This window comes from Gobius niger (genome assembly GCF_951799975.1).
Source record: "Gobius niger genome assembly, chromosome: 9".
Classification (NCBI taxonomy): domain Eukaryota; kingdom Metazoa; phylum Chordata; class Actinopteri; order Gobiiformes; family Gobiidae; genus Gobius; species Gobius niger.
The window spans coordinates 9,169,192-10,322,624 of NC_136860.1; the positions used below are offsets into that span (position 1 = coordinate 9,169,192).

The following is a 1,153,433-nucleotide window of genomic DNA, read 5'->3' on the forward strand; positions in this document are numbered from 1 at the left end:
TCAAAACTTCTGGCCTGGAACAAACTTCCCTGATGGACAAAATATGACGACGGCCCGTGGTCTGTTTGGAGAATGTGTGTATGCCATTTCATTTCCACAATAGTAGTGGTAGAATAATGGAGTTCGACGGCCCATCTCTGAGTCCTGGATGTAAAAATCACTGCACTCAGCTATACTCCTGGACCGTAGTGACCCCTGCTCCAAAAACGCAGATCGTACTGAGAGACAATCACTCAAGAATATACGAGCTGCGACCGACATCAGGCAGTGTCTGTTTTTCTGGAACGCTTGTCGCTGAGTGAGCCTCCTCTCGCTGCAACAAAGATCTCTCTCAAGTGTCTTGTCAACAAAATACAACATTATTCAGCGCCCCGCTCGGAGTCAGAGCGATAGAACCCGGGCATGTCGAGGACCGTGTTATACTTTCCCTGCACACAGCTAACGTCACTGCTACAATTCTCTCTTTGAACCATCGCACAGTGGAGAAGTTCAGGCTCACAACTTGACACTCTCCACACCCTGCAATGTGGTGTCTAGACTTCTAGGACAAAAGAAAGCATTATGTAAATGTTTTTTTTATTTGTCTACCTGAGAATTCCTGTTAAGTTAAATTCGAGTTTGTGACCAGGAGCAATCTTCGACGCCTGTGCACTGTTGTGTGTAACCACTTGCTTTCCATCCAGACATCATAGCAGTCAAACCGATCCCAGTTTGAGTAACAAATCTATACCTTCTCTCCGCAGGTGGACCGGTCTCCATGGCTCTCGCCGGAGCAGCAGCAGCGCCCTGATCCGCCGCCTCGCCCTCTCCCCTCCTCTCCTCTGAAGACTTGGTCCCCCCGCCGCCCCCCCTGACCTCCGGAGACGATGCCCTCCACGGCGCACCTCCTGGGGCTGTCCTCCCTGGGCATGTCCGACCTGGGCCTGTCCGAGCTGGGCCTGAAGTGTGAGCAGGAGATCGAGCGGAGGTACGAGATCGTGCCCTCCGTGGTCTGCTCCATGTGCTGCCTCTTCGGGATCATCTACTGCTTCTTCGGTGAGTGGCTGCTTCACCACAACTATTGTAAAGATTTGTCCTTTGAGTAGGCCGGGGAATTGATTAGATTATATCGACTGAGGAGCTGAACACATGGACTGGTTGTTAGTGATTTTCTGTTTTTATGAACAAGGATCGAAGAATATCCTTGTCAGCTCCTTGGTGGTGCTTTTCCTGTAATAAATGATGCCGTGCAATGTGCTCAGAATAACAGCATGTGCTCATTGTTTTGGTCCATCAGTGCAGAGCAGGCACACGTTTTTCAGCGTATAGAGAGGACGGATTCAGACGGACTCGTTACGATGTACTCCTAAAACAGCAACGTGCTGTTCTTCTTTCTGTTCCGGTCTATCGCCGTACACAGTCCTGGTTCAACCATAGACTTTAAAGGAACAGGCCACTGTTTTTCCACACTGAGATATGTTCTTACCTGAGCTTAGACGAGTTGATACGTACCTGTCTGGTCTTTGTGCCCGTGGAAGAGCTTGGTAGCTTCCAACTTCACCCCCGTTAGGAGCTATAGGAATACATTGGGAGAGGCCAAATGCTAACAACATATTTGGCCTTTGTGCCAAACAGGTACACATCAACTCGTCTAAGCTCAGGTAAGAACATATCTCAGTATGTAAAAACGGGGGCCTGTTCCTTTAAGCTTTATTGTAACAGGCAATCTCCGTCGATAACAAAAATGCCTTAAATCATGAACTTTGGTCCGAACCATAGCTCACTTTGTTGCTTTATGCCAACTATAGTGTCATGGCAACTTGAAAACAAACAGCAACAGACCAGTGCAGGACACCACGCTCTGAAACAGAGACAAACCCAGGAGGCGGTGCACCGTGTTAGAGGAGCACTGAAGGCAGTACTCCGGTTTCCCCTACCTCCATAAACATGCTGCTCAGATTGGCCCGCATATAAAGCACTTACTTACAATCAATATTGTTTGGTAGCCAAAAAATGTCCTTACCCATAATGCAACACACAGCCCAAGATGGGAACTTCGCTTATTAAAAGGTGCATTATAAAACCTTTTATGCCAAAAAAGGTGATATTAGTGCATATTTGACCTTTCAGTGACCCAACGGCTGCATGGGTGGTTAGCTTAGCGCTTTGCTACCAATTCGGGTGGGCTCTTTGGGGTTTCCTGTAGGTTTTCTGGATGGAATGTTTGCGCAAACCATGGAGTTGTTTCTGTAAGCAGTGAAAACCAGAAACCCAAAAAATACAACTGGAGCGTCCGAGAGACCACTGTGACGGAAAAGTAAAGGCGCCATGTTGACAGTCCAAAACTTTAAACTTAGAGTGAAGAAGGTCAACATCTCTGCGGTTTTGAGTATGTGTTTTTGCATAATTGTGGAGCTCAACATGCACAATACGTACTTCACAGCTCCACAAACACGTCCCGAAATGCTTGAGACAGCTCAGCAGCTCCCGGACAATTTCACAATGTGCACCGTGAGCATTATTAGTTTTTCCTCCTTTTTGAAAAGCAATCACAAAAACATACACAAAGTCTCTACAAAGCTCCTCCCCCCCCCTTCCGTTTCCCCGACGAGCACATCCTTAAAAGCCTCGTGTACTTGATTATAGCCTTCTCTCTTGCATCGATCCCTCTGAGCTACACGCTGCTTTGTTTGGGCGCTCGATAACCGCTGCCGACTCTCTTTACGTTTCCATCAGACTCCGGAACATGCCTGTATGCAGCTCGGACAATTTCTTATAATCACAAGTCTTCCAAACCGTCCAACAGAAGTCCCTCTGTAGTCGAGACACGTCCTGCTCTGATTTCATTTCGATATCCGCAACGGGACGCCAAGCTCAGATAAACAGTGGACGCTTTAATGTTTCTGTAGAGGTCGCAGCTCAAGCACAGGTCGTTTTCAGTCTTACAAAAAACCCATCCGGAGTTTGCGGGTTTTACATTTGCCGACGACAATCGCCTTCATTGATACTTATTGGCTTTTTCCATTTTCCCCTTTCAATGAGCGAGGAAAGAAATTCTCTTGATGCAATACCACCCCTACAGACTAGGGGGCGACTCCAGAAAGAACTGTATAATATGGAACCCTATGCAGACTTGACATGTCCCGAAAACACAGCCTAAAAGCCCTGCTCCAAAGAATATGATCTTTCTCCTTTGACAACTCTGAGGGGAGCATCATGTTTTAAACCACACTGGCTTTTGTTCTATTGATTATTTCTTTTTTTGAAGTTCGAGATTTCAGCTTTGATTGACAGGCCCTGGAGAACTGCGGAGGCTAGAAGATCTTTAATAAATCTCTCTAGATAGGATATGGCCATAGTAATTCTAACCCAGTGCAATGTGATCCAATGGAAACACCACTTATTTTGTTGATACTGTTTTGATCCATCATGGCTCTTTCATGATTGGCAAGAAATTTTGTTCTCTGTCAAACACTTCCAATAATTTTGTTCTATATCAAATATATCATGTGTTTCCTACTTTCAAACAGTATTTCTGCATATTTTAAAGGAACAGGCCACCGTTTTTCCATACTGTGATATGTTCTTATCTGAGCTTAGATGAGTTGATTACGTACCTGTCTGGTCTTTGTGTCCGTGGGGAGAGCGTGGTCGCTTCCAACTTCACCGCCGTTTGGAGCCATAGGAATACATTGGGAGAGACCAAATGCTAACAACACCTTTGGTCGTTTTTCGTGACTGAGGGCACGCACAAAGACCAGGCAAGTGTGCATCAACTCGTCTAAGCTCAGGTACGAACATATGTCAGTATGGAAAAATGGTGGCCTGTTCCTTTAACCCTCGGCACATGATCAATATACATTGAACACGGGACAGTGATGCAGTGAATGCTTATCACTGAACCCTGGGAATGGGTTCAGTGGCTCCGCAGCAAATTTCAGCCTTTGTTTTTTTTTCTTCTAATCAATAGAAATTTTACTGGCTATGGTATGGTTCTCCAACAGGTTTTTAGTTTGTTTGTGTCGAGCAAACTCCTTTCAATTGGCCGACTTCAAGCAAATGTTTTGGAATATTGTCACCGCATTTGGAGACCTTTATGAGAACAAAATTTGACCCAAGTTCTTGAGACCAGGAATGACTAAACCAAGATGGAAACCTGCATTTTGACCGCACATAGTAACCACAGTGGAATCATTAGCTACTCACCACTTCAGGGCTGGAAACTTAATTACTTTGACTGGAATTCTAAATTAGCCACAGATCGTCTTCGCTCTCGTTTGTTGAGCCACGGAGATGCAGTATCAATTTACAAAATCATTCCCGTAGCATTTTTTCTGCAGCTCTCCAAACTCAACGCATGAAAGCGGAGCGTGTCGAGAGAGAGGTGTTGTTTTGAAGACTTGAAGTGAGTCGTTGTATCTATATAAATAAATAAAAAACTCCACAGAGCCGTGAAGGAAACTGAAAGTGGAGTACTCGTGTAAACTTCATCACAATCAACTAGCAGTCAGGAAAATGTGTTGTTGCTGCTCTCTGTTGCGGTGAACTGTCAAAGATTTTCTCATCTCAGGAACCCTGGCATCAAAACTATTTCCCAGTGTCCCAGAGGAAAATACAAAATGAGGTGGCGTTCATGTGCAATTTTTGACTCGGAAATTGGTATTTACCATAATTACAAGAGCACATGAAGGCAGCAGTAATCCTCTCATCGTGGGGTAACAACACTCTCACCACACGAGCTGCCGGTATTTATTTATGCACTCTTCTCTTTATTGAAACAGCTGCACAGCGATGGGGAGCAAGAGGAAAGGGGAGTGGGAGGGCCTTATGGTAGCTCACTTGGAGGATCAGGAAGTGAAACTACTGTATGGCTATATCCACACGAAGACAAAACGCTTATGTTTTCAGAAACTTTCTTTGTAAGCCTGAAGCCAGCTCAGTAAATGTGTGCGTCCACATGGGTCGACTCAGGTCTGTGAAAACGGCACAATTCATCTTCCAGGCCTGTGTGAGGCGCTGTGACGCTAACACAGATGATAGAACAAGATGTAGAGGCGCATGTGCAGTAAACTTATATGGAATGTAAACAGGGGAAATGAAACGGATTCAAGGATTTAGGATCTACAGAAGAGACGAGGAGGAGAGTTTATTCTTCAGACGTAACGGGACTAAAACAGAAAAACAGTGACTTTTACTGTCAGTCCAAAAACACAGACTGACTCGGCCATATTTTTCTACTTGTCACCTGTGGCTTGTGGACGGCAGTGGAGCAAAGAGGAGCGGAGTCAAACCATCATAGATCCATGAGGAAAACTCATTCTAAAGGTCAGTAGATTATGGATCACAGACACCGCTCTGGAGCTGTGATGTCATCGTTTTAGTTAAAGTTGTGAAGACGTCGTAACAACGGCGCCGCGTAAACGGCGTTTTGAGATCTTTCCACTCTGGGACCTAGTTTGGAAACTGTTGGTTTACAGACCCCCAAAACGCCGGGCTAGTATGGACGATACACTGGATTGATCAAATATCTTTGCGTTTGGTCCTCAGCTTGACTTCGTGTGGACAGGGCCTAAGTTTTATCTGTCCCGCTGTCGCAGCTTTGCTCTCAAGGCTCTTCATGAGGAAGCGGTGCCACATAATCCGTGATTAATAAATCCACTTCCAAACATGTTCGTTGTAATTTTACAAGATGGGCTTTGCAATTTTCAATCACATACCTGTATCTATAATATCTGTATCTGTAACTCTATAGATAAACGCTGACATCTTATTGTGAAAAATAGACGGGTATTTGTTTCATTTGTTTAGATGGAGCAAAATCTGAAAATGAAAACCATTGCCTTTAGATGTGTTTGCTTTGCTTCCGGGTTATTAAAACATCCCTAGTCAAACACTGAATAGGACCAATTTAGCGTCTGTGGGCTGCGCTCTGTCACCACTTAACAGAACACGTGTGGGCGAAGTGGAGCTGATGTCCCGTCAGACAAACACGGCTGTAAACAGATTCAAAAACAGATTTGTTACGAGCGTTCGTCTGCACTCTAAAAGGCGCGTCACGAGGGCAGGTGTAATGGGCTGAGATGATTTGAGTGCTTGATAAATAACACTGACCTTTAGATGGAATGATCACGCTCTTAATGAGACGTTTACAAAGACGCTGATCTGCCGTGGGAGCCGGAGGGAAGATACTGCGTGCACTATTATTACGCAAGTGAGCTTTTTTTTTCTCAAACTGTCAAACTGAAAGGATTGGAGTGTCCCGGGTGATGGAGATGTTTGTAATGAGAGGAAACGTGGCCAAAGTGCAGCCATTGTCCCTCACACGGAATAAAAAACATTAAAAAGGTCACAAATTCTTGAAGGCTGGTCAGAGGACGCAGCTACTTATGGGACGGGACAAAGAACTCTCAAACGTTTTGTTGCTCATCCGGCAGCCAGGCCCGAGCTAAACTCCCCCGCCTCCTCTCTCCTCCCTGCAGGATACCGCTGCTTCAAAGCCGTGCTGTTCCTGACCGGCCTGATGTTCGGCTCTGTGGTCATCTTCATGCTGTGCTACAAGGAGCGGGTCATGGACACCCAGCTGAGCGTGGAGGCGTCCGTGGGCATCGGCCTGGGCATCGGCACCCTGTGCGGACTGGTCACCATGCTGGTCCGCTCCGTGGGGCTCTTCATGGTGGGGCTGCTGCTCGGGCTGCTGCTGGGGGTGGCCTCTCTGGTGGTGAGTGACCCGCTGTACGACTGGTGCATGTCTGAATGTCACGAGGTCGGATACTAATGTATTTGTTAGCATAGTCATGTTTCGACAGGGCCAGTGTGGTACAGTGTTAATTTCGTCGACTAAAATATTTTGTCTTAATTTTAGTCAAAGTGATATTTTTGACGACTAAAATTGGACTGAAACTAAATTAAAAGTTTCTCACGAGACTAAAACTATGATTAAAATGTCCAGATATTTTAGTCGACTAAAATAAGACTAAATAAAAATGAAAAGGAGAGACTAAAATCATCAAAGCCTCATATCATTTAAATTCACTGTCAAATGAACAGCTCTGAGCTTTGTTCATGTGGAAGCAGCTCCATGAAGTCGAGGACCACGATTAAACCTGATTATAATGAATATTATAAATATAAGTCGACTAAATAAGTCTTAATTTTAGTCGACTAAAACTAGACTAAAATTTAAAAGGTTTTTTTTTACTAAATCTTGACTAAAATTAAATTATATTTTAGTCAAAAGACTAAGACTAAAACTAAAATAAAATATGTTTAAAATTAACACTGGTGTGGTATTCACATCTCTCAAAACAGCATTAGATAACTGCATGTACTAGTTCTTTTTTCTGATGGGTGGGTAAGACACTAATTGAAATACTTTTAAATAAATAATTTCAACTTAAGAGTGTATTGGGGGACAAAACACAAGTTTAGTTCTAACATTTTTCACAATGTTTCAATATCATGCATAAAATCAACGTCAGTGAAGCTACCATTTAGTTCATTGCCCGAAACTGGTAAAAAAAAATAATAATAATACAAAAGGTGTATGTAAAATATACAAAAAGTACTTTCAGGTCTCGGGTGTGCTGGTATTCAGGAGGTGTTGTGTTTTGTGATATTGCTGTTTGCATGATCACACCTGTCATAGGCAAGAGTTTTTGTCATGTGATGGGGGCGGGGTCTGTCACCTCCAATATTGTTTGCCCATAAATTTCACTAAAAATAACCTTTGGCAACAACAAAAAAAAATAGTCCTCGGGTTTATTGTTTCTTCTGTTGAGAAAATACTGTAAGTGTGATTAAATGGTGGTACCAGACATGTCCAAATATGGCCACAACCAATTCACTTTAGGCTAAAGTGAACAGGGCGTATGATCAAACATGGTGCCTGGAGTTTTCATGCTGTAATTTCACTTATTTCACTACCTTTAAAACCAACACATATATCATCACTTAGTACAATTATTCATCAATAAAATGTGTGAGTTATATCAACTTACTAGGGCCAGTTTTCAAGTTATGCAAAGAAATGTACAGTGAACTCAGCCAGACTTGGGTCTTTTCAGACTTCAGAGAAAGCAGGAAGTCGAGAGCGCAGCAGGTCTCTGCTGATTGGTCAAATGCCACAGAGGTGGGAACTATGGCTGTGTCCGAAACCATCAAATTGTAGCCTCTAAGCACTAACACTAGCAACTAACTCCTTAACCTTTCATGGGGTCGACTGTTAGATCTCTATGCAGTTAGTGAACTAGAGCTTCAGCAGCATTTGCAGAATCCGTCCATCCTTAAACAGGGGAAAGGGAAGTGACATCACCAACAGCTGTTTTTCTTCTTCTATAAAGTTATTGGTGGAGTGCAGGCCAAACAAAAGTGCATGTCGCCCCCACTGTATAGTGTCCAACAACAACAACAACAACAACAACAACAACAACAACAACAACAACAACAACATAGTGTCAAAATAAAGACATTTAAGGAGAAAAATAAATCCAAATGATCCAAACATTTCCCTTTAGTGTTATTTTATTTCAACAGCTGTTTCATAAAGCTACATTATGCAAATGATCCATGTGGCTTAAGTTTCTACTAAATGAAAACAAAAGCACAAACTGTCTTCATTTAATCTGTTTACTGAGTTTACTCTTTAACACTGACATGTGGCTGAGCTGTGGCGACGACAACATGGATTTATCACTTTTATAAAGTTTGGCTTGTGCAGAATCTTAATTTTTAATTATTATTATTTGTATTATCAAATGTGCTCCTGTCAATCAACATTAGTTGCGCATGAATCACTCGAGGGTGGGGGCGAGGGGGGTGGGGGGATTTGGCGCAGTGGCTTGTGGGATGGCACATAGCTCCTAATCACCGGTTAGTTAGCATCAGAGGTCCCTATGCTAAAGTGGCTATGATAGTTAGCATCAAGGCTCCTTTTCCTAACTACTTCCTAACTGACAGACCAACTCGGAAGCTTCTTATCATGGCGGACACTGACGCACATCCGGTTTGGCATAAGAGCTCTTAGCAATCTGCTCGTTTCGGACGCAGCCTATGATGTAAGGTGATCTCTTCTGATTGGCTGAGTGAGGACTACATACTTCTTTACCTGACTGATGTACAACAGGGTGGCCACATGTAAAGTGTGCAGAAATTACCAAAAATAGTCACTTATAAGTCCCTATAAAGGGTTAAGCATCTTTGGGTATACAAGTACTCTGTGTGTATATCATCGTTATTATACTAGGTCACTTAAGGCGAGACACACACCTAAGAACATCGATTTTTTTTCTTTAATGCAGGGGTCAATGTTGAGATTTTAGGTCGTCTAGCATTTTATTTTTAATGTGAGCATTTGTGGGCGTTCCCTAAAGATCCCGTCTGTATCTATGTTTAAAGAAGTGTGTGTCAGGAACAGTGTCCCGTGGATTGATTGGATGAACCTAACTCTCTCCTCTTCAGGTGATGGAGGAGTTCTACCACCCGCGGACCGTGTGGGTGCCCATCGGTGTCCTGCTGGGCGCGGGGACCCTGTGCGCCGTGCTGACCCTCCAGTGGCAGCGCTGCTTCGTCACCCTCTCCACGGCCACGTTCGGCTCGGCCATCATCACCGTCACCGTGGACTACTTCATCGAGCTCTTCGCCCTGGTGCACTACATCTACGAGAGGCTCCGGGTACGGCACCGGCGGCTCACTCGGCTCGGCTTTTTATTCCGCGTTAGTGTGGTTGGAGCTTTATGTCCAGAGCGACGGAGCTGTTCATGTTGTAACCGCTGGGGGGCGCTACTGCACACAGATCAACAGGAGAAGCAGAACCATAGAAATACAAAGAAGAAGTGGCATTCGATCTAAATCACTTACCCTGCGCCTTAACCAAGCACATTTTTCTCCAGTTCGGCTCTACCCAAATCTAAAAGCTTCTTGACTGGAGAGCGACACAGTAATGCCTAATGCTTTTGTCGCTCTTTTGTCACTTTTTCGTCTCTTTTTATGTTGCTTTACGTCATTCTTTTGTCGTACTTTTGTGGCTTTTTTTGGTCACATTTTTATTGCATTAACCTCTGAACTCCCACCTGAACCGAGAGCATTTTCTCCAGTTCAGCTTTACCCAAATCCTGAAAGGCCAGTGTAACACCTCATTTGAAAGCTATGACCTACCAAACTAAATTGATCTTTTTCCTCACATCATCAGATTTTTTTTCATCACTTTTTTTGTTGGGCAGTCGTCTCATTTTTGTCAAATTTTCGTGACTTTTTTGTCACTTTTTCGTCAATTTTTTCTCAGTTTTTCGTCAATTTTTCTCACTTTTTTTGTCAAATTTTTGTCAATTTTTGTAATTTTTTTGTACATTTTTTGTACATTTTTTGTCACTTTTTCGTCACTTTTTCGTCAATTATAAATCACTTTTTTCACATTTTCATCCTTGTTTTCGTCTCAGTTTTGTTGCTATTTTCACCCGTTTTGGATTGGGGTAAAGCTGGAGAAAATGTGCTCGGTTCAGGTGGGAGTTAAGGGGTTAACATCCTCACAATTGCCGCTATTTTGACACTTTTTGGGGGGAAGCTGGGGAAAGTGTGCTTGGTTCAGGTGGGGGTTAAAAGGTTAGCATATGCAGATACTTAGCAAGCTGGCTAGTCTGGGAAACTTTTCAGCGTTCGTTAGTAGGGATGGGTGGATTATCGTGCTAGAAGATAATCACTAAATCCATCAGACTTTTGCCAGGAGTGGCTGCGTCTCCATGGAGATGTGACTAAAGTCTGCAGTATTTAAGATTTCGGTAGATTTGTTCCTCATCCAAATCCATTGGAGCTGCTCATTAGCTGCATGTTTTGTATTGATTATTGATTGAACAGTATAGTCCAAAATGTTTTTCAGTGTGCCTTTAAATACTTTATGTCTCACTCAATATGACATTTACAGCAGACAATGAAGAGGAATATTTCATAATTGCCCAATCCCCATCCTTTCTGCAGTTTCAGTGACTTTTTAAGCCATAGGCAAATATCGCTAATCGCAATTATTTGCGCCAGGATAATCGTGACCCCAAATTTCATTATCGTCCCATCCCTAGTCGTTAGCCTGTATCACTATAACGTAATATGTCTGCAGGTGTCCCCGAAGAAGCCGCAGTGCTGGTTCACCTGGGTGATCCTGGGGGTGTGGCCTGTGCTGACTCTCCTCGGGGTGCTCATCCAGTGGAAGGTGACGGGCGAGGGCTTCTCCCACACAGAGGGTAAGTCTGGGGCCGCTTAGGCACCTTTATCACAGAACAGTTGCAGGAATAGAGCTCCTGCGAACCCTCAGCGGAGTTGCCAGGTCTGCGGGCACACAACGCTATGGGGGGACTTTTTAAAGGAACAGGCCACCGTTTTTCCATCCTGAGGTATGTTCTTACCTGAGCTTAGACGAGTTGATACGTACCTGTCTGGTCTTTGTGCCCGTGGAAGAGCGTGGTAGCTTCCAACTTCACCCCCGTCTGGAGCTATAGGAATACATTGGGTGAGGCCAAATGCTAACAACATTTGTAGTCGTTTTGCGTGACTGAGGGCACACATAAAGACCAGACAGGTACACATCAACTCGTCGAAGCTCAGGTAAGAACACATCTCAGTATGGAAAAAGCAGTGGCCTGTTCCTTTAAACTTTTCTATCAGTTTCATGAACTTGCAGGCTAGTTTTCTAGCATTTCTGAGAAAGTGACCCAGAACAAGGGTCACTGTTCTGAAGTTGTGAGATGGGCCGACAATTCTGTGAAGAATTGGGAAGCTACAAATACTGTATATTTGGAAAGTTGGGAATGAGTTGGTTCCTGAGTTGGCATGACTTGCTCTGGCTTCATCCATGATGAGCACCGTCGACCACATTCCCCAACACACAAAGTGGACCTGTTTGATGCGGTATACCGTCTATCATCAACATTTACTCCTTTCATTGTTTGCCTGAAAAAAATCAGCTAAGCCCAAAATGTCAAAGAAAAAATAGACCAAACTTAAAGAGACTAGATGCAAGTTGGTCATTTTATACTCACTGCTGCCACCTCAGGTTTAAAGCGTAACTGCAGTCTCTATATCAAAGGAATAGGCCAGCATTTTTCCATATTGAGATATGTTCTTACCTGAGCTTAGACGAGTTGATGTGTACCTGTCTGGTCTTTGTGCGTGCCCGTGGAAGAGCATGGTAGCTTCCAACGTTTGGAGCTATAGGAATCCATTGGGAGAGGCCAAACGCTAACAACATCTTTGGTCGTTTTGCGTGACTGAGGGCACGCACAAAGACCAGACAGGTACGCATCAACTCGTCTAAGCTCAGGTAAGAACATATCTCAGTATGAAAAAACGGTGGCCTGTTCCTTTAAGACTTTTTGAGTGACAGTGCAGGATTTTAGAGGCAGTTGTGGTGAACAGGTCTGAGCTCATTCTACACATTAAGACATGGCTGGAACATGTAGGAGGAGGAAAATACTTCATTTTAGCATTTTTAAACTCTGCATAGTCCCTTTAAGACTTGTGTCAATTAGTGCTCACAATTCACTACAACATGGCAGTGCTTCTCTCTCCCACGCGTACTCATTCACAAATATTGACATGTTTGGAATCCACGTATAGCACGAAGCGCACCGTGTCTCACCTTAAAAAACCTGTCGTAAAACTACTTTGGACGACAAAACGTCCAATCCAGCGGGGCCGAGCTGAGAGGGAGAACGGCGCTGATTCTGTAAACAAGTGAAGCACATTGGAAGTTTCAGCCGCGCTCTCAGGTGCTGCATAAAATGTGTTTGAGATAACACCAAGCACCTGAAACATGCATTACACCCCCCCGCTTTAAGCTTTCGATTGTCCCCGTCTGTGTGTCTGATGCGGAATGGTACACGCTTCCTTTTCACGCCGTTGTATTCTGGGAGATAAAGGAACCTGTTGTGTAATAATAATTCATTTTTCAGCCGCCGTTACCAGTTTTGGTCTAATCCCCTTCTGTGTGGATCCTATTGTTCGCTCGGTGAATGCTCTGTACTGGTGCCAGCAAGTGTTCCAGCTTTACTTTCATTTTTTCCCCCAAACAATAGCCCTGCCAGATCGGAGCAGGACAATAGAGCGCTCCGCTTTATTAGTCCTCTGACTTTGAAGACAGAAAAAAACGCATTAATTTCATGGGCTCGTAATTAAACGGAGCCCCGGTGGAACAAGGAGGAGCATAAACAGTCCGGAGCACGTTCGAACTCCTCAAGTTGTTTACAGTAATTGTATATGTATATTTTGCTAAATAGATACACTTTTATCAAGGTGCATAGTGGCTGTGATGATGCGTTTTCAATGGTTTAAAAAATGAAAGCACAGAAGGGGTTTCCGAGCGCTTTGGATCAAATGGTAATCAGTCTGACATTGAGCGAAATGCTTTGAAAGATTGAAAATATGGCTGTGGGTTGCTACACAGGCCTCCTCACTTTTTCTATAACTTCATATTGATCGGTACGAGCCAGTGTTTGGAATACTGATACCAGCCGCAGCCCTTTAGGTGCAGCCAAACTCTAAATCCACTTTAGTCTGTTGATGAACTACACAGTGTTCAAAGAGGGAGAAGTGCAGATACTACAGGTTAAATATTACTCCAATGAAGGTAAAAGTTGCTCAGACAAGTGGTTACTTAAAGGCGAGACACTGCAGGGGAATTTAGAGATATGCTTTAGAAACGTCTGCTGAATATTACTGACTTGCAGGTTTTCCGCAATATGATGTTTTCATATAAATTAAATAAATAATCGGTGGTGGTAAGCTACGTTTGCATCTTCAGTTTTCCTTGGGGGAGACTGACAGAAGCGGTTATGTTGTACATGTTTTTAGTTGAAGGGGAAACCGGAGGAAAGCTACACAGACACGGAGAGAACATGCAAACTCCACACAGAAAGGCCCCCGTCCAGGTGGGAATCGAACCCGAGACCTACGAGCTGTGAATCTAGTCTAAATCTAATTGCTGGAATGGATGGACCCAGATTTAAATGCATGGTTTCATTTCGATGACATATTAGTAACAAGGATTTTTTTCATGGGGAATTTTGGATCTTAAGTTAAAGGGACTATACGGAGATTAAAGATGTTAAAATTAGGTATTTTCCTCCCCCTACATGTTCCAACAATGCCCTAATATGTAGAATCAGCTCAGACCTGTTCACCACAACTGCCTCTAAAATCCTGCACTGTCACTCAAAAAGTCATGCAAGAGCTTAATATAGAAGGTGCAGTTACACGTATGACCTGAGGTGGCAGCAGTGAGCATAAAAATGACCAACTTAAAAAAAATCGAACATTTTATTTTGAGAAAACGGCCCTAAAGCTGGATAGCATTTCTCCAGTTTCTTTTGTACTATGTGTCTTCCAGGAAGGACATGACCATATTTGGATTACTGCGTCATCTCGAGCAACTTATTGTTATGTAATTGTATATTAAAATGAATATGGGGTAGGCACTTAAGCTTTATAAGCTTATTGCTTCAGCCTACTCCCCTTTGAGCGTCCACAACTGTATGAAATTTGAAAGACAAAATGAATGTAAAATTGCTCAAAACTAAACTAAACTAAACTAACTTGTGGATATAAAATTTTGACCACTGCATGAAAAATCTATGTTTCCACCTGCTGTGCCTCTCATTGCCTGCTGTGCCTCTCAGGTGCATTATGGAGCATTTTATAATAAAAATAATAATAATAATTATAGATTGTATTTAAAAGCGCCATTCAGAACACCCAAGGACACATTAAAACATTAAAAACAAGAGCAACAGAATAAAACAGAGTACAACATTGAGAAGGTGAGCGCGTAGATAATGAAGAGGAGGGGCCCCAGGACAGAGCCCTGGGGCACACCAGCAGAGACAGGGAAGGTGTGGGATTTGTGTTGAATGAACTGGCCAGAGAGATAGGAAGTGAACCTTTTATCTGGATAAACAATGTATTAGTACCTGTTTGACTTGTCAGTGGTTTATTTTCCATCACAGCAGCCTCTGTGACGGCCCAGGATCAATTGTTTATTGGAGTTTTTGATAGGTCACTTGAGAACGTCTTGTGTTCTGTACAAAATACGTCAGGATGGGATGGGTGCTACAATTTGTATTTATCACTGATTTTATAAGAGGCCAGTCTGAATGCTTTACCAAGTCCTTTTTGTTGTCTGCAAAAGCCTTTCACTTGCGGTTTCTTTTTCGTGCTGTTTGTTGTGTTTGCTCAGTTTCATTCGAGCAGAATTGTGGTAAAAAAAAAAAAACACAGACAGAATGAAACAAACAGAAAACATTTGATCCGATTTGAACCGCTCACTTCAAAGAGCCAATTCTATCACGTCACTAAATCACACGGGGAAAGAAATGGGTCACAATAATATAACCCAGAAAGTCAATATACCCAATGTTGTACTTCTTATGGATGGAGTATGGACGATATGTCATTCTTAAGGTAAATATAGTGTATATGGCATTTTGATTTGATAGTTAACGGCAACAGGAGTTTGTTTCAGGCCCCAAGACCTGATGGAGACGAGACACGAATGGGCCAAAACAGAACCACATTTGTCAAAATCAGCTCTATCGGGCGTCACGGAGACAGAGTGATGATCCAATCCCAACAGACCCTTTCACACAAAGTGCTGCAAAGTGAAGAAGGGAGGGGGGGGGGGCATCATTAGACGTGTCCCTGCCAGATGGTGCCTCCTCTTGACTGTCTGCCTCCAACAAAGCAAGAACAATAGTCCGGCTGACACTCTCCTCCCACTCGGCCCTGGGAGAAATAGTCTAAACTGTGTCACCCCCCCCCTGACAATTAGATGTTCCATGTGTGTTTTACCGATCACATTTATCCACATTCCATTTTTTCTTTCCCCTGTGGGAGGCCGTGAATATGACGGGACCACACTCGCCCACTCACAATATGTGCGGCGGAACAGAACACGCAGAGTGGAGGATATCGCTCCGCCGCGGGATGACTAAAGCCGGAAGACGACGGTCGCAGCACAGGCTATTTATGGGAGAGGAGGCTAAAAAAAATGAGAAGAAATTCCACACTTCACGCATGTTGTTGTTGTTGTTGTGGGTAAACGAGGTGTTCAAGTAGTTCCTTTTTGATATTCAGAAGCAAATTGAGCTTTTGAGCATAAACTAGTGGACGATTTCTGCAGCTGAATGTGTTCGATCATGACGTTTGGCTTTTCAACAAAGTTATGCAATAACAAGGCAAGGCTAGGTTTATTTGTAGAGCACAATTCATACACAGGGCAATTCAAAGCGCTTCACAGTTGCATAAAATGACAAGAAAACAGATCAAATCAATAAAACATCAACATAAAAATGTATCAATTACAGTAAAAGGCAAGAGTGCAGATAAAATACTTTCAGTCATATGCACGGGCAAAAAGAACTGCCTGGATTTGAACATTGTCAGAGTTGAGGCCTGTCTCACATCCTCATGAAGACTGTTCCAGATTTTAGCTGCATGAAACTGAAACGCAGCCTCACCGTGTTTATTATTGACTCTGGGAACCACCGGGAGGCCCCTCCCTGAGGTTCTCAGGGCCCGAGATGGTTCATACGGCTCTAACATGTCAGAGAAAACCATGAAAAGACCTGTACACGAGCAGAGCTGTTTTAGATTCTATTCTCTGAGTGACAGGAAGCCAGTGCAGAGACCAGAGCACTGGACTAATATGGTTGTATTTCCTGGTTCTGGTCAGGACTGAGACCTCACCTGCGTTGGTGTTCATGTGGATATTATTTGTCTCCTTGACCAGAACTGCATCAAACACATTGTTAGACAGGAGAAAGTAAGTGAGCTGCTGATATATCTCATGTTTTTCCTAAGAATGGCAGGTTTGATATGGGCCGGTAGTTGTTCACTCTACTTTAGAAGAGGCTTAATGAGTTGTGGTAACTTTTTTTTTTTTTCACTTCTCCAAGGTGCCTTTTATCTATTGTTAACCTCTTAACTCCCGCCTGAACCGAGAGGATCTTTTTCCTCACGTCAGATTTTTTTTTCCAGCATTTTTTTGTTGGGTATTCAACTCATTTTTGTAACTTTTTTGTCATTTTTTCTGTCAAATTTTTGTAATTTTTTTTGTCACATTTTTGTCTTTTTTGTAATTTTTTTAACCAAATTTTTGTCATTTTTTGTCACATTTTTGTATTTTTTGTCATGTTTTTGTCAAATTTTTGTCACATTTTTTGTCAATTTCTTGTGACATTTATGTGACATTTTTGCCACTTTTTCATCAATTTTTTGTCATTTTTCTGTCAATGTTTTCTCACTTTTTTGTCACATTTCCATCATTGTTTTCGTCTCAGTTTTGTTGCTATTTTCACAGCTTTTTTTCCAGAAGCTTTTGGACTGGGGTGAAAATGTGCTTGGTTCAGGTGGGAGTTAAGGGGTTAATCATTTTAGCCTTGACAGGAGCAATAGTATCAGTAGAGCAATGCCATTATTTCCTCCCAAAAAATGATTTAATGCCAGTTTAAGTTTAATTTAAGGCTTTAATGCTTTTTAATGTCTTGCAGAAGCCCAGCTTTTTCACCACAAAGCAGCGTGGGCCCTCTTCACATATTGACTGTAATGTAGTAAAAGTAATTTAGTGGCTCTCATAGTCTATGGTTAACCCTTTTGCTTCCTCTCACCATTTTGTCAGGACGTGATAGCCTAACCCTAACACGAACTTTGACCTCTATGCAGTGGTGCTGAGCCGGCAGCAGAGGCGGGTGCAGCTCATGAAGCTCCGTCAGAGGGAGGAGCGACTGCGCAAGGAGAACGAGAAGAAGAAGAAGAAGAACAAGCGCAGCCAGGGGCACAAAGTCGAGCTCAAGCACAAGCCCGTGAACCAGCAGCCGCAGTACCACCACCCGGGCTCCTCCCACTCACACCAGAGCCACGCCCCTCAGCCTCACAAAGCCCCGCCCCCCCAGACTGAGCCCGGGTACCACCGCAAGCCCCACCCCAAGAGGCGCTTCGACGGGGACGTGCTCTCGCCGGTCAGTGTCCTTTGTGGCAATCATGCATTTTTAACATCGACTTTTTCTCCTTTCAAAGTTTTCAAGTCGCTCAAATAATTACTTTCATGACCGAGCCGTGCCCCGCGCTAGCTTTACACCAACTGTGCGCCCGCTCTTTGGGCCCAACAGCGCGGAAACAAATAAGCAAGTAGCACGGAAGCAACAATTCTTTTTCCCAGTACGCCAATGAAATCAGATCAGATTCAGTTTGCAACAACCCAGTCTTAAAAACAAACAAAGCCACATAGTCAAAACACCGCCATCTTGTATAGCCGAGGCTTGGACCGTGTGTAACTAATGCTAACGCTAACACACGGAGAAGCTTAACACTGGCTGTGGAGGCTCTGCAGGGTCTATAATCTCTAGACATCTCAGTGACCAGTGGCGACTCGAATCACCAAACCGGTTGCCAACTAGTCTCCAGGCCAGTGAGATGGACCCTTTTGTCCACCAATCGTTTATCAAGCACAGTAAGCTCGGACTACGTGGCTTCATTGTCTCTTTACATCCCATATGAAAGAAAAACGGATGATGGCCTTTCACAATGACGACGACGAGCCGTGACCCAAATAAAAAGTCATTCCAACCCATAAAAAACTGCTGTTAAATGTAATGCAATATATTGTATTGGCCCAAAGATTATTGTTGGCTTAAAGGTGCATTATGCAACTGTTTTTGCGGGGGGGAAAAATTGATATTTGTGAATATTTGACCTTATCGTGACCCAGTGGCTGTATGAGTGGCCTTTACTTTCCATTGCCGTGGTCTCTAAGATGCTCCAGGATCAATTGTTTTGGAAGGTTTTCACTGCGGACCGACCCTCTCACCAGAAAACCTACAAAACAAGGGACCTAGAGGCCACCATGATCGAAAGTGAAGGCGTCATGGTGACCAATCATTCAAATACGGAAAAAAAAAGTTGCATTATGCACCTTTACGCATTGAATAAACCCATACAACTGAAATTATTATCAAAACTCAACTGATCAGTCATTCCTGTAGTGTTTTCTTACTTTTTTGGTGTATCTGGGAAAAAGATTGTGACCCACTGACCCCCCCCCCAGTCACCACTAACTGCACAATGACCTAGCAGCATATCTACAGCATAATCTACATCTAACCCCTGTTTCCCTCTCCTCAGAGCTACATCCGAAGTTTCCGGGACAGGCAGTCGGACCGGCGCTCCTACTCCCACACCCGGATCAGCCGCTCCCGCATGGCCGAGCTGGACTACGACTGCGGCTCCCAGGTCCCGCTCACGGCCCCGAGCGGCCCCCCGGCCCGCATTTGACGGCCACTCTAATACGCCCACCCGAAAACACTCCCCCAAGCCCCCCCCCCTCCGCCCAAACATCGCAAGACGCCAGACCTAACCTTTACCGTGCCAACCTTATCTTTTGTCTATTGGAACTACTGACTTGAAGACTCTCTCGGCTGTTTGTTTTCGTTCGCAAAAAAAAATGTGTCCGATAATGAAGAGGGGGAAGCGATGGAGTTAAAACGACCTCAAAATAAATTGTCTCTAAAGAAACTGAAGGAAGGAAGGACCTACTCGAATGGATTTTAAAAATGGTGCGACGTTTCGAGTCAGTGTTGCCCTCTACATTTCTCTGCTCAAGACTGATTCCGAAAGACAACGGGGATGTGGGGTTTTCGAAAGCCGAGATAACCCTTTAGTAAGAGATTGTTTACCAAGTGCATCTGGAGGTTTCCACAAGGAGATTATGACCCCCCAAAAAAATGTCATGAATATTGTTTTTTTTTTTCACCCCCGTGATTATGGGGTCAGGGTCATGCGTGAAGACAGCTAGCTAGCTTGACTAACTAGCTAACCAGAGTAGTATCTAACTTATTTCGTATTTCCAACTAAAGCTTTTTTTTTATTGTTTTGATTCATTCTCCGATGCGGAGTGCCCCCAACTTTTGAGAGTAAAGCGCAAAGGCTGTATCAAATAGGCTAATAGCATGTCCAGTTGACTGCTACATGGACATCGCTAGCTAACTTGATTTCTCAGCTAATAGCAAAAACATTCAAAGCCAAAATCGGCTGAAGAGAGGACCCTGCAATTTCGGAGTGAAAGCTCTAAACGTTATTATCTAGCCAACTCACTATTGTAGGCCATTGCTAACGTGCTAACTTGCTAACTTGCTAACTTGTTTGGGGGTGCATTTCCCAGTCGGCTACTAACGGTGTGTTCCAGGCAACTGGTATTTTTCCCACTTCATATTTACAACTTATGACCTCAGAGCGTTGCAGCTGCGTAAACAGAAAGGCTAATGCTACAAGAGTTAGCTATAAGATGCTACCCTTATTGGGCATTTCTTCACACAAGATATAGGCTAATTCAGAACAAGATTTTATTGAAGTCTGTGACAAAAGTGAACGTTCCCATCACGGACACAGGGGTTTGGTAAAAGTTTTATCATTAGCTGCACTTCTCCACGGGGGGCCAAATTGCTGTCTTCATCTCGCATCTGAACTCTGACCACTTTGATCATCTCTGAGTTTACAAATTGTAATTACCAGTTTGAGCGCCGTTCCAAGGCATTTACTGTGTCCCAGTCGAAGGTCAGAAATGTACCGTTTATCAGTTGCCTGGAACATTTTAAACTTTCCGACACTTTTTTTTTATACCAAGTATAGCAAAGAGAAAAGGAGTATGCATTTCGGGATTTAATGCTATAAATTCACTGCTACCTCTTCACTAACATAGCTAAAAAGCGTATGAGGAGTAGAGAAAAGAGATTTGCTTTAACGCACTTAAACACTATGTTGTGTTATGTATTTTACCCGTCATGACCGAGGAGCAGAGCTTTTCCACGGCCCTATTTTCTACTACGGTTTCTGGCTAAAGTTAGTCAATGGATGATGCTCCCTTTGCACCAGAAAATTGTGCATTGCCATGGTAACAGGGAATTTATCTCATCTCATCCTGAACTCTATATAGAAGATGTGTTTTCTACCCCAAAAGATGTAAAAGTAGGTGTCTTTAAAAGACCGCCGTTTACATTGCTATGTTTGAAAAAGGCTTGACTTTTTACAATCTTCGGTGAGTCTCATGCCGTCTTTCATGCCGTCTCCAAACCTCAACATTCCATGACGTATTTCCAAGTGCCCTCGACTGTAGACGTCCAATGCCCTGTTGCCATGCAGTGTGGTTAAGGATAAAAAAGATGCAGTTTGAAAGAGCGTGGTGTTTGTGTCTTTAAGTGGACATGCTGTTCAGGCCCTATGGCAGTGCGGGTCGAACCAAATGCTGGCCAGAGAGGGGGGTGTTCCTCCGTGAATGTAGCATAATATGCTGGGATAATGTGACTTCAATGACTGGATACAATGTGAAGCTGTCAGATCTCACCACTGGACATTGCTTTTAGACAGAACTTAGCTTTTTATGTTTTATTTATTATGTATGTATGTATGGGATATGCACCTGATTTACATGCATACTCATATTGTTTAAAGGCTAACGGATTAGGCTTAATTTCTTTTTTCTTTTTAAATGTACTTGACAGTCAAAGTCCATTGGCCATCATAGAGAAAAGAAAAGGTTTTCAATCTGTTTTCTGTATGTTATTTGAAGTGAGAGCAGCTTTTATAATAAAATAAGGTGACGCCAATGAGAGGATTATGCTGCATTCATGTGGACTGCGGAGCTAGTTTTCCTGAGATGTGACGTCATTGTCCTCAGTTGGTTTGTGTTCATGTGATTTGTCAGAAAGTGGGAATTTTGATAACAGCAAATACAAAGTCTTCCATCACTGATTGGCGCTTAGCTGAGCTAACCATTTGAATTTTGAATTGAATCTCGCAAATATGTTACTAAAGAAAGTAGCAGAGTGGATCTAAAAAGCACACATTAGACGAAGATTATTTTGACCCCAGTTCCCCAATTGTCTTCCCCAGTTGAACGAGCGTTTTCCCAGTTCCACAGGACCACATGAACGCAGCATTAATCCACCCTTACTATAACAGCGTATAATTGTAATAGCTATAATTTTGATTTTAAACAACCGCCAATGCTTTTTCTAAGAACACGGTTTGTTTTCTTTGTTTTTTGTCATTTCCAAGGCGGTAGTTTTAAGTTATTAGGCGTCGACCCGCCCAGAAAGAAAAGCTGAACATTAAGGGAGCCTCATCTTTTCCTTGAGCTGTTCGGTGGCGTGAGTGGAGAGTCCCCTCACTGTGGCCCCTGACATGACAACATTGTGTGTCCAGTGTTTTCCCAGAGTCAGCGTGTTCTGATGTTCTGTCACTGTGCTCCTGACACACCCTTGCTCAGCGTTTACAGTGTGACAGGCCGATTACATAAACAAATACAAGCAGTGCAGTGGTTCTCAACTGGATCACCCACCAGCAACCTAAGATTCTGCGGTTTGAACCTGTCATTTTGTTTTATTTGACCTTTATTTAACCAGGAAAGTCCCGCTGGGATTAAGAATCTCTTCTTCACAGGAGTCCTGGCCCCAAAGGGGAGCTTATTATATATATTTTTAGTGGTTGGGGAAACCGGAGTATGCGCAGGAAACCTAAGCAGGCACGGACGCTGAAGTACTTTTTATACTTTTCTCACCGCACTGTGCTATAGTAACTACTCACCATGCTGGTTTAAGTGTTTGATCTTTCCAGCAAGAGATGCATAGTTTTTACTCTCGAAGTGAGTGTCCAACTGGGAGCAACTGTTGCTAATAAACTAGCGTTTGCTAAACATTTTAGCTAATCATTAAATATCATTCTCACAGAATAAGACTCTGATCACCCTATGGCTGCATGATGCATGATCGGTGATGGCAGTCAAATTGTCAGCACTTAATTCCATATGAATGTAACTGATAATTTGAAAAAAGAATCTCTTCATTCACAACGAGCCTCTGTTTCTGTATCAGAGGCATAATCGTTTAAGGCACTATTCTTGAACGTTCTGTTTGGAAAAGATTCGAACATGCTAACAGTTAGCCTAGCTAGATTCTATATTCAACACCCATTAAAGTGATGTAAGACTCAGTTTGAATTGTTAAATCATTGTTATGACAAACATTTAAGATAATTAAAGGAATAGTTCACCGTTTTTCCATACTGAGATATGTTCTTACCTGAGAAAAGACGAGTGGATATGTACCTGTCTGGTCTTTGTGCCCGTGGAGGAGCCTGGTCGCTTCTAACTTCACCCCCGTTTGGAGCTATAGGAATGCATTGGGAGAGGCCAAATGCTAACAACATATTTGGTCTTTTTACGTGACTGAGTGCACGCACAGAGACCAGACAGGTACACATCAACTCGTCTAAGCTCAGGTAAGAACATATCTCAGTATGGAAAAACGGTGAACTATTCCTTTAAATGCAGAGAATTGCGCAGTTGTCATTTTGTTGTCGATTGTGCAGCCGCCGGTGAAAGGTCGGTGACACCCAAACATGTCAGTGCTTGGTTAAATATGATAAATGCATGTTTAATTCTTCTTTTAGGCTTGTGGTTTTAAACTGCGTAGTCTCCCTCATCCAATCAGTGCGTAACGTGCCCCTCAGCTTCTCCCCAGATTGGCTCAGTTCAGTTTCGGAAGACGGCTAAAGTTTGCAACAATAAACTAGGCTACAGCATTTCTCTTGATCTGTGCAATAATCACGTCTTAACAGCTTGAAAATGTTCCTGCGACACAGTGTGGGTGCTAAAACTTCAGTTGAGAACCACTGTACAATGTTCGGTCATAGCCCAGACGCGCTCAGTCAATTTAGGAATATTATTTTCGGTTGACTTTTTAATAAGCTGGGTTTACAATATTTCCCTGAGCCCGGCTTGTTCTGCTTGTTAGCATCACATGCTAGGTAGTATAGCTATCAACATGGTCCACACGAATCCCTTTATTTCAGCCCTTTATCAACAACTGCCATTATTGTTTTACACTTACACCGATCTCAATACATCTTTTATGTCCATATATATCCAAAATCCCAAACATTTATTTCAGAATGGACGTGGATTTTGCCGTCTTACGATTTCAGGACTTTAAAGGGCTTCTGAACGGACATTTTTGGACCGCTCCTGTAACGTCTTGTATTATACTGTGTCATCTATCGTCGTCCTATGAGTTCCATTTGTGGGTTAACGTAGTGCAATTTTCAATTTCGAACGATGTTAATTTTCCATATATTTGCCAATGTCTGCTGTCTGTGTCTACCTGTTTGAGCTGTAGATATATTCTGTAAATAATTTTGGATTGTAAAAAAAAAGAAAGAAAGAAAAAAAAAAAGCAATTATTGTTTACGCCATGGCTGTTACTGTAAATGACCAGTTCGCTCATCGTTACTGCTGTAGATTTTTATGGTTTGGTTTTAAACTGTAATAATTTGTCACTACTGTCCGATTTCTGGCTTGTCGGTGAATGCACTTTTTTCCTGCGCCTTTATTCCATTAGCCCATTGTACTGTGATATTGGTCCTATGTTTTCCCGTTAAAATGCCATTATTATTATTATTATTATTATTGAAGCATGGATTTATATGGACCTGTCAATAAACGTTGTGATTTTACTGTGTTTTTGTTCAATTTCAAAAGCTTGTGACCATAAGACATGGAATATAATATGCGGAGGGTAGACATCATTGCCCATGTTCTTCATGGTGGGATGCTGAATGATTATTTGTGTTAGCTACCGCCTAACAGAAGAGTTAGAAAAGAGTAAGAAAATGGTATACTGTTGTTGGCCCTGGACTCTGACCAGCCTGGCCCAAATTAGCGTAAATGTGACACTTCTACAATGACATATGATAACCTCTTAGCCTTAAAGGGACTATGCAGAGTTTATGTTAAAATGATGTCTTTTCCACCCGCTATGTTCCAACAATGTCCTAATGTGTAGAATGAGCCCAGACCTGTTCACCACAACTGTCTCTAAAATCCTGCACTGTCACTCAAAACGGTGTTAATTCGGGTCCGAAGCGCCGTCATGCGCGAGCTTAATATAGAAGGTGCACTTACACGTATGACCTGAGGTGGCAGTAGTGAGTATAAAATGTCAAACTTGCATCTTGTCCCTTTAAAGCAGGGGTCCTCAGACTTTTTTTCTCTGGGGGCCAACTTATTGTTCCTGACTGTGATGGGGGCCGGACCGGGTTGGCTATAACATAGAATTGTATGACTCAGACCAAAATGCCTCATTGTGAAGTAGAGATGACTCGCCTGCACAGTCGTCCCCACGACTATATCCACAAGATCAACACTTGATTCAGGCTCATATTTGTTTCACTGTAGTGGTTTGCAAAAATAGTAGTCAAGTCTTCACACTTTGTTTTAATTTCCATTTATTTTTATTTTCAAATAAAACATCATTATGTAATGAGACCAAAGTAATAACTTCTTACACTTGTATTGTGCTTTACAAGCCTGTGTCACAAGTTTCTCAAAGTACTGTCGTCATTATTCATTCTCTCCACACTCTGTGGTTAAGCTTCATTTACCACGTGGCTATAATGTGTTTATATTCTGATGTCTTATGTAAGTGCCCTCTGCTGGACACCTGTGGAATTATTTTTTATTTATTCAAATTACCCCCTAGTGGCTGGAATGAGTAAACTGATTATTTAGTTAAAATATCCTAACTCCGCACAGGAATGGGCTAGAGACTTACTCTCTTTTTTTGACTCAGGGATTTGTGCTCTACAAGTCGGGGGCCGTAGTTTGAGGACCCCTGCTTTAAAGGAACAGGCCACCGTTTTTCCATACTGAGATATGTTCCTACCTGAGCTTAGACGAGTTGAAACGTACCCGTCTGGTCTTTGTGTGTGCCCTCAGTCACGCAAAACGACCAAAGATGTTGTTAGCATTTGGCCTCTCCCAATGTATTCCTATGGCTCCAAACAGGGGTGAAGTTGGAAGCGACCACGCTCTTCCACGGGCACAAAGACCAGACGCATCATAGCTTTTTTTAAACGCTTTGCATGATGGGGAGTTTGTGTCAGGGTAGCTCAATAAAGGTCAATTTATTCACAATGTTCAAATATAGAACTGCATGGTGCACTTATTATATAGCCTTTTTTTAGGGAGGGGATCAATAAGAGAATCAGTAAAGAACCAGATCGATGAGAAGTTGCCAATGCAGAGGAAGAAAACAATCGATTCCCACCTATAATCACAACCATTGCTTTTTTCTCTGTATTAACACATTTGTCGTAAAAAAAAAAAAAAAAACACATGCATAGATGCTATAGCAATTTAAACAGGTTGGTGTCGTCAAACTCATCTCCATCGATAATGTCTTTCGTTTTCGCTTGTGTCTGCAGAAAAACGTCCCTTCACTGTACACCCCTCTCTCCATTCTGCTCTCATTTATGTCTGCTCCACCCCCCCTCCTGCCCCCCACACTCCCCCGGCCATTATCAGCCATGACATTTCCGATATAGCGAGGACGGACCGTACAATTATTTATTTCTCCACGTTGGGTTTGAATCAGCGGGCTCGTCCGCCAAAACAAAGGGCGGTCCGGAGCAGCTCATTAGAAGCCCATTGTTTGCTTTGTCTCAGCAGCAGAAGCTCGCGCGGTTCAGATCATTCGATAGCTTTGTGTTTTTCACTCCTACGGCTTCGAGGGAACAAGATTAAATAATAGCACCAAAAAAAAAGTTTGTTTGGCGAAGTTGGCCTACACTATTTGAGCGTGAAATTGGAAGTTGACAAAGCTTTTCGGGGGCTTGTGAACAAAAGATTCACTGCGTAAAAGAAAGCTAGCTAGCCCAACTAACTAGCTAGCCAGAGTGATCTAGATCAGGGGTGCCCAAACGTTTAGTCTCCGAGGGCCAAAATGGAAAAGTACCTGTGGGTTGCGGGCCAAACACGGCGATGTGAAGCGTGGAGCACAAATAACTGCAAATAATAATAGTTACTTGATTTTATTTTTCGGTATAGGCTATTTGCATTTGATTCTATCTATGCAAATAACATGCTATATTAAAACAAATGTTAACTATGGCAAAAACCTATTTTTAGTAAAACAAAATCAAGAATTGTAGCAATATAGTGCAAAATGTAAAAAAAAATATATAGTGACTTACTGTGACTTTACCTCATTCATTTTTTAACTCAAAGAAAATGCCACATTAGATCATTTTGAAACCATTTTGAAACAACCTTTGCAATAAAAAAAAAAAATCTGGAAAAGCTGTTTCTACAACGCTGTGTGATAAATAACACCAAGACACCACAACAGTGTTTCCATTACTTTGAGAAGGGAGAGAAACACGATGGTGGCCAAACAGTGTACTGCATCCATATTTACCATTGAGAATGAATGGGAGAGAGTTAGTATACACCACACTTAGTGCAAAAGTAGGTCACCTTCTGGCAGGCCAACAGAATTGTTTCAGTGGGCCCCTGATCTAGCTTATTTTTAAACGTACAGGCTCATTTGTATTTTCCTTTCCTTCTATTTAACTTTTTTTTTTCCTTGTAATGACTTGTCTTCCAATGTGGGGCGCCACCAACTTTAGAGCGGAAAACGCTATATAAAATTATTGCTGTTAGCGAGCTAGGTTGTCACATGTCTACAGTCCAATGCATTTCAATGGGAGACTAGCGGCGATATGGAGGTACTACAGCAATGGCGGCCCCTAGTGTTGGCGCCAAAAAGCAGAGCAGCCAGTGGCCATCAACACTAAAATAGACTCAAGAGTGGAGTCTATATACCTATATTTTAAAGTGCAGCAGTACAGGCTGTTATTAATTGCAAGATAAGATAAGATAAGATAAGATAAGATAAGATAAGATAAGATAAGATAAGATAAGATAATCCTTTATTGATCTCACAACGGAGAAATTCACTTGTTACAATCGGCATTCAACAAGATCACTCAGAGTGTGCAAAACAGACAGGAAATGTGCAAACAGTTCAATAGTAGAAAACGAAGTATTTTATGTACAATAAGTAAAGCACAAATCTTAGGGGGCAGAGTTATAACAATAAGGGAATAAGAATAAATAAAAATAGGATAAAAGATGGATAAAAGATGACTCCTGTTGACTTGCTCGCTTTTACTTTTTACTTTTTATTTTGTTTCTTTGACAAAGGGCTATGTGCAGCGAGGAGGTGAGCCTGATACAGTTTCATCATCATCTGTTCTGTTGGTCTCATGTCGTGTCAGTAGTGGTTCATGTTTGAAACTCACAGATTCAGTAATGCCAGAGCAGTCAGACATATTTGTTTAGAGGAGCCTTGCATTTCACTACATTCAAGTGTACGTAGTTTTGAGAAATCCTCAGGTTGATCCTGTTTGATTTAGCCGTTTCTTCTTCAGTACTTCCTGGGTAATACCGCATCATTGTTAAAACCCCCAAACTGTCCTACAAATCGTTAATCCCATAGTCCAGCATTATATCGGTTCTGTGGCGTTCTGCGCTAAAGTGTACAGTCATCACGTCATACTGAAACTGTAAACCACGCTGTTAATCGAAACTGGGTTACTTTTAAAATAAGCTATTCCCACAGCTGCCAGCGGGAGGAGCCCCAGTCGAAGTCTTCAGCAGCTCCTGCACCTGTATTTCAGTGTTACTATTTAATTCTTACAGGGACATTTCAAATTATAAAATGTTAATCATATTTTTTAAGTCTAATATTAATCCCTATGAGAAAGACTCTGAACTCTGAACACAACAGTAGTTTGACTCATGTGCCATATTGGAAATCTCATTAAACACATTGCAGTAGGATGAGAGTTTATATTGGGGTCTGGTGTCAGGGTGATGTAGTTTCTTAATAATCAGCTGGAGAACTCACCACAGTGAAAGGAAGGAGTTATTGTCCTAATGTGCAAGCTGATGACTGAGTGGGATTTAACATTTAAATTTAAAACGCCAAACCCCAATAAAAAGAATACTAACCAAGCAGTCAACATAATTGTCTTAAGTGTTAAACTTTCTACCAATGACCACGCGGACACATGTAAACCTACTATCAAATGTCTTTATTTGATTTAAGGCACGGTGAGGCAGCGGGGCGTGGTCTCCCGGGTTACGTACGACATACAAACCACACGCTAGTGAGCTTCCTTCAGCGGACAATGTCACTCTCCACATCCCATAACTTCAGCCACTTTACAATATAGCACAGAATGAAGCGGTGAACATTAGCAATCCTTCAAATACATACACGTAAAGCTTTCTTTCTATTTTTTTGGTGTCAGTTTCATTGCCAAAAGATGGAAAAACGGACCTTTCAAAGTATAAAATATGAGTATTCTGCCTGCTTTGTTTACATTCACCCATTATTACACAGTTCCCATTGAAATACGCTTTAACGGCTTGGACTTGAGCCCAACGGTAAATAGAATTATCTTTTTCTCCGTGCGGTTGGGGGGGGGGGGCTCCGTGGGAGGAATTATGCATTTCTTATGGCTTTCCTTCAAACATACTGCAGCTTTCATTAGCGGTCGCCATGTTGTGTTGTTTTACATGATGTCCTGCTGGTGCTGCGTGGATTCGCTGACCACCTGAAAGACAAAAAGAATATATGGTTCACACATCGTGGATGCGGTAATCGGAAGTCTGGGATGGGATCATAGCTTTGTGCTCGGATTTATGCAGAGGTGAGGTTGAGTGGGAACAAAAAATCTATCTCAGAACTGTGGAAAAGTAAGGTGGTGTTTGGTGATTGGTGAAAAACTAAACCAAGGATCAACAATCGGCGATTCTTCTTTACTTTTCAACTGACAATACTAGCTTTTCTCTACCGATATCCATCATTTATCTTTGCTAATAATCGAAGTTCCATCTTAAGTGGGACTGGGATCTTCTTGAAAGTGTCAGAGCCGGATGACACTGACATTTTGGTTTCTATCACTTTGACTTCTCAAGTTAACAGTCTCTTGCTCCAACTTGTTCCCATTTGGTCCCGTGTCAAAAGGCCTCTTTATTCAAACCTGCACATTTTGACAGAATTATGGACAACATTGTTTCAAACATAAAAAGGATTGTAAAGAAATGTTGGTGTTAAAGGGGATTTCCAGAAACGTATAATGTCACAGAGTGCCGTCCTGCCGTACACAGCGCTTGTGGCAAAAAGTGAAAAAGTGGATTGTTTCCTTGGCTTGATTCACACGATGAACTAAGTTACAAATAGTTTCCCGCTGTTGTTCCTTGGTTGCCGAGGTGATCAGTGATATTAGAGCGGTGATTTCCCCAAAGTCTAGAGTCACGGACCCCTTATTGATCCAAAGAACAAAAACAAAGCACAGTAAAAATGATGCTAACGCTAAAACTTGTAGGTTGAATACTGGTTTAAAGTAAAACATTTAAAGGGGACATATCATGCATAGGCTGCGGAGATTTAAATAGATTTAAAAACGTTTTGGTGCCTCAAGTTTTACAATTGGAAATAATGTCTCTGTACAAAATAGTAATAATGAAATACAGGCTAGAGCTGATGAAGGCTTTGTCTGGGGCAGTGTTAATTTCGTCGACTAAAATATTTAGTCTTAATTTTAGTCAAAGTGATATTTTTGACGACTAAAATTGGACTAAAACTAAATTAAAAGTTTTTCATGAGACTAAAACTATGACTAAAATGTCCAGATATTTTAGTCGACTAAAATAAGACTAAATGAAAATGAAAGGGAGAGACTAAAATCATCCAAACTTCTATTGGAGCAGCTCCATGAAGCCGAGGAACAATATTAAATATGATTAATGAATATTATCAATGCGACTAAATTTACTTGCAATTTAAGTCGACTAAAACTAGGCTAAAATTGAAAAGATTTTTTTGACTAAATCTCGACTAAAATTAAATTACATTTTATTTAAAAGACTAAGACTAAAACTAAAATAAAATATGTTGTCAAAATTAACACTGGTCTGGGGCTCCTCCTGCTGGCAGCTGTGGGAATAACTCATTTAAAACAAACTCTCAGTTTCGATTTGTGGCGTGGTTTACAGCTTCAGCTCGGCCTGATGAACACACTGGGAGCAGATCGGCTCAGAACAGATGTGATGTTGGATTATGGGCTGTAAAAATGTGGAGGACAGTTTGGGGTTTTGACAGTGACACAATTGTCTGTATATGACCAGGGAACAACATTACAACATGGTTAAAGAGTCGATGCTAACGTGATATGTCTCCTTTAAACAGCTACATTTCACTCAAAAGTCAATTTTCTTTGCTGTATTTATCGTGAGGACAACCCTTTCCCCCTGGAGGACTTTATCGGAACTGTAAGGGACCTGGACCCCACTTTGGGAAACCACTGCTCGAGTGAATAATGAAGTGAAGATGGGATGGACTTACAGCACTAGCCCCCTGGCTCTTAGAGTACTTCATCTGATGGACACACCACAGCAAATCTTTACTTTACACAGCTCTACACTGCACATGTACAAGTCCACCCAGCCCAACAGCCTAACCCCGACCCTCAGAAGGCGCGGGACACACCTCTCCGTCGCGGGTCTCGATGGTCTTGATGAGCACAGTTTTCTTGGAGTGGACCTCGGAGGAGCGCTGCTGCCCGTGCGACTCGGGACTGGTCTCTGCGGAGGGGCAGGTAAAAGATTTATTATTCGTTAGTTTACAAACACTGAACCTTTGTGGATATGAAAAATCGAGGCTCATGATCCTACGAAGAGGTGGATAATGTAAAGCAACAACAGTATCTACTTGGAACAGGGTTTCTGCGGGGCATTAAAAAGCCTAAAAGTCATTAAATTGACGAAAGTAAATTGGATTCAAGCTGGCATTAAATCTACATTTCTGGGAAAGTGTAATACTGTACATCATTTTTCCTCAGAGACAGAACATTGCTAAACTATTTTTACTGCATAAATGTGTCACTGTTTGATTGAATATTTACCAGGTTCAAATGGCGTCTTTTTTTTATGAATAACTACAGTCTGAGCATGGAATATTGTCATAGTTGGAAGCATATGAAAACAAGTGCTGTCTAAACCTGCCCTTTAGCTCCTCCCTGTGGCCATAGCACGCCACTACGGGAACGGACTGGCTTCCTTATACAGGCATGGAGTATATTTAGTTGAGTGAGTGGATGCATTTATTTATAAAGGTATAAATACAGCTCTATTATCAGTGTTATCTACTATTCGATAAAGCATTGTGTCTTACCTCTGAAGCCGATGGAGGCCGAGGAATAGGCCGACTGCATGGGCATTGTGGTCGTGATCCTTCAACAGAAGACAGAATAACTGTTAGTTGAGGTCTGTCGGCAATGGAATATTATATTAAAAGTGAGTAGTTTTCACTCTTTCAGACTTTGATCCTCGATCTAGAATACTTTGCTTGTTTGGGGACATTTCAGACCGGTTCTAAGGACATATCTTGTTTGAAAAATAAGAAAGTGTATCCGCCAATGGGACAAATTCAATGTTTTTACCCCCGATTGGCAGATAAATCAACCTTTAAATAAAGACCAAATGTATTTGAATTGAGTCAGAAATATCTCAAAAGGAGTGAAATAATCTGGGTCGAATGCCCAACTCAAGATTGAGATGTCAAAACAACTTAAACTTGAAAAACAAAGCTCAATTTCAGACATTTAAACTAATCTAGATATTCATTTTTTGGAGTGCTCAGGTGGGAATCAATCCCATGGGCTTTGGACCATACAAGTGACTCGTTTCTAGTCGTTTCTAAGTTGTTTTAGATCAATATTGCCTATGCCAAATAATGTTGTATAATGACATATGTGTGTGTAATAGATTATGACAAAATACCAGAAAAAAAAGCATAATATGACTCATTTAAATGGTCTCTAATGGGACACATAAAAATGCCAAAACAAAAGTTGTATATTGTTTACTCAAGACCTTCTGGGCCTGAAGCGTGGTGCCAAAAGCAGGTGACGTTGATATTATTGTCTCTCATAAATGCTCAAAAGCCACGACACAATGTCATTTATACAGTGTATCAGATGTGTGTGTAAAATAAATACAGTATCATCAGTTTAGCACCATGGCTGAGTAAATCGGGCCATGCTGCTGTGACTTGCTGCAGACCTGCTCTCCTCTCCTTCCAGCAGCTTCCTGTAGGTGGCGATCTCGATGTCCAGGGCCATCTTCACATTGAGCAGGTCCTGGTACTCCCTCAGGTGGCGGGCCATGTCGTCCTGGGGACACAAACGTATTTCAGAAGGGTCTGTGGATGACTCAGTGATGGACAAAAAAGAGAAATCCAATGACCCTGATCTTCTTTTATTTTTATTTATTTTTTTGACGTGGTGGCGCTCATACCAGTTCTGAAAGTCACATCGTCCGAGTCACACGCACCAACTTGACGCTCTTTCAATAAGCCGTCCTTGGACAGCAGCCACTTCTCATAAGTCTATTTATAAAGTTATATAAGAGTATGGACGAGTTGCTTCCCACATAGCTCCGATACTGCACCACGCAGAGAAGCTGTGACACTTCTGGTCTATCTTCAACGAGACTACACGAGATTATATGTAATTATAGCATACTGTGACAAAGAGACAAGACTTGAATGCAACATATCACTGATTTGAATAGTTTGAGCTAACGATTAGTGTTAAGATTAAAATAGTGAAACGACTGGAACAAATTTTCATAAAATATAATCGTTTAATCTGGTTCTCAGGGAGCATTACTAAAGCAACATGTCATTGATTTAAAGTGAATCTAAAAGGACTGTCTGTGGTTCACGTAGCACAGTTAGAGAACCACGGATCTCCATGTTTTCAGTTGTTTCAGTGTATTTTGACTTCGAGTATCCCCCTGGCACAAACCTTCATCTTGGCGATGTCTCCCTCCAGGCGCCCGATGGTATCCTGGTAGTTGGTGGCTTCACGGCCCATACGTTCCTCCATTTCCCTCATCTGACGCAGCAGGGACTCGTTCTGAGGGTAAACACGAGAGATCAGTGAGGTTTAGGAGGAAGTATTCATATAAATATCTACTGTTGCTTTGTGTTGTGTCAGTTGTCTGACTGTGCACTCACGGTGCCTTTGAGAGAGTCGATCTCGCAGGTGTAGGACTGGATCTGGTGTCTGTACTCCATGCTCTCAGTCTTGGCCTGGCGCAGGGCATCGTTGTTCTTGTTCACAGCCTGGTTCAGGTCAGTCACCTACAACAAATACACTGTGTTTAAATTCAAATAGGGACAGATTAGTGTTGTTTAGACTTGGCTTATGCTGCGATACAGGCAACTTTCAACTGGTAAACTTCCCGCCTCTCATTAGGCAAAATGCCTTGGAACACTGTTCGAACAGGTAATCAAACATGTAAACTCAGAGATGACCGGAGTCGACCAATCAGATATAAGATGAAGACAGCAATGCCCAGCTGCATCAGTGATGTGAGCGTTACTTTTGGTCCCGGCCACAGTATAATGTTATTTAGCATGTTTTGAATAATATCTCATGTGAAGAAATGTTATATAACAGTAACATCTTATTAGCTAACTGTTGTAGCTCTTTTGTTTGCATGCAAGTTTATTCAGCTGGAACAGGTCGCTAAGTATAATTTCAAGTGGGAAACATCCCAATTACCAGTTGACTCGAATGCAGCATAACAATACACTGTGTGCACGGATTGTGTTTGGAAACTTCCTGTTAGCTTGTGTAGGCTAACGACGTCTGGCTGTCCATATTTTTCACATAAATTAAAAACAAAAGAAGATTGGAAAAACAAAAAACTGAAATCAACATCAAGCTGAATGTTTTTAAACAAAATTGGCTGAAATTATAGCTCTATTGCACCATTTTATAGCATTAAATTAATGTTTAGCTTCAGGGCTAAAACAGCTGTATTTATAAACACTGAAGTCTCCTCTGGTGAAATATCTCCATTAACAGCCGTTACCCTAGAAAGTTAGCATCATGTTTCCGTGCACAGAGCCTGTTCAGTCCACGTTTAATCTTGGTGTGGTTCTAGTTAGACCAGGTTTAGTCCTGGTGTAGTCCTCACCTTGGACTTGTACCAGTCCTCAGCCTCGGCGATGTTCTTGGCGGCGATGGACTCGTACTGCACACGGATGTCCCTCAGAGCTGCGGTCAGGTCGGGCTTGGACATGTCCATCTGGACCTGGATCTGAGTGTCCTGCATCTGGCTCTGCAGCTCGCGGATCTCCTGCAGGGGCACAGCGGTGTTAATGAAGGTCCAACATGACGCTTTACTCAGGCTTTTACAACTACTCTTGGATCCCGTTATATTGTTCTGGTATGAGTTAAACATGGTATAAGATGTACTTCCTCAAAACACCAGCAGAGGGCACTCATCCTACTCCAGTGCTTTTTATTTTAGAAAATAACATTTATGGAACAAGTATAGAAAATGTCACATATTTAACACCAACTGAACAATTCGGAAATGACGACAATGACAGTCTATGAGCATCAGATCAATGGAATAACAAAATAAAATGCCACATTTTGAGCACGTTGTTTAGTCTAACTGTTGATAGAAACAAGGGGGCGTGGCCTCGTAAAGGGGGAGGAAGTATGTATTGGAAAACTATTTTAATCCGTTTTCTGGTGGAATATAAACTTATTTATCACATACAAATAAAGTCAAGTCTAAATCGTGTCCATATGGATGTTTTTTCACAGCAGATTGTTCTGTAGAAGCGAAAAACATAGCATGATGCTAACATGAAGCACCAGGAAGCATCATGTTAGCATTCTCCATTATTTTTGTGTTTTTATGGACTGTTGAACCACTTTGTTCCTCTCCATGTCTTTGTGTCTTTATTTAGCTAGCTATATTCATAATTCAGCAGTTGTTAAAGTATAGTTTTGGAGTAATTATAGAAAGTTCAGATTTTTCTCCACTTGGTTTTTCCCCCTCAACTGCTTCAAACATGACCATGTATGGGCGCTTCCAGAGATGCCATCTGTATCTATATTTCAGTCTTTCCTCAAATGCTGCACTGTTAACTAAATGAAGATACCGAAAATGCTCTTCTTCCTGTACAAAATGTTAACAGTAGGCTTTCTACACTTAAAGGTGATGCAAGTTAGCCATTTTATACTCACTACTGCCACCTCAGGCCATACGAGTAACTGCAGCTTCTATATGAAGCTCGTGCATGACGCCACTTCGGACCCGAATTAACACCTTTTTGAGTGACAGTGCAGGATTTTAGAGGCAGTTGTGGCGAAGTCTGGGCTCATTCTACACATTAGGACATTGTTGAAACATGTAGGGGGAGGAAAATACTTAATTTTAACATTTTTAAACTCTGTATAGTCCCTTTAATAAGTCACATTTTAGATACATTTTCAACAGAATCTTAAAATTTTTTAGTAGAGTATGACAAAATTCATGTCATTTTCGTTGATAGAGCATCATTCGACGAGCCTCTGTGATGCTTTAGTAACTGTTACTTTTGTTACATAAGAGTAGATCATGTTAAAGGGGGGTATTATGCAAAATCGACTTTTTCAAGCTTTACATCATGTTATTATGTCATTCCCTCATTAAAAACATGCCTGAAGTGTTGCCTTCGCACATTCACATATTTTTGAGTAATCTGTAAAAACTCTGATGGCGGCCATTTTAGGGATAGGTTTGCCTGAGTCCTCCTAGGAACGCCCCCACCTCCTGGAGACGCCTCCGAGCTTTCGTCACCAGCCGAGTAACCAACCACTGCTCCTCAGCAGAACCCCCTCCCCACTGATGCCACAGACAGCGTGTGGAGGGGGCGTGTCGGAAAGAGTCAGAGGTTCTTAAAGAGACAGAGGCCTATTTCAAGACATTCACTACAGCCATTTTGAGAGAGCAATTTTATACAAGGCAGTTATTCTAATTTACTGCATTTACAGACCAACAGAAGGTTTGGTCATCATTGTAGTGTGATATAGACTGGTGCTATGTGATTGAAAAAAAGCAGAATACCCCCTCTTTAACAAAACACATGCAAGTAATTTGATGATCGATTCATTCATGATTAATGCACTCATTATTATTTCGATTGAGTATGTGCTAACTTTGACCCCCCCTTTGAACCCTATTACTAACACGAATTTTTGTATACTTGCATTCCGGCCAAGTTCTGCCGGTGTTGCAGGATATAACAACCTTGTCATTTTGCTCTTGACTCCCCCTGCTGGCTATGGCTTGAACGTCCTCATTGACCAGCAACACTGAACCCTGTAGGCGGACAGCGTGCAGGTCTGTCTGGAATGTCTGTCTGTCCGCAGCTGCTGTCGCCTGGCCTTGTCTCACAGGCTAAAAATACAGCCAACCCCCTATCTGCTCACACGCCCCGCGGCTGACAGGCCTCTCCAGCATAGCTCCGGGGTGAAAGGCCAACCCCCTGCGAGAAGCATGTGTCTCCATCCGTAACTCCGCACCGGGCTTTGATGAGCCGCAAACTATGCGAGGACTGTTAGCTGCATGAAGCCCAGCTCGGAATCCATGAATAGACTTTTTATTAAGTGACAAAGCGAGGGAAATGTGTCAACCTTTGTGCTAATGGACCAGAGGACGTGGAGCCCCATTCTATACATGTGCACATACTGTATTAAAGTGATCGTCTGTAAGATTGGAAAATGCGGAGAGAGGAAAATCTCAAAAGTAAATATTCAAGCCTCCACCCCCCCTTCCTGATTGGACCTGAAATCTACTTAGTTTGCATAAAATGACAGGGCAGACAGAAGACATTTCAAAAGTGTAAGTGTATATAATTTCTTGTGACTATATCGTGAAGCTCATTGAGAAAAGCAGTAATCAAAGCAAAAGGCAGCTATTTTTGAAGAATCCATTTAACTTTTTTTGTTTAGAACATAATTCTGTATGTTGGACGATAAAGACGCTTCACTTGGCCGACCAATAGGACGATAGAAAAGGCTACTGTTGTGTACTGCAAATGTTAAACTCTTAAAGTCAATGTTTATTTTACTACATACGAGTACTTGACCAGGACTGTACATTGAACTATTAACTATTATCACATCTTGTCACATGCCCAGTTGGCCTCCGCAATGTTCCGCAGTGTGGCTTTAAGCAATCCTCACTTTAAATCAAGCAGGGTAGGATAGACTGCTGACCCATTACAGTAACTGAGGAGGAACTAAATGAATAAATGACTCCATTGTAACGTTGAAAAGGCGCGTGAAATGTGATCTCCTTGTCGAGTCTTTTTCCGACGACTGGCCGGATGTGTTGGAAATGACAGAGTTATGTCGTAGTACCAGTGCGGATACAGTTACCCCATGCCCCTGACACACATACCCCACATGGAGGGCGTCAGGGCGTGGCTGCTTCATGACTCCAGTATATGAGCCGTTGAAGTGAAATATATAGGTGGAAAATATTGAATTGCAATGTTCGTTTTGTTGACAAATATTGTGTTTGTGATCCAAGTTCAGTGCCGAGATCTCATTGCCAGTGTTTTTTACCTAATGAATAAACTTCTACTTCACTCATTCGATGCCTTTCCTGGTAGAAATGGTATGCTCAGTTATTGCTCAGTTAGTTCTTTGGTCAGTAATGCAGCTGCTGTTGAAGGTGAAGAGGCTAATCCAGGATAATTGCCAGTTAATGACAGTGTTGACCCTTTTAATAAACATAACAGAGTTCAAATGTCCTTCAAATGAAGTACTTCCTGCTTTCTGCCAGGTTTTTTAAATATATTTATTTCACCTATCTGCCCCTTTGTACTATATTTGTACTATATTTTAACAATTCATAATGCAATGCAACGGATTTTTCTAGTGTTAGATTCTTTCCAAACAAGAAATGGATCATCTGATTAGACTCCCAGATCGGAAACAGCTGTTGCTAATACGCTAGCTTTATTTTGGTATCACCAACACAGGTGAAGACTTGGTTAAATATGACAAATGCATGTGTATTCATGCTTTTAGGCTGGTATGTGCCCCTGACATGCTCTAATGCTGTGTTTCAACCCAGCACTGTTGGGCCTCAAGCCTGTTCACAGTCACACTAAGGATGCACATTTGTCAAGGGATTTTCAACCCCTCCAAAAAATACTTGTACTTTTCATCTTTGTCGTTTTGTATCAGTTTAAAGGCATACCCTACTGTGTGGCGAAAGACCAGGTGGGTGTGTGCGGGTGAAAAACCAGCGGGACTCTCTAAGCTGCAGAGTTTGCAGTACCCACCTCCTCGTGGATCTTCTTGAGGAAGCCGATCTCCTCCTGCAGGCTCTCGATGCGTCTCTCCAGGTCCAGTCTGGCCAGAGTGGCATTGTCCACATCCTGGAAATGAAGTGTAAGAAAATATCATGATATCAAGAGTTGACAATGCACAAGACACATAAACTTAGTAACTGTACAAATCGACAAGCAAAACACCAATAGTTATTTACTCTGTAGAAAAATGTATATCGGCCTTGTTTTTGTTATTGTAAAAGTAACTTACAAAGTACCTTTTGCCATTAAAGATATATATATATATATATATATATATATATATATATATATATATATATATATATATATATATATATATATATATATATATATATATATATATATCAAATTTAAATTAAATTTAATAAAAAAATAGCTTCATGGGCTTTTGAAATGCGAAGGACAGTTTTGCGTCTAAATACATTTGGCAGCAAAATCCAGGAAATACAGATTTGATTACTTCAGCAATAGAAGAAGTACTATAACATGGTTAAGTTATCAGTACAGTTATCTCTCCTGTGCAATGTAAACATCGTACACAACACTCCATGGCCAGGAGCCTCCTCCATAACACGATACCTGACCTGCCTTTACCTGCCCCCTCCCTCTGTCCACCTCACTCACTGACTCGATCTCTACCCACCTCCCCTCCCCATGGTACCAAAGAAACATTTCCAGCAGGTTTTCCGGGCGTAATGTGTATTATCCTAATCTTGTGTATAATTGTGTATATATGTGCTTTGCTCTACTTTCAGCAACAAAAAGGAGGACGCCATGTAACGGCCGCCCTGGTGCGTTTGGCGCATGTGCACAAACATACTGCGCAAAGTTCCTAGTTGTGAACCTGCTCATGACAATGGCAATAAAACCTATTCTGATTAAAGGCTCTCTTTGCAAAAAATCCCATCTACAGAAATAAACACTCTCACATATTTCATATTTAAGCCCGATCATTTGATAAGCGATATAGAAATCCGTTGTGCCTGAAATATAAAGGACGTGTACGTACAGCTCTGAAGGCAGACAGGTTGTTCTCTGCCTCTTCTTTCTGGTGGATCTCCTCCTGCAGTCTGCAAACCGAAAGAGAAGACACAACATGGCCGTTAAAATGAGTTATTGAACTTCTTTGAATGTCACATACTTTCATCACATCATGCTGCTTTTAAATGATCCCGTGTTATGCTTTATTCCGTGTCAAATAAAGACTATATAGATCCATTCATTATTGGTTATCAGGGGTTCGACTAGAAGACTCAGCATGCTACATTATAAGTACTACATGATATTGTTATGACCTACCATGCTAATAGGCCATGAATAATATGCTTATTAATGGCCCAACTCTAATCCTAACCCTAACACGTAACGCCAAACAGATTACTAAAGCTTAAAGCAACATTCACCTTGTTCAGCTGCTATTAGTCTACTGGCATTTAGTGTTCAAATTATTTACTCTTATTTTTTTTACTGTCAAAATAATGTGTTAGTGTTTTCCAGTGCAGAGGTTGCTGTGGGGGCCCTAGTCCCTCTGCTGCCCGTGTCAGCTACGCCCCTGCTCTGGCTGTTAGCTGTAGCCTCGCACTGAGGAGAGGACACAGGCTCCAGCCAGAACCTGGTCTCCTGACCTGTCTGCTGCTTTTATAATGGACTGATAGGAAATATTGTTTGAAAAGGCTGACGATTGCTTTGTTGCTTTCACCTCTTCAGCACAGCCTAATTTTATCTCTAAAACCGCAAGACCGGAGTCCTTTGTGCGCATAGCAAAGCTACATGTGATTCCCTGCCTTTTTCCTGCCTACATTTGCACAGATTCTGTGTGAGTGGTCGGCAGCTGTTGGAGTATTTTGAGCCCAAGGCAGCAGCAGGTGCTCTGGCCACTCTTCAGTCCATTTCAACATATCCGATATGAAGTCTATAGGAGGCTGCACACACCAGGCTGTGCTCCAAGACATTACTCTGTATCTGCCTGATTTCAAGTGAGTGCTGCAGACAGTAGCTGTTACATCGCGGACACAATTAGACAGTTTGGTAACACTCCCACTCGTCAGAGTCTGACTAATGCATTCTGTCTCGTCCTGAGGATGGAGAGGAGGGCCAAAGGCTGAATAAAAGCCTTCCACAAAATAAGCGGGACAGTTGTCTGTCGAGATATTTATACAAGTGTGACTCATGGTTCGTTTGAGGTCAGGTGGAAACATACTGAGCTAAATATATCTTTATTGTTCAGACACTGTGAATCTGATTGAAAGTAAAGTAAGTGTTTAAATTTGTGTTGCAATTTTTTTTTATGTAACGTTTTTGGAGATTAAAATAATCATACATATTAGTTTATATGGAACAGGCCGGTGGAGAGAGGTTGTATGGTATAATTATAGACTGCAGTTAATGCAAGGTAATTTACTAGTTTACTAGTACTGTAAAAGAATACTTCAACAACATGTGTGGTCCACCATCCTGGGGGTGCAATCATTTCACTTAGAGGGTTTCTATACTGAACTGGATTATGTTACAAATGGTTTGTCCCCCAGGACTATAGATGGAAATTAGCCTGAAAAAGCTACAGTCTGGTACAAGCATCTTTGCTCACGAGCACAATGTCACTGTACACTGTCCTGATAAATAAATAAGTGAAATTTATTTTTTTATTGTCATTATGATTAATTCAAAGACAACAATAGTTAACCCAAAATAGCAACACAATAATCAAAAGTCCATCCATTACTGTTTTAATTTGGTGGTTCTTAACTGGTTGACAAACTTCCGGGATCCATTTTCCCTCAAGTTAAGTGGATAAGTTTAAGTCTAAAAAGCTGTAATTATGATAATTATATTGAGTGCACCAGTAGTGTTTGAGTTTTCAGCTAAACATTGAAAGAATTGTTCCCGGGGAAGGGCTTTTGAGTCGCCACTCTATGAAAATTCTTCCACAAGTCAAGAATCACTTTTCTAACTCAAGCATTTTTCTTATTCACAGCCTATATCCTATATATTTCAATCCTAATTTGTATAAATTACGAATAAAAGTGAGCCATAAATTGATAAAACTACACTTCTATACTTGTGTTGCAAAGGTCACTGTCAAGGATGTCCCCTGAGCCCACCTGAGTTTCAGCTTCTGCAGGTCATCTGCCAGGTTGTCCCTATCCACCTCCACGCGAGCTCTCTGGTTGGCCAGCGCTTCGATCTGCCTCCTCAGCTCCCTCATCTCCTCCTCGTACATCTCGGCCACGCGCCCAGGCCCCTCCCTGCCCCGTAGCGTTTCCAGCTCGGCGGTCAGGGCGGCGTTCTGCTGCTCCAGGAAGCGCACTTTCTCGATGTAGCTGGCGAAGCGGTCATTGAGGTGCTGCAGCTCGGCCTTCTCGTTGGTCCTGGTGTTGAGGAAGTCCTGGTTCATGGCGTCGGCCAGGTTAAAGTCCAGTTTCTCCCCAGAATAGGTTCTGACGGCGTTGGAGGCGCTGAGACCAGCACCGCCGCCGGAGGACATCCTGGGAATATTCAAGACAATGCATGATGAAACTGGTTCATTCATTCTGAGGAATGTGAAAAATAAAGCTCCATGGGGACAATCGCTCTCCAAAGGAGTAAGGGGAATTCAGACATACAGTGAGTGATTTACAACAGCTAATAATAATGACATGTAAGTTCAGCAAACTTTTACAGGGTTAGGGTGAGTTGTTAAGGAACATACATGGGACTCATGTCTGTAAACATGCTATGTCAGATTGGATTTCCGTCCAGAACATTATTACAAAATGTAGTTTTACAGTCTTCTGCTCACAGTGAAAATGTGATTGAATTTGTACTGTATTACATGTTGGGGTGGTATTACAAAATGAGGCTCTACAAGTTAGAAAGGGCATGGGATTGGTGACTCCTGTCTTGTCTGTATCAATAAATACTATGACATACATGAATGAACACTTTTGGCTAAATGTACTGATAGTAAGTACTGTACTCAAGTTGTACATCATTCAGTACTCCGTTACATTTGAAAGACAAATATAATACTTTCTACTCCACTACATGTATATAAAGCCTTCAAAGTAAAGGCCTAATGATGTGTACTCCAGTACAGTAGGTGGCACTGTGCACACGTACTGTCAAATGTCACTGATTCACAACAATGAAGGTTCGCCCCATAGATATATAAGATAGAAGAGAGAACCGGTGTTCCATTCAGCCCCATTCATAGTAATGATCCCGAGTGGTCTGTGAAATTAGCCTGTTCCTTAAAAGGGCAAAAAGGCAGGAAGCCACGCCCTCACAGGATGGGCAAAACCAGCCACGAGTGTCCACAGAGCTCCAAAGCATGTCAATCATAGACTTAGGCTTCCACTTTTTATAGTTGATGAACGAAAACCAGCATGGTTAAAATTATGACACCTAGCACAGCGTTGTCACAACGGACATAGCATTTTTTAGAAAAAAAAACAAACTCCTTGAAGCCAGGCTTTTAAGCATTGGTAGGGAGGAGTACAATCACCATTGGAATCCTGTTTACCAAGTGTCTTTTGAAGTGGCCCCTGGCCACCAGGGGGTGGTATTACAGCAATGTCAGATCTCTGCCATGAGGACCAAAGAGAAAGGCTTATCTCTCCCATTGGTTTTGGGAGAATTGGGAAATTCTGGTGCCATTTTTAGTGTTTTTGAAGCCACAAAGTTGTTTAAATCAGATGACCTTTCTACTTTGAATATTTGAGTATTTTCTATAGCAATACTTCAGTACTTTCACTTAATTGGTTATCCTTTTTCATCATTAGTAACTGTACTTTACTGTACTCTACAGTTTATCTCACTCATTCAGGAGCCTTAACCTGAAATATGAAACCCTAGCATAACCCAAACAAGAATCACATTCAGCTCAGTCCATGTTAGTAGAGGTTTTACCCATAATTAGCACTATTTAAAATGAATGACCTGAACACTAATTGTACTCATTTGGACCGTTCCCACGGCGATGGTAAGGCCCTGTACCTGTAGCTGGAGAAGCTGGGGGAGCCCATGCTCTTGACCTCGTAGACCCTGGAGGACATGTGGCTGGAGCTGCGACCGCCGCCTCCGCTGCCCCCCATCGAGGAGAACATTGAGGACATGGGAGTCGAACCCACGCCGGAGCCGAATGTGCGGCGGTACGACGAGGCGCTCTGGGCAGAGGAGGAGGAGTAGGACTTGCTCATGGCTGGTCTGGAGACGAGTGAAGGTTAGTGGTGAAGTCTGTGGCTGGAGGTGCTGAAGACCCGGACGGGCGACTGGGAGAGAGGGGGTAGTGACGGGCAGAGCCTCAGAGGGGCAGCTATTTGTAGAGACACCACACCCACTGTAGAGCCCCCACCCCCCAAACCCGACAGAGGGGGCGGGATACACATAGACTACACACCCCTCCCACGCACCACACACCGCTCACCTCATAGTTTGGAAGGGCATCTGAGTCAACTTTGATGGGTAACTCTCATCAGGCAAGCTTATCCAAAGAAAATGTTGATAAATCATCAGCAGGGTTTCACTTGAGCTCTTAGCTGGGGGCACTTGAGGGATTTCAGATTGGAAAAAGTTGAAGCTAGGTCATGTTTCAAAATGAACTTCAAGAGAAAGCAAATTTTAATGATGTTTTTCAGTCAAATCTTTGAAAGTGAGAATTGTTTTCCAAATGAAGCGAAATCACAGTACTAGATCCTAATTAATCTGAGTTTAGTTGATCACTTTGTAAAAGTTGACAGGATCCTCAAGATAGGGGGACGTATAGGAGACTATAATTAATGACCTAATTTTGAACCTTATTAGTCAAAAATAATGGGTATTTTTTGGAGGCACTATGTGACCAAAAAGTTAGACCCCTTTGAGTCCTGTACTGACTGTTTGGGTTGACCATACACAACATCAACAAATCATAATAAGGCGCAAACTTCATGCATCAGGCTGATTTTTTCACAAATGATTACTTTTACAACATACTTTCATAAGGCAAAAAAATTTACCCTACAAAAAGAAGGTAAGGTATAGCTCCTTTAAGGGGTATGCGAGACACAAAAGGTTGGGGACCACTGCATTCAGATATATATATATATATATATATATATACTTAAATATATATATTTATATATTTAAAAAACAGTATTTCAGAGTATGACAAGCTTCCAGGTTACACAATAGTAATCACTTATTGTTGAAAATTCCATGGTTTTAAAATTATATTTTGTTTCAAGTTCTTTTCGTCTTTGTGACATCTGAAAACCAAAAATCTATGACTGCATGCATAAGATATTGGCAGCTATTTCTGATTATGTTTTTTTTAAATAACTTTATCTGTTAAATGTTTAAATGGCTAAATAAATAAATCTGAATCTGAATATTTTCACTATCAGCTTGATTGAACTAAGGGCCAATCATTTACTGTGTTGTGAACATGAACAATTTTACAATATTAAGAAATTATTCATCTTTATCTATTGCTAATTTAAAGACTATTTTCACACATCACTCCAGGCCACAATGGCAGCTGCGAGGCAATAAATATCAAGGTTCATAATAATAACTCTCCGCCAATGTGTCTTCAAGTACATTGGATTTTTCTTTGTGATCAGATGCCCTTCCTGACCCAACCACCCTGGAGTCTGGGCTCCGTGTGTGGTAATCTAACCCATGACCTCTCCCTCCAGAGACGGGGTAACTGTATACTTTACTTACAGGGTTACTTACAGAATGAATGATGTTGTGATATGGTATACTTTTAATTTCGCTCCATGGATTAGAGCAACTATAAACAAAAACAAAACACAAAGTGAGACACTGCAGGTGCATCGGAAAAAAAATGCAGTCGAATCTAGAGGTATAAAGAATTTTAACCAAATGGGCCCTAAAGTTTTGGAGCGCGTGTTGCAGCATCTTCCACAAAGGACCATATTGAGTTAGGAGGGGATTCCGTCTGTCATGTGGTGGTGATTTCACAACAAAATCTAAAGCACAAGTCGACAAAACGTCATAAAGAAAACACCGTAAAGGCTGAGGAATCCATAAGCAGAAGATGAAAATCCATCGCGAGACATTGAAATTGTGAATTGTGAAAATGTTTGCAGACTAATCTCATGTGATCTTTCCTTGCTGGGTTAGGAGGAAGGAACATTATTCACCTCCGCCCTTTGCTTCACATTATTCTCCTCAGTCCTTTGGTTCATAAACACCTCGACCCTCTCGGACGGGGTCGTCTCTCGCCGCTCCGGACGCCTGTTACCTCAGCTGTCCACGGCTCTGCTTTCACGCGTGGGCCGAGGGGGTGGAGGACAGGGGCCTAGAGGGGAGGGGGTGAACAAATGTATAAATGAGACACAGGGGACCGGAATCTTAAATATAAACCATGATTCAAGGCTTATAATAATAATAATGCATTGGTTTTATATAGCGCTTGTCTGGACACTCAAAGACGCTTTACATTGCATTATTCATTCACTCTAAACTTGGTAGTAGTAAGCTACTATAGCCACAGCTGCCCTGGGGTAGACTGACGGAAGCAGGGCAACCACTCTGCGCCATCGGCCCCTCCGACCACCACTAACCCCTCACTACATTCACTAAGCTTCCTGGTGTTATCAGTTTACCATAGTGGGATGATCAGTGTGCATGTAGTGTTTCTGACTAACTTCCTGTCGGCCAGTGTAGGGTAAGGGCAACTTCCTGTCCACAAATTAAAATAAGTAAAAAATATAAATCAGAAGAAAACTTAAAGCCAAGTGTGTTTCAGAGATTTTAGTTCAGATGGTGACACTAATTTTCCATTTGTTCGCGTTAAATTAGCGTTAGCCTTTAGCTTCAAGTCTTACACTTATTAGCACAGAAGTCAGTGAAGTATTTACATCCTGAGTTAAGTTCTGAACATGCTGTGTGAGTAAAAACAGCCGGACAGTTAGCAAGCCTGCTTAATGTATTCTTCCTTGGTATTACTTCACTTTACACTACCTTAATACATTGTACCTAACTAATTTAGTACAATGTAATGTGCTCTGTAACTATTCACCTTATTCCGGAGGCTCGCGTGGGCTCCGCCATAAATTGTGCCCACCCATTTTCTCCTATCTTTTAACATGGGGCTGGAGAAGTCCACATACAATCAGTTACTACACGAAAACAAAGCCGTTTTTCGGCCGCGCAGAGAAACGCTGCAGTGTTGACATGTCGGTGCAAATGAACATTGGATCAGATTTGAGCGGAGAATATTTTCCCTCGATCTCCGTTTAAATGAACGGGCTTCACGCTCGACCGGAAGTGCCGAGACAACGCAAAAAGTGGCAAAAATGGGCGGGGCGGAATAAGGTGAATAGGACATAAGACCCTTACGTTCAGAGCTTAAAGGAACAGGCCACCGTTTTTCCATACTGAGATATGTTCCTACCTGAGCTTAGACGAGTTGATACGTACTTGTCTGGTCTTTGTGCCCGTGGAAGAGCGCGGTCGCTTCCAACTGCACCCTGTTCGGAGCTATAGGAAAATGCTGGGAGAGGCCAAATGCTAACAACATCTTTGGTCGTTGTGCGTGACTGAGGGCACGCTCAAAGACCAAACAGGTACGTATCAACTCGTCTAAGCTCAGGTAGGAACATATCTCAGTATGGAAAAACAGTGGCCTGTTCCTTTAAGATTAAGGTTAGAGTTATGTATGATCACATGATGTACTTACAAACTACAAATATATATTATTCCATTGTGTATGTAACCCATAGGTACAAGTTATTACACATTGTTACAGAGCACATTACATGGCACTAAATTTAGTTAGGTACAATGTATCAAGGGTACAGTAAAACAAAGTGTTACCTTTTCCTCTAGCCGTTAGCATTAGCCACCAATCATCGCAACTTATTAACGATCCTGATGTTTTCAGCCGTTGTCAACACATCATTGAGGTCAAAGCCCACATCGAGGTCAAAGCCTAGTTAGAAATCATGAATGTATGAATGAATGAATGAACCGGCCTTTTGAGATTTTACTTCAGATACAAATGAGCGTCTACAAGTGTCCTCTGGGCTTAATGCTAATTCAAATTCAAATTCAAATAAATTCAAACAATTCAAAGTTTTTGTGGGTTGGACACAAATCCAGTGGCCACTAAACTTCATCTTTTATATGTTAATGATAAAGAAATGTTATAAAATAAACAATCATACCTCCCCAAACATTAGCATTGTGCTTGTCTTCCCTATTCATTGGTTTGGGGATGGAATGCTCAATTTAAACTCCAGCCGTGCCGTATGTCTGCGGGTTTTGGGTAGTTTTTTCAGATATTTTTGTGCAGATTTGGCCACTGAGATCTGGCAACTGTGCATAAGAGAGAGAGATGAGATGATACTTTATTGATCTCATAGATGGAGAAATTGCATTCGATGAGAGAGCAGCACCCATTCAGTGCGCACCACTCTTTTTCCACTCTTTTTTTTCTTTGGTGAAAGATCGTTTTGTCGCGGCCGCCATCTTCACTGTTTTGGTCACAGGAGGAGCACTGGTTGATGGGAAATCCGTAGACGATGACCACGGCGGTGGAGCTCTTGCGCTTGGCCACGATGTTCTTGGCCACACAGGTGTAGTTGGCCGTGTCGGACAGACGCGCCTGCTTGATGATCAGGTTGTGTCCACGGTGATGTAGAAGTTCCTGTCCTCGGCCGGGTCGATGATCTCGTTGTCCTTCAGTCACTCCACCCGCATGACCTTGGAGGATGGAGAAACTGTAGCTGCCCTCTGTCTCCTCTGATAATCTGAAACGGTGCACCGCCTCCTGGGCTTGTCCCCGCCTCAGAGCGTGGTGTCCTGCACTGGTCAGCTCCACCTCGTCCTTCCTCTTCCTCCTGCACAGCTCCCTCCACAGTCTATCACCATCTCCTCGTTGGTCCCTTTTGTTGTTTCCTGTAGCTCCTCTTGTGACGCCTCCTCCGTGCTGCAGGTGTGGGGGCTCTTGGTGCCTCTTCACTGTTCAGTGTCTCAGAAGAAGATGTTTGTAGATCTCAAATGGGTTTAGCTGATAAGCTAGCAGTTTGTTTACCTTCAAAAAGCTGCTTTCTTCAGGACCATTTTGTAAGTAAACAAATCCACCAAACCTCCACAAAATAGAGCGTATCGTGAGTGGTGTCCTCTCCTGCTCAAGAAATCCCTAAGTATAGTCAGGCGTATTGAGTTGCCTGTGCATGAAATGTGCGATATAAATAAAATACGAAATATGAAATGTGCGATATAAATAAAATTGCCTTGCCTAACGGATAATTGGATTGTTGCTGCATTGTTTGTCTGTGTGTGGGTGAAACACCTCCTGGTACTCTAGTGTCCTCCATCAGTCTAAAATGCATGACGCAATATATCTTTTAAGCATGTGATGTTATAGAAAGAAGACACAAGCCACATTTTTATCCGACGGCAGTCTAACAAACTGATCGAGCCGTAATAAACACGCATATATAAATATCCGTCAGCGAGTTCTGTGTGGACTCTGTGACCCCTACCCCGTCACATTTCATCTGGATGTTTGTTTAGAGGGGTTTCCCAGTGAACATGTGCTGTCGCCGTGTGGGGTTAGCCGCGTGCGTTGGTTAGCATGTGCTCATTAGCAGTTAGTCAGCTGTTGGTGAGGTCAGTGCTATTTTTAGCCTGAAATTGTCCAGAATCTTCTAGCATTGAGTGTGACTGGCTTTCCTTGTTTTAACGTTTGTCGCAGAGGGAGATGAGCCACTGTCCGCCGGACTCTGGGGCGCACAGTTTCCAACTGACACGACCCTTGTATCAAAAGAGGACCGGTTCTTTAAGCTAGTTAAACCTGAAAGTGTATGTTTACTGCATTTAACCTCTTACCACCCGCCTAAACCGAATGCCTTCTGTCCTCTTTGGCTATAGGCCTGTGTAACACCTCATTTGAAAGCTAAGGCCTACAAAACTGATCTTTTTCCTCACGTTGTTGCTGTGTTGTGTCACCTTTTTTATGTTTTTTTTGTGTGTTTTTTTTTTCTTTAGTTTTTGTCATTTTATAGTTGAGTTTTTGTCACATTTTTTTGAATTTTTGTCGCATTTTTGTTGAATTTTCCTCACTTTTTTGTTGAGTTTTTGTCACTTTTTTGTTGAGTTTTTGTCACATTTTTGATGCGATTTTTTGTCACATTTTGTTGCATTTTTGTCACATTTTTGATGTGTTTTTGTCACTTTTTTGTTGAGTTTTTGTCACTTTTTTTGTTGAGTTTTTGTCACTTTTTTGTTGAGTTTTTGTCACTTTTTTGTTGAGTTTTTGTCACTTTTTTGTTACTTTTTTGTCACATTTTTGTTGCGTTTACATCCTTATTTTCTTCAAATTTTTGTGTGGCTATTTTGGTGCTTTTTTCCCAAGAAGCTTTTTGATTAGGGTAAAGCCAAACTGGAGAAAATGGGATCCGTTCAGGTGGGAGTTAAGAGGTTAATCCCCAAAACCTGTGACTGTCTAAAACGATCAAAACTCAAGAGTCCAAATTATGTAAAAATACTGTCCAGTATGAGGCTAGAATGCTCCCAGAAAGAAAAAAAACAAACAACAAAGCACATTTATCATGACTATAAGCAAGATAATCCGGTGTGAAAGAAAATGCACTCACCAAAACCTTCAGCTGCTTGTAAAGTTGGAACAGCCGGCTGCGCAGACACAAGTGTCTGCTCTGCAGCTGCTGATGCCCCACTGGGAGAAGAGAAATGTTGAGACAGAAAGATGAGATCGGGGTTGCCAGGTCGCAGCGGCCAAACCTACACTAAAATATCTGAGAAACCAATAAAAACCAGCGGACACACGGGGCAGCTGAACTTTCCGATGTTTTCTTTTCCATGCAGACTTTTGATGATGCAGATTTGCCCTCTTCTCCCTCTCAATCACTGAAAATAATAAGCCAAACTCCTGAAAAAGTGAGGTGTACAACATTAGTTATTTATTTAGGAACAATTATAGACGTTCAACATGTAACACACCACACTGTCCATCCCTTGAAAGGCCTTTAAAGGAACAGGCCACCGTTTTCCATACTGAGATATGTTCCTACCTGAGCTTAGACGAGTTGATGCATACCTGTTTGGTCTTTGTGCCTGTGGAAGAGCGTGGTTGCTTCTAACTTCACCCCATTTGGAGCTATAGGAATATACTGGAAGAGGCCAAATGCTAGTAACACAACAATCAGACAGGTATGTATCAACTCTTCTAAGCTCAGGTAAGAACATACTGTATATCAGTGTTACCCAACCGGGAGATGAAGAGCCGGGACCCACACAATGGGCTATATGCTCAGTGACTCCACCTGATCTCCTCCTGGACAGTAACACCGGCGCTATCCTTCCTTTTGAATGTCTTCTACATTCACAATTAGCAGGGTCCCACACAAATGAAGTGATAGCTCAAGATTTTGTAAAGGACAGCGAATGAGGCTAACGGCTAACACAAAACATTAAAACTATCGTGCAAGGTTTAGAACGAGCCTGCGCAAAAAAGAATCGGCCTGTAAGTACTTTGAATTTGATTGAGTTGTCAACATGTTATATTGGTATATTGTTTTATATAATATATATTAAAGGAAAAGGCCACCGTTTTTTCATACTGAGATATGTTCTTACCTGAGCTTAGATGAGTTGATGCGCACCTGTCTGGTCTTTGTGCGTGCCCTCAGTCACGCAAAGCAACCAAAGATGCTGTTAGCATTTGGCCTCTCCCAATGTATTGTTAATAGCTCCAAACGGGGTGAAGTTGGAAGCTACCACGCTCTTCCATGGGCACGTACAAGGGAACCAAGGGGGAAAATAGAATCTTTTGGGAAACACAGTTTTCACTCTTTTTCAAGGTTCATCTTTATTATTGTTGCCCGAAGGAAATTATTATGCAGCATGATATTTTAGCCATTTTCTGGGGATATCTAACTTTATTTATCACATATAAAGTCAAGTCTAAATCGGGTCCATATAGATATATTCACAGAAGATTGTTCAGTAGAAGTGAAAAAACAGCACTCATAGCAAGCGCTAACTAGTGTTAGCATTAGCACGTTGCTAAGACGTAGCATCATGTTAGCATTCTCCATATTTGTATGTATTTATGGGCTGTTGAACCACTTTGCTCCTCTCCATGTCTTTGTATCTTTATTTTAGTAGAAAACTATATTCATAATTCATTCAACGCATTTGTTAAAGTAGTTTTTGAATAAATAGAGAAAGCTTAGATTTTTTTCAAAATTGTTTTCCCCCTTAACTGTTTTCAAACATGACCATATATGGGCGATTCCAGAGATGCCGTCTGTATCTCTCTTCATTAGTTTGGGGCCGCTGCTAACCGTGAATGTAAAAGACTGGGAAGTGGATCTTATTGTACAGGAAGAAACCGTGCATATAGCCTATATGGCGCCACCCACAATGATTTTTACACCACACTTACTGAAGTATAGGCAAGAAAATTTGGTAACACAGTGAGGGCTTGTTTTGTAAATGGTTCAAATCACGTTTTAGAAGTTGAGCCGTTTGCTTCTCCTGTCGAGCTGTGTGCAGTCGTGTCCCCCAGAGGTTCGCCCATGTGCTGCTCTGTTGCTTTGACTCTATATAAACAAGGCAACCGACTTAGCACGGATAGAATCACACAGGAGGCGGACTGAAAGCTACATGCGTTCATTCATTCATTCTATTGGCTGTAAACATTTATCTATTCATTTTAAATTACAAATCACTCAAAGCCCACAAAGCATACACCTACGACTCATGTCTGGTTGTGCCTTGCAACGTCAACCCCACACCCCGTTATGTCGTCAGGGTATGCCACAGTGAAACAGATGCCCTCCCCTCGATGATTCATGAACAAAAATTCCCAAATCAGATCCCTTCCTGTCCGACCTCACTCACATTACTGGAAATAATGAAGTGATCTAACATGAGCAGGACGGCGTGTGCTGATATTTTGATACAGAGGCACTTCCCGTCAGTGAGCGTCCAAACTCCAGGTTACTACGCGACCGCAGACACACAGCAGATATATATCTGACCCACGGCTAAAATAAAACTCGCTTAAATTAGCCCCCCCACGTCTGAGCATGACTGGGAAAATAGTTTGTGCGCAGGCAAACACTCTGAAAATACCTGCTGAAGATATGAGCTATTTAGGGCTCAAGTAGGTAAGGGTTCAGGAGAGGCGCTCTCTACGGGAATCAGACGGTGACTACGTGGTTGCAAACTCAAAAGCAACATGCACCGAAGGGGGATTTCCACTCTCTGCTCAGAGAAAAGTATCAGGTTCCACCCCCCCCCCCCCCCCCCCAAAAAAAAAAAAAAAAGAAAAACATGTGGGGCCTCCTTAAAGTTCTAGCTAAATCTAACTGTGATTAGATTATTGTCTGTGTAGGTTTCTGGGTACTCTAGTTTCCCCCACCACTAGAAACATGTACAATAGGCAACAGGGAGAGAGTGTGTTTGTGAGTGCTAGTGGGGGACGACGGATGGAAATTAGCAAATGGCTAAAAATAGGTGAATTTTGCACAGGACTTACTTTTTTTTTGACAAGCAGAGGAATTCATGCTCCTCAAAGGGCCACATGTAATCACCTTGCGGGCCGCATGTGGCCCGCGGGCCTTGACCTTGACACATGTGCTCTAAGGAACTGTGTAAGATCATGGTAAAAAGGTACATGTTTACATCAGAAGTGGTGGCTCCCCCTTCCAATTTAATCATTGTGTGCGCGTTGAATGATTCCACCTGTTTCGATAAAAAAAAAAAAAAAGTGAAAATGACATAAATCAGCTTTTCGGTACCCCAAGTGTGACCAAAAGGACTTGAATAGACAAAAAAATGCTATGGACATTCGTAAACCACACCTCTCCTACGAGAAAATGAATTGGTGGTCCCCAGACCAAATATCACTTGTGATTTTAGTCTGGGGGATCGGGGTATCTTGCCTAGGGCACCAAATCGGCTCGAGCCGGCCCTGTGTAGACTGGCCTGTTCCTGATGCACACAGAGCATGTAACGTGTGATTGCGTCTCAGTTTCATCACTCGCACTGATGGCTCTCAGTCCAGGGCTAAGTGTGTGTACTCATGTTTTGACTTTCTCCTAGCAACCTGTTTATGGGTTGCTAGCCTCACAACACATAGCATGCTCAGGATATCATAAATAGCAAACAATGTGCTTTACGGAGCCACAGATTAACTTTCACCGTGACATTTTGGGGTAAATTTTACTGTAGCTTCGAATTCTCACAATAAAATAACATAAATGGTGCGGTTGTGAATCTGATACAATCTTATGAATTGTATTTTAATGACATATTGTGGTAGGGTCATATGATAAAAAATAAAAGTCATCCAAAGGTTGTGAGGCGGGGACAATGCGCAGTCTTCTCCCTGATGGCAGGACTGAAGTTGTGGCAACATTTTTACTCCTCACAGCTCCGGCTCTAGCAGGAAGTAGAAATGAAAGTCTTCAAATTAAAGAGGGGGAATTATGCTTTTTTCAATCAGATAGCAGCAGTCTATAGCACACTACAATGATGACAAAACCTTCTGTTGGTCTGTAAATGCAGTAAATTAGAATAACTGCCTTGTATAAAATTGCTCTTTCAAAATGGCTGTAGCGAATGTCTTGAAATAGGCCTCTGTCTCTTTAAGAACCTCTGACCCTTTCCGACACGCCCCCTCCACACGCCCCCTCTGTGGCATCAGTGGGGAGGGGGTTCTGCTGAGGAGCAGTGGTTGGTTACTCGGCTGGTGACGAAAGCTCGGAGGCGTCTCCAGGAGGTGGGGGCGTTCCTAGGAGGACTCAGGCAAACCTATCCCTAAAATGGCCGCCATCAGAGTTTTTACAGATTACTCAAAAATACGTGAATGTGGCCACGGCAACACTTCAGGCATGTTTTTAATGAGGGAATGACATAATAACATGATATAAAGCTTGAAAAAGTCGATTTTGCATAATACCCCCCTTTAAATAAAAGTCCAATCACAACAAAAATGACACTACAGTTTGGGATTAAGCAGATGACACAGCATACAGAAACTGGCTAAACGAAATGCTTTTCACTTCCATCTCTCGGACATTTACTGTACGTATTTATGCGTTTAGTGCTTGGAATAACAGTTATGGGACAAACAAATGGTTCACATACATTTCCGACCAATTCCATTAATACACATTTAGATATCTAGTTGGTGCATTAACAGTTTCTTGAGGGCCACAGAAGGAATGGCCTGTGGTTGAGAACGTCTTCAAGCTAATTAGAAACTCTTGACCAAACCCTGCTCGTGATCGTAAGATGTGTCCATACTTCTTCTACGGCTGTTGAAGAATGGGTCTCGTGTGGGTCATGTTTTCCCAATATGCGCCCTTACTGCATGTGAAGAGCTTGGTGTAGAATGTCTAGTATTGTATGTCTTGTAGCTCTTGAATCATAAAATTAAAAAATAATGCCGGGAATATGAACTTATGTACCTAAAAACAATCGCCGTGTCTCTGTACATGTTAGCTTTTAGCTTAAACAAATAACTGACGCCTCCTCTGCCGAAGTATTTTCAGTCCACATCAAGTTCTTAATACACAGAAAGTGATCATCCACCATGAATTTACTGTCTGCCACGGAATCTTTAGAAAATATCATTTTTCAAATGGGTATCCATTTTGCCACAATCCACTTTATTTCTATAGCACATTTAAACAACTTGTTCCAAAATGCTACACACACACAAAAATTAACATAAAAAAAGCAGTACTCAAAAACATATCAATGTCGCTCCACCAATAAGATAAAAGTCATCGCTCTAAAAGAAAAAAATCTTTAAAATGAGAAATAAATAATCAATTTACAATCAATAAAATTAAATTCATAAAATAATTTAAAACAATAAAATAAGTAATATAGTCAATATGAAATCAGTAATAAAGTAATAAAACAATAAATAATTAAATACAATAAAATGAGTAAAAAACAAAAAGTACATTTTTACTCGAAATTGAAAAAGTACATTTTTGACCATCAGTCGTGTCTGCATTGATGAATTGTAAATTGTAAGGACTGTTGAGTTTTTTGTATACACTTTTAGAAAAGCATATAATGTATTTTATACAGTGATTAGATTTATAGATTATAATTGTAATGTTTTGTGTACTTACCTGTCCAGGGACTGCAGATGGAAAATAGTTACTCAGCAAATCTGTACAAATCATCTGTTCTTTAGTAAAGACTAATGGTTTTGTACATTGTCCCTGTTTCAATGTACAATAAACTAAACTAAAAATAAAAAGACACGGGAACCACATAACTCTCGCGGTGTTTGAATCTCAAATTCTGCTGACTTTAGTCACATCTCCATGGAGACGAGCTGGACAAACCCACTCTGGTAAAGTAACAGTCATGTCTGAGGAGCGCAGCGGAGGCACATGTTTGTTTGTACATTTATGTTTGTACATATAGCTGTCATAAAATAAATGCTTGTGTTTCCATTTCATTTATTCGGTAAAATTGTACGCGGTGTGGCTTTAAGGGATCAGCAGGCCCAAAAGTAACAATTTCCATTTTCCAGATTTCCCGATCCACGCATACCTCCTCCAGCTGTTCTGGGGGGACCCCGAGGCGACACAGGCCAGCCCGGATAACTAATCCCACCAGCGTGCCCTGGGCCTTCCACAAGGCCTCTTCACCATAACTGTCCGATTTAGCAACTTTATCACTGCTGACGCCGCACCGATCCGTCTGTCGATCTCACGCTCCATCCGTCTCTCACTCGCGAACAAGACCCCGAGATACTTGAACTCCTCCACTTGAGGTAAGGACTCCCCACCGACCTGTAGAGGGGAAGCACCTTTATCCGGTGGAGAACCATGGCCTCGGATTTGGAGGTGCTGATCCTCATCCCGGCCGCTACACACTCGGCTGCAAACTGACCCAGAGCAGCTGAAGGTCCTGATTTGTTGAAGCCAACAGAACAACATCGTCTGCAAACAGCAGAGATGAGATCCTGAGGCGTCCAAACCGGACACCCTCCGGCCCCTGGCTGCGCCTAGAAATTCTGTCTATAAAGATAATGAATAGAACCGGTGACAAAGGGCAGCCCTGGGGGAGACCAACACGCACCGGGAACAGGTCTGACTTACTGCTGGCAATACGAACCAAGCTCCTGCTGCGGTCATACAGGGAGTGGACAGTAGAGGGCCCCGGACCCCATACTCCCGGATAGGGGTGTAACGATACGTTTTTTGACTGATATGAGTAAGTATCGATTTGAGGCCAAAGAATTCGATGTAAAACGATGTATAATTTTTTTTTGACAGATACGATTCGATCAATACCGTGGATTTTTGAAACGATATTCAATACTTTTAAAGGAATAGGCCACCGTTTTTACATACTGAGATATGTTCTTACCTTAGCTTTGACGAGTTCTTTAGGACCTGTCTGATCTTCACCCGTGCCTTCAGTCACGTAAACACAGCGCAGACGGCGTTAGCATTTAGCCTCTCCCTCTCTCCTCTATAGCTCCAAAACAGGTCAAGATAGAAGCTACCAAGCTCTTCCACGTTTTCCCTATTTAAATATGGTTACGTGAAGTGTTACACTACAAAGTATAATACACAAAATTAAACGATGTGGATTTTCTAAGCAGATAAAAGGGGGAACTATATTGTAAGGCGTAATAATACCAGGAGTAGTTTGGCATCCGCACAGTAAAGTGAAGATTACTGCGCGGATTTCGAACTACTCCTGGAATTATTACGCCTTACAATATAGTTCCCCCTTTTATCCGCTTAGAAAATCCACATTTTTTAATTTTGTGTAATTATAAAACGGTGGCCTATTCCTTTAACATTGGATTTTCAGCAAATTAAGCAATAATTATTACAAGTAACTGAACATGAATATAACAGAAGGCAGTTGCATTTATTTAGAAATTCACTTCAGATTTGCTGATTGTTGAATCAAACAACAGTGGACAAAATACACTCACAAAGCTGCATATATTTTTAGTTACAGCATGAACTGAAATAATACGATAGACTCAAACTTTGAACCATACGGCCCAGGCCCGTGCAGGCTCGTTCATTTTACAATCACCACCACACACTCAGCTTTAGACCCGAAACAGAACTTTTTCTCTCACCAAGCTGCTCTGTGAGTAGCTTTTCACTGCTCTTCTTTCCTTCCCATGCTGCCCATGTGGAGGCTCTTGTAAACGCTTGACTGTCAGGCTGCCGTTATATTTCTCTTGGCATTTACACAGTCTACCACCAGCGATCCATTGTCTAATGATTATCATCTTTCTTGCAAAAATAAATGCTTTTTCAATGAACTAAACAGCTGATTCACAAATTGCTTCTTGTTTCACATTCTTTATTTTGGAGACACTACGTCACTTGTGTGACATGTTTTGTGGACAGTATTTCAAATGAATAGATAATTAAATCTTGCAGGATGCATTTAGTAAAGTGCATAATTATATAGTCTACAGTGTCTATCATCACCTGTGGAGTTCCCCAGGGCTCTGCTCTAGGTCCAGCTTTGTTCTCCCTGTATATGCTGCCACTGGGCTCGATTTTTAGAAAATATGACATTTCCTTTCATTGCTTTGCCGATGACATCCAAATTTACATGCCTCTTAAGTCAGAAAGCAGTTCTATGCAGTCTTTGCAGAGCTGCCAAAGACTGGCCGAAGCTTAACCTCAACCTAAATAAGAGCAACACTGAAATTGTTATGTTCAACAATACTGAACATACCTTTGATCTGGGTGTTCCCTTCAGCTCCCATGTAAGAAATCTTGGAGTCATGATAGACAGCTCTTTTAAATTTGACAAACAAATCAGCTCTGTGGTCAAAACAAGCTTCTTTTAGCTTTGATTGATCGCTAAAGTAAAACCATATCTGCCTTCTAACCTGCTGGAAACACTAGTCCACATGTTCATTTCTACACATCAGGACTATTGTAATTCTCTGTACCACAGTCTTGATGCTGCATCGATTTATCGTTTGCAACTAGTACAGAACGCAGCTGCAGCCTCCTAACAGGCATCACTATGACCACATCACTCTTGTGCTCCAGTCTCTTCATTGGCTCCCGGTGCCCTTCAGGATACAATTGAAAATCCTCCTGTTGGTTTTTAAATCACTGAATGGCCTGGCTCCAGAGTATCTGTCTGAAATGTTGACTTTGTATTCTCCTTGGTCATGTGACCAATAGCTTTAAACCTGTCCCCGCTCTGAGAAAAAAACCCAAGGACCCGCTGGACCCAAACTTTGGAACAAGCTCCCTTTCGCATTCGATCAGCCTCATCCTTGAAAATTCCATGTTGTTATTTTGTACTGTGTATATATATATATATATATATATATATATATATATATATATATATATATATATATATATATATGTCTCTCACTGAAACATGTACAGCACTCTGGGCAGTGTCAACTGTATCTTAAATGTGCTTTATAAATAAACTTTGACCTTGACCTTGATCACTGAGGGGACAATGAGGCGCTCTGCATGCTTTACATACAATTACAACAAAAAACGTAAAGGATCTATATCATGCTTATTTAGCCATTCCAAAGTTAAGTATAGGCATTTACATGAATCATTGTACCTCTACTGCTATTGAGCACTCATTTTTGTGATAAATATAAGTGTTTTCTGGAGGTATTTTTCAAACCCGGAAGACACAACGCTTCGATTCAGTTAACTCCGCCCCCTCTCTCCGCACATACAACTTTACCGTAATATAAATAAACAACAATAAGTGAAGTTACTTCACGATGCAGTTATAAGGAATTGACATCTGCAACACAGCTTCATAAATGGCTAACACACATGCTAATATGCTAATACACAAGCTAACCCGCGTTTGGATTGACTCACCGCTCTGCTCCATCGCTGTTTACATTGTGGGACTCGCGTTGGTTATAAAAGTTAATCCACTTTGATTCAGGCGAAGGTTCACCAGACATCCATCAGAGACAGTCACAGAAAAACAATATTTTGGTGATAGTCGCTGAATCCCGGAGAAAAAAACAACTTCAAGTGGCCTCTTCTTGAAAAAGGTTGAATAAACTCCCGTCCTTTTTTTTTCTTTTTTTCTTTTTTTTTCTCTTTGTTTCTCTCTTACGACAGAAATAATGAAAAAGCTGTTTTACAAATTAAAATCCGGCCGTAAGCATAGAATTAAGACATAACATTACAGATGTCGAGCACTTCCGTTCCGCTGTGACGACACAACTGAACACTCGTTCACCAGGAGAGGGCGGAGCAGCTGCTCAGAGAGCAGGATTCAGGAGGATTACTGAGAGCTGCGTGAATGAAGCCACAAACCACTCTGGGGGTGTTTTTGATAAGGGCTGGAGGTGGTGTAGAGTAATAATTCCCGTAGAAAAAGGAACTCTGTATGTTGCTAGCTCTCTCTGGTCGTAGGTATGGATCATAGTCACTGACAGCAGGCAAGTACCGGACCTGTGCTGAAATTTGTTTTTTGCAGGACAGTCATATACATCAATCAATCAAAAGTCATGAGAGTGTACCAACTATCCTAAGACAAAAGGATCGTTGGTACCGGTAATGGAGGTCTCTCAGTCCTGTGTAGATCTGGGGGGCTTGGTCTGACTATCAACAGAGTAGACACCACCCACACACTCACCCCCCCACGTCTCCCCCAAGGCTTCCCGGCACCCGGCCTGGGAATCCCCATGCTGCTGTGTGCACTGAAATAATTTCGAACTGCACTAGTCTGGGTACCATGGCCAAAATTTTCGCATGGATTTGTGGACCAATCACAGAACGAGGAGGGACGGCAAGACAATGACGCACTTTTCGATATACAGAAGCTTGTTTACGGATATATATTCTTTTAAAGTTCATTTACAGATCCAACATGACAGCAGCGATGGCATCTTTCGATCAAGCTTTAGACCGTGTTCTAAATAGTTTAGCTTGAAAGTTTACAGCAGGTACGTCATACGTCATCGGATACGATGACACGATTGGCTGTGGCTACGTGCAGACACATGATAGATATTCAGCCCAATAAACGACTATGGACAATCGTAAACCACACCTCTCCTACGAGAAAATGAAATGACTAAATATCACTTGTGATACTTGTCTGGCGATAGCCAGGCTCCCGGCACGCCTCTTTCGCAGAGTTTTTTGAATTTTGGGAGTGGGGGGAGTAAGGCTCAGCCTTGCCCTTTAGTTTCCCTTTAGTGTGCGTCTTTTATATAAAGTTGCAATTAAATATATTTATGTTTTTGGTCCATAGCGTGGCAAAATGTTGAAAAGTTAAAGGTGGATGCTTATGGATCTCACTGTTCCTTAGGCCAGTGGAACTAGCATAGCCACGTCGTGCAACGAGCCAATTGCACATGGAAGATATGGAACATGGAACTTCTTTTGATGAACCCACTTGAGTGGTTGTAGCCACTGCTCTGGCCTGTAAGGGAATTAGAGTATATAATCTATATATGGAAGAAACAAAAATAAAGGAACAGGTAAAAATGAAAATATACATATATTGAATGAAATACTTTTAACCAAATTATTTTGAGCTTTGTTACTTTAACACAACTTTTGTTATCGGGCTGGGTTGGACAGGGTTAAACACAAGCAGGAATAAGTCAGACATGATCAAACCAGGTGAACAGAAGACACTGAAGTCAGCACTTGTTTTGTGTAACTTTATTATTGTACATTCTACACCAGATATTTATGTTTCAATCCACAATATGTCGTAGCTGCTAGCGTTGAAATTGGATAATGATATTCATGCTCTTAAAGGAATAGGCCACTAGTTATACATACTGCGATATGTTCTTGCCTTAGTTTATACGAGTTGATGAGAACCTGTCTGGTCTCTGTGCGTGTGCTCATGCAAATGTTGTTAGCATTTAGCCTCTCCCAGCAAAGGTATAGCTCCAAACTGGGGTGAAGTTAGAAGCTACCAAGCTCTTCCATGATTTCCCTATTTAAATACAGTTATGTGATCCAAGTCTAGTCACACAGAATTAAACATGTCAATTTTCTAAAGGTCAGCACACACTACAGGACTTTTCTAGTCTTCAACGATTTTATATAGAATGGGGAGTCCACACTACACTACTGGATTCAGTGCGATTATAAAACGTCAAGGGGTTCACACTTAACGATTGAGAATTGTAAGAGCAAACACACTACACCATTCTGACAAACAGCTGATGTTTTATAACACTGCACGTCTGTCCTCTCTACCGCCTCATTTCTCCTCCAGCTTCAAAAACTCAAATCCCCAAAGACAGGCCTGTGTTTGTGAGCATGGAAAAACATGTGCTATCACAACACCGCAATGTCACAACACCGCAGTGCTAGCTTACTGCGACTACGAAGCCTTCAACTTGGCTATAGCTCTGTCAAATGGAGATAAAAGTCGGTGACACAAAGAAGCGGGATGTATTTCAGTGGATTTAATAAGAAAAGGAGACGGGCCTTAGACCTGAGATGGAGGAGGCAGTGGAGAAAACGGAGCTAGGCGAGCGGAGAAAGCGTAGATGCTAGCCACCGTTAGCGGCGAGGTGAAGCTGAACATTTCGTCTCCAAACTCAGTAAGTGCCGCTAAACTCTGTTCGCGGTTGAAATGTAACTTGAAATGGTGGTTCTCGTGAACTTTTTGTGACAAAGTTGTGCTGTTTCGTGTGTGGGGCTGTGGCCATGAAATAAGTTGCTTGTGCCGCTGTTTTGACAGAGAGATGAGAAGGGAGGCGAGGCGGTGTTTTTCTGTCTTTATATCGCTGTCATTGGCCGCTGCTTTCTGTGTGTTCACATTTGAAATGGTAAAATCACCCACGTTTCTCCCGTGCGTTCAAGAAAATCGGGCTTAAAAATCAAACATGTTTGATTTCCTACGACTGGAGTCTAGTCGCGTCTTTCTGCTGCCCACACTACGTGACCCGACTCTCTTCAACTGTCTTCAACTAGCCACGACTCGAAAAGACTCGGCGCAACTGAGGATTAGAGCAAAATCGGGCATCAAAATCGTGTAGTGTGTGCTGACCTTTATAAGCAGATATAAAGGCGTACTATATTGTAAGGCGTAATAACACCTTGGGAGCTCTTCGACGTCCGCGCAGTGAAAACCTCGACAGCATGCAGAAAACACAACTCCATCGCAATTAAGAGGTTCAAAAATCTCGATTTAGTTTAACCAGCAATAAAACACAGTCCCCAGAAAGACCGTGGCCCCAGTGAAGTAGAAGACGATGAAGACGCGGTTGATGATTGTGACCTTTTTGGCCCAGTATCCCGGTTCTGTCTCCTCTCTCTTGTTCTGAAGGAGTTCAGTCAGCGCAGCCAGGACGTCGTCTAACACCTGGGTCTGAAGAACACACAAATGAAAGCTGTGACCAGGGCTTTACATTCACAGTTTTGATCACTGGCCCCCAACTGATTAAAACAAACCAAAACTAAAATGTGCTTTCAAAAGTGATGGTAATTTGGTGTTTGTTATTTCAACTAAAATTAAAAACGAAATTTAAACTTAACACTGCTTATGGGCTTCTTTAGATTTTTGTTGTTGTAATGTACGTATTTTAGTTTTTTAATTCTGACGAAATGCACCTTTAGCACAAGGAACAGCTGTCACTTCTGTTTTTGACTCTTACCTTGTCCAGTGAGGAGTTTGAGGGAACAGCACTTTGACTCAGGCTGATCACATCTAAAACAACAGTCAGAAAACACAATAACTGTTAAAATACAAGTGTAGAAAAGGTGTTCGATAAGTAGTCAACTGTACTGGGTTGCTTTCAAATTGAAGATGTTTTGCCTCTCATTCAAGAGGCTTCCTCAGTTCAGCTGTTCTTCTGGAATTTGGATTTAAACCTCTCCAGGAGGGAAGAGTTAAACTTGCCACAGTTAATTTACTCTCAGACTGTGATCATATAAATTGGTCGCTTGTGTATTGTCAAAACATGATACCTTTTGTAATAAATATAAAATTTGGTTGGATAAAAGTCAGCACCTCCAAATCCAAGGCTATGGCTTTATAATTCTTGACTGGGACTCTCTGCCGGCCTGGCGAATTCTTTGCTATATGTGGAGGAGACAGATGGATCGGTGCTGTTTCTACAGAGATGCAGTCGCTGTATCGGACGGTTGTGGTGAAGAAAGAGCTGGGTCAAAAGGATTTACTGGTTGATCTACTGTACGTTCCTGCCCTCACCTATGATCATGAGCTCTGGGTCATGACCAAAAGCACAAGATTGCAAAAAGGACTAGGACACGTTGTCTCTGAGCTGGCCTGGGACCACCTTGGTATCCCCACAGAACTGCAGGAGGAAGTGTGTTTGGATCGGGAAGTCAGTGCATCTCTCAAAGCCAAAGAATTTTGTATAGCTGTTTTTCCCCTGCTCTTTTATATTGAAAATATACTGAACAAAGTCCTTAGAGAAAACTGAAAGAATTTGAGTGTGTTGTTACAGCCCCACAGACAAAACTGTCAGAAGATCACAAAAGATTTATGAGCCCGTGTTGCCTGGCTAACGCCAGCCTGCTGTGTGCGCTCGAATCATTTCGAACTGCACAGCAGCCTGGGGACCATGGCTGAAGTTTTCGCATGGATTTGGGAACCAATCACAGAACGAGGAGGGCCGGCAAGGCGATGACGTGCTATTCGATATACGGAAGCTTGTAGTTTATTTACGGATTTAAAAAAAAAAGTTTATTTACGGATCCAACATGACAGCAGCAGACGCGATGGTATTTTTCGATCAACCTTTAGACCTTAATAGAAATTAGGACAGGAAGCTTCTGGTATCCAGCAAAAAATGGTGCTCATGGAAGGAGGCAATGGGATGTGGAGAGAAAGATCAGGTCCAGGCACTCATATTTTGCAAAAGTAGAAAAGGCTTGATTAATGGGCCAGAAACATTAAAGCAGTTCTAAGTAAAACTTCCCCCTAGAGGCCATAAGCGCAACTGCAGGTGTCGTAGCAAGTTACGATTTTTTAACTTATTAATTGTCTTGGATAGTACAAGACAATTACTTGTACTTTCCTGTCGCCTTTCCTACGCTGACAGGAAAGGCGAAGGGGGAGAGGGTTACTGTGCATCCAATTATACAATGGAAATAATTTTTTTTCACTCAAACTTGGCTGTAAATACTGTTTAGCCCGCAGCTAGCTTAGCATGTTAGCCTCTTCTTCGTGATTCCATTAGTGTGTATTGCTTTCTCCGGACCGGTGGCAGTCAAGTTGCAAACATGGTTTTCTGTCCAGAGACACCAGGGGGAGATGAAAGACCCTCCAATCATCCCATAAACATTACCCCCACAGGGACTACGAAAAGGATTTATTAAGGTAAACACGTTACTTAGTACTGCTTTAAAAAGCACACCAACGCGCAATGTTTCTGGCCCATTAATAAAGCCTTTTCTACTTTTGCAAAATATGAGTGCCTGGACCTGATCTTTCTCTCCACAACCTTTAGACCGTGTTCTAAATAGTTTAGCTCAAAAGTTTACAGCGGGTGCATCATACGTCATCGGATACGATGATACCATTGGCTGTGGCTACGTGCAGACGCATGATAGACATTCATAGCGCCCAATAAACGACTATGGACAATCGTAAACCACACCTCTCCTACCAGAAAATGAATTACTTGTAATTTTAGTCTGGTGTTAGCCAGGCTAGAGCCCGTGAAGAATTGCTGAAGAGAATTATAAGGATTTGTAAGCAGCAGGTAAAAGGGGACATTAAAGGTGTGCTCTAGTTCTGAAAGTTAATGGCAAATTTATGATCAGAACACTCATAACATTCACATTGTATGGAGAGTACCTTTAAGTCGCCTGTAGGGTTCGTCCTGGTCCTGCTGTTTACTTCCATCTTTGTTGAGCAGACACAGAACCAAGAGGCACTCCACGAGGCTCAGCAGCATCAGGGAGAAGATCCCAACGCAGAACACCGCTGGCAACCACAAAAAGGTTTTGGTTATTTACTTTTATGCATCTTTTCAAGAAGAACTTGAAACGTCATAATTATAATGCCTGTAAAAGCCATAAGCAAACATGGGGAAATGGGCTAACGGCAACTCCCGTGTTTAGGTAAGATCAAGAGCAGGAATGTCACAATTATTCTGAGGAAAATATTGTGGGTTTATGTTGATTATTCATGATTATAAAGGAATATCAATATTAAGGAAGAAAGTACATAGACTTTCTCAAACCTTTTACTCAACTGACTAAATAAACAAATTAGTAACAAAAAATGTCAATATTTAATGCTTTCAAACACATAGTACCAGTCTATAGCACACTACAATGATGATGCAACCTTCTATTGGTCTGTAAATGCAGTAAATTAAATTAGCTGCCTTGATACAATTGCTCTTAAAATGGCTGAACTGAATTTCTTGAAATAAGCCCATTTCTTTAAGAAGCCCTGACCATTTCCGACACGCCTCCTCAACACGCTGTCTGTGACATCATCACAACACCACTGTTCTCCTCTCGGTTCCTCCAAATGTATTGAAACTACGATCGATTTTCTGTGCATTTTAATTTTTATTGTTGGAACAATGGCCACGCAGGATATGATTTGATCCAGTGTCTGACCCAGAAAGTGACTCTGGAGATGAACCTTTGAGAGTTCAGAGGCTCTGTGTCCACACCCGCACACTTGGAAGGGGCTCTTGCCTGAAAATTAACTGCTGTTTGGAGGCTATCTAGTTTCTCTTTGCTACTGCCAAGCCCTATGGATCTTTAACTATACCCCCATGGTCTACACCAAGATCTCCCCAGGGACATTATCTGTGCAGGTGGACAATGGTTTTTCGAGGTTACCCCGTTAGCTTGTTATAATCGACTACAGCTCATTGTTGATGAAAAGTCTGCAATAAACCACAAATGTGTCAAGCCAGGCTCATTGTGTGATCACCGTAAAGGCTGCTTCAAGTAGTTGTTTGCTTTATTGACGTTATTTGTGCATAATATGCTGCCTGTTTTCAAATAATTTTCCGAACTAGCCGTTAGCTTGTCGCGGCTAGCTTGTTAACTCCGAAAGAAAACCACTGTGAGCAATAAACTTAAAATAAACGAGCCAGGCTCAGTGTGTGATCATTTTTAAATGGTTCTTTATGTAGGTGGTGGCTTTATTTGTGCATATTTCTTGTTTTCACGTGATGACTGGAGCTTTAGCTTGTAGCATTAGCTTTCTCCGGGGGCTCTGTGCACCATCGAGGCCCAAACACATTCCCAGCGCAGAACCAGCCACTGAAATAAGTTTTCTTGTCGCCGGTTTTAATCCCGGGTGTTGAGGTAAAAGAAACACTGATCATTGCTGTCAAGTGCCCTGTTTTGGCCAGGAAACTAACTTTTTTCCCCTCTTTCCCGCTGTCTTCCCGTATTAGCTTTATCTCGTAAATTTTCCGTATAATTCCAAAATATACAAATAGCAGTCTTCTGCCCCCACGAACTGAACTCTGTTGTTAGCCTCGCGGGAAATGCCGCTTGCAGAAGGCTGAGTGGCAGTTGTCGCAACTCTGTATACCTGTCAAGTCTCCTGTTTTGGCCGGGGAAACCACTGTATTTCACCCATCTTGAAACTTGATCGGGAAACTTGACAGATATGACACTGATGTGTCTCTTTGTAAAAGTCTCAGAGCTGCTGTAGCTCCGGTTCACAACACATGAAGCTAATCCTCCATGATGACCCTGACTGTTTACATCTGTGGGCTGGACACTGCGGGGAGGGGGTTCTGCTGAGGGGCAGTGGTTGGTTACTCGGCTGGTGACAAAAGGTCGGAGGCGTCTCCGACGAGATGGAGGGGGGTTCCTCGGAGGACTCAGGCAAAGCTACACCTAAAATGGCTGCCATCAGGGTTTTTAAAGATTTCTTAAAAATACGTGAATGAGCCAAGGCATGTTTTTAATGAGGGGATGACATCATAACATGACATAACATTCAGCTAATGTTTTATCAATATGCTTTTCCCTTACGCAAAAAAGAAACACAGTATTTGCAAGGAGTCTCTTTTTGCCGGACACCGCTCTGATCAAGCTGAGGGAATGACGCCAGCCAAACAGGGAGTCAGACTGTTGGAGTTAGTTGGAGAAGAGAATCCGGTGAATTTCCAGTGAATTTCAGAATCAAATCAGCTACAAACTCGCTAACTTGGCTAATGTCAGAAATACAGCCAAACAGAGATTTTCACTGTCCAAAGAAAACAAATCACTGTATTTGAATCAGAAGAGTTTCTCAGGACAGCAGCATAAATGAGTGGGTTTAGCTGGACTGCTGACAGTGAAAGGTGAGTTAAACTTGTCCTTTGTTTTCACACATAAATACATGGTTTGCAAGTATTTCTTCATGTACATAGAAACTTGATAACACGTGAACCTTTTTGAGGGCTCCGCATCACACACAAAACAAACTCAATAAGCCACTCAATAAGTCAGTATGAGCCCAGCGTAAGGAAGGTTTGAAACGAGAACTTAAACCAGGTCTTACCAATGAGCGGTATGTAGTCGGAGGAAGCGGGCAGGATTTCGTTGAACAGTAGCTGCATCACAGTGACGGCCAGGAGGATCGTGATCTTAAAGCCCAGTTTGTCTCCTGTGTCTGACATAAGGAAAGAGGCAAAGTCCAGGAAGAGGAAGAACAGCAAAGGCATAATGTAGTTCACCACATACAGGCCCCAGCGCCGCTCCATCCGGATCTGGGAGGGGGGAGGAAGAGAATTGTTACAGAGTCTAGTGTTTCGTTATGACTTATGTCAGCCTATTGTTACTATTCTGCACTTTGGCTAACAGCAGCACTGCTTGATAAAGCACCTCAAAACTTTACTAGTGTCTACTCATTCACTCGCTACCATTCTGCACAAGACACAAACATGGTGTCAGAAGTGGTGACTAAATTTCATCATCTATGCGGCTGCGTTTTCCAAACCGGGCGGCTGGCGACACAGAATGCACAATCCAAGGCATTGAGCACAAGCTCTCCATTGAAATAGTGAAAAAGCGTCAGTTACATCTCCTGTCAGGCGACACCTGCGAATGTCTTGTTTTCATGAATTTCACTATTCCGGAAGATGCACTCAAGGTGGACACAGTGGTTCGGGCAGGGCATTTGACCAAAGACAGCAAATACAATGATGTATATACTTCATCCCTGGAGGCATTACTGGGCGAAGTGCATTTTGACCTAGATCCGGACGTGAAGCCAGTACAATGTGCGCCCCGCAAAGTCCCCATTGCTCTGAAAACTGCAGTTAAGGCCCAGCTTGACAAGTATGAAGCAGAGGGACATGTTGCATCCGTCACAGAGCCAACAGACTGGATCAGTAACATGGTCATTGTGAGCAGGCCGCAAAAGCTGAGAAGTTTCTGAACAAGGCTCTACGGTGCTCTCACTACACAGTGCCCACTCTAGAGGATGTTTTATACAAATACGGAGAAGCTGCAGTACAGGAGGCAGCTTGCAAGTCTTTCTATGACCGGTCAGCACAGGTCCTGCTGGAGCTGGAGTTCGCAGAGACTGTCAGAATGAAGCCTCGGGGGCACCTCCCGCATCTAGAGAGCTGGAACCTTTGTCTCGGCAAGGTCGCACCTAGGTCTTACCTTGTGGACATGGACGATTCTGTTTATCGCCGCAACAGAGTTGATCTTAGAGTGGCAGAGTCAGGGGCTGCTCTGGGGTTTGGGGACAGTGAGTATGTACCAATTGGGAGTTTGGTAAAGAAGAGGGTAGGAGCTGATCCTACTATGGCCGGTTCAAGCCCGGCTAGGCCCTCATTAGAGGCCTCACCAGCTGCTCACACACCTGTAGCCTCCACTGTTACAGTAGGTGTAGGGGAGGGGTTGGTACTGCCCGGGCAGGACGCCTTTCAAGGCCACCTAAAAGAATAGACTGGTAATCGGTATCATATAGTTATGTCGTGTAAAAGTTTCTATTATTTTTGGTTAATCCAGGTAAGTGTTGTTTGCTCAGTACTGATAACATGCAGTTGTGTCATGTTTATGCCAGGCAACAGTTTGTTATAGCATTATTGAGTTTCTTTGGAAAAGGAAAATGTTACATAGTCTAGTGATTTGTTATGACTTATGTCTATTATAGGCACTGCCAGCGCGCATGCGCATTGTTACTATTCTGCACTCTGGCTAACAGCAGCGCTGCTTGATAAAGCACCTCAAAACTTTACTAGTGTCTACTCATTCATTCACTAACATTCTGCACAAGACACAAACCAGAATCACAAAGAGAGGAACTACCATCATATTAAACTGTTTTTGGTGATGAAAAATGTGTCCGTGATGAGACAAATGTCCTTAACTTAGCCGCTTTCAGCTTTTTGAGGATAGAAAAGTAGCATGCTAATGTCAACAAGTGCAGGGTGATTGACCCACAATGAATGTACAGAATCGGCTGGAGCCGATGATGTACATTCATTGTGGGTCAATCAATAGTGAATTCATAGTGGTGACCTGTGACCTCAGAGAAGGATGCGCTCCTGTAAACCTGTACTTCCGATTGGCTGTGTCAATCAAGTTTATTATTTTTATCATTGGGAAAGATTAATATTGGTCTAATTTTTTTGTTTATTGCAATCTTGCTACTAAAATAAAGAATCATTTTATTGTGTATAGTTCTTGCCTTTCAGTTTGTGCATGATCAATGAAAAATAAATAAATAAAAATTTACTTTAATTTGAATATAATTAACTTTGTGTTGTATTGCCTTCAATGTAAAAGCTTTCAAAAATCTGATGAGAACAGACTGAAGAGGCTGTTATGAACCAGTAGTTTGGATTTTCAAGACACAACAATCTCATGTTATATCCTTCAGATCCATTAGTGTAAAATTGAACAAGGAGGATAAGTCCATACCTTAAAATATTGTCAGTTACATTATGACTAATAACTCAAACTTACAACTAATTCAATACAAAATCCTTCATAGAACACACTACACCAGACGAAGACTATCAAAAATGGGCTACTCCTCCATCAACTGCACAACCTGTACTGAGAACACCCCGGACACTTATATCCACGCCTTTTGGCATTGCACACCAATACAGAACTACTGGTCAAAGATCACAAATACTCTGTCCTCATTCTTTGGCTGCCGCATCCCCCTGTCACCCTCTGTTTGCATTCTCGGTGACACATCCACGACCACCCTGAATAACACAAACAACAAAATACTCCTTGTGGCCTTGACTGTCGCCAAGAAAACAATCCTCATGAACTGGAAAACAAGACATAAAACCAGCATCACACAATGAAAAAACCTCCTTATAGACACTATCACACTCTGGATCACACTCATACCTCCCCCCCACATGCTGAAGCCCCTCCTATCTGGCCCCCACTCTTAACCTTTCTTCAACACCAATAACCTCACTATAACAACTAATCTTTGTTTTTATTTATGATATCACTATTATCTGTATTTGTATTGTTATTATCAGATACTCCTTCTTCCTGATGATCAATGTTTCTTCTTTTTTTTTAATTTTTGTTTGTATGTATGTGTATGTATGTATATGTATATTCATATATATCCTGGTCAAACATTTTACAGTATGCACCTAGGTGGAGGAGACTGAACAATAATAATGGACAAACTTGCTCTATAACTCACACTTTACTCATTCACATTCAACTCGATATCAGTTTGTTCATGTGCTCAACCCCAGCCCCCCACCACCACTACCACCACCATGCACGCACGCACGCACACACACACACATACACCTCTTTAATACCTATTTAACTTTCTACATGTGTATGTGTGCGTATTTATGTATGTTTGTATGCATGTATGTACGTATGTGTATGTACGTGTATGTGTGTGTGTGTGGGTATGTGTGTATGTATGTATGTATGTATGTATGTATGTATATATATATATATATATGTTTTAGATGCTGATGCCTGTTTTAATAATAGATTTGTATTATCATTATAATTATTATCATTACAACTATCACTATGATTATTATTACTAACATCATTCCCTCATCACACTCAATTACGCAGCTCTCTATCCCTGAGGTCTCTCCTCTCTCCCCTCTCTGAACTAAAATGGTGGTGGCTCAACAATGGGCCATCGAGGCAGACCAACTCCTCATTGGAGTGAGGGGGTTGCCTCGGTGGGCACATCAAAAGTCCCTGAGGCAGACTGACTCCCCAGTGGGGTGAGTGGGTTGCCTTGGAGTCTATGGAGCTATCCTGGTCTGCGCTCTCCTCAAGGCTAGAGTGCGACTAGGAATAATGGCCTGAGAGGAGAAGGGGAGGAAGGAGAAAAGTGAAAGGGAAGAGAAGGAGAAAGGAAAAATAAATAAATAAAAAAATAAATAAAAAAATAAAATAAAATAAAAAACAGTGGCTAAGAAGCGTTTGTGTATGTATATGTATATGTATATATATATGTATATATATGTATATATGGTTGTATGTATGTAGGTACGTATATGTGTGTCTGCTTGTCTATTCTGTGTTTGTTTCCCTCATCCTCCTTCTCTGCTCTCCAAATCACATAATTATTATCCCCCCTTTCTCCTTTTAATTTATCTATCAAAAAATATTATTGTTAATACTTATTTTCAATTAATTTAGTTTTATTATTATTATCTTATTATTTTCTAATTATTTATTATTATTATTTTTTGTTACTTTTACTCTTTATTTTTTATTTTTTATTTTTGTCCTTTCTTGCTCAAGCGCCAGCCTCTGACACCCACCATGACAATTCCCATAATTATTATTACTAAAACTCAAGCGTACGCGCACACACACACGCACGCACACACACACACTCACCACACTCTCTGTCCAAGGGGAAAACAAAGAAAAATATCTATACAATGAAAGCAAACACGTGTCCACTCTTGTTGTCTTTGTCTCCCCACCCATCAATGTATGCACACCCCCCTCCCTCAACTGCCGTCTCGTTTTACCCTGTTTGACAGAGCCGTTTAGCTCTGCTGTCTTTCTTTGTACTTGTGCAAAAACTCAATAAAAAAAAATAAAAATAAAAAAATAAAAAAATATTGTCAGTTAGCTGAACTGTAGATCAGGCTCTTTCTAAACAGGTTAGCCTTTAATGTGTCTCCCAACAGGAGACGTGATATCAGAACATCATAGGCAGCTTTGATATAAACTACAGGCCTCCATGTCCTGAAGTGTCCAGGTTCTAGAGAGGTGGGAGCCAAGAGCCAATCACCTTCTCAGCAGCACTCACAATGCGCTGCAGTTGATGCTTGTCCTGGTCTGCAGAGCCGAGGGACCACACGGTGATGAAGGAGGTGAGGGTGAACTACACGGTGATGGAGGAGGTGAGGATGGACACGGTGATGGAGGAGGTGAGGATGGACACGGTGATGGAGGAGGTGAGGGTGGACCCGGTGATGGAGGAGGTGAGGATGGACACGGTGATGAAGGAGAGGGTGAACTACACGGTGATGGAGGAGGTGAGGATGGACACGGTGATGGAGGAGGTGAGGATGGACACGGTGATGGAGGAGGTGAGGGTGGACCCGGTGATGGAGGAGGTGAGGATGGACACTGTGATGGAGGAGGTGAGGATGGACCCGGTGATGGAGGAGGTGAGGATGGACACGGTGATGGAGGAGGTGAGGATGGACACGGTGATGGAGGAGGTGAGGTCAGTCTTTGCCAATTCAGGGCATCCAGCAACAAGGTGGTCAATGGTTTCATGCTTTTAGACCAGCTGCACGCAGCCACTGGTAGGTTTTTTGCCGGTCTACATCAGCCTGGTTTACTCTTTGGGGAAACTTGCCATGGAGTTTCCCATTTTGACCTCAGTTGCTGGAATGCTTGTTGCTTTGCTTTGGTCCTTCTTCGGCAAGCAAATCATTGCATTAGTCCTATGTGTTGACTATATTCTCCTGCTTGTTTACTGATGGATTGCAACCCTTTGCTCTTGTCACAGTCTTTGACTTACCTGAGCAGGCTATCCCTTGTCTCTGCAAGGCATTTCCCAAGACCGCATTGTAATTGTAAGGAGTTTACTATTATTATCATCATCATCATTATTATTATTAGAACCTATAGGGCCAGGTGCAAATTGGGGATGTGCTGTGATGAGTTGTCCTATGATGTTCTGAAATCATTTCTCCTGTTGGGAGACACAGTAAAGCCTAGTCTGTTTAGAAAGAGCCTGATCGACATTTCAGCTGACTGACTACAATATTTTAAGGTATGGACTTATCCTCCTTCAGTTTTACACTAATGGATCTTAAGGATATAACATGAGACTGCTGTGTCTTGAAAATCCATACTACTGGTCAAAAAAAAAAAAAATCCATTCAGGACATTTACTCCCACTCACATTCATAACAGCCTCTTCAGTCTGTTCTCATCAGGCTAATTGTGTATTCAAATAAATCAAAGACAGTTGAAAGCATACGATAAAGCAGTTAGAAACTCAAGAAATTCACACTTCACCAAAATCATTTTGGACAATAAAAATTATACAAAAGTTCTTTTTTCAACCATTGACAACCTTCTTCACCCCAAAGCTTTCCGTGAAACTCCCTCAGATTTCCTTTGCGAGGAGTTTGCAGGCCACTTCAGGGGGAAGATAGACACTATCAGATGTAATATTTTATCTACACAAAGTAACACAGTTTTAAATACATCTGATTGTCTATTTGTTCCAGAGGGAACACTGGACAGTTTTGTCCTGGTTGATGCTGAGATGCTTGATAAAGTTTTCTCCTCAGGGAGGCCCACCACATGTCTTTTAGACCCGGTCCCAACCCTGTTTATTAAAACATTTTATGGATCTTTTAGAGACGAGCTTTGCTCTCTGCAGACGGGGGTCTTCCCTGCTGCGTTTAAAGGGGTGGTGGTGAGGCCCCTGCTGAAGAAGAGCAATTTAGATTAGAATGATTGAAACAATTTTAGACCGGTTTCCAACTTACCATTTTTAAGCAAAATTTTAGAAAAACTTGTTTTTACCCAACTTAGTGATTTTATAAATGCACATAATGTCCTTGAGAAATTCCAGTCTGGCTTTAGGTTAAACCACAGCACCGAGACCGCCCTCTTAAAGATTTTAAATGATTTTAGATTAAATTATGATGAAAAAGTTGACAGTGTTGGTTCTCCTGGATCTGAGCGCTGCCTTTGATACAGTCGACCACACTATTCTTTTAACTCGTTTAAAACACATCGGCCTCTCCAGTGCTGTACACAAATGGTTTACTTCCTACCTCACAGACAGGACGTTCATGGTAAGTGTGGATACCTTCTCTTCTATGGTCCATGAAATCACAGGTGGTGTGCCCCAGGGTTCAATTTTGGGCCCAGTGCTTTTTAACTTGTATATGCTCCCTCTTGGGGATGTCCTCAGGACACCCTGTGTTGGTGTCCTGTGGCTGCAGCCAAGGGCAGGGAGAGTGTGACTGTGACAATGTGTTTGTATTTGTGGAAGGAGGTGGGTGTGAGAGAATGTTTTTAAATCTTTGTGTTACACGACATCTATAAAAAATATTTTGCTTTGTTGTTCTATTGGACTCTGTGTCTGTGTGTGTGTGTGTGTGTGTGTGTGTGTGTGTGTGTGCGTGCGTGTGTGCGTGTGTATGTGGTCTCTTCGTCATTCCTCTTTTTCTGTCCTTTGCCTCTTTTCTTTCTCCCTCCCTTCCCTTCTCTTCTTCCTAGTTACTAGTTTCTTTTTCAAATCAGTAACGTCGTTAGCTTGAATCCTGATCTCTCCCTCGTCTCATTCCTTCCGGCTGCAGTTCACATCATGGGAATACCTATATTATTTTGATCCTACTGGCAATACAGCTCCAGTATCGGTCCTTCCAATGTAACCATGAAATTTGTAGCTGGTTTGTGATTGAGGAAAGCTGTAAAATTAATCTAAATCAAGTTGAATATGTTGTATATTTATGATTGCCAATTCAATGCACTTTGTTACAGGCGCAGTTTCTGACAGAGCCAAACTGTTTACATAAAGCAAACAAAGCTAATCTTTTATAAGTCGACTGTACTTCATGCTCATTATTGTTTCCTTTTGCTGTTATTTGTCCACATACAAAATGAAGCTCAGAAGCGAATTTATTACGCATTACATTAACTGGTATGGGGCTGTTTGCGTAAGCAAGTTTTTAATGAACAAATGAAGGCTGTATAATAGATGTTTCTTCTTGGTAACGCATGAGTCTCTAACACATCACTCTACTTTTCCAGAGGAGAAACGAGCTAACTAAACCAGTTAGTTTTAAAAGTAGTGTTACCCAACGACGTGGTTCACTTTTCAGTATTTTCAGTAGTTTGAATCTACTCACAGTGTAGGTGACAATGTCCTGGCCGAAAATGTTAACATCTTCTGTAACTCTGACGTTGACGAACTTCCACTCATAGTTTGTCTTCAAAGTTAGCTGAGACACCTCTGTGATTGTGTTCGAGTCGAAGGAAGAAATCAGGTGAATGTCAGCGACTGAAAAAAACAAAGATTTTTCTTTTTCATTCTACTTTACCCTGAACAAACCCAAAAATCAGCTCAACTGAATGTTTTTAGCAGAGCTTAACCCTTGTCCCACCCCTCAATTTTTTGACTTGGAACCTTAAAACCAGCTCTGTCCTGCAAAAAATGTTAATTTTGGTCCCTGGGCTGCACTTTGGACATCCCTGTGGTAGATATTTGGTGCCTTGTTTCATCATCGGTGGTAAAAAATGTATCTACATAAATGCTTTTAAGGATTGGATTTTTGCGGGTATTTAGTAACAATCTCAAACTCTTTATAACATTCTTAAACTCTGATGGTTGGAAAATACAATTCTGATCAAAAAATGTTGAAACAAAAGACTGTCAGACTAGTAGGCATATTTTACAGTGAAGTGGCAGTTTTCCTCCCTGAAAGTTGTGAAACATGGTTTAAACTCAGTCCCTGTGACGAATTTCAATGTTGTAAACATCAGTCCCAGTCATTTTGGACAATTTGAATAAACAGATGTGAGCCTCGTAAGAAAAAAAAGAAGATAAATCTATAAAAAATGAGACAGCCTTTTGAAGAGCTCTTTGAAACAACGGGATACCAAAAGAGCTGTAAATCCCATCACTATCTGGAAGAGGTGTGCGACTGTGTGTGAAGAGTGAAGTCCGGACATCATCTCCTTTCAGACAGCAGCACTTTGTGACTTTGAAACTGAGCCGAATGTCCTGGTGTAGGACGACAATACCTAACTTCGGACAATGCCTTTTATGAACTGCCCTCCAATGATCCAATGATGAGCCTCACCCGAGTGAGTGGCGGATCTGAAGGACAGGTTACAGCTCTGTGTGTCGAAGGGGAACTTATACGCAAGTATCCGGCAGGTGCTCACGACCACCCGGTCATCCCTATGCGTTATGCGGCCGTTGGCAGAGACATACAGGTACGGGCTGTGATTGATCTTGTCTTTGTCTATCCTGGTGCAACAAGCAGAGACAGAAAATTCAACACAGCAGTAGAAGACACATGTTTTCATGACAAAGTTTTCTACTTACATGTCTTCAATGATAATGTCTGGCTTCCATAAAGTTTCAGTAGGCACAGTCATGGCCTTGATTCCACAGAACTCTTCAGGGTCCCATTGGATGAAGTCATTTTTCCAAGACTCAAAAAGCACATTTCAAACACATAAATGTTTACTATTCTTATTCATTCTTGAAGGTTTTACTTCGTACTTACTGTTATAGTCAACAGAGATGATTTGAATTTCTGGCTAATCTCTTGCTGCAAAGGAGAAAATGTAGAAATATCCTGCTGCTGTGTTTGTGACAGTAAAAAAGACAGAATGACCAATAATACTGACCACATCCAAGATGGCGTAAATGGTCAGGAGCAGTGTCACGTTGGTGACTGAGTGAGGATCGTTGACCGGGCGGACAAGAGTAAACTTATCTTTATCACTCAGGTTCAGATGTTTCACAATATGGTAAAATGTACAGTTCTCCACTGAAGAGGCCACGCCTGCAGGTAAACACACCACACAGATATGTTTTAGGAAACACATGTTAAAAAGGTTCTCAAACTCTTCACACAAAGAACCACCTCATAAATGTTTGATGTTTTTTTCATTCTTCACATCTGATCTTTCAAACCTTATGAAATAGATGACCTTCAGAGAAGAGGTAAAATGTTATGCCCAAGCCCGGCCCCCAGATTATAATCATATTATGTATAAGCCCTTTGGGGTTTCTGTCACACACCATCATGTTTTAATTCTTTTTTTTTTATGTAATCAACCATTTCTGCAGTTATTCATGAGAAAATAAATGAATAACAAATAACAAGATTTCTCACATGACAGTCGGGTTGGGGTCGAGTCGGGCTTTAAGATTTTATTCATTTTATTATTATTAATGTCATTATTATCTCTAATAAAAAAATCGAGGCTATAGGCTTAGTTTATTGGACAATAATTGTGGTTATACTATATTTCAACCTGAAAAGACTCACAGAAACGGAATGACAGTATGAGTGTTTTATTAACGAACATGAATCATTATTGGGGCTCAGACTGAACGAACAATATGGAATGCATGGCTTTGACGAATGACAGACATGATCTTCCCTGGAGCCCGGACCCTGGTGGTGGTGGAAGAGACCTGGTTGGCCACTTGATGAGCGGAGCCGAGGAGGAGCCAGGCGGAGAAAGGGGTGGAGGAGGGTCGTAGCACAGCTGGCAGACGGCTGAGTGATTGACCAGGGAGCTTAACGCCGGGCTCAGACCAAGCGGCAAAAAAACGCTTTCCGTCGCTCAGTTTTCTCTACTTCCTTCGCCAGCCCCCCTTGTGCAGGAGCGTGTGGAGGTGGGTTTGAGACGCAGCTTTTGCGCATGAGCCAATTACGCACAGGTGTCTGTCAGATCTTGTTCTGTGGTTGGTGGCCACCGCCGGAAATGGCTCTGTATTTGCATAGCGTTGAAATTTTTTTAACGCTAGTCTCCGCTCCGGCCGCCCGTATCTCGCCGCTCTTCTGTGGATTTCCGGAGGCTTCTTTCCGGTCGCCATGCAGCATAGGGAATGAATGGAAGCTCGCCGCTCTCCTCTCTTCCGCCGCTCTAGGTCTGAGCCTGGCGTAAAAAGGGGATCCTGAGTGATGAGCGGCTGGTGAGGGGATCAGCAGCTGCGGTGATTGGCTGTTGTGAAGGTGCGGCTTGAGCGAGGTCCGTGATTGGATGATTGGATTGGGGTGCTGCTGCTGGTGATGAGGTGATGACTGAATGCAGCTGGTAGGTCTTCCAGGTTGAATTTGCGCATAAGCTTCATATATAATATAAAATAGAGGAGTCGTCCTGCAGTTCGCTATTCACTCTTTCTCTCAGGACAGCGTTTAACTTACAGTGGATAAATAAGCAGTTTGGATTCTGTTGTTGTGTAAAAAAGTATTTTTAACTATTATGAATTCAGTGTGATGTTTATGAACAACGAGGAGGACGGGAGCGGCAAAAAGAACGGACACTGAAGCTGGACCCTGAGCTTGTGCGGGAGGTTGAGAGATACCGGCTAGATAAAGTCGGGCTCACCTCCACGCACAGCTTGGGTTCTGGATCCCAATTCCTGGAGAGAGGCTGGACTCTCCACTTTTCTGGAGTTGCCCACGGGCTGAGACAGTGGGAAGTTACTCCTGTTTACATGTTATCTGAAATCAATTGGGATATCCCGATCCAAACCGCAACCGGCACCGCGGCTGCAGGAGTTGAGTAGAGAAACTCGGGGTCTATACAGGCGATCGCGATGTCGTCACATCCGGGAGCTGTTGTAGGCATTTTATGTTTTAAACAAATGATAAAAATGCTTTGATCGGCAAAAAACGATGTGCATAAACAGGGCATTGCTTCTCTTAGGCTGTAACAGATTGACCATTTTATGAAACCGTGTTAGAGGCCTGGATGCATCAAAATTGCGGAAGTAAACAATAACAGCGATCGCTCGTATTGGGTCTACCAATTATTAAACTGTTACATCTGAAGTTGCTTCCTTTAAAGGAATAGGCCACCGTTTTTACATACTGAGATATGTTCTTACCTAACCTTAGACTTGTTAATATATCCCCGTCTGGTCTTTGTCCGTGCGCTCTGTCAGGCAAACGGAGCACATACGCAGCCTCTCCCACATGTCACATAGCTCCAAAAAAGCTCACGATAGAAGCTACCAAGCTCTTCCACGTGTTCCCTATTTAAAAAAGTTACGTGAAGTGTTTTCATGTGAAGTATATTTACACAGAAATGTAACGTGTCGATTTTATAAGCAGATAAAAAGGGGGACTATATTGTGAGGCGTAATGATACGAGGAGCACAACGTCCGCGCAGTAACTCCTAAAGACTTCCCCACTCACTTCCGTCAATAGAAGCTGCGTGACTTGTAGAGAGCTCGCAGAGAACAGTTGAAGAAGCGTCGATAACTTGTGAACAATGCCTTTTACGTGCATGTACCGGGCTGTGATAACAAGCAGAAAGTATATAGTGTAGTAATGTTTCACAGATTTCCAACTCACCCCGGACGACGACACAGGACTCAGGACCTCGACCATGAATGTGCAGCACTTTCCCAAAATATATTTTCTGCTTGTTGTAAAAGGCTCTCTACAAGTCACGCAGCTTCTATTGACGGAAGTCTTTAGGAGTTACTGCGCGGACGTTGTGCTCCTCGTATCATTACGCCTCACAATATAGTACCCCTTTTTATCTGCTTATAAAATCGACATGTTACATTTCTGTGTAAATATACTTCACATGAAAACACTTCACGTAACTTTATTTAAATAGGGAACACGTGGAAGAGCTTGGTAGCTTCTATCGTGAGCTTTTTTGGAGCTATGTGACATGTGGGAGAGGCTGCGTATGTGCTCCGTTTGCGTGACAGAGCGCACGGACAAAGACCAGACAGGGATATATTAACTCGACTAAGGTTAGGTAAGAACATATTTTAGTATGTAAAAACGGTGGCCTATTCCTTTAAAGTGACAGTCTGTACGTTTGCAAGTGAAGAGAGAGTATGAAACTTAAAGTAAACAATCAAATTCCTCTCCCTTTATCAAGAAAGCCCTTCTTAGTTTGCTAAATATGGAGTGCAGGAACAAGTTTTAAAGTAAGCCATCAAGCTCCACCAGAGACCAGCCGACTTGATCAGCCGCTGCATCTCTCCAGAGGCTTCTGCAGCGGCTCCATGGCCTCGTGCATGATGGGAAAACGCCCACCTGTCAGCGGCTCACGCTCAGGTGATTGGATATGACTCTGCTGTGTTCAGAAACCTCCTCCTCTCTGCTCAGGGGAACACTTTAGCCTACCAACATGGTACCGACCGAAAAGCTCCGGTAGGGGGCGGCATCGGAAAACTTTTTTTCGGTGCTAATTTTTGGTACTTTTTCTCTCCAAACGTCAATAAATGATCCGCAGTGAGTCTAAAAAAGCTTGAACTCATGAGCAGCTTCAGCGCAAACGCAAAAGCGAAGCAAAGCTATAACTTACTCACACTTCAGTCATTATCAGAGATGGCAGAGCCGCGGTCTGAGCCAGGACTAAACCAGGACTGAACCAGGACTTACAGCAAACCGGTTAAAAACCAGGACTAAACCTGGACTGAATAAGAAATAGAGCTCTTAGACAAAGAAAAAAAGCAGTGACAACACAGCAGTGACAACAACAAGCACATGGGCTTTACCTTTAACGAAAGCCCCGCAGAGTCTGAAGTTACTGCTGTTGTTTACAACTCCAGCTGCACCAAATGGCTGCATGTAATGTAACAGATAATATAATAATAATAATAATAATAATAATAATAATAATAATAATAATAATAATAATAATAATAATAATAATAATAATAATAATAATAATAATGATAATAATAATAATTATAATAATAATAATAATAATAATAATACAAAGCATGTAATATGTATCAGATCTTTGACGTGTGAGGTGCTTTCACTTGTCGAACAGCGCAGTGTATTTACAAAAGTTTATCTGAAAGAAAACGGTGCCTGATGTGGATCTGGTCTGTCTCCAGCCTGGCTAACCCCAGTCTGGGGACCACCCATTCATTTTCTGGCAGGAGAGGTGTGGTTTACGATCGTCCATAGTCGTTTATTGGGCTGAATGCAGATCGGGAGGTAATAATGTCCTTTCTCTCTTTTTATCACTGCTTTAGTGGGAATTCAGGTGACGCTGCTGCGGCCTGTTCTGATGTGCCGTGTTTTTGCCGCTGTGCTGTTTGTTCTCTTGAACAATACTTTTTATACACATTATTTTAACTCAATTAAAACAACATAGGTATCGAAAAAGGTACCGTTTAGGCACCGGTACCGAAAAGCAGGTACCCAGCCCTAGGTGTGTATTACCCCTGAAATAGAGCTGTTTGACGCTTTTCATGAACTCATTATTTAAAAGGAAATATTTTGAGTGGAAAAATGGAGTAAATGACTTTTATTTAGGATAAACTTGAAATGAACGCGATATCTGAACGAGGCGCCGCGTGATCTGATGCTGCTCTCGTTCTCTGCATGTGGAGCTGTCGGATGGTCTTCAGACTCTTTTCTTCGCCCCCGTTGCGTCGGCTACTCTCGCCGATCATCTCAAACAAGCCTGAAGTCTGCTTAGTGAAACCCTCTGAGCGTTTCACTAAGCAGACTTCAGCATGCCCTAAAAGCTCTCTGAAAAGTTTTCAATTAGTTCAAAATGCAGCTGCAAGATTGTTAACGCGGACAAAGAGAAGAGAACACATCACACCTGTGCTAAAGTCTCTCCGTTGGCTTCCTGCTGAGTTTAGAATCAAATTTAAAATCCTGCTCCTCACATTTAAATCCATAAAGGGTTTAGCTCCGCTCTATCTCCAAGACGCTGTCATTCCATATCAGCCAACCAGAGCTCTCCGCTCTCAAAACTCAGGGTCACTAGTGATTCCTCGAGTCTCCAAAATTACTGTAGGAGGCAGAGCCTTTAGCTCCAAGCTCCGGTTTTATGGAAAAAACTCCCAGCCCACGTTAAAGAGGCAGACACAGTCCCTATATTTATGACTAGGCTCAAAACGTACCTCTTCGAACTAGCTTATAACCAGGTCAGTTTGGTAAAGCTCTAACCCACAGCCTGAAGTAAAGCTGCCTTAGGAGGAACACTGCTGTGGGAAGTACGGTTCACTGAGCGCTATCCTCTTCTTCTGACTGCAGACTTTGTCTTATCACGATACAATACTTAATTTATCTGTAGTCTGTTCATCACTATTCACATGGTGTCTCCTGTCCCACTCCCCCTCGGGAGTGCCTGTCTAGATCGAACGGAGGAACCTGGGTGAACGGAGGAATCCTGCATTCTGGAATCTGAGGACTGGACGGTCTGTGATCTTGGCCCGTCTGCTGAGGGATCCTTCGGCCCTGGGTCTCTATAGCCTGTCCGTCCATGGGAGTGGATCTCTCCTTCTGTGGTTCTCCCCAAGGTTTCTCTTTTCTCCTGCCGGGTGTTTGAGTTTTTCCTTGCCGTGCTGGAGAGTCTAAGGCCGCTCGTCGCTACCTCCTATTGGACATTATATTTGCCTGGATTCACCTGAACTTTTAATTGTCATATTTATTGCTCTGTTTTATTGCCTTAATGTTTGGTGCAGCCCTGTGAGGCGACTTCTGTTGTGATATTGGGCTATACAGAACCATTAAACTTGAACTTGAAACTCTGAGCCAATGAGCTTTTCACAGCTACAGGGTGACCCAAGAATGTTGGTGATCGCATGCTGTGATGCACTACATAAGGAATAAAAAATATTAATCACAAAAAAGGGGAAACATTGCGGTCAGGAGTGTGTGGACCGGCGCATATGCAGGGTTTTATGAATCGGGGAAAAACTTTGCGTACAGAATTTTATACACGCTTTCAATGTCAGAGTCTCACGCAAAGTTTGATAAATGAGAACATGTGCGTGCCCGATGTGCATACAGCCTCTTCTGAAAAAGCTAATTGCGATCAATACATGTCTAATGTGCTTACATAGAATCGTGGTCATCTTAGAGCCCTGTTCAAGCGGATGCGGCTGAAGCTGTAAGTTACAAATCCATTAATGCAGCAAGAAAAACAATGCATGTTTTAAGATCCGAAGCCAAAACGCTTGTGTTTACATTATCTGATCTCTCTGTGGCTGGGTGACTCCTCACTATAAACTCAAATGCTCCAACTGTGCGGACTCCTGACCTATTACAGCTCAAGAGGCGGAGATGGGCCCTGGGCGCTGCACTTGGGTTTAGCCCGAGAGACAGCACTGAACCATGGGTCAAATGCAGAAAGCAAATTTGCGATCACTGTTTTCTTTGCTAAAGTGCGTGGAGAACATACACAGAAAGGGTCTAATATTTGGTTGTAGCACCTTTAGCTTTGATTCAAGCACCATTCGCTGTGGCATTGTTTACATACGTTTCTGCAATGTCAAAAGATCCAGTGTTGTGTTCATTTTTTTATATCCTAGTATTCTCCGTATTTCTGGTCGATGTAGAACAGCACTGGGCCATTCATATCCATTTCTACAAAACAGTCAGGTCCTCTTCGGGCAAGACAAACCTTTACTGAAGACACGGCAGGCAAAGGCCCATAGGGAGTGAATCAAAATGGAAGCCAATAGATGGTCTGAGGCACTCTGATGTTTATACAGGGTGGGGCATTGGAACTTCCTTTTATGAAAAGTGCTGTTCTGGAGGGTCGCAGTGGGCCCCAATGAAAGTTGCTGTCTATACTTGTTTCAGACGTAAACCCACTGTGTTTGAGGGAGCAGCGCTTTTGCCTTAGAGGTGTATTTTTCTAACTGCCGTTCTGACATCAAAGTGCAATGCGGCTTTCGTCATCACTTAAAAATCCCCCCGTGACGCTGTGTTCCTTGTCACGAATCAAATTTTATTGTGGGTGGATGCTTCAGGGACACTGAGAATGTGTCCAAAAGAAAGAAAGGCCCGACGAGGACCATTACGACACCTGAGAATGTCAAACAAATTTGACCGTCTGTGCTGCGCTTTCCCAAGTGTTCCGCTCGTAAACATGCACTTGTCCTTGGCTTGTCGGGACGTTCTCTTTGTTAAATTCTTCACGATGATCTCCCTTCACCCACAGAATTGATTTAAATGGAGAAGCCCTTCCCTGAACGGCTGATCTCCCTGAGAGGGGACGTAAACTGGCCTGCGTGCTCGCCTGATTTAGCCAATATATCGGTAAACATTCTTGAAAGAGTGGACCAAAAGTTTCAAAATCGTCTGAATCTGTCTGACGATGTGGCCGACAAGTATTAGATATATTATTTTCAAAACTGTAAAATAAAATCTCCAATGTTGTGTGACAAAAAAATGCGAATTATAGGCCTCATTCATGACTTGTTATTAAGCACAAATTTGTCTTAATTCACAACATTTATTCTGAAAACGTTCCTCTGGAAGAACAAATCTTAGGAGCAGGAGATCTTTGTTTGTCCAGTTCTGTTCACGATCTGCGCCTGATGAAACCTAACATTCATACTGTATTTGCACATATTAAATCTAGTATTAATTCCAGGAAACTTGTAACCTGGCTAATGCCAGACTGCTGTGTGCGCTCGAATAATTTCGAACTGCACAGCAGCCTGGGGATCATGGCCGAAATTTTCGCATGGATTTGGGAACCAATCACAGAACGAGGAGAGACGCCAAGACGATGACGCGCTATTCGACATACGGAAGCTTGTAATTTATTTACGGATTAAAAAAAAAAAGTTTATTTACGGATCAAACATGACAGCAGCAGACGCAACACTATTTTTCGATCAAGCTTAAGCCGTGTTCTAAATAGTTTAGCTCATAAGTTTACAGCGAGTACGTCATACGTCATCGGATATGATTATACGATTGGCTGTGGCCTCGTGCAGACGCATGATAGACATTCGTAGTGCCAATAAACGACTATGGATGATCGTAAACCACACCTCTCCTATGAGAAAATGAATTGGTGGTCCCCAGACTAAATATCACTTGTGATTTTAGTCCGGCGTTAGCCAGGCTAGGAAACTTGCAAATATAATTTTAATAAAATACTGATGCTGTTTATTCAGAAAAAAGTTGGACATATTTAACGATCTGCCGGAGGAGCTCAGGGCTGCAGAGAACATTCATGTTTTTAAGAACAGGCTCAAGACCCACCTTTTTAACTTAGCTTTTAACTGACGTCTATTTATTTAGTCCTAGTACATAAACTCTGAGTGTTTGTAGCAGTGACAGGCTGTGGCTGTGTGGGTGCTGTCCTGTGGGTGCTCAGGTGGGGGTGTGGTGGACTGCTGCTCCTGGCGCAGACGGCTCCTCAAATGGGGCTTACACACTTGTCCATCTGCATCCAGCCTTATATATCTATTTATTTTATTCTGTGTTTGTGTGTGTGTGAGTTAGTTTGAGTGTGTGCAACGTTTGTATATATCCGGAGGGATGAGAGGGTGTGCCAGGCGTATTGTTTAAAGGTTGTAATCTGTAAAGCCCTTTGTGATACCTTTCAGTATGAAAGCGCTTTATAAATGAAGTTTGTTTGTTTGATTGATTGATTGATTGATTGATTGATTGATTGATTGATTGATTGATTGATTGATTGATTGATTGATAAAAGTATATTGTAAAAGTAGTCATTTGTGAAAAAATCAGCCTGATGTGTGAAGTTTGCGCCTTGTTATGATTTGTTGATGTTGTGTATGGCCAAACCAAATAGTGAATATGTGACTAAAAGGGGTTTACCTTGGTCGTCACATAGTGACTCCGAAGGACGGTCGTGATGATAAAACACCCGTTTCGTCACATTTTGACTAAAGGGGTTCGAAATCAGGTATAGCGGATAAAAGGGGAACTATATTGTAAGGTGTGAAAATACCAGGAGTAGTTTCGCGTCCGCACAGTTAAGTGAAGATATTACTTTGCGGATTTTGAACTACTCCTGGTATTATTACTCCTTACAATATAGTTCCCCCTTTTATCCTCTTAGAGAATCGACATTGTTTAATTTTGTGTAATTATACTTTGTAGTGTAACACTTCACGTAACCATATTTAAATAGGGAAAACGTGGAGGAGCTTGGTAGCTTCTATCTTGACCTGTTTTGGAGCTATAGAGGAGAGAGGGAGAGGCTAAACACTAACGCCGTCTGCGCTGCGTTTACGTGATTGAAGGCACGGGGGAAGATCAGACAGGTCCTAAAGAACTCGTCAAAGCTAAGGTAAGAACATATCTCAGTATGTAAAAACGGTGACCTATACCTTTAATAGTCCTAACATGCAGACACACACTTCCAATTTGGCATTCACTAACCTCAGAACACAGGTCCGAATGATTTTCCTATTTAAGAATGTGTTGTGTTTTTCTGAATGTTTTCAGAAACTGCCGTCATAAGTGCGGATTTTAAGAAGACGCTCATGACTGAGGCCCCAATGAGTTTTGAAAAATATACAACTTATTTAATTTTGTAAAAAGGAAGTTCCCACAGCCTGTGTAGCGTTGCAGCAAAAAGACTGGCCCAGTAAAGTAACAAGATGTGGGATAAAAATTATGATATTCTAAGTCATACAAATGTCGATATTGTGATATTTTACAAAACCATTCCAACACGGTGCACTACATTGAATTTAAAAAGATCATAAGCGATTTGCGTACTTTTGTGTACACAAAAAAAAAAAAACTTAAAAAACGGCTTAACTAACTCAGGAGCAAAGCAAGGCTGAACAAGAACACAATGAGTCGACTTTGGACATTTCTAAGTTGCATATGTTCATGTAAATCTGTCATTTTGGAGACAAGTTAGGGATAAGGATAAGGAAAAGTCAAAGCACAAAAACACCTGCTATATATTCAAGTTTTATAAGTTGATATGAGTTTAGGAATAAAGCACTTACTGATGTGGAGGAGCAGACAGGCCAGTGTGGAGAGCTTCATGGTGAGAACCGTGCAAACTGAGTCTGAAAGTGCAGAGAATGAGCAAAAACACTTGGCCGGCGACTAAGCCACTCCTTTCTCCTCTAAAGTGACCGTCAATCTCCTCAGAGAAAATCACTGAACCACAGTGTATTAGCACCGTCATGTAATAATGGTCAATGTTGAAATAAGTCATTAAAAATGGCTTTAGGCTTATGTCTGCCTAATTTGGTCATGAATGTGGTCTGATCTTTATTTAAATCACAAGAATGAAATCATATTTTTATTGGCCATAATGTTACGACCCGGGTCAGAAGCTGCAACAAAGAAATGGGGGAGACGCGACTTATACTTACTCACTTATTTAAAGAATAAACTGTCTGTATGGCATCAGCGTTTGTGTAGGTGTGTGTGAGTGCATGTGGGTGTTTATCAGCTCAGTAAGACAATGGGTGTCATGTTGTTAGTGCAGGTGTGGGAAAAGAAGAGCGGCGTGGCGAGAGGAGGAGCGGACCCAGGTGTGTCGACCTCCACCCGGGAGCCCCAGAACAGAGAGAGAGCGAGGAGGAAAACCGGTCCTTTTACGTAGGCAACACGGAAGTCCCACCGGTCACCTGGGATCCCGGTCACCACCTGCTGCCCACCTTCACGTCACAAACAGCATTAGTATCACAGGCCCAGCAGGGGGGGCATCACATAACATGTAAACATACACAGGACAGGGAGGTAAAAGTAAGTGAACCCCCTGGCTAAAGCTCCTCCATGAGCTAATTGGACACATTTATGCAGATATTTACAGTCAGGTGTGAGTCAACCTGAAGTCCAATAGGCTATATGCAACACGGGAGCGTCACGTGACTTCTTTTTTTTTGTGATAAATGTTTTATTGAAGCATTACATTTTGCACTTTTTTGCATGCGTCACACTTTCATTTTATACCCTTTTTGTTTCCCACATCCCCATTTCCCTTATGATGGGCAGAGAAACTCAAAATTTCGTAAAAAGCAGTCCCCAAAAATGAAAAAAAAAAAGATAAATAAATAAAAAAATAAAACAAAAAATAAAACCCTGTCCAGGTTGACATACGTAAGTGAGCAAAATGTACAGTTGAGCAATACAAGGTGCTAGTTTCCTCCGTTCAAGACATCCACAGAAATGGCAGTACACATATGGCTATGTACAATACATCAATTCACATAGTACATATAATTATGTAATAAACTTTCTCTCAACACACAGTACATCAAAACATGTTCATTGTAACACTGTAGTTTATATCTCGAAATCTAATCCAGTTTGAATGTACAGTATGTTGCTGTGTACACTCAGCTTTAGACCCCGAAACAGAACTTTTTCACCAAGCTGCTCTGTGAGTAGCTTTTCACTGCTCTACTTTCCTTTGATGCTGCCCATGTGGAGGCTCTTGTAAACGTGTGACTGTCAGGCTGGCATTATATTTCCCTTGGCATTTACACAGTCTACGACCAGCGATCCATTGTCTGATGATTATCATCTTTCTTGCAAAAATAAACGCTTCTTCAATGAACTAAACAGCTGATTCACAAATTGTTTCATATTCTATATTTTGGAGACACTACGTCACTTGTGTGACATGATTTGTGGACAGTATTTCAAATGAATAGATAATTAAATCTTGCTGGATGCATTTAATAAAGTGCATAATTATATAGTCTACAGAGTCTATCATCACCTGTGGAGTTCCCCAGGGCTCTGCTCTAGGTCCAGCTTTGTTCTCCTTGTATATGCTGCCACTGGGCTTGATTTTTAGAAAATATGACATTTCCTTTCATTGCTTTGCCGATGACGTCCATATTCACATGCCTCTTAAGTCAGAAAGCAGTTCTATGCAGTCTTTGCAGAGCTGCCGAAGACTGGCCGAAGCTAAACTTCCTCAACCTAAACAAGAGCAAAACTGAAATTGTTATGTTCAACAATACTGAACAGACCTTTGATCTGGGTGTTCCCTTCAGCTCCCATGTAAGAAATCTTGGAGTCATGATTGACAGCTCTTTTAAATTTGACAAAACAAATCAGCTCTGTGGTCAAAACAAGCTTCTTTCAGCTTCGATTGATTGCTAAAGTAAAACCATATCTGCCTTCTAACCAGCTGGAAAAACTAGTCCACATGTTCATTTCTACACATCAGGACTATTGTAATTCTCTGTACCACGGTCTTGATGCTGCATCGATTTGTCATTTGCAACTAGTACAGAACGCAGCTGCAGCCTCCTAACAGGCATCAGGCGCTATGACCACATCACTCTTGTGCTCCAGTCTCTTCATTGGCTCCCGGTGCGCTTCAGGATACAATTGAAAATCCTACTGTTGGTTTTTAAATCACTGAATGGCCTGGCTCCAGAGCATCTGTCTGAAATGTTGACTTTGTATTCTCCTGTAAGAGCCCTGCGGTCATGTGACCAACAGCTTTAAATCTGTCCCCGCTCTAAGAAAAAAAACATAGGACCCGCTCTCCATGCTTTACATACATTTACAACAAAAAACTTAAATATTTAAATATTTCTACTGGCATTATATTCAGTTTGCTTGGGTGGTTTTATTACATAGCCTCTAGCTACGATGCTAACACTACAACCACTACAGTTTTGGAGATTCTGGACGTTTCATATTGAGCTCATGAGTCAAACCAGTAGATCTAAAGCCCCTGCGATGCAGGGCTGGAGGTGGTGTAGAGTAATAATTCCCGTAGAAAAAGGAACTGTATGTTGCTAAGTCTCTCTGGTCGTAGGTATGGATTGTAGTCACTGACAGTGGGCAAGTACCGGACCTGTGGTGAAATTTGTTTTTCGTAGGACAGTTGGTACATCAATTAATCAAAAGTCATGAGAGTGTACCAACTATCCTATGACAAAAGGATAGTTGGTACCGGTAATGGAAGTCTCTCAGATCTGGGGGGCTTGGTCTGACTATCAACAGAGTAGACACCACCCACACACTCACCCCCCCACGTCTCCCCCAAGGCTTCCCGGCACCTGGCCTGGGAATCCCCCTGCTGCTGTGTGCAGTGAAGTAATTTCGAACTGCACTGATCTGGGGACCATGGGCGAAATTTTCGCATGGATTTGTGGACCAATCACAGAACGAGGAGGGACTGCAAGACAATGAAGCACTTTTCGATATACAGAAGCTTGTAGTTTCTTTACAGATATATATTCTTTTAAAGTTCATTTACAGATCCAACATGACAGCAGCGACGGCATCTTTCGATCAAGCTTTAGACCGTGTTCTAAATAGTTTAGCTTGAAAGTTTACAGCAGGTACGTCATACGTCATCGGATACGATGACACGATTGGCTATGGCTGCGTGCAGACGCATGATAGACATTCAGCCCAATAAACGACTATGGACAATCATAAACCACACTTCTCCTACGAGAAAATGAAATGACTAAATATCATATATATATGATACTTGTCTGGCGATAGCCAGGCTCCCGGCACGCATTTTTTGAATTTTGGGAGTGGGGGGAGTAAGGCTCAGCCCCTCCCTTTAGTGTGCGTCTTTTATATAAAGTTGCAATTAAATATATTAATGTTTTTGGTCCATAGCGTGGCAAAATGTTGAAAAGTTAAAGGTGGATGCTTATGCATCTCACTGTTCTTTAGGCCAGTGGAACTAGCATAGCCACGTCGTGCAACGAGCCAATTGCACATGGAAGATATGGAACATGGAACTTCTTTTGATGAACCCACTTGAGTGGTTGTAGCCACTGCTGTGGCTTGTAGGGCAATTAGTGTATATAATCTATATATGGAATAAACAAAAAAAATCTATATGTGGAAGAAACAAAAATAAAGGAACTGGTAAAATGAAAATATACATATATTGGATGAAATACTTTTAACCAAATTATTTTGGGCTTTGTTACTTTAACACAACTTTTGGTATCGGGCTGGGTTGGACAGGGTTAAACACAAGCAGGAATAAGCCAGACATGATCAAACCAGGTGAACAGAAGACACTGAAGTCAGCAGTTGTTTTGTGTAACTTTATTATTGCACATTCTACACCAGTTATTTATGTTTCAATCCTACAATATGTCGTAGCTGCTAGCGTTGAAATTGGATAATGATATTCATGCTCTTAAAGGAATAGGCCACTAGTTATACATACTGTGATATGTTCTTAGTGTGCCTTAGCGTATACGAGTTGATGAGAACCTGTCTGGTCTCTGTGTGTGCGCTCAGTCATGCAAATGTTGCTAGCATTTAGCCTCTCCCAGCAAAGGTATAGCTCTAAACCGGGGTGTTAGTTAGAAGCTACCAAGCTCTTCCATGTTTTCCCTATTTAAATACAGTTACGTGAGCCTTTACACGATCCAAGTCTAGTCACACAAAATAAAACATGTCAATTTTCTAAAGGTCAGCACACACTACACGACTTTTCTAGTCTTCAACGATTTTATAGAGAATGGCGGGTCCACACTACATGACTGGATTCAGTGCGATTAGAAAACGTCAAGGGGTTCACGCCTAATGATTGAGAGCTGTAAGAGCGAACACACTACACCATTCTGACAAACAGCTTATGTTTTATGACACTGCACGTCCTCTCTACCGCCTCATTTCTCCTCCAGCTTCAAAAACTCAAATCCGCAAAGATAGGCCTGTGTTTGTGAGCATGGAAAAACATGTGTGTCCCGATTGGACAACGGTGTCCACAATGTCACAACACCGCAGTGCTAGCTTACTGCTTCTACGAAGCCTTCAACTTGGCTGTAGTTCTGTCAAAAGGAGATAAAAGTCGGTGACACGAAGAAGTGGGATGTATTTCAGTGGATTTAATAAGAAAAGGACACGGGCCTTAGACCTGAGATGGAGGAGACGGAGGAGAAAACGGTGTGAGTCAAACTCAGTAAGTGCCGCTAAACTCTGTTCGCGGTTGAAATGTAACTTGAAATGGTGGTTCTCGTGAACTTTTTGTGACAAAGTTGTGCTGTTTCGTGTGGGGCTGTGGCCATGAAATGAGTTGCTTGTGCCGCTGTTTTGACAGAGAGATGAGAAGGGAGGCGAGGCGGTGTTTTTCTGTCTTTATATCGCTGTCAGTTTCTCCCGTGCGTCCTAAAAAATTGTTTGATTTCCTACGACTGAAGTCTAGTCGCGTCTTTCTGCTGCCCACACTACACGATTCGAACGTGAGTCCAGTCGTGACCCTCCCACACTGCGCGACCCGACTCTCTTCAACTGTCTTCAACTAGCCACGACTCGAAAAGACTCGGCGCGACTGAGGATTAGAGCAAAATCGGGCATAAAAATCATGTAGTGTGTGCTGACCATTATAAACAGATATAAAGGGGTACTATATTGTAAGGCGTAATCACACCTTGGGAGCACTTCGACAACCGAGCAGTAAAAACCTCGACAGCATGCAGAAAACACAACTCCATCGCAATTAAGAGGTTCAAAAATCTCGATTTAGTTTAACCAGCAATAAAACACAGTCCCCAGAAAGACCGTGACCCCAGTGAGGTAGAAGACGATGAAGACGCGGTTGATGATTGTGGCCTTTTTGGCCCAGTATCCAGGTTCTGTCTCCTCTCTCTTGTTCTGAAGGAGCTCGGTCACCGCAGCCAGGACGTCGTCTAACACCTGGGTCTGAAGAACACAAAAATGAAAGCTGTGACCAGGGCTTTACAATAACAGTTTTGATCACTTGCCCCCAACTGATTTAACAAACCAAAACTAAGATGTGCTTTCAAAAGTGATGGTAATTTGGTGTTTGTTATTTCAACTAAAATTAAAAACGAAATTTAAACTTAACACTGCTTATGGGCTTCCTCGGGTTTTTGTTGTTGTAATGTACGTATTTTAGTTGGACTGGAGCAAATACTGACAAAATGCACCTTTAGCACAAGGAACAGCTGTCACTTCTGTTTTTGACTCTTACCTTGTCCAGTGAGGAGTTTGAGGGAACAGCACTTTGACTGATCACATCTAAAACAACAGTCAGAAAACACAATAACTGTTAAAATACAAGTGTAGAAAAGGTGTTCGATAAGTAGTCAACTGTACTGGGTTGCTTTCAAATTGAAGATGTTTTGCCTCTCATTCAAGAGGCTTCCTCAGTTCAGCTGTTCTTCTGGTTGGCAAACTTGGATTTAAACCTCTCCAGGAGGGAAGAGTTAAACTTGCCACAGCTAATTTACTCTCAGACTGTGATCATGTAAATTGGTCGCTTGTGTATTGTCAAAACATGATACCTTTTGTAATAAATCTAAAATTTGGTTGGATAAAAGTCAGCACCTCCAAATCCGAGGCTATGGCTTTATAATTCTTGACTGGGACTCTCTGCCGGCCTGGCGAATTCTTTGCTATATGTGGTGGAGACAGATGGATCGGTGCTGTTTCTACAGAGATGCAGTCGCTGTATCAGACGGTTGTGGTGAAGAAAGAGCTGGGTCAAAAGGATTTACTGGTTGATCTACTGTACGTTCCTGCCCTCACCTATGATCATGAGCTCTGGGTCATGACCAAAAGCACAAGATTGCAAAAAGGACTAGGACACGTTGTCTCTGAGCTGGCCTGGGACCACCTTGGTATCCCCACAGAACTGCAGGAGGAAGTGTGTGTGGATCGGGAAGTCAGTGCATCTCTCAAAGCCAAAGAATTTTGTATAGTTGTTTTCCCCTGCTCTTTTATATTGAAAATATACTGAACCTTAGAGAAAACTGAAAGAATTTGAGTGTGTTGTTACAGCCCCACAGACAAAACTGTCAGAAGATCACAAAAGATTTATGAGCCCGTGTTGCCTGGCTAACGCCAGCCTGCTGTGTGCGCTCGAATCATTTCGAACTGCACAGCAGCCTGGGGACCATGGCTGAAATTTTCGCATGGATTTGGGAACCAATCACAGAACGAGGAGGGCCGGCAAGGCGATGACTATTTGATATACAGAAGCTTGTAGTTTATTTACGGATCCAACATGACAGCAGCAGACGCGATGGTATTTTTCGATCAATCTTTAGACCTTAACAGAAATTAGGACAGGAAGCTTCTGGTATCCAGCAAAAAATGGTGCTCATGGAAGGAGGCAATGGGATGTGGAGCGAAAGATCAGGTCCAGGCACTCATATTTTGCAAAAGTAGAAAAGGCTGTATTAATGGGCCAGAAAATTAAAAAGCACACCAACGTAGTGATGGGTCGGTCGCGAACGAGTCGGTACAAAGAGCCAGCTCTTTTAAGTGAATGATGAGAGCCGAGTCTCACCTGTGAGCCGTTTTTTTTTTTAAGGTTGCATGTTTATCAAGCTCTACGTGCACCGCTCGTGCTACATTAGAGAAAAATAGATAGAAAAAGGCAAATGCTAAAGAAGAAAATAAAAGAGAATGGGATTGGGGAGAGAGGGAGAAAGGAGGTAAAACATCTGCAGCTGCAGCCCCGTCCGCCAGGAATGAACCTGCTGTTTACACAAAATCAAGATCTCTACAAACTTAAACTAATCCATAAACGTAGTCAGTGCATCTCTAGCTTTTAGCCACTTCACAAATGAGAAAGTTTTATGGTTAGATAAAGTTACGCTGGGTTTGTGGAGTGAAAAGTAAACAATGCGATCACGCGCGGAGCGGCGATACTCGCAATGTCGGCCTTTACCGCTCATGTGTTTGAGCCCATTGCAAAAGCAACTAAAGCAGAAGTACAACAGAAGTCCTGGCTAAAGTTTGGACTTCAGTGATATCTGGAGTCTGTGTCCCTCTCTCAGTGCAAGGCTGCAGCAGCTACAGACGCAGCAGGACCAGGGGTGGAGCTACAGGCAGCTGAGGGACTGGGGAGAAGCACAAAGGATTTTGACTGTAAATAAAGAGTACATCATGTAACTACTACCAGCTTTAAAAGTTCATGTGTTACTATAATAAACAATGGCTCTACCATCTCGAAAAATCAACGTGGATTATTGAAGACAAAACAACACCAAGCCAAAATCACTTCATTATAGCAATGGAAAAAAAAACACATTATATTCATTTCTATCTTGATTATAGTTGTTTTGTGCTGGGAGTAGTCAAAAAGCTCATTTAACATGCCATGAATCCGAATCTCTCCTAAATTTAAACTGTATCTGTAAAAACATGAAGAGCCATTTGGGAGCCAAAAAAGAGCTGGCTCTTTTTGGTGAGCCGATCCAAATGATCCGGTTCACCAAAAAGAGCCAAAAATCCCATCACTACACCAACGCGTGTCGGCTTGCGCCTTGACACCCTGATGAAGGCGCAAGCCGACACGCGTTGGTGTGCTTTCTAATGTTTCTGGCCCATTAATAAAGCCTTTTCTACTTTTGCAAAATATGAGTGCCTGGACCTGATCTTTCTCACCACAACCTTTAGGCCATGTTCTAAATAGTTTAGCTCAAAAGTTTACAGCGGGTGCGTCATACGTCATCGGATACGATGATACGATTGGCTGTGGCTACGTGCAGACGCATGATAGACATTCGTAGCGCCCAATAAACGACTATGGACGATCGTAAACAAGACCTCTCCTACCAGAAAATGAATTGGTGGTCCCCAAACTAAATATCACTTGTGATTTTAGTCTGGTGTTAGCCAGGCTAGAGCCCGTGAAGAATTGCTGAAGAGAATTATAAGGATTTGTGAGCAGCAGGTAAAAGGGGACATGGAAAAGGTGTGCTCTAGTTCTGAAAGTTAATGGCAAATTTATGATCAGAACCCTCATAACATTCACATTGTATGGAGAGTACCTTTAAGTCGCCTGTAGGGTTCATCCTGGTCCTGCTGTTGACTTCCATCTTTGTTGAGCAGACACAGAACCAAGAGGCACTCCACGAGGCTCAGCAGCATCAGGGAGAAGATCCCAACGCAGAACACCGCTGGCAACCACAAAAAGGTTTTGGTTATTTACTTTTATGCATCTTTTCAAGAAGAACTTGAAATGTCATAATTATAATGCCTGTAAAAGCCATAAGCAAACATGGGGAAATGGGCTAACGGCAGACTCCCGTGTTTAGGTAAGATAAAGAGCAGGAATGTCACAATTATTCTGAGGAAAATATTGTGGGTTTATGTTGATTATTCATGATTATAAAGGAATATCATTATTAAGGAAGAAAGTACATAGACTTTCTCAAACCTTTTACTCAACTGACTAAATAAACAAATTAGTAACAAAAAATTTCTATATTTAATGCTTTCAATCACATAGTACCAGTCTATAGCACACTACAATGATGATGCAACCTTCTATTGGTCTGTAAATGCAGTAAATTAAATTAGCTGCCTTGAATACAATTGCTCTCAAAATGACTGAACTGAACTTCTTGAAATAGGCCCATTTCTTTAAAAAGACCATTTCCGACACGCCTCCTCAACACGCTGTCCGTGACATCATCACAACACCACTGTTCTCCTCTCGGTTCCTCCACATGTATTGAAACTACGATCGATTTTCTGTGCATTTTAATTTTTATTGTTGGAACAATGGCCACGCAGGATATGATTTGATCCAGTGTCTGACCCAGAAAGTGTCTCTGGAGATGAACGTTTGAGAGTTCAGAGGCTCTGTGTCCACACCCGCACACTTGGAAGGGGCTCTTGCCTGAAAATTAACTGCTGTTTGGAGGCTATCTAGTTTCTCTTTGCTACTGCCAAGCCCTATGGATCTTTAACTATACCCCCATGGTCTACACCAGGATCTCTCCGGGGACATTATCTGTGCAGGTGGACAATGGTTTTTCGAGGTTACCTCGTTAGCTTGTTATAATCGACTACAGCTCATTGTTGATGAAAAGTCTGCAATAAACCACAAATGTGTAAAGCCAGGCTCATTGTGTGATCACCGTAAAGGCTGCTTCAAGTAGTTGTTTGCTTTATTGACGTTATTTGTGCATAATATGCTGCTTGTTTTCAAATCATTTTCCGAACTAGCCGTTAGCGCCTCGCGGCTAGCTTGTTAACTCCGAAAGAAAACCACTCGGCTACAACCCATTTTAGATGAAATGTGAGCAATAAACTTAAAATAAACGAGCCAGGCTCAGTGTGTGATCATTTTTAAATGGTTCTTTATGTAGGTGGTGGCTTTATTTGTGCATATTTCTCGTTTTCACGTGATGACTGGAGCTTTAGCTTGTAGCATTAGCTTTCTCTGGAGGCTCTGTGCACCATCGAGGCCCAAACACATTCCCAGCGCAGGACCAGCCACTGAAATAAGTTTTCTTGTCGCCGGTTTTAATCCTGGTTGTTGAGGTAAAAGAAACACTGATCATTGCTGTCAAGTGCCCTGTTTTGACCAGGAAACTAACTTTTTTCCCCTCTTTCCCGCTGTCTTCCCGTATTAGCTTCATCTCGTAAATTTTCCGTATAATTCCAAAATATACAAAAAAGCAGTCTTCTGCCCCCACGAACTGAACTCTGTTGTTAGCCTCGCGGGAAATACCGCTTGCAGAAGGCTGAGTGGCAGTTGTCGCGACTCTGAATACCTGTCAAGTCTCCTGTTTTGGCCGGGGAAACCACTGTATTTCACCCATCTTGAAACTTGATCGGGAAACTTGACAGATATGACACTGATGTGTGTCTTTGTAAAAGTCTCAGAGCTGCTGTAGCTCCGGTTCACAACTGAACTGAACAATGTGCGTGCGTCTTGACTGGTGAGTTACAGCTTGATATCCCTAGCCTCGGTCAGAAGGTAAGGTGACTTGAAATGATGAGGATGGATCCACAGCTTTATGTTTCCCAAATTTTATTACAGGATCGAACAGTCATTGATTGTGTGTGTGTGTGTGTGTGGTTTCTATAAAAAACAGAAAAAGGAAAATATTTACAATCAATGTAATAATAATCAAGGTTAAAGTGTCATGCAATATGTTAATAATAATTCTTAAGAGGATAAACATCTTGAACAGGATGTACAAGTGAAAATAGTATGGATAAATAATAACATTAAACAAACGAGACTTGAGCAGCTTTAAAGTGCCCAAATGCCGCCCTCTTATGGACAGAAAAATGTACTGCAAGGGCAGGGCTACATTTAGCTGTGGGCAAGTCTGCACATGGCGACTCCATCTTGAATTTACTAATGCCGTGCCTTTAGGGTGCCTCGTGGCTGCACAAACTACAAATTAGCATGCGGACTTCACTATGTGCATAAACAAACGTGTTATAATATAATGTCATAATGTGTAATGACAATAAGGTTAACAACACTTACGTTCATATATACGCACACGCACGGCACATTCTCAGAACAAAGACCGAAGCAACCGCTTCACACATGCTACTGCACAGAACTACCTCGAACAAGCCCAGGCAAAGTGGGATGTACCATTATAGCGGCAACTAGCGGGGGACTTGGAACAGTCCAACCACTACAATCACAGGGGGTTTTACACAGCCGCCCCCTAATGTGCATAGCACATTAGTAAATACTAAAACCCACATAGTTAAATTAAGTACTGTCAACAGGCATTTCAGGTAGGGCAATAAGTTTAGTCACTGGGCGTTGGTAAACGTGCTTTCCAATTGTCACTTCCGCCACTCGTACCTGTCCATCCGGGCTGGGGAACACCTGTGTTACCTTGCCCACAGGCCAGGACGCCCGCGGGAGCTGTGAGTCCACTACCATGACAGCTTGTCCTACTGTCAGAGCTGGAGTGGTTTGTTGCCATTTCTGGCGGTGCTGTAGTCCAGGCAGGTAGCGCCGAGTAAACTGAGTCCAGAAATGGTCAGCAATGACCTGGCTGTAGCGCTACTTGCGCCTCCCGAGTTGTTCTCTTGTGCCATACACTGCTTGAGGCAGAGAAGCATCTCCCCGCCCCATGAGCAACATATTTGGGGTGATAGGGTCGATGTCCGCAAGGTCAGATGACACGTATCCCAGCGGCTTGGAATTGAGTATGCCTTCCACTTCTATAAGAACAGTAAGCAACAAATCTTCTGCAACGGCTTGACCTTTGATTACTACCTGAAGTGCAGATTTAACGGAGCGGATCTCCAGCTCCCAGGCTCCCCCAAAATGTGGAGAATGTGGGGGGTTAAAGCGAAAAGTGATGCTCTGCTCACTGAGCTTCTCCTGTAGCTGCGGCTCCATTGCTTTAAATGCCTCCTGCAGCTCCCTGTCACCTTCTCTGAAGTTGGTGCCCTGATCACTCAATATTTCAAACGGTTTCCCTCTGCGAGCTATGAATCGACGCAGGGCCATAAGAAAAGAGTCGGAGTCCATACCATTAAGTAGGTCGAGGTATATGCAGCGGGTGGTGAGACATTTAAAAATAATGCCCCAGCGTTTCTCCTGTCTTCTGCCTATCTTTATGATGAAAGGCCCGAAACAGTCAATTCCGGTGGACCAGAATGGAGGCTGGTGTAGGCGGAGCCGGGCAGCAGGGAGGTCGGACATTTTAGGTGGTACAGGATTGGCTCTCCACTTCTTACACTCCAAGCAGTGATGTTGATGCTTCCTCACAGCCTGGCGGCCTTTCAAGATCCAGTAGATACGCCTTAATTCAGCAAAGACGCGCTCGGGTCCAGGGTGCAGGAGGCGTGAGTCATAGTCTTTAATGATGAGCTGAGTAGTAGGGTGGTCCTGTGACAGCACGATAGGATGCAGAGAATCAATGTCCACATTTTCCGCTCGCCGTAGGCGGCAACTTACTCGAATGAGGCCAGGCTGAGCATCATATTCTGGCGACAAGTTCTTCAGTCGGCTGTCTGCGCGCACCTCTTTCCCAGACTTCAGTGCCTGCACCTCGACCGGGAAGCTGTCAAGTTGCGCCTGTTTTAGGAGCTGGATTTCTGTATCGAGGCGCAGGGCTGCTGACATGGGAGGTGCAGCTGCCCCGTGAGAGGACAAGTAAGTGGCCTGCACTAAATCAGTCCAGGTGTTGTACTGTGCAGGATCAGGCTGTGCAGGACTAGTGGCAACATGAGCACAGAAAACAGATTTCTTCAGCTCAGTGTTGTCTGCAGTGTCTGTACATGTAGCTGGTAGAACAGGCCACTGATCAGGTGGTTGTATCAGAAATGGAGGCCCATTCCTCCACAGGCTAGGGGCAGATAACTCACGCAGTGGTTTTCCCCGGGTGTTGTCATCTGCTGGATTAGAGGCAGAAGGGACATATCTCCAGTTGGCCGATTCAGTGAGATCCTGTAGTTCAGCAATGCGAGTGCCTACAAAAACTTTGTAGTGGCAGGACTCAGATTGGATCCAGTTTAGTACAGTGGTAGAGTCTGTCCACAAAGTAGTGTCACTGATGGGGAGTGTAAGCTCGCTCAGAAGTAGTTTAGACAACTGTGCCCCTGCCAGTGCAGCACATAGCTCCAAACGGGGGATTGACAGTTGTTTTCGGGGGGCTACACGTGATCTGGCCACAGCAAAGGCAGTGTGCACCTCATGTCCTGCCGTTTCAAACCTCAGATATGCCACTGCTCCATAAGCACGCTCTGATGCATCACAGAATATGTGCAACTGGACAGCGCCATCTTGTGTGTCTGGAGTAGAGTAGCACCTGGGCAGGCAGATATTTTGCAGATGCTGTAGCTCTCTCACCCACTCTTGCCACTGCTGTAACAGCTCACCATCAATCGGCTCGTCCCATTGTCTGTCCCTCTGCCACAGGAGCTGCACAATAAGTTTGGCCCGGGTAGTGAAGGGAATAATGAAGCCCAATGGGTCGTATTGTGAAGCCAGGATGCTGTAGATGTTTCTCATAGTTGGGTCATGAGAAGAGACAGGTCGACATCTGTAGCTGAGCTGGTCTGTAGAGCAGTGCCATGCCAGGCCGAGGGTTGGTTCTTGCGGGTCTGGCTGGTGAGCTGTTAACCACAGCTCGCAGGTAGGTGATCTTGCTGCTGTGGGGAGATGAGCTATGGCCTCTGGGTAGTTACTGGCCCACTGTCTGATTTCAAAGCCGCCAGTAGATAGCAACTCTCTGATGTTGTCAACCAGTGGCCGCGCCTGTGAAGGAGAAGACAGAGACTGCTGACAGTTATCAACATAAAATGAGTGCAGAATGGAGTCCAGCACTCGCTCGTTGCCATCTTTGTGGTCCTGCACATGGCGCTGCAGGGCATACGTGGCACAACAGGGGCTGCATGTGGTGCCAAAGGGCAGGACGCACCACTCAAAAATGTCTGGGCTGCTCTCTCTCTCCATATCTCTCCACACAAATCTCAGCAGAGGTCTGTCCTGGGGGAGGAGCCGCACCTGGTGGAACATGCCGCGTATGTCCCCACTCACAGCAACAGCGTACTCTCGAAATCTCAACAGGACACTTATTAGAGAGGGACCGAGTGTTGGGCCTGGCAACAGCTGGTCGTTGAGACATTCCTCCTTATAATGAAACGAGCAGTTGAAAACTATCCTGGACTTGTTATTGTGATGCACAATATGATGGGGAATAAACCAGGATTCATCTGTGCTGCTTGCCTCTGTAGGAGTGAGTTTTCTTGCGTAACCTTCTTGTTCCAGTTTGTGTACTTCTGCATTGTACACAGCAGCTAAATCGGGGTCTTTAGCCAGGCACCTCTCTGTGGACCGAAGGAGAGCCATAACTGATTCAGGGCCAGCTTGTAGTTTGGAGGCGTTTTTACGCCGCAGCAGGGGAGTTGCATAGCGGGATACTCCATCTACCTGCACACGTTCAGTATTAGTCTGCAATAGCTCCAGTGCCTCTTTATCTTGCTTAGACCGAGTGGCTTCTTTCTCTGATCGAAAGGGGCCAGCTGCCACAGCTTTTCAACGTTGTGCCTTAACACTTCAGAGGAAGTTGGTAGCAGGGATGTGTACAGACATGAGGTGTCGGTAGGTTGGTGCAGGAAGGTGGCAGGTCCCTGGATGGCCCAGCCAAGCTTGGTGTTTACAGCCACAGGACTGCCTAATGGCCCGGCTTTGACAGGAGCCAGGGGAGTGATCAGCTGTGCGTTGTCGGAGCCTATAAGGAGCATAGGCTGCACATCTTTGAATGCTTTAAAGGGAATGTCAGCCAGGTGAGGGTATTTCTGACGGAGTATGTCCATAGGGCAGGATTGTTTGGCCAGATTAAGCTCCTTGGCAGTAAAAGCATTACTGATGTGATGTTTGGTTGGAGAAGATACAAACGCACTCACGTCAAAAGAAACAGCTGCTCCTTGTAACTGTGAAACTTCCTGTCTAATAGTACGTAGTGTGAGGGACTCCTCTGTGGCGTCTAACTGCAGATAATGAACTGCTGCAGATAGAACAATAGTCCTCCTTGATCCATCATCCAAAATGGCGTGTGTAACCCAGCTGTAAAATCTGTCTTTTACTGTCTGCTTGCAAACTCTAAAAGTCTCGCGATACCTCCGTCGTCACGCATGCGAGAGTTTAACCCTGTGCGGGATTAAACATTGCGGCACACACTAGTGGGGAGACGGGTGGGAAGCAGGACGGAGTTCGGCTGCAGGTAGAGCGCATTTTAATATCTAAATGAGCCTCTTTTGTCACATTTCATGTACTCGTTTTAAGTTGTGTGCTCCTCGACTTGCAGATGCTTTACACCGCGATCAAGTCACGCTGTTGTTTCGTGTGCTGTAAATGAAAAGGAATTGGTAAGCTATGTGCTAAAGCCGGTCAGCGTAGCCGCTGCCGTTCTTGTTGTTTTTATATTTTTCCATGGCACATGCTGCCGTAAGTTGTGCCATTGATTTAAATGTTTATAATGTGAAGACATCGCCACATTATTTTTAGATTGTCTACAAAGTAGCTACTGTGACTTAATGTTGTTCGTGACTGCTAGCCGCAACTATTTTTCGGTTTTAGCTGCTGTCACTGCCATGACCATGGTTATTGAGAATGCAATGAAGTTAATGTTTTGATTATCGTTGCTGATGGATGAATGAATGTATTGAATTGGTGCATTCCTATGAAAAGAAATAATTTAAAAATGTATACATGTATACTGATGCTAGCTTTCGCTGTGCAGGCTAGGTTGCTGCACCCTGGACCTGGTTCTATGGACAATAACGTCTAAAGCTCACGTCAAGGATCAGATCATCTACTGCTGTACGGGTAGGAGGCTCTGCAGCCGAACCACTCGTTCTCCACTCACTCAACACGCGCTTGGATCTACTTTTGATACTTTTCGCCTTTTTGTTTTGGTTCGTTCTGTTACACTGGACTAATGAACTTTGCGCGTTGTGGACAATGAACGGTCTGACTAAGGGTTTAACCGAGACCCTATGAACTCATGAACTCAATGATTCTTCCCAAAAGTGCACTCTGTAAATATTGTATATATTGTATATAGTGTTTTTTCTCTTTTTCCTAAATACATTTGGTGCTTGGCATATACACGCAGATCGTTGCCCTGTAGTTTATTAAGTGCTGGTCCCTTCCTCTGAGACGAACCTATCTCTATTTTTGTTCTAGTCCTACCACAAGTTTCACATACACGGAAATTCATACGTGTTACATAATTGGCGAGCTAGCCAGGAGGAAGCTTGAACAGTTCTTAATATTACTATTGTTGTTATTGTTGTGGGAAAAAAAAAAGAGAAACTATGAATGTGTTTGACAAATTGGGAATTAAAATACCAAATGCAGTGCTTGTCGAGGGCACAACGGGTTCTGAGTCTGATGAAGAGGTATTCGATTTTCTCAAGCGTTATGGTAAAATAGCTCAGAAAGTAGAAATCGATGATTCCACGTCCGAATTTTATGAAACAATTGTAGTTGAATTTGAATCCGGTCTTGCTATCTCTACGTTAAAGCCGGTATTACCCTACAGTTTGCTCTCTAAGGATGGCATGAGTGAATATTCCATTTCTGATTTGCCTACTGTTTACAGTGACTACGTCAGTAAAACTAAAGCTAAAAGTTTCATTGCTGAAATGGAAAATTTAGCCAAGATAACCGGCATAGATTATGTCGATGTTTATAAAGAAATTATGAATCAGATTGGCCATTCTGTCTCTAAAATCCGTCCTGTCCTGCAGATAAAACAGTCTCCCTCAGATCCAGTCAAGGACACAACGGCACCACTTCCACACGTCGCAGAGACACTGCTAGGTGCCACACCTCAAGCTGCAACTGCTGTGAACTACGCAAGGCCTGAGTCAATCCCGGCTACATCAATGTCTCAACCCAGAGCGAGCGGAGCAACACCCAGCCTGATGGCACAGGACATGAATCCGCCGGGAATACAGCGTTATGTTGTGGAGCATATAGTGAAGAGTGAGGACTCTGTGGCGCATCACCTGTCAGCCCAGCGACTTCGACCCTTCTCTGGGAGGACACCCAGACCAGCACATGAAGTTGACTTTGATACGTGGCGCACAGGAGTTGAGCTGCTGTTAAATGATCCAGCTGTGTCAGACTTGCACAGATCGAGAAGGATAGTTGACAGTCTGCTGCCGCCAGCTGTTGACTTAGTGAGACATTTGAGTCCGGACAGTTTACCTGCTGTGTACATCCAGACACTGGAGTCTGCTTTTGGCACAGTTCAAGATGGAGAGGAACTCTATGCAAAGTTTATGGATACTTTTCAAAATGAAGGAGAACAGCCGTCAGCGTATCTACAACGTCTTCAAGTCGCCGTGAGCCTTGCTGTAAAAAGGGGGGGAGTGGCCGAGGCAGATGTTAACAGACACTTACTTGCTCAGTTCTGTCGTGGCTGCTGGAATGACACATTGATTTCCGAATTGCAGCTTAAGCAGAAGAAAAGCCATCCACCGCCTTTTGCTGAGCTGTTGTTACTGCTGAGGACGGAGGAGGATCGTGAGGCATCCAAAAGTCTGCGGATGAAGCAACATCTGGGAGCTACGAAGCAGAAAGCTACATCCCACGCCCAGGTTGCCCATACAAACAATGAGGAGCAAGGCGCTGTAGCGGCACTCACCACTTTAACGCAGCAATTGGCTCGACAGTTGGCAGACGTCCAGAAACAACTCTCCATGTTAACTGCGGGTCACCAGCATCAGAAAGAGCCTCCCTTCACTAACGGTCAGTCCTCCTACCAGCATAAGCCACAGACTCAAGCCACCACGTCATCTCGTAAAACTGCCTCAACACACCCCAGAGCTGGCTTCTGTTTTCGCTGTGGTGAAGATGGGCACATTCGACCCCACTGCACCAATGAACCCAACTCTGATCTGGTTGCACTCAAGAGGAAAGCGCACAAAACAATGCAAAACAAATCAAACTATCGCTCTAGCCGTGATTTAAACTAAAATCAGTTCCTGTTGTGGGGCAAACAGGGGCTGAAGTGGACCAGCAATGTCCCTCCAAGAAGTTTATCCGGCAGGCTGAGGAGATCCAGACTTCTGCATCCAACCTCCGGTTACCACGAGGACTTGTTGGATCAAAGTGTACAGCATTAGTCACCATCGCTGGCCATAACTGTTCATGTCTATTGGACACAGGATCCCAAGTAACCACGTTACCAGTCTCTTTTTACAACCAGCACTTGTCAGACCAACCAGTTAAACCACTCAATGACCTACTTCAAGTTGAAGGCGCAGCAGGACAGGAGGTACCATATTTGGGTTATGTGGAAGTGGATGTGAAGTTTCCTAAAGAGTTTTTGGGATCCGACTTTACTGTCCCGACGCTTGCCCTGGTCGTTCCCGACATCAGCTCTTCGCCCTTGTTAATTGGGATGAACACGTTGGAGCCACTCTATGATCAGTACTTGCAGAGCGACAGTTCTGGTTTCCAGCCGTCATTACAAGGCTATAGTGCAGTGCTAAAGCTCCTAGCATTGCGCCATCAACACAGCCAAGATGGTCATGTTGGAGTGGTGCGCTTAACCAGCAAAGCTCCGGTTACCATTCCAGCTGGCTGTACTGTTGCTGTGGATGGTTTTGCTGACCTCAAGACCCATCCGGCGACCCAGTATGTGCTCATCGAGCATCCTGCCTCTCCGTTACCTGGTGGATTGTGTATTCAGAGCTGCTTGATCTCCATTCCACACCGTGCTCCTTACAAAGTTCCAGTTATTGTGCGAAATGAGTCTGAGCAAGACGTCCTGATTCCTCCTTTGACGGTGATTGCTAGCATTGGGGAACCTGCCAGCATTCTGTCACAGCAAGTGGAGACTACGCTTGGCGCTTCTAAAACATCAACCATGCAGTTTGACTTTGGTGATTCCCCGTTGTCGGCCGAGTGGAAGGAACGCATTACAACTAAACTAAACAGTATGCCAGAGGTGTTCTCACAGCATGATATAGACTTTGGTTGCACCGACAAAGTCCAACATCAGATTAAATTGCATGATGAGACTCCTTTCAAACACCGTGCTCGACCAGTACATCCGCAAGACATTGAGGCAGTCCGCAAGCACCTGCGTGACCTCCTTGAAGCTGGTGTGATTCGTGAATCTCAATCGCCTTTTTCCTCCCCGATTGTCGTCGTTAGGAAGAAAAATGGAGACGTTCGTCTGTGCATAGATTATAGGAAGCTTAATCTACAGACAGTGAAGGACGCCTATCCCCTTCCCAATCTTGAGGAGTCTTTTTCGGCGTTGTCGGGGTCCAGATGGTTCACGGTGTTGGATTTGAAGTCTGGCTATTATCAGATCGCCATGAGTGAGGAGGACAAAGCCAAAACCGCTTTTGTTACACCATTAGGCTTTTGGGAATTTAACCGTATGCCACAGGGAGTCACCAATGCGCCCAGCACTTTCCAACGCCTAATGGAAAAATGCATGGGAGATCTTCACCTGAGGGAGGCACTTGTTTTCCTGGATGACATAATAATTTTTTCGGATACACTGGAGGAGCATGAGAGGAGGCTGTTGCACGTCCTTGGTCGGCTGAAGGATTACGGCCTGAAGCTTTCTTCCGAAAAATGCTGGTTCTACCAGACGTCTGTAAAATATCTTGGGCACGTGGTATCTGAACGAGGAGTCGAGACGGACCCAGCGAAAATTGAAGCCTTAAAATCCTGGCCAATTCCGACAAATCTCAAAGAACTAAGATCTTTCCTGGGTTTTGCCGGTTATTATCGACGATTCATTAAGGACTACTCCTCTCTCATCAAGCCGCTGAATGACCTCACAAAGGGCTATCCACCTGTGCGCAAAGCAGCGAAAGTGAAGAGGTCACCTGTTCAGTACCTCGATGCAAAACAGTCTTTTGGCGAGCGATGGACTCCGGGGTGTCAAGGAGCATTTGACCTTCTCATTGGCAAGTTAACATCGTCCCCTGTTCTCGGATTTGCTGACCCCAAGCAGCCATACGTTCTGCATACAGATGCAAGTACAACTGGTCTTGGAGCTGCGCTGTATCAGGAACAGGACGGTCAACTGAGAGTCATCGCCTATGCCAGTCGAGGGCTGTCACAGAGTGAGTCACGCTACCCCGCCCATAAGCTCGAGTTCTTGGCATTGAAGTGGAGTGTAACTGAAAAATTGCACGACTACTTGTACGGCGCTAATTTCACAGTGGTCACGGACAGTAACCCATTGACCTACGTGCTCACCTCTGCGAAGTTGGACGCCACAAGTCATAGATGGCTAGCCGCTCTCTCCACTTACTCATTTAAGCTCCAGTACCGTGCCGGACGCCAGAACTATGATGCTGATGCCTTATCCAGACGGCCTCATCAATCCAGGCCAGAGGATGCCCAGTCTCTAAAGGAGCAAAGCCTCATTCAGCAGTTTCTGGAGCATCATGTTGCTGAGGCTGGAGAAGTGGAGGAAATCTCTGTCGCTATTGTCAACGCCATTTGTGAGCGCTCCCTGGCTAAAGACTCTCTGGGTTCCACTCCAGCGCATGTCACCCTCGCCGAGTCTCTCTCTATGCACGTTGATGGCATTCCTGTGAGCTATTGCTCGGAAGAGGTACATAGCCTCCCAGACCTTCCAGCGCTTTCGCCATCTCACTTGAGGGACCGACAGCTCGCAGATCCTGTCATCCGAGAAGCAGTCCATCAGTTGGAGACGGGAGAGAAGGTTGTCCCTACTCTCAGGCAAGAACTTCCTGAACTTCCTCTTCTACTGAGAGAGCTCAACAAACTGGAGCTGAGAAATGGAATTCTCTACCGGAGGAGACAGGAAGATGAACACACCGCCTTCCAACTTGTTCTGCCTCCTGAGCTGCGACCCTTGGTCCTCAACAGCCTTCATAACAACATGGGCCATATGGGGATAGAGAGGACATTGGACCTCGTACGTCAGCGTTTTTTCTGGCCTAGAATGTCCTCCGATGTCGAAAAAAAGATCCGCACTTGTGACCGGTGTGTGAGACGAAAAGCCATGCCGGAAAGGGCAGCACCTCTGGTCAACATCAAGACGACTCGACCATTGGAACTACTGTGTATGGACTTTCTTTCACTCGAACCGGACAGCAGTAACACAAAGGACATTCTAGTGCTAACTGACCATTTTACAAAGTTTTCTGTCGCTATACCTACTCCCAACCAGAAGGCCAAGACAGTAGCCAGATGCCTGTGGAATGATTTTATTGTGAATTTTGGAATTCCTGAGAGGCTACACACTGATCAGGGTCCGGACTTTGAATCCAAGCTAATCCAAGAGCTTTGTGTAGTGACTGGCATGAAGAAAACTCATACCACTCCTTACCATCCACGGGGAAACCCGGTTGAGCGATTCAACCGCACCTTGTTGAACATGCTTGGTACTTTGGAGCGCAAGCAGAAAACAAAATGGCGTGAATACGTCAAGCCGCTTGTTCATGCATACAATTGCACACGCAACGAAGTAACAGGGTTCACCCCGTATGAGCTCCTGTTTGGAAGATCGCCGAGGCTGCCCGTGGATTTGGCCTTCGGTCTACCCGTCCGGGAGAAATATTCAGTCACTCACTCTCAGTATGTTAAGGATTTGCGTTCACGCCTGGAAGAGTCTTACCAGCTAGCGGCCAAAAGTGCTTTCAAGTCTGCAGAAAGGAACAAGACGAGATTTGATCGTAGAGTGACTCCATGTAAATTGGAAGTTGGGGATCGAGTCCTTGTCAGAAATGTGAGACTCAGGGGAAAACACAAACTGGAGGACCGTTGGGAGTCAGACATTTACGTGATCATCAAGTGCGCTGGCGACCTGCCAGTTTATACTGTAAAACCCGAGACTCGTGACGGGGGCACTCGCACTTTACATCGTGACCTGCTCCTGCCCTGTGGCTTTCTCCCTGTTCGAGGTCACATAGAGGCCTCTCCTCCAGTCCCTGCTCGTCGACCGCAAACTCGCAGTCAACCTCCAGAAGAACCTGACTCCACTTACCTGTCTGGGGATGAAGATTTTCCATGCCTTGTCCAGCCCAGCTCGTTTCACTCTCCTGAAAAGTCCAGCACAAGTGTTTTGGTGGAGGACAGCTCTGTATTTCCTGCTGCCTTACCTCCAGTGTTGTCCCCGATAGAGTGTGCGAGTCAGGCTGACCCGGGTTCTCCATCTCACGTTGACACTTCTGTGGACATTACACCCAACTTGCCGGCTGCTTCTAGTCGATCTCCACAGCCAGAAGTTGAGATCGATTCATCTTCAGGAAGCGATTCAGAGGTGGAAGAATCGACGGAGGAAGGAAATGGGCCTGAGAGCTCTGGACCTATTGAGGGGGTTGATGAGGTGCTGCCGGACAATGTGCAGCCCGAAGAGCCATCCTCTCAAGCCGATGTCCCTGCTCTTGGCCAGTCTGATTCATCTGTCGATGTCACTTGTCCTGACGCTGCCGTAACCCCTGAAATAATTCCTGATGTTGCGCCGCGACGTTCAGTTCGTGACAGACACCCACCAAGTCGTCTACAGTATTCCATTCTCGGTAATCCCTTGATTTCGGTTGTACAGACGCTATTTCATAGCCTTTCTGACGTGTGTACTGAAGCGTTGCAAATAGTATCTAGTACAGATGTTCCTGTTGTTGCATGCGACGAGACGCGCATGAATTAAAAGGGGGGAGGGTGTAACCCAGCTGTAAAATCTGTCTTTTACTGTCTGCTTGCAAACTCTAAAAGTCTCGCGATACCTCCGTCGTCACGCATGCGAGAGTTTAACCCTGTGCGGGATTAAACATTGCGGCACACACTAGTGGGGAGACGGGTGGGAAGCAGGACGGAGTTCGGCTGCAGGTAGAGCGCATTTTAATATCTAAATGAGCCTCTTTTGTCACATTTCATGTACTCGTTTTAAGTTGTGTGCTCCTCGACTTGCAGATGCTTTACACCGCGATCAAGTCACGCTGTTGTTTCGTGTGCTGTAAATGAAAAGGAATTGGTAAGCTATGTGCTAAAGCCGGTCAGCGTAGCCGCTGCCGTTCTTGTTGTTTTTATATTTTTCCATGGCACATGCTGCCGTAAGTTGTGCCATTGATTTAAATGTTTATAATGTGAAGACATCGCCACATTATTTTTAGATTGTCTACAAAGTAGCTACTGTGACTTAATGTTGTTCGTGACTGCTAGCCGCAACTATTTTTCGGTTTTAGCTGCTGTCACTGCCATGACCATGGTTATTGAGAATGCAATGAAGTTAATGTTTTGATTATCGTTGCTGATGGATGAATGAATGTATTGAATTGGTGCATTCCTATGAAAAGAAATAATTTAAAAATGTATACATGTATACTGATGCTAGCTTTCGCTGTGCAGGCTAGGTTGCTGCACCCTGGACCTGGTTCTATGGACAATAACGTCTAAAGCTCACGTCAAGGATCAGATCATCTACTGCTGTACGGGTAGGAGGCTCTGCAGCCGAACCACTCGTTCTCCACTCACTCAACACGCGCTTGGATCTACTTTTGATACTTTTCGCCTTTTTGTTTTGGTTCGTTCTGTTACACTGGACTAATGAACTTTGCGCGTTGTGGACAATGAACGGTCTGACTAAGGGTTTAACCGAGACCCTATGAACTCATGAACTCAATGATTCTTCCCAAAAGTGCACTCTGTAAATATTGTATATATTGTATATAGTGTTTTTTCTCTTTTTCCTAAATACATTTGGTGCTTGGCATATACACGCAGATCGTTGCCCTGTAGTTTATTAAGTGCTGGTCCCTTCCTCTGAGACGAACCTATCTCTATTTTTGTTCTAGTCCTACCACAAGTTTCACATACACGGAAATTCATACGTGTTACACGTGTGTGGACAGAGATCGGCCATTACTGTAGAGTGTGACAGGGACTACTTTAAGCATGACTCTACCGGAGTGTGTGGCCTGGTATACTGTACTCAGTGTTAAAACGCTCCGGTTAGAGCTGGCTGCTGCTTCATGGAGGATCTGCAGGTGCTGTTCTCCACAGGTGGCACATGGTTTCTTCAGATTACAGCTGTCAGGCTGATGTCCCGACCACACCTCCAGCATCTCTTATTGTCATTGATCCAGGTGACAATCTGTGAAGTACTGAACTTACTGAAGTCAGGGCAGGAACTCAAATAATGTTCTGTACTGCTGCAAAAGGGACAATAGGGCTTGAATTTCTCCCTTTTCTTGCCTTTAGATGCACCTTTATTCTCATTGGAGACAGATGTACCATTGACAGGAGGCGTGGTGGCCTTATCAGTGCCATAGTAGATCGATGAGGGAGGCTTCTGCTGCTTGGATGATTTATCTCTGCGGTCTGAGCGAGATTCATCAGCTGTGTAGCTTTCAGTAGCTCTTCGTGATATCTGAAGGGCTTGGGACTTCCTCTCTAGCCATTGAGCAAAGTCAGGGAGAGTATAAGTGTTGGCTGAGCCACTCTGCAGGATGCCCTTTGTGATGCAATATTCAGAAAAACTGTCCTGATGGGAGAAGGGAAGTTTACTCATGAGCCTGTCCACATGAGAGCCGCACTTTAGCTCACTCTTAGCTGCTCCTTCCATAGAACTTAATAGCCCCACCAGGCTACTAACTGAGCAAAGTCTTCAAACCCCTGTGCATCTCCAGCTCTCACTGCAGGGGCCCTCAAAATGCTGCTTATTTCACCTTGGACTAGTTGTCGAGGCTGGCCGTACCGCTGCTGCAGAGCCTGCATTGCTTTGGTGAAAGGCATAGGATCGTGGACATACCTCTTTGCAATTTGAAAGGCAGCGGGGAATTTGAGATGATCCAACAATACTTGATATTTGTAATCCTCAGATAGGTGTGGATGTGGTCCCAAAACTCCATCAAGTCCTTTCTTTAATAAGAGAAAGTCACTCTCCTTCCCTGTGGTGAAGCTGATTAGACTAGGTTTAGGGATGCCATATGAAGAAGATATAGCCATTTCCATCAGGTTTGGTCTCTCAGGTGCAGCTTGGGGTGAGGCGTATTGTTGTGATATGCTCTGAGGTACACCAGACTGTGAGCTGACTTGAGGTTGCTGTGCTGGAACAGGCTGCTGATACCTATACGGCGTGCTCACCACAGGAGGCAGTACTGGACCAACATATGGCTGACTCAGAGGTGGGCCTGATGTCCAGGGTAGGAAACCTGGAGTGGACATGGCAGGTGGCAGTGAGGGAGGATACTGCATCATGCCAGGATATCTGTACTGGGCAACATTGGATGGTGCAGACCAGGTAGGGAGTGATGCAGACCAGTTTAAGTCTCTTTGTGGTTGCTGCCAGGGAGGATGTGGCTGATTTGTAGCTGTAAAAGCAGACATGGATACCACTGGGGCTGGTTGTGCAATAGAAGGAGTAGAAGCAATAACATAAACAGGCTGCTGAGCAGTAACTCCCACTACAGTGGAAGTGGCCACAGTTGACAGTGGAGTTGGGGGGAGATCGACGGGCTGTACTGTGGGAGGAGAGATCCGATGTACAGTGCTCAACTCAGTACCAGTTGATAATGGAAATGAAGGAGGAAAGTACTCTAAACTGCCCATAGCAGGATCTACTGTAGGAGGGTTATTGTTCATAGTGAGCAGAGGCAAACTGAGGCTCCGTGCCTGGGGGAATTGCTGCATTGGTAATGCTCTCCGACCGAGGTTTAGAGACGCTTGCAGTGTGCTCTGTATCTCCCTTACTTGATCCTGGACTTGGGTTACGAACTTCTCCATCCTCCGTAAACTCTCCATCTCTGGTGACCTCTCGATGCCAACTCCTGGGTGCACTGGCGTAGATGTTTGAGGCACTGAAATATTTGTTTCAGTATCGGGAAACACTGGATTAAGCTGTTGTGATGGATAAGCCAAAATGAAGTCGTCCAGATGTCCTGGGACCCGGTGGATTCTCCTGGGACGGGCGCCTTCTTCATCATATCGGGATGTCGCCATTAGGGAAAGCTGTAACAGATCCGGCTCGAAGGACCATTTGAACTGAACAGCGTGCGTCTTGACTGGTGAGTTACAGCTTGATATCCCTTGCCTCGGTCAGAAGGTAAGGTGACTTGAAATGATGAGGATGGATCCACAGCTTTATGTTTCCCAAATTTTATTACAGGATCGAACAGTCATTGATTGTGTGTGTGTGTGTGTGTGTGTGTGTGTGTGTGTGTGTGTGTGTGTGTGTGTGTGTGTGTGTGGTTTCTATAAAAAACAGAAAAAGGAAAATAATTACAATCAATGTAATAATAATATAAATAATATATTATATTATATAAACATCTTGAACAGGATGTACAAGTGACAATAGTATGGATAAATAATAACATTAAACAAACGAGACTTGAGCAGCTTTAAAGTGCCCAAATGCCGCCCTCTTATGGACAGAAAAATGTACTGCAAGGGCAGGGCTACATTTAGCTGTGGGCAAGTCTGCACATGGCGACTCCATCTTGAATTTACTAATGCCGTGCCTTTAGGGTGCCTCGTGGCTGCACAAACTACAAATTAGCATGCGGACTTCACTATGTGCATAAACAAACGTGTTACTCATAATGTGTAATGACAATAAGGTTAACAACACTTACGTTCATATATACGCACACGCACGGCACATTCTCAGAACAAAGACCGAAGCAACCGCTTCACACATGCTACTGCGCAGAACTACCTCGAACAAGCCCAGGCAAAGTGGGATGTACCATTATAGCGGCAACTAGCGGGGGACTTGGAACAGTCCAACCACTACAATCACAGGGGGTTTTACACAACAACACATGAAGCTAATCCTCCATGATGACTCTGACTGTTTACATCTGTGGGATGGACACTGCGGGGAATGGGTTCTGCTGAGGGGCAGTGGTTGGTTACTCGGCTGGTGACAAAAGGTCGGAGGCGTCTCCGACGAGATGGAGGGGGGTTCCTCGGAGGACTCAGGCAAAGCTACACCTAAAATGGCTGCCATCAGAGTTTTTAAAGATTTCTTAAAAATACGTGAATGAGCCAAGGCATGTTTTTAATGAGGGGATGACATCATAACGTGACATAACATTCAGCTAATGTTTTATCAATATGCTTTTCCCTTACGCAAAAAAGAAACATAGTATTTGCAAGGAGTCTCTTTTTGCCAGACACCGCTCTGATCAAGCTGAGGGAATGACGCCAGCCAAACAGGGAGTCAGACTGTTGGAGTTAGTTGGAGAAGAGAATCCGGTGAATTTCCAGTGAATTTCAGAATCAAATCAGCTACAAACTCGCTAACTTGGCTAATGTCAGAAATACAGCCAAACAGAGATTTTCACTGTCCAAAGAAAACAAATCACTGTATTTGAATCAGAAGAGTTTCTCAGGACAGCAGCATAAATGAGTGGGTTTAGCTGGACTGCTGACAGTGAAAGGTGAGTTAAACTTGTCCTTTATTTTCACACATGGTTTACAAGTATTTCTTCATGTACATAGAAACTTGATTTACACATGAACTTTGTTGAGGGCTCCGCATCACACACAAACCAAACTCAATAAGCCACTCAATAAATCAGTATGAGCCCAGCGTAAGGAAGGTTTGAAACGAGAACTTAAACCAGGTCTTACCAATGAGCGGTATGTAGTCGGAGGAAGCCGGCAGGATCTCGTTGAACAGTAGCTGCATCACAGTGACGGCCAGGAGGATCGTGATCTTAAAGCCCAGTTTGTCTCCTGTGTCTGACATAAGGAAAGAGGCAAAGTCCAGGAAGAGGAAGAACAGCAAAGGCATAATGTAGTTCACCACATACAGGCCCCAGCGCCGCTCCATCCGGATCTGGGAGGGGGGAGGAAGAGAATTGTTACAGACTCTAGGCAAGGCAAGGCAAGGCAAGTTTATTTGTAGAGCACAATTCATACACAAGGCAATTCAAAGTGCTTCACAGTTGCATAAATATAAGAAAACAAATACAATCAATAAAACATCAACATAGAATTAATCAATTACAGTAAGAGGCAAGAGTGTAGATAAAATACTTTCAGTTATATGCATTTTTAAGTCTTGTTTTGATTCGCTCTGTCTTGAGCACTATTTTTAAGTCTTGTTTTGACTCGCTCTGTCTTGAGCACTATTTTTCTTGCTCGTTCACACAAAGTTACCTAACCTCTGTTTTTGTCGCTCCTTCTCCTCTGGACATCAACATAAAATTAATCAATTACAGTAAAAGGCAAGAGTGTAGATAAAATACTTTCAGTCATATGCACGGGCAAACAGAACTGTTTTCAGCCTGGATTTGAACATTGTCAGAGTTGAGGCCTGTCTCACGTCCTCATGAAGACTGTTCCAGATTTTAGCTGCATGAAACTGAAACGCAGCCTCACCGTGCTTATTATTGACTCTGGGAACCACCAGGAGGCCCCTCCCTGAAGTTCTCAGGGCCCGAGATGGTTCATACGGCTCTAACATGTCAGAGATGTACTTTGGAGCTAAACCATGAAAAGACTTGTAGACAAGCAGAGCTGTTTTAAAGTCTATTCTCTGAGTGACAGGAAGCCAGTGCAGAGACCGGAGCACTGGACTAATATGGTCGTATTTCCTGGTTCTTGTCAGGACTCGAGCAGCAGCGTTCTGGATGTACTGTAGCTGTCTGATAGCTCGTTTAGAGAGGCCAGTGAGTAGGCCGTTGCAGTAGTCTAACCTGCTGGAGACAAATGCATGGATAAGTCTCTCTAGGTCTGGTTTTGACACTATTCCTCTGATCTTAGCAATGTTTTTCAGATGGTAAAAAGCTGCTGATGTTATTGCTTTGATGTGGCTGTTTAAGTTCAGGTCTGAGTCCATGATCACTCCTAGATTTCTAACCTGATTTTTTGGTTTTAGAGAGAGAGACTCAAGGTGACTGATAACACGTTGTCTTTGTGCCTGTGGGCCAAAAACAATGATCTCAGTTTTGTCTGAGTTTAGTTGGAGAAAGTTGTTTTGCGTCCACAAACTGATCTGTTGGATGCAGTGACAGAGAGTATCTACAGGCCCATGTTCACCAGCCGTCAGTGACACGTAGATTTGAGTGTCATCTGCATAGTTGTGGTACGACACATTGTTGCTGTTTATTAGCTGACCCAATGGAAGCATGTACAAGTTGAATAAGAGGGGTCCCAAGATTGACCCCTGGGGGACTCCACAGGTCATGGCAATTTTGTCTGAGACACAGTTGCCAATTTCAACAAAGTACGTCCTGTCCTCGAGATAGGACTTAAACCAGTTTAGAGCAGTACCAGAGATTCCCACCCAGTTTTCTAACCTGTGAAGTAAGATCCCGTGGTCCACTGTGTCAAAGGCAGCGCTCAGGTCCAGCAGAACTAAAACTGAGACCTTACCTGCGTTGGTGTTCATGCGGATATCATTTGTCACCTTGATCAGAGCTGTCTCAGTGCTGTGATGGGGCCTAAATCCTGACTGGAAAGTATCAAACACATTTTTAGACAGGAGAAAGTAAGTGAGCTGCTGATATACTACTTTCTCTAGGACTTTTCCTAAGAATGGCAGGTTTGATATGGGCCGGTAGTTGTTCATTACCTTGGCATCAAGGCTGCTCTTCTTTAGAAGAGGCTTAATGACTGCAGTTTTCAAGGCCTTTGGAAATGCTCCAGTCTCGAGTGAGATGTTAACTAACTGAGCAAGTTGTGGTAACAAGCTGGTCAGCACAGACTTCAGAAATTTAGTGGGTAATTCATCAAGGCAGCATGTACATGAACTCAGACCGGAGATGACCTCTTCGATTGTTTTGTCAGTAACAGGTGTGAAATGTGTCAGCTCAAGGTGTTTATCTGGTGGCAGAGTTTCTATTTGTGTTGTGGAAATTATGGCATTTTTAATGCTTTGGACTTTGTCATAGAAAAATATTGCAAACTCATTACACTTAGATGTAGAGATTAGTTCTAGGGGCAGTGAAACTGGAGGGTTGGTTAATCTGTTTACTGTGGAAAACAGAACACGAGAATTGTTTCTGCAGTTTGAGATGATTGTAGAGAAGTACTTCTCCCTTGCTCCACGCAAAATATGGTTGAACACACAAAGTACTTCTTTGTAAACCTCAAAATGAACCTGGAGCTTTGACTTGCGCCATTTCCGTTCGGCTTTTCGGCACTCCCTTTTCTGTGCCCTGACCGAATCTTCACTTCTCCAAGGTGCCTTTTGCCTATTGTTAACCATTTTAACCTTGACAGGAGCAAGGTTAAAATGCTCCTGTCATTTAGTATCCAAACATTTTTGGATACTAAATGTTTTAGTATCCAAAACATTTAAGACCCTTGATGTGTAAGAGTCCAACAGATTATCAACATTAGAACATGGGGCATTTTCAAATCTGATCATCTCCATAAACTGTGTCCCTGTTGTATCATTTATGTGTCTTCTTTGAATAACTCCAGGCCCAACCACTGGTTTAGGTGTAACACACAGGTCAAAGAAGACACAAAAATGATCAGACAAAGCAACATCAACAACATTCACATTTGATATATTAACACCTTTTGTAATAACTAGATCTAGAGTGTGGCCTTTGTTGTGAGTCGCCTCACTCACGTGCTGAGTTAAACCAAACATTTCAAGGACAGCACTGAGTTCTTTTGCATGCCTGTCGTTGGTCACATCCACATGCACATTAAAATCACCTGAAATTACTAAACAATCGAAATCAATGCATATAAATGACAGTAATTGAGTAAAATCTTCAATAAAACAGTTCTGTGGTGGTTTGTAAATAGTCATATAAGGTATGGAAGATTGTTTTATCTCCATTTTGAATGACACGTATTCAAACGTTGGAAAAACCCCAAATGACAATTTTTGCAGGAGTAAATTGTCCCTGAATATGGCACAAACACCCCCACCCCTCTGGTTTTGGCGTGTTTCAGACACAAAATTGAAGTGAGATGGACTACACTCAATCAAAACTGCATTACCAGTGTTTTTGTCTAGCCATGTTTCAGTTAAAAACATAAAATCTAGATTATAAGAGGAAATAAAACTATTTATTAAAAAGGACTTGTTTTTTAGCGATCTGACATTGAGTACAGCATGTTTGAGATTTATCTGTGTTTGAGTGGATGGAATCTTTTTGCAGGGGATATGGATTAGATTTCTTTGATTGGACGGTCTGACTGTCCCTCTCTTATCTAATCTATGTTGTTTGACAGTACTAATTGTCTTGTAAGAACACACACCCTCTATGGACCTCTGGTTGGTTTTGAGTTTGCTATGTATGGTAGCAACGCAGAGGCCCTTATTGTCCTAGACAGCAGCAGTGAAGCTGCTGGAGATAACAGCTGTGGGCGCCGGTGGTGGGGGCCGAGCTGGGGAGACCTTGGTTTGTGAGAAAGGCGGAGGTGGGAGAGGGGCATGATGCTTCTTTGGGGATGAAAGCCTTGGTCTTGACGCAATTGGAGTGAGGGGAGTCATATTAGTCCCATGTTTGATCAAGTTTTCAAGATGGTTGGAAAATCCCATAGGTGACTCTGGGGATGGGAACGATTCAGAAAAGTCTCTGGAGGCCAGGGTGTAGATGTAGTAGTCGGGCTCAAGGCCTGTGGTGGAGTAGGTGAAAGTGCTCCTTTGACTGAATCATTTAATAAAGGTGCAGGTGGTGCTGAAGCTGAGCTTTTCCCCGGAGATGCAGGTGGTGATGCTGCTATTGTTGAAACGCTTTCTGGAGATGCGGGTGGTGCTGGTGCAGCTAAATCCTTAACTGCTGCTGAGTCCACCGGTGCAGATGGTGCTGCTGTGGCTGAATCCTTAACTGTGGCTGAGTCCGTAGGTGCAGGTGGTGGTGCTGTGGCTGAAACCTTTACTGCAGCTGAGTCCTTTACGGCAGATGCAGATGACGCAGCTGTGACTGTATCATTTATTGGTGGTGCAGTTGAGGCCTTTGCTGCTGAGCCAGGAGCTCTTCTCATGCTCCTCTCGGCTCTCTCTTGTAGCTCAGGCTCAGGCCTCCACTGATTTTGCAGAGCGTGGAGGAGATTTTCCGTCAGTCGTCTCACTCCACCTCTGCTCAAGTGAGGCCCATTTCCTCTAAACAGGTCATCACGTTGCCAGAACAGATTAAAGTTCTCTATGAAATACAGTCCTTTCGACTCACAGACATTGGACAGCCATGTATTCAACTGAAACAGCCGGGAGAATTTGTTTATTCTCCCATCGATGTTTGGGATGGGTCCACTGATGAACATTTGTATTGCCTCTTTATCCAGACAATCAAGTCTCTCAAAAAGTTTATTGAACTTTTCTTTCAGGGCTTCAGACTCTTCGTCTCTTATGTCCACAGCACCAACATGTATGATAAGTTTGTCAATCCCAGGGTTATTTGTGATTTCCTTGTTTAGAACATCTATGATGTCAGAAACTGTGGCGCTGGGATAACTGCTTGTTGTAATCCTGTCATTGTTTATATTAGATATGGCTCCGTCTCCGAGCACCAGGATATCTCTGGCCTTGACACTTGCCACACTTTTCCTCTCGAGCTTTGTTTCGACTTCTTTTCCTCTGTTTCTCTCTGATTTTCTCCGTTTGTTATGCTCATCTTCTGAGAGAGGTGAATATCTGTTTGTTAACTTTATTCCAGGTTCATTTTTGCTAGCACGTTTTCTTTGTTTTGGCCGAGCACCAAGGTGTCTGTTTAGTTTCGGGAACGTTACGGTATCGTCTAGCTTTAGGTTGCAAGTATCAGTTTTTCCAGTCTTCTTACCGTGTTCCATAGGGAGTGTGTCATTAAGTCCTTTATCCATCTCAAGGGCGAGAATTTTGTCCCCCAGCAAAAGAATTTCTTGTTGATAAATCCGACAGCTTTCACAAGAAGATGTTTGCGTTACTCCCGCAGCCATGTTGATAAGACTGTCGTCGCTGGTCCAGATGCGTTGTAAAAAAAAAAAAAAGGCATAAAATGATTTAAAAAGTCTTGGCTCACTTAGAAGAAGAGAATAAAATCATATCCGTGTGACATGTGCCAAAAAAGAGTGATTAAAAAGCGAATAAAGAGGCAAGCAGCATAAGCAAGCAAAGACACGACTGCACCCTCTCAAAGCAGGAAAGACAGCTTTCCTGCTGTCCTGCTGTCTTTCCTAGTGTTTCGTTATGACTTATGTCAGCCTATTGTTACTATCCTGCACTCTGGCTAACAGCAGCACTGCTTGATAAAGCACCTCAGAACTTTACTAGTGTCTACTCATTCATTCGCTACCATTCTGCACAAGACACAAACATGGTGTCAGAAGTGGTGACTAAATTTCATCATCTACGCGGCTGCATTTTCCAAACCGGGCGGCTGGCGACACAGAATGCACAATCCAAGGCATTGAGCACAAGCTCTCCATTGAAATAGTGAAAAAGGGTCAGTTGCATCTCCTGTCAGGCGACACCTGCGAATGTCTTGTTTTCATGAATTTCACTATTCCGGAAGATGCACTCAAGGTGGACACAGTGGTTCGAGCAGGGCATTTGACCAAAGACAGCAAACACAATGATGTATTTACTTCATCCCTGGAGGCATTACTGGGCGAAGTGCATTTTGACCTAGATCCGGACGTGAAGCCAGTACAATGTGCGCCCCGCAAAGTCCCCATTGCTCTGAAAACTGCAGGTAAGGCCCAACTTGACAAGTATGAAGCAGAGGGACATGTTGCATCCGTCACAGAGCCAACAGACTGGATCAGTAACATGGTCATTGTGAGCAGACCGCAAAAGCTGAGAAGTTTCTAAACAAGGCTCTACGGAGCTCTCACTACACAGTGCCCACTCTAGAGGATGTTTTATACAAATACGGAGAAGCTGCAGTACAGGAGGCAGCTTGCAAGTCTTTCTATGACCGGTCAGCACAGGTCCTGCTGGAGCTGGAGTTCGCAGAGACTGTCAGAATGAAGCCTCCTCCTGGGGACACCTCCCGCATCTAGAGCTGGAACCTGTCTCGGCAAGGTCGCACCTAGGTCTTACCTTGTGGACATGGACGGTTCTGTTTATCGCCGCAACAGAGTTGATCTTAGAGTGGCAGAGTCAGGGGCTGCTCTGGGGTTTGGGGACAGTGAGTATGTACCAATTGGGAGTTTGGTAAAGAAGAGGGTAGGAGCTGATCCTACTATGGCCGGTTTAAGCCCGGCTAGGCCCTCATTAGAGGCCTCACCAGCTGCTCACACACCTGTAGCCTCCACTGTTACAGTAGGTGTAGGGGAGGGGTTGGTACTGCCCGGGCAGGACGCCTTTCAAGGCCACCTAAAAGAATAGACTGGTAATCGGTATCATATAGTTATGTCGTGTCAAAGTTTCTATTATTTTTGGTTAATCCAGGTAAGTGTTGTTTGCTCAGTACTGATAACATGCAGTTGTGTCATGTTTATGCCAGGCAACAGTTTGTTATAGCATTATTGAGTTTCTTTGGAAAAGGAAGATGTTACATAGTCTAGTGATTTGTTATGACTTATGTCAGTCTATTATAGGCACTGCCAGCACGCATGCGCATTGTTACTGTTCTGCACTCTGGCTAACAGCAGCACTGCTTGATAAAGCACCTCAAAACTTTACTAGTGTCTACTCATTCATTCACTAACATTCTGCACAAGACACAAACAAGAATCACAAAGAGAGGAACTACCATCATATTAAACTGTTTTTGGTGATGAAAAATGTGTCTGTGATGAGATAAATGTCCTTAATTTAGCCGCTTTCAGCGATTTGAGGATAGAAAAGTAGCATGCTAATGTCAACAAGTGCAGGGTGATTGACACCCGCTCCAGCCGATGATGTACATTCATAGTGGTGACCTGTGACCTCAGAGAGGGTTGCGCTCCTGTAAACCTGTACTTCCGATTGGCTGTGTCAATCAAGTTTATTATTTTTATCATTGGGAAAGATTAATATTGGTCTAATTTTTTTGTTTATTGCAAACTTGCTACTAAAATATAGAATCATTTTATTGTGTATAGTTCTTGCCTTTCAGTTTGTGCATGATCAATGAAAAATAAATAAATACAAATTTACTTTAATTTGAATAGAATTAACTTTGTGTTGTATTGCCTTCAATGTAAAAGCTTTCAAAAATCTGATGAGAACAGACTGAAGAGGCTGTTATGAACCAGTAGTTTGGATTTTCAAGACACAACAATCTCATGTTATATCCTTCAGATCCATTAGTGTAAAATTGAACAAGGAGGATAAGTCCATACCTTAAAATATTGTCAGTTAGCTGAACTGTAGATCAGGCTCTTTCTAAACAGGTTAGCCTTTAATGTGTCTCCCAACAGGAGACGTGATATCAGAACATCATAGGCAGCTTTGATACGAACTACAGGCCTCGATGTCCTGAAGTGTCCAGGTTCTCGAGAGGTGGGAGCCTAGAGCCTATCACCTTCTCAGCAGCACTCACAATGCGCTGCAGTTGATGCTTGTCCTGGTCTGCAGAGCCGAGGGACCACACGGTGATGAAGGAGGTGAGGGTGAACTACACGCACGGTGATGGAGGAGGTGAGGGTGACCTACACGGTGATGGAGGAGGTGAGGGTGAACTACACACACGGTGATGGAGGAGGTGAGGATGGACACGGTGATGGAGGAGGTGAGGATGGACACGGTGATGGAGGAGGTGAGGATGGACACGGTGATGGAGGAGGTGAGGATGGACACGGTGATGGAGGAGGTGAGGATGGACACGGTGTTGGAGGAGGTGAGGATGGACCCGGTGATGGAGGAGGTGAGGATGGACACGGTGATGGAGGAGGTGAGGATGGACCCGGTGATGGAGGAGGTGAGGATGGACACGGTGATGGAGGAGGTGAGGGTGAACTACACGGTGATGGAGGAGGTGAGGATGGACACGGTGATGGAGGAGGTGAGGATGGACCCGGTGATGGAGGAGGTGAGGATGGACACGGTGATGGAGGAGGTGAGGATGGACACGGTGTTGGAGGAGGTGAGGATGGACACGGTGATGGAGGAGGTGAGGATGGACACGGTGATGGAGGAGTTGAGGATGGACACGGTGTTGGAGGAGGTGAGGATGGACACGGTGATGAAGGAGGTGAGGATGGACACGGTGATGGAGGAGGTGAGGATGGACACGGTGATGGAGGAGGTGAGGATGGACCCGGTGATGGAGGAGGTGAGGATGGACCCGGTGATGGAGGAGGTGAGGATGGACACGGTGATGGAGGAGGTGAGGGTGAACTACACGGTGATGGAGGAGGTGAGGGTGGACACGGTGATGGAGGAGGTGAGGGTGGACCCGGTGATGGAGGAGGTGAGGGTGGACCCGGTGATGGAGGAGGTGAGGTCAGTCTTTGCCATTTCAGGGCATCCAGCAACAAGGTGGTCAATGGTTTCATGCTTTTAGAACAGCTGCACGCAGCCACTGGTAGGTTTTTTGCCGGTCTACATCAGCCTGGTTTACTCTTTGGGGAAACTTGCCATGGAGTTTCCCATTTTGACCTCAGTTGCTGGAATGCTTGTTGCTTTGCTTTGGTCCTTGTTCAGCAAGCAAATCATTGCATTAGTCCTATGTGTTGACTATATTCTCCTGCTTGTTTACTGATGGATTGCAACCCTTTGCTCTTGTCACAGTCTTAGACTTACCTGAGCAGGCTATCCCTTGTCTCTGCAAGGCATTTCCCAAGACCGTCCGTCTATGTCTGATTTTGGATGGTGCATTCTGTGCATTGTAAGGAGTTTACTATTATTATCATTATCATCATCATCCTTATTATTATTGGAACCTATAGGGCCAGGTGCAAATTGGGGATGTGCTGTGATGAGTTGTCCTATGATGTTCTGAAATCATTTCTCCTGTTGGGAGACACAGTAAAGCCTAGTCTGTTTAGAAAGAGCCTGATCTACATTTCAGCTGACTGACTACAATATTTTAAGGTATGGACTTATCCTCCTTCAGTTTTACACTAATGGATCTTAAAGGTCCTATATCATGCAAAATCGACTTTTTTGGAGCTTTTAGCCATGTTGTTATGCTATTGCCTTATCAAAAACACCCCCAGAGTGGTTTGCGGCTTCATGCAGCTCTCAGTAATCCTCCTGAATCCTGCTCTCTGAGCAGCTGCTCCACCCTCTCCTGGTGAACGACTGACCTGCTCAGTTGTGTCGTAACAGCGGAACGGAAGTGCTCGACGTCTGTAATGCAATGTCTTACAGCCTGATTTTAATTTGTAAAACAGCTTTTTCATTATTTCTGCTGTAAGAGAGAAACAAAGAGAAAAAAATAAATAAAAAAATAATAATTACAAAAAAAAAAAGGTCAGGTCAGCTGTGGCCAAAACAAACACCCCTGAGCGTCTGAACAAACGTCATGTTTGCGCTGCAGCTGTGAAGATGGAGCTCGTTATAACTGGACACACCTGTTCTTTATTCTTACCTAACGATCATGTCACGGAGAAAAAGAAGCGCGTTTGGCTACGAGGACGGGAGTTTATTCAACCTTTTTCAAGGAGAGGCCACTCGTCTAGCTGTTTTTTTCTCCGGGATTCAGCGACTATCAGCAAAATATTGTTTTTCTGTGACTGTCTCTGATGGATGTTTGGTGAACCTTCGCCAGAATCAAAGTGGATTAACTTTTATAACCAACACAAGTCCCACAATGTAAACAGCAATGGAGCAGAGTGAGTCAGTCCAAACGCGTCTTAGCTTGTGTGTTAGCATATTAGCATGTGTGTTAGCCATTTATGAAGCTGTGTTGCAGATTTCAACTCCGTATAACTGCATCTGGAGCAATTTCACTTATTGCTGTTTATTTATATTACGGTAAAGTATGCGCGGAGAGAGGGGGCGGAGTTAACTGAATCGAGTTGTGTCTTCCGGGTTCGAAAAATACCTCCAGAAAACAATATTTATCCCAAAAATGAGTGCTCCATAATGGTAGAGGTACAATATATCATATAAATGCCTATACTTTACTTTGGATTGGCTAAAATAGCATGATATAGGACCTTTAAGGATATAACATGAGATTGTTGGGTCTTGAAAATCCACACTACTGGTACAAAAAAAAAAAAAAAGAAATCCGGGACATTTACTCCAACCCACATTCATAACAGCCTCTTCAGTCTGTTCTCATCAGGCTAATTGTGTATTCAAATGAATCAAAGACAGTTGAAAGCATACGATAAAGCAGTTAGAAACTCAAGAAATTCACACTTCACCAAAATCATTTTGGACAATAAAAATTATACAAAAGTTCTTTTTTCAACCATTGACAACCTTCTTCACCCCAAAGCTTTCCGTGAAACTCCCTCAGATTTCCTTTGCGAGGAGTTTGCAGACCACTTCAGGGGGAAGATAGACACTATCAGATGTAATATTTTATCTACACAAAGTAACACAGTTTTAAATACATCTGACTGTCTATTTGTTCCAGAGGGAACACTGGACAGTTTTGTCCTGGTTGATGCTGAGATGCTTGATAAAGTTTTCTCCTCAGGGAGGCCCACCACATGTCTTTTAGACCCGGTCCCAACCCTGTTTTTTAAAACATTTTATGGATCTTTTAGAGACGAGCTTTGCTCTCTGCAGACGGGGGTCTTCCCTGCTGCGTTTAAAGGGGCGGTGGTGAGGCCCCTGCTGAAGAAGAGCAATTTAGATTAGAATGATTTAAACAATTTTAGACCGGTATCCAACTTACCATTTTTAAGCAAAATTTTAGAAAAACTTGTTTTTACCCAACTTAGTGATTTTATAAATGCACATAATGTCCTTGAAAAATTCCAGTCTGGCTTTAGGTTAAACCACAGCACCGAGACCGCCCTCTTAAAGATTTTAAATGATTTTAGATTAAATTATGATGAAAAAGTTGACAGTGTTGGTTCTCCTGGATCTGAGCGCTGCCTTTGATACAGTCGACCACACTATTCTTTTAACTCGTTTAAAACACATCGGCCTCTCCAGTGCTGTACACAAATGGTTTACTTCCTACCTCACAGACAGGACGTTCATGGTAAGTGTGGATACCTTCTCTTCTATGGTCCATGAAATCACAGGTGGTGTGCCCCAGGGTTCGGGCCCAGTGCTTTTTAACTTGTATATGCTCCCTCTTGGGGATGTCCTCAGGACACCCTGTGTTGTTTGTGATTGAGGAAAGCTGTAAAATTAATCTAAATCAAGTTGAATATGTTGTATATTTATGATTGCCAATTCAATGCACTTTGTTACAGGCGCAGTTTCTGACAGAGCCAAACTGTTTACATAAAGCAAACAAAGCTAAGCTTTTATAAGTCGACTGTACTTCATGCTCATTATTGTTTCCTTTTGCTGTTATTTGTCCACATACAAAATGAAGCTCAGAAGCAAATTTATTATGCATTACATTAACTGGTATGGGGCTGTTTGCGTAAGCAAGTTTTTAATGAACAAATGAAGGCTGTATAATAGATGTTTCTTCTTGGTAACGCATGAGTCTCTAACTCTACTTTTCCAGAGGAGAAACGAGCTAACTAAACCAGTTAGTTTTAAAAGTAGTGTTACCCAAGTTTGTATCTACTCACAGTGTAGGTGATAACGTCCCGGTCGAAAAGGACATCTTCTGTAACTGTGACGTTGACGAACTTCCACTCAAAGTCTGTCTTCAAAGTTTTGTGAGACACCTCTGTGGTTATGTCCGAGTCCATGGGAGTAGTCAGGTGAATGTCACGGGCTGAAAAAAAACAAAAAACAAAGATTTTTCTTTTTAATTCTACTTTACCCTGAACAAACCCAAAAATCTGCTCAACTGAATGTGTTTAGCAGAGCTTAACCCTTGTCCCACCCCTCAATTTTTTCACTTGGAACCTTAAAACCAGCTCTGTGAGAGACAGCCTTTTGAACAGCTCTTTGAAACAACGGGATACCAAAAGAGCCATAAATCCCATCACTATCTGGGAGAGGTGTGCGACTGTGTGTGAAGAGTGAAGTCTGGACATCATCTCCCTTCAGACAGCTGCACTTTGGGGCTTTGAAACTGAGCCGAATGTCCTGGTGTAGGACGACAATACCTAACTTCGGACAATGCCTTTTAAGAAATGCCCTCCAATGATCCAATGATGAGCCTCACCCCAGTGAGTGGCGGATCTGAAGGTCAGGTTACAGCTCTGTGTGTCGAAGGGGAACTTATACGCAAGTATCCGGCAGCTGCTCACGACCACCTGGTCATCCCTATGCGTTATGCCGCCGTAGGCAGAGACATACAGGTACGGGCTGTGAGTGGTCTTGTCTTTGTCGATCCTGGTGCAACAAGCAGAGACAGAAAATTCAACACAGCAGTAAAAGACACATGTTTTCATGACAAAGTTTTCTACTTACATGTCTTGAATGATAATGTCTGGCTTCCATAGAGCTTCAGCAGGCACAGTCATGTCCCTGATTCCACAGAACTCTTCAGGGTCCCATTGGATGAAGTCATTTTGCCAAGACTCAAAAAGCACATTTCAAACACATAAATGTTTACTGTTCGTATTAATTACTTGAAGGTTTTACTTCTTACTTACTGTTATAGTCCACAGAGATGATATGAATTTCTGGCCAATCTCTTGCTGCAAAGGAGAAAATGTAGAAATATCCTGCTGTTGTATTTGTGACAGTAAAAAAGACAGAATGACCAATAATACTGACCACATCCAAGATGGCGTAAATGGTCAGGAGCAGTGTCACATTGGTGACTGAGTGATGATCGTTGACCGGGCGGACAAGAGTAAACTTATCTTTATCACTCAGGTTCAGATGTTTCACAATATGGTAAAATGAACAGTTCTCCACTGAAGAGGCCACGCCTGCAGGTAAACACACCACACAGATATGTTTTAGGAAATACATGTTATAAAGGTTCTCAAACTCTTCACACAAAGAACCACCTCATAAATGTTTGATGTTTTTTTCATTCTTCACATCTGATCTTTCAAACCTTATGAAATAGATGACCTTCAGAGAAGAGGTAAGGTTTTATGCCCAAACCCGGCCTGAATGGGCTGAGATTATAATTATATTATTTATAAGCCCTTTGGGGTTTCTGTCTCACGTTTAAATTCTTTTTTTTTTTAATGTAATCAACATTTCTGTAGTTATTCATGTGAAAATAAATAAATAACAAATAACAAGATTTCACACATGACAGTCGGGTTGGGGTCGAGTCGGGCTTTAAGATTTTATTCAATTTATTATTATTAATGTCATTATTATCTCTAATAAAAATCTAGGCTTAGTGTATTGGACACTAATGTGGTTATACGATATTTCAACCTGAAAAGACTCACAGAAACGGAATGACGGTATCAGTGTTTTATTAACGAACATGAATCATTATTGGGGCTCAGACTGAAAAGAACAATATGGAATGCATGGCTTTGACGAATGATAGCCATGATCTTCCCCAGAGCCTGGACCCTGGTGGTGGTGGAAGAGACCTGGGTTGGCCACTTGATGAGCGGAGCCGAGGAGGAGCCAGGCGGAGAAAGGGGTGGAGGAGGGTCGTAGCACAGCTGGCAGACGGCTGAGTGATTGACCAGGGAGCTTAAAAAGGGAATCCTGAGCGATGAGCGGCTGGTGATTGGCTGTTGTGAAGGTGCGGCTTGAGCGAGGTCTGTGATTGGATGATTGGATTGGGGTGCTGCTGCTGGTGATGAGGTGATGACTGAATGCAGCTGGTAGGTCTTCCAGGTTGAATTTGCGCATAAGCTTCATATATAATATAAAATAGAGGAGTCGTCCTGCAGTTCGCTATTCATTCTTTCTCTCAGGACAGCGTTTAACTTACAGTGGATTAATAAGCAGTTTGGATTCTGTTGTTGTGTAAAAAGTATTTTTAACTATTATGAATTCAGCATGATGTTTATGAACTACGAGGAGGACGAGAGCGGCAAAGAGAACGGACACTGAGGTTGGACCCTGAGCTTGTGCAAGAGGTTGAGAGATACCGGCTAGATATAGTCGGGCTCTCCTCCACGCACAGCTTGTGTTCTGGATCCCAATTCCTGGAGAGAGGCTGGACTCTCCATTTTGTGTGGGAAGTTACTCCTGTTTACATGTTATCTGAAATCAATTGGGATATCCCGATCCAAACCGCAACCGGCACCGCGGCTGCAGGAGCGGAAACTTAGGGTCTATACAGGCGATCGCGATGTCGTCACATCCGGGAGCTGTAGTAGGCATTTGATGTTTTAGACAAATGATAAAAATGCTTTGATGGGCAAAAAAGGGCATTGCTTCTCTAAAGGTGCGTACACACCAAAAGCGTCCACGCCTCCAACTTCCATGTTAACCCTATGTAGAGGCGCTTCAACGCGCTTCGAAATGCAAGCAAAGCTGTCCGCGCGTATTGAGCGTAGCAAACGCGAGCGGATGAGGAAGGACGCGCGTGAAAGCCAGGGAGAACAGCGCGGTGAGCGAACAGGGAGGCCGCGCCCACTGCTTCATGCACTCAAGTAATCCAATCTACACGTGCGTTCATTTATGCCTTGTTAACCAATCAGGGATGCTGACTGGGCTCAGGCGTCACCTGTTACCTGCAACAAACCATGCCCGAGTCGGACTCGGTTCCGGACTTTGGCGCTTGGAGGAGGGGCAGAGCGCGGCTCGGCTGCTCGTGTATGCGCACACGCACAGATACAAGCGGCTGTTGTATGGGCGGGTGCATTTGTCACGTAAAACAGTGAGAAAAGGCTGTATTTATCAAACAGAGCAGCGGCTGCCTCGCTCTCGTCTCCCCGGCCCCCAACCGCTTCGCTCCCGGGCGGCTCCCCGGACCCCCGGCCACATACCGCTCGTCTCCCCGACCGCTCACTCCCGACGCCCTGGCCGCTTCACGCACGTCTCGGGCTGACTTTACGGGGAGCGGCTGCGCTTCTCCCGCCCTCTCTGCTACTGTACCCGCTACCCGGTTTGGCCGCAGGCTTTAGTGGGACAGATAAAACCTGCGGGTGCATTTAGATCACTTGTGATTTTGGTGCGTTCGCGTTAAGTGCTTTGTTGTAACGTAAAGCGTAAACTTCCAAGAGTTCGCCAACATAAAGCTGTTTAACCAGTGGCCGAAGCAGCAATGAATGACATAAACTGAGAGTCAGATCTTCTGTTCAGGCTGTATATGACTCCAAAGAAAGACTCAGAGCGGCAGGTGCTGCTCCACCCCCCGCCTCAGCTGAGCGGGACAGAGGGACACGCACTTCTCTATTTCTCTGCTTTATTAAAATCGACTATTATATTCACCACAGCCCTTTTTGTTAAACTGTAGTAAAATGCAAAGAAAAGTGGAGTGAAGAGATTTGACAGGGCTCATAGTAGACATTATTTCACGCAGCTTAGGTTCTTTTTTCTTCCGCATTATTTTGCGCTGCTGCTGCTCACGTACACTTGTAAACAACTCCTCGTGTTCGGCCACGGCTCGGTTCGTTTGTGTAAGTGTGAGCGCGGGCCTTTCGGGGCATCCAGGCCTTTCCTCAAACGAGCTAGAGAGTGGCAGGTTTGGATGTCAAGTGTGAGTGCGCCCTCAACAACCGGTGGCCAGACACGCCTCCCATGTATGACGCTTGCCAACCTTCACGCGCCAGCAAACAGGCGTTTGTCGCGTGTGTGAAGCGGCGTTGTTTGGCGTCCAACGAGAGGCAGATGGGGCGTGGACGCACGTTTGGTGTGTACGCACCTTTAGGCTGTAACACATCGATCATTTTATAAAACCGTGTTAGAGGCCTGGATGCATCAGCTGTTGCCGACCATTCACCGAAACATCCGGCGAAAATTGCAGAAGTAAACAATGAAAGCGATCGCTCGTATTGGGCCACCAATTATTAAACTGTTACATCTAAAGTTACTTCCTTTAAAGTGACAGTCTGTACGTTTGCAAGTGAGGAGAGAGTGTGAAACTTAAAGTAAACAATCAAATTCCTCTCCCTTTATCAAGAAAGCCCTTCTTAGTTTGCAAAATGAGGAGAGCAGGAACAGGATTTTTTAAAGTAAGCCATCAAGCTCCACCCCCTCCTGATTGGATCTGAGAGTCTAGGTCTCATTGGTCTCATTGATACTAGACTCTGATTAAAAATAGGCTCGTTCGAGATGAGCCAGACAGATGCAGTTTTGGCAGCCGTCTGCAGAGGCTCAGCGCTGGTTAGATTTCTGTCCGACTTGCTCCGGACTTGCTCTGATGTCACGGGCACGTGGGGCACGGAAAGATCGTGAGACCTCAACGAGACCAGCCGACTTGATCAGCCGCTGCATCTCTCCAAAGGCTTCTGCAGCGGCTCCATGGCCTCGTGCATGATGGGAAAACGGCCACCTGTCAGAGGCTCACGCTCAGGTGATTGGATATGACTGTGCTGTGTTCAGAAACCTCCTCCTCTCTGCTCAGGGAAACACTTTAGCCTACATACTTGGTACCGACCGAAAAAGCTCCGGTAGGGGGCGGCATCGAAAAACTTTTTTTCGGTGCTAATTTTCGGTACTTTTTCACTCCAAACGTCAATAAATGATCCGCAGTGAGTCTAAAAAAGCCTGAACTCATGAGCAGCTTCAGCGCAAATGCAGAAGCGAATCAAAGCTGTAGCTTACTCACACTTCAGTCATTATCAGAGATGGCAGAGCCGCGGTCTGAGCCAGGACTAACCGGGACTGAACCAGGACTTACAGTAAACTGGTTAAAAACCAGGACTAAACCTGGACTGAATAAGAAACTAGAGCTCTTAGACAAAGAGAAAAGCAGTGACAACACAGCAGTGACAACAACAAGCACATGGGCTTTACCTTTAACAAAAGCCCCGCAGAGCCTGAAGTTACTGCTGTTGTTTACAACTCCAGCTGCACCAAATGGCAGCATGTAATGTAACAGATAATTTAATAATAATAATAATAATACAAAGCATGTAATATGTAACAGATCTTTGACGTGTGAGGTGATTTCACTTTTCGAACAGCGCAGTGTATTTACAAAAGTTTAGCTGAAAGAAAACGGTGCCTGATGTGGATCTGGTCTGTCTCCAGCCCCAGTCTGGGGACCACCAATTCATTTTCTGGTAGGAGAGGTGTGGTTTACGATCGTCCATAGTCGTTTATTGGGCTGAATGCAGATCGGGAGGTAATAATGTCCTTTCTCTCTTTTTATCACTGCTTTAGTGGGAATTCAGGTGACGCTGCTGCGGCCTGTTCTGATGTGCCGTGTTTTTGCCGCTGTGCTGTTTGTTCTCTTGAACAATACTTTTTATACACATTATTTTAACTCAATTAAAACAACATAGGTATCGAAAAAGGTACCGTTTAGGCACCGGTACCGAAAAGCAGGTACCCAGCCCTAGGTGTGTATTACCCCTGAAATAGAGCTGTTTGACGCTTTTCATGAACTCATTATTTAAAAGGAAATATTTTGAGTGGAAAAATGGAGTAAATGACTTTTATTTAGGATAAACTTGAAATGAACGCGATATCTGAATGAGTTACTGCGTGATCTGAGGCTGCTCTCGTTCTCTGCATGTGGAGCTGAGCTCTCGTTCTCTGAGCGTTTCACTAAGCAGACTTCAGCGTGCCCTAAAAGCTCTCTGAAAAGTCTTCAATTAGTTCAAAATGCAGCTGCAAGATTGTTAACGCGGACAAAGACAAGAAAACACATTACACCTGTGCTAAAGTCTCTCCATTGGCTTCCTGCTGAGTTTAGAATAAAATTTAAAATCCTGCTCCTCACATTTAAATCCATAAAGGGTTTAGCTCCGCTTTATCTCCAAGACGCTATCATTCCATATCAGCCAACCAGAGCTCTCCGCTCTCAAAACTCGGGGCAACTAGTGATTCCTCGAGTCTCCAAAATCACTGTAGGAGGCAGAGCCTTTAGCTCCAAGCTCCGGTTTTGTGGAATAAACTCCCAGCCCACGTTAAAAAAGCAGACACAGTCCCTACATGTAAGACTAGGCTCAAACCATACCTCTTTATTAGGAATTAGCTTATAACCAGGTCAGTTAGGTAAAGCACTAACCCACAGCCTGAAGTAAAACTGCCTCAGGAGAAACACTGCTGTGGGAAGTACGGTCCACTGAGTGCTATCCTCTTCTTCTTACTGCAGACTTTGTCTTATCATGATACAATATTTAATTTATCTGTAGTCTGTTCATCACTATTCACATGGTGTCTCCTGTCCCACTCCCCCTCGGGAGTGCCTGTCTAGATCGAACGGAGGAACCGGGGTGAACGGAGGAACCTGCATTCTGGAATCTGAGGACTGGACGGTCTGTGATCTTGGCCCGTCTGCTGAGGGATCCTTCGGCCCTGGGTCTCTATAGCCTGTCCGTCCATGGGAGTGGATCTCTCCTTCTGTGGTTTTCCCCAAGGTTTCTCTTTTCTCCTGCCGGGTGTTTGAGTTTTTCCTTGCCGTGCTGGAGAGTCTAAGGCCGCTCGTCGCTACCTCCTATTGGACATTATATTTGCCTGGATTCACCTGAACTTTTAATTGTCATATTTATTGCTCTGTTTTATTGCCTTAATGTTTGGTGCAGCCCTGTGAGGCGACTTCTGTTGTGATATTGAGCTGTACAGAACCATTAAACTTGAACTTGAAACTCTGAGCCAATGAGCTTTTCACAGTTACAGGGTGACACAAGAATGTTGGTATTTGCATGCTGTGATGCACTACATAAGGAATAAAAAATATTAATCACAAAAAAGGGGAAACATTGCGGTCAGGAGTGTGTGGACCGGCGCATATGCAGGGTTTTATGAATCGGGGAAAAACTTTGCGTACAGAATTTTATACACGCTTTCAATGTCAGAGTCTCACGCACAGTTTGATAAATGAGAACATGTGCGTGCCCGATGTGCATACAGCCTCTTCTGAAAAAGCGAATTGCGATCAATACATGTCTAATATGCTACATAGAATCGTGGTCATCTTAGAGCCCTGTTCAAGCGGATGTGGATGAAGCTGTAAGTTACAAATCCATTAATGCAGCAAGAAAAACAATGCATGTTTTAAGATCCGAAGCCAAAACGCTTTTGTTTACATTATCTGATCTCTCTGTGGCTGGGTGACTCCTCACTATAAACTCAAATGCTCCAACTGTGCGGACTCCTGACCTATTACAGCTCAAGAGGCGGAGATGGGCCCTGGGCGCTGCACTTGGGTTTAGCCCGAGAGACAGCACTGAACCATGGGTGAAATGCAGAAAGCAAATTTGCGATCACTGTTTTCTTTGCTAAAGTGCGTGGAGAAAATACACAAAAAGGGTCTAATATTTGGTTGTAGCACCTTTAGCTTTGATTCAAGCACCATTCGCTGTGGCATTGTTTACATACGCTTCTGCAATGTCAAAAGATCCAGCGTTGTGTTCATTTTTTTATATCCTAATATTCTCCGTATTTCTGGTCGATGTAGAACAGCACTGGGCCATTCATATTCATTTCTATAAAACAGTCAGGTCCTCTTCGGGCAAGACAAACCTTTACTGAAGACACGGCAGGCAAAGGCCCATAGGGAGTGAATCAAAATGGAAGCCAATAGATGGTCTGAGGCACTCTGATGTTTATACAGGGTGGGGCATTCGAACTTCCTTTTATGAAAAGTGCTGTTCTGGAGGGTCGCAGTGGGCCCCAATGAAAATTGCTGTCTATACTTGTATCAGATTTCAGACGTAAACCCTCTGTGTTTGAGGGAGCAGTGCTTTTGCCTTAGAGGTGTATTTTTCTAACTGCCATTCTGACATCACAGTGCAATGCGGCTTTCGTCATCACTTAAAAATCCCCCCCTGACGCTGTGTTCCTTGTCACGAATCAAATTTTATTGTGGGTGGATGCTTCAGGGATACTGAGAATGTGTCCAAAAGAAAGAAAGGCCCGACGAGGACCAATACGACACCTGAGAAGTCTGTGCTGCGCTTTCCCAAGTGTTCCGCTCGTAAACATGCACTTGTTGGCGTGTCTAGACGTTCTCTCTGTTAAATTCTTCACGCTGATCTCCTTCACCCACAGAATTGATTTAAATGGAGAAGCCCTTCCCTGAACGGCTGATCTCCCTGAGAGGGGACGTAAACTGGCCTGCGTGCTCGCCTGATTTAGCCAATATATCGGTAAACATTCTTGAAAGAGTGGACCAAAAGTTTCAAAATCGTCTGAATCTGTCTGACGATGTGGCCGACAAGTATTAGATATATTATTTTCAAAACTGTAAAATAAAATCTCCAATGTTGTGTGACAAAAAAATGCGAATTATAGGCCTCATTCATGACTTGTTATTAAGCACAAATTTGTCTTAATTCACAACATTTATTCTGAAAACGTTCCTCTGGAAGAACAAATCTTAGGAGCAGGAGATCTTTGTTTGTCCAGTTCTGTTCACGATCTGCGCCTGATGAAACCTAACATTCATACTGTATTTGCACATATTAAATCTAGTATTAATTCCAGGAAACTTGTAACCTGGCTAATGCCAGACTGCTGTGTGCGCTCGAATAATTTCGAACTGCACAGCAGCCTGGGGATCATGGCCGAAATTTTCGCATGGATTTGGGAACCAATCACAGAGCGAGGAGGGACGGCAAGATGATGCCGCGCTATTCGATATACGGAAGCTTGTAGTTTATTTACGGGTTTAAAAAAAAATGTTTATTTACGGATCAAACATGACAGCAGCAGACGCAACACTATTTTTCGATCAAGCTTTAGGCCGTGTTCTAAATAGTTTAGCTCGAAAGTTTACAGCGAGTACGTCATACGTCATCGGATATGATTATACGATTGGCTGTGGCCTCGTGCAGACGCATGATAGACATTCGTAGTGCCAATAAACGACTATGGATGATCGTAAACCACACCTCTCCTATGAGAAAATGAATTGGTGGTCCCCAGACTAAATATCTTTTGTGATTTTAGTCCGGCGTTAGCCAGGCTAGGAAACTTGTAAATATAATTTTAATAAAATACTGATGCTGTTTATTCAGAAAAAAGTTGGACATATTTAACGACCTGCCGGAGGAGCTCAGGGCTGCAGAGAACATTCATGTTTTTAAGAACAGGCTCAAGACCCACCTTTTTAACTTAGCTTTTAACTGACGTCTATTTATTTAGTCCTAGTACATAAACTCTGAGTGTTTGTAGCAGTGACTTTGATACCTTTCTGTATGAAAGCGCTTTAGAAATGAAGTTTGTTTGTTTGATTGTTTGATTGATTGATTGATTGATTGATTGATTGATTGATTGATTGATTGATTGATTGATTGATTGATTGATTGATTGATTGATTGATTGATTGATTGATAAAAGTATATTGTAAAAGTAGTCATTTGTGAAAAAATCAGCCTGATGTGTGAAGTTTGCGCCTTATTATGATTTGTTGATGTTGTGTATGGCCAAACCAAATAGTGAATAAGTGACTAAAAGGGGTTTACCTTGGTCGTCACATAGTGACGAAGGACGGTCGTGATGATAAAACACCCGTTTCGTCACATTTTGACTAAAAGGGTTCGAAATCAGGTATAGCGGATAAAAGGGGAACTATATTGTAAGGTTTGAAAATACCAGGAGTAGTTTCGCGTCCGCACAGTTAAGTGAAGATATTACTTTGCGGATGTCGAACTACTCCTGGTATTATAACTCCTTAAAATATAGTCCCCCCTTTTATCCTCTTAGAGAATCGACATTGTTTAATTTTGTGTAATTATCCTTTTGTAGTGTAACACTTCACGTAACCATATTTAAATAGGGAAAACGTGGAAGAGCTTGGTAGCTTCTATCTTGACCTGTTTTGGAGCTATAGAGGAGAGAGGGAGAGGCTAAACACTAACGCCGTCTGCGCTGTGTTTACGTGACTGAAGGCACGGGGGAAGATCAGACAGGTCCTAAAGAACTCGTCAAAGCTCAGGTAAGAAAATATCTCAGTATGTAAAAACGGTGGCCTATTCCTTTAATAGTCCTAACACACAGACACACACTTCCAATTTGGCATTCACTAACCTCAGAACACAGGTCCAAACGATTTTCCTACTTAAGATTGTGTTGTGTTTTTCTGAAAGTTTTCTGAAACTGCCGTCATAAGTGCGGATTTTAAGAAGATGCTCATGACTGAGGCCCCAATGAGTTTTGAAAAGTATACAACTTATTTAATTTTGTAAAAAGGAAGTTCCCACAGCCTGTGTAGTGTTACAACAAAAAGACTGGCCCAGTAAAGTAACAAGATGTGGGATAAAAATTATGATATTCTAAGTCATACAAATGTCGATATTGTGATATTTTACAAAACCATTCCAACACGGTGCACTACGTTGAATTTAAAAAGATCATAAGGGATTTGCGTACTTTTTGCGTACACACAAAAAAAACACTTAAAAAAACGGCCTAACTAACTCAGGAGCAAAGCAAGGCTGAACAAGAACACAATGAGTCGACTTTGGACATTTCTAAGTTGCATATGTTCATGTAAATCTGTCATTTTGGAGACAAGTTAGGGATAGGGATAAAGAAAAGTCAAAGCACAAAAGCATCGGCTATATATTCAAGTTTTATAAGTTGATATGAGTTTAGGAATAAAGCACTTACTGATGTGGAGGAGCAGACAGGCCAGTGTGGAGAGCTTCATGATGAGAACCGTGCAAACTGAGTCTGAAAGTGCAGAGAATGAGCAAAAACACTTGGCCGGCGACTAAGCCACTCCTTTCTCCTCTAAAGTGTCCGTCAATCTCCTCAGAGAAAATCACTGAACCACAGTGTATTAGCACGGTCATGTAATAATGGTCAATGTTGAAATAAGTCAGTCATTAAAAATGGCTTTAGGCTAATGTCTGCCTAATTTGGTCATAAATGTGGTCTGATCTTTATTTAAATCACAAGAATGAAATATATTGTCCATAATGTTACGACCCGGGTCAGAAGCTGCAACAAAGAAATGGGGGAGACGCGACAACTAGGAGTTTTTAAGCCTTTGGATCTGCACTTATTTAAAGAATAAACTGTCTGTTTGGCATCAGCGTTTGTGTAGGTGTGTGTGAGTGCATGTGGGTGTTTATCAGCTCAGTAAGACAATGGGTGTCATGTTGTTAGTGCAGGTGTGGGAAAAGAAGAGCGGCGTGGCGAGAGGAGGAGCGGACCCAGGTGTGTCGACCTCCACCCGGGAGCCCCAGAACAGAGAGAGAGCGAGGAGGAAAACCGGTCCTTTTACGTAGGCAACACGGAAGTCCCACCGGTCACCTGGGATCCCGGTCACCACCTGCTGCCCACCTTCACGTCACAAACAGCATTAGTATCACAGGCCCAGCAGGGGGGGCATCACATAACATGTAAACATACGCAGGACAGGGAGGAAAAAGTAAGTGAACCCCCTGGCTAAAGCTCCTCCATGAGCTAATTGGACACATTTCTGCAGACATTTACAGTGAGTAAGTTCAATAGGCAATATGCAACACGGGAGCGTCACGTGACTTCTTTTTTTGTGTGATCAATGTTTTATTGAAGTGTTACATTGCATTTGCATTTTGCACTTTTTTGCATGCGTTACACTTTCATTTTATACCCTTTTTGTTTCCCACATCCCCATTTCCCTTATGATGGGCAGAGAAACTCAAAATCGCGTAAAATCGAGTCCACAAAAATGAAGAAAAAAATAAATAATAATAAAAAAAGTAAAATAAATAAAAATAAAATAAAAATAAAGCCCTGTCCAGGTTGACATACGTAAGTGAAGCAAAATGTACAGTTGAGCAATACAAGGTGCTAGTTTCCTCCGTTCAAGACATCCACAGAAATAGCAGTACACATGGCTATGTACAATACATCAATCAATTCACATAGTACATATATTTATGTAAGAAACTTTCTCTCACAGTACATCAAAACATGTTCATTGTAACACTGTAGTTTATATCTCGAAATCTAATCCAGTTTGGATGTATTTAATAGATTGAACCAGCATGAGATATTTTCAGTTTTTGCTCCATGCATTCGAGCGGCAGAGAAGCTCCAACTGAATGATATCTCTGTAGGACAGGAGCCACTCCCTCACAGTCAGAGGCTGCACTGTCTTCCATCAGCAAACCACCATCTTTTGAGCAGCAGTAAGGCCGGCTATAGAATTCTACGATTATTAATCGTCAGATAAGTTGGAAGTGCAGGGTATGGCTCTGTCCATGATGTTTGATAGTATCTTTGTAGCGTTTTCCCAAAAAACGTGACTTCTGAGTGGATCCTCAGTCGGCGCCTGCTCATCCTGTCTCAGTTTTTTCACTCTGAGGTCTTGTCAAAAAAACAAAAAAAAAGCTCACGATTACATGACAGTTACTGGTGGACTGTCACAGCATCATGTTAAAAAGATGAGCAGCTAGTATGTGTGTTTTTTAATGTATTTATTTTTTATTGTCTATGGTATGTATGTGTTTTTGTCTTGAAGCTAACAGCTAACACTACTTGATGTGTCATTCGTGTGCATAGAACCAATCACTGAGGTGTGGCTTAAAACACACGTTCTGGAATGGCCCAGTCAAAGTCCTGACCTGAACCTGATGCTATGGCATGAGCTCAAACACGTTATTCACACCAGACATTACAGAAATCTCCCTAAACTGCAACAGTTTTATAAAGAGCAATGGCCCAAGATTCATCCTGATGTCTGTGCACATCTGCAACTACAGGAAACGTCTGGATGAAGTTACTGGCGCGAAAAGGAGGGTCAACCAGCTATTGAATCCAAGGGTTCACTTACTTTTTCCACGCTGTCCTGTGAATGTTTACATGTTATGGCCAATAAAACATGTGATGAATAAAGAAAAAGCCTGCACGCTTAGTCCAAAAGGACTGCATTTATTAATCTTCCTCTGGAAGGGCCACTTTGATCAAAACGTATTTTCCTTTTGACCAAAGTTCCTTGACTTTTGCCTTTCTGTCTTGATCTTCTCTTAAGCCCAACGCACACCGAAACGCCTTGACGCGCGGCAAAAGAGCCGCCTCCTTTATTTTCGATGGGAGAACGCACACAGAGGTTGCAGTGACACGCGGCGACGCTCGACCCCACGATTGACAATTCAGATCTGATGAATTCAGACGCGGCGTCGCAGCTGAAACTGTCCCTCCAAGCACCCGTACTTTTCTTCTTCTACGCTTATCACGTAGCTGTGAGCGCGGTCTCAAATTCACACATTTGCCGGCACTATTTCTCAAGTAAACCGGCCACAATAGGCGAGGAGAGCTTAATATCCCAAGTACAGCGTTGCCCAGAGCTATACAACCCACACAATCCTTTTTATAAGGATAACGTCCCAAAGGAAGTTGAATGTACAGGTAAGCTAACAATAGGTAATGGTCTATTTTTTTTTACTAGTATGAACTTGTTTTTAATGTTTGTCTTTGTTGTATATAAAACAATAGTCTATAGATAATTATGCAGTAGCTTATGCCATATTGGGACATAAAGTAGTATTCTACAGCTACACTTCCAAATATGTAGCTTTAATACTACAGTAGCAGAACTGGAAGATAAATATTTGGGTTGTTTTAGTTTTAACAGTACTATTTAGTGTAATTTAATAGCATTTTTATACCTAGACAGAACCATGATTTATTTTATAACAATATCCGAATCAATGATTAATCAAAATAATGCATTTATTCAAGCCTATATAAATTGTGACGTCACAAAGAAAATGTTCAAATCATAGTAACTAAAAATGTATAATAAGAAAAAAAAACAATTGATTGGTTGAATTCTAAGCCATTTGGTTTTGCCAAAATCCTCTTCGTTGGGGAGACACAAAGTAGCGCATGTTGTCCCTCAGTCTCTCTGCTACCTGAGCGCCTCTGCCTCCGCCCATCCTTGGACCATCTCCCAAACTCACATCTTGCTCCTCCAACCATCCAAGACTCTCCCCAGGCCTGCAGAGGACATTGTGGAGGGTGCATGCTGCCAGGACAATAGCGTCCACCTTTCCTGGGTGTAAAGAGATGTTCGTAATCCTCCATCTGGCAACAGTTCTGGCTCGAGACAGCCTGTAGTTGAAGATGCGCTGCTTATAATTCAGCTCACCTCGTCCAGAAAATGGCCTCATCAAGTATGTTTTCAGAGGGAAAGCCACATCTCCTACTATTACATATGGCATTTCTCCTATTTCGGCACTTCGGGACAGATTAGTGACGCAGAAGAGGAGGCAGAATCAGTGAATCAGGGGCAAGTGCTCAACGGGGGTGGAGGTTCTGGCCCCGGATGAACTGTCACCTGCCATTCATCCCAAATAGAAGGTTAGTTATATTGATATAAATCCCATGAAATATTAAATACTGTATATGCTATGGCAGAGGTGGGAGACTCGAGTCACATGGTCGCAATTTTCGGGACTTGAGACTTACTTGACCAAAGCTGCAAAAAGACTTGACTTGACTTGGGACTTGCTGTTTGTGACTCGAGACTTAACTTGGACTTGAGGCCAATGACTCTCAATGACTTGCTGTGACTTTATAGTTATTTATTTGAGTGAAACTGTCGAAAGATCAGGATTCATTTCCTAAAAGCGGCGCATCTATTTTTACATTATGGTAATCAGCCACATGCTTGTTCGGTTTCCCGACACAGCACTTCACAGGCAGGAGGAAATACGACGTCGAAATACGTGCATTAAAAGTTTTCTAAACAGAGTGAAGAGGTTACGAACAGGAAAACGTTTGAAACAATGGACTGGACCTACAGCGCAGACGGGCGGCCTCCAGAACGATGATGCGTAAGAGCTGATTAATCAACAGGAATCTTGTTTTTTTTTTCTTCGATGTTTTAAGGCGTTCACACAAAGTTTACAGCATTTAGTGGCTATTTTACGCATCCGCCCACAGCCCAGTGACAGCGGGACTGAAGGCTACGCGGAATCTACTTTGAGCAGGGGCGAATCCGAGTATACAAGGGCTGGGGCATTACAGGGGAACCACTGACAGAAAAACTGCCAGAAACTAACAAAAATAAATAATATTATTTTATATTTATATTTCAGACTGCAAAGAAAAGCAGCTCATACTTAAAATACTATTTTTCATATTTTTTAAGTCACCCCCCCGGGCCCCCTTCCTTAAAATGCTAGACTGTTTATTTATAATACATATATTTTGAATGTTGTGGCGTTTAAATATTAATTAGACTTTGATTCGATTTGATTTTAGCCCAAATTTTCAAAATTACGGTATCTTGAGAAAGCACTTATTATTTTCAAGATTAAACACATGAAAAGTCGACACGCTGGCGTTTGTGACTTGAGGTGACTTGCCGACTAAAGCAAGACTTGACTTGACTTGACAAAAGCTATGACTTGACTTGACTTGACCCCATGACCGATTGACTTGGACTTACTTGAGACTTGGAGCTTCACGACTTGGACTTGCATTTAGTGACTTACTCCCACCTCTGTGCTATAGGGTCAAATATGATTATTTCCTTGCCTTCCTTCCTTTACAAACATGTACATCTGAACTACACAATTGCACTCAGTTTTGCTGCTACATGTATCTTTTTTTTAATCGTACTATATTCTGTTATTATCCAAGGTTATTTAAGATTATAGTTAGTTTCATGTTGCACCATTGCACCCAAAGAGACGTCCTAGTTTATTACCGGCCTGTAATATAAAAGGAATGGGTTTTCATTTTCGACAGGGCTTATGTGAAGTTTGTGTCGTGCTTACAAACACAGAGGTGATTTTGTGAGTTTCATCACCTTTCGTCATCTTGTTTTAGCTCTGTTGGAAATTTAGAAGCGGACCAGGAGGAGACAACTGAGGGCACTCAGGATGAAGGGCCGGACACAGCTCAGGAGCCTGTGGAGAGGTCATCAAGACCAGAGGGCAGGCAGAGAAGCGGGAGCAGAAGCCCAAACAAGATAATCAATGAAAAATGAATGGAGTATCCCACTGCATAGCCACAATGAGCTTAGTTCCTCAAATGGAAAGACTCAATGAACGTAACAAAAGTAAAGCAAAGATGAGGCCTTTGCAGGTGCTGGAGGATCTGGAAACCTCTGAGCTGCAACACTCATACCCAGGGCTGGTTCATGATCCATCCAACCTCAAGCCCAATTTATTCTTTTAGGTCTATTTGTTATTTTGTTGCATATTACTTGTTCTTTGTAAGAATTTCTTCTAAATGTGCAGCGCTCATCCGCACAATACTCCTTTCTCCTCCCGTTGTTTGTTTATCGGGTGCACCCAGATTCTTCTTTTTTTTGCACGAAGCCGACGCCGCAAAAGAAGAAGGGTGGCGATCTTCTAGAACACACATAAAGTCAAACAATTAGATTTATGCTGCTGTGATCACCATTATTAATTTAGAGGAGAGTGACCAAATTATTTTAGCAAAATGTCTTTTAAATAGTGTTTGTTGCTTGTTCAAATCTGAATTATCTTTAGGATTCAAATCAAATGTATTTTTATAGCACATTTAACAATTGTTGTTGATCAAAGTGCTTCACAAAAAGATCTACAGTACAAAAAGAAAATAATACATTCACAATATACAAGCAGTAAAGCACTAACAGCTCAGATTTTAGTGTTGATAGAATAGCACAAAAAACAACAACAGACATTTATTTACTTCCATTGCATCCAAAAAATGCACGCAAAGGGTCAGGGTCATCCATGTAGGAACTAATGTCACGTCGCTTGAAAAATCGGAGCTCACAAAAGAACATTTCATGGATCTTTTCGTCAAACATTAAAAAAAACTTATTATAGTTTTGTTTCTTATAGTAAGACAGAAAGGTTTAGTTTACCTGCTTGACTAGTTTCGATCACTTCCTGTGATCTTCCTCAGAAGCGACACCTGGTGGTGGAGGTGTCATGTCGTAGGCAGCTTACATGGATTTTCCAGTCAGTAGGGAGAGCTTACGCCCCCTACTGACTGGCGCCTTCTCCAGGACGGCGTCCCAAGTGTGTGATAAGGTGTACGCTCCCTCGTCCCGGTTCATAGATGTTGGTGCACGTTTCCTGATCTCGATGGCTTCTCTGATCCAGCGGTGATACTTGTTACTTTCGGCACGGATGACCCTGGCATTGTCCCAGTTCATGATATGGTTTTCCCTCTTGCAGTGGTCTGATATGGCTGATTTGAGATTTTCTTGCATTGCTTGTTCTTTTATTGCTCTTGTTTGTCTGTTGGCTGTCTCCTTTTCACATTCCTTCTGGTGTTCTTTCTTTCGTGTGCTGAATGATCGCCCCGTCTCCCCCACATATGTTTTATTGCATGATAAGCATGGGATTTCGTATATGACGTCACATTTCCGGTCCTGATGGATGGTGTCTTTGGGTCTGACTAACAACTGCCTGAGTTTGGTGTGTGGTTTGACTGGAGTGTTTATGTTGTGTTTTCTCATGGCCCTCTGTATGCGCTCTGTGACCCCCCTGATGTATGGTAAAGTGACAAAAGCTGTTTTGTGTTCTTTTTGTGTCGTCCTACTTCCCTTTTTCTCCCGTGTTTTTTCTGTGTTTTGTGCCTGTTTTTTCCCCTTTTCAATGGCCCACTGGGGATACTGACAGTGTGTGAGTGCGTGTTGAATGTGAGCCTCCTCTTCCTCCTTATCACACACTTGGGACGCCGTCCTGGAGAAGGCGCCAGTCAGTAGGGGGCGTAAGCTCTCCCTACTGACTGGAAAATCCATGTAAGCTGCCTACGACACGACACCTCCACCACCAGGTGTCGCTTCTGAGGAAGATCACAGGAAGTGATCGAAACTAGTCAAGCAGGTAAACTAAACCTTTCTGTCTTACTATAAGAAACAAAACTATAATAGCCTTAACCTAAGAAGACAGTATGAACCTTCTACAAAGACTTAAAAAAAACTTGCCTTCACTTTCAATCAATGATTTTAGTTATTTTCATTGTCTTGATGTTATGTTTTAACTGAGATATGACTGGACAAAAACACAGAGAATGCTGTTCAACTTGAGAGCACCCCCCTTAATTTTAACATCATGTCTGAAACAGGACAACATCAGAGGGGAGACCAACAGGCCCGGTTAGAATCGTGGACCCACCACCTACAGTTGGAGCCATAAGGGGCTGGTCATGACGAGTGTGTTCACTTGTTAGATGGGTTAAGAATCACAGTTCAACTGTGATTTGAGATGCCACCGCCACCACTTGAGCTGTGTCTCGCGGAGGGTGCACGGCCGAGCGGACTCAGCGGAGCCGAGCAGCAGCAGCCACACCGGGCACTGAGGGCGGAGCACAGACTGTCCACTGTGGAGAGGACGGTCTGTGCTCTCTGTCCGCACAAAGCAGAGTCCATTAGCCTATTCATTAACATTGATCAGTATCATATGTGGAGGCCAAAAGGTGCTGCGGAAACGCTCCTCTCCTGGCTACAGATTCACAATTATTATTGGTTGTATAATCAATTGCTTGACAGACTTGTCAAGTAAGTACTAAATGAATGTTAATATTTATGGGTCTGTCTTTCTTATGTGTCAGATTTGCTGCTTTTTAACTTTGTTGATGTGAAACCTACTAACTTCTTCTAACTTATTTTCTTTCTTTTTTTCAGGACTTCCCTAAATAATCCCCATTCATGTGGTAATCAGGTTAAAATGTGTCTTTCTGTATTACACCCAGAAATGTATATTTTGGACATTGATGTGGTGGAGTGGCTAAATATGAAATTTGCTTCATTGGCTAAATTAAGTGTTGCTCTGTAGGCACATTATGTAGAGCCATTAACCAGCACAATAATACTTATAATGTACAGTACAAAAATGTGAATTTGTGTTTATTTTATTTTGACAATTTACTTGTTAATGTGAAACTCACATCTTTTAACAAAACGGAGAACTAAATGCCCTGTGTATGTAAGTGTTTGGTTCTGTTTTTAAATTCCATTGAAGATTTCATGTTAATTTATATCTTACAGGGATCATCTACCGATGAAAGAACTCCACTTTCTGACTCTCCAAGACTAATAGACTTAGGTAGCACTATGCTAGCATGTTCTATTTTGAAATACTCACTTAATACATACAATACAACCCACATATTTCTCAGGTGATGTCCTCCCTGCCAAGGTTTTGTTAGAATCATCTTATTCCGGGCGCAGCCATGAATTGGATAGACAGACCATGGGCGTCAGAATCACTACTATCACCTCAGAGCGGCTGACATGTAAACATGGTTCTGTAAACGGCTAAAGTGAGAATTATCACACGGAGGAGCAGGACTTTCCGCGGTTCGCAGCAGGTGCACAGCGTGTTTCCCTGTCTTCATCGTTACAAAGGGCCTGACCAGTAACTTTAAGATAAGGAACAGCTGATGTAGCGTGAGTTTGAGCAAACTGCAGCGGGCTAGCATGAGTGGTGAGCCGGTCAATACACTTGTTAAACCTCGCTGTCTAGAATCAAATGTGGACACAAACACGAGTGCACCATCTCATAACGCTTCATTCACTGAGTTTTTTCACAAAGCGCCATAAAGCCAGGGCTGGACAGGAGAACAGCGGCTTCACAGGTGCTTGGTTAGCCCTATAGTTCCTTGCAGTTTTATGTCCAATTGCAATTTGTGTTACTGGACTGTGATCCGACAAAACATTCACACTGTTTAACTTTCGGCAGTTAATCTTGATCTATCAGAAAATAGTAAATCCTAGAATAGGATGATGAACCACTGAGTAAAATGAGTATTCCCTCTTATTCGGGTTTAGTGTCCTCCAAGGGTCTATTACTTTGTAGATGTTCATGAAAGTTAGCTGATTTTGATAGAGTTGCTGCTTTCCGTGAAGACCTATCCAGCTGTGGATCAAATTAAAATCACCAATAATAAGCCTGTGCATGTTCATATTAGATAAAGCAGAAATAAAAGATAACATGAACTGGTTAACTTCTATAATGGGAGCATATATGCTAATTAATGTAATCATGGCATTATAAAGTGTTCCTGTTACTATAATGTATCTGCCCTACTGTCTGGGATTACTTTATTCATAAGAAACGGTACTGTCTTTTTAATCATAATAGACAGTATCACTCTTCTGCTTTTAGTGCTGAAAATAGAATGGTATATCTGCCCTATCCATTTTTTTTTCACTTATGTAGCATGAGTGGGTCTGATGAGTGCAGTGTGGTACTGGTGTCAGCCGATGGCAGCAGTCAAGGTCTATAAAAGTCCTGCTCTTTGACCTACATCCTGAACCCTTTGCTCCGTCCGAAACCAGTAAACTGGTAAGGATCTTAAGCCAAACCGGATGTGCATCAGCGTCCGCCATCATAAGAAGCGTCCGAATTCGTCAGTCAGTTAGGAAGGAGCTAGGAGAAGGAGCCTCAATGCTAACTATCTTAGCCACTTTAGCATAGGGACCTCTGATGCTAACTAACCAGTGTTTAGGAGCTATGTGCCATCCCATAAGCCACTGCGCCAATCTCTCACCTCCCTCGCCCTCACCCTCGAGTGATTCATGCACACTGTTGATTGACAGGCGCACATTTAATTAAAAAAAATATATAGGATAAGATTCTGCACAAGCCAAACTTTATAAAAGTGACAAAATCCATGTTGTCGTCACAACAGCTCAGTCACATGTCAGTGTTTTAAAGAGACGCCTCAGTAAACGGACTAAGTTAAGGCAGTTTGTGCTTTTGTTTACATTTAGTAGAAACTTAAGTCACATGGCTAATATGCTACTGTAGCTTTATGAAACAGCTGATGAGATAAACTAACACAAAAGGGAAATGTGATGGCTCATTTTGATTTTTCTTTTTTTTTCCTGCCTATGTTTGCCAATGACCTTAAAGAAGAAAAACAACTGTTGGTGATGTCACTTCCCCTGGGTAAGGACGGTCGAATTGTGCAAATGCTGCAACCCTAGTTCACTAACTGCATAGAGATCTAACAGTTGACCTCATGAAAGGTTGAGGATTAGTTGCTTGTGTTAGTGCTTAGAGGCTACAATTTGATGGTTTTAGACGCAGCCTTAGTCCTCAATTCCCTTCCACTACCCAGTATGGCCTTTGCCTCACAATAGTTGCTCCAGGATTTGGCAGCAGCCATGTTTGACTTTGGATGCTGGGACGGCTGCTTTGTCTTGCACCTTATGAAAATGGACAATGGACATGTTACCGGTTGGACATATTCCGGTCAAGTTTATGGACAATCAATGCACGCAAGGGTTAAAGGGTATAATGGACAGTGACGTGACAGTACCAATGAACATTTAAGGAAACTAAAGTGATGTGTATTTAACTGTCGGATGATTTTTGTAATCATTATTGTACAAATAAACCCAACTATGGTTTTGAATATGGAATGATATAAATGAACTACACATTCAAGACAAGTTATATATATTAAACGCTCGTGTAAAGAATGCAGTACTTGCAGTCTGGTCTTCCCTGGCAACGTCTTCAGTCAGTTGTCTGTGCTCCCAAACAAATCTTTGACGTAGATCAAAGGTTCCGTTTTCTTAATCTATTGCATCTCAGCATCTTGCAGGTCCAGCTTGGATTTAACTTGCTGGAATGAGTCACGGAGTTTACTCACATCTGTCTGGAAAAATATGTACTCAAGAGCCGTTGTAAAAAAGCTGGCCTTTTTCTCAGGACGACATTAGGATCTTTTCCTTGTCAGCGTAATGCAGACGGGCAGGAAATGGTCAGGGACGCTCACCTGGTTTACGTTTTGGCCCAAAGGTTCTGTGTGCTCGGTCGATAACAAGAGGGTTACAGAAATGTTCTCTCCCCAGTATCTGCATCAAAAGATCGGTCACAAAGCGAGTACGGTTGCCTGTTTCAGCATCTTCTTCGACCTCTACAATCCTAATGTTCGAGCTGCGACTTCTGTGTCTGGAAAGTTTCAAATATTTAAAATTCCCTGGAGCTGCCCAAAAACACAACTAGAGCATTTATGGGGGGACTTGATTCGCTGGCCTGTTTTAATATTTTGGATGAAATGCTTTTATCAGACAAATGACATAATATCTGCTTATTACTTCACAACGTAAGTAGAACGCTTCGTTGATTTGAATGGGATTTTCCCAACGTACTACCGGTCATTATTTTCTGATAAAGGACCTCTGAAAAAAATAATGACTGCTGCCAATGGCAACGGAGTTCGTGCTTTCATATCACTCCGGACACTATCTCTGTCCCCGTCACTGCGAGAGAAGTTTGGGGAATTGCTCGTGAAGTTAGCGTGAGTCTGAGTCGGTTCGCCCTGTCGGTGCTTATTTTCTCGATAATGACCAGCGTTCTATACATTATCCCTTACTTAACTAATTTACACCTTGTGTTACTTTGACACAACTTTTGGAATCAGGCCGGGTTGGACATTGCTAGACAAAAGCTGGAATTAGTTTTGTGTAACTTTATTATTCTCCATTCTACACCAGTCATTTATGTTTCAATCCTACAATGTGCAGTAGCTTATAGTGTTGAAATTGGCTAATGAATATTCATGCTCTACAGAAGTGAAAGCATCTCAGCATGCAGAAAATACAACATTTTAGTAGATCCAGTGATAAAACACAGTCCCCAGAAAGACCGTGGCCACAGTGAAGTAGAAGACGATGAAGACACGGTTGAGGATTGCTGCCTTTTTGGCCCAGTATCCAGGTTCTGTGTCCTCTCTCTTGTTCTGAAGGAGTTCGGTCAGCGCAGCCAGGATGAGGTCTGACACCTGGGTCTGAAGAACACACAAATGTAAGCTGGAACCAGGGCTTTACATTCACAGTTTTGATCACTGGCCACTATGGTTTTCCAAAGTTACAATCCACCAACTGATTTAACAAACCAAAACTAAAATGTGCTTTCAAAAGTTATGGTCATTTAGTGTTTGTTACCCAAGCAAGCCCAATTTTAAAGTTGAAATTTGTGTGGTTGATGTACATTTTTAGTTAGGCAAGAAATTGTAACCAAGTGCATATTTAGCACAAGGAAACAGCTGTCACATCTGTTTTAGACTCTTACCTTTTCCAGTGAGGAGTTTGAGGTAAAAGAATTGTGACTCAGGCTGATCAAATCTAAAAACAACAGTCAGAAAACACAATAACTTAAACTAGGTTCGGTTAATTTGTACCCGTGGGTAAATTCGTCTTGCAATTCTGAGAACTAGTCAACATATTAAAACACATTATACAAAGATAAAACATCACACATATTTAAGTATAAAGCTTGTAAATGCTCCAGATACTAACAGGATGTGCCTTTGGTACAGATACAACTGAAATTTAAGCCACTGGACAGTAACAAAGATAAAAAGCCATGTCATAAGAGTGAGAGTCAATGGTGAACTCTCTGATCAGTGCACTGTTTCGACAGGCTCACCCCACCCTCCTCCTTGACGTTGGTAGAAGCCAGTGGCAGTTGCTCGGGCAACTGTTCCAGAGTCCTCCTGGTCGCTTCCCTTGAAGGACTATGTCTCTGAGCTGGCCTGGAACTGCCTTGGCATTTGTATGTTGTTTTCCCTGCTCTTTTATATTGAAAATACTGAAAAGACCCTCAGAGAAAAGTTGCTGAAACTGAACTATAATCTTGGTGTACTGTTACAGCCCCACAGACAAAGCTGTCAGAGGATAAGAAAAGCTTTATGAGCCCCTGGAGGATTGTGGAAGAGGATTAGAAGGATGGCAGCAAAGGATGATACATGATCAGAACCCTCATAACATTCAAATTGCATGGAGAGTACCTTTAAGTCGCCTGTAGGGTTCGTCGTCGTCCTGCTGTGGACTTCCATCTTTGTTGAGCAGATACAGAACCACGAGGCTCTCCAGGAGGCTCAGCAGCATCAGGGAGAAGAGCCCGACGCAGAACACCGCTGCCGACCATGAAAAGTTTTGATGTTTTATGCATCGTTTCAAAAAGTTTGAAGAAAAGTCATGATAATTATGCTTGGAAATGCCATAAGCAAACATGGGGAAATGGGCTAACTGGAGACAGGCAAGATCACGAGCAGCGGTTTAATTCTGAGGAAGAATATTGTGGTTTTACATCAGTTATTCATGATTATTGAAATGAAGGAAGAAAATACATAGAGTCTTAAAACCTTTACACTACTGACTAAATGTCACCATAAAAAGCTATTTTCATTTACTGTGGGTCATACGGCACTAAGACTTTGCTAGGAGACTATTTTATCCGGACTCCGCCCTGATCAAGCTTTGGAAATGACAAACAGGAAATCCGACACCCGCCGGAGACGAGAATCCAGTGAATTTCAAATCAGCCATAAATTTACGCCCTTCTTTCCTAACTTCAGCAGTACGGCAAAACAGAGATGGGTAGAGGATTGTTAAACTCTTAACCCCCACCTTAACTGTACACATTTTTTAGATTGGCTTGATCCAAATCTAAAAGCTTCTTGAATAAAAGTGTCAAAATAGTCAAAGGAAGAAAACGATGCAAAAGGGATTTTTTTTAAAGCGTGCCAGAAAAGCAATAACACAATGGAAAAGCAACCAAAAATGTGACTGAAGACTGATGTCAAAGCAACAATAAAAGACAAAAACACATCAAGAAAACGTGATAAAAACGCTTCAAAATTGTAACAAAGACTCCAGTCAAGAAGCTTTTAGATTTGGGTAAAACCAAACTGGAGAAAATGCGTTTGGTTAAGGCAGAGGTAAGAGGTTAAGTACACAAAGACAACAAGCTTTACCGTCCAAGGGGAAAATGTATCGCCCCATATTTAGGACAGCAGCAGAAATGTGGTTCAGTGAGTGGGTTTAGCTGGACTGCTGGCAGCGAAGGGTGAGTTTGACATGCCCTTTATTATTTCAACCCAGGGAACCTTGTTGAGAGCCCCGCCCCGCGCACACACACTGTACACAATAAGCCACTCCGAAGCCGTTCAGTAGTCAGAATGAGCCCAGCGTAAAGGAAGGTTTGAAATGAGAACTTAAACCAGGTCTTACCAATGAGCGGTATGCGGACGGAGGAGGCCGGCAGGACCTCATTGAACAGTAGCTGCATCACAGTGACGGCCAGGAGGATCGTGATCTTAAAGCCCAGTTTGTCTCCTGTGTCTGTTATGAGGAACGAGGCAAAGTCCAGGAAGAGGAAGAACAGCAAAGGCAGAATGTAGTTCACCACATACAGGCCCCAGCGTCGCTTCATCAGGATCTGGGAGAAGAAGAAGCAGAGAAAGTCCTCTCTTTGTGAGAGGAACTACCATCATATTAATCTGGTTTGTGTTTGGAGGTCTGATGCTTGATTCACGAGGGGTTTATTACGAAGCAGGACTAGATTTCCTGTACCACATTGGTTCACTTATCAGTATTTAGTTTTCAGAAGTTTGTATCGACTCACAGTGTAGGTGATCACGTCCTGTCGATCAAAAAAATATTTCTTTTCCTCTGTGATCGTAACGTTGATGAAAATCCACTCATACTCTGACCTCAACGTCTCCACAGACCACTCTGTGGTCTCGTTCGCACTCATGAAAGGAATCAGTTGAATGGCACTGTCTGAAAAATAAAACAAAGTCCTGTGAGCATGGATTCGATTTGAACCAGATCATTCTTTGTCATTTTACTTTACCCTGAACAAAGTCAAATATTTATTTAGACTTGTGTAGTGGTTTAAGCTCAACCTCATGTTTTACAGTAACAGAAATTAAGAAGGTTGAGAAATAAAGAGGACAGTAATTCCAAATTACTCATATTGATTGATAGGAATATATAGTTTATATTTTCTGGGTGTTATGGCACGCATGCACGAAACATGGAAAAAAAGAACATTTCTCCAACCAGGAAATGATAAACAACTGTTAAACAACAAATATGATAATTTTGCGCATGAGGAAGATTATAAAATCAATCAGTAACCAATATTAACCGAGATGTCTGCTGCATTTCCTGGGATCTCTGCACATTGAGTTTTCGTGTACATGAAATGTGCCATACAAATAAACTTGCCTTGCCTTGCCTGTAGCCACTTCTCCAGTTTGGGGGTCACTGCCCCGAGTGCCCAACAACCACAGGCACCGCTGATGCCTTCACCCTCCAGGTTTTCTCCAGCTCTTCTCTGAGCCCCTGGTATTTCTCTAGTTTCTCGTGTTCCTTTTTCCTGATGTTGAAGTCGCTTGGTATTGCTATGTCGACCACAACGGCTTTCCTCTGCTCTTTGTCCACCACCACAATGTCCGGTTGGTTCGCCATTACCATTCTGTCCGTCTGTATCTGGAAGTCCCACAGGATCTTGGCTCGGTCATTCTCTACTAACTTTGGAGGTGTTTGTCACTTTGACCTTGGGGTTTCCAGCCCATATTCTGCACAGATGTTCCTGAACACTATACCAGGCACTTGGTTATGGCGCTCCATGTAAGCTTTCCCTGCAACCTTTTATTGCCCGGGACTTGTGCTGGCTATTGAATGAGTCACCACCCGACCACACTTCTCTAGTCCAAATGACCGAATGGTATTGATAAGTGAGTCGATGTCTCGCTCATTCTTAGCGTACAGCTTGATGTCATCCACGTTAAGGAGGTGACTGATGATGGCCCCATTCCTGAGTCGGTATCCATAGCCAGTCTTGTTGATTATTTGGCTGAGGGGGTTCAGACCTACAGTGCCTCTCGTAAGTATTCATACACCTTGAACATTTGCACATTTTGTCATGTTTACAACCCTACACATAAAGATTTTATTTTTATTTTTTTACTGAACGTTCACACACAAGTAACAGACAACTGTGAAGTGAAAGCAAAATGATACATGACTCTGTTAATTTTCAAAAAATAGAAAAGTGAAAAGTGGGGCTTGCATAAGTATTCATACAGCATTTTCTGAGTGCATTAAATTGCCTTTAAAACATTCCTAATGACTCCAGAATGTTCACTCCTTGGCCTAACGGTTAAATAGAGGCCACCTGTGTGTAATCTACTCTCAGTATAATTTCAGCTGTTCTTTCAGGCCCTCAGAGCTGTGGTCGGAGTGTGTTGGTCACTGAACGGCATAATGAAGGTCAAGGAGCTCACCAGAGAGGTCAGGGATAAAGCTGTGGAGAAGTTTAAAGCAGCCTTAAGTTATACAAAGATTTACCAAGATTTGAACATCTCCCGGAGCCCTGTACAATCCATTCTTCGGAAATGGAAAGAGTAAAGCACCACTGCAGACTTACCAAGGCGTGGTCCTCCACTTAAAATATCAGAGCGAACAAGGAGAACACTGGTCAGAAAGGCAACCAAGTGCCCCATGATAACTCCTTGAAGAACTGCAAAGTGCTGCTGCTGAGCTGGGGGAATCTGGACATGGGACAACTATAAGTCATACTCTACACAAATCTGGCCTTCATGGACGAGTGGAAGAAGAAAGCCATTATTTAAAGGAGGCCATAAGAAATCCCGTTTGAAGTTTGCTAGAAGTCATATGGAGGACACAGCTCCATGTGGAAGAAGGAGCTTTGGTCAGATGAGACAAAAATTGAACTTTTTGGCCCAAATGCAAAACGTTATGTATGGAGCAAACCTGACACTGCTCATCGTCCTGAGTGCACCATCCCCAGTGTCAAATATGGTGGGGGGAGCATCATGATGTGGGGCTGCTTTTCCTCAGCGGGGACTGGGGAGATTGTAAGAGTAGTTGGGAACATGGATGGAGCCAAATACAGAGACATTTTGGAGGAAAACCTGCTGGAGTCAGCAAGAGAACTGAGGCTGGGGCGGAGATTCACCTTCCAGCAGGACAATGACCCTAAACACAAAGATAAATCTACAATGGAATGGTTTAAAGCAGGGGTGCCCAAACTTTTTGTCTCCGAGGGCCAAAATGAAAAAGTGCCTGTGAGTCGCGGGCCAAACACGGCGATGTCAAGCGTGAAACACATAACTGCAAATAATAAAAGTTGCTTTATTTTCTTTTTTGGTATACCTTTGCATTTTTTGTTGGATATTCAACTCATTTTTGTAACTTTTTTGTCATTTTTTGGTCCATTTTTTCATCAAATTTTTGTGATTTTTTGTCAATTTTTTAATATATTTTTGTTGTTTTTTGTCCATTTCTTGCGACATTTTAGTGACATTTTTGCCACTTTTTCATCCATTTTTTGTCACTTTTTTGTCAATGTTTTCTCACTTTTTTGTCACATTTCCATCATTGTTTTCGTCTCAGTTTTGTTGCTATTTTCACAGCTTTTTTCCAGAAGCTTTTGGATTGGGGTAAAGCCAAACTGGAGAAAATGTGCTCGGTTCAGGCGGGAGTTAAGGGGTTAACATGCTACAAAAGCCTAGTTTTAGTAGAACAAAATCAATTATTGTAGCAATATAGAGCAAAATGGAAACAACAGCACCACCTGTACCTGCAGTACCTACAGTGACTTTAGCTGATTCATTTCTTTAAGTCAAAGAAAATGCCATATTATATCATTTTGAAAGTGTCAGTTCAGCATAAATTATTTTATAAGTCATAGATGTCAACGATTTTTGTTTCCTTAAAGAGTAACTAAACACCAAATCCACTTTTTTTTTTTGCTGATAAACGGTCTAAATGGTTGTTGAATAGAGTTAGCTACATGTCCCAGTCAATATTTTGACATTTGGTGCAAACTTGTTCAAAATCTCACTTTTGTGTCTAAAACCGCAGAGTTAGCACCTCTACTGGTTTCACGCAGCAACTACATTTGATTTTTTGCGGTTGGAGGAGAGTGTGTCCACGGTGTCCAGAAAACATCATCAGTTCTGCCCGTGGTTCTGCCTCTGTGCCTCTGTGGCCCCGCCCACTCACGCCTCTGCCTAAGTCACGTAGCAACAGGGACACGCGTAGCGCAGTCAAACCAGTAGATGGCGCCCCTGCGATCCTCACACTTAGGCTGAGGTGGTGTAGAGAAATAAATCCCTTAGAAAAGCTACTGTGCGATGCTCTCTCTCTGTTCGCAGTCACTGACAGCGAGCGAGTCGTCTACCAGCAGCTATTTTTTGTAGGATTGCTACATCAAGCAATGAGAGTGTACCAACTATCCTACGAAAAAAAAAACCTTGCGCACAGTGGTGACAGCGGTAACAGCCGTCTGTCAGTCCTGTCAGATCGAGGGGCTTGGTCTGAGACAATCAACAGAGCAGACCCCGCCCACACACTCACCCCCCTCGTCTCCCCCAAAGCCTCAGAGACCACCCCTTTCTCAGCAATTTTTGACTTTAGTTTGTGGGTGGGGAAAGGCTCTGCCACGCCCGTTTAGTTGCACTTTAACTTTGTGAAAGGAGTGAAACAGCGCCCCCAATTTGACGCTGGTGGACAAAAAGTGAACTGCATCTATATTTGCCATTGAGAATGAACGGGAGAGAGAGTTATTGACTAGATGCGGCGCAAAAGTAGGTCACCCTCTGGCGGGCCAACCTAATTGGCCCCACTTTGGGCACCCCTGGTTTAAAGACAAACATATTAATGTGTTAGAATGGCCCAGTCAAAGTCCTGACCTAAATCCTATTGAAAATCTGTGGAAAGAATTGAAAACTTCAAATCTGACAGAGCTGGAGTTGTTTTGTAAAGAGGAATGGGCTAAAATTTCAGTTTCTAGATGTGCAAATCTTGTACAGTCAAACCCCAAGAGACTTGCTGCTGTTATTGCAGCAAAAGGGGGTTCCACAAAGTATTAATTCATGCTGTATGAATACTTATGCAAGTCCCACTTTTCACTTTTTTATTTAAAAAAAAAAAAACAGAATCATGTATCATTTTGCTTTCACTTCACAGTTGTCTGTTACTTGTGTGTGAACGTTCAGTAAAAAATAAAAAATAAAAATCTTTATGTTTAGGGTTGTAAACATGAAAAAATGTGCAAAAGTTCAAGGTGTATGAATACTAACGAGAGGCACTGTATGCAGAACTGCAGTGGGGACAGGGCGTCTCCTTGGAATATGCCACATTTGATGGAGACTTGTGCAAGTGGCTTGCCATTGGTGTCAAGGGAGGTTTCCACAGTCCTGTTGATGTTGTATAGCTCCAAGCATTCAATGATGCAAGTGTGTGGCATTGAGTCGAAGGCTTTCATGTCCAGGCAGTGCTCAGGTTAGCGTGTCGGGTTCTGTCTACCAGGAGCTGGTGTTTGGCCCCTCTGGTATCTTCACCAATTCCCTTCTGAGCTGTGCTCATGTATTGATCCATGTGTCCGCTTGTCTTTGCCGCTATGATGCCGGACATGAGCTTCCACGTTGTGGAGAGGCAGTTATTGGCAGGATTGTGCGCCCTTCGGTTAGTTGTTCAGGGTGATTCCCATCTCTCAGCAGCTGGTTTCCCTTTTCCGTCTTGTTCCAGTATTTTTTGTCGAGGTGCTCTGGTTCCCCAGCACCTGACACAGACCTTGTTTGGTCGGGCGACCAAAGTTTAGGAGAACGGCCGGGTATAGGTTTGCAGTGATCCCATTCTCTTTCCATTCCTGGATGGTGTATTTAACTGTACTTTGAGAGATGTTCAAAGCTTTGGAAACCTTTTTATAATCTAACCCAGCTATATATTTTTCAATAACTTTATCCCGGACCTGTCTGGTGTGTTCTTGGACTTCACGATGCTTCTGAGACCATGACAGAGCAGCTTTATTTGAACTGACATTAGATTGCACAAAGGTAGATTCTATTTAGTCATTAGGTCAACATGTGATAAGTCATACATTGTCATTCAACTTCTGTAGGCAATTGTTCGTACTAAAAGGAAAGGGGGCCGGTGCTTATGTACATCCCACTTCTCAGTTTTTTATTCATAACACACTTAGTGTGTCTTTCAAATAAAATTTCAATTAAATATATTCATGACAACATAAAAAAAGAAGAAAGTGTGGATATAACGCTGCAGTCAGAGCAGATTCTGAACCATGATTTTAACCAGCGAAAAGCAGCTGGTCAGCTCGGCGGACTCTGTGCTGGAGCCAGGGGCAGAACTACGTGTCTCTCGGCCTGAGTAGAGCCTTCTTCCAGGAGGGAACAGGTGCGTGGAGAGCTGACAGCCGAACCAAACGAACCCGTCTGGACCGAGGAAAGCCAACAAAACATGCTTCGATCATTCCCCTGAGGAGAAGAGGGTGTGCGGTCAGCAGACCCTGTGCACGCCGCTCAAAACCGGATCTTAAGAACCCGTAGCCCTGCGACAGGACATGATTCGGTTCCCTTAAAGGAACAGGCCACCGTTTTTTCCATACTGAGATATGTTCTTACCTGAGCTTCGATTAGTTGATGCGTACCTGTCTGGACTTTACACTCGCGCTCAGGCATACAACCAGACCAATGTTAGCATGTCTTTCCTCCTCTTCTTTATGGACCCAAAGAGGGGTGAAGTTAGAAGCAACCAAGCTCTTCCACATTTCCCCCATTTAAATACGTGTAGTTACACAATCCAAGTATGGTAACACAAAATTATTATTTTTTTAAGTGGATATAAAGGAGTACTATATTGTGAGGCGTAATAACAAGGACTTGGACATCAGCACAATGAAGTCAAAGTGCCCATAAGGTATTATTACGCCTTACAATAACATACCAATGTTGTACCATTGTTTCAGTTTTCCAATTGGCGCAGTCTTTTTTGTCAATCGAACCAACATTTTAAATGCAGAAATTCTCTGCACGCCTGCGGGGGCACTCCATCAAAACCCTCTACAGGAAACAGTCAACAAGAAACACGCTTCTCTGATTGGTCAATTAAACTCCACATACTTTTCTGTCTCTTGTTTACAAAATGAAGCCGTATCAGACTGTGGATGTGTTGGTTTTTCCTGTCACACTTTTTAATCTGGCAGTGACAGTAACTATGCTCAGAACGCACAGATGTTTTTACCGATGAAATGAGCATCAAACGAGGCAAAACAGGGGCTAAACATGGATGGAACCGGGACTGCACCTGGACTAAACTGGGACTAAACCAGGACTAATGCAGGAGCAGGACTAATGGATCATGGAGATATGTTCTCTTCACATGAGGCATCTGCAAAGGCTCTGGGCAGAGACATCGAAAACTACAGACTGTCCGAGGGAAACAGACGAGGAACAAGGTGCTAAAACGGATCTAATCAGGGCTTTGCTCTCTGGCCTCTGTCGCTGCTTAAATCAAAGGTTTCTGCCCAATATTTATGAGTCCTGACTATGTTTTGGTGTAAATGTCGTATTTACTCTGTTAGCTCTAATCATAGAGAGTCTGTACATGCGTTTTCATTTTAAATGCCACAATATTCCGAAATGAATGTCGTGATTGTCAGCGCTATTCTGTCTTTGAGTTACTCATTTATTTGTTTTGGTTGCTACGCACAATGCCCTGGAACTTTCGCTACCTGGTTTTATTCTGCTCTCTGGCTCTGTTGCATTCACAATTCAAATGATCCCATTCAGTTGACTGGACTGAGACCCATGTTTTCAGCCGGACCAGGGTTTGCTTCTTTGATCCAGATCAGTGTCCGTTTGTGCGTACACAACACCTCAAACAAACCCAACTATCCAAGCAAACGGGCCAGGATTCGGATCAAGAGGGCGTTGTTGATGCACCCTTAGTTAAACCCTGAATTCTGACCTAGTGCTATATCAGTGGCATGGGCAACGTACCACTTCCTTCGTCCAGTTACAGGGTAAATGCTCAGCACAACACTGGACCATCGCGGCCACACACACTCAATCTACAGCTGCTGTCGACATGTGCTTGATGCGCTCCCCGGAACCGAAACAATACTAGAAAAGATAGCAATAATTAAGAAATTAAAGCTCGCCATTCTCTACCTGCCCTAGCAGAGCACCGCTCCAAGTAGGGCCGTTTCTCAATCTGTGTACTTGTGCGAACTTCTGTGCTCGTGGACTCGTGAGACGTCATCACGCGCGGCCCAAGCCCTGTTCCAATTCAAAGTTCGCTTCTCAGCAAGTTTGCTGTAAATCCCCGGATGAGAACTTGCTCCGCCCGTTTTACAGAGGATGCATCAGAGGAGACTTGTGCGTTCTCCACCAGCGATATTTCCCACAATCCGTTTGGCTTTGAGCACGTGGATCACTGCGAGCCTCCGTGCGCTCCGAGCCGCTCCAGCTGAACAAGAGCCGATCGTGCGCATGTAAATAAATGCGGAGACGTGACCGGTTTAACAGTCTTCTATCCTCAGAGAAGTGAAGACGAAGGAGGAGAGAAGTTGAAACAACTTTGGTCATGCTTTAATTTTCTCACCCCAATCAGCAATGCTAATGTAAAGTCGCATCGTCATGAACAGGTTATTGAGCACAAATGGATTTTATTTTTACATTGTTTTATTAGGGGGTCACTGCAGACAAATCTTTATATGGGAACTTTAAAAACAGTTTCACATTTTAAAGTTTTAAAATAATATTATTTGATGAATATTTGACCTATTTTTTTTATCATTGTTTCAGTTTGCACATCAGATAGATATTTTTAATTACTTAACAGATAGCACCTTATTTATGTAGGATGTAATTGCAATAATAATGTGAAATTGTCTAAAATGTAAAATTATATTCATGTTTACTGCAAAAGTGTGTAATTTATTTTTTTAAAAGCATCTTTCCACTTGGCCTGCAGTGTCTCATCCTTTTAATTTCATATGAGGTGATTTAATGTTATTAAAGCTCACAGCCCCATGTTCATGAGCTACATAAAATGTTACTTTTGAGATTGTCAAACAAAAGTTGATCCCCGGGCCGTACTTTGGATGCCATTGAGGTAGATATGAAGCCTAGGCTAGGCCTAGGTTAATTTTCAGCATCACATACCTCCAGCCAATGATCTCTTCCGAGAGGCCACACCTCCACCTCAGCCATCAGCCTAAGAGCCGCACCTCCATGGCAGCCAATCATCGCTCTCGGCCCCGCTTTTAAGCCCCAGCAATCATGGTTCGTTCGCTTCCCAGCTGTGCTGCGACCCGCCTCCACCCCATCTCCACCTCTTCCATCCACGGCTTCTACTGCTGCAGCTTCACGGATCTTCCATACCACCACCAGTGTCCAGGCTCCGGGGGAAGACATCCCTAACTACAAGCTGTTCATCCAAACTGACTTTCATACATCGATGTCTACCGCCGGGGTCTGATCGCCAAAACTAATATACATGTCAATAAATCTTACAAATCACTACTTTTGTCTGTTTGAGTCTATCCAGGTTGAAATTTGTTTATCTACATAAATGCTTTTAAGGATTGTTTATTCTGTTTTTTGCAGGCATTTGTTAAGAATCTCAGACTCTTAAAAACAGTTGGAAAATACTATTCTGATAAAAACTGCCGAAACTAAATATCCGGCAGTTTCATGCATGCTACCCACAAGTCCCCGTCCCACCTCCCTCCTCTTGCTCCCCTTCACTGCACAGCTGTTTCAATAAAGAGAGAGAGAGAAAAAAAAAAAGATCCTATGGCTGATTAAAGTGGCTGACTTTGCGATGACAAGATTAAGCTTAGCAAGAGATGAAGAGGTGTGTGAGGAAAGCAATTCTGAAGTCGTAGGACCGCGCTGCGAAGAATAGCCTCTGGAGAATATTCAAAGATTACTTGAAGATGCTTGAGTGTGCAACAACATGGTGGAACATCATATCCACGTTATTTATTTATCTATTTGGCTATTCACCTACGCATGTATCTTTCTTTTGCTTGATTACTCTGCTGAACTCTGTTCCTATGAAGAACTTTGTGGAGCACAGATGCTCAAATAAAAAAGATGAATTGAATTGAATTGAACATTGTAACATCAGTCCCAGTCGTTTTGGACAGACTGAATAAACAGATATGAGATGTGTGTCAGAGTTTTCTGACCACTGTCATTAAAAAAACCTTTTGAACAGCTCTTTGAAACAAAAGGATTCCAAAAGAGCCATAAATCCCATGCACAGTGAAGTCCGGACATCTCCCTTCAGACAGCAGCATTTTTGGGCTTCAAAACAGAGCCGAATGTCCTGGTTCAAGACAACCATACCTAACTTCAGACAGGGCCTTTTATGAACTGCCCTCCAATGATGATCCTCACCTGAGTATGTGGCGGATCTGAAGGACAGGTCACAGTTCTGCGTGTCGAAGGGGAACTTGTACGCACGTATGCGGCAGGTGCTCACGACCACCTGGTCATTCCTATGCAATATGGTGCCGTTAGAGTAAACCGTCATGTACGGGCTGCCAGTAGACTTGTCTCGGTCTATCCTGGTGCAACAAGCAGAGACACACAATTCAACACAGTAGTAGAAGTCACATGTTTTCATCACAAAGTTTTCTACTTACATGTCTTGAATGATAATGTCTGGCTTCCATAGAGCTTCAGCAGGCACAGCCACGGCCTTGATTCCACAGAACTGTTTAGGGTCCCATTGGATGAAGTCATTTTGCCAAACCTCAAAAAGCACATTTCACACACATAAATGTGAATTTTTCATATTAATTACTTGAAGGCATTACTTCTTACTTACTGTTGAAGTCCACAGATAGGATATGAATTTCTGGCTAGTCTCTTGCTGCGAAGAGGAGAATATGTAGAAATATATTTTATTATACTATTGTGGGTCGTTTGACAAGTTCAGATGTGTGGAGCTACATAACTTGACTTGCTTCTACATCACTTCAAGTGTCTTTTACCAGCACTGTCATGGCCTGCTATATGTGTGAGAGCAAAAAAGTGACAGAATGACAAATAATACTGACCACATCCAAAATGGCATAAATGACCACGTCCAGTTTCACGTTGGTGGGGGAGTCAGGATTGTTGACCGGGCGGACTAAAGTCAACATATCTTTGTTTTTACTCAGCTGCAGATGTTCCACAACATGGTAATATGTACAGTTCTTCACTGAAGAGGCCACGCCTGCAGGTAAACACACCACACAGATATGTTTTACAGTACATGTTCTCAAACCTTTCACACAAAGTACCACCTTATAAATGTTTGATCATTTTTCATATTTGACCTTTCAAACCATATAAAATATATGACCTTCATAGCACCACCTGATGGAGAAGAAGATCAAGTTTGATGAGCGAATGAAGCCTGGCAACACTTTAAAGCCCAACACACACTGAGACACGCTGACATGCAGCTAAAGAGCCGCTTTGCTACAGAAAGAGGAATAAAAACTCCAGAGCGCCGGGTATTTTGTCCATCACTACAAATTATTTATGTATTTAATAAGTACATTGGACGAACCAGATGCAGTGTTTAAAGTGCAACACGTGTCCATAGGGGACTTTTAGGCTACAACAGATATAACACATTATTTGAACTAGACAACACACATTTTACTCATGGGAACAACTTTGGGCCAATTTACGCTGCTGTTTGAGCTCTCTGCTAAAGACGTTAATACCAGTCTGCAGTTTTAGTCCAGTGTGGGGAGAGTTCCACAGTATTGCTGGGTTGCATGTTCGAGAATGTGATGTCACAGGACCCAGTGGTTGGCAGGTGCCAGTTTTTCCTATTAACTGCATTACACTTTCACAAGTCACATCCATCCAACCATCCATCCATTTTCTTCCACATTTCCGTTGCCGGGTCGAATCAGATTGCACCAGCCCCTTATGGCTCCTCCTGCAGGTGGTGGGTTCACAGAAGGACGGCCTCATGGTTCTAACCGGGCCTGTTGGTCTCTCATAAGGAGCTTCTGAACCGCTCTTTGTCTGACCCGTCACCTAGGACCTGTTTGCCATGGGAGACCCTACCAGGGGCACAAAGCCCCCGACAACAGAGCTCCCAGGACCATTCGGGTGGTCAAACCCCTCCACCACATTAAGGTGGCGGTTCCAGGAGGGTCGTATCTAAAAAGAAAATTTATGAATTACTAAAATGATCATTAATATCAGTCACTCTCTGTACAAGACCAAACATTTCCTCAAAAACAAAATATTTTTTTTACCTCTATATAATACTATAGACCTTTAGATCACTGTATTGTCACCTGCAACCCAGCCATAGCCCCTCTGAAGGAGAAGCTGCACTGTTCAAAAGACTATCTAAACTTTGGGAGTACACAGTCCCCCCTAACTGAGGCTCTGGTATCTGGTGTTAGGAATAGACTAGACTGAACTCGGCCTAAAATATATTTGTCATCATGGCGGAGCGGCTCTGTTGTCACTTGAAACGCCAACCATTTGCATACAGCCACATCTGGGAAAGCCTTAATTGCGATCAATACATGTCTAATGTGCTACATAGAATCGTGGTCATCTTAGAGCCCTGTTCAAGCGGATGCGGCTGAAGCTGTAAGTTACAAATCCATTAATGCAGCAAGAAAAATAATGCATGTTTTAAGATCCGAAGTCAAAACGCTTGTGTTTACATTATCTGATCTCTCTGTGGGTGTCTCCTCACTATAAACTCAAATTCTCCAACTGTGCGGTCTCCTGACCTATTACAGCTCAAGAGGCGGAGATGGGCCCTGAGCGCTGAACCACGGGTCAAATGCAGTAAACAAACCTTTAGCCTTGATGCCAGCACCATTCCTCATGGTATTGTTTCCATACGCCTCAGCAATGTCACAAGATCCAGTGTTGCATTCATTTTTGACCAAGATCTTGTATTGAAGCGAGAGTGTGACCACAGTGCAAAGGCTTCTTCAGCACATCCCAATGATCCTGGACTAGACCCTGGCCGATCCATCTCATGCTCCCTGATCCACTCTTTCACTATGTAAGCCCCATGAATCCTGGCATTGTCATCTTGGAATACACCTGTGCCGTCAGGAAAGAAGAAATCCATTGATGGAATAACCAACTGACCAACTGCAGCAGCCCCAGATCAGAACAGGAGGGTCCTCTTCCGGCACGACAAGCCTTTACTGAAGACATGGCCGGTAAAGGCCCATAGGGAGTGAATCAAAATGGACCGGAAGACCAATAAGACGGTCTGAGGCACTCTAATGTTCATAGAACAGGGTGGGGCATGGGAACTTCCTTTATGGAAAAGTACTGTTAAGGAGGGTCACAGTAGCCTGGTTTTACCAGACCCTCGTACTTTCTTCGTTTCATACAAGGGTACTTCACAATTGAGCTCCGTTATCAGGTGGGAGGGGTGAACTCCTTTGAAACGATTGGATCTGATTTTCGCTATCGTGTAATGCGCCCGAGTGAGCGAAGCAGCTATCATAACTTTTGGGGACATTCCTTGCGTGAGCCGAGCCAGAACGGATTGAAGAGCTTCCATTTCTTTTGTATCCGCCGCCATTGCCAAACTACAACCAGCAAATAGGTGCAAATGCTTTACATCACCTACAAGACCCGCCTCCTCCGCTCGCTGAATGGTAGGTAGAAAGTCAGCCGATGTAACGCAGCCACTGAGAATGATAATTGACCGGAGTTCACGGATGGCTAAGGCCGGGCCAGGCTTTTTAATGCGGCGGCTAATAAATGGGACTAAACGAACACTTCACTGACACACACTCACCCGCAAGAAGGGAAGGAAAAAGCTTTCATGATGTACCGGTTATAGCTATTCACTCATTTTGTAATGATCATGCCCAGAGATTTCTGTGGGTTCTTTTAGGGTTTTCTTGGTTATTGGCTGTGGATTTTGCATCTTGACCTTCGTGTCCTCCTCTGGCCGCCAGTTGCACACAGCATTCTGTGGTGAATGAGGCGGTGATGTTATGTTAATAAATCCTAACACACACACTTCCGAGTCCGCTTTCACCAACCTCAGAACACAGGTCCCAACAATGTTCCTATTTACGAATGTGTTGTGAATCTGGTGCAGATTTCTGAAACTGCCTTCACAAGAGCAGATTTGAAGATTTTTTAAAAGGTGCTAATGAATTAGGCGCAATGAGTTTTGAAACATCTTCAGTTTATTACATTTTCGAAAAAGGAAGTTCCCACAAAGCAAAAAGGCTGGCACAGTAAAGTGAACACAATAGAGCTGCAAGATATGTGGGATAAAAATGATGATATTCAGTAACAACAAGTCATAAAAATGTCGATATTGGGATAATTTGCAAAACCATTTCAACACGGTGCATTCCAATGAATTTGAAAAGATCATAAGCAATTTGTTTAGTTTCATAATTTCATGAAATTGTGTCACAAAATAAGACTTAAAAACTAAAAGCTCAGGAGCAAAGCAAGGCTGAAGTAGAACACAATGAGTTGATTTTGTCATTTTGAAGACGTCACTGATTTTGTATTACTTTACCATTAAACTAAGCCAAGTCAGTGGAAGGCACAAAGTTAAGGATGAGGAAAAGTCAAAGCACAAAAACACCTGCAACACATTCAAGTTTTATAAGTTGATATGAGTATAGGAATAAAGCACTTACTGATGTGGAGGAGCAGACAGGCCAGTGCGGAGAGCTTCATGGTGAGAACTGTGCAAACTGACTCTGAAAGTGCAGAGAATGAGCAAAAACACTTGGCCGGCGACTAAGCCACTCCTTTATTCCTCTAAAGTGTCCGTCAATCTCCTCAGAGCAAATCACTGAACCGCAGTGTATTAGCACGGTCATGTAATAATGGCCAATGTTGAAATACTGTAAGTCAGACGGAAATATGGCAATGAAGTAAGTCAATGATGTAATGACATTTTTCCAGAATGTGTTGACCTTGATGTCATTTGGGAGCGAGTTCAGTCGTTAAAAAGGGCTTAAAGAGGACACATTGGGTGTACACATGTACTGTATATACAGTGGGAAGAAAAAGTATGTGAACCCTTTGGCCACAGATGTTTAGTGGTCACACCGCCTTTGCTCTGCCCAATCCCGTCAGACCGTAGAAGCTAAGCAGAGAAGGGCCTGGCAGGACTTAGATGGGAGACCGTTTGGTAACACCAGGAAGCCTAGCGAATGTAGTGCGTGTTTGAGTGAGTGGTTGGTGATGGTCAGAGGGGCCGATGGTGCAGACTGGTTGCCTCGCTTCCGTCAGTCTACCCCAGGGCAGCTGTGGCTACAATAGTAGCTTACCAGTATGGAGTGAACGAATAGTGCAATGTAAAGTGTCTTTGAGTGTCCAGAAAAGCGCTATATAAAATCAATGCATTATTATTACATTATTTTCTGCATAAATTGGTCATAAATTATGGTATGATCTTTATTAGATTTATTATTTATTATTTCAAGAATTAGCAGTGTCTGTTTAAACTAATACCCCCCAAACATTTACATTTTATCACATTTTTATTGGCCATAACATGGTTTCAGGATCCTGAGGTGCGGCTTAAAGCTGCCCTGGGCACTGAAAAACACACTAGTTCAGAATAGTCTCTGTTTGAGAAGCATTGTCTGATGTAAAATACGAGTTCTTGAATGGCCCAGTCAAAGTCATTAAAATGAAATGTTGTCCTTACTTTAGCTTTCTTGATAAGACCAGGTGTTCCGGTTTATATGGCTGTTAGATGGACTGGCGATGACGTATTTCCACTCCGTGGCTCGTCCAATCAGAAAACACTTAGGCTAAAAGGCTAGCTTTGGAAGTAGCACTGCTGTGTTTATTGTATTATTTCTTTTGCTAATGGTATATTTCATTTTGGAAATCATCCCCCTGTGCTGCAGACATGTGCATCTCTTAGCCTGACCTCTGTGGTGTGAAACATCTCCCGATATTCAGTGGCTACGAGTTGATCTCACGCTGGCACCTGTGGATTGAGTGAATAAAAGGGAGACAGACCGACAGACAGGGCAGAGAGACACGAGCGTCTACCTCATGCTGCCTGTGCTTTGTCATGTGGAAAGACAAAGGATTTGTGTCCTGTGCAGTCATATATCAAACACTTTGCATTACTTGAGTAACAAATGTGGTACCTCTTTCAATGTAGCCGTACGGTCCTTACAGTAAGTGGCTACAGTTTAATGCAAGAAAGCTTAGTTCCTCATAAGTGTAAACTTCTATGAATGTTCTTGTACTGTATGTTATCAGTGTCATCATGAGATGATTTCATATTACATCATAAGAAATGACTTCTAAATGTTATAGTGAAGTCCAGAAGGACGTGTGAGGCTCATGTATTAGGTTGTGTGCCCTGTATAACATCAAAAACAACACATGAAACAGACGTTGATCATTAAGTTACTGGAGGTGCATCACTATTACTTACTACTAGTGGAGTAGTTTTCTGACCAACAGATCATAGGATAGTTGAAAGCAGGAAACGTGAGTGCTTTTGAGAGTCCGTGTAGCAGTGGAAGGCCAACAAACAGGTGCTCTTCCAAGACTGGGCCAGCGTTGCAATCATAAGGAAAAATGACTAGATTAAGGCTGTGTAGAGCTAGTGCAGGAGGTGGAGTAGCCTAATCAAAAGGTCCAAACAAGTCTGAGGCACTCTGTTGTATGAAAAATGATTAAAAGTCCTTTGGAGCCCTAATGGAAGATGGACACCTACGCATTTTGACACAACGTCTTCATCAGGGCATAAGAATTAGCACCAGGTGTGTCCCTTTAAAAATGAGATCACATGATCACATGATCAGTAGTCATATGTGATCAGAAAACACACGACCAAAAAAAATTTACAGACAAATATACACACAATATAAACAATGAATATATACACAATACATTCACAGTGTGTGGAGAGAAATTTAAAAAGAGCAATATTCAGGAGATCAAGATGAATGATAGAGACACCAACTGTACATCACTATGTGGAGCGAGCAGTGTATAACAGTAAATGCATCAATATCACAAGTATCAAAGAAACAAAAAATGAGTTTACGAGTTTTCAACAACAGGAAGGACAGAATTCTTAAAACCTACAGTATGGTCACAGGTCTATCAGCCACAATATGATTCTTTTTTCAAGGAAATTATCCAAAAACAGATTTATTCGACCTTCAAGTGAACATTTTCAATTCCAATTCCAAAATCTGAAATAAACAATCTAGAACCGCCCTGACTGGCCTGAGCATCTCGCACAAGAACATCCAGACCTAAAATGAAAAGTGTAACGCGTCCACAAAAATAATCCAAGAAACCGTGAGTCACTATCCAAAAAGAAGAGCAGGTGTAGAGTGGGTGACTCCTTGTACAGGGCAATATCCGTGACACGCTAGCTTTATCCTTTAAAGCCGTACTAAGTAACGTGTTTACCTTAATAAATCCTTTTCGTAGTCCCTGTGGGGGTAGTACAAGTGTTTATGGGATGATTGGAGGGTCTTTCATCTCCCCCTGGTGCCAGAAAGCCATGTTTGCTTGGCTTTCTGGAAGAAGCGGCCGAAATGAGTTTCCTTCGCAGGAAACTCCTGGTCGCCTCCCGCGGGAGGTGTTCCAGGCATGTCCTAGTGGGACAAGGCCTCATGGAAGACCCAGGACACGGTGGTGGGACTATATCTCTGAGCTGGCCTGGTGTCGCCTCAGGGTCCCCCCAGAACAGCTGGAGGAGGTGTGTGTGGATCGGGAAGTTTGGGCATCTCTGCTGAGACTGCTGCCCCCGCGACCCGGCCCCGGATAAAGCGAAAGAAAATGGATGGATGGATGGATGGATGGATGGTTTTCACTTGTAGTCCACATGTAAAAATGTGTAGCGCTGACACAGCGCCCCCCTCAGGTCGTCAGGGCAGTGCATTGGAAGCAAGCCTCACTTCGGGCCTTTCAAAACGTGGTTTAAAGTCAATTTTTTTTTTTTTTTCATGATGACTGGTGAGGTCCAGCCTCACCTGCCTCCACTATGACCACACGTCACTGCAAGAGCGACAGAAATAAATAATACAATAAACGCAGCGGTGCTACTTCCAAAGCTAGCCTGATTAGCTTTTTGGGAGTCAAAAAACGTGCCTAAAGCCTGTAGTTGGACGCTGGTGCTTACTGAAGTCAGACATTTGTCACAAATGTCACCCAGCTTTAAGACGATCTCGCCGTGCGTCCGCTCAGAGTGTGTTCGTAGCCATCTTGGAAGTAGCTTTTGAAAAATACCTGCTGTTTGGGACAAACTAGTCTCCCTCTTTGCTACTACCATGTCATGGATCTTTAACTATAGCCTATATCCAGCCCATACGTCACAATCGCCAACAGCCCATTGTTGATTAAAAGTCTGCAATAAACCACAAATGTGTGAAGGCCGGCTCAGTGTGTTATCATCATAAAGGCTGCTCTATGTCGTTATGGCTTCATTGACGTTATTAGTGCATAATGCTTGTTTTCACGGGAGAAAACCGGAGCTCGATGCGAGCTGGCTGAGCTAACAAGCTATGGTTTTCTCCTGGAGCTAATTGTAGAATAGAAGATGTGAGCGATAAACTACAAAATCAGCCAGCCCAGCTCAGTGTGTGATCATTGCTAAACGGTTCTTTAATAGCTCTTGAGCGCACCGCCACCTCTCCATGCGCCAAGAACGTGCTTTTAGTGTACCGGTACGCTCATCTGCACATCTGTTTTAATCCTTTGGCTGCTCCGCCGCTTTTCAGAGCGCCCCTCACAATGCACAATTCCTACTTGGTCCCACCGTGAGCAATACAATGAACACTTGTGCTCTCCAGCTTCAGAGCAGTAAAAGAACGAGGTTGGCTGCGTTGGCTGAGCCCACCTGTGCCGCGGTCACTGAGGTTCTCACAAGTGGCGACGAGCACGAGAGCCATGTGCCCCGTTTGGCCTCGTAGATGCGATAAAAACAAAACAAAGGGGTAAATATGGTTGTGAATACATGATATAAATGATACAGTCCAGCATTATTACAATATAATTTATACTGTAATAATGCTGTAAAAAAAAAAGAAAATAAGAAAAGGGAAAATATAACATAGTATATATAGGTCTATTTTTTGTCTTTTTTTTTTTGTGTCAAGCATTAGTAGATCAATGTAGCTTTTAGTTTTTTCCAGTATAAAAATATTTAAGTATTGTGATTGTATGATTGTATTTTATGAAAATTTGTCACGAGAGAAAAACAAAAAACCTGTAAAAAATAATAATTTTACCACTAATCTTTGACCTATCCAAAGGGCTAATAAAAATAAAAACCTCATTCAGTTTGGAATGCATTTAAAAAGGTTTTCCTGTTTGGGTATCACAAATACTTACATGACAGTGAACCTTTGTATGCATTTACAAATGAAGGGTTAAAAATCAGATTTTTTTGTTTTTTTAAATATTTGGTATGTATATGGCAAGCAGAAGTAGTTCTATGAGTCTGAGTTTTTAAAAGTAGAAAAATACATGACCGTATAAAAATTGTATGGATGTTGAAAGCAGAGGCCACGTTTCGGGCCTTTGGGTGTTGAGTGTGATATTTTTCAGGCCCAGCTCTGGGAAGCTAATGTAAAAAAGACAAAATGAACTTCTCCAGAAATGATTTTCCTGAGGCAAACTTGAGGAACATCCAATGAACACAGAAAAAATGCCATAAAAATGACCAAACCATGTGAACAGAAGAGACTGAATCAGCAGTTGTTTTGTGTTACTTTATTATTCAACATTCTACACCAGTTCTTCATGTTTCAATCCTACAACGTGTAGTAGCTGCTAGTGTTGAAATTGGATAATGAAAAGTCATGCTCTACAGAAGTGACAGCCTCAGCATGCAGAAAACACAAATCCAGAAATGTTTGTTGAACGTCATAACTATTTAAATTTATACAAATTTAGTGTTTTAGTTTATCCAGTGATAAAACACAGTTCCCAGAAAGACCGTGACCGCAGTGAAGTAGACGACGATGAAGACACGGTTGATGATTGTGGCCTGTTTGGCCCAGTATCCCGGTTCTGTCTCCTCTCTCTTGTTCTGAAGGAGTTCGGTCAGCGCAGCCATGATGTCGTCTGGCACCTGAGCCTGAAAAGCACAATATTTGGGGCTGGAACCAGGGCTTTACATTCACAGTTTTGATCACTGGCCACTATGGCTTGTGGTTTTCCAAAGTTACAAGCCAACAACTGATTTAACAAACCAAAACTAAAATGTGCTTTCAAAAGTGATGGTCATTTAGTGTTTGTTATTTCAACTTTAAAATTGGGCTTCCTTGGATTTTTTTTTTTTTTACTGTACGTATTTTAGTTGGACTGGAGCAAATGCACCTTTAGCACAAGGAACAGCTGTTGTTTCTGATTTTGTCTCTTACCTTTTCCAGTGAGGAGTTTGAGGGAACAGCACTTTGACTGATCACATCTAAAAACAACAGTCAGAAAATATAGTAACTGTTAAAATACAACTGTAGAAAAGGTGTTCGATAAGTAGTCAACTGTACTGGGTTGCTTTCAAATTGAAGATGTTTTGCCTCTCATTCAAGAGGCTTCCTCAGTTCAGCTGTTCTTCTGGAACTTGGATTTAAACCTCTCCAGGAGGGAAGAGTTAAACTTGCCACACTTAAAGCAGTACTAAGTAAAGTGTTTACCTTAATAAATCCTTTTCGTAGTCCCTGTGGGGGTAGTACAAGTGTTTATGGGATGATTGGAGGGTCTTTCATCTCCCCCTGGTGTCTCTGGCCAGAAAACCATGCTTGCAACTTGACTGCCACCGGTCCGGAGAAAGCAATACACACTAATGGAATCACGAAGAAGAAGCTAACTTGCTAACGGGCAAAGCTAGCTGTGGGCTAGCGTCACTTTAAACAGTATTTACAGCCAAGTTTGAGTGAAAAAAATATTTCCATTTAATAATTGGATGTACAATATCCCTCTCTCCCTTCGCCTTTCCTGTCAGCGTAGTATTTAATCTCCAAAACAATTAACAATCAACACCTGCAGTTGCGCTTATGGCCTCTAGGGGCAAGAGTTACCTAGTACTCCTTTAATTTACTCTCGGACAGTGATCATGTAAATTGGTCTCTTATGTATTGTCAATACTTGATAAAGTCAGCACCTCCAAATCCAAGGTTAGCCGTATCATTCTCGACCGAAAAAGGGTCTCTCCACCGACCTGGAGAGTCCTTGCTCTATGTGGCCAAAGTGGTGGAGACAGATGGATCGGTGCTGTGTCTACAGTGATGTGGTCACTGTATCAGACGGTTGTGGTGAAGAAAGAGCTGGTTTAAAAGGATTTACTGGTTGATCTACTGTACATTCCAGCCCTCAGCTATGACCATGAGCTCTGGGTCATGACCAAAAGCACTAGTTTGCGAACACAAGTGGCCAAAATGAGTTTCCTCCACAGGGTGATGAGTTCAGTCACCCAGGAGATCGCCTCCCTTGAAGGACTAGGACACGCTGGAGACATAGTCCCCATGTCTCTGCGCTGGCCTGGGACCGCCTTGGTATCCCCCCAGAACTGCAGGAGAGAGAAGTCAGCGCATCTCTGCTCAGACTGCTGCTGGACAAAGCCGAAGTTCGCAGAGAAAACTAGAATTTTAGTGTATTGTTACAGCCCCAGAGACAAAGCTGTCAGAGGTTCGAAAAAGATTTATGAGCCGTGGTGCATCGTGGAAGAGGATTAGAAGGATTCGGGAGGAGCAGGTCGAGGAAACATGGAATAGGTGTGCAAGTTCTAAAAGTTAACGGCACTCATAACAATCACATTGCTTGGAGAGTACCTTTAAGTCGCCTGTAGGGTTCGCCCTGGTCCTGCTGTTGACTTCCATCTTTGTTGAGCAGATACAGAACCAAGAGGCACTCCAGGAGGCTCAGCAGCATCAGGGTGAAGATCCCAACGCAGAACACCGCTGGCAACCACAAAAAGGTCTTGGTTATTTACTTTCATGCATCATTTCAAAAAGAACTTTGAAGAATTGTCATGATGATAATTTAGTCTTAAAAGCATAAGTTGTAAAAGCTATAAGCAAACATGGGGGAATGTTTCGGAGTCACAATTATTCTGAGGAAAAATATTGTGGTTTTACGTTGATTATTCATGATTTATAAGGAAAAAGACTTTCTTAAAACTTTTACACTATTGACTAAATGTTCACAAAATATATATATATATATATATATATATATATATATATATATATATATATATATATATATATAAAAGGGTTGTTTTAACATTGAGTGCCAAAACTAAAAAAGTGGTTTTGTGATGAACTGAAGTCAAATAAATGAAGATCAACAACTTGTGAAAAGTCACAATCTGAACATTTCATCTGGGCATTTAATCACAATGTTGCAGAAATGACCATGTCCCTCGGTAGTTCATCGTGTGTTTTCAAAGCCCCGCCCAGCAGTCCTGCAGCAGAGCGGTGCTCAGAGAGAGGAGGAAGTGAGAGCAGAGGGGATCTGCTGCACAGAACAACGATCTCCACACCTTGTGCTTCAGATCGCTCTTTATTTTTTATCAGAAGACCAATGAGGTCAACAAGCCGACAGTTTTGTATGATCTAAAAATAAACCTTGTGTCAGAGCACTGTTAACCACAGCATCCTTGCAACGTATTTTTGTCTCAATATGTCAGCTCTATGTTCTCTTAAAACAACGTGAAACTCACGCCCAGACATTCTCAATAGTCGATGTTCTTTTCTTAAGCCGCTGTTTTCAACCAAAGACAAATGAAGAGAGTGAAATGAGGGAGACAGTTGTGTTTCATAAAACACGCAATATCTCTGTTTCTAGAAAGAAAAAGAAACAGTGATTTTGATCAAAACTAGCCTCTGTTAACTTAGGATTTCCCAGGAACCGAGGCACATAGAATGAAACAATTTTCACCTACTGAGAACTTAGAGTCCACCCTTTCAAATGAGCCATAGCATGTGTCCATAGCTATAACATAGAATACGCTGTGGTGCTACAAATATCATGAAAAATGGTGTGGATTGTTGGCACTCTACTAGCCTGGCTAACGCCAGACTAAAATCACAAGTGATATTTAATCTGGTGACCACCAATTCATTTTCTCGTAGGAGAGGTGTGGTTTACGGTGCGCTACGAATGTCTATCATGCGTCTGCACGTAGCACAGCCAATCGTATCATTGTATCCGATGACATATGACGTAAACTTTCGAGCTAAACTATTTAGAACACGACCTAAAACTTGATCGAAAAATAGTGTCGCGTCTGTCATGTTTGATCCGTAAATAAACTTTTTTTTTTTTTTATCCGTAAATAAACTACAAGCTTCCGTATATCGAATAGCGCGTCATCATCTTGCTATCCCTTCTCATTCTGTGATTGGTTCCCAAATCCATGCAAAAATTTCGGCCATGGTCCCCAGGCTGTTGTGCAGTTCGAAATGATTCGAGCGCACACAGCAGCATGGCGTTAGCCAGGTTAGCACTCTACAGCTAAATCCCCAAACACTCAATGTGTTAATTGAAAACCTATTGAACATCCAACAAATGTGAGTTTTTATCTATGCTTTCTGTTACGTAAAAACTGAGCAATGTAAGGATTCTTAAATAGGCAATAGATGTGAAAATAGATTTTCTAAGATTAGTCTGTGTTCTGGTTTGGATTTAACACTGAGCGGTGTTTCTTCAGTGTTTACCGGTGAGTGCGCACCGTTTGGCCAAAATACGAATGCGCTACGGCTCATGCAGGGCTGGACTTGCCATCGGGAGATTCGGGAGTTTTCCCGGTGGGCCGACGTACTTTCGGGCCGGATGGGCCAATCACACCGAAAAAAGGCCCATAATACCTTACACCGGCCCACAATTAACGGGAAAAAGCCATCAGAATCTCTGTCATTACATAGATGCAATTGCACAATTTCTCCACTAGAGGGATGTGACGCGTTTAATACCCCTCTAGTAGCACGCTTTCTTGAGTCATGGTTCTCAGATAATCTTGTATAATGAGCAGTGGGCCTCTGGGACATAACACTCATGCCCCTCACATTGCGAATATAAGAGGAAATAGTTTATTGTAACTCCCTCCAGGACCCACAGAACCTTAGACCTCTATTTCTTATACATTTTAGACAAATGTTTGCAAAGAAGTGCATGCTGGGAGTTGTCAGGTGACTCTGTCTTGCCCCTCGTTGTCAGTGCAGTTTGGAAATCTTCTAGTTTCCATTGAAAGGATTTACAATGTTTGGCCTTTTTGGGACTTCTATTTTCACTCCACACCTCTCTGACTCTGTGGTGAGTTTTACCGTTTCATCTTCAAACTACAATGCGATCATTTGGTTGGTTTTGAGAAGTTTATTTGTGTTGCAGTCGCGAGTAGAACTTCATTAACGGAACGCACATTTTAAGATTGTTAAGTAATTTTACAAAAGTTCCTTCAAGTTATAAATGAAAAGATTGTTGAGTGCTATGAGGCGTTAGCTTGAATTCGGCAGAAACAAAATGCAACTATTGTCCTCGATTTGTTGCTTATACTGTTTTAGTTCAAGCCAAGGGTTTATTGTTTTGCTCATCACCTCGACTATTGTATTGAATATGACTGTTTTTTTTTTTTTGGAGGGCCGGTCTTGACCCAAAAGTCCCGGGCCGATTTTTTCTGCCAGTCCAGCCTTGGGCTCATGATTACTGTGGGTCATACGGCGAGGAGTCTATTTTTGCTGTACGCAGGTCAAATCAGCCACAAATTTGCGCTTATCTTGTCTAATGTCAGCAATATGGCGGAGGATATTTAAGCACACAGACAGCAAGTTTCACCGTCCAAGAGGAAAACTTATCGCCCCATTTTGAATCAGATGAGGACAGCAGCAGGAATGAGGTGGCAGTGAGTGGGTTTAGCTGGACTGCTGGTAGTGAAGGGTGCGTTTGACCTGCCCTTTATTTCTCCAATGAGGTGGGCTCCGCACTGCACACAAACTGTACACAATGGGCCACTCAGTAGTCAGTAAGGGCCCAGCGTAAGGAAGGTTTGAGACGAGAACTGAAACCAGGACTCCGCTAGGTCTTACCAATGAGCGGTATGCGGTCGGAGGAAGCCGGCAGGATCTCATTGAACAGTAGCTGCATCACAGTGACGGCCAGGAGGATCGTGATCTTAAAGCCCACTTTGTCTCCTGTGTCTGATACGAGGAACGAGGCGAAGTCCAGGGAGAGGAAGAACAGCAAAGGCACAATGTAGTTCACCACATACAGGCCCCAGCGCCGCTTCATCTGGATCTGGGAGAAGAAGAAGCAGGAAGAGACTCACAAAGAGAGGAACTACCACCATTTGAAACTGGTTTGTGTTTGGAAGTCTGACGCCTGATTCACAAGGGGTTCAGTACGAAGCAGGACTAGAGTTCCTATATCACGGTGGTTCACTTTTCAGTATTTAGTTTACAGAAGTTTGTATCGACTCACAGTGTAGGCGATCACGTCCTGGGGGTAGAAAAAATCTTCTTTTTTCTCTGTGATTGTGACGTCGATGAACTTCCACTCATACTGTGCCCGCAGCGTTTCCAAAGACCACCTTGTGATATCGCTCGAGTTCCCAATAGCAGACAGGTGAATGTCCCTGTCTGAATAATAAAACAAAGTCCTGTGAGTTTCTTTTTTCATTCTACTTTACCATAAACAAACAAAAATCAGCTTAACTAAATGCGTTCAGCAGAGTTTAATCCATGCCCCACACCTTTATTTCGACTTGGAACCTTAAAACCAGCTCTGTCCCACAAATTTACTTTTTGAGGTTATAATTTTGCAGATTTATGAAACTTGTAGTAAAAAGTACCATGTCTGGTGACGTGTGAAATTTAACAAGAGACCTGGGGGCCACCAAAAATTGGCCTGAGGGCCGCACTTTGGATGCCCCTGTGCAGAGGCGTAGTTTGCCATTAGGCAAGGCAGGCAGCTGAGAGAGAGAGAGCGTGCAGCGTGTTGGAAGACACATCTCCGACAGAATGTGGAGAAGTTCTGCTTCTGGCAGCAAAAATGAAAGAAAAGGAGGAGAAAGAGGAGGAAGGAGAGCAAGACAGCAGCGAGTGTAATAAGTTACTTTAGTTGTGTGTCTCTGAAGTGCTTTGCTTTAGCAGCCTTCATTGTTTGGCATGCAAATATCATCAACAAGCGAGCGTTCGTCACCGTGTGCCTTCACCCGCCAGGTTTTCTCCAGCTCTTCTCTGAGCCCCTGGTATTTCTCTAGTTTCTCATGTTCTTTTCTCCTGATGTTGAAGTCGCTTGGTATGGCTATGTCGACCACAAAGGCTTTCCTCTGCTCTTTGTCCACCACCACAATGTCCGGTTGGATCATTACCATTCTGTCCGTCTGTATCTGAAAGTCCCACAGGATCTTGGCTCGGTCATTCTCTACGACCTTTGGAGGTGTTTCCCACTTTGACCTTGGGGTTTCCAGCCCACACTCTCCACAGATGTTCCTGTACACTATACCAGCCACTTGGTTATGGCGCTCCATGTAAGCTTTCCCTGCCAGCATCTTACACCCTGCAGTTATGTGCTGGATAGTCTCATTGGCCTCTTTGCACAGTCTACACCTGGGGTCTTGAACAGGTCTCTGAAACAAAGAGATACCAAAAGATCCATAAATCCCATCACTATCTGGGAGAGGTGTGCGTGGATAGTGAAGTCCGGACATCATCTCCCTTCAGACAGCAGCACTTTGGGGCTTTGAAACTGAGCCGAATGTCCTGGTTCAGAACGGCAATGCCTAACTTTGAACAGAGCCTTTTATGAACTGCCCTCTAATGATCCAATGATGAGCCTCACCTGAGTAAGTGGCGGATCTGAAGGTCAGTTTACAGCTCTGTGTGTCGAAGGGGAACTTGTACGGACGTATCCGGCAGGTGCTCACAACCACTTGTTGATCCCTATGCCATATGCGGCCGTTGTACTTGACCGTCAGGAACGGGCTGTGAGTGGTCTTGTCTTTGTCTATCCTGGTGCAAAAAGCGGAGACAGAAAATTCAGCACAGTAGTAGAAGTCACATGTTTTTATGACGAAGATTTCTACTTACATGTCTTCAATGATAATGTCTGGCTTCCATAGAGCTTCAGTAGGCACATTAACGGCCTCGATTCCACAGAACTCTTCAGGGTCCCATTGGATGAAGTCATTTTGCCAAGCCTCAAAAGCACATTTCAAACACATAAATGTTCACTATTCTTATTAATTACTTGAAGGTATTACTTCTTACTTACTGTTAGAGTCCACAGATAGGATATAAATTTCTGGCCAATCTCTTGCTGCAAAGAGAACATTTAAAAATCACCTTTATTTTAATATTTTGGGTCCTTTGCATAGTTCAGATATGGAGAGCATAGATTATTTGACTTGTTTCTAAATTGCTTCAAATGGCTTTTACCAGCGCTGTCATGGGCTGCTGTATGTGTGAGAGTAACAAAGTGACAAAATTATCAATAATACTGACCACATCTAGAATGGCGTAAATGACCACGCCCAGTGTCACGTTGGTGACTGAGTCAGGATCGTTGACCGGGCGGACGAAAGTAAACTTTTTTTCACTCAGATTCAGATGGTCCACAACACTGTAAAACGTACAGTTCTTCACTGAAGAGGCCACACCTGCAGGTAAACACATAGGACAGATGTTTTTTGATGACTTTAGTTTAGTTTAGTTTTTTTGAACTGTTCACATTCATGTTACAGAAGTCATATCATTACACAGTAATGAAAGCTCCAAAGGAGTAGGCTGAAGCCAGGAAGCTTATGTGCGCCTACCCCTATATTCAATAATCTCAGTACTCATATACAATTATGAATGTTTTATAAAATATTGATAAGAAATAAAATCTCCACCTTTATCTGAAAGGTCATTAACAAAAATTATTCAATGTTTTATTCATTCATCCCACTGCAATGGTTTGCCTTCAATAGTGATATTTGAATTCAACCAAAGTAGCTGCCACTGTCTTCTTGGAAAATCAACCATGCCTTCAGTACATCTTTGAAGATGTACTTGTATTCAGCTGTTCTATACATAGGTTTAACACAAGACACGCAGTAAATGGTCCTTTTACTCTTCCATCATGTAAAACCCAGACTGGACAGAAGGCTGTTATGTTCAGAGGGATGAAATCCTGGAACTCTTTGCCTAAAGACATTTCTAACATTGCAGACATAAACATTTTTAAAAAGACTCTGTTGTCACACTGCAACAAATGTAATATGTTGTAATTGTGTATTTATATTTTTATGCTGTTGTGATCTGTGATCATTGTATGAAAATGTGATTTTATAATCTGGACCCCAGGAAGACTAGCCATTGTCAAGGGCAATGGCTAATGGGGATCTTAATAAAAGAAGAAAAGAGAAAGGTGATAAACCTTTTATTAAATGAGTCTGAAATACATTGTCAAAGTGTAATGTTTTAATTTGATAAAAGGGGAATAAATTATTTGAAGAAAAAGGAAAAAGGCTAGTGAGCCATTGTTTGTTGTTAGAAATTTTACTGACCCAGGAGGCTTTTAAAGTACAATCCGTCATCTGAAGATTTTTAAGATTCAATCCACCATATTCATAAGAATTGTATTAGTATGGCCTTTTAATTTGATCCGGTTTGTGTTCCGCATAAATTTGAAAATCCCTTTTTTCATAGTCTTTAAAAAACTTAGATGTAGGTGAAGGAAGGATCATTAATAGATAAGTAAACTGTGGGATTTTCAATGTATTAGTAAGTGTAACCGTTCCTTGCACGGTTAAAGAATTTCCCCTCCATGGTTGCAAAATCCTATCTATCTTTTCCATCTTCTCTTCAAAGTTAAACTCTACAATTTTTTTACAGTCTTTAGGTAGATGAATACCTAAAATATCTACTGACCCGTCACTCCATTTAACAGGAACAGAACTATTTAACTGAAAATGACTATCTTTTAATGCTCCAATTCACAAGATACTACATTTATCAAAATTGGGCTTTAATCCTGATATATTTCAAAAACCTTTTAAGTCCGTTATTAAGGCCTCCAAAGAGGTCTGTTTTGGTTGAATGAAAAAGGTTGCGTCATCTGCGTACCTTGTTAGCTTAATTTCCTGTCCATTTGGAGATAGCCCTAATATATCTGGATTATTCCTTATTTTAATTGCCAAAATCTCAATACATATAATAAACAAATAAGGTGACAAAGGACACCCTTGGCGCACACCTCGTGTTAGCGGAAAGGCATCTGATACATAGCTGTTGTTTATCACCCGACTAACAGGAAGGTTGTAAAGAGTTTCAAACCATTGCATCAGGTTCCTTCCAAAGGTAAAATACAATAAACATTGTTTAATAAACCTCCATTGTACCGTATCGAATGCTTTTTCAAAGTCTGCTATAAATAATAAACCAGGTTCTTGATCATTCTCATAAAAATCCATTGTATCCAACACACTGAGTGGCCTCTTCCTGAAAAAGGTTGAATAAACTCCCGTCCTCGTAGCCAAACGCGCTTCTATTTCCCCGTCCGTGACATGATCGTTAGGTAAGAATAAAGAACAGGTGTGTCCAGTTATAACGAGCTCCACCTTCACAGCTGCAGCGCAAACATGACGTCTGTTCAGACGCTCAGGGCGATGTGTTTGTTTTGGCCTCAGCTGACCTGGAAGCACCTCGGGCACATCCTTTTTATTTTTTTAATTATTTTTTTAATTATTTTTTTCTCTTTGTTTCTCTCTTACGACAGAAATAATGAAAACGCTGTTTTACAAATTAAAATCCGTCCGTAAGCATAGAATTAAGACATTACATTACAGACGCTGAGCACTTCCGTTCCGCTGTTACGACACAACTGAACACTCAGTCGTTCACCAGGAGAGGGCGGAGTAGCTGCTCAGAGAGCAGGATTCAGGAGGATTACTGAGAGCTGCGCGAATGAAGCCACAAACCACTCTGGGGGTGTTTTTGATAAGGAAATAGCATAACAACATGGCTAAAAGCTCCAAAAAGTTGATTTTGCATGATATAGGACCTTTAATGCAATGCATTTTGAAAGAATGCGGGTGTCAACATAAAAGGTCTCTAATTCTTTAAGTATCCTGGATCTTTATATTTTCCATCAGGGTTTTGTTTCAACAAAAGAGAACCTTGTTGGAAGGAATAATTAAAGGAACTCAACAATGTTTTTTTTTATTCTGAAAAAAGGTCTTGTATATCTCGATAGGGATGCCATCAATACCCGGCGACTTCCCTAAAGAGAATGAGTTAATAGCATCTCGAAGCTCGTGCTCTGTTATGTCTCCCTCACAGCTTATTTGCTGTGAAACGGAGAGTTTATGAACATTGTGAGGGCAGTATTGTTCAGCCACACTGTCAGAGGCCTCTAATTGTTCATCATTAGAATATAAGTCTCTAAAATACGTAATTCCCTCATTTAATATTTCTTGTGGATTTGACAGTAGAGTATCATTTTTATATACACTCATATTCTTTTTCGCCTGATTTCTCTGATTTAGTCTTAGGAAATGAGCTGTACATTTCTCTCCCTTCTCCATTCATGCAGCATGTGACCGAACGATGATTCCACCTTGGTAAACCTGCGTGCTCTCTATAAAAAAAAACACACGAAAAAATAGTTTGAAACTATGGTCAACAAAATAGGAAGAAATGGGGGGAAAGTAGGCAAAGAACTGAGGAAAGGGAAAAAAGGAGTGAATAGTCCGTGTCCAATGGGCTATATGCACAGTGATCCCATGTGGTTTCCATCTGGACAGCAAACCCGGCGCTGTCCTTCCTGTCTGCTATCTCTTCCCATGAAAAATTAGCAGGGTCCCACAGAAATGAAGCGATAGCTCAAGATGTTGTAAAGGACAGCTGGTAAAAGTTCGGATGTGACTGGAGCAAGTTAAAAACATTAAGTGAGACGTAACGACTTCACTGGAGGTAACCTCTTTATGTAGCAGTGACTGTCCATCACTAACTCGCTGTGCTTTACTCAATCTCAAGATGTCTCTTCATTTGTTTGGGATCCTGCTATTTTTTAATGTAAAAGATACTGGACAGGAAGTACAGCACCAATTTTACTGACAAGGAAGAAATCACGTAGGGACATCGTGCATACAGCCCATTCAATTAAAGGTCCTATATCATGCAAAATCGACTTTTTGGAGCTTTTAGCCATGTTGTTATGCTATTGCCTTATCAAAAACACCCCCAGAGTGGTTTGCGGCTTCATTCACGCAGCTCTCAGTAATCCTCCTGAATCCTGCTCTCTGAGCAGCTGCTCCGCCCTCTCCTGGTGAACGACTGAGTGTTCAGTTGTGTCGTAACAGCGGAACGGAAGTGCTCGACGTCTGTAATGTAATGTCTTAATTCTATGCTTACGGCCTGATTTTAATTTGTAAAACAGTGTTTTCATTATTTCTGTCGTAAGAGAGATGCAAAGAGAAAAAAAAAAAAGAAAAAAAGAAAAAGGCTGTGCCCGAGGTGCTTCCAGGTCAGCTGAGGCCAAAACAAACACATCCCTGAGCGTCTGAACAGACGTCATGTTTGCGCTGCAGCTGTGAAGATGGAGCTCGTTATAACTTACTCTGGACACACCTGTTCTTTATTCTTAACTAACGATATGTCACGGAGAAAAAGAAGCGCGTTTGGCTACGGAGTTTATTCAACCTTTTTCAGGAAGAGGCCACTCAGCTGTTTTTTTCTCCGGGATTCAGCGACTATCACCAAAATATTGTTTTTCTGTGACTGTCTCTGATGGATGTTTGGTGAACCTTCACCTGAATCAAAGTGGATTAACTTTTATAACCAACGCGAGTCCCATAATGTAAACGGGTTAGCTTGTGTGTTAGCATATTAGCATGTGTGTTAACCATTTATGAAGCTGTGTCGCAGATGTCAACTCCGTATAACTGCATCGTGAGGCAATTTCACTTATTGTTGTTTATTTATATTACGGTAAAGTTGTATGTGCGGAGAGAGGGGGCGGAGTTAACTGAATCGAAGCGTTGTGTCTTCCGGGTTTGAAAAATACCTCCAGAAAACACTTATATTTATCACAAAAATGAGTGCTCAATAGTGGTAGAGGTACAATATATCATATAAATGCCTATACTTAACTTTGGAATGGCTAAAATAGCAGGATATAGCTCCTTTAAGTCCTGAAATGACCTCTGATGCAATCACTTAAAACTACATCTCTAGTTCACCAGTAGGTGGCAACGCAAAAACAATTTCTTCCTTTGCCATTTTCTGGCATCCGTCTGGACTTGTCCCAGAGCCCAAAATGAGAATTATAAAAACCTGTATTATATTAATTTTTACATTCGACCTCCGATTCTTTTGTCCTTTTTTGTATTAAAGTTTTATATAAAGTATTTTTCTTTTGGCAGGCCTATGTCATCCATGGGCTTGCTTTATTCATCTGCGTATATGTATACATTTTTATAGGAGAATTTTGATCATATAAGTGTTTAAATGTATTATGTAATGTATAAAACTATATGCTTTGTTTACATTATTTTCTCCAAGAACATCATCCCAATTTTGTTTGGACAGGCTTTGGTCAAGAGTATTTATTGACTGTTCAGATCTTAGTCTGATTTTCTTTGTTTTACTTATCTTTTTCGAATTTATTCTTTTTTCAAAGGATATTAAAAATTTGCAAGTGATCGCTGAAAACTTGTCAATATGTTATCAATTAAGGTAGTGCAGTGTGCAGTAATCCTTGGGGAACGTGTAATCATTGGATATAAAGAAAGACTGTACATAGTATCTATGAATGTGGGTCTATGTCATTTTGCTTTTAATAAATCTATGTTGAAATCCCCACATATAATTAGATCTTTATGATCTCTTATTTGTAAAAAAAAAACGTCCATGTGATCAATGAACACTCCCATGTCTGCACCCAGTGCTTTGTCATCATCAGAGGCGGAGCAGCTCTGTTGCTACTTGAAACGTACACCAACCAGAACACGTCCTTGGCCGATGTGTACAGCCACATCTGGGAAAGCCTTAATTGCGATCAATAAATGTCTAATGTGCTAAATAGAATTGTGGCCATCTCAGAGCCCGGTTCAAGCGGATGTGGATGAAGCTGTGAGTTACAAATCATCTCTCTGTGGCTGGGTGTCTCCTCACTATACACTCAAGGACAGAGGGCAAGAGTGCTGCACATCAGTTTGGCCACAGAGACAGCACTGAACCATGGGTCAAATGCAGAAAACACATTTGTGATCACTGTTGTTTTCTTTGCTAAGTGAAGGGTCACATGCTCTAATATTTGGTTGTAGCACCTTTAGCTTTGACTCCAGCGCCATTTGCTATGGCATTGTTTCCATACCCTTCTGCAATGTCAAAAGATCCAGTGTTGCGTTCATTTTTTTTCTTTCATGATAGCCTGTGCTATCATAATGTAGCCTGACAATTATTAAATATTTTATTTTAAAAACTGTAAAATAAAATCTCCAACTCTGTGTGACAAAAATACCTCATTCAGGACTTGTTCTTAAAGGAGCTATACCTTTAATTATTTTTGTCCCATAAAAGTATATTGTAAAAGTAGTAATTTGTGGGGGGGGAAATCTGCCTCATGAGTGAAGTTTGCGTTGTATTATGATTTGTTAATGTTGTGTATGGCCAAACCTAATAGTCAATATGTAAAAGGGATTTACCTTTGTCGTCACATAGTGACTCCTTTTATGATGAAAGCATGTGCGGTGACATGTGCTTATTAGTTCTAACATGCACACACTTCCATGTTGGCATTCACCAACCTCAGAACAGGCCCAGACAATTTATCTACTTAACACATTGAGGGACAGATCTTGTGGCGGCGCACGGGGCGGCGCAGGCTCTTGGCAAATTATTTTCCGAGTGGCGGCGCTGTATGTGCCATTCGCCTCCGCCATCTGTGAGGGGGCGTCACAAGAGGAGGTGACTGCACTGATGGAAACACAAAGGTGCTCTGTCAGGAATAAGAGCCGCTGCAGTTTTGTGCAGACTGTGCTCGCACAGATAAATCACTTGCATATCGAATTTGCGGCACTAATAATACACCCCAAGGCGTATTAGCGTGTGCAAAAACGTTTTTTTTGTTTTGTTTTTGGCACTCAACACATAGGAGCACAAAACAAATAATTTCATTTTTGGCACTAGGAATGGGACGGTATGAGATTTCCACGGTATGATAACCTTGACAAAAAAATACCATGATACAGTGCCTCTCGTTAGTATTCATACACCTTGACCTTTTGCACATTTTTTTCATGTTTACAACCCTAAACCTAAAGATTTTATTTTGTTTTTTTTACTGAACGTTCACACACAAGTAACAGACAGCTGTGAAGTGAAAGCAAAATGATACATGATTCTGTTATTTTTCCAAAAATAGAAAAGTGAAAAGTGGGGCTTGCATAAGTATTCATACAGCATTTTCTGAGTGCATTAAATTGCCTTAATAACATTCATAATGACTCCAGAATGTTCACACCTTGGCCTAACGGTTAAATTGAGGCCACCTGTGTGTAATCTACTCTCAGTATAATTTCAGCTGTTCTTTTAGGCCCTCAGAGCTGTGGTCGGAGTGTATTGGTCACTAAACAACATCATGGAGGTCAAGGAGCACCAGAGAGGTCAGGGATAAAGCTGTGGAGAAGTTTAAAGCAGCATTAAGTTATACAAAGATTTACCAAGATTTAAACATCTCCTGGAGCAACTGTTCAATCCATCATTCAGAAATGGAAAGAGTAAAGCACCACTGCCAACTTACCTAGACACGGCCGTCCACCTAAACTAACAAACTGAACAACGAGGACACTGGTAAGAAATGCAACCAAGTGCCCCAAGATAACTCTGGAGGAGCTGTGAAGTGCTGCAGCTGAGCTGGGGGAATCTGTACATGGGACAACTATAAGTCGTATCTACACAAATCTGGCCTTCATGGACGAGTGGAAGAAGAAAGCCATTATTGAAAGGAGGCCATAAGAAATCCCATTTGAAGTTTGCTAGAAGTCATATGGAGGACACAGCTCCATGTGGAAGAAGGAGCTTTGGTCAGATGAGAGAAAAATTTAACTTTTTGGCCCAAATGCAAAACGTTATGTATGGAGCAAACCTAACACTGCTCTTCGTCCTGAGTGCACCATCCCCAGTGTCAAATATACGGGGGGGAGCATCATGCTGTGGGACTGCTTTTCCTCAGCGGGGACTGGGGAGATTGTAAGAATAGTTGTGAAGATGGATGGAGCCAAATATAGAGACATTTTGGAGGAAAACCTGCTAGAGTCAGCAAGAGAACTGAGGCTGGGGCAGAGATTCACCTTCCAGCAGGACAATGACCCTAAACACAAAGATAAATCTACAATGGAATGGTTCAATAAAAACATATTAATGTGTTAGAATGGCCCAGTCAAAGTCCTGACCTAAATCCTATCGAAAATCTGTGGAATAATCTGAAAACTACTGTTCGCAAACGCTCTCCTTCTAATGTGACAGAGCTTGAGTTTTTTTTTTAAAGAGGAATGGGCTAAAATGTCAGTCTCTACATGTGCAAATCTTGTAGAGTCAGACCCCAAAAGACTTGCTGCTGTTATTACAGCAAAAGGGCGTTCACAAAGTATTCATTCATGTTGTATGAATACTTATGCACGCCCCACTTTTCACTTTTCTATTTTTTGAAAAATAACAGAATCATGTATCATTTTGCTTTCACTTCACAGTTGTCTGTTACTTGTGTGTGAACGTTCAGTAAAAAAATCATAATAAAATCTTTATGTTTAGGGTTGTAAACATGACAAAATGTGCAAAAGTTCAAGGTGTATGAATACTTTCGAGAGGCAATGTATAACGGTATACCGTGAAGTTTTGTGTTTCATATAAAATGTACAAAAAATCATTAGCCAACCAGAGCAAATTCTGTCCTCTGAGTTTCTGCTGATGCCCACTGGGCGGCGCTATGATGTGCCGCGAGCAACATATAATCGTTATCTGTTGTCTTTCATACCTTCAGCTATAAAGCTGCTAAACAAGGATGAATCTCATTATAATCATTAATGTGTCGTCTTAGATCAATTATGGCTCCAAGTCTTTGTTTTCTTGCTGACTTATTTTATTAATTTGTAGGCGTGAGGCCTATTCTTCTTTGTGCTGTATTTATGAGATGAACGAATGTTTGGCTGGGAAGCTGCAAATGAATTGCCCCTTAGGGAGAAATAAAGTCTATTGAATCTGAATCTGAGAACAGGGTTCAAATTCAACAAACAGGGTTAGTTTATGCTACTTTACATGCTGCTAAGGATCATGTGTATTATTGTGAACAAATCAATAACTTATTATCCAAAATAACACTGTTGACCTTAATCACTTAAGTCACAGACTAAGTTCGCTGATGCTCTAATCACTGTTTGTTCGATGTCTGCACAGAAACTTCCAAAGGAATCCTCACAGCAGTGACACGTAGCATTTTAATACCATGATATACCTTGAAACTGGTCATCGTCCCATCCCTATTTGGCACTCAATGTGTTAAGAATGTGTTGTGAATCTGGTGCAGTTTTCTGAAACTGCCGTCATAAGTGCGGATTTTAAGTAGTTTTTTTTTAAAGAAGATGCTCATGAATGAGGCCCAATGAGTTCTAAAATGTATACAATTTATTTTATTTGCTAAAAAGGAAGTTCCCGCAGCCGGTGTAGCGTTACAGCAGAAAGGCCAGTAAAGTGTAAAGTGCACGATATGTGGGATAAAAATGATAACAAGTCAACAAGAAAACAAAATGATAAGTCATAAAAATGTCAACATTGTGATATTTTACAAAACCACTTCAACACTGTATATTACATTGAACCCATTAGAACATAAGCAATTTCATGTAGTTTTAAATCTTCAGCAAATTGTGTCACAAAAAAGACTCAAAAACTGCCAACTCAGGAGCAAAGCAAGGCTGAACAAGGACATTTCTAAGTTGCATATGTTTGTGTAAATCTGTCATTTTGAAGACAAGTTAGGGATAGGGATGAGGAAAAGTCAAAGCACAAAAACACCTGCTATATATTCAAGTTTTATAAGTTGATATGAGTTTAGGAATAAAGAACTTACTGATGTGGAGGAGCAGACAGGCCAGTGCGGAGAGCTTCATGATGAGAACTGTGCAAAATGACTGAAAGTGCAGTAAATGAGCAAAAACACTTGGCCGGCGACTAAGCCACTCCTTTCTCCTCTAAAGTGACCGTCAATCTCCTCAGAGAAAATCACTGGACCACAGTGTATTAGCACGGTCATGTAATAATGGCCAATGTTGAAATAAGTCAGACCAAAATATGGCAATAATGTAAAATGATGACAGAATGACATTTTGCCAGAATGTGTTGACCTTGACATAATTTGGGAGCGAGTTTAGGCTTACTGTATGTCTGCCTAAATTGGTCATAAATGTGGTCTGATTTTTATTTAAATCACAAGAATGAGTAAACAGACTCTGCTTAAACTAATACCATTACATGACATCAATTTTTTATTGACCATAACATGTAAACATTCACAGGACAGGGAGGAAAAAGGAAGTGAACCCCTGGCTAAAGCTCCTCCATGAGCTATTTTATTTATGCAGACATTTACAGTCAGGTGTGTAGTCCAATCGGCTTTATGCAACACGGGAGCGTCACGTGACTTCTGAGCAGGGCTGGACTGGCAGAAAACATCGGCATATTCAATGCAATAGTCGAGGTGATGAGCAATTCAACCTGGATAGACTCAAACAGACAAAAGTAGTGATTAGAAAGATTTATTGACATGTATATTAGTTTTGGCGATCAGACCCCGGTGGTAGACATCGATGTATGAAAGTCAGTATGGATGAACAGCTTGGAGTTAGGGATGTCTTCCCCCGGAGCCTGGACACTGGTGGTGGTATAGGAGACCAGTGAAGCTGCAGCAGTTGAAGCCGTGGACGGAAGAGGCGGAAATGGGGTGGAGGCGGGTCGCAGCGCAGCTGGGAAGCGAACGAACCATGATTGGTGGGGCTTAAAAGCGGGACCGAGGGCGATGATTGGCTGCTACAGAGGTGCGGCTCTTGCGCTGATGGCTGAGGTGGAGGTGTGGCCCTCTCGGAAGAGATCATTGGCTGGAGGTATGTGATGCTGAAAATCGTCTCCCAGGTTGAATTAACGCCTAGGCTTCATAACAATAAGCCCTTGGCTTGAACTAAAACAGTATAAGCTACGAATCGAGGACAAGAGCTCCATGTTGTTTCTGCTGAGTTCAAGCTAACACCTCATGGCATTCAAACACTTTAATCTTGTCATTTACAAATTGATGGAACTTTTGTAAAATTACTTAACACTCTTAAGATGTGCGTTCCGTTAATGAAGTACCTCTCACGACTGCAACACAAATAAACTTCTCAAAACCAACAAAATGATCCAACTGTAGATTTAGATAATGAAATGGTAAAACTCACCAGAGTTAGAGAGGTTTGGAGCAGAATAGAAGAATAGAATAGAAGTCCCAAAAGGCCAAACATTGTAAACCCTTTCAATGGAAAATAGAAGATTTCCAAACTTCGCGCACTGACAACGAGGGGCAAGACAGAGTCACCTGACAACTCCCAGCATGCACTTCTTTGCAAACATTTGTCTAAAATGTGTACAAAATAGAGGTCTAAGGTTCTGTGGGTCCTGGAGGGAGTTACAATAATCTATTTCCTCTTATATTGGCAATGTGAGGGTCATCATGAGTGTTATGTCCCAGAGGCCCATTGCTCATTATATGAGATTATCTGTGAACCATAATTCAAGAAAGCGCCACCAGAAGGCGTCACATCCGCCTAGTGGAGGAATTGTGTAATTGCATCTATGTAATGATAGACATTCTATTGGCTTTTCCCGCTAATTGTGGGCCGGTGTAAGGTAATACGGGCCTTATCTCGATCTGACTGGCCCAACCGGCTCATAAGTACGTCGGCCCACTGGGAAAACTCCCAATTCTCCCGATGGCCAGTCCAGCCCTGCTTCTGAGTGGATCCTCAGTTGGTCCTGCTCATCCTGTCTCCGTTATTTCCCTATGAGGTCTTGTTTAAAAAAAAAGCTCAAGATTACATGGCAGTGAGTTACTGGTGGACTGTCACAGCATCAGCATCAGTTTCATCGCGTCAGGAGCAAAGAATTCAACAGAGGAAGCTTCCTGCTCATCACGGTAAGTGTTTTTGTCTTGAAGCTAAACACTAATTGAAAATTAAAATTAGTATAAATACTTGTTTGTTGTTTAATTTTGTGGTGTTTTTTGATATTAGCCCTTAGCCACTACCTCAAAAAACATAGGCATTTCCTGAGGTCAAACATTTACATCCAGTGTAATGCAAGGTGACATATGTCAAGCCTTTGTTATAATTTTGATGATTATCACTTACAGTCCATTTTCAAAATCTTCACATTTTCTGAGATTTCTAATTTGGGGTTTTTACAAGCTGAGCCAATAATAATAATAATAATCAAAAATGACAACAAATAAAGGCTATATCTCATTTTGCATGTAATGAGCCTATATCATACATATTAGTTTCACAGTTTAAGGATGAGAAGCCGTGTCTGATGTAAAACACGCGTTCTGGAATGGCCCAGTCAAAGTCCTGACCTAAACCTGATTGAGATGCTGTGACATGACCTAAAGAAAGTTATTCACACCAGACATCCCAGGGATCTCACTGAACTGCAGCAGTTTTATAAAGAGGAATGGTCCAAGATTCATCCTGATCGTGCACATCTGCAACTACAGGAAACGTCTGGATGAAGTTATTGCTGCCATAGGAGGGTCAACCAGCTCCAGAATCCAAGGGTTCACTTACTTATTCCACACTGTCCTGTGAATGTTTGCATGTTATGGCCAATAAAAATACGATTAGATGTTAATGTTTGGGTGATATTTTAGTTTAAGGATCAGTCCCTTTTTAAATCCAGATTAAAGATGCATCTCTTCAAACTGGCTTACGTCTAGGATGTAATCATTTGGTGTTTTTAAATTGTTTTATCTCTCTGTGAAGCACTTTGGTCTTACTGGTGTTGTTGTAAAGTTCTATACAAATAAACTGTGTCTGACTGACTGATTAAGCAGACACTGTTTTCTCATTCTTGTGATTTTAATAAAGATCAGACCACATTTTATGACCAATTTAGGCAGAAATGTAAGAATTCCTCCCCCTGTAATAAAACCATGCGACATAACGCTAAGTTGAAAGCTGTGACCAAAAGTAACGTCAGCAAGTGTTTTGTTACAGTTTTATTCTTAGCTGCTCCTCCACTGGGGGCCGCCATTATGTCTTCATCTCGTATCTGAACTCGTAGCAGTCTGGAGTCAAGTTGTAATTACCACTTCACTCGGCTTCCCATAGCATTTTTCAAATGGGAGGGGGGAGATTTACCAGTTGCCTGGAACACACAATTAGATCCAAGATTTTATGCTGTTGGTCCAGGGACAGAATAAACGGAAACGACTTTGATGTTTCAGCTGAAATAAATGTTTCTTACCAAATTTTTTCCAATTTTTTGGTATATTTTGGTTTATTATTTCCCTATTTCCCCACATTTTTCCCCATATACCCCATTTTTACCCCAATTTATTCCTTAATATTTTTATGCTATTTTTGCCCCATTTTCTCCTCATTTTTTGCCACCAATTTATCCAAATTTCTCCCCATTTTTTTCAAAATTATTTACCATTTTTCACAATACAATACAATATTGTAAATTTGCATATCTTCCACACATTATCGTTCTGTTTTCTGGTTCTGGATAACTAGATGAATATTTTAGTATAGATATCCGAAGTATCGTTAAAGTACCGGTCTCGAAAAACAATCCAGACCTACTTTCCCCATATATCCTCTGGGCCTTCTGTTAATTTTGAGAAAGTCAATTTGTTCATAACTTTCATTAATCTACTTTAAAAAATAATATTGTTTACCTGTTTACAGCAAGAGCATAATAAAAACCTATAATAACAATAATGGGTATAAATGAAGTAGACCTAAAACAAGACATGAACAGAAGAGAAAGAATCTGTCTGAGGTTTTGTGTAACTCTTTTATTTGTGCTTGATGCAGGCTTATTCGTGTTTCATACCTACAATGCAGAGTAGCCTCGAGTTTTGTTGGGCAGTTTAAGCTTTGTCGTGACATCAGTCTCTGCTGGACACAAAGAGACAGATCAAGCGTTTTCAGCTCTCAAGCAGGAGTCGGCCTCAGCATGCAGGAATACACAAACATGCACAAATGAATCTCGCTCATGTGTCGGGCATCAATGTCAGGCAAGTTCATTTGTAGAGCACAATTCATACACAAGGCAATTCTCATGAAATGACAAGAAAGCATGACGTCTCCGAGGGGCACCACACTGAGGCCACTGTGATCCAATGGCATTGTACAGTATTTGCACCGCTGTTTTATTCACGCAGCTGACAAAGCCCTGCGGTCAATGAGAATGATGAGAAAAAAGAGCTGTAGAAATGCATGACAATACGGCCGATGATACAATGCAAGGAGGAGACTTCACGCATGTTCTTACAAACATAGTGGGGATTGTGCAGTTAACCCGACTGTCATTGGTTGTGGATTCAGTGGTCTCCTTCAGACATCCAGTGATAAAACACAGTCCCCAGAAAGATCCCGGCTGTAGTGGTGTAGAAGACGATGAAGATGCGGTTGATGATCGTGGCCTTTTTGGTCCAGTATCCGGGTCCCGCCTCCTCCCTCTTGTTCTGAAAGAACTCGGTCAGCGCGTTCAGGACATGGTCTGACACCTGAGCCTGAAAAAGCAGACAAATGAGTTCAGAATAGACCCGAACTAAAGTCTCTTCATTTTGGTTGCTCCGGTTTATCTTGTGATTTTTGGTATAGTTGCACTGATTAAGATCATAAAATATGTAAGTGTACAACAATAGGAGTATAACCAATACACGTGCGTGAAATTTTCAGCCTCCTAGCATTGCTGATTTACAAAATTGCGTTCTTGGCCGAGATTTAGTCAAGTTGTGAATGTGCACACCCGCTAGAGCAGGGGTGCCCAAGTGTGGCCCGCAGGCCATTCCATTGGCCCGCCAGAGGGTGACTTACACTTATGGTTTATTCTAACTCTCATAACTTTATCCATTCATTCTCAATGGTAAGCCCTTACAGTATGGATGCAGTACACCTTTTGGCCACCTGCATGAAATTGGGGGTGTTGTTTCGCTCCTCCCGCAAACAGCAGTTCAAGTAAAACTACAAAGTTTGGCAGCACTTACATCTGTGAGCAGACTTTTAGTGTCTCAGAGTCAGAGGTCACAGACTGACTCACTCCTTGATGACATCGATCCAGCTGCAACTGACACATTAATAGGATAATAATGTCCATTTTTCTCACTGGTATAAGCAGTTTGGACTGCTAGATGCAAGGATTGCTGCAATTTTGTGGCTGCAATTGTTGATTTTGTTCTACTAAAACTAGGCTTTTGCCATAGTTAACATTTGTTTTAATGTAGCGCATTATTTGCACAGATCGAATACAATGCGAATGTATACCGAATAATAAAGTAACTATTATTATTTGCAATTATACAGTATGTGTTTCACGCTTGAAATCGCTTCCAACCAACTGGTAGCTAGTATTTTTCCGACCTGAATAAGGTCGTATATAGGTAAGGCAAGGCAAGTTCACTTGTAGAGCACAATTCATGCACAAGGCAATTCAAAGTGCTTCACAGATGCATACATTAACAAGAAAACAGATCAAATCCGTCCATAAAAAAAAGCAAGAGTGCAGATAAAATATGTTTAGTTGTCGAATGCATAGGTACGATTTTAGCTTTAGCCTCACCGTGTTTATTATTGACTCCCTGAAGTTCTCAAGGCTAGAAGTGGTTCATATGGCTTGAACATGTCAGAGATGGACTTCGGGGCTAAACCATGAAAAAAACTTGTATACAAGCAGAGCTTGTTTTAAATTCTATTATCTGAGTGACAGGAAGTCATTGCACAGACCGGAGCACTGGACTAATATGGTTGTAGAAGAAGAAGAAGAAGATCTTTATTTATATAGCGCCTTTCACAGACATGGTCACAAAGCGCTTTACATGAGGTCGTATTTCCTGGTTCCCTAAAATATGTCCTTTTGCCCATGCATATTAAGTAATCATGTGCTCTGGGTGCGTGCTTTGAGTCAGGCCTTCAAAATTATGTTAAAGAACTGGAAAGACCGCTAGACATAACTCCACAAACAAAACATGTCCCCCCTTCCGGTTTAGAAATAGCAGATTGTGCATACACCAAATGGAAACTGTAATTCAGAAAAGGGGGATGGGGAAAAAGATTGAAGATGATGCTGACTGTACTATTTCATTTATGGAAGACTTTTAGGGAGTCAGTTCAAACATTTAGGGAGTCAGTTCAAACATTTAGGGAGTCAGTTCAAACATTTAGGGAGTCCCGTTTTGCACAAGGAAAGAAACACCATCTTGGTTTTAGGCTCTTACCTTTTCCAAAGTGGAGTTTGAGGGAATGGCACTGTGACTCAGGCTGAGGACATCTAGAAACAATAAAACAGACAAAATAACTGCAAATGTACAACTGTAGAAAAGGTCCAGGTAGTCACCAGTACTGGGCTGTTTTAGAATTTAGGATGTTTTGTCTGTCATCTAAGGCGCTTCCTCAGTTCAATGGCTTATTCAGGTTTGCAAACTTGGATTTTAACCCCTCCAAATGGAGTAGGAACCAATGGACTTGCCATTTGTTCCACCTAAATTGCTCTCAAATCTGCTCTCACTGTATTAAAGGATCTACAGTATGTCATTTCAAGCTACTATATACCTCTTAGCCTTGATTTTTTTTGTGGAGAATAAACAATCTAATCTAAATATAGGCCTGTTTTGGTATAGTATAAAGTGCAGTTATACATCAGGCCAGCAGAGTGTGCGCTTATAGTTTGGCCACGGACAGAATCTGAACCAGGCAGTTTGGTGATGGTGTCTACAAAACATGTAAACAAACAGTACCCTTAAGTTGCCTGTAGACTTCATCCTGGTCTGGTTCCTGGTGTTGTTTTTCATCTTTGTTGATCAGATGCAGAACCACGATGCTCTCCAGGAGGCTCAGCAGCATCAAGAAGAAGATCCCAACACAGAACACCGCTGGCAACCACAACACATATTTATTTACGTTTTTACCATTTGAAGAGGGGGGGAAAAGTAATTAAAATAATAACCTTGATACATTTCATCAGTCTTAGGGCTTTTCGTGAGGTCTGAGTTTCATAAACCAGACTTTCTTGAAGAGCCACTCAGAGGGCTATACTACGAAGCTGGTTGAACTGACCCTGGAGTAGTTCCTCTAATGTACAATTATGTGGACGACAAGCCTTTTTCTTGTCGTCATGCAAAATTTTCGGCAGCCACATGTGGAGGAAAAGTTACAACACGATGTCACTACATTGTGAATCAATGCTTCCTTCTCTCGGTGCTGATCAAGGTGCTTCCTCCGTTTCCCTCTCTCCCTCTGTACACCGCAGAGTTTGGGCGACAAAGCGGTGGATTCTCTCCTCTGATTGGTCAAAGAGCCCTCTTCTTAACCAAATTGGGAACCAAACCTGGTCTGTAACATGGTAGAACTGGGCTCTCCTGCACTGCCTCTTTAATTCTGGGTGCCATGTTTCACTTAAATGTGAAGGGGTGGGGCTACCTGTGTAAAACTAGCTGAACCTTTTGCTCATTCACTTTTCTCTGTCCTGGTCAGTTTGTTTTGGGAAATTCATGTGAAGTAGCTTGGACCCCTGCCAAGAACACACAGTAACTGGTGTGCATTGGACTCTTCTCCCGAACCTCTAACAAAAGCCAACACGCTGACATCTACTAGACTGCCTACATTTAGTAATAAAACCTTTCAACACTTTGCAATTCTCATGGTCTCATTCATGGTCCTGGTGATCTCTCGGTACTTTGGCGTTGTCGGGCAGGATCACCATAGACCATGAGTGAATGATAAAACCGAATAACCCACAACTAAACAGGGAGAACCGAGTTCAAGCTGAAGCCTTTGGACTCACTAGCTACACTTCATTGTCCAACTGCAGTATACGGTTTAATCTGGTCTGACATCCAAAGCACTGTGCCCTCTTGCCCTGAGAATTCAAGAGCACAAAGTCTTAAGAAGAATCCGGGCATTAGTGAAGATTAATTCCTGCTACGGGACCACCTGGTGGAAGGACCAAGAAGATGCATGGGGGGGTGAAGTTTTGATGAATGGCAGATTTTTTTAGGCAAATGGTAACTTTTAGAGCATTGTTTGGGTATACTGGAAATTTGAGTATCGCGTAAATGAAGGGAACGAGAGCCTGTTGGAACGTAAGAACACCTGTCCTGTTGTAAATGTGTAAATGGTCCAAGCATGGATTGGGTTCTGGCCAAACCCTGCCTTTGCTCATCAGGATGGTGCTCCTTGTATTGCCTCTTGTAAAGATGATTATGCTTGGGCCACCATTGCTTAGAGATCTTGCTGCTGGTGATGATGCTGCTACCGGTGCCACACCAGGTGGCAATTCCGACTTGACATTCTCTACTAGACCTACAAACTGCCTGCCTCGAAGACATTGAGACATATACATTATGTGGACAATCATTGGGACAATGATTTTTACAACAGGGAGGAATGTAACATGGTAGAACTGGGCTCTCCTGTACTGCCTCTTTAATTTTGGGTGTGGTTTTTCTTGCTTGAGTTTTTCCTTTTATTTGCTGTGGGCCAATGGCCATGTTTCATTCAGGTGTGAAGGGGTACCTGTTTAGAACCAGCTGAACCTTTCGTTCTCCCTCATTTACGGTTGGCGTAAGAAAGAGGCTCTCCGACCATCTTGCTGTTTATACAACCGAGTTAATCGCAATGGCACTAGCGGCTCTACTGAGCATTAAAACGGGAAAGTCCTGTAGAATGGACATATTGAATAGAGTGTACTGTTGCAGTGAACAACAGTTTCATTTTGAAGTAAAACCCTTAAAAACTTTGCAATTCTCATGGTCTCATTCATGGTCCTGGTGATCTCTCGGTACCTGCGGTGGAAGGGCGTTACAGGTCCAGAGCAGGTTTTGAGCTAAGTGCATATTTCCATGGAGCTCTACCCTGCTAGAAAGTTATCCAGCTTTATAGCACCCTGAAGTTACCCCGGTGACCCTCTAACCCAGCTTCGTAGTATACCCCTGTGGCTGGACTTACCAATGAGTGGTACACGGTCAGAGGCCGAGGGAAGGATCTCGTTGAACAGAAGCTGCATCACAGTGACAGCCAGGAGCACTGTTATCTTAAAGCCCAGTTTCTCTCCGCCTGTGTCTGATATGAGGAACGAGGCAAAGTCCAGGACGAAGAAGAACAGCACTGGCAGAACAAAGTTCACTACGTACAGGACTGAGCGCCGTTTCATCAGGATCTGTGAGAGAGTCAGAGACATGCAGAAGAAAACACAATGGAATTATTATTTTAAATTATGTGTTCTAATGATGCGTTCATACAAGAAGTGTCAAAATATGGCATACGTGTCTAGTGGGTTGCTTCCTATCGCTTCAGGAGGAGCTCAGTCTTCAGAAAAACCTTGTTGCTATGGTAAATTACATGCTATACTTCTCATTCCCTGTGAGTGCCTACAAAGCCTAAACTCTGGTTTCACAAATAACCCTTCATGGCCTTTTGAGGTGCAGACTTTAAGAAGAAAGTAAAAAAAAAAAAACATCTTCGGCTTCACTAAACAGCTTTGTAATTGTATTGACTCACACTGTAGGTGATCACGTCGTGTTGATGGATGAAGGGGGTAACCTTCCCTTTGGTGATTGTGATGTTGATGAAAAGCCACTCATACTGAGTCCTCAGTGTTTTCAGAGACCCCTTTGTGGCCTCAGTCGAGTTCTCCGAAGGAATCAGCTGAATTGCATCGTCTGAAAAAGAAAGTGCATAAAGTAATCTATGTGAATCAATGAATAAACAAGTTTAAGTAGTGGTGTCCTGATTTCTGAGCAAAGCGCCTTGATTCAGTTCAATTCATGTTCAAGGAGGGATGGACAATGAGATTGACAGGTGCCGTGTCTACACTTAAGGTACTCGACGTTCCCACTCTCACCTATAGTGGGATCATGGCCAGCCCTGCCTAGCATAACCAAGTGGCACCATTGGGTCAAAGCCTGGACATGCCTCCGCAGTCCTTCAGTGATGAGTATTACCCCAGTACATGACGGATCTGAAGGACAGGTCACAGCTCTGCGTGTCGAAGGGGAACTTGTACGCGTGCATCCGGCAGGTGCTCACAACCACCTGGTCATTCTTGTGCTCCACGGAGCCGTTATGATAGACCATCATATAGGGGCAGGGTGTGGACTTGTCCTTATCTATCCTGGTGCAACAAGCAGAGACAGAACAATATGTTGTATTGCTCTTTGTTAATATGAACAGAACACATCATACTGTTGGAGTCAGCATGTGGTTTAGCTCAACTGAATAATTACATGACAAAGAATCAGACAACCTCGGCTTGCATAAGTTCAGCAATTTGCAAGTTTAGTTTAACCTGTTAGCTTTAGTCCAAACTCATTTCTAACTTCCCTAATATCGAGATTTGCAGGGATGAATTTATATGCACATTTCACAACTTTAAGAATTTGAATTGAGAATAGAGGTCAGATAACTTTTCTACAGTTCATTTCAAAGCTCTAGTAAACAACTGCCAGGCGTTTTCATACTTACATATCCTGAATGGTTATGTCTGGCTTCCACAGAGCATCAGTAGCAACAGCCACTTCCGTGATTCCACAGTAGTCCTCTGGGTTCCAGTGGATGAACTCATTTTCCCAAACCTAAAAAGTAAGTGTTTATACAAATCAAAATAGACTGAAAAATATTCAGTCTATTTTGATTGAATATGAATTATTATTATTTATTTGTTTTACTTACCATTGTAACCCACACATAAGATATAAAGGTCTGATCAACCTCTCGCTGTGAATGAGAGAATTTAAAAAGATATTTCTTAGAACAATAGTATTACGACCCTCTTAAACTATTTCCAAGAATCTGTGTTTGCCAGACTAATCCACATATGATTTAAAACTTTTGGAAACTCAACTTCCACTCAACTTCCATAACTTTCCAATTCTTTCAAGGTAAAGGTATAAAGGGATTCATAGATGTGAGCTGCACATGTGTTTACTGGCTAATTGCTACATGCTACTTACAAACCATGATAGCATCCTAATGTAGCATGAGTCAGCTCTGACTCTTCTTCTTCGAATGGTTTACGGCAGAGCGTAATGCTGCCCTCTTCTGTTCACTAAAATTACTTCACTTCAGATTCTTGAAGTTGGTGGAGAGAAGATAGCTCACAACAACAGCCCCATCTATTTAACGCAAATTTGTCCTGGGCAAAAACATAGATTTCATTAAAAACACTGTAAGCCCATGGGTTGTAAGTTCTTGAAATAATATTTTCCTTTTAACAGATTAACAGGCACAGGACAGTAAAACATGTGGAATAGTCTCATGCTGACCACACTGACATAGCCCGTCTGGATGCTTGCCCATTTTATTCAAATATGCAGCAAGCCCACAATGCCCTAGTCTTAATCTGGTTATTTTTACTCACCCCGCCGATAACCACAGGAGTCTACTGCCCTGCACCAGAGGTTGACAACTAAAATGTGTCTCCATCTCGTCTCATTCTCCCACTCCCTCTGCCATTGTTGATGAATAGTAGCTTTAAAAATACTGACACACTCAGCCTTCCCTAAACGGATCATATATTCAACCTCTGTCTCGAGAACAGTCTCCTTATCAGCAGCTTCATTCCCCACTATGCCTGAATGAAATGGGACCCAGGAAAACACAAGACTAGACCCCATAAGCTCTTTTCGGCGAAGGCAACACAAGATCTCCAGCACAATATCTGCCCTAGCCCCAGAGGGACCATCTGGAATTGCCTGTAAGGCAGGCATAGAATCAGAATAAATATATGCCGTTTCAGCCCACCAAATGGCTAACAACTCAGTGGTGAACACAGATACATAATCAGATACTTGCATACTGTCTCCAATTTCACTATTCATAATGTAGACTCCAAAACCAGCTTTCCCCGAACTTGGATCCTTAGACCCATCTGTACAAATGTGGGAAGAAGTTTCCTTATTAAGAGCCACAAACTCATTTACTTGGCCACTAACACGACTCTTGTCCAGCCCCATCAGGTCCAGTTGGATCTCTGGTTCTGGCAAAAGCCAGACAGCTCTGATCCAGACTGAGGCTCTGTTGACACAACAGAGTCTAAAAATAAAAAACTGAACTTTGGCCAAATCATGCTGCTGTCGCCGGACTGCTGGGGCTGTAATGGCTTTGCCGTGCCATGTGCTGGTTTGTTTGGTTTGAGAGTATGAGACTAAGTATTGTAATCATTGTCTTTGTGTGTTGGCCGTGATACTGACCACATCCAGGATGGCGTACACAGACACGTCCAGCTTCACCCGTGTGATTGACGTAGAATTCTTGACCGGCCGAACCATCGTGAACAAATTGCGTTTTTGAGTCAGCTGGAGATGTTCCACAACATCATAAATTGAACAGTTCTCCACCGAAGACACTCCATCTGCAGCCAAACAGACAAGGACAGGTACGTTGTATGTCAAAAGGACATGTATTATATGTCAGGGGCATGCTGGAACTTCATTTTAGCTTTTGAGTTTTTGATCTTCGACCGGCCCATGGAGCTAATCACCCAAACAAGTCTATCGTTCCAAATGGAGCTCAACAGTCCTGCATCCTGCTGGAAGTACAAATCCCATTGAAAATCTCCATGGACTTTTAGAAAAAAATATCCTATATTAAAAATGTAAATACTGAAAGGATATACCAAATACTTCAATTAAAAAAAATATTAAGAGTTGTTCCTTTGAACTCTTAATATTTATTTATTTTTCTTCCAAAAAGGTTTTGAGAATGGGATTTAGTCCTCAGCATCGTCAAGCTCCATACAGCTGAAGGTTTGGCTCACCTGGAGAGGTTTCCGACTGTGGATCAAACAAGGTGAGTTTGTATTTTTCCCACACTGTTCCGTAAACTGGCCCCTTTGCTCCTTGGATGTTAAAATAGCACAGTTTTCATTGTATTTTATTAAACAGTATTTATGATATGAACAGGAAGTTAGCCATATCATCCTGATCACCTGGCGTTCTTCCTAACGGTTCACACTGTCATTTTGTCCGTAGGCAAGACACTTCACCCTCCTTTCCTCCAGTGTCTGCGAGCATTGGTGTATGAATGAGAGTGTGAGTGGGTGAGTGGTTCCGTTTTGAGTGCATAATGTACAGTGGGAAAAAGAAGTATTTGGCCGAAATCCAATAGAAAGTCTATAGGAAACTGACGGCTAGAGAAGTAACAATGGTGTTGGAGAGGATGGATGAAAAACAGGCAGCAGTCTGGATGTCTTTTACAGGAGAAGTTTATTTACCATCGGTGCGGGACCCGGAGACATGAACTCGAGACATTGCCCTAGTCCTTCCATTCAAGTCTGTCTATGCTTCCACAGAAAAGGGATAAATACCCTCTCAGAGCGTCAGACTGATACACAAGCAAACATTCAGCAGCTGAGAGTGGGCGCCTGAGCACCACAGTCAAGGCCAGGGGTGGGCAAGTTTGTGTCATGGAGGCCCGATTTTCTTCATTGCCAAAACACCAAGGGCCGGACCTCAACATTGTAGCCTAAAGTAAAGAACTTTTTTTCTGCAAATGCCGAAGTTCTACATCAGTGGTTCCCAAGTCGTGACCCAACGTTACCCTCGGATGACACGCCAAAATAATCCACATTAAACATTTATTTGTCATATATCGTACAAAATATTGTTTTTTCCGACAAACGTTTTTAATGAACAAGCAGTAGATATCCCTTTAAAAACTGAAATTCCATGTAGTTTCAGCTTGGAAATATTGAAAAAAAAGTTCCCCATGGACTCATGACCCCCTGAAAAAGGTTCCGTGACCCACTTTTGGGTCCCAACCCACCAGTTGAGAATCACTGTTTTACGTTACATACTGTGTAGGACCAAGTGGGATATTTTCCCTGGGCATTTTTAAAATACTGACACTATTTCTTGCATTTTTAGAGTACTGTAAAATGAATTTGATCTCTTATTTGCATAATTATGTTTCTCAAAATAATCTTGAGGGCCAGAGTTTCTGTGCTGGAGGGCCGGATTTGGCCCGCGGGCCTGACGTTGCCTACCCCTGGTCAAGGCCATGACCGAGATAGTACGACTGTACAGCTTGACCCAGATGATAAATAGCGATTTAATGTTATCTAACACTGACCAAATACTTTTTTTCCCCACTGTAGGTGTATAAGACAAGACCATTTACCATCACCATTACCACAGCGAATTATTGCAATCACTAAATGTTTAATGTGCTGAATGTAATTGTGGCCGATGCACAGCCCTTGACAAACGGATGTGGTTGAAGCTGAAAGCTGCAAGTCCATTAATGCAATTTAAATGGTTGTTTTAAAATTCTTGGTTATTTTTACATGTTCTCTTTATGGTTGGGTGTGTTTCCTCCAAGATCCTAGCTGATTAACTGAAGATGGTGCCTCCCGGTGCTGCCTTTTGTTCACCCATAAAGACACACAGAGACTGTGTGGGTCACTGTTGGGTCAGATGCGGAAATGCAGAAGACGGACCAAACCAAACTTCGCCAGTTTGGTTCTCTCTAAAGTTCTAAAAACTTCAAAGCACAAAACTTGCTTTTGATTCCCAGTCTGTTTTTCAAATGCGCTCCTCACCATTCTTTTTCCTCTTAGCCGTTTGGAATGATTGACTTAGGTAGAAATTGCTGTCTGAAATTGTACTGATTTGTATTAAGATTCATGTCACTTTTCATATTCTAAACCTGCACTGAAGCACTAACATTTGAGAGAAGACTGAAACATGAACTCAAAACCGCTACTTCAATAATCCAGCAGCTTATTTCAGAGTATGTATATAGAAGTCTAAACAGCATGATTATTTTCATATATTTTAAGTCAAGCCTAATAATACCCCATAGAGTTCTGCAGGGAATATGATAACACCCAGATAGACACAGCTTTGGTGACTTCATGAATGAAGTCGTTCTAAACCAGGAGACACCACATCGAGTTTGAGAAACACTGATCTAAACCAGTAACTATTAACAAGTCCAAACGCAATCTACTCTCGATATTGGTCTTAAAGCACTTACAGATGTAGAGGAGCAGACAGGCCGGTGCGGAGAGCTTCATGGTAGATCACGAGGAGTCTGAAAGTGCAGTGGGTGGGCAAGAGCAGTTGGGAAGGCGAACCAGCCACTCCTTCTTTCTCCTTGAAAGCACGAAGGAGTGTCCCTCAAGCTATATCAATTGTTTGAGCCAATGACGTCGTAGCTTTGACATCTGTAGGTGATACTCAGAACTCAGATGTTTGTCTTTAGAGATGGGACCTCAAACCAGTGGCTCGGCAGCGCCCCAAAGGCTTTCCACATTTCTCTATAATATACATGATTAGGGCAGGGTACCGTGAAATCATACCAGTCTGGTAAAGATTTAGATCGGTATTGGTATCGACAAAAGCAGGTACCGAAAAGAAATATAAAGTCATTATATTCAAGATTTGATGCTGTTGCTCATCAAAAGGGGGTAAATTGGGGGGGAAACAAGTGGAAAAAAATTGTGAAGAAAATTGGAAAATTGTGGGGGGAAAATCATGTAAACAAATTAGGACAAAAATTAAGAATTGGGGGAAATTTAAAGGGGGGGTGTTATGCAAAATTGACTTTTTTAAGCATTACATCATGTTATTATGTCATTCCCTCATTAAAAACATGCCTGAAGTGTTGCCTTGGCACATTCACGTATTTTTGAGTAATCTGTAAAAACTCTGATGGCGGCCATTTTAGGGATAGGTTTGCCTGAGTTAGGGTTGGGCGATGTCCCCTTAATTGGCCGTTGACGATGTTTACAGTGAACCATCGTGATGGACGATGATATCGTCCATTTCTCATTATAAGCATTTTTTTTTAAAGACATTTGCATAGCCTATATATGCTGCATATTACTATGTATGCTAGGAAAATGTGAGATTGCAGCATAAATGGATCTAAACTAAACATGATTTGAACAGAGTCACGGACACGACTTTTGCAAAAGAAATGTGTTAAAACTTGTGCGTAAAGTCTGAGAGGAGAACGACTTATTCAGAGCGTGAACTCCAAGGCTCTTATCACACTAATACAAATGTAAATCGGAGCTTATTATTTGCATTTGCTCAATTTTAACGTAATGTTTAAGAAACAGTGGGTGAACGGGACAATATTTTGAAGTTTGCGTCGTAGCTACATGTTTGAAGCCGCTCCACGCGCCGCCCGGTCCGTGTGCTCTAACCTCTTAACTCCTGCTGCACCGCGCCTTTCTCTTTCCTCTCTCTTTCTTCTCTCGGTCCTTCGTGAGAATAACCCGCGCGCTCAGCTAGCTCCGATGTGAGAGCCATCTCATTTTAAAACGGTTTAAGTTTCAATACGCAGCAAAGCAAAACAAAACCACGCGGTGTTAAACTCTGAGCTGCAGAGAGAGAGAGAGAGAGAGAGAGCTCCGCGCGTCATAAACAGAGCAGCTGCGTCTTTACGTTAATAATTACGGCCAACACATCGTGGCTTCTGGCAGGCTACTGACGCTAGCGCGCATATTAGTTACATCAGTGATTTAATTTACAGTGCAATCCCTGCAAAGTTTGTGGGTTTGCAAGGCCTACAGATGACCAGTGCGTGTTTTTGACGGGAGGGGGCGTGGCATCACGATGGTGGCGCTCCATCGTGATGTTGCTCATCCATCGCCGATGGACGATGACATCGTCCATCGGCACAACCCTAGCCTGAGTCCTCCTAGGAACGCCTCCACCTCCTGGAGACGCCTCCGAGCTTTCGTCACCAGCCGAGTAACCAACCACTGCTCCTCAGCAGAACCCCCTCCCCACTGATGCCACAGACAGCGTGTGGAGGGGGCGTGTCGGAAAGGGTCAGAGGTTCTTAAAGAGACAGAGGCCTATTTCAAGACATTCACTACAGCCATTTTGAGAGAGCAATTTTATACAAGGCAGTTATTCTAATTTACTGCATTTACAGACCAACAGAAGGTTTGGTCATCATTGTAGTGTGATATAGACTGGTGCTATGTGATTGAAAAAAACATAATTCCCCCTCTTTAAAGGGACTATACAGAGTTTAAAAATTAAGTATTTTCCTCCCCCTACATGTTCCAACAATGTCCTAATGTGTAGAATGAGCTCAGACCTGTTCACCACCACCAATTCGGGTCCGAAGTGCCGTCATGCACGAGCTTAATATAGAAGGTGCAATTACATGTGTGACCTGAGGTGGCAGTAGTGAGTATAAACTGGCAAACTTCCATCTAGCCCCTTTAAGGATAAGATTTGGGGAAGAAAACATGGTAAATTGGTTAAAAATGGGTAAAAATTTAGCAAAACTTGGAAAGTGTTTTTTGTGGCCATTTGTAATGTATTTATTTATTTATTTTGACAGGGACATTGCACAACAAATGTGTTGCACAGCCCAGAGATAGCTACAAGCTGATTTTCATCTGTCGTCCCGGGGCAGAGGCAAAGTGACAGCAGGTTTATACAGTGACCAATGAGCATCTTACTACAGAGTTCATTCACAATATCAAATCATATATCATATATAGCACCGGCAAAAGGACTACTTCAACAAACATTCAGATGCAATATTTACAATATTTACACTAGCAGAGAAATGTAATGATATTATCCAGCCCTATAGCTACATGATGAGTCACATTTATATGCATTTTCTTTATGCTGAACACAATCTGTTGGAGAGCAGGGCAATACGATGCTAATCACATCGTTATCTGATCTGTGTGACAATCCGCTATTTGGAGAGATCTTCGGGATCGATCCGGATTGAGTGGTTTTTAATGTAGCTCCAGACACTTTTCCCACCCACTCCTCGTATCGGTCAGTGTTGTGCTCTGGGTGATTGAGGACTCATTAAAGGCACACTGCGTAACATGTTGGATTCTACTGTTACCAATACAAAACATGCTCCAGCTCGACACAAACGAGAATGCTTTTTTTCCCCTGTGAATAATCAAAGAGTGGATTTGGATGAGGATCTAATCTAGTTCAATGTCATAGGCCTACTTTTAGTCAACATCTCCATTAAGACGGGCTGGAGACATTTATTATTTGTTATTATTTATTATGTGCATGTGTCCAACCATCATGTGAAACCATGCGTGGGTGTGTACTGCAGCAATACAACAGTAGATGGCAGCATTACCCTGTTGATAGCCTATCTCAACTACGTCTGGCAACTGAGAAACATGAAGAAGTGGGCAGGAGGGAGCAGAGATGTTTTCATAGACGGAGATCACAAACTTACTAAAAATAAAGGCATTGTGGAATATTTTATTGCTTTTTACATGTTTTCTATCACAATCAAGTTGTGAGAATATGTCAAAAATATACAAAGATATATAAACTATGGTGATGTAAGTGTAATTCATGTATTCCATCAATATATCTTTTTCTTCTTTAGCTGCGGCTGTGTTACAGAGACATCAGCCTGAGCAGAAACTTCCCTCACTCAGACACTTCCTCCAGCTCTTGTTGATGTGAAGGAGCAGCAACTCTAGTCTGAGCTCCACACGGCGACTGAGCTCCTAACCCTATGTTTATGAGGGACCCAGCCAACCTGCGGAGGAAACTTATTTCTTGTCCTTTCAACATATGAAAACTTTGCCTTTTGATTACTATTTTTGCTTGTTTGTACAATTTCTGTTTCTAGTTTTTGTTTTTAATGATCAAATCACCAAATATGGGTTAAAAGTCCCAATACTTATCAACGATTTTACATTTATAGAGCTCAACAGTCCCACCCACTCCTGGTCACATTAAAAAATCCCATGTATTATTAGCATTGACCTTTCAAAAAAGTCAACTATTAAGAGTTTAACATCACAGCGTCGGCTAATGAGCTATGTGCTAACTCACGGACATGAAACATACAAGGTAAATGTGTTTAAAATACAAACTGCAAAATTATAATAGTCATTTTGTCGTATTTTCAAGTATTGTTTGTTTCTTTCTTGTAAAATTCCCGCGCAAGTTTTGGTAGTTAGCACATAGCTGATTAGCCGGCATCGTGCCATTAAAGGGACACCTGAATTTGACATTGTCATATTTATTGCTCTGTTTTATTGCCTTAAAGGGATATTTCAGAATTTTTGACATAGGGCCTCATTTCCTAGTTATCCAGAGTGTTGCTGATTTCTGGAGATATTTTATTTGTAATTCATGCAGTTCTTATGTTTGAAGAGTTTCATGGCGCTAGGCTAGTGCAAGGCTAGCACATTTCTATGATATCAGCTACACTGCATTAAAAACCGTCTGACCCGCTCCACAGAGCACCTGAGGCAAATCACTTATAACACCAGCGATCTAAATGTTTGTGTCAGTAGAATATTTTTTGGAATATAACTGACCTTGCATCATTTCTAGCAGATCACTCCGGCCGCTGCGTAGCTTATACAACCACGATGCGGATGCTGCTCAAATATAAGGTATTTTAAAGGCAAAATGGTTAAAATGATTCTATCGACACAGACATTTATATGGTTAGTCTGGTGTTGTAAGTGATTTGCCTCAGATGCACTGTGGAGCGGGTCAGACTGTTTTTTCAATGAGGCTAGGTGATGTCGTAGAAATGAGCTAGCCTTGCATTAGCCTAGCGCCACGAAACTCTTCAAATATAAGAACTGCATGAATTACAACTCTATGTCAAAAATCCTGAAATATCCCTTTAAACACTTAATAATTGACTTTTTTAAAAAGTCAATGCTAAAAATACACGGGATTTTTTGTGTCGGACCCCGACACGTGACCGGGAGTAGGTGGGGCTTACTTTTATTGACAAAAAGTTACTTTTTTGACAACAGCAGCGACTATAAATATATGATAATGCAAATATTTATTTATTTAAGTTTAGCATATTTTTATAATATAATTCCCGAATAAAAATAAATTATTACGGATATGAAAAAGAAAATAAATTACACGAAACAAAACCGGAAATACTGTATGCGTCCGCTTCCCCCATTGGCTCAGCGTGTGTCACATGACCCCGTGCTAACGCTAGCTTCATTTGGAAAAGTGCTGCTTGTGCGATCTCCGCTGAAAAAACGGTCTCTGCAGCAACAGCAGCAGCAGCAGCAGCAGATAGAGAGAGAGGGGAGTCCACTCTTTTCTGTGCCTGCTCTGCTGCCTGAAGAACAAACCCCTTTCTCCGCTTTTGTTTTTATTCGTAAAACTTGTGGAGAAAAAAAAATCTACTGTCCATCCAGGCGCTGCGAATCATCAGGCAGCGGAGGGGGGGAAAGCGAAGGGGAGAAAGGGAAAGGGGATACTGTAACCGATCTGGAAGCTCCAATGCGGACAGACTCGTAAGGTAAGGGGTGAAAAGGCACCGGGAGATCGATAACATTCACTTATTGATGGAGGGATTGTCCGCGGGGCGTTGTGGTCCACGGAGGCTACAGCCACGCGCGTATAAATGTAGGTCATTGTGTCTGTGGGCCGAGAGGAGAGACGAGCGCAGCCGAAAAGGGAGTCTGCCCCGCCGCCTGCTGCTGCTGCAGTTAGGGCCGCAGAGTGAGAGCGAGAGAGAGGGATAAAGTAGCATCAGACCACGGATCGATACGACTGGAATTAGGGACGAGGATTCGGGGAAATATTGGCCTGTGGTAATGTTGTCAAGATCTAGTTCTTTGGCGTAGTCCTGACTCCTGATACTTTTTTCTTGACTCTCATTGCTGGTTTGTACCTGGTTTATTACTAGCTTGGATGGATGTGGCTGGTGTTTCTTTAATGTTTTGGTTTCTTGTTGCTTTGGACATGGATTATTCAGTCCTGCCTGTAGTGTTTGTTTAATTCCTTGCGAAATGTGGATTCGGTCATAGTTTAAACGTGGCTCGGACCTGATTCATTGCTGGTTTGGACATGGATTAGTTCTGGTCTGGTTGGTTGCTGGAACAGTGTTGTTTGAGCCAGAGTTAATGAACATATGGGGCTCGCGCATGTAAACACGCCACGCTTACTTTGTCCCTGTACTTTACACTTAAAGGGGCTAGATGCAAGTTGGCCATTTTTATACTCACTACTGCCACCTCAGGCCATACGTGTAATTGCAGGTTATATATTAAGCTAGTGCAGACCCTAAGTAACAACTTTCTGAGTGACAGTGCAGCATTTTAGAGGCAGTTGTGGTGAACAGGTCTGAGCTCATTCTACACATTAGGACATGGCTGGAACATGTAGGGGGAGGAAAATACATTTTTTTTATTTTTTTTAGCATTTTTAAACTCTGTATAGTCCCTTTAAAGCAGTACTAAGTAACGTGTTTACCTTAATAAATCCTCTCCGTAGTCCCTGTGGGGGTAATACAAGTGTTAATAGGATGAGTGGAGGGTCTTTCATCTCCCCCTGGTGTCTCTGGCCAGAAAACCATGTTTGCAACTTGACTGCCACTGGTCCGGAGCCACCAATACACACTAATGGAATCACGAAGAAGAAGCTAACATGCTAACGGGCAAAGCTAACTGCGGGCTAGCGTCACTTTAAACAGTATTTACAGCCAAATTTGAGTGAAAAAAAAATATTTCCATTGTATAATTGTATAATAATCTCCCTTCGCCTTTCCTGTCAGCGTCGCATTTACTCTCCAAGACAATTAATAAGTAAAAAAATCGTAACTTGCTACGACACCTGCAGTTGCGCTTATGGCCTCTAGGGGGAAGAGTTACTCAGTACGGCTTTAAGCACTGGGTCTAATGCTGAAGTGCACTCTGTGTTTGGTGCATCACCCAGTGTCACAGACAAAAAGCAGAGGCCAGCTTTTACGCTTGTGAACAAAAGGCAATAGGGTTTATTAAAAACATGTACAATAGGCCTGAGTGAATGTAGTGTGTGAGTGATTGGTGGTGGTCGGAGGGGCTGATCGCACAAAATGGTTGCCTCGCTTCCATCAGTCTACCCCAGGGCAGCTGTGGCTACAATATTACCACCACCAAGTATGGAGTGAATGAATAATGCAATGTGAAGCATCTCTGAGTGTCCAGAAAAGAGCTATATAAAGACCTATGCATTGTATTACCAGGCCATATATAACATGTGGTTCCTAACTTTTGGACACTGCAATACCTCATACATTTTTATTTTGTTTCATTTAACAAGGAGAGTCCCTCTATTTGAGGATTTCTTGTTCAGGGGAGTCCTGGTGACATGGTCAGAGAGAGATCGATATTCCAGTGCCAATAACATTAGCATCCATTTGGGATCGCTCCAGCTGGAATGGCTGGGGGAGAGGATGCACTTTTGGAGATTGGTTCAAGTACACCGAAAATCCATTGAATATTTAGTTTTGAATAATGTGATGTGTTTGTGTGTGAGTATGTAGCAGCACCTCTTGTTTTCCGTTGTTAATTAGTATCTCTTTGGCCCCAAACCACCTCTGGCTCGGTTTCGGGAGCGGTTTAAAATGGATTATTGTGTGTTTTTGAGCTCACGTATACTGCGAGAATTCGGCTTGCAGGTAACGTAAGAGTCCTGGGCCCATCAGGGAACCGATTATTTACTTGCTGTACTTATTGCGTGTACTAAGACAAGGGTATAGTCCAAGTTAAGGCCTGGCTCAGTGCTATTTTAGTCCAAGTCTTTAGTCTACGTTGATGTTTTTGGTTGTGACACTGATGAAGGTTGTATACGTATTGTTCAAAAGCACAGGCGCAGTTGTTGCCAGTTGAAAATATTTGAAGCCACAAGATGATTGTGTCAAATTTGTGGGCTCAAACACAAACTAAAAATGATGAAGATTTGACGTTTGACGAATGAGTTTTCAGTTTTTGGATATCTCTTTCAAATAGAAGAGCCCTGCCCTCTGTCTGACATTACGACAATCAGGTCAAGAAATGTGCTTGTACTGTTACTATAGTGTGCTATTCTCGTTGATGGCTTTAGAGCAAAATATGCCAATAAAAATAAACAATAACTTTAAAAGCGAGTTTGCGTCTTTAAGATTCACTACTGTTTTTGATTATAACCGTTTCCCTTGGCGCACCCTTTGTCTTTACTTATGTCATTGTCCCGATAGATTTAGTCTCTCTTTGGACAATTCCATATTCTATTTCACATATGCTTTTAATATTTGGACTAGTCCAGTCTCTATAGGACAGACAGACACTATGTAATGTCTCTAAAACAGGAGTTGGTGGGAGGATTGGGAAGTCACACCCAGGGGATCAGGTTACAGCGGAGATGAGGTGCAATGAACAGTTTAAAGTAATATAGTACTGACTTTCATCGACAAATTAACGACCTCAGAGGGCAAATGTACGTAATGCGGCGAGACGAGCGGCTGGCTATGCTTTCCTCTTAAAATAATACGACTTTGTGAATATATTTATATATTTTGAGGGCCCACACAGCAAAACATTCATTTTCATTCACTCTGTTGAAACAATTGTGCCAATGCTTCAAGACTCAGTTCGAAACCCAAAGTAACATCTTGTGGCTAAGTGTTAGTACGACCACATCCACAGTGTTTCAGGGTTCAACCAAGCAATTAAAGCTCAAGCAATTAAAGCACATGATAGCTTTCATAAGTAAGTCTTTTTTGCACAGAGAAGGGCCTGACTGATAATACCGGCACCGAGAGGATTCTCAGTTATCGGCCAAAATGTTGCAGATTAAAGTGATAGTCTGGAAGTCTAAATGTTATATGCATTTTTTTTAAATGTGCAAAATGGACCACCTGGTCTTGCATTTTGATTTTCAAGGAGCTCTACCTGATTGTACAAAGAAACAGGGTCACTCAAATTTCAAATTGCTATTTTCCGGTCCAAACTCATCTCAAACTTTCCTAATGCATTTACAACATCAACATTCGTCACAGGGACTGAGTTTAAACCAGGTTTCACAACTTTCAGGGAGGAAAACTGTCACTTCACTGTAAATTATGCCTACTAGCCTGACATTTATGACTGTTTAAAAGGCTTTAAAATCTGTATTTTTTGGATAAATGTCTGCTTCTACCATATACTGAAGTTCAAAACAAATGTTATCCCAATAACAGAAAATTAAAAAAAATCAAGGATAGCTCCTTTAATTAAGTCAGTAGTAAAGAATATAATTTTTTGTAAAGTCGCTTCTCCCCGGATCTCAGTAACTAATCTTGTAACTAATCTAGAGTCTAGTATCCTCCCGCGTTGACTAATGAGACAAACTTTTCCTCAGAACCAGCCTGTCAGGTCCAATCAGGAGGAAGGGGGAGGAACTTTTCCTTTTGGACATTCTGTTCCTGCTCTCCTCATTTAGCAAACTAAAGAGGGCTTTCTGGTTAAAGCAGTACTAGGTAACTCATACCCCTAGAGGCCATACGCGCCACTGCAGGTGTCGTAGCATGTTGCGTTTTTTACTCATTAATTGTCCGTGGGAGTAAATACTGATGCTGACAGAAAAGACAAAGAGAGAGAGGGATTTTGTACATCCAATTACACAATGGAGATCATTTTTTTCACTGAAACTTGGCTGTAAATGCTGTTTAAGTGGCGCTAGCCCGCAGTTAGCTTAGGGACAACAAAAAGTATGTATTAAGGTAAACAAGTTAGTACTGCTTTAAGGGGGTGGAGAGGAATACATTTATTGTTTATTTTCAAATTTTACTCTATCTCTCCTCACTTTGCAAGCTTACAAACTATCACTTTAAGTAATAACTTTTGCATACCTCTGGAATGAACAAATGTTATTGAGTTGAAAATGTGAACACAAAATCTTGTTTATAACCGTTAATAGCATATATTAGTGGCAAAAAGGGAAATGAACACCTGGATTTTTTTTTTGCCAAATCCCTCTGTGGCCCTTCCTGAATTCTGCTTCTCAGCGATGTTTATATTCAGCTCCAAAATGATCAGAGTTTGCCTTAAGTTTAATACAAAGTGACAAGTGACAATGATAGCCCCCAATTTTTGACATAGTGAGTGTAGTATAATAATAAATGTGTCACAGTGTCTCGGTCTTTGTTTTGTGTTATCTTACCTTTGAGTGTTCTTAACCTTTGTAAACAGCTGATATAGTGGACGTACCGTAACGCTCCTTGTTTTCTTGTAGATGTCCAATCTAATGATGGAAGCCACCACCATCCTCCCCATCCTCAAGAAGAAGCTGGCCTTCCTCTCAGGTTAAGAGCTGGAATACAACGTGATATTCACCATAAACAAATACATCAATGGGACCTTTTGTCTCCTCAGGGGGTAAGGACCGGCGCAGTGGGCTCATCCTGACCATCCCGCTGTGCTCGGACCAGACCAGTATGGAGGAGCTCAGCGCCACGCTCGACTACCTGCTCAGCATACCCAGGTAAGACTCTTCCACCTAGTCCGTGTCTGATACAGCCCTCACTATTAACACACAGGTCATGCGGATTTAATATTTCACAACATCATACGGCTGTTCTAAAATGGGATTTTGCTGATATTAGCATTTAGCTGATGTTAGCGCAGCTTTAGCTGATGTTAGCGTAACATTTGCATGTAGCTTACCTTCATAGTTGTATTTAGTGGTTTCTTTTCTGTTTTAATCCAGCTTGGCTCCTCTGAATGATTCCTTAAGTCCCACCGGAGTCCACATTTGTTCTCATCGCGGCTCTAAAAACTTTTAATGATGATTTGTGCAGCGTGCTCCTCTGTGGGGGCGCCTCCCACAACAAATGCGTGTGCGGTGGAAACAGAAGTGTGCGCGGGGTAGAGTCGATACGTGCACGTAGATCATGGCGTGCGCGGCCGGGTTGCGCGATGTGGAACGACAGCTTCTATTGGCCGGCCGATATATCAGGCCAATATTTGGGGATTTTACAATATCGGCTATCAGCAGATCTAGTGCTGATAGAGTTAGTGATATTGATAGAGACTTCCCCTTTTTTGCTTTGAAAAAAGCGAAGTCAGGGCTTTATAACGAGTCCTCCCACAACCTCCTAGGACTCAGGGGAACATCATCGCAATGAAATGGTTAGCTACAAATTTGACTACAGTGAGTTAGTTTCACTAAACCTCAGATAATATGGATACAAGTCGTTGAGATAGTTTTAACCTCCACAATATTTGGAGCAACAGTAAGCTAACTAATCAAGGCTGGGACAGAAACTATGATTGAATCATCTATAGCAGGGGTCTCCAAGCTTTTTTACCCAGCAAGTTACTTCTACACAATATGAACATCGGAGAGCTACCTATGTTCAAAAGCACATGTGAAAAATGCGACTTAGAGTTCACTCAGAAGAATTACTTGCCAAGATGGTATTTCAAAGAAAGAGACTTGAGTTTAGTTACTATATTGAACCAACTGTTCATGGATTGTATTCAGCAAGTTCAGAACAAACTGAAAATGCATCTAAAATTTGAGTTATCAAGCGTGTAGAGATGTAGAAAGTCTGTGGCAAGCTGCCTGGAGAGGCTTGGCGAGCTACTGGTAGCTTCCGAGCTACTGGTTGGAGATACCTGATCTATAGTATTAAATCGGCATCAGCCTTTGAAAAACCCATATCAGTCAACTCTAGGCATAGCTACAAACATGCAAACACGCACTGTGCAGCTATCCTGCTTGCTTTGGGGTTCATGTTGCTTCAGTGTAGATGTTGCTCTGATAGGTGAGACGGAGAGAGCAGAGGAGACCTGAGCAGACAAATGGTCGCCCTGCCCCCCAAACAGCGACAGTGCGTCAGGTTGGTGTGAATCCAGCGTAAAGCCTCCTAAATGAGTGTTTATGCTGCGGTGTAGTTGAGCGTAGCATTACCGTTATCTCCAAACATTACATCGGCATAACGTGTGTGATATGGTGTGACCCAGAGGGGGAAACTGTTTGGAAGAGATTCCTTTCAAATAGTCTGCATTTCAGAAACACATGAAAGTCCATTTAGTGAAAGAAAGTCTGACTATGTCCATGTGTTCTTCAGTGAGAAGTGTAAGGCTCGAGGCTTCACGGTGATCGTGGACGGACGCAGATCCCAGTGGAACATCGTCAAGACCGTGGTGCTCATGCTGCAGGTAACTCCACCGGAATCACTCCCCCGTCTATCAGAGAAGCACCAACATTGTAGGAGCAGACTTTGGCTTGAACTTATCTTTTGTTTCGATTTGTGTTTTCCTCCAGAACGTGATCCCGGCCGAGGTGTCCCTGGTCTGTGTGGTCAAACCCGATGAGTTTTGGGACAAGAAGGTCACGCACTTCTGCTTCTGGAAGGAGAAGGACCGCCTGGGCTTCGAGGTGAGTCTCTGCGAAATGGAGTTACAACACTGAGCTGTTTCTGGTTGTAAGCCGCTTTAATATCACCCAGATAGCATTAAAACACACATTTATGATTTGCTTTTACCACCACTCAAAGTGTGTTTTAATGACTTAATGTGTCACACTAAGTGTCACAGGGCTGGGCACCGTTAAACAATACCTGTATGGTCCCTGCTGGTATAAAAAAATGAAAGCAGGAACCGAGAAAAAAAAGCTCCATCTCTGGCTTCAGCTCAAATCAATTATTTTTGTTGCCCTCCCCCCCCCCCCCCCCCATTTTTGTCCAATTAAGAAAAAAGAAAAAATAATCCATAATGTTTCCCCCAAATTTTTTCTTATTTTTTCTTATTTGTATTACTAATATTTTCCCTATTTCCCCCCATTTCTTTTTCCCTATTTTCCAATTTTGGCTCCATTTTTTGCACATTTTCCCCACAATTTTCCTTATTTTTGCTACAATTTTCCCCCCAAATTATTTCCCATTTTTCACACATTTCTTGACATTGGAGATGAACCCATTTTTGTAAATTTGCAGATCTCCCACACATTATTGCTCTGTTTTTGATTGATTGAATGATTATTTATTCCGAGTTCAATGTACATTACATATACATATATTTTTTACATTACCTTGCGCAGCTTTTACGAAATTTTAACCTGCGTAAAGGAGTGGGAGGAAGTAAACCTATAAGTTCCCACCCCCAAGTCTCATCATATTGTCATTTCTGGTTCTAAATGACAAATATTTGAATATAGGTATCGTAAAAAAGTATTGTTCAGGTATCAATATCTTAAACCAAGTATGATTCTGGTATTGAAACAAAAATCTAACTGTGCCCAGCCCTAGTCACAAGTATTCATCATAACCAAATCTACTCATTCTGCATTTTTGGATCTAATTTGGTGTCTTTTTATTAGTCTGAAATGTCACGCTCAGCCCACAGCGGTGCACTGGTTTATCAGGCAGCACTCCGATCATAAGACCTCAATATTGGACTCAGAAGAAAGACTGTTGTGTTATTTTAAGACTTTTAATATCTGAGCCTGTTGCTGTTGCTGTTCATATCTTCACTCCCCGGTCACTCTTGGTGTTTACAACTAAAATTTGATCTGTGGTTGTTGGTCACTGTAGATATTTTCCCATTCTCGTTTGGTGCGGTTGCCTATTTGCAACCAGGAAGTGCTCCTCTGTGTTGTCGAAGCCCTGCCTTGATCAGACTTGTGCTCGTCATTGTGATTTAATCTGCTGCTGATAATGTCAAATTGTTATACAGGGTTGCCGTTCTGTGCTCTATTACAGATATTCTTCACCCACTCGTCCTATTGGTCAGTCTCCGGCATACTCTTGACTGACACGACGGTGTGACCGGTCAAAATTAAGTGTGAATGTTCAGAAGCAGCAAATCGATAGGTCTTTATTATCATTGTACAAAATTCAAAATCCCTGAGGAGCAGTGACCGTTAGGGCTGGTACTGTTTTGGCTTAACTGTACTTAAACAATATTTGTTTTCATCTACTACCATAAAACAACAATAATGCAAATTTATTATATTATTATCGTAATACATATACATCGTAAAGCTTCTCAACTGAAGCTTACAGACTATAGGCCAGTGTAACGCCTCATTTGAAATTTGAAGGTAAGACCCGCAAAACTGATTGTATCTTTTTTGCTGCGTTGTCGGTGCTTTTTTTATTCACAGTTTCGATGTGTTTTTGTCGTGTTTTTGTATTTTTCTCATTGCTTTTTTGTTGTTTTTTGTTTTGCCTTTTCTTCGCTCTTTAATCGTATTTTTGACGCTTTTTTATTGTGTCATTGTTGCTTTTCCGGCAGGTTTTTGTCGCTCTTTTGCCGTTTTTTTGTCGCGTTTTTCATCCTCGTTTTCTTCGTCATTTGAACACATTTTTTGGGTATAGGGATAAGGTTAAGATGTTAAAGGGATAGTTCAGGATTTCTGACATTGGGCCTCATTTCCTAGTTATCCATATATATATATATATATATATATATATATATATATATATATATATATATATATATATTTTTTTTTTTTTAATTCATTCAGTCCTTATATTTGAAGAGCTTAGTGGTGCTAGGCTAGTGCATGCCTATGGTATCTAGTAGCCTGCATTAAAAACCTCTTCAAAATCATGGGGTCGTCCTCCAAATGTTGCCATATCTGATTTGTAAAAAGCTCCTTTGTGAATTCCATGTGTAGTAAGACTGTTTTTAATATAGGCTACTAGTTACCATAGACATGAACTAGCCTAGCACTAGCCTAGCACCGCTAAACTCTTCAAATATAAGGACTGCATGAATAAAATAAAAAAAATCAACAACACTCTGGATAACTAGAAAAATGAGGTGCTATGTCAAAAATCCTGAAATATCCCTTTAAGATATAACATCATAGTATGTAGGGGTGCTACGGACTGGGAGAGGCACGTGTAAGGGTGCCCCAGAGCTAAATAGGAGTCTGTTCCCCAAGGCCTGGGATGAACTCCAGTCGTATCAGCCATCAAACAGTTGTTAATAGAAGTACAGTTTTTGAGGAGCAGTTGTCACCCCCACACCCACCCCATGGGCACCCACTGTGGCTCCACACCCCATGAGTCACATCAGGCAGGAATCTCCCGCAGCTGTGAGCGCTGAGATTTACCAGAGTTTCCTGAACACACAAAACACACCCCGACAGTAGAATCGAACGCTTGTGAAAACATTTACAGACTCACTGCGGTGTACAATTGTTGTAAATGGCAAATAAATCAAATAAAGGATGGTGGTTCAAAGTCTTTAGTCTTGCTTGGAAATTAAACATTTATAAGGCTTTGCCGCTCGTCCCTAGTCAGCGCTACTTTGGCCGCGTTCATGTGGTCATCGGGAACTGGGGGAAAGCTGGAAAATGCTCATGAATGATCGGCCAACTGGGGTTCTCGAGTCAAAAAAAGCTCCCTGACTTTCATACCTGACTTAACCTGGCTAACACCAGGCTGCTGTGTGCGCTCGAATTATTTCGTACTGCACAACAGCCTGGGGACCATGGCCCAAATTTTCCGGTGGATTTGGGAACCAATCACAGAGCGAGGAGGGACGGCAAGACGATGACGCACGGAAGCTTGTAGTTTATTTACGGATTAAAAAAAAAAAAAGTTTATTTACGGATCCACCATGACAGCAGCAGACACGATGGTATTTTTCGATCAAGCTTTAGACCGTGTTCTAAATAGTTATCTCAAAAGTTTACAGCGGGTACGTCATACGTCATCTCATACGATGATATGATTGGCTATGGCTACGTGCAGACGCAAGATACTTTTTTTTTTTTTTTGTATCGCCCAATAAACGAGTATGGACGATCGTAAACCACACCTCTCCTACGAGAAAATGCATTGGTGGTCCCCAGACTAAATATCACTTGTGATTTTAGTCTGGTGTTAGCCAGGCTATACCTGACTATGGAAATCAGCGGAATTGTGAATTGTTTTATGTGTTCTTAAAGGCACACCGCGTAAGATTCAACCCAATAAACAAAACTGAAATACAAGCATTTATTTTATGATAGATATTTTCACCATTAAAAAATACCTCAAACAAACATGTGCCTTTGTGCTAATCGGCTCGCCTCTGCTAAAACATGACTATAACTTAACCGGGAGTGGGTACGTCTCCAGCTCGTTTCCATGGAGATGTCAACTAAAGTCTGTAGAATTGAGAGTTCAACAGGTTAGGCCAGGGGTGGCCAACCAGTCAGAGACCAAGAGCCGAAATTTTCAACCTTGATCCTGTGAAGAGCCACAAAGGCACCGACCATTAGCGAGATCCCGGGGCGGTACTTTATTGTGATTAAATAGAATGTGACCGTTTTATTTAATCACAATAAACTATAACTTTATGCCTTTTTCTTTTTTTTTTTTAATAATTGTGTTAGATTGAATGATTTTACTCCTCAACAAGATTGAAATACATGTATATTAAATGACATTTTGTGTTTCCTGTTCTGACTGAGACAGAATTAGATTATTATTATTATTTAATTTTTTTTTAATGCTGGGGTGTTTTTGTATGTGGGGCCCTGCCCACTGAGCCCCCTTCTCTGATTCGCCCGTGGCCTGTGCGCTCAGTGCCTGCAGCTTCGTCCTGACTGGACTGTGCAGAGAACGCACTCTAGGCTGCACAAAGTTTATGAACTTTAACCAGGAGCCTCTGGAGGACGACTGAGATTCTGTGAAAGAAAAGTCAATGACTTTGCGTATTTCCGCGTTACGATGTCGCGCTTCGCATCATTTGCTACATAAGAGCTCCGCTTTTTTCCATTTCCTAATTTTGATCTTTTTCTGTGAATATAAGGCCAAATTGCATCAAATAAAGAGTAGCTGATCAGAAATCTGAAAAGCACAGAAGCTAATCCTAGTGCCACGATCTGCCTGCCTGTTGTTTAACTACATCCCGCTTTGAGTGAAGCTGCACGGGCTCCTTTTACGCGCCGCCTCGAAAAGGAGACAGATACAGACTCTCATTCATGTGTAGAGATGGAAACAGGGTCTGTAGGACGATGATTGGATTTTTGGTCAAAGACTGTTACAGTTTATGGGAAATATTTACCAATTATTTTGCAAAGAGCCGCACTCTGATTGGCCAAGAGCCGCATGCGGCTCGAGAGCCGCGGGTTGGCCACCCCTGGGTTAGGCCCTCATCCAGATCCATTCTTTGATTATTCACTGCAAAAATAGGATTTTCTCTGTCGAGCTGGTCACTGAGAGCAGTTTTGTGTTGATGGCAACAGTATAGTCCAAAATGTTACGCAGTGTGCCTTTAAAGGAATAGGCCACCATTTTTACATACTGACATATGTTCTTACCTGAGCTTAGACGAGTTCATTTGTACCTGTCTGGTCTTCATGCGTGCCCTCAGTCACGTAAACACAGCACAGACGGCGTTAGCATTTCTCTCCTCTATAGCTCCAAACGAGATGAAGATAGAAGAGACCAAGCTCTTCCACGTTTTCCCAATTTAAATATGCTTGCGTGAAGTGTTACACAAAACAACAAAAATCCCCAAAAATTTAACAATGTGGATTTTCTAAGTGGATAAAAAGTGGAACTATATTGTAAGGCGTAATAATACCAGGAGTAGTTCGACATCTGCACAGTAATATCTTCACTTTACTGTGCGGATGTCAAACATGTCAAACTACTAAACTAACAGCGTCATATCTCAGGAAAACTAGCTCCCCAGTTCACTGCAGCGTTAGCATCTACCCGGCTTTCAAGCAATGCCATTTGGTGCTAACACTTCGGTCCAGGTGCTATTTTTGTCCCCTACCTCAATAAAAAAAACACACACACATTTGCCAGAGGAGAGACAAGAAATCCCTCTGAAACACACATTACACAGGCTGCACAAGTTACTCTTTTACAGGGTCACTCCTTATAATGCGTTAGTAAGCAGTGATTGTCACAGACTGGCTACCGCTAGCGTTAGCCACTGTTAGTTTATGTCAGGGGTGTTGAACTCGTTTGGGTTGAGGGCCGAAATTCAGCCCCCACGGCGGGTCGCGGGCCGCATATATTGTAAAGGACTGTGGCCTCATAAGTAACTGCAGTTTACACTCATTGTGCTTCATCAGCCTGTGCCACGTGTTTCTCAAAGTGCTGCATGAAGTCATTACTCATTCACTCCACACTCGGAGTGGCCGACTGGGACAGACTGACCATTTACCACGTGGCTATAATCATAGATATATATAAAGGCTAGATGTCTTAACACAGAGTCACTTCCGGCATAACGGGCGGCCATCTTGCCACAGGGAAGCTTTCTGGCGAGCTCAAGTAAGCGAGTTAACACGAACACAAATCCTCATATCTCGCTCAAATCTTATTTGACAACGGTTTGGTTTCTTACAAACGCTATTAACGTGGCTATAATGGAGCATGATGAAATAAGGATTTGTATGCAGTGTCACGCCTATATCTCTGAGGTTTATAACAAACCAAACCGTTTTTTCGGTAGAAAATTGAGCAAGTTATGGTTATTTAAAAGTACATGCACCATAAAACACAATGTTTTTGTGAGCGAGCTCCCTGTGGCAAGATGGCCGCCATGTGCGGACATCGCCCTCCATTGGCCTGCAGCGCGTATGAGACATCTAGCCTTTATATTTATCTATGGCTATAATATGCTGCGTATATCCTGATCTCTTATTGCCCTCTGCTGGACACGTGTGGAATTATTTCCTTTTTTAAATTTAAGCTGCCCCCTAGTGGCTGGAGTGAGCAAACTGGTTATTTCTTTAAAAATCCATAACTCTGCACAGGAATGGGCTAGAAACGTACTTTTTTTTGACATACTCAGGAATTCATGCTTCTCACGTTCTTCATTCACATGTGGCTTATGTTCATAGTCCGTCTTTCAGCTGGTTCTTTCCTCTCGTCTTGATCTTGGCGCTTCATAAACTTCTCAAGGGGCGATTAGTTCAGTGTTTACTCTGGGGCCTGCGCGCTTTGCTGGCTTTATGTTTAGCGAGGTTAAACACCAAAAAGTAGCTCAACCATTGTTGAGTGGGGCGGTACATGAGTTCTACTTTCAAATGTAGTTTTTGTGAGTATTTGCTGGTTTGCAGACACATTACACTGCTCTGTCGAAACTACTTTTTGACACCTTAGCTTTTGAATTGCAAGTATTAACTAGCTAGTAAATGGATAAACTGGCCAGGTTTCTTTGCGCAAGTAATTTGAGCTCTACAATTATCAGAACAAGTCTGGTGAAAGTTTTTCGACTTTAAAAACATCAACAACCTTCCCACCACAACGCGCTTTCTCCTACCATGTTCATCTATGCGCTGTAATTATATTATGGATTTACTATGTTTTAAGTGTAATTAACAAAATTTAGATCAAACCTTTTTTTATTTGTTTGGATATTTTTTCTGCTGACACGGAGCTGACATTTTCCGGCTTAGTTCCTCCAATCGTGATTTATTATTACACATTTCATCTGTGACATGCATAAGTCAAGTGGAACATTCAGTTGTTGACTCTGGAACATGTCTCAACATTAGACAAGTTATGAAGACATTTGTGAACTCTTCCCCCGAGTCAGTAACAATTTAGAACTCCTTGTTGGAGCTTGTCACCTTTCCAGGTGTCAATCCAATAAATACAGTCACAACCTGAAGGGCTTCAGCTTTCAGATCACTTGTAGTTCACATAAACAAAGAGATCGTTGTTTTGTTTCTAGTCTTCGGTTTAATAATCTCCCTATTTTTATGAAACAATGTTTTTTCAACTGTACTTTTTGACTCAACACCCAATCAGAACAAGGGACAACAGCCTATATTCATATTGTTCTGCACATGTATTAGTTCAGCAGCTCCCTTTGTCTTCTTCCAATAGTAATGCTGCTTGACCTATTTAAAAAGTGTACCACTAAGTCTTTATTTTAAAACATAAGTCACATATCTAATTGCAACACTAAATTTTTTTTCAGACCAGTCAAATACCGATACTTATAAGCCAGGTGTACACTGCATAATTTGCACCCTCTGTGACTAAATACAACTCATCGTGGGGAAAAATCTTAGGTCGCAGTGCAAAAATGCGGGTTGTTGCTCACATAGTGTGATGTGGACAAAGCCTATGACCAAAGAGGAGCTTTGAATATATATCAGCAGGCACCGTCTCGTAGTTTAGAATACTCTGCCAAGCGTATCATCATCAGAATAGAGCACGAGCACAGCAGTACCCATGCATGAACGGGACCGTGTCTTACTTTCCCTGCCCTTTTCTGGGAAAATAAACAATGCTAGCAAGCCAGGCTAGCCTCAGGACGTCCGGAGCCTGAGACTAGCTACGACAGCCCGAGTGCAGGCTCATGATTGTACATTCTCCATGTCAGCAATGTGACATCTAAAAAAACGTGTGGGATAATAGAATCGTGCCGTGTACACCGGGCTGTAGGCTCAAGGTCACTGTCAATAAGGCGTACCATTAATACCAAGAGCAACAGCCAGACCTGAATAAATATGCTCAACCCAAGACCACATGGCTAACTATGCAAAATAAACAAAGTTGTGTGCTACGCCATTTGAATCTGGCAAAGTTCTGCTTCCAAATCATAGACTGTAGAATCGCAGTGAACAAGGTGAGCCTGTCCTCTGTGAAGCCCTGTAGGGTCAGGCACCAGAAGTCCCTTTCTTTAACCTGTTGCCTGCCATCTTCGGGTTAGGGATAGGGTTAGCAATTGTGCAGATCCAAACCTCAAAGCGTGTTAACTTGAGACCTTACAGCCTATATGCCAGTGTGATGCCTAATTTGAAAGCCAAGACCTTCTATTATCTAACACAACATGTGTCCGATCTGTGTGAGTGAAACACAACCTACATCACATTTGCCGTTCCTCACCCTAATCATAACCCCAACCCTAGCCTCTTGATCGGGGGGATGGCAGGTAACAGGTTAATGGACTTTCCACTTTTTTTTTTTTTTTTTTTTTGTTAAATTAAACCTTATGCCATTATTGAGCACAGGCTTGTGTCCATTCTGACCTCCATGTTTGTCTTAACATGCGTCCTATTTTTTTCCTTTTGCTATTTTTATTTTCATTGTCGCCCTGTTTGAAATATGGATGCTGCTGGCTCCAAAATCCCATTTGAACGGCTAGTATGAACGAGCTAGCTGCAGTCCATTGCTATTCTATGATCTGTGGACTAAGTAAAGGCATCAAAGACATAACACGAATACTTTCTGTGATTTATTTTTATTTTTTTAACTCTATGGATTCTTCAGTCAGTATTTAAGCTGCTCTGGGAGTTAGCTTTAGCGTTAGTCGTTTACAGTAAACAGCAGAGGCTCTTATTTGTGTTTTTTTTTCACTTCAAAAATACCGTATAATACCAGCTTGGTGGATTGGTTTAGGTGCTTGCAAATATCCAGATGTGGAAAATCTGTGGTTTTGGCACCGAATCCGGTACCAGTACGGCACAGGAAAAATCCTCCAATACTTGCCAGATAAATCTGAACTCTATATTTTTTCCAGGTTTGTCAAGCCACAGCGTCAGGAGTAAATTGTAAAGTTACATGTATCGTAAACCAAAATGTTATGGTTCTATTTATTAGAGTTTTCTGAAGTTGGGATTGATATTTTTACGCGAAACAAATCCCGAAATAAAGCTGCTCTGTCATTTGATTCTAAACATAGCATTTTAACATTTCGTTTTATCACATGCTTTTAGGCTACACTATCCAAGCCTCCTAAAACTATTCCCAGAAATCCAAGGTCTCCTCCCGTCTCCATGGCAACGGTAGTAAGTCCAACTAAATCTGGGTCATAGCGACTAGCGATCTATTAGTCCAACCATCTGCTTCCGACCAAACTGTACTGTTGTACTGTACACGGGCGCAGTGAGGAGTGTTTCCAAACAGCGGCTCAGGTTACGTACAGGGGGCGTCTCCGGGGACGCCGAGCTATTCAGGCCTCACATCACACAATCGAACGGACCATTACGAGGTTTAGAGTGGAGAGTAATGCAATATCAAATAGAATAGAAAGGATGGACTGGGTTTTAGTGTCAAGGAAATATTTAATAATTTAGGAGGTGGCAACGCAAAGTAGAGTTTTCGACGGTCTCTGCTTCTTCTCTTCTTTAGTAGTGTTTTTGTTGAGACCTTGATGCTTTCACAAGTAGTAAGTAGTTTTAAAAAGTAAAGATAAATGTAATTTTCTATTTAGTTATAAAATAAATTTCGCCATGTATTTTGTTAATTCTACAAGTCTAGTAATGCACACTCCAGAACAATAGGTGGCGCTGTGCAGGTATTCTGTTAAATGCCACTGACTCATGAACAAACAAGAAAGTTTGTCCCCTTCATGTTGCCGTACGGGGGCTTTCTGTACTTTCTACTTTGAATACTTCAATATTATTTTCTATAGCAAATACTTAAAGCCACACCGCGTAGAATTTTACCCAATAAATAAAATTGAAAAGCAAGCATTTATTTCATGACAGATATTTTCATCATTGAAAAGTACCCTGTAAATGTACAAACAAACATTCATGAGGCTCAGCCCGGCTAAGATATGACTGTAAACTTTACTGGGAGTGGGTACGTCTCCAGCTCGTCTCCATGGAGATGTGACGAAAGGCAGTAGAATTTGAGATTTAAACAGGTTAGGTTCTCATCCAAATCCATTCTTTTACTACACACTGCAGTACCAGCATTTTCTATGTCATTAGGAGCATATTTTGTTTTGCCACAACAGTAGAGTCCAAAATGTTACGCAGTGTACCTTTAAGTACGATCACTTAAGTAAAAATTTGGCTGAGTAACTTTTACTTTTCTTGAAGTAATATTTGACAAGTAGTGTCTGTTTTAAAGCAATGAAAGGACGTACCTTGACCACCACTGGTTAAGCTTGACCGAAAGGGTAATATAGCTGAAGTTCAAACTTAAAATGCTTAAGCCCATATGACAGAAGACTGCACATAAAGACACACTAAACCATTTCAAACACGGTATCACATTTTAAAGTGATAGTCTGTAAGATTGCAAAATGAGGATAAAAGAGAGCAAAATGTGTAATAAATAGTGTAAACAATCACGCTCCTGCCTACTCCTTTCCTGATTGGACCAGAAAGACCCTCCTCATTTCCTGTGCATGTGATTGACTGGCTGGTTCAGAGGAAATTGTTATTAGTTCCTGAGGTGAAGATTTTAAAAAACGAAATGAATGAAAATGTTGGCTAAAACTGAATGTGTAAATCTCAGTCAGATGGATGTCGCATCACCATATATACGATGGATAACCAATAAAATGGCATAGTGTTCAAGTATCAATACAATAAACCATGTATTGTTTCAGAACTGGTATGGGGAAAATAATTTAACACTCCCCGGTCCTTTGTTTTGACCATCAGTCACTGTGAAACTGAATCTTTCAGACCAATGCAGTAAAAGCACCGACCTGCATTATCACAATGTCACTCCCACCTTTCAGACCCTTTAAGTCTAAATGAGGTGGGTGTTCTATATGCAGCATGCACACTGCACACTGCACAGTGCACAGGGCGACGCGAATAGACCTTGGCCATTAATTACAAAGGCCGATTGTGCCTAATTTAGCGGCCACTGGCGGGTTTACTGAGAAACTGGAGACTCAGCTGTGACCCAGTTAGCCGGTCTTAAAGCGAGGCCGGAGTGAACGGTATAGAGGGTGGATTGAACGAGGTTAAAATCAACAAAAGACGAATGCTTCAGTGGCGCTTACATTGGCATAAGCAAAAAGATGAGCGTAATAATGGTCAAGATTAGTCCTTTCCTCCCTCTTCTGGATAATGGACAGACTTTTCATTCTTTATTTCAGCTGCTGCATATTCACGGTTTCTGCGGGGCATTTAGAAGCGTTAAAAGTCATTATAATGTATTGTGCCAAAAAGAAGGCTTTAAATGTCATAGTTTGTCAAAAATAGAAAAAAAGTAGGGTCTAAAATATGTTCAAATGCAGTTTTGATACTTGTTGTTGTACTTGTATTTTGCTTAAGAGTTCCCCGTTGGGTCCAATTTGCTTTTAAAGGAACAGGCCACCGTTTTTCCATACTGTGATATGTTCTTACCTGAGCTTAGACGAGTTGATGTGTAGCTGTGCTGTTAGCCTCTCCTCCTCTCCTCTAGTAGTTACTCAATCGCTTCATTTTGTGTAACTATACTTGGATCATGTAACTACTCACATAACCATATTTAGATAGGTGTGTTTATTAGAAGGAGACCCAGTCAAAGTCTTCATCAGCTCTAGCCTGTATTTCATTGTTACTATTTAATCAGTACGGAGTCATAATAATCAATGCTGAGGCTCCAAAAGAATGTTTTAACTGTACCTTTAAGCCCCACATGCATGATATATTTTCTTCTGTTTGAATGTTTGCAAATCAAAAACGGTTTGCGTTTTTTGGCATTGGAAATATAATGTTTGGACATAAACTGGCATTAATTTTGACTTGCTGGCAGCTGTATTAAGTTGACCTTATACCATGTGGGTGAATACTCGATTCTGATTGGCTGGTGGGTGCTAACAAGCGTGCATTATTTTCGTATAACCGCACACGTAGTCCGGTAGTTAAATCACTGGGATATCACTCAGCTGAATCAGATAAACACGTAATTAGTGACTGAGGAACGTTTTTGTTTAATTTCAACGTTTTTGGCCAAAACAAAATGTTTGATAAATGGGAAGTAGACGAGTGAGCAGCTAGGTTAGCTACTGTTAATAAAATATGAGCTTTCTATTTCTATTGAAAACGGTTAAGGCAGTATTCATGATTTTCAGGCGTACATAAAATGATCCTGCATTTAAACATATTTGTCTGGATTAGTAAAGTCAAACATAAAACTTTCAGTTCGTGGGGCCCAGGTGTGAGCGACTCCACCGCAGCTGTTTCCATAAACAGTTGAGCTAGCTAGCTAGCTTCAGGTTAAACAGCGTAAAAGTGAAATAACTCCTGCCCACGAGTGCCGCACATCGGTGTTTACTTCCACGGAAAAGTGTTTCCGGGTTAGTCCTGTTGTGTTGTGATTCTGTGCTGATGTTGTTTGGTTGAGCCTGACTGAGATCCTCGTAGCTGCGGAGAATGACTCGCTCTGAGACGAGCCTTCAGTGACCGGCTAATAACCCACATAAAATAGTTCCGGTGGTCTGGCCTATTTAGTGACTTTAGTAAATGAAACAAATATTTATTATAAATGTTACGTTTGTGGGACCCTGGTATAAGGGGATTAAACAACTCGGAGCCACTCCGCTGCGCGTCGTGGTGTTCTTGACTCCGTCGTGCATTATAACCGTCGAATGCACGGCTCCTCGTTGTTTAATCCTTACTTATAACCCCAACCTGAACTGAGCACATGTTCTCCAGTTTCACATTACCCAAATCTGAAAGCTTCTTCAGAAAAGCATCAAAATGGCGTCAAAAGTGAGAAGAAAACGCAACGAAAAAAATCAAAAATGCAACACAAAAGTGACACAAAAAAGGGATGAAAAACTTACAACAGCACAAGGAAAGGATCCGTTTACATCAGTTTTGAAGGTCTTAGCTTTCAAATGAGGCGTGACACTGGCCTATAAACTGGGGTTAAGAGGTTAAACCCTCATATAGTGATATATTCTCCGACATCCTGACATTAGGAAGGGCTTATCAGTGAATGTGATGAAAAATTCCAAATGTCACAATTGTCACTTGTTGTTCCTGCTTCTGGGCGTATATGAAATGTGCCGTGTACTCTAAATCTTGATTAAAGAACCAAAGATAGAAAGTATTCGTTCAGCGTGCGATTTGTACTTTTTTAAATTTACACTTCTGTTTTGCTCTGCTTCCTGTCAGGTGATCTTGGTTTCGGCCAATAAGCTGACCCGATACATCGAGCCCTGCCAGCTCACAGACGACTTCGGGGGCTCCCTGGACTACAACCACAGCGACTGGCTCAGCAAAAGACTGGTCCGTGCTTCCCGCCGCGTCGCGTCCTGTACAATCCATCAGCCCGCGTGGCTTGCTTTGTTAATCTGATTTTTGTGACGCCTTAGGTTTTTGAGAAATTCACGAAAGAGTCCACCTCCCTGTTGGACGAGCTGTCGATCATCAATGAGGCGGATAAGAGCAGCTCGCTGGACAAAGACAAGTATGGGTATGCAGCATAAATCCATACTGACCAAGCTATAAGATGCTAAATTCACCAAGTAAAAACGACTCAAATGATTGTGCGATATGACAACAAATGTTTTTAAAAGGAGAGAATCATTTATAATATAGGACTTCTTTTATAATGTCCATCACATGCATCACTCAAAGGCTTTTTGTTCCACAGATCATTGGACTGTCACCTGCTCCCGTCGTTCGACCCTGAAACTGTCCTCCAAACAGGTAACGCCGCCCCTTTAAATCCTCTCACGTAATCCAGACACAATGGGTTCAAAGTGTAATCTCATTGTGGGTTATGTAGCATTTTTGTCAGGCGTACTTTCTCTTTTAACGTTTTATGTGAAATGGATCAGGCAGAAGAATTGATTTATTTGAAACTTGCGCTCACCACAACTAGAGATGCACCAGTCGAGATCTTTTGCTTCCAATAATGAAACTGATACTGAGGATTTGAGTATCTGCCCATATCCGATATTGACCGATACCAAGGCTCTTAAAAGTGTCAGTGAAAAAGTGAATGGTCCTCTTTCAGGATTAGAGGCCGTTGTGGTGAACAGGTCTGAGCTCAATCGACACATTAGGACATTGCTGGATCAAGTAGGGGAGGAAAATACATAATTTTAACATTTTTAAACTCCGTATAGTCCCTTTAAGGCGGCAGCTCGGTGTTGTTTAGGCAGCTGCAACATGTTTTCTTTTCTTGCAGACGAGAAAACTTGAAGTTATCAATTATTAATTATAGGCTATCTATTAATAAACTGTAATGGAATGAAACAAGAAAATATCCTTGGGTAATGGCAGGCTATTTAGGTTATATTAATATTACCAACTCACATAAAGTGATTTACAACTTGTCCATAACAAATATGTTAGATCAGTTATTCTTTAAGAGCGTTCCATAAACTAAAATATAAACACTTGGCCAATGACTGCAGGCTACTTGAGGCGATCCAGTCACTGATTAGTTCCCGCTAGCTTTAGCATGCTGTTGCTAGCCGCGGCATTTTGCATGGCGATCAAAAACACATTTGCGGTGGTTAAAACCAATACAGCGATTGAATTCTCCAGGTTCTGTCCTTCAAAATGTGGTTTTGAATTTTTAAGGGCCAAACAAGTATCTGTTCAGTTTCGGATATTTGTAGCCAATTGTATCGTATTTTTCCCAATATTCGCTCCGATATCCCATACCATTATCGGATTGATGCATCCCTAACTGCAACGATCGCCTCCTCTTCTCTACATTAACATCACGCACAGCCTTGTGCATCTTATTAAAGAGCGGGTATTATGTTTTTTTCAGTCCCATAGCACCAGTCTATATCACACTACAATGATGACCAAACCTTCTGTTGGTCTGTAAATGCAGTAAATTAGAATAACTGCCTTGTATAAAATTACTCTCTCAAAATGGCTGTAGTGAATGTCTTGAAATAGGCCTCTGTCTCTTTAAGAACCTCTGACCCTTTCCGACACGCCCCCTCCACACGCTGTCTGTGGCATCAGTCGGGAGGGGGTTCTGCTGAGGAGCAGTGGTTGGTTACTCGGCTGGTGATGAAAGCTCGGAGGCGTCTCCGGGAGGTGGGGGCGTTCCTAGGAGGACTCAGGCAAACCTATCCCTAAAATGGCCGCCATCAGAGTTTTTACAGATTACTCAAAAATACGTGAACGTGCCAAGGCAACACTTCAGGCATGTTTTTAATGAGGGAATGACATAATAACATGATGTAAAGCTTGAAAAAGTCGATTTTGCATAATACCCCCCCTTTAAGCGCTCGCAAACTACAAATCATTTCTCCCACTGTGAGTTAAACACTGTCCAGCACCCGAATACATCAATGGGTCCGGCTCTAGTGCACATACCAATAGTTTGGTCACTGATATAGTATCCGTCCAATACCACAGTAAATAAATGAATCAAAACAATAACAAAGCCTGTAAAAAAATGCCATAACCTTTAGCTCTTGGCTCTTTATGCAGATTCAACAAAGTCTGTGCAGTGTACACTCTACGTAGGCAAAAAACGGACGGCACAAATGTGATTATTAGGGGTTTCACAGTCTGCATAGGCCAAAACACACAATATTGGTAGCGGATAGGTTTGGGTTTAAGTTCTTGCCATTACCAATACCAGGACAATCTGTGGTATCGGCATCAAATCCGGAATAACCCAAACCTTTAGCTCAGAGGAATTGATGGAATGGATGAAATTGTACGTATTCTGGTTGATTCCTTTGATCCTCCCAATCATCTGACTTTTATTAAAGCTAGTCCAGTGCTTTGGGATTTTCCAGTAGCGTTCTTATTAGATCAGCGCCTCGGTCTCGGCTTGTTCAGTGTGTGCTGTTGTTTGTAAGTGCGAGGTGAAGAGCGTCTTTGTCTGTGGTACCACTCTCTGCTCTCTACTCCTCTCCACGCTCTTCGTTGTTTCTCCTCTCTGTCCTCTACAGTCTCATGATTGTTTTCCGCTCAATGTCAGGACGATAGATATCACAATATATAATACATCTGACAGAATTTTAGAAGCAGGACGTGCAGAAACAACAATAACAAGTCTCGTGTGGTTTTGTGTGCTCCAGGTCATGAGCTGCTGTCCGAGCTGCAGCAGAGGAGGTTCAACGGCTCAGAGGGAGGAGGAGGGGGTCCCGGAGGTGAGGAGGACAAACATTTCAACTGAACACACGCCTGTACAATCCTTAGGAGAGGCAGATACGTGTTTGCAATGATGTTTTGAAAATCATTCTTTTGTTCTTTGTTCTTCTGTTTTATTTTTTCCCCCCTTGTCATTGTTTTTATTCATGCTTCTTTTTTAATATATTTCCGAATTGTGCAAAATTCCCTCTTGGAAAAGTGAGGGAACAGTAGGAGTTTGTACTGAACTGAAAAAGCTCTGTACTGCCAGTCTAGACTATGTCTTTATAGTCCATAAACCTTTATCAACACTTGTCTTAATAATTTCAGCGCTCAAATTGTCTCCCATTTTCTGCACATTTTGCTGCTAAGGTTTTAACCCTTCATTAGTTCAACACTTTGAGTTATTTATGTGCTCTGATCTACAGTTAGTTTTCCCAAGCATATATCATTTTAAAGTGCTTATGATAGGTTTTCACATTTTTTATTTTGAATTAGTTGGATAATCCCTGTGGCGAGTTTAATCACAGTTGTACACCAGTCAAGTGCCAAGTGATAATAATCTAGCGATCGATAGTTTTCCCTCTTCGAGTGTAAACTCTTCATCCCCGTGCGTGTCCTGGTCCTCTGAGGCCCCTCGCTTGTTTCTGTTTCGCTCTTTAGACGAGTTAACGCAGCTTTGTAGCTGATTTTACACGTAAAATCACCAGGTTTCATGCTGCCACCACGTATCATCCTGTGCTTCCTGTTTGTTTGGGCCGAGTGTTTCCCTGGGCTTGACCTGACAGGCGCTGCAGCATTACGCCGTCCATATTTTTTTCCAAACAAGTCTGGCCAATTCTCGATTAAAACGCACCACGCGATTATCGTGATCGACCTTTATTCAAATCTTGATTAGATTAAAATTCGATTAAGCCCTATTCTGAAACATTAGTTACAGGATCAGGGAGGAATCCATACTCCAAGAATAGATCAGGGACTCACTCATGAATCTTTTTGGGACAGGCTGCCTGTGACCAGCTTGTTTAGAGTTGAGCGATCCACACAAGTTTGTAATTAAATTGCCTTCAGAAGAAACTGCTCTAAAGCACTATTGAGGCACTGTGGGGCATGTTCATGTCAGTTAAAGCAGAGCATGAACTACTTCCTGCTTTTCATCTGTTTTTTTTAATATTAATTTCTCCCTCAGCCCGTCTGTACAACATTGAACAACTCATAATGTAAAGCAATGGATTAAAGTAGTGTTAGATCCTTTCTAAATGTTTCCAAACAAGAGGCACATTGATTTTTCTCTAAGTAAGTTCCAAAACAGGAAGCAGCTGTTGCTAAGCTAGTGTTGTTTTTACCAACCATAATAGCTCAACATTTGCCATTATCAAAGAATACAACAGTGATCACCTAATCAGGCCTGCACTCAAGATAAGTCTTTATTGATCTATTCAGCTCTTAGAAACACTCAGGGTGTGTAGGATAGACAAAAAATGTGCAAACATTTAAATAGTAAATAGATTTATCTTATATGCAATGACTACTTAAAAGTTTAAGGGGGCAAAAAGAATAAACAGCAAAAAGTAATGGGACATTTACCTCCTCTTACGTCACAATCTGTGCTAAATGACCTCTAAAAATGCAAATGTGACCAGAGAGCCGGTGCACCATAAGAGATGTTATTTCTCCTTCAGAGTGCTTCTGTTCTCTCTCTCACACACCGAATGCTTGCCCCAGGCCCGGCGTGGTGTCCCATGGAGGAGGAGCTGTTGGCCCAGCCTCAGGTGATGAAGCTGCTGGACTCTCTGAGAGAACAGTACACCCGATACCAGGAGCTGTGCAGGCAGAGGAGCAAGAGGAACCAGCTGGAGGACATCCACACCAAGGTCATGCAGGTGAGGAGGCGCGAGGCTCAAAGCCACGCACGTGAGCTGGCAAAGGTCCGAGTGATGCAACGGTGAGAGTAACATTAGCACAGTGACGTCAATGCTGAAAGTGAAAGAAGAGAAGCTTTCAGGGAGATGTTTGGTCCGGTTGGATATTTGCATAATTTTAGCCAACCACAATAAGAACAAATAGCAAACTATTAACTGCAAAATAATACGTAGTAAATTCGTTGTGCGTGTTTTTGGGACTCAAACCAACTAGCAGGAGCCTGATGGGATGAATCTTTGAATTTGTGAATCTTGCAACAATTTAACTGTGTGTAAGGTATAAACAGATCTCGTTTTTTTTCTTTGTTTAAAAATGATAAAACCAAAACCGTTTATTCAAAGTTTCCCCGTCTTGGCTTATGGTTTGCCCCTTTAAAGCAGTACTAAGTAACTCTTCCCCCTAGAGGCCATAAGTGCAACTGCAGGTGTAGTAGCAAGTTACGATTTTTTAACTTATTCATTGTCTTGGAGAGTAAATACTACGCTGACAGGAAAGGCGAAGGGAGAGAGGGATACTGTGCATCCAATTATACAATGGAAATTTTTTTTTTCACTCAAACTTGGCTGTAATTACTGTTTAAAGTGACGTTAGCCCGCAGTTAGCTTTGCCCGTTAGCATGTTAGCTTCTTCTTCGTGATTCCATTAGTGTGTATTGCTTTCTCCGGACCGGTGGCAGTCAAGTTGCAAACATGGTTTTCTGGTCAGAGACACCAGGGAGAGATGAAAGACCCTCCAATCATCCCATAAACACTTGTATTACCCCCACAGGGACTACGAAAAGGATTTATTAAGGTAAACATGTTACTTAGTACTGCTTTAAGACCCTCTCACTCCCCTTGATAAAAAAAAAAACATTTTCTGCCAATAAAGTTACATTTATTAACTTTAACAAATCTGATGGACCCTGATGGACGGATTTTAAAGAGTAGCATGTGCTTTTGACTGTATTTTCAATGAAGGTTCTTGAGCCATCTTCTGTACTTAGCACTTTAAGTGTAGAGCGTTTCGCCTCCCATCCAAAAGGCTTTGTTAGCGACACTAAAGTCTCAGCTCAGCCCATGGATTAGATAAAAAACACAGAGACGAGTTCTTGGCTCAGTCTCTCCCCTCTTTTAACAGCTACTCTCACCAGTTGATAAGCAACTTTAGCTATGAGTCTTTGTAGTTCTAAGTCCTAACAACCTAACTCATACATAGAACTATGTAACAAACATTAGGTAGCCCATAGAGAGTGTTACAACTACAAAGACTTGAAACTACAAAGAGAGTAGCCATTAATAGAGGGGAGGGACTGAGCCAAACTTAACTCCTCCCTGTGCTCCATATCTGAGCTGCGAGCTGAGCTTTAACCTTGGTGTCACTGACGAAGCCTTTTGAAAGAGACGAAACGTTCTACACTTCTAATGCAGAGCACGGAAGAAGAGTCAAGAACCTTCAGTGAAGATGGACAACTCCTGTATGACCGAGAGCCTACACAGACATTCACGTGACAAAAGTTTTTTTTTTTTTTGGCCAGAAGCATCCTCCATGAACATCAACGAATGTCATGAATCAATGCGCTCTGTTAAGAACCCTGTTAAGCTGCATTAAAGGGATATTTCAGGATTTTTGACATAGGGCCTCATTTCCTAGTTGTCCAGAGTGTTGCTGATTTGCGCTGGGCTAGTGCAAGGCTAGCGCATTTCTACAGTATCAGCTAGCCTGCATCAAAAACAGTCTGACCCGCTCCACTGTGCACCTGAGGCAAATCACTTATAACACCAGACTAGCCATATAAATGTCTGTCGATGTTTTTAGAATATAACTGACCTCGCATCACATGAACGATCGCATTTTGAGGGACTTTTTTCTAGCAGATCACTCCGCCGCTGCGTAGCTTATACAACCACGAAGCTGATGCATAGAACTATGTAACAAACATTAGGTAGCCCATAGAGAGTGTTGCAACTACACAGGCATTCACGTGACAAAAGTGGGCCCGGTAAACGTAAATGCAGCCATTAGCATCACTGTAGCAAGTGGACCTACATGACGGCAATGTTTACATGTTGTAGCCTCTAGCCCGTGAGAAGCGAAGCCACCGCTAACAAATTAAAAGTTATAAATCTGGCGTCAGGACGGTGAAACATTTACAACACTCACCACTCAGGTGTAGCGGCAATCCATCAGAGAAAGTTTCCTGTTCATCCTGACTCAAAACAATGTCCATGGAGGCAGTTTAGTCCGGTTCAAACAAAGTGGAGATACACGAGCCACAGGTTGCTGCTGTGTCTCCACTTTGTTTGAACTGAATAAAAAGCTACTTTCTTTTGGAGACACTTTCCTTATGAATCTACGTTTATAATTTGAGGAGCCACAGCTTTATTTCAGCACATTTGACTAAACTGTTGCCCCAGCCTGAGCAGTCGCAGCCCGACTACACTGCAGCGTTCAGCAACCCTGAGACATTGGCATTAGAGTGTTGTTTTGTTAAAGTGAAGCTCCAGCCGATGTTTCTCTGCCTCTCGCTGCTGTGCAAGGCGTAGCATCTCAGTGATCGGTTCTGATCAATTAATAATATTAGCACTTTGAAGAAGCCAACATGCTGTCCCGTGATTGAAACGCTGTAACAAAGCAGCTAGGCTTTAGTGCATAAGTTGAGACAAAACCCTTCAGAAAGTAAAGGCCTTCTGATCACTCAGCGCACCATCGTTTGCGTTGACCTCTGTGATTCTGCCTTGGCTGGAACACAGAAGTAGGCCAACCCCCTCCGGCTCTGACCCACAATCCTCCAGCCTGTCCACCCCGAGCCCCTCTCCTCCCTCCGCAGACAGACACTTACCCATGAGCCCCGGCGGCCCCAGACCTCCTAATACCGCTGACATTCACAAGTGTGCAGTCGAGTGTGTGTGTGTGTGTGTGTGTGTGCGCCCGTCCCGGGGGTCAACGGGTCGGCGGTTTACGCACTACAGGAGTTTGCAGATTACAGATTAGAAGGTTTGATAATTCCGCGGATCCATGTAGAAACGGGGAAAGCTATGTCTGAAACGTTCCAATCTGTGTAACGATAATCCAAGTGACATGTCTTCAACTAGAGACTCACTCGTCCTGCATTTTCTGTTCAAATATTGATTCTTGCTATGTATCTTCCAACAACAGACACCAACCCATCAGTGATCAGTGGGTGTGGCCCGAGACACAAATGCCACAAGACGAGACATGAAATTGGGTTCACGAGAACAAGAACAAAGAATCAATGCCGTCTACTTTCAATTCTGATTTTAGGGGGGGAAATAGTGAGAATTTGTGATTCTTGTAACGTGCATCCTTGCCCATCAGCCAAACCACGCCCCTGGTATGACGCGTTGTTGTCTGCATCTATTCCACACACAAAGACTCTTATGCTAGATATACACTTAACGACAACAAGTCACGAATGCCACAAATCCACATTCTTGACCGTGGATCACGAATACTCTCATGCTGAATTACGAATCGCCACTAATCATCACGATAGGAGGATATGCTCTGTTGTGAGTGACCTCCACAAAATTAGGGTGAATTATGACCTTTGGGAATGTTTTTTTTTGTTGGCCAGAAGCATCCTCCACGAACATCAACGAATGTCATGAATCAATTAAGAACCCTGTTAAGATGCATTAAAGGGAAACTTCAGGATTTTTTGACATAGGGCCTCATTCCTAGTTATCCAGAGTGTTGTTGATTTGCGCTGGGCTAGTGCAAGGCTTACGCATTTCTACGGTATCAATCAATCAATCAATCAATCAAATGTTTTTTTTGTATAGCGGCCAACAACAACCAGAAGGTGCCCAGAGCGCTTTCCAGGATAAAAACAAGAATCACAGTAGACAACAATAAATGCAAAAACACATAAAAACAGCAGTCGAGTCGATGGCTATGTATCGAAAGCTTTTCTGGAAAGATGAGTCTTCAACTGTGATTTAAAAACTCTCAGTGATGTTTCGAAGCTGTACCGGAAGTGCGTTCCACAGCTTTGGGCCTTGTGCGGCAAATGACCGGCCTCCAAACTTTTTGCATTTGAACTTGGGAGTGACGAGGGAGGTGTGTTCAGAGGAGCGCAGAGTTCTGGCTGGTTCGTAGACCGTTACTAATTCGGCATTGATGGCCTTGAACACAAACATCAGGACCTTAAACTTCACCCTAAACGCCACCGGGGGAGCCAGTGGAGAATCAGCCAGCCTGCATTAAAAACAGTCTGACCCGCTCCACAGTGCACCTGAGACAAATCACTTAAAACACCAGACTAACCATATAAATTTCTGTCGATATTTTTGGAATATAACTGACCTTGCATCACATGAATGATCGCATTTTGAGGGACTATTTTCTAGCAGATCACTCCGCCGCTACGTAGCTTGTACAACCACGAAGCTGATGCTGCTCAAATACAAGTTATTTTAAATGCAAAATAGTTAAAATTGCTCTATCGAGACAGACATTTATATGGTTAGTCTGATGTTATAAGTGATTTGCCTCAGGTGCCCTGTGGAGCGGGTCAGACTGTTTTTAATGCAGGCTAGCTGATACCATAGAAATGCGCTAGCCTCGCCATGAAACTCTTCAAATATAAGAACTGCATGAATGAAAAAAAAAAAGATATCTCCAGAAATCAACAACACTCTGGATAACTAGGATATGTGGCCCTATGTCAAAAATCCTGAAATATCCCTTTAAGTAATGTTGCGAATGACAGTAAAATGGCATTTGTAACACATCGTGCCTGTGTGTAAACAGAGTATTCTTTTTTTCTTCCCCAAATTGTAAAACATTCATGTCTATATTTGGAGCAGAGTTTTCAAGAGCACAGTTTTCAGTGTGATCCACAGTAAGCGTCTGAATGAAACCTTTCCAGGTCAGACGGCGCGACGCTTGGGGCCGTCGCTGGTTTACGGTCTGTTTTGACATTTTGATGGGTGTAGCAGAGATGAGCGTTAGCGCCCGCGGAGGTTTGCCCGACATGATCCAGTTACAGTATACGTACTTCTGCGCTTTACCAATGTGCGTCCATGTGCAATGAATCGCCAGACATACACAATGCACGTCGCCGGGGTCACTCAGAGCAACAACAGTGACTAGTATGGGCCGCTTTGTCACATTAGCCAGCTCCCACTTTCCCCTTTTTTGTCTCTATGGAGTATTGTGAGAAGGGGTGGCCAAAGTACTAGATTGCATTACTTGACTTAAAATACATACTGGCAAATTTTAATCTAAGGAGTCATAACAAGTCGTGGCATTGACAGTACATCCATACACCGCCACCTTCTGCTTTGGAGTGCGCATAACTGCCAATGTTAAACTTCCTACTTTGGAGCCTGTTGAAGACGCAAGAGCAACGCGTTTTAAACAAAAATATTACTTAAGTACAGAACCCCAAAAAACTCTCCTTAAAGCAGTACTAAGTAACTTATTTACCTTAATAAATCCTTTTCGTAGTCCCTGTGGGGGTAATACAAGTGTTTATGGGATGATTGGAGGGTCTTTCATCTCCCCCTGGTGTCTCTGGACAGAAAACCATGTTTGCAACTTGACTGCCACCGGTCCGGAGAAAGCAATACACACTAATGGAATCACGAAGAAGAAGCTAACAGGCTAACGGGCAAAGCTAACTGCGGGCTAACGTCACTTTAAACAGTATTTACAGCCAAGTTTGAGTGAAAAAAAATATTTCTCTTGTATAATTGGATGCACAGTATCCCTCTCTCCCTTCGCCTTTCCTGTCTACTCTCCAAGACAATTAATAAATTAAAAAATCGTAACTTGCTACTACACCTGCAGTTGCGCTTATGGCCTTTAGGGGGAAGAGTTACTTAGTACTGCTTTAATTACAGTACTTTAGTCATTTTACTCAATTAGTGATTATGAGTGATTTTGGCTGGTGCAAGGCAGAAAGGATACATTGGATTATCCACATACTAACCAAACAGGACATGAACCTCCAGAATGAGCGTTGGAACTTTAGCATCGAATGATGATTAGAGGTACCTAATGTGTTGTTGTAAAGTGCTATAGAAATAAACTTTGATTGATGGATTAAGCTTTGGACGCAGCTAGAGTATATTTCCTCCCATGACATGCTGAGTAATCTGGTGCAGTGATGGCAGTAACGAGTTGCATAGCCACGAGTTACCAGAGCTGGGACTTGACTTGACCTGGGCCTTGCTGTTTGTGACTTGAGACTTAACTTGGACTTGAGGCCAATGACTCTCAATGACTTGCTGTGACTTTACAGTTATTACTTATTTGAGTGAAACTGTTGAAAGATCAGGATCCATTGCGTAAAAGTGGCGCATCTATATTTACAATGGACTGTACCTGCGGCGCAGACAGGAGCCACCAGAACGACGATGCTTAAGAGCTGGATTAATGACAGAAATCTTGGTGCTTTTCAGTGTTTTAAGGCAGCAGAAAGTTACAGCATTTAGAGGCTTTTTTACGCAGCCACACAGAGCCCATTAACAGCAGGACTGAAGGCAGTGGGGAATTTACTTTGAGCAGGGGCGAATCCGAGTATACAGGGGCTGGGGCAATACAGGGGAACCACTGACAGAAAAACTGCCAGACACTAACTACAACAAGTATATTATTTTACATTTATCTTTCTGACTGCAGGGAAAAGCAGCTTCATTTTTTTTAAATATATATAGATCAATCAATCTTGAGAAAGCACTTAATATTTTCAAGTATTTTGAAAAGAAGAATTAGGCTTAACACTTATGTTTGCAACTTGAGGTGACTTGCCGGCTAAAGAAAGACTTGACTTGACTTGGAAAAAGCTATGACTCAACTTGATTTGACCCCATGACCAATTGACTTAGCCTTGCTTGGGACTTGTACCTTCATAACTTGGACTTGACTCGAGACTTGCATTTAGTGACTTACTCCCACCTCTGCGAGTTACTGTAATCAGACTACTTTTTCCAGTAATAAGAAATCTAACGCATTACTTTTTCCAGACCAGTAATCAGATTAAAGTTACTTTTCCAACTCACAGTGAGTGACTTTTCTATCATTTTCCTGAAGTAAAATATATACTTCTGTTTTTTTGCTTCTCGTGGAGTGGCGTAACATACAGTATGACAACTCGGGACATAAATGGAAACAACAGTAGATTCACTTTTCTGAATCTATGGCAGTATTGTTGATGTTACTGTTAACATGCGCTTCAACAACACAAGTATTGTCAAAACCAGTTCATATTCAATTTGAGCTGGAGGTGATGTCGGCAGCTGATGAATGTAACTAATAAAGTAACTTGTAATCGAACTTAGTTACTTTAAAAAAACAGTAATCAAGAATCTGTAATCAGATTTTCAACACTGATCTAGAGTGTCGGGACATACTACGTTGGGCACCAGGAAAAATATGATCAATAACCGCACAGAGTTTCCTGAGCTGAAATGAGATCTCAGTGCGCGACTGAAGTCCTCTTGATTTGCCATTGAGGAGATTAACTATTTTACTCATACTGCTCTGCCCCCTGGTGGTCAAGCGGGATGAAATAGAGCTGATGATTTACGTCCTGACACTCATTTGCTAAACATAACTGCAGAAAGAGCCGTGTTTGACACCATTTGCTTCTGTTGAAGGTGGTGACATGGCTCCAAGGCCCAGGCTCGGAGCTGCTCAAGTCCCACCAGGCCATCGGCGACTCCATCAGGGCCGCACAGGCGCTGCAGCAGAAGCACGAGGAGATCGAGAGCCAGCACAGCGTAAGTACTGCTGATGATGTTATTAAAACGTGTGGGGAAGACTGCGGTCACCCCGCTGAACTCTTCTGGGGTCTCTCTTAACAGGAGTGGTTTGCGGTGTACGTGGAGCTGAACCAGCAGATCGCAGCGCTGCTCAACGCCGGAGAGGAGGAGGAGGTGCTGGAGCTCAAGTCTCTGCAGCAGCAGCTCAGCGACGTGTGCTACCGACAGGCCGCACAGCTGGAGACGAGGCAGAACGTGCTGCAGGCTGCACACGGCTTCCACAGCACCACACAGGAGGTACGGTCGTGTCCTTTTATATGAGCCAGTGAGTGATGCACAGAAACAATGGCACTGGTGGAATGTTTCCCCCTCCAAATTCATCTAAATGCAAAAATCATGCTCTGAAATACGCTCAGATTAAGGTTTGGCTGACATTTTTTTCTCTCTCATTTTTATGCTTAATATTTTCCCTATTTCCGCCGATTTCTTTAGTTATTTTTGACCCTTTTTTATTCACGCAATATTTTCTTTCATTTTGCCACAATTTCTCCCTATTTTTCCAAATTATTCCCCCTTTTTTCAAACATTTCTTGACATTGGAGATGAACCCAATAAAGTAAATTTGCAGATCTTCCAAACATTTACGACAAATATTTTAGTGTAAGTATCGTTCAGTTATCGGTATCGATATGTATGGTTAAAGGGCTGCTATTGAAGTAAATGTAACGGTACCAAGCCCTACTCCCACAGAGTAACCATAAGGAGCAAACTCTAATCTTTATAAAAACAATAACAATCGACACAGACATTTATATGGTTAGTCTGGTGTTATAAGTGATTTGCCTCAGGTGCTCTGTGTGGCGGGTCAGACTGTTTTTAATGCAGGCTAGCTGATATCGCAGAAATGCACTTAGCGAAACTCTTCAAACATAAGAACTGCTTGAATTACATAAAAAATATCAGCAACACTCTGGATAACTAGGAAATGAGGCCCTATGTCAAAAATCCTGAAATATCCCTTTAAGTCCCCATATAGGATTCTATATTGCAGCTGGAGTCGCCCCGAGCCACTAGGGGGTGGTATTGCAGCAATTCCAGAACTCAGCCATGAGGGAAGTGTTCTCCTCGCCCACTGGGTTAGGCATAAGTCGGTGTGGACAAAAGCCTTTTGTTGTGAATGTGAACCTCTGGAAGTCTGAATAAACCGTTGCTTGTCTCCCCACAGCTGTCCCAGCAGCTGGATGGTCTCCTGGGCGTGCTCTGTGCAGACGTGGCCCCGGCCGACGGAGCTGCCATCCAACAGAACCTCAAAATGCTGGAGGAGAAGCTGCAGATCGTGGGTGAGTGGATTTATGTCACCAATATGAGTAGCAGAAACGTCCACGATAAATGTCCTTTTTCCTGGCCGTGTGTGAGCTGTGTTGACATTACGCGCTCTGTGTTTGGTCAGAGACGGGGCTGACGTCGCTCCGGCAGAAGGGGGCGCTGTTGATGGAGCAGATGTGCGGTCCGCCGTGGCCCGCGGAGGAGTCGGACGGTTCGGCTGAGGACCAGCAGGGGAACGTTCAGCAGATCCAGGCCATCATCGACGAGATGCAGATGCGCAAACAGAGGTCTGCTCAACTTACAGATAACAGTACCGTTAAAGTGTCAACACCCCAAGGCCGTAGGAACCCAGGGTGCTGAGGGCGCTGCAGCACCCCCTGGTGGATAGTTTGTGAACTGCAGGCAATATTAACCCCTTAACTCCCACCTGAACCGAGCACATTTTCTCCAGCTTTACCCCAGTCCAAAAGCTTCTGGAAAAAAGGTGTGAAAATAGCAACAAAACTGAGACGAAAACAATGTGACAAAATAGTGAGAAAACATTGACAAAAAAGTGACAAAAAAATGACAAAAAAAGACAAAAAAGGAACAAAAAATGACCAAAAAAAAATGACAAAAAAAGACAAAAAAAAGAACAAAAAATGACAAAAAATGTGACAAAAAATGACAAAAAAATGCGACAAAAATGACAAAAAAAGAACAAAAAAATGACAAAAAAATGACAAAAAAAGACAAAAAAGAACAAAAAAGACAAAAAAAAGACAAAAAAAAATGACAAAAAATGAGTTGAATACCCCCCAAAATAAAGATGGAAAAAAATCTGAGGATGTGAGGAAAAAGATCCATTTAGATGAGTTTTGTAGATCTTAGCTTTCAAATGAGGTGTTACACTGGCCTACAGGATTTGGGTAAAGCTGAACTGGAGAAAATGCTCTCGGTTCAAGCGGGAGTTAAGAGGTTAATAAATAGGATTTATGCACAGAAAAAGTATTTTGGGGGTAAATTTTGTCCCTCAGCGCCCCCTAACTAAAATATCTTCCCACGGCTCTGCAACACGCTAGTGGTTTTCTTCTCAATCTACTCTGAAACGAAACAATACAAACAGATAAATTATAAATCCAGCTGGTTTGCAAAGATGTGACACATGAGTGAAAGCAAAGGAACCTGTGACATACGTTTATGGGAACTTCTGCAACTAATGTGGGGAGAACTTTCTGAAAAATAATGTATTTCTGTTGAAAGAATGTATAGAGAATGCATGCACTGCGCATTACAAAGCTTTTACTCGAGCTGAATATCTCTGAATGTTACTAAAACCCTGTGTAAAGTTCTTAAACTAAATTGTTGAACGAGGCAGGCGTTTTGATCAAAAGTGTAGAAGCGGCGAGCGTAGCTAACGTTAGCTTAGCGGGCCATTCATTCTGATGCGGCGCTTAGCTTAGCTGCTCTTTATTTACACGTATCAGTTAGCATTTGATCTTTTTAAATTCTCAACAAAATTAAATTATACCAAAGCCAACTGTGTAGTTACATGTTTGTGTTTGTACTGGCCTCATGAATATATTTGGAGGAATTTTAAAGGTAAATTTTTAAGCATTGTTTGGTGCTTTGAATGAATGCACTGTTATATCAGGATTTCCGCGGGGCCTTAAAAAGTATTACAAGTCATTAAATGAATTGTGCTAAAACCATTGACTTAAATGTCATTAAAAAGCATGATAGAAAAGGAAGTTTGGCATTGCTCAAATCTATTCTTGAAAAAGTGTCAAAATAAAGTGTCAAAATGAACCTGAATCGAAATGGTTTTAGCTACTGGCAGTAACCCAACCTCAAGAGGCTCAGGTTTTGTTTTTTCCTCCTCCGCTTGAGTGAAAGACATGTTCGCTAATCGGAATGATCAATTTGAGAGTGCAACAAGACATTTAACGAGTTACGAACCTGGACATGCACGTTGTATTAAAAAGTAGTCATTGTTGTGTGCAGGTGTGAAGACATGGTGGACGTCAGGAGGCTGAAGATGCTCCAGATGGTCCAGCTGTTCAAATGTGAAGAGGACGCCTTGCAGGTTCATCATATTTTATTCGTATATTGAAAATGATTGCTGAAACCGATAGGGCAGTTTCTGAAATATCAGCTCAGGCCTTTGTTAGTTTATTTTTATGGAATGCTATGGAAACCCTAGTGTGGTTTTCCCCTGGTGTAAAATAGCAGAGTTTATAAAGTTTTAACTAAGCCTGGCCTTAAGTCGAGACGCTACAGGTGAGGTAAAAACAAGTTTTAAAAAAATGTAGTTGTGCTTCAGAATTTCCCATGAAATCACTACAAAAACGCAGCGCTCACTCGTCTTTCCCACACATATTCATTCAGAAATATTGACATGTTTGGTGTTTGGTAACCACGTGTAGCACAAATGACAATCGAGATGATGCTGTAACACAAATATGGTAATTTCCTTTGTGATCCAGTTGTGATTCCCATGTGTCTATTGTCTGCCTTTCACCAAGTTTGTTTTGGTGATTTCCGACTTTTCCAAATAAACTTAAAGCTAGTGTTAGAGCCAGATCGGGTCTCAATTTATGTGCCTTTTGTTTTGCCTGGTGCTTTACACCACCTGTAGGCGGGTTAAATAGGCCTTGGTACTTCATTTCAGGACGCTACCGTTTGTTTGCATTTTAATGAACTTTTAACGTTGGATTCACTGGATTTTATTGATTAAACGAATTGTATGAATAAAGCTTCAAGTATATTTTCACACGGATCTATGGCTGGAAAACCCTATTTTTTATGTATCGACATATGCCAACAAACAAACAACGCGTCAGAGAATTCTTCTGGTAGCAAGCAGCTGTTCATGTTGACGCTGAAGAGCATGACACTACAGCTACTCTGAGCGATCCTGTTTTGCCGGACCGGCATGGTTGCGTTCCCACAGTGCGTCGCTAGATGCACCACATTCGCAAACAGCGAGGCAACTGTCCCACAGAAGAAGACCAGCACCGCACCTTCTCCACCTCACACCACACCCCCAACAACGTGTGCCAGGATCACCAATGTTTGAAGCAGCAGAGGCAGCAACAGTTAGCGGCTAGCACAGAGTTTAGCATCATGAGAGAAGTTTATAAAAGTACTGACTGACCCTTGGCATGGCTGACCGTCCTGTCTGTGTCCACAGTCCGTGGAGTGGCTGAGCGAGCTGCTGGACGCCCTGTTGAAGACTCACGTCAGACTGGGAGACGACGCTCAGGAGACCAGGACCATGCTGGACAAGCACCGCAAGTTTGTGGACGTGGCACAGGTCAGTCTGCACCACGTCCCGGGAAACACATGACTTTACACATGACGCTTTGTTACTTCTACAAATGAGTCTTTTTTTATGCAGATCCATCCAGTTAAGAGGAAAACATGAGCGGCAAAAATAATGAAAACTTGTGGAGGGAAAATGGGGAATTACTTGGGGGGACAAATGAAGGAAGATGGAATAAATGAGGGGAAAATAGGAAAAACATCAGTAATAGAAAATGGGCAAAAATTAGGGAAAAAAATTGGGAAAACGAGAAAAAATCTAGAAAAACATGGGGCAACATTTCAGAAAAAAAAAAAGAAGCAAAAGTGGGAGGAAAATTGGGGAAAACACGGGAGAAAAAAAAGAATAATTTATCTGAGCTGAAACAACCAAGTCGCTTGCTTTAATGCTGTGGAACAACAGCATCAAAACTTGGATCTAATAATATAAAAAACTAAATTTAGTGCCTGCTTTCGATCCCAGTTGTACCTAAACTCTTTTCCGATACCACACTGGTATTGTTTAACAGTACCCAGGCCTGAGCAGATATACTGTGTATCTGATCATGGCAGGTGTGTCGAGATTAGTGCATTTAAAATGGTGACTTTGCTGACTGTAATGTCAAAACGCACACATTTCAATTTGGTTTAGGATAATTGTTCAAAAATAGGCTAATCTATCCTTTTTATTTATTCATGTTGGCCCTAAAGCCTGTCCATATGTGACACACTTTGGCAGAATTTGCGATTAGATTTATATACAATATTTACACCCTTTCAATATAAAAAATGCTGCAATGTCAAAATACTGAGTCGTCTGCTTGACTTCCCCCAAAAAGCCTTCGTGTCAACAATTCCGTTCCATTCATTTCCAAGGCATTAAAAAGCATTGAAAGCGATTTAAAGGTACACTGCGTAACATTTTGGGCTAGACTGTTGCCGGCAAAACAAAACATGCTCCTAATGACCGATCAACACGGAAAATGCCATAACTGCAGTGTGTAATAAACGAATGGACTTGGATGAGGACCTGACCTATTTAAATCTCAAATTCTACTGCCTTTAGTCACATCTCCATGGAGACGAGCTGGAGACGTACCCACCCCTGGTAAAGTTTCAGTCATATCTTAGGAGGGGGCAGCTTCATAAATGTTTGTCCATGAGGTATTTTTTCAATAATGATAACATCTGTCATAAAATAGATGCTTGTAATTCAATTATATTTATTGGGTAAAATTCTACGCTGTGTGGTTTTAATGGAAAAAATTGGGCTCATTAAAAATCAGAGTTATTGGCATGAAAAATGTCTCCCCCTTTACCCTGTCTTTGAGTCTCCATGGAGACTCCTGTCAATCACAGCAGAGCTCCAGGCATGAGGAGGATGAAAGTAAAACGCTTTGAAAACTCCATGGCTTGTTACAAAAGTTTACTGAAGGAGGAGGTTATAACAGAAAAACAATTTTACTCAACTTTGAGACATTAGAAAATATAGTATTTAGGCATTAAATGGCATGCATTAAAGGAATAGGCCACCGTTTTTACATACTGAGATATGTTCTTACCTCACTTTAGCCGAGTTAATATATCCCCGTCTGGTCTTTGTCCGTGCGCTCTGCCAGGCAAACGGAGCACATACGCAGCCTCTCCCACATGTCACATAGCTCCAAAAAAGCTCACGATAGAAGCTACCAAGCTCTTCCACGTGTTCCCTATTTAAATAAAGTTACGTGAAGTGTTTTCATGCAAAGTATATTTACACAGAAATGTAGCATGTCGATTTTATAAGCAGATAAAAAGGGGGACTATATTGTGAGACGTAATGATACGAGGAGTAAAACGTCCGCGCAGTAACTCCTAAAGGTTATTGACGGAAGTGAGCGGGGGAAGTCTTTAGGAGTTACTGCGCGGACGTTGTGCTCCTCGTATCATTACGCCTCACAATATAGTACCCCTTTTTATCTGCTTATAAAATCGACATGCTACATTTCTGTGTAAATATACTTCGCATGAAAACACTTCACGTAACTTTATTTAAATAGGGAACACGTGGAAGAGCTTGGTAGCTTCTATCGTGAGCTTTTTTGGAGCTATGTGACATGTGGGAGAGGCTGCGTATGTGCTCCGTTTGCCTGGCAGAGCGCACGGACAAAGACCAGACGGGGATATATTAACACGTCTAAAGTGAGGTAAGAGCATATCTCAGTATGTAAAAACGGTGGCCTATTCCTTTAAATCTGACATGCTGCCACCTGTAGAAACCCTGATTTCTAAAAGCCATATGCGTTTGTGTTGTGTATATGTATATTTGTATATTTGTATGGTTTCTTTATCCCATTGGAGCCAAAGAACTCCAGATACGTTATTGTCAGGTTGCTGTAGAGCTTTGTTTAGTTGAAACCCTATTTTACGCATAGACAAGTTGACATTTTTGTTGATTCTAAAATGTGGGTTACTACTCAGAGAATAGACTTTGAAACAGCTCTGCTTGTGTACAAGTCTTTTCATGGTTTAGCACCAAAGTACATCTCTGACATGTTACAGCCGTATGAACCATCTCGGGCCCTGAGAACCTCAGGGAGGGGCCTCCTGGTGGTTCCCAGAGTCAATAATAAACACGGTGAGGCTGCGTTTCAGTTTCATGCTGCTAAAATCTGGAACAGTCTTCATGAGGATGTGAGACAGGCCTCAACTCTGACAATGTTCAAATCCAGGCTGAAAACAGTTCTGTTTGCCCGTGCATATGACTGAATGTATTTTATCTACACTCTTGCCTCTTACTGTAATTGATTAATTTTATGTTGATGTCCAGAGGAGAAGGAGCGACAAAAACAGAGGTTAGGTAACTTACTTTTGAACGAGCAAGAAAAATAGTGCTCAAGACAAAGCGAAATAGTGCTCAAGACAGAGCGAGTCAAAACAAGACTTAAAAATAGTGCTCAATACAGAGCGAGACAGAACAAGACTTAAAAATGTATATAACTGAAAGTATTTTATCTACACTCTTGCCTCTTACTGTAATTGATTCATTCTATGTTGATGTTTTTATTGATTGTATTTGTTTTCTTATATTTATGCAACTGTGAAGCACTTTGAATTGCCTTGTGTATGAATTGTGCTCTACAAATAAACTTGCCTTGCCTTGCCTTGTTTTCAAAAGTATGAACTCTCTTAATATAAAAATGTCTGAATGAGCCTTGTCCTCGTGTCCCTCAGAGCACCTACGACTACGGGCGTCAGCTGCTGCAGGCCACGGTGGTGCTGTGCCAGTCTCTGCGCTGCACCACGCGCTCGTCCGGAGACACCCTGCCCCGGCTCAACCGCGTGTGGAAGCAGTTCACCGTGAGCAGCGACGAGAGGCAGCACCGGCTGGAGCTGGCCCTGGACTTCCACAGCGCCGCCGAGACGGTCAGGAGCACACGGGGCTGAACAAAAGGCACACAAGGGGGGAGCTCGTTCTGATCTGAAGGGTTTGTGTTTGTGCACAGGTGCTGCAGGAGGTGTGTGTGGAGGCGACGGCTCTGGACGAGGTGGACTCTTCAGGGAAAACCCTCCTGGACAGACTCACCCTGCCGGTCATCTTCCCCGACGGGTAAATCTGCTCATTTTTATTATCAGTTTGTCAATGAGCAACGGTCTTGAGTTTAGCCCCTTCACCCCCGCCTTAACCGAGTGCATTTTCTCCAGTTCAGCTTTGCCCACTTTTTATTTTTTCAGTGCTAATTTTCTGTACTTTTTCTCTCCAGACGTAAATAAATGATCCGCAGTGAGTCTAAAAAAGCCTGAGCTCATGAGCAGCTTCAGCGCAAATGCAGATGTTTTATTTAAAGGGGCTAGATGCAAGTTGGCCATTTTATACTCACTACTGCCACCTCAGGTCATACGTGTAACTGCAGCTTCTATATTAAGCTCGTGCATGACGGCACTTCGGACCCGAAGTAACACGTTTCTGACTGACAGTGCAGGATTTTAGAGGCAGTTGTGGTGAACAGGTCTGAGCTCATTCTACACATTAGGACATTGTTGTATCATGTAGAGCAGGGGTGTCCAAAGTGCGGCCCGGGGGCCAAACGCAGCCCTCAGACCAATTTTTGGTGGCCCTCTGCCTTTTTGCTGAATCGGGACACATCATCAGAGATAGTCCTTTTTATTTGAAATGTAGTAATTCTACACAATTCTAACTGAACAACTAACCTTTTACTGTGAGACAGAGCTGGCACGAAGGTTTTGAGCAGAAATAAAGGTGTGGGGCACAATTTAAACCTCTGCTAGTCAAAGGTTTTGCAGCACTAACTACCGATCTATGGCCCTTCACCCTGTGTACGCTTCAGTATGCGGCCCCACAGGAAAAAAAGTTTGGACACCCCTGATGTAGAGGGAGGAAAATACATAATTTAAACATTTTTAAACTCCGTATAGTCCCTTTAAGCGAAGCAAAGCAATAACTTTCTAACACTTTAGTCATTATCAGAGATGGCAGAGCTGCGGACTGAGCCAGGACTAAACCAGGACTTACAGTAAACTGGTTTAAAACTAGGACTAAACCTGGACTGAATAAGAAACAAAGTGCTCTTAGACAATAGCAGTGATAACAATAAACCCATGGGCTTTACCTTTAGCCCCGCAGAGCCTGAAGTTACTGCTGTTGTTACTAAACTCCGGCTGCACCAAGTGGCTGCACCGGAGGATGAGATCAAAGATTGTTCGTGAAATAAGTGAGTGCTCACTCTGCCTTGGCCATTTTTTTAACAGTTTTGGTAAATTATTAGTGACAGAGTGAGCGCTCGCACTATGTATCAGATCTTTGACGTGTGAGGTGTTTTCATGATCAGCGCAGTGTGTTTAGAAAAGTTTAGCTGAAAGAAAACGGTCCTGATGTGGATCTGGTCTGTCTCTGCAGCTCAGGAGGTAATAATGTCCTTTCTCTCTTTTTATCGCTGCTTAAAGGGACTATACGGAGTTTTCAAATGTTGAAACTTAAGTATTAAGCCATGTCCTAATGTGATTTTCTCCTGAACTCATCTAAATGGATCTTTTTCCATCATTTTTCCTGGGTATTCAACTCAATTTTGTATTTTTTTTTCTTCATTTTTTTCACTTTTTGTCACATTTTTGTCATTTTTACGTCTTTCTATTTTTGTCATTTTTTGTCAATTTTTTATCAATTTTTTGTGACATTTTTGTGACATTTTTGGCACTTTTTTTTATCAATTTTTGTCATTTTTTCATTAAATTTTCTTGTCAAAGTTTTCTCACTTTTTGGTCACATTTTCATCATTGTTTTTCGTCTCAGTTCTGTCGCTATTTTCACACCTTTTTTCCCAGAAGCTTTTGGATTGGGGGAAAGCCAAACTGGAGAAAATGTGCTCGGTTCCGGTGGGAGTTAAGGGGGTTAAAAATAATCTGGTATCGTTTCCAAAAGCATCCAAATAGATTTTGACGCACCTCTCTCCCTCCCCTCGGGTTTGTTTTTCCAGGAGCGAGCATTTCTTCGGCAGCCCCAGCGAGACGGCGATGGCGGCCGAGGGCGTCCGGGAGCGCCTCCTGCTGGTGGAGGAGCGGCGGTTACAGCTGCAGGCGGCGGGGCTGGCCTACCGCGGCGACGGGGACGACGAGGAGGAGGAGGAGGAGGAGGAGGAAGACGGGGAGGGGCGAGAGGGGGGCGGAGGGGCGGGGCTCCTTAAGGGACAGGACTGTAAACTGGACGTGATCGGGGAGGAGCTGAACGAGCGGGACGAGGCGGAGGAAGAGGAGGACGAGGAGCTGCTCCGAGACACGCAGGACTGTTGAACCAAGACGCTAATGAACAGAAAGCAAAAAAAAAAACTCTAACCAGGACGACGGAGATCTGGGGTTTACCAGGGCTACGTCCAGGGGCGGCTTGAAAACGCTTGTGTCCCGTAACATTTCAGCTTCATACAGATGGGTCTAAGGTGACACGTTACGCTCTTTAAATCATATCTTTGTTCTTTACTTTTAGCTCATTCATACATGTTTGAACAGTCCTGTTTACTGAGTGGATCTGTGTATTATTGGATTGCTAAAGGAAGTGCTCGAAGTCAGGAGGTTCCCAAAGTGGGGGCCGAGAGTCCTCATGTGTACTCTGCAGTTAAAGTGTTTAGTGTGTTCCTTTGCCTCTTCATCCAAGATACTTCGAGCTGCTCCGAGGCACCCCTGTTTCAGCCGGACAGATACAGACGGCATCTCTGGAATCGTCCATATATGGTTATGTTGGAAAACGGTTAAGGGGGAAAACATTTTGGAGAAAAATCTAAACTTTCTCTAATTATTCAAAAACTTCTTTAACAAATGTTGAATTATGAATATAGTTTTCTACCAAAGAAATAAATAAAGACATGGAGAGGAGGAATGTGGTTGAACAGCCCATAAATACATAAAAAACTAAGAATGCTAACTTGATGCTACATGTTTGCATCGGGCTAATGCTAGCGGTTAGCTAGCGCGAGCTACAACTGCCGTTTTTTCACTTTTACTGAACAATGTGCCGTGAGAAAATATCCATATGGGCCCGATTTACACTTAACTTTATTTATGTGTGGTAAATACGTTCATATTCCACCAGAAAATGGCTAAAAAGAGTGAAAAATTGTGTTTCTCTAAAGATTCTATTTTCCCCCTCGGCGAAGCCACGCCCCCTTCTATGACGAGATGCCGTCTGTATCTATTCACACTGACCCAAAAAGCACCGCTCTCGGGTTGAGAGGGTCTTTAGGTTGACCTAACTAGAGCCTGTGTGAAAACCTCAATCAACGACAGAGTGAGTTTGAATAAAAGAGGGTGAAGCCAGGACATGCTAACCCCTCCCACTGGTCTTTATTTAGTCTGTGAGCAGAAAGCCTTAATGTTGCTGACGAAGCCTTTGGGATGGGAGGTGAATCTTCAACTGCAGAGTACAGACGATGACTCAAGAGAAATGTTTTGCATATGATATTCGTTTGAAACAGCATATATTTGTGAATTGGGCCTAAACAACCATCAAACATTTGCTTGAATTTGGGCTGTCAAAGTTCACTCTTAAACTCATGATGATGATGTTTTAACCGAACACACTCCAGAAAGAAGAACTTTTATTTATCTCGCCCCTTTCACAGACATAGTCACAAAGCGCTTTACAATTATAACATTCACTCCATACTTAGTGTTTTCAGTATCACTGACACTGCACTTGCATTTTCAATTACAAACTGTGGGCAGGAAAGAAACTAGACAAAGTGCTCAGGAAGTCAATGACAAAATTAGTTTATGGGGGAAGGTGCTCTTTGGTGTTTGGGGAACTAAGACTCTAAAGAAAAACAAAAAACCTGGGGGCACTCCTCCCTCAAATTGTGAGCAGTTTGTCTTTCCACTCAGATTAATGAAATAGTTATAGATTTGTCAATTAAATGTGAGCAAGTGCTTTAAAGGTGCACTATGCAACTTTTTACATATAAAAAAAGTGTGTATAAGTGACCCAGTGGCTGTATGTGTGTGATTAGCTTGGTGCCTTCGTTCTCCATCCCGGTGGCCCCCATGATGCTTCAGGATCAATTTCATTTCAACTTTTTAGGGTTTCTGGTAGTTTTCGGAATGTAATGTATTACGTAACCATGGATACAGTTCAATCAGCAGTGAAAACTTAAAAAATAATTGATCCTGTTGTGCCTTACTGGACATCGTGATGGTAAGTAAAGGCGCTATGCTAATCACCCAAGCATCTGCTGGGTCAATTGTGTATTAATATCAACTTTTTTGGGGCATAAAAAGTTGCATAGTGCACCTTTAAAGTAGAATAATATCAAGAGTAATGCTGCGATGGATCATTATGTTCAATTTCCAAAGGTTGATTAATCTGAATGAATGAATGGATTGACAGCTCCAGAGGTCGATAGTACCAAGGACTTGAGAGCTAAATCCGTCCAAGTCCTTTAACCTGAACCTCAAGTCGAGTCATGAGTCACTTCCCCATAAAAGCTCAGGAGTCGGACTTGTTTGATGCTTATTCCAAATTTGCTGAAATGAGCTTTGTTGATGAAAATGTAGCTGTTGCCAAAGAAACTATGGAAACGTATTGAACACAGCGCTGTCATTCGGTGCCTCTATTGAGACAGAATGTCTCCTACGGTTAATATCTGTTCCAGAATATATAGATGAGATGGCTATGCAAAATGTGTCTTTTTATTAATACAGGAAACAGAACTTAGGGCTCATTCTGTCTTTTTTTACTAGCATGAAAAATGCTTGTGTTTGCGATCTTTTTTATTTTCTGAAAATCGTCTCTACATTTTGACTAAATGTTTGTCATATCATGTGAAATTTACAAAGTCGGGCTGCACGATATGGGGGAATTAAAATGACAGTATTTGATCACGCCTTGGATATTGCGATAATAGGACTGTGATATGGGGGCCAGATCCAGCCCGCCAACCAAACTGGGCTGGCCCTCTGGTCATTTCTCAGAACAATAAAATAATAGCTTATTTGGCTTATCCCAGCGCATCCACTAATGCTACTGCGGCTATCAGCAGCTTATGCTCTCACTTAGGGGACCCACACAGTTAAACCTTTAATGCGTCATACAAGGGGGCGTGGCCTAGCCGGGGGGAAAAAAAACTCTCATGGGAATCACAATTTTTTCCTCTTTTTGCCTTTGTCTGGCGAACTATAAACATATTTATCACACACTTATAAAGTCAAGCCATAATCGGGCCCATATTGCTGTTAATTGTTCAGTAGATGCGTAAAACGGCACTCGTTAGCATCGCTTCACTAATGTTAGCATACGTAGCATGAAGCTAGCATAGCTTCCTGGTTAGCATTGTCAGTTTTTTAAGTATTTGTGGGCCGTTGAACGACTTTCTATCATTACTAGAATAATAGATTCACAATTCAGCGTTTGTTAAAGTCGTGGTGGGAAATGGTGGAACGTCAAGTTTTTTCTTTGCTTTCCCTCTGGCTGCTTCGAACATGACCATTTATGGGCATTTGCTAAGATGCCGTCTGCACCTATTTCAGCAATGATGATTTTTTCATTTACTTATCCCCAAAAATATGAATGTTTGGTGCTGGTGGGGGACTCTCCAAATGAACCGGCCAAATCAGCCAGTGACCTTTGAAAAATCTAGTCCCGTAAACAATCTATCAATTCAACGTAGCGCCTTCCATCAAATTTAAACCAAAATTGTAAATTATTTGAAAAACAAAACTTCAAAATCAGGACCAAAACAAGGCTAATATGGAATTAAATTAGTGTTGGCAAACAAAGCCAAATATTTAAATCTCCATCATATGCCAGACCTGATTTTGCGATATATCTTGGCCATTATTGCGATTCCGAAATATCGTGCCGCCCTGGAGGATATTGCCTGATCACATTTGTCAAATATCTGTGTTACTTTATTAGCGCTTTGGACGTAGCCTGCAAACCCCCCAGAGCCTCGCCGACGACCCTATAAGCTCAACGCTACAGCCGGTTTGTGGTTTCATGCTACAGACATTCTGCACTAAAGGACTACATTTCCCATCAGCCCTAAAGCCCGGAACGAAAGCCTTTGCCGTCACTGGACTTGTGATATTTCAGCTTTGTAATACTTTCCTAAAGACTATTCCAGTTTGACCCCCCCCCCCCCCCCCCCCCCCCAAACATTCCCCGTGTTCCCCAGCATGCAACGTGTTACTGAAAGTTCAAGGGTACAACTGGATTTTTTTTAAAGAAGAGGAACATTGGAATAAGTCATTTTTGTAAGCTTCAAAAAAATGTTTTGCTGGTGCTAAACTCGATCCTATCCGTGCCTCTTGCTCAGTGTGCTTCTGGCCTTTGATTATTCCGTTGTGCTAATAAAATAAGATTTAAAAATGGGTGCTGTTGACATCGTGAGCTTTGTGTCGGATATTGTACTTTTATAAGCAAACCAATGCAGCGGAAGGGAAATGAATAACCTTACTGAATACTTAAAAGGCACAATACTTAACATCTTAGTTGTAATGTTAGAGTGAAAGAAAATGAGCTCTCACTGAGCAATGCTTATTTTATGATGTTTTGCATTAACAGACCAATAATAAGGTTGTTATTTCACTCTCGCACAGAGGTGGGTAGTAATTGGTTACAGTTCTATTTGAGTAATATTGAAATTAAGTATCATTCAGTACTCTACTCAATTAACGCATACTACTGTGGCAAATCTTCATTTTGACACTTAAAATGTTGTGTTTTGTTTACTTAAATCTCTATAAGGATTTATGCTTGTTTTTTTTTTCTTCAAAAATACTACCATTTTCACATTATTTCATGTTTTGATTCTCATCATTCATGTCACATCTGAAACATAAATCAGACTTTTTTGCTCAGTCTTTGCTGTAATATTTACTCAAAGTCATTTTTTTTTACTCTTACTTGAGTAAATATGTTGGGGTTACTCAACCCACCTCTGCTCTTACAACAATAACTCCACTTTAGTAGCTCCTACAGATTCCAAACTTTCCAGTCTTTCCAGAACTTACTATTTTGATCCGAGATTTTTAAATACCCAATTCCCTGTTTGATTCATTGAGCTTTGAACCCTGAAAAACAAGCCCCCCCACCCCCCATATAATAATAGCTTATTACAAAAACTGAACAAGATCCAAAAATCTTTAGCTATTATGTCAACAAATTAAAATCATTCATTTAAACCTGCCTCTATACATTTTTTGTTGCTGAAAGTAGTAGTAGTAGTAGTAGTAGTAGTAGTAGTAGTAGTAGTAGTAGTAGTAGTAGTAGTAGTAGTAGTAGTAGTAGTAGTAGTAGTAGTAGTAGTAGTAGTAGTAGTAGTAGTAGTAGTAGTAGTAGTAGTAGTGAGAATAATAGTGAAAGGGGCTTCATTGTTATCCATATTGAATGTGGTGTCTCAGAACAATCCACTAGAGGGCGCCCTTTAATGACGGCGACAAGCGATCAGACGCAGATTCTCAAGGAATAAACGCCAAAAGGGGTAATTTTGTTTCATAAAAAACGTAACGAAAGAAACCTGGTGCACACATTTTTTAAGACTCTCTAAATAATGCGGAAAGATTAAATAATGTGACAGATCTTTCAAAGGGGGAACTTTTACAAAACCCTTGTTTGACACCGGACCATAATATCAGCAGGAATTCAAGATGGCGACCTCTTTGCTTCGGATAGGGCGACTGGCTTCTGTCAAGGTAATAGGCTTTTTAAAGGCTTTACACAGCATTATTCGAGCTCATTTCCGACGCAAACCTCGGTAAAGAGTGCAGTGAAAGCAAAGCGGTAGAAAAGTGTCAAATATCTGTGTGTTTGAATCGTTAGGAAAGGTAAATACCAAGCTTCATTTAAAGGACACACACTTCCTGAACTCAAGTCCTTCTAATCACTCGAACTAAAGCCATTCCCTGTCATCTGTGAATGTAAACAAATCACGTTTCTAATGTTTCTAAATCCAAACAAAGGACCAACAATGTAATGAAATTTGCCTCTTATTCTAAAATGTCTATTTATCAATCAGCACTTGTAATGTAGGTGTCTTTCATACATGTCATACGATTTAAACTGGTTCATCCACTTGTTATTAATCTCTCGCCCAGCTGGTTTTAAATGGCTTGAGAGAAAATATTTTTTTATTTTGTTGGATATTTTTTGTTGTTTAATCATTATGTTTATTTAAGTTTGATTTCTATGTCTTATTTAATTTTATTTTATTTAAATTTTATTTTATTTTATTATTTTTTATTTTATTTTGTTTTATTTTATTTTATTTTATTTTATATTTTATTTATTCATTTATTCATTTATTCATTCATTCATTCATTCAAACAAACAAACCCACACCTGAATCAAGTATATTGTCTCCAGTTTGTTTTCTGCTTCCTTCCTTGCCTCAAACAAAGCTCTCACAGTGTTGTGGCCGCTCTCCTGCTAAAACTTTGATTATATTAATATTTACTTGCGATCATGCGTCATGTTTCTGTCCCGTAGTGTCTCCAGCTGGAGGGCCTGGCTGCTCTGAGGAGTCGTCCCGTTGCCAGACTCTGCACTGGGGCCAAAGAACCCACTGAGGCCAAGAGTAAGACCCACACTCTCAAATCACGCACGAAATTCTGTGTAATATCACTGTGGTGTATTCATTTTCACTGTTCAACCAGCCATTCGCCTACTGTGTGATGGCTTTGCCTCTCATTTTGACCTTAAAGGTAATCGATAACTCTTTTATTACGTGTTGGATAACTTAATCCCCAGTTAAGTGTGTTCCCTCCTCATTTCCCTACAGAGTTTTGGGGTTTAAAGCGTATATTTTTTTGTGCGCTTTTAACATCTATTTTTTGAAATACTTGGAACAGCAAACGGAGGATTTTGGACTAAATATGTAAAGATTCCATTATTTTTAAGCTTTGCCATTCTTCAATATTCTTTTTGTATTTTTGAATTGCTTGTCTAAGTGTTTTCTTAACAATAGAAGGCATCAAAAAAATGAAACAAAGTCTTTTTGGAAAAACACTAGAAATAAAGAGCTAATGACTACTGACTACTGTAATGAACCCAGTGGGATTTGGAAGATTCATTACAGAATTTGCTGCATTGATTTTGTGCATAGTTTAGGCACCCCCTTAGTGGCGCCTTCTACATAGAACACAGGCTCAGCTACATGAGCCGAAGTTCCCCGTCTCTCACTAGGGCTGCACGAACAAACCTAATTGCGATTCGATTTGCGATTTTAATATTTTGCATACAGCATATGCACTTCTAAAACTGCTGTTAAACATTATGGTACTCTGTTTTAGGAGTTGTCAAACAAACATCCTTAGTTTTAACCGATACTCAAGTATGTAGCGCTCTCACACTCTTTCTCCCAAAACATTATGGTACTCTGTTTTAGGAGTTGTCAAACAAACATCCTTTGTTTTAACCGATACTCAAGTATGTAGCACTCTCACACTCTTTCTCCCTCTCTCTTTTCTCTCAGCTACATAAATGCATTCTCCAAATCACAAGCTCCAAAGCTCTGCTTGTTTTTGAAAATCTGCCTCATATTTACGTAAACAAAAACCCTCTGTGAAGATGTTAGAAATAGACGCGTCTTAATACAGTACAATGATACGTATGTACGACAATCGGCCTTTTTGAGCGCCCACAACCCACTCTGTGATTAATTGATGATTCCGTGACCCATTCACACAGGTCACGAAACACTTAGTTGTAGTTTTGATCCTCCTGTTGCCTCTTCTAATTGGCCAGAAGTCAAAGGAAGTGAACATGTATGTCACTCAAATGGTGGAGGCGCAAAGCAGGAAAAAAATAAATCCTCAGCCACTTGAGGTTGCTTTACTGCAGACACAAAAACTTAAATTTTGATTCGATGAAGGTTAATCGTGCAGCCCTACTCTCAACATTTCAGTTCTGTACAGGTCAGAATCTAGGACTAAGTGGCCTGGTCCACTTTCATTTGCTTCCCTTCTACTATTAAGAAAGCACTATTCCCTGCATTCAGGCCTAACCGTTTACAAATCTTTCCTCAGCAGCAGAGGCTCCAGACGAGCGAGCGGCTCTTCTCTCCTACAAATCCTCAGTTGCATTTCCAGTTAAGCTTGTAGACCCCGGAGTTTTCTCACAGCAGCCTTTAGTCGCAGCCACAGAAACCATAGCCACATCCGCAGCTAACCCCGAAACAACCGCAGAACCTCACGCAGAAACCCCAGCTCAGGAGCCGGCCGCTGCAGCCCCAGAGGTTGCAGAGTTGGCGGAAGAAGCTAAAGCTGCACCTTCAGAAACACCAGCAGAAGCAGAATCCGCACCTTCAGCAGAACCTGCCGTTGGCGCCGGTGCTGAGGTAGTGGTAGATGCAGCTCCTGTGATTGAAACGGCTGCCCCGGAATCAGTCGTCGCAGCTGCCGAAGTCGCAGAAGCCGTCCCGGAAGAGGCCACGCCCGCCTCTAGCGCGGAGGAGCTCGTTGACGCTGCTCCAGTGATTCCAGAAGCCTCCGAACCTCCAACAGAAACCCAAGAGCCGATCGCGGCGGAAACTGCGGCGGAACCAAAAGCCGAAGAAGACACTCCAGTATTAGCCACTACCTCAGAAAGCGCAGTCAAATCTGAATCTGCTGAATCCACCGCAGCTCCAGTCGACGCTTCCTCTTCGTCGTCATCTTCGAGCGATTCCGATTCCGACTCCGATTCGGACACAGAAGATGAGAAACCGGAGGGCAAAACTCAAACCTCCGAATTGACGGAAGACGCAAAGGCGGGAGATGCGCCTGAAGCTAGTTCAGAGAGTGCCAAAATTGTAAGTGCGGCGGAAGAGTTGGTCGATCCTGCCCCTGAGATTCTGGCCTCGAGCGAACCACAAGTTTCAGAAGGTACCAGCGTCAGTGAAGAGAAAGCAGAAAGCCCGAGTGAAGCTGCCGAGACCTTAGAAGCTGCCGAGACCTTAGAAGCTGCCGAGACCTTAGAAGCTGCCGAGACCTTAGAAGCTGCATCTCTTGGCACGGAAGATGTGGAATTGCCAACGGAACAAGAGAAACCAAGCCCGGAAGTTGTAAACGATGCCCCGGAAGTTCTTGCAGCTGCACAGGAAGCAGTCGAACAAGCTCCAGAAGTCATTGTGTCGGCTGAAGAAGTTGTTGACGCCGCTCCCGTGGTTGAAGAAGTTGTAGCTGAAGAAATCGCGAAACCGGTTGAAGAAGTCGTGGAATTAGCCCAAGATGTTGCTCAGGAAGTGGTAGATGCCGCCCCGGAAGTTGTCGACGCGCCCCTGGAATTGGCCGGAACTGCTGAGGAAGTGGCAGCTTCGACCCAAGACGTAGTTGAGCCGGTGGCAGAAGTCGTCGAAGCTGCCCCTGGGGTCGTAGAGGCAGCCCCGGAAGCAGGCGCGGCGGCTGAAGATGTAGCTGAATCGACCCCAGAAGTCGTCGAAAGTGCACAGGAAGTCGTGGCGCCGCTCGTTTCAGCAGCAGCAGCAGCAGCAGAAGAAGAAGCTAAACCCGAATCACCCGTAGAACCTCCCGTAGAACCAACTGAAATTCCCGTTAGTGCGAGTGCGGAGGCTGCCGCAGAGGAGCTGGTGGATCCCGCTCCAGCTGTGGAGGCCAAACCCGAGGAGGAGTTGGTTGCAGCTGAAGCGACTGAGGGTACACACTCTAAAAATCCTCCCTTGAAACAAAACAAACGACCGAAACATGCTACCTCTCTTTACGGACTCCTTCGCATGAAAACACTTCTCTTTGTGGAGCGCGGAGGTGCTAACCCACGCCACTCATCAAGCTCATCCTGCTGCCGCTTTCACTGCTTCTCCGGGGCACTTTCACACCTGAAATGGGTCTGATAGAAGTGTTTATAAATCTTTCAGAAAAGTCTAGAGCTTCATGGTGTCTTCCGAAAAATAGTCTTAGTCTTAGATAAGATAAGATTGACACTCTCGCCTCACTGCAAGAATGTCCTGAGCTCAATTCCCGAGCCTCTGATTCTCTCGGCTTAGGTTTCCTCTGGGTGCCGCTAAAAACAGGTACAATAGGGTCATTTCTGAGGCCAGGACTCATTTGGAAATCCCAGTGGACATTCAAATAATCAATTAGCATGGATGTAATGCCATTATCGGCCTCATACATGCTATTCTATTAACAAATGCCATAGTTTCCACATTATAGCAACAAAAGTGCCATTATTTTGAGGCTGTAACTACATAGGGAGCTTGAACGGCATTTTATATCCCATTTTTGTGCACTGCAAGTTGCATTTATATTCCTGAGGCTTTGAAATATATGTTAAAATCAGGGGCCGATACTTCACCGATACCTGTTTGGGCGCCTTAAAAACACAACTTTCACCAACTAAACCTATGGACAGGAATATGAATATGGACAGGCTGCACCTCATTTTGAAGGGAACCTGGAGAATTCAGTTGCTGAATTAGTTTTAACGCAATTGTACTTTTGATCGCCGCGCACTAGCAACAGTATGCTAAAGCTAGCCGTAGAATGCTAATGCTAACATCAGCTAATCAAGGCTGGGACAGAAACTATGATTAAAAAAAAGCTAATTATTAAATCCACCACTGGTGTTTGTATTTTAGTTAATGAAATGCTGTTAAAGATCTAAAATATGTACAAGTTATAATGATCAGATCAATTTACGTAAGTTGTTAAGTTCTCGTTAAATGTAGATCAATCAATCAATCAAAGTTCATTTTTCTAGCAGCTTACAACAACACAAGGAAGACCAAAGTGCAATGTCCATTACAGTTTATTAAGAAATAACCTATATAACCTATAACTCCAACCCCCAGTGTCGGTGTCGGAAGCAAAGAAGCTCTAGTTCTAGCTCTAGTTAATCTGCTTTCAGTTGAATGTATATAAATAAACGAAACAAACAAAATGGCTTCCTGAAGATGCACTGCCCGACCCTCCCTCAGGTGTGAAATGGCCCCAAAGCCCATTCTAATTCTTTTCATTTTGTAACATATTCGTTTACCGTGCATGACCCAGGCCCACGTGCCTTCATTTTACGGCTGACATCTGCTTTTGGCTTTGGCTCTAGATTTTGCTGCTCTAATGTGTCATCGATTTGCTTGTGCTTTTTGCTTTTCTGCATATCATCCCAGCTTTGCATCCCTTATTTTTGTTTTACTCCATTGTTTTAAACCCTCGCTGGCGCTTCGCAGTTGCCAAATTCACCCATGTCTGGTAAAAGGTTGGTCCACTCGACTTCATCTGGGCTGAGATCGTTCAAACTCAGGTTTTTTTGTATGTGGTAGTATTTGTTTTGAATCGAGTAAGGCCTTGGACGCACTCATGCAAGCAACCAGCAGGGGGAGTTCCTGTTTAAGGAAAGTCTCATGAATCTCACTCATTCATATATAATTCCTTATGTTTTTTAGCTAAACCTGAATTTGAATACATTCAGCCCAAGTTGCCATAACCATATATGAATCATTATCCAGTCATTTCTCCATTGGCTTCATTGTTTTCTACAACCTGTAACCTCCTATACTTTTAACACTGTTTACAGGAAATGTATCCTATTGACTTTCTTTCTTGTGCCATGTAATGTTACTGTTAAGGCTAATGTTAAAAGTGCACATTACAGTGAAGCCGCGCCCGGACCAGATGGCGACTATTAAGCTTGGGTTTAACTCACGCGAAGCAGGGTCACACTCTTTAAAAGATCATTTGTTTTCTTGCATATAAACAGGGCTTGACATGAACTTTTTTTGTGCTCACTGGGTACTCTATAGTGCTTTCCATGTTTAGCTGTCCCTCAGTGTTTTCGTTAGCCATTATACAAATTGTTTTAGGTGCCTTTCAATTTCTTTTATCAAACATCTACAGAATGATAATGTTATACATTATAAAAACAGCATGTGACACATTCAAGTCTTTACTAGAACATGGTTGACAGAATCAGATTTAAAAGTTACATAATGCGCCTTTAAAAAAAAACCTATCCTTTTCACTTTCATTGTAATCATTTTAGTGCAAACTTAACCCCTTAACTCCCACCTGAACCGAGCACATTTTCTCCAATTTGGCTTGTGACAAAAAAGTGAGAACATTTTGACAAAAAAGTGACGAAATAATGACAAAAATTGGACAAAAGAATGATAAATGTGACAAAAATTGATGAAAAAGTGCCAAAAATGTCAAAAAAAATTGACAAAAATGTGACAAAAAATGGACAGAAAAAGGACCAAAAAAAGGCACACAAAAAAGACAAAAATGTGACAAAATTTGAAGAAGAAAAAAAATTACAAAAATGAGTTGAATACCCCCAAAAAAATGTGAGGAAAAAGATCCATTTCGATTTTGAATCTAAATGGAGAATTGTACATTTAGAGTTTTGTAGATCTTAGCTTTCAAATGAGGCGTTACACTGGTCTACAGGATTTGGGTAAAGCTGAACTGGAGAAAATGCTCTCGGTTCAGGCGGGAGTTAAGAGGTTAAACAGCCGACGCGAGATCTAAGTTTAGTCAAAACAGTAAAACAAAAAAGCTTTCAACAATATGCATTTTAAGAATGTGAGTTCAGCAGTGTTTTGGATTATAAAGGTAAAAACATGACTTACCTAGGCCTACAATACAATACATAATGTACAAAATCCCCCATGGGCCTAACTGCCTAGGGAGAGCAAAAGACTTATTAACCAAAACGGAAATCTTCCTGCTCTTGGACAGTTGGCTATTGTTGATGTCAAGCCCTTACACCATAGATTGGCCTTTTGGTTCCTGTCCTGACCAACTGGTGACTCCTGCTTCAACACAACGACCCCCCCTCTCCTCCTCTTTCTCCCCTGTAGAAATAACCTCCCTCCTCTCTCTGTGTGAACAGTGTTTGCCTGTGTTGCAGAATGTATTGCGGTTCACGATGATGCCAGTAATCACTCTACGGTTTGAGCATGCCCGAAGGGGGGGTTTCCTCAGGTGGAAGGGGGAACAATCAACTTTTTTTCCTCGGATCAGTCATGGGGGAAGAGTCGAGCGGTCTCCACATTCACGCCGTTTCATAGGAAAAGCGTGTTTTGGCAGGGTTTGGTGTCAGACATCGACTTTATGGTGCTAGTGGATAAACCCAATGGATCATAAGTTTAGTTTATGTAGTCTCAAACTCAAGGGTGGAGGAGCTAATGCGCCTTTGTGCAAAAGACCACAGCCTCATATGTGTGCTGTATATCGCCTAGATATAAAGTGGTAAAGTGGCGGCACGGTGGCACAGCAGTTAGAAGGTCCCAGGTTCGATTCTCACCTGGACGGGGCCTCTCTGTGTGGAGTTTGCATGTTCTGCGTAGGTTTCCTCCAGGTACTCCGGTACCACTAAAAACGTGTACAATAGATAAAAAGATGTTAAAGCAGTACTAAGTAACTCTTCCCCCTAGAGGCCATAAGCGCAACTGCAGGTGTCGTAGCAAGTTATGATTTTTCAACGTATTAATTGTCTTGGAGAGTAAATGCTACGCTGACAGGAAAGGCGAAGGGAGAGAGGGTTACTGTGCATCCAATTATACAATGGAAATATTTTTTTTCACTCAAACTTTGCTGTAAATACTGTTTAAAGCCCGCAGTTAGCTTTGCCCGTTAGCATGTTAGCTGCTTCTTCGTGATTTCATTAGTGTGTATTGCTTTCTCCGGACCGGTGGCAGTCAAGTTGCAAACATGGTTTTCTGGCCAGAGACACCAGGGGGAGATGATAGACCCTCCAATCATCCCATAAACACTTGTATTACCCCCACAGGGACTACGAAAAGGATTTATTAAGGTAAACACGTTACTTAGTACTGCTTTAAACTTTATCTATAAGCACAATGGACCAATTTCCCAGCACTTATCTTTTGCAGAGAGAATCCCGCCTCCCCTCACAGGTGTGGCATATCAAGAGGCTGGTTAGACGCAGGAATATTGCACAGGTGCCTTAGGCTGTCTACAATAAAAGGTCACTCTAAAATGTTCCGGTTGCGTTCACGTTTTAGGATTCTTTTTCAGTTGGAGGGCAGGCGTCAATACAACTCTATGGGAGCAAAACCGTTTTTGAAATGAAAATGTCCAAATAAAAATGTTCAAGGCCATATATTTTTTATGGCTGAAAGTCATAAATGGAGAATTGTACCAGCCAATATGTTTTTGAATATTGTCTCCACCTTTGGACACCTTTATGAGGAAATAATTAGACCATAGTTCATGAGCTGAAAGAGAGGACTTCGAACTTTGTGACAGTTTTTCTTTCATGAGATTTGGCTCAAGAATTACAGAGAAATTAGCAATTAAATAAAAGTAGCAATCTGCATTTTGAGCGTTACCATGGTGGTTACCGCAATGGGATTTTCAGTTGAGTCAATTTTAAACAATGGGCTCTTTCGAATATTGTGATGTCACATGAACGCAACCTATAAACTGTTTTTAGTGGAAAAATCTGTAAACATTTAAATTTCTTCATGTTTTTTGACATTCCAAACTCAATAAATCAGGAATTGGATATTAAAAAATCCCTCTGAAAAAACCTTCAAAATATTAAGTCCAAGACTGAAAGGTTTGAAGTCTCCTGGAGCTACTTAAGTGCAGATATCGGCGGACAAATGTTATTAAAAAATGGCTCTTGAAATTCCCCATATAAATCTATGGAGAAACATTGAATGATGATATTGTGAAGATTAGTTTGATTGATTGATTGATCAACTTGGCCCCAAACCTGAAAACTCTTTTGCCTGTAGTGTCACCCCTTAAATAACAAACGTTATAAAAGGCCAGTAACCCCCTGCACCAGCATGTCTTCCACAACCAGCCAAATGAAATTGTAGCTCGTGCACCACAAGGATGAGCGCTGAACCCCACAGTGGCCGTGTATTGTGGAGACCGCTCGCGTGGCCCCCCCCTCGCTCTTCACACCGCGGCGTCTCGGGGCCCGGCGGGGGGTCCAAACGCCTGCTGCCGTTAAGGAAGCGCCTCCCTGTAAAACCAGGCCTTTGTTCACGCGTGAACGTATGCAAATGCGCCGCCGCCTCTTCACTTAGCATCCACGCTGCAGCCGACGGGGACGCGGCCTCTGCACACGGGGGTGAGCGCTGGTGGAAGGACGAGGCCGCCCTTCAGATCTGGACAACAACATGTAGATGAGGAGAAAGGAAGGAAGGAAAAAGGATGAAGCTCTGCCCTACATTGTTTCCCACTGAACTGACAATAGACAACAATATTCTTTGCTTTAGATGAGATCAAGGCAAAATGATGTATGGATTTTTAGCTATTTTTCTTTTTTTTTCTTTTTTTTTTTTTACAAAGAGCCAACCCATACAACATACATTTGACTTAACATTTCTCTTTACCTGACAAATATAAAGCACCATGCCCATTACTGAGATTGATTCAAAGCTAATAGTAGTTAGTGTTTCTATAGTATACCTGTATTGCTGTCCAAAATGAAAATTCACATACTTAACTTTTGGTTTGTGATGAATATAGAGTGTATGTTTATACAGCCATATCACTTTTATCGTCTTCAAATAAGAACTGTAAGACGAGGAAGAATGTGATCCCGATTTCTTTGGAGCTTTCGTAGTTGGAGCTCTATTTACTTTCAATGAGTCCTTTCTCCTCAATAGAAGGCTAATGAAAACTTCTACAAAAAGATGATTCTGGCTCTTGAAACATTAAATCAGAATGAAAAGATACAACATACTTTGTTCGCTAGCAGTAGAATTAAATGAGCTGTCCTCCCTTGGTATTTTCAGACATTTGTGAAGAACTGGGATGTCATGTTCCAAACTCATTACTATCAGGATTTGAGAACTTCGCTGTGTAGAACAAACAAACTTTACCAAATGAACTTCCACCACTGATCCGAACCCGTTCAGAGGCCAACTCTCTTGTCCGAAAGAGCGAGCTGCACAAAATGTGTCGAGTATTGTTACTGATCTCCATCTCCCTGTCCCTTTAGAAGCTGCTCCTCCTCCTCCGGTGGAGCCCGAGGAGCCTTTCGACAACACCACCTACAAGAACTGCCAGCACCACGAGTACACGCCCTACACCTTCGCCGACCTGGACGTGGAGATGGCCAAGTACCGGCTGCCCCAGCCCTCCTCCGGACGGCCCTCGCCAAGGCACTGAGCACCGCACCTTTAAAACCTTTCTAAACTTTCAAACCTGAAATGAAAATGTACAAAATCTGGGCAAAGAGTTATATGTGGGTTGATCCATTTAGGAAAGTATACCAGTAAATTTACAAAATAAACCTATTTTCCCTCTTCATATTTCCAAAGGTTACATTATTATGGCTACAATGCTAAAATGTTGTGTTGAAAATTTAAAATCGCATTAATTTTGGGGGTTGGTATTGTTACATGTTACTCTGGAAGAAGTGACAATGGCGCTGTCTGAATAAAGGGAACACTCTGTAAACAGATCTATCTTGCAAGGATTGTCCAAATCGTAAATTTCAATGTTTTTGGGAGATGTGAATAAATTGGTAAAGTAACATTTTGTTCATCATTTTCAAACATTATTCATCAAAACAGTCCAAGACGACTCCCCACTGTCCCTGATGCCAGATGAAAATGCAAAGAAGTTTAAAAAAAAAACGGTTGTTTTATGATGATAGAAAAGACTGAATATTCAGTTAAAGAATCCATTTCTACATTTGGTCATAACAGAAACAAGGGCTGGATGGTTTGGAAAATATCCCGTCTACTAACCACAAACTTCTACAAGATTGCAATTCTGCCATCGGATGAGTTTATCCAGTGTTGTGGATATTTGTGAGTTTGTGAACTCACACTTTTCACTACAATCCAATCATTTAAATTACAGGTTTTGCAGGTGTTATGCATAGAAAGACCCTGTGAAAATGATACTGGATATTTAGTTGTTTTGCACATTACCCAAAAACAGTTGCAACTTTAGCAACTTGTGAAGTAAGGTCACGTATAAGGCAGTGCTGCCCAAACGCAGCCCTAGACCAATAACGTTTTAAAATCGCTCTTAAATGCTCCCAGTTGAATGAAAGCACTGACCCTCCATACCATATACACTTCAACACGGGGCCCCCGAAGGAATAGAGTTTGGACACCCCTGGTAATTTGTCCTCTCCATTTGACCCATCCTTTGACGCCGCTGGGGTGACCTGTAAGGAGCGTTGGGCGACAGTAGTGCCGCGCACCTATTAGGGCTCAATATTGAAAAAGCTTGCAATATGAGATATGGGTGTGCAATATCGCAACAACAGATATATTGAATATTTGATATTTGTGGTTAATTGAGCTTTTTGTGACCCAATAACTGTATGGGTGGTTATCATGGTGCCTTTACTCTCTATCACAGCGGCCTCTTCAACGCTACAGGATCACTTGCTTTGTAGGTTTTCACTTGCTTTGTAGGTTTTCTGGTGAGAGGGTCCGTCAGCAGTAAAAACTTACCAGAAACTCTAAAAACAATTGATACTGGCGCTTCATAGAGGCCACCAGATGAAAATGTTTTTATAAAAAGGTCATAAAAAGTTCCATAATATGCCTTTAAACAAATACTGTAAGCAAATGTTTGAAAAAATGTAAAGAGTAGCACATCAATGTAGTTAATACATCCAGACAGAGATACTCACATATTTCTTTATTTTGTTACAACATAGAGAAAACGCCAACGCATTTCGGCATGAGCCTTCCTCAACGATCTGAGGAAGGCTCATGCCGAAACGCGTAAAATATTATTTGCATGCGCACTACAGCTGATTTTCTCTGGAGTCAGGACCAGGGGCCGATGGAGATCGTTGCTAATGCTAAGCTAAGCGACACTCAGGTTTGTTGGATTTTTTGCTGCAGACAGTCCATAATGGTCCTAAAGAAAGCAGATTTTTAAAAGTAAACAAACAGCTTGCGTATGGGCTAAAGACAAATTTCTTCTGAAACGCTGAAGAGGCACCAAAAGCCCCCGCCCCCGCACACACAAACACACCTGCTGCACAGTGGAGGCGTCACAACAGGCACAACAGGAAGCAAGGAAAGGACAAACGAGGAGGTATCTGGGCCAGACTGAAAGCTAACCCACACATGCATTCTGTCCCGACTACTGGTCCGGCTGGACGGTCGTCCACAGGAGAATAAAACAGATTAACTGCCAAGCTCTTCCCAGAAGATGGTGAAGGACTGTTGTGTAGTGGAGGGAGCTGCATGGGAGGAAAAGGAAGGAGGTGGTGGAGCTGACCTGTGCAGGACACCATGCTCTGAAACAACCCAGGAGGCGCTGCACCGTTTCAGAGGATCAGAGGAGACTGAAGGAGGCCAGGTTTCGGGTGCTACGGTTTCCCTGACCTCCAAAAACATGTTGGTGTGGTTGACCCCAGTGGTGGTCAGTCGCAGTGGCTAAGTACTAACACCTGAACACAATTTCGTTGCACGGTTGTATAATGACAAATAAAGCACTTAAACTTGTACTCAAAGCAGCAGCATAGACATGACTGGAGGCTTCAGGGTCAGACCTAATGATCATAATATAGACCCACAGATTTAGGTGAAGTTAGATCAATAAAAAGGCCATGTTGTCCTGCCCTACTCAACGGACGATTGACTGTTTTCCGCATATGTTGGGCTATTCAGTGCTTGGGTCCGTTGTGGCTTAGAGTCCCTTCAACTATCGACTTCAAAGTGAAGAAATATATGACCTTGACATTGTTTTTTTTTTTTCATGAGGATGGACCCACTATTGCATAGGTATTAGCCATAAACCAGGTCAAAACATCTGCATTTTGACAGTTAAAAAGCAATGGGACCTGTCCTGAGTTACGATGTCACGTGTACGCCGCCCACACTTCTAAAGGAACAAAAGCAAAACAAAAAATTAGAATGAAAAACTATCCCTATTACGCGGCCCTTTCTTGCGCTAACTTTTGTCCTCTCTTCTTTTCTCTCTTCCTGCTCTGGCTCTAATTGCATGTAAAAAATGTGAGCAAACATCAAACACTTCTCGCTGCCGCCTGGGGGCCTTGTTAGAATAAAGCTGAGTCCTTGCTTCTATTTTAATGATGTCACTGGCCCACTTCTGGAGATACACGAGCCGACCAATCCGAGAGCTATAGCCGCGGTCTTCTTCTCACAGGCCGACACACTTGCATATACATGAATTTAAAAAGGCCAGATGTTGTTTGCATGGTTAGACAAAGAGATAGACCTACCCGAGTCTGAATTACTTTACAAACAAATAATAGGATTCATGAAAAAAAGAGATGGGATACAATATTAACATTTTATGGTGATGGTTTGGAAAAGATTGTGTTGCAGCTTGTAGCCCACACTATCTAGTTTTAGCTACAAATACAGTGGGAACCAGATGTTTACATCCGCTACATAAAAAGACACATATGCATTTTGTTTCTCACTGTCTGACTTGAAACCAGAATAAAATTTTCTTTTTTAGGTCAATTAGAATTTTCAAAATAATTTATATTTGCTAAATGAGAATGAGATAGATTTTTTTTCTTCTTTTTATACTTTTTTGGGGGGTTTGTTTTTACAAAGTCAGAAATGTACATACACTAACATTACTATACTTTTAAACAATTGGGGAAAGCCCAGATGACGATGTCCTTGGAAACACAAGTCTGGTTCATCCTTGGGTGCAATTTCAAGACGCCTGGAACCACCTGGAGACCCCTCCCTGAGGTTCTCGAGGCTCGAGCTGGTTCATATGGCTGCAACATGTCCACTATATACTTTGGTGCCCAACCATGAAGAGACTTGTACACTAGTGGCAGGAAGCCAGTACAGAGACCAGAGCACTGGACTAATGTGGTTGTATTTCCTGGTTCTGGTCAGGACTCAAGCCGCAACATTTTGGATGTACTGCACCTCTAACAGTTCGTTTAAAGAGGGGGTATTATGCTTTTTTCAATCACATTGCACCAGTCTATAGCACAAGATAATGATGAGGAAACCTTCTGTTGGTCTGTAAATGCAGTAAATTAGAATAACTGCCTTGTATTAAATGTCTCTCTCAAAATGGCTGTAGTGAATGTCTTGAAATAGGCCTCTGTCTCTTTAAGAACCTCTGACCCTTTCAGACACGCCCCCTCCACACGCTGTCTGTGGCATCAGTGGGAGGGGGTTCTGCTGAGGAGCAGTGGTTGGTTACTCGGCTGGTGACGAAAGCTCGGAGGCGTCTCCAGGAGGTGGGGGCGTTCCTAGGAGGACTCAGGCAAACCTATCCCTAAAATGGCCGCCATCAGAGTTTTTACAGATTACTCAAAATACGTGAATGTGCCAAGGCAAAACTTCAGGCATGTTTTTAATGAGGGAATGACATAATAACATGATGTAAAGCTTGAAAACGTCGATTTTGCATAATACCCCCCCCCCCCCCCCCCCCCCCCTTTTAAAGAGGTCAATGAACAGCCGTTACAATAGTCTAAACTGATGGAGACAAATGCATGAATTAGTCTCTCCAAGTCTGGTTTAGACACTATTATAGCAATGTTTTTAAATGTTAATGGCTGCTGATGTAATTGACTTAATATGACTGTTAAAATTCAAGTCTGAGTTCATAATTACCCCGAGATTTCTAACTTGATTTTTAGGTTCTAGTGAAAGAGCCTCAAGATGACCAATGACAAGCTCTCTTTGTCTTTGCGAGATAAGCCAATGATCTGAGTTTTATCTGTATTTAATTGGAGGAAGTTGTTTTGCATCCACAAGCAAATCAGTTTGATACAGTGACAGTGTATCCACAGGCCCATGTGCACCTGCTGTCAGTGAAACATAGAGCTGAGAATCGCCTGGTGTAGTTGTGATAGGACACTTTGTTTCTGGATATTAATTGACTTAATCGAAGCATGTACAGATTGAACAAGAGGGGCCCCAGAATCGACCCCTGCGGAACCCCACAGGTCAATGCTTGATCTAAGACACAGTTTCCCATCGCGACATGGTAAGTTTGGTCCTCAAGGTAGGATCTGAACCACTCAAGGGCCTTTCCAGAGATTCCCACCCAGGTCTTTAATCTCTCTAGTAAGATCCCGTGGTCCACTGTGTCAAACGCAGCAGAACTAAAACTGTGACCTTGCCTGAATCTGTATTTAGCCTGATGTCATTAGTCACGTTGATCAAGGCCGTCTCAGTGCTGTGGCAAATTTGAGATAGGCCGATAATTGTTCATTGCTGTGGCCAGTGTTAATTTCGTCGACTAAAATATTTAGTCTTAATTTTAGTGATATTTTTGACGACTAAAATTAGACTAAAAAAAACTAAATTAAAAGTTTTACATGAGACTAAAACTATGACTAAAATGTCCACATATTTTAGTCGACTAAAATAAGACTAAATAAAAATGAAAAGGAGAGAAAGAGCCTCAGATCATGTAAATTCTCTGCCAAAGGAACAGCTCTGAGGTTTGTTTGAAGAGTTTCATGGTGCTAGACTAGTGTAAGGCTAGCGCATTTCTATGGTATCAGCTAGCCTGCATTAAAAACAGTCTGACCCGCTCCACAGAGCACCTGAGGCAAATCACTTATAACGCTAGACTAACCATATAAATGTCTGTGTCCATAGAATAATTTTTATATTTTCTAACAGATCACTCCGCCGCTGCGTAGCTTATACCAGTGGTTCTCAACCTTTTGGAGCCGCGACCCCCATTATAACAGTTAAAGGGGTTTGTGACCCCCCGCTTGGGTCACACCGTGAGGAATCGGATCATTAGCCTACATAATTCTTAAAAAGCAAATAAAAAATCAAATGGCTAGAATAAAATATATCAAATAACGAACATATAATGGCACTCTGGTAAAATAGCACACACAAGCGACAATAAAATATAATATTATATGCTAAAAAAAGTATGTGTATTTTATTTACATGATCTGGCGACCCCCCAAATTCAGACTGTTTTTAATGCAGGCTAGCTGATACCATAGAAATGCGCTAGCCTTGCACTAGCCTAGCACCACAAAACTCTTCAAATATAAGAACTGCATGAACTACAACAACAAAAAATCTCCAGAAATCAGCAACACTCTGGATAACTAGGAAATGTGGCCCTATGTCAAAACTCCTGAAATATCCCTTTAAGTCAAACTTTGTAACCAGTTTGGCATACTGCCGATTTCAAACTGGTTACAAAGTGGCTTTAGGATAAGTCAATGTTTTGAAGTGGTCATCACAAAGTTCTGATCTCAATCCAGTTGAACATGTATGGGCAGAGCTGAAAAGGCATTTGCACACAAGGTGACCGACAACTGTGGCTCAGTTACACCAGTTCTTTATGGAGGAATGGACCAAAATTCCTGCTATTGTGAGAAGCTCGTGGAAGGAAATCCAAAACGTTTGAAGTTATACAGTTTAAAGGCAATGCTACCAAATTTTTATGAAATGTACTGTATGTAAACTTCTGTTTTTTGTGTAGTAATATAAAACCATGTAGAAAATCTGTCTTTCATTCTTCTGGCATTTAGCAAATAGAAATCATTTTGAAAATTCTAGTTGACCAAAGAAAGTAAAAGTTAATTCTGGTTTCATGTCAGACAGTGAGAAAAAAAAAATGCATGTGTATTTTTATACAGTGTATGTAACATCTGGTTCCCACTGTAGATCTGAATTATAACAAGCCATGTTTTTTGTTTGTTAATATGTTTTTAAACAGAAATCAAAGTCTGCTCAGAAAGTCATTTTGATGTGTAACATTAAATTTTACAAAATGGTTTTGCAAATGAGTTCGTTTGCATGTGTTAGCAATAACCAAACTGTAAAAGTAGGTCTGGTTGCCCCAGGGCTCCGGAGAAAGACTTCAGTGTATTGTCTGCCTGGTGCCAACTCAAAATGTTAGGTCTGAACCTGTTCTGAATGACAGCAATGAGTTTAGCTTTTGACGTTTACTTTTTAATTCACTGGCCATAGCTGTCGTCTTCAAATGTTGCCCACCGCTTAATGTTTTTCCTATAGCCCCACATTCACTTAGTTATGTTGCTTTCTCATATTTCTAATGTATTAATACCCTATTGATTATTGACTTAGATTGACTACAACATATAAAACAAAACAGGCAACAAAATCAAATCAAGGCATTGAGCTCAACTGGCCAAAGTGAATAAGTTTGTAGCCGAAAAAGAAATCTACCAGTGTTTGGCTATGTAAAAACGAGTAACTCCTAGGCTAACACCTAAAAGGCCCAACCTAATTTTTTTATATCATTGAAACGAAATTTGTTTTCTCCTTCTTCATTATATTGTATACTCCTAAATTTGCTGAAAACAAACAAACAAACAGTTTATCTATTAAAGTGATAGTCTGTGAAGTTTAAATGTTTTACAGATTTAATAGATGAGAATGGAGCGCCTGGGCCTGCAATTTGACAAGACTTTGGAAAAAGTAATGTTAAAGGGACTATACAGAGTTTAAAAATGTTAAAACAAAGTATTTTCCTCCCCCTACATGTTCCAGCCATGTCATGTGTAGAATGAGCTCAGACCTGTTCACCACTACTGCCTCTATAATCCTGCACTGTCACTCAAAAGGTTTAAGAGCTTAATATAGAGATTGCAGTTACCCGTAAGGCCTGAGGTGGCAGTAGTGAGCATAAACTCACCAACTTGCATCTAGTTTCTTTAAATAAATGTATTCTTTCCAAAGTCTGTCCTTTTCTGATCTTAAACACTAATCAGAATCCCCGGGTTATCACTTTGACCAGTGAGACGGCTTTCCTGTGAACCGGCCTGCCAGGTCCAATCAGGAGACAAGGGGGCGGGACCTTGATTGTCTACTTTTGAAAGTTTGTTCTCGATCTCCTCATTTTGCAAACTAGTGCTGTGACCGAATGTCCACACTAGTCCCTAACCCCTCATTCACTTCGTAGGGCCGCACTGTATAGTCGACTGGGACAAAATAGGTAAAAAGTAGTAGTATATTGCAATACTTGGAATAATTTCATCCTGCGCTCCTTTGTTTTCCAATAACAGTTACACAGCACTTTGTTACATTTTATGTTAATGCACTTTTCAATCTTAACTTCAAAAATGTCAAATGGCATGGCACGTTTTACTTATTATGAACTTTAGAAAAGGGCTTGGATTATTGCCTTTTTGCCTGAGAGGGGAAGCTATCGATCATTTAACAGCTCAAGCTAAAGGTTAGCAGCTAGCATAAGTGACACCATAACCATCATTTGTGTTTAGTTCAAAGACCTGTCACTGATGGCTGTTCTCCTCTGACTCTCGCAATGCATTATGGTCAATATCGACCTGTCAAGTGACCATTGTTGCATACTACTTTTGAGAGTGCATTGTGGGAAAGTTGGGTAACACTTTACATTACGGGCCGGTAAGTACAGTGGTATTTACACTGGTAATTCTAGGTACTTATCGTGGTGCTTAAAGGATACTATAGTGAGAATTGCAAGTTATGTACTTCTAGATTCAGTGGTAAGTCTTAGTAATGAAGGTTGTGCTTCTTGTTTTCCCTAATGCGGTTTTATGTTGTTTTATAGTCACACAATCCTAGAAATTACTTCTGTATGTAGAAGTACCACATTTACTACCTATGAATTGCTGCTGTAGTATTCTTGAATTGCCAATAAGTACCACAGATGTACTGTATCACTGAAACTACTAGAAACTATCATTTAACCTCTTAACTCCCACCTGAACGGACCACATTTTCTCCAGTTTGGCGTTTCCCCAATCAAAAAGCTTCTTGGGGAAAAAAAAAGCACCAAAACAGCCACAAAGAAATGAGAAGAAAACAAGGATGTAAACGCAACAACAAAATGTCAAAAACTGAACAAAAAATTGACAAAGATTCAACAAAAATGTGACAAAAACTCAACCAAAAAGTGACAAAAAATTCAACAAATATGTGACAAAAATTCAGCAAAGATGTGACAAAAAGTCAACCAACAAGTGACCAAAAATAAAAATAAAAATGTGAGAAAAACTCAACAAAAAAAACAAAAAAGACAAAAACTCAACAAAAATGTGAATTTTTTTTTGAAAATAATAATAAAGTGACACAACACAGCAACAACGCGAGGAAAAAAATAAGTTTTGCGGGTCTTAGCTTTCAAATGAGGGGTTACACAGGCCTATAGCCATAGAGGACAGCATGCATTCGGTTTAGGCGGGTGGTAAGAGGTTAAAGTATCAAAGTACATAGAAGTATGACCTTCATTACTAAGAGTTACCACTGTATCTCTTAGTAATGAGAGATACAGGGGTAACTCTGTATCCCTAACCCCTAACCCTAATGACTAGTAATTATGACTTTTAGTACCACATTAATAACCTAGAGTTATCACTGTAAATACCAGTACTTACCACTGTAATGACCACAGTAAGTACCAAGAAGAACCACTGTAATTACACTGCAAGTACCACTGTCATTACTAGTAATTACCACTATAAGTACCACGGACTTACCGGCCCGTAATGTAAAGTGTTACCGAAAGTTGGAGTGCACTACTTTTTTCTCTGTGGACATTCGGTACAAAATGGCGTGAACACTATTTAGTGCACTATGGGGAATAGTGTGGACATGCGGACACAGCCTATAAGAGTGGCTTTCTGTTCTAATCAAGAGGGGAGGAACTTGATTGTGTACTTTAAAAATCACCCTCTCCTCACTTTGCAATCTCGCAGACTGTCACTTTAAGGCATTGGGATCAATTTCAGGATAGTTTGTTTGCATTTCTGTAACAGTAACCCTGAAAAGCGACCCTGCAAATGAAGTGAGTTTGAACACAACTAACAATCTAATCTGGTACAGGGCCTACAACCCACCTGAGCCGAGCACTTTTTCTCCAGTTTGGCGTTACCCGAATCTAAAAAGCTTCTTGAAAAAAAAACAGAGGATGAAACGGGATGAAAATGGAACAAAAGAATAACAAAAAAAGCGATGAAAATGTGACAAAATGTGCTGGAAAAAAAGTGACAAAAATGTGTGACGTAAACACGACCAAAAAGCCACAAATGTGCAACGAAAGAGTCGCAGAAAAGTGACAAAAAGAGATGAAAAAGGGACATAAACACGACAAAAAAGTGACAAAAAATGTGTGATGAAAATGCAACAAAGTGCAATAGAAAAGTGGCGAAAAAGTGTGACCGAAAAAACAACAGAAAAGCAATGAAAAAATGTCTAAGTGACGAGTGCGAGGAAAAAGATCTGTTTCGATCAGTTCCGTAGGTCTTAGCTTTCAAATGAGGCGATACTCTGACCTATAGGCTGTAACCTTTTAGATTTGGGTAACACTGAACTGGGGAAAATGCACTCGGTTCAGGCGGGGGTTATGGGGTTAAGCAGCAAACAATCTGAAACGGCCTACGTATATTCCACCCTTCGCGGTAATATTGTCCCTTCGAGGTCTAAATCCGAGCCGTGGTGGAGATATTCATAGAAAACGAGGCCAGGGGATATCATTTCCACAGCTCGCTCAGTCCCAGCCACCGACTTTTACTTGAGGGACTGTGGGCACGTCATGAGTCCGCCCCCAGCATCCATATTCATGAGCGAAGCGCCCCTGCGTGCCATCCATGGCCCTTACGCGATGACGCAACGTGACAACTGCGGGTCCCGATTGCTGCAGCCGCTTGTCAGTGTGACGAAGATTGGCACTCAGGTAAGCTGTCACTCAAAATCCCTCTTTTTCCGTTCCCTATCAATCAAAACAATCTGGGCCGCGCGTAAAAATGCCCCAGGGCGAGCGGCGCGGACCTAGACGCCGCATCGGAGGGTGTTTTTTCGGCAATCAAATGCGATCGGGCAGCGCTATGAGAAGGATATATAAAAAAAAAATCTGTCTAATGCGAGGCAGGGGCTGAGTGAGGGAGGGGGTAAAAATGTCGGCGTTTTGGGGGCTGAGGGAGGATAGTGGCGAAAGCGAGCGGCGAGAGCGAGGAAAAGAAGCGAGGCCCCGGCCCGACATAAGACTACCACAGAGGAGAGGGAGGGGAGGCTTTCAAAGCAGCTGTCCCCGTCTGATTGATTGACTGATGTGGGGAGATTTTTTTTTTTTTGATGATAAAAGTGGTTAATGGCCTGTTCGGTGCTGTTTATATTTGTCCGATCACATTGCTGTACGCTTATGCTTGGAGTTCATTCAATGGGATGTTTGTTGCTCGTCAAAGAACACACATTGCAAGCGCCGAATCAACCCGCTGCTGATCTTTTTTTGTAACTGGCTAAGCGAAGTTAGCAGTGTTTTTTGGCAGCGGCTCCTTTTGCTAAATATGGCGCTTCGCATTTTGGCTGCACACACACAAGCACGAGAGGCACTTTTCACCGTTAGCCGCGTTGCTAACGTTAGCCCGCAGACCCAGCCTTCACATTCACACAAACGGCATAAAGTATCCAACGTAAAATGTGCTCGGGTGAAAATAAAACCACATGTCATTTCGTAAAATAAATAAATAAAAATAGATACGCTCGCATTTCCTTTGTGGTTTCGGGGGCCGTATTGTGTCGTCTCGAGTGTCTCCGTGAAGCTAACGCGGAGCTAACCCGATGCTAAAGCTACATCCATCGTGGTGGGTGTGTAAACATTAGCTCCCAGTCACTACAACAACACATGAAAGCACCGCTATTTCGCTCTCACGGTCAACAAGAATGAAAATACCAATACATAACACGCATACAAATGTTTGAACCATGAAACATTCACCGAAAAATTGCATCTTTGCCAAAAATAATTTAACAGCTAGCTATATGTTTAATGGGAATCACAATGTATTTCACCATTTTCAAAATGTATGTTTTGCTTTAGTTGAATTGCCTTAACAATAAGTCATTTGGAGGAATAAATAATGTCTTCAAATTGTTTTGCCTGCCCCCCCTGTTAGTAGTTTGTTCTCCCTCATTAAAAAACCTAGACCTTTTGACATTTTGTGGTTTACAGAGACAGCATTTATTAGTCCAAGCTCATGCCTCACTTCCTAACTGTAATACCCCAGTTCATTACTCACTGGGATGACTTTGAGCACTTTTCACAACTTTCAGGGAGTGTTCATTATTGTGTTCTCAAAACGCAAACATTTCAGGGGTTTCAGGAAGGGCTGCTCGATTATTGAATAAATAATAATCACGATTATTATTGTCATAATTGAAATCACAATTATTTAAAATAAAAAGTCTTCATTTTATTTCTAGATAATTAATCACAACACTATGCTGAATATTTTCTGTTTTCTGAACAGTCATAAAAGTACAAATAATTTCAAGTAAGGAGAGGTCTCTGTTTCACACCTGCCCCCTGCTGGCCAGCCCGCACACCTGCGCAAGTTAACTGAGCAGCGCGGCCTGATGACATCATCACACAGCGCTGTTTGTTTTTATGTCAGGCAAAAGGTGAAGGGAACATAATCCCAGCGCCTTGAAATAATGCTTTGCAAAAAAAATACAAAATTTAGGAACAAAAAAAAACAAACAATTGGAGAAGAAAATAATAATTTTGTAATCGTTTAGTGTAATAATCGAAATTGTAATTGAATTTCGATTAATTGCACAGCCCTAGTTTCAGGCACATTCTTTAATAAAACATTGGATTTTTTTTAGATTTAGGTTTTTGTTCTCATAAAAGTACATTCACATTACAACTTTATTAACTAGTTGTGACCCGGCAGCTAACAGGGCTCTGCAGTTAATTCTTTCACTTTACAATATTGTTTTGACCAACCAGCTGCTTTGCTCATTTGATCCCGAACTTTTAAATGTCATGGTAATGTAGTAAATAACTAAACTGCTAGTTGGTGGCGGGAAGAAACGCTTTGTATTTAGAGGACTGGGCACAAAGGTCATTTTTCATTAATGTCTGCGGCTAATTTATTTCCACTACTTTGTTTCTCCTTTTGATCATTGGATTTTGTAGACTTAAACTGTTAGAACATTTGACACAAGTCTTCTTGTGGCTGTTTTATTACAATATTACTTTTACTAGATGACAAAAGAGTCAAAATCACCCTTCAAATTGTGGTCGCAACCAGACTTTTATGGACCACTAAAATAATTTCCACAGCTAATACTGTTGTAATAAAGCCTTAACATTTATTGCTTTTATTGCATGGTCAAAAAGCAGAGGGAACCAAATAGATCGAGATTATTTACACTGTCTGGAGTGAAAATGTTTTCACATTTTGCTGTGTTTGGGAATCATTTACCCAGACAGGTGCTAAATAGTGAGTGCAAGCTGGAAAATAACATATAGCTTTTCAGCTATAGGGTGGGCCGTGGGCCGAATATATTGTGAACAATAATTTAAAACCTTTTTAATAGTAATGATCAGAGCACTGTTTCTTTGAGAATGTTATTAGAACATATCAGGTGATTTGTGTTGATTAAAATACGGTACAACAAATGTCTCAATTATTTATTTGTATTTCAGTTCTCAATATGTTAGAGCAGACAGAGAAGTCCAGTAGAACTAATCAAAAACTATTGGACTGAATAATGACGCAGAGTTTACAGAATATACTTGCACTTGTGCTGCAAAATGTTATTTTATTATTATTAGTTTTTAATATATAATATTGTACCTTTGAGGTTTCAAAACAATTAAAGGCAAGGCAACCTACTCTTTTACTGCACATTTTGTACACAAGGCAACTCAATGTGCCTACACTAGACTTACAATCGCTGGAGGTCGGAAGGGCCACTGCAGGGGGTGATGGGCCTGTGAGCTCCAGCGGTTACCACACAATTTATTAGTCTGATATTGTCGTTTGCCTTGCCAGAACATTATCATGAGCAATGAAGTTATAATGTGCGAGGACACAGACCCCTAGAGATTCTTTTATGGTGCGCCCAAACAGGATGTGAAATATGGCTGAGGCTTTCATTTTCTCTGTATATTCCAGGTGGGCCGTCTGCAGCGCTCTATAATGTCCCAGCTCCTGCAGCGTGAGCAGTGAACCATGGCAGCCCAGGTTTCTATAGACAAGTACCAGAAAGGAGAGCAACAGGTCAGTCTCTAGCAGCCCCTTGTCATAAGACTTATGAAATATGAAATACAAGTCAACCCAAGTACCAGAATATGCCTGTTGAGATCCAAACTACAGAGTTAACAAATTGTTGCTATATATATATATATATATATATATATATATCAAGAAGCCACTGTAAGTAGCTACATTTGTTGATGGTTTTTCTCTTATTGCGCAACCTCAGACTATCATATTACTTGATTATTGCATTGGGATGATGTGGTGCCCTATTGTCAATAGTCTACAAACATATGGCACCAAAGTTTTTGTTTTTTATAACATAAACTAATGTGTGTAAAGAATAACAAATAAGAAAATCATTTAGCTCTTGGTTTTTAAACTTTACACTGTCAAATCATTTTTGTGGCTTCTCAAACATGAAAGAACTCAATCACATTTAAAGTCAGGCCATTGTAAGAAACTTAAAGCGGAGGCTTTATTTTCCCTGCTGATGACAGTAGACCAGTAAAGTTAAGTCACAACATTTATGGCAAGAAAGATAATTTTTCAAATAGTTTTCACTTTGACAGCTTTTTAAAAATAATTTATATATGTAATTCTTCTACGTATCCTGAGGTAAGTATGATTAGGAAACACTGCTGTGGAGTAGAATACAAAAAGAAATGGATTTATTTAATTGAATGTCCCTCTCTCACTCTTTATTTCATGTATGTGACCGCACTGGATCCGTATTTCTGTCTGTCCTTGTTATAATTTCCTTCCCCTGTGTCTTGTGTGTGAGGTTGCGCATGTGTAAGAATAAGAGTTCCTTCTTGCTGCTCGCTCTTATGTAAATCTCCCACAGACGCCTCTTTCTTTTGGTGCCAGGTTGAGGGAGCGAGTTGTGATTCAAGAACAATCTCTGACTAATCAGAATGTTCCGCCCCGGGCCTGCCGGTATTTTTAGCTCAATCTCGGCCTTTGTGGGCAGTTGTCACATGCTCGGAGACGGGGCTAACGCCAGCGAGAGGGGCTGTGGTCGAAGAGGTTCAGCAGTTTTAATGATGTCATGTTATCAGCTGAAAGTTGTCAGGTGATGGGGCAAGCTGAGTCGTAAAGCTCATATAATGGAGACTATTTTACTTACTGTCCGACTTATTTAATTACTTACCGACTTATTTACTTTATTTACCTACTTTAGGCATGCAGTTACGTTTTTGGAACTATTTTGTTGGATTCTACATAGATTAGAGATGCTGTAATTAAGGCTGCTTGATTTTTGAAAAAATAATAATCACGATTATTTTGTTATTATTTTGTCAACGATTGTTTGTTGCCTTTAAAAAAAAGTCTTTATTTTATTTATACATTTATTAATCAAAAACTATGCTGTATATTTTCTGTTTTCTGAGCCGTCATAAAAGTACAAATGATTTCAAGTATGCCTCGATTAAGGAGAGGTCTCTGTTTCACACCTGCCCCCTGCTGGCCAGCCCTCACACCTGCGCAAGTAAACTGAGCAGCGCGGCCTGATGACATCATCACACAGCGCTGTTTGTTTTTATGTCAGGCAAAAGCATGAGCCATGGCAGGTGAAATGCGAAGGGAAATAATCCCAGCGGCCTGAAATAATGCAAGTCTGCTTTGCAAAAAAAAAAAGAAATATTTGAAAAAAAACTAAACTTTGTTTTTCGATTATGCTAATTTTGTAATATTTTAGTGTAATAATCAAAATTGTAATCGAATTTTGATTAATTGCACAGCCCTAGCTGTAATAGTGTTGGAAATCTTTTGAACTGTTCGCCCAATCCATCACACCCATCCAAAAGTGTTCCTGTTAACCACTGATTTATAAATGAACTAGTCCAGCTTTTTGGCTTCCGAGCATTGAGTTGGTGAGAGCCAAAACAGGTATTGGTTCAGTATCGGATATTTGTTGCCGATACCCAATATAATATTTTTTCTAATATTGGCTCCGATATTTGATACCAGTATTGGATAGATGTATCCCTGAAATTAAGCAACAATGGATTGTCTCGAGTTATGACTAACAGTGCTACAGACTCACTCGCCTGATGCTGTAATACTGAAAAGCTCCTGGTCCAGTTCCTGCCCCGCTGGGCATGATCGAGAATTTATCACAAAGTGGCCATGATGAGGAGCCCTAAGTTTACAGAGACTTTCACCAATAGTGATGTTCATCGTCAAACCATGGGGGCACACACGGTGTTAGAAAGTGTCACAGAAGTATTTACTCTAAAAAGACCAAAACATATAGGAAACTGTAGACCATGCTAAATTGGTGTTATTGTTCTCTTTAACTAGCTCTTCTTAGATTAACACTCGATGATGATGATGATGGTGCAAATTTGAATGTTTTCAGAAATGACATAGAGATGGCTGTGTAGGATTACATAAAACAGGCAACCAACCAAAGCTCTTACTGCAGTTATGGTTTTGATGGAGAAACCTGTGGTGTTTGCAGATGCAGGGCGGCGTGAAGGTGGACAGTGAGGCCGATCAGAAGTTCATGGAGGGGACTCTGTCTGAGGGCCACAGCCCCAGCTCAGAGGCACAGAGCCCCATGGACGCGGACAAGGCTTCCATCTACAGGTAAGAGTAAGGAAGCAGCCGGTTCTTGGAGCTCTTTGTACAACATTTAAATTATATGTGAAAGGTTTGGTATGAAGGAACACAACAAAATGTTGTTTGCTCTTGATTTGTGTTTATAGACATGGCGGAAGTAGAAAAGAAGTGGTTTAACTTTCTCTGTAGTTGCAGTGCCGTAGAAGTCTGTGTGTTAGCGGCTGAGGGTGTTAGTGGGAGTTGCAGCTTCTTTACCTCCACACAGCTGCCACTCACATCGCCTCTTTAACAAATTTACAGTGAAGTTGTGTCTTTCAGCTCTTACTTCCATCCGCACTTTGTCCAAGACTAGATGTTTTTGATGTAACAGCGGGTTATAGAGTCTCCTGTAGCCTGGGATGTGCTCTTATGCCCTTTTGCAAGGAAGCGACTTAGTTTATTAATAGGTCTGCACAATATTGAAATACCTTGCAATGTGGGTGGGAATTATATATTGCAGTTTCATACACGGTATGTTCCAATCAACTGACCGTTTTCACAGTTGTGTCAGTACTATGAGCGTGTGCACAAGCTGATCAAAGACAAGGCAGCAGCGGAAAAAAAAAACTTTTTAAGTTCTAAGCTTTCACGTCCTGCATATGGCTGGGTACTGTTCAACGATACCTGTTTGGTATCGGAAAAAACGTTTGGGTTCTACTGGTGTTGGGCACAATTTCTCAACTTGCAGCCCAAGTTCAACGCATTGAACTCTATCTGCAAACATTTAGTTTGATATAACCTTGTAAAACAAACTCAATTTAACATAAGAAATGGCTTAATAATCATTTTTAATTAGAACATATCGTCCCAGACCTGCTTATTTTTCTCCTGATTTCCATGTGTTCGCAGACACCCCCTGTTCCCGTTGCTGGCCCTTCTGTTCGAGAAGTGCGAGCAGTCCACGCTGAGCTCCGACTGCATCACGTCGGCCAGTTTCGACGTGGACATCGAGAACTTCGTGAGGAACCAGGAGAAGGAGGGGAAGCCCTTCTTCAGCGAGGACCCCGAGCTGGACAACCTGGTGAGAAGCAAACCATCCTGACCAATGCCAGGCATTTCATAGAGACACTCTAATGTGGTCGCTGACCCATCAGCTGAGCCTCTCAGACATTAGCTAAAAAGGATAGAAATGACTTTTCCCCCAGTGAACGATGGTCATTGTAATCAGATTAAACTGATAATAGACTTGTGTGGATGTGCAGATGGTGAAGGCCATCCAGGTGCTGCGGATCCACCTGCTGGAGCTGGAGAAGGTGAGCGATCTGTGTAAGGACTTCTGCAGCCGGTACATCGCCTGCCTGAAGACCAAGATGAACAGTGAGACGCTGCTGAGCGGAGACCCAGGCAGCCCCTACTCCCCTGTGGCCGGGCAGGTTCAGGGCTTCTCCCCCATCAAGACACCGGTACGCCTCCACACTCACTGAACCACAACCTCCTCCAAGCGCTACAAGCTGCATCATATACGTATAAGTCACATTTACATAGCCTCAGCCGCCATAGGGCTGAATGAGCACAAACTGGCGCAGTGGCTCAGGTCACGCTCACAGTAATAAGGTTCTGAGCTCAAGTCATAATGATTTAGGTAAGCACCTGTTTATGTAAAACTGATGTGCTATTTTAACACCTGTTAGCATCAAATTGATGTTAGCCTTTAGCTTCATGACAGAAACGCCAACATTTATAAACAAAGAAGTCTCCTCTGATGAACGAGACACGTCTAATCCTCCATAGGATTGAACAAGGACAGAGAACAGTTCCCTAGCATTATGCTGCTTTACAATATTCCCAACATAGAGATTCCTGTAGGGGCTGGAATAAAGGAGTATGTGTGAGTACACATGCAGCACGTCAGATGGAAATGAGTCCATGGCTACAGTACTGTGTGGTCAAAATAAAAAGGCTATCACACCCGGAACTCGTATACCGTATTTCCACATAACTTCAACCCAACAAGGTTTAGGTTGCAGCACTTGGATTTACTAACATTTTTCCATTACAAATACTACCTTGTTGTTGTGGGCGGTCCTCCAAAGAAACGGCGCAGCACTGGTGGACACATTTACAATGGTGAATGCAGAAAGTCTTCTGTGGGCTGCAATCAGAATACTGTGTGGACAAATACTCGGGTCGGCCACAATCAAAATGTACATTGTTTCCTCGGCGTTTAGAATGAGCTGTTTACAGAAATCTAAATTTCAAGAAGTATGGAGCCTTTCTAAGCCTATGGCGTCCACATTTTGTGCTGAATAGAGCGTTACGGACACTACACGTTCAAGACAAAACAAATGTGTTCATGGTTTGCCTGTTTTTGATAATGCACCACACAATCCTCTTTTATTTCTTGGTTAATTCCCCCAGTGTAAAACAATAGAAAAAAATATAACCTGCTGTACGTGTGTTATACCAGTGCTGTGGCCCATACGCGTCCTGTTAAAGATACTGGTCTGGCACGGTGTCACCAAGTACAAGCAAGTAGGGAGAGATGTTGTTCCCATGGGACACAAAAAAGAGTAAACATTCCTCTGTAACCACTATTTCCCCAAATCGCTAAACCGTGTCTTAACTGTACTCCCGTGTTGTCCCTCAGACGCCGAACTCTCTGTCGGGCACCATCAGTCCCCAGGGGCAGATCGTGGTCCCGGCCTCCGCTCTGCAGCAGGGCAACGTCACCGTCACGGCCGTCAACCCCGCTCAGATGATGGCAGGTAGGTCCCTCTCCTCCACTCGCTCACCCGAGGGCGAGACGGTCAAACTAACGTCCCGCGTGTTTGTGCAGGAGGCACCGTGTACCAGCCCGTCACAGTGGTCACTCCTCAGGGGCAGGTGGTCACACAAGCCCTGTCCCCCGGAACCATACGCGTCCAAAACAATCAGGTAACACACGCCTCACTCGAATTAAAAATTATCCTTACAGTTTGAATAACATAGATATAAATATATATGCTCATGTTTTAACATTTTCACATATGTCTGGCCCTCGGACAAATGTTGACACTTGAAAGAAAAGCTTGCGGACCTCGAGCTGATTTAGTTGGGGACCCCTGGCCTAGACTGTATATCAATGGACTGAGAGCGCGGGCTAACTGAAGCTCGTTCATGCTAGCAGTTTGGCTGGGTTGTTGGAGCCAGCTTCTATATTTAGATAAGGGTGAGAATAGAAATAGGACGATGTTGCTCAAGTTAAGACGAGCACATGAAGGTCAGAGTGACAAGCCTGTGTTCAATAATGACAACACTTTATGCAAAAAAAAAATCCACACAAATTTTTTTTATTTGTCCATAATTAGCCATACCAATGGCTGTATGGGCGATTAGCGTGGCGTCTTTACTTTCGTTCAAGGAGGCCTCCACAACGCTCCAGGGTTACTGGTTCATTGGTTTTCTGGTCAGCCTTGAAACCCTACCAGTAACTTTAAAAACATTTGGTCCTGGAGCTTCATAGAGGCCACTGTGTTGGAAAGTAAAGACGCCATGCTAACCACCCACACACCCGTTGAGTCACTAAGTCCTTTTTTTGCCCAAAAAGTTCCATAATGCACCATTTATAGAGGTGAAAATGTTACAATGCAAAGTTCATTTCCATTGAAGGAAACTGAAACTTCTGCAGTCAGGCTCCAGAAGTTCCAGTAAGGAAGTTCTGGAGCCTGACCGTACTTCCTTTGAGGCTTCAGGAAGAAGAAGGCAATAATAAGTCCATTACTATGCAGTCTATGATGAAGATGAGAGACGTTGAGGCTCGTATCCAGTGCTACAAGACTCAAATGATGTACTCTGTCTTGTTGCACTGGTTTATTAAGCTTGAATTCACCTTTCACTCCCAGAAGAACTCCAGTAAACTCAATCCTTTCTGCCACAGTTCTCACAAATCCAGATCATCTTTATACAAGGTTTCCGAGGGCCACTTAGCCATCAAATGAATTGTGCCAAAATCAAGGCCTTCAATGTCATTAAAAAGCCTTGAATTGGATTCAAACTGGCACTGAATCTACATTTATTTGAAAATTTGGGAAATTACTCAACAATTTACTGTACAAGTTCAATGAAAACACCTTCACTATGGTTTAAATGTTCAGCTGTAGTTTTGGTTGAAATTCACCTCTCAAAAGTAATAATTGGCCGTCCCGTGTCGTTTGTTCAGCTTTATGTAAAACCACACTGTGTTTTATTTATTCATTGACTTTATTAGCAACATGAGTATTTCTTTGGTAGCTCCAGCTGCAGTTTCACCAGGACATGAACCTGTTCAATCACGACGACAGCTCATCAAAGAACAAGCGCGGCGTTCTGCCCAAGCACGCGACAAACGTCATGCGCTCGTGGCTCTTCCAGCACATCGGGGTGAGTTCATTCCCACAGACAGTATTTATAGCCTTCTGCTCATTACCATCTCACTCTGCAGGATTCTGATGGTGTGAAAACCGAGACTTTTCATGCACTGATCAGTTTCCTTTTAGATTTTCTCTTTGTTACAATGTTTAAATAAGAAAATACTATATTATGATTATTTCTATAAAGTTTTAGTTGAATTCATTCTTAACCTTATTGAGTTTTGAACCCCGTACAATGTGAATACAGTAATGATGGGCTTATTCTCCTCTGAACTAGGTCTGGGTACCGTTAAACGACGCCAATCTGGTATCGGAAAAAAAAAAAGGTTAAAGTACTACTGGCACTGAAAAAATCAAAGTATCGAAAACAAGCACCTGGAAAATTGTATACGTTTTTATGCTGTTGGTCATCAAAAAATTGGGGAAAAATGGGGGGAAGTTGGAGAGGGGGGAGTGGGAAAAGGGACAAAATTTTAAAGTAAAAAAAAAAAATTAAACAGGGGAAGATTGGAAAAGATGTTGAAAAAAATTGGGGGAAAACGCAGAAAAATTGGTTAAAAATGTGGATAAAATTGAAGGAAAATGTGGAAAGTGTTTTTTTCTGTCCTTTTGTAGTTAAAGTAAGTTTCTTGGTTGTTTCAAGTCAAATAAATGATACATATGCAAAATATATTCAATGGAAGGATTTGGGATAAAGCATTAACATTACTAATCTGTTTTATGGTTCTATATGTTTTAAAGTGCTTTATAAATAAAGTTGGTATGGTACATGAAATATAATTTAGTATAGATATCAAAAATCAAGTATCGTTAAAAAAAAGTTAACTGTGCCCAGCCCTGCTCTGAACATATCTTTGTAACTAATATATCAACTTTGGTTATAGTTCATACGATGATTAAGAGTGCATTGCATACTTTCTGGACCTGCTGTGCTGTAGTAGTGGTAGTAGTTGTAGTACTTCAGTCTGAGCCTGTATGTGCTGTGTGTGTAGCATCCGTACCCCACAGAAGACGAGAAGAAGCAGATCGCCTCTCAGACCAACCTGACGCTGCTGCAGGTCAACAACTGGTGAGTCTTTTACTCCTCCAGCCGTAATGAAGCTTGTGTTTCATTTATAAAACGGCCGACTTCAGTGTGTCAGGTCACAGGATCAGGGTGAACAAAACACGAGCGACACAGAGTTTAGCGCAAACATCAGTATTCTGAAGTTTGGGAGTGTTTCCCATTTCAAAACTACAGACTTCCTTCAAAAAACTTGCACTCCGACTGGGGACTAGTGCCATCTACTGGTGAAAAATGAGGACGAGGATATATATTAAATTTGAATTACATGTATTATCTTGATCAGTGTTTTGTTTTTTTGGCAACATATTTTAATTTAGTCTTTTGGCGAAAATGTAATTTAATTTTAGTCCAGATTTAGTCAAATAATTATAATTATTAATGTCTAGTGTTATATCTAATCATATCTAATGAAGGTCCTCCCTTCTTGTTTGTTCTCTCACATGAACAAAGTTCAGAGCTGTTCCTTCAGCAGTGGATTTGTGATATTGAAGTTTGGATGATTTTAGTCTCTACTTAAAATTTTATCTGGACATTTAGTCATAGTTTTAGTCTCACAAACAACTTTCAATTTCGTCTTTAGTCTCATTTTAGTCAGCAAAAATATCACTTTGACTAAAATTGTTTTAGACGAAATGAACACTGATATGAATCTATTACAAAACGTCTATAATTGACAGAAAGCTATACTGACACAAACCTCTCAGTGCTCCCCGACCCCTCTCTGAACGTACGCTCAGAAGGGTTTATTCGCACGTTGAATGTTATTGTTTACTGTCAGTGATCCCGCACATGCGCACTACGCTGGGGGGCAAAAGCCTCCACAATCAGCACAAAAATATCTTAGGAAAGTTTCAATTTAGAATTAACACGCTGCCTCTTTTGTTGTTAAACACAATGTAGGTACATAGGGCCTCGTATTCTTAAACAGTAACTTGTGCACAGGTTCATCAACGCTCGAAGGCGGATCCTGCAGCCCATGCTCGACGCCAGTTCATCTGAAACACCCAAATCCAAGAAGAAGCCCCCGCAGAACAGACCGCTGCAGCGCTTCTGGCCCGACTCCATCGCGGGGGGAGGGCCCACGCAACAAGTCACCATGCCCGACGGTAGGCTCAAGCATTCACCTCAACACGCAGAGAATCCCACAGCCAGGAAGTACTGTGTGGTTTTATGACGATGACCATGGGAAACTTTAAACAAATACACAGGTAACAAAAAAAACGTTCCTCACCAGCGGCACAAACGGAGATCTAACATTATTTTTCATCAGTAAAAAGAAAACAAGTTTTAGAAAGGCATATTGCTTGAACTGTAGTCTAGTATCACCCATCCGTATGTCATCATGGTAGATGTACTGGGGGTCTGTCTTCTGGTGGGGGTTATGGAATCATTCAGAGGTGCCAAGGCAAATACTAGAGGAAAGAAGCAGCTAAAAGACAAACTATGAAGGTAAGCTACATGCAAATACATTCAGTGGTGACATCACAGCTCTACTCCTGGGTTCGCATAGACCGACAGATGTTTATTTATTTTTTATTGTTGACCTTTATTTAACCAGGATAGTCCCACTGAGATTAAGAATCTGTGTGAGTGTGAGAAACTACAAAAAAACTCTTTAATACCACAATCAATATTTCTGAAACTCAATGGAGAGTGACTGAACATACTTATTTATCAGGCCCATTAGCCAAAAATGCTGCACCTGCTGCTATAAAAGTAATATTTACCAAAATCAACACATCCAGGATTAGTGGAGAAAAATGCTAAGCAGCAGCTACACTAAACCCGGAAGTAGCAACTTTGGTAAATATTACTTTTTTAGCAGTAGGTACGGAATTTTTGGCTAATGAGTCTGAGAAATGTAGGTTCAGTAACTCTCTGTTGGGTTTCAGAAATATTGATTGTTGTTTTTAAGAGTTTTTTCTCACATATTTGCCGGTCTGCTAGGACCCAGAAATGGAAGTCGTGATGTCACACTTAACAAACGTATATAATGTTAACACCAGCTTAAGTTGCGCTATCAGCGGCTAAATGCTAATATCGGCAAAATCCCCTTTTAGAACAGAAGTATGATGTTATGACACATTAAATCCTTATGACCTGCGTGTTAATAGTGAGGGCGGTCCTCTCTCTCACTGGCCAATCAGAGGCCAGCGTCTGTTCACATCACGTTAGTCTCGGTTTAGCACTTTGGCCACAGGTAGAAAGTAGCTATATTTATTTTAGAGAATGATTCCGCAGAGCTTTCTTCACATCATTTTTCTTTTTTGAACCACAGTGAATCATTGTTTGTCCATAGTTTAATATGGGAGTTTTTCCAAAGAGGAAAATAATCTGAATAAGGCTCTGCCGTAATGTTATCTTTAATTAATATACCTTTGGACATCGGCTACTTAAGTTTGCTGCTGTTTTGACTTTTTAAATATTTGTAATGACATGATTTTGTCTTTATTTGAGTGTGCTATTTACAGTGAACTTTTCAAAAGGATGAGAAAATAGTGATGGACTCATAGTACAGTGCAGACTGTTTCTATGTCCATATAGAGTTAAAAGATCACTGGTTAACAAAAAGTTGACCACTAGTTTTCAAACATGGAGTCAGGATGGGAGTGACAGACCGGTGTATTTAAAGAAACACAGACACAGTTCTAGTAAATAAATATTTGATTTAAAGAAACATATACAAATAAATAAATGCGTTTTTGTGTTTGTGCCCAGGCACCATGGTGACGATGAGCGTGGAGGGCCTGCAGAGCCTGACGTCGGACGGGGCCACGCTGGCGGTGAGGGAAGTGATGCTGGGGGGTCACAGCGAGGACGAGTCAGGGGACAGTGAGGAGGACGAGGACATGTCCGGGCTGGGCCTGGAGCAGCTGGAGTAGAGGGTAGAGGCCTGTCCAGACACGGGAGTTAAACACGGGACCTTACGGAGAAGACCCGTGTTCAGGCCCGGCTCGCACACGCATGAGGATCACATGACGCCAGAGCACTACACAGAGCCATGGAGGTCACCGACACCAGAAAGATCCACACACGACTGTCGGGCTTCCCTTCAACATTTGATCAATAACGCTGGCCAACCCGGATAGCCTTATCACACACCTGGGTCACTCCTAATGGCAGACTTGACCGTTTAAAACACATGGGCTAAACAACTATGCTAAGGTCAGTTCAGTGTGCTCAAGTCCAGCCTTTGTCCATTAGATTTCAGATGTAAGCCTGAGGAGCTTATCCTGGTCCCATGTAGCACGAATTCGAAGAAATGCCATTGTTATTATCCTTAGGTTCGGGGACTGATGATTTCTTTTTTACCGTACTTATTGGGAGTGCACACCCAGCATAGTAAGCACCAGAAATTACCTTAAAACTAGGTATTTTGCAAAGAGATTTTTAAGAAAACTAACTTACAATCATGTTAAAGGGGGCATATCATGCAAAATAGATGTTACGTTTTTTTAACCATATTATAACATTCAATCGTCAAAAACACACCTGGAGTACTTTTGTTCACTTAGGTTGTTTCTTCTTCTACTGCTGAAAACACTCCGATCTTCCAGTATTTTGTTGCGTAATAGGAAGTGCCCTCTGCATTTTATTTTTTTTAAAGCCAGTTCTGCGTTCATCACAGCACCACAGATGTTGTTTGCTAAACACAGTGGCTTGTACCTTGTTTTGAGTATAGGCAGTTTCTCCTGCTGCCAGCAGAGGGTGCAAGATCACTGATCATTTAAGAGGAGACACTGCAGGTTTTCAGACTATGAACCAGTTTTTCTCTTAACCTATAAACAATTGCCTAGTTTCACAACAAGGTGTGTAATTATTGCACAGAATGTGTTGCCTTGCCAGCAAGCTCAATTCTTGCGGTATTAGTAGTATTAGGTTTTAGAGAATTCGTCTTGAACCACTCCAGCCTCCCCTGTTCGGACCGAACCAAAATGGGTTCTGGCAAAAAAAAGACTATTCAACAACATAGCGATGACAAAAACCACAAGGTGCTGCTACACATAACACAAACCTTTTTCAAAACTAAATATTGACTGGATTTGCCGTGTTCTTGAATCAATCAACAGCAAATGCTGCTCCAAACGTACAACCTCTACCCGAACAATTCAAGCCGGCGCAGACCCAGATTGATGAATCACTGTTTATCCATAGATATAAAAAGGACATTTTCTTTAAATGCATTTTTTTTTCACACTGTGACAATGAAATCTGCACTAGAGTTTGTTTTTTCCCCAAAAGGATTTTTCAATATTGAATTCCTAAACTCATTTTAACCCTAAAAAACAGGACATTTCTGAACCTAACGTTTTGTTTTGGGGGGCTTTCCGCCAATAACCAACTAGTTTATTCAAAAACTAAGAATCAACCTATCAAACACATTGATTTAAACCTGGCTCTATCCATTATTCGGATTTTGTAACCATACATCTATTGCATGAAAGCTTACAATACACTTTTTCCACAATTCATGTCAGTAATATAAAGGTTAGGTTTCATATTTACATCTGTTTTTCTGCAGTGTCTCGCCTTAAATAACACAATGTGAAATGTCAACGCTGAGGTGCGTAAAAGCAGGTTCGCAAGCCACAATTCCGCATGATATGTCCACTTTACGCGCCCTGCAGCAGCTCTTGGAACGCGGCGAAGAATAGACCCGTGCGCACAGACTGAACTGGCCACGTGTGATCCCTCGTCAAACTTGACCACACTATAGACTGCGGGCCTCGAACGGGCCGCTCCTCCGGCTCTGCGTTTACAGAGAGCACAAAGGGCGCCTGTGACTGGAAGAGTTTCACTTCAGAAACCCCCTTTCTTTAAAAAAAAAAAAAAAAAAAAGTATTTAGTTGATGTAGACGAGTGCACTTTTTGTATATTTAAGCTGGAAAAAGAAGAACTTGGCGGGGCGGAGGGGGGGCGAGCTGTGTTGAGAACACGCGCTCCGCCCCGACGTGCCGTCCGCCGTCTCATTTCTGGATGCCAACGCTTCGATGGTTTGTGTATGGGGTTTTGTCCTCCCATTTTTTGCATGCTTGTGTTTTTGAGTAGATGTGCGCACTCCTCACGACTGACTCCACAAAAAGGAAAAGAAAAAGAAGTGGAGAGATGCTTATTTTTATATACAAACATGACTTTAGTGTTTCACTTTGTGTTCTGTTTTGTAAGGAATATTTATGTACAAATTGATAAGTAAAACTAGTGACCCTGTTTTCGGGGTTTGTGAAGTTTTCTAAAACAGAAATTTGAGTGCTAATGGAAATTGCTATTTAAATTGGTTTTAAACTGACAAGACTAATAGAAGGCCTTATTGTGTGTTTTATAGAGAAAAAAAAAAGTGTTGCCAGGAAGAAAAAGCACAAATTGGTCGAAGACACTAAACTAGTTCAAGTGGTTCCCGACTGCTGAGGTTTGGGGCGTGTCCACAGTCGATGTTTTCTGCAGCAAAGACGGGGGTTAAGCACAAACGATACGACTGAAACACTTCATGGTTTTCGTCATTTCAGTTTATAATTCAGTCATCTTAAAATGGCAAATGAATAGCTCAGTGTATTAAAACCACACTGCGGAACATTCCCCGGCGTAAAACTTGAAGCATAAACATGCCGGTGATGCTAAACATTCTCATAATCAGGGTTGCTTTGATAAAACGTCCGACGATCACAGCATATAGATTTGTATTACGTATTTGTAACCTTTACTTAGTCTTCAGAGTGGAAGCAGAACATTAGTCAAATCAAGCCGCTGTATCCCGTCCCGCGGCGAACACATCAGCTTAACAGTGGCTGTGTGGAGGCTTTGCAGACACTGTAACTTCCAATAATCTCGGTATATTGATTCATGTTAGCTTTTTGTTGCCTTCATTTAGTCTTTAGAATGAGAGCAGAGCATTGGTGATTCGAGCAGCTGTGTACTGTTGCTACATCACTTTAAATGCTAGCGGTGGAGGCTCTGCAGTCACTAAAGCTTCCAATAATCACAGCATATCAATTTGTGTGAGCTTTTTTTTTGCCTCCATTTAGTCTTTAGAGTGGAAGCCGAACATCTGTGGAATCAAGCAGCTCTATCTATACAGTCCCTTGGCTAACACATCAGTTTAAATACTGGCTGTGGAAGCTTTGCAGACACTATGACTTCCAATAGCATATTCATATGTGTTAGCTTTGTGTCGCCTTCATTTAGTCTTTAGAGTGGGAGCAGAACATTGGTAGAATCAAGCAGTGTACGTCGCAGTGCACAGACTTTGTTTATCGGCCAAAATGAGCCATGTGCTCTGGGTCTCGGCATCTTTTTTACAGTCTTTGCTTTTGTTTTCATTCACACGGCGTGGTATCAGACTGGTATCGGTATCGGTATCGGTCATAATAGTATCGGTAAAACATTACGCCCAACACTCAACTAGACCCAGACACGTGCTTTTTTTGCTGTGGGTTGTGTTTAGCTGCTCCATAGTCAAAGCAACAACATTTACTTTGTTTGTCGAGACATTTTTCACCAACAAGAACCCGCATTGTGAAATTAGTGATTGTATTTTGTAAAATGTTCCGCAGTGTCGCTTTAAAGAATCTTTTTAGGTCAAATAGTACAGATCCATTCAGTTTTTTTATTATTATTATTTTTATTATTAATGGAATTCAAACATTAGAAACTGCGAAAATGTGCCTTTTTAATTTCTCATCTCCTTTTCTTTTTAAATGCTTGAGCTGCAGTCGCCATTTTTTGACCAACGTTGCAATCATCAGGTTTTATAAAATCACGAGTTCACAATCCACATTATTTTTTTAAAAATCAAGGAGCTTTCTCAGCTGCTGAACCTACTCAATCTGCAGATAGCACCGATAACGGATAGCCGCACCCAAACCCGAAACTTTCTTCCACTTGGGCAAATTTTCTTACGTGAATCGTTACTTCCACATGTGTATATTGCCTCTTCTTCACTGGACAGTAGCACAATCCTCTTTGCTGGTTTCAATCACTCAACACGGCGCCACCCGGTGGACCGTCCGCCACGCGCCGTTTTCTTTTCTTCTAACACAGGCGACTACTACTACAATTAGTAAATATGTCCCGTTTCTGTCCACGTGCCTCCTCGAAGCCGCAATTCCACGATTCATTGACTAATACTGTATACTTTTTATTCAAGTTTTTTGCAATATACGTTTTTTGCTGACTAAAGCAAGTTAAAGTGCATGCGACAGATCGGTAAGATAAAAAAAAAAAAAACATCCACACTGCACATAAAGGGCCATGAGTGAATCCCAGCCATGGGGGGAATCACAATTAGGCTATTCTTTTTTTTTTTTTTTAGACATTTTCTGGCGGACTATAAATATATTTAGCACACACAATTAAAGTCCAGCCAAAATCAGGTTCATGTGAATGTTTTGTCTCATTCTTATAGCACAGAATTAAGCAGATTTGTCCAGTAGAAGCGAAAAACTGGCACTCGAAGGTATAGCATGAAGCTAGCTTAGCTTTAGGTTAGCACTTTCTTAGGCTAAGTTAGCACTTTCCGTTATTAATGTATTTATGGGCTGTTTAACCACTTTTACGCATTAATTGTCCGTGAGAGTAAATACTACGCTGACAGAAAAGACAAAAGGAGAGGAGGATATTGTACATCGTGCCATAACCCAATTATACAACGGAGCTGGTTTTTCCCGCTCAAACTTGGCTGTCAATACTGCTAAAGCGGCGCTAGCCCACAGTTAGCTTTGCCCGTTAGCCTGTAAGTAACATTGTTTTGCAAAATGTTCATCGACAAACCGAAAGCTGTCGACAGAATGCACTCAGGAATTACCTTTACCACGTCATAAACCTCAGAAATGCCAAAAGTTTATTCTGTGGACAAGTGAGAGCAGCGAGGGAGATGTTTTCCATTAGTGTGTATTGGGGCTGCTGGGTCGGAGGCAGGGAAAGTTGCAATCATCCCAATAACACTCGTATTACCCTCAGAGGGACTATGAAAAGGGTTTATTAAAGTAAAAAAGTTACTTAGTTCTGCTGTAAAGTAGTTTGGGAGTGATGGGTGAAAGAGTAGTTCTTAGTGCTTTTTGTTTTCCCCCTCTGGCAGCTTGGAACATGACCATTTATGGGCGATTGTAGAGATGCCATCGGTATCCATCCTTGAAATGTGGAATTCTCCATCTGCCTCATCTTTAAAGTCATACAAAATGGCAACAGTTTTATACAACTTTCAAATAAGTCAAAAAACGTGATAATCTGTCATATGCACTTTAACTAAAAAGGAAGCAAGCAGCACAAAAATGAAATCTCCAGATATGTTGGTCGACTAACCTAACCTATGCTACACACTGGAGCATAGAAACACTGGAGTTGTCCATCATAGAAAAAAAATATATTGAGCCGTCATCTGTACTGGGTTTAGTATTGAGGACATTTCACTTCTTGCCACAAACAACTTTGTCAGCAACTGATGATCTTTTAGCACCAGGCTGAATATATATATTGATCTAGCTTAGATCAGAATAGATTTGATATTGAATACATATTATATTCAGTCTGCTGCTAAACGGAGCAAGTTGCTGACGAAGCTTCTTGGTGTGAAGCGTTCCCGGCACTACACACTAAACAACCCTGTACAGATGACGTCTTCAGAACGTTCGTCCACATTCGCTCTAAAGCCGTCGAACCTGCGCAGCTTCGAGATACGGAGGAGTCGAGGCGGCGAGTGAACAGAAATGAGGCACTAGGAGGGACCCCCCCACGTTTTTCATCACTCGACAAAAGGAACGTTTTTCTGCACAAAGGGCGCCTCCCGGTGGTGGAACATATGTACACAGTCTGTGGATAGCAGTAAATGTTGTTTCCGTCACTCGTGAAGTTGACCCAAACGGTCGATATGGCGGCCCCTTACTGACTTCAGGGGGTGTATGGACTTGTTCACTCAAATCCACACTTGTCTTGCTTTTGGAAAAGAAAAAAAAAGGAGTTCATTTTTTTTTTTTTTTCTCGTCTGTTTTGCCTTAGAGCTTTCTATTTTGGAATAAACGATGCCTAACTCTGGCCCCTCTCTCCTCTTCTTTTCTTCTGTGTGTGATGAGGATGTTTTAAGCACCGCGTGGGTAAAAGTTCAGTATAAAAATAGTCTTTAGGTTTTGGGTGTCAGTTGGCAGTGATCGACGGGCTGAGGGCTTCGTCTCTCTGAAAGAAAAACACTTGGATTAGTCACCTTAACCATTAACCTCTTAACTCCCGCCTGAACCGAGAGGATCTTTTTCCTCACGTCATCACTTTTTTTTTTCATCATTTTTTGGGGGGTATTCTACTCACTTTTGTAACTTTTGGTCATTTTTTTGGTCATTTTTTTGTCAATTTTTTGTCATTTTTTGGTCCATTTTTTATCAAATTTTTGTCATTTTTCATCAATTTTTTTCATTATTTTTTGTCATTTTTTTGTCAAATTTCTGTAATTTTTTTGGTCAATTTTTTATCAAATTTTTGTCATTTTTCATCAATTTTTTTCATTATTTTTTTGTCATTTTTTTGTCAAATTTCTGTAATTTTTTTGGTCAATTTTTTATCACATTTTTGTCATTTTTCATCCATTTTTTATCAAATTTGTGTCATTTTTTGTTACATTTTTGTAATTTTCATCAATATTTTTAATCAAATTTTTGTCATTTTTTGTCACATTTTTGTCATTTTTTCATCATTTTTTTTAAATCAAATGTCATTTTTTGTCACATTTTTTTTATTTTTTGTCCATTTTTTGTCCATTTCTTGTGACATTTTTGTAACATTTTTGCCACTTTTTCATCACTTTTTTGTCAATGTTTTCTCACTTTTTTTGTCACATTTCCATCATTGTTTTTGTCACAGTTTTGTTATTATTTTCACAGCTTTTTTCCTGAAGCTTTTGGACTGGGGTAAAGCCAAACTGGAGAAAATGTGCTCGGTTCAGGTGGGAGTTAAGGGGTTAAGACTTGCCTGGCCTGCCAAACTACAGTACATGCTTTTACATAGATATTTGAAAGACATATAGTCTGGGAGCGAGCACGAGCCTAACGATCTCGGCATCAATGGAAAAACGCTGGATACGTCGCAGTAACAAGCGGCAGGAAGCCTTTCCAAAACCAGACTTTTGTACGAGAAACGCTTCGGTTCTTCTTTTGAACAGAGAGGGGGAGTGTCTGGCAGACCAGGCAACATTAAGACAATGAAACAAAGCAATAAACAAGACAATGTAGAGTTCAGGAAAATGTACTAGTGTCCAGGCAAACAATGTCTCAGAAATCTCAGATCATTTCTCATTGTGGAGAGGAGACATTCCAGTGTCAGTCTTGCTTGTGAACACTCCAGTTCACTGCAAGACAATCATTTTTCATTTTTTATTTTGAAAGGAAATATATAAGTGCTAATTTATCTTTGCTACTGTGTGTCAGGGCTCATTATTGGGGAACAGCTCCACCTGGTGGCCATGTATGGTGCCGTTTGTGACCTCCAGCCTGATAAATGTGCTCAGCATTACGCCTAATTGATTATTCTCTGGGTCTTTAAACCAGAGGCAGGTAGTACACAGTTGAGCTGAGTACAAACTTTTTGAAGAAATTGTACCTTCTAGAGTAGCTTTAGAGTAAAAAATAATTGCTACTTTTTCCACTGTGAGTAAATATTTAAGTGGCAAATGCTTCATTTTGATCTTTGAAATGGATATAGATCATCTCATGCTCCTTGTTCTATAGAATTATTTTGTTTTTCTGTATTTTCTGTCATTCCCCAGGAATTTTCTGTAAATATCACAGATTTCATCTTTGTTTCACACAATTTGTGGCTCAAACAGTTACTCGGTTACTCATAGTACATTCATACAACATTTTCTCCAAATTAGGGATGGGCGATACCACATTTTTTGGAATCGATACGATACTTTTGGGGTCATTTTTGTCGATACCGATACTGGTCATTTCATATGGGTGAATGTATTTCAATCAATATACATTTCTAAAACTGGTTATTTTATATAATTAACTGGTCAATTAAAATTATATTACTTTAACTGGTTAATTAAACAATACTAATGTGAAATTATATACATAAACAACATTTTAAATTAATACTTAAATGACAAACAGAACCTAACCAGAATGATATGCCTGGCTCAGTTCAATCCTTTGCTGTTGTGACTGTTTTGGCTCAGAACAAAGAAATAAATCATCCTTTTGGGTTGACAATTGCTGCCCCGCCTTCTTTTTACATATGCAAATTAGTATCGATACTTTTTGCCCTATATCGATACTTAAAAAGTAGCCGTTTGGTATTGATATATCCATCCCTACTCCAAATACTTTTCAACTTTTTTTTGTTGTCAATATTTGGGCCACTCCTTTTTACTTGTACTTGAGTAAAATGATTTCAGTTCTGCGGCACTTGGACTTCTCCTTTCAGGTTTAACCGTTTCAAGTGAAGCACGAGCAATATGACCACGGTAACGTTGAGCTCAGACAGACCTCCATCTCCTGCCGCACCCAGCTGAGGACCTGCGTGATGCGCGTGTACACCCCTGGCTTGTTGACGTCAGCGCAGCCTATTCCCCAGCTGGTGGCGCCCACGAGCTTCCACCGCGAGGAGTCGTCACAGGCCAGAGGACCGCCACTGTCCCCCTGGGGTCAAAAAGTCAGTGTAACACAAATATGGTAAGAGCAAAACTTCACTTTGTAAACTCTTGGTGTAGTTTTCATGAGTGCAGTTACGAGTCTGTTGTTCCTTCAGTCATGTGTATTTCAGCATGTGCGTCCATGGGAGTGCGTCCTTTCGCAATGGAAATGCGACACGTGTGAAACCGTCCCATGTTGCATACTAGTCTACGGCCAGACAGTGTTGGGGAGAAGCATTAGCCCTCACCTGGCAGGAGTCCACCCCTCCCTCCAGGTACCCGGCGCAGATCATGCCCTGGCTGATGAGTCCCCCGTACACGTCCGGCTGACTGCACTCTTTGCTGGAGATGAGGGGCACCATGGCGCAGCGCAGAATCGAGCTCGAACCCCCTGACAACAACCACAACCCTGTCTTTAGCCAGTACATAAGCCAGAGTATTTACTACTAAACAGAAGCGGGCCAAAACGGTAACACTTTAGAACACCACCCGGTAGCTCCTAGGTGGTTACTGTGGTACATCACTGGTACTTATATAGGTAACTACCAGGTACTTCATAGTGAACTTCAGTAGTAATACTTAAAGTGGTAGTTTCAATGTAATATCAATGTTAAGTCCTACATATGTACTGGTAAGTAATGGGTACTTAGATCAGATACCTAAAGTACATGGATTACTTTTACTGGTAGACACTAATGATATATAGTAAGAACTGGCATGTTTTCTGTATGTTGTTTTATAGTCATACAATCCTAACTAAATCATATGTTATTTCTAGAAATTATCTCTCAATGTATCTAAAAGTATCCCCTTTTACTACCAGGGAATTGCATCCTTGAATTAACACAATAAGTACCATAGATGTACCACATAATTACTAGTTATTGCCACTGTAAGTACCATGGACTTACCGGACAGTATTCTAAAGTGTTACCGAAAAGGTTGTACTTGTCATACAGTACTTTTTACTTCTACTTGGGCACAAATAATTGTTACTTTTTCCACTGTGAGTCAACATTTAAGCGTCAAATGCGTCATTTAGATTTATAATGTAGATGAATTATTTAGTTTTTCTGAATTTTCTGCCAAATTTCCTTGAATTTTCTTTGGAAATGTCATGTTTTCCACATGATTTCATGTTTTGTTTCACACAATTTATGGCGTCAATGAAGATAAATCAGACTTTTTCTCTCAAACATTTACTCACAGTACTTAAGTAACATTTTCTTACTTTTTTACTTTTACTTTTTTCTTGTACTTATTTTGGCTATGTTGTATCATGCAGGTGCTCGTCATAAAATGAGAAAATCATGAAAAAGTTCATGTATTTCTGTAATTGAACTTAAAATGTGAAACTAATATATGATATAGACTCGTTACATACAAAGTGACATATGTCAAGCCTTTGTTTGTTCTAATCTCGATGATTATGGCTCACAGTCCATTTTCAAAATATTCAAATTTTATGAAATTTTTTATTTGGGGTTTTTACAAGATGAGCCATAATAAATTATACTTTGCATGTAATGAGTCTATCATATATTAGTTTCACAGTTTAAGTTGAATAACAGAAGTGAATTGAATTGAGTGAAATTCTAATTATATGACGAGCACCTGAATGTCAGGTTTTATCAACCTGGAAACTTGTTTAAATTAATATTAAATTTATGATTTTGTTTTAAAATCAAATGATATATTTAAAAATATAATCAGTTTGCAGGTATTTTTTGTGATCGTTGTGGACAATGGCTGATTTTTACCAAAATGTTTTTCCAAAACCTCTTAACCACCGCCTGAACCAAGCACATTTTCTCCAGTTTGGCTTTACCCAAATCTAAAAGCTTCTTGAAAAATATGTCAAAATAGTAACAAAAATGAGACAAAAACGAGGAGGAAAATGCAACAAAAGAGCGACAAAAACGAGACAAAAAGCGCTGGTAAAAAAAAAAGTAAAAAATGTGACGACAGCGCAAGGAGAAAGATCCATTTAGATCAGTTCTGTAGGTCTTAGCTTTCAAATGAGCCGTTACACTGGCTTAAAGGCTGTGACCTTATGGATTTGGGTAAAGCCAAACTTGGTTAAAGGAACAGGCACCGTTTTTTCATACTGGGATATGTTCTTACCTGAGCATAGACGAATTGATGCGTACCTGTCTGGTCTTTGTTTGTGCGCTCGGTCATGCAAAACGACCAAAGATGTTGTTAGCATTTGGCCTCTCCCAGTATATTCCTGTCGCTCCACACGAGGGTGAAGTTAGAAGCGACCACGCTCTTCCACGGGCACAAAGACCTGACAGGTACACATCACCTCGTCTAAACTCAGGTAATAACATATCTCACACAGTATGGAAGAAATGTGGCCTGTTCCTTTAAGGCGGGGCTTAAGAGGTTAAAACAATATATATTTTCATCAAAATCAAACTTTTTTTGCATTTTGCATCTGTTTTAACCAAAGAGAGTATGAGGAAAAGAAAAGACTTAAATTAGGCGTTATTTTAAATAGTTGTATGTGAGTCCTGTGCTTGGCGGTGGCGGCCACTTTACATGAATATTGCCTTGTCTCTCTTATTGTTTGGAAGTCTGGAGAAACACGTATGCAACCACATTGAAGCCTTTGATAACATTACCAAAGAAAGAAAAAGAAAAGCCCAAACATTCACAATAATGTATAAGGCACTAGCTGTTAACTCAAACTGCACAAACACTGTAACATGAAAATCTGTCAATCTTTCAATAAAAAGCAAGAAAGCAACAGAAATTAAATCTCCAGATGTGTTTGTTGACTAATCTAGAATCTGCACTTAAGTGGAGTAGTATTTGGGTTGAGAACTTAATACTTTTACTCTACTACATTTGAAATATATAAATGTAACACTCTCCATTCCAATACATGTCTATGAAGGCTACAAAGTAAACAGTCAAAACTGGTTGCACATTTTGTCCTGTGACGCACACTCCTGAGCAGTAGGCGGTGCTGTTGTGCTACTGTCAGCATCACTGAGACCAGGGTTGCCAGGTCGAAGTTTTTAAAGCCATTCCGCGAGTGAAAAAAACTGCCCGAGTTTTTTTTCCTCGCTGTAGAATGTCAAATAGTCTATTTTTATCTTATTTTTGACCAAAATCACTGTTTCGAAGGCAAATCCAAGGCTCTGTAAGCTGCTTTTTCAATAACCGCCGTTTCCAGATATTTTTGGGCGGGTTTGGCTGCACAGACCTGGCAACCCTGACTGAGACATAAAAGAAACTTTGTCCCCATGTTGCAGTACAGGTGGTGAATTTGAGAGCAATCTTAAGGGTTAGCAGCTGTCAGGCTTCCGTACCACTGCAGCGCTCAAGTTTTTGGTGAAGTCAGTACGCCAGATATTCAACCTTTATTCTAAAACTAGCGACTTGATCTGAATTGAGGATATTGTACGACACGCTCTTATGTCGGCGCTATCCCATGGTGGTTTATTAAGGTGGAAGCCGACGACGATTTGGAAGAGTTTGCGCGCTCACCGCGCACAGGCGAACTAGCCAGCTGTCAGCAACTTACGCTAACAGCTGATCCAACAAACAGCTGATAGCGAGCGAAACCGGCGAAAATGCCACCAAAGAGAACACCCTCGGCTGAGGAGTTCGAGGATATTAAAAGGTTACTGGATATTCTTACTGAGGATGTTTCTTCAGTAAAACAACAGCAAAGGGAGATTCTGGCGCTAGTCAAAGAAGTAAAGGCTTTACGTGGTATCATCGAGGAGAAAGACAAGCGTATCACGTCTCTGGAAAGGAGGGTGACTGATTTGGAGCAATATACGAGGATGAACGACGTTATTGTGTCTGGTCTCAACATCAAACCCCGATCTTACGCTCGGGCGGTGGCCTCCGTTAACGGAGGCGTGCCCGAGCAGCAAGAGGAACGCTCTACGGAGCTACAAGTTGCTGCTTTCCTGCAGACGAAGGGGATCGAGCTGGATATCAATAGCATTGAAGCGTGTCACCCGCTGCACAGGAAGAATACCTCCGACAGACCCGCTGTCATAATGAGATTTGTCAACAGAAAGGATAAAACAGCCCTGCTCAAACAAGGATACAAGCTGAAAGGCTCAAATGTCTACTTAAACGAGCACCTCACCAAGCACAATGCGGACATAGCAAAAAAGGCCCGTTACTTGAGGAAACATCAAAAGATTCAGAAGACATGGACAGCAAGCTGTAAAGTATTCATCAAGTTGAACGGGACCCCAGAAGAAGCCAAAGTATTGGTGATCAGTAACTTGGAGGATCTGGAAAAGTATGAATGAAAGGTGGTCACATGAGGTAAACACACAATGACTTCCATGTATACAGACCACTCATCAGTAGCAGAGAACAATAACAGCTTATTCCAGATGATACATGACAATGAGAATCGTGAACTATGTCTTTCACAATATACTGAGCATAATACACTGGATCTAGAACATGACATAGACCCGGACAACAACTTCTTCTCCTCCAGGAACAATATATGTGGTTATTATACGGAAGATCAATACAATAACTGTATTAAGCACGACGGGAATCTCTCCATTATTCACTTTAACAGTAGAAGCCTATGTAAAAACTATGACAATATCAGAGATTACCTGAAGCAACTTTTTCAACCATTTAGCATCATTGCTGTAACTGAAACTTGGCTTAAAGAAGATAGAGACATGAACTATGAATTGGAAGGTTATGAAGCCAATTTCTTTAACAGACAAAGAAGAGGAGGAGGAGGAGTCGCTTTGTATGTCGACAAAAAATTAAATTATAAGATAGTGGAAGAAATGTCAATGTCTGTGGACAATATCTTGGAATGTATCACAATTGAAATAAGTATGAAAAGAATGAAAAATGTAATTATTAGCTGTGTATACAGAGCCCCTGGCTCTAACATTGAAGAGTTTCAAAACTGGCTGGAAAAAACGTTTTCTACAAAAAGCAACAAAAGAGTATTTATTTGTGGAGACATAAATATTGACATATTAAATCCGCACAAGCATAAAGTAACAGAGGAATTCATTAACACCATGTACAGTCTGAATCTTTATCCAAAAATAACTAGGCCCTCAAGAATAACTTCACATTCAGCCACTCTCATTGACAATATATTTACTAATGACATTGATGCTATTTCATCAAGCGGTCTATTAATCAATGATATTAGTGACCATTTACCTATTTTTGTTGTTACTGCTCTGAGTGTAAATGAAAAAGGTTTGGAGAAAAAACAGTACTATAAGCGATTACGATCTGAAGAGGCCATTATTGCTCTTAAAAATGAGTTGCTTTCCCAGGATTGGAATGCCATATATCAATATCAAGATGCAAATTATGCGTATGATGAATTCTTAAAAATATTCAACAAGTTATTTCATAAAAATTGTCCAATTATTCTGCACAATAAAAGGGCTAAATATAGAGCTCACGCATGGATGACAAAGGGTCTACAGAAGGCTTGCAAAAAGAAAAATATGTTATATAGAGAATTCATAAGAAGTAAATCAAAGGAAGCTGAGGTTAAGTATAAAACCTACAAAAACAAACTAACTACTATATTGCGAAATTGTAAGAAAGAATATTTTGGGAAGTTACTAGATGATAATAAAAATAATGTGAAGGAAATGTGGAAAATATTAAATAGCGTTATAAGTAAGAAAACTAAATCAGACACCTATCCAAAGTATTTTATTGATAATAACAAAGAGGAGCACAATATGGCCCAAGTGGTGAACGGTTTTAATCATTTTTTTGCTCATGTTGGCCCAGATCTGGCAGCCAAAATCCCAGTGAATAGCACATGGGAAAATAATCAGTTAATAGACAGAAACCCGCATTCAATGTTCCTCAACCCTGTGGATGAAATGGAAATTATTAATGTAGTTCATAAATGCAAAGGTAAAAAATCTACAGATTATAATGAGGTAGACATGTCTTTAGTGAAGCAAATAATCGAAGAAATTGCAAAACCATTAGCATATATCTTTAATTTATCATTTCAAGCAGGAACTGTCCCAGACCATATGAAAATAGCTAAAGTAATACCCTTATTTAAATCTGGTGATAAGCATCATTTTAATAATTACAGGCCAGTGTCTCTATTATCACAGTTTTCGAAGATATTGGAAAAACTTTACAATACCAGACTGGAAAAATTTATTGAGAAACATAATCTGCTTGATGAGAGTCAATATGGTTTTAGAGGGAATAGGTCCACTGCAATGGCTGTATTGGATTCAATAGAAGAAATAACTAAGCAACTGGATCAAAGCAACATGGTAGCTGGGCTATTCATAGACTTAAGAAAGGCATTTGATACAATAGATCACAGTATTTTATTTAAAAAGATGGAGCTGTATGGGATTAGAGGGGTAGCTTTGAATTGGGTAAAAAGCTACCTAGAAAACCGAAAACAGTTTGTTAAACTAGGAGAACATTGCTCTACATATTTGGATACCACCTGTGGAATCCCCCAGGGTTCAGTACTAGGACCAAAATTATTTATTTTGTATATTAATGATTTGTGCAAAATTTCTCATTTGTTTAAAGCTGTTTTATTTGCAGATGATACCAATTTATTTTGCTCAGGAGATAATTTGCAGCAATTATTAGCTGATCTAAATAGCGAAATTCTTAAGCTAAAGACTTGGTGTGATATCAACAAATTATCACTAAATTTGACAAAAACAAAGATAATGTTATTTGGGAATTATAAAGATGATGTACAGGTACAGTTAAATATACAGGGGGTAAATATAGAACGTGTTAAAGAGATAAAATTCTTAGGCGTTATTATAGACGAAAAAATAAACTGGAAAGCGCATATTCAATATATACATAAAAAAGTAGCAAAAAGTATAGCTGTATTAAGCAAGGCAAAGCAGGTCTTAAATTCAAGGGCTTTACAAACGCTTTACTTTTCTCTTCTCTCGCCTTACTTGACATATTGTGCTGAAATTTGGGGTAATAATTATAAAACTACTTTACAACCAATATTCATCCTTCAAAAAAGAGCAATAAGAACAATTTATAACGCTGGTTACCGAGACCACACCAATCCACTGTTTATCAAAGCCAAGATTCTAAAACTTCAAGACATGATAAGTTTTAAAACTGCTCAATTAATGTACAAAGCTAAAAATAAGCAACTACCTCTAAAAATTCAGCAGTTGATTTCTGAAAGAGAAGGAAAATATAATTTAAGGGGCTTGGATCACTTTAAAATTGCCCATGCCCGGACATCCAGAAAAAGTTTCTGTGTGTCCGTTTGTGGTCCTAAAATATGGAATAAATTACACGAAGACCTCAAACGATGTCCAAATATCAGACAGTTTAAATATCAATACAAAGAATGGATATTCTCTAAGTATGTATCGGAAGAAAATCTCTGACTTTTCATGTTCAGCTGTTGCAAACCTGATGTTGATTGGTAGTATTCACACTGTATATGACAACTTGATTTAGATCACAGTGCTCAAATTACTGTTTTAAGGAAGCCTAAAAAGTAAATAGGAAAAGAGACTGACAGTACTTAAAAGGGGTGGGAATAAATAAGTGTTTACTTCCCCCCACTCCTTTTCGGACAGCCTAATTTAAAATGTGCAAAAGGTAAAACAAAATTGTTTGTACTAAGATGTAAATGTATTGAGTTGCACGTCTGAAACTGAGCTCACAACTGCCACAATCATGGCAGGTTGTATTTTGAGTTCGTATGAGTTTGTGTTTTTATGTTTTGTTTATAGTCCGAATAAAGATTATTCATCATCATCATCATCAAGGGTTCAGAAGGGTTAAGTCAGTCCTTTAATGTGAGTAATACATTTGACAGAGTGACTTTAACGTGTATGTGACTCGTAGCATCTGTGCTGACGTCGACACTGACCTCCATTCTCGGTGGCGCCCCATCCTGAGATCCAGCACATGGTGCCCTCCTCGTACTCCTCTCCATGGTTTGGCAGACAGATGGGCTCCATGGAACCTGCGTAGAGCCAGGTTTGTTGTGTTTATAATTTAGATATAAATATTTTTGCAGATGTCTTTGTTTGTTTTTTCTGATGGGGAAAAAAATACAATCCTGCTTGTTTGTGGAGGGTTCAAAACTTGATAGATCAGGCAAGAAAATTGAAAAAAATCCTTCTGGGGAAAAACAAAACTTCAAATTATGAAGCACGAGACTGGAGAATGTTAGGTTTGTCTGTGCTACTTGGGATTTATAGTAGTATTATGTATTTTGAGAAAATGGCTTTGGAACAAATGCTGATCAAGTTGCATTATATAAACGGCTTATTCAGCATTCAACATCCGGACACTTTTGTGAGTCCCCGCCCCCTCTGGGTGAAAACAAAAGGGAGACTCAAAGTGATAGTCTGTAAGTTTGCAAAGAGAGATGGAGTGAAATTATAAAGTGGGCAATCAAATACCTCCCCTCTTTAACCCGAAAGCCCTTCTCAGTTTGCAAAATGAGGGAAGGAACATAAAAAGATCAAGCTCCTCCCCCTCCCTCCTGATACGTTTGTTAAGTGATGAAGTTAAGTTATTAAGTATTATTATGAGTTACTACTTTTCTGGTAAAGTTTCGTTTGCTTTAAGGGTTGTTGTTTTTTTTTTTTTTTGGCGGTGATGACGGTGAGGAACTCAGACCCGCGGTGTGCGTACCGTGACCGCGGTATGGCGGTAATCCGGTTACCGCCCCAGGCCTAGATGTGAGGCCTGTATGATAATTTCAAACGCTTCAATGATAATAGCAGTTTGATTCATTTTGTAAAATGATCTTTTTTTTAATAAGTTTATGCTTAGTCTTAACTGTGTGAAGAAAGGAGTTTGACAGTGCAATTGGTTTGGGCTGTGTTCAGGGCTGGACTGGCAGAAAAAATCGGCCCGGGACTTTTGGCCCTCTAAAAAAAAAACAACAATCATATTCAATGCAATATTTGAGGTGATGAGCAAAACAAAATGAACTAAAACAGTATAAGCTACGAATCGAGGACAAGAGCTCCATGTTGTTTCTGCTGAATTCAAGCTAACACCTCATAGCACTCAACACTTTAATCTGGTCATTAATAACTTGATGGAACTTTTGTAAAATTACTTAACAATCTTAAAATGTGTGTTCCGTTAATGAAGTTCCTCTCGCGACTGCAAAACAAATAAACTTCCCAAAACCAACCAAATGAAACCACTGTAGATGAAGATGAAATGGTAAAACTCACCACAGAGTCAGAGAGCTGTGGACTGAAAAAGACGGAGTCACCTGAAAACTCCCAGCATGCACTTCTTTGCAAACATTTGTCTTAAATGCAAATAAATAGAGGTCTCAGGTTCTGTGGGTCCTGGAGGGAGTTACAATAAACTGTTTCCTCTTATATTCACAATGTGAGGGGAATGAGTGTTATGTCCCAGAGGCCCATAGCTCATTATACGAGATTATCTGTGAACCATAACTCAAGAAAGCGCCACCAGCAGGGTATAAAAGGTGTCACATCCCTCTAGTGGAGGAATTGTGTAATTGCATCTGAGTAATGATAGAGATTGTGATGGCTCTTCCCGTTAATTGTGGGCCGGTGTAAGGAAATCACGGGCCTTATCTCGATCTGACTGGCTCAATCGGCCCAAAAACTCCCGAATCTCCCGATGGCCAGTCCAGCCCTGGCTGTGTTCATCCCTAAGCAACTTCTGCCGGAAAAAGGAAACTGAAAACGTGTCTGCTAAAGGAAAGTGGGATTCATTTCGATTAATATTTTTACTTGCACCAAACCTCATGTAATGAATTAATCGGAATTAATCGCAAAAGCTCCCAGCCGTAACAACAATATAAAAGGAACAGAATAAAAGCTGAGGTTGTAACGACTTTATATAAACCAATAAGCAAAATAGTCACACGAGCAACTGATGTAATGATCACAGTGAGTTTTAGCTGCTCAGTTTTAAAACGTTCAGCAAATCAAGTGTTTTTCATACGATCTCTGCCCATTCATTTCAGTGGCTGAGAGCTTCTGTCTCACCCAAAGGGGGCGCTAAACCTTCTCAGTGATGTAAACAACCAGAACGAGGCTGGGCGATGCACAGACCGTTAAAGACGAGGGGCGTGCTGAGCTTCATCAGTGCCACGTCGTAGTCCAGTTTGCCTCTGTAACGGGTGTGGTACACGATCCTCTCCACAGCCAGGGCCGCGCTGCCGTAGCCCGGTAAGTATGTGATTCCTGCGTACACGCCCCAGTCCACTGGGTTTGTAAAACTGAAGCACAAAGAAACAACATTAAAGAGCACCAGAGTATAGTTAACAGTCATGAAGACAGAGAAACGTGACTTGCTGTGGAGATATGAAGAAGCAGTCAAGTTGGACTGTCCAGATGTTCAAATAAAGGACTTTTATTTTTGTACACGGAAGTGCCTCGGATGTTTCTCTTTTCTCTGACTGCTTCTACATACAGTATCTCCACAGCAAGTCACTTTTCTCCGTTTTGACTATTGCTCCGGCCCCTTCCTTCGACCATCGATAACATTCTCAAGCCTACTAAGTGGACCTGATGTGCTCACACGTCTATCAATCGTCATAGTTAACAATCATAGATAAGATTTTGCTCAAACTTTTATCTAGGTTTCCCTAGTTTGACTTTTTTGTGACGCTATTAATTCATCCTTGGGAACGGCTTCGTAAACAGACTGTAGCTCAGTTTAATCCGAAAACATGAAGATCTCCATGGATATTAAATCAATCAACACAAAACAAAAGTGTTTTTATGCTGGAAATCCATTCTCTAGGCCTGAAGTGCCACATCTGAGTAAAGTCTTTGAGAAAGATCGCAGTATTAGACGATATCCATAGAGGTTAAGTGCAGACTTGACCAACACGCCCACTTTGAAGGTTGGATTTTCAGTCATAAGTTTATTGTGAGCAGCTAATCGCGGCTCATAGTTTGGTTTCAGATGTGACAGCTCTGAAAGTAGTAAACACAGTTTACGTCTCTAAAGCTCATAAAAAAGTGGATTAGAGCGAATGGTCAACCTGCAACAAACAGCTGTCCTGCTCATACTGGAAACCCCCCCATCCTTCACACAAAGGCTCATGGGGAGGACAAATAAGGTGGATAAAGAGGTAAAATATCCACAACTGTTGATAAAATATCCACAACTGTTGATATGCACAATGGGATTCAAAGAACTAGATTTCATTACTACTAAAATAATAATCCATTAAATATTTGCTGTGGAAAATACTTTGGTATTCAAAGAAGAAAGCGCGCCCGAATTCACTCTATAATTAAATTATCTAAATTACCTCTAACTCTAACGGCCCGATCTTGTGTCTCAAAACGCAGACGATAGCGTGACATTTTGCTCAGTAGGTGCACTTTGTGATCTTGCCACTCCAGACTTAGCGCATTTAAGTGGGTGGAGACTCACACATTTTCCTCCAACCAGATCGTCTCCGGTCCAGGAGAGTGGTTGTGTGGGAGTGGGGGGTGAACATGTGCTTTTGTTTTGCTTCGCGTTCACGCCGAGCGCGGCCGATCCGCGCCACAGCGGACGCTGTAGCTCTTTTTCTCTCGAGACGTGAACATGGTTTAGCTCACGATGGGGTAAATAAAGTTTTTAGTTTGACCTGTGAGAGCCTAAGGCTTAAGACAGAACGCAAGACAGCGCAATGTAAACGAGGAAGTGAATGTCAGCCGTGTTTCCATCAGTGCAGTCGCCTCCTCTTGTGACGCCCCCTCACAGGTGGCGGAGGCGAATGGCACATATAGCGCCGCCACTCGGAAAATAATTCGCCAAGAGCCTGCGCCGCCCCGTGCGCCGCCACAAGATCTGGCCCTTAGAGTTAGAGGTAATTTGAACATTTTGAAATAACAGATCATTTTCCCTTTGTTCAGGAGCATTCTAGAGCAGCTTTTGCATTTTAATCACGTGAGTTTATAGTTTTGATGAATGACACATGTTTGTATATTTCATCTATTAAAATAACCTCATGTATTAGAGCCCTAATGTAGTGCACTTTAAGTATAGCCTAAAACCACTAATAGAACATTACTAAAAGCTCTCTAAACTAAGTATGCCTGTCTAAATAAGTTGGCAATAATAAGCCAGTCTGGTGTGTGTAATGAGGTCATGTCATTACGGTGGTGAAAAGTCTCTGAGCGAGAGCGGAGGGAAACCTGAGGCCAGTCTTTAACAGCTCTTTAAACATGGCGCTGCATTTGTAATGAGTCGACTCCTTTAAATCCACAGGAACATGAGCCTTATACGGGCACGGCCATGACAGGAAATCACAGCCCAGCCCTTACTACAGTAAGTCGTAGGGTTGCTTAAAGCCACTATACCTGATGTTTTATGTTATAGTAATGGATGAAACAAAATTGGTTTTGTGCTTCTTTAGTGTATGGTAAACTCTGATGAGACTTTTGTGGGAAAACACTGTGCATCTAATTAACTATACCTGATTTTTTTTATATTACAAGATGAAGTTATTAAATTAAAATGTTTGCCTTGGTCCAAATTCATTCCAAACTAACCTGAAAGCCCCATAAAATTGATACAAATGCTTTATTATTAGATGCAGAGGAGGACAACGCAAATTTCGTTCCTCTAGTCTAGTAGAAAACAAAATCAGGTATAGTGCCCTTAAAGCTGCCTTTAGCTATGTCTTTTTGAATTGCTCACACTGCTCTGTTCATACATTCAATGAGATACGTAAATCTCATCAGTCATGTGTGCCACACACATTTGTCAGCATAAATAAGATATGTAGCAGAGTAAACATTTTGAGACTCGTATGTATTTGCTGAACTGCAACTTTCATGTAAGTCTGTGTTTTTTGTGTGTGTGTTTTTTTTCTGCATTTACAATGCAATACTTCCATTTAGAACTAGGTTTACAGTGCAGAACCTTTGCCCCCCCGCAACCCTTGAATGCCTCACAGTCTCCTGATGTCTGCTGTAAACATAAGGAGGAAATAGACCTCACGGCTCCCTGTAGATATTGGATATATTAAAGGAACTTGCCATAATTTTTCCATACTGAGATATGTTCGAGTTGAAACGTACCTGTCTGGTCTAAGTACGTTTGCTCAGTCACGCAAAACGACCAAAGATGTTGTGAGCATTTGGTCTCCCCCAATGTATTCTTATAGCTCCAAACGGGGGTGAAGTTGGAAGCTACCACGCTCTTCCACGGGCACACACACAGACCAGAGAGGTAGGAACACATCTCACATCAGTATGGAAAAACGTTCCTTTAAACAAACTGACATTTGATGAGGATTTCAGCTGGTCAGCTAACTGCCATGGTTCATACATCACTGTCCCTGCATGTGTTTGTGTTTACATGGGGCAGAGGAGGGGCAGGTGGGACATGGGGCAGAGGAGGGGCAGGTGAGGGTGATAGGTGTGGTCGGGGGTGCGCTGTGAGGTGGAGTAGGCGCGGAGCTCTCAGTATGGAAAAACGGTGGCCTGTTCCTTTAAGCAAATGCACTGAAGTATTTGGTTGTTGTTTGGTTGGTTAAAAAAATGTACTTAAGAAGTTAAGGCTTTTAACCCTCATACACCCCTTCTAAAAAACGTACATTGTGTGCCCTTCTACACATCTGCTCATAAACTTTAGATAGCTTTAACATAAGAAAGGATTGATATTCTATTCTTTCTGAATACTTCCAAAGATCCACACTGATTCATAAACCTACAGAAAAGTGCAGGATTCTGTCACTAGAGTAATGGAGTCCTTTATGTTGTTTTCTACTCCGTACTTAAGTTAATGAATGTCTGTTTGTGTTAAAGCGAGTGCTAATGTACACTTTGCGGCACTGACCCGTAGACACAGTGAGCGGCGGTGAGCACCCACTCGGAGGTGATGATGGAGCCTCCACACATGTGCTCCCCCCTGATCTGGAGGCTGACCTGCCACGGGAACTGACCCGGCCTGGACATGTTCCCTCCGACGATCCGGGAGCTGTACTGGGGCCGCCGGCCGCAGTCTGGCAACACACACACGGGGGAGTCACACCGAGCACTGCACTGCACACTCACTGATTGAACACACCGTATTTTTCACAATCTTTGGCAGTTTTCTAGCAGACTATAGACATCAGGATTGTGATGTCATGTCAGATAAGATAAGATAATCCTTTATTAATCTCACAATGGAGAAATTCACTTGGGATTTGCAGCAATAATAAACCAATAGAGATTTAAATTTGAGTTATTGTTCACATTAAAACAGTTAGACACCACACTGTGTCTATAGAGTTCGGGAAATTCTACAGTTACCATGGAGATCCGCCATCTTTGCGGCTGTTAGCATACATTTTCATTGACTAACATTAGCTAATATCGGTATAAAACGTGGAGAGAATAGCCATGGAACAGCTCCGTTAGCTGCTGAGTTACAGCTGGTAAATACATCTAACGCACTGTGGTGTCCAAGTGCTTTAATGTGAACAATAACTCCAGTATTTTAACTTTTAAATTCTCCATTAGTTTACAATTGCTGCTATCCCATAATGCTTAGCGATATGACACGACATTCCCGAACTCTATAGACAATGTTTGCTAGCACCCACAAACATGGCGGATCTTCATGGTAAGAGGGAATTTTCCCGAACCATATACATTTTTTTTTAATCACATACAATCAAAGTCAAAGTCAGAATCCGATCCATGGATGTTTTTCTTTAGATCAGATTGTCCGGTAGAAGTGAAAAATCAGCACCTTAAGATGGCATTAGTGTGTAGCATCAAGCTAGCTGTAGCCGTATGATTGGGACGTTATTTATGCAGGCTATTTATGGGCTGTTGAACCAGTTTGGAAGAATAGTTCTCTTCATCTTTGTTTTCCTCTTTCTCATCCTCCGCCAGCTTCGAACATGGCCATTCATGGGCGATTCCAGGGATGCCGTTTGTAGCTATAGGCACGCAAAACCCACCGCAAACAACACACTTCAGCAGCTTGTAGGCTTTTCATATTTAAAGCCAGTGTCTAACCAATGCCCAGTGAGCTTTGGTAACTTTTAATGTGCTGTGTGGAATAATTTAGCTTATTCCCTGCCAAACTCAGCATATTGTTTTTTATACATTACTTTTCTTCTATAATGCGGCCATGCTGCACAGCAAACTCTCACACACATGCACTTGAAGGCGCACACGCCTCTCACCTAAACATTTGAGCGTGGCCACTTTTCCCGAAGAGCACAGACTTTTGCTGTGGCAACATGGACACAAATCAGTTTTTTACCAACCGTTCGAGCGATGATTCTCATTCAAATTATTATTACCCAAAGATGCTTAATAAAACTCTCGGACATGGCGCTCGTTGACGTGGCAAACGTAGTGGCCATCTTGTGACTGGCCGGCGAGGTGAACCCCTTTCATTGATTCATTGGCAGAATGTGACATACACTCATTGTTTGTGATTGGTTTATTAGTCGAGGTGTCTCATTCAGGATCAGGCCATTTCTTTGAGATGTCTTTTTTAGTCGTGCTGTTTAGCCGCAATAGCATTGTTTTCTCCATTCAATCCCAGGGTTCACTGGTTAGCAGTCACTGTATCCCTGTCCCACGTTCAATAAATATTGTTCATGTCATGTTTCAAAGGACAGAAGTACTGGTTTAAAGTAGGAAACAAATGTTATATTTGATATAAATAGAAGTGAATGATTTGAAGTGTCTGACAGAGGAAAATCCGTGAACAAATGGAGCTAAAGTCTCTGTATCCTATAACACTGAAATAATATTTGATAAACTGACTGAAGGTTAGTCTCAATTATCAAAGAGCTATGAAATAACTATAAACAGATCAAAATAGTATCAGGGAAATAAGTGGTGTTTCCATTTGATTTGACATTGCACTGGGTTAGAAAGGCCAGTCACAAGATGGCTGCCAGAATTGACATTCATTCCAACGTATTACTATGGCCATGTCCTCGAGTTTTATCTAAGATCTTTGTGCATCCCCCGATGAACCCCCAGGCTGACATCCACTTACCCAATAATAGTCATGTTGTGCAGCTTGACAACGCCCCCCTCTGGTGGGTTCAGGGACACCAGGACATACTGCAGCTCCTGCTCTATGTAGTTCACCGGTGAAAAGGAAGACTCCACGTAACTAAAGGAAAAGAATTTAGTTAAAAAAATTTGCCACCCACTGCACTCCAGTCGTGTCATTTTCAGGTCACATGGGTGACGCGTCTCACCTGTTGTACCCCAGCTGTCTGCAGGCCGTCTCGCCCAGCCAGGTGGTCCAGTCGTCCGAGCACACGGTCATCCACAGCCCGCTTCTCTGCACCTGCACCACGGAGCTGCGCCCACTCAGACGCACTGACCGGGGGGGGGACACAGAGGTAATCAGACCAGTGTGGTATAGAGGTTAGGAAAATTAGATCTTTGCTTTCAAATGAGGCATTACAGTAAGCTTTAACCCTGCTAAGAAACACTACCCTAATCTCATGTTAGTGGCTTTTTGTGCCACTTTTTGACGGCTGTAAAAATATTGTAGATGAAAATGTTTTCAAACTTTTTTCACATAATTATGTTAATCCACTACCAAAGTTTGAAAAAAAATCAAAATATTTGACTATTTTAGTATAGCCAATTTAAAAATAAAATAAAAATACAAAAGATGGACACACTAAATGGCTCATTGATTGTTTTGATGGGGCACGCCTATTTTTGGTTTAGTCCGTTTGACTGCATTAAACGTCTGTTTTACATGATATTGTAAACAGACACTGATGTTTTGACTATGGTCATCTATCGGCCATTCATGTTGTACAACATAGGGCTGCTTGATTATTGAAAAAATAATAATCACGATTATTTTAGTCATATTCAAACGATAATTTGTTGCCTTTAAAAAAAGTCTTTATTTTATTTATATATATTTATTATATAAAAACGATGCTGAGTATTTTCTGTTTTCTGAACAGTCACAAAAGTACAAATGATTAAAAGTTTGCCTCGATTAAGGAGAGGTCTCCGTTTCACACCTGCCCCCTGCTGGCCAGCCCTCACACCTGCACAAGTAAACTGAGCCTCGCGGCCTGATGACATCATCACACAGCGCTGTTTGTTTTTATGTCAGACAAGAGCATGAGCCATGGCACGTGAAATGCGAAGGGAAAATAATCCCAGCGCCATGAAAATAGCGCAAGTCTGCTTTGCAATGAAATTATTTTTTTAAAATTTATTTTAATTTTGTAATCGTTTAGTGTAATAATCGAAATTTTAATTGAATTTTGCTTCATTGCACAGCCCTAGTACAACAATTATTGATTATTACGAAAGGATCATTTAACTGCTCGCTACGATGAAATGTCCATTACCTTGTTATTTAGGAATGTTTTGACTGTGGTGACTAATTTTCTTCTTTTTTTTTTTGACCTCCTTCAGGTCGGTTCTGTATTGCTACTACTACTGCTACCACCGTCCACTGTCACCACCCACCACAAGACTATTACTACCACGACTCCGACTACAGATGGCGAGCTATACTACTGAAACGTGGTAGGAAATCGAACTCTTTCCCTGTTGGATTGTTTGTGGACATTTCAGATACAGAGACATTCATGAACTGAACACACCAGCTCATAACCAAATGAGCTGAACAGTACATTACTTTATTTTTTTCCTTCTTTGTCGTCCTGTATGTTGTGTTTTGTTTGACTATATATTTTTATAATTATTATTGCATATCATCCTATACAAAATATCTAAAGGCCTTCAATACAATACTACAGATCTGAAGATTTAGTCTTTGTATTGTGGTTATTCACACACCTAAGACTCCGAGGTGAACTTAATCGATGTGTAACCTGACTTATATTCTTTAGCCCATAGAGAGTGTCAGATATGGAAAAAGTTATGGCCAAATTATGAGCAAAAAGTGGCACGAAATGCCCCAACAGGACACAAGGGTTAAGATTTGAGTAAAGCCTAACTGGAGAAAATACACTCGGTTAAGGCGGGGGTTTACAAGTAAAAAAAATGTGGCGTTTTTTTGGGTTTGAACAATGACACGAGTGTAATCAGGAAGTACAGAACGAGGCGCTGACACTGTAGAAGAAGAAATAGCTAAATTTAACAGCTTTATCCGAGGATTATCTCAAAACTACATGAATGTTGTGAAATACTACTTCAACCCTGTCTTTGACGAGGGAACAAAGTTAAAACATAGTTTAAAACTCATCAAGTCGATTTTGCAGGATATGCAGTGTCCACTTTAAAACTCTTTCACTGTAAAATCAGGTATATTTAAAGACAGGGTTGTAAAGGGACCACCAGAAGAAGCCCCACAGTTTGAGAAACACTTGTTTACGCTATAGTGTGGTTGAACAGTTAAGAGATGGTCCCAAATATTTGGATAACTTTTTCCATCCTTCTTTGAAAAGCTGTGTTGTGTGTGTGATACGTGAAGAACTGACCACAGCTGAGCTCGTCCTCTCCGTTCTCACACTGCTCCTTGCCGTCGCACTGTAGCGTGGCGTGGATGCACTTGTTGGACGTGCCGCACCGGAACTTGCCCGCGCAGCTCAGCCCCACTGCGGGGACACACATTGAACATCTGTACAGGAGCCCAGTCTGGAGAAAATATCACTTAGAGAGAGAGAAACAGAGAAAGATTGTGACGCTGCCCTAAAACCCCGCAGAAAGTCAGCCATATTGGGCAAGAATCTCAGACCTTCCAAATGGTACCCCTCACACTTTTCACACGCGCTCCTTTGTCTTTCTGTCCAAAAGGCCCCAAATGTGGAGGCTGTGACCCCACTAACACAATCGCACTGACACCACACCAGTGTTAACGGCGTTAGTAATGAGTAAGTAAATTTCATGACTATTTACTTCCTGTTTCTGTCTAAGTAACGGAGAAAATGGTGGCCATACCACCTTTGCTCTACCCAATCCCACCAGACCTTGGAAGCTAAGCAGGGAAGGGCCTGGCAGGACTTGGATGGGAGACCGTTTGGGAAACACCAGGAAGCCTAGCGAATGTAGTGTGTGAGTGAGTTAGTGGTGGTGGTCGGAGGGGCCGATGACGCAGACTGGTTGCCTCGCTTCCGTCAGTCTACCCCAGGGCAGCTGTGGCTACAATAGTAGCTTACCACCACCGAGTATGGAGTGAATGAATAGTGCAATGTAAAGCGTCTTTGAGTGTCCAGAAAAGCGCTATATAAAACCAATGCATTATTATTATTATTATTAAAATTATTTTATTAGGCTCGCAGAAAAACTGCATCCCTCAGATCCTGCTCTCGTCTGTTTTTCCAAGGAGTGGGAAGTGAGAAATTTGTCCTCTGCATGAAACTGAAACATAGCCTCACGTGTTTATTATTGACTCTGGGAACCACCAGGAGAACATCTAACCTCCCTGAAGTTCTCAGGGCCCGAGATGGTTCATACGGCTGTAACGTGTCAGAGATGGACTTCGGGGCTAAACCATGAAAAGACTTGTACACGAGCAGAGCTGTTTTAAAGTCTATTCTCTGAGTGACAGGAAGCCAGTGCAGAGACCGGAGCACTGGACTAATATGGTCGTGTTTCCTGGTTCTTGTCAGGACTCGAGCAGCAGCGTTCTGGATGTTCTGCAGCTCTAACAGTGAGCAGCCGTTACAGTATCTAACCTGCTGGAGACAAATGCCTGGATAAGTCTCTCAAAGTCTGGTTTTGACACTATTCCTCTGATCTTAGCCATGTTTTTCAGATGTTATAGCTTTGATGTTTAGTAAATGCGTGGTCTGGATCAGTTGTTTTACTGCAGTTCATTCTTGTTGCTGTTGCCTTCTGAGTTTGCTGCTGGTGTCGGTGGCTGAGCTCCGGGTCATAGACTGAAAGTAAAGGCTGGTTCTGAAGCTTTAGTGATTTTGTGGCTAAAACAGGCCTATGTTTAATCCAACATTCTGAATGAGCACTTTTTCTTGCAGATGTGTTTTTAACTCAGTAATTACTTTGTCCAGTAACAAGTTTCTTTTATCATACTGTAAATTACCAACGCAGTTAATTTCTTAACCCCTTAACTCCCACCTGAACCGAGCACATTTTCTCCAGTTTGGCTTTACCCCAGTCCAAAAGCTTCTGGAAAAAAGCTGTGAAAATAGCAACAAAACTGAGACGAAAACAATGATGGAAATGTGTCAAAAAAGTGAGAAAGCATTGACAAAAAAGTGAGGAAAAATTGATGAAAAAGTGGCAAAAATGTCTCAAAAATGTCACAAGAAATTGACAAAAAATTGACGAAAAACTGACAAAAATGTGATAAGAATTTGACAAAAAAAAATACAAAAATGTGACAAAAACTTGATGAAAAATTGATGAAAAAATGAAAAAAAAAAATTACAATTTTTTTTTACAAAAATGTGATAAAAATTTGACAAAGTAACAAAAAATTTACAAAAAATGACAAAAAATGACCCAAAAAAATGACTAAATAGTTACAAAATGAGTTGAATACCCAAGAAAAAAATGATTGATAAAAATCTGATGACTTGAGGAAAAAGATCCTCTCGGTTCAGGCGGGAGTTAAGAGGTTAAAGTAATCGTCCCAACACTGCTGTACCACACACAAGGAACGCCACCACAGATTATCGCTTGCGAGCCACGCCTTGCAAAACTCTTTCCACAGTCTGATGTCAGCTTCTATGGTTCTATGGTTACGTCAACTGTATACTCTGGTCCTAACCCGCCGCTTGAGAGTCACTACACTAATCCATTTGCCACAGAGAGTTAAAAAGCTCAGGACTGACCTCCAAGGCCAATGCCCAGCGACAGCGTAATGACCACCACCACGGTCACCGCGATGACCAGCTCTATGCGATGGTCCAGGACATGCTCCCAGGCCGTCTTCCTCAAGTCGTCCTCTGCAGAGACACATGACTTTAGAACGCATTGAAGAAAGGACCGTCTCTCACTCAGAGGTTTAATGCATCTCTCGAACATAATACAATACAGTCATCTAGAGTGCCTCAGAATTGATATTTTATGTGACGTAATGTGAAATAATGTGTCTGTAAGAAAAATATATTAACAATGAAATACAGGCACTATAGCGCTGGGGAAGACTTTGCATGGGGCTCCTCACTTTTTAATGAACCTGTGAATAATTGTCTAAGTCCACTGTCAATGCATATGATGTTTCCATTTCAGTTACCGTTGAGAAAAGGCTGCACTTTGGTGATGGGCATGCTGGGGCTGGGGGCACTGGGCGGGCTCTCCTCAAGCTTGTCCTTCTCTGGCGGGTCCTTGTGGGGCTCGTTGGCGGCGGGCTCGTTGGCGAAGCTGCCCAGAGGACTGACGATGAGCGTGTTGGGCGTCTCTACGGTGGGCAGTTCCTCCTCCGTGACGGACACCACCTCTATCTGCTGCTCCGTCAGCTCCTGAGCATGACAAAGCAGCATAGAGACAGACTAAACTCTTCTGTCATAATTTAGGTTAAAGTCTGGTCTACAGAAGTGTGACATATGCACTTACGTTCTCTGTCAATGACTATACAGCCTATTATAGTGCGGGCCTGTGTACTGAATGAGGGTTATGGATTAGGGTTGTAGACTGGTTCCTTACTGTAAAGTGCTTTAGACCTGATAAAGGTAGAAAAGTGCTATTTTCTAAGTCAATTTACCATTTTAGGGTCGACATTCAGACACAGCCATTTTGGTTTATCATAAGCTCAGTGCTAATGTGTAGCCGGGGCACAGTCAGCACTGAAATGTGTCGCAGTTTGCACATACTGTATAGAGTGATACAAATTCATGCATTTTTCTCTATATGAGGTCAACTGCATTGTCAAAAAACACCTTTACAGTTTGCCAGGTGCAATACCGAGAGGGCGCGTTAGCACCCCTACTAAAAGAATAACTGTGTGCAATCGCCATAGTATTGCATCTCCCTTAAAGGGACTATACAGAGTTTGAAAATGTTAAAATTATCTATTTTCCGATATCACATTTTTTGGAATCGATATGATACCGATATTTTGGGGTCATTTTTGTTGATACCAATCTGACACTGGTCATTTTATATGGGTGATTTCAATCCCAGTCCAGTCACAACCAGTGTTTTGTGGATCTGGCGAAAGCGTTCGACCGTGTCCCTCTGTGGGGGTGCTCCGGGAGTATGGGGTCCGGGGCCCTCTGCCGTCCCTGTATGACCGCAGCAGGAGCTTGTTTCGCATTGCCGGCAGTAAGTCAGACCTGTTCCCGGTGCGTGTTGGTTTCCCCCAGGGCTGCCCTTTGTCACCGGTTCTGTTCATTACCTTTATGGACAGAATTTCTAGGCGCAGCCAGGGGCCGGAGGGTGTCCGGTTTGGGAACCTCAGGATCTCATCTCTGCTGTTTGCGGATGATGTGTTTCTGTTGGCTTCATCAAATCAGGACTGAAAAAGTAGCCATTTGGTAATGATATATCGATGCTGTGATATCGATCCGCCCATCCCCATTTCCTCCCCCTACATGTTCCAGCCATGTCCTAATGTGTAGAATGAGCCCAGACCTGTTCACCACAACTGCTTCTAAAATCCTGCACTGTCACTTAAAAAGTTGTTACTTCGGGTCTGAAGTGCCATCATGCACGAGCTTAGAAGCTGCAGTTACTGAGGTGGCAGTAGTGAGTATAAAATTACCAACTTACATCTAGTCCCTTTAAGAAAGCCAAAACATAAGGACAGTAGCAATAATACCGTAATCTGAGATTGGGGGAGACAAAGGCTGCGATTGCGCCCCCTTGCTTTGGAAAGGGCGGTCGGCAAGGGCTGATAATCGCCTATATTTCTCTGCCCAGAAGGGGCGGGGACACAGTTCCCGATTGTTGCTCCCATCTACAGCAGATCCTGTTTGTGATTGGTGAAGCATTAAGCAAGGGTTTCCTGGAGGCACATATTGTTACATCACAGTGTAATACTACACTGGAGCGAGCGTCGAGTGGCCCAGTTCAGAGACAAGGGCCAGCAGAGTAACAAATACACCAGTTATGTCAACAAATGCCATTCTTTCACCAGTTCTCGGATATGATATTGACTTTTAAAATGAAGGTTTATTCAGCTTGTGTAGGGTCTACATGGCTGATCTTGGTGTCTAAATGAAGCTGAGGCCTTGTAGTTGTTGTCAGTTGTGCAGACATGCACGTTTAAGCCCCTGGGCATGTGCAAACAAGAGCATTTCAATCCCAGTTGACATAAAAACACAACCAAAATCCCAGTCGTTTTATGTTAAAATGATGCATGGCACTGAGTGCCATCCACTGACATCAGCAATGCCACAAATATTTAAGGGCAAGAGTTAGTGTCGATGTAATAGGACAGACCAGCCTTAAAATAACTTGAAAATGGAAATATCCACAGACTAAAGCATGACACTTGAAAGATATAGTTATGAATCTAAATGTACACAAGAAAATGAATGAAATATAACAGGGTACTACAACGCTCTCATACATTACAATACTTAAAAGTCTGTTTTCTCAAATTGAGTGTGTTTAGTGTTTTATTCTTCTCTCCAAATTAGTAGCACCTCATGAACCAAATATTGTACCTGTCTGGTACTGAATATTTTTGACAGTTTTGTCACAGGAAATATCTCATTCTGAGCCTAAATAATTTAGCTTTGAACCCCAAAAAGCAAGGCAAGATTTGAATTTTGACAGATTTTAACTTAAAAAACAAAAGATCAAAAATCCCTTCAGGACAAATCTTTATCACTAACAAGTCAACAAAATACAACTACACATTTAAACCTGGCCCATATTTTTCTCATATTATTGTCTGTAATCTGGGGATTACAAATTAACAGTTTCAAATTAACAATAAAGGAAAACGGTTCACAAATAAATCACCAAAGGAAATCAGCCCTAATTTCGTAATACATTTGATACTTTTACATATGTCTGCGATATGCAGGAGCAGTTTCCAGTCAGTATCTCCTAGCCTCACTTTCTGTTCCCCTCTACAGCGTCTCAAACCCTATCCCGGGCCCGTACTTACCGCCGCCTGTTGAGAGTCCACGTTCGCAGCCGCATCTGAAAACAACAAACGCATGAAATGAGCCAAGTCGTGCAACCCCCCGGGCATCCTGCGCGTTTCGTTTCTTTTTTTTAGGAAGTCCCAAAACGTACTGATGTCGGTGAGGCTCTCTGTCATCTTGTTGCCATCGTCCAGGACTCGATGTGGGCCGTCCAAAACCATATCACCCCCTCCCCCCCTCCTCCTGTCTGGCTGCTGACCTTTTTTTTTTTTTTTTTACCACACTTGTTCGCTATTGTCCCGGCTCCTTATTCCCCGAAGTGGCGGCACGGGCCTCCCCCCCCTCCCCATCGCCAAACCGAGACACCAATCGCCAAACCGGGACACCTGAGCAGGCGAGGTGAGCGGCGGATCAGGTGACCCAGGGTAGGAGTGGAGGGGGGTGTAGTGGTGGGTTAAGTTACAAGTTGCTATGGGAAACCGAGGTTTGGTCTAAACGGTAGGCGATTGAAGGGGGTCCACTGCCCGCATTTTCCAGCTGCTCTGCCAGTGACTTCCAGCGTGAAGGAAAGTGAGTTTTTAAGGGTGACCGAACTCCAAAGGCTTGGGTTGTGTTACCTCAGCGCGGGGAGTGCGAGAGCCGGGTTAGTATCATTGTGAGTTCAAAAGGACGGCCAGCAAGAGACAAGAGAGTTGACTCGTGACAATATATAGCGCCAGGGCCGTCAACACACGTGCTGTGGCCCGGGGGCATAAAGGTTACACATGAGCCCCCTATTTGTTTTTGTTTTTTGTTGTTTTTTTTAATAAAAAATGTAATCTTTCATGTCCACCTACCCAGCAACAATGTATTTCTGGCTCCAATTGTAAAATCACTATTAATTTTTCAAAATAAATGTACAGTGTAGTTGTAGTGTAGTGTAGCAGCGTTAAGTTATACAAAGATTTCCCAAGATCCCAAGAGCACTGTTCAATCCATCATTCAGAAATGGAAAGAGTATAGCACCACTGCGAACTTACCAAGACACGGCCGTCCACCTAAACTAACAAACTGAACAAGGAGAGCACTGGTAAGAAATGCAACCAAGTGCCCCAAGATAACTCTGGAGGAGCTGTGAAGTCCTGCCGCTGTGCTGGGGGAATCTGTACATGGGACAACTGTAAGTCTTATCTACACAAATCTGGCCTTCATGGACGAGTGGAAGAAGAAAGCCATTATTGAAAGGAGGCCATAAGAAATCCTGTTTGAAGTTTGCTAGAAGTCATATGGAGGACACAGCTCCATGTGGAAGAAGGAGCTTTGGTCAGATGAGACAAAAATTAAACTTTTTGGCCCAAATGCAAAACGTTATACGTATATGGAGCAAACCTAACACTGCAGAGACATACAGAGACATTTTGGAGGAAAGTCTGCTGGAGTCAGCAAGAGAACTGAGGCTGGGGCAGAGATTCACCTTCCAGCAGGACAATGACCCGAAGCACAAAGCTAAATCTTCAATGGAATGGTTCAATAAAAACATATTAATGTGTTAGAATGGCCCAGTCAAAGTCCTGACCTAAATCCTATTGAAAATCTGTGGAATAATCTGAAAACTGCTGTTAAAAAACGCTCTCCTTCTAATGTGACAGAGCTTGAGTTGTTTTGTAAAGAGGAATGGGCTAAAATGTCAGTCTCCACATGTGCAAATCTTGTAGAGTCATACCTCAAAAGACAAAAGGGGGTTCCACAAAGTATTCATTCATGCTGTATGAATACTTATGCACGCCCGACTTTTCGGTTTTCTATTTTTTGAAAAATAACACAATCATGTATCATTTTGCTTTCACTTCACAGTTGTCTGTTACTTGTGTGTGAATTAGGGTCGATAATTATAGGCTCAAATTGCATTGAAACTGAAGCTCCAGCTCATTGACTGTCTCTCAGCGCCACCGCCCTGATCCTACTGTAGCCCGGAGCTGCTGCAGTTTCAGGACAGCAAAGTTACACCAGCAGATTTTGGGGTAAATTATATATTTTTGATAGAACTGTGAGCTGTTGCATTGATTTCGTGTCACAAAATAAAGTGCATATATATATATCGGGTGTTATTATTGGTTATCAGTTAAGATTTTATGCATGGCAAGATGGGTTTGTTTGTAGAGCACAATTTGTAATGAAAGTAGGCTATACAAAATTAGGTAAATGATCTTTAAAAGATCAATAATCAGTTTAAAATAACTTTCAGGGCAAAGAATGAAGACAAAATACTTGTGCCATGGCATATGCAGCTAAAAAGAACAGTTTTCAGCCTGGATTTGTAGTTGAGGCCTGTCTCACATCTTCAGGAGACTCTTCCAGATTTTAGCTGTTTAATATGAGCGATCACGATGTCGTCACGTCCCGGGGCCGTGGTCGGCATTTTACGTTTTTTAACCCCTTAACGCCTGAACTAATTTCCCATTATATAAAAAAAATTATTATCAGTGTTTTTGCTTTCAAGCTGATGCTAAATTAAGTGGAGATTGTAAATTTTTATGTCGCACATAGTATAGATATAGTTTTAGGTATGTTGCCAATCGGCAACAACAGGCATAAGTGCAATTTTGGGTATGTTGTAATTCGGCAACAACAGGCAAAAGTTGTAAATGTATGAAAATGACAAAATGTATTTATTCACAATTATTACAAATGTAAATGCACTGGAAGATACACTGAACACTTGTGTATTCAGGTTAGGATATTAGAACAGTAAACAGAGCTAACGCTTTTCACTAAATTCTTGCAAAGTGTTGATTTTGAGCAGCTGATGCCGTCCTGCAGCAGCAGCTCTGGTAACAGGAAGGGCATCAGGATGTTCAGTAACATCTTCATTACTGCTGTTCCTGTCATCAGTGCCTTCCCTGCTGCTGCTGCTTTCATCACCTGATGTAGGGAGGTGAAAAAAAAGCACTTTATAAAGGTGCAGACAATTTATCTACAAAATATCTACAATTTTTATGACTAATTATCAGATTTTGCTCCCTTTCCTGAGGTTTTATAATACATTGTACATCAGATACCTCTATGTACCATTACTTATTTGCAAATTATATTATAATTGCACATTATTTTCGGACGTGGAACTCTTGTTTGTGGTCCAGTAGGTCCACCTTGTGGTCGCTTTGCAAACAACACCAACGGTTTCATTTTGTTCTGTGTAAAAAAAGGGCTAACTTTTTTTTTTATATCTTTGTATGTTATTGTTACAATGATTATAGAATTTCACTAAAATGGCATGTTCTAAAAAACGTTTTAGCACTGTAATACATCTAAATACTACTAAAATGCGGTCACTGTGGCCACCAGATGGAGCTACTGCAGTTTTCCTTTATGGCCTGATGTTGCCGATTGGCAACGTACCTAAATCTTCAAATAACAAAAAAAAAATCCATCACACGAAGTTCATTCCAATCAATAATCTAAAGATGGAAACAAGGAGCTGCTGCATAATTTTATTTTAGCACAACTCAATTTACATTTGAAGATTTCATCAAAGTTGCTGCCTCGATTTGCAGAAATGCTATTTCCGCTAAATAGCTACCATGACCCGCTTGTGGTTCCTTCTCTGACCGGTCCTACGAGAAACTAGTGCTTGCAAAACGTTCCTAGGTACGGCATGGATGTGCGCAAACAGGTATCAAGGGAAAACGTGCGTTATTTTAGCCACAGTCTGGCAAGAAGAGGTATGTTGCCGATTTACGCCAATAGGCGTTAAGGGGTTAAACAAATGATGACAATCCTATGATCAGCAAAAACAATGTTCATAATCAGGGCATTGCTTCCCTTGCGCTGTAACAGATCGACTTGAAGAGTTTCGTGGCGCTAGGCTAAAACCGTCTGACCCGCTCCACAGAGCACCTGAGGCAAATCACTTATAACACCAGACTAACCATATAAATGTCTGTGTCGATAGAGTAATTTTAACCATTTTGCCTTTAAAATACCTTATATTTGAGCAGCTTCGTGGTTGTATAAGCGACGCAGCGGCGGAGTGATCTGCTAGAAAATAGTCCCTCAAAATGCGATCATTCATGTGATGCAGGTCAGTTATATTCCAAACATGATTCTATGGACACAGACATTTATATGGTTAGTCTGGTGTTATAAGTGATTTGCCTCAGGTGCACTGTGGAGTGCGTAAGACTGTTTTTAATGCAGGCTAGCTGATACCATAGAAATGCGCTAGCCTTGCACTAGCCTAGTACCACGTAACTCATCAAATATAAGAACTGCATGAAATACAAAAAAAATATATCTCCAGAAATCAGCAACACTCTGGATAACTAGGAAATGAGGCCCTATGTCAATAATCCTGGAATATCCCTTTAACATCACCACCTTACCTTTTAATTCAAATTTGATTTGACGCTGACAATTTCTTGGAAGCTTTTTAATCCTGTGCTGCTTTTTCAGTGTAAAATCAGATTCATTTGCTATAGAGGCAACCTTGATTTGTGTTAATTCCCTGTTTATTCCCATTAATTCCCATGTATTCCCATGAAATATGCTGGAACCCTATGCACTCCCTATGTGCGCCAGTTTTGTGATTCTCGCCGTCTCTGTTTCCTCTCGCTGACCGCAGATCATTGAGCGTGATAACTCCTCAACACCCTCACACCTCTCTGACTCTGCAGCACTTTTTTCTGTGCGGTGTGGTTAACAATCATGTGATTTTACAGCTCTTAGCAGCTCCCCGTGTTCACCAGACACTGGAGGAAGCAGCGGTGCTAAAGCTAAGTGCATCTGGGAGACTGAAAAGGCTGAAGTGAATGAAATGAAACGTCATGAACACAGCATGAATGAATGGAACTGCTTTTAATATTCCATGAGCTTTAAGACACCGAGTCAGTTTGGACAGAACAGTAAAGGTTTCATTCCACACATGCCGTCTCACTGCTCCTTGACTCGGTCTGGATTCTGGTCGATGCCTCTTAAGCTCACGAGTTGTGAGTTTAATCGTGTGAACAGATGAAGCTGTACGGTGTGTGGCAATCCTGATCATCCCAACACTCTTTCCCTGGAAATAAAAGGAGCACATTAACAAACATAAATCCACTTTGTGTTCATCCTGTGGAAGGACTGCATACCGGAGACATTTATAACTGCACAGTGCTGGTTTCCGCCAGATTGGTCGGGCTTTCCGTCGCACCACCCATTGTGGTCCGAATGGTCACTGTTTATCCACAGCCAGACGTTGTCCTAGATTGAGCAGAGACATAAAAACAATATGATTTATCTTTCTTCTCTTTTCTTACACGCCGAAAGAAATGAACCCATACAGCCTGTGCGTTGGAGTAACCAATCCATGCTCTCTGTCCGTGTGCCAGAACCTTCAAGAAGTCGTCCTCTTGGGAGTTGTGGATGGAGGCGAGGGTTCCATTCACCGACATACAATCTCTCTGAGAGAGACAGATGGAGATTCTCAGGGAAGGTTCTTCTTCAGTTTAGATACAAACCAGTTGGACTCACCTGAGCGTCAGCCCACGTCGAGAGCTTTGGAACAAGAGCGAAAGACCGGCCATTGAGCTCTTTCCAATCGGCTGCAAATCAAACACAAAGAATAGGAGGTTTAACATTCAAGCGTGTCCTGGAGAGAAGCCCAAGAATAAAAAGCATTAGCTGATATATATGTTTTATGGGGGCGATAACTGCTGCAGAATGTCCGATAAATCTCTGTGATAAGAAGTTTAACACACAGGCTCACCTTCGATGGGGGCCTCGGTGGGAGGAGCATCTGTGCCTACAAGACATGATAACCCGGAGACAGCAGGGATGTTGTTATTGTTGGATGTAAATCATAATTCAGTAACTTTTACAGTAAGCTAGCTAGAGCAGGTCATAAAACAACAAAAATAAGCAAGTCTGAGAGTTCTGGAATAGAGGAATAGGGCAGGCTACCTTTCTTTTTGAAAGACTGTGTGACAAACTGTCGACCTCAGCGTTTTCTGTCTCTTTCCGCCAGAAATTCTGGGCCCTAAGGAAACAAACTTTTCTGGGGCCCCTACATTTTTTACAGATAGAATTTAATCCAATAAACATGCCCCGTATCCTTTATGAGAGATGTACATGTAGGTAGAACTAACCCATAACTAAACTAAAACTAGTTGAGCCAAAAGGGCTGAAAATCAAGACACACCAGGAGTAATGCCAGGACTAAACCAGTCCAGGACTTAACTAGTACTGAACCTAAACTGTTTGTTAACCAGGTCTAACAAAGTTATGTTCAACATCACTTTAAAATGGCCCAGTGGCGAGTCTCAAAATCATTTATCAAATGATCAAAGTTCAGCTTTCTTGCCAGTTTGCTTTCAATGGATAGTCTGGCAAGGTGACAAAGTCTTGCAACAAAACAAACCTCAGATCATTTTGAATCAGTTCCAGCTCACTGACTGAATGCTCTCTCGCCACCAGCAACAGTCACGGAGAGCGTGCACAATATTCACAAAACTTTGCAGACCTGCCCAAAAACACTGCAGCTGCATCTCATAAATGCTGTTAGAGTTGTTGTTGTTCTGATTTTTGAAGCTTGTGGATTACGTTTTGTTTTGTAAAGTTATCATCATGTGGAGAACACAGTAGATAAGTGGTGTTTAGAGGCTTTAATCTCCGTGATAAGAAGTTCAGCTCACCGTTTTCAGCTGCTTCGACGACGGGGGCCTCAGTGGAAGCAGGATCTGCTTGTGCAGCGGCTGCATCTGCTTCTACAAGACATGATCACCCGGAGACAGCAGGGATGTTGTTATTGTTGGATGTAAATCATAATTCAGTAACTCTTTTACAGTAAGCTAGCTAGAGCAGGTCATGACAACAGAAATAAGCAAGTCTGAGAGTTCTGGAACAGAGGAATAGGGCAGGCTACCTTTCTTTTTGAATGACTGTGTGACATAGTGTCGACCTCAGCGTTTTGATTGACTCAAGCAAATTTAACGCATGTATTAAAAAAAGAAAATGAACAAGAAAAAAAGGGGTCTTAGGCTGTTCTGAAGTCAAACTTGTAAGAAACACAAAGTCATCTCGACACACAGCATGGAGAGATGGTATTAATAACGTCTGCTAAGGCATCAGACTGAAGCTTCAACCCACCTGCGTCCTGGGCCATTATGGCTCCAACCAGGAGAGTGAAGATCACCAACTTCATTGTGGACATCTCTACAATTACAGCAATAAAACGTCAGATGGAACCATACTGTACTTCAAAACACAAGCTCAGACCCACTATGACTAACAAAGATATTCAACGACAGGGTTCAGCTTCGAAGAATGTCCGTTTCAGAGATTTAAGCAAAACCTTTTGGAACAATCAACATTTAGGAAAGAGAACTTAAATCTGAACATTCGAGATCAGTGCAAGGCTTTCATAAAGGAGGCCTTCAGACTGCACTCACCGTAGAAGATGGCGATGATAGTTGTTTGGGACCTGGGATGATGAAATCTGGAAAGAACTCGTGGATTTCACCAAAGGCTCTGTTGAGTTGTCTGAATACCACGGTTTATAAAGAGCCCCCCATGTGGGTGGACGTGGGCGGGTGGACTGGATGAACGCGGCTGGTCACCAGTGAGGACCAAAAAAGGAGATGACGGGCAAATTTTGTCTGTTTTCAGATAGTCTAAGGTTCAGGGGTTCAGTTTTTGGTGCATGTAGTACTTGGGCAATGGATCAAATCAATATATGGTCCACAGTGGTCCCAAACTGGCGGACCTGGGTCCAGATCCAGACCTCCAGAGGCTTGAGACCGGAACTCAAAGCCTTTTCATCATCTCCATATACTTAATATGTGGCGAAATTAACAATTGAATAAACAAAATAAAAAACACATGGAATTATTGATTCTCTGATCAACTCTGCTTCGTAAATAGTCAAACAGTGCTAATGTTTTACATAGTTAAGAACAAAGACTGCATTATCCTTTGTGGACCTCGAACAGATTTATTTGGGGACCCCTGGACTAAAGACTGATCTGAGCAATTTTCCACCTTCCAACCATGATGGCCCAATACCTTCTCATGCTTAACACTCTACCTCCAGACGCCTCCGTACATACAAAACGCCCACTACCCCCTCCTCGGTCCATCCCGGTCCTCTCCGCCGGGTGCAGGTCCCGGAGGAGCTTGAGGAGAGCAAGTGAACAGCAACGAACTTATGAAATAAAAAATAAAACTCCTAATAAAGTAATAATGGGGTAAACAAGCTGTAAACGTCGGTATGTAAAACTCGGATGTTCCTCACATTCTTTTCATGTGTGGTGCGATCTGACCTGTGGAGCTTGACATGGAATAGAGTTGATCCGTGTTTTTGTTGGCGACGGAGGAACAGAGTAGCGGGTTGGCTACTCTCTCTCAAACAGAGAGGATGTGGAATGTTGCTCCATAATTAAAATAGCAATTAATTTTTCGGAGCGGGGTGGAGCGAGGCGAACATGGAATCTGGGTGTAATGAAGCAAATATATAAATGGGACCATTTACTGTATGTATTCACATTGTATGACACCTTTTAAAGCAGGTGAATAATAGTATACGGTATAGTGAAAAGCTTGCGAAGGCGTGGGGACAACATGTGTTGAAGTTGGCACAACCAGCGCCAGTGCAAACAGAAAGGGTTATGCCATCCTACACAGACGCCTACTACTTTATTTACTAGACCTTGTGCCATCGTCAGCATAACATCTCTACCCTCCTGTTCCGCTCACTGACCTCCCACTCACACCACGCCATGCTCAAAGTGACTTCTCACCTTCCTTTGTCATGAGGACGCATGGACTGAACTGCAGCTGATTTATGTTCTTTTTTTTCTCTTTTAAGTAGTACTTGTTAGTAAACCTTTTTAGGCCTGACTTTAAACCTGCTGGTCCTGTTATAAATCTGGCTCTCTAAGAGTTATTTTTAAAGGATGAATTTAGTGTGACAAGTTTGAGAACTACAGACTTAGAGCTAGTTCTATAACTCCTGTCACCTCTGATCAACAGCACTTAGGGATTGAAGCGTTGAACCAACCCAATAACCCAAGACCTGCTCGTTCACAATGAAGTCTATTCCTTGAGCCGTTTCTCATTAACCAGGGCAGGGCACTTGCCATGGGTTGGATGCAGTAGATATCTCCTTAACTATGGACAATGGCTAAACATGTTTAGAGAAAAGCAAACACAAACATGTATTTTTCCAGATTTAAGGTCACAGTTGAATTCCAAGTGATATTTTTTTAATTTTAGTGTATAACCGGGTCTCTGCCCACGGGGCCCTGCCGGGCCCAGCCCGAAGGGACGACGTGGGCCCGCCCTCCTGTGGACCCACCACCCGCAGAGGGATCCGTAGGGGTCGGGTGCGAAGAGGACTGGGTGGCAGTCAGAGGCAGGTGCCTCGACGACCTGGTCCACATGCGCAGCTTCTGGCGTTCGGGACATGGAACGTCACCTCACTAGGGGGGAAGGAGCCTGAGCTTGTGCGGGAGGTTGAGAGATACCGACTAGATATAGTCGGGCTCACCTCCACGCACAGCTTGGGTTCCGGATCCCAACTCCTGGAGAGAGGCTGGACTCTCCATTTTTCTGGAGTTGCCCGCGGGGAGAGGCGGCGGGCTGGGGTGGGTTTGCTCATATCCCCCCAGCTCAGCCGTCACGTGTTGGAGTTCACCCCGGTGGACGAGAGGGTCGCGTCCCTACGCCTCCGGGTCGGGGACAGGTCTCTCACCGTTGTTTCGGCCTACGGGCCCAACATCGGTGCAGAGTACCCGGCCTTCTTGGAGTCCCTGGGAGGGGTACTTGATGGTGCTCCGACTGGGGACTCCATTGTTCTACTGGGGGACTTCAACGCCCACGTGGGTAACGACAGTGAGACCTGGGAGGGAGTGATTGGGAAGAACGGCCTCCCCGATCTGAACCCGAGTGGTGTTCTGTTATTGGACTTCTGTGCTAGTCGCAGTTTGTCCATAACGAACACCATGTTCGAGCACAAGGGTGTCCATAAGTGCATGTGGCACCAGGACACCCTAGGCAGGAGGTCGATGATCGACTTTGTAGTTGTGTCGTCTGACCTCCGGCTGCGTGTCTCGGACACTCGGGTGAAAAGAGGGGCTGAGCTGTCAACCGATCACCACCTGGTGGTGAGCTGGATCCGCTGGCAGGGGAGGAAGCCGGTCAGACCTGGCAGGCCCAAGCGTGTTGTGAGGGTCTGTTGGGAACGTCTGGCGGATCCCTCTGTCGGTGGGGTCTTCAACTCCCACCTCCGGAAGAGCTTCACCCAGATTCCGGGGGAGGCTGGGGACATGGAGTCCGAGTGGACTCTGTTCTCCTCCTCCATTGTCGATGCGGCTGCTCGTAGTTGTGGCCGTAAGGTCTCTGGTGCCTGTCGCGGCGGCAATCCCCGAACCTGGTGGTGGCGCCCGGAAGTAACGGATGCCGTCAAGCTGAAGAAGGAGTCCTACCTGGCCTTGTTGGCTTGTGGGACTCCTGAGGCAGCTGAGAGGTACCGGCAGGCCAAGCGTGCTGCAGCTCGTGCGGTCGCAGAGGCTAAAACTCGGGTCTGGGGGAAGTTCGGGGCAGCCATGGAGGAAGACTATCGGTCGGCCTCGAAGAAATTCTGGCAAACCATCCGGCGCCTCAGGAGGGGGAAGCAGTGCTTCACCAACACTGTTTACAGTGCGGGTGGGGGGCTGCTGACCTCGACTGGGGATGTCGTCGGACGGTGGAAGGAGTACTTCGAGGACCTCCTCAATCCCGCCGTCACGTCTTCCAATGAGGAAGCAGAGACTGGGGACTCGGGGGTGGGCTCGTCCATCACCCAAGCTGAAGTCACCGAGGTGGTGAGAAAGCTCCTCGGTGGCGGGGCTCCGGGGGTGGATGAGATTCGCCCTGAGTACCTTAAGTCTCTGGATTTTGTAGGACTGTCTTGGCTGACACGTCTCTGCAACATCGCGTGGCGGTCGGGGACAGTGCCCCTGGATTGGCAAACCGGGGTGGTGGTCCCTCTCTTTAAAAAGGGGGATCGGAGGGTGTGTTCCAATTACAGAGGAATCACCCTCCTTAGCCTCCCCGGTAAGGTCTACTCCAGGGTGCTGGAGAGGAGGATCCGGCCGATAGTTGAACCTCGGATTCAGGAGGAACAATGCGGTTTTCGTCCTGGTCGTGGCACACTGGACCAGCTCTACACCCTTCGTCGGGTGCTTGAGGGTTCGTGGGAGTTCGCCCAACCAGTCCACATGTGTTTTGTGGATCTGGAGAAAGCGTTCGACCGCGTCCCTCGTGGTGCCCTGTGGGGGGTGCTCCGGGAGTATGGGGTCCGGGGCCCTCTGTTAAGGGCTGTCCGTTCCCTGTATGACCGCAGCAGGAGCTTGGTTCGCATTGCCGGCAGTAAGTCAGACCTGTTCCCGGTGCGTGTTGGTCTCCGCCAGGGCTGCCCTTTGTCACCGGTTCTGTTCATTACTTTTATGGACAGAATTTCTAGGCGCAGCCAGGGGCCGGAGGGTGTCCGGTTTGGGAGCCTCAGAGTCTCATCTCTGCTGTTTGCGGATGATGTTGTTCTGATGGCTCCAACGAACCAGGACCTTCAGCGCGCTCTGGGGCGGTTTGCAGCCGAGTATGAAGCGGCCGGGATGAGGATCAGCACCTCCAAATCCGAGGCCATGGTTCTCCACCGGAAAAAGGTAGTTTCCCCTCTACAGGTCGGTGGGGAGTCCTTACCTCAAGTGGAGGAGTTCAAGTATCTCGGGGTCTTGTTCACGAGTGAGGGACGGATGGAGCGTGAGATCGACAGACGGATCGGTGCGGCGTCAGCAGTGATGCGGTCGCTGTATCGGTCTGTCGTGGTGAAGAGGGAGCTGAGTCGGAGGGCAAAGCTCTCGATTTACCGATCGATCTACGTTCCCACCCTCACCTATGGTCATGAGATTTGGGAAATGACCGAAAGGACAAGATCGCGAATACAAGCGGCCGAAATGAGTTTCTTTCGCAGGGTGGCTGGGCGCACCCTTCGAGATCGGGTGAGGAGCTCAGTTATTCGAGAGGAGCTCGGAGTAGAGTCGCTGCTCCTTCACGTCGAAAGGAGCCAGCTGAGGTGGCTCGGGCATCTGTTCCGGATGCCTCCTGGTCGCCTCCCGCGGGAGGTGTTCCAGGCATGTCCTAGTGGGACAAGGCCTCGTGGAAGGCCCAGGACACGGTGGTGGGACTATGTCTCCGAGCTGGCCTGGTGTCGCCTCGGGGTCCCCCCAGAACATCTCTGCTGAGACTGCTGCCCCCGCGACCCGGCCCCGGATAAAGCGGAAGAAAATGGATGGATGGATGGATGGATGGTGTATAACCTTTCCTAGTTTATATAGCTACTAGCTGAGACCCGGCCTTCGGCCGGGCCTCGCTAGTCTCCACATTTGATAGTCTGAGATTATGAGTGATTACAAAGAAATGTCCAACCCGTCACACAGTTCAGCTGTAGACCAGTGGTTCCCAACCCATTGCAAAAACTATGGCCACTACAAATGTTTAAAATAATGAATGCTAAAAATAATTTCAAACAAACTGCAATTTGAGTGTTTGATGCACCCGCACTCCTTTCTTATAAACTACATCGACAATATGTTCGCTAAACTCGGGGAATAGAATTCAAGAGACAGTGGGATAATTATGGATAAATATTAGGGGTTCAGCTCTAACGGTTCGGTTCACGGTGCAGGACCCGAGGTTTGGTGCATCACGGTAGTGTGCATTCAAAAAAATAATAAGTAGGTTTTGAAATGAAATAGCCTAATGATCGTTGTTAGACAGTATTTATAACCTTACAATAAAATTGGCAATGCGTTCAAAGCAGCTTTAGAATAAAATGTACCTCCGGGCTCACAATACGTGAAAGCAAAATAGAAAACAAATGGTCCAGCAGCAACGTAAAAAAAAAAGAAAAAAACTACGCAGTGCAGGCCATGCGCTCGTTAAGTGGTAGTTTCATTTTCGCTTGTACTCACACGGAGAATAAATCATTCGGAGCAGCGTGTTTGATTAGAGGCTCGTGTTTGAGCAGGTTTTGGGCAAATTTTTGCGTGTATTTTTCGGAGACAAAGCTTTGGAGACGGAATACGGCCAGGATTGGATCTTACGCATTTGTCTGCACCTCTGAAATGACGCAGCGCTGGATTTATAATGAACCACAGCCTCGGTCACTGCAGGAGAGACTTAAACAAAGACACGCAGATGTGTTTTGGAGGAGGTAACTGTACCTGTGTGGAGCGTCTACAGCTGCAGTTTAGGGTGAGTGACGATGACACACACGCACGCATGCGCACACCGCCCTGTTTTGATGCACGCGCGCACACATACACGCACCGACGCACACACAAACGCACGCGCACACACGCACACACCGCCCTGTTTGGATGCGCGCACACGCACGGCAGTCAGATCTCGTGCACTCGCGTTGTTGTGACGGCGGGTTGTCCTCGGACAGCAGCACCGCGGTCCATATGGACCCGTGGTCAATGCCCGCGGGCAGCGGGACCGCAACGTGGGGGCCGGCAGCGGATGTAATAATAATAATAATAATAATGCATTAGTCTTATATAGCGCTTTTCCAGACGCTCAAAGTCAGTGTACAATGTGATGCATTATTCATTCACCCCATACTCGGTGATGATAAGCGAGGCAACCAGTCTGCGCACATCAGCCCCCACCACCAACCACGCACACACTCACTACTGTCGCCAGGCTTCCTGGTGTTCCCAAACGGTCTCCCATCCCAGTCCTAACCAGGCCCTTCCCTGCTTAGCTTCCGAGGAAAGGTCTCCCATCCCAGTCCTAACCAGGCCCGTCCCTGCTTAGCTTCAAAGTCGGTATGGGAAATAAACATGGCGGCGCCCAGGCGGCGGCCATTGAGATTGCGTTTTCTATTATAGATAATGCAGTGACTAAAGAACATATGCAGCTCAAATTACTCACAGAATATTTTGTATATCAACATCTGTTAAAGCTGGGGATCCGTTTGAGGTTCAGAGCTCATCATGGGCTTAATGTGAAGCTAATGACCTGGGGAAGTTTTCTATTTACATTTGAAAAGGTAAAGATAAACACAATAGATAAGACACTGCGTTAAGAATTATTATGCTAATTGTATTTCAGTGTCAAAAACCTAAAAGAAAATATATATACGATAAGATAAGATAATCCTTTATTGATCTCACAAAGGAGAAATTCACTTGTTACAGAAGATCACTCTGAATTAAAAAAGTGCAGCTGATACAGAGATTATTGCACATGTTTCTTCACAGTCTTATTGTACAGTCTGACAGCAGTGGGGATGAAGGCTTTGCGGTAGCGCTCCGTCCTGCACTGAGGGTGTCTCAGTCTGCCACTGAGAGAGCTGCTCAGCTCTTCTACAGTCCCGTGCAGTGGGTGGGAGGTGTTGTCCATGATGGAGCTGAGCTTGGCTAACACCCTCCTGTCACTCACCTCCTCCACAGAGTCCAGGGGGCAGCCCAGGACGGAGCTGGCCCTCCTGACCAGCTTGTTCAGTCTGTTCTTGTCCCGCTCTGTGCTGCCCGGGGCCCAGCACACGGCAGCGTAGTGGAGAGCAGAGGCGACCACAGAGTCATAAAAAGTCCTGAGCAGAGGCCTGCTCACTCCAAACGACCTCAGTCTCCTCAGAAGGTGGAGGCGACTTTGGCCTTTCTTGTACAGGGAGTTGGTGTTGTGGAACCAGTCCAGTTTATTGTTGAGGTGAACACCCAGGTACTTGAAACTGTCCACCTCCTCAATGTCCTCCCCCTGGATGTTCAGCGATGTGTGCGGTAGTGGCTTCCTCGTGAAGTCGATCACCATCTCCTTCGTCTTACTGATGTTCAAGCACAGGTGGTTGCGCTCACACCAGTCCACAAAGTCTATGATGACCGACCGGTACTCCAGGTCGTTCCCCTTGGACACACAGCCCACGATGGCGGAGTCGTCGGAGAACTTCTGGAGATGACAACTGTCCGTGTTGTATGTGAAGTCCGATGTGTTGATGGTGAAGAGAAACGGTGAGAGGACGGTGCCCTGAGGGGCCCCGGTGCTGCAGACGACCACCTCAGACTCACAGCTGCGCAGCAGGTGTTGTGTTTCAGGGCCCTTTGAATCACTGAAATCTCAGACGCCTGTGATGATTGGTTGTCAGTTAAGCCCAGTTAAGGAAAAAACTACTGAAAAAGGACGTTCCACATCCTTAAGCAGACCATCATTTTCAAGCAAGAAAAGAATGAAAAAGAAGAAGAAGGCTCTCTGCTGATGAGAAGCGTGAAATAGTTGAATGCCTTGGACTAAGTATGGAAACCTTTGATATTTCATGAAAGATTAAGCGAAATCATTGTTCGAGGTTTCTGCACAACTGCAGCCTCTGGAGGGTCCCACACCTTGATGTTCGAGAGACTCCAGAGGCACCAGCAGCTTCAAATACCTGTTTGCTGCTTTGTAGCAGCTGTTCTCTTAATCTGATGTATTTGTCTGGCAGAAACCGTCTTCATTGTGCCTTTATCTGCACAAACCTGTGTGTGCTCTGAAACAGCCACAAATCTCTTGTTAGTACGATGATTACGCTTAATCTTTTGTGAAATATTGATGATTTCCATACTTTGTCCAAGGCATTCAACTCTTTCACGCTTCTCATCAGCAGAGAGATCCTTTTTCTTTCCCTTATTGCTTGAAAATGATCGTCTGCTTAATAATGGTTAACACCCTTTTCAAGAATTATTCCCTTAACTTGGCTTAAAGGCCCTATACCTAATTTCTTTATTGCCAACAATGAAAGGGGAAGCCACTACATTCAAATGTTCGTTGTGGTCCAAACTCATTAGCAACTTTCTGTATATTTTTATAGCATCCAAATTCTTTACTGGGACAAGTTTATAGGCACATTTCACAACTTGCAGGGTCACTTTTCAGGGTGACCCTGCACTAGACTAGATCTAGTCCAAAACTATTACTTTGTTCCTCATCATGTCAGCTTTCTTTGTTCTAAATTTCATTCATCTGTGACTCTGTATGTGACCACAGCACTACTTTGGATAGAATCAAAGTTCCGTCTGAACCCTGTCCCGCTGAAGTGTTTTTTGGAGTCCTGCAGCCGAACATATCAGTCATGTCAGCAAAGAAAAACATTTACAAGAACTCCTTTGTACCAAGAGCAGTAAAAGCTGAAATCTCTTTCAATCTATAAGAGAGGCTGTTCTTTCGTGTGGCCTGATGAGGCATTAGCCTGCATTATTTTCCCTTATTAATCATGTTTTGTACTTTGGTAATACAAGAAATGTGGTGCCACATGATGATGTTTTGGATGTTGATGTGTTTTTATGCGTAACAAATGTCCGCCTCTGTAGACGTTAAAGTTTTCATATTGGTTATCGTAATCTAGGTTTTACAGAGAAATTCTTATGGTAATAAAACTTACAAAAGAAAGTTGTTTAGCAGTATGCAGCCACACACTGATCAGTTTGATGCAGTGACAAACGTGTGCCAGAGAAACTGGAGAAGGTTGGCAGCGAGCAGCTGTAACAAGTCAAGGTAAAAGATCTTTCATACTATATTCTGAGGAAAGAAACACGACACATTTAAGTGACAAATGCTTCAGCTACATCCGATGTACAACACCGATATTTTCACTGGCATAAACTTTCAATGGGAACTTTAGTTTGCAAATTTGGGGGATTTTCTGTCAAAATTCTTAAATAAACTGTATGTTTTTGAATTTTGTTTTGAATAACTATTTGTCACTCATAAATTATTTTTTAGTTTTTGATCCATAAATGTCAGAACTCAGACCCGTACGTAAGTGTGAGGACCATATTATCATGTCAAAACATAACACAACTTTCCAAGACCTATATTCTGTTTAATCCTCTTTCTAACCGGGGCGGACTGGGACTAAGAACAGCCCTGGTCTCTGACCAGCCCTGCCTCGAAGGAAAATCATCCACCTTCCCTTTTAATTCAAATTTGATTTGATGCTGATGATTTCATGGATGCTTTTTAATCCTGTGCTCGCTTTTTCAGTGTAAAATCATTCATGTGCTGCAGTTTGTATAGAGGCAGCCTTCAGTTGTGTTACTTTCCTGTTTATTCCCATTAATTCCCATAAGCACTCCCTACGTATGCTTTCAGGTTAGTCTTTTACCATACAATGAACCACATATGACACCTTTGGTTTTATTATAAACCACACGAGACACGTCTGTGTTGTTTCCTCTCGCTGACCGCAGATCATTGAGCGTGATAACTCCTCAACACCCTCACACTTCTCTGACTCTGCAGCACTTTTTTCTGTGGGGTGTGGTTAACAATCATGTGATTTTACAGCTCTTTGCAGCTCCCCGTGTTCACCAGACACTGGAGGAAGCAGCGGTGCTAAAGCTAAGTGCATCTGGGAGACTGAAAAGGCTGAAGTGAATGAAATGAAACATCATGAACACAGCATGAATGAATGGAACTGCTTTTATTATTCCATGAGCTTTAAGACATCGAGTCAGTTTGGACAGAACAGTAAAGGTTTCATTCCACACATGCCGTCTCACTGCTCCTTGACTCGGTCTGGATTCTGGTCGATGCCTCTTAAGCTCACGAGTTGTGAGTTTAATCGTGTGAACAGATGAAGCTGTACGGTGTGTGGCAATCCTGATCATCCCAACACTCTTTCCCTGGAAATAAAAGGAGCACATTAACAAACATAAATCCACTTTGTGTTCATCCTGTGGAAGGACTGCATACCGGAGACATTTATAACTGCACAGTGCTGGTTTCCTCCAGATTGGTCGGGCTTTCCGTCGCACCACCCATTGTGGTCCGAATGGTCACTGTTTATCCACAGCCAGACGTTGTCCTAGATTGAGCAGAGACATAAAAACAATATGATTTATCTTTCTTCTCTTTTCTAACACGGCGAAAGAAATGAACCCATACAGCCTGTGCGTTGGAGTAACCGATCCATGCTCTCTGTCCGTGTGCCAGAACCTTCAAGAAGTCGTCCTCTTGGGAGTTGTGGACGGAGGCGAGGGTTCCATTCACCGACATACAATCTCTCTGAGAGAGACAGATGGAGATTCTCAGGGAAGGTTCTTCTTCAGTTCAGATACAAACCAGTTGGACTCACCTGAGCGTCAGCCCACGTCGAGAGCTTTGGAACAAGAGCGAAAGACCGGCCATTGAACTCTTTCCAATTGGCTGCAAATCAAACACAAAGAACAGGAGGTTTAATATTCAAGCGTGTCCTGGAGAGAAGCCCAAGAATGAGTCAACTGGACAAAGGTTTATGAAATGTGATATATATGTTTTATGGGGGCGATAACTGCTGCAGAATGTCTGGTCAATCTCTGTGATAAGAAGTTTAACACACAGGCTCACCTTCGATGGGGGCCTCGGTGGGAGGAGCATCTGTGCCTACAAGACATGATAACCCGGAGACAGCAGGGATGTTATTATTGTTGGATGTAAATCATAATTCAGTAACTCTTTTACAGTAAGCTAGCTAGAGCAGGTCATAAAACAACAAAAATAAGCAAGTCTGAGAGTTCTGGAATAGAGGAATGGGGCAGGCTACCTTTCTGTTTGAAAGACTGTGTGACAAACTGTCGACCTCAGCGTTTTCTGTCTCTTTCCGTTTTTGATGCCCTGACTTTTGATGTGACATGCCTGCGGGGGTCACTGTCTGCGCTGCATCATAGCAAGTGCAATAGGCAGAATGTCCGGTCAGGGCAGGGGTGCCGCCAGAAATTCTGGACCCTAAGGAAACAAACTTTTCTGGGGCCCCTACATTTTTTACAGATATAATTTAAAACAATAAACATGTCCCGTATCCTTTAAGAGAGATGGACATGTAGGCAGAACTAACCCATAACTAAACTAAAACTAGTTGAGCCCAAAGGGCTGAAAATCAAGACACACCAGGAGTAATGCCAGGACTAAACCAGTCCAGGACTTAACTAGTACTGAACCTAAACTGTTTGTTAACCAGGTCTAACAAAGTTATGTTCAACATCACTTTAAAATGGCCCAGTGGCGAGTCTCAAAATCATTTATCAAATGATCAAAGTTCAGCTTTCTTGCCAGTTTGCTTTCAATGGATAGTCTGGCAAGGTGACAAAGTCTTGCAACAAAACAAACCTCAGATCATTTTGAATCAGTTCCAGCTCACTGACTGAATGCTCTCTCGCCACCAGCAACAGTCACAGAGAGCGTGCAAAATATTCACAAAACTTTGCAGACCTGCCCAAAAATACTGCAGCTGCATCTCAAAAATGCTGTTAGAGTTGTTGTTGTTGTTGTTGTTGTTCTGATTTTTGAAGCTTGTGGATTACGTTTTGTTTTGTAAAGTGAGAGTAGATAGTAGATAAGTCGTTTTTAGAGGCTTTAATCTTCATGACAAGAAGTTCAGCTCACAGGCTCACCGTTTTCAGCTGCTTCGACGACGGGGGCCTCAGTGGAAGCAGCATCTGCTTGTGCAGCGGCTGCATCTGCTTCTACAAGACATGATAACCCGGAGACAGCAGGGATGTTGTTATTGTTGGATGTAAATCATAATTCAGTAACTCTTTTACAGTAAGCTAGCTAGAGCAGGTCATGAAACAACAGAAATAAGCAAGTCTGAAAGTTCTGGAACAGAGGAATAGGGCAGGCTACCTTTCTTTTTGAAAGACTGTGTGACAAACTGTCGACCTCAGCGTTTTGTTTCTCAAGCACATTTAACGTATGTATTAAAAAAAGAAAATGAATAAGAAAAAAAGGGGGTCTTAGGCTGTTCTGAAGTCAAACTTGTAAGAAACACACAGTCATCTCGACACACAGCATGGAGAGATGGTATTAATAACGTCTGCTGAGGCATCAGACTGAAGCTTCAACCCACCTGCGTCCTGGGCCATTATGGCTCCAACCAGGAGAGTGAAGATCACCAACTTCATTGTGGACATCTCTACAATTACAGCAATAAAACGTCAGATGGAACCATACTGTACTTCAAAACACAAGCTCAGACCCACTATGACTAACAAAGACATTCAACGACAGGGTTCAGCTTCGAAGAATGTCCGTTTCAGAGATTTAAGCAAAACCTTTTGGAACAATCAACATTTAGGAGAGAAGAACTTAAATCTGAACATTCGAGATCAGTGCAAGGCTTTCATAAAGGAGGCCTTCAGACTGCACTCACCGTAGACGATGGTGATGATAGTTGTTTGGGACCTGGGATGATCAAATCTGGAAAGAACTCGTGGATTTCACCAAAGGCTCTTTTGAGTTGTCTGAATACCACGGTTTATAAAGAGCCCCCCATGTGGGTGGACGTGGGCGGGTTGACTGGCTGAAAGCGGCTGGTCACCAGTGAGGACCAAAAAAGGAGATGACGGGCAAATTTTGTCTGTTTTCAGATAGTCTAAGGTTCAGGGGTTCAGTTTTTGGTGCATGTAGTTCTTGGGCAATGGATCAAATCAATATATGGTCCACAGTGGTCCCAAACTGGCGGACCTGGGTCCAGATCCAGACCTCCAGAGGCTTGAGACCGGAACTCAAAGCCTTTTCATCATCTTCATATACTTAATATATGCGGAATTAACAATTGAATAAACAATATAAGAAACACATGGAATTATTTATTCTTTGATCAACTCTGCTTCGTAAATAGTCAAACAGTGCTAATGTTTTACATAGTTAAGAACAAAGACTGCATTATTAACAGATTTATTTGGGGACCTCTGGACTAAAGACTGATCTGAGCGATTTTCCACCTTCCAACCATGATGGCCCAATACCTTCTAATGCTTAACACTCTACCTCCAGACGCCTCCGTACATACAAAACGCCCACTACCCCCTCCTCGGTCCATCCCGGTCCTCTCCGCCGGGTGCAGGTCCCGGAGGAGCTTGAGGAGATCAAGTGAACAGCAACGAACTTATGAAATAAAACTCCTTCTAAAGTAATAATGGGGTAAACAAGCTGTGAACTTCGGTGTGTAAAACTCAGATGTTGCTCACGTTCTTTTCATGTGTGGTGCGATCTGACCTGTGGAGCTTGACATGGAATAGAGTTGATCCGTGTTTTTATTGGAGAGTAGCGGGTCGGCAACAGAGGCCCTCGAGGCAAACATAGAGGATGTGGAATCTGGGTGTAATGAAGGAATAGTATACGGAATAGTATACGGTATACAGTGGTGAAAATCTTGCGAAGGCGTGGGGACATCATGTGTTGAAGTTGGCACAACCAGCGCCAGTGCAAACAGAAAGGGTTATGCCATCCCACACAGACGCCTACTACTTTATTTACTCGACCTTGTGCCATCGTCAGCATAACATCTCTACCCTCCTGTTCCGCTCACTCCCACTGACTTCCCACTCACACCACGCCATGCTCAAAGTGACTTCTCACCTTCCTTTGTCATGAGGACGCATGGACTGAACTGGTTTACATTCTTCTTTTTCTCTTTTAAGTAATACTTGTTAGTAAACCTTTTAGGCCTGACTTTAAACCTGCTGGTCCTGTTATGAATCTGGCTCTCTGAGAGTTATTTTTAAAGGATGAATATAGTGTAACAAGTTTGAGAACCACAGACTTAGAGCTAGTTCTATAACTCCTGTCACCTCTGATCAACAGCACTTAGGGATTGAAGCGTTGAACCAAGCCAATAACCCAAGACCTGCTCATTCACAATGAAGTCTATTCCTTGAGCCGTTTCTCATTAACCAGGGCAGGGCACTTGCCATGGGTTGGATGCAGTAGATATCTCCTTAACTATGGCCAATGGCTAAACATGTTTAGAGAAAAGCAAACACAAACATGCATTTATCCAGATTTAAGGTCACAGTTGAATTATAAGTGATATTTTTTAAATTTTAGTGCATAACCTTTCCTAGTTTATACAACTATAATGCAGTGACTAAAGAAGATATGTAGCTCAAATTACTCACAGAATATTTTGTATATCAACATCAACTGTGTCAAGTTTCACGCAAATCCAAAAAGAGGTCAGATGAATTGTAGTAACTTTTCCATGAAATGGTCTCACAGGCCTATACGGACAAATGCATGAGAATTCCACACCTCGGGGAGGGAGCATGGGGCACATTTTCTGTTAAAGCTGGGGATCCGTTTGAGGTACAGAGCTCATCATGGGCTTAATGTGAAGCTAATGACCTGGGGAAGTTTTCTATTTACATTTGAAAAGGTAAAGATAAACACAATAGACAAGACACTGCGTTAAGAATTATTATGCTACTTGTTTCAGTGTCAAAAACCTAAAAGAAAATATACATGGATGGTATTGTGTTTCAGGGCCCTTTGAATCACTGAAATCTCAGACGTGATGATTAGTTGTCAGTTAAGCCCAGTTAAGGAAAAAACTGCTGAAAAAGGACGTTCCACATCCTTAAGCAGACCATCATTTTCAAGCAAGAAAAGAAAGAAAAAGAAGAAGAAGGCTTTCTGCTGATGAGAAGCATGAAATAGTTGAATGCCTTGGACTAAGTATGGAAACCTTTGATATTTCATGAAAGATTAAGCGTAATCATTGTTCGAGGTTTATGCACAACTGCAGTCTCTGGAGGGTCCTACACCCTGATGTTCGAGAGACTCCAGAGGCACCAGCAGCTTCAAATACCTGTTTGCTGCTTTGTAACAGCTGTTCTCTTAATCTGATGTATTTGTCTGGCAGAAACCGTCTTCATTGTGCCTTTATCTGCACAAACCTGTGTGTGCTCTGAAACAGCCACAAATCTCTTGTTAGTACGATGATTACGCTTAATCTTTTGTGAAATATTGAAGATTTCCATACTTTGTCCAAGGCATTCAACTCTTTCACGCTTCTCATCAGCAGAGAGATCCTTTTTCTTTCTCTTATTGCTTGAAAATGATCGTCTGCTTAATAATGGTTAACACCCTTTTCAAGAGTTATTCCCTTAACTTGGCTTAATGGCCCTATACCTGATTTTTTTATTGCCAACAATGAAAGGGGAAGCCTCTACATTCAAATGTTAGTTTTGGTCCAAACTCATTAGCAACTTTCCATATATTTTTATAGCATCCAAATTCTTTACTGGGACAAGTTTATAGGCACTTTTCAGGGTGACCCTGCACAAGACTAGATCTAGTCCAAAACTGTAATATTACTTTGTTCCTCATCATGTCAGCGTTCTTTGTTCTAAATTTCATTCATCTGTGACTCTGTATGTGACCACAGCACTACTTTGGATAGAATCAAAGTTCCGTCTGAGCCCTGTCCCGCTGAAGTGTTTTTTGGAGTCCTGCAGCCGAACAAATCAGTCATGTCAGCAAAGAAAAACATTTACAAGAACTCCTTTGTACCAAGAGCAGTAAAAGCTGAAATCTCTTTCAATCTGTAAGAGAAGCTGTTCTTTCGTGTGGCCTGATGAGGCATTAGCCTGCATTATTTTCCCTTATTAATCATGTTTTGTGCTTTGGAAATACAAGAAATGTGGTGCCACATGATGATGTTTTGGATGTTGATGTGTTTTTATGCATAACAAATGTCCGCCTCTGTAGACATTAAAGTTTTCATATTGGTTATCGTAATCTAGGTTTTACAGAGAAATTCTTATGGTAATAAAATTCACAAAAGAAAGTTGTTTAGCAGTATGCAGCCACACACTGATCAGTTTGATGCAGTGACTGGAGAAGGTTGGCAGCGAGCAGCTGTAACAAGTCAAGGTAAAAGATCTTTTATACTATATTCTGAGGAAAGAAACACGACACATTTAAGTGACAAATGCTTCAGCTACATCCGATGTACAACACCGATATTTTCACTGGCATAAACTTTCAATGGGAACTTTAGTTTGCAAATTTGGGGGATTTTCTGTCAAAATTCTTAAATAAACTGTATGTTTTTGAATTTTGTCTTGAATAACTATTTGTCACTCATAAATTATTTTTTAGTTTTTGATCCATAAATGTCAGAACTCAGACCCGTACGTAAGTGTGAGGACCATATTATCATGTCAAAACATAACACAACTTTCCAAGACCAATATTCTGTTTAATCCTCTTTCTAACAGGGACTAAGAACAGCCCTGGTCTCTGACCAGCCCTGCCTCGAAGGAAAATCATCCACCTTCCCTTTTAATTCAAATTTGATTTGATGCTGATGATTTCTTGGATGCTTTTTAATCCTGTGCTCGCTTTTTCAGTGTAAAATCATTCATGTGCTGCAGTTTGTATAGAGGCAACCTTCAGTTGTGTTACTTTCCTGTTTATTCCCATTAATTCCCATAAGCACTCCCTACGTATGCTTTCAGGTTACCTTTGGTTTTATTATAAACCACACGAGACACGTCTGTGTTGTTTCCTCTCACTGACCGCAGATCATTGAGCGTGATAACTCTTAAACTGCAGCACTTTTTTCTGTGCGGTGTGGTTAACAATCATGTGATTTTACAGCTCTTTGCAGCTCCCCGTGTTCACCAGACACTGGAGGAAGCAGCGGTGCTAAAGCTAAGTGCATCTGGGAGACTGAAAAGGCTGAAGTGAATGAAATGAAACGTCATAAACACAGCATGAATGAATGGAACTGCTTTTATTATTCCATGAGCTTTAAGACATCGAGTCAGTTTGGACAGAACAGTAAAGGTTTCATTCCACACATGCCGTCTCACTGCTCCTTGACTCGGTCTGGATTCTGGTCGATGCCTCTTAAGCTCACGAGTTGTGAGTTTAATCGTGTGAACAGATGAAGCTGTACGGTGTGTGGCAATCCTGATCATCCCAACACTCTTTCTCTGGAAATAAAAGGAGCACATTAACAAACATAAATCCACTTTGTGTTCATCCTGTGGAAGGACTGCATACCGGAGACATTTATAACTGCACAGTGCTGGTTTCCTCCAGATTGGTCGGGCTTTTCGTCGCACCACCCATTGTGGTCCGAATGGTCACTGTTTATCCACAGCCAGACGTTGTCCTAGATTGAGCAGAGACATAAAAACAATATGATTTATCTTTCTTCTCTTTTCTTACACGCCGACAGAAATGAACCCATACAGCCTGTGCGTTGGAGTAACCGATCCATGCTCTCTGTCCGAATGCCAGAACCTTCAAGAAGTCGTCCTCTTGGGAGTCGTGGATGGAGGCGAGGGTTCCATTCACCGACATACAATCTTTCTGAGAGAGACAGATGGAGATTCTCAGGGAAGGTTCTTCTTCAGTTTAGATACAAACCAGCTGGACTCACCTGAGCGTCAGCCCACGTCGAGAGCTTTGGAACAAAAGCGAAAGATCGGCCATTGAACTCTTTCCAATTGGCTGCAAATCAAACACAAAGAATAGGAGGTTTAATATTCAAGCATGTCGTGGAGAGAAGCCCAAGAATAAAAAGCATTAGCTGATATATATGTTTTATTAAAGCTGGGGATCCGTTTGAGGTACAGAGCTCATCATGGGCTTAATGTGAAGCTAATGACCTGGGGAAGTTTTCTATTTACATTTGAAAAGGTAAAGATAAACACAATAGACAAGACACTGCGTTAAGAATTATTATGCTACTTGTTTCAGTGTCAAAAACCTAAAAGAAAATATACATGGATGGTATTGTGTTTCAGGGCCCTTTGAATCACTGAAATCTCAGACGTGATGATTAGTTGTCAGTTAAGCCCAGTTAAGGAAAAAACTGCTGAAAAAGGACGTTCCACATCCTTAAGCAGACCATCATTTTCAAGCAAGAAAAGAAAGAAAAAGAAGAAGAAGGCTTTCTGCTGATGAGAAGCATGAAATAGTTGAATGCCTTGGACTAAGTATGGAAACCTTTGATATTTCATGAAAGATTAAGCGTAATCATTGTTCGAGGTTTATGCACAACTGCAGTCTCTGGAGGGTCCTACACCCTGATGTTCGAGAGACTCCAGAGGCACCAGCAGCTTCAAATACCTGTTTGCTGCTTTGTAGCAGCTGTTCTCTTAATCTGATGTATTTGTCTGGCAGAAACCGTCTTCATTGTGCCTTTATCTGCACAAACCTGTGTGTGCTCTGAAACAGCCACAAATCTCTTGTTAGTACGATGATTACGCTTAATCTTTTGTGAAATATTGAAGATTTCCATACTTTGTCCAAGGCATTCAACTCTTTCACGCTTCTCATCAGCAGAGAGATCCTTTTTCTTTCTCTTATTGCTTGAAAATGATCGTCTGCTTAATAATGGTTAACACCCTTTTCAAGAGTTATTCCCTTAACTTGGCTTAAAGGCCCTATACCTGATTTTTTTATTGCCAACAATGAAAGGGGAAGCCTCTACATTCAAATGTTCGTTGTGGTCCAAACTCATTAGCAACTTTCCATATATTTTTATAGCATCCAAATTCTTTACTGGGACAAGTTTATAGGCACATTTCACAACTTGCAGGGTCACTTTTCAGGGTGACCCTGCACAAGACTAGATCTAGTCCAAAACTGTAATATTACTTTGTTCCTCATCATGTCAGCGTTCTTTGTTCTAAATTTCATTCATCTGTGACTCTGTATGTGACCACAGCACTACTTTGGATAGAATCAAAGTTCCGTCTGAGCCCTGTCCCGCTGAAGTGTTTTTTGGAGTCCTGCAGCCGAACAAATCAGTCATGTCAGCAAAGAAAAACATTTACAAGAACTCCTTTGTACCAAGAGCAGTAAAAGCTGAAATCTCTTTCAATCTATAAGAGAAGCTGTACTTTCGTGTGGCCTGATGAGGCATTAGCCTGCATTATTTTCCCTTATTAATCATGTTTTGTGCTTTTAAAATACAAGAAATGTGGTGCCACATGATGATGTTTTGGATGTTGATGTGTTTTTATGCATAACAAATGTCCGCCTCTGTAGACATTAAAGTTTTCATATTGGTTATCGTAATCTAGGTTTTACAGAGAAATTCTTATGGTAATAAAACTCACAAAAGAAAGTTGTTTAGCAGTATGCAGCCACACACTGATCAGTTTGATGCAGTGACTGGAGAAGGTTGGCAGCGAGCAGCTGCAACAAGTAAAGGTAAAAGATCTTTTATACTATATTCTGAGGAAAGAAACACGACACATTTAAGTGACAAATGCTTCAGCTACATCCGATGTACAACACCAATATTTTCACTGGCATAAACTTTCAATGGGAACTTTAGTTTGCAAATTTGGGGGATTTTCTGTCAAAATTCTTAAATAAACTGTATGTTTTTGAATTTTGTCTTGAATAACTATTTGTCACTCATAAATTATTTTTTAGTTTTTGATCCATAAATGTCAGAACTCAGACCCGTACGTAAGTGTGAGGACCATATTATCATGTCAAAACATAACACAACTTTCCAAGACCAATATTCTGTTTAATCCTCTTTCTAACAGGGACTAAGAACAGCCCTGGACTCTGACCAGCCCTGCCTCGAAGGAAAATCATCCACCTTCCCTTTTAATTCAAATTTGATTTGATGCTGATGATTTCTTGGATGCTTTTTAATCCTGTGCTCGCTTTTTCAGTGTAAAATCATTCATGTGCTGCAGTTTGTATAGAGGCAACCTTCAGTTGTGTTACTTTCCTGTTTATTCCCATTAATTCCCATAAGCACTCCCTACGTATGCTTTCAGGTTACCTTTGGTTTTATTATAAACCACACGAGACACGTCTGTGTTGTTTCCTCTCACTGACCGCAGATCATTGAGCGTGATAACTCTTAAACTGCAGCACTTTTTTCTGTGCGGTGTGGTTAACAATCATGTGATTTTACAGCTCTTTGCAGCTCCCCGTGTTCACCAGACACTGGAGGAAGCAGCGGTGCTAAAGCTAAGTGCATCTGGGAGACTGAAAAGGCTGAAGTGAATGAAATGAAACGTCATAAACACAGCATGAATGAATGGAACTGCTTTTATTATTCCATGAGCTTTAAGACATCGAGTCAGTTTGGACAGAACAGTAAAGGTTTCATTCCACACATGCCGTCTCACTGCTCCTTGACTCGGTCTGGATTCTGGTCGATGCCTCTTAAGCTCACGAGTTGTGAGTTTAATCGTGTGAACAGATGAAGCTGTACGGTGTGTGGCAATCCTGATCATCCCAACACTCTTTCTCTGGAAATAAAAGGAGCACATTAACAAACATAAATCCACTTTGTGTTCATCCTGTGGAAGGACTGCATACCGGAGACATTTATAACTGCACAGTGCTGGTTTCCTCCAGATTGGTCGGGCTTTTCGTCGCACCACCCATTGTGGTCCGAATGGTCACTGTTTATCCACAGCCAGACGTTGTCCTAGATTGAGCAGAGACATAAAAACAATATGATTTATCTTTCTTCTCTTTTCTTACACGCCGACAGAAATGAACCCATACAGCCTGTGCGTTGGAGTAACCGATCCATGCTCTCTGTCCGTGTGCCAGAACCTTCAAGAAGTCGTCCTCTTGGGAGTTGTGGACGGAGGCGAGGGTTCCATTCACCGACATACAATCTTTCTGAGAGAGACAGATGGAGATTCTCAGGGAAGGTTCTTCTTCAGTTTAGATACAAACCAGCTGGACTCACCTGAGCGTCAGCCCACGTCGAGAGCTTTGGAACAAGAGCGAAAGACCGGCCATTGAGCTCTTTCCAATTGGCTGCAAATCAAACACAAAGAATAGGAGGTTTAATATTCAAGCATGTCGTGGAGAGAAGCCCAAGAATAAAAAGCATTAGCTGATATATATGGTTTATGGGGGCGACAGCTGCTGCAGAATGTCTGATAAATCTCTGTGATAAGAAGTTTAACACACAGGCTCACCTTCGATGGGGGCCTCGGTGGGAGGAGCATCTGTGCCTACAAGACATGATAACCCGGAGACAGCAGGGATGTTATTATTGTTGGATGTAAATCATAATTCAGTAACTCTTTTACAGTAAGCTAGCTAGAGCAGGTCATAAAACAACAAAAATAAGCAAGTCTGAGAGTTCTGGAATAGAGGAATGGGGCAGGCTACCTTTCTTTTTGAAAGACAGTGTGACAAACTGTCGACCTCAGCGTTTTCTGTCTCTTTCCGTTTTTGATGCCCTGACTTTTGATGTGACATGCCTGCGGGGGTCACTGTCCGCGCTGCATCATAGCCAGTGCAATAGGCAGAATGTCCGGTCAGGGCAGGGGGGCCGCCAGAAATTCTGGGCCCTAAGGAAACAAACTTTTCTGGGGCCCCTACATTTTTTACAGATAGAATTTAAAACAATAAACATGCCCCGTATCCTTTAAGAGGCATGTACATGTAGATAGAACTAACCCATAACTAGACTAAAACTAGTTGAGCCCAAAGGGCTGAAAATCAAGACACACCAGGAGTAATGCCAGGACTAAACCAGTCCAGGACTTAACTAGTACTGAACCTAAACTGTTTGTTAACCAGGTCTAACAAAGTTATGTTCAACATCACTTTAAAATGGCCCAGTGGCGAGTCTCAAAATCATTTATCAAATGATCAAAGTTCAGCTTTCTTGCCAGTTTGCTTTCAATGGATAGTCTGGCAAGGTGACAAAGTCTTGCAACAAAACAAACCTCAGATCATTTTGAATCAGTTCCAGCTCACTGACTGAATGCTCTCTCGCCACCAGCAACAGTCACGGAGAGCGTGCACAATATTCACAAAACTTTGCAGACCTGCCCAAAAACACTGCAGCTGCATCTCATAAATGCTGTTAGAGTTGTTGTTGTTCTGATTTTTGAAGCATGTGGATTACGTTTTGTTTTGTAAAGTTATCATCATGTGGAGAACACAGTAGATAAGTGGTGTTTAGAGGCTTTAATCTCCGTGATAAGAAGTTCAGCTCACCGTTTGCAGCTGCTTCGACGACGGGGGCCTCAGTGGAAGCAGCATCTGCTGGTGCAGCGGCTGCATCTGCTTCTACAAGACATGATCACCCGGAGACAGCAGGGATGTTGTTATTGTTGGATGTAAATCATAATTCAGTAACTCTTTTACAGTAAGCTAGCTAGAGCAGGTCATGAAACAACAGAAATAAGCAAGTCTGAAAGTTCTGGAACAGAGGAATAGGGCAGGCTACCTTTCTTTTTGAAAGACTGTGTGACATAGTGTCGACCTCAGCATTTTGTTTCTCAAGCACATTTAACGTATGTATTAAAAAAAGAAAATGAATAAGAAAAAAAGGGGGTCTTAGGCTGTTCTGAAGTCAAACTTGTAAGAAACACACAGTCATCTCGACACAGCATGGAGAGATGGTATTAATAACGTCTGCTGAGGCATCAGACTGAAGCTTCAACCCACCTGCGTCCTGGGCCATTATGGCTCCAACCAGGAGAGTGAAGATCACCAACTTCATTGTGGACATCTCTACAATTACAGCAATAAAACGTCAGATGGAACCAAACTGTACTTCAAAACACAAGCTCAGACCCACTATGACTAACAAAGACATTCTACGACAGGGTTCAGCTTCGAAGAATGTCCGTTTCAGAGATTTAAGCAAAACCTTTTGGAACAATCAACATTTAGGAGAGAAGAACTTAAATCTGAACATTCGAGATCAGTGCAAGGCTTTCATTAAGGAGGCCTTCAGACTGCACTCACCGTAGACGATGGCGATGATAGTTGTTTGGGACCTGGGATGATCAAATTGCCGTCAATCTGGAGAGAACTCGTGGATTTCACCAAAGGCTCTGTTGAGTTGTCTGAATACCACGGTTTATAAAGAGCCCCCCATGTGGGTGGACGTGGGCGGGTGAACTGGCTGAACGCGGCTGGTCACCAGTGAGGACCAAAAAAGGAGATGACGGGCAAATTTTGTCTGTTTTCAGATAGTCTAAGGTTCAGGGGTTCAGTTTTTGGTGCATGTAGTACTTGGACAATGGATCAAATCAATATATGGTCCACAGTGGTCCCAAACTGGCGGACCTGGGTCCAGACCCAGACCTCCAGAGGCTTGAGACCGGAACTCAAAGCCTTTTCATCATCTCCATATACTTAATATGTGGAGGAATTAACAATTGAATAAACAATATAAAAAACACATGGAATTATTGATTCTTTGATCAACTCTGTTTTGTAAATAGTCAAACAGTGCTAATGTTTTACATAGTTAAGAACAAAGACTGCATTATTAACAGATTTAGTTGGGGACCCCTGGACTAAAGACTGATCTGAGCGATTTTCCACCTTCCAACCATGATGGCCCAATACCTTCTCATGCTTAACACTCTACCTCCAGACGCCTCCGTACATACAAAACGCCCACTACCCCCTCCTCGGTCCATCCCGGTCCTCTCCGCCGGGTGCAGGTCCCGGAGGAGTTGAAGAGATCAAGTGAACAGCAACGAACTTATGAAATAAAACTCCTTCTAAAGTAATAATGGGGTAAACAAGCTGTAAACGTCGGTGTGTAAAACTCGGATGTTCCTCACGTTCTTTTCATGTGTGGTGCGATCTGACCTGTGGAGCTTGACATGGAATAGAGTTGATCCGGGTTTTTGTTGGAGATGAACAGAGGCCCTCGAGGCAAACATAGAGGATGTGGAATCTGGGTGTAATGAAGGAATAGTACACGGAATAGTATACGGTATACAGTAGAGAAAAGCTTGCGAAGGCGTGGGGACATCATGTGTTGAAGTTGGCACAACCAGCGCCAGTGCAAACAGAAAGGGTTATGCCATCCCACACAGACGCCTACTACTTTATTTACTAGGCCTTGTGCCATCGTCAGCATAACATCTCTACCCTCCTGTTCCGCTCACTCCCACTGACCTCCCACTCACACCACGCCATGCTCAAAGTGACTTCTCACCTTCCTTTGTCATGAGGACGCATGGACTGAACTGCAGCTGATTTATGTTCTTTTTTTTCTCTTTTAGGTAGTGCTTGTTAGTAAACCTTTTCAGGCCTGACTTTAAACCTGCTGGTCCTGTTATAAATCTGGCTCTCAGAGAGTTATGATGATGTACTTAGTGTGACAAGTCTGAGAACCACAGACTTAGAGCTAATTCTATAACTCCTGTCACCTCTGATCAACAGCACTTAGGGATTGAAGCGTTGAACCAACCCAATAACCCAAGACCTGCTCGTTCACAATGAAGTCTATTCCTTGAGCCGTTTCTCATTAACCAGGGCAGGGCACTTGCCATGGGTTGGATACAGTAGATATCTCCTTAACTATGGACAATGGCTAAACATGTTTAGAGAAAAGCAAACACAAACATGCATTTTTCCAGATTTAAGGTCACAGTTGAATTATACAGTGCCTCTCATAAGTATTCATACACCTTGAACTTTTGCACATTTTGTCATGTTTACAACCCTAAACATAAAGATTTTATTTTGATTTTTTTACTGAACGTTCACACACAAGTAACCGACAACTGTGAAGTGAAAGCAAAATGATACATGATTCTGTTATTTTTCAAAAAATAGAAAAGTGAAAAGTGGGACTTGCATAAGTATTCATACAGCATGAATTAATACTTTGTGGAACCCCCTTTTGCTGCAATAACAGCAGCAAGTCTCTTGGGGTATGACTGTACAAGATTTGCACATCTAGAAACTGAAATTTTAGCCCATTCCTCTATACAAAACAACTCCAGCTCTGTCAGATTTGAAGGAGAGTGTTTGTGAACAGCAGTTTTCAATTCTTTCCACAGATTTTCAATAGGATTTAGGTCAGGACTTTGACTGGGCCATTCTAACACATTAATATGTTTTTATTGAACCATTCCATTGTAGATTTAGCTTTGTGCTCCGGGTCATTGTCCTGCTGGAAGGTGAATCTCCGCCCCAGCCTCAGTTCTCTTGCTGACTCCAGCAGGTTTTCCTCCAAAATGTCTCTATATTTGGCTCCATCCATCTTCCCAACTATTCTCACAATCTCCCCAGTCCCCGCTGAGGAAAAGTAGCCCCACAGCATGATTCTCCCCCCACCATATTTGACACTGGGGATGATGCATTCAGGACCATGAGCAGTGTCAGATTTGCTCCATACATAACGTTTTGCATTTGGGCCAAAAAGTTCAATTTTTGTCTCATCTGACCAAAGCACCTTCTTCCACATGGAGCTGTGTCCTCCATATGACTTCTAGTAAACTTCAAACGGGATTTCTTATGGCCTCCTTTCAATAATGGCTTTCTTCTTCCACTCGTCCATGAAGGCCAGATTTGTGTAGAGATATACAGATACAGATTCCCCCAGCTCAGCTGCAGGACTTCACAGCTCCTCCAGAGTTATCTTGGGGCACTTGGTTGTATTTCTGACCAGTGCTCTCCTTGTTCAGTTTGTTACTTTACGTGAACAGCCGTGTCTTGGTAAGTCTGCAGTGGTGCTTTACTCTTTCCATTTCTGAATGATGGATTGAACAGAGCTCCGGGAGATGTTTAAATCTTGGGAAATCTTTGTATAACTTAATGCTGCTTTAAACTTCTCCACAGCTTTATCCCTGACCTCTCTGGTGCTCCTTGGCCTTCATGATGATGTTTAGTGACCAATACACTCCGACCACAGCTCTGAGGGCCTAAAAGAACAGCTGAAATTATACCGAGAGTAGATTACACACAGGTGCCTCTATTTAACCGTTAGGCCAAGGTGTGAATGTTCTGGAGTCATTATGAATGTTTTAAAGGCAATTTAATGCACTCAGAAAATGCTGTATGAATACTTATGCAAGCCCCACTTTTCACTTTTCTATTTTTTGAAAAATAACAGAATCATGTATCATTTTGCATTCACTTCACAGTTGTCTGTTACTTGTGTGTGAACGTTCAGTAAAAAAATAAAAATAAAGTCTTTATGTTTAGGGTTGTAAACATGACAAAATGTGCAAAAGTTCAAGGTGCATGAATACTCACGAGAGGCACTGTAAGTGATACTTTTTTAATTTTAGTGTATAACCTTTCCTAGTTTATACAACTATAATGCAGTGACTAAAGAAGATATGTCTCACAGGCCTATACAGACAAATGCATGAGAATTCCACACCTCGGGGAGGGAGCATGGGGCACATTTTCTGTTAAAGCTGGGGATCCGTTTGAGGTACAGAGCTCATCATGGGCTTAATGTGAAGCTAATGACCTGGGGAAGTTTTCTATTTACATTTGAAAAGGTAAAGATAAACACAATAGACAAGACACTGCATTAAGAATTATTATGCTAATTATGTCAGTGTCAAAAACCTAAAAGAAAATATACAGTGCCTCTCGTAAGTATTCATACACCTTGAACTTTTGCACATTTTGTCATGTTTACAACCCTAAACATGAAGATTTTATTTTGATTTTTTTACTGAACGTTCACACACAAGTAACCGACAACTGTGAAGTGAAAGCAAAATGATACATGATTCCGTTATTTTTCCAAAAATAGAAAAGTGAAAAGTGGGGCGTGCATAAGTATTCATACAGCATTTTCTGAGTGCATTAAATTGCCTTTATAACATTCCTAATGACTGCAGAATGTTCACACCTTGGCCTAACGGTTAAATAGAGGCCACCTGTGTGTAATCTACTCTCAGTATAATTTCAGCTGTTCTTTTAGGCCCTCAGAGCTGTGGTCGGAGTGTATTTGTCACTAAACAACATCATGAAGATCAAGGAGCACCAGAGAGGTCAGGGATAAAGCTGTGGAGAAGTTTAAAGCAGCGTTAAGTTATACAAAGATTTCCCAACATTTAAACATCTCCCGGAGCAACTGTTCAATCGATCATTCGGAAATGGAAAGAGTATAGCACCACTGCCAACTTACCAAGACACGGTCGTTCACCTAAACTAACAAACTGAACAAGGAGAACACTGGTCAGAAATGCAGCCAAGTTCCCCAAGATAACTCTGGAGGAGCTGTGAAGTCCTGCCGCTGAGCTGGGGGAATCTGGACATGGGACAACTATAAGTCGTATCTACACAAATCTGGCCTTCATGGACGAGTGGAAGAAGAAGGCCATTATTGAAAGGAGGCCATAAGAAATCCTGTTTGAAGTTTGCTGGAAGTCATATGGAGGACACAGCTCCATGTGGAAGAAGGTGCTTTGGTCAGATGAGACAAAAATTTAACTTTTTGGCCCAGATGCAAAACGTTATGTATGGAGCAAACCTAACACTGCTCATCGTCCTGAGTGCACCATCCCCAGTGTCAAATATACGGGGGGGAGCATCATGCAGTGGGGCTGCTTTTCCTCAGCGGGTACTGGGGAGATTGTGAGAATAGTTGGGAAGATGGATGGAGCCAAATACAGAAACATTTTGGAGGAAAACCTGCTGGAGTCAGCAAGAGAACTGAGGCTGGGGCGGAGATTCACCTTCAGCAGGACAATGACCCGGAGCACAAAGCTAAATCTTCAATGGAATGGTTCAATAAAAACATATTAATGTGTTAGAATGGCCCAGTCAAAGTCCTGACCTAAATCCTATTGAAAATCTGTGGAAAACTGCTGTTCACAAACGCTCTCCTTCTAATGTGACAGAGCTTGAGTTGTTTTTTAAAGATGAATGGGCTAAAATGTCAGTCTCTACATGTGCAAATCTTGTAGAGTCAGACCCCAAAAGACTTGTGCTGTTATTACAGCAAAAGGGGGTTCCACAAAGTATTCATTCATGCTGTATGAATCCTTATGCAAGCCCCACTTTTCACTTTCCTATTTTTTAAAAAATAACAGAATCATGTATCATTTTGCTTTCACTTCACAGTTGTTGGTTACTTGTGTGTGAATGTTCAGTAAAAAAATCAAAATAAAATCTTTGTGTTTAGGGTTGTAAACATGACAAAATGTGCAAAAGTTCAAGGTGTATGAATATTTTCGAGAGGCACTGTATATACATGGATGGTATTGTGTTTCAGGGCCCTTTGAATCACTGAAATCTCAGACGCCTGTGAAGATTAGTTGTCAGTTAAGCCCAGTTAAGGAAAAAACTACTGAAAAAGGACGTTCCACATCCTCAAGCATACCATCATTTTCAAGCAAGAAAAGAAAGAAAAAGAAGAAGAAGGCTCTCTGCTGATGAGAAGCGTGAAATAGTTGAATGCCTTGGACTAAGTATGGAAACCTTTGATATTTCATGAAAGATTAAGCGTAATCATTGTTCGAGGTTTATGCACAACTGCAGCCTCTGGAGGGTCCCACACCTTGATGTTCGAGAGACTCCAGAGGCACCAGCAGCTTCAAATACCTGAATGCTGCTTTGTAGCAGCTGTTCTCTTAATCTGATGTATTTGTCTGTCAGAAACCGTCTTCATTGTGCCTTTATCTGCACAAACCTGTGTGTGCTCTGAAACAGCCACAAATCTCTTGTTAGTACGATGATTACGCTTAATCTTTTGTGAAATGTTGAAGATTTCCATACTTTGTCCAAGGCATTCAACTCTTTCACGCTTCTCATCAGCAAAGAGATCCTTTTTCTTTCCCTTTTTGCTTGAAAATGATCGTCTGCTTAATAATGGTTAACGCCCTTTTTCAAGAGTTTTTCGCTTAACTGGGCTTAATGGCCCTATACCTGATTTTTTTATTGCCAACAATGAAAGGGGAAGCCACTACGTTCAAATGTTAGTTTTGGTCCAAACTCATTAGCAACTTTCCATATATTTTTATAGCATCCAAATTCTTTACTGGGACAAGTTTATAGGCACATTTCACAAGGTCACTTTTCCGGGTGACCCTGCACTAGACTAGATCTAGTCCAAAACTATTACTTTGTTCCTCATCATGTCAGCTTTCTTTGTTCTAAATTTCATTAATCTGTGACTCTGTATGTGACCACAGCACTACTTTGGATAGAATCAAAGTTCCGTCTGAACCCTGTCCCGCTGAAGTGTTTTTTGGAGTCCTGCAGCCGAACAAATCAGTCATGTCAGCAAAGAAAAACATTTACAAGAACTCCTTTGTACCAAGAGCAGTAAAAGCTGAAATCTCTTTCAATCTATAAGAGAAGCTGTTCTAATGCCTGATGAGGCATTAGCCTGCATTATTTTTCCTTATTAATCATGTTTTGTGCTTTGGAAATACAAGAAATGTGGTGCCACATGATGATGTTTTGGATGTTGATGTGTTTTTATGCATAACAAATGTCCGCCTCTGTAGACGTTAAAGTTTTCATATTGGTTATCGTAATCTAGGTTTTACAGAGAAATTCTTATGGTAATAAAATTCACAAAAGAAAGTTGTTTAGCAGTATGCAGCCACACACTAATCAGTTTGATGCAGTGACTGGAGAAGGTTGGCAGCGAGCAGCTGTAACAAGTCAAGGTAAAAGATCTTTCATACTATATTCTGAGGAAAGAAACACGACACATTTAAGTGACAAATGCTTCAGCTACATCCGATGTACAACACCGATATTTTCACTGGCATAAACTTTCAATGGGAACTTTAGTTTGCAAATTTGGGGGATTTTCTGTCAAAATTCTTAAATAAACTGTATGTTTTTGAATTTTGTCTTGAATAACTATTTGTCACTCATAAATTATTTTTTAGTTTTTGATCCATAAATGTCAGAACTCAGACCTGTACGTAAGTGTGAGGACCATATTATCATGTCAAAACATAACACAACTTTCCAAGACCTATATTCTGTTTAATCCTCTTTCTAACCGGGGCGGACTGGGACTAAGAACAGCCCTGGTCTCTGACCAGCCCTGCCTCAAAGGAAAATCATCCACCTTCCCTTTTAATTCAAATTTGATTTGATGCTGATGATTTCTTGGATGCTTTTTAATCCTGTGCTCGCTTTTTCAGTGTAAAATCATTCATGTGCTGCAGTTTGTATAGAGGCAGCCTTCAGTTGTGTTACTTTCCTGTTTATTCCCATTAATTCCCATAAATACTCCCTACGTATGCTTTCAGGTTAGTCTTTTACCAAACAATGAACCACATATGACACCTTTGGTTTTATTATAAACCACACGAGACACGTCTGTGTTGTTTCCTCTCACTGACCGCAGATCATTGAGCATGATAACTCTTAAACTGCAGCACTTTTTTCTGTGGGATGTGGTTAACAATCATGTGATTTTACAGCTCTTTGCAGCTCCCCGTGTTCACCAGACACTGGAGGAAGCAGCGGTGCTAAAGCTAAGTGCATCTGGGAGACTGAAAAGGCTGAAGTGAATGAAATGAAACGTCATAAACACAGCATGAATGAATGGAACTGCTTTTAATATTCCATGAGCTTTAAGACATCGAGTCAGTTTGGACAGAACAGTAAAGGTTTCATTCCACACATGCCGTCTCACTGCTCCTTGACTCGGTCTGGATTCTGGTCGATGCCTCTTAAGCTCACGAGTTGTGAGTTTAATCGTGTGAACAGATGAAGCTGTACGGTGTGTGGCAATCCTGATCATCCCAACACTCTTTCTCTGGAAATAAAAGGAGCACATTAACAAACATAAATCCACTTTGTGTTCATCCTGTGGAAGGACTGCATACCGGAGACATTTATAACTGCACAGTGCTGGTTTCCTCCAGATTGGTCGGGCTTTTCGTCGCACCACCCATTGTGGTCCGAATGGTCACTGTTTATCCACAGCCAGACGTTGTCCTAGATTGAGCAGAGACATAAAAACAATATGATTTATCTTTCTTCTCTTTTCTTACACGCCGAAAGAAATGAACCCATACAGCCTGTGCGTTGGAGTAACCGATCCATGCTCTCTGTCCGAATGCCAGAACCTTCAAGAAGTCGTCCTCTTGGGAGTCGTGGATGGAGGCGAGGGTTCCATTCACCGACATACAATCTTTCTGAGAGAGACAGATGGAGATTCTCAGGGAAGGTTCTTCTTCAGTTTAGATACAAACCAGCTGGACTCACCTGAGCGTCAGCCCACGTTGAGAGCTTTGGAACAAAAGCGAAAGACCGGCCATTGAACTCTTTCCAATTGGCTGCAAATCAAACACAAAGAATAGGAGGTTTAATATTCAAGCATGTCGTGGAGAGAAGCCCAAGAATGAGTCAACTGGACAAAGGTTTATGAAAAGCATTAGCTGATATATATGTTTTATGGGGGCGATAACTGCTGCAGAATGTCTGGTCAATCTCTGTGATAAGAAGTTTAACACACAGGCTCACCTTCGATGGGGGCCTCGGTGGGAGGAGCATCTGTGCCTACAAGACATGATAACCCGGAGACAGCAGGGATGTTATTATTGTTGGATGTAAATCATAATTCAGTAACTCTTTTACAGTAAGCTAGCTAGAGCAGGTCATAAAACAACAAAAATAAGCAAGTCTGAGAGTTCTGGAATAGAGGAATGGGGCAGGCTACCTTTCTTTTTGAAAGCCTGTGTGACAAACTGTCAACCTCAGTGTTTTCTGTCTCTTTCCGTTTTTGATGCCCTGACTTTTGATGTGACATGCCTGCGGGGGTCACTGTCTGCGCTGCATCATAGCAAGTGCAATAGGCAGAATGTCCGGTCAGGGCAGGGGTGCCGCCAGAAATTCTGGGCCCTAAGGAAACAAACTTTTCTGGGGCCCCTACATTTTTTACAGATATAATTTAATCCAATAAACATGTCCCGTATCCTTTAAGAGAGATGGACATGTAGGCAGAACTAACCCATAACTAAACTAAAACTAGTTGAGCCAAAAGGGCTGAAAATCAAGACACACCAGGAGTAATGCCAGGCCTAAACCAGTCCAGGACTTAACTAGTACTGAACCTAAACTGTTTGTTAACCAGGTCTAACAAAGTTATGCTCAACATCACTTTAAAATGGCCCAGTGGCGAGTCTCAAAATCATTTATCAAATGATCAATGTTCAGCTTTCTTGCCAGTTTGCTTTCAATGGATACTCTGGCAAGGTGACAAAGTCTTGCAACAAAACAAACCTCAGATCATTTTGAATCAGTTCCAGCTCACTGACTGAATGCTCTCTCGCCACCAGCAACAGTCACGGAGAGCGTGCAAAATATTCACAAAACTTTGCAGACCTGCCCAAAAATACTGCAGCTGCATCTCATAAATGCTGTTAGAGTTGTTGTTGTTCTGATTTTTGAAGCATGTGGATTACGTTTTGTTTTGTAAAGTTATCATCATGTGGAGAACACAGTAGATAAGTGGTGTTTAGAGGCTTTAATCTCCGTGACAAGAAGTTCAGCTCACCGTTTTCAGCTGCTTCGACGACGGGGGCCTCAGTGGAAGCAGCATCTGCTGGTGCAGCGGCTGCATCTGCTTCTACAAGACATGATCACCCGGAGACAGCAGGGATGTTGTTATTGTTGGATGTAAATCATAATTCAGTAACTCTTTTACAGTAAGCTAGCTAGAGCAGGTCATGAAACAACAGAAATAAGCAAGTCTGAAAGTTCTGGAACAGAGGAATAGGGCAGGCTACCTTTCTTTTTGAATGACTGTGTGACATACTGTCGACCTCAGCATTTTGTTTCTCAAGCACATTTAACGTATGTATTAAAAAAAGAAAATGAATAAGAAAAAAAGGGGGTCTTAGGCTGTTCTGAAGTCAAACTTGTAAGAAACACACAGTCATCTCGACACACAGCATGGAGAGATGGTATTAATAACGTCTGCTGAGGCATCAGACTGAAGCTTCAACCCACCTGCGTCCTGGGCCATTATGGCTCCAACCAGGAGAGTGAAGATCACCAACTTCATTGTGGACATCTCTGCAATTACAGCAATAAAACGTCAGAAGGAACCATACTGTACTTCAAAACACAAGCTCAGACCCACTATGACTAACAAAGACATTCTACGACAGGGTTCAGCTTCGAAGAATGTCCGTTTCAGAGATTTAAGCAAAACCTTTTTGAACAATAAACATTTAGGAAAGAGAACTTAAATCTGAACATTCGAGATCAGTGCAAGGCTTTCATAAAGGAGGCCTTCAGACTGCACTCACCGTAGACGATGGCGATGATAGTTGTTTGGGACCTGGGATGATCAAATCTGGAAAGAACTCGTGGATTTCACCAAAGGCTCTGTTGAGTTGTCTGAATACCACGGTTTATAAAGAGCCCCCCATGTGGGTGGACGTGGGCGGGTGGACTGGATGAACGCGGCTGGTCACCAGTGAGGACCAAAAAAGGAGATGACGGGCAAATTTTGTCTGTTTTCAGATAGTCTAAGGTTCAGGGGTTCAGTTTTTGGTGCATGTAGTACTTGGCCAACGGATCAAATCAATATATGGTCCACAGTGGTCCCAAACTGGCGGACCTGGGTCCAGATCCAGACCTCCAGAGGCTTTAGTCCGGAACTCAAAGCCTTTTCATCATCTCCATATACTTAATATGTGCGGAATTAACAATTGAATAAACAAAATAAAAAACACATGGAATTATTGATTCTTTGATCAACTCTGCTTCGTAAATAGTCAAACAGTGCTAATGTTTTACATAGTTAAAGGAATAGGCCACCGTTTTTACATACTAAAATATGTTCTTACCTCACTTTAGACGTGTTAATATATCCCCGTCTGGTCTTTGTCCGTGCGCTCTGTCACGCAAACGGAGCACATACGCAGCCTCTCCCACATGTCACATAGCTCCAAAAAAGCTCACGATAGAAGCTACCAAGCTCTTCCACGTGTTCCCTATTTAAATAAAGTTACGTGAAGTGTTTTCATGCGAAGTATATTTACACAGAAATGTAACATGTCGATTTTATAAGCAAATAAAAAGGGGGACTATATTGTGAGGCGTAATGATACGAGGAGCACAGCGTCCGCGTAGTAACTCCTAAAGACTTCCCCCCGCTCACTTCCGTCAATAACCTTTAGGAGTTACTGCGCGGACGTTTTACTCCTCGTATCATTACGCCTCACAATATAGTCCCCCTTTTTATTTGCTTATAAAATCGACATGTTACATTTCTGTGTAAATATACTTCGCATGAAAACACTTCACGTAACTTTATTTAAATAGGGAACACGTGGAAGAGCTTGGTAGCTTCTATCGTGAGCTTTTTCGGAGCTATGTGACATGTGGGAGAGGCTGCGTATGTGCTCCGTTTGCGTGACAGAGCGCACGGACAAAGACCAGACGGGGATTTATTAACTCGACTAAAGTGAGGTAAGAACATATTTTAGTATGTAAAAACGGTGGCCTATTCCTTTAAGAACAAAGACTGCATCATCCTTTGTGGACCTCGAACAGATTTAGTTGGGGACCCCTGGACTAAAGACTGATCTGAGCAATTTTCCACCTTCCAATCATGATGACCCAATACCTTCTTATGCTTAACACTCTACCTCCAGACGCCTCCGTACATACAAAACGCCCACTAACCCTCCTCGGTCCATCCCGGTCCTCTCCGCCGGGTGCAGGTCCCGGAGGAGCTTGAAGAGATCAAGTGAACAGCAACGAACTTATGAAATAAAACTCCTAATAAAGTAATAATGCGGTAAACAAGCTGTAAACGTCGGTATGTAAAACTCGGATGTTCCTCACGTTCTTTTCATGTGTGGTGCGATCTGACCTGTCGAGCTTGATATGGAATAGAGTTGATCCGTGTTTTTGTTGGTGATGAACAGAGTAGCAGGTTGGCTACTCTCTCTCAAACATAGAGGATGTGGAATGTTGCTCCATAATTAAAATAGCAATTCATTTTGCGCAGCGGGATGGAGCGAGGCAGGATGTGGAATCTGGGTGTAATGAAGCAAATATATAAATGTGACCATTTATGTATTCACATTGTATGACACCTTTTAAAGCAGTTGAAAAATAGTATATGGTATAGTGAAAATCTTGCAACGGCGTGGGGACATCATGTGTTGAAGTTGGCACAACCAGCGCCAGTGCAAACAGAAAGGGTTATGCCATCCCACACAGACGCCTACTACTTTATTTACTCGACCTTGTGCCATCGTCAGCAAAACATCTCTACCCTCCTGTTCCGCTCACTCCCACTGACCTCCCACTCACACCACGCCATGCTCAAAGTGACTTCTCACCTTCCTTTGTCATGAGGACGCATGGACTGAACTGCAGCTGATTTATGTTCTTTTTTTTTCTCTTTTAGGTAGTGCTTGTTAGTAAACCTTTTCAGGCCTGACTTTAAACCTGCTGGTCCTGTTATAAATCTGGCTCTCTGAGAGTTATGATGATGTACTTAGTGTGACAAGTTTGAGAACCCCAGATTTAAAGCTAATTCTATCCTGTCACCTCTGATCAACAGCACTTAGGGATTGAAGCGTTGAACCAACCCAATAACCCAAGACCTGCTCGTTCACAATGAAGTCTATTCCTTGAGCCGTTTGTCATTAACCAGGGCAGGGCACTTGCCATGGGTTGGATGCAGTAGATATCTCCTTAACTATGGACAATGGCTAAACATGTTTTGAGATAAGCAAACACAAACATGCATTTATCCAGATTTAAGGTCACAGCTGAATTATAAGTGATACTTTTTAAATATTGCTGTTTGTGCAGACTGTGCATAACCCATAACCGGGAGGTTGAGAGATACCGGCTCGATATAGTCGGGCTCACCTCCACGCACAGCTTGGGTTCCGGATCCCAACTCCTGGAGAGAGGCTGGACTCTCTATTTTTCTGGAGTTGCCCGCGGGGAGAGGCGTCTGGCTGGGGTGGGTTTGCTCATATCCCCCCAGCTCAGCCGTCAAGTGTTGAAGTTCACCCCGGTGAACGAGAGGGTCGCGTCCCTACGCCTTCGGGTCGGGGACAGGTCTCTCACCGTTGTCTCGGCCTACGGGCCCAACATCGGTGCAGAGTACCCGGCCTTCTTGGAGTCCCTGGGAGGGGTACTTGATGGTGCTCCGACTGGGGACTCCATTGTTCTACTGGGGGACTTCAACGCCCACGTGGGTAACGACAGTGAGACCTGGGAGGGAGTGATTGGGAGGAACGGCCTCCCCGATCTGAACCCGAGTGGTGTTCTGTTATTGGACTTCTGTGCTAGTCACGGTTTGTCCATAACGAACACCATGTTAGAGCACAAGGGTGTCCATAAGTGCACGTGGCACCAGGACACCCTAGGCAGGAGGTCGATGATCGACTTTGTAGTTGTGTCGTCTGACCTCCGGCCGCGTGTCTCGGACGCTCGGGTGAAGAGAGGGGCTGAGCTGTCAACTGATCACCACCTGGTGGTGAGCTGGATCCGCTGGCAGGGGAGGAAGCCGGTCAGACCTGGCAGACCCAAGCGTGTTGTGAGGGTCTGCTGGGAACGTCTGGCGGATCCCTCTGTCAGCGGTCCTGAACCCGGTGGTGGCGCCCGGAAGTAAGGGATGCCGTCAAGCTGAAGAAGGAGTCCTACCTGGCCTTGTTGTCTTGTGGGACTCCGGAGGCAGCTGAGAGGTACCAGCAGGCCAAGCGTGCTGCAGCTCGTGCGGTCGCAGAGGCAAAAACTCGGGTCTGGGAGGAGTTCGGAGAAGCCATGGAGGAAGACTATCGGTCGGCCTCGAAGAGATTCTGGCAAACCATCCGGCGCCTCAGGAGAGGGAAGCAGTGCTTCACCAACACTGTTTACAGTGCGGGTGGGGGGCTGCTGACCTCGACTGGGGATGTCGTCGGGCGGTGGAAGGAGTACTTCGAGGACCTCCTCAATCCCGTCGTCACGTCTTCCAATGAGGAAGCAGAGGCTGGGGACTCGGGGGTGGGCACCCATCACCCAGGCTGAAGTCACCAAGGTGGTGAGAAAGCTCCTCGGTGGCAAGGCTCCGGGGGTGGATGAGATTCGTCCTGAGTACCTTAAGTCTCTGGATGTTGTAGGACTGTCTTGGCTGACACGTCTCTGCAACATCGCGTGGCGGTCGGGGACAGTGCCCCTGGATTGGCAGACCGGGGTGGTGGTCCCTCTCTTTAAGAAGGGGGATCGGAGGGTGTGTTCCAATTACAGAGGAATCACCCTCCTTAGCCTCCCCGGTAAGGTCTACTCCAGGGTGCTGGAGAGGAGGATCCGGCCGATAGTTGAACCTCGGATCCAGGAGGAACAATGCGGTTTTCGTCCTGGTCGTGGCACACTGGACCAGCTCTATACCCTCCGTCGGGTGCTTGAGGGTTCATGGGAGTTCGCCCAACCAGTCCACATGTGTTTTGTGGACTTGGAGAAAACGTTCGACCGCGTCCCTCGTGGAGCCCTGTGGGGGGTGCTCCGGGACTATGGGGTCCGGGGCCCTCTGCTAAGGGCTGTCCGTTCCCATATAACCGCAGCAGGAGCTTGGTTCGCATTGCCGGCAGTAAGTCAGACCTGTTCCCGGAAAATGGATGGATGGATGGATGGACAATTTATACACAAGGCAATTCAAAGTGCTTCACAGTTGCATAAATACAAGAAAGCAAATAGAATCAATAAAAACATCAACATAAAAGTAATCACTTACAATAAAAGGCGAGAGTGCAGATAAAATACTTTCAGTGTCATATGCATCGGTAAAAAGAACAGTTTTCAGCCTGGATTTGAACATTGTCAGAGTTGAGGCCTGTCTCACGTCCTCATGAAGACCGTTCCAGATTTTAGCTGCATGAAACTGAAACGCAGCCTCACCGTGTTTATTATTGACTCTGGGAACCACCAGGAGGCCCCTCCCTGAGCTTCTCAGGGCCCGAGATGGTTCATACGGCTGTAACATGTCAGAGATGTACTTTGGTGCTAAACCATGAAAAGACTTGTAGACAAGCAGAGCTGTTTTAAAGTCTATTCTCTGAGTGACAGGAAGCCAGTGCAGAGACCGGAGCGCTGGACTAATATGGTCGTATTTCCTGGTTCTTGTCAGGACTCGAGCAGCAGCGTTCTGGATGTACTGTAGCTGTCTGATAGCTCATTTAGAGAGGCTAGTGAGCAGCCATTACATTAGTCTAACCTGCAGGAGACAAACACATGGATAAGTCTCTCTAAGTCTGGTTTTGACACTATTCCTCTGATCTTAGTGATGTTTTTCAGATGGTAAAAAGCTGCTGATGGTATTGCTTTGATGTGGCTGTTTAAGTTCAGGTCTGAGTCCATGATTACTCCCAGATTTCTAACCTGATTTTTTGCTTTTAGAGAGAGAGACTCAAGGTGACTGATAACACTTTGTCTTTGTGTCTGTGGGCCAAAAACAATGATCTCAGTTTTGTCTGAGTTTAGTTGGAGAAAGTTGTTTTGCTTCCACAAACTGACCTGTTGCAGTGACAGAGAATATCTACAGGCCCAAGTTCACCAGCCGTCAGTGACACGTAGATTTGAGTGTCATCTGCATAGTTGTGGTACGACACATTGTTGCTGTTAATTATATTCTTAGACATAATGATGTCTAAGAATATAGTGGTTACATAATCAATCAATCAATCAATCAATCAATCAATCAATCAATCAATCAATCAATCAATCAATCAATCAATCAATCAATCAATCAATCAATCAATCAATCAATCTGTATTTATAAACTGCTTTTCACACATTTCATGTAACTTTACAGATTAAAAACCCTCACAGGACTGCACCCAGAGAAGGCGTGGAGACATTCTCCATCGGGACACCCACAGGACAGCACCCAGGCAGCCACAGCCAACCCCTGCTCTCGAGGCAGAGGGCTCCCTCAGAGGAAGATAATGCTGACAATCTACTGACTGAAAATACAATATTAATATCTCTAACAACAGAATGGTCCCCTGATGCTGCTGATATGATAAACTCCCAGTCTACTTCTACACATACACTCCTTTGAATCCACATTAATAGGAATAATAGGTTATGGAGCATGTGGCATCGATCATCTGCACTTTAAGCTGGATAAGGCGTGGGGGCTTCATGTGCTGATGTTGGCGCAACCAGCGCCGGTGCAAACAGATGAGGGTTATCACAAACACCCACCACTTTATTTACCAAACCTTGTGCAATCTTTGGTGTGACGCCCCCACAACCACCTGTTGCTGACTGACCTTCATTTTCCTGGGGGCCAAAATATATTGAGAGTGTTTTGCCGTTGTCCATAAACAAAAACTCCAGTAATTATGTTTTAATTGGGAAAATACTATTGAGGAAACTTTTCAATTGAGGAAACTTTTCTACAAGTCATGGACCAGACTGAATCATTTCACGGACCGGAAGTGGCCCGCGGGCCGCATGTTGGGGACCCCTGACCTAGGGTGACCACATCAAACAGTAGTGAAGAGGACAGGTTGTGTGATGTGGTGGACATGGAGGGACAGGAATGAGAACTGCAGCATTGACCCGTTTTATTTTAAATTTTAGCCCAAATGCACACATAGGGTTAGCACTATTCTGAAAGAAAAACTTTGATAAAAGGGCTTAGCTTCACTGAGCCCACTCTGGCAGAGGATGGTCATCGTGCCTCTGATTTGGCCAGGAAAATGCCCTAAAATAAAATATATTGAAATTATGAAAAAAAAGAGTCAAAACTGCTTGCGGGATTGGATCCAGTCCACCTCTCACCCAGGATCATTCGGTAAGGTGGCAGTTTAAAGGGATGTTAATTGTTTACTTTAGACTCTTGAGTACAAGGTGTTGGCCCAGTGGCTGCTTGGGTGGTTAGTATAGCGCCTTTGCTTTCCATTACGACCTACCAGAAACACTAAAACCAAATGATCTTTGATGCACGGCAAAAAAGCAGCCTCTATTATTTTCAATGAGAAAACACACTGTACAGGAAACAGATGGTTTTTGGACTACTGCACAGACACACATGGCCTGGGAAGAGACCGCTGCAAACTTTGTTAGGAGGGACGAATGGAGCAGCGAACGAAAGGAAACCGTCGTCAGGGCTCAAGCTTTAAGCATGGTGTGGTAGTGGGAGTTCAGTGAGTGGAACAGGAGGGTCTGGTAAATAAAGTAGTAGGCGTCTGTGTGGGATGGCATAACCCTTTCTGTTTGCACTGGCGCTGGTTGTGCCAACGTCAATACATGATGTCCCCTTGCCTTCGCAAGCTTTCAACAAATTTTCTCTAAAATATAAAAATATATAACGCCAGTCCACACAGTGGCGACTGGCTCGTCACGGTGCGTCAGCTGCGTGCACAGGTACAGCCAACCTGGGACCAGTGTCCGCGGTAGTCTCTGGCAAGTCCTTAGACCTCGTTAGTTCGGATTGGGGGAAAGGGGCGAAGGGAATCTTGAACCGGTGAGGCGGGAGAGGGAAGGGAATGAATTGGGGCGGAGAATGATGATGAAGGTGTAGAATGAACCAAGGGAGAAGGAGAGGCCCGCTTGGATTCCAATCCTAAAAAAGTACATTTTTAGACACATTTTATTCTTTATGACTGTAAAGAATACAGTCCGAGAAGAGCACACGTATTTACCAAGAGAGTTTCGGCGCAAAGAAAAGCCTAACGGATGGCTTAAGGTGAGTGCCACGCTACGCAAGGAAAAGCTAATTAGTGGACTGTAATTAGAGATTAGATTTAATGTTAACAAAACTTCTTGCCGGAGTTTGGCATGAGCGAGGCGCAGCACAAGCCTGGTGTAACCCATCCATCCATCCATTTTCTTCCGCTTTATCCGGGGTCGGGTCGCGGGGGCAGCAGTCTCAGCAGAGACGCCTAGACTTCCCAATCCACACACACCTCCTTCAGCTGTTCTGGGGGGACCCCGAGGCGACACCAGGCCATACATAGAGACATAGTCCCACCAGCGTGTCCTGGGTCTTCCACGAGGCCTCCTCCCAATAGGACATGCCTGGAGAACCTCACGCGGGAGGCGACCAGGAGGTATCTAGAACAGATGCCCGAGCCACCTCAGCTGGCTCCTTTCACCCTGAAGGAGCAGCGACTCTACTCCGAGCTCCTCCCGGGTAACTGAGCTCCTCACCCGATCTCGAAGGGTGCGCACAGCCACCCTGCGAAGGCCGCTTGTATTCGCGATCTTGTCCTTTCGGTCATTACCCAAATCTCATGACCATAGGTGAGGGTGGGAACGTAGATCGATCGGTAAATCGAGAGCTTTGCCCCGACTCAGCTCCCTCTTCACCACGACAGACCGATACAGCGACCGCATCACTGCTGACGCCGCACCGATCCATCTGTCGATCTCACGCTCCATTTGTCCCTCACTTGTGAACAAGACCCCGAGATACTTGAACTCCTCCACTTGAGGGCCTGGTGTAACCCTCATGCGTAAAAGCACTCGCCTGACGCTGCACACTACAACCAGTGCCAGATTAGGATTGTTTACACAGATTAAGGAGTCGCACAGTCAGAGAGGTGTGAGGGCGTTGAGGAGTCAGGGAGACGAGCCTGTCATGCTCAGTGATGTAGGTTAGTGTGAAATAAACAATGGAGAAAGAGAGAAAATGGGCACAAAACTGGTCACCAAAGATAAAGAGCAAGAATAGATACAGACTACATCTTTGGAATTGCCCATACATGGTCTTGTTCAAGCAGCAAGAGGGGAAAAAAAAAACTTTCTCCCATTTCTCCACCAGATGACATTAAACTGAATAAAGAGACAGAGACATGGAGAGAAGCAAAGTGGTTCAACAGCCCATAAATACTTCAAAAATGGGCAATGCTATTTATTAGTTTATTTTGTCAGGACAGTGCATGGTAATGAACAGACATGGGCCGGATTGTAGCAATGGGCTAATCTGTTCTCTGCCACTCGCGCTCTCAAACACACTCTCACTCATCCTGGCCTATTGTACATGTTTAGTTACACAATGTGGGAATGCAACTATGCCGGTCCGGCAAACTGGAGTAGCTGAGCGCAGCTTTTCTTAGTTTTCCATCTACAAAATATCTGTCATCTAGAACCAGAAAACAGAACAATAATGTGTGGAATATATGCAAATTTACAATATCGGGTTCATCTCCAATGTCAAGAAATGTGGAAAAATTGGGAATAATTTGAGGGAAATTGGGAGAAATTGTGGCAAAATTAATTAATTGTGTAAAATAAATAAATTACATTAAATTAAATGTAAAAAAGTGGGGATGAGCGGAAAAATTGGGGAAATGAGAAAAAAATAAAAAATAAATTGGGCTAAAATAATGAATTTGGGCTGAACTCACTTCCTTTAATGCTGTGCCTCGACCAACAACATCAAAACCCAGTCTCATGAGATGATGATAACAATAATAATAATGCATTGGTTTTATATAGCTCTTTTCTGGACACTCAAAGACGCTTGGTAAGCTACTATTCTAGCCACAGCTGCCCTGAGGTAGACTGACGGAAGCGAGGCAACCAGTCTGCGCCATCGGCCCCTCCGACCACCGCCAACCACTCAATCACTCACTACATTCGCCAGACTTCCTGGTGTTCCCAAACGGTCTCCTATCCAAATACTGACCAGACCCTCCTGCTTAGCTCCCAAGATCTGACGGGACCGGGCAGAGCAGAGAGAGATATATTTTTTTCTGTGCCTGCTTTTATTATTTTTAAGGCTTGCCCTAACTTTGGGTGTGATAAAGAACAAAATTCTATACTGCTGTGTTCACATTTTTAGATCTCACATTCCACCTTTAACAGTAACCTTCTGCACATTGATGTTGTTGCCCTGGCGACAGATGTGCGGCCTTATCTTTGTGTCTGAAATCTCACTGTGACGTCTTCGCAGGTCAAACCATTCAAAGCAGTGTTTTATTATTTGGACTAAAACATGGCCGACCCTGCCCTCCGAGAACTTCCCACCACCTGCCCCCGTATCGTCTACTCCAGGGACCAACTGCTGGCCCTGCAGAGCTCGGCAGAGGGCGGCCCCCACCTCATCCCTGAAGATCTGAAAGTGCGTATGACCGACTAGACCCATTTCTCAAAAACATGGTTATGGAGGTTCACTGTTTAGGGTCATTACTCAAACAAACATACACTACACATATTTATCTAGATCAATTAAGTCCAATGTTTGTTTATATCACACTTTTGCCTCCTATCATGGAAATCCAATGACATTTCATCACAATTTGACAATAGTTCAGCTAAATGAATCTAAATCAGCTAAATCAAATCAAATGATAACCACCCAATGCCAGCGTCACAAACTGACATTGTATAGGTTATAAAACCTATGACTTTTTTCTACCACAGGTGGAGAAAAAGAAGTTCAGAAAACACAGAAGAGGATGCCGAGCAGGAGTGAGAGTTCGGGAGAGGAGGCTCTTGCAGGAGGCCAGGAAAGAGGAGTCTGCTAAACCCGGCCCTCTAACATACGTCACAAACCAGCAGCCACAACCCGCTCCAGAGGCCGCGGCGAGGCCCGAGCTGACCTTCGAGCAGGCTTTCCAACTCTGCGTGATGAGTTTAGGAGGATTTGAGTTCTCTTACATGGAGAGTCATTTACTATGACCCTTATAGCGTCAAATATGGACTCACATTTCCCACGTGTGGCTAGTTTTTAATAAGGTAAATGGATAGAGGACAGTTTTAAGAGCTACACAAGCATGTCATTTCCAACATGGCTCTTCAGATGCTGCAGATGCTTTTGTTTTAATATTGTAAATGTCATTTAGGATCAAACCATAGTTTATTTTTGTACATGTACTCGAGGTGCTGGGATCCTGGATGAACTTAAGAGAGCCTCATATTTCTGCAACGACACAACAACCATAAAGGACATGATAATGCGGAGCAATCGAGGGGAGGTTTGAGACATTGTTGTTTCCTGCATCGAGTGAATTCAGTTCAGGGTTGAGAGTAGGCTACACAATTCACCCACTTTAACCGAGCACAAAATAAAACGATACAAACGTGTCTTGAGTTAAGATGTTATAGGACATAAAACGATGAATGGACGTTGGGCCAAGGTCAGTGCAATAATGTGGGGTTATATGATGGATTTATGTATATCTGATTTTTTATCTTTTATTCACCAAAACTGAGATATACATTTTTTATATAAAATAATTACAGAATAAAATGAGCTTTTACTGATGTTGAAGCATCATGTTGTGAGGCTGTTGTGTTCCCTCAGGGCCTGGACAACGTGATATCATCAATAGAAAAATTCATTCACAAGTTTATCGCGATATTTTGCTGAAAAACCTGAGACATTCACAAGAGCCGCAAATGGACGCGGACCTATCTTGCCTTGTATTCACTGTGGAGAAGGTTCCGTCTTCACAAAGTCATAGCGAGTGCTGTTCTAGGTAGCATTTTTTTAACAACCCATGTCATCTTTTCCCTTGCCTTGTATGATGCAAATATTGATCTCACTGTTTTTCCACTCGAGGCCGTGCTGAAACAAATGGTCCACAGTCCTTTTAAGAGGACTCTGTTGCTTTGTACTAATACACTGTACTGTTGCACTGTACTAATATGCACAGATTGCCATTCATCCAGATATTTCTCAGTTGTCTCTTTACAAAACAAAACCTGTGATGTTGCAACAGCAGCAACACAGACACGACACCGGCGACTGTGGCTACAGCTTCAGCAGTATCCAGAGTCATGAATGAGACATGAGATATCTTTCACTTTTGCCTCTGAAATCCTGCACTGTCACTCAAAAAGGTGCCACTAAGGGTCCACAGTGCCGTCATGCACGAGCTTAAAGGGATATTTCAACCCGAAGAGACTCACAAAGACAAATTGCGTTAGAGAGGTTTTATTGAACATGAAATGCGATTGGGGCGGAAGATTGCATCGTCGATATGGAATACATGGCATCGATGGATGATGGCCAGAATCTTCCCCCGGAGCCTGGACACTGGTGGTGGTAGGACGAGACCCGATGAGCAGAGCCTGAGGAGAGGCCAGGCGGAGGAGGGGCGGAGGAGGGTCGCAGCGCGGCTGGGAAATGGTCGAGTGATTGACTGGCAGGCTTAAGAGGCAGACCCTGGCCGATGAATGGCTGAAGCAGGGAGAAGCAGCTGCGATTATTGGCTGACGTGAAGGTGTGGCTTGACCTGGGGCTGTGATTGGATGATTAGGAAAGGTTTCCGTTGATGAGGCGATGGATGAAGGCTGCAGGTACGTCTCCCGGTTGAATTTGCGCTGAAGCTTCATTTCAGGATTTTTGACATAGGGCCTCTTTTCCTAGTTATCCAGAGTGTTGCTGATTTCTGAAGATATTTTTTTTTTTCGTAATTCATGCAGTTCTTATATTTGAAGAGTTTTGTGGCACTATAGGCTAGTGCAAGGCTAGCGCATTTCTATGGTATCAGCTAGCCTGCATTAAAAACAGTCTGACCCGCTCCACAGAGCACCTGAGGCAAATCACTTATAACACCAGACTAACCATGTAAATGTCTGTGTCGATAGAATAATTTCTGGAATATAACTGACCTTGCATCACATGAATGATCGCTTTTTGAGAGACTATTTTCTAGCAGATCACTCCGCCACTGCGTAGCTTATACAACCACGAAGCTGATGCTGCTCAAATATAAGTTATTTTAAATGCAAAATGGTTCAAATTATTCTCTGGACACAGACATTTATATAGTTAGTCTGGCGTTATAAGTGATTTATAAGTGAGGTGCACTGTGGAGCGGGTAACACTGTTTTTAATGCAGGCTAGCTGATACTGTAGCAATGTGCTAGCCTCGCACTAGCCTAGCGCCACGAAACTCTTCAAATATAAGAACTGCATGAATTACAAAAAATATCTCCAGAAATCAGCAACACTCTGGATAACTATAGGACATGAGGCCCTATGTCAAAAAATCCTGAAATATCCCTTTAATATAGAAGCTGCAGTTACACATATGACCTGAGGTGGCAGTAGTGAGTACAAAAATGTCCAACTTTGCATCCAGTCCCTTTAAAGATGGCTGCGCCCCACGTGACATGGAAGTAAATAAATACATTTTCAATAAATCGCGTTATTTTGAAGATGTTGTTCCAAATACACTTAGATAGAACGCTGTCAATGAAACTAGCGCTGAAATATCACTGTATTTGGGCCAATTATAAGAAATACATTATACTACCATAATAATATAAACATTTCATCTATTGTAGCCTGATTGTGTGTTTTTGTGTTTTTTAGAACACTTGGACAGCGACATTACGCTTCGCCGGGACATTATTTCAGTGTCAGTCCGACCCCTCGCTTTACTACCTGGATGAGAACTTAACAATCCAGGTTAAAGGGATTGAGGAAGACACAGGTGAGCGCAGGGGCGGACTGGGACCAGCCTGGCCCAACCACCCGCCTTAACGGAGCGCATTTTCTGAAGTTCGGCTTTACCCAAATCTAAAAGCTTTACGACTGGAGAGCAACAATGTAATGGCTCATTTGAAAGCTAAGACCTGAAAAAGTGATTGTAACATTTTGTCATATTTTTGTCGTTTTTTCATTACTTTTTTGTGGCTTTTTATTGCGTTTTTGTCACTTTTTTTCTATCATTTTTTGTTGTGTTTTTGTCACTTTTTTCTATCATTTTTTGTTGTGTTTTTGTCACTTTTTTTCTATCATTTTTTGTTGTGTTTTTGTCACTTTTTTTCTATCATTTTTTGTTGTGTTTTTGTCACTTTTTTCTATCATTTTTTGCTGTTTTTTGTCACTTTTTTTCTATAATTTTTTGCTGTTTTTTGTCACTTTTTTCTATCATTTTTTGTTGCGTTTTTGTCACTTTTTTCTATCATTTTTTGTTGTGTTTTTGTCACTTTTTTTCTATCATTTTTTGTTGTGTTTTTGTCACTTTTTTCTATCATTTTTGTTGTGTTTTTGTCACTTTTTTTCTATCATTTTTATTGCGTTTTTGTCACTTTTTTCTATCATTTTTTGTTGTGTTTTTGTCATTTTTCTATCATTTTTTGTTGTGTTTTTGTCACTTTTTTTCTATCATTTTTTGCTGTTTTTTGTCACTTTTTTTCTATCATTTTTTGTTGTGTTTTTGTCATTTTTCTATCATTTTTTGTTGTGTTTTTGTCACTTTTTTCCATCAATTTTTGTTGTGTTTTTGTCACTTTTTTCTATCATTTTTTGTTGTGTTTTTGACATTTTTTTTCTATCATTTTTTGCTGTTTTTTGTCACTTTTTTGTTTGCTTTATTCCTTGCTTTGTTGTCTTTTTTTTGTTGACTTTTCATCACATTTTTCATCACTTTTTGTGTTGCTTTTCCGGCACATTTTTGCTTTCTTTTCATCCTCTTTTTTGACGCTATTTTGATGCTTTTCTCTCTAGCTTTTAGATTTGGGTAAAGCTCGGTTAAGGCGGGACCGGTGGCCCCAGAGCCAGTGGCCCTTCTGTGCTCTTCCAGAATGGACATATGGCCAGTCCGCCCCTGGGTGAGCGTGTATATTATCAGCGTGATGGAGTTTCTTAACCCCCTCCTGTGCCGATCACATTATCTCCAGTTTGACTTTACTCAAATCTTAAAGCTTTTTGAAAAAAACTTGCGACACAATAGCAACAAAAATGAGCCGAAAGTAAGGATCGCAACAAAAAAAGTGACGAAAATGTGACAAAAACGCCACAAGAGTCACAGAAAAGTGGCAACAAAGTGACAAAAGGAAAAGGATCCATTTAAATGAGAGCCCATATCTGAGCAAACAGCGCCTCCTAGTGCACAAAAGGATGAATAACAATACAAATTTCATATAATAGGCTGCGGCTGCTACGACACATGTTTTTTGCAAAATAAGAAGAGACACATTGAGAGCTTTCATATCAAAAATAGAGCTTTATATTTATATAGTATGATATATCAAAAATAAGTTCTGTGTAAGAAGTGTCTCTGGTACAAAAGCGTCTCTTATTATGTCCTCATGATTGTCTCCTGGGTAGGAAGTGCGCACTGGGCAGGCGCGGGTTCACACTCGTGCCCCTCTTGACGCGTCCTTGGCGGGACAGTCCCAGGTAGACTGTGCGGTGCAGCGCGGAGGAGTAGGTGTTGTAATGGTTCTCCTCCATCGTCTCTCTCAGGTGGCACTCGTCGGAGAACTGCTCCTGCACAAAACATGAAGGTAATGTTTAAAGTGACAGAAAACAGCCACGTACATTTAGGGAAAAGCCATGAGTCCAGTGAGTGGGAAAAACAGCACATGTATTTGTCTTTTAAACTTTTCCTATAGATGATATTAATATTAAGGGGGGAAATGACTGATATAATATATATGCTTAGAGTTACAGATGGTTTTAAATTCCCTGGTCCCATAGAAATCTGCCATGTTTCTGACTTCAATGGTTCAGCAATATATAATGCCATTTGTTTTACTTGGTATAAAGGCATGTTGATCAGTTCAAAGCAAAAAAGTGGCGTGAACCCTGCTTCGTCACTGCATCTTTTAACACACTATCATAAAGGAGACGGTAAAATAGCAAAGAGGGAGCAATATTGGATTTTGGCCAAAATCCAATAGAAAGTCTATGGGAAACTGACCAAATACTTTTTTTGCCCACTCTATCTATCTATCGATCTATCGATCTATCTATCGATCGAACCGCTGGAGTGATTTATATTATCAATGAGTTCCTGGTAAATGATCACTTGTGTGTTCGGAAATGGCTGCCGGATGTAAATATTTCAGTGAAGGAGACGCTGTGTTTCGAAAGGTCAGCAAGTTTGTCTTGAAGCTAGGCTGAAACGTTCGCTTTTTCAGTAAAGTCCAAATCTCCGCCCCTTCATTTGTTCCTTGACATCGTGTCCATACTGTGTGTGTCCATGCAGAGTTGTGTGGTGAGTGCACATGTGTACCGCTGTGTAGACCCGTCCGCCCTCAGTCATGCACAGGAACAGTTTGCTCTTCTCGCCCTGGATCCCCACCACGCCCGGCCTCACGGAGAACACCCTCAGCCAGCCTGCAACACAAGAGGGGGGCCGGTGAGTTCTTATGCAATGTAGTATGCAGCCTTAAAGGGGCTAGATGCAAGCTCGCCATTTTATACTCACTACTGCCACCTCAGGTCATACGTGTAACTGCAACTTCTAAATTAAGCTCGTGCATGAAGGCAATTCGGACCCGAAGTAACAACGTTTTGAGTGACAGTGCAGGATTTTAGAGGTGAATATGTCTGAGCTCATTCTACACATTAGGACATTGTTGGAACATGTAGGGGGAGGAAAATACATTATTTTGACATTTTTAAACTCTGTATAGTCCCTTTAATGGAAAAAAAGAGATAAAATAAGACTTATTGACTTGCTGCAGCAGCTCAAATGAATTGCTCAAGTGAACACAGGAGGGTGCAGACTGTCAGGGAATGTGTGAACACGGAGGATGGTAACAAAAATAGAATCAAGAGGTAAGAAGGCAACACATGCACAATGAAAAAACAGCTAAAGTAAATCAATTTTGCCCAAATGATATGAAATTTGGAATAAAGCTCATTTTGGGTTTTTGTAGAGAAATGCCAATATTTGTGAATGCATGTGAAGGACATATCATCATGGGCAAGTATGGTCTATTTTAAGTTGTTGTGGGAGAAAAATAGCAAAAAATCTGTTGCATCTCATCTTAAAATTTGAAATTACAATACAATTCCCTGGCTCTAACTGCAAAAAAACACAGCATATTCTCTTAACTCCCGCCTGAACCGAGAGGATCTTTTTCCTCACGTCATCAGATTTTTTTCCATCATTTTTTTTGTTGGGCGTTCAACTCATTTTTGTAACTTTTTTTGGGTCATTTTTGGTCACATTTTTGTCATTTTTTCGTCAATTTTTTTGAATCAAATTTTTGTCATTTTTTGTAATTTTTTAGTCAAATTTTTATCACATTTTTGTCATTTTTTTGTAGCATTTTGTCAAATTTTTGTTATTTTTTGTCAATTTTTAGCAATTTTTTTGGTCATTTTTTGGTCATTTTTTGGTCATTTTTTGGTCAATTTTTTATCAAATTTTTGTCATTTTTTGTAGCATTTTGTCACATTTATGTCATTTTTTTTGTCACATTTTTGTCATTTTTTCGTCAATTTTTTTTAATCACATTTTTGTCATTTTTTGTTATTTTTTTTGTCAAATTTTTATCACATTTTTGGCAATTTTTTGTAATTTTTTTGGTCATTTTTTGGTCAATTTTTTATCACATTTATGTCATTTTTTTGGTCATTTTTTGTCACATTTTTGTCATTTTTTCCCGTCCGTTTTTTATCTAATTTTTGTCATTTTTTTGTCACATTTTGTCACATTTTTGTCATTTTTTGGGTCATTTTTTGGTCAAATTTTTATCACATTTTTGTCATTTTTTTGTCCATTTTTTGTCAATTTCTTATGACATTTTTGCCACTTTTTCATCAATTTTCCGTCACTTTTTTGTCAATATTTTCTCACTGTTTTGTCACATTTCCATCATTGTCTTCGTCTCAGTTTTGTTGCTATTTTCACAGCTTTTTTCCAGAAGCTTTTGGACTGGGGTAAAGCCAAACTGGAGAAAATGTGCTCGGTTCAGGTGGGAGTTAAGGGGTTAAACCATGGGGGGGGGGGGAAGTACACAGAATATTCACAAGCGGCACCCAAGTGTGTCAGAAGGTTGTACACATAATAAATCCAGTCTATCTGCTCTATGACGTGTTTGGACACATATCTCTGCTCCAGGACTGCTCTGATATAAGGACGAGCTGCTTCTTATCCACCGCAGAGCTGAAGAGGAGAACATATGGAGGGACTCACAGGACTCGTCTGGGATATGCACGCCCCGGACCCCTCCTTCGGACGGGATCTGCAGGTGGAAGCCTATCCCCACGGGGCAGTACAGCCTTTGGGGAGCGCCCCTACTCCACAGCGGCCCGGGATCTGCGTACAGAGAAAGTAGATGTCATGTATAAACTAAAGCCCCGTTTCCACTGGCAGGCCCAGCCCAGCCCCGTGCCCGGTCTGCCCTGTTGGGCGAGCGTCCCCACGGCCCAGGCCAGGACCAATCCGGGCTGGCCAGGCACATGTTTTTGGACCGTTCACTGAGGTAGGATGTTTTATTTCAGAGCTAACGGCTAGTATCAAAACACAACAGATATGAAACCGAGATAAAGATGATTATTTTTTGAGCGGCTCGTTCACAATCTTTGCGCCGTTTTTATGTTTATTCATTGTTAGCCGTTCGCTTCAAGACAAACACTTGTCTGCCACGCAATCTTGAGCTCTTTATTTTTTTGGACAAGACACCACTACGAACTCACAGGGAAATAACGGGGACAGGAAGAACATCTACTTGGATCATCCTTGCCGTGGGTGAAAAAAAAAAAAGTGTGTTTTCTTTAGCTTATTTCTTCATAAAAAAATCCCTATTTCTAATGTCAAAACGTCCATATATACCCAAGGTTCTAAGATCAGTTTTTTTTTAGAGTTTAAAGAGTTTAAAGAGTTTTTATAGGCTCTTTAAACTATAAAAACATTGAGAATACTAGGTGCACCGTATGTCCGCGTATTTCGGGCATTTTTTCACATATTTTTGGGTGGGTGTGGCTGCCGAGACCTGGCAACCCTGTGTGACACTCCTGCATACGCTGTTGAAAATTGTGATTTTTGCAGAAGATAGCATTTAGCCGCTGTTTAGCTGGTGCTACTGTTGGAGCCGGCCCATTAGTCCGACAACGCATTAGTCCGAAAATGTCCCATTGAGTAGGGGTTGAAAAATATAATTAGGTTCCGGCAAGAGTCCAAGACCTGACCTTAAGGTTAGGGCCAGTGGTTGCATATGGCTCTAATCCACAACACCACTGGGTTAGAGATGTTGGACTAATGGCACCTCTGCTCAATGGTACATTTTCAGAATAATGAGACGTCAGACTAATGGGTTGTCGGACCAATAGCATTGTGGAGCGCCCACCTTACTGTTAGCAAAACATCTGCATCTTTTAGCTGCTTCTTTCCTCTAGTATTTGCCTTGGCACACCTGAATAATTCCCTAAACCCCAACAAAAGGCAGTGTTTGTCCACATTGTTCTCATCATGGCTCACAAAACATTTCATCGCCATTCTGTTGCTCAGTAATGCAAACTCTAGTGAGAACATTTGTGGGAGTGCAATGTTTATGATGGTTATGTTGCTCCAAATCCAGATGATCTGTCCTTTTTTCCTGAATGTGTGTGCTGGACTCCACTGCCTCCTGACGCTGCTCTAAACAGCCGCACTCATTTACGTGTGCGCGCCTGTCACATTGACAATACACAGCAATCACCCGTATCAGAGGCATAGTCATAATTTTAAGTCAGTATTCTAGAAATGTTTTCTGTTATTAAAAGTTTATACATGTCAGGTTAGCCGTGCTAAATGTTGTAGCTCCGCCTCTCACTCGGGGCATAAATAATAAACAACACGAGCTGTATTCGATACCCATCTGATGGAGACTCTAATTTTAGATTGTTAAATCATTTTTAGGACATTTAAAGGGATGTTTCAGGATTTTTGACATTTCCTAGCTATCCAGAGTGTTGCTGATTTCTGGAGATATTTTTTTGTAATTCATGCAGTTCTTATATTTGAAGAGTTTCGTGGCGCTAGGCTAATGCAAGGCTAGCGCATTTCTATGGTATCAGCTAGCCTGCATTATAAACAGTCTGACCCGCTCCACAGAGCATCTGAGGCAATTCACTTGTAACACCAGACTAACCATATAAATGTCTGTCCATCCATCCATCCATTTTCTTCCGCTTTATCCGGGGCCGGGTCGCGGGGGCAGCAGTCTCAGCAGAGATGCCCAAACTTCCCGATCCACACACACCTCTTCCAGCTGTTCTGGGGGGACCCCGAGGCGACACCAGGCCAGCTCGGAGACATAGTCCCACCACCGTGTCCTGGGCCTTCCACGAGGCCTTGTCCCACTAGGACATGCCTGGAACACCTCCCGCGGGAGGCGACCAGGAGGCATCCGGAACAGATGCCCGAGCCACCTCAGCTGGCTCCTTTCGACGTGAAGGAGCAGCGACTCTACTCCGAGCTCCTCCCGGGTAACTGAGCTCCTCACCCGATCTCGGAGGGTGCGCCCAGCCACCCTGCGAAGGAAACTCATTTCGGCCGCTTGTATTCGCGATCTTGTCCTTTCGGTCATTACCCAAATCTCATGACCATAGGTGAGGGTGGGAACGTAGATCGATCGGTAAATCGAGAGCTTTGCCCTCCGACTCAGCTCCCTCTTCACCACGACAGACCGATACAGCGACCGCATCACTGCTGACGCCGCACCGATCCGTCTATCGATCTCACGCTCCTTCCGTCCCTCACTCGTGAACAAGATCCCGAGATACTTGAACTCCTCCACTTGAGGTAAGGACTCCCCACCGACCTGAAGAGGGGAAGCCACCTTTTTCCGGTGGAGAACCATGGCCTCGGATTTGGAGGTGCTGATCCTCATCCCGGCCGCTTCACACTCGGCTGCAAACCGCCCCAGTGCGTGCTGGAGGTCCTGGTTCGTTGAAGCCATCAGAACAACATCGTCCGCAAACAGCAGAGATGAGACTCTGAGGCTCCCAAACCGGACACCCTCCGGCCCCTGGCTGCGCCTAGAAATTCTGTCCATAAAAGTAATGAACAGAACCGGTGACAAAGGGCAGCCCTGGCGGAGACCAACACGCACCGGGAACAGGTCTGACTTACTGCCGGCAATGCGAACCAAGCTCCTGCTGCGGTCATACAGGGAACGGACAGCCCTTAGCAGAGGGCCCCGGACCCCATACTCCCGGAGCACCCCCCACAGGGCACCACGAGGGACGCGGTCGAACGCTTTCTCCAGATCCACAAAACACATGTGAACTGGTTGGGCGAACTCCCACGAACCCTCGAGTACCCGATGAAGGGTATAGAGTTGGTCCAGTGTGCCACGACCAGGACGAAAACCGCATTGTTCCTCCTGGATCCGAGGTTCAACTATCGGCCGGATCCTCCTCTCCAGCACCCCGGAATAGACCTTACCGGGGAGGCTAAGGAGGGTGATTCCTCTGTAATTGGAACACACCCTCCGATCCCCCTTTTTAAAGAGAGGGACCACCACCCCGGTCTGCCAATCCAGAGGCACTGTCCCCGACCGCCACGCGATGTTGCAGAGACGTGTCAGCCAAGACAGTCCTACAACATCCAGAGACTTAAGGTACTCAGGGCGAATCTCATCCACCCCCGGAGCCTTGCCACCAAGGAGCTTTCTCACCACCTTGGTGACTTCAGCCCCGGTGATGGGCGAGCCCACCTCCGAGTCCCCAGCCTCTGGTCTTTTTGCGTGACTGAGCGCACGCACAAAGACCAGGCAGGTACACATCACCTCGTCTAAGCTCAGGTAAGAACGCATCTCAGTTTGGAAAAACAATGGCCTGTTCCTTTAAAGGTATTATGCAACTTTTTATGCGGAAAAGACAAATAAAAAAAACAATTTGATATTGATGCGCACTTTAACTTTTTGTGACCCAATGGCTTTAAGAGTGGTGCATGGTGCCAGTGGCCTCTACAACCCTCCGGGTGAACTGTTTTGTAAGTTTTCTGGTGAGAGGGTCCGTCAGCAGTGAAAAATAATTAAACCTGGAGCCACCGTGATGGAGAGTAAAGGCGCCATGCTGACCACTCATACATCTGCTGGGGCACTAAAAGCTCATATGCAACAACAGCATTGTGTAAAAAAATCCATAATGATGGTCAGTGACGGGACGTCTGAAAGAAAGAGTTGTGTCTTTGCAGTGCGTTATCAACAGTGTTCGGGAGAATACTTTAAAATTTTATTTAGTTACAAAATACTTATGTATTAACCCATATTTTGTTACAAATATGTAACAAAATATGTATTTTTACATATTTGTCCATTGTTCTTTATACTTAGAATATTTCCACATTGATGTGCACATTATATTTAAGAATAAATGTGGCATAAAAACATGTAGCTGTGCTTGCTTGAACGACATTAAAATGCACACAGATTAGAGCATGGTGCACATGTGCATTGTTTGCATGAGTGCGTAAGGAGTATTACATCTTTATTGGTATTTTAGGAGAAGAGACAGATTATTGATTATTAGAAGTGAAGCACAATAAAGGTACATTTTCCCTGGTCCTTTTGACCTATTCTTTATTATTAAAGCAGCACTAAGTAACTCATGCTCCTAGAGGCCATAAGAGCGCCTGCAGGTGTCGTAGCATGTTATGTTTTTTACTCATTAATTGTCCTTGACAGTAAATACTACGCTGACAGAAAAGACAAAGGCACAGAGGGATATTGTTCATCCAATTACACAATGGAGATCATTTTTTTCACTCAAATTTGGCTCTAAATACTGTTTAAGTGGTGCTAGCCCGCAGTTAGCTTTGCCCGTTAACGTATTGTGCCTCCGACCTGGAGCAGCGAAGTTACAATTGTGGTTTTCTGGCCAGAGACACCAGGGGGAGATGAAAGACCCCCCCCAATCATCCTATTAACACTTGTATTACCCAGAGGGACTACGGCAAGGATTTATTATAGTAAACAAGTTACTTAGTCATTAAATTAAAGCAGTACTAAGTACCACAATGTACTGTAGAGGTGGGTAGAGTAGCCAATATATATTTACTAAAGTAAGAGGAACGTTTCTTTGAAATCATTTTACTCAAGTACAAGTAAAAAGTAGTGACCCAAACAATTTCTCAAGTAAGAGTAAAGATGTTTCAGTACTCTGAGTAACTGTTCGAGCAAAAAAAATTGATTTATTTTCAGTGTGGAACATGTGGAAATGGCAGAAAATACAGAAAACCTAATTAATTCTACAGGACAAGGAGCACGAGGCGATCTATATCTACTTTATAGATCAAAAAAATAAGCATTTTCCACTTAAATATTTACTCACAGTGGGAAAAGTAACAATTATTTTTACTCAAATAAGAGTAGGGATACTGAAGAGTAAATGTAACTGAGTACTACCCCCCTTTTAGAATGGTTACTGTAGTCTCAATACTCTCAAATGAAATGAGTCTTCTGAATATTTATTCTGATTATCAAATGAAAGGCTTTGAAAGAGGAGCTCATGTTTGGCTACCTGAAGTCCTAGTAAAGCAGCATCTCCATGGAGACGAGCCGGTGATGTCCCGCTCCCGGCAAAGCTACGCGTCCGGTCTGAGGCCGCGCACAGTAAAGACACATGTTTTCTTAGGTCTTTTACACCATGCAAAATAGCTGTATTGAAATCAACGCTTGCATTTGATTCCATTTACTGGTGAAATGTCGCACAGGGCGGCTTTAAAACTCGTGACCCCTCATCCCCCGTCAATCATTGTCCCTTACCTCTCCGGGCTAAAGCCTCCCTCAGACGCTGGCCCCACAGTCCTTTGAACCTGGAACACGCTCCGAAAGAAGACAGCAGCAGCAGTCGCAGTAGCAGCATTCGAAACCCGAACCCTATACTACACATGTCCTGCTTAAAGAGGGATTATCCGAGTCATGGAGTGAGACGGTCGGCATAAGTTCCATTTCAAACAACGTGCTACTGTCTCTGGTTGTTTGGGAAGTTTTGAAAGAAATGCCCCAAGTCCGGCTTTTATACATGTTATCATCGTCAAGTGACAGCTGATGCAAACTGTCTGTTCACTCACAATCACAGCAGATTGGGGAGGTTTGGTGATAAGGATTTAAAAGGTGCTCATTGTTTGCAGACACAAACAAGTTAAAGTGCATATACAGGCTTATGATGATGTATTAATCATAGTTTTACAGCTGTGAGTTATGGCGCCTGGGTTCAGGTGGGGGTTAAGGTTTAACATATAATTCTCCTTTATTTAATAAAATGCTGTTCTTGGACAAAGCAATTTCCTAAACGCAAAATTTTAAACATTTACCAAAACGCTTTTTTGCATTTTTGCCATATGTTTGTCATTTAACCTCTTAACTCCCACCTGAACCGAGCACCATTTTCTCCAGTTTGGCTTTACCCCAGTCCAAAAGCTTCTGGGAAAAAAGCTGCGAAAATAGCAACAAAACTGAGACGAAAACAATGATGGAAATGTGACAAAAAAGTGAGAAAATATTGACAAAAAAGTGACGAAAAATTGATGAAAAAAAATGCAATGACAAAAAAATATGACAAAAATGTGATAAAAAATTTACCAAAAATGACCAAAAAAATGACAAAAATGTTACAAAATATGACAAAAATGTGATAAAAATTTGACCAAAAAATTATAAAAAATTGACGAAAAAATTACAAAAATGACAAAAAAGGAAAACAAAAATGTGATAAAAATTTGACAAAAAATTACAAAAATGTGACAAAAAATTACAAAAATTTGATGAAAATTTGACAAAAAATTACAAAAAATTACAAAAAATTACAAAAAATGTGACAAAAATGTGATAAAAAATTGACGAAAAAATGACAAAGTTACAAAAATGAGTTGAATACCCAACAAAAAATGATGGAAAAAAAATCTGATGACGTGAGGAAAAAGATCCTCTCGGTTCAGGCGGGAGTTAAGAGGTTAAACAGTTCTGAATCCAATGACACAAAACTTAAAGCTGCATGATGCAACTTTTTGTTATGATAATTATGTGTGTATTTGACCTTGCAGTGACCCGGTGGCTGTATGAGGTCAGCATGGCGCCTTTACTTTTGATCACGGTGGTCTCTGCATTGATCCAGGGCCAACTGTTTTGTAGGTTTTCTGGTGAGAGGCTCTGACAGCGTTGAAAACCTTCTGAACAACTGATCCTGCAGCGTTGGAGAGACCACTGTGATGGAAAGCAAAGGCGGGTCACTACAAGGTCAAATACGCACACATATCAACTTTTATTTCTACATTAAAAGGTTACATAATGCAGCTTTAAAATACAAATTTAAAATGATGTTCTGATCCATTTCATGAGTCATTACGCTTGCAATAACTGCTTATAATGTAGTTTTGGTGTCATTTGAACTCAAACACCGCCCCGGACGTGGTTTAAACATGTAAACCTCACAATTAAAGGCCTCTAACCTGGGACCTTCTTGCTGTGAGGTGAAGGATGAGAAAGGGCGAGGTCTGGATTCAGTGGAGGAGGTGTGCCTGGATCGGGAAGTCTGGACATCTCTGCTGAGACTGCTGCCTCCGCGACCCGACCCGGCCCGGAATGGTAACTGCCTAAGCAAGTCATATTTTGGGGGATTAAACTGTTTTCTGCTCAGTCTGTGTGTGGTTTTAGTGTCCGCTGTTACATTTTTACAAAAATGCATAAAAACTAGATTATCATTTTCTTCAAAAACGAAATCTGGTTTAAACAGTTGAACAGTTCACGTCAGAGCAAACACATTGTAAAGAGAACACCTTGACTATCAAAATGACGTCGATCAAACATAACCTATGGATAATCATCGCTAACGTGGGCCCACAGCCTCCATCTGATGCTGATCTTTTACCTTTCAACTATGTTCCTGATGTTTTCCTGCAGAGAATACATAGATATATATCATAATACAGGTCACAATAAGCAAATAAATAGAAATAATCATACTCGTGTGTACTGAGAGGAGTGCCCACGTGCACTCGCTCTGGAAACACATTCTGGTGGATATTTATCTATGACTAAACATGCCGTCAGGTTCTGTCTGTGAACTACATGGGCCCAGGAGGGACAGACAAAAGAGAACAAGACACACCTGAACGCAGAGGCTGATGAGATAAAGAACTCTGCAGATAATAGGTGACTAAAATGTTAGGATGTCTTTGTTCGTCGCTCTTGCAAATGTCAACTGTAAAATTGTGAGGACCCACTATTGTAACTGAAGAGGCAAATTAGGCCAAAGACGGATCAATTTGTGGGACAAGTCATTTGCCTGGAAATGCTCCCTCTTATTTGTCTATTAAATATCCAATCCCTATGAACACAGGCCTAATAATGCATCATCTCAGGATATTGATGTCAATATAGTCCTTTAAAAGAAGAACATGATATGGTTTAGCCCTTTTATTTTGAAAGTAGAAATAAAAAGGACACAAAAATATCATTATCGAGTGTCTGATTAGGGTTGGGTACCATCATTCTTTTTAATAATACGAGTACTTTACAAATATGCTTGTCTACACTGTAAGGAAATGGAGCTGGCAGGTTCCTGACTCCTATGGACTTTCCATTGAAGCCTTTTTTCCCCTCTTTAAGTCAGTATTGAACACAGGCTTGTAATGTTTACCTCCACGTGTTTGTCTTAACATGCGCAACCTCGTCTAATTTTATCCTTTTGCATTTTTATTTTTGCCCCATTCTAAATAATGGAGCTGGCTCCAAAAACACAGTCAAATTGCTGATACAACATGCACACTGAGCTTATTCAGCAAAATAGACAATCCTTTTGTCTTAAAAATGGGAATATAGCTACCTAGTATAATGGACACACTATTATGATACACTTGAATATACCAATGTCCTCTTCTTAGGTCCTTATGACCGGGAGCTGACATTGCTGTAATACCAGGACCAATTCCAAAAGACACTTTGGAAACAGGATTATATTAGTGACTTTCCACCTCCCTATCACTGCTTAAAAGCCTGGCAAAAAAAAAGACTTTTTTTTTTCCTAAAAATTGCTATGACCCACGTGACAACGCTGGGGAAGGTCCACGCTGTTTTTTGTATAATAGAAATTAACACTGTCTGCCTAAATGACAGGCTCTGGAGCTCTGTGGAGGCACCATCTCACAGACCACTCGGGATAATTACTATGAATGGGGCAACACCGTGGTAGCTTCCAACTTCACCCCCGTTTGGAGCTATAGGATTATGTGGGGAGAGGCCAAATGCTAACAACATCTTTGGTCGTTCTGCGTGACTGAGTGCACGCACAACAGCCAGACAGGTACGCATCAACTCGTCAAAGCTCAGGTAAGAACATATGTCAGTATGGAATAACGGTGGCCTGTTCCTTAAAATATTTATTTTTGCTAATGCTAGATTGTCAGCTCAGAAGGGACGGTCTAGTGCACACATTTAGGATTTCATGAAACAAATCAGGGTCATGAACAGGGATATAGTTACAGCTAGGATCTCTCCCGAGCAGACTTTCTAGCTCTAACAGGGTACTGTCCATTTTTTCGATACCAGTACGTCAATGATACTTGGTTTTGAATGAATGAATGAATGAATGAATGAATGAATGAATGAATGAATGAATGAATGAATGAATGAATGAATGAATGAATGAATGAATGAATGAATGAATGAATGAATGAATGAATGAATGAATGAATGAAGTGCAGCCGTTTCCGTTCATGAGAATTCAATTAACAGTTTAGGGGAGGCGGATAGAAGGTTTATGCACAACTGCATAAAATGAGACTTGTACAGTGTACGACTAATAGTTGTTTTGTGAACAGTTTCCCCCACCTGAGCTGCAGCTCTCTGCAGTTCATCCAGGGTCACCATAGGCTTCTTGGTAACAGCTCTGGTCAGTGCTGTCCTTGTTCGGTCAGTAAGTTTAGGAGGACGGCCGGGTCTATTAAAATATTACAATAATCTCCAATGTCAAGGAATGTGTAAAAAAAAAATCAGGGAATAATTTGGGGATAAAATAAGGAAAACTTGTACCAAAAGTACCAAAACTTGAATATAAAGATTTTTTTTTTCCGTACCTGTTTTCGATACCTTTTTTCACTCCAGATACCAGTAGTACTAAACTTTTCTTTTCCACACCAGTTTAACAGTCTCCGGCCCCAAGTCTGACTGTATTTGGAAAACCTCTTGTAAAATGGAGCCCTTACTGATTTTTTTTAAGCTTCAGCGCAACCGTGTGTGTGGAAAACACAGCGTTTCAGGATTATGGCTTCATTGGGAACCACTAGGAAAACAAGTAAAAACAAATCATTTATATCTAAAAGAAAATAAATAGTAAAATACAGGCACATTTGTCATTTATTCACATTTTATTTTACAGTAACAACATTTTAAAATATAGTTTCTGTATTTCAACACAGCTGTTCTGGAAAGTAACATTCGGGTCGATTCAGTTTTTTACACATTTAAGAATTTTCCGTTGTTCAGTTTAATACGTGGATGTTTGAATCAGTGGGACATTACTGAATTTACTCAATAAAATCAGTCATGTGTTTTTCTCCCCCAAAAAATGTATATTAAGACAAGTTCATCATTAAAAAACAAGTTTGAAAATGATATAAAGTGCAAAAAGAAATGAATATTTAGTTAGTGCGTTTGCTTTTTCACAGTGGGTTGTATGGGATGTCTAAGCAAGCGTGAGTTGTAAAAACGAAATGATGCATACTCAAATTTTCAGCGATTTCATTGTGCAATGAATGTAATTATTCACATTATATTAGTCCCATACAACGCAATGAGAAAAAAAAATTAAACAAATATGTGTTTAGGACAAAGGCATGATTGTATCAACCTGGCTAGTCGTACACGTCTTTCTCATTGTACCAGCGCAAATTGAAAATGCATGTGTGTGTGAAGGATCAAGTACCGTGTGTGTCCACCAGACGGCGTTAGACAATCAAAAATCGATTACCGGTCTACAAAGATACAGACGACATCTTTAAGAACGCCTACAAACGTTAACGCTCGAATCTGCCGGGGGAAAAGAACTACTCTTTCACCCTTTACTCCACCACTACTTCAGTGCTCAATTATGGATGTACTTTCAACCATATAAAGCTACAGAGACATGGAGAAGGACAAACAGCCCAAACTTACCCAGATAACGGGGAACGCTAACCTTAGTGCGGGTGCGTTCTGTGTACCTATGTTCCCCAGGTCCTATTGACGGGGGAACTGCATTATTATTTTAATATATGTTTGTCATTTAGCCTAGTCTTTTAGAACTACAATTAGGCTGAATTTCCAATAGTTTCTGCGAACAGAAGCAATTTCACATGTGCTAAACCATAGGCTAAAACTAGAGGTCGACCAATATAATGCTGATTTTGAATTAAAGGGACTATACAGAGTTTAAAAAAAGTATTTTCCTCCCCCTACATGTGCCAGCCATGTCCTAATGTGTAGAATGAGCTCAGACCTGTTCACCACAACTGCCTCTAAAATCCTGCACTGTCACTCAAAAATGTGTTCATTCGGGTCGAAGTGCCGTCATGCATGAGCTTAATATAGAAGCTGCAGTTACACGTATGACCTGAGGTGGCAGTAGTGAGTATAAAATGGCTAACTTGCATCTAGCCCCTTTAAGCATACTGTTTCTGTGCTTCGAAATGACATGCAGCATGTCCATATTGACGGAGGTTTAATGAAACTGTTATTTAACAAACTTGTAGCCAACGAATTTTCATCAGGATGTTTCTCAGTTCCCCCAAGGCCAAGGGAGTGCTATGAGGACTCATTTTAAAGCTTTATTAGCTTTAGCTTTATGCTACATGCTAACAGCCAGCTTAGACTGCCATTTCTTCTTCTATTTGACTATTTGCGGTGTCAAAACATTCATAAGAACCTGATTTTGACGTGACTTTATTGGTGTGTGCTTCATATGTTTATGATTTCCATAGATACTGGAACGCCCATAAATGGTCCTGTTTGAAGCTGCTAGAAGGGGAAAGCAAAGAGGGAACAGAACTACTCTTTCACCCATTACTCCACCAACAAAGGCTGGATCAGGAATATCTTTCCTACTTAATAAAGATACAGAGACGTGGAGAGAAGCAAAGTGGTGGGTTAACAGCCCATAAATACATAAATAACAAAGATGCTAACGTGAGCTTAATGCTGTATGCTAACGGTAGGTTGGGGCGCTGATCGTTCACTTCTATTGGCCTGTTTGCTGTGTCAGAAAGGCCACACAGACCAGGTTGTGACTTGACTGCCAGTCCCCGTTGGAAATGACGGATACAAAAGATAAAGGATACAATGAGAAAAGTGTTACGCGTAGCCAGGTCGTGGTTCTAAGGCCGCTCTCCGTGAGTTTGGCACAGTTCGTTTGTGTGGACAGGAATGTTCAAGTAGACGGTACATTCTTCTGTGTGTGTGCGCGTGTGAGGGGGAAGCATCAGGAGGCACCTTTGCTCTTCACCTTGGACAGCAGCATCTCGTTCTTACGGCACTCCTGTGGGAACAAAACAAGCCCTAGCATTAGCTGTGACGCATTTTGCAAGAGTTGTTTTGTATCGTCGTCGAGGGCTATAATAAAATGTGTTTTTATTGAGACAAATTCTAACGCTAGCTTCATGCTAAATGCTAATAACTAGCTTAGAGTAGTTAAACTTTTTTTTACTTCTATGCGACGAGCTTAATCCCTTAACTCCGGCCTTAAATGAGCACATTTTCTCCAGTTTTCTCAAATCTAGAAGCTTCTCGACTTGAGCTTACAGCCTATAGGCCTGTGAAACGCCTCAATTGAAAGCTAAGACCTACAAAACTCCTTATTTTTGTGTTGTTTAGTCATTTTTGTAGCGTTTTGATCATGTTTTCCTTGCTTTGCTGTCGCATTTTGATAACATTTTTGTTAGCAGTTTTTGCCACATTTTTGTCACGTTTTCATGGCTTTCCATATTAAGTTTTTATTGTGTAATGTAACTGGATCAAACCACAAAAATGTGACCAAAACGTGTCAAAAAAGCAACAAAAACGTGATGAAAACAACCGAAAGGAACAAAACCGTGACAATCATAGAGATGAAGAAGCTCAGGTTAGTTTGGATTGTCTTAGCTTTCAAATGAGGCGCTGCACTGTACTGCTCAACTGGAGAAAATGCACTTGGTTAAGGTTAAAGCATTAAAATAGCTATATTACAAAGTGTTTTGCTTAAAATGGTAACAAATTATTCGTTTACAGGACTAACACAATGCAATATATTGTCTCCTGGCGACTTTACGTGGTGGTAGGTGGTAGGAAGTGGTGCTGAAAAAAGTCAATTTGATTTAACTCTGTAATTTTGAACTGAAATCTACTTTAAGTACCGTACTTAAATTTGTTTTTTGAAGATCTGTATTTTACCAGAGTCGTATTTCTGTGAAAACGTAATACTTTTACTCGAAAGATAAATTCACTACTTTCTACTCCACTGCATTATAAAAGTGCCAAAGTGAAAAGAGAACATGGCTGTGTTTTGTTGCCCCAGTAAAAACCCATGTGATGAACATTCCACAACAGTAGGTGGCGCTGTGCAGGCGACCTGTCAATGTCACTCACTTGTGGCGAGGAAGAAGGTTTATGTTCCAAAACAGACATTGAATTTGGTTTCCATCATCATGGTTTTGAAGCCCAGAGTGACTACTACTTTATGTTTTTGGCAAATGTCTAAAATGATACCGTCACCTCTTTAAAGTCCTTGACGGTCTTGAAGTAGAGGCGCTGTTTGTCGAGCAGTTCCAGGTACTCGTCGTTGAGCTGGTCCCTCCGCATCTTGTTCTCCTGCTTCTTCTTCTCCATCTGAAAACACACGTTCAGAACATGTAGGGATTAAAGAGTTTAACATGGGCCAATGTTAAACCCAAACCGACTGGCCGTACTTTGATCCTGCTCTGTTTGATCCCCTCCACGATCTGCTCCATCTGGCGGAGGAACTGCTCCTTGGCTCCAGCGGACGACATGGCCCTGACAGCAAACAGGTCATATTAGAAAGTCTGGTTCATCTGCTTCGGTCATCGGCACAGTAACAGCACGAGTCAAGAGGGAGTAATGTAGGCAAGGCAACTTTATTTATAACAAGCATTTTGTACACAAGGCAACTCAGTGTGGATTAAAACACAAAGTGGAGCGTTGTATTACAGCCAACTTTTACACATAATTAAAGCCCTTAAAACCCAGTGATATCTACATTTTAGTTTGTATACGAGTCTGTGTGCATTCACCAGCTGTACAACCTATTAGGGCTGAAACAACCAATCGATTTATCGACAACAAATCAATTATTGAAATAGTTGACATTTATTTTGGTAATCGATTAATCGTTTTCTAGTAAACACGGACTCAAATAGAGCAAAAATGGCTGTATTTTTTATGAAAACCTACTTTTTTTTCACGTTAGGGTCTGTAGTGTTTTGTATATTGTAAATTTCATAAATATCCGTCTTGTGTCTCGTCAAACAGAATGCAGAATTAGCACTAAAGTTTACTCCGTCAATATGTCTCTAGCGGCGCCGCTTTAGCTTTATGTGGTAAAAACAAATGTAAAAATAACATTTTCATACACCATTCACAACCAAGCGATTGATTAATTAATTAATCGTAAAAATAACCGGTAGATTAATCGATTACCAAAACAATACACAGGGATTCACTTAAAGTGGCCCAAACGTGAACACCTGACCCCTAAGCTCAAACCAGAACCATGTCAGGTCTCTACCCTTTTCCACCAAGCTGGTGCTGCTTCTGGGTCAAATCCAGTTTCAAAACTGGTTCTTTCGTTTTCCACTGAAAGAAATGCTGGCTCTTGGTTCCGAAAACTGGAGTCTACTGGGAACCAATTACAGCTGGACCAAGAAACAAGCACAAGTGGTGGGTCAGAACTACAATTGACGCCCAGCATTAAGACTGAAGGTTAGTGCTAACTTCTGAAAGAATTGAGATGCGGGGAAGCTAAAACAGTCTCTGTGCTTTGTGCTCTTTAGCTAAGATACAGAGGGAGCAATTACAACTAAGCCAGTCTGTTGAGTCTGCTGAAACTGGAGAAAAGGTGCTCAGCTCAGGCGGGGGTTAAGAGGTTAAAGAAATCTAACGAGAGATGTAAACGTACAAGATCCAAAGGAAATGAACTGAAAAGGAGTGACGTTGGCTCCCGTGTGTCGAGCCCATAAGGCATATGTACATGTGTGTGGACGAATACAACAATCCAATGCATTTCATTTCATACTTGGAAAGGTCTAAACTACAGGGATAGGTGTTTTTATACATAGTCAGGGAGACGTGGGGCTGGATCGAGACCTGCTGCTGTCAGAACTGTACTCACTGCTGGAAGTTGTCGTGGATGGAGTTGAGCAGGTTCGACTCCTTCTCCAGATAGAGCTTCTTGTCGTCCAGTGTGTTGTATAACGTGAAGAACTGCTTGGTCTCTTTGTGCGTGGCAGAAACTGGGAAACACACAATTGTGTTACAGGGATGTTTCAACGGAACGATTCATATTGTGTCTGTAAAAACGGCCCGTGCTCAGACCTTGGCTGTACAGCTCGATGAACCTCTTCTGGTACTGGGTGAGCTCGGCTCGACTCGGCACCTCGTCGATCTTCCTCTGGAGGATGGCGATCTCTCTGTTCCTACGAGCCTGCACACAAGACAGAGGGTTACTTCTGCCGTTACCAGTTGGTGGTTCTCGAACATATGATTAGGGCTGGGCACAGTTTTTTTCCAATACTGGTACGTAAACGATACTTGGTTTTCAATGCCAATACCTGATTTATACTTTTCACAGCACATATACGACAATACTGTAATACAATAATGTGTGGAAGATCTGCAAATATGAGAAATTTGTGAAAAGTTTAGTGAAAATGGAAGAAATTGTGGCAAAAATAAAGAAAAATGTGCGGGGGGAAATATGGGAAAATATTAGCAATAAGAAACAAGGAAAAACAAACAAAAACATTTGGGAAAACAAGAAAAAAAATGGAAAAAAAATACACTAAACACTGGATTTTCTGGACTAAAAGTGATACTTTTTTTTCATAATTTGGCTGGGGATGCAACTTATACTCAGGTGCAACTTATACATTTACACCAAAATATATATATATATATAAAGGTTTGTTATTTTCACACTGACAGCCGCTAGAGGGCGCTCTAGGCTTGTGTACCAGTATCTGCTGCTCCTTTACCACTGAAGATTTAAACAGTAATTGAGCGGCAGAAAAAAAGTGAGGAGTGAGTGAGAGACTGGCGAAAAGTGGAGGTTACTCTTACTGCAATGAAAGAAACACAAAAAGCTAATCACGAGCTAAAAGCTAGATGGCCACAGCGAGAGGAACGAGTTCGCAAATGGGTGCTTGATCAACCTGCTGCCGGGAGAGGCTTGTCAACGGTGCAGTTATGCCTCTACGCCCAGGTACTTGCCAAGGCTGGTGCGACTTATACTCAGGAGCGACTTTACCTCTTTAAATGCTCCGCAGCCATCATGTTATTACGCCAAAGCCTGAAATATCTGTCATATCACGTGTGTCATACTGTATTATGAATTCGTGAGCAGAATCCACCGTGTAGCAGACACTTGAACAGAACAGCCCTGTGACAGAGGCCTGCTGTTCTCCTGCCTTTGGGTGAGAACAGAGGCCTTTATCTAATCCCAGTCAGTCTGAGTCAGGAGATTAGTTTACCATGAGGAGACGGATCTTCTGCAGCTTCTCCCGGTCTGCGTTGTACTGCTGGTCTATCTGCTGGTTCCTCTCCTGCGCAGAAGGGTGCAAGAAATCATTTCATTTTCATTTTTGACCCTATGAAGTCTAACAAGTCTGACAATAAACTATCGATTTTGTGATATATCACGATATTTGGTGGGACAATACGATTCCAATACTTTTTATTCTGATATTAATACTATACTACTAAATAGGACATCATGCATAAGCTCTTAACCTCCACATTAACTGAGTGCATTTTCTGCAGCTTGGCTTTACCCAAATCTAAAAGCTTCTGGCCTGGAACCAGTGTGACGCGTAATTTGAAAGCTAAGACCTACAAAACTGATCTAAACAGATATTTTTCCTCACTTTGTTGCCGTAGCTTTTTTCACGTTTTTTTTCGTTGTTTTTGCTACATTTTTATTGCTTTATTGTCACATTTGTGTTGTGTTTTTATTACTTTGTTGATTTTTCCATAGCATTTTTGTCCCATTTTTGCTGCACTTTTTCGTTACTTTTTTGTTTCTTTTTTAAATCTCATTATTATTGCTATTTTGGGTCATTCCAAACTGGAGAAAATGTGCTCAGTTCAGGTGGGGGTTAAGAGGTTAATGAGGTAGCAGTCAATAGAGGTCATTGGCCAATAATGATCAAGTATTCAGAACAGTAGAGGGTAGCACTAAAGCTTTAAGCCCTTGGACCAAAAGCTGTCACACAGTTACACCATTTTTATTGATTTTTAATGTTTTTATAATTATAAATAAGATTCATTTGGGGTTAATTTATTCATTTTGAAACAGGACACTAGTTTCTTGTTTGTTTAAATGTAAAGTGATACCACTGACAGCTCAATAGACCCATTTTCAGTTTGTAAGTCAGGGGTCATTTATTCACTTATTTAAGAAGTAAAGGTACAAAGCTCATCTTACCCAAAGCACCAAACTGGCTGGATCAAGCTTTGATTTGAACAACCTGCTGACAATATAACAATACTAAATTCTTTAGTGTGTACCTTCTCTTCTTCATTGTCTTGGCCTGATGCGGTCTTCAACCTCTCGATGTCCTCCTGTAGGCGAGCCATCTCCTCCTGCATAACAAACAGTTGCAGCGGTCACCAAAAGAGAAGACGACAGGAACACGGTGAGCGGAACCACAACAACGCAATGAGCTACGAATCCTAGGCCTGAAGTTCGATATATTGAGGCAGGGACCGATCGCGATAAAAGATATTATTGCCACAGAAACGAACTCTTTACAGGTAAGCTCTGTTCAAAAGTACTTAACCTTAATGTGTCCCACAATGAACATGGAAAACAATGACGCACCTTACTTTGTGTAAATAATATAAAGTACTACGGGGGGGAAAAAGTGTCCAGTGAGATGATCCCATGTTACCCTGCAGTGCGTCTTGAACTCCTGCTCCTGCTGTTTGAGGTTTTCGTTCATGGTGACCAGAGAGCGCAGCTTCTCCAGGACGCTGAAACACACGAGAACATGAGAACACTGTTCCCGGCGGCGCTCACTGCTGTGTGTAGAAGGCAAGTGGAGCTGCACTCACGCGGGGTCCGTGTTCTTCTCCATGTCCTCCAGCGTCTGCAGCTCCTTCTCCAAACGCTCGGACTCCTCGGTCACCTGGGGCACACAGCACACGCTTAACACAGCAAAAATATGCAGAATCAGGCAGAGGCCGGGGCATTTGTTTACAGAAGTGTATTTGATTTAATTCATATGCACTTCTTATTTGTTCAAAGATCTATTTAGCAACACTTTTCTCATCAAATACAGTGGGAGTGATCCAATAATGAGCTAAAAGTGGCAAAACGATGCGCACGGCCAGGCAGCTCCCAGGAAAAAGATTTGTAAAATTGTGAGCTGCATTGTGCGACGGTTCAAAAAGAATCGTAGCTACGACCATAGTTTCTCGTAGCAAATATCAGACTAAAGACGGCGTGTGTTTAGCCGAGACAAGTGCTGCATGCTAGCAGGGTTTAGTTCCGCAGAAAAGTGCAGGGAAAGTCCTGTAAAATGGGAAGTCGGGCCCGCTCGTGCCTGGCCTCTGTTGCTTCTGACTCTGGCGGCGTGCGGAGGTGACACTTGACAGAAATCATCGCTGCAGGGAGAGAACGACTCACTCTGCAACTAGATTTTCCAAAATATCAGACACTGCCTGATCTCGGTCGTAGCTCGTCTTTGGTCGTACGACAGTTCTATTTGAAATCTCTGTCCCTCATCTGATTTTCGCTAGCGTTTGGTCGTGACGTATGTAATGTGCCCGAGTGAGTGAAGCAGCTCAATCATAACTTTATTACGACTCTGTCACGACTCTATCCCGACTCTATCACGACTCTATCGCGACTCTATCGCGACTCTAACGCGACTCTAACGCGACTCTATCGCGACTCTATCGCGACTCTATCGCGGCTCTATCGCGGCTCTATCGCGGCTCTATCGCGGCTCTATCGCGGCTCTATCGCGACTCTATCGCGACTCTATCGCGACTCTATCGCGGCTCTATCGCGGCTCTATCGCGACTCTATCGCGACTCTATCGCGGCTCTATCGCGGCTCTATCGCGGCTCTATCGCGGCTCTATCGCGGCTCTAACGCGGCTCTATCGCGGCTCTATCGCGGCTCTATCGCGGCTCTATCGCGACTCTATCGCGACTCTATCACGACTCTATCACGACTCTATCACGACTCTATCACGACTCTATCACGACTCTATCACGACTCTATCATAACTATAATAACATTCCTTGCACATTCCAAGGCTTCAATTTCAATTTCTGGATATTTGGGAGCCGAGCCAGAACAGACTGAAGAGCTTCCATTACTTTCGTATCCGCCGCCATTGCCAAACTACAATCAGCAAATCGGCGCAAATGCTTGACGTCACCAACAAGCCCCGCCTCCCCCGCTCGCTGAATGGTAGGTTGAAATTCAACCGATGCAACGCAGCCACTTAGATCTGGCCCAGACGTACATGCAGGGCAATTATAATTGACCGGAGTTTACGGATGGCTAATGCCAGGCTTGATCGTTCGTTGCGGACGGACAAAATCATGCAGTGAACACCGGGCTTTAGTGTGCTACAGCTTTTAAGACTGGGGTCCTTTCCAGCACCGCGCTTGTGTGGCTTAGCTGTGAGTCTTGCACAGACAACCTCCTCGTTTGTCCCTTTTTTGTTTCCTGTAGCTCCTCTTGTGACGCCTCCACTGTGCGGCAGGTGTGAGGGGCTTTTGGTGCCTCTTCAGTGTTTCAGAAGAAGAAATGTGTCTCAAATGCCGCTCTATGACCTTTAGAGCTGGAGGAGTTTACATTTACTATCATTATGACAGATTCTGACTCACGATGACACTAAAGGCGGTGCTTCGAGGAGGGGCTGTACTTTGCAAATGCCTTTTTTTGTTCAAATTTGATTTTGATTCTAAACTACTTTTTAATATCCGGCAGCTTACCTCCGTTAGTCGCTTCTTGCCCTCGTCACAGCTGGATTTCACCTCCTCATGTTTGGCTTGAAGCTGTAGATAAACACATTATAACTTATCCAGAGCTGAAGCAGAGCCTGTACATGTATGTGTATGTGCATGTGCGGGTCTGACCTCCTCTTTCTGCTTGCTCTTCTGTTGGATCTGTTTGTGCAGCGAGGCCACGGCTCTGCGGTGCTGCTGCAGCGGGCCGTACCGCTCCGAAAGCTCCTCCGATGACAACTCGCTCTGCTGCGGGGACAATCACAACATACCTAGGGCCGGGCAGTTTGTGGGGACTTTCTTGATGACGATAATGAAGCGATATTTTTGCCAAACATCGGGATTATGATAAAAGGGTAATTGTCCTGAACAGACTGCAAAAGGGCAGAATAAATGATTTTCCCCCCCAATTTTTATCATCAATGAAGAAAAATATTTACCTTTTTCCTATTCCCCCCACTTTGTTCCAATTTCCCCCAAACCCCCTGCCCAACTAACAATAATTAGTAATCAATTTTGCCCGTGTTACATTTGTGGTGGGCAATGAGCTTTTCCGCAGGTTCATACCAGTTTTGCTGCTTGTATCAATAAGTGATTATTAGCTGGCCTTCACTTTTTTGACACATTTTCAAGGAAATCATGGTCTCTTCAGGTTTTCTTACCTTCTCCTTGTACTCTGACGCGATCTGTTTGATCTCCTCCGACTGCAGTCCCACTATCTGACCCACTGCACTCGCCGTCAGCTTCCCCTGAGACACAGCCAAACACCAAACACAGCTCACAAACCTGTACAACCTGCCTATGAAACTGATATACAACCTATTATTACAAAAGAAAGCAACTAGAATAATCAGCCATGCAGAATACATTGCTCGAACAAATCCACTCATTATTAGATTAAATATTTTAAAACTGCTAGATCTTGTTGATCTTAACACAGCAGTTGTGATGTACAAAGCGCACAACCTTATACCTACTCAATGTTTACAAGAGATGTTTCAAATAAAAGAATCTAGATACAACCCCGGAGGAAATGATCTGCTACAAAAACTTTAAAAAAAATCTACAAGCTAAATATTATGGAAAAGTATAGAACACTTGAATGAAGAAAATACATTAACCTCTTAACTCCCACCTGAACGGATCCCATTTTCTCCAGTTTGGCTTTACCCTAATCAAAAAGCTTCTTGGGAAAAAAAGCACCAAAACAGCCACAAAGAAATGAGACGAAAACAAGGATGTAAACGCAACAAAAAAGTGACAAAAATTCAACAAAAATGTGACAAAAAATCAACCAAAATTAAACAAAAATTAAACAAAAAAGTGACAAAAACTCAACCAAAAAGTGACAAAAATTCAACAAAAATGTGACCAAATTTCAACAAAATCATGACAAAAATGTGACAAAAAATCAACCAAAATTAAACAAAAATTCAACAAAAATGTGACAAAAACTCAACCAAAAAATGACAAAAATTCAACAAAAAAGTGACAAAAATTCAACAAAAATGTGACAAAAACTCAACCAAAAAATGACAAAAATTCAACAAAAAAGTGACAAAAATTCAACAAAAATGTGACAAAAACTCAAGCCAAAAAATGACAAAAATTCAACAAAATCACTACAAAAAATCAACAAAAATGTGACAAAAATTCAACAAAAATGTGACAAAAACTCAACCAAAAAGTGACAAAAATTCAACAGAAATGTGACAAAAACTTTTGTGGGTCTTAGCTTTGAAATGAGGTGTTACACAGACCTATATATGAGGACAGAATGCATTTGGTTCAGGCGGGTGGTAAGAGGTTAATCGCGGATGCATAACATAATTTTGATTCTTGAAGTTGAAGTTGTGTTGCCATCGTTGGTAGAGCAACTGTATTTGTGCCATCTTTGAACACAGTGTCACAGTTGTAAATGGAGTTAGGCCTAAACCCTGTGACATGTGTTCTTAATGACCGAAGAAATAAACGACTACAAACTGACAGTAGCAGAGGAGCGGGACAGGGTGCACAGAGATACAAACCTCCTCTATCGCCATGGCAGCCATGTTGGTCATGAGGGTTTTAATCCGCTCCTGAAAATCACATGTGTCAAAAGAAATGTTTTGACCGTATTACACAAAATGTCCCAAAAAACAAACCACGACACTGACCTCTTCCACTTCCTGCAGGTCCTCCTCCTCTGGTACCTCTGCTCCCGATGGAGAAACACCGGGCGCCGTCTTCTGACCGTCCAGCTGATCAAAACGTAGCAAAACACAAAGTACAGGTGAACATTACAGACATGCAGATGAAGTTTTTCAGCTAAACTACCCACATGTCAATCAATGCATTCAATCTGGACTTACTTTGTCTTGTTTGTCCTGTTTGCTGAAGCCGTACCTCCTGAAAAGAACAGACATCAACAAGTCAACGGCAAGAAATGATAGTCAAGTCATTGCGTCACTCAAATTAAAACTCCATGCCATAAGCAACATGAACAGTCAAATGAAACCCGATTTGAAAGAGCAGCATTCGCAGCCATCATCATCATCATGCCTGAAAAACTGTCCACGCAAAATGCCAGGCAGGAGTTACTTACAGCAGAATGTCAATGTCTGGCATTCTACACAGGGGATGAAGAGATGAAAGGATGAAGATGAAGAGGGTGGAAATCATGGTCAAAACACATTGGCATTTTTTAGTATCTGATAGAGCTCAATCTAATCACGATCTGAACTCATATACATGCCCACCAGATGGAGCCGTTTCCTCAAGACAGAGAGTAGAAATCAATGGCTCTATATGTACATTCAAAATAAAATGGCTCCTGATCGTCTTGGAATATTTTATCGCCAGAACAAGAAATGACCTGAGATTTCCGATGTGGCACCAAACTAAACTAATTCTCCTTTTGTTTTCACGCAGAGGCGGCGGAGGTAATCTCGTTAATAAAACTCTAGATAGCACGTGACGCTCTTTGACAAACGTGGCGGCCGGTGAGGCTAATGCTAATAGCAACAAGGCATATAAACATGGGAACGCGTTTTTTGTTGATAAAACGTCAGAATTGAAGATACAGATGGTTAATTTTGATTTGCTGTATCGCTGGTGAGTCTAAGTGTCTCGGGTAAGACATTTTTACTCTGAAAATCAAGTTTTGTAAATCTTTCACCTCTTACCCCCCCCTAGCTGAGTGCATGTTCTTCAGTTCAGCTCTACCCAAATCTAAAAGGAGAAGACGAACAATGTAATGCCTCATTAGAATGCCTCATTGTTACTTTTTTGTCGTGTTTTTGCTTTTTTGTTGTGTTTTCGTCACGTTTTTGTCTTTTTTTTGTTGCATTTTCATCCTCGTTTTTTTGCCATTTTGACGCTTTGTTCAAGACGGTTTTAGATTTAGGTAAAGCCGAGCTGGAGAAAATGTGCTTGGTTCAGGTGGGGGTTAAGAGGACTGTTGTTTCATACTAGAGTCGGGTGTGTTCACTGTCTCAAGTTCACCAGCTAAATATTGGTCAAATTGTTCCCATTTTTGAAGCTTACAGCCTACAGGTCAGTGTGAATAATCGTGTTTTTGTCGCTTGTTTATTGTGTTTTTGTCGCTCTTTTTGTCCCTTTTTTTCATCCTTGTTTTTGTTGCCGTTTTTAAAAAAAATTCATGAAGTTTCTAGATTTGAGTAAAGCCAAACTGGAAAAAAAAGTGCTTCATAAATAACGGCTACACTTACCGGGCTTTATCTATAATATGCTGTTTATATACAGATCTCTTATTATGTCAGTGCCCTCTGCTGGACACGTGTGGAATTCTTTCCTTTTTTTTAATTTAAGCTGCCCCCTAGTGGCTGGACTGAGCAAACTGGTTATTTCTGTAAAAATCCATAACTCTGCACAGGAATGGGCTAGAGACTTACTTTTTTTTTACACGCTCGGGAATTCATGCACCTCAAAGGGCCGCATGAAATCATCTTGACCTTGACACATGTGATTTAAGGTCTTTGCCACTGGGACTCGGCAAAAGTGCTCTAGTGTTGCTCCCATCTATAAGACTTGTTTTTCGTAATCCGAATACATTACTCGGAGTCAGTGTAGTTGCCGATACTAGATTGCGCATGGCTAATTAACATGCATGACCAAAATCCTTGCTTCCATGATAAAGTCTACGCGAAGACTTTATACCATTCACTTGAATCCTCTCTCTGATGATGTTGTGGAGGTGCTTCTGGTGAGATGGGTTTGGACAATATGAGGATTTGTGATTATTGTAGCGTCTATTACAGAAACTTCTTTCAAAATGTGGGAACCTGAATACAAAATAAGAGACTTTTGTGGTTAATAACGTCATGCGAGAGTGCGTATGGTCCCGACCTGCCGTATTCCAGGAGTGTGGAGTGGACCCTGGACTCCTCATCCGTCAGGTCGGCTGCGTCTCTCTGCCTCCTGTACTTCCTCTGAGGCTTGTACACGTCCTGTCAGAAAAAGTCAGTCAATTTTAACACAAATTTCCCATCAAATTATTAAAAGTGCGACACATATGTGCAAATTCAGCTTAAAAACAGTCTTCACGACATTCCTTTGGTCTCTGTAGGAATAAGACAGTGACTAAAAACACAGGGGCAAAGGCTGGTAAAGAGTTTGCTGACAATCACCTATGCTGTGTCCAGACTGCACGCTTTTCAGGCTTCAAAATCCCGCCCAAAGCCCCTAAATGGACAATAGCCAAGACACTCTGGACACAAATGTGTTCTGAAGCATAGCCGCACCTTGGAAGGAGCTCTTGCCTGAAAAATAACGGCTGTTTTGGAGCTAACTAGTCTCCCTCTTTGCTACTGCCATGTCCTATGGATCTTTAACTATACCCCCATGGTCTACACCAGGATCCTCCCAGTATTTAAGCCTGTATCCAGCCCATACACTTGATTAGAGGGACATATTTTATATGTTATTCCAGGTTAGCCCGTTAGCATGTTACAATCGGCAACAGCTCATTGTTGATAAAAAGTCTGTAATAAACCACAAATGCAAAGGATCGATCCTAGCCAGCTGTTAGATGCTAAGCAGCTAGCTCCGAGAGAAAACTGATCAGCTACGACCTGTTGTAGATTAAATGTGATCAATAAACTCAGAGTGCCCGGCTCAGTGTGTGATCATTGTTAATTGGTTGCTTTATGTAGATGGTGGGTTTATTATATATACATAATATTCATGCACATTTCTCATTTGCACGTGCATCGATCGGAGCTTTAGTTTGTAGCATTAGCTCGTAGCATTAGCTTTCTCCGGAGGGAATGCTCATCAAGGCCCAAACACATTCCCAGTGCAGATCCAGATCCCTGGTGTTTAGGTAAAGGAAACACTGATGTTTGTGTTTGTAAAAGTCCCAGAGCTGCTGTAGCTCTGGTTCACAACAGAATGAAGCTAATCGTCCACGACTGTTAAAACTTTACATGCAGTATAGGATCACACATTCCACGCTGTGAGATCTGAATGCAAGATATTTTAAAAATACTCACTAAAACGCCTAGAACGGTCTTTACTGCTTTGTCTTTTCTCTGCTCAAACTCCACATCCTAAAGAAGAGAAAAAAACAAGTGTATTTATTATAAAATATGTATTTTTAATGAATTACACATATCGCTACAACAACGGCTTATTTTATTCACCTCTGGCAGTTTGTGTGTTTTGTTGAACTGTGAAATGGAGTAGGCCCTCACGTAGTCCCCCATCTCCTCCCGGGTCTCTATGGCACGCTTCACCAGCCACTGAGGAGAGAGAGTTGGTCTTCACATTTGCAGTACATTTATTTTCTATTTAAGAATTCTATACGGATTACTTAACATTAACACAAACATTGAAAAGGTTTAAAAAAAAATCATAGCCTTTTGATTTTGAACGTTCATAAAACTTTAGGACTGTTGTAAATTTCAATCCTTGCCGTGTTACAGAAAGGTACAGCCTCTATATAAATAAATATATGTATATATATATAAACTATATCCTTCCAACTGGACTTTCTTGAGGTTTAAACATTTTTTAACGTCGTTCCCTCGAAAAACACAGGCCTGGAGCATTATTTCACAACATTCACACATTATTGAGTTAATCCTCGGACAAAGCTGTTAAATTTAGCCGTTTCTTCTTCTACGGTGTCAGTGCCCGTTCTGTGTTTCCCGACTACACTCGGGCCATTGTTCAAACCCAAAAACTGTTTTTACATTTTTAAAGCCCATAATCCAACATTATCAACTCTGAGCCATGTGTTGCTGCACCTGGAAGCTATTTTTAAAGAACATTATTCCTATAGTAGCCAGCAGGAGGAGCCACAGTCAAGATCTTCATCAGATTTAACACCTGCATTTCATTGTTACTATTTATTCTTACAGAGACATATTTTCAAATTGTAAAACATAAAATAGCAAAGCTGAAGCTCCCAAAATAACGTTTTAAAGACTATTGCTAAGCACCATATGCATGACATGTCCACTTTAATAATAAAAGAATAAATTGAACATTCTAAGTATGAACTCATGTAATATGATTGGAGAACAACTAATTGTTTCTTGGGCAAAACTGTCTAACCTGCAGAGGTGTACCATCAGGTCCAGCGGGGCCTGGCCAAATGAAGCACAATGTGTAAAATGTCTTAATAGTATATTTAACTTGTATAATGTACAGTTGAGTTGCTTATATTGGTATTTTCCAACTCAAACAGTGCTCTGGTGAACTGCTCCTCCTTAGGGCCTGCTCTACAGGTTCAGCTGCCCCTCTGTTGTCAGGCTGCACTCATGATTGACAGCCAGCGTGACAGACAGAAATATCAGCTACTCAAAATTCGATGTACAATGACAGTGCGTCCCCCAGGCCCTGCGGTGTCTCAGAAGCTACCCCCCTCTGTGTTCCTCACCTGGGAAAACCACTAATGTAACTGCGCATGGGCAAGATGTTCCAATCAGAAGTAACTCAACTCAACTAAACAACAAAACAGTCTGTGGAGTTCTTGGACATGAACTCCAGTTGCTCAAAACTGCTTTCCTAGCTTCGGGGCAGTAGAGTAGAGGATTACCATTTCAACCAGTAAGTGAGAGAGTGTTTAAATATACAAGATTATCCAAATGTGCGTCGATGATACAAAACACAGCTCCAGGTAGGTTTTTGCTGAGAAATCAGAATAACAGAATATAGCAAAGAACCTAACCCACGTCTTACTTGTATAACTGGGTAAATATGTATAAAGTCCAGTCCTTGGATCTGATGTGGTTCCAGTCGATGCGGACACTTCATTTTGGGTAAAACGGACACGATTTTCTCTGTGAGAGCTCTAGAAACAGACACATAAGACGAAAAAACAAATCCCTAATAAGAAGCAATGAGAATTTTATGGACTGGAAATTCGAGAAGGCAAAACTAAAAGGCATACATCTTTTGGCCGATGGTCGAGTTTTCCTGAAAAAGCAAATCCACGTCCACATCGAAGTTACATGTGGTGATGCACCAGGTCATTCCTCCAACCACCTGCAGAGAGTGAAGGGGTGATGATTGGCTCCGTAGTTTAGACCGACACAGACTGTACGTGCATCTGACACGAGTTCCCACTATTGCATTAGCTTAGCAGTAGGGCTGTGTACCGTTAAATTATTTCCGATACCGGTACTTTCACGATACTTGGTTTGTCGATATCGATACCTGAACAATGCTTTTTTTTTTCAATACACTAAATTATTTGTCGAATGGAACCATAAAACAGATTAATAATGTTTGAGGTGAAACAACCAAGAAACTACCTTTAACTACAAAAGGCCAGAAAAAACGGGTTTTTTTTTTTTTTTCCCTGAATTTCCCCCATTTTTAAAAAAAAATTCTCCCCAATTTGTTTTCCCCATTTTTTTTTCAAAAATGTTCCCAACAATTCCTAAATTATTTTTCCCCATTGGTTGCCCCAATCTTTCCCCTCATTTTTTTCCTCATGTTTCCCCCCAATTTTTTCATTTTTTCCCCAAAATGTTCTAAATGCTTCCCTTTTACATTTTGATGACCAACAGCATCAAAACTTGAATATAAAGATTTTATATTTCTTTTCAGTGCCTGCTATCGATACTATTTTTTGGTTCCAGTAGAACCTAAACCTTTTTTTTGTCGATACCAGACTGGTGTCTTTTAACGGTACCCAGCCCTACTTGGCAGTTATACTTTCTTTTTCTATCAGACGTTATAGCGCCTGTGACGGAGTAAATCTCGGTCGTTACCTTATCAAACGACGACAGTCCTTTAATTCTGGCCCGGAAATATCCGGCCGCCAGCAGCAGCTCCAGGATCTCGGCCAGTTTGACGCTCTGCTCCTCATCCTCTCGCGTCTCCACCTGCAACCAAAGCACAATGGGCTTGGGCTTCTTGTTTTATTGGCACACATCTCCAGAGAAGGTACTTTTTACAGCAAGTTTAATACATCCACACAATTAAAACCTCAAAAAGAAACATTTGATTGCGAAACAGCCTAAATACAGGTGCGGGACACGGTTTAACCTCTCTTAAAGGAATAGGCCACCGTTTTTACATACTAAAATATGTTCTTACCTCACTTTAGACGTGTTAATATATCCCCGTCTGGTCTTTGTCCGTGCGCTCTGTCACGCAAACGGAGCACATACGCAGCCTCTCCCACATGTCACATAGCTCCGAAAAAGCTCACGATAGAAGCTACCAAGCTCTTCCACGTGTTCCCTATTTAAATAAAGTTACGTGAAGTGTTTTCATGCGAAGTATATTTACACAGAAATGTAACATGTCGATTTTATAAGCAAATAAAAAGGGGGACTATATTGTGAGGCGTAATGATACGAGGAGTAAAACGTCCGCGCAGTAACTCCTAAAGGTTATTGACGGAAGTGAGCGGGGGAAGTCTTTAGGAGTTACTGCGCGGACGTTTTACTCCTCGTATCATTACGCCTCACAATATAGTCCCCCTTTTTATTTGCTTATAAAATCGACATGTTACATTTCTGTGTAAATATACTTCGCATGAAAACACTTCACGTAACTTTATTTAAATAGGGAACACGTGGAAGAGCTTGGTAGCTTCTATCGTGAGCTTTTTTGGAGCTATATGACATGTGGGAGAGGCTGCGTATGTGCTCCGTTTGCGTGACAGTGCGCACGGACAAAGACCAGACGGGGATATATTTACACGTCTAAAGTGAGGTAAGAACATATTTTAGTATGTAAAAACGGTGGCCTATTCCTTTAACGTCTTAAACCCTCTCCCTTTAACCGAGCACATTTTCTTCAGTTCGGTTTTACCCAAATCTAAAAGCTTCTCGACTGGAGAGTCAGCGTGATGCCTCATTTGAAAGCCAAGACTGACAAAACTGATCGTAACTTTTTGTCACATTGTCGCCGCTTTTTTGTCACTTATTTTTCACATTTTTTGTTGCTTTTCTGGCATGTTCTGTCGCTCTTTTGTCGCTTCTTTGTTATTGTTTTTACACTGTTTCTTACAAAGTTTATTATCTTGTCGTTTTTGTCACTATTTTGACGCTCTTTTCAAGAAGCTTTAAGATTTGGGCAGCACCTACTTAACTGGAGAAAATGTGCTCGGCTTCAGTGGGGGTTAAGAGGTTAAAGACACCCAGGTGAATGTTTGAATGCACTGACCACGGATCTGTTGCAATCCAGGCTGTATACATGTCACATGTCACGTGCCCTCGGTGTAAAAAGTATGGACACCGCTGCTTCGTATGAACTAGGTGGTGTTGGGTGTGAACTGCTTGAGTACCTACTCTAAACCTCAAGTCACTTCCTTTCAGAAACTCTAAATCTTCGTCCCAGTCGAAGAACGAGTCCGTGAGACGACTCTTAAAACGAGTCACAAGTTCCGACTCCACAGCATGACCCTGGTTAGCCGGTTCTGATTTGTACAGTAGGTCAGATTTACTTGCCATAAGAGGAAGCACAGCCGTCCCTTTTTATTTCAACGCTAGTTCTTGAAAATGTGCGCATAATTGTCAAAGCGAGCATGCATTTCTATATTTTTTTCTATTTGTTTTAAAAGAAAGAATTTGACAGGCAAAATCAAAGAGCCACTGTGACAGTCAGGCAGCTTGCTCTGCTGGTTACACGGAATGTTATCATTTTTTACACCCATTAAACGCTTGCACGCGGACATTTTTAAGCCGTTCGCGAATATTTGAAGTAGCGAAATCAAATATACTATTGTACCTGGATAATATTCCCATCCTGGTCGTACTGGGCGCCTATTTTCGAGCCTGTTCTGACTCTGTGAAAAACTGAAGTAGCCGCCGCCATCTTGGCCTGATGTTGTGAATGACAGGTCACATGACAGGAGCGGAAGTACAAGAAGCAAATTAAATGGAAAAAGTGAGAAAAAGAAAAAGGCTTCCCAAATGTCATTACACATAAACTAAGGGCTAAAATTTCGAAAACATACGATGAAAATGTTCGGTTAAAATGTGTAACTAATATTTGCGTACAAAAAAATTAAATCACGTGAAAAAAATAAAATAATAATAATAATAATAATAATGATAAATTGAATAGTAATAGTAGTGAATAACAGTGATAATGCTAATAATACAAGAAAACAAAGAGCAAATATTTATAGTTCAAATATTTATATCAAATATAAATAAAAATGCCATTAATTACAACTTTATGTAAATATCCAGGAAAGGTTGACAACACTAAAGAAATGCATACAAGCACAGAAACGATAATAAATGTGAACTTTTTCTTATTTTCAGGAAAATGTATTTTTACGACAATGGTGCCAACTTTACTACGCTAAACTGCGGTTTCCGACAGCGGTGCTCATTTTGCGGCACACGTGTGTACAGTTTGTGAACGCCGTGTGATTGCTGCAGCATGGCCAAAATTATCAAGAAAAAAGTGGATAAAATGAAGCTGAAGAAGAGCAAAAAGATTAAAAAGCGTCCGGAAAGGAACGACGAGACTTCGGCTGTTTCCGATGAGATGCAAGAAGAGGATAGTGAGGATATTGCGGCTGTTTCCGAAGCGATTCGCTACGACGAGGACGAGGGAGAGGAGGATTTGAACCCGGAGTTGAGCGCAAATGATGAAGAGGAGGCTGAAGAGGAGGATGAACGCAAGAGGAACAAGCTGGTCCAGGCCATCGGCTCCTTGGGAGGGGGTCACCGGAGCACACGCCTGGAGGAGAGGTCCGAGGCCGCGTTGCTGCTGTCCGAATTCGGCACGAACGCAGAGGGAGACGGGGCAAAGATCGAGCTGTCAGACCTCATCCCCACAGCATCCAAGAAGGCCCAGAAACAGATTGAGACCCTGAAGAAGGGCAACAGGACGCTTGACACTCCACTTTCCAGGTAACGAAGAGTTGAAAAGACATGCCTACTTGTAAATTTGTCTTGTGTTTTTCACAACATTACCTGATCTGTTTCAGTTCTTTAAAATATAAGTCACTTTTGAAACAATTTCACACAAATTAGAATGCAGAGTATCCAAACTGAAAAAGCAACAACACCATACACAGTAAATGTAATATCAATAAAAAAAACCTTGATGAAATATATAATTCAATGCCCTGTAAGGTGACTCCTGCTGAGTTATAAGGCTCTAAAAAAGTAATATTGATAGTCTAACAGATATTATTATATAACAATTGCATTTTGCACACATAAACCCCTGATATAATATGAAACAATTTAGAAAAATATGTGATTACATGATGTAGAAGTGTGATATTGTAAGATATTGACCATTTATTGTTATTATAAACATTATTCCATCTGTTTACAGTGGGAGGTAAAAGTGAGTACACCCTTTGGAATTTCTTACATTTCTGCCTAAATTGGTCATAAAATGTGGTCTGATCTTTGTTAAAATCACAAGAATGAATAAACAGCGTCTGCTTAACCAAGAACATTTCCCTAGTTCAGCTTTAACCAAATCTAAAAGCTTCACGACTGGAGTTTACAGCCTATAGTCCAGTGTAACGACGCAAGACCTACATACCATACATACATATTTTTTATGCTTTTTTGACGTTTTTTTTGTCACATTTTTGTTGCGATCATGTTTTTGTCATGTTTTGTCTCTTTTTTGTCACGTTTTTTTTTTCATCACTTGTTCGTGTCTATTTTGATGCTTTTTTCAAAGAGCTGTTAGATTTGCCTAATGCCGAAGAATGTCTTAGCCAAGACATGTAAACATTCACAGGGCAGTGAGGATTAAGTGTGTACACCCTTGGATTTCATAGATGGTTGACCCTCCTTTGGCAGCAATAACTCCAAGCAGACATTTCCTGTAGTTGCAGATTAGACATGCACAACGATCAGGATGAATCTTGGACCATTCCTCATTACTAAACTGTTGCAGTTCAGTGAGATTTCTGGGATGTCTGGTGTGAATGGCTGTCTTGATGTCATGCCACAACATCTTAATTGAGTTTAGGTCAGAACTTTGATTTGGCCATTCCAGAACTCGTATTTTATTCTTCTGAGACCATTCAGAATTTTAGTAGAGGTGATTGTGGTTGAAAAAGTGACATTGTGTGCCGGTCATTGGACATGAATTACTATACTGCAGTAGTTTAGGCTTCATTGAAATCACAATTATTCAAAGTGTTATTTTTGCAAAATCATGCACATAAATCAATTAAGCAAAAATGCCAATACTTTGTAGAGTGTAGTATTTAAGTTGTCTGGATTTGAACTACGTCCCTTCTTCATTCCAGACAGGAGACCGAGAGGATCCACAGAGACGTCGCCTTCCAGAAAGTCGCCACTGAGGTCTCTCAATGGAAGAGCGTCATCCAGCAGAACCAGCGCGCAGAGCAGCTCGTCTTCCCCCTGAACCAGGAGCCTTCGGGGCCCAAACCCATCGAGCACCTAGTGACTGGCTGGAAGGCCCAAACGCCGCTAGAACAGGAGATCTTCGCCGTCCTGAATGCCAACAAGCAACCCATCAACAACCCCATCCTCACCCCTGCGGAGGAGGAATCCATCAAAGCCATGAGCCTGGATGAAGCCAAAGTCCGCCGGGCCGAACTCCAAAAAGCCAGGGCGCTGCAGTCCTACTACGAAGCAAAGGCGCGCAGAGACAGAAAGATCAAGAGCAAAAAGTACCGCAAAGTTCACAACAAGGCAAAGCGCAAAGAGATGCTAAAGCAGTTTGACGAAATGGTGAAGACCAACCCGGAAGGCGCTCTGGAGGAGTTGAGGAAGCTAGAAATGGGGCGCATGCAAGAAAGAATGTCTCTCAAGCATCAAAATAGCGGCAAGTGGGCCAAATCCAAAGCGATAATGGCAAAGTACGACGAGGACGCGAGAAAGGCGATGCAGCAACAGCTAGAAATCAACAAAGAGCTTACGCAAAAGGTGGTCACGGCTTTGAATAATGACGAGGACGACGAGGACGAAGAAGAGGCGGACACTGAGGAGGTTGTGCCGGATTTTGCGAATGACGTCGAAAAAGCAGGAGATGCGAGCAATCCGTGGATGCGGGGCAAACTAACGGAGGAGGAGCAAGAGAAAGAGCAAGAATCCAAGCTGGCGGAAGAAGTTATTCTACTTGAGGATGAGGAGGAGATGGAGGAGGAGGTGAACGAAGAAGAAAAGCTGTTGAGGGAGTTTGAAAACAGGCGGAAACAGCGTCGAGATGAGGAAGAGGAAATAGCCGATCTTGAGGAAGAGGATATTGTTGAGGAAGAGGATATTGTTGACGAAACGGCGCTGTCAGAGTTTACGTCAATAATCCGTGGCTTGACGCAAAAGCCAGAGGTCGAAACAATCGTAGACAACTCGACGCCGTTAGAAGAAGGTCTTACAAGGATTCAGACTTTGGAGGACACGGAAAAACTCCAAGAGACGGAAATGTCTGAAAACGTCGAGCCCGAGGTGGTCGAAATTGTACAGGCAGACGAAACGGCAAAAGAGACGTCAACAAAGACGGGTAAAAAGAGAAAACGCAACATTGAATTAAAGGAAGTTATAACCAAAGAGAGCAGAGTTGTAACTGTTCCGCTGAAGGTTACGACAGAAGAAGCCGAGGAAGAGGATATGGAAGACGAAATGGACCAGCGGGGGCTTATAAAAGAAGCCTTTGCAGGAGATGACGTAATTTCGGATTTCCTAAAAGAAAAACGCAAACAAGAAGATGCCGGTAAACCGAAAGCGATAGATCTGACGCTTCCTGGTTGGGGTGAATGGGGCGGACAGGGTTTGAAACCATCAAGAAAGAAGCGCAAAAGGTTTAGGACCAAACCTGCACAAGCGGTAGCCCGTAAAGACGCTAAACTTCCAGCGATTATCATGTCTGAGCAGAGGGACAAAAGCATCACCCTACATCAAGTGAGCAGTCTACCTTTCCCGTTCGAAAACTACGCACAGTTCGAAAGCACAATCCGCTGTCCGTTGGGAAGAACGTGGAACAGCGAAAAAACGGTCAAGAAAGTCACCCTGCCCCGAGTGGTGACCCAGCTCGGAGCCATCATTGAGCCAATGGGACGCGAGGAGCTCAAGAAGAGTCAGCAGCAGAAGGCGGAGCCCCACACGGCGACCAATCAGAAGAAAGGACGGCCAGAAACAAGGAAGAAACAAGTACAGAAACGGAAGAAGCACAAGGAGTAGTTTTCTATAACTGAAATTAATCTATGGAGTGAACATTTTTAGACATTTTTAGACAATGGCAAAATAATTTGGGGGATATATTTTGACTTGGTTGAAAGAGAAGGTTCCGACTTCAGAAAATGTATACAAGCTTAATCTTATTGGTTGACAATTGACAACGAATCATCTACGCATTAATTTTCATTTCATTGAAGATTTTTTCTTCATGTCTAGAGAGAGATGTTTTCCGTGGGTTTGCTCAATTTTCTAAATCTAAATCCTTTTTAAAAATTTGTCTATAGCGTGAGATATCCAGTTTTTACATTTGTGTATGTAAACATAGCTTATGTGCAACCACAAAACGTGTACTATGCGGCTATGAAAACTCCACTCGCGTCTTGTAGAAATCGAGATGTCCTCTTTGCCCACACAATAAAATCCAAATCAGAATTTGCCTGAGATTGTATTTTACAAGCAACAACATATCTAATCTTCTTGTGATCTAATTATTTAGACCTGTTCTCCCAGTAGATTGGACCTCCTATAAAGATGTGATTCTCGTGTTCATTTTGCAGTTCATATTTCAGTCTTCTCAAAAATGTTATTGTTCCTGAATATATTGTAAAAATGTTTTACAATGAAACTTTCAGCCCACCTAACACAGATTATACACTATCAACAAACTACAATGTGTGTTTTATTTTGACCTTTTCGATTTTTCTGGGTCGTTGCAAATAGTATTCTACTTTAGTATATATATATATTATTCAAACCTTTATTTAACCAGGAAAAAATCTCATTGAGAAAAATCTCATTGAGATTTTTTGCTGTTATATGTACTTATTCTCAATGATATAATGCATTTTGCCAGGCATAGCCAACCTTTCTCAAGAGCCACAAACGACTTTGTAGGTGAAAACTAAAACTCAAAGTGTACTTATATGAATGACGAACTTCTGAAATAGGCAAGTACATCTAAATTGAACCAGAAAACATCATTTAAATTCTCATGGGGAAGGACCTTCCAGACCTCATAGCACATCCCTCTAATAAACACGAGGTATTACATTAAGATATAAGATATTTATTAAAGAAATTGGTCTTCATGCTGTCCACGAAGACTCTTGGAGGAGCGAGTAAATGTTTTAAGGAGTGTGAATAGGATTCCGTATGTTGAGGCTGTAAATGAGTGAATGAGATGCCAAAGCATCAACTACAAGAAAGAGGGAAAGATTATGTTATATTGAATAGTGAGAAGTTTTGGGGATTTATTGGGATGGCCATTACTCATGTTACGAATCCTGAGGGAAAATCTGTTCGGACTGATTTGGTGTTGAATTCAGCAACGTTTATGCTCTGGAGAGGAGGTGATGCTGCTTCAAGAGAGGAATAAAGTCAATAAGTATTTGTAATGCAATATTGGGGCGCACTTTTTGGTTCTTCTATAATTGTGGAATTGAAGAGAGCGATTTTGTACTGGGCCAGATTCGCTCCTCAAGTCAAGTATGTGAACTTTGCCACAGAAATATTATTTAACTAATAAAGTTAAGGAGATATCTTATACATTCTTACATTGATTCTACCCAGTGAACTAATTTGTGGAGCCGTCTGTGCCGGGAGCTACAGGGCACTGGCCCAAGAGAGACTCCTGTACAGCCCATGCAGCCACTATCATTTATTTTAAGGGGAAAAAAGAGAGAGAGTGAATGCCATAAAAGAAACATCCTGTGGGTGGCGGTATAGACATATCCTGCTGTTCGCGACGAAATGGTAACTTCCGGGTTCAGACCGGATGTACAGGCCAGCTATTTCCTGCGAGTCCTCTGTTTACAATGCTCGAGGTAAATGAGAGGACACATTAAGATATTTAATTGTAAAATGTGTCTGTGCATGTTGTAAACATAAGACTTATTTCTTTCTTGCCACCAGCTCCAGCAGGTTGTCCTGTTTAATAAGCACCTTTTTTGAGCATCCTCTCCGTTACCGATAGTTTTTTGTTTTTGTTTTACCATCATGGATTCCAAGAAGAGGACAGTCATTTCTTTGAAGAATTCCTATAAACGTCAGCGTGTTCAAGGTGGAGGCAGCTACCACTGTGGCGTGCCCTTATGTACTGCATCCTCCAAATACAACGGCGTTATAAGCTTTCACCGTCTCCCAAAAGATCCAAAGCTTCGCAGTCAATGGCTTGCCAACATAAAACGTGTACAATCTGTGATCGCGCCGTACGCCAGGGTTTGCAGCCGCCACTTTGAAAGTGGACAAATAATCACTTCGCCTACGGGCAGACGCAGCCTCGTGCCAAACGCAGTGCCAACGTTATTCCAGTGGAATAATTACAGCGAGAGGCAGCGAGCCGGGGTTTGGGAACCTAGGCAGGTCCAGAGTGAGGCGGCAGAAACTGAACAGGAAAGTCCCGACTGTGGACCTGCACAAGAAACTCTCCCTGTGATGGAGGAGCACGACTATGTGGCCATTTCCTCTCTGGTTCTTGACCGAATTAAATACGAAAACATGGTCCGAGAGGCCGAGGAGCTTCGGCAGCAGGTGCGGTCACTCCACCTGACGCAGAGGCTTTCGTTGGAGCGGTTTTCTTCATCGCCAGAGGATGTTCGGTTTTACACGAGGTAAGATTTCCTCTCCATCTTATTCATTAATATAGCATAAAAAAATAATTACCACGAGTTTATATGTGGTAATAAAATAGCACTGTGCGTAAGCGTACACACCAAGCTCGTGCGCAAAAACGCATGTCCGCATATATTTGCGTGACAGTCTCTGTTCCCATTTATTGCTCTCAGGGCGTTTGTTCTGTGACCTGCACCTTCAGTAACCAAAGTGAGGCACTTATCAAACGAGATAGATGTTATAGTGCGTAAAACGAATCCGATTCCGATGCATTGCATGGGCGCCCCACATGCAATGCAAACATATCCGCTTTGGGGGCGAACCCCAAAGCGGATACGTTTGGATCAGCTTTACGTCTCCTCCAATATGACACATCCGCGCGTCAGGGAATCCCCGTGCCCCAGACAGTCAGCGAGCTCACCCGCTGCTCTGCGCCGAACAGTCTGCCTCTACTTTGCCCCGCATCCCAGCTACATGGCTACGAGCAATCGTTGCCCTGGCGCACCGGAGCGCAGGTCAAGACGCGTTCAATGTTTGTGGTGGAGACTCCCTGAGTTTGGAAATTACATCGTGCGTATTGTGTAACGTTGTCCAGGCCTGATCCGCGTTCTGTTACCAGATATGGAGACGTTTCCCCAAAGCTGATCACTGAGGTCACAGAACAAACCTAAGAGAGAGCTTTAACTGTGTGCATCTATGTACTGCAGTCAATCAGCCTATATAAATGATAATAAACTAGAATAAAAGCAAAACTTAGTTTTTGCCAATCTCTGAATGCTACTAAACAAAACATTAATTAAAACATGTTTGACGTTCCTTAGTCAAGATCGCGCTCGTTATGCACGTGGTGGGATATGAAACATTTTAATCCCTTTTCCCAAAGTGTGGACAATACCATGAACGTCATCGACTGAAATTGTCGGTAAATTCCCAAGGCATCTAGAAAAGTAACGTTCACTGCATGCACCAGTTTGAGGGGGGGAAGTGAGCTGTTCATCAAAAAAAAGCAACTTCCGGTTTAGCGTTGTGAGGGCGGGAACTTCCGGGTACACGGTCCTGCCGTACAGTTGCCTCCATTGTTTGCCAGCTGTGTGAAAATGAGCATGTTCAGTGTCGAAAAGAGGAGATTATCCTTTCAAAAGGTATCGGGATCATCCTTGCACTGTTGTGTACCTCAGTGTGCACGCAGTTCACGCTACAATTGTAATATTAGCTTTCACTGCTTCCCTTCCAATAATGCAACGCGTCAGCAATGGCTGGCCAAAATCCGGAGAGAAAATTTCAGTCCCAGCAGAGACACAAGAGTATGTAGCCAACATTTCTTACCTGGGGATATTGTGGATACACCTTGGGGGAAGAGGTGCTTGAAAAAGGGGGTCATACCAGTGTTATTTGAGTGGAACAACTACTCAGAGCCAAGAGTGTGTGTGGGGGGACGTGGGCCACAGGAGGAGGAGATGGACATCATGGCTCCTGACCATGATTATTGTGTTTCGCCCATTACTGGAGCCAGCGAGTCACAAAAGGAGAACGAGGCCCTGCGGAAACAACTTGAGGTGCTTCGGAGTCAAGCTGAGGGGCTGCAGCTGCAGACCCACTTTTATCTGGAGCGCTTTGCCGGCTCAGATGATGAGATTCGCTTTTATACCAGGTCAGTATAATACGGGCACAGTGAAGATACTGTAGCTATAATACTAGCATACATACTGTAGCCCTCAGATCCAGCGGAGAGGCGACCGTATGTTCATCTTCAGAGCATTGCGTTTTTTCTCCTCTGCTGCTTAACCTGTTAACTCCCACCTTAACCGAGTGCATTTTCTACAGTACGGCTTCACCCAAATCTAAAAGCTTCTCGACTGGAGAGCAACAGTGTAGTGTCTTATTTGAAGGCTGACTTACATAACTTTTTTGTTGCGTTTTCATCCTCGTGTTTGTCCCTATTTTGATGCTTTTTGTTGTTGAAGCTTTAAGATTTCAGTATTGCCAAACTGGAGAAAATGCATTCAGTTCAGTTCACTAGAGGTTAACGCCAGGTAATTGCCCACCCGTGTTTTATTTCCCTCATAAACCTTTATTATATTTACAGGTTTGCCTCATACCGCCATTTTCTAAACTTTTGGAAGTTAGTGGAATCTGCTGTCATGACCAAGATGATTGGGGTCACCAACACCAAGGCCTCTACAGCAGGCTCTGACAGATCTCACACATCCCTGGTATGAATCTTATTTTATAGACTAGAGTCTGATGAGTGCCTGAGTGATGAGTCTGTAAAGATGAGTGCACAAGTGGAATATCCAAACTCAAATGTATCTTTTAACTGTTATTTTAACTGTTTATGTATTTTGTGTATTGTGATATTCAAACAATGTCCATTTCAGAGCTAATGATGCTTTTTATGTGATTATATTCCCCTCTAGTGGAATAACCAGGAACTACATGCGTAGCCATAAGCGGACAAACGATCTTTTTAGAATTCATTGTACACCACAGTTATTGTTATATCTGTTTACATCAACGAAACACCCCCCAAAATACGATCTTATATTTAATAATGCAGTTATTATAAACACTTATTTGATTGTGAATGCTGGTATGTAAAAGTTGTATATTTTGTGTGCATTCAAGGCACTTGTGAACAATGTCCTTTCTTGTTTTGAAGAAACTTCCCCCTATTGATGAGCTGCTCCTTTTTCTGATGTACCTGTCTTTGGGCCAGCCGCTCCAAGATCTTGCTGAAAGGTTTGGTGTTCACCAAACAACAGTGAGCACAATCATCACCACATGGGCCAACCTTCTCTACCACCTGCTTGGAGGCAAATGCCTCTGGTTACCACGTGAGGAAGTGCAGGCTCGACTTCCCGCAGAGTTTGCTTCATACCCTGATACCCAAGTAGTGCTTGATTTCACTGAGATCTACTACCAGATGCCATCGGACCTCCTGTCGCAGAGTGAGGCGTTTTCTACTTTCAAGTCCCACTCTACACTCAAGGCCATGATCGGCATGGCTCCTCATGGGGCCATCACATTTGTCTCTGCACTTTTTGCTGGATCCATGAGTGATCGTGATGTCTTCAAACAATCAGGTATTGTCAAAGTACTACAGCCGGACATGGCAATAATGGTTGACAAGGGCTTCCATGTTGACAATCTGGCTCCCTGCAAAGTTTATAGACCAGCTTTCCTCTCAGGGAAAAATCAGACTCAGTCCACTGCTCGCCTGAGGATCCACGTGGAGCACTGCATCAGGAGACTGAAGGGGAACAGACTTTTTCACGGAGTTCTTCCTGCGTCGGTGTGTGGTGTCATTGACAAGCTCTTCAGTGTGGCTTGTTTTCTGGTAAATTACCAGAATGGTCCCCTCATGAAGGCATAGGTTACTTATTGTTCTTGATAAATGTGAATAGTTTCATTCTCAGATGTGCATAATAAAATTGTATAGTTTTACATCATGTTGTATATACTTTAACTGTTTACTTATTTATTTGATTGGGATGTGCATGTTAATGAACAAACATGAAATACATACATGTAAACATGCTGGATTATAGCCAAAGGCTACTATATACACTTGAACTGTTAAATCTGGGTGTTTGTTCATTTGACCCAGTTAAAGTTTCTCAAGCAGTGATACAGGGCTGCTCTGCAGTCCTAAAAATAAAGACAAATTTATGTTGACATTTAGAAATGTACACGTTTACACAGTTTGCTAACTATTGTTAACATGAATAAACATCTAGACCAGTGGTGCCAAAAGTGCGGCTCTTGGACCAATTTTTGGTCAAGACTTCTTTCTGAATTGGTACAGTTTACCAAAGATGGTACTTTTTACTGCAAGTTTCACAGTTATACATGATTATATGAAAGGTCTGGGGAACAGGAAAACATCTGCTTCATGCATCCAGTGAATTTTTTACTGCATTGACCAATGATCTTTGGCCTTCCGCCCTATGAATGCTCCAATGTGCAGCCCTGGATGAAAAAAGTTTGGACACCCCTGAGACAGATAGTGTAGTGACAATGCGCACCATCCTCAAGTCTGGTGAAGGTTGTTCATTGATTGAAAAACAAAGCTTATCACTATTTTAGCTTCTCATAAATGACTAACAAATGATGAGGAAAGCTTTGTAAACATTTTGGGCATGATTAAAAAAGTATTTACAAATGCTTTAAGAGTGTGCCGTCATCATAAAGTGGTACCATACATTCTAAGTTATTGCAAAATTTCAAAATTATTACATTTTTTTTACATTACATTTTGAACTTATATCACATAATGTAGCTCTACAAGCCAATGCCATCATCGTGTAACACCTAACAATGAATATTAGTTTATTGACTACAGTATTTGCTGCTTCCCCAAAAGATGCCGCTGCAGCTGCGGTAAGTTCAGAACAGTCATCCACAGAACATTTATAGTTCAAAATAGACATAAAATCCATTATTAGTATTCATGTTTAATGGAATGCGTAGTTAAATATTTCTTTGGGTTGAGAATTTTCAAGTCCATGTCCACTCAGGGATCAAAATAATCGTATTCTGATACCGTATTATGATGACGAAAAGCTTATTTAGCAAAAAACAGGTGAACCTGCCTTTACTCACAATAGACCAGTCAAGTAGGCGGTAGATATTTCTTTTTAATGGTAAATGGTCTCAACAGTGCTTCTACTTCCACTAGGCCCAAATCGCTTTGCATCAAGGAGCCACTCACCCATTCACTCTCATTCATACACCAGTGTACGCAGACACTGAAGGCCAGGAGGGTGAAGTGTCTTGCCCAAGGACACAATGACAGTGGGCACTTTCAGGAGCTGGGATTCAAACCCCCAACCTTTCAATCATGAGACCTGCGTGCATTTTCTCTGGTTCAGCTTTACCCAAATCTAAAAGTGTACAGCCTATAGGCCAGTGTTGTCGAAACCATTCTTGACATTTCTTTTCACTTACCTTTCTGTTTTTCTTTGCTCTTTTGTAGCTTTTTTGCCACACATTTTTGTCACGTTTTAACGCTTTCTCATCACATTTTTGTCTCATTTTTGTCTCTTATTTGCTCTTTTGTGTTTTTTATAGCTTTCTCAGCACACATTTTTGTCTCTTATTTGCTCTCTAGTGGCATTTTTGTCACATTGTCATCACATTTTTCTCTCTTTTGTCATGTTTTCTTCTCATTTTTGTTGCTATTAACGTATAGCTAGCGTATTCCGTTACTTTGTCTTATCTGAGTACTGTATTCTGAATATTATTATAAACTCACGTGCCATTAATCAGGAACTCAAAAACTCTCTTGGCAAATGCAGCATCATGTGACACATGTGCAGAGTTTGTATTTTAGGAGGAAAAACAACATTAAAACTTCTTTCTTATTAATGTTGTGCAATATGGAGCTAAAGTTTAATGATTGAGTACTGGGATGTATTCCCTTCATATTTGGAAAGTAACTCTATTCTAAATACTCTCAAATGAAAGTGTATCTGTACCAGAATGCAGTTATTCAAAATGAGTATTCTAAATACATGTGAAGTAGGCTATAGAATATGTTATTGTGGAAATGGACAGATCTGCGATACTGTCTTCAACATTAATGGGCTAAAACAGCGGTGATTAGCTGCCGTTTATACGTCGCTATTGTATTTCTTTTTGACCACTTCAGAGGTGAATATGGGTAAAGTGGGACACTTTTTGAAAATTCAGTTTCCACCTCATCTTTTGTTTGCAATTAAATGCCAAAGTCTTTAATGTTATATATTTTTAAAAAAGCTTTAGATCTATTTTACACCAGTGGAGGAAAAAAAAAGTCAAATGTTTAAGTGCCTTCATCAGATTTGTTTTTGTTTATAAATGAGTGAGGAATAATCTGAAAGACAGGCCCAAAAAAACACATGTTAATCTGTGAACTCAGGCTGCCTTTAATTGGTGAAGCATACAGGAACAAGCATGTTTTAAAGATTTGAAAATATATATACATATATAGCCGATATTTAAAAAAAAAAAAAAAAAAAAATCTACAATTAAAGAAGTTGGAAACCTCAAAGAACAACTTAATGTTGAAATGTTGCTAAACAGCGATCAACAGTTCGTTGTGAACAAGAGCTACAGTTAAAACTTCAATCAGAAATGTGATCATCAGAAAACTTAATCAAAACAAGAAACATAGAGTTAAATTGATCTACTTTGAAGATGTGTGAATAAAAGAAACACCTAATACCCAGGATTTTCCACAAAAATATACTGTCCCACTTTGCCAATATGAAACTGTCCCGCTTTACCAATAGCACATTGGTAAAGTGGGACAGTGATAAAATCTCTTGTAAAAATATAAGTATAAAGAATAAACATGTGATTTTGAGATGTTTTGTTTGCAGATGCATTCCCTTATAGAATGTATCAACAAACATCTACATATCTGTTAGTTTAAAAAAGTTATAACCTTAAGATCATAAATCCACAAATGCTATGTCATCCGCTTTTTTACTACTACTACGCCATATGAAGTAAATAAATATCCACAAAACCATTATCCTCTTATCCTGCACATTCTAATTATTCGGTGTGTATGTATTTTTAGTGATAAAATATGACACATAAAAAAATAATCATGATTAAAGTGAAGTGTCCCACTTTACCCATATTCACCCTCATTGACAATGGATTGCTAAATATATTCTAAATATACTGTCAATGTTCACCCTACATAGGACAAAAATAGAGGCTATGCTTTTTCTAGTATAATAGATGTAGCTACATGGAGGTGCTAATCACTGGATGATATTACTGTTGATATGAAAAGCTGACAGGTAAAAACATCACGACTTATGCATGTGAAGTGATTTACTGTGACATTTTTTACCTCTTAACCCCCACCTGAACTGAGCACATTTTCTCCAATTTATTATTACCCAAATCTAAAAGCTCCTTGAAAAAAATAACATAAAAATAGTGACGAAAGTGAGAATGAAAATGCAACAAATAGCGACAAAAGATTGACAAAGCTACGATCAGCTTTCAAATGAGACGGAGCCTAACTCTGGTTTAGATTTGGGTAAAGCTAAACTGGAGAAAATGCGCTCGGTTTAGGCGGTTGAAGAGGTTTATATCCCCTACGTCCTCTATGAGTAAAAGTAAAATGAAAATATGAGCCGTTTTCTGGTGTCTTCTCTTTGTTTCTGGCGGACTCGAGAACACGGCAGAATGTTCGAGGGAGGGGACGCGCGCGTGTGGCTCTGCTGTGACGTCATCATACTGCCCCGCCGCTCTGCGCTGTGATTGGACGGAAAAACCGAGGAGGCGGGACGTTTCGAGAAGGAGCCAGAAGAACGGACGGACGATATAAATACAGCGCGAGGACCGAGAGAAAACACATCACAATCCAGGTACAGCTGATCCCAACGAGAGAAGCGACGCAACCATCACGTCTACTGAAGATCAGAGACTCAACTGAGCAGAGCAACGGGAACAACAGCGGACAAACTGCAGAGAGATTGAACTAAAGCTATTGCATTGAGAGAGTTTCTACTTTGACTTCAGAACTCTCCAGAACACGCATATTCATCTCTTTCTTTGACTGTGAGTAGATATTTAAAATGTTTGCAATGTCTTTATTTTAGGACTCATTTACAATCTTAAACAGGCTTGAAACTGCTCTTATTGAAAGTTTATCCTACAGCATTTGGATTGGATAGTTCTAGTGATTTGATTGAAATAATATTAGCCTGTCACATTGATATTTCTACTTATTTAGACGGTAAACATTGATTTTATTATTTTATTTAAAAAAAATAATAGGAGCAGGAATAACATTACACGTTGTTAGAAAACAATAAAATAAATGTTAATAAGGAAACTAAAATGGATGTCCACTGTTTTCAGGGGAATAACACAGGATCAAGATGGCTAAAGGAGCAGCAGTGGGCATTGACCTGGGCACCACATACTCCTGTGTGGGGGTCTTCCAACACGGAAAGGTGGAGATCATCGCCAACGACCAGGGCAACAGGACCACCCCCAGCTATGTGGCCTTCACTGACACTGAGCGCCTCATCGGGGACGCTGCCAAGAACCAGGTGGCCCTGAACCCCAACAACACAGTGTTTGACGCCAAGCGCCTCATCGGGCGCAAGTTTGACGACCCCACAGTGCAGGCCGACATGAAGCACTGGCCCTTCAATGTGGTGAGTGACGGAGGAAAGCCCAAGATCAGAGTGGAGTACAAAGGAGAGGACAAGACCTTCAGCCCAGAGGAGGTCTCCTCCATGGTTCTGGTGAAGATGAAGGAGGTGGCTGAGGCCTATCTGGGCCACAGAGTGTCCAACGCGGTCATCACAGTCCCGGCCTATTTCAACGACTCGCAGAGACAGGCCACTAAAGACGCAGGCGTGATCGCCGGCCTCAACGTCCTGAGAATCATCAATGAGCCCACAGCCGCCGCCATCGCCTACGGCCTGGACAAAGGCCGCTCCGGAGAGCGCAACGTGCTCATCTTTGACCTGGGAGGAGGCACCTTCGACGTGTCCATCCTCAACATCGACGACGGCGTCTTTGAGGTGAAGGCCACAGCCGGAGACACGCATCTGGGAGGGGAGGACTTCGACAACCGCATGGTCAACCACTTTGTGGAGGAGTTTAAGAGGAAACACAAGAAGGACATTAGCCAGAACAAGAGAGCTCTGAGGAGGCTCCGCACAGCCTGTGAGAGGGCCAAGAGGACTCTGTCCTCCAGCTCCCAGGCCAGCATCGAGATCGACTCTCTGTTTGAGGGACAGGACTTCTACACCTCCATCACCAGAGCGCGCTTTGAGGAGCTGTGCTCCGACCTGTTCAGGGGAACACTGGAGCCGGTGGAGAAGGCCCTGAGGGACGCCAAAATGGACAAAGGACAGATCCAGGACGTGGTGCTGGTGGGAGGCTCCACCAGGATCCCAAAAGTCCAGAAACTCCTGCAGGACTTCTTCAACGGCCGTGAGCTCAACAAGAGCATCAACCCCGATGAGGCGGTGGCCTATGGAGCAGCTGTCCAGGCTGCCATTCTCTCTGGAGACACCTCAGAGAAGGTCCAGGACCTGCTGCTGTTGGATGTAGCTCCTCTGTCCCTGGGCATCGAGACGGCCGGAGGAGTCATGACCGCTCTCATCAAACGCAACACCACCATCCCCACCAAGCAGACCCAGACCTTCAGCACCTACTCCGACAACCAGCCAGGAGTCCTCGTCCAGGTGTTTGAAGGAGAGCGCGCCATGACCAAGGACAACAACCTGCTGGGCCGCTTCGAGCTCACGGGCATCCCCCCCGCCCCCCGAGGGGTACCGCAGATCGAAGTCACCTTTGACGTCGACGCCAACGGCATCCTGAACGTGTCGGCCGTGGACAAGAGCACCGGCAAAGAGAACAAGATCACCATCACCAACGACAAGGGCCGTCTCAGCAAAGAGGAGATCGAGAAGATGGTGCAGGACGCCGACAAGTTCAAAGCTGAGGACGAAACCCAGAGGAACAAGGTCAGTGCCAAGAACACCCTGGAGGCCTACGTGTTCACCGTGAAGAACAGCGTGCAGGACCAGGCCGTGAGCAGCAAACTGAGCCCAGACGACCGACAGAAGCTGCTGGACAAGTGCGAGGAGACCATGAGCTGGCTGGACAACAACCAGCTGGCCGAGGTGGAGGAGTACCAGCACCAACAGAAAGAGCTGGAGAAAGTCTGCAACCCCATCATCAGTAAGCTTTACCAGGGAGCCCCACCCACAGGCGGCTGCAGAGAGGAGGCCTGTGGAGGCTTCCAGGGGCCCACTGTCGAGGAGGTGGACTAAAAAGAGCAGATCATGGAAGATTATAAAGCACTGTAATGGACTCTTTTCTTATGATGGACTTTTAGTTTTATGAATAAATGTTTTTTGACTGTATACATTTTCAAACACATGCACTTTAACTTTATATATCTGCCAGAAAACTTCACTGTCGGCCATCGAGAAACATAACTCCGTCTTAGGTCTGAGCTGTGTTTATATTCTTTTTTTTGTTGCACAAATGTAATGTATTATAACATCAAACAATGCCAAATTTTGTAATTAAGGTTAAAAAATAAAAATAAAAAATAAAAAACACTCTGTTTTGTTATTTAAATCTAAACAACCTAAACGTAATGCTAAAACAAAAAGGATGCAAACATTACAGAATGAAGACATTGTTTAAAGAATTGTACTTAAAGCCACTATACCTGATTTTTTCCATTTCAAACAATGAAAGAGGAAACCACTAAATTACAATATTAGTTGAGTCCAAACTCATTCCTAATTTTTCTCATAAATTTGTTGCATCCCAGTTCTTCACAGGGATGAGTTTTAAAGCTCATTTCACAATTTAAATTTCACAAAAATGCAAGAAAACCAGCCGGTAAGTTCATGAAATTGATTCAAGATGAACACTGTTTTCCCACAAACGTCAGGACAAAACAAATTGAATTCCTTAACTGGAAAAAAATCTGGTATAGCTCCTTTAAGTAAAAAGTGGTTTCTTCAAGCCATACTACCTAACATTTCAGCAAAGAAGAACTCAAAAAAAGCATTTATTTTACTACACATGTGTTTTCAGTTTCAAACTTTTCTAAAGAGTCTGATGATGGACATGTTTTGTCTAAGTTTGTTGCCCATATGTTTTGAATAGTTTGTAACAGCTTAGATTCTCTTGTGACGAAGCAACATTAACAGTGCAATGTTCGGCTACGTAGCTTTAAAAAAGACATTCAGTCGTCCTGTGCACCATAATTTGATACATGAGTAACTAGGATGGGAAGATCCCCTTTTGTCACAATCCGATATGTGTCACGATACTCAGCGGCCGATCCGATCCGTATCTCGATTCAATAAGCAATTATGTTTATCTTAAAATGTGTAAAAAAGAAAACAGTCATGTGTCCAAAGTTTAGAAACCAAATGCCATTTGACATTTATTGAAGTGTTAAGATTGAAAAATGCATTATCACAAAATGTAACAAGCTGTTGTTACTGGAAAACAAAGGAGTTTAGGATAAAAATGCCTCCAAACACAAGTATTGAAAGTATTGCGATCCAAATCCGATCCGATATTTTATCCCAGCACTATGAATCACATATGTATTATTAAAGAAAACTGCTCTAAGTTTCCAGGAAGTAGTTATTAGCAGTGAGAACATAAATCGAATCAGGTCACTGTAATTATTTTCTCTGGATTGTTGGACCAGTGTTTAGATTCTGTCAAAGTTTAAATCAACATGATTTTCGCTAATAAAACTTAACTAGTTAAAATATAGAGATATATGTTTAAATGACCAAAAAATATAATCCATCCATCCATCCATCCATCCATTTTCTTCCGGGCCCGGGTCGCGGGGGCAGCAGTCTCAGCAGAGATGCCCAAACTTCCCAATCCACACACACACCTCCTCCAGCTGTTCTGGGGGGACCCCGAGGCGACAACAGGCCAGCTCGGAGACATAGTCCCACCAGCGTGCCCTGGGTCTTCCACGAGGCCTTGTCCCACTAAAAAAATCTGATCCAAAATATTACCACACAATTTTAGTTTCCAATCAAACCATCAACACAAACTCTTTTTTCATTTGTCTATGAAGACTCATAATATGACCAAAACTCGGCTATAAACATACGCCCCTCTGAAGTGCTCCAATACCTCCCTCTAGTGATAGATCTTGGGTACTGCACTTAAATAAGGGTCATTTTACGTTGAAATCACTTTACTCAAGTAGAAGTAAAAACTAGTGACAACAATAATTACTCAAATAAGAGTAAAACAATAAGCTACCCGGGGAAAATGCAATATGAGTACTGTGACTCAGTGTAAGGTCTGATTTACGATTTAGTAGTGACATAAATTATGAGAAACAAAACATGAAACATACTTCTTTCTTTTATTGGTGCAGTCACCAGGAGGTAAAAACAAACAGAAACACAAACTCCACAACTTCATAACAAAGCCAGGCCATGATATTGTATTTCAAAGTTATATATTACATATTTTACTTTTCTGCTTTTATATTAAGCTCTTATTATTATTCATTAATTAATTTTATAAAGCCTGCATTGAATCAATTATTGGATACGGTATTACAACCTGGTTTGGTAAACAAACAGTAAAGTTGAAATCACAAATTTTAAAGAGGGATTTTCAGAGGGGCAGACCGGCAGCCTCGCTTCTCTCAGTCTACCCGAGGGCAGGTGTGGCTACAATAGTAGTTTACCACAACCGAGTATAGAGTGAATGAATAACTAACGCTTTACGACACTAGTTCATACAGGTTTGTAAAGCGCAATACAAGTGTAGACCACTATTATTATTAATATTATTATTATTATTATTACTTGGGCTTCTTCAGGTGGTAAGTATTTCCATTTATGCTTCAGTGATGCATTTAAGTAACGTGTTTTTCTGGTTTAAACCCAGTTGAGTCTATTTTAAGTGAACATTTTTTTAGATACTCAATATTCATATTCAACTTCATATTACACATAATCTGACATGACCAACAACAATATGGGTATGAGTTTTGAAGTCTTGGGAACAGTGCATTATCTTAGATTCTAACATGGAAACACAAAAAGCACAATTCTGTACATAAAAAAGAAAATATTTTAACAATTGGTTATTTTCCAAATGTAAGTCAGGAGGAGTCGTGTTTCACTGTACGATGATGAGGCGATCTGTTTGGGATTTCAAGTGAAAACACATTTAAAAAGTCAAAATGTATATGTTACCAGTAATACAAAATGGTTGAGTAAGTAATTTAAGAAACAGTTATTTTACTTAAGAACACTACTTGTAGGAGCCATTTTAGAGGCCTTTTGTATGTATTTGTTCCACCAGCCACTAGCTAGCACTGCACTTCCTGTTCGTGTCCAGGTGAGCCTATTTTTTGGCTGAAGGGAGTGGCCTCAGTACTGCAGAGTGAAGGCATGCAGTTTTTGACCGTGATATTAAGCTGTTGAAATATGGAAATAAAAAAGGATTCTTCACTTAACACAGGAGTATTGGGCTCTTTCACGCGTACTAAACACCCTTTCACTTTGCCAGCCTAGCAGACAGTGGTATAGGGCCGCTGGCCGCTACACTACTCTTCACAGTTATCATTTTGCTAAAATACTGTATGCTTTTTGAAGTAAAATATTCAACCTTATATTGCCTCCAGTCAAGCATTAAGTATTATATTTCAGCTGAGTTTGGTGGAAGAAGTGTTTCTTAAAAAAAGACACACAGAGAGAAGTCTCTTTTGTTTTCACTTTAATAAAAAAAATATATGTGGCATAATGTTACAATAAAAAACATTCATTTAAGAAGAAAAAAACAAGTAAAAGTCAGGAGTTGCGTTTCTCCATGGCTGATACTGAGGATTTCGGGCTGATATCTCACGTTAAAGTGCATGTGTTTAAAAATATGTATAATTACTGCATTTATTTATAAAACTGACAAGGCAAGTTGAGCAAAAGTCCATCATAAGAAAAGAGTCCATTACAGTCTTTTATAATCTTCCATGATCTGCTCTCTTTAGTCCACCTCCTCGACAGTGGGCCCCTGGGAGCCTCCGCGGGCCTCCTCTCTGCAGCCGCCTGTGGGTGGGGCTCCCTGGTAAAGCTTACTGATGATGGGGTTGCAGACTTTCTCCAGCTCTTTCTGTTGGTGCTGGTACTCCTCCACCTCGGCCAGCTGGTTGTTGTCCAGCCAGCTCATGGTCTCCTCGCACTTGTCCAGCAGCTTCTGTCGGTCGTCTGGGCTCAGTTTGCTGCTCACGGCCTGGTCCTGCACGCTGTTCTTCACGGTGAACACGTAGGCCTCCAGGGTGTTCTTGGCACTGACCCTGTTCCTCTGGGCTTCGTCCTCAGCTTTGAACTTGTCGGCGTCCTGCACCATCTTCTCGATCTCCTCTTTGCTGAGACGGCCCTTGTCGTTGGTGATGGTGATCTTGTTCTCTTTGCCGGTGCTCTTGTCCACGGCCGACACGTTCAGGATGCCGTTGGCGTCGACGTCAAAGGTGACTTCGATCTGCGGTACCCCTCGGGGGGCGGGGGGGAGGCCCGTGAGCTCGAAGCGGCCCAGCAGGTTATTGTCCTTGGTCATGGCGCGCTCTCCTTCAAACACCTGGACGAGGACTCCTGGCTGGTTGTCGGAGTAGGTGCTGAAGGTCTGGGTCTGCTTGGTGGGGATGGTGGTGTTGCGTTTGATGAGAGCGGTCATGACTCCTCCGGCCGTCTCGATGCCCAGGGACAGAGGAGCTACATCCAACAGCAGCAGGTCCTGGACCTTCTCTGAGGTGTCTCCAGAGAGAATGGCAGCCTGGACAGCTGCTCCATAGGCCACAGCCTCATCGGGGTTGATGCTCTTGTTGAGCTCGCGGCCGTTGAAGAAGTCCTGCAGGAGTTTCTGGACTTTTGGGATCCTGGTGGAGCCTCCCACCAGCACCACGTCCTGGATCTGTCCTTTGTCCATTTTGGCGTCCCTCAGGGCCTTCTCCACCGGCTCCAGTGTTCCCCTGAACAGGTCGGAGCACAGCTCCTCAAAGCGCGCTCTGGTGATGGAGGTGTAGAAGTCCTGTCCCTCAAACAGAGAGTCGATCTCGATGCTGGCCTGGGAGCTGGAGGACAGAGTCCTCTTGGCCCTCTCACAGGCTGTGCGGAGCCTCCTCAGAGCTCTCTTGTTCTGGCTAATGTCCTTCTTGTGTTTCCTCTTAAACTCCTCCACAAAGTGGTTGACCATGCGGTTGTCGAAGTCCTCCCCTCCCAGATGCGTGTCTCCGGCTGTGGCCTTCACCTCAAAGACGCCGTCGTCGATGCTGAGGATGGACACGTCGAAGGTGCCTCCTCCCAGGTCAAAGATGAGCACGTTGCGCTCTCCGGAGCGGCCTTTGTCCAGGCCGTAGGCGATGGCGGCGGCTGTGGGCTCATTGATGATTCTCAGGACGTTGAGGCCGGCGATCACGCCTGCGTCTTTCGTGGCCTGTCTCTGCGAGTCGTTGAAATAGGCCGGGACTGTGATGACCGCGTTGTTCACTTTGTGGCCCAGATAGGCCTCAGCCACCTCCTTCATCTTCACCAGAACCATGGAGGAGACCTCCTCTGGGCTGAAGGTCTTGTCCTCTCCTTTGTACTCCACTCTGATCTTGGGCTTTCCTCCGTCACTCACCACATTGAAGGGCCAGTGCTTCATGTCGGCCTGCACTGTGGGGTCGTCAAACTTGCGCCCGATGAGGCGCTTGGCGTCAAACACTGTGTTGTTGGGGTTCAGGGCCACCTGGTTCTTGGCAGCGTCCCCGATGAGGCGCTCAGTGTCAGTGAAGGCCACATAGCTGGGGGTGGTCCTGTTGCCCTGGTCGTTGGCGATGATCTCCACCTTTCCGTGTTGGAAGACCCCCACGCAGGAGTATGTGGTGCCCAGGTCAATGCCCACTGCTGCTCCTTTAGCCATCTTGATCCTGTGTTATTCCCCTGAAAACAGTGGACATCAGTTTTAGTTTACTTGTGAACAGTTTAGTTACTGTGAAACAATTTATTTCTTATTGTTTTACCAATATTGTTTTTAAACGCAGTAAATATAGAGAAATTCAGCCAACTTTACTTTGAATTAGTCATAATATAATATTAATGTGATATTTATTTGTCCCAAAAATTGCAGTGTTGCAGCACCACAGCAAATAGGCTACAAGAATAAGAGGCATCATGGAAATTGAATCATGGAGATTGAAATATGAACTTACAGTCAAAGTGAAGAGATGGAGCGTATCTGGAAGAGTTTTGAAGTAGATTTCTCTGTCTGGGGTCTGTAACCTTCTCTCAGTAGTTTGTGGCGTAGATCTCAGTAGTTTGTTCTCCTTTAATCGGCTGTTTGTGTGAGTCCCGCTCCTCTCGCTGTGATCAGCTGTCTGTGATGTGCCTCTGCTCCTCTCCCTGGATTTATCCCGTCCGCGCGATCGTCTGGCTGTTTCTGGAAACTTCCCGCCCCTTGAGTGATTCTGTCCAATCAGAGCACCGAGCGACAGTGCAGCGTGATGACGTCAGAGCAGAGTGTCGAGGGCGTGCCTCACACTCGAACATTCTGCTTAGTTCTGGAGTCAGCCAGAAACCTGCTCATATTCAAGTTTACTTTTAGGATTTTGAACTGTGAATGTCGTAGGCTGTACGACAATAAAACTTCGTTCTTTCGGGCAATAAACATTTGTTTAAGCTTAGTTTGTTTTTACTTTGTCTAAGCTCGACTTTATCCTAATTGTGACTTTACAATGACACAGCAGATCATTCTTGTTGCTAATGACATGTTATTGGTAGAAAAGCGAAGGCTATGAATTGGGGGAAATAAAGTAGCTCCGATCGCTGAAAACATCCATTTTACAAGCGAGAATAAAAAATGTGTAAATACAGTTTTGTTGACTCGTTTTGCCACAGCATCTTCCATTTAAAGTGAAAGTCCAGCCCTTTTCTTTTATATTTAACTCCAATTGGCCCTGACGCACAGCGCGCCTTATAATCATGAAAATTATTCCAAACATTCTGTAATACTGGCCAATATTGTGCAGCTCAGTCGTTTTCACACTAGCGTCATCTGCAATTTCAGACTTCGAGATGACGTCACATCTTCATTAAATGCATTTAAGTGTTTTCTAGTTCATCCCAAGGCACGAGCGAGTTTAGAAATAATTTAGTTTACCCGGTTTAGTCCTGATTTGATCTTGGCCTGGTGGTTCTCGGATGAACGTAAATGATGTTGTATGAGGTGCTATAGTTTTAGCACTTTTCCATAAATTACAATATTTCTGCAGTTCTTTAAACAACCAGTAGATGGTAGTGTTGTAGCACTTGTGGTTTGCTTGTTGGCATTTAGGTGAATCTATTCAAAGTAAACATGAAGCATATCAAGTGCAATTATCAGCATTTTCCTCTTATTGTCGTTTTGTTTCTTCCTCTCAGTCATCAGCACATTTATGTCCAATACCTGCTGCAGTCTGAGTGATCCAGTTTATATCCAACTGTGGCAAATGCTTCATTTTGATCTATCACATAGACACATTCTCTCATGCACCTTGTTCTTTGGAATTATTTTGTTTTCTTGGAATTTTCTTTGGATACATCATGATTTCCACATGATTTATGCTTTTCTTCCGGCTTCCCCACCACTAAAACATGTACAATAGGTTAATCCTCTGACCATTAGTCTGGCTCCACATCGTGGAGATGGATCCCCGACGGCTCCTACAAGTCGCCCCAGCAGCATTGAGGATGGGTCAAATGCAGACAATTAATTTCCCTACGGAGATTAATAAAGTATACCTTGACCTTAACTCGAGAAACAGTTTTTCCCCAAATACTTTTCACTTTAACTTGAGTGATCGTTCGGGTTACTACGTTTGACCTCTACTGGAGTCAAATTATTTCAAAGCAACGTTACTCTTACTTGAGTAAATATTTTGGCTACTCTATTTTATTATTATTTTATTGACCTTTATTTAACCAGGATAGTCTTACTGAGATTAAGAATCTCTTTTTCAGGGGAGGATGAACTGGCAGAACTCGCACCATGTTTAAGTGTAACCTCTCTGTGAAATGTGACGTCGTTTTTTTATTTTCTCATCATGTCAAACCACTTTGCAAAAACATTTTTTTTTTATCTGAGCAAATATAGCTGCATAAGAATCTAGTAAAAGACTTTCTGACTGTGAACTCATGCAGGGAATAATGTGTTCTCTTGGGCTACACTTTCCTCTAACTCCTATGGGACCTTCATAAACATACTGCAATCAAAATGACTTTACGCAGCAGAACAAACACTTTCAGAGGTGCCGGATGACTGATCTTTTGAGCAGGCATCTGCTTAAGTCCACGACACAAATAATCACTCATATTTGCACAACTGAACCTGAGATCTGCATCTAACTCAGCAGGAGACAGACCTTCACACAAATCCATGTCCACGGCTCATATTAATCAGGGTATATCCTCATCAGCCACACATGCACTTGGTGAACTGAAGGAACTCAAAGCATGGGTTTAATGATATGTTGATGTTTAGTGTTAAAGTTTGAGAGTCAAAGGTCAAAAGCTCAGTGAGTTGTAAGTGCTCAATGACAGTGTTACAGCCCTTCTCATGTTTAGATACTGTAACAGGCGTCAAAGCAGCAACATCTCCATGGAGACAGTGATGTCCCGCTCCCAAAGTTTAAAGAGGGTCGAGCCCACTTACGGCAAAGACTTGTGTTTGTAAAGCTCTCCTCACTAATAAAAACACTCAAACTAATCTAAAGCCCTTTGTTTATTGATATTATTTATTGGGTGAAGTGTTAGGCTGTGTGGATTTAAGAAACAGTTATTTTACTTAAGAGCACTACTCTTCACAGTTATCATTTTGCTAAAATACTGTATGCTTTTTGAAGTAAAATATTCAACCTTGTATTGCCTCCAGTCAAGCATTAAGTATTATATTTCAGCTCACTGAAATGAAGAAGTGTTTCTTAAAAAAAGACACACACAGAGAAGTCTCTTTTGTTTTCACTTTAATAAAAAATATATATGTGGCATAATGTTACAATAAATAACATTCATTTAAGAAGAAAAAAACAAGTAAAAGTCAGGAGTTGCGTTTCTCCATGGCTGATACTGAGGATTTCGGGCTGATATCTCACGTTAAAGTGCATGTGTTTAAAAACATGTATAATTACTGCATTTATTTATAAAACTGACAAGGCAAGTTGAGCAAAAGTCCATCATAAGAAAAGAGTCCATTACAGTGCTTTATAATCTCCCATGATCTGCTCTCTTTAGTCCACCTCCTCGACAGTGGGCCCCTGGGAGCCTCCGCGGGCCTCCTCTCTGCAGCCGCCTGTGGGTGGGGCTCCCTGGTAAAGCTTACTGATGATGGGGTTGCAGACTTTCTCCAGCTCTTTCTGTTGGTGCTGGTACTCCTCCACGTCGGCCAGCTGGTTGTTGTCCAGCCAGCTCATGGTCTCCTCGCACTTGTCCAGCAGCTTCTGTCGGTCGTCTGGGCTCAGTTTGCTGCTCACGGCCTGGTCCTGCACGCTGTTCTTCACGGTGAACACGTAGGCCTCCAGGGTGTTCTTGGCACTGACCTTGTTCCTCTGGGCTTCGTCCTCAGCTTTGAACTTGTCGGCGTCCTGCACCATCTTCTCGATCTCCTCTTTGCTGAGACGGCCCTTGTCGTTGGTGATGGTGATCTTGTTCTCTTTGCCGGTGCTCTTGTCCACGGCCGACACGTTCAGGATGCCGTTGGCGTCGACGTCAAAGGTGACTTCGATCTGCGGTACCCCTCGGGGGGCGGGGGGGAGGCCCGTGAGCTCGAAGCGGCCCAGCAGGTTGTTGTCCTTGGTCATGGCGCGCTCTCCTTCAAACACCTGGACGAGGACTCCTGGCTGGTTGTCGGAGTAGGTGCTGAAGGTCTGGGTCTGCTTGGTGGGGATGGTGGTGTTGCGTTTGATGAGAGCGGTCATGACTCCTCCGGCCGTCTCGATGCCCAGGGACAGAGGAGCTACATCCAACAGCAGCAGGTCCTGGACCTTCTCTGAGGTGTCTCCAGAGAGAATGGCAGCCTGGACAGCTGCTCCATAGGCCACAGCCTCATCGGGGTTGATGCTCTTGTTGAGCTCACGGCCGTTGAAGAAGTCCTGCAGGAGTTTCTGGACTTTTGGGATCCTGGTGGAGCCTCCCACCAGCACCACGTCCTGGATCTGTCCTTTGTCCATTTTGGCGTCCCTCAGGGCCTTCTCCACCGGCTCCAGTGTTCCCCTGAACAGGTCGGAGCACAGCTCCTCAAAGCGCGCTCTGGTGATGGAGGTGTAGAAGTCCTGTCCCTCAAACAGAGAGTCGATCTCGATGCTGGCCTGGGAGCTGGAGGACAGAGTCCTCTTGGCCCTCTCACAGGCTGTGCGGAGCCTCCTCAGAGCTCTCTTGTTCTGGCTAATGTCCTTCTTGTGTTTCCTCTTAAACTCCTCCACAAAGTGGTTGACCATGCGGTTGTCGAAGTCCTCCCCTCCCAGATGCGTGTCTCCGGCTGTGGCCTTCACCTCAAAGACGCCGTCGTCGATGTTGAGGATGGACACGTCGAAGGTGCCTCCTCCCAGGTCAAAGATGAGCACGTTGCGCTCTCCGGAGCGGCCTTTGTCCAGGCCGTAGGCGATGGCGGCGGCTGTGGGCTCATTGATGATTCTCAGGACGTTGAGGCCGGCGATCACGCCTGCGTCTTTAGTGGCCTGTCTCTGCGAGTCGTTGAAATAGGCCGGGACTGTGATGACCGCGTTGGACACTCTGTGGCCCAGATAGGCCTCAGCCACCTCCTTCATCTTCACCAGAACCATGGAGGAGACCTCCTCTGGGCTGAAGGTCTTGTCCTCTCCTTTGTACTCCACTCTGATCTTGGGCTTTCCTCCGTCACTCACCACATTGAAGGGCCAGTGCTTCATGTCGGCCTGCACTGTGGGGTCGTCAAACTTGCGCCCGATGAGGCGCTTGGCGTCAAACACTGTGTTGTTGGGGTTCAGGGCCACCTGGTTCTTGGCAGCGTCCCCGATGAGGCGCTCAGTGTCAGTGAAGGCCACATAGCTGGGGGTGGTCCTGTTGCCCTGGTCGTTGGCGATGATCTCCACCTTTCCGTGTTGGAAGACCCCCACACAGGAGTATGTGGTGCCCAGGTCAATGCCCACTGCTGCTCCTTTAGCCATCTTGATTCTGTGTTATTCCCCTGAAAACAGTGGACATCAGTTTTAGTTTACTTGTAAACAGTTTAATTACTGTGAAACCATTTATTTTTTATTGTTTTACCGATATTGTTTTTTAACGCAGTAAAAATAGAGAAATTCAGCCAATTTTGCTTTAAATTAGTCATAATATAATATTAATGTGATATTTATTTGTCCCACTAACTGCAGTGTTGCAGCACCACAGCAAATAGGCTACAAGAATAGCAGGAAATCATGGAAATTGAATCATGGAGATTGAAATATGAACTTACAGTCAAAGTGAAGAGATGGAGCGTATCTGGAAGAGATTTGAAGTAGATTTCTCTGTCTGGGGTCTGTAGTCTTCTCTCAGTAGTTATTGGCGTAGATCTCAGTAGTTTGTTCTCCTTTAATCGGCTGTTTGTGTGAGTCCCGCTCCTCTCGCTGTGATCAGCTGTCTGTGATGTGCCTCTGCTCCTCTCCCTGGATTTATCCCGTCCGCGCGATCGTCTGGCTGTTTCTGGAAACTTCCCGCCCCTTGAGTGATTCTGTCCAATCAGAGCACCGAGCGACAGTGCAGCGTGATGACGTCAGAGCAGAGTGTCGAGGGCGTGCCTCACACTCGAACATTCTGCTTAGTTCTGGAGTCAGCCAGAAACCCAGAGGAAACACCAGAAAACTGCTCATATACAGGTTTACTTTTTAGGATTCTGAACTGCGAATATCAGAGGCTACACTCCAATAAAAACCTGCGTTTATTCGGGCAGTAAACATTTTTAGATTGAGCGATTTATTTGTTTGATTTTACTTTGTCTAGGATCTACTTTATCCAGGATTGTGACTTAACGATGACACAGCAGATCATTCTTGTAGCTAATGGCCATTTTCTGGTATAAAAGCGTAGGCATTGGGGAATTAAGTATCTTATATTGCTGAAAACATCAATTTTTACAAGCGAGAATAAAAGAAATGTGTAAATAAAATTTTGTGGACACGTTTTGCCACGACATCTTCAATTTAAACTGAAAGTCTAGCCTGAAACACATGGCCAAAACTGTGAATGTCAGTCACTCACACTCTGGAGTCATCTGCAATTTCAGACTTTTTTCATTCAACTTCGAGACTATTTCACTTCTGTCGTAACTGCATTTTAGTGATGTGTTTTCTGCTTTAGCTTCAATCAAGGGCTGGTGGTATTCTGAAGGATATTATTACTCTACATGCTGTACAATATTTCTGCAGTTCTTTAAACAACCAGTAGATGGTAGTGTTGTAGCACTTGTGTTTTGCTTGTTGGCATTTAGGTGAATCTATTCAAAGCAAACATGGCGCATATCAATAGCATTTGTTTTTTTTATTACTATCAATCATTCGCTCCTTTATGTCCAATACCTGCTACAGTTTGAGTAATCCAACGTAGCCAATCTGTCTCCAGGTTGCAGTCACACAACTTATACAATGCAGTCACTTCTAGAATGAAATAAAACATATTTTTGAGCGGTAGTGTAACTCGCCATCTTTCAGTATTGCGCCTGGCTTCCCTTTTCATTTGTATGTGGATGGAACGTTGAAAGCAACAGGCTCAGCTTAAGGCATTTCTATGCTTGACATAACCAAGAGTTTTTAATCACGTACAGTTAGGAAGTTAGCTAACTTTTCCAGAATTCTGTAGCCTGTTCAATACATCCTTCCTAAAGTCATCAGTATTTAGCCATCACATATAGAAAATATCATTGAAAAAATATATACAGTGTATTTACAGTATGTATATTTATTTAATATAAATATTTTAGTTGCATTGGAGACTTTAGCTACATTTGTACATGGATTTTCCTCAGTCAAACACTAATTCAGTTCAATGTGTATTAAATATAACAGTTGTTTCCTACTTTAAAGCAGTACTAAGTAAGTCATGCCCCTAGAGGCCATAAGCGCCACTGTAGGTGTCGTAGCATGTTATGGTTTTTTCCTCATTAATTGTCCGTGAGAGTAAATACTACACTGACAGAAAATGTGAAGGGACAGAGGGATATTGTACATCCAATTACACAATGGAGATCATTTTATCACTCAAACTTGGCTGCAAGTACTGTTTAAAGTGGCGCTAGCCCACAGTTAGCTTTGCTCGTTAGCCTGTTAGCTTCTTCTTTGTGATTCCGTTAGCGTGTATTCGGGCATCTGAATAGCCTACATACATAGCTTGTTGCTAGTTGCAATTGTGGTTTTCTGGCCAGAGGCACCAGGGGGAGATGAAAGACCCTCCAGTTATCCCATTAACACCTGTTTACCCCCAGAGGGACTACGAAATGGATTTATTAAGGTAAATAAGTTACTTAGCATTGCTTTAAAACAGTACTTCTGTAAAACATGACCAATATTTTTTAAATGTGGGACAGTGATACAATGCTAACCATTGAACCCTGGGAATGAATGGAGAAAACAACGCTAATGCGGCTAAACAACACGGCTAAAAAACAACTCATTCCAAAGAAAAGACCTGATCCTGACTGAGAAGTCTTACAAGTAGGCTAATAAACCAATCACAAACAACGACTGTCAAATCAATGAAAATGTTATTCCTGGTTTTGCAATGGTTGCTATAGGAGTAACCTCGCCGGTCAGTCACAAGATGGCCGCCACGTTTGCCACGTCAACGAGCGCGGTAGAGTTGTGCTACCTTTGTTACATTAGATAAGAATTACCGTGTAAAAGTGTCCTCGGAGCTACATGCTAAATCTAAGTTTGGGTTTCTGCATTTCGGAGGGCCTGACACACGTCATCCGGTGGCCACGAAACTACCTCTTTTACTGTGCCAATGATGGAGAAATGCCAGGACGAGAAACTGTAATGGCATTCTCAATTGTTGTTACAAAATACCCCTGTCCCCTCGCTGCCTGCTCTACATAAGCCCGCGGTTACATATTAGCTAGTCACCGCCATTTCTTCACCGCAGAGCAAACATTTAAGCACCTCCTACAAATGGGCCTCATTCGGCGACACGCGGCGCTCCATCACCGCGGGGCTTGATTTACACTCCTCCACTACCCCCTGTGTCCGTCTCCCTCCCCTCTTCCCTTCTCCCCCTTTTTACATCCCTCCGTCCTCCCCACCACCGGGGCGTCCCAAGGCCTCAGCCACGGCTCCGTAATTGCCCCGTGGCGCGGATTCGATAGAGAGAAAGGGCCGGCAGATGACTGATTTAGTAACTCGGCGGACTCGTAATGGAAATCTCGGAGCGAGGAGGGGTCTGACAGGCTTTTTACCTGATGCATAGACCATTAGCGCGAGGCCCGGCTAAGTTAATCGAGTGTCTATCACGTGAAATACAGAGACGTCAAGGTGCCAGCGCCATGCACTCTCACCCAAGTGTGAAGGTTTAACCCAACTCCAATATGGCTTTCTTCTTTCAGCTAAAACAGTAAAAAAAAAAAGAGTAGTAGTGGAAGAGATAGAGACGAGACCAGGAAGAGGGAGTCATTTTTAGAAAGTTGCGGTCCGGTGGGATAACGAGAGCAGTTTATGACTTTGAAATTGATGTGGGGAAGTAGTACTGAATAGTTTCTTTTGGGTTTGTGCAATATACTGTTAAATGATCGCATTATCAGGCGACGCAATGTCCATATCGCAAGAAGATGTCCCGCAAATCTTCAACGTGACAGAGATTGACATATATTTTGACTATAGGGCTGGGCACTGTTAAACTGGTACTCTTTAATCTTTAGAGCCAAGTTTCGATGCATTAAAGGAAGTGACTTCGTTGTTTCAGCTCGAATAAATGTCTCTTTCTCCCCATTTTTTTACCCAAATTATTCCTAGTTTTTCCACACATTTCTTGGACATTGGACATGAACCCGTTATTGTAAATTTGCAGCTCTTTCGCACGTTATTGTTGTTTTCTAGATAAGAACTATTTTAGGTATCGAAAAAAAGCATTGTTCAGGTATCGGTATCGAAAGCCAAGTATCGTTGAATTACTGGCATAGAATTGTTTTTTTTTATGGTACCCAGTCGGAAAAAAACAAAACGTTTCGTCATAATTTTTCTGATCAAGTTCCATTTTATTTTAGTTTAGTGGCGCAAGTTAAGGAAATATTGTTGACATTTTACAATCGATTACAAACCTGTGCTGCCTTGAATGTTTGGGAACTGAATATGATAGTCCGGTAGCTTATCACATGTGTTAGCATTTCAATCTGAAAACACTCACAGAGACAGAATGGTGGCATGAGTGTTTTATTAACGAACATGAATCATTATTGGGGTTCAGGCCCCGGCGGAAGATTCTATGAACGATATGAAATGCACGCACTGATGAATGATAGCTAGAATCTTCCCTCGAGCCTCGACCCTGGTGGTGGAAGACGAGGAGACCTGGGATGGCCAGTGGACGACCATCAGAGCCGAAGAGAGGCCGGGCGGAGAAAGGGGTGGAGGAGGGTCGTAGCACGGCTGGGAAACGACTGAGTGATTGACCAGGGAGCTTAAAAAAGGGATCCTGAGCGATCAGCAGCTGAAGCGGAGATGAGCAGCTGCGCTGATTGGCTGTCGTGAAGGTGTGGCTTGAGCAGGGTCTGTGATTGGATGATTGGAGAGAGCTGCCGGCGATGAGATGAATGAATGCAGCTGGAAGGTCTTCCAAGTTGAATTTGCACAGAAGCTTCATTAAAGGCAAAACACTTGTAGTAATCCCTGTTGTTGCTAGAGTGCCAATTTTAACCATGCATTTTTTTCTACTTCCTGGTTTCTTCTTCTACTGTTGAAGCGTCCTGATCTGTCCACATATTTAAAGCCCATCATCCAACATTGAATCCGCTCTCAAAGTCTGTTCACTGCGGCGCCACTGAGTTACTAACCGTGCTGTTTGATCTAGAACAGGGGTGTCAAACATACGGCTCGCGGGCCGGATGATTTAATCCAGCCCCTGCCCTGTAGAGCATGAATTCCAGAGTATGTAAAAAAAAAGTAAGTCTCTAGCCCATTCCTGTGCGGAGTTATGATTTTTTAAAAGAATAACCATAATGCTCATTCTAGCCACTAGGGGGCATTACATTTAAAAAAAGGAAAGTAATATGGCTAAACAACACGACTAAAAAACACATTCCAAAGAAATGACCTGATCCTGACTGAGAAGTCTTAGAGGCAATGAACCAATCACAAACAACGACTGTCTAATCAATGAAAATGTTATTCCTGGTTTTGTAATGGTTGCTATTCACCTTATTCCGGAGGCTCGCGTGGGCGCCGCCATGAATTGTGCCCGCCCCTTTTCTCCTATGTGTTAACATGGGACTGGAGAAGTCCACATAAAATCAGTCACTACACGTAAGAGCAAACATTTAAGCACCTCCTACAAATGGGCCTCATTCGGTGACACGTTATGATTTTTTTTAAAGAATAACCATAATGCTCATTCTAGCCACTAGGGGGCCTTACATTAAAAAAAAAGGAAAGAGTTCCACACGTGTCCAGAAGAGGGCACTGACATAACAAGAGCTCAGGATATGAACAACACATTATATAGGCATGTGGTAAATGGACAGTCTGCCCCAGGGCGGCTGTGGCTTCAACACTTACCACCACTGAGTGTGGAGTGAATGAATAATGGCTACTATGTAGTACTTTGAGGAACTTGTGACACAGGCTTGTAAAGTGCAATACAACTGTAAGACGTTGTTATTAATGAAGCTACCGTTTTTACAGACTGACATATGTTCTTGCCTGAGCTTAGACGAGTTGATGCGTACCTGTCTGGTCTTTGTTCGTGCCCTCAGTCACGCCTCTCCCATCATATTTCTATAGCACCAAGGGTGAGGAGCTACTAAGCTCTTCCACGAGCACGCACAAAGATCAAACAGGTACGCATCAACTCGTCTAAGCTCAGATAAGAACATATCTCAGTATGAAAAAATGGTGGCCTGTTCCTTTAAGCCAGGGATAGGCAAGTTTGTGTCGTGGAGGCCGATTTTCATCATTGCCAAAACACCCAAGGGCCGAACCTCAACATTGTAGCCTAAAGTAAAGAACTATTTTCTGCAAATGCCAATGTTTTATATCAGTGGTTCTCAGGTGTCAGGGCTTTGGGACCCATCATTACCCTCAGATGATGAGCCAAGGACCCAAATAAAACAGTAATTTGTCCTACATCGTATAAAATGTTGAATTTTCCACGCAGGTTTTTGTTGAACAAGCAGTAGGTTTCCCTTTAAGACTGAAATTATGATCAAAACAACCCAATAACATTCATTTTAACAGACACAGTTGAAAAATCTGTGTCTGTAGCACAGAGGGCCGGATTTGGCCCCCGGGCCTGACGTTGCCTGCCCCTGCTTTAAGCCCATAATCAAGATCTGTCCACTTCAATGCAATCAGTGTTGACAAATCTCACACACAAACATATATTTTCTATTGTGCGGTGACAAAACTGTGAATTATAGCCACAGGAGCTTAGGTTTGATGCCGCCACCTTCTACAATAGAGACTTCTGACATTTTGGTATCACAATGTTTGACAATAGGCAAATACAAACTGCAGCAGTTGCATCATCTCTTTGTTGAATTGTCTCTTTCTGTTTCCGTCTGGCGTCCTGGTTCTGCAGAGGACTCTCTCCCCCGCGCTGGCTCCGGCCCACACTTCCCCGGCTCCTCCTGACAGCTGTAAGATTAACTCCGTTGGCTGCGGCGCCGCTCAAGCACACCAAATTAAATTAATGGAACAAATTTGCCTCCTAATTAAGATGAAAATAGGTGTCAGTTGTAACCTTGCTGAGCACTAATTATGTACAAATGATTTATCATGTGTTTGGCCGCGATCGCAGACTGCCGCAAGCGCCCGCGCCTGCCGCCGGCGAGAGATGACCCGGCGGCTGATTAACAGTGACAGGTTTGTGCCGGGGAGGAGAGGCAACGGACCAATCGGAGCGCGCCGCGGTCCAGGCCGCGGTCCAAACCATTAGAACACATCCAGAGAGCAGCTGAGCACGAAAGAGGAGAATACTAAAGGCTCGCGCCGCGCCTCGGTTTCGCGGCGTGCCTGGTGTTGTCGTTGAGCATTGTGGAGGAGGGTGTGAAGGTCGTCTGATTGCAAGGTTGCCGGTGTGATCCCTGCTCGCCTTTCGTCCCGTGTTCATTGCGGTTCAGTTAGATTTGATGTCAATTCTACCACATTTAAGGCATCGAAATTGCGTTAATGCTTAAAGACAACAGAGCAATGTCAAAAATATACTGTATCTGTACTTTAGGGGGGCAGCAGAAGGAGGGAAGGGGGAGAGTTCAGCTTCCTGTCAGCCTGGCAGGAAGCGGCCCTTTGGTCAGTTGGACCCGGCACGGAATGAGACTCCGCAGACTCCGTTCCCTGTCACTTGGCTTGTAGTTGTTGAGATCTGGAGCAAGTGTTATTCCCCAAAACATTTTGCACTTTGCAGCTCAGTGTAGTTTTGTTAACATACAGTATTAACCACCGACTCAACCGAGCGCATTTTCTCCAGCTCGGCTTTACCCAAATCTAAAAGCTTGGACTGGAGAGCAGTGTAAGGCCTCATCAGAATGCTAAGACCTACAAAACTGATCTAAAATGTTTCCGCATTGTGTTTCGTCACTTTGTTGTCACGTTTTCATGGTCTCGTTTTCACCGCTATTTTGACTTTCACTTTTAAGAAGCTTTTAGATTTGTGTAATGTCGGGATACGTGGATCATAACTGAAGACAATGCGCTCGGTTAAGATGGGGGTTAAAAAAAACCATAACCAAACAATGCTCTTCAGTCCACAAAGACATGTCAAAACAGCTAAATAAATAAATAAAGTATGTCAAGCCTTTGTTTGTTATAATTTTGATGATTTGCAGTTCATTTTCATATATGAAAATTATGTTTTATTTGGGGTTTCTACAAGCTGAGCTATAATCAAAATTATAACAAATAAAGGCTGGATATATCTCATTTTGCATGATAATTTTGGCTCACAGCTTGTAAAATACACAAATTCAAAATATTGTGAAAAGGGACTATAGTGTAGCTCAAAATGTCACCCTTTCATCAGCTAATTGATCCAAAACATCTGCAAAGGGTCCCTTAGACTTTAAATGGTCTCAGTGGTTCAGTAGGGTTCACCATCATGGGAAAGACTGCTGACCTGACAGTTGTGCAGAAAACCATCATTGACAAAAGCCTCAAAAGGTCATCGCAAAATAAGTTGGATGTTCTCAAAGTGCTGCATCAAAGCAGAAAGTTAAGTGGAAGCGAATCATGTGAAAGAAAAAGATGCACAAGTCACAGGGATGACCACAGTCTGGAGAGGACTGTCAGGAAAAGGCCATTCAAAAGTGTGGGGGACCTTCACAAGGAGTGGACTGAGGCTGGAGTCAGAGCGTCAAGAGCCTCCACACACAGACGGATCCTGGACATGGGCTTCAAATGTCGTATTCCTCTGGTTGAAGCATCCTAGTCTTCCATAACACCTCAGCAGAGCCACAGGCTGAGAGCATCCATGCCAGGCAACCGCATTAAGGAAGTAATTCAAGTAAAAGGGCCCAAACCGAGTACTAGGTACATATGCATGATTTCTAAACACTTCTTATTTGTAATTCAGTAATATTCGAGCAGGCCTGCTTTTGAAATATTGTTCCATACCATCCAGTTAAACACCATGTACCTGTTTTTCTGTTTGCTAGAATAAAACTCAGGCCGCGACCCCCAAAATGACTCAATCAACAACTCAGGACTCCCTTCTGTTAAAATGTAATTTTACATTATGCAACTTTTTATGTGGAAAAAAAGATGACATTTGTGACCCAGCGGCGGTCCGAGTGGTCAGCCTGATACCTTTACTTTACGTCACAGTGGACTCTAGGACGCTACAGGGTCAATTGTTTGGAAGGTTTTCAGCTGTCGGACCCTCTCACCAGAAAACCTACAATTGATCCTGGTGCGTTGCATAAAAAGTTACATAATACTGCTTTAAGTTGCAAAACATTATAAAATCTGGTTTATTGATGTAAGTTTGGACACCGTGTTTGGCTTAATTTCACAAATATATCCTGTTTTCCATAAAAAAGACAGATAAAAAAGACAGATTCAGTGTCAGAAAGGTAAAAAATATTGTCTCAAAATCATCCTACTGGCTCATTTGTGAGGATGTCTGTTTCACAACTTTCAGGGTCACTTTTTGCAAACAAAAGCTTAACCTGCAAGCTCACAATCAATAAAAATGCTTTATCGTAGAAACAAATTTCCACAAACCACTGCATATTCAATATAGCTAGTGACGGAAGATCAAAAAAGAGTTTTATTTAATGACTAGTAAAAAATCAATTAGAGTTCATTTCTACTTACCATACCCTTTCCTCCCAACAGGTGGTGCTATAACCCAACCCTCTCTTCTCTGCACTGTCCCTCTGAATACATCTGCTTTCCTCTGTTTACCTCTCAGATGTGCTGTGTACCGATAGATTTGGCCACGGCGCGCGGTGATTAGCATTAGAATAGCGGTCCCTGGTGGCGCCGTGGGGACACAATTAGTAATCAGCGTTGTGCAGCCATGATAACTGCTGCTGTCTGCCGCCACCGCCGCCGCCGCGTCCGAGCTGTAGCGTCTGTGGCTTTGGTCGAGAGAACGCTGGCTTGTTTTGTCAGTTTATTGTTAGCTTAAATGTCAGTACCAATGTTTCACTCAAGGAAATGGGAATTCAGCGCAAACCTGTGGATGAAATTAGAGACCGAGGGGTTAGCATAGACAAGCTAGCTCCATTGTTAGCTAAATGTTAAGGTGGAACGGTTGACAAGAAGCCAAAATGTTGCACATCACGGTAGGTTAGAGTGAAAATGTGCATAAAAAGATACGTTGTGGTCAGTTTGGCCTGATTTAGTTTGTGATATTTTTTTATGGCTAATGCACAGGCTGTATAGACTAGCTTGGATGTAAGATCAATTAAAGCTAGCTAGCTACAAGAGGTAACAATGCAGTAAAAACATGTGGAAATGTCTGTGTTCAGGGTAGCTTTTTTTTTAACAAAGCCCAAAATCTACTTCACTACTTTGAAAACATTTAGACCTATATTGGATTTTACTTGGTGGTGGTGATGGTGGTGGGTCAGGTTTGGGACGGGAGTCTTGTATGGACATTCCTCCCAGAAAACCATTTCCTCCCCCCTCCAAATGAGGAACTATCATAATATAGCGGGGCATCCGTCAATTTTCTTCCGATATAACCGAGATGGGTCGCATGGGGCAACAGTCTGAGCAGAGATACCCAGAGTAGTGATCTGCTCATACTAAAAAAGAACCGTTCTCGCTCATTTTTATATTGATTTGATAAGAAGTCATCCGAAAACTCATGCTGCCTTCAACCCAATTTGCTCAGAGGTATGTATTATGATTGAAATAACTATTATTATTCAATTACACTGTTCTACTTTTTTTCTTTTGAAGGCCTGCTACATGCTAACGCTAGCTACGACAGCATTTTTTCCGCTTCTACTGAACAATCTGCTGTGAAAAAACATCAATATGGGTCTGATTTGGACTTGACTTTATTTGTATGTGATAAATAAGTATATAATCCACCAGAAAATGTCCAAAAAGAGGGAAAAATGGTGTTTCCCAAAACATACGTCCCCCTCGGTGAGTCATGCCCTCTTGTATGACGCGATGCCATCTGTATCTATGAACACTGTGAAACCATGTTGTTTTTAGGAGCGTCCTCAGTGAGACTATATTATATATATAATATAATTGCGTAGCTGTTGATGTAGTCAACAGTCCACAGTATGGAAGAACTGTGTGTGCTCAGCCACAGTTGTTAGCATTTGGCCTCTCCCAGTATATTCCTATAGCTCCAAACGGGGATGAAGTTGGAAGCGACCAAGCTCTTCCACGGGCACAAAGTCCAGACAGGTACAGGTACGTATCAACTCGTCTAAGCTCAGGTAAGAACATATCTCAGAATGGAAAAACAGTGGCCTATTCCTTTAAGGTCAGTGGATTCTTGCCTAAACCTAATTTTGGGAAGGACAATTTCAGTTTTACATATACATTTTCGGAATTAATGAGACTCGTCGGACTAATGGGCGGATCCCCATGGCCACACCACAGGCCTGGACTAAAGCATTCAGCAAGATTCATTCTAATTGTGTAAGTGTGTGTCATGTAAATAAAACTTTGTGCCATAAATAAGAAAAAGGGACTGCAGTTGCCTTTACCAAGTCATGTTTCACACTAAAACCTTTCACTTGTTTCTTGGATTTTCTCTTGCTAATGAAAAAACTGAAAAACCCAACACGTCTCTTTTCAGAAATGAGATCTGTTTCGAACCGTTCCCGTAGAAGCGCCGACTCAGTCACATATTTCACACATTTCTCTCTGTGTCCGTGTGGTAGCGCGGTTAGATGGATCATGATATGGAAGCGAGGCTGGAGGGATGGAAGGAGAAGCGGAGGCCAAAGGTTAATGTGAAAAATGAGAGAGCAGAGTGGAACACAGAGGTCTATTAGCGACTGCTACACACTCCAGTGAGGACCAGATTTAAGACCCCGCTCTCCTTTCCTCCGTCCAGAATTCCACCCCATCACCTCTTCATTCAATCTGTATGATGTATCCTTCGTAGGTCACAGCGGGCTGGAATCTGCTCTGCCAGACTTGGAGATTTGTGGCTTGAACCTTGGGTTGTCTTAAGGTGGACATATCATGCAAAATTGCGGCAAAAACACCTCCACCTCGGCATGGATATTTTACATTTAAATTTAAAATAATAACGTGTATGGAAGAGACACTAGGAGTTAGATTTGTCCCTGTTCCACCTATTTCACTAATGTCCCACTTTAACATAAATATCATTGGTACTAGTGTTTAATATAGTATTATCTTAGGCGGTGAACTCAGTGGTCACAAACCTTTTCCCTCCCCTTGCTCCCTATGAGCTGAACTGCTGTCAAAACAAAACAAAAAAAACAGTTGAACGGTAGGCAAACATCCAGGCCTCTCACACTGTTTTTTTTTTATTTTTTTATTAAGTAAGTAAGTGTTTTATTGTCATTGTACAAGCGTTCAACGAAATAGTGTTTAGGTGTCAGTCCTGAGCTGCTGCGGCTGAGCTGCGCTGCCACTGTTCGTCAACCTGACCCGTGTGACCTTGGAGGACGGAGAAACTGTAGCTGCCCTCTGTCTCCTCTGATCATCTGAAATGATGCACCGCCTCCTGGGCTTGCCCCCGTCTCAGAGCGTGGTGTTCTGCACTGGTCAGCTCCACCTCCTCCTTTCTCCTCCTCCTGCACAGCTCGATCCGCAGTTTTTCACCATCTCCTGGTTTATCCCTTTTTTTGTTTCCTGTAGCTCCTCTTGTGACGCCTCCTCTGTGCTACAAGTGTGGGGGCTCTCGGTGCCTCTTCAGTGTCTCAGAAGAAGATACTTGTAGATCTCAAATGGGTTTAGCTGAGAAGCTAGCAGTTTGTTTACCTTCAAAAAGCTGCTTTCTTCAGGACCATTTTGGACTCTCAAAGTAAACAAATCCTCCAAACCTCCACAAAAACACGGTAAAGACGTACAAAAGTATCCAGAAAAACAACACAGAGCAGAAATCACAAATGCAGCTTGCTGAAAAAGGCAAATAATTCAGCTGCACCAGGAGAGAGGGAGGTCACGTCTGACTTTACAGGTTTCAAAAACAACTTATAAGTGCGGCTCCAAATACAGTTTCCTCATGTGACAACTCTGAGAAAAGTGTAATATTTTAAACCACACTGGTTTTCTGTTGTATTCATGTTTTAAGGGACTATGCTGCAAAGTGAAGTGATTGACATGAAAATCAACGAATCACACTTTTTTTTCCTTTTCCTTCCTTGATTCTGATATAGGCCCTTGACTATGGTTGGCCCCCGGGCTTCAGCCCCTGCTAGCCCGTTGGATAAGGTGGCTCTGGTGGTGCACCACAAATGTAAGCCCCTTACACGGAGCGTGTAGTGCAGACTTCAATGACGCACATGTTGCTCTGTGTTTCATAAACTTTTATGCTAAAATTGAGAGAATGCAAATAATAAGCTCCACTTTGCAATTCCGATAGTGTAATATAAGCCTTAACAATGAAAAGCAGATGAGGCTCTGAATAAGTCGTCCTTCTTTCAGACTTTTACACAAGTTTAACACATTGAACATAAATAATAGGCATAAATCTTTTTAAACACCTAAAAATGCATATAATGAGAGATTACTTAAAGGGGGCATTTTTTACTCACTACTGCCACCTCAGGTCAGACGTGTAACTGCATCTTCTATATTAAAGAGGGGGTATTATGCTTTTTTGAATCACATAGCACCAGTCTATATCACACTACAATGATGACGAAACCTTCTGTTGGTCTGTAAATGCAGTAAATTAGAATAACTGCCTTGTATAAAATTGCTCTTTCAAAATGGCTGTAGCAAATGTCTTGAAATAGGCCTCTGTCACTTTAACAACCTCTGACCCTTTCAGACACGCCCCCTCCACACGCTGTCTGTGGCATCAGTGGGGAGGGGGTTCTGCTGAGGAGCAGTGGTTGGTTACTCGGCTGGTGACGAAAGCTCGGAGGCGTCTCCAGGAGGTGGGGGCGTTCCTAGGAGGACTCAGGCAAACCTATCCCTAAAATGGCCGCCATCAGAGTTTTCACAGATTACTCAAAAATACATGAATGTGCCAAGGCAACACTTCAGGCATGTTTTTAATGAGGGAATGACATAAGAACATGATGTAAAGCTTGAAAAAGTCGATTTTGCATAATACCACCCCCAGTTGTGGTGAACAGGTCTGAGCTCATTCTACACATTAGAACATTACTGGAACATGTAGGGGTAAGAAAAATACATAATATTAACATTTTTAAACTCCGTATAGTCCCTTTAATGACGGAAAAAAATGGCTCATGGCGGGTTTTTTACGACCCTGTCCGTCAATATGATGTTGAGAAATGATCCCTGGCAAAACTGGTCGCCAGGGTAGATTCAAAGATTACTCAAGCATGCGCGAGTGGCTCAAAACATATTTAAAAAAGTAGTTGTTAATGACACATCAGTGCTGTTGCTCCATCGAACAGTTCCGATAGTTGAGCTGCTCCTCCAGCGCGACAGAGGGACAGACAGAGTGAACACAGCCGATGATGGATCGCGTCCCGTCCGAATCTGCGATCTTTAATTGAAATCCCCCTCCCGCCCCCTCCCTCTCCCTGCTGTCCCATCCTGGTGTTCCATTATTGGGGTTAAGTGCTCCTCTCCTGGGACCAATACTGACTCACGGTAAACAGAACCTGCTCAGTCATCGCATTAACGCCAGTCACTCTTTGGTTGGCGGGCTATTTATTTGCATTTGCAACAAGTCAAGGTTTTTGAGGAGTGGAATCATTTACTTCAGGGGATCCAAATGCAGAAAGATGGAAAGTGAATCCACATATCATTTAGTCATTTGCTTTTTAACGACACATTCACAGGCTCAAGTAAAATGGCCATTCATATTTTCCCATAAACATTTTGGAAAATTCAACAATAGGCTATTATAGTGTTTTCTTTACCTCACCATCAACTGGCTAGCATGCTGTTTGTTCAAAGTGAAAGCTTGTAGTCACTGTTGTTTCAAAATACGATTTCAAACTTTCAATGGAAACTTTATAGCTCAGTGATATAGTTTGGGAATTTCCAAATATTCATAACTGTCAAAAAGCTTAAATAAACAATAATTAATGGATACATAATAGTTTAAGGTAGTGGGTGAAGGCACGCACATCCACAGTTCTAAATAATTATTTATTGTCTGAAGAAGGGCTAAGGCCCGAAACGTCACTGTCTGGTGAGCATTAAAATAAGCTTTGGAGCGACGAAGTTGTGCGGATCTTTTATTTATTTGTTTCTGTTACATAATAGTTTAAACCATAAAACATGGATTTTGAGTAAAGTCACACAAACCCAGCCCCCTGGAGGAAGTGTGAGTCCCCGTATAGTAACATAATCCTCACTTCCCTTAAACCTGCAGTCCACAAGCCACAGGTGAGAGAGCTCTGAGGAAGGCTTATGCCGAAACGCGTTAGCGTTTACTCAATGTTGTAACCAAATAAAGAAATATGTGAGTACTTTTGTCTGGATATATGAACTACTGATGCGCTACCCTTTACATTTTTTCTAAAATGTATCATTTTTTGGGCTTTAGCACTCGGAACATTTGAAGACGCGCAACGTCCCTTCCTGGATACGATCTCCATAGTATTTAAGCACATATCCAGCCCATATGTCCGAATAAAGGACTATTATTTGTGCCAGTGGATAATGGTTATTCCAGGTTAGCCCCGTTAGCTTGTTACAATCGCCTACAGCTCATTGTTGATGAAAAGTCCACAATAAACCACAAATGCATCAAGCCCGGCTCAGTGTGTGATCATCTCAAAGGCTGCTTTATATTTACCGGCTTTATTGACGTTATTATTGCATACATGTTTTCACCGGATCTATGCGCTGCTAAGGCGCTAGTTAGCTCCGGGCGAGCGGTTAGCAGCTCGGCTACGGACTCGATAAAGTTGTTTAGGGCAGAGAGATAATCAGAGGCTGTCAGTGCTTATGAAATGGCTGCTTTTTACTATAGTCTCCCAGGGACAGCTCACAGACACCGGGGGCAACGCTTAGCTATCCCGCCCGGCCTTCCAGGCTCCGAGCCGGGCGGGAGACCGTACAGCGGGGCAGTGCGTGGCTAAAAGTGTCCGCTGAAGGCAGGAGGGGAGGCGGGAGGTACGAACCCCAAATGTAGGGAGTTGGAACAGTCGAAGTCTGCATCATAAAATATCAGCTACAGAATTGCATTCCTCTCTTAGCAGAAAATGAAGCAAGCAGACCGAGCGAAAATGCTCCGGCAGAACCAGAACTTGCGAAGACTATTGTTACCCATAATGCACCGCAAAATTCAGTCGCTCAGATCAGATGAAATTTTGGGAGAGCAGAACGCCCGAATTGAAAGTGGGCTGCGGGCCGCAGTTGGCCCGTGGGCCGTAGTTTGGAAACCCCTGTTTTGGACGATATATCGCCTGCCACTGGCCGATTTGCCGCGCACATCCTGCACTGTAAACATATTGTCACCCAGGCCTGCTTCAGCCCAGCTAAAGGGCCGTTTGGAAGTGTTCTAATTAAGTGGAGAGTGTTGGTATATCAGGCCCGCTAGCTTCGCACACTCGACTGCTTCGCGCGCCGCTAATGTGGATTAATGCCTCCTGTCTCCTCTCTCCCTCTCTTCACACACCGCGCGCTCTAACAAAGGTAATTAAGATGAATAATCAGGAATTCGCCGGCTTTTGTTTGCCTTGTTTGCCAAAGCGGCCGCGGCGGATAAGGACGCGGCTTCCCTCTCTTCCTTTTTTTGTTGCTCTTGCTAGCGTATATGAGGCAATTTGCTGTGTGAATGTTATTGTTGCCGGCTAACTAGCTAGTAAAACAATAGGCGTGATGTGTCATAGGCGTTAAGTGCTGCCGCGAGGAGCCGAGCGCGCCGCTGATAATGAGTTCATTAATCTCTCCATTTAGGCCTGACAAGTAATTATCTCCTCCGGCAGGAAGAGGGTCAGGCGAGGGGCGGGGGCCGGCGGGCCAATGGGAGCGCGCCAAAACGTACACCTGGACAGAGCCGGCGTGTGCGGACCGTGGACGCGGGGCAATAATATGCAGAACATGTGAAGTCGACGTATTTTTTTTCCGTATAAAAACCAAACCTGGAGATGTGTTTTGTGTCATGAATGTTTGAGTATAGCCTGTTGTGTCTTGCCTTCTCTAGGGCCCAGCTGATGTCACGAGGTGGTGCCCACCCTCTACCATAGGACGTGCTTCATAACACTGTGACGGCCCCTTGCTTGGGGTTGCCGTCTGGTTTGCCGGTACTAACGTTCTTTTATTATGAGGTGACCACGCATGCGCCTGGGCCTGGTGGCTGCGCATAAAAGGACCTCCCCTTTTGTGAAGCGAGAATCATACACCTCTGTTTGAAGCTGTTTGGTACGTGGCAAGCACGCGTTTTGGTCAGGGTGGTATAGGAGCCAAGAGGAGCTGGTGTGGGCGTGCGTGGCGCAGTTTTTTCAGTCAGAGCGTTGTTTTTGTCTCGTCGTTCTGTGTTCTGTATGAACAGGCGTCAGCCCTGCGCACCAGTCCAGGCGGCGTGACCACTATCAGCTGTATGTGGAGCTCAGCTGCATGGTGCGAGTGCTGTTTGGCGGTGGGGCACCCGGTGTGCACGTGCAGTATTGTGAGTCACTCTTTTGGTTAAGTGTCAGTGTTGTTTTGCTAATCTGTGGGATGATTAGTGTTGTTGGGCTTTTGGTTTGGGCTGGTTCAGTGTGTCTGCAGCACACTTGTTGTCCGTTTGTTAGACGTGGTTTGTTTCAAGTTGTTTCCATCCTTTGGTGGTCTCTCTTTGCTCTTCTGATTGCTTCATAGGCCTGGGACCTACCTGTTGCCGGAGATACAAGGAGGGGAGGAGAGGGGGAGTGTTGAGCATGAACATTTGGTACAACCATGGTTGGGGGGACTATGCAGAGTTTAAAAATGATAAAATTATGTATTTTCCTCCCCCACATGTTCCAGCCATGTCCTAATGTGCAGAATGAGCTCAGACCTGTTCACCACAACTGCTTCTAAAATCCTGCGGTCACTCAAAAAGGTGTTAATTCGGGTCCGAAGTTCCGTCATGCACGAGCTTCATATAGAAGGTGCAGCTACATGTATGACCTGTGGCAGTAGTGAGTATGAGTATAAAATGGCAGACTTGCATCTAGCCCCTTTAAGTCACTCATAAATGCAGAACAGTGTTTATGTAGCTACTGAGTAAGATGTAGGTAGCCTACTTTTTTGGATGTAGCCTACCAGGATGTTTTTTGGATGTTTGTCTCTTGTGTTTCCAGTTCACTTGATCATTTCACTGAGGGCTGACCAGGTTCTCCAAATTAAAAACTGGGACATAACGGGAATTGGCCAGGAGTCTTCACTTTATCTTCACTTGAAAGCAGGGGTGCCCAAACTTTTTTTTAGTTGAGGGCCGCATATTGAAGAGTTTGTGGAGGGCCACACATCAGGTCAATGTGGTAAAAACTTCAACTGAGTGTGTTTTGGACCGTGGCATCTGGCGATGGCACACAGAAGTCACCCGTCACCTGCGTGCATAGAGCCTATGACGTTCGTTTTCAAAGTATAATTGTCTAGAATTCTGAGACTTGTTGGAAAAAGTTTCACCTCTCGCAATGCAATGTGTGCCAACCTGAGGGTCACCAAAAATGGGTCTGACGGACACATTTGGCCTCCAGACCACACTTTGGGCACCCCTGGGGCCCTTCTGGGGCCCTAAGCAAAAATCCACACGGGGGTCCCACAGTACGCATCCCATGGTAAGTTGATGAAGAATGAATCCATTTACGGTCACAAATGGCAGCTGACCCTTCTCACCCTGGACACGAACTATTCACCTCTCTCCCCTCACCCCTTTCCAAATGGGAGGTGGGTAGTTTACCAATTACCAGGAATGCACCCAAAGTCCTTTCTGTGCAAAAATTAAAAAAAAAGATGAATGAAAGCGAAACTAGTTCGGCCTGAGGTCGGCCACCTTCAATCACACCACAACCGCCCTGCCCCAGAGAGACTCCTGTTTTTAGTTCGGCCCAAAGTGCTGCGGTTGGTTCCACAGTGACTTAAAACCACCGCCCCAACTAACCAAAGCCTGTGTGAAAACCTGCTTAATTTACTTTTTCATTGTACAGGGCCTTTAAACTCTTTACACCCACTTAAGCATATTTTCTCCAGTTCGGCATTACCCAAATATAGAGCTAAGGCCTAAGCTCTTTCCTCGTTTTAGTTTTTATGTTTTAATCTTTTTTGTTATTTGTCACGTTTTTGTCACATTTTTATTCCTTCATCACACTTAGCAATGTAAACATGACAAAAATGTGGCAAAAACCTTACGAAAAAATACTTTAACTTATCTTAGATGAGTTTGTAGGTCTTAGCTTTCAAATGAGGCGTTACACTGGCCTATAGGCTGTAAGTTCTCAGGTCAAGAAGCTTTACTTTGAGCAATGCTGAACATGAGAAAAGTGTTTAAGGTGGGGTTAAGAGGTTAAACAAGATCGTGGGAACCCAGGGTGCTGAGGGTGCAGCACGCCCTGGTGGACAGTTTGCACACTGCGGGTAATATCAATAAATAGGAAATAAGAGCAGGAAAATCAGCCCTTCCTAAAGAAAACACGCTCCTACAACTCTGCCTTTAAACCAGGAATTAACATTTATTTGTCTTTGTTATGTTCTTTAACATATCTTTCTGTAAAGCACTTTGACTTTCTTAGTGCTGTACAAAAACACTTCATTTGGCTAATTATTAAAGTTCAGAGTCAGTCGGTGAACTTAAGGGGCAAAGTAAACCGGTTCACCCGTACTCTATGGTCAATATACTGTCATATTTTTCCCTATTTACATATTTGGCCCTTTCTGTCGTGTACAAAACTGTAAGGAAAATGACTGTTGCAAATGTTTCTCACATACTGGCTAAAACGGTGTCCCTTTTATTCAGTCCCAATAAGTGTTCAAAATGTTCCCTGAAACGCAAACGTTGAAGCACCAAACCACGGCCAGACCAGCCAGTGTTCCTGATAAGAAACGGGTTTCTACTCCTGTAATACTTGAAGAGATGGACGTCACGGGAATGTCTGTAATACTTCCGACGATAAATCCAGAGCAGCGAAGACTTCTGCAGCTTGACTTGCGCTTTCTGTCCAAAAATCAAGCCACGAAAAAACCCTGAACGGTGTCGGTTTGCTCACTCGTTCCTTTGGGTTTTAAATTAAAAAAAAAAAAATACTGCGACTCCTGGAGAGCAGTCGGAGAAGTCTGTGGTCAAGAATGTTCTTTAAAGCTGTACACAGAACGGTGGCTCGGCTCAGTCCTGGTGTATCTTCTCCTGGATGAACTTGTACTCGTACTGAAAGAGGAAGAAACAAGAGATGGTGAGATTGAAAGTTGCACTGCAGGAGGAGTAACATTTAACCAGTTCCCTGACGTTCCAACATAGATCTTACGCATATTTTCAGAAACGACAAGGTCTTAGCTTTCAAATGAAGAATGGCATTGGCCTGTAGGCTGTAGACAAAAACACATTCTTTGTGAGTCTCACCAAAGCCAGCTGTCGTCCTATGTTTCCCATAGTAATGACTCCAGCAAAGAAGATACAAGGCAGCCAGGAGCGGATGTACAGGAAGTCTGGAGACGTGTACCTGGGGAGAGCAACGTAAAACTTTTTATGTTAGATCCTAGAGGTACATTCCTAGTGCTAATATTATACAGTGAAGTAGTGCAGTCTGAAGGCGAGACACAGCAGGTGGAAACAGCCATGTTCCATGTGGTCAATGTTGAGATTTTAACTAGTTCTTTTCCCACAACATCTAAGTTATAATATAACTTAATAATAATTACAAGAAATCACTACATCGTCGTGGCGCTTCCTCGGTTTTCCCACGTGTTCATTCACAAATATTGATGTGAGTGATCCGCATGTCGCACGTAAGATGATGCTGTAATCTAAATATGTCCATTTCCTTTAGAGGGAGACAGCTGCGGCAAACAGTCTGTTAAATACACGCAAACCAATGACCGCTTGTATCAGAGATTCACAACGACGATGCTGGGTGTCGCTATTGGTCCGCCATTGCTGTAGTACCTCCATCTAGCCGCTAGTTCCCCATTAGAAAGCATTGCACTTTAGACACGCTAAAAACAACTTTAAAGCCTGGATTCTAATTTTCCTAAACTTTCTACAGCTAAATATTGCCCCTGTGATAACGCTGGGTTAGTAACAATTAAAGAAACCAGGCTGGTTTTCATAAGAAACATTTTAGAAATCTTGTATACTAATGAGGGACGGACTTTGATTGACAGGCCGTTAGCATTAGAGCTAATGGTGCGGGCGTGGCTACAACCAAACTCCATCCTAAATCCTTATGCCCTTATTAGGAACATGCTCCGCATGTAGCAGGGTAGGAGGAGTCTGTAAATCAGCCACGATCTCCCTTTCGAATGTAGTTATTATGGCAAACGAGGAGAAGTGAGGAGACGGAGTCTATTAATATTATGTCTATGATGCAAACGCTGTAAAACCAACAACAACAAAATCTCCACCTTAGTAGCTTCTACAGACTCCAAAGTTTCTAGTCTTGGATTTAACCAAGTCTTTCGTTAATAATTAATTCCTGACAGATTAATAGAATTTTTAATCCCAAAAAAACAAGGCAAGATTTAAAATGACGGAAAACTTAAATTCATTTTTTCCTCATATTTATATCAGTAATGTGCAGCAAAAGTTTCAAATTGATGTCTATAAGTTTCATGTTTTTCCCTGTCGATTATGTTTAAAAAAGTTACATCTCTGTTAGCGCCAAAGTTTGTTCCCTTGTCTTTTTGCGGTCGAACACACAGGTTATTGACGTACTGGAATAATCCGTGGTAGACCAGCAGCTGTGTGGCCAGTGTGGCCAGCAGAGCGATGGTGACCCCCAGCCCGAAGCCGCTGCGGGAGCGATCGAAGGTCCACCACAGGCCGATGGACAGGGCCGCCAGGGTCAGGGACAGCTGCACGTTGTTGGCAAAGTCCACCTTCTGATAAACACACGGTCAAGGGGATAAAAACACATTCAGCTGTTCTGTTGGTTTTGCAGTTGGAGTGACAAAAAGCACTGCTGTGAATCTTCTGTGATAAAGGATACAGCGCTGGCGTGGTTGATCCCGACGAACACGGCCACACAGCGCATCACACTGGACCACTCGCGCTTGAACTTGTGAGGCTCCCCCAGGCGAGTGTCGATGCACGGGTACAGGAGGCCGATGGCCGCTGCGGGCAACACACGCAGAATTCAAGGAAATGTGCTTGGGTTTGCTTAGATTGACTTTAAGAGAGACATTTCTATTCCCTATTTGAAAGCTAAGAACCTCCAGAGCACATTCACTAAGCTACTGGAGCACTGGCAGCTTTTGACACAATTTGCTGAAAATAAATGACTTAAATTAGTGCTGTCGATACATTTTTTAAATTGTGATTAATCACACTTGTGAAATTTGATTAAGAGCTTATAAGAGCTGATTTGAGCTTAAACAAACATTTATAGACAGAAGTGTGAGACTCTCACCGGAGGCCGTCCCGCAGCAGGGGGGGACCCACCAGGCCGAGGAGAAGATGCTGCTGAGCACTGGGTCTGGAGGGAACAGAGTGACGTTCCTCTGCACCTGCAGCAGGTTCAACACCAGAGCCAAGAACACTCCCACGGCAAACAGCATGGAGCCTCGGATCAGCAGGTTAGTCGTCCTGCACCAGTGAGAGAGAACTTAGGATTTGATCCTTCTAAACTGACGGGAGAGTCACTGACAGCACTTGTAAGCAGTAATGCCTGTCCTGAAGAACATTTGTGGACATTAGCTCCAGCTGCTGAGCAGCAGGTCATACAAACCTCCCCTGAACCAAACTCCAAACATCTAGCCTCGGGTACAAGATGTGACAGAGGCGGGAGCTGAGCTGATACAGTGTTGTTTCCTCAGAGTTCATAGATGTGTTTATTTTGTCGAGCCTAAATGGTAACCACGCGAGCATGCTATCGAAAAAAATCACAGGGAAGTGTATTTCCTCTTTGATGTGTTCAAACAAAAGGTCCCGAATATACAGGGTTAATTCACGGTTATATGAGGATTTTTAAACCTTTATTAAATCTATTGCTGTGATTGGAAAATAGTGCAATTAATTGAATTCTGTGATTGTTTTTTTGCTCTAAAAATAAGTTTTGTTTCCTAAATAGCAGAATGCATAGCCACTATTATACATGATGTGCACATAATATCAGGACAGTGATGTGTTTCTTTGCTCACTTCAACACACTGAGCCCTGCTTAGTCCAGGTTAGTCCTGGTTCAGACCTGCTCGCTGCCGATCAGGAAACAGCCGGGCTAATTTGAGCATTACGATCGCGTGTGCATATTTAATTAGGGCGTCCTCTGCTTTATTTTTAGTGAGCCGTATTACATAGCCTGGCTAACACCAGACTAAAATCACAAGTGATATTTAGTCTGGGGACCACCAATTCATTTTCTCGTAGGAGAGGTGTGGTTTACGATCGTCCATACTCGTTCATTGGGCGATATGAAAAAAAAAAAAAAAAAGTCTATCATGCGTCTGCACGTAGCCATGGCCAATCGTATCATCGTATGAGATGACGTATGACGTACCCGCTGTAAACCTTTGAGCTAAATTATTTAGAACAAGGTCTAAAGCTTGATCGAAAAATACCATCGTGTCTGCTGCTGTCACGTTGGATCTGTAAATAAACTTTATTTTTTATCCGTAAATAAACTACAAGCTTCCGTATGCCTAGGCCTATCGAATAGCGCGTCATCGTCTTGCGTCCCTCCTCGCTCTGTGATTGGTTCCCAAATCCACCGGAAAATTTGGGCCATGGTCCCCAGGCTGTTGTGCAGTTAATAATTGCACAGCTAACGCCATGCTGCTGTGTGCGCTCGAAATAGCAGCGCTTCGAAATAATTAGAGCGCACACAGCAGCATGGCGTTAGCCAGGTTACGTATTACAGTCATCCTGAAGCGGTTTCTAAAAAGTATCATGGGGCTCAGATGTAGGACTTACCCTTTCTGTTCATCTGAGCTGTAGTTAACAGGTCTGCTGAGTAGATAATTTTACATGTTGAAGTAGAGCACATAATTCCACTTCGGTCTTCAAAATGTCGGCTTTAACTATGAGTCACGTCATTGGACACATGCATACTGACCTTAATCTACTTGTATTTTGCACATAGCCTCTACCTGTTGGTGATACTGGAGATGTAGGGGCCACGCGGTGTCCGCGGTGGCTGCCCCGGCCCCGCCCACTGCTCTCCTCCCACTGTGCTGTCACTCATGGCCGTCAGCGTGAGGGACATTCGGCAGGTTTGACGTTTGGGTCCAGGTCACAGGGAGAACAGAGTAAATGTTGTTCAGATCTGCTGCTGCTGCTGCTGCTGAGGCCACTGCCTCAAACCGGAGCTGCCACACAGGAGAGCTACAGTGAGAAAGACTGCGAGGTGACAGAGGTCGCATTCATAACGATCGGGAAAATGATGTAATGATTTCAGAGGACAGAGGGGCCAATATCTGGGGGGGTTTATTGTATTTGAAAGAAAAAATGCATAAATTGCAGATTAGGTGACACAACTTTACAAACAATGCATTTTTATTATACATTTCTTAGTTTTATTTCCATTCTAGTGGTGTTTTGACAAAATTTGAGGGAAAAAAGACATTTTGAGCCATTTTTTTTACAGTACGTAATGTACTGTTGTGAAATAGTATAGCCCGAATATTAAATACATCACATTTTTTCTTTTCATATTGTCATATTTTGCCGTCCTTATATGGAACTACACATGACTTTGTTATTTACATGTTTATTCCTACTTTATAATCTATATTAGACCAACATTTACTCGTCTTGAATACCGTAAGTTTGTGTCATTTTTAACAGTTGAATCATTTTCACTTCGTCTACGGCAGCCATCAGTCCATATACGTGCCCCCAGGATATATTTTATGTAGGCTACTATTTAAATATGACATGACGAGCATAATCTAAGGGATTGTCATGGGAAATTAAGGATTTACTGATTTAAATGACGGATGTTGAATTATAAGGCTATTTAGTAGTATGATTAGCCGCATTTGAATGACTGTTTTAATAATCTAAACACAATTTTAGCTCGAGCAAGCATGAACTCTGATTGAAAATGATCACACTCACAAAATCAACCAGTAGGTGAATTTATTATTGCGAAATGTAAACACCGCGTCTAAACTCGTAACAGACGAGTTTGTCCAATGCAAAACATATTAGCTTATCGTTAGCTTTAGTATTAACTGGGCTAAAACATCTTGACCTCAATGAAAATACGTACCTCATGCCAACACCAGCCCTCTGTTTGCTTGGTGACACATTTTCGGAGATCACCAGGGGAAAAAAACAGAAGTAGATCGACTTCAAAATACTGGGAAATCTTCCAATAAGCCAGTTTTGTTTGCAGACTAAAGCTACTTCCGGTTGGATGAGCCGAGACACCGCGCGGCCAATCAGAGCGAAGAGCAGTGGTGACGTGGCTTGTTACGGCGGATGACGGTCTTCACGCCAGACAGGAGCTGGCACTGGAATGGCATGGAAATAATAAGTCTGCAGGAGTAGCTATTTTACTCGGTGAGTTCAAAGGACAAATAATTACTTTTGATAAAGATGATGAAGGTAGATGGATCATTTTGGTTGTAGAAATAGCAGATACACATTTCATACTAATCAATATTTATGCCAGCAACAATAAACAGCACAATTCTGCAATTTTTTCAAATATTGAAATGAAAATGAATCAGTATTTATGCAAATTTCCATTTGCTAAAACAATCTGGGGAGGAGATTTTAATACATCATTAAATGATGCAGTTGACAGATTTCCACCCAAACCAAATAACGTAGATAATGACTTGCACAATATATGTTTACGTCTTGAGCTGATTGACATCTGGAGAATAAATAATCCAGATGATAAAATATATACATGGAGTAATTCTAGTTTCTCTCAACAATCGAAAATTGATTATTGGTTAATTTCTAGTGATATAGGTGAAAAAGTTGAAAATGTTTCCATCGACCCCTTTGTTTTATCTGATCACAAAGCTATCTCTATAAAGTTAAATTTTAGTACTTTTTGTTATGCTAAAACATCAAAAAATTATTGGAAATTTAACAAATCTCTCCTAGATAATGAAAACTTTATAAGGGAAACCAAAGCCATCATAAAGAAATTTTGGAGGCAAGCATGTGTGAATAAAAATGTAGGTTTGAGTTGGGAATTGATGAAATTTGAAATAAGAAAACTGGCTATACACATGAGTAAAATGCTAGCTAGAATGAGGCAAAAATCAGAACTAGAAATCATTACAAAAATAATAACTCTCTCCAAACAAACACAGTTATCTCCGCAAGATACTATGGAATTGTCTAAATTCCAAATCCATTTAGACAACATTTACGAATCTAAAGCTAAAGGTGCCTTCATAAGGTCAAGACTTAGGTGGATGGAGCATGGTGAAAAAAATTCTAAATATTTCTTTAACTTGGAGAAGAGGAGGAAGGAAATGTCTTCAATAAAAAAGATTATTATCAAGAATACAACAACAGAAGATCCTACAATTATATCAGAATATTTAGTGGACTTCTATCAAAATCTTTACTCTTCTTCTAATCCATGCTTAAAGGGGGGGTATTATGCAAAATCGACTTTTTCAAGCTTTACATCATGTTATTAAGTCATTCCCTCATTAAAAACATGCCTGAAGTGTTGCCTTGGCACATTCACGTATTTCTGAGTAATCTGTAAAAACTCCGATGGCAGCCATTTTAGGGATAAAACGCGTGATTCCTTCAGGAAACGCCTCCGACCTCCAGGATACGCCTCCAACCTTTCGTCACCAGCCGAGTAACCAACCACTGCTCCTCAGCAGAACCCCCTCCCCGCAGTGTCTAGCCCTAAGATGTAAACAGAGTCATCATGGAGGATTAGCTTCATGTGTTGTGAACCGGAGCCACAGCAGACTTTTACAAAGACACACATCAGTGTTTCTGTTACCTAAACACCCAGGATTAAAACCGGTGACAAGAACGCTTATTTCAGTGTCTGGTTCTGCGCTGGGCCTTGATGATGCACAGAGCCTCCGGAGAAAGCTAATGCTAAGCTAAACCTCGAGTCATCACGTGAAAACGAGAAATATGCACACATAAAGTCAATAAAACCACCACACACATAAAGAACCGTTTAACAATGATCACACACGGAGCCAGGCTTGTTGATTTGGAAGTTTATTGCTCACATTTCATCTACAATGGGTCATAGCCGAGTGGCTTTCTCCCGGAGCTAACAAGCTAGCCGCGACAAGCTAACGGGAAAATTCACTGAATACAAGCAGCATATTATGCATTGAAAACGTCACTAAAAGAGGCAACTGCTTGAAGCAGCCTTTATGATGATCACACACTGAGCCTGGCTTGTTGATTTTGTAGTTTATTGCTCACATTTCATCTACAGTGAGTCGTAGCCGAGTGGTTTTCTCCCGGAGCTAAGGCACTATTAGCCGCGACAAGCTAACAACCTTCACCTTCACAACATTCATTGAAAACAGGCAGCATATTATGCACAAATAACGTCAATAAAGCAGGCAACTACTTGAAGCAGCCTTTACGATGATCACACAATGAGCCTGGCTTTACACATTTGTGGTTTATTGCAGACTTTTCATCAACAATGAGCTGTAGTCGAGTATAACAAGCTAACGGGTAACCTCGAAAAACCACTGTCCACCTGCACAGATAATGTCCGTCTTTGAATCGTATGGGCTCCTGCAGATCCTGGTGTCGTCCATGGGGGTATAGTTAGAGATCCATAGGGCATGGCAGATGCAAAGAGATAGCCTCCAAACAGCAGTTATTTTTCAGGCAAGAGCCCCTTCCAAGCGTCCGGTGTGGAAGGTTTGTCTCCAAATAATATCCTGTGTGGCCATTGTTCACAAAGTGATAAACAGTAGCTCCTTTCCAACAATAAAAATTAAAATGCACCGATCGTAGTTTCAATACAGTTGAGACAACGAGCGCAGTGTTGTGATGCCACAGACAGCGTGTGGAGGGGGCGTGTCGGAAAGGGTCAGAGGTTCTTAAAGAGACAGAGGCCTATTTCAAGTCTTTCGCTACCGCCATTTTGAAAGAGCAATTTTATACAAGGCAGTTATTCTAATTTACTGCATTTACAGACCAACAGAAGGCTTCGTCATCATTGTAGTGTGCCATAGACTGGTGCTATGTGGCTGAAAAAAGCATAATACCCCCTCTTTAAATGACATACAAACATTTCTAAATACAATATCTCACAAAGTTAAGAAAATAGATGAAAATTTTAAAACAGTTTGTGAGGATCCATTTACTGTGGGTGAAATTGAAAACTGTATTGGCAACCTTAAGGATAACCGGGCTCCAGGAAATGATGGCTTGACCACAGAATTTTATAAGTTTTTTAGTGATCTTTTAGCACCTTTTATTCTTCTTTTATTTCAAGAAGCCGTAAACAAGCAGGAATTTCCTGCATCCCTTAAGCAAGGTGTAATCACCCTCATACCTAAACCTAATAAAAACAAACTACATATTGACAACTGGAGACCCATTACCTTATTAAACAATGACAGTAAAATATTCTCTCTTATTCTTGCTAAAAGGTTAAAAACTGGACTTGAAGATATAATAGATGAGGAACAATCTGGATTTATGCCGGGTAGAAATATTCACAATAATATCAGGCTTATACTGGACATGATTGATTATAATTACCTGATACCAACTGAGAGTTTCATACTATTTATTGACTATTATAAAGCCTTCGATACTGTCGAACACAATTTTTTGTTCAAAGTAATGGAATTTTTAGGTTTTGGTCCAAATTTTTTGAAAGCAGTTCAAACATTGTACAATGGCTGCAACAGTTCAATAAAATTACATCATGGCACTACACAAAGATTTCAACTTCACCGTGGTTTGAAACAAGGCTGCCCGTGCTCTCCCTTTTTATTTCTTTTAGTAACGCAAATGTTGGCTTCATATATCAAAATGGATCATTTTAGAGGTATTTCAATTTTAGGTACTGAACTTAAAATTTGTCAACTAGCTGACGACACTTTGTTATTTCTAAGGGATAAAGAAGAAGTCTCAAAAGCTGTACAATGTGTTAGCCAATTTTCTCATGTCTCTGGCCTAAAAATGAACCTTAAAAAATCTGTTCTCTTCCCACTCAAAGAGTGCATGCTGACTCATGTCGATGGTATCGAAGTTAAAGAAACTGTTACCTATTTAGGCATAAGTATTTGTAAAGATGAAAAGTTACGAACCAAACTAAATTTTGACCCAATAATAAGCAATACTCAAAATAGATTCAATTTATGGTTATCACGGGATTTATCTTTACATGGGAGAGTGCTTTTGTCTAAAGCTGAGGGCATATCTCGATCAGTTTATGCCTCACTCTCCTTGGAAATGCCCATAGAAATATCAAAATCACTGAACTCACATATGTATAACTTTATTTGGAGGAATAAACCACATTATCTCAGGAAGGAAATTTTAACAAACAGTAAAAATAAAGGTGGTTTAGAAGTGTTAGATTATGATTCATTAAACAAAAGTTTCAAAGTCAACTGGATTATTAAATTAATAAAAAACAAAAAAACAAGTATATGGAACATTTTCCCTAATTTAATTTTCAAGAATGTGGGAGGAATTGAATTTCTTCTCAAATGCAATTATTCAGTGGATAAACTACCGATTAAACTGGCAAACTTTCATAGACAAGCATTCTTGGCATGGACTCTAGCATTCAATCATAATTTTTCACCCCACAGATATTATATCTGGAATAATAAAGATATTCAGTTTAAACATAAATCTCTTTTCATTCAAAGGTGGTTTGATCGTAATATCCTTCTCGTAAAGCAACTAACCAATGAGAATGGTATATTACTTTCTTATAATGAATTTCTTAAAAAATTTGAACTGCCTGTTACGCCTAAAGATTATGCTGTGGTGTTTGATGCCATCCCGCAAGGTGCTCTACTGCTTCTCAAAGACTGCTCCAAAGACACTACTTGTAATACCAACATAGGACAATGGAGAGATGGTATTTTTCTGGGAGATATAGACATTCTCAACAAAAGATGCAGCAACAAGGACATACGGAATATTATTGTTGGAAACAATACTCCTCCATCTCAACATGTCTGGGTGTCTCTATATGGCAGTGTCAATTGGAAGAAAGCATGGGATGTCACAAATACGTACTGCCTAACCAACAAGATAAAGGAAGTGTCTTTCAAGATTCTTCACAGAATATACCCTGCAAAACCTGTTCTGGAACGGTTTAAACTGAATATTGACTTTTCATGCGTTTTCTGAGGTTTACACAAGGAGACAATTATTCACTTGTTTTTTGAATGCATGTACTGTAAAATATTTTGGATCGATGTTCAAAACTACCTCTCCCGTAAAATTGGACAATTAATTATTTTAAATGCCAAAGATGTATGTATCTACTTTGATCAAAAACTGGATAAAGATGTGAAATTTGTTATTCAACTTTATATTTTAATTGGAAAGTATCACCTGCATAAAATGAAATGGGCTGACAAAAAACCACATTTTTATGCTTTCCTTGCAGACATGAACCTATATATTTCTACTATTAATTCAATACAAAATAAAAAAGCAGGTAAAACAATGTATATCCTAGAAAAGTACAATATTTCTCCTGGCTCCTCTTAATCTTTTTGTTATGAGCGTTGTTGTTTTTTATTTTAATGACAGATCTTCCTCTGGTAAAATGTAATATATCCCTGGCATTACTTCCTCTTTGTTGTTTACAATTGTAAATAAAAAAGAAAAAAAAAAAAAAAAAAAAAAAAGGAGCTGGCACTGGGACAAAATTAGGATAACATGTATCTGTTTCTTTTTCTTTGTGATGTATATGATATGTAATAAAAAAAAAAAAAACGGGGACAACATTTGTAACTTGCGTTTTATTATTAAAGGAAAAATAAATAAATTAGTGGCAAATGATTAACTTTCCTTGCGGTTGTTTCTCCCGAATTAAATAAAAGACGTGTATTTGTCACATTATTCTGATTATTAACTCTGCACCTGTTGGTCCCACTTTTGCTTTGGAAATTCATAACAATGTTACAATGACCAGTTTGTAGCCTGGAATTGATGGTATAAGTCAGACTGCAAACTAGACTAGCATGCTAACTAGCAATAGCTATAGCTACCCTACACTACATATTATGAGAGGTTGATAAAGTGTCTTGCCCAGGGACACAATGACAGCATGCACCAGACCAATGCTCCATAGTGGTTCCCAACCTTTGTTTTCTTGATGTCAAGCCGCGTCCCCCAGTCCTAAACCATTCTTCCCAAAAATGTATCAAAACATAAAAATATTTGCCAAAAATAATTATTATTTTAAAGGCAAGGCATGTTTATTTGTACCGCACATTTCGTACAGAAGGCTTACAATAACAGATATTGGAGTGTTTTATGCACTCTTTTCAGTCTTATTTGATTATTTTTTTAACCATTTAATTTGCGCAAAGGATATCACTCATGCAATCTCAAGCACATTGCACATCATTTAGTCAAATATAGGTCTAATTTGGAGACTTTTTTGACCTGGTTTAGTTCTGATTTGGATTTGATCCAAGCCTGATGGCACCTGGAAGGTACTTGGTGTGAAAGGTTACTGAGCCAAACTTACAGAATCTGGTGTGTTAGTTACACTGGAGTATCAATAAGAGGAGGGCTGGGTACATATTTTTTTCCGATAGCGGTTAACAATACTTGGTTTACAATACTGATACCTGAATGATACTTTTTTGGGTGCCTACTAAAATATTTGCTATATACAACCAGATAACAAAACTATAAGTTATGTGGCAGTATGAATAGTGCATGGTTGCCTTGTGGAATATAAATAGGAGTGCATTCCCCATTGTTCAGTCACCTGACCTCTCCCCTCTATGACGTCACCTGTTGACCAGGAGCGAGCATGGCTGGGAGAGCTTTGTAGTGTAACATGTATGAAGAATGTCGCTAAGAACGAGGAAATGTCACTGTCTCAAGACGTCAGCCCAGTGTTCGGAACATGCCATGTAGCATGTGCTCTCGCTTCTCGGCTGTGCAATGACTGTGCGAGGTCAGTGTCGCGGCTGTAGCCCTCGTGTGTGTGTCTACGAGTGACTGGATGGCTTCACGGGGCTGTTGTGACCACTGCCACCCGGCTGCTGGTTGGTTTCATTGATGCAACTGTGTCCTTTCTGCTCGTGTCGGGTGCTTCATGGACTGGCGTTGTTAACAATTTAATGATAATTTGAGTTTAGCCCAGGTGATATTGGGGCTGAAATAGTGAATCCTGGTAAGATATTACACCCATACGCCTGGTCACAGTCAATTTAATCCATAAGAACTATGGGCCAGAACTTCCACTTGGCGCAAGGACAGCGCTGCTCCCAACGCTATGGTCAGCTTCCATTAGCGCAGCTGTTGTGCTCTGAGCCTGCGCTACTGGCGAGAGGGCATCGCTCATAAAAAGATAAGAGGTCGACAGAGACGTGGTGTGAGGAAGCTGGCCACGAGGGGTCGAAATGGGCAGGCAGACTGACAACAAGTAGAGTTCTCACCACACATTTATTTTTCACCAAAGGACTTCTCTGTTGTACACAGGTCACGCACAAAATGGCACCTCTAGTGACTGCCACAGTCAGCCTTCATCCCTCCTCTAGTGGGAAAGGACCTCCCACAGGTGAGTACTATTAGTTCATCGGGTAAGTTCCAACAATAAGTTTGCTGGCAAGTTTTTTCTATTTTACATAAAATTTATGCATTTTTAGTCCCAAAATGATGATGAAGTGTTCCATCAAATTAACTAAGACAAAATACAAACCAAAATCATACTCAAAGGAAACACAAAGCAAAGTTTAAACCAGTTTCCCCCTGCCATATGGTTCAGCCGGAGACTTGAAAATGGCCGACAAAGACCACGCCCCTTCCTTTGTTCCCACCAGGTGGTACAGGTAAATGGGTATAAATAAACAAACAAAGTTTTAAACCAACAATGTGACGCAATTATTAACTTAATGTTAATAATGTACAGCCAGTCCCGCTGTGGTGGGGGTCGGCACTCGCTCAGCCGTAATTGCATTAACGCAACCCAAACAAAATCACTTGTTCACCCCCCACTCTCAAGACCGCGCCTACTAAGTGCAACATTTTTTTCAGTACTTGCTTTCTATATTTACATTTTCTCAATACCAGTTGTACCTAACCTTTTTTTGATTCCATACTGACCTAGCCCTAAATAAGAGTGTCTGTGCCAGCTGTTCACAAACATATACTGTCCAAAACCCAAGATAATCCCTCCCTGCTCCGATTTGAACGTCCCCTTCTCTCTTATCTTATAACCCCATGACCTTGTGCGCCTGTTTTCCACACGCGGCGGCCCGCAACAGCCCATAACACCCCGCGGACAGTGAAATAGGTCTTCCGCTGAGGGATGATCGTCCGGACCGGAGCGAAGCCGCGCTCTTAAACCTTGTCACCGCATGAATCACCCGCTACAGGGACATCCATCACGCGCTAAAAGGTGACCACGAATGATCTGTGAAGCGGCCCGTATCGATTAGCGCGTGCCGGGGGTGTCACTTTTAATGCTGCCGCGGCCTGATAGTGTCGCCCGCTGACAGCCGCGGCCCCTAACTCCGCTCTGATAGATTTTAATGGTGAAATATTGATTTTGTTACCGTCCAAGGTCTGCCGGAGTGGGCCAGATCATTCGTTTGGGGTAATGCAGGACACGGGAGGAGCGGGTCCCAATCAATCATTTTGACAGTGCGGTGGAACAGAGGGAAAGGGAAAGGAGAGGCGAGAGGGGCGAATACAGTGAGTACATGCAGTGAGTACATTCGGAGCAAAGTAATGATGGGAGTTATGGATCTTCAAAGAGAGACCGATATTTGGGTTCAGAAGATTCCTTTCAAAATATGATTCTTCTTCCTCCTTTTACCGATGCCGTCTTACCATCCTCCTTTCTCCTTATAATTACCTGATTGGTGTCAATCATGCTAATCCATTATCCTGACTATATATCTTTTATTATTTCGATCAGTAAAAAGGGTAAAATACAGTCTCTATGGTACCACCATAGACTGTAAACAATAATAGATGGCGTCTGCTCACTCTACCCCGTTTGCCTTGGTGACCACGTTCGAAAGGGAATCCATGCTGGATTTACAGACTCCTCCTACCCTGCTCCGACTGAGCATGTTCTTTAAAAGGGCATAAGGGCGTGATCTTCACTGTAGATTCGCCGCTCACGGGGCGCGTAGTTTGATCATAACCGCGCCCGCGCCGTTAGCGCTAATGCTATCGGCCTGTCAATCAAAGTCCAGCCCTCAGCAGTAGTATTATATAGCCTATTGATGAAGACGGCAATCCGGGTATTTATGACGTATCCCCCTAGTTACGACGTCCGCCATATTGGCGTTGTAGAAGCTGTTCCTTTAATTTCTATGGGCGTCTGTGCAGAAAATGTACAAAACTGGCATTTAGAGGCAGGTGGCACCAAAGAAAATCACATAAACTGTGGTCGTTTCTGAGCGTGTTCGAACAAATGCGCATTTACATTGTGTAAATAGAGCCTGGTCTGGAATGGTGAAGCATTTGCCTATAGCAAGGTAAGAATGTCCATTACATGATTCACAATTTCTGATGTTCCTTCATAATAAACAAATCATTAGATGATGTTTAGTGGCCGTTGAAAGTGAACCCATCCCACAAGTAGCTGAAAAAATTGAATATGTTTCAACATTTGGATCAGAAGCCACTTTTATATGTTAATTTTATTTTTAACTATTTCATCAATGACTTCTAGCCAGACTTTGACTTCATCTAAATGAGGTCGATGGGTTAACAACAGCTGAAAACATCTGGTTTGTTCATAATTTACGATGTTTGATGGCTAAATGCTAATGCTACATAGGAAAAATAAACTGATCAAAATACAGAGTTCTCAACGTTTCCCAGGGTCGCCTCTTTCTGGAGGTAGTTACGCCATCTGTCCTTTCCACGTTTAGTTGTATAAAGTGTAAAATGTAAAAGCTACATATCCTCAAAGCTGCATTATAGTCAATGAGGAACTGCCTTTCTAACCCTTGTTCCGGATTGTCACATGGTTCATGATGTTGTGCCGCTTTCTAAAATGAACGTTACGAAAACCAGCCAGGTTTCTTTAATTGTAACTAACCCAGCATTATTACAGGAGCAATATCTAGCTGTAGAAAGTAAAAAAAAAAAAAATAGAAACCATGCTTTACAGTTGCTCAGAATGTGTGTAAAGTGCAATGCTTTCTAATGGAAGACTAGCTTGTTTTGCTGCCCCTATATGGAGGTACTACAGCGTCGCGGTCACAAAGTAGAGCAACCAGTGGTCATTGGGTACCACCCACTGACTTTTGTCGTACAGAGTCTTGTGAACTGCTCTTGTCATTGTTAAAGTGATAGTAGGTTTGCAAAGTGAGGAGAGAATCAAGAATCAAGCTCCTCCTCCTCCTCATGATTGGACCTGACAGGCGGATTCACAGGAAAAGCTCTTCTCATTGGATACAGGATACAAGACCCTGATTAGTTGCCGAGATCCGGAAGTGGAGTGACTTCACAAAGAATAATATATATATTTTTACTTACTTTACATCAAAATGCAAGACCAGGTGGTCGATTTGACACATTTTATAACATTTATAAAACATTAAGACCTCCAGACTATCACTTTAAAACAACAGGCCACCGTTTTTCCATACTGAGATATGTTCTTACCTGAGTTTAGACGAGTTCATACGTACCTGTCTGGTCTTTGTGCCCGTGGAAGAGCGTGGTAGCTTCCAACTTCACCCCCGTTTTGAGCTATAGGAATATACTGGGCCAAATGCTAACAACATCTTTGGTCGTTTTGCGTGATTGAGGGCACGCACAAAGACCAGACAGGTACACATCAACCCGTCTAAGCTCAGGTAAGAACATATCTCAGTATGAAATAACAGTGGCCTGTTCCTTTAAGAGAGAAAACATTGGTGCCTGAGACCATAGAAGAAACATATAGGAGTCTGCGGGCTGTATCCGTATGATGTAAGCTGCAGCGTCGCGCCATGAAAAGAAAAGAAAATGAAGATTCGATCTGCTTGAGAATGTCACATCACCATTCAGATGCGCAGAGCATGAAAGAAATGTGTGGGAATATATGTAACGATGGGCACTGTAAATATCAGTGTTGCTGAAGTGAATAATACTTAATGAGGTTCTCCATTATGGCGATGAAAGATTAACTGCAATCGAAAGAAAACACTTTGAAAGGCTACAATTAACAAATCACAAAGGCTGCAATTATGTGGGGAATACAGGAGGCGCACTAATTTCCTCCGCGGAGAACAACATTCGGCGTCTTGTACGTTTAAATCCTGTTGAGCCAGTAGTTTTTGGAGCTGTGGTTGTCAACTGGCCTCGGGACCCACCTTAAAATCAACCTGATAAAAAATAAAAAAGGACTTTCTGCATGGCCATGTTGTAGTGTAATTAATACAACAACTACTGTATGTATTCACAAGGTTCTATCTATTGTTTCAGCTGTGTATCAGAAACTATCAAAACATGCTATCAATAGTTCATGTGAGTCACTGTGCAGAGGTGAGCAGTACACATGATTTACTGTAATAGTATTTATTGTGTATTAATTGGAAATAGCCTATAGTATTTTATGTCTTATCTGTCCTTTCAACTCAATTTGGACTTTTATAATCGAACAGTTGATCACTATACTAATCTTGTTTTGTTTTTGAATAAGCTATTTATGAGAAAAATCTGTAGAAATTCAAATTTTGCCTTGTTTTCTTGATTGAAAGTTTAATAAATCAGGCCAGGAAATAGACAGTGAAAAATGCTTCTGATTAAACTTTCGAAATATTTGGTAAATCCAAGATGGGAAAGTTTGAAAGCTGACTATTTCTTACCATATAGGCTAAGAAAAACAGAGAACCTAGCGTATGGAGACAGCTAGCAAGTTGGCTAGTCCGGGCAACTGTTCAGCGTTAGCCTACACAATGTATATTTCCTAGTTTGTGGAAACTAACGAATTACATGTACTCACGTTGCTGTACTTGTACTTGATTTTTCAGCCTGTACTTTTACTTGTAATTGAGTACAGTTTTAGTCATGTAGTTGTGGTTCGATATATCTGAAATGATGTCCGTTACTGAGTATTATCGGGAGTTTCTTTTTTTCCCGCCATCTCTGGCTGCGTCCGAATGTCTGCACTACTTCCTGTATAGTGCACTACGTGGTGGTCATGGCATGTTGTAGAGGTGTCCGAATATCCAATGAAAATAAAAGTAGTGCACTCAACATTTACCACTATGCACATTCTGAAAAGTAGTGAGCAGCGGCGGTCACTACACGGGTCAATATAGACCACAATGCATTGCGGGAGTCGGGGAAGAACGGCCGACAGCGACAAGTCTTTGAACTAAACACAACACGACTGAATGAAATCAGCTGTTTCAATCGCGTGTTGCGTATTTCTCATGAATAATCTACTTGAATATAAACGCCTACAGTGAAAAGATGCTAACTTTAGCTGCTTACCTTTTTAAATGACCGTCAAAAATGCAACAAAAATATGACAAAAGCAGCAAAAAAGCATCAATACAATGACTCCCCATGTGTTTTAGGATCGATTTTAAGGTTCTTTTAATGTTTTTTAAATGTCTTTCTTATCTTTCAGAACTGCTTTTACCTTATGAACCCTCACGGCCCCTTCGCTCCACAGGCAGGGGTCTATTCAGCTTGATAACTTATTATATTTATTGATATTTCAGTGTTTTACTTTCTGTTTTTTAAAGTGGTATTAGTGTTTTTATACTATTTCTTATATTTTTAGAATCTCCAGTGTTTCCTCTGAAGGGGCCCTCTGCTTCGGGAGCAGTGACTGGCTGTAGCTGTGTGGGTGCTGTCCTGTGGGTGCCCAGGTGGAGGTGTGGTGTCTCTGCTGCGCCTCCTATGGGGACCCTTGTGTCGGTGCCCGGGTGGTCCCGGCTGGCCTGCTGCTCCCAGGGAGGACGGCTCCTCTGATGGGGTTTCCTCACCTTATTCCAGAGCCGGTGCTGGCCCTTCTGGGGCCCTAAGCAAATATCCACGGGGGCCCTACAGTACGCAGAGCAAATCCATTTATGGTCAAAAATGGTTCCACTGTGCAGTAGTGCAGGGCAGAAGTGGAACATAATGACCTCAATTCAGGCCCCGTCCCTCTGTGTGAGAACCACTAAGCCACTGTGAAACTGGGATTTAGGACGACTATAGTCTATTTCCCAACTTTTTAAAATGGTAAATGGCAAATGGTCACATTCTCTCACTTCTGGTCCCTGACCCACAGTTTTGGAACCGCTGATTTAAAAAAAAAACTGAAACCTGCACCTGACGGTTATTTCTGTCTGACCACTAAGAATTAGCCTGTGAGTCGCGCAACTCGCTTTAGACTGTGCACATTCAGAGAACCAGAGTTACTGTAAGTAACTGTGTGCATGAGAACCGTGTGGATTCAACTCATATTTGAGACAAATAGGCCCGAAACAACGCGTTGATTAATCAGTGAAACAACACCATAGTTTGACTGAGATGTGGGGCCCTTGTGGCTGTGGGGGCCCTAGGCACCTTGCATAGTTTGCTTATAGGAAAAACTGGCTCTGCCTTATTCAACTGTACCCAGCCTTATGTACCTGACTTTGATTTTTGTTCGCGTGTGTAGAGGGGAGGGCAGGGGGTGTGTTCTTGTACTATGACATTGTGAGGACCAGTTTGAGTTTTTAACCAACAGAGTGAGGACATTTTTGGACTGTTTGAGGGTCAAGAGTTAGAGTAGAATTGAGTTAAGATTAGGGTTAACGTTAGGGGCTTAGGGTATGGATAATACATTATGTCTATGAATGTCCTCACTAAGATAGCAGTACAAGATTGTGTGTGGGTGTGTATTTACTTGGTCGGGACAGTGCATGTTAATGAACATAAATGGGTGTCATGCATGTAAACAAGCCACACCGGATTGTAGCTTATTTCCATCCGTCGTTCCCCATCTCAAACACACTCACATTCATCCTGGCCTATTGTACATGTTTTTAGTGGTAGGGGAAACCGGAGGAAACCTACGCAGACACAGGGGAACATGCAAACTCCACACAGAAAGGCCCCGTCCCTGGTGGGAATCGAACCCTGGACCTTCTAGCTGTGAAGCACGAGCGCTAACCGTTGTACTACCGTGCCGCCCAAAGTGGTTTTAGAGTTAGGGTTAGAATTGGGTCAAGACTTGGGTTAGGGTTAGGGGCATAAGGCTAGTGTTAGGGTCTGGGTAATACATTATGTCTATGGGTGTTCTCACTAAGATACCAGCACAAGACTGTGTGTAGGTTTGTTTGTGTGTGTATATGAGACCACTGTGATACCTGTAAATGTTGGGAGGGTTGGACGGGTGAGAATGTTTATAATGTCTTTTTTAAATGTAAAGCGCTTTGTGATGCACCTGACACTTGTGTGTGAAAAGCGCTTTACAAAAAAAGGTTTGATTGATTGATTTTGGTTTAAGAGTAATCTGACAAACGAGTGAAGACAACGTGGCAACAATGTGAGGAAAAATCTAGATTAGGGTAAAGCCGAACTGGAGAAAATGTGCCCGGCAGTAACGCTACTTTGAGTAAACATCTTGGCTACTCCACCCCCTTCTGCTGGAAAAAAAAGGATCACAAAGACGACAAACATTTGGCTACATTAGTTGTGAAAGACTCCATATCCATTCCCCCCCCCCTCTCTTCTCGATCTGCTCGCCGCGCACATAACCGCTCTGTTACAGTCGCTCGCCCCCCCCCCCCCCCCCCCCCCCCCCCGTACACTCTTGTCACTTCGCTCTGGGGACAATCTGAATACTAATGTGTTTGTGGATAGGATCAGGATCACGGCCGGCTGACGGGGGGGGGGGGGGGGGGGGTACAAGCGCGAGGGAGCGGCGGAAATGAGGATCTCCAGCCCGCGCCTCTATATCCGATTTTAAGGGGCCCCCGCCGTATACGTACCACGGAGCGAGCAGGTAATGTGTTGTGTTACATCTCAGCGCGCTCCCTTCCACTCCTAACACGCCGTCTAATGGGAACACATCAATCACAATCACCGCAGTGTCTCCCCCCGTCCCGTCCCCCCCCTCCACCAACCCCCCTCCTTTACCCCCGCCATCCGCTCGCTGCGCACAAGTAGAGATGCCGTGTCAGCACAGATAATAAGAGCGGCAGCGCGCGGGAGGACGTATTTATGAAGCGATAAATACGCCGGGATATAAATGTTTTGTGGCGAGGCGAGAGTGGGATTTTGACTCAGTGTGACTGGGATTTCAGATCAAAGTCACAGAGCCGCACAAACGCCGACTGTTGCTGTGTCCTCGGGCAAGACGCAACTGGTTTGGATGATTATAAAAGGTTAATGCCTTAATTGTCTAGGGCTTGGTGCCGGAAAAAATGTTTTCCAATACCAGGTCTTTAAAGGAATAGGCCACCGTTATTACATACTGAGATATGTTCTTACCTTAGCTTTGACGAGTTCTTTAGGACCTGTCTGATCTTCACCCGTGCCTTCAATCACGTAAATCGCGCATCGCGTTAGCATTTAGCCTCTCCCTCTCTCCTCTATAGCTCCAAAACAGGTCAAGATAGAAGCTACCAAGCTCTTCCACGTTTTCCCTATTTAAATATGGTTACATGAAGTGTTACACTACAAATTAAACAATGTGGATTTTCTAAGCGGATAAAAGGGGGGACTATATTGTAAGGTGTAATAAACCCAGGAGTAATTCGAAATCCGCGCAGTAATCTTCACTTTACTGCGCCGTAATCTTCACTTTACTGTGCAGATGCCAAATTACTCCTGTTATTATTACGCCTTACAATATAGTACAAGGACTTCAACAGCTTTAAAGATTTCAGGAGTTTGAAGAGTTTCTGTTGTGACCTCCACTTGCCACCCTTCGCGCAGCACATCTCCGTCATGGAGTTGATCGGATTGTTGATTGACATGTCCCTCATTGAGCATGTTTGGGATGCTCTGGATCGGCGTCCACAACAGTTCCTTCACACAGCCGTTGATGAGGGGCGGAGCAACATTCACAGGCCACGATCAACAACCGGATCCACTCTATTAAGGCGATGTGCTGCACTGTGTTCGGCAAACGGAAGACACACTGATTTTCTGATCCTCCAGTAAGGCAAAACTGAACATTTCAGAGTGTCCTTTTATTGTAGACAGCCTTAGGCACACCTGTGTCATATTCCTGCGGTCAAATCCTCCTCTTGATAATGAGAGCAAACTGTTGTTGCGTTCACCTTTTTGTGGAGTGCAGATCCTTCTACAAACAAGTGCCTCATTTCACCTGCACTTTTGGGAAACATATGGAACCCAATGCATGATGAAAGCCACAGCAGACGTTCAAACCATGAAAAGCGTCACGTGACTAAACCCTTCGTCAGTCAGAGTTGGGGCCGCATTCAAGAGTTTCAGCTTCATCTCACAAGCGTTAGCATATTTTGGATGGCAGTGAATACCTATTAAGAAAGCCCCACACTATCATGGGAAACTATCTGCCTCAGAGCAATAGCATTAGTTAATGAGTGGGTGTTATGGTGTTATTGGGCTCCCTAATGGACTCAGTGCGCAGTGGACGGACTCTAATTGTTTTCTCATTAATCTGTGTTCATGGCAGACACTACAGAACGCGTCAGCTGCTCAGGGGGCGGAGCTTCAACTCTATTGGCCCGTCCATGCATGAATTGACCTTTTATTTTCATTCTGCACTCCGTTTCAATAATGCATTCAAATGTTGCACCTATATTTAAACATAGATAGAGCGCTGCTTATTACGAGCGAGTGGGTCTAAAAACACTATTTCTGATGAAAGAACTCACAGACACAATAACAAGAGATGATGGAGGGCTGCAGGTGTCACTCAGCTCCTTTCGGACGTACCCGACTCACCTGCACAATAACTCGGGCAGGTGGCAAACCTTATCACTGTCTTCCTCCAGCTCTGTTCACGGTGTTTGTTTGGAGGGCGGCCTCCCCGCGCCTTTAAAGGAACAGGCCACCATTTTTCCATCCTGAGATATGTTCTTACCTGAGCTTACACGAGTTGATACGTACCTGTCTGGTCTTTGTGCCCGTGGAAGAGCGTGGTCGCTCCCAACTTCACCCCCATCTGGAGCTACAGGAATCAGTGTTAATTTTGACAACATGTTTTATTTTAGTTTTAGTCTTAGTCTTTTCACTAAAATGTAATTTAATTTTAGTCGAGATTTAGTCCAAAAAAAGTTTCAATTTTAGTCTAGTTTTAGTCGACTAAAATTGCATGTGAATTTAGTCGACTAAATTTAAGACTAATTTAGTCGACTTTGCATTTATAATATTTATTATAATCATATTTAATCAAGGTCTTCGACTTCATGGGGCTGCTTCCACATGAATAAAGCTCAGACCTGTTCATTTGGCAGAGAGTTTACATGATATGAGACTCTTTCAGACGGTCAATATAGAAGTTTGGATGATTTTAGTCTCTCCTCATTTTTATTTAGTCCAATTTTAGTCGTCAAAAATATCACTTTCACTAAAATTAAGACTAAATATTTTAGTCGACGAAATTAACACTGACAGGAATACATTGGGAGAGGCCAAATGCTAACAACATCTTTGGTCATTTTGCGTGTCTGAGGGTGTAAGCTCCATAGGAAATGAATAGGACTTTGAAGCACTGGCACACATGACCGAAAAACATCAATACAAACCTGACTCTATCCAAGAACGCATTTATCATTTGTAGTCATTTTTTTTACACATACTATACCTTATATCAGGGATCTCCAATAGGTGATTCAATCCGGCCCCTGACTTGTAGAGCACAAATGCCTCGGTATGTTAAAAAAAAAGGAAAAAAAAGTAAGTCGCTAGGCCATTCCTGTGCCGAGTTATGCATTTTTAAAGACATAACCAGAATGCTCACTCCAGCCACTAGGGGGCAGCTTAAATAAAGAAAGGAAAGAATAACACACTGACACTGGCACTGACATAAGACGAGATCAGGATATAAACACCACATTATAATCACGTGGTAAATGGACAGTCTGCCCCTGGGCGACTGTGGCTACAATAGTAGCTTACCACCACCGAGTGCTGAGTGAATGAATAATGACTATAGTGTAGCAGAGACTAACAGTCCTGTCAGGCTCATTATTATTCATTTATTGAGAAAAAAATGTCCTCAATAGTATTTTCCCAAACAAAACATATTTTACTGGAGCTTTTGTTTATGGACCCCTGCAACACACTCCCGACGTGTTTTGGCCCCGAGGGAAATTTACATTTGAAAATATTAGATGATAGATTCAAAAGATCAGACGTCTGTAGTCGTTTCCCGTTCACCCGCAGCGTCTCGCCTTCATCTTGTATTTAGCACGAAAAAATGACGTATATACCATTGTTATTTGCTTAGTAAGTAATCTACATATTGTTCAAAATGATGACACCTTAAAACACGCATTTTATTCCGTATTTCCTCATCCAAAGACATTCTTTCCCCCCAAAAAGGCTGCTTACTGGATTGATGAAACAATCCCGAATCCCACAAACAGATCAATGCAGGCCCAGTGCCGCGCGTGTCCAGTAGAGGGCAGTGCTGCATATGAACTGGAGCCGTGTCCGTTCTGTTTGGATACACTCATATGGGCTGGAGGAGACTCATTACTGCCGGCAGCCTCTCATTCCCGATGCAGTTTTCCCCTCATTTTATTCGCACAATAGCAACCCTTAAACAAACCTCCAAACGGGCCCGTATTTTCGGATATTTCCCCCACAGATGCGTTTCGCTTCATTCATTCACGCATTTAGTTTCTGAGACAGCTTCCACTGGACGGGATTGGATCATTTCTGTGCCCTTGATGCAGAGGAGGGTGAATTGCTTGTTCTCCATAAATATGACTGTAAGTTATATATAAGCACAGGGCCGCTGATAGAGCTGCCGGGGCCCGGGGCAAGAAGATTTCACATGGGCCCCCCCTATCAACAGTACAGGCAGGGAACCTTTGAATTATTTTTTTTATACTAGCCAGACCGTTAACATTAACTTTCAATACCTATATCATACATTAAAACAGAAATATAATCGATCCATTCCATAAACGACTATCATTTGAGCAAGTTAAGAAAAATAAATAAATAAATCATTTACTTGGGCTGGAACTTTCTTTAAGAACATTTTTTTTTACCACCATGTAGAACCTTGACTCTTTTTTAACCTCCAGTCCTGGTTTTAAATCAAGAAAAATCAAAGTAAAAGGCATTTTAAGGACCTAACCCAGTGTGTTAGGCTGGACAAAATGGCAAAACAAATTAATCACATTTTTTATTTCTTCTTTTGATCGATCACGATTTTCGATTCGGATATATTTATTTCGGACTAAAATTAATACAAGCAGCTATTTCATGAAATGAAACGTACCTTTTATACAAAGCCACCAAAAGTGAATAGGGATTTTTATTTTTTTTATTTAAAGATGTCAATTTGAAATTTCTGCTGTAGGTCACTGGAATAAATATGAAGAAATAATGTATTGCAAGTTTTCTGTCATTTTATGTGTTAATATAAAAATGAAGTGTTGCATTTTTCCGGTGACGAAAACTGAATTATGAATTGAGCCAGATTCAAATTTCTGTTTTTTTTCAGAGGGTATTTTGGATATCCTCTTTAGTTTTAAAATAATCTGTAAAAATTTAAATTTAGATTTTCTTTTTTAACATTCAAAAGTCAATAAATCCGGCTGGGAACATACAACTTACATATTAAAAATACAAATATTCCAAATATTGTCTATTCCAAGGCTGAAAAAGCTGAAGGAGCTACTGACGTGGAGATGTTGTTGCCCCAATAAGAGAAAAATGCCTTTTGAGGAAATGGCCCTTGAAATTAAGATTTCCCATATATATATCTATGGAGAAACATTAAATCAGTGCAATATTTAAATATGTTTTTGTAAAGATTAAGTATCATTTTTATTTCCAGGTGAAAGTTTATATGTTCAGACCAATTTGGCCCCAAAAAAAATATGAAAAAATAGAGTTTTGCCTGTAGTGTCTCCCCTTCACACACAAACCTTCCATTACAGCGGATAACGGACATAAATATGAGGGGGGGAAATGTATTTCAAGTTTTCTGTCATTTTGTATTTTCATTTAAAAATTAAAATTGCCAAAATTTCCGATATTTTCAGAGATGAAATCTAACAGACAGACCCAGGTTTAAATTCATGCTTTTATTTTGTCGACATATTAATTACAAAGATTTTTTTTAAGAGGAGGTTTTGGATCTTATTTAGTTTTGGAATAAGCTGTTCATAAGGGTCCCCGTACCCCTGCTTGGGAAACAATGGCCTGATTTTTGCATTAGTTTAGCCCTTCACGTTTTGACTTTTTTTTTTATTTGTGTAAAAAATAAGTCTTGATTTTGAAAATAAACTGCACATCTAATCACAATAAAAATCACCTTCAAATTCCCCAAACTGCAAAGCCCTAATTTACCTGGATATGAATAAAAACCATTAATAACAGCTCAACACACAGTGCACTCCGTAGGCCCGACTGTGAGTCCTGCCTGCTTTTTTGCAAGGGGTCCGGGACGGGAGGGAAGGGGGGGGGGGGGGGGGGGGGGGGGGGGAAGGCTCTGACGAGAGGGAGGGTCTCGGGGTGATGCCCCGTCTCCATGGCAACGGCCTGATGTGCTTTTGGTGATTGAACAAAAGCAGAGGAAGTCTCCCATTAGGCTTTCACCTTCACTGATCCCACAGTCCCGGGCAGGATTACACCTCATGTTTACACACGGCCCCGTTCATGTGCACGGACGATCAGTATTTCAATACAGATATTTAGCCATTTTTACCCTCTATGTATTTATTTTTTGTTTTTTTCCCACCAATGTAAATCGTACTATTTCTTTTTCTTTACTGTTTACATTTTTATTTTATTTTTTTCAATATTTGCTTTTTTTGGTCAAAGCTAGTAAATTGGCAATTGGGCTTAATTAGTGATTCTGATATTTAAATTACGCTACAATTATTATTTTATTACCATTTATGTTTTTTTCTTCTTTTTAAATTAAATTTGAAATCCAACAACTCAGGCCGAAGTACGTTTTTTTCCCATACATTTTTTTAAATCATACTATTCATTTTTTAATTATTTATTTTCAGTTTTGGCCCTGATTTATTTTCCAGTTTATTAAATTGCATTAGCATTTCCTTGTGCATAGATAAAAACAATGAAGAAGTGACTATCACTGTTGTGTAGAATTGAAATATTTTTCCCCCCTCGTCACCAAAGACAATTCATTATTTTTCAGAGTAAATCAAATATAAAACACAAACAAATATATATAATGTATATAAAACAAATACACACACATTGTCGCCAATTATACTTACGCCTTTACTTTTTTTCCCCCTCCATGTTGTGCCTTTATCGTGAGCTGCCTTATTTTTGTTTTCAGTCTTCTAACTCCACAAATGACATATCATATCCTCCGTGAGAGTGAATAAAGCCGTCTTGTTGCACACATGCAGGAGGAAGGTTGCGGCTGAATCCCACACTCTCCTTGTTTGCTTGTTGAGTGGACGGAGGCGCAGCTGAGTGCGTGAGGAGAGAGAGAGTGTGCGAGCTGAACAATGGGCCGTCACACATGGGCGAGCGAGAGCAGGGTTCTCCGACAAATTCACCGCCGATTCAGCCGAGCCAGCGACGCCAAGGTCAAACACCAAGGTCAGGATCTCACCACCGCCACCACGACGACCACGCAGAAACAAGTGTGAAACATGCTACAGGAGAATGAACATTTAAAGCAACACCATATTACATGTAACACCCTAAAAATAGAATAAAACACCAGCATTTTGTTCTATTGCAGACATTTCTATTGTTGGAAAATACTCTTTTGGATACAATATATTCTAATGTAGTGGTTCCCAATCATTTCTGTCCCACGCACCCCGTAACTCGAGGATTCTGGAAACAGTTTAACAAAGTGAGCAACGAAAACATAGATTATTCAGTATTCAGTGCAGTGTTATGTTCAAAATGTGGCTAAAATACTCTCAAAGTCAAACCTTTTCCTGAAAAACATCTTCCCCGCATCCCCGGTTGGCAAACACTATCCTAACGTACAAAGCGAGTTGCACATGAGCAAATGAAAAACAGGTGCAGTTAAGATTTTGTCTTACAAACACTAAAACGCCACCGTGCAAAACTCATTTATATATATCAGATATCAGATTTGCAGCACTTATATAAATGGTTTCTACTGATGAATCAAGAGCAACACTATGACATCACATGCTAATTTTACTAATGCTTTAATAGTGCTTAAATACACAGTGCCGCTCTCTCCTGTTCCTCCACTATTGGCTGTATAAGTGACACTCAGCAGCTTCATTAATATTCATGATGTTATCAAAGTATTGCAATACTGGTTTCTGATACGATACAGGAATCACAGCAGAGATGTGTTGCTAATGCTAATTCTGTTCCAGCCCTAGCAGGCAATGTCAGGCCCCTGGGGGAAATCTGGCCCATCCTCAGGCCTCCCAGAGTTATTTATCTAATTCCTGTTAGTCAGACACGACCTGTTAAAATCGTAACAAATGATGTAAAAACTTCAAAAAGAAAATGTGGGGGAGGACTCCCTGCTCCCCCCAGAGCTAAAACACAAGAATCATTTCTGAACATGTTTGTAAAGGTTTAAACACAGTTGTTATATGTCTGTGTAGCCTCTCACAGTATTTATACTGCATCAATCATATAGCTTTTTTCTAATTTACCACCTTTTTAGCAGTGTTAATTTCGTTAACTAGAATATTTAGTCTTAATTTTAGTCAAAGTGATATTTTTCAAGACTAAAATTGGACTATGACACTAAAACTATGACTAAAATGTCCAAATATTTTAGTCGACTAAAATAAGACTAAATAAAAATGAACAGGAGAGACTAAAATCCAACTTCTATTGACAATTGACAATTTTAGTCAATTAAAACTAAAATTTTTTTGACTAAATCTCAACTAAAATTGAATTACATTTTTGTCAAAAGACTAAGACTAAATTAAAATATGTTGTTAAAATGAACACTGCTTTTTAGACCTATTTAAGTCCTGATTTGATCTTAGTTTTGGTCTGGTAGGACCTGGAAGGCGACCAGAAGGTCAAATCTTTTTTAAGGCAGTACTTGGTGTCAAAATTAAATATATATACAATATTATTGCTGAGGTACCCAAAGAAAATATATTTCTAGCCCCAAATATGTGCACTTCTGAACTCATTTTAACACACACAACTAGCATAATCAAAGAGCCAAAGAGTAGAGGTTCCCAATGTGAGGGTCGGGACCAGATAATCCCAATACAGTATTTATTAAGAATCCGGATAGTGTTTTTTATATATATATTTTTTAACAAAATTAGTAAAAAAATAATAATAAAGTTTTCAAACAAACAATACAAACATCAGATTTTAAATGTTTTAATTCCAAATCTTTCAATAAGTGCTCATTTAATTTACAATGGGTGGGGGGTCCCTGAGCAGTAGGCAGTATTATATAATTTCAGATTTACATTAATAATATATACAATGACAGAAAGGTTTAATGATAGACATTTATGAATTAGCCCGTATAACCAGCATCAACTCCAAAAGTAAAACAAGTGTGGGATTAGCCATCATTTAAAAATCTCAAATCGATCAAACGAAACAGTTGCAGATCTTGCCCCAAAGGTGAGTCCAAAGGTCTGCCGCCGCCGCTCTCTGACATGTAAAACGATGTCGGGCCGTTCTCCGCGCCGTCTGACCCGGCACATAACCCGGCCTAATCCGGGGCTTTGAAAGCAGGCGCGCGCCGTGACCGAGCCGCACACATCGCGCGCTAATCCCCTTAGCAGAGTGTGTGGGCTAGCATAGCACCCGCCACTGTGTAGCGTGGCCGAGGCGTTTAGGCCGAGCGCGGGGTTAACCAGCGCTAAACAGGTGAGGATTAGCCTAGCGTGGCCCGGGGGCTGCTGCTGTCTGTCAAAGCCACGGCTGCTCCGGGTGATGAATGGAGTCAGGGGTGCCCTCTCACACCCAGGGACTTTTACATGCGTCAGAGGTGTAGCTGAGACAAAAACACACAAACATGGAGTGGTGGTTTGTTACATTTGTATGTATTTAGGTAAGAATGATGGCTTACTTTGGAATTATACTTTACTGGACTGGATTGTTCATGAACTCCACACTGAACAGAAAGTTATTATAGGCTTTCCTTCAAAAGCATTCATTTTTCATTGGTGATATGTTTGCTTTAGAAGTATAAGCTTAGCCGTGTATTTAGGTTTCACAGCCAGGATGTCGTAGAGGTGCACGATACTGGGGGGTTAGAGTACTATCTACTGATGTTTGATGCTGACCGATACTACAATACTTTCTTAAAGGAACAGGCCACCGTTTTTCCATACTGAGATATGTTCTTATATCTGAGCTTCGACGAGTTGATGCGTACCTGTCTGGTCTTTGTGCGTGCGCTCAGTCACACAAAACGACCAAAGATGTTGTAAGCATTTGGCCTATCCCAATGTATTCCTATAGCTCCAAACGGGGGTGATGTTGGAAGCTACCACGCTCTTCCACGGGCACAAAGACCAGCACAAGTACGTATCAACTCGTCTAAGCTCAGGTAAGAACATATCACAGTATGGAAGAACTGTGTGCCCTCAGTCACGCAAAACGACCAAAGATGTTGTTAGCATTTGGCCTTTCCTTATGTATTCCTATAGCTCCAAACAGGGGTGAAGTTAGAAGCGACCAAGCTCGTCCACAAGCCCGCACAAAGACCAGATAGGTACGCATCAAGTTGTCTAAGCTCAGGTAAGAACATATCACAGTATGTAAAAACGGTGGCCTGTTGCTTTAAAGGTGCACTATGCAACTTTAATGTAAAAAAGAAAAAGAAAAGTTGATATTAATACGTATTTGGCCTTTCAGTGACCCAGCAGATGCTTGGGTTGCCTTTACTTACCATCCCGATGGCCTGTAGGACGCTCCAGGATCAATTGCCTTTTATTCCTGATTGAACTGTATCCATGGTTACGCATAGATACCTTCCATTCCGAAAACCTACCAGAAACCCTAAAATAAACATGAAATGAAATTGATCCTGAAGCATTGGAGCCACTGGGATGGAAAGCAAAGGCGCCGAGCTAACTACCCATCCAGCCGCTGGGTCACGGAAAGGGCAAATACACACGAATATGAATTTTTCCTTTCACATAAAAAGTTGCATAGTGCACCTTTAAGTGGCTCACTGTGAGTGAAAAAGAAAATGGTCCTTTTTTGTAAGTGTAACAAGTGAATTTCTCAATTTGTTAAATTGTTTGCTAACCCGCAACTTTCACGTCAGTTTATTTTTTTATTTTTTTTTGGCATTCAGAACATAATACTTCCATAGGTTTACAGTGCAGAGCATTTTTCCCCGCAACCATTGAACGCCTCACAGACTCCCGGTGCTTTGCTTTGCATCATGAGGAGGAAAAAGACCTGACGGCTCCCTGTAGATATTGGATTCTTAAACAAACTAACATTTGATGAGGATTTCAGCTACATCAGCAGGTCAGTCAGATGTTTGTCGGTTCACCATCTTTTGTAAACTTCTGTCATAATGCTAAACTGTTAGCCGCTAGCTGCTGCTGCAACGTGTTTGTGTTTACATAGTGAGGGGCGGATGAGGGGTGTGGTGGGGGTGTCCTGCGAGGTGGAGGAGGTCGGAGCTCGTCTGCTTCTGCGGTACAAAGTTAGCGAGCTGTTTGAAGGGTTGAAGATCTTAGCAACTAATCAGTCTAGTATCCTCCCGTGTCGAAAAATGAGACGAGCCTTTCCTGTCAACCAGCCTGTCAGGTCCAATCAGGAGGAGGGGGAGGAGCTTGATCGTTCATTTTTTTTTTACACTGGGGGTCATAGACCTAAAAGGAGCAGCAGTAAACAATAACAATCACAGTAAACACATTCACCCACACTCACACCACAGTTCTCCCATTGAATCCAACCATCAAGCTCTTCATACCATCAGATCAACATTCTAAAGTAACAGGTTGAAGAGGTTAAAGGGACTATACGGAGTTTAAAAATGTTAAAACTAAGTATTCACCACAACTGCCTCGAAAACCCTGCACTGTCACTCAGAAAGTTGTTACTTTGGGTCCGAAGTGCCGTCATGCACAAGCTGAATATAGAACCTGCAGTTACGCATAAGACCTGAGGTGGCAGTAGTGAGCACGAAATGAACAACTTGCATCTAGTCTCTTTAAAGAGGGAGGATTTTGATTGTTTACTTTCCAATTTCACATCTCTCCTCACTTTGCAAACTTGCAGATTATCACTTTAAACCTCCTCTATTTTAGCCCAAGGCTTTGTAGAGTTTGCATGTTCTCCCTGTGCATAAGTTTTCTCCGGGTGCTCTGGTTTCCCCTCCAACTAGAATCCACGTACTATCGGCCATGAAGGGTGAATGAGTGAGGGTGTATTCAAACCAGAAAAGTCCTTATTTCCGCTTGTTTGTTTTTGTCCAGATCAGAAGCAGACTTTTTTTTTTCCGTTTGGTGCAGTTCGTATTCAGACTGTACTTTTTGCAAGTGAACTATATTTTGTAAACACATACACGTGTGTGATGATCGAGGCTCCCATTGGACAGCAATGACCACAATAAATGAAATAAAAATGAATATTTGACGGTTACTATGATAATGAGGGAAACATAAGAGGCTAAACCACTGACCATTAACCCATATCCCATACCCAGTGTACTTCACTGGAGTAGCTGGAGTTTTCTGCAGATAAAGGGTCGTCTGCTGAGCTGTTCATCATGCCCACAGGACAAACTGTTGGTCTTGTTCCTCCACTCTTTAATGCTTACTCATTAATGTTCAGGAGACACTCGAAGTCCCTCTCCTTCATTTTCTCGCTAAACATACGGAACACCATTTTCTCACACAACAAAATGTGTACAGCCTCAGGAGTGCTGATGACCATACATTTACAATACAAACGTTCAAATCATCTATGAAAAGTTTTGTGTTTCCATTACTGGTGAGAAATTATGGAATGATTTAAGCTCAGATCTAAAACTGTGCTCAAGCATGAATCAGTTTAAGAAGAAAACAGAACTTACAGATTACAAGTGATTCGTCTCATGTATAGGGATGGGTACCGTTAGTTTTTTTTCGATACCAAGTACTTTAACGATACCTGCTTTTCGGTTCCGGTGCCTTAACGGTACTTTTTTCGATACCTATGTTATTTTAATTCAATAAAAATAGCGTGTATTAAAAGTATAGTTCAGGAAAAAATCCTAAAACGGCACAGCAGAAGCTACACAGGAGCGGCAGCGTCGCCTGTGACTTCGTGTTTTGAGCACAATTTCCACTTCAGCAGTAATAAAAAGAAAGAAAGGACGTTATTACCTCTTAAGCTGCAGAGACAGCTAAACTTTTCTAAACACACTGCGCTGTTCGACGAAGCGAAAACAACTTCACACGTCAAAGATCCTTACATGGTGTGAGCGCTCACTCTGCCACTAACAATTTACCAAAACTGGACCAACAATGTCTAATACAGAGTGAGCGCTCACTTTCAACAAACAACAAACAATCTTTGATATTCCTGTCGCTGCAGCTGCTGTGTTGTAAACAAGAGCACGTAAGCTCAGCCTCCGGGTCTGTCGCTAAAGGTAAAGACGTCTTTCTTGTTGTCACTGCTCTTTTTTGCTTTTCAATTTGACTAAAAGCTCAAGTTTCTTATTCAGTCCTGGTTTAGTCCTGGTTCATAACTGATTTTGTTTAGCTCTGGGTTTTACAACCGGTGTAGTCCACGTCCTGGCTCAGTCCTGGCTCAGTCCTGACGCAGACCGCGGCTCTGCCATCTCTATTACACAAGTTTAGCAAGTTATAGCTTTGCTTCGCTATAAGTTAGGCTACATCTGTGAAATATATCTTTGCTTCGCTCCATTTGCGCTAAAGCCGCTCAGTACCTGCACACGTTCATGTTGCTTTTTTAAGACTCGCTGAGGGTCATATATTGACGTTTGGAGAGAAAAAGAACCGGAAGTTGGCACCGAAAAAATTAAATTTTTTCGACCGAAGCTTTTCGGTTGGTTCCAAGTAGGAACCGTTTAACGGTGCCCATCCCTACTCATGTATGTGCCTTGTTACTATTGCTACTTAGCAATTTTCTTTTGAGTTTTGAGTAACTATGTAGGGACAGAAAAAATCTGTTTTTGAACTGGGGGTGGGGTTAAATAAGTTTAACTTCTCCTCACTCCTTTTTGGACATGTGCATTTGTATTTGGCTTTTCAAGGGAGCTGACAAGTTTGCTTTTGTCTTTTTGATTTGCAATAGCCTTTACGTTTAAAATGTTGCAAAGGTGTGCTGTGTTGCTCACATGTTCAAAATAAAATAACGAACGAACACGAACATATTTCTGTATGTCTCTTCTAGCAGTTGGGTGCGCCTCTGCCTATATATACAGGAGGCACAATGTCTCCTCGTTGCTCCAGGTCTGTTCACGACTCACTGTTTTATTTATTTATATGTTTATTTGATAGGGACAGAACAAGAAGCATTGTTACAATAACCGATACCATGTTCATAGGCCGTATAGCTAAAAGCTAGTTCGCAGACCTGGTCCCTAAGTGTTTGTAGCGTCCATCCAGTATTAACGTTAGCAGGAGCAAAGGGCTAACTTTTCCCACAGTGCCTTGCTACGGCGGCTTGTTAAGCTCATCCTGGAGTTGTTTTCGGATCAACCCTGGCTTATATTCACACCTGAAAGCGAACCAGACCAGAGTCCGTTTGGAAGCGGACCGAGACCACACCTGAAAAAGTGGGTCTCGGTCCGGCCGTCCTTTGATCCACACCAGGATTCGTTTGTTGTTTTCACACCTGCATAAAAGATCCGGACCAGCATTCAAAGCGAACCCTGGTCCGTTTAAAGTGGACCAAACGGTGCAGGTCTGAACACGCCCTGAGAGAGTGGTTGGGGGAAGTCGCAGAATGAAAGGCAGCCTTGTTTCCCGCTCGTCTATTCCGGGACAGCTGTTGCGTAGTGGCTTACCGCGCATGGACGTCCAGAAAAGCGATACACGAGTCTGATGCATTATCATTATCACCTCCACGTGAACGGCGTGCACCTGCATTTGAGTAAACAGCTGCTCAACCTTGTACTTTCAGACATTCAAAACTAAAGATCCACTTTGATTCCTGTCACCGATGACGAAGCAAAACCGCATTTTGCATCTTGCGCGGGCAAAAAAGAAAGAGCCCTGCCTCAACCAAACTTCGACCGCACAAAGCTAGTGGCGTAGGACAAATCGCAAGCCGCTACGGTTAACAAGTCGAGGTCGCCAAGACACGAGCAAAAACGGCGTTCAACTTCAAAGCCGGCTTACGCGCTAAAATGCCCCTCCATCCCGAGCCGGGTGTACAAACACGTCGAGTGCGCGCCGCCTCCGTGAATATAAAAGGGCTTTAACAGCGGCTAATCCCTGCTACAAGCCTCAGAAAAACCAATTTGTGCTGTATAAAAGGGCCTTTCCTGCGCTCCCCGCTCGCTCGGAGGGAGATTAGCCTTATTAAGAGAGCTTATTGTGCGCGCTGTCATGGATACCGCTGATTACACACTCGCCAAAGCCAAAAGGGATCCGAAGTCAAATCAATTACACCTCTCCGCGTCTTCCCCCCCCGTACGGCGCGCGGGGCCCGCTATCACACGCCGCACACCTCATCGTCAACAAGCGGGAGCAGAGAAGAAGAAGAAGAAGAAGAAGAGGAAGAAGAAGAGAGGCAGCCAGGATTCGTAACAAGGAGTCAAAAGGTATGGAGAGAAACATGGATTAGTGTTGTTGTCGAGTCGCTGTTGGATGTAGTTCAAAATTGGAGCCAGGGCTGCAGACGAACACTTTGCACTTCATCATTTCACTGAGTTTCACCACAGGCGTAATTTAGGCCAATCGTTTTAGGAACCGTCTTAAAAATGTGTTCAAAAGACAAAATTGCCAGATTCGGTCGTCCAAGAAATGTAAATATAGTTTCCAGTAGTGTCGACCGGACTGGGTTGAGTTAGTCGAGGGAATTCGCTTCTACCTTCAGAATCTTTTTCTTGCTCTTGTGATCAGAATGGAAGCTCGAATTCAATCTCAATTCTCAATCTCAAGTGACAGTCTGTAAGTTTGCAAAGTGAGGAGAGATAGAAGGAAATTGGAAGTAAAGAATCAAACCTCCCTCTTTAACCAGAAAGTTAGTTTGCAAAATGACTAGAGCAGGAACAGGAGTTTCAAAAGTACATGTTCAAGCTCCTCCCCCTCTCTCCTGATTGGACCTGACAGGTTGGCTGACAGGAAAAACTTGTCTCATTGGTCAGCACAGGATACTAGACTCTGATTAGTTGCTGAGATCTGGGAAGGAGGGACTTTACAAAAAATGATATATATATATATATTATTACTTATTTTACATGAAAGTGCAAGACCAGGTGGTCGACTTTGTATATTTTATTAAATTCGTAATACCTTCCAGACTATCACTTTAATGGGAGCTATTTTTTTTTTTTTTTTTTTACCATGTTACCTTGTTGTTCTCTTATCAAAAACAGACCAGAAGTTGTATTTCGAGGCACTTGCGCATCTTTGAGTCCCTCCCAATGAGAAGCACCTTTTGAAGTTTTAAATATAGAGGGCAAATTTCGTTGTACTGTACAGTTGTATAACGACAGAAATAAAGCACCTTTTTCACCTTATGTATTCAGGATATTCTTCACTCACCTCTCTATTTCTTGCTAAGCTTAATCCTTTCATCGCAGAGTAAAAACACTCACCATAGCCACACAAGGCTGCCAGGTCTTTTTTTTATTTCTCTCTATTGAAACAGCTGCACAGCAAAGGGGAGCAGGAGTGGAGGGGAGAGATCACCTTGAATCAGGAAGTGAAACTACTGGATATTTTGTTTCAGATGTTTTAGATCAATATTGCATTTTCTAACCAACAAAGCGTGAGATGAAAAAGATGTGTTAGAGATGATTAATATCCTCTGAACATAAACGTCCTCGGCTAAATCAACCCAGGCCAGTCGATGACACTTGAAAATGTCCTAAAGTGTAAACATTTAGCAGCATTAACACTTGATAGAAGTTTGAAACATGAACAGCTAAACTGGGATTAGGACTTTTATTCATTTGTACAAAAAGCAAGACGCCCTAAAGATTAGATGTGAAGGTTTTTGTTGTCCATGAAGTCCATTATCACTAAGCCGTGGCACTCATTTGTGGTTATTAAACACTCTTGTCATTGTATTTGTGATTTGTTTCTTTTGTCAGCAAAATCCGCAAGTACACATTTTCCAAAGTGGCATAAAAAAAAAACATAAACCCGTGACCATTTGTGGACGGTCCCTCTGCCTGTTTTGATCCTCATTATTCTCTCTCTCTGTGTTGTACAAGTGTTTCTTTTGGGTGTTCATTTCACCGATCCGGCAGGGGGCTATTTACTGATGTAGTAAGCACTTTGACCTCTGACCCCTGGCGGTGGGGTAACGAGACAGTGATTTGTGATGGGCTCTATAGTGGTGAGGGCCCCCCCGCTGCCGTAAACTCACAGAGACCCCTGAACACATCAGGCGTCTAATAGCATGGTCTGTGTATGAGCCGGGATTATGTCATTAGTAATATCATTCATTTGTAAGATGGTACATGGTAAATGGACTCAACTTTAAATATATATATCGTTTTTCTATCTTTATCAGACATTGGAGGAAACTCGTCTTCATTTGAATACAATTAAATGTCACGCTTCTAAATGTTTGAGTCGTGATTATGGTGAGGAAAATTATTGCGATTTTACAATGAAATTAATCCTTTACAGCACAGGTAGGCAAGTTTGCTCGGTTGCTGGACGTTTTTGGGTTAAGGACGGTGGGCTGAACCTGCCCACGCTAGATCAAATTCAAGTTTTGTTATGTAAAAATAGTAGTGTTGTTCCTCACATAGACCAAACAGGGTGGTCTTGTGGTCCTCCAAAGGAATTTTTCAAAGAAATTCACAACATTATATGTACTTTTAATGGCTCTGTTGTGTGAAATCATGTTTCTCAAAACCGCTTGGGGGCCAGATTTGATGTAGAGTACATTCATATTTGTCACCTCAGAGAATGAGAAACACATGAGATAGATAGATAGATAGATAGATAGATAGATAGATAGATAGATAGATAGATAGATAGATAGATAGATAGATAGATAGATAGATAGATAGATAGATAGATAGATAGAGATACTGTATCTTTATCTCTGAGGTATGTTCTTACCTTAGCTTAGACGAGTTGATGAGTACCTGTCTGGTCTCTGTGCGTGCGCTCAGTCACGCAAATGTTGTTAGCATTTAGCCTCTCACAGCAAAGGTATATCTCCAAACTGGGGTGAAGTTAGAAGCCTTTTCCCTATTGAAATACAGTTACGTGAGCCTTTCCACAAGTCTAGTCACACACAATCAAACATGTAGATTTTCTAAGAGTATTAAAAGGGGTACTATATAGTAAGGCGTAATAACGCTGTAGGAGCACTTCGACGTCCGTGCAGTAATATCTCACTTAACTGCGCGTAAAGGAGCACTTAAGGTATTATTACGCCTTACAATATAGTTCCCCTTTTCATCCGCTTGGAAAATCAACATGTTTCATTTTGTGTAACTAGACTTGGATCCTGTAAAGACTCACGTAACTGTATTTAAATAGGAAAAGTGTGAAACAGCTCGGTAGCTTCTAACTTCACCCCAGTTTGGCACTATACCTTTGCTGAGAGAGGCTAAATGCTAACAACATTTGCGTGACTGAGCGCACGCACAAAGAGATAGTTATACATCAGCTCGTACAAGCTAAGGTAAAAACATATCTCAGTATGTAAAAACTGTGGCCTATGAACATTAGCTTCCACTTTTAGGCTAAAAGTCAATAATCCAATCCTATGTCAAATCTATCTAGAGTTTAGTAAACTTTATAGTAGATATATACTAATTTGTCCAGTGCTCAGGTCTCTGCACTCAGAGAATAGACTTTAAAACAGCTCTGTTGTTGCAAATCTTTTCATGGTCTGCACCAAAGCTTCTAGGGCACGTTACAGGCAAAACATATTCACAAAGGCCTCACTAAAGCAACAGGGGGGTTTGGTGTGAAGGCTTTTAGAAAGAGTGCGCTTGTTAAATCAAGAAGACTGACTAGGGGAGATTTTGAATAAGCTGATTTAGATTAATATTGCCTTTTCTTAAAACATTGGCCCCAAGAGACGCAGTTTACCGAGCGCCTCCTCCGGTTGAGACTGTTGACCTCGCTGATGTCACTGCTGATGAGCGTGACCACTTCAGGGTCCACACACAAATCTGGGGTAAACGACAACGCTGGGCCCCCTGTGATTCTCTGCAGGGGCTCCAGGGAGAGGCTTCTGTCTGGGGCCTCTCTGGGGGGAACAGTTTGAGTGATCCTTATGCAGCTGTGATTCTAATGTCACACTGTAGTTCTGATCCCAGAGGACGCACGGCAGCATTTCAAAACCAACTCAAACTGTGTTAAACCTGGAACGGAACAACTGAGGGAAAACACACAGAAACAGGTGGTTAGTGGAAGGACACGGTGTTCTGTGGTGTTAGACAAATGCCTCACAAAAGACCATAGCCCTAAAAACATAGGCTCCATTGGCTTCACAACTCAAACAATGCCAGATAGGTGGTGCAGTGGTAGTCGATAAGGGAAACTGAACTTTACCCCAAAATTTCACTCAAAAAATGGTCAAATATAATACATTTTAGGTATTAAATTGCATAAGAACTTCATTGTCGTGTGTTAAATTAAGTGAGAATGTCAGTTGTTCATGTGGTCACCCCTGTAGCCTCCCTGTCCCTCAGACCTGCTGAAGCTCTATGGGAAATTCCTTTGAAGCGCTGCTTTTAGAAAGCAGCTTCTGATTGGTTAACTGTGAAGCAGAACTTCAGAGCAGGGGGTGGTGTTGGAACACTGACCAGATAAATGCTGAATGGCTGCTTCCACAAAAAGGGGGTAAAAAGCTTTGACTGACAGCTCCTGCTCTGTGTCTGTGAGCGCAGCATTAGCACTAGCATTAGCATTAGCTGCTGTCACTGTGAAGCTCCAAGAGGAACCTGAAGCTGTTGAAGAAGAAGAAGAAGAAGAAGATCTTTATTTATATAGCGCCTTTCACAGACATATAGTCACAAAGCGCTTTACATGAGACAGTTGTACATTCACTCCATACTCGGTGGTGGAAAGCTACATTTGTAGCTTCAGTTTCCCCTGGGAGAGACTGTCAGAAGCGCTTTCGCGACTACATATGTCTGCGCCAACGGACCCTCTGACCACCACCATACATTCACTCAGACATCATTCATCCTGACCTATTGTGCATGTTTTTAGTGGTAGGGGAAACCGGAGTGCCCGGAGGAAACCTACGCAGACACGGGGAGAACTTGCAAACTCCACACAGAAAGGCCCCGTCCCTGGTGGGAATCGAACCCGGACCTTCTAGCTGTGAAGCGAGAGCACTAACCGCTGCGCTACCGTGCGAGACCAACATGACAGGGATTTTAATTCAATCATGGACGACACGCTTTATGGAAGCTTTCAAAAGAATGTACTTGTGTGGAATAAGAGACTTCTGTGGAGAGTGAAAATGTTTTCTGACATTAGCTCTTCATGTTTTGTGCTACCATTAGCCATGTACAGCTACACCATGACACTAACCCTGTTAACATTGTAGCTCCTGTTCGGACTGGATTTAAAGCAGAACTAAGTGATTCATGCCCCTAAGACAAAGGGAGAGAGGGATATTGGTACATTGTGCCACAACCCAATCACACAATGGAGATCATTTATATTCATTCAAACCCGGCTGTAAATACTGCTAAAGAGGCGTTAGCCCACAGTTAGCTTGCCCGTTAGCCTGTTAGCTTCCTCTTCGTGATTCTATTAGTGTGTATTGCACCTCCAACCCAGAGCAGGAAAAGTTTCAGGGGTGGTTTTCTGGCCAGAGCAGAGACGTAGCTTGCCCTTAGGCAGGACAGGCAGCTGCCTGGGGCCCCCAAGCCAACAGGGCCCCCCAGAGGGCCAATAGATTTGAAAGAAACAGCCAAGAGAATAAAGTCACTGCACAGCAGCAGTGACGAGGTGCAACAATTGGCTGTTGCATAGTCCCTGAAAGGGCCCCATGAGCCAAACTCGCCCCTCCCTCACCTGCTTCTCAGAGTGAGGGAGAGACGGTCTGCGGCAATTTCCAATCATCCCATTAACACTTGTATTAACCTATTAAAAACTTGTATTAAAAGTGTAAGTAAGCCCAGGGTTTCATTTTTATTTCCTACATGCAGCAGCCAACAGGTGACCCTGAACAAGGCTAGAAGTAAATAGAGCATTTTTAATTAGGAAAGTGCATTAGTTAATTCAAAATGTGCATTAGTTAATTCAAAAAGTCAGAAATGTGCATTAAGACCTGCAGTCTGAATGTAGCCTCTAACATAATATGAATGAAGAGAGTGATTTGTTGTAGGGCTCCATGGTCCTCGACGCAGGAATTAGCTGATTTTTTTCTTTTGGCTGCCGTAGAAGAGATGAGTCACCTGGAAAAAGCCAGATAGGGCTTTCATTGAACATTTGCAGCTGACTGGATCAATTCCACATCGCTTTAGCCAATAGATAAAAATAGCTTAACAATAGCTTAGCCACAAATTGGTGAAGAAATATATTTGATTTTGGTTTGGGTTTTTTTCTGGTTTGTTTCGTATCATGTAACAGCATTCCTTTCATTTCTTTTGTGACAGAATATCCTTCACGTTGGTCGCACCAAAATGGCACAATAGATTCAAAGCAATAATGTTATGAAAATGTTGATATTGCGATTTTGTGATACAGCCATTGTTGCAATTCCTCCAAATACCACTGAAGCCCTTCTTGGAACAGCCCCGTCCCTCATCTTTATTCAGATATCTGGGTGTCATAGGCCGCTGTTCCGTTCCCATCAGATAAACCCTATAATGAGAGCTTTTTGACCTTGAACCATCATCCGCGCCAACCCCAAATCGCACAAACCCAGCCCTCGGACACGGCTTTAGTCTCCGGAAATGAACGCCAGCGATAAACCAGGTGCGAGGAGGACTGTCTTCCACCGTCTACTGAAGCACTGTGAACAGGTTATCTGCAGTCAATAGACCCTAAGACCGGCCCCTGGGGGAACCCCTCACACACAAGGGCCGGTGGAAGCCTCTTCAGACACATAATTAAAAAGATAAACCTTATGAGCAGGGCGCGCCGATAAGGGCTCCGTAATGAGAGCGGCATGCAGGGGAAGACGGGCCAATCGGAGGGCGGCAAGGGAGGGAAGGGGGGCGGTCCCGGGGGAAATAAAGCCCCACCTGTCAATCATCCGCCAGATAAGCGCGGATATGGAGCCCCCGAGCATCTGACGGTGCGTTCACTGACACCGGGAGCAGAGACGACACGCGGGGGTCATGTTTTCTGTCAGCCGGCATGATTGTGGAATATTGAACGGGTAAAATCATACTCGGCTTGTTTATGAGTTCATAATTACATTAGTAGCATGTACATATTTTGACTCGTGTTGTGCTAAACTCATTCACACTTACAATATTAATATGATCATCTCGGAGCTGCACAAACGAAGTCAGAACACTCACTCTGATCATTGACGCATTCAAATTTCCTCCACCACAAATCATTTCTTGCGATTAGCTGCTGGTTTTAGCTATCTAATATAAACTGGAAGGTTGGTAGTATGGCCCAGAGCACACTGTTGTCAAGACACGTCGCTTGGAAGCATGAATGTGTGTCAAAACGCTTCGTTTATGCAAGACTATTTCCAGTGTAGCTTCTCACTGAAGGTGTTCATTTACGATTGAACACATATGGAAGTATGCTTTAAAGCAGGGGTGCCCAAACTGTTTGTCTCTGAGGGCCAAGATGAAAAAGTGCCCATGAGTCGCGGGCCAAACAAGAAGATGTCAAGCGTGAAACACATATAACTGCAAATAATAGATACAGACGGCATCTCGTCATAGAAGGGGGCGTGGCCTCGTCGAGGGGGGAAATAGAATCTTTTGGGAAACACAACACTCTTTTTAGCCACTCTTTTTAAAGTCCAGTGTAAATCGGGTCCATATGGATATTTTCTCATAGCAGATTGTTCAGTAGAAGTGAAAAAACGGCAGTTGTAGCTCGCGCCAGCTAACCGTTAGCATTAGCCCGATGCTAACATGTAGCATTATGTTAGCATTCTCCGTTATTTATGTATTTATGGGCTGTTGAACCACTTTACTCCTCTCCATGCCTTTGTATCTTTATTTATTTATGCTACATTAAAACAAATGTTAACTATAAGCATAGTTTTAGTAGTACAAAATCAACAAATGTAGCATTATAATGCAAAATGTAAACAACCACACCTGTATCTGCACTACCCGCAGTGACTTTACCTTAATCATTTGTTAACTCAAAGAAAATGCCAGTTCAGCATAAATTCTTTTATAAGTCAATTTTTAACGCAAACCTTTTCCATAAAAGTTGGAAAACTGGGAAAGTTGATGCTACAACGCTCTGTGATTGATAAAAACCAACACACCACAACGGCGTTTCCTTAACTTTGTAAAAGGAGTGAAACAGCGCCCCCAATTTGGCGCTGGTGGCCAAAAAGTGTACTGCATCAATATTTACCATTGAGAATGAATGGGAGAGAGTTCGTATTAAGATGCGGCGCAAAAGTAGGTCACCTACGGGCCAACGTAATTGTTCCGTCGGGCCAGATTTGTCCCGCGGGCCCCACTTTGGGCACCCCTATTTTAAAGTGATCGTCTGGAAGTCTAATAAATATGTTACAAATTTTATAAAATGTGCAAAATCAACCACCATTTTTGATAAGTAAGTAATAGTAAGTTAGTCTCCCGTTCCCGGGTCTCGGCAACTAATCGGAGTCTAGCATCCTCCTGCGTCAACCAATGAGACCAGCTTTTCCTGTGAACCAGCCTGTCAGGTCCAATCAGGAGGGCGGGGGTCTTGATGGTTTACTTTTGAAAATTCTGTTCCTCATTTTGCAAACTAAAAAGGGAGGAATTTGATTGATTATGTTAAAATGTCACTCTTATCTCTTCTCACTTTGCAAACTATACAAACTATCGCTCTAAACAAAAAAAGTTGACTTAAATTCTTGAAAATGGCCGCCTTTTGCTTTGATTACTGCTTTGCACTTTTGACATTTTCTCAATGAGCTTCACAATGTCGTTTCCAGAAATGATCTTCACTTCACAGACGTCAAACTATTTCAGGGACGATCTTATGAAACTCACTGAGAAAATGCCAAATATAGAGTGTGGCAATTTTGAATAACTTAAAGTGACAGTTTGTAAGTTTAAATGCTTTACAAGTTTAATAGATTGTGTATAAGTGACTGCCTGGGTCTGAAATGTTTTGTACCAGAAGTCACATTAAATGATAATATTGTTTCTAAAGTCCCTCCCTTTGCTGATCTCAGACACTAATCAGAATCCCCGGGCTAACACTTTGACCAATGAGACGAGCTTTCCTGTGAACCAGCCTGTCAGGTCCAATCAGGAGAGAACATGGGAGGAGCTTGAATGTTAATGTTTGAAAGTTTGCAAACTAGGAGTGGCTTTGTGGTCCAGTCAGTAGAGGAGGAGAGGAACTTGATTGTTTACTTTCAGATTTTCCTCTCTCACTTTGCAATCTTACAGACTATCACTTTAAAGTGTCCTGTTTTGATTTTGAAACTACCATATTCTACCCGTCTTAGAGCTTGTTTAAGGTGATGGGAGGGCTCGCAACGGATACCAGAAAATGTCCCTTTTTTTCAAATCCCAAACCACCGTGTATGGAGTGAATGCAGAAAATTCCTGTGTGAAAGTGTTTTGTGAACATGACCCAATTCCCTCCTAAAGCCAAACTGCGCTATAAGAATCCAGGTTATTTTTCGCGACGTCACAAGATCAAGTATCCATGTCGTTAAGGTCTAAGCCTAAACATGAAACCAGTAACGCTCAGCAAGGCAGAGACAATGGTGTCTGTGGAGCCGGCCATCAAAATAAAGCATTCAGAGAAAGATCTAATAAGGGCAGGGTACCGGTATATTCTAAAAAAAAAAACGATACTTTAACGATCATTGGTTTTCGATACCAATACCTAAACAATACTTTTTCCGATATCTAAAATATTAGTCATATAGAACAAGGAATATATTCAGATGTACAATATTGAGTTCATTTCCATTGTCAAGAATTTGGTGAAAAATTGGGAATAATTTGGCGGAAAATTGTGCAAAAAGAATCTGGGGAAAAAATGGGGGGAAAGGGGAATAAATTGGGTTCAAAAACAAAAACGGCCATACTGCCTCTACTCTGCCCGATCCCGACAGAGCTCAGAAACTGAGCAGGAAGGGCCTGGTTTGGAAACACCAGGAAGCCTGGGGTGAATGTAGTGAGTGAGGGGTTGGTGGTGGTCGGAGGGGCCGATGGTGCAGACTGGTTGCCTCGCTGCCGTCAGTGTAGCCCAGGGCAGCTGTGGCTACAACAGTAACTTGGGTGAACGGAGGAACCCTGCATTCTGGAATCTGAGCACTGGACGGTCTGTGATCTTGGCCCGTCTGCTGAGGGATCCTTCGGCCCTGGGTCTCTATAGCCTGTCCGTCCATGGGAGTGGATCTCTCCTTCTGTGGTTCTCCCCAAGGTTTCTCTTTTCTCCTGCCGGGTTTTTGAGTTTTTCCTTGCCGTGCTGGAGAGTCTAAGGACGGGGGACGCCCACGCCGCTCGTCGCTACCTCCTATTGGACATTATATTTGCCTGGATTCACCTGAACTTTTAATTGTCATATTTATTGCTCTGTTTTATTGCCTTAATGTTTGGTGCAGCCCTGTGAGGCGACTTCTGTTGTGATATTGGGCTATACATCCATCCATCCATCCATCCATTTTCTTCCGCTTTATCCGGGGCCGGGTCGCGGGGGCAGCAGTCTCAGCAGAGATGCCCAAACTTCCCGATCCACACACACCTCCTCCAGCTGTTCTGGGGGGACCCCGAGGCGACACCAGGCCAGCTCGGAGACATAGTCCCACCACCGTGTCCTGGGCCTTCCACGAGGCCTTGTCCCACTAGGACATGCCTGGAACACCTCCCGCGGGAGGCGACCAGGAGGCATCCGAAACAGATGCCCGAGCCATCTCAGCTGGCTCCTTTCGACGTGAAGGAGCAGCGACTCTACTCCGAGCTCCTCCCGGGTAACTGAGCTCCTCACCCGATCTCGGAGGGTGCGCCCAGCCACCCTGCGAAGGAAACTCATTTCGGCCGCTTGTATTCGCGATCTTGTCCTTTCGGTCAGGACCCAAATCTCATGACCATAGGTGAGGGTGGGAACGTAGATCGATCGGTAAATCGAGAGCTTTGCCCTCCGACTCAGCTCCCTCTTCACCACGACAGACCGATACAGCGACCGCATCACTGCTGACGCCGCACCGATCCGTCTATCGATCTCACGCTCCATCCGTCCCTCACTCGTGAACAAGACCCCGAGATACTTGAACTCCTCCACTTGAGGCAAGGACTCCCCACCGACCCGAAGAGGGGAAACCACCTTTTTCCGGTGGAGAACCATGGCCTCGGATTTGGAGGTGCTGATCCTCATCCCGGCCGCTACACACTCGGCTGCAAACCGCCCCAGTGCGTGCTGAAGGTCCTGGTTCGTTGAAGCCATCAGAACAACATCGTCCGCAAACAGCAGAGATGAGACTCTGAGGCTCCCAAACCGGACACCCTCCGGCCCCTGGCTGCGCCTAGAAATTCTGTCCATAAAAGTAATGAACAGAACCGGTGACAAAGGGCAGCCCTGGCGGAGACCAACACGCACCGGGAACAGGTCTGACTTACTGCCGGCAATGCGAACCAAGCTCCTGCTGCGGTCATACAGGGAACGGACAGCCCTTAGCAGAGGACCCCGGACCCCATACTCCCGGAGCACCTCCCACAGGGCACCACGAGGGACGCGGTCGAACGCTTTCTCCAGATCCACAAAACACATGTGGACTGGTTGGGCGAACTCCCACGAACCCTCGAGTACCCGATGAAGGGTATAGAGTTGGTCCAGTGTGCCACGACCAGGACGAAAACCGCATTGTTCCTCCTGGATCCGAGGTTCAACCATCGGCCGGATCCTCCTCTCCAGCACCCCGGAATAGACCTTACCGGGGAGGCTAAGGAGGGTGATTCCTCTGTAATTGGAACACACCCTCCGATCCCCCTTTTTAAAGAGAGGGACCACCACCCCGGTCTGCCAATCCAGGGGCACTGTCCCCGACCGCCACGCGATGTTGCAGAGACGTGTCAGCCAAGACAGTCCTACAACATCCAGAGACTTAAGGTACTCAGGGCGAATCTCATCCACCCCCGGAGCCTTGCCACCAAGGAGCTTTCTCACCACCTTGGTGACTTCAGCCCCGGTGATGGGCGAGCCCACCTCCGAGTCCCCAGCCTCTGCTTCCTCATTGGAAGACGTGACGAAGGGAATTGAGGAGGTCCACTCTGACTCCATGTCCCCCGCCTCCCCCGGAATCTGGGAGAAGCTCTTCCGGAGGTGGGAGTTGGGCTATACAAAACCATTAAACTTGAAACTTGAAACAGTAGCTTATCATCACCGAGTATGGAGTGAATGAATAATGACTACTGTAGTGCTTTGAGAAACGTGGAAATACAGGCTTGTAAAGCGCATGTGTTACAGGCCTTGTAAATACCTTGTAAAGACTTTTTTTCTTTTTTATGGGGGAAATAGGGAAAATATTAGTCATAAAAATGGGGGGGAATTAAAAAACGAGGAAAAATTTTGGGGGAAAAAAATGTTTTTTTTTCCTTGAACCAACAGCATCAAAACTAATCTATCTAATCTAAAGATTGTGTGTGTTTTTTCGTGTAGTAACTGACTTAATGTTTTTTTATGTTAACTGATAGGAGAAAAGGGGCGGGCACAACTCATGGCGGCGCTCACGGGAACTTCCAGAATAAGGTGAATACCGGTAGTACTTAAAAGTTTTTTTCCGATACCATACTATCATTTAACAGTACCCAGCCCTCTATTTAAGCATCATGTTTGGCTACCTGTTGTCAAAGTAAAGCAATCAACATCTCCATGGAGACGGGGCGGTGATGTCCCGCTCCCAGCACCGTCACATTGAATATGAAATGTTCTGAGAGGTGCTTTTCACCAACAAACAAACTCTTAAAGCCAGCGATATTGATATTCCGTTCTATTCAACTGGCTGAAATGTTCCTCAGTGTGGCCTTTGACTCACGTGAAGGTTCCTTTTTTTGCAGCCAAATCGAACTCAGAAGTCTAACAAATGGGAATAAAACCAAATCAAAGTGGACGACGGCATCACGGGTGCACAGAGATAAATGCCTTTTTGATAAGACTCCACTCCACTGAACTGCGCCCTCTCTCCACAAAGCCACAATGGAAACATCTTTGTGCCACAGGGAGGGGAGTCTTTCCTTGCAGGGTAATTTTCCCATCAGCCCCGGCGGCGCTGAACCTTCGCGGCCCCGTATCTCCTCCACCGCCGCGTATACGTAACAGATATGTATTCATAAGAGCGGATAATTCGCCCTCCCCTCGCTTCCGCAAACACACCTCTGCGCGCTCTACATCCCTCCGGCTCCTCTCCGGCTCGGGCCCCCGTGAGCAGGTGATTGACGGGCGGGCCCGGTTTCCGTGGCGACGGCGGCGTGTGCGCGCTCCTCCAGTGTTTGACACCGCCGATTAGGTTGGAGCAGATGGAAGGAGAGAGAGAGAGTGAGCCCTCGGGTGGAAACGATCGCGGCTCCACTTGTTCCACTGTGTTTACAAGGAGAGACGAGCGGGGGGGGGAGGAGGGGGTGTACAAGGCGCTCGACAACTCAGCGGAGATTCAGGACTGCATTACAATTTAAGAGGATATCCACTAATTATGTTTTCCCCCAGTTCTCACCGAGAGAAGCAGTCGCACTTTGATGACCCACGCTCCAGGTCTTGCTGCTGACAAGTCTTTTGTCGTTGCTGCAGGATTTGGATGTTTTAAACCCGACTTACCTGAACTTAAAGGGATATTTCAGGATTTTTGACATAGGGCCTCATTTCCTAGTTATCCTAATTAGAGTTCCTAATTTCTGGAGATATTTTTTTTTGTAATTCATGCAGTTCTTATGTTTGAAGAGTTTCGTGGCGCTAGGCTAGTGCAAGGCTAGTGCATTTCTATGGTATCAGCTAGCCTGCATTAAAAACAGTTTGACCCGCTCCACATAGCACCTGAGGCAAATCACTTATAACACCAGACTAACATATATAGATGTCTGTGTCCATAGAATCATTTTTACCATTTTGCTTTTAAAATAACTTATATTTGAGCAGCATCAGCTTCGTGTTTGTATAAGCTGATTTGCTAGAAAATAGTCCCTCAAAATGCGATCATTCATGTGATGCAAGGTCAGTTATATTCCAAAAATTATTCTATCGACACAGACATTTATATGGTTAGTCTGTTATATGTGATTTGCCGCAGGTGCTCTGTGGAGCGGGTCAGACTGTTTTTAATGCAGTGTAGCTGATACCATAGAAATGCGCTAGCCTTGCACTAGCCTAGCGCCACGAAACTCTTCAAATATAAGAGCTGCATGAATTACAAAGAAAAATATCTCCAGAAATCAGCAACACTCTGGATAACTAGGAAATGAGGCTCTATGTCCTGAAATCTCCCTTTAAACGGCCACATTGAATTAATAAAATCAGAGTTTGTGGCCGAAATCGAAATGATAGTGTTTGAACCGGACTTGGAGAGACAGGTCCATTCGTTTGTCTCCAGCAGGTGAGACTACGCCAATGGTCTGCTCTAAAACTGAGACAAGCAGTGACCTAAGCCTGGACTTGGGATGTCAAGATTGACCGGTTTTACGATTACCCCGATTATAAAAGGACGCGATAGGTTTACCCGTAAGCATTTTAGAAGCCAGTGTTTGTGCTCATCCTCCATGCAAATCCTGGCGTGGGAAAATTGCAGCAAAATGCGTCGACACTTCAAATAAAGCACATTTTAGAGATAATGCTTCGCTGTAAATGTCCAAGTCAAGGAAACAAATTGCATAATTCCCAATAAAGTTGTCCAAATGTTCGAAAATAGCCGCCACAACTGGCCCAGGATGTAAACAAAAACCCCCTTTGCTTCATGAGTCCCGTTATTGCACTTTAGATGTTTCCTTCATCAAAACGTCCTTCTGACAAATAATGAATGAGGGCAGCATAGGTTAGCCTGTTCAACCTCTTTTCCACTGGCAGACACTACACAGGCCAGTGCCTGGTCATCCCGGTTGGGACGAGCTTGTCGACTGCCGAAGCCAGGGCCAAACCGGTCTGACCAAGGCCGGATTTAAGTAAAATGGGCCCCGGGGCTAAAGTTTTCTCAGGGCCCCCCATATACTCAATCAATATTAACATTTGTACTTATGCTGTATGTCTGTCTGTTGGACTTCTCTCTCTCTATAATGAAATTAATTATATTTTTTTAATTAAACACGCATAAGTAACTTAAAAAATGACAAATTTGTAAACAAAGCAGTTGAACATAATGACCCCAATTTGAGCTCTGTGGCCCTCGTGGAAGAACCTTTGCTACTGCCAGACTGGTGGGGGGACACATTTAAAAGAGGGGTCCGGGGGTCCCCCCCACAGAGATCTTTTTTTATTTCAATGATGCAATTTGGTGCATTGTCATGTATTTTAACAGACCAATAGGTACATATTTTTTTCCCCGTGTCAACGCAATGAAAGTGGCTCAGACCTTGTTTAGAACTGGTTTAGACCCAGATTAGTCCTGGTTTAGACCTGGTTTAGTCTTGGGTACAAAGTCATCTGATAAAGTCTTACATGTGAGGGAGTCTGCAAAGAGAGAGGCAACTAATTTGACAGCCTGCACCGCATTATTCTCCTTATGGCCATGGGTCCTTAAACCTTTGTGAGCCCCTGCCTAAATCCGGCCTTGGGTCTGACCAGGTATAAGTTTAGCACCGAACACTGCATGCAGGTCATACGGATTAAATATTTCACAACATCATATGCTGTTGAAAAAGGGGATTTTTCTGATGATAGCATTTAGCTGGTGTTAGCGTAGCATTTGCATGTTGCTTACCTTTATAGTTCATCTTTTAGCTGCTTCTTTCCTCTAGTTTTTGCCTTGGCACCTCTGAATAATTCCATAAACCCCACCAGAAGGCATTATTTGTCCACATTGTTCTCATCTTTGACCGGGCCGTACTGAAGAGAAGCGTGCTATATGGAGCTGTGATAAATAAGCTAACTTCAGGACAGCAGGAGTCAGCGTCTGGAGGGTCCACAGGTCGCAAAGACAATGATGGCGTCGGTCAGTCATCAATGGGGCAATAGATACCAACATTTTATTGTGATAAGCCTAAGTCATATTTTCTGTGAGTCTGTGCATTCCCTCTGACGCTCTTTCCCTCTCATCTCTGTGTCAGCCTGTGTTGTCCTTGACTCCTGTTGTCGTCTTATCTACCAGACACTGACCACTTCATCACTCGTCACCTCTGCATCGATCGCTCTTTATTCAGAGTTTGACGGATTCTAATTGACGCCTGATTGATCCGTGGCCGGGCCTCGAAGTCCTCAAAGGGAAAGGCGACGAGCGTTTGATTTATACACGCTTACATCTGGATTTGAAACCACCAGTGGGGGAAGGCAGGCCTGTTTGTTGCGGTGAGGAGAGGGGATTTCACACAGGGTCAAAGCTGGTTAAACTTCAGACAAAATAAGCAGATGATTAGATGTCATTTAGGCTACTCTTCAGTTCAACTATTTAAACAGCACAACTTGGTGTTTTGAAGACAGATGTGGTGAGCATGAGAGTGTTCATGCGAGCAATTCAGCAGGGTTTTTAGAGCCATCTCTGACATTCAGAATGGGGCGAAAAGAAGAATAGCAAAGAGAAGAAAACAGGACAATACTGCGAGTGTTAAGACAAACATTCTGAGGGGAGAATGACAGAATGACAAGCCAGTGTTCAATAATGACTTTAAGAGGCAATAATGTTTCAATGGAAAGTCCATTACAGCCTACGTCTGGAGCCTGCTCCCAATTCCTATTAGTCCTCAGCAGCAAAAAGCTACGCTACGTCCATGTTTTTCATAGTCTATGTCTGCGACCCAGTAAATATTGTATAACAATGGCACTGACACAAGGGATGGACGAGACCAGTGAAACCAAGTAATACTTCAGACATTAAATGTCAATCATTGATACCAACAAAAAATTTGCAATAAAATGCATTGAAACCACCAAACCACCAAAGCAATGATCTCACACGCTGCTTACCTGCTTAATTGATTCTTAAAGCTGCACTACCTGAATCCAACCGTGACAGTTGGAGGTAGTTGAGGATAATTTCTTGGCCGTTGCCTAAATTCGTTTCTATGTAGCTCTTTCAGACCCTCCCCCACATCCCGATTGTTCACTTGAGTTAACTTGAAACTCGTCACAGCTGGAGTTCATAGCGAGACGCTAATGCTAACACTGTGCTAATTTTAGCCTCTGACTTCCTGATTCATGATGGGGGAATTAAACTGTGGATTTTGACAGGAAGAAATGAAAGTTTTCTCGATCTAGTGCAGTGGTTCCCAAAGAGTGCGTCACGAACTCTGAAAAATAAGTATATTGATTCCAAAGAGGAAAGAGTCTGTGAATTGTAGTAACGTCGTAAACGACAAAGATGACTATTAATTCATTTCTACAGTGAGGGTACAGGATCCGGGTCCTGTCCTGAAAAACTTAGGGAACCTCTTCTACCTAGAGGGAAAATCAGTGGAACCTTTCATGATCAAAAACAGTGTTTTTTTTGTAACATAGGGATTACCCGCACTTACTTCTTAAAGGTGCATTATGCAACTTTTTACATGAAAAAAGTTGATATTTGCTCGTATATGACCTTGTAGTGACCCAGTGGCTGTATGAGTGGTCAGCATGGCCTTTACTCTCCGTCACAGTGGTCTCTACAACGCTCCAGGATCAACTGTTTGGAAGGTTTTCTCTCCTGACGGACCCTCTCCAGAAACCCTACAAAATAAGTGATCCTTGAGCGTTGTAGAGACCACTGATGGAAAATAAAGGTGCCATGCTGACCACTCATACAGCCAGTGCATCACTACAAGGTTAAATTCAAGCAAATATCCTCTCATTTTTTCCCCCCAGTTGCATAATGCACCTTTGAGAAGTAAATGCAAGTAATCCCTGTGTTAAAAAAACACAGTTATTGATACAGAAAGAACAGGAACAAGTACAAGGGGTTTGGGAACCACTGCACTAAATCGAGAAAACTTTGATATTTTGTTCTCATTCCTTCCTGCTTGTTTGGCCCAAAATCCACAGTTTAATCCCTGACTCTAAACATAGGACAATAAACGTATACCTTCATTAGCGCAGCCGTCTGTCTCTCCCCTTCATCATTTGTACATTAGTGTTTTTTAAACGCCGTTTCGACACCCACGCCGTGTTTCAATTTGCCGTCCCCTTATTGACCGCGCCGCCTGACCTCCCCTTAAAGACCCGTTAATTGAATGACAGCGGCGCGTAGGAGACCCATAAATACACATTTAGTCCACACGTCCGGACTGAATGGAACTCAATAGATTTATAACCCCCTGCTAATCACCCGCTGTCCCCCCCACCCCCTTGCTATCGAGCCCTGTGCATATGGACCGCTGCCTACCTCTGCTATAAATGTTAATAGCACATCAAGGCCACATTATGGAGTCACGCTACGCCGATTCTTCATTAGGTCCGACCCATGTGCGAGCTGAAACGTAGCGGGGCCAACTGGCCAGGGGGGCCCCCGGCTCCCTTTTTTGCCTGCTGACCCGGAAGCACCCCGTTCATTGTTGTTAAAGTGAGGCTGTTAGCGGCACATGGGTAAGGCTGAGGAGCGGGAGCCTACAGGGACCAAACCAGAGGGTGGGGGGTGGGGACCTGGGACATGAGGGCCCCAGAGAAAAGTGCCGCTTCACTGGGTTCACGTCCTCAAAAGATACCCCAGACAAGAGCGGCAAAAAGAGCCCGCAGAAAAAGGGCTAATGACAGCGATCGTCTGGGATATAGTGCTATGGAACAATGCACAGCGAATGATATGAATGTGACAGTATAGTCGTTTAAAGTCATTCCCTTCTCTACAAAATGATTTACTGCGAATTGCTACGTTTTTCTTAACCTCTTAAGTCCCGCCTTAACTGAGTACATTTTCTCCAGTTTGGTATTACCCAAATCTAAAAGCTTAAAAAAAAACATCAAAATAGCAATAAAAATGAGGATGAAAACGGAAAATAAATGACAAAAAAGTGACAAAAAACGTGCCGGAAAGCAACAAAAAAGTCTTGAGCCTCGCTCAAAAGAGCTCTATGAAGACCAACAATTCAGAATGATTGATTTGTATAAAGCTGAAAAAGGTTACAGAACCATCTCTAAAAGTTTGATGTTCAAAAATCCACGGTTAGAAATGTTTTCTATAAATGGAGACAGTTTGGCTTCACTGTTGCTTCACTTCCAAGGAGTGGCCGTCCTGTAAAGACGAGTCCAAGGGCACAGCTCAGAATACTTAATGAGGTAAAAATAAAAAACCTAGAGGGTCAGCTAAAGACTTACAGAAATCACTGGCACAACATCTCTGTTGACACGTCTACGATAAGTAAAACATGGAACAAGAATGGGCTTCATGGAAGAACACCACGGAGGAAGCCATTGCTGTCTAATAAAAAGTTTGCAAAAGAGCACTTGGATGCTCCACAGCACTACTGGCAAAATATTCTGTGGACTGATTAATCCAAAGTTGAATTGTTTGGGCAGAACACACAACGCCATGTGTGGAGGAAAAATGGAACAGCACATCAACATCAACACCTTAGACCAGGAACCTGGTCAACCTGCTATCATCAATGGGAAAATGATTTCACACGTTTATCAAGATATTTTGCAGAAAAGCTTTAGACCATCTGCTGTTGAAGCTCAAAAGTGGATGGGTGCTGCAACAGGACAATAACCCAAAGCACAAAAGCATATCCACTTAGTTTGTTTGTATACTTTATTTGACCCATCCTTCGATGCCACTGGGGCAACCCATAAGGAGCAGAGGAATAAAATACGCGTTCTGGAATGGCCCAGTCAAAGTCCTGTTCCTAAACCCGATTGAGACGCTGTGACTTGACCTCAAGAAAACCATTCACACCTGACATTCCAGGAACCTGCTGAACTGCAACAGTTTGATAAAGAGGAATGGTCCAAGATTCATCCTGATCATTGTGTGCGTCTAATCTGCCACTACAGGAAACATCTGATTATCGCTAAGGAGGTCAAGCAGTTATTGAGTCAAGGGTGTACTTACTTATTCCTCCCGTCTTGTGAATGTGTACATGTTATCGCCAATAAAAATATGACATGTAATTGTTTGGGTGGTGCTACAGTAGTAACGGGTTATAACAAATTGTCCACTTACTGAGAAAGAGCAACTCCATGTCTAGAAAACGGAGGCCGTTTTAACACACATTTTTACAAAACATTGAATAAACGAAATCTTACAATCCATTTTTTCCTCATTTTCCTGTTGGTAATCTACAGCTTAAGGGCCTAAATATACCCCCCATTCATTCACCGGCAGTGTCTCGCCTCAATAGCCCCATACATCCTTCATTACTGTGCTCCGTGAGATGACGACGAGCTTTTGCCAGGGTAAACGGTGAACATGTTTGGGTTCTGCGGTCCTCGTTAGAGCTCCGTCAGGTTGACAACACCGCACTGTCTGTTGTTAGTTTGTCGTGGCATGGTCTAAACAGCGGTAGAAACAGGAGCGAGGGGGAGAGCGGAGGAGCGTGTACCTCAGAAGCAGGTAATGAGGTCTTTCTCTGACAGGCTGGTCCGCTCAGCGCCGGGAGAGGGTTGTCTCGGGGCAATCGAAAGTCAGACTGTGGGTCAGTTGGAAATAGCGCGTGAAATTGTTACATTTTATATCATGGCGTATTATCTACTGTGGAAAGCATTTGCAAACACAGGTTAATCATTAGTCAAAAAGGACGCTTACAAATAAGCAACTTAATGGTAGTTTTACACATAGCGACTGACATGGGTTTTTGGGGATTTTTATTGGCCGATGCCGATATGCACGGCCGATATTTTTGGACAATTTTTACAAATGTCTCGTCTATAATTATGTAAAGACATAAACATTAGGCCACTCCAGCTTGGCTGGTTTTATTTTATTACTTTAGGTGATTCAGTCATAGTTTCAGTCCCAGCCTTGATTTGTTGCTGTTAGCATTAGCATACTTTTTTGCGCGGTGATCAAAATTACAATTGTGGAGGTCAAAACTAACTCAGCAATTGAATTCTCCAGGTTCTGTGCTTCAAAATGACATGCAGCATCAGGGTTGCCAGACGTACGATAACTATCGTATTTGTACGATCATTTTGGCCCCTGTACGATGTATGATCAATGATTTGAGCCATATTTTGCGCAGGTGCTACAGCGCTATTGTCCTTTTAATAGTGTACGATAGTTTTTGCTAAAATACGATAGTTTTGGAAGCTTGGTACGATATATTGGTTTTGAGAATCTGGCAACCCTGTGCAGCATGCCCATCTTCACTGAGGTTTAGTGAAACTGACTAACTTTTGTCAAACTTGTAGCTAACCAATTTTCATTGTGATATATTAAAGCCCTGACTTTTTTCTAATGCAAAAAACGGGACGTCCCTATCACTTCCGGCCCCGGAGATATTGGCCGATAGCCGATATTGTAAAATCACTCCAAATTTTGGTCGATATATTATATAAGATAAGATAAGATAAGATAAACCTTTATTAATCTCACAAAGGAGAAATTCACTTGTTACAGTCGGCGTTACTTCACAGTCTTATTATACAGTCTGACAGCAGTGGGGATGAAGGCTTTGCGGTAGCGCTCCGTCCTGCACTGAGGGTGTCTCAGTCTGCCACTGAGAGAGCTGCTCAGCTCCTCTACAGTCCCGTGCAGTGGGTGGGAGGTGTTGTCCATGATGGAGGTGAGCTTGGCTAACACCCTCCTGTCCCTCACCTCCTCCACAGAGTCCAGGGGGCAGCCCAGGACGGAGCTGGCCCTCCTGACCAGCTTGTTCAGTCTGTTCTTGTCCCGCTCTGTGCTGCCCGGGGCCCAGCACACGGCAGCGTAGTGGAGAGCAGAGGCCACCACAGAGTCATAAAAAGTCCTGAGCAGAGGCCTGCTCACTCCAAACGACCTCAGTCTCCTCAGAAGGTGAAGGCGACTTTGGCCCTTCTTGTACAGGGCGTTGGTGTTGTGGGACCAGTCCAGTTTATTGTTGAGGTGAACACCCAGGTACTTGAAACTGTCCACCTCCTCAATGTCCTCCCCCTGGATGTTCAGCGGTGTGCGCGGTAGTGGCTTCCTCGTGAAGTCCCATATATATATATATCCCATGTATCGGTCAACCTCTAATAATGATGACAAGTCACGAATGCACATTTGTGACCGAGGATCACATTGGTGACTGAGGATCACATTGGTGACCGAGGATCACATTGGTGACCGAGGATCACCAATGTGGATGGAATTTGATGATTCGGGGCAGAGTGACAAACTGTTGAAAATTGTTATTAATGGCACAAAGATTCTGTTAAGAATGTCAAGAATCAGGCGACTGTGGTACCTACTGTATAAGAATAGATAAATCTAAGTAAAATGGCTCATTCTCGTTTTGCTGTATATTGGAGTTCATGTGGACTTGCAGCTTCCTTCATTTAGGCCATATTGTTACAATAATATTTATCCACTTATCATCCACCTGAAACCGAGAACATTTTCTCCAGTTTGGCTTCACCCAAATCTAAAAGCTTCCTGAAAAAAGCATCAAAGCAAGGACAAAAACGAGAAGCCAATGCAACAAAAACATGACAAAATTATGATGAAAACATCACAAAAGAGCCACAAAAAAGTGACAATTCAAACAATTCAACAAAAATGTGACAAAAATGCACATGCAAAAAAAAAAGGATGACAACGCGACTGATAAGTTACGATCTGTTCTGTTAAAGAAACAGGCCACCATGTTCCACCATCTTATACTTATACAGTAGGCCACCATCTTCTTACCTGTCTGTTTTTTGTGTTTTTCAGTCACACCAAAAGACCAAAGATGTTGTTAGCATTAAGCCTCTCTTCCTCTCCTCTATGGGGCCAAACGGGGGTGAAGTTATACGCGACCAAGCTCTTCCACGTTTTCTTCAGTAATATCTAATAATAAAAAATAATATCTTCACTTTACTGCGCGGACGTCGAAGTGCTCCTAAAGTGTTACAAGTCTTACAATACAGTTCCCCTAACCGTATTTAAACAGGGAAAACGTGGATGGGCTTGGTCACTTCTAACTTCGTCCCGTTTGGGCCCAAAGGGATATGCTGGGAGAGGCTACATGCAAACAACATCTCTTTGCATGACTGAGGGCACGCATAAAGACCAGACAGGTACGCATCAACTCGTCTAAGCTAAGGTAAGAAAATATCTCAGTATGGAAAAACGGTGGCCTGTTCCTTTAACACGCACTGTCTGACCAAATAAACCAACACATAGAAATATAAAATCCAAAAGACAGATTTTAGACAGATTCCTCTTCCAACAAGGGCACAAAACATTTTCAGACCCGGACTTGGCAGTGTTTGTTCACGTCAACAAGGATATGAGCGCGGTGTGTAAAGTGTTTAAACCAAACAAACAAAACGAGTGAGAGAGAGGTCAGTGCTCCCGGTCTTCAACAGACATGGAGGCCTCAGGTTCCAGCAGTCGAGCACCTGCTGGGACAGAGTCGTTCAGAGGACGACAGGGCTAAGGATTCCAGAGAACTGCTTGGAGGTAGTTGTGTGGATGGAGAGCGATACAAAAGCGAAATCTGTCTAAAGATATTAGTCTAGTTGCTTTGTTTTCATAGGACGTCCATCCATCCATCCATCCATCCTTCCATCCATCCATCCATCCATCCATCCATCCATCCATCCATCCATCCATCCATCCTTCCATCCATCCATCCTTCCATCCATCCATCCATCCATCCTTCCATCCATCCATCCATCCATCCATCCATCCATCCATCCATTTTCTTCCACTTTTCCATTTCCGGGTCTTGGGGGCAGTTGTTGGAGTTGCCCGAATCACATTGCACCAGCCCCTTATGGCCCCTCCTGCAGGTGGTGGGTCCACAGAAGGACGGCCTCATGGTTCCAACCGGGCCTGTTGGTCTCTCATAAGGGGCTTCTGAACCGCTCTTTGTCTGACCCGTCACCTTGGACCCGTTTGCCATGGGAGACCCTACCAGGGGCACGAAGCCCCCGACAACAGAGCTCCCAGGCTCAAACCCCTCCTCCACGGTAAGGTGGCGGTTCCAGGAGGGGTTCATAGGACGTGCACAATGTTTATAAGGAAATGCAACACTGAAAGGTCTTCAGCGCCCCTAAATGTCTCAAAGAAAGGGGTACATTTTGGCTCCTACATTTGGATTGAGGTATGGCTGAGAGTTGACATCAGGTCATAAGTCGTATTTTTCCGAATCCTCTTCTTTCAATTTTCCAATAAACGGAACCGTACCAAGCAGAGATTTTCGCAGCACCCCTCGTATTAGCCCGTCCTCTATCTGTGACAGGATCTCTGCCCCAACATCGGCCCTGTCGTGGCCCTTTGTCTGATGGGATCGTCCCGGCCTCAGCCCTCCCCACCCGCTCCACCACCCCCCTCCCATTCTTTAGACGGGATAATGGCACTCCGGCAACCGGCGTTAATTACCGCGATGTGCAGATACCGGCGGACACTGGGCCTCCGTAATTGAGAGGATGTGCGCGTCGCCGACCCCCGCTATTATAAAACGCCACCATTTCCTCCCCGCGCCCGGGCTAATTGGAATAAGAACGCTTGCTACATTAGCCGCATAATGGGAGGCAATAATCTCCTGAAAATGTTCGTCCTTCTTAGGTGGAAATTAATTAAAGACTTCTTTCATTAGAGTCATCGCCGGAATAAAAAAAAAAAGAAAAAGCAAGGTTTTTTTTGTGAACTGTCAGCAATTTTCGGACCAAATGAATTATCTCTGGCGATAACCTCTTACGTCTGCTCTGACTCGCTTTGCAGAAAGAGCCAATTAATTAGTGATGTGGCGTTCACGGGCCGGATCAGATCTTTTGAACTGCCGGCCATCGAGCATGAACGGTGCGAACCCTCTGTGAAGAGCTACGTCTTTTTCCTTTGTGTTTTTATGCGATTCTACACTGTTCGTTCACCATTGATAAAAAACCTTTTTGAATAGATGCACAGTGTACAAATGTCTGCTTTTACTGAATGACTAAACAAATCTTATTCCACTTCTAAGAGAAAAAAAATCCAGTATAAGGCATTTCAAGGTTTGAAGGCCATATCTCAAAGGGAAAACCTGGTTCCTCTGTAGGTTTGGATGGTCTTCCGAAAGATAAAAATGTGCTTTTAGGTTTTTAGTTCAAACATACTGTATAATCTTTGGTCAAACCGACTTCTTAAATCAGGGGTGTCAAACTCATTTTGGGTTGTGAGCCGAAAATACTAGAGAGAAAACATTTTTCAATAAATGAATAATAATAATAATGATCTGTTTTTTAAAATAGTGCTGATTTGGTCAAAAGCCTTCCATCCATCCATCCATTTTCTTCCATTTTTCCGTTTCCAGGTTGCACCAGCCCCTATGGCTCCTCCTACAGGTGGTGGGTCCACGGGAGGACGGCCACATGGTTCTTACCGGGCCTGTTGGTCTCTCATAAGAGGCTTCTGAACCGCTCTTTGTCTGACCCATCACCTAGGACCTGTTTGCTATGAGAGACCCTACCAGGGGCACCAAGCCCCCGACAACAGAGCTCCCAGGATCATTCGGGTGCTCAAACCCCTCCAGGAGGGCAGGACTGTAGCCTAATGAAAAATAAAAACGGCTTCGCGGGCTGGTTTGAGTTTTCTGATGCTGCCAACAGAAGATGTGGGTCCCAGACTGATATCCCTCTGTACAGGGCTTGACATTAGCAGACACTTGTAACATACTCTACAACAAATGACTGATCGAGGCCTGATAATAAAGACATGGACATGCTCGAAGGACCTTTTCTTTCTTTTCCCTTGGAACATCCAGGGAATGTTCCTCCAAACAAGTTGGAGGAAGTGTCTTGGGAGAGGGAAGTCTGGGAGTCCCTGCCTTTAGCCTGATGCCACAGCAACGCAATGGTGGATAGACTGGAGACTGGATGGAGTGACAAAAGCAGAGGTGGTAAGTAATGAAGTAAATATACTGAAGTATTGTACTTGACTAGAGTTTTTGAGGAGCTGTGCTTTACTCGAGTAGTATTTTTGTTGAGCACTTAAAACACTTTCTCAATTTAAAATGGACAACAAGGAAGAAGGTTTGTCACCGTCGTGTTGCTGTACGGGTAGCTTTTTAAAACAGGTTTGTACCTTTTACTTTAAATATTTTTTTCTAAATTTTCACCAGCAAATATTTCCACAGTCACATGTACACATCTGACTGAGTGACTTTTGCTTGGATTGGACTAATATTTGACCAGTATCTGTACTGAAATCAAGTGCTTTGACGCCACTGGCCAAAAGCTTCACTGTTGTGGCCTGCTCTGCTGTTTCTTAATGTTCCTCAGCGCCAGACAAATGCATAAAGAAGAGAGAGAAACAAACACTCAAACCACTGGGATTGGTTCGAAAGTTCCAATTCAGTCATGAACGTCAGAACGAGCCAAAGTGCCAAAGCGTTTACCGAACGTGGAGCGCGAGGTAGTAGAAGTACCTGTCAGACGTACGGCTTGTTAAGAAGGTGCTGCTGTGTCCGGAGAGGAAACACAAGGCGAGCACTTAGCCGCACGTACGCCCACATTGACTCACACTCACACTGCGTCAGCCCCTGAGGAGGCTCTGAAGACAAACAGGTGAATAGGGAAAATACAATCAATGAACAGATATCTATTTGAAACTTTTGCTGTACATTACTGACATACTGTAAATGTGAGTCATATATATATATACATACATATAACAGATCCTTCAGTAAATATCTTCCAAATATTGTAAAGTTCCTGGACATCTCTGAAAGCGCTACGCAACAAAACATCATAAAGTTCTATTTTTACTCCGACATTAAGGGAGAAAAGTGGAAAAAATTTCTCAACATTAAAAGATCTGTATCATGCTATTTTAGCCATCCCAAAGTAAAGGCATTTATGTGATATATTGTACCTCTACCACTATGGAGTTCTATTTTTTTGTGAGAAATACAAGTATTTTCTGGAGGTATTTTGCAAACGTGGAAGACAAGACGCTTCGATTCAGTTAACTCCGCCCCTTCTCTCCGAGCTAGTCGGTACACGCAAAATTAGCAGTAAAAGAAATATAAATATCCCAGCAATAAGTGAAGTTACTTCACAATGCAGCTATGAGGAGTTGACATCTGCAACACAGCTTCATAAATGGCCCACACACACGCTAACGCACATGCTAACACGCGTTTTGATTGACTCACCGCTCTGGCCTGGCCACTCCATCGGATGTTTACATTATGGGACTCGCGTTGGTCATAAAAGTTAATGCACTTTGGTTATGGCGAAGGTTCACCAAACATCCATCAGAGACAGTCACAGAAAAACACTATTTTGGCTGAGAGTTGTCGAATCCCAGAAAGAAATTCCAACTTCTGGCGAGTGGTCTCTTCTTTAGGAAGGTTTAATAAAGTCCTGTAGCTCTCAGAGCCAAACATGCTTTTCTCCGTGACATTATCGTTAGGCAAGAAAAAAGAACAGGCGTCCAGAGTAGGTTAGAAAGAGCTCCTTCTTAATAATAATAATAATAATGCTCCCCCTCGGGAGTGCCTGTCTAGATCGAATGGAGGAACCTGGGTGAACGGAGGAACTGGCATTCTGGAATCTGAGGACTGGACAGTCTGTGATCTTGGCCCGTCTGCTGAGGGATCCTTCGGCCCTGGGTCTCTATAGCCTGTCCGTCCATGGGAGTGGATCTCTCCTTCTGTGGTTCTCCCCAAGGTTTCTCTTTTCTCCTGCCGGGTTTTTGAGTTTTTCCTTGCCGTACTGGAGAGTCTAAGGACGGGGGACGCCCACGCCGCTCATCGCTACCTTTGGACATTATATTTGCCTGGATTCACCTGAACTTTTAATTGTCATATTTATTGCTGTGTTTTATTGCCTTGATGTTTGTTGCAGCCCTTTGAGGCGACTTCTGTTGTGATATTGGGCTATACAAAACCATTAAACTTGAAACTTGAAACTTAATGCATTGGTTTTATATAGCGCTTTTCTGGACACTCAAAGACGCTTTACATTGCACTATTCGTTCACTGCATACTCAGTGGTGGTAAGCTACTATTGTAGCCACAGCTGCCCTGGGGTAGACTGACGGAAGCGAGGCAACCAGTCTGCGCCATCGGCCCCTCCGACCACCACCAACCACTCACTCACACACTACATTCGCTAGGCTTCCTGGTGTTCCCAAACGGTCTCCCATCCAAGTACCGACCAGGCCCTTCCCTGCTTAGCTTCCAAGGTCTGACGGGATTGGGCATAGCAAAGGCGGTATGACCACAACTTCACAACTTTCAGTGCAAACATGACATCTGTTCAGACGCTCAAGGGGGCGTTTTTTTCTTTCTCACAACAGAAATATTGAAAAAGCTGTTTTATAAATTAAAATCAGTCCGTAAGGCATTACATTACAGACGTCGGGCTCTTCCTGTTTGACACTATGACACTATTACCAGGAGAGGGCGGAGCAGCTGCTCAGAGAGCAGGATTCAGGAGGATCGCTGAGAACTGCTAGCTTGGCCATTGCCAGACAAAATATCACAAGTTATATTTAGTCTGGGGACCACCAATTCATTTTCTCGTGGGAGAGGTGTGGTTTACGATCGTCCATAGTCGTTTATTAGGCGCTACGAATGTCTATCATATGTGTCTGTAGCGTAGTCATAGCCAATCGTATCATCTCATCAGATGACGTACCCGCTGAAAACCTTCGAGCTAAACTATTTAGAATACGGTCTAAAACTTGATCAAAATATCCTCGTTCTGTGATTGGTCCCCAAACCCATGCGAACATTTCGGCCATGGTCCCCAGACTGCTGTGAAGTTCGAAATGATTGGAGCGCACACAGCAGCATGGGGATTCCCAGGCTATAGAACTGCATGAATGAAGCCAAAAACCACTCTGGGGGTGTTTTGGATAAGGACATAGTATTTTTTGCATGATATAGGACAATGTTTTTACCTTTTCGAGCGTTCATGAAGACTGATCTAATCTCTATCTGATCCTCTGCATTTGACCCCCCCCTCAGTGCCGCTGGGGCGACCGCAGTGACTGACAAAGTGCAGTCAGCCGTGGAAACTATGCAGGAGGTGGTGCAGACCCCGCTCCTCTCCGGCCCCCGATGACACCGCGCAGTAGCGTCTGAGCCGAGCGGGGTCTGCCGGAGCAGCCGCGGGGCCCGGTGCTGACTCAGTGGCCCCCCGGGTGGATGCCTCGTCTCTGCAGGTGGACGATCTCCGCTGTAGATCTACGAGTCTGGTGCGCGGCAGAGTCACGCCAACATGTCAGTCACTCAGCAGCAGCGTGAGGCCGGCACTTTACGGAAGCTCTCGGGCTGACACTGAAGACTGCAGGCTCCACACGGACACGCTGCAGCTGTCAGGAGCGACACATGAAGAGGTCACAGTAGATGATTGTAATTATAGTAATGTCACATCTCTCCAGGTATACCAGGTCACCATCATCTTGGCCCTCAACGTCATGTCGTCAAGTTGTGGATGCCTTGTCAACTAAACACAAGCAGTTTCCATTATCTACCAGTGCTGTCATTTTCAGCAGCTGTGACCGACCCGAAGTGTCCGGAAGTAAAAGGTGATCCGTGCTCAGAGACATCGCCAATGTGAGAAAAGTGGAAACCCCCGACCACTATTAAACAAGACATATAGGTTGAAACGTCCAGACTGGGCCAGGAGTGACCTTAAAGGTTTTATGAACTGATGAGATCAGAGTGAGAGAGATTTCAGAGTTTGGAGTTCAAAAATGTGGGGGAGTAATATAGTAAAAAAAATCTGACTTGCATAAAGAATGCTAACTGGGTTTATACAGGCAGCCGCAAGTCTTTTAATGCCCAACTACTATAAATTTTATGCAATAAACGAAAAAATAATAATAAATCTGTGCATATTTCTTATTTCAGTCAAAAATGAATGTGTTTTGGAGCATCATTTCATAATTCAATGGCCACACCACCTTTGCTCTGCCTGATCCCGTCAGATCTCAGAAGCTGAGCAGGAAGGGCCTGGTTTGCAAACACCATGAAGCCTGGGTCAATGTAGTGAGTGAGTGGTTGGTGGTGGTCAGAGGGGCCGATGGCACAAACTGGTTGCCTCGCTTCCGTCAGTCTACCTCAGGTCAGCTGTAGCTACAATAGAAACTTACCACCACCAAGTATGGAATGAATGAATAATGAAATGTAAAGCGTCTTTGAGTTTCCAGAGAAAACCAATGCATTATTGATTGACTGCGGAATTCTTCCGCAGTCAATTATTGGTTTTCATGTTCTTTATTATTATTCCTCTTCCATCTTTTTCCCGATTTTCTAGAGCTTTCAGCACCTTCATGCTTTGTGCAATTTATGCAAGTTATGCATCAAAACGTTCCGCATGTTGAGGAGAAGGGTGCTATTACTTTTGGGACTTCTGCAACTTACGTTTTTTCCGCAATCGGCCAAAATGTCGGAGATTTTTCCCATTGACTTATAATGGGGCTGCCGCAAATCCATGCTTTTCTGCACTTTTTTCTGCATTTTATGCAATTTCTGCACTTTGTGCATGTTCAGCTTCTGCAACTTGTGGGTTTTGAGAAAAAATTGGCCTTCTGCAGTTTTCCAGTTTTTTTATACGAGAGTTTGAAATTTTTGCATTAGTGTGTGTGTGCGAATCCAGCCAATCAGGAGACTCCAGGACTTTCAGCCATTTGTGCTTCTGCCAATCAAGCACTGAGGCCATTTCAACAGTTTGACCAGTTTATGGAATAGAAAAGTTTATGCAATATTAATAATTTATGCAAATTAACCACTTTATGGGATTTAACCAGTTAATGCATTTTAAAGCGTTTATGCAACTTAAGAGTTTATGCCATTTAGGATTTATGCATTTTAAAGAGTTTATGCAATTTACATAATTTATGCAAATTAACCCATTCATGCATTTTACCACTTTATGCAGTTTATACAGTTTATGCAACATGACATTTTATGCATTTTACCAGTTTATGCAAATTAGATTATGCAAATTAAGCAATTTATGCAATTTGAACAGTTTATGCAATTTCTGCATTCGCTTCCCGCAATTCCGCAATCAATCGCAATGGCGCAGCCATTGCATTTCTAGTTGTTATTATTATTATGCATTAAGTTGAGCAATGATATTTCCCCCCTAAAAAGTCAATGCTTTTTAATGCCCCGCAGAAACCTTGGTTAAACATTGTATCGTATTGTGAAAAATAAAGTGCCACACCTTCCCTTTAAAGGCACACTGGAACATTTTGGACATACTGTTGCCATCAGTACAAAACATGCTCCTACTGACCAGCTCAACACAGAAAATGCTATTTCTGCAGTAATTAAAGAATGGATTTGGATGAGGACCTATAACGTGTTTAAATCTCAAATTCTGCTGACTTTAGTCACATCTCCATGGAGACGAGCTGGACACGTACCCACTCCTGGTAAAGTCACCGCCATGTCTTTGAAGCGTTTGTTTGTGCATTTATGAGTATGTGTATTTTTCAATCATGGATATAAATGCTTGGATTTCAAGATTTTCTTTGGTTAAATTCTACACGGTGTGGCTTTAAATACCGGCTAAGAATGATAAATGTTGTTGTGCATCACGATCCAAAATATCAGCTTTATTGTAAGTTATTGTACTTCATGTAGAGGAGATACACATTAATAACGTGTTACTGTCTAGCCTGGCCAGGTAGTATTGATAAGCCGTATGGTCCCTCCATCTGGATAAGTTACTTTGACCATTTTGAGTTGACGCTGGACTGAAACTCAGCCCCCAAACCAGTTTTTTGAGGATGCTTTTTTGAGGAAGTTCATACCGAGTCACTTTTGAAAAATCTGTCTTTAGATTATTCTAACAGGTTTTCAGTTTGACATACTTAGGAATTTGAAAATGTTAATAATAATAATAATATGGTCCTAATGCTCACTTGCGCAGTAATAATTATTCTATGGAGTGTTGGATTGGGAGTCAAAGCAATATTGAGTTTTTGGAAAGTTGATTAAACCTGGATATCATTTTATCTTATGCTTGAATAAAGTTAAATGTTCTCTGAGCCCTGAACCCTTGTGTGTACACTTTCCACCTGACACTTGACTGTGCGGGAACCAGGTTGTCGGAGAACTTGGAAGGGGAAAAACATGCTCCGAAGCTGACAAGTCATTTAAAGCGCTCTCGAGTTTGAAAAGGTTTAACAAATGATGTGTCAGACGAGACTAATGGCCGCGGCCTGTGAGAGAGAGAGAGCGGTGACTCCTGACAGCTCCAGTCACAACACTGCGCTGGGTGACTCATGTTCACGTCAGAGAACTTTTTTTTTTTTACTCGGCACGCGTCACCTGCGGCCAATACAGACGAGCCGGAATGTGATTGAAAGTGATTTGCCGGTGACAAGCGAGCTTTAGTGACGATTGACTTGCAGGAGTTACTGTTGGGAAAGACACTTTTCTGATCTGCAAGTAATCGAACCCTTAGTAGTTCATGTTTTGAGTTCACGTTAGCCGAGCTGCCGAGCGGAGGCCATGTCAGTCCGCGAGGCATCTATTTTTTTACTTGTGCATCTCAGCATAGGTGTGACTTTAAACCTCAGGAACTTGTGAGTGTTGCGCTTCACTCACAAAACTGTGCTCAAACCAGCGGACAGTCAAACCTACGGAGCATTCATGCTGAGCCCAGAAGTCTTGTTTACACCCCCAAAACATCTTCTATGTCATCTCTATGAGGAGTCTGGGATGCTTTTTCTGTTTCACCGAAACCTCAAAGATGGACAAGATCGCGGATACAAGCGGCCGAAATGAGTTTCCTTCGCAGGGTGTCTGGGCGCACCCTTTGAGATCAGGTGAGGAGCTCAGTTACCCGAGAGGAGCTCGGAGTAGAGTCGCTGCTCCTTCACGTCGAAAGGAGCAGCTGAGGTGGCTCGGGCATCTGTTCCGGATGCCTCCTGGTCACTTCCCGCGGGAGGTGTTCCAGGCATGTCCTATTGGGATGAGGCCTCGTGGAAGACCAAGGACACGCTGGTGGGACTATGTCTCCGAGCTGGCCTGGTGTCGCCTCGGGGTCCCCCCAGAACAGCTGGAGGAGGTGTGCGTGGACCGGGAAGTCTGGGCATCTCTGCTGAGACTGCTGCCCCCGCGACCCGGCCCCGGATAAAGCGGAAGAAAATGGATGGATGGATGGATGGGCCTCAAAGATGCGACGAAACGCCACAAAAGCCTCCACAAAACATTCAGATGCACAAAAACAAGTCCAGTTAAATAAGGAAAAAGATTCAAAAATGAGTATGTTAGCAAGTGCATTATTTTTACAACCTTACAACATATTGTGTCCAGGCGTGAGCTGCACCAAGTCTATGCAAAAAAAGCACCTCCATGGTTTGGTTTCCCAGTCCACCTTTTCACAGATAAAAAAACACAGACTGCTTTTCAAAGACAACATTAAGCAGAAACACAGTGAAATGAGTCCAAGTGGCAGTAGCTTCTTTTCTAGTGCTGGCGGTATTTACCTCTAAGTGCTGGGAAAGTAAAATGTGGTTCTGCCTGGGCTCTGCTACGTCTGACTCTGGTGGAGCTGGTGTATTTTGTTGATGACACACTTGAGGACGGCTCACTCTGATGCCACCGTGACAAGTTGTTGTAGCTTGTCTTTGGTTGCAGGACAGTTCTGTTTTTAATCTTTGCCCCTGTCTGATTAAACGACATACAAACTGCCCCCCACAATGAGCGATCGTTCGTCTCACACGGCCGAAATCGTGTAGTGTACACCCAGTTTAACACACTTTAATGCGAACAAGAGCTCCGGTATTTTACATCTTATCATCATTATTGGTTTGGTGTAATGGACTCAAGATTCAAAGGCAAGGGGGAAGAGGAGTGGGAGGGAGGACAGGTAGTTCAGCTTCCCGATGGCCCTGTGTACGAAACTGTTCCTCAGTCGACTGGAACTGACCCGTAGATTCCTCAGTCTCCTCCCTGAAGGCGTAACTTTGAAGAGACTGTGTGATGGGTGCGAAGGGTCCCTGGTGATTTTGACGGCTCTGCGGATGAGACGGGTGGAGCACATGTCCTTAAAAGAGGGGCTCCCCAGATCTTCTCCGCTGCTCTCACGATGCACCTCCGTAGATGTTGCACATAACGGAGGCTGGAACTCTGGCTCTTCTCAACTTGCGGAGAAAGTATAGACGCTGATAACTTTTGTTGACCAGTGTTGTAGTGTGCATGGTCCAGGAGAGCTTCTCTGTGATGTGCACACCCAGGAACTTAGTGCTGGTCACTAGTGCAGGAACTTAGTGCTGGTTTCCCTCCACTACACTCCGTCATAAATATCACAAATCTTAGAAGTTATGACGGCAATCACAAGCTATCTCCTGTCCCACTCCCCCTCGGGAGTGCCTGTCTAGATCGAACGGAGGAACCTGGGTGAACGGAGGAACCCTGCATTCTGGAATCTGAGGACTGGTCGGTCTGCAATCTTGGCCCGTCTGCTGAGGGATCCTTCGGCCCTGGGTCTCTATAGCCTGTCCGTCCATGGAAGTGGATCTCTCCTTCTGTGGTTCTCCCCAAGGTTTCTCTTTTCTCCTGCCGGGTTTTTGAGTTTTTCCCTGCCGTGCTGGAGAGTCTAAGGACGGGGGACGCCCACGCCACTCGTCGCTACCTCCTATTGGACATTATATTTGCCTGGATTCCCCTGAACTTTTAATTGTCATATTTATTGCTCTGTTTTATTGCCTTAATGTTCGGTGCAGCTCTGTGAGGCGACTTCTGTTGTGATATTGGGCTATACAAAACCATTAAACTTGAAACTTGAAACTATAGCCCATTGGGTCACTTTAACTGGAGCCTGCACCAGCACTAAGTAGTCACCGTGATATCTGCCAACTCCGAAGTCTGGGGCTTCTGTTTGTCTAATTGTCTTGAGAACCAGTAAAACAAATGTGAACATGAACAACTTTTATATCGTATAAAATGTTTTCGAGGACAGGTTTGTGAAATATTTGCTTTTAATTTGGAGGCAAGGCAAAGTCGACGGCAAAAATAAGTACACAATTAAATAAATCGGTAATAAATAATACAAATTCCTATGATCTGACAAAAGTTGATTCAACGTGCTAATAACAGACTGGATTGTGCAATAATTGCCCTGTCAGCTGAGATGGATGACTTCGGGTAATGGCTCACGTTGAGTCACTAATGATCGGGAGACGCCGTTTTCCTTTTCAAAAAACCTCTCTCCCTTTGTGACTCAGGTTTACGTTTGTATGTACTCACTATCCAACACTTGATTTGTCAATTCTCTTTTCAGCACCTCGTGTCTTCCATCAACCATCAAAGAACGTCCAGAAACGGCTAATACGCGCTGGAATTCGAGCGTGAACTTTGAAGTCGTTTTCTTCTGGCCGTATTGAAATGAAAAACAAACAGGTATATACGCCGGTAACGCTAGAAGAGCCGGGAAAAGGCGAAGTTGTGAAAGATGAGGTGGAAAAAGATCTGGTTCTAACAAGCAGGCGCTGAGTTCAAAGCGAGGATTCCACTTTGAACCAATGGGAGCCCAGCGTGAGTCGGGCTCGCACACGCACCGGCCAATCAGTGCCCGGCGTGAGTCCCGGCCTGCACACGATCACGTTTCCTTGGACATTTGTTCGCTGTCTCTGTGTATTAGGCCCAAAGGGGAACATTATACTCTTCATATAAGACCTGGCGACATGCGGAACCAAGGGAAAGGGCCCAGGTTTGTGTTGAATTCACTTTATTAACCTCTTAACTCCCACATGAACTGAGCACATTTTCACAAGTTTGGTTTCTTTTTAAAAGGGTCTTGAAAATAAGTGCCCAAATAGTGAGTAAACGGGGATGAAAACAGATAGAAAAAGGGACAAAAATGGCATAGAACAAAAACATGACAAAAATGTGACAAAAACATGACAGAATCGTGACAAAATACAACAAAAAAGTGCCGATGCCGTAACAACGCGGTCTTGGTTTTCAAATGTGGCATTACTCTGGCCTATAAGCTGTGAACTCCACACCTTCGTGTAGGCTTAGAACCTTAACCTCTTAAAGGAACAGGCCACCCTTTGTACATACTGAGATATCTTAGTTTAGACAAGTTGATGTGTACCTGTCTGGTCTTGTGCGTGCGCTCAGTCACGCACAATGACCAAAGATGTTGTTAGCATTTGGTCTCTCCCAGCATATTCCTATAGCCCCAAACGGGGGTGAAGTTAGAAGCTACCACGCTCTTCCACAGGCCCAAAGACCAGACAGGTACACATCAACTCGTCTAAGCTCAGGTAAGAACATATCTCAGTGTGGAAGAACGGTGGCCTGTTCCTTTAACACCCGCCTTAACCAAGCACATTTTGTCAAGTCCAGCTTTACACAAATAAATCTATATTCTTCTCAACGCTGTATTGCCGACACTTTTTCATCTTATTTTTGTTGCTTTTTAGTTTTTTGTCGCCGGTCTTTAACTGTTGGACAGATGACCTCTCAACATCTTGATAAACTTGTGAATTCTTTTTTCTGGTGATGATAGCATGTTGTCCAGGCCACAAAACAGCCCCATGATTCTCCTGCACCACACTTCACAGTGGGTTAGGGTTTTGATGTTGCTGTGCTGTTCCATTTTTCCTCCACACATGACGTTGTGTGTTCCACCCAAAATATTCAACTTTGGTTTCATTAGTCCACTGGATATATTGCCAGTAGTGCTGTTTCGCAAACTGCAAACATCCAGCAATGTTTTTTTTTAGACAGTAATGGCTTCCTCTGTGGCGTTCTACCATGAACCCCATTCTTGTTCCATGTTTTACATATTGTCGACGCGTCAACAGAGATCATAGCATGTGCCAGTGATTTCTGTAAGTCTTTAGCTGACCCTCAAGGGTTCTTTCTTACCTCATTGAATATTTTTAGCTGTGCCCTTGGAGTTATCTTTACAGGACGGCCACTTCTGTGAAGTGAAGCAACAGGGAAGCCAAACTGTCTCCATTTAGAGACATTTTTGAACATCAAGACTTTTAGAGATGGTTCTGTAACCATTTTCAGCTTTATACAAATCAATAATTCTTGATCGTAGGTCATAAGAGAGCTCTTTGAAGTGAGGCATGGTGCACATGAGACAATGCTTCTCAACAAGGGACAATTCTTAGCTAGTGTGTGTTTTTCAGTGCCCAGGGCAGCTTTAAGCCACACCTCAGTGATTGGACTTCAGGCTCACACCTGACTCTAAATATCTGCATACATTTGTCTAACTAGCTCTTGGAGGATCCTTAGCCGGGGGGTTTACTTACTTATGCCACGCTCTCCTGTGAATGTTAACATGTTATGGCCAATAAAATATGACATGTAAATGTTTGGGTTATATTAGTTTAAAGGGGCTGGAAGCAAGTTCGCCATTTTATACTCACTACTGCCACCTCAGGCCATATGTGTAACTGCACCTTCTATATTAAGCTCGTGCATGACGGCAATTCGGGCCGAAGTGACACCTTTTTGAGTGACCGTACAGGATTTTAGAGGCAGTTGAGGTGAACAGGTCTGAGCTCATTCTACACATTAGGACATGGCTGGAACATGTAGGGGGAGGAAAATACTTAATTCTAACATTTTTAAACTCCTTATAGTCCCTTTAAGCTGACACTGTTTACTCTGGGATTTTTTTTTACTTACTTTTTCCTCCCACTGTAAAAGTCTGTGTATGTTATGTTAATTTGAATGGAGAGGTTTGCCTCATCTTCTTTTTCCCCCCTGGGAAGCCTCGGGAAGGTCACCTCACCCCAGTGTTGCTGTTGTGGGGCAGAAAAAGCCAGTATGAAAGCCTATTCAGATGAGGGCCGTGTCCAATGGTGAAATTACCCCATGCGTGTGCCGCTCCCCTTTGTTTTGCGCTCCCATTTACAGTGGCGCCGCGGCTTTTTGCATAAATTCAAAGGGGAGAGCGCAGAGAGACCGGCGGCAGAGTCTGGGTCGGCCTTGCGGACCCCCAGCCGCGGCAGCTCATTTGGATGTGTGACTGGGAACGAATCAGGCGGAATTACTTCTGCGCAGTTGGGGAAAGTGGGCCACGCACACATCAACGTTGGCCAAAAGAACTGCCGCCAACAGGAAGTTAGCATTTTTACATGGATTTGCAGAGAAGTAAATACGAGTCGAATTCTGAACTTTTTGGGGGTGGGACAATATGGATAGCAAGCAAAAGCACTTTTTGGGAGAGAAAGGAGATAGTTATGTGTTTAAAGTTTTGAAAGTGTCCATGAAATGTTGATTTTGCAGATGGGAAAAGGGGTGATTGTCTGAGTTAGAGTGTTTTTTTGATCCAAAAAGCATCAATGTGTAAACGTGAGCTTTGATATTTCTAATACTGGCTACTGGGTTGGTGTAATTGTGTTGTGGTGTACCTTTCTTTTATGGTGTCGCTGTGTTGTAATTACAGTATTGATAATATAAGTCATTGTTGTCGGCAAATATGCAGACCGTCCATTAACAACTATACCAAAGATTTAAAACCAGAATTTTTTCTCCCCGTTTACATTATTGACCATGTGTCCACAGAGAATTCTACAAATCCAAAAACGGTCTTCTCTGCAAATCAAAGGCCAAAACTCAAACAACAGTATATGTTTGGCTTTTCAATTGTTTTTGACAGATGTAAAGTCCCCATAGGACTCCCTTTGGGCAAAACTGTAAACGTGATGGGCTCGAATCACCAACAAATCATCAGGAGCTGCACAAGATGAATTTCAGCTCAGTTCAGTTGTCTTTATTGATACCCGCATGTCTGTTTACGATGAAAATAACTCTATAAAAGTGCAATGATGGGCTAATATGAAAGAGAGAGACCAAGAGAGTCTGAATGTAGCTGATGGAGAGTCCTGTGGGTAGTGGAGCTCCACCTCCACCTTTTTCCTCTACACTGAAGTCAATGAATCTCACTTAGACAGCTCGAGTAAACAATACCTGCTACTTGCCGCCCCCTGATCAGGGAGCTAGGGTCATGCTTACACAGTTAGGAACAGCAAATGTGATGCAAATTGTGTTTCACTCACACAGATCTTACATATTGAGAATAAGGAGTTGTCGTCACGGCACAGAGCCCCCCCTCGACCCCCCCCCCTCTCCGCCATGATGGTAGAACTCCGGTGGCAAAACAGATTGTTTACATGTGTTTTTAACGTGGTAGTAGCGGAGGTTCTTACTATTCCACGCTGTTTTACCAGGCCTTGGAAGTCAGTTCTGCGTTAAAAAACTGCTCCAATACCTCACACGATAGACATGGGAAACGTAGGAACAATGGAATACAGTTTTTTATGTTACTGAAATGGACACAGCATCAAGGAGCGCAAGTCTCTGACCCGTCAAAACGTTTGTGCACATTGAACAACTCGTAAATGCAATGTAATTACAACTCACTAAAAATAGAGGTATGGGGCACAATTTAAACCTCTGTTAGTCGAAGGTTTTGCGGCACCTTCGACTAACAGACCGATCTACGGCGCTTCACCTCATGCTTCAATATGCGGCCCCCCATGAAGAAAGTTTGGACACCCCTGCTGTAAGGTCCCCTTTCTTTCGCCTTATCTTTTCGCATTGCTTTACTGTCTTCCTTTTCTTTGTCGTATTCGTAGATCCGTCTCTGTCCAACCGTAAAAAGGAATGCGCAAAAATGAAAGTGCTCTGGAATAGATACAGACGGCATCTCTGGAATCGCCCATGTATGGTCATTTTTGAAAACAGTTAAGGGGGAAAAATTTTGAAAAAATGTACATTTTCTCTAATTATTCAAAAACTACTGTAACAAATGCTGAATTATGAATATAGTTTTCTACTAAATAATGATACAAATACATGGGGAGGAGCAAAGTGGTTCAACAGCCCATAAATACATGAATAACAGAGAATGCTAACTTGATGCTACATGTTTTTTCACTTCTACTGAAAAATCTGTTGCGACAAAATATCCATATGGGCCCGATTTACCCTTGACTTTATTTATGTGTGATAAATAAGTTCATATTCCACCAGAAAATGGCTAAAAAGAGCGGAAAATTGTTTTTCTGTAAAGATTCTATTTTCCCCCTCGGCGAAGCCACGCCCCCTTCTATGACGAGATGCCGTCTGTATCTATGCAAGGAATATATGTGGAATCCTGGAGGCATGCCACTAGTCTACTACTATCATGGCCGACAGGCTCAGACCCCCCTCAAATCACCCCAACTTGGCACGTGACTCCTCACTCTCAATAGTTTTAGAACTAGAAGATCTTGACTTCTAATCGAGGTATCACACTGGTATATAGGCTGTAAGCTCTGTTCAATACGCTTTGTGATTTGGATATGCATAATTGCTAACCCTAACCCTAAGACGGCAGAAAACAGGTTACGGTTACTTTGGATTATTTCAGGCTGCAGGTGTGGAGCTCCACGTATCACATGCCGCCCCATCGGCTGCAGCCATGACCTTCTTGAAGAGACGTTGATGGCCCTTCTAGCGCACATCCTTACAGTTTGCCTCAAAGCATTTTACAAACATTCTACAACTGTACACATTCGAAAATCTATAACCATGTCCTTGGTTTTGGTTGTATTTAGATCAGATTCTCCACAGTGGGGCCATGGAAACAATTTTCATTTGTGAACTCATCTCACGGTGAAGGTAACACATCTTACATATACCTGTCAAAGTGAATAACAGCTTTATCAACCACCTGTGACGCACCTGCTGTAGGAATGAACCCAGTCACATGACCTGTCCTTGGAATTCAAAGCCTGCCACCAGTACTTCCTGTTTTTAGCCAGCAGCCACATATCTGGAGAGGTTCTCAGTCGGCATACTGGGGAAAATACATCATTTTTTTTCTTTTTTTTAGGTTGGACTCAAAATGTTCCTTTAGTAATCCGTAAATTGCTTCAGTTTGAACCTGTCTGGTGGTCCATGTGTGAAGTGTGAGCAGGGGCTGCAGCCGACTGTGGCACCATGACTTTTGACCCTTCTCACCCATCTCCTGTGTCCCTCTGTCCAGATGGAATGTCTTAGGACGGACAGAAACAACTCACCTTACATCACCGCGCACACCGGCCTTTCCGAAAGCCTGCTCGATGCTAACTACGCAGCGATCCAATGCAGTATTTTGTATTATTATGTACTATATGTTTACCCACAGTACTAAGAAATCACATAAATGGCATTAGCGATCCGAGCCTGTTCCTACAAATACGTATATCTGTTTGAATTAACATTTAACATTCTATACAAAGTAATGGTGAAGCCAGTGCCTATTTCAAAGTATAGCAAAGTGTGACAGGCCTGATTCATTGCATTTGTATCATTTTTGTGGATTCTATGAGTTTGAGTCGAGCGATATTACCCGGCCAGTATATGGGACTAATATATATCGGCCGGCTAACCATAAAATGTCAGAACCTCCCACAACTTCCTAGGCCTCAGGGGAGCTGAGAAGCATCACGGGATAATCGGTCACAGGTTTGTACACATCGGACGCTCGGATCGTATTTTATATTTTATGTTGCAGACTTTTGCTTATCGTTTTGGAAGCATAAAAGATAGAGACTTACTGTTTTTGTCTTCCAAACAAGCCCCTCCACTTACTACTTACCTGAATAAATCAGCACCTGATATGACAGTTCAAAACGGACACATTTCAGAGTTTACATCATACACCGGATTCTATATAAGTAAGTAAGTGCTTTATTTGTCATTGTACAAGCCTACAAAGTGTTCAGGTGTTAGTCCTGAGCCGCTGCGACTCAGCGCGGGGCCACTGTGGGCCGACATGACCAGCATGTTCCTGGAGGTCGGGGGAAACCGGCGGTGTCCTGCACTGGTAAGCTCCTCCTCCTCCTGCGCAGCTCCCTCCGCTCCACAACAGTCTCAGTTATCCTCGTTTGTCCCTTAAAGGGGGGGTATTATGCAAAATCGACTTTTTCAAGCTTTACATCATGTTATTATGTCATTCCCTCATTAAAAACATGCCTGAAGTGTTGCCTTGGCACATTCACGCATTTTTGAGTAATCTGTAAAAACTCTGATGGCGGCCATTTTAGGGATAGGTTTGCCTGAGTCCTCCTAGGAACGCCCCCACCTCCTGGAGACGCCTCCGAGCTTTCGTCACCAGCCGAGTAACCAACCACTGCTCCTCAGCAGAACCCCCTCCCCACTGATGCCACAGACAGCGTGTGGAGGGGGCGTGTCCGAAAGGGTCAGAGGTTCTTAAAGAGACAGAGGCCTATTTCAAGACATTCACTACAGCCATTTTGAGAGAGCAATTTTATACAAGGCAGTTATTCTAATTTACTGCATTTACCGACCAACAGAAGGTTTCGTCATCATTGTTGTGTGATATAGGCTGGTGCCATGGGATTGAAAAAAACGTAATACCCCCTCTTTAATTGTTTCCTGTAGCTCCTCTTGTGACGCCTCCACTGTGCTGCAGGTATGGGGGCTCTTGGTGCCTCTTCACTGTTTCATACGATGAAAGTTGTAGGTCTCAAATGTATTTAGCTCAGAAACTAGCTGCTACATATAGACTTTTTGTTTTGTTTTAAATCGCCCAAAAACATTGACGGTGCATATCGGCATCAGCCTTAGAAAAACCCATATCAGTCGACCTCTGGATGGGTATCCGACCTACAAAAACACCACTTTCATATTATAAATCTTATCTAGAGTAGAATTTAAAACAATCTGTGCATTCAAGAACGATTTCTAATGAGGCTTTGATCTCACCTAAGTGTGATCGATGGTTGACGACGGCTGAAAACATCTGGAGCTTTCACAATTTGTGGTATTTGATGGCTGAACGATAGCAAACATAGAGGAAAAATTCAGCGCGCAGGCTAACAAACTCTGAAAAGTTCCTAATCTAAGCGTAAAATGGAAAGTGAAAACAAAAAAAGAGAGCGCGCTTTCCCACACATCATTTTAACGTATTAAATCTATCATCATCAACCAGCGGAGCATCATCCATCCTTCTGGTAATTTCGATCAGTCTTCACCTTCAGAACATAGTGTAGCTTGAGCAGGTGCACCGCAGTGAACGCAGTGTGCTGACCTCTCACGGCCACACACCGAGAGGACAGGTGACTTTTCAGGACAGGCGTGTGACCCTGACTCCCCAGCCTCTGACCCCTGAGCTCCACCTGACCCCTGTGCACCTGCGCTGGCCCCGACGCAACCTTCACAGGCGGCGCAGACAGGTGGAGCAGCACTAATAGCCTGCGTGGAAACAGACAGCAGCGCTTCCCCGACGTGACCTCCCGGGGCAGTTCTGCTGTGTGTGGACGTGTTTACTCTGGCGGCGTGTTCCGTCACAGAGCAGATGGACCAGTCCGGTTTAAATTAGGCCTTTCCTCAAAAACACACACGACACTATGTACTTTGTAGTATATAAGGAAGCTGTTTGTTCTTCAGACAACGTGGTGGCGTAGCGCTGGACTCGCATGGTGAGGCACGCAGTAGTGTAGTGTCTCCATCTCAAGTACTGCTGGAGAATTTAAAAAAGACATGTTATGGCATTTTTCTGGCATTTGATAACAATCTATTACACACATACAATATTATTCAACATTTTAAACATTGCAAGAGGCAATATTGACCTACAGCGGGAACCATATGTTTACTTACACTTTATAACATACACACATTTGCATTTTTTTCTCACTGTCTGACATGAAATGAGAATTTACTTTTATTTTTTCTAGGTCAATTAGAATTTAGGGGGGGCAGCATCATGCTGTGGGGTTGTTTTGCTGCGGGAGGGACTGGTGCACTTCACAACATAGATGACATCATGAAGAAAGAACTCTATGTGGAAATATTGGAGCAACATCTCAAGACATCAGCCATCAGATCTTCCAAATGGACAATGACCCAAAGCAAACTGCCAAACTGGTTACAAAGTGGCTTAAGGAAAACAACGTCAATGTTTTGAAAGGTCTGATTCCAGTCCAGTTGAACATATATGAGCAGGGCTGAAACGGCATAGGTACACAAGGCTACAAATGTGTCTCAGTTACACCATGGTGTAACTGAGACACATTTGTAGCCTGGGTAGACGGGGTATGGATATGTCTAGATAGGCGCACAGAGATTTCCAGAGCAGGTTCCCCAGGCATGTGTGAATCAATCAGAAAACCACTCCAAGAACCAAACTACACTTGCCTGGTTTTATTTGTTTCGTGTCGTACCAAGGTCTGCACTTTCACAATTGAGCTCCGTTATCAGGTGGGAGGGGTGAACTCCTTTGAAACCTTTGGATTGGATTTCGCTAGCGTTTGGTCGTGACGTTTGTAATGTGCCCGAGTGAGTGAAACAGCTATCAAAACTCTATCATATCTATATCAAAACTCTATCATATCTATATCAAAACTCTATCATAACTCTATCATATCTATATCAAAACTCTATCATAACTCTATCATATCTATATCAAAACTCTAACATAACTCTATCATAACTCTATCATGTCTATATCATAACTCTATCATGACTCTATCATGACTCTATCAAAACTCTATCAAAACTCTATCATAACTCTATCATAACTATCATAACTATCATAACTCTTGGGGACATTCCTTGCACATTCCAAGGCTTCAATTTTAATTTCTGGATATTTGGGAGTCGAGCCAGAACAGATTGAAGAGCTTCCTTTACGCCGCCATTGCCAAACTACAACCAGCAATGCTTCACGTCACCAACAAGCCCCGCCTCCCCCGCTCGCTGAATGGTAGGTAGAAAGTCAACCGATGTAACACGGCCACTGAGATCAGACCCAGACGTACATGTAGGGAAATGATCATTGACCGGAGTTTACGGATGGCTAAGGCCAGGCTACAGCTACACAGGGAAACCACCCCAACTAACTGCCTTTGAATGGCTTTTTGATCACATAAAAACACCAAAACTACCCATGGTGTGTTTTGGGCCTGGTTTTCCAAAACACAAGGCCCATAATTCATAGTTTGGCACTTGGTTAACAAAGCGAACAATTAGGACTTAAGCCCCTCTGCTATATGTTAAAGCTTATCCATATTTTGGACTTGTGTGCACTAAATTGCATGACACCTCCTGTTAAGAGTCCACCTCACCTGTCATCTGCACCTCCTGCTCCCCCAGCTCCCTTTGACAAGTGAACATTATTAACCGTTCTCCTAATGAAAGTCCGTCAATGTTTGTGAAGGCCGCGCTCGAATCACCTCGGGAACTTTCTAATGAGCCCGTATCAATGGGAAATGACACGAAAATGAGGAATTGCAGTTATCGCAGACACATGTACGAATCTGTGGATTGAATGTTGGACAAATTACTGACACGTACGAGCACCGGCCGACAATGTGTGTCGCAAATTAACGGACAACACTGTCAATGCAAACTGATGGGATGTAATAAGTGGATTTGTAAAAGAAAAACACGCCTTTTTTCTGTTGCCAATTTGCAAAAGTGTTTGATTAAATCTGCTTGGTTAGATAAAAAAAAAAAAAAATCTTAACCCTGCAAAACCACTACCCCATTCATCGGTTTCAAGTGATTGTTTCAATATCAATGAACACTTTGAAATCATATTTTGAATGATCAGTCCTAACATCAAGCCTTGTGACTGAAGCCCATGAATAGGTTTTCCAGTAGGCTGTGTGTAGCGTAACAGGTGTCTGACCGTCTAAAAGCAGCGGCGGTGCAGAGTGTGGAGGGTCAGAGCCCACCCACAGATCTGAAATGAACCCAGGGAGGAGGCTCTGACCCTGGGGACTCTCCCTCGCAGCTCCAAGGAGGCAGACAGGTGCACCAGTCACACTCTGACAGGACTAAAACCAATCCTGATGCTATGCTCTGTTAACACGGTCTGGGAAAACCTCATGTGTGCTTGGAAGTTAGTCATACGTAGTATGTTCAGGTCAGGTTTAAGCTACGCTAAAATCACAACAACCTGTCTTTTCTTACATAATAGTAGGGCATCATTTCCAAGTTACCTCAATAATCAACAACTCACACATAGGTAATGTTGTCCTTTAGAGGGACAAAAGTGGAATCCATAATCATAGGATCACAGGATAACTGAGTGATCGTAGCTTTTTTATGTGATTGTAACTATTAAGAAGATAACTGCAACCTGGAGTGCAAGTGCTCAAAACACTGGAGTGAACTTTGCCAGTTTTAAAGGCATTGGCCACCGTTTTTACATACTGAGATATGTTCTTACCTTATAGCTTAGATGAGTTCATTTGTACCTGTCTGGTCTTCACCCGTGCCTTCAGTCACGTAAACACAGCGCAGACGGCGTTAGCATTTAGCCTCTCCTCCTCTCCACTATAGCTCCAAAACAGGTCAAGATAGAAGCTACCAAGCTCTTCCACGTTTTCCCTATTTAATTATGGTTACGTGAAGTGTTACACTACAAAGTATAATTACACAAAATTAAACAATGTGAATTTTCTAAGCGGATAAAAAGGGGGAACTATATTGTAAGGCGTAATAATACCAGCCAGAAGTAGTTCGAAATCCGCGCAGTAATATCTTTACTTTACTGTGCGGACACCGAAGTACTCCTTGTACATATATCGGTATGTAAAGATGGTGGATTATTCCTTTAAGTGGTGTCAGTAACTCACCAGGCATTCTATAAAAATAAAATCCTAGGTTTTTGTTCTTTTTTACGCATGTTAGTGTTGTATCCTTGGATGTAGCATCTTCAGTAAGCTGCTATATCATACTTTGATATGATATACACTAGTTCCGCATGAGGTCCAAGAACAACAAAAGTCTCATGACTGAAAGCAAGAATACAGGCCGGGACTGAAGCAGAACTAAATATAGACTGAACCAGTGCTCAGCTGAATAATTTATTAACCAGATGTGTCTTCACCCTTTCAACCTCCTCATTTGGAACAATTATACAGAACATTGTTGTTGTACGGATATTTCATCCATCCATTTTCTTCCGCTTTACGGGCCGGGTCGCGGAGGCAGAAGCCTCAGCAGAGATGTCCAGACTTCCCGATCCACGCACAGACGCACCCCTCCTCCAGCTGTTCTGGGCCAGCTCAGAGACCAGTGTGCCCTGGGTCTTCCACGAGGCCTACTCCCAATAGGACATGCCTGGAACACCTCCTGAGGGAGGCGACCAGGAGGCATCCGGAACAGATGCCCTAGCCACCTCAGCTGGCTCCTTTTGACGTGAAGGAGCAGCGACTCTACTCCGAGCTCCCGGGTAACTGAGCTCCTTACCCGATCTCGAAGGGTGCGCCCAGCCACCCTGAGAAGGAAACTCATTTAGTTTTTGTACTGATATTTCATTCTAAAAATTTGAAACAAAAAAACATTACTTCCTGCTTTGAGAGGGGTGCAGACGCGTCTCTGCTTGCTTATGCTGCTTGCCTCTTTATTCGCTTTTTTAATCATTCTTTTTTGGCACATGTCACACGGATATGATTTTATTCTCTTCTTCTAAGTGAGCCAAGACTTTTTAAATCATTTTTTAATCATTTTATGCCTTTTATTTTTTACAACTCATCTGGACCAGCGACGACAGTCTTATCAACATGGCTGCGGGAGTAACGCAAACATCTTCTTGTGAAAGCTGTCGGATTTATCAACAAGAAATTCTTTTACTGCGGGACAAAATTCTCGCCTTTGAGATGGATAAAGGACTTAATGACACGCTCCCTATGGAACAAGGTAAGAAGACTGGAAAAACTGATACTTGCAACCTAAAGCTAGACGATACCGTAACGTTCCCGAAACTATACAAACAACTTGGTGCTCGGCCAAAGCAAAGACAACATACTAGCAAAAATGAACCTGGAATAAAGTTAACAAACAGATTTTCACCTCTCTCAAAAGATGAGTGTAACAAACGGAGAAAATCAGAGAGAGACAGAGAAAAAGAAGTCAAAACAAAGCTCGAGAGGAAAAGTGTGGCAAGTGTCAAGGCCAGAGATATCCTGGTGCTTGGAGACGGAGCCATATCTAATATAAACAATGACAGGATTACTACAAGCAGTTATCCCAGCGCCACAGTTTCTGACATCATAGATGTTCTAAACAAGGAAATCACAAATAACCCTGGGATTGATAAACTTATCATACATGTTGGTGCTGTGGACATAAGAGACGAAGAGTCTGAAGCCCTGAAAGAAAAGTTCAATAAACTTTTTGAGAGACTTGATTGTCTGGATAAAGAGACAATACAAATGTTCATCAGTGGACCCATCCCAAACATCGATGGGAGAATAAACAAATTCTCCCGGCCATTTCAGTTGAATACATGGCTGTCCAACGTCTGTGAGCCGAGAGGACTGTATTTCATAGAGAACTTTAATCTGTTCTGGCAACGTGATGACCTGTTTAGAGGAAATGGGCCTCACTTGAGCAGAGGTGGAGTGAGACGACTGACGGAAAATCTCCTCCACGCTCTGCAAAATCAGAGGAGGCCTGAGCTACAAGAGAGAGCCGAGAGGAGCATGAGAAGAGCTCCTGGCTCAGCAGCAAAGGCCTCAACTGCACCACCAATAAATGATACAGTCGCAGCTGCGTCATCTGCACCTGCAGTAAAGGACTCAGCTGCAGTAATGGTTTCAGCCATAGCAGCACCACCTGCACCTATGGAATCAGCCACATTTAAGGATTCAGCCACAGCAGCACCATCTGCACCTATAGACTCAGCAGCAGTTAAGGATTTAGCTGCACCAGCACCACCCGCATCTCCAGAAAGCGTTTCAACAATAGCAGCATCACCACCTGCATCTCCGGGGAAAAGCTCAGCTTCAGCACCACCTGCACCTATATCAAACGATTCAGCCGAAGGAGCACTTTCTCTTACTCCACCACAGGCCTTGAGCCCGACTACTACATCTACACCCTCCAGAGACTTTTCTGAATTGTTCCCATCCCCAGAGTCACCTATGGGATTTTCCAACCATCTTGAAAACTTGATCAAACATGGGACTAAAATGACTCCCCTCACTCCAATTGCGTCAAGACCAAGGCTTCCATCCCCAAAGAAGCATCATGCCCCTCTCCCACCTCCGCCTTTTTCACAAACCAAGGTCTCCCCAGCTCGGCCCCCACCACCGGCGCCCACAGCTGTTATCTCCAGCAGCTTCACTGCTGCTGTCTAGGACATTAGGGGCCTCTGCGTTGCTACCATACATAGCAAACTCAAAACCAACCAGAGGTCCATAGAGGGTGTGTGTTCTTACAAGACAATTAGTACTGTCAAACAACATAGATTAGATAAGAGAAGGACAGTCAGACCGTCCAATCAAAGAAATCTAATCCATATCCCCTGCAAAAAGATTCCACCCACTCAAACACAGATAAATCTCAAACATGCTGTACTCAATGTCAGATCGCTAAAAAACAAGTCCTTTTTAATAAATAGTTTTATTTCCTCTCATAATCTAGATTTTATGTTTTTAACTGAAACATGGCTAGACAAAAACACTGGTAATGCAGTTTTGATTGAGTGTAGTCCATCTCACTTCAATTTTGTGTCTGAAACACGCCAAAACCAGAGGGGTGGGGGTGTTTGTGCCATATTCAAGGACAATTTACTCCTGCAAAAATTGTCATTTGGGGTTTTTCCATCGTTTGAGTATGTGTCATTCAAAATTGAGATAAAACAATCTTCCATACTTTATATGACTATTTACAAACCACCACAGAACTGTTTTATTGAAGATTTTACTCAATTACTGTCATTTATATGCATTGATTTCGATTGTTTAGTAATTTCAGGTGATTTTAATGTGCATGTGGATGTGACCAACGACAGGCATGCAAAAGAACTCAGTGCTGTCCTTGAAATGTTTGGTTTAACTCAGCACGTGACTCACAACAAAGGCCACACTCTAGATCTAGTTATTACAAAAGGTGTTAATATATCAAATGTGAATGTTGTTAATGTTGCATTATCTGATCATTTTTGTGTCTTCTTTGACCTGTGTGTGACACCTAAACCAGTGGTTGGGCCTGGAGTTATTCAAAGAAGACACATAAATGATAAAACGAAGACACAGTTTATGGAGATGATCAGATTTGAAAATGCCCCATGTTCTAATGTTGATAATCTGTTGGACTCTTACACATCAAGGGTCTTAAATGTTTTGGATACTATTGCTCCTGTCAAGGTTAAAATGGTTAACAATAGGCAAAAGGCACCTTGGAGAAGTGAAGTTTCGGTCAGGGCACAGAAAAGGGAGTGCCGAAAAGCCGAACGGAAATGGCGCAAGTCAAAGCTCCAGGTTCATTTTGAGGTTTACAAAGAAGTACTTTGTGTGTTCAACCAGATTTTGCGTGGAGCAAGGGAGAAGTACTTCTCTACAATCATCTCAAACTGCAGAAACAATTCTCGTGTTCTGTTTTCCACAGTAAACAGATTAACTAACCCTCCAGTTTCACTGCCCCTAGAACTAATCTCGACATCTAAGTGTAATGAGTTTGCAATATTTTTCTATGACAAAGTCCAAAGCATTAAAAATGCCATAAATTCCACAACACAAAAAGAAACTCTGCCACCAGATAAACACCTTGAGCTGACACATTTCACACTGTTTACTGACAAAACAATTGAAGAGGTTATCTCTGGTCTGAGTTCATGTACATGCTGCCTTGATGAATTACCCACTAGATTTCTGAAGTCTGTGCTGACCAGCTTGTTACCACAACTTGCTCAGTTAGTTAACATCTCACTCCAGACTGGAGCATTTCCAAAGGCCTTGAAAACAGCAGTCATTAAGCCTCTTCTAAAAAAGAGCAGCCTTGATGCCAAGGTAATGAACAACTACCGGCCCATATCAAACCTGCCATTCTTAGGAAAAGTCCTAGAGAAAGTAGTATATCAGCAGCTCACTTACTTTCTCCTGTCTAACAATGTGTTTGATACTTTCCAGTCAGGCTTTAGGCCCCACCACAGCACTGAGACAGCTCTGATCAAGGTGAGAAATGATATCCGCATGAACACCAACGCAGGTAAGGTCTCAGTTTTAGTTCTGCTGGACCTGAGCGCTGCCTTTGACACAGTGGACCACGGGATCTTACTTCACAGGCTAGAAAACTGGGTGGGAATCTCTGGTACTGCTCTAAACTGGTTTAAGTCCTATCTCGAGGACAGGACGTACTTTGTTGAAATTGGCAACTGTGTCTCAGACAAAATTGCCATGACCTGTGGAGTCCCCCAGGGGTCAATCTTGGGACCCCTCTTATTCAACTTGTACATGCTTCCATTGGGTCAGCTAATAAACAGCAACAATGTGTCGTACCACAACTATGCAGATGACACTCAAATCTACGTGTCACTGACGGCTGGTGAACATGGGCCTGTAGATACTCTCTGTCACTGCATCCAACAGATCAGTTTGTGGATGCAAAACAACTTTCTCCAACTAAACTCAGACAAAACTGAGATCATTGTTTTTGGCCCACAGGCACAAAGACAAAGTGTTGTCAGTCACCTTGAGTCTCTCTCTCTAAAACCAAAAAATCAGGTTAGAAATCTAGGAGTGATCATGGACTCAGACCTGAACTTAAACAGCCACATCAAAGCAATAACATCAGCAGCTTTTTACCATCTGAAAAACATTGCTAAGATCAGAGGAATAGTGTCAAAACCAGACTTAGAGAGACTTATCCATGCATTTGTCTCCAGCAGGTTAGACTACTGTAACGGCCTACTCACTGGCCTCTCTAAACGAGCTATCAGACAGCTACAGTACATCCAGAACGCTGCTGCTCGAGTCCTGACAAGAACCAGGAAATATGACCATATTAGTCCAGTGCTCCGGTCTCTGCACTGGCTTCCTGTCACTCAGAGAATAGACTTTAAAACAGCTCTGCTCGTGTACAAGTCTTTTCATGGTTTAGCTCCAAAGTACATCTCTGACATGTTAGAGCCGTATGAACCATCTCGGGCCCTGAGAACTTCAGGGAGGGGCCTCCTGGTGGTTCCCAGAGTCAATAATAAACACGGTGAGGCTGCGTTTCAGTTTCATGCAGCTAAAATCTGGAACAGTCTTCACGAGGATGTGAGACAGGCCTCAACTCTGACAATGTTCAAATCCAGGCTGAAAACAGTTCTTTTTACCAATGCATATGACTGAAAGTATTTATCTGCACTCTCGCCTTTTACTGTAATTGATTAATTTTATGTTGATGTTTTTATTGATTCTATTTGTTTTCAACTGTGAAGCACTTTGAATTGCCTTGTGTATGAATTGTGCTCTACAAATAAACTTGCCTTGCCTTGCCTTGCCTTACTAGCCAACCAAGACAAAATGTGTTACATTTTCGGTGAAATAGTCGAAGAAAGTGCAGATAAACCTTTACAGATCCAAAGTAAGACTGAGAGATAGATGTCGTTTATTTAAGTCAGAGTGTTGACATTCTCCCTCCGTGCTGCTCCTGAGTTAGCAGTGCGGGTCAGTGGTGGTCTAGACATCTGCGGGCTCATATGTCCAGCTCACCCCGCTCTCTATCGGCGGTCAGGTGCCGAAAGTCCACCGCAAATAGATTGTCCTGTTTCCCACACTCTGCTAGCTCTGTCAGCACACACAACTATATACTAGCTTAGCATCGGATGCACAGTAAAAAACATTTTTTCCAGTGAGGCTCTGAGGCTTCTTTATACTGAATGGGGGAGTTGAATTTGTAAACACATCTTCGGAGCTGTGTGAGCTTTCATATACATTGTTCTGTCCAACATCATAAAGTATATAGAGTCAGGGATTGTCGCCGAAACTTTTAAGTATTCTGGGAAAAGGCGTTTGTTACTAAACAATAAACCAATGGAGGTTTTAATTTGTAAAACACGTTTTCACATTCTTATTGGGACTGTACTTTGTGTTAGAGGTATTTGCTGGTAGGGACTTGGGAGCTATCAAATGATACGACTTTTTAATATGTCTGTCAAATAAATACATACATCAAATAAATAACAACTAGCCTGCTAACAGAGCATCTGCGCTACTTCCTGTTTTGCAATAACTCTATCTAGTCCTTAAAGGAACAGGCCACCGTTTTTCCACACTGAGATATGTTGTTACCTGAGCTTAGACGAGTTGATGTGTACTGTCTGGTCTTCCAATTTCACCCCCGTTTGGAGCTATAGGAATACATTGGGAGAGGCCAAATGCTAGCAACATCTTTGGTCGTTGTGCGTGACTGAGCGCACGCACAACGACCAGACAGGTACGCATCAACTCATCTAAGCTCAGGTAAGAACATATCTCAGTATGGAAAAACGGTGGCCCGGGTCTTTAATACTGTATGATAGGACTTTATGCAGCACTCTCCTTTGTTCAAATGTCTTTGAACATAATTAATGAAACTAGGTAGGACTGAATCTATTTTTACTCTCATTGTATCCATTTTGCGATATTATGTTCACAGTCATTTGAGGAAAAAGGAGACCTAAACATGCATTTTTAGGTGGCGGCTAATGTTGGAAACAATACCATACCACTCTGCTTCTGAACACAATGAAACTGGCTTACTTGTCCTTACACAGAATCAGAATGCTTTTTAAAGGTAGAGCGGAGGATGTTCTATTTCCGGGTGGATCATCAAGACGATTGGTCCTCCTAATTGTCAATCATTCTGGTGATATGCCTACGTAAGGCCGTGCTCGCCCCTTGTTAATTTCTGCGCATGCCTATGTGAGTTACGCTGTTAGCCATTCATTGTTAATCGCAGAACGCACCGAGTCGTTTGAAAAAGTGTCTTCGAAGTCTATGAGAAGAAGAGAAAGGCTTCAGAAGAGAGAAACAAGACCAGAGTGTTTTTGGGAGATTCTTCCTCCTCGGAGGCAGGTAGAGCGTTGCGCATGCGCATTTTTTTAAAAGTGGAGAGGGCGGTTCTTTCCTACAATTCGGGAAAATCCTCCTGTATACCTTCAATGCTTTAGGAAAATTAGGAATAAGAGTTGTTTAGGCTAATAACTAGTTAAACTTGCTAACCTAGCTAAAATAGCTAAAATTGGAGCAAGGCTGGGTTGCTCTCCAAACCGAAAAAAACTTGTTCAGATTTGCTTTTCTTTACTTTGCAACAATACAACAGGATTCCTAGCAACACCAACAACAAGTTTAAAACCAGATACACCTTTTAAAAACCAGCAAAGAAAGTTAGCGAGTCCCTCCGTAGCGCTTCCATGAAACTTCTTCTTTGTGATCCGTGACAACAATCCATCTCAGCCTGAATGCACAATGCCAATAATTACCGCCGCTCATAAATAACTTATTAATTTGCTTTGAGGCTAATTCCTTTCAATTGCAATTCACAACGTTCATGACGCCGCCGCCGTGAGTGGCCGTGGCGTTGCGCGCGACTTACTTGCTCGAGCACCTTTAATTACTCCAGTTGAAGTGGGATTAGCCGCATTCTCGCAGCCTGTTGACGAGCGCTAACGTGCTAGTCGCTAATAACGGCGCGGCGTTTAATTAAGGCCGGCGTAATATAAAGGGAGCGCGTCGGGAGATTTGGACTTTCGGCCTCGCGCGCAATTAATAAGACAACAATATGGCCGCCTCTCCACAATGCGGCTAATAAAACAAAATGAAAATACGGGGGTTCCCTGATGACCTCCGCGGGGCTTTGAAAACCCACGGAATGAGAATGAGGAAGTGGTGCATTCAATGTTGCAGTTTTTTCTTCTTCTTCTTCTTCCCCCGGAATCAATGCGGCGCTTTGGAGACAGAAGGTTATTGCTGATACGGCGAGGCTTTCAGGGTCGTTATCAGACAGTGGAAACAATTAGGAGTGTCAATAAGGAGGAAATAAGAGGGCTCCATTGTGAAGGGAGGGGGGGGGAACCCTTTCGGAGTGAAAAGGGGGCGACAGAGGGCGGGACCCCCCCCCCCCTCAAAGCGACAGCAGACGTGTTCTCATTACGCCGTGATAAGAGTGATGGAGGGTACGGCGTATATGAGGCGTGTGACTATGTGGGGACTTAACATGATAAAGGGCATTACGGTCGTGATAAAATATTGCTTAACCTCTGCACATGAGAGGGGTTCTTTTTGGGTGTGATTTCATACAATCTAAAAGGGGAGACGCTGCAGGTAAAACTCCATTTGGGCCGGTTTGGTGTTCTCGAGCAGTGGTAGGATGTTGGGATCCACCATCACCATAGAATGACAAGCCGTGACCCAACAACGAATTGAATTTGTTATGCCTACTGTAAAATACTGTGTTTTCCTTCCAAGATGTTGTTGAATAAGCATTCGATACACCTAAAAAGTGATCATGATAGAAGCAATCATATAACATGACTTTAAAGGGACTATAAGGAGTTTAAAAATGTTAAAATTCAGTATTTTCCTCCCCCTACATGTTCCAGCAGCCATGTCCTAATGTGTAGAATGACCTGTTCACCACAACTGCCTCTAAAATCCTGTACGGTCACTCAAAAATGTGTCACTTCGGCCCGAATTGCCGTCATGCACGAGCTTAATATAGAAGGTGCAGTTACACATGTGGCCTGAGGTGGCAGTAGAGAGTATAAAATGGCGAACTTGCTTCCAGCCCCTTTAAACTGCCTTGTTTGTGTACTTTTTCAGCAGATAAGTGTGTGTTTGAGAGTGCGAGTGGAGGACGGCATGCATGAGTCCCATGTATGTTCATTAAAGGAATAGTTCACCGTTTTTCCATACTGAGATATGTTCTTACCTGAGCTTAGACGAGTTGATGGGTACCTGTCTGGTCTTTGTGCGTGCCCGTGGAGGAGCGTGGTAGCTTCCAACCTCACCCCCGTTTGGAGCTATAGGAATACATTGGGAGAGGCCAAATGCTAACAATCTTTTTTGTTAGTCTGCGTGACTGAGGGCACGCATAAAGACCAGACAGACAGACCTTTAACATGCACTTCCCCAACCAAATACAGATATACATTTTCAAACTTGCTTTTAATACTTAGAGCACACTGAATTGTGTCTAGGTTGTAATTATTTGGTGTTTTTAAAATGTGTTTTATCTTTCTGTGAAGCACTTTGGTCCTCCTAGTGTTGCTGTAAAGTGCTATATAAATAAACTTTGATTGATTGATTGATAAATAAAAAATATTAAAACAAATATATCCTCATCATTGTAGCCCAAAGTGAAGAACCATTTTCTGCAATGTTTTACATTATGTATGACGGGGAAGTGGGATGTTCCGCAAAGATATCCCCCATGTAAAGCATCTTTGAGTGTCCAAAGAAGCACTATACACGTTTTATGTATTATTATTATTATTATTATATCTAAAAAATACTAATATTTTCCACATAAACAGGTATTCTATATAAAACAGGTACATGGTAATATTTCTCAGAATCATCTTGGGGGCCAGAGGTTCTGTGCTGGAGGGCCTGATTGGATCCCTGGACCTGACGTTGCCTACCCCTGCTTAAGAAGAAAAAAGGCAAATCTACAATACATTTCTTGACCCCCCCCAAAAAAGTCACCATCTGCAATTTCACTAACTGTTCTGGTGTCGTTGGTCAGGTCTAGGTTCAGCAACACGATGTGCCCTAAGAATGAGATCAGATCAGAACATCCAGGTTTTTCCATCAATGGATTTCTTCTTCCCTGATGGCACGGGCATATTCCAAGATGACAATGCCAGAACTGCAAATCTTCAGAAATAGATGCATGGATTTGTGGCAATACAAATGTGTCTGGGCATAAAACCGTCATATCTGACTTCCTGCTCCCTGTGGATCACATACAGTACAGGCCTCTGAGCTTTGGTCCACTATCCCGTGTGGAGGTTTGATCAATAGGCTACAACATCCATGTCGTCGACCGTGTGTAATCAGAGAGATCCTGATCATGCCAGTGTGTTGAGTGAGTGACAGGTACATCCTCTCCACTCGGACAACAGCCAGTCCTTCTCGTCTCCCATGTCTCTGCTTGGATGATCTCCCCCTCCCTGAAGCCCCACAGCCGGGGCCCCCGACACGGTGCTCCAATGGGCCATTCCAGTGGGGCCTCCGGGGCCCCCAGACACACTTGAGGAAGCGATAGTGAGCGCAGATTGTCTTGAGACAGCGGGAGATGGGACGACACAGACAGCAGAAAATGAGGTTTCGCGTATTGGCAGAGAAAAGGCCAGAACGCTTCATTTCAGTGGCTGAGATGTTCAAGAATAAGATTATAGCCTTTGGATTATAGTTTCCAGTTTAAAGCTCACCCAAACCATACCATATATCGTTATACAATCATTCTACAGATGTATAAAAAGTCTTCTTCAGTCATAGGACTAACAACGCAGAAATGACAAAGAATAGACTTACATTTGAGCATTCCTCTCAGCCCATGACAACAGGCGTGATAATCCATGTGACACCTTTGCATAGCAGCACATTCAGGATCAAAATCCCTCTAAGTCTTGTAAAAACGGTGCTTTTGGAATCTCAATGAACACGAATACAGATCATGAAAGTGTAATCAGTCTATGTAGCTACACGCGGGGCCCTCAGGGAGGCCCCGGGGCCCCCCTGCGACATGTTTAGGAAGTATCAGCGACTGGTGATTGTCCGGACCCGGCAGGGGCACTTCCGCGGGACAAAGAGGGACGAGCCGAGGACAGCGGAGAACTTGGGATTCGCGGGGGACGTCTAGACATCAACGCTTGGCCGGCTCGGGCTTTGTGAGGGGAGGAAGCGTCTGGGGGAGAGGGAGGGCGGAGGCGACGGGGCGAGACGGTGCTTGACCTTGTTGTTGATACAAGATGGTGTCAGATCATGAGTGGACATGAGTGGACTTCATGTCAAGCGGAGGCAGGAGAGACGGAGAACAAGGCATCGCCAAGGCCGGGCCGGGGAGACACAGATGAGACACTGCAGGAGACGGGGGGGGGGGATAAAAGTATTCATTTGAACATTTTCCTGCACATTATTGACATCAATACCACAAAAAATGTATTGCAAGTTTTCTTTCATTAAAGTGATAGTCTGTTTGTTTACTTTTGAATTTCACACTATCTCTTCTCACTTTGCAAACTTACAAATTCCTCCCTTCTTGGTCCAGAAAGCAACTCCTAGTTTCGAAAATGAGGTGAGCAGGAACAGAATTTTCCAAAGTAAATGATCAAGCTCCTCCCCGTCCCCTCCTGATTGGACCCGACAGGCCTGGTTGCAGGAAAAGCTCGTCTCATTGGTCAGAGTGGCGTCCCGCGGTTTCTGATTAGTGTCTAAAATCAATAAAGGCAGGGACTTTAGACAAAAAATATTTAATAATACCTCAAAATTTAGACCCAGGCGATCAATTATGCACAATCTATTATATTTGTAAAACATTTAAACTTACAGACTATCACTTTAACGACATCTATGTAGAAAGTGAGCATAATAAATGATCAAATGTACCTCCATTTATGTTGTAGTTGTGTTCCTGCATGGCATTACCTAGTCGTCGGGATATAACCAGGAAGTGGCGCTACTCGGAGTTAACCAATTGGGTTCAGGTCTGGAGACTAGTGGCTGACACTTGTATTGCGCTTTACAAGCCTGTATTACTAACACTATATTCATTATTCATTCAGGTAGTAAGCTACTATTGTTGCCACAGCTGCCCTGGGGTACCACTCTGTTCATTCCGCCCCTTCGACCACCTCCAACCACTCACTCACACACTACACTCATTCATATTGTACATGTTTTTAGTCATGGAGACACCGGAGTACCCAGAGGAAACCTGCATAGAAACGCGGAGAACATGCAAACTCCACACAGAACGGCCCAACTCCGGCCGGGCATCGAACCCGGACCTTCTAGCTGTGAACCATGACTACTGGAGGTTGTTGGAGAAAAGCACCCAAAGGTATGAAGTTTACGCCCCCATCCTCAGCACACAGCAAGTGGAGTTTAAATCTATCTTGGTCTGATCACGTGACCTTCGCCCATGCCCAGGGGCGGACTGGGACTGAAAAACAGCCCTGGACTCTGACCAGCCTGGCCCAAATTAGCGTAATTGTGCACTTCCACAGATACATATTTTAACCTCTTACCCCCCGCCTTTACCGAGTGCATTTTCCCCAGGTCGACTTTTTATTTTTTATTTTTTTTATTGGTATCATCAGCAAAAATAACTGGAAAGGTGGTCATAGAAACAGAAGCAAAATCATTAATATAAATAATAACGGTCCCAAAATTGAACCTTGTGGTACACCATACACCACGGAAATCCTTTTAGACTCATATTTTTTTTTATACTGGGCTTTACCCAAATCTAAAAGCTTCTCGACTGGAGAGCAAAGGAAAGCTAAGACCTACAAAAGTGATGGTAACTTTTTGTCACGTCATTTTTGTCATATTTTTGTTGTTTTTTGTTCATGGGCGGCACGGTAGCGCAGCGGTTAGTGCTCTCGCTTCACAGCTAGAAGGTCCGGGTTCGATTCCCACCTGGACGGGCCTTTCTGTGTGGAGTTTGCATGTTCTCCCCGTGTCTGCGTAGGTTTCCTCCGGGCACTCCGGTTTCCCCTACGACTAAAAACATGCACAATAGGCCAGGATGAATGATGTGAGTGAATGGTGGTGGTCAGAGGGTCCGTTGGCGCAGACGTGTGTAGTCGCGAAAGCGCTTCTGACAGTCTCCCCCAGGGGAAACTGAAGCTACAAACGTAGCTTTCCACCACCGAGTATGGAGCGAATGTACAACTGTCTCATGTAAAGCGCTTTGTGACTATATGTCTGTGAAAGGCGCTGTATAAATAAAGATCTTCTTCTTCTTCTTCATTATTTTTTCTATTATTTGTTTGTGTTTTTCTCACATTTTTGTAGTTTTTTTGTGTCCGTGTTTTTGTCATGTTTTTGTTGCCTTTTCATCACATTTTTTGTCACTTTTTGTTGCTTTTCCAGCACATTTTTGTTTTGTTTTCATCCTCTTTTTCTCGCTATTTTTATGCTTATGCAGAATTTGAATCTACAACAGAGTAGCGTGTTATTAATGGTCACTTTGAGACAGTGGACCATGGCCAGGCCGTCCCATGTAGTTCTGGGCTGATCCCTCACCTTACTCATGATCACTGAAGTTTTGCATGGAGCCCCAGTCCGAGGATGATTGGCAGTTCTCTTTTCACTGTTTGCGGTGAAGAAGGAGTTGAGCTGAAAGCCAAAGCTCTTGACTTAGCGGTCGATTTGTGTTCCTGCCCTCAACTGTGGTCATGAGATCTGGAGACAAGATCGTGGAGACAAGTCATGAGTTTCCTTCGCAGGGTGAGGCACGAACTCATCCAGGAGGAGCTCGGAGCAAAGCCGCTGCTTCTTCACGTCGAGATGAGCAGCTGAGGTGGCTCGGATGGCTCCTGGTCCCTCATGTGGTAGGTGTTATGGGCATGTCCCACAGGGAGGAGGCCCCAGGGAAGAACCAGGACACGCTGGGGGGACCACGTCTCCGTGCTGGACAAATGGATGGATGGATAATGTGATTTGTCTCTTACAGCTGAAATATGCTTTAGAAAGAAGACGTGAAGTGATAAAACACTTTCTTGAGTCAATGAGGCGATTTCTGCTTCCAGGCGGCAAGTTCCAATCTGAACAAACCCTAAAACTGGGGCCTGATGGAATTCCTGCAAGACAAGGAACTAATCCCGCAGCCTGTGCTCATCTGTATTTTCTTCCCACTCGCTTGAACACGGCGGGACACGTGTACAAGTGCGTGTGGGTAAACGGCCGCCGCCCATTGCCCCAGCGACGGTGGGTGGCAGATATACGACCCCGGCGGCAGGTCAGAGGTTTATTAAAGGGCCTGTAAAAAGAGCGTTCAAAATAGAGCCGACCCCTCCCCCCACCTGCTCCACTGATGCGCCGCTGCCACGCCGCTCAAAGCTAACACTCTCTGCAGCTGTTTGTTTGGGTGGAGTTCGGTCACATTTAACTGGAGGCCTCAGTCGTTCAGACGTCCTCGAGAATCATCCAGAGGGCCAAAACTTCAAGCAAGCCACAACGAGCTCCTCCTCTGAGCTATGACGAGTGTTTTCATTTTGCGATGAGAGGATTAAGCTTCGCAAGAGATCAAGAGGTGAGGAGGAGCTATTGAAGATCCAAAGATTACTCCAAGGTGTGCCAGCGGCTCGAAACACAACTCTTTGGGCGTGTTTTGATGAGAGAACGACATTGAGCACATTTATATGCACTTGTGTATTCCAGTTATTAGCCATAATCCGGTGTTTGTGTAACTGAGAAATGGGGAAACTCAAATCCCCTGCTCACATGGTAAATATAAAGGATCCCGGCGTCTCGTGCACAGGCGCATTAAAAGATTATTTGGAAAAAATGAACCTGAAAAGTGACTCTGCAAGTTGTGAATTGTGCCTCTAAACATGTCCCTGTTAATAATCGGGATGCTACAAATATGTTACATTAGGGATGAGTTCGTGCCCCCACTGACATTTCGATTTAGTGACTTCCTCTTTTCATTGTTTGAAAATGAAAAAATCAGGTGTTGGGCCTTTAAGTCAGGACTGGTGACTGATGTTCACCGAGAGCCTCTTGGTATTGTTTTTCAAAGTTTTCTAATGCAGTTTTACGGAACTCAGCATTATAAAATATTCACCACTATTGTTTCTTTCTTTCATGGTTAAATAGACATCCCCTTGACTCCAGGAAGAGGACCTCTTTAGACTCGCTGTCACCATAATAATAATAATAATAATAATAACAATAATAATGGGTAATGGTTTTATATAGCGCTTTTCTGGACACCCAAAGACACTTTACATTGCACTATTCATTCACTCCATACCTGGGGTAGACTGACAGAAGCGAGTGATCCAGTCTGTGCCATCGGCCCCTCCGACCAACAAAAAACCACTCACTCACACACAAGGCAAGTTTATTTGTATGGCATATTTATGTACACGACAACTCAGTGTGCCTCACAGCAACCCCAAACACAATAAAAAGCAGAATAAAGAGCAATAAAAACACAATAAAAAGCAACATTCAGCCGGGCTTCCTGGGGTTCTCAAACGGTGTCCCATCTAAGCACCAACCAGGCCCTTCCTGCTTAACTTCCAGATCTGATCAAAGACAAAACCAGAATATTGAAAACTCCCGATGCCTGACCAGAGCTTTTTCCAACACCTATACAAGGTTAGTTGTCACCTATTACAATTTTTTACAAATGTTTTCATATTTTTTTCCTCAAACCTTCAATTTTTCCCCATAAAATTCTCCACATTTTTCACACGTTCCCCCCTAATTCTCCCATAATGTGCAATTTCCCCCCCCAAAATTTCACAAAACGTTTTCTTTTTTTTCCCCTCAAATTTCCCCCCCAATTTTCCACATTATTTCCCATTTTTTTTTAAATGTTTATTTATTACTCTCTTCACTTGTTTTTCCTGATTTTTCTTTTAAACTAGGCCTTTAAGATGTTGTTATTGTCGGTGTTGTTTTGTTTTTCCTTTTCTTTTTATATATATTTTTATTAATGTATGAATCCACTTTTATATTATTATTATTATTATTATTATTATTTTCATTATGCATTATTATTATTTTACTCAGTTTTACGTGTTCTGTCTGGTTTTGAGACACGTGGCATGGGGGTGGGCAGGGTGGAGGGAACGGGTGAAAAAGGAAAAAAAAACATTGTGTATTGTAGACCATGTGACATGCATTCGTTGCTATGAAGAACGGGGTGTATTAGAAATGTGTTTGGAATGAGTCTGGACCACAACTGTCAAACATGAACAGCTTGTTGGTTCTGCACTTGTAGATTCCTTTAGTCTCTTCTGGCTAATGCTAACGCTAACTCCCCGGTGCCTGCTGCTAATAAAACGGCATGATTAGGCTAACCTTTTCACAGCTGTTCTCCCGTCCATCAGCCATCAGAGTGCATTGTGGTCCGCGTGTGCCCCCTCCCTCCTTCATTTCCCCGCCACCAGCTGCAGCCGCTCATAAAGAAGGCCATTACAGGCGGCCGCGCTCGCCTCTTTCAGAGCTAATTAGATGATTGTCAGAGGTGTACACATCCAGGGCCAGATAGAGGGCGGGGTTGAATGGGTTGAACTTTGGCCCCCGGGGCTGTTTGCCGAGGGTCACGGAGCCGATGGGGACAGATTGTGGGGACATGACGGAGAACAGGAGGCGTACGGGGCGCAGGGGGACACTTGAGCGAGGATATATGGTCTGACGCTGCAGCTCTAGGCCTTTGGAACATCGTCACTGGATTGGATTTAGTAAGAAATATATATGTAGTGGGGAAAAAAAGTATTTGGCCAAAATCCAATAGAATGTCTATGTGAAACTGACCAAATATTTTTTTCCCCACTATATATACACAGGATCGGTCAAAAGTCTGGAAATACTTTTCATGTTTTGGCAATTCTTTATTTTCAACATGAGGCCGCCTAAATTAGTGGTGGGACTCGATTAGAATTTTTAATCAGGTAACTTATGGCCTTTGTAATTAATTAATTGCATTAAAGGGGGGTATTATGCAAAATCGACTTTTTCAAGCTTTACATCATGTTATTATGTCATTCCCTCATTAAAAACATGCCTGAAGTGTTGCCTTGGCACATTCATGTATTTTTGAGTAATCTGTAAAAACTCTGATGGCGGCCATTTTAGGGATAGGTTTGCCTGAGTCCTCCTAGGAACGCCCCCACCTCCTGGAGACGCCTCCGAGCTTTCGTCACCAGCCGAGTAACCAACCACTGCTCCTCAGCAGAACCCCCTCCCCACTGATGCCACAGACAGCGTGTGGAGGGGGCGTGTCGGGAAGGGTCAGAGGTTCTTAAAGGTGCTATGCGCAACTCTAAATGTTAAAAATAACAGTTTTCTCACCCATTCATGTTTAAACAATTGCCTGATGTGCTGATTGAGCTCCTCTCTGATCACTGCACTCGCCCCTATAATCCTGTGCAGTAAAATAAATAAGACGGATTCGGGACGGAATCTTAAGGTTTTGAGCCTGGGCGTGACGTCATGCGCGTTCACGCGCACCTGGCTCTGGGGAGTTTGTGGATTCTCCGCCATTATCCGCATCAGCGAAGACAACTCCGCCACTTTTGCGAAAGTAGAGGGTGGATTGTAAGAGACCGGACACTTGTTCATCCCAAACGCAAACGCAAACTCAACGTACGATAAAGAAGATAAAAACTTTGTCTAGTGTGACCGAAAAGGGGCAATTTGGAGTCAAACAGGCGCCGCAGAGAGACGAGTCAACATCGGAAAAACTACCTCCGGTCCGCTCTCGGGCTCACCCGGACCTCAGCTGCTTTCTTCTTACTACAAGGGTAAGACACAGTCTCTAATGTCTAATACATGTCTGATATGGTAAATCTATGTCAACAAATGATGATGCGTAATACGTGTAATGCTACGTCTTTAGCTTGTAGCGTTAGCTAAATGTACGATCAGAATTGGTTTTATTGCCATTGTCAATGAGCAGGTTCACAAACTTGGAGTTTTCTTCAGATCAATCGTACAACATGAAACATAACATAAAAGATGAACACTATGTTTCAGTCTTTGGTTTACCGGGAGCCTTTTACGTTTCGCTCACATCTTCAAAATGATGCTAATGCTAAACGGTGCTCATGTCCTTGACCAACACACTGACTTAGACTCAACTTTGTCTCATATGTTTTCTTTTGGGGGAAATCAGTCAATTGTTCCCAGAAACGTGGATGTTGCTGTGCACTGATTGTAATACATTATTTGTGAAGAGCACATGCAACCCATATAAATGTTAGTCATTGTTTACTCCTACTGGGTTTATGTCTAGACCTAGTTCAGACCTGGTGTAGTCCTGAGTTGGTCCTGGTTTAGATGGTGTGTAAATTGCTAATAAATAAATAAATAATAATACCGTAATAATGATAATCTCTTCCAGTCTTTACTTCGTTTGGGGTCAATAATTTATTGATGTGCATTTTGAGAACAATATTTTGTTATTGTGATAACATACATGCTGTATTCTACACATCGCAGGAAAGAAATACAATGATGAAGGGCTTATTTTACTTCCCTCATATTGTACAGCAGGCTGACTTTTTCCAAAACAAATAACTGTATTCGTCTACATCAAGTTTGCTTCTGAACTGCATCACTACCGGCCCATGCACTTTCTATTTCCCAGCTAATATGATCTTGTACTGTGAATTAATTCCATGTTATGTGTATAGGGAGCCTTTTTTTCTCTTCTAAATGTATAAACTAGTGACTTTTGGCCGCTACACACCCTGCCCTGGTAAAGTAGCTGAAAAGTATTAGCACATTTCACAGATACATGTATATCAAATTACTGTCTAATAAGAATATATTGCTGTTGGAATATGTTACTAAGCAGATCAATAAAACAGGCTAAACCCCCACAAATATTCGGAGGATCAGGCTGTTTTAGCTAAAATGGTAGCATTATATTTCAGTCTACTTTGTTGACCAACTAATAAGGTATTTGGTGTGTCACTCACTGATTATTAGTGAGTGACACTTATACAAAGTATAATTTATATTATAAGTATAATTTATATTATTCATGAACGCATTACAATTATAATCCAATCATCAGTGAACACACAAAACGGGTAGAAATGGGATTATTATTATTATTATTTTTAACCTTTCTCCTACCCCTGTTTTTCCTCTCAAACATCAATGTTGTTTACTGAAATGCAAAATCCTTTCACATAATTCAAAATAACTTTCTTACCTCTGAAGACATTACGACTCTCAACAAAAGATTTGTGCAATCACGAATGACGCTCCTTTGGTTCTGATCGGCTCGTGCTCGTGCAAGCGTGCGTGTGGTTCAGGAGCGTGCACAACTCTGAGTGCAGTTCCGCTTTTCGCCAAAGGGGGCATAGTTCTGCGAAAACTCAGAGACTTGCGTTGTGCACCTTTAAAGAGACAGAGGCCTATTTCAAGACATTCACTACAGCCATTTTGAGAGAGACATTTTATACAAGGCAGTTATTCTAATTTACTGCATTTACAGACCAACAGAAGGTTTGCTCATCATTGTAGTGTGATATAGACTGGTGCTATGTGATTGAAAAAAGCATAATACCACCACTTTAAACGGCTGAACCCCCACCTGAACCGAGCACATTTTCCCCAGTTTGGCTTTACCCAAATCTAAAAGCTTCTTGAACAAAGTGTCAAAATAGCAAAGCAAAAGCAACAATAGAGTGACAAAAATGTCAAAGTGACGACAATGTAAGGAAAAAGCTCTATTTAGATGAGTTTTGAAGGTCTTAGCTTTCAAATGAGGTGCTACTCTGGCCTACAGGCTGTGACCTCAAGGATTTGCATGAAGCTGAGCTTGTGAAAATGCACTGGGTTAAGGCTGGAGGGTTAAGAGGTTAAGCATAATTTCTTCAGGGGTTATAGAGGTATATTTGGGATTTAGCTGTCGAGTGCCAACAATCCAGACCATTTTTCATGATATTTGTAGCACAACAGTGTATTCTACGTTATAGCTATGGACACATGCTGTGGCTCGTGTGAAAGGTGAGACTCTAATCTCTCCATAGGTGAAAACAGTTTAATTCTACGTGCCTCGGTTCCTGAGGAATCTAAGCTAAACAGAAGCTAATTTTGATCAAAATCACTGTTTTTTTTTTCTAGAAACAGAGATATCGGAGGTTTTATGAAACACTCTCCTTTCTGATTAAATCCTCTCTCCAACTCTCTCCTCCTCTCCTCAAGCTGCTCTGCTTTGTCAAGTGTCGGCTTTACAACTGTTCGCTATGCAACAAAAAGAAAAGGAAAAAAAAGGGGGGTAGAAGAAAAGAAACACAATAATACATAAAATGTCCAGATTGTGATTTTTCACAAGTTTCTGATCGTCATTTATTTCACTTCTATTCTATTCTATTCTATTCTATTCTATTCTATTCTATTCTATTCTATTCTATTCTATTCTATTCTATTTCATCACAGAGCTACCAAAAATCACACAAAAGGTGCATTAGAGTGTCTAATTTCATAATTGAAAAACCCCCCAGCAAAAATGAGTTTTTCCGTTTTTGGCACTCAGTGTGCTAAGTTGAGATGTGAGGCTTGTGTGATCCTTTCAAACACTTCAAAGACAACAGCACTTTAATATATTTTGGAGAATGATCTTTTAAATAAGTTCATTTCGGCTTAACTATGTGATAAAAACAAGTTGTTTTTGGCTTTACGTCACGTTCATCCCGAAGCAGCGTCTTGCAGGAAAAAGGAAACAGAAAAAGTGCCACTAAGTAAAGTGTGATTCACTTCGATTCATATTTCTAATCAAACTAAACCGTATGTAATTAATCAGAATTCATCGAAAAAAGTTCTGGCCCTACTCTGAATAATTCTTCTAAATTGCCACATTTTATTCTGGAAGGTTTTCTCTGCTCACTAGAAAACCTACAAAACAACTGATCCTGGAGCGTTGGAGAGACCACTGTAATGGAAAGTAAAGGCGGGGTCACTACAAGGTCAAACATGCACAAATATATAAAAACAAAATCCACATAAAAAGTTGCATAATGCACCTTTAAGCTCCTTCACAAAACAACAGCTAAAGCTAAATGAAAGCAAGCACAGCAAAGGTATCTGGATCGTTTCTCTGCAGCTGTGAGGTTGTTATGATGAGGCGCTGAGTCTCTTTATTCAGTCTTTAAGCTGCTTCAAATGCAAGTAAAGCTTAGCGAGGGCATTCATTCATTTCAATTAGTTTCATTGTCAATTCCATCACTTGTGAAGCACCTGCCGAGAATAGAAATGGTGTTACGATCAAACCTGGATGCAAATACATGGTAGTTAGCGCTATATAGAGAGCAGTTTCAAATACATACGTGCACAGTAAGGGGCAGCAGAGGGAGGGAAGGGGAGAGCTCAGCCTCCTGACCGCCTGCCAGATGTATCTGTCCTTCAGTCAGTTGGACCTGTCGCTGATTGAGACTCTCAATCAGGGCGGCGGTGCTTTTGGGCTGCCTGAAAAAATGATGCACATCTGTCTAAAAAAAAAAAAAGTGCAAAACAAAAGTGAATTTTCATACGTTTCCATCATAGAGTTTTTGCAAATGATGGCAGTGGTTTCCATGGTTACAGCAGTCGGCGCAATTGTAGCATTTATATTGTTTTTGGCCACATTAATTTGCCTTCTCAGAATTAGCTGCTGGTTTTTACTCGTAATGTCATGAATAAATGTTCTTTTAGGTGAACTACACGCTAAAGCTAAGCAAAAGTATCTTAACTTATCAGCTGCTGCTACTCTGAAGTGTCTCAGCACTGGACAAACAAAAACTCTCCCAGAGTGAGTTTACTCCGTTTTCTAATGAAGATCTGTATCACTGGCAGGGCCGGATTTAAGTAAAATGGGCCCCAGGGCTAAAGTTTGTTCAGGGCCCCCCATCATGTGCTCTCTCTCTACAATGAAAGGATAAATTAATTTACTTTTTTAATTTGCACATGCAGAGGTAACTTCTTAAACATAGTATTACTTTAAAAAAACAACACATTTGTGGAATAACAGTTTAACATAATGAACCTTTGCTACTGCCAAAGTGGTGGGGGACATATGTGGGGGACATATTTAAATGATGGGTCTGGGGTCCTCCCACAGAGAGGTTTTATTTTAATGGTACAATTTGGTGCATTCTCATGCATTTTAACAGACCAATAGGTCCATATTTTTACCCAGTGTCAACTCAATGAAAATGGCTCAGACCTTGTTTAGAACTGGTTAACCAGTTTAGTCTTGGTTTAGTCTTGGTTTAGTCTTGGTTTATTTCTGGTTTATTCTTGGTATAGTCTTGGTTTATTTCTGGTTTATTCTTGGTTTAGTCCTGGTTTAGTCCTGGTTTAGTCTTGGTTTAGTCTTGGTTTATTTCTGGTTTATTCTTGGTATAGTCTTGGTTTATTTCTGGTTTATTCTTGGTTTAGTCCTGGTTTAGTCCTGGTTTATTCTTGGTTTAGTCTTGGTTTAGTCCTGGTTTATTTCTGGTTTAGTCTTGGTTTAGTCCTGGTTTATTTCTGGTTTATTCTTGGTTTAGGCTTGGTTTAGTCTTGGTTTATTTCTGGTTTATTCTTGGTTTATTCTTGGTTTAGTCCTGGTTTATTCTTGGTTTAGTCTTGGTTTAGTCCTGGTTTATTCTTGATTTAGTCTTGGTTTAGTCTTGGTTTATTTCTGGTTTATTCTTGGTTTATTCTTGGTTTAGTCTTGGTTTAGTCCTGGTTTATTTCTGGTTTAGTCTTGGTTTAGTCTTGGTTTAGTCTTGGTTTAGTCTTGGTTTATTTCTGGTTTATTTCTGGTTTAGTCTTGGTTTAGTCTTGGTTTAGTCTTGGTTTAGTCTTGGTTTAGTCTTGGTTTAGTCCTGGTTTATTCTTGGTTTAGTCTTGGTTTAGTCCTGGTTTATTTCTGGTTTAGTCTTGGTTTAGTCCTGGTTTATTTCTGGTTTAGTCTTGGTTTAGTCCTGGTTTATTTCTGGTTTAGTCTTGGTTTAGTCCTGGTTTATTTCTGGTTTATTCTTGGTTTAGTCTTGGTTTAGTCCTGGTTTATTTCTGGTTTATTCTTGGTTTAGTCTTGGTTTAGTCCTGGTTTATTTCTGGTTTAGTCTTGGTTTAGTCTTGGTTTAGTCTTGGTTTAGTCTTGGTTTAGTCTACATGTGAGGGAGTCTGCAAAGAAACATGCCCATGGGCCCTTCATGGGCTAAATTGGTCCATAGTTGCAGTGCACTGTTGTTAGCATGAACGATGTGTGAGCTCCTGCACGTCTGGGAAATATTTTTGGACTAGAGACAACCTGCGACTGATGGATTCCTTTTCCTCTTCATTTCTGTGTCCACTCCTGGCCACAGGTCAGCTCCGCGAACAGTCACATGAGCTTTTTATTCGCTTCATAAAAGTTTAAGTTTCCATCTTCTAAAATGCGCATTAACGCTTCTTCACAAAATTAAAAAAAAACACCTGGCGTGACTGCCAGTCTCTGCAACTCGGATTGATTGCGTATACAAAGGGCCTATCTCACCGGCCTGGAGACTAGTTGGAGACTCGAGTTGCCGCTGGTCGTCCCTTAAAGATAAGGCGATTGAACACTATTTGTTGCCCTCAACCTGTGAGACGTCCCTGTGACGTCCCTGCAATACCTGTTGGATCGCAAGGAGATCCTAAAGAGTCGCATGAAGTCTCTTTGAGATCTCCTTATCTGACAGGTCTCAGAGACATTGAAGGGACGTCACAGAAACGTCGCACAGGTTAAAGGAACAGGCCACCGTTTTTTAATACTGAGATATGTTCTTACCTGAGCTTAGACGAGTTGATACATACCTGGTCTTTGTGCCCGTGGAAGAGCTTGGTCGCTTCCAACTTCACCCCCGTTTGGAGCTATAGGAATATGCTGGGAGAGGCTAAATGCTAACCACATCTTTGGTCGTTTTGCATGACTGAACGCACGCACAAAGACCAGACAGGTACGTATCAACTCGTCGAAGCTCAGGTAAGAACATATCTCAGGATGGAAAAACGGTGGCCAGTTCCTTTAAGGGCAACAAATACTATTTGCAACATAACTGCTTGAGACCTCGCCCACATTAGTCTCCATGCAGTCTCCGCAGAAATCTAACATGTTCGTTTTCACCGAGACTAACTGCAGAGTCTATCTCCAGGGGACGTCTCGGAGACATCTCCATGACCAGCGGCGACTTGAGTCTCCAACTAGTCTCCAGGTCGGTGAGATAGGCCCTTTTGTAATGCAAAGATCCAACCAAGTGAATAACCGACCGTGCATGTTTTAGGCCAGTGAGACCCACCCACCCAACATGTTAACAACACCACACTGAGAAGAAGCCCACGCATATTCTTATGTGGACAACAGAGTCTGCAAATAACAACAACGATACTTATTGAACATTTGCTGTATATTATAACGGACCAACAAATGCTACAGTAAGCCGACAAAACTGAGCGTCCAATCAGATCCGTCTCTCTCTCTCTTCCCGATGTCACTTCCTGTCCCCCCTCCCCACTCGGAGCTACGACGCGCTACATTAGCTCGCTGCTAATGAGACACGAGTCGCGATCCCGCAGCTCGTTCATCATCCTTTTATCGGCGGCCTCCTCCGCAGCCACATTAATCAGCTGTCGGGGCCGAGGCGGGGGCCCCATAATGCCCTATTAGCACCGGCGCTGGGGGAGCTCGGTGGGCCACTGGAAAGGCCAAGGATTCCACTCCCACTGGCCTCCAAAAACACCGGAGCAGAGAGGAGCAATGCGCCTCCCGAGCTGAGGTGATGGATATGAAGACGGGGAGTGATACGAGGCCGAGTGGAAGAGAAATGTCGGAAAAATTATTGGAGAAATTATGATGAAAACAAACAAAAACAATATGTGTCTGTTGTTTAAATTGAGGTGCATGGTACAGTCAGGTGCCAGGCCAAATGCTGATGTCTGGACCTGGTGCATGGTTAATATACAGTGTGTATCTGCAACTCCTGTTTTCCCTCTCACATGACTCCACAGCAGACTGTGTCAGTCAATGGTGTCGCATTTTGTAAGAATTTAAGTCAAAGTAATGTATATTTCTGGCTAATATTATACTATAACGCGTGCACTCATGTTTCACGGTTATTATCGGGAGTTTTTAATATTCCGGTTTTGTCTCTGATCATATAAACACAGATTATAGAAACTCGAAAATAGCAGTTTCTCCAACAGTAACTGGGATATAAAGGCTGTATACGCAATAGATACAGACGGCATCTCGTCATAGAAGGGGGCGTGGCCCCGTCAAGGAGAAAATAGAATATTTTGGGAAACACAATTTTCATTTTTCCCTTTTTAGCCATTTTTGGGCGAAATATAAACATATTTATCATATACAAATAAAGTCAAGTCCAAATCAGGTCCATATGGATAATTATTGACAAGATTGTTCAGTAGAAGTGAAAAAACGGCAGTAGTAGCTAGCGCTAACTAGCATTAGCACAATGCTAACATGAAGCATCGTGTTAGCCTTCACCGTTATTTATGTATTTATGGGCTGTTGAACCATTTTGCTCGTCTCCATGTCTTTGCATCTTTATTTAGTAGAAAACTATATTCATAATTCAGCATTTGTTAAAGTAGTTTTTGAATCTATTATAGAAAACGCTATTTCAATGGCCGCCGCCTGGGCACCGCCATGTTTATTTCCCATACCGACTTTGAAGCTAAGCAGGGAAGTGCCTGGTTAGAACTGGGATGGGAGACCGTTCCTCGGATGCTAAGCAGGGAAGGGCCTGGTTAGGACTGGGATGGGAGACCGTTTGGGAACACCAGGAAGCCTGGCGACAGTACTGAGTGTGTGCGTGGTTGGTGGTGCTGCTGTCCGAGGACAACCCGCTGTCACAAAAACGCGAGTGCACGAGATCTGACTGCCGTGCGTGTGCGCGCATCCAAACAGGGCGATGTGTGTGTGCGCGCATGTGTGTGTGTTCGTGCGTGTGTGTATGTATGTGTGCGCGCGTGTCCAAACAGGGCGATGTGTGCGTGTGTGTGCGTGTGTGTGCGTGTGTGTATGTGTGTGTGTGTGCGTGTGTGCCCAAAACCTGCTCAAACACGAGCCTCTAATCAACCGCGCTGCTCCGACTGATTTATCCTCCGTGTGAGTACAAGCGAAAATGAAACTACAACTTAACGAGCGCATGGCCTAAACTGTGTAGTTTTTTTTCTTTTTTTTTTTACTTTGCTGCTGTACCTTTTGTTTTCTATTTTGCTTTCACGTATTGTGAGCCCAGAGGTACATTTAATTCTAAAGCAGCTTTGAAAGCATTGCCAATTTTATTGTAAGGTTATAAATACTGTCTAATAACGATCATTAGGCTATTCAGTTCAAAACCTACTCATTATTTTTTTTTTTGTACACTACCGTGATGCACCAAACCACCGGTCCTGCACCGTGAACCGAACCGTTAGAGCTGAACCCCTAATATTTATCAATCATTATTCCACTGTCTCTTGAATCCTGTTCCCCGAGTTTAGCGAAAATATTGTTGTCGTTTATAAAAAAGGAGCACGGGTGCATCAAACACTCCAATTGCAGTTTGTTTGAAATTGTTTTTTGCCTTCATTCTTTTACACATTTGTAGTGGCCATAGTTTTTGGAATGGGTTGGGAACCACTGGTCTACAGCTGAACTGTGTGACGGGTTGGACATTTCTTTGTAATCACTCACAATCTCAGAATATCAAATGTGGAGACTAGCGAGGCCCGGCCGAAGGCCGGGTCTCAGCTAGTAATTATAGAAAGTTTACATTTTTCTCCAAATTGTTTTCCCCCTTAACTGTTTCAAAAAAATGACCATATATGGGCGACTCCAGAGTCCTGTATCTATTTTAGACTATTTACAGATGAATTAAAAAAGTGCCTTTGATTTTGTGAGTTATCTGGCTGCCGTTAATATAATTTTATATTAAAAAGAGCCAGTCTTTTGAATGGGTCCCAAAGACTCGGCTCCCAGGTAAGAGCCATTAACCCCATCACTACTGATTTCTTGTGCATGTTGAGATGTTTGTAAACAAATAACGACAAATCTGAAGAGCTCCTATTTCTGCATCGTAAAACACTGATTGTTTTCCTGGCTTTCCTAGTGGCACTGCTGAACGGGTTTGTTCGCAATGGAAAACCTTGAAGAAAAAAACAAAACAAAACAACACCAAGAGGCTACAGGTGAACTCCATCAGCTCCACTCTCCTCCACCAGTCCCGATTTCAAACCTTCACCCAGTGTCTCCTGGTCCACATCGGTGCCAAAGACAGACCCAGGACGAGTAAAGGAACAAATGACCCACAATCTGGATTGTAGTGGATAAGACTCAATCCGCTGGCTTTCAACAGAACAGGCCCCACAGTGGTCACATATTATGCCAGAAGTGGATCCTTTATTCAATCATTTAAACATAGGATTGGCTAATACCCGGGATACTCGAGTGCATGTCAACATACTCAAGGTTAAGGTGTACTTTATTGTGCCTGTAGTGAAGTTCGTTCTCCGCACTTGACCCATCCTTTCGATGACGCTGGGGCAATCCGTAAGAAGCAGTGGGTGACCGCAGTGCAGCGCCCGGGGACCCATCTCCAGATGTGGACCCAGGCTGATGGTCAGAGTCACACTTTTAGTGGTAGGGGACACTGGAATACCTGGAGGAAACCTGCGCAGACACAGGGAGAACATGCAAACTCCACACACAAAGGCCTGATCCAGGTGGGAATCGAACCCATGACCTTATAGCATTGAAGCACATGCGCTAACCACTGAGCCCCGGTGCCGTGAGACTAAAACTTTGTCTAAAATCTACAGATATGTCCGTTAAAAGTGGGTCATTTCGTGTAAAAAAAAGAAATCCATCAGTGATAACAACATCCAAATGCCTATTCCTCTTACTGTTATATCTACTTCCTCGTCCGGACTCCGCCCACTCATCCCGACCCTTCCATTCATCTCCCGCGCCCCGATCGATGCTTATGAATGTCACCCGTCCGTATAGATCATAATTACAAAACGTGCGCCCTCCTGCCGTCCCGATGAGCGGCGAGCGTGCACGGGCGTGCCTGCATTAGCACTAGCCAAACATCCATCAGATTAGCAGGGCCCGCACAGGTGATGGATGGGCTAACGCGACCTAATCATTAGCTCCTTTAAAGCGCCCGTGCGCCGGGCTGCGGGACAGTCAGAGAGAGGAGATGAGGGGCCATTTGTATTCATTATGGTGGAAATAGCCCTGGTTGTGTCTGTTCGGGCGGCGTCTGGCCCGGAGCAGAGTGGTACGGCGAGAAGGAATCAATTGCGAAGCTAAACATTAGTAGAAGTTGACTGTGTTTGTGGAAATGGGGGGTTAGCATAGCCAGGTGGAGGACTTGATCTTGCTTTGTAGCTACAGGAGAAAACAAGCCAGGTTATTTGTGCCATGACCATTGGAACCATTTGTCATAAATTGTAGTTCAGGGCTGATGTGTAAGTCCCGGAGATACAGAGGAAGCAAGTATTTCACCAAAGATAAGCCCATGGATTTTTGGTCTATTGCCTCGTCAGCTGCATGAAATGGTCGTCGTTGTTAATTTGACACAATTTCCTGATGGCCTCCAATTAGACCGAGCAAATTTGAAGTTCGATATATTGAGTCAGGAAAATATCACAATAAACGATATTATTGACTCTAAAGATACTCGATGCTGTCAACTCTAAAGCATAAAACTGGGACGATGTGATACTTATCGCGATACTCCGGGACCGATCCGATACGTATTGCGATACGTTTGTTAAGTGGTGACGTCACAGCTCTACTTTTTCGGGTTCACATAGACCGGCAGATGTGCGAGAAACTACAAAAAAACTCTTTAATACCACAATCAATATTTCTGAAACTCAACAGAGTTACTGAACATACTTATTAATCAGACTCATTTGCCAAAAATGCTGAACTTACTGCTATAAAAGTAATATTTACCAAAATTGAGAAAAATTCTAACGTCCAAGCTGGTGCAGCAGCTACGTTAAACCCGGAAGTAGCGACTTTAGTAAATATTACTTTTTTAGCAGTAGGTGCAGCATTTTTGGCTAATGAGTCTGAGAATAAGTTGGTTCAGTAACTCTTTGTTGAGTTTCAGAAATATTGATTGTTGTTTTTTATGTTTTTTTCTCGCATATTTGCCGGTCTGCTAGGACCCGGACGTGGAAGTTGTGACGTCACACTTTACAAAGGTATACACTAAATAATTATGTAATATGTTTACCTTGAAATTTGTAAAAAGTCATGACTCCAATGTTTATGCACCAAATGCCATTAAAAAGTGCATTGTGATACTTGATTTTGAAGAAAATAGTTTAGCCATCTGATATTTTGTCCCAGCCCTAATGATCAAATCCTAAAATACCACAGAAGCTGCAAAAAAAGGAACTATGCAAATACATTTTGTTTTTTTGTTTTAACCACACAATGTCTGTTCACTGGAGAATCAGACAGATTATACTGGTCTGTTGACTCTTCCCTGAAGATGGTGAAGAGACTGTTGTGCGACCACTGTGTATGTCGCTGCATCGTTGTCATGGGAATAGTGCCTGGTTTATGGTTGTGCGTAAACTTCTCGCTCTGTGTTGAACACACTTTGGGAGCTGCATGTGTGGAAACGGAGCTCACTGATTGACTGCCAGGTACGTTTAACGCAGATGGGAAGAGTTGATCATAAACCAGGCTTTAGTTTGTTGAACAGCTGATCATTGAATGTGGCTGATGGTGCGACGTTTGGTGCGGGCGCATGTGAACACGGACTGAACTAACTTTGAAATAAAAGGGCAGTCTCGGGACGATCCAAAAGGCGCTCCAGCATGTGTGAAACGTACTTACGACGCTTTATGCTAACCTTACATTTTGTTGCATTCACTTTTCAACCTTAAAGGAACAGGCCACCGTTTTTCCATACTGAGATATGCTCTTACCTGAACTTAGACGAGTTGATACGTACCCGTCTGGTGTTTGTGCGTGCCCATGATGAGCTTGGTTGCTTCTAACTTCACCACATTTGGAGCCATAGGAATATACTGGGGGAGGCCAAATGCTAACAACATCTTTGATCTTTTTGCGTGACTGAGGGCACACAGTTCTTCCATACTGAGATATGTTCTTACCTGAGCTTAGACGAGTTGATACGTACCTGTCTGGTCTTTATGCCCGTGGAAGAGCGTGGTCGCTTCCAACTTCACCCCCCTTTGGAGCCATAGGAATTATGTTGGGAGACATCTTTTGTTGTTTTGCGTGACTGAGCGCACGCACAAAGACCAGACAGGTACATATCAACTCGTCTAAGCTCAGGTAAGAACATATCTCTGTGTAAAAACGGTGGCCTGTTCCTTTAACACTCAATATCAGCTGACATTTGATTTATAACTTTTGGACTTTTTGACTGGTTTCTTTTATCAATATTTTGAAGGCACTTAATCATTTTACTCCCTGGACTGCAGTACGTATCGCATTAGCTCTCAAGTATCGCGATATGTATTACATCATGACTAAAGAGAATAGTCCGAGCCCTAATAACCCTCCATCTGATCTGCACCACGGTGGATAGCAGTTGTAGCATCTACTGTGCCGCTGTTTGGGCTATCTCCTGATCTCCAGTCCATGAGTCATTGGCTGCAGTGGGCCATAACTCAGAGGAGCAGACAGTCTTCATGTTCCTCTGATAACATCTCACCTTTAAACCCTGCGCATCCCATTCATCAGCTTATATCCGTATCCATTATATCCTCTCAGGTCGGCTCACGTTCTTCCCGTCTTTGGGCCTCGCTCTAAACACCGATAGATCATTTGCAGTTGTGGCACTTTCCACAATCTTCACTGTTTCAAAGATTTTCGAAGGCCTGACAAAGGTCTTGAGACGGTGCAGAGTTTTGGTGACTTTTGTTAAGTTGCTGTGCGATGTTACTATGACAATTCTAAACCTCCGCGTTGTTGCAGTGGGTGTGACAGATACCTTCACATGAATCCCTCCGTGTGACAGTGCGGATGTTGTAATTAATCCAGGGGGTATTTTGTGTGTTCACTCTGGCAGACAGCTGGAAAGATTGTATAATCCATGGAAAAGAACGTGAAGGGTTTAATTACTTTGTTGTCCGCCTTCAACAAACAAGCTACAAAACAGATATTTTTGGTCATGTGTGGTAGGACAACGTAGAGTTCAGTTTGGTCTTCAATTTAGGCTTATCTGTATGCACTTTCTAACACGATTATTATGACGATCTGGACTGTGGAAAGCTAATGAGACAAAACAACACTCCATGGGATGTTTTTGATGATGATTACATGGCTAAACGTTTAGCATGGTAGTTCCTAAAGCAATGCAGAATAGACTTGAGCCATAGGACTGTCAGTAAACACAAACCCTGTGAGGCCAGAGCAGAGTGAGTCGGCTGCACACTTGTTGCAGACAGTGGCATCGGGACACACTGTGTTACAGAGACAGTCATGGATGTTACTCTGTCACTCCGGGTTAGAACAGTGTGTCCAATCTGGAGTCACTCACTTTAACATGAAATTTAACACGTGCCAGAACATTATGACCACGGACAGGCGAACAGTGCTGCTTTAGAACCACGGCCTGGACACCGGTCACCGTGTATTTAACCAAATGACAAAGAGTCACGCTGCTTACAGACTTTGCGATGACTGTTAACTGCCCCTTTACAATATTCGGCTCTCCACATGTCAATCATAAAGAACTTCCTATTACTGCTCTAAAGGATTTCTTATGTTCTTCTGTGGTCACACCGCCTTTGCTCTGCCCAATCCTGTCAGACCTTGGAAGCTAAGCAGGGAAGGGCCTGGCAGGACTTGGACCTGGCGAATGTAGTGTGTGGTGAGTGGTTGGTGGTGGTCGGAGGGGCCGATGGCGCAGACTGGTTGCCTCGCTTCCGTCAGTCTACCCCAGGGCAGCTGTGGCTACAATAGTAGCTTACTACCACCGGGTATGGAGTGAACGAATAGTGCAATGTAAAGCGTCTTTGAGTGTCCAGAAAAGCGCTATATAAAACCAATGCATTATTGTTATTTTTTATGTTGCACTGTCTGTGGGGCTGAGGTCGAGCTATAATGTGGATTTACTGCGTAAATCTTAGCAATTCTCTTACATCTCACTGCACAACATTCTAGCTCATTGTGGAATGCAATGGTTAGGTGGTCTGTTTTGAAAGTGTACAGTACAGCAGCTTCTGACAATGTCCCGCACACATCTGTGTCTGTCAGACAGAGAAAACAGACCATGGTAGCCCAAGTTCAGTTGCTACTACTAATGTTTTTACAAAGTAGGCCTACTGTACCAAACATCCAAACCTTATTTCACCCATCAGCGGCAGAAAATGTGGCGAAATAGTTGTTAGGGTTAGGATTAGGGTTCTAACCCTAACCCTAGGTAGCACGGGTCTTGTTTATTTCTCTTTAAAGCCACACCGCGTAGCATTTCATCCAATAAATACAAACATTTATTCTATGACAGATATTGTCATCAGGGAAAAATTGCTCATTTATGCAGCTACAAACAAACATGTGCTTTTGCTGTGAGCATCAAGAGGGGGTACGTCTCCAGCTCGTCTCCATGAGATTTAAATCGGTGAGGTTCTCATCCAGATCTACTCTTTTATTACTCACTGCAGTAATAGCATTCTCTGTGTCGAGCTGGTCATTAGGGGCATGTTTTGTACTGATGGCAACAGTACAGTCCAAAATGTTACGCACTGTGCCTTTAAATGAATGAGACAATGTAGGAGAGACACAGATGTGCGCTTCCAAGTCCCTACTTAATAATGTGTAGAGAGTTTCCTGACACTGCCTTTGTGAGATCGGATTTTAAGAAGTTTCTTAAGCAGATGTTCATGAATGAGGCCCGTGAATGTCCTTGATTTCGTCTAGTTCACCAGAGATGTGTGGTTACATTAAACGTACCAATGACTCTCCAGTCACTCTTTAACTACAGCTGTCTCCTCTTTGCAAAAGCATTTTAATAACCCCCCCTTGTGTTGTCTAGTCAGCCCGCTGACCCTGCATCCCGGTGACTTCCGGTATAGTCCCCCGTCCCCTGGTCCAGCACAACGCCCTGCCTCTATGGGAGACACGGCGATCAGATCAGTGTGATGGATGACCAGGAGGAGCAGACAGCCCAGGCGTCTGCACCGGGACTGTCTTGTGTCCCACGCAGGATCTGATAAAGCTCAGGTGAGACCTCCGGGGCATCACTCATCTTCGTATCCAGACCTGACATGAGCGTCTGACTGCAACCACAGCCCGGAGTGGGGAACGGAGAGGCCCTTTAAGTCATGTCCCACCTCCAGTTTAGGCGACAGTCTTCTGTGTTTGTTTGCACTGAAGATGAAACAGAACCATGGAAGGTCTGATCGGACTCTTTGACATGCTGAAAAATGATGAAAGTACTGCCTTTGAAATCTTACTCGGGGAGTGCTTTCCAGATCTCCTTGTTGTGCCCAAATGAGGAACAACACTGGGTTTGAAATGAGACAAAGTTGCTTTTTTATGTTAAAGGTTGTGGATCTAACAATACGAAAGGTGAGACACTGCAGGTGGATGGGGAAACAGTGAAATGAGATATCGGCAAACTTTTGCTGCAGATGACTGATATCAACCTCTTACAACCCGCCTTCTCCGAGTGCAATGCTTCTGGACTGGATCTTGCCGGTGTAGCGCCTCATTTGAAAGCTAAGACCCACAAAACTGATCTTTTTCCTTGCGTTGTTGCTGTGATGTCATCGCTTTTTTCCACATTCTTATCTTATTTTTGCCACTTTTGCTGTCGTTTTTTGTGGCCTTTTTTTGTCACATTTTCATCACTTTTTCATCATTTTCTTTTTTTGTCTCTATTTTGACTGGAGAAAATGTGCGCGGTTCAGGTGGGCGTCAAGAGCTTAATATGAGAAGAAAATACATATTGCAACTTTCCTTTTATGTTTTCATATTAAAATAAGACATTCTATGCACAAAATCTGAATAACCAGGTTTAAATTGTTTTATTATATAGAGACATTAGTAACGCAGATGTGCTCAGATGCGACTGACCCCAGATCAGCCAGGATAGGCCTCTGTTTGTGGTCGCCTTAGAGCCACTGTGCAGAATCCCTCCCGTCCTCAAACAGTGACTGAGCGAGGAAGTTCCATTCAGCCTTACAGAGGAGCCCGAGTACCGCCTGACGCTGGGAGCACAGTCAGAGAACCCCTGGCGTAGTATAAAACTCCACGCGACACTAATAGGCCATGGTTCCAGCAGAGCCATCCCTCACGCCTTATCTCCCTGGATCTGTGTAGGTCAGAGAGGCGGCGCGCTCTTCCTGAGAGCTCATAATGAACACTTCTCTGCTCCTCCTCCGCTCTAAAGGTCAGCACTAATGCCCTCCATCACAGGGCTCTGACAGCGGCAGGATACAGGAGAGAACAATTAGGAGAGGAGCCTTTAATAAGAGGATATATGAGACATGTGATCAGCCCTGATACAGGACCGGTTACATTTGCATTTCGGAAAATAGAGTTTCCTAGTTCAACAGTGGCATTTGGGGAGAAAAGTGTGAAGGAGAACTGGAATAAAACGTTAGAGTTAAAGGGGCTTTTCTTTGTTGGGAGTTTCTCCTTGTATTCAAGAGTTTCCAAACGTGACTGATATTACAGATTAAATAACATGAGGAAGAGAAGAGGAGGGACTGTGGCCCCTTCCGAAACGAGCAGATTGGTAAGAGGTCCGGATGTGCGTCAGCGTCTGCCATGATAAGAAGCGTCCGAATTGGGCTGTCAGTTAGGAAAGAGTTAGGGAAAGGAGCCTCAATGCTAACTATCACAGCCACTTTAGCATAGGGACGTCTGGTGCTCACTAACTGGGGATTAGAAGCTATGTGCCATCCCATAAACCACCGCGCAGGCAATCCCTCCACCCCCCTCGCACCCACCTTCCAGTGATTCATGCGCAACCTGTTGATTGACAGGTGCACATTTAATTAAAAAAATATGGAATAAGATTCTGCTCAAGCCAAACTGTTTTAAAGAGACGCCTCAGTAAACAGCTTAAATGAAGGCAGTTTCCACTTTTGTGCATTTGCTTTTAATAGAAACTTTTGCCACATGGCTAATTTGCTGTAGCTTTATGAAACAGCTGTTCAGATACAATAAGGCTAAAGGGAAATGTGATGGATCATTTGGACTTTTTTTTCCAACACACTAAGTTGTTGCATGTGCAACACAGTAGGGGGCGACATGCACTTTTGTTTGCCTGCAGTCTGCCAGTAACCTTAAAGAAGAAGAACGGCAGCTGTTGGTGATGTCACTTCCCCTGGGTAAGGACGGTCAAATTGGGCAAATTTCTGCTGAAGCAAAAGTTCATTAACTGCATAGAGATCTAACAGTTGACCCCATGAAAGGTTTTGGGTCAGGAGCGAGGGTTAGGAATAGAGACTATAATTTAATGGATTCGGACGCAGCATCAGAGAGAGAATGGTACTAGTTTTATCATCTCCAATTAAAATGACTGAAGTCCAACATTACTACTGACCTGAGTACCCCCTGAAGAACCCTAGCGTAGCCCTGAAAGAGATTAAACCAGGATGAAATCACTCAGGACCTGGTATTGAACAAAGATGGCGCTGATCAGCAGCTAGTTACTTTGGCTCAGTCCTCTCTCTTCGTCCTTTTGCTTGTTTCTATTATTATTAAGCGTGTTTTTAGATTTTCTTTTAAAGTAGGCAAGACATTGTGCGATTGTGCATAAGGGGAAGGCTACTTTTGTACTTTTATTCAGATTCCTACTGTTTTCGGCACTTTTAGAACACATGTCGGGGTCCCATTGTTTATACAAGGGAGCAGCTCTTCGAACCTCATGACTCTGCCTTCCAGCATATGGAGAAGCCGGTGATCTGGACTGGGTCAGGGACAGGAGGGCACTAGCCATGCTATTCCTAACTGAAACAATTCTCCTCTATGAAACTGTGATGCTTCACATTTCCACCGATGCCTATTGACGCACTCAGACCCGAGCTGTACGGGCAGGTGGAGCCGGGTTGTACTTGCAGAATGCTGAGGAGGGAGCGGAGCAGTGAGACAGAGCGGGCAGCAGACGGTGGGTGTCCCTCTCCTCCCTGGGCTGGGTAAACCACCCCCCTCCTCCTCCTCCTCCTCCTCCTCCTCCTTCCCCCCAGGCTGGGTAATCCTCCTCCGCTCACACCGCTCTCATTCTCTGCTTCAGCGTCCACATCTGTTACTGAGAGATCCACCAGCGCTGCTTCAGTGGTGCAAAACCTCGGCTATCACACCGTCCAGATTCGAAGACGGGGAAGCAGGATGGACCGTCTTTATTCTTCGGCCGTGGGCCAAAGAGCGCTTGTTAGGGAACGACGAGATGTTAAATAAGCGCGAGCGGGTCATTTTCAAGGTGCTTCAGGTCAATGTATGTGGAGGGGATGTTTACTGACCTCAACGTTCGCAGATTGGGATGAGCAGACATGGAAAAGACGAGGCGCTCCGTCTTCATCAGGGCTGATTAGATTATGACACCTGTTAAGCCTAATTTAACCCGCCTCCAGTTCGACTTCCCCCAAATCTAAAAGCTCAAAACGGTGACAAAACGAGACATAAATGAGAATGGAAACACAGTGGAAAAAAAAAAAAAAGCATCAAAAGCGTGACAAAAATCCAACCAAACAGGCGACAACCGGGCTTTAAAGCGACTAGATGGAAGATGTCATTTTTATACTCGTTACTACACCTCAGGTCTTAGGTTCAAGGTTTAACTTTATTACTGTCCCAAAGGAAATTATAACGCAGCAGCAAACATGATACAGGGAAACAACAATGGTATGTGAACAAAGATCATAGCCTCTTATGCGTAACTACAGTTGCTATATTAAGCTAGTGCAGGATTTTAGAGGCCGTTGTGGTGAACAGGTCTGAGTTCATTCTCCACATTAGGACATTGCGAAGAAAGTAGGGGGTGGAAAATACATAATTACAACATTTAACATGTTCAAACTCTATTTAGTCCCTTTGAGCATCAAGAGGTGCAAAGTCTCCGTTGGAATCTGTTTTACAAAATGTCTTTTGGAGTCGCCCCTGGAGCACCAAAGAGAAGTGATTTACTCGCCCACTGGAATCACATTAAAGGAGCTATAACTGAAATGTCTTCCTTATTGTAGGGTAGAATTATTTTTGCCCCATTAAAATATGTTGAAAAAGTAGTCATTTGTGAACAAATCAGCGTGATGACTTGTGCATGATCAACCCAGTCAATATGTGACAAAAAGGTGTTTACTTTTTTTCTTTGTTTTTTTGGACTTTGTCGTTATATAGTGACTCCCAATGACACTGTGACTGTAAAAATACCCATTTTGTCACATTTTGACTAAAAAGGATAAAATTTAGATATAGTCCCTTTAAGCACTGGGTGTTAGCCATAACTTGTATCAACACATCTCTCTGTTTAACACCGTGAAGTCGCTACATTTTGGCTCCATACACGTCTGGGCGTTTTGACAATGATACAGAAGTCTATCATCGGCACCTCCAGCCTTGGGAGCCGAAGCCCTTTTTTCCCTGTGACACAAATTATATTTTTCCAATCAGATTTACGGATGTGTTTTCTTCCATTTTGCACCAATGAGTTGTGAAATATGAACACAGTGGATCCTTTGGTTCTATGTCCAGCAAAGTAAGAACAAAGGAAAAATACACCTTAAAGGAATAGGCCACCGTTTTTACATACTGAGATATGTTCTTACCTTAGCTTTGACGAGTTCTTTAGGACCTGTCTGATCTTCACCCGTGCCTTCAGTCACGTAAACACAGCGCACACGGCGTTAGCATTTAGCCTCTCCCCCTCTCATCTATAGCTCCAAAACTGGTCAAGATAGAAGCTACCAAGCTCTTCCACGTTTTCCCTATTTAGATATGGTTACGTGAAGTGTTCCACTACAAAGTATAATTACACAAAATTAAACAATGTGGATTTTCTAAGCGGATAAAAGGGGGAACTATGTTGTAAGGCGTAATAATACCAGGAGTAGTTCGAAATCCGCGCAGTAATCTTCACTTTACTGCGCAGTAATCTTCACTTTACTGTGCGGATGCCAAACTACTCCTGGTATTATTACGCCTTACAATATAGTTCCCCCTTTTATCCGCTTAGAAAATCCACATTGTTTAATTTTGTGTAATTGTACTTTGTAGTGTAACTCTTCACGTAACCATATCTAAATAGGGAAAACGTGGAAGAGCTTGGTAGCTTCTATCTTGACCAGTTTTGGAGCTATAGAGGAGAGAGGGAGAGGCTAAATGCTAACGCCGTCTGCGCTGTGTTTACGTGACTGAAGGCACGGGGGAAGACCAGACAGGTCCTAAAGAACTCGTCAAAGCTAAGGTAAGAACATATCTCAGTATGTAAAAACGGTGGCCTAATCCTTTAATAGATTTTTTGAATATTATTGCAATGATGTTTTAAAAGAATTATGAGACTAAATTTGATGATCGTCCTTTGCCTTCTCTCCGCGTCTGGAACCCCCACACACGGGGAACATGGAAGCTCCACACAGACAGGCCTCACTGAGCCAAGAAACTGAACCCGGGACGTCCCTGCTGTGAGGTGAGTGTCAGCCCCTCTGTGATATTTCTTTTCTCAGTGGTGTTTTCATAAGCTCCCGTGAAAAAGAGGAGCTGGAGCAGACCCACCGCCGAACACTCAATCGAGCCCTGGCCGCCTGCCCCCTCTGATCACAGCGCTGGCTTCACACTTGTTTTGGCTTCGCCTCCAAAGCTGCGCGCCCGAACCCTGCGCGCTGCCAGCGGGCCTCTCTGCTGGAGGCGTATTCCTTCTCCTCGTGAGCAGGAGCGCCGAGACCACGCGAGCCAGCGGAACCGCAGCCTCCGACACCAAGTCAAATCAGAGACATGCTTTGTAACGAGCTGATACATCTGGGTTCGGGATAAGCACCTGTCGCTGGCTTCACTCTTAACAAAGGCTCTGCAGGGGTCCAGGAGCTTTCCCACCACAGAAATGATGCAACGACCGCAAGCTAAACGTCCCACGTTATGCATTATTCAGGTTTCTTTAGCGTGGCGCCTTCACTTTCCATCGCAGAGGTCTCCAGGATCAGTTGTAGTTAGAGTTTCTGGCAGAGGTGGGAGTAAGTCACTAAATGCAAGTCTTGAGTCAAGTCCAAATCGTGAAGGTCCAAGTCCCAAGCAAGTCGACTGGTCATGGGGTCAAGTCAAGTTGAGTCTCGCCGTATCCGGAAAGTCACCTTAAGTCGCAAACGTTACTGTTGAGCTATTAATTGTCAAAAAAAACAATGTTGTATTGGTAACTCTAACCCATTATAATGGCACATGCACCTCCCAAAGCCAAAACCCTACATCTTCTGTCCTGTGGTCTCGCTAGCGGGCCTCTCTGCTGGAGGCGTATTCTTTCTCCTCGTGAGCAGGAGCGCCGAGACCACGCAATTTTTTACAACCCTGATGGACACGGTTGTAAAAAATCATCTGCTCGTCAATATTTAAGCTAATATTACACTAATACAAATGTCAATTGGAGCATTTTCTCAATTTTAATGTAATGTTTCAGAAACATTGGGCGAAAGGGACATTGAGTTTAAGTTTAATTTTAATGTTTTTTATATAACCCAATATCACAACAGAAGTTGCCTCACAGGGCTGCCCCGAACATTAAGACACTATCATTCCATATCAGCCAACCAGAGCATTCCGCTCTCAAAACTCAGGGCCACTAGTGATTCCTCGAGTCTCCAAAATCACATTGTTTGCATGGTGCGTCTTTAAAGTCTACACTCCATGTGGACCGCCCTGTCTGTATGCGCTTACGTCCTGCAAATCTTCTCTCACCTCGCTCCGTCCTTTGCGTATCGTATTTATCCAAACCTCTCTCAGCTCCGATGTGAGAACCATCACGGCACGATAAAGCTGTTTAGTTGCGAATTGAAAAGTGAAACATTGTAGCTGCTTTTAGAAAGAGAGCTCCCCGTGCTAAGAAACCGCATTTCATTAAGATGAGATAATCCTTTATTGATCCTGATTTTCAATCCATCAAAATAACAGACGGCCTGCAAACTTTTCCATCAAAGCTATAAATTTAGGCTAATTCTGGCACTAGCCATATCACTAAACCTTCTAAACGCCTTCTTTAAATTAAAACGTCAACAGCAATACCACCAAACACAGAACATACATGAGAACGACAATACAAGTAGCTTAAAAAGTGTTTCTCAGTAAAAGAATTAGCCATTAAATGTTACAGTATAGGAATTGAACCAGCCAGAGGTGAACTCGACTCAAAGTCTTTACAAAATGACCCCAAACAATTCATGAAACATCACCTATGTCCTTAAATGCTTCAGGTCTTTCTGATAAGGGCTGCGCGATTTTGATTTTTGTGACAGATATTGCAATTACAATCCAAATTTAAATTTCAGCTTCATGTTGCAGCAAGATATAAATCTGCAAGAGGCAGCAAAGAAAACACCCCAAGGTTTAGTCTTCTCTCATAAAAGTGGCGCTCTCGCTCTCTTTCTTCCTCCCTATTCAGCTTCATGAAAGCGTTCTCTGAAGCACAAGCTGAAAACGCTGCTTGATTTATGAAAATCTGCCTCATATTTTCGTCCAAAACCTGCTGTAAAGATGTTACAATTTGGATGCGCTTTAATACAATGATACGCTTGTGAGCAGAGATGGCGAGGCTTTTTCTGGACCACCTCATCCCGCCCCGCGATGAGATGAAAATTCCGTGACCTTGTCCAATGCGCAGGTCGTGGGACACTCGCTGCTTGTTACTAGCGGTGAGAATAGTTTGCAGTTTGCACAACACACACATGGAGTTTGTTTTCAGCGACTGCAGCGCGTACAAACTTGATTCTTCTGCAGCCTCTTATGACCGACCAACAGCCGAAGGAGGCCAGGCTTAATGAGGATGCTTTGAAACCTTGAGAAGTTTGCTCTTTGTCCATCTGCCGGGCTACAGTGAAGTTACGAGTATTCAATAAGCTTAAATCTGTGGCACAGTCAGATCCGTCCAGTCTTCACGGGGGCTCCTGTACATGTGGAGAACGCCTTTATATGAAACAGATGAAACCTGAGCTGTGTTCCATACGGACTCCTTTAGTGCGGAGAGAATTATGTCCACTCAGTCTGAAGGCTTCAGTCTGACAGGGCCGAGTGGCGCTGATGGATTGTTTGGTGGATGGGCCATGAGTACCCAAAAATACCTCAAATTGGTAACAATGTGTGGACGTACCAGCCGAGATCCTCCACTATTTGAAAGCGTTGGCATTCGATTGTGTTAAGAAGTCTTGGGCTGTCCGCAAAGAGCTGCCCATGTTTGATCGGACATAGTTCTAGTTCAATGTCAGCAGTAAGACCTGTACCCTATCCTGCCCTTTTTCACTGATTTTGTTGATTACAAAGCCAGGATTCGAAAGGTGTCCAGTTTGGGGATCTCTCTTCGACTATTTGCATGATGATTTTATCAACATCCGTTAAGTTGGCCTCCCATCCATCCATCCATCCATCCATCCATCCATCCATCCATCCATCCATCCATCCATCCATCCATCCATCCATCCATCCATCCATCCATCCAAACATCCATCCATCCATCCATCCATCCATCCATCCATCCATCCAACCATCCATCCATCCATCCATCCATCCAAACATCCATCCATCCATCCAAACATCCATCCATCCATTCATCCAACCATCCATCCATCCATCCATCCATCCATCCATCCATCCATCCATCCATCCAAACATCCATCCATCCATCCATCCATCCATCCATCCATCCATCCATCCATCCATCCAAACATCCATCCATCCATCCATCCATCCATCCATCCATCCATCCATCCATCCATCCATTTTCTTCCACTTGTCAGTTGCCGGGTTGTGCAAAATCACATTGCACCTGCCCCTTATGGCTCCTCCTGCAGGTGGCGGGTCCACAGAAGGACGGCCTCATGATTCTAACCTGGCCCGTTGGTCTCTCATAAGGGGCTTCTGAACCGCTCTTTGTCTGACCCATCACCTAGGACCTGTTTACCATACCTACCCGGGGCACGAAGCCCCCGACAGGATTATTCGGGTCCTCAAACTCCTCCACCACGTTAAGGTGGCGGTTCCAGGAGGGGTAGTTGGTCTCCCATCAAATGCAAATTTCTATTAAAACTATATCAATCATTTGTGGAATTTTCTGTGTGTGCTCTTTTTTGCCTGCTCTGTGTTGACGTTCACCAAAGTCCAAAGTGTTCCAATCCTGTCTGGAACGGTTTGTGCAAATACCACAAACCTAAATGTGTAAACATACATTTGTCATCAACCAAGTACTAACGTGTTTTGGTGATCAGTGTCCTGTTCCGTGAGAATAGCAACTCAATGTTTAGCTAACATGTGTAGCAGAGCTAGCTTTACAGCAATAGGTGACGATGCATTTCTTGTTTGGAAAGCATCTAAAAATGAAAGGCACAGACACAACTCTTAACAGAACAAAGCAGCGCAAATGAAGCACAAACGTTGGCACTAGTTTTAGCCATTATGGAGCACTCGAAGGGGCTAATATGAATAAACAAATCATCAATGTCTCAAAAACGACATTGCTATAAAGCTATTGTTTATAGCACAAACGATGGACAGTTTTAAATCTAAATCTGCTTTTGATGGGAGGACTATTTCACTACGGTATTTTGTCCAGTTATCTTCTCAAAATCACCACCATCAGACGCAACTGGGAAGAAAATCAGCACCTCCAAATCCGACGTCATGTTTCTCAAGAGGAAAAGGTGCTTGATCGCTCAGGAGTCCCTGCCTCAAGTATCCTGGGGTCAGGTTCACGAGTGAGGGAAGGAAGGAGCATGAAATCGACGGGCAGATTTTGGAGGTTCTACAGTTGTCGTATTGAAGTTTTATGGAGCGGTATCTCGATTTACTGGTCAATCGACATTCCTGCTCTCGCCCAAGTCGTGAGCTTTAGAGGTGTGCGGGGTCGATGGATAAGCCGTAGAAACCGATGGATGTTTGATGATTTACCTTTCTGGCACATATGCACTGCAGCAGTGACCTTCCTCTGACCTGCTGCACTTCTGCAGATTTGGATACTTGCCTCGGTTTTTCAGAGCTGTGTTTGATGTCGTGCTAAATACAGCGCAGACAGCCTCAGACAACGTGTGGTCTGTGACTGCTGGAATAACACAGCTACTGGAATCTGGGTGTGCGATTGTTCTACAATGCATTTTGATTGAGTTATGTGTCGTTTTTAATTCAGAAGAACATTTATCAGACTCCATACAGTTTTATTTATGTATGTACACATTGGTGCTTCTTTGAATTTCAGTTACATTTTGTTGTACCACTTCCATGACTGAATATATTTTGTTTGCAAATTTAGTTGCAAGTGGAACTGTGGAATTTGTGTTGATAGTTTTAGAATCTCATTGAGTGTGTGTGCAAAGCCTTCACATCCTGAAGATTGTCAATATTGTTAGGATCTGGATTCTGTGCAGGCAAATCCACATGTGAAAATGATGTCTCACGCTCCCTGAGCTACTCTTTCACAATGTCAGCCCGATGAATCCTGGCATTACCATCTTGGGATATGCCTGTGCCATTTGGGAAAAAAGAAATCCATGGATGGAATAACCTGGCCATTCAGGGTGTTAAGGTCGTCAGCCGATTACCTTCTTTGGGCACATAGTGTTGCTGAACCTAGACATGAAACCCAGATCAGAACAGCTACATCCAGGTGGACATCATTTTTTTCTGGTCAGGCAGTAGGGCTGCACAATATATCGCAAAAAATGTTGTTATAGGTGATGCAATATCCGTAAAAAACACAATATATCGCAACATCACTGAAGTCTTCATCTGACTGCAAAAACAAACAACAAACAGAACTTATCAATGTGTAAAAATTCAGTTCAAGTTAACATTTCCTAATTTAGTTTAGTTCTGTTTTGCTCCTGATGGAGTGTTTTTTAAGTCTTCTTTTGACAGTTTGCTTAAAAACTAGTTACTAGTTATTTGTGTTTAATTAGAATGGACCACATCGTGTTGAAATGGTTTAGTGAAATATCACAATAATATCGTTATTGCAATATTACTTCAATTGCTGGGTTGCAGGTGACATCACAGCTTTCTAAAGGCCTATAATATTATATAGAGGTAAACTAATTTTGTTTTTAAGGACATTTTTGGTCTTGTACAGAGAGATCATGGACCCAGTGACTGATATTAATGATAATTTTTGCAATTCATTTTCTTTAGATATGACTTGAAAGTGAAAGTGTAATGCAGTTAATAGGAAAAACTGGCTCCTGCCCCCCACTGGATCCGGTGACATCATCACATTCTATAACCTGCAACCCAGCAATATCGTGCAGCCCTATCGGGGAAGGTACAAACCAAAAGTTCTTTCAAGGCATTGCAGTTCAGAACTGGTCTGATGTTTTTTCTGATATCATACTACGAAGCCACAAATTCCAGGAAATGCAAATTGAAGCCTTCAGAGGAAGATACAACCAAACACTGCACGTTACAAAACGCTCACACCTTCTGGCTGCGACAGGAAGGACATCCTCAATGTTACCACACCATTACCATTACCATCAAATGTAGCGTATCTTGTCGGGTTGGGCCGGTTCCAAACGCTGACATGAGGTCCTGTCCTTTCGGCGCTCGGGCTGCGGAGGTTGGCATCCCTCGGGCAGGCTGGGCATGATGGGCCATTCTGACACAGGCTGTTAAAGAGGCAGGAGCCGGTGAACTCTGGCTGAACCGCAGACTCCCGCCGCTCTGGGCGTATGGACCCGGACTGGCTCACTGAACAGCAGACTGTACCAGCGCAGAGGGAGGCAGAGTGTTTCCAGGGTGGTCCGGAAGGTCAGGTCACGGCGCTGTGAAGAATGGAATAAGCAAAGTGACATTAAGAAAAGGTTTGAAACAACAATAGGTAGATCAACTGTTGTTTACTCTTGTGATGATTTGCTTTTGTGTTTTCCTTAGTATTTTTTTACTTTAGTTTCCTGATGATCTATTTGTTATTTATTTGAAAAGGTCAAATAACTTAGGCAGATGTTGAGGCCAGCCTTAAAATCAAACAACAATTTACAAATACAATACAGCTAAAATACATTCAATATATACATAGAGAAGTACATGAAAAGAGCAAAGTATACTTAGTGTTAATAAGTCTGTCTCCACCAGCCTCTTTTGGGCATTCTTGAACAGATGAACAGAATGAGGGAGACTCTTTAGTTGCTTCAGGCGCTGTGTTCCGGATGCTTTGTAGGAAAAGCTTGTTTGTATAAGGATTTCCTGGGATTGATTGTGGCGCGTGTGTGTTAGACCAACTTAAGATGCAATATGTGCGAGAGGATCAAGGTCGAAAAAAAATATATATATATATGTGTAATATTTTATTTATTTTATGTATATGTTTATTTGATAGGGACAGAACAAGAAGCATTGTTACAATAACCGATGCCATGCTCATAGGCCGTATAGCTAAAAGCTAGTTCGCAGACCTGGTCCCTTTCACCTTGACTCTAATAATAGTAATGCATCGGTTTTATATAGCGCTGTTTTGGACACTCACCAAAGACGCTTTACATTGCATTTACATTCATTCACTCCATACTTGGTGGTGGTAAGCTACTATTGTAGCCACAGCTGCCCTGGGGTAGACTGATGGAAACGAGGGAACCAGTCTGTGCCATCGGCCCCTCTGACCATCACCAACCACTCACTCACTACTTCCACCAGGCTTCCTGGTGTTCCCAAACGGTCTCCCATCCAAGTACCGACCAGCTTCCAAGGTCTGACGGGATCGGGTAGAGCAAAGGCGGGATGGCCACATACCGCTAAGAAAGCTAATGTGTGACTGACAACAAAACATTGATCTCACTGCCAGTATTTTACTGTGTGCCTTGAAGATGAGCTTTGAATCCAGGTATAATCTCAGATATTTAAATTCTGTAACTGCTTCTTTTTTTTTCAGCACATTTTCGCCGCTTTTTTGTCATGATTTGGTTGTGTTTTGTCGCTTTTTTTGTCACTGTTCCGTAGATTTTTCTCTCCTGAGTTGTCAGGTAGTCAGCTGATCTCATTGTTTGGGCGCATGTGTATCTTTAATTAAAAAAAAAAAAAAAAGTCTACATCTAAAAAAAAAGGCTAGAACAGACAGAGCCTTCTCCATCGCCGCCCCCACACTCTGGAACTCACTGCCCCCACCGCTCCGTGCCTGTTCTGACCTCCTCACCTTCAAGAAAGAACTCAAAACTCACCTCTTTAAAAAGGCTTTTAATATTGAATAACTGTCCTCTATTTTAATGTGCTAATTTTATGTGTGATTTTATTCTTGTTTTCTGTAAAGCGTCTTTGAGTGTCTTGAAAAGCGCTATACAAATAAAATGTATTATTATTATTAGAAACATTTCAACATGTCACACAAGCACAAAAAGCAGCTATGCTAACTTCTGTTTTAGCTAGCACCAGCAGACGCTCTATCCGTTTCCCAAATGCTCACAGACATGGTATATCATTCCCCTCATCTCCAACATTAGCTCGGATTCCGTTGAAAGACAACTTTTTGACATCTTTATGGATTGCTCTCGGAATACCGTACGAAGGCTAACGCTAGCTGACGTTATCTGCGCTAACATCGCGTCTCACTTACCTCGCCTGCAGCCTCTCTTGTTCTTCATCTTCTTCTTGTGATCAATTATCCGTCGCGGTTTGGGGTCCGCTCCGTGTGATTGAGACGTATCTGCCGCGGTGACTGATGGGCCTGGAATGTTCCGGCGTTTCACACGAGCCACAGGCCTTTAGCATCTGCCCGTCAACCGCGCTAGTAGCTCAAGTCGCTACACGCGCGCTAATAACGGCTGTTGTTTGCACGTCGGTACTTGTCGCCGCGCACGGATCTGAAGGGAAAGTGATACACGGGCCAAGGTTTTTACAAAAGGGTTTCAGATCCGTCAAACTAAAGAGGATCGGTCTTTGATTGGATTTCATGGCACAGTTGACGACAATAGACAAACAAAACATGGAGTTAATGTCTTTCCGAGTGTGAGATGAAATCCTGTACCTGCTCTAGCTTGTAGTAACCTCTCGACAACACACACACACATTTCTACATTTACACTCTCTCAGTAGAAGGGTTTTGCGTTTGCCTGCGCTTCAATCTATGTAGATTATTTGTAGGGAATAAAATTAGATTGAGAGCTATCCATTTGAAACCTTTACTGTACATTACTGATATAAATATTAGAAAATAATGTATTGCAAGTTGCATTTCGTTTTTGCAAAATGCATTTCAGAGACAAAGTCTAAATAATGGATAGACCCAGGTTTTATTTTGTATTTGTATTAGTTACAAAAAAAAAATTTTGAATGTCTTTTTAAATGTTTGAATGTGCTATTTGTAAGTGAAAGAAATGGGTAACGAGGGGGATGTTCTTTGCAAGAGTGGAATAAAATCTAATGTTGAGGAAACGTGTCTAAAGTTTAGTAATGTCTGCGTCTTAACATCATTCTTCTGTTTCCCAGAAAGGAAACAGATCTGTTTCTAAAAAAGACTTAAGACTCTTGCATTAAAGAGTCTTAAGTCTTTGCATTAAAATAATTAATTAATTAAGACCAACAGAGTGAGGGTTAGAATTGGGTTAAGGTTAGGGTTAGGGTTTTAGGGTCTGCGTAATACAGTATGTCTATGAGTGTCCTCACTAAGATAGAAGTACAAGAATGTGTGTGTGTGTGTGTGTGCGTGTTTTTGTTTTCTGTTCTGTTTATTTCAATTGTTGGTATTGTTATTCTCCTTATATTGTTGGTACAAATTGTTAACGCCACCATGATATAACATTATAATAATCCTTGAACAAAGTAACAGTGAATGAATGTATTAGTCACTGAATGGGGAAGGGGGGGTGTTATCTTCTTCTCACTCCCTTTCAGGTAGAATTGGATGTTTACATACAGTATATTCCTTTTTGCACAAAATGACTGCACTATATTTTGTCTACCTTGTACTATTCTGAGCCATTGCCTGAAATAAATGAATAAATAGAATTTTAAAAAATGACAATAAAGCAGAGAGAGGAGCGGATTCGCTTTTTGTTTTTGTATTCTGAGTCAGTTGTATTTCTGAACATTTGGACAACTTTATTGTGAATTTTGCAGTTTGAAGAATTATCTCGAGGAGGTTGTTTCATACAACAACCCCTTGGTCAAACCCAAAGAGGTCCCACACTGCTGACTTCAGAGGTTTTTTGGTTGGGGAGAGCGTCCTTCTGCCTTGCTCAACCATCAGTGAGTTTACACACTGTTGGTGCCGTGCAGGGGTCCACGCGTCGCAAGAGAAATTTAAGCCAAAAAATAGCTTCTAAAATACGGTTAACCTAACACAGCCTTTTATAATAATAATAATAATAATAATAATAATAATAATAATAATAATGCATTGGTTTTATATAGCGCTTTTCTGGCCACTCAAAGACGCTTTACATGGCATTATTCATTCACTCCATACTTGCTTTACAAATTACAAATGCAAGTGGCTTTTCACATAGATTTATGACATGATTAGTTTGTTTGTGAAATGTAAGCAAAAGCTTTAAATGAGAGTATGTCAGTCGACCAAGTTTTAATGATGAATATAATAATTACACAATCCAAAAGTCGTTCTTTTTTTTAATCTTTTAAATAACCGATTGACCGCACTAGTTAATGCACATTTAAGCCTATTTGTAATCGCAGTTTCATATGAACACATTGATTGAACAAATTTGAAAATCTGCAGAAAATCCTTAAATACTCAAAGGATTTTGACCAAGTGCATTTTCCCCAATTCAACTTTACCCAAATCTAAAAGCGTGCGCCCTCATTCGAAAGCTACGACCTGCAAAAATGATCCAAACAGATCTTTTTTTCCTTGCCTTCTTTTCATTTCTTTGTTTTTGCTCTTTTGTTGCATTTTCATTCTCATTTTCGTCTCATTATTGTTGCTATTTTGACTCTTTTTTTTTTCAAGAACCATTTAGATTTGGGTAAAGCCAAACTGGAGGAAAAGTGCTCGGTTCAGGTGGGGTTTACGAGGTTAAACCAGTGCGGAAAATGATAACTTTGCAGCTTCATAAACCTGATCGGGCCTGAATTCCCCAAAAAACGGGGACAAACCGTCTTCCTTGTTGTGGGTCAGCGGCATTGACCGTACACCCGCACACGGCACCACCTACTGGTCTGGAGTGGCGTCATCGGGCTTATAAATGGGACAGTATAAAGTGCATTTTTATCTTTCAATTACAGTGGAATCAAAGTAACGGGTGAGTAAAGTATAGATCCTGAAAAACTCTTACTTTCTGGTGTCGTCTTTGAGGAAATGTCTGCCTCTGTAAAACTAAATAAAGTCAAAATCCGTCCTGGCCCGCAGCCTTGTACGACGCGCGTTTAAATTAATTCTACCGTCTGCCATCGTACGGTAACAGACAGCTCTTTCTGCGCTTTGTTCACCTTTGTTGGAAATTGGGACGTGACACCGTGATCGCGGCACAAGCTCATATTTGCCGGGCGTTAACTCTAAAATATCATCTGCTAATTATAGTCTGGCAACTAATAAAAGTTTTCATTGGACATTTACGTGACACCATCCCTTTGTGTGGCTTTTCCAGTTTAACACGGGCTGCGTGACGATTGAGAGACGGATCGGAGTTAATGCCAGGGGTGAGTAAAAGGGGAAAAAAAAGAAATAAACGGGTACACCCTGAAAAGCTTTTATTCTGGAAGCGTACACCCACAAAAGCGCTCAACCTTAGCCAATGACCTTCACCTTCTGACAAGGAGCGGAGCCAAAGGTTGCGTAGATTGAGCGCGCGCTCCTGAACGCAGCGCACGTCAAGGAGGGGCTGTGTCGAATGGCGTTAAAAGAGCCGGCGGCGTTGGCCTTTAGGCGTCCTCGAACGCACCGCGCAGCTCTGACGTGAGGCAGATACTTTGTTCACCTTGAAAACAAGCGCTCGTTTGTGGTTTTCAGATTCAAGTTCCAAATGGGAGATGGGATTTTGTAGCTGCGTAGGCTGAGAAAGCATTTTGGCTGAATAAAGAGAAGGTGATTAACTTGGGCAGGTTTTGTTGAAAAAGCAGCACGGGAGAGCGGTATAATGTAACCATACATTCAAGGAAGGTTTCTAATTTGAGAAAGTTTAACCACCTTGTATTTTTTAATTTCTTCTCATTCGACGACGCACCAAATCTAGCCTTATAGTTTCACAAATGTTTAAAGTCAAGGTTTCGGTTAGGGCTAGGAAAGGGGATTTGGTTTGGGTTCGAACAATCAAGGGGGCGGGATCATGGCGTCACCGGGTTGGAAGACAGAAAGATGCTCAGCCCTTTGATTTGTTCTTCCTGGACACAGTGTCAAAAACCCAAAACTGTCGTTCACATTTAAAGGTCCTATATCATGCAAAATCATTTTTTTGGAGCTTTTAACCATGTTGTTATGCTGTTTCCTTATCAAAAACACCCGCAGACTGGCTTTTGACTTCCTTCACGCAGTTCTCAGTAATCCTCCTGAATCCTGCTCTGAGCAGCTGCTCCGCCCTCTCCTGGTGAACGACTGACTTGCTCAGTTGTGTCGTAACAGCGGAACGGAGGTGCTCGACGTCTGTAATGTAATGTCTTAACTCTGTGTTTATGGCCTGATTTTAATTTGTAAAACAGCTTTTTCATTCACTGCCCCTTCAGAGAAAACAAACGCACCTCCTGAGCATCTGAACAGATGTCGTGTTCTCTCCGAAAGCTGTGAAGGAGCTCTTTCTAACCTACTCTGGACACCTGTTCTTTTTTCTTACCATCACGGAGAAAAGCGCGTTTGGCTGCGAGAGGTGCAGGACTTTATTCAACCTTCCTAAAGAGGTAGTCCACTCGCCAGAAGTTGGAATTTCTCTCCGGGATTTAACGACAAAAGATGGATGTTTGGTGAACCTTCGCCAGAACCAAAGTGAATTAACTTTTATAACCAACGCGAGTCCTATAATGTAAACAGCCATGAAGCAGCCAGGACAGAGCGGTGAGTCAATCAAAACGCGTGTTAGCTTATGTGTTAGCTTGTGTGTTAGCCATTTATGAAGCTGTGTTGCAGATGTCAACTCCTTATAACTGCATCGTGAAGTAACTTCACTTTTTGCTGTGATATTTATATTTCTACAACGGTAAAAATGTATGAGCGGAGTTAACTGAATCCAAGTGTTTTGTCTTCCGGGTTTTAAAAATACCTCAAGAAAACACATAATATATTTATCACAAAAATGAGTACTCCATAGTGGTAGTGCTACAATACAGCATATGAATGCCTATACTTTACTTTGGAATGGCTAAAATAGCAAGATACAGATCCTTTAAAGCCCATAATCCGACATTATATCAGTTCTGAGCTGCTCTCCTCAAAGATATCATGCCGAGCTGAAGCTGTAAACCAGGCTGTAAAACAAAACTGGAGGAGGTTAGTGAAAGTCTTGACCAGCTTTGGGGCCGGTATTTACTTGTTATCTAGTTCTTAAAGAGACATGATTAAATATTATAAAGTGTAAAATGTAAATGCTGAGGCACCAAAATAAATTTGAAAAAATTTGAAGGAACAGGTCGAACGTCCGCACAGTAATATCTTCACTTTACTGGGCGACGTCGAAGTGCTCCTGTAAGGTATTATTACGCCTTACAATATAGTTCCCCTTTTAATCCACTTAGAAAATCGACATGTTTAATTTTGTGTGACTATACTCGGATCGTGTAACTACTCACGTAACCGTATTTAAATATGCAAAACATGAAAGAGCTGGGTCACTTCTAACTTCACCTCCCCTATCAAGACCAGAAAGTTACAAAGTTATCAACTCGTCTAAACTCAGGTAAGAACATATCTCAGTTTGGAAAAACAGTGGCCTTTAAGCCCCATGTGTGTGATATGTCCTCTTTATAGCTAAAAATAGATTTTAAGATTTTAAGAATTTAAAATCCTATGCTCTATTAGTATGCTTTATTTCTGTCCATTTGCACCACATGCAAATTATGAAGCACCTCAGGAGCACTTCGACTTGACTGTGCAGCCGTCGAAGTGCTCCTAAGGTATTATTACAGCTGTACCTCGACTGGAGCGTTTACAGCCTCTTACCGGCCAGTGTAATGCCTCTTTTGAAAGCTAAGACCTATGTGGTGGATGCCTCTACCACCACCACCACAATTGTGTACAAAGACTGGCTGGAGGGGTCGGAGGCCATCTTAAAACCTCGGAGTGTACCAAGTCAAAATGAACTGAGGGGGGAACACTAATTGATTCTGTTATCTTTTTGTTTTTGTTTTAACCTACTTTATATGCACTTATTTTGAGCCATGTTGTACTTATGTTTGCTTTGTTTGTTTGTTTTGATAAGTTTGCTAAGTTTAGTATTCTTGTTTGTTCTTGTTTCTTTGTGTTATACCTCCTCTTATGATGTTGTGTTTACTCCACCCCATTTAAGCAGCCTTGTTTCTTTGTTGCGGGACAGTTTGTTTGAGTCTAGTTGTTGTTCTGTTGACCTCTGCTAAGCGGGGCCCAAATTTTTTGACAGTTATAGTAAAAAACAAATTGTGAGCCTTTATTATTTCATCTTCTGAGTAGTAAATTACATATTTTTTCTATTTTCAGCACCTCTGTCCCTGCCTTTTACTTTACATTTACCATTACAACCTGCAAAACTGATCAAAGATTATTCCTCTCGTTGCTGCGTTGTCTCTTTTTTCTAATGTATTTTTGACACTTTTTGGCACTTGCGTTTTCATGCTCTTTTGTCACATGTTTTATCTTTTTTGTGTTTTTGTTACCTCATTTTTTGTCACATTATTTGGTTACGTTTTTGACGCTTTTCATTGGGTTTTTGACCTGCTTTTGTTGCTTTTTCATCCCTTTTTCCACGCTTTACTGGTCACATTTTGATGATGCTTTTTTTTTTTTGCGTTTTCATCCTCGTTCTCAACACCATTTTGACCCTTTTTTCAAGTCGCTTTTAGATTTGGGTAAGGCCAAACTGGAGAAAATGTCCTCAGTTCAGGTGGGGTCAAGAGGTTGAGAATATATAAGTAACTTGGTCTTAATCAAATCCGCGCGGCTTTAGTTTCACAAGTGGCACCTGTGGAGTACAGCAACAAACCAAGATCCAAAATGACTTTGATAAAAATTCAAAATTGAGATATTTTTTGCGAAAGAACCTTCTTTTCGTTGTTTGCTATGGAGCCAGAGGTGGAAAACAGTGATCGAAACCTCAAAATAGTCCAAGTCTGTGTGATGTGAATCAGAAGCTTCTATCTAAAGTAAACGCGTCTGGCCCGTAATGCTCTCCAGACCCGGTGTTCGGATCCCGGAGTGCGGAGCGTACGGGTTTATAAGGCGTCTCAGCGGGCAGGTATTTTTATATCAGAGCAGCGTCTCATCCGAAGCAGATGAGAGCGTGCTGCAGCGGACCACACAGGGCCTGACCCTTTTCAGGTCAGAACATCCCCCCGCGGGCTGCTGACCTCTGCATCACACCCATCCACAGGTGGGCAGTGATCTGGTACGTTTTCTCCGCTACAGTTTGTGACTGATCAAAGCAGTTTATATACTTATATACATACTGTCGTCGTGTTCCATACATGAGAAAGCTTTCGTACATTTAACACTTTGTATGGACACTGTCAGGGTCAAGGTTAAAGGAACAAGTCACTGTTTTTCCATACTGAGATATGTTCTTACCTGAGCTTAGATGAGTTGATATGTACCTATCTGGGCTTTGCGCGTGCCCTCAGTCACACAAAACGACCAAAGATGTTGTTAACAATTGGCCTTTCCCAGTATATTCCTATGGCTCCAAACGGGGTGAAGTTAGAAGCGACCAAGCTCTTCCACAGGCACAAGTACGTATCAACTCGTCTAATCTCAGATAAGAACATATCACAGTGTGGAAAAACGGTGGCCTGTTCCTTTAAGTTTGATATGTTAAAGGGATATTTCAGGATTTTTGACATAGGGCCTCATTTCCTTGTTATCCCGAGTGTTGCGGATTTCTGGAGATTTTATTTTTGTAATTCATGCCGTTCTTATATTTGAAGAGTTTCGTGGCGCTAGGCTAGTGCAAGGCTAGCGCATTTCTATGGTATCAGCTAGCCTGCATTAAAAACAGTGCACCTGAGGCAAATCACTTATAACACCAGACTAACCATATAAATGTTTGTGTAGATTAATTAATAAATTTCTGGAATATAGCTGACTTTGCATCACATGAATGATCTCATTTTGAGGGACTATTTTCTAGCAGATCACTCCGCCGCTGCGTAGCTTATACAAACACGAAGCTGATGCTGCTCAAATATAAGTTATTTTAAATGCGAAATGGTTAAATTTATTCTATGGACACAGACATTTATATGTTTAGTCTGGTGTTATAAGTGATTTGCCTCAGGTGCACTGTGGAGCGGGTCAGACTGTTTTTAATGCAGGCTAGCTGATGCCATAGAAATGCGCAAGCCTTGCACTAGCCTAGCGCCACGAAACTCTTCAAATATAAGAACTGCATGAATTACAAAAAAAAATATCTCCAGAAATCAGCAACACTCTGGATAACTAGGAAAGTAGGCCCTATGTCAAAAATCCTGAAATATCCCTTTAACATCATTAAGGATTTTATGTACTAAGGAGATACATGGCCAAGTTGTCGAAGTTCAGTATACTGTATTTTTCAAGTATGTTGCACCGTTGAGGATTTTCCAGGCCTGAATATGTAATGATCTAAGAGGGTTTACAGTACGATATGTTATATGGTCATTGCATTGAATTAGGATTGCTGCCAATTACAAAGAGCTCCTGATGTGCTGGAAGTTGGCGATGTTAAATTCCAGAACATGGAACATGGCAAACCTTTTTAACATTATTTTTTAAAGTAAATGTAGGATCCAACATCACTTCCTCTACATTAGTACTAGGGCCTGTCCACACAAAATCAAGCTCAGGACTACACGCAAAAGTATTTTTTTCAATCCAACTTATCATCCATATGAAACCAGCGTTTTGGGGGTCTGTAGTTTACTGGAGATGCGCTATCTACAGCGCCACACACAGGCCTGGCAGATGAATCGCAGCGGTTTTACACACATGACTTTCTTCATGTGGATGTGGACTTTTACTGAGCTGGCTCCGTGTTTACAGAGAAAGTTTCGAAAATTACAAGCGCTTTGTCGATACAGCCTTAGTATAGTATGTATTCAATCACTGTTTTTTTTTTTTTTTTTTTACAAAAGTATTTATTATTATTACAACATAAGATTGTGAAGAGTCTTATATCCACATATTTTGTGTGATACAAAAAGCTTCAAATGTTTGCAATGAAAAGACAATACACATTTTCTTTAACAAAATAAACATATGAATGGAATAAAAATAAATCAAAAGTCTCGGCAGATTAGTACCTAAATGAATACCTCGTGTTATTACACTCTCTTTGTCTTTATACATCCAAATGTACATAAATGGCTTTACATTCCTGACAGCACACTGGGAATCTCTATAAATTCAAACATTTTACCACTGGGGTCCACCTTTTTTCAAATGTGTCCACTCTAAGATTTAGAGGTTATTTCCATTGTATACACCTGTATAACTCTCTCCTTCCATTGATTTATTGTGGGGGGTAGTGATTTGCACCAGGATACAGTTATAGTTTTTTTCGCTACCAATACAAGGACCTTCACCAGATACACTTTGTCTTTACTCAAGACATCAAATGGGAGTATTCCAAAGAGAAAGACCAGATATGGGGGTATGTAATATATTAGAAAGTTCACTGTTTATTTCAGATTTATTTACCTGTAACCTCAGTCCGCGGTTAAAACACTACAGCACTGTCTTGTCTTGCACAGGCTTGGATGAGTGCTCGCTTTTCAAACCTAAACAAAAACAAAAAGCAACCTCCTGTGTGGACATGATGGTGGGATCCATTTTAACTTGTACCATAAGCAAAGGAGTGTGGTTTGTAAACTGTAAAACCCATTATCCCTTTTTATGGCAGCCTTTTCGTAACTTGAAAATCCTTCAAACAAACCTGCAAAAAAATTCGGTTAAATCTCCTTCATAGTCTCCGGAATCCACTCGGCGCTGATCTCTTCAGACTCAAACGATGATCCGTGGGGTTTGACCTTTGCCTCCCTTCTCTCACCTCCACCAGAGCTGAAAGCAAATCTGTTTCTTGCAACTGTGTAAGTGCTTCTATATGCACGGGCGGCGGAGGAGCAGCAGCGGTTTCCAGCCGTGGAGTTCAGAGCCGGGAACAAGTGCGGCCATTTAACGGCCCTGGAGTTCCCCAGATTCTTCCCACGTTCGGGACTGGAAAGACAGCTGGAGCAACATCGCGACATTTGGTTTGCAGTAATGTGTAATTATAGTGTTCTGCAAAGTACTTTACTGTGGAATTTAAATATTTTTTCTTGACAATAATGCAATGTTTGTCCTATCATAAGTGATTGTAGTATGATCTGAAATCACATATACCGTATATACAGTATTGGACTACAAGAACATTCCTACTCCATGGACATGACTCAAACATGAACCACAATAATGATATGAATGATATGGCGGCGCGGTGGCTTATGGGATGGCACACAGCTCCTAATCACCGGGGAGTTATCGCCAGAGGTCTCTATGCTAAAGTAGCTATGATAGTTAGCATACAGGCTCCTTTCCCTAACTCCTTTCTCACTGACAGCCCAATTCGGAGGCTTCTTATCATGGCGGACGCTGACCCACATTCGGTTTGGCATTAGACCTCTTACAAATTTTTGCGTTTCGGATGGGGCCCTAGATTGACATGAGTTTAGTGTTGTATCACTCTTAATGTTGAAGCACCGAATGTGACCTAGGGGAAAATGGAAAATACTGGCTAAATTGTGGTGTAGCCTTTGAAAACAGCTCCGAATGAGTAAAAGGGGTAAATGGAGGAGGGGAATCATGACTCTTGATTCAGTAAAGTGACTCATGAGTTTTGAACGATTCGTTCACAAATCGCACACCACTACGTTAAAAGAATTTTAATTTTAAAACATAAAAGCAACATCAAAACAAGCAGCCACTTCCCTCTCTCCTGCCTTTTTCTGCTGTTTCTGTTTGTTCATCTTTGCTGTGCTTTTGTAGCCTGGGAATCCCCATGCTGCAGTGTGTGCTCAAATCAATTCGAACTTCACAGCAGCCTGGGGACCATGGCCGAAATCTTTGCATGGATTTGGGAACCAATCACATATACACTATTCCACATACAGAATGTATGTAGTTTGTTTAAGTTAAGTTTAAGTTTAAGTTTAATGGTTTTGTATAGCTCAATATCACAACAGAAGTCGCCTCACAGGGCTGCACCAAACATTAAGGCAATACAACAGAGCAATAAATATGACAATTTAAAGTTCAGGTGAATCTAGGCAAATATAATGTCCAATAAGCGTTGGCAGCAGGTAGCGACGAGCGGCGTGGGTGTCCCCCGTCCTCAAAAACCCGGCAGGAGAAAGGAGAAACCTTGGGGAGAACCACAGAAGGAGAGATCCACTCCCATGGACGGACAGGCTGTAGAGACCCAGGGCCGAAGGATCCCTCAGCAGACGGGCCAAGATCACAGACCGTTCAGTCCTCAGATTCCAGAATGCAGGTTCCTCCGTTCACCCAGGTTCCTCCGTTCGATCTAGACAGGCCCTCCCGAGGGGGAGTGGGACAGGAGACACCATGTGAATAGTGATGAACAGACTACAGATAAATTAAATTTTGTATCATAATAAGACAAAGTCTGCAGTAAAAAGAAGAGGATAGCGCTCAGTGGACCGTACTTCCCACAGCAGTGTTCCTCCTGAGGCAGCTTTACTTCAGGCTGTGGGTCAGAGCTTTACCAAACTGACCTGATTATAAGCTAATTCGAAGAGGTACGTTTTGAGCCTAGTCTTAAATGTAGGGACTGTGTCTCACTGTTTAGGGATAAACAAATTATATAATTTATTTACGAATCCAACATGACAGCAGCAGACGCAACACCATCTTTTGATCAAGCTTTAGACCATGTTCTAAATAGGTTAGCTCGAAAGTTTGCAGCGGGTACGTCATACGATGATACGATTGGCTGTGGCTTCGTGCAGACGCATGATAGAAATTCATAGCACCCAATAAACGGCTATGGACAATCGTAAACCACACCTCTCCTAAATAAATTGGCAGTCATCAGATTAAATATAACTTGTGATTTTAGTCTAGTGCCAGGCTAGTGCTTTTGTGAGGTTCAGTAGATTTTTTTTTACTGCAGAGTCATTAATAACCATAAAGGAAACAGCTTTTCAATAGTAAACAGCTAGTTTGTGAGCTAAAGACATTTGAGATGGACACATTTCTTCTTCTAAAACACTGAAGAGGCACCAAAAAAAAAAAAACCTGCAGCACAGTGGAGGTGTCACAAGAGGCGCTGCAGGAAACAAAAAAAAAGGACAAACGAGGAGATGATGGTGAAAGACTGTTGTTTAGTGGAGGACAGGAGGGAGCTGCGCAGGAGGAAGAGGAAGGAGATGGAAACATTGGACAAACCCATGAGGCGCTGCACCGTTTCAGAGGATCACTGACCCGACCTCCAAAAACATGCTGCTTGGGGCGGGCCAACCTAAGCAGTCACAGCGGCTCAGGACTAGCACCTGAGCACATTTTTGCCGTACAGTCTGTACGTTGTTCTTATTGACAGTCACCAATCTCCGGCCACTTCCACCTGTCTGCGCAGACGAGATGATCACACATTGCCCAAAAAAACCCCCGAAACCACAAAGAACCTCCGCAACAATGGCCGTCCCGCTCCCCTGACAAACTCCTCCTTTACCTCCCCCTGACAGTGCCACTTATCACGCCGGGGGCCTGTGCGTATACCCATTGTGACCGCTCTCCCCGGGGCCCGCATACATCAACATAAACTGAGCGGTATAAGCAGCCTCTTTAGCAGCTCCGGTGGACGACGCGTGATGAAGAGGCTTGGTCACCTGCGCGCGCCTCATCCGTCAGTGTCCGGGCCGCTTATCCGCACCAGCTGTGTGGGTTACACCGTGCTCTCCGGCGGGTCCCTTGCATCCCGCCACGATTCGACTCTCTCTCTCTCTTTCTCTCTCCCCCCGTGATGAATTAGGGCCCCCACAAAGGCGTCCCGTTCAGGCGCCGGGGACCAGTAGCTTGTGGATGAGCGATGAGAGGGAATTATGTTACCCTCCGCCTACGGATTTGCGCTCCCAAAATGGCGAACAATGCGGCGCCGACTTTGAGCCATTTTCCCGCGCCGTCCGACGTATCCGTCAAGCTAATTCGCGCTAATTCCCGCCATTAATTACGCGAGCGGCTAATTGCGAGCGTTGTCGTGATGGCGCAATGGCCGGTGAGCGAAATTAATTAGGCGCCTTTGTGTCTTTAGCCCCGCCCACACACCGCCTACCCGTGCGATAAACCAAAAACATTCAAAAGAGCGATAATGCCTGTCAGCTTTGTACATTTATTAATTACCAGTGCAGACGCAAGGTATAAACACTGCGGTGTGACACGGAATGCAGTACGTTGCGAGTATAATTACGCTTTAACGTCTTACTCAGGAGATGGCCTTCATGACTTTGTTCATTTCAGCCGCAAAATGTCACATTCAAAGTTCTCAAGTGTTTGCAAACAATGAAAGAGGAAACCACTAAAATGAACGTTTTTGTTGTGGGCCAAACTCATTCCGATCTAAAAGGCCCTGTGTGTTTTACCAGTAGTGGAATGAAATTACCTTCAGTATATTGAATATGCAGTGGTTTGTGAAATAAAACCTGTATATCTCTGTGAAGAAGTGGGATGTTAGAAATGTTTTTGGAAAGTTAGGAATGAGTTTGGACCACAGCTTTTAACAGTTTTAACTTTTGCCCCCTGTTCAAGCACACTATCTGACCCCATTCTTTTGCTGTGTCAAAAGAACCAGTGTTGCTTTCATTATTCACCAAGGTCTTGCATTGATGATGGGAGAGTGTGATCGCTGCGCAAAGCCTTCTCCAGCACATCCCAAAGATTCTCAATGGGGTTAAGATCTGGACTCTGTGAAGCCCAATCCATCTGAAGCTCCCTGAACCACACTTTCACAATGTGTGAAACACTCAAGAAATCAGTCATCAGAAATCAAAAGCTATTTCAATCAAAAACATCTCAACGGGCGAAGTTACATTTTAACATCGGACCCTTATTTGATAGCAGCTTCAAATTTCTTGTATCCATTAAACTTGAACAGAGCTGCTTTTTTGATGAAAACTGCCTCCCACCCTCATAGATGTTTTGCTTGAGGCTCCAAAGGTTCTCAATAGGGTTGAGATCAGGGGAGGAGGGGGTCCACATCATGAGTTTCTCTCCTTTTTATGCCCATAGCAGCTGCAGAGGTATTCTTTACAGCAGAGGTAATTTTCACACCTTCAGGGAGCCTAAAGGGGCCGACCAACTCTCTCCCCATGATACCAGGCCAAAACCTGACTTCACGCTTTTCATCAGCAGAGAGATCCTTTTTCTTTCCCACATTGCTTGAAAATGATGGTCTGCATAATAATGTTGAGCATCCTGTTTCAGTAGTTTTTCCCTTAACTTGGCTTAACCTGAAAACCAATCATCACTGGTCTTTGAGATTGATGTCAGTGATTCAAAGAGCCCCGAGCCACAATACCATCCATGAATTAAATTGAAAAAAAAAAAAAAATCTTTACCTTTATGACACTGAAATATCATTTGCATAATAATTTGCAACATACTTCAAATGGGAAGTACGTGGGGTGGAGAAACACCCCACATTAGCTTGACCTGTGAGAGCCTATTCACCTTACTCCGCCACGCCCACTTTTGCCTGTTTTTGCCTTGTCTCGGCACTTCCGTTGTCCTGACACTTCTGGTCGAGCGTGAAGGGGAAATGTTTGCCGCTAAAATCTGATATTTAGTTGATTGATTTGTGTAAAATCTCCAATGTTCATTTGCACCAACAAGTAAACACTGCACCGTTTCTCTGCGCGGCTTTGTTTTCGTGGAGTAACTGATTTTATCTGGACTTCTCCAGTCCGGATAGGAGAAAAGGGGCGGGCACAATTCATGGCGCAAACTTCCGGAATAAGGTGAATAATGCTTAAAGGAACAGGCCGCCATTTTTTCACTGTGATATGTTCTTACCTGAGCTTAGACAAGCTGAAACGTACCTGTCTGGTCTTTGTGCGTGCCCTCAGTCACGCAAAACGACCAAAGATGTTGTTAGCATTTGGTCTCTCCCAATGTATTCCTATACCTCCAAATGGGGGGGAAGTTAGAAACTACCACGCTCTTCCACGGGCACACACAAAGACCAGACAGGTACGTATCAACTCGTCTAAGCTCAGGTAAGAACCATGCTTCCATGCTTCATTCGACCTCCTCTCTTTTTATAAGCGACCACTCTCACACCACTCAGAAGATAACCATAGCCCTAGAAGCCTGCACCGTCCTTACACCAGGCACGAGATCTGACCTATAGTGTCTCTGAACCTAGATCTGACCAGCTGTAGCAACCGCAGATCAGAGCGGTGACTTGCATCCAGGTGATGACTACTTTTTTACCACACCCTCCTTTCATTGCTCTCCTGCTTTATATAACTTTGTTGACAAATGAGATCGTATGAACCATTTCTTAAGCTTAAGGCGAGACACGGCAGGTGAAAGTATTGATTTTTCACGCAGTGGTCGAAGTGGAGATTTGTATCTATTTTCCTCCCTTTACATCTTAGTTTTCATGTCAGAGTATAAAAATGACAAAACTCGCCCCGCATGATGTTTATTTTATGATGTTTTGTCTGCGAGGTGGGGGCAACCCGGAAGTAGCTGCTGCGCCGCGTAGAAAGTCCGTCTTTCAAGCGGGTTTTCATTCATAAATATTGACAGATTTGACATCCACGTGTCCTGCTAAGGGGCCCCGTGATGACACTATCACCCAAATATGGTATTTTTCCTCCTACGAGACGCTGGTGCGGAAAAGTCGGAGAACGGGCCGCGCATGCGCACTCGCTACAAAACTTCAGGGCTGGTTTTCTCTGAATGAGAGAAGCCGCACTCGGGCAGAGCCTGAGCCCTTATAGAAGCTCCCACAGACTCCAAACTTTCCAGTCTGAGACCTAACAATATTTTGAAGGTTTTTTCCGAGGGATTTTTTAATATCTAATTCCTAGCCTGATAATAAATCAGGCTAGGAATTAGATATTAAAAAATCCCTTTCAGCTTTGAAACGAAAAAAACAGGCGGAATTTGACTTTTTACAGATTTTTTTTCACTGATGATTAGTTTATTGAAAAACTAAACAAAATATCCAAAATCCCCTCTCAAAAAATCTTAGTTACTAATATGTCAATAAAATAAAACCATAAAATTTAATCTGGATCAATTCATTATTTTGATTTCGTTGCCCAAAATATAGGCAATTTTGGCCATTTTAATGCTCAAAATGCCTTATTTTTATGTGAAAACATAAAATGACAGAAAAAGTGCAATGCATTTTTTTTCTCATATTTATATCTGTAATGTTCAGCAAAAGCTTCAAATTGATATCTCTACATTTTTTTTTTTCCTATTCACCTGTAGCGTCTCGCCTTAATCGTATCCCTGTTCCTAAACTTAAACAACTCCCAACTCCTGTTTATACATTTTACTTTATTTACAAGAAAAGTAAAATATATCTTGCCTCACAAATGACAGATTGCCGATTTCACACAGCTGTTAAGAGTCCTGCTCAGTGCAAGTCGAGTTAAATACGTCAATTCCAAGTGTGTTGATTTGACATATTTAGTGACTCGCCCTGCAGACTCGCCGCGCTGCCGTTCTCAACACTTGCTCTTCACGCCTGCCACTGAGCAATGTCCAAAAATACGAGCGCTGACATCATGACACCAATCTGAGCCGCAGCCAACTTCGGGACTCTCCGCTCTTTGCCGTTTTATTTGCCACCAGACCGCTCAAAGTCCACTACGGTGATACGTAAAGACGCGAGTGCCTGTGATCGACGGTGTTTTCTGAAGCGGGATCTCGCCTTTCTTCTCCGGCGATGTCTTTGCGACGGTGGACCTTTTTTTTTTTTTTCCCGGACCACACACGGCGCGTCTGGTGTTAAAGCTGTTATCCACGCTCTGAGCCCCGGATCATTCCCAGCATGCCTCGGTTGCGCTGAAATGTGAGGCGTCCAGGGGGAGCATATGGAAGATGGTTCGTCCAGAGTCACCTCCAGCTGATTGATACAACTGGAACTTACACGGATGCTTGTCTCCGGGGAGAGAAGTGGTCGGGTTCGTCTGCGCAACATACGATTTTCATATTCGGTTTTTAGTCTTTCCAAATGGGCTTGTTGTTTGGCGTGGTCGGGACATCGAAGGCAATCAAATGTAGTTGCAACATTTTTCTCGACATACAGAAGTCTTTCATTGTGTCCTTCATCCACGTTATTTATTCCACCCCTTTTTGATTTCAAATTGTGACAAAATGTGAGAATTGTCCTTATGACTCACATCCTTCCGTGCACTGTGAGCTTAAGGTTCAAGTTTAAAGGCCCTGTATATCACTTTCTTCTCATTTTGTTTGGTAACGTTCTTTTCGCCCCATAGAAGTATGTTGTGATAGTAGCGAATTGTGGAAAAAAAATATGCATGAAGTTGGCATTGTATTACGATTTTGATGTTGTGTATGGTCAACCCAAAAATAAGGGTTTACATTTTTCATCACTATAGATGGTGGTGCCTTCAAAGGGGGACGCTCCAGGATGAAAAAGAAAAAGAGGTTTTCTGATGAGAACCGTGAAAACCGACTATGCAATTGATCTGATCTGAGCGTTGTTGAGATCACTGTGGTGGAAAGTAAAGGCGCCATGCTGACCACTCATACAGTCACTAGGTCATTAACAAACATCAACTTTTTTTCACATAACAAGTTGCATAATGCACCTTTAAGGAAGGGGTGGGCAATTACATTTTGACAAGGAGCCACATGAGTAGCCTGAAGTGAGTTAAAGGGCCGCACAAACAATAACTTGAATTTCTCCCATTGCAAAAATGCACCACATTATATCTCGCTTGATGGTCCTTTTCATTCAAAACTGCATTGACTTAGAAGTTTTGTTTTTCATACATTTCAATAAAATAAATAAAATAAAAACAGAATAAAATCAGAAATAGAGCCATTCTAGCAGGGGATGGTAACGGTGCCTCTGATACACCGCTACACAATTCATTCGTGGCCAGTGCCAAACAAATGATATAAACTATGGAAAGAGTCGAGGGCCAGACAAATGTGTACTTTACCGTCCCATCCTTCGATGATGCTGTGGCAAACGTATTCACCTTATTCCGCCCCGCCCACTTTTGCCTCTTTTTGCGTTGTCTCGGCACTTCCGTTGTCCAGACACTTCCGGTCGAGCGCGAAACCCGTTCATTTAAACGGAGAACGAGGGAAAATATTCTCCGCTCAAATCTGATGTTTAGTCGATTGATTTGTGTAAAATGGCCGATGTTCATTTGCACCAACATGTCAACACTGCAGCGTTTCTCTGCGCAGCCGAAAAACCGCTTTGTTTTCGTGTAGTGACTGATTTTATGTGGACTTCTCTGGCCCCATGTTAACACATAGGAGAAAAGGAGCGGGCACAATTCATGGCGGCGCCCACGCGAGGATCCGGAATAAGGTGAATAGACACAGGACACTCAGACACAGGAAGAACATGCTAACTCCACACACAAAGGCCTTCTTGCTGCTGCCCATATTATGCTAAAAAGTATTATTTGAGCATTTAACCTTGCAACATTTTTGCACAAAGTTTCAGCACAAAAATGTGACGGATTTTAAGGTATATTCAACCTGTCTCAATCTCAATGGCACAGAACGCTAGCCCTCCACCTGCTGATGTCACGCAGTGGTCCTCATAGTCCAGGCACCTTCACTGGACTAATTCTCATGACTCCAGTTTTCAAATGTATTTCAAAAAGATTGAAAAAGTAAAAGCACAACAGGACCCTCAAATTGCAAATAAGAATGCAGACATTTGCACACAACACTCTGCGTGTGTGATACCAGATTCTGTATGTCAGTGTCCTGATGTACAGTATCGCTGTATGGATCTTTGCTGCCTGGTGAATGTGGTGCATGGAGACTCCGATAGTGTCAGTAATAACCTGTGTCTCCGGCGTTCGGCTCATCTCTCCCTTTGAACGATTTGAGGGCGATAAGAGCCAACTGAGCTGTTGCACTCCGTCTGTTCTGTGCTATTTTTAAGAACAAAGCAATCGTTTATTTCTCTTTGTTGTCTGTCCATTAAAATGTCCACACCTGCTAAACGGACTATTCTGAGAGGTTTATTGTCTTATTATTCTCTCATGAAATTCACACTGTGTTTTGCTTTGCTCAGGCATGTTTGAGTAATTTTATTCATTCCAGAATTAAACCTGTGCCGTGTGTCAGGATTGCCAAACCCGGGTAGAGCTACATCATAAATTGCAATCAGATCAAAATCACAGCAAGAAAACGGTACAATGCAAACACGGAGAGAATCTGCAAGCAACACAACATTCTGTCAAACCGGCTCCGGCTGGAGTTTGGATCAGCGGTTCCCAACCTTTTAGTCTTGCCTTAGACCTTTCGTTTGTACTCCGTGTACCTGCTGCCTCCAGGGTATTGACAATAAAATTAAAAACATCATTTATTCCTGAGAAGACTATGTTTTATGTACCAAAATGAAAACATATTTACAAATTCATACATTTTACTGCTAAGTATAATTTAAAATAGGGGTCTCAAATTAAAATTCATGAGGTCCAAATGGAAAATAAATTATCAAGCAACATATGAAGTTAATTGACAATTATGTGGGGATTTTTAAATCCAATGATAATTAGTGTGCGTTGAAAATAATGCAGTTCACTTAACATAATTGAATACGTTTTGTCTCCTAAATTGTAGAATGCCTTTTTTATTACTGACACTATGTCACAGAGCTGGGTTTCTCCTCTTTGCTCAGTCCTCAGTCCAGGGCAGCTCTTTCTGTTTATCTGTGCTGTAGTTGGCGCTCTGTTGCAGAGAGAAAGAGACCGGGCAGGATTTACGGTCAGGTCCAGAGTTCAGATCTAAGGTTCGGCCCGGACGGACTGATGAAAAAATATAATCAAATTCAAGTTCAAGTTCATTCACTCCTAACTAATTGACACTAATACAAACATTGCGTTGGAAATGCTTGTGATTCTTGTATTAGTTTACACATTTACTAAACTAAATAATAAACATTCTCTCAAATGTTAATTCACTTTGACATTGTTAAAACGTGTGTGAACAAATCTCAATTTTAAAGCATAAATGAAAAATGTAAATCACGCTTAGATAAATTTCCCAAATCGTTTAATCCCTTTGCCTAGTTTTCAATAGGTTTGTTGATCATTACATGCAGAACTGTAACATTCTGTTCCAATCTAACTTTAAACCCACCATTGTCCTCGTGCATCTGGACTTGCTTGACAAAAGATGTTCATCGCTTTGTTTTTTTTGGTTGTTTTTGTTTCCAGGAAGCTTTCACCACAAGTTTGTTCAGAAGCCTCTCCCCGTCAGCCACATCAGAGCTGCTGCGCCTCATTGGTGGATCTCTGGGCCAATGGGAAGGCGTGGATGATTTGGGAAATGCCAGCGCTGTCATGTTTATGGCTCTTTAACCTTTTGTGCTCTGACACTTTTACAGCGTTGATGGGAAAACAAACAAAGTAACATACAAACACTAAACTCCGCACTCGCTGTGGCAAATTCACACACTTCTGGATCTTTGCCCGAGACACTGTTATGTTTCCTGTGTTGTGTTTTGTATCATACATGTTTGAGTAATCCCGTACATTCACGTTTTTTAGGGCGCAATACTTGTATCTGTTTTTCATAGTTTTACTCATAAAGCATGAAAAGTACCAATGCTAAGACTAAAAGTATTCCAAAATCATGTATAGCATGCGACCTTATTAAATTGGTCTATTCTGTTTTTCCTTCGTCACAATTCACATTTACCTGAGGCCCAATTTTTTTTTCTCATCAAACGTTAAGGGGGCCAACATCATTTGTGGAATAACCAAAATTAATATTGCATACTTATACAATGGAACACGACTTTACTCAAATGTTCTGTTAGCATTTGCATGTCGGGCTTTTTTCTGATATCGACACTTTAACAATATTTGGTTTACGATACCGATACCTGAATGATCCTTTTTCGACACCTATACTATACTAATTCTATAAAAGATGACCCAATTAAAATTAGTTTCATTTATTTGATCTGAAACACTATTATTATTTATTTATTCATTTATTTTTAATTTATTTCAGGCAGTGACACAAAGGAATACAAGGTAGACTATAATCCACATATTTATGTCATGTTTACAAATGACAATATATAACATAAATAATTAATACGATGATCAATTCTGCCTAAAAGGGAGTGGGAAGAAGAGAACTTATCCCACCCCAAATTCACATTTAGTAATTGACATATTAAGCTCCACTGTTACTTTGTTCAGAGATTTATATACAGATGTTGCATTGTGGTGGCGTTACCACAGGTAGCAGATAATTAAACATCCAAGTAACTTCCTTTAAAGCAGGGGTGTCCAAACTACGGCCAGTTGGCCCACGGCCCACTTTTAATTGGCCCGCTGCAAAATATAAAAATATAATACATTTTTATTTGCTTTAATTTTTCTTTTTTTTTTTTTTTGCTTTAATTGTATAAAATAAAGGAAAATCCATTAATAGAAAACTGTGACAAAGGCTGTTTTTTTCACTTACCATATTCAATTAAAAAGCATAGTTAACATTTTGTTGAATTTGCTAACTTTAATACAATAGAGGTGAAGTTATATATCTGACCTCTTCTGAGTGCGGCCCAGTTTGTATATTTTTCTGAAAAAAGTTTGGACACCGCTGCTTTAAAGGGACTAGATGCACGTTGGTCATTTTTATACTGACTACTGCCACCTCAGGTCTTACATGTAACTGCAGCTTCTATATTAAGCTTGTGCATGACGGCACCTCGGACCCAAAGTAACACCTTTTAGAGTGACAGTGCAGGATTTTAGAGGCAGTTGTGGTGAACAGGTCTGGGCTCATTCTACACATTAGGACATGGCTGGAACATGTTGAGGGAAGAAAATACATAATTTTAACATTTTAAACTCAGTATAGTTCCCCTTAAGGCATCAAAGCACGGTCTTTAACATTTTTGATACTTTTATTTTTTCCATACCAGTTGTACCTAACCATAAAGGTATCATTTAATGAAATGCAGCCCTACTTGCACGCTCAATTGTAATAAAGATATTCAACCATTGATAAACCTAAACTGGGAGCATTATCATCTTCCTTTATGACCAAAAGGCACAGGTAACTAACTATAATTCTTAAAAGTAAAATTGGAACTGGAGACCTGCTTGGGGGGCCAGATTAGAGCTCAGCTGGGCCTCATTTGGACTATTAAAATCTATACATTTTTGTTTTCATTTAAATATTTTTTCGTGGTATGCATAATTATAGCCCCTTTCCAATTATCTTAACAAAGCACCAATAACTTGCATCATGAACAGATTAAAACAGGGGGAAAAATAAATAAATTGTGCAAGTAAAGTACAGTGGGGAAAAATAATATTTAATCCTGTGGGTTATAATGTTGCTAACCACAACGTTGACAGATGTAACCGTTGGCTGATTTCTCATCACAGTCACACGGCCTGCGGTGGTTAATCCCTTAAAGATTCACAGCTTACTCCAGAGTTCGTGTCCATCTGTCCCCGGGGACGCCCCTGATGTCCCTCCTGATGTCCCCCCCCCGGGCGCTGACAGCTCTGAGATGCTCCGGGACATGTGTACTTCGGCGGGGCGAGAGGACACCCCTGTCTCGTCCCCCTCAGACAGAAGACGTATGGGCCGAGTTAGTCCAGATGAAAGCGCTTGAGTTATAACATGAGGAGTGTGAACGGTACTATGTTTGCTGCTTGATCCAGGTCCGAAAACGTGACGCCAGCCATAAATGTCCACTGTACGGGAATAGATCCACAAGTATTCACACATCTCCACAAGGTGTTTCTTTGATTTAGTGCTAATTGCTTATGTGCTTTGAAACCTGATATTTAGGGCTGCAAGGCTAATCCCAATCAAACTAAAATCAGAACTGGCCACATTTAGCAAATCACAGAGGTGGCAAGTATTTAGGTTATATAAAGTTCTCTGCACGTAATAAAGATTCAAGATTTCTTTTATTTGTTCCAAAGGAAATTTATCTTGGACACACAGGATGCCACATAAAAAATACAACGACAAAAACAGTGAACCATACAATTCAATGCTCTGCTCTTTGGCCAGTTCAGAATTCAGGAGATTCACTGAAATGGGGAGGAATGAGTTCTTATACCGGTTTAGTTTTTTGGTTTGTTTTTAATAGGGTCTTTATAATGTCGTCTGGATGGGAGCAGCTCATACTGGGAGTGCAGGACACATGAGGGGTCTGAGATCATTTTCCCTTGCTTGTTTTAATGACAATCTCCACAAATATGTAATTTTTGTGCCGTGTGCACCAACCTAGTTAGTTCTGATTTTATTTTGAGTGTCAAATTACCGAACCACACAGACATACCATATCTGACAGTATCTGAGTATTACACCCATAGCTCTGAGATTGTGGGCCTGTGACTGGCTCAAACCTGGTGGTGTGGTTGAGTTATTGTGTGAAGTGTGAACAGGCTTGTGTCTCCCTGCGATCCTGCCTCACTTGCACTGACGCCAGCCTCACATTCAGAGCCCCACAGAGGTGCCGGGTTAAATGACACTCGGTACAGGCTGCTATTGTCAACTCCTTGTGATAAATTATAAAACTTATTTTGGTACAGGTACAGGTCAGTGTTTCCCAATGACTGACATTTAAGTCGAGTTTTCTCCCTAATAGACTAAAAGCTGCCTGTATAAGTAAAAGATATGTCAAATGATGTTAATGTGTAAAAAAAAAACTGGACTGATTTATAACATAACAGATTATCATTTTTACCCCCAAAACTGTATTAAATACAACAATTCAAATAGGGATTTCCAGTGCCTCCGTAATAAAACGTAGCCTATATTTAAAGGGACTATACGGAGTTTAAAAATGTTACAATTAAGTATTTTCCCCCTCATATTCCAACAATGTCCTAATGTGTAGAATGAGCTCAGACCTGTTCACCACAACTGCCTCTAAAATCCTGGACTGTCACTCAAAAAGGTGTTAATTCGGGTCCGAAGTGCCGTCATTCACGAGCTTAAAGGGATATTTCAGGATTTTTGACATAGGGCCTCATTTCCTAGTTATCCAGAGTGTTGCCGATTTCTGGAGATTTTTTTTTGTAATTCAAGCAGTTCGTATATTTGAAGAGTTTCGTGGCGCTAGACTAGTGCAAGGCTAGCGCATTTCTATGGTATCAGCTAGCCTACATTAAAAACAGTCTGACCCGCTCCACAGAGCACCTGAGGCAAATCACTTATAACACCAGACTAACCATATAAATGTTTGTGTCGATAGAATAATTTTTTGAATATAACTGATCTTGCATCACATGAATGATCACATTTTGAGGGACTATTTTCTAGCAGATCACTCCACCGCTGCGTAGCTTATACAACCACGAAGCTGATGCTGCTCAAATATAAGGTATTTTAAATGCAAAATGGTTAAAATGACTCTATCGACACAGACATGTATATGGTTAGTCTGGTGTTATCAGTGATTTGCCTCAGGTGCACTGTGGAGCGGGTCAAACTGTTTTTAATGCAGGCTAGCTGATATCGTAGAAATGTGCTAGCCTCCCATTAGCCTGATGTAACCCACATAAAATTGTGCCTTTTTAGAATAAATTAAATAATACATTTCTAGTTGCCTGCCTAGGCTGCAACACGTGACCACACCCACGCGCACCTTTTCCCCTCGCGAGATGTCCATCAGCCAATCACGTCACAGTAGTGCTCCTGTACAAGCTTCCTGTTTCTTCTCTCCGGCAGAAGGTGGGAGAGAAGCAACAGGACGGCTGCAACAGGTTCGTAAGCTCACTCTACTTCGCTGTAGTTTCTCCGTTGATTTAAACTAAACCTCCGTTGTACATTCCACGCTTGCAGAGTCCGCTAACCGCCGCCGCAGACGCTGGGGTTCTCGCTGTGGGACAGATTATTGAGTGGAAATCGGTGAGTTGATGCATCAATGTATTGTTCTGATGTAGCGCATTGCCTTGTTTTGGAACTGTCATGCTGGTATTTGAGATGTTTTGATACCATGAATGTTTATGTGTGTGTGCAACACACTTTATAGTCGAGGGTGTTTTGAGACCCATGTTTTATAGTTGTGCGTGTGTTTGTGTGTACACTGGAAGGAAACAAGTCTAGCTAGCGTGCGTTTGCGATGTTTACGATGTTGTTTATTGATTTGGTCCTGTTTATCCGAACAGACCAGTTGCCCTGTCGGGTCCACTCGTGATGGCGAGCTGAGCCTAGAGCCCGAAGAAACAACAATCCCTCTTCTGCGGTCTGGTAGGAGCCGTTGTGGCCAGTCCTCTCCCACATTTTCTTTTCCGCCTTTCGCGTCCACATGATGAACTGTTTTACGCGTATGGACTAACTCACATCTTCAAATAAACTCACTGGACACTGAGCCATCCTTAGTGATGGACTAAGAACTCAAACTTATTGTGGACGGAAGTGTCGGTTAGGTGGGAGCGACGCGTTTTTGTTGTTTTGGATTTATGGGACTGAACTATTTTTGTTGTTGCTGGTTTGTTGTTGGAAAAAAAAAAAAATGCTAATTCAGTAAGGAAAACCACATTGCACTTCTATACCATGTCTTGTCCATGTCTTCCTGCAGGATTGTAAATATTGTAAATAATCTTGTAAATACCCTTTCCACTTAAAGCAGTACTAAGTAACTTATTTACCTTAATAAATCCTTTCCGTAGTCCCTGTGGGGGTAATACAAGTGTTTATGGGATGATTGGAGGGTCTTTCATCTCCCCCTGGTGTCTCTGGCCAGAAAACCATGTTTGCAACTTGACTGCCCCCGGTGCGGAGAAAGCAATACACACTAATGGAATCACGAAGAAGAAGCTAACATGCTAACGGGCAAAGCTAACTGCCGGCTAACGTCACTTTAAACAGTAGTTACAGCCAAGTTTGAGTGAAAAAAATAAAATTCTATTGTATAATTGGATGCACAGTAACCCTCTCTCCCTTCGCCTTTTCTGTCAGCGCAGTATTTACTCTCCAAGACAATTAATAAATTAAAAAATCGTAACTTGCTACTACACCTGCAGTTGCGCTTATGGCCTCTAGGGGGAAGAGTTACTTAGTACTGCTTTAATAATAAGGCAAAGCCACACAAATGCAATAACGACTTGTGTGTACTGTTTTCTGCACCTACACCTCCCTGAGCGTATCTAAATCTTCTGGTCCAGCCCAATCGAACAAGTATTTATCCATACATGCTACACTAGCACCACGTAACTCTCCAAACATAAGAACTGCATACATTACAAAAAAAATATCTCCAGAAATTAGCAACACTCTGGATAACTAGGAAATGAGGCCCTATGTCAAAAATCCTGAAATATCCCTTTAACATAGAAGGTGCAGTTACACATATGACCTGAGGTGGCAGTAGTGAGTATAAAATGGCTAACTTGCATCAAGCCCCTTGAATATTGGCTCTTGGGTGAACTCCGCACAAGTCGCATAGTGTCTTGCATAAAAGTAGCTCGCCGGGTAACAACGTTTGGAGACCCCTGGGCCAATATCACAACAGGAGTCGCCTCACAGGGCTGTACAAAACATTAACACAGGGAAACAAACAACCAATTTAATGTCCAAATAAGCAGTCAGCATCGGACCCTTCTACACGACAAGAAATATGTCAGATGTCTGCAGTACTAAAATAGTCCAGACGTCTGTTAATTATAGTCTGCTCTAGTTGTCAGTGGCCATTCCAGAGAAAGGGAAAAATGCTGTGTATAGATGTATTGTAGAGGCTTAAAACTGCTTTTTTGCACATTCATAATGAAACCACATCACTGAATGGATTACTGAAATATGAGTGAATGGAAGACATACTATTCCAGGAATGATTTTAGGATGCATACATTAAAACACACAAACATGTTGATTTAGTACAATAGTTTTCAGATCACTTGATGATTAAAGAACATCCACAGTAGTGAAGGCAAAAACATGAAACAAAATCTCCTTGTAAGTGTTGATCAGTTATTTAAAGCTGCCTTTCATAAATCTCTATTTGCCCGCTCCCCTTTGTAACCACGCTCCCGCGCTCTCAGATCTGATAATGTCACTTATTCCGCAGCTCTTCAGGCGTAATTGCATAATAAAAGGCTTCCGTGTGAAATTACGGCGCGTGATGCAAATTTCCAAACAATTAGACAAATTAACATTTCCCAGCCAATTATCGCGCCGCGCATTCACGCCGTATCAGCCCGCACGAGGAGTGTGTCCGGGCAGCCAGGCTTTCATTTACATGCAAATGAAGGCAATAAAACAACGTGAAGGAGCGTGCACAATGTCCCATGTGAGGGCTACAGTACAGGAGGCTGGGGGGGAACACAATGGAGAAGAAGAAAGACGATTGTGAGCAGTTTGTAATTAGCAATGTGTCTGAGTGAGTCAGCTCCACAGCACTCCAGTGTCCCCTATCAACCTTATCAATATTAAAGCATGGGTCAAATGCAGAAGTTCCATTTTCCTATATGGACGACAACGTACATCCTACCCGACCTCTAGATTTACCCTTTTCCACTATCGCCCTTATAGTTTATTGAATTTTTTTATCCAATACAGTATTTTTAGACTAATTTTGTTTATTAAGTCAGAAATGGGATATGTCCACTTTAAACAGTATACATTAAAATGGATGCTTCATTTACTTAATTGATTTCATTTTGTGAGTACATTTTGCCTTTTTAACTGTGAAATTCACAATATTTTAATCAAAATATGTTGTACATAACTTGCTTTTCATGCCAGCTTTTTATGTGGAGTCCTCCAAGGTTCATTTCTAGGGCCACTTTTATTCCTTTTTTAATATTGTTAGGACATTTATATTGTAGTATTTGCAAAAGATGCAAATACTACCATAACTCTGGAGCGTTATGGCCCCCTTGACTATGTGAGTGCCCCAATAATAATTCAAAGTAACAGATCTTCCTCATTGAGTTCAATATGAAAATACGAATGACAAAGACTGAAGACTGATATGTCTGTCTGGGTACTATACTATATTGTGACAAAATTTGTGATTTGAACTGAACAAGTTATAAAAACAAGTTTGTATTTTCATATCTGCAATGAGCCTTTCTCTTTGGAGGATTGATACGGTGTTTAAAATGTTTTTGTGAGTTTTAATGTTGCAGACACAATCTTGGTTTTGTCTGGTTCTCTTGTTTGCCTCAACTAGCCTCTAAAACTAAATGCTAGCTTTTGATAAACATAATCATTTGCCAGTCATTGGGCAATTTTCAACCATGCGCATTACAATCCAACGTAAAAGCCACCTTCAAACTGTCTATTTCCCGGTGGTTGCGTTCAAAGCCCCGTCTCTCTGCGCGTTGAGCCGCCAGCAGGCCCGGACACGGCGGCGACTCGCGTCGGCCCTTTCCTTTTGACAAATGGATAGCTGCTGTATTTAGCACGTCGCGGCGGTGAAGGGAGCTTGCGCTGTTTCCTATCAGGGAAGCGTGAGGCCTGCGATGACAGATGACCTCCAGGCTCCAGGAAATAGCCAGTTTCATCAGGAAGACGCGCACTCGATAAGCAATTTGGGCCCGTATAATTACAGCGGCCGACGATAGCAGTGTCCGTTTAGCATCTTCTGATCGACACAGGAAGGGAGATTCTTTTTAAGTACACACAGCGCTTGGACAGAGTTAGGCTTTTAAAAGGGGCAGCCGTGTTTTTAACCCCCGAAAGGTGGTCATTGACAGATCGGAACAAGACAAATCACTGCTAGTTGTGCGTTCGGAGAAAGCACGGTGTTCTTTGTCTTCGGCTACTCGTTCAGTACGTTGTAGCAAACGGATAAGAAAACAAGCAGAGCAGTCATCTGTTTTTGAATAGATTTTTAAACTTTCCACTCAAAAGCAACCCAGTGGCACCAATATTTCTCAAAGTAGCTCCCCAAAGGTGTCCGAGTTAAACATATCAAACTTACGAGTCACATTCACAGATGCATTTTCTATGTGCTCCAAATATTTGAGTGATGAGCATTTTGATTACAATCTGTAAACATACCCGGTAAATCATAAATAAAGCATAATTCACTTTCTTTTTTGAGCTGAAATAGGCTATATGTACTTTTCTGTCAACAGCCATTTTGCAATTCTTTATCAGTAGCTTGGGATCTATCAGTTACACAATTTTGCGGGGTAAGAGCAAACTTTAACCTTAGATAATAATAACATAATAATAGATAATCACCTACCAGATCAGTTCTGGTAAATAGATCTAGTTCAGTGTAATGTGCTAATGCTAACTTTTTTAAATATCTCAAATTATTATGGAATGTGCTAGAATTTCACTGCACAACTCCACAATCTACTAAAAAATCATTGTGAGTTCTCTTGACCCATTCTCATTTCCTTTAATAATTATTTATTCATATTCTAGCTGATAACAAGTTTTCTAAAAACAGGCTTTTTCGGCAGATTTTCGGAATGTTTTTGAATGTGCCAAATTAGTCATTAACTCTGTTCAACTGAATTTCAGAAGGAAACATGGAGCCTACGATGGAGTCACACACACTGCGCAGTCCGATAATGCACAACTGGCCCTAGCAGGGTGTGGCAGTACAAAGCATCTTGACATACTTTTCGCCCCTGTTCATGGTCCCTGTCAAATAATTAAAATAAATTAAACTAAGCTTCTACGATTACAGGTTATGTCCGTCCGATTATCTTCTCAGGCAGCGCATTTAAACACCCAAACATTTGCTAAACAGTCGGCAAGGCTAACCTCGGCAACAATTGAAAAGTAGCATAGCTTAAATTAGGGTTAATAACCACTGAACTTTTGCCGGCTCTTATGTCTACGCTACGTATGTTCAGGAAGATGTTATCAGCTTACCTCCGTGATCTATGTCCGTCCTGTGTTTTCCTTCGTCTGGCGTCTGTGTTTTGACGTACGTGCGCTGCTTTCCGTCGGCTTCGTCAGCGCTACCACAGCGCCAGGAGGCCACAACTCCTGGCTACCTTAGCTTAAATTAGAGCTAATAACCACTGAACTTATGCTGCCTATTATATCTACAATTTAAGCAAACCTGTGCACACTGAATGACAGTGATATAAACGGTGCAAACGGCGAGTGTGTGATAGCTTCCTGAAGAGGGAAGTGTTTTTATGACGCGAGTGAAGTAATGCTTCTATGTATTATTATTCTGTATACATTCTATGAACTTTGGTGAGTATAACATCAACCTGTCCAGGGACTGCGGGTGGAAATTAGCCTTTTTGCAATAACCTGACACATGACATCTCTTCTTTTATTTTGATCAAATTAAATAAAATTCAAATTCAAAGGCTAACTTCGGCAACAAATGAAAAGTAGCATAGGCTTAAATTACAGTTAATAACCACTGAATGTTTGCCAGCTTTAATGTCTACGATACAGAATGTTCAGGAAGATGTTATCAGCTTACCTCTGTGATCTATGTCCGTCCTGTGTTTTCCACCGCCTGTATTTTACCGCGTGTGCGCTGCTTTCTGTCGGCTTCAGCCGTGCTACCACAGCGCTACGAGTCCACAACTCCTTGCTAGTGCACAACTCCTAGCTAGCTCATCTTAAATTAGTGCTAATAACTACTGAACGGTTTCTGCCTTTCATGTCTACAATACAGAATGTTCAGGAAGATGTTATCAGCTTCCGTGATCTATGGCTGTCTTGTATTTTCCTCCGCTTGGCGCCTGTATTTTCCCGCGTATGCACTGCTTTCCACCACAGCGCTGAGAGTCCACAACTCACAACAAGCCATCAAACATGACAGAAATCCCTCCGACCACACAAGTAAAGTTTATCACGGGCAGCTAATCGTCACTCATAACCAACTGATCTCTGCTCGACAAAGACGTACGGTGAAGCTGAAATTTGTCCCGATTTAAAAATGTCACCCGATTTAAAATAGAGTCAAAATCCTCCCGAAAATCGCAACAGCGCGGGCCCAGCTTCACAAAGACGCAACGTAACTTTTCATCTGCGCTCGTCCTTTATTTTCATACAACTCTCGCTGGAGCACTTTGTTGTCAAATGTAGAGTGATTTACGGACAAAATGTTATGTTTTGCTAAGAGAAACTGGCTTTTTTTTTTTTTCCCGCCAACTGCTAGCATAATTGTAAGCAAAACAAATGCACCTGCACGAGCGCTACTAACGTAAAGTAAATCACTCGGGAATAAGCAACAGCGCCTGTCATCACCTTTAATTCTGTCTGAATGGCGCAGACAGGATTTGAGTGCGCTGTCATATTTATGATCTGATCCAAATGCCAAGACTGATGGATGGCTGACTGTTTTTTTTTCTGTAGGGCATTCCGTCTCGGTCTGAACACACCTCGCCGTTATTGGCAGCTTATCATCGCGCTCATTGTTTGCCTTGAGATGGAATGAAATCTGATCAAATTCTCTTTACAAACTGCTGTCATGTTTACACCGCGTTCCAAATTATTATGCAAATGACACTTTTCTCTGATTGTCTAAACTGTCAACTCAAGTGACAGTTGTCTTTAACTGTTAGAGGATCATATGATTGTGGTTGAAAACATCTCCCAGTGACCTCCAAGTGAGTTTTTTTCAAAAATATATAGAATAAAAAAACTCAAAATCTACTGTTCAAATTATTATGAAACTCATCGTTCCAATACATTTTAAAGCTTTTAATTAACTGAACATGGTCATTTGTTGAATTTGCAGCATATTCACTGAAATCAAAAGCCATTTCAATCAAAAACATCCTAGCAGGTCAAGTTATATTTTAACATAGGAGCCTTGCTTTGATAGCAGCTTCAAAATTCTTAAATCCACTTGTGAGTTTCTGCTTGGATTTCTTTGCAGGATGTTAGAATAGCCTCCGAGGGCTGCTGTTTGGATGTGAACTGCTTGTTGATGCTCCAAAGGTTCTCAGTAGGGTTGAGGTCAGGATAGGATGACTCTGCCACCTCCTGACGTCACAGCTTTGTTGGGACACGGTGGCCATTCACCAACCATTCACTACTCCATCCATCTGACCATCCAGGGCTACACGGCCTCATCACTGAACAAGACTGTTTGAAAATGAGTCCTCATGTATTTCTGAGCCACTGCAGCCGTTTCTGTTCGTGAGCTTCAATTAACGGTTTAGGGGAGGCCGGATAGAAGGTTTATGCACAACTGCAGCCTCTGGAGGGTCCTACACCTTGATGTTCGAGAGACTCCAGAGGCACCAGCAGCATCAAACACCTATTTGCTGCTTTGTAGCAGCTGTTCTCTTAATCTGATGTGTTTGTCTGGCAGAAACCATCCTCATTGTGCCTTAATCTGCACAAACCTGAGTGTGCTCTGAATCAACCACAAATATGTTATCAGAACAATGATTACACTTAATCTTTCATAAAATATAAATAATATATAAGGTTTTCACACCTAGACCAAGGCATTCAACTATTTCACACTTTTCATCAACAGAGAGATCCTTTTTCCTTCCCATATTGCTTGAAAATGGTAATTAATAAAGTGGAAAATCCTTTTTCAGTAGTTTTTTCCCCTAACTGGGCTTAACCTGACAACTGTTTTTTTTTTTTTTACCTATTTGACACTGAAATACAATTTGCATAATAATTTGGAACGCGGTGTAAGAAGTCAAGATCTCAAGGCTTTTTCATTAAATATAAGATATCTGACAAAATAAAAAGTTGAATTAAGGTATTTTTAACGAGTCTCTTAATCTGCATTTGTATATTTCAATAAGGAAACATTTTCGAAACTGAGATAATACTATAGATAATAACATATTGAGCAACACCTCTCTGTTTTTATATTATTGATAGAAACACTTGCTGTGTTGCATGTTTATATGCCTATAATAGACCTGCTTGTCCCACATAAGCCATATCTGCTCATACATGGGCTGGGAGAGAGTGAGGAGTGGGGGTAATTTCATGCTTGGCGTCGGACTGAACAGCTGAAAGTGCCTTGAAACCTCCTATATCAAGACGAGCCACTTCTACTCTCCGGAACCAATGAGCCGAGACTGGCAGACATTTATACACTACTCACCTACAGTACAATCTAGTGTAGGTGGCCAGTAAGTAAATCCACTCAAATACTGTACTTAAGTAGTTTTTTGGGGTCTGTACTTTATTTGAGTAGTATTTTTGTTGATAAGTTGTTACTTTTAGTCATGTTTGAAAGACTTTTACTCAATTGATTAAGGCAAGACGCGGCAGGTGGTCAATGTTGAGCTAATTTTCTCCAAAACATCTTGTTTTAATGTCAGAGTAAAAAAAGACAAAACTTACCTTATACGATGCTTATTTTCATGACGTTTTGTCTGCTAGCGACTCAGAGATTTTCAGGAGGTAACGATGTATATTCATTCAAAAACATTGACATGTTTGGTAGCCATGTGTAACACAAAAGGCAACTGAGATGGTCATTTTCCAAAAATTAAAATTACATAGAAAATACCATCTAAAAAATGTCAAAAATCAGCAAAATAAAACCATAAATTCAAACTTGGCTCGATCCATTATTTTGATTTTGTCGCTTAAAATATAGACTATTTTGGGCATTATTTTGTGCATAAAATGAAAAAAAAATTAAAAAAAATTGTCATATTTAAATCAGTAATATATATTTGTGCATCTTGATTTTATGCAGTTCACAGTGTCAATCATGCATCTCAGAATAATGTAATGACTAAATTGTATTTTTTAATAACTTAAACATAATTTCCAGTTGAAGTACATGTGTGATTCACATGTTTTTTCACGTGGCATCCCCCAAGGTTCACTACTTGGACCACTTATACCACTCTTCTCTAAAATGCACCCTTGCCAATAACTTTTGTACAGTTAAATTTTTTAAGTATTATTTTTTGCTTTGTCTTAAATGTCATTAAGCAAACACTATTGTTTACTTCGGGGGCAAAAACAGCATGCATCAAGATGTGCCGTTTATTTGCACAAGTCATTGTTTTTACCATGATGGAACTATTATTTAATGCATTGATGTTGCCTACCAAAACCCCGGAAGTGACGACATCACAATCAATCGTATGAAAATCAACAGTTCAACTGTTGCCCATTGTCCTTCATATCAGCGTTTCTCATTTGATTTATACTAGTTGGCACCATACACTATGAAAAACATTGGCTTGGCATTGCTATTAGCAGTTGAAGCCTCATAGTAAATGGGAGCAGGCTACAGGAGTTCCTTGCGCTAATGAAGGCAAGGCAAGGCATGTTCATATCACGCATTTCGTACACAAGGCAACTCAATGCGGCTGCATTGAATGAACATTAACTTATCCCCCTCTTTAAGTTGTCGTCTTTAAGCTTGTCATTCTGACCTCCACGTGTTTGTACATTGTCCTATTTCTTTCCTTAGTTTTTATTTTACATTTTTTGGCTCCAAAATCCCAGTCAAATCGTTAGCACGCCCTGAATGGCATTGGCGGAAGCCAATCTCACTTCATCCACAGCTATTCACACTTAGAAACTAACTTCCAACTAGCCGCAACCAAAGTAAAAATACTAATTTACTAAGTTTAACTTAAATGTATGGACAGTATTTCCTCACTGGCTGCAGCATTAATAATAGGATTGATAATTTAAAAAAATGGAAAAATAATTTGGCAACAGTCATTTCTGGCAAAGGCCCATGATCCACTGAAACCACATGACTCACTTCTATAGATCAAACCTTTCATTCAAAACACAATATTGATGCTGCACGAAAGCCGAAAGTCTTTCTTCACTCCTCACATCTGTTCACACTAACTACTGTCCTGCCTAACAAACACTGTGGGTAAAATCAAATAAAAACATCTTTTGTCATGAATTTCAGATATAAAAGTTTATTTGGAAACATGGTTAAAATGTACATATAGTTCACCATCATCTTTCATATTCCCTTTCCATTTCTTTCAGGTTTAATTCTTTTTCATTTCTTTTTTTTACTTTATTCTGCTGTTTCGTGCAACACACAAAGTGGCTTAAAATTGAGCAGGATGTATACCAAACCAAAACACTAAATGAAACAATGTGTTTTTTCAAAAGGGATATAATTTACTTTGAGTCTGTGTCAATATTAGCACTACACTTTGATTGTTATTCTTCTGGAATGGTCGTCGCAAAAAAGATAATTGGAGATTATCTGAACTTTAAAGTTGATATGTGAGGACTGAGCTGTGTTTTGGATGCGAAGGGCTAAACAATACGAATGTTTAAATTGTATATTTTATGAAACAAATCTAAATCTCCAAACTTTGTTTTCTGAAAATATTTGACTGATTATTGTAAAGACAATGTTTTGTATGGCCTCAGTTTTTCATCATAGTAACTGTAAAAGCAATAACAGCAACCTGACATCACAAACGAAACAATACATCTGGAATAATATCATTTTTAGAAGTTCATTTGAATCGGTTTAGCTTGCCGTGGTTCTCAAACTGTTGTTGGTAACTACTTCAAGACTTTACTGCAGGTTTAGACTTTTTATCTAAATTTGATGCAATTTCATATAGGCTTTTCATTGCATGTAAGGGTTTTTGTTGGTTCAGGTTCTGGCTCGATCAATTGTTCAGATTTCGTGCATGGTTCCCTATTCACCTGCAGAGTCTCGCCTTAATTTGTTAATTTCTCTTTGATTTCTCAGTGTTAGTGATAAGAAATTGAAAAGGGGGTTGCTATGCCATGTGCTCACACATACATATGTCAAGCATTTAGTGGTTCACATGGATGAAACTGCTGGTGTTGGCCTATCCATTTACACATTCTGGTGCATTCTTCTCCCAATTTTCCATAGATTTATGTTCACAAAATCTCAGTCTATCACTTGGTCCATACAAAACAAACAAAACAAAGGCTGGTTTTGTGACTTTGTCCGTCCCACGTAAAAGTCGAATCGAGAAACAGCAGAGCGATCTATTCCATTCCGTGTCCGTCCAGCCCTCTTCTGTACACAGTCCGCCATCCAGGTTCCAACAAAATCTTTGGTTTGTCTTGGCGTTGGTTTCTGAGACTGTTCCTCTTCAGATTTTTAAATTAAAGATCACATATTTACAATGTACACGGTGGCGGCGCGCGCCAAAGCAGTGGCGATCGGTTCTGGTCAGTGCTGACAGGTGGAACGTCCATACGGAAAACAAAATAGCTATTTATTTGCAGCTGTGGCCGATTGCAAATGTCTTAAGTGCTGCATTTTGTTTTTGATCAATACCAAGTCAATGGTACAGAAAATAAAAATCAAGAGCTTTTATTATTCCCTGATAAAAAACAAACTGGAGTTGTATTTTTGTTCCTCTCTAAGGTGATTGAGAAGTCCTGCAAAAAACGTCGTTGCCCTTGCAGATGTCACGTGGTGGCACTTTGATCATTTCAGCACTCAAATTGCCTTCACACCCCAGCATGTTTTGCTAGTAGCCAACACTTCAATGAGACATTCCACACAAAATCAACATTTTGGAGCCATGTTATAACATTGATCCCTCGTCAAAAACAGTCCTAGAGTATTTATTTCACTCGTTCACTTGGATTTTAAAATCTCATGGAGAGAACAAGAAACCTTCCACCGTACGTTCATATCCTACCAAATCCCACCTGTCAGCGTTTAGACAGAACACTTTGCGGCTACAAAGTCTTTCCAATGTCCACCATTGTCATCCTACCTCTGGATATTTACGGAAACAACACATTTATTTTGCCCCGCCGGTTTGGAAGAGTGTTGAGTATCTGTCATCTTTCTGAAGTCTGTTCATGGAAGAGACTGCTATTCACATTTTGATTTCCGCCATGGGGTTCGGCAAGTATAGACTTGAGAAAACGGGTAAACATTTCCAAAGTATACGGTACGTTTCCAATTGGTTTTCAGATTCTAGAATGTGCTGATGTCCCTCCATCACACGGGGGATGGAGCTAGTGTGTCTGTCTTGACATTATGTAAAGGAAAATCCACAAATGTCGAACTTAAAACTATAGATTTGTGAAAAGGTCCATTTTGTGTGATTAATGTATCCAAACACACCACTTAAGTCGTAACATATGCATGTAGAAAATATAGTTCTGTTGTGCACTATGATCTTGACATGAACCATGGGGTTTAAAAATAGCACCCATCTTTTGACTTTCAATCGTCAAAATGCATATGTTTTGACCTGTTCAGGGGGATTAACATGGACCTATCCACAAACAAACTGGTCTGGCACAAGGATCAATTTCTTCAAAGAACAAAGAAACAAATGGTGTCAAAAAGTGATGAAATGTTTGAACACATGGCGCGATTGAAATATATGATTGTGGATTTGAGATTTTTCTTTCCCATTTTCAAGCGTCAACCATAGAGTTCTAACTGAGATTTTTGTCATCATCGAATTCTAGGAAATCAACCCAACCTATCCATGGGTTTCACGCTGCTTTGACAATTCCAAACATCTCCCCATCAAATGTCAAATAGGTCAAAAGACATTAACAACAATAAAATCCGTTTCTCTCATTATTGTTGAAAAGTCGTGATCTATTTCAACACGTGGATTTACGGATTTCTGGTTTGGATATATCCTCCCAAATAGGTTGCGCTCACATTCCAAATTTCGATGTCATAATCTCAGATGATGGGCAGGATCCAATGCCACTCTATGGGAGAGAAGCAGTTTTTGAAAGAAATCTCCAAAATGAAAATGGACAAATGTTGAACCTAATAATTGTTTGGTGGTGACTGGTTTCACACATCGGCCAAATTCATCTGTTGGTTTAAAGTCTTTTAATAGTTTTTGAACATTGTCACCACTTTTTGACACTTTTTATGAGAAAATAATTGGATCTTAGTTCATATTTTCTGACTGAGAAGATCAAATTTGTGAACTTTAGCTGCCACCACCAGGACTTTAAACTGTAGGCTCTTCAGAATGCTGAGACGTCATATGAATGCAACCCATACCGTCAAAAGGTGGTGAAATGTGATGAACACGCGACATGATTGATTAGGAAATGATTCGGTCCAACATTTGAAGATTTTGTTTGGATTTTTCTTTCCAAAATTGAGTGTCACCCAGAGAGTTATAGCTGAGGTTTTCTGGACATGAACCCAACCTGTTCCCAACCTGTTGAATGGCCCGACGATCAACAGAAGTGGCCTCAGTAACGTTACAAGATGGTGACACCTATTTTAACGCAAACGATGATGACCACTTTCAAAGTTTATGGATCTCCGGTTTGGATATTTCTTTCAACATTTGTGAATAGCTCATAGTTTCATCTTAAATTTTGTCTTCGTCAACTTCTCCAACACAGACATGTCAAACCCATGGGTGTCCAGTCTCCAGAACAGAGACCAAAAGTCCTCAAAATGGCGTCAAAAAGCATTGCGAAACCCACAAGTTGCCCTTTTAGCTCAGTCACTGTCCTCCTTTTCGTCCTGGATGGTGGTGGTGGAGTGGTTGTACAGCCCCTGCGCCATCAGCTGCAGCGCCAGCCCGTTCTTGAACCCAGACGCCTTCTTGATCTTAGCGCGCTTGTTCTGGAACCAGATCTTGATCTGGGATTCGTTGAGGTTGAGCTCGTTGGCCAGGCTCTGGCGCCGCTGCTCGGTGATGTAGCGGTTCAGCTGGAACTCCGTCTTGAGTCTCTGCAGCTGCTCGGCCGTGAAGGCGGTCCGCGGCCGCTTGTCCTCCTTGCTGCTCTTGCTTTTCTTGAGTTTGCGCGTTCGTGGGCCTGCAGTGGGATTGAACAGAGAAACGGGAACGTGAATATGCAATATGAGAACAGCATGATGAAGAGTCAGACAGGTGTGTTCTGTTGTGGCAAAGGTTTGAAAAAACAAAAGCAGAGGTGGGAACATTTCAGAGAGTTTTTCAAGTCACATGTAAAGTATCAAGTGATTGATCTCAAGTCCCAAGTCTTGTGCTTTGAATTTCAGGTCATTGAAATTTATGACCAACCAAATCCACTGAATAGATTTGTAAAGCTACACTTTAATTGGCTTGGGTTTACTTGGGTGACAGTGGCTCAGATGGTAGAGCAGTGTCTTACAAGGAAATTGCATGTACAGATTGTCTTTGAAAAGTGCATTTCACCCACCTTGCCTGCCTATGTGTGAACATGGAGTGTGTGTGAGTGGTTGGGGCTGATGGCACAGATTGGAGGCCTTACTTTCATCAGTCTATAAATGCAATGTACAGCATCTCTGTGTGTCTAGAAAAGTAATATTATATAATAGATTGCTATTACTAATTATTTCATGTAACTTATTTTTTATGAAATAAATAAAACATTTGTTTAAAAACTATTTTACGCATTGAGGAGCGTCAAGTATTCTTAAAGGAACAGGCCACCGTTTTTCCATACTGAGATATGTTCTTACCTGAGCTTAGACAAGTTGATACGTACCTGTCTGGTCTTTGTGCGTGCCCTCAGTCACGCAAAACGACTAAAGATGTTGTTAGCATTTTACCTCTCCCAGTATATTCCTATAGCTCCAAACGGGGTGAAGTTAGAAGCGACCACACTCTTCCACGGGCACAAAGACCAGACAGGTACATATCAACTTGTCTAAGCTCAGGTAAGAACATATCTCAGGATGGAAAAAAGGTGGCCTGTTCCTTTAAGTCACAGGTTCAAGTCCAAACCGATTTGTCTCTATCCGTCTTATTTCTTCTTGTGTCCTCGTGTTTGTAAACTCATCTTTACAGCAGAGATCAGACACAAGCGCCAAACCTTTTGAGGACACGCAATTTGTCATAATAAAAACTTTCAGGCTACACGTGACACTTAACATATCCAATTGCATCTATAGATGAAATGCATTCGGCCAATTACAGCACTACTTGTGTGGCCTCATGGTCTCCTCCTACATTTGTCTCACCAAAGACACTTGTCCCACTGTCTGCAATGACCTGCCAGACGGCTCCAGACAGGAGAGATCATGGGCTTGGTGTGAAACTGCCTTTAGTTCACCTCAACCAAGTCAAGTCTCAGGTCGTCAAATTAGTGACTCAAAGTCTGACTCAAGTCCAAGTCCACACCTCTGTCGTCAGGGGCGTTTGCCTTTCATTTTCAAAATGAAAGTAGCTTTTTGGATCAAAAGTGTCTTCACTTTCGTAGTAGAATAATAATAACCTAGTCCAGATTACACTTCTTGAAAACCTTTGAAACTTAATAGTTGGGTGTAAAGACGGCAAATGACCAGGAAACATTGCTTGTATTTTCTTAATAACATGGGAACAGGGCTGCAAATTGCGTTTCCCCATTATCTCATTTCCCATCCAATTTCCACCATATTACCATCTGTAAAGTAAAGTGCTGCTTTATTATAGGTATGGGAGCCGTGATCAAACCGCAAACCTAAAGTTTAGAATGTTGATGCCACGCCAACTGAACTACTCCCACCTCTCAAGCCTGAACCGGGCCTGAACGGCTGCAACTTGGCCCTACGTCGAGAGTGACAAGGGACTCTTGCAAACTGGAACATCATCTACTGTACAGTTATGCTCTGCCAATAAGAAAAGATGTTGAGAGATTGATGGATATGCGTCTTCCTTGTTGCAAACGCAGGTTCATAACAATCATAACAAGACCGCCCGCATGAAGAAGCTTAACGAACTTACTTTTGGGGGAAAAAATGATTATTGTCACGAAATAAGTCATCGTACACATTTTTGGCTGCAAGGTTTCCCTTCATATTCAGTTTGAATTTTGAATATTGAAATGTCCCCACATTCCTCTGTCTAATTGAAAGGAATGTGAATGTTTACGGTTGTGGCATTTAAGAATATGGGTATTAAAATGGCAGTAAAGTAGCTACAGGCAATGTCAGGACTATACTTACAAATTATAAGGTATGTCAAAATTGTATTTCAACCGGCTTTGTGAACTTGAATTTACATCACCAGACATGATCAAAAATGGGGAAATAGCGCAAACCTAATTATTCTCGAAACTGAAAGTGTTCAATCAATTACACAGTTGTTTTGCTCTGAACCTAATTTTAACGCATTTAATCAGATTTGGACAAAAAATTTGAATATTCGATGAAATACCTTCTTCAAAATAGGTCATTTTACCATCACGGTCGCCAAAATGAACATGCTTTTATGATGTTGCTCTACAAAAAGATGAAAGTCAGGTATACAGCCTTTAAAGCCTAAGACATGGGCCGTCCCGAGATCCACCACCATAATAAGAACTAAGTGCCCCCCTCCTGAGCCACCCCGGTGATAAAAGTCCGGTAACGCCCCTGACAACAAGCTGGCATAATCCTGTTTGCACAAATGCTACGTTTCTGGAAAAATTATTGTCTAAACCACAATTTAAATTTGATTTTTCTTTTCATGCATCGGCCTTTTTCATAAAGCCAGTTTTTAACGTATTTTTTCTAGATAAAAACGTAAATTGCCACGATTTTTTTTATTTTCTTGTTTGATATTAAAGTTAATTAGATCACCATATATGGGGCTACTTTCGTGATCATTTCTTGACGCGTTTTTTACTTGAAGATTTTACGTTAAGTGTTTGATTTAGGCCTATTTTTAAAAAAGCTGTTAGTACCAATGCCTTTGAAAAGTGCCGGTTGGAATTGGCTTATTTAGTTGTGTATGGTTTGGCTTCAAATGTCAGGTTGATGAAACACACAAGCAAGACTCTGATCTAGACTCCAGACAAAACCACTCCTTTTTCTTATTTACACTGGAACGGTTCCACTACATGGCGCACAGTAGCTTCGGGTTTATAGCCCATAATAATAATTTATCTTTATGTAGCCTTAACAAACAAGTCCAAATACAGCCTACCCCTTTTTCCTTTGAAACAACCGTCGCTCGTTGTGCTCCTAATTCTAAACCCTACGTTGTTGTGGGGCTGACAGGTCATCTCTGCTCTGCTCCCACCTGCGCGGCGCACGGCGGGGCACGAGGGTGCGGGGTGGGGGGGTGGTGGGGGGGATACAGAGGCAGACGTCGTTTACGCACGAACCTCTGGAGCGAGACGACACTGAAAGAAATCCCATTTAACACGTGAAGAGAGAGAGGGAGAGAGAGAGAGAGGAGGGAATGGGGATGGGGACAATTAAATGCGCGCTGCGGGGGCTCCACACGCCAGATTGTAACATGAAGAAAAATCCACTTACAGTATTGAGGAGGGGGGAAAGGTAGAAATCGAGATGAGCTTTTTCTTTTTTTTTCTTTTTTTTTGGAGAAGGGGGAATGTCAGGGAATTTGAAAAGGCGCTTTCTTTTTACGCACGGCATTGGAAACAATCGCCACGTCTTGAAAAGGTTTCTCGGCGGTGTTTCTATTCTTTCACACACAAACAGCCAAGGGATAGACCGGGCCCAATAGTGAAGTATGTTTTAAATATTAAATAATAATGGGTTTAGGTCATTGGCGCTTCATGTTACGATTTAATCCGTACCCATCTCCCGCGGGTCTTTTTCCCCCCAAATTATAACATGCTTTAGAGATTGTCTTGAGTGCAATCTGGAGTCAGTCCTCGTCCAGCCACGATTTACTGCTCACATTCACATTAAACAGGCTAATTGAAACGGTTTGCGGGAGCCTTTTCCAGGTGAAAATGTTGGACAGAATGGGCCGATATGATATCCTAAAGGTTGCAGTAAAGGCCTCTTTTGCCAATAGGCCTATGGATAGCGATAATAACGTTTCTAATCAAATGGGTCAACAGCATTTCCATAATGAACACTGTAAATAAAGATGGATCATTTTCATAAACTCTTTGCGTAAATGTCTTTGCGAGCCGTGTGCGTTCATTTATGTGCGCCAAAAGTTATTTAACCGATAAGCAGCCTAATTAAGATGCAAATGACACGTCTCACTCGCATATCAATACGATGCAAATATCAAGATGAACTCGAGTCAGCATCAAAAAGCAAAGAACAGACAGAATCTCCGTAAACCTTTTTCCTTTAGAGCGAATGCTTCACATTTGTGTGTTTTGGCGACGCGTCATGACGTGGATCAATGTTGTAGCTATAGGGCCTATTCAAACTGTCGGGAAAAAAGTGTCGTATTAAGTGTCCACGTTACAGCATAAATGTGTGCATTTTTTTATGTGGCTGTGTTTACGTTGGAGGTGAAAAGGGAATAGACAAAAGATGAGGGCGAAGACACGCGAGGGGGCACACGCGCAAAACGGATACACTGCGCGTAAAGACGGTCCAAACGAATAAGCCAATGTATATATATATATATATATATATATATATATATATATATAAAATATATTAAAAAGTCTGTACGCTCGTTATGCTACAAATATGCTACCAAAGAACATGGTGGAGAAATTAATTTAATGGCGATAGACTGACAAATAGGAATACTACATTTAGGCATTAAGGGGGTAAAGCCTTACCCCCTGCCTAACATGCTGTTACTGGCATTTAATTTACAACCTCATCCACGTTAGGAAGAAGGCATTGGAGAGTTATGTGTGTCTGCGTGCCCAGGAATAGACAGAAGATGGGGACTGTGCGTGTAGGCGATGTTTGGCCTATAGACAGTGCTGTAAAATTAATAAACATGGGCCTAAGTAAGATATTGTTTGAGATGCAATTAATAGTCGAATTAGACACAAACATACAAACAAACAAATAAATTGTAAGCAAACAAATGTCTTTTTTTTTGTGTTCTTTTTGCTCGTCAAAAATAACACAATTAACGCTCGGACAAAACAACGGCTTAATGGGAAGTTTGAGATCATGTGACGTGTAGCCAATGCCATTGTGCTGTCATAACCCCCTGTTTAGCGGAATACGGTGATCAAATTGAACCATTTCGGTGTCTGGAACAACTGCAATTAACATGTGTCGGTCTAAATGCATAGAAATATATATAGCCAAAGTTTAAACTGCACTAGATGAACTATTACGCGCATACGCGAGACAAAACCCGATGTATTCAATGTGTGGAACAAATATAGGCCTATGATTATTGTCCATTAGTTGAAATCGCAATTATTATTATTATTATTATTATTTTAGGCCTGTGCACTTTCCCTCTTGACAAACGCATTTGGAAATCCGCGGTGAGTGTGTGGCTACGTGGAATTGGGCTGCCACGTTCCAATTGCCTCAGTGCGTAAACGCGTTACGGCCAGTTACGCAACGAAGAATTTACCTCAAGTGAGGGGGGGAAAAAATACTCTGCAATTTACCGTGATATTTTATTTAAACATTCTTGCATAATTATTTATAATCTGCTCTTAAAGATCGCAGTTAAAGAGAAGGGGGAAAAAACATCGCTTTAAATGTAGGTTGTTTTGTTTCGCTTTTACGCGTGGCTCCAGGTACGAGTCACGGGGCCTATACGCCGTGTTTTGATTTCTAATCACAGGCTGAGAGGGTGTTATTACGCTGTTTCACCGAACAAAAGCTGGGACAGAAGAAAGTGAAGTTACGCATGCGTAAATGATGGGCTGTTTATGAGATATAGAAAAGTCCTATGCTGCCGTGTAACTAATAGCTGTACAGGCCAATATATCTGTACTGGTTTCATCTGTAATTTAACATATTGCACTATAGATATGATTCCTCAAAATGTAATAGGCTTATCACAAATAAACATGGAAACAAGTGATAGTGTCTTTTTTCCCCAAAATCTTTTCTTTTTCTTTGTCACCACAATTTCACATATTCCTCGGATTCACACACTTTTATCAAATCATTCATCTCACAAAGCAGGCTCATATCTGCAGAAATATGAATTCATCATCTAGCCTTTATTTCAGCCCAAAGAGGATTACCGCCACACCTCACCGCATTTACGCACGGCCCAGTTAGATTTCGGCTATTACACGAATCACTGCACACCTTTTTTTTTTTTTTTTCAGTTAGGCTATTTTGTTAATCTTTCTGTGTTTGTTTGTTATATGCAGAGATTATGCTTTTTACTATATATAAAAAAAAACAGACTCAATTTAACCTATTTCTCTTAAAGATGGGCTACACCCCCAAAATGGATGGGAGAAAATCCAAATGACATCCACAGTTATGCGCTTTTGTCACATCAAGCTAAGTCTTATCACAGATTTATTTAAAAACAATTAGCTATGCTATTGCTTATGGCCATTTCCACCAAAGCAAAGGGCTAAGCTCCACTGAAATTCAACCAATGACTGCAAAAGAAATACAAATATTTTTTGAGAAATGATTGGATATTGGCTAATAAACCCACAAACAAAAAAAGTTCATAAATGCTTGAATTGATTTATTCTTTTATTACGATGAACTGGCTAATATAAGTCAATGTTTTTAGCTATTAGCTTACTACACCACCACCATGGAAATAAGGAAGCTAGCGCTAGCCAAACCACGTGACGTGACATTTCGATACGCATTATTGCGCATATTCTTACTGCTATTTAATCTGGAATGTACAGCTAGGCTACATTTGTGCTACTTTGTTTTTATGTTCACAACCACAATGTAGCCTACATTTTTGTTAGCCTATTGTTAGCTGTGGTTCAAAATAACACACTTCTAACACACACCATTTATTCTCAAGGATGAGTTTATGAGCACACTTCGCAACTGAAGTACCTACTGTCACGGTAATGTAAACAACAACTAGGCTAGTTGCTAATTCGCTATTTTAAAAAGGCTTTTAGCATAGCGCAAAAATCCTATTTTGTGTGTCAGCTTTACAGTATAATATAGCTACACATTTTATTGCTCCAGCCTACACTAGAAACCCCGGTGTCGGGTCTGACATGGTGAATGACTAGCTAGCAATTGTAAATATCGACGATAAGCTATGGGCTAAACTTGCTTGCTTTACGATTGTTTTTTTGCGAGTTAAACTTCATGTGAGACAAAAGTTGATTTCGAGCTCCACACAGTAGAGCCCAAACCAGAGGGAAGGTCACGGTTCAGCTCACGGCAAGAATCTGCTCCTTTTACGCGCGTTCACTCGAGCCAAATATCCCTGTCACAGGAACGACCTGATCCTTCACACACCGCACAGCGCGGACTGAGCGTTCAGAGTAACACGTTGAGGTCGGAAAAAAAAATGTACGAAAATTGGTCTCGCGAAATACGTAGTCGTTTAAGAGGCTACATCAACTTTCCTTTGGCTAACCCTATTTTTAAGCTATTAGTAGCTTTGTTGGAAAAGTTAGGAAGTGCATTGTCACTCATAGCCATTTTCAGGTCCATTTGTTGATCTTTCGTAGCCTAATCAAAAAGATAAAACCATAATGAATAGCCTGTACGAATGAAGCAGTTCTAGCCTATAAGAAGCTAAACGTAAAAAAAAGAAGAAAAAAAAATCCGATTAGGGTAGCGTTAAAAAATCAGGAGCGCAGTATTATAATCAAAGACTAATTATTAGGCTATTATTATTATTATTATTATTATTATTGTTATTGTTATTATTATTATTATTATTATTATTATAATTATTATTATTATTATTGTCATAAGTATTATTATTGTTATAAGTATTATTCTGTTTAGCCTATATAACAGTTTTTGCCGTCTCGTTGTCGTCTTTTACGCACGGAGGTAATTGAGATCAAATCAGTGACACACTGACGTGGAGTGAATGTTAAAGTATCACAGGTTTGGAGCGTAAACACATACAGAAAAGAGTGTGTTTTGAGGCGACAGTGTGTGTGTGTGTGTGTGTGTGTGTGTGTCTCGTTTTACGGCTCGCGCTCCGCTGCTCAGCTCGTGCCGCGCGCTGAGGCGTTTGTGTTTTTGGTTAGATATGAAAGCATAACAGTAACACAAAAAAAAAGAAAAAAGGATTGCATAAAAATAAAACAGGGAAAATGTGGATGGAATAAAGTTAGGCCTACGCAAAAAAAAAGAACACGCTTTGTTTATTTTAAAGTGATTCTTTTGTGCGCAAAATGAGATCTTTCATGCATTTTTCTGCTTCATGATCTGCTCATTTCTAGGTGTTTTTCTTGAAGCTATTGCATCTTTGGATGGTTTTACGCAGTTCTCCCTTTGAATAATAATATTATCGGATTTGATATCAAGAACTTGTAAATAAAATGATATTCCATTTGAAAGTGTATTTGCTGATCCCTTCCACTGGTCTAAGAAAGACCTGACAGCAGGCCCGGTCTGCCTCTGCTCTGCCTCTCCTCGCTCCTGTCCCGTTCCCGTTCTTTGTGTTGTGGCTCGTGCTCAGTGCAGAGTGGGGCTCGTGCGCCTCTTACCAGATGAGGGTCGGTCGGAGTAGCGCGTGCAGTAGACCCACGCGGGCCAGAGCATGGGCTGGGACTCGGGAGTGGAGCCCGGGGTGCGCGCGGAGCTCGGAGAGTCCTGGGACGCGCCGCTCGTGCGCTCCTCGGCCTTGACTCCTGCTCCGCTCGCAGCCGCGGACCCGGGCTCCACGCGCTCCCCGTTCTTCCGGGGGCACGCGGGGGAAGAGTCACTGCTGCAGCTCGAGCTCGAGTCCCGGCACGGGGTTCCGGGAGTGTGCAGGCGCAGGGTCACGCGGCCAGAGCCGTGCGGCCGCGCGGCGTCCTTCCTCCCGAAGTCCGGCCTCAGAATGTCATCAATGAAGAAGTTGGTGACGCGGTGCGGCGGTGACGCGCTGTCCTCGCCGCTGTCCGAGGCGCTGCCGCGCCGCTCCTCCATGTCCCGCCTCTCACTCAGCGCCTGGTCCACAGCGGGTCCTGTAGGTCCCCTCCTGCAGGGTTAGGTCCACAGTCCTGGGCTAAATCCTGGGCTAGTCCGGTCCGGGTCTAACACATGTCCACGGGGCCTGCGGGGCGCGTGAAGCACACTGCGCTCCGCGTCATGGTGAGTGGCTGCGCTCTGCGCGACCTCACAGCTCATCACACACACGCACGCGCACACGCGGGCCAGGGCCTAAGTGGCCAATCAGAGCGCACGACACGTTTAGACTCAAGGTGACGACGTCCAATAATGTCAGAGCTCGCGCGTGAAACCAAACAAGAGATTATCACGTCCCCTTCATGCACTCTCACCCTGTGCACAGTACAGAGGTTTACAGAGGGTCTTGAACGCACCACGGGCTGAGATCATCACCTGCTCAGCTCCACATATCCCCACACACCACTGCACACTGCAGTCTGCAGCCCAGTGCTCATGGGACCGTCCTGTCTGTGGCCTTAGAACATCAGGTTGTAAACATACTGCAGTCTGCAGCTCAGTGCTCATGGGACCGTCCTGTCTGTGGCCTCAGAACATCAGGTTGTAAACATACTGCGGTGTGCGGGCCATTTCTAATGCAACATGTTATTTTCATCTTTTAGTTCAACATCATTATCACTGAACTGTATAATGTTCAAACTTAAGAACGGCCATTTCATTGATTCAACTTGCAGAGACTACTTTACAAATAGAAAATACCATTTATTCATGGCTGCTGCCTTTGCCCGCCACTATGGGCCTTAGGCCGTATAATAGAGGCCCTTCAGGGAGGAGCTGGAAAGGAGAGCTGTGGTGTTCACAATTCACATTTTGCATCAAAGTGGCAAAAATAAATGCTCTGATGCAGTCAAAGAAAGAAAAAGAACACAACTCAGACCCCAACAACCAGGTCCATTCTCTTTTATTTCTCTGCTTTCTCTCAACAAAGAAACTATAAGAAATACTTTAAGTAAAATCTCTCCCAAATTGCACCACGTTTCCCCCCTGAGCCAGCATCTAAACACGTCACCATTCAAAGACAGGGAACGGTTTTGGTCAGTGTTCCATAAAAGTTATCTCTCGAAGTCGACAGATGAGGACAGAATAGTTCAGGCTTTGGTTAAATAATAGTTCTACATCCCTGCCATATTTTTGTATTTACTATTTTGATTTTGTTTCAGTGGGGATTTCAGATCTTGTTTATTTTGAATAGGTTAGTTGTAAGTGGGGGAAAAATCTGCAAAAATTAAAATTTCACCTCATTTTTTTGCGTTTCAAAACTCAATAAATCAGGCTGGAAATTGGATATGTAAAAATCCAAGTCCAAGACCGGAAAGTTCGGAGTCTAAAGTGGAGATGAACCTTGAGAAAACGGCCCTAAAGTTTTGCAACGTCTGCAATATGTGACCATGTTTGGATCACAGCGTCATCTCGGTCGCCTTTTTGTTGCATTTTCATCACACTTTTTTGTCATTTTTCTGTTACTCCTCCGTTGCTTTTTAGTCACTGTTTTGTTGCGTTTTTGTCACACATTTTTGTAAATTTTTTGTCACATTTCTGTCACTTTTTTGTGACTTTTCTCTTATGTTTTTGTGACTTTTTTGTTGTTTTTGTGACTTTTTTGTGAAGCTGTGACTTTTCTGTTGCGTTGTTGGGACTTTTTTGTTATGTTGTTGTGACTTTTCTGTTATGTTGTTGTGACTTTTTTGTTATGTTTTTGTGACTTTTTTGTTATGTTGTTGTGACTTTTCTGTTGTGTTGTGACTTTTTTGTTATGTTGTTGTGACTTTTTTGTTGTTTTTGTGACTTTTTTGTTATGTTTTTGTGACTTTTCTGCTATGTTGTTGTGACTTTTTTGTTATGTTGTTGTGACTTTTTTGTTATGTTGTTGTGACTTTTCTGTTGTTTTTGTGACTTTTCTGCTATGTTGTTGTGACTTTTTTGTTATGTTTTTGTGACTTTTCTGCTATGTTGTTGTGACTTTTCTGTTATGTTGTTGTGACTTTTTTGTTATGTTTTTGTGACTTTTTTGTTATGTTGTTGTGACTTTTCTGTTGTTTTTGTGACTTTTTTGTTATGTTGTTGTGACTTTTCTGTTGTTTTTGTGACTTTTCTGTTACGTTGTTGTGACTTTTCTGTTATGTTGTTGTGACTTTTTTGTTATGTTTTTGTGACTTTTTTGTTATGTTTTTATGACTTTTTTGTTATGTTGTTGTGACTTTTCTGTTGTGTTGTGACTTTTTTGTTATGTTGTTGTGACTTTTTTGTTATGTTGTTGTGACTTTTTTGTTGTTTTTGTGACTTTTTTGTTATGTTGTTGTGACTTTTTTGTTATGTTGTTGTGACTTTTCTGTTGTTTTTGTGACTTTTCTGTTATTTTGTTGTGACTTTTCTGTTATGTTGTTGTGACTTTTTTGTTATGTTGTTGTGACTTTTCTGTTGTGTTGTGACTTTTTTGTTATGTTTTTGTGACTTTTTTGTTATGTTGTTGTGACTTTTTTGTTGTTTTTGTGACTTTTTTGTTATGTTTTTGTGACTTTTTTGTTATGTTTTTGTGACTTTTTTGTTACGTTGTTGTGACTTTTCTGTTATGTTTTTGTAACTTTTTTGTTACGTTGTTGTGACTTTTCTGTTGTTTTTGTGACTTTTTTGTTATGTTGTTGTGACTTTTCTGTTGCGTTGTGACTTTTTTGTTATGTTGTTGTGACTTTTCTGTTATGTTGTTGTGACTTTTTTGTTATGTTGTTGTGACTTTTTTGTTGTTGTTGTGACTTTTCTGTTGTGTTGTGACTTTTTTGTTATGTTGTTGTGACTTTTTTGTTATGTTTTTGTGACTTTTCTGCTATGTTGTTGTGACTTTTTTGTTATGTTGTTGTGACTTTTTTGTTATGTTGTTGTGACTTTTTTGCTATGTTGTTGTGACTTTTTTATGTTGTTGTGACTTTTCTGCTATGTTGTTGTGACTTTTTTGTTATGTTGTTGTGACTTTTTTGTTATGTTTTTGTGACTTTTCTGCTATGTTGTTGTGACTTTTTTGTTATGTTGTTGTGACTTTTTTGTTATGTTGTTGTGACTTTTTTGTTATGTTGTTGTGACTTTTTAATGTTGTTGTGACTTTTTTGTTATGTTGTTGTGACTTTTTTGTTATGTTGTTGTGACTTTTTTGTTATGTTGTTGTGACTTTTTTGTTATGTTGTTGTGACTTTTCTGTTGCGTTTTTGTGACTTTTTTGTTATGTTGTTGTGACTTTTTTGTTATGTTGTTGTGACTTTTCTGTTGCGTTGTTGTGACTTTTTTGTTTTGTTGTTGTGACTTTTCTGCTATGTTGTTGTGACTTTTTTTATGTTGTTGTGACTTTTTTGTTATGTTGTTGTGACTTTTTTGTTATGTTGTTGTGACTTTTTTGTTATGTTGTTGTGACTTTTTGTTATGTTGTTGTGACTTTTCTGTTACTTTTTTGTCACATTTTTGTTACATTTTCACCCTCGTTTTCGTCTCATTTTTGTTGCTATTTTGACACTTTTTTTCAAGAACCTTTTAGATTTGGGTAAAGCCAAACTGGAGAATAAGTGCTCTGTTCAGGTGGGGGTGAAAGGTCGATGTTACACCTGAGTGCCTCGCCTTAAATGACAGCTTCACCATTTGAACATCTGTGTGGCCTCCAGACGCCTGAAGCTGCAGCCTGGGCGTAATGTGACGGCTGGAGATGCTTCGGGCCTTTGAAAGGAGAGCGTGTCATCAGGCGGATGCGACCTCAGAACGTGTGACCCAGACGTCAACAACTTACCAGGTGAACTAAACAAAGCCAAACTATTTACTCAAGTGAGAGTAACGTTACTTTGAAATCATAATTCCACTCAAGTAGCAATGTTTGACCTAGAGTTCTCAAGCTATAATACAAAATACCCACATTTGTTAAAGGAGCAGGCCACCGTTTTTACATACTGACATACGCTATATTCTTACCTGAGCTTAGACGAGTTGATGCGTACCTGTCTGGCCTTTGTGCGTGCGCTCAGTCACACAAAAAACGACCAAAGATGTTGTTGGCATTTGGCCTCTCCCAGCATATTCCTATAGCTCCAAACAAAGTGAAGTAAGAAGCGACCAAGCTCTTCCACGGGCACAAAGACCAGACAGGTACGTATCAACTCGTCTAAGCTCAGGTAAGAACATATCACAGTGTGGAAGAACGGTGGCCTGTTCCTTTAACTACAAATGGCACCAGTTCAAACCTCTGCAAGAATACCCACAGACCCTGTGAGTTGATGTCAAATATATGGCGGTCCTTTGTTACAACCTACTCCACTACCGGGGGAGGTTGACACATGCTGGGGTAAGTGGTAACAGTTCGACAAAAGAAATAAAACCAGAGTCCACGTCATGTGATCTGCTTCAAATAGAGGTTTACTTCAATAAACAAATGTCTGTATGTAAAACAATGTCTTTCTCTCTCTAACCTGTCACATGCTTAAAGTGATATTTCAGGCTTTTTGACATAGGGCCTCATTTTCTAGTTATCCAGAGTGTTGCTGATTTCTGGAGATATTTTTTTTTGTAATTCATGCAGTTCTTCTATTTGAAGAGTTTCATGGCGCTAGGCTAGTGCGAGGCTAGCACATTTCTATGGTATCAGCTAGCCTACATTAAAAACAGTCTGACCCGCTCCACAGAGCACCTGAGGCAAATCACTTAAAACACCAGACTAACCATATAAATGTCTGTGTCGATAGAGTAATTTGAACTATTTTGCATTTAAAAGACCTTATATTTGAGCAGCATCAGCTTCATGGTTGTATAAGCTACGCGGCGGCGGAGTGATCTGCTAGAAAATAGTCCCTCAAAATGCGATCATTCATGTGATACAAGGTCAGTAATATTCCAAACATGATTCTATGGACACAGACATTTATATGGTTAGTCTGGTGTTATAAGTGATTTGCCTCAGGTGCTCTGTGGAGCGGGTCAGACTGTTTTTAATGCAGGCTAGCTGATACCATAGAAATGCGCTAGCCTTGCACTAGCCTAGCGCCAACAAAACTCTTCAAATATAAGAACTGCATGAATTACAAAAATAAAATCTGCAGAAATCAGCAACACTCTGGATAACTTGGAAATGAGGCCCTATGTCAAAAATTCCTGAAATATCCCTTTAATAACCTCAGGTGGAGTCAGTCCATAATACAGGTCTGCTGTCTGAGTCAAATGATCAGCCAACACTTCCTCCTGCACCTCAGAGAAAACCGTATCTGCTCAGTTTTACACGGCAACTCCCATGTGCTTTTGCAACTGATCTGACTTGCCCTTCTTTCTGACCACATCAGATGCATTTTTTTTAAACCATAGCTGGCTCTAGGCATCCTGTAAAAGTATTAAAAGTAAGTAAGTGTTATTAACTGTATATGGGGGATGATTGTGTTACAACCATCCTCACCCCTGTGCATCACATATTGCATGAGAAACTACAAGTTAATCTCATCTGAGTCATATGGTTTTATGTGCACTAGTATAAGAACTAAACAAGATATAGTCTTGGTCAAAAAATGTACTTTCTTATTTAAAAATCTATATTTTTTCTCTATAGAATCTGCATGAACCTGTTTCACAACCTTGACAATCACCACGTGGGATCAAGGAGGAAGTGGGTAAACACTGATATGCTCATTTCACTCCTATCTTATCCCTGATTGGTGGAATTGGGGGTGTTACAACTCTCCCCATGTTACGACCATACCCGGTCTCCCCTACATGTAAAAAGTAGTGACCCAAATAAATACACAAGCAAAAGTAAAAAATCACTTGGAGAAAATGTTACTTCGACACTGTGAGCGCAAAAGTCTGATTTATGTTTGAGTTGTGACATATAATGAGAGACAAAACTTAATAATGTGAAAATCCAAATACTTCCAAAGAAAATACCATAAAAATGTATATATTTGAAGCAAAAGGGGCATGAAACACAAACTACAGATACTTTAGGTTTTACTTTTGTAACTTTAAGGTAAGACACTGCAGGTGAACAGGGATCTTTATTTTTTTATTTAAAGATATACATGGTTTTAGTTCATTGACATATTAGTTTCAAAGACTTTTTCTGAGGGGATGTTGAATATCGCCTTTAGTTTTAAAATAAGTTGGGGGGTTTTGTGGGAATTTTAAAAACTCAATGAATTAGGCTAGGAATAAGATATTAAAAGAAATAATATCAAATATATAGTTCAGTCCAAAATGTGAAGTCTGTTGGTGCTACTGACTGGAGATATTGTGTGAGAAAAATGTGTTTTGAGAAAATGGCCCTTGATATTACGATTTCTCATATAAATCTATGGATATCTGGAATCTGCTTCAAGTGCAGTATTGTTATTGTGATGATTAGGTCCATTGTTTGTTTCCAGGTGAAGGCTTATATGCTCACACACCAATGTGGCCCAAAACCTGAACCCGAAGTACTGAATGTAACTGAATATAACCAACAAAAATCCCAGTTCAGACAAAAAGCAACTTGGCCAACAAATACAGTCCGCTCCTTATTGGAAATCAGTTTCATTTCAGACCAGCTGAGTCTGATTCTTATGTTGAAATACATGCCCATTGTTTCAGTGTTGAAAGATAAATACAATACTCTTGCAGTATCACTACGAGTGAGCAGAAGGCCCAGTTCCTGAGGTGGTGTGAGAGGAGTGTACTGTAACACCATGGCTCCATCTAGTGGGCAAATGCAGCATAGCGTCTTTAACCAATAATAGAAAGCTGCAGACCCGGAGCCGAGACAGATCCACGACGGTGAGGCAATTATTGTTAAGTTTAGTTTAAAATCGTTAGGAATAGGAGTAGGTGAAGATTAGGGTTGGAGCTGTTAGGTGTAGGATTAGGTTAGGGTGTTAGGGTTAGGTTAGATCCGCCTTATCCAGCAGAGGGAGCACTATCACAGTGGATTCGCTTCACGGTAGATCTGTCTGGGCTCCGGGCTCTGGGCTCCTGCAGCTTTCCCCTACTCTCTTTAACAGTGTGTTCATGAAACAACTACACGGTGTATATCTTACTTACCTGCCATCCACCGCACAGGCCTGACACATATTTTCAGAAACTACAAGGTCTTAGCTTTCAAATGAGGCAAAATCGTTTAGATCCATTTTGTAGGTCTTTCAAAGGAGACGTTACGATGGCCTGTAGGCTGTAAGCATCAGTCAAGGAGCTTTTAGATTTGGGTAACGCTGAACTGGAGAAAAGGTGGGGGTTAAGAAGATACATAACGTATGTTAGAGTGGTCCCAAAATGTATTTCCATCCATTTTCTTCTGCTTTATCCGGGGCCGGGTTGCAGAGGCAGCAGTCTCAGCAGAGATGCCCAGAGTTCCCGATCCACACACACCTCCTCCAGCTGTTCTGGGGGGAACCTGAGGCGACACCAGGCCAGCTCGGAGACATAGTCCCTCCTGCCTGGAACACCTCCCGCGGGAGGCGACCAGGAGGCATCCGGAACAGATGCCCGAGCCACCTCAGCTGCTCCGTTCGACGTGAAGGAGCAGCGACTCTACTCCGAGCTCCTACCGGGTAACTGAGCTTCTCACCCGATCTCGAAGGGTGCGCCCAGTCACCCTGCGAAGGAAACTCATTTCGGCCGCTTGTATTCGCGATCTTATCCAAAATGTATTTATTTATTTATTTCGATTCTCCAAATTAGAACCCTGCCTTTGGTTCCATATCAGGCCATTGATCTATAATAGTACCTGTACCTAAGAAGCCCTCTGCTGCTCACATGAATGACTATAGGCCTGTCGCCTTAACCTCAGTGATAACTTTGAGCAGCTTGTGAGAAGGTACATAAATAATATCATGTGGCAGGGTTGACGATGATGCTGTCTCATTGGCCCCACACACAGTCTTACAATCTTTGGATCATCCAAATACATATGTCACTCAGGATGCTATTTGTCCATTATAGCAGAGCTTTTAATACTATTATTGACCCCTTGGCCTTTGCTATTCCATCTGTAAGTGGATGCAAGATTTCCTGACAGGCTACAGTGGTTTTAATCATCAGGGTGCCACAAGGATGCTGTCTTAGTCCCTTATTATATAGTTTGTATACTAATGACTGTGTGGCGAAACATACCACAAACAGCATATTTAAATTTGCTGATGATACTACGGTCATAGGTTTGATTTCTGACAACAATGAGCTGCACTACAGGGGACAAAGTGAGTTCCCTGATCACATGGTGCAAACATAACAATCTGGCACCGAATGTAGAAAAAACTAAAGAGCTCAATATAGACTTCAGGAAACAGAAATCACCGCACACGTCCATTATGGAGGACCCGAGCCATCCCGCACTTTCCCTCTTCTTGGGCAGACGTTTGCGGAGAACTCAGAAATCTCGTTTCACAGACAGCTTTTATCCTGAAGGGATTCATTCATTACTTTTATACTTATTCATGTGTATTATAATAATTCATTTATTTTTATGACTGAATTTGTTTAATATGTTTGTGCTTATGTTACGGTAGTGCTGGCAGACATAGGGGCGTCGTAGTTTTGCACGCACACGCTGTCAAAGCCACATTCTTGCACTATATGCTGTTTTTCTCAGTAACCAAGTATCTAAACAGGAACGAACACAGACAGGTGTCAAGAAGTGATAATCAGGGCGAAGATCAGCAGCTGGAACTGTCACATACGCCCGTGAATATGCAAAAACGATGCTATATATGGGGGAAGAAGAAGATTCGAGAACGGACACGCCTGTGCATACATAATTCATGCTGATTGCCCAAACTTCCCCAAACTTATTGTTGAAAAGGGAAAGTCATAGTACTCAGGTTTGGTGTATTAGAATTGTAACTGAATAGGGAATCAAATCTTGGTTACTTAATCTAACTTTCTTGTGTTCTTCCTTTCAATAAAGGAGCACGCCAACAATCCTGAGGCTGTGAGGCTCATGAACATTAGCTTAAAGGAATAGGCCACCGTTTTTACATACTAAGATATGTTCTTACCTCACTTTAGACGTGTTAATATATCCCCGTCTGGTCTTTGTCCGTGCGCTCTGCCAGGTAAACGGAGCACATACGCAGCCTCTCCCACATGTCACATAGCTCCGAAAAAGCTCACGATAGAAGCTACCAAGCTCTTCCACGTGTTCCCTATTTAAATAAAGTTACGCGAAGTGTTTTTATGCGAAGTATATTTACACAGAAATGTAATGTGTCGATTTTATAAGCAAATAAAAAGGGGGACTATATTGTGAGGCGTAATGATACGAGGAGCAAAACGTCCGCGCAGTAACTCCTAAAGACTTCCCCCGCTCACTTCCGTCAATAACCTTTAGGAGTTACTGCGTGGACGTTTTGCTCCTCGTATCATTACGCCTCACAATATAGTCCCCCTTTTTATTTGCTTATAAAATCGACATGTTACATTTCTGTGTAAATATACTTCACATGAAAACACTTCACGTAACTTTATTTAAATAGGGAACACGTGGAAGAGCTTGGTAGCTTCTATCGTGAGCTTTTTTGGAGCTATGTGACATGTGGGAGAGGCTGCGTATGTGCTCCGTTTGCGTGACAGAGCGCACGGACAAAGACCAGACGGGGATATATTAACTCGGCTAAGGTTAGGTAAGAGCATATCTCAGTATGTAAAAACGGTGGCCTATTCCTTTAAACTTGAAACTTGAACAGAGAGAAGACACTTGGGGCCAGATCTTGTGGCGGCGCACGGGGCGGCGCAGGCTCTTGGCGAATTATTTTCCGAGTGGCGGCGCTATATGTGCCATTCGCCTCCGCCACCTGCGAGGGGGCGTCACAAGAGGAGGTGACTGCACTGATGGAAACACGGCTGACATTCACTTCCTCGTTTACATTGCGCTGGCTTGCGTTCTTTCTTAAGCCTTAGGCTCTCACAGGTCAAACTAAAAACTTTATTTACTCCATCGTGAGCTAAACCATGTTCACGTCTCGAGAGAAAAAGAGCTACAGCGTCCGCTGTGGCGCGGATCGGCCGCGCTTGGCGTGAACGCGAAGCAAAACAAAAGCACATGTTCACCCCACACAACCACTCTCCTGGACGCGGAGTCGATCTGGTTGGAGGAAAATGTGTATGTCTCAACCCACTTAAATGCGCCAAGTCTGGAGTGGCAAGATCACAAAGTGCGCAACCGACTGAGCGCAAAAAGTCACGCTATCGTCTCCATTTTGATGCACAAGATCGGGCCCTTGAAGTTGCTCTATATGTAACATAGCAAGACATATTGGAAGAGTTTGTGGCTTTGTTTTGCAAAACCAAACTGAAATTTGCAAAAAATAAAATGACTTGGAAAGTCCTGCAGCCGTAGTGGCTTTGTGATGTGCCTGTGCTGTTTGACATTCATCACTGGTGTTTCTGATCTCCATTCTTCGTCAGGCTACAGCTGACAACTTTCATGGAACACCTATTGCAAGCAAAAGGTTGCTTAGTGGCGGAAACTTTCAATGGTAACTTTAGCTTGGACATTCTGGGAATTGTCCAAAATGAATAAAACTAAACAGTATATTTTGATTTTTTGCGAATACTGTAAATCATTGGTGAACTATTAGCTACCTATTCCTTATGTTTTTGAAGCATAAAACATGCATTTGACAGGCCCCCAACTGTGAGGACCTGTGAGGATCATATCGTCAGGTCAAAAGACAACTTTCCTAAACCTACATTCTGCTTAATTCTCTTTCTAATACGCAAACAGCAACATTTTATATCATGATGTTGTTTCATCACACCGTGGTTGGTTAAAGCAGTACTAAGTAACTCTTCCCCCTAGAGGCCATAAGCGCAACTGCAGGTGTAGTAGTAAGTTACGATTTTTTTAACTTATTAATTGTCTTGGAGAGCAAATACTACGCTGACAGGAAAGGCGAAGGGAGAGAGGGTTACTGCGCATCCAATTATACAATGGAAATATTTTTTTTCACTCAAACTTTGCTGTAAATACTGTTTAAAGTGACGTTAGCCCGCAGTTAGCTTTGCCTGTTAGCATGTTAGCTTCTTCTTCGTGATTCCATTAGTGTGTATTGCTTTCTCCGGACCGGTGGCAGTCAAGTTGCAAACATGGTTTTCTGGCCAGAGACACCAGGGGGAGATGAAAGACCCTCCAATCATCCCATAAACACTTGTACTATCCCCACAGGGACTACGGAAAGGATTTATTAAGGTAAACACGTTACTTAGTACTGCTTTAATGAGATCAGATCATGACAAACAGTGACCAACAGGAGGAGTGGGCGGAGCCTGTGTCTGACACAGAGCTGCCTTGAACAAACCAGACCTAAATTATCGACTTTTTAATTTACTTTTATGATATTGTAATACTGCAGACACTTGGTTAACATGTGTAAGATGGAAACAACCATGGAATGAGTCTGTTCCATTTCCAAAAGCCCTTCTTTGTATCGGCCACACCCTAAAACTCTGTTCTCTTCAGACCCTGGTGTCAGACATGGAGACAATGATTTATTTGAGACTCTTCATCTCTGCTGTGATAGATATTTCCATGTATAAACATCAAATCAAGTTGTTCTGCTTCAGTTTATATTTGTCCGTAAAAAAAAAGCGACCTTCAGGTGTGTTCATTCCCTGTTTATTAGTCCCATATAATCCTGTTAATTCCCATAAATTTCCAACGTTGAAAATTCCCAGAAATCCGCAACCCTTAGCATCAGCTCAGTCTGCTGGAGGAATTCTTAGCGGTGAGTGTGCACTGTGCAAGTTTTTTGTTCGTGAGCTGCTCTCGTCTCCACTGTACGATGGATCAAAGAGAAAATCGTAGCTACTGCTTAAGTTTTGTCGTAGCAGTTTCAGACGATGTGTGTTTAGCTGAGGCAAGAGGGAACATGCACAAATGGTCTAAATTGAAATGGTATTAACTCATCCATCTTGGCCCAAACATGTTATATTTGATTTGTAAGCGGTTTGTTGCCAGCTGTGAAAGATGGATTGTTCCAAAGAGGACATGACGGAAGTAATAGACCGCTGATTCTGAGGCACTTTTGTAAGATTCTAGCAACTTCACAAGAAAAGGCAACCAAAGGGTGGTGTTTTCAAAGGAATTGAGGAAAAGAGGAAAGAAAGACGTGGCAATATGTTGCATTTTCACAATTTCCCCTCTTCCCCGGTTTGGTGATTTTATAGCGATACCTAAATATTTCATCCCTTGTGGCTTCCATATAATCGATGTGTTTCTAAAATATTAGATTAGGTGAAAGGATTCAGATGGATTGCCTCACTTTTAGACCAGTTGATCTTATGCCCGGAAAGGGTTCCAAAATCACTAATAAGTTCCGTATTTTGATCGTGTATTAAATAAATATGACCACTCACTCTGGTCACACGCTTTTTCAGCATTAGGGATGTTGCAACAGCTGGATGACTAAGATTCATGATACAGCCTTCTCATATTTTGTGCTGATATAAAACCTGCCTGGTCTAAATTTAAAACTGATGGTATGATTTTTTTCAAGGCGTATAGCAAGCATTTTAGTGAATATTTTATCATTATTATTTAGCAAACTCAAAGGGTGAAAGTTTCTCATTTGTTTATGATCTCTTCCTGGTTTGGGTTGCAAAGAAATAACCGCTGTATTCATACTTTCATTCATGGTCTGAGAGGCAATAATATCTTTACATAAGATTAAAATAATTGGTTGGTGCTTTCTTGACAATCTCTGGAAATGATTTGGCTTCTTTATGTGACCTGACGGGGGCGCAGGGGTGCATTATCTTACCAAGATGCTACCATTTAAACCAACAACCCCAGCCCAGCGTTATACTGGGCAAATAAAAGAATCCCCACGCTAAAGGCACCACAGGTTCGTATTAACTATGGACCGAGACAGTAATACAGTTGGTTAATTTATTAACAAGTTTTCGTTGCTTTGACTTTAAAACATAGTTCGTCTTTTGGTTCAGACACATCGTTTACGTTCCGTTCTCACAGTCCACATTGACAGGTTCACAGTTCATTGATTTTTAATACATCATTTCGCGTAGTTGTCAGTCAATCGTCCAATGCACGATGTCCATGTTACCAGTCCAACGCCGTGTGATGGAGGAAGGACCAGGTGACAGAAACATGAAACAGAGAAAGGGAGGCTCTCCCGCCGACCAGCAGCCTAGGAGGTTACAGTATAATTAGTCTAACAGTATAAATCTACGTACATAACAGGGACACTAAACGTGCACATACCGGGTGGCTGTGACACATCCAGACACACACGCGAGGGCTACAGCCGCGACGCCGACCTCGCACAGCCGAGAAGCTACAAACAATGCTAGTGTTAGCTCAGCGCACAACTGATAGTTTCGAACAATAATGATCTCGTTGCTACTCACCGAGAGCACATGCTACACCGCATGCTCCGAACACTGGGCTTGACGCCTTGAGACAGTGACATTTCCTCGTTCTTAGCGACAATCTTCATACATGTTACACTACGAAGCTCTGACAGCCATGCTAGCTCCTGGTCGGCGGGTGACGGCACGGAAGGGAGAGGTCAGGTGGGACGAACAAAGGGGAATGCTGCCCTATTTATACCCCGCAGGCAACCACGCATCATTCATACTGCCACATTTAGAAATGCCAAGGCATTTTCATGAGTTTTCAATGGTGATTGGGCTTCAAGCCAGTACCAGATACTGTATCTGTTTAAGCCTGATCTTCGTGAAACAAAGAGTAAACATATTTTGACCATAAGACGATGTCATAGGAACAGGCCATACTGAGATATGTTCTTACCTGAGCTTAGACGAGTTGATACGTACCTGTCTGGTCTTTGTGCGTGCCCTCAGTCACGCAAAATGACTAAAGATGTTGTTAGCATTTGGCCTCTCCCAATGTATTCCTATAGCTCCAACAAAGACCAGACAGGTACAAATCAACTCGTCTATGCTCAGGTAAGAACATATCTCAGTATGGAAAAATGGCGGCCTGTTCCTTTAATCGCCATTTTGTCCAGAATAGTTGTGCGTCAAAACCTCAATGTCACCCCATGCCTATTTCTAGGAAACTTTGAGCTTCTTTAAAAATCTCCTGGATGCCACCACAGTAGAAAGAAAATTGGGAGCAATTATCAAGAAACGAATCCAAAAAATGGCTTCTTCTTCTGTCACAGTCATCTACATTGGAAAGGGTGGTGTGAGTTTCAATTCCCAAATTTTCGACCATGCTTTCAGTTCCTCCAAATGCAAAGCTAAAATATAACGAGAAAAGAAAAGAGGAACCGCGGTCAACATGAACAGGCAAAATACGAATGTGGGCAAAGCACACTCCATAACACAGAGTGCATCCGGGAAGTTAGTGGTAGGTTATAAAAAACATGTGCAATAGGTTAATCCTCCAGCCAGGTGTTTCTGACCACCAGCCTGGCCCCACATCATGGAGATGGGTCCCCGAGTGCCGGCCCATGCTGGCAGCTCACTGCTCCTACAGGTCGCCCCATGCGACACTGAGGATGGGTCAAATGCAGAGAACTCATTTCTCTACAGAGATTTCTCTACAGAGATTAATGCAGCATAACTTAACTTAACTTCAGTGTTCACACCCCTTCACTTCTACAAGCCTGGCACACCTGCATTTGGGGTATTCTTCACTCTTCCTCCCATGCTCTGGTGAGATGGGGAGCGTCGCTGCACCGCTATTTTCAGGTCTTTCCAGAGCTGTTCAATCGGGTTCAGTCTGGGCTCTGTCCGGGACACTCAAGGACATTCAGACTTATCCTGAAGACACTCCTTTGATATCTCGGCTTTGTGCTCTGGGTCGTTGTCCTGTTGGAAGGTGAACCGTCGACCCAGTCTGAGGTCCTGAGCGCTCTGGAGCCGGGGTTCATCCAGGATGTCTCTGTACATTGCTGCGTTCATCTTTCCCTCTATCCTGACTAGTCTTGAAGTTGCTACTGCCAAAAAGCATCCCCACAATAGTTCTATCTTGGTTTCATCAGACCAGAGACTCTTGTTTCTCATGGTCGGAGAGTTGTTTAGGCCCCGGCCTGTCATGGTCCTTTTACTGAGGCTTCTGCCTGGCCACTTTTATAAAGGTATGATTGGTGGAGCGCTGCAGAGATGGTTGTCCGTCTGTAGGTTCATCCATTTCCTCAGAATAACTGGAGCTCTGTCATATTGACCATCGAGTTCTGGGTCTCCTCCCTGACCAAGGCCCTTCTCCCCGAAGTGCTCAGTTTGGATGAGCAGTCAGCTCTAGGAAGAGTCCCGGTGGTTCTTAACTTCTTCCATGGACAAATGATGGAGGTCACTGTGCTCCGCAGGACCTTCAATGCTGCTGTGGCATTATCAGTTTTATGTATGCCTTTTATTCTAATAAAACTTAATGTATTTTAAAATAAATAACAGACAGCAGATGGCGCCAGCGCGTAAAAGGTATAAAAGCCCACCCTGGTTCACATGCACTTCCTCTGTCTCCTCACTGGCGTCTCCCGGCTGGTTGGGCTGTGCCCAGGCTGTGCGTGTTGTTCCACGGGTCCAGGTAGCTATGGTTCATTCGTCCTCTTTTCAATATCGGTTTAGCCGCTAACGTAGCTTTAATTTTAGCGTCGCTGGTGGCCGACAGCTTCACGCGCATCACCTCACGGCGTCCACGGCTCTCTCAGTGTGTTTGGTCCGGGGTCTGCTGGGGCCCTTGCGTAACCGGGAGGCTATCGAAGCACCGCACCCGCCGAGTAGGGCTAGAGATGGGCGTGCGACGGTAAGATTGGCTTGCCTCGTCGTTAGCCCTGTTCAGAACTGCTCCGTAGCTAACCTTTTTATTTACATTTAGGTGGACCCATCTGCTGCTGTCTTGTTTCTTGTCTTGTTTCTTGTCCTGCTTCCTGTTTTCGTTTTGTTTGTACGAAGTGAAAAGCTTGTGTGACCTAATGAAAATTCTGTGAACCGACTGAGACCTAAAGTGTACAAACTATCCAACTGAATGTAGCAAAAATGGTGCAATGTCTAATGTGAACAAAAAGTATGAAACAAGGAACTGAAAGATGAAAAGTACAACATAGAAATAAACTAAACTGTGAAAAAGGAACATGCTGCCTCTGTCCTTATGGGTCGAACCTGTGTGCCTTAAAGCACATTTTTCCAGTTTTACTGGATGGCGTTGTCTGGCAATTTAATTTAATATACCACTACCACTCGTCATGTCACACTGCAACATTCTGTCTCCGATACAGATCTGTTCCTCGATACAAACCTGTCTCTGAGTCTACAGACAGTTCCTTTGACTTCTTATTCAGGGCGTAGTTTCTGCTCTGAGATGCATCTGTCAGCTGTGGGATCTTATAGAGAGGTGTGTGTCTCTCCAAATCAATTTCAGGGATGCAACATGCACTGTGCATCTCTGGCTTGGTCTGGGGTTCAGGTCGCTTCAGTGCAGATGTTGCTGATCAGGTGAGACGGAGCAGACACGTGAGGAGCATTTCCATAGGAGCGGTGAGTGTTTCCACAGCCAAAAGTGAACCGCTCCTGGCCCAATGGGGTCCAAGCGGTTTGCCGGCTGGACCGGTTTGGGGGGAAAGTGAAAGGGGACATGTCCCCTCTCTAATTGGTCAGGCATTTGAGAGTCAGCAGTTGGGTTTCATATTAAAAGTTATCTTTGCCTTCACAATATACCTGCACATTGTGACTTGCTTGTACAAGACATCGCTCATGAAACGAGACTGAGGCTGTAGCTGTGCTTCATAGTTGTGCTTTGCTTCTGTTGATTATATGAACATTTCATACAATGCCTTGTATTTTTGGTCTATGCTAGAATAGCCACTTTGAAGTGTAGCAGGTTCTCTTTTGCCAATGAGGCAAATCAAAATGTGATTGTACAACTGATAAAGTATTTATTATAGGATAAAGCTAAATCATAATCGGGTATGTTGTGTGTATGTGTACACTTTGTTCTCGTAGGTTCCTTTTACTATGTACTTTGTAATATGTAACATGTACTATTGTAATATGAACATTTTTAATGTAGTGATTCCAGGGTGGGCGCTCATAAGCTTTTGCTTCAGCAGAACGAGCAGAACGTTTACTGCTCAAACAAATAAGTAAACTAAACTAAATAGCCTACATGCCTAATTTTGATGCAAAAACATTCAATAAAAAAATAGATAATAAGCCTACTCATTTTGGGCCTTACTGTGTTTTCTTTTCCTTTTTTCTCAATAACTGTTTCCCGGTGCTTAAAAAATAAAGGCTCTTTATTTGTCATGAAACATCAACTGTCCAACCGTCTTCCGATGAGGAAGCAGAGGCTGGAGACTCGGAGGTGGGCTCTTCCATCACCCAAGCTGAAGTCAAGGCTCCGGGGGTGGATGAGATTCGCCCTGAGTACCTTAAGTCTCTGGATGTTGTAGGACTGTCTTGGCTGACACGTCTCTGCAACATCGTGTGGCGGTCGGGGACAGTGCCCCTGGATTGGCAGACCGGGCTGGTGGTCCCTCTCTTTAAAAAGAGGGATCGGAGGGTGTGTTCCAATTACAGAGGGATCACCGTCCTTAGCCTCCCCGGTAAGGTCTATTCCGGGGTGCTGGAGAGGAGGATCTGGCCGATAGTTGAACCTTGGATCCAGGAGGAACAATGCGGTTTTCGTCCTGGTCGTGGCACACTGGACCAGCTCTATACCCTCCGTCGGGTGCTCGAGGTTTCGTGGGAGTTCGCCCAACCAGTCCACATGTGTTTTGTGGATCTGGAGAAAGCGTTCGACCGTGTCCCTCGTGGTGCCCTGTGGGGGGTGCTCCAGGAGTATGGGGTCCGGGGCCCTCTGTTAAGGGTTGTCCGTTCCCTGTATGACCGCAGCAGGAGCTTGGTTCAGATCTCCAGCAGTAAGTCAGACCTGTTCCCGGTGCGTGTTGGTCTCCGCCAGGGCTGCCCTTTGTCACCGGTTCTGTTCATTACCTTTATAATGAACAATTATCATTTTTAGGCGCAGCCAGGGGCCGGAGGGTGTCCGGTTTGGGAGCCTCAGGATCTGCTGTTTGCAGACGATGTTGTTATGTTGATCAGGACCGTCAGCTGCTCTGGGGCGGTTTGCAGCCAAGTATGAAGCGGCCGGGATGAGGATCAGCACCTCCAAATCTGAGGTCATGGTTCTCCACTGGAAAAAGGAGGCTTCCCCTATACAGGTCGGTGGGGAGTCCTTACCTCAAGTGGAGGAGTTCAAGTATCTCGGGGTCTTGTTCACGAGTGAGAGACAGATGGAGCGTGAGATCGACAGACGGGTCGGTGCGGCGTCAGCAGGTCGCTGTATCGGACTGTTGTGGTGAAGAGGGAGCTGAGTCGGGGAAATAAAATATAGACTTATCAGTGCTGATATAAGGTTGGAAGAAACAAATGAAGACAGACTATTACTTACTTAATCAAACATTTGAATCGAGTCTGTCCACTATAGCCTACATTTGTGTGTGTTTTAAAGGAACGATGTAGCAATGTAACCCTCGGCAAATTTCCCTTCAGGGCGCAATAAAGTTCATTCTGTTAGTTACATGTTGCCAAAGTGCACACAAGGACTTCATCTCGAGTTAGAATTTCACAAGTTTCTTAATACAGCGTCTTACAGTCAACTTCCCCATCCAGTGTTTCTGTCCACCTCAGCTGCGAGCGCTTCCTTCCTTCCCCCACACACTGCAGAACCAGCCGCCTACATGTACATTACATTAGCACTTTTCTCACTCGTTAAATTTATGGAGAAACATTGAATCAGTGCAGTATTCAGAAAAAGTTATTGTGCGTGTTAGTTGCGTTTCATTTATCCCGGGTTCGATTCCCACCTGGGCGGGGCCTCGCCTTCAGGGCCGGTTCTCCTTGTCGGTACTTATTTTCCCGATAATGACCAGCGTTCTAAACATTACCCCTTACTTAATAAATGATGAGTTATCCCGTTTATTATAAGGCCATTTGACCAACTGAACACACACAACATAACATACACTTTAATGAAGGTCGAAAGGTTTATTTAATGATGTATGTGGCAAATAGTTCCCAAAAGTTTGTGTGTTACTTGGCAACGTTTGGCTAGGTTAGTAGCAGCAAGACTCGTAGCTAGCCTAGCTACTTAGTTGAAGGTGCAGTTGGAGGAATGGTGGTGAATCTCTCGGTAAGTTGAACTCCCGCTAACTTCACGAGCGATTCCCCCAACTTCTCTTACAGTGACGGGGACAGAGATAGTATCCTCGACTACTACGTGCGGAGTGATATGAAAGACCTGTATTACAAGCACGAACTCCGTTGCCATTGGCAGCGGTCATTATTTTTCTCAGAGGTCCTCTATCATAAATAGGCAAGGCAAGGCAAGTTTATTTGTAGAGCACAATTCATACACAAGGCAATTCAAAGTGCTTCACAGTTGAAAACAAATAGAATCAATAAAAACATCAACATAAAATTTATCAATTACAGTAAAAGGCGAGAGTGCAGATAAAATACTTTCAGTCATATGCATTGGTAAAAAGAACTGTTTTCAGCCTGGATTTGAACATTGTCAGAGTTGAGGCCTGTCTCACATCCTCGTGAAGACTGTTCCAGATTTTAGCTGCATGAAACTGAAATGCAGCCTCACCGTGTTTATTATTGACTCTGGGAACCACCAGGAGGCCCCTCCCTGAAGTTCTCAGGGCCCGAGATGGTTCATACGGCTCTAACATGTCAGAGATGTACTTTGGAGCTAAACCATGAAAAGACTTGTACACGAGCAGAGCTGTTTTAAAGTCTATTCTCTGAGTGACAGGAAGCCAGTGCAGAGACCGGAGCACTGGACTAATATGGTCGTATTTCCTGGTTCTTGTCAGGACTCGAGCAGCAGCGTTCTGGATGTACTGTAGCTGTCTGATAGCTCGTTTAGAGAGGCCAGTGAGTAGGCCGTTACAGTAGTCTAACCTGCTGGAGACAAATGCATGGATAAGTCTCCCGGTAAATACCGGTAGAACGTTGGAAAATACTGGATGGGATGGACACAGGGGGAACATTTGACTACAGGGGACAGTAAAGTGATGAACCATTGAAACAAATCAATATAAACATTGAAAGAAAGAAGCTTCCACTTGAAAAATGTAAAACTATAAACAATGCCAGCCAAACAAGCAAATAGACAGTAAAGTGTAAAATGGAGAATATCTTCCAAAGTCAAAGTCCTTTCACTAAATCCGATGTGTGTGTGTTTGAATGTCTATGTCTTGCTTCACAGTGCACTGGTGTCAGAGCTGTGTCAGAACGGCCGGCAGTGGCGTAACACCCCCGGGCACGCCTCTCCCCCCTCGTACTACTAAAGACATGTTGACATAAAAGGAGAGGGCAGTCTGGACATGGACAGCTCGGTGGACGCGGACGACATGTCGACCCACAACAACCCCCTGTTCGGGATGTCCCTCAGCGACTCCGACGTCTACAGCTTCCAGCATGACGGTCAGTGCGGCAAAGAAACTTAACATTGATAGAGTAAAATGTTTGTTGACTTTCCCGCATCACGGCTTTTCATTTTGAGTGAAGGATGTTCAAAATGACACATGAGCTCGGATTTTAGGACTCTTGGACGTGCTTTGAGCGAGAGAAATCGTTCTTTATTTTAACCAGTTTACACTAATCCAAAACCATCTTCCAAATGTTGTGATTTTTCTATTTCATCAAATGTTATCTTACTTTGAGTGGAATTTTCTTACCTCGGTTGATATTTTTACTTGAACCTTAAAGGAACAGGCCCCCGTTTGTCCATACAGCTTAGACGAGTTGATGCGTACCTCTCTGGTCTTTGTGCCCGTGGAAGAGCATGGTAGCTTCCAACTTCACCCCTGTTTGGAGCCATAGGAATATACTGGGAGAGGCCAAATGCTAACAACATCCTTGGTCGTTTTTGGGTGACTGAGGACACGCACAAACGACCAGACAGTCACGCATCAACTCGTCTAAGCTCAGGTAAGAACATATCCCAGTATGGAAAAACGGTGGCCTGTTCCTTTAAACCATTGAGTAGTCAAAGTAGTGCAATGGCCTTAAAAGTCTACACTTATCAAACTATTTTACTGAAGCAAGATAAAAACGTAAAGCCTAAATAATGAAATAAATATTAAAACACATACGGGCTCATTTATCAAGACAGGTGCAAAATAGTGAGTGGAAACTGGAAAATAGAAGATAGCTTTTTGCATCCAGCGGCTGTGTGTATTGTAGAATTAAGGTTCCAAATCCAATAAATACATGAGAAAATGCTGAGTGAGTAAAAAAAGCACAAACAACTTTGCCGCTGTTACAATTGTTCACATGCTACTCGCAAGGCCAGATTTATGCAGCGGCTTACAGGGGCCAAGTCCAGGGGCCAAGCAGCCTGAAGGGCCTATGGACAAAAAGAGACAAGGAGAGAGTTCCCTCTTTCTCTTTGCAGACTTAGTCACATGTAAGGCTTAATCAGATGACTTTGTACCCAAGACTAAACCAGGTCTAAACCAGGACTAAACCAAGACTATCAATCAATCAATCAATCAAATTTTATTTGTATAGCGCCCAACAACAACCAGAAGGTGCCCAGAGCGCTTTCCAGGATAAAAACAAGAATCACAGTAGACAACATTAAATACAAAAACACATAAAAACAGCAGTCGAGTCGATGGCTATGTATCGAAAGCTTTTCTGAAAATACGTGTCTTCAACTGTGATTTAATAACACTCAAGTCAGTGATGTTTCGAAGCTGTACCGGAAGTGCGTTCCACAGCTTTGGGCCTTGCGCGGCAAATGACCGGCCTCCAAACTTTTTGTATTTGAACTTGGGAGTGACGAGGGAGGTGTGTTCAGAGGAGCGCAGAGTTCTGGCTGGTTCGTAGACCGTTACTAATTCGGCAAGGTAGGCCGGGGCCAGACCATTGACGGCCTTGAACATAAACATCAGGACCGTAAACCATTTTCTTTGAGTTAACACTGGGAAAAAATATGTTCCTATTGGTCTGTTAAAATGCATAAGAAAATTGCACCATTAAAATAAAAGAGATCTGTGTAGGAGGATCCCCAGACCTCCTTTTCCAATGTGTCCCCCCACCAGTCTGGCAGTAGCAAAGGTTCTTCTGTGAGGGCCACGGAGCTCAAATTGGGGTCATTTTGTTTATATTTTTAAACTAGTACTATGTTTAAGAAGTTACTTGTGCATGTTCAAATTTAAAAAGTCATTCATTTATCCTTTCATTGTAGATAGAGAGAAATCAGACAGACATACAGTATATGGAGGGGCCTGAAGAAACTTTAGCCCCGGGGCCCATGTTGCTAAAATCCGGCCCTAAATGACCCCCATAGCATGTGGAGCTTAAACTATCCAAAGTTCATGAAAATGACCCAGCAGTCACCAGAAGGTGGCGGCATTGCTCTATACTGCTGGAGTATCAGAGCTGAAGTGTCTAAATATAGGTTTAAAGAGCCTGTGTAGACCGACAGTCATTTCGAGTGGTTTTAGAAGTGATTTTGTTCGTGTACTTTATGACTTAAACAGTGTTGACTAAGTTTAAATTTAGTTTGGTGTGACAGGTCTATCTGCTCTGGAAAAATGACCTTGAATTAAGGATTACGTTGAAACCAGTGCAGTGAGGACAAAGGTTGTAGTTGAAGTTTTGGTTGTTCTGCCTCTCATTTCAAGAAGCTTCGTCGGCGGCACAAATTATTTGACGTTTTGGCAGCAGGCAGAGTATGAACCTCCAGTGCGAGGGGATGAATTTCCAATTTTGAAGGGAGAAATACCTCAATGAGCCAAAAGACTAGCTGAAGATGGGAGAGTATAGTCACTGAATGTGGAACCTGACATGGTCCTTAGAGTCTGCTGGTTTCCTGGCGGTCTTCTTCTCCAGCCTGCTGTTTGTGTGTAAGGAGTTCCTGCATACTTCTGTGTACTTTTGATCCAGAGTACAGATGACGGCTGAAGAACCTTTATCTACAATGAAAACCCTACACAAACATGAAAAGCTTACACAAACAAATCCCTGTTATGTGTAAAAAAAAATATAATAATAATACAAAAAACTGTGCCCAATTTCAATTTGCATCAAAATGTGGCACAAATGTAAACAGTGAATAATTTGATGAGGTAAAAACCGTGGAGAAAAATGAATTATTTAAAAGCTAAATGATAAAAAACTAGTGTTTGTATGCTGTTTAAGCTACTCTTCCTGAGGATTCCTTCTTTTCACACATTTCTTTAGAATTTCTGATCAATCCAGCAACAATTTCTGATTTAATAATACAATCAAGCTTTCTTTTATTAGAGTTACAATAGGAATATTTCAGAAAACTGTACAACCATTAATAAAATCTTTCTGAATGTTAATTTACAATTATATGTATACTATAGAGTCTTAAAGCCACAAACCGTATTTTATTACAAATATGGCTCAGACTAGAGTAGAGATGTGTCTTTCTCCTGAAACACAACCTTTGGTCAAATATATATGGTGTTTGTGCTGCAACATTACTTAGAAAGCTACTTAATGAATGTGTTCCTCACCCAGAACCAGGAGTTTTTCTACTCTACTTCTAAAAGCACATTCAGTGCAGCCTTGTTTCGCACTGATTGTAAAAAAAAAAAAAAAAAAAAAAAAAATGACTGAACAGTAGAGAACAGGGTTGTGGCTGCTCTAACAGCAGGGGGCAGTGTGTCCCACAGATTATTAAGGCACATCCACAGCCTTTTTTTTCTCGGGCCTGTTTTGGTGAATTTCTAATAGACCTTCCCTTTGGAAGAGCACATATTTGGGCTGTAGTGGTGATGTAGCGTTGCCTGGTCTGCCATCCACCCTTACTTTTTGTATCTGTTCAAAAGTAGGACCATCTCGTCTGGAACTTTGCTTACATATCAAATCTTTAAAAGTTTCATATCAATCACCGACATTGTCACGACAGGAGCCAAACAGAATGTACCTGTGTAGACGTTGACGCTTCATCTTCTCTAACATTTTCCTCTTGTTGCCGTCTATCGAAAGTTTCTTTGTCCCGTTCCAAACGCACATTGATTAAAACAGACTTACGTTTCCTTACGTTTTTGTGACAAAAACAACAGAGATCATTCAAATTCGTCTCCACTCTTCTGACTAATGTAAAACCACTAACTTCCTCCGTATTTTGTAACTTCCTTACAAAACACGCCACATGCCCCTGGTTCCAGACACAAGTCTTTGTAAAGAAGAGCAAAATCGTGTATTCTAGCTGGACAGGCTAGATGTGTAGAAAAGCTAAAATGGGTGCAATATGGTCTCTTTTATTGGCACAGGTACGAAGATGCACGGCAGTTTTGGATAGGTTGAAGTCTGTGCGTAGTTTTCTTTCAGGCAGGTTTTGCAATGTCAGCTATCAAACTTAAAACTTAGTTGTTGCGAGAAATCTGATGTGTCTTTATGGGCCTTTTCAGTAAAGTTCAGGTTATGTTTGAGCGAGTTCATTTTCGTCTTGTCCATGTCTTGACTTCAGCCCCCCCCCTGACCACACTCCGGGCTGACGTCTGACTGACAGCTGTCGCTCATGTCCGCGCTCAGAGCCGGGGGTATGATTCCGAACGTCTCCTGTCTCACCAGATAACTGTGATGGTGTCTTGTGTGGGTGTTTGCAGGTCTGAAGCGCGCCCCACAGAGGAGGCCGTGGTGTTTGACGGTGATCGTGGTGTACCTCATCCTCCAGACGCCGCTGAACATCTTCCTCCTGTACAAAGGTGACTGCGTTTGGTTTGGTTTGGGAAAGAAGTGTTGCCAAATGTTGGGTTTCTTCCACAATCAATGGAAATTTGTCTTGATTCTTTGGGGGTTTTATCAAATTAGAGAAATTTGATCAAACCACCAACTCTTCCCCTTCTGCCTGAAAAAAAGGTTTCTTACATTCAGTATTTGAATTACGGAAAACACACAAAGAAAAGTCCATCGTTTCTCCCCCCGGCCTATTACATACAATGTTGTCAAATGCAAGAATAACCCTAGAAGTCCTCTTCCCCCACTTGAGCTCTGGGGCGTCGTCAGGGCTGTCCACTCTCCTCTGGTCTCTTCTCACATCACAGCTCCACGTGCCCTCACAGAGGAACACAAAGATCGAGAACATATGAACTTTTGCCAAAGGCCTCGAGATAAACTGTGCACAATGACAAAGTAAGACATTCTATGGGGGAGGAACGAATCAAGTCACATATGGCCACAACCTCTCCATGAACTCTTGTAAAGTATTTGCTAGAATTATGTTGGTGCAAGTTATGTTTAGATATCAAAGATTACGCATAACTCAGGGATTCTGAAGTACTTTTCAGCCCCATGTTGATACAAAATGGGCCGGAGCCGTTTTGGACCGCCCAAAGGGGGTCCAAAGAGAGGTCCAAGGGAGGGTTCAAAGCGCCCCAACCCAAGACCACTTCGGCCCATGGGTCTGCCGCAGTTTGCTTTTGGACTGGTTTGGGAGGTGAAGGGAAGGAGACGCGGTGTGCCATTCTCATGTGTTCCATGGCCGCCCACACATCCTGATTGTTCACTTGAGTTAAGTAGAAGCTTGAACAGGGCGGACCGCCAATGCTAACACTGTGCTAATTCAGCCTCTGATTTCCTGGATCGCTGGAGGAAAATGTGTTATATTTTGACACAAAACAGCGCACATGGTCTGTTTTTCTTTCGCAATTGTCACATTTACAATGCAATGATTATTGTTGAGCAACTCAACAGTTGTTTCCTGACACTTGCTTTGACAAGAAACACTGCATCACTTGTTTGGATACCTTTAAAAAGCATCTAACACTATTTAAACCCATTGCATCATGGGTTGTTAGTACAGATGTAGTACAGAGGGGCAGAGAAGTGAAGTATAATACAAAGAACTTTGTGAAAAGCAGGAAGTACTTCTTGCTCTGCGTTAACCAGCATGAACGTATCCTCACAGCACCTCCTGTGAGTCACTTCCATAAAATTTAGTTTAGTTAATTTATTTATTTGAAAGGGACATGTACAGGAGCATTAATCAACATGTGAAAAAATGCTTTGTAACAGACTTTAGCTCTTGGAGCTAATTTCCATCTGCAGTCCCGGGACATAGAATTACAAAATACTGCAGCATAAAACAACACAGTTCATAATATTTACAGACAGCATTTACATTTTATTAAAAAAAGGACAATTCATCAGGGAAGACGTGTTCCTCTATAGTCTATACCCACCCCCTGCCCTTCTCAGATGTAAAGTTTAGTTGTTGTTGTTGTTGTTGTTTTTTTTCAATGACTAATTTCCCAGAAAATGTTGTTTCACATCCAGGCAAAATCATTTTAAGTCTTTGCATATTTTTAGTGGGTTTAGTGGGTTCTTCCTTTCTGAGATCATTGTTTTAAAAGAAAATGCCACTTGTCCTTATGCTGTCAAGCAAACCAAAACATGCAGGAGTGCTGCTTGGATATTCTGGTTCTTTCAAAAAAATCTAACTTTGGTGCTCTACAGCGCAGGGATCAGTATTTGATTTTAAAAAGATACAAAACTGAGGCACTGAAGTGTTGGTAAAAGGCCTTTTTTGCAGCATGGCCAAATTTGCCTACACGTTTCTGCCGTATTAGGCCTTCATCTAATGTCCTAATGCTGCTTTTTGTTTTGGTATGGCGCATTGGCCATTGACCGTTGACCTAGTTGTTCTGACCATCTGATCAGAGGTTCATTTGACCTTTAAATTGGTGGAGGTGCCACATTATTAATAATCTAATAATAAAGGGAAATTCATCCTTAATGCCCTTGAAACAGGCTGTTCTCTCCCACTCAATACCACATCTCTTTAATAACAGATCACTTGTATTGGTATTGCTCAGAGGAGCTGTTGCTGCTGAATGGCAGCCCTGCTTCCGTCTGTGTGTCCCAGGGCAGCTTTGGCTACCAACATACTTTACATGACCAAAGAGTGAACAAGGAATGAATGGATAATGCCACCACGTAAAGCAAGTGTGCTGTTAATGATTAAAGGTACAGTCTTTACCAACATGTTTGGTTTTGTCCAGTTTTCTCGCTACAGTCATCAGTGTCTCACAAGTTCACACCGACGTCCGCTGCACAGTCAGGAGGTCCTGGAGGCATACCGGCCCAAGTCCAGAACAACAGCCAGGAGACACAAAGAATCCGGGGACAACTGTGGACCCTACAACACCAGGTTAGGACGCTACATTCACATACAGTGGGAACCAGATGTTTACGTACACTTTATAAAAATAAACATTTGCATTTTTTACTCACTGTCTGACATGAAACCAGAATTAAATTTTACTTTTTTAGGTCAATGAGATAAAAAAAAATCTTATTATTTGCTAAATGCCAGCAGAATGAGAGATATAATTTTCTACACGGTTTTCTAAAATGGTACACAACATGACAAGAGTTTTGCCATATTGTCATTGACTTAAAGTAAAGCGATTACGACAGGTGTAACTGTGGTTGTGCAGGTGGACAATCTGTGTGGAGCAGAGGGTCAGATCCAGAAGCTTCAGACAAATGTGGGTCTGTTAAACTCCAGTACACTGAGGCTGGACTCTCGCATCAGTGCTCTCAGCCTTACTCCAGGTAACGGTATTGCTGACTACTACTAATACTTCTAACACTTCCACTACTACTGCCTCCACCCCTACTGCTCATACAACTCCAACTACTGGACTCATACATTAGCACTAATAGCCTCACAAGGTACTGCTACAAGAACTACTGCATGGGCTGCTGCTGCTACTAGTACTACTACTAGTATTGCTGCTATTGTGATGTTAGTTAGTTTTAATGCTTTCATCCCTCATAAAGGGCGTACCTCAAGGCTATGTGCTTAGTCCTCCACTATTCTCTTTGTGAGCAACTTAATAGACCTTATTCCACGTGTTTATCTCCACCAAATTAATCTTGACTTTGGTAGGTATAGAGATAGCGTACATTTATATATTTTTTAGCTTGTTGGCTTTACTGGACAGGACGACACAAAGTGAAAGGGGGTGAAGGGTGTGAAAAGACACCCTACAAATCGTCCAACACATGACACTGAGGATAGAATAGTATTCCGCCACATGTGCATCAGCAGTACACCTATCACCGATTCTTTGTGTGTTCCCTGGTATTGGAGCTGATGTTTTCATTTGCACTGCTGTGTCTCATGTCTGTAATATGTGACAACAAATGTTTTATGGTTCAATCTGTGTGAACAGGACCCCCAGGACCTTCTGGGAGTGCAGGACGGCCAGGAGAGCCTGGATTCAAAGGTCAGTCAGTGTCTTCATTTGGCTCCTGACATTATACATATACATTCCATAAAACTGTTTTAATTGTTATAGTTTTAATCTTATTGATGCTGCCTTATGCTAAATGTAAGGTGTGAGGCATGCACATTACCGTAGCTTTAAGTGCCTGGTGCGAAAAAGATGATGCTATGTGTGTGCAGGTGAAAAAGGTGATGTTGGACTTAGCGGAATGAAGGGGGACCGAGGAGACGCTGGTGAGTGAAACAGTCATTTTCCATTCTACTTATGTACATGTGCTTGTGCGCCGCTCTCATTCATCAGCCCGCTTTCATTGAATGAGCCAATGTATTTACACATCTGTAGTCTCTTTATGAGTTAACAGGGAATATATATTGACTGTAGTGTTTATTATTCATAAACTCATTGGGACTGGAGGCGTCTCTCAAATGATGCTCGAATCGATGTCGGGAGGAGCCTAAGGTGAAACAACCAGATGCAGATTTGGGACACTGCCATCTCAACAGAACAAATATCTTATTTTTAGGTGGCAAAATGCTTTTTATTTGAAGACAATTGCCTCAGTATTCAGAGAAAGAAACTGAACAAGAGATGTGACAGTGCAAACTTCAATCCAACACGCTTGCCACCTCCCGCGTCACTGAAAGCAGTGTGCGAAATACCCGTCAGTATATGGGGGGGGGGGTCCCCATCTTCGAATTGATACCGCCAGTGTCCGGTCGATGAAGTTAGTTGGATATTCTACAGATATTCAGAGAGCTGCACCGTCTGTGAAGCTGACAGACATACACGGGGAAGCGGCTAACGCTCGTAGACTAATGACCGGTCAGATTTAGGGACTGTCAACAAATTACTCGACTTAAATTGTGGTTGTGTAGTAGTGTAGCCTACGTGCCATCTATCTATGTCGACAGTGTTTTCATACTGAGTCCTCACAATGCGCCCGATCCCTGCCTGTGATGGGCCCTTCAAGTGCGACTGTTCCAGCTCACATGGACCGCCGGCAAGAGTGCAAAGTGCGTTTGTGTCTGCACCTTTGCTCTCGTCTTCCACGTTTGCCTTCGCCCTCAAGATCAGTCCGCATATTTCCCCGTATTTCGCACATTGGCTGAAAGCAACAGTTTTAGAATATGAGTGTCCGTTCAGGATTCAATGTGAGCCGGGGGTAAGAGCTAAAAAGCATGAAAAATTAGCCAATCATTAAGCTCCCTCTATCAAAATCAATGGGACTCGATGCAAGTTGGTCATTTTATACTCACTACTGCCACCTCAGGTCTTATGCATAACTGCAGCTTCTACATTAAGCTCGTGCATGACGGCACTTCAGACCTGAAGTAACACGTTTTTGAGTGACAGTGCAGGATTTTAGAGGCAGTTGTGGTGAACAGGTCTGAGCTCATTCTACACATTAGGACATGGCTGGAACAAGTAGGGGGAGGAAAATACTTAGTTTTATCATTTTTAAACTCCGTATAATCCCTTTAATGCTGTGAATGTTACATTTTTGTGAATTATAATCGTCATATAAAAGACTGCAAATGTTTTATCGTGTTCTAGATTGAATCAGGAAGTAAAAGCATGATTAAAAAGCGTAAAATAAGCATTAAACCTGTATACAGACGCTTTATTGAGGAGCTGCTCAGTAAACATGTGAGCTGATGGAGCCCCGGGAGCATAACAGCCAATTACCATTTGAGGGGTGAAGGTATAATGGATTCTGTTTTGTTGTTGCAGGCCCACCTGGACCCCAAGGACCGACCGGTGAGATGCTATTAACTCTGCATGCTAATATGTATATTCCGTATGTAAAATGTAAACAACTTGCCATAACGCTGCATTATGAATGACATAGCTAAAGCTCTTTACCATAACTTTTCTCTTTGGAGCAGAGTGAAATACCTTTTGTCCCAATTGAGTAAATTAGTTTATGCTAACGTAACGCTAGCCACTCCTACTTTAACTTATTGTTCAAGGCTGTATCAACAAGCAAACTGACTGCTTTTCACAGACTCAGTTTAATATCCCAAAACCCAAACAATCTTATTACATGGTTAAGGCTACAACTGTATACACAGAAGCTTTCAAATACGTATAAGCTCACAGCTAATGATCCAGGGCTCTCGGCTGCAACCATATGGGACTATTTATTTTATTATCCTCCACTCCCAGCAGCGGCAGCAGAGAGGGAGTTACAAATAAATGGAGATAAATGGACATATTTCACTCACAGACAGCGAACACGAGGGCTAAATGATGCTGACCCGGCGTATTTAGACTGTAGGCTGTTCTCTGCTGGTGTTTCGGTTGCCGTTTGGGATGAAATGAAACTTGTCAAGTCACACTCTGGCCATAGCAGGTCGATTCTTCAACTACCGCTGGTCACGTGTCCGATACACTGCAAAAAGTCATCTAGAAATAAGAGAAATTTGCCCTTCATTTGTAAAGAAACCTGTCTTTGGGGGCAAATAATCACTCACAAAATTAGATAAAACGAAAACATCTTAATTTACTTGAAAAATATGTTTGATTTCTTTTTTAAGACAGAGTTCTAACACCATTTTTTAAAAAGTTAGTCAAATTTCCCCAAGTCAGTTTTTATATGTGTTATGTCACTCTATAGACATGACTTTCCTTTCCTGCAGCTTCGTAGGATGTGGCTGTATTTGGTGCGGTATGTGGTTGTACTACAGTAATCCCTGTAGTACGTCTGACAGTAACACCGCGGGCGCCGCAGCTTCGAGCATGGGAAGACATTAGCTTAGCACTCGTCGCGTTGGCCCCACCTCGAAACTGTACTCCAAGAACACCGAGCCCATCACACTTCTCCACATTCACTTCTCTAAAACGCCCCGTTATGAAGTTCAGATGGCAATTATGAACTACTTTCTGTTCCCGTTCAAAGAGCTAAGTCAGCTGGATCACACGCCGTGGCATTTGCTTAGCGTGCAAATGGCAAATACTACTCATCACGCGAGATATCATGGAAAATTCTCTCTTGTCTCTTTTCTTATAATATTGCTGTGTTTTAGGTCCTACTGGTCCAGGTGGAGATCAGGGACCAGGAGCCAAGGGAGAGCCTGGCCCACAAGGTACATTTTCAGATTGTTGTGTGATACATGCATTCTAGAGTTGTAGTTTTGAGCTGAGTTACAGTCCAGCAAACGCAGTACAGTATGAAGCTTGCGTACAGTAATCGTTTCCAGTGTCATTTTACATTATTATGGATCAAATTATTTACCGACATAGCAAAGCTGGGCCCAGGGCAGCGATGGGGATTCTGGTCGCTTACTACCACCAACCGGGGCAATGTATAGTTTTGCCAGTTGCCTTTCCAGAAAGGAGGGAGGAAGGAATTAGTCTAGTACGTTAAAATTTCACTCTCACTCTCTCCTCACTTTGCAATCTTACAGACTTTAAAGCGATCCTGAGGGATGAGTATGTAGAAAGAGTGCAGAGAAAATGTGCTACAGCCAAATACAGTACAAACAATGGTGTTATTATTATAAGTGCCTTTAAATATTTCGGAGAAAAGTGTCACACACAATCCATTCCTCCATTTTCTTCCGCTTTATCCGGGGCCGGGTTTGGAGGCAGCAGTCTGAGCAGAGATGCCCAGACTTCCTGATTGTTCTGGGGGACCCTGAGGCAACACCAGGCCAGCTCAGAGACATAGTCCCTCTTTCTGGGGCCTCTAAGCCCAGAACACCTCCCGAGGTTGCAACCAGGGGGCATCTGAAATAAATGCCCAAGCCACCTCTCATATAACGGAGCAGCGGCTCTACTCCGAGCTTCTCCACTTGAAGCCCAAACTCTTCCTGACCTTGAGAACGCCGATGGTCCTGATTTGATGAAGCCAACAGAACAACATTATTTTCAAACAGCAGAGATGAGGTCCTGAGGTTCCCATGCCGGACGCCCTCCGGCCCCTGGCTGCGCCTAGAAATTCTGTCCATAAAGGTAATGAACAGAACCGGTGACAAAGGGCAGGCCTGGGGGAGACCAACACGCACCAGGAACAGGTCTGAGTTACTGCTGGCAATACTCCCGGAGCACCCCCCACAGGGCACATCGAGGGAAACCCCCCACCACAGGGCACCACGAGGGAAACCCCCCCACCACAGGACACCACGAGGGACAGCACCCCTCACAGGGCATTACGAGGGACACGGTCGAACGTTTTCTTCAGATCCACAAAGCACATGTGGACTGGAGTGTTTTCCCTCTATAGTCAGAGCACCCCCTTTGTGCCCTTTTTGAGTGCCACAAAAATAAAAAATAAAATAAAAACGATATGTCCGTAACCACCCTGCCCTGGGTTTTGTCTGCAGGCCCCGCAGGACCCAAAGGTGACCCGGGAGACGCCGGACTGGGAGGTACGTGGACATGTCTCTTCAGAGCGTAGCACTCAGGTTCTGTCACACAATTGCTGATACTTTTTTCTGTTGTGGTGATTTAAGGAGAGCCCGGTGCTGCTGGAGTCCCAGGATTACTTGGACCGAAGGGTGACCCTGGAGACGTGGGACTGCCTGGAGGGCAAGGTAACACATCTGTATCAGTGTTGTCTTTAGCAGCCCTCATAGTTCTTGGGTCTTGTGTTGCATTGACATTTGTAAAACGTGTTGTTACTCAAGTAAATGAACTGAACATGTTTTCATGCTTATGAAGGTCCACCGGGTCCACCTGGAGAGAAGGGTGCCAGAGGAGATAGTGCTTCACGTCCACGTGAGTATTGGTTCTTAATCAGAGGCTGCATAGGTCTGTAGAATTGTTGATTAGGTTTGTGGGAAATTGGAAAGCTAATTAAGACAGAGGATATTTTGGGGTTGTACCTGGCCTTCACACTGGTTGAGAAGATGCAGCAGTGTTTGGAGAGAAGGAAACAAAAACTGACTTGGGTCATCATGGCGATGTTGTACTCATATTCTCACGTGTGTCCAGAGAATGTGCGCCTGGTGCCGGGCCCGTCCCGCGGCCGAGTGGAGGTGTTGTACAGCGGCCAGTGGGGCACAGTCTGCGACGACAGCTTTGACACTGTGGACGCGAAGGTCATCTGCAGGATGCTGGGCTATCAGAGCGTGCTGAACACCTTCACTCCCTCACCAGGTAATCACTTTGGCTCTATGTAATCATGGATTCACTTTCATCAGGGGGTCGTGTCATGTGTAATCCTACTTTTGTAAAAAGCGTGTAGTTTACCATGAATAAGGTTTAACATTATGTGGTTTTCTGCTGGAGCTCTAGACCTAACGTGTCCTCCTGAAGAGACTCTGGATGTCAAACAAATGAGAAGTTTGTTTACTCTCAGTATGGGAGTTGTGGTTGGTCTTTCAAGTCAAGCTATGCTTCCACAGGAGGAGCATTGAGCTCTGGTTTCCCCTATTCCTCCAACAACATGCTGGTCAGGTTGGCCCACAATAGCACCGCGCTCAGTCACAGCGGCTCAGGACTAACACCTGAATGCAATTTTGACAAATAAAGCACTTACTTAGGCTTGTATGAGACAACTTTGCTGTTGCAACCAGCTCTCCTAGGGGGAGGGGAGCAACCAAGAGCCTAGATTTTTTGGCAAGACACACCAGGTGAAAACATACATTTTTCACACAGTGGTCAATAGGGGTGTTGAACAACATCGATCCGCCGATACATCACGATATTACGTCGCACAATTCTCGTATCAATCCAAAAAACGATCGATATTTAAACATCTATTTTGGGGGAAATATTCATTGCAGCGTCTCGCTTTGGTCCTGCACTTTTACTCCTGCCCGCTAGATGGCAGCGTACTGCGTGTCCCACTTGAGTAACATGAGGATCTAGTGAGAGTTAAGACAAACTCAGTAAGAGTTCTACCATGGAAAAGAAAGAGCTCTGAGACGCTCAGGGACTCTTTTAAAGAGGGGGTATTATGCTTTTTTCAATCACATACTGTAGCACCAGTCTATATCACACTACAATGATGACGAAACCTTCTGTTGGTCTGTAAATGCAGTAAATTAGAATAACTGCCTTGTATAAAATTGCTCTCTCAAAATGGCTGTAGTGAATGTCTTGAAATAGGCCTCTGTCTCTTTAAGAACCTCTGACCCTTTCCGACACGCCCCCTCCACACTCTGTCTGTGGCATCAGTGGGGAGGGGGTTCTGCTGAGGAGCAGTGGTTGGTTACTCGGCTGGTGACGAAAGCTCGGAGGCGTCTCCAGGAGGTGGGAGCGTTCCTAGGAGGACTCACGCAAACCTATCCCTAAAATGGCCGCCATCAGAGTTTTTACAGATTACTCAAAAATACGTGAATGTGCCAAGGCAACACTTCAGGCATGTTTTTAATGAGGGAATGACATAATAACATGATGTAAAGCTTGAAAAAAAGTTGATTTTGCATAATACCCCCCTTTAAAACTTTACATTTGGCCCCACTTGGGCTTTTACAGCAAAGACAGAGACCTGGATTATTACGAGAGCCTCCAGCTGTGTGCAGATGTTGTGCAGTGCTACGACACAAGTTTAACATGAGCTGCTGTGCTTTAGTTTCCCCTCTGCTTCGTTTGTTTAGCACTGCTAACACTAGAAGATTTGGAAGAGATGAGGCTATAGTCACGGTGATGCCCGTGTTGTCATTATGTCCCTGATCCAATGAGTGACTCCTGTTATGGAGTAGATCAGGTTTGAAATACCCCGTCTGGTTTCATCCATAACTGTTATTACTAATCGCTAAGGACTCCCAACTATAGAAATACTAGAAAACGTGCATCCCTTGTTTTTCCCCCCTTAACATCTTAGACCTAACTCAGCCATTATGATCCCTATTTTATGACGTTTTGTTGGCTCAAGTGTTGAATTGTGTCAGGCAAAAGTACTTTTATGTTGAGTTTCTCTCTAAAGTTTGATCCATTGGCTTTGCAGGCACCGGTAGGATCTGGCTGGACGAGTTGAAGTGCAGAGGGACAGAGACAGACATCTTCAATTGTCCCCACCCCGGAATGGGCATCAACAACTGCAACCACAACGAGGACGTGGGTCTGCAGTGTGTCTGAGAACCTTCTTTTCCTGCGACGTCATCACGTTTCAGGAAATATATACAGCTTTCCATGGACTTAAAGTCGGCAGAAGCTAATCAGTATCTAGCTCAAAAAGAATGAAATCACATAATCAAACCAAGTGTCCTTTTTTTTGGTCAGGCAGTACTTTTACACACTGAAGGTTTCAAACAAGAAGACTTTTTGCATTGCCTTATGTTAGCCCTGCCCGCTAATCACGGTTGCTAATCATTTGTTCGTATCATAGGCCAGAAACTTCGTAATATACTGTAGATATTTTTATGATTTTAGATGTTGCTGTGTTCTGTGCAGTGCCCCGTGGTTGTAGTTGTTGTCTGTTCTGTGCTCTGTGACAGTAAAAAAAAAAAAAAAAAAAAAGTGAGAAAGGCTTTGTGAGCTCAAACCAGGTTCAGTTTTGACATGGTTTAGATTAAAAACATAAACCAATGTGGCGGCGGGCGGCGTTTTTGTCATGTGACTCACAAAAAAAAAAACAATTCAGTGGGAAATTTACCTCCTACCGACCGCATTTTCTCCAGTTCTGCTTTACCCAAATCTAAAAGCTTCCGTAATGCCTCATTTGAAAGCTAAGACCTGCAAAACTGATATAAAGTATTTTTGACTTTTTTTTTGTTGCTTTTTTGTCACATTTTTTGTGACTTTTTTGTTGCTTTTTTGTGTTTTTTTCTATTTCTTTGTCGTTTTTTTGGTATTTCTTTGTTGTTGCTTTTTTATCCTTTTTTGTATGGTTTTGTTTCTTTTTTGGTTGCATTTTCAAGAAGCTTTTAAGATTTGGGTAAAGCCGAACGGGAGAAAATGTTCAGGCAGTGAAAAATAAAAATTGGAGGCTAGAAACTATAAAGACTGAATATTTAAAGGTCCTATATCATGCAAAATCGACTTTTTGGAGCTTTTAGCCATGTTGTTATGCTATTTCCTTATCAAAAACGCCCCCAGAGTGATTTGTGGCTTCATTCACGCAGTTCTCAGTAATCCTCCTGAATCCTGCTCTCTGAGCAGCTGCTCCTCCCTCTCCTGGTGAACGACTGAGTGTTCAGTTGTGTCGTAACAGCGGAACGGAAGTGCTCGACGTCTGTAATGTAATGTCTTAATTCTATGCTTACGGCCTGATTTTAATTTGTAAAACAGCTTTTTCATTATTTCTGTCGTAAGAGAGAAACAAAGAGTAAAAAATGTAAAAAAAAAAAAAAAAAAAAAAGGATGTGCCCGAGGTGCTTCCAGGTCAGCTGAGGCCAAAACAAACACATCCCTGAGCGTCTGAACAGATCAGTCATGTTTGCGCTGCAGCTGTGAAGATGGAGCTCGTTACCTACTCTGGACACACCTGTTTTTTATTCTTAACTAACGATCATGTCACGGACGGAGAAAAAGAAGCACGTTTGGTTACGAGGACGAGGAGTTTATATTCAACCTTTTTCAGGAAGAGGCCACTCAGCTGTTTGTTTCTCCGGGATTCAGCGACTATCACCAAAATATTGTTTTTCTGTGACTGTCACTGATGGATGTTTGGTGAACCTTCACCAGAATCAAAGTGGATTAACTTTTATAACCAACGCGAGTCCCACAATGTAAACAGCGATGGACCAGAGCGGTGAGTCAATCCAAACGCATATTAGCTTGTGTGTTAGCATATTAGCATGTGTGTTAGCCATTTATGAAGCTGTGTCGCAGATGTCAACTCCGTATAACTGCATCGTGAAGCAATTTCACTTATTGCTGTTTATTTATATTACGGTAAAGTATGTGCGGAGAGAGGGGGCGGAGTTAACTGAATCGAAGCGTTGTGTCTTCCGGGTTCGAAAAATACCTCCAGAAAACACTTATATTTATCACAAAAATGAGTGCTCCATAGTGGTAGAGGTACAATATATCATATTAATGCCTATACTTACCTTTGGAATGGCTAAAATAGCATGATATAGCCCCTTTAAAGGTGCATTATGCAACTTTTTGCGTGGAAAAAAAAGTTGATATTTTCGCAAATTTGACCTCGTAGTGACCCCAGCGCTTGTACAGTAGAGTGGTCAGCATGGCGCCTTTATTACACACAAATATCAACTTTTTTTCTTTTCTGCATAAAAAGTTGCATAATGCACCTTTAAGGGGTGACGACTTCATTTGGAGTTCAAAGCTCTATAAAAGTATTAGTACAACTGACAAAGCAGTACAGTATGAACAGTAATAGGACTACTAATCTTTATTAGTATTCGTATTAGGATTAATTTCATGAACTTGCAGGCGAGTTTCTGTGAAAGTGACCCTGAAAAGTGTTGAAATGTGCCTAAGAACCCATACCTGTGAGGAATCCCATCCAACATGAACATTTTGTGTCTTTAATCCTAAACCAGAGTACAGGACTAATATGGCCAGACAAAAACACAACCTGATCGTCTTTCCTCTCGTCATTCCTCGACATCTTTTATTCTTCTTTGATCTTGTTTTTGAGAGCTTTGGTGAAGGCTCCAGTTTTCTTTCGTCACACAAAGCCGCTCGCACGCCGTCCCGACTCGCCCTGCCGCGCCGTAGGATATCGGATACCGTCTCCACAGGCTGCGGGAGCGAGGAGATGACTGACAGGCGTCGTGCCGGGGACAACGCCGCACTAATGACGTTCTCCGCTGGAACCCTTCACACCCTTTGAATAAAAACACGCCTCTGTTTATGTACGAGCCGCTAACGGAAAGATAATCGGAAAAATATTGAAATAAAGTGTTGGGACTTGCTACTAAAGAGTGTCTTTCAGCTTTCTGTTGAGATGGTTTCAGGGCTGCACAATCCAAATCAGGTCACTGTAAATTATGTTTAATGCCACGGCGCAACATTTGACCCAATAAATCATAAAATACCTAAAAATGACCAAACTAACGTGTGTTTCCTGTTGTGTGGCTCATCTCTCAGACCTGACTGTAATGGTGCGTTCCAGGCCGGTCCATTTCTGACCTCAGACTCAAATTAATTTCGTTCATGTTTGAAACACACATGCAGACTGATAAATAGTGTGGAAGTTATGAAGCCAAGGCGTTAATTCAACCTGGGAGACTCATTTCAGCATCACATGCCTCCAGCCAATGAGCGCTTCCGAGAGGGCCACACCTCCACCTCAGCCATCAGCGTAAGAGCCGCACCTCCATAGCAGCCAATCATCGCCCTCGTTCCCGCTTTAAAGCCCCAGCAGTCATGGTTCGTTCGCTTCCCAGCTGTGCTGCGTCCCGCCTCCACCCCATCTCCGCCTCTTCCGTCCACGGCTTCTCCCTGCTGCATCTTCGCGGGTCTTCCATACCACCACCAGTGTCCAGGCTCCGGGGGAAGACTTCCCTAACTACAAGCTGTTCATCCATACTGACTTTCATACATCGATGTCTCCCGCCAGTGTCTGATCACCAAAACTAATATACAATAAATAAATCTACCTAATCCATGTTCAGAGCAACAATCAGAAGTACACAAAGTCAGAGAGGCAAGCTTCGTTCAGAGCACTTTCCCATGTCTCACAAACCAGAAAGGAAGTCACAGAGATTCACAGAGAATTATATACTTGTTTCAGCCTTGCATATGTAGTTAAAACAGATACGCTGCTCTCTCATACAAAATGTACATAGTTTAGGTCTTATGTGTAACTGCACCTTCTACTGCCTTGGTCATACGGCCTTTGCTCTGCCCAATCCTGTTAGACCTTGGAAGCTAAACAGGGAAGGGCCTGGTCAGGACTTGGATGGGAGACCGTGTGGTAACACCAGGAAGCCTAGCGAATGGAGTGAGTGAGTGTGTGAGTGAGTGGTTGGTGATGGTCGGAGGGGCCGATGGCGCAGACTGGTTGCCTCGCTTCTGTCAGTCTACCCCAGGGCAGCTGTGGCTACAATAGTAGCTTACCACCACCGAGCATGGTGTGAACAAATAGTGCAATGTAAAGCGTCTTTGAGTGTCCAGGAAAAGCGCTACATAAAACTGATTTATTATTATCATTATTATTATTACTATAAGGTATTCTTTTCTTTTCCATTGATTGTTTAGACCCGCGTGTTCAGTCGCACTAAAGCACTGCCTGCACAACGACTTGGTCCGTGTCTAGAGCCGCTCTCCTGTCTGTGCACACTTTCCTGGTGTTCGAAGCTACTCTGAGGTGAATCTTGAGGCTGGCTTTTTTTTAAAAGCAGAACTAAATAACTTTTGCCCCTTGTTGGACTTTTTGTTACATTATCTCTTAGCCCCGGGGTCACCAACCTTTTTAAAGCCGAGGGCTACCATAACATTACTTAATGGCCGGAGGGCTACCTGCTCAAAACATATTATACATATTTTAAATTTAAAAAATCCACAAAGAGTACAATATTACTCATTACTATCTTATAACTGTATTCATAACTTTTTGACAATTATTTGTAAATTGTTTATTTGTCAAAGTGACATTTATTTTGTGCAAATGTCACAACTTAATTCAACAAAACACAGAGATTGTTGTTTTTTCAATACATGAGATTGTGTGAACTCCAACTTTGGATCTGAATTAATCATTGAACAATGATTAATTAACCAGGTAACATGGTGTTTTACAGTCTTGTCTGTTTGAATGTTTTTTTTCCATTCAAACGTGGCTGTAAATACTGCTAAATTGGCACTTGCCCACAGTTAGCTTTGCCCGTTAGCCTGTTAGCTTCTTCTGATCGGGATAAACCAAGTAACAAGATAGACAGAATACAGTCTGGACTGGCTGTATCATGTCATAAACCTCAGAAATGCAAGCCAAAAGTGACTTTGGGGTTAACTGAGAGCAGTGAGGGAGATGTTTTCCATTAGTGTGTATTGGGGCTGACGGGTTGGAGGCAGGGAAGCTGCAAGTGTGGTTTTCGGGCCACCAGAAAACACCTGGGAGAGATGAAAGACCCATCAACACTTGTTACTGCTTTAAATTAACCCGCCATTTGCTTAATAATAATTCAGTGGTGAGATAATTAATCGCGCGGTGTGCAGCAAACACCGCGGACAGAGGTAGAGGAACACAGCGACAGGCTTTGCACCTGTTCATTGTGCAGATGAGTGGGGTACGTAGGAACCGCGTGAGCTCTCCATCAGCTCCACAACTTTGTTTGGATTTAAAGCTGTTTTTGCGTTTTCCTCATGTCGAAGTTCTTTCATTAGAAATGGCTGAGTGTTTTGGACCCACGCGGGTCAAAGATTCTTTCACTGATAGATTTTTATCTTTTTCCCTCAGCATGTCATGAATAGTGTAATGATGATTAATTTTTAAAGTAGCTATAGCTCTGTGTGTAAAGCAGAATTCCACATTTGAAGCTGCTCCTTGTTTTTTTAGCACTACTGAATATGCTTGAAAATCCAAGATTGGGGCAATAATATGAACTCACAAAAAAAAAGTCTTTCATTTCATGTTTATGTATAAAAATGGCCAACATTGAAGAATTTTACGGGACAAATCTAAATAATGGAACTTAAAAATAGACCTAAAAACCTTATTCTGGGTGCCCAGCTTTTACTTTTTACATTTTTTTACAAGGTGAAATATAAATAGTACCAATGAAATGCAACTGGTGAAAATCTTGACTGGGGCTTCTCCTGCTGGCAGCTATAGGAATCATTTTCTAAAAAGCCCCAAAAAGTTCCGAAACCAGTATATTGGTAAGAGGTCTGACGCCAAACCGGATGTGCGTCAGCGTCCGCCATGATAAAGGCCAACGCACACCCGAACGCCGCGGCGCGACACGTCCTCTGCCGCGGCGTCCATGTGGGATTTCAACACATACCGGTGCGCACCGCGTCACGGCACTTCAGAGGCTTTTCTCAAACCGTGCACGTCCTGGCTCGGCTACCAAATATCCAGAAATTGAAATTGAAGCCTTGGAATGTGCAAGGAGTGTGCAAGAACAAGATGCATATCTTGTTTTTTTTGATAGCACATTTTCTATCTGCAGCCCCGTATGTTGTAAAGAGATGTAGTAACAAGCAATTTCCTCTAATAATGAAGTTGTATATTATGTTTTAGGGTGAACCACTTCTGTACTGCCGACTTAACTGCCATGTACCTCTGCTCGGCATGTATTTAAACGATCTGATCTCCACCCCGATTTTCGGCTCACTCGAACCACCATCACCCGTCTGGTTAACCACCTGAAGACCACCAATCACCAGGGCTGGAGCCAGGACATGGAGGTTCTGGTCTTTCTCTTTTGGTTGTCCAGTGGCACCGCATACCGTGTCGTCGCCAGGGCCTTTGACATGCCTCAGTCGACGGTCCACGATGTGATCCACAGGGTAGCCAACCAGATCCTTCAGATGTGGAGCCAAATCATTCATTTCCCTTCCCTGGAGGAACTGCCCCAAGTTGCTGCTGGATTTCAGCTGCTGGCTGGATCAGCTGCTTTCAGTAATGTGGTGGGGAGCATCGACGGCTGCCACATGTTATTTTAACAGGAAATTGTTTTATTCCATTCAAATGCAGGCTGTGTGTAATCACCTCGGCTTATTTATTGATTTGTTTGTTGGCTACCCCGGATCTGTGCACGATTTTCGTGTGCTTAAATATAGTCCCCTGTACGTCCACCGCCTCTATCCCCCAAACGGACACATCCTCCTTGGTGATGGTGGTTATCCTTGCCTCCGTCAGCGCATCACACTCCTCACTCCATACAGAGAGCCTGTACGGAGCCCAGTGGAAGCCCGCTTCAACCGGCATCATGCAAGGGCCCGTTCTGTAATAGAAAGAGCTCTTGGCATGATAAAAGCAAGATGGCGATCCATTGCGCTATCCTGCACAATATCTTCATCAGCGATGGTGATCTCTGGGAGCCAGTGGAAGAGGAGCCAGGGCCTGATGATGAGCCAGACCAGCATCACCAGCACCAGCCTGATCAGCAGTGCGGACAGGAGCTGCGTGGACGGATGGCAGCAGCAGTTTCCACCCCAAGGGTCAGGCCACCAGCTCTTCAGGACCATGACTATTCATTTCATGTAAATGTATAAGAAAGAGAAATTGTTGAATATATGTATATACTGTAGTCGTTGCATATATCTAGTTGATTATATCTCTATTGTGTAAATAAGTTGTGTTCATCATTGTATGTCAATATGTATATTAGTTCAAACTACACTTGTTCTCAAAATAAACTTTTATTAACTTCAAACTTCAAACTTCTCTACAACTCTTTCTAACAACTTCAACAGCCTCTCCAGCAGGCTGACCAGGCTTTCTCTCCTCGGCCTCTTGGCTGCCATGCTGCCCTCTTCCTCTACCTCCTCCGCCGCTTCTTGCACCAGGGCAGGGGGGTTTTCCACAGATGTGGAAGGGCCTTCGCCCATGGATGAGGCAATCAAACAGGGAGGCTGCACAGAAGGCCTGCTACCTAACGCCTCATCCATGAGGGAGTTCCACGTCACAGCAGTGGGCTCCCCTCCTTCCGTGCCTGTCCCTGTCCTTGGCTGTCTGAGCTCCTTCAAACAGTGAGTTTTGCGTAACTAAATGCTTCACACTGCACACAAATTACGCACAACGCTTCAGAAAAACAAACCTTGTACTTCTCCCACTTTTTGGCTGCTCTGTCAGGGCTGATAAGGCGGCTCAGCCACATTTCCTTTATTATTGCCCTAAAGTAACGGTACATAAAAAGTAATGTAAAACTAGTAGACGTTTTTACAATCATCACTAATCATTCATAATGGTCGTACTCCCAACCAGCTGCCGATGAGCCGGTCCACATCGGCGTTCGTCCCTTTAAAAACATTAAACACACAATAAATGCTATACCTATAACACATACATAAACTAACCACCAGTGACCCGTTTTTGTAGCGCTAGCTTAAAGCAGCTAGCATTTTTGTGGCATAACATTAGTACGCTGGTTCGCATAAAAGGGCGGTATTGTTACATATTTTGGCAGCTTATCATCAACAATACATAACGGTTTACACATTTACATATCCATGATGATTATATACTTACATTCATAACTCATGTCCCGGTCTCGCTCCAACTCGCCACACTCGTCCCTTCGTGCCTCCGCCATTTTTACTCCTGCCCGCAATGCATTGTGGTCTATATTGACCGGTAAAGTGACCATCGATGCGCACTACTTTTCGAGATGCATTGTGGGAAATTTCGAGTGCACTACTTTTTTCTCTCTGGACATTTGGACACCCCTACAAAATAGCGTGACCACTATATAGTCACTATATAGGGAATAGTGTGGACATTCGGACACAGCCCATGACAGTATTCCTTGTTTCTTCATCAATTACAAACATTTTCAGGTTCCCACTTGGCACACCGCCCTCCATCATCACCTTCAGAGTCATTGTTTTGATCTGAAATGAAAGAGGAAAAAAATGAAACTGATACCTGATTATCATGAAATTGATTTAAAATCATCGTCAGAAAACGTACTTGTTTTTATAAAATCTATCTCTACCACTACTACCACCATCACAGCCTCTTTTTCATATTTCTTTTCTTTTCAATCAATCAATCAATCATAATATATTTATTTTCTTTTGTTCATCATTTTATTCCCTCTTTTTATTTTTTTTAATTCCCCTCATTTTCATAACTTTTTTGCCTCATTTTCATACTGTTTGATTTGATTAAGTAGTAAAAACAAAGTTGTACATGTAAAATAGAATTTGCATGTGAAAACATTCAATTGTGTCTATTTACAAGTGTTTAATTATTTTTTATTTTATTTTTTTCAACTTCAAATATTTTAAGACAAATCTGCCTTCCTAGTAAAACTGCCGTAGTTGAAAAGAGCAGGGAGCGAGGCCAAAGAGGGGCCAGGGTTGCTATGGTAACAGCTGGACCAATCAGAACAGTTAGCCCGCGAAAATGCGGCTCGTGACATAGCGGTACAACAAAAGACCTTCTACATTTCTAAATATGGCAATATCCGTGAATGAATAAGGGGACGACTCCTGGAGCTGCCACCTTAACGTGGTGGAGGGGTTTGAGCGCCCAAATGATCCTGGGAGCTCTGTTGTCGGGGGCGTCGTGCCCCTGGTAGGGTCTCCTATGGCAAACAGGTCCTAGGTGACAGGTCAGATAAAGAGCCGTTCAGAAGCCCCTTATGAGAGACCAACAGGCCCGGGTTGAATCGTGAGGCCATCCTTCTGTGGACCCACCATCTGCAGGAGGAGCTATAAGAGTCTGGTGCAATGTGATTTGAGCAGCTCCAACAGCTGCCCCCACGACCCGGCAACGGAAAATGGATGGATGGATGAATAAGGGGGAAACCAACCCTTCTTGCTGTGAAGCAAATCAGTTAAGAAGATATTCATATAAACTCAACTCTATTTATAGAGCACCTTTTATGCATAAGTCCAACTCAAAATTGCATAAACTCCAATATGTCTTCAGTCGCCACACCCCCCTACCCACATGCAGTACACTGTATTGCCGAAAGTATTCTCTCACCTGCCTTTACTCGCATAATCCCATACTTAATCCATTGGGTTTCTCATGACGTCTATACACCCTTTGCAGACCCTTTCAACTCTTATGGGAAGGCTATCCACAAGGGTTTGGAGTGCTTTTGAGAATTTTTACCAATATTTCCAGAAATTTGTGAGGTCACACACTGATGTTTGACGAGAAGGTCTGGCTCTCAGTCTCTGGCCTCCCAAACTCCTGACCTTTGGGATGAATTGGAGCAATCAGGTTAATCCGCAACAAACTCTCTTATCTACGCCTTTCTCGGACCGAGACCTGCTCCTACAAAGTTGGAAGTCTAAAAGTTCCTTCCATCTCCACTGCTCTTGTCCACTTGGTGATACAGTACGTGGCTTGGATGCAGCCACTCAGCCTCGGAAATCCATTCCATGAAACTCTACCTACGCACTGTTCTGGAGCCATCTCTTGAATAAGCTGCCGACCTCTGCGGCACTATTGCTGACAATTCTTTTGCTGACACAGTATGTATACCAATATGCACATGACACATCTTAACATTATTTTGAAAAGTGAAAAATGATTGAAAGAACATTGTAGAAGAAACTGATTGGACCATTGTGGGCCTGAGGTGATTTTGGTGAGACTGGTGGCCTAACCCAGACATGCGTGAACAAAAACAGGTCATACACTGCGCAACATGGAGCCCCTCAGTGAAGCCAACACTAGACCCGTGTTGAAAGATGACATTACATCAAGGTATTAATAAGCGGCGTCCTCTGACCTCCAGTAATGGCGTCTGATTGCAGAAGCGTCCCTATATTAAAGACGAGAGTGATTGATTTTGGAGCGGCGAGCGCCAGATAAGATGAAACATTAGTCAAATGAAAGGTGTTTTTAATCAGACGCCGGAGCAGCTAACGACGAGCGCGGTTAGCATTCAGAGCCACGCTTTAATCTCGCCTCCGACCGAAGACAGGGTCCGGCACGGCGAGGAACAGGAGACGGGGGGGGGGATGAGCAGCTACAAGTATTACCTAACGAAAAGATGAAGATTTAAGACGGGTAGGAAAAGCAAAGTTAATCCCCACTGACGTCTGCAAGTCACAAGGCCAAAAGCTAAAAAGTTGAGGAGAAATTGACTCTGTTGAGCTGTACCAAGTTGGTGACAGGAGGATCCAGTCGAGAATGCTCAGGGTCGCTTCAGATCAGGAGTCTCCAACCTTTTATACCCGGAAAGCTTCTTTTATGCAACAATAAATGTCACAGATCAACTCATGCTTCAAAGAAAAGAGTTGGCAGCCAAGATGATCTCGCAAAGACAATGACTTGAGTTTTGTCCTTGCACTTTACTACAGTGGTTCCCAAAGTGACAAGCTTTGTCTACAAAACAAGTACATTGGAGGAAATATAAATGTATTTGCTAAGATGTATTACTTTAACTCAGTATTTAGCCTACAATCATTACTAGACGTTAGGGCTGAACGATATTGAAGCATCTTGCGGTATGTGATACGGCAGTGCAATATCGCGATAACACAGTTATTGCTATATTTCACTTAACCGTTTCAACACATTGTTTCATTCTAATTAAACACAAATGGTAGTAAGTAACTACTTATTCAGCAAATTGTGTCAAAACTTAAAAAACACTATATCAGGACCAAAAGAAGACTTAACTTGAACTAAGTTAGGACATATTGAACAACGGTTATCACCTAATATTGTCCATCCATCCATTTTCTTCCACTTTTCCGTTTCCATTGCACCAGCCCCTTATGGCTCCTCCTGCAGGTGGTGGGTCCACAGAAGGACGGCCTCATGGTTCTAACCGGGCCTGTTGGTCTCTCATAAGAGGCTTCTGAACCGCTCTTTGTCTGACCCATCAACCTAGGACCTGTTTGCCATGGGAGACCCTACCAACAGAGCTCCTAGGATCATTCGGGCGCTAGAACCCCTCCACTACGTTAAGGTGGCGGTTCCAGGAGGGTTATTGTGATCTGATCATTTTTGTGATATATTGTACAGCACTTGATGTTGCTTGTTAGGGTTTGGGGTTAGTAGTTAGTCTAATATGTAATCTTAGCTGTTGGATTATAACAAATAACTTTTTGAATAGGGTAAATTAGTATTATTTTGGAGTCTGGAGAGATGGTCCCGGACTTCTCAGACTGCTTTACTATATTAACCCACATGTTTGCAGATTGTGCTCTAAAATGTGGGTCATCAGAAGTATGTAGAAAGTGTTTGGTGAGCGACCGAGAAAGGGTTGATAGGCAGCTGGCAGCTCCAAAGCTACTGGTTGGAGATCCCCATTTTTGTTGTTTGCCTTTCATCACCCAAGGTCTTTATCCTTGAAAACATTTGTACAGATACTGTAGAGAGCGCTTTTACAGAATAGTAATGCACTCAATGTTGGAATCGGGCGCTGAATTGGTCCAAAACTGTGCGGCGTGTGTTAACTGGAAGAAAAAAATCCAAACAATTACTAAGCACATCACCTGATTTGACCATGATTTTAAGATTTTGGTGGAAGTTTGGAATGGACTGGCTCCACAGGACATCACAGACCTCACTCAGTTAATGTAACTTACTTTCTCTGGAAATGTTAATTTTGCTAAACTATCATCTTTTTCAGTTGCCAGCGCTACGACTATCTAAGGCTGGATTTGCTTGTATGTGCTTTACAGTGGTAAAAAAAAAGAAGCAGTTTCTTACCACACACTACGCCCAACGGTATCATGTCTCTGGGGCATTTGCCTCTCTCTTTTAATCATTTTGCTCTGTTGCGGCCTCCTCCATCTTAACTTTGCACCAGAAGCATCCAAACGTTCCCTCAGAGCCTCCATGTTGGTCTCTCTGAGCACATCTGAGGTACCGTAGTTTTTCTCTTTTATACTTTGCTTTGGCGGCACACTGTTGTAAGTGTAGACATAAATATACGGTAACATTTTGAGTTTGAAACAATCATTTGAACTCCCTTTTTTTCGAACTATTTGGGAATAATCTAAAAAAAAGTATCTCCATCACTATCTTACGAGAGAGAATGAAATAATGATCTGAAATATCCAGTTGTTTCATTTACGGATCCTCCTCACGATTTCCAAAATAAGAGCTTTTCAATAAACACAAAACAAAAAATAGACCGTGTTTTGACTTTGTAATGAAAGGGTCGAGCTTTGCGAGAGATGGCGAGGTCAGGAAAGCTTCTCAGGAGGTGCTTTTCGCTGCTATGAATCGCCACTGGAGAGGATGCAAACATTACTCAAAGATATGCCAGTACACATGTGTCGAACACAAGGAATAGATGATGTAATCCAGCCCACGAGGAGAGCATCCATCCATCCATCCATCCATTCATCCATTCATTCATCCATCCATCCATCCATCCATCCATGCATCCATCCATCCATCCATCCATCCATCCATCCATCCATGCATCCATCCATCCTTCAATCCATCCATCCATCCATTCATCCATCCATCCATCCATCCATCCATCCATCCATCCATCCATCCATGCATCCATCCATCCATCCATCCATCCATCCATCCATCCATCCATGCATCCATCCATCCTTCAATCCATCCATCCATCCATCCATCCATCCATCCATCCATCCAACGAGAGGAACTTAAGTATACGGGGGCAGCCAAAATAAAAAATAAGGAAAAAATTCTACATGTGTCCAGCAGAGGGCACTGACATAAGAGATCAGGATATAAACAGCACATTACAGCCACGTGGCAAATGAACAGAGCGGTTCAGAAGCCCCTTATGAGAGACCAACAGGCCCGGTCAGAACCATGAGGCCGTCCGTCTGTGGACCCACCACCTGCAGGAGGAGCCATAGGGGCTGGTGCAATGTGATTTGGGCAGCTCCAACAGCTGCCCCCACGACCCGGAAACAGAAAAGTGGAAGAAAATGGATGGATGGATGGTAAATGAACAGTCTGCCCAAGGGCGGCTGTGACTACAATAGTACCACATGAATAATGACGACAGCGTAGCACTTTGAGAAACACGTGACACAGGCTTTTAAAGCGTAATGCAAGTGTAAGCCGTTAATATTCATGTCAGGCTTTTGAACAAATCAGTACTTTATTAATATTCATTTATTTATTTTTTATTTTTTATTTTCCTGTTTACATTACCTTATGTGCGGCTCCTGACCCGCCGTGGGAGCTGAATTTCAGCCCACAACCTAAAATGAGTTTGACACGGCTCCAGGTCTGTTTTTAATGAGAGAACAACATGGAATAACATGTTAAAAAGCTCTTAAATGTTGTTTTGCATAATTCCCCCCCTGTAAGGTTTGATGACTAGTGAAGCTAAATGAAGCAGCCCTTGAGACAACCAGCCCCGGTCTCCCCAACCGTAGACGGATTAGTACGAACACTACAACTATTTCCAGCCTTTCGCGACAGGACTTTCTCCATCCTTCCCTTGTCATTGGGGAGACGAGGTGTCAGACGTCGCATATTAACCACACTTGCCTCTTCATTAGCATGCGCCGGCCTCTCCGCCGCCTCCCCCGCGCTCCGCTCTCCACACTGGAAATTAACATGAGTGGGGTTCGGCGCGATTCCTCTCCGTTATCCCGGCGCCCCGGCTGGGTCAAACCGCCGCCGAGCCTTGACCCGCTCCCCCTCCCCTGCTCGTCGCGGGAACGGGGACGTTAAATAAATGATGGGGGCTTAATGAGGTGCCCCGGCTGTCCCCTGACCTCCCCGTAGCCGTGCCGCTTGGGGGGATATGCATGAGACGGCGCGGGCTCTGAGTCAGCCAGGCTAACAGACGCGTTAGCCTCGGTTAGCGCGGCGGGGAGATGAGGCATTGTTCAGGCAGCTGGGAGGGGGTGTGTGTGTGTTAAAAGTTTCGATGCGGCGTAATTGTAACAGGAAAAGGGCAAAAATGAACAAAACATGTCCAGAATATTCTTCCAAAATGGCCTGTGTGCGGAAACCGATGGTGGCAAGTCAAATTTCATGGTTTGTGACCCCATTTCCATAGATATAATGGTAGGTTTACAAGTACAAGTATTATACACACGGCCATCAATACTGTCCTGGCCTGTTGCACGCTGCTGCGGGCCATTGGGAACAGTCGTGTCCTGTCAGGGTACCTAGAAGTATACAAAACTGTTCACATTCTCATTTGCAGTATATTGTCGGAGTTCATGCAAATTAGCCATGTTTATTTGCAAAAACAAAGTTTTAATCCTGCGTTCTGAGCAGCTGCTCGAAGGAAGGAAGGAAGGAAGGAAGGAAGGAAGTCTGCCCTGAAAGTTGTGAAGAAGGAGCTCTTTCTAACCTACTCTGGACACACCTGTTCTTTTTTCTTACCTAACGATAATGTCTCGTAGAAAAGCGTGTTTGGCTACGAGAGGTGCAGGACTTTTTTCAACCTTCCTAAAGAAGAGGCCACTCGCCAGAAGTTGGAATTTTTTTCCGGGATTTGGTGACTCTCAGCCAAAATAGTGTTTTTCTGTGACTGTCCCTAATGGATGTTTGGTGAACCTTTGTCAGAATCAAAGTGGATTAACTTTTATAACCAACACAAGTCCCATTATGTAAACACCTGATGGACCAGAGCGGTGAGTCGATAAAAACGCATGTTAGCTTGTGTGTGTTAGCCATTTATGAATCTGTGTTGTAAATGTCAACTCCTTATAACTGCATTGCTAAGTAACTTCACTTTTTGCTATGATATTTATATTTCTACTGCGGTAAAGTTGTATGAGCGGAGATAATAATTTATCACAGAAATTTGTCCTTCATAGTGGTAGTGGTACAATATATCATATAAATGCCTTTAGTTTACTTTGGAATGGCTAAAATGATACAGATCGTTTAATTTAGATCATACTATTACAATAATATTTAAACTTGCTTCTGATTTGTCCTGTTTAACCTGCGCCTCCGCTACACATTGTCCTACTCGCTCCCTCCCTAACTTTGCATCAATCAAGATGCAAGTTCGTCATTTTATACTCACTACTGCCACCTCAGGTCTTACACGTAACTGCAGCTTCTATATTAAGCTCGTGCATTTTGAGTGACAGTGCAGGATTTTAGAGGCAGTTGTGGTGAATAAGTCTGAGCTCATTCTACACATTAGGACATGGCTGGAACATGTAGGGGGAGGACAATACATAATTTTAATATTTTAAAAATCTGTACAGTCCCTTATAAGTGTGAGAGAAAACAGTGATTCCTACACCGCGAATGCTGTAGGAATGCTCTCACACTGAAGTACGAATCACCACTAATCATCCTGAAAGGACACTCTGTTTCGACCTCCATGAAGTGACGGTGTATCGTGACTTTTGTGAAAGATTCTTTGGCCAAAAACAACCTCCACAAACTTTGCGAAGGTCACGAATCAATGCAAGCCAATTGGAAAAAGTGTTTTGGACTATTTTTACATCTTTGACAGACTTATTGAGTATGTCACTATTTAAAGACATTCAGCTTTAATGCCTATTGGAATAAATTTGATGCATTGTAATAACATTTAAGGCCTTTATTTGAGCACAACCAGTTCAATGACTTTGCTAGTTCTACTCCAAAGTTGCTGGAACCTCTGTAGCCCTGAACCAAGATTTCAAAAGCCAATTATATCATTATTCAGCGAGGTTTGTGAACGACTCCCCAGGAGCAATGAAAGTGCGTCTTCTTTCCGTTGTCTCTAAACTCGGCAAAGTCGGTAAGGAGCTCGCAGTGACACAGGGACAGCTGAGGGCCAGGCTTTGCGCGGTGGTTTCGGAGATTCAAACTCCGTGGACCATTCAGTTGTTCATTAATATCCTGCTCTGATCCCGTTTGGAGTCACGGGGGGCTGCTCTCTCTTCCTGCTCTTAGCCTAGAGTGGGATTACGAGATGAAAACAGTTTATAACAGAAAATGTTTGTACGATCACATTGTCAGTGTGTAAGCTATTTACTTTCACACATACAGTAGCTAGTAGCCTATATGCTAATGAGTCCTACCTCCGGACCCTGGTCTAATGTACTAGATCTATTCAGGCTTAAAGCAGTACTAAGTAACTCTTCCCCCTAGAGGCCATAAGCACAACCGCAGGTGTAGTAGCAAGTTACGATTTTTTAACTTAATTGTCTTGGAGAGAAAATATTACGCTGACAGGAAAGGGACTGTGCATCCAATTATACAATGGAAATATTTTTTTTCACTCAAATTTGGCTGTAAATACTGTTTAAAGTGACGCTAGCCCGCAGTTAGCTTTGCCCATTAGCATGTTAGCTTCTTCTTCGTGATTCCATTAGTGTGTATTGCTTTCTCCGGACCGGTGGCAGTCAAGTTGCAAACATGGTTTTCTGGCCAGAGACACCAGGGGGAGATGAAAGACCCTCCAATCATCCCATAAACACTTGTATTACCCCCACAGGGACTACGGAAAGGATTTATTAAGGTAAACACGTTACTTAGTACTGCTTTAATGAATTCTAGTTGTTTGTTACCCACACAAATGTTAACTGGAAATGTTATTTGGGAGCTTTATCTTTCTGAAGAAAAGAGTACAGACTTACTCAACTTGTTCCTGCGAAAGCTTCCAGTTGTACAGGAGTTTTCATAGACATCCCTATATTTTGTGTTGTAGAGTTTAAAGGGACTATAAGGAGTTTAAAAATGTTAAAATTAAGTATTTTCCTCCCCCTACATGTTCCAGCCATGTCCTAATGTGTAGAATGAGCCCAGACCTGTTCACCACAACTGCCTCTAAAATCCTGTATGGTCACTCAAAAATGTGTCACTTCGGCCCGAATTGCCGTCATGCACGAACTTAATATAGAAGGTGCAGTTACACATATGGCCTGAGGTGGCAGTAGTGAGTATAAAATGGCGAACTTGCTTCCAGCCCCTTTAAGTCTGTTTATTCTGCCTTTACAGTGTGTGAACTAGCTCTACAGAAAGCGAACAGTCTCCAATAAAGGACCAGGAAGTGTCTTAATGTTTTGGTGTAATTTACTGAAGGACTGTAAAACTGTAACACACAGAAACACAAAGGATGCACATTACAATGTCATTTGGGAAAATATACAATGAAAATATAAAATAAGTAGCTTAGAGTTAACTAAACCCTCCAAGCCTCAAGCGCCAGCCCCTGCTGAGCTGCTAGTTACTTCGGCTCCGTTACCTCTTTCCTACTTTTTGCTCCTATCTTACTTATAGACGTGTTTTTTTTTTATATTTCTGCTGCTTGTTGTACATTGGATACCTCGTTTTTATTCTATTTTACTGGTTGCACATTTTCCTGTCTGTTTTTGCACAACTCTGAGTGATCTTCTTGAACGCCGACTGTTAACAAGTGAATTTATCCATTGTGAGAATAAAGTATTATCTTATCTTATTTTATCTTATCTTAAGAAATTATCGCATTAGCGAGCGATTAGCACGATGCTAATGTACATGGGAAAAGCCACAGGGATGCTAACGGAAGTAGCGTTGAATATATTCTTACAAATTCCGAACTGGAAGCTTACTAAAATGACTAGATTTGGTACCTAATGGGAGCTAAGATCACTATTGTACGGATACTTAGATATTTTTGTAGCGCCAAAAAAAAACCTACAGGCTGAAACACTGTGGAGTTTGACTTTTTGTGCGACTGCTTGGAGCATAACTGAACTACGGAAGCACCAAGAGGACAAAACACACAAAACTCAAAACGTAAATAACTCTTCCCACAAGGGGGCAGTGCACTGTTAAAAGCTTAAAATACAACAACAATCAGAGCCGTTTTTTTCCTATACGCAGACTACGCAAGTTGTGGAGCACAGCCGCACGGGCTCCGTTTCAATTTACGTTTTTTTTTTTTTTTTTAGGGTTCGCTCTTTGTCGATTAGCCTCGGGACGGGTAATGTAGGGCGCCTTCGTGGACTTTTGCTTAGGGCCACAGAAAGGCGAGCACCAACTCTGAAAACAACAAAACCGGTTCAGGAGATTCCCACTGTAGAAAATAATTTAAAGTCGTTGCCTCTACTGGGTTACAAAAGATAAAGTACGAGCTAGCATACTGTTGCAGAACTAGACGGCCTACGCCATCAGTCTCCTGGAAAGCTCATCTCTGCTCCTGTGCGCTGATGCTGCTCCTCCGTCAGTCTCTTCATTCAGGGCAATGATGGCTCTGGCTCTAAACGCTTTGACCCTGGTTCTCTCAGTTAGCCGTGATGATGGATGCTCTGTCAAACCGGTGTCTGTGAACGCAGCACGTGGCTCCAGCTGGCCTCCCTCTCACTGCTGCCACTCTGTTACCCGCTGGGATCGTCGCAACCACCTCACCTGCCCCACTCCTGTAACTAAAGGGGCCGCACCTGCCGCACATGCCTGCAATCTCCTGCATGGGTTCCCCAGGGATCGGTACTAGGGCTCCTTTTGTTCAATCTGTGCATGCTTCTCAAAGTGAGTGAGGGCAAGGGGGGCATGAACCGTCAAATAAGTGGCGAAAAATGTAACCCTGCAGCTTCGTCAGTCATCTCTGAACATCTCTGACTCGACCGGAGTTGTGCTGACTTCGCTGTTCTAACCGCCCTGACACTGACGGTAAAGCTCTGAAACCGAGGCGCCACATGGAAAAGCCAGCGCCGGGGGGCAAATGCGTGTCTGCCAAAGCCACTCCGCTCATGACGAGAGAATAAATAAACAAGTGTGACAATCCGGACACTTCTCCAGGCTAACGTACGGATAGGCCTGCCTCACAGCCGCACACAACCCGGCTAGCATACAGCACCACGGGGGGTGTCCTCACGTGGGTCTGTCAACATGCGGGTTTATGAATATATGAAAGGGCATTGGTACGCTTGTTCAATCATGGAAACAACTAGGAAGATATAGACATGGGGATGTTGTTGCTATACTACAACGAATTAGTAAAGATTTTATCATGTAAAATACTGCAGGAAGCATCTACAGTGAAGCATTCAAATGTCAATATGTTTATTCATAGTGACACAGTTGTTCCTTATTCCTTATTACTCTTAAATCATGTTTACTACCTGCTTCGGTGTGTATCTACGTTCCCAGATCCATAGAAATGGGTGAACAGTGGGACTTATCAACCGTCTATGGTTTTGGAAATTATCTATTGGGTTGAGTGTGGTAAATTTGTGGCATATTACCATTGTTCGCACATTTGGGTGTGTGTACAGATGCCTGGGCATTATAACAGTTAAAGGGGTTATAATGCGTCTCCAACACGGAGACGCTAATGCATGCTTTTATCACCAGTCGTATCCACTACTGTAATGCCCTGCTTTCTGGTCTTCCCAAAAAGAGGATCTCAGGTTTAAAACTCTTACAAAATTCAGCAGCTCGTGTCCTGACGAAGACCAGGAGGCGGGACCACATAACACCGGTTTTAGAATCGCTGCATTGGCTCCCCGTGTGTTTCAGGATCGATTTTAAAGTTGTTTTAATGTTTTTTAAATGTCTTAATGGTCTTGGTCCTTCTTATCTTTCAGAACTGCTTTTACCCTATGAACCTTCACGGCCCCTTCGCTCCTCCGGCAGGCGTCTCCTAGTTATTCCTAAAGTCAACAAAAAGACTCATGGTGAGGCGTCTTTCCCAATATTGCGGCCCTCACCTCTGGAACGACCTGAGGAGGAGCTCAGGGCTGCAGAGAACGTTCATGTTTTTAAGAGCAGCTCAAAACCCACCTTTTTAGCTTAGCTTTTATCTGATATTTATTTACTTATTTATTGAGTTATTTTTATTATTATTTATGTTTATAACTATCTTATTATAGTTTTTAGTTTTTATATCTATGTTTTTATTATTCTAATGTTATTATTTGCATTTTATGTTACAACCTTGTTTGAAAAGCGCTTTATAAATAAAGTTTTGATTGATTGATTGATTGATTGATTGATTGATTGATTGATTGATTGATTGATTGATTGATTGATTGATTGATTGATTGATTGATTGATTGATTGATTGATTGATTGATTGATTGATGACCCCTTGCCCAGGTCACACTGTGATAGAATAGAAACATTAGAAACATTAGCCAACACAATTCTTAAAAACAAAGAAAAAAAAAACAAATGGCCAAAATAAAATTCATCAAACTACGAGCAAATACTGCCACTCTGGTAAAACACATGCTACAATAAAATATTCGATTATATGCTAATGAAAACATGTTTATTTTATCTAAATGATCTGGCGACCCCCCAATTTTGTCTCGCGGCCCAAAGGTTGAGAACCACCGCTCTAGACTAGTGATTGGATTTTCAGCACTTCTGCCACCCAAATGCCTTTTTTTTTTTTACCCCTACAGTGTAGATTTCACACAAATTTAGCAGAGATTTTGATTTATGACTTGTTAAATGAGCCATAGCACTACTCCCTGTGCAAGAACAACTATAATCACGCTTAGAAATGAAGAAGAATAAAAGATTATCTTTTTGTCATAACTTTGCTTATTGTGGTCTGTGCTGATGCTGTTGGTTGACTTCAGGAGTTGGTGGAACCATTGCTTATTATCACAACACCCACACTTTGATCACACTATGTACGCGGACACTGGAGACAAGGTGGATGAAGTGTCTTGCTCAAGGACACAACGACAGTGTGCACCTGTGGGAGCCGGGATTCGGACCCCCGACTTTCCGATAATGAGACAACACCTGCGCCTCTATCGGCCCAAACTTTTTAACTGTACTGTAATATGTCAGTAGTTAGTGTTTCGCAGTGAGGCCCCTCCGCCCCTCTGCTGTGGGACTCCAGACAAAACTTTGGCCGGTACTTTTGCTGTTGTTGCTTTTATAAGGGGCTGAAACAGTGGAAATACTGTGTGAAAAAGCCGACATTACAACGCCAAAATTACCAAAATTTCATCCGATGGGCAGGGGAGCGACTGAATTTTGCGGTGCATTATGGGTTACACCAGTCTTCGCAAGTTCCGGTTCTGCCGGAGCGTTTTTGCCCGCTCTGCTGGCTTCACCTTCTGCTCAGAGAGGAATACAATTCTGTAGCTGATATTTTATGATGCAGACTTTGACTGTTCCGACTCCCTACATTTGGGGCTCGTACCTCCCGCCTCTCCTCCTGCCTCCAGCGGACACTTTTAGCCACGCACTGCCCCGCTGTACGGTCTAGCTAAGCGTTCTCTTAAATGGTGTCTGTGAGTTGTCCCTGGGAGACTATAGTAAAAAGCAGCCATTTCATAAGCACTGACGGCCTCTGATTATCTCTCTCTGCCCAATACAACTTTATCGAGTCTGTGTTTTCACCGTGAGAGCATCAGCCATGTCAATAAATAAGTCCGTAGCCGAGCTGCTAACCGCTCGCCCGGAGCTAACTAGCTCCTTAGCAGCGCATAGATCCGGTGAAAACAATAGCCGGCAACTATATAAAGCAGCCTTTGAGATGATCACACACTGAGCCGGGCTTGATGCATTTGTGATTTTATAACGGACTTTTCATCAACAATGAGCTGTAGGCGATTGTAACAAGCTAACGGGGCTAACCTGGAATAACCATTATCCACTGGCACAAATAATAGTCCTTTATTCTGACATATGGGCTGGATATGTGCTTAAATACTAGGCAGATCCTTGCATTGATCGTGTAGCTGTAGTTGAAGATCCACAGGACATGGCAGTAACAAAGAGGGACTAGTTAGAACCAAAACAGCCGTCATTTTTCAGTCAAGAGCTCCTTCCTTCGCTTCAGAACACATTCAAAATCACTCGCCCCTGACGTCTAAATCAATCAGTGGTTTTGTAAAGCCCAATATCACAACAGGAGTCGCCTCACAGGGCTGCACAAACCATTAAGGCAATGAAACAGAACAGAAAAGTCTCCATCGCCTGAATGCAGTATGATAGCAACAGGATTTTTTATCACAGCGCCGTTGAGTGGATGAAATTTTGGGAGAGCGAAACGCCCGAATTGTTGTCAAATAAAAAGTGGCTCAAATCTAGAAAATTTGCGCACAGACCCCTGCCCTGCTCATCTATCATCTATCAAAAAAATATAAAACAATCTACGACAGCGTAGAGCGCAAAAATCAGTAAATGAACTTGTCGCTTGTTCATATCCCCATAAAAATCGTTCCACTTGCTGTGTTCCTAATGCTGTAAAGGTTAGCATTAGCACGATTACATAAGACTCATTAGCTCCATTATCTTGGACTGTGTGAAGTCACCTCGGGCCCCTCACACGCTGTCACACATGGGAACCTGAGGGACTCCACATGGGTCAGGACTGGCCACAACCTCAATTAGTCACTTAACAGGGTTCTCAGAAAATCTATTATTTATGTTTTGATGAAAAGTCACGTACGGGGCAGAGGTGGACGGGGGAAGTGAGTGGATGATTTCTTCAGCTAAAGCTAAACCGCAATAGCAGAGACACTTGGCATTTTCGCCTTTTGGGTCCTAAGTTTTAAATCTGTTTGTGCAGCATCTAGTGTATGATCCTCGCACTCAGTTCAGTTCTGCTCTGATCAATTATATGATAATGACTAACTTACATCAAACTTAGAATTATGGCATCTTGCTAACATAAAAAAAAAAGTTCTACAGATAGGCTTTTCAAGGCACACAGTCTAATTGTTAAAAATAGGCATTCCAACTTCCAATTAAAATGACAATAAGGCACATAAAATCAACCCGTGAACATGGATGAATCACATTAAAAGCAAATAGTGCAGATAAAATACTTCCAGGGTCTTAGTCACTTTAAAGAACTGTTTCCAGCCTGAATTTGAACATTGTCAGAGTTCAGGCCTGTTTTTAAAACCAAATGCAGCCTCACTGTGTTTAGTCCTGACTCTGGGACCAGCAGGAGGCTGCTATCTCTGAGCGACTGAAGCCAGTGCAGAGACCTGAGCACTGGACTACTATGGACCTATCTTCTGGTTCTAGTCAATGAAACCCCTGAAAAAAATGTGTACCTGAACCTCTTAACCCCCACTTTAACCGAGCACATTTACTCCAGTCCCGCTTTACCCAAATCTAAAATCTTCTTGATTGAACAGTTCACAGCCTAAGGGCCAGTGAAACACATCATTTTGAAAGGCCTTGAAAGACCTACAAAACGGATCACATTTTTTGTGTGCGTTGTGCCTTGTTGTCACTTTTGAATTTTTAAAAAAAAAAATTGTCGGGTCTTTGTTACATTTTTTCACCCTTTTTTTCCAGTGTATTTTGTCACATTTTGGTCACTCTTTCATCGCTTTTGTGTCATGTTTTTGATGCTATTTTGGCGTGTTTTTTTTTCAAGAAGCGTTTAGATTTGGGTAAAGCCACACTGGAGAAAATGTGCTTGGTTCGGGTGGGGATTAAAGGGGCTAGATGCAAGTTAGCCATTTTATACTCACTACTGCCACCTCAGGTCATACGTGCAACTGCAGTCTCTATATTAAGCTCGTGGATGACGGCACTTCAGACCTGACAACTTTTTGAGTGATTTTAGAGGCAGTTGCGGTCTGAGCTCATTCTACACATGGGGAGGAAAATACTTGGTTTTAACATTTTTAAACTCTATAGTCCCTTTGAAGAGGTTAAAACCCAAACAAAAAATACATACACTGTGTCAAACTAGAATTTATTTATTTATGTAACCCGTAATTTAAACCATTCCCACTTTCCAAGTAAAACAATATGCCAATGAGCCTTTTTTTCAATGAAATAACTTGTTTTTATTTTTGAATGTAAAAAGACTTACTCCACTGACTTATTATATTTTGCAGAGTAAATAAAAGTACTTGTACAATTAATTTGTAAAGATATGGTATATAAAGCTCTATTAGTCTCAACACTATTTGCAACAAAGCTAAAGTAAAGGTTACGATGTTGCTATGTATACACACACACACACACACACACACACCCACACACCCTAACCCTGAACCCTAAACCCCTAACCTTAAACTTAACCCTAACCCTAATCTTAACCCAATTCTAACCCTAAAACCACATCTTGACCCTCAAACAGTCCTTCAAATAAGTGAGGACCACCCAAAATGTCCTCACCTTACAAAAATATCCTCACTCTGTTGGTTAAAGGTCCTATATCATGCAAAATCGACTTTTTGGAGCTTTTAGCCATGTTGTTATGCTATTTCCTTATCAAAAACACCCCCAGAGTGGTTTGTGGCTTCATTCACGCAGCTCTCAGTAATCCTCCTGAATCCTGCTCTCTGAGCAGCTGCTCCGCCCTCTCCTGGTGAACGACTGAGTGTTCAGTTGTGACGTAACAGCAGAACGGAAGTGCTCGACGTCTGTAATGCAATGTCTTAATTCTATGCTTACAGCCTGATTTTAATTTGTAAAACAGCGTTTTCATTATTTCTCTCGTAAGAGAGAAACAAAGAGTTAAAAATAAAATTAAAAAAAAAAAAAAAAAAAAAAAAAAGGATGTGCCCGAGGTGCTTCCAGGTCAGCTGTGGCCAAAACAAACACATCCCTGAGCATCTGAACAGATCAGTCATGTTTGCGCTGCAGCTGTGAAGATGGAGCTCGTTACCTACTCTGGACACACCTGTTCTTTATTCTTAACTAACGATAATGTCACGGAGAAAAAGAAGCGCGTTTGGCTACGGAGTTTATTCAACCTTTTTCAGGAAGAGGCCACTCAGCTGTTTTTTTTCTCCGGGATTCAGCGACTATCACCAAAATATTGTTTTTCTGTGACTGTCTCTGATGGATGTTTGGTGAACCTTCACCAGAATCAAAGTGGATTAACTTTTATAACCAATGCGAGTCCCACATTGTAAACAGCGATGGAGCAGAGGGTGAGTCAATCCAAACGCGTGTTAGCTTGTGTGTGTTCGCCATTTATGAAGTTGTGTTGCAGATGACAACTCCGTATAACTGCATTGTGAAGTGACTTCACTTATTGTTGTTTATTTATATTACGGTAAAGTTGTATGTGTGGAGAGAGGGGGCGGAGTTAACTGGATCGAAGCGTTGTGTCTTCCGGGTTCGAAAAATACCTCCAGAAAACATGAGTGCTCCATAATGGTAGAGGTACAATATATCATATAAATGCCTGTACTTAACTTTGGAATGGCTAAAATAGCATGATATAGGACCTTTAAAAACTCACACAATGTCATAATTACAAGAACACACACACACACACACGCACGCAAAAACATCGATTATTTGTAGTTTTTATTAATCATTGAATATTGGTTCCTCCCTCAGAGCTGTAGCACCAATTTCTCCATTGTGAGATCAATAAAGTTCTATTCTATCGTATCTTAAACGGCCAAAAGAGCAATTGTTTTGTGGGGCATTAAATCATTAAAATGTGTCAAAATCAAGGCCTTAAAATTCATTAAATTAAAAGGCACTAAACGGAGCTTCAGTGAAACTTTTGTGAACCAAACTTGGAGCTAACCAGTTTTCAGCGTGATTCCCCTGAGGCCTATACACAGCAAATTTGAGGGGTAGAAAAAAAGGGGGTTAAGCAGAAAAGTGTAAGGGGGTACAGTTTTGGGAGTTCATTCAATGTCTTTTTCAGCACATTTTGAAACGTAGCATCCCTGGGTGGTGTTAAATTCTGGGGTTATTTGTGGTGGGTGTTCATGAGCGCCCCCGTAACACCCTTGGGGAGTAAAGATTGAGAAGAAGGAGGAGCTAAACTTTTTCTTTCGTCCTTTCTTTCCCGCTGAAAAAAAAACGCCGGTCCTTATTTTAAGCCAAGGTAAGTAAAACAAGACATTTTACATAAAGTAAATCAAATATCAAGTAAATACGTGTTGAAAGTAGATTTGTTTTCGAGCTAACACTTGATTTGACTAAAAAATTAAATAAAAAAAAGCAGTGAAACTTGATGTTGAACGCAATTCGTATCTGCTTCGCCTCCGATTTTGGTGTCTTGTTTAGCGGCAGTAAACCAGATCCAATCCGTACTGTAACTTTACCATAGCTTTGAATGTAATATCAACGTTAAACTACTTTATAATTCTGCAGAAAACGTCAGTGGGTGACGAAGCGCCTGCTCATGCAGCGCGGCTTGTGCAGTAGCTCCAAGCTATCGAGGTGAGTGTAGGAAAATATAAGTTTAGCCATGATTTAGATGAAAACGAGCCTGACTACAAGCCTAGGGTCCTGCTGTAGATAAGCGAGGATTTGTTTAATTGTACGGCGAATGTGGTGTCACTGTTCGTACTTTGGCGATGTGTCTGTTAGCATTTAACGCTAAGGTAGCTTTGCAGCTAATGCCTTTGTCAGTACACCTGCTAACGCGACTGGAGAGGGTCATGACTATGGCTGTGGATGCATGATATAGGTAGCGAGTAAATATCTTAGCGACATTGGTTGTGCTTGGTTTGCTGTTCACAGCATGTGCTGTACGTAATCTGGGCAAGGTTGTAATAGGGCAAAGCCTCTTGCAGAGCGAGGCGCGGAAACACGCGGTAAAGCATTAATTCTTGTATGCATGGCAGTATGTGCCAGGATTCCCATCTCTCGGTAGCCAGGTATGTACGCGGATTTTGGATGAGTTTTCACATAGCCCTTTCTCTCCGTATCTGAAAAAAGCAGCTCTTACCCTTTCGATTTGAGATTTTGTCATTCGTGTTGTTGGTAATGAGTTTTGTTGCTAGCCTCTATTTTAAATTAACTTGGACTTTAAAATGTAAAATACTGGAGGTAATATGAAAGTCACAGTGGGTTATATTTACTAGTAGTGTCCGCAATTTTGTCTGCTTTTCATATTGTTTTCAGTTCACATTAGTCTGTAAACAGTGTAAGCGTTGGGCAAATATCCACGATGGCAGTGAATAACATTTCATTGTGAACTTTGTTGGCAGGGCTGTAACTTCAGTCTTATAGCCCTTTCAGTTTAAGGTATCATTTATGATTTTTATGTTGCTATTATTTTAGGCGACATACATTTGTGCTGATTATTTTTTGTTTTCACTGTTCCTAAGAATAGTGCAATGTAAAGCATTTTTGAGTGTTCAGAAAAGCGCTATATGAAACCAATGCATTAATATTATTATTATTAAGTCTGACATCGTGTACTGGTTTATTTGCAGAAATGTCACTCTTAAAAGTGTCCTACCAGGGCACAAAGAAATATATAAGGTTGGAGACACTTTCCTTTCCCTGCTTAATTTGTACGGGTGAGTGCACATAGACCTGGATAAAAGAAAGTTATTCCACCTGGACAATAAATGTTATGTTGTTGTTGTTTTTCAGTTCGAGAGAAGTTTAAAATAAATGAGCACACCCCACTTCAAGTCACAGATGAGGACGGTGTGGAAGTGGACGATGATGTCTTTCCAGACCTGGCTCTGAGAGAAATTGGTTTCCTCATATCGGCAAAGGAATGTATGGCTTTTTAACTTTCATTTAGAGCAGTGTTTCCCATTAGTAAAGGAAATAATGGTGCCCTCCCCCTCCTGTTAAAATTTGTTCCTTGTCATCTATGAAAAAATAGCCAAATAATGGTATGATTGGTATGACAAATTATACTTTTAAAAGGATTATAGGCACAAGGCGTAACATTTCAGATCATGCTGTTGCTGATACAAAACATGCTCCTAATGACCAGCTTAACACAGAAAATGATATTTTTGCAGTGATTGTATAACACAGTAGGCAATAAAATAGTTGATTGGGACCAGGACCTACTTAATTCTGATTTTCAGCTGCCTTTAGTCGCGTCTCCATGGAGATGAGTGGAGACGTCTAGTCGGACGGGCTGAGCTGCTCACAGTGGCAGTATTTTTTAACAATGAAGATAAAAACAAAATAAAATATAGTATTTGTTCAATTTATTGGGTGGAATGAATAGTGCCTCTATTTAAATCTTTGATTGGTAGATTTGTATAAGTGTATTGGCAAAATATATTGAAATTAGGATCGCCTGTGCCCCTTTAGTCTCGGTAGACATCTGTGGAAACTTTTTTGAGCAAAATTTGTAATTTCAGTGCTGCTGGAACCAGTTAACCTGACTGACTGTGCAAATCTTGAAGATTATGGTCCAGATCTGTCTCGCTGTGTAACACTTGGTAAGTTCTTGTGACTCAAACAGAGTTTGCCACTTGGTATGACATCATGCCCTCTGTTGATCATGCATATCATAGCATTTACCTATGTTGTATTCATTTAATGTTCAAGACTTGGAGGTTTTAGAAGATGGAAATGACCCAAGAATGTATGCGTGTCTGGCTGATGCATCATCCTTATCAAGCAACCTAAGCAGTGAGACTTCACCATATAACCCTGGACAAAACGCTGCTCTTGCCTCGCAAAGTGAAACTGCATGTTCTGCCTCAAACAATGGGGTTGCTTCAAGTGACATCCACCAGAACATGGCACATCCCTCTCCAGCTAAACTGGTGTGTTTTGAAGTGTGTGTGTAACCACATGATCTTTATGCTTGCTGGTAATACAGACTCTGTTTGTCCATACAGAATGTAGCAAAGATTTTGAAATGCAACCCTGCGGGAAGAAATGCAATCAAAGAATACAACGAGACCGGGACACTAACAGAGTCAACAAGACGTATTGTGGTGAATGTTATTGTCGCTGCAATGTGTGACAGTGCAAGGTAAAAAAAAAAAAAAAAAAAAAAAGATTATTATATTTCATGTCATTTTTACATTATTAAGAGTTAACTTTTTATAATCTTTTACAGGGGGACGATCATTCAACGACAAACAAAGGAGTTTCATGCTCAAGGGATTGTTGAGATGTTCCCCTCATTGAAGGATTCTTTATCCAAAAAAGGATATGTGAGTCTTTTAGTTTTACTTTTACTTTTTTAGACGATGTCAATAAAAAAAATTGTCATTTCAGGAACACTTCTTTGACATAAACAGCAACACCGGGTTCATTCAATGGCGGCTAAAGACTGTGCAGCGGCAGACGAGAAAGGTGCCTACAACTGACTCCAAATTGATGCATCATGATGATAATAAAGGCGGCCCAACATCCCCACGAATGCAACCCTCCTCTTCCGAGCAACCAAGAGATGAAAGTCTTGCAGCTATGTCACTACTTCAACACACAACAGACAGAGAATTGATTTTCTCAAAAATGAGACAAACATTCAGTCATCGTCAGCAGCTCCTTCGTGATCCACAATGTTCTTCAGATCTTCTGCAATTGTACCCACGATTCATGGACACAAAAGGACTGGTATGTGTAAAACTGCTCTCAACATTTTAAACTTGTCTAACATAATTCTTTGAAGGACACATTTGTCTTGGAAAAGGACTTCCCATTTAATAACAAACCGACATGACTAATACATGATCAGGGACCTAAACTTCACACATTTGCACACCTACTTGCTGATAACTGACCAATTAAATCCATACTACTACTATTATTTGACCCAAATAATTACATAAGTACAGCACATCTGAGTGCTGAGTACCTGGATGAGGGTAAAAAGTCTTGAATCATGTTTGTATTGATAAGTGGGACAGAAAAGACTTTTCATGTGTATGTTTTCTTTTTAAAATATGAAAAAAAAGGATTTTTTTTAAATAAATATGAATGACCACAAGGCCTTAATTGCAGTAGGTATTACACACCCTAGTGGCTATAATGAGCGTTTAACTGAAGAATGTACAAAATGCACATTCTTCTTGAAGTCTGTACAAACTGATTGTGGCTGATATGAACTGGGGCATGATCTTAATTATGTTGCTTGTTTTTCAACAGATTTTGCAAGATTTTTCTTTAATGTTCGGTGAAGAGGTATCTTCAAAATTCCTGGAGAAATGGAGTATGTGCTTTAAAGAGAAAATAATCAACGAAGCACAGACCTTGAACAAAACATCCCTTCTCAGAAAATGTCTGCAGGCAGCTCTCAATGAACCCACTAGCCCACTATCAGATGAGCAAGGTACATCACACAAATATGATTATGATCTTAGTTTTAACACTTGGCTAATTAGGATAAACTTCAACACATTTTCTTTTAGAGTGGGACAGCGATATGTCTTCCCTCATCCTCCTCTTGTACCTCCTCTCGCCACAAGTAGCAGGAAAAAAACGAGCAAAGAAGATTAGTGTGGAAGAAGCAACAGACCACCTTGTCAAGTTTCAAAAGGTATATTTTTATAACCACCAACTTGGTGGATGGTTGAGGTTGAATTTATTTTTGATAAAGCAAATGTTGCATTGGTCCTTTACCAGTACCTATGCAACAATATTAATTAACAATTTGCAAGTGCATAAATGTTCAAACATTATGTTAAAAAAACAGTACCTTTTTCTCATTTGATACACATTTTGTTGTGTTGGTGGTAAGAGTAGCACTTTAACCTTTGTCAGTGCCATACTGGTACCTTTTTAACTGTAGATGGCTGTGCTAAACGTAAAAGCTCATTTAAGTGGATAGTGCATCTGTTAAGCTTACGTCATATTGATTTTTAATATACTCTATTTCAGTCCTTCCAAAGCCTGGAGGATCACCTCCTGTCCATTGATGGAAACTCACAACCTTATCTACTAGCCCAAGGAACATCCAAGAATCAAGCATCGTCATTTTACATCGTTCTGGACAAGAAGCTCATCCCATGCCAGTCAAACACATCCCTGGGGGCATTTGATGAACTTTTTAAATGCCATTTTGTGTTTAGCCTGAGGTATGCTGATTGCCTATACAGCATGTACACCTTTTTGCAAACAACGGTTTACAACATTGACATTGGCACTACTGATGAAACTCCCAGAGTAAGGCTGCTGCGAGCCAGAATTTTAAATAAGCAGTAGTTACACATTCCAGAAAGATGTTGGGCTGTTACCTATGCACTTTGTCTTTTAGCACTGCTTTACTTTTATTTAGGCATTTAAAACTTAAACATGGAATGTACCCCGGGAAAAATCTAAGACTAAAATGCGTCCAGCAAGGTTGCGGTTTATCGTTCGCTACATATTCAGGATTTCGAAAACATCTTTTGAAAATGCATTCATCCTGTCATGGTGATTTGCATTGGGACACTTCTATAAATCAAGTCACAAACGAGCAACCTTTCTCTTCTGAAACTAGTGAAATGCCTGCTACTGCAACACAAACTCTGGCGCCTTTAAGACCATTTCAAAAGAAAGATATGTGTGCATCCATCATAGCTAAGCTTTTGGCTAATGGTGTGCCCAACACATTAGTTCTTTCTACGATGGAAAACTTAGAGACATTTGTGGATGACCTTCAATCTAGCATTCAGACAGAGGTTCTTAACATAATACCAACAGACAATCCATCAAGACCTGCTGTAGAACAGTTGTTTGAAGAACTGGACAATCCTTTTAACCAGATAAACTCAAACACCAAATGGAAAAAGTATGTAAAAGAAAAATGGGGTGTAGTGCAGCCTGTTGAACTTTGCCTTGGAATAAGGTATGAGACGAGACGAAGCAAAGCAACGGGAATATATGAACAAGTTCCTGTACGTGAGAAATTTGTCTATATCCCCATTTTGAATACTCTACAATTTATTTTTAAAAATGAGAACATTTCTGAGCTGCTTCAAACAACAACGACTCAGTCTGACATGTATGTAGACTTTTGTGATGGAAGCTACTTCAAAAGTCACCCCCTTTTTTCTATTGACAAATCAGCTTTACAGATCCAATTGTACTTTGATGAGTTTGAATGTGCAAACCCCCTAGGGTCAAAAAAGGGAATTCATAAATTAGGCTGTGTATACTTCATTTTGCAAAATTTACCCCCAAGGGTGAATTCTACTTTAATGAATATTCATCTGGTGTCCTTGTTCCATTCACAAGATGCTAAAAAGTATGGGCTTGATGAGATCCTGAGACCTCTGATTAGAGATCTGAAAACATTAGAAACCGAAGGAGTGGTTGCTCACTTTTCTGACTTGCCAGTTCGTGGCACACTTGCTCAAATTACAGCTGATAATCTGGGAATGCACAGTGTTCTTGGCTACATGGAATCATTTAGCGCCAATTATTATTGTCGATTTTGCCTAATTGATAAAACATCAGCTCAGGAAATATTTTCAGAGGATGACCAAAGACTAAGGCTCAGGTCTCCAGCTACGAATGCTGAGCACTATGCCTGTTTGGAAAATGACATGACATTGACATCGTTGTTTGGTATTAAAAGAAAAAGCATCCTTAATGATTTGCAGTATTTTAATACAGCAGAAAACTACAGTGTTGACATAATGCATGACATTTTGGAGGGAGTGGGTCAATTTGAAATTAAGCTACTTCTGGATCATTTGAGTGCACATTTTCTCCCTAAAGAAAGAATATTGAACAGAATGTATGCCTTTAATTATGGATACATGGAAAGCAAAAACAAACCAACTAACATAAACCTTGATGGCAGCGGTCATGGAATTGGATTGAATGCCTCACAAACTTTGTGCTTACTAAAAAACATTCCTTTAATATTTGGTGACCTCATTCCTCAGGATGACATGCACTGGCACCTTTTGCTTTTGTTGTTGAATATCTTGAACATTGTGTTTTCATACAAAATCACAGAAGGAATGACCGTGTATTTGAAGCATCTTATCATTGAGCATCACAGATTATTTAAAGAACTTTATCCCTCTAAAAATCTTCTGCCGAAACATCACTTCTTGATTCATTACCCAAGATGTATTCGAGAACTTGGACCATTGATACATGTATGGACAATGAGAATGGAAGCTAAACACAAATTTTTTAAGAATACTGTGAAAAACTTTAAGAATCTCACTATCTCGCTCGCAAACAAACACCAATTTGCCATTGCACATCACTGGGAATGCATGACTTTAAACTACATCGAATCTGGTCCGATCACAAGATGCACTGTCGATGCACTGGATTTTGGACCTAATGTAGCTACATCTTTCGATACTGATTTACAAGACTTTGTGAAATGTACAAACTGGGTCAAATGTTATGGGTCGGAGTACCGGGTTGGACTTTTTGTTTGCTCTGGTTCTGATGAAGATGCGCCCATTTTTTGCAAAATTCGTTCAATCATTCTTCACTGTGATACCGTTTTTTTGGTTTTGGTGAAATATGACTGCTTTTTTGATGAACACTTTCATGCTTTTCAAATAAGTGAAATCTGTCCTAGCGACGTTGTTGTTATGAAAGTGGACCAGCTTCACCATTTTAAATGTTTTGATGTTCAAATGTCATATGGATCTAATAGACACTTTTATTTGGTGTCTGAGAGTTGTATTTTCTAAGGCAGCTTTGTTCTCTGTCACAGGGTTTCAGTGGGTATAGCTATTAGTGCACAACAAATAAGTAAACAATGGTCAAACATTTTCAGCTGCAGTTTTTGTGCTCAAAGGTTTACCCGCATGTCGAATTTGTTTTTGAAATATATTTCGTTATTGAAAATGTATTGCTACTGAAATTTCCCTCATTTCTGCTTTATAGAATGTTGGCTTATCAGTAAGTAATTCATAATCTCGTATTTGTGCTTTAAAGTGGTCTTTAAGCTTTAAATTTGACTTGCTATGTGTAAACACTGTATTTGTACCTCAAAAGAGAATGTTCTATGAATTATATTTTTTGTAAAATGTTCAGAAATGTATTCTATTTTATGCAGTTTTAGTCAGTGCTAAATAAAAGGCATATTTTCCTATCATTTCAGTGATTTTATATATACTGATCATGAACTCCATTTAAGGGGTAATTTCTACTCCAAAATGAGGGTAAAAATGCATAAAAAAATGTTTTCATGGGAGTTCAGTTTTTACACCTTTAAAGGTGTTAATTCAAACTCTCAAATAGGGGTTAATTGTCTACTCAAAAAAAGGGAGTACTTTTACTCCCTTTTTGGAGTATGTTAGTTGGACCTATATATACACCACAAAAGTGTTGAAATTAACACCAAAAGGGTTTATTTCAGAGTCACAAAATTTGCTGTGTAGGAAGTTTTGGGAGGGCTCGTTTTTAAGCCCCGACTTCGCTCTTTCCAATGCAAAAATCACTTTTGGAGCCGGAGATATCGGCGATATTGTAAAATCCCCAAATTTTCTTATTTTGTCATGACTAGAATGTTTTGATGAGTTCTGGACTCAAAACCAAATGACAAACCTTTTGAAAAGCTAGAAAACGAGTACCTCTTTCATTTCGAAGTAACAAATGCCCCTGACTTTATTAGACACTCGACCCACCTTCTCCATTCACCCTTTGTTTGCAGCTTCGCCCGTTGGTCCGCCTCATCCAGAGTTCAGCGCGAGTGTGCAGCGGAGTAATGGCACGGCGGTAAATAATCCCGCCTCTCCTGTCAGGGACCAGGGCCGCTCCTCTGTCTGCCAGCCCTCTCTCTAAGTGAATCAGGCCCCGATGTGTTACGCCGCGCTGGCAGGTGAATCACGTTTACGGCCTACACAGAAACCCATAGCATTCATATCCAGGACGCCGTTCCATTGAGCTGGGAACCGCGCGCTGGCTTCTGGGTGACCCCTCCACTCGCTGTGACCCGCCGCAGACCGAGCGCAGATGGGTACTGAGGAGATGGGCTGTCGGTTGTGGTTCATGTGGCGTCATATGAAATTGAAAAGAGCCCATATGTAGCTGCTGAGGGAGAGGGCAGGTCAAAATGGAGATCGGGATCGAGGGGCATAAATCGAGCGAATGAGCGAAAGCCGCCGTGTTTGTTGACAGCAGGGCAGCAACGGCCATAGATTCACATTAGTCAAAGCAACAAAATGAGCTGAGGGACAGTTTTGCCGGGGAATATGTTGTTACCTTATGCTTAAAGAGAAGGTACATCTAGATACCCTGCAAGAAAAATTTGTGTAAATTTACGGCAAAGAGCTGGCAACAAAATTTGCCTGCTCTGATCGTAAATTAGCAATATCCAAGGTGATGAATGCAATTTATCGGCGGTTGATCTACATTTTGTGCCTGCCAGCCTTTTTCTCAAAGTCTACTGCAGAAAAGTGCAGGGAATGTCCTGTAAAATGCAGAGTCAGGCCTGCTCATTCCGGGCCTCTGTTGCTTGTGACTCTGGCGGCGTGCAGTGTTGACGGGACACTGACAAAGATCATTGTTGCAGCGAGAGGAGGCTCACAAGCCTTCCAAAGTATCGGAAACTGCCTGATGTCGGTCGCAACTTTGGTCGTACGACGGTTCTATTTTAAAGGATCTGTGTCATGCTGTTTTAGCCATTCCAAAGTAAAATCTAGGCATTGATATGATACATTGTACCTCTACCACTATGGAGTACTATTTTTTGTGATAAATGAATGTATTTTCTGGAGGTATTTTTAAAGGAATAGGCCACCGTTTTTACATACTGAGATATGTTCTTACCTAACCTTTGACGTGTTAATATATCCCCGTCTGGTCTTTGTCCGTGCGCTCTGTCACGCAAACGGAGCACATACGCAGCCTCTCCCACATGTCATATAGCTCCAAAAAAGCTCACGATAGAAGCTACCAAGCTCTTCCACGTGTTCCCTATTTAAATAAAGTTATGTGAAGTGTTTTCATGCGAAGCATATTTACACAGAAATGTAACATGTCGATTTTATAAGCAGATAAAAAGGGGGACTATATTGTGAGGTGTAATGATACGAGGAGTAAAACATCCGCGCAGTAACTCCTAAAGACTTCCCCCGCTCACTTCCGTCAATAGAAGCTGCGTGACTTACAGAGCCTTTTACAACAAGCAGAAAATATATTTCCAGAAAGTGCTCTCGCATTCCTACCTCATGGTAGAGGTCCTGAGTCCTGTGTCGTCGTCCGGGGTGAGTTGGAAATCTGTGAAACATTACTACACTATATACTTTCTGCTTGTTATCACAGCCCGGCACGATGCACGTAAAAGGCATTGTTCACAAGTTATCCACGCTTCTTCAACTGTTCTCTGCGAGCTCTCTACAAGTCACGCAGCTTCTATTGATGGAAGTGAGCGGGGGAAGTCTTTAGGAGTTACTGCGCGGACGTTGTGCTCCTCGTATCATTACGCCTCACAATATAGTCCCCCTTTTTATCTGCTTATAAAATCGACATGCTACATTTCTGTGTAAATATACGTCGCATGAAAACACTTCACGTAACTTTATATAAATAGGGAACACGTGGAAGAGCTTGGTAGCTTCTATCGTGAGCTTTTTTGGAGCTATGTGACATGTGGGAGAGGCTGCGTATGTGCTCCGTTTGCGTGACAGAGCGCACGGACAAAGACCAGACGGGGATATATTAACACGTCTAAGGTTAGGTAAGAACATATCTCAGTATGTAAAAACGGTGGCCTATTCCTTTAAAACCCGGAAGACAAAACGCTTGGATTCAGTTAACTCCGCCCCCTCTCTACGCTCATACAACTTTACCGCAGAAAAAATATAAATATCACAGCAAAAAGTTACTGTAAAGTTACTTTACAATGCAGGTATAAGGAGTTGACATCTGCAACACAGCTTCATAACACACTCAAGCTACCTTGCGTTTTGATTGACTCACCACTCTGGTCCATCGCTGTTTACGTTATGGGACTCGGGTTGGTTATAAAAGTGAATCCACTTTGATTCTGGCGAAGGTTCACCAAACATCCATCAGAGACAGAGACAGTCACAGAAAAACACTATTTTGGGTGATTGGAGTGTTTTTGTCACTTTTCCAGCACGTTTTTAGATTGGGGTAAAGCCAAACAGGAGAAAATGTGCTTTGTTCAGGTGGGGGTTAAGAGTATTTGATTATAGGTTTATTGGTTACAAAAACAAAACAATCCTTTTTAGGCGGAGAAAATCACACCTTAGTAAAACAGTTTAAGCCATTCTAACTGTTCAGGCCCATTGACTGGATTTGAGCTTACACCCTGGCGTAAACCATGGGAGTATTGCTAAAGATCTGTAGGACATCACAGTTAGGAAAGAGATACTCTCCAGTCCAGAAGTCCAAATCATAACACAACGCAAACTTCACAGATTAATCAATTACTGTTACAACATACTGTTACCCTACACAAATAAAATAAAGACAAGTAAAGGGACTTTTAAGTCATGAACGCACACATGACACAAAAACAAGAGTGTTTAAAGCAGAAAAATACACAATAGTTGAAGTACTAATCTCATGAGTTAAGCTTTGACATTTGTAACTGCTATAATCTGTGGTCATTCATATGCAGCGTGGCAGGGCATTGTCAGACGTGAAGCTGACCTCCCTGATCTCTCCTGCTGAAAACACCTGCCCTCCGTAGACAACGTCTTTGTCCACAACAGACAGCTTTTTGTGCTCTGACATTTATTATAATTCACCTGTTTGATCGTGTGCTGTCTTTGAGCTGTGTGTGACGCTGCCTGTGGGTCAAAAAGCAGAAGCAGTTTGACCTTTACTGAGACACGAACGCTTTCAAACTTGTTACAACCCTGTTTCCTCGCCAGAAGCAAAAAAAACCCTGATTGGGACATCCCTATCAAGGAGCGTCATGTCCTATCGAGAGTTTTACTGTATGTATTATAGATCTGCCGGGTTCCCGTGCGATGAACGCAAGAGTGGGGCCCCTTTAGTAAATTTTGCTGTGGCCCCCAGCAAGGCTAGCACTGGTTCTGTCTGAACCCTACAGGGAGCGGCGCCACGTCCTATTCAGGTCCAGACTCCTGGCCAGACATCAGCGAGTCCTGGGCCAAGGCTTAAACCTCTTCATTTTTTCAGTAGCTTTGGACCAAGACCAGCTTTGGATCAAGACCAGCTTTGGACCAAGACCGGCTTTGGATCAAGACCGGCTTTGGATCAAGACCAGCTTTGGATCAAGACCAGCTTTGGTTCAAGACCAGCTTTGGACCAAGACCAGCTTTGGATCAAGACCAGCTTTGGATCAAGACCAGCTTTGGATCAAGACCAGCTTTGGTTCAAGACCAGCTTTGGATCAAGACCAGCTTTGGACCAAGACCAGCTTTGGACCAAGACCAGCTTTGGACCAAGACCAGCTTTGGACCAAGACCAGCTTTGGATCAAGACCAGCTTTGGACCAAGACCAGCTTTGGACCAAGACCAGCTTTGGACAAAGACCAGCTTTGGATCAAGACCAGCTTTGGACAAAGACCAGTTTCGGAAATGATTCTGCTCCAAAAAAAACAAAAAAAACGATTCAACTGAGAAACATTAAAGTAAGTAAAATTTTAGTTTGAATTTTGAATCATTGAATTTTTAACAAATGTTTATGGAATCAGATGTTTGTGTTTGGCATATGGTGTTTGACATATTGTTACTTTATTCTCAGATTCCTAAACGTCCCAACCTGAGGAGCTCTTTAATGTGGGCCAGAGCAGGTCTTCTCAGAGTGACTCTGTCCTTTGTGACGGTAAAACACCAGCACACAGTGAACTCTGAGCAGTTCTTTATAAAGTTGTCCTATTTGTTTGTCTCGCTCTTGTCCTCGCGTCCTAAACACAGATGAAGGCGGTGTATTTCTGCGATAGTTTTATGAAGTGACCCTCAGGTCGTGAAAGACTCGTTATACTATATAAAAAAGGCTGAAAACAGAAGCTGAGGAGGAAATAGAACTTTATTGTTTCCACAGTGGAGAAAGACTCAATCTAGTGTATCCACCACCTCATGACATCAGCAAGTGAAACAGCATGTTTTGCTCTACAGAAGGAGACAGACTGAATATCCAGGATTAACATGGGCGAGTGTGACCACTGCGCAAAGCCTTCTCCAGCACATCCCGAAGATTCTGCACGGTCACACGCGGGACAGCAGGAAGCCGCTGAAGCTGTTGTGGTCTCCGTGGTAATCATAAAAGTAACTCTTCGCCTGAAGCTCCACGTACACTGAGTCGCCCGCCTCCAGGGTTACCACGACGACGCGGGTAGACGAGTCGTTTGTGTCCGAGAAGGATCTGTCGAAAGCGTAGGCCAGTTTGACGCCGTTTTTCTTCAGCACCGCCACAGCGTCAGGCGCAGGATCGAAACTGCCAAACATGGTGAAGTGGAAGACGTACAGGCCTTTGACCGGCGCCGTGAACGCTCCTGCGACAGACAGATGGAAACAGAAAACAAGTATTTAAGTATAAAGTATAAAACTATAGCAAGTATTAAAAAAAATATGAAAAATGTGGACAAACTTAACACAATGTTTGACTGAGCATATTCCAATGCAAAAAACTGGAAGTCTATCATTTCGGTGCCGGGGATATTGGCCGATAACCAAATATCGGCCCGATATACCCAGCCTGTCAATATATCGGTTGGGTCTTGCCACACGCTACTTCTTAAACTGACCATGTGGAGATTTTTTGCAATCTTGCAGGCTATCACTTTCATCTTTTTAACCTCTTAACCCCCACCTGAACCGAGCACATTGGCTTTACCCAAATCTACAAGCTTCTTGGAAAAAGTCTCAAAAGAGCGACAAAAATGTGAAAAAGTGATGAAAACACAACAGAAAAGCGTCAAAAAAGCAAAGAGAAGACGGTGAAAATACAACACCAAAACTACGAAAAGGAGAGAAAAACACGACAGCGCTTCAAAAATGTGACAAAAACGTGGCGGCAAAAAAAGGTCTTAGCTTTCAAATGAGGCGTGACCCTGGCATGTAAGCCGTAAACTTCAGCCGAACCGGAGAAAATGTTGTTGGTTAAGGGTAAGAGGATGAAAAAGGAATCGATTGACGGCAATAACTTTACTTTCAGCACAATCTTGACTTTGTGCTTATGTTTAAGACTAGGTTTATACATTTAGCATCAAGTGGAATGTAATACTTTTAATGTCATTTAACTAAATTATGGTTAAACCTGCAGGAGTGAGGAGTGTGTTTTGGACCATAGTCCCCCCCCCCCCCCTCCTCAACAGCAGTTATAAGAGAGACGAGCTTCATTTTCCTCCAGAGCTCTGATGTAGACCGGCAGATGTGATGTACTGTATTAACCTGAAGGAGGAGCAGCCGTACCTGTGGCAGCGTTGTATCCATTGCCGACGTTGGTAAAAACTTGCTTATATTTGATCGTTGTTGCGATGTCGAATGGCCCGTGGTTTCCCTCCTCAGTGTCTGTGAAGAAAGCAGCATAGAACGCCACAGGAGAGCCACCTGAAAGACCCAATGCGCAACCATTAACCAGCTTCAAACATCTGCAATCTGAACTGCTCCACCTCTGCGTTAAACTGAGGGAGTTTGTTCTGGTGATACTCACTTTGCAGCTGAGCCTGGCTGTTCTCCAGGCTTTGGACTTGGCTCTGGAGTTTCGTCACCATCGAGAGCAGGTCCGGAGTGGACTGATCCCCTTCTCCGTGGAGCCCACTCAGAAACCCTCCCAACAGCAGCACCAGCACCGCAGTCTGCATCCTGCTTTAGGAATTTAAAAGAAAACTCTGCCCAAAACCCTGCACGCGCTTTTTATACACAGACGCCTCCCAGGGTTTAACCAATCGAAAAGAACCAGGACTTTCCCAGAAATGATAGAGCTCTCTCTCTTTTTTTTCTGGCAACGTCCTGTCTCTTTTGCGGTAAATTGTGTAACAAATACCAAAGTCTGCAGTTTTTAGGTGATGAACTGAAGGTTGTTTCTTGATGGAGGGATAAAAACTGCAGCATAAGAATCAGATATTTTACGAATGCACTTAAATGAGATGACAATGAACAGAGTAAAAGAAAGGTCTGATGGTCAGTCTATGTCTGACCATCAGAGTTTTGCGAGGGCAGTCTTTCAGGAGTGCACTGAGTTCCAAATACAAATGACAGTCAGCATAAATTTAAAGTGGTTAACTGTTAAAGTATCATTTAAACGTTATAAAGAACAAACCTATCAATGATAGTGCTAACGACACCGTTTCAATACATTTTATAGGCTGTAAAGAACTGAAAATGGGTAATTTGTTAGGAGGTCATCTTTACTTAAATCAAAAGTAATTTAAATCCAAAACATCTTAACAGGTCAAGTCACATTTTAACATAGACAATTATTTGATTCAAAATTCTTGCATCCATTGCGCTTGTGACGTTTTGGGGAGTTTCTGCTTGGGCTTTCTGCTTTTTGCAGGAGTTCAGAATAGCCTCCCAGAGCTGCTGTTTGGATGTGTGTGCATTTTTATAAAGTTAATGTAGAATGGTTATTAAATTAATGGGATTTAAAGCTACTTCAGTGGCAGACACTCTATTTTTATGAATGAGGGTCGAAGGATATTCTCAGCCCTTCAGCGTCATAGTTTCTGAATGATGTTTTAGCACATGCGCTTTGTTTTGGTTCTTAATAAAGTAGCAGCCGCACGTAGAAGCGTGTATAAAGAGGACAGATTCAGACAGGCTGTTTAGAACGTGTAGCGCGGATCCTAAAACAGCGCAGACGTTTGGAAAGGTGCGAGTGGTGCATGTATCTGCAGGCCTGTATCTGCAGGCGTGTATCTGCAGAGGCCTGCAGGTTTAGAGCATAAAGAGGCCACGGTGCAAAGTGGCATCAATAAGAGGCGTCGTTAATGAAGGAGTGGCACGGTTCTGAGGGATTACTCATCAAAACCGCTTTTTCTTGTAGATATACTCGGTGCTGCTCCAGAGGGACAAAAGAGCCACTACAAGGAGGCTGAAGAGGCGCAGAAGAGGCGAGGGTTGCTGCTAGCCCATTGGTTAAAGCGGCTCTGGGTTTGACCCGAGGAACCTGACAGTTGTAGCCCATCTCCCGGATGCGTCTGAATGTGGTGGTTTTTGAAGCTGTGGCTCCCGCCTCATTCCACTTTTTCTGAATCTCTGCCAGATTCATGAATCTTCTCTGTTTGATAATCCACTGAAGCCCACGGTCGGCTCTTCTGCTGGTGCATCTTCTCTTGACACATGACAATGACGTCAACGAGTTTCAAGTCCTACCTAGAGTTTTATGTATTATAGATCTGCGGGGTTCCCCCTCTGTTGATTTGCCGTGGGATGCACAGTACAGTAGAATGATTTTTTTTTTTAATGAAATGTTGCTTGGGGCCCCTGAAAGGCTCCCCCTACAGTCCAATAGAGTCAGGTCCAGACTCCTGACTCTATTAATGGTTAAATTTTTAACAAATGTTTATGGACCTAGATGTTTGTATTTACCATGTGGTATTTTACATATTGTTACTTCATTCTGTACTTTAAGGATAAAATCAGATTAATAAACATCCCAACATGAGGAGCTCTTTAATGTGGGCCAGAGCAGGTCTTCTCAGAGTGTCTCTGTCCTTTGTGATGGTAAAACACCAGCGCATGGCGAGCTCTGAGCGCTTCCTTAGATAGTTGGCCTACAGACCCTTTCCAATAAATTGGAATATCATGGAAAAGTTGATTTTATTTCCATAGATCCATTCAAAACGTTAAACTTCCATAGATTATAGATTCAGGGCCCACAACTTCAACCAATTCAAGAATTTAGTTGTTTATTTGTGCATAATTTGGGCTTCCAGCTCACATAACCCACAAAAACAGGATTTCCAAAAATGTGAATACTGTGAAGAAATCACCATTTACGTCTCAGTTTTTGCATTAAAAAAAATAAATTCAAAATGATGCGTCAATCTTCAATACTTGTAGGGAATCCCTTTGCCTTAATCACTGCCTGGATGTGCTGTGGCATTGAAGCATCAGCCTGTGGCATTGAAGCATCGGCCTGTGGCATTGAAGCATCAGCCTGTGGCATTGAAGCATCAGCCTGTGGCATTGAAGCATCAGCCTGTGGCATTGAAGCATCAGCCTGTGGCATTGAAGCATCAGCCGTGGCATTGCCAGGTAGTTATAGAAGCCCAGATTTCCTTGATGCTTGCTGTCAGGTCTTCGTTGTTTTTGGGTCTGGTGTCCCTCATTTTCCTCTTGATAAAACCCCAGAGATTCTCAGTTGGCTGGCCAGTCAAGCACTGTGATGGCCTGGGCATCAAACCAGGTTTTGGTGCTTCTGGCGGTATGGGCAGGGGCCAGGTCCTGCTGGAAGATGAACTCTGCATCTCCATACAGATCCTCAGCAGAAGGAATCATGAAGTCCTCTAAAACATTCTGGTCGACTGATGCGGTGCCCCTCGATTTATGAAAAGCAGAGTTTAGCAACACCTGCACTGGACATTGACCCCAAATCATGACTGACTGTGGATATTTCACACTGAACCTCAAGCAGCTTGGGTTCTGTTCCTCACCCGATTCACGAATGAAAGGCACACTTTACTTCCATGGGAAAAGAGGATCTTGTATCTTGGCCAACAGTCCAGTCCTTCTTCTCCTTGGCCCAGTGGAGACGCTTCCTACATTGGCTCAGGCTCAGAAGCGGTTTGACCCGAGGAACCTGACAGTTGTAGCCCATCTCCCAGATGCGTCTGAATGTGGTGGTTTTTGAAGCTGTGACATCCCGCCTCATTCCACTCTTTCTGGATCTCTGCCAGATTCATGAATCTTCTCTGTTTGATAATCCACTGAAGCCCACGGTCAGCTCTTCTGCTGGTGCATCTTCTCCTGCCACATTTTGCCCTTCTACTAGACTGTCCACTGATATGCTTGGACACAGCACTCTGTGAACAGCCAGCCTCTTTAGCTATGAACTTTTGTGGCTTACCCATCCTATGGAGGGTATCAATGATCGTCTTCTGGTCTGCCCCATATTGATCCTAACTGAGACAACTGAACCAAAGTGAAGCAATTTAATAACACCTCTGTGCAGGTAGATGAGCAGTGTGTGACACTCACTGTAAAACAGTTATGCCCTGTAAAGTTTGGGCTGATTTCTTCACAGTATTCCAATTTTTGGAAATCCTGTTTTTGTGGGATTTTATGTACAAGTAAACTAAATACATGAACTCGTTTGAGTTGTGGGCCCTGAATCTATAATCTATGGAAGTTTAATGTTTTGAATGGAATTATAGAAATAAATACACACAAATACACATTTGTTTGTCTCTCTCTTGTCCTCGCGTTCCCAACACAGATGGAGGCGGTGTATTTCTGCGATAGTTTTATGAAATAGCCCTCAGGTCGCGAAAGAGTTGCTATTTCATATAAATAAGGCTGAAAACAGAAGCTGAGGATGAAATGGACCTTTATTGATTCCACAGTGGAGAAGACTCAACAAAAAACAAGTCACTCTAATGATATTTTGGGTCGCCTTTAGCTTTGATTACAGCACCATTCAATGTGGCATTGTTTCAATAAGCTTCTGTGTAATGTTAATCTTTGAGCTGCTCTACCCGATGCCACTCAAGGACGGCTCTCATCTGAATTGTTTACCTGGTTGTCTTCTGGGGTAGTTTTCCTCTGGTATGGATCAACACGAGACTCTGCCGACAACAGCAATTATTGTTTTGGAATTTCTAAGTAACTTCAGACTTCAACCCTCTTTATTTTACTTGACACAAGTCTAAAGTTAATTAGAAACATCTGCAATGTCAAATGATCGAGTGTTGCATTCATTTTTCACCAAGATCTCGTATTGACGATGGGAGAGTGTGACCACTGCACAAAGCCTTCTCCAGCACATCCCGAAGATTCTGCACACACTGTGGCGCGTTAGCACTGGGCCACAGCGAGGGCGGTCACACGCGGGACAGCAGGAAGCCGCTGAAGCTGTTGTGTTCTCCGTGGTGATCATAAAAGTAACTCCGCGCCTGAAGCTCCACGTACACGGTATCGCCCGCCTCCAGGGTTACCACGGCGACGCGGGTGGACGAGCGGTGTGCGTCTGAGGGGGAATTGTCCAAAGCGTAGGCCAGCCAGGTGCTGTTTTTCTTGAGCACCGCCTCGACTCTGGGCGTAGAATCGTAAGTGCCGGACATGGTGAAGTGGAAGACGTACTGGCCTCCGACCGGCGCCGTGAACGCTCCTGTGACAAACATGGAAAAAGAAAAGTATTTTAATTTGATGTTTTGTTCAAAGAAAAGCTATGTAAAGGTGACATATTTGGTCACTAGCCTCATCGGGAGCTCAAGATGGCGCCAGTGTGTTTGGCCAGCTTGTCAGGGCTCCTGAGATTTGTATTTTTTGCATTACTGCTGTTTGATTTTGGCCGTGATATTTCTGCTATACTAGTGTATGATCGCCAAGCACTACTTGATTTCAGATCATCGCAGGAATCTGATCTAAAATCTGACTTTAAAGGCCAAACAACGAATCTGCCTCCTCACCTTCAGTCTGTACCGCCTGACTTGTGGCGCACCCCTGCTACTGCTCGCAGAAAGCGCACTAGGAAACGAGGGAAGTGCAGTGGTGTTTTGGTGAAAATGAAGGCTTATTGGAGATCGCATGGATGCTGTACACCTCGGAAACTACCCGGGCTGAGGTGGCTTCAACCCGTTCTCTCTTTCTGCCGCTGGAGACGCCACTGTTCCGACGCCAAACCGAGAGCCGCGGTGTGAATCTGGACTGTCTCAAGCCTCTGGGTCGGGGCTTGTCACTGGACCACGATGTCCTCACTCTTCACTTGGGCCTTATCAACACTAGATCGATAGCTAACAAGACATTTGTGCTTGGTGACTTGATCTCATCTTGTAATCTGGATGTTATGTTCATCACGGAAACTTGGCTGCATACTGGTGAGTCCACGCCTTTCTCCGAGCTTCTTCCTCCTAGTTGTTCTTTTCTTAGCACACCGCAGGCCACTGGAAGAGGTGGAGGTTTAGAATGCAGTGAATGCAGTTTAGAATGCAGAGAAGTTACTTCTGAGTCAGAAGTAACTTCATTTAAAATACCTTATTACCTTTCACTAGCCTAGCGCCACGAAACTCTTCAAATATAGAAATCTGCAACACTCTGGATAACTAGGAAATGAGGCCCTATGTCAAAAATCCTGAAATATCCCTTTAACCTCTAAACCGCCACCTGAACTGAGCGCATTTTTTCCTTCTTGGAAAGGTGCCTACAAAGAGCAACAAAAAATGAACGACAAAAAGGTGAAAGAAAACGCGTAAAAAGAAGCTCAGAAAAAAGATGAAAATGCAACAAAAATACGACACACAACAACTATGAACACACGCCACAAAAAGAGTCAAAAACACGTCAACAACATTTGAAAAATGTGACAAAAACGTGGCGACAAAAAAAGTTAGGGTCAGTTCTGTAGGTCTGGAGGCATTTCCCTGGCCTGTAAGCTCCAGCCGAACGGGAGAAAATGTGCTTGGTTAAAGGAACAGGCCACCGTCTTTACATACCACCGGCGGCGCCAGGGGGGGGGTCTTGGGGGGTCTCAAGACCCTCCCAAAAAACGCCCTGACCCCCCATTAGACCCCCCAACCCCTTCTTGATTAAATACATATAAATCCCTCCTCCGTGGCAATAACGTGCCTGATGATCTCCGCTGCTGCGGGCGGCTGTAGTGACCAGAGTCAGAACTCGAGCTATAACGTGTGCTGCTGTCTGTCTTTCGTGCGCAGTGACTGACGTTTCTTTCCCTGGCCCCCCATCATACTCAAATTTAAATGAAAAATATGTCAATCGTTTGTGCTACGTTTGTGCTGTTTTGTGCTGTAAAAATCTTCGTTTGTGCTGTTATCATTTTTAAGATATTGAGGATTGTTTTTTGCATGCAGTGTGTGTTGCCGTGCGTCTCTGACACGTGCGCGTGCCCCGTTTTGGAACTTTATAACAAGCAGGGTGACCTCAGCTTTGACCAATAAAACAATCATTAATATCTCAAAAACCCTAACAGCACAAATGACGATTTTTACAGCACAAAACAGCACAAACGTAGCACAAACGATTGACATATTTTTCATTTAGATTTGAGTTTGATGGGGGGCCAGGTTCACTCTGATGGTGAACGCCACCACTGGCGCATGTCTCGCTGTTTACAACATGCGCTGAGCGCGGGGCTGACAGAGGGGGGAAGCAGTTGCAGCAATATTAATGAAAGTGCACCGGGCGGACGGAAGTCTGTAAACTCCACAGCGGAATCAGGATCTGGTCACGCACAAACCACGTGTTCATTTTGACTCGTTACTGTCGCTGACCGACACAATGTCCACCTTTTGCTTTGACCGGGCTGAGCCTGTGCCCTGGCCCGCCTGGCCCGCGGTCAGCTGCTGCGCGCTCACTCTAGAGGTCTAAGAATAGCACATGTAAATGTATGTAGTATGAGAAACAAGTTGGCAGATTTAAATGAAGTTTTATCATCGGCATGTCTAAATATCTTGGCTCTGTCTGAAACACACCTTGATGAAACATTTCAAGATGGAGAATTACTCATTCAAGGATATAATATCTATCGTAAGGATAGGAATGCACATGGGGGTGGTGTAGCTATATATGTCCAGAGTCAGATCCCAGTGAAAATCAGATATGATTTAATGAGAAGTAACCTTGAAGTCATATGGTTACAAGCACAAATACCCCATCTAAAACCTGTTTTGATTGGTTGCTGTTACAGGCCACCTAGTTCAAAAACAGAGTATTTAGACTCTATCTGTGACATGTTGGATCAAGCGTGTGACTCAAAATATGAGGTGTTTTTTATGGGTGATATAAATATTGACTGGAATTCTATGAATTGCTCACAGAAATGTAAACTTGAGGCATGTGCTGCTGCTTGTGGTCTAACTCAGCTGATGAACAAACCAACCAGAATAATGAAAAGGAAAGATGACACTGTTAAATCCTCTTGTATTGACCATATGTTTACTAATGTGGCAGAGCGTTGTTCGGAAACACTGTCAGTGCCAGTTGGATTTTCTGATCATAACCTCATAGTAATGGTTAGAAAAAACAAAAATATTGCCGCTAAGGATACTCCTCAGATTGCATGTGGACGATCATACAAAAACTTTTGCTCGGAAATTTGTATGTGAAGTAAGAGAGCTGAACTGGGTAAATGTTTTATCAGAGAATAATCCTGAAATAGCACTACTGAAGTTTGAATCGATACCAGGCAAGGCAAGGCAAGGCAAGTTTATTTGTAGAGCACAATTCATACACAAGGCAATTAAAAGTGCTTCACAGTTGCATAAATATAAGAAAACAAATACAATCAATAAAAACATCAACATAGAATTGATCAATTACAGTAAGAGGCAAGAGTGTAGATAAAATACTTTCAGTTATATGCATTTTTAAGTCTTGTTTTGATTCGCTCTGTCTTGAGCTCTATTTTTAAGTCTTGTTTTGACTCGCTCTGTCTTGAGCACTATTTCGCTCTGTCTTGAGCACTATTTTTAAGTCGTGTTTGGACTCGCTCTGTCTTGAGCACTATTTCGCTCTGTCTTGAGCACTATTTTTCTTGCTCGTTCACACAAAGTTACCTAACCTCTGTTTTTGTCGCTCCTTCTCCTCTGGACATCAACATAAAATTAATCAATTACAGTAAAAGGCAAGAGTGTAGATAAAAGACTTTCAGTCATATGCACGGGCAAACAGAACTGTTTTCAGCCTGGATTTGAACATTGTCAGAGTTGAGGCCTGTCTCACGTCCTCTATGAGATACTATTGCCTGTGGTAGAGAACCATGCACCTCTCAAGAAACATACAGTTAGAAAACAAAGCTGTCCATAGCGAGATAACGAGCTGAATGCATGGAGAAAAGAATCACTCAAAAGTAGAAGCAATATCATCAGGAAATGAATCAGACTGGCAGAATTATAGAAGACTGAGAAATTTGGTGACAAAAATGAACAGAAAGAAGAAAAGGCTATATTATGAAAATAAAATGGAAAGTTGTGGATCCGATAGTAAGAAAATTTGGAGTACCCTGATTGAATTAATTGGGGGGAAAAAGAAGCCAATGGTTAGATTTTTGGAAAAAGATGGTCAGTTTTTCACTAAACCTAATGAAATTGCAAATAATTTAAACAATTATTTCATTAACAAAACATGTGATTTAAGAAACAATATGCAGGTCACTCTGAATAATAGTATTCCTTTAATACTAAATACAATTATGAAAGAAAAAACCTGTGAATTTAAATTGCAAAATGTAAGTATAGAGGATGTAGCAGTTGCACTCAAATCTTGTAAAGAAACATCCTCGGGGTTGGATCAATTGGATGGAAAACTTGTTAAACTAATAGCAAATAATAAAGCCCCAGTCGTGTGTCACATCATAAATAAAAGTTTTGAAACAGGGTCTGTGCTGCAAAAGTGGAAAATAGCGAAAATAATCCCACTGCCAAAAAATAATAAACAACCATTCTCAGAACTAAATAGTCGGCCAATTAGTATACTGCCGGTTTTGTGCACCATTATGGAAAAAGCTGTGTTTAAACAACTAAAACTATATTTTGATATAAATAATCTGAACACCGAATACCAACATGCATACAGAGAGGGACAGGAAGGATATAGATGAAAAGAGAATAGTAGGAGCTGTAATGTTGGATTTTACTGCAGCATTTGATATTCTTGATCATGAACTTTTGTTAAGCAAACTGAAATGTTATGGGTTTGGAATGTGTTATGGAAATTATGGAAATCCAACTGTATATTATTATATGTTTATTGTAATCACATTACTTATGTTTTATGAGCGACTGGCAAGTACGCATTGTAACCTATTTACAGCTAAGGTACACCTGCTCGGACACCTGCTCGGCCGGGGTCAGGACATCTTATCTAGAATTGGAGACAGGGTGTTTGTGTTCTTGTGTGGCGACGTTTGTCTAATACATTTCGTCAGTGTGAATGCCTTAGGTCAATCTGACACCATTGGGGCATTCCATAATCGTGTGATCATTGTGCTGTCTTTGTGTATAAATGCTGTGAGCTGTGAACTGTTCTTCAGAGCATCTTGTATCCAGGTACTTGATGTGTCTCCATGTGCACATGCCCAATAAATCGGCACGCTTGACTCACGACAACTTCTCTCCGGTTTTTATTTACTATGGTCTCAATATTTACCATAACAAATGTCAGCTCTGCCTCAGGGCAGCTGTCTTGGACCATTGCTGTATACGATTTACACAAATGATTTACCGACTGTACTCAATGCAGCAAGAATATCCATGTATGCAGATGACTCTACAGTGTACATGTCAGCTACAGCAGCTGATGAACTATGTGCAAATTTAGACAAGGAGTTCACGGCAGTTGTTCAGTGGATAATTTCAAACAAATTAGTTCTAAATGTGAAGAAAACAAAAAGTATGATATTTGGCTCAAAATCCCTAATAAAAACAAATCCAGTGTTAAATCACACAGTAGGTGCTACTATGGTAGAGCAGGTCGAAGAGGCAAAACTTTTAGGCATCACTTTAGATGACACGTTATCCTGGAAGAAACATGTGGACAACATCATTACTAAAATGGGAAATGGTCTCTCCGTTAGAAGAAGATGTACAGGACTAATGCACATGACGAACACAAAAAGTAATTGTTTTACATGGAAAGCAACTAAACAAATAAGCCAAGCTCTGGTTCTGTCATATCTTGACTATTGCCCAATAGTGTGGTCAAGCGCTTCAGCTGGGGTGTTAAAAGGGCTACAGACCGTACAAAACCGAGCAGCTCGACTGGTGTTACGCTGCGATTATACAACCAACACCAAAGTCATGCTGGATCGGCTCGAGTGGTTGTCAGTAAAAGATCGATTTTCGGATTCATTATTGTCTGTCTTCAAAAATATAATAGCATCAAAGCGGCCCAAAATTCTTATTTAGCAAAGATAAACACGACTATCCAACCAGACACGCCTTAGTGGGGAAATGTGTTTTACCAAAAGTACATTCAAACAGTGCTCAGAAAACATTTATGTACAGAGCAATGGAATATGCACCCTGAAAATCTAACTATGCTCGTAAACATAAAAACATTTAAATCGGCATTGAAAAAAATGTTATCAACAACTGAACTGAACTGAAAATATACTAACTATTTCTTGATATTTGATACAGTATTATTAAATTATGCCAAGAAAGTAGTGATTATGAATTGTAATACAGTAATATGTTGTATACATTGTTGCCTGGCTTTTGTATCTTAATGGACTTTTCTTTTTTTCTTTAATGTATTTCCTTTTGTTTTTATATGTGGACCCCATGAAGAATAGCGACAGCACTGCTGTGCTAATGGGGATAAACATCAATCAATATTTTTTTTTTTTTAAAAACACGCATTCATCGCTCCGAGTTCTTCACAACATGGACCAAATGAGAGAGCGAGTCAGCCCCTCCCGTCAGCGTTACCATAGAGACCTGTTCCCGCCATGCATAGGCTAATGACCACATAATGTTAAAGAGCTTAAAGTTATAGTACATCCATCATTAGTTGACAATGTAAATTCTTATCTATGCTAATGATATTTTCTATACATAATGCAACAACATTGATGCTTTGTACATTCTGATTGGATGTAACATTATTTAAAATAACATCTGTAGGTTTCACATGTGTCCTCACTTTTGACCTCAAGAGTCCTGCTTCTCAGTGTGATAGAACTGGTGACCCTCGCTGAGGACCAGCACAGCAAGGGCAGGCTCACAGACTTCAGAGAAAATTCTAGTAAATTCTAGGAGAAATTCAGGAGATTTTAGGCAGTTCATGAAGGCATTTATAATTAGATTTGCAGTTCATTTGTAAACATTTTGTAAAGTCGATTCCCGGCCCTAATAATATTTAATAATTTATTTGGCACATAAAAAATATAAACATAAGAATCCCTGCAACACCCCACGAACTTCGCTGCACCCACTATTTTGTAAATATATGTTGTGTCATGGGCGTGAATATGGCAATTTAAGTTTGAGCGTATTGTTTGCAAACTGCAATTGATTCATTAATTAAAAACAAAGCAGTTGATCTGCTGTGCTGTTTTCATGGTTTAGTAGCAGTAATTTGCAGTTATTAGCCGTGTCCACTGTACTTTTTGTTGGTTTTCATGAGACCCCCCTTGAAATGACCAGGACCCCCCATTGCCCCCCCAAACAAAATTGTCTGGAGCCGCCACTGTTACATACTGACATATGTTCTTACAGACGGCGTTAGCATTTTGGCGTAATAATACGAGGAGTAGTTCGGAATCCGCGCAGTAACATCTTCACTTTACTGTGTGGATGTCGAACTACCCCTGGTATTATTACGCCTTACAATATAGTTCGCCCTTTTATCGGCTTAGGGGTAAGAGGATGAATGGATTGACAGCAATAACTTTGACTTTACTTTCAGCGCAACCTTGACTTTTTGCTGATGATCAAGACCGGGTTTATACAAGTAGCATCAAGTGGAATGTAATGCTTTTTAATGTCATTTCCCTAAAGTATGGTTAAACCTGCAGGAGCGTGTTTTCCTCCTGAGCTCAGATGTGGACCGGTGGATGTGACGTTATGGAGGAGCAGCCGTACCTGTGTCAGCGCTGTATCCGTTTCCGACGTTGGTAAAAACTTGTTTATATTTGATCACCGTTGCGACGTTCAGTAGCCCGTGGTTTCCCTGATCGGAGTCTGTGTAAAAAGTAGCATAGAACGCCACAGGAGAGCCACCTGAAAGACAAAAAAAAGACCCAACGCGGGATTATTTAACCATAATCCAGCTTCAAACATCTGCAATCTGAGCTGCTCCACCTCGGCGTTAAACTGGAGGAGGTGTTTTTGTTCCGGTGATACTCACTTTGCAGCTGAGCCTGGCTGTTCTCCAGGGTTTGGACTTGGCTCTGGAGGGTCTGGACTTGGCTCTGGAAGGACTGGACTTGGCTCTGGAGGGACTGGACTTGGCTCTGGAAGGACTGGACTTGGCCCTGGAGCGTCGTCACCATCGAGAGCAGGTCCGGAGTGGACTGATCCCCTTCTCCGTGGAGCCCGCTCAGAAACCCCCCCAACAGCAGCACCAGCACCGCAGTCTGCATCCTGTTTTAGGAATTTTAAAGAAAACTCTGCCCAAAGCCTGCACACACTTTTTATACACAGACGCCTCCCAGGGTTTAACCAATCGAAAAGAACCAGGACTTTCCCAGAACAGACATAGCTCTCTCTGTCTTTTCTGGGAACGTGCTGTTCCTCTTACGTTAAATTGCGCAACAAATACCAAGGTCTGCAGTTGTTTAGTTGATGCAGAGAACTGAAGTTTTTTTCCTGATGGAGAGATACAAACAGCAGCATAAGAATCTGATTTCATACTTATGCACTTGAATGTCGGTAACACTTTATAATAATGGTACATGAGTTCATGCATGATTTCATGAAACATTTATGCATTACTAAATCATGACTTCTCAGGAACAAACATGATCACATGTTGGTTCATGGATGACTTCATCCCTGAACTAAACGTGTAACTACTGTAATGAATGTACATGAACATCTTACTGATTCAGCATGATCACGAGGATCACATGATAATAACATGAATTCACTATAACGACAATGAAATGACAATAAAATAATCAACCAATCATGATCATGAGGATCATACATGAACATCATGACTCATATGGAGGAAATCTACTTGCAGATTATGGGCAAAAACACAAAGTATAACTTTATAGGATAAAATCTACAGCAATCAAGAACTTATCATTTGCTAATCTTTAATACAACATGATTGTATTATGATTACGTCCCCTCAACTAAAGTGGTGCTTTATCCTAAACTTTTTAACCTGTTAAAGACCAGCTCTGGAGATCTTATTTGGTGATGCTGTACTTGAAATAATTTGTAATCATTTGTTATGGGGTATACAGGTTAAAAAGCTTAAGGTAATGCATCACTTTAGTTAAGGGGACATCATTTAATTAAGTAGATTTCCACCATATGAGCATGATGTTCACGCATGATCCTCATGATTCTCCCGTCTCTCAAATTAGAAGTTGTAACTCCCCTGGGTTCGCAGCACATCGCCGTTGTCCAACTGCATCAGACAAAAACACAGTTCACAGTTCTTATCAAAGTGGGAGGAGGACTTTAAGGCGGCCACTAAGAGAATACATCTTAAATACATCTCTTTTTTTGCAAAATATGATGCAATATTTTGTATTATTGATATAAGATAATGGTGATATTTTTAGAAACATCGTAGTTGTTTGGTGCCCCCTATGGACCAGCCACCACTGGCCCAGAGTCTCAGTTGGCAAAGTCGTCCCCATCTATCCCAAAGTTTCTTATACCCCCGCACTTGAAGCACTTAAGAGGCATATCCTGCTGAGTCATGGCGCGAGTCTCATTACGTCCCTCCACAGGTGTCCCCTCTCTGACCTGCTGCACTGCTCACGCTCACTCCCCCCTCATTAGAACCCTCATCAGCGGGGCGGGCGCCGTTAACCTTTCAGACTGTACTCGGGGAGAAGTACGCGCTCATTTGTATACGCCCCGTGTTAGCCGCCGCGCTTAAGGCCACGCAAACAGCCCTCCGCTACGGGAAAACCGTTTCGGCCGCACTTCAGTGGGTCAAGTTCAACTCGACTTGAAGTTTTTTCCATCAGAAATTGATCTTGGTGCTTGGTAAGTTACAATGGAAACACACCTTTTATTCACCCTAATTGTTGCTGTTGGAAAATTGGAAAGCCCACCAACCTTTACATAATATATTGGTTTTCAAAGATAATTTTTCTTTGTTGATTGTTCCAAATCCTGACAAAATCTTACCTTTTATTATTCCTGTGAACCCATTCTAATGTCTCATCTCCTGGATTTAGTGTCTCAGGCCAGAGACACAAATTTAGCCCTGTATTGATGCCAGCCTTTCAATAAGCCAAATGCCCATCTCGGGTCGCCCGTTGCATTATGGGTAATGGAATTTCTTTTGGCTACCAAACAATATTGATAGTTTGCGTAAAGCAACGAAGAAAGCTCTGATTTGGACCGTTTTAACCACTGGAAAGTTGATGATTTAAAGTGCTTTTGTCGTCGCCGTGGAGCTCATTTCAATAATAGCATAAAGTCTATTTTTACAACCTCGGCTGCGTACAGAGATAGACAGAAACTGAAAGAACTGAACGGCCGTTCATATGTAGAGCTGCTGTCAAAGGGACGACCAGTCCTTGCTCACATTGTTTCTATGTAAAGCCTGTCTGTTCACGAGAGTGGATTGGTCTAAGGATTCTCTTTTCTTCCGCTTTAGTTTTGGAAAACTGCTCCGCACCGACAGCACTCGTGTTTGACCGCTCAACACGCTAACCCTCGCTCTCCGGGCTCTAACTTAGCTAAATAAGTTAACATCCCAATCATAATTCTGACAGGTGCATTTTTGCTTCCTTTCTGCTCTGACTTCATTCGGTGCGTCGTTGTGGGAAATGTGCCAGCGGTAAATAAGGTAAATAAGAGAGGCTGAAGCTGAACATGTGTATGAGCGTGTCATCTCCAAGGAGCGCTTCTTTCACTCACTTTTTTCATGAAGCACGAGGTCTGGACAGAACAGTGGCTCAGATGTTTGGTCATTTATCATGTCTATGGTCAGCCCTCTGTCCACTCAGCTGAGAGGAGCAGTGGCTGAGCAGGAGTTAGTCATGTTGTTTGAGATAAACTGGTCTTGGTTCAGTTGGTCATCACATGCAGCTCTCTCATTCTAGGCCTTTGGCCTGTAGTCCTGATATATCATGTTTTGCCCTGGCTTAATCCTGGTTTAGTTCTGAGTTGTCCTAGTTTATTATTAGGCTCTTTATTATTCTGTTTTTATGGCTGTGGGTTTTTTTTCTTTTTTTCCTCCAAAGCCTTAAAATTCTGGAATACAATATAACTTTTATGTTTAGACCCAATTCTATTCTATTCAAGCAGTGATGATAATTTGATTTTTAGTCATTTATCCCAAAAATATGAATGTTGTGAATGGGAGGCTCACCCCTGACCGGCCCAGTGGCCAATGACAAACCACAAATCTATGGTCCACTATGGTCCACTATGATCACATATTGGTTCTGTAGGTCCCTGAATGAAACGTGTAACTACTGTAATGAATGTACATGAAACTCTTACTGATTCATCATGATCATGAGGATCACATTATATTGTCATTTCATTGCTGTTTTAGTGATCATGAGGATCATACATGAACATCATGACTCATATGGTGGAAATGTATTGGCAAATAATGGACAAAAACACTTAGTATAACTCATTTGCTATTCCTTAATACATTTCTTTATGATTACGTCCCCTCAACTAAAGTGGTGCATTATCCTAAACTTTTAACCTTAAAGACCGGCTCTGGAGATCTTATTTGGTTATGCTGTACTTGTAATAATTTGTTATAAATGTTTTTATATTGTTTTTTCCTCACAAAAGTTCCAATTGAGGAAACAATCCACAAATCATTGCTTCTTCTTCAGGACAAAGGTGTTTTTTAACAGGTTAAAAAGTTGATTAGGGTAATGCACCACTTTAGCTCAAGGGACATAATTTGCAAGTAGATTTCCTCCAGTATGAGTCATGATGTTCATGCATGATCCTCATGATCATGATTGGTTGATTATTTTATTGTCATTTCATTGCTGTTTTAGTGAATTCATGTTATTCTTATGTGATCCTCATGATCATGATGAATCAGTAAGATTAACTCTGTTTACATGGCTCCATCATTACGGTGTCTACGCAACTTTTATAAAAGGATGACATAACAGGGCCAGTGTTGTGTCTGTTATCCATAATCTACTGACTCTATAATGAGTTTTGCTCTGCTCCTATGCTTCACTGTGGAAAACTGTAGAAAAACACTGCAGGATCAGCCTCCATTCTGTCTGTGTCTTTAGACTGTCAGGTCACTAGGGCTGGGTACCATTCAGCTTTTTTTCAATACCTATGTTATTTTGATTGAAATAAAAATAAGCAGCGAAAAAAGGATGTCGATCGGATGAAGGGTCTTTGAGTTATAGCTTCACAAAGACAGGTCCTACTCAGAAAAGCTCAAAAATGGCCCTCGAGTCTATGCAGGATTTGACCACAGTCAAGTCAACTACTGAGGCACTCCAAATCACACAGACGCTATTGAGTGACGGACTGCTCCTTGGCCGTACCCGGTGGAAACCTACGTACCCTGCATGCATGATCAAACCCGGAACCTTCTAGCGGTAAGGCACAAACGCTAACGTGGGAACATATCCAGACTAAACTCCTGTGCAGGTTTTTGCCAATTTACCATTTGACAAGTGACTTTGAAAGTGTATGGAAATGTATTTCGGATTCCCCAAAGCAATTCGATTTTCTTCACAAGGGCCCAATTCGATTCACGATTCAATTTCATTGATTTTTGATTCAGTTAAGATATCACGCAGTGCCAATTTTATTTGGATATGGAAGGCATTCTCAGAAGGACTAATGCTAGAAGAAGTACGTCTCTGTCTCATTTAGTTCCGAAGTTATTGTCACTGGAAATAAACATAGTTCACACGGTGAAACAACACCTAAGAATGTTACGGAACAGACTGGGAACCCAAAAGCAGTACTCAAACACAAAGCAAAGTTGACCAAATTTATTCAAAAGGGGTATCGGGTTGGGGGCCAATGGAGCAGGTAGAAGTAACTCATAAAGGTTATTGACGGAAGTGAGCGGGGAAGTCTTTAGGAGTTACTGCGCGGACGTTTTGCTCCTCGAATCATTATGCCTCACAATATAGTCCCCCTTTTTATCTGCTTATAAAATCGACATGCTACATTTCTGTGTAAATATACTTCGCATGAAAACACTTCACGTAACTTTATTTAAATAGGGAACACGTGGAAGAGCTTGGTAGCTTCTATCGTGAGCTTTTTTGGAGCTATATGACATGTGGGAGAGGCTGCGTATGTGCTCCGTTTGCGTGACAGAGCGCACGGACAAAGACCAGACGGGGATATATTAACTCGGCTAAAGTGAGGTAAGAACATAAATCAGTATGTAAAAACGGTGGCCTATTCCTTTAAATGCTGGAAAAACAGGATACAAAGGTTACAAAAAGATCCAAAACACAGGGACGATACATATGATCTAAATCTTGAGCTAAGAGACCGGTACCGCTGTAGCTTTACTGACGAACTGGCGAAGAATGGCTGCTGGACCCGGGTAATGAAGGACTGGACTGATTGTAGATTGACCTCAGGCTCCTTCCGAAACCATCAGATTGCTAAGAGCTCTTACGCCAAACCAGATGTGCGTCAGCGTCCGCCATGGCAAGTTGCTTCCAAATTGGTAAGTCAGTTAGGAAGTAGTTAGGAAAAGGAGCCTTGATGCTAACTATCATAGCCACTTTAGCATAGGGACCTCTGGTGCTAACTAACCGGTGATTAGGAGCTATATGCCATCCCATAAGCCACTGCGCCAAACCCCCCACCCCCCTCGCCCCCACCCTCGAGTGATTCATGCGCAACCACTGTTGATTGACAGGAGCACATTTAATAATAAAAACAATAATAATTAAAAAGTAAGATTCTGCAATAGCCAAACTTTATAAAAGTGATAAATCCATGTTGTCGTCCCCACAGCTCAGTCACATGTCAGTGTTAAAGAGGAAACTCAGTAAACAGATTAAATGCTTTTGTTTTCATTTAGTAGAAACTTAAGCCACATGGATCATTTGCTTCTGTAGCTTTAAGAAACAGCTGTTGAAATAAAATAACACTAAAGGGAAATGTTTGGATCATTTGGATTTATTTTTCTCCTTAAATGTCTTTGTTTGGACACTATGTTGTTGTTGGACACTGTACAGTAGGGGGCGACATGCGCTTTTGTTTGGCCTGCACTCCACCAATAACTTTAAAGAAGAAAAGCAGCTGTTTGTGATGTCACTTCCCCTTCCCCTGTTTAAGGACGGACGGATTGTTCAAATTCTGCTGAAGGTCTAGTTCACTAACTGCATAGAGGTCTAACAGTTGACCCCATGAAAGGTTAAGGAGTTAGTTGCTAGTGTTAGTGCTTAGAGGCTACAATTTGATGGTTTCGGATTGAGCCTAACACACAAAAACATAGGGGAGGGGAGAATGAGGAAACAGCAAGATCTTGACAAAGAATCAATTCACAGGTTTTTTGAATCGATTTTGGGCTATTCAAAGGAAAATCAATCCAAACGATTAATCGATTAATAAAACCCAGCCCTAGAAATAAAGCCTTGTTTCTTCTGTCCTATTACAGTAGCTGAGGATCTACATACAGTCAAGACTTTAAGATGTCAGACACTCAGAGGACCCTCCAAGACGCCCAGGCTGCTCTCAAATCCTGCAACGTGCCTCAATTCTATGACCAGTGGGCAGACACTTACAATACGGTCAGTTCAGAAGGTTTTAGTCAAGTTTAAGACTCACCCAGATCTGACCACACCCTATGAATCCTGCAGGATGTCAGTAAGCTGGGATACAAGGCCCCTGCGTCTGCTGTAGAAGTCCTGATGAAGCACTTCACCCTCAGTCCAGACCAGGTGCGAGTCCTGGACCTGGCCTGTGGCACTGGACTTGTTGCCAAACAGGTGAGACCAGGTTTCCTGAATGAAATGTGTTGAAATTAAAATCTTATGATTCTATATTTATATTATTAAATTTGAGATTTTAAACAAACTCCTGTATTACAGCGCAGCAAGCGTTTAAAAAAGAAGTAAAAGTATCCAAATCAAAAACTGTGTGGCTGTGTGTTTAGTTGTACTCCTTAGGTTTCCGTGACTTCGTGGGGTGGATGCGAGCCAGCCCATGCTGGAGAAGGCCCGCCTCACTGGGCTGTACCAGGATCTGCACCAGGTCCGGCTGGGGACTGAACCTCTGCCAGTGAACTCAGGTATAGAGGAGCATACGAGCGTTTTACATTTTCATATTTGACAAACATTTTATTAAAATCCTATAATCAGCAAAAAACAATGTCCTTACACAGGGCATTGCTTCTCTTGCGCTGTAACAGATCTATCATTTTATAAAACCGTGTTAGAGGCCTGGATGCATCAGCTGTTGCCGAACATTCACCCAAACATCCGGTGAAAATTGCGGTAGTAAACAATAACAGCGATCGCTCGTATTCATCAGTCATAGCTTGTGTTCTGCTTGTACCAGTGATCACGTCTGACTGACAATCAGCATCACCAGGAACAGTTATGAGAAAAGAGCCCACAGCAGAAATACAGATACAAGTTAGTTTAAAGGTCCTATATCATGCTATTTTAGCCATTCCAAAGTTAAGTATAGGCATTTATATGATATATTGTACCTCTACCACTATTGAGCACTCATTTTTGTGATAAATATAAGTGTTTTCTGGAGGTATTTTTCAAACCCGGAAGACACAACGCTTCGATTCAGTTAACTCCGCCCCCTCTCTCCGCACATACTTTACCGTAATATAAATAAACAGCAATAAGTGAAGTTACTTCACAATGCAGTTATACGGAGTTGACATCTGCAACACAGCTTCATAAATGGCTAACACACATGCTAATATGCTAACACACAAGCTAACCCGCGTTTGGATTGACTCACCGCTCTGGTCCATCGCTGTTTACATTATGGGACTCGCGTTGGTTATAAAAGTTAATCCACTTTGATTCTGGCGAAGGTTCACCAAACATCCATCAGTGACAGTCACAGAAAAACACCATTTTGGCTGATAGTCGCTGAATCCCGGAGAAAAAAACAGCCTCTGACGAGTGGCCTCTCCTTGAAAAAGGTTGAATAAACTCCTCGTCCTCGTAGCCAAACACGCTTCTTTTTCTCCGTGACATTATCGTTAGTTAAGAATAAAGAACAGGTGTGTCCAGTTATAACGAGCTCCATCTTCACAGCTGCAGCGCAAACATGACTGATCTGTTCAGACGCTCAGGGATGTGTTTGTTTTGGCCACAGCTGACCTGGAAGCACCTCGGACACATCCTTTTTATTTTTTTATCTATTTTTCTCTTTGTTTCTCTCTTACGACAGAAATAATGAAAAAGCTGTTTTACAAATTAAAATCAGGCTGTAAGACATTACATTACAGACGTCGAGCACTTCCGTTCCGCTGTTACGACACAACTGAACACTCAGTCGTTCACGAGGAGAGGGCGGAGCAGCTGCTCAGAGAGCAGGATTCAGGAGGATTGCGGAGAGCTGCGTGAATGAAGCCGCAAACCACTCTGGGGGTGTTTTTGATAAGGAAATAGCATAACAACATGGCTAAAAGCTCCAAAAAGTCGATTTTGCATGATATAGGAGCTTTAAAATAGAAAATTCTGAGTACCTTTTGCAGCTGCATTGCACAAATAACGTAAAAGTTAACCAAAAATCATTTTACCCAAATCTGAGCTCATCACTTCTTTTGAAATGGTCACCCTTTCACCATTTGTACTCTACTGCAGTGGTTCTCAACCTGGGGGTCGGGACCCCCAAACAGGTCGCGAGACAAATTTGGGGGGTCGCCAGATCATTTAGATAAAACATACATATTGTTTGCTATTTTACCAGAGTGCCAGAGTTTGCCATCATTTTAAGAATTTTGTAGGCTAATGTTCCTATTTCTCACGGTGTGACCCAGGCGGGGGGGTCAGAAACCCCATTACCTGTTATAATGGGGGTCACGGCTCCAAAAGGTTGAGAACCACTGCTCTACTGTATAGTATGAGTGAATTTCTCTCAGCTTTCGCTTGCTTCTCCTGTTGTGTTTCCAGGAGAGTTTGATGTGGTGACGATGGCTGGATGTCTGCATCGAAAATACGTTCCAGTTGAAGTGATTCGAGAGCTGTGCCAGGTTGCCAAACCAGGTATTAGATGTGAAATAGGATTTATTGTCATTGCAAAATTAATCGCAACGGAATTCACTTCGAGTGCACTCCCTTGTAACAGCATGAAATACATAAAACATCAATGAAAAATCTGTATAAGTATCAAACAAAGTCACTTCAAGTGCAAGTGCGATTTACTCACTGGCCTCATGACATGTCCAGTTTCAGTCTCACCTTCGGCCAGAGGGAAGTGTTTCAAAAAGGCCTCAAAAAGGCTGTCAGAGCAGATTATTCCTAGCCCTGTTCTAGAGGCGGGTGGAATAAATCTGCTCAAGAGAAGCTAGAGGAGAGCCAGTAATCCTCTGCAGACTTGACCACTCGTTGCTGGACCTTTTTTTTTATTTTTATTGAGCTTTATTTAACCAGGATAGTCCCACTGAGATTAAGAATCTCTTTTTCAGGGGAGTCCTGGAAACCTACGCAGACACGGGGAGAACATGCCAACTCCACACAGAAAGGGCCTGTCCAGGTGGGAATCGAACCCGCGACCTTCAAGCTGTGAGGCGTGAGCGCTAACCGCTGCGCCACCGTGCCGCCCATTAATGTGCTGATGGTGAGATGAGGTCTCCAAGCTTCAAACGCTGTGGTCTGTTGAAGAGGAAGTATTTATTGAGTGGCAAAGTGGAGGGTTCAGACCAAGTGAGAACAGCTTGTCAACCAGTTGATCGTGTTAAACACTGAACTGAAATCAGCACTCTCACGTAGGTGTTGGAGGTCTGAAGATGAGGACCGCATGCAGCAGGAGTGAGATGGCGTCATTGGTGCGCCTCTTGTTTTTGCAAACTGGTTCTGATCACATGTTGATAGGGCTGGAGGCCTTGATGTACTTGAATATCAGTCCCTCAAAGACTTTCATGATTATCGGCATTGATGCCACTGGCCGATAATCATTCAAGCATGTAACTGCTGATTGCTTTGGGATAGGGATGATGGTTGCTGTCTTCAAACAGGTGGGGACTGTGGCCTCCCTCAGCAATCTGTTGAATATGGTTGTGAACCAGCCCACCCCCCCATATGCCATTGCCGTTAGACTTGTCAAAGCAAGAGAGGTGTTTAGTTGATCAGGGAGGGCGGGGTCAACTGTGGCGGACAGTCCCTGCCACATGACTGGTGTTCTCCTAAGGCTACATCCACACGAAGACAAAACGCTTATGTTTTCAGAAACTTTCTTTGTAAGCACGAAGCCAGCTCAGTAAATGTGTGCGTCCACATGGGTCGAATCAGGTCTGTGAAAACGGCGCAATTCATCTTCCAGGCCTGTGTGAGGCGCTGTGACGCTAACACAGATAATAGAACAAGATGTAGAGGCGCATGTGCAGCAAACTTATGTGGAATGTAAACAGTGAAAATGAAACTGATTCAAGGATTTACGATCTACAGAAGAGACGAGGAGGAGAGTTTATTGTTCAGACGTAACGGGACTAAAACAGAAAAACCTGTCATGGACCGGACTTTTACTGTCAGTCCAAAAACACAGACTGACTCGGCCATGTTTTTCTACATGTCACCTGTGGCTTGTGGACGGCAGTGGAGCAAAGAGAGGCGGAGTAAAACGTAAGGTCAGTAGATTATGGATCACAGACACCACTCTGGAGCTGTGATGTCATCGTTTTAGTAAAAGTTGCGGAGACGTCTTAATAACGGCGCCGCGTAAACAGCGTTTTGAGATCTTTCCATTCTGGGACCTAGTTTGGAAAATGTTGGTTTACAGACCCCCAAAACACCGGGCTCGTATGGATGATACACTGGATTGATAAAATATCTTTGCGTTTGGTCCTCAGCTTGACTTCGTATGGACAGGACCTTAAAATGCTCCTCGATTCACATTTTGTATTTCCCTTTGGATTGTGTGATTTTGATGAAGATCAGACCACGGTGTACTTTTTCTCTGCACTGTCCATGTAAAATTGGATGCACTCTCCGTTTGTCTAAGTTCCTATTTACCTGTATGTTTGTGATGATCTGGAACTCTCAATGGAACTGCGTTGACTCTCTCACGTGATATGTTGTTGTTTTGTCGTTCCTTTTTCTTTTTCTGTTTGTTTTGTCTCTGTCTTTGTAATTGGACTTTTTGGCCTAAATGCAAAAAGCTATGTTTGGCCTAAAAGTAACACTCCCCTGAAAACACCATCCCCACTGTCAAACATGGTGGTGGAGCATCAGGCTCTGGGGGTGCTTTTCCTCAGCAGGGACAGGGAAGATGGTTTGAGTTGATGGAAAGATGGATTGGGGCCAAATACAGGGCAATCTTGGACGAAAACATGTTGGAGTCTGCAAAAGACTTGAAACTGGGACGGAAGTTCTGGGGCAAGACAGTGACCCTAAACATAAAGCCAGGGCAACAATGGAATGGTCTGGAAGTAAAATAATATCCGGGCGTTAGAAAGGCCTAAATCCAATCGGGAATCTGTGGAAAGATCTGAAAACTGCGGTTCACAAGCGCTAATCTAACTGAGCTTAAGCTGTTTTCCAAAGACGAATAGGTAAAAAATCCAGTCTGGAGATGTGTAGGACTGGTAGAGACATACCCCAACAGACTTGCAGCTGTAATTGCAGAAAAAGGCTGTTCTGCAAAGTATTAACTCTGGGGCCATAGATACTTTTGCACGCCCCACTTTTCCGTTTTTTTATTGATTAAAAAAGTTCAAAATCATGTATAAATTTCATTTCACTTCACGACTTTGCGTCACTTGATGTGCCTTTCACATCAAATTACTTTAAATCTGGGGATACTTTTGCACTGTATGTTTGCTCCAACATTCTGAAACACACTGAAATCTGAGTGTTTTTTCTTGCAGGTTTGTTTGTAACTCAGTAATTTCTTGCCTAGTGAACAGTTATTTTGAGTAATCTTCCCAACACTGTTTGTCTGTTTGTACTTTTTGTACTTTTTGTATTTATATGTGTTTAGGCGGGCTGGTGGCAATGACCCGCGTGGATGACCAGACGCCTGACGGTGCTTCCTTCGCCAAAGAACTGCAGCGTGAGATGGAGCTCATGGAGGAGGAGGGGCTGAGGAAGAAACGAGAGGTGCTACAGGTGGAGCACTATTACGCAGAACACTACCAACTTGGCGACGCATTGCTTGGCAGTGGCACTGCGTACTTGTTCCAGAAAACACTCTGAGAAATTGTGTTCCTTAAAAGAAGAAATGTGTGATTTGGGAGGAGCTGCCTTTGTGGTCATGTGGATTTCTTTTTTTATTAAAGGTTGAAATTCATGGTGGTGGTCATTAATGTGTGGTATGTTCTATAACACAAATAAAGTAAACATTTAAATCTAATATACTCAAATACTATAAGTGACACAATAAAAACAGCCAAACGCACTATAGAAGCATTGATCAAAGGCTAATGAGTAAGGAGGGGTCACACTAGTTTATCATTTGGCAGATTGAATGACGATATTGGCCCTTAAAGGGACTATACAGAGTTTAAAACATGTTCCAGCCATGTCCTAATGTGTAGAATGAGCCCAGACCTGTTCACCACAGCTGCCTCTAAAATCCTGCACTGTCACTCAAAAAGTTGTTACTTCGGGTCAGAAGTACCGTCATGCATGAGCTCAATATAGAAGGTGCAGTTACACGTATGACCTGAGGTGGCAGTAGTGAGTATAATATGGCCAACTTGCATCTAGCCCCTTTTAAACGTAAGTGTATTTAGCTGACTTGGAATGAATGTCTTCTGGTTTTCAGATTAATACTCACGTTTTAATCATGCACACACAAGGACACAACCGCAAGGACTGCTCCACACGATAACAACTGAGAAACTTGTTAGGAAACGTAGCTGTGTGTAGCTCCAGGGCAACATGCTAAGGCAAGTTTATTTGTAGAGCACAATTCATACACAAGGCAATTCAAAGTGCTTCACAGTTGCATAAATATAAGAAAACAAATACAATCAATAAAAACATCAACATAGAATTAATCAATTACAGTAGGAGGCAAGAGTGTAGATAAAATACTTTCAGTTATATGCATTTTTAAGTCTTGTTTAGATTCGCTCTGTCTTGAGCACTTTTTTTAAGTCTTGTTTTGACTAACAGGTGTAAAGTCTTAGACCCTGTCCACACGAAGCCAAGCTCAGGACTAAATGGACATATATCCAGCGTATCATCCATAGGAAACCAGCTTTTTAGGGGTCTGTAAATGAACATTTTCCAAACCCGGTCCCAGAGTGAAAAGATCTGAAAACTTTATGTTTTGTTATGTTGTTTGGGCATCTCGGCAGCTTTTCCTGAAACAATGACATCACAGCGCTAGCGTTGTTTATGTTTTCCATAATCTACTGACCTTATAAATCTCTTGACAGCACAATCCTCCTCTCCTTTCCCCGACGACGAGCCACAGTTGACGCACAGGAAAAACACTGCAGAGTTGGCCTCCATCCGGTCTGTGTTTTTGGACTGACTTTTTTTTTGCTTTAGTCCCATCACGTCCGAAGAATAAATTCACCTCTTCATCTCATCTGTAGATCATAAATCCATTGAGAAGTGGAGAGTCATGTGTGTAAAACCGCTGTGATTCATCTACCAGGCCTGTGTGTGGCGCTGTGAAACTACCACTGATAATACAATAAAATGTAGATAGCGCATGCACAGTAAACCTTTGTGGGATGTAAATGGATTTACGATGTACAGAGGAGATGAGGAGGTGAGTTTATTCTTCAGACATAACAGGGCAAAAGCAGAAAAACTGTCAGTGACCGGACTTTTACTGCCCGTCCAAAAACACAGAATGGAGGCGAACTCTGCCGTGTTATTTTACTTGTCAGCGGTGGCTTGCGGACCGTGGTGGAGCATAGAGGATCAGAGTAACTCATTATAAGGTCAGTTGCTTATGGATAACAGACATTGAAACTCATTCAATAAACATTTATTGTCATTGTCATTCAAAAAAAGAAGTGCATTTACATATTACTTATTAACTAATAAGTACCCCATGTGTAAACATTGCACATCGAAAGTATAGTATAGGCACAAAACCGGTGACATTCACTCTTAGTAGCAGCAAAGAGGCTTTGCAACACAACTTTAAAGGCATCCAAAACAGAGTATGGTCAGAGTTAGATAAAGGTGTAGTTTAGATGCAGCAATGTAAAGTCCATTTCACAGCTATTGCAGAGTGGGGTATGGTTTACTGTCCATGGGAGGGGGGGAGATAGGGGGAAAGGGCATCATTAAACAGCCTTTCTGCGTGAGGGTACACGCTTTTAGGCAGTCGGGCTTTACTGGCCCCAATGAAGCTGTACCTTCTCCCTGAGGGCAGCAGGTGGAACAGGTGATGGGCTGGGTGATGCCGGTCCTGCAGGATGTTGTGCCCTCTCCTCAGACAGCGGGTGTTGAAGATGGTGCTAAGCTTTGGGAGAGTGGTCCCAATGATTTCAAACTGCTGTTTTTACCACCCTTTGGAGAGCCTGCTGATGGGCCTTCGTGCAGCTGGAGTACCACCCAAAAAAAAAAATTTTTTTTTCGATACCAAGTACTTTAACGATACCTGCTTTTCGGTTCCGGTGCCTTAACGGTACTTTTTTCGATACCTATGTTATTTTAATTCAATAAAAATAGCGTGTATTAAAAGTATAGTTCAGGAAAAAATCCTAAAACGGCACAGCAGAAGCTACACAGGAGCAGCAGCGTCGCCTGTGACTTCGTGTTTTGAGCACAATTTCCACTTAAGCAGTAATAAAAAGAAAGAAAGGACGTTACTACCTCTTAAGCTGCAGAGACAGGTCAGATCCACATCAGGACATGGTTTTCTTTCAGCTAAACTTTTCTAAACACACTGCGCTGTTCGACGAAGCGAAAGCAACTTCACACGTCAAAGATCCTTATATGGTGTGAGCGCTCACTCTGCCACTAACAATTTACCAAAACTGGACCAACAATGTCTCATACAGAGTGTGCGCTCACTTTCAACAAACAACAAACAATCTTTGATATTCCTTTCGCTGCAGCTGCTGTAAAGTTGTAAACAAGAGCACGTAAGCTCAGCCTCCGGGTCTGTCGCTAAAGGTAAACACGTCTTTCTTGTTGTCACTGCTCTTTTTTGCTTTTCAGTTTGACTAAAAGCTCAAGTTTCTTATTCAGTCTTGGTTTAGTCCTGGTTCATAACTGATTTTGTTTAGCTCTGGGTCTTACAACCGGTGTAGTCCACGTCCTGGCTCAGTCCTGCTCAGTCCTGCTCAGTCCTGACGCAGACCGCGGCTCTGCCATCTCTATTACAGAAGTTTAGCAAGTTATAGCTTTGCTTCGCTATAAGTTAGGCTACATCTATGAAATATATCTTTGCTTCGCTCCATTTGCGCTGAAGCCGCTCAGTACCTGCACATGTTCATGTTGCTTTTTTAAGACTCGCTGAGGGTCATATATTGACGTTTGGAGAGAAAAAGAACCGGAAGTTGGCACCGAAAGAATTACAATTTTTCGATACCGCCTCCGACCGAAGCTTTTCGGTCGGTTCCAAGTAGGAACCGTTTAACGGTGCCCATCCCTACGCATGTCAAAACACTGCTGATGGCGCAGTTGTAAAAGTTTACCATCAGCTGTTTTGGGATCCTGGCGCTTCTCAATTTCCTCAGGTAGTAGAGGCGTTGCTGGGCCTTTTCTACCACTGAGGCGGTGTTGGTTCCCCAGGACAGGTCTTCGGCCACAGATAATCCTAGGAATTTGAAGTGTGGCACCCTCTCTACCACCTCGTTGCCAACAGAGAGACACAATGCTGGAGCTGTGATGTCCTCATTTAGGAAAAGTTGCGGAGATGCTGTAATGATAGAGCCACGTAAACAGCATTTTGAGATCTTTCCACTATGGAACATACTATGGATTGATAGTAATATATTTGTGTTTAGTCCTGAGCTTGACTTCGTGTGGACAGGTCCTTATTTGAGCTCTGGACAAAGCAGATAAAATATCATCAGACTCAGAACATCCTCTGTTTAGAGAGTTTGAACTGCTCCCCCTCGGGGCTGAGGTGCCGGTGCCAAGCCCTGTCTAAACACAGGACAAGGCAGTCATTTTACAATTACAAATCCTTCATTTAAAATCGCACAGTGTATGTCCAGCGTTTCCTAACTATCTATCACTTCTTTGAGCGGCTAAATCTCTCTCCACAGCTCTGTCTTGGGGGCAGTCTGTTGACATTAAAGGCTGGCTGCGGTGGACGTTTAGCATAGAGATGAGCCCCCCTCTTGCAGCAGAGTGATGGTGCCCCCCCCCCCCCGCCACGGCGCATTCAGGGTCCTCGGTTCGTCCGGTTAGCGAGCCTCGGGCTGGTCGTACGGCGTGATGGATCCCCGAGTGAGGCTCATTACGGCGAATGGAGACGTGACACGCGGACGAGAGCGGCTGAATCACGGAGGACATCTTTAAATCAGAGCCGGGAGGGGCGGGGGGGGGGCAATACGTTCAGATGGAATGACTGAAAGGAGAGGTGGCGGTGTTCACAGTGGGTCAGGACAAGGGAAGAGCGGACTGTGGCTTCAAACTGAAATCGTTATTTGAATGGTCGCAGTTGGCAAATCGCAAAGGCTGTATTTGATTAAGATTGATCACTTCTGGGAGTTTAAATATATGTTGTATAAATCTCAGTGAATATTTGACAAAACAATGTGATACTGGCCATCTCCTTTCCAAGATACTTTATTTGTCTAATCTAAGGTCTCTGTGAATGGAAAATGAGAATGATATTTTCATGAGGCTGGTGGTCATCTTGAAATATTTGGTGGGGAGTGAACGCCTTCATCCATGCACCCTGGTAGTTTAGACCAGTGGTTTTCAACTGGTAAAATTAAAAAAAATATATATATATATATTTTGTGTACCCATGGTATATTATATATATTGATTTGAGCATTGATCCAATGACTAAACAGATTTTCCGAATGTCTTTTAACAATTAATTGAAATTTATTTGTTTGCAGAATACCAAACATATTTCAGCCCTGACCCACAAACTGAATCTGAACTCTGAACGGAATCTTAATTTATTTATTTTTTCTTGCACCGCAGTTAGCGCTTGTGCTTCTCACCGAGAAGATCTAGGTTTCGATCCCCAGACGGGGCCTTTCTGTGTGGAGTTTGCACGTTGTAGGTTTGGGTTTCCTCCTTGTACTCCGGTTTCCCCTACCACTAAAAACATGTACGATAGGTTAATCCTCCACCCAGATGTTTCTGACCATTAGCCTGGCTCCACATCTGGAGATGGGCTACGCTGGCTGCTGACTCCTCCAACAGGTTGCTCCAGCGGCATTGAGGATGGGTCAAAGAACACGGGTCAGAGAACAAACTTCCCCGCAGGGATTAACAAAGTATAACCATAACTTAATTACATTTTAAAATTGTACAGTGGACATATTATGCACGCTGAGGCTTGAACACATTCAGATCATTTACATTTTACAAGTAAAGATAAAGATAAAGGAGCTGTATGTTATAAAACACTTTCACTTGAGGCATCCTAGCAAATCTATGACGCAGGGACACACTTCGAGCACAGAACCGCTGAGATAACAGAAAATGACCTTTAAAGCTGTGGACAGTTTCTTCTTTTCTTTGAAAAAACAGGAAATGAAGATATGAGCGGTTGGAAAAAAGAACAATCAAAGTCAACGGGTCCAAACCAGGAATGAAGCTAAACACAACTCCATGGTCATTTTTCACGAGGGAGCAATATCACAAGGTCAAAAGCTCCACGAAGTCCATTCCTTTGAGATAGACCTGAGAGTTTTTTGTGTAGAGTGGAGATTTCAAGTGTTACAAACTTAGATACAGTTTATGGAACCTCTCGCTGAAAGGTTTCTACTGAGACAGAATGAACCCTTTTTGCCAAGACTGGAATCTTTTATGTTTTTAAGGATGATCCGCCAATGAGTCAAAGGTTGTCACTTCAAGTCAGCGTCCGTGCACTGTGCTGCACCCCTTTGGTGGGAATAAGAATCAGTCCAGGCATGAGCAACCGTGAAGATGGCCCAGCTCCGCGTCGACGTTGGCATATCCCATCTCCATCTCATCATGGGCGTGTGATAAGCCCCGGACTGAGTAAACACGCGGGAACAGGCTAAGAGGCTTACGGACTGTTTAACTGCGGTTTCCTGGAAATGACAGGAGACATTAGGACGAGCTGACGTCGGAACAGCTTTAAGACAGATTATTTATAGATTCTCTGCTCATGATAAACAATAACATCCGAAAGCGCTGTGGATTTACTCCGGAAGGACATGAAGGACACGGACACGGGGCGCTGTGGGGGATTCCGCACCCCCCTCACTGGATGTCAGCTTCGCCTGCTGGGGTTGTGCATACACAAAACTTGCAATCCCCATCAGAATTGTTGCCCTTGGTTTAGTGGTTCTCAACTGGTGGGTTGAGTAAATGATAAATGGACAGTCGCTATATCGCTTTTGTCTGGACTTATGTTTGGAAACCCTCTACACATGTGGGGTCTCCGAGAAGAAACTCCCCAGCCATTTCCAGTTCGCCCAACAAAATATTTCGACGCAAGCTACGTAGTTGAGGAGTGCTTTTTTAGGTGTCGTTTCAGAGTTTTCCAGTAACATTTTCTTGCAGCATGTACAGAACATCTTGGACATGACTAAATTCTTATGCAAAGGCGTATGCACATGCACACTGTTAAATGCACTAAGCAGAGGTGCCCAAAGTGGGGCCCTAAGACAATATTTGGTGTCCCTCTCAGGCTTCTTGTTGAATAGCCAACTTTATAGTTTGTGTGCTGACTTACATTCTGGTGACGTGTTATTGTACACAATTTCGTTGTCACTTTGTGGAGCCTTCTCTGTGGCTTTGATCTGTTACAATCTGTGTGGGTGGGCTGCTGTTTGGTCGGGACGTTGAGCTGGGGCATTTCGTTTACATCATTGTTGCTTCTTCGATAACTCCACATCTGGGAGCGTTGCTAGTATCGGCTCGTCATTCTCAGATGATGACCTTTCCCACCGACAAAATGCAGAGACCGAATATACATACTTACATACATACTTACATACATACATACCCTTTATCTGCTCCACGCGTCGAAAGTATGTTCGTCCAAATAAGTATTGTCACCCTTTTTTTGTTTCTCTTTCCAATTGTGTCATGTTTTCGCAGATCTTACTGGGCTTTGGAAATGGGATGAAAAAGTTCCCTCTGGCAACCGGTCTGGATATCGAGAATCCGATTTGCACCAGCCCCAACAACAGTGCTTAGTTCCACCTTCTTCTTCTTACAACTTAATGGTATCGTGCTTATAGTTCCTTGGCGTTTGAACATATGTTGTTGCAGAAGATGTTTGAAGACTGACTACTGAAACGACTCAGGCCATAGACACCCATGCGAAATGAGCGCTTTTTTGGGCTTGCTTTACACCCCATAATGCTTTGTGGCAATCTATGTTTAGCTGCTATGAAAGATGCTATTGGCACACATCTCCAGAGATTGTATTCTTTCTGCAAGCTTGATAAGTCCACACGATTAAAAAACTGACATTCTGTCGTGAGACCAAGGTGGCCTTAAAGGAATAGGCCACCGTTTTTACATACTAAGATATGTTCTTACCTCACTTTAGACGTGTTAATATATCCCCGTCTGGTCTTTGTCCGTGCGCTCTGCCAGGCAAACGGAGCACATACGCAGCCTCTCCCACATGTCACATAGCTCCAAAAAAGCTCACGATAGAAGCTACCAAGCTCTTCCACGTGTTCCCTATTTAAATAAAGTTACGTGAAGTGTTTTCATGCAAAGTATATTTACACAGAAATGTAACATGTCGATTTTATAAGCAGATAAAAAGGGGGACTATATTGTGAGGCGTAATGATACGAGGAGCACAGCGTCCGCGCAGTAACTCCTAAAGACTTCCCCCGCTCACTTCCGTCAATAACCTTTAGGAGTTACTGCGCGGACGTTTTACTCCTCGTATCATTACGCCTCGCAATATAGTCCCCCTTTTTATCTGCTTATAAAATCGACATGTTACATTTCTGTGTAAATATACTTTGCATGAAAACACTTCACGTAACTTTATTTAAATAGGGAACACGTGGAAGAGCTTGGTAGCTTCTATCGTGAGCTTTTTCGGAGCTATGTGACATGTGGGAGAGGCTGCGTATGTGCTCCGTTTGCCTGACAGAGCGCACGGACAATGACCAGACGGGGATATATTAACTCGACTAAAGTGAGGTAAGAACATATTTTAACGGTGGCCTATTCCTTTAAGGTTCCAAGCCTAAATAAAGGTGTGAGGTACAGTTTAAAACTCTCTTCAATGCACCTGGGTTTCTCTGCACTGACCGATCTTTGGCCATAGTGTGTCAATACTGAAAACCAAAGGACAAAAGCCATTGCAGTATCATTATTGTAACAACTTAAGTATGACATTTTGGATTTTTGATAGTGATCAGACTGATCTTCATGGATATTAAATGTTAGTTTAATTGGACATGATCCGAATCCCTTACTTGAATTTTATAAGTTAAAAAAATCTTATTTTAAGTAAACTCCAGAGGATCAGTGTTAATTTTGACAACATATTTTATTCTAGTTTTAGTCTTAGTCTTTTGACTAAAAAGTAATGTAATTTTAGTCGAGATTTAGTCGAAAAAATCTTTTCAATTTTAGTCTAGTTTTAGACTAAATTGACATTTTAGTCGACTAAATTTAAGACTAATTTAGTCGACTTTGCATTGATAATATTCATTATAATCATATTTAATCTTGTTCCTCTGCTTCATGTTTCTGCTCCACATGAACAAAGCTCAGAGCTGCTCCTTTAACAGAGGATTTCCATGATCTGAGGCTCTTTCAGACGCTCAATAGAAGTTTGGATGATTTTAGTCTCTCCTTTTCATTTTTATTTAGTCTCATTTTAGTCAACTAAAATATCTGGACATTTTAGTCATAGTTTTAGTCTCATGAAAAACTTTTATTTTAGTTTTAGTCCAATTTTTGTCTGCAAAAATATCACTTTGACTAAAATTAAGACTAAATATTTTAAATATTTTTACTTGAACCTTGGTTGTGGCGCTGGAAAATTTCCTTTATTTTCCAAACCAAAACTTGACTTGGGCACCTGCTCAACATAGAAATCTTTGGTAGAAAACTCACAGGTATTCTTTTGATATGGATATGTTGTTAGAATAATTAAGTTGATGTGGAGACCTTTGCTTTGCATGTGACCCAGTCTGCTTACGGCTAGGAACGGCCCTGTGAAACACATTTTATGAAGGTTTTCTGGTTGCTGGTCCAACTTGCTGGTCATAGTGTGGCTCACTGCACCTGTCATTGCATTGTTATTCAATAAACACAAATATGAAGTAAAGCAGTCGCCAACATCAAGAAGGTAAGTGGAGCGGATAATCCACGGTTCTGAGGGGAGCTATTTACAGAGAACCATGCTGTGAGTCATGAAGTTACGAGCATATGGATGAACAGAGTCTCTGGAGTAGAATAATATTGTAGCATGTGTAAAAAGGAAAATGTACTATGGAAGCGTTTCACAAGACTTGCGCTTTATTCACTCTAGAATCCAAGCTATAAATTACAAAATGTCCTGTTGTTTGAAGCAGCCAGAGGGAAAACATAGATCGGTCAAAACTGAACTTTCTACCTTTTCTCCACCATTACTTTAACAAAAACTATATGCTCCTAATAAATACAGATACAGAGACATGGAAAGGAGCAAAGTGGTTCAACAGCCCATAAATACTGATAAAACGGACAATGCTAACCAGGAAGCCAACGTTAGCTTCAAGCTACATATGCTATATATGCTACATATAAGTGTCCTTTTTTGCTACTATGAACAATCTAATGTGAAAAGACCTCCATGTGGACCCGATTTTGGCTTGACATTTTTGATGTGTGAAAAAATATGTCTATATTCTGCCAGAAAACAGCTCAAAATAGTAAACAATTGTCTTCCCCCTCAGCTAGGCACCCCTTATATATATATATATATATATTTTTTTATAGCCGTTAGGATTAGCCATCAGATACTGCAAATTCTGAAAGATCCTGATGTTTTCAGCTGGCTTCCCCATTCATAGAACACTCAACTTAAAGGATCTGTATCAAGGTATTTTAGCCCTTCCAAAGTAAAGTATAGGCATGTATATGATGCATTGTACCTATACGACTATGGAGTACTATTTTTGTGATAATTATAAGTATTTTCTGGAGGCATTTTTCAAACCCGGAAGACAAAACGCTTGGATTCAATTAACTCCGCCCCTCTTCCCGAGTTGATGCAGCGAGTTGAAGTAGTAGAAATATAACATCACAGCAAAAAGTGAAGTTACTTCACAGTGCAGTTATAAGGAGTTGACATTTCCAATACAGCTTCATAAGTGGCTAATACACACAAGCTAAGACACGTTTTGAGTCACCACTGCTCTGGCCGCTCCATCATCGCTGGTTTTAAGAGTGAATCAACTTTGGTTCAGGCCAAGGTTCACCAAACATCCATCGAGAGACAGTCACAGAAAAACACTATTTTGGCTGATAGTCGCTGAAACCAATTCCAACTTCTGGCGAGTGGCCTCTTCTTTAGGAAGGTTGAATAAAGTCCTGTCTCCCATACCCAAAATCGCTTTTCTCTGTGATATTATCGTTAGGTGAGAAAAAAGAACAGGCGTGTCTAGAGTAGGTTAGAAAGAGCTCCATCTTCACAGCTTCCCTGCAGGAACAGCGCAGGCGCCTCAGGCACTTCCTTTTTTTCTCTTTTCCTTCTTGAGACAGAAATAATGAATACGCTGTTTTACAAATTAAAATCAGGCCGTAAGGCATTATATTACAGACGTCGGGCTCTTCCTGTTTGACACTATGATGTAAAAGACGTCAGAGTGTCACACACTCACCAGGAGAGGGCGGAGCAGCTGCCCAGAGAGCAGGATTCAGGAGGATTGCTGAGACCCATGAATGAAGCCAAAAACAACTTTGCGGGTGTTTTTGAGAAGGAAATAGCATAACAATATGGTTAGGAGCACCAAAAAGTCGATTTTGCATGATATAGGACCTTTAAACTGGTCGGGTGGTTGTACACATGGGGGTTCATTCACTCCATGCTGATGCTGGTAAGCTACATTTATAGCCACAGTTTCCCCTGGGGCAGACAGACAGAAGCGAGGCTGCTCACATCTGCGCTAATGGTCCCTCCGACCACCAACCACTCACACATAGGCATTGGGTGAAGTGTCTTGCCCAAGGGTAAGTCTGGCAACATGACTTAAGACAGCCCTATGAGGCAACTGTTATGATATGGAGCCATACAAAAGCAGGCTGCTTTTGACTTGGATTTGATACAATGTCCCTCTAGATTGTCTCTCTGTTTTCAAATTTGCCGCACCACCAACATTTGTAGGCTCAGCGCCAGATCTCCTTCATAACAGCATGAAACTTCATTCCTTGTCTTACTCAAAAGAAATTTACAGAACTTCCCACTGCTTTTAAATACAAGGCAGGAAATAAAGAGTTGTTTTGCTCAAAGGCCCAAACTGCGCGACCAACACTGGGTCTTATGACAATTTGGAATAATGATCCCAGACACCGTTACGTAAGGGGGGTGGACTCGGAGGAGGCTTATGCAGAATCATCGTGGGCGGATGACGGATCGTGCTGTTGACTTTCAGATGGGCCTGTTAAATATAATCCTGGCTGGGGGCGCTCAGTCGGAGGTCAGGGACTCAGCTGCACCGCTCCGGGACCACGCTCACTGAAACCAAACAACACACGCGCATCCACTACACAGCCAACTGGCCACCAGCGCGAGCGTGTGTCCTGTCCCTCGCTGCTAACTTTGGATATTTGCATTATGATCCTGAAAGCGCTTTTTATTTTCATGAGACATGCTATTATTCTTACGAGAATTCTCCAGGGCAAATGCTGTCAAATGGGGGTGACAACATGTCCCGAGAGAATGGGGACAGTCCCGAAATAAAGGCTTTTGTCCTGGATTGCGAATCGATAATTATCCAAGTCCAAGTCAAACGTGGTCCACAAACCTGTTCATCTTGGACATGGCACACACCTGTCCTGCAGATTATACAGGCCCTTCTCTGGTGTGTGACTGTCACAGGGATTGTTGACAACTTTGAGGGCAGACATGAGCCGCAGCAGAGGCAGGAATAGCATGTGGACAGAACTTATGTCTATCTACATCAGAGCCGGTGCTGGCCCTTCTGGGGCCACACGGGGGGGCCCACAGTTTGTAGTCCATGGTTATTCGATAAAGAGCAAACCCATGTACGGTCAAAAACTGTTCCACTGTGCAGTAGTGCAGGGCAGAAGTGGAACATAATGACCTCAATTCAGGCCCTGCCCCTCTGAGTGAGAACCACTAACCACTAAGCCACTGTCAGACTGCGATTTAGGACGACTACCAGTCTATTTCCCCACTTTTTAAAATGGTAAATAGCAAATGGTCACATTCTCTCACCTCTGGTCCCTGACCCACAGTTTGGGAACCGCTGATTTAAAACTAAGTGGTTATTTCAGTCTGACCACTGAGAATTAATTGCCTGTGAGTGGCCCAATTCGTTTTAGACTGTGCACATTCAGAGAACCAGAGTTACTTTAAGTAACTGCGTGCATGAGAATCGTGTGGATTCAACTCATCTTTGACACAAATAGGCCGTAACAAGACTGTAGTTTGACTGAGATGTGGGGCCCTTGCAGCTGCGGGGCCCGACGCACCTTGCATAGTTTGCCTATAGGAAAAGACGGCTCTGATCTACATTGTCTCACAAAAGTAAGTACACCCCTAACATTTCTGCAGATATTTCATTAATCTTTTCATGGGACAACGTGGATGTATTGACTTAAAGGCGCTATACCTGTCTTTTCTTTTTCTTTTTTCAGGGTAAAATTATCTTTGTTAAAGGAGTCATTTATGGAAAAAAATCAGCCTGATGCGTGATTTGCGCCACATTCTGATTTGTTGATGTTGTGTATGGTCAACACATCATGAAATGCTGCACTTTGTTAAAGACATAAGTGTTGCCAGCAGGTTTCGCCAAATCATGTACCAGATGTAAATGTGACTGAAGCTCGAAGAATCTGTCGCCATGATGTTCCTAAAAAGGCCAATGTCCAGACCAGGTTTCCAGTACATGGAGACCAACTAGAGTGACTAGAGACTTGTACGTCTATTGACATTCCCTCATCTTCCTCATCTCTTTCTGTGTTTTCTATTTCAACCGCCGCTGCCACCACATCTACTGGCATGTCTGGAACTTCTCCACTGTCCCTCTCTGAATCAAATAAAACAATCACACTTTTACTCATATATTTTGTTGAAACAATCCTTACAATAGAACTAAACAAACGCAATGTTGAACTGTTTTCACCCCTTTAAAGCAAGGAGCTCACCATCTACATCTAAAGCATCTCATTCATGTAGGATTCCTGCTTTGCCCCCATACGATTCGTTGCTTTTGTCTTACTTGCCTGCTTAATCTCTGTGTCTTCTCTACAGTACGTACATGCAAATGCGTGAAACAGCAGATATAAAGTGAGGAATGTGAGGAATACATCACAGTGTCATGTATTTACTCATTTTGTGGTCTGTGGTTTGTATGTAATTTGGCCTTTTAGACCTCTTTCAGTCAGTGTTTTATATTGTTTAAATTGACCACTTTTCTTAGTTTCCCGTAACCTCTGCCAATTCCAGTCATTTTACCTGTTCTCCCCAATAATCAAATACAGGTCCAATATCCCAAAAATCTTCAAAAGCCATAAAATACACAATGGGCAAGACCTATTGTGCCATAAAAAAAACAATAATTTCATTCACGACAGACAGAACCTTTAAACATTTCCCTTCCCGTCTCTATCAGCTTTTCCATCTAACTCTCCAGAGCCGCTCCTGTCTACAATATTTATCTGCAACTGCCGTCTATTCTGCTGTTTAAGACCACGGACAAATGGAACCAGACTTCCCTGTATAAAGTCAGAAAGCACAATAAAACCCGGATAGAAGTCTGGCCATTTTACGTACGGGCTACAAGCCGTACGAGAGAGTTTGAAAACCTGAAGGTTTTGGAAATGTCACAACTGGTATCTGTCTCTGTCAAATGTGTAAAAATTGTAAAGTGATGTAGATTTATGCACAAACAGGGGTTCTGCTGTATGTGTGTTTTCATTCACTCAAACAAAACATTGAAATGAGGAAGTATTTTGTCTTTTTCTAGGGGGGTACTTTTGACCTCGCGAGGGACAAGACCAGAACATTTGAGAAGACGCTCTCTTTCGCACTGGACCCGAACCGAGCAGACTAAACTAAATAGTAAATAGTGGTATTATATGTACAATGACTACCAAGGACTCAGATAAGTGATACAGGGATTATTGCATGTATTCTGAAAAGAGGTTATTGCACATGTTACTTTCCTGTTGTTCAGTCTGACAGCAATGGTGATGAAGGCCTTGGTGGTTGCCTCAGTCTGCCACTGATAGAGCTGCTCAGCTCCTCTACAGTCCCGTGCAGTGGGTGGGAGGCGTTGTCCATGATGGAGGTGAGCTTGGCTAACACCCTCCTGTCCCTCACCTCCTCCACAGAGTCCAGGGTCGTCGGTCGTCGGAGAACTTCTGCAGATGACAGCTGTCCGTGTTGTGTGTGAAGTCCAACGAAACACTATGCAGCTCATAGATGTTTAAACTAGCTCTACAGTTTGCTTAAAACAGTGAAATGTCAAAACCATCACTTGTCACATAAGCGGTAAGGACAAATCATTAGTTTTTCCATTCATAGACTAGTTAAGTCAATTACAATTCTGTATACAAGTCGAAGAATACTTCTTATTTTGTTTTTTCATTTGTTACTGGCTTCATTTGGGAGTTAAACAGTTTTATATTTACTTTCTGTTTGTGTTTTCAGTATGTCTGCCCCCAAAGTGAGGATCACAGAGAGCAAAATCGTACAGAGAAAGCATTAACCCTTTGATGTTACCCCTACAACCATAAAAAAAAAAGTATTATCTAACCATTTGGGAAACAAACAACGTTTTTTTTTTTTTTACTGGTCCAAACCTGATCTAAATCAGTCTAAAAGATCTCAAAAGAAGCATAAACCAGTCCAAACCAGGTCTCTACCTGTCCAAACCAGCATAAACAAGTCCAAACTTGATCTAAACCAGTCCAAACCAGGTCTATACTAGTCCAAACCAGCATACACCAGTCCAAACTAGTCCAACCCTTATCTAAATTGGATATTTTGAGTATTGCACACTTGGTAGAGAATGGAAGAGATAGGCAGAATTAGAAGCAACACATAATTGAGTAAAGTGTGCTCTCCCAAACAGGTGAGCAAACTATTAAAGGGTTAAAGAAGACGCCGAAGCAAATCAAAGGAAAAAAAGAAAAAAGGAAAGACTCTGGGAAATTAAAGGGCAGCAAAGATCTCTTCAAGCGAGCACAAAGACTTCAGCGGTGTAGATGGAGGAAAAAAAATCAAGCAAACATGAGAGCAAATAAGAGAAGGCAAAAGGCTATCGTCAACTTCATTATGAGAAAGAGCTACAAAATGTGGTATAGTATTAAAAAAAACACAATGCTACAACAGACTGGATTCGCCTCATTCCAAGTCAAGTCAAACCCCACAAATCTCTGGAGAACTTTGCCGTTCCACAATGCACTTGTCATGGAGTTTACAAGAAAGGTACATAGAACAGAAACACCAAAGACAAACAACTAATTTCAAAGATTTTGGTGAGAAATATTTTTGAAGAAATACAGACTTCCGACTTACCGCAAAAGAGCTGGGACGTTCACCTAAAATGAAGCGCAAAAACAAAGAAAGGCCTGAACTGCTGTGCGTACGTGAGAAAAAACGTTGAAACACTATCACTTCATCTGCACAAAACAAATACAATTGTTCCTGGAGCGTGATGATGACAACCCAAGGGCTCAAGGGCAACAGGAATGAAAGAAACACTGACAAGGAAAAGGGTAAAAATGCAGAGCCGTTTGTGTGTGTGTGAATCACTACACACTCTTCGGCAAAGGTTTAAACAAGAACATTACATTGAAACATCCTCCACTCAGTTTTGCAAATTACGTCCATTTTGAATAGTGAAGCCAAAAGTCAAAGATGCTCGTACAAGCTTCATGTCAGCAGTTTATGGCCGATGAGCTTTTTAACCATAATGTAATAAAAAACAGCAACATCAAGCATCTAATGGAAAGTCTTTGAGAGCACTTTTGATCCAGGTGAACAAACAAAAAGGACGGACTGGAAATCTAAAACCTGAAGAACAAGAGAAAAAGAAAAAATGACAGATCAAAAGAGAAATTTGTTGCCCAGAATGTGTGCGTGGTGCTCACTTTACTTCTGAAACACAAGCTTGGAAAACATACTTACAACTTCCAGCATCCGTTTGCTGTGTTGAAAAAACTGAAAGATGATGTGAAAGAAAAAGAGATCATTCATGTAGGGCGACAGTGGTGACAGATCGTAGAGCGGGTCGTCTCATGATCGTAAGGTTGGGGAGTTCGAATCCCACCTCCTGAAAGTGCACACTGTTGTTGTGTCCTTGGGCAAGACACTTCCCCACATTGCCCCCAGTGTCTGCGTACATTGGCAGGGGCGGACTGGGACTGAAAAACAGCCCTGGACTCTGACCAGCCTGGCCCAAATGAGCATAATTGTGCACTTCCACAAACACATATTTTAACCTCTTACCACCCGCCTTAACCGAGTGCATTTTCCCCAGTTCGGCTTTTTATTATTTTCTTTTTTTATTGGTATTATCAGCAAAAAGAAGAGGGAAGGTTGTCGTAGAAACAGAAGCAAAATCATTAATATAAATAATAAATAATAATGGTCCCAAAATTGAACCTGTGGCACACCATACTCCACGGAATTCCTTTTAGATTCATGTTTTTTTTTTTACTGGGATTTACCCAAATCTAAAAGCTTCTCGACTGGAGGTAAACAATGTAACGCCTCATTTGAAAGCTAAGACCTACAAAAGTGACGGAAACTTTTCGTCACGTCGCCACATTTTTGTCATATTTTTGTTGTTTTTTTTCATCATTTTTTGTGTGTTTTTCTCACGTTTTTGAAGGGTTTTTTTCCGTCTTTTTCTCATGTTTTTGTTGACTTTTCATCCTCTTTTCTTTTTAGCTTTTAGATTTGGGTAGCGCTCGGTTGAGGCGGGACTGGTGGCCCTAGAGCCAGTGGCCCTTCTGTGCTCTTCCAGAATGGACACATGGCCAGTCCGCCCCTGTACATTGGTGTATGAATGAGAGTATGAATGGGTGAGTGGATCCTTGCTGTAAAGCTCTGCCTCTGAAATCCAAGCAGTGCATTTCGGAGACTCTCACAAGCAGGTGTCGTGTCACAATGCCCGTTGCCTGCACTGTAAATGGGATCCCCTCACTTTGCTCCATTACCTCCTCAATGCAGCATGATCCTCCGGCCCCATGGGCACACGTTCCCCATACCATATAGGCGGTACCCAGCTCTAGACATTCTGAAAGGAAGGATTGACTTTTGAGCTCCTGTGCATGGACTTTGCTTCTTTCATTTAATGCTACTGTGTAAAAAGTAAAGCCTGAATACCGCGTAATGTCGGACTTTCAGCTTCCGATTCAAGTCACCGGGAACATTTTTAGCCAACATTCAGATACTCGGCGTGTGACAGAACTGTCCCTCAGAGCGGCTGGATCGGACACAGACCCGTTTTAAATCTTGTCCCTGCGTCCATTAGCTCCATTCGTTTCCCCGCGGCCCGGCCCTGACGCGCTCGTGTCAGTGTGAGCTGGATTTACGCCGCACTTCATCACGCGGACCACCTCCTCCGCACAGGACCAGGGGCCACACGCGGGGGGGGGGAGGAGACGGGGCAGTGACAGGGGGGCTCGCTGATGTTCTGCTGGGGAGGAAATGGAGAGAAGACATGGAAGTTTCTGCCAATTGGAGGGAGGCTTTTATTGTTTGCAGTGTCCACAACTTGGCAATGCACAATGCTTTATTGCTATTTAAAGTGTTTACGATTGCTGCCCGTCTCTTGGAATAAACATTTGTCGTGTATTTGGCTGCAAAACTGTGCGTCCTGTTTTGAATGGCTATTTTTGTCAGACAGATGAGAACTGGAGACAGCTAGCGGCGTCCCCAGCGGGCCTATCCCTCTAAATAGGCACAGAGTCTGGGATATGCCAGTGCCTCATCTTCAAATCTTTAAAACATATTGATCGTAATTTACAATTATATGCTGCTTTATCCATCTACCCTTGTCTAACTGTGTTTCGACAGGGCGCAACCATGCAAGGAGAGGGCCCGTCAAAAGCACGTTGAACTTATACTAATGTGACACGAACAGACTGAAGCCCTCTGATTTACTACAACAGGCAGGTCTGACAAGATTTAATATTTCACATACTGCCGTTTTACCATATCCTCATACTCATTGCATTTCATACAAGGGTCTGGAACCTCACAATTGAGCTCCGTTATCAGGTGGGAGGGGTGAACTTTGAAACGACTGGATCTGACTGGAATGAAGAGCTTCCATTACTTTCGTATCCGCCGCCATTGCCAAACTACAACCAGCAAATGCGGCGCAGATGCTTGACGTCACCTACAACACCTGCCTCCGCCACCCGCTGAATAGAATAAAATAGAATAGAATAGAATTTTATTGTCTATCGAGCTAGAAATTCATCTTTGGCTCACCGACACGCAGAAATACAAGACTATGGACGATACATACATGCCCAAAAGGAAAAAAATAAAACAAAAACACATATATAAGAACAGTTCATTTCTGTGGCGATTATGTTCGGGACGCTGCTTCATTCAGATTTCCCACAGCACAGGGGACAAAAGATTTCTTAAGTTCAGAGTTCAGAACCTCCAACTGAGGGTTCAGAGGGTGAGCAGAGTCGGAGGCAATAGCTCGAGCCTTTGTCAGTGTCCTTGCCTTGTACAGCTCACTCTGAGGTCTCCCCACGATCTTAGAGCCCATCGACACCACCCTGTTCAGTTTGTGTTTTGTTCTGCAGGTCATGTGATTGTACCATGCAGTGAGGTGGAACGTTAAAACACTTTCAACTATTGATTTGTACACAGATTCTAGAATTTGTGGACTGGCCCCGATACTGCTGAGTTTTCTCAGAAGGTACAGTCGCTGAGAGCGTTTTTTGAACACCTCCTCAGCATTGCTTTGGAAGTTGATCTGGGCGTCTAGGATTGTGCCAAGGTACTTGAAAGTGCTCACTATCTCCACACTCTGACTGTTGAGTGACACATGATGTAAATTTGTGTTGTGATTGGAGCAGGATGTTAAAACAAGTTCCTTGGTTTTGGCCACATTAATTTGAAGCCGACTGCTGTTACACCAGTTTTGTAGCGCCTCGTTGCGGTCTTGATAGACCCCCTCAGCTGACGGGTTGTCTGAATGCAGGAGACCAATGAGCGCCGTGTCATCTGCATGTTTTAACAGTTTGAATTGAGTGTTATTTATTTGAAATTCGTTTGTAAAAAGACTGAACAAAACCGGCGACAATACGCTGCCCTGTGGACATCCAGTGCTCACAGTGAGCTTGTCCGATGTGTTGTTCTTGACACAGACCCTCTGCGGGTGGCAGGAGAGGAACTGTCTGATCCATAAAATTAGTCCTGAATTGATGTTAAAGCGGGGGAATTATGCTTTTTTCAATCACATAGCACCAGTCTATAGCACACGACAATAATGATGAAACCTTCTGTTGGTCTGTAAATGCAGTAAATTAGAATAACTGCCTTGTATAAAATTGCTCTCTCAAAATGGCTGTAGTGAATGTCTTGAAATAGGCCTCTGTCTCTTTAAGAACCTCTGACCCTTTCAGACACGCCCCCTCCACACGCTGTCTGTGGCATCAGTGGGGAGGGGGTTCTGCTGTGGAGCAGTGTTGGTTACTCGGCTGGTGATGAAAGCTCGGAGGCGTCTCCAGGAGGTGGGGGCGTTCCTAGGAGGACTCAGGCAAACCTATCCCTAAAATGGCCGCCATCAGAGTTTTTACTGATTGCTCAAAAATGATTTTTTAAATGAATTTTAATGAGGGAATGACATAATAACATGATGTAAAGCTTGAATAAGTCGATTTTGCATAATACCCCCCCTTTAAGGTCGGCAAGTCTTTTTAAAAGGATATGAATCGTCATTGAGTTAAAAGCTGAACTAAAATCTAAAAATAAGACCCTAGCATACGCCTTTGCCTGAGTGAGGTGTTTAGTGACAGAGTTAAGCAAAAGCAGTAGAATGGTAGGTTGAAATTCAACCGATGGAACTCGGCCACTGAGATCAGACCCAGACGTACTTGTACGGAAATCATAATTGGCCGGATAATTAACCGGAGTTTACAGATGGCTAAGGCCAGGCTAGCTCTTAGCTGCTGTTAGCACAACTTTAACTGCTGTTAACATAACATCTGCATGTAGCTTACCTTTATAGTTTGTCTTTTAGCTGATTCTTTCCACTAGTTTTTGACTTGACTCAGAATTATCTCTAGTGCTGTCAAAGTTAAAAGAGGAGGCCTCTGGTTTTCCACACTCAGTCACGCTTAAAGACCAAAGATGTTGTTAGCATTGAGCCTCTCCCAGCATATTCCGATGGACCCAAACGGGGGTGAAGTTAGAAGCGACCAAGCTCTTCCACGTTTTCCCTATTTACATATGGTCACGTGAGTACTTACATGATCCAAGAATAGTGACACAAAGCGGATAAAAAGGGGTTCAAAATTCTTTTGGACTGAAGAAAACGTGGAAGAGCTTGGTCGCATCAATCATCATGTTTCCTCTGTTGCACTGGTCTTTGTGATGGAAACAGAGGTACAATGGAGTAGAGTTTTATTGCGTACTGAGTCCTAAACCATGCAGAGTAGAACCATGCTACATGGACAAAGGACAAAACAGAGGTGTAGCCTGGCAAGAGATGGATATTATACTGTGAGATGCTTCAAGAATATTGTTATGGTAAATATTGAGACCATATTAAATAAAAACCGGAGAGAAGTTGTCATGAATCAAGCGTGCCGATTTATTGGACATGTGCACATGGAGACACATCAAGTACCTGGATACAAGATGCTCTGAAGAACAGTTCACAGCTCACAGTATTTATACACAAAGACAGCACAATGATCATACGATTATGGAATGCCCCGATGGTGTAATGGTCAAATTGACCTAAGATATTCAGAGACACTAACGAAATGTATAAGACAAACGTCGCCACAGCAAGGACACAGACACCCTGTCTCTAATTCGAGATAAGACGTCCTGCCCCGGCCAAGCAGGTGTCCGAGCAGGTGTACCTTAGCTGTAAACAGGTTACAGTGCATACTTGTCAGTCGCTCATAAAACATAAGTAATGTGATTACAATAAACATATAATAATATACAGTTGGATTTCCATAATTTCCATAACAATATTCAGCAGAGCATTTGCTGCTGATTGGATTAAGTGCACCTTGTTTTAGCCATTCAAAGCGAGAGTCTTCAAGAGTCTCCAAACACAACAAAACGCTAAGATTCCAAATCAATAGTTGAGTTTTAAAAAATGTATTTGTGTTTTTAAGTGTTCAGCGTGTCTTGTTAACATGTACAAGTGTGTATAGTTGGCGACATAGCTCCTGAATTTTTTTGTTTGTTAACTCAAATCTAATGACAGTCGAGCCACTCATTTTTAAATCTTAGACTGAGAGTGAGAAGTGCAGAAAACCAATAGGCCAACTTCCCTTTAGCCATGATCTGTTGTGCCTAACCTGGACTTCTGCGGTGTTGGGCTGAGAAAGAGTGAGACACAATCTTCCCTATCTTGTCTAGCCTGTCTTTTCCTGACACCTCTGGTCCACGGTGCCATTTCCAGGTGTTGTCAGCAGGAGCTGACCGTCCGCTCCTGCCCGCCGCGGCAGCATTGCCTCGCTCTGACACCGAGCATCTTGTTTTATTAGCAAATCTCAGCCCGTGTCAGGCTGTCACATAAAGCGCACCTGTTCCCCCTCTCCATCACAGACACACGTACTGACACCTGTGTATAGTCCCGGGCCATAAACCTGCAGAAACCTGTGGAGTTCCATCTAACAGAGACAATCGCGGCTCGTTTTTAGATTGATAGATTCTGACACCAAACGCTTGAATTTCCGCTCAACATACGGAACTAAAGTGACAATAAAGGAAGAGGGTTCACCATTTCATTTGCTTTCGCTTTGCGTTTTTTGTAAAAGGACATGTGAAGGCTGTTGGATTATTGTGAAATTGTAGGTGTTTTTGGACAGAATATATATAAAATATAGTCCAAAATGATAGCAATAAAATACACAATAAGAACAAAGACACAAACATTCCAACACATTCAAACACAACACTCTATCGGCAGTCTTCAAAGACCTCCGTCATTACTCCTCGTTGCCAGGGACGTAAAAAGCATATCAGTCAGATTCAGATTCAATAGACTTTGTTTCTCCCCAAGGGGCAATTAATTTGCAGCTTCCCAGCCAAACATTTGTCCATCTCATAAATACAGTACATAGAAGAAGAATAGGCCTAACGCCTACAAATAAATATAATTAGTCAACAAGAAACAAAAAACTTGGAGCCATAATTGATCTAATGATTATAATGAGATTCATCCTTGTTTAGCAGCTTTATAGCTGAAGGTATGAAAGACAACAGATAACGATTCTTTGTTGCTCGCAGCACATTATAGCGCCCCCCAGAGGGCATCAACAGAAACTCAGAGGACAGAATGTGCTCTGGTTGTAGCTCGCTTCTTCCAGAGTAGACTTACGTCCTACAGCTGGACTCCTAGAATTTTAGAGCAGCTTTGTACAATGTTGTGCAGACCGTTTTTTACAGACAATCCCTTGATCCAACAAATGAAAGAAAATGTCAAGAGACTTTCAGTAACAAAATTGTAAAAGTTAGATAACATTTTGTCACAGACATTAAAAGAATGGAGCTTCCTCAAAAGATAGATTTTCTGTTAGCCTTTTTCAATAATTGCTTCTGTATTTCACTCAAACTTTAGCTGAGAGTCAAATATAGTGCCCAAGTACCGATAAGAGTCAACAATGTCCACTTGAATACTGCTCATTCCACGAGCATCCTTGCGGCGCCTAAAGTCAATGATCAACTCCTTTGTTTTAGACACATTGAGATCTAAAGAGTTTGCATCACACCATTCGACGAAAGTATCTGGGGCCTGACCGTGACCAGAGACAGGACCCTAGAGCAGAGTTAGGAGAGCAGAGTCGTCGGAGAATTTAACAATGTAGCTGCCTTCCTGTGCCGCCCTACAGCTGTCCGTGTACAAAATAAAAAGAAGAGGAGACAGGACGCAACCCTGTGGCGAACCTGGGTTTGACGACCTTTTGTTGGACATTTCTCCGTTTATCCAAACCTGCTGGACATGATTTGTAAGAAAGTCTAAAAACAGTGCCAAAAACTGATCCGGAAATTCAAAATGAGATAAAAGATGATTTATTAAAATGTAGTCTGAAGCAGTCATCTACGCCTTTGCCTTTTTGATAGGCAAATTGTAAAGGGTCTAATTTGCCCCAACCTCCGCTTAACAGAAACACAGGATATCACCCATATACTGCTAACCTTAAGAGCAGTACTACACACCTCAACATTCCTTACCCTCTGAAACTTAAAGGAGCTTCTTGTAAGACATGAATGACCCCAATATCCCTCCAGATTGTGAAGACAGGTAAAAAATATATGTGTTCTTCATTCCGTAAATACCAAACCATTTACACTACGCCTTTGGATTGAGACATGGCGGCAAAAGTCTCTGTTCTGACTGGTGCACAGCTACACATATGATGTGGTTTCTGCTGCGATGTACTAACGATTTCAAGTCAATCAGTGGAACCATGACTGTGCTAAAGTACTGTCTCCAGAGACTTTGTTTTTGTTCTGTTTAGTTCAGTGGTCAACACATCCGCCTAAGAACTGACGCAGCTGGACGGTCCAGATGCAGCTAGTGCACCAGCTCTGCCACAAACTTCTTCTCAAGGCCGTGGGAACCCAGGGTGCTGAGGGCGCTGCAGCACCCCCTGGTGGACAGTTTGTGAACTGCAGGCAATATCAACCCCTTAACTCCCACCTGAACCGAGCACATTTTCTCCAGCTTTACCCCAGTCCAAAAGCTTCTGGAAAAAAGGTGATGAAAAAGTGATAAAAAATGGACGAAAAATGGAGGAAAAAATGGACGAAAAAGTGATACGAATTTGACCAAAAAAATGCGAATAATTTGACGAAAAAGTGAGAAATTTTTTACAAAAAATGACAAAAATGGACCAAAATTTGACAAAAAAGTTAGAAAAATTTGACAAAAAATTGAGAAAAAATGGACAAAAAAGTGATAAGAATTGACAAAAAAATGCGAATAATTTGCCGAAAAAGTGACAAAAAAAGTCACGAAAATTTGACAAAAAGATGAGACGACTGCCCAACAAAAAAAGTGAGGAAAAAAAAATCTGATGTGAGGAAAAAGATCAATTTAATTTTGTAGGTCTTTCAAATGAGGTGTTACACTGGCCTACAGGATTTGGGTAAAGCTGAACTGGGGAAAATGCTCTCGGTTCAGGCGGGAGTTAAGAGGTTAATAAATAGGATTTATGCACAGAAAAAGTATTTTGGGGGTAAATTTTGTCCCTCAGCACCCCCTAACTAAAATATCTTCCCACGGCTCTGCTTCTTCTAGTGTCTATAATGACAGTTTCCGTTCAGACAAAATGGTAACTTTGTGTGCATTTAATTGTGACTGAATATGTGTTTTCCTGCAACCCCAACCCCTGCAGTCATTGCCAGCCTGTGTTTATAACAGTTTGCATTCCCCATTACAGTGACGATGAATGTGATGTGCTGCTCTTGATCAAGATGAAGAAGTGCTACATTTGATTTGCCACCTCGCCATCCCTGTGAAGCACTTCTGTCTTACTCTTATTCGCAGGTTCACAGAAAACTCTACGCCACATCTCCATGAAGAATGCACGACTGTTCTACAAACTCTTGCCTTTTCCATAGATTTTCTCCAAGGAGGAAAAAACTGCCTGTTATTGGTTACATTTTTCCAACCATCATAATAAGCCTGTCGGCCAAAATGTCAAGTTTTCTTTTCACATGTACAGCTGTAATCAAAGCTATTGGCGCGGAATTTGTAGGAGGTCCTAGCCTGTCATGAAGCAACGTCCACAACTCCAAAATCTCTGTTTGAACTTGGCTTGTTGAACTAACTCAGGAGGACCCACGGCTGCTGGTCTCAGCGCAGATGCAAATGCAGCAAGGAGGCACAATCTTTAAGAGGATCACAGCTGGTTTAACCGCAGAAGAAAAGCTGCACAGTTCTATATTTCATGCATTTTTCTTTTAAAGCTAGAACATTGTCATTACTAATATTATAATAAATATTTTATTTTGGACGCTTGCATCAAATATAAAATGGTCATTAACATATTATGTGACTTATTTTCACTGATTATAATAAAACTCAATCTGATTGTGTTTAAAGGTATCTTGAGGATCCAGACGAGCCCTTGGCTTCACTGAAGATATGGCCTGTGTCAAAGTCCTCTTCATCAACACTAGCTCCAGTCGAGCGACTCTTCAGCCAGGGAGGACTTTTTATCACCAGTCTTAACGGAATTATTGACTGATAACACTTCAAAATGTCTCTGTCAATGCATTACATCTGTGGATTAGGAAAGTATTGAGCAATATATTTGCTTTGAACCAAAGCCAAAAAGAAAAAACACTTTTTGCCATAACACTATTTTGTGTTAAGTTTGAAATGTATAATATATATATTTCCTGATGTAACTTTCAGATATAATTTTTCTACTAAAATAAAAAGGGTTAATTGTGTGCGTGTGTATGACGATTTGTGCACAACTAATAAGATATATATTTGTTTTTCTTACACAATGGAGCGTCTAATTGATGAATTTTTATGGTCATGCTGAATATTTTATCATGTGTGACCCTATTGCTATCTGTTCACCACTCTATGGCTAACGTGGCTTTGAGTTCAAACTGAATGCGTTTAATTCTCTCAGCTCTGAAATATTATGGAGGGTCCAGCGATGCGCGGGTACCAAAAGCCAGCCGCGAGTGATCACCACGAACCCGGCTCAGAGCAGCTTCGAACACCGGGAAACTCCTGAGGCCGTGCGCGAAACACGGCCAAACTTCCAAGGAGGAGTCGCTGTGCGGGCAGCGCTTCAGCTTCACTGAACACACGTGCGTTTACAGAATAATACAGTCGAAGTTCATTACTGTAGGCCACCATTCTCTCAGCAAATTTGACGTTGCACAAAGAGAAACAAAAAACTGTATTTCCTGTGCGGATGGTGCTTCAAATGCACTTGGAATTGCACGCATACGAAGAGTGAAATTCAGTCCTTGAATGTAAATGTAACGACACACCAAAAGAATCTTCCAAATTAGTCACTCATAAAAACCTATTTATTGGAATCGGAATATGTCCACCCAAATCATGCACAATAGGTTAATCCACTTCTCCAAATGCAGAGGACATGTAACACAACATTGTATGATTGACACTGTACTAGGATATGCACCGTTATGGATTGTATAGTTGTTTTGTGAGGATGTTGACCCACTCCTAATGAAGGAATTTTAAAAAAAAGTCAGCCATCTCCTCCTATTAGCTCTGGCCATCCTCCTGTCCACATACCTGTTGTCATTGGCAGGAGCAGAGCAGGTGCGCGTCGCCGCTCGGAGTCTAATCCCAGTGTTGAGATGCAGCCCGTGCCCCAGCTGCCTCTCCCTCCAGCTGAGACAGTCTCATTAACCCCTCTCCACGTCACTCCAACATTTATCAAACACAAATACACCCGCGCCCGTTCACGCCGAGCCCTGAGTGTGGCCATCTGTCACAGCGACAATCCCGGAGCACCTTCAGTGTCACCGGTTTAACCTACAGCCCTCTGCTCCGCGTCACGCCCTCTGCTGAGTCAAAGAAGCGGTATTGTGATGGGCTTTTTGTTGTGGGCTTAACAGATAATCTAACAGAGTGAACCGCCACTTTAACCAAGTGCATTTTCTCCAGTTTGGCTTTACACAAATCTAAAAGCTTCTCGACTGGAGCTTACGGCCTCATTTGAAAGCTCGGACCTACAAAACTGATCTAAGCTTCCTCCTTGTTATGATTGTCACATTTCCATCCTTTTTGGTTGTGTTTTCGTCACGTTTATGTTGCTTTTCTTTGACTTGATCACAGTTGCACTACACTGAAAAATGTAACTACAAATGGTCACATTTATATAGCGCCTGTCTACCTGCTTTAAGCACTCAAAGCGCTTTACATCAGAGAGCCAGTCACCCATTCACACACTCATTCATACACCAGTGTACGCAGACACTGGAGGTGAGGTGGGTAAAGTGTCTTGCCCAAGGACTCAACAAAGGCGTGAACCTGTGGGATTCGAACCGCCGACCCTCCGGTTACAAGACGACCCAATCTACTACCTGCCCCATTGTCGCCCTTAGACCGTAAAAAATAATAGACAGCTCCTCCTCACTCCTCCCTGTCTGCCATAATGACTGTTCAAGGGGGAAATCATGGCGGATTTACAGACTTTAGGAACAGCATGTTCCTAAAAAGGGCATAAGAGTGGGCTCTTTACTGTAGACCCGGCCCTCATGGGGCGTGGAGTTCGGTCATAGCCAAACTCTAATGCTAATGGTCTGTCAATCAAAGTCCGGCCCTCATTAGTAGATGAGATTTCTAACATTTTTGGACGAAAAACAGCCTGTTTTTTTTATTTATTGTTACTAACTCAGCGTTATCACAGGAGGACTATCTGGCTGTAGGAAGTTTAGGAAAATTAGAAACCAGGCTTTAAAGTTGTTTTTAATGTGTCTAAAGTGCAATGCTTTCTAATTGGAGACTAGCGGCTATATGGAGGTACTACAGTTCATAAAGGTCGTCAAGTTTTTTTGAAGCTATAGGCTCACGTTCATTTAATGAATTACACATTTAGTGCAACAAATGTGAACTAATCTACATGAAAGCAATCGTCTCTGGTCATGTTATTATTATTGTTAACCTTTAGCTTCAAGACAAACTTACTGACCTTTATAAACGCAGACGTCTCCTCCGCTGAAGCATTTACATCCTACATCAACCTCTTTCCACTATGTACGTGATCATCGAACAGGAACTCACAATCCATCATGGGAAAATATCTCCTGATGGACAGAAAAATAAACAGAAAAAAAAAACCAATTAATTTTCCTCGCGTTGTTGCCGCCTTTTTGTCGTTTCGTTTTCTTTGCCACATTTTCACTGCTTTATGGCACGTTTTTGTTGCATTTTCATACTTGTTTTCATCTCATTTTAGTTACTTTTTTGACACTATTTCCCAGAAGCTTTTAGACTTGGGTAAAGCCAAACTGGAGAAAATGTGCTCGGTTCAGAGAGAGGTTAATATTTTAAGTGCACCACTCTGAAAATGCCCCAAAGAAATCCCTAAAAACAGGTTTCAGCCCCAACACTCATATAATACTCATATTATACAAATAGACTGTATAGCATAGTCTTTAAAGTCATCTTATATAAACTAATTTCTACATAATTATAAATGGGCTAAATAGATGTGTTAAGATAACAAATGAGCTTATTTACTGACGTTTATGTAAATCATGGCCAGTAAAGGGCAGATGCACCAGTGCAACCAAGGAAAAACATTGAGTTACACCCAGGTAATTGTGGTTGCCAGTGGGTGAACTTTTGGCTCATGTGCAATGTAATGTAGTGTGATATTATATAATACCAACAAACTACAGTGTGGCTTTTGAAGGGCCAATCTCACTGGAGGAGAGCAACTTGGATAAATGGTGTGCATATAAAGGGTCTATCTCACCGGCCTGGAGAGTAGTTAGAGACTCGAGTTGCCGTTGGTCACGGAGATGTCTCTGAGACGTCCTCTGGAGATAAGGCGAGTGCTAGGCCCCGTCCACACATAGCAGGTTATCTTACTTAAAGGGACTATACAGAGTTTAAAATGAAGTATTTTCCTCGCCCTACATGTTCCAGCCATGTCCTAATGTGTAGAATGAGCCCAGACCTGTTCACCACAACTGCCTCTAAAATCCTGCACTGTCACTCAAAAAGGTGTCACTTCGACCCAAATTGCCGTCATGCACGAGCTTAATATAGAAGCTGCAGTTAAACGTATGGCCTGAGGTGACAGTAGTGAGTATAAAATGGCCAACTTCAGTCCAGCGCCTTTAACAAAGATATTTTCCTACGATCTGGCCTATCATCCACACAAACCAGTTTTCTGTCGATAAAAACAAAGTGAAGATTTAGGAATACTCCGGTTATGTATTTGAGTGTGGACATAAATAGCCAGAGTATTCGAACGGTGTTGTTGAACGATTGTTGAGGCGCTTTTTGCTAAAGCTCAAGTTCTGCTTTACGTCAAAGCGTGCAGGCCATCGCACATCCGAGGTGTTAGCCGAAGATGGTAACAGGGGTTTGGAGTCAGACAAACCTCTGATGGGAGAACTTTGAGATGAAGTCGTCCTCCCGGAGGTGAGAGGAATGTCACAGTCAGTCTACTGTCATGTGATCACTGGTCAGTCTGGTCAAGGAAGTTGCTTGCACACTGTACTAATTTTCTGACGGAAGATTACAAAATATGGTGAAATGCATTTAGTTTGTCAAGGTATATGTTATCTCACAATTGTTAGGCAGGTCTGTAAAGCTATAACGGTGCATTTGGGGACACAGTTTATTAACTTACCAATCCTCTCTTGGCGCACGTCTCCAGTCTTACGCCAAGAGAGGACTGGTAAGTCTCGAACAGCGTCCTCTCCAGTCTCCAGAAAAGTCTCCAGGTAGTTTCGGTGAAAATGAACAGGTTTGATCGATCACAGTCTCCGCATGCTCTCCGAGAGATCTATGCGGTTTCAAGCAGTTGTGGCAACGCTGCGAACACTATTTGTTGTCGTCAACCCGAGACGTTTCAGTAACGCCTATGCAATATCTCCCAGACCTGAAAGAGACTAATGGAGTCTCTGTGTTTATAAAAAAAAAGCGCTTCATAAATCAAGCTGGAAGTTTGATATTGTTTCTGGTCATAAAATTCACCAATCCATCATTTTTATATAAAAAGATACATGTTTATTCGTGGCTTACTGAAGACATATGGATCTGAATTGAGTAAGGTTAATAAATAAGCTGATTTACAGTAAATACATCATCGTAGACATGTTAAACAAGTTCATTTATCAAGGCTTAGGTCCAGTGTATTTTTCCATTCAAGTAAAAGAGTAAACCTCAATCCATATCACACCACTCAGCGCTGAAATAATGATGGTCAGGATGGAGGAAAGAACATGGACGCTGTAATCTGAAGACAAAAACATGGCACAAAAGGGAAGAGCTTTAGGGACTAGAGGGCAAGATTATGCTCATGAAACTAAAGTTCTTAAGCATCTGTAGGCCTACTTGGTGGTTGGAGAAGCTTTGTCACCAACTAATCATATTGTCTTAGCAGCAGCTGAATATAAGCTGATCCAATTGGAGGGAACTAACTTGCATTTGGTCTGAAAAGCAACTCTCAACTAGTGATGTGATGTTCATGACTGAGCGGCCCTTTTGAAGAACTTTTTAAGAATTGGCCCAACAACGGAGCAGGCCACACAAGTGAAAGCTTTTTGTGCTGAAGTCAAAGCTAAATGCACAAAAAATGATTTGTCATTTCCCAGTTGCAGCCTCTCGTTATGGCACAAGATTTGATTCACAAACATTTTTTTTCAAAGCGTTAATGTCCCCTTGTCATTTTCAATGATTTAAATCAAAATGTGCCTTTCTTTTATCGATCACGTCATAGATATTGTGACTTATCTGGCTGGAGTTTTCAAAATTTTACATAAAAATGAGCCAGTCTTTTGAACGGCTCTTTGAAATGAACGGATCCCAAAGACTCGGCTCCCAGTGAAGAGCCTTAAATCCCGTCAAAAGTTCCTGTGACTCACGATAAGTTCAAATTTCAAAAGCATGAATATGTCACATTACGTTTGTTATAAGCTAGATGAAAGAGTGTAATGTCGCAAAATGAAGAGAGGTATTTCAAAACTAAACCTGAACCTGAAAGTCACTCACTAGTTTGCAAATTGAGCGGAGAGAACGAAACTTTGAAAGTAAACAATCATTCTCCCTCCCCTTTCCCTCCTGATTGGGGGATTCTGATTGGCTGCTGAGCTACACACAGGGAAGTACTTATTGAATAGACTATTACAGTCAAATTGCATATTTATTTGCAAATATTGACATATTTTACATCCACGGGTCAAGAGACGACGCTGTAGTCCAAATATGGTCATTTCCTTTCTGGAAGCCACCCGGTACGGAAAAGCGGAGGAATGTGTTGCGCATGTGCACTCGGTACAAATAAATATGGTTGACATATTTTACAGTTCTTGATGAGTTCATAGGCTTATATGCAAAATTGTTCAATGTTACAATGTTGTTCTCTCATCAAAAACAGACCTTGAGTAATCTTTTAATCTTCCCCAGTAGGTGTCCTGGGAGACAGCTCCCCAAAAAACTCCTCCTTTTCGCAAAACGCTCCATCTAAGGTCCTACATGTCCAGGAAATCCTTTCCTCGCCTCTCCATATCTTCCTAAGCCTAATCCTTTCATCGCTAAGTAAAAACACTCTTTATTTTTTGTCACTGACTATATACTTCACATGTAATACCTGGAAATCCAGAGGTGAGTGTGTTTAATATTTATATTGTATTGTGCTAAAAATCCATTTGGACGTTAAAAGCTCTTCTCTGCAAAGGGGAAGGAACCTGTTTAAAGTAATGTCTCAAATAAATGTTAAGTTTGTTAAAATAAATTCAACAGGTATTTTTTTTTTCCGTCTTGAAAATTACGACTTAGACGGTTCCAGCTCAGTAAACTCTTATGTAAAAAAACGGTTTATGCTACAATGTTATTTGAACGTTTCTCCAAACTAGATATAATTCCAAACATGCAACATAACGTTATGTTGAAAGCTCTGACCAAAAGTAACGTTCACGTCACGGATGCAGTGGTTTTGTGAGTTTTATCATTAGCTGCTCCTCCACCGGGGCCGCCATTACTGTCTTCATCTCGTATCCGAACTCGTGGCAGTCTGGTCGTCTCTTTACGAGTTGTAATTACCAGTTTGAGCAGCGTTAACAGGAATTTCTCCAAGTGGGAGGTGGGAAATTTACCAGTTGCCAGGAAGTGACCATTAATGTCACTTCCTATCACTAACTTAAAAATTCTAATAAAAAATATTTTTCTTACCAACATTTCTTCATTCATGTTCTGCTAAACACATTAAAACCTCAATGCATGACGTGAACACTTCTGTCAACACGTAAGAGTGACAGCCATGTTTGTGCTGATCTATGCAGAAATCCCACACATGAATTGGAGGACTATTATGGGGTCAAATGTAACATTTAGTTTAGATTTTTGCGTTTACATGTCAGGGTTGCGCATTATCCCCAAACACACAAGAAGCTTCCAATGTCATTTTCACATGCATGATCTGCAGGTTCGGGTTCTGTACATGTTATTTCAAGTTGAAGAATGGGATGTACCAAACCAAAGTCACTCCAAAGTTTTGTTCTTGTTTTTATAAGCCAGAAAAAAGTCTCCTTTAAATAGAGCTAAAACCACAATCACAGTAGGACCCAACAGAGGAGACGTGGATGAATAAATGAACACTCTCTCTTTTTTCCTCCATGATCCTCGATGTCACTTTTCCGCCACATCCTTCTTTTTTGTAAATAGACATCGAATAAGCGTTTGAGTAAATCCAAGAGGCGCTAAGTGCTCCCGTGGTTTCAGTCGGGGTACAGCAGGAAGCCGGAGAAGGTGCTGTACTTGTTGTTGTTGCCCCCGTGCGCCTTGCCGCCGTCCAGCTTAATGTAGATCTCGTCGCCGGAGTCCAGGTGGAGGACCACGCTGTTGCTGGCGTAGTCGTAGTTCTGGTCCGCGTCCTGCGCTATGGCACTGGCTCGCACCTGGGGTAAAAGTCAGAGGCAGAACGGTTGTTTTATTGTAAGGGTTGTTAGCAAGACAGCATAGGGGGAATGGAGACCGGGGCTATTTTTTTTGCCCATCAACAGAAAATCCCACAAGAGTCAGACTTATATTAAAAGAAAGCTTTAACCCCTGACTTGAAGTAGACTTGCTTTATTTTTTTCTGCCATGTTGCAATAAATCGTTATTAACCGTCATATACAAGAAATGTGTGGGGCTTGGGGTTGGTTGTCACTATTGTGGCCTTTGTTCTGCCCAATCCCGTCAGACCTTGGAAGCTAAGCAGGGAAGGGCCTGGCAGGACTTCGATGGGAGACCGTTTGGTAACACCAGGAAGCCTAGCGAATGTAGTGAGTGAGTGAGTGGTTGGTGATGGTCGGAGGGGTCGATGGCGCAGACTGGTTGCCTCGCTTCTGTCAGTCTACCCCAGGACAGCTGTGGCTACAATAGTAGCTTACCACCACCGAGTATGGAGTGAATGAATAGTGCAATGTAAAGCGTCTTTGAGTGACCAGAAAAGCGATATATATATAAAACCGATGCGTTATTATTATTGTTTTTAATGGCGTTTTTGATGTTAACATGTAATGATAAAAAAACCTTTGTAACTTTTTTGCTTTTGAGATAAAGACATAATTAGTTTTAAAGTAGTGAAAATCGTAATGTGTTCATAACGCTCATTCCAACTAACTGTTTTACAAAATGCTCTATAATGAGGTGTCAAATGGCCTAGACATATGAAAAGGTCATTTTAAAATAAAGTAATCATAAAACATATTAAACAAAAGAATACATCTCTCGCCATTTATACACCGTGTGACAACCAACCCCTCAGTCCGTGTGACAACTTTACGAACAATGTAAGCTAACTAACCAACGGCTTTAGCATGTTCGCTCTAAAACAGGTCAAATCAAGGCTAGGTCTTTCGGATCAGTGTCTTTGGTTTCTGGCACTAGCAAAAGGAAAACTCTTAGTACAAAAATAACCCAGACATAAAAATTTGGGAAAAGACATAAAAACAATCTTGTCATGTTTTCAGTCCAAATGAGAATTATTGGAGGAGAACTACAATACCAATACACATTATATATCAGTATCAGCATACAGCACCCTCTCGTGTGGTTATAAAGAGCAATGTGACTGTGAGACAAATAACCCCGGTCTCCCCTAAATGGTACAGGCTTAGCCATGTTTCCAGGTCTTTCGGTTCAGTTCTGGAGTTTACAGTTTCATTACCATGAAATTAAAAATGTGCCCTGTTCCCCTGTTATTGCACTTTTATTAACTCTACTTTGTCCATCCATGAAACTGGGCTGTATGAAGTTAGCTCAGTCATACTCCCCGATCACTTTATCGTCTGAACTGACCGTCGTAGGAAAATGCATATGCACTACGACAAGCAAAAATAATACCATTTTAAATAAAAAATAAAAAACAAAAGTTGATGAAAGGTAATCTAACATTTTTGAGAGTTTTGGAAAATGAAGTCAGACTGATAAATTATTACATTATTGGCTGAATTGATTACATCTGTGAACGATTTTCATCTCATCAGGCCAATAATGTAATGACCTACTAATGTAATGACTTATTCCATTATCGTTTGGTAAATCATTATTATGGTAATTAAAGTAGAAGTAAAAAATCTTCATATTTGCGCATCATTAACCTTTAGTGTGACCCAGCAGCTGTATGTGTGGTTAACATGGCGCCTTTACTTTCCATCACATTCTCAAATCCGCATATTAACCGCAATCTGACCAATTAACAATTCCAGCAAAAACAACAATTCAAAGAGCATTTGACCAAAAATAATAATATTATTGTTTTCTTTTCTCTTTGAATTGTTGTGTTTAAAAAGCTGTGATTCCAAAGCACAGTGCGCTGAAACGTTTAGTTGATTTGTTTTGGAGAACAAAGCAGTTACAGTGTTCGAGAGAAAAAACATGACATTTCGAGGAGTAAGTGAAAACTGAGTTTTGGTCCAAAGCACCAAAAAAATGTCTTTGGTTTTTGTTTTGCTGCTTCTCTCTGTGTCTGATCCGTTAAATCTTTCCCATGAAGGGTGACCATGGTCAGAAAACCAATGGATGTAATCTAAACACGGGGAAAAACTAACCTGTATTTAGCGTGAAAGTAAGTCATAATTTTCCATAATTCCCAAATATTTCTATACACTAAAAAAATATCAAATATAAGCAGTTCTATATCCTCTTTTCTTTTAGTTTATAGACTTCTATACTGGGCAGGAAGTACGTTTAAGTTTGAACTTCAAGATGATTCATTATTGACCAGTTCATTTAAGGACATGTAAGAACCAAACAGGCGGATGGTTTTGTGTCGTGTTATATCTGTCATTTTTATTCATCTTTACACTCTCACTACAGCAAATGTTCAATCTGTATTTGCCTATTTATATGTTGGGCTGAATCTCTGAATAATCCTCTGGAACATTCTGGATATAAATGAACACCAAAATTAGAATACAATAAACCATGTTCTGCGCGTAATGAACCTGGCTGCTGCTGCTGCGCCTGTGAAACACTCCGTGCGTAATTGCGCCGTTACGCACGCATGTATGCTGGCACGTTGAAACGGCTTCATTCTGTCCGGGTTTTTTTCCGGTGAAATGAAGACCCTGTAACCCGTTGGTCACGTACCTGTCCGTTCTTGCAGAGGTCCGCCCACATGCTCGTGCCATCCCCTCCGCGCATCAGCACGTGGTAGGTGAAGTAGTAAATCCCGGACACCTGGCACGTGAACTTGCCGGTGGTGGCGTCGTAGTGGTTGCCCAGGTTCGTAACCACGTCGTCGAAGCGCAGCACCTCGTAGCCCTCGTGCGGGTTCTTCAGACCCACGTAGAAGGCGATCTTCGCAGCTCCGATAGCGGCCGTCTCCACGTGGTTCCCGCTGTGGTTTGTGGCGCCGGTGTCTGTGCCGTGGTTTGCGCGTCCTGCGATCCCCGGCGGGCCCCTGGGTCCCGGTGGCCCCGGCTCTCCTGGGGGTCCACGCGGCCCCGGTTTACCCGGACGCCCCGGTTCTCCTCTGGGCGCGTGCGCAGCCGCGGGGCTCGGGAGCGCGCTGAGCTCCTGCGCCTCGAGCGCCGTGGCGCTGGGTCTGGGGCTGTACGGGTCACAGATCATGCGGCACGTGCCCATCATCTCGTAGTGCGCGTCCGCACGCGAGGTCTGCACGAGCAGCGGGATGGCGATGAGCAACGCCAGCACCATGACGACGCACACCGCCGCAGCCACGAGCCGCTTCCTCTGCACCGAGCGGGACCCGAACACACACAGCAAGTCCGCCTGGCGTGGCGACCCAATGGTGGCGGGGACACCCGACCTGGGAGCAGCCAGACCGGGGACTGGAGCAGAGCGCAGGGGCAGGAGGCAGCGCGTGAGTGGCACCGGCCACGACTGCTGGTGCGTTTTATCCAAAGCGAGCGCACAGAGAGGAGAGAGGGGAGAGAAAGAGAGAGAAAGAGAGAGGGGTGATAGAGAGACAAAAAGAGAAGGAGAGAGAAACAGAGAGAGAGGGTGACACAGAGGGAGGGGGGAGAGAGACTTGTCCCAAACACACTTGGATCATATCAGTCCCCAGACACAGGCTACGTTTTCTGCACGATTATGACCCTACTCTGCGTAAACGCATCGTCTGTCTGACGCGTTTTGACATGGATTTCATTGAAGATGAATTGGAGCCACACTGTTAATAAATATACAATATTTCTATTTCACATCATACTTCATAAATGTACATTGATTTGACAGGCAACATGTTGTTCCCACTGTGTTGTTGTTGTAGGAGTAAGAGAATAAAGTTTGTAGAGACTCCATCATTCTCGTCTCATTCATCCTTCACAATAAACTGCTAATTCCTGCTCGATATGGCCTGTGACCAGTTCAGGACTAACGCAGTGAGGAGTTTTTCTGTGTTTGTTCCTGCAGTCATCCCAGTGTCAGCCCTATGTTCCCCGATACCCATGTTCCCCCACTTCTAAATCTAAATCTGATACTGTATTAATCTCTGTAGAGAAATTAGTTCTCTGCATTTGACCCATCCTCAGTGTCGCATGGGGCGACCTGTAGGAGCAGTGAGCTGCCAGCATGGGCCGGCGCTCGGGGACCCATCTCCATGATGTGGGGCCAGGCTGGTGGTCAGAAACACCTGGCTGGAGGATTAACCTATTGCACATGTTTTTTTTTTTAATAACCTCTAACCTACGCAGACACCGCAGGCTCCAGCCCAATCCTTAAAGGGTTATCCCCTTAAGGTTAGTGGCTCGGGCAGGGTCAGGGTTAAGCTGATTCATATGTGTACGACATTTCACTCTCATGACTTGTGATTGGTTGATGTACCAAAAAAAAAAAAAATGGACCCGGGGAACAGAGGATTTGGGCACATAGGTACGCACCCGTGATCCCAGTCTTTCCCATGAGCTGTGGCTGATGCTGCTGATCCTCTGAAGTTCAGCGATGGGCTTCATAAATACAGTTACTGCCATGTCATGAAGCTACATAAGCCCCAACTGACCAACATTTTCCACATTTGAAGATTTCTTCAGAAAGATATTACCATTTCAACAACACGTTTTGACAAATAACCTGCTTATTCAAAAGCATATGTGACAGAGTGGAAGGTCTTAACTTAACACAGTACCACATTAAAAAAAAGGACCACAGGTTCGTTCATTGAAGAGGCAAGTCGTTCCAATAATTTTATCCAATTTATTTTCAGGTTTATAAATTAAATTAGGTTTCAATCTTCAGTTCCAGTTCGGGGGGGGGTCAGAGGTCGAACGCAGGTAGACTGTGCCCTTTTATATGGGGCCCCCAGCTGACGGGCGGAGTAATACCGCAGACGGCTCCTACTATTACACATACACTTGTGATCAAACCTTGTTGCAGATATTATGTAATCAATTTAATCAAAGCATAAGTTTAAGGTGAGACGGTGCAGGTGAAAATGGATGAAGTTAAATAAAAAAATATCAATTTGAAACTTTAGCTATAGATTACTGACTTAAATATGAGGGGAAAATGCATTAAAGAGGGGGTATTATGCTTTTTTTCGATCACATAGCACCAGTCTATAGCACACTACAATGATGACCAAACCTTCTGTTGGTCTGTAAATGCAGTAAATTAGAATAACTGCCTTGTATAAAATTGCTCTCTCAAAATGGCTGTAGTGAATGTCTTGAAATAGGCCTCTGTCTCTTTAAGAACCTCTGACCCTTTCCGATACGCCCCCTCCACACGCTGTCTGTGGCATCAGTGGGGAGGGGGTTCTGCTGAGGAGCAGTGGTTGGTTACTCGGCTGGTGACGAAAGCTCGGAGGCGTCTCCAGGAGGTGGGGGCGTTCCTAGGAGGACTCAGGCAAACCTATCCCTAAAATGGCCGCCATCAGAGTTTTTACAGATTACTCAAAAATACGTGAATGTGCCAAGGCAACACTTCAGACATGTTTTTAATGAGGGAGTGACATAATAACATAATGTAAAGCTTGAAAAAGTCGATTTTGCATAATACCCCCCCTTTAAAGCAGTACTAAGTAACTCTTCCCCCTAGAGGCCATAAGCGCAACTGCAGGTGTAGTAGCAAGTTACGATTTTTTAACTTATTAATTGTCTTGTAGAGTAAATACTACGCTGAAGGGAGAGAGGGTTACTGTGCATTCAATTATACAATGGAAATATTTTTTTTCACTCAAACTTGGCTGTAAATACTGTTTAAAGTGACGTTAGCCCGCAGTTAGCTTTGCCCGTTAGCATGTTAGCTTCTTCTTCGTGATTCCATTAGTGTGTATTGCTTTCTCCGGACCGGTGTCAGTCAAGTTGCAAACATGGTTTTCTGGCCAGAGACACCAGGGGGAGATGAAAGACCCTCCAATCATCCCATAAACACTTGTATTACCCCCACAGGGACTACGGAAAGGATTTATTAAGGTAAACACATTACTTAGCACTGCTTTAAAAAAAATTATGATGGCAGAAAATTGGCATTTTCTTTTCATAATTTCCTGTCTTGTTTTGCTTTAATTTACACAGACCTGTAGTAAATGATGTACTATTAACTTTTTAAATTTTACATTTTGGGGAAAAAGTTACAACTTAACTGACAGCGCCATGACATTGGCTTAACCGATCTAAAACCTGTGTTATGATGTCAAGGCTGTTATTTCATTCCAGCTTAAGTGTCAGACCTCCTTCTCATTTTCTCGGGGGTGTAAGAGGAAGCCCGCCCCCCCCGCCGCGCCCAGCCTCTCCCCGATGGGTGTTAATGACTCCCAGCGGCTGATTAACATCCCTCCCAGCCCAACCGCTCCGTCCTCCCCGCAGACTGAGCCCAGCAGGAGGCGCCGCTGAATCACACGCATCATGTTTGCGGCAAGACGAATGAGCTTACAGGAACAACGGGCGCCGCCGACACTTTCACGGGCAATTTAGGACTCCATCATTACTTTGTGTTGAGCGCGACGACTTTCAGCGAATCCGTGAACTCTGGGAGAGACACCGGCAAATGAGTCAGAGTGATGGGATTGGTGGCTCTCTCCTGGGAGCCATGAATCCCATCTTAAAGAGGCGTTCAAAAGGCCCTCCTATGAACCTCCTTGTCTCTTGACTAATATCTCATTCCCATTGTCCTTTGTTCTTTATCTGTTCGTTGAAACATTCTTAAGAGCAGGTAAAAACTAGCTGACTTTCAATATGAAGATTTACTGGTTTAATCTTGGTCAAAGCTATCCCTTGTGATATTGGCACGATTTTTGGGCGTGTGATCCTAACGGTCCAGTCCAGTGCTGAGCATTCGCCTCGTGAGCGTACGTAGAAAGCGGCATGTTGCCTGTGGCATTATTAGGGATGGCGATACCACATTTTTTGGAATCAATACTATACCGATACTTTTGGGGTCTTTTTTGTCGATACCGATACTGGTCATTTCATATGGGTGAATGTATTTCAATCAATATCCATTTCTTAAACTGGTTGTTTTATACAATTAATTGGTCAATTAAAATTATATTACTTTAACTGGTTAATTAAACAATGTTAATGTGAAATTAAATACATAAACAACATTTAAAATTAATACTTAAATGACAAACAGAACCTAAACCAGAATGATAGGACTGGTTCAGTTCAATTCTTTGCTGTTTTGGCTCAGAACAAAGAAATAAATCATCCTTTTGTGTTGATAATTGCTGCCCCGCCTTCCTTTTTACATATGCAAATTAGTATCAATACTTTTTGCCCAATATCGATACTTAAAAAGTAGCCGTTTGGTATCGATATATTGATACTCTGGTATCGATCCGCCCATCCCTAGTCATTATCTCTATCGGTTATGTGTGCAGGCCATAAACAAAATGTTGAAAGTTCACCAGGTTGTGTCCTGTTCAAGGCTATTCCCGGGGTCAGCCCTACGTTGCCGGTACCAATGTTCCCCGGTACATAGGTACTTCTGTTTATTAAAGCGATATTTCAGGATTTTTGACATAGGGCCTCATTTCCTAGTTATTCAGAGTGTTGCTGATTTCTGGAGATTTTTTTTTTTGTAATTAATAATAATAATAATAATAATACCTTTAATTTGTAAAGCACTTTCCATGGAAATCTCAAAGTGCTACAGCACAAGTAAAAACTGACAATAATAAAAGCACACAAAAGTTGAAGTTAAAAATGTTAGTAAGGGAACAGAAAAGTCTTAAGTTTTCTTTTAAAAGTCTCCAGAGACTGTGGGGCCCTCAGGTCTAGTTGTCGGGCGTTCCACAGTTTAGGAGCAGCCGCCTGGAACGCTCTGTCACCAATTGTCCGGAGTTTTGTTCTGGGGACGGAGAGAAGGTTGGTGTCTGTGGACCTGAGTGTTCTGGTTATGGTTGAGGAGTTCAGTGAGATAGTCCGGGGCGTGTCCATGGATGCAATTCATGCTGTTCTTATATTTGTCGAGTTTCGTGGTGCTAGGCTAGTGCAAGGCTAGCGCATTTCTATGGTATCAGCTGGCCTGCATTAAAAACAGTGTGACCCGCTCCACAGTGCACCTGAGGCAAATCACTTATAACACCAAACTAACCATATAAATGTTTGTATAATGTGAATAATATGAATAATAATATGAATATGAATCATTTTTGGAATATTACTGACCTTGCATCACATGAATGATTGCATTTTGAGGGACTATTTTCTCGCAGATCACTCCGCCGCTGCGTAGCTTATAAAACCACGAAGCTGATGCTGCTCAAATATAAGTTATTTTAAATGCAAAATGGTTAAAATGATTCTATCGACACAGACATTTATATAGTTAGTCTGGTGTTATAAGTGATTTGCCTCAGGTGCTCTGTGGAGCGGGTCAGACTGTTAAAAATGCGCTGGCCTTGCACTAGCCTAGCACCACGAAACTCTTCAAATACAAGAACTGCATGAATTAAAAAAAATATCTCCAGGAATCAACAACATTCAGGATAACTAGGAAATGAGGCCCTGTGTCAAAAATCCTGTTCAGGGTTAAGCTGATTGATACATGTATCATATATATCATACATATACTAGATTCATGACGTTTCACTCAAAAATTGCGATTAGCTGATGTGCCAACTCAACTATGAAAAAAATTGCACCCGGGGGAACATAGGTATGTACCCATTCCCAGCGCAGATCACCCGCAGTCCCCTTGATACCGGTCTCTTGCCCATGTGATCACTGTTACAACTTGTAAATCCTAAATGGTTTTCACACTGTTAAGTTGACCTAAAGGGGTTCTCAACCTGAGAGCGGCAGTTTTGGGTCAGTGTGAATCCAACCGCAACACTTTGGGCCACTCTAAGTAAGTAAGTGCTTTATTGTCATTGTGCTATTGTGCAATGAAATTGCGTTCATGTGTTGGGTTAGTCCTGAGCCGCTGTGACTGAGCGCGCCGCCATTGTGCGCCAACCTGACCAGCATGTTTTTGGAGGTAGAGGGGTGGCTGGCTGCCTTCAGTGCTCCTCTGATCCTCTGAACGGTGCCAGGGTAGCCAGGTCTGGGCAGCCAAACCCACCCAAAAATATCTGAAAAAATGCTGAAAACCTGCGGACATACATTGTTTATGTGCTCCTGTAATGATGAAACCGCCCCATCTCCCTCCCGTATTGAAAAAGCAGCTCACAGAGCCTTGGATTTAAAATTTTGTCATTCAAAAGAGTTATTTTGATCAAAAATATGATAGAAATAGCCAATTTTACTTTGAAAACCGCAAGGCAAAGAACAAGGCAAAAAAAAAAAAACTCTGGGTTTGTCCCTGTTTCAGAGTGTGCTGTCTTGCACTGGTCAGCACCTTTTTTATCCAAAAAATATTTTAATTAGCATATACATATATACATATAAAAATAAAGAAATAAAAAAACTCTTCCTCACCCTCCGCGGGCGGTCTCTTTTTCCTCCAAGCTCGGATCCTCTACCAGAGGCCTGGGAGCTTCAGGGTTCTGCGCAGTATCTTTGCTGTTCCTAGAACTGCACTTTTCATGAGACACGCCTCAGTCCAGAAAAGTACACATATATATGTCTCAAATGTCTTAAAGGGACTATACAGAGTTTAAAAATGGTAAATCATTTCCTCCTCCTAAATGTTCCAACAATGTCCTAAGGTGTAGAATGAGCTCAGACCCGTTCACCACAACTGCCTCTAAAATCCTGCGCTCAAAAAGGTGTCACTTCGGGTCCGAATTGCCGGCATGCACGGGCTTAATATAGAAGGTGCAGTTACACGTATGACCTGAGGTGGCAGTAGTGAGTATAAAATGGCTAACTTGCATCTAGCCCCTTTAAGTTGTTTGTTTACTTTTATAAAACCTGGGTCCTTCATGGCTAGTATGGATGACCGCTGCGTAACATCGGTGACTACAAGATGCAAGAGAAATTATTTGAACTTTTATTCACATGTGCCCTCATTTTATCTAAATCTACCCCTATAGGTAACACTGAGGGTTTTTTATTTATATCAGTGCTTAAACAGTATAACCAGTCATTTTGATCATTTATTATAGACAACCAGGCATCAAAGCTCGCTGTCTCGAAGGAAAGTAGTTACTCCATTTCCTCCTGCACCAGTTGTACCTTAACTTTAGATCGGTACCATCCTGGTGCTTTCCAGCGATACAGCCTCGTATCACACTGATATTGAGCAGAAGGAGAAAATCACCCCACGCGTTCAAGGCTATTGCTTTCAGCCAGGTGTAATTTAGCTCATTGTGCATTTTTCCCAAATCGGATAAATGACAAAATGACAAATAGCCTCATAGATTGTGTATGAATATATGCAGTAGGCCTATAGGTAGCGCCGTTGCAATGCACGCTAGCCAATATAAAACATCCATAAGCAGAAAGAGGTTAAGTTTGTTTTATAATGAATACTTTTAACTTGAGCGGGTCTCTGCACTTTCTTCTCCACCGCACCCTGATTTAAAGGCATGTTTTACAGCGACCTCTTCGTAGACGAGCCATATCATTGTGGTTTAATGACTAAGAAGCGTGTTGTCTTTTGTTTGATCATTCCTAAACTAATTGGGACATGCGTCTGTTTCTTGTCCTACCTCCTGTTTCAGACGAGCAAGGTTTAGCATCAGCCCCTCATCAAGCAGAGGACCCACAGGTAAAACACATAGGCCCTTACCTGTATCCACCCTCCTCCCTCTGTCCCATCTGGCTGAAACAGACCGAGCAGCCAGGATTAGCTCCTTCACAGCGAGCCACCATTGATGCCGATTTAACAGGTGTGAGTAACCAAAAGTTCAGTTCCATGATTTTTTTTTAGAAGTATCAACACAGAAGGAATATCTAGCGGTAGAAAGTTTAACATCATTAGGCACCAGGCTTTACAGTTGCCTTAAACGTGTGTAAAGAGCAATGCTTTCTAATGGAAAACTAGCTCTTTCCGCTGCCGTGATATGGAGGTAATGCCACAATGGTGGTCAATGCAGGACCTGTGGACATCTGTGAACATCGGTTAACGCAGAGCAAGAACTAGGCCTACTTCCTGGTCCTAAATCGCAAATTTCACCCCTTCCGTCCCTCTGTTATACATTTTAACAACTCAGAATGCAATGCAGTGGATTCAACTACTGTTCCAGAGATACATTGTTAAAGGAACAGGCCACCGTTTTTACATTCTGAGATATGTTCTTACCTGAGCGAGTTCTTTAGGACCTGTCTGGTCTTTGTGCGTGCGCTCAGTCACGCGCAAAGACCAAAGATGTTGTTAGCATTCAGCCTCTCCCAGTATATTCCTATGGCTCCAAATGGGGTGAAGTTAGAAGCGACCAAGCTCTTCCACGGGCACAAAGACCAGACAGGTACGTATCAACTCGTCTAAGCTCAGGCAAGAACATATCTCAGAATGGAACAACGGTGGACTGTTCCTTTAAAGCGAGTATCGTGAAAAAGCTGTTGCTAAGCTAGCTTTGTTGTGCTAGTCATTGCTAATCATCACAGATCACCAACTCAAGTGTGCATTCTCCCTCATCTAATCATAGCGTAGCTGCGCACTGCGCCTCTGGAGTCTAGACTATTGTCATTGTAAATAAACAAAGCAGTAATGAGACCCGGTAAGCTTTTATTATTGGCAGTGGAAACGCCCAATTTGCAAGTGAGGAAAAACACTGTGAGTCGGACTTATGATTTCGCTGTGACAATGAAAGGGTGTGTGTGTGTGTTCTCTTGGGTGTGGGGGGGGGGGGGGGGGGGGTGTCTGAAAGCCACAGGTCCAAGTGCTGACACCTGAAAGAACCTCCGAAGCATTTCTTTGACATGAAAAACAGTCTTGTATCCAATGAAGATGACTTAAAGAAGTTCAGACGCCTGGACAAAATGTAGTGTCCTCTGGAGCCTATGTACAAAAGGTTTAGTGAGAGAAAAGAGAGACACAAGGTTCCAGGTGACACAATTAAACTAAAACCACCTTTATGTATTATTTGCATCCAATTCATTGTTTGCTCTTGTGTCTGTGCCGGTACTTTTGCGCTCCAGCACTCTTCAAAGCCGCCGCTGAGCCTCCCCCCAACTGGTGACGGCCCAAACTTGCGAAGACGTCCCGATAGAGAGATGAAAGCTCAGCGTAAATGCCGTCTCTGTAGATAATCACTTCCCGATCTCGTGTACTATCGGCGCCCGCAAGCCCGAGGACCTTTCTGCTGATCAGATCTGTGCCGTTTTTTTTCCCCCTCCACAGTTGCTCCTGCTGCCTTCGCCTTCGGGACCCTCTCTACAACGTGTCACATCGCATCGCCGTCACGCTCCGACCATATTTACACCGCGAGTGCCGACGGACAACACACGCACTCTTTATTCTCATCGATGATTATGTAAAAACCCAAGGGCAGCACTGTTTTTTTTTTTTCGTATCATAGGATCAACTGCAAATTGGTTTAGTGCTAATGTAAGTAATTGGGAAAGCGATCGCAGATTGGGATGATCAAACATGAGGACACCGGATTTGCAGGTGGTAAAAACTGATTTAGAGCCAAACAAAGGCCTTCTCCAATATTATGGGCTTCTATTTATGTCAAAAACCTGCTGAACCTCTTATCCCGCCTTAACCGAGTGCATTTTCTCCAGTTCGGCTTGACCCAAATCTAAAAGCGTCTCTTACAGCCTTACACCTTTCATTAAAAAGTACATAAGTTGATATCTGTGCGTATTTGACCTTGTAGTGGCCCTGCAGCTGTACGAGGGGTCCGCATGGCGCCTTTGCTTTTGATCACTGTGGTCTCTACAACGCTCCAGGATCAACACTTTTGTAGGTTTTCAGGGTCCGTCAGCAGGGAAAACCTTCCAAACAAATTGATCCTGGAGTGTCCTAGAGGCCACTGTGATGGAAAGTAAAGGCGCCATGAGGACCACTCATACAGTCGCTGGGTCACAAGGTCAAATACGCATACATATCGTACCTTTAAGGCGAGACACAACAGGTGAAAACAGAATTTTTTCATACATTGGTGCAAGTGTTTGTATTCCACTTGTCATGGACACTGGTGTCCATGACAGGGGCAGCGCCCTCTTGTGGTGACAATCTAATAAGTATCAGGGATGAAGTGTGCTCGGCTCCATTTTGACTGAGCAAGGTGAGGTAAGGTCATGATTGTTGGAGTGTCTGCTAAAGTTACATTTTTATGTTTATTTTTCATTTGTATGACTGGTATGCTTGTAGACTTAATAAGGACCATTTTTAGGTATATAATTTGTAACTTTTTATTTCATTACATATTATATCATATAGAAGAGCTGCTCGCTCGTTGGTGTCCCATGTCCAAGGCAGACCAGCTGTTTCATGTGTTGCACAGCGATCACTAAAGAACTTTTCGAAACAACCCCGTCTTCTGGCCGTCAGCCCCCTCCCACTACAAAACACAATGCAGAGTCAACCACGCTACAGAGGCAAGGTGAGTGAAGTGTCTTGCCCAAGGACACAACAACAGTCTGCCCCTGATTCAAACAGCCGATCCTCCAATCACAAGACGACCCGCTCACGCCACCGTCACCTCAATGTTGAGATTTTTGGCTAGTTTTCTCCTTTGACAGCTTAGTTGAAAATATACATTTTATGATTGTTGGCTCGGTCTTTGAATTTTGTCAGGATAAGCGTGTTCCCCACGTGCTTCCTCCACTTATCCATTTACAAATTGGAAGTGCAAACAGAACAGACGATCTTATGTGGACTGTTGTGCTCCATGGTCTCAGCGTGTGTCACTTCTTGTAAAGGTAACTACCACCTTTTTCTCAATGCAAACCACATTTGTTCAGTTGTGTGGTTGCTGCCATGCTGCCCAGCTTCAGGCTGCTCGCCCAGCGCTGTGCTCTCCGTGTCCACAGGGCAGCCTGTTGCTGAGCACCCTCTCCATCGGCTTCCAATGCATCGTGACATGTTGATGTTTTGACACCCTATTCATATGTGTTAAATCACATTACAGATGTAACAAATGATGGGAAAATTATATTATATGTATTATGCATGTATGTATGTATGTATGTATGACCGCAGCAGGAGCTTGGTTTGCATTGCCGGCAGTAAGTCAGACCTGTTCCCGGTGCGTGTTGGTCTCCGCCAGGCCTGCCCTTTGTCACCGGTTCTGTTCATTACCTTTATGGACAGAATTTCTAGGCGCAGCCAGGGGCCGGAGGGTGTCCTGTTTGGGAGGCTCCGGATCTGATGTTGTTCTGTTGGTTTTTCGGCAGGTCAGGACCTTCAGCGCGCTCTGGGGCAGTTTGTAGCCGAGTGTGTAGCGGCTGGGATGAGGATCGGCACCTCCGGGTCTGAGGCCATGGTTCTCCACCAGAAAAAGGTGGCTTCCCCTCTACAGGTCGGTGGGGGGTCCTTGCCTCAAGTGGAGGAGTTCAAGTATCTCGGGTTCTTGTTCACGAGTGAGAGACGGATGGAGCGTGACATCGACAGACGGATCGGTGCGGCGTCAGCAGTGATGCGGTCGCTGTATCGGTCTGTCGTGGTGAAGAGGGAGCTGAGTCGGGGCGAAGCTCTTGATTTACCGATCGATCTACGTTCCCACCCTCACCTATGGTCATGAGATTTGGGTAATGACTGAAAGGATAGGATCGCGAATACAAGCGGCCGAAATGAGTTTCCTTCGCTGGGTGCACCTTTTGAGATCGGGTGAGGGGCTCAGTTGCCCGAGAGGAGCTTGGAGTGGAGTCGCTGCTCCTTCATGTTGAGGGGGGCCAGCTGACGTGGCTGGGGCATCTGTTTTGGATGCCTCCTTGTCGCCTACTGCGGGAGGTGTTCCGGGCATGTCCTGTAGGGCGGAGGCCTTGTGGAAGGCCCAGGACACGCTGGTGGGACTATGTCTCCGAGCTGGCCTGGTGTCGCCTCGGGGTCCCCCCAGAACAGCTGGAGGAGGTGTGTGTGGATCAGGAAGTCTGGGCATCTCTGCTGAGACTGCTGCCTCTGTGACCCGGCCCCGGATAAAGTGGAAGAAAATGGATGGATGGATATTAAACAACACACCATCCAAATGTGCAATCTCGAGGTGAGTGCTACACTATTGACGTGCCACTTTAAATCCTCACCTTTAGTGCCTTGCTGCAGGGCACTGTGGCAGTCAAGTGGCGCTGTTATCGGACCCTCCCAGAGCTGGACATGGCCTGCAGTCAAATCTAAATGCTACAGAGGTGCCTCCCGTCGCACCTCTTGTTTAAATGTCAGCCCCTCACGTCGGGACACATGGACGCACTGCTTCAGGCTCACTCCGGCTGGATCTGAACAGCTGCAAATACAAGCCCAGACATTTATTTTCAAACTCTGTAATGTTTCTCTTTTTTTGCCACCTTCTGCAATAATTACAGCATGTGGCACAGTGTTATAACCTGCAAAGCCAAGTGGATATTATAGTGCAAATGCCATTAGCACTGTAATATCCATATGGAAAGGCTCCAGTGTAAATCACTCCTGAAGAAGATTGACCATTTTTGTGGGCATTTAGCTTTTAAAAATGTCTCTGCATCCATCACTAAACCGCAATTGTTGTGGGTATGAATAAATGTTGGAAACGGTAAAAAAAAACCTCAAATCCCACAGAAGTATGTGCGATGATGCAAGTGTTTTGTGGTAGTGTTGTTCCCACACACCTGCTGGGGCACACAATCAAAGGCCCCAGTTTACTAGAAGAGAGGTAGAGAGTGCTGCACTGGATCAAAAAAGTAAAGGCGATTTAGGCTGAAGTAGAACTCTTCTTGTGAAAAAAAATTAGGAAAAACAGGTGCTCTTCAAGCTTGGAATTGGGGAGGACCACATAACAGAGGACCAAGTCCATCCATCCATCCATCCATCCATCCATCTTCTTCCACTTGTCCTTTGCCGGGTCGTGGGGGCAGCTGTTGGAGCTGCCCAAATCACATTGCACCAGCCCCTTTTGGCTCCTCCTGCAGGTGGCGGGTCCACAGAAGGACGACCTCATGGTTGTAACCGGGCCTGTTGGTCTCTCATAAGGGGCGCTCTTTGTCTGACCCATCACCTAGGACCTGTTTGCCCTGGGAGACCCTACAAGGGGCACGAAGCCCCCGGCAACATAGCTCCGAGGATCATTCGGGTGCTTAAACCCCTCCACCACGTTAAGGTGGCGGTTCCAGGAGGGGGAGGAACAAGTCATAGCTTTTAATTGGGTGTTGTGACTTCCAAAACCATGGCTTTCAGGGAGTTAGGGCTACTATGGCCAGCCTGTTTATAGTGTTTGTTCTGAGTTCTTATTGCGTATTTATATTCCAAGAGTCGTTCTTTGAGTTTCTGTTTACTGGGCGTATATAAAAAACGGCTGCATTGGCATTCGAGCCTGTAGACAACAAAGATGGTATTGCAGTTGGCATAGGACCGGCATGTACTCTACATACGTTTTAATTGAAAACGTCAACAAACGAGTCAGTGCGCATGATGTTATTACAGTGATAGCAGTTCCCACATCTGAAAGTACCATTACGTCTAATTAATAACATTCCACATGGACAATTGGTAAAGCTATTTCCTAATTGTGGAGACGGGTAGCTTTGACCGGTGCCATGCCATTGGTCTGACAACCCATTAGTCTGACGTCTCATTATTTCGAAAATGTACCATTGAGCAGAGGTGCCATGTACGACATCTCTAACCAATTGTGTTGTGGAATAGAGAGCCAAATACAACCGCTGGCTCTAACCTTAAGGTCAGTGGACACTTGCCTGAACCTAATTTTATTTTTCAACCCCTATTCCATGGGACAAGTTTCTATAACTCGGCTAACTCTTGGCCCTATATCTGATTTTGTTTTATTTATTTGATTGTTACAAATAATGAAGGAGAACGCCACTAAATTAAAAATGTTAGTTGTGGTCCAAATTCATTCTTAACTTTCCTTTACATATTCGTAGGCACATTTCACAACATACAACACTGAGCAGGCCACGGGGCTGTTGATATGGATGGGCGGCCATTTTGGATTCTCCTCCATCCCGGTTCTATAACAGACGGGTGTTCCGCTTGCCCTTCCCTTTGCTCACTCCTGTCCTCCTGATGTCCTGGTGCCGGTGCTGATCGCAGGTGTCTCATTTGTGCAGACTGGGAGGTGTTAATGAAACTGTTCTGAGGTCAGTTTGCATCTGTCGCCCCACAGCTGCTCTCCTCCTCCTCACACACAACACTTTTACATATTCCATCGAAGGCTTAGTTTCAAACAGATATTCACCGTGAGACGTACATGTTTCCCATGTCTCAATATCACGCAAAAGCAGTATGGTTGATGATGCTAAATTTTTTTTTGCTTTGTTATGATTTAAGGCTTTCCACAGGCCATCAAAAAGCAATAACAAGGAAGAAATAAAGAGATATAACTTCAATTTAAGAAAAGGTATATTGCAGGTTTTCTGTTAATCAATTAACTTGGAAATAAGACATTTAATGTGTAAAAACGATCAAATGATCTTTGGTTATCTTGTTTTGTCTTTGAATAAACTACTTGTTACAAAGTTTAAAGCATTTTATAAAACAAAAAACTCCTGTGTTAATCCATAAATCCTATTCAGTGAAAACTAATTAATGTGCCTCATTAAATAGCTCATGTATGTCAACAACATTAGATAAAGCACACACAGAACAATAAATACCTTCAGTAAGTCAATAAATCAGTTTTAGTCATTCTTACAATTGTTTCAAAATGTGAACACATTGCCCTCTAGTGTTGCAACCTGGTAAACTTTCAATTAAAGATATGGAAAGACCCAAACTATATCTAATTATTGTCAGCGCTAATGAAGATGAAGTTAGAATAGTTGTTATACAATAGTCCAGTGGTTCTCAACCTGGGGGTCGGGACCCCCATGGGGGTCGCGAGACAAATTCGGGGGATCGCCAGATCATTTAGATAAAATATACATATTTTCATTAGCATATAATCTAATGTTTTATTGTAGCATGTGTTTGCTATTCCAGAGTGCCATTATATGTTCGTAGTTCCTTGAATTTTATTTCAGCTGTTTGTTTTTTTTCTTTGTTTTTTAACAATTATGAAGGCTAGCGTTCCTATTTCTCACAGTGTGACCCAGACGGGGGGTTACAAACCCCTTTACCTGTTATAATGGGGGTCGTGGCTCCAAAAGGTTGAGAACCACTGGAATAGTCTATCGTAAATGGACCAATTAACCATGAGATTTATATGGCTGAGATTTTAACATCATCAAATAATGCTTTAAGGAACCATTTTTCCATACTGAGATGTTCACCTGAGCTTAGACCAGTTGATACGTACCTGTCTGGTCTTTGTGCCCGTGGAAGAGCGTGGTCGCTTCTAACTTCACCTGCGTTTGGAGCTATAGGAATATATTGGAATATACTTAGCCAAATGCTAACAACATCTTTGGTCTTTTTGCGTGACTTTTTGCATGCACAAAGACCAGACAGGTACGCATCAACTCGTCTAAGCTCAGGTAAGAACATATCTCAGTATGGAAAAATGGTGGCCTGTTCCTTTAAACCTAACCCAGAGACAGTGCACTCATTTGAAGGAGCCAAACACTTGCCTTCTCCTGTCATTCCCCGACACAAACTGCTGACATATTTCAGTAATGTCTACACTGTCTAGTTTTGTCTGGTGGACATGGCACACAGCTGTATTGTTAAGTCTTACTTGAGCCACAGCAGAAGACACAGGACTCACCAAAAGCAATCTCACAAAGGTTTCTACTTGAGACATTCCTCTGCGCACTGCAACCTCTTCATCACTGGACAGAAACATATCCAACTGAACCTTCAGAGTATGACTTAATACTCATACTGTTTCTGGCTATTGGTCAACAGTGTCATCCACATCCTCAGTGAGTAAAATAGCCTCTAGTTTTTCCAACACAACAAGATCAGTCTGAGTGAACCTCTCCTGAAACTGCACATCAACTGTGTCAAGCATGCAATAAAATTCAGCTCTTTGGTGTTCCTCAGCTGTCCTGTGGGAGCGTTGATCTTCACCACTATGGTAACGTTTTGGTGGCCTTCTTTGCTGAGGCATCTTGATCTCTTCTAAGCCCAGAGCGTCCACCTTTTGTATAGCCTCATCAAAAATCTCCTGAAACTTTCTGCAAGGCTGGATCTCACGCATCTCAGCAATTGTCTCAGTGCGCTTCTGTAGAGAATCTGTTTGAAATGTCTCCAAAGGACCATTTGGTTTAATATTGCTTAATGCCATGTCTTCCAAACTTGAGAGGAAAGAATCATACTTTACCTCGGACGGTCCACCGGGTAGGACACAGTGGTCTTAAAGAGATTGATGCAGTAGCAGCAAATAATGACATAACATTGTTAACCTGGTTAAAAATGTCAAACTAAAATGTACAGAGGAAAGTCTGCAGACTTTCCCTTCCTCCAGGCCTTCATCCTCAGAATCCACATTGCCCTCAACTGATGAATGAGTTCCTTTGGGAAACACAAGTTAAATTAATAATATCCTGTGGAAATAAACATTTCCACTGGTTTAAGGAGGAAGGAGGAGGTGGAGCTGACCAGTGCAGGACACCACGCTCTGAGACGGGGACAAGCCCAGGAGGCGGTATACCATTTAAGATGATCAGAGGAGACAGAGGGCAGCTACAGTTTCTCCGTCCTCCAAAGTCATGCGGGTCAGGTTGGCGAACAGTGGCAGCGCGGCTCAGCCGCAGCTGCTCAGGACCAATGCTTTATGCCCACGACACTAGAGGCCGCCATTGCTCTGCCATTGCTGTAGTACCTCCATATCTCCGCTAATGCCCCATTGAAAAGCATTGGAGTTTAGACACGTTAAAAAAACAACTTTAACGCCTGGTTTCTATTTTAGAAACACTAGACTAGGCTAGATATTCCTCCTGAGATAACGCTGGGTAAGTCACAATTTAAGAAACCAGGCTGGTTTTCGTAAGAAGAATTTTAGAAATCTCGTACTTAATGAGGGTCGGACTGTTAGCATTGGAGCTGCGCGAGCTACACGTCACGCAAGGGCGGAGTCTACAGTGAAGATCCCGCCCGTATGTCCTTTTTAGGAACATGCTTTGTCAGAGCTGGGGAGAGGGAGCCTGTATATCCACCATGGCTTCCCCCACGACCGTAGTTATTATGGTAAACGGGGAGGAGTGAGCAGAAGCTGTCCATTACATATACAGTCTATGCTCAGGACTGACACCTGAACACTATTTCGTTGTACGCTTGTACAATGACAATAAAACACTCACTTACTTATTTACTTACTTACTTAATGCAGTGGTTCTCAAACACCAAGTACTTCTGCTTTAAATATCAAACCAAACACATTTGACTTTAATGTATTGCTAAACCATAAATGAAATGATTAAGTACCATCAAAAGTACCACCTTAGGAAGTCCATATCACCAGTGGAACACGTACCATAGTTTGAGAACCACCAGTGCATTCTACATTTTGCTGCCACTCTGTCTCACCTGCGATTCAGATTCTGCAGCTGTCCCTGTAATAGCCGGCATGAGTGCACGGGCTCTCTCCAAAAACACTCAGATTGTATAACAACCCTCAACCATTTCCACCACAGCAGCCAAAGAACACCATCTTTGGACTGCATCTTTGAGGATTTTTTTTAACCACATTTCTGCCTGCCCAGGCCTAAGCATCAAAGGTGAATCATCCATACACTTATTTGCTCTTTTCACTGTGTTTAAGTCTCGCCTGGTTAAAATGGACATCCCTATACAGTATTTCTGACACAAACCTGCCTCACCTGGACATCCTGCACCCGTTACTGTACTCTGCTGAAAAGCACATAACACAAAGATCTGTATAATAAAAATAAAAATAAAAATAAAAATAAAAATAAAAATAAAAATAAAAATAAAATAAAAATAATACAACTGATGATGTTGATGCAACCATCTGTGTCCCTGTCCTTTTCAGTTTGGACGTCCTGACCCTCTGCAACCTGATAACAGCACTTGTTCATTTAAGAAATGAGACAACAATAGCACAGAGTGGCTGTAAAACTGTAAAACAGAGCCGTCTTCATCTGAAGAGTCATGCAGAATGCCTTTTGATACCTTGATACTTGATGAGCCTTCATGCTTTGCTATATCGAACTGAAGTTGTCATTCTGACATAATTGAGACATACATGTTGTTGTTGTTGGAGGCCACGGATGTCTTATGTTTTTTTTGGTGGCATTTTACCGAAGGATTGATGAAAATAGCAAGTAGCTGCCCAGCACAAAATAATAATCCAATGTGCAGAGAGCAAATCTGATCTATTATCTTACTAATTCATAGCTGTATAACATTGTCAAGGGAAGAGTCCCAAAAGCATGACTGTCCTGCCCGTGTTGCTCTTACATAAAGCGTGTCTTCACAGATCATCTTCCTCTCGCTCCTCCTCCTCCGCACGGCGCCCGCTCTGCTGTGGTCAGTGACGGGGAGGGGGGTGCCAGTCCAGCCCCTGCTCCTCCAGCTCGTCAGTGCCGCCTGACCCCGCTGTCCCCTCCGCCCCCGCCCCGAGTGATGTCTGACTCTGTCTACCAGCAAGGTCACCCTCCAAAGCGCACCATGCAGCCGTGCAGACGAGCTTCGAGGGGGCGAGAGTGGCACAAATGATCATGATTTTCTGTTATTTTAGTCAAAGGTGACATATTGTGCAAAGTGGTTCAATGGCTAGTCTGAATCTCTCCACTGCACAGCTGTTCGCCTCCTCCTGCATTAGCTGTTTGCTTCACATCACCTGGTGGGACTCTCACGGTAAGTTTGATTGCCGCGCTGCAACTCCAAATTTTTCTTAATTTGATGTAGAGTCTTTGAGGCTCGATAACAAACTTTTAGTCTTTATCCGACATAAACGCAAAAGTATTTCCAGCGAGAAAACCTGCCTCTCTCTCCTCCCTCCATTGTTGTTTACATTTGTGCCGCGGCCCTGAGGCTGAAAACGTGACTTGTCGCATACTTTATGTCACTCCTGGCCACACAAGTAGAAAGCAAATATCATTTTACAAAGGACAATGACAAACTAATGACGCACAGTGACTTGGATAACTTTAATCTGATTACCGATTTATAGTAGTAGAAATGTATTGTCCCCGTGGGCAGGGGTGGACTGGCCATATGTCCATTCTGGAAGAGCACAGAGGGGCCACTGGCTCTAGGGCCACCAGTCCCGCCTCAACCGAGCTTTACCCAAATCTAAAAGCTAAAAAGAAAAGCATCAAAGTAGCGAGAAAAAGAAGATGAAAACAAAACAAAAACATGAGAAAAACATGGGGAGAAAAACCTTCAAAAACGTGAGAAAAACATAACAAAAAATGATTAAAAAACAGCAAAAATATGACATAAATGTGGCGACGTGACGAAAAGTTTCCATCACTTTTGTAGGTCTTAGATTTCAAATGAGGCGTTACATTGTCGCTCTCCAGTCGAGAAGCTTTTAGATTTGGGTAAAGCTCAGTATAAAAAAACATGAATCTAAAAGGAATTCCATGGAGTATGGTGTACCACAAGGTTCAATTTTGGGACCATTATTATTTATTATTTATATTAATGATTTTGCTTCTGTTTCGACGACCCCCTCCCGTTCTTTTTGCTGATGATACCAGTCAAAAAAATAATAATAAAAAGCCGAACTGGGGAAAATGCACTCGGTTAAGGCGGGTGGTTAGAGGTTAAAATATGTATTTGTGGAAGTGCACAATTACGCTAATTTGGGCCAGGCTGGTCAGAGTCCAGGGCTGTTTTTCAGTCCCAGTCCGCCCCTGCCCGTGGGGAAATTCACCTGCAGTGAGCAAAAATACACAAGGCCAACAAAAGACCGATCTAGACATTGACAACGTGTAATATGATTAGGAAATGGGCATGGCAAGTTTATTTACGCCGCGCATTTCGTACACAAGGCAACTCAATGCGCCTTACAGAAGACGATAATGCGACTCAGAAAAAAAATTGGAAGTTAAAGTGGTCCTTGGGCTGAAAAAGTTTGAGAAACACTGCTTTAAAGTGACGACTAATGCTGTATGTGTGTGATAGATGATCACAAAATGCATAATTTATCTGTCAATATTGATGCGATATAGAGTCATCCCAATATTTGACCTTCGAAGAATCTTAAAGGGGGGGTATTGTGCAAAATCGACTTTTTCAAGCTTTACATCATGTTATCATGTCATTCCCTCATTAAAAACATGCCTGAAGTGTTGCCTTGGCACATTCACGCATTTTTGAGTAATCTGTAAAAACTCTGATGGCGGCCATTTTAGGGACAGCTTTGCCTGAGTCCTCCTAGGAACGCCCCCACCTCCTGGAGACGCCTCCGAGCTTTCATCACCAGCCGAGTAACCAACCACTGCTCCTCAGCAGAACCCCCTCCCCACTGATGCCACAGACAGAGTGTGGAGGGGGCGTGTCGGAAAGGGTCAGAGGTTCTTAAAGAGACAGAGGCCTATTTCAAGACATTCACTACAGCCATTTTGAGAGAGCAATTTTATACAAGGCAGTTATTCTAATTTACTGCATTTACAGACCAACAGAAGGTTTCGTCATCATTGTAGTGTGATATAGACTGGTGCTATGTGATTGAAAAAAGCATAATACCCCCGCTTTAATTCAAGAAGAAATATGAGAAAATGTGATTTCCGAACCTCCTCTAGAGCATCGGTACCATCTCCGCTCGTCTGCGTAACTTTCTGCGTCGTGAGCAGCAGCTTGTCATTTGTTATGAAAAAAAAAAAAAAAAAGTGTAAATGAGTCGGCGTGACCTGAGAGGAGGAGTTGTAGGGCAGAGAAGGACACCGCAGCTGGGCATCTCCACGCGTCTGTCGGCGTAATGTACATCCGCGGCGCGCACTCATCTGCCGCTCATCGTTCACTCCGCGCTCGCCGCTGAGAGGACCGTCATCCATCACGCGGCGCCCGTCAGCTCCGACAATGGGCACAACAGGACGCTCCGGGAGACGCGGCACTGGGTTTGGAAATGACGGTGGCAGAGTGGTTAAGTTGAGAACCCCCCCCCCCCCCCCCCCTTATTCCCCCCACCGGGGCTCTTGAGAAGAAGACCGACTGAATATGCAGGACTGGTCAAACATCTGCCCTTACATCTTATAAATGCACATATAATAATCGTCTGTGAATCTATGAAAATAAATCAATAAATTCTGAGCCTGTAATGGTTGGTTTTTAAGTTTTTATGGTCTTTAAACCAAAAGAGAAAAACAAATGTCAAACAACTATGTCGACTCTTCGTTGACACATATATTCATCTGTTTTACATCATGTTTCTTACACACTGTGCTTCATAATTGGCTGGATAAAAAAAAAGAAAATAAAAATCAGCCCCATTTCTAAACAGTGAAAGGGCGACGCCAAGTGGTGAAGACACATTACTACAAATTACTGCAGCGTCTTGTTTTATTTTATTTATTGTTTTTTTTAAATAATATAAACAGTCTGTATCTCTCATTGGTTATAAAAGGCTCTAATTTCAATTTTTAAAGGTGTTATCGTTGTTATGTGACTTTCACTCACTCTCCTTATCTCTGACTGTCAGCTGTGTGGCGTTCGTGAGCTGCTAAGAATAGGAGACACTACAACATCACATTCCCTCCTTTTAAAAAAGCTGCATCGCGTTGCTTTAAAGTATTTTAACGAATTTATGACTGCGTACCGAGTTTGCTCAGGCGTCAACATGTTTCATTTTCAAATGCTCTCACTCTGTGTCCATAACAAACGAGCTAAAATATGTGTACGTATCACGATGACATAGCAATAAAACACAGAGTCTACTTCCAGAAAACATGTCGGAGTATTACACGTGCATTTCGTGACTCGGTGAGGAAAACAAAGTTGACTTTATTCGGTATTAGAGTTCGCAAACATTGCGATATTACAGTGTGGCGTTAACATTTGGTAGTTTATTGAAAGCAGCAGCAGGAAGAGAGGGCGGGGTCTGTCGGTCACGTGTTCTCGGTGTCCTCCGAACAGACAAAACAAACAGGTCGCACATGTAACACGTTATTTCTGCGCGTACAGATGTTACGTCTCTGTCGTTTGTGATACCGGTATGTATTTATCTCTGGTATCGTTCATTGTTACGTTTATCTGCTGTACGTTTCCAAATGTAATAGTATAATAAACGATGGAATACGGTAATTACAACTGCATGTTTAGCGTAAAGTAGTGGATACAATCATGAAGTCGATGTCCTGTCTGAGAAACTGTTGCTGCATATTTGTTCCAAATCAATTATGTTACATTTGTACGAGCAATATTTAATGCATTTCGTTAATTTACAGCAATGCAGGGTTACAGATGACTGTCACAATCAAGAAGAATGACAAGAAGTCTGTTATTGATACAGACTTACAAAAGAAATGAGGTTACCGACTATTGTGATGCCTCATTTGAAAGCTAAGACCGGCAAAACTGATGATAGCTTTTTACTTGTGTTGATGCCACGTTTTTGTCACATTTTTTAAAGCGTTTTTTTTTTTTCTTCATGTTTTTGTTGTCATGTTTTGGTCACATTTTCTCCAGCGCGTTTTTGTCGCTCTTTTGTCGCGTTTTTGTCTCATTTTAGAAGTGTTTTCGTTGCTCTTTTGTCACTTTTTCATCAATCCTTAGTCGTGCATTTTTGTTGCTTTTTTAATTGCGTTATTGTTGCCTTTCCATCGCGTTTATGTCGCTCTTTTGCCACTTTTTTGCTTTTAGATTTTTATTATACCAAACTATACTATGCTCGGTTCCGGTACGGGTACAGTACAGACAAAAGAAGTCTGCTATTGATACAGACTTACAAAAGAAATGCTAACTAACTGTACTACAGCCTTAAGTTTCCATTCCTCTTGCCTTTTTATGATGTTCTAAGGAAGGAAGCTTTCGGTTTCGAACTCAGTCAGCAGAAAGAAACATTGTCATCCACAAATGTATCTCAAATGCCTTCTGGCCTTAAACTGAACACATGCAACAAAGAACCTTAATCTCTCAAAACTAAGACAAGAATAACAAGTGCTTCACAACATGTAGAGTTGTAAACTACACTATGTTCCAAATTATTATTATTATAAGATTTTGTAAAATGTCAACTCAAATGAGAGTCAGCATAATTTTCAAGTCTTTAACTGGTAGAGGATCATTTAAATGTGGTGGAAAAAATCTCCCAGTGAAAACAGTATTTTTTTCAAAAATGAATGTAGTAAAAACCTCAAAATCCACTGTTCCAAATTATTATGCAACTCATTGTTTCAATACATTTTAAAGCTTGTGATTAACTGAAAATGGTCATTTGTTGTGTTTGTAGCATTAGGAGGTCATATTTACTGAAATCAAAAGCTATTTCAATCAAAAAAATATTAACAGGTTAAGTTATATTTTACCATAGGAGCCCTTGTGTGATAGCAGCTTCAAAATTCTTAAATCCATTAAAATTGTGAGTTTTTGGACAGTTTCTGCTTGGATTTCTTTGCAGGATGTTAGAATAGCCTCCCAGAGCTGCTGTTTGGATGAAAACTGCCTCCCACCCTCATAGAAGTTTTTTTTGTTGAGGCTCCAGAGGTTCTCAATAGGGTTGAGGTCAGGGGAGGAGGGGGTCCACATCATGAGTTTCTCTCCTTTTATGCCCATAGCAGCCAGTGATGCAGAGGTATTCTTTGCAGTATGACATGGTGTGTTGTCATGCATGAAGATGATTTTGTTCAGGAAAGCACGGCTCTTCATTTTGTAGCATAGAAGACAGTGGTCAGTCAGAAACTCCACATATTTTTCAATGGTAATTTTCACACCTTCAGGGAGCCTAAAAGGGCCTAAAGGGGCCGACCAGCTCTCTCCTCATGATTCTGGCCCCTCCTTGCTGACGTCACAGCCTTGTTAGGACATTGTGGCCATTCACCAACCATCCACTACTCCATCCATCTGACCATCCAGGGCTACACGGCCTCATCAGTGAACAAGTTTGAAAATGAGTCTTCATGTATTTCTGAGCCACTGCAGCCGTTTCTGTTCATCAGCTTCAATTAACCGTTTAGGGGAGGCCCGGATAGAAGGTTTATGCACAACTGCAGCCTCTGGAGGGTCCTACACCTTGATGTTCGGGAGACTCCAGAGGCACCAGCAGCTTCAAATACCTGAATGCTGCTTTGTAGCATCTGTTCTCTTAATCTGATGTGTTTGTCTGGCAGAAACCGTCCATTTTGTGCCTTTATCTGCACAAACTGGAGTGTGCTCTGAATCATCCACAAATCTCTTATCTGTATGATGATTACGCCTAATATTTCATGAAATATCGAAGGTTTTCATACCTAGACCAAGGCATTCAACTATTTCACGCTTTTCATCAGCAGAGAGATCCTTTTTCTTTCCCATATTGCTTGAAAATGATGATCTGCTTAATAAAGTGGAACGTCCTTTTTCAGTAGTTTTTTCCCTTAACTGGGCTTAACCTGAAAACTAATCATCCCAGATCTCTGAGATTAATGTCAGTGATTCATAGAGCCCCGAGACACGATACCATCCATGAGTTTTATTATTATTATTTTTTTGTTTTACCTTTTTGACACAAAAGTACAATTTGCATAATAATTTGGAACGCAGTGTATAAAACTGAGAGTTTGTTATTGTCGGCAGTGGATTTGAGAGCCTCTCCTGCTTCTTTATTGCAACCATTCAAACTGCAATAGATTGATTGAAATGCTCTTTAACCTCATAACACCCACCTGAACCAAGTTTATTGTGTCCAGTTTGGCATTACCCAAATCTAACAGCTTCTTGGAAAAAAAAAAGCATTAAAATGAAAACGAGGATGAAAAAACAAAACAAAAAAGTAACAAGAAATGCAAAAAAAAAATGCATTGGAAAAAAAAGCATCAAAAAGAGCGAGAAAACAGGCGGGAGAAGCAATAATAAAAGCGAAAAGCCGGAAAAGTGACAGAACAACGATGAAATCCTGAGGAAAACATGACAAAAGAACAACAAGGAAGTGAAGGAAAAGAGACAAAAACACGACAAAAACGCTTAAAAAAAAATGTTGTAAGTCTTAGCTTTCAAATGAGGTGTTACACTGGCCTAGGCTCTAAGCTCCAGTCAAGAGCAGAACTGGACAAAATTTGCTCGTTCGGGTGGGGAGGGGGCCGGGGGGGGGGGGGGGGGGGGGGGGGTGAGATGTTAATCTTCCTAAAGCCCGATTTTGCATTATAGCCTTTAAAACTTTCTTGTCGAGCTGAATAGATTAAAGGTCCTATTCCAGATCTTTTTGTTTAGAAACACTAAAAAAGCAAGGATGTGAAGTATGGCTGCACAATCTTTCACTTACACGACTGCGGCCATTCAGTAGCGTTAAAGTTACTGTTGATGTGTGTGTTTTACCTTTTGCTATTGCACTTTGCGTCTCTGGAAGGCACTTTGGTCAATAGGTGTTGTTTTTGAATGTGCTATATAAATAAACTTGAGCCTACACAAGCTGCAATACAATGTAACCCAATTTGCTTAGGTTTTGCAATAAATAAATAAAAATAGAGAGGGGATGCTAATAAATGTACAGGCAATAATTCAAAATGTATGATTTATCTGTTATCTATTGAACGATTAGTCGATACACAGTAGTAATTATCGCAATAGCCCTTGTCAGAGCCATTTAAAGAGTTAAATAAAAAAATACTGTTTGGCAATGCAACAAATGCTGAATTATTCATATATTTTCTTCTAAATAAAGAAACAGAGATATGGAGAGAGTTACGTAGCTCAGCAGCCCAGAAATACATAAACAATGGAGAAAGCTAACCGTAATGCTAACTTTAGCTTCATGCTTTTATGCTAACACTAGCTTTGAGTGCTGTTTTTATTTTTATTTTTTTCACTTCTACAGGACAGTTTGCGGTGTCAAAACATCCACATGGACCCGATTATGACTTGACTGTATTTGTGTGTGATAAATATGTAAAAATTGTGAAAATGTGATTCCCATAGCAACGGTAAAAAGACTTCAGAATGAGATGCACAAAGGCTTTTTTTCTATAAATGCTTTTACAATAGACTAATGTACTAAACATTTTAACTGCCTTCAACGTTGACCTCCATGACTTTCGTTCTCAGGTGACCATGGCCCAATCGGACATGTCCACTCCCCTGCTGGACCCCGACGTCCAGGCGGAGCAGCTGAGTGTGCTGGGCCCCTCTGAGCAGCGGGGGGCCTCGGTGGTGTGCATCCTGGGCTCGGGGGACTTCTCGCGCTCCCTGTCCTCGCGGCTGTTGGCCTGCGGCTGCAGGGTGCTGGTGGGCAGCAGGGACCCGGGCAGACTGCAGCCCGGACTGTTCCCTGAAGGGGCGGAGCTGAGGACGCAGAGGGAGGCGCTGCAAGGTAATGGGGGTGAAGGAGACGTATATTTAGGGGACGATAACAGGTCAATTTTTTTTTTTTATGGAAATGTCTCAATGCCTCATGCCTCATTTTCGTACTAGAGGTGACTGATCCTTCCAGGCTGTTGCTCATAGGCTTTGGAACGATCATCCACCCTCATTGCGCTCAAATCACCCTGTTGATTAGCCTGGCATCCAGACTAATATCCGATATTTATTAATTAATAAACAGGAGACTAGTCTGGCGACCCTGTCGTAGAAAAGCTACTGCTTGAGGCGGGACTAATGTGGGACAACCGAAGCGCAGCAGCCAATGAGAACATAGAGGATGTGACGACAGAAACAGCCACAAGAAAGTTGTCGTCATTGGGACATTAACAATGGCGCTCCCTGCCACACGGAGTTCAGTAAATGACTTCTGTCGTTTATGTCAGAAAAACGTAAGAATATAAGCATACCGGAGCATTACGTGAAGTGGTTGCTTGTGTTGAAAAACTACAAAACAAAGGCGCAACAACGTGACGCCCGTTCAGGGAGCTGCTCTGATTGGTCGGTAGGCTCCATATCGCTGCGTCAGTTCCTTTGAAAGCGCACAATGGAGTGTTGCCAGACCCTCTTCTGTAAAGAAGCGGAGTCTGGTTAGCGAGACTACCTGTTGACACCTTCCAGAGTAAACTTCAGACTCATCTCCTTGTTCAGGCTTTTAATTAGCTACTTTTGGGCTGCTATGGTTTTGTATTGTTCGGGCCTTTTACATTGAGTATATTTGTTTTTGAACTGTGTTGTGAAGCACTGTATGGCTTTTTGTCTGTGAAAGGTGCTATATAACTAAAGCCTACCGTACTTACTTACTTACTTACTTACTTTTGGAGATCATTTCAACTTCCCCGCGCGTCATTATTCACATTATTAAAAAATCTGATCCAGGGTGTTTAAACTTTCATCACCCGTGTATATTTAGCACACACAGAGCAAGTAGAGTCAAAGTCAGGTCCTTGTGAATGTTTTGTCTCATGCTTACATTGGAAAATGAAGCAGTTTGTCCAGTAGCAGGGAAAACCAGCACTTGAAGCTAGCAATTAGCATGTAGCATCAAGCTAGCATCAGCGTCATGGTTAGTGTGCTCTGTTATGTTTGTTTCCACATCTCTGTATCTTTATTTAGTAGAAAATACATCCATAATTCAGCATATGTTAAGGTGGTGGCGGGTGAAAGAGTAATTCTTTTCCCCCTGGCAGCTTTTTGTGGCCGTTCCCAGAGATTTCGTCTGTGGTTTATAATGTTTGATCTCAAACCCGACGAGCAACGCAACATAAAGTGCTTTGCATGTCTGGAAAGATGCGGTATAAGTGTAAAGCTTTGTTATTATAATTTCAGTGCCTAAATTGCCTTCATTCCAAAGCATCTATCTGGTAACTTGACATCTACACACAACATTATCTGTTTAAAAAGGCAAAACACCAAGTTGACCTGAATTACTTTTTCATTTTCTATTTTACTATCGTTCATTTATTTTTACACTCTTTTGTGTACGTTATTAGCTATATCTGTGTGTTGTTTTTGTACAGATTGATCTTTTCCTTGTCCTCCTCCCTTGTGTGTTCTCAGCTCTGGTAGACAGTGGCGGGACCCTGGTCTTCCTAGCCGTGTACCCAGAGCACTACCCCTCTCTGCTGGGTTTGAAGCCCCAGCTGTCGGGCCTCACTGTGGTGGACGTGAGCAATGCCTCCAGCCTGAAGGAGAAGGGCCCGTCCAACGCGGAGACGCTGGCCCGTATGCTCCCCTCCTGCTCCGTGGTCAAAGGCTTCAACGTGCTCTCGGCGTGGACTCTGCTGACGGGAGCGCACGACGGCAGCAGGCAGGTCAGATATGCAGTCCAGCCAAGTCCTCAAGAATGGTCCTGGGGGTGTGAACTTTAGGCTGGGGTGCAGCTTGTTCGAGTGAAGAGAAGTCTAATTTAGCCACATATCAGCAAATGAAAGAACCAACGTTATAGGCAACTGCACATCCCAGAACCAACATGTCAACACAGGGCTGGCCCGAGAAGGGTCTGGATGCAGCCGATGGAGGGAGGCGGGTGATCAGTGGAGCTCCACTTCTCTACAAGAAATGACGTCACCTCCACAGGACAACACTATCTTAAACTAACCCAAACTAACCCTAGTCCTAAGGGTGTCTTATTGATTATTGATTTATATAAATGTTGCGGGGGAAAAATGGAGTTCACATCATTTCCTTTGGAGAAGTGGAGCTCCACTACCCATGTGACTCTCCCTCGGCTGCACTCAGACCCTCTTGACTGACCCAGCCTATAAGTGGACTAAGTGGCCTCTAGGGCTGGGCAATTAATCGAAATTAAATTTAAATCGCAGTGTCTACTTTTGTAAATCTCAGTAATCGTCATGGGACTTCATAGCAGCAGCTAGTTTTGTGTGTTAACTAGCACCAGCAGCATTTGTTATTTTTGGAGTTGAGGTTTGTTTGTGTCTAAGATCATGAATCAGCTATATGTATTTATTTTTATTATGAAAAAAATAAATTCCAAATTTCCATTCTGAGATATGTTCTTACCTGAGCTTAGACGAGTTGTTACGTACCTGTCTGGTCTTTGTGCCCGTGGAAGAGCTTGGTCGCTTTCAACTTCACCCCTGTTTGGAGCTACAGGAATATACTGGGAGAGGCCAAATGCTAACAATTTGTGCATGACTGAGCGCACACACAAAGACCAGACAGGTACACATCAACTCGTCTGAACTCAGGTAAGAATCTCAGTATCTAAAAACGGTGGCCTGTTCCTTCCTGTTCCTCTGACCACTGCCACACATTCACTCACACACATCTTTCATCCTGGCTTATTGTACATGTTTTTAGTGGTAGGGGAAACCTGAGTACCCGGAGGAAACCTACGCAGACACGGGGAGAACATGCAAACTCCACACAGAAAGGCCCCGTCCTGGTGGGAATCGAACCCTGGCCCTGGCCGAGTATGGAGTGAACGAATAGTGCAATGTAAAGCGTCTTTGAGTGTCCAGAAAAGCGCTATATAAAACCAATGCATCATTATTATTATTATTCTTGCTGTGAAGCGAGAGCGCTAACAAGTCCTTTATAAACTGCTAGCCTACCAGTGCCATTTAAAAAACACCATTGTGAGCACGCTATGACTATATATGACTATATGACTATGACGTGAGATTTCTGGCTAAACTCTCTTACTCAGTCATAATGTCCATGTAATCCACCCGTGTGAGCAGGTTTCTTTGATTGTTTAGAGCGACTATGTGTGAATCATTGTAAAACAATGGAACTCTTTGCGTCTGTCTAACATAGACCTTGGACTATTGTACATTCTCATACTTAAAAAGCCCCAATAGTGCATCAAATTGAACACTATCTAAGTCAGCTTCCTCATTTCCCGCAGGTCCTCGTGTGCGGAGACTGTCCCTCCGCTAAGTCCTCTGTCCTGTCCCTGGCTCGGCGGCTGGGCTTCAGCGGCGTGGACGTGGGGGGTCTGTGTGCGTCCCGGGCTGTGGAGGAGGCGCCCCTGCAGCTCTTCCCCTCCTGGAAAGCACCTCTTCTCACCACCGGGCTGCTCTTCGTCTTCTTCTACCTCTACAGTGCCATCAAATACATCCTGCTGCCCTACCTGGACCGCTTCGAGAACAACCTGCACCACCTGGCCCTGGTGACGGTGAACAAGGCCCTGCCCGCGGCCGCGCTGGTGGTGCTGGCGCTGGTCTACATGCCAGGTAAACTCTGGGCAAACCCGCGGCGGTGGTATGACAGAGACAGATCATGCTTCATTGACCTGTTTGACGTTATTACATTAAAGTGATGGTCTGTAAGTTTCAATGTTTTACAAATGTCACAGACTTCGTATAATAAACCGCCTGGGCCAGCAATTTAATGCAGCGAAAGTAATATCAAATAATATTTGTATATTTTCCCCTTCTTTTGCTGATCTCAGACACAAATCAGAACCCCCGGCCTGTCAGGAAGGGGCAAGAAGCTTGATCATTTAGGCTACATTAGAAATTTCTCTCGCCTCATTTTGCAAAGTAGGATTAATATGGAGAGGGGGGTGGCTGACGAGACTTGATTGTTCATTTATCTTTGAAATTTTACTTTTCCTTTATTTTTCCTTTAAATAATGAAATACCGATAAAATGTCACTATAAAAAATAAAACCAGTTGAATCATTTGTTCAAATTTATATTGTACTTACTATGAGGGCTTGTTATTGGTTAAAAGTGGAACTGGCTTTGGTTCACTCGGTGACCTGGTCAAACACCTGTTTTTTGTCTTCAAAATGCTTTTTATACATAAAAACACTAGAGCTAATTATGGTGTTTAATAGGGCTGATATTTGGTACCAAATTTCATAACCTTTAAATTAAGCAAAACCCTATAGGAATCTTGAACAGGGGCGAGTTAGAACAAAAGATTCTGATCTCGTTTTGGGTTAAATATATAACTAGAAATGCAATGGCTGCGCCATTGCGATTGACTGCGGAAATGCGGGAAGAGAAATTGCATAAACTCTTCAAATTGCATAATCAAATTTGCATAAACTGGTAAAATGCATAAAATGTCATGTTGCATAAACTGCATAAAGTGGTAAAATACATGAATGGGTTAATTTGCATAAATTATGTAAATTGCATAAGCTCTTTAAAATTCATAAATCCTAAATGGCATAAACTCTTAAGTTGCATAAACGGTTTAAAATGCATAAAGTGGTTACTTTGCATAAATTGTTAATATTGCATAAACTTTTATATTCCACAAACTGGTCAAACTGTTGAAATGGCCTCAGTGCTTGATTGGCAGAAGCTGCACAAACGGCTGAAAGGCCTGGAGTCTCGCCATTGGCTGGATTCCCCCCATACACACTAATGCAAAAATTTCAAACTCCCGTATAAAAAAACTGGAAAACTGCAGAAGGCCAATTTTTTCTCAAAACTCACAAGTTGCAGAAGCTGAACATGCACAAAGTGCAGAAATTGCATAAAATGCAGAAAAAAGTGCAGAAAAGCATGGATTTGCGGCAGCCCCATTATAAGTCAATGGGAAAAATCTCCGACATTTCGGCCGATTGCGGAAAAACCGTAAGTTGCAGAAGTCCCAAAAGTAATAGCACCCTTCTCCTCAACATGCGGAACGTTTTGATGCATAACTTGCATAAATTGCACAAAGCATGAAGGTGCTGAAAGCTCTAGAAAATCGGGAAAAAGATGGAAGAGGAATAATAATAAAGAACATGAAAACCAATAATTGACTGCGGAAGAATTCCGCAGTCAATCAATTAAACTGAAATTTTATCGGGGTGTGACACCCAACCTATTTCTAGTACAGGTATAATTGGGAACCATTTTGAAAAAGCAGGGCCATGTTTTAGAAACTGTACTTTCAAGTGAACATTCATTCAGTTTGGATAAATTAGCCCCAAAAAGATCACAGGAAGAAAGCACTTTAAGAGGCATAGTACTAGGTAAAAAAACATGCAAAAGATTCACACAAAGTGTTTTTTTCCAGGCCTGTTTGCGGCGGTGCTCCAGCTCTACAGAGGAACCAAGTACAAGCGCTTCCCCGACTGGCTGGACCACTGGATGTGCGTTCGAAAGCAGCTGGGTCTCCTGAGCTTCCTGTGCGCCGCTCTCCACGCCGTCTACAGCGTGTGCCTGTCCATCCGCAGGGCCTCGGGATACATGATCCTGAACGCAGCTTATCGACAGGTAGGGGAATCGGACTCGCTCATATTAAACTTTTCATCTCACGCCTTTACTTTCCACAGGTGCAGGCGGGCGTGGCCGACTCGTGGGTGGAGGCACAGGTGTGGAGGTCAGACCTGTACCTGTCCAGTGGAATTCTGGGACTTGGGGTTCTGAGTGTGCTGGCCCTGACCTCTCTGCCCTCTGTGGGACAAGCACTCAACTGGAGGGAGTTCACTTTTGTACAGGTTGGACAATCTTTTCAGTTGTTTAAGTTATAATAAATATACCTGGAGGCATAATCAGATTGAGATTGATCATTTTTTGGAAAATAAGTACGATTATTATTATTTATTAATGGTGGGCCGTTAACGGCGTTAACGTGCTGCGTTAACGCAAGACTCTTATCGCGCGATAAAAAAAATATCGCCGTTAATCTATTCTCAAAGCTGGGTTGGGAGCTGGGTCCATACTCTGCTATGATGACTTTCCCCGTGATATTTTATTCAGGGCTTAAAGTATTCCGGCCTGAGGCCTCTGGCGCAAGCAAAGTGTATCAGACTGCAAACTATTTGTCCGGTTTTTCCGCGCATTTGTGAAAAACTCGCCTTTCCCGCACTTCTTACGGTCCATGAATGCATCTCACGCGCAGCCTCGCTGTTACGTGATTCCTCTGAAACCAAAACAACTGCCACACGGAGGCTGGAGCTACTTTTGTTATGGATTAAGTTTTGCCAAATGGACGCTATGACCAGACGAGTGAGAATTGGATAAAAAGGCGAAGAGCAGCAGGTTCTACGACTGATCCACAGTGAGTTTATTTACTGTTTCTGTGAGAACAGTCGGGCTAACGGGGTCGCATCACCCGCGCTAAAAAAAAAAAAAAAAGCACTAAAAGCCCCGCACGAGAGCGCGGTGTCGGACCTGCCCCGCTCCGCGCCTCCTTCTGCAGCCGTGCGCGCGGTGAGACGGGTGTGCACGGGAGTGACACACTGCGACACCCCCGAGCTGCTGCCGCTGACCCGCTGTAAAAAGCGAAACGTAACGCCTTCATATTGAACTGTCACAAATACCCGATTCGAGTGGAGTCTATGTTCCGCAAACGCGCACACAGTGGCGTGAACCAACAGCCTGATTAACAGCAGGTCATAGTTGCAGAAGAGGAGATTTAGTTTGTCACCAGAAAATTGATTGACACAAAGCTACTGACTGTAAACAGTTCATCAGGAACTCTAATGTCGGCCTACAGTTCAAAATTAATGTTTAACTGAATAAACAGTTAGTAAACACAAGTGCATCTTCTTGAACATGAATTATTTTCATCACCAATTATCATAGTAGAACGTTCTCAAGCAGTTTGTGATGCATTTTGGAAACAGGAGATAAGCCCCTGGTCTAACGCACCACCTGACTTGAGAAACTCGTTCTCAAAGACTTACTTTAGTCATTATTTGGGTTGCACACATATTCTGAATGGCTTCGGCAGAATTCAAGCGAGACATTTTAATCTAGATTAATCTAGATTAAAAAAAATAATCTATGCCCACCTCTATTATTTATACTATGGCTCAAAAGTTAGGGGTTTTCAATGAGGATAATACAGTCAAGACATTGTTAATATTGTGAATGCCTATTCTAGCTGGAAACAGGTGATTTTTAAACAAGGAAAACCTACTGTACATAGGTGAGCAGAGTTGCATTTCTAGCAACCATTGCTTCAGTGTTCTAATGGTACATTGTGTTAGCTAAGCTTGTGCAATTATGCTAGCACTGCTGAAAACTGATGTGCTGATTAGAGAAGCTATTACTGGCCTGAGTAACCCAACATTTTTGACCGATGGACAAGTCAGACTTTTCTTCAATTAAATCATCACTTTACCAGGACAATGTCCTGTTGAGAGTGCGGGTGTGAATTATACATCGGGGTCTCAAGCTCCGGGGGCCGCAACAGACTAAGCCTTTGGTAAAAGAGTAAACCATAATTTGACTACTTTAATTATTTGCTATTTTAAGTAATATATAGTCGATTTCAAAGCCTATTTGTACATTTTATTTTCATGGGTTTTTCATCAGTCCAACTATTTGTTGTGCTTCTGAATTAAAAAATTACAATCTCAGATACACAGTTAGTGTTTTTGCAAAACTTTCATGTTAGCTAATAATTACTGTAAATTCCGGACTATTGAGCGCACCTGAATATGAGCTGCTTCAACAGAAAGTATAAAGATTTTTTTTTCTATACATACATTAGCTGCACTGGTCTATACGTTTGTTAAGTGGTGACATCACAGCTCTACTTCCGGGGTCGTAGATGTGCGAGAAACTACAAAATCTTTTAATACCACAATCAATATTTCTGAAACTCAACGGGGAGTGACTGAACATACTTATTTATCAGGGCCATTAGCCAAAAATGCCGCACCTACTGGTATAAAAGTAATATTTACCAAAATCGGTACATCCGGTTTAGCGGAGATAAATGCTAACAGCGCAGCAGCTACGCTAATCCCAGAAGTACCAACTTTAGTAAATAATACGTTTTTAGCATGTTGTTGACCCTCGCTCTCTGTGTCCAGTCAGGCCTGGGCTACATGGCGTTGGCGCTCTCGGTCGCCCACGTGCTCTTCTTCGGCTGGGACTTCGCCGTGCACCCGGAGGCGTACCAGTACTACCTGCCCCCCGTGTTGGTGCTCTCCCTGGCCCCGCCCTGCTGCGTGCTGGTGGGGCGGCTCCTCCTGCTCCTGCCCTGCTGTTCCATAAGACTCGACAAGATCCGCAGGGGCTGGGAGAGCGAGCGGCACAGGCGGACGGAGAAGAGGCGCGAGAACGGAGACACGTTTGGAGATGTGTAGGACGCTGCGATCATGTGACGGGTCAAGGATGGATCACTTATGAGCACTTTCACTGCAGGTTTTTAAAGCAGATTCGTTATATAATGGAAAATGTACTTTGTACGACATATTACAAGGCTATTTCCTACTTTCCAAACATGGAGTACAGGAAATGATTATTTCATGCACTTTTATTCCATCTAGAACAGGGGTTTTCAAACCTTTTTGGTTGAGATGCCAAAAATTGCCACACAAGCAACCTGGGTTCTCATTGAATTGCCTCTTTGAGCTGCACAGTATTTTAAACCATGCTTATATCCAGTGGTGTAGTCTACGTGATATGCAGGTATACGCCGTATAACCACTAGAAGGCCTGCAGAATTACCGTATAACCACTACAAAGTGGGAAAAGATACGTATCACTCATTTGCGCAGTGTTATTTTTGCGTTTTCCTCCCCTGAAAACGAGAGTTAACAGGCTCATCCCTCTCTCTCTCTTTTTCTCTGTCCCTACGACAGACCGACTGTTCCCTCTCAGCTCCGGTGTACATGAGCACAAAATAAAACCCGGCCTGAGAATAGCTCATAATGATAGAGGCTTATTAACCGTCCTCACGGCGCTGGAGGAGTCGCGTACGTCTCATAGACACTTTCCAGTGACAGGTGCAGGCGGGTAACAATCTGTATTACAAAGCGCTGAAGTCCACGGGAAAGACCGCGTAGACTGTTCCAAGTGTGCGTTTTACTCTCAGACACTGAAGCTGTCCCTTGACAGAGACTGAAAAGTGGATGTGCTCCGCCCACAGTGCTGACCGAGCCATGCCCCCCACAGCGCTGACCGAGCCACGCCCGCCCACAGCGCTGACCGAGCCACGCGCTCCTGTTCATAAAAAAATGTCCTAACAGAGTCGTTCTTCAGAAGCAGCGCGCATGGTTTTGTGTGGGGGAGTTTGCAGGCGCGAGAGCCCGCTGGTGGTGGAGGGGTTGGTGAAAGCAGACTGGGCTTTATTCATTGAAGTTTTCATTTTGGCTTCAGTCCCACAGCCTTATAGTCTAGCTACAGCCTTTGAATTTCTGGAACATTCCTATAGGTCTATTGCTTGTTATTTCAATAACATTTATATTCACAGTTTGGTTTATAATCTATTTAATTCTCTGATATATTTAATATTAGTAATAGTATGTGACGGGTTATTTTTTTCAGCGCATGTAATTGGCTATCCCCCACGCCAGCTAAAAAATACAGTATACCCACTAGAAAATTGAAGACTACACCACTGCTTATATCACATGTTTTTAACAGTTTATATAGTTTAACTGGATTTTACACATTTGTTGCTGTTTTTGACCAGAATTATACATATTGACCTCACTTATTTCATTTTGAAGTACTCCTGCGACCCCATGGGAGGTCCAAACCCCACTTTGGGAACTCTTCATCGAGAGCAGTGGTTCTCAACCTTTTTTCCTTGAAGCTCCCCCTGCGTGTGCTCTATTCGGGCCACGGTCCCCACAAATGTATCAAACATGAAAATAATTGCTAATAATTATTTAATTCAAACAGATAAACTGAAAGGGAAGTGTTTAATGCACCTGTAGTTCGTTCTCATATTTGATGATTTTAAAACATAAAATTTGCCTAAATAATATCATTTATGACCTGACCCTCTGACGAGGCAAAGCTCTGGGCTCCCCCTGCATTCCCAGGCGCCCCGCCCCCATGTTGGGAACCACTGATCCAGAAGACATGACTGAATTTGATCATGTACCTCTTTTGCTCTTGTGCCTTTTTCTTCAGTCAGAGAGATTAAAACAATGGTGGCCTCAGCTAGACTCATGGTCTGCGTTCTCCATGCACAAATTTCATTTCTGCTCCGTTACAGAATTTAAAAAAACTTGATGTTTATTTGTTTATTAAGAATAGACTTAAGAGAAGAGTTGAACAACCACTGGGTCCACAGTGGCATTTTGCCTGTTTTGAAACAGGGCTTGTCTGCTTCCACAAAGCCCATCATAAAAAGAATGAAGAATATGTCAGTGTAATAAAGAAAACGAAGTAGATTACTTCATACTAGGGCTGAACGATATGGACAAAATTTCATATCTCGATATTCATGCCACATATCTCAATATCCATGCGATAGAATATAACTGTGGGGTAGGTGAAAACCATGAAAGAGTGCAGTTTTATTGATGATGAAAATCTATATCGCTTTTTCGATATTAATATCTTGAATGTCCATATCTCGATATCGATATGATAACGATATATCTTTCAGCCCTACTTCATACCACACTATACCTCAAGAACCTCGCAGAAAGAGCATGTCTATATAAACATTTCATGTTTAAAAAATGGCAATGGGTTCTACATATGTACAGTTCTGTTCAGGGGCGGAATCAGAATTTTTTCACTGGGGTGGCCGAGGTGGCCGCTCCCCAAGGTGGGGTGGCCACTTGAGTGCAGGGTTGGGGTGTGAAAGTGCTTTATATACCCCTTTATTACAAATAAAATGATTTGTATGTTTTCAGTTGTCTTGGAAACGGTGGCCAGTCAAATTCCAGCAGGGACAAGTGCCACCCCAGGCCCCTCTAGCTCCGCCCCTGGTTCGGTTTGCCTTTATTTTGTCAAGTTCACAAGCAGTAGTTTTTTTTCACCTTGAGGGATGAAAGAAAAAAAAAATACTTCAATGGCGGCCAAGTATATTGTCTTACGGTAATACAAAACATTTCAATAGGTTATTGTTTCAAAGCCTTAAATGAAAATATTTTGTGACGCTACATAAATAAAACTACAATAAAACAATTGTTTTGTCAAGTCTTACTAATGAACTAATGCCGTTATTCGTGGGTCTTCTTTGATCACTTAATTCACAATTTGGTATGAAATCTTGAACTTTTTTTTACTATCTCATTCAAATGTCAAAATCAGATCCCACTGACCTTTCACACTGTAGTCACTTCTACTTTGTTGTCCATATGCTGCACATACACACAATCTCAGTGTTTCTGCTACATGTTTACCAGTCTTTATCTACTCTTCATTAGTTGCTGTTCCAATGCTTTGCTGTTGAAACGCCAGTCAGATTTTCTTTAAAGGTGTATTATGGACATTTTTTTGTGCATATTTGACCTTTTAGTGACCCAGTGGCTGTATGAGTGGTCAGCATGGCGCCTTTGCTTTCCACAGTGGCCTCTAAGATGCTCCAGGATCAATTGTTTTTGGAGTTTCTGGTAGGTTTTCACTGCTGACGGGACCCTCTCTCATGAGAAAACCTACCAAGCAAGTGATCCTGGAGCATTGTAGAGGCCAATGGAAAGATTTGCTGAGTGCAGCCAGTGGGTCACAAAAAAGTCAATTCAGCACAAACATCAAGTTTTTTCCCCCGCGCATAAAAAGTTGCGTAATGTACCTTTCTCCCCCATCTTAACCAAGTGCGTTTTTTTGTCACATTTTTCCCCCACATTTTCATTGATTTTTGTCCCTTTTCTGTTGCTGTTTTGTGGCTCTTTTGTTGCTTTTCGTCAGACATATTTGTCACTATTACGTCACATTTTTGTCACTTTTTTGTCTCTTTTTTGTAGCGTTTCGTCATAATTTTGGAACTATCCATTTTTTTGTTTCTTTCTTGTCACTTAGGTTGCATTTTCATGACTTTTTTGTTGCGTTTCCCTTTTCTATTGCTCTTTAGTGGGTTTTTTGGTCAAATTTTTGCCGCTTCTTATCGCTTCCATTCTTCTTTCAAGAGGCTTTTAGATTTGGGTAATGGCAAACTGAAGAAAATACTCTCAGTTAAGGCAATGAAGTTAATTACCAAATATGACAAAAATAACAGTATAAAGTAACACGGTATGAGATATTTGGAAAAAATGCAGTATTCAGCATAATTACATATATATTTAACCTTTTTCTACCCTCTATTAATTTCTTTATATTGTTTGTTCATAATACTAACTTATATCACATGTCCACCTGCCTGCTCCATCTCCTCCGCGCCACTAGATGTCGCTCTACGTCCACGCTCCGCTATCGCACGAAGAAGTCCCCAACCAAAACAACACGGTGAACAGTTTACTCTTCCTCCTGTACACTCCTGTGTTAGCGGTGTGTGCTAGCTGCCTGTGCCCGGGCAGAGAGCGCTTTGGTGCGGGTCGGCTGACATGTGTGACCCCGGGGCTGCGGCGGTGACGCTCACGGTCCGCCTGGTGCGCTCCTTCGAGTACCGTAACTTCAAACCCGTGGTGTTCCAGGCGGTGTCACCGGAGCAGAGCGTGCAGGAGTTTATCCAGCATGTGCTCAAAGGTAACGAGATAAAAGAACAACCACAATATATGTAGTTCTGGTTAACCATTTTAGCTTTGAGAGGTTCATGCTAGGTTCATGCGCTAACACCTCACACCCGCTACACGGGGCTGTAGAGGAGCTGAGCAGCTCTTTCAGTGGCAAAGTGAGACACCCTCAGTGCAAGAAGGAGCGCTTCGTCCCCACTGCTGTTAGACTGTACAACAAGACTCTAAAGTAACATGTGCAAGAACCTCTTTGCAAAACTACGTGCAATAATCTCTGTATCTACGTCACATTATCTGCGTGACTTTATCAACCGCTTGCACTGTGACTGTAAACCTGCACTGCCTTTTTATGATGGAGTGTGTATTTTGTTGTTTACTGCTTATACTTTTTGCCCCCTTAACGTTTTTGGTAGTCAAAAATTGACTCAATTGACTCATAACTTCTCATAACTTCAAATCAGAACAGTGCCGCCCAAGAAGTGACTTCCTGTTTTGATCCAGCACGCCAAAATAAAAGCACACAGCTCGTCTCATTGATTAATTCAACAGGTACTTGAAACGTTACAAGGATATTATTAAATGCACACATTTTAAGTGTTTTGTCTGTAAATAATTAGGCAGAAAAAACTTGAACTAATGAACTGCTGAACTAATGAATAGGATGGTGCTTTTATTTTGGTGTGATGAATCGAAACAGGAAGTCACTTTTTGGGTGGCATGATTTGAAGTTATGCACAGAGTCAATTGTTTGCACATTTCCTGTCTATCCTGCACAGTGTTTTGTGAGAGCTGAAGGTAACAAGTGAATTTCTCCATTGTGAGATCAATAAAGACTATCTTGTCTTATCTTTCTCCTGTAAATTACTTGCTTACAAAATACTTTGCTGGATAATGTCCAAACTAAGTTATCAAATCACGATTTCTCTGTTCAGATCTACTGCTCTCATCCTGGTGGAATTGAAGTGACTAAAGTCTTGAGACAAATGTTGTTTTTTGGTTTCTCATGATTTTCTATTTGGACAATAAAGCTGTGACTCTTTGCCCAGTCGGGTCTGATTGAAATGGAATATACATATATAAAATGTTTATCTATTTTCTTCTAGATATTGAGACAAGACCTGGACTGCCGCCTCCATTTAGGAAACATCATTATGGTAAGATCTCTTTCTCTCTAGTGTATTTAGACTTTATCATCAGGGTTTGTCACTGGGAGAACTTTGGCTGCGTCGGTGAAGGGGGCAACATCAGGGAGCGGCCTGCAGGAAATCATAGTGACGGTTAAGGTGGAATATGAAATGAAGACACCACAACCCTATGAAGTTGTACTTGTTGATTAGCAGCAGTGACGGAGCCACAATGGCTATGGTTGGACTAACCTATTCTCACTGAATTCTCCTTATAAGCAACTTCCAATTGTTTCCTCTTTAACATGTGCAGAATTGTAGTTCAACTAGTTAACTGCTGCCGAATCGACAACCTCAATAAACCTTAATGTGCACAGTCAGATTGACCTCATTCAATAAAAACAAAGCAGATGTAAGGCAGAGTATGGGCTCTGCCTTTTTCACAGGTAGAGGTTAATTGTGGGTTGGTCTCCTGAAGGAAACAAAATCACATGCACTTTGCAGAGGTTTGTGGTGCCACTGGGGGAGGTCAGAAGGCCATGGTTACAGACAGAGTGCATTTATCTTCCAATTACTGCTTTCATTTTCAAAACCAGGTCCAAACTAAAAAAAACAACCAAACAAAACAACAAAAGTGCAGAAAACGAGAGAAAAATGTCGCTGTAGTTTGCTGCATGTTCCCACTGTCCTGATTCATCCCAAATGTACTTATATCATGTTGTTCAAGTATAGCACGGGGTTGTGTCTCTGTATCTTGTATCTGGGTATAAGTATCAATATATGGACATTTAATTGAGGAAATTTATACCCAATTCTTATTTTCTCATTAACTTTGTAAATAATTTTCAGACACTATGAAAATTATCCACCAAGCACATGGAGCCAAGGTAAGTCTGAAATACAATCAGATATATACATATATTTAGTAGCAATAGTTTTTCGTGATAACCTCAGTACTACTAAATATATGTTTTTCATTTTTGACAAAATGTGTTTGCCCTGCAGACAAATGACTTGGTGATGAGTTTAGACGACCAGGATAAACCTCTTCTTCAGGGAAATGAAACGCTGCGAGCTGCTGGGGTTGGTGAGTGCGCCTCCTGGAACTCATTTGATATAATTATAATTATAACTAGAAATGCAATGGCTGCGCCATTGCGATTGACTGCGGAATTGCGGGAAGCGAATGCAGAAATTGCATAAACTGTTCAAATTGCATAAATTGCTTAATCTAATTTGCATAAAATGGTAAAATGCATAAAATGTCATGTTGCATAAACTGTATAAACTGCATAAAGTGGTAAAATGCATGAATGGTCAATTTGCATGAATTATGTAAATTGCATAAACTCTTTAAAATTCATAAATCCTAAATGGCATAAACTCTTAAGTTGCATAAACGGTTTAAAATGCATAAAGTGGTTACTTTGCATAAATTGTTAATATTGCATAAACTTTTATATTCCACAAACTGGTCAAACTGTTGAAATGGCCTCAGTGCTTGATTGGCAGAAGCTGCACAAATGGCTGAAAGTCCTGGAGTCGCCCCATTGGCTGGATTCCCCCATACACACCAATGCAAAAATTTTAAACTCTCGTATAAAAAAAACTGGAAAACTGCAGAAGGCCAATTTTTTCTCAAAACCCACAAGTTGCAGAAGCTGAACATGCACAAAGTGCAGAAATTGCATAAAATGCAGAAAAAAGTGCAGAAAAGCATGGATTTGCGGCAGCCCCATTATAAGTCAATGGGAAAAATCTCCGACATTTTGGCCGATTGCAGAAAAACCGTAAGTTGCAGAAGTCCCAAAAGTAATAGCACCCTTCTCCTCAACATGCGGAACGTTTTGATGCATAACTTGCATAAATTGCACAAAGCATGAAGGTGCTGAAAGCTCTAGAAAATCGGGAAAAAGATGGAAGAGGAATAATAATAAAGAACATGAAAACCAATAATTGACTGCGGAAGAATTCCGCAGTCAATCAATAATTGTATTATTAGATTGTTTTTATGTTTAAATATGATTTTTTTTTTAATATAACAGGTTCATGGTATGTGCAATCCCAATCTTATCCAGCAGGAGGCAGTGGTTAACTACTCAAATATCTCTCCTCTCCTCTGCCTCCTTTGTATAGTTTGGATAATCGTAGGTTTAATTCAGGCCCCCAATCAAGATTTGGTCTGTACTAAGTGAATCATTTCAAAATGCTTTTTGTTTTCTTCTCAGAAATGAAGATAAATATTAGGAATATCAAATACATTTTCAAGTGATTTGTGTTGCCAGGACAAAGAATGGCCTGGGTCTTTGTCTTTATTTGATAAAGACCCAGGCCACTGGTCTTTGTCAAACATATTATACAATATATAACCAGAAATACTTTTACAGAAACTTTTATCAGGAAAACACACACTTTTATTTAAATGTATTTCCTACAAAGGACAAAAATATCCTATTGATACAGTATGATGATGTGCTTTCAAATAGTCTAATGTGCCACAAGGAGCACTGTGTAAGTATAAAGCTATAAATGCAATCCACTACTAGCCTGGCTAACGCCAGACTAAAATCACAAGTGATGTTTAGTCTGGGGACCACCAATTCATTTTCTCGTAGGAGAGGTGTGGTTTACGGCGCTACGAATGTCTGTCATGCGTCTGCACGTAGCCACAGCCAATCGTATCATCGTATCCGATGACGTACCCGCTGTAAACTTTCGAGCTAAACTATTTAGAACACGGCCTGAAACTTGATCGAAAAATAGCGTCGCGTCTGCTGCTGTCATGTTTGATCCGTAAATAAACTTTTTTTTTTTAATCCGTAAATAAACATCTTGCCGTCCCTTCTTGTTCTGTGATTGGTTCCCAAATCCATGCGAAAATTTCGGCCATGGTCCCTTAGGCTGATTCGAGCGCACACAGCAGCATGGCTAGCCAGGTTAATCCACTACAAGATTCTGCAGTGAAATTATAGTACAGTGCCACCTTGTGGTGCACTGACACTTATGCTGCAGGTTTGCACTAAAAGCTTGTTCTTTACTCGTTTTTTTAAAGCTACTCTCAACTGCTCCAATTTGCCGGACCGCCATGGTTGCATTTCCACATTGCATCGCTAGATGTTCCACCTTCGCAATTCTCAAAATATTTACTTTGCTATCTTATTTATGCTGATAAATGTGTTTCACACAAGATGAATGAGATTTCCTCATTGAATCTATGGTGTGGAGGGGAGTGAGGGGCGTGGGTGAGGGAGGAAAGCCAGGTGAGGTGAGGACCCCCTCCTCCTGCCCTCCCCAGGGGACAGAGCAGGGTTCACTACTGACAAAAATCAAAAAGACATAGCTGAGGGCAGCTTTAAATAATAAATTAATTGTATTAAATAAATTGTAAATAAAAAAATATCAATACCTGTCTGTAAAATGAAGTTCAAATATCAACTGTGCCAAGTTATAGATAATTCAAAGATCAGCAGTTTGTAAGCCTACATGGCTTACAAACTGCTGATCTTTGAATTCCAGTGACTAAAATGTGGCATGTGCTCTCATTTGTCTCGTTTGTCTCGTTTGTCTCATTTGTCTCATTTGTCTCGTTTGTCTCATTTCAGCCAATGAGACGGAGTTGGCCTTCTTTAGGAAAGCAGACTACGATGCCTTCAAAGCCAACCCCCAAACTGTGTGGTGACTTGTCCCATGTCTGTCCACTATCACGACCGAGCGCTCACGAGGGCAAAGGTCATGCACATCGGGAGCCCAGATTGACATAATGTTTACAACAGTTTTAGACAAACAAGATTGGCTTTAAAGTGAAGCTGGTGTGTCTTTTCTTTTTATTATGGTATGAAAGAAGACAAGAATGTACTTTACTTTAACTTATGTTTTTAGAAATACAAATATTAAAGGATTTGATTGTATATCATTTTCGTGCACATCAATATGTTCTGATTCAAACAGATTGATTTGTGTACACTTTATTTCCCCAGACCCAATAATTATGCTTTGTTGTGTGTGCTGAGTTGTTCACTGCAGATATTTTAACATAGGCTACAGCCGGGTCACCATCTAGCACACTGTAATGTCCAAATGCTTTTCACGTTTGAAAATCTATTGAATTATTTTAAATTGGAAAGTGGCACGTCCTGGAATATTCTGGAAAGTGCCAGGAATCCCAGAAATCTTGGCAGTTTTTTTCCTGAACTCTCTTCGTTCAGATTCAGATTTGGATGGATAATGGGTAAAAATAATGTGTAAACGTTTGAAAAATAATGTGTCAACTTTTGATTATTATGTTTACACAAAAAAATCAATAATTATATGTGGTACACAAAACGCAAACTCAACTTTTTCTTGACAACTAAGATTTGGTCACAGTGGGAATAAAACATTTTCCTTTTCTTTAACATTATTTTAGAATACATATACTTCAAAAAATATTTCTCAAATAAGAGGGAATATTCAGAATAAAACTACTCAAAGAAGTACAACTTACTAACAAGTTACTTACATTTAAGCAGGTGCTTTAAGACATGAAGGTGAAATGTCCTCATGTTTGCAGAAGAGGTTAGTACATTAAGTAATTAAAGTAATATAATTAGAATATATGTATAATTGGTACTTTTTCCATTATGAGTAAATATTTAAGCAGCTTTAATGCTTACATTTGATCTATAAAATAGATGTAGTTTCATCACATGCTCCTTTTTCTTGAGAATAATTTATTTTTCCTGTATTTTCCTGCCATTTTCTTTGTAAATATTATGATTTCCATAGGATTTTTAGGTTTGTTTTGGTTCACACAATGTATGATGTCATTGAAAATAAATCTTTTTATTTATTTATTACAAAACAGTTACTCAGTACTCAGTAACATTTTGTCCAAGTACTTTTTTTTTTTTACTTTTAGTCGAGTATATTTGGGCCACTGCTTTTTACTTAGTACTTTACTTTTACTTAGTTCTGCTTAGTACTCTACCCCCCTCTGATTGTTTTGTTTTGTTATTCATTATTTGAAATCACTCCCAGCCCTAAAGTCTTCTAAAACGTCGCCCCGGGCTACGGATTCACCCTTCGACGTTTGCCCCAGTAAACATCTGCCGCAGCAGCCTCCTCTTCCGGGTTGAGCGCTCTGTGATTGGCTCCAAACATTCACGCCACCCAATGAGTGACGGTTTCTTTGTGGCAATAACAAGTCCAGCCAATCGCGTGTCGAAGGGGGGGCGTATCCGGAATAAGGAGGCGTGTCGCTGTAGCTCGTGGGGAAGGGATACTCTGGACCTCAGCCCCCTTTCACTCTTCGACACCGCCGCTGCCTTTTCCCCGTTCATCTGCTCAGCTCGACCACCTTTTCGGACCCGTAACCCAACATGGCGGACATGCAGGTGTGTATAAAGCCATGGTTAAGGTTTTTAACATCTTTAGAGGAGTGCAGGGTCTACACGATCCCCTCAAAGAGAAGCGAAGTCATTGTAATGGGAGGGGGGGGAAGCTAGCTGAACTGGACTAGCTTGAGCTGCAGAAATGGGTGTATGCGCTATTTTTCCCCCCCAAAATTCATTAGATCCCAAGTCATGTTTTATTTGCATGTAAGAATGGCGTGATGATTTCATATTATAAGGTCTCGCGGGTTTTTGATAGTTCATAACGGGACTACAAGCTAAAAGTTGAACTCACTGTGTCACATGCACCTGTCAAGATGCAAATGCCATTGTTGCCAAACAGGCATTTTTATTCTCCGATATTTGCATCATTGCTGTTCATGTGGATGCATAATAGTGTGTGACTGAAGTAAATAAGGCTCAAGTTCATTTGAAATGCTTGCATGCATAAAGGGACTTATCTGGACCTAGGTTCCACAGTCCAATAGTCGTGTTGCCTTGTATTAGGGCAGCACTATCAATTGATTTGAAACTGCAATTTTAATGAATTGGCAAATCGCAAAGGCTGCTGTTATTTAGGAAGCATGATCTCCAATAGCAACAAAATCACTCTCCACAGGGATTTTTTCATGTTATTGCTCTTATTAGTTTAGTTCAGATTTCCGTCTTCTCACAAAAGATTGTTCTTTTCTGACCAGTGTTAATTTTGACAACATATTTTAGTTAAGTTAATTTTAGTCGAGATTTAGTCAAAAAATCGTTTCAATTTTAGTCTAGTTTTAGTCAAAAAATTGCAAGTAAATTTAGTCGACTAAATTTAAGACTAATTTAGTCGACTTTGCATTGATAATAATGATTATAATCATATTTAATCTTGTTGCTCTGCTTCATGGAGCTGCTCCACATGAACAAAGCTCAGAGCTGATCCTTTGGCAGTGAATTTACATGATCTGAGGCTCTTTCAGACGGTCAATAGAAGCTTGGATGATTTTAGTCTCTCCTTTTCATTTTTATTTAGTCTTATTTTAGTCGACTAAAATATCTGGACATTTTAGTCATAGTTTTAGTCTCATGAAAAACATTTGATTTAGTTTTAGTCCAATTTTAGTCGTCAAAAATGTCACTAAAATTAAGACTAAATATTTTAGTCGACGAAATTAACACTGGTTCTGACGTGGTGTAAATTGTGCGCAGTGAACAGATTCTCTATTAAAACATAAATTGTTGTTCACTTTTTCAAATAACTTTCAGGAAAAATTGCAGATACTTCCCTCCCGCCTCCAAAAATGGTATCGCAATTAAACATATTTCAATTTAGTTTTAGTCTTTTGACGAAAATGTAATTAAATTTTAGTCTAGATTTAGTCGACTAAAATTGAAAGTGAATTTCGTCGACTTAAAAATTGCATTTATGATATTCGTTATAATCATATTTAATCAAGGTCCTCCCACGTGAACAAAGATCAGAGCTGATCCTTTGGCAGTGAATTTACATGAGCTGAGGCTCTTTCAGACGGTCAATAGAAGTTTGGATGATTTTAGTCTCTCCTTTTCACCTTTTTTTAGTCTTATTTTAGTCGACTACAATATCTGGACATTTTAGTCACAGTTTTAGTCTCATGAAAAGCTTTTAATTTAGTTTTAGTCCAATTATAGTCATCAACAATATCACTTTGACTAAAATTAAGACTTAAACATTTTAGTCGATGAAATTAACACTGGGCCCGGAATCGAAGCCGAAAAAGAAGTCAATATTCCATCACCCTTCGCCTGCAAATATTGAAAATCGATCCAGCCAGGTCACGTAATGTAGCATCTGCCAGAGCGTGCTGTTGTAACAGTGATCTTTGCTCTCTGGGTAGACAGATAGTCGTCTGAGTGACTCCCGTGCTGTAATGAATGGATCAGTATTCGGCTGACTGTTGATTTCATCACTACAGCAGCTCAACTGTCACATGTTTTGGGATTGCAACTTATTTTGTAACCATTGCGGGTCTTGCTTCACATTTGACCGAATGAGTGTGCGGATATTTGACCGGCAGTCGCAGTTACAGATGGGGGGGGTGTCGTTAATAAGTAATACGATCTCCTATTGTAACACCAAACACCGATCTGCCAGAGCTGAAGACGGTGCTGTTCAGTCCTTTCTGCTGTAAAGCCGTTGTCCGTGGAGTCGGCTGGTTCTGATTTGGGACGGCGGTCGTGGCGGCTCCTTCTCCCCTCTGTCCCACTTGGCTCAGAGTGTCAGAGTCGAGGTCTGAGTCAAAGAGCTCCTTGTACCGAACGTGGAGAGAGAGAGACCAGGGTTATCTGAGGGCAAAGTGCAACCTCGGTAACCTCAGCAACTTCTCATCAACGTCTCCTGAAGTCTTTAATGCACTCTTAGCCCCCACCTGAACCGAGCACATTTTCTCCAGTTTGGCTTTACCCAAATCTTAAAGCTTCTCGACTGGAGCTCACAGCCTATAGGCCAGAGCAACATCTCATTTGAAAGCTCAACACTTCTTTTTTTTTATTACAAACTCGGCCTATAAACAAATTGGTATGAAACTTCAATACGTGCAACAGTTCAGTTATAATTGTCCTTGTTTGGTTCAGTTTTGTTAAATATCACAATAATCCCGTGTTGCATGTTTTCAGTATTGTGCAGCCCTGTTAAAGGTGCACTATGCAACTTTTTAAGTGGGAAAAGAAATCTTAATATTTGTGCATATTTTAGCTTTTAATGACTCCGTAGGGTTATGAGTGCAGCATGGCAACTTTGTTTTCCCTCACAGTGGCCTTTATGACGCTCCAGGATCAACTGTTTTTTGGGGTTCGTAACAGAAACTGGCCAGAAACCCCAAAACAATTGATCCTGCAGCGTCAGAAAGGCCACTGTGAGGGAAAGTACTGACTCACGAAAAAGTCAAATACGCCTATAAATCTCAATTTTCCCCCCCACATAAAACGTTAAATAGTGCACCTTTTAAAAAGCATCCAGTTTGACCTGCGTTTAGAAACCTTGTATTCAAACATGGAGTCCTAAAACAGTCTTGAAGAAGAGCTGATGGGTTGTGTTGTGTTGTTGCTCAGGCTCAGTTCGAGAGTGCGGCGACGGACGTGAAGAACCTGAAGGCCAAGCCCTCAGACGAGGAGATGCTGAAGGTCTACTCTCTGTTCAAGCAGGCCACCGTAGGAGACGTCAACACAGGTCAGCACCAGCACAACTGTTAGACGATGAGGCGCTTCTTCATCACAAACACTGGTACGGTTGATTCTAACCTGTAACGTGTGGTCTTTGTCTGTGCAGCTCGTCCAGGGATGTTGGACTTCACAGGCAAAGCCAAGTGGGACGCCTGGGAGAAGCAGAAAGGTACAGTTTTTAGCCAAGCACCTTTATACTTTAGATAAAGTTCATTTTGTGTTCAGAAACAAGGAAAAGCCGTCGACAGTAATGTAAACACAGACAATGATCTGGTGATTTTCCTTTAGTCCAGCTTCACGCCTGTTCAGCTTCATTGATGACGCTAAAGCAGGGGAAGGCCTGGCCTGGCCCTCCATCATAGAAACACTCGCCCTCAACATGATTATGAGGAATATTATTACACAAATCAGAGATCAAGTGCCTGTTAAAGTACTCTGGAAATGTGAAAAATACTGTCTGTTCCTTTCAAATTTCACCCATTTAGGCCAAATACAGTCCAGATCAAAAGTTTAAGAGCAGTTGAAAAATATCATAAATTCACATTTCGCATGGTTGGATCTTAACAAGGTTCACTGAAGAACCTCAATGTGCAACACGAAGAAAAGGGAGTGAGACAAAAAAAAAATGTAGTGAACCTTTAATACAACAATTAAACTGAAATAGTTTTTGCAGCTGATCAAAAGTTTAAGATCACATGCCTTTAAAAGGCCAAATCTGTACAAAAATGTGCTTTAAATGTCATTTTCTGTCAAGTATTCACACTGTCATGACGTCCTGACGACAAGAGCAAAACAAAATTCTGGTTTTGAACGCAGTCCTGTTGTTCGCCTCTCGCAGCGCCATCGCTGCTGAGGTGGGACACAGTAACACATTTAGAATTTCTTAACAGATTCTTATGGATCAAAAAAGACAAGTGGAAAATCCAGAACAAGGTCACCAGCACTGAGGATCCGATTGGCAGGAGGATCCTCGACCAAAATGAAGGCTGTCACTGGAGCCAAATATTTGATTAGCTGCAAAAACACCCCTTTTCAGTTTAATGGTTGTTTTTCTATAAAAGCTTTAATCAAAAAATGTTTTGTCTCGTAGAAAATATTGAGAGGTGAGTGCTGATCGAAAAACTGTAGACAAACACAGGTGCTCTTGAGGAATCGGCCGAAGAGTATCCTAAAGCAGAAAAAAGCTTACTGAAACCATACCATGACTGGACGACAGGAACGCAAGAGATCCAAAGCACACTGTACAAAAATAGTGGATAAAGTCCTTTATTAACATGGACCACCCTAACACGTTTTGACTAGCGGCTACATCAGGGCAGTGCACAAACACCGGCTCCCACCAATTTAAAAAGCCATGTAAAATGTGTTTTTTTGTTTAGTTTTTTTTTTTCCAACTGGTCTTGAACTCTTGATCGGGACTGTCTGATACAGCCTTGGCATTTGCAGAGAGTGATGCTTTACTTCGGCCTTCAATCGGAGGGACCGGCCCTCACTTGTGTATTTTTGCCCTAAAGATTATCCCTTGACAAATATTCCCCTTGTGTTTTAGGGAAGAGTAAGGACGACGCCATGAAGGAGTACGTGGATCTGGTGAACGAGCTCAAGACCAAGCACGGCTTTTGAACAAACAACGCCTTAACCCTGTCCCCAAGGCAACTAACGCTCCCCCTGACCTACCTGCAGTTCTGGTCCGCACGTTTCACACTGTTTTCTACCTGGGTCCGTTTATTTCCATTTTAAAATAAAAGCCTGGATAACCCCAAGATGATGCTCATGTCTCGTTCTGTCGCTTACTGCCGCACCTTTGAATGTGTAACTTGTAACATTGAGATGGGAAACTACATTTGATTTGACCAACATCTCTAAAATTAGCATTTGAAAGGAAATTGTATATAAACACATTTTAGCAACACTAAACCATCCAACCAAATCCCAGCTCCTGAATGTGCACTCTGTTGTTGTGTCCTTGGGCAAAACACTTCACCCACCTTGCCTCCAGTGTGTGTTGGTGTATGAATGAGTGAGAATGGGTGAGTGGATCCTTTATGAGTCCATTTATATCAGTGCTACAGCTTTCTAGGCTAATAAACCCTATTTATCATGCAAACGAATCACAAGGATTTAAACAAGATGTACAATTGTATTTAATTCATCAATTACAGTTATTCTATTGATATTATAAATAACAAAAAGAGTTTCGCTAACACTAAAACAATAGGCTTCTAAATTTGAAGACCGTTTACCTCACAGTTGGCTTCTCAATGAAAATAAATAAAATAGACCTAGTAAACCAACAAAAGATTTATTCAGTGTCCAGTCAAATATAGTCGCCTCCTCTGACGGGATCTGAAATGACACCAGCGAGCAAAAGAACATACGTGTGGATAAAACTGATTATTGTGAGATATGAATGTACCTTTTATCCTACAGATCCTTCACATGTCGAAAGATTTACCATTAAGAGCAATGGATGATACATGTCTTTATGCTGCAGCGTAGGACCTTGTCAACCAGATATAGTTGAATGAAAATCGGTCTTTTCCAAAACTGTTTTTCTGGAAGTGTGTGACTAGAGTGCTCACCGCTGCTGCTGCTGCTGCTGCTGTTTTAGTTGCTGGGTTTTTCTCTGAGGAAAAATATCAAAGTAAGCCTTGGGTAACATGGTGTGAGGAAATGGAAATACAACTCTTGAAAAAAATCAGTGTGATTTCCACAGCGGCACAAACGCAAACAGGAAGCGGAATAAACCAATCAGTGAAGTCAGCAGCGTTATTAGCAGTTTTACGTTAATATTAAAGGAATAGGCCACCGTTTTTACATACTGAGATATGTTCTTACCTAACCTTAGCCGAGTTAATATATCCCCGTCTGGTCTTTGTCCGTGCGCTCTGTCACGCAAACGGAGCACATACGCAGCCTCTCCCACATGTCACATAGCTCCAAAAAAGCTCACGATAGAAGCTACCAAGCTCTTCCACGTGTTCCCTATTTAAATAAAGTTACGTGAAGTGTTTTCATGCGAAGTATATTTACACAGAAATGTAACATGTCGATTTTATAAGCAGATAAAAAGGGGGACTATATTGTGAGGCGTAATGATACGAGGAGCACAACGTCCGCGCAGTAACTCCTAAAGGTTATTGACAGAAGTAAGCGGGGAAAGTCTTTAGGAAAAAAAGGAAATAAAGAAAAGCAAGTCTTGTTATTGGGACTCCTATGCAGTATGTGGGACACTTAGCAAAGAGCTCGTGCTAATATTGTAAAGTGATTTGAGGTCACTGGGTCAAATGCCCATGAAGCTATTGAAGAAAAATGATACATCGTTTTTCCATCGAGTTTAGTATAGCCATTTGTTGACGGTCTCTAACTAACAAAATGTGCTGAAATCGCACAGCGTAAACTCAGCTCAGGTCTGAGCAACCAACACTCCCTGAAACCTTTCTCAACTTTTTTTTAAAGAAAATAATTAATAATATAATAAGTTATCTTAGATAGATAAGCGTATCTAATGGGACAGAACACAAGGCAAGTCCATTATATAAATAAAGTAATATTCATCTAATTTTGACTGTGAATGTGTTTGGATATTTGAAACTAGACTGTACTTGGTTCTATCTCCACCAGATGGCACTGTTGCACTGTAAATGATGCAGTACAACAGTGTTTGCAATGAGCTGAAAACAAAGTAATTCTTGATGAATAAACTTAAACTGAATGACGCTGGTCAGTGTGGTAAAAGGGACGTATTAAAGACCAGTGCAGTGGAAGGTCTTATATTCTGTATGCTGGCTTTTCAAAATACTTGACACAAAGGTGAAATGCACGACTGCAGCATGACGACGTTCTGCGCTGTTCCTCGTGGCCCAGGCTGCACCCTCTGCTCCCGCTCACTCGGGCTGCTCACTGTCACAGGTCTTTATGCACCGTGAAAAGGGACGGAGTAGATTTCCAAAACAAGAAGCGGCTTTTACATCATGAGATTGGAGTTCTTTGGGCCGACATGAGGCTGTAGTTTCAGCTGCATTTTATTTTTTAGTTAGTTCTGCCACCAGACACACCTGACCCACCTTCAGCCTCACAACACTGCGAAGCAAATAGAAATTATAATGTCTTATAATGTTTATAATTTAAAAAAAAGAAATTTAGATATACATGTACAGTGCCTCTCGAAAGTATTCATACAACTTTTGCACATTTTGTCATGTTTACAACCCTAAACATAAAGATTTTATTTCAATTTTTTTACTGAACGTTCACACACAAGTAACAGACAACTGTGAAGTGAAAGCAAAATGATACATGATTCTGTTATTTTTCAAAAAATAGAAAACCGAAAAGTGTGGCGTGCATAAGTATTCATTCAGCATGAATGAATACTTTGTGGAACCCCCTTTTGCTGCAATAACAGCGGCAAGTCTTTTGGGGTCTGACTCTACAAGATTTGCACATGTAGAGACTGACATTTGAGCCCATTCCTCTTTACAAAACAACTCGAGCTCTGTCACATTAGAAGGAGAGCGTTTGTGAACAGCAGTTTTCAGACCTTTCCACAGATTTTCAATAGGATTTAGGTCAGGACTTTGACTGGGCCATTCTAACACATTAATATGTTTTTATTGAACCATTCCATTGTAGATTTAGCTTTGTGCTCCGGGTCATTGTCCTGCTGAAGGTGAATCTCCGCCCCAGCCTCAGTTCTCTTGCTGACTCCAGCAGGTTTTCCTCCAAAATGTCTCTATATTTGGCTCCATCCATCTTCACAACTATTCTTACAATCTTCCCAGTCCCCGCTGAGGAAAAGCAGCCCCACATCATGATGCTCCCCCCCCGTATATTTGACACTGGGGATGGTGCACTCAGGACGATGAGCAGTGTCAGGTTTGCTCCATACATAACGTTTTGCATCTGGGCCAAAAAGTTTGGGCCAATTTTTGTCTCATCTGACCAAAGCACCTTCTTCCACATGGAGCTGTGTCCTCCATATGACTTCTAGCAAACTTCAAACGGGATTTCTTATGGCCTCCTTTCAATAATGGCTTTCTTCTTCCACTCGTCCATGAAGGCCAGATTTGTGTAGATACGACTTATAGTTGTCCCATGTCCAGATTCCCCCAACTCAGCGGCAGGACTTCACAGCTCCTCCAGAGTTATCTTGGGGCACTTGGTTGTATTTTTTACCAGTGTTCTCCTTGTTTGATCTCATATTTTAGATGGGCAACCGTGTCTTGGTAAGTTGGCACCGGTGCTACACTCTTTCCATTTCCGAACGATGGATTGAACAGTTGCTCCGGGAGATGTTTAAATCTTGGGAAATCTTTGTATAACTTAATGCTGCTTTAAACTTCTCCACAGCTTTATCCCTGACCTCTCTGGTGCTCCTGGACCTTTATGATGTTGTTTAGTGACCGATACACTCCGACCATAGCTCTGAGGGCCTAAAAGAACAGCTGAAATTATACTGAGAGTAGATTACACACAGGTGGCCAAGGTGTGAACATTCTGGAGTCACTAGGAATGTTTTAAAGGCAATTTAATGCACTCAGAAAATGCTGTATGAATACTTATGCACGCCCCACTTTTCACTTTTCTATTTTTGGAAAAATAACAGAATCATGTATCATTTTGCTTTCACTTCACAGTTGTCTGTTACTTGTGTGTTCAAATACCTGTCCTCTTCTTACTTCCGTGTTCATCAGAGGCGTCTCCAGACGTGCATGATGTGTCTCTTATGGGCTGTTCTTCCCAGGCGTGGCCACACTGATATAAGCAATAAACCTGCCAGACACTGCAGTGTGGTGTTGAGTGGATAAGTAAGAATCTGCCATATCAGACCACTGCAAAAGGGGAATCACATTATGGACTGGGAGGGGGCGAGGATCGCGGGCACGGAGGAGCACAAGTACAAGCGCTGGATCCAGGAGGCCATAGAGACCAGAAAGCTGGGAGTAAGATCCATCAACAGAGACGAGGCGCCTTTACCCTGGTGCACACACCAAATCACATCACACTTTATTTATAAAGCGCTTTTCATACCAAAAGGCATCACAAAGTGCTTTACAGATTACAACATATGAAGCTTATGCACAAATTCAACCTGGAAGACCAACCAGCTGCATTCATTCATCACCTCATCACCGGCAGCGCACTCCAATCATCCAATCACGGACCCCGCTCGAGCCGCACCTTCACAACAGCCAATCACCGCAGCTGCTGATCCCCTCACCAGCCGCTCATCGCTCAGGATCCCCTTTTTAAGCTCCCTGGTCAATCACTCAGCCGTCTGCCAGCCATGCTACGACCCTCCTCCACTCCTTTCTCCGCCTGGCTCCTCCTCGGCTCCGCTCATCAAGTGGCCAACCCAGGTCTCTTCCACCACCACCAGGGTCCAGGCTCCGGGGAAGATCATGGCTGTCATTCGTCAAAGCCATGAATTCCATATTGTTCGTTCAGTCTGAGCCCCAATAATGATTCATGTTCGTTAATAAAACACTCACACCGTCATTCCGTTTCTGTGAGTCTTTTCAGGTTGAATTAAAACAATATACCTGGCACACCCTCCCATCCCCGCGGATATACAAACACTACACACACACACTCAAACTTTTACCACACACACACACACACACACACACAGACAGAAGACGGAAGTCAAATTCCCAGTCTGCGTAAGGTATTTGAAAAAAAACTTTTTTTTCTTATATCCAGTGTCTTTCAAAAAGAACCTTAAAAAACAATATCTTAACCCCCACTTGAACCAAGCACATTATCTCACTTGGCTTTACCCAAATCTAAAAGCTTCTTGAAAATAAACTCATGACAAAGAAGCGACAAAAACGCTCCAGAAATGTGACAAACAAAAAAGTTACCATCAGTTTTGATGGTCTTAGCTTTCAAATGAGGCATTACACTGGCCTGTAGGCTGTAAGCTCCAGTCAAGAAGCTTTTAGATTTAGTTAAAACTGGGGAAAATGTGCTCAGTTAAGGTGGGGGTAAGAGTTTAAAAAAGTTCTACTGATTCAAACATTTATCCAAGGGGAAACTATCAAAATGTATTTATATTTAATACAATTTTGTAATAAAATAGAAATTACAATATTTGATTGACTAAAAAGTTATATTAATGATGCAGCTATTAGATCTTCTTTGATTTATAAACAGGAGCAGTTCATGTTCCAGCCACCAGAGGGCACTCCGACACTGCATACATCCCCAGCACGGGGCTCTGAGTGAGAAAAGAATGACGACGTTGTTTACGAATATATTGTTTTATTAATAAATTATACATCTTTACAATATACCCCTAATAAAACTGCAGTAGTACAAATCATTGCGAGGGACAGGTCTTAACATGGGCCGATGCATAGAACCGAAACAGGGAGTACAAAAGGAGAAAGGATACAATACTGTGACAATGCGTAAAAGGGTTTGTTGCAAAAAAAAGACACAAAAAAAAGAAATAGAAATGAAATTGAGTCCCTGCTTCTCCACGTCGTATGATTATTGTTTCGAGGTTTTTTTAGCAAGAATTAACTGTTTTTACTGGAGTGTTTTCCTGAAATGTTTAAAGGGAGGATGTTACAGTTTCCCTGACATCAGATGTGCCAGCGTTGCCAGGTATCAGCGACAAAACCCACCCAAATCCTATGGACATTTGGACTGGAGAATTAGTATTGTGTTTTACTCGTTTAGAGCCACTGCAGTTGTTCAGTGTTCGCTCGATTGCCTTAGATTTGAAAATGTGTTGATGATGGTGATGTTCCTGTGGACCTGAATGGGCTCTGTGTACGGAATGTTTTTGGCTAACATCCCGATTACTTCCTGGTTTATACTTCCACATTTTAACATAAATTATAGATAAAACAAGATTTAAAAATTGGTTGAACACCCAAATAAACATTAAGCCGAGTGTGTTTCTTAAGAATTTGTTCAGACGGTCGTCCTATGCTTGCCTTTTTAGCGAATGGCCTTTAGCTTCAATGCTAAAACAGCTACAGCTAGTTACCGCTTATAAATGACAAGGAGATGCGCCGTTCATTCAATCTTAACACATGCGGATAGTTAGCAAGTCGGCACGTCCAGGAACGTTTTCAGAGTCCATTAGCCTCTTCAATGTGTTTTCAGCTGTTAGCATTAGCTAACAAACATTGCAAACTATATGTGTCAACACATACAGGTTAGAAATCATGAATGAATGCACAGACCTTTTGAGATTTTATGTTTGATACAAATTGCCGTATAAAAGTGTCCGCTGAGCTAAATGCTAACTCAATCATCTTCTGAGATGCTAATGCTAATGAAACGACAGAAATGGCATGAAATGGACGAACAATACCACGCCATGTATTGTATGGGGATACAATGCTCATATTAAATGGGTCCAGGATTCAACGGCTAACAAAATGTGTGCTTTTGAAGGAACAGGCTAAAGGCATTTCTTTGATTTCTATGAGTTGCCCTCGGGAGTTAGCATCATGCTGCTATAAAACATTCCGTGCCAGAGCCTAATACTTCATGTATGAATAATGCTCTACAAATTTTTACAAAATCTACTTGCCTTGCCTATAGCATAATAATATATTTTTAAAATGTACCTGGTAACCCTAGTGGGAAAAGCTGAGGCCATGTGGGCAAAGTAGAAGTCTGTACGAATGCTGTCAGAAACTTGTGTGAGGCTATTCCACACCACTCCCTTAAATAGCAGCCTAGCGTGACATTTAAAAAATGTGTATTTCTTTTTTTCCTTCATCTTTTGGGGATACGCCTTTTCCAAATGTACACTAAGAACATTGCGTGTTTTCAAAGTGAATATAATGTATACTTATAGACCTGCTTAGCATTGATATTTTCCATTTTATAATTAGAAAATATGTCAACGTATGGAAAGGAAGTGAGAGACTGGGCTGGTCAGGATTTGGAATTTTGGCCTGGGACCAACTCACCAATTAGACAGGAGAACTACAAACTAAATGGGTCAAGTGAAATTCTACTCCAGTTTTTGATACTTTTGATTTCCTTTTTTTTTTTTTTTTTTGCTCGAAACACCAAACCCGTCTGAGCGTGGTTGTTAGTGGAGAAGAGGGACTCCTCAAGTGCCCAGCCTGATTGTGCTCAAACAAGGACATGTCCACAGCACACAGTGGGTTTGCTCATGCTACTATAACAGTTCAGGGCAAGCCTACCTCTGCTCACATGGCCCTGTGATGGGCGCCCCCTGCTGTTCACACCTGGGATCAACGGATCAAGTTCTATTCAGTAACTCAGCAGCACTCAGGAGTATTTACTGTATATGAAGGACAATGACAATGAGTGCGGAGTTAGCTGTAGCACCTGGTTCAGCGAGGAGAGACACTGCAGGTGAAGGGGTAATCCAACCCTCAGAGAGGTCATTACAACATGTAGACTCGGAGATGACCAGAGTGGTCCGAGATCAGAAACAGGATGAAGACTGCAATGGCGAGAGCAGCTCTAATGGTAAAACTTTAACAAAACCACTGCACCAGTGAAGTGAACATTACTTTTGGACACAGCCTTCACTATAACGTTATTTTATTTAGCTTGTTTTGAATTATATCTGGTGTGAAGAAACATTCATATAACATAAGCACCTTCAAAGCTATTAGTTGTACCACTAGCTGTTTGTTTACACTTCATTCAGCTGGAACACTCTGAGTCATAAGTTGTAATTTTTTGGTGGGAAAAAATGCCAGTCAGCAGTTACCTGGAATGCAGCTTAAAAATAGGCTTTTCAATAGGCTGTCTGCAATGAAAGTTATATAGCAACATGACGCTGACTTCCAATGGGCTATACAGTATGTACAGTGACAGCATGTGATTTACGCCTGGACAGCAAACCCGCCACTGTCCTTCCTGTCCGCTATCTCTTCCCATTAAGAATTAGCAGGTCCCACAGAAATTAAGCGATAGCTCAAGATTTCATAAAGGACAGCAAGTAAAAGTTCGGATGTGGCTGGAGCAGGTTAAAAATATTACGTTAGGGCCGGGCGATATATCGATATATTTTTAAATGAGATATGGAATTAGACCATATCATGTATATCGGGATAATTCAAATTCAGATAAGCTATTAAGTGCAATGTAATCTCAAGATGATTTAAAAAAAAAAGTTGATCTTATTATTAGCACTATCTCTTTATATGTAAATGCTGCCCTATTTTAATTTCGAGGCTATTTTTATTTAAGATAATAATAATATTAATGCATTGGTTTTATATAGCGCTTTTCTGGACACTCAAAGACGCTTTACATTGCACTATTCATTCACTCCATACTTGGTGATGGTAAGCTACTATTGTAGCCACAGCTGCCCTGGGGTAGACTGACAGAAGCGAGGCAACCAGTCTGCGCCATCGGCCCCTCCGACCACCACCAACCACTCACTCACTCTCTACATTCGCTGGCCTTCCTGGTGTTCCCGAACGGTCTCCCATCCAAGAACTGACCAGGCCCTTCCCTGCTTATCTTCCAAGGTCTGACGGGATCGGGCAGAGCAAAGGCGGTTTGACCACCTGATATTTTTTAAAATTTAAATATGCGCCTTACGGAGCTTTGTTATACGGCGTCTATGTTTACATTTTATAGTGAGTTTTAAATAAAACTACTCGTGACTTAACATTTCATTTCAGAGCTCTCACTTTGCGGGAAAAATATCGGGATACATATCGTATATCGATATTCAACCAAAATATATTGGGATATCGCTTTGGGCCAAATCACACAGCCCTACATTACGTGACATGTAACGACTTTACTGGAGGAAAGTCGTTACATGTCACGACTTTACTGGAGGAAAACTGTGTTCACACCGGTGGATGTTTTTGAAGACAATAAAAAGTAAAACTAGCGCAAAGTTTTGAACGAGCCTGTGAAAAAAAGGACTGGCCTTTAAGTATTTTTAATTATATTTAGTTGTTTACATGTTATATTATCGTTTTTAAGGGGTCAGCCCTATGTTCCCCCACTACTATTGATTAAGATTAGGCACCAGCCCACTATCCTTAAAGGTACACTGCGTAACATTTTGGACTATACTGTTGCCATCAGTACAAAACATGCTCCTAATGACCAGCTCGACAGAAAATGCTACTTCTGCTGTGAGAAATCAAAGAATGGATTTGGATGGGAACCTAACCTGTTTAAATCTCAAATTCTGCTGCCTTTCGTCGACGTCTCCATGGAAACGAGCTGGAGACACATCCCCTCCCGGTAAAGTTATGTCATGTCATAGGAGAGCTGAGCCGCTCACAGCAAAATCACCAGTTTGTTTGAGGTATTTGTCAATGCTGAAAATATCTGTCATAAAATAAAAGCTTGTATTTCAATTTTATTTATAGGGTAAAATTCTACGCGGTGTAGCTTTAAGGTTAGTGGCTAGGGCAGGGTCAGGGTTAAGCTGACTGATACATTGATGACGTTTTACTCATGACTTGATGTACCAACTACCCCTACGAATAAAAAATCCAGGGAACATAGGACCTGGGGAACATAGGTACGCACCCGTTTTTAACACTAGCCTTTAGCTCCAAGATAAAAGCTCCTACCTTATGAGCACAGGCGTTTCCTTTGGGGGCAGGATTCACAGGGAACATGATGTTTGTAACTGTCCTATCTGAGCTCTCTCTTTATGTGTGTGGGACCCGCTAATGGTGAAGGTAAACGACTGGCGACAGGGAGTACGGCGTCTGGCTTACTGTCCAAAAAGAAGTCACGTGAGGAAACTGTGCATATAGCCCATGGTACTGGTTTCCTGCCCTTGTTTTATTCCCACGGGAAGTTGTCTCGTTGAAATAAATGTATATTCAAACCGTGCGTGACAGGAAACATACAGATGGCAGATGATCACTTAACAACGTGGAGGAGACTTCTGTGTTTACAAAAGTAGAGGTTTGAGCCCAAATGGCTAATGTTCATTTGACATAAGCTTAAAACAGCGCCTCAATCTGTCTGAGCTAAAAAAAACTCGGATTGACGTTTACTTAAATGTACGACATGTGATTATGAAACAGACGCTTGAATTAAACATGCCAAAACCAAAGAGCGCTCAAATGTGATATATTGGTTTTTCCGTTTAGCCCGCTGTGCCTCCCCCTTAACCCCAGGAGTGAACAGCGAGCGCGCCGGGTCAGTTAGCGAGAAAAAAACGTTGCTTCAAACCCCAAAAAAATGAAAGGTCCGCATTAGGCACTGGTACAGCGGGCAGTTTGGCCTCTACCACTCTACCACCAAAAAAGCACGTCAACACGGTCTACAGGCCACGCCCACGCTTCAGGACGAGAACAAGCCCCCCCCCCCCGCCCGCCCCCTACCTAAACAGCCAACCGTCCCGGGAGAGGAGGAGGAGACAGCATTTTAGAGGAGCGTCGACGTTCCTCCGCAGTTTTAGTAAAAAAAAGAACAAAGAAAAAACCAAACAAAAGGTCTATACTCCAACATCGTATTCACAAGCGCAGTTCCAAATGTTCTGCCGAGTTCACACTTTGAGTTCGTGAAATTCCAGCTCCTGTCGTTCCGTAGAAATCCGTGAGATGTCTTTTTCCCCGGGCGATGCAAAACCTCACATTGTCGTTTCTTTGTCGATATCCCCCAGTTAAAAGCAGTGCTAGCAAAAGACCGAGCCTCTTTTTTTGTTTTGTTTTGTTTCTTTTTTGCAGTTTTGTAAATAGTGGTAGGTCCATTTCAAGGGAGAGTATAGTTCAAGATCGCAGTGTTGGGTAATGCTTCCTGTGTATTCTCAGTCATACAGACCTCCAGGCCTATTAACTCGAAGCTTGGATTGGGTCTCTAATCTGGCCCCGCAGGCAATTCACCCATCACTAAAAAAAAAACATGTTTGTGATTCGCCCACAACACGACACACCCGCGACAACACAGGCCACTGGTCGCCGACCTCCTTCAGCCTTTCATTTTCACTCAAAGTAACCTTTAAATCCAGGGTGCGCCCAATCATAGAGAAATCATCCGCTTAACTCAGAATTATCGCTGTTTAGTTGTGTATTGTGTTTAGAATAAAGCAATAACACACCTTTTACTGCAAATCATCATCTTTTCTTTTCAAATAACACTGAAATACTGTTGAGGTCCTGTTTTCAAAAGTGCAGAGCAACTGGCTTCTCTAAAAGCTCGTCTTTTCGTTTTTGCCATGGCACTGGATTGGAAAATATTCCACGTCTGTTTCCACTTGTACTGAAGCCTAAGGCAGCAGCAGCAGCTTTAAATCAGGCTAAAACAATCGCTTCTTGCTTCAAAGTTGGTGAAAACTCAAAAGTCAATCTGCTATTTTTTTTTTGTTTTTGTTTTTTTGTGACATCATCAGAACCTACTACCCAACACTGCCAACTTCTAAGAACCGGTAATGGGCCCCGTCTTCGCTTCTCCCCTCTCTCTATCCTGGAGAATCCGTGGCCTCCCGAAGCAGTAGTATTTTGCAGTAGTGGTCTCTCAGATGTAGTACTCCTTGATGCTGTCCCTCATGGCGTGGTGGAGGTGCAGCTCTGTCCTGAAAGCGGGCTCCTCTGTGCTCCTCTGCTGCTTGTCCTTCGGGGAGGCCGGGTCGCTCCTCTGGAACTGCCGCCGGTAAAGCAGCCTGGTCACCACGGCGACCACGCAAACGGTGATGAAGGAGACCGCCGTCACCACTCCTGGAGACAAACGTAAAGCGAGAGAGAGAGAGAAAGGCATAAGAATTCCAAGTGGCTAGACCGAACTTATGTCTGGCGAGATCCATCCTGATTTTTCATGAGAATGATTTCATATGAGTGTTTCGCAACTCCCCATAATGCTAACCGGGTAATGCTAACAACAACTAGCCTGCTAACGCCGCATTGGTGCTAGTCCTTGGTTGTTTAATAAATCATTTCCGTAGTCCCTCTGGGGTTATACAAGTGTTAATAAGATGATTGGGGGGGTCAAAGCCACCAATACACACTTATGGAATTAGGAGGAAGAAGCTAACAGGCTAACGGGCAAAGCTAACTGTGGGCTAGCACCACTTAAACAGTATTTACAGCCAAGTTTGAGTGAAAAAAATGATCTCCATTGTGTAATTGTATGAACAATATCCCTCTCTCCCTTTGTCTTCTCCGTCAGCGTAGTATTTACTCTCACGGACAATTAATGAGTAAAAAAACGTAACATACTACGACACCTGCAGTGGCGCTTATGGCCACTTGGAGCATGAGTTACTTAGTGCTGCTTTAATGACAGTGAAAACAAATTTCCCTCATAAATGAGAGTCAAAAATTAATTCTCAGACATCCAGGATGAATCATAAAACAAGTCCAATAAATTGAGGCAGCTGGACATTTCTTAATATAGACCAGTGGTTCCCAACCGCTCTTGTCACATTTACCCTACGAGTCTTTCATTTGCAGCTTTAGAAAAGGATCAACTAGGCTGAGATTTATCGGTATTTAGTTTGCATTGTGTTCAAAATAAAGTGAGCATTTCTAACACCATTCTTCAACACTTTACAGTAAAAGATTTGTAATGTAAACCTTTTACTGCAAAATGCAATTGAAAAAGTAAAACAAAAACATGTGATTTTGAGATATATATGCCTGGCTGTAAAAAAAGAAAAGAAAAAAAATCTCTCATATTTCATTGGAGCGCCTTTAGCTTTGATCACAGCACACATTCGCTCTGCCATCTTTCCATTCTTTCCTTCCAAGTCCAAAGATCCAGTGTTGCATTCATCTTTCACCCAGATCTTGCATTGATGGTGGGAGAATGTGACCACTGCGCAAAGCCCTCTCCAGCACTGTCATCTAGGAATACGAACGTGCCATCAGGGAAGAAGAAATCCATAAAGGGAATAATATAACCTGGTCATTCAGGATGTTCGGCTGATCTCCTTCTTTGGGCGCATAGTGTTTCTGAACCTCTGACCAACCAGATCACAACAGTTAGGCTCATCCAGATTATTGCATCACTTTATATCACAATAACAATAATTTGGAAATACTTAGTGCAGCCCCTGAGTGTTGGAATCATTTTAGCCCCGCGCAGCTCAAAGCATCACGTTTGCACTGCCCCGCTCTTGTCCTAAGGCCGGTGAGTAAACACAGGCGGATTGATGCCATTGCGGTTACATAATGCGTAATGTTGATTTATGAAAAGTGAAGTGGCTTTGAAGGTGTGAGTGTGATTCATTCTGCTCCGTCTGACGCCTCCGTGAGAGGCTCTCGTTACCCGGAGCGCGGAGCGATGACGATTATGGATGTGAGTAACCATTAGGAATCTATCCATCCACAAATGCTCGGGTATCAGCACGCGCCGCTGCGGCTGGAGATGGGCTTCTGTGACGGTTTTATGCCACATTATTGTTATCGCAAAGAGAAGCCACAATGTGAAATCACTCTTCATCAGGCCGAGAGTCTTTTTTTTTCACGAACGCAGACAAAAACAAAAACGCACAGGATGTTGTGTCCCACCTATTAGCCTCACAGACACCTAGGCTGTTTGTATTTTGACCATGATTCACTCTGATGACTGACAAATACAGCTGAAACTCGGAAAAATTAGAAAAAAAAGTTCATTTATTTCTGTACAACTTAAAATGTGAAACTAATATACGATATAGACTCTGGTTTACAGTCTATTTTCAAAAAATGTAGATGTTTTATTTGGGGTTTTTACAAGCTGAGCCATAATTATCGAAAATATAACGAATAAAGGCTTGATATATCTCACTTTGCATGATGATTTTGGCTCACAGCTTGTAAAAAACACAAATTCAAAATATCAGAAAATTAGAACATTGTGAAAAGGGACTATATTGTAGCTCAAAGTGTCACCCTTCCATCAGTTAATGAGATCTGCAAAGGGTTCCTGAGACTTTAAATGGTCTCAGTGGTTCAGAAGAATTCACCATCATGGGGAAGCCTGCTGACCTGACAGTTGTGCAGAAAAACCATCATTGACAAAAGGCTCAAAAGGTCATCGCAAAAGACGTCGGATGTTAAAAAAAAGTGCTGCATCAAAGCAGAACGTTAAGTGGAAGCGAAACGTGGGAAACAAGCTGCAGGGATGAGTGCAGTCTGGAGAGGACTGTCAGGAAAAGGCCATTCAAAAGTGTGGGGACCTTCACAAGGAGTGGACTGAGGCTGGAGTCAGAGCATCAAGAGCCTCCACACACAGACGCATCCTGGACATGGGCTTCAAATGTCATATTCCTCTGGTTGAAGCATCCTAGTCTACTCTTCAGCAGTGCCACAGGCTGAGAGCATCCATGCTACTCTGCATTAAAGGAACAGGCCACCATGTTTACATACTGAGATATGTTCTTGCCTGAGCTTAGACGAGTTGATGCATACCTGTCTGGTCTTTGTGTGTGCCCTCAGTCACGCAAAACGACCAAAGATGTCGTTAACATTTAGCATCTCCCTAGGAATACATTATTCCTATAGCTCCAAACGGGTGTGAAGTTAGAAGCTACCATGCTTTTCCACGGGCACAAAGACCAGACAGGTACGTATGAACTTGTTTAAGCTCAGGTAAGAACATATCTCAGTATTGAAAAACGGTGGCCTGTTTCTTTAAGGTCGTAATTCAAGTAAAAGGGGCCCAAACCAAGTCCTAAGTACATGTGGATGATTATAGTTTTCAGAGGACCCACATTTCTCTGTCTAATTTTGAATTTGGAGTTTTTACGAGCTGTAAGCCATATGTCACTTTGCAAGTCATGAGTCTATAACATACAGTTTACTAGTTTCACATTTTAAGTTGAATTACAGAAATAAATGAACTTTGAATTGTCCGAGTTTCACCTGCAGGTGGAGTGGGTTGGTGGGTGAGGGAAATGGAATGGACTTGAGTCAAATTAATATCGATCTCTCCAAAATCATGCCTCCCAAACATTATGCAAACATTATTTCAACTCCACACATTTGGAGAACGGGATTGTTTGATTGTTGAAAGAGCAGCATGAGTGAGACAGAAAGTCGGTGAGAGTGGGCCGTAAACAAGTATGTAAACAGTGATTTACCTGCTATTAGAGCCACGTCGCTCTGAGAGTCCCTCTGCTTCGTGTCCTGACTCGACGTGGACGACTGATCTGTGAACACACATTACACATAATGAATTCAAAATCATAACGGGACATTGCACCAGGGTTAGGCAACCGCTGTGTGGCTCTGTCAAGCTTTGAAGAAAAAATGCTAGATAAAAAGTTCTTGGTGAATCAGGGAAGATTTTTACATGGGATGATGAAATGATGTCCAAAAGCCAAGAAGTTACAGATGAGACATTCCCATGACATTTCAAAAAAACACCTGCTTTGATTTTCTTTCTTTTAGCTTTCAAAATGATAGAAAAGGAAGAAAATGCCAGAGCAAAGCCCCCCACTATGGCAAGTATCGCAGCTTTAAAAGCTCTTCAAAGAGTCTAGTCTAGAGGGGTTTTTGCCCTTTCTTCCTTACGAAAGTCTTCCAGAACTGAGAGATTTCTGGACCGTCTGTCACATGCTCTTTGGAGGTTTGTCCACAGATCTTCAATTATGTTTAGGTCAGGAGACTGTGAAAGCCACAGCACCTCTTGAGTTCATCCATTGTGGATTTCGAAGTGTGTTTACGATCATTACCCATTTGGAGAAACCATTCGCTTTTTAACTTCAGCTTTTTTCACTGATTGATTGAGACGTCAGGGGCGAGTGATTTTAGAAGTGTTCTGAAGCGTAATAAGGAGCTCTTGACTGAAAAATAACTGCTGTTTTGGTTCTAACTAGTCCCTCTTTGCTACTGCCATGCCCTATGGATCTTTAACCATAACTATACCCATGGTCTACGCGAGGATCTCCCTAATATTTAAGCACATATTCAGCCCATGCGTCCGAATAAAGGACTATTATTTGTACCAGTGGACAATGGTTATTCCAGGTTAGCCCCGTTAGCTTGTTATAATCGCCTACAGCTCATTGTTGATGAAAAGTCTGCAATAAACCACAAATGCATCAAGCCCGGCTTGAGGGCAAAAGCAAACGTGGAAGACGAGAGCAAAGGTGCAGACACAAGAGCACTCTGCACTCTTGCTGGCGGTGCATGTGAGCTGGGCCAGCGGCACTTGAAGGGGCAATCATGGGCAGGGATTGGGCGCATTGTGAGGACTCAGTATGAAAATACTGTCAACATAGATGGCACGTAGGCTACACTACTACACAACCACAATTTAAATGGAGTAATTTGTTGACAGTCCCTAAATCTGATCGGTCATTAGTCTATGAGCGTTAGCCGCTTCCCCGTGTGTGTCTGTCGGCTTCACAGCCGGTGCAGCTCCCGCTCTGAATATCTACCGAATATCCAACTAACTTCACCACGGTGCCAGACCGGATACTGGCGGTATCAATTCGGAGATGGGGACCCCCCCCCGAACATTGACAGGTATTTCATTGCGTGCTAGCTGCTAGACTTACTGACATGACTGGATGTTCCCAGGGACAGCTCACAGAAACCGTGGGCAACGTTTAGCTGTACAGTCTCCCGCCTGGCTCGGAGCCTCAAAGGCCGGCCGTGGCTGAGTGTCCGATGAAGGCAGGATGGGAGGCGGGAAGGTATGAGCCCCAAATGTAAGGAGTTGGAATTGCATCATAAAATATGATGACATTTTGGGAGAGCAGAACGCCCAAATTAAAAACAAAAATATACATAGTTACAACTGTAGATTGTCGCAACTTATTCCCTTTTTAAACCAATAGATTGTAATGAGGAGAGTCTTGTCGATTGGATCCGTGCATGTTTTAAAGGCAGGTTGAGGCTTCCCCAAGTGTAATTCTCAATTTTTTAGTCAACATCAGTATCACCATCAGTACTATTTCCAGACTTTTACTCAAATCTTTTTTTATCTGGTCATAGCTCTGCAGTTAGTATTGGATTTTTACCCTGCAGGTTGTGCGATGAGAGCGAGTCGGCCAGCACCCCACAGTTGGACTGCACCACGGGACCTCTGATGGTGACCAGGGAGCTGCCGCGGTTCAGGAGCGCTGCCTTGAGGGGGGCCACGTGGTTGAACTGCACCGAGGAGAGGCAGCCCACGAAGCCTCGCGCCCCGGCCTGGACCACCTCCTCTGGGAAGCCCTCTGTTCCTGAAACACACAGCGGAAGGAGCTAACTAGCCAGGCGTCATTGATTTGCTTGTTTTGTTTTGGGTTAGCCGCTTAAACATGAAAAGTGACTTCAAACGGAGCATCAGGATGTGTGTGGAAGGTGCCCTTGGATGTGCCGTGTGCCGGTGGGTGCCAGACGCTTGGTGAAATGTTCCACAAACTGCACATCTACTGGGACTGCTTTCTATTTGGAAAGGGTTCTGTGTGGACCCCAACAGGCTGCCTGAAAATCCCCATAGAGCAAGTCATTCTGAAACGCGGAGAGCAGCCCATATGGCAACAGATAACCCACCAAGCTGTGTTCAAATGTGCTCTTATTGACAGTGATCCAAACTGTCTGCGAGAAACTGCTTCCTGTTTAACGCCAATCGTGATATGTCTTATGGCATCACAGTATCCATATCTATTTATTCATTCCTCAAATCAATAAAGAAGTAGGAAGATATGCATTTCAACATAAGGCTCTGAATGATTAGAATAACCTTCCACTATTGGTGAAAAGTCACAAATTGTAGCTGGTGAGAGGGATGCAGCCCTCTTGAAATATCAAAAAATATTATATAAATATATTTATATAAATATATCAAATATTTTATTACCAATAGCCAACAGGGTCGTAAGATGTGAGATAAAAATAAAAAAACACAAATCACTGTGTGAAAAATCAAGCATAAAGCCATCAGGAATCTATCATCTACCAGTGTTGTCATTTTTAGCAGCTGTAACTGACCTGAACTGTCCAGAAGTACAAGGGGTTCAGTGCTCAGAGACAACACCAATGTGAGACAAGTGGAAACCTGACCACTACTGATCAAAACACATGAGCTCAGATGTTTAGGCTGGTTCAGGGATGATCTCAAGACAGAGCTTTCAAAGGGTTTATGGACTGATGTTTGGATTATCTGGTCACCATATCTTACTTACAACATTTTAATTTCTTTAAAGGAGTGCCTGATCAGACACAGCTAAATAAATTTGCTCAACATTATTGATATCTCTCAGACTCTGTTTATTACAAGAGCATTTAAGCATCTGATTAAAAATAATGAATTTCTGTTTACTTTTGCTTTTTATATGTATTTGCTCAAGTGAGCATCCAAACATTGAATAATCGCACAAAGCTCCTCAAGCATTTTTTATTTGGTTGATACAGTGCATGTTAACTCTTTGACTGCCAGCCATTTTCAAATCAGAGAGCTCCCCACTGCCAGAGGTTTTTCAGGATATTGACACAGAAAATGTAGGTCTAGGTCAATGTCAACACGAAACCCACCAAAAGAAAGATTAGACTCTCTTCTTTCATCTAAAAGAAAAGTTTATTTGTACCTCTTTCCATTCTTTAGTAATCGTCCGTAGAAAAGAGGTGAAATCACCCAAAATGTTGTTTTCTGACCAAAAAGCTGAGAAAACAAAAGCACAATGCTGCCACCTAGTGGCTCAATAAAATAACTTGTAGTTCTTTTATTGAGTCACTAGGTGGCAGCATTAGGCAGCACAACTAAGATTTTAACACCAGACATGCTCAAGGCTTTGCTGCAGCTGTTCCCATTGAAAAACCTGATTGACGTCTATAGACGTCATTGGCAGTCGATGAGTTAATGAACTCCTGCATGTGAACACGCCTCGCTGGATTGTACCCATGGGCTAAATCCCATCCTTTTTTCTACTGCATTCCAAAGCAACACTGACTGCAGAGGGGGGGCAAATCGGAAGAGGCTTCACCCCCTTCTATCCAACCACCCTGACCCGCCCATTCTACACAAAGTACAGACAGGAGATACTCACTCATGACCTTCCCCAGAGTGAGCGAGCGAATCAGGACCAGCTCAGTGTCTGAAGAGAGGCGGTACTTCCTGTGCACGTCCTGGTCCAACTGTAAACACACACACATGTACATCTTTGCTGTCATGTCTCACTCCCAAACAACAACTCCAGTGTTTTACATTTGAATACACCGCTAATCCCACACTAGGAGGCAGGTTTGATGATCGTTACAAGGCTAAATTTCCAATCACTCGAGACCCATGTGTAGGAGAAGAGTATATTTTTAAACCCCGCTGTACAGCACAGCCTCCCCTGTCAGGATAGCTCCAGCGTGTCCCACAGTGTGGAGGAGATACGGCCCAGACCGCACAGCCCACAGACAGAGATATAAGAGTTTCCTGTTGGCTGACTCAGCTCATGAACTAAACCTCAAATAACAGCACTCAGGAGCAGAGACAGAGCAGCGTGTGGAGCCGCTCTGGAGGTGGACAGAGATGCTGTCGATAACTGCTGTGAAAATATAGCGCATTTTCAACTGGAGAACAGAGGAACGCCTGGGTGGCTGTCTGTACTGCCAGGATCCCAGCTGTGCGAAGCTGCCGCAGTGTTCTTTCTTGTCTTACACATGAGCGTTTCCTAATCAAATGCCTGAGATTCTAAAAGCTCGGGAAGTGAGGAGTGATTCCTCAAAAATACCAGGACTATACGTCTGTAACCAGTTTAATCTTTGAATGTACGTTAGCGCCTTTTGTAGTTAACGTTGTGATATGCTAGTCATTAATAGCATGCTGGGTAATTAGAAGACCCAGGACGTTTCCCGATGGGCTAAGGAAATAATAATTAATAACTCCCACAGTTGGTCTATTAGGCCTATGTGCGTTTAATTGGGCTGCAGAAGCCGTAATTGAGACATTAATCCACATTGTTCCAACATATTTTTAGACGTTTAAGAAGAGCCAGGCACAGGAATGGCTTTATTTATCCGCCCTTCTCCAGTTTCATCCATTTATGCGTCAAAGAGCTGCAGAGCCGTTGATATGAGACAGATGTAAACAGCCGTGATTACAAGAACAAGTAATCAAAGTGAAGTGCGCACCCATTTACGTCAACCTGGCCCTTAACAGAGACGCAAACCGGCATCATTTTCACGTAGTCTGAGTGCGTTTATTACACTTACATTTTGCCGTCTGAAAAGCGTGAAAAAGTGTAGATTTAATTTCCTCACAAATGTCACACATGCACAAACACAGAAGAGGGCACGTTAAGTATTTCCCAGCATTTTAAAGACCACAGTATTATGCAGTATTATATCTCACACACATGCTATTTCAGTCCGATTGGTCTCAAATGGCCTTCCCAGCTCTATTGTATTACTTTGAACAACGCACCCGAAGCACATGGCTACTTAATATGCATCAACAAGAGGACATGTTGGGCTCAATTCTACCAGACTTCTGACTCTACTCTAAAAGCTACATGGAAGCACTGCAGAGGGAATTCTTTTTTTTTGTTTTTAGCAGGTGCATAATCTGTGTTAGCATTAGCGAGCGTGCTGTGATTAGGTGCACTTAATGGAGGTTTTTATTATGCTGAATAAGCACCAGCGTGCAACTAAAGCCTTTATTCCAGTACTTTGAGTACATGTAGTGCTACGGGAATAAAAACTACGGTTAGACAATCATATTTGTGCATCACGATACATACAATACGATCATGCACTCTGTAACAATGTACTGATACGATACATTGAGCACAGCCCTACCATAAAGTCCGAGCCAAAATAAGATTTCAATGAATGACCAGGCGACTGAGTGATACTGACAGTCACAGTGACTTACCTCCTCAACAACAAACAGGTCGACCTTTGCTTTTTCTACTCCGCTTTGTGTGAGTGTTCCTCAGGCTCAAGCTGAACTTTTCTCTTTTCCGCTGCTTTGACTAGGATTTTACACTCTACCTGACATTTTAGACTGTGATTCCCCTACAGTTCTGGCACATTTAAACTGATGTTTACGTCCCAACTTCCGGCTCTCTCCTGTGTTACTTGGCTCAACATTGACCGAGTAGAGTACGTATTAGTGAGGAATTGGAACAAATGACGAATTTCCAACTGTATCTATGGGCCGCCCCCCGCCCTGGCAGGACGATAGCCTTTTATTATGCAATTCCGGTTTGTGTTTTATGAAATTTTACATCTGCTCAATCCAGTCCAAGTCTGTGTTTTTTATGGATCCAGTTCACATTTTACACTCAGTGCCATGCAGTCGAGTTTATTTGGGGCTGCACCAGAAATCATCGGAGACAAGAGCTGCCTCGACAGCACGAGTAAGTTTAACGAGAGCGATTAAATGACGATAAAATTAACATTAAAGCCCTTTGGCACTTTGTAAATAAGGAAATCCAACCCAAGCTAAATGTAACAGTAGAGTTTAGGTGGAGCTGTTAGCATTAATGTTCCACACTGGTCACTGAAGTGAGCCCTGCTGGGATTTTGTAGAAAGTCCTGTGAACATAGCCTGATTTTGGCTCCTGTTGTTTAATGCAGAACACTGACTTTATGCTTAAAAAAACTGTGCAGTTCACTGATGAATATTATAACACCCAACAAAAACACTCAAGTCCAAACACTCCCCCCCTTCCTAACCAGTAAACCTAAGGAAACCCTGTTCGTATGTATGGTCGTTTAACACATTATCAGATCGTCATCCGTGGTGGTTCTGACCTGCACGTAGAGGTCCCGTCCCTCTCGGTGCAGCCGGATCCTGTGCAGGCGTCCGTCGGACATTGAACGCACAACGGGGATAAACACGTCCGGAGCCCTGTCTGCCTGCAGCTGGTACCAGATCTGAAGACTGCCTATGGGAACCAAATACAAAAAACAGGCACTTCAATACAAACAGTATATTTATATTTACAACTTTGAGACATGGACAGAAAATGTCTAGTGATTCTATTTGATTCCAGAAATTCTGACAAACCTAAATCCTGTGATATACAATTAGTCAAATTTAACTTGTTTGTCACCCCCATTCTACTACTTCAGTGTCTCTAAGAGTGAAAATGCCTTATATGGTGGAACTTGGTATGATAGGATTGACAACCCTTACGCTATAGTTTTCATTGACATCACCTAAAGGGCAGTAACCATGGTGACACCACAGACTGTAGATCAATGGACTAATTGTAGCTTCCTTCTTCCGAAAGCCCCCAGACAGTGGGGCATGGTCTGAAAGTTCCTTGCTCTAATGGACTTTCCTTTGAAACTTTTGTGCCTCTCTGTAAGTCAATATTGAACACATGCTTGTCATTCTTACCGCCACTTGTTTGTCTTAACACACGCACATTTAAATTTAATTATAATTTTCACTCTATTCTACATGTTGGAGCTGGCCAGTGAGTAATTTGTAACTTAGACGTTTCAGAAACACTTTTTGATTGATGTGATGAATTTGGTACCAGTTCAAAACAGTTACTGGAACGCTCTCATTAAAGACCATTATGTCATCTCAAATCTTTGCCACAGTGAATGCTATGGGGGAAGCCATATGCCTCCATGGTTTATGTCGCCTGGCCAGCAAGTCACTCCAGCTTTCTACTCAAAAGCAGCACTTGCAAAGATTAGGAAAAGTGTGTAGTCTGGCTGGCCACACTGCAAAAAGTAATCTTGAAATAACTACAATTTTCTTGAAAGAAGTAAAGAAGTTCTACCCTTAAATTAAGAAAAACTATCTTATTGCACTCAAAATTTTCTTTAAAAAATCAATAAAATGAAATATAACTGTTGTAGTTTTGTCTTAATTTAAGTGCAAATAATACCTTTCGTGCCCCATGGACAGATTCTTGCAATTAGTTACTAAAAATCAACTTCCTGGTTGAGCATTTAGATGCTGAGTCAGTAGTAATGTATATACTGTTTACATTTTTGTTAAATCCCTAATTGCACATCTCAGCAACTTATAAGAGTCTAGTATCCTCAACCAATGAGATAAGCTTTTCTTGTGAACCAGCCTGTCAGGTCCAATCAGGAGGGAGGGGGAGGAGCTTGATCCTTTCCTTTTGAAAATTCTGTTCCTGCTCTCCTCATTTTGCAAACAAACTGCTTTCTGGTTAAAGAGGGAGGAATTGATTGTTTACTGTATTTTCCGGACTATAAGTCGCTCCGGAGTATTAAAAAAAAAAAGCCTCATGGAGAAAAAAACAACAGGCTGAAAAGGCGTGCGATATGCTAACGTAACACATTGATGGTTAGCTATGAAGCATTAACAACAAACTAAATAGTTCTAACAGTTCAAATAACTATAGCATAAAGAACATACCAAACTCTCGATTTCACTCCAAATCAATTGCCTTGGCAACTACCTGGTCACGGAGGCGTAACTGCACCGTTGACAAGCCTCTCCCGGCAGCATGTTTTCCAAGCTCTCATTTGTGAACTCGTTCCTCTGGCCGTGGCCATCAAGCTTTTAGCCCATGATTAGCTTTGTTTTGTTTTCTTCTTTGTGGTGAGGGGTAACCTCCGCTTCTCGCTCACTCCAAACTTTCTTTCTGCTGCTCGATTAGCCTGCAGCGCCCTCTAGCAGCATGTGAAATTATATATTTGAATTTGAAGGGGGAAAAAAAAATCACATATTAGTCGCTCCGGAGTATAAGACGCACCTCCTGCCAAAAAAAAGTGTGACTTTAAGTCCGAAAAATACGGTACTCTGTTTCTCCTCACTTACTTCCGGATTACTTTATTTCAGTGCAGTCTACAAGTTCATTGGAGTCACTATGTTTTGTATTTGTCAGTTCAAGTCCAGACATTTGTTAAACAGTGCTTCAGACAATGCAGGAATGTTAGCCAGCTAGCCTCGCATGGGGTTTTCTCCCTCGGGGTCAGGGCGAAGGTTAAGGGCTCTAGGTTTCGGAATGGGGTCGGGATCCGTGATATCGGACCCGTCGGTGGAGGAGAAGGCGGGGAACATAACCTGGGTTCAGGCATTGGGATAGGCGCAGTTAGCCAGTACACGGTGGACAGCAGCACTTTTCGGGAGCTGGAAGCACTAATTTCCCCCCATCCATACGTCGCACCGAGGAACATTAACGCTCTCTCTTCTAAGCAAGCGTTGCCATGGTGCTTACTGGTGTTTTTGACCTCCAAGAGTGTCGCATGAAAACTTCCTTCCCTCCTCCTCTTTCTGTGGACTGAATAAACTTGGTGCTCTCAGCCCTGAAACACAGCCGAGCCTTTTATTGGAGGATTGCGTAACCAAAGACAAGAATGGATATGATATAACAACTCTTTATTAAACTCCCTAGCTCCCAAGTTCCTCTCTGTAATCCTCCTCCAGTTTCCCTAAGCCCCTTGTTCGTCTCTGTAGCCTGTGCTCTTGTGATATCGAGTAGACAGCAGTTGTATCGACGCGCCGGCCGTCTGGCATGTAAATGTTTATCCCAGGGACCGCAGGGAAGACACCCACCGGATTGAACCGGGAGGAGCAGAGAGTCGATCGTTTCGTTCGACGACTTTTAACACTTTTAGCCCGAGCCCCCACCGGGAGGCCTCAGAGTCGGTGGATGTCTGGGAGAATCAATGCAGCGAGATGAGGGGAAGTTTTACGAGTTTTTGAAACGGCAAGAGGGACATTATTGGCGCTCTTGACAAGAGTGAGCAAAGGACACATTCAAAGAGGTTGTTCTTAAAAAGTTGGATTAAAAAAGTTCTGCAAAAAAAAGAAATCTAGTAATAAATTAGGGCTGGGGTTGTGTGTTGACAACCCTTGTGGGGAAATAAAAGACGTATTAAAGATCACTTTTGAATACACATTTTAGTTTTGGATAGTGACATCAGATGGCGGCAAGCAGAGGTTTTGCGGGGGAAGATTTCTCTCCATCATCTCAACGGACCGTGTCGTAATAATCTGAGTCATTAATTAATCTCTCATTATGTGCATTTCTCAGGTGTTTGATGAGATACAGTAGTCAGATCTATAAATACTGGGACATATGTTTTTGGCTCGATAAACCACCACAATCGATTTCAAATGAAACACCAAAGATGTGCATAAACTGCAGACTTTTAGCTTTCATTTGAGAGTATTTATATCCAAACTGGATGAACAGTGTAGGAATTACAAGTGTTTGTATATGAGCCTCCCACTTATTAAGGGACCATAAGTAATGGGACAAGTGGCTGCTCAGCTGTTGCATGGCCCAGTGTCTGCTTTTCCCTCATTATCCCATTTATGAGGAACAGATGAGACGTCCAGTTAATTTCAAGTGTGATATTTGCATTTTGACGCAAGCCATTATTAGGCTGAAAAATGAAAACAAACCCAGAGACAGCAAACATATAAGGCGTGGCCAAATTAACAGTTTGGTACATTATAAAAACTAAAGAACACACCGGTGAGCTGAAAAACACCTGGAAGACCACGGATGACAAATGGGGTGGATGACCAACAAATTCTTTTCCTGGGGTCAGATCAAAAACCCTCTCCAGGAGGTGTGTGTATGTCAAAGTCAACAATCAAGAGAAGTCTTCACCAGAGAGAATACAGACGAACCACTGGTGAGCCTCTAAAAAAAATATCTAAAAAAGCCTTTACAGTTCTGAAACAACATCCTACGACAGATGAGACAAAGATCGACCTGTACCAGAGTGATGGGAATTAAAGGATCTGCTCATGATTGAAAACATCCACCTCATCAGTGAAACATGGTGGTGCAGCATCATGGCCTGGTCTTGTTTGGGCCAATGGAACTGTTCCCTTGTATTTACTGATGATGGGACGGTTGACAAAAGCAGCAGGATGAATTCTGAAGTGTTTCGGACAATGTTCTGAGCTCATATTCAGCCAAATGCTTGGACGCCGCTTCTCAGTGCAGATGGACAATGACCCGAAGCTACTGCCAAAGCCACCAAAGCTTTTTAAGGCAACAACGTGGAATGATATTCAGTGGCCAAGACAATTGCTTGACATGAATCCAATTGAACAGCATTTCACTTGCTGAAGACAACACTGAAGGGAAAATGTCCCAAGAACAAGCAGGAACTGAGGACATTTACAGTAGAAGCCTGGGAGAGCATCACCAGGGATGAAACCCGGGGTCTGGTGATGTTTATGCCTTCGAGACCCTGAAAAGTCTCACATAAAAGGTCTGCAGTTTAACAACATATTTTTTGTTTCATTTCAAATCCATTGTGGTGGTTTATAGAGCCAAAAACAAAAGAAATTAGTCGATGTTCCAATATTTATTGACCGAACTGTACCTATTATTCGTTCGGAAATAATATTTTAGATTGCTGGATAAATGGACCTCAACTAAACCAGGTTTGTGAACAGAATCATGGATCACAAATGTGTTAAAACTTACACGTAAAAGTCTCGAAGGAGGACGACTCGTCAATGTTAAGGCTCATATTTCATTTTGATGTTTCAGAAACACATTGGGCAAACGGGGCAATACGCAGCAGTTCACGTCGTACGTCTTTGAAGCCTGCACTACACGCAGTTGAGCCCCTCCATGATGTTTGAAAGAGTCAGCCCATAATGTCGTACCACGCAGCCCACCTCGTAAACCACACTCCCGTTCGTTTTTCGGCGTACACAGCTCCGTACCGTTGCGTGCCAGGATGACGGAGATGTACTGCTGGCTGAAGGTGCTGACGGTCAGGAGCATGGCCGGACTGTGCGAGGTGACGAAGCTGAAGGCCATGTCCTCCCTGGCCCGGCTGCCCTCGCGCTCCCTCTCCCTCCACACGCCGCCGGACTGCGAGCCGCTGCGGTTCTGCATCACCGAGAAGGGCTCCTGGAAGGTGAAGGTGACTGAAGACTCGCGCTCGAAAGACACCGACACTTCTGCGGAGGAGAGCCAGAGGGGAGACGTTAGAATGGAATGGAAACTCTCTCGCGGAAAACACTCTTCGAGAAAAGAAGCAATCCAGAAATGAGGACAGTTTTAAGTAAATAAGTAAATCCCCCCTTGATTTGACTTGATTAGTCATGATTAGAGAAATTAAGTGAGAAAATACTGAGATTTTCACAAAAGGTTCACAAAAAATACACATAATAAAATTATGATTTTTTTTTAAAGAGGGGGTATTATGCTTTTTTCAATCACACCAGTCTATAGCACACTACAATGATGACGAAACCTTCTGTTGGTCTGTAAATGCAGTAAATTAGAATAACTGCCTTGTATAAAATTGCTCTCTCAAAATGGCTGTAGTGAATGTCTTGAAATAGGCCTCTGTCTCTTTAAGAACCTCTGAGCCTTTCCGACACGCCCCCTCCACACGCTGTCTGTGGCATCAGTGGGAAGGGGGTTCTGCTGAGGAGCAGTGGTTGGTTACTCGACTGGTGATGAAAGCTCGGAGGCGTCTCCAGGAGGTGGGGGCGTTCCTAGGAGGACTCAGGCAAACCTATCCCTAAAATGGCCGCCATCAGAGTTTTTACAGATTACTCAAAAATACGCGAATGTGCGAAGGCAACACTTCAGGCATGTTTTTAATGAGAGAATGACATAATAACATGACGTAAAGCTTGAAAAAGTCGATTTTGCATAATACCCCCCCTTTAAATAAATAGGCAATAGAATATAATAATTACAGTGGTCCCTCACTAGAAAGCTGTTCACCTTTCGTGGCTTTATTCTAGTGTATGAATGCCATACGTGCATTGTGTTCTGCGTCCTGATTGGCTCGTTGTAGAGTGAGCCTCCTCTCGCTCCAGAGAGGATCACTGTCGGTGTCGGCGCAGACCGCATAGTCTCACAGACCGGGCATGAGCGGGTCCGACTCCGCGTTTACTTTCTAATAAACACCATTATATGGCGCTCGCCTCAGTTAAACACTGGCCTTCTGAAGCCTGAAACTGCCATGATAAACTTTTGTCATAGCTCGGGATGAGAAGATAGAATAGCGTTAATAGCGATAAAAAATACGGCAACTTTACCAGGAGTGGGTAAGTCTCCATGGAGATGTGACTAAAGTCAGCAGCATTTAAGATTAAGGTTAGTTCCTCATCCAAATCCATTCTTTGATTACCCTCTGCAGAAATAGCATTTTCTGTGTCGAGCTGCTCATTAGCTGCATGTTTTGTATTGATGAAAACAGTATACAGTGGTCCTTCATTTATCGCAATACAAAATCCGTGAAGTAGTCAGCTTTATTTTTTACAATTATTCTATATGTTTTAAGGCTGTAAAACCCCTCACCACACACTTTATACACTTTTCCCTAATACCTGGTGAACACTGTGTGTTTTTTTTGTCTTATAAGATTTTTAGATTTACATGATGTCGGGATGGAAACATCGTGAGCTGCTCTCGTCTCCGCTGTGCGATTGTTCAAGACAATCGTCGCTACGACCAACGTTTTGTCGTAGTGAGTGTTTAGCCCAGGTGAGCACGGTTTATTTTTGTGGAAAAGTTCAGAGAAAGTAAACGCGGAGTCGGACATCGCTGATGTGTTAACGGGACACACAGAGATCCTCTCTGCAGCGAGAGGAGGCTCACTCTGCGATGAGCCAGTCAGGACGCAGATCACAATGTGCGTATAGCGTTCATACGCAGTAAAAAAGCTGCTTTTATAACCGCGATCGTTGTAAAACCCGAGAAAGATCGAGAGAGAACTATAAAGAAAGATCGAGAGGAAGTGTGTAGAGTCCTTTTTTTTTGTCTTTATGATTGATGGTGTGGAAACTGGAGGAAAAACAGTTCAGACGGAGGAAGACGAAACACAGAAAGTCCCTTAAAAGACGAGCCAGAGAAAGGGAGTGATAAGAGCGATAAAAAAAGGAATGAAGTGAGAGTGAAAAGGAAAGACAAAGTGAGGGAGTGCAGGGAGAGGAGAAAGAGAAATCGAGTGCCCCGAAGACAGCGGTGATTTATGAGTCATACTGAGCAGACACAGGACAGGATTTATTTTAATCTGCTCGTTTATCTGTCACTACGCGCCGTGTTTAGGTCCTCGCCGACTCTCACCTTCAGGCACGCACCGCACAACTGCTCACTCCCAGAAGACGGACATTTATTATTAACCAGCGACTGCTTTCACTCACCTCTTCGTAAAAAAACAACAGGGAACGTGCGTCCAGTGGGTTAAGGACGATCATTAAGATGTTAAGTTAAGTCTCAAAGTACTCAAAGTGGTAACTGGAATCATTGCAGGAGAATCAGGGTAGAATTATACCAACAGATTAGTTTTTTTCTTGCGATTGGATTTTCCAACACTTGCCGGTCTTCCTCTTCTGTTGTTTTCCTTTGAGGGATTAGTAGTGTCTCATACAAATCAGTGTGAGGCACTACTACAGTGCCAATAACATTACACTGACATCCATCTGGGATCGCTCTGGCTTTTGAGGAAATTGTTTGAGGAGACGTACGTTTGGCGCAGCATTAGCTACAGATCGGATCAAGCGCGCTTCGTTTCAACCGATCACAGACAAAACAACAATCCAAGTAACCCAGTAGCCTTAATATGTAGTTTTAAAAATCTCTGGTGGCTTGATATTCAAACACATCGATGAGAGCAGCACACGATGGACTTTCATATATTTGTGAATTAGAGAATTCAGCCTGCAGGCAAGTTTAGTAAGTCACAGTATTTAATTCTATTTGAGACACTGCTAAGCCCTCAGAGAGTACACTGAGGGAGTCATTTATCAAGACAGGTGCAATAGCAGGTGCAAGCTGAAAAATAAAATATGCTCTTTTGTTGGCATGTTGCACTTAACTTACCATTTGATGTTGCCTGTATACTGTATAACACTGTAGTATTTACTGATGTGTAAATAAGACAATGCTGTGTGAAAAAAAATGCATAAATTGCTCTGCTGCTGATCCACGTTTGCACATGCTACCCGGTTTGCACATGAGCAAATGCTTGGTAAGTGAAGAAAAGTCGGAAATGATGTGTTGCTTCTGTGCAGATGGCCCCGAAAATAGTAATCAAGCAATAAAACAGATCTGCATTCACTGAACCCACTGAATACAGGCTCCTCCCATTATCAGAGAGTGACATTTGATTATTTTCCAGACTAAGATCCCAGCTCTGGCGGACCTTCCTTGCAGCTGGGCCCCCCGTAGGCCGACTGGGAGCAGTCACAGGCGAAGCCGCTGCTCTTCTCGATGCACCGGCCACGGTTATGGCACAGGCTGCTGGAGCCGCTGCAGTAGCCGGGGCAACCGGGGCTAACGCCGGGGGCTAGCTTGGCGCGCTCCTCCAGGTCAAAGGTCACGCCGTTGATGACCAGGGTCCGGATGCAGCCCAGGAAGCCCCTCTGCCGGGAGGACGTCCCACCTGAGGAACAGATAAAAGTAAGTACTGTTTTGGTTGTTTCTTCTTCTACTGTTTGAACACTGCCATCTTGATGTGTAAAAATAGTGTCACAGCTGATCTCTTCTACTTTAAAGGGGCTAGATGCAAGTTAGCCATTTTATACTCACTACTGCCACCTCAGGTCCTACGCGTAACTGCACCGTCTATATTAAGCTCGTGCATGACGGCACTTCAGACCCGAATTAACACCTTTCTGAGTGACTGTGCAGGATTTTAGAGGCAGTTGTGGTGATCAGGTCTGAGCTCATTCTGGACATTAGGACATTGTTGAAACATGTAGGGGGAGGAAAATAAATAATTTTAACATTTTTTAACTCCTTTAAAAGTCCCTTTAAATACCTTTGCCCACAAGTTACATTAATACAGACAACTTCCAGCAGGAGGTGATCAATAATTCAATAAAGATACAATAATTGCAAAGATACTTTATCAGTTATTTTATAATGGCATTTCATGAAGTAAACTAAGATTTCATGACTATGTAATGGTGAAGCAGAACTATCCTCTCTGATGTTTTGTTTACGTAGCCAAACCAACCAGTTTGTTTGACAAAAAAGCATCTGGCTGAGTTTACAAAGCAAGTCAGTCCAGCTTCACTGCAGGACTTTGCTTTCACTCTAAAGAATAAATGAAGGTGTCAGTATAACAAATCCTTTCTCTGTGATTGTGTGAGTTTGTAAAGTCAGCAGAGCCTCCAAAGACAGTGTCAATGCTGCCTGAGGCATTAGCTGCATTAGCTTGTACACTTTTTGCCTCCAGACAGTAAACAACACCAGCTGCTCACAACTGTGAACACTGTTTTATAAATGAAAACACAGTAATGGCTAGGGGGTTTGAGTGTGGTTTAGGGCATTCTCTCTAACAGGTGTGTACAACCTGTAGCTCTGTGTTTGCAAATGTAAACCGTGACAGTCTTTTGCTCTAGGCAGTTGATGAGGATCACATTCAAAGGTTTCTGTTTCCTTATTGCATCGGCTCTGCTCCTTTGCAAAGGAGCGTGCTTGACTTCCATCAGTGCAGACACATAGCTTGATATGATGGCCCGGTGGCACAGTGGTTAGCGCTTGTGCTTCACAAATAGAAGGTCCCCTGTGTTGGGCCTTTCTGTGTGGAGTTTGCATCTTCTCGCTGTGTCTGTGTCGGCTTCCCCTGCCACTAAAAACATGTACATCACGATGAATGCTGAGTGGAGGTCAGAGGGATTGGTTGGCGCAGATGTGGGCAGTCGCACTTCTGTCAGTCTGCCCCAGGGGAAACTGTGGCTACATACAGTACAAAGCTTACCACCAGCGTGTGTGGAGTGAATGAAGAACAAATCCCCTAACACTGTGTGAAACGCTTTGGGTGACTTGTGTCATGTGAAATGCTCCCATTCCCTAACGTGCACTAGCCATAACTGCAAACGTCATGTGGCAGAAAAGCATGTATTTATAGAATGTGAAAGTGTCCTCTGCATTTTTAAAGTCAACAAACCATCAGCAGTTCGGAGCGGTTGCACACAAGTATCCCTTACCCACGAAGAGCTGGCTGGTGAGCCTGAGCCGAGTGTGTCCGTCGGGGGGAGCCTCGAGGAAGCGCAGGGGCAGCTGGTCCACCTGCAGCAGCGCCTCCTTCACGTTCCTCTCGGCCCTCACGTGGTGCCACTGCCTGTCGTTCAGGGGGAGGTGGGACTTCACCGACAGGACCACCGGGTCGTTCCCCACGTTGAAGGAGAAAGTGATGACCGACGGGGCTGTGAGAGATAAGAAACACCAGGTCATTTCTGCTTCACTGCGAGTGTCAGGACGCTGCAACAATGAGTTGAGATTGAAGTAAAGATGGGAAGTCACTGGCTACGTGTTGAAAACATTATGTTGGATGTAAATTCTTGACTGCAGGAAACGTATTTGTTTGTTTAGATAGGACTTTTTATTTTTATCTCAACAACACCACAAAAATTCCTAAACAACTAAAAAGTATTTATACCAAAGACAGGCCGATTCTTTTTCGAGCAGCTCGTTGAACATCATGGTGCTATTTTTATTTTTATTTAACGTTAGTCGTTAGCTTCAAGACAAACTAACCATATAAATGTCTGTCGATAGAATAATTGAATGAATGATCGCATTTTGAGGGACTATTTTCTAGCAGATCACTCCGCCGCTGCGTAGCTTATACCATGAAGCTATAAGTTATTTTAAATGCAAAATGGTTATAATGATTCTATGGACACAGACATTTATATGGTTAGTCTGGTGTTATAAGTGATTTGCCTCAGGTGCTCTGTGGAGCGGGTCAGACTGTTTTTAATGCAGGCTAGCTGATACCATAGAAATGCGCTAGCCTTGCACTAGCCTAGCACCACGAAACTCTTCAAATTTAAGAACTGCATGAATTACAAAAATATATATATATATATATCTCCAGAACACTCTGGATAACTAGGCCCTATGTCAAAAATCCTGAAATATCCCTTTAAATGTACACATTTGTCACGACTTTTCACAAGTTGTTGATGGTCATTTATTTCAGTTCTGTTCATAACAGAGCTACCAAAATCACACATATAGTGTATTAGATTGTCTAGTTTTGTAATTAAAAAACAAACAAACATAACTGACTTTTTTTCATTTTTGGCACTCAATGTGTTAAGTTTTCGTCGGCCCCTTGCCTGACACCTCCTGCATCTGATTTACGCCGTAAAATGTCAATGTTAATGAAGTCAGTGCTCAAATTGTCTTTACTGCAGTGACATTATCTTGTTAAATTGGCCGTTTATTTTGTCTCAATCCTGCAGAAAGCAGAAACAGCTAATGCAGTTTTCAGATCAGACATTTAAGGCATACCGCATTACAAGGATGTTTTTTTGGTTGTTTTTTTTTGCATTCACAAACACAAAGTATTTTAGATGAATGCCAGAAAACGACAAAAGTGCCTAATCGTTGAAAGCTGACATGTCCAATGTGATTACTCCCTGGGTTACTCTCTTGCACGGTCATAATTATAGCTTTCCACACTATACTTTTCTTTACCCTGCACTTCAGAGTCGGGCCTCTGTGTCCATTAAAACTGAAATAAAGCGACCGATCGTCCTCTGTGTGAGCGCTTTGTGACGGATTATTGAGCAAATCACGCAACTGCCAAGTTTGCACCGTCCCCATGAAAACAGTCCCTCCGCAGCTGATCACAAACCGCCGCAAACCGCTGCAAAACGCTTTACTCAGCGACATATCAAACGCCCGCTGTTCCAGCAGTGTGAGCGAGGCGGACGCAGCATACCGGAGAGATTGTTTGGTGCAGATAGATGATGTCAAAGTAAGTTTCCCGCATTTTTAAGTGAGGATAGAATACTCTGCAAAAATCAATCAAAGGCTACTGTCGCAAACACCGAGTGGGGACAGAGGCGTTACAGCCAGAACTTTCGCCCAGACTAAGAAAAGCTGCAGGTTTACATTTCTGACATTTTGGCTTGGATTTTTTTGTTTGTTTATTTTCGGTCCATTATAAAATATGAAGCTGTAAAAAGTCTATTTCACATAATTTTCAATGGCCCAATCTTCCGTCTGGTGCAAGGACAGCGTTGCTCCAAACGCGACTGTCATCTTGTATGCTTGCTATGCCACTGGCGAGAGGGGGTGGCTTATTAAAAAAAGAGGTCCTCTGAGAGTGCTGCTCTTCTATGGCAGCCTAACATTCTCTTCCTCGTTTATATCGCGCTGCCTTGTGTCTTTCTTTAGCATTATGGGCTTTCATAAGCTCTCACAGGTCAAAAGAAAAACTTTATTTATCCCACCGTGAGTTAAACACTGTCTGTGTCCTGAGAAAAAGAGATGTGCGGCCGGTCCCCTGTGTTAACGCGACCCAAACGAAAGCACATGTTCACCCCTACTCCAACCCCACGACCCCTGTCCTCTTCATTGGACCTTCCCGGATGCTTCTGGTTGGTGGAAAAAGGCTGTTCTATGTACCATCTCCATTGGCCATGGGTGTTTTCCAGCCCACTTAATGCACTAGGTCTGGAGCTGGAAGATCTCACAGTGGGCTCCTTACTAAGGACAAAAGGCTACTGTATAGTCTGTGTTTAGAAACACCCAATAAATCCAGGAATTGAAAATTGAAAACTCCCTCTGAAGAAACGTTCAAAATATTAAAGGTGCACTATGCAACTTTTTATGTAAAAAATAAACTTTGGCTGTATGAGTGGTCAGCTTAGCGCCTTTAATTTCCATCCCGGTGGCCCCTAAGAAGATTACATTTTATTTCAGTTTTTTTTTAAATATTATAATTATTATACATATGGAGAGAGTTCAATCAGCAGTGAAAACTTACCAGAAACCTAAAAAAACAATTGGGATGGAACATTGTAAAACTTAGGGGTAGGCAGGTTTGCTTGGTGGAGAGCTGATTTTCTTATTGTAAAAAGACCAAGGACCGGCCAATTTTAGCCCAAAGTAAAGCACCATTTTTATTAATTTATTTGATAGGGTAATGTGTGAACAATGAACATGTACCACACTACAACATTTATAGCCAAGGCTAATTTGCCATGTCCGTCCCTAGAAGGGCTTATCAGCAAATTTTCAGCATTGTCTGTACATGATTAAGGCCATACCGTTAAACGAAAACAGTCTGGTATAGGGAAAAAAAAGTTTAGGTTCTACTGATATCTAAAGCAGGTACTGAAAAAATAAATAAATAAAGGAACAGGCTTTGATGCCGTTAGTCCAAGGACAACATTAAAGGAAGTGACTTTGTTGTTTAAATTATTTGTTTTTCCATTTTCAATTTCTTGCCCTATGTTTGCCCCATTTCACCAAATCTTTTTTTCCATATATTTTTCTTGTTTTCACAATTGTTTTTCCTTCTTAATAATTTTCCCCCTAAAATGATTCCCCATGTTTCATACATTTCCTGTCATTGGAGATGAACCCGATATTGTAAATGTGCAGATCTTCCACACATTTTTGTTCTGTTTTCTGGTTCTAGACAACACATATAGATGTCAGATAGAGCATCGTTCAGATACTGAACAGTACCCAGCCCTATACATGACCCGGTGATTTGTTTAGAAATTTTGAAAGATTTGACTGTATTCAAACAGGCCTGATCTCTGATTTGTGTCATAATATCACCTTCAAAATCATTCCAAAAATCCTGAGAAACAGAGCTTCTATGCTGGAGGGCCAGATTTGGCCCTCGGGCCTGACGTTGCCGATCCCTGACTTATAGGCACTTACATAGAGATACTGATACAAGAATGTGAGAAAAATGCATTTGGAGAAAATGGCAGTTGAACTTACAAGTTTAATTAAATCTATGGAGAAAACTTAAATCAGCTGAATCATACTGAAACAATCTATTATGACGATGAGATAAAGTATTGATTTATTTATGTTTATCGTCTTTTTATTCATTTAATCACCTTGTTGAGGGAGTGGCAATGGGCGCTGCCATATAGTGTCCATGGCCAAACTGCAGGTGTAACTTGATTACTGTTTTTGATGGAACATTTCAGTCTCACCACTGGGTAAATGTGGATCTGCCTTTACAGTCCCACACAGCCGATATTACGATTTTCATCTTTTGCATATAGCATATGTTTTATTTTATATTAGGATATTAGGATCTATAATACAACTAATTTGTGTTATTGTAAAATTGTTTAAGCTGGCAGAGGAAGCTTTGCAGGCCTTGGCATCGCGCCACTGTGGTACTCATTTATTACATTTCAGCTTCAGGCAGCAACAAGATACAAATCTGAGCGAGGCAGCACAGAGGCATTTTATAGAGTTTTAATCTTCTCTCTAATAAATGTGGCGCTCTCACACTCTTTCTTCCTCCCTATTCAGCTGCATAAATGCATTCTCCGAATCACGAGCTGCAAAACGCTGCTTGTTTTATGAAATCCACCTCATACTTGCGACAAAAAACCTGCTGTAAAGACGTTACAATTAGACTTCATGCAATGATGTATATTTGGCTTAAAGGAACAGGCCACCGTTTTTCCATACTGAGATATGTTCTTACCTGAACTTAGACAAGTTGATGCGTACCTGTCTGGTCTTTGTTTGTGCCCTTAGTCACGCAAAACGACGAAAGATGTAGTTAGCGTTTGGCCTCTCCCAGTATATTCCTATGGCTCCAAACGGGAAATGAATTTAGAAGTGACCGCGCTCTTCCACGGGCACAAAGACCAGACAGGTACGCATCCACTCGTCTAAGCTCAGGTAAGAACATATCTCAGTATGGATATGTCAAAATGTCAAAATAGCGACAAAATGGAGTTTGTTTTCAGCGACAAACAGGATTCTTCTGCGGTCTCTTCTGATTGGCCAACCTCCGAAGGAAGCGAGGCTCGATCACAGTGCTAAATTTTAGTCACGTTTGAGTCAGTTTCATTATAAGTATGGAATAATGCACAATTATCCCTTTCTCCCTTACTCTGTGTATATCATTATTTGAATTGGGACAGTGCACATTAATCAACATGTGTTTCTTCAACATGTAAATGTGCCGGAGTTAGCCATATAGGCTCATTTTCATCCGTCGTCCCATGGCAGGTTGATGTCATGACAGATAGGACAAACACAGGCACAAACATACAGCAACAACACCATCACAGAGACATAAAAAGACTTAAGTTAATGATGAATGACAACTGTGGACAACTCTGTGGAAGCAACCGCCCTCCGCTTCGTGTCGGACGTTTCACACCACCGTCGCAAATTATCCCTTATACTTATTTAACTGTTGCCAGACTAGGTGTACATTATCACTTTTTAACGCCCTCCAGCCAACCAGAATCGAGTATTCACCCAGACCATGGGAGAAAAAGTTAGAATTCATTTTGATAAGTACTGGAAATTGGGATAAATAATAATAATCTATTGACTTTATATAGCCTTTGAGAAACAGATTACAGCAGAAGTGTCGTTGTGAACAGGACTTTTCCCAAAAGCGCCCGCTCTCCTCGTCCTCGGATCATTACTTCCAGATTTATTTTTTTGCACCGACAGCACCATCTGCACAGTCGTTCATCAACAGCTTTCTGTGTTCTGTGTATTTAAAACTGTCCTGACAAAAGATAAAGTCCCTTTGACATCGATGTCAGACGCTCCATGGAGGACGTACGCTGACTACACCGCTCCGTTTCACATCTGACGGACCACTTCTACCATTTTCGTCTCCTCTCATTGACGTAAACTCATATTTTTAGTTTAGTTTTAGTCCCCAAAGGGCTATTTTTAAGCTTGTCAGCCTTATGTTATCGCCAAATATGTTGCATCAACGATATTATATTGTTGTCGTCTTCGATGACAAAAACCACACTGCTCGATCATTCTGATTGGCGAAAATGTGCTTCGCTCAAACAGTGGAGGCACAAGGCAGGAAAAAATAAAAACCTTGGTTACCACTGTAGCTAAAACCCCAATTTCGATTCAATAAAGGTTAATCACGCAGTCAGAACTAGCCTGGTTTTGCCAGACCCTCGTACTTGTTTCGTTTCGTACAGAGGGATCTTCACAATTGAGCTCCGTTATCAGGTGGGAGGGGTGAACTCCTTTTCAAACTCCTCCTCTATCACAACTCTATCACAACTCTATCACAACTCTATCACAACTCTATCACAACTCTATCACAACTCTATCACAACTCTATCACAACTCTATCACAACTCTATCATAACTCTTGGGGACAGCAGCCTTTAATGTCAATTTCTGGATATTTGGGAGCCAAGCCAGGACGGATTGAAGAGCTGTCATTTCTTTTGTATCCGCTGCCATTGCCAAACTACAACCAGCAAATGCGGCACAAATGCTTGACGTCACCTACAACACCCACCTCCCCCGCTCGCTGAATAGTAGGTAGAAAGTCAATCGATGTAACACGGCCACTGAGATCAGACCCAGACGTACATGTAGAAGAAGATCTTTATTTATATAGCGCCTTTCAAAGACATGGTCACAAAGCGCTTTACATGAGACAATTGTACATTCACTCCATACTTGGTGGTGGTAAACTACATTTGTAGCTTCAGTTTCCCCTGGGGGAGACTGTCAGAAGCGCTTTGCGACTACACACGTCTGCGCCAACGGACCCTCTGACCACCACCATACATTCACTCACACACATCATTCATCCTGGCCTATTGTACATGTTTTTAGTGGTAGGGGAGACCGGAGTGCCCGGAGGAAACCTACGCAGACACGGGGAGAACATGCAAACTCCACACAGAAAGGCCCCGTTCCAGGTGGGAATCGAACCCGGACCTTCTAGCTGTGAAGCGAGAGCACTAACCGCGGCGCTACCGTGCGGGAAACTATAATTGACCGGAGTTTACGGATGGCTAAGGCCAGGCTAAGCCAGAACAGAAAGTAAGCAAAGATATCGCTAACAATAATCTGAGGTCACTTTACATGACATCTTGTCACTCTGTTATAAACCAGAGGCGAAGCAAACTTATTTCCTTTGAGCTTTTTGTGAGCGTTCTGTTTATTCCCATTTCATTTTCTTCAATCTCTTCCTTTGACAACATTGGAATCCCCCCGCTCACAGGAAGGGCTGAATACAGCGAATAAAGGTTTACACGTGAGGGGAGCAAAGTAGGACAAAAACTGAAATTTTGAAAACGACACTTCCCTGTAGTGTGTCTCCCCTTCAAAATGTCACCCTGAAGCCAAAATATCACAGTGAAAACAAAGCTTTCTCTTGCCTTGCTCCCGCTGCTCTGGTCTGACTCGGTACACGGGCATCAGCGGTACATGTGCGCAGTGTTGTCTTTGAACGCAGCCCGCCTTGGGCCCGCTCGCTGATGTAACATGATATAAGACTGCAGAGGGAGCCCGGCGAGCGCACCAGGATTTATGAGGCGTTCACTGACACGCGCTCGATATCTCCCCGGGTCCCACAGGCTGCGGCTAAACACTACAAAGGAGCACATCGCACCCGCAGTGGACGGACAGCGCTGGATGATCGGAGAGGCAAACAGCGTCGGGGTTTATGGTCAATCTGTAGCTATTTCTCTCCCTTAACGTATTAGTTTTAATGTCTGACTAAAAATAGATCAAAACTCGCCCTTGACGTTGCTTATTTTATAATGTTTCAATTGCGCCGCAGACCTTTGTTTCCTTTTCCTACATGTATTCACAGATATAGACATGCTTGGTATCCATGTGTAGAGCGAAAGGCGACCGAGCTGACGCTGTGGTGCAAAAATTGTCATTTCCTTTGTGGGAGACAGCCGTGGCCAAAGACATTACGAGACTTAAGGACCTGTTCTTCTAATATCTAATTCCTCCCTGCTTTATTGAGCTTTGAACACAAAACACCAAGCTTGATTTTTTTTACAGATATTATCACATAAATAGCTCATTCACAAAACTAGACCCAAAATCCTCCCTGAACAAATCTTTGTATCTAATACAGTCCTGATCAAAAGTTTAAGATCGTTTGAAGAAGGGCAAAAATTCTCATTTTTCATGGTTGGATCTTAATAAGGTTCCAAGTAGAACTTCAGTATACAACAACAAGAAATGAGAGTGAGACACAAAATGTTTTCGGCTCCAGTAACGGCTCCATTTGGGTCGAGGATCGTTGAATGTCTTGATAGACGGCCAATCAGATCCTACGGCTCAGAGTTGGGGACATTTCTTTAGGTATTCCACTTTTTTGTTCCAAAACCCTCAGAATCTTTTCATAAATTCTAAATGGCTGTCTTACTACGTCCCACCTCAGCAGCGAAGGCGCACTGAGAGAGGCTCTGCTTATGCAGCTCTGACATCGTGACAGTGTGAACACCTGGCAGAAATTAACACTGAAAGCACATGTTTGCCTTTTAAAGGCATGTGTTCCTAAACTTTTGATCAGTGTAAACAGCCTCTTTCTCACTCCCTTTTTTTCTATTTGGAACCTTGTTAACACATTGAGTGCCGCGCTGTTTTGGGGATTTAGCTGTAGAGTGCCAACGATCCAGACCTTTTTTCATGATATTTGTAGCACTACAGTCTATATACTGTAGTGCTATGGACACATGCTATGCTCATTTGAAAGGTGAGACTCTAAGCTCTCCGTAGGTGAAAACAGTTTCATTCTGCGTGCCTTGGTTCCTGAGAAATCCAAGCTAAACAGAGGCTAGTTTTGATCAAAATCAATGATTTTTTTATGCAACACTCTCCTTTCTGATTAACTCCTCTTTCCTCTTCTCTCCTCTCTGGACAGACACAAACATTATGGGAAAAAGCAAATGCCTAAATATCTCCGTTTCAAGTCAATTTTCAAGAACATTGTTGACACGTTTTGAAACACTGCGTGTTATCGATCGCTTTTAACCCGTGTTGCATTTAAACAGCCTGGTTCTCGGATTCAACACTTTAACAGGATGCTTCTCAGCCATCCTTGGACGGATTTTATTTTAGTTTCGATCTTTCCATGGGAAGCTGCTCTGCTTTGTCAAACGCCCTCCAGAGAGCGAGAGAGAAGTGTCGGCTTTACAGCTTCGCTACGCAACACCATGCCCCCCCTGACTAAAAGAAAAAGAAAAGAAATGCAGTATATATAAAATGTCCAGAGCTAGAGTTTTCACAAGTTTTTGATTGACATTTATTTCACTTCTGTTCATCTCAGAGATACCAAACCCATAAGGTGTATTAAAGGGTCTAGTTTTGTAATTATAAACAAAAAACTCAATGTGTTAAGACTCAACCGTGCAAAATGTGAATTTTTGTAATCAGGCGTGTATATTATAAATATAAAACCATATTTAAACCTGGCTCTAAGAAAGTGTCAACTTCATATCTTTAAACTACATTTTTTACCCTATTCACATGTAGTGTCTCTCCTTCAGTCCGGTTTAGTCCTGGTTAATTCTAGTCCATTGAAGTCTGGGTTAAGTCCATGTTTAGGTCTCATTAGCCCGTTCTGTAAAACGAGTCACAGATTTAGTTAAAAATGAAAAACGCTACATTGATATTTTACTGGGGAAATTACTATTTTGGCATTTTTGGTCAAATTTTTTCAAACCCGCAGCAGCGGCGCTAAATAATCCCGTGTCCGATAGCCAGTCACAGTCCAGTAACAGTCAAGTTTACGATACTAGTCTCCACCAGGATAATTGTTTTTCGCGTTGGTGCTACTTAAAGTTTACAATTGCTCATCATCAGCAGACGCTTCTCAGCCGTCTCTTTTACCCACAAATCTCTCCAAAAAGGTATAAACAGGTGGTCACAGTTACTCCCCAACACTGCCAGTGGGCGTGATCATCTCCAGACACTGCCATGAGGATGCTTTCCGGATAGAGAGAGAAATGTTTGCATCTGTCCAAAAAACCATAAGCCCGGTCTCAAATGTGGGCACGACATACAGCCCCTGAAAATGCACTTCCAACCCGTGTTTGGACATGAACAGGCACGTGCACGCAGCAGCACAGTCGATTCTTCTGGCCGCCGTGTTGCACCATGTATCGATGATATTGCATATTGTCAGCAAATCTAAAAACGGAGAGCCCACACACTCTTGGCAGCGCGGCAGCACGGACAGACACGCCAGGGGATGGAATTAGTGGGAGCTTTACCAGAGGGATTTTTGGGAGTCTTTGAACTCAAATCTCCCAACAATCCAGCTTGTCATTGGCCAGTGTACAAAAATGTTAATGTCAGACCATCATGCTTATTCAGGCTGATTCATTTATCACTTTTTTCTGGGTCGTACAGAAGCCACACTGGGAAAAGAATTATCATCTTAAAGAAGAAATGACATAGATTTCGCTGAAGGGAATAAATCTAAAGTTTGAGTAGGTTTGGACTAGTTTTAGATTAGATTAAAACCTCTGGTTGCCAATGGAACAAGCACATTTTTTCTTAATTCAGATTAGTTTGTATTAGGGCTTAAACAGACTAGTCGACTACTGCGGCGCTAGTCGACCTCATTTTAGACAAGTCGACAAGTCGTGTGTTAATCTCTCCCTCCTCTCTCTCTGCCTAGTTTTAACATTGATGTCAAGGCGGAACCCCTTTACCGTGTTTTAGTGGGACAATAAACAGTGTTACACCAAGAGCGAGACAAATGGAGGCGGAGAGAGAGGATCGAAGCAATGGTTTTGGAGGCGAAGGTAACACTGAGCGTTGCTTAAAAATTAAGCTAAAACCTAAGAAACGGAATTGAGCCAATATATTGTATATTAACTTAGAAAATAAGCTGCAAAACCTGCTTACATATGAGCCTACATTACTACATGACGGATTTGGAAGTGGACTTAAAGGGGCTAGATGCAAGTTGGCCATTTTATGCTCACTACTGCCAGCTCAGGTCATACGTGTAACTGCACCTTCTATATTAAGCTCGTGCATGACGGCACTTCGGACCCGAAGTAAAATTTTTAAGTGACAGTGCAGGATTTTAGAGGCAGTTGTGGTGAACAGGTCTGGGCTCATTCTACACATTAGGACAGTGTTGGAACATGTAGGGGGAGGAAAATACATAATTTTAACATTTTTAAACTCCGTATAGTCCCTTTAATGAACTCGATGAAATGAAGAGTTCTATGATGACGTCATAACACGACTAATCAACTCGACTTCGACTATTTTGATAAATAAATCGACCTTTAAAAAGCAGTCATTCAAGCCCTAGTTTGTACCATTGTAAAACAAGTCTGATTTCAAGTGGGATATCTGCTCGACCCATTAGCATTTTCTTTCTGATCTTGATGAGTTCAAACCGACTCAAACTTAGTGCCTTCATTCAAACCATTTTAAGACATTTTAGGCAACCAGTGTTCTTGTACTTACGACATTGTGAGGACCAGTTTTTAACCAACAGAATGAGGACATTTTGGGTGGTCCTCACTTAATTGAAGGACTGTTTGTGTGTGAAGATGTGGTTTTAGGGTGTAGGGTTAGAATTGGGTTAAGATTAGGGTTGAGGTCTGGGTAATACGTTTTGTCTATGAATGTCCTCACTAAGATAGAAGTACAAGATTGCATGTGTGTGTGTGTGTGTGTTTTCTCACAGCTGAGCTCGATGCGCAGGAAGTGGCTGATGCCCAGGTTCTCCAGGAACACTCCGCTGGCGCTGCTGGTCTTGAAGAAGAAGGACACGTCGGTGGACAGCTCGCTCTGCAGAGGGGGGAAGTGCAGGTACGACTGGTCCTGGTAGAACGACGCCGAGTTCCACAGGGACTCTGAGGACAGCGAAGGCAACACAGACCCTGAGGACAGTCAACGCACTGGAGTCTTCAATGCACTGGCTGAGGAAATATTCAAAACCCTCTATTTATTCCAGGCACTTTTGCCCAATCCTCGCCCCCACTGGGTGAAAACAGCTCCTTTTACTCTATGACAGTCCCAACAAAGTCTTGGATCTTTTCTCGTTCTGGAGATAAAACATTACAAGCCAATGTCGGAACCACAGGAACATGGCTAGTCTTACTCAGGAACACATCAGTTCACTGTCAGAAGACAATTGGGACCTATTTTATTTATGTATTATGACTTTTGTACTTCTTTAATCAGTAAATATTCACACTTATTAAACACACTCAACATTAGGCCGAAGATTCTCTGTGTCTTAAAATACACAAAATGTTAGCAAAGCAGGTATTAGATTAGCTGCTGAATGAACCATGTTTATTTTGCTCTCACAATTTACAAAACCACATTGTAGGCTACATAAGTTTAATGTGATAAAAATGTACAAGGGACAGAATAATAATCACAGTGGGTTCATCTGCTCAGTTTAAAAGCATTAACTTTCATCTATATTAATAATTTTACTTATTTATTTAATTTATTTGATAGGGACAAGTGTGAACAATTAACAAGTGACACACTACAACATTTATAGCAAAAGCTAATTTGCAAAGTCCATCCTAAAGTGCTTTCACTTATCTGAAGCAACAAATCACTTACTTACAGTTTCATCCACAGGGGGGCCCTAACCTTCTCAGTGACACAGATGTTGCTCCCAATATTCTATTACGCTGAAGACTGGGACTTAAATTATTCTAAATAATGTTTTATAATTGCTAGCATTAAGATAAGCCTTTAGCTTCAAGGCTAAAACTAAATGTATCTAAATTTATGAACACAGAAGTCTCCTCAGGTGAAATATTTACATCCTGTGTGCAGTTTGTAATGTGTTGTTAGTGATTATGTTTGAATATCCATTATTTGAACAAGATGCGGCTAATTCTCCACAGGAATAAACAAGGACGGGAAACAGCTGATACCAAGAGAAGTTAGCAGCATCATGTGTTTTTGCATCATTCCATGCACAGAGTCTATTAAATCGTCTACTCTTCTATCCTATGAGTGGTCACCTACTGTCTCCATAGCAACGTAGCGGTCCAATTCGGTACACAGCCTCGGAGCCAGAGCGGTCGGTGTCTCCCACCACCAGCCGGCTGACCGGGAGGTGATCTTTGTACGAGAGCACGCCGGAGTCACTGGACCTGCAAGAAAAACAACCAAAACACCAGCATCATTATATACTGCAGTGAAATACAAGGCCGAAACACTGGTGATGGTGAAGAGGGGATGGGCTGAAGAGGCTGTGGGTTCAGCTGCAGAGAGTGGTTGGAAATCTACAGACAGCATTTTCATACCGTGCTGAATATATACAAATTAAAAATGTCTTCCGCGTACATGCTCCAGCAATGCCCTGGTGAGTAGAATGAGCCCTGGCCTTTTCACTGTGATCGCCTCTATGTGCCTGTAAATTCCCTTGAATAGAGAGCACCTCGGGGCAAATAAGCAAACAGCGTAATGCATAATGACGTCAGGCGCGTTCATACTCAGGTGTAGCATTAGCTATCTCCTCCATACTGAAGCTGCTGAGAGGTAAATCTTGGAAGGATGGATTCCAAAAGAAAAAACTAAGAGTTTATTCTAGTGCGACAAAGGGTGAAAGTCGAGTCTGATCGGCGTAGGCAAAGAAGCAGGGTAAACATTGGAAAATGTTTAGAGAATCACTGGGTAGGACAAAAGACCCGCAGCTGAAGTCTTTTTTGGTTGAAAGGTAAGACATTATTACTAAATATGTGGGAAAAAAGTGTTGTTGATGCTTTCAAAACAGCGGTGTCTGTCCATGTACAAAGTAAAATATAAATATTGATATTAAAATATATATATACAGCAACCTACTGAAAACCTACAGAACCTACAGAAAAGTTGAATACAGTTGAATCCTTCAATTGTGGTTTAATTATTGGACAGACTTTGAAGTCGGGAGTACCATGTTTCTGCGTCGGCGTCGCAGTTGCAGAAGTAGTTCATGTCCACACAGTTCTCCTCCAGACTGCACGAACACTGCTGCACTCCGGGAAGGAAGCCGCCCCAGTAACTCCGCCTCTCACCGCTCTGGTCCAGCCAATAGGAGAGAGGACGGCCATCTGCCAAACAACAGATCACGGATAAGTAAATAAGAAATAAGTTTGCTCAGTCACTCAATCCAGCTCCCTCTATCTAAATCTCAATCATTTATGACCTCACGCAATAATCTGTGGTGGTTCTGGGACAGCATTCATAAACAGGCAACGGGTGATGTGTTTTACTCTGAGACACAAAGACAGTCTGCACCCAGAGGAGCTGGGATTTGAATCACCAGCCTCTTGGTTATTGGATGATTTTACCACAGCAATGATTGGAACAACTGTGGTCAACATCTTGCTAAATGCTTACCTTATCATCTTGCTAAATACTAACCTAAACATCTTGCTAAATACTAACCTAAACATCTTGCTAAATACTAACCTAAACATCTTGCTAAACGCTAACCTAAACATCTTGCTAAACGCTAAACTAAACATCTTGCTAAACGCTAACCTAAACATCTTGCTAAACGCTAAACTAAACATCTTGCTAAACGCTAACCTCAACATCTTGCTAAACGCTAACCTAAACATCTTGCTAAACGCTAACCTAAACATCTTGCTAAATGCTAACCTAAACATATTGCTAAATGCTAACCTAAACATCTTGCTAAACGCTAACCTAAACATCTTGCTAAACACTATGGCTGAACGATTAATCGCATTTGCAATTTTAGCGCGATATTACACAACGCGATTTCAAAATCGCAGAGGCACGCGATTTCGGCCCCTGCAGCTGATGGCCACTTATGTTTGGGAATGTTTTGGATAAAAATAAGAACTTGTCTTACAACCACTGACTAAAACACAAGAGCAAATAGCAAGAAATTATTTAGCTATTTCCCCCCAAAAAATAATTCAGTATAAGCTTATTAGAAATGATGTAGGCTAAATGACTATGTGGACTATTTGGAATTATATTCCATGTGATTATAAGGACTTAAGAGTAAGTAATACTTTATTAAATCAGTTGTAAACATTTAATTGTATTGTAACAAAAAGTTATTAGCGGAAAATTGCAATAAAATCGAAATCGCAATATTAACTGAAAAAAATCGCAATATTGATTTTTGGCAAAATCGTTCAGCCCTACTAAACACTAGCCTAAACATTTTGCTAAACGCTAACCTAAAGATCTTGCCATACGCTAACCTAAACATTGTGCTAAATGCAAATATATACATCTTCCTGAACACTAAACAAAACATCTTGCTAAATACTAATCTAAACATGGAAACTTCTACCAATACTTGACTTTAGTTTCCGCAACAACTGCCTCAAATGGTCCCACAGCACACAGGAAATCAAAACCACGGAATAAAACATGCCAGTCTTCCCATCCACAGTGTGACGTTGTGACCCGCATCGCGGTCCAACCCTAACCCTCATTACACACCAGTGCGCTACGTTTGATGTCCCTGGGATAATCAGCTGTTTGTTTGTGCCGGCGCCGCATCCAGGGACCTGAGGAGTGTGGGATTTATGAATGTTTCATGACGGCTGCTCGCGTAGATGAACATTGTCGGAGTGTTGTGGGTTAATGCGAAACAGAACGGAAAACAAGGTAACAGCTCTGTGGAAGCGTTGTTTGTGTTGTAAAGCAGGTACAAGGATTGAAGAGGCCACGCATGGGAAGGGAGGGAGGAATCTTATATATGGAGATTTCAGTCTGTTTACTGCTCCCCGAACCAGCTCCATGGTGATTTAAAAAGCATAAGGTTTTACCAGCTTTTTTTCTCAGTGTGATTGGATAGCTTTTGTGGTCATTTTAATCTTAGTTTATTCCAAGGGGAGTTAGTGATGACTCATAAAAATAAATAGGCAAGTTATAATCACTTAGATGTTACTATTCACCCAGATGTATCGTAGGTGGTTTAGTGTTGAAGTGAAAGGGTAACCTTAATTGGGCACTTACAAATATTAAACAGCGGCATTATCTGAGCACAATTTTTTGGTTTGTTTTTATCATTTTAGGTATTCTAATCTTATTTCATTTTCTATTTAAAAAGAATGTGGACATACAATTGTTCTTCCCATATATCTTCCCATGTATTGTTTGACAGGAAGTGTTTCCAAACACAGAACTCATCAGGGGTGCCGTGGAAATTTTACCTAATCAGCAAGGCCAGTGATGCGTGGGTCACTTGGGAGGGTGATTTTTCAGCCCGCGGGGTCCACACGTATAGGCCATTATCCAACCCTCCCTGCAACACTGCTTCTATCTAGCCAATTACAACCCGCCCTGCAACTATTACAAAATAGTACGTATTGCTATGACAGGTCTCAAGGAACCACAGCTTTAATTCCGTCCAATAAGACGCTGGAAAGTTGCTTAAAACTAACACGATGCAAATCTGCAAGATGCAGCAATGAAGCGTTATAAGGAGTTGTCAGGAAAAGTGCTTCATTTCCAACAGACTGCTGTGTCTCTGCACCCTCGCTCCGTCTCTCTCTCTTCTTCTGCAGGGCGGACATACGGCAGGGCAGAGAGAGCGCAAAGGTAAAGTGTAATCGCTGACAGATCGCGGACACAAGGCATATTGAGCTTGTTTTTGGTGTGCGGTGATGATGATTATGGCCCCAATATGCCGCTAACCTGCAGGGTCCGCAGGATATCCGCATGATCAACTAAGCAGACACGGATTTCACACAAAGTGGATAGATTTTAACTAGATGTTCACTATATCTTGATAAATATACTTTTTGTGACATTTTTGTTGGTTGTTGCGCCTTGTGATTCTTTTATGCCCTAAACTAAAACAATAGTAACATATGAAGAGTTCATATTGCTAATGACCCTTGGGAAGAGTATGCTTGCACGAATACAGTTAAAGAAATTCTACCTCATCTTATGTCACACCAATAGAAAAAATGAAGAATGGACTTATTGTGGCCTTCTTCTTCATTGAACCGTAAGGAAATGGCGCCGGCTCTGGAAGTTCCTAGCGCCAATAGATTTGCCGTTGAAACGCTTTTTTCGCCCCTCTTTAAGTCATTATTGAACACAGGCTTGTCATTGGGACCTCCATGTGTTTGTCTTAACGTGCAACATTCTCTTTCTTTCATCCATTTTACTATTTTTAGGTTTGCCCTATTTTAAATAATGGAGTTGGCTCCAAAATTCCAGTCAAATTGCTAGCATGAACGAGCTTCAGCTAGCCCACACTGAACACAATGCGGGAAGCCGTGCGGCCACGGTCTATGGTCACACCATGTGTCCATGTCCAGCAAAGACATGAAATAAAAAACAATCATAACATACCGTTGTTAAATTGTAGCAAATCTCAAAAGTTAAAAAACAACTACAAGTTCCTCTATTTGGAAGTTGACACTGACCTTTGGTGTTGAAGAGACGGGACTTCCTGCAGCTGTACACCACTTCCTGTTGGCAGTGCTCGGAGCCGGACACTATCGCCCTCAGCTGGTCAGAGGAGGCGCTGTAGTTGAGGTCCATGACGTGCGGCTGGAGCACGGAGGAGCCCTGCACTCGCACTGGGTCTGTGCTGTTGTGAGCCACCACTGTCCACACACGCTCCTCTGGGAAAACAACAACACCACGCCTTTATTGGACTACATTCTGACTTTCCGTGACTGCATTTGCTGTGAAACTTTGACGAAAGACAAAACTCGTATAATTCCTCAAACATTCTCTACAAACGCGGCATTAGCTCCAGTAAGTGTGCGCGTCCAAATGGAGCCTCTCTTGTGTGTAAAACCGCTGCAATTCATCAGCCAGGCAGGTGTGTGGCGCTGTGACGCTACCGCAGAAAGAAGAGCATGCGCTGTACACTTTCTGGAATGAAAACAATAATACTGCGGTGAATATGAAACTGTCAATTGGATTTATGATCTACAGAGGAGACGAAGAGGTGAATTTATACTTCAGAGCCAACGGGACTAAAGCATAAAAACTGTCCGTGACTGGACTTTCGCTGTCAGTCCAAAGGGGGAGGGGGAAGCGGGGTGGTTGAGAGGGGCTCCGCGGATCTTCTCCACTGCTCTCAAGATGCGCTGGAGTCTCCTTCGGCAGGAGCTGGTCAAGATTCTCTCTATCGTCCCTCTGTAGAAGTTGTACATAACGGAGGCTTGGACTCTGGCTCTTCTTTGTGGGATTTTCAACGTAGCCACGTGACCGGAAGCTCTATAACTTTGACATTACAGCTGATAATGAAAAGGGGTCAGGTTGCTTTATACTACAAAAAATTGAAAAGACCATAACCATGAAAAAACAAGACACCGCTGAATAAGGGTGTGACGGTGAAGTGGGTTTGTCCCAGTATTTATTTAGGACACTTTGCTTTGTTTGTCTCATTTGCAATATTATAAAAAAATATATATAAAAAACGTTTTTTTGTTAATTTTGTCAATATACAAATTTACCTGCACATGGTCGGAACAAAGGCAAGGCGTGGTCTTTGTCGGCCATTTTAGAATCTCAGGCTGAACCATGTGGAAGGGGGGAAACTGGTTTAAACGTTGCTTTGTGTTTCCTTTTGTATTTGTATTTTGTATCTTTTGTTTGTTGATTTAAGGTGAACACCTCATCATTTTGGGACTCGACCTAATTTTATGTAAAAGAGAAAAAACTTGCCAGCTAAACTGTTGGAACTTACCCAATGAACTAATGGTACTCACCTGTGGGAGATCCTTTCCCATTAGGGGAGGGATAAAAGCTGACTGTTGCAGACACTAGGTGTGCCATTTTGTACGTGACATGTGGGTCACTGAGAAGTTCCTTTTGTGTGCAAAATAAATAAGAAGCTAGGCAGGGAAGGGTTTGGCTGCTATTTGTATGGGAGACCGTTTGGTAACACCAGGAAGCCTGCGGTGGATGTAGTGAGTGAGTGAGTGGTTGGTGGTGGTCGGAGGGGCCGATGGCACAGACCGGTTGCCTAGCTTCCATCAGTCTTCCCCAGGGCAGCTGTGGTTACAACAGTAGCTTACCACCACCATGGAGTGAATGAATAATGACGACGGTGGAAACGTGGTAATGCAGGTTTGTAAAGTGCAAATAAGTTTAATCCATTATTACTATTATTATTAGGTGAACTTTTTCTGTATTACCATTTATGCAAACTATTCATTTCATTTTACCGGGAGAACGTCGTACACACCAGTCTCTTGCTGTCCGAAGCCGGTTTAGTCCGTTTGACCGAGAGCGTGAGCATACCCTAAAAGAGTGCCTACATACAGTATAGCTCAGCCGGAAAACAAGCCAATTAATGGTGCTCAGACCCGCTGAAAATAGCAACTAATTGGCGTTTCCCGTTGAGCAAATTGTCTCACTACGTAAACAACATGATTAGTGTCATTCTGTGCGGCGAACATGTATTCAATTCATCCATTTTGTTTAATTAAGCTGATTAAAATGTAATTCAGCCCACGCACACATTATAATGACACATGTTTACTGTTCCCACGGACCACGTACGTAAACAGCCACACACAGGCTTAATTCATGCGTTTTCTGGTTTTCAAACAACAACACAAACACCAATGCAAAGAAGTCCTCAAGCATTTACTGCGATAAAGCCACGGAGAAGCATCGTACATCCCTTTGTTCAGAGATCTTGTATCCATTTTTATTTAGCTCGGCTTGATAAGACGCTGGTCCCCTTCCTTATGATTTATTTTAAAAGCCTGGAGAAAATCCCCGCTGCTGTTTACGCTGTTTTACATGTACTGAACGGTGTAATTGGGGTCGACCTGGAGCCAGCGCAGAATGATGGGATTAGAAGGGCGCACCGTCGAGGGCACTGTTCATTTATTCCCACTTTGTGTATTCTCCATATTAGCGTGTGGCTTGTTGACGACAGAGGGCTAACTTTAGCCCTGAGTGCGGACAGAAATGTTGTCTTCCAGTCGATTTACAGACTATACGGCAGTGTGTGGATCAGGGCAAACCCAGATTAAAACAAAGAGGAGCTTCGTGGACATCTCTGAGGGACGTCCCCTGGAGTGTGGGCTGGTGTTTTGAGCGAGCTAAGGCTATATTCACACAAAGATAATCTGCTTATAATTTCAAAATTGATTTTCAGTGTGAATGCCATGATCATCTTTCTAAATTTGGGGGTTGAAGCGCCGGATTCATCACTTAAAGCCCTTTAGTCCATGTTCCAAACCCCAAAATCTGACAAATTGGTAGAGTAGAGAGTAGAGTAGAGAGCTACAGCTGTATCAGTTTTAATTGTACCAACACCCATGACGAAAAAGTCACTTTTGATGCTGATCCATATGTCCAGCCCATATCAAATGAAATGAAATCAAATGAAATCAAAACAATCAATCGCTTTGTATAGCCCAACATCACAACAGGAGCTGCCTCACAGGGCTGCACCAAAAAATTAAAACAATAAAACAAAACAATGTCATGTCCAAGCAATAGTTTCCAGGCAAACGTAATGTCCAAACAGAGGTAATGTCCAGATAAGTGTCAGCAGCAGATGGAAACTTGCCCTTCCTTAGACTAACCTACACTGCGAGGAAAAACTCAAAAAACCCAGTGGGAGAAAAGAGAAACCTCAGGGAGAACCACAGAAGGAGAGATCCACTCCACTGGACGGACAGCGTGGACGGGACCTAGTTTTAAAGGAATAGGCCACCGTTTTTACATACTGAGATATGTTCTTACCTTAGCTTTGACGAGTTCTTTAGGTCCTAAAGAACTCGTCAAAGCTAAGGTAAGAACATATCTCAGTATGTAAAAACGGTGGCCTATTCCTTTAATAATGATTGCTAACAGACCCCCTAATCACTGGCTTTATAAGGATGATACCCCAAGCACCATTCCAGATACTATGTCTTTGATGAGGTTTAGCACTATAACATGTTTAAAGCAGTAGTAAGTAACTGCTTCAGTGTTAATGGGATGGTAGGGGGTCTTTCATCTCGTCTGTCAGTGTAGTATTTACTCTCACAGACAATTAATGAGTAAAAAACTGCAAGATGCTACAACATGCTACAAAAAAAAGAGTGGAAAAAGAGTGGTGCGCACTGAATGGGTGCTGCTGCCAGATGCTCTCTCATCGAATGCAATTTCTCCATCTGTGAGATCAATAAAGTATCATCTTATCTTATCTTATCTTATCTTATCTTATCTTATGTTATCTTAACACCTGCAGTGGCGCTTATGGCCTCTAGGGGCAAGAGTTACTTAGTACTGCTTTAAATCTCATTAAAAAAAATGTTTTTTGTACGATATAGGACCTGGTGAAACTCAAAATACAAATGGAGCCCTGTCCATCGCTCCAAACGAGACAGGCCTCAGGGACCGTCAGACTTGAGTGCATCAATCCATATGTGTTCCTGCAGTGTTGGCGCAGTCACATGTCACTGGACCGAGGCGGCGGGAACAGGAAGTATGTGTGTGTGTGTGTGTGTGTGTGTGAGTGTAAGTGCCAGCGGTGTTGGGCTATAGTCCACTGTAATGATTTCTCCCAGGACCTGGTGGTGCTGTGGATCGATAGAGAGTGTGATAGAGTCTGAAACTACACTCAACTGTCCACTTAGTTTTTACTTTCCTTGCCCCCCCCCCCACCCCACTCCCATTGACGGACTCAGCATCCACATCACGGGATATATAAGCAGAGTTGTTTCGAGCCGACCTGTGATTACCATTTAACCGTGATTGCGTTTGAATGTGTGCAGCGGGGGGGCGCTCTCTCACCTGTCATGTTGCAGTAGACTTGCGTGGGTCCCAGGGGCCCGCTGCCGTCCGGGTCGATGGAGTAGAACCCCGAGGAGCTGCCCATCAGTTTGTAGGCCTCACAGGATGGCTCGTAGATGGCTGTGGAATGCAACCGGGTACACAATCAGGGGTGTTTTGTAGAGAGTAGCTGCTCATACCGCATAACAGTACGATGCCACGTGTGTGAATCAACAGCGAGTCCAAAGCATGTGGCTAATCAAGCATGATATACAAAGCTTTTGTGCTGTAAGGTTGGTCTTGCCTGGCCAGTCGTCCACTCCTGCTTTTTGTATCTTTCCTAAAAACAGGACCGTCTGGAACTTTGCTAACAGCCAATTAAATCTCAAAAGGTTGTATATATCAATCCAATCACAGAGCACACTATTTGTATTTTTTCTTAAATGAACTTAACAATAACGTACCGTAAGGTTGCCAAATTCTGAAAAAATCACTCTAAAGACTAAGTGAAGGCGTAATGTGGAGGCTCTGTAGTAGCCTGGTTTTACCACACCCTCGTACTCTTTTCGTCTGGATCTTCACAATTGAGCTCCGTTATCAGGTGGGAGGGGTGAACTCCTTTGAAACGATTGGATCTGAGTTTTGCCAGCGTTTGGTCGCGACGTATGTAATGCGGGTGAGTGAAGCAAGCTGTCATAACTCTTTGGAGCATATTTTGCGTATTCCAAGGTATTCCAGAAACTAAAAAGGTTTCCGGATATTTGGGAGCTGAGCCCGAACGGATTGAAGAGCTTCCATTACTTTCCTATCCGCCGCCATTGCCAAACTACAACCAGCAAATGCGGCGCAAATGCTTGACGTCACCTACAACCGATGTAACGCTGCCACTTAGATCAGACCCAAACGTACATGTAGGGAAATTATAATTGACCGGAGTTTACGGGTGGCTAATGCCAGGCGAGCTCTGTAGGCTGCTCCTCCTGGACTCTACCAGAGCAAGCCCCAGAGGTCTTTACTTTGATGAAAATATAGGATGTTCAGCTTCTCGGGGGCGAGGTGCCAGGCGGACTCCGTTTGGCTGAGAGAACATGCAGATGCCGTGGAATCTCTCGCTCACTCACCACAACAGTCAGTGGTATTGGCATCAGATTCAATACCAGTTCACAATTGGTGTTCATGGCCGTATCTACCATTGAGGTCACCGAGGTCCGGACCTCGGTAAAATTTTAGCTTTTTTTTTTTTTTTCTACACATTGAATCCTGCGCAAATGAATGTTGTAAACACGCGCTTCTACAGGCGGAAGAGCCTCTAGTTCAGACGTGGATGAGCTTGTTATGAACCTAAATGTGTCCACTCTAAAACCGGACCTCATGAGCTGCTTTGGACCCGAGTGCGTAAAACTTGGCGTAGGCGGGGGCGCGGCTGAGGCTGTGCGTCAGCCTCACTACAACAGCAGCGCATGAACCGCGCCAAAGTTTGATCGAGATGCAATTTCTATGCTCTCTGTCATAAAGAGAGAGGAGCCAGTGCGCGCACCGTCACGGTGACCTCGATTTACAACAGGAGTTTTCCTCATTCTGATCTGAGGAGCGAGAGGAGAAGTGTCTGTGCCTCGTCATTGCTCTCCTCCTCTGCTACTCACTTTGTTTCTGTCTCATGCAAAGATTGTAATGTGCTGCGTATAAATGATCTTCGCTTTAATGAGAGCTTAAACCAGCGCATTCACCTTTGTAGCTCCCAGTGGTTTGACAGTGAGGGCGACGCAGAGGGGGCGGGGCCAGAGTGCAGTGTCCAAACCAGAGTCCGATGTTCAGAATGAGCCGAAGCAAAACACTCAGCTTTACCCATTCACACCCACAGCCTCGTTATCAAAACAATTTTCATTCAATATTTTAGTATTTATTTAGGACAAGACATTCTTATTGTCCCTCACTCAGGCGAGCAAAACTGTTTAGAAAACCTGCTTCACAGTAATAATGGATGAAATAGATATCAAATAGATATTTTGTTTTGTGATATTCATCATGTCAAAGTGGGGGGTACGTGACTCGTCACCTAAAACTTCAGGGGGTGCACGGCTGCACCCACTGCCCATGGGTCGACTGATGGAAGCGAGGCCAGTCTGCACCATCTGCATGTCCGACCACCATCCACTCACTCACCGCATTCACTCAGGCCTCCTGGTCCCAAACGGTGCAACAAAAAGCAATTCTTGAAAATAGCTCAAGGATGAGACAAAAGTGTTTTTGATCACTTAAAATACAGGAAATTACATCTGAATCTTTAAAAAATTCCTGGGGGAGGACCCCCAGATCCCCTGGTTTAAAGAATTATCCGGACCTCACTGTTTTTTAAATCCTGGCTACGGCCCTGTTGGTGTTCATGGGTGAACTTTGGCACACTCAAACAGCCTTTAAACTGTAATAAGTCAACACAACAACTATTGTATTGTATTCACATTGATATTAAGCTTTGTATGTAGCCACAGGGCAATCTGACAATTAGTGGCAAGATGAGGTGAAACCGAAGACCATCAGACGAGTGGACGAACGCTGAACTCCTCCTAAAATCTGAATAGCAAAAACAAAACTGTACTTAACTGTAAATTTGCGAAACATTTCATTTTGTTGTAGTAATCCTTTGTTCTGTTTCAGTGCAGCCAACACAACTACATTACAGTCATTAAACACAAACGAAACCCTTTCCAAAAGGCATTACATCCTCGGTGCGAGTGTAGTTTATCTCTCGATACATGCTGCTTGAAGCGAGTTATGAACAGAACTGTGCTGCCACTGAGGCTTGTGCACAAAGCTCTTTTTTCCCTCCGTCTTGTTCCTGTTCTGTATGTGGAGGAGGCTCTTATTGTGAGCTTGTGTGAAGGGAGAAGCTGAGAGGAGTTGAAAGATAACTGCATGTCGTGAACTTCTGTTTCCTTCAAAAGCAGAAATCACAGAGCCCGGTGCTTTTCTGCACAGTAGCACACGATGTGGGGGTTGTGCTTGTGTACCAAACAGTTTGCCATCTTCAAGCGACGCCTCTCGGAGGTAGCTTGTATAGAGAGTGCGCCGCTTTCTAGGGCTGTCTTACATCGTCATTACATCGTCTTTAAAGGGCACATGTGCGAAAGGAGACAGCTGGACATTTGTTCATAGAAACAGCCAATGTTTCATGAATCAAAGTTCGCAACTGAGTACAGGAGAATAGATTTGGTTCATCTATAACTCAGAAGTTTGTATAACTAACTATACATACTGTGCAAGTATGAGCATTTTTTGTTTCATGATTAATGCTGGCCGTTGCAACTCAAACACAACCATTGCTGCTCAAGCTAGATTTGGAGATCTCTATTTATTGAGGTTAAAGGTGTGTCACCAAAAGCACACTTTTGGCGTAAGACTCTCAAAAGAAGGAATGTGTTTAAACGTGAGGCTAAGACCATCAGGATCCAACTGGCAGATACTGAACAGGACAAGCGGCCTGTGCTTTCATGCCTCGTATCAGCAGCAAGATGGACACGGACAAAGATGTGAGGGCGAAACACGGGAGCGGTGTGGATGCTGCGCTTTGAGCCAGGTTTCTAGGCTGGATACGAGTGAAGAGGAGCAACGATAGTGGCGAGTTTCCTGACTGGCTGTTGCCGCAGTTGCATCACATAAAAGTGACAATCGTAATTAATACTCTGATCTGACTAAATCAGAGCGAAATCAGAGCACTTTTGTCACCCGCTGTCGCAATAGTTCTTTCCACCCTGTCGTACTGTCTTTGTGTGTGGAAATCCTGGAACCTGTGGTGATACTGTACAACAGAGCATTCAAGATCTACTACAGGCTCCCAGGTTGGACCCGCCACCGCACTGCTCTGTCACTGTCTGGTGCCTCGTCTTTCCAGAATTATGCTCCAAGCCATCGACAACTGCACATCGGTCTCACTGTCTGCTCTGGAACCGAGCGTTTGACCAGATCCACCAGAAACGGACTCGTATTCACAGCACACTTCGAAACAAATACGGTGAAAACTCCTTTTGCTGTGAGCTCATCAGGGCCTGGAGCGGGGCCCACCTGAACTATGCAATCCCCTGGACTTTTCAAAAAGACTTTGGTATTTCTTTCCAGTTGAAATAGATCAAATCAGTCCATCAAAGTTTATTTCTATAAGTGCTTCACAGAAGGATAAAACACAATTTAAAAACACAAAATGATTGCATTCCAGGCACAATTCAGAGATTTCGAGGTATTTAAAGAGTGTCTTTAAAGCAGTACTAAGTAACTCATTACCTTAATAAATCCTTTTTGTAGTCCCTCTGGGGGTAATACAAGTGTTAAAGGGACTAGATACAAGTTGGTCATTTTATGCTCACTACTGCCATCTCAGGTCTTACGTGTACCTGCATTTTCTATATTAAGCTCGTGCATGACGACACTTCGGGCCCGAAATAACACCTCTTTAAGTGACAGTGCAGGATTTTAGAGGCAGTTGTGGTGAACAGGTCTGGGCTAATTCTACACATTAGGACATGGCTGGAACATGTAGGTGGACGAAAACTCCGTATAGTCCCTTTAATGGGATGATTGGGGGGTCTTCCATCTCCCCCGGTGTCTCTGGCCAGAAAACCACACTTGCAGCTTTCCCTGCTCTGACCTGGAGCTACCAATACACACTAATGGAATCACGAAGAAGCTAAGGGGCTAACGGGCCAAGCTAACTGTGGGCTAGCGCCACTTAAGTTCCAGTTTGACTGAAAAAAAAAACAATCTCCTTTGTGTAACTGGGTTGTGGCACAATGTACAATATCCCTCTCTCCCTTTGTCTTTTCTGTCAGCGTAGTATTTACTCTCACGGACAATGAATGAGTAAAAAAACACAACATGCTACGACACCTGCAGTGGCGCTTATGGCCTCTAGGGGCATGAGTTACTTAGTACTGCTTTAATCTGGATTTAAAAAGGGACTGATCTGTGAAAATACGCAGACTGAGGGGCAGGCTGTTCCACAGTTTAGGCGCGGTCACCGCAAAGGAACGATCGCACCACTGTTTGTACCGAGACCTGGGCACGTCCACAACCATTTGATTGGAGACCGGAGAGCTCTGCAGGGGCGATGTATGGTAAATCGGGGTTAAATGTAACGAAGCGAGACCATGAACAGCTTTGAAAACCCTAAAATTTTAACCACACCCATAAAGACAACCACCACACATTGTCACTCATATTGGGCCACTTTTCTCGTAGCTCTGGCAGGAGCGATTCGTATTTGTGCTTAAAACTCCTCTAGTGTGTCCCCAGCAGTGTTAATTTCGTCGACTAAAATATTTAGTCTTAATTTTAGTCAAAGTGATATTTTTGACGACTAAAATTGGACTAAAACTAAATTAAAATTAAAACTATGACTAAAATGTCCAGATATTTTAGTTGACTAAAATAAGACTAAAGAAAAATGAAAAGAAGAGACTAAAATCATCCAAACTTCTATTCATAGTCTGAAAGAGCCTCATATCATGTAAATTCACTGTCAAAGGAGCAGCTCTGAGCTTTGTTCATGTGGAAGCAGCTCCATAAAGCAGAAGAGCTTTATTAAATATGATTATGATACATATTATAAAAGCAAAGCCGACAAAATTAGTCTTAAAGCAGTACTAAGTAACTCTTCCCCCTAGAGGCCATAAGCGCAACTGCAGGTGTAGTAGCAAGTTACGATTTTTTAATTTATTAATTGTATTGGAGAGTAAATACTACGCTGACAGAAAAGGCGAAGGGAGAGAGGGATATTGTGCATCCAATTATACAACGAAAAAAAAAAAAAAATCACTCAAACTTGGCTGTAAATACTGTTTAAAGTGACGTTAGCCCGCAGTTAGCTTTGCCCGTTAGCATGTTAGCTTCTTCTTCGTGATTACATTAGTGTGTATATTGCTTTCTCCGCACCGGGGGCAGTCAAGTTGCAAACATGGTTTTCTGGCCAGAGACACCAGGGGGAGATGAAAGACCCTCCAATCATCCCATAAACACTTGTATTACCTCCACAGGGACAACGGAAAGGATTTATTAAGGTAAATAAGTTACTTAGTACTGCTTTAAATTTAGTCGACTAAATTGACATGCAATTTTAGTCGACTAAAACTAGACTACAATTGAAAAGATTTTTTAGACTAAAATTAAATTACATTTTAGTCAAAAGACTAAGACTAAAACTAAAATAAAATATGTTGTCAAAATTAACACTGGTCCCCAGCTTTGGTCCATGTGAACGGAATCACAGTGCCTTTCTGGGAAAATCTGACCCGTTTGTGCAGCTGGCGAAGGGACACTGACTCAGGTTCATATCAAATTCTGGGAGGAAGGAGCGTATCAGTCAAAATTCGACGGCAAACATGTGCTGATCAAATATACTTAGGGCGACTCCAGTGTGAACCGAATGTCATTTGTCAAAATCACCCTATGGCACAAATCATATAGACATTTTAGAAAAAACAAACTGCAGGTGAATCCATGCACTGAACCGTCAAACTGCCTGTGTTATCTACCTGAGCACGTGTGAGTCGTTTGAGCTTCCAGCGAGCGCCGGTGTGTTTCCCCTCACATGTGCCCCGACACAGGAGCAGCATATAAAGCACACCCATCAGCATTCACTCTGACAACTCCACTTTCCCAACCCGAGCGCTCGCAGCTCATTCTGTGGGCCGCGCTGTCACCGCCTCTGAACCGCCTGCCCCCCCGACTCCCTCCAACAACCGCAGCCTGTTTATAGACTATAGGAGACGAAACGGGCACGTTGACAAGCTGCTTCTGCTCAGTCTATATGCAGCCAGGTCCTAGTTTTCAGTGGTGAAGTACCTGCTGGTGTTTGAGATGCTGTACAACTCAGCAAGCAGTTAGAGAATGTTGCTATGAGTGCAATGAAACAACTGGGAGAAAGGGTTTTTTCATAAATCCACAAATCGTTTAGTGGTCGTGTTTTCGAGACACACAATTTTGATAAGATTGGGTAATAACCAGAGGTGGGAGTAAATGCAAGTCTCGAGTCAAGTCCAAGTCGTGAAGGTCCAAGTCCCAAGCAAGTCCAAGTCAATCAGTCCTGCGCTCAAGTCAAGTCATAGCTTTTGTCAAGTCAAGTCAAGTCAAGTCTTGCTTTAGCCGGCAAGTCACCTCAAGTCACAAACGCCAGTGTGTCTACTTTTCAAAATGTGTTTAATCTTGAAAATAATAAGTGCTTTCTCAAGATAACGATTTTGAACATTTAGGCTAAAATCAAACTTTTTAAAATCTCATGGATTTGGATTTAAAGTTTAATTAATATTTAATCACCAAAAAATTCAAACTATATATATTTCAAATGCTCCAGTCTATGTACAAAATTACTGGGACAGCATTTTAAGGAAGGGGGCCCGGGGGGGCCGACTTAAAAAAGTCTTTACAAAAATAAAACATTTTGTTTGACATTTATATTTCACACTACAAGGAAAAGCAGCTCATGTATAAATATAAATATCAAACAATATTTTTTATTTTTGTTAGTTTCTGGCAGTTTTTCTGTCAGTGGTTCCCTGTACTGCCCCAGCCCGTGTATACTCGGATTCGCCCCTGCTCAAATTCCGCGTAGCCTTCAGTCCCGCTGTCACTGGGCTCTGTGAGGATGCGTAAAATAGCCTCTAAATGCTGTAAACTTTGTGTGAACGCCTTAAAACATCGAAAAGCCCCAAGATTCCTGTTGATTAATCAGCTCTTACGCATCGTCGTTCTGGAGGCTCCGTCTGCGCTGTAGGTCCAGTCCATTGCTTCAAAAGTTTTCCTGTCCATAAATCTCCTCCTCTTCACTGTCTTTACAAAACTTTTAATGCATCCAAAGAAACACGTCGTATTTTCTCCTGCCTATTCGCGCTGTATTGATTAGACGCTCCGTCGGTTAAACGAACACGCATGTTGCTAATTACCATAATGTAAACAAAGATGCGCTGCTTTTACAAAATTAATCCTGATCTTTCGACAGTTTAACTCAAATAAATAAAAACTATAAAGTCACAGCAAGTCATTGAGAGTCATTGCCCTCAAGTCCAAGTTAAGTCTCAAGTCACAAACAGCAAGTCCCAAGTCAAGTCGAGTCTTTTTGGAGCTTTGGTCAAGTAAGTCTCAAGTCCCGAAATTTGCGACTCGAGTCTGACTTGAGTCTGACTCGAGTCAAGTCATGTGACTCGAGTCTCCCACCTCTGGTAATAACAAAGCAAGAGTCAATTGTGAGTAAACTAGGGCTGCAACTAACGGTTATTTTGGCAATCGATTAATCAGAAATAATATTTTTACGGCTGGCTGTGAGAGGCGCAAAGATTTTATTTTCAAACTTACATGTTAATAGGCTCTTTCGAGTGCGATCTCTTGCACAAATCAACGAATAGTTCAAGAAAACATCACAGACAGTACTTATACTAAAGACAGGCGGATTCTGTTTTGAGCGGTCCATCAGTAACTCACCCTCAGCCATGGAATCTTGATCTATTTGTGTTTTCGGACAAGACACCGCTACAAACTCATAGGGAAATACGTGATACTCGTGTGCATATAGCCCATGGAGTTGTGGACTATATCTCTATGTTCATGCATCTTGAAAATAGTATCATTTGTTCTTTTAGCCTATTTTAAACACATTAGAAATAACTTAACGACTGATGCTTCAAAACTAGGGCTGCTCGATTATAGAAAAAATAATAATCACGATTATTTTAGTAATAATTGAAATCACGATTATTCAAACGATTATTCGTGGCCTTAAAAAAAATATTATTATTATTTATTTATTCATTTTTATTATTATTTTAAAAAACAACTATGGACTACATTTTCTTTGGACAATAAGAGCATTTTTTTTTTTTTAACATGCTCACGTTTCTAAACTAATCATATAGGGATACCTGCCCCCTGCTGGCCAGCCCTCACACCTGTCCAACAGAGCCGCGCTAATGTGTTTATGTCAAACCAAAGCCTGAGCCTCTAGCACGTGAAATGCGAAGGGAACAGAAACAATCATCTCAGTGGCATGATATAATAAGTTTGCTTTGAGCTCCGTTGATCTGCTCCTGAAGAAGAGTTTTAGACTTTTCTACTAAACAAAACCAGTGCCTGAGCAAAGGATGTCGAGGCTTCTAAAACAGCTGTTCTCCTTCAGCACAAGGTGAGCTCTTAACAGTGGCGTTGTCTCAAGAGTTAGGTATAAAAAATATTAGTACAACATTATTTACAGTTCTGTCACGCTGCGCTGGTGTTTCAGCTGATCAGACGCGTCACACAAACCGCGCAGGACGGACTTTTTGCGCTTTGGATGGACGAGCGGGAGGGCATCCTTAATAATCGTTTGTTCTCGATTATGCTATTTTTGTGATCGTCTAGTGTAATAATCGAAATCGTAATCGAATTTCGATTAATTGCACAGCCCTATTCAAAACTGTTCCTAAATGCCACAATTCTCTCGCATATTAATTACTGTTTGACGACAAGACCACATTGTTGCCCATAGAAAGACTTTATAAGCAGACAGTAAAAACATTAGACAAAAAGAACAATTCATATCACTATTGTAATTATTTATTAACGTAACGTGTTCAGATGTAATTATGGTCTATAAAACCATAAAACCATAAAAAAAGCAGAGGAGACTGTAAAATCCCATTTAGAAAGACTTCATTTGGACAATCTGCTTTCTCAATACGTGCAGTTCACTCCTGGAACTTGGTCCCAACAGAATTGAGGAACCTGACCTCATGCCATACTTTTAGAAACTCTGTGAAGAAGTGGCTTTTGGACAATCAGTCATGTGAACATGGCCTAAAGTCACCAACCACTGACACATGTCTTGCTGTGTGGAAGATTGTGGTGTTTGGAGATTGTCCTTTTCTGATCTTTTAGCTGAGCAAACTGACCTATTTTTACATATTTAACTATATGTTGTTATTCATCATTCACTGTTTTGTTATATCTCTGTGATGGTGTTTTTTGCTGTATGTTTGTGCCTGTTGTATGTCTTATTCTATATGTTTTTACATCAACCTGCCATGGGACAATGGATGATGTTATGGCTTCTAGAAAAACAAACTTGCACAACGTCATGTGGGAGCGACCGTTCACCTAGAAAAAGGACCGGTAGAAAATGTTCTAATGTTCCAATCTTATTTAAATTAAATGTGTGTTATTAATTATGCCAAAATGTATAAATCCATGGTCAAGTATTCATCTACATTTAAAATCAGCTTTTGTACTGCAACATCAACCTGCCCAAGGACTACAGGTGGAAATGAGCATTTTTTGCTATAACCTGGTACAAAGCATCTTTCCTTTTGGTCAATGTTAAATTGTGCACTGTCCCTGTCTAAATAAAAAACATACCATACGATGAAAATTAGCTATATGGCTAACTCCGGCACATTTACATGTTGAAAAAAAACACATGTTGATTAATGTGCACTGTCCCAATTAAAAAAAAGTGGGAGAGCAGCTGTCTGGTTTACAACGTCAATATATGAGGTATGTGGCCTCCTGCTGACGAGACAGTCATTTCAGAGTGACAACAGAGCAAAGCCAGACAATGGCCGTCATATACTTGTCACTATAGCTAATACATACATTGCATCTGTGCAGGATTTGGTGTCTATTTGGCAACAAATGCTTTGAAGTGGGGCTAATAAAACCAGTCTCTGTGCTGTATAAGCTGGCTGTTGTGTGACTCTCCTGTCATCACTGTCTTCTGAGTTCATAAAGGCTTAAGAACTAATTTGCTCTCCAGCATATTTGTTCACTAAAACATTGACAGAGTAAACTTAAAAGTCACTACAGCTGAACTTGGGCTGCTCGAAGCTGCACATCAACACAAGCTCAGGTTTGTGTGAACATCTGAAAGCTAAGAACTTCCAGAGTTCAGCCACTGAGCTGCAACGACTGGAGGCAGCACAGGCACTGGCGCCGTAAAGCTCAAAAGTCTAAAGTCAAAACTGCATGATGTGTGCCGGTTACGGAACAGTGGAAAAACCAGTATGACACAATGTACGCACTAACACAGCCACGCAGAGCGTAACAGTGAGCTAAGTAGAGGTGCAGTGCTTACAGTTATGGCAGGTGGCCCCCGAGTACCCGGTCCCCGAGCAGTCGCAGGAGAAGGAGCTCCACGTCTGCAGACAGCGACCCTCATGTTCACACAGGTTGGGTAGGCATCTGGAAGACACAAAAAGATCATGTGATACTTTTTAAAATAGACACTGAATGATACAGGAAGTGCAGGCTCTTGAATTTGAAATTTGCTTGGTGACTGAAAGCTTAAACTGTTGACTTGTTCCTAACTTTACTAACGGAAGAGTTAATTAGCACATTGCACAACACTCAGTCTGTGTATTGTCTATTGTATACTTTTTTGTTTTGTTTGACCTTTATTTAACCAGGAAAGCCCCACTGAGCAGACGCACACATGGGGAGAGCAGGTAAACTCCACACAGAAAGGCTCCATCCAGGTGGGAATCAAACCCGGGACCTTCTAGCTGTGAAGCACGAGCGCTAACCACTGTGCTACCGTGCTGCCACTTCATAATCAGACACAGACTTGGTCTCTTTTTAATAACCTTTTGGTAACACTTTATAATGATGGTACATGAGTTCATACATGATTTTTCAATCAATGCATGAGTTCATGATACATTAATGCATTACTAAATCATGGCTTCTCAGGAACAAACATGATCACATGTTGGTTCATGGACGACTTCATCTCTGAATGAAACGTCTAACTATTGTAATGAATGTACATGAAAATCTCACTGATTCATCATGATCATGAGGTTCACATAAATATAACATGAATTTGCTAAAACAGCAATGAAATGACAATAAAATGATCAACCAATCATGATCATGAGGATGGTAAATGGTCTCAACTTATATAGCGCTTTTCCACCTACATTAGGCACTCAAAGCGCTTTACAGCAAGGAACCACTCACCCATTCATACCCCAATGTACGCAGACACTAGGGGCAATGTGGGTGAAGTGTCTTGCCCAAGGACACAATGACAGTGTGCACTTTCAGGAGGTGGGATTCGAACCCCGACCTTCCGATCATGAGACGACCCGCTCTACCATCTGCGCCACTGTCGCCCATCTGTCGATCCATGCAGGATCATGCATGAATATCATGACTCATATGGTGGAAATCTACTTTAAATACTTAGATGCACAGTAGTATTTCCACAAATGTCTGCGTTTACAGTATACTAAATAAGGACAAAATACATTTTGTTACACAAGGATCTATACTTAAAGTGACTAGATGCATGTTGGTCATTTTATACTCACTGCTGCCAACTCAGGTCCTACATGTAACTGCACCTTCTATATTAAGCTCGTGCATGACGGCACTTCAGACCCGAAGTAACGCGTTTTTGAGTGACGGTGCAGGATTTTAGAGGCAGTTGTGGTGAACAGGTCATTCTACACATTAGGACATGGCTGGAACATGTAGGGGGAGGAAAATACTTAGTTTTAACATTTTTAAACTCTGTATAGTCCCTTTCAGTAGTATTCTGAAAGTGTATCTCCAAGTGTAAAAAGTGCAAGGTTGGTTGTGGGTCCCATTTAAAAGCCTTGTGATGAATATTCCAGAACAGCAGGTGGCGCTGCGCTGATGTGCTAGCAATGCCGCTAACTCACGACATGGAAGGTTTGTCCCCATCGTGCTTCCGTACAGACTGTGAATTCAGTCGCGTTCTTCGTATTTTTTAAGCTTCAACATGATTATTCACACTTAGTTGTACTTTTTACTTGTATTTTTCACTGAATTGTACTTTTTCCTTAATTTATATTGGGGTACTATTTGGTAAGTACTATCAGCACTTCTAAGTAACGAAACTGGGCTTTGGCCAAAACTGGTTAGTTTGAAACTGTCCCTCCTTCTCCAGCTCCTCCCCGTTTTCAAACTCCACACGTCTTTACTCACTTATGTCAGTGCTCAAACTGCCTTCACAACATGGCGTGCCTTGATAAAAAGGCTCAAACCTCCCCCAGTCACCCCATGTCGGTAATCACCGCATTTATATCCAAGTCGGTGGTGTTTATGCGTCTTTGATTCGTCTGCGAGCTGAACTGATGATTGTGCTGACAGAACACGTGCTTTCGAGTGGGACATGAAACGCTCGGCACAAACACGTATTTATCTCTGATGAGAGACGTTACGGGGGTGTCACGGGGAGGATCATCTGAAATAAACAGCATTTAGAGAAACATGCCGCGGTGAATGTGCAATGCAAGCCATCATTACGACACAATAGACTGTAGGCGCAAATGAAAAAGGTTGCTACAATTGGTAAATCAGTTTTCCTTTGATTTGGCTCTGACAGCTGGGACATGATGTTTTCCAAAATACGCGCCCGTTTTGGGTTGACTTGACTTGGCAGAGCTACGTCTATTTTAAGGCAAAGTAAGCGCTTGATAAAAAAAGGTACGGGAATGTGATTAGCCACCCCAACTACTGTCTACCAAGCTGGGCTAGGTTTAGGGACTAGGGTTTCAGCGAGTACCAAACATTACACCAGAATCACAATGTATTGTCACAAGGTAGTCTTAAAGTGTCATATATCATGTATCATGCTATTTTAGCCATCCCAAAATAAAGTATAGGCATTTATATGATATATTGTACCTCTACCACTATGGAGTACGATTTTTGGGAGAAATATAAGTATTTTCTGGAGGTATTTTGCAAACCCAGAAGACACAACGCTTCGATCCAGTTAACTCCGCCCCTCTCTCCGAGCTGATCCGCCCATGCAAAATTAGCAGTAAAAGAAATAGAAATATCACAGCAATAAGTGAAGTGACTTCACAATGCAGTTATAAGGAGTTGACATCTGTAACTCAGCGTCATCAATGGCTAACACACAAGCTAACATGTGATTCACCGCTCTGTCCTGGCCGCTCCATCGGATATTTACATTATGGGACTCGCGTTGGTTATAAAAGTTAATCAACTTTGATTCTGGTGAAGGTTCACCAAACATCCATCAGAGACAGTCACAGAAAAAACACTATTTTGGCTGATAGTCGCTGAATCCCGGAAAGAACTTTCTGGCGAGTGTCCTCTTCTTTAGGGAGGTTGAATAAAGTCCTGTAGCGCTTTTCTTCGTGACATTATTGTTGGGTAAGAAAAAAGAACAGGCGTGTCCAGAGTAGGTTAGAAAGAGCTCCTTCACAACTTTCAGTGTAAACATGACATCTGTTCTGACACTCAGGGGGCGAGTTTGTTTGCTCTGCATGGGCAGCGCGGACATGTCAGGCAATTCCTTTTTTTTTTCATTTCTTTCTAACAACAGAAATAATGAAAAAATGAATCAGGCTGTAAGGCATTATATTACAGACATCGGGCTCTTCCTGTTTGACAATATGACGTAAAAACGTGTCACAAGTCAGTCGTTTACCAGGAGAGGGCGAGAACTGCGTGAATGAAGCCAAAAACCACTCTGGGGGTGTTTTTGATAAGGAAATTGTATAACAACATGGCTAAAAGCTCCAAAAAGTCGATTTTGCATGATATAGGACCTTTAAATCCCACTGATGTGAACTGCAGGTATGATGTGCTAATGCTAACGCTAACGACCAGAGCAGTCTAAATATTGACTCTGGGGCTTGTACAGACACTAACATCTGGAATAATCACTGAGAAAATATCTGTTTGACCTCTTTGAGCTATTGATTTTACTCAATACGTGGTATTGGACTGGTACTTGGTTTCGGCAGCAACTCCGGGCAGAAGTATTGGCATCAGATTGGAATGGTATCAGAAAAACTGTAATACTTCACAATTATCTTAGTCATAAGTCAAACATCTGTCAACTGTAATAAGATAAATATTCTCTGAACAAATGCTCAGCTGTCTTGTCTTTCTCACTCTTTACAGGAGCGACGACAGGGATTACTGTTGTATGTTCCGCAAAACCTTCATGAACGCATAAAAAAAAAAGTGAAACATGTGATTATCTTACAAGTTTGATGTTGATGTGTGATATGGGGAGCTCATTTTCCCCAAGTTGGTTTGTGTTCATGTGCTTCTTCTGTCGGAAACTGGGGATTTCGATGACACCAATTAAAAACGGTCTTTTATCACAGATTAGCATTTAACTGAGCTAACCATTTACACTTGGTGCTCGCGTAGGCCTAATTAAAATGAATATCTTGTAAAGTTTATTTTCTGCTAGCATTAACTCTTACCCCATGGTAATTTCGTGGGTGCCATCTGTCGGGGATTTCTCTTGCGATAATGACGATGATCGCTCACATTAAACTTAAGAAAGTTGCCGTGTTTTACCAAAAACCTCACATTAAACGATAAATGAGCAAATCAGCTGTTTTCTGCAGTCAACGGAAGTCGGAAGTTGTTCATGTGAATTCGCCAACTGGAGTAAAAGTTTGACCAAGTTCCTGAACGCGACATAACACAATACCATATGCAAAGTCCGTTTGTCTATATGCCAGAACGGTGCTGATTGTCTTTTGTTACAATGGTTATTGTTTGAGGATTAACAATGGTGTTGGAGAGGATAGATGAAAAATAGGCAGCAGTCTGGATACAGGAGAAGTTTATTTACCATCGGTACAGGACCCGGAGACATGAACCCGAGACATTGCGCTAGTCCTACCATTCAAGTCTGTCTATGCTTCCACAGAAAAGGGATAAATACTCTCTCAGAGCGTCAGACTGATACACAAGCAAACATTCAGTGGCTGAGTGTGGGCGCCGGAGCACCACAGTCAAGGCTGTGACAGAGATAGTACGACTGCACAGCTTGACCCAGCATGATAAATAGCGATTTAAAGGTCCTATATCATGCAAAATCGACTTTTTGGGGCTTCGAGCCATGTTGTTATGCTATTTTTCCTCCTGGGGGAAGAGGGAACAGGAAGAGCTCGACACACACCCTCTGAGCGTCTGAACAGATGTCATGTTTGCACTGAACGTTGTGAATAAGGAGCTCTTTCTAAACTATTCTGGAGACACATGTTCTTTTTTTCTTACCTAACAATAATGTCGTGGAGAAAAGCGCGTTTGGCTACGAGGACAGACTTCACTCAACCTTCCTAAAAAAGAGGCCACTCGCCAGAAGTTGGAATTTCTCTCTGGGATTCGGCGACTATCACCAAAATAGTGTTTTTCTGTGATTGTCTCTGATGGATGTTTGGTGAACCTAAGCCAAAATCAAAGTGGATTCACTTTTATAACCAACGGGAGTCCACAATGTGATGGAGAAGCCAGGACAGAGCGGTGGTGAGTAAAAACGCGTGTTAGCTTATGTGTTAGCGTGTGTGTTAGCTTGTGTGTTAGCCATTTATGAAGCTGTGTTGCAGATGTCAACTCCTTATAACTGCATCGTGAAGTAACTTCACTTATTGCTCTGATATTTATATTTATTTTACTGCTAATAATGCATGGGCAGATCCGCTCGGAGAGAGGGGGCGGAGTTAACTGAATCGAAGGGTTGTGTCTTCCGGGCTATCAAAATACCCCCTGAAAATACTTATATTTCGCACAAAATAAGGGCTCCATAGTGGTAGAGGTACAATATATCATATAAATGCCTGTACTTTACTTTGGAATGGCTAAAATAGCATGATACAGATCCATTAGTGTTATCCTCTAACAGTTATCATGGTTAGGTTTGCATAGACCCGTCTTGTTGCAACACATGGCTGAACGACGATGATCTGGACAGTGTCCGTTGGACCGGCTTCACTCTGGAGATGGGTCTGCGGTTTGTACTGGAAGTGAGCAAGATGGACAGCAAGTGGACATTCATATGAATAGCCGGTTCATTGTTAAAGCTTCGATATTGCCGAAATGGCTTGGTCCAAATACCCACTTAAGCCTCTAAAAGTATGGTGTTTCTTGCCAGTTTGAGCGCCTTACTTTGAAACTCTCAGAGGGATAAAGGTGGGCCTTGGGGCATTGCCGATGTCTCCTTTGCGTACCCCACATACTGTAGGTAAGGCGCTGCGCGAAAGAATCAGCCTGTTCCTTGGCCGTCTTCAGCAGGCGGAATACCAAGTGTGAGATGCCCTACTTCACCCCGGCTGTCCTCCTGTCAATCAGACGCTTCACCCGTGTGTAATTACACTCGCTGCATGCTTCCAGGTCACGAGTTTCACCACGGCTGCCCTACATCGCTGGGTTTTCAGGAGAATGCTTTCGTGTTGGTGTAATGTGTTTTCCTTTTATTAAAGCACACATGACAGGTTAGAAAGTTTGGAGCATCTGGTCATGTTCGAAGCACTGAAAGAAAGAAAACAAAGTAGTTTCTTCCATTTTTTACCATTACTTTTACAAATGCTGAATTAAGAATATGTTTTCCTACTACATAAAGATACAGAGACATGGAGAGGAGCAAGGTGGTTCAACAGCCCATAAATACTTAAAAGAAAACTGACAAAGCTAGCCAGGAACCTACGTTAGCTTCATGCTACGTATGCTAACGTTAGCAACAAGTGGCGTTTTTGCTTCTACTGAACAATTTGCGGACCTGATTTTGGCTTGACTTTATTTATGTGTGACAAATATGTTTATAGTCCGCCAAAAAAACAGCAGGCCCACTGTGGCCCTTGTATGACCATCTAAACCAGGGGTGGCCAACCCGCGGCTCTCGAGCCGCATGCGGCTCTTGGCCAATCAGAGTGCGGCTCTTTGCATGATTGGATATGTTTAATACAATGCAGCTCTTTGCAAAATAATTGGTAAATATTTCCCATAAACTGTAACAGTCTTTGACCAAAAATCCAACCATCGTCCAACAGACCCTGTTTCCATCTCTACATGAATGACAGTCGAATCTCTCTCCTTTTTGAGGCGGCGTGTAAAAGGTGCCCGTGCGGCAGCCTCAGTCAAAGCGGGATGTAGGTTAAACAACAGGCAGGCAGATCGTGGCACTAGGATTAGCTTCTGTGCTTTTCAGGTTTCTGATCAGCCTACTCTTTATTTGGCCTCATCTTCACAGAAAAAGATCAAAATTAGGAAATGGAAAAAAGCAGAGCTCTTTTGAAGCATATGATGCGAATTGCGACATTGTAACGCGGAAATACGCAAAGTCATGACTTTTCTTTCACATGTGCTGTAACTGTAATAGATGCAACTTAAAACAGACTCTCAGATCCTCCAGAGGCTCCTGGTTAAAGTTCATGAACTTTATGCAGCCTAGAGTGCGTTCTCTCTGCACAGTCCAGTCAGGACGAAGCTGCAGGCACAGAGCGCACAGGCCAGGGGCGAATCAGAGAAGGGGGCTCAGTGGGCAGGGCCCCACATACAAACACACCCCAGCATTAAAAATAAATAAATAATAATAATAATCAAATTCTGTCTCAGTCAGAGCAGGAAACACAAAATGTCATTTAATATTTCAATCTTGTTGAGGAGTAAAACCATTCAATCTAACACAATTATAAAAAAAAAGAAAAAAGAAAAAGGCATAAAGTTATAGTTTATTGTGATATAAATAAAACGGTCACATTCTGTTTAATCACAATAAAGCACCGCCCCTGGATCTCGCTAATGGTCGGTGCCTTTGTGGCTCTTCACAGGATCAAGGTTGAAAATTTCGGCTCTTGGTCTCTGACTAGTTGGCCACCCCTGATCTAAACTATATCGTTATTATTGTGAGAGAAAATATTGCAATTTTACAATTATACAGAATTATCGACATTAGGACAGTTCATTATGAGTTTTCAGCTTCATATTTTAAAATGCTTTATTTTGACTTGTAAACATTCACTGTGTTTGTTGTTTTTCTATCACAGAAATAAACTAGAATAAAGCCTAATGCCTACAGACTTGCCAAAAGTCTTCTTAAGAAACTGTAAAGAAAGAAACTTATTTATAAGTTAGTCTCCTGTCCCCGTTCGGCCCTGATGAGCTCAGGGACCAAGGAGCCGCACTCCTCCCCTCTCACACTGGACTTGAAAATGTAACTAAGAAATGGAAAGAGCATTTTCTGTTTGTTTTGAAGTAAAACCTCTGATCTAATTACACTACAAACATTGCTTGTTTCTCCATGAACAAACTGTAAATCAGCTGCAAGCAGAAAAAGTGCGCGAACATTTGACCAATCAACATGAAACAAAAAGTGTTGTGATGCTGACCCTCCACTCTCCAAGTCACACAATGAGAAGATCTCCACATGTCCACATGCATACCCACGCTCATCACGCGCATTTCAACAGTTGCGGGAGCAGCGAGAATTAAAGGGATATTTCAGGATTTTTGACAAAGGGCCTCATTTCCTAGTTATCCAGAGTGTTGCTGATTTCTGGAGATATTTTGCAATGCTATTCTTATATTTGAAGAGTTTCGTGGCGCTAGGCTAATGCAAGGCTAGTGCATTTCTATGGTATCAGCTACCCTACATTGAAAACAGTCTTACGCACACACAGAGCACCTGAGGCAAATCACTTATAACACCAGACTAACCATATAAATGTCTGTGTCGATAGAATATTTTTTGGAATATAACTGACCTTGCATCACATGAACGATCTCATTTTGAGGGACTATTTTCTAGCAGATCACTCCGCCACCGCGTAGCTTATACAACCACGAAGCTGATGCTGCTCAAATATAAGTTATTTTAAATGCAAAATGGTTCAAATTATTCTCTGGACACAGACATTTATATGGTTAGTCTGGTGTTATAAGTGATTTGCCTCAGGTGCTCTGTGGAGCGGGTCAGACTGTTTTTAATGCAGACTAGCTGATACCATAGAAATGCGCTTGCCTTGCACTAGCCTAGCACCGCGTAACTCTTTAAACATAAGAACTGCATGAATTACAAAAAAAAAATATCTCCAGAAATCAGCAACACTCTGGATAACTAGGAAATGAGGCCCTATGTCAAAAATCCTGAAATATCCCTTTAAATACACGCATCATCGCGATGAACTCTGCACAGTCTGCCCGAGTCACTGTCCCTGTGAAATATTGTTGGGGCCTGTCCCTTCCGGGCCAAAGTTAATCCCAGACATTTCGCATTAATTTAGAGAGTCCTCCCAGAATTTTTTTCAGATTCAAAATGAGGACGTATGGTCGCCCTAATTTTTCGAAAAATTATTGTTCATCAACGTTAAATACCTACTTTCTTTACGCCACAAAAACCCCTATTGTTCTGAAAACCCTTTTTGACGATCTGATTTTAATTATTGCCCTACTGTATCGTACAAAAACATGTGCTGTATTCCAGTCGTTGCTTCTTTCTAATGTCACTGACCTCTAGACGGAGCAGAAGTATCTCTGGGAGCTCATCCCTGAGACCTCTTGTAGCTGATGAACACTCCCTCCCTCCTGCTCCTCTTCCTCCTAATTGCCGCTCTTCGGAGCGTGCATCTATAATTTCATGCACTTGGACGTGGTGTGCGTTAATTGCCGCAGCCGTCCGCAGTCGGGATGGGGTTTCACTGCGGTTTTAATGAAGTGCGAGCTCTTCCGCTGTAGGTGTAGTGGGTGTAGGTGTAGCGGGTGTCATGGGGAGGGGTCGGGACGGTAAAGGTTTGTCTTCCTGAAGTGCTAATGGAGCTGAACTAAGTGGTGCAGGGCTGACGTTAACACCGGCCCGGCTGACAAATGAGAGGGAGGAGAAGTCGGAGAGACTGGCCACATTGGAATGGTTTAATAAGGTTCACACATATTTATAAAGTGTCTTTGATGCATTAGCAGTGCACCATTTACAGAAGAGTGACGACCGTGTCGAGCTTCAAGCCAACACTTGGAATTATTTTGGAAGTTCACGTGGGCGCCGGCATGAAGTGTGCCTGCCTCTTCACTCGTATTAGTTTACATAGGACTGCAGACGTCAAGAGAAAATCAGTTTCTACATGGACACAAAGCCATTATCAGGCTCATTTCCCTCAGTCTCCACTTAGTGAACGGACTTCGCGCTCCACTGGTAGTGTCAGGACAAAGGAAGAGCCATGGCAAACAACCAAAAGTGGACAGGGCGGAATAAGGGGAATTATTTATTTTTAAAGGGTTTCATTATGCAAACTCGACTTTTTAGAGCTTTTTACCATGTTACAATGTTACTCATGCACCTTTGAGCATTCTTTGGATCTTTTCTAGTGGCTATGTTGAACACCGTGGTGGCAGTTCCCCAAAAACTCCCCCTGTTCACAAACAGCTCCTCCTGAGGGCCTACATCTCTAGGAAAGGCTTTCCTCACCGGTCCATCTCTGGCCATCACACGGTAAAAACACTCACCATAGTTTGACTACAGCCACACAAACACTGTGCAGTGTTTTAATGTATCTCTTCACTGAAACAGCTGCACAGTGAAGGGGAGCAAGAGGAGGGGTGGTGGGAGGAGGAGACAGTTGAGGTTGCGCTTTAATGCGCTTTTCTGTACACTCTTGCAACTATATCTCCACTGAAATATAATGTTAAATATTATTTTTTCTTCAAAAAATGTTGTTGAGTAAGCATTCAGTAAGCCTAATTCAACCTGGATAGACTCAAACAGACAAAAGCAGCAATTAGGAAGATTTATTGACATGTATATTAGTTTTGGCGATCAGACCCCGGTGGTAGACATCGATGTATGAAAGTCAGCTTGGAGTTAGGGATGTCTTCCCCCGGAGCCTGGACACTGGTGGTGGTATGGAAGACCAGTGAAGATGCAGCAGGGAGAAGCGGGGAAGCGAATGAACCATAATTGCTGGGGCTTAAAAGCGGGACCGAGGGCGATAATTGGCTGCTACAGAGGTGTGGCTCTTACGCTGATGGCTGAGGTGGAGCGATCATTGGCTGGAGGTAGGTGATGCTGAAATTGGTCTACCATGTTGAATTAATGCCTAGGCTTCATAAAGCTGAAATTATGATAAGCTCGCAGTTGAGAACCACTGATCGAACCTGTGCTGTGTGCACACCTTGGTAAACCTGGTACTTCTTGGCATTTTATTGATCACATGATCAGCTGCTTTTGCCCTGATGAAGACAGGACACATGTGTGGGTCGAAGGGCAATATCGACGGTCCATACTAATAAAGGACTTTAATTCTTTTGTAGACGGAGTGCCTCGGATGTGTTTTTGACATCATAATTTACAACAAGGTACACATTGCAAGTCATTCATCACTACTTTGTTTGACTTTTGATGCCCTCACCTACTTCTATTTTTTGTCTATTTTTCATAATCAAAACAGTACATTTTACCTGCCTCTATCCTTTGTTTTTAGATTTCATCCCTGAAAAAGAGGCAATATTTAAAGGGTATGGATGCAAGTTGGCCATTTTATACTCACTACTGCCTCCTCAGGTCATACGTGTAACTGCACCTTCTATATTAAGCTTGTGCATGACGGCAATTTGGACCCGAAGTGACACCTTTTTGAGTGACAGTGCAGGATTTTTGAGGCAGTTGTGGTGAACAGGTCTGGGCTCATTCTACACATTAGGACATAGCTGGAACATGTAGGGGGAGGAAAATACATAATTTTAACATTTTTAAACTCCTTTTAAGCATTAATTTGTGAGAAAACATAAAAAGACAGAAAGCTTGATATATATTTTTCTCATGTTTCAAACGGATCCTCGTTTTGCTCGTAGATGTACACACAGTACTTTGCTAAGTCCACTGGGTTGTATTCAAACGTGTTGCTGAAAAGGTTTCTGCATTTCCCTCCTCTCTTTGAACGCGTCTCATCATGCGGTGCAGGCAGCGTCTCCAGGATCCCCTTTCGGACTCACAGGCTTTAATTGCCAGTCAAAACGCAACCTTGAACGCGTCCAATTAAGCGAGCTTTACCTTTTCGCAATCCCGCAGACGCGTAGCCTCGGCTTTCCTACCCCGTACCTGTCAGTCCCTGTCGTCTCCGAGCGGCTTCAAAACGACGCAGCAACAACAGCGCGGCGCAGCCAGCCCGAGGGTAAACCGCAGCCGTCGCCGCCGCGGTGGTGGTAGCCGGCCCGGCGCTGCGTTCGGGCGGCTCTCGTACAAACCTCGGGTGGTTCGTAATGAGAGGAGGAGGAACGGCGCCGGGGCCCTGCCACTCTCCGCGTGTTGTCTGTGAATCTTAATTGGAGCGGGCTGTCACCGCGCCGCGATCGGGGTGACATGTCAACCGCTCTAACCTCGCCACGGAAGAGGGGGGGGGTGAAAAAATAAAAGATACAAAACCTCCAGTCAACAAATTAGGAATGTAAACAGGCAAGCAGATCGGGCCTGCCTTTCGGAGTCTGACGGAGTTCGACAGTCACGGTCTGGAAGGGAGCGCGGAGCTTTTGTTTTTATTCAAATGCGATTGAACCGGAGCTGCAAGAGCCAGAGTTCTTTCTATGTTTCAGGACGCTGTTTTGTTATTGATTTAAAATAGGAAAGAAAGAAGAAAATGCTGCACGATTTGGGAAAAACACGAAAGTTTCTGACCGCAAAAGAACAGTCAAGATCTTTAACAAAACTCTAGGTAGGACGTGGCACTCTTTGACGTTGCAAATGTGGCGGACATCTTGTGATCGGCCTGGTGAGGATCGACACTGCCCTGGCCGTCCCGTCCCGGAGGCACTATCCACCCGGAAGTTCTATGCAACACCCCTAAGCATTCAAGTGACTAAGTAAAATATAGTTCAATGGGTGAAATGCGAACATTTGATGATATTGCAGATTCATATTTAAAGCAGCACTACTTTAATAAATCCTTTCCGTAGTCCCTCTGGGGGTAATACAAGTGTTGATGGGATGATTGGAGGGTCTTTCATCTCCCCCTGGTGTCTCTGGCCAGAAAACCACAATTGCAACTTGACTGCCACTGGACCGGAGCAACCAATACACACTAATGGAATCACGAAGAAGAAGCTAACAGGCTAACGGGAAAAGCTAACTGCGGGCTAGCGTCACTTTAAACAGTATTTACAGCCAAGTTTGAGTGAAAAAAATAATTTCCATTGTGTAATTGGATGTATAATATCCCTCTGTCCCTTCGCCTTTTCTGTCTGCGCAGTATTTACTCTCCAAGGCAATTAATAAGTTAAAAAAATTGCAACTTGCTACGACACCTGCAGTTGCGCTTAAGTCCTCTAGAGGGCAAGAGTTACTTAGTATTGCTTTAATGGTAATTTTTTTTAGCTTTTTAGCTTAGTGCTATTTTGCACCCTTCATTCTACAGTCAGGGTATTCAATGTCTCAAGTTCACGAGCTAATATTGGACAAACTCTGTCTCTTTTAAATAATATGAAAATGGTATATTCTTTGCTTAACATTTAATGTGGTGTATAATATGTTACGTGCTTGACAAGATGCTAAAGAATTTTGTGGACTTTCATCATCAACATCAACGTATGCTCCACTATCCTTCAACCCCGACCTTCCACCCGCAATTGGAAAGTCTTTGTTTGAAAACTGGATTTCAATTTAAGCAACTATTTGAATAAGACACTCTTAAAGATTTACAAAAACTGAGTGGTGTTTCCTGTTCGAAAGGACAATCACAAAATGGCCGACAGAGCTTCCCATTTGTTCCAGTGTGTTACAATGGCGATGTTCTATCTCGAGTTTTGTTCATCTGTTAACCCCCACCTGAACTGAGCACATGTTCTCCAATTTGACTTTACTCAAATCTAAAAGCTTCTTGAAAAAAAGTGTCAAAATAGCAATGAAAATCCACTCAGATCTTCAGATTTGAAGGCCTTAGCTTTCAAATGTGAGTGAGAGGTGAGTGATCTTTGTGCGCAACCGGAGCACTTCGGCGGTGGAAGAAGAAACGACCAAAGTGAGCTCAAACTTACACACAACTGAATGTCTTCTTTAAAATCAAGATTCAGCTCACACTGCACATTCTTAAACGCGCCCCAGAGCGCTGAGATTTAAGAATGCAGTTTCATATAATGTACTATTTTGGGCCTTTTAAACTTTTCAGCAAACCTCGCCGGCAATTCTTCAACGAACACTTGGAACACTTGTCTGCATAATAATACAGCCTAAGTTGTGGTGAAAAATGGAGATGTTTTTCGATGTAAAACAGGAACAGAGGGAACGGATTTCTGCCAGGCTTACCTGTCCCTGATGGAGCAGGTGTCAAACAGCAGCTCGTTGTAGTTTCCCAGAAGCCCATGCTGCACATGCTGGAGGCTGACCGGCTGACCGTTGATGGAGATGAGGCGCATGCACCCTTGGAAAGAGACGGTGGGGTTCCTGCATCCGGACGCGGGACATCCTGGACGGGATGTGGGAAAAACTCATTATAGCAGTTTTGTAACCAAGTTTTAAACAGTATTATAAAGCAGTGGCTCTCAAATAGTTGGTCGAGACTGGTGCAGACCTTCTGTTGACCATTAATTCAGCCGAAATCAACAACAATCAGTCGCTTCCAACTTCACCCCATTTGGAGCCATAGGAATATATTGGGAGTGGCCAAATGCTAACAACATCTTTGGTCTTTTTGCGTGACTGAGGGCACAGTGTTTTTCCATACTGAGATATGTTCTTACCTGAGGTTAGACACGCAAAAAGACCAAAGATGTTGTTAGCATTTGGCCTCTCCCAGTATATTCCTATGGCTCCAAACGGGGGTGAAGTTAGAAGCGACCAAGCTCTTCCACTGGCACGCACAAAGACCAGACAGGTACGTATCAACTCGTCTAAACTCAGGTGGGAACATATCACGGTATGGAAAACCGGTGTCCTGCTCCTTTAACTGAGCGTACATTCTCCAGTTCAGCTTTACCCAAATCTAAAAGCTTCTGGATTGAAGCTTACAGTCTGTAGACCAGAGCAACGCCTCATTTGAAAGACTTACAAAATGTGTTGTCGTCACTTTTTTCACTTTCTTTTACATCTCATTTTTGCCATTATTTTTGTCACATTTTGTTGCTTTTTTGTTGCTCTTGTTACTTTTTTTGTTGGACTTTTGTTGATTTTTTTGTGTTTCTTCTCGTTTTCGTCGCTATTTTGATGCTTCTTTTCAAGAAACTTTTAGATTTGGGTAATAAAACTGGAGAAAATGTGCTCTGTTCAGGTGGGGGTTAAGGCAAGAGACACTGCAGGAGATTAGGGGGAAAGAAAATAATACTTAAGATCGATCAATTTGAAACTTTTGATGTATATTACTGACATAAATATGAAGAAAAACATTTGTTGCCAAAAATAATGGATAGACCCGGGTTAAAAGTTATGATTTTATTTTGTTGATATATCAGTCACAAAGAAAACAGGCCCTAAAGTTTTGTAACGTGTATATAATGTATTTAGCCACTGCTATCTCCCAGACAGGAAATGACCATATTTGGATTACAGCGTCATCTCGGGTCACCTTGCGCAGTACACAAGGATACCCAAAAAATATTTGTGAATGAATAAGTGTAGGAAGGGGAGAAAACTAGCTAAAAATCTCAACATTGACCATTGTGTGCTTTCACCTGCTGTGTCTCACCTTAAAAGAGATCATATTCTTCTTTGGCATCGGAGAATAGCCGTTAATAGAGGGGAGGGGCTTAGCCAAACTCCTCCCAGTGGTCTATATATGGTCTGCGGGCTGAACTAAAACTTAAGTGTTGCTGACGAAGCCTTTTGGATGAGAGGCGAAACGTTCGACACTTCAACTACAGAGTACAGAAGGTGACGCAAGAACCTTCATTGAAGATGGACAACTCCTGTACGACTGAGAGCCTACACAGACATTCTTCTTTGAGTCACGCCTTGTCATCATAGGGTGATAGCGGACATTTTACCGTTAGTGATTTTTACCTTTCACCCGAGGTCCTGTTGTAAATCTAATCCCGCCCCTTCTGAGGATGTGTTGCTATTGCGTGGTACTGACCTCCGAAGTAGAAGGCTTCGCGGGTCTGCAGCTGCTCCCACTGGTCGATGGTGGAGGGCGGCTCAGAGTCCAGGCTCAGGCTGATCTGAAGGTTCCTGCTGTCCAGGCTCACCGAGTGCCACAGCCCGTCGTTCACTTTGTGCCCTGCAACACACGACAGGGACATGTTTTGAGCTCCCGATCCGATGTCTTGACACTTCATCTGGCCGGAACTGATCTGATACCGATCCGATACGGTCTATTTTTAAACAATATATATCATTATATATTATAGCCTATATACAGTAGTTTCACCAGTTGGCTTTTTTTAATAAACATGCAAGAGGTTTGGGCTTTGAATTCTAAATTAGAACGTTTTTCATCTGTATATTTATATATTCTTATATCCTCCTGTGTGATGTGGATGTTGTTCTGTTATGATTGATTGTACAGTTTCTGAATTCTGTTTTGAAATGTGTCTTGTTAAGCCTATGAGGACTGGGCACTTACTTATGTGCAAGACACAATAACAAGAATAAATCAAATCAAAGCCTAGCTTAGCCTAGCATAGCGATAGCATGAAGGTCTGCAGGTCACCACTGTGCAGCGATAAACCTCGAAGCACTGCGGTGCGGTAAACCAGATCCATGACCGCAGATTTACGTCCGTCTTTTGTATCAGACCCGTCCAGTCATCAAATCCGATCCAATGCTCTCCAAATGCCCGCAACGGCTACCGATACCAATACTGAATATCGGATTGGTACATCCCTATAGGATGTGTTATGTTCAACCGTAGACTGTCATGGACCTTATGTACATACTGAACATAAAATGGAGATGCCACTCAGGTCAGGACTTTACATTTGTCTATCATTTGTGTAGGTCAGCCATTCCCAAAGTCCACAGCATCGTGACCCCCGTTACCCAACTTTAAAGGTACACTGCGTAACATTTTTGACTATACTGTTGAGGCAAAACAAAACATGCTCCTAATGACATAGAAAATGCTGTTACTGCAGTGTGTAATAAAATAATGGACTTGGAAGAGAAACTAACCTGTTTAAATCTCAAAAACTGCTGACTTTAGTCACATTTCCATGGAAACGAGCTGGAGACGTACCCACTTCCAGTAAAGTCATATCTTAGCAGGGGTGAGCCTCATAAATGTTTGTTTGTACATTTATGAGATATTTTTCTATGATGAAAGTATCTGTCATAAAATAAATGCTTGTATTTCAATTTTACTTATTGGGTAAAATTCTACGCGGTGTGGCTTTAAGTATTCACTCTTTGGGTCAAACGACAAAATGCAGAAGAGAGGCACATATAAAATTGGACCTTTCAAATCAAACTAGAAGGCTATAGCTCACTCTCTGGCTAACAAACGCTAGAGTATTCTCTCCAAATAAAGGTATCAGGGCCAGGCTGTTGCTCACGGTATGACCCGAAAAAACAAAGACATTCTCATTCACTACGAGTGCGAGGAAACTTAACCTTACAGCTGTCCAGATCAACACCGTACGCTATTGCTCAATCTAAGGGCTGCAACCGAAGGTCACTCTTATTATCTAGAGGAGCAGGGATGGATCACAAAGGAGGAAAGGGCACTCAGACGTTGTGGAGCTCGCAGGTGCCACAGAAGTGTCCCGGCCTCATAACACGAGGACAAGATCACGGTGCTAACAAAGGCGCCGCATTTCGACATACAGAAGAGTTATGTAACCGCGCAAAGCTATCGGAGCAGTTTTTCTCACAAAAGACCATCTCAGTCAGGCCATTAGCGAGGATAGTATTATTGTGGGCAAAAAAAAGAGAGAAAAGGACAATGAATTATCTTGATGATGGAGAATATCCCCTTTTCCTGCTTTCCTGCCTCGGTCTAAACAACACTGGGCTTTCTGCGTCTCTTTTTGTCATTTCTGGCCCCAATTTAACGGAAAAATAAGTCCAATTATTTCTCTCTTCTACAACCTTTCTTCCAAATATTTCCATTACCCTGTCCCCAGCCTCTGCAGACCTTGCCTCTCCCACTGCACTCGCCGTCTTCAGATCCCATTTGTTATCTATTTCACATGACAATAGGTTCCTCGTCTGCAACTCGAGTTTGTATTTTGTGATTTATGCCAATTTTTATTTCGTTTCTTCTTTTTTTTCTCTCTCTCCAAAGTTCACGTTCACATCTGCCAGGACCAATTTCTGAAAAGAATCATCTCGAACATGATTTCTTTTGATGTTTCTCGGGACTTAAATCTATGCAGTTGTTCCATGAGCATCAGTGACAATCAAACGGAGACACATTTATCCACGTCTGTGCCCGACACGGAGCCAGTGCTGGCCTCTCTGGGGCCTGAAGAACTCACCTATTGCACATGTTTTTAGTGGTAAGGGAAACTGCATGTTCTCCTGGTGTCTGTAGGTTTCCTCCAAACTCCACACAGAAAGGCCCCGTCCAGCTGGGAATCGAACCCAGGACCTTCTTGCTGTGAATAAATTCACTTCGTCTCTTTTGAAGATCGTAAATCCATGAAACGGTTTCATTTTCCCGCCGTGTTACTGTTTACATTCCACAAAAGTTGTCATTCTGTGGTAGCGTCACAGCGCCACACACAGGCCTGGTGGAAGAATCGCAACGGTTTTACATGAGTGGACGCACACGTTTACTGAGCTGGGTCCGTGTTTGTAGAGAACATTTTTTAAACCTACTTTGTCCTCGTGTTCATACTGTTTATCCTGAGACTACACCATTTCCCCCCATCTTTTAGGGGGGGGGGGGGCTTGATGATGCACTGATAACATTCCCTCCGGAGAAAGCTAATGCTATAAGCTAAAGCCACCACATACATAAAGAACCGTTTAACAATGATCACACACAGAGCCTGGCTTGTTGAACCCTGTCCCACTGTTTGAGAACCATGTTCTGTCACCACTCTTAATCTGGTCCTGTTTATGAGGACACGTCACACCTCATTATTTCGAATTTTGCATCTACAGACGAATGAACAGTCTCAACTAAAGTCTTAAGCTAAATGTCCACCCTCTGGTCCCTGTCCATTTGTTGCTCATATTAGAGCATCATATTCAATTTACAGAGAAACTTCATTGTAATATTTTTTATAATTGTTGTAAATATAGTGATAATTTAGCACTAGTAGTTAAAATGTTTTGTTTTTACCGTTAATAAGACGACGCTAGCAACAGAGCAGTATAGCTTATCCATTTCGCATTGACATCTAGCAAGTTTATTTGGGAAACATCTGACAAATAATGCGGTTTATTGAAGCTTTACATGCATTACATGTCATGTCTGGCGCAAGTGCTCCTTCTCGGGTGAGCTGATTCTGTCCCGAGTTTCCGAGTCAGAATTACAGAGTTGTAGTGCGTTCCAGTTGTAATTTCCAAGTCGGAGCTCGGAAATTCCGACTTCCGAGATCAAGTGGAACGCACCATTAGCCTGATGGCAATTCGTTTAAAAAAATGCACACTCAGAGAACTGAAGGGCAGTTACTGAAAGTAACTTGCTGTATCAGAGCCGCCGGAATCGAGACCCCTTTAAAGGAACAGGCCACCGTTTTTCCATACTGAGATGTGTTCTTCCCTGAGCTGAGACGAGTTAATGCGTACCTGTCTGGTCTTTGTGCGTGCGCTCAGTCACACAAAACGACCAAAAATGTTGTTAGCATCTGGGCACAAAGACCAGACAAGTACGTGCCAACTCGTCTAAGCTCAGGTAAGAACATATCTCAGTATGGACAAATCATCATGTATGGCGCATGAAATAGATGTATTTTGTTTCATTTATTCTTCATACAGATTTATTATGTTTTTTTTTTACGGTATTATTATTTAGGAACCCCTCCTGGAAACCGCCACCTTAACGTGGTGGAGGGGTTTGAGCGCCTGAATGATCCTGGAGCTCTGTTGTCGGGGACTTTGTGCCCCGGTAGGGTCTCCCATGGCAAACAGGTCCTAGGTGACGGGTCAGACAAAGAGCGTTTCAGATGGTGCCATGTGATTTGGGCAACTCCAACAGCTGCCCCCACGACCCGGCGACGGGAAAGTGGAAGAAGATGGATGGATGGATGGATGGATGGATGGATGGATGGATGGATGGATATTTTTTAGGAGGGGTCTATCCTATGTATCTACTTCAACCGACTATGTGTAGTTGAACCTGTCCTGTTTCCTTTTAACAATATTATCCTTCTTTCTTGGGCAAAATTTCTGTCTGTAACCAGAAAAATAGCGTAGCCACTCATTTTCCCCACTAATTTAGCTCCAACACACATGATCACATATTCCCTATCACTGTCTTCTTCACCCAGAAGCTTTACATGACAACATCTCCCCATGTGTTGTGTCTCCGCTCTCCCGAGGAAACTTCATCTGTAAAAGTCCATCAGAATTCACTGGAGCTTGTCTTGTGTATGTCTTGAGGGGGCTTTGGCTGGGCTTCGTTGACATCCCTCTGCTGTGTGTGTATATGTGTGTGTGCTTCTTTTTTTTACAGCGAGAACCCCTTGGAGACGTCCCATCAGTCTGAGCGGTGTCTGGACATGTCCCCCCCGGCGAGGCGTATCTCGTCCACGCATCCCCGTCCTCCCCGGTATAATGACATCGCTCATGTGTCGGAGCGCCGTCTCAAAACTGTCTGCCGCCGAAGGAGACGGGTCGTGTTGGATGGAACATTGATTTATTTTTTGTTGTTGTGAAAAGTCTTTTGCTTATCGCGATCTAAGCCTGAGCGCAGCGCTGACTGTGACTTTCAAGGCCCAGAGGCTGATCTTTTTCTTTTCCAGAGGTGGAATGAAATGTGTATAGCTCACCTTTAGTCCACCGTACAGGCAGAAAAGTGGGGATAGTAATAGATTTCCATTATCAAACATGAACTCTGCAATCCGCAATTTCTAACCCGGATAGTGGGACCTGATTTGTTTACATACCACTCGTCGAGTAGAAAATTGCACACGAACGCTACTTCATCTCAGATTTTCCACTAGAAAACATGGGAAATCATTCTGACACCTGCCTGCCAGCCAGAATACACACTTACCGATACTCTACAAAGACTTGTAATCTGGAATCAGGGGTGATTTATTCAAATTCCCGATGGGCCTGATTGACAAGCGTGTTAAGAGATCACAGAAAAGCTGGATATGACGCAGGTGTCATGTGGTGTATTTTGTAAACAAGGAAGTTAGTGGTTTCATGAAGCATCGGCCAGAAAGCGGAGAGAAATGCGAACAATCTTAGTCGTTGTTGCCACAAAAACAGAAAGATGCAAGGAGTCATCAGCAACTCGGTTTGGATTTTAAACGTAGGAGAATCCAACACAAATGTGTAATGGCTGGTTTGTTAAAGGGGTATTTCAGGATTTTTGACATAGGGCCTCATTTCCTAGTTATCCAGAGTGTTGCTGGTACCTGGAGATATTTTTTGTGTAATTCATGCAGTTCTTATGTTTGAAGAGTTTCGTGGCGCTAGGCTAATGCAGGGCTAGCGCATTTCTTCGATGTCAGCTAGCCTGCATTAAAAACAGTCTGACCCGCTCCACAGAGCACCTGAGGCAAATCACTTATAACACCAGACTAACCATAAAAATGTCTGTGTCGATAGAATAATTTTAACCATTTTGCATTTAAAATACCTTATATATTGAGCAGCGGCGGAGTGATCTGCTAGAAAATAGTCCCTCAAAATGCGATCATTCATGTGATGCAAGGTCAGTTAAATTCCAAAAATTATTCTATCGTCACAGACATTTATATGGTTAGTCTGGTGTTATAAGTGATTTGCCTCAGATGCACTGTGGAGCGGGTCAGACTGTTTTTAATGCAGGCCATAGAAAAGTGTTGTGAAAATATTTCAATGTTCACCACAACTGCCTCTAAAATCCTGCACTGTCACTCTAAAAGGTGTTACTTCGGGTCCAAAGTGCCGTCATGCACGAGCTTAATATAGAAAATGCAGTTACACGTCAGACCTGAGGTGGCAGGAGTGAGTACAAGATGACCAACTTGCATCTAGTCCCTTTAAAAACGTGAATAAACTGGGCCATTTTAACATTTAAGGCGAGACACTGCAGGTGAATAGGGAAAACATTTATATTTACAGATATCAATTTGAAACTTTTGCTGTCGATCACTGGCATAAATGTGAGAAAAAAATACATGGCAAGTTTTCTGTCATTTTATCTTTTCATATAAGAACAAGGTGTTTTATGCCTAAAAATGCCCCAAATTTCCCATCTTTTCGGCGACAAAATCTGAATAATGGATAGAGCTACATTCAAATTTATGGTTTCATTTTATTGATAAATGAGTTACCAAGACTTTTTCAGAGGGGATTTTGGATTTCTTGTTTAGTTTTAAAATAATTTGTTTTTTAGTGTAAAAATGTGTAAAAATGTAATTTTTGCCTTATTTGTTGACATTCAAAACTCAATAAATGGGGCTAGGGATTAAATAATAAAAAATCCCTCTGAAAAAATCTTCCAAATATTGTTCAGTCCAAGGCTGGAAAATGTGAAGTCTTTAGGTCCGACTGACGTGGACATAGTGTCGCCACAATGACAGAAAAATGTGTTTTGAGAAAAAGGCCCTTGAAATTGCATTGTCCCATATAAGTCTATGGGGGAACATTGAATCAGCGCAATATGTCAACATGTTATTGTGAAGATTAGTCATATTTTCTGTTTCCAGGTGAAAGCTTGTATGTTCAGAGACCAATTTGGCCCAAAACCTGAAAACTGAAAAAATTGAGTTTTGCCTGCAGTGTCTCGCCTTAAAGTAAGAGTCTTGGAGCCGCAACGGCAAAAGCCCGGGCTCCTCTGATTTTCAGCTGTGATTTCAGCTCCTGAAAGATAGGCTGGAGCAAACCCATTCAGACATGTGAAAACCATCGACCGTATCTGTTGACCGGAAGCCAGTGCAGAGAGGCCAACACAGGAGTTTCACTCATCTCCGACAATCACGGTTTGAAACCGGTACATGCAGGCAGAGCAGCTCTAAAAATGTGTTAGCCTGGCATGTTGCATACAAACTGCATTCATCACTTCCTAGCATGCTGTTAGCTCAAAATGGCGGCTTGTTTTTCCCCATTTAAGACATACAATTCCAACTGTTAGGAAGGGAGGAGCTCTTAAAGGAACAGGCACAAAGACCAGACAGGTAAGAAAATATCTCAGTATGGAAAAACGGAGGCCTGTCCCTTTAAAAACGAGATGCAGACCAACACCGTCCACTTTAAAAGTCTGAATAATCCGTCACATCGGCCGTTTGAGCGTCTACTTTATCAGAGTTTGCGCTGTTTCTTTTGCGTTCACAGTAAAAGGCGCGGGTCAAGTCAAGTGCGCCGCGCTGCGTTCACATGCCAGGAACCATTCCGAGACTGTGAAAACCTCTCCGGACTTCTCGGTATTTGTATTCATAAATGCAGCATGTGTCAGGAGGGTAGTCGGATATGTCAGACTGAGTGCAGAGCCGGGTTTACTGAGGGGTAGAGTGTGTTCAAAATGTCAACTTTAGTTTGGGGCAGCAGCTGTGGTAAAGGCACACAGAGAGTGTTGCCCAATGTCTGCTGAGAAACTGGAGATCCTATATATATTTTTGTTAAATAATAAAAGGAATGGCTGACTATTAAAATACGCAGTGGTGATCAGCTACGAGCACAGCAACAGTGTAGCAACAGAAGCCAAATCAAGGGTCCAACTTTGAGTTTTTATTATATTTTGTGAAAAAAAAAAAAAGGTGACAAAAACGAGATGAAAATGATGATGAAAACGCATTAAAAAGTGACAAAAACAAAGATGAACACGCAAAAAAAAAATACCACAAAAGAGCCACAAAAAAGCCTCAAAAGAGAAACAAAAAAATTACAACAACGCGAGGAAAAAGATCCATTTAGATCAGTTTTGCGGGTCTTAGCTTTTAAATGAGATACTGGCCTATAGGCTGTAAGAAACTTTGATACTTTAGTATAGTCGAACTGCGCATTAAATGTTATTAAATTTACAAGTATTTTTCATCTTATTCATAGGCTGCCGCCATAGGGGAGGCTATTTGTGACACTGCTTTTTTTTAGCCACACTAGAGGGCGCTGTATTCTAGTAGTGATGCTGGTATTCTTCTTCTCTTCCAATAATCATTTTCTCATTTGGACAGAAGACATGGTGTTTTTATGCCTAAGTCTGAGTTATTTTTGTAGCTAGAGCTTTCCTTTTGTTAGTGCCATAAACAAAAGACACAGACATGTTAGCTCTGATTTAGGCCAATTTAGAGCTAACATGCTAAAGCGGTTTGTTAGCTAGCTTACATTGTTCGTAAATTGGACACCAGTGTCACACGGACAAAGGGGTTTGTTGTCACATGGTTTAAATGGCAGGAAATTGTTTCTTTTGTGTCTAATATGTTTTTATGATCACTTTATTTTAACATTATCTTTTACAGAAGCTGTGTGTTCGGGTCATTTGGTGAATTTGTATATTTTACACCTCATTTTGCAAAGATCCTTATTTTTGCCCTTTTATCTCAAAAAGCAAAAAAGTTAAAGGTGCATTATGCAACTTTTTATGTGGAAAAAATGTTGATATTTGTGCGTGTTTGACCTTGACCCAGTGGGCGTAAGACTGGTCATCATGGCGCCTTTACTTTAATTTAGTTTATTGGTTTATTTGGTTGGGACCGTGCATGTTAAAGGAACAGTTTTTACTTTTCTTAGACGAGTTGATGTGTACCTGTCTGGTCTTTTTCCATGCGCTCAGTCAGGCAAAGAGACCAAAGATGGTGTTAGCATGTTGTTGTTAGCCTCTCCCAGCATATTCCTATAGCTCCAAATGGGGTGTGGTTAGAAGTGACCAAGCTCTTCCACGGGCACAAAGGCCAGACAGGTACGCATCAACTCATCTAAGCTCAGGTAGGAACATATCTCAGTATGAAAAAACTGTGCATACTTGACCTTGTAGAGACCCAGTGGCTGTTTGAGTGGTCAGCGTTTTGGAGACCACTGTGATGGAAAGTAAAGGCGCCATGCCTTTACTTTCCATCACAGTGGTCTCCAGAACGCTCCAAGATCAATTGTTTGGAAGGTTCTCACCAGACAACCTACAAAACAACTGAGCCTGGAGTGTTGTAGAGACAACTGTGATCGAAAGTAATAAATCAGATGAAAAGTTGCACCTTTAACACCGAAAAAACGGCTTGTGACAAAATGCCTCGCACATAGGGCACACTGTCACTGTCGATTTTCTTGTATTTAACGGTTAAAAACTGGAATGTGATAGAAAAAACGTCTACTTTAAGTCAAGAGTCAAGAGCTGGTCTGACTCTTGTGGGATTTTCTGTTGATGAGCAGTGAACTCTACAAAAAAAGTGTGACGAATAGCCCCGGTCCCCCCGTAAATGTGTGCACAGTGGGGACAGAAGCCAAAATGAAAATGTAATGCTGCACATTGAATAAATCTGGGTCCGCTCTCCCCAGCCACTCATACGCACTCTGTTCAGACCAGCTGGTGTCTGTGCAGTGGTGACTCGCACTGTAGAGCGAGCGCCCGCACACCGCCGCACGCGCTGCTTCCTGGAGAAGTGGACTCGTTTGTGGACAAGCCTGTTAAAGCGACAGTAGTCGAGCTCCAGCCTCTGAGTGTAAAAGCACACACTTTGAACACGCCGTATTTCCTGAGGACTTGCAGATTGTGTGTTTCCAGTCCACACCTGTCCCTGCCTCTGCTCAAAGCCGGTCTCATGGGCCACTGCAGAGGGAGGAGCAAAGCGCTAAGATGGGCCGATAACGTGGACTCTCAGTAGTAGGGTGGGCAATATGGCAAAAATAGAATATCACATTTTTTAAATTATAAAATCATGTCTGTTTTTCTTAATCATGACAAATATAATGTAAATTGCGCACTGAAGAAGAAAAAGATTGAATGAATATACTCATTTATTTAACTCTGTGATCATCAACACTGCAATAATATACCTAAAACTATACCATACTCACTTTATAAATTAAAAACACAATAAAACCCCAATGATTGTATATGTATGTTCATTTTTATTGTTTATACTTTTTGCCCCTTTAAGGTTTTTGGTACTCGTTGTATATCAGATACCTCTATTTTCAATTGTTTGCGCATTTCCTGTCTATTCTGCAGTGTTTCTGAGAACTGAATGTAGTGAGTGAATTTCACCATTGTGAGATCAGTAAAGACTCATCTTTATCTTATCTTATCTTAAAGGGACTATACAGAATTTAAACTTTTTTAAGTATTTTCCTCCCCCTACATGTTCCAGCCATGTCCTAATGTGTAGAATGAGTTCAGACCTGTTCACCACAACTGCCTCTAAAATCCTGCACTGTCACTCAAAAACTTTTTACTTCTGGTCCGAAGTGCCGTCATGCTCGAGCTTAAAGGAACAGGCCACTGTTTTTACATACTGAGATATCTTCTTACCTGAGCTTAGACGAGTTGATGCGTACCTGTCTGGTCTTTGTGCGTGCCCTCAGTCACGCAAAATGACCAAAGCATTTGGCCTCTCCCAATGTATTCCTATAGCGCCAAACGGGGGGTAAGTTAGAAGCGACCAAGCTCTTTCACGGGCACAAAGACCAGACAGGTACGTATCAACTCGTCTAAGCTCAGTTGAGAACATATCAGAGTATGGAAAAATGGTGGTCTGTTGCTTTAATATAGAGACTGCAGTTATGTGTAAGACCTGAGGTGGCAGTAGTGAGCATAAAATGACCCACTTGTCCCTCACATCTAGTCTCTTTTTAATGTCTGTCCCTCTCTGTCCCTCTCATCATTGGGCGGCACGGTAGCGCAGCGGTTAGCGCCTCCGCTTCACAGCTAGAAGGTCCCGGGTTCGACTCCCACCAAGGACGGGGCCTTTCTGTGTGGAGTTTGCATGTTCTCCCCGTGTCTGCGTAGGTTTCCTCCGGGTACTCCGGTTTCCCCTACCACTAAAAACATGTGCAATAGGTGAATCCTCCAGCCAGGTGATTCTGACCATCAGCCTGGCTCCACATGATGGAGATGGGTCCCCGGGCGCGGCACTGCCGTCGACCACTGCTCCTTACGGGTCGCCCCAGCGGCATCGAAGGATGGGTTAAATGCAGAGGACAAATTTCCCTACGGGGACAACAAAGTTAACAAACAAACAAACAAATCATGTCGAGTAGCTGTATCGTGACTGAGAGACTCACAGGGCGTTTTCACACAGGCTCCACCCGAGAGCGGCACATCTGGGTCAGTGTGTGAATCAAACCGCAGCACTTTCAGTCGGTCTAAGACAGCGGCTTTACTCGCACTCTGGGGCAGAGCGACTGTGGTGTGAATGTGGCCGACCTCAGGCCCAACAACTCTCACTTTCACGCCTCTTTTTTGAATAGTTTGGATTACTGCTTTATATCAAACTGCCCTATCAAAGTGTGTCTTTCTTCTGCCCCTCGTTCCCTTCCTGCTGCACTAACGGTTTCCTCTCCACGAGCCGATAAAGTGCATTTCTCCTCGCCTCACATTTCAGGCTCATTGTATGTAACCACGAGAGAGAAATGACCACCGCGCAACATCAGGGAAGTGCGTACGTGCATGTCGGCGCATTGACAGGTTGATGCTCGCTGTCATGGGAATAAGTTCGTACAACAGCTGATCGCTGAAAGTGGCTGACAGTGCAACATTTGGTGCAACACGGACTGAACTTACTTTGAAGTACATGCAGTTGAAAGTAGGGCGGTCTCGGGTCGACCCACGAGGCGCCCCAACATGTGTGAAAACGCCCTTACTAAAGCCATAACAAGCAGTGACTTTTACTGTGTTGAAGTCAAACAGGAAGCAGTTTGTAACCATGAGGTGACTTGACAATGAGGAACCGAGATTCGTCTGTGGACAAGTCTTACATTTTCAAAGACATGGACAGACACGATTTAAGTACGACAAATGAGAAGGTCTGACAGTACTGTAAGGACAAAAGACATACTCGATGTACGTCTCTCAATACCTAAAAACTTCTCTCAACTATTCCTACTTTTGCTTTTACACCACCTTTCCATCAACCCTCCTGAAATCCCACAGATAAAAAAAAAAGCCTCCTAATTTTTAATTTAAAACACGAACGATCACCTCTAATCTTATCTCAGACTCCATCACGATGATCTAAGTCCGTGAGAGCGCGCGGTGTTAGCAGGATAATTACCCCGCGCAGACGGAGAGCCTTTTAGAGGACGTTAATTGAAACTTCATGGAGGTTTTGGTGACATTTCGAGTGAGCGGGAGGGACGGTTCTCGCTGAATGCTTTCTCTGGGCGATTATTACGGATATTGAAATGATTCGCAGATGGATGTATTCGCCATCTGTTCGCATTGTGCTTCTCCGACAACGACGCCCCGTCTGAGGCACTACAGCTCGCGTTCCCAGACCGAGGGGGGCTTATCTGATGGAGGGAGAGGAGATAAGAACGTGACAGTGGAGTCATGGGGATAGATTAGTGACGTCTCCATCAAGTTTTTTTGGGGGGCTGCAGATCCAATACAATGTTTGGCGTTGGTCGGTCTCAGTCTGATATCAAGACTTCATCGCCTAATATACAGTAGATCCAATACAAGCTTTTGACGTTGTGTGTCGGTCGATATCAGCAGAGGTGGGAGTAAGTCACTAAATGCAAGGCCCAAGCAAGTCCAAGTTAAGTGGTCACAGGGTCAACGTCGCCCAGCAAGTCGCCCGGCAAATCACCGCAAGTCGATTTTTTTGACACAGGGCCTCATTTCCTAGTTATCCAGAGTGTTGTTGATTTCTGGAGATATATATATTCTTTTTATTCATGGAGTTTATTGGTGCTAGGCTAGTGCTAGGCTAGCGCATGTCTATGGTAACTAGTAGCCTGCATTAAAAACAGTCTGCCCCAAGCACAGTGCACCTGAGGCAAATCACTTATAACACCAGTCACCTGTGTTGACTGAATAAGATATAGTAGTGTAGTTTGTTTACCTGTGGCCGGCGCTACTATACGTGGAATTCACAAAGGAGCTTTCTACAGATCAGATATGGCAACGTTTGGAGGACGACCCCATGATTTTGAAGAGGTTTTTAATGCAGGCTACTAGTAAAAATAGACATGTGCTAGCCTAGTACCCCTAAACTCTTCAAATATAAGGACTGCATTAGCCTGGCCTTAGCCATCCGTAAACTCTGGTCAATTATCAAGGACAACGAGATCATCGACCCGGCCGAGGACAGGAACTTCTACATCACCGTGGATCACAACCTGATCATCAAGCAGGCGCGTCTGTCCCACACGGCCAACTACACCTGTGTGGCCAAGAACATCGTGGCCAAGCGCAAGAGCTCCACCGCCGTGGTCATCGTCTACGGATTTCCCATCAACCAGTGCTCCTCCTGTGACCAAAACAGTGAAGATGGCGGCCGCGACACAACGATCTTTCACCAAAGAAAAAAAAAGAGTGGTGCGCACTGAATGGGTGCTGCTGCCGGATGCTCTCTCATCGAATGCAATTTCTCCATCTGTGAGATCAATAAAGTACCATCTTATCTTATCTTATCTTATCATTTCCCTACATGTACGTCTGGGCTTGATCTCAGTGGCTGCGGATACGAAAGTAATGGAAGCTCTTCAATCCGTTTTGGCTCGAATGTGCAAGGAATGCTCCCAAGAGTATTGATAGCTGCTTCACTCACTCGGGTGCATTACATACGTCACGACCAATGATTTTGAAGAGGTTTTTAATGCAACTACTAGTAAAAATAGACATGCGCCAGCCGAGTACCACTAAACTCTTCAAATATAAGGACTGCATTAGCCTGGCCTTAGCCATCCGTAAACTCTGGTCAATTATCATTTCCCTACATGTACGTCTGGGCTTGATCTCAGTGGCTGCGGATACGAAAGAAATGGAAGCTATCAAGAGTTTTGATAGCTGCTTCACTCACTCGGGCGCATTACATACGTCACGACCAAGCGCTAGCGAAAATCAGAGCCAATCGTTTCAAAGGAGTTCACCCCTCCCACCTGACAACGGAGCTCAATTGAGAAGTTCCAGACCCTTGCAAGAAATTAAGTAAGTGTGTAAATGTGGCTAATTACCATACCAGTAAAAATAAATGCACTGGTTTTACGCCATGAATCCTGTTCTTTCAACAGTTACACTCAAATAACTAATAAATATGATGTTGCAGAAGTCATGGAGAGTCACTGGCCTCAAGTCACAAACAGCAAGTCCTAAGTCAAGTCTTTTTGGAGCATTGGTCAAGTACTGTAAGTCTCACGTCCCGACTCGAGCCCTAATGTTGTCCCACCTCTAGATATCAGGCTGACACTTACGTTCGATCCTTACGTATGCGGACGGTTAGCTAGTAGGCTAATCTGGGAGCCTTTTTAGAGTCCGTTCCCCGGTTAATGTATTTTCCCTATAGCCGTTAGCAGTAGCCATCAAACATCGTAAATTATGAACGATCCAGATGTTTTCAGCTGTTGTCAACCCATCGACCACATTTAGATCAAAGCCTAGAAATCATTAATGAATGTACAGGCCTTTTGAGATTTTACTTTAGATACAAATTAGCGTCTATCGGATACACATCCTGTACAAAAATCAAGATTGACTTCACTCTGCACATTATGAATAGAATCGCACAGATTGAGATAACACAAACCTGCTATTTTCAGAACTGCACCATGGCCATATGAAATTTGGACAAAGAATGATGAGTGATGAAAGAGCGTGTGGTGTATTTAGTTAAATCAATGAACCGACTTCTGCCTGAAATATTGCTTCAACAGACACATTGTGGTGACAACAAAACACTGCTGCTTTGGCGTCTGCCGGAGTGACTCATGATTTGGTTATCACGATCATATGAAGAGAGGTTTTTATCATCCCTTTTCCTTATCCCGGAAGGAATCCCAAGAAAATGTTGGCATTGGAAAAGGGTAACATCTACTATAGTCTATGCTCTTCTACATTTCGCCGGTGGAGAGGGAATGGTGCCCTTACCTGCCGTCGCCTGCGCCTTATGTCCCGCGCTGTGAAGGCTCAGCACCAGCCTGCTGTTAATGATGCTGAGCTCCAGGCGGTGGGGGTCTGGGCTGAGGCGGGCCGCCAGCAGCAGGCCCTCCTGGTTCCACGTCCTGAAGTGGAAGCGCACCGAGAACCCGCCCATGGAGGAGGAGGACGAGGAGGACGGGGCGGGGGCGGGCAGGGAGAGGAAACTACCGCTGGAGCTCAGGAAGGAGCAGGACGTCAGCTGTGGCCGCGAGCACGAGAAGGTCACGTTACCCTGGAGGGAAAGGCCAAAGGGGGAGAGACAGGGTTAGAAAAGACAGGTTTTCACGATATAATGGAGTCTTGTAGTATGTAGGGGCATGTCTATGGGGGACTAGGCCAGGCCCAGGCCAACCACTGAATCCACTTAAATCATAGACCTTTACTGGGGTGGGCCGAGATACAAATCCCACGAGATGAGATACAAGGTTCATGAGAAAGAGACAAGATTTTCCCATAATTGTTCGTATTCTGCATGCTGTACTGTGTTGGCGTGAAAAGAAACATGCACCGGCACATGCGTGTTGTCCCACTCCCATGTAGTTTCTGACACAGTGGTCCACGGGATCTTACTTAACAGGCTAGAAAACTGGGTGGGAATCTGTGGTACTGCTCTAAACTGGTCCAAGTCCTATCTCGAGGACAGGACGTACTTTGTTGAAATTGGCAACTGTGTCTCAGACAAAATTCCCATGACCTGAGGAGTCCCCCAGGGGTCAATCTTGGGACCCATCTTATTCAAACTTGTACATGCTTCCATTGGGTCAGTTAATAAACAGCAGCAATGTGTCGTACCACAACTATGCAGATGACACTCAAATCTACGTGTCACTGACGGCTGGTGAACATGGGCTTGTAGATACTCTCTGTCACTGCATCCAACAGATCAGTTTGTGGAGGCAAAACAACTTTCTCCAGCTAAAACTGAGATCTTTGTTTTTAGCCCACAGACACAAAGACAAAGTGTTATGTGTCACCTTGAGTCTCTCTCTCTAAAATCAAACATCAGGTTCGAAATCTAGGAGTAATCACGGACTCAGACCTGAACTTAAACAGCCACATCAAAGCAATGACATCAGCAGCTTTTTACCATCTGAAAAACATTGCTAAGATCAGAGGAATAGTGTCAAAACCAGACTTGTCTGACAACTGTAACGGCTGCTCACTGTCAGAGCTGCAGTACATCCAGAACGCTGCTGCTCGAGTCCTGACAAGAACCAGGAAATACGACCATATTAGTCAAGTGCTCCGGTCTCTGCACTGGCTTCCTGTCACTCAGAGAATAGAATTTAAAACAGCTCCGCCTGTGTACAAGTCTTTTCATGGTTTAGCCCCGAAGTACATCTCTGACATGTTACAGCCGTATGAACCATCTCGGGCTCTGAGAACCTCAGGGAGGGGTCTGAAAATCTGGAACAGTCTTCACGAGGTTGTGAGACAGGCCTCAACTCTAACAATGTTCAAATCCAGGCTGAAAACAGTTCTTTTTGCCCATGCATATAACAACTCAAAGTATTTCTATCTGCACTCTTGCCTTTTACTGTAATTGATTAATTTTATGTTGATGTTTTATTTCTTGTAATGTTATGCAACTGTGAAGCGCTTTGAATTACCTTGTGCATGAATTATGCTCTACAAAAAAACGTGCCTTGCCTTCAAATCATATAGTACAGTATGCTGCTGTTACAGTGTTTCTCATTTGGATCTTTTCCCGTGAAAACGAGGCCAATCATCATCAAATAAAGAGTGATCAGTAACTTGAGGAGCACAGAAACTGTTCCCGGTGCCAGGATCTGCCTGACTGTTGTTTAACCTGTGTCTAGCTTTGACTGAGGCAGCTGCATGAGCACCTTTTACACGTCGCCTCGGGACTCAGACAGAGAGCGATACAGACTCTCACTCAAGTGTTTTAAAAGGAGGCTCTGTACGACAAGGTTTGGATTTTTGAGTGAGATTCTTTATGGCTTTTACAGTTTACAGAAAAATGTACAAATTCTTACGCAAAATTCTGATGCACCTGTTCTCGGCTACTCAGCCCCGTACCCTGTTTGTAAAGAACTAAAGAAGGCTGCACAATGGCTCACAGCTGGGCTTGTCGCCAAAGTTACACATTTTTACTCTATGAAATGAGTCAGGTGTCGACAGATGGCCAGTCGAGGAGAGACTGTCAGCCTTGAAATCATCGCCATCAAGAAGTAGACTATTTTTTTAATGAAGTGATCTTGAAAAGCACCAAATCAGCCGGTAGACGTGTTCAGTATGAGGAATTCTCCTGGACTTTTTCTTTAGTTATTAGAGATTCTTTTTCTGTCCTTCCTTTGCAGTTCACTCCATTTCCTCTGTGCATTTGCTATTAAGGATATATATGTTTCAAAAGCATATGCGTACCCAGGTATGTGGTTAAAATCAGAGCATTGTGACTTTAGGGTTTCAGATCCTATGGCTAAAATAACTCCCATCGCTCTAGCTTCATGGGGTGAAGTATTTGTAAAAAATACCAGCATCAATTCATCGTAAAAACATTCGCTTATCGATGAACAGAACAATGGTTAGTTGCAGCCCTAGTTCTGAGCTTTCAAATGGGGCGTTGCAGGTTCATCTTATGGGGTTTTTATCAACCGCTGTTCGCACATTTAACCGCCACCTGAAACAAGCACAATTTCCCCAGTTTAGCTTTACCCAAATCTCAAAACTTCAGGAAAAAAGCGTCAAACTAGCAACAAATCGAGAAGAAAGCGAAGATGCTTTTTCATCGCTCCTTAGTCATGTTTTTAATGTCTTTTTATTGTGTCATTGTTGCTTTTCCAGCATGTTTTGGTTGCTCTTTTTTTGTCACTTTTTAGTCGTGTTTTTCATCCTCGTTTGCGTTGCTGTTTTAGCACTTTTTTCAAGAAACTTTTAGATTTAGGTAAAGCCAAACTGGAGAAAATGTGCTCAGTTCAGGCGGGGTATTAAGAGGTTAATGCCAGCAGAGGGAAAGAGAACTGTGGTTTCAGCAAGACTTTCTTGAAATTGATTTTTAAATGCCGTCTGGTCCCTTTAAGGCGAGACACTGCAGGTCAAAAGGGGAAAAAAAAGTATATTTGTAGATATCAATGTTGAATTTTGAGCATTACTTATATAAACATGAGGGAAAAAAAATGTTTTTTATTTTTTTCTCTCATTTCTCTTCATCTTTGTTTTCATATAAAAATGTGATATTTTATGTATAGAAATGGCCAAAACAAAACAATGCATAGACTCAGATTGTTTTTATTTTGATAATATATTAGGAACAAAGATATTTTCAGAGGGGATTTTCGATCTTTTGATTTGGTTGATTGGATCTATGAATAAGCTGTCCAGGGGCACAAGTCGGCGGACTCCGTTTCCCACAAATCGAGAAAGATGACTTTTTTTTTGAAAATTGGTGATTTTTGCTTTTTTGCAGAATCTTTTAGTTGAGATCACGAAGAAGCCTCACCATGTTTTAGATAACAGTATTGGTATGTTAAAAAGCGTTTATTCTCAGGCTGAAAAAGTCCTGTTTTATCGGAGAAACAGCGCACAGCGTGGGGGCGTGTCATTGTGTGTTTGTGGCTTCATGATTCTGCAACACTTCCCCGTGTGTGGCCGACCGAGGCCGCTGCTGCTAACCCTGGAATACTACTGCAGAAGTTTGTTTTTCTGCGTGAAACCAGTGAACTTTTCCAGGCTAACTTGACTGATGATGCCCTGGCTGTGAGCATGCACAGCGCCCCCCTACTAACCAACTCCTCAGAGCGTGTTTTAAGACAGAAGGATGTAGCGCGGATTTGTATAACTTTACATTGAAAATAACTGAGCGAGAAAACTGGATTTGAACAAAAAAGTGAACAAGGTTGCTGAGCAGAAGGCACGCAAAGGTTACTTCAGACGGGTGAGTGAAAGTTAGCTTGTTTTTTTTTGGCTTGTGGTCGCTGTGCCATCGTGTCTGTTTGCTTTTTGATGAGGCCATTGTTGTTCTGTAAGCTAACGTGCTGTGTTCAGTGGGTTGGATTTGTTTGTGTTTTGTTTTTGCTCGTAATCTGTGTGTACAGGTTACAGATAATATAACGTGGTCGTTGTCCATGGCAATAAGGACCCTGTGTGTGTTCTTCTTTCCCTCTGGTCAAATGTGTGTGTGTTGGGATAACGTTGCTAGTTGTCATTGTGTTGCTAGTTGCTGTAGAGGCTCTATGGGATGTGGATTTATGCAAGAGACATTTATTTATATATTACCTGTTTGCAAACCAATTTGTTTTTCTTTGATTTGCACATTTTTCTTGCTTTTTGCCTTTTCTCCCTCTGTGCTTTACAGCTTTACAGGAGGAGCGAGTATGGCTTATCTGAATGAGATGTAAATGAGCCCTATTTGTCACTCCGAGCAGCAGAGAGAGGTGAGAAATGCGTATGAAAAAATCTATGTTTTCACCTGCTGTGTCTGGCCTTAAAAAAGCAAAAGTTGATCTGTTACGACACGGGCCTGAAACTCACCACCGAGTAGATCTGTGGTTTGCGTCTCTTGGCCAGGTCGATGATGTTGATGCCGTTGTAGTACAGGTTCTCGATGCAGCCGTGGAAGTTCTTGCGCAGAAAGGTTCCCGGTTTGCCCGGCAGAGGGATCCCGCCGAAGCTCAGCTCGTAGTCCACCTCCAGCGAGTCGCCCTGCCCCCTGGTGGTGAAGTGCTGACCGTGCGCGTCCACCGTCAGGTTGACCTGTTTGTTGAAGCGCTCCATCACCACGGTGTGCCAGTGCTGGTCGTCCAACAGGCTGCCCACGGTCGCCACTACTCGCCTGCCGCTGAAGCGCTGCCGGGTGTCATCTGCACGGGAGAATAAAGATCACATCAGGAGACAATGAGGAGCGCAATTCATACACCAGGTCATTCAAAGTGCTCCACACATGAAACGATAAGGCGGCAAAAATATACACAGTAAATGAGTAAATGAACGGTGGTGGTCGGGAAGTCCGCGCTTCTGGCGGTCTGCTCCAAAGGGCAGCCATGGCTACATGCATCGCTTTCCAACCGCATGTGTGGAGTGAGTGACACGAGTGGCAGGGTAGACAATGTCAGGCCCGAGGGCCAAATTCAGCCTTCCAGCACAGAACCTCTGGCCCTCAAAATGATTTTGAGAAATATTATTATGCAAATAAGGGATCAAATACCTGCTAAAGTTGTCTAAAAATACTGGAAATACTATTTTTGTTTTCCTGGCAGTACATCACACTCAAAATAATAATGTAAACCAGAGGTCCTCAAACTCCTCAAACCTTTTTCTCTGGGGGCCACATTATCGTTCCTGACTGTGATGGGAGGCCAGGCCAGGTTGGCTATAACATAGAATTGTATGATCCAGAGCAAAATGCAGCAGTCTCATTGTGAAGTAGAGATCACTGGCCTGGCACAGTCATCCACACTACAACTATTTTCAAATAAAACGTTTGCATTGCATAATGTGACCAAAGTAATAACTACTTACACTTGCATTGTGCTTTACAAGCCTGTGTCACAAGTTTCTCAAAGTACCGTAGTCATTATTCATTCACTCCACACTCAGTGGTGGTAAGCTTAATTTACCACGTGGCTATAATGTGTTGTTTATGTCCTGATCTCTTATGTCAGTGCCCTCTGCTGGACAAGTCTGGATTTTTTTTTATTTACTTAAGTTGCCCCCTAGGGGCTGGAATGAGTATAATAGTTATTTAGTTAAAAATTCATAACTCCGCACAGGAATGGACTAGAGACTTACTTTTTTTTACATGCTCTTTGTGCTTTGTGCTTTGTGCTCTACAAGTCAGCGGCCGGATTAAATCATCTCTATTGTAAAGCATTGGAATTTGAAGAAAATGGTTCTTTACTTTGGGCTACAATGGTGAGGTCCGGTCCTTGATGTTTTGGAAAATTGTCCGACCCCTGCAGTAGGGGTACGCGTGGATACAAAAATATGTCAATATTTGTGAAGAATACCCATAGGAACCCGGCTTTAGCGCCGCAATGTCGGAGTTACTTTCCTGGATGTCATAAATAAGCATTGTACAGGGTAAATTGAGAAACATCAGCTCCAGTAAAGGTCCGAAATCTGTAATGAGATTGGCTGCTGTGGAACAAAATGGAAAGGAATTCGAACCCGGGACATTCCTGCGGCCCGGCGGTGAAGAGCGTAAACTGCGGCGCCCCCACGCAGCCCTATATATGCGTTATCCCCTTTGATACGGCTCAGTTTCCATGACAACAAAAAACACGTGTTCCTCGTATGATAATTAGCCATTAGTTTAATTAAGCACGGCACGTTCCCAGGACAAACCCGCCCCGTGCGGATCAAGCTGTGAGTGTATCTGACCTAATTATGATATTTTCCCCCGTCTGAAAAAAAGATGAGTCTCATTTGCTGAATTAAACAAAATGGATGTGCGCGAGTAAAGCCTTAATTCCAGCGTGTGTATTGACTTGCTAATGTGGGCTTGGCTCTAAATGCCATCATTAGTGATTACGGGACGAGGCAGGGCTCAACCTCAACCTCAGCACATTGTGTTCATATTAGCTCAAAATGAGGACTGCAACAACAACAACAGTAATTAATATGTATACAAAATCACATTCCGTAGCATTGCCGACGATGTTCATTTGCTGAATGAGCTCCTAAAGATTATGCAAGTTGGAGTAATGGGGTCATAATAGAGAAACCTCATTAGATTGTAGCCATATGATGACCAGTTTGGGGACTAGCTTTTACTCTTGAAGCGTAGGAGTGGCACCCATCGGCAACTGCAGTATGGATAAGGTCTTCGCCTTACATACAAGGTCTTAATGATCAGTGTCCTGATCCAATACAGAGATCGGTATCAGATTGTTCAGTGGATCACCCCAATCAAGTCTGTCGATGATTCAGAGTTCTCCAAGCAGCAATGTCAACACTGCTAGTGCACAGAGCTCCTTAGCCTTATTTACACTGAGTACATTATATCCACGTCAAATCATGCATTCTAGTTTACACAGTGTCCGTACGTCTCCAGTCTGTCATGTAATAATGTAGGCTTTTAATTCGAGATGCACCGACACGATACTGGGGTTTGAGTAGCCAATATCCGATATTTACCGATACCAAGAGACTTTCTTAAAAGTAGCTTTCTCTGAGTGAAACATATAATTGACTCTTCTCCATTACGAGATCAATAAAGTCATATTCTGTTATTTTTCTCTTCCCAGTAACTGTGTCCCTGTTTCTTACAGAATTATTTTAAAAATCGATTTTCAACGCTCAAAATATTCATTATCTGTGTCACACTCGGTCATGTTAACAGTTTGGGATACGATCTGGGTAGGCCTGACCTTTAACCTGGACCAGCATGCTTTACCCTTGGTGAATCCGCTTATTACATCTATATTATAGATTATAGGCGCATTGAGTCGCCTTGTGTACGGAAAGCACGGTATAAATAAAGTTGGCTTGCTTTATATCTATTGATAAAGGCCACCATTTTTACATACTGTGATATGTTCTTACCTGAGCTTAGACGAGTTGATGCGTACCTGTCTGGTCTTTGTGCTTGTGCTCAGTCATGCAAAACGACCAAAGATGTTGTTAGCATTTGGCCTCTCGCAGTATATTCCTATAGCTCCAAACGGGGGTGAAGTTGGAAGCGACCAAGCTCTTCCACGGGCACACACAAAGACCAGACCAGTGCGTAGCAACTCGTCGAACCTCAAAACGGTGGCCTGTTCATTTAACAAGGATGAATTTTCAACATTAAATATCCTTGGCTAGGCTATATGACAGGATTTAGGTTACATTAATATTTAAAGCTACCAAGCTCACATTAAGCGATCTGATGATTACAAATATGTTAGATCAGATATTTCTTAAACTAAAATACAAACACTTGGCTTCAGCAGTGGCCGATTTTATTTTAAAAGGCTACTTTAGGTACTTCTATCATTGCCTCTGACCCAGCCTTGATTCGTTTTTGTTAGCATTAGCATTACATTTGCGAAGGTTGAAACTAACTCAGCGATTGAATTCTCCAGGTTCTTAGCTTTACAATGATATACACCATATTCTCTTAGATTTAGATGGTAAAAGTTGTGTTTTATAGGCACTGAGATCCAAAACTAGTATTAGTTCAGTATTAGATATTTGTAGCTGACACTCAGCATCATATTTTTACCAGTATCGGCTCCGATATCTGATACCAGTATCGGTCGGTGCATCCCTACTTTTAATCACATGTAAGTAAGGAGTTGACAATACAATATAGGATCTTATATCTATCTCCTGGATTATATCTTCATTTTCATGTGTTTACCTGCACCTGCAAACATGACATAGAGCCGCTATGGTCTGTGTCCTCCCCTCTCTCCTCCTCCACTTGTCTCTGCACTCCTCTCTCCTGCTGCCGTTCATTCTGTGCTCCTCCGATCATTACCATCCTCATGTCCAACGTCTGAAACTGTGCTCTTGGTCCCAGGAGTTTCCGATCGTAGTTACTCGGTCCACAGTAACGGTAGAGAGACCCGGCTTTAGCTCACTCAGAGATGTGCAGGAGAGACACGGGCCAAACTTCCAGGCAGTGTTCATTTTGACAACATTTTTTAATTTAGTTTTAGTCTTAGTCTTTTGACGAAAACGTAATTCAATTTCTAAATTTAACACAAATTTAGTCGACTGCATTGATAATGTTCATTATAATCATATTTAATCAGGTCTTTGGCAGTGAATTTACATGATCTAAGGCTCTTTCAGATGGTCAATAGAAGTTTGGATGATTTTAGTCTCTCCTTTTCATTTTTATTTGTCGACTAAAATATCTGGACATTTTAGTCATTTTAGTCATATTCCTTTAAAAGTTTTTTAGTCATAAAAAACTTTTAAAGGATCTGAATCATGCTATTTTAGCCATTCTAATGTAAAGTATAGGCATTCATATGATATATTGTACCTCTACCACCATGGAGCACTCATTTTTGTGATTAATAGAAATACTTTCAGGCGGTGTTTTTCAAACCTGGAAGACCTCGATTCAGTTAACTCCGCCCCTCTCTCTGCTCATACAACTTTACTGTAGTAGTACAGTAAATACTACACAGCAAAAAGTGAAGTTACTTCACGATGCAGTTATAAGGAGTTGACATCTGCAACACAGCTTCATAAATGGCTAACACACAAGCTAACACGCGTTTTGATTGACTCACCACTCTGGTCCATCGCTGTTTACATTATGGGACTCGCGTTGGTTATAAAAGTTCATCCACGATTCTGGCGAAAGTTCACCAAACATCCATCAGAGACACAGTCACAGAAAAACTCTATTTTGGCTGATAGTCGCCGAATCCCGGAAAGAAATTCCAACCTCTGGCGAGTGGCCTCTTCTTTAGGAAGGTTGAAAAAAGTCCTGCACCTCTCGCAGCCAAACGCGCTTTTCTCTGTGACATTATCGTTCGTTAAGACAAAAGAACAGGCGTCCAGAGTAGGTTAGAAAGAGCTCCATCTTCACAACTTCCAGTGCAAACATGACATCTGTTCAGACGCTCAGGGGTGCTTTTTTTCTCCTTTATTTCTTTCTTACAACAGAAATAAAGAAAAAGCTGGTTTACAAATTAAAATCAGGCCGTAAGCATAAAATTAAGACATTACATTACAGACGTCGAGCACTTCCGTTCCGCTGTGACGACACAACTGAGCACGTCAGTCGTTCACCAGGAGAGGGCGGCGCAGCTGCTCAGAGAGCAGGATTCAGGAGGATTGCTGAGAACTGCGTGAATGAAGCCACGAACCACTCTGGGGGTGTTATTGATCAGGAAATAGCATAACAACATGGCTAAAGGCTCCAAAAAGTCGATTTTGCATGATATAGGACCTTTAGTTTATCTTTAGTCCAATTTTAGTCGTCAAAAATATCACTTTGACTAAAATAAAAACAAAATATTTTCATAGAAGAAAATTAACACTGCTTCCAGGAAAGTTTGTTGCTTGCTTGGACTGGTGTTACACTGTTTATTGCCCCATTGAAACACGCAAAAGCAGTTCCGCTTTGACATTAATGTTTAAACCGGTGCTTTTCCCTTTTGTCGGGCACATGGCTCAATATGCAGCAAAAACAAACTACTGCGCTGTGGAAAAACGCCATTGATAACGCTGAGGCATCCATCAAAAATAGAATGGCTGCGTATTCCTGCTGTAGAGCCGAAGACGTGACGGACACATGACGGACAGGTGTCAACCACCAGATGAATTTCATTTAATTGCTACTGGTATGACAGACGTAACACACTCAGAGTAAATGAGCCGTTAAACAGTGTCTGAGGAGGCTCTGCAGACTCTAAAAGCACAATTGCAGAAAAAGCATTATTGCAACCATTACTGTGCAGATACATATTTCTGTATTCTATGCATTGTGCTCTGGTACTAGCAGTGCAATTAGAATTAGCCCTGAACATGTTGTGCTGGGATGTGTGAGAGCGATAATCAGAGGGGTTCGTTGGCACTAAAGTTCATCCATTGAGTAAACTATTGGATAAATCCTCCTGCCAGGAGAGCGGTGCATACCCAGGTTGAGGTAGAGTTGCAGCTTGCCCCGGTGCAGCTCCAGCGTGATGCAGTCGCCCCTCTGCCCCTCGCCGTGCAGCAGGACGCCCTCCGCCTGCCTGCTCTTGAACCTCAGCGAGATGACGTCCTTCACCGTGGACATGGACTTCTGGTTGAACCGGTACAGCAGAGCGCTGCGCCCGTCGAAATCCGCCACGTCAGACTCTGGAGGGCGGGGGAAGAGAAGGGTTAGGCGAACAATAAACAGTAATGTCAGTCTGACTGGTGCATTATGTGAACAAGATAACAATACAGAGACAATCATGACCACCAAAACACAGCAGCATGTGCGGTAATGAGGAGCTACAAAATTCTCTCTCTGCGATATTCGAGAGGTGTCTTTCACATTTTGAGACGCGCCGCAAAAATAAACGGCAAACTGTTTTTCCCACGTTCGGCGTCAGACAAATCGCAGCTGCTTATCTGTAATGCACCCCTCAAATGTGGGAAACATTTCGTCTCACATTTCCTCTTGTCATTCAGTGTGAACTTCCCGCACCACTCATTAAGCACGTTGGGACGCTTTTCCTTTTTCTACTGCGGGAATTTCCTTTGTTCTGTTTTAACCTCTTAACCCCCACCTGAACCAAGCTCATTTTCTCCAGTTTGACTTTACCGAAATCTAAAAGCTTGAGAAAAAAAAGCAGCAAAAAAGCGTCAAAAAAGAAGGATGAAAAGACATGCCGGACAAGAACAAAAGAAAAAAGGTAATGAAATAACAACAAAAGCATGACAAAGAACAACAAAACGCCGGAAAAGCAAGAAAAATGCAACAAAATAGTGATCAAAAAGTAACAATAAATGACAAAAACACACACAAAAGAAAATGTTTTAAATATGCGACAATGCCACAAAGTAACAATCTCCAGTCCCGAAGCTTTTGGATTTGGGTAAAGCCGCAATGGAGACAATGCACTCGGTTCAGGCTGAGATGATGTTTAGTGGCCATTGGAAATGTGTATCCAACCACACTCTAATTTCTAGAGTAAAATCTCGAAGGGTCTGTACATTCGTTCATGATTTCTAACCAGGCTTTGAGGCTAAATGTGGTTGATGGGTTGACAACAGCTGGAATCATCTGGATTGTTCAAAACAGAAGGAAACAGCTATAGGAAAAATACACAGAGCAGGCTCACGGACTCTGAAAAGGGGCTCGGACTAGCCAGGTTGCTAACTGTCCGCACACTTTAGGATCGAACATCGCTTCTCCTTTTTATTTCTATGGTTTGTACAACTAGCTCATCAGTTAATGGGAGCTCATGTCCTCAAATGTTGTCCATGGAAGGCTTTGCTGCTTTGAAGTGGCGTCAGTAAGTGAGTATGTGCTTTATTTGTCAGTGTACAGTACTTTGCTGAACATTACTGATATAAATATGAGAAAACTTCACTTTTATGTTTCATATAAAAATAAGGCATTTTGTGCATGAAAATGGCAACAATTGCCTATATTCTGGGCAATGAAATCTAAACAATGGATTGATTCAAATGTATGGTTTATTTTATTGACATATTAGTAACTAACATTTTTTCAAAGAAGATTTTGAATATACTGTTTATCCTATCCACTTTATTTATAACGCACTATTAAAAACAACGTTGACCAAAAGTGCCGTACAAAAAGGATAAGAAGGGCATAAGACGGTGATTTGAACAGTAAAAGGCAACTTCCAAACTAGCTAAATGCCAAAGAGAACTTAAGGCGAGATTTAAAAACAGGAAGGGAGTCGGCCTGTCTAATACACAGAGAAAGCTCATTCCACAGTTTGGGACCAACGACAGAAAACGCTCGGTCTCCTCTGAGTTTGCGCTGGGTCCAAGGAACTATAAGCAGTGAGTGGTCCACCGATCGCAGCGGACGTGCCAGGGAGTAGGACATGAGCAGTTTTAGTTTTTCAATAAACTTATCATTATCAAGTGAAAAAATCTATAAAAACACAAATTCCGCCTTGTTTTTGTGGGTTCAAAGCTGAATAAATCAGGCTTAGAATTAGATATAAAAAAATCCCTCTGAAAAAAACGTATTGTTAAAGGGGGTTGATAAAGTTGGCCATTTTATTCTCACTACTGCCACCTCAGGTCATACATGTAACTGCACCTTCTATATTAAGCTCCTGCATTACGGTAATACAGACCCGAAGTAACACCTTTTTGAGTGACAGTGCAGAATTTTAAAGGCAGTTGTGGTGAACAGGTCTGAGCTCATTTTACACATTACGACATGGCTGGAACATGCAGGGGGAGGAATCTACATAATCTTAACATTTTAAACTCCATTTAGTCCCTTTAAGTCCAAGACTGGAAAGTTTGGAGTCTGTATGAGCTACGATAAGGGCTCACCCGCTGCCCGAGTGGGGCCTTATCCTCGTTCAGAGAAAACAAGTCCTGAACGTCTTGTTCCAAGTGCGCATGGCGGCCCCTTCTTTGGCTCTTCTGTATTTTGCAGCTCCCAGAAGGAAAAACACCATATTTGGGTGATAGTGTCATCTTGAGGACCCTTCGCAGGACACGTGGGTGTAAAATCTATTTCTATCTAAATATTTATGAATGAATACCCGTGTGAAAGACGGATTTTCCATCAGAAAATAATCATCACACGGGGTAAGTTTTGTCATTTTTCTTACTCTGACATGAAAACTAAGATATAAAGGGAGGAAACTAGATAAAAATCTCCACTTTGACTACTTTCACCTGCCATGTCTTGCCTTAAGTATCAGCTCCGCTCATCTGCACAAGGTGCGCTAGTGACTTCAGCCAGAGGAGATGCATCGCTTGATATAAAAATAAGATACCCACTGCGAATCGTCCCAAAACCCCAGATTTGCTCCAAGAGGCAAAATGCAGTAGTTTCCCGGCGACCGTAACAAAAGTCACATGACAAAAGCATGTCCGGAATAGGGTGCAGTCTTGGCTGACCAGACTCATGGAGGGCCAGTATTGGATTGTTATAAATCTAAAACTTGAGAAGGTTCCATTATACTGCTTTCTCATAACTAAGAGGGAGGCAAACTCTATAATAATAGCAAAAAGACAAACAAAAAACCCACATATAATTTATTCAGTAAAATCAATGCATTTCCCCCGTGTAACCTCAACAGCTGACGCATATATATCCCACATTAAAAGTCTCCACGTGGTAACCTCATCCCTTTCCGAGCCTCGTGTTTACTCCGCACGGTGCACTGGCCGGTCTGTATTATGAGCCGCGGCGGTTTTATTTGAGATCCCTGTGTTTTTTCAGAGCCTTTCTCTCCGGAGGCCCTCCTGAGCCAGGCACATACATTTATGGATTTGAGGGCGAGCGAGCACAGAGTCATGCATAAACACTCTCTGTATACAACCCCCACCCCCATACGCAATGTTGAGAAATTTTCATTATATGCCGACGACTCCGAAAAATCCCCCAGAGGCAGCCAGTAATAACAGACAGCAATATAGGGATGGAAATTGTGATCAGAAAATTGGTAGTCTATATAGATATATAAACATCACATCCAGTCACAGGCACAGGATTGTTTGGCATTATTATCGAACTTGAGCTAGAAAAGCCGAGGGGCGCAAACGTTTGAGTTCTCGCTTATCCCTCATAGATCCAATAGGTCACTTGTTCTCCGACCGGTTCACCGTCAGTCTACCTCGGGTGCAGATCCGGATAACTCGCCATGACAAAGTTTGGAAAGTGAATGAAAAGGGGAAAAATGTAATGGTTTAGCTGAGTTTAGCTTGGCCTTATTGTGAATTCTAGCTCAAAACACACAGAAAATGGAGATGACTTTAGTCTCAAACCCGCAAACAGCTGTGGTGAAAGCACACAAGCTTGGAGGGCCAAGCTGAAAAACAGGGAAGAGACAGGTGTCGCACGTTCCTCGCTGTGGTTGTTTTTGTAGGCTAGTCCGGGATACTTTTCAGAGTCGCCGTGAGCTCAATGTATCATTCCTATAGCCGATAGTGTTAGCCACCAAACTCAGCAAATTATGAACGATCCAGACGTTTTCAGTTGTCAACCCATCGACCACATTTAGGTGAGGTCAAAGCCTGGTTTGAAATCATTAACATAATATAAGATGATGTTTAGAGGCCATTGGATGTGTATCCAACCCCACAAAAAGCAGGAACTTGACTTAATTTGAGTTAGCATTTAGCTCACAGGACACTTTAAGAGGTCTGTATACTCAAAAAAGATAAAGAAACGAACTAGCTAACAAGCTAACTAACTAACTAACTAACTAATGACGGTCCGCTAGACTCCGTTAGCCTGCTCAATGAATTTTTCCGATAGCCATTAGCATTAGCCACCAATCATCGCAAAATATGAACAATCCAGGCATTAGTAGTTGTTGTCACCCCATCGACCACATTCAGGTCAAAGCCTGGTTAGAAATCATTAATGAATGTACAGACCTTCTGAGATTTTACTTTAGACACAAATTAGCGTGTCAAAGTGTCCTCTGAGCTAAATGCTAACTCAAATTAAGTCAAGTTCCTGCTTTTGTGGGGTTGGACACACATCCAGTGGCCACTTAACGTCATCTTATAAGAAACCACAGAAATGATATAAATGCCATGAAATGGACCAAACATGCCTCCACATACATCAGTATTTCTTCCCTGTTCATGTGTTTGGGGATGGAACGTTCAATTTGAATCGGGTCCGGGATTCGACGGCAAACAACAAAATGTGCGTATATGAAGTAACAGGCCAGAAAGCTAGAGCCATTTCTGGGATTCCTATGGAGTAACCCCCCCACTCCTCAGCGTTACCATGGAGACCTGTTACTCACCACCAAAAGCATAGGTGCCCCATGTGACTCATCAACGATACGATACGATACGATACAATATACTTTATTAATCCCGAAAGAAATTCAGTTCATCAGATGCACAAAGAAGTCATACATAAAAACAACAGATTAAACTAGATTTAAATAAGATTTATAAATAAGACAGATATAAAAGCACTGTAAAGCTATCATTCCCATTTAGCCCCTCCCACCCAAGGATTTGTTATAAAGCCTAATAGCGCTGGCAAGAAAGAATGTTAAACAAAAAAGCTTACGGTTACAGAAGACCTAACTATCTGTTGATAATAAAATGTAAATTCACCAACGCTTTATGAATGAATGCATAATTCATGATGAATTAACGTGATTACTCTTGACATACTTAACACAGTTACTGACCTCATTAATGATCATGAGTAATTAATCATAATCATGATGAATTTGAACACAAGGACCAAGCTTTGTGTAAATTTACAGGAAAAAAGGAACTCATCATTATAATGTGTTCATTATGGATGTGCCCCTTAAACAAAGCATTGGAGCTTTGACAACTTCAAATAAAAATGTTTTCAGGAGTAACTAAACTAAATCGACAAGTTTAACGTAAATTTGTGTCGTTTAACAAATGGTTAAATCACAAGTATCAAAAATAGAAATACAAATATGATGCTTTAAAGGTGAGTAACTGCACGGCATATTTTACTAAACATTTTAAAGTGACATATGTGAGAATACGGCTAAAAACAATAACAATATTATTATTATTCTAAACTTCTTTGAACACCATAGCTGTGGTATGTATAAGCCAGAACAAATTAAATGTTATGTGTTATGAAGAAAAGTGCTAAGACTAAGTTAAGTGTCGTCACACGCTTTGGGGGAGTAACAAATCAGCTTCCATTCCATTCCATACAAAACGCCAGCAAAGGAATACTGTATTAAGAAAAGTCTTGTTTTAATTGCTCTTTTAAAACATAGCTTTTTTTGATGCTTTAGTTCAAGAGGCTCATTCATAATGAACTCACGGTGAACTAATGACAAGTTTGATTTAGCATTTTAAAGGGACTATACAGAGTTCAACATTGTTAAATTTATGTAGATTCCTCCCCTTACATGTTCCAGCCATGTCCCAATGTGTAGAATGAGCTCAGACCGTTCACCACAACTGCCTTTAAAATCCGGCACTGTCACTCAAAAAGTTGTTACTTCGGGTCCGAAGTGCCGTCATGCACGAGCTTAAAGGGATATTTCAGGATTTTTGACATAGGGCCTCATTTCCTAGTTATCCAGAGTGTTGCTGATTTGAAGAGTTTCGTGGCGCTAGGCTAATGCAAGGCTAGCGCATTTCTATGGTATCAGCTACCCTGCATTAAAAACTGTCTGACCCGCTCCACAGTGCACCTGAGGCAAATCACTTATAACACCAGACTCACCATATAAATGTCTGTGTCGATAGAATAATTTTTGGAATATAACTGACCTTGCATCACATGAATGATCTCATTTTGAGGGACTATTTTCTCTGTGGAGCGGGTCAGACTGTTTTTAATGCAGGCTAGCTGATACTGTAGCAATGTGCTAGCCTTGCACTAGCCTAGCGCCACGTAATTCTTCAAATATAAGAACTGCATGAATTACAAAAAAACATATCTCCAGAAATTAGCAACACTCTGGATAACTAGGAAATGAGGCCCTATGTCAAAAATCCTGAAATATCCCTTTAATATTGAAGCTGCAGTTACACATAAGACCTGAGGTGGCAGTAGTGAGTATAAAATGACCAACTTGGATCTAGTCCCTTTACGCTTGGTACTGTCTGTTGCTTCTGCACACAGAATTCATCATGATCATGATTAATTACTCAAGATCATTAGTGAGAGTCCATTGCCTTTAATTAACCGTGTTAATTCCTGAGTATTTATTCATGAACACATAATAGTAATATTAGATTAATATATGATGTATTCATGCATAAAGTCATCATGAATTACGCATTATCATGTACCTTATTATAAAACGTTACCATACGTTTTAGGCTCATGATATTTTCTGTTCCTATAATAAAACAATATTGCTGCTTTGTACATTTTAATTTAACATAACTGTGTTCTCCAGTCTGCAAAACCATGCCAGAAATATTGGGACGTATAAAAACACCACAATTCAGCCAAATAAAAAGAACAAAAAGTAACAAAAACTCCTCAGTCATGGGAGAGAAGCCTTTGGAGAATTCTGCAATATTTCCCGGTTGTCACCTCGGTTCGTCGGAAAGTGGGGATATTATGTGACCAAGTAAAAAAAAGTAAAAAACAAACTGCCATTTCTAACTGGTAAGCTTTTAACGGGGCTGACTGTTAAGATCTGGCGTTAGCTTCTGAAACGCTGAACTGCTGATTTTTATAATGCACCACGTCGGGCTTTCTTTCTTTCGTGCAATTATGGCCCTCTGGCATCAATTACAGTTCACAGCAAACTCACAAAAGTAGCGCCGTTTAAACAATAAGCTCGTATTAAATGACAAATAACTCTGGCACTGAAGTTAGGAAGCTTATTATCTGTGCCGGCCCGAGCCAATTTGGTGCCTTGAAGAAGATTGGGTTCGATATAAATACATAAAGAAGGAAGAAAAAGTCATAAATTAAAAGTCAATCGATCATACAGTATAACTGGCCTCCTATTCGATTTCGATCTAATCAGTCATCTGTAACACTGGCACCATTTACAGTTTCCTTCTCCAGTATACATTCAGACCTGGACACCGCCCCTCGACCGCGGTGTTAGCTCTCTGGGGGACTGGGGAGAGTTGGTTCGAAAGCTTGGAATCTCTAGTTTCCGACACAAAAGACTTCAAGCCTCCATCACTATCTGTTCCGAGGTTATGACCAAAACTCGACAACGTCACGAGATGGTGGAGCATGGACCTCAAAGGGTTCTGACCTGGGAAACTACCGTATTTTACCCCTCCAGGAGCTTGATCGGGTGGTGGGACGGCTCACAGAGGGCACCATTAAATTTCCTATTCTGCCTTTACTAGTGTATCAACTAGCTCCACAGATAGCGAACAGTCTCCAATAAAATACCAGGAAGCGTCTTGCTGTATTTGGTGTTGTTTTACTGCAGCACTGTAAAACTGTAATATACAGAAACACAATGGGTGCATATTACAATCTCATCTGGTCAAACATACATTGAAAATATGAATTAAGAAGCTCAGAGATAATCTAAACCAAAAAAAACGATCTCATGTGCGAGCGATTAGCACGATGCTAACATACATGGGAAAAGCCATAGGGATGCTAACGAAATTAGCGCCTAATTTATTCTTGGAAATCACGAATTGGAAACTTACTAAAACGACTAAATTTGGTGTCTAATGGAAGCTAACATCCATATAATCTTAATACTTACAGACAGATATTTGTGTAGAGCCAAATTGAAAAGTACAGGCTGGAACACTGGAGTTTAGAGAGACTGCTTTCAATGCTTGGAACATTACTGAACTATGGAAGCACCAAAAGGTATATGCAAAACTCAAATCACAAATAACAGTTCCCACAAGGGGGCAGTACATTTCCTTTTCTATTTTCAAATCCAAAACTTGTCAGGTATACCAGTAGGTGGCGCCTTAGGCCTAGGCAGAGGTCTGGGTGGCCTATGCACAGGTAGGGTTCCCCAATTATTTTCCCCAGCTCTCGAGGACCTGGCCTGGCATTAGCCATCCTTAAACTCCAGTCAATTATAATTTCCCTACATGTACGTCTGGGTCTGATCTCAGTGGCCGCGTAACATCGTTTGAATTTCAACCTTCCATTCAGCGAGCGGGGGAGGCGGGGCTTGTTGGTGACGTCAAGCATTTGCACTGCATTTGCTGGTTGTAGTTTGGCAATGGCGGCGGATCCAAAGTAATGGAAGCTCTTCAATCTGTTCTGGCTCAGCTCCCAAATATCCAGAAATTAAAATTGATGCCTTGGAATGTGCAAAGAATGCTCTCAAGAGTTATGATAGAATTATGATAGAGTTACGATACAGTTATGATAGAATTATGATAGAGTTACGATACAGTTATGATAGAGTTTTGATAGAGTCATGATAGAGTTATGATAGAGTTATGATAGAGTTATGATAGAGTTATGATAGAGTTATGATAGAGTTATGATAGAGTTATGATAGAGATTTGATAGAGTTATGATAGAGTTTTGATAGAGTTATGATAGAGTTATGATAGAGTTATGATAGAGTCATGATAGAGTCATGATAGAGTTATGATAGAGTTATGATAGAGTTATGATAGAGATTTGATAGAGTTATGATAGAGTTATGATAGAGTTTTGATACAGTTTTGATAGAGTTTTGATAGAGTTATGATAGAGTTTTGATAGAGTTATGATAGAGTCATGATAGAGTTATGATAGAGTCATGATAGAGTCATGATATAGTTATGATAGAGTTATGATAGAGTTATGATAGAGATTTGATAGAGTTGTGATAGAGTTATGATAGAGTTATGATAGAGTTTTGATAGAGTTATGATAGAGTCATGATAGAGTCATGATATAGTTATGATAGAGTTATGATAGAGTTATGATAGAGATTTGATAGAGTTATGATAGAGTTATGATAGAGTTTTGATACAGTTTTGATAGAGTTTTGATAGAGTTATGATAGAGTTATGATAGAGATTTGATAGAGTTGTGATAGAGTCATGATAGAGTCATGATATAGTTTTGATAGAGTTTTGATAGAGTTATGATATAGTTTTGATAGAGTTTTGATATAGTTTTGATAGAGTTTTGATAGAGTTTTGATAGAGTTATGATATAGTTTTGATAGAGTTTTGATATAGTTTTGATAGAGTTTTGATAGAGTTTTGATAGAGTTATGATAGAGTTATGATAGAGTTATGATATAGTTTTGATAGAGTTATGATATAGTTTTGATAGAGTTTTGATAGAGTTTTGATAGAGTTATGATAGAGTTATGATAGAGTTTTGATAGAGTTTTGATAGAGTTTTGATAGAGTTTTGATAGAGTTATGATAGAGTTATGATAGAGTTTTGATAGAGTTATGATAGAGTTTTGATAGAGTTTTGATAGAGTTTTGATAGAGTTATGATAGAGTTATGATAGAGTTTTGATAGAGTTATGATAGAGTTTTGATAGAGTTATGATAGAGTTATGATAGAGTTTTGATAGAGTTATGATAGAGTTTTGATAGAGTTATGATAGAGTTTTGATAGAGTTATGATAGAGTTTTGATAGAGTTTTGATAGAGTTATGATAGAGTTTTGATAGAGTTTTGATAGAGTTTTGATAGAGTTATGATAGAGTTATGATAGAGTCATGATTGAGTTATGATAGAGATTTGATAGAGTTATGATAGAGTTATGATAGAGCTATGATAGAGTTTTGATAGAGTTTTGATAGAGTTTTGATAGAGTTTTGATAGAGATATGATAGAGCTATGATAGAGTTTTGATAGAGTTTTGATAGAGTTATGATAGAGTTTTGATAGAGTTATGATAGAGTTATGATAGAGCTATGATAGAGTTTTGATAGAGTTTTGATAGAGTTTTGATAGAGTTATGATAGAGTTATGATAGAGTTTTGATAGAGTTTTGATAGAGTTATGATAGAGTTATGATAGAGTTATGATAGAGTTTTGATAGAGTTTTGATAGAGTTTTGATAGAGTTTTGATAGAGTTATGATAGAGTTTTGATAGAGTTTTGATAGAGTTTTGATAGAGTTATGATAGAGTTATGATAGAGTTTTGATAGAGTTTTGATAGAGTTATGATAGAGTTTTGATAGAGTTTTGATAGAGTTTTGATAGAGTTATGATAGAGTTTTGATAGAGTTATGATAGAGTTTTGATAGAGTTATGATAGAGTTATGATAGAGTTTTGATAGAGTTATGATAGAGTTTTGATAGAGTTATGATAGAGTTTTGATAGAGTTATGATAGAGTTATGATAGAGTCATGATTGAGTTATGATAGAGATTTGATAGAGTTATGATAGAGTTATGATAGAGTTATGATAGAGTTATGATAGAGCTATGATAGAGTTTTGATAGAGTTTTGATAGAGTTTTGATAGAGTTTTGATAGAGTTATGATAGAGTTATGATAGAGCTATGATAGAGTTTTGATAGAGTTTTGATAGAGTTTTGATAGAGTTATGATAGAGCTATGATAGAGTTATGATAGAGTTATGATAGAGTTATGATAGAGTCATGATAGAGTCATGATAGAGTTATGATAGAGATTTGATAGAGTTATGATAGAGTTATGATAGAGTTTTGATAGAGTTATGATAGAGATTTGATAGAGTTATGATAGAGTTATGATAGAGTTTTGATAGAGTTTTGATAGTTATGATAGAGTTTTGATAGAGTTATGATAGAGTTTTGATAGAGTTTTGATAGAGTTATGATAGAGTTTTGATATAATTTTGATAGAGTTATGATAGAGTTTTGATATAATTTTGATAGAGTTATGATACAGTTATGATAGAGTTTTGATAGAGTTATGATAGAGTTTTGATAGAATTATGATAGAGTTATGAGAATTATGATAGAGTTATGAGAGTTATGATAGAGTTTTGATTGAATTTTGATAGAGTTTGATCGCTGCTTCAGTCACTCGGGCACATTACATACATCACGACCAAACGCTAGCGAAAAGCAGATCCAAGTTCACCCCTCCCACCTGATAACGGAGCTCAATTGTGAAGATCCAGACCCTTGTACGAAATGCAGTGAGTACGAGGGTCTGGTAAAACCAGGCTATCGAGGTCCATGAACACAGCATAAGTCTGTGACAGTGTTGTCATAGACTAAGGGCCAGATCTTGTGGCGGCGCACGGGGCGGCGCAGGCTCTTGGCGAATTATTTTCCGAGTGGCGGAGCTATATGCGCCACTCGCCTCCGCCACCTGTGAGGGGACGTCACAAGAGGAGGTGACTGCACTGATGCGAACACCGCTGACATTCATTTCCTCGTTTACATTGTGCATTCTTTCTTAAAGGGGCTAGATGCAAGTTAGCCATTTTATGCTTGCTACTGCCACCTCAGGTCATATGTGTACCTGCAGCTTCTATTTTAAGCTTGTGCATGACGGCACTTCAGACCCGAATGAACACCTTTTTGAGTGACAGTGCAGGATTTTAGAGGCAGTTGTAGGCATGTAGGGGGAGGAAAATACTTACTTTTAACATTTTTAAACTCCATAAAGTCCCTTTAAGTCTTCAGGTCTCACAGGTCAAACTAAAACCTTTATTAACCCCTTTTATTTACCACCTTTTATCGTGAGCTAAACGATGTTCACGTCTGGAGAGGAAAAGAGCTACAGCGCCCACAAACAAAACAAATGCACATTTTCAATCACACGGGACACAGAGCGGCGGCGTCAGGTCACATGGGCTCCCAGGGCCCCCCCCCCAGTTTGACAGTCTGAGCACGACTGTCAAAACTGGGACTTTATCTTTTCTCAGGACTGTTTTTTCCCCCAGTTGAATACCGCAGCGTAAGAATGCAGAACAAAATGTGCAGACGCCGCTGTTAATATAATAATCCCAAAAAATTGCAATCTCAAAGCGATGATCAGAGGACGAGGAGAGCGGCGTGTTCATAATGACATTTCCGCCTATTGTGGTGTAGTCTGTCAGTCAGCCTGTCAGCCTTCATCCACATTCGAAATGCATTTGTTGAAATACTAATACTACTGTGACTAAAACTACAAGCATTTTTGTCCAAAATGCACAATACATAACACAACCACTGGTCACTCACATCGCCACATTCTCGCATTAAAACAATGAACCATGCAGTGACAGGAAGGGCATCCAGATGTGAATACGACCAAATCGTCTTTCTTCTGGCAGCCCTTGATGATGAAGGGAGCAGCCAGATGCAGAAAAACAAAATCCACGTGAAGAAAGTGCTGCTCTGGAGGCCTGCCATTATTACATTAAAAGCGCTGAAGGCTAACCGCTGACTTTTACAGCTCAATTAGAGCGGATTTAGCCGAGGAGTACAACACCCCTCTGTCATGTTAGCATGTGTGGCTGACAGCTGGCCGCCTGCCTTCAGCTCTGAGCACTGTTTTAGCGGCACACGAGCGAGCAGATTGAAGGCGAGCTCGTCTTCTGGGACGACAGCAGAGTCATCCGGAAAGTCAGATCACTATTTTTGCAAGAGATAAGGAATCGCTGTTATTATGAGATTGTGTGATTTCATTTTTGCAAACAGCTTTGAATATTTGCAACGCAGTGCGGCGGGGGAACTTTCTCCCGAGCTCGGAGCCAGGATTTAGTGGCCGTCCTATCAGATGCGGTCTTGACGTCACATGACACTTTTTTTCAGAGATTAGCACCATATAAAATTGCAGTTCACCGTTTGGCCACGACGGCCAGCACGCGGTTTCACACCACAAAAGCACACACCTCTTAGTTTTAGTCTTTGTCTTTAAGGAACAGGCCACCGTTTTTCCATACTGTGATATGTTCTTACCTGAGCTTAGACGAGTTGATATGTACCTGTCTGGTCTTTGTTCGTGCTCTCAGTCATGCAAAAAGACCAAAGATGTCGCTAGCATTTGGCCTTTCCCTATGTATTCCTATAGCTCCAAACGGGGTGAAGTTAAAAGCGACCAAGCTCTTTCACGGGTACGCACAAAAACCAGGCAGGTACGCATCAACTCGTCTGCAGGTAAGAACATATCTCAGTATGGAAAAATGGTGGCCTGTTCCTTTAAGGCTCTTTTATGCTCCCATTTCGTCCGTAAATAGATCCATGCGTTCCAAGCTTAGTTACCGTCACTGCATTTATGCTTCCACGTTCCTAATGTCCAGCCTGTGTTATCGAAGGTTACCACCAGAGGGCGCTGGAAGTCTATCCATCCATTTTCTTCCGCTTGTCCGATTCTGGGTCGTGGGGCAGCTGTTGGGCTGCCCGAATCACATTGCACCAGCCCCCTATGGCTCCTCCTGCAGATGGTGGGTCCACGGAAGAACGGCCTCATGGTTCTATCCGGGCCTGTTGGGCTCTCATAAGAGGCTTCTGAACCGCTCTTTGTCTGACCTGTCACCCTGGACCAGTTTGCCATGGGAGACCCTACCAGGGGCACGAAGCCGCCGACAACAGAGCTCAATTTTCGTCTCATCAACGTAAATCCATAGACGTGTTTTAGTCACCAGAGGGCAATTTTTAGCTCGTCATCGTTTTGTAATTAAAAAAAGGTGTGTCAACCATGGCTGAATGATTTATTGTTATTGTATCGATATCGAGATATGAACAATTGAAAATAATACATTTTTTAAAAAAAGCAAGGCATAAACGATATAGGTTTTTTATTAATAAAACTGCACTCTTTTGTGGTTTTCACCAAATCTCTGTCTCTCTCTCAGGCCAAGGACAGTGTTTAGCTCACAGTGTAGTTTATCCTGCACAATAATGTTAATCGAGATCGGGCGAAGGGAATGCAGCAGGCGCTCATTGAAGTCAGCTCTGCTTGTAGCACACGCCTTCCCCGACCCTTTTCCCCCTAGGCGACGCCCTCGGGCAACCGGTGAAAGCACTGGAGCACCATTGTGTGTGTGCAAGATATCAGCGTCGCTTCGACCAACGCTGTCCTTGCGCCAGGCGGAAGTTTGTTCAATTGGCACCGTCATATTTCAAGACAGTTCAAAACTACTCAAAATCAGCATAAATTCTCTTAATTCAAGCACTTATTAAGCAATAAATCTAAGATAACGGTGGCATTTTTTCCAGTAAATGCTCTTGTTTCTGTTGTGTACTGTGTGGTACTCACTGTAGGAGCAGCCGAAGACCTCCACCCTCAGCCCGATCCAGCCGCTGGGGTTCCAGACCACCGGCACCAGGCGGAGGAAGCGCGTCCTCACCGGCTGGGACAGTCTGTTCTGCACCACACTGTCCGCATTCGTGTTCCCCTCAAAGGTCTGAAACACAAATACAATAAAGACGAGTTAGAGAAATTATTTTTAGAGAGTACTTTGGGATTAGTTTATTCTTTCTGCAAAAACTGAACTTCAGGTGGTTCCAAGAGAGAGGGATGGCTTACACACAGTACAAATAAAACAGTCTGTGGGGCAACTGCTATTACTGATAGCCATCCATGAGATAACTTTGTTTTACAACAGTTTTCTTCTAAGTTTAGTTAGTTAATTTAGTTTTCTTAATCAATTTAAATCTTAACTGCCACCTAGCGGCGAACTAGAGATAGCACTTTTCATTGCATTAAGGGTCATTTTAGTACTTTATTGAGATACACAGGCATTTCACAACATGTAATAGAGGTTTAAACACTCCACAAATGACAAGACGATAGCTGATATGGAGAATCAGATATTGTAATTCCTACATACTGTAAATAAATGCAGTTTTTGGATTTTGTTAATCCCAACCATAGCTCTTTCAATTCCGTTTCCCATTAAAGGAACAGGCCACCGTTTTTCCATACTGAGATATGTTCTTACCTGAGCTTGGACAAGTTTATACGTACCTGTCTGATCTCCCACTATAGCTCCAAACGGGGGTGAAGTTGGAAGCTACCACGCTCTTCCACGGGCACAAAGACCAGTCAGGTCAAGGTACGCATCAACTCGTCTAAGCTCAGGTAAGAACATATCTCAGTATGGAAAAAACGGTGGACTATTTGGTGCAGCTCTAATTTTAAACATTAACTGGCTTTCCCCTCCGATATGAAGTTTGATCAATTTCATACCAAATATATTACTGTTGAAGGAACATGTCTGGTCTGGTCCGGTCTGTAGTTGATTTGCAATTAAAAAAAAATACAGCTAGCAGCAAGTGAATTGTAATATTTGAATGCCCATAGCAAGATTTTTCAAAGCTCAAGCATTTTAAGCTCTAATCGACAAAGCACCAGTTCTCTCTGGCTTTGGCCAATTAATGAGACAGTTGGCAATGTTATAATTGTCATCGTAAATTTTGTATTGCATTGTATTTACTGCGTATTTACTCTCTTGGCTGTTCAGCGCTTCGGATCATATGATTTGATTGTAATGGCCACAATTGCATTTTCCCCTTAATATTTGTAACAGATTTGGATATACAGTATATACAAGATATTGAATTGTCAAATTTTATGTAGATAAAGGTAAATTGGAAAATAAATGATAAACAATGTGCACACAATTTCAGCAAAACCTGCAGATTAACATATCATACATTTGGTATTTTCACTGAATTGATAGATTAAGTCAAGCAACACAGAAAAGTAGATTTAAACGCCTGCTGGGATCTAATTAAATGCTTTTTTGTGCTTCAATACATTAATTACTTTTAATGTACGACAGAAACCTTGTCAAAAGCCACGCAATTTGAAAAACACCATCTGGACACTTTTTGATTGACTCCATATATTAAAGATTTACACGTTCAATGAAATATTGACGAGACTTAGATTTTGTTGTTGTCAAAATAAACAAATTCTAAAATTCTCAAAGGGACTTATAAAAGAAGGAAAGGCATTGATTCACAGAGTCTGATCAGAGGTCCAGTAATGATGACTGCCAGCTTCGTGATGATTTCCTTTTCCCAAATATAGCGATCTCTCTTCGTTTCCTAAAACATGTTCCGGGCATCACTACAGAGACATTTCATCTCGCGTTCTTCTGATCATCCGGTCAATCACCACAGCGATATGCCAACTGACAGCGTAAACAACTTACAGAGACAAATATAACCACACAAAGCGGCGACACGGTGCGGCTCGCAGGAAATGTGACGGGGAACTCGCGATTCATTTTCTGCATTCCTGAACACGCCATTACACGGTGTAATCAAAACTGTCACCCTGCCGGATTGCTCTCAATGGGAAGAAATTGACTCAGTGCACAATTCCAACGACACGCAACAAGGCGGGGGCCAGAAATAGGCTGAAAATTGGGTCAAAAATACAGCATCAGCTCACAAAATCGATGACAGACAATAGGCCCCCGCAGTACCCGCATTTGATGATCACCCAAATAATGATATTGACAATCTCTTCATTTAGTGTACAGATACTTGGGTAAAGTATCTGTACTTTACCCAAGTAAAGTTGCAACATTGCTCTGGAAAAAGTAATGTTGCAACTCCTTCACTCAAGAAAACAGTATAAAAGAACTAATGAGCAAAACAGAATAAAAAATTACTGGTAAAACTTAAGGCATTTGGGTTGATTCCCCCCCTGCCCTGTGGTTTGGTGTGGTATAATCCATCCATCCATTTTCTTCCGCTTTATCCGGGGCCGGGTCGCAGGGGCAGCAGTCTCAGCAGAGATGCCCAGACTTCCCGATCCACACACACCTCCTCCAGCTGTTCTGGGGGGACCCTGAGGCGACACCAGGCCAGCTCGGAGACATAGTCCCACCAGTGTGTCCTGGGTCTTCCACGAGGCCTTGTCCCAATAGGACAGGCCTGGAGGCGACCAGGAGGCATTCGGAACAGATGCCCTAGCCACCTCAGCTGCTCCTTTCGACTCTATTCCGTGCTCCTCCCGGGTAACTGAGCTCCTCACCCGATCTCGCAGGGTGCGCCCAGCCACCCTGCGAAGGAAACTCATTATGGCAGCTTGTATTCGCGATCTTGTCCTTTCGGTCATTACCCAGATCTCATGACCATAGGTGAGGGCGGGAACGTAGATCAATCGGTAAATCGAGAGCTTTGCCCCCCTCTGGAGCCAGGGTTTGATATAATGCTTTTCATGGTAAAAAAATTCTCAATATTGTATGGGAAAAAATCATTAAAAATAATGAGATGTAAGGAGTTCATAATAGATACTTCTGTTTGAAAAGTATGGAGTAAAAGTCAAAGGGCCAGATCTTGTGGCGGCGCAGGCTCTTGGCGAATTATTTTCCGAGTGGCGGCGCTATATGTGCCATTCGCCTCCGCCACCTGTGAGGGGGCGTCACAAGAGGAGGTGACTGCTCTGATGGAAACACAGCTGACATTCACTTCCTCGTTTACAATGCGCTGTCTTGCGTTCTTTCTTAAGCCTTAGGCTCTCACAGGTCAAACTAAAAACTTAATTTACCCCATCGTGAGCTAAACGATGTTCACGTCTCGACAGAAAAAGAGCTACAGCGTCCGCTGTGGCGCGGATCGGCCGCGCTTGGCGTGAACGCGAAGCAAAACAAAAGCACATGTTCACTCCACACAACCACTCTCCTGGACGCGGAGTCGATCTGGTTGGAGGAAAATGTGTGAGTCTCCACCCACTTAAATGCGCTAAGTCTGGAGTGGCAAGATCACAAAGTGCGCTCCTACTGAGCACAAAATGTCACGCTATTGTCTCCGTTTTGATGCACAAGATCGGGCCCAAAATGTAAAGTGCTGATACCTGAAATCTACATCATCACTACGTCATGCTGCCTAGTGTTGGGAATAGCGGCTTTTTCAAATAACCGCGTCAGTAACTGTCTTTGATTTTCTAACAACGAGAAATTTAGTTGGTTAAATGGGTAAAGGTTGTTCGTAAATTTAGTTAAAATAGTTAGATATGTTTGTCTTATATATCTTGTAATTTTGTGCATTGTGTTCTGCTTAAAGACTGTTATTTGTTGATTAAACAGGCTTATGCAAACTTTAACAAGAGTACAAGCTTTTGTGCAGATTTGGTTGTAACCTAGTCATTACTTTATCCAGACTCCAGTACCTACTTACCTTTAGCATACTGGAGCTCAGTTGCAGTTACTTTTGGGGAGAGGTAACGAGAAACTATAACAAATTGTTCATTTCAAGCGTGTGCCAGAAACTGCTTACTAACTACAGTAATGAAGTGCAAATAAGTCATTTACTTAAAGTCTTTATTGTGAGTGCCTCATATGCCTCACTGACTGTATCTACCTTGAGACCACCAAACAATTCTATAAAATGTAAATAATTTGGCGGCGTAAACAAACCACAGCGTCGATTGACTCCGGCTGGCTCGCTGAAGATGTTTCTGCCAGCCCCGGTAATTCAGTGCTGACAGGGCAGACCCAAGGGCACCCTCTCTCTCCTCTACTGTTTGCTCTCTCGTCTTCTCCCTGCCTCCTCCTTCTACACAGCATTTGATGAGGGAGATAAGAGGCTCGCTGTGTAGTGGAGTGGAGGAGGCGGAAATCAGAGCCAGAGGATCCAGAGTTCATGTGGATATGTGGATATAAGGCCCCAGTCTCACACACACAAGCTGGATTCACCCACTAGCACAAGTGACCTTCACGCCGCCTATGGCTCACTCCCGAGGCAGGCTTGGTAGTATCTGCCTGTAAAATAAGTCATTTTCTTATCATACTTTCGTACTTGAGTATTTTATGACACTTACTATGCTGATTGAGAACAGTTTTGATTATATATGTTTAATTATTTTAAAGGGTAAACGCTAACATTATTTTTTTAATCAAGAGTCAGCTCACAGTGCACATTTTTATGTACATACAAGTGCATTAATAATCGAGAGAAGACTGAATGTGAAGTTCTAAACACATACAAAGAATCCCATGCATTTCTGTGCCTGTTTGTAAGTCTTAACTAAATTACAGCGCTATTAAGGGTTTGCAAATTACCAAGAGATGTTGGAGTTTGTTGTTTGCAATCTGATCAATTTTTCAACACAAAATTAAGTCATCTCCAAACATAGTATGTATGAATGGGTGAGTGGATCCTTGCTGTAAAGTGCTTTGAGTGCCTAATGTAGTTGGAAAAGCGCTATATAAGTTGAGACCATTTACCATAATATTTGAGGGTTTTTTTATAGCCAAAGAAAAGCTGAATACTGAATTGAGTTGCACAGATTAAGTAAATAAAGGCTCTATACTTTTTTTTTTTTTTTTTTACAACCAATGAAATAGGAAGTTAGAAAATGAAAATAAAAATGTTCAAACTCATTCCTAACTTTCCTTACACATTTGTAGCATCTCAATTCTTGGGCATCAGGTCCAGGGTTCGATTCCCACCAGGACGGGGTCTTTCTGTGTGGAGTTTGCATGTTCTCCCCGTGTCTGTGTAGGTTTCCTCCTGGTACTGCGGTTTGCCCTACCACTAAAAACATGTACCTGGATGAATGATGTGTGTGAGTGAATACATGGCGATGTGTGCAGTCATGACAGCGCATCTGTCAGTCTCCCCCAGGGTAAACTGACCGTAGTTTACCACCACCGAGTGTGGAGTGAATGTAAAATGCTCTCAGCGCTTTGTGACCATATCTGTGAAAGGCGCTATATAGATAAAGATCTTCTTCTTGCAGGGTCACTTTTCAGGGTCACTGTCACAGAAATGCCGGAAAACTAGCCTGTGAGAGAATGTGAGAGAATGTTTTTAAATCTGTAAAGCACTTTGTGTTACATGACATGTATGAAAAGCGCTATACAAATAAAATTGATTTGATTTGATTCATGAAGTTCATGAAACTGATACAAGTGCTTTAGAATTCGATGCTTCATGTTTCATCCCCTCCAATGTTGGAGTTTATAATATACTAAAAGGAAGACAAAACTAATGTCATTACACTACAAGAAAAAATATCAGTTAACTGCATATTTCCAATGTTGCACAAATATAAAAAACAAAATACATAATATTAACACAACTGACCTGCATTTGGAATTAAAAGCTTTAGTTCATCGAAAGCTCGAGGTAAAACCATTTGTGGAATTGTTTACAAATCTTTGTCTGTCTGATCTCACCCGAGGAAATGCTTCTTTCTTTTGAATAATTACCGCATTATTCGGAGATTACATTCAGCTTCTTGGCAAAATGCAAAAAGAGGATCTGCACATCAATAACAAAACATACACACTGGACAGATATATTTTTTAGTAACTGCAGCACGCATCTCAGCTTACACTGTGTGCGTATGTCACTTCTTTTACAGGGTTTCTGCGGGGCATTAAAAAGCCTTATAAGTCATTCAAAAGCATTAAATCCGACACAAACTGGCATTATTTCCCCTCTTCCCCCTGTTTGACTGAATGTATAAAAATCTTACAAAACAAAATATACTGAGATTTTTTTGTGTGTGCATTTGTGGCATTAAGAATGTAGTATTTAGACACTAAAATGACATTAACCGCATTACATTTGAAGCCCTGTCTACAGTAGTGGTCATTTTGGAGGCATGGCTTGAAAGTTTGGCAAACCCTGCTCTACGGGACCAATGTATTGTACTGAACTGCAGGCTGCCCATTACTCATCTGCACCTCAGTTGTTAGGATGGAGGGATGAGATGGAGGAGAGGTGGGGGCTATAGGTGGAACAGCCGCAGGAAGTGAGAATAGAAGTGTCCCCCAGGTTACAAACAGGCTATAGTGGTACGCTGTAGAGATTCATCAGAGTGATGGCAGAAAACATACACACTGGACATTTGGGACAATCGATCCATCATCCGTATTTGTCTCAGAAAAGAGCGCAGCGGACGCCTACAACTAAATACAAACTCGCAGAAGCTATGCATGACTTATTTGTATGATATATTTCTTTGCGCACTTGTATCTGGTCTCCAACTCCCTCCTTTGTTCTAAGAGCCGGTCGTAGCAGCTGTAAGCTAATCACAAATGCTAATGATTTTTTAGTATTTAAAGGAACAGGCCATGACAGCTACGTATCAACTCGTCTAAGCTCAGGTAAGAACATGATCACAGTATGGAAAAACGGTGGCCTGTTCCTTTAAAGTGATAGTCTGTAAGTTTGTAAGTGAGGAGTGGTAGATTGAAATTTCAAAATAAACAATACAATTCCTCTCCTCTTTAACCAGAAAGCCCTTCTTAGTTTGCAAAATGAGGAGAGCTGGAACAGAATTTTTAAAACTAAACCTACCTGATTGGACCTGACAGGCTGGTTCACTGGAAAAGCTCGTCTCATTGCTCGACACGGGAGGAGACTATACTCTGATTAGATGGTGAGATCCAGGAAAGATGGACTTAAAATAATATATACATATTATGACTTGCTTGACATCAAAATGCAAGACTGGGTGGTCAAGTGTGCACATTTTATAAAATTTGTAAAACATTTAGACTTCCAGACTGTTACTTTAAGTTTGTTGTTGACTAAACAGGATCACGGCTCAAAAGCAAGTCACAAGAAAATACAAGCTTTTTGGATGATCAAATATGAGGGCCTATTGGGGAAATAATGATTGTAAAATATAGCTATACACAAGTTAATGATTAGGAAACATGTGTTATGAAAAGGTGGGAAACTATTTTGGCCTTTTATTCAATGTAATCCAAAAACCACAATACAATAATTTATCAATTCTCTTCATGGTAAATGGTCTCTATTTCCACTTACTCCACTTACACTCAAACCACAAAGACAGTGTCCACAAGAGGAAGCCGGATTTTGAACCGGCAACCGGTTATGGGACGACCTGCTTAACCAAATGTGTTACTGTCACCCATAGAGACAGTGCATGTTGATGAACATCGGCAACAACAGTGTAACAGTGCCAGGTAGCACAAAATGCTCATAGCCATCCCATTGTCCCCAGGCAGGCAACCCAGAAACAATACAAAGGCAAATCCACTCAACAATAACAGGCCATAAGCGTGGTTGTCAGCTGGTGGGTTGGTGCCCAAAAGTGGGCCATGGAAATGTTTTCAGTGGGTCGTGATGTGGTCCTTTCCCAGAAAACATTTATTTTAATATTTATGGACAGAAAAAGTATAGAATCTAACCTGGCTAACGCCATGCTGCTGTGTGCGCTCGAATTATTTAGAACTGCACAACAGCCTTAGCCTGGCTAACACCAGACTAAAATCACAAGTGATATTTAGTCTGGGGACCACCAATTCATTTTCTCGTAGGAGAGGTGTGGTCTACGATCGTCCATAGTCGTTTATTGGGCGATACGAAAAAAAAAAAAAAAAGTCTCATGCGTCTGCACGTAGCCCCAGCCAATCATATCATCGTATGAGATGACGTATGACGCACCCGCTGTAAACTTTTGAGCTAAATTATTTAGAACAAGGTCTAAAGCTTGATCAAAAAATACCATCGTGTCTGCTGCTGTCATGTTGGATCCGTAAATAAACTTTTTTTTAAATTATCCGTAAATAAACTACAAGCTTCCATATATCGAATAGCGCGTCATCGTCTTGCCGTCCCTCCTCGCTCTGTGATTGGTTCCCAAATCCACCGGAGATTTGGCCATGGTCCCCAGGCTGTTGTGCAGTTCGAAATAATTCGAGCGCACACAGCAGCCTGGTGTTAGCCAGGTTACAACAGCCTGGGGACCATGGCCCAAATTTTCCGGTGGATTTGGGAACCAATCAAAGTGCGAGGAGGGACGGCAAGACGATGACGCGCTATTCGATATACGGAAGCTTGTAGTTTATTTACGGATAAAAAAAAAAAAAGTTTATTTACGGATCCAACATGACAGCAGCAGACACAATGGTATTTTTCGATCAAGCTTTAGACCTTGTTCTAAATAATTTAGCTCAAACGTTTACAGCGGGTACGTCATACGTCATCTCATACGATGATACGATTGGCCATGGCTACGTGCAGACGCATGATAGACTTTTTTTTTTTTTTTTTCGTATCACCCAATAAACGAGTATGGACGATCGTAAACCACACCTCTCCTACGAGAAAATGAATTGGTGGTCCCCAGACTAAATATCACTTGTGATTTTAGTCTGGTGTTAGCCAGGCTATATAGAATCACTAATGTCTGTTCAAATGACTGTTATTATAATTTCAACTTTTGGGCTTATTTCAAGCTTATTCATCAACAATGTTTGAGGAAAAGAGAATATTTTACATTATATTGTACAAGTCTAAGTCATATTCGGGCCATGGCCTGTCATCCCAGGATGACTGTGGATCCCATCACCAAACCAGTTGAGAACCACTAAAAGTGCTTACTATCTTGTTTGTCCAGCAGTGGTTTGCCAGTATATCCCACCTCGAGTTTTGAGTTTTACCTTCTTAAATCCATCAAAAGCGGCGGGCCAAGTCTATGCAAATCGCTGAATATCAACATGAGCAGATTATGTTAATCTAAAACAATGAAATGATTCAAATGTGTTGCTTTGTTTGTCCAGAATTTGTAGTCTTTGTAGTCTTTGTTTTTCACACAGTGGCCAATGTTGAGATTTTTAGTTTTCCCTCTTAACATCTAGTTTTAATGTCAGACTTAATAAAAGAACACATAACTCACCCTGCATGATGCTTATTTTATCGAGTTTTGTTAAAAAATGAGCCTAAGATTTCCAGGAAATACCGACAACATCACAGTCACTAGACTGGTTTCCCACGCTTATTCATTCACAAATACTGTTTGGTATCCAAGTGCTGTACATAAGGCGACCAAGATGACGTTAAAAAAACACTAGGGTCCGTCTTCTGTTACACTCTACAATATCTCCACTTCAGTAGCTCCTACAGACTCCCAACGGTCCAGTCTTGGGTTATATCCACGTAAGACAAAACGCTTCAAATTTCAGAAATGTTCTCTGTAAACACGGAGCCAGCTCAGTAAATGTGAGTGTCCACATCATATGTGTAAAACCGCTGCGATTCATTTACCAGGCCTGTGTGTGGCGCTGTGACGCTACCACATTTAATAGAACAACATGTAAATAGAGCATGTGCAGTAAACCTTTGTGGAATTAAAGCAGTCAAAATGAAACGGATTCATGGATTTACAATGTACAGAAGAGGATGATATGCTGGATTGATAAAATGTTTTTGTGTTTAGTCCTGAGCTTGACTTCGTGTGGACGGAGCCTCAGACTTAACAATATTTTGAAGGTTTTTTTTTTTAACTCAATGACGCCAATGACGTCTGTAGATGTCAATTGAAATCCGAACGTAGACTGCCAATGACGTCTATAGATGTCAATTAGGTTTTTCAATGGGAACGGCTAAAGCAAAGCCTTGAGCGTGTCTGGTGTTAAAATCTTAGTTGTAGTTCTTTTATTGAGTCACTAGGTGGCAGCATTGCTCTTTGGATGGATCAGAGTCACTGTTCTGCTTGATAACAACAACCTCGGCTTTTTGGTCAGAAAACAGCATTTTGGGGTGATTTCACCTATTTTCTACAGACTGGAAAGAGGTACAAACAAACTTTTTTTTAGATGAAAGAAGAGAGTCTAATCTTTCTCTTGGTATGTTTTGTGTTGACAGACACCTAGACCTAAATTTTCTGTGGGTCTTGAAAAAACAGTCAAAATCCTGAAAAATCTCTGGCAGTGGGGAGCTCTCTGATTTGAAAATGGCTGGCATTGAAGCCTGATTGAACTTTGAACTCAGGGCTTTTGATGCCATGTTAATTCCAATATTGACATTTTTTAATTTTGTAAGATTCCTATACATTCAATCAAAAGGGGGAATGAGGAGATGTTAATATTCAAAACTACGGACACAACGGGCAACTTTTGAGCGAAAGATACAGCGATGTGGCTGAAAATATACTGGCAATTTGTCCATTTGTATGCATATAAAGCCTTGTTTTTTTAGTGGAAACTTGCAGTACATTCTAAACTCATACGTATTTATATCAGTGACCCACGACAAAAGTTTCAAATTCCTATCTTTTCCCCCCTGCTCCCCTGCAGCTTGTCGCCTGAAAAGCGATTCTGGCAACCACGCATTCGATATGTGGAGAAAAAAAAATCCTCACAATACAAATGTTATTAGTTGCTTTAATAGCTAATCCTTCAATGATTCTCCACACGGCGCTGCATTCACTGTCACCGGTCTCCCCCGAACGCACCACCGCACAGTCCCAATGGTAAATGGAGCCCGCCGCTATTTTTATCGCCTCCATTGTCTCGCCGGCGAAAACACACATCATTTTAACGGACTGCCCCGCACACTGGCCACGACAACTGTTGAGACAAAGTGTTCCAAGATGGCCGCGGGACCATAGCAGAAAGAATGGCCCCGGGCGCGGGGGGAGACAGGGATGGAGGGTGGGGGAGGGGGGGTGCATATATACGAAGGTGGGCCGCGGTGGTTTCCGGGCAGGTGCCGCTCCGTACGGGTCGATAAAACCTGGATTAGAACTATCAGGGAGATGGATTGTGGACGGGGGAGGCCTCGGGCTACGGCAGATAGCGGTGGAGCGGCGGGCGTAGCGGGTCATAATTCATAAGCGGGAGAGAGATGTGGCGATACGTTAGACAGACACAGACGATAGATCTGTGGGGTATTTGCACAAACTTGGGGAAGAAATTGAGAATGCATCGCGGCGTGATATTTATAGGTTTCGAGCGAGGTCGGCGCCATTTTGAAGCCGGCGGTCCTCGAAATGGTGCTTCAGAGGCATGACTTTTCACTGTGATGGAGGCCATTTTGAGGGCTTTTCAGCATTCAAAGACAAAATACAATATATGAAATGTTAGCTTGCCACAGCATAAACAAAACTTTGTAGCTTTCGTAACGTTTACTGTTTCTGGATGGAAATAATCAGCGTCTATTACAATCTATGCCTGGATTAGGGACATTTTTCTTAACAGGAAAGGCCTATGACATTCTCTCATTGGTTCATTGAAGGAAAGCGACTCTTGAAGCAGCTTTGAAACAGGCCATATCTGAAGCAGCCAGAGGGGGAAAACAAAGGGGGTAAAAAAAAAAAAACTTTCTCCCATTAGACATTATCAATACATTTTTCTACTGAATAAAGATACAGCAACATGGAGAGGAGTGAAGTGGCTCAACAGCCCATTAATACTTAAAGGGCTACTAACCCCTCCTTCCAGAGCCTCAGTATCAGAGCCTCAGATTTGAAAATCTCAACAGAAAGGGGGCGTTGCCTGGAGGACTAAGGGGCACGCGGGAGGGGTGAGGGGTGGGAGGGGCTTGAGGCTTCTGACTTCGACGCTGCACCTGCAGCGCTCCTCGTAAACAAAGTCCGAGCATGGGAGCATGGAGTTCCAGCGAGCTAACTTATTTAGCAACTTGTTCCACTGGGACAGCTCGACAGCTCTCTCTACACAGGGGGGGCATCGTGGCAGACAGCGGCCTTGTACCTGAGGCGCTGGGTCATTTATTCCTCTGTCATTTACAAAGCTAGCGGCTTAGCATTGAGCTCGATCGACGTTAGCATCGCAGCTAAGGGACGTAACTGTCCTGGCTGCTTCAGAATTTACCGATCTATTTTAGATGTAGACTTTTGCTGTGGTCTACGTGAACATGGGAGATGTATCTCAGTGTCCTCAGCAGAGTGTGTGATATAGAGACGTGGCTATTTGTGTTACAAAGATTTTTATTATTTTTCTTACAGCAAAGTGCACAAAACATATCAAATAAATAAATGTAGGCCTGTATTATTGAGCAGGAACGCTGTCTTTTTGAAATTGTTTTTGGTTTGCCATTGAAGATGTGAGACAGAATCATTCAGGTCATGTTTCTCTAAAGGCTTGACTGTAACATTGTGAACCCAAAGAGCCAGTTAGCCCCAAGTAAATAGCCTGAAGTAATTTCTATTACTAAATTTAGTGAACTAAAAGGTTTAACCAACGTTAACACATACACTAAACTACCACTGAATGATGACACTGTAGAGTAAAGACTATAATGAAGTATTTATATGTATGCTTTTTTAGTTGAATATTGAAATATTAATGAAAATTATAGATCTTGTTTTGTACCAGTACTTGATTCTGCACTTCTGGCTCTTACAACAGTGCAATTTCCAAATTATAGCACAATTTCTTTGGTAAAACTTACTACAAACTTACAGCTCACATTTCACTTGAGGTTGAGCTGCATGTGGCACTCACTTGGTCTACATAGATGTGTGCAATAAACAAATTGAACAGACAAAGTTGACTGGTTATGTTATACAATACCAACTGTAATAAATATACATGCAGTAAGTTTTCAGCTTCTAGAAACATAAAGTGGTGCTGCATATACCTTCCTGTGACATATCTGACAGAACATATACAGGCTTCATTTTTTTTTTACTGCCCACAATTAAATCTTGCATGAAACATTGATTTTAATCTATTACGTTGTCCAATGGGCACAGAATGGTTCAGGCACAGGTCCTTTGTGTGCTCCTGATATGGGAGAGGATCCTCGACCACACTTTCAAACAGCAGGGCCATTAGTTGGTCAAAGTAGACTGTAAACAAAGCACAAAACATTTGTCCTTGTAAAAGCATTGGTTGTGTTGTTTTTAATGTGACATACCTGAGGTAGCTCTGGTCTTCATGGCTCTCACTGTGTAGTCTCCACGCTTGAATTTTGGATACACTATGACGATTTGCCTTTTTTAATCATAATTCAAGGCACCAAACTGCACCCTAAAATTTCACAAATAAACATTAATATGCAGTATCTATTTTCTAAACATTTCAAAGTGATAAAATAACTAGTGAATATTTGTTGAACCTTTAGGAATCATTACCTGGCCAGCCTTCCTTTGAATAAGAGGCCCAGACTATTGTGAGAATCAGACTATGGATTCCTCAATATTTGAAGTGTGGTATTGTGGGCTTATTTTAGCTTAATCTTTCAAAAAACGTGGTGTTAACAAAAGAGTAAGAGTCTCTCGCATGCTGCTGTGCCTACAAAGAATTATAAAGAATTACAAAGAATAATAAATTGATATGTGAAGTGTAAATACATCAATATAAATTAGATATTGGGAGGAGTAGTTGTAATTACACATACTTGATTTTGGCCACACTCTTGCATCATCCCCAACCAAAGGCCTGTGAAGACAGCGAGGGAACAGGGGGTTTTCCGTGGACATTCTGAATGTAGTTGCCCAGATGTCCACTCAGCCACAGCCTTTGATGGTGACCAGTAGAGATGGTTCATATAGATGGTTCACAATGCTTTTCTTCCACCTCGTCATTTCCTCCGTTCACCTTTTCTGGCCCAGCGCATCATTTTTTTCCAATCTCTGGGACACAAAACACAAACCCCTCCTTCTCCATGCGCACGCTGTTTCCAACCTCATTGCTCTAATAAGACAAAAAAATAAGAATATGAGTTCTATCATAATGCACAGTTATCCAAAGTTACATATTTATGTTTGTATTGTAATGTTTTACCTGGACTAGCTCGATGTCAATGACTTTGTTACTCGTTAGATTCATCATGGTGTAACTGCCATACTTGGCTGAATGTCCTACATGAATGCAAGTTATACATTAGCTGACTTTTAATACTTCAAATAAATGTTTATTAAATGTATTTACCAGGTGAATCTGCCCGCATGTCCCCGCCCAGTGTAACAGAGCCGCTTTCAAGAGCCTCCCTGATGAGGTCATCCTGCTCCAGCTTCCACTGCCAGTTGACCGTAGGGATGAGGAGCTTTGCCTGATGCCTATAGAAGCACTGCTCTGACAGTCCCTGAATATTGAAGGCCCCCAAGAACTATAAAATTAAAACATCTGTTATCATCGGATAATATATGGAAAAATAAAATGTTTTTGTAGTACCTTTGAAATCTGGCTAAAGGATGAGCCGGTGAACAGCACAGCAGCACAGAGCTGTAGGTTTCCAGCTGGGATGTTGTTCACCATGGGCTGACTGGACCACTGACTGGAGAACTCACAGCGAGGACACTGTTGAGTGACCCAGACAGGACATCGCCTAAACAGCTCCAGCAGTTGGTCCTCAAGAACAATATGTTCTTTGTCCTTGTGTGGAGGGACTTCAGCAGGAATGCTATATAAAATAAAGGATATTTCATCCCTCAAAAAACCAGGACGCTGTATATATTTTTTCAATTAAAACTCTAGATTTCCTTTGTACCTTGAACAGTTCACAGTGCTGGCACTGTCATCGATGTGGAAGCTGGGGTCAGACGCTGACACCTCACACCTTCTCCTTTTTAAAGATGTAGAGGCTGCTCTGGGACTGTCAGGAAGAGGGATTTCCATCAGGTCCTCAGTCCCACAACCGACGCTTGTGTAAGCGGTCCGGGCTTGAGTAGCTGTACAAAACACAAACAAAAAAAACACGTTTAAAATGGCAGTAATTACACAACTTGTGTCTAACTACAGTATATAAAAAAACAAAAGTGTAGACTGTTTTATACATAAAATGACAGTGCTGTATAAAGGATAAATAGATTTCACCTTTGCGTCGCCTGCTCGGCTTCACATTGGCCTGGACACTTGCATGCCTTGTAATGACTGGATCAGTCTGGACATTTCTCTCTGCTCACTTTTGGCTGAAAACATAACAATAAATAATATTTATAAAGTGCACACACAAGTGACATGCAAACACATTGTTTGTATTGATGATTTATAGGAATACAACCTAGGATATACTTCAGAATATGCCACCCTATAGCAGATCAACCAAATATTTGTATCAGGTTAATTCTGGCTACAGTCGCTACTAAAAACTTCCAAATGGTTTGGCATTTTGAAAAGCTGCGTCCAAATAGGTGTAAACTTTGGTTCACTTCAGAAAACTTGTCAACATGAACATAATTATCAGAATGTATCCTACTTTGTGAACCTGTTCAACAACAATGGCAATAACAACTATACTGATTCTGAAACCACGTAAGAACAGCTCACATCTGTGAGCGCCCAATGACCACACGGTCCACCTGGAGTGGTCAGCCCGCTCCTCACTGACCACATGGTCCACCTGGAGTGGTCAGCCCTCTCCTCACTGACCACATGGTCCACCTGGAGTGGTCAGCCCTCTCCTCACTGACCACCCGGTCCACCTGGAGTGGTCAGCCCTCTCCTCACTGACCGCATTCGAGCATCAAACGGGAGCAGAGCGCGCACGGAGCCGGTCAGTTTAGCCTCAGACACACAGTACGTTCTAGCTATACGTTAGCTTTACAGGCTAGCTATACGTTAGCTTTACAGGCTAGCTTGTAGCTACTGTCAAAAGCTACAGTCATGTCAAACTTCGATTAGTTTGGTGCTCAGACTCGTGCACATTTGCGCACAGTGTTGGCGTAACTTTGCAGACTGATGCATTAGCAGGCTGCCCCGGGCAGCGAGTAGACGCGCTTATAACCGGTGGCTGCTGTTCCTCAGCCACAGTGAGCGAGTGCGGGACACGTCGCCTGGAGCTGAGGCTGCAGTGTCTATTTACACGCCATATTTTTTCAACAGATCTACACGACTCATGTGATTGGTGTTATCAGAGGCCAAAACGGCGAATTTGTTTGAGACACTACAATAACGATCTATTCTGACGTGCACATAAAAATTCTATATACTGTACATGACTCAATCTGTGAGCAAAGTAGCTACTACTGACAGAAATGACCGGGACAGAGTGAACCAAGTGCCTCTTTTTACAGCAGCTACAATCAATGCAATTACTACCAAATCCAAAATGGGTAAATCATTATTTTTCTCACTCACCTCACATTGTTGGCGGGGCAGGAGTGTCTGTGGGGACGGCCTCGCTCTTCAAACGGAGAAGACTAGCATAGCCCAGTTCAACCTCGGTGAAGTTGGCGAAGGAATCAGCACGTAAAATGGTCTTTTCAAACTCCAGCCCCACTACGCTACACTTCCTCCCCATCTTAACACAGTACAATTAACAACTAACAATTAAATTATACACGATAGACCACTAAAAACAATACTAACAAACGCCCTAAGCTAAACTGAGCAAACTAATCTAACAATAAAAGCAACTAGTGACTAAAACTACAATATTCAACAACTAACACAACTAAAACTATACACTTATTTATAATAAAAAAGCTATCCTAATAAAATCTACCTAAATGCTATGACAACTAATCGCAAACCTGACAATCGATGAAAATATTCTCTCGTTATTCCAACTCCAACTCGCTACGGGGGCGTGAGCGAGACTGAGCCCTTTTATACCCCAGAGCGGCAGGGCCCGTGACATCATCTCTCGCCTCCTGACATCATCTCTCTCCCCTCCGCTAATTGGGTGCCGAATTCAAAAAATCAAATGCAGTACCGACAGTTCGCTGCAGATGGCGCCACACAGACGGTTTGGGACACAAAGACAGGATTTCAACAAATTTGCACTAAATTGTTAAAATAGTGACATATACACGTAGACAACACTATAAGATACCCATTTATACAACTTAGCTAGAAAAAAAAGTTGATTTGGGGGTTAGTTGTTCTTTAAAAAACGGACAAAGCTAACTAGGAAGCTAGTAGCTTCATGCTACATATGCTAACATTAGCAACGAGTACCATTTGTTGCTTGTACTGAACAATTTGTGGTGAAAAAACATCCACATGGACTCGACTTTGGCTTGACATTATTGTTGTGCGATAAATATAGTCTGCCAGAGAATGGCTAAAAATAGTGGAAAATTATGATTCCCTTGAGAGGTTTTCTTCCCCCTCCAGGCCGTCCCCTTGTCTGACGCATTGCCGTCCGTATCTATTGTTCTTCTACCTCATGCTTGCAAATGTTAACCTATAATTGACCCTAATTTATTGAATATATTTATTGTTAATGTTGCTCCCCATTAAAAAAAAAAGAAAGAAAAATGAATAATCTAATAATAATGAATGACTTGTGAATTGCTGTGCACGGTGCACAATTTCCATTCCTTGTCAACCTCGGAGCTCAAAATTGCAACCACTTTGGCCGTAATTGCGCTGAACAAGGCGTGATTGCACTTTTTGCCACAGAAATAATAAAACTGCATGTCATCAACCAGCCTGAAGGTGATTTTCTCTCCCTGAGTCGGAGAAGCATAAGTCTACATGTGCATGCAGATTGTGATGCACGGTCCGATCTGTGCAGGACACAGTGTGCTCCCTCTGCATTAGGTCAGTTTTTCTAAACTAGTGCAGACGGAAAGATTTCTCAACGGGTTTTCAACAGTTTGTTAGTGAGCACAACCTGTCATACTACTCAAGCTAGACTGTAATTGGTTTGGTAGTCCATGGCCTGGAATCTGATTGTCGACCCCCAGGTGCCGCCTTATTCAGTGGGGCTGAGGCAATATACGTATTGGTCAAAAACAAATTCAAATTCATGCGTTCACCTCAAAAAAGTTGGTCAGGTCTAGGTTCAGCAACACTACGTGCCTAAAGAATGAGACCAGCTGTCCACCTGACCATCCTGAATGACCAGGTTATTCCATCAATGGATTTCTTCTTCCCTGATGGCGTGGGCACATTCCAAGATGACAATTCCAGGTCTCACATTGAGATGAAATGGATTGGTGATGGAAGGCTTTGCACAGTGGTCACACTCTCCCATCATCAATACAAGATCTGCTTCCTCTGCTGCAGTATTTCAGGATGACCTCATGTGGAGATTGTGCACATTTTCACAGAGACGTCAGACAAATGTGGTTGCTGTGAGCCCAGAGGGATGAGGATCACCATCCCAACACATTCTGCTTCACGCTGATTGGTCAGGTGTGGGCGGACTTATTCACATTTACGGGTTGCAAATGGGCCACACACCATTTATGGAACCTAATTACAAAACCTACTCTCATCTCATTTACGTGCTCAGCGGCGTCGACGGTTTGTTTGAAATAGAGGTAAAAATGAAAAAGCCAAAACAGTTTTAGTGTGAAAACATTTACACTGAAATATGTTTCAAAAACGAGTCCCAAGAGAAGGGGCAATCCTACAACCACAGTGTCAGTATGCTCGGTGTATACTGCCATTACACTGATGTGTTGAGAACCATGTTTTTTTACTTTTACTGTTGAAGTCACATCCCAAGTGTTTTCCAAGCCCCGCGGGCAGATCTTGAGAATGAAGAAAAGAGTCAAGAACTCCTATGGCATTCATAAAATACATATAAGAACATCAATATTTAAGAAGTGTAAACATTGGAGTTGGACGTAAATAATGTGGATACCACTATACAAGATCTTGGAAAAAAATGAATGCAACACTGAATCTTGCTTTTCCTGTTTGTACAAAGACATGTAGTTGAAGTTCCAATGGAAATGACCGACACACGCACAAACCAATCAGAGAAACGCATGGTCCGTCCATCCGTCCTAAAACAAACATGTCGGCTTACCCGAGTAAAAGACATGGAAAAGAAGTAATATAAAGCAGCGCCAGATCAAGCGATGACAGACTAAAATGGTGAGCGAAGTTAGCCTTTGGTAATAGCAGTAGTCGTCGTAGGAAATACACACCCTTCTTGCATGAAACATCAAATCATGACACAACCCAGTACCTGACCCATATCCGAGAAACAATAGCGACGAACTCTCTGACCCACTTCCGCGCACGACCATTATCTCCATCATTTTCCTCGTTCCTCCTCCGTCGTTGTTGTTGTTGTTTTTTCCCGTTGAATGCTTGGCCCCATTCCTAACTTGATTTGTATTTAGATAACCCGCTCGACAGGCGACGGCGCGGCCCGGGCCCTTATTGTGATTCACGCTGAGGGGGAAAGGAAAACGCCGCGCTCAGCACTTTGTCCCATCTCCACCGGCGCCGAGAGGAAACCCCAGCCTCTGTAATCATTTAACAGGCTCTGGCAAACGAAATGAGAGCGACATGCCGCCAGAGGAGCCCCGGCTAACTGCATATGCATATTCATGGCACGTGGGCTCACTGGAGTTTGGAAGGCACATTTCATTTTATATTGTGTAACGTTCTTCGTCCTCCAAAGTTGTGTGTGTGTTTTTTTTTTTTTTGGTGCCGAAGGTGCGAAGCTCGGTGAGGTACAGACGCAACAAAGCAAGTCAACGTCATGCAGACATTACTTGAGCAACTCATTTGTAATTTCAGAATGTTTCACCGCCAACTTTTAGTTTAGTTTTAGTTTATTTGTTCATTTGAGCAGTTAAAATTCTGCTCAAAAGGAGTGGGCCGAAGCAAAAGCTTATAGACGCCCACCCCGAAATCATTACGATAAAAGTGTATATCACAACAATAGTACCAAAGAACATATTACAAGGTACTAGAGCCTTGGAACACAGCATGCACACACATGAACACAATGTACCCGTCTGTGATTTAACACATTATAATACAATGATACATTAAGCAACATCATAATTGGATTTGCCTCCTTAGCAAGGAACCTGTTACATTTCAAGGGAATGTTCATGTAATAAACAGAATTTAGCAGAAGAGAAGCGCAGCACAACTACAACAACAGTCTCGTTACATATACAATGTTTGGTACAAAGCAAGTTACAAACGGCGAACGATTGTCAGTCGAATGGTTATCAATGTCATCAATCAATACCAATGAATTATGTAATATGTAGTAAGTATTTAAGCCCTGCATAGTGTAGTGCGTTAAAAAGCCAGGGTGTCGAGCGGGCTAGTTGAAGAGGGCGTTAGCTCCCCATCAACAAACCCCCACCCAGCTGCCCTAACAACTGTTTTTTTTTTTTTTTTTAAGAAGATGTTCCTGTACTGTGAGGTGCATTAAAAGACGAGGTTCATGAGCCCGTTGGGAGGGGCCTCTCAGCAGATTTGTAGCTCGCCTGCCCTACTTCTCTATTTGCAATTATAAACAATAGAATGACAACCGTTCAGAGCAGCAAATTGATCCTACTGCTCCCCCTAGTGTCAACATGTTTCTTCTTCTCTGTACTTTTCAAAAATCTTTTGTTTGTATTTGTATTTGAACAGGTTGAGGTTTGGACATCGTTTCATCTCCATCTCCAATTTATTCCACAATTGTACACCATTACTTTTGCCTGCAGAAGTAATCCAGTTCTGAATGCTAACCATGCAACCATGCACTGTTGATGCCAGCAGGTCTGAGGACTGGATTTATTGACATCACGAGGTTAACCGGAAAACAAGAAGAAGAGGAGGCCTATTATAAACACCTTAATATTAACTAGAGATGTGTGAGCCATTTCGGGTTTAAAACCAGACGTAGCGTCGCTATTATTTGCAGACACTGCTAAAAGGAAATGGTGGCAAGCTTCGGAAGTTCCTTGTTCTGATGGACTTTCCGTTGAAACATTTTTTCCACAGGCTTGTCATCCTGACCTCCACGTGTTCCTTGAATGCCTTGAAATACTGAGGCAGAGGATGTCTGTCTGCGCTGTAGCTACAGTTTAAACGTGTTTAAATGTCTATGAATTTTCATCTCTTCACTTACTGCATTCAAAGAAACACATATTTGCTCTTGCCTTTTCGTGCTGTATTGATGAAGCGCTGTGTCAGGGAAGCCGAAAAAGCATGTGGCTAATTACCATAATGTAAACATATATGCGCTGGTTTCATCCTGTTCTTTCAACGGTTTCACTCAAATCATTATTAAATATAATGTTACAGCAAGTCATGGAGAGTCATTGGCCTCAAGCCCAAGTTAAGCCTCAAGTCACAAACAGCAAGTCTAAGTCAAGTCTTTTTGGAAGTAAATCTCAAGTCCCGAAAACTTGTGACTTAAAGGGACTATATGGTAGGGCTGCTTGATTATTGAAAAAATAATAATAACGATTATTTGTTGCCTTTAAAAAAAGTCTTTATTTTATTTATATATTCATTAATAAAAATAAAAAAACTATGCTGAATATTTTCTGTTTTCTGAACAGTCATAAAAGTACAAATGATTTCAAGTATGCCTCGATTAAGGAGAGGTCTCTGTTTCACACCTGCCCCCTGCTGGCCAGCCCTCACACCTGCGCAAGTAAACTGAGCAGCGCGGCCTGATGACATCATCACACAGCGCTGTTTGTTTTTATGTCAGGCAAAAGCATGAGCCATGGCCAATGGGCGCTGGCTGCTCTGCTTTATGACCACGACACTGGGGGCCGCCATTGCTCCGCAATTGCTGTAGTACCTCCATATCGCCACTAGGCCCCCATTGAAAAGCATTGGAGTTTAGACACCTTAATAACAACTTTAATGCCTGGTTTCAATTTTTTCAACACTAGACTAGGCTAGATATTCCTCCTGAGATAACGCTGGGTTAATCACAATATATGAAACCAGGCTTGTTTTCGTAAAAATAATTTTTGAAATCTCGTACTTAATGAGGGTCGGACTGTTAGCATTGGAGCAGCGCGAGCTACACGTCACGCAAGGGCCGAGTCTACGGTGAAAATCCCGCCCGTATGTCCTTTTTAGGAACATGCTTCGTCAGAGCTGGGGAGGGGGAGTCTGTAAATCTGCCATGAATTCCCCCACGGCCGTGGTCATTATGGTAAACGGGGAGGAGTGAGGAGAAGACGTCCATTATTTTCTACAGTCTATGGTCATGGCAGGTGAAATGCGAAGGGAAAATAATCCCAGCGCCATGAAATAATGCAAGTCTGCTTTGCAAAAAAACCCAAATAATAATAATAAAAAATGCTCAGATTATGCAAATTTTGTAATCGTTTAGTGTAATAATCGAAATTGCAATCGAATTTCGATTAATTGCACAGCCCTACTATATGGAGTTTAGAGCTAAGTAAGTTTTTGTATTTGGAGACGTCGACAATATGTGTGCTCAAACACGCATGAATGAAACACAAACACAGCTCCAGGTATGCTCCCCCCCCACCCCACCCTCCTGCCCCACAAAGGGACAACATTACATCATAGTTTAAATGCTGATGAAGTTGGATTCTGCATAATGTACGACCTTTAACAAGCTTTTGCAAACGGAATGAGAACAACACGCCGCCACAGGAGCCGAGCAAACAGCCCCATGCATATTCATAGTTTGGCTTAGGGAAGATGGCGGAGACGCGTGGGGATGTGAAGAGGCAGGAGGAGGAAGGAGAGGTAGGGTTTCAGAGAGGGTTTTAAAGATAGATTAAAGCGGGTCAGGCAGGAGGCCGGGGAGGGCCGTCCGGGACGTGTGAAAGTTTAACGGAGAATGAGAGGCGCAGGGCGGGGGGGAAATGTCCAATGATTATTTTACAAAGTGGATTTATGATCTCGGAGGAGTTTTATTCATTTTTGCAGAGGGAAGACGGAGTTTGCTACAATTGTCTCTCTGTTTGCATTTTCAAAGAGGCAATTTGCGGCCTGTTTGCAAGGTATTACACATTTGCATAAAATGTGTGTGATCATTTTGAGAGTTTGGTCTAGTTTGAGCAACATCGTGTTTAGTTTTCACATCAAAGTAGAAAATTGACCAAATTCACCCTTTACAATTAAGACTCTGCAGGTAAATAGTTGTGTGTTTTTATATAAAAAATAAGACTAAAACTTGACAGAATGGCCCATAATTTCAGCGACGAAATCTAAATAATAGATGGGATAGACCCAGATTCAAATGTATGGTTTTATTTTGTGACATGTTAGTTACTGTTAGAAAAGTGGATGTAAAATACGTTAATATTTGTGAATGAATATTTCTTCCACTCTTGCAACAACATCTCCACCTACACACATCAGACTTAACAGTGTTTTAAAGGCAAGGCAGATTTTTACCAAATCTAATACGAGCGATCGCGTTGTCGTCACATCCGTTGGCCGTGGTTAGCATTTTACATTTTCATATTTGCTAAACATTTTATTAAAATCCTATAATCAGCAAAAACAATGTCCATAAACAAGGCATTGCTTCTCTTGCGGTGTAGCAGATCTATCATTTTACAAAACCGAGTTAGAGACCTGTATGCATCAGCTGTTGCCGACCATTCACCAAAACATCCGGCGAAAATTGCGGAAGTAAACAACAACAGCGGTCGCTCGTATTCCTCATCGTGATTTATTAAAGGGATTAGATGCATGTTTGTCATTGTTATGCTCACTACTGCCACCTCAGGTCATACGTGTAACTGCAGCTTCTATATTAAGCTCGTGCATGACGGCAATTCGGACCCGAATTAACACCTTTTTGAGTGACAGTGCAGGATTTTAGAGGCAGTTGTGGTGAACAGGTCTGAGCTCCTTCTACACATTAGGACATGACTGGAACATGTATGGGGAGGAAAATACATAATTTTAACATTTTTAAACTCCATATAGTCCTTTTAAAAGGAACAGGCCACCGTTATTCCATACTGAGATATGTTCTTACCTGAGCGTAGACGAGTTGATGCGTACCTGTCTGGTCTTTGTGCGTGCCCGTGGAAGAGCGTGGTAGCTTCCAACTTCACCCCTGTTTTGGAGCTATAGGAATACATTGGGAGAGGCCAAACGCTAACAACATCTTTGGACGTTTTGCGAAACACGCACAAAGACCAGACAGGCACCCATCAACTCGTCTAAGCTCAGGTAAGAACATATCTCATTATGTAAAAATGGTGGCCTGTTCCTTTAAGCTTTCAACCCCTCAAAATATGGCAAAATTGAAAACACACAATGAACATTCACACGAACAAGCCTCCACTGCTTAGTCATAGCTTGGCCACTTTCACTAACAAACACTCATTCATCCGATCTCCATAAGGGACCCTATTGTACATGTTTGGACTGGTAGAGGAGGGACTGGAGCTAACCGCTGCTGACACCATGCCCCGTGTCTTATCTAAGTCTTGGAGTAAGGTTTTGCCACAAAATATCACACAATACAGTGCACAGGGGTTTGAAATTCCACAAGACCATCTCTGCCAAACACAGAGCTAAAAATAAAAACAAAAGAAAGTCCATGTTCATCAATTACAAGACCCCCCCCCCAAACCATATTCCCTTTCGCCGTATCTGTGGCTTGAGTCTGACGAACACAGATAGAGCAGAAATGTGAGCAGAAATAATGAGCGTCTGACCCAGGGCTCCTCTCGCAGCGGGAGATCAGAGGAACACGCCGCGTCACCGTGCAAATCCCAGTCGCCGACACCGACTGCCAGCGTGTCTGCCTCACATTACACTTTTTATCTCAAACGTGTAGGACTGTTCCTGCACCACTCACTGTCTTCTTTACCAGGACCAGGATTTTTGATCTTGTTTAGTGTTTCACTAAGCTATAAGGGAGTTATAGGCAAGGGAGTTAGGCAACAATTAGATATTTATAAATCCCTCGAGAAAATCTTCAAATTATTGTTAAGTCCAAGAATGGAAAGTTCTGTCTGTCTGTAGGTGCGACATTACATTACTGTGCACAGCAAATGTTAAACTCTCTCAAGGCCTTTATGCCCTTTATGCCGGGTTGCACACAATTAAGAGAGAGCGTTCTTTTCTTCACTGATGTTTTACTGTGGACATTTCGTTGTCTTGTACACCTTACACCACAGGTACACACCGTAGAACTGGTGAAAAATGATGTAAAATAAAATTAGCTTACTTATTAAACATAAAATCATACAAAAGACAGATTATAAAATAAACATACCACTTTGGCCTGGTTGTTGACAAACCAGTGTTTAATTTGGTTCATAATTCTTAGTTTTCCGTGCCACTTGTGCTGTTTTCTTTAGCTTTGCGATAGACAGGAAGTGACCTTTTCGTGCCCTTAAACTAGACTTACCAATTATAAATCGAATATTGCTGTTTATATGGCCCTATAAATTGTACTTAAATGTTGGGAAAATAATAATATATGCATATAAAAATAAATGCGCAATGTAAAGGTTCTAAATGTCATTAGCATAGCAACAGCTCTGCTTGGGGGTTGATGTATGAACTACAGGTAACTTCAACTGCTGTTACACCCTTTTTTGCTTTCTTTGTTTTACTCCACACAATGGAAAATGTGGGTCTATGCACCAATCTGAGCTTTACAGATTAACAACACTAAATACACTAAGTACACCGTTTGGAATTTCTCGCAATTCTGCCTAAATTGGTCACTAAAATGTGGTCTGGTCTTCATCAAAATCACAGAAATTATTAAACAGTGTCTGCTTAAACTAATACCACCCAAATATTTACATTTGATCATATTTTCTTTGGAAATAACATGTAAACATTCACAGGACAGAGAGGAATAAGTAAGTACACCGCCTGAATCCCGCTGAACTCCAGCAGTTTTGTAAAGAGGAATGGTCCGAGATTGTTGTGAGCGTCTAATCTGCAACTACAGAAAAATGGTAAAAGTTCACATTTATATAGCGCCTTTCTACCTGCTTTAGGCACTTATGATTGTAATAAAGATCAGACCGCATTTTATGACCAATTTAGGCCGAAATGTGAGAAATTTCAAACAGTGTATTCACTTTTTCCTCCCACTGTGAACTGGAAGTTGAGCTCATGCCTCTATCAATTTATTCAATAATCTAGTGTGATTAATTACGATTAATGCTCCGTAATTAACTTGATTCAATGTTCTAATGGAGCTGCACCAGTACTTCATCGTCCTGACAAAAGAGTCCGCTGCCCCCCCACAGTGAAGCTGGCACTATACCGCCCCGTGCGGAAACATTTCCCCCGCTGCTTTGCTGTCAGAGGTGGTTATCCGACGGCGAGCGCTCATGTAACGTAGGTGTTTAAAGTGATTAAAGGGCGATTCCTCTGATGAAGGAAGGGCCCCCGCCGTGTCCCAGCGGGACCATCCGTCTCAGCCCGGTCCTCCCTCTCACCGTCCCGAGTAATACAACTTCACCAACGCACATCAGTGACAGGCAAGTACGAAAATAAAGGTCGTCCCTGGGTTTGACGTTTATGTGATGTTTCTATTTTGACTTCCTTTTCATCCTGATTTCTGAATCTTTATTTGCCTTCTTATTGTTTTTCTTCCGTTGCTTTTGTTGTCTTGGTTTTGACACATTTTTGCGACTTTCTGTTGCTACTTTGTGTCCTTTTTTGTTGCTAATTTGACGCTTTTCTCAAAACGCTTTTAGATTTGGGCAAATCCAAACTGGAGAAAATGTGCTTGGTTAAAGTGGGGGTTAAGAGGTTAAAGGAGACTTAAGGGCGCACTCACACTTGACACCCGAGCCGTGCCAGTCTCTAGCTCGTTTGAGGAAAGGTCTGGATGCCCTCAATGGCCCGCGCTCGCACTCGCACAAACAAACCGAGCCACAGCTGATGAGGCAAAGCACGAGGAGTTGTTTACAAGTGTACATGTGCAGCAGCAGCGCAAAATAACGCGGAAGGGAAGAGCAAAAAATAAACCCAGCTGCATGAAATAATGTCTACTATTAGCCCCGTTGTCAAATCCGGTTACTCCACTTTTCTTTGCATTTTACTGCAGTTCAACAAAAAGGGCTATGGTGAATAAAAAAGTCGCTTTTAACAAAGCAGAGTATCAGAGAAGTGCACGTCCCCCTTTCCTCCGCTCAGCTGAGGCAGGGGGCTGAGCAGACACAGGCACCTGCTCGAGCCTTTCTTTGGATTTATGGATAAAATACAGCCTTCAAAAAAGGTTATGAGAACAGAGGATATGACGCTCAGTTTATGTCGTTCATTGCTGCTTCAGCCACACCTGTCTGGTCTTCACGCGCGCCCTCAGTCACGTAAACACAGCACAGATGGCGTTAGCCTTTAGCCTCTCCTCCTCTATTGCTCCAAACGAGGTGAAGATAGAAGCTACCAAGCTCTTCCATGTTTTCCCTTTTTAAATATGGTTACATGAAGTGTTCCACTACAAAGTATAATCACACAAAATGAAACAATGATTTTCTAAGTGGATAAAAAGGCGTAAGGCGTAATAATACCAGCACAAGTGTGACATCCGCGCAGTAAAATCTTCACTTTACTGTGCGGACGCCGAAGTTGATGCAGCCGATGCAACTTTTGAAGTAATAGAAATGTAAACATCACAGCAAAAAGTGAAGTTACTTTACAAATGCAGTTACAGGAGGTTCACATCTGCAACACAGCTTCATGGCTAACACACACAAGCTAACACCACCGCTCTGGCCGCTCCATGATCGTTGGTTATGAGAGCTAATCCACTTTGACCACCAAGCATCCATCGTTGAAGAGACAGTCACAGAAAAACACTATTTTGGCTGAGAGTCGCAGAATCCCAGAAAGAAATTCCAACTACTGGCGTGTGGCCTCTTCTTTAGGAAGGTTGAATAAAGTCCTGGACCTCTCGTAGCCAAACACGCATCAGGCCGTAAGGCATCACATTACAGACGTCGGGCTCTTCCTGTTTGACGCTATGATGTAAAAAATGTCAGAGTGTCACATGTCATCTCAGAGAGCAGGATTCAGGAGGATTGCTCAGAACTGCATGAATGAAGAAAATAAATGATAAGAAAATAGCATAACAACATGGCTAAAAGTTCTAAAAAGTCGATTATGCATGATATAGGCCCATTAAGGTTATTGGCAGACGGCAGGCCAAACAAAAGCACATGCCGCCACCTACTGTGTTTCATAATTATGCAACAACAGTGTCCAAATAAAGAAGAAAAAAAAGAAAAATCCAGATGAGCCATCACATTTACATTTAGTTATTTTATCTCAACAGCTGTTTCACAAAGCTACAGTAGCAAATCAGCCATGCAGCTTAAGTTTCTACTAAATGAAAGCAACAGCACAAAAGCACAAACTGCCTTCATTTAAGCCGTTTACTGAGGCGTCTCTTTAAAACCTGACACGTGACTGTGGTGAATCGAACCACAGTGGCTTATGGGATGGCACATAGCTCCGAATCACCGGGTTAGTTTGCACCAGACGTCCCTATGCTAAAGTAGCCATTATAGTTAGCATTGAGGCTCCTTTTCCTGACTCCTTCCTCACTGACAGACCGATTGGGAGGCTTCTGATCATGGCGGACGCTGAGGCACATCCGGTTTGGCGTAAAACCTCTAACCAATCTGCTCGTTTCGGATGTAGCATTCAATTGTGTTCATTCCCTGTCTATTGCCAGTAATTCCCATATATTCCCTTCCTAATTGTCCTTTAGTCTAACCTACTGGGGACAAGTGGATGTCTTATTATTTTTGGCAAGGTTTTTTATAATGGTGAAAAGCGGCTGATGTTATTGATTTAATGTGGCTGTTAAAGTTCAGGACTGAGCCCAATTTTTGTCCCTAGATTTCTAACCGATTCATTATGTTAGGTGAACTGAGTCATGGCTTTGAAAAGAAATGTCAAAGCCAGTCGCGATTGTAGTAGTTAGAAAATAATTCAATTCAGTCCAAATGAAATGCAAAAAAAAAAACTATTTTCAGAGTTGGATAAAGTCTAGGCTTTTCTAGCGATTTTAATGATGGTCCGTTGGGGGCATTTACCTCCCTGGAAGGCAGCAGGCTGGACAGGCAATGAGCTGGTAAAAGGCTTTGGAAAAAACACCGTGCCCCTGTGCAAGGAGGAAAACCTAGCCATTACGTTCAAAAACTATATTTGAGGAAGGATAAAGCCCTATTCGCCCTGTGTGAATAGCATTAACTAGGGACCTCATGTAAGAAAAAAATATCCCCCCACGTCTGCTTTTTATGTGGCGCTTGGGGATAACCGAACACCATCTATGAAGTTTGTAAAATGAACTTGGGTGAATTTGTGAGGCCTATTTTACATTGCAAAATTGTCAAATTTGTTGGACCGTTGTTGATTGGAAATGTGTAAGAAGTCGTGATATTCATTCTGCCGTGGTCTCTGGGCTGTCTCTAAAGCGCAGCTACGTGTGTTTTAAACCTCTTAACCCCCACCTGAACCGAGCACATTGTCTCCAGTTTGGCTTTACCCAAATCTGAAAGCTTCTTGGAAAAAGTGTCAAAACGGTTAGGGATGCACCAATACCAACACCAGTATCGGGTATCGGGCCGATACCACATGCTTGTACTCGTACTCATTCATGAGGTCCCGATACCAGAAATCGATACCATTTGACGTGCGTCCAGCACACCTCTCAGCTGAGGAGAGAAAATAGCAACAAACTGGAGAATTCTTTAATGGAAATACAATAATCCACATAGAGCTGACTTTATTACAGACTGCGCTCCTTAAATCAGAGTCTGTGCTGGATTTAACCAGAGCTTAATATTGTTAGTGCTGCAGCGTGGAGTCTGCAGTGTTTACAACATACAGGCTAGCATTGCTAACTCGCGGCTAACAGTTTGGCCATTCTGACGCCGTTTTATGCCCAGGGGTTTATTCATCTGAAAAACAAACCCAGCGACTAAAAAGTCCTCAGAAAATTAAAGAGATACAGCATTTCCATATTGAGCGAAAATGAGCTGCAGCAGAACAATGAAAACACTGTAGCTACTTGCTAAGTCGCTACAAACACACAAGAAAATCTACACGGAGCTGAAGTAAAGACGAAAAGAGACCGTTTAAGTAACATCTCAATACTATTGTTAAATAAAAATACATAAATGAATAAAGCACAGGCATTGGGGAGCTTTTTTGGACATGGACATAAATAAATAAATGGCATCAGCACAATTCTAATATAACTGCTCTTAAATGCGCAGCCTACTTTACTTAAGGAAATGTAAATGAGTAGATTAACTAATTACAAACCAGTCTGCTGTGAAAAAAGCAAGAATGTTGAAGAAAATGCCTTGTACTCGTATCGGTATTCGGTATCGGCAAGTACTTAAATCAAAGTACTCGTACTCGTATCGGTTTTAGAAAAAGTGGCATCCCTAAAAACGGCAACATAAATGAGATGAAAACATCGTCCGTTTTTCGTGTCTAACATGAAGTCAACAACCCCGACCGTACGTAACCACCCAATGAAATGTCCGTCTCTCGCTTGAACAGGCAGCTCCTCTCTCGCTCTTGTTCTTGTGGATATTTCTCATTTTTGCCGCACATTTCATCACTCCGTCAGCTCTGGGCACGCAAAGCTGTGGCCACAGACGAGCCGCTCATTATGGCCCGGTCCCATGGTGTTGTGATCATCTATAACGCCTTCGTTTTCGTTTAGGCTTCACCGCGCGGGGGTCATTACGGCCGCCTCGTGGTTCAGGCTGATTAACGCCTTCGACACGTCCAGTTATGGTTCTTCAGACCCGGCTCAAAAGCACGGCGAGAAAAGAAGCTCATTACGGCTGTTCTCACGGTGTTCTCGCACGTCTGTCACACCGATGGCGTTTTGCATTTGACGCCTTCAACACTTTCTCTCACGGTCGCTTTGTTGGAGCTGCATCGTAACTGTTCATGCCATTTAACGCCTTGGACACCTTCAGTGATGGTCCCTGGGACAAAGCAGCATCACTGGACCCAAAACAGGGAGAAAAGAAGCTCATTGTGACTGTTTTTGTTGAACTTGTGGAGGCCATCGTTAATGCTCTCAACACTTTTCATGGATGGTCCCTCTGACGGAGTTGAGTGACAGGGCCTACAGCAGGGGTAGTCAACATTATACGGATCTTAAAGGAGTGTGTAGGGGTTTTCGAGTGGTCATTGACAGTATTCCTGTATTTTTGGAGTTCTTCAACAAGTGTTTAGATCACTATTTGGCGTAATGTCTCAAAATCATCTTTGGTGAGCAATGGGATGAAACTGCAGCTTATGCTTATTCGCAAAGGTCAATATCACATGTGTCAAACACAAAAGATTGACCCTTTACCCCCTCCTTAACCAAGCACATTTTCCCCAAAGCTAAAAGCTTCTCGACAGGAGCTTACAGACTATAGACCAGTGTAACACGTAAGGATTAAACAACGAGGAGCCGTGCATTAGACGGTTATAATGCACGACGCGGAGTCAAGAACACCACGACGCGCATCGGAGTTTGTTTCGGCGAAAAGCGTTGAAATTAACACAAAATCCACCTCATACGTTCCTGTAAGTCACTAATTACGCGTTTATCTGATACGCGTTGGAGTGATATCCCAGTGATTTAACTACCGGACTACGTGTGCGGTTATACAAAAATAATGCACGCTTGTTAGCCCCCACCAGCCAATCAGAATCCAGTATTCACCCAGACCATGGTATAAATCATTTGAAAGCTAAGACCTTTAACTGCCACTTTAGGGTTAGGATTAGGGTTAACAATCATTTATATCCAAATCTCAAAGCGTATTGACTGGAGAGCTCACAGCCTATGTGCCACTGTGATGTCTAATTTAACTAGCTGAGACCCGGCCTTCGGCCGGGCCTCGCTAGTCTCCACATTTGATATTCTGAGATTATGAGTGATTACAAAGAAATGTACAACCCGTCACACAGTTCAGCTGTAGACCAGTGGTTCCCAACCCATTCCAAAAACTATGGCCACTACAAATGAGTAAAAGAATGAATGCCAAAAAAAAATTCAAACAAACTGCAACTGGAGTGTTAGATGCACCCGTGCTCCTTTCTTATAAACTACAACGACAATATTTTCGCTAAACTCGGGGAACAGGATTCAAGAGACAGTGGAATATTTCAGGATAAATATTAGGGGTTCAGTTCCAACGCTTTGGTTCACGGTGCAGTACCCGTGGTTTGGTGCATCACGGTAGTGTACAATCAAAAAAGAAATAAGTTGGTTTTGAACTGAAATAGCCTAATGATCGTTGTTAGACAGTATTTATAACCTTACAATAAAATTGGCAATGCTTTCCAAGCTGCTTTAGAATAAAATGTACCTCTGGGCTCAATACGTGAAAGCAAAATAGAAAACAAATGGTCCAGCAGCAAAGTAAAAAAAAAGATAAAAAGAAAAAAAACTACGCAGTGCAGGCCATGCGCTCGTTAAGTGGTTTCATTTTCGCTTTGACTCACACGGAGGAAAAATCAGTCGGAGCAGCGCGTTTGATTAGAGGCTCGTGTTTGAGCAGGTTTTGGGCACGCACGCACACGCACACACATACACACACGCACACACACGCACACATTGCCCTGTTTGGATGCGCACACATACATACACACACACACGCACGAACGCACACACACGCACACATCGCCCTGTTTGGATGCGCACGCGCACACATACATACATACATACACGCACGAACACACACACACGCGCGCACACACACCGCGCCCTGTTTGGATGCGCGCACACGCACGGCAGTCAGATCTCATGCACTCGCGTTTTTGTGACAGCGGGTTGTCCTCGGACGGCAGCACCGAGGTCCATATGGACCCGTGGCCAATGCACGGGTCCATATGTAATAACACCAACCACGCACACACTCAGTACTGTCGCCAGGCTTCCTGGTGTTCCCAAACGGTCTCCCATCCCAGTCCTAACCAGGCCCTTCCCTGCTTAGCATCCGAGGAACGGTCTCCCATCCCAGTTCTAACCAGGCACTTTCCTGCTTAGCTTCAAAGTCGGTATGGGAAATAAACATGGCGGCGCCCAGGCAGCGGCCACTGAGATAGCGTTTTCTATAATAGACTAGCTGAGACCCGGCCTTCGGCCGGCCCTCGCTAGTCTCCACATTTGATATTCAGAGATTATGAGTTATTACAAAGAAATGTCCAGTATAGTCCCTATAACCCGTCACTCGCTATAGCTGTAGACCTGCAGTAAGTAGACCAGTGGTTCCCAACCCATTCCTAAAACTATGGCAACTACAAATGTGTAAAATAATGAATACTAAAAATAATTTCAAACAAACTGCAATTGGAGTGTTTGATGCACCCGTACTCCTTTCGTATATACTACAACCACAATATGTTCGATAAACTCAGGGAGTAGAATTCAAGAGACAGTGGAACATGTAGGCCTATGGATAAATATTAGGGGTTCAGCTCTCACGGTTCGGTTCACGGTGCAGGACCCGTGGTTTGGTGCATCACGGTGTAAGTGCAATCTAAAAAAGAATAAGTTGTTTTTTATTAGACAGTATTTATATCCTTAGAATACAATTGGCAACGCTTTCAAAGCCGCTTTATAGAATGTAAAGAAGAAATAGAAAAGAAATGGTACAGCAGCAAAGGTAAAAAATACAGAAATTAAAAAAAAAAGCTACAGTGCAGGCCATGCGCTCGTTAAGTGGCAGTTTCACTTTCGCTTTCCGCACACGGAGGCTGAAGCTCTCGGAGCAGCGCGTTTCATTTGAAGCTCGTGTTTCTGCGTGTACTTTTTTTCGGAGACAAAACTTTGGAGACGGAATATGACCAGGATTGGGTCTTACGCATGTGTCTGAGCTTCTGACATGACAGCACTGGATCTGTAATGAACCACAGCCTCGGTCACTGCAGGAGAAACTTAAACAAAGACGCGCAGATGTGTTTTGGAGGATGTACCTGTACCTGTGCGGAGCGTCTACAGCTCCAGTTTAGCGGTGAGTGATGATGACACATCGGCCTGTTTGGAAGCGCACACACGCACGGCAGATAGATCTCGTGCACTCGCGTTGTTGTGACGGCGGGTTGTCCTCGGACAGCAGCACCGCGGTCCATATGGACCCGTGACCAATGCCCGCGGCCGGTGGGACGGTCACGTGGGGGCCGGCCGCGGATTTTTGGGAAATGAACATGGCAAGTCTTATATAGCGCTTTTCCAGACGCTCGTCGGTGTACAATTTGTTGCAGTATTCATTCAGTCCACTGCGCACATCAGCCCCCACCACCAACCACGCACACACTCACTACTGTCGCCAGGTTCCCAAACGGTCTCCCATCCCAGTCCTAACCAGGCCCGTCCCTGCTTAGCTTCAAAGTCGGTATGGGAAATAAAAATGGCGGCGCCCAGGCGGCGGCCATGGAGATAGCGTTTTCTATAATAGATTACCTGCCCCCGACCAGGTTAAGAAGTTTTAGTTGCGTTTTTGTCACGGTCTCTTTGCTTCTTCGTCGCTTTTTGGCTGCATTTTCTTTAGGGCAATGTCACTGTGATGGAGCCACAAAAATGTGACCAAAACGCAACAAAAACGCATCAAAAAACCCTAAAAAACTATGAAAACTTGACAACAAAAACAAGGAAAGAGCTGAGGCCTGAGCTTTCAAATGAGGTGTTACACTGCCCTATAGGCTGTAAACTCCTAGCTTTTAGAAGGCACTGACATAATAAGAGATACCAGATGAATAATGAAAGTGCAATACAAATGTAAGCCGTTATTATTCTTGATTAGGCTCCAGTCCTGTCGGGCTCAGCTCTATTTTAAAATCACAGCTCATTATTATTATTCATTTATTGAAACATGTTTTCTCAAAAGTATTTTCCTGTTTACTTTATATGTGGCCCACGACCCGCTGTGGGAGCTGAATTTCAGTCCACGACCCACAATGAGTTTGGCACCCGATTTATATCATGCTTTATTCAGGTTTTTGTAACTATTTTAGCTCTTAGCCTTGATTTTTCCTGTAGTATAACCAGCGGAGGCATTAAAGTCTAAAGGCTGTTTATGAATAGAAACCTACATTATACAATTTCAAAGAGGGCAGAGGGCTCAGCTAAGAGCAGGAGCTGACGTTTTGAATTCAAAAGGCTGAATACACAGTATTATTGAAACATATGCGAAATAAAAAGGAAAAACATCACGACGGTTATAACCTCAGAAAGTTTTGCAGTGTCCCTTATGGTCCCTCTGCCAGAGCTCCCGTCACAGGGCCCGAAGCACAGAGATGAAGCCGCTCATTATGGCTGTTCACACTTTCACTGAAGGTTCTTCTGACAAAGCTGCATCACATGGCCCAAAGCAGTGGGAAATACGCCAATCAATAGAGTAGCCATTCACGAATGAAGACTGTTTATTAACTGATTTAGCGGAAGACACAAAGAATAAAGACATTTTTGCATTGCAACTGCTAGCCCTTGCACCTTTGCTGAGGTCTGTACACTTAATATGAGGGGCTGTGCAGTCATCGCAAACTATATCGCAAAATCAGAGATATAGCTTTACATATTTTTGCAAACACAGTGTAATATCAAAATGCATGGGAAGTTTTAGTCAGGATTCTCCGAACCTAGTGCCACAGTCAATCATTGCATCCCGTTTCTTTATTATTCCATCTTTTTACAGATTTTCTGCAGCTTTCTGCACTTTCTTGCTTTCTGCAATTTCTGTAAGTTATGCATGAAAACATTCCGCACGTGGAGGCCGAAATACCGCACATTTTTTCCACTGATTTATAATGGGGCTTCCACAAATTCATGCTTCTCAGCATTTTTTTCAGCATTTTCTGCAATTTGTGCTTGTTCAGCTTCCGCAACTTGTCGGTTTTCAGAAAAAAATCCACCTTCTGCAGTGTTCCTGTTTTTTCTACAGGATTGGGAATTTTTCGCATGCGTGTGTATGTGGAATCTGGCCCATTATTGTGCATGTGGAATCAGGTCAATGCATTTGAATAGGATTTCAGAGACTTCAGGCCTTTCAGCCATCTGAAATTTTCAGTTTATGAAATTTAAACAGTTTATGCAATTTATACAATTTATGCAAATTAACCAATTTATGCATTTGACCAGTTTATGCAGTTTAACCAGATGTTGCAATATAAAGTTTATGCAACAGAACAGTTTATGCACTGTAAACGATTTAAGCATTTTACCAGTTTATGTGAATTCGACAGTTCATGCTATTTATACAGTCCATGCAATTTAAACAGTTTATCTAATTTATAGGACTTATGCAAATGAATGCAATTTCGAAATGTTTGCATTCGCGTCTGCAATTCTAGTTCTATTTTGATCTCGTTTGTGTTCTTATTGTGTAATTTTTCAGTCCTGTTTATACACAAATTTATGAAAAAACAAATTATTCAAGAGTTAATTCACGGTAAGCCCCTAGTGGTCATCTTTGGTACTGCTGACCCCTCCACACAGACGAGTATCTTGATATAAACAGCAACTGTAGAAACGAATGACGGCCCAAAAGACGCTTGATTCGCCGGTAGCGCGTTCCCATAACGACGTGCCCGCCTCTCTCCGCCGGCGTTACGCACATGTACCGATAAGAGAGGCAGCTCGTTATCCCGGCGCCGTGATGAAGGGGCCAACGCCGGTGACCTTTGGCTCACTCCGTCTGGCATTTGAACGCGAGGAAACGACACGGCGGCGCTGCGCCCGAGCCGAGGAGCTAATGAGGACGACCGAGAGCAGCCAAATCACCGCCAAATCACGGCCACAGGTAACCTTCAGGAACGCAGAGATTAAACGGAAAGAGACAGAGAGAGGAGAGAGGTGTGGGGACAAGCTGACGGTCAAACGCTGATGGAAGAATACGGAGGTGCGATCGATGCACAAAAGCAGTTGTAAATCAAAGTGAAAATAACAGTTTGTTTCAAAAAAACAGACTGTAAAGCGAGCCAAAGCTAATATGGCTAAAGCTGATTCCAAACAGAATTCCAATCCAAAAAGTCCATAGATAGTTTGTGCCAGTGGCTCAGTGGCAGGAATAGCAACGAGACAAGAGAAAATCACGTCCAGCTTTAACCCCATAACCCCCACCTTCATCAAGCACATTTTCTCCAGTTTTACCCCCAAATAAGTGTTTCTTCATCTTGTCTTTGTTATCACATTATCTTCAGTTTTGTTGCTTTCAAATCATGTTTTCGTTGCTTTTTGGACACATTTTTGTGTGACGAAGCCTGGGCGTTAATTCAACCAGGTAGACTAATTTCAGCATCATCGACCTCCAGCCAGTGATCGCTTCTGAGAGCCATCAGCGTAAGAGCCGCACCTCTGTAGCAGCCAATCATCGCCCTCGGTCCCGCGCTTTTAAGCTCCAGCAATCATGATTCGTTTGCTTCCCAGCTGCGCTGCGACCCACCTTCGCCCCGTCTCCACCTCTGTTCACGGCTTCTCCTTGCTGCATCTTCACGGGTCTTCCATACCACCACCAGTGTCCAGACTCCGGGGAAGACATCCCTAACTCCAAGCGGTTCTTTAACGCGAGGAAATAGACCAACTAAAAGTATTATTCATGATCTAAAATCCACCAGAATGCAGAAAATCACATCTGTCAAACAAATATTTCTGCAGTCCTGGCTCATTTACACTGATGTTTGATTGACGTTTATCCCAACCTGAGGGGGAAAAACGTCCCCTCTAAACAGTTTAGTTTAGACTTTCGCTAAACTAAACTGACCTGAACATGCCCTGATCCTCATCAAACCCCAGCACCCTAAGCCAACACTTGATGTAAACAATGATCGTAATGTGTCCAGCAAGGAGAATTTACTCACAAAACTGACTGGACAGACTTTAGTTTCATGATTTCAGTGGTGTTTTTGCCAGTATAGCAGTTATAAACCAGACACATGTTTATTTACTAGAGCTAAAAACGGAACTAAAGCCAGCCAGAGCAGACACCGCATCGTCAGACAGCGTCAAACATCCTTTACTGCAATGATTACTCACACTGTATCCAGAGAACAACCTTCAAAGCACAGATATCTCATTTAAAAAGGTCTCTTTCAGCTGATTTCAGTGAAGGAACTAATTTCAACCTGAAAAGACTGAAGTAGAGTTGTATACTATGACATGGAAGATGATTTGGTTGAGGACCTGAAGTTATTACATATTAAATAATGCAAGTATAATGTAATGTAATGTAAAGTATCTGAAGAGAATCTTGTTTTTAGGGAAAACAGTTCTAAAGTGGTGTGCTTAGTGCCCGGTGAACATTGTATGATTTCTCTGCACATTGTAAATCGTGGGGAGTGCAGGTGAGAGCATGCTTGTCTTCACTGTGCGACGGTTGAAAGAAACAATCGTAGCGACTTTCAGGCTCCAGGCGGCGTGTGTTTCGCTGAGGCAAGTGCCGCTTTCTCGCTGTGTTTATTTCCCCTGAAAACTGCAGAGAAAGTGAAATGCAGAGTAAAACCCGTTCATGCCTGGCGTGTGTTGTATGTGACTATAGAGGTGACCTGATGTTGTATTTTGTTGATAAGACATTTGACAGTGATCCTAGTCGCAGCGAGAGGAGGCTCACTCTGCCGCTACACCGAGTTCCAAATTATTATACAAATTGTATTTCAGTGTCAAAAAGGTTAAAAAAAAATGGTGTTGTGGTGTTGTGTCTCAGGGCTCTTTGAATCACTGACATTAATCTCAGATGCCATCGGGTTAAGCCCAGTAAAGGGAAAAATATACTGAAAAAGGACGTTCCACATTATTAAGCAGTCCATCATTTTCAAGCAATATGGGAAAGAAAAAGGATCTCTCTGCTGATGAAAAGCGTGAAATAGTTGAATGCCTTGGTCTAGGTATGAAAACCTTTGATATTTCATGAAAGATTAAGCTTAATCATCATGCTGTTAAGAGATTTGTGGCTGATTCAGAGCACACACAGGTTTGTGCAGATAAAGGTACACTAAGGACGGTTTCAGCCAGACAAACATCAGATTAAGAGAACAGCTGCTACAAAGCAGCAAACAGGTATTTGAAGCTGCTGGTGCCTCTGGAGTCTCCCGAACATCAAGGTGTAGGACCCTCCAGAGGCTGCAGTTGTGCCTAAACCTTCTATCCGGCCTCCCCTAAACTGTTAATTGAAGCTCATGAACAAAAACAGCTGCAGTGGCTCAGAAATACATGAAGACTAATTTTCAAACAGTCTTGTTCACTGATGAGGCCGTGTGACCCTGGATGGTCAGATGGATGGACTAGTGGATGGTTGGTGAATGGCCACCATGTCCCAACAAGGCTGTGACGTCAGTAAGGAGGGGGCGGAGTCATGTTTTGACCTTTGAAAAATATGTGGAGGGTCTGACTGACTGACTTTTCAACCAAGCAGCAGCTCTGGGAGGCTATTCTGATATCTTGCAAAGAAATCCAGACAGAAACTCTCCATAAACTCGCAAGTTTAATGGAAAAAGAAAAATGTAATTTGCATAATAATTTGGAACATGGTGTAAGTATTCCCAAATATCAGACACTCTCAAATCTTTGTCTCTGTCTCACAGTACGACTGAAGATTTTGAGCTACAAGTGATCGTTTGTTGCATACGGTCCAAATTGTGAAGTGTAAAGGAAGATGCTTGGGCCTCTGATGTGCAATCAACTCAAACTGTTGAGCAGATATCGCCCTGGTCCACTGCGGGTTACGCTGTGTTTACCAGACGTCATCAGCCCAAACTGTGGTCAAAAACTGCTTTGACTGCTTTAAATTCAGATCAATGTCTTTTAGTAAGTGGAGCTTGATGCCCGGCAGTTACACTCTACCACAGCAGGCGAAAACTCAAACTCAATTTAAAACGGCAAAAGTTAAAATATGACAAACAAGTCTTTAATGAATCATCCAATACCACTGCAATGAAGTTATTGAGAAAAAAAACTTCACGTACCACAGCTTTGCCAGCGTTTCATATTCAACAACACTTGATAATTAGTTTCACAATGAAGAACCTACACTTTATAAATGTGACTCAGTGCAACTTGTACACTTTCACACATCAGTGCAGTAAATGAGCCAATGTTTTTTCACCTTCACAATAATGATATTGAATCGGTTGCGTTGGAGCTCAAAACACAGTGTTCCTGTTCTATGAGAGGTGTGAGGTTTTATATTTTCCTGACAACAATAACAAAAGAATGATGTCTCTCATTTATTTTCTCTACCTAATCAATTCCTTTGTAAAGCAACAACAAAAGTCGAAAGGCTCACAGTTTCTCTACGGACTTTCACTTTGTGCCCATATGCTCGCAGCAATAATTGAACCCCAAAAAACAAAACAAAAATCACTTGCTTATTAATAAACTAAACAAGATATCCCCCCGATAAAATCTTTGTATTTAATATGTCAAATAAAACCATACCATTGTATCCGTTATTCAGATTTTGTTGCCAGAAATAAAGGACATTTTAGCAATTTTCCTGCATACATTTCCTTATTTCGATGTGAAAAAAATCAAATAAAAGTAAACTTTTTCTAAACCGTTTCCAGTAAGACTTTACAATAACTACATCTTATTTAGCTTAATAAATGATTAGTTAACACTTAAATAATCATAAACAATACTTAAACAATACTTAAAATAAGTGTAACTAACCTGATAAATGAAGTATGTGAAGAACTATTCATCATGAGTTAGGCATTAGCTGTAGTAGCACTAGTCACTCATCAGCTCCTCCCCCTTCCTCCTCCTCCTGCGCAGCTCCCTCCGCTCCACAACAGTCATTCACCATCTTCTGGGATAAGCTAAGCAGTTCATCTGTTTTATTCTCCAGTGCACGTCCACTAGCCTGAACAATAGAAGGCATGTGTGGCTTAGCTGGGAGTCTTGCCCGGATACCTCCTCATTTGTCCCTTTCTTGTTTCCTGTAGCGCCTCTTGTGACGCCTTCACTGTGCGGCAGGTGTGGGGGCTCTTGGTGCCTCTTCAGTGTTTCAGAAGAAGAAATGTGTAAGTCTCAAATCTCTTTATCTCATAAGCTAGTGGTTTGTTTGTTTTTAATGGTGCGTTCATGTGGACTGGGGAGCTCTTTTTCCCGAGATGTGACGTCATTGTCCCCAGTTGGTTTGTGTTCATGTGGTTTTTATGTGGGAAAGTGGGGATTTTGATGTCATCAAATAAAAACGGTCCTTTATCATTGATTAGCGCTTAGCTCAGATAATCATTTAAATGTGTTGTTAAGGTCTCAAAAGTTAGTGTGTTAGTTTAAAAAAAAAAATAATGTAAATTTTCTTTTTGCTAACATTGATGTCAGGCAATTCACTCGCAATTTTGTTACGAGGATGGCGACAGCTCACACTAAACTCAAAAAAGTAGCAGTGTTTAATTAAAAAGCTCATGTTAGACAATTAGACAACAAATCAGCTGATTTCTGCAGTCAGGTGTGGAAGTCAGGAAACTTGTTCTTTTCCCCAGTTGAGCGAGCGTTCACCCGGTTTCCCGAGGACCACATGAACGCACCATAAAAGCTGCTTTCTTCAGGACTACCATGGACTGTACGCAGCAAAGAATCCGCCAAGCCCCACAAAATCACAGCAAAGGCGTACAAAATCATCCAGCAAAACAGTGTGGAGCATAGAAACCGCAAATGCAGCTAATAAAAAAATGCAAAAAACACAGCTGTACCAAGAGAGAGGGAGGTTGCTGCTTGTCTACAAACGTAAGTGTTAAATCATAATTTATTATGGCTTAATAAAGTGTAGTTATTATAAAGTGCTACCCATTTCTTTATATTTATTTCAATAATAAACAGCAAATGTTTTAAATTGATATTTTCTTTCTCTATTCGTCAGCAGTGTCTCGTCTTAAAATGATTGATGTGGCTGATTCACACGAGCGTAGAAACACTGACGTCCTCGGGTCTCTATAGGCGATCCTAATCCCTTTCAAATGTGGCTTTTGTCACATTCTAGCATTGTTCCATCTGTGTGTTTTTTTTCTCCTGTATCTTTCCGTGGCCGCTGTTCTTGCTGGAGTTTTCCCTCCCTCTTTGCTCTCTCTTGTGTAGCCAATACATTTTTAACACAGTGTGGAGGCGGATCAATTATTCAGTCCTTCAAACCTACAGCCGCCTCTGCGCAGCGCAGCTCCAAAACACGTCCCGCTAACATCTCCAGCTACCGTAGACCAACTCAAACCTTTTCATTCTAGTGCATTCTTTCACAGGGCTGCCAGCGGAGGACCCTGGAGCTCGGGGGTAAGAGAACACTAATAATAGTTCAGCGTCCATAATATTTCTCCAGTATTTTGTTCAGTTATGGTAGCATGTCTGCTTTCTTTGGTTCTGTTTTAATACAAACATCTACATTTACAAAACTATCAAGCTAAATATGGAATGAAAGATAATATCCAACTAATCACTCAGCTGTTTAACACACTGAGTGCCAAAACAGAAAAACTTGTTTTGCATTGTTGTTTACGAAACTAGACACTCTAATACACCTTATGTGTGGCTTTGGTAGCTCTGTTATGAACAGAGGTAAAATAAATGACCATCAAAACTTGTGAAGAGTCACGATCTGGACATTTCATATATATTATTGCATTTCTTTTTGTTCTTTGTTTAGTCCGAGGGGGCGTGGTGTTGCGTAGCGAACAGCTGCAAAGCCGACACTTCTCTCTTGCTCTCTGTAGCACGTTTGACAAAGCACAGCGTCTTCCCATGTACAGATCAAAACAGTTTAGATTTAGACATTTCTCTGAGTTTTTAAATGGTTACAATCGGCCCAAGGACGACTGAGAAACATCCTGTTAAAGTCTTCAACCCGCAGTGTTTCAAAACGTTTCAACAATGCTGTCTTTGAAAATGTAATTGAAACTGAGATATTTAGGCATTTGCCTCTTCCCATAACGCAAGTTTGCCAGAGAGGAGAGAGGAGAGAGGAGAGGAGTTAATCGGAAAGGAGAGTGATTCATAAAACAGCCATTATCTCAGTTTCTAGAAAAAAAATCTGTGATTTTGATCAAAACAAGAGCAGATGTAAACAGTCAGAGTCATCATAGAGGATTAGCTTCATGTGTTTTAATCCGGAGCTACAGCAGCTCTGAGACTTTTACTAAGACACACATCAGTGTTTCTTCTACCTAAATACCCAGGATTAAAACCGGTGACAAAAAAACTTATTTCCATGGCTGGATTTGCGCTGGCAATGCGTTTGGGCCTTGATGATGCCCTGATGGCATTTCATTTGTGGTTTATTGCAGACTTTTCATCAACAATGAGCTGTAGCAACATGCTAACGGGGGCAACCTCAAATAACCATTGTCCACCTGCTCAGAAAATGTCCCTGGGGAGATCCTGGTGTAGACCATGGGGTATAGCTAAAGATCCATAGGGCATGGCAGTAGCAAAGAGGGACTAGAGCCTCCAAACAGCAGTTATTTTTCAGGCAAGAGCCCCTTCGGTGTGGACACGGAGCCCCTGAACTCTCAAAGGTTCGTCTCCAGAGTCACTTTCCAGGTGAGACGCTGGATCAGATCACATCCTGCGTGGCCATTGTTCACAAAGTCATAAAGTGTTGCTCCTTTCAAATAGTAAAATCAAAATGCACCAAAACTCGATCTAGTTTCAATACGTGTAGAGGAGACGAGAGGAGAACAGTGGTGTTGTGATGATGCCACAGTGTGTGGAGGGGGCGTGTCAGAAAGGGTCAGGGCTTCTTAAAGAGACAGAGACCTATTTCAAGATGTTTGGTACAGCCATTTTGAGAGAGCAGTTTTATTCAAGGCAGTTATTTTTAATTTACTGCATTTACAGACCAACATAAGGTTGCATCATCATTGCAGTGTGCTATGACATAATAGCATAATACCCCTCTTTAAGGAAAATTACTTTACAGCTTCCAAAACATGCTAATATTGTGCCCGAATTCCCCCTCTGTACGGCAACACGACGGGGACAAAGCTTCTTCCTTGTTGTGAGTAAGTGACATCTGATGGTACACTTGCACAGCGCCACCTACTGTTCTGGAATGTGCATTATTAGGCTTTTAAAATGACTAAAACACCTAATGTACTTGTTATTTTGAAGCGTAGAAAGTATTGCATTTATCTTTGTAATGTAGTAACTCAAGCAAAGTAAAGTGCGGGTTCCTCAAAATTTACTTCGATCATGAGCCTGGTATGTTATGAATATGGAGCTTAAAAATAGACTTTAAAACCTTATTTTGGGAGCCTCAGCTTTGATATTTTTTTTACGATTTACGATTTGAAAATACAGTATGTCTCTGTTAGAATCAAATAGTAACAATGAAATGCAGGGGAAAGAGCTGGTGAAAATCCTCTGTGGCTCCTCTTGGTAGCAGCTACTGGAATCATTTTCTTGGATGATAACTTTCAGGTTGGATACGCCGTGTTTAGCAGCTCCAGGAGTGCGTGATACACACTCTTAGCACTTCTAAGTCGATAATGTTGGATTATGGGATTTAAAAATGTGGAGGACAGTTTTTGGGTTTGAACAATGCTGCAATTATAATCAGGTACAGATCGAGATCAAGTACAGATCGAGGCACTGACACCGTTGAAGAAACAACAGCGAAATTTAACAGCTTTGTCCGAGGATTATCTCAAAACTGCGCAAATGTTGTGAAATACTACTCCAGGTCTGTCTTTCATGAGGGAACAACATTAAAGCATGGTTTAAACAATGGTTTAAATCAGTAATTCTCGAAGTGTGGTCCACTAGTGGTCCGCGAACTCCTTTTTCCCTGACCCCGAACCAGCACACGTTGCACAGGGAGTTGGGCATTTTTGGCCGACTCTTACCATTTGATCAAACTTTAAGAGTAACCAGCGCAGTGTCTCCACAGCCATGCCCGCAGATCGGGCCGCTCACCGCGGCCGCGTGCGTCCACTGTCTGCAGCCATGACTCATTCTATCGTCTTTACAGCAGGTGTTTCACGTCAATATGCAATGGATTTTCATTAAATAAGCAGCGTTTTGTTGCTTGTGATCCAGAGAAGCTTCTGTGGAGCCAAATGTCTCCTATTTTCCACGGCATGTGCGTCTATGCATGAGTTTACATCCAAAGCTCGCAGAGTCTGCCCTCAAAGCTCATGGCCTTCCCAACACTGTACAACTGTGAAGTTGGCTTTTCCACACTGGTTGGCTTGAGACTGAAATTCTTTTTGTTTAATGTGTAAAATCCCAGTAGTTTCAGTGATGTTGGACATTAAGGGAAAAACATTTTTTCCCAGCATTATTTTTAGCATTTTATTGTTATCATGGTTACAACCATAGACTTCCTATAGTCTCAACCTCAGTTTGAAACTATTGGCTCTCTAGAATAACATTAAGGCTGTTACAGCAGCTTTTTTGCTCACGTTTTGTTGTATATTAAGCTGCAGCTCATTTCACATTTACTTTTTCAAATAAAATGAAATTCATATAAGATTTTCATATCATATCATTGCATTTGTGTTTGAATAATTTGTTTTTGACTTGAAACAGTTGCATATTAAACATCAATTTAGCTTATCCTTCCTATTTTGTTGTTTTTTGGGGGCGTGTTGGAGTGGGATTCTGTTAGGTGGTCCTCAGAAAAAAATTGGAACTTAAAGTGGTCCTTGGGCTGAAAAAATTTGAGAAACACAGGTTTAAATCGATTTTGCATGATATGTCCGCTTAAATGAATCAGATCTTGTTATTTGTAAAGTAAAGTAATATCTTCTGAGGTGGTGTTGGGTTGAAGAGTTCACTGATCCAGGAGGTTTGCCGCTAATGTACGGTAGATGAACCATAAAGTAGGGTCGGCAGGGGCTGGTGTGGGGCCAGTCATAAGCAGAGTTAAACAGGGCACATGTACAGGAACTGGGGCGAACGCAGTAAATGCTGAAATATTCATGACTGCGCTAAGAAAACATTAGGCATTGAACTAAGAAGTCACTGCTGGTGTGAGCAGATGACGGCTGACATGAATTACTGAAGGGGATGTAATCTGAGTTTACTGGTTTTAGGAGCAAATATCAATGTACTTTAACCAAACAAATAGGCCTCCAGACACAGTATATCCAGGGCCAGAATTGCTGTCTGACCAAGTTCAGTCAAATGCTTACCCAACGTTCTATCCCCATACAAATGTATGTATGTAAGTATGGTGAGGGGTGACATGTCCGTTTCATCATATTTATATCATTTTTGTGGGTTCTCCATTATTAACATTATGTATTCAGTATGAGTTAGCATTTCGCTCAGAGGCCACTTTTATATGCTAATTATTATGTTGAACAAAATCTAAAAAGGTCTGTACATTCGTCAACGATTATAAAGTAGGATTTCACCTCAACTTAATGTGGTTGAGGAGTTGACAACAGCTTTCATAATTGTGCAATGTTTGGTGGCTAATGCTAACGGCTATTGGATAAATAGCTTAAATTGAGCAGGCTAATGGACGCTGGAAGGTTTCCCGGACTAGCTGGCTTGCTGGAATGTTTTTGGCTAACTTCCTGTTGGCCAGTGTAGAGTAAGACTACTTCCTGTCTACACTTTAACATACATTAAAAACAAACTTACTACAAATGTAAACATCAAGCCAATTTTGTTCACATGGTGGTGCTTTTTTACAATTTTTTAGCATAAAATTAACAATAGCCTTTAGCTTCAATGCTGGAGCACAGTCATTACACTATAAGTTAGCAACATTTTGTGCACAGAGCAGTTTCATTTTACAGGCAAACGATGCATATTTCTTTAGTAAAGAAAACTTTGCTTCATTTTCTAAGGAAAAGTAGTGATAAATGACACTCATTACTAAACTGACTGAAGCAATAGCGCACAGGAAAACTAATTTGACAAACAGTACAACCCACTAAACATTACTGTCCACCTTCTGCTCCCTGACACTCATATGTTTAATATTTTAAAGTAGAAGTCCCACCACTTTGCCAAGACAAAGTTCTTTTACCACAACATATAACTGAAGTAACCCATTGTGTACTTTTGCACTCGTGGCCAAAAGTAATCCTACTGACACATGAATAAGCTTTCGTAGTGCACACATTTCTGTGTACGGTGACAATCAATACAAAATTGTAATTTCCATTGTGATAACTACAAAGTGGGGAAAAGCTGCATTTTGGGGGCCCTATATGTACCCTGTAGTTTAGATCTCTACAAATATGCTCCAATTGCAAAGGGAAATAATCTTTTAAATCTTTATTCAAAAATAAATGGCTGCATATAATTTTCTTTTCTGAATCGCACAGTACAGACGTTTTTTTGTTGTTGTTGTATTCGATTTTGGAATCTGGTTTCTCCCCTGAATTTCACTCTCTAAATTTTTAATTTTGTTTTTATTCAAGTTGAAAAAATATCAAAAACAGAATTTTCAGTTTCACAAAAAAAAAAAAAAAAAATCGAAGCAATTCACATATTGAAAATCTGATGACACAAAAGCAGCTATATAGACTGTAAAACTATCATGGACTAAGTGAAGCTGGCTTTAGCGTAGGCTAACCGAAGCTCGTTCATGCTAGCAATTTGGCTGGGTTTTTGGAGCCAGCTTCTATATTTAGAGAAGGGCAAAAATAACCAAAAACAAAAACAAAAGGGGAACTTAAAGAGTTAACAAGTTTTAATGGAAAGTGTTTGGCTGGTGTGATTTTTTTAGTCTTATAAGATTTTCAGAAGCCCCTTATGAGAGACCAACAGGCCTGGTTAGAACCTTGAGGCCGTCCTCCCGTGGACCCACCACCTGTAGAAGGAGCCACATGGGCTACGACCCGGCAACAGAAAAGTATTAAACAATGGATGGATGGAAGATTTTTAGATGTCACATTGCATGACGTGGGGATGTTAAAATTGTGGGCCGCTCTTGTCTCCAGTGTGCGATGGTTCAAAGAGAAAACCGCTGCCAAAGTTTATCAAAGCGAGTATCAGGCTACAGAAGTAGTTTAGGCAAGTGCTGCATGCTAGCTGGGTTGTGCAGGGGAAAGTCATGCCTGGCTTCTGTTGCTGACCACCCTGGCGGTGGTGCAGTGTTGATGGGACACAGACAGAGATCCTATCTGCAGCGAGAGGAGGCTCACTCTGCGACTAACCTTCCAAATCAGACACTGCCTGATTTCGGTCGCTGATTGTCTTTGGTCGTATTCGATTTTGAGCTATGACCCAAGACTTTCCCCACGACAAGTGATCGTAGGTGTGTACCCAACACAGCTATATTGCAGAGGTGGGAGACTCGAGTCGCAATTTTTGGGACTTGAGTCTTACTTGACCAAAGCTGCAAAAAGACTTGACTTGACTTGGGACTTGCTGTTTGTGACTCGAGACTTAACTTGGACTTGAGGCCAATGACTCCCAATGACTTGCTGTGACTTAATAGTTATTATTCATTTGAGTGAAACTGACGAAAGATCAAGATTCATTGCGTAAAACCGGCGCATCTATGTTTACATTATGGTAATTAGCCACAGGCGTGTTTGGTTACCCGACACAGCGCTTCTAATCAATACAGCGCGTAAAGGCAGGAGGAAATACGACGTCGAAATACGTGCATTAAAAGTTTTCTAAAGACAGTGAAGAGGTGGAGATTTACGGACAGGAAAATGTTTGAAACAATGGGCTGGACCTACAGCGCAGACAGAGCCTCCAGAACGACAATGCGTAAGAGCTGATTAATCAAGAGGAATCTTGGCTTTTCGATGTTTTAAGGCGTTCACACAAAGTTTACAGCATTTAGAGGCTAGTTTACGCATCCGCACAGAGCCCAGTGACAGCGGGACTGAAGGCTGCGCAGAATCTATTTTGAGCAGGGGCGAATCCGAGTATACAGGGGTTGGGGCATTACAGGGGAACCACTGACAGAAAAACTGCCAGAAACTAACAAAAATAAAAATATTGTTTTTTATTTATCTTTCAGACTGCAGGGAAAAGCAGCTCATATTTAAAATACTATATTTCATATTTTTTAAGTCGCCCCCCGGGCCCCCTTCCTTAAAATGCTGTCCCAGCAATTTTGTACATAGACTGTTTATTTATAATACATATATTTTGACTGTTGTGGCGTTTAAATATTAATTCGACTTTAAATCCAAATCCATGAGTTTTTAAAAGTTTGATTTTAGCCCAAATTTTCAAAATTACGGTATCTTGAGAAGGCACTTATTATTTTCAAGATTAAACACATGAAAAGTAGACACACTGGCGGTTGTGACTTGACGTGACTTGCCGGCTAAAGCAAGACTTGACTTGACTTGACTTGAGCCCATGACCGATTGACTTGGACTTACTTGAGACTTGGACTTTCACGACTTGGACTTGACTCGAGACTTGCATTTAGTGACTTACTCCCACGCCTGCTATATTGCACAAACAGTTACTACAAATGTGATCTGACTATAAGAATTCATATGACCCAAAGCGCCAGTCCGACCAGCACCAGCGAAAAACCACCGTCTGTCCTAACAGTCGAGTGTTGATCTATCGTAAAACCCCGTGTTATTGGACATCTGTTTGAGGCGAGTCGTCTCCACTCACCCCCACCCCGTCCTCCTGCCGGTACTGCTTCCACGCCTGGCCCGTGTCACTGTACAGCAGCATGTAGCGGGTGACCCAGTCCTGACTGTTGGCCCGGCCCTGGGTGGACACGGCCGTGACCTCCATGCGCTCCCGGAGGTCCAGCTGTAGCCAGGGCTCGCGGTCCGTCACCATGGGAGACCAGCCTCCCGCTCCTGAGGACAGAAACACAAGGGAACCGTCAATAGATACATTTCAGGGACGCCACTTTGCATTCTGCCGAGGGGCCCGTTACTATGGAAACACTTCATCATGCGAGACATTATGGAGCTTGGGGTTGTGTCGTCAAAACCGGTAACTGTTCAGGGACTCGTGGTGCATTTCAATAATCAACAAATGTGAATTTGAAAACATAAAGTACTGGAGCGATTGTTCACAGAAAAACATTTGGACATCACACTGTGCTAGATGTTTTTTCTGCTTTTTAAATTGTTTTTGGCAAACACAGAATTAGTCTATGGATAATACGTAAAAGTATACTCTAACATAGCCTATATGACATTCTATCCTGATATCTATTCACATGGCTTTTCGCAGGTCTACCTTCTTCTAAAACGCCAGACAACTCAATTTGCAGGAACTGTCTGTGATCAATATTGCAAACCATATTTCCATAAGTCGGACAAACCCGAGTCAAAGTTGTGGTGAGTAGTGCTTCATGCTGTGCAGGAACATGATCAATGCCAGCCTTCTAAGCATGCATTGTTCCGGAGCCACCTGGTCGCCTCCTTGGGGAGGTGTTCCGGATGCTGCGTTCCATTGAGAGGAGGCCAAGGGGAAGACCTAGGACAGCCTGGAGGGACTGTATCTCGGAGCTGACCTAGAAAGCCTCGGGATCCCCCCGTTTGAGTTGGAAGAAGTGAGTATATGCAAAGGCAAGTCTGGGCCTCTCTCTCTTTCACAGCTTCGGGCCGACCACAGAGGAGGCACTGTTCCTTTAGGCCGCATCTTAAGGCTCATCTCTGCACCCATTTTCCCAGACTGTGCTGGCCTTCTATGTGTGGAGTTTTTGAATGTTTCTCTCCCTGTGTCTGAATGGGTTACCTCCGGGTGCACAAGTTTCCCCCATCAACCAAATACATGCACAATAGGTGAATCCTCCAGCAGTTAATTCTGGCCATTAGCCTGGCTCAACATCTGGAGATTAGTTGCTTTTCTACCTTTTTCAGGCCCAAAGTGCTTTACAGTAAGGAACCAGTCCCCCATTCACACTCCCATTCATACTGTACCAATGTACTCAGACACTGGAGGCAAGTAGGGTGAAGTGTCTTGCCCAAGGACACAATTTGCGGGCACTGGGATTCGAACCCACAACCTTCTGATCGTGAGACGACCAGCTCTACTGACTGCGCCATGCACCGTGTGCAATAACTTAAAGGGATTTTTCAGGACCTAGTTATCCAGAGTGTTGTTGATTTCTGGAGATATGTTTTTCTTAAATTCATGCAGTTCTTATATTTGAAGAGCTTAGTGGCGCTAGGCTAGTGCATTTCTATGGTATCAGCTAGCCTGCATTAAAAACAATCTGACCCGCTCCACAGTGCACCTGAGGAAAATCACTTATAACGCCAGACTAATGATATCAATGTCTGTGTTAATGGAATCATTATAACTGTTTTGCATTTATATTTGAGCAGCATCAGCTTCGTGGTTGTATAAGCTACGCAGCGGCGGAGTGATCTGCTAGAAAATAGTCCCTCAAAATGCGATCATTCATGTGAAAATTATTCTATCGACACAGACATTTATATTGTTCGTCTGGCTTTATAACTGATTTACCTCCGGTCCACTGGAGAGTGTGTCAGAGTGTTTTTAATGCAGGCTCGCTGATACCATAGAAATGCATTAGCCTAGCACCACTAAGCTCTTCAAATATAAGAGCTGCATGCAAATATCTCCAGAAATCAACAACACTCTGGATAACTAGGAAATGAGGCCCTATGTCAAAAATCCTGAAATATCCCTTTAATAAACCACCAGCACTATGACTGTACTGCCAATGTTGAGTTTTAATACTTCTGAAATTTCTATATTTTATTCTGTTTTATATTATAGTACTATTATTTATACCTTACTATTACTGATATCACATTTCCTGTCTATTTTGCACCCCGTGAGTGTTTCTTGAGAGCTGATGGAACAAATGAATTTCTCCCTCGTGAGGTCAATAAAGTCTTATTTCTAATTTCAAGCCTGTCTTAGTGAAAGTTACCACCGGAGGGCGCTGGAAGTGACTCAGAAAATTTCCGGGAGAAGAAAAGCAGAACACTATGGTGGCACCTGCATTTTTACACCATGTTTACTGAAGAACAGTCAAGAGAACAAGGTAAAGTGATGATTTGTCTGCATATTGTTCTGATCTCTTGAGAAGGTTAGCCGTGTGTTGCACTGTGGTTAGCTCATGCACTGCTCCGTTGACATGGCTCTCACACTCTCAGGACAAACAGTGCACTAATGGAGTAAACGGGACACGTTCACACGGTAAACGGTCAGAAAGCTCCATGTGTATGTGTGTGTGCGTGTGTTTCGAACCGAGTCGAGCAGGAATGAGCTGGGGCTGGCCCTCTGGGTGTAAATGTGGATGAGGTCGGTGATGGATCGTTGCGCCAGTTCATTCAGTTTGGGGGGAAACACAAAACAATCTTAAAATCAATTCCAAAATGAACAGTGGGCCAATGTAAAGACTCAAAGTCACCCTCAAGTCCTCAGTGCTCGAGCAGAGTCCAAGTCACTCAGGAATTATCTGGGTCAAATCCAAGTCATCGGTGTGCACCTAAAGCCGATTTTGTTTCCGAGCCAAATTTAGCCTTTTTTTTACACCAAAGAATACTGAGGTCACAACATCTTGGATACTGCGGTAAACCTATCAAGGCACTTTTTAGGTGGAAATTGATATGATGTAATTATGGAACCGTATCATTCCCAAACTCGCGGTGGGCTGTAATTTCATAAAGTAATCCTACACTCCCGGCCTCTAAAGACTCTCTCTTACCGTCCCGTCTGTTGATCTTGGCTTGCTGTGCCCCGTAGCTGTAGGACGACTGCGATGAGCTCTGGAAGGACGAATGGGGCAAGGAGGACACCAGGGGACTGCTGCAACTGTCTGCAAGAGAGAGAAACCAAAAATAACGTCAGCGCACACTGAGTGACAGCACGTGAGTGGAAACAAATAGGGCGACAGCGCGGAGACCACACGGGTGTCGAGAATGTGGTTTGTTTGAAGGGAAAAAAAACAAAACGCAGACGTCAGCGTTGAGATTTACAGGTGTTCAGACTGTCGGTATATGTGAGAGAAAACAATAAAGGCACCAGCGTAAAGCCATGCGGGTGTCCGGACGGATTGGCAGAGTGACGAGCGAGGCTTTGCTACAGCTGCAACAAAGGAATACCTGGCATAGAGAGCCATGCAGGCGTTCAGACTGATTAAAAGAGTGGAGTGTGAGGCATTACTACGACTGCGAAACAACAGGAATTCAGACTTGCTGTAAACAAGAGCAAAACAAAGAGGAAAACAGCATAGAGACCATACAGGTGTCCAGACTGATTTTAAAAAGTGGAGAGCGAGGCATTACTACAACTACAAAAAGGAACACCCAGCATAAAGAGCCATGCAGGCGTTCAGACCTGCTGTAAACAAGACAAGGCCATGATTTAAAGCAGCACTAAGTAGCTCATGCCCCTAGAGGCCATAAGCGTCGTAGCATGTTGCGATTTTTTTAACTTATTAATTGTCCGTGAGAGTAAAGACAACACTGACAGAAAAGGCAAAGGGAGAGAGGGATATTGTACATCCAATTACACAATGGAGATCATTTTTTTCCAATCAAACTTGGCTGTAAAGTGGCACTAGCCCGCAGTTAGCTTTGCCCGCTAGCCTGTTAGCTTCTTCTTTGTGATGCCATTAGTGTGTATTGGTGACTCTGACCCGGTGGCAGCCAAGTTGCAATTGTGGTTTTCTGACCAGAGACACCAGGGGGCGATGAAAGACCCTCCAATCATCCCATTAACACTTGTATTACCCCCAGAGGGACAATGGAAAGGATTTATTAAGGTAAACAAGTTATTAAGTACTGCTTTAATCCGGCCCGCGACTTGTAGAGAATCAATTCTAGAATATGTCAAAAACAAAAACAGTAAGTCTTTTGCCCATTCCTGTGCGGAGTTGTGATTTTGTTTTAAAAAGAAATAGCCAGAATGCTCACTCCAGCCACTAGGGGGCTCCCAAGATAAAAAAAAGAAAAAGTTTAGAATTGCACACATGTCCAGCAGAGGGCACTGACATAATATGAGATCAGAATATAAACAACACATTACAGCCACGTGGTAAAGTCTTTTTCCTGTTTAAATTATATGTGGCCCGCGTCCTGCCGTTGGAGCTGAATTTCAGCCCACGACGCAAAATGAGTTTGACACTCCTGGACTTAAGTATTACCTCCTACAACTGTCTAACCCAGGGGTGCCCAAAGTGGGACCGTGGGGCAAATTTGGCCCACCGGAAAAATTAGGTTGGCCCGCCAGAGAGTGACCTACTTTTGCGCAGTCTCAGGTTAATACTAACTCTTTCCCATTTATTCTCAATGGCAAATATGGATGCAGTACATGTTTTGGCCACCAGCGTCAAATTGGGGGCGCTGTTTCAGTCCTTTCGCAAAGTTAAGGAAACGCTGTTGTGGTGTCTTGGTATTTGTCATAGAGCGTCGTAGCATCAACTTTCCCATTTTTCCAAATTTTATTGCAAAGGTCGTTGACATATATGACTTATAAAATAATTTATGCTGAACTGACACTTTCAAATTGCTCTAATATGGCATTTTCTTTGACTTAAAGAAATGAATGAGTCACTGTAGGTACTGCAGGTACAGGTGGTGTTGTTTACATTTTGCACAATATTGCTACAATAATCGATTGTTCTACTAAAACGTAGGCTTTTGTAGCATGTTATTTGCACAGATAGAATTAAATGCAAATGTATATCAAAAAAAGATAATAAAGTAACTATTATTATTTGCAGTTATATGTGTTTCACGCTGACATCGCCGTGTTCGGCCCCTCGACCCACAGGCACTTTTTCATTTTGGCCCTCGGAGACAAAAAGTTTGGGCACCCCTGGTCTAACCAATATCAGTGAGGTACATGTTTTGCGGCAAAACATTGACATATACAGTAAAGTCTGGAAAATCCAGTTAGTTCAGTTGATTGGACTTTATACAACTGTCTAAACGTAAAAGGAATATGGAAACAAAGTCAGCATGGAGAGAGCCATACAGGGTGGTCAGGCTGTCGGTACGTTAGAGAAAGGAAATCAGGACAGAGACATGCAGGTGTCCAGACTGACTGACGGGGGCAGCTGAGGGGGCTGTTGGAGGGGTTTGTAAGACAGCCGCGCAATAGAGACATCCACAGACAGGAGCTCAGACTGAAGGGCCCAGCAGCAGAGCAAGAGGACACACACAGTATATGAGTGTAAATGTTAGCGCAGCCTCTCACATGTCCAGGAAGTATTCATCGTAGTAAACTAAATCCACTGGACCGAATGGAGTGGATTGAGTTGAAGTTGAGGACGTTTCCCTTCTATCTACAGATGCTTCTTCTTCGTTTATTGTCGACGAGTTAAACTTCACTACAGGGAGTGTATGAACGTAAAGATTTGTAATTCCAGATTCCAGATTTGTAATACGGGTTGTAATGCAAATAGATGATGTCATAGGATTTCAAAACAGATTATAAATTCATATCCGGCCAAACATGAGCAAGCCCCAAATATCTTGGCAGATAAGATGTTCCAATATGTTCACTGACATAGAAGAAAGTAGGGCTGCTCGATTATAGAAAAAATAATAATCACAATTATTTTAGAAATAATTGAAATCACGATTATTCAAATGATTATTTGTTGCCTTAAAAAAAATCTTTATTTTATTTATTCAATTTCATTATTGTTTTAAAAACAACTATGGACTACATTTTCTTTGGACAATAAAAGCATTTTTTTAAAATATGCTCACGTTTCTAAACTAATCCTAACCCTGCTGGCCAGCAAGGGTCACCTGCCCCCTGCTGGCCAGCCCTCACACCTGTCCAACAGAGCCGCGCGGCCTGATGACATCATCACACAGCGCTAATGTTTTTATGTCAGACCAAAGCCTGAGCCTTTAGCTCGTGAAATGCGAAGGAACAGAAACAATCATCACAGCAGCATGAAGTAATAAGAGTTTGCTTTGAGCTCCCTTGAGATCTGCTCCTGAAGAAGAGTTTTAGACTTTTCTACTAAACAAAACCAGTGCCTGAGCAAAGGATGTCGAGGCTGTTCTCCTTTCATCACAAGGTGAGCACTTAGCACTTAACAGTGGCGTTATCTCAAGAGTTAGGTATAAAAAATATAAGTACGATATTATTTACAGTTCTATCATGCTGGTATTTATTTCAGCTGATCAGACGCGTCACACAAACCGCGCAGGACGGACTTTTTGTGCTTTGGATGGACGAGCGGGAGGGCATCCTTAATAATCGTTTTTTCTCGATTAGGCTATTTTTGTGATCGTCTAGTGTAATAATCGAAATCGTAATCGAATTTCGATTAATTGCACAGCCCTAGAAGAAAGTCATGCATAACTTTTTTTTTTTGTTATATTATTTTTATTATTATTATGTTAAGTATGAATATGTTTAAGCAATGTCAGCCCCAAACCATGACGGGCCAGGCCACAATCAATATTTGAAATTGTAACTTCAGAAGTACATTTTCTCTAACTTTGCTGCGATAACTTTCTGTACGGGGACAATACAGTAGATCCACCTTAACTATAACTACTGATCAGCCTAAGTAAAAAACAGCCAGTTATTTAAGGTGGTACTACATAAAAACAAAAACAAACAATTAAAACAAACAAACAAACAAACATAATAATAATAATACTAAAATGTTATTAAAGCTGCTCTAAGCGATGCTCTGATGCCGCTGAAATCCTCCTGAAATGTCCATTTGTTTATTAATCCAATATCTACAGGAGCTGTCAGGTCTTTTGTTTTCTTACAAAGCAAAGCAGCACCGAAGGAGAGGCTGAGGCGTTCAAGGGTTGCAGAAAAAAAAAGTACTGCGCTGTAAACTTAGTTCTAAATGAAATTATGTTATAAATGTCCAAAAAAAGTGTCAGATGTAGCGCCCTTAGAGTGGACCAGTATGAGAAGCACTAACATCTGCTAGGTACGTCCAAGAGAGAGATTGGAATGATTTGCCAAGATTTAAGAAAAGATGAACAGCCTGTGGATTATTGCTCAACCAATATGGCAACCACATTAACAGATACAATGTGTATACCATAAAATAAAACAAAGAAAATAAAATAGAGCTCTTTTTCCCCCCAAAAAGTGCAAAGTTCAGTTTGTTTGGTTCTAAGGTTTGGTTGCAACGTTGCTACCCGGGTAGTGTTGTGACCAATGTTTCAGTCTTATCTCAATCCAATGGACAGGGTCCAGTCTCGGTTCTTCTGCAGCGGAATGCGTCTGGCTGGCCACACCATCACACTCGCCTGCATGGATCGGGCCGGGCTCGCCATCACTTTTCAGGGCTCACTATCAAACCAGTCTACACAAAGTGCAGGAAGTAAATTAATTCCAGTTCTTTTCCCTACGAGACCTCATGCAATGTTCTCCAATAAAGGTCATTTCAATTCTTTACACAATTGCTAAGGACAACTGCATTAAATGAACAATTTCTCTAGATTTTAGCTTAGTCAGCCAATAAAGAATTACCACATTGTTAGCAGTAACACATAACAATGATGAAATTACCTTTAAACACATGAACCTCTTTTTATTTATCATATCTTTTTTTACTTGAATTTTTAATGTATTTATCAAAACTAATGAACTGACTTTTTAAACCAAAGTTGTACAATGTTTGCCATTCTAAACCAAAATAATGTATTGTGATTTCAAATATGCAGTATTTATATCAAATACAACATTTGCTCCGCTAAGAGCATGTTCTTTTGTAATGTAGTGCTAACACTGGCCAAGAAAAACATGACCACGTTAGCCATTAGCAACGAAAGCTAGCATTAGCCACTTAGCATTTTATAGTACATTCCGATGAATTGCAATGATACATGTGGACCAAAGCAGGTAAAACATTGGGCTTACATCATAAAACACCCGACTGTTTTTTTATACGAAATATCTGGTTTCAGTGTTCTCAATTTATCTGAGTACACATTAGCCTCAAGCTAAACATGAGCACTCACCGGGGTTTTCTTCATAGATTTTTCAAAGGAGTCACTTCTGCAGCACACAGACTTGTACCTTTTGCCTGTTTACAGTACAGTATAAGTAATTAGAATAATAATAATCATATTTAGTTGCTATTTTTAGTACTTACTCGCTCCGTTTGATCAGACACAGGAGGAGCGTGCTTCGAGTGAAGTGACAATGACCGCATGGGCAGGGTTGCCAGGTCTGGGCAGCCAAACCCGCCCAAAAATATCTGAAAACCGCGGAAAACCTGCGGACATTTCAATATTGTTTACTAGCTAACAGAGCCCATGTGCGATGATGAGAAACTGCCCCTATTTCCCTCCCTTATTGAAAAAGCAGCTTACAGAGCCTTGGATTTGCCTTCGAAATAGTGATTGTGATCAATTCAACATTGATTACAGCAAGGCAAAAAAACGCGGACAGTTTTTTTCACCCGCGGAATGGCTTTAAAAACCGCCCAATTCCACGGTTTAACCGCGGACCTGGCAACCCTGCGCATGGGTGAGCTTAAGTTATTTGATGCACTGTGGCACACTCTAGTGGACAACTAGTGCAATTGCAGCTTAGACAACATGTACTGGTCTAGTAGCCCATTGTTTCATGTGGGTTACACAGACTTTCATGAAAGTTGAGGTTTAACAAATAAATGTCAATTTACTTTGCACATATTTTATTGATGCGGATGAATGTGTGTTTCACACAAGATTAATGAGATTTCCGTAGCTCAGTGAATGCGATTGCTTTCAAGCAGTGTGTGGTCTAAACAGTGTGGAGGGGAGTGAGGGGCGTGGGTGACGGGGGAAAGCCAGGTGAGGGGAGGGGGGTGGTGGAGCAAGGTTCACTACTGACACCTGCTGATGAAAAAAATCCAAAAGACATCGCTTTAGGCAGTTTTAAAGCAGCAACAATTACAGTATATATTGTTTTGGGGTATGTGTGAGGGGTATTTTGTATACATATACATTTATACACACATACGTATACACATATGTATATACACATATACATTTTTATATAGTTATAGATTTATTGAGTTTTGAACCCCAATATTATTATTTTTATTTTTTACTTAACATTTTAGGAAATCCTTTCATCCCCTGATTTCCCCTCTGACTCCCCAAATCTCCCCTTGTAACCAATGTCAACAAAATAAACATTTATATAAAGTTCAAACCAATTTTCAGATTTTGTCGCCCCTAATTAAGACTTATATACTATTGGTCCTTTTTACTCACAAATGACCATATTTCCATCTGAAAGTATTCAATGAAAAGAAAAAGTGTAATACTTTATATTCTTACTGTATATCTATGTCAGTGATGTCACTTTTCAAAGACCTCCTAGTATCAAATAAAAGAAACGTATTGTTTGTCATTGGGATCCGCGCACAAACACACTATTAAAACCACGCTGAACCTGCTCATGCCGAGAAACGGCCAGGCCGCATCTGCGCGGCGACTTGAGCGACGCCGTGAGAAGAGCGTTTAATCCTCCGAGATTACATCCGCCCTGACACAGCAGCCGCAGATTACAACAACTGTACTTCCCACGTAATCACAGTCAGAGAACCGCTGTCAACAGCTGGGGCCACGCGGCCACAAGATATCCTCAAGTGAACCAGGACGCCGAGGAGATGGGCTGTGTGTGGTGTCGAAAAAAGACTCAAAATAGCAAAGAAAACTAGAAGTAAACGAGGACGAAACGGCAACAAAAACAGAACAAAGAGTCACAAAAATGCAGCCAAAAAAAACAACAAAAAAAGCAACAAATAAGTTTCAAAAATACGACGAAAAAGTGACGACAACACGGCAGCAACACGAGGAAGAATCTTCGTTCAGTTTCTTAGGTCTTAGCTTTCAAATAAGCCATTATACTGACCAATCCGCTGTCACCTCTTTTAGACCAGCTCTTAGATTTGTGATTTTTAAGGCTGTTAAGGCGAGACACTGGAGGTGATTATGCCTTAAAATGTTCAAAATAGCAGATATTTTCAGCAACAAAATCTAATAATGGACATACCCAGGTTTAAATGTATTGTAATATTTTGTTTGCATATTAGTAGCAAAGAGGGGATTTTGGATCTTGTTAATCATATGTGAAAAAATTGGTATAAAATAATATTTTGCCTTGTTTTATTGTATACCAAGCTCAATAAACCAGGATAGGAATTAGATATTAAAAAAAAAATCAAGTTCATTCTTAAGTCTACGAGTTAAGTCTGCAAAGTTTGGAGTCTGTCGGAGCTGCTAAAGTGATGAGTTGAGCAAAAACGTATTTTGAGAAAAGCGGCCCTGAACTTTTGATGTAGCTACTTCCCGGATATCTTCGCCTTGTTCGCGATCAAATTCCTAAGTTAATATTTTCTTTTGTAGGCACCAAATCATTATAATTTTGTATGTTTGGGTGGGGCTATGCAGTTCTTTTTATGGACAGTTGGGGGAACCTGTGAGTAGTGGTGTGGAAGCTGGCCTGGGTTTAGGCCCGACAGTATTTTGACAGTGAGTTCCACAATTCCACAGTTGTACAGTTTAGCGCTGTCTGTTTTGGAGCCCTATGGAACTTGGACCACATTAAAACTATCCATTCCGTTGTCCTGTAAGTCTGGACGTTCCATATATCTTTTACTCAAAGCACATCGAGCTAAAGCTGCAGCCCAGACTGCAAGTCACCCTCAAAAATTGCCATCACAAGCATCGTACAGGGTAAATTTGGTATTTTTTTCCTACTCTGACATGAAAACTAAGATGTTATGGGAGAAAACTGGCTTAGACATTTCCACATTGACCACGACATGAAAAATCAATACTTTCATCTGCCATGTCTCGCCTTAAAGGGACTATACGGAGTAAAAAAAAATGCTAAAATTAAGTAATTTCCTCCCCCTCCACATATTCACCACAACTGCCTCTAAAATCCTGCACTGTCACTCAAAATGTTGTTAATTCGGGTCTGAAGTGCCGTCACGCACGAGCTTAATATAGAGACTGCAGTGTAGTGAGTATAAAAATGACCAACTTGCATCTAGCCCCTTTAAGGCGAGACACTGCGGGTGAATAGGGAACAAAAATAAATGGAATTATATCAATTTGAAACTCCTGCTGAAGTTTACTGACATAAATATGAAGAAAAAAATGTATCGTTCATGTATCATTTTATGTTTTATGCCTTAAAATGTGATTAAAAATTGCCTATATTGTCAGCAACAAAATCTAAATACTGGACAGTGCCAGGTTTAAAAAAAAATCCCTCTGAAAAAACCTTCAAAATATTGTAAGGTCCAAGGCTGCAAAGTTTGTTTGACATGACAACTAAGATGTCATGGGAGAAAACATGGCTAAAAATGTCCACATTGACCACTGCATGAAAAATCAATACTTTGACCTGCCGTGCCACGACTTGAAAGGCCTTTGTCAAGTTCCTGCCCCCTCTGGGTGAAAACAACTCCTTTTATAAAACAGCATTTACCGATAAAATCAAGAACTCTACAAACAGAAGCCTGGATCATTTAGCCACTTTTTATTTGACAACAATTGGCCTCATTTTCTCAGTTTTATGGCTTCATTAAGTTACGCCGGGTTTGTGGAGTCAAAAGCAAAACAATACGATCACACACGAGGATTCTGACTGTAAACAAGACAAAAAGTACACAAACAAAAGTAACGCCACCCGTTAAAGTGTGTTAAAGTATTACTAAACAAAGGTTCCACCACTTCCCAATGTCAGCTTTACCGTTTGAAGCCAAGAAACAACAACAACGGACCATGAGCCAATTTATCGCCCATGGAAAAAAAAGGAAAATCTTGCCTTCTTTTTCATTTCCCCGCTTGATTGTAGATGTTTTGCACAGGGAGCAAATCCAAATCTCTGCTGAATTTGTCTGAAATCTAAACTTAGTAGGTTGTAGATAACAAAAAAGATGAGCCATTTGGCAGCCACAAGAGCCAAGAATCCCATCACGAGTTGGGGGAAAAAAATGTAACGATTTCCAATAACATTTAAAGCCTTCATTTTACCACCATCCATTCAGTGACTAATAATGCTTTTTTTTTTTTTCTTGTTATGCCCCGCGGAAACCCTGCAATAGTAATAATTTTGGCCTACCACCCGACTCAATTAGCTCTACAGCACACAATAAGATACAAAAAAAGAAAAAAAACATGCTTCTGGGCTAATGCACTACAAAATTGATTTCAAAATTGCTCTTTTTCAACAGCCCTTAGGCCAGAGCTCCATTAATGGCGAGTTTAATCCCACATTAGATCTTTATCTGGAGGAGCGGGGCCGACCACTGTAAGACTCCTCAGAGGATTATCTTAATATTCAACAACATAAAAACGAGGACAGGCGTTTTTTTTTTTCTTTTTTCTTTTCCCTGTCGGTCGCACAAATCCCCCAGGCTTTCACGTGCCAAAATCAGGGAAGCTCAAGCAATCCAACGGCGGTTACTCCGTCCAACAGGCAGATGGAGCCGCGGAGTCCAAGGCTGGATCTGCTCCCGGCGAGAGGAAGTGCACAGTTTGGACAAATTAATTGACTTGTTCTGGCGTTTTACGGGAGATTTTATGATTTGGATTTACAGTGTTTGATACAGAAATGATATTAAAACGTTTAAAACATGTTTTTATTAACTCTTCATGGTCAGTCGCTTACCCACTCGCCTCTACCACACCCCCTCTTTACTCCCCCTGTCCAGCCTCTCTCTGCAGCACCGGTTCCTGGGTCATTAAATCAGGGGTGCCCAAAGTTGGCCCGCCGGAACAATTGCGTTGGCCCGCCAGAGAGTGACCTACTTTTGTGCCTATGGTTAATACTAACTCTCTCCCATTCATTCTCAATGGTAAATATGGATGCAGTACACTTGCTGACCACCAGTGTCCAATTGGGGGCGCTGTTTTACTCCTTGTGTTTAAGTTAAGGAAACACTGTTCTGGTGTCTTGGTGTTTATCAATCACAGAGCGTTGTAGCATCAACTTTCCCATTTTTTAAACTTTTATTGCAAAGGTCGTTGACATCAACAAAGGCACTAGTTAAAAATTGATTTATAAAAGATATATATAAAAAATTACATATATTTCTTTGAGTTAACAAATGAATGGGGTAAAGTCACTGTAGGTGCTGCAGATACAGGTGTTGTTTTTCACTATAGTAAATTCTCTAATACTGGCCTGTATTCCATTAGCGGCCGGGTCTCTAACAGAGGCCGGGTTCACGGCTGGCGGAGGCAAATTAAAGCCGGTCTCTAAAACAGGCCGGGGCGATTATTAGAAACTATAGTGGTAGAATTATTCCCCATGTTAGGAATTTGTCTCATACTGGTGTAAAAGAAAACTCATGTGCAGGAAGTAAACAAACGGGAACCCGGGCCGATGGGGACGCTGCGGAGGAGCTGATCCGAGCGTAACTTTGACACAGATTTAGCCACTTTTCAAACCTCCAGTGACTATTTGTAGAAACAGGGAAAGAAACAAATGTTGTGTGACCCTCCAGGGTTTTGATAAAGTCACCATCGCGTCTTCAAAGCACGTCCAGCTGCTCCGTGTGCAGGTAAGTCCCACGCCTCAAAATAACTCCTCCGATCAGCGTGAGCATTAGCGTCTTCTCTCAGGTCTGTTTTATCATCGATCACAAACACAAACGCTCCGTCTAAACTCGCCTTTTAACGAAAGATAACAACAAATAATCTGGTCCGCGGTAAAAACGAAACAGAAACCTGCAGTGACATTGATGTCAATGTTCCGCTAACAGCAACGAAACACTTCCTGTTGTCCCGACAAAATAAAAGGCGTCAATGTTCCAGCCACTGGGAGAGGGTTTGAAATGTTAATTAATAAATGAACCTAATATTTTAGGTGCAAATGGACACAAATCTCGTTTTTCTTTCATTTTCCTGGTCCTCAAATAGAAATAAAGGCCTGTCTCTAATTGTGGCCTGGTTACAATAAAGGCCTGGTCCTAGATGCCCTTGAGTAAATTTATGACTCTGTGGTCGCCTCTGCTCTCCACTACGCTGCCGTGTGCTGGGCCCCGGGCAGCACAGAGCGGGACAAGAACAGACTGAACAAGCTGGTCAGGAGGGCCAGCTCCGTCCTGGGCTGCCCCCTGGACTCTGTGGAGGAGGTGAGTGACAGGAGGGTGTTAGCCAAGCTCACCTCCATCATGGACAACACCTCCCACCCACTGCAGGGGACTGTAGAGGAGCTGTGCAGCTCTTTCAGTGGCAGACTGAGACACCCTCAGTGCAGGACGGAGCGCTACCGCAAAGCCTTCATCCCCACTGCTGTCAGACTGTACAATAAGACTGTGAAGTAACGCCGACTGTAACAAGTGAATTTCTCCTTTGTGAGATTAATAATGGTTTATCTTATCTTATCTTAAATAAAGGCCTCGGCCTATATTAGAGCATTTACGGTATATTGCTAAAATAGTTGATTTTGTTCTACTAAAACTAGGCTTTTGCCACAGTTAACATTTGTTTTAATGTAGCATGTTATGTGCATAGATAGAATCAAATGTGTACCTAAAAATATAATAAAGTAGCTATTATTATTCGCAGTTATATGTGTTTTATGATTGACATCGCCGTGTTTGGCTCGCGATCCACAGGCACTTATTCATTTTGGCCCTCGGAGACAAAAAGTTTGGGCATCCCTGCATTAAATCATTAAAAGTAAAATATTTGTGTTTGGTCAAAGTGCTTAAAATTGTAGCGCTGCCCTCTACTGATCATTATTGGCCTCTACTGACTGAAAACTGTAGAGAACTGCTGCCTCATTAATATGCATGACGTCGCTCATTAATATGTCATCAAAAGTATCACTATAGGAAAAACAAGTATCGTATCGACAATATATTGTAAAATCGATATATTGTCACACCCCTAATGCAAAATGAAAAATGGGTTGTTAAATGCATTTCCTGGTCACATTTTTGAAGTGGGACATTGGAATTGCATTTTACACTTTTCGACTTGAATGCTGCCCCTCTCCTTTATCAAAAATAAGGAGCTGTCCATTTCTCCTGATTTTGCTCCAGCGGTAACAAAAAATGTTTACCAAAGTTAAACACCTCCTCCATTCCTGCCCTGGGATCAAATTCAGCCTGTTCTTCCCTGCTGAGCTCAGGATCACACTTCCTGATGGAACTGTTCACGGGTTTACTGACCCGGCTGACTTTGTCACCAAGGACCTGCAGGTGCTGCCTCTCCAGTTTCAGAACTACAATCAGCAGCCTTGATTTTTGTCTTGTTTCTTCTTTGTTCCAGTATTATTGACCTACTTTTACTATGTTGTTTATGTGCAAATGCTTATTTACTTTTTAATTATTTTTAATTGTATTATTATTGGGTTTCTTTTGAGTAATGTGTGATTTTTAATCCCATATATTTGTTGATTTGACTGCTTGCTTGGAATAGTGCTAGCCTACAGCTGCTAGGACTTCTTATGTTCACTCGGAGGTGCCTGGTGGTTTGGATTATGCGGATGCTCACATCTTGTTTGGGCAGATGCTTCAGCAGTCCGGGGTGAGTTCAAGTGTTTTTTTCTGTTACATTTTGTTTGAGGTCTCCTGATGTAAAGGTCTGCCGTTCGTATTGTTTTATCTAATGCAGTATTTTTGAACCTGCATTTATCTGAAGTCATAAAATTGGAGAACTGGATTTATTTTGATTTTGTTTATGTTTTTCTGTGTCGAGAATTTTTTTGTGTGTCATATCTCGGATTTTTATTTGAGATTTTTATCACCACTTTGTCTTTAACAGTGTATAAATATTCCACACAGACTTCGCCCGGGGCAGGAGCTCGCCGAATGCACAGACAATACTGAACTGGAACTATAGATGTGGCAAAGGTACCAGACATGCATCCATACATGTGGTTTACATGTTACGCTGCACTTGCTTATGTGGGAAAAACAACACGGAAATTACAAATACGCATAAGTGAGCGCCAAAGTATCCAGTCGCAACACACTTTAACAAACTCAAACATGACGTGTCATCTCCCGCTTTTGTGGGACAGAGCAGGTGCCGGCCCCACCCAGGGGAGGCGACCACAACCTTGTTCTGAAGAGACGCGAGGCCTTCTGGATTTCCACATTACAAACTCAACCCTACATGTTCCAACAATGTCCTAATGTGTAGAATGAGCCCAGACCTGTTCACCACAACTGCCTCTAAAATCCTGCACTGTCACTTGAAAAGTTTACTTCGGGTCTTAAGTGCCGTCATGCACGAGCTTAATATAGAAGGTGCAGTTACACGTATGACCTGAGGTGGCAGTAGTGAGTATAAAATGGCCAACTTGTATCTAGCCCCTTTAATGACGAACAGCTGTTGAGTGTAATGTTGTAATGGTGCTGCAGTATTTTTGACCTCCCCGTGAAACTCCATTTTTAATTATTTCTGACATCTACTGAAGTTCTTGATTGTAAAATAATCTGCATCATTTTGTAGTTATTATGGAAGTGAACTGCCTAAGTATATGTGCTGTGAAGGCACGATTTTTTGTGATCTTGGTGATTATTGTGTGCTCTGATCAGGTACTATATGTGATTGTTCCTGATTGGATATTGCTTGTTTCGGGGAAGTCCCTGAGCTATAAATGACCAAGCGGAAGGGGCTGTCTTCAAGTCTGATGAAGGTCAGAGTGACCGAAACGTTGCTGCAATAAAAGTAAAAGAGTGAGACAGTGTGCGGGAGCTTTTTTCCCAGCAGCGTATAAATATACCACATTTACCTTTTTCCTAACACCATTTTTGTCAAAGCTATTAAACTATGCTTGAAACTATGCCTACATCTCCGGATATATACTTTTTGGTGACAACTAAACAAGAATGAAAAGGAGCTTCCAGTGTCTAGCCCTATGAATGATCTTCCTGTCATTCAAATTCAACGCCCAAGGAACCAATCTGGGGCTGTGTGGGAGAAAGTCCATGAAACAGAGCGGTGCAGCAGCCATAAATTTGTAGCGGACTAAATGGGTTTTCATCATCCGACGGAAGGACAAAAGGGCGGATGACTTGGGAGTAGTATTCCAGAGCCGATGACCTCGTAGTCACGGGGCTGGAGACCAGGCATCAAAGTTACACCAGGGATGTATATTTTTTATTTTTTTTGCCAAAGGGAACAACATTACATCATGGGTAGAAGTTTTTTTTTTCTTGTGTAAATATTCCCTTCTGTCCTGACTTACTGAGAGAGCAGTCGGTCTGAAAAGTGTCTGAGAGTCAGATGGAGGAGCCGGTGCCAGAAGAGTTGCTGTCTCCGGGGAGGACGGGAGAGGGAGGAGACAGATGGACCGCACACAATGGGCAAAACAAACAGAGCGGACTAACAGGACCCAGTGACTGCGGAAGCTTTGTGTTGTCTCTGTCACTTTCATACACTCTGCATCTGCGCGGGTTCAGTCCACGCTACATCCTCGCAGAGAAACGGGGCCGCCAAAAATCTGTTCCAGGCTGGTCCAATATTTGTCGAGGTTTGGCAAAAAACGTTGAGCTGCATTATTCTTTTTGTTTGGCTTTTACCTAATTGGTGTCAGTTTGCTTCCACATTCTGTCCCACTTCATCTGCCGAGCCTGTACTTAAGTAAGAGCGCTGTTACTTCAAAACTATATTACTCAAGGAGAAATGAGTTAAGGTGCTGGTATACTTTATTAATCCCCGTAGGGAAATTCATTCTCTGCATTTGACCCACCCTCAATGCCGCTGGGGCGACCTGTAGGAGCAGTGAGCTGCCAGAGTGGGCCGGCGCTCGGGGACCCATCTCCATGATGTGGAGCCAGACTGGTGGTCAGAAACACCTGGCTGGAGGATTCACCTATTGTACATGTTTATAGTGGTAGGGGAAACCGGAGTACCCGGAGGAAACCTACGCAGACACGGGGAAAACATGCAAACTCCACACAGAAAGGCCCCGTCCCTGCTGGGAAGATATACTGGCTAGGTTGTGCTGAGAGGCAAGATTGCTCTGCAAAAACGCTATTTCTGTGGTTATTTCCTATTCATTTAATATTGCCAATATTACCACCCTCAGCACCCTGGGTCCCCACGGCCTTGGTAAACAAGTACAGTGCGATCAAACTACTCCAAAAGGTACTGTTACTTCAAGATGTTACTTGGGAAAATTCTGTCGCTTAATCTATGAGTAAATTGAGACGCGGCAGGTGAAAAAAAAAACAATCAAACACACACATTAGGGTGTTTATTTTATGACAGGCCAATTGAATTGGCGGCTCAATAATCTGGTCTGGCCAACAGGCAATATACCATGACAATTAAACTAAGCTTGCCGCTAATCAAAAGCTTAAAAGAAGCATGAAATTGTGACGAAAACGAGGATGAAAATGCAACTGAAAAGCGTAAAAAACATGCAGGAACAGCAACAAAAAAGTGACAAAAACGTGATGAAAACACAAAAAGCGACAAAAGAGTGACAAAACCGTGGCGATATAAGATAAGTCGATAAAAGTCATTATAGTGTACTCTCACTGTGGAGGGACCTGTGGGGATGCAATAATCCCTGTATTTACATCACTTATCTGCATCACCTAATCAACCACTTGCACTATGATGTAAACCTGCACTGCTAATACTGACTATAACATTTTTTAGTCTGTTTACTTTATTTTTTTACTGTTTATACTTCTTGTCCCCACAAACTCCTTTGGCTAGTCATTGTATATAAGATACCACTATTTACTCTTTAATTGTTTTTTTTCCCCCTCACATTTCCTGCCTACTCTGCACACCCTGAGAATTCTTTATAACTCCAAAAACCAAAGAGAACATTTTAATTATAACATGGATTATCTTACACTTCAGGAAAAATATTGGTACCAAAAATATTTGAATATTTGTCCAGTACCTTGCATTACAGATTTTGTAATGGCTTATTTGTTTGAAAGTCTGAATATTCACCTGCAGCGTTTAAATCCACAAACAAAACCGAAAGAGAGCGGCTCCCAGTTTTTTCTGCACATTTGACCATTCCAGTTCTGTTTATATCTGGTGTTCCTGCGCTTACTTTCCCATATAGCAAAGCCAATGTTTTCCTGAAATCCAACATTAAGGAGCGTCAGAAGGGAAACTGTGCCTTCTTAAAGCAGGTCTTATCCCTCTCTTTATTCCACTTGACAATCACATCGGAGTGTCCTCGGCTCGGCTCTAATGCATCTCTATTTCTGTTCCCCGGAGCCTATTATTAATCCATAAATGTGCAGAACAGAGCACATTGAAGCCTCGTCCGTACGACAGGGCTGCCCAGCTTCTCCAGCAGATTTCAAGTGTGACTAAATTGGATCAAAACAGGCGCGTGCTTTCTTGGACTACACTTTTTCATTCTTTTCCTGGAGATGAGAGAAAAGTTAATCATCGGTCGGGTAAAAAAAGAAAAGGAGTGTTAGCATAGCTGTTAGCGCTTGGCTGTAAGTGTCAGCATAGTGATTAGCACTGTCTCCTGATCCACACTTGACATTTGGATAAAAGAGCAGCTCTCACACTTCAGATGTGTCACTTGAAGCAAGAATAGATGTACCCTTTCTGCGTGTCCTGCAAGTGAGCATGATTTCCCTCCTTTTGTATCATATACGAGGCATTAGTGACGGGTGGTTCTATGCCAAAACAGTGATATTTTTAAGTACTGGAGCACACAAACTGATCCTCAAATCTTAATGACAATACTTTCATTTCTTGAAAAATATATGACTTTATAAACTGTAATACAATACAATACAATATGTTTTTTATTCAGTTCAAGTGCATTTATAAGTTCCCATGTTTCAATGCATTTAGATATAAAACAGATCATACCGGCACATCAGTCCTATACCAGATTATTATTATAGTTCACAATGAGAGCGTTAGTGCATGCATTTTAACACATTGAGTGCCAAAAACGGAAACATTCGTTTTTGCGTTGTTGTTGTTGTTTTAAATACGAAACTAGACACTCTAATACACCTTTAGTGTGATTTTGGCAGCTCTGTGATGAACAGAAGTGAAATAAATGACTTGTGGAGTCACAATCTGGACATTATATATATATTACTGTGTTTCTCTTTTTTTTGTCCGCGGGTCGTGGTGTTGCGTAGCCAACAGCTGTAAACCTGACACTTCTCTCTTTGACAAATGGAAAGATTTTTCCATGGACAGATCGAAACAGTTGAGATTTTAATGTTTCTGAGTTTTTAAATGGTCAAAATTGTTCAAAGGACGGCTGAGAAACATCCTGTTAAAGTCTTCACTCCGAGGATCAGGCTGTTTAAATGCACACGAGGTAAAAAACGATCGACAACACGCAGTGTTTCAAAACGTGTCAACAATGTTGTCGTTGAAAATTTAGGCATTTGCCTCTTCCCATAATGTTAGTGTCTGTCCAGAGAGGAGAGAGGAGGAGAGGAGTTAATCAGAAAGGAGAGTGTTGCATTAAACCCCCGCTATCTCCTGATTTTGATCAAAACTAGCCTCTGTTTAGCTTAGATTCCTCAGGAACCGAGGCACATAGACTTAAACCATTTTGACGGAGAGCTTAGATTTTCATCTTTCAAACGAGCCATAGCCTGTGTCCATAGCCATAACATAGAATTTGCTGTGGTGCTACAAATATCATGAAAAAAGGTCTGGATTGTTGGCACTCAACAGCTAAATCCCCAAAACATTTAAGTAGGAGTCTGAACTGATCCCTAACTTTCCTAACATATTTCTTACATGCGGATTCTTCACAGCAATAACTTTATAAGCACGTTTTACAACTTTCAGGGAGCAATACTGTCACGGTAATATACAGTCCCAATCAAAGGACCAGTTGAACAGTGGCAAAAATGCACATTTTGTGTGGTTGGATCTTAACAAGGTTCCAACTAGAACTTCAATATGTAACAAGAAGAAAAAACACCTTATTTATCATATCAGCATCACCTGTGAGGGGGTGGATTCTCTGATAAAAGAGAAGTGCTCACTTAGATTTAGACAGATTTGATATTTGAGAGACATGGGTCAGTTGTATACAGTATATACAGAAAGTTTAATGTCTTTGAGTTCAGTGAATGGAAAAGGGGAGCAAAAAACAAAAATGTTGCGTTTATATTTTTGTTCAGTATAGAGGGGGAAAAATGGGTATCTAGGGTCTATAATTTGTCCATCCTGACAACATCCAGTTGTAGGCCTACACGGTGTCACAAGAAAGCTTTTAGTTTGCTTTATTTAATCTGTAAAAAAAACATACACTTATGAGAAAGACAACACCAAGATGACTCCAACAACACCGGGCCCCATTACTCTAGCACTAAAACAAACCACGCCAAGAGCCAAAAGACGCAGCACAAGCTGGGCACGTTTTGCTCAATTTTCTGAACGTCTCCTTGAAATCTTTTTTTGTTTTACGCTAAGCTGTTCCCTCTAATACAGCCCACAAGACAGAAGCTGTTAACAAATTGAATTTCTCTTGTGCTCCAGTTCCCCAGTTTGAGAGCCCAGCAAATACAAATGAGTACAGTATACACCAGTTTGCAATCAAGTCAATGAAAAGTGCTGCACTCAAAAATCCCTAGTTCCAATGGAGAAAGCCGAAAGTGAAGCGGGATATCACATTATGAATGCATAAATAATTCAGTCGTTCCAAACTCCTCCGGGACCCACGCTCAGATTTCCGATTCTCCACATCTTTACACGGGCGCAGGCTCTCATTTTATAATAATTATGCTTAATGTCTCAAAGATTCAAGATGAGGAATATTGAAATACAAATGTGCTTTTATGTCAATAATAATAATAATAATGCATTTGTCTTATCTAGCACTTTTCCAGACACTCAAAGTCGCTTAACAATTTCGTTGTTGTTGCAAAAACAGGATATTCCATCCATCCATCCATTTTCTTCCGCTTTATCCGGGGCCGGGTCGCGGGGGCAGCAGTCTCAGCAGAGATGCCCAAACTTCCGGTCCACACACACCTCCTCCAGCTGTTCTGGCGGAACCCGAGGCGACACCAGGCCAACTCGGAGACATAGTCCCACCAGCGTGTCCTGGGTCTTCCACGAGGCCTTGTCCCACTAGGACATGCCTGGAACACCTCCCGCGGGAGGCGAACAGATGCCCGAGCCACCTCAGCTGGCTCCTTTCGACGTGAAGGAGCAGCGACTCTACTCCGAGCTCCTCCCGGGTAACTGAGCTCCTCACCCGATCTCGAAGGGTGCGCCCAGCCACCCTGCGAAGGAAACTCATTTCGGCCGCTTGTATTCGCGATCTTGTCCTTCCGGTCATTACCCAAATCTCATGACCATAGGTGAGAGTGGGAACATAGATCGATCGGTAAATCGAGAGCTTTGCCCCGACTCAGCTCCCTCTTCACCACGACAGACCGATACAACGACCGCATCACTGCTGACGCCGCACCGATCCGTCTGTCGATCTCACGCTCCATCCGTCCCTCACTCGTGAACAAGACCCCGAGATACTTGAACTCCTCCACTTGAGGTAAGGACATTCCATTTTTTGAAACAATAAAAGTCTTTGGAGCCAGACCTTTATCTTGTTTTTGACAGGTGTGAAGTCCCCATTGGATTCCATCTTACAGCCAGCCTTCTGGAGTCGCCCGTAACCACTAGGTAGTGGTATTGTAACAATGTCAGCACACCACTATGACGAAGAGAAAGAGAAGCTCTTTCCTCACCCATGGGCTAAAACGAAAACACATGCTCCACTACAAGTCTGTCATCTTCTCAAAACAATTCAAACCGGAGCCATTTCGGATTAAGATGACTGTGCTAATGTTATTGCCATTGTAACCATTGTAATGTCAATCAGTGCTGACGCCATGAACCTTAGAAAAAATGGAGGAGCACATCCGGGAGAAGATAATGCATCAATAAAAATGCAGAATATAACTTTTCTAAACAGTGACTAAAACGTAAACGAATACAAACTAGCCAGCAATATACAAATCCACTTTATTATTCGGTTTTCAAACCATTGAAACTGCAGCACATCACACTTTTTCATCCGAGCAGGCTTCATTTCAACATAAATCCATGTAATTTACCGCCTTATTACTCCAGCACATGCTCTCGACTCCTGTTACCTTTCTTTAGCGTCAAGTAACGGCAGCAGTTTCTCATTGCGCTCACTTTCCCAATTCCCCCCCGGGGTTGGCAGCGACCGTAACCGCGGCGAAATGAGCCGCCGTTCCCCCCGCGAGTCCGTTAGCCGTATTTCTGAGCGGACCCGACACTTTTACTGGACGTCCACATGTAAAATCTCCACTTCAATCTCCAATATATCTCCGGCAGCTTTTAAATTCCGCCCCAGCCCCATCTGCGGCTCCACAAACGCAACCTTGGCCAACAGGAAAGCAGGCCTATAATGTTTTGATAGCGTACGCCGGCTGTTGGAGCAGCCATAACTGTCAGCGCGATGGGCTTTGCAACAATATGAGGGTCGTAGAAAGCAATCTAGCTGTTGTGTAGTCTATTTCAGATTTGTTTAGGCCTGGTCAGTTCAAGTGTAGCTCTGTAATAGTTCTGGTCCAGGATCGCTTCAGACTACAAAAGGGTCCATTTGGTCTCCTAATATTGATGCTTAACTATTTATTTTTTATCCGACCAGTGCTTCCTTTCCGACAGTCTTCTTCACAGTGGTCGCGTAATGTTCCTGTGATGCACCTTTTTTAGCTTGAACTCTCTGCCTTCAGGACAGAAGGTATAGGCTCGGTTTAAAAGAAGCCTGATCCCGTCAGCCGTCGCATTTCTCAACAACAGGCCCCGCTGAGTGAACCCCGTACTCTTTGTTCTCTGTTGCTCTGCCTGTCCTATTGTCAAACATGCACTGTGTATGTGAAAAAGAACATCCCCCTCGACAGGGTTTTCTTTGCGCTGTTTTCCAACCAGTGGTAGTCCCAGGTGCGCCTAAGCAAAAAAGCCTCCCGCACCCCAGTTAACTATCCCGTGGGCACATTTACAAAGTTCATTCATCTAAACATTTACCAGAATTGTCTCCAATCATTGCAAAGGGGAAAACCACATTATGGAAAGGGATAGAGCTAAACTGGCTGACAAGACACTTCAGAGCAAAGGCGAGTCATGACCACGAGTCACCAAAAGAGGTGACTTTTGGTCGGACAGCGGGCTAGCCTGGTTTAGACTTTGTTTATTAGGCCTCGATTTTGGTTCTAATTGTGCCGAGTCACTAGAACCAGGGACACAAGTCTGCAGCCCAAGTTTCGAGAAAAACCCCTTTTCTTTTGCAGAATCGTTCAGTTTAAGTCACGAAGAAGCCTCTCCATTTTTAAGCTGCAGTAATGGTATATCTATAAGTGTAAACCTTTAAGTTCAAACCGGCTTGTTTAGGGAGATTTGGGAGTGTGCAGTAGAGGCGTGACTTTGTCTGTGTGTATTTACATACTGGGTAAACACCGGGTTGTGTTGGATGGACAAAGATTGTATCAGACGAGCTGAACGGTGGACGCTACAATGAACATGTTTGGAAGTGGATTTATTAATCACGGATTATGTGGCGCCGCTTCCTCATGAAGAGCCTTGAGAGCAAAATAGTGACAGCAGGACAGAGACGCTGCTTTGCTCCCCAGACAGGACGACTTTGGTCACGGCAGCTTCAGTGTTGTGGATCAGTTTCTGCGCGTTTGAGTGAGTGAACTCTGAAACCCCCACACACATGACACGACAGGGGGAGCTTTACAGCGGGATGGCTTTTCTAAATGAGATGTAAATGAGCCCTATTGTCACTCCCAGAGAGGTGAGAACAGCCCAAAAGTTTAGAGGCCGATTCCTCTCTTTGACATATTTCCAGTGCCTAAATTCAACTTGCCACATTTTCTCCAAATATGATCAGATTTCCATGTGTTACAAATTGTTGGAAACTTTGGAGATGACACTTTCACAAGCTACAGTATGTCCCGCTCAGAATGCCCCAAAACCCAGTTGTGTCCCCCGTTCATGTGATGGGTCACAATTGCCTCCCAGGTTGGTCCAGACACACCCTGGTTTTAGAGTTTGCTTCTGGTTTGATCCTAATATAGATTCAAACCTGGTTTTGAATTGGTCTTGACTTAGTCCTAGTTTAGACAAGGTCAAATCCAGCTGCATTTGTGTTGGTTTAGTCCAGGGGTGTCCAAACTTTTTTCATGGGGGGCCGCATATTGAAGTGTACACGGGGTGAAGGGCCGTAGATCAGTAGTTAGTGCCGCAAAACCTTTGACTAGCAGAGGTTTAAATTGTGCCCGATACCTCTATTTAAGCTTAAAACCTTCATGCCAGCTCTGTCTCACAATAAAATGTTAGTTGTTAGGTTAGAATTGTATAGAATTATTACATTTCAAATAAAAAGGTCCACTTTGGACACCCCTGGTTTAGTCTTTCTTCAGTCCTTGTCTAGTCTTGGTCTTTGGTTTAATGGTCCTGGTTTAGTCTTGGGGTTAGTTCTGGTGAAGTCTCAGCCTCGTCAGGGTTCAGTTCTGGTTAATCCTGGCGTTTGTGCTAGTATAGACTCTTACCTCCATATTGATGTCATGTCTATTATTTGTAATGGTATCCGGTACTCGTTTATTAGAAGAAGAAGAAGAAGAAGGAAAAAAAAAAAGATCCGCCTGGTGCCACGCCAAGAGTTGCCAATCAAAGCGACTTATGGAGCCGCAGTGCCGTCACGGACTCTGGGATAATTGAAAATCCACTCGAGCCGCAGCGGGATACGGTTTAGGATGCAGGCGCTATATGCAAATGCGGGGCTGGCTTATTTACATTCAGATCAGGCCGTCGCCAAAACACACTTTGAACAAGATGGCTGCTATTGACTATAGGGCTGTGAATCCGGAGTTTTCAATTGCCAGAATGTGGTTGTGCCACTTTCAAACGGGGCATGTGCCAGGATTCATGTATCTCCTCCTATTATTCTCTGTAACCTGATCTACTATCGGTCACCGTATATTCACAAAAAGTGTTCACAAATGTTTAATATGATCAGTCATATCAAAGTCTGTCACTGTTCCATATAAGGGAAGCCCATGACATTATTTGCAGGCCTAAACAATTGCAAGATTCAAATCAGTTTCATAAATGTAGGAAAATATGACTCACAGAACAGAAAGCTTTCCGCCGATGCCCATGCCCGCTGTTGTCCTCTTTATCGTGTTATATCAGTTAGGTCTGTGGGACATTGCATTAAATGCAGACCAAAAGGACTCCTCCTCACTTTTCACGAATGAGAACCGCATGAACCCTTCACATAAAGAACCATTGAAAGATCCAGTTTGGCCATGAACGCCACATCCACGATTTGTATGGCGTCTCACACTATCCAACCACAGCACAAAATCGACAGTAAATTTCCTCTTCTAAGGTCCCATACTTATTATCCCTTAAAGGTCTTATACCTGAGTTTTTGCTCCATAAAGTGGATTGTGTGTTGTCTGCATTGTATAATGATCTGGTGATGAGTCTGTTTAACCCAAACTGTCCATATGCAACAAAAAGGAGTACACGTTTGTGGTCATATTTTGATACTAAAAACTGTAAAAAGAAAAGAAAAAAAAGAAATACCTTCTATGTCAAACATTGATTAAAAAAAAAAAAATGTTTTTTTTATGAAAACCAAAGTGAAAGCTCAAAGCCCACACAAACAGGACACAACATATTTCAAGCCCGAGTGGGAAATCGTCTGTTCCATAGTGTTCCTTAGTGTTATTCACAAGGCAACCTTTGAGCAAAAGAGGTGCCGCACAGAGAGAACAACAATTATTAATTCAGTTAAATGCAATATTAAAAGATTAATCAGTCTATTTTGCAGTTTTTATAGTTAATTATTTATCACTATAAAGTTTTATGTTAAATGTTTCATGTTTGCACTGAGGAAAATGTCATGTTTGTGAAAGAAAACCTATTCTGATTCTGAATAAAGCATGAAAGCAGTCATTAATCATTCATCATTTAAAAAACAAACACAAAAAAAACAACAAATAACAAATGAAGCTATTTCAGTTGTTGTAAGTGCGGTCTACAGAATAGGACTGTCTTCAGCCCTGCTTTAAAGCCACGCCGCGTAGATTTCTACACAATTCTAGCTCATAAATGCACAAACAAACATGAGCTTTTGCTGTGAGCGGCTCAGCTCTAAGACATCACCGTGAACTTTACCAGGAGTCTCCAGCTCGTCTCCATGGAGATGTGACTAAAGTCAGCAGAATTTGAGAACAGGTTAAGTCCTCATCCAAATCCATTCTTTCATTACCCACTGAAGAAATAGCATTATCTGTGTGGAGCTGCTCATTAGGAGCATGGATTGTGTCCCTTTAAACATGGTTAGTGCTGGGGCCTGTCTCACGTCCTCTGGAAGGCTGCTACAGATTGTAGCTGCATAAAACTGATACACAACCTCACCGTGTTTAGTCCTGACTCTGGGACCAGCAGGAGACCTCTCGCTGAGGTTCTCTGGTTCATATGGCTCTAACACAGATGTCGGCAAAACATCTTTACAAGGGGCCATATGAGTAACCTGAATCAAATTAGACGACGAGAACAGAACTGGTGGTACAGTGGTTAGCGCTTGTGCTTCACAGCTAGAAGGTACCGGGTTCGATTCCCACCTGGACGGGGCCTTTCTGTTTGCATGATACACTGCAAAAAGTGAATATCAAGCATTGGCTTAAATGACTTGAATTGAGGAAATGTATCTTGTTTTGAGCGGTTTTCACTCATTTAGACACTTTTCCTGATCGGACCAAGTTTACTTTGCTTGTTTGAGGACATTTCAGACCAGCTCTAAGGTAAATCTCGCTTGAAATAAGAAAGTAAAATTGCCAATGAGATAAGACCAATTTTCTTGCCCCATTGGCAAAGAAAATGACCTGAAATAAGGACGAAACGTATCGAAACGAGTCAGAAACATCTCAGAACAAGTGAAATAATCTAGGACAAATGCCCAAGAATTTCTTAACTGGTCAAAACAACTAAAATTTGGATTATTGTGCTCAAATTGAGATGTTTATACTGATCTAGTTAGCTACTTTTTGCAGTGTAGCTTACCACCACTGAGTATGGAGGGACTGAATAATGACTATAGCTTAAGTGTGAGCCATTAGTATTACTGTCATCCAAAGTGATTATAAAGGAAGCAAAGAGGAAGATTTCATAACATTGCTCTTCTCTTTGATTATTTTTCTTCAGACTGTATTGACTTAGCAGTTTTGTTGTATATATTTCATTTTCACTTTTGAACGAATGAATTAAAAGGGAAAAAAAAGGGGGAAAAAAGAATGAAAATGCAGAAAAATGTTATCAATTGTGGAGAGAGTCGAGGCCCGGACCAAATTGCATGTCAGAGATGTACTTTGGTGCCAGGCCTTGAAGAGACTTAAACACAAGAAAAGCTATTTGAAAATCAACTGTCTGAGCACTGGACTAAAAGAGAGGAACCGTAACATCCTTTGAGGAAACAGCAGATTTAAAGAGCATACACATGTTTACAGAGCATGTTCTCAGTTGATGGCCCCAGCGAGCCGCACCGCAACAATATTAGTCTATCTCGCTGCGCCGCTTCACGTTCAATTAAACAGTCGCGGAGCCGCCGTAATTTGTGTACGCAGCCACATCTGATCGGAAAAAAAACAGTGATGAGCGCGGGAGACAGACAGCGCTCAGATGTCGGCTTCTGCCCGGGGTCCCGAACGCGCCGCAGTGGCCTCATTAATTAAGGACCAGCCCAAGGACAGAGACGCACACACACACGGGACACATTACAGCACAGTTTTTAGCCCGACAAACAAGGGGCGGCGGAGACCGGAGCTGGATATTATGCACAAGTCTATCCAGATGAATTTTAAAGGCGAGACACTGAAACCCGTGCTGTTAATTGCTGAATAAATGTGCGTAAGTGAGTACGGCCTTTTATGTTTACAGAATCTGACAGTGGACAGAGCCGGGTTTAAATGTATGGTTTTGACGATGTATTACTGCTAATAAGCTAACTATTAGTGGAAAGTTTTATAAAGGAAAAAAGCTACGTTTTGCCTTCTTTTGCGGTTCCCCCACAGAAACCCTTCCAAAAGATTTTTAAAGTGACAGCTTGTAAGATTGCAAAATGAGGAGAGAGAGACAAATTTCAAAAGTAAACAATCACCCCCGCACCTGATTGGACCAGAAAGCCAAATGTTTGCCAAATGAGGAAGGGGAGAAAAAAATGTAAAAGTAAATGATCAAGCCCCGTCCCCCTTCCTCCTGATTGGACTGGTTCACAGGAAAGCTCGTCTCATTGGTCAACGGGATGGCACTGGGGGATTCTGATTGGCTTTAGAAACAGTATGATTATTTAATATTACTTAGGTAACATCAAATTGCAGGCCCAGTCGGTCAGTCATATTACATTTGAAAAACAAACCACGGTAACGCTTTATCTTAAAGGGACAATACCTAATTTGAACCTATTTCGTCAAAATGTGACGAAACGGGTATTTTTACCGTCACGGCCGACCTTTCATGTCACTATCTGACTAAAAAGGTGAACCCCTTTTCGTCAGTCACATATTGACTACTTGGGTTGACCATACACAACATCAACGTAATAACATGACATAAATGTCACGCATCCGGCTGATGACTACTTATACTATATACTTTTATCGGGCAAAAATAATTTTGCCTTGCAAAAAAAAACATAATTCAGGTATAGCTCCTTTATGGTGTGCTTGTTAAAGGAACAGGCCACCGTTTTTCCATACTGAGATATGTTCATACCTGAGCTTAGACGAGTTGATGCGTACCTGTCTGGCCTTTGTGCGTGCGCTCAGTCACGCAAAATGACCAAAGATGTTGTTAGCATTTGGCCTCTCCCAGTATATTCCTATAGCTCCAAACAGGGGTGAAGTTAGAAGCTCCCACGCTCTTCCACGGGCACACACAAACACCAGGTATGTGATATGTTCTTACCTGGTGTTTGTGTGTGCCCGTATGGAAAAACGGTGGCCTGTTCCTTTAAGTATTATTACGGTATTAATACAAACGGTAAAGCGTCATACAGGATGAAGTAAACCTATCATTGGAATCACAATTTTTCACTTTTTTTAACCGTTTTCTGGCGATTTTGGGCGTCTTTGTTTTCCCCATGGCTGCTTCCAACATGACTATATATATATGGGCAGTTCTAAACATGCCGTCTGTATCTATAAGCACTAATAATATACTTGTAAAGTATTAAAAAACTGCTAATAACACTTTTTCTGTTGACATACTAGTAGGCCATTAATGATATATTTATTTTAATATAAAGATATTAATTATATTATTATCAACTACCGTGCTAATAGGCCATGAATAATGATTCATAGCCATCCCTAATCCTAACTCTAACCCTAAAAAGATTACTAATGCTCATTAACACTAAATGAGCACACATTAATCTAAAGCTCAAACAATTATCACTTTAAAGCCACACTGCGTGACATTTCACCCAATACACAGAATAAAATACAAGTATGTATATCACGAGATCTCGCGAGATGTCAAATAGCCAGGAGATTTCTCGTCACAATGCAAAGTAATCTCATGTTTTTGTTTTTTTTTAGGCTGCAATTTAGATCTAGACCTACTTACTGTCGACTGTTTACAGGGCTTAAGGGAATATTTAGGCAATAGTTAACTGATTATACTTAATATATTGATCGGCACGATCAAAGAAAGATAACTTTAATAAGTTTTCAAGTTGGGACCACTGCGTCAGTGTTTAAGCCTGCAGACTGGAGCCGCTGCAGATTCACGCACCTTCTATTCAGAGATTGTACTCATGCTGTGATGCGCACTCTACCGCGCATGGAGGACGCAAAACGATGCGGATGCATTGACAGTAGATGCGCGGCAGTCACTCGCGTGGACAACGAGGGAAAGACAGAATGCACAACATGCAAAATATGAAGGGATGATTAGAGCGGGACGTTTGAGACTGAAAGAGGTCAGTGTAACTAAGAATCACTATCTGTTAGAAGTTTAAAGCCTCCTGTGTGTCAGTGTCTGACACAGACTGTTCGGATAATAAATCTGTCTGTCAGTGTCAAATCAACTTTTAAGCTTCAAATGGTGGTGGTTAATTATTCGTTATTATAGCCAAATTTAATCAGGATACATCTGTCAAAAGGTCCAAATGTAATAACCTATGCACACAAATAGATAATTTTCCCCATGATATTGGTACAATCTTATCAAATCCCATCCTTATTAGTTGTTGTTACAAAAAATACATTACCAGGAAATAGAACTAAATATTATTTATTATTGCAAATTATGTCCAAATCTCGTTTTTCGTTTCGTCTCGTGGCCCAGTATCTCGGCCCACCACAAATACATTTAGAATATAAAATTTAAATGGCCAAACAAACGTGTGTGTTTACTGTGAGCGGCTCAGCTCTCCTCAGACCCGGCTGTAACCTTCCTGGGAGCAGGTCGCCTCCAGCTCATCTCCGTGGAGATGTCGACTAAAGTCAGCCAAATTTGAGGTTTAAAAGGACTAGATGCAAGTTGTCCATTCTTTACTCACTACTGCCACCTCAGGTCTTCCACGTAACTGCAGCTTCTATATTAAGCTTGTGCATGGCTGCACTTCGGACCCGAATAAACAACTTTTTCAGTGACAGTGCATGATTTTAGAGGCAGTTGAAAGGCAGAGCAAAGATAAAACACACAAAAACTAGGCAATTTGTTTCCAAGCAGTATATGAGTAAAGACTTATTTCTCACATGTACCACTATGCAGCTGTTCTGAAGTAGCAAGGACATTTCTGACTTTATGACTTTTCTCTACACTTCGTAAACTAAGGCCCTCACTCTCGTGTTCTTTTCTCGTTTTCAAACTGAAACGTTCTCCAGCGCTCTCCCGTCCGAAAGGGGAGGCTGAAAGAAACGTCTAAAACCATCTGCAGGCAGTTTCAAAGCAGCTCTAGTGAATCCAAAGACTCTATTTTAGTATTAACAATGTTTGCTTGACGGCTGAAGGTGCGTTTACAGGTCGTCATGTGGAAACACCTCCGACTTCCACACCTCGTCTCGACACATTTCAAAACGCTGCAACTTAGACCTCCTGGGGATACAGTGATAACGCTGATTAAAAAGTTACACAAGTTTGACTTTTCCAACTTGACATAATAGAGAACGGAAGTATTGCAAAGGAGCATTAAGAATAGAATCGTTTTCAATGTCAAAAAGGCACATTTGTAACTAGGCCGACGAGCCGCAAACCAATTGATCTTCCCCTCTCTCGCACATGTTTATTATCACACTTTACAATCTCATTTCAGCCCGTTTAATACTTGCTACGAGCTCTTTTCCGAATCACATTACGCCCATTCACGGCTGTAAACCGCCGCAGCTCCCCGCTATTTTTACCTTCCACACAGTGAGCGAGAGAAAAGAGCCCGAAGGAAGAGAGAGAAAGAGAGGGAAAGAGAGAAAAAAACAGAGTAGGTAAACAACAGCAGACAAACTCAGAGCGCCATCAATCTCCGAGGAGCGGAGGAGGACTTAAAAGAACATGTCTGATCGCTGGAGACAGGCTTTTGTCAACAGACGGACGGCAAAGGTAAGACGAGAAGCGCGGGGTAAATACGAGATCCGTGGTGGAGAGTTCTGAACGTGAGCGAGAGCAGACGGATATGAGGCTTAAAGAAAGGAGTGAGCTGGGATTCGTGTGTTTCCGTGTTTCTACAAACAGTTTGCGGCGTTTGAGGACAGACCAGACCAGTGGTTCCCAAACTTTGTGGAGCCGGGCACCTCCTGACCAGTCGTGCGCCTCCTACTGCGAGATGAATGAAAACACTTTTACATTTATGAACGCAAGCAACGTTCCCACATTTAAACTATTTTGACCCGTCTGGGTGATGGGCTATTACAAATGACTAGGCCTAATTAAGTACAAAAATAGGGAGAAAATATCATTTAAATTTACTTCTTAACCTCCTTACCCCTGCCAACCTTATAGGCCAGTGTAACGCCTCATTTGAAAGATTTTTCTTCTCGTTGGTTCCTGAGTTTTTGGAGGCATTTTTGTTTTTGCTTGTCATGTTTTTGACCCTTTTTTTACACCTTTTCTGTCACGTTTTTGATGGGGTTTTTTTTTTCGTTTTTTTAATCGTTTTTTTAATAATAATAATAATAAAAATGCATCAGTTTTACTTATTGAAGGAATTTGTACCTGTCTGGTCTTCACGTGTGTCCTCAGCCACGTTAAGGACAGGAGTAGTTCGATATCCGCATTATTACGCCTTACATTATAGTTCCCCTTTTTATCCGCTTAGAAAATATATATATCGCACTTTTCTGGACACTCAAAGACGCTTTACATTGCATTATTCATTCACTTCATACTTGGTAGTCGTAAGCTATTATCGTAGCCACAGCTGCTGCCCTGGGGTAGACAAATGGAAGCGAGGCAACCATTCTGCGCCATTGGCCCGTCCGACCACCACCAACCACTCGCTAGGCTTCCTGGTGTTTCCCAAATGGTCTCCCATCCAAGTACCGACCAGGCCCTTCCTGCTTAGCTTCCAAGGTCTGACGGGATCGGGCAGAACAAAAGCGATTTCGCCACCTCAATGCATTTGTAAGCTTTCTGGGCTTTTTCATCGCTGTTTTGTGGCTTTTTGGTCGCTCTTGTGATGATTGCGCATGTGCATCAGCAGAACACAGTTCAATGTCTGCTGGTACGACTCTTCCTGATCTTGTTTATAGTTCTCTCAAGTGGAAACTAAAAGTAGGCGACGTAAAGAAGCAGGACTTATTTCCAGTGGATTCAATAGGAAAAGGAGATGGACAGAAATGGACCTGACGGTGGAGACAAGAAGCTGAATTGTCCGAACACAAGTGCCGAAGTGAAGGAAACATGAACGCTGAAATGGTGGGGCCAAACCAATGAAGGTGTTGATGAAATTTGACGGATTTTGTACGCCGGTGAGGGGCGAGGATTTTAACGTCCCACTCGCACACAAGTGACCCTGTTATACCCAGAATAACAGCGCATTTGAAATAGTTGGGACCAGGGTTGCCAGGTCTCGGCAGCCGAAGCCCCACAAACATATCTGAAAACGTGGTAGGAATTTGCAATGGGTTTTTTTCTTATTAAAGGAATAGGCCACCGTTTTTACATACTGAGATATGTTCTTAACTTAGCTTAGACGAGTTCATTTGTACCTATGGTCTTTACGCGTGTGCTCAGTCACATAAAGGACAGTAGAAGTTCGATATCCGCACAGTAAAGTAAAGATATTACTGCGCAGATGTCGCACTACTCCTGGTATTATTACGCCTTACAATATAGTTCCCCTTTTTATCCGCTTAGAAAAACATTGTTTCATTTTGTGTAATTATACTTTATAGTGTAACACTTCACGTAACCATATTTAAATAGGGAAACGTGGAAGAGCTTGGTAGCTTCTATCATCACCTCGTTTGGAGCTATAGAGGAGAGGAGAGGCTAAATGCTAACGCCGTCTGTGCTGTGTTTACGTGACTGAGGGCACACATGAAGACCAGACAGGCACAAATGAACTCGTCTAAGCTGAGGTAAGAACATATCTCAGTATGTAAAAACGGTGGCCTATTCCTTTAAAAGAGCCCATGTGGTCTTGCAATGATGATAAACTTTCTCTCCCCAGCTGTCCGAGCCTTGGATTTGTCATTCGAAATAGTGATTTGGAGCAGGAAATAAGACATGAATAACCTATTTCACATACAAAACAACTGTTTATTTTAATCTGCGGCAAGGCTTAAAGAAACGCCCAAAACCTGGCACCCTAGTTGGGACTGCCAGAGCAACTAACTTTATATGTAACCTAAGTGTGTAAGCTATATGCAAGCCAGTGAAAAAAAAGATGGCACCAGGAACAATTAGTGGTTCTGAACAAAATTGGGTCGCGGGAGTTTGGCAGCGCTAAAAAGGAACAAGAAAATCCCATAGAAATATTAAACGGTCACATATATATAGCACTTTTCTACCTACAATGGCAGTCAAAGCGTTGTTACACTCGTCCATTCACACTCTCTCATCCATACACCTGTGTCAGACACTGGGGGCAAGGTGGGTGAAGTGTCTTGCCCAAGGACACGAATATAGGGCCCAGCTGCGGGATTCGAGGCACCGACCCTCAGGCCACAAGACGCCCAAGTTGACGATACTCGGACGTTTAGTGAATTTGTCTTTTGAAGGGCAATCTGAGTCATTCGGTTTGGTCTTTCTCCGTCCAAACCATATCAACACCAAAACTTAAATCAGACTTTCACGCTCAGTTACTGAATACTTAAGTCGGTTCAAAAATATACATGTTTTCATTTTCACCCGAACAATTACTTCGAGTAAAACACCCAGTTCTGTTGTAACAGGCAGTTTGTCACTTTCCCAGCACAATCTAAACCGCTTCATCTTCCATCGTCCGCCACACCCAATCAGCGTATCGATTTTAAAACGGCCACAGCCAGGAATAAAGCAAACTGAAGTGTCCATCTGTAACGTACACGTGCTGCAGTGGCTGATGGGAAACGCAGTCCGCTCCAGCTGAAGCGGGGAGGAGAGCTCCCTGGCGCCACATTCGTCAGCATGGATCGGAGCGTTCCCCCGGGGGGGAAGCGGGCAGGATAATCGCTCTAACATAACGGCAGTATCATATGGCGGCGGTGTTTTCTGACTACAGGCAAAATGAGTCATTACCGAGTGGAGCAAGACAAGCGAAAACAGTTCACCATGATCCAATTATGGACAAAGAATGAACTCATTATGAACGCTTCTCATTAGGCAAGGAGTTCAAAGATATATGCGGCGTCATTTGTAAACGCTTCATGAACTGGCGTGTTTGTAAGACATTGGCTCATTGTTAGTCCACAATTAGCTCATGATTAACTCGAGTTAGGAAGTACTCGGTAAGTAATACTTCCTTAAATATGACCTTATCTTGGGAAAGAAAGTCTTGACAAAGATGGCTGTTCATCATTAAAAAAAAGGTCACTCACTCCGATATTTGCTTTCGCTGTGGCATTGTTTCAATAAGCTTCTGCAGCATCAAAAGATCCAGCGTTCTTGTAGTGATGGATGGGGGAGTGCGACCACTGCGCAAAGCCGACACCATCACATCCCAAAGATTGTCATTGGGGTCGGACTCTGTGGTGGCCAATCCATATTTGAAAATTATGTCTCCCGAACCACTGTGTGATAATGTGAGCTCGTTGAATCCCGGCATCGTCAGCTTGCAATATGTCCGTGCCATCAGGGAAGATGAAATCCATCGGAGCAACCCCAGATCAGAACAGTTTGTTGCATCCAGGTGGACACTTTGTTTTTGGTCAGGCGGTGTATTTGTGAGGTCACACTGATGTTGGACGAGAAGCTCTCAGTCTCAGCTCTGATTCGTCTCAAAAGGTGTTCTATGGGGTTGAGGTTAGGACTCCTTTCAGGTCAATCGAGTTCATCCACACCAAACTCTCTCATCCATGTCTGAGGGAGTTGGTCACTGGTGCACACGCACATTTAGGAAGAAGAACAGGAAGGGGCCATTCCATTTTGTCTTCACTTTTTCAAACTCCAAACGGTGTAAAACTGTAAGGCGATTGAAGTGTCCCAGGAGGCGATGTGTGTGATGAGAGAAAGTCTGGTGAAAGAAGGTTCACATTCTGAATAAGGAGCAGAATAGGGATGCAGCTATTTCCCCTCACACAAAATGGGAAGGAAAAACCATCTCAAAAACAGATTGTTAAAAGCTGGTCTGAGGGATGCAGCCTTCTTGAAATTTGAAAAATATCAGGACGGGACACAGAACCAACAAATATTTGCCAACAGGTGTGAAGTGAGTTGACAGGAAAAGACGCAAAGTAACGGTCAAAGACTGAAGAAATCGTGAATCCATAATCTACCAGTGCTGTCCCTTTTGGGGTCGGCCCATTAGTCCGACAACCCATCAATCCGGCAAATCTAATCCACAACACAACCGGGTTAAAGATGTCGGACTAACGGCACCTCTGCTCGATGGTTAATTTTCGGAATAATGAGACGTCGGACTAATGGGTTGTCGGACCAATGGCACGGCACCGTCATTTTCAGCAGCTGTAACTGACCTGAAGTGTGCAGAAGTACGAGGTGTTCCGTGCTGAACGACATCCCCAATGTGAGGAAAGTCTCAACAACTATTGATCAAGACACATAAGCTAAAACCTTTTGATTGGGTCTGGAATGAAAAACACAACAATATGGTCCAACAACTAATAAATAAATAAATGCAAACACTCCTGAACAATACAACCCCACACAGCTGATCTCTTCCACCAAACTTTACACTTGACATGAAAAGCAGTCGGACGAGCACCGGCAAACCCAGACTCTTCCCGACACTGTTCTTGAGTCAAACTTACAGCCACATGAACTTCAGAACAGGTCTTAGACTGAGTAATGTCAGTCAGGGACCATCGCCTGTGTTTCGAGTGTTGGCGAAAGCGATCGGGATGCCAAGGTGAGAGGTTCTGTTCCTCGCTCACATTGGCGCAGACACTGGGCCATTTGCTTCTACATTTTTTGGCACTTCCAGGCTCTGTTTGGTAAATTCTCACCGCGTGGGACCCTCGCCACTATCGAGTTCACCAAAAGCGCGGATACAGTTGGTTATACCGCCTTCCCTATGAGTAGGAGTAGTTCGGGTAGTCTAGTCTGTGTGATGTTTTATGGGGTCAGCGTCAACGCAAACTGATGCTCGGCGCTGTGATCGCTAAAAACACGATTGTCCTATTGAGTGATGAGTCAATACAGTCATTTTGGCGAGTGTGGACGGCCTGTAACGGTTGACGCGGCAGAAAGTCGACGACCTCTGCGCGCTGAAGAGGTGGCACGCGGAAGGTCGAACATAAAATCAGATGGTGTGCCGCGCGAAATGTTTTGAGAACTTTAAAATAAAGCACACAAAAGCAAAGTCGCTCCGCGTCCTTGCCCGTCTTGCCTCGCCGCTCGCTTTCAATACCTCTTTTTAAACGCGCCAATTAAACCCCGCGTTCTGACTAAAAGCCCTTTTCATTTTCACATTCACGCTCAGACCTTGGACTAATCTCCGCAGCGCTCACACAGGAGGCACAAAGAGCTGGCTATTACTTCTTCCAAACGCTTTTCATTCCGCTTTTGTTTTTCGAACATGTAGCCTTGCTTTGTAACTTTGTCTTTGTGAGCACGCCGCCTCTGCACACACTTCATTACCGCTGTGTTTTGTATTAACGGGCAATGCCACAGTGGGAAGTATGTGTACGCTTGACTCTCGATCAAAGTGTATGTTATGTGCTTTCGATCCGTAGGCGTGTGCGAGTGGATAAAGGCTAGGTCAGAGTGACAATGATTGTCTATGTATATGCAGGAAGCGTCTATGTATTGTCAAACACTAGATCTTTGGTTTCAGCACTTTTAGATCAATATCAAATTTTCTAGCCAAAAAAGTGTAAGATAATGATAAAGATGAGGTTGAGTTCATTACCAACCCTGTAAATCCATAATGCCCGCTCTTTAAGTTCACTCACTGTCCAGGGTTTAACTGTCTGGATAAATACCTCAGTTAAACAAAGAATGGAACTGGAACACTATGCTGTTACCTATTTGTTTTGTACAAGTAGATCCATTTAAGTAGACATTCTCATACCGAAAACTGCGACAAGTTCCACATCCATGTCCATTATGATGGTTTGTAAACTTTTCAAGCACCGACTGAGGTGAGCACGAGAGAGAGTGGTGGTGAGAATGAGATCAGCTTAAAGATCAGTTTATTCCATCAGTGGATTTCTTCTCCCCTGATGGCGCAGGCATATTCCAAGATGACAATGCCAGGATTGATCGAGTGACTTGCCACAGAGTCCAGATCTTAATCCCATTGACAGAGGCGTAGCTTGCCATTAGGCAAGGCAGGCACCTGCATGGGGCCCCCAACAGGCAAGGGTCCCCGTGAACTGACCCATTTTTTTTTTAAACTTGCATCAAACGCTTGATACACAGTCTTCCTAAGATTTGGGAGCTGCAATTACACCATGTCTCCACTAAAGCGTTGTGGTGCTGTTTATCCCCATCTTGCTGCATGTTTTAGTGAGTCATGGTTCCCTATAATGTAAACTTATAGTGAGCCGTGGACAAACTTTATACTCTCCACCAGATTGTATTTCTAAAGTGACACCAGTTTATTGTGACACTCATTATGACCTAAAGAACGACAGTTCTCTGCATACGTTCTGGGAAACGTATGCAGAGAACTGCATTATGGGAGTTGTCCTCTCTCCCAGTGCGCAGTACACAGGGAATAGGTCTACCGACATTCTTGCTTGGGGCCCCTTGGTGCCCCTCACGGTGAAAAGTGCGTCAGGAAATAGCGTTTGTTTACTTACAAACTCGTTCTCCTCCGCCGTAAACCAAACAAATGCCTTTAGCGCCTCAAGATGAAACTTTTCCACAACACAGGAAGTTGTATGTGATGGCTTTTTCCGGTTGCATCCATGCACAAAATAGAGAGGAACTGTCTTTGCAGAACACTTAACACGTAACACGTAATTTCCCAGATATCACCGTGTAGCTATGACTCTCATCTTTCCGAAGAAAAAACAGCTCGTTTCTATCTTTTATGGATCGGAAGATATCCGTGGGTAAGCAAAACTGTATGTCTGGCATCATTCATGACTCCCATGGGGCCCTGACGGGTAACAGCGATTAGTAAGTGACACAGATGTAACACCAAGCCTGAGTACAAGTGTGTACATTGATTTTTTTTATATTCTTGGGATTCATCTGACAATGCAGTGTCACATATCTCACTCTTCCCTGTTATCACAGTGTGACACTCAACCACCGCAGTACAATAAGTGAAAGACTTTTGAACACTGGGATGTGACACCTCCCACTCCACAACCTGGTGGAAGTGAAGCAGAAAGTCCAGCTGTTACAGGACTGCAAATACTCCAAGACCCAAGGACCTCTGTCTACGATTGGGAACTCCTGTGTAGCGAAAAAAAAAGAAGAGAAGAATACCCCAGATATGCAGATTTAGATTGACAAATATTAAGAAAAGACACCAAAGGTCCCACACAGGTTACCGTCATTCCCCATGGGGCCTCTTTTGTGCTCAGTTTATTTATTTATCCTCCTCTGTTGAATATTCATGTGCAGAACGTGAGGCGAGTGTCAGCACTGCCACTTTTCCCCTCCATATTCATAGGCGAACAGCGGCGAGCGTTTGGCCACTGCCTGCGTGCCCGCTGGGAGCTAACGCGGCGTGAAGCGTGTTCGAGCTAATGCACAGCGGCCCAAACTGCAGCGGGTTAAAACACAACAAACATGCAGGAGGAGGGCTTCAAACATTCATGACCCGGGCCCAACCATGCAGCAACGCCGACGCGCCTCAATCGGCTATATTTAACACCTGCGCACACAAGATTCATAATTCATACCGCTGCACCCTGCTGGAGATTAGGTTTCAAGGATGAACATAGGTGAGAATGATCAGGTGGGGCTGAAAAAGTCCATATTGTGCATTTGGTCTTCTGGTATAGTATAGTCAAGTGAAAAGAGAACTCGTACACACAGCCTGTAATACCGACAACATCATGGCACTCCCTCGTCTTAAAAATATTGACAGTGAGATGACGATTCTGTTCTGGGACAGACAGCCGCGGCTAAAGACGGGAGAAATATATCCACGCATAATGAGGCGTTACAAAAAAACTTGGCTGTTCTCTCAAAATGTGAAAACGACCTGTCCACTTTGGAAGCTCCTGTAGACTCTGAACTCGGGATGGGTATCGTTAAGGATTTATCGATACTACTAGTCTTATCAATACTCCGTACTCCGATCCGGTACTTTAACGGTACTCTAATCGGTACTTTAAAAGGAAAAAAAAGCTAGCTAGAGGCTACTGTATATGTAAGCATTAATCCTTGGCCTTTTTTAAAAGTTTTTTTCTACTTTTTATTTCCCATTTGCACATACACTTAATATATGGGAGTTAAAATACTTCTGTTACTTTACTTTTTTTAAATCATTATTATTATCTAGTAAATCAAGGTTATTGGTTAGATTTGGCTGCAGCTCTGGGGACTGAGTCCAAATGAAAACTTGCAGAGTGATGAACAAAACTCGAGCTACAGCCTGTCATCTGCCTATAAAAGGGGGAACTATATAGTAAGGCGTAATAATACCAGGAGTAGTTTGACATCCACGCAGTAATATCTTCACTAAACTACTCCTGATATTATTACGCCTTACAATATAGTTCCGCCGTTTATCCGCTTAGAAAATCCACAGTTTAATTTTGTGTAATTATACTTTATAGTGTATCACTTCATGTAACCATATTTAAAATGGGGGGGGGGGGGGCTAAATGCTAACGCCATCTGTGCTGTGTTTACATGATAGAAGGCACGCGTGAAGACCAGACAGACAGACAGGTACAAAAGATCTCGTCTAAGCTCAGGTAAGAACATATCTCAGCATGTAAAAACGGTGACCTGTTCCTTTAAGAAGACCTTTGAGGCTGGAGCTTATCAGTCCAGGTGGACCGGCACGCATGGGCCCCGGGGCCGCAATGATACCGGGGTTCGATACCCATCCCTACTCCGAACGTTCCAGTCCTGGACTTAACAATGTTTTGAAGTGACAACATTTGGAAATTTTACAGATTTTACAGATCTCCAGTTAGTATTACTATTTTTAACTAATATTTAAACAGAATAAAACCATAAATTTAAACCTGGCTCTATCCATTGTTTTGTCGCTATTTTTATGCATAAAATGCCTTATTTTTTTCATATGATACAATGACAGAAAAGCTGCTAGGGCAGGACTTTTTTGTTTTCTCATATTTGATTGCTGAAAATAAAGACATGTAGCTGAGCTTAGAGCTTTAACTGTATAAAAACCTCAGCCCAAACACTTAACACACAAAAATCTTCCACTCTTCTTGGCCAAACGCCACAACTGTGTGCTGTTTCTGCCAAAGAAATGTCTGTAAACCTGACGATTATAAACACCATGACTATTACTGACCAGAGTATGGATTGCGATTTAAGATCAAATTTGGATTAATTGTCCAGCCCTAAAACTTGCAATACATTTCCCCATCATATTTGTATCAGTAATCTGCAGCCAGTTTCAAATTGATTTCTCTAAATGTATTCACCTGCAGTGTCTCACCTTCAGAGGACAATGTATCACAAATGTAAGCGACCATGTTGCACACAATAAACCGAGGACACAGAGGACAACAGAAAAATCTAACCACTTTCAATGAAATGTACATAATAAACGCTGCAGCCAAGGAGACTACAGAAACAAAGAACTAATGCCGAAGAGGTAAGCGCCAAAAGTACCACATCACACAATGCCTGCCGGTCAATAATATTTCCTCTAAAGAACTTTTCGTTTTACTTATGAACTCTGCGTTTACCAGCAATTGATCGATTCTTCTAATTTCAACGGGCCATTTTCTCAAAAGGCCTTTCTGTCACATAGTTGGTACAACATTTGGTAACGCTTTATATTAAGGTGTGCTTGTTATGTATTAATAAGGTATTAATAAGCATTAATAATATGTTTGTGAAGTTTTAACACACTGCTTAATATACTTTTATTTGTGAACATACTAATAGGTCATGAATAACACACTTCATTCATAGCCAGCCCTTAACCTGACCCTGACCTTAACCCAACCCTAAAACCCAGCGAAAGCAGTTTGTGAAACTGGGAGATTACTTTTTGAATGCCAGGAAATTTCCTATGGTTTCCCACAGGGGACAGTGTTGGGTCCAAAATTGTTTATTCTTTATATCAATGATTTATGCCAAGTGTCAGAAGTACTGAAATTAGTGTTGTTTGCTGATGACACCAATATTTTTTTGTTCAGGCAGTGATCTACAGTTGCCAGTGCAGGAGACAAATAAGGAATTACAGAAGATTAAATTATGGTTTGATACAAACAAATTATCACTAAATTTAATGTTTGGTAATGGTCTAAAAAATTAGCAAATTGAAACTAAGCTGTATGGAGAAATATTGAAAAGGTAAATGAAATAAATGTTTTAGGAGTAATAATTGATAATAAAATGAACAGGAAATCACACATTAGTCATGTTAGGAGCAAGGTTTCTAAGAATATAGCAATAATTAGTAGAGCAAGGCAAGTTTTAAATTAGAAGTCCTTACGTATGCTCTATTGTTCACTAGTCCTGCCATATTTTACTTACTGTGTGGGGAAACAATTATACAACAACAGTTCAGCCACTTGTCATTTTACAGAAGAGAGCTTTAAGGATCATACATTTAAAGAAATTATTTTTCAATGTTGTAAAAATGAAGGAAAATGAGTTGGTTTAGCCGAGAAGTTTGTTGCTAATATATTGTATAAATACGATATATGTACTTGTGTTTTGTAAGAAAGTGGATATAACAGAAGGAAGTAAACTATTGTATTAAGATTTTGGAAGAGGGGGTGGGAATTAATAAGTGTTAAACTTCATCCCATTCCTTTTCAAGCAGCGGTGGATTTTCTTTGTTTGACTATCAGTGTTCTTTGGATCATTGTCTTATGTTGTACATATTGTACACTTTTTCCTAACTAACTAACTAACATTTCCACAACAGTAGCACCTACAGAGACCATATTTTCCGGTCTGGTGCTGAACATGTAGAAGGTTTTTAAGAGATATTTTCCAATATCTAATTCCTAGCCTGATTTATTGAGCTTTCAACCCCCACAAATAAAGGTGAAACTAGAGGTGAGCCAGGTGTCCCAGGTCAGAATGGGACAACAGTAAACCAAAGCTGATATACTGTAGTTCGCAGACCGACAGTCCTTGTGTCACTGGTCAATTACGACTTCCAATGCACGGCAGAAGCTCGCCATCGCTCACTTGATCGTAAACGGAAACATTTCTGTCAGCAATGTACAGTTTCAAATGAATTCCTCCAAATGTATTTCTCCTGCATCATCTTGCCTTAAAAATAAGCCTTAAGTTTGTCATCGGGGAAACGTTGAGGCTTTGCGGCGTCAAATCAATGTAGCAGCTAAACCGGTTCAGGAAAAGGTGAAAGGGCCGGAGATAAAGCAGGACAACTGTCTGTATCTTAGGTCCTTATCGATAAAACTATTTTGTTACAAGGACTATGTTACAGATACTGGCTCCGAGATGTCTGTTAACTCCTGTCATTTTGACGACTTCGTCTTTCAGGAACGGGTGATTTGCTGCGATCTGACCGAGTCTGATCCGCTGCGCTCTCGGACAGCTTTTATGCCTCGATACGTCGTCCAGCTGTATCAACGGCGAGAAAACCTTTGCTGGAGCGGCGGAGTGCATGTTGATGGCGTCTTTATGTCCTGTAATGTGTTCCTAAGTAACACAACGGCCCTTATGGGAGAGCGCGAGGCTGCGGAAGAAACACTGATCATTCAATAAGGAAGGCATTAACAATAACGTCCACCGCCATAATGCCATCACATCAGAGAGAGGACGGAGCGGTGCACAGGCGGACAATGATACGCCTCATCTTTGGCTTTCTTTATTTTGTGGCTTGAAATAATCATGGGATTAAAATAAAAACAGCGGGTTTTCCATCTTCTGCATGTCTGTCTCTGACCAGAGCTCTACCCACAGACTGTCAGACTTGCGTCAAATGGTGCCAGTTGTTTTTAATTTGTGTTTTTATCGCATGGTTTTATTTGCATGATTTAACTTCACGACTGGTTGCCACCCATCGCCGGGTAGCAAAGCACAATCAGCGCACCTGTGTTGTGGCCCATGGAGAAACTTAGAAGGCAGAAGTGGTTTGGCAAGGCAGAGACATAGCAGGACCCCTCCTGGAACCGCCACCTTAACGTGGTGGAGGGGTTTGAGCACCCGCATGATCCTTGGAGCTCTGTTGTCGGGAGCTTTGTGCCCCGGTAGGGTCTCTCAGGGCAAACAGGTCCTAGTTGGCGGGTCAGACAAAGAGCGGCTCAGAAGCCCCTTATGAGAGACCAACAGGCCCGTTAAATCGTGAGGCCGCCCTTCTGTGGACCCACCTCCTGCAGGAGGAGCCATAGGGGCTGGTGCAATGTGATTTGGGCAGCTCCACGACCCGGCAATGGACAAGTGGAAGAACATGGATGGAGACAGAGCAGGAGACGGACAAGAGACAGTGGACACAGGAGTGCCGGAGCCGGGAGATGCCGACCTGCACGCAGTAGCGAGGGACTGGCTGATAGGCGTGAAGGGAGGACGTGGATGAGGCGCGGGAGGCGGACGCCGGACGAGAGTCAGGGACGAAGGGCTGGCTACCGAGCATGGAAAGAGGGCGCACAAGGAGCTGATGCAAGTGAGGGCACTGGGTGGGACACGACGGGACGTAGCAGAGCGATGGCGGCGAGGGAGCGGGCCTCGAGGCCAGGGATGTCCCCCGGACAGGAGTGGCAGGCTCTCCGGGCATACGTTCCCCGAGATGGACCCTTGCAGCGCCTCCGTGGTGAGCCTTCCCTTCCTGGAGACCTGACTAACCTCATCACATGCCCTCTTGTAGTTATTTTAATGCCCCAGTCCTTTTAGCTTTTAATCCTGCTTTTTAATTATATTTATGTCGACTTTTACTATAAACCTACATAATTGGGGGGTTCGGCCATTAGTCCAACGACCCAAAATTAGGTTCAGGCAAGAGTCCACTGACCTGAAGATTAGGGCCAATGGTTGTATATGGCTCTATAATCCACAACACAACTGGGTTAAACAAGATTCAAGATTTTGTATTTGTCAAAACATTGTGAATGGTTTGAAATTATGTTTCTCTCATCCTTGATTGTGTAGAGGGGGGAGGGGGAAGAGGGGTGGGAGGGAGGGCAGGGAGTTCAGCTTCCCGATGGCCCTGTGTACGAAACTGTTCCTCAGTTGACTGGAACTGACCCGCAGGTTCCGCAGATTCCGCAGTCTCCTCCCTGAAGGCATAACCTTGAAGAGACTGTGTGCCTAATGGTTAATGGGTTGTCGGACCAACAACACCCTTAATGGTTCCAACAAGTGCGTGCATTAACCCCCAGATTCCACATTCCACAGCCTGAGGCCAGCACGTGCAAAACACCAAGATTCAGAAGCAAGTTTCTCCTCCTAATAAAATAATAAACAACTATACGGGCAGGCGCGTTGAAGCGAGACACTTCTCTCTCACTATTACAAGTTTTTTTCCCTTCAGCGCGAGTGAGAGAGAGGCGGAAAAAAAGTGAATGAGAGCAACAGAAGCTTAATCGGGTCGTGTGATTGTGTTTGTGATTAACTAACTATATTTCATACAGAGGGAAATATAGATGTTACATTGTTACATCTTCGTTCAAATAAAGCTCAGAGGATATTTACTTACAGAACGGCAATAACATCCGGATTTTCTATCTGTCTGGCGCGGTCTGAACTGTGGGGCTTGATCCGGCCGGCACTGAATGAACTGAAAATAGAGTTGATCCGTATTTTTATCGGGGAGAGAAAACGTAGGCCCCTGGGTGCAGAGAGGACGATGTGGAATCTTTCTGAACGGTTGGAATATCAACGCCTTTGCTGCGGAGGTCGGGCGGAGTGGAACACGCAGAATACGGAATCTGGCAGAGCGCCGAACAATGAAAATTGTGTTCGACGAAGACCGCACCGGCCAATTAGTCAACGAAATGACCATCGGGGGCAGCCCTGCAAACAGGCCGTCATAGAACAACAGGAATGAAATAAATCGTGATTCATTATTACATGTTTGCCCTTCGCTGCTTCCTGTTTTCTCGCGTATGCTCCGCTTTGAAAATGTAGTTCTGCTTCGGCGCACCCTTCGAGATCGGGTGAGGAGCTCAGTTACCCAGGAGGAGCTCAGAGTAGAGTTGCTGCTCCTTCACGTCGTAAGGAGTCAGCTGAGGTGGCTAGGTTTTCGGATGCCTCCTGGTCGCCTTCTAGGCATGTCCTATTGGGACAAGGCCTCGTGGAAGACCCAGGACACGCTGGTAGGACTATGTCTCTGAGCATAGCTGGAGGAGGTGTGTGTGGATCGGGAAGTCTGGGCATCTCTGCTGAGGCTGTCCAGACCCAGAAAAGGGGAAGAAAATGGATGGATGGAAAAAAAATTGCCTGGCCTGCCAAACCACATGCTTTTTCATAGATATTTCAGACATATAGTCTGAGAGCAAGCAGTGTTAATTTTGACAACATATTTTAATTTAGTTTTGGTCTTAGTCTTTTGACTAAAATGTAATATAATTTTAGTCGAGATTTAGTCGAAAAAATGTTAGTCTAGTTTTAGTCAACTAAAATTGCTTGTCAATTTAGTCGACTAAAATGTCAATTTAGTCGACTAAATTCAAGACTAATTTAGTCGACGTTGCATTTATAATATTCATTATAATCATATGTAATCTTGTTCCTCTGCTTCATGGTGCTGCTCCACATGAACAAAGCTCAGAGCTGATCCTTTGGCAGAGAATTTACATGATCTGAGGCTCTTTCAGACGGTCAATACAAGTTTGGATGATTTTAGTCTCTCCTTTTCATTTTTATTTAGTCTTATTTTAAAATATCTGGACATTTTAGTCATAGTTTTAGTCTCATGAAAAACTTTTCATTTAGTTTTAGTCCAATTTTAGTCGTCAAAAATATCACTTTGACTAAAATTAAGACTAAATATTTTAGTCGACAAAATTAACACTGCATGATCTCAACGATTTCCCGGTGGGCGTGATTGACAGACGGCATCAACCAATCAGAGCAACGCTAGATACGTCGCAGCCACAAGCGGCAGGAAGCCTTTCTGAAAACGTCCTTATTTCCGAGGAACGCTTTGAACGCTGTTTCTCGCTGCTTCTGTGCTTGTTTTAGGGATTCAGTTTTTTTCCAAATGATTTAAAACAGACAAAAGAGCAGAAGAAAACATCGTATCACTCGCCGCACACGCCATCTCTATTGTTTTGGTAGAGTGTGGCGACGGCTTCCGCGTCTTGGGGGAATAAAGTCCCGCCTCTCGGTGCGTGATTGGACCGATGTGGGTAAAATCGTGAAATGATTGGCTGAGAGGAGCTGTCCAGACGGTTCTTCTTTTGAACAGAAAGGAGGAGTCTCTGGCAGGTAGGGCAAGAAAAAAAAAAATTGTAATTGTAAAATTGTAATTGTAATTTTGTTATTGCTGGTTTTCTATCACCTGAAGAATGAAGAGTCTGGCACATGCACAATACGTCAGTTAACCCGTTAATTCGAGTTCAAACCACTGCCCGACATAATATTTCGCTGCGTGGTTTATGAGAGGAGAGGCTGAGAAATGAAGAATTGCAAAATTGATTGACTTATTGATCTGCTCTGCACTGAAACAAGCCAGCCGAGAACTGGACGGACGGCAAAGTTAGCCCACATGTTTGGAATCCAATCAAATAACTATTCTTCCGGTGAACGATTATCATAAACTGGTATTATTTTCTTTCATGCACTTATCGGCTTTACGGCCAATCTAAATCGATGGCGATCCTAGTGAGGAGTGTCCTCGTTTATCCAGCCGTCTGGAGCTGTCTCCGCGGCGGCGAGCGGATCAGTTGACAATTAGTCCGTAAGCGGCGGAATTCGAGGAAGCGCGTGTCGATACTCTGATTGGGAAACACAAGCCTTCGAGCCCAAGGAAATGAGAGCAGTGGAGATGGGGAGAACCACTTTAGCGGCAGACAAGAAGGAGAGAGAAAAGAAGCGGCGCTTTGTGCGGCTCAAACGTCAGGCTGGAAACAAATGGGGCTTTGAAGGGGTTTTAAAACAGCAAGACACTGCAGGGGGAAAGGAATCAATCAATTCATTAAAGGAGCGCGGAGAGAAATGCGTTTCAAGTTTGCTGTAGTTGACATATTAGATACAGTACAAAAACAGATCTCAGATTTCTCAGACAGAAATTCAGTTCTAAGTGGAGTTTATGAGGAGTACTATTGTTGCTACATCTAAACATTATGATACTTTCTACTCCTACATTTCTATACAGGCTCCAAAGTAACAAGTATAAAGGTGGTAGTGAGTTTAGTCCCATTTAAAAGCATCCAGAACACTAGGTGGCGCTGTTTATGGTGTACTGTCAATGCTACAAAAACGAAGTAAGGAAGAAGGTTTGTCCCCGTTGTGTTGTCGTGCAGGTGAGGATTTTCTGATGCAATCTTTATGCATTTGAAGCTGCAAAGTTATTATTCACAACAGCTATTTTCAACTGATTAGTTATATCAACTAGATTTACTATCTGTACTCTGAAATATCAGAGCTGATCCTGCAAAAAAAATACAGTTTTAAAAAACAACTTTCACACACTTCTTCATCTCTGTGAATCTGGACATGCTACAAAATAATTTTGAAACTGAACCTAAGAAATTCAACCGCTGAGTGAGTTCAACACTCTGCCAGCGCATCTTCGATTGTCGCTCAAAATACCGCAGCTTGCAACAGCATGCTAATGCTAGCAGCAACTAACTTTAAAGGTTTTGAGATAAGGTATGATGTCCCGTACGACAGTCAGGTTTGGGTCGGGTCAGGCTTGAAGAATTATTATTATTATTGCAATTCCTTTTTTTAAATTAATGTCATTATAATCTATAATAAAAGGATATAGGCTTGGACTATTGGATACAAAATATGATTATACTTATTCCCTGCGGCGCTGGGTGGGGAGGGAAGTGGTGCGGGGGGGCGGGCGCACATGCTGATGTCACGTTTAAGCAGCATGGCCAGGCACCTTTGATACCGGTGCTACACAGAGAACATCGCTATTCACTCTTTCTCTCAGGACAGCGTTTAACTTGCACTGGATAAATCAGCAGTTTGGTTCCTGTTTGTTCGTAAAAAAGTAGGCTTTCGCAAATGCAGCGTGTTACGGCCCCAGGCCTCCAGGCTTCCTCCTTTTTGTATATTTTTGTTTGTGTGGCCTAAACCTGTCCTTTCCCTCCATGGATATCTATCTCTGAGGACTCTGGCCTGCGATTGGAGGACTCGTTCCATGCTCTGTTCTGGTTGGCTGCTCTTCCTTGGTCCTGATTGGTGCGGTATCGGAACGCCTGGCCCCCAATCAACCACCTGCTGCAGCCACACCTATAAAAGGCCACAATTTGTAATATTCGGGGCTGCTGGTCTTTGTGGCCAGTACGCCATGTGTTCTGTGTCTCTTTGTGTTAAAGTTACCTTTTGTGCTCAGAGACACTAGTTCTCAGTTCGTTCAGTTGTTTCTCTCGTGTGTTTTTTTCTGTGTCACTTGTTTTTGTGTAGGCCTGTATGTGACACTCGTGGTTTGTTTTAGTCTTAATGCCTTTGTTTCGGCTAAACTTTGTACATATTGTAAATAGCCTTTGTTTTTGTTTTTATTGTTGCACACACATTTTGTTAAGATTACCTTTTACACTTCTTTTATTAAATTAGAACTTTATTTTTCCATTTTACATCTTGGTTTTTGTTTTTTTTAACTAGCTGAGCCAGGTCGTAACACAGCGTGATGTTTATGAACAACGAGGTGGAGGAGAGAGAGAGAGACGGCAGGAGGGACAGTGACGGCCTGTGCAGCTGCTCCTGGAGCCCGTAACATGCTCCACACCGCACACATCTCTCCGCCTGTCCAGGTATGTGTGCAGCCCTGCCACACGGCCCACAGCTCGCTCCTCTGGCTGAATGCACAGTGCAGAGGCTCTGACTGGGCATTCAATAAATAATTATTTACGTCGGGTCTGCCTCGGGTTCGGGCCGACAATTCAAGTTAATTGCTCGGGCTTTATTTCCATGGGCTCAGCTCGGGCTTGGTTTTTTTGGGCCCAATCTTAGCTCTTCTTTGCTTTTGCGGGAGCACCAGGACCGTCGCACAGATTCAGTCAGCACCCACTGCTTGCCTGCAGCGGCCTGGCTCATTTTAAACACACCTATTGTATTGGCCATACCCGCCTTTGCTCTGCCCAATCCCGTCAGACCTGGGAAGCTAAGCAGGGAAGGGCCTGGCAGGACTTGGATGGGAGACCATTTGGGAACACCAGGAAGCCTAGCGAATGTAGTGAGTGAGTAAGAGGTTGGTGGTGGTCGGAGAGGCCAATGGCGCAGACTGGTTGCCTCGCTTCCGTCAGTCTACCCCAGGGCAGCTGTGGCTACAATAGTAGCTTGCCACCACCGAGGTATGGAGTGAACGAATAGTGCAATGTAAAGCGTCTTTGAGTGTCCAGAAAAAGCGCTATATAAAACCAATGCATTATTATTATGGCGAGAACGTGCTTGGCTTGATCCCTGGTCAGGGCCTTTCTGTGTGGAGTTTGTATGTTCCTCCCATGTCTGCATAAGTTTCTCTGGTTTCCCCAACCACTGAAAACATGCGAAATAGATGAATCCTCCAACCAGGTGTTTCTGACCATCAGCCTGGCTCCACATCTGCAGATGGGTCCCCATGCGCAGCTTACTGCCCCTGCCCACTGCTCCTTACAGTTTGCCACAGCGGCATCGATGAATGGGTCAAATACATAGGAAGAAGTATACCAGTCCCTCCAGGATTTCGCGATGTTGCGATAGCAACTATTAACGCAACATCAACCAAACTCCGCGGAATCAGTGCAGAGTTGCAACTTTTCCAAAAGCTAGCAAGTTTCCCGCAACTATTCCAATACGACGCAATTTCCTTCGCAACTTTTCCTTAACTTCGCAACTTATGCGCAACTAAAGTGAGTTTCTGATCATTTAAAGGGACTATACAGAGTTAAAAAATGTTAAAACTAAGTAGTTTCCTCCCCCTACATGTTCCAGCCATGTCTTAATGTGTAGAATGAGCTCAGACCTGTCACTCAGAAAGGTGTTTCTTCGAGTCTGAAGTGCATGCATGAGCTTAATATAGAAGGTGCAGTTATGCATAAGGCCTGAGATGGCAGTAGTGAGTATAAAATCACAAACTTGCATCTAGCACCTTAAAAAATATTTTACTTATGTTATATGTTATGTTTTTATATACTGTATATGCCCCAGCACCTCTGCCTCAGACTGAAGGACTTTGGCTTCTGCTCCGCCTCCTCTCACTCAGGCCTTTACAGCCTGAGCTGCTGTGTGCTCACATGGATCTCCTACCGCGCTCTGTCCAAGTTGCTTCTCTCTTTATTTGGCTATATAGGCTTTATCTGACAGATAAACGCCGCATTAGACGCTTCTTTCAGCCGTGAAGCAGTCCGTGGCGTTAGTGTGAGGGGCTTTTACAGCGTGAGCTTTAGGAGTCACAGTTCTGTTGAACCGGAGCCGAAGCTCAATGACGATGTCTGAAATAAACAAACATTCGTCTCATTCATGGCTCTATCTTATCAGATTTGTGTGGAGTTAGACCCTGCGCTCACAGGAACAGGCAGGTGCTTTTTAGCCCCGCCCACTTTCTGTAGCTGAGCGGAGGAGACGAGAGGGGAGGGGCGCACATGGTTCTGTTTTATTTTTGTTTTTTTTTAATGATACAAATATCTAAAATAACAGATATTTTAAGCCTTTTATTATTCCCCAGAGCCTCTTTGGTTTAAACTGATGTACATTTTTTACATTTTTTAATGTAAAAATATATTGTTTTGAGCAGCTTTTCATCGCAACTTTTGAAAAAATGGCCTGCAAAATCAGGCCTTTTACCACGCAACAATCACAAAAAAATCCTGCGAAATCCTGGAGGAACTGTGATACCTTCACTTTGATATGGCCAAAGCTATTTGGAGGTATACAGGAGGATTTTCCCGAATTTAAGGAAAGAACCGCCCTCTCCACTTTAAAAAAAAAATGTGCATGCGCAACGCTCTACCTGCCTCCGAGGAGGTAGAATCTCCCAAAAACACTCTGGTCTTGTTTCTCTCTTCTGAAGCCTTTCTCTTCTTCTCTTACACTTCGAAGACACTATTTCTCTCGCGACCCTCTGCCATTTTCAAACGACTCGGTGCCTTCTGCGAGCAGCAATGAATGGCTAACAGCGTAACTCACATAGGCCTGAAAGTGCGCATGCGCAGAAATTAACAAGGGGCGAGCGCGCACGACGGCCTTACGTAGGCATGTCACCAGAATGATTGACAATTAGGAGGACCAATCGTCTTGATGATCCACCCGGAAATAGAACATCCTCCGCTATACCTTTAATGTAGAAAAGCGTCGTCCACCCTTTGATATGTAACATCTCCTTTGCGCAGAAGACCTTACTTTTTCATTTAAGAAAGTTTCTTGGTATCGGTTGGTATCAGATATCGCTTAAACCTCAGGCAGCCTATCAGAACTAACAACCGGATCGCTGCGTCAATTATTCCGTGAGTTGACCTAGAACCGTAGTTACGTCCTCAAGTTACTATCCCCCATTATCAGCGTCCCCGCCCTCCTCCTCCCTTCCCCTCTGATTGACCGCGACGTTTTGTCATCTTTAGCGCGTCCTCTCCGTGAACGCTCCCTCTCCGCGGATCCTTTCGCCGTGACATTGTTTACACCCGGGTCGCGCGTCTGGGGGCCTCCCGTGGGGGCGGCCATGACACTCGGCTATAGGCGGGGGAGAAGGGAGAGTAAGAAGTGGCTCGCTCTTTTGAAATGACAGGCGCATTACTCATTTATGACACTGCCAGGCTTCTCAAACGCGCCGCCTGATGAGGATAGACGTGCGCGGCTCGGATGAGAAGGGGGGAAAAGGCTCTCGGATGTACGGCGGGGAGCGGGAGCATCCATCAGGGCCGGGCTAAGTGGGGTAGGATGTCGGCAAGGTGGACTCCGGTATGGGTTCATAAGGAGGCTGCGGCGGATCCGTTATTGCGCCAAGAGACACTTACTGTAAATAAACCAATGGGTGCAATACGTAGTGTAAAATGATCACAAAGGTTCAATATCCACATCGCAGGAGGCCACAATATAACACTACATCACAGCGGGCTCATTCAAATTAACACATTTTTGGAAAAGGATTGTAAGGCATCGTGACCAATTTAGTTCTGTTTTAGTCATGATTTTCTATATAATCCTTTTTACTAAAGGAGACTGAACTGGAATAGTGAGCATAACTACCTGGAGTGACAGGTTTAAGGTGAGACGCTCCGGTGATGGGGCAATAATAATTTAGAGTGATCAAATTCAGACACGTTCTCTGCCATTTTATGTCTTCATATGAATAGAAGGCGTTTCTATATGGCCACAATTGTATTTTAAAGGGAATTTAAAAATGTAGTATACCAACTATCTCCATCGTCATGCACGAGCTTAACTTAGAGACTTAGAGACTGTAGTTATGCGTAAGACCTGAGGTGGCAGTGGCGAGTAAAATAATTACAACTTCCATCTAGTCCATAAAAGTATACTTTTTTCGGCATTTCACAGTCGCGCCCCTTTGAGTAGCGCTGTGTTGGCACCATGACCAGCACCTACCTCACCTACCATTGAGCAGAGGTGCCATTAGTCCGACATCTCTAACCCAGTTGTGTTGTGGATTAGAAAGCCAAATACAACCATTAGCCCTAACCTTAAGGTCAGTGGACTCTTGCCTGAACCTAATTTTATTTTTCAACCCCTACTCAATGGGACACTTTCGGACTAATGAGACGTCGGACTAATGGGCCGACCCCCACCTACCTGACTGAGCCGGTTCAAACTCTGTCAAACGGAATACGAGACTAAACTAAAAGAAAACAGCAGGTGCATCGCTGGACAGAATGACTGATGTCCCAAAACAGGATCATAAGGACCACGTGCATTGTGTTTTTAAAGTCTGTGCGGAGGGTTTGCTACATCGCTGAGGCAGGACTCCTCATGAGACACTCTGCCCAAATGCAGCGACTTCAAGGTAAGAGAGACAGCTGTTGCGGATGTGTTTGCAAAGCGGATGAAATAACATCTAACGAATTAAGTGCATTGCTTCCTTTCCCCTTTTACTCCGTCTCTTTAGCATACGAAGAGAAGAAGTTGAATAAATATCGATGCACACAAGTTCGCACTTCCAAGCGGAGTGTCGCTGTCATTTAACGGGTTTTGTCTGGACACAGACAGATGCCTCTGTCCACACAGCTGCAGGACCGAGACTCGAGACGTGTTGTTTGAGGATCACTGGGGTCTTGGTGAAGACCTTATTCCTCCTCTCCAGCCTTTGTCTTGTTTGGTTTTACTGTAGACCTTTTTATGGCCTGGTTTGCATGTGGTTTAGTCCTTGGCTTCATATGGCTAAATATTTACAGAAAATGATAGTCCTTCTAAATGTCATAAGCTATTCAAAATACACAATTTAGTGCAATGTACAATAGGATAAAGTTGAGCAGAATATGTTTAAGTTTTTGTTGGTGCGGCTCTCTGTCTCAATTCAGGCTTCTTTATATGAAAATGAATTGCCCACCCCGATCTAGTCCCTTTAAAGCTGGGGTACCTGATTTTTCCCACACAAACTTTGACTTTTTTTTTTTCTCGTTTCTAGCTCTCACAATCCCTCCTGCATGTCTAAATTGTTCTAGCAAATTGTTTATATGCACGTTTCACGCCCATGTACCGCTTTGAGCAGTGGAAAAGTGGAAAAGTGGTGACCACCCCTGACAAAATATCACTCATTTTGAGTGGTATTTCTATCTTCAATCACTCAATAAATAATTAGGTGAAGACAATTTAACGATATCTGTTTTTTGCTGTGTTTATAACTCACCCTAAGGTGGTAAAAACAAATTTACTTTTCAACAACAAAAAGTCAAGTACCCCAGCTTTAAGTGACGTAATCTTACTAAATGTATGGATTTATTTGGTTGAAATATTTGAAAGGATTTTTGAATAAGGCATGTATACGTGAAAGAATCTGTTAAAAAAAGTGAGAAAAAAACGTGTTGTATTGCAGTTCAAAGCTCAATTAGTCAGGCTATGAATTAGATCTATACAAATTCTTCTCAAAAGCCTTAAAAATATGGTTAAGTCAAAGCCTGGAAAATGTGGAGTCCGCGGGATCTATACCGTGTCTTTCTCCCGTCTTTATGACCACGGCTCTCTCCCAGGAAGGAAATGACCATATTTGGAATACAGATCTCGGCCGCCTGTCGTGGACACCGAACATGTCAATAATCGTGAAAGAATATGCGTGTGAGAGATTGAATTAAAAACCCCCGACTATTGGAATCTACACCGTTCTGAAGCCCTGGATCTGAAAACACTTTATTATTTCGTCGTCGCTGCCTCCGAAAGTACCGCCCCGGACACATTTGATAGCTCTCCATTAGCATGTAATTGGAATCCTTAACTATACTCGGAGCTGTCAGTCACATGTGGAAGTTCTTGTGAAATCTGACCCTCCATCTCTCTCTCTATATATGTATGTATTCTGTTTGTGTCTCACCGTCCTGTCCATCATGTCTATCAGGAGGGGAGGGTATATGGCGGCTACGACCTTTACAGACAATGGGTGAGTGACAGGCGGCCGCTCCGTCCCTATACTCCTCTGTCTGCGCCTGGCACCGGGAAGTAACGTTTATGAAGGAGCTTTAGAAGGGCGAGGACAAGGCATCGGTGCGTGAAATGCGTCGCCATAGTGGTATAAACGTTGACAAAAACTTTAATAACACCGATTTGATGAGGCTTCACGGTGGGACAAAAGTGGTCTCATAATTCTGCCAGAACAGCAGAGGACCAGCTTCTAAAGATATTGCACTAAATGTCTGATGAATGTTTGGTTTAGAACGTATTCTTTTCATAGCGGAACCAGTGATATACTTTGTGTACCATTTAGATTAGTGGTTCTCAATCTGTTCCCAGACAAAAGAAAGTAATGATCACGCTTTATATTAAGGTGTGCTCGTTAAGTATTAATAAGGTATTAAGGCGAGACACTGCGGGTGAATAGGGAAAAAAATGTATATTTACAGATATCAATTTGAAACTTTTGCTGTAGATCACTGGCATAAATGTAAGAAAAAAATACATTGCAAGTTTTCTGTCATTTTATCTTTTCATATAAGAACAAGGTGTTTTATGCCTAAAAATGCCCCAAATTTCCCATCTTTTCGGCGACGAAATCTGAATAATGGATAGAGCTACATTCAAATTCATGGTTTCATTTTATTGATGAATGAGTTACCAAGACTTTTTCAGGGGGGATTTAGGATTTCTTGTTTAGTTTTAAATCAAGCTGTTTTTTAGTGGAAAATTTTGTAAAAAAATAATTTTAGCCTTATTTTTTGACATTCAAAACTCAATAAATGGGGCTAGGGATTAAATGAATGAAAAAAATCCCTCTGAAAAAATCTTACAAATATTGTTCAGTCCAAGGCTGGAAAATTTGAAGTCTTTAGGTCCGACTGACGTGGACAAAGTGTCGCCACAATGACAGAAAAAAAGTGTTTTGAGAAAAAGGCCCTTGAAATTACATTCTCCCATATAAGTCTATGGGGGAACATTGCATCAGCTCAATATTTAAACATGTTATTGTGAAGATTAGGTATATTTTCTGTTTCCAGGTGAAAGCTTATATGTTCAGAGACCAATTTGGCCCAAAACCTGAAAACTGAAAAAGTAAAGTATTGTAAAGTATTAACACATTGCTTAATATACTTTTGTCTGTTAGCCCACCAATAGGCCATTAATAATACACTTATTCATAGCCAACCCTTAACCCTGACCATTAATCTAAACCTAAAATGATTCCTAATGCTTTTTAATACTTCATGAGCACACCTTAATCTAAATGTATATTTATGTACAAAAAGTTTAGAATCTCACCTTTTTTGGCATATTTACAGGCCTTAGATAAACGTTCATTCAAAAACATTTTTTGTCTCACCCCCATTTGTTCTGGTTGCATATTGAAGTTCTTCTTGGAACCTTGTAAAAGCAGTACTAAGTAACTTTTGCCCCTAGAGGCCATGAGTACCACTGCAGATCTCGTAGCAAGTTGCGTTTTTTTACTTTTAATTAATTGTCCGTGAGAGTAAATACTACGCTGACAGAAAAGACAAAGGGATGAAAGGGATATTGTCAATCCAATTATCAATGGAGATCCTTTTTTCACTCAAACTTGGCTGTAAACTGTTTAAGTGGCGCTAGCCTGTAGTTAGCTTGGCCCGTTAGCCTGTTAGCTTCTTCTTCGTGATTCCATTAATGTGTATTAGTGACCCCGACCCGGTGGCAGTGAAGTTGCAAGTGTGGTTTTCTGGCCAGAGACACCGGGGGGAGATGAAAGACCCCCCACAGGGACTACGGAAAGGATTTATTAAGGTAAACAAGTTACTTAGTGCTGCTTTAAGATCCAACTGTGCACAATGTGAGTTTTGCTTAACAATTTTTCAACTGGTCTTAAACTTTTGAGCAGGACTGTACTAGGGCTGGGCGATATGGACTAAATGCCAAATCCCGATATATTTTGGTTGAATATCGATATACGATATATATCCCGATATTTGTGAGAGCTGTGAAATGAAATGTTAAGTCAAAGTCACTGTATAACAAAGCTCCGTAAGGTCACATTTAAATAAAAAATGATCTTAAATAAAATTTGCCTAGAAAATAAAATAGGTCAATCTTTTTTTGAGGGCAGCATTTATATATAAAGAGAAAACAAAACAAAGAGTTTAAGATAAACTTTTTTTAAAAATCGGCTTGAGATTAGAGAGGTTTCTTTATGTTAACATAATAGCTTATCTGAATTTGGAATATCCCGATATATGTGATATGGTCTAATTCCATATCTCATTTAACAATGTATCAATTTATCTTAAATATCGATATGTACTAGACTGTACAATTGTCAAAAAATTGCCACTAAACAAGAATTCTGAGTATTTCTAACTAAAGGGCCCGATCAAGAGAGACATTGGCTATCAAAGGTTGTTTTATCTGGTTTTAGATAAGATAGAGATCTTTATTGTCTGTCCCAATAGAGGCAGAAATTCATCTTTGACACTTGTTTAAAATGCATTCAGTCATTCAAAAAAAGCAGACCAATTTACCCACAATGCAAATGCAAAGCTCGGATTGGTTTGATGGTTTAAGTGAGACGCTGAAGATTACTGACATTAGTAGTGCACGAGGAAGGAAATGTGTTGAGTGTTTCTGTCAATGGATGTTTTCATATCATAATAACTTAGTATTTAATGCATAAAAATCACCTCATCTCGGTCACAGCCTGTCGAGCTACACGTGGATACCAAACATACAGATGAATGAATAAAGCGGGGGAGCGCCGCCGTGTCGTAGTGATCTCCTGGAGAACTCCGAAGCGATACTAAACAAATTGTCATAAGAAAAGTAGCATAAATGTTGTGTGTGTTCTGTTTTTTACTCTGACATTAAAAAGGGAGAGAAAGAAACTTAAATTCTCAGCCTTTTTTAATAATGCATGGGTTTTATATAACGCTTTTCTGGACATTCAAAGACGCTTTACATTGCATTATTCATTCACTCCATACTTGGTGGTGGTAAGCTACTATTGTAGCCACAGCTGCCCTGGGGTAGACTGAAGGAAGCGAGGCAACCAGTCTGCGCCATCGGCCCCTCCGACCACCACCAACCACTCACTCACTCACTACATTCGCTAGGCTTCCTGGTGTTACCAAACGGTCCCCCATCAAGTTCCCTGGACTCAAATCTAAAAGCTTCTCGACTGGAGAGCAACAATGCAACGCCTCATTTGAAAGCTAAGACCTACAAGAGTGATTGAAACTTTTTGTCAAGTCGCCGCAATTTTTAACCTCTTTTTTTTTTTTTTTTTTCATTACTTTTTTTGTGGCTTTTTGTTGTGTTTTTGTCACATTTTTTCTATCACTTTTTTGTTATGTTTTTGTGGCCTTTTCGTTGCTTTGTTGACGTGTTTTTTTGTTGACTTGACATCACATTTTTCGTCACTTTTTGTGTCGCTTTTACGGCACATTTTTGTTTTCTTTTCATCCTCTTTTTGTCGCTAATTTGATGCTTTTCTTTTTAGCTTTTAGATTTGAGTAAAGCTCAGTTAAGGCGGGACCGGTGGCCCTAGAGCCAGTGGCCCTTCTGCGCTCTTCCAGAATGGACATATGGCCAGTCCGCCCCTGGACCAGGCCCCTCCCTGCTTAGCTTCCGAGGTGTGACGGGATCGGGCAGAGCAAATGCGGGATGGCCTTTTAATCACATCTTCAGCAGAATCCAAGACAGAACGTCTAAAATACTGCATGGGTCCTCGGGGCTCGGTTGCAGAAAATAGTTCCATCCAATTATCAAGAGGCTGACTCCGTGTGCAGTCTATATGTGCTGGAGCTCATGTGATTCACCACTGAGTCACAACCTCCCGAGAAGGAGAAGGAGGGGGGAACACACAAGACGGAAAGGCTCCAATAACGGGAAAAGATACATATTTAAAGCCATAATGATTTCATGAGTCTACGTGAAAAGAACAACTGCTCACCGTGTGTCACATGTAATGGAGGTCTGTCTTTCAGGAAACACATGCTCATTATACAGGAGTGAGGGAGGTCAAAACATATTGTCATAACATCTCTAGTTTCATTTCGATGTTTTATTCAGCCAGTTTTATCAACCTTTTCATGAGCAGCGCTTTGGAAATGCTCGTTTATGAAATGTGCCTGACTGAACACACCGTATGATGCTGTTCATGTGTAATGGGTGGGGGCTTGGTGCTCCAGCAGGTTAGTGGTTGAAGCTGTGGATTTTAATTTTCATCAAATTCTGCGATAAAGGCTGGTGTTGCCTATTCATATATTTCAGCACACAGTTGGAAATAAAAGGCTCATAAAGAGGTATAAGGAAACTTATCTCTTAAATTTATAATAAAAATATATATATCTTTATTTGATGTAAACTTCATTTCTGTCCGTGAAGTGCGGACCCTGGCCCCAGACATTAAAACAGGCTAAAGCTTTAGTCCTGACAGTCTGATGTTTTATTTAGCTTTTGTAACAGTTTGATCTGAGTACTGTGAACAGTTCGTCACGAGTCAAGTCGCCGTAGTCACATGTACTATTGAATGACACGTACAGTGGGTTGCATAAGTATGGGCCCCCTTTAACTTTTCAGCATTTTACCACACTATGGATCATAAACATTAATATATTTAATTGAAATTTTATGTGACACACACCAAGTGACACACAATCGTGAAGTGAAATGAAATGTATACATCATTTTGATTTTTTTTTTATAAATAAAAAACTGAAAAGTGTGACGTGCAAATGTATAGGCCCGCTTTCCATTTAGTGCAACCAATTGCCTTCAGAAGTTTCCTGATGATTTCTGAATGATCACATGATGACTCAGTAACTAAATAGAGTCTACCTGTGTGTGATCTAATGTCAGTTCAAACACAGCTGCTCTGTGATGGTCTCAGAGGTCTGTGTACAGTTTCCCCCACCTGAGCTGTAGCTCTCTGCAGTTCATCAGGTCTTGGTAGGTTTGCAGTGATGTCATGCTCTTTCCATTCCTGGATGGTGGATTTAACTGTTCTTTGAGAGATGTTCAAAGCTTTGGAAATCTTTTTATAACCTAACTCAGCTTTATACTCTCAATAACTTTATCCCATATTCATGATGCTGTCTGTTCCCCAATAGTCTCTTAACAAACCTCTGAGACCATCACAGAGCAGCTGTGTTTGAACTGACATTAGATTACACACAGGTAGACTCTGTTTAGTCATTAGCATTAACATGTGGGGGGTGTGGGGTTGCCCTTTTGTCTTAGTTGAGCAGACCGCTGTATTATGGACATATTCGGGGATAGATTGGCCGATGCCAAACTGGGCTGGGGTCGGGATCAAAGGGCGCACAGCGAGCTCTGACTGACCGAGCTGATGCAGTGATCGGTGTTTAGTTCCCGGTGTGAGGGGCCTGGCTGTGGGCGGCTGCCGGAGCTGCGCCTCTCGTTCTGAGAATGAGAAGTCAGAGGAGGACAGAACGCACTGCTTCAGCGTCTCAACACTCGAAGACGTGATAAAGATGAAATCAAACCTTGGGTTTGAAGCCTGCCGGGCCCTGCCTGACTTCTGACGTGGCTGTGAAGAAGCCGAGTGTGAGGAGCTGCAGTTCTGGCACATAGCAGTATGGAGGAGCGAACCATTATGCACGGAGGGGGGTGTAAAATAAGAACATGTTTTTATTCATCAAGAAACAGAATAATACATTAGAACTGGCTTTATCTAGGGCCAACAGTCTTAACCCTTTAATGTTACTCCCTACACATTTTTTTTATAACTATTATTTTCTAACCATTTGGGGGACAAAAAATGTTTTTTTTTTTTTTTTTTTTTATAGACCTCCTAGTTATCTGCTGTAAACCAGTCCAAACCTGATCTCAACCAGCATAAACCTGTCCAGCCAGACCTGATCTAAACCTGCTCAAAACCTGCTCAAAACCTCCTCTAAACCAGTTAAAACCAGGTCTACATCAGTCAATACCTTTCAAAACCAGCACGAACCAGTTCAAACCAGGTCTAAAACGGTCCATAACAGGTCTAATCCAGTCCAAACCAGGTCTAAAACGGTGCATAATAGGTCTAATCAAGTCCAAACCAGGTCTAAAACGGTCCATAACAGGTCTAAACCAGTTCAAAACAGGTATAAACCGGTCCAAATCAGGTCTAAACCAGTCCGAATCAGGTCTAAACCAATCCAAACCCGCTCTAAACCTATCCATTCCTCGCCTAAACTGGTCCAACCCCAAACTGGATATTTGGAGTATTACACACTTGAACTGAATGGTAGAGATAGGCAGATAAAGAACAACATTTGATTTGATAAAGCGAGCTCTACCAAATGATTGAGCAAACTAGTAAAGGGTTAAAGCACATAAACCTTTTCATATGTACCTGAGGACCTCTTATTTTGACGACCCGTTGCAAAGATGAGCATTGTGGACGTCTAGCTGAACATTAGGGACTGTTTATTTGGTGGCATGTGGCAAAGTGAAGCAACCTGGAATTTTGCGCAGCGTGGTTTTAAAATAAATAAAGTCCAGCCGATATGAAGCCGGCGTGTCCATGCCCGTGTCTAATCTCCTCCAGTCCTCCTCAAATTCGGTGTAACACCAATAATCTGTGATCAGCTCCATCTCGCCGTTTCTATATAAGCTGCTTCTGCCCTCAGCAAAAGCCGGCGGATTCAGAATGGAGTCCCGCTATCTCAGTCTGATTATCGGGTATGGACGAAAAATACCAGAATTGCCCACAAACAGAAGCAGCGCCGCGGCGATTGAGAGCAGTTATGTCCTAATCCTCGTGATAAGCTGTTTAACGAATGCACTGATTCGATTTTCTCTTCTGAACATTGATAAGGAGGAATGCCAACTCTTGAAACACATTTTATTGTGAAGTTTTTACAGAAGCCTTTGTCGATATCTGAGGCGGGTTTAACCTCTTAAACTTTTCGAAAAGCTTCTTACAGTCTACAGGTAAGCCCTCATTTGACTCGAACCAAATTACATTACAGTAATATATCAACAGAGAAAGACCAAGTTTACTGTCAGAGTAAAAACTCCCTCTTTACGATGCTTATTATGTTCGTTACTGAGTTGGAGATTTCCCGGCGACAACAACAACATCACGCCGGACTGGCCGGTTTTCCCACGATTATTCATTCATGAATATTGACGTGTTTGGTATCCATGTGTAGAACGCAAAGCGACTGAGAACTTTGTTCGGCAGGACTGCGAGAACACTTTGCTGTGATTGGCTAGATGTTTAGTGGGCGGGGTTAATTTGGCGAGAATCCAATGTTTACTTCCAAACACCGGTGTGGAAGACGGGAGACAACATGGATAGTTTTGAGGCACCACTCGCGGCAGTAAAGCACTTCACTGAAGGATTACACGGACAGGCAAATGGCAAAAAATTCCTGGCAAGAAACACGACATTTTGGGCGAGGACAAAGTGGAAAACAGAAGAGCCTGGCATTATCTGCGTGAAAAAAGTGGTCAGGCTCGTGGACAGAGGGATACCAGGCTCATACACCTTAGACCCTTCATCAAACACCGGGAAACGTCAACAACATGTTTAATTAAGGTTCTGGACGGTCAATGCTTGGACGACTGAGAGCTACACAGACGTCAAACAACATGATTTTACCGATAGAAACAGAGGGAAGCTTTAAACGTTAACGTTTTCAAACATAATAAACCAGCGGGAGATGTGTGCTAAACATGAAGTCACTCTTCAAAATGTTTGCAATACCGTGACTGATACATTTTATAATAGTCTGAACTCAAATGTCTCGTTTGTTTCTGTAATTCCTTGATTGTTTTGGCTGCTGAAAGTTCGGCAGCAACACGTCTTGTCAGGGCCCAGACTCATTTTGTTCTCACTCTTTTTGCCTCAAGAACGAAGTTCTCGGACAATTAATGAGTAAAAACGTAACATGCTACAACACCTGCAGTGGCGCTTTTGGCCTCTAGGGGCATGAGTTACTTAGTACTGCTTTAAGGGCCGCTTCCTCAAAATGAGGGTTTCTGGGCTTATCTTTAAAGGTGCATTATGCAACTTTTTATGTGAAAAAAAAAAGATAATTGTGCGTATTTGACCCAGCGGCTGTATGAGGCTGTGATGGCGCTTTTACTTTTCATCACCGTGGTCTGTGCAACACTCCAGGATCTATTGTTTTGGAGATTTTGTTTGGTGAGGTTCCATCAGCAATGAAAACCTTCCAAACAATTGATCCCGGAGCGTCCAAGAGACCACGGTGATGACAAGTAAAGGCGCCATGCGGACCAATGATACAGCCACTGGGTCAAATACGCACAATTATCAACTTTTTTTCCCACATAAAAAGTTGCCTAGTGCACCTTTAACAATATTTATTAATATATAATATTTCTGATAAAAGGGATAAACAAATATCTAATCCCACCTGATTTATTGAGCTTTGAACAGTAAAGGTTTTTTCTTCAAAAACTAACTAGCTAGCTATCCAAAATCCCCTTATATCAGTAAACTAAAACCTAGGTTAGATTTAAACACTGAAATTATAGGCAATTTTGTCATAAAATAACGTACAATACGTTTCCCCCGTCATAATTATATTGAAAATCTACAGCAAAAGTTTCAGATTCATTTTTACATAGTCTCGCCTTAAACCTGGCACTATCCATTATTTTGTCCGACGAAAAAAACATTGACAATTCCACGCCTGAATGCCTCACATTGACATGAAAACAACATTGGCGCACAGTCTTCGTAGACGCTTCCACATAGCGCAGACTCCTCCTTTTGCTTTCTCCCCTCCTCACAAATCACCGAATCTCCCGCATCTAGCATTAAATCACATTCCTCCACACGCGCCGCGAACACTTCCACTCCACAGCCTTCCACACGCGCGCACACACACCTACACGCAACAGCGCCCTCTGACGGCGGCCCCAAACTTGTTATCGATCCACTCTGTCTGTCTTTCTCTCCCTCCCTCTCTCTTCCTCCGCGCGCACAATCCCCCCTTTTCTCATTCAATCTGCCGCTCTGATGAACGCGCGTAACTCCATTTAACGCCAAATCTGTCGCGTAGACCGGCCGTACGTGCACACACACACACACACGGAGGGAGGCGCGTGCGTGCGACCTTCACGCGCGAGGCTGCCGTGCGCTTTCTACACTACAGGGCGATCTCTTACAATTAAAAAAAAAAACGGCGAGGAGAGCCGCGGAGAGGGGCAGGGAAGGCGCGCGGATTTTCTTGCGTTTTTTTGTTGTTTTTATTTTGGCTGTGCGTAATTGGGTGATGGCGCGTGAGACGCCGATGGAAATGTCAATGAAAACGACTCTTGGTTTAGTTCTGGGTTTAGCCCCGGTTCAGTCTTCCTTCTGCCACGGCGTAGACCTGCTTTTAGTTGCTAGTTTAGTCCTGGCTCAGTCGTTGAAGCATCCCTCTTGTTTTTAGTGCCTTTTTAGTCCTGGTTTGGTCCTGGTTTAGAGCTCATTTAGCCCTTGTATTTAGATCATTTTAGTCCTAGTTTGGCCCTGGCTAAAGCCCTGTCTTAATCTTAGTGTTGGTCCTGGTTTAGTGCTTATTTAGCCCTCGCATTTAGCCCTGTTTTTGTCCTACTTCGGTCCTGACTAAGCCCTGTTTTAGTCTTAATTTGTGTTAGTTAGTCTGATTTAGTGCTGGTTCGGTCTTGTTTAGTCCGACAAGTCCTTGACATCCTCCTTGAAGCACGACAGGTTTGGGTTGTGACAAAGTGCTGGTTTAGTCCTGTTTTATTCCTAGTCTTATCCCAGTTTGGACCTGCGTTTAGTCCAGGTTTAGTCCAGGTTTAGAGCTTCAAACAGTCCAAAACTAATTTAGCCCTGGTATAGAGCCAGTTTATTCTTGATTTGACCCCAGGTTAGTGCTTATTTAGTCTTACATTTTATGACATTCTGTATAAGTTAGTCTCATTAAGTTCTTGTCTCGGTCTCGGTTTATTTTAGAAATGTCCGAAACTAATTTAGTCCTGGTTTATTCTCGATTTGGTCCCATGCAGGTTAGTGCTTATTTAGACTTAAGTTTTAGTCCAAGACATTCTGTATACATTAGTCTCAGTCAGTTAGACTAGTCTTGGTGTTGGTTTATCCCCGGTTTAGTCCTTGAACCGTCCCTCGGTCCAAAACTAATTTAGTCCTGGTTCATCACTGGTTTATCCTTGATTTGGACTCAGGTTAGTGCTTATTTAGACTTAGTTTAGTTCAAGACATTCTGGTTACTGCTGGACCTGGTATTGGTCTTGATTTATCCCTGGTTTAGTCCTTGACTTCCTCCTTTTGGAGAAGGACAGGTTTAGTTCTGACTAAATCCCTGTTTAGTCTTTGTCTAGTCCCAGTGCATTTCTATAAATCCACCGATGGATTTCAAACTGGTTTGGTCATGGTTTGTATCGAACAAAATGCTGATTTGGTCCTGGTTTAGACCCAGGTTAGTCCTCGTTGAGACCTTGACACATCACTCATGAGTTTGACACGATTGGTTTAGTCCCAGACACATGTGTAGCCTGTGCGTGCATGGATTAGTCCGTATTTAGTCCTTGTTTAACCCTGGTTTAGTCCGGGACATACACATTGACACATTGGGTTAGTCCTAGTTTAGTTGCCTGTTTTAGGAAATAGGTTCAGTCCGGTTAACTCATGGTTTATCCCTCCCCTAAGTAGTGGACAAAACACAATCTCCCTGCCCTGTTTAGTCCCGTTTTAGAGCTGGCTCGGTCCTCCTTTAGTCCAATCTTTAGGCTTTCGTCTTGGACACATGTGGACACGTCTCGCTTCGGATCTGATTTGGTCCTGACACCAAACTGATGCTCGTTCAGTCGTGGTTTAGTCCTGGTTTCAGTCCAGTTCCAACGAGCTCCTTCTCCCTCCCCAAAGACACCCAAAGAAAGAAGAAAAACAAAAGGTGCACGTAGAGGGCAGCGTGCGCAAAGAGTTGACATCGCAGCTCGCGCGCGTAAAATGTGTGTGCGTATAGGTGGGGAAGGAATACTGTATAATACTCACAGGAGGAAGCGGCGGACGCGGCGTGGACGGCTGCGCAAAACGCGAGCGTCAACGCGCGCAGGAGGAGCGGTAGATCCATCGCTAAAATCCACACCGAACGTTCATGTCATTTCGTTTTACGATTCCAAGTCGAGGGGAAAAGTCCAGGACAAGAAAGGGGGGGAAAGGTAGTAAATAGCCTAAAGGATGTTTTTTTTTTTGTCTTTTGGAGAGAAACTGCGAAACGTCCACGACTCCACGGGAAGGTTGTGCGCGTACGGATCCCCACGGCGACGCGTAGTCAGTTTGGCAGACGGGAGCCTCCTCTCGCCTCCTCCGCTGCCTTCCGTATGTGGCGCTTCGCTCGGTGGCTCTCCGTATACTCTCTCTCTCTCTCTCTCTCTCTCTCTCTCTCTCTCTCTCTCTCTCTCTCTCTCTCTCTCTCTCTCTCCTCTCTCTCTCTCTCTCTCTCTCTCTCTCTCTCTCCCTCTCTCTCCTTTAAAGCAAAGGATGGCGCGCGCACTCTCTCACTCGCAGACAATGATAGACTCACCTGCCGAAGACCGTTTGGAGGAATTTCTACCGTCTTTTTAGTTTGTTGTTGTCATTTTGCAGAAAGCGTAATTTATGAGCGGTGCAGTCCTCTTAGGGAGTGACTAAATACATGTAACCTATAATCAGAATACAGTTACTTTCCAAATGTGAAGGGAATACATCCCAGTCATTACATTTTAGCTCCATATTGAACAACGTTATTAAGAAAGAACTTTTAATGTTGACCTGTTTTTCCTCCTAAAATAAACTAAATATTTAAATGGCCTCATGCCTGTGCGCTGTGATCTGCCAAGTGTCCTTCCGAATTCCTCGAATAATAGCTCCTATATCCTGATCCTAGCTCCTATCCCCTTGTCACCTGATAAGGTCAACTGTAAAGCCCTCGTTCCACATCACGCGACCCGACCGCGCACGCCACGATCTACGTGCACGTGTCGACCCTGCACACACTTCTGTTTGGATGGATGTTGTGGGCGGAGCCCTCACGGAAGAGCACACTGCACACATCGTCATTAAAAGTTTTTAGAGCCACGATGAACACATGTGGACAAATGCTGCCTTCTGGTGGGAGTTATGGAATCATTCAGAGGAGCCAAGCTGGATTAAAACAGAAAAAAAAAAAAACGCTAAATACAGCTATGAAGGTAAGCTACATGCAAATGTTATGCTAACATCAGCTAAAGCTGCGCTAACAGCGGCTAAATGCTAATATCGGCAAAACCCCCTTTTAGAACAGCCGTATGATGTTGTGACATATTAAATCCGTATCACCTGCGTGTCAATAGTGAGGGCGGTCCACTCTCTGTCCACTCTCTCATGGCCAATCAGAGGCCAGAGTCTGGTCCAATATGGGGAAATATTGGCCAATTTTTTTTCCCTTGAATTATTTACTGCACCGTAATGTCGTAGCGCACCTGAATGCAGCAGCAGTGTAGACGGGCTGCACGGACCTGACCGGGTTTAAAAATAAAGAAACTCCAGCATAAATTCACACGTCCTCAAAAGAAGATACGTTTTTACAAAGTTTAAACAAAGTGGAGCGGACACTTGGACACCGCAGAGATACAGAGCCACAAGTCGCTGCTGTAACAAACTAAAGACTAAAACTGCCTCCATGGACATTATTCTGAGACAGGATTAACAGGAATCATTTTCTGATGGATTATTTGTCGCTACATCTGAGCTGAGTGTTGCAAAAGTTTCTCCGTCCTGACGCCAGATTTATAACTTTGTTTGTTAGCGCTAGCATAGCTGCTAACAGGCTAAAGGCTACAACACATAAACATGACCTTTCTGTCATCATGTAGGTCTAACTACAGTGATGATAATTTCAGTATTCACGTTTACTCTGCCCACTTTTGTCATGTTAATGACCCGTGAAAACGAGGCGCTATGTCGCATTTTCTCACATATTTAATTAGACACATTTGCGATCGTTCGCGCATTTACCATTGAAAACAATGCAGTTCAAAGCTCATGCTAATCTTGTAAATCTACTGTTTGCTTTTTGCCAGCTCTAAACCAACTCTAAATCTTCAGTCTGGCCTCATATGTTCATATAAGGTGCTGTTAAAGTGACATGATGCTATTTTTTGGCAATTCCAAAGCTTCATACAGAGCTGTGTGTCCTCAGAGAACTTTATCAGATTTGTTAAAAGTTAAAACATGTAGCTTAAATAACATGGTAGGCTACATGTTTAAATAAAAAATACAATAAATAGTAGCCAAGCATATTCCCAGTGTCACTGTTTCCCATTAATAGAGGATATGGGTGAAAGTATAATAATAAGTAGGTCTGAGTAAATATTTAGCCAAAAACAAAATGACATTTCACTCCAACATTTCATTTGGTCTTTTTAATATTTTTCTAATAACAAGGATTGTTTGTTTCATCCTGGTGTGTGAGACGTGTCCCAGGCATAAGACATTCCAATAATGGAACAATTTACAAACTTTACCACATTTAAGTAAGCCTTTCTATTGATTTTTAACGTCGAAATAAATATCGGCAAATATCGGATATCGGCAGAACATTTTCATATCGGATCATCCCTACATAAAACAATATACTACAAAAAACACTCCTCCAGCTAGATGGTCGTGGTTTCGATTCCCACCTGGACGGGGCCTTTCTCTGTGGAGTTTGCATGTTCTCCCCGTGTCTGCGTCGGTGTCCTCCGAGTACTCCTGTTTACCCTACTACTAAAACATGTACAATAGGTTCTCCTCTGGGGCCAGGACTCCCCAGAAAAACAAATTCCTATTCTCAGTGGGACTTTCCTGGTTAAATAAAGGTCAAATGAAAAAAAAAAGAAAAGAGGAGTGGAAGCCCATGAGTATATTTTCAAATAGTATTGCTGTCCCACCTGCTTCTCTCTGTGGTCATTCCAGCTAACTGCCCGCCCACACATCCCCAGTGGTCCACTTTATGGTTAAAACAGTAATAAAGGCAACAAATGAACAATGATCCTGTCGAGCAGTGTTTCCATGGACTATGTGATGCTTTAGAAAGAAATAGCTGATTGACTGCAGAAGGAAATACTTGGTTTAAGTGTTCTTTATCTCTATAGAAACTTATAGGTTTTTCTGAATTTATCATGTGTTGCCACTGATACATTTTTAAAAAGAACATGCATATTTCCTTCATGTTTACATGGCACAGTGCTCAGAGAGACGTTTGTGTTGCTGGTCATATTTTTTTTTACAGAAGCCAGAATGTCCTTCCTAAGTGGGAGAGTGTGTTTCAGCACCACACACACTGGACAGCTCCTCTGCTCTCCCTGAGTCTGGGCGACAGGACCAAGGCAGAGGAAAGAGGACATTTCTTTAGTGGATTGATACAGTAACGTAGTTGTGTGAGGAATGAGGAACGAAGGCCAATAAATGTAGGGGGAGATTACATAAAACTTACGGTTTAGATATTGTAGTGGCACAGGGGTGCCCACACTCTTTTTGGCTTGCGAGCTACATTCAAAGGCAGCAGATCTACCTTTAGATTTCTTGTAAGGTCACAGTGGGGAGTTTTTAATCATCAGGGTTGTTATTGCTGTTTGAATTTACCTCTTCAATAAAATGTGACTATAACGTATAATACTGCATAATAAAACTATGAGAGAACATTATTAACTTACTTGCCCCAAAATATTTATCCCAAAAATAAATCTCAGTTGAGGCATGTCATCTCTTCATTTCTTGCTCTTCAAATGTGATTTGAGTGGTTTTGGTGAGTAACAGGAGCTCCATGGCAACATCGAACAACAACAAACTACTGGAAGGACAGAGGCCGAGAGAACCACAGGTCAGAGGGATGGATTATATGAGTCTACCTGTCTCCTCCTCTTCATCTCCGCTCGCTCTCCATCCCCCCTCAGTGTGTGTGCATCCCTCACATTAAACAAATGAGAGGTGTTTTCTTCAAAAACTCTTGCAACAACATCTCCAAATTAAAGTGCTAGTCTGGATAGTCTAAATACTTTACACAGTTTATAAAATATGCAAATCGACCACCTGGTCTTGCATTTTGATGTAAAGTAAGTAATAAGATAAATACATATATTATTTTTTGTAAAGACAATCCTTTCCCTTTCTCAATTCTCAGAGTGCAGACTCTGTACTGGTGAACTCCGGGGTACGGACTTGTGGGTGCAGACTCGGAGAATGAACTTGTGGAGTTCACGAGTGTGGACTCGGCTTTTTCAGCTTTTGGAACGAGTGACCTCGATGACATCACAGGAAGTAGCTCATGAACATGGGGCTGTGAGCTTTTATAACATTAAACCACCTCATATGAAATTAAAAGGGTGAGACACTGCAGGCAAAGTGGAAAAATGATTTAAAAAACATAAATTACAAGCTTGTAAAGTAAAGTTTGTAATTTATGTTTTTTAGCTTCTTATCATGGCGGACGCTGACGCACATCCGGTTTGGCGTAAGACCTCTAACCAATCTGCTCGTTTCGGAAGGGCCCGAGTCTGAAGAACTGTCTTGTTACGGCAAGAGACAGGACAAGATGGAGGTGCCGAGTGGATTTGGAGTCGACCTGATGGATGAAGAAGAACTACTGATATGGAATATATTACAATTTTAAAGTAACTTGCCCAACACTGGAGGGGAGGAATTTGATTGTAACATTTCACTCTATCCCTCCTCACTTTGCTAACTTACAGACGATCACTTTAATAGACCCTTCAGACTCCAAACATCACAGTCCCGTACTTAAAGGCCACTATATCTGGTTTTGTTTTAGTCCTCCTTCATAAAGTAAGATATTTGCGAGAAATAAAAACACTGTGCATCTTAGTATAAAGCATTTGTATCAGTGTCGCCAACCTGCAGGATAGTTTTCTCGCATTTCTGTCAAAGTGTGAACTGTGTCCATAAACGTCTCCCTCTGAAGAACTGGGATGCAGAAGCAAAGTTAGGAATGACTTGGGAATTCAACTTTGAACCCGACTTCGCGTGCTCTCATCCAATTCACTTTGATCCAATAAACACATTTCGATTTATTTTACTCTAAGCCTTTTGACAAGTTTAATTTCAGTTTAGAAAAAAAAGGAAAGGTTTGTGAGAGAAATCCCGAGCGGCAGTCTGGTCTCAGTTACTAGTTTGTGTCTGGATTTGAGTGGTTTGGGGCTGTTCGATCCAAAAGAAAGAAATCAAATTAAAATAGTTTAATCAGCTTAGACCGACTTTGCAATTGTTCCTTTTGTATCTTTGTTTTTTTTTTTCCCTCTCTCAGTCGTCGAAAACACCAGGAGTTTTAGTCACGGCATCACTTTTCAATAATGACTTTTTTCTTTTGTTTGGTTTTCGTTGTTGTCAGCACAAAAAATACGGCTCTGACAAAGACGGGGACTGGCTGAGGAGAGTCGAGCCGTGTGTTTCCGGTCGTCTTCTTCTTTTGGAGGTGCGTCCCTGGAGGGCAGTGCCATCTGAAGTGCTCCCACATTTCTTTTGCATGTGCAGACCGGAGCTCATCCATCACCGCCTCACTCCGTCTCTCGCTTTCTCCGTGAAAAACACACACACACACACAAAGGGCAGGTTCCACGGCAAAGGCTGCTTTGGAGGAGAAAGAGCTGGAAACAGAAGCAGTCGGGAGGGTCAGGAGGAGGGCGAAAAGACGACGGAATAGAATGGATGGAGCCAGGTTTAAGTGAATGGTTTTATTTTGATGATACGATAAGTTCAGAGGGGATTTTGGATCTGGTTGTTTAGTTATTGAAGTTATTTATGGGAGAGGATTTCTTTTTTTGTCATTGCTTTTTATATTTCTCTTATGGGGAGGACATTGAGGAGATGGACAGTTTCAAGTACCTGGGTGTTCACCTCAACAATAAATTGGACTGGTCCCACAACACTAACAAGAAGGGCCAAAGTTGCCTCCACCTTCTGAGGAGACTGAGGCCTCTGCTCAGGACGATTTTATGACTCTGCGGTCGCCTCTGCTCTCCACTACACTGCCGTGTGCTGGGCCCCGGGCAGCACAGAGCGGGACAAGAACAGACTGAACAAGCTGGTCGGGAGGGCCAGCTCCGTCCTGGGCTGCCCCCTGGACTCTGTGGAGGAGGTGAGGGACAGGAGCTCACCTCCATCATGGACAACACCTCCCACCCACTGCACGGGACTGTAGAGGGGCTGAGCAGCTCTTTCAGTGGGAAACTGAGACACCCTCAGTGCAAGAAGGAGCAGGTCCTCCATCCCCACTGCTGTCAGACTGAACAACAAGACTGTAAAGTAACATGTGCGATAACCCCTTTGCAACACTACGTGCAATAATCTCTGTATCAGCTGCACTTTATTCCCTGTACCAGCATCACTTATTGACAACCTGCACTAGGACTGTATGTAACTTTACACCCCTGATTCTACTTACAAAATCTGTTCCAATTTTTATCCTATTTTTATTGATTCTATTTCCTTATTGTTATAACTCCGCCAGATTTTTACTTTACTTGTTGTACATAGCATACCTCGTTTTTCTACTATTTAACTGTTTGCACATCTCCTGTCTTTTTTTTGCACACTCTGAGTGATCTTATTGAAAGCCGATTGTAGCAAGTGAATTTCTCCATTGTGAGATCAATAAAGGATTATCTTATCTTATGAATCCGGTTATTGATTCCAAATAAATAAAAATAGGCTAGATTATATGTGCATGCTGACGAATTGGCCTTTTTGACTGAAGTTTAGGCCACTGTGACATAAAATTCATGATTGATCATTATCGAATTAACTGGTTTTAAAGGAGCAGGAGACACGACAACAGTCTCCAGGAAAACGCAGTCGTCATGTCCTCTCCATGTGAAACGATGAGGTGTCAGCAAAACCTATGGACCCACCGCACTGAGGGGAAATGTTGAAATTCAAAACTAAATTGGACAAAACTTTTGAGCAAAAGATTGTGTAAAATGTCAGTCAGAACGGCAGCGGAATTAGTTTGAGACCATAGTTTTTGTGTTTTTGACATATGAAGTGAGAACAGTTGAGAAATGTCTTTGAGAGGGTTCTGTCTCTAAGAGAAAATGATCTTTTCTAAGGATTCAAGGCCAGTTTGAATCTGATGTAATGCTTTTTCAACCTGCCACTAGAAGCCATGCACGCCACTGCAGGTGTCGTAGCATGTTACGGTTTTTTACTCATTAATTGTCCGTGAGAGTAAATACTACACTGACAGAAAAGACAAAGGGAGAGAGGGATATTGTACATCCAATTACACAATGGAGATCATTTTTTTCACTCAAACTTGGCTGTAAATACTGTTTAAGTGGCGCTAGCCCGCACTTAGCTTTGCTCGTTAGCCTGTTAGCTTCTTCTTCATGATTCCTTTAGTGTTTATTGGTGACTCCGACCCGGTGCAGGAAAGGTAAGACCCCCCAATCATTCCATTAACACGCGTAATACCCCTAGAGGGACTACGAAACGGATTTATTAAGGTAAACAAGTTATTTAGTACTGCTTTAATGACTATCAAAGCGAGACACGCAGGTGAAAGTATACATTTTTCACACAGTAGTCAAACTGGCATAAAAATACCCACGTACCCACTTACTTAAACGGACTATACAGAGTTTAAAAATGTAAAATTATCCAATTTCCTCCCCCTAAATGTTCCAACAATGTCCTATGGTTTAGAATGAGCTCAGACCTGTTCACCACAACTGCCTCTAAAATCACTCAAAAACGTGTCACTTCGGGTCCGAATTGCCGCCCTGCACGCACTTAATATAGAAGGTGCAGTTACATGTATGACCTGAGGTGGCAGTAGTGAGTATAAAATGGTTAACTTGCATCTAGCCCCTTTAATGATGTTTTGTCAGCGAGCGAGGCGGAGATATCCCCGTACCTTGGTGACAGTGGAATAGTTTTACCAGCCTACATTTCTCTACCCTCTCCTGGATATTATTGCATTATGTGTGTGTTTAGAGTGTGCATTACCTGTCTGTCCAGCCTCATGTCACGTAAAAATCCCCTTTTAAACATCGTTGTAATCCAGTGCCTTGTTTATCGCGCCCACGCCCGTGTTTTCCTAAGTTTATTGAAGCGTATGATTCCTCTGATCCGAATGCCTGGGCTCTGGAAAGGCATTTCAAACCACAGCTGCTGCTTGACATGAAGCTCAGACACTGTTTCCGTTTCACTTGTGTCTTTATGATTGAGTCGCGGTGGTTATGTTGCTCCAGATTCAGATGATCAAGTGGTTTGAGATCTTGACAAGGACATAGACTGGATATTCAGGATTACTCAGATGTGCATCAGTGAAACAATTACAATTAAATAAATCAATATAACATTGATAAAAGCCCAAAATAGTCAGTTCAGTGAATTTCAAATTGAAAAAAATGTTGGGAAAAAAATAACATTGGTGCACCTATTTCATCCCCCAGCCCTCTATGTTTCCCTGCAGCCATCCTGCGTGAGCCCAGCCCTCCTCCTCTACCCCGGGCTTGTGGACTGTGGAGTTATGGCTGAAGTCTGGGGGTGATTCACAGCATCAGACACAAGGACGCGCTCCCTCTCGCTCCCTCTCGCTCTGCGCGGGAATTTAGAGCTCAAAGCCGGGGGGCCGAAAATCCGACAAAATCCAAGGCTGCCGCGGTAAAACTACACATCGCAGAGAGAGTTAGAAGAGAGGACAAACAGGCGGCGATTTTCCCGAGCGCATTTGGCCACTTTCTTTTACTCTATGCGGGGAAAATGATATACTCTGTTCCTGCATCATCATCATCATCTAAAAAATGTAAATACAAGTAGGGCAGGGTATAGGTGTTGATAAGTGTTTTCTGCTTCAGCTGACTCCTCTTTGGCATTTGATTTCCTTTCTTCCTTACGACTGTTGTCCTGTTTTAGTTTGAAAAACCGAACTGCTCAAAAAACGAGTAATGCAGATTGTCCCATATTGATTTCTTTATGGATTCTCTCTATGTAGATCTGTCCCCCTGTTCGGTCCCTGTGGATTTTGCGATGTTGTGATGGCAACTAATCAAAATCACGCCAACGCCACAAAATCCATTTCAGCTTTTCCAGAAGCCCTTTCCCATGACTATTCCAATAACCTGCAATCTTCTTCAGGTGAGACACTGCAGGTGAATAGGAAAAAATATATACTTTTGAAAAAATGTATTGCAAGTTTTCTGTCATTTTAGGTTTTTATATGAAAATAAGGCATTTTGAGAAAAGAAAATGGCCAAAATTGCCGATATTTTTTAGCGACGGAATCCAAATAATAGATAGACCCAGATTTAAACTGATGGTTTTCTTTTGTTGACATACAAGTTGTGCTAATTATAAGTGAGGAAATCTGTAAAAACTAACATTTTGCCTTGTTTTTTTTTGGGCTCAAAGCTGAATAAATCAGGCTGGGAAATGAAGCTTCAGCGCAAATTCAACCAGGAAGACGTACCTGCAGCCTTCATTCATCGCCTTCACTAATCATCCAATCACGGCCCCGGCTTCGCATCAGCCAATCATCGCAGCTGCTTATTCCTGCTTCAGGAATAAGCAGCATTTTTTCAGTTTTCAGGTTTTGGGCCAAATTGGTCTCTGAACATATAAGCTTTCACCCGGAAACCGAAAATATACCGAATCTTCACAATAACATGTTTAAATATTGCGCTGATTCAATGTTCCCCCATAGACTTATATGGGAGAATGCAATTTCAAGGGCCTTTTTCTCAAAACACATTTTTCTGTCATTGTGGCGACACTATGTCCACGTCAGTAGGACCTAAAGACTTCAAATTTAGCTGTGACTTAGCCTGATTTATTGAGTTTTGAATGTCAAAAAATAAGGCGAGAATTTAATTTTTACAAATTTTTCCACTAAAAAACAGCTTATTTTAAAACTAAACAAGAAATCCAAAATCCCCTCTGAAAAAGTCTTGGTAACTCATTCATCAATAAAATCAAACTATAAATTTGAATGTAGCTCTATCCATTATTCAGATTTCGTCGCCGAAAAGATGGGAAATTTGGGGCATTTTTAGGCATCAAACACCTTGTTCTTATATGAAAAGATAAAATGACAGAAAATTTGCAATGTATTTTTTTCTCACATTTATGCCAGTGATCTACAGCAAAAGTTTCAAATTGATTGCCTTAAGCCAACTGGTCAATCACTCGGCTAATTCCCAGCCGCGCTGCGACCCTCCTCCGCCCCTCCTCCGCCAAGCCTCTCCTCTGGCCGGCTCATCGTGTCGACCGGCCGCCCCGGGTCTCATCCTACCACTAATGCAGTCTCTCTCTGTGAGTCTCCTCAGGTTGAATAACCATTCTACCATTTTCTTTCCTTTTGTGACTGAATAGACAAACTTTGCCTCATGCTCAATTGTGAAAAGGTCAGATGTTGGCATATATACAACGTCAATATAAACAGCAATGTTAACCTCTTAACCCCCACCTAAACCGAGCACATTTTCTGAGATGAAAATGAGGATGAAAATGGAACAAAAGAGTGACGATAACGTGAGTAAAAAATTTATGAAAAAGTGGGAAAAATGTGATGGAATTGTGCCAAAAAAAGCCCCAAAAGAGTCACTGGCAAAAAAAAGAAAAAAGCAATGAAAAAGTGACAAAAAAGCCACAACAAAAAAGTGCCAAAAATGTGTGACGAAGACGAAAAAGTGGCCACAACACGGCAACAACGCCAGGAAAAAGATACATTTCCATGAGTTTTGGCGGCTTTAGCTTTCAAATGAGGCATCACACTGGCCTATAGGGGCTGTAAGCTGTTAGATTTGGGTCAAGTCGAACTGGTCTGCACTACTGTTTAATAACATATTTCTCAATACAAAAATGAGTGGTGTTTCCAGTGGAGCGTTCCAGTTTGTCACTATGGGCCATGTCCTATATCTAGAGTCGTATTAAAGATCTCTGACTGTCCTACACAATGTCCCTCCATATAGATTGTCTCCCATAGTTTCTCTCCCATAGATAGTGTCCCTATAGACGGCAGGAAAACAAACAGAGGAGACGGATGCTCGGAGCTCACAAAACCCACCCAGCCAGTCGCCACCATTCCGTTTTAATTGCACGGATTATGGCGCTCGTTTCCTAAGCTAATGTTTCTTGTTTCATCGCCTTTTCAAGTCCTGCCTGCCTTTTATAACGCTCGCTCTCTTTCATCCCTCTCTCTGTCTCTGTCTCTGGCTCCTCGTTCCCTCTACTTCTCTCTCTCTCTCTCTCTCTCTCTCTCTCTTTTTCTTTTTTTTTTTTAACGCTGCCAATGAAGAAGCCAATTCATTTCCCTTTCCCCACGTTTCTTCAGCCGGTCACGTGCCCGGTTTTCATTCACTCCGAGGCAAATGGCCAGAAGCTCGAAAGAAGTGCTTATCGTCGGAGCGGAATTCATCACCGGCCAATAGATAGGAGCGGAATATGAAAAACCACGCATGCTATGACTTATCTGGAAATATCTTGTTTCAATTAAAAGAATTACACACAAAAAAGAAGAAGAAAAAAAAACACGTGTCTCGGATTGTTATCTTTCAGGAGTCGAGGGAGGGAGAAGTTCACAACGGAGACAGCGGTGATGGGTTTGGTGAAAGGTGCGTTGAATGGTGATGTTCAGATGGTGTTGGAGTGTTGGCAGGCTGCTCTGTTGGACGCCATCTTGGAGTGGTCAAAGATTTGAAATTCCCGTCATTCCTCGTTTTGTAAAATGTTATACCTCTCAACCTTTTTAAACTATTTGATCTCATCTGCGTATTATATGTGAACTGCCCTCCCTTTGTTACGGGTAGGTGTAGCAAGTTATATTAAGTTAATAAAGTGGTTATAAAGTTGTTATTACGGGGAAAAAAAAGGGATTATAGACTAGTGAGTAAATAGCAAAAGACTATGGCGGCTACTGGAGGGCAGTGCAGTAAATAAAGATAATGGAACAGTGATTTAGATTTTAAAGTGAAAATATACTGAATTAAGTGAAAAAGAAGTACCAGCATTAACCAAAGAGCACAAAATTAAACAAAAGTCACCTCAACAAGTTGATGCTTGCACTAACCAAAAATGATCTCAATGGCCCGTCCCAGCGAATGGTCTGTGGGCAGCAAATGTGTGAGCGAGGATTATAGGAAAATATCCAAGCACGTTAATTGTCCATACTGAGGTGAGGTTGTATTGCTCGGTTCGAGAAGGTGGGAGAGGAAAAAGAGACAGGCTGCGACATGGGCACAGAGGTTGACTTTATCAGGGGATGTCCTGAGGCTCCTGGCCTTGATTCGTATCTCGACAACCAGAGTAGGAACCCAGGACAGGGCCAGGTGGCAAAAAGATTTTTCCTCGGATAGTTGGTAAACGGTAGACATTCATTATCCAATCAGATTAGGCACCAGCCCACTCTCCTTAAGGTTAGTGGCAGGGCAGGGTCAGGGTAAAGCTGATTGGTTGATATATGACGTTTTACTCTCATGACTTGTGACTGGTTGATCTACCAACTATCCTAGGAAAAATATTGTCGCAGCCAGGTGCCCTGCATGGACCAACAATACTTAATAAAGGTAACGGTTAGGTAAAAGGTAAAGGTAAGTTAATATGAGACCATGTTTAGCATTAGCATGCTAATTAGTAGCATGTTAGCATATGAAGACAACATTAAAAAAAAACAAATCAGTGGACATCAAAGAATACATGTGACCTCATGTTAGCATTAGCGTCACTGTTAGCATTGTGGCTAGTGCTAACAGGGCAATGTCCAACTACTTAACAATGTTCATCCAACAATTCACCAACAAGCACACATGATATCAGGTCCCCGACACAAGAAAAATGGTCTGGTTCTAAAAGTTGTAAAATGACATATGACACTGAAAGTATTTTATCTGCACTCTTTTCTTTTTACTGTAATTCACTCACTTTTATGTTCACTTTTATGTTTTATGGATTGGTTTTATCTGCGTTCTTGTAATTTTATGCAACTGTGGAGCACTTTGAATTGCCTTGTGTATGAATTGTGCTCTTCAAATAAACTTGCTATGAATAGGCCTGTCACGATAACAACATTTGAGGCAGGGAAAATAAAGGGCATTAATGAAGACCTTTTAATGTCACAGAAACTAACTCTAAAGCCTAAAAATGGCCCTAAGGGACTTCAAGTCAATATGCTTTGGGATTTGGATGTGCATGAGAAAATAACTGTAACCCTAAGATGGCAGGTAACAGGTTAACGTGTTAGTTTTAATGTCAGAGTAAAAAAACAAAACAAACATACCCTTTATGGTGCTCATCATATGACGTTTTGTCCACGAAGGAGCCGGAGATTTCCAGGAATCCAGGATCATCGCTCCTGCCGATTTCCCTCTGAACAAATCTTTGTAATTAAATTATCGACAAAATAAAACCATGCATTTATGGTTAACGTATAAAATCCATCCATCCATTTTCTTCCGCTTTATCCGGGGCCGGGTCACGGGGGCAGCAGTCTCAGCAGAGATGCCCAAACTTCCCGATCCACACACACCTCCTGCAGCTGTTCTGGGGGGACCCCGAGGCGACACCAGGCCAGCTCGGACACATAGTCCCACCACCGTGTCCTGGGCCTTCCACGAGGCCTCGTCCCACTAGAAACATGCCTGCGCCCAGCCACCCTGCGAAGGAAACTTATTTCAGCCGCTTGTATTCGCGATCTTGTCCTTTCGGTCATGACCCAAATCTCATGACCATAGGTGAGAGTGGGAACGTAGATCGATCAGTAAACCGAGAGCTTTGCCCCCCGATAAAATGACTTATTTTTTATATATAAAAGAAGAAAACATAAAATTATCAAAAACTTGTTTCATATTTATATCAGTAATGTACAGATTCTTTTTTTTGTCATATTCACCTGCAGTCAAAATAGTTTTTTAGTTGTTTATTGGTTCTTACCTCATGAAAATGTGTTTCTATCCATAACACAACAAAATCCAGGAAAAAAAGACTAAAGTGAACAGGATTACTCAAAGCTGCCTGAATGAAGAGGAACATAACTCCAGGTATGTTTCTGACGAGGGAACGATGTTACAACATGGTTAAAAGCACTGAAAAATCTCAACCATCTTTAACACGTCTTAAAAGAAATATTCCTAAAGTTCACTGCAGCGATCAGTGATTGCTCTTCAAACGCTGCGGCGCCATGGCCTGACTTCCTGGGCTCTGGAGATAGCATCAGTCATTTTTGCTGATTAAAGTAGCATTAACACACCCGGCTCCGCGCTGCCCTGCCTGCGTTAGCCACGTTAGCGCTGTGAAGTGCTAAAAACACCTCTTAACTGCGAAACGTGCTGCTGCCGTGGCTGATTGGAATGAAAAGTGCTGAAAGCTATCACTTTTTCCAATTAACCCGGGCCGTAATGTCGCGATGGTGGGAGCGATTAGCGGCTAACGCGCCTCTCTGATGCAGATGGCTGGAGCGGGGGATCATTGTGCACTGGGCTGATAAGGCGCCGGAGCTTGTTAGCGGGAATAGCGGGGGTAATGTACATTGTTTCACAATCTGGAGTAGGCAGAAGGATGCACGTGGGGTATTTGACGGCTTGGGCTTCTGAGAAATACTTCAGATTAAAAAGGAGGTGATATACAGCGCATCTGGAAAGTATTCATATTTCCCCACATGTTATTTTACAACCTCATTCCAAAATTGATTAAATTCATTTTTCTCTCTCATCAATCTACACTCAATACCCCATAAAGTCTTTCAGAATGTTTTGCCAAAAATATCTTATCAATCCAGCGTATCATCCATACGAAACACGGAGAAAAAACTCAGCAGAGTTGGCTTGGATCCAGTCTGTGTTTTTGGAAAGTCCGGTCACATTATCTGCGTTAGTCCCATGAATCTGAAGAATAAACTCTCATCCTCGTCTCTTCTGTAGATCGTAAATCCATTGAGAAGTGAATAGCACATGTGCTATCTCAAGTCTTGTTCTGTTTTCTTTGGTATCGCCTCACACAGGCCTGGGAGATGAATCACAGCGTTTTCATGGACTTGAGTCAATCCATGTCGGACACACATTTACTGAGCTGAGCCCCCATAAAGTCTCATAAAGTGTGGATATAGCCTAAAACTCGTGTGCATAAGTAAACACACTCTTTGCTATGACACTGAAACTGAGTTCATGTGCTTCCTGTTTCCACTGATTGTCCTTGAGATGCTTCTACAAACTGACCACAGTCCAGTTGTGCTAAATGAAATAGATTGGACTTTATTTGGAAAGACGCACACCTCTCTAGAGGTCCCACAGCTGACAGTGACGTCAGACAGTTCCTGATGTCAAAGGAACTGTCTGTTGACTCAGAGACAGGTTTGCATCGAGGAACAGATCTGTGGAAGGTACAGACAAATTGCTGCAGCATTGAAGGTCCTGAAGAGCACAGTGACCTTCAACATTCGTCAGTAGAAGAAGTTCAGAACCACCAGGACTCTTCCTAGAGCTGGGCCCGTCCGTCCAAACGAAGCAATCAGGGGAGAAATGGGAGAACCTACAGACGGACAACATCTACTGTCATTCATAGATTAGTAGCCTGGTTTTACCACACAAAACAGCACAGCTTTATATCAGCAAACATTCACGAGAACCGCCTTTTCCAGCTACAGATTAGCAGCACTTGGAGTTTGGAGACGGACTTTCCAGCTACTTTTCTCCGTGAACTTCTTTCTGCTTGTTCCGCTGCCTACTCCGCCTCTTTTTAAAGGAACAGGCCACCTTTCTTCCATACTGTGATATGTTCTTACCTGAGTTTAGACGAGTTGATACGCACCTGTCTGGTCTTTGTGTGTGCCCATGGAAGAGCTTGGTAGCTTCCGAGCTATAGGAATATGATGGGAGAGGCCAAATGCTAACAACATCTTGGGTCGTTTTGCGTGACTGAGGGCACGCATACAGACCAGGCAGGTACGCATCAACTCGTCTAAGCTCAGGTAAGTGTAGTGCGTTCGCTCTTACGATTCTCAGCCGTCGTGTGCAAACCCCCATTCAGTCGTGTAGTGTGGCCCCCCATTCTTGATCAAATCGTTTAAGACTGGAAAAATGGTGTACCTTAAAGAGGGGGTATTATGCTTTTTTCAATCACATAGCACCAGTCTATAGCACACTATGACCAAACCTTCTGTTGGTCTGTAAATGCAGTAAATTAGAATAACTGCCTTGTATAAAATTGCTCTCTCAAAATGGCTGTAGTGAATGTCTTGAAATAGGCCTCTGTGTCTTTAAGAACCTCTGACTCTTTCAGACACGCCCCCTCCACACGCTGTCTGTGGCATCAGTGGGGAAGGGGTTCTGCTGAGGAGCAGTGGTTGGTTACTCGGCTGGTGACGAAAGCTCGGAGGCGTCTTCAGGAGGTGGGGGCGTTCCTAGGAGGACTCAGGCAAACCTATCCCTAAAATGGCCGCCGTCAGAGTTTTTACAGATTACTCAAAAATACGTGAATGTGCCAAGGCAACACTTCGGCATGTTTTTAATGAGGGAATGACGTAATAACACGATATAAAGCTTGAAAAAGTCAATTTTGCATAATACCCCCCCTTTAACAAAGCGTCGACACTGTGGGTCTGCAGTGAGCTACTCTTCAAACAGGAGTCGGCCAACACAGGGACAGCTCTTATTCTGCACAAATGTGACTCAAACTGAAGGTCACCATGTGAATAAAACACGCAATTATCTGATTACGGATCCGCGAGAAAAACTGAATACCGTGATGAGCAAATCTGCAAATGAATCAAAACCACAAATGGAAACATGTTAGTTTAATGAAACCAACACCTGATTTTAAAGTTAAAATGTCAAAGTTTGAGTTCTGTCTTTTTGGACCAAAAGGTATTAGAGAGTCTCTGCATGTGCTTCATGTGAGCAAGAATTGACAGTGAAGTTAATCGAGTTGAATACATACACTACAGCAGTTTGCAGGTTAGCTACAATCAAAGTTTCATGACTGAGTTTAAGATTTCACGCAATAATATCTCCAAAGACACCTCATGGCAGCAGAACGAAGTGTGTGTGGAGAGGATGATCAGAGTCCATGGCTATTGTACGTGCGAGGCGTGTGACTGTTTTCTTATTGATGACAGAAGGGTCTGTGAGGGGGAGATTGATGCTTTTAGAGACTGTTTGTGAGACCTTCCTGATTTTTAAAAAAATTGTTTTTGATTGAAAAAGCAGGGGGAACAGTCGAGCAAGTCAATCAAAGACTTAGGCTTAAACGTTTTATTGCTGATTTACATGTTAGTTTGGCAATGGCGGCGGATACGAAAGAAATGGAAGCTCTTCAATCCATCCTGGCTCGGCTCCCAAATATCCAGAAATTAAAATTGAAGCCTTGGAATGTGCAAGGAATGTCCCCAAGAGTTATGATAGAGTTATGATAGAGTTATAATAGAGTTATGATAGAGTTATAATAGAGATATGATAGACTTATAATAGAGTTATGATAGAGTTATAATAGAGTTATGATAGAGTTATAATAGAGATATGATAGACTTATAATAGAGTTATGATAGAGTTATAATAGAGTTATGATAGAGTTATAATAGAGTTATAATAGAGTTATAATAGAGATGTGATAGAGTTATAATAGAGTTATGATAGAGTTATAATAGAGTTATGACAGAGTTATAATAGAGTTATGATAGAGTTATAATAGAGTAATGATAGAGTTATAATAGAGTTATAATAGAGTTATAATAGAGTTATGATAGAGTTATGATAGAGTTATAATAGAGTTATAATAGAGTTATAATAGAGTTATAATAGAGTTATAATAGAGTTATAATAGAGTTATAATAGAGTTATAATAGAGATATGATAGAGTTATAATAGAGTTATGATAGAGTTATAATAGAGTTATGATAGAGTTATAATAGAGTTTTGATAGAGTTATAATAGAGTTATAATAGAGATATGATAGAGTTATAATAGAGTTATGACAGAGTTATAATAGAGTTATGATAGAGTTATAATAGAGTAATGATAGAGTTATAATAGAGTAATGATAGAGTTATAATAGAGTTATAATAGAGTTATAATAGAGTTATGATAGAGTTATGATAGAGTTATAATAGAGTTATAATAGAGTTATAATAGAGTTATGATAGAGTTATAATAGAGTTATGATAGAGTTATAATAGAGTTATAATAGAGTTATAATAGAGTTATAATAGAGATATGATAGAGTTATAATAGAGTTATGACAGAGTTATAATAGAGTTTTGATAGAGTTATGATAGAGATATGATAGAGTTATAATAGAGTTTTGATAGAGTTATGATAGAGATATGATAGAGTTATAATAGAGTTATAATAGAGTTATGATAGTTATAATAGAGTTATAATAGAGTTTTGATAGAGTTATGATAGCTGCTTCACTCATTACATACGTCACGACCAAACAATAGCGATCTAATCGTTTCAAAGGAGTTCACCCCTCCCACCTGATAACGAAGCTCAATTGTGAAAGTCCAGACCCTTGTACGAAATGCAATGAGTAAGAGGGTCTGGTCAAACCAGGCTAGGTCCAAAGTGCCATCATGCACGAGCTTAATATAGAAGGTGTAGTTACATGTATGACCTGAGGTGGCAGTAGTGAGCATAAAATGGCCAACTTGCATCTAGCCCCTTTAAGCAGTGTTTGGGAGGTGCAACAAGTACATAAGAGTGCACAGTGTCTTTTGGAGTCAGTATTACAGCACTGTCAGCTTCCCGCCATGAGGACCAAAGAGAAGCGCGTTCCTCACCCATTGCCCTAACCCCATCCCCCTGATCAGAGGGGACGGGAAGAAACAGCTTAACCATTCCATCTTCAGAAATGAGCTCTTATTTTTCCTGACAACATGCATCTTTGCTTTCAGCGGCAGGTTGAGAGAAGCAGAGCTGAGTATTTTCGCCCCGAAAATGATATTTTATCATTTTCTTTTGCTAAAACTGTGTCTGTGCTGTTCGAAAAGATCAAACCATGGCAGTTCAGTATTACAAAATACTACAAGTGAACGACGAACCATTGAAATTTGAATTGAACTGTCTGGTGTTTAATGTAGTGTCTGTAACGGGACAGCACTGGCATTAGACCCAAAGATAAACAGGCAAACCATGATTACATTTCTTTCATTTTGAACACATGTTATGTCCATCTCTCTCTCTAAAACCAACATAATCAGGTTAGAAATCTAGGAGTGATCATGGACTCAGACCTGAACTTAAACAGCCACATCAAAGCAATGACATCAGCAGCTTTTTACCATCTGAAAAACATTGCTAGGATCAGAGGAATAGTGTCAAAACCAGACTTAGAGAGACTTATCCATGCGTTTGTCTCCAGCAGGTTAGACGACTGTAACGGCTGCTCACTGTTAGAGCTGCAGAACATCCAGAACCAGGAAATACGACCATATTAGTCCAGTGCTCCGGTCTCTGCACTGGCTTCCTGTCACTCAGAGAACAGAATTTAAAACAGCTCTGCTTGTGTACAAGTCTTTTCATGGTTTAGCACCAAAGTACATCTCTGACATGTTAGAGCCGTATGAACCATCTCGGGCCCTGAGAACTTCAGGGAGGGGCCTCCTGGTGGTTCCCAGAGTCAATAATAAACACGGTGAGGCTGCGTTTCAGTTTCATGCAGCTAAAATCTGGAACAGTCTTCATGAGGATGTGAGACAGGCCTCAACTCTGACAATGTTCAAATCCAGGCTGAAAACAGTTCTTTTTACCCATGTATATAACAACTCAAAGTATTTTATCTGCACTCTTGCCTTTTACTGTAATTGATTAATTTTATGTTGATGTTTTTATTGATTCTACTTTTTTTCTTGTATTTATGCAACTGTGAAGGACTTTGAATTGCCTTTTGTATGAATTGTGCTCTACAAATAAACTTGCCTTGCCTTGCGTTCTATAGACATAATGTAAATGTAAGTTGTTTCGTATAAATGGACTTTTGTTGTTTTTTTTAAATAAAGGATCTGTACTGAATGAAATTTGCCGTTCATTAAAACACCACACACTACACTAAACACCAAGGAAATAACAATACAATCTTAATTGAAAGAGGGTTGAATTTTCATCTATGTGCAAATGTTTTGACACTTTGATTGTAACCGACCCGAAACACGGATGTAGTTAACTGGTCATGAGGGAAAGCTCTGCGTTTACCATGTGGGAACAGGGGAACATATGACTAGCATGATATTAAAGGTCGAATATGGCATGAAATCAATACATGGGGAAAACCAATCCTAAGAAATGAGATGAAAACTTGACAAGGAGAAATCTATATTATTCCTATATATTCCACACTGCTATAGTTTCTGACCGACTTTCCCCACTTCAGGAGCCCTCACTGGTGGCACAAAGGAATTTCCACCCCGCATTCAAAGTCGTCTCATGCCACCACAGAAGATCCCACAAAGTATATATATTTATATATATATTACACTCTTTCAAACATTACAGGGAGAAGACGCCAGAGATGAGAATCAGGCTCTCGCTGAACGGTCCACAAACGAACCCGCCGGGACGAGGCCTAATCTCAGCCAAATCCGGAAGATCGTTTCTGCAGGATTTAATTCCCCCGAAGAGCCGCGGTTATTACACTTATCATCGCGACGCGCTACGTTCACTTTACTTTTTATTAAGGGGAGATATGGAAAGTTGTTTTATGAGCTGTCGCGCACCTTCGCCTCACTGTCCCGGGCTGATCGTGCAGTCCTGGTCCTCGCCCTTTCGCCCACACCTTAAAATATTTTTGTTTCAATTTCATGCTTGTTTTGATCTTGATAATGTGTTTTTTGATCATTTCTGCTCGCTGAAAAACATGCGATTTGTGTTTCATTTGAAAAGATCATGTCATGTTGAAATGGTAAAATATCGCAATAATATCGTTATTACCGCACCACCATATCGCATATTCCAGGGGTAGGCAACATCCGGCCCGGGGGCCATATCCGGCCCTTCAGTACAGAACCTCTGGCCCCCAATATGATTTTGAGAAATATTACAATGCAAATAAGGGCTCAAATACCTGTTAAAGTACACTAAAAATGCGAGAAATACTGTCTTTTTATAGTGTATTTTTTAAATGTCCTTGCCGACCATCGCACTTGGTCATATATAATGTAAAACAGTGATTCTCAAATGGTGGGTCGGGACTCAAAAGTGGGTCGCGAGTATATAGGGAACTTTTTTTTTTCAATATTTTCCATCTGAAACTACACAGAAACACATGGAGTCTGTTAACTCATTGACTGCCAATGACGTCTATAGACGTCAATTGAAATCCAAACTTTGACTGCCAATGACGTCTATGGACGTCAATTAGGTTTTTCAATGAGAACAGCTGCAGCAAAGCCTTGAGCATGTCTGGTGTTAAACACACACAAAGACCAGACAGGTACACATCAACTCGTCTAAGCTCAGGTAAGAACATATCTCAGTATGGAAAAACGGTGGCCTGTTCCTTTAAATAACAGACTTTGAATCTTTGAATGAGCAGTTCATCAGGAACTTGTAGCAGACGGATGCAGTAATCAGCAGCGGTTTTAACACCCAAACAAGGTGATGGTTAAGTGCTCGATGTTGGCCTAGATATTCTAATCAATCTCTGCTTCGTCCTGCGCTCATATACTCCTTTCCAGTCTGTGCCAAAAACACACAACCTTTCCGCGACTATTCCAATACTCAGCAAATTCTGCACAACTGAAGTGATTTTCTGATCAGTTGAATCCATTTGACTTCCGCTCCCTGCCTCCTCTCACTCGTCCGGGTCTGACTACGGCCTGCTCCTATCTCGCCCTGTTTGAGTGTTCACTTCTTTACTGCTGGATCTGTATTTGGCGATAGGCTTTATGGGTGGAGAGCGCACATGCTTCTGTTTTTTTAGATGATACAACAATTGAACATAACGCCTATTTTAAGTCTTTTCTCATTCCCTGTAGTCTCTTAAAACTCTTAAAACCGAGGTAAAGTGATGATTGATTTTGGATATGAAAAATCAAAATCACAAATTTTGCATCGCAACTTTTGTTGAATGGACCACAAAATCAGCCATTTTAGCCGCAACAATCACAAAAAGTGCCAACAAAATCCTGGAGGGACTACAGCCTAGGTGACTCTTGTTCCAGAAGAAGTTTCTCGGTTTCAGGAAGTTTCAGGAAGTGGACAACGGAGGAGGGATCCTTGCAATTTAGAAACAGCCAATATCGTTCTACGTACTGAGCAGGGAAGGTATGGTATGAAGGCTGCCCACCTCAACATTGTCACATACTTTTTGTGCTGAATGCGTGCAGCAGGACTGAATGTGTGGAATATTTGAGTAACGAGGCATATTGGCCTTTGACTCTTTTTTTGTGTATGTTTGTGTTTTCACATGAGACCCAAAGGGCTGGTTTTTGAACACAGTGCATCTCTGTTTCATCAAGCTGCAAGCTATTGTACTATTTTATTTTTGTCTGTTCCTTCTCTAACCATCCAGCCTCCACATTTCCCCACCCCCTCAGCTCCTGCGCGCCTTCTGCGAGCGTTTGACTTGAACATATATCCTCGGGCATGGGGAAACGGCTCCAGGCCAAACCCGCTGCCTGTCTGAAGAGCGACTGAGGCTCGGGATCCTCCCGCACGGCAGGTGTGCGGCGTTTACCGAGCACTTAGAAGAGGGAAGGAAAAAAAAAAACTCTGATTTCTCTTCAAATATGGCACAGCTTTGTTTAAGAGGCACATTTACCGGGCGCTTCATCCAGGAGCGGAGGGAGGGAATGGGTTCTGAGAGCAGCGTCAGATGGAGTTTGTCTCTGTCTAAACACAAAGAGGTGGTGGAGTTGAAAGTGTCTCTGGAGGTTTGTCAGGGACTGTTTCTGTCACGGTTTGCCTTCACAGCAGTTAAACATAACATAACAGTGGACATACTGTATTGTGCATAATTGTAGCTTATAAACCTGCTTTTGGTCAGTGCATTTTTACGTACATGACCAAATAAAGGGTTGCTGATCTCATTCTTTGGGCACATTGTAGTGTTGCCACAATACAAAACAAAAACAGATTTTGAGAGTGGAAAAACACCTCAACACCGAATTCAACTCCATATAGTAAACCTGTAACTATATATGCATTTCAGTCATGTGCCTTTTGTTGTTATGGTGGCCATTTTGAACACCGAAGTAGAATTATGCAGTACTACAACCAGACTACAACATGTAACAATATCTCTACTCAGGATATAAAGGAAAGACAACTGACTGACAGTGGCATTTTTATGTACTGGTAATCATTGCTCAAGAATTTAACAGTAAAAACACAGCCCCAGAGAGCGCATGTTTATGTGAAACCAGTGAGTCAGTGTTTGAGATGTTAGCATGCTATTGGTTAGCATTTAGCTTCAACATGATAAGTCTCTCCAAGAGAAAGCCCTGAACAACACTCCAAACATCTAGCCTTGGATACAACATGTGACAGAGGTCAGGGCTGAGCTGCTACTGTAGTATTTCCTCAGTTCATAGATGTGAGCCACACATGTGTTTATCATGTTGAAGCCATTGACAGTTGATTGACAGTTGCTAACCAGTAGCATGCTAGCATCTTGAACAGCTGAAGCACTGACTCAGACTGAGACTCAAACTGTAAAAATCACAGAGGAAGGTTTTCTGTTTCCTCTTTGATGTGTTCATTTAGTCTGAGGAATGAAGCAGATCTTTAGTAAATCCTGCTGTAGCTCGACAGACAGAGCTTCTACATCTGTGCCACATTTACTCTCTGGGGCCGTGTTTTAACAGTTTTTTTCTTGAGCAATGATTACGAGTTCATAAAAATGCCAATGTCAATCAGTTGACTTTGATTTTCATCCTGAGTGGTGATATTGTTATATGTTGTAGTACTGCATAATTCTACTTCAGTATTCAAAATGGCCACCAGAACTATGCGTGATGTCATTGGAAACGCATGTATACAGTTGGCATTGATGTCATTTCAATTTGTTAAGAATTCTTAAGGGGAAAAAAACATATAATCTTATAATCCAAAGCTAATTGATGCACGTAAACAAACGGAAGCAGCTAGGCTAAGCTACACATAGGAATGAATGGGCCCCTAAGCTAACATTAGCCACACTTGCTCCTCGTCCAGCACCGGTAATCAGATCCTACATTTTGCCAATGGATGTACTTAGTTTTAGAGCTGTATTCAGGGTTTTAGTCAAACTAGAAAGCTATTTAGCTAGAGTTTAAAGGAACAGGCCACCATTTTTACATACTGAGATTATGTTCTTACCTGAGCTCAGACGAGATGATGCGTACCTGTCTGGTCTTTGTCCGTGCCCTCAGTCACGCAAAATGAGCAGAGATGTTGTTAACATTTGGCCTCTCCCAATGTGTTCCTATAGCTCCAAAGAAGAGCTTTGTTTATGCAATGTTTAACTTGATCATTTAGTATGGAAAGGAGACCCTTTCATCGAGGGAGATGTTGAGTTCCATCTCTATGTTTGGTTTGAGAAACCTCTGCTGGCAGCAGGAGGGAATTAAACATGATTTTTTTTAAAACACCACACGAGCCCCCACTCTAACCCAACAGCATGCTAACAATTTCATGGCGCCGTGATAAACAAGGAGAATAGGGCACATGCATGTAGAGGATTATTTTAAGCTTTCCCCAAATTCCCGAGCTTAAGTTCTCATTGAAAGTGTCCCTTTGCAACCCTCATCGCTGTGCAGTTCCTTGTGGGAGCAACAGTCACCAACCCAGCCTTGATGAAGCTGCATAACTTGTAAGAAAAAGACATTTTAGTATTTCCAGCTGTATTTGACATAATGGACCTACTTATATTTGATTATATTTGACGTTGAAGGAGTTTTCGCTTGATTAAGGGCCTGATTTGCCACTTGACTGATAACTTTTTCAGAGCGTCGACACTTTTTGTCTGTACCTCTGGCAACATTTTGAATTATCCATGGTGAAAAGTGCCTCTTGGCTTCTTTCAGACAACATTCGGTCTTGCTGAATGTAGCAGCAGGCCAACATCACACGCAAGGCGCTAGTGTCTCTGCCACTTTACTGTTGCTGCTTTCAGCGTGAACACGAGCGTGAGGAGGTGGCCATATTTGTCATCCCTTTTTGGTGTCAGTGCGATTGTGCTGACATTTCGTCAGGTCACAGCCGTTGTGTAAATTCACAGACCAAGACTATACTTACCTCCTGCTCGCACTGCAAAGTGTGAACCACGCTTCTGGCACCTTTCCAAACAAGAGTTCATCTGCAACCATTCATTTATTTACTATTTTTTTTCCCTTTCTCTGCAAATAAGAGGCAGGCAAAGACAAACACCGAGACAGTTACGGGTTTGATTCCTGGACCATGGCCTTTATTTGGGAGGAGTTGCTCCCCATGTCTGAGTGTGTTACTTAGAAACAGACTGCAGGTCTTAATGATCAATTCTGAGTTAAACCAGTACTAAGTAACTCATGCCCCTAGAGGCCATAAGCGGCGCTGCAGGTGTTGTAGCATGTTAAATTTTTTTACTCATTAATTGTCCGTGAGAGTAAATACTACGCTGACAGAAAAGAGAGAGGGAGAGAGGGATATTGTACATCCAATTACACCATGGATATAACTTTTTTTAGACTCAAACTCGATGGTAAACAATGTTTAAGTGGCGCTAGCCCCTTTAGCCTGTTAGTTGCAAGTGTGGTTTTCTGGCCAGAGACCACAGGGGGAGATGAAAGACCCCCCCAACCATCCCATTAACACTTGTATTACCCCCACAGGGACTAGGGAAAGGATTTATTAAGGTAAACAAGTTACTTAGTACTGCTGCTTTTGCGGGGTCGTTCATATTACTCTCGAATGTGACCTGTATGTGATCTCCGTCTGAACGGGATGCGCATTAGATGGCACGGCGCTCTGCTGTTTGAGGAAGTAAACAGGAAACAGTGTAATATAATATAAAACACAACATGTAAAAGTTGTGCGATGCTAACGAAGCCAATACATCAATAACCAAATCATTTTAAGAAGGAAGAGAGACAGTTTTTTTGGTCAATTGACTTATGTGGAGCAGAGGCAGCCATGTCTTTTACGAGAGGTGAAGTCCGGCCTTGGAGAGGGAGGTGAACAGCTTCAGGCTCGAGCTAAGATCGGGCCTAAAAAATCAAGCACAACCCAAACCCGACTGTCATGCGTGACATCTAGGCCCGACCCAGCCCGAATTTCGGGTAGGACTCGGGTCGGGCTTGGGCCTAAAATCATTGCGTTTGGTCCTCAGCTTGACTTCGTATGGGCCTCACTCACACGAACGTCATTCATAACAAGTGCACGTGTTGTTTTCCTCCCGCCCCCGTCTACTTTAATACAGAATGAATAGCATTGATGATGTGTGTCAGATAAATGCCACCTGGCCGTTCAGACTGAAGTCGCATTGCAAAAGATCAGATACATATCGGATTTAGGACATTTCCAAGAGGGTCGCATTTGAAAAAATCAGATAGGTGTTGTTCAGACTGTCATGAAAAGAGCACATACGAAAGGAGTAAAAATAATCAGCATTGGGTCGCTTCAGCCTGCGGTCTGAACCTAGCCTAAGATCACTACACAAATGTAAACAACAATGCTGGAAACACTCATAGTCACGTTTTTGAGCTTGTGTCGGCTAAAAATGACAATATTAAGGTTTGCTGTATGTGTGTCATTTAGCTTCAAAATTTGAAATCAACCAAAACTACTTAGGCCGGGCTTGCAAAACAAGCAAGTGGGGGAGAGTGGGAGAAGTTGGTCGGGCAGGATGTTGTGGAGGAAATGCTGGTTGTCTCGCCCTTGTTTTGTGACGGGATAAAAATGATCCCCCCATCAATGCCGAGCTGCCTCACAAAACATCCTTTTCTCCGTACCTGAAGGTGGAGTATGCAGAGATGAAGAGAACTCTGAAGGCCGCGCTGAATGAGGTCAGCTTTGTGTCAAGCACCGCGGATATTTGTTCCGCTAACCACCAGAAGCACAAGTCCAAGACAAATGGGGGAGATAAAGCATATCCTGTCCCAGGTGTAGGCAACGTCAGGCCCGGGGGCCAAATCCAGCCCTCCAGCACAATTCCTCTGGCCCAAATACCTATTAATGTGCTCTACAAAGAAATACTGTCAATAGTTGGTCATATGAACATTGGCATATGCAGAAATTGGGTCCCTTGACTCTTGGTGTTTTAGCAATAATGTAAATCGGCTTAGGTTAGGGCCGCAAACATGCTTAACCATGTATCTTGTAATCCAATATAGTTACTTTGAAAATAAAGTCATCAGTAAAGCAACTAACTTTTTAAAGAATCAGTAATCAGATTACCCTTTTGCACCAAAGGATAATCTTGCAGCTAATTACTTCTAAACACATATTGTTGACGATATAGAGATGGGTCCCAAGGCAGTGCTCCTTCTAACAATATAGGCCTAAATTCTCAATAAGTTTAGGCCTATAAAGACTTCATTTTAAAATTAACTTTTTATAAACTTGACTTATTTGCCACACTTCTACTGTTGATTGTATTTCAAATCTCCATATTTAGTTGACGCTAAAAACAGAAGAAGAAAAACCAAACTGGAATCCACTATGGGTAATATTCAGCTCTCCAACGGAGCGGCGGATGTAGCCCTTTTTCTCTCGAGACGTGAACATTGTTTAGCTCACGATGGGGTAAATAAAGTTTTTAGTTTGACCTGTGAGAGCCTATGGCTTAAGAAAGAACGCAAGACAGCGCAATGTAAACGAGGAAGTGAATGTCAGCCGTGTTTCCATCAGTGCAGTCACCTCCTCTTGTGACGCCCCCTCACAGGTGGCGGAGGCGAATGGCACATATATTGCCGCCACTCGGAAAATAATTCGCCAAGAGCCTGCGCCGCTCCGTGCGCCGCCACAAGATCTGGCCCTTAAAGTCTAAATCTCAATTTATCATATTGGGCCACGCTATAAGGCCATATATAAGGTTTAGAATCATCTCTCTCTCTCTCCCGTGCACCATCCATAGATTGTTATTGAGGGGACTTCTGCGCCCGTGACGCTGCTCACGGGACTGAAGATAAACTAATCTGATTGCACGGGCTCGTTTGAGTTTTCTGATGCAGCCAACGAGGGCGTGGGTCCCAGACTGATATCCCTCTGTTTAAAAAGATATAGAGGGGTATCATTCTTGTCTCACCAGGCTACCGGATTACAGCTGTCTCCGGTATACCAAAGTTCTGGCTACTCTCCGTCTACTCTATAGGCGACATTTTCCTATTCCCAACAATAATGTTTCAGCAGGCGCAGACACTCCTCAGTGAGTGTATTTATAAGCTGCTGTGGACATTAGCAATAGCGAATGTGTTATGATTAGCCTATTTATTTAATATGAAATCATGACTGGACTACAGAGATGATATGGCCTTACAGCATGTCCCACTATGATAAATTGATATTTAGACTTTTAGACTGTGATTCCATCCATCCATTTTCTTCCACATTTCCGTTCCCGGGTCGTGGGGGCAGCTGTTGGAGCTGCCCAAATCACATTGCACCAGCCCCTTATGGCTCCTCCTGCAGGTGGTGGGTCCACAGAAGGACGACCTCATGGTTCTGACCGGGCCTGTTGGTCTCTCATAAGGGGCTTCTGAACCGCTCTTTGTCTTGGACCTGTTTGCCATGGGAGACCCTACCAGTGGCACGAAGCCCCCGACAACAGAGCTCCCAGGATCATTCAGGTGCGCAAACCCCTGCACCACGTAGAGGTGGCGGTTCCAGGAGGGGTAGACTGTGATTCCCCTGTCAAATATTTCTACAGTTCTGGCTCATTTACACCTGTCTCAAACATGTCCCAAATCCCGGCCGTCCCTTGCTGTGCATTCGCAAAGTGACCTAACACATAATTTGGAAATTAAGACTCGAGGAACACCCAGAGATGGAGAGGTGAGGGAAGCATTTCCTGGATGCACAGGCCTTTGGTAGGAGCTTATCATTGCTGTACCCCTACCTTTGCTCTGCCCGATCCCGTCAGATCTCAGGAGCTAAGGCTGGCTGGTACTTGGGATGGGAGACCATTTGGTAACACCAGGAAGCCTAGGTGAATGTAGTCAGTGAGTGAGCGGATGGAGAGGTCGATGGCACAGACCTCGCTTCCATCAGTCTCCCTCAGGGCATGAAATGTAAAGCGTCTTTGAAGCGCTATAGAAAACCAATGCTTTATTGCAAAGACTAGTCGCAGAGAAGATGCAAAGATTACTCAAAGCTGCGAGAGTGGCTCCAAACATTGTAAAATAGTAAAAACCTGTAAAATAAGTCAATTTCGCTTAAAGGAATAGGCCACTATTATTACATACTGAGATATGTTCTTACCTTAGCTTAGACGAGTTCATTTGTACCGGTCTGGTCTTCACACAGCACACAGACGGCGTTAGCATTTAGCCTCTCCCCTTCTCCTCTATGGCTCCAAACGAGGGGAAGATAGAAGCTACGAGCTCCTCCGCGTTTTCCCTATTTAAATATGGTTACGTGAAGTGTTACACGATCCAAGCATAGTTACACAAAATTAAATAATGTGGATTTTCTAAGCGGCTAAAAAGGGGAACTATATTGTAAGGCGTAATAATACCAGGAGTAGTTTGACATCCGCACAGTGATATCTTCGCTTTGCTGTGAAGTGAAGTTGCACAGGTACAAAAGAACTCGTCTAAGGTAAGAACACATCTCAGTATGTAAAAACTGTGGCCTATTCCTTTAATACGGCCACCACCTCTTTCACACAATGTACATTTTAGAGGAATGTAAATGTTTCTGGTCACACAGACAATTTTTATTCTGTCACCGTGTGTGTATGCATGAAAAAGAAATGCACTTTTGTTTGGCAATGCATTATTTCGAACCTAATAATTTCATCTCGGGAAGCCTTGGATTTGGGCTATGCAATTTTGGCCCGAATAGAAAATGTAAATAAATTTGCACTGCACAGATAATAAGGCGCCTGTTGTGTTGGAAATGCGCTCAGTGATTTTTTTGTGTGTGTTCAGAGCCTGACAGCGTTGTTTGGTGTTAATTAAAATGTGAAAGTTTTCCTCACTCTGGCGCGCACCGCTGTTATTAAACAGAAACACCTTCCAACTCCATTAGCATAGTTTAACTCTGAGGCCAAAGTCACGCTCCCCGAATCCATCACCGCCACCGCCGACGACGACTTCGCCGAAAGAGAGGAAGTGCATATTTAAAAAGAGGACAGTCATAATGAAGAAATGGAGTAAAAACAATAGAGATACAACATTGAGGTGTTTTAATTACAATTACAATCAATGGAACCAGCTGGATTTGGTCAGTGACTGTGTCCTACAAGATACAACTTCTAATTAATACAGTCGACCAGGCTGCTTTATCTCGCTATTGTGTGATCAAAGTAGAATTAGTCAGAGATTTCTCTGTGACTGGAGACATTTCAAATAACCGTGCGTGGTGTTTTATCCTGAATGCCATGAGTGTTCTTCTTCTGTAAGAGGAAATTTTAACCTGTTATCTGCCGTCTTAGGGATAGGGTTAGACTTATTTTCTCCAATTATGTATATACAAACCCCAATGCGTATTGACAGGAGAGCTTAGAAAGCTTGGAAAATGATCTTTTTAAAAACGTTTCTGTCGGCTTAACAGTGTGAATAAACAAGTTTGACAGGACAATTGTCAAACTGAAAAATTGAACACAGCGTTAAGCCATGTTCGCCCCAAAGCAACATCTGCGGGAAAAAGGTAATCGGAAAAGTGCCGCTAAAGTTAAGTGCGATTCATTTACATTAATACATTTTATTGTCAATTAAACCTTACATAATTCATGCATTGGAATTATTTAAAAAAAATCCCAGCCCTATAAAAGATATTAAATTTATCCACCAATTATTTTGACCTGGCTTGATCCACTTGATGTTTATTTCATTGCTGAAGATATAGACAATTTGGGAAAAAAATATATTAAGGCCATCTACAGCAAAAGTTTTAAACTGATATTGCTACATTTAAACAGGCAGCAACCTCCCTCTCTCTTGGTACAGCTGCATGTTTTGCTTTTTCCTGCAAACTGCATGTGTAGTTTCTGTGTTCCACATTGTTTTACTGGATACTTTTGCACGTCTTTGCTGTGTTTTTGTGCTGTTTGGGGGATTTTTCCACTACAGAGAGTCCATAATGGTCCTGAGGAAAGCAGCTTTTTAAAAGTAAACAGCTAGCTTATCAGCTAAACCCACCATGAGACCTCAACATGTCTTCTTCTGAGACACTGAAGAGGCACCAAGAGCCCCCACACCTGCACCACAGTCGAGGCTTCACAAGAGAAGCTACAGGAAACAAGAAAGGGACAAACAAGGAGAGCATGGTGAAAGACAGTTGAGGAGCGGAGGGAGCTGTGCAGGAGGAAGAGGAAGGTGGATCAGTGCAGGGCATGACGCTCTGAAACAGGGACAAACCCAGGAGCCGCTGCACCGTTTCAGAGGGTCAGTGGAGACAGAAGGCAGCCAGGTTTTCTCTGGGTGCTACATTTTCCCCGATCTCCAAAAACATGCTGGTCAGGTTGACCCACAGTGGAGGCACGGCTCAAGACTGACACCTGAACACTATTGAGTTATGCAATTGTACAATGACAAAAAAAAGCACAAAGCACTTACATACTTAAATGTACTTCCTTTTTTACCTGCAGTGTCTCGCCTTAAAGGGACTATATGGAATTAGAAAATGTTAAAACTAAGTATTGCTACATGTTCCAGCCATGTCCTAATGTGTAGAATGAGCCCAGACCTGTTCACCACAACTGCCTCTAAAATCCTGCACTGTCAATCAAATAGTTGTCAGGTCCGAAGTGCCGTCATGCACGAGCTAAATATAGAAGCTGCAGTTACGTGTATGACCTGAGGTGGCAGTAGTGAGTATAAAATGACCAACTTGCATCTAGCCCCTTTAAGGAGTTCATTCTGGCTCATTGTATCTATTGCTTATATATTTATCATACATTTTCAAATTGCAAAGCTTTTTCGTCAGGCTGGGACAACATTTCCCATCTTTCTTAGTCAAGACTTTGCCTGTAACGAAGTACCTGCCCTCAAAGTTAGTCTAATGATAACTCTCCTCTGGACACTGGCGTGCTGCAAACCCCGCGGTATTGTGTCTATAGGGCGAGCCTTCTCAGTTTTCAAACACTCCCACAACGGTGCGCGTCTTTAGTCTGTTTAGTTTCCTATCTGCCGCGCCCCTGTGCCTGGGCCTCTCCTCCTCTGATGTAATGTATCGGGGTCACACGTCCCCGCGGTGTCTCCCCGTGTGGTGGCTGTAATTGCGAGCGTCTCGGAGCTCCCAGCTGGGGACTCCTGCTGACTGCTCCCGACCCCCCACGCCGCGCTCATAAAGCGGCCGCCTTTTTCTGCTGAGGCTGGAGCTCCGGAGCGCGGCTAATATGGCTCATCGCGGTAAAATGTCTCCCCGGAGGACCCATCTCTGGAAAAAGCATGCACAAAGCACGACGCGTTCTCATTTACCAAAAGGATGGGCATGGACTACGGTTCGTGCAAGTTTATATGTGGAGCAGAGTTGGCACACAAAGTGACACAAAAAAAGTAGGTTACATAAATAATCATTATAAACTTCAAACTAATGTGAAGTGTGGAGATAAGAGACCTTCAGTTATCATGTATCATTGCCTGGATATGGACATTGTCATCAGAGCTCTCAAAGCCTTATGAATTCACCTACTCGTTTCACGCATTTCACACGCTCAAAAACTGGCCCTGAGAAGTAAAGTAAAGCAAAGTAAGCAGCCAATGAGAATCCTACATTATTCTTGTTTTGTGCCACACTTAATCTATTAAACCCTGGGTTTTATCACTTTAATCTCAGAGCTTGGATCTTGGCGTTTGGTCACATTTGAGCCCCGCCCACTCTGAGTCACTGTGATTTGATTGGCTGCAGAGTTACACTGTAGGTCAGACGCCGCGAGTGACAGAAACATGACGCTAAATAGTGAGCCCTTTATTTTCTGTAAAAAGGCTGAGGCCTCATTGCTCTTCAGTCTGTCACAAACTCAGAAGTGAGGAAGGAAGTCATGGAGATGCTGCGTTAGAACACTACATTTCTGCTGGATGTAACAATAAAAGATTCAAATTCCAGCATGCCTCAGTAATAGGTGTGGAAATCCTGAATTGATGTGATTAAAATGTCAGTCAATTATTAAGACTCTCATTCTACAAAAACAAACCCTTTTCATTCGGATCTGCAGTAGAGTCATGTTTTGTCCCAGTTTCTCTGAGTCGTGGTGCAGCAGGACTGATGTGGACAGATGTCACAGAAGAAGCTCATGAGGATCATTTCTTCGACACTGTAACTATAGTAACTATTTTCTCCAAAGTAAAAGTAGATCTACCACAGTCCTGTCCACACCTGTCATGACAGATGACCACCGTGATCCACCACAACTCAGAGGAACTGGGACACACATGACTCCAGCAGCTAAAAAATAACTTTGTTTTTTAAAATTATTATTATTTTTAGAATGCCCCTCCTGGAACTGCCACCTTAACGTGGTGGAGGGGTTTGAGCACCCGGATGATCCTGGGAGCTCTGTTGTCGGGGGCTTTGTGCCCCTGGTAGGGTCTCTCATGGCAAACAGGTCAAAGAGCGGTTTAGACGCCCCTTATGAGACACCAACAGGCCCGGTTACAACCATGAGGCCGTCCTTCTGTGGACCCACCACCTGCAGGAGTGCCATAAGGGGCTGGTGCAACATGATTTGGGCAGCTGCCCCCACAACCCAGCAACGGACAAGTGGAAGAAAATGTATGGACTGAACTAACTTTGCAGTTGAAACAAGGCCGGTCTCTGGGAGACCCACAAAGCGCTCCAACTTGTGTGAAAATTTGGAGCTGCGCCGAAAGCTGTCTCTGAAGTCAGGACTGCTCAAATTGAAGGACTTGGTTAATTCACAAACATTATTAGTCTTATTCAGGGCTGCAAACCCTACTTATAGTATACAGTGAGACAAGATGAAGAAAAAATAGCTTTAAACATCCCTTTGTATGGACTATGCTCAAACAAACGTGTTGAATCGATGGAACTCTCCATCCATCCATCCATTTTTTTCTGCTTTATCCGGGGCCGGGTCGCGGGGGCAGCAGTCTCAGCAGAGATGCCCAAAACTTCCCGATCCACGCACACCTCCTCCAGCTGTTCTGGGGGGATGGAACACTCCAGATTTGAAATACTATTCAAATATTCTTCCATTTAAATATAGGCTACAGTACAAACAGAACATAACAAAATGGTATGAAGAAGACTATAAGAATTGTATACAGATCTGGTCAATTGTATTCTTTTAGATTGGCATTGGTGAGGCTGTTTAAATAAGAATGGGATCAGAGTTTCTAAGAATTGCTCTTAATCCTACCCCTGTTCCTCTTTGGATGGAATGGTTATGTATTTTGGATCGTGGCTTTCTCTCTCTTTGCCATGAAAGGAGAACAAATAAAATTAAATAAAAAAAACAACAACATTTATTTATCTCGCTGAAACTAGAGCGCTCTCAAGCCGATCCACAAAGCGCTCCGACATGTGTGAAAACGACCTTAGATATGTCAGGGCGAATAAATAAACTCGGCTCCACTGTTCCATTTGGCCGGAGCAAAAGCTGCGGTGGAGGGTGACCAAAGTCTATTCTGCAACAAATACAGTAGATAGCTGAGTCATTTTGCATATTCAGTCTGTGCCCTTCTCAAGAAGGTGCCGGACAGAAAGTGTTCCTCAGTTTGTTAGCGTCACACGCCTTTTCTGAACTTAAGCAATCCTTTTGATGTTACAGGTATACAGAGGAAGTCTTGATATGATACTAATAGGCCTTTTCCACTGGCAATTCCTATCAGGCCAATGTCAGGTCTACTCGTGTAGCCAAGTGTCTCCACTTTTTCTCAATGATAGCATTTAGCTGCTGTTACCAGAACTTAAAGGAACAGGCCACTGTTTTTACATACTGAGATATGTTCTTACCTGAGCTTAGACGAGTTCATTTGTACCTGTCTGGTCTTAACGCGTGCCTTCAGTCACGTAAATACAGAGCAGACAGCGTTAGCATTTAGCCTCTCCTCTATAGCTCCAAATGAGGTGAAGCTCTTCCACGTTTTCCCTATTTAAATATGGTTACGTGAAGTGTTACACGATAAAATATCGTTACACAAAATTAAACTGTGGATTTTCTAAGCGGATAAAAAAGGGGAACTATGTTGTAAGGCGTCTGGAGTATATCAAGAGTATGTCGGCGTCCACACAGTAAACTGAAGATATTACTGATAATACTGAGCTGTTGATAAGCATAACATCTGCAAGTCATTATTCATATTTTTGCTGAATAACTCCATAAACTCCACCAAAGGACATTATTTGTCCTGATTGTTCTCATCGTAGCTCACAAAACTTCTCAAGGCCATTCTGTTGTTCTTCCAATGATGCGTAATCCAGCCTGGTCTTCCGTGGGAGCGCCAAAGAACCAAAAGAAAATGCATCTAAAGCCTGACTCATCTTGCACCAGTCGAAAAACAAAAAGCTGGATTAGTTCCAGAGTTACAGACATTTTACTCCATTGCTGCTTGAAGTCTAACTGAAACCCTTCTTTGGATCGATGTTATTAAGATGCTAGATGTCGTCAAATGGCATCAGAACTATTAAGAGGCACAGTTTTTGGTAACGGCCCAATGAAAAAGATCCCGTGACTCACTTTCAGGTCCTGACCGTTGTATGAAGCGGATATTACCAGGCCACACTCATAACGCTGCCTTCGTTTTGCTGAGGCTGGAGCTCTGGAGTGCTGCTTTGGCCGATCGAGGTTAGATATCTCCCCGGTGGACCTCCCAGAACCGGCGTCGGCAAAAAACAACCCTCATTTGCCGACAAAGGAGTTATCAAGCACATGAAACCGGGAGGGGGGGCGCTAATGACACAGGGTATTAGCTGTGCACATGAGTTACAAAACGGTCCCAGGAAAACTGTTAACAAGTTCCACTTTCGCCGGCCTCAACTGGTCGTTTAGGCGTAGTGCCACAGTAGCTGTTCTTTCAGAGGGCTCAGACAGATTAGCGTGGACTTTTGGGTCGTCATTGTAAAGGACTATTTGTTCTTATTTGACGTGCCTGGTTGGATAAAGAACAAACAACTATTACAATAGATAATCTTTGTACATTTTTTATTACTTTCTTGTGTTAACTTTCCTCTATAGCAGGGCCACATCCGGTCGACAAAGCAATTGAATCCGGTCCGCTGCTCAATTCCCATAAAAGTATAACTTCTTCGGCATTTTACGGCCAGATTCCACATTCTCCGCGTTCTCCCCGCAGCAAATACGTTGCCATTTTATTACCGAGAAACAATCCACAGGCTTTCTGTTCCGCCCCGACAAAAATACGCAACCAAGTCTATTTTCTGCTCCGTTAAGAGATCGAGATCAAGCTCCACAGCTCCAACAGCATCCTGGTTTTTGAACGGAAATACCCTCAACACGGACTTCATTTAAATGAAAATGTTGCTATGTTGCACAATATAACAGCGAGGCAAGTTTATTTGCGGAGGAAAATTCACACACAAGGCAGTTCAAAGTGCTTCACAGTTGCATAAAATTACAAGAAGGCAGATGAAATCAATCCATAAAACACAAACATAACCTGGATGTTTTCACTCTGTTGTCCCTTCAGGCCACAAAAAACAATCACATGACCCAATAAAGCTTCACAGCGCTGTGAAAGGAATTTACATCTCGTCTGCTCCTATAGAGTTGTTTTATTGGGAGCTTTATTTCACAAACACTTCGCTCCTGGCGGATCTGCAGCGCGACGGAGAGGACTGGGGCTGGCTGGAGTGGAGGTAGGGGGCGTTGTTTTTGCAGTTATTTGAAGGGAGGTGTCTGGGAGCGGAGTGGAGGCTGAGAGAACGGGCGGACGATGTGGAATCTGGGGGGTTTGAATGGCGGCGTTGGCTTCGTAGCCATCATCAGACCGAGGTCAAGTGAAAACGTGGCTCTGCCTTGGTGTCCGAGGGGCTAAACTAAGACAACAGGAGGCGTAGCGTTGGACGGAATGATGGATTTTCAAGATAGATCTATAGATACAATCCCTTATCTCCAATATACAGTACCATACGGAAAGTTCCAGCGCCTGAAAAGAATTTGTGACACTGATGAGGACTTTGATGCTAACTCTTCCGACATGTTTAGTCGTTTCCAAACACGTGGCTACAACAAATGTGTCTTGAACAATACACTTTCAAAAACAACAAAAGCCAACAGAACTGACCTTTTGACCAAAAAGACAAATGACGACCTGAGTAGTGGCTCACAAGTGTTCTTCTCTTCAGAGTACTCACACATGCCATACACAATAAAAAATGTCATCAAAAGGAACTGGGACTTTTTACGGAGCGACCCCAGCCTGGCCCCTATTTTCAATGATTTGCCTGTTTTCACTTTCCGAAGAGCCCCCACATTGAGAACCCACCTGGTTAAAAACACTTGTCCCGTCCCCAAAGGCTTCGTCATGGCTAAGACAACAAAATGGCACTTCTGAGTGTGGACATTGCAGACATTGTGACAATGTTAAGACGAACAGCTTCACGGACACTTCCACGTCTAAAACTCACCTCACCTCACCAGGATTTGCGAATTGTAACACGACATTTGTTATTTATCGTTTGGAGTGTGAATGTGGCTTCCTTTATGTGGGCAGGACAAAACGCAGATTCCGTGACCGCCCATCTGAGCATAAATATGCCATTCGTACGCGAAATGTTGACTATCCAATGGCCAAACACTACAAAGAGAAAGGACATGACAACACAGACACTCTTTAAGCTATGGTCATTGAAACTATACCACTGAACTCTAGAGGAGGCAATAGACTCAAATCCCTCCTCCAACGTGAAACCTATTGGATCCACAAACTTAATGCGACATGCCGACCGGGTTTGAATGAGGAGATCGACTTTTCTCCTTTCCTGTAATCACCTGCCTCTAGCTTTGCTTTTCTATGTGTCCATTGTATCTGTATATTTCACTGTTTATAGAGTTATGTTTCGATGTGGCCACATCAGGTACGATCTATTACTGCATGCCTCGCCCCTTTTGTATATTATGTGTACATATCTGTAAATACTATGTTTTTGTCCAATTGATTACGACTGGTCTTTTTTGCAAGTATTGTTTTCAGTTTACAGTTTTTTCAGGTACAGCTGTGGTACATTGCCTTGACAAAGACCTGAAGGTCGAATAGCGTCGGTGTCCGAATAAAAGCATATTTTACCTCATCCAGTTGTGCCTCGGATACTTCATTCTCCTCATTTGTCTTATTCTGCCCGTTCCTTCCGAAGAGCACCTGGTACTACTATACACGATCGAGATCCAGTGAGCACCTCCGGCCTCCTCCTCATTTAATAGATCTATAGAGTCTATGGATTTTTATGGGAACTGGGAACTTCAAAGCCTGCATTCTGAAGACACTTGACTTCAAACACTTCCGGGACGTCTTCACTTAACGTCGCACCTGCAGAAACCAGATTTTCCAGTCTGGAATGCGCCTTGATGTTTCCTATCCGAAAGAATTGTTGATGTCTACGTAATTCAGTTGCTCTAGTATCAATCTCGGGCCCTGCGAACATTCTAAACCAAGAAACGTCCATATGGAAGCGTATTGGTAGCTTTATTCAATTTGTAATGCAATTGTCAAATGGCTTTACATTATGTTATTTTGGCATGCATTTTAGATTTGTATTTGACATTTGGCCATGCAATCTTTAATTTCACTGTGCAATTTGTCTTTGCAATATGTATTATCAACATGCATTTTACATTTTAAAAATGTATTTTACATTACAAAGATGTATTTTGCATTATGGTTATGCATTTTGCCAATACATATTTCATTTATTTTTTAAATGTAAATGTTTTGATTGCATTACATATTTGCCATGGGATTTTGGTCTCTTTATTCATTTTACAATGCAATTGAGAATTATGCATTTGACATTCTACATTGTGTAATGCATTTTACTTTTTGATAATGTATTATGTATTTTTAGGTGACTTTTGAGAATCATGCATTTGACATTCTACATTGTGTAATGCATTTTACTTTTTGATAATGTATTATGTATTTTTAGGTGACTTTTGAGAATCATGCATTTTGATATGCAATTTGCTTTTTGATAATGTATTATGTATTATGTATTTGTATTTGACTTTTGAGAATTATGCATTTTACTTTTTGATAATGTATTATGTATTTGTATTTGACTTTTGAGAGTTATACATTTTACTTTTTGATAATGTATTATGTATTTGTATTTGACTTTTGAGAATCATGCATTTGACAAAAAAGAATACATGGTGAAACAGCACCATCTTGTGGTTACAGCATTGCGGAATACAAAACATCTCACGCGCTGAAGGTTGCTTTATTCAATGTGAAAATGCAATCCGCTCCTGGCCAATCAGAGAAGAGTTCGCCTCAGCAGCGCAGGCAGCGCAGGCAGCCGTGAACCAGAGCCAGGCACTGGGCAGGCTCTGGCGACGGTGACTTCTTGCTGGTGGAAAAAAAATGCAGTCCTGGCATATTTGATGCAACTGATCAGACTTCATGAAGATTCAGAGCTAATCCTACATTTTGGTAAGTATCTGTCTTGTGGGTGACAAAAAACAAAACAAAGCAAAAGGTGCTAATGCTAAGCTATCATGTAGCCTCGATTCAGTGTTTATGACCAACCTGGCGTCTCTCATCGATGTCTGTTGAACCACGGTCGTATAGCGAGCTTTGTGTACTTTGTTAGTAACCTTAAATAAAACGTACCGTTGTGGTAAGGCAGGATTAGGCTAGATGCGCACTAGGCTAGCCGGAGGTACAACATTGCAACTACAGTCCGTCCAAAGCTATGCTATTAGAAGTGAGAAAATTGTATGTTCAGGAGTATATTACATTGGCGTTATGTGTGGAAAATAGGCGTTGTAACTAAAACAGTGATTGCTCCTTTGCCAATGGTCAACAGTGTATGCGCGTTGTGCCATCACAAGCACAACAGCCGCCATTGATGCGCACTGCGTCGGCCTGCGCTCACGACCAATGGTCCTTATGCCCTGATTCAGTATGCTAGATATAACTATGTCCTTTGGTTTTGTTTTGCACAACACCTAGGTGCACAAGTTAACAAGTCTAGAGGTTTTAGAGAAGCTATGTTATTAAAAGTAATAAATCCAAAGGGTCAGACATGAGACACTGATTCAATTAATATAGGGAAAACATTACATAAATATCCATAGACACTTTGCCACGTTTTGACGGGTGTTATGTCAGGCAGCAAATTAAAGAGTCCTTAATTTGGTGTAATTGCTGATTATGTGCCAAAAAAGTTACTAAAAATTCATGAATATGGTGGAATGAGATGTTTTGGATTTGACTGTTTATTTTTGCACAGATTGGTCCTTCACCCTACGTGGAAGACGAGTCGCAAAGGGATGATGCCCTCCTTCCAGAACAGATGCCCTCCTTCCAGTGCAGCAGTTTCCAGTGTTAACAAAGACAGTGGATATTGTGTTTTTATATACTGTATTGCACCTACTATACATATTATGTAACTAGTTTCCAGATGCCCATTGTAAGCCATAAATAACAAAAATACATTCTAATTGAAGACTAGTATAGTGAAAAAAGGTGTCTTTCGATTACAATCATGATAGAAAACTACAGAATCTAGTTACAAAATCCATGTAAGAGTACATTTCTTTGAATGTCTTTTTTTTTAACAAATATTTTCCAATTTTTCTGCCTATTAGTTTCTTGGCCATCATTTAGTGTTGTAGATGTTACCTGAAAATTAAAAATATGACAATCATGACTACTATTTAAATATTTTTTTTATCCAGTATGATTGTCAAAACATTCTACAATGAACTGTTGCGACCTGTTACTGCGTGTTACGATTAATGGCACAAATTATTACGCACGGTCACAAATATGCTCCCGCACTGCTGCGCGCTGTTGCGCGCTGCTGCGAGTTATTGGGAATTGTCGCGTTCTGTCAAAAATCTGTCAAGAATTGGGCGAATGTGGACAAGATCGCCCGCGCACACCGGGTTGGAGGCGGAGCAGGGACGTCTCGCTCCGCCGTGCGCCCCTGACCCGTTGGGCTCTCGCCAAATCGGGTTAAACAAAAAGCAAATAGACCAGCTCATCGTCGGACCTGTCCATATACTGAAGAATAGCAATAGTTTGTCAGTCTATGGGACAGTCACACCAGTTCAACCCCGCTCGTGTCAATGCATAACACGGGCAAACACATCAACAAACGCACGCGCTTCATGTCAGATAAGTCTGTGCAACAGCCGCACAGTTTGGGCTGACTTTGCTCCACAGAAGAAGCATAAAAACACTACACTCACTGTGCACTCGATCTTCTGGGGATCCTTCGTAGAACTTGCTGCTCTTAAACCTCTTTATCCAATGATTCTCACTCGTCTGGTCAGTCCTCAGCTCCAGCTGGAAAAACTTTATAATCCACAAACACAGACGCGTGTCTTCACCTGCCTCGCGCCCACCGCGGGACTGGCTCCTAAACATGAGGAGGAACGACCGCAGGAGGAGGAAAAGCCGGCGGAACAACTTCAGCACCTGAGGAGCGGCGGCGGCAGGTGCTGTCCTGGGCCTGGAGCGCGGACTGGCTGAGTTTGTGTGACTTTTCTTTTGCTGCTGCAGGTACGAAAATGTACTTTTCGGCGTAGTGTGTGTTCTATCAATTGTGTGCGTGAAAACAGTGATTCTGCTCTACGAATGCTCTACGAATGCCCTCACGCTGAATTACGAAGCGCCACATCACGAAAGGACACGCTCCGCTGCGAACGAGTGAGAATCATTGGATAAAGAGGTTTAAGAGCAGCAGCAAGTTCTACGAAGGATCCCCAGAAGATCAAGTGCACAGTGAGTGTAGTGTTTTTATGCTTCTTCTGTGGAGCAAAGTCAGCCCAAACTGTGCGGCTGTTGCACAGACTTATCTGACATGAAGCGCGTGCGTTTGTTGATGTGTTTGCCCGTGTTATGCATTGATAGGAGGTTGTACTGGTGTGACTGTCCCATAGACTGACAAACTATTGCTATTCTTCAGTATATGGACAGGTCCGACGATGAGCTGGTCTATTTGCTTTTTGTTTAACCCGATTTGGCGAGAGCCCAACGGGTCAGGGGCGCACGGCGGAGCGAGACGTCCCTGCTCCGCCTCCAACCCGGTGTGCGCGGGCGATCTTGTCCACATTCGCCCAATTCTTGACAGATTTTTGACAGAACGCGACAATTCCCAATAACTCGCAGCAGCGCGCAACAGCGCGCAGCAGTGCGGGAGCATATTTGTGACCGTGCGTAATAATTTGTGCCATTAATCGTAACACGCAGTAACAGGTCGCAACAGTTCATTGTAGAATGTTTTGACAATCATACTGGATAAAAAAAATATTTAAATAGTAGTCATGATTGTCATATTTTTAATTTTCAGGTAACATCTACAACACTAAATGATGGCCAAGAAACTAATAGGCAGAAAAATTGGAAAATATTTGTTAAAAAAAAAGACATTCAAAGAAATGTACTCTTACATGGATTTTGTAACTAGATTCTGTAGTTTTCTATCATGATTGTAATCGAAAGACACCTTTTTTCACTATACTAGTCTTCAATTAGAATGTATTTTTGTTATTTATGGCTTACAATGGGCATCTGGAAACTAGTTACATAATATGTATAGTAGGTGCAATACAGTATATAAAAACACAATATCCACTGTCTTTGTTAACACTGGAAACTGCTGCACTGGAAGGAGGGCATCTGTTCTGGAAGGAGGGCATCATCCCTTTGCGACTCGTCTTCCACGTAGGGTGAAGGACCAATCTGTGCAAAAATAAACAGTCAAATCCAAAACATCTCATTCCACCATATTCATGAATTTTTAGTAACTTTTTTGGCACATAATCAGCAATTACACCAAATTAAGGACTCTTTAATTTGCTGCCTGACATAACACCCGTCAAAACGTGGCAAAGTGTCTATGGATATTTATGTAATGTTTTCCCTATATTAATTGAATCAGTGTCTCATGTCTGACCCTTCGGATTTATTACTTTTAATAACATAGCTTCTCTAAAACCTCTAGACTTGTTAACTTGTGCACCTAGGTGTTGTGCAAAACAAAACCAAAGGACATAGTTATATCTAGCATACTGAATCAGGGCATAAGGACCATTGGTCGTGAGCGCAGGCCGACGCAGTGCGCATCAATGGCGGCTGTTGTGCTTGTGATGGCATAACGCGCATACACTGTTGACCATTGGCAAAGGAGCAATCACTGTTTTAGTTACAACGCCTATTTTCCACACATAACGCCAATGTAATATACTCCTGAACATACAATTTTCTCACTTCTAATAGCATAGCTTTGGACGGACTGTAGTTGCAATGTTGTACCTCCGGCTAGCCTAGTGCGCATCTAGCCTAATCCTGCCTTACCACAACGGTACGTTTTATTTAAGGTTACTAACAAAGTACACAAAGCTCGCTATACGACCGTGGTTCAACAGACATCGATGAGAGACACCAGGTTGGTCATAAACACTGAATCGAGGCTATATGATAGCTTAGCATTAGCACCTTTTGCTTTGTTTTGTTTTTTGTCACCCACAAGACAGATACTTACCAAAATGTAGGATTAGCTCTGAATCTTCATGAAGTCTGATCAGTTGCATCAAATATGCCAGGACTGCATTTTTTTTCCACCAGCAAGAAGTCACCGTCGCCAGAGCCTGCCCAGTGCCTGGCTCTGGTTCACGGCTGCCTGCGCTGCCTGCGCTGCTGAGGCGAACTCTTCTCTGATTGGCCAGGAGCGGATTGCATTTTCACATTGAATAAAGCAACCTTCAGCGCGTGAGATGTTTTGTATTCCGCAATGCTGTAACCACAAGATGGTGCTGTTTCACCATGTATTCTTTTTTGTCAAATGCATGATTCTCAAAAGTCAAATACAAATACATAATACATTATCAAAAAGTAAAATGTATAATAAAACGCATAACTCTCAAAAGTCAAATACAAATACATAATACATTATCAAAAAGTAAAATGTATAACTCTCAAAAGTCAAATACAAATACATAATACATTATCAAAAAGTAAAATGCATAATTCTCAAAAGTCAAATACAAATACATAATACATAATACATTATCAAAAAGCAAATTGCATATCAAAATGCATGATTCTCAAAAGTCACCTAAAAATACATAATACATTATCAAAAAGTAAAATGCATTACACAATGTAGAATGTCAAATGCATAATTCTCAATTGCATTGTAAAATGAATAAAGAGACCAAAATCCCATGGCAAATATGTAATGCAATCAAAACATTTACATTTAAAAAATAAATGAAATATGTATTGGCAAAATGCATAACCATAATGCAAAATACATCTTTGTAATGTAAAATACATTTTTAAAATGTAAAATGCATGTTGATAATACATATTGCAAAGACAAATTGCACAGTGAAATTAAAGATTGCATGGCCAAATGTCAAATACAAATCTAAAATGCATGCCAAAATAACATAATGTGAAGCCATTTGACAATTGCATTACAAATTGAATAAAGCTACCAATACGCTTCCATACGTCCAGGTGTCTGGATTCTGCATGAGCTTATGAAATGTAACTACACAAATTTCAAAGAGATTTCCGCGTTCACACCTCCATGCTCTGAAAAAGACTGAAACCTTTGGAGAAACACAGCTCGCACGCACAGAGAATAATGAGACAACCTTGTGCAGTCGGAGACGGGGCGTGATGCTGCTCCACTTGAACACACAGTTAATCCTGTGCTGAGGTCATCACTCCTCATGGATTTATCGATCGGGTACAATTCCAGTGTACAAATCTCGCTGTCACAGGCCAAAGCTCTGTTCTACAGCCTCAGCGCGCCGTGTGGTACATACACTGGACTCCGTAGGCCTATTAACCAGTCCAGTTCACGCCGCTACTATACCGTGATGGGTTTTAGAGGACAGGACATGCAATGAACGGTTTTACAAGGAAAGAGAGAGGATAGAGCAACCGGGGCGTGACTCTTTTGTTAACCGGCCGCTGTGCCTTGTGTTCATTACAAAGGGCCATATTGCAAAATAAATGGACTCTTTCAGGTTTCAACCACATTATAATGTTGTTCCCTCATGAAAAAGCGGATTTCAGTGCGTAAATTGTCTTGTTTATACCCGTTTTCCATCCACATGAGCAATTGTAGGAAAGAGATTGCATTGCCAACGCTTGAGGTGTCTGAAAATCCACACTATGGATCTGCATGGAATTACCATAGGGATTTTCCTTGCAAACATAATAGTATTTGAATTAAGGAGTGAATGTGGAGGCTACAGCAGTGCCGTGGTTTTCGTTGGTGCTGCTGAGGTGACGCTGAGCCAAAAGCTCTTTATACATCAGTCAATCTATGTTCCTACTCTCATCTAGGGCCAAGATTCCAGATTAAAGCCATAAAAATGAGTTTCCTCTGCAGGGTGCTTTGGCATTCTCTTATTTCGCTTCAGTCACGCCGCAGGTTTGAGTAATCCAGGTTACTTTTGTGGGTTCCTTTTCATCTCCAAAGCTCTCCATTCCATGATTTTGTTGCATAATTAGACAATTCAATAGTGTTTACTTTTAAAGTCAATAAACTCCCATTGAAACAAGTCCGAGATGTAACAGGCCAAAGAAAACTATATTCCCGTCTAGACTATACCCAGGGTCGAAGGGGGCCTGGCTAGATTATACGTCCACGTATTTGATTATACACGTTTTATTCATTACTGTAGTTCTACCACATTCGAACCATGTCACAACATCCATCCATCCATCCATCCATCCATCCATCCATCCATCCATCCATCCATCCATCCATCTTCTTCCACTTCTCAGTTGCCGGGTCATGGAGGCAGCTGTTGGAGCTGCCCATACCACACTGCACACCCCTACGGCTCCTCCTGCAGGTGGTGGGTCCACGGAAGGACGGCCTAATGGTTCCAACCCGGGCCTGTTGGTCTCTCATAAGGGGCTTCTGAACCGCTGTTTGTCTGACCCATCACCTAGGACCTGTTTGCTATGGGAGACCCTACCAAGGGCACGAAGCCCCCGACAACAGAGCTCCCAGGATCATTCGGGTGCTCAAACCCCTCCACCACGTTAAGGTGGCGGTTCCAGGAGGGGGTCACAACAAACAGCAACTATCTAAAAAAAAAAAATTCCTAAGCCTAACCAACCAATACCCTGGTTTGTCACAAAAGGTGTGAAATATTTGTTATGTCTTTTTTTACTAATTGATGCTTCCACTGGTACAATGAAGCCACTGTTCGTTTATGTTTTTCCGTTAATAGTTCTTTAACAATACCTGATTTTTTATAACGGTACCTGGATGATACCTTTAGAAGAAGAATTTCACTAATAAATTCAATAATAAAAGAGACAGGGCCTTACCTCCAGGGCTGTGGAGACGGGCCAGTAGATCCACATCACAACAGTCTTTGGTTTAATCGAAACTTTCTAAATACCTGCTAATGCTACGCTGTCCAAAATGAAAGTGTAGCCTTGTAACTTTAGGCGTGAAAAATCTATAGCAGAGAAAGACGGCTCGTTCTGTCACTATACATTCAACTTTGGTACAAATATCCTTTAAAGTTAAATCAGCTCATGAAAGAACAAATTGACTAATACTGATACACAGTGAGCGCTCATCTTTTCTGAGAACATCTCTCCTCTCTGCTGATGTGGCGTGTTTTGCTTTGAAGATTAATAATACAACGTCTCTCCTTGTCAGTCCTGTCTTGTTTTCTCCTCTCTGCTCATGATATGAGCTCTGGTTTCCAAGTTTAAAGTTTAAAACCAGTTTAGTCTTGGTTCTTGTTCAGACCTGCTCCAGAGTCTTGAAGAACTTTCATAAGTTGCAGGCTACCTTTGCATTGAGAAAACAACCCATAAATGTGATGGTAAATTATGTGCGCACACATCTAACTGCACAGCCTGACCAACAAAATAAGTGTCCATCAGGATTTAACTGTTCTGGTCTGGGGTTGCTGCAACTGGTCAGGTCTTGGTTCAGTAACACTATGTGCCTATAGAATGAGATCACCAGAATGACCATTCTATTCCATCAATGGCTTTCTTTTCCCCTGATGGCATGGGCATATTCCAAGATGACAAAGCCAGGATTCATTGGGTTCAATGAGTGGTTCGAGTTCAGACATTCTTTTCACCCATAGACTGGCTGCCTGAGTCCAGATCTTAATCCAATTGAGAATCTGTGGGATGTGCTGGAGAAGGCTTTGCGCAGTGGTCACACTCTCCCATCATCAATCCAAGATCTAGGTGAAAAATGAATCAATGAATCAATCAAATCGATCAGACCTTTATTTATAAAGTGTTTTTCATACACAAGTGCATCAGAAAGTGCTTTACATTAAAAAATACATTAAAAACATTCTTGCTCGTCCAAAGCCCTCCCACCCTCCCAACATTTACAGGTATCACAATGGTACAATCACTTGTACGTCTATCTTAGTGAGGACACTCATAGAGGTATTACCCTAACCCTAATCTAAACCTAACCCTAAAACCACATCTTGACCCTCAAACAGTCCTTCAAATAAGTGAGTGCCACCAAAAATGTCCTCAATTTACAAAAATGTCCACACTCTGTTAAAAACTCAAACTGGTCCTCACAATGTCGTAAGTACAAGAACACACACATCACCCACACAGCCACAGCCAATCACCTCTCCCGAGGCAGAGGGCCCATTCAGAGGAAACACTGGAGATTCTAAAAATAAAAGAGACAGTGTAAAAACATTAATAAAAGCATAAAACAGAAAGTAAAAACTGGCTAAGAAATAATAAACAGACAATTAAATACATATGACTAAAAATAAATAAGTATCAGTCAAAAGCTATACTAAAAGGTAGATCTATTGACATTGGAGAAGCTTAGTGAAACAATACCACAGCGAATGATGTTGTAACCAAAGCTTTAAGGCGGTCCAACATAGAGCGTGTGACCTTTTTTTTTGTGTGTGGTGACTTTTCAGGCACCTTGTGTACGAAATGCGCGGTATAAATAAAGTAGCCTTGCCTTTTCTTTAGCCAGGAGGGTATGTTCTTGTATATTCTTATTTACATTGGCTGAGAGCTAAATGCTAGTCTTCCTGGGCTCTATCTAAAAATGTCTCTTTTAACAGAAGCATTATAGCCTTACGGTCGAGTCCACCACGTCCAGTTCATTTCCTAGTGTATGTATTTTGTATGATGAGCTCAAAAGCCATTGCTCAGAATAATCTCACCAGCTGCAGTGCTCAAATAAGGATATCACCACCGCCCCAGAGGCTCACGGGAGCTGTAGTTGTCGAAAGGCGTTTGAGCGTTAAATCCAAGCGTTCATTTGGGTGTTCTGGTCCATCTGCGATCGCGCCTGTGGTAGAGTGAGTGACATTAGCGCGGCCATTGTCTGAGTGGAGGAGTCATTTACGCGACAAAGGCCCTCAGTGAAAATCACGGGACTAACTTTATGCTCATAACGAGGATAATGTTAGTTTAGGCTCCGGGATGAAGATCGTAACCATGTAATAATGTTCCGTCGCCAAAAGCAGACCCGCAGGTTTGAGTATTCACTTTGACTTGGGTTGTTCTTCCAGGACTAAATCTGCGCCAAACTTGACAATAGCGTCTTTGTTAGTTTCAAACCCATAGGTGGCAACAGAAATCCCTGGCACACTGAATGTAAACAATGTCAAGTACATGCTGTTGTGTCATGCGCCGTCTGAAGCCATCCACCCATTTTTAGCCCTTTGAGTGGCAATATTAGTAAGTGTTGTTGATGATGTTTAGACCAGGTATATTTCATTATTAGATTAAGTTTGATGTGTTTTATTGACAATTTTGAGAGATGTGTCCTATGAGATCCTACAGTGGTACTGCTCAGCTAACTTAAATCTTTTAATGCACTTTAGTGCCCTTTACCTTTACTTTACCTAACTGTTTTTCACTAATACCTGTTTGTATTTGTGTATTTTTCAGTTTCACACTTTTTATTAAATCAAACTCCAAAACGACACATGCCTGTTCCTTGGAAGAGAGAATGCAGGAAAGAGTTCAGCTGGTTGTGAATCCCAATACAGGACAGGAGTCACATTGGGTGCAACAGTACAATCTTGTATCCAGTGTTGGGGTAACGTATTACAAAAGTAACGAGTAAAATAAATAAATAAATAAAATAAATGAATAACTTTTTTTTCAGTAATTACGAAATATAACATATTACTGAGACTAAATATGGGAATATATTAGTCGTTACAAGTCAAGCAACTCAAGTTACAAGTGTTATTCTGCCCTCTCTAAACGTCTGTAGTGTGTAGTTTGGCAGATAGCTAACAGACTTGACATGAAGGCAATGTTGAATGACTTTGGGCCACTTTTATTGCTCCATTCAAAAGTTTTGTATAACTGCAAAACAAAACATAAAGATGCAGTCAATATTTGCATGGAAACAGCCTACAGTGTGTCACAAACATGGCTTAAAAAACGCCTGTAACAGAAAAAAGTAGCTGCAAAAACAATAGGAAAAGTCCGCTAGCTTAGCCGCGGCTAATTAGCATAGATTAGCATTACTATCGCGACTATTTAACATAACAAAACGTCGTTAAACTAGACCTGAAGTTACACAAGACCTCCAAGAACGAACTTACAGGCATATGCTCCCAAAGCTCCGTGGAAGATGTAATGAAGACCCAGAACAACTACTGCCCGTGTTCATGACCTCCGCACAACAAAGATGGCGGCCGAACAACTTCCCTTTTTGCCAAAACATGACGTGAACAGACTCGCCACTAGAGGGCAGTGCAACACTCCAAAACAACCAAAAGTCCTTGGGAGACAGCACAAGTGTATTTTAATGTACGAATGAAAAAATGCCAAACTCCCCTCAAATAACATGCAACGTGCCAAATCAAGTTTGACACTGGTGTATTAGATCTGCATTTACAAAACAAGAGAACGGGAAAAAGCGAAGGCAAAATAAATCTCCTACTGCACTGTTGCTCTGTGGCATTTTTACTATTTTCAGTTCACATTTTGCCAAAAGTAACTCAAAGCAGTGTAACTCAGCTTCATTTTTGAAACAGTAATGTGTAATACAAACTTATTACATGTTTAAAGCTGTTTAAAGCTAATATAAACTGTATCACATTTTTTAAGTAGCTTGCACTGCTTGTATCTATCATGAGTAATTCCCCATACTGGCAGCGGAGGGCGCTCCAAGCAACAATAGCAATACGAGCGATCACTGTTATCGGTTTTATAAAATGATAGATCTGTTACAGCGTAAGAGAAGCAATGACCTGTTTATGAACATTGTTTTTGCCGATCATAGGATTTTAATAACATTTTGATCAAATATGAAAACGTAAAATGCCTACCACGGCCAACGGATGTGACGACATCGCTATCGCTCTTATACAATACCCTTAAGAGATATTTCCCATACACAAGACCTCATGCAAATTGGTTTAAGAAATCCTGTTAGTAAGTTATTTTCCTTAGAAAACAAACAAAAAAACACACACACATCCAGTGTGAATTAGTGTGCAGGGTCAAAGGGGAACACAAGAATGAGAGAAAAAGTGTCTGCACAACTGTGAAGCTCCCTAAAACAGTATTTATTACGTTTCGGGCATTGGAATGAGGACATTTTTTTCTCAGTAAGTTATTTTCCACCTGAGTTGCAGAAATATTTCTTTGAACTGTCTTTTGCTAAAAAAAAAAGAAAAAAAGTCCAAGCTGGTAAGCGGTTCACACCTTTGATTACAGCGAGGTCAGAATCAGTGTTAGGGAGAGGTGATGGTGAGAGAGAAGAGTGAACGGGTCCATATGTGTGAATACATAGGCCATGCTTGAACTGAGAAGGTGGATTAAGACACAACCTGAGTGAAAATCAGAGGAGGGACATCAAGTCTCCGGGCAGAGACGAAACGTCCCATCTCACCTGAATTTGATTGTATTGGATGTATTTCCTCACTGAATCAGTGAGGAAATACATCCAAGTGATATTTCTGGCCGCATCTTCAGTCATGTTCCTGGATTCATCGAGCATTTCGGGTCTTTCAACATCATACGCTCTCCTCCAGGCGACCCAGCTGGGGTTGATCAGGCCCCAGCTTGTGACCAGATGGCTACCTAGCTACTCAGTCCCCATGGTTCCCCTCTTTTTAACCACAGCCATCTTGAGGCTTTCTCTGCTGCCTCTGTGGTTTTGCGGAGGGCAACTTCTTTGCCTCTTCCAACGATGCCCAGAATACTGAAGGCTTTGGACAAAGACTCGGCAGTGCAGCCTCAGCATCCAACCTCTACAGGGAGGCACCTCGCTTTCCACCCTGCCTCCCGGCAGCTACTGACCAATCCCTCGTACTTGGTGAGCTTCCTTTCGAAGGCCTCTTCCATCCCATGGGACGGTGAGCTCCAGCATAATCACCTGCTTTGTAGACTCAGAGAAGAGCACGATGTCCGGCCTCAAGCTGGTGTTTATGATCTGGCTTGGGAACTTCAGTTGTTGCTCGAGGTCCACCAACATCTGCCAGTCGTTTGCTGATGACAGGACACCTGCCGTGGTTCTTGCCTTAGGAGTTTCCTTTCCTCCAGCTCTTACGAATGAAATTGTTGTTTTCTTGACAGGGTGGGAGCGCCTCGCCCTCTCAACTCCACCTAAGATGGCCTCTGCGATACTCTGCTTGTTGTACTGTCTTCTTTGCACACAGCTTCCGCCCGGTCTTTACCTCAACACCAGCATTGGATACCTTTGGGTCTCTTGAGTCTCTGTATTGCAGCACCGCTCTGGGGATCATATGGGGGCATCTTCTGAGGTGGCTGCTCATTTTCCTCTCCAAAGCAACAAATGCTCCACTAAAGGTCAGTGCTTTTTTCAAACTATTTAAATGGATTTATATTACTGTGCCACTGGTAACGTGTCATACTGGGGGGAAGAGTTAAGGGAATCCTTATGTTTCACTCTTTTCATACGTTTTCTGTCGGACAATGAGCATATTTAGCTTACACAAATGAAGCTTCTGTGCAAATTCAACCTGGAAGAACTACCAGCTGCAAATCACCTCATCACCGGCAGCTCTCGCCAATCATCCAATCACAGACCCTGCTCAAGTCAAACCTTCACGAGAGCCAATCAGCACAGATGCTCAAAAATGATATATATAATAATTACATAATTCAGATACATGTACACTGCGTTCCAAATTATTATGCAAATGACATTTTTCTAAGATTTTCTAAATTGTCAACTCAAATGAGAGTCAGCATAATTTTCAAGTCTTTAACTGGTAGAGGATCATTTAAATGTGGTGGAAAAAAATTCCTAGTGACAACAGTATTTTTTTCTAAAATAAATATAGTAAAAACCTCAAAATCCACTGTTCCAAGTTATTATGCAACTCATTGTTTCAATACATTTTAAAGCTTGTAATTAACTGAAAATGGTCATTTGTTGAATTTGTAGCATTAGGAGGTCATATTTACTGAAATCAAAAGCTATTTCAATTAACAGGTCAAGTTATATTTTACCATAGGACCCATTTTTACTTCCGCCTCGGAAGTAAAAAAGGAATACTGTGTCCTTTATATATAAATGTGCCATGTCCTTTCAGGGCTAAAACTTGAGTAAACGTCTATGCAGTATAGCCTTTGTGTCACCAGGTGGCGCTCAGTTGATGTATTTATTTAAGGTAACACAGCAAATATAAAGTTGTAAACAAAGCTGGCTTTCTTTATCTCCGATAATAATGCAAAAAGATTGTAGCTTGTGTAATAGCACTTATAGGCAGTAATGTCTGCCACCATCTTTAAACCAATGACGATGCCTCATGACTCTTTGGCGACGGTTCGTTTTTATATTTTGGTCTGAAAAACGAAAATTAAATTGATTTCCGATTTTCCATTTTTATTTTTGAAATGGAAATGGAGTGGTTTCCTGTTTTTTCATCTCCGATTTGAAGTCGAAACTAGAATGGCCAAGAGGTACACGGGCCTACGACCCTCCTCCACCCACTTTTCTCCACCTGGCCTCTCCTCGGCTCTGCTCGTCATCGACTGGCCAACCCAGGTCTCCACTTCTACCACCGCTAGGGCCCAGGCTCCGAGGAAGATTCTGGCTATCATTCACCAGTGCCGTGCTATTCATTTCGTTCATTCAATCTTCCACCGGGGTCTGAGCCCCAACAATGATTCATGTTCGTTAATAAAACTGCCATTCTGTATTTAAGGCTGATATCAATGCTGATGATGTCATGCATATTAATGAGGCCATCACAGTCATTTGAGAGCCAGCAAGTCATTCAGAACAGTAGAGGGCAGCACTGCAATGTTAAGAAATGTCACGCAAATACATGACTTTTAATGATGAGGTTTTTATTTATCTTATTTTTTTTCATTGATCTTAATTCATGATTAATTTTCTCCATTGATGAGACACTGTTCCATAGCACACATTTCCCAAAGCAGTGCACATTACTTAAACTATGTGACATATTCTTTTGATCGAAGTCAGAACACACTGGACACACAAACAACCACTTTTTGTTCAAGGCTCTGAATAGAGTCTAATTTTTTGTGAAATGAGCCCAAGCAGTTGGTGGCTGTGAATTGCTGATTGAGAGAAAATTAAACTGTAAAGCCAAAGACAGCAGAAAATCCATGGACTTATAAAGGTAAACGCTATTATTGTCCTCACAGTGTATTATAACCTGAATTACTGCCGTTATTTTTTAGCGCAAAACGTATATAAACCAGTCTATTTATAAATCCATTTTAAAAAACAAATGATGCCTCCCCGTCTTCCACCCGGGCCTTCCTTCTCTCCCTGTTTGCTTTGCGCAGAGCTGTAGTGTTAACATATGCGTCTCCAGCGTGACACGGCGACTGACCTTGGCACATGAATTCAATTGGATGTGGTGGTGGAGCCAACAGCCGGCGTGTAATTGGTGGGATTAAAGGCAGATAATCAGATGATTCCCGGTGATTATCACATTAGCGCGCCGGCAGATTAAGACCGCGCATGGCAACATCTCTTCTTATAAATCGTATTAGCCCCCGACGCCAGCGCTTCATTCTGTACTCGGGACAGCGGTCAGATGTTATTGTCGTCCACTATGTTAGCATGGTTAGATCATTTTGCACGGCTTAGCATTGATGTGGGACGTCTTATAGCTTCATTTATTGCAGATGTATGAAAAACTGGGGAAGGTGGTGCAAATAAAACACTAAGACCAGACCTGGAGCGGTTGAGCACAGTCTTAAGCTAACGCGCTTGCTAGTTGCTCATTAGAGTACTCAGCAGAGGTTCCCCTAGACATTTTTTTGGACGAACACTCTGGGTTGTAAAATATCGGCCTTTCAAAAACATAATTAAGATTGTGTCACTTTATCAATAACAATGTAACCTTCTACAAGTATAGGCCTGGATATTAAAGCACCCGTGTAGCGCTCTAATACGAGTTAATGGGTCTAAAAAACCCTGGCTATTTCTACTGAAAGTCCTCCGACATGAGAAAGAGGAGGACGTGGAAGTGGACGTCCCTCACTCATCTGCACAATAACTCAGACAGGAGGTAAAGCCTATGACTGTCCAGCTCACACAGCGCGGGTTGGGCTGTAGGATGCCCTTCCACGCCTGTAACGTGGTTTCAGGTGTAAAATAATAATAAAGGAGCAGGCCACTGTTTTTTCCATACTGTGATATGTTCTTACCTGAGCTTAGACGAGTTGATACATACCTGTCCGGTATTTGTGCGCGCCCGTGGAAGAACGTGGTAGCTTCCGTTTTGCGTGACTGAGCGCACGCACAAAGACCAGACAGGTACGTATCAACTCGTCTAAGCTCGGGCAAGGACATATCTCAGTATGGGAAAATGGTGGCCTGTTCCTTTTAAATGCATTAAGTCTGGAGTGGCAAGATCACAAAGTGCGCTCCTCCTTAGCGCAAAATGTTAGGCTATAGTCTGCGTTTTGACACACAAGATCGACTTGTGTTACTAGTACAACCCTGAAAGTTATACTAGTAACACAAGTAGATACAATGAACGTTACAAAGCTTTCAGAGTAATTCACTGACTCAGCTGTGCCACATGCTAAGCAGCTTCACTTGTAAACTGTGCAGACAGGCCGAGGGAGGCGCCCCTCTTAAGATAAGATAAGATGATACTTTATTGATCTCACAGATGGAGAAATTGCATTCGATGAGAGAGCATCCGGCAGCAGCACCCATTCAGTGCGCACCACTCTTTTTTTTCTTTGGTGAAAGATGGTTGTGTCGCGGCCGCCATCTTCACTGTCTTGGTCACAGGAGGAGCACTGGTTGATGGGAAATCCGTAGACGATGACCACGGCGGTGGAGCTCTTGCACTTGGCCACGATGTTCTTGGCCACACAGGTGTAGTTGGCCGTGTGGGACAGACGCGCCTGCTTGATGATCAGGTTGTGTCCACGGTGATGTAGAAGTTCCTGTCCTCGGCCGGGTCGATGATCTCGTTGTCTTTCAGCCACTCCACCCGCATGACCTTGGAGGATGGAGAAACTGTAGCTGCCCTCTGTCTCCTCTGATCATCTGAAACGGTGCACCGCCTCCTGGGCTTGTCCCCGTCTCAGAGCGTGGTGTCCTGCACTGGTCAGCTCCACCTCGTCCTTCCTCTTCCTCCTGCACAGCTCCCTCCACATTCTATCACCATCTCCTCGTTGGTCCCTTTTGTTGTTTCCTGTAGCTCCTCTTGTGACGCCTCGTCCGTGCTGCAGGTGTGGGGGCTCTTGGTGCCTCTTGACTGTTCAGTGTCTCAGAAGAAGATGTTTGTTTAACCTGGTGACTCTCAGGCGAAGAGCCGCTGTGAGGCCAGTCTGACTGAACACACGTGAGTTTAAGGAATAGCTATTTTAATTTAGTAACTCTTGAGTTCATAACACACTTTTACAAAAGTAAATGCACCTATGCTCTTGGAAATGTGACAATACGCAAAAGTGAAAAGCCTTTCAATTCCAGCATCACGGCGCTTCAACTGTGCTTTGTAACAAAGCAAGAAGACACAGATCACAAAAAAAATTTATGTAATATTTTTTTTTATATATTTTTTTATATTTATTCATTTCATCGAAGTCACTGACTTAGATAAAATGTTACTATTTTTTTTCTCCAGAATTGGACTTTATATTTATCGGCCATTTGGTTTCCAAACCGATCATACCCGGCTACAGTCGACCAATGGAAACCCTGGTACTCAGATTAGTACCAGGTAGTCTATTACTTTATGAACACAGTACTGTTCAAATTTAAATGCCATTCACTCATTTAATCTGTAATCTGGATGGTTATAGGAGCATACTCACCACATTTGTTTACAACCTCTCTGTGAAGGCCGCTCTCTTCATCTGCAGCTACTACACAGAACTATTGGTTGTCATTGTTTTTATTTTCATGGAAACACTTTATTTTACCCTTGATACATTTAGTACAATGTGCTATGTAACAATGTGCAATAACCTGTACCTAAGGGTCTTATGTCTCATTACATGGTATTTGTTTTGTACTTGTATTAGCATCGTTATTTTTGTGTACTTTAAATAAACTTGACCAATACATTATGTACCTCCAAAGTACAAATACTGTTCCATTGGTACAAGTTATTACACTTGGTTAATAAAGTGTGACCTATTTTTAAATATTTGGTTTTGACAGATGTTTTTTTTTATTTTTATTATGCACAGTCTTTACACATATTCAAATAATACAAAACCATCACATTCATGTTTGTTAATTCAAATATCCCACATTATTCATGTCCAAATCTAATTTTCGTACTTCAGACTCAGCTTTGATGCGTTTATTATGCCTTTAACACTGTAGCTTTTGAAGGCGGCTGTGGCGTGTTGATGCCTCTTGTTGCAGACTGTTGCCTTAGTTTGTCAGTATAAATAGATAAAACTCAGAGAAGCGGATTTGTTGCGCTATTATTTATGCATTTACAGATGCCGAGCCGATGTTTGTGGGGTTTGGGCTTCTCCGGCTCAGCTTGTAAAATTGAGCTTTCAGCGTAGGAAAACATTATCTGCAAATAAAGGACTGCTTTAAATGAAGACGTTTGTTATTGGTAATGCAGGAGTACTCTAATGTGTTACTTTAATCATAGAAGAGTGTAGTAATGTAACTATCAAGGAATATCAAGGTAACTTTACGAGTTGCTTTTAAAAGTACCGCTACGCCGACACAATACTGCCATTTTCCCCACGCGTATACACTGACGTATTTGGTACTCTCGTGTACTGCGAAAGGCGACCGAGATGACGCTGTAATCCAAATATGGTCATATCTTTTCTGGGAGACAGCAGCGGCTAAAGACAGGAGGAATATGAGGTTTTCCTTTCACATCTCCAGACTCCTACAGACTCCCCACTTTTCAGCCTTGGACAATGTGTTGAAGGATTTTTTTTTTTCCAGAGAGACTTTTTGATACAAATTTCCAGCCGGATTTCCTAATCTGTTAACCTTTTTGAATTTTGACAGATTGTTTCACTTATAAATAGCTTATACACTTCATTACATATTACGCATATCAGTCTGTGCCAGGAAATGTGTATCTATCTCTTATGGCTTCATGGTTAAAAAGTATTTGGAATGCAAAAAACAAGTGCATTTCTAACCTTCTATTCATTGTTTATGACATTATTATTAAACATTTGTTTACCTCAAAATCGCTGCAGATTGGTCTTCTACTTTGAATTCTCACTAGCTTCACTATACTATCTGAAAGGAATATTCAATGCACACATACTTCTTGAGATTACACATTTTTAAACATAAACATAAAAAAAAAAAAAAAAAAATTAACTCCTCCTTCTGCAGCCTGTGAGATTCTGTGAATTTGGGTGATTTGGGACAAAATGACCCATGTAATTATTCAAAGACTAAACAAAATCCAAAATTCCCTCTGAAAACATCTGTATAACTACAGTAATATACAGGTATTAAAGCTGGGGTACCTGATTTTTCCCATTCAAACAATGATATTTTTTATTTTGGCCCAAACTTGTTTCTAGCTCTCACAGTCCCTCCTGTGTATGCACATTAGAATGTAATTATATGCACATTTCACACCCACATTCAGCTTTGAATGGTGACAATGGGAAGCAGGGGCAAATTTAGATTATACTTCTATCATCCATTGCTCAATAAAACTTTAGGTGAAGAGATTACAACAAGGTCTGTGTTTTGCTGTGTTTACAACAGACTCTGAGGTGGCAAAATAAATGTATTCCATAACACCAAAATATCAGGTACCCCAGCTTTAAAGAGACTATACGGAGTTTAAAAATGTTAATATTAAGTATTTTCCTCCCCCTACATATTCCAGTCATGCCCTAATGTGTAGCATGAGCTCAGACCTGCTCACCACAACTGCCTCTAAAATCCTGCACTGTCACTCAAAACGGTGTTACTTCGGGTCTGAAGTGCCGACACACGAGCTTAATATAGAAGCTGCAGTTACACGTATGACCTGAGGTGGCAGTAGTGAGTATAGAATGGCTAACTTGCATCTAGCCCCTTTAACAAAAAAACCCCCATACATTTAACCTCTTACCTGAATCAAGCACATTCTCTACAGTTCGGCTTTAACCAAATCTAAAGCTTCACAACTGGAGAGCAACAGTGTAACGCCTCATTTGAAAGCTAAGGCCAACAGAAGTAATCACGCGTTTTTGTCAGTTTTGAAGCGTTTTGGTTTTGTTTTTGTCGCCTTTTTGTTGCTTTCCCGGCCTGTTTTTGTCGCTTTTTTTGTCACATTTTTGTTTGCATTTTCATAGTTTTCGTCGCTTTTTTGTTTGTTTTTAGATTTGGGTAAAGCCAAACAGGGGAGAATGTGCTCAGTTCAGGTGAGGGTTAAGATAGTGCTGTGCAATTAATCTAAATTCTATTACGATTTTGATTATTACACCAAATGATGACAAAATTAGCATAATCGAAAAAAAAACTTTTTTTTTTTTGCAAAGCAGTCTTGCATTATTTCATGTCGCTGGGATTATTTTCCCTTCACATTTTGCCTGACATAAAAACAAACAGCGCTGTGTGATGATGTCATCAGGCCGTGCTGCTCAGTTTACTTGCGCAATTGCGCAGGTGTGAGGGCTGGCCAGCAGGGGGCAGGTGTGAAACAGAGACCTCTCCTTAAAGGGGCTATATCATGCTATTTTAGCCATTCCAAAGTTAAGTATAGGCATTTATATGATATATTATACCTCTACCATTATGGACCACTCATTTTTGTGATAAATATAAGTGTTTTCTGGAGGTATTTTTCAAAACCGGAAGACACAACGCTTCGATTCAGTTAACTCCGCCCCCTCTCTCCGCGCATACAACTTTACCGTAATATAAATAAACAACAATAAGTGAAGTCACTTCACGATGCAGTTATACGGAGTTGACATCTGCAACACAGCTTCATAAATGGCTAACACACATGCTAATATGCTAACACACATGCTAATATGCTAACACACATGCTAATATGCTAACACACAAGCTAACACATATTTGGACTGACTCACCCTCTGCTCCATCGCTGTTTACATTGTGGGACTTGCGTTGGTTATAAAAGTTAATCCACTTTGGTTCTGGCGAAGGTTCCCCAAACATCCATCAGAGACAGTCACAGAAAAACAATATTTTGGTGATAGTCGCTGAATCCCGGAGAAAAAAAACAGCTGAGTGGCCTCTTCCTCAAAAAGGTTGAATAAACTCCTCGTCCTCGTAGCCAAACGCGCTTCTTTTTCTCCGTGACATTATCGTTAGGTAAGAATAAAAAACAGGTGTGTCCAGAGTAGGTAACGAGCTCCATCTTCACAGCTGCAGCGCAAACATGACTGATCTGTTCAGACGCTCAGGGATGTGTTTGTTTTGGCCTTAGCTGACCTGGAAGCACCTCAGGCAAATCCTTTTTTCTTTTTTTTTTCTTTTTTTTTTTTTAATTCATTTTTTACTCTTTGTTTCTCTCTTACGACAGAAATAATGAAAAAGCTGTTTTACAAATTAAAAGGCCGTAAGCATAGAATTAAGACAGTACATTACAGACGTCGAGCACTTCCGTTCCGCTGTGACGTCACAACTGAACACTCAGTCGTTCACCAGGAGAGGGAGGAGCAGCTGCTCAGAGAGCAGGATTCAGGAGGATTACTGAGAGCTGCGTGAATGAAGCCACAAACCACTCTGGGGGTGTTTTTGATAAGGAAATAGCATAACAACATGGCTAAAAGCTTCAAAAAGTCGATTTTGCATGATATAGGACCTTTAATCGAGGTATACTTGAAATCATTTGTACTTTTATGACTATTCAGAAAACAGAAAATATGCAGCATAGTTTTTTGATTAATAAATGTATTAATAAAATAAACACTTTTTTTAAAGGCAGTAAATACTTGTTTGAATAATCGTGATTTCAATTATGACAAAAATAATCGTGATTATTATTTTTTCAATAATCGAGCAGCCCTAGGTTAAGAGGTTTAAACGGACTCTATCCACTACTTACATTTTGTTGCAGAATATAAAAGGCAATTTTGTCCATTAGTTCAGTCAGTTTGTTAGTTTAGTTTTATCTGAACAGTTTACATTGATGTTTCTTTCAAATTCACCTGCAGTGTCTCTTTTTTTTGTATTCAAATTAATAACATTAAGACAGTTCAAAATAATCATTTAAACCGTGTTACCCCAACGCTAATTTTACACTATTCCATACTCTGGATAGCCATTGATATTCCCGTCACGTCCCACTCACCAGACGTGACACACGGGGCCTGTCAGGATTAGCATATGAAGCACGGGGAAAAAAATTGGGGAATTTGACAACAGAATGCACGCGTGGCGGAGGTTATGGCACCGTAATAGATTACTGAAGGATGACATTTAAAAGCAAAATAGAGAGGTCTTGTTGGAAAGCTACCAATCAAATGCTGCTGACACCATGGTTTATTCATGAGATCAAGCCGAGCCGTGCCGGATGTGCGCCGAGCTGGAGTGGAGGGGCAGCGGCAGGGTTTGAGGGTGGGCGGCGGAGCGCATGCATATTAATGCTGTTATTTCGGCGCACGTGGGAGAGGTAGTGATTTCTAACCTTTCCGGTCCCGTGTCAAACCGGAATCGGACGTCCACTTCCTTAACGGCTCCCCCCTCCTCCTCAACTGGAGCTTACAGCCTGTGGGCCAGAGTAACACCTCTTTGGAAAGCTAAGACCTACAAAACTGATGTAAAGACTTTTTTACTCACGCTGTTGTCTCTTTTTTGACGTATATTTTGTGGCTTTTTTTGGCAGGTTTTTGTTGCTTTTTTTGGTCACCACTTTGTTGCTTTTTCATCACTTATTGGTTGCCAGCTTTGTTGCAACCTTTAAAGGTGCACTATGCTACTTTTTGTGAGGAAAAAAGAAAGGTGACATTTGTGCATATTTGACCTTGTAGTGACCCAGCAGCTGTATGAGTGGTCAGCATGGCGCCTTTACTTTCGATCACAGTGGTCTCTTGGAAGCCCCTGAATCAATTGTTCTGTAGGTTTTCTGCTAGGAGGGTCCGTCAGCAGTGAGAACCTTCCAAACAATTGATCCTGGAACGTCCTAGAGACCACTGTGATCGAAAGCAAAGGCACGAAGCTGACCACTCATACAGCTACAGCTGCTGGGTCAAATACACACAGATATCAACTTTCTTTTCCCACATAAATAGTTGCGTAATGCAGCTTTAATTATCAAAGCTAACGCCCTACGAGGCGAGCTAATGCTACGTCCACACCGCACGTTTTTTGGACTTCAAAAACACACTTAAAGCCCCTAGTTGGACACTTGTACTTACTCACTCTCTTGCTACTACCATGTCCTTTGGATCTTTAACTATATCCCCATGGTCAACGCGAAATCTCCCGAGTATTCCAGCCCACACAATTGAATATGGGACATACTTTGTGCCGGTAGCAAGTGGCTATAGAGTTCGGGAAAGTCCATAGTTACCATGAAGATCCGCCATCTTTGCAGCTGTTAGCATACATTTCCATGGACTAACATTAGCTAAAAACAGTTTAAAAAGTGGACACACTGTGGTGTCCAAGTGCTTTAATGTGAACAATAACTCCTGTATTTTAACTTTTAAAATCTCCATTAATTTACAATTGCTGCTAATCCCATAATGCTTAGCGATATGACGTCACATTCCCGAACTCTATTAGCCCGGTTAGCCCCGTTAGCTTGTTAAAATCGCTAACAGCTAATTGTTGATTAAAAGTTTGCAATAAACCACAAGTGCGTGAAGCCCGGCTCAGTGTGTGATCATCATAAAAGCTGCTCTATGTAGTTACGGCTTTATTGAAGTTATTAGTGCATAATACTTGTTTTCACGGGAGAAAACTGTAGCTCGATTCAAGCTAACTGAGCTAACAAGCTATGGTTTTCTCTGAGCTAATTGTAGTTGATGTGATCATTGTTAAACGGTTCTTTATGTAGATGGTGGTTTTATTGACCTTATTTGTGCATATTTCTCGTTTTCACGTGATGACTGGAGATTTAGCTTGTAGCATTAGCTTTTCTCCGGTACAACACCCATCCTCGAGGCCCAAATACATTCCCAGCGCAGATTCGGCTTCTGAAATAAGTTTTCTTGTTGCCGCTTTTAATCCTGGGAGTTTATGTAACAGAAACACTGCTGCAGCTCCGATTCACAATGAAGCTAATCCTCCATGATTTGTTTACATCTGCGGGCCGGCATAGGATCTGCCTTAGCCTGGTTTTACCATACCATCATACTTATCTCATTTCATACAAGGGTCCGGATCTTCACAATTGAGCTCCGCTATCAGGTGGGAGCGGTGATCTCCTTTGGAACAATTGGATCTGATTTTCGCTAGCGTTTGGTCGTGATGTATGTAATGCGCCCGAGTGAGTGAAGCAGCTATCATAACTTTTGGAGGCATTCCTTGCGTATTCCAGGGCTTCATTTTTAATTTCTGGATATTTGGGAGCCGAGCCAGAACGGATTGAAGAGCTTCCATTTTACTTTTTGTATCCGTGTTGCCAAACTACAATCAGCAAATGCGTCGCAAATGCTTGACGTCACCTACAACCTCCGCCTCGCCCGCTCGCTGAATGGTAGGTAGGAAGTCAACCGATGTAACGCGGCCACAGAGATCAGGCCCAGACGCACATGCAGGGAAATTATAATTGACCGGAGTTTATGGATGGCTAAGGCCAGGCTAGCGGTGCCCTGGTGGCTCAGTTACAACGCACGTCACTGTTGGGGTCAACAATTCTCAACTCTAGCGTCGGCCGCGTTTGGTGTGGACGCAGCCTAAAACTTCAGGGGTAAAAAGGCCGGTTTAAATCTTGAAACTCTCGGGCTGAGACGAGGCCCCAGCAGCTCCGTCCACGTAGATCTATGTCTTTTATTTTACACTACATGCTTGTACTGCACAGAGGCGCCACCGACATGAATATCCCTCGTTCATTCAAGTGGGACATTCGGGGGGAAAAACAGCCTGTTGACCTGCATGTCCAATGAAATCCCTCCTGTCGCACAGTTGTCTGGCAACACAGACTGTCTTGGAATAAAACATTGATAAATCCCTCCGCAAACCTTCAACATAGTGTTAAGTCCAAGGCTGGAGAGCTTGGAGGCTGCAGGAGTTACTTAAGTGGAGAGTGAATGGAAAAGCTCATATCGAGAAAACTGGCTTTAATGTTTAGTAAGGTCACTGGCCAGAGATCCCCCCCCCCCAACAGACTTTTGCGTTTGGTATCTTCCATCAAAGGAAGTGACCACATTTGGATGACGTACTGTTTAGGAAGTTGAGAGCCTTGTGTGTACAGATTCCCCGACAAAATCTGAAGGCGTGAGCCGTCAAAACACCATGAAATAAACATCGTGAAAAGCTGGTCTGGATTTTTCACGTTGACATTAAAACTAAGATGTTATGAGATGCGTAGGAGAGGTCAGGAGACAGGAGTGTGGTGGATACGAGCCCGTGTGAGGAGCTGCAGGTGAAGCGACATGACAGAGAAAGTAGAGGGTGTCACAGTCGGGAGAGATGTGCCGCCTTCCTGTCTATGGTTGACATGTCTGCGGCGGAGATGCAGATCACTGACAGCAGGGGACTGACACCAAGGACGAGCTGGGGGTTTGGATACTGTGATTTAGGTACAACTTTTCAGATTTGATAGAAAAGAAATATACCAAGAAACAGGATAAAAGCACTAAAACAGACTTTTCATCACCTTAAAGCAGGGGTGTCAAACACATGGCCCGCGAGAAGATTTCATCCGGCCCCTGCCCCGTAGAGCATACATTCCAGAATATGTCAAAAAAAAAAGTAAGTCTCTAGCCCATTCCTGTGCGGAGTTGTGATTTTTTACAGAATAACCAGAATGCTCATTCTCGCCACTAGGGGGCCTTAAATGTAAAAAAAGAGTTCCACACGTGTCCAGCAGAGGGCACTGACATAATAAGAGCTCAGGATATGACCACCACATTATATAGCCACGTGGTAAATGGACAGTCTGCCCCAGGGCGGCTGTGGCTTCAATAACACTTACCACCACCGAGTGTGGAGTGAATGAATAATGACTACAATGTAGTACTTTGAGGAACTTGTGAAACAGGCTTGTAAAATGCAATACAAGTGTAAGTGTACAAGTGTATTAATGAAGCTACCGTTAAGTTGGGGCTTTGACAAAATCACAGCTTATTATTCATTTATTGGGAACATTTTCTCTATTATATGCGGCCCGCGACCCGCCGTGGGAGCTGAATTTCGGCCCACGACCCAAAATGAGTTTGACACTCCTGCCTTAAAGGAACAGGCCACTGTTTTTCCATACTGAGATATGTTCTTACCTGAGATTAGACGAGTTGATGCATTCCTGTCTGGTCTTTGCGCGTGCCCTCAGTCACGCAAAACGATCAGCATTAGCATTTGGCCACTCCCAATATATTCCTATAGCTCCAAACAGGGGTGAAATGGGAATCGACCACGCTCTTCCACGGGCACACACAAAGACCAGACAGACAGATCAACTCATCTAAGCTCAGTTAAGAACATATCACAGTATGGACGAACTGTGTGCCCTCAGTCACGCAAAAACGACCAAAGATGTGGCCATTCCCAGTAAATTCCTATAGCTCCTAACGGGTTGAAGTTGGAATTGACCAAGCTCTACCACAGGCACGAACAAAGACCAGACAAGTACGCACTCATGGGCCGACCCCAACATCTGCACATGGTGGGTGGTATTAGTTTAAAGGGATATTTCAGGATTTTTGACATAGGGCCTCATTTCCTAGTTATCCAGAGTGTTGCTGATTTCTGTAGATATTTTTTTTAATTCATTCAGTTACACACTCCACAGTGCACCTGAAGAAAATCACTTATAACACCACACTAATGATATAAACGTCTATAAAGTGTCGATAGAATAATTGTAACCATTTTGCATTTAAAATAACTTATATTTGAGCACCATCAGCTTCGTGGTTGTATAAGCTACGCAGCGGCGGAGTGATCTGCTAGAAAATGCGATCATTCATGTGATGCAAGGTCAGTTATATTCCAAAAATTATTCTATCGACACAGACATTTATATGGTTAGTCTTGTGTTATAAGTGATTTGCCTCAGGTGCTCTGTGGAGCGGGTCAGACTGTTCTTAATGCAGGCTAGCTGATACCATGTAAATGCGCTAGCCTTGCACTAGCCTAGCACCACGTAACGTCAAATATAAGAACTGCATGAATTACAGAAACAAATATCTCTGGAACAACACTTTGGATAGCTAGGAAATGAGGCTCTATGTCAAAAATCCTGAAAAATCCCTTTTTTATTTATTCTTCTTTATGATTTGGATGAAGATCAGACCACATTTTATGGCCAATTTAGGCAGAAATGTGAGAAATTCCAAAGCGTTCACATACTTTTTCCTCCCACTGTATATTCACACAGTGCTAACATGAGATTTCTGGCAGGACAAAAAGATTTCCTTCCTCTTCCCTATAAAAGATACATTCACGATTTACAGGGTCCCACACAAATGAATGCCCTTACGACCACTGGCGTTTCCTTTGGGGCGGGATTCACAGCGTACATGATGTTTGTAACACGCTGCAGTGACTGTCCATCAGTAACTTGCTGTCCTTTACCAAAGCTTGAGCTATCTCTTCACTTGTTTGGGACGCTGCTAATCGAGATAGGAGAGAGGATTGGCAGCGCCGATCTAATGATCCTGTCGGAAATCACGTGGGGACACTGTGCATATAGCCCATAAAGTTGCATTAATATAAACAGCTCACAACATAAAGTGATCTAATCATTAAAACTTTTAGATTACAACTATCCAGCAGGGGCCAATTTTATTTGATTACTTTAGGTGATCCAATCATAGTTTCTGTCCCAGCTTTGAATAAAGTGTAACCGGGTGGGAGCTAAAGGGTTTTACATTATTATTTGAAGGTACTACTTACAGGCACATACACCCCATAAGGCTCACAGATCCGCACATGATTTGATACCGCACAGTCCATCCCATTCATTTTAGTTTTTTAATGTTCAATAAGCTGAACAATCTCGTAGTCGGACATTTAATTACTCAAGCCATGTGAGCCACACCCCGAATCCACAGGAGGGGAGTCACAGGTAAACACAAAGGAGCAGTGGAGGACAGAAAACAAAGAGGAGGCCAGCAGGAGGCTAAATAAACAGACTACTGTAAACTACAAGGTGCCAGCTACAAACAAGGTGCCATGCCTTTAGTCCCACGCCCCATTATTCCGATAATTTACCATTGAGCAGAGGTGCCATTTGTCCGACATCTCTAACCCAGGTGTGTTGTAGATTAGAGAGCCATTATACCACCTTAAGGTCAGTGGACTCTTGCCTAAACCTATTTTTATTTTTCAACCCCTTCTCAATGGGACATTTTCAGACTCATGAGACGTCGGACTATTGGGCCAACCCCAACAAACAAACCAGTGCAAATCAGTGATCTTTCACAGGACACTAGCCCTGCTCACCCGATACACGCAACACATCGCTGACCAGTGACAGTGTGCCTGATTGTAGTCGAGTGGACAGCTGTCTTGCCGCCATGACACCGGCTCCGATGGCGTGTGACGTCTGGGGTCAGAGGTGGGTGGGATGAAGTAAGGAAACGGAACCCCATTTAGAGTCCACTGGGCGCACGTGTGGTAGTACGCACTTCCGCTGGCAAACCAATCACCGCTAGACCCGATGCTACATTAGTGGCGCACCTCACCTTCAGCCCTCCCTTTCGCCTCTGACGTCGCGTAGCTTAGCCTGGGGACGAAGCTGCTGTGTTTGGCCGGCGTCTCGTGCCAAACACGCGATTCAGTTGCACAAGGCGCAAGGCCGCGCAACTGAACCACGCTTTCGTCGTATGCGTCTTTGCATGTTGCCGTCTTCTTGAGCTCACGCCTCTGCCGTGCGCGTGCTCTACCTGCCGTCCCCGTGGGCTGTGGCGTGGGGGCTTTTCCTCGCTGTGCGCATGCTGTGCAACGTGGTCGTATTGAGAGAGGACCGGGTGAATCGTGTGCGGAGTGCTTCAATTGACGGATCCTGTTCCTACCTCCCCTTTTTCATAATATGGTCGTGGTCGTTTCGAACTGCTGGTCGCTTGGTTAAAGTAAGCGCCCACCCGGCTCACAAGTCAAACCTGCTTACGAACTGAACTGAACTCAATTGACCAGGGCGCGAGGGCTCCCGCACCTGAGTGCACTCCCCGCTGGTCTCACGAACTACTCCTCCACAAACAAGGTAACAAGGCTATCGCCATCTATGTGGCCCGAATACGCAACGGCTGCTGTAATACTTCGTTCCTATCCTGGTCTCCAAGTTGTGGAGCCTGGCCCTGAGCGCCACATTGTGCAATAGGACTTGATTGAATTGAGTCTTATTTTATTCTTTGTTTGAGTGATTGTGGATACGAATGAGTGTGAATGCGGTTGTGTGTGTTAAACGATTTTAAATTAGATTTATAAATTGAACAAAAATGCTTTTTTCTATAAAACTAAAATAAATTCTATTTTATATAATAATAACTTTTGCTTTGTCTGTCCATTTTCATGCTCCCCTCGAACCTGTGACCTTGTAAACAAATAATTGTGGTTCATTGGGCCCAGAATCCAAGGTGGCGTTGTTGGTAATTATTAAAGTAGCTACATTTTTGATTTACGTTAAGCCTTGGCTGCGACACACGCAAAATTCATACTGTCACATTTGAAATTACATGCTGCTGCTAGCCGTGGTATTTAAAAATATAAGTTTGCAGGGGTTAAAACTAACTCTGAATTCTCCAGATTCAAAATCAGATTTGGCATGTCCATGTTCACTCAGATGAAGTTGGTGAAAGTTGTGTTGGGGAGAGCCAAAACAGGTATTGGTTCACTATTGGATATTTGGTATCGATACCCAATCCGGTACTTTTTGCCGTATCGGCTCCGATATCTGACACCAGTATCGGATCGGCGCATCACTAATGCAGATCTTGTGAGACTCGCTTGTATGCACTTATATTTTTGGCACAATTGGTTATTTTAATCCAGATCACTTAAAGTACTTAATGTGGCACACTCTTCCATTGTACTCCTGTCCAAGTCCCTGCTTCAAGATACGGAGAAGAGTCCCCAAGAACCACCAGTAATTATAGGCAAATGTTCCGGCGTCAGTGCACTACAACAGTAAAAGTCAACTACTATTTTCACGAGAGCGCAATGCCACACTCTACAGAGACAGTTAACAAGCTCTGTGCGCTTTACTACTCCTGGCATTCATACCTGGCACACACATACGCGACTTTATGTGCCCCCATATGGACGTCAAGTGGACATTAAAAGTTTAGTAAAGTCACAGACGCAAACAAAGCAGTGTTTTGTTTTTTTTAATCTTTTGCCTCTCTGTGAGACTAAATACCAAACCAAACAGATTGCATTCTCGTGATGCGACCAGAGAGACAAAGTCAGACAGAAGGAGCACCTGATGTTGTTTTCACTTTTCTGTACCAAACAGGACCCAAGATAAGGTCATTTTTTTCAACCCAAGTATCACTAAACACACATGCCACACTCATTGCTCTTTACAGCAATGAGTGTACATGAATACACCAATGTACACAGACACTGGAGGCAAAGGTGGGTGAAGTGTCTTCCCAAGGACACAACGACAGTGTGCACCTGCAGGGGGTGGGATTCGAACCCCCAACTTTCCGATCATGAGACGACCAGCTTTACCAACTGTCGCCCCCGATTATGATGACTTTGATATTCTTATGAAGTGACAGGACTTGAACTTGCGATGTTTGCTTCATAATGCCACACAGTTGTAACTTTGCCTATAGCTGAAAAAAGAAAGTTTCACTCCTCATGTTCTGACATTCACCCACCTGTCTCCAAAGCTCTTGCTCTCTCTCGCTCGTCTGTTTCTGTGTTGAGAAAAAAGTTTTAAAGGAACAGGCCACAGTTTTTACATACTGAGATATGTTCTTACCTGAGCTTAGACGAGTACCTGTCTGGTCTCTGGTCGTTTTGTGTGACTGGGGGCACACACAAAGATGTTGTTAGCATTTGGCTTCTCCCAGCATATTCCTATGGCTCCAAACGTGGGTGAAGTTTGAAGCTACCACCCTCTTCCACGGGCACAAAGACCAGACAGGTACGTATCAACTCGTCTAAGCTCAGGTAAGAACATATCTCAGTATGGAAAAACTGTGGCATGTTCCTTTAAAAGCCCTCGGAGAAGCGTGTCTTTCCTGTCTGCATTTGTTTACTTTCACGCGGCTACACGCTACTGCAGTTGGTGTGTGTCGGGAGCAGGGCTGTGTCATCGGCCTAACTGCTTCAGGGGCTTATGGGAAATGTACTTATAACATGTTTAATGCGATTTGTCGGTGGGACGGTTATAATGCTATTACGAAATCCGGGGCCGACAGAAACGATCTCTTTGGCCCGCGGGCCACGAGTTTGACGTGTGTGTTGTAGCACCTGCCGTGCGTTCACAAAAACTGCCCTGCCAAGACGCGTTTGTTTCGAAACACATTGGCTTTCCATGTCACAATAAAAGATTTTTTTCACATTTTACTTCGGACGTCCACTTTTTTTTTTAACTCTTTTTGTCACTTTTGCACGTCAGCGTTTCCTGCTCTGCTCCAATTAGCATTTAAACGTCATGTCGCTTGGCCTTAATATAGTTCCCACACACGACTACATCTCCAATCGATCAACTTTTGGCTCCGCTGTTGTCTCCTTTTGGGCACATTCGGGCACTCCGTCTGCAGACGCCTGGCCTACATGAAGTAAACATCCCTCCTCTCAGCCCCTCGGCTCATCCATATTCATGCGGCGCGCGCTAAGTGGCTCTGACACAGTTAAAGTTGACACAGAGGAGACGCCGAGTGCTGAGCTCCGCAACAAACCTCTTTATTATCCCCAGCAGCAGCAGCGGCGGCGGCGGCAGAAGTGGAGGTGGTACGGCCATAAACGCAATCCAGAGCCCGGCGGCATTTAAACAGGGACAGGGCGGGATTAGAGAGTCAACTTTGGAATGATGTTTTTGACTTTACTTACTGACAAGATGATGTGTAAGTAAGGAACGTCAAAGAAAACATACAAAAGATCAATTTCAAGTAAATTGTGGCAAAGGATTGCAATATATAGCCATCTGTGCTGGGTGGTTTTGAAGTTTGACGTTGGTGCTGCACCTCTCATCCCCACTACTTCTGACTGCTTTTGGAATGAGGCATTATTCACCTATAGTAGACGTGCCAACTAGCTCCACATTGTTTGGCTACTGGACCCGTGAGTCGTATTATTATGTATTTAGAGCCAAATACATGGCTATAGGAGACCAACTGCAGAGCTGATACTTGCCCCAAGAAAAACAATAAGGCAATTTAACAAGGTGAAAGGAAGATTTTAGAGAAAACAATATAGAGCTAAAGGCTAACTACTCCCTAAAGGCTCTGTGCATGGAATGTTTTGGCTTGTGGGCAAGTGTAGCGTAAGGACCAAAGAAATACAAAGCAAAAGCGGCGTTCAATCCTACCACGTGCGGACAGGTAGCAAGTTGGGAAAGGTTTCAGTGTTCGTTAACATTAGCCATCAAACATCACAAACAACTTTACGAACTACATAAAAGGTCATTAATGAATGTACAGAACTTTTGAGATTTTACTTTAGATGAGTTAGCGTATAAAAGTGGCCGTTAAGATGCTATTGCTAAATTATATTCAGTTCAGTTTCTGCTTCTTATGGGTATGTTAATGATGAACAGCTAAGCTTCTGTGATTTCAGTGGTAAGATCTGTCAAAATGTTTGGCATGAATTAAACGTCCTATATCATGCAAAATTGACTTTTTGGAACCATGTTGTTGTGCTATTTCGGCCTGACAGCTTTTTCATTATTTCTGTCGTAAGAAAAAATTATAATAATAATAATATATAGAATTATATATATATAGGCACTTCATATATATATATATATATATATATATATATATATATATAGACCCTAGGTGTAGACTGTGCAAAGAGGCCAATGAGACAATCCATCACATAACTGCAGGGTGTAAGATGCTGGCAGGGAAAGCTTACATGGAGCGACATAACCAAGTGGCTGGTATAGTGTACAGGAACATCTGTGCAGAGTATGGGCTGGAAACCCCAAGGTCAAAGTGGGAAACACCTCCAAAGGTGGTCGAGAATGACCGAGCCAAGATCCTGTGGGACTTCCAGATACAGACGGACAAAATGGTAATGGCGAACCAACCGGACATTGTGGTGGTGGACAAAGAGCAGAGGAAAGCCATTGTGGTCGACATAGCAATACCAAGCGACTTCAACATCAGGAAAAAGGAACACGAGAAACTAGAGAAATACCAGGAGCTCAGAGAAGAGCTGGAGAAAACCTGGAGGATGAAGGCATCAGTGGTGCCCGTGGTCGTTGGGGCACTCGGGGCAGTGACCCCCAAACTGGAGGAGTGGCTCCAGCAGATCCCAGGAAACACATCAGACATCTCGGTCCAGAAAAGTGCAGTTCTAGGAACAGCAAAGATACTGCGCAGAACCCTCAAGCTCCCAGGCCTCTGGTAGAGGACCCCAGCAGGAGGAGAAAGAGACCGCCCGCGGACGGTGAGGAAGAGTTTTTTTTTTTTATATAGGAAGTGCCTGACGCATTCGCGCTGCCCTTGCAGAGAAAACAAACACACCCCTGAGCTTCTGAACAGATGTCGTGTTTTCACTGAAAGTTGTGAAGAAGGAGCTCTTTCTAACCTACTCTGGACACGCCTGTTCTTTTTTCTTCCGAACGATAATGTCATGGATGCGCGTTTGGCTGCAAGAGGTGCAGGACAGAGGTAGAATAGTGTTTTTCTGTGACTGTCACTGATGGATTTTTGGTGAACCTTCACCAGAATCAAAGTGGATCAACTTTTATAACCAACGCGAGTCTCACAATAAAAACACCTGATGGATCAGAGCGGTGAGTCAATCCAAACGCGTGTTAGCTTGTGTGTTGGCGTGTGTGTTAGCGTGTGTGTTAGCCATTTATGAAGCTGTGTTGTAAATGTCAACTCCTTAAAACTGCATTGTGTAGTAACTTAATTTTTTGCCGTGGTATTTATATTTCTACTACTGCTAAAGTTGTATGAGCGGAGAGAGGGGGCGGAGTTAACTGAGTCCAAGCGTTTTGTCTTCCAGATAATATTTATATTTATCACAAAAAATTGTGCTCCATAGTGGTAGAGGTACAATATATCATATAAATGCCTATATACTTTACTTTGGAATGGCAAAAATAGCATGATACAGATCCTTTAAAAATAAATAAGACAGGACATTAACAACCTTTAAATTAATGTTTTCTAAGAAAATGAGCTCAGACTGTGGTACTATTTCAACATTTCTTAGCTTGGGGGCTTTGTGTGAAACACCTCATAAAACCTCTCCTCCTGACCTCACGGCTGTTGTTTCCGGGCCCGCGTGGAGCTCCTCGGCCGGGGTAAATAAACGCGCGGTCTCCTTGAGGTGGGAACAACGGGCGATTAATCAGGAGAGCGAGAGCAGAGGGTGCGGGGTTGTTTCAGAGAGCGGGAAAGGTCAGCTCCAGTCGGTACCGCTGTTAATGTCACTTCACAGCACAGCTCAAGTTCTCCAAACCAGCACCCTGTGTTTACCTGCCGGTGGGGACATTGTCATCCAGACAGCAAAATACAGTGACACACGCTGAAGGTATGGGGAAAAGTTACAGAAATGTCATGGCTTTATTTAGACGCGTGAAGTGTTGACACTTAGAAAAGGTGTTGCAGTTCTTAAGAAGCTCATATGGGGACATTATTCTGAGTGTGTAGAACAGTGGTTCTCAACCTAGGGTCAGGACCACCATGGGGGTCACAGGTAGGATGACCACACATCCTTTAAAATTCGGGACAGGATTTCGTCCCAGATTGCGAATCTAGCCCAAACGGTCCCGTAAATGCTCCTCGTACTGGATCAGCTGTAACTTCCTGATTTAAGACCAAGACACACTAAAGGCCTCTGTTAATGTCAGTGAGAGCGTTAGAGCATAGGCTGCTCCACAAACCTACGGATGCGGCGGGTCATTTCATTAATCCAAACTACGGCCCGCGGGCCAAATTCGGCAAGAGAGATGATTTAATCCGGCCCCTGACTTGTAGAGCAGAAATCCCTGAGTTTGTTACAAAAAAAAGGAAGTCTCCTGTGCGGAGTTATGATTTTTTTTTTTTTACTAAATAACCAGTATACTAGGGGGCAACTTAAATAAATAAAAAATAATTCCACACGTGTCCAGCAGAGGGCACTGACATAAGAGATCAGGACATAAACAACACATTACAGCCACGTGGTAAATGAAGCTTAACACCACAGAGTGTGGAGTGAATGAATAATGACTACAGTACTTTGAGAAACTTGTGACACAGGCTTGTAACACGCAATACAAGTGTAAGCAGTTATTACTTTGGTCACATTACGCAATGATGTTTACAGGAATCAAGTGTTGATCTTGTGGATATAGTAGTGAGGATGACTGTGCCAGGTGAGTAATCTACTTCACAATGAGGCCTTTTGCTCTGGGTCATACAAATCAGCCAACCCGGCCCGGCCTCCCATCACAGTCAGGAACGATAATGTGGCCCCGAGAGAAAAAAAATTTGAGGACCCCTGCTCTAAACAATGAGGACAGAGACGAGAGCTGTAGTAAAGAACTCCAAATGCACAAATGTGTTTGCTTCTTCTGTAAAACAGTCCCTCTGCCTCTTTCACCCAATGGTGATATTTAACTCTTCAACTTGTGTGTTTTGAAGCGTTTAAAGGAGCCGTGACGCCCCTTGCTCGGTGTCGATACGCACCAACAACGCGTGAGCATGGCTAGGTAGAAAATGCGGGCGGGGATGTATGTCATCTGGTCACCCAAGTCACGAGATTGTTTCAGATCATATGGGAGACATATTCTCTATGTAGGGCGACAGTGGCGCAGTTGGTAGAGCAGGTGTAAACCGCTTTGGGCCAAATGAAGGTAGTAAAGCGCCTTTTAAAGGAACAGGCCACCGTTTTTCCATACTGAGATAAATTCTTACCTGACCTTGTTTGGAGATAGGAATATACTGCGAGAGGCCAAATGCTAACAACATCTTTGGTCGTTTTGTGTGACTGAGGGTACACAGTTCTTCCATACTGAGATACAGTATGTTCTAACCTGAGTTTAGAGACGTTGATACCTACTCTGGTCTTTGTGCGTGCCCGTGGAAGAGCGTGGTAGCTCCAACTTCACCCCTGTAAGAAGCTATAGGAACATACTGGGAGAGGCCAAATGCTAAGACATCTTTGGTCTTTTTGCGTGACTGAGGGCACGCACAAAGACCAGACAGGTACGCATCAACTCGTCTAAGCTCAGGTAAGAACATATCTCAGTATGGAAAAACTGTGGCATGTTCCTTTAAGTTGAGACCATTTTCCATGTAGATTCAATGAAAAAACGGGCCTTGTGGGGGTCACAAACAACGGCAGTTCTTCTGTTGCGGGTCGCTACCAAAGAAGGTTGAGAAACACTGGTATGGAATATAGGGTGGTGCCTCGTTACAGTAGAACACATTTCAGGTTGGCAGACGATTGACAAATTGAGAAAAAAAAATCTGAGGGAAAAGGCTATTTCCAAATAGAAGCAAGCACGTCGCAAATTATTGCTCCATAGGAAATCAAACAACTGTGCGGCCACTCTAGCACTCATTCCGCTCAGCCCTTCATTTGCAGGCTGTCCACAGAACAAGGCCGTATGTTTGTGTGTGTGCGGGGAGGCAAGTCATTCAGTTGCCGATCAAAGTGCTACATTTGGCGAAAATGCTGCAAAGGACTTTGGCATGGCAAGGTCCTCTCATTCAGGTCTCGCGTACACCTTTAGTCATTCGTTTATGCTCAGAGTAACCCTTTACTTCAAAGATCCTACCAAAAGTGATCATTCTGTATTTAATGGAGTGCTGCGTTTAAAATAAATCTAAAGTCCTCTCAAATTCAAACCTTTTACTAAAACATATTTTGGCGACTCTACCCACTCATGCTTGCACGCCGTATTGAAAGCCAAAGTGGATACAGCCAGCGTTTGTGGACCAAGCACCAATGCGAAGCCAGGTCCAGATCCCATCATGAATCTAATTAAGATAACATTACCGGAGAAGCAGCACTGGTCACGGAGTTATCGGCCGCTCCGGAATCTCTTTGTGCGAGTGTTTGCGCCTCCTTTTCATTCCCTCCATAATTAATCCCTCTATCGGGACGTGTGTGGAACAGAACAAGAGGCGCAGAATGGATGTCATCATTGTGGAAAGCTGATGATGAGATAGAAAAACTTCCATTGTGACTGTGGGTTGGTCGCCTGCACCTGCAAAGAGATTCAAAGAGACAAGTCAGAAGAATGAGAGGATAAAACATAGCGGGGCCGACTTGAAGACTTGTCGACTGAGCACGGACACGATTTTTTCAGAATTTAGAGCGATTATAGGACGACTGGTGGTTCACACAAAACGAGTGAGAATCGTAAGAGCAGACTCACTGCACCAGTGTGTTACAGATTATGCTGTCCTCTCTCCTGCTTCATTTCTCCTTGGAATCGAAAAACTGACCGCAGATCCGCAAAGAAGGGCCCCACTGTTTGTGAGCATGGGAAACGCATGCATCCGTATTGGTCAAGAATGTCATGTGATCACTGTCGGCCCATTGCAGTCCAATGAACTTGTTTATAGTTCTCTCAAATAGACATCAACAGTCAAGCAGGACATATAGCTATAGGGGTCGTGAATTATATGGAGTATGAAGAAATAAAGTAAAATAAGCTCCAACACAGCCAGAACAACACCACACTAGGAAATTCACCTGGAGATAGTCTAAAAATAAAGAGCACACAGGTACAATGTTACTGAGGAGGCAAGAGACTGTTCATTATATTACAAAATGTGTTGATTGTATAATTCAGACAAACCCAGGGTCATTCTAAACAAAAGCACCCAGACACACACACAGGTAAACACAACAAAAATGTGCAGAATACAAATAAAAATACCACCACCCAGAGGGTCAGGCCACCAGCTCCTGTAACTCGGAGAACACAGTTAAAGCCACACCGCGTCGAATTTTACCCAATAAATAACATTGAAATACAAGCATTTACTTTATGACATATATTTTCATCATTGAAAAATGCCTCATACATTTACAACAAACATTTATGAGGCTCACCCCTCTAAAGGGGTACAGTAGAAGTAGAAGGCAGTAGAATTTGAGACCTGAACAGGTTTGTTTCTCATCCAAATCCATTCTTTTATTACACACTGCAGTAATAGCATTTTCTGTGTTGAGCTGGTCATTAGGAGCATGTTTTGTTTTGCCGGCAACAGTATAGTTCATAATGTTACGCAGTGTACCTTTAATGTTGGACTCACACCACACCAATCATAAATTGGTCAAAAGAGGACTGGCCATACTCTCAATAGTAGCTTAGTTGAGATAGTTAGCGGTGCACCACAACACAGGAGCAGACTGTACAGGACAAACAGCGGCAGCACGAGTAAGCTTGGAGGAGCTCCTGTAAAGGAGAGGCTCGAGCTGCGGACGCCATTACCAAATCAGCAGGTGTCATGTGCGTGTGTTTGCCTGCGCTGCTCTTATCAGGTTCTTGACCCGGATGTTGGAGAAATCAGGGGAAGATTGACTGACAAGACGGCACTTTTACGGATTGGCAGCTAGCACTGACAGCCAATCAAATCCCAGGACTTAATTGGCAGGGCCCGCCTACAGCCCGTACTGCCACAAGTGGGTTTAAAAATGGATGAACATCAGCCCCGGGATGGAGGAGACCGCACCCACGCTTCTCCTGTGCTTTCAAACTCGGGCTTAAAAATCAAACATGTTTAATTTACTGCAACTGAGGTCTAGTGGCGTCTTTCTGCTGCCCACATTACACGATTCAAACTTAAAGGAACAGGCCACCGTTTTTCCATACTAACATGTGTTCTTACTCGAGCTTAGCCGAGTTGATGCGTACCTGTCTGGTCTTTGTGCGTTCCAACTTCACCCCGTTTGGAGCTATAGGAATATGCTTGGAGAGGCCAAATGGCAACGACATCTTTGATCTTTTTGCGTGACTTAGGGGAAAAAACAGTTCTTCCATACTGAGAGGCAGTCTAACCTGAGCTTAGACGAGTTGATACGTACCTGTCCGGTCTTTGTGCGTGCCCACAGAAGAGTGTTCCAACTTCACCCTGGTTTGGAGCCATAGGAATATGCTAGGAGAGGCCAAATGCTAACAACATCTTTGGTGTTTTTGCGTGACTGAGCGCACGCGTAAAGACCAGACAGGTACGCATCAACTCGTCTAAGCTCAGGTAAGAACATATCTCAGTATGGAAAAAATGGTGGTCCAGTTGTTGACCCTCCCCTCTTCACTACGAAACACAACGCAACATAATACCAAAATCGTGGGGAAAAGTTCTGTAGTGTTTGCTGAGCTTTACTTGCTGGTATACAAGATTAGGTGGTATATAAGGGTACATTTTCATTATGTCCGCTTGTGATATGTTGAAAATAAGTAAATATCAAGAAACGTCAAGTCCTCTCGGTTTATCAGGCTTAAATTTCATTTACAAATGAACATTCACGCTGCTGCCATGGTTCATTGTTTGAAAGGCAGAAATCAATAAAATGTGACACTTTTAATACAGGAAAAGCATGTATTAAAGTTTTCTGTCATTTGATGTTTTTCATATAACAATTTTATTTGTGCAAATGGTGAAAATTGTATTTAAATGTCCAAATATTGATAAAAAAAATGTTGCATACTAAAGGCAGTAGACTGTTCCGAGTCATGGACCTTTTGAAAGAGGGGGTATTATGCTTTTTTCAATCACACAGCACCAGTCTATAACACACTACAATGATGACGAAACCTTCTGTTAGTCTGTAAATGCAGTAAATTAGAATAACTGCCTTGTATAAAATTGCTCTCTCAAAATGGCTGTAGTGAATGTCTTGAAATAGGCCTCTGTCTCTTTAAGAACCTCTGACCCTTTCAGACACGCCCCCTCCACACGCTGTCTGTGGCATCAGTGGGGAGGGGGTTCTGCTGAGGGGCAGTGATTGGTTACTCGGCTGGTGACGAAAGCTCGGAGGCGTCTCCAGGAGGTGGGGGCGTTCCTAGGAGGACTCAGGCAAACCTGTCCCTAAAATGGCCGCCATCAGAGTTTTTACAGATTACTCAAAAATACATGAATGTGCCAAGGAAACACTTCAAGCATGTTTTTAATGAGGGAATGACATAATAACATGATGTAAAGCTTGAAAAAGTCGATTTTGCATAATATGTGTCCTCCTTTAGTATATTGTAAACTCGTAGGAAAAACACCGTGCATCTAATGATAAAGCATTTGTATCCATTTCATGACGCTTCAGAGTGAAGTGTGTTGATGACAGTTCCCGCTCTGTGCACCGACGACTGGAGCACTCGGCTAATCCCGACGTAATTCACATTCACGGCGTCTGAATGAGTCTGTCTGGGCCGGGACACGGCGGCGGTTCCTCTCCGCTGCTCCCGTCCATGTCTCCGAAAAACCCCGCGCGACTCCCCGGCCCGTCCTTCACTCTCTCTCCACACAGCTGTTTCCACGGTAACCACAAAGGCAGATCCACAGACCATGACTGACTTTCAATGACATCTATCTTTATACGCACTTTCCCCACTGCTCTTCCCTCCTCCCCCACAGTGAAGCCAGTCGGGAGGCGCACATTTCTCCGTAAATACTTTTTTTTTTTTACAAAGGTTGTATTTTATAAGCTAATGCGGAAGGTCATGGTTATTTATTTTGCAGGTCAACTCTAAATGCAAAAGCCAACGATATTTCTACTACTACGGATGGTCACCGAAACTGAACAAACTTAGATCATCAACTGTCAGAGCATCATGGTTACAAGTCTATCTCCAGTGATCGTAATGAGAGGGCGACTGATATTGGCCAGCCGATATAATGTATTTCACAATATCGGTCGATCTAACGCCGATAAAAGGCCGATATCTCCCCAGTGGAGCCAAGAAACTTTGTGATGAAAATCGGTCACAGGTTTGTACACCTCAGATCATATTTTATTCATTTCGTTTTGCAGACTTTTATAAATGACAAATAAATTCTAATTTTACACACGGGAAGAGCATGATTGGCGCCCAATATGCGCTTGTTGCCATCGATGCAGATCAGAACCGAGGCTGGATATGGCATTCCAGAAGATTCTTTCTACGGTGGATGGCCTGGGAAGGTATCTGATGTAGAGGAGAATCTTTGAACAGAAATGCATGGGATGAATTGGTTAAAAGCACAATGATGTAGTTATGTGAACGATTTTTGTTTGCATACTTTTTTACAAACTGGTTTTTGTTATACATAGGGCTGGGGTACTGTTAAAATACCAGTACTTTAAGGATACTTGGTTTACGATACAACTGTATGCTAAAATATTTGTCGTCTACAACCAGAAAACAAAACAGTAAAGTCTGGAAGATCTGCAGAGTTCATCTCCAATGTCAAGAAATGTGTGAAAAATTAGGAATCATTTTAGGGGGGGGGGGAGGGCTGAGAATAGAGATAAATTGTGGCAAAAATAAGAAAAAGGGGTGAAAAAAAATTGGGGAAAATAGTCATAAAAATGGCAAATATTAGGAAAAAATGTAAAAACAAAGAAAAAAAGGGAAAAGGTGTAAAAAAAAATTTAGAAAACGGTGCAAACATTCACAAAAAAATAATTTAGTGACTTAGTTGCTGTTTAAAGGGACTATACAGAGTTTAAAAAATAAAATTAATTTAAAAATTAAACTGAAACTAATATATGATATAGACACATTACATTCAAAGTGACATATGTCAAGCCTTTGTATGTTATAATCTTGATGATTGTGGTTAAAGGAGTTATACCTGATTTTACTTCTAGAAATGAAATTAAAGTTGTTTACCCTCCTTAGTTTAAAAATGTTAAAATTAAGTATTTTCCTCCCCCTACATGTTCCAACAATGTCCTAATGTGTAGAATGAGCCCAGACCTGTTCACCACAACTGCCTCTAAAATTGTCACTCAAAAAGGTGTTTCGGGTCCAAAGTGCCGTCATGCACGAGCTTAATATAGAAGGTGCAGTTACGCGTATGACCTGAGGTGGCAGTAGTGAGTATAAAATGGCTAACTTGCATCTAGCCCCTTTAAGTATATTGTGCGTGGAAAACAGCGTGCATCAAATTATAAAACATTTGTATCAATTTCATGAACTTTCAGGCAATTTTTCCAGCATTTTTATGATTTATTATGCCTATAAACGTGTCCATGTAAAGAATTTGCACGCTGCAAATATATTAGGAAAGTTATGAATGAGTTTGGACCACAACTAATATTTTAATTTAGAGGCTTCCCCTTTCATTGTTTGCAATAAAAAAAAATCAGGCATAGGGCCTTTAATTTTATGAGATTTTTTATTTGGGGTTTTTACAAGCTGAGCCATTATCATCAATATTCTCAAGGCTATTCATATGTCACTTTGCTTGTAATGAGTCTATCATATATTAGTTTCACAGCTTTAGTTGAGTAACAGAAATGAATGCACTTTTTAACAATATTCTAATTTTCCGAGTTTCACCTGTACATGCAACACAAGAAATGGCGTGTGGATAGAAAGTCAAACCATTGCTTCATTTGGAGGGCTCCAATATGTTCATTGACACAAAAAAAAAAACGTTTGACACATTTCTCTGATCAGAACTGAAATTTTAAAAGTGGTAAGTAAAAAAAAAACATTAATAAAACCCATTTGAATGAGTCCATTACTAGCTTTATAATGTCCTCACAAAGATAGCTGTCCCAGGTATGTATGTGTATGTGTGTGTGTGAGAGAGGCAGTCATCTGCGTGCACGTGTCGCCGCGACAGCCTTCACAGTTGAATAAACAGGTGACAGGCTCGGCGTGACCTCTGGCCCCCAGCTGAAGTGAGTGACTGATCGCTCCTGTCGCTGCCGCTCACACCGCTTATTGACTTAATGCGGCGCACACACACCTGCCACAGCCGCCCCCGGGTCACGACGGCACCGATCCAGCTCAGTCTGGGAGACTTTCATTACATTTTCCAAAGCTGCTAATGACCGTAACCAGATAAGATTTGTTTGTTTTGACTTGTAGATTTGTTCTTAAAGGAGACATTATGCTTTTGCCTAGTCATCTATTTCACACATTAACCTTAACACTTCCACCACTGCGAGAGGCAATATAGACCTTCATAGACCTTTATTTTTTGATTGAAACCTGCCCTTAAAGAACAGGCCCCCATTTTTCCATACTGTGACATGTTCTTACCTGAGCTTAAGACAAGTTGATGCGTACCTGTCTGGTCTTTGTGCCCGTTGAAAAGGGTGGTCGCTTCTAACTTCACCTCCGTTTGGAGCTATAGGAATATGCTGGGAGAGGCCAAATGCTAACAACATCTTTGGCCTCTTGGCGTGACTGAGGGCACACAGTTCTTCCATACTGTGACATGTTCTTACCTGAGCTTAGACGAGTTGATGCGTACCTGTCTGGACTTTGTGCCCATGGAAGAGTGTGGTAGCTTCCAACTTCACCCCCGTTTGGAGCTATAGGAATGCATTGGGAGAGGCCAAATGCAAACAATATCTTTGTGTGACTGAGGGCACGCACAAAGACCAGATAGGTCTTAGCTCAGGCAAGAACATATCACAGTATGAAAATATTGTGGCCTGTTCCTTTAAACAGACGTCGCTATAGTCATCCCCAAAACACAGCGTCAAGGCAAAGGCTCTGTCCATACAAAGTCAAGCTGAGGACCAAACGCAAATATGTTTTTTCAATCCAGTGTATCGTCCATATGAGCCCGGCGTTTGGTCTGTAACCAAACATTTTCCAAATTAGGTCCCAGAGTGGAAATATCTCAAAACACTGTTTACGTGGCATCGGTGTTACAACTTTTACTAAAACAATGACATCACAGCTCCAGAGTGGTGTCTGTTATCCAGAATCTACTGACCTTATAATGAGTTTTATTCATGGATCTATGATAGTTTTACTCCACTCCTCTTTGCTCCACTGCAGTCCACAAGCCACAGGTGACAAGTAGAAAAACACGAGTCAGTCGTGTTTTTGGACTGACAGTAAAAGACACTGACAGGTTTTTCTGCTTTAGTCCCGTTACGTCTGAACAATAAACTCTCCTCGTCGTCTCTTCTGTAGATCGTAAATCTGTGAATCAGTTTAATTTTCAATGTTTACATTCCACAAAACTTGACTCTAAATCTTGTTCTATTATCTGTGTTAGCGTCACAGCGCCTCACACAGGCCTGGAAGATGAATCGCGCCGTTTTCACAGACCTGAGTCGACCCATGTGGACGCACACATTTACTGAGCTGGCTTCAGGCTTACAAAGAAAGTTTCTGAAAATGTGAGCGTTTTGTCTTCGTGTGGATGTAGCCGTCTCTTCCAAACCAAACCATCAAAAAACTATGACACAACCAGTCGCCATGAATGTAAAACATGAAGGAAATGTCTTGTGTCTGCACCAGGTTTGACACAAACTGCATGTTTTTCTGCTGTCCAGTAAGTCCTTGTTTGGTAATATGCCGTGCACAAATGAGAGCAACAAAGTCCCAACTTATCTCGCCTTGTGCCATCGCTTGGAAACTTGAAAATGGACTTGACATCCAAAGAAACATTTTCCCCCCTCGGAGACATTTTAATTAAAAAAGTTAACAAAAAAAAGTTGGCGGCAGCTCTGAGCGTGTTTGTTTTCTTGATTGGCCAGGTTGAGAACAGGTCTGTGCTCTTCCTGGGTACGCAGGGTGGGGGGTTCCTAAGCAAATTGTAAATGTATCGGTGCCCAGGCATTTCTGCACATCAAGTGAATATCTTGCATTCATTCAGTTGTGAAGAATACAATAAAGAAGCAATTTTCAGGGCAGTGTGCAATGCGTCAGGCCTTGTGGGAAACTCTTTTAGTTTTCATTTGTTTGCAATTCTTCTTTACAGTTTGATAAGCCAAATGTATTCAGTTAGCTCGACACGAGGGTTATGTTCGTGGTTCTTCACAGGCAGTGGCTTCTTTTAAACAGCAAAGTATTTAGTTTCGAAGCAGGGGTTTACTGTTTTGGGAGGGATATCTGAACCATGGTGCTGTGCTGACTGTACTTTGGATTTTCTAGAAATGAGCCGAAACTATTGAACAAGCCAATTCTCCTGGTAATGTTAGGATTTTTTTGGAAGAAAATCCTGACATTATCCTGTTTGTCCTGCTGAAGTATCTTGGAAATGGTATCATATTGGTGGATCCTTCTCACAATGGATCCCGAACCACCAACACAATACGACTCAGTTTTGTCCTGAATTTTTTAGCTTACTTGTTCATTTGGCACAGGTCACCAGAGATGGTCATGGTCATGATGCAATTGTACACCATTATAACTTCAAAAATAAACATTTGATTACCAAACAGAGCTGATAATGAGCAACGTGGCAAAAGCCCGATTGATATTATAGTGCAAATTTCATTAGCACATGAACACGATCATGGAAAGGCTCCGCTTTTTAGCCAATCACAGCTTGTCGCCAATCGAAACCAAACAACAAAGCTCTACATCAATTAGCAAACATTTAGATTTAGAGAACCGCACTTGTGTATGTACAGTGGGAGGAAAAAATGAGTACACCATGTGGAATTTCTCACATTTCTGCCTAAATTGTTCACTAAATCTTCCATCAAAATCATAAGAATGATTAAACAGTGTGTGCTGGAACCAATACCACCCAAACATTTACCTTTGATAATATTTTCATTGGTCCTAACATGTAAACATTCACAGGAGAGCGTGGAATAAGTAAGTACACCGCCTGAATCTCGTTTAACTACAAAAGAAAAAGGATCAGCTTTATTAACATGCTGTTGGGAATCTCTCAGGTCTTTCTGCAAAATATCTTGATTAACCTGTGAATTAATTTTTCTACTGATGATATCAAACAGCAACAAAACAGCCCCCCAACATGATGCTCCCTGCACCATACTTCAAAATGAGCATAGTGTTTTGATGTTGATGTGCTGTTGCATTTTTCCTCCAGACATGACATTGTGTGTTCCTCCCAAACTATTTAACTCTGGTTTGCGGAAGAGCACTTGGATGCTCCACAGCACTACTGGGATAATATTCAATGGACTGATGGACCCAAAATGGAATATTTTGGGAGGAACACACAAATATCTGCGGATCCTTCTTTTGCAGCAATAACTGCTTTTCTGTAGTTGCAGATTAGAAATTCACAATGAACAGGATGAATCTTGGACCATTCCTCTTTACAAAACTGCTACGGTTCAGTGAGATTCAGGGGGTGTACTTACTTATTCCATGCTCTCCTGTGAATGTTTACATGTTACGGCCAATAAAAATATGATCAAATGTAAATGTTTGCATGGTGTTAGTTCAAGCACACACTGTTTAATCATTCCTCTGATATTGATAAAGATCGGACCACATTGAGTGACCAATTTAGGCAGAAATGTAAAAAATTCCACATGGTGTACTTACTTTTTCCTCCCACTGTATGTCTGTAGCAGCACCTGGTGTTTCTCCATCGTGGCCGTGTTGTTAATAAGCATCGAGAAAAGGGCTTGTTGTTTGCCATGTAAAACATCAAGGCAATGCTGAACCGTGATTGGTCCGATCCACCTGTGGGTCAGAGGGACATCTCAGCTCGAGCCTTTCAAGATGGACTGAATGTGAGACTGAAAACTCAGATCCACCTTGTAGCACAATGCACAATGTTTGGACACCTCAGCTTCAAGCCATTACACACCTCTACCAACCTACGGTTTAGCCAGTGTTGGGCTACTTTAAAATTGTAATACATTCTATATTAGAAGTTACAGCTTTAAAAATCTAATATGCTTGTATTACATATTACCATTTCAAAAAGTTACACTACGTTACTGTTGAGTTACTTTTGAGTTACAAATTATAAATTGAAAATGGTGTAGTCGAGACGTGCAGTCAAAGATTTCCTTTTCCTCTACCTACATTCTCTCGTGTTTTGTTTTGACGATGCTACACATAACTGCAGATCTTATACACCAGTATTCAACATGATTTGGTGCTGCCTGAGTTTTTTCGTTCTTGCATCAATACAAACAAAGAACAAATTTAAATGCACTTGCAACTCAAGTTACTTAAAGAGGGGGTATTCTGCTTTTTTCAATCACATAGCACCAGTCTATATCACACTACAATGATGACGAAACCTTCTGTTGGTCTGTAAATGCAGTAAATTAGAATAACTGCCTTGTATAAAATTGCTCTCTCAAAATGGCTGTAGTGAATGTCTTGAAATAGGCCTCTGTCTCTTTAAGAACCTCTGACCCTTTCAGACATGCCCCCTCCACACGCTGTCTGTGGCATCAGTGGGGAGGGGGCTCTGCTGAGGAGCAGTAGTTGGTTACTCGGCTGGTGACGAAAGCTCGGAGGCGTCTCCAGGAGGTGGGGGCGTTCCTAGGAGGACTCAGGCAAACCTCTCCCTAAAATGGCCGCCATCAGAGTTTTTACAGATTACTCAAAAATACGTGAATGTGCCAAGGCAACACTTCAGGCATGTTTTTAATGAGGGAATGACTTAATAACATTATGTAAAGCTTGAAAAAGTCTATTTTGCATAATACCCCCCCTTTAAATTGTAATGACTAATATATTCCCGTATTTTGTGCAAGTAATATGTTATATTCATTAGTCGCTGAAAAAAGTCATATTTTTTGGACCTTTTGTAATACGTTACCCACGATACATCACGATCCAGACCTATTGATTCAACACAACTGTTGTATAATTCATTGTGTTAAAGTTTTTACATTCGAATCCACATCTCACCGAGTGAAACAAAACACAACTCCAGGTAAGTATTCACATGCTTATTTTATGATGTTTTGTTGAGCATCGAGTTTTCCAGGAAATCATAACAGCACGGCGCTCTGTCCTGCGCTTATCTATTCACAAATATTGACAGGGTAATATCTCTTTCAGAGACAACAGACTTAAGTTTAGGGCCTTTTTTTTTCAAAAATGAGGGCTTCTTTACACTCTTGCAACAACATCTCAACTGTAGTAGCTCCTACAGACTCCAACACTTCCAGTCTTGGGAGGTATTTTGAAGTTTTTTGTTTTTTTTCCAGAGGGTTTTTCAATATATCGGATTCCTAGCCTGATTTATCAAGCTTTTAATTTGCACAAAATAAGGTTGATTTTGATGTTTTTTTTTCTTACAACAAGCCTGATCAAAAATCAACCAAGACACAATATCTTTGAAACTATCTAATCAACAGCACACGTTTCAAATTGTTATCTATAAATTCATTCTTCCCCCTCATTACCTGCAGAGCCTTGCATCTTTAACGGTGACATGAAAACATTTTTGCAAAATAATCGAAAAATCGAATATCAACCCCTTCAATCTCGACTGATCTCGTGACGACCCATTGTTGCGTCGGATCGCCTGCACAAGACCCAGGCGGAACTGTTTTCTAATCGATTGCGTGCACCCGGAGGTAACAAAGGGACGGACACTTTCTCTCCACTGGGATGGCACTGAGGCAAACATGACTCTCCGGTAGTGTGAGGCAGCCAACAAACTCAAACTATATACTCTCAAAGCTGTGCTGAACCGAGTACCTACACCTGCCATCAGCTGTACTGTGCATGAACTCTTGAGTGTGTGTGTGTGTGCTACCTGTTGTTCAGCAGACGAGGCATTCACAAGTGCTCGGATATAAACATACAGTGGGGAAAAAAAGTATTTGGTCAGTTTCCCATAGACTTTCTATTGGATTTTGGCCAAATACTTTTTTCCCCACTGTACATAAGGTGGTTTGAGCGGAATATGCAATCTGTGAATAGTGATTTGGGTTAAGACTAAGTATAAAGTAGCCTGGCATTAGCCATCCATAAACTCCGGTCAGTTATAATTTCCCTACATGTACGTCTGGGCTTGATCTCAGAGGCCGCGTTACATCGGTTGACTTTCTACCAACCATTGAGCGAGCGGGGGAGGCGGGCGTTGTTGGTGACGTCAAGCATTTGCACCGATTTGTGGGTTGTAGTTTGGCAATGGCGGATACGAAAGAAATCCGTCCTGGCTTGGCTCCTGGCTTGGCTCCCAAATATCCAGAAATCAAATTTGAAGGCTTGGAATGCGCAAGGAATGTTCCCAAGAGTTTAAAAATATTAATATTAGTAAATTCATGTGTGTAAATATTAATATTATTGTTGTGTTTATATTATGAAACATTTGCTAAAATCAATTGGCTAAAACTACCAGATTAATTCTAAAACCAATTCATTCATAAATTAAATCCTGTCTTTAAAGTCTGTATTTTAAAATTTATTTCCATATTGCCAAAAGGATTTAAAAGAGTTGTGATCACTTACCTGAAATACTGCTGCATATGGATATTGTACTTATTACTTACACAATGTTTTCTTTTGTGTTTCATTTTCACCTGCTTTTTTTCTTCTCCAAAGAAAAGTCTGATGATTCCGAGTGGAATCCAGCTCTACGTTCAGTGTGGGTACTCAGTGTGGCCTCCATTCCAGTGTGGGAAAATAGAATAACACTTGACACCCATCCATCCCCCCATGAACTGCTACCTTAACGTGGTGGGGTTGTTTGAGTGCCCGAATGATCCGAGGAGCTATGTTGTCTGGGGCTTTATGCCCCTGGTAGGGTCTCCCATGGCAAACAGGTCCGAGGTGACGGGTCAGACGAAGAGCAGTTCAGAAGACCCCAATGGACGTACGACATTCAAGGACCGTGACGTCGCCCGGCATGGCGCAGCCGGGGCCCCACCCTGGAGCCAGACCTGGGGTTGGGGCCCGAACGCGAGCGTCTGGTGGCCGGGTCTCTGCCCACGGGGCCCGGCCGGGCCCAGCCCGAAGGGACGACGTGGGCCCGCCCTCCTGTGGACCCACCACCCGCAGAGGGATCCGTAGGGGTCGGGTGCGGAGAGGACTGGGTGGCAGTCAGAGGCAGGTGCCTCGACGACCTGGTCCGCATGCACAGCTTCTGGCGTTCGGGACATGGAACGTCACCTCGCTGGGGGGGAAGGAGCCTGAGCTTGTGCGGGAGGTTGAGAGATACCGGCTAGATATAGTCGGGCTCACCTCCACGCACAGCTTGGGTTCCGGATCCCAACTCCTGGAGAGAGGCTGGACTCTCCATTTTTCTGGAGTTGCCCGCGGGGAGAGGCGGCGGGCTGGGGTGGGTTTGCTCATATCCCCCCAGCTCAGCCGCCACGTGTTGGAGTTCACCCCGGTGGACGAGAGGGTCGCGTCCCTACGCCTTCGGGTCGGGGACAGGTCTCTCACCGTTGTTTCGGCCTACGGGCCCAACATCGGTGCAGAGTACCCGGCCTTCTTAGAGTCCCTGGGAGGGGTACTAGATAGTGCTCCGACTGGGGACTCCATTGTTCTGCTGGGGGACTTCAACGCCCACGTGGGTAACGACAGTGAGACCTGGGAGGGGGTGATTGGGAAGAACGGCCTCCCCGATCTGAACCCGAGTGGTGTTCTGTTATTGGACTTCTGTGCTAGTCACAGTTTGTCCATAACGAACACCATGTTCGAGCACAAGGGTGTCCATAAGTGCACGTGGCACCAGGACACCCTAGGCAGGAGGTCGATGATCGACTTTGTAGTTGTGTCGTCTGACCTCCGGCCGCGTGTCTCGGACACTCGGGTGAAGAGAGGGGCTGAGCTGTCAACTGATCACCACCTGGTGGTGAGCTGGATCCGCTGGCAGGGGAGGAAGCCGGTCAGACCTGGCAGGCCCAAGCGTGTTGTGAGGGTCTGCTGGGAACGTCTGGTGGATCCCTCTGTCAGTGGGGTCTTCAACTCCCACCTCCGGAAGAGCTTCTCCCAGATTCCGGGGGAGGCGGGGGACATGGAGTCAGAGTGGACTCTGTTCTCCTCCTCCATTGTCGATGCGGCTGCTCGTAGTTGTGGCCGTAAGGTCTCTGGTGCCTGTCGCGGCGGCAATCCCCGAACCCGGTGGTGGCGCCCGGAAGTAAGGGATGCCGTCAAGCTGAAGAAGGAGTCCTACCTGGCCTTGTTGGCTTGTGGGACTCCTGAGGCAGCTGAGAGGTACCGGCAGGCCAAGCATGCTGCGGCTCGTGCGGTCGCGGAGGCTAAAACTCGGGTCTGGGAGGAGTTCGGGGAGGCCATGGAGGAGGACTATCGGTCGGCCTCGAAGAGATTCTGGCAAACCATCCGGCGCCTCAGGAGGGGGAAGCAGTGCTTCACCAACACTGTTTACAGTGCGGGTGGCGAGCTGCTGACCTCGACTGGGGATGTCGTCGGGCGGTGGAAGGAGTACTTCGAGGACCTCCTCAATCCCGTCGTCACGTCTTCCAATGAGGAAGCAGAGGCTGGGGACTCGGAGGTGGGCTCGCCCATCACCGGGGCTGAAGTCACCAAGGTGGTGAGAAAGCTCCTTGGTGGCAAGGCTCCGGGGGTGGATGAGATTCGCCCTGAGTACCTTAAGTCTCTGGATGTTGTAGGACTGTCTTGGCTGACACGTCTCTGCAACATCGCGTGGCGGTCGGGGACAGTGCCCCTGGATTGGCAGACCGGGGTGGTGGTCCCTCTCTTTAAAAAGGGGGATCGGAGGGTGTGTTCCAATTACAGAGGAATCACCCTCCTTAGCCTCCCCGGTAAGGTCTATTCCGGGGTGCTGGAGAGGAGGATCCGGCCGATGGTTGAACCTCGGATCCAGGAGGAACAATGCGGTTTTCGTCCTGGTCGTGGCACACTGGACCAACTCTATACCCTTCATCGGGTACTCGAGGGTTCGTGGGAGTTCGCCCAACCAGTCCACATGTGTTTTGTGGATCTGGAGAAAGCGTTCGACCGCGTCCCTCGTGGTGCCCTGTGGGGGGTGCTCCGGGAGTATGGGGTCCGGGGCCCTCTGCTAAGGGCTGTCCGTTCCCTGTATGACCACAGCAGGAGCTTGGTTCGCATTGCCGGCAGTAAGTCAGACCTGTTCCCGGTGCGTGTTGGTCTCCGCCAGGGCTGCCCTTTGTCACCGGTTCTGTTCATTACTTTTATGGACAGAATTTCTAGGCGCAGCCAGGGGCCAGAGGGTGTCCGGTTTGGGAGCTTCAGAGTCTCATCTCTGCTGTTTGCGGACGATGTTGTTCTGATGGCTTCAACGAACCAGGACCTTCAGAACGCACTGGGGCGGTTTGCAGCCGAGTGTGTAGCGGCCGGGATGAGGATCAGCACCTCCAAATCCGAGGCCATGGTTCTCCACCGGAAAAAGGTGGCTTCCCCTCTTTGGGTCGGTGGGGAGTCCTTGCCTCAAGTGGAGGAGTTCAAGTATCTCGGGGTCTTGTTCACGAGTGAGGGACGGATGGAGCGTGAGATCGATAGACGGATCGGTGCGGCGTCAGCAGTGATGCGGTCGCTGTATCGGTCTGTCGTGGTGAAGAGGGAGCTGAGTCGGGGCAAAGCTCTCGATTTACCGATCGATCTACGTTCCCACCCTCACCTATGGTCATGAGATTTGGGTCATGACCGAAAGGACAAGATCGCGAATACAAGCGGCCGAAATGAGTTTCCTTCGCAGGGTGGCTGGGCGCACCCTCCGAGATCGGGTGAGGAGCTCAGTTACCCGGGAGGAGCTCGGAGTAGAGTCGCTGCTCCTTCACGTCGAAAGGAGCCAGCTGAGGTGGCTCGGGCATCTGTTTCGGATGCCTCCTGGTCGCCTCCCGCGGGAGGTGTTCCAGGCATGTCCTAGTGGGACAAGGCCTCGTGGAAGGCCCAGGACACGGTGGTGGGACTATGTCTCCGAGCTGGCCTGGTGTCGCCTCGGGGTCCCCCCAGAACAGCTGGAGGAGGTGTGTGTGGATCGGGAAGTTTGGGCATCTCTGCTGAGACTGCTGCCCCCGCGACCCGGCCCCGGATAAAGCGGAAGAAAATGGATGGATGGATGGACCCATCCATCCTTCTGAACCTATGATTACATCAAACACATGACCCAGGATGGAAACCC

At 42.4% G+C, this 1,153,433-nt stretch overlaps 31 protein-coding genes and 2 long non-coding RNA genes across 37 annotated transcripts; 12 read left to right on the top strand and 21 right to left on the bottom strand.

Moving 5' to 3' along the window:
* Positions 1-757: 757 nt before the first annotated feature.
* tmem198aa (transmembrane protein 198aa) lies at positions 758-19,332 on the top strand. The gene is made up of 6 exons (XM_079562956.1): positions 758-1,035; positions 6,459-6,697; positions 9,436-9,648; positions 11,084-11,207; positions 17,677-17,972; positions 19,135-19,332. The coding sequence occupies exons 1-6, from the start codon at positions 867-869 to the stop codon at positions 19,282-19,284; spliced, it is 1,191 nt and encodes a 396-aa protein (XP_079419082.1). The 5' UTR covers positions 758-866; the 3' UTR covers positions 19,285-19,332.
* Positions 19,333-28,942: 9,610 nt separating this feature from the next.
* On the bottom strand, positions 28,943-44,346 carry LOC306967455 (desmin-like). The gene is made up of 11 exons (XM_079562506.1): positions 44,064-44,346; positions 42,191-42,574; positions 40,099-40,159; positions 39,060-39,155; positions 34,901-35,062; positions 33,933-34,058; positions 33,721-33,831; positions 32,975-33,084; positions 32,085-32,143; positions 31,401-31,495; positions 28,943-29,463 (listed from the first exon to the last, which is right to left on the bottom strand). The coding sequence occupies exons 1-11, from the start codon at positions 44,264-44,266 to the stop codon at positions 29,422-29,424; spliced, it is 1,449 nt and encodes a 482-aa protein (XP_079418632.1). The 5' UTR covers positions 44,267-44,346; the 3' UTR covers positions 28,943-29,421.
* A 106,146-nt stretch (positions 44,347-150,492) lies between these two features.
* LOC306968274 (5-hydroxytryptamine receptor 3A-like) lies at positions 150,493-167,221 on the bottom strand (the record flags this gene model as incomplete). Its single annotated transcript, XM_079563616.1, has 10 exons — positions 167,178-167,221; positions 163,578-163,738; positions 163,346-163,390; positions 163,161-163,270; positions 162,913-163,082; positions 153,294-153,451; positions 152,900-153,107; positions 151,675-151,803; positions 150,957-151,009; positions 150,493-150,672 (listed from the first exon to the last, which is right to left on the bottom strand). Exons 1-10 carry the CDS (start codon positions 167,215-167,217, stop codon positions 150,493-150,495), a joined length of 1,254 nt encoding a protein of 417 aa, XP_079419742.1. The 5' UTR covers positions 167,218-167,221.
* A 29,259-nt stretch (positions 167,222-196,480) lies between these two features.
* On the bottom strand, positions 196,481-201,720 carry LOC306968412 (5-hydroxytryptamine receptor 3A-like; the record flags this gene model as incomplete). The annotated part of the gene is made up of 6 exons (XM_079563759.1): positions 196,481-196,641; positions 198,716-198,926; positions 199,268-199,428; positions 199,711-199,880; positions 200,231-200,340; positions 201,688-201,720. 6 exons carry the CDS (start codon positions 201,718-201,720, stop codon positions 196,481-196,483), a joined length of 846 nt encoding a protein of 281 aa, XP_079419885.1.
* Positions 201,721-209,800: 8,080 nt separating this feature from the next.
* sestd1 (SEC14 and spectrin domains 1) lies at positions 209,801-253,603 on the top strand. Of its 2 annotated transcripts, none has more exons than XM_079562890.1 (19): positions 209,801-210,019; positions 214,735-214,804; positions 214,875-214,983; positions 216,575-216,665; positions 216,772-216,885; positions 230,275-230,388; positions 230,475-230,575; positions 230,756-230,811; positions 233,166-233,237; positions 234,943-235,100; positions 242,748-242,870; positions 242,955-243,149; positions 244,078-244,192; positions 244,303-244,465; positions 246,162-246,243; positions 247,351-247,473; positions 250,674-250,865; positions 250,946-251,049; positions 252,935-253,603. In XM_079562890.1, the coding sequence occupies exons 2-19, from the start codon at positions 214,735-214,737 to the stop codon at positions 253,245-253,247; spliced, it is 2,295 nt and encodes a 764-aa protein (XP_079419016.1). In that variant the 5' UTR covers positions 209,801-210,019; the 3' UTR covers positions 253,248-253,603. The 2 variants fall into 2 exon arrangements, with proteins under 2 accessions (XP_079419016.1, XP_079419017.1); XM_079562891.1 differs by having other exon boundaries at positions 230,475-230,569.
* Positions 253,604-258,578: 4,975 nt separating this feature from the next.
* On the top strand, positions 258,579-269,399 carry ndufv3 (NADH:ubiquinone oxidoreductase subunit V3). The gene is made up of 4 exons (XM_079563760.1): positions 258,579-258,635; positions 259,429-259,516; positions 260,970-262,574; positions 268,861-269,399. The coding sequence occupies exons 1-4, from the start codon at positions 258,591-258,593 to the stop codon at positions 269,028-269,030; spliced, it is 1,908 nt and encodes a 635-aa protein (XP_079419886.1). The 5' UTR covers positions 258,579-258,590; the 3' UTR covers positions 269,031-269,399.
* A 10,002-nt stretch (positions 269,400-279,401) lies between these two features.
* Positions 279,402-294,377, top strand: LOC306968012 (homeobox protein PKNOX1-like). Its single transcript, XM_079563251.1, has 11 exons — positions 279,402-279,503; positions 282,733-282,837; positions 285,284-285,411; positions 286,273-286,444; positions 286,626-286,826; positions 288,011-288,128; positions 288,200-288,297; positions 289,633-289,761; positions 290,744-290,820; positions 291,760-291,923; positions 293,536-294,377. Exons 2-11 carry the CDS (start codon positions 282,790-282,792, stop codon positions 293,697-293,699), a joined length of 1,299 nt encoding a protein of 432 aa, XP_079419377.1. The 5' UTR covers positions 279,402-279,503; positions 282,733-282,789; the 3' UTR covers positions 293,700-294,377.
* A 5,539-nt stretch (positions 294,378-299,916) lies between these two features.
* Positions 299,917-326,626, bottom strand: tmprss3a (transmembrane serine protease 3a). The gene is made up of 14 exons (XM_079563761.1): positions 326,515-326,626; positions 326,384-326,418; positions 323,561-323,786; positions 323,157-323,270; positions 320,841-320,957; positions 318,615-318,738; positions 318,407-318,526; positions 317,577-317,623; positions 316,235-316,400; positions 312,502-312,668; positions 310,317-310,412; positions 302,680-302,822; positions 302,286-302,438; positions 299,917-299,979 (listed from the first exon to the last, which is right to left on the bottom strand). Exons 1-14 carry the CDS (start codon positions 326,582-326,584, stop codon positions 299,941-299,943), a joined length of 1,617 nt encoding a protein of 538 aa, XP_079419887.1. The 5' UTR covers positions 326,585-326,626; the 3' UTR covers positions 299,917-299,940.
* A 4,570-nt stretch (positions 326,627-331,196) lies between these two features.
* On the bottom strand, positions 331,197-332,468 carry LOC306968415 (galactose-specific lectin nattectin-like; the record flags this gene model as incomplete). The annotated part of the gene is made up of 6 exons (XM_079563762.1): positions 331,197-331,398; positions 331,469-331,580; positions 331,661-331,780; positions 331,851-331,921; positions 332,086-332,121; positions 332,465-332,468. The coding sequence occupies 6 exons, from the start codon at positions 332,466-332,468 to the stop codon at positions 331,334-331,336; spliced, it is 408 nt and encodes a 135-aa protein (XP_079419888.1). The 3' UTR covers positions 331,197-331,333.
* A 551-nt stretch (positions 332,469-333,019) lies between these two features.
* Positions 333,020-356,953, bottom strand: LOC306967828. Of its 2 annotated transcripts, none has more exons than XR_013793211.1 (3): positions 356,868-356,953; positions 356,565-356,628; positions 333,020-333,082 (listed from the first exon to the last, which is right to left on the bottom strand). It is a non-coding gene; the product is annotated as an uncharacterized lncRNA (long non-coding RNA). The 2 variants fall into 2 exon arrangements; XR_013793212.1 differs by lacking the exon at positions 333,020-333,082 and adding an exon at positions 356,124-356,183.
* On the bottom strand, positions 343,826-346,279 carry LOC306968275 (type-2 ice-structuring protein-like; the record flags this gene model as incomplete). The annotated part of the gene is made up of 6 exons (XM_079563617.1): positions 343,826-344,014; positions 344,085-344,196; positions 344,277-344,396; positions 344,467-344,537; positions 344,718-344,753; positions 346,216-346,279. The coding sequence occupies 6 exons, from the start codon at positions 346,277-346,279 to the stop codon at positions 343,950-343,952; spliced, it is 468 nt and encodes a 155-aa protein (XP_079419743.1). The 3' UTR covers positions 343,826-343,949.
* Positions 350,903-351,615, bottom strand: LOC306967381 (lectin-like). Its single transcript, XM_079562386.1, has 4 exons — positions 351,544-351,615; positions 351,354-351,473; positions 351,162-351,273; positions 350,903-351,091 (listed from the first exon to the last, which is right to left on the bottom strand). The coding sequence occupies exons 2-4, from the start codon at positions 351,462-351,464 to the stop codon at positions 351,027-351,029; spliced, it is 288 nt and encodes a 95-aa protein (XP_079418512.1). The 5' UTR covers positions 351,465-351,473; positions 351,544-351,615; the 3' UTR covers positions 350,903-351,026.
* LOC306968276 (ladderlectin-like) lies at positions 354,190-355,364 on the bottom strand (the record flags this gene model as incomplete). The annotated part of the gene is made up of 6 exons (XM_079563618.1): positions 354,190-354,391; positions 354,462-354,573; positions 354,654-354,773; positions 354,844-354,914; positions 355,079-355,114; positions 355,304-355,364. The coding sequence occupies 6 exons, from the start codon at positions 355,362-355,364 to the stop codon at positions 354,327-354,329; spliced, it is 465 nt and encodes a 154-aa protein (XP_079419744.1). The 3' UTR covers positions 354,190-354,326.
* A 7,461-nt stretch (positions 356,954-364,414) lies between the features above and the next one.
* Positions 364,415-365,136, bottom strand: LOC306967380 (lectin-like). Its single transcript, XM_079562385.1, has 4 exons — positions 365,070-365,136; positions 364,880-364,999; positions 364,688-364,799; positions 364,415-364,617 (listed from the first exon to the last, which is right to left on the bottom strand). The coding sequence occupies exons 2-4, from the start codon at positions 364,988-364,990 to the stop codon at positions 364,553-364,555; spliced, it is 288 nt and encodes a 95-aa protein (XP_079418511.1). The 5' UTR covers positions 364,991-364,999; positions 365,070-365,136; the 3' UTR covers positions 364,415-364,552.
* A 1,237-nt stretch (positions 365,137-366,373) lies between these two features.
* LOC306967672 lies at positions 366,374-367,164 on the bottom strand. Its single transcript, XR_013793201.1, has 3 exons — positions 367,118-367,164; positions 366,816-366,879; positions 366,374-366,432 (listed from the first exon to the last, which is right to left on the bottom strand). It is a non-coding gene; the product is annotated as an uncharacterized lncRNA (long non-coding RNA).
* Positions 367,165-381,819: 14,655 nt separating this feature from the next.
* Positions 381,820-391,997, bottom strand: LOC306968416 (fibroblast growth factor 6-like; the record flags this gene model as incomplete). The annotated part of the gene is made up of 4 exons (XM_079563763.1): positions 381,820-382,002; positions 382,751-382,854; positions 384,665-384,787; positions 391,907-391,997. The coding sequence occupies 4 exons, from the start codon at positions 391,995-391,997 to the stop codon at positions 381,820-381,822; spliced, it is 501 nt and encodes a 166-aa protein (XP_079419889.1).
* On the bottom strand, positions 385,832-725,589 carry LOC306967802 (complement C1q-like protein 2). The gene is made up of 4 exons (XM_079562992.1): positions 725,347-725,589; positions 725,082-725,219; positions 717,281-717,646; positions 385,832-385,842 (listed from the first exon to the last, which is right to left on the bottom strand). The coding sequence occupies exons 1-3, from the start codon at positions 725,579-725,581 to the stop codon at positions 717,360-717,362; spliced, it is 660 nt and encodes a 219-aa protein (XP_079419118.1). The 5' UTR covers positions 725,582-725,589; the 3' UTR covers positions 385,832-385,842; positions 717,281-717,359.
* ccdc93 (CCC complex scaffolding subunit CCDC93) lies at positions 396,545-414,976 on the bottom strand. The gene is made up of 22 exons (XM_079562903.1): positions 414,852-414,976; positions 412,883-412,996; positions 412,057-412,151; positions 411,846-411,957; positions 410,303-410,401; positions 410,153-410,209; positions 409,008-409,108; positions 407,012-407,048; positions 406,817-406,900; positions 406,688-406,738; positions 405,323-405,409; positions 404,793-404,909; positions 404,649-404,711; positions 402,750-402,823; positions 402,587-402,668; positions 402,204-402,278; positions 401,168-401,239; positions 400,014-400,122; positions 399,811-399,931; positions 398,372-398,456; positions 398,178-398,291; positions 396,545-396,966 (listed from the first exon to the last, which is right to left on the bottom strand). The coding sequence occupies exons 1-22, from the start codon at positions 414,936-414,938 to the stop codon at positions 396,910-396,912; spliced, it is 1,893 nt and encodes a 630-aa protein (XP_079419029.1). The 5' UTR covers positions 414,939-414,976; the 3' UTR covers positions 396,545-396,909.
* LOC306967522 (U3 small nucleolar RNA-associated protein 14 homolog A) lies at positions 415,477-419,767 on the top strand. Its single transcript, XM_079562606.1, has 2 exons — positions 415,477-415,990; positions 417,361-419,767. Exons 1-2 carry the CDS (start codon positions 415,515-415,517, stop codon positions 419,252-419,254), a joined length of 2,370 nt encoding a protein of 789 aa, XP_079418732.1. The 5' UTR covers positions 415,477-415,514; the 3' UTR covers positions 419,255-419,767.
* LOC306967894 (uncharacterized protein) lies at positions 421,657-425,276 on the top strand. Of its 3 annotated transcripts, none has more exons than XM_079563089.1 (3): positions 421,657-421,860; positions 423,948-424,074; positions 424,521-425,276. In XM_079563089.1, exons 1-3 carry the CDS (start codon positions 421,685-421,687, stop codon positions 425,232-425,234), a joined length of 1,017 nt encoding a protein of 338 aa, XP_079419215.1. In that variant the 5' UTR covers positions 421,657-421,684; the 3' UTR covers positions 425,235-425,276. The 3 variants fall into 3 exon arrangements, 2 of the variants coding, with proteins under 2 accessions (XP_079419215.1, XP_079419214.1); XR_013793223.1 differs by lacking the exon at positions 421,657-421,860 and adding an exon at positions 422,896-423,003; XM_079563088.1 differs by lacking the exon at positions 421,657-421,860 and adding an exon at positions 423,014-423,512.
* LOC306967648 (heat shock 70 kDa protein 1-like) lies at positions 429,317-431,676 on the top strand. The gene is made up of 2 exons (XM_079562747.1): positions 429,317-429,424; positions 429,728-431,676. Exon 2 carries the CDS (start codon positions 429,748-429,750, stop codon positions 431,659-431,661), a length of 1,914 nt encoding a protein of 637 aa, XP_079418873.1. The 5' UTR covers positions 429,317-429,424; positions 429,728-429,747; the 3' UTR covers positions 431,662-431,676.
* LOC306968231 (heat shock 70 kDa protein 1-like) lies at positions 435,158-437,299 on the bottom strand (the record flags this gene model as incomplete). The annotated part of the gene is made up of 1 exon (XM_079563568.1): positions 435,158-437,299. One exon carries the CDS (start codon positions 437,297-437,299, stop codon positions 435,386-435,388), a length of 1,914 nt encoding a protein of 637 aa, XP_079419694.1. The 3' UTR covers positions 435,158-435,385.
* LOC306967740 (heat shock 70 kDa protein 1) lies at positions 440,401-442,582 on the bottom strand. Its single transcript, XM_079562900.1, has one exon. It carries the CDS (start codon positions 442,551-442,553, stop codon positions 440,640-440,642), a length of 1,914 nt encoding a protein of 637 aa, XP_079419026.1. The 5' UTR covers positions 442,554-442,582; the 3' UTR covers positions 440,401-440,639.
* Positions 462,372-467,653, bottom strand: insig2 (insulin induced gene 2). Its single transcript, XM_079562617.1, has 7 exons — positions 467,495-467,653; positions 466,371-466,589; positions 464,696-464,871; positions 464,276-464,400; positions 464,002-464,168; positions 462,691-462,790; positions 462,372-462,498 (listed from the first exon to the last, which is right to left on the bottom strand). The coding sequence occupies exons 2-7, from the start codon at positions 466,484-466,486 to the stop codon at positions 462,457-462,459; spliced, it is 726 nt and encodes a 241-aa protein (XP_079418743.1). The 5' UTR covers positions 466,487-466,589; positions 467,495-467,653; the 3' UTR covers positions 462,372-462,456.
* LOC306967805 (complement C1q-like protein 2) lies at positions 592,903-713,210 on the bottom strand. Its single transcript, XM_079562995.1, has 4 exons — positions 713,027-713,210; positions 712,786-712,923; positions 711,560-711,866; positions 592,903-592,915 (listed from the first exon to the last, which is right to left on the bottom strand). The coding sequence occupies exons 1-3, from the start codon at positions 713,175-713,177 to the stop codon at positions 711,580-711,582; spliced, it is 576 nt and encodes a 191-aa protein (XP_079419121.1). The 5' UTR covers positions 713,178-713,210; the 3' UTR covers positions 592,903-592,915; positions 711,560-711,579.
* Positions 627,793-637,441, bottom strand: LOC306967799 (homeobox protein engrailed-1a-like). Its single transcript, XM_079562988.1, has 2 exons — positions 636,861-637,441; positions 627,793-628,397 (listed from the first exon to the last, which is right to left on the bottom strand). Exons 1-2 carry the CDS (start codon positions 637,282-637,284, stop codon positions 628,078-628,080), a joined length of 744 nt encoding a protein of 247 aa, XP_079419114.1. The 5' UTR covers positions 637,285-637,441; the 3' UTR covers positions 627,793-628,077.
* Positions 657,619-672,700, top strand: marco (macrophage receptor with collagenous structure). The gene is made up of 13 exons (XM_079563619.1): positions 657,619-657,723; positions 661,893-661,991; positions 664,287-664,435; positions 664,725-664,842; positions 665,466-665,519; positions 665,699-665,752; positions 667,251-667,277; positions 668,546-668,605; positions 669,845-669,889; positions 669,974-670,095; positions 670,182-670,238; positions 670,457-670,619; positions 672,415-672,700. Exons 1-13 carry the CDS (start codon positions 657,624-657,626, stop codon positions 672,543-672,545), a joined length of 1,179 nt encoding a protein of 392 aa, XP_079419745.1. The 5' UTR covers positions 657,619-657,623; the 3' UTR covers positions 672,546-672,700.
* A 6,185-nt stretch (positions 725,590-731,774) lies between the features above and the next one.
* On the top strand, positions 731,775-737,497 carry LOC306968279 (methyltransferase-like protein 27; the record flags this gene model as incomplete). The annotated part of the gene is made up of 5 exons (XM_079563621.1): positions 731,775-731,902; positions 731,972-732,100; positions 732,268-732,402; positions 734,258-734,350; positions 737,283-737,497. Exons 3-5 carry the CDS (start codon positions 732,318-732,320, stop codon positions 737,495-737,497), a joined length of 393 nt encoding a protein of 130 aa, XP_079419747.1. The 5' UTR covers positions 731,775-731,902; positions 731,972-732,100; positions 732,268-732,317.
* Positions 737,498-769,708: 32,211 nt separating this feature from the next.
* Positions 769,709-773,801, bottom strand: c1ql2 (complement component 1, q subcomponent-like 2). The gene is made up of 2 exons (XM_079563001.1): positions 773,077-773,801; positions 769,709-770,396 (listed from the first exon to the last, which is right to left on the bottom strand). The coding sequence occupies exons 1-2, from the start codon at positions 773,644-773,646 to the stop codon at positions 770,217-770,219; spliced, it is 750 nt and encodes a 249-aa protein (XP_079419127.1). The 5' UTR covers positions 773,647-773,801; the 3' UTR covers positions 769,709-770,216.
* Positions 773,802-795,415: 21,614 nt separating this feature from the next.
* On the top strand, positions 795,416-808,396 carry steap3 (STEAP family member 3, metalloreductase). Its single transcript, XM_079562941.1, has 7 exons — positions 795,416-795,431; positions 799,465-799,729; positions 801,337-801,590; positions 803,150-803,477; positions 805,264-805,463; positions 805,523-805,687; positions 808,016-808,396. Exons 2-7 carry the CDS (start codon positions 799,471-799,473, stop codon positions 808,289-808,291), a joined length of 1,482 nt encoding a protein of 493 aa, XP_079419067.1. The 5' UTR covers positions 795,416-795,431; positions 799,465-799,470; the 3' UTR covers positions 808,292-808,396.
* A 3,920-nt stretch (positions 808,397-812,316) lies between these two features.
* Positions 812,317-817,448, top strand: cUnh2orf76 (chromosome Un C2orf76 homolog). The gene is made up of 5 exons (XM_079563015.1): positions 812,317-812,573; positions 813,664-813,714; positions 814,534-814,571; positions 814,690-814,771; positions 817,287-817,448. Exons 1-5 carry the CDS (start codon positions 812,432-812,434, stop codon positions 817,361-817,363), a joined length of 390 nt encoding a protein of 129 aa, XP_079419141.1. The 5' UTR covers positions 812,317-812,431; the 3' UTR covers positions 817,364-817,448.
* Positions 817,449-818,910: 1,462 nt separating this feature from the next.
* dbi (diazepam binding inhibitor (GABA receptor modulator, acyl-CoA binding protein)) lies at positions 818,911-824,002 on the top strand. Its single transcript, XM_079563003.1, has 4 exons — positions 818,911-819,056; positions 822,129-822,246; positions 822,346-822,408; positions 823,789-824,002. Exons 1-4 carry the CDS (start codon positions 819,042-819,044, stop codon positions 823,860-823,862), a joined length of 270 nt encoding a protein of 89 aa, XP_079419129.1. The 5' UTR covers positions 818,911-819,041; the 3' UTR covers positions 823,863-824,002.
* Positions 824,003-835,302: 11,300 nt separating this feature from the next.
* On the bottom strand, positions 835,303-1,061,968 carry LOC306967706 (contactin-associated protein-like 5). The gene is made up of 23 exons (XM_079562834.1): positions 1,061,651-1,061,968; positions 997,020-997,130; positions 993,989-994,182; positions 944,424-944,571; positions 929,799-930,002; positions 923,748-924,076; positions 919,206-919,488; positions 904,221-904,364; positions 902,459-902,618; positions 888,509-888,615; positions 877,447-877,566; positions 873,117-873,317; positions 869,645-869,801; positions 868,735-868,862; positions 867,423-867,593; positions 855,951-856,169; positions 854,159-854,398; positions 850,716-850,955; positions 845,837-845,970; positions 843,136-843,223; positions 841,126-841,329; positions 839,239-839,307; positions 835,303-835,894 (listed from the first exon to the last, which is right to left on the bottom strand). Exons 1-23 carry the CDS (start codon positions 1,061,727-1,061,729, stop codon positions 835,695-835,697), a joined length of 3,930 nt encoding a protein of 1,309 aa, XP_079418960.1. The 5' UTR covers positions 1,061,730-1,061,968; the 3' UTR covers positions 835,303-835,694.
* Positions 1,061,969-1,153,433: the final 91,465 nt, after the last annotated feature.

Excerpts from the sequence above, each read along its gene's own strand:
- tmem198aa (XM_079562956.1), top strand. The coding sequence starts at position 867 with ATGCCCTCCACGGCGCACCTCCTGGGGCTGTCCTCCCTGGGCATGTCC. Across the intron at positions 1,036-6,458 it reads GATCATCTACTGCTTCTTCG|GATACCGCTGCTTCAAAGCC; the intron begins GTGAGTGGCTGC and ends TCCTCCCTGCAG. Across the intron at positions 6,698-9,435 it reads TGGGGGTGGCCTCTCTGGTG|GTGATGGAGGAGTTCTACCA; the intron begins GTGAGTGACCCG and ends TCTCCTCTTCAG.
- LOC306967455 (XM_079562506.1), bottom strand. The coding sequence starts at position 44,266 with ATGAGCAAGTCCTACTCCTCCTCCTCTGCCCAGAGCGCCTCGTCGTAC. Across the intron at positions 42,575-44,063 it reads CCCAGCTTCTCCAGCTACAG|GATGTCCTCCGGCGGCGGTG; the intron begins GTACAGGGCCTT and ends GAATATTCCCAG. Across the intron at positions 34,059-34,900 it reads AGGACTGGTACAAGTCCAAG|GTGACTGACCTGAACCAGGC; the intron begins GTGAGGACTACA and ends TATTTGTTGTAG.
- sestd1 (XM_079562890.1), top strand. The coding sequence starts at position 214,735 with ATGTCCAATCTAATGATGGAAGCCACCACCATCCTCCCCATCCTCAAG. Across the intron at positions 230,576-230,755 it reads CTGGACAAAGACAAGTATGG|ATCATTGGACTGTCACCTGC; the intron begins GTATGCAGCATA and ends TTTGTTCCACAG. Across the intron at positions 251,050-252,934 it reads CCGGTCATCTTCCCCGACGG|GAGCGAGCATTTCTTCGGCA; the intron begins GTAAATCTGCTC and ends TTGTTTTTCCAG.
- ndufv3 (XM_079563760.1), top strand. The coding sequence starts at position 258,591 with ATGGCGACCTCTTTGCTTCGGATAGGGCGACTGGCTTCTGTCAAG. Across the intron at positions 258,636-259,428 it reads GGCGACTGGCTTCTGTCAAG|TGTCTCCAGCTGGAGGGCCT; the intron begins GTAATAGGCTTT and ends TCTGTCCCGTAG. Across the intron at positions 262,575-268,860 it reads TGCAGCTGAAGCGACTGAGG|AAGCTGCTCCTCCTCCTCCG; the intron begins GTACACACTCTA and ends CTGTCCCTTTAG.
- LOC306968012 (XM_079563251.1), top strand. The coding sequence starts at position 282,790 with ATGGCAGCCCAGGTTTCTATAGACAAGTACCAGAAAGGAGAGCAACAG. Across the intron at positions 285,412-286,272 it reads GACAAGGCTTCCATCTACAG|ACACCCCCTGTTCCCGTTGC; the intron begins GTAAGAGTAAGG and ends ATGTGTTCGCAG. Across the intron at positions 288,129-288,199 it reads CCCCGCTCAGATGATGGCAG|GAGGCACCGTGTACCAGCCC; the intron begins GTAGGTCCCTCT and ends GTGTTTGTGCAG.
- tmprss3a (XM_079563761.1), bottom strand. The coding sequence starts at position 326,584 with ATGGTTTTGGACGGCCCACATCGAGTCCTGGACGATGGCAACAAGATG. Across the intron at positions 323,271-323,560 it reads AGTGCAGCCTTTTCTCAACG|AGGACGACTTGAGGAAGACG; the intron begins GTAACTGAAATG and ends GTGTCTCTGCAG. Across the intron at positions 302,439-302,679 it reads GAGGGGTGGACTCCTGCCAG|GGGGACAGTGGCGGTCCTCT; the intron begins GTGAGGGCTAAT and ends TTTTGACCCCAG.
- LOC306967381 (XM_079562386.1), bottom strand. The coding sequence starts at position 351,464 with ATGTCGGTGAATGGAACCCTCGCCTCCATCCACGACTCCCAAGAGGAC. Across the intron at positions 351,274-351,353 it reads GTTACTCCAACGCACAGGCT|GACAACGTCTGGCTGTGGAT; the intron begins GTATGGGTTCAT and ends TGCTCAATCTAG. Across the intron at positions 351,092-351,161 it reads TGCAGTTATAAATGTCTCCG|AGAAAGAGTGTTGGGATGAT; the intron begins GTATGCAGTCCT and ends TTTTATTTCCAG.
- LOC306967380 (XM_079562385.1), bottom strand. The coding sequence starts at position 364,990 with ATGTCGGTGAATGGAACCCTCGCCTCCATCCACGACTCCCAAGAGGAC. Across the intron at positions 364,800-364,879 it reads GTTACTCCAACGCACAGGCT|GACAACGTCTGGCTGTGGAT; the intron begins GTATGGGTTCAT and ends TGCTCAATCTAG. Across the intron at positions 364,618-364,687 it reads TGCAGTTATAAATGTCTCCG|AGAAAGAGTGTTGGGATGAT; the intron begins GTATGCAGTCCT and ends TTTTATTTCCAG.
- ccdc93 (XM_079562903.1), bottom strand. The coding sequence starts at position 414,938 with ATGGCGGCGGCTACTTCAGTTTTTCACAGAGTCAGAACAGGCTCGAAA. Across the intron at positions 409,109-410,152 it reads AGACCGTTCTAGGCGTTTTA|GACGTGTACAAGCCTCAGAG; the intron begins GTGAGTATTTTT and ends TTTTTCTGACAG. Across the intron at positions 406,739-406,816 it reads ACCTGCAGGAAGTGGAAGAG|GAGCGGATTAAAACCCTCAT; the intron begins GTCAGTGTCGTG and ends TGTGATTTTCAG.
- LOC306967522 (XM_079562606.1), top strand. The coding sequence starts at position 415,515 with ATGGCCAAAATTATCAAGAAAAAAGTGGATAAAATGAAGCTGAAGAAG. Across the intron at positions 415,991-417,360 it reads CTTGACACTCCACTTTCCAG|ACAGGAGACCGAGAGGATCC; the intron begins GTAACGAAGAGT and ends TCTTCATTCCAG.
- LOC306967894 (XM_079563088.1), top strand. The coding sequence starts at position 423,319 with ATGGACATCATGGCTCCTGACCATGATTATTGTGTTTCGCCCATTACT. Across the intron at positions 423,513-423,947 it reads GAGATTCGCTTTTATACCAG|GTTTGCCTCATACCGCCATT; the intron begins GTCAGTATAATA and ends TTATATTTACAG. Across the intron at positions 424,075-424,520 it reads ACAGATCTCACACATCCCTG|AAACTTCCCCCTATTGATGA; the intron begins GTATGAATCTTA and ends CTTGTTTTGAAG.
- LOC306967648 (XM_079562747.1), top strand. The coding sequence starts at position 429,748 with ATGGCTAAAGGAGCAGCAGTGGGCATTGACCTGGGCACCACATACTCC.
- LOC306967740 (XM_079562900.1), bottom strand. The coding sequence starts at position 442,553 with ATGGCTAAAGGAGCAGCAGTGGGCATTGACCTGGGCACCACATACTCC.
- insig2 (XM_079562617.1), bottom strand. The coding sequence starts at position 466,486 with ATGTCCCTCACGCTGACGGCCATGAGTGACAGCACAGTGGGAGGAGAG. Across the intron at positions 464,872-466,370 it reads ATCTCCAGTATCACCAACAG|GACGACTAACCTGCTGATCC; the intron begins GTAGAGGCTATG and ends TCACTGGTGCAG. Across the intron at positions 464,401-464,695 it reads CTGCTGCGGGACGGCCTCCG|CGGCCATCGGCCTCCTGTAC; the intron begins GTGAGAGTCTCA and ends TGTTGCCCGCAG.
- LOC306967799 (XM_079562988.1), bottom strand. The coding sequence starts at position 637,284 with ATGGAGGAGCGGCGCGGCAGCGCCTCGGACAGCGGCGAGGACAGCGCG. Across the intron at positions 628,398-636,860 it reads CTCCGACCGACCCTCATCTG|GCCCACGAACGCGCAAACTC; the intron begins GTAAGAGGCGCA and ends ATCCCACTGCAG.
- marco (XM_079563619.1), top strand. The coding sequence starts at position 657,624 with ATGGACAGCTCGGTGGACGCGGACGACATGTCGACCCACAACAACCCC. Across the intron at positions 664,436-664,724 it reads TGTGGACCCTACAACACCAG|GTGGACAATCTGTGTGGAGC; the intron begins GTTAGGACGCTA and ends GTGGTTGTGCAG. Across the intron at positions 670,239-670,456 it reads AGATAGTGCTTCACGTCCAC|AATGTGCGCCTGGTGCCGGG; the intron begins GTGAGTATTGGT and ends GTGTGTCCAGAG.
- LOC306967805 (XM_079562995.1), bottom strand. The coding sequence starts at position 713,177 with ATGCAGACTGCGGTGCTGGTGCTGCTGTTGGGAGGGTTTCTGAGTGGG. Across the intron at positions 712,924-713,026 it reads CAGCCAGGCTCAGCTGCAAA|GTGGCTCTCCTGTGGCGTTC; the intron begins GTGAGTATCACC and ends TGGGTCTTTCAG. Across the intron at positions 711,867-712,785 it reads TGGATACAACGCTGCCACAG|GAGCGTTCACGGCGCCGGTC; the intron begins GTACGGCTGCTC and ends TGTCTGTCGCAG.
- LOC306967802 (XM_079562992.1), bottom strand. The coding sequence starts at position 725,581 with ATGCAGACTGCGGTGCTGGTGCTGCTGTTGGGGGGGTTTCTGAGCGGG. Across the intron at positions 725,220-725,346 it reads CAGCCAGGCTCAGCTGCAAA|GTGGCTCTCCTGTGGCGTTC; the intron begins GTGAGTATCACC and ends TTTGTCTTTCAG. Across the intron at positions 717,647-725,081 it reads CGGATACAGCGCTGACACAG|GAGCGTTCACGGCGCCGGTC; the intron begins GTACGGCTGCTC and ends TGTTTGTCACAG.
- c1ql2 (XM_079563001.1), bottom strand. The coding sequence starts at position 773,646 with ATGGTGCTGGCGTTGCTCATCGCCATCCCGCTGCTCGTGCAGACCTCG. Across the intron at positions 770,397-773,076 it reads ACCTCTGCAAGAACGGACAG|GTGCGAGCCAGTGCCATAGC; the intron begins GTACGTGACCAA and ends CTTTTACCCCAG.
- steap3 (XM_079562941.1), top strand. The coding sequence starts at position 799,471 with ATGGCCCAATCGGACATGTCCACTCCCCTGCTGGACCCCGACGTCCAG. Across the intron at positions 799,730-801,336 it reads GCAGAGGGAGGCGCTGCAAG|CTCTGGTAGACAGTGGCGGG; the intron begins GTAATGGGGGTG and ends GTGTGTTCTCAG. Across the intron at positions 803,478-805,263 it reads GGCGCTGGTCTACATGCCAG|GCCTGTTTGCGGCGGTGCTC; the intron begins GTAAACTCTGGG and ends GTTTTTTTCCAG.
- cUnh2orf76 (XM_079563015.1), top strand. The coding sequence starts at position 812,432 with ATGTGTGACCCCGGGGCTGCGGCGGTGACGCTCACGGTCCGCCTGGTG. Across the intron at positions 812,574-813,663 it reads TATCCAGCATGTGCTCAAAG|ATATTGAGACAAGACCTGGA; the intron begins GTAACGAGATAA and ends ATTTTCTTCTAG. Across the intron at positions 814,772-817,286 it reads GCTGCGAGCTGCTGGGGTTG|CCAATGAGACGGAGTTGGCC; the intron begins GTGAGTGCGCCT and ends GTCTCATTTCAG.
- dbi (XM_079563003.1), top strand. Across the intron at positions 822,247-822,345 it reads CGTAGGAGACGTCAACACAG|CTCGTCCAGGGATGTTGGAC; the intron begins GTCAGCACCAGC and ends TTGTCTGTGCAG. Across the intron at positions 822,409-823,788 it reads CGCCTGGGAGAAGCAGAAAG|GGAAGAGTAAGGACGACGCC; the intron begins GTACAGTTTTTA and ends CTTGTGTTTTAG.
- LOC306967706 (XM_079562834.1), bottom strand. The coding sequence starts at position 1,061,729 with ATGGATCTACCGCTCCTCCTGCGCGCGTTGACGCTCGCGTTTTGCGCA. Across the intron at positions 924,077-929,798 it reads GCAACTCTACCTCAACCTGG|ATGACACCCGGCAGCGCTTC; the intron begins GTATGCACCGCT and ends TCTCCCGTGCAG. Across the intron at positions 841,330-843,135 it reads CACTCTGGGGAAGGTCATGA|GAACAGAGGGCTTCCCAGAG; the intron begins GTGAGTATCTCC and ends TGTGTGTTTCAG.